This window comes from Anser brachyrhynchus, assembly GCF_964034855.1.
Source record: "Anser brachyrhynchus genome assembly, chromosome: 5".
Classification (NCBI taxonomy): Eukaryota; Metazoa; Chordata; class Aves; order Anseriformes; family Anatidae; genus Anser; species Anser brachyrhynchus.
In genome coordinates, this window is record NC_137699.1 from 11,337,260 (window position 1) to 12,220,578 (window position 883,319).

The 883,319-nt window shown below is 47.1% G+C and overlaps 39 protein-coding genes and 2 long non-coding RNA genes across 123 annotated transcripts in view; 19 read left to right on the forward strand and 22 right to left on the reverse strand.

The window, feature by feature from the left end:
* PRMT3 (protein arginine methyltransferase 3) overlaps positions 1-54,355 on the reverse strand; it is a 158,814-nt gene extending 104,459 nt beyond the window's left edge. The window contains exon 1 of one of the 2 annotated variants that reach the window (XM_080592414.1): positions 54,021-54,355. In XM_080592414.1, coding sequence (XP_080448540.1) covers positions 54,021-54,340 — 320 coding nt within the window. In that variant the 5' untranslated portion in view covers positions 54,341-54,355. The remainder of the gene's footprint in view (positions 1-54,020) is intronic. The other variant, XM_080592416.1, reaches the window with a different exon arrangement.
* On the forward strand, positions 44,501-53,877 carry DBX1 (developing brain homeobox 1). Its single transcript, XM_080592434.1, has 4 exons — positions 44,501-47,397; positions 47,686-47,787; positions 48,935-49,137; positions 49,450-53,877. The coding sequence occupies exons 1-4, from the start codon at positions 47,049-47,051 to the stop codon at positions 49,825-49,827; spliced, it is 1,032 nt and encodes a 343-aa protein (XP_080448560.1). The 5' UTR covers positions 44,501-47,048; the 3' UTR covers positions 49,828-53,877.
* A 5,863-nt stretch (positions 54,356-60,218) lies between the features above and the next one.
* Positions 60,219-492,058, reverse strand: NAV2 (neuron navigator 2). 24 transcript variants are annotated; one of them, XM_080592410.1, is made up of 41 exons: positions 491,919-492,058; positions 487,611-488,052; positions 486,086-486,709; positions 386,177-386,428; positions 233,102-233,219; positions 226,666-226,718; positions 210,067-210,139; positions 201,913-202,186; positions 196,629-196,786; positions 173,027-174,125; positions 169,982-170,094; positions 166,575-166,683; positions 164,419-164,808; positions 149,881-150,003; positions 115,991-116,129; positions 110,098-110,389; positions 108,480-109,182; positions 104,026-104,493; positions 102,846-102,911; positions 101,563-101,607; positions 99,132-99,292; positions 96,530-96,718; positions 91,338-91,390; positions 89,653-89,676; positions 89,459-89,533; positions 86,281-86,364; positions 85,368-85,479; positions 84,644-84,789; positions 81,996-82,168; positions 79,146-79,299; positions 78,450-78,609; positions 77,869-77,969; positions 76,092-76,187; positions 75,538-75,706; positions 73,611-73,846; positions 72,239-72,393; positions 71,687-71,758; positions 71,008-71,204; positions 70,429-70,547; positions 65,094-65,297; positions 60,219-63,974 (listed from the first exon to the last, which is right to left on the reverse strand). In XM_080592410.1, exons 6-41 carry the CDS (start codon positions 226,666-226,668, stop codon positions 63,849-63,851), a joined length of 6,861 nt encoding a protein of 2,286 aa, XP_080448536.1. In that variant the 5' UTR covers positions 226,669-226,718; positions 233,102-233,219; positions 386,177-386,428; positions 486,086-486,709; positions 487,611-488,052; positions 491,919-492,058; the 3' UTR covers positions 60,219-63,848. The 24 variants fall into 24 exon arrangements, with proteins under 24 accessions (XP_080448536.1, XP_080448531.1, XP_080448535.1 ...); XM_080592405.1 differs by lacking the exon at positions 386,177-386,428; XM_080592409.1 differs by lacking the exons at positions 486,086-486,709; positions 487,611-488,052; positions 491,919-492,058 and adding an exon at positions 402,925-403,266.
* LOC308195301 lies at positions 337,303-338,867 on the forward strand. Its single transcript, XR_013951403.1, has 2 exons — positions 337,303-338,232; positions 338,592-338,867. It is a non-coding gene; the product is annotated as an uncharacterized lncRNA (long non-coding RNA).
* Positions 365,801-448,210, forward strand: LOC308195293 (uncharacterized protein). Its single transcript, XM_080592413.1, has 2 exons — positions 365,801-366,527; positions 440,222-448,210. The coding sequence occupies exon 2, from the start codon at positions 442,329-442,331 to the stop codon at positions 444,732-444,734; it is 2,406 nt and encodes an 801-aa protein (XP_080448539.1). The 5' UTR covers positions 365,801-366,527; positions 440,222-442,328; the 3' UTR covers positions 444,735-448,210.
* A 21,940-nt stretch (positions 492,059-513,998) lies between the features above and the next one.
* On the forward strand, positions 513,999-529,517 carry E2F8 (E2F transcription factor 8). Of its 2 annotated transcripts, none has more exons than XM_080592411.1 (13): positions 513,999-514,503; positions 514,639-514,914; positions 515,237-515,393; positions 516,495-516,800; positions 517,454-517,615; positions 519,065-519,202; positions 519,530-519,739; positions 520,483-520,570; positions 520,836-521,355; positions 522,306-522,524; positions 523,353-523,485; positions 523,623-523,942; positions 524,636-529,517. In XM_080592411.1, exons 1-13 carry the CDS (start codon positions 514,462-514,464, stop codon positions 524,807-524,809), a joined length of 2,745 nt encoding a protein of 914 aa, XP_080448537.1. In that variant the 5' UTR covers positions 513,999-514,461; the 3' UTR covers positions 524,810-529,517. The 2 variants fall into 2 exon arrangements, with proteins under 2 accessions (XP_080448537.1, XP_080448538.1); XM_080592412.1 differs by having other exon boundaries at positions 514,000-514,503; positions 519,578-519,739.
* On the reverse strand, positions 520,769-557,602 carry LOC308195300 (uncharacterized protein). 3 transcript variants are annotated; one of them, XM_080592437.1, is made up of 6 exons: positions 548,240-557,602; positions 546,608-546,709; positions 546,288-546,415; positions 537,874-537,978; positions 536,494-536,553; positions 521,362-521,801 (listed from the first exon to the last, which is right to left on the reverse strand). In XM_080592437.1, the coding sequence occupies exons 1-4, from the start codon at positions 548,375-548,377 to the stop codon at positions 537,897-537,899; spliced, it is 450 nt and encodes a 149-aa protein (XP_080448563.1). In that variant the 5' UTR covers positions 548,378-557,602; the 3' UTR covers positions 521,362-521,801; positions 536,494-536,553; positions 537,874-537,896. The 3 variants fall into 3 exon arrangements, with proteins under 3 accessions (XP_080448565.1, XP_080448563.1, XP_080448564.1); XM_080592438.1 differs by lacking the exons at positions 521,362-521,801; positions 537,874-537,978 and adding an exon at positions 528,407-534,328; XM_080592439.1 differs by lacking the exons at positions 537,874-537,978; positions 546,288-546,415 and having other exon boundaries at positions 520,769-521,801.
* CSRP3 (cysteine and glycine rich protein 3) lies at positions 528,352-544,317 on the forward strand. Of its 2 annotated transcripts, XM_080592436.1 has the most exons (6): positions 528,352-528,448; positions 535,208-535,339; positions 539,873-540,041; positions 541,505-541,640; positions 542,393-542,486; positions 543,563-544,317. In XM_080592436.1, the coding sequence occupies exons 2-6, from the start codon at positions 535,228-535,230 to the stop codon at positions 543,640-543,642; spliced, it is 591 nt and encodes a 196-aa protein (XP_080448562.1). In that variant the 5' UTR covers positions 528,352-528,448; positions 535,208-535,227; the 3' UTR covers positions 543,643-544,317. The 2 variants fall into 2 exon arrangements, with proteins under 2 accessions (XP_080448562.1, XP_080448561.1); XM_080592435.1 differs by lacking the exon at positions 528,352-528,448 and having other exon boundaries at positions 534,336-535,339.
* Positions 557,603-558,659: 1,057 nt separating the features above from the next.
* On the reverse strand, positions 558,660-571,319 carry LOC308195295 (acyl-CoA (8-3)-desaturase-like). Its single transcript, XM_080592418.1, has 12 exons — positions 570,972-571,319; positions 568,018-568,128; positions 567,263-567,460; positions 566,319-566,420; positions 566,018-566,146; positions 564,146-564,206; positions 563,941-564,017; positions 563,017-563,114; positions 562,604-562,700; positions 561,919-561,998; positions 561,360-561,485; positions 558,660-560,392 (listed from the first exon to the last, which is right to left on the reverse strand). The coding sequence occupies exons 1-12, from the start codon at positions 571,254-571,256 to the stop codon at positions 560,341-560,343; spliced, it is 1,416 nt and encodes a 471-aa protein (XP_080448544.1). The 5' UTR covers positions 571,257-571,319; the 3' UTR covers positions 558,660-560,340.
* On the reverse strand, positions 568,018-635,626 carry RAB3IL1 (RAB3A interacting protein like 1). Of its 14 annotated transcripts, none has more exons than XM_080592424.1 (17): positions 634,962-635,626; positions 630,660-630,918; positions 630,056-630,151; positions 628,424-628,501; positions 628,133-628,348; positions 624,891-625,019; positions 624,663-624,775; positions 621,669-621,768; positions 620,692-620,758; positions 618,261-620,298; positions 618,179-618,217; positions 599,433-599,570; positions 578,572-579,914; positions 577,998-578,073; positions 576,799-576,953; positions 571,900-571,992; positions 568,018-568,128 (listed from the first exon to the last, which is right to left on the reverse strand). In XM_080592424.1, the coding sequence occupies exons 1-10, from the start codon at positions 634,970-634,972 to the stop codon at positions 620,216-620,218; spliced, it is 1,152 nt and encodes a 383-aa protein (XP_080448550.1). In that variant the 5' UTR covers positions 634,973-635,626; the 3' UTR covers positions 568,018-568,128; positions 571,900-571,992; positions 576,799-576,953; positions 577,998-578,073; positions 578,572-579,914; positions 599,433-599,570; positions 618,179-618,217; positions 618,261-620,215. The 14 variants fall into 14 exon arrangements, with proteins under 14 accessions (XP_080448550.1, XP_080448549.1, XP_080448552.1 ...); XM_080592423.1 differs by having other exon boundaries at positions 615,380-618,217; XM_080592426.1 differs by having other exon boundaries at positions 578,572-579,097; positions 579,743-579,914; positions 615,380-620,298.
* LOC308195296 (acyl-CoA 6-desaturase-like) lies at positions 581,616-606,264 on the forward strand. Its single transcript, XM_080592419.1, has 12 exons — positions 581,616-582,124; positions 587,410-587,520; positions 588,515-588,712; positions 589,077-589,178; positions 590,038-590,163; positions 593,557-593,617; positions 594,117-594,193; positions 594,425-594,522; positions 596,950-597,046; positions 599,514-599,593; positions 600,746-600,871; positions 601,728-606,264. Exons 1-12 carry the CDS (start codon positions 581,918-581,920, stop codon positions 601,777-601,779), a joined length of 1,335 nt encoding a protein of 444 aa, XP_080448545.1. The 5' UTR covers positions 581,616-581,917; the 3' UTR covers positions 601,780-606,264.
* An 8,916-nt stretch (positions 635,627-644,542) lies between the features above and the next one.
* Positions 644,543-657,690, forward strand: LOC308195302 (bestrophin-1-like). Of its 2 annotated transcripts, XM_080592440.1 has the most exons (10): positions 644,543-645,175; positions 647,184-647,343; positions 648,057-648,151; positions 648,536-648,769; positions 649,831-649,985; positions 650,919-650,996; positions 652,757-652,909; positions 653,373-653,453; positions 654,274-654,425; positions 654,792-657,690. In XM_080592440.1, exons 2-10 carry the CDS (start codon positions 647,192-647,194, stop codon positions 655,960-655,962), a joined length of 2,271 nt encoding a protein of 756 aa, XP_080448566.1. In that variant the 5' UTR covers positions 644,543-645,175; positions 647,184-647,191; the 3' UTR covers positions 655,963-657,690. The 2 variants fall into 2 exon arrangements, with proteins under 2 accessions (XP_080448566.1, XP_080448567.1); XM_080592441.1 differs by lacking the exon at positions 644,543-645,175 and having other exon boundaries at positions 645,182-647,343.
* Positions 657,348-661,648, reverse strand: FTH1 (ferritin heavy chain 1). Its single transcript, XM_080592442.1, has 4 exons — positions 661,264-661,648; positions 659,459-659,605; positions 658,444-658,569; positions 657,348-657,690 (listed from the first exon to the last, which is right to left on the reverse strand). Exons 1-4 carry the CDS (start codon positions 661,372-661,374, stop codon positions 657,526-657,528), a joined length of 549 nt encoding a protein of 182 aa, XP_080448568.1. The 5' UTR covers positions 661,375-661,648; the 3' UTR covers positions 657,348-657,525.
* Positions 661,649-663,646: 1,998 nt separating this feature from the next.
* On the reverse strand, positions 663,647-688,127 carry LOC308195545. Of its 2 annotated transcripts, XR_013951607.1 has the most exons (7): positions 687,204-688,127; positions 686,810-686,944; positions 682,846-686,222; positions 681,389-682,339; positions 679,652-679,768; positions 674,903-675,097; positions 663,647-666,530 (listed from the first exon to the last, which is right to left on the reverse strand). It is a non-coding gene; the product is annotated as an uncharacterized lncRNA (long non-coding RNA). The 2 variants fall into 2 exon arrangements; XR_013951608.1 differs by lacking the exons at positions 663,647-666,530; positions 674,903-675,097; positions 679,652-679,768 and adding an exon at positions 680,857-681,301.
* Positions 688,128-690,286: 2,159 nt separating this feature from the next.
* Positions 690,287-694,426, forward strand: MPEG1 (macrophage expressed 1). The gene has a single exon (XM_080593373.1). The coding sequence runs from the start codon at positions 690,360-690,362 to the stop codon at positions 692,520-692,522; it is 2,163 nt and encodes a 720-aa protein (XP_080449499.1). The 5' UTR covers positions 690,287-690,359; the 3' UTR covers positions 692,523-694,426.
* On the reverse strand, positions 693,631-702,971 carry DTX4 (deltex E3 ubiquitin ligase 4). The gene is made up of 9 exons (XM_080593374.1): positions 702,463-702,971; positions 698,626-699,355; positions 697,665-697,726; positions 697,390-697,551; positions 697,212-697,273; positions 696,795-696,947; positions 695,942-696,103; positions 695,640-695,729; positions 693,631-695,397 (listed from the first exon to the last, which is right to left on the reverse strand). Exons 1-9 carry the CDS (start codon positions 702,671-702,673, stop codon positions 695,164-695,166), a joined length of 1,866 nt encoding a protein of 621 aa, XP_080449500.1. The 5' UTR covers positions 702,674-702,971; the 3' UTR covers positions 693,631-695,163.
* Positions 702,972-705,905: 2,934 nt separating this feature from the next.
* CNTF (ciliary neurotrophic factor) lies at positions 705,906-710,935 on the reverse strand. Its single transcript, XM_080592477.1, has 3 exons — positions 710,798-710,935; positions 707,614-707,907; positions 705,906-707,296 (listed from the first exon to the last, which is right to left on the reverse strand). Exons 2-3 carry the CDS (start codon positions 707,728-707,730, stop codon positions 706,823-706,825), a joined length of 591 nt encoding a protein of 196 aa, XP_080448603.1. The 5' UTR covers positions 707,731-707,907; positions 710,798-710,935; the 3' UTR covers positions 705,906-706,822.
* ZFP91 (ZFP91 zinc finger protein, atypical E3 ubiquitin ligase) lies at positions 708,452-726,612 on the reverse strand. 2 transcript variants are annotated; one of them, XM_080592463.1, is made up of 11 exons: positions 726,145-726,612; positions 725,585-725,610; positions 717,888-718,103; positions 717,596-717,632; positions 717,025-717,117; positions 716,430-716,552; positions 714,140-714,190; positions 713,546-713,624; positions 713,263-713,377; positions 712,663-712,762; positions 708,452-712,297 (listed from the first exon to the last, which is right to left on the reverse strand). In XM_080592463.1, exons 1-11 carry the CDS (start codon positions 726,459-726,461, stop codon positions 711,787-711,789), a joined length of 1,668 nt encoding a protein of 555 aa, XP_080448589.1. In that variant the 5' UTR covers positions 726,462-726,612; the 3' UTR covers positions 708,452-711,786. The 2 variants fall into 2 exon arrangements, with proteins under 2 accessions (XP_080448589.1, XP_080448590.1); XM_080592464.1 differs by having other exon boundaries at positions 717,025-717,114; positions 726,145-726,608.
* A 4,559-nt stretch (positions 726,613-731,171) lies between these two features.
* On the forward strand, positions 731,172-735,002 carry LPXN (leupaxin). 3 transcript variants are annotated; one of them, XM_080592474.1, is made up of 9 exons: positions 731,172-732,019; positions 732,698-732,846; positions 732,981-733,036; positions 733,376-733,478; positions 733,554-733,709; positions 733,792-733,965; positions 734,038-734,119; positions 734,292-734,440; positions 734,532-735,002. In XM_080592474.1, exons 1-9 carry the CDS (start codon positions 732,007-732,009, stop codon positions 734,796-734,798), a joined length of 1,149 nt encoding a protein of 382 aa, XP_080448600.1. In that variant the 5' UTR covers positions 731,172-732,006; the 3' UTR covers positions 734,799-735,002. The 3 variants fall into 3 exon arrangements, with proteins under 3 accessions (XP_080448600.1, XP_080448601.1, XP_080448599.1); XM_080592475.1 differs by having other exon boundaries at positions 731,174-732,019; positions 733,373-733,478; positions 733,855-733,965; XM_080592473.1 differs by having other exon boundaries at positions 731,188-732,019; positions 733,373-733,478.
* An 831-nt stretch (positions 735,003-735,833) lies between these two features.
* CTNND1 (catenin delta 1) lies at positions 735,834-760,627 on the reverse strand. 19 transcript variants are annotated; one of them, XM_080592461.1, is made up of 21 exons: positions 760,427-760,627; positions 750,712-750,830; positions 749,619-749,939; positions 748,628-748,699; positions 748,198-748,356; positions 747,496-748,031; positions 743,582-744,045; positions 743,295-743,478; positions 742,897-743,014; positions 742,130-742,283; positions 741,724-741,741; positions 741,408-741,476; positions 740,052-740,179; positions 739,721-739,871; positions 739,309-739,501; positions 739,094-739,208; positions 738,514-738,601; positions 738,180-738,227; positions 737,974-738,071; positions 737,766-737,837; positions 735,834-737,573 (listed from the first exon to the last, which is right to left on the reverse strand). In XM_080592461.1, the coding sequence occupies exons 3-21, from the start codon at positions 749,811-749,813 to the stop codon at positions 737,565-737,567; spliced, it is 2,871 nt and encodes a 956-aa protein (XP_080448587.1). In that variant the 5' UTR covers positions 749,814-749,939; positions 750,712-750,830; positions 760,427-760,627; the 3' UTR covers positions 735,834-737,564. The 19 variants fall into 19 exon arrangements, with proteins under 19 accessions (XP_080448587.1, XP_080448586.1, XP_080448585.1 ...); XM_080592460.1 differs by having other exon boundaries at positions 735,834-737,576; XM_080592459.1 differs by having other exon boundaries at positions 737,766-737,840.
* Positions 760,628-767,067: 6,440 nt separating this feature from the next.
* BTBD18 (BTB domain containing 18) lies at positions 767,068-769,552 on the forward strand. 2 transcript variants are annotated; one of them, XM_080592471.1, is made up of 3 exons: positions 767,068-768,019; positions 768,353-768,493; positions 768,694-769,552. In XM_080592471.1, exons 1-3 carry the CDS (start codon positions 767,686-767,688, stop codon positions 769,449-769,451), a joined length of 1,233 nt encoding a protein of 410 aa, XP_080448597.1. In that variant the 5' UTR covers positions 767,068-767,685; the 3' UTR covers positions 769,452-769,552. The 2 variants fall into 2 exon arrangements, with proteins under 2 accessions (XP_080448597.1, XP_080448598.1); XM_080592472.1 differs by lacking the exon at positions 767,068-768,019 and adding an exon at positions 768,055-768,240.
* Position 769,553: 1 nt separating this feature from the next.
* On the reverse strand, positions 769,554-770,652 carry SELENOH (selenoprotein H). Its single transcript, XM_080592481.1, has 3 exons — positions 770,475-770,652; positions 770,016-770,161; positions 769,554-769,933 (listed from the first exon to the last, which is right to left on the reverse strand). The coding sequence occupies exons 1-3, from the start codon at positions 770,603-770,605 to the stop codon at positions 769,833-769,835; spliced, it is 378 nt and encodes a 125-aa protein (XP_080448607.1). The 5' UTR covers positions 770,606-770,652; the 3' UTR covers positions 769,554-769,832.
* Positions 770,653-770,926: 274 nt separating this feature from the next.
* TMX2 (thioredoxin related transmembrane protein 2) lies at positions 770,927-773,581 on the reverse strand. Its single transcript, XM_080592476.1, has 8 exons — positions 773,321-773,581; positions 772,632-772,692; positions 772,369-772,482; positions 771,972-772,048; positions 771,776-771,882; positions 771,625-771,690; positions 771,385-771,514; positions 770,927-771,265 (listed from the first exon to the last, which is right to left on the reverse strand). The coding sequence occupies exons 1-8, from the start codon at positions 773,507-773,509 to the stop codon at positions 771,119-771,121; spliced, it is 891 nt and encodes a 296-aa protein (XP_080448602.1). The 5' UTR covers positions 773,510-773,581; the 3' UTR covers positions 770,927-771,118.
* A 65-nt stretch (positions 773,582-773,646) lies between these two features.
* MED19 (mediator complex subunit 19) lies at positions 773,647-775,787 on the forward strand. Its single transcript, XM_080592478.1, has 5 exons — positions 773,647-773,990; positions 774,226-774,482; positions 774,708-774,804; positions 774,883-774,977; positions 775,062-775,787. Exons 1-5 carry the CDS (start codon positions 773,783-773,785, stop codon positions 775,128-775,130), a joined length of 726 nt encoding a protein of 241 aa, XP_080448604.1. The 5' UTR covers positions 773,647-773,782; the 3' UTR covers positions 775,131-775,787.
* On the reverse strand, positions 775,719-790,119 carry ZDHHC5 (zDHHC palmitoyltransferase 5). The gene is made up of 12 exons (XM_080592462.1): positions 789,965-790,119; positions 784,644-785,847; positions 781,653-781,774; positions 781,078-781,235; positions 780,782-780,951; positions 780,579-780,681; positions 779,955-780,046; positions 779,713-779,845; positions 779,180-779,303; positions 778,266-778,378; positions 777,176-778,074; positions 775,719-777,082 (listed from the first exon to the last, which is right to left on the reverse strand). Exons 2-12 carry the CDS (start codon positions 784,745-784,747, stop codon positions 776,917-776,919), a joined length of 2,184 nt encoding a protein of 727 aa, XP_080448588.1. The 5' UTR covers positions 784,748-785,847; positions 789,965-790,119; the 3' UTR covers positions 775,719-776,916.
* Positions 790,120-790,569: 450 nt separating this feature from the next.
* Positions 790,570-794,960, reverse strand: CLP1 (cleavage factor polyribonucleotide kinase subunit 1). Of its 2 annotated transcripts, none has more exons than XM_080592469.1 (3): positions 794,806-794,960; positions 792,318-792,936; positions 790,570-791,419 (listed from the first exon to the last, which is right to left on the reverse strand). In XM_080592469.1, the coding sequence occupies exons 2-3, from the start codon at positions 792,921-792,923 to the stop codon at positions 790,748-790,750; spliced, it is 1,278 nt and encodes a 425-aa protein (XP_080448595.1). In that variant the 5' UTR covers positions 792,924-792,936; positions 794,806-794,960; the 3' UTR covers positions 790,570-790,747. The 2 variants fall into 2 exon arrangements, with proteins under 2 accessions (XP_080448595.1, XP_080448596.1); XM_080592470.1 differs by lacking the exon at positions 794,806-794,960 and adding an exon at positions 793,122-793,252.
* YPEL4 (yippee like 4) lies at positions 793,099-796,325 on the forward strand (the record flags this gene model as incomplete). Its single annotated transcript, XM_080595698.1, has 5 exons — positions 793,099-793,155; positions 793,985-794,305; positions 794,776-794,819; positions 794,959-795,067; positions 795,305-796,325. 5 exons carry the CDS (start codon positions 793,099-793,101, stop codon positions 795,392-795,394), a joined length of 621 nt encoding a protein of 206 aa, XP_080451824.1. The 3' UTR covers positions 795,395-796,325.
* Positions 796,197-799,131, reverse strand: SERPING1 (serpin family G member 1). Its single transcript, XM_080592465.1, has 8 exons — positions 798,984-799,131; positions 798,698-798,767; positions 798,127-798,619; positions 797,902-798,039; positions 797,627-797,830; positions 797,153-797,295; positions 796,850-797,069; positions 796,197-796,607 (listed from the first exon to the last, which is right to left on the reverse strand). The coding sequence occupies exons 2-8, from the start codon at positions 798,764-798,766 to the stop codon at positions 796,357-796,359; spliced, it is 1,518 nt and encodes a 505-aa protein (XP_080448591.1). The 5' UTR covers position 798,767; positions 798,984-799,131; the 3' UTR covers positions 796,197-796,356.
* Positions 799,132-799,857: 726 nt separating this feature from the next.
* Positions 799,858-801,568, forward strand: UBE2L6 (ubiquitin conjugating enzyme E2 L6). Of its 2 annotated transcripts, none has more exons than XM_080592480.1 (4): positions 799,858-799,993; positions 800,478-800,567; positions 801,030-801,216; positions 801,290-801,568. In XM_080592480.1, exons 1-4 carry the CDS (start codon positions 799,967-799,969, stop codon positions 801,451-801,453), a joined length of 468 nt encoding a protein of 155 aa, XP_080448606.1. In that variant the 5' UTR covers positions 799,858-799,966; the 3' UTR covers positions 801,454-801,568. The 2 variants fall into 2 exon arrangements, with proteins under 2 accessions (XP_080448606.1, XP_080448605.1); XM_080592479.1 differs by having other exon boundaries at positions 799,952-800,020.
* A 64-nt stretch (positions 801,569-801,632) lies between these two features.
* On the reverse strand, positions 801,633-804,909 carry SMTNL1 (smoothelin like 1). Of its 3 annotated transcripts, XM_080592468.1 has the most exons (8): positions 804,683-804,909; positions 803,609-804,275; positions 803,243-803,423; positions 803,009-803,039; positions 802,769-802,885; positions 802,379-802,481; positions 802,161-802,312; positions 801,633-801,868 (listed from the first exon to the last, which is right to left on the reverse strand). In XM_080592468.1, the coding sequence occupies exons 2-8, from the start codon at positions 804,266-804,268 to the stop codon at positions 801,724-801,726; spliced, it is 1,389 nt and encodes a 462-aa protein (XP_080448594.1). In that variant the 5' UTR covers positions 804,269-804,275; positions 804,683-804,909; the 3' UTR covers positions 801,633-801,723. The 3 variants fall into 3 exon arrangements, with proteins under 3 accessions (XP_080448594.1, XP_080448592.1, XP_080448593.1); XM_080592466.1 differs by having other exon boundaries at positions 802,161-802,481; XM_080592467.1 differs by lacking the exon at positions 804,683-804,909 and having other exon boundaries at positions 802,161-802,481; positions 803,609-804,382.
* Positions 804,910-805,657: 748 nt separating this feature from the next.
* Positions 805,658-806,994, forward strand: TIMM10 (translocase of inner mitochondrial membrane 10). Its single transcript, XM_080592483.1, has 2 exons — positions 805,658-805,817; positions 806,703-806,994. The coding sequence occupies exons 1-2, from the start codon at positions 805,747-805,749 to the stop codon at positions 806,902-806,904; spliced, it is 273 nt and encodes a 90-aa protein (XP_080448609.1). The 5' UTR covers positions 805,658-805,746; the 3' UTR covers positions 806,905-806,994.
* An 852-nt stretch (positions 806,995-807,846) lies between these two features.
* Positions 807,847-812,030, reverse strand: RTN4RL2 (reticulon 4 receptor like 2). The gene is made up of 3 exons (XM_080592482.1): positions 811,719-812,030; positions 809,388-809,872; positions 807,847-808,798 (listed from the first exon to the last, which is right to left on the reverse strand). Exons 1-3 carry the CDS (start codon positions 811,750-811,752, stop codon positions 808,067-808,069), a joined length of 1,251 nt encoding a protein of 416 aa, XP_080448608.1. The 5' UTR covers positions 811,753-812,030; the 3' UTR covers positions 807,847-808,066.
* Positions 812,031-813,630: 1,600 nt separating this feature from the next.
* Positions 813,631-821,009, forward strand: SLC43A3 (solute carrier family 43 member 3). 3 transcript variants are annotated; one of them, XM_080593425.1, is made up of 13 exons: positions 813,631-813,720; positions 816,060-816,277; positions 816,634-816,763; positions 817,232-817,278; positions 817,370-817,446; positions 817,523-817,615; positions 817,735-817,874; positions 818,315-818,421; positions 818,749-818,904; positions 818,992-819,105; positions 819,685-819,871; positions 820,063-820,186; positions 820,727-821,009. In XM_080593425.1, exons 2-13 carry the CDS (start codon positions 816,088-816,090, stop codon positions 820,880-820,882), a joined length of 1,521 nt encoding a protein of 506 aa, XP_080449551.1. In that variant the 5' UTR covers positions 813,631-813,720; positions 816,060-816,087; the 3' UTR covers positions 820,883-821,009. The 3 variants fall into 3 exon arrangements, with proteins under 3 accessions (XP_080449551.1, XP_080449550.1, XP_080449549.1); XM_080593424.1 differs by lacking the exon at positions 813,631-813,720 and adding an exon at positions 814,040-814,821; XM_080593423.1 differs by lacking the exon at positions 813,631-813,720 and adding an exon at positions 815,653-815,820.
* A 117-nt stretch (positions 821,010-821,126) lies between these two features.
* Positions 821,127-823,375, reverse strand: LOC308195636 (uncharacterized protein; the record flags this gene model as incomplete). 2 transcript variants are annotated; one of them, XM_080593429.1, is made up of 6 exons in its annotated part: positions 821,127-821,213; positions 821,459-821,570; positions 821,742-821,876; positions 821,963-822,129; positions 822,210-822,279; positions 822,809-823,375. In XM_080593429.1, 6 exons carry the CDS (start codon positions 823,373-823,375, stop codon positions 821,155-821,157), a joined length of 1,110 nt encoding a protein of 369 aa, XP_080449555.1. In that variant the 3' UTR covers positions 821,127-821,154. The 2 variants fall into 2 exon arrangements, with proteins under 2 accessions (XP_080449555.1, XP_080449554.1); XM_080593428.1 differs by having other exon boundaries at positions 821,459-821,876.
* Positions 823,376-824,766: 1,391 nt separating this feature from the next.
* LOC308195635 (uncharacterized protein) lies at positions 824,767-828,824 on the forward strand. Of its 2 annotated transcripts, XM_080593426.1 has the most exons (6): positions 824,767-826,445; positions 827,050-827,175; positions 827,256-827,422; positions 827,509-827,643; positions 827,815-827,926; positions 828,172-828,824. In XM_080593426.1, the coding sequence occupies exons 1-6, from the start codon at positions 826,010-826,012 to the stop codon at positions 828,228-828,230; spliced, it is 1,035 nt and encodes a 344-aa protein (XP_080449552.1). In that variant the 5' UTR covers positions 824,767-826,009; the 3' UTR covers positions 828,231-828,824. The 2 variants fall into 2 exon arrangements, with proteins under 2 accessions (XP_080449552.1, XP_080449553.1); XM_080593427.1 differs by lacking the exons at positions 824,767-826,445; positions 827,815-827,926 and having other exon boundaries at positions 826,452-827,175.
* Positions 828,825-828,936: 112 nt separating this feature from the next.
* On the reverse strand, positions 828,937-832,540 carry P2RX3 (purinergic receptor P2X 3). Of its 3 annotated transcripts, none has more exons than XM_080596148.1 (12): positions 832,281-832,540; positions 831,899-832,034; positions 831,628-831,699; positions 831,490-831,556; positions 831,273-831,366; positions 831,108-831,185; positions 830,870-831,011; positions 830,174-830,310; positions 830,002-830,095; positions 829,838-829,903; positions 829,658-829,693; positions 828,937-829,488 (listed from the first exon to the last, which is right to left on the reverse strand). In XM_080596148.1, the coding sequence occupies exons 1-12, from the start codon at positions 832,418-832,420 to the stop codon at positions 829,366-829,368; spliced, it is 1,185 nt and encodes a 394-aa protein (XP_080452274.1). In that variant the 5' UTR covers positions 832,421-832,540; the 3' UTR covers positions 828,937-829,365. The 3 variants fall into 3 exon arrangements, with proteins under 3 accessions (XP_080452274.1, XP_080452273.1, XP_080452275.1); XM_080596147.1 differs by having other exon boundaries at positions 829,658-829,735; XM_080596149.1 differs by lacking the exon at positions 831,628-831,699 and having other exon boundaries at positions 829,658-829,735.
* A 1,291-nt stretch (positions 832,541-833,831) lies between these two features.
* Positions 833,832-841,642, forward strand: SSRP1 (structure specific recognition protein 1). Of its 3 annotated transcripts, none has more exons than XM_080592489.1 (17): positions 833,832-833,910; positions 834,509-834,696; positions 835,185-835,370; positions 835,651-835,756; positions 836,394-836,584; positions 836,670-836,900; positions 836,990-837,093; positions 837,189-837,317; positions 837,664-837,885; positions 838,058-838,130; positions 838,599-838,737; positions 838,896-838,941; positions 839,670-839,793; positions 840,294-840,464; positions 840,719-840,810; positions 840,950-841,133; positions 841,219-841,642. In XM_080592489.1, the coding sequence occupies exons 2-17, from the start codon at positions 834,643-834,645 to the stop codon at positions 841,285-841,287; spliced, it is 2,121 nt and encodes a 706-aa protein (XP_080448615.1). In that variant the 5' UTR covers positions 833,832-833,910; positions 834,509-834,642; the 3' UTR covers positions 841,288-841,642. The 3 variants fall into 3 exon arrangements, with proteins under 3 accessions (XP_080448615.1, XP_080448617.1, XP_080448616.1); XM_080592491.1 differs by having other exon boundaries at positions 833,844-833,914; XM_080592490.1 differs by having other exon boundaries at positions 833,901-833,943.
* A 691-nt stretch (positions 841,643-842,333) lies between these two features.
* TNKS1BP1 (tankyrase 1 binding protein 1) lies at positions 842,334-853,248 on the forward strand. 5 transcript variants are annotated; one of them, XM_080592485.1, is made up of 13 exons: positions 842,334-842,370; positions 843,024-843,119; positions 843,924-844,051; positions 844,257-844,896; positions 845,678-845,753; positions 846,596-847,861; positions 848,417-850,272; positions 850,923-851,265; positions 851,466-851,598; positions 851,690-851,829; positions 852,013-852,179; positions 852,668-852,742; positions 852,888-853,248. In XM_080592485.1, exons 3-12 carry the CDS (start codon positions 843,967-843,969, stop codon positions 852,726-852,728), a joined length of 4,767 nt encoding a protein of 1,588 aa, XP_080448611.1. In that variant the 5' UTR covers positions 842,334-842,370; positions 843,024-843,119; positions 843,924-843,966; the 3' UTR covers positions 852,729-852,742; positions 852,888-853,248. The 5 variants fall into 5 exon arrangements, with proteins under 5 accessions (XP_080448611.1, XP_080448610.1, XP_080448612.1 ...); XM_080592484.1 differs by lacking the exon at positions 842,334-842,370 and adding an exon at positions 842,562-842,698; XM_080592486.1 differs by lacking the exon at positions 842,334-842,370 and adding an exon at positions 842,562-842,698 and having other exon boundaries at positions 845,681-845,753.
* Positions 853,247-858,035, forward strand: APLNR (apelin receptor). Its single transcript, XM_080592492.1, has one exon. The coding sequence runs from the start codon at positions 856,664-856,666 to the stop codon at positions 857,774-857,776; it is 1,113 nt and encodes a 370-aa protein (XP_080448618.1). The 5' UTR covers positions 853,247-856,663; the 3' UTR covers positions 857,777-858,035.
* Positions 858,036-862,026: 3,991 nt separating this feature from the next.
* On the reverse strand, positions 862,027-867,981 carry LRRC55 (leucine rich repeat containing 55). Of its 2 annotated transcripts, none has more exons than XM_080593652.1 (4): positions 866,074-867,981; positions 864,581-865,530; positions 864,260-864,495; positions 862,027-862,453 (listed from the first exon to the last, which is right to left on the reverse strand). In XM_080593652.1, exons 2-3 carry the CDS (start codon positions 865,224-865,226, stop codon positions 864,260-864,262), a joined length of 882 nt encoding a protein of 293 aa, XP_080449778.1. In that variant the 5' UTR covers positions 865,227-865,530; positions 866,074-867,981; the 3' UTR covers positions 862,027-862,453. The 2 variants fall into 2 exon arrangements, with proteins under 2 accessions (XP_080449778.1, XP_080449777.1); XM_080593651.1 differs by lacking the exon at positions 862,027-862,453 and adding an exon at positions 863,279-863,741 and having other exon boundaries at positions 866,074-867,972.
* A 6,705-nt stretch (positions 867,982-874,686) lies between these two features.
* Positions 874,687-883,319, reverse strand: part of LOC308196563 (inner centromere protein A-like) — an 18,536-nt gene continuing 9,903 nt past the window's right edge. Inside the window, exons 12-19 of the mRNA XM_080595699.1 lie at positions 883,228-883,314; positions 881,851-881,961; positions 881,374-881,504; positions 881,076-881,154; positions 880,056-880,172; positions 879,700-879,810; positions 875,571-875,727; positions 874,687-875,021 (exon numbers count right to left, since the gene is read on the reverse strand). Coding sequence (XP_080451825.1) covers positions 874,816-875,021; positions 875,571-875,727; positions 879,700-879,810; positions 880,056-880,172; positions 881,076-881,154; positions 881,374-881,504; positions 881,851-881,961; positions 883,228-883,314 — 999 coding nt within the window. The 3' untranslated portion in view covers positions 874,687-874,815. The remainder of the gene's footprint in view (positions 875,022-875,570; positions 875,728-879,699; positions 879,811-880,055; positions 880,173-881,075; positions 881,155-881,373; positions 881,505-881,850; positions 881,962-883,227; positions 883,315-883,319) is intronic.

Here is an 883,319-nt window from a genome sequence, read left to right on the forward strand (position 1 = left end):
CAACAGAGATAATTCCCAGCCTATGCTTGATTGCCCCCTTATAGACACTCACTCATGATTCTGAAAGGCCTCAGACACTGTTGAATAAACTCCTACTCGCTTCCATAAACTTTTTCTCCCACTGAATTTTCCGGGGATGTGAGCAGCTCCCAGCCAGGCCCGAGGATGGCTCTGAATGCACTCCTGTTCTGAATCAAAGCCTGACAACCCCAGACTCTGTGTGGAACAAGGGAAGAAAACGGGGCCATCCCTCCATGGGAGGAATGTGCTTTCTTCTGCAGGTGAAGGCACTTGCAGTAACGCTGGCGTGTGCAAGTGCCTGAGAAACCATGCTCTGCTTTAGACACTTGTACTTTGTGGTCTCTACTGGATGCTGCATTGCGCTTTCCAGCAAAAGGTGCTTTATGATACGTCTATTTCCTTTGCGCTTTTTTGGGTGACTCAGTACTACTGCAAATGCACACAGCCCTTAAAATTCGAGCTTTCATTTAATGGGTGAAATCCTCTTGTCATTATTCCCAAGACAAATACCATTTCATTAGGGCGGGATTGGCGTGACATCTAATTTTCCCATCTGCCTGCGAAATCTTGCATACTCAAATGTGTCTTGTTCGGGACAACCCTGAACAATGCCCTATCTTCAGATAAACCAATATAAGAGCTCCTTAAAAAAATGAAATAACGTTTCCATGGGGCATGTAAAAATTACTTACTGTCTATGAGGACATGCTTTACAAATATACATGGAATCACTGTCAGTAGAGCAATAGGAAAGCTTTGCAATTTCCAGGCATTATTTATGCAATAATTCTGATTTTCCAAGTCCTTTCTAAAAGCTAACAATGAAGGAAAACAAATGGGGTCGCTCTGTAACCAAAACATAATTTCTCTTTCTAACAGCACCTCAATCATATTTCAAAATCCTGACCGCCACACCATCAGCTAACATGTAAAAAATGAACAACAAAAGGGATTAGTAGCTCAACAGAGGAGTCAAGATTTGTGCATCTGGCATCACAGTCAGCGTTGGTTCCCAACAAAAAAGAGATGTCTGCATAATTTAATCTGTTTTCTGGTCACCTACGTTTCATGTGTAACGGGTATTGCTGGTTTACCACGAACAAGATCAATCCTGCAATTCCTTTTTGCTACTTCTATATGGTATTCACTGTCTTCAAAACACTGAACTCTTCACAACAGGGGCAAGAGCTATATTTTCTTTCATGTCCTATATTGTGGAAAATAATGCTGGTGCTCAACAAATTAATTGCTGGTCGGCCACTGAAGTAGTGGGCAAAGCAACATTTTAGCTGCTGTCCTCAGGATATTTCAGCATCACAAACTCCCCGATCTCTTGTTGTAACACTCTTAGTGTAGAGTGCGTTTCCTAACGTGAAATAAAATAGGCAAAGAATGAACTGGGAGGAAATCCCTTCCCAGGGAGGAATGCTTCAAAACCAGGCAAGCACAGAGTCCCAGCAATGTGCTTTATGCAAGCTGTTCTCTACATCTTGCTTGAGGTTTTAAGTGCCTAACACCTATAATAATCAAACAACCTAAGGCTTTGCTGATTAAATCTACCTCTCGCATTCATACGGAAAGTTTGCTAGCTCCAGAGAGGCAATGTGGGATCACTGCAACCCTCTCTGCAGCATTACATCATGCACTCAGACATACATTATGCTCCATGGGAGGGGTGTAACCCCTCCAGGCCCGGCAGGGTCTCTCACCGGACCTAGCGTCATTTGTTCCTTTGAATCACTGGAGAGACTTTGAAAAATATGGGCTGGACTTCCTTCGTTCAGAGAGAGCCATAGTTTTGACAGCGTTGTGGTAAGACTAAGGAATAAGCTATATAGCTTTTGTAGCAATCACACCTAAATCAAACTCAATTAAAAAAAATCAGTCTCTACAAACTTAGAGATGTCTATTTTACACCTGCAGGGGCAACAACATACCTAATTACCTTCCCTCTTGTAATTGTTAACATTGGCACAAGCTTCACCAGCTATCTGCAGCACTTAGAGGCAGGTTAACAGGAGTGCTGTCTCATTAGGTTGTCCCCAGCCTGCTCCCCAAACAGCTTAGGAATCACCTACACAATTGAGAGGGAAAACAAGAAGCACAGAGGAAAAGTAACTTTCCCTAGGTCATACGACAGCTTGCGGCAAAGCAGTAGTCCAAGATCCTTATTTCCAATCAAAAAGATAGCACTTGAGCAATCAGGCTAAGTTCTTAATCATCTACCCTTAGCAGAGATAATGTCCTATTTTCAGGCAAGCTATACTGCTTTTTTAAAGTAATGAACTGAATGGCATTTTGCCTTCCATGTCACTTCATTCTGGTATCTCAAATCGGCTTGCAGCAGTTAACTAAAAGTTGCAACAACCCTTACAGCAAAGGATGGAATACACTTTTCACAGTTTGGGTGTTCGCAACACAAAGATAAAGACAGATAAAGCAGAGCTAGTCCCAGGGAGTATTGCCTACGAGCCCAAGATTTCCCCTGACCCTTCTTCAATTTCAAGGATACTAAACATTTCTCTTCTGGAGCACATCTATGGAGCTGTTAAGTTGTAGTGTCCAATTAGTGGCCTTCACTAACTAAGGAACTGTGTTTGCTAACAAAGATTACATGGAAACAACTTTCTAGAGTACGTAGCCACTAATGATGAACATACTGCATTAGTTCTCTGTAGCTCTTCTCCTCTCAGGTAAGTAGAAGACCTCTGTGTGTGTTCCTGAGCATTTGCATGTCTCCTTGGTCTGCTGAGTTGGTGCGGCAACTTGCTAGACAATGGTCAGCATTACGCAAGGCAGCTTGCATGAACACTGCTGTCCACAACACAACCGGTGCTCTGACAGGCACTACCCCAAAGCAAAGGGAAGAGAAAAATGGAAAACTTTAGCCATAAAAACACATTGAGTACAAACTGTATTAGCCAAAGACTTCTTATCTGATAGCTCTTCTCCTCCAGTTCAAGCCAATCCCTAGTTTGTTAAAAAAAAAAAACAAAACACCCACACACAGCAGCAGCAGCAACAAAAACCCTGCTAAACCAGCAGCCATAGAGAAGATTAAAACTTTGACCAAACAAAAGTTGATTTGTTAAGCATCTTGCCCAGTTGTCCCGATTATATCAAAAAGCAGAACTGTGATCCATTAATGAACATAAAAAGGGATGCATGGCATGGCTGGTTTTATTTGCAGCTGAGACAAGGCTCTTCAGTGACGTATCTGGGGATCATTTATTAATCCTTGCCCAGTTTGTTTTCATGCTGTGTCAGAGAATCTAAATGGAAAACGGGTGCTTTGCTTTATCTCTGCAATTCTTTGTTTGGATGTTTGTTTGTTTTCAAAGCTTGCTTGTCTGATTAATAAGGCCAGTGTCGTGCAGAATAAAAGAGCAATGTGTCACATTAGTTTTTCTCACAGTTAAACATCCTCCTGGTTCAGTATCTAGTTCCCTATTTTAGGGATTGTTTTTTTTTAAATTCTCAATACTTCCGTGTGATCTATAGATATAAGGAGTTGATTCTCATTTGAACAAGCTCAAAAGCTATGTACAGTCTGATTCTTTGCTCTATTTAAACATATCAAGCAGGAATAATTCAAGTCAATGTGTTTACTCCAAAATAAATTAGAGGAACAATCAGGTATGTAGGATATTACAAACGCATGGAATTTTTCTAGATTGCCATACTCCTTGAGCGTAATCACAACTTAGTTAAAATCACTAGAAACCATCACTAAAAAAAACGAGTGAGCCCTGAATTTCACGAACAACCTCAGACTCTAAAAAGCCTTAGCTACCACTGTAAATGGGAAGATATAAAATTAATGAGGACACTGGAGCTAACGGTGAAGAAACTAATTGCCCAATTTCAGTATTTTCCTGAATTGTAACACTTGTGGTTTTTTAGACCTTTAGCAGTCAAAGATGATGAAAGACTAATATGTGTTGTTTGATGCTATGCATCAGGGGAAAAAATATCTTTTCTGGCTTTCACAATTAAATAATCTATCTCCTGTAGTATATTACAATTATAGTAGAATGCTAACTGTTGTGAAACACACTAAGGTTTTTTGTTTGTTTGTTTGATTTTAATCAGCCATCACACCTGCCTAAGTAAATTACTTCTCATTTCATTAATAGGACAAAGGCCAAATAGTGGTCATGAGACAAAGGTCAGAAATAATTACACCATTCATTTATGCTTATACAAATGTTTTCTACAGAATAATAGTTCTTCAGTAGAGTTACCAAAGATCCATAGGTTCATTTATGAAATCTTTTCACATTTTTACAAGGAAGATTACAAAAAAAGTTGCATATATGCCAGAGCTCTAAATCAATGTCTGAATCGTAATCAAAAAGTTTTTTCAGAACTGAAAAAAAAACAACAAATACACAAAACTGTTGATTTTTCTTCAAATCGTTTTCAACCTGAAAACGAACAAGCAAACAAAAGAGCAAAAGCTCGATTTTCCCTTGAAAATTTTTGACAAAGTTTTTAGCCAGTACCTGCAGGATAGCAGAAAGCTACATGCTGTTAACAGCTGGGCACCTGCTGGCACTCCGTGTTGGAATGAGTCTGTGTGAAATGTCTGACATACTGCTAAGCGACATGGTACTGGGATTTGCAGATGCAGTCTTGGTGAAACGAAATTCAACACCCTCTTTATTCAATACCACTTTAATGCTCTGGGTTTGTTTTTATTGCAGCAGTGTTTGCAGGGTCCAGACTATGTTGATATTTGCTATGACAGACACTTTTACTTTTTAGTTCCCTGCCTCACTACAGACTGGATTATTCCTGTATCCCAACCCCAGTACCTGGTCTCTAACAGTAGCCAAGAGTGGGTGAACACAAGAACCTCACTAGCATCCTCCTCCTATTTTACCTCCTGAAATCCTCAAAATAATTGCACATATTGCAAAAACACATTCTTGAGGAGCAGATGACACGGTTCCTTCGAAACAGAGACTGAAAGCACTGTCACTGTCGTCAACGTGAAACAAAGCAAATAGTCATCAAATACAGCACCATCTGCTAGAGACAAGATGATTCAAAATAGCCACAAAATATAGAAATAGCTGAAGTGGTCGTTGAGAGAGGCTAGCGACTAGTAATTTAGCTCCTAAATTACTATTAACCTTTGAGAATTTTTTTTAAGAACTTTTTGAAATTTCAGACTTGCCTACCAAATCTGTCACTGACAGTTATATCCAAAAAGGAGAATTCACGGGCGGGGCTAATAAGAATTATTATTTTGACCTAGCTCTCTAGTAAAACACCAAGAATTTGCTGCTACACTACTCATTTTATGTAAACAAGATATGCTTACTTCCTTGATCATTATACGGTCTACACTGTTGTAGAAACATAGTTTTTCTGAGTGAGCCAGCTGCTGAGGATAAAGCTAGGATCAGGTGCCTCCCAGAGCTGAATACTCCTTTCACAAACACTTAGAGCTGCAATCAGAGATCACACACAATACATCCCATCTCATCGATACCTGGTTTCCTGACATGAGTCTACAGAAGGGTCTGAAGAAACGAAATACCAAGAAAGATGATGCTGGAAAAAGTCTACGCCTGGAAGGTTCTTCGCAGTCAAAGATCTGAACTATGTGACATTCATCTTTATCTGCAAGGAACTATTCTTGCTTCGCTTCATCTGCTGTTGCTTTCAAAACTTCTTTTTTTCCGCTGAGCTGGAGGCAGCTGTATAACTAAGTTTTATTTCTGGATACATACTCACAGATTTTCAAGGGACCCTCATTACTGCATCTGTCTCAGTTATTTGGAGAGAAGGAAGGAAGTAGTGTGTGTGGCAGTGCCTGAGACAGAAACTTCATATGTAAAGCATTTCCAGGTGCCCATTTTCCAACTAAGAAAATAAGTTCCTCTTTTCCTCTTGATGCCCACACCCACCTGCATCCTCCCCTCCTAACTTGTGCCCCTCTCTGTGCGCAGATCCGCGTTACTCTGCCTGGGATGTTTTCATTTTCGACACACTGGAAACCACTGAGAGATAAATTAACCACCAAAACCTGATGGACGCCCTTGGAAAGCATGACCCAGATTACACATCTGCAGAAATAATATCATAGTCCTGCCTCTTAACGTAGCCTATAACCTGCTTGTCTTCAAAATACCCGCAACCTACGGTGCTTTATTTGAAAACGCTAGTCGCTCAGGGTGGTGTTTATGCCTGACATAGACCAGATAAACTCCAGTCATCGCCTCACAATACTTTTTTTTTTTCTTTTTTTTTTTTTTTTTTTGAATTTAATCTTTAAAAGGACAGGCTGCTGGTTAACTGGGACTCCCCTGTTTGATTGACAGTATCTGTCAGAGGCAATGAACTCCACTTGAACATTGCCTTTATGTTGCTGTGTAAAGTTGTTCAACTGTGACCCTTCCATCTGTTCCAGCTAATCTGAAAGTCATTTAGGCCCGCTTCTCCATTCATCCTAAACACAGCACATTCTCCTGTTAACACACATATGCAAAGTTGTCGGGCTGTCAGCTACGTAAGGGCTTTTTCCCCTTCTTTCCTTTCTTTTCTTCCTTTTTTTTTTTTTGAAACTATCACGACATCTATGTAAACATTCCCCTGTAAAAACTATAATTTTAATTTTATTTTTAAATATATATATATATATATCAGAAACTACTTCAAATCTTGCTAGTTACTTTCTATGAATATGCTGGTACATTTCATAGCATCACTTCAGAAAAGATTCAAAATGATTCTTTCAGGGGAAGTCATCAAGAAGCTGACTTCAATATTCCAATGTCCATGTGCAAGCCTCCAGATTTTCAAGACCAAGAAAAACGATTGCCTCGAAGATCTTTACCAAAAAGTACTTTTAAGATTTTGGAAGACTATTGATCATAAATGGCAGTTCAAGATTCAAATCAAGTTCAAATACCTAAGATTTCATACCCTATCTGATATGCAATATGAAAAATCATGCAAGCTTAGGAAAAAATCTGAAACACTTAACAGTTTGATGCTCTCCCTTAGTTTGTCCTTGAAAATTCATCTTGCACAGATCAGAACCTATTCTACTGATGATATCAGAACTGTATTTTTAATAATAAATGATCTGTTCCGTGCACATAAACTTAACATTGACCAGATGTTTAACTTATCATCCTGCTCAAATACCACTGTAAAACTATAGATTATATCCTACAAAACGAAGAGAAACCCCACAAGTCACGTCAGAGGTATCCAAGGAAATACACAGAGAAGTTTCCTACCCCCAGAAATCGTAATGGTGATGCAAGAAGCTAATAATGTCAATATAAATTTCATCATTCATTATTAATTTCTGGCACATCCATAAGTACCAAAGTCTTTACATGGAACTGAATAACTGAAAAAAAAGGAAATGCATAATGATATCTCATCTACAAGATGAGAACGAGTTTGCACGTAAAAATTTTTCATAGAATAAAAACAAAACACCAATTACAGGGGAAAAACAAAAGTGTTGATATTATGCAGAATTTGTTGTGCATCAAGAAGAGACTTGAGTTAAATGCTGTACACGCTCTTGCTGTTTCTCAAATATTTATTATACGGCATGTACACATCTGGTAGAAGCCTGACTTCTTAGCAAATTGAATGACACTTGTAGCAAACCTTTGTTCCCGTGGGTGATTTCTCTGACAGAAGTTATAGAGAAGAATAGAATCGGGGAAAAAAAAGAAACAGAAAAAAAGCCTGAAATCTCTCTAGCCTACCGTTCAGCTCAGCCATAGAGAAGTACGGAAACTAGACTTCCTATTCATGTATTACCCACTCCGCTTGTCATGCAAACCTTTCTCACAGGACTCGAGCGGTGGTGAACTGGTAAAGCCCATGGGATGAACTTCAGCACTCCTCTTTTTTCCTTTTTTTTTTTTTTTTGAGGAAAAAAAATGATTAAGAAAAGTAGTATTCCTGATTCCTCAGGATCAGGTCAGTGCAAACCCTTCTAACACAGTGCTAATTATGAAAATCACCCTGAGCCACAAGCACAGGTCCGGCAGAGTTACTTTGGTTGGGCTCTGGGGTGCTGCCTGACACTACCAGGCTCATACCACTGCTTCCCTTTTACACGTGGTAAGGGGAAAGTGAATTTAATTTGCCGTGACCTAGAAATAGGATGTGAATTTCCACAGAGAGAACATGTCACAGAAAAGGAATTAAATTTCATTAGAGATGGAAGAGAAGGTGGATTTCCAGGAGTAAGGTAGCTATGCATAATTCAAAGACCTCTAGGGAGGATCAGGCCTTTGTGATTTCCCAAGATCTCCAAAGAACCATAGGAATCCGCAACAACTAAAGGACAGGGAGAAAGAAGTTGGGGTAAATGTGACATTCTAAGTCCAAGAAGGCTGCAAAGAACAACCAGCTTCTAAGATGCACTGAAAGCTATAGTCAAGTTTCATTTTTTTTCAGAGTTAACACCAGTTAATTTTTCCAAATAGCAGGACTTTGGGGGAATATGCAAGGAAAATTCAAGTACTTTGGGTCTCAAGGAAAAACGGATAGATTTACAGTGCCAGTGAAGGGGTCCTGAAGGGAAGTTCATGGGGAAATAATACGTGAAGGTTCAAGCTGAAAATAAATCTGTTCTGTATCCATAAGTTATACCACTATAGCAGTGCACACTGGGAAGCCCATTATGTTTACAGATCATTTTTCCTTAACATGCAAGTGTGAGCCTAATATGGTTTTAGGAAAAGAGCAGCACTACTGTAGACAGTACAGGCAACAAGTTTTACACAGGAAATACACAGTATCTGAATGAGTTTGTGGCAGCTTTTAAAAAACAACTCTATCGATTCAGTGTTACGATGAACATTGCCGGGCTCTTCTAATGCTTTGTTATTTCTCTATACCAGCAGAGAAGTACTGAATGTAGCCTTCCTCCCAAGGTGCAGCTCTTTGGCTTCCTTTCACCGTCCAGTTTGCATCAAATCTTTAGCCAGCCCTCATCACAGAAGAGATGATTTACATTTAAGTGCTAAAACCCTTCTACCGTACTATGCTACCTTTATCTGAAAACAGAACTGATAAAATAGTATGAAACTCTATTTGCAAACAATACTATGTCATCTACTTCAAACATTCAACAACAACAAAACATAGAGAATGGCTTCAAAATGATAAGATTTTAGAAAATAACATCTGAGTTACTATTTGCCTTTTGATCTTCACCCTTAAGACATATTCAATAAATCTTTTCACGTTCAAGAGAGACAAAAACATACTTCGAAATGGAAAAAAAAAAAAAAAAAGAAAAAAGAAAGAAAGCTTATTGTAACTATATGACTCCAAGAGCTGGGGACTAGAAAAAACAATAAAAATATAGATTTCTGAGGTTCAAGCTCTAAGGAGATTGAAAAGTCAATGAGTCCATTCCCTTGCCTCAAAGCTCAATACAGCAACTGACGGAAAGGAGATAAAAATCACACACCTCTTTGCGTGATACTGCCGTACCTACAACAGGAAAGATTTTCTATTAAGCAATGACTTATTTTAACAACTAGTTGTACACGTCAGAAGTTTTAGAAACGCACATTCTTATCTGCCCAGAAACAGAAGCCAGAAAGCAAACTCTTAACTTGTCATTATATATTATCTTGCTTTTTGAAAATTGCTAATAGCCAAAGTACAAAAGTATTATCTGTGACACAGATAATTACAAAAATCTGCTGGGGTGTTGTCATGCTCCCAGTAAGGTATCAAATCTCAGCAGTCTGAATCACCAGTTACCCTCTTTTTGCCATGACCATTATAGGAACTTCATACATCTCATCTGCATGCCTGTAGCAAACACTATGAATACTGCTAACAACAAACAGCTCTACATCTGTTTGCCTGCATTAATACCTCACCTTATTGTTGTAGATATTTTTTCAATCCAGAAAGATTTGCAAATAAAAAAGTAAATAACCTGCCTGTGTCTGCAAGAGAATTAACAAAATTCAGCAGATACAGCCACAGTGCGATTTCTGCTGTGTATAAATCAAGCTTCAGGGCATTTCCTGAGTTTTTAAACTTCAAGACAGGACCATTTTCTTCTTTTAATTCCTCACATTCATCTCAAAATTGGAAAACAAAACTGACACTGCAGAAACGTTACAGCTTGAATTTGATTGCTTCACTCTAGTAACTGCTCTGTATATCTGACAAAGACATTCTGTGGCACAAAAAAACTCTTAAAGACATTAATGTACATGCACCATAGACTATGGAAGTAATTATCCCATCAAAAAAAGTTTAATCTAAAAACCTAAACGAAGTTTATTAAACAAACAAAAAAACACAACCCAACAACACTATTTGTCACTCTCGGGCTGCTGAGTAGCAAAACAAACGTGGAGGCAAGCGCATGATCAATAAGAAGATGTAAGGATTTCAAAGCACATATTGCCAAAACTTGAGGAAGTAGAAACAGTGACTGAAATGGGATGTAGGAATATTAGCTACATTACTCACATGCTCCACTATCAGTCAATCCTATCTTCCTATTTAAATCTTTATTTTCTGTCACGTATCACGATTTATTTACAATGACTTTAAGATAACTTTTCGAACTTGGGAAAATATGCTAAATGAATTACAAGCATGAATTGCTCTACTAACTGCAAAGCTTTCAAACACCAAAATCCATCCTTTTATTTCTATACCTGCTTTTAAACCCACAATTTATTTTTATTTGAATTTCAAAGTTAAATATTTCTAATGTATTTAAGTAATTGTTGTCATCTTTTCTCTTGGTTTCCAGGAAGACTGATCTTTTTATTTTTTATTTTTAAAAGAAATCTGATATTTTTGATATTCTTGTATAACGATATGAATCCAGGAGTTGTGGCTCTGACAAAAAGCATGACTTACAACAACTTATCCAGCCCATGGAATAGTTGGTTATGCTATGTAATAACTGGTAACACCATCTGTCACAGCACATAATTTTATATGTAACACAAGTATCTGTAGGCTCCAAGGGACTGCTTTAAAACCTAAATGTAAGTTGAAGTCGATACTTGCAGAGAGAGAAGTCAATTTCATACATGATATTTAATAAAGGAACTAATAAAGTAAGGAAAATAATAAAAATAATGAAGATGTAAAGAAAAAATCCATATTGCTAAAACTACAATCTGGATCTTGTGAAACTTATTAGGTCCCCACTTTGCCAAACTAGTAAGTGGGTGTTATATAATAAATTACTACATGGGTGGCTGTGCTGACCTACTCTACATATAGTACACGCTCATATGCCATTTGCTACAAACAAGTACTATGTTTGCATATTCAACACTTAGGATTCTTTCCAAACAGACTGCATTATCCTTGTAGTATCACTTTACCCTCTTCCACGTAAAAGGCTTTCCTCCTTAAATTCAGTGGGCAAAAAGAAATCACATAACTATGCAATTTAAAAAAAAAAAAAAAGAAAGAAAAAAATGCCACCACCTAACCTTTGGTCTAACAGTGAGGTGCTGTCAGTGAATATACGAGACCAATCCCTGAGTAAATTTTGATATTGAGGTCCAACCTTGCACATTGTGCGTTACTCATGGGATTTGCTGCTGCTCCTGTAAGCAGTCACATCCAAGGAGCCAAAGAGTCTCCTCCCTCCAGGGAGCAGCGTGTTAAGCAAAATACCACTCGTTCACCTCTGGCTATGGAAAACAGAGTTGATCTGGGGAGTTCAAAAAGGGTGAAGGGCAGAACTGCCAGAGCAGCACGGATGTTCAGGATAGAGTTGGCAGCTAGACAAGAAGTGTGGTATAAAACCCAAACTCCAGTACAGAAATGTTTATATGGCCCCTCCCCATGGATCCCGTAGAAATCTAGTGGGAGCCCACTCAACGTGGTTTTCTTCTCTTCTTTAGCCCTACAACTGCCTATTCTCTTCTCTCGCCAGACCCCAATTTTCCAGGGCTTCCCCCTGACGACCTTCTGTTCTTCCACACAGGACAAATAATTAATTCTCATGGTAGCCCTTTGACATGATCACACACATCTATTAGCTCCTTCTGCCTGCCAAGTGGCCAAGGAGTGCCCAAGGGCCTGTCCTCAAGGGGCAGGGCGACCGGGGGTCCAGAGGAAGAGCCTCGCAGCTGGGCCCTGAGCAGAGCCATGCCCCCATGCCTCCTCCTGAGCGCAACCACCACCACCGCCCCATCAGACCAAGCCAAAAAAAAAAAAAAAAGACTTGTAACAACGTAGTACAAAATGATTTCAGAATAATAATAAACTCAGGCCCAGGAACATGCGACTCCATCTTGAGCATACCCCGCCCTTCCTCCAGCACTGAGCCAAACAAAATGGCAGCACGTGTCATTTCACATACCGGAGATGGTTAGGCCTTTTCATTTGCTTCTTTTAGCTAACCTCAGATCAGATCCAGCATTATGGATTTCTAACAGCTTCAGGGGGAGACGACAGAGTTTTAACTTCCTTGAAGTCCTCCTGCCCCAAAGCCGGTCACGGTCACCTGAAGGCTCTTGGCTCTGAGCGTAAAGCTCCCTTTTGTCTCTCACAGCCTGCCTTCGTTGCCCTCTCCACAATCTGAAATCGCATTTTGTGACACAACATCTCCTTCATGAGCAAGAAACCAAATCCTTCTGGTAGTTCCTTTATCAAAGTTTAATTGCCACTACAGAAGCAATTTGGGAGGCATGCTTTCCAAAATCCAGCAGGTACAAGCAGCTTAGCCAGTCACAGTCAGTTTATGCCCAATGACTACCTGATGCTACTCAGAAGCTACAGTTTTGGGGATTTCTGCATTACTCATCCAGTTAGCGCAACAAGATGAGGTCTTACAGTCTTCCTATCAACTACTGCTTAACACAAAAAGCTCAACTAAAAGGGAAGTGGAACAGAGCAATCTTTGGAAGAGAAATAACACAAATGTTGTTTACCTCTTTCATTTTCAGAACAGATGTGGAGCACTCGGAATTAATGGGTGTCTAAACTGAAGCACACCTGTGCAGTGACGGCAGGAGAGAATCATGAGACAGCCCCAGAATTTGTTCAGTACTTCTGAGCTAAATTTTCTTCTCCACTTTAAAAAGTCATAAATGAGCATCTTTAGAAAGTCAGAGAGAGAATCTATCAACTTCTCCAGCTAAAAGAATTGCAAGCTGTCTAACCTGATAGCAAGGATACCACCCCCACCCCCAAAAAACAGCAGCAACGCACCAGAAAAATTTAACTTCTAAAGCTTCGTTTCTGCTCTTTCCTAGGGCTACACAGTTCGGCGTGGTGATTTCCAGGACCCCTCCTTTTCCAGGCAGAGCCAGCCAGGTCCCCTGACATTGGTCCTGGGTGGCATGCCGAGCAGACATGCGCCGGGGTGGGAAACATTGAACTTCATCCTTAAAAAGTATCAAAAGGCGACTTCATTAAACCTAAAGATTTTTTGCAGTGAGGTAACAGCATATAGTGTATTGCAAGGAGATATGAGAAAGGGCAGATTTTTCTTATCTTTTGTTATTGGAATTGACCCTCAGGGTCCTTAGGCCTCGGTGAGAGCTTAAGCAAGCTTAGATCAAGGAAGGATTTTGAAATTGAATTTATTCAGATTAGCAAAACCTTCCATGAGAGGATTTACTCTGAACAAGCTGTTGCCAACTCAGAGCTTAGAAAGCCCACCACATTTTGCTGAATTACAATCAACTTTTCTTTTTTTTTTTTTTTTTTTCTTTAAACAAGGCTGGCATCATTAAAATGTTTGCAATCAGTGTTCACACAGTATCAAAGATTCCCTGCCAAATGTTTGTTTAATAGATACTTTCCTTAGTTGTTCAGATCATTTTCATTCAGATAACGTTTCAGGGTCTTAGGAAAAAAATTTGCAAATCATGATTCTTGCGAGTAAAGAGAGAAGTACAAGAGGGGGAATACAGTTGTAGCGATGCAAAAGTGCAGTGTTAAAATGAAAGCCACCTCTCAGGCACTACTTCATTTTATAATAATAATAAAGCAGATGTAGACCTCAAAAAAAAAGACAAAAAAAAAACTTTTACTCTGGCACTTCAGAGACATAAATACTCAAATACATGAACGAGTCAGATACATGTTCTCATTCATGTACTGCAGGTCAGTAGCTCACACAGAGCTCTCAGTCACAATGATTTTAACCCAGGGAGCAGTTTTACAAGCGACCTCCAAACCACATTTGCACCACTCTGCATTTTGCCATCCCCTCCAGTTCCCAGCTCCAGGACACAAGCTGTGAGCTTGAAATCCTCTCTCTGCGTGCACAGGGAACTCGGGCAGAGGAGGGAGATGAGGCTGGGGGCGACTCGCTCGGACACCAGCTCTTGGTTGACTTCTGCCGCGTGGGCAGAAAAGCCTCTGAAGCAGCAGGGTTTCCTCCCCTGGGATTCGGGGGGCAGCACAAGTGCAGCTCAGCCCCCTCCCAGCCCAGCCCCGGGACCCAAGCACCCCCCAGCCCCACGCATTTGTGCCTCTCCCGCAGCAGAGACCTGGACGAGGAACCAGAGCCCGGCTGCTCCCAGGGGACACAGATGCAGGGAGCGGGGATCTCTGTGTCCAGCACCCACTTTCGGGCCTCAGCCAGTTGTCAAGCTCTAACAGTTAAAACTGACTTGTCCAAATTGTGTACAACCAGGGCTAAAGGGGAAATGCTGCTTTTTAATCAGAGTAACAACCAGACCAGTACTAAATTGTTTGCTGCTAACCCTTAGCTCCCATATCTTACAATTTCTACCCCTTAATTTGAACCTTAGAAGTATAGCCTTCAATTCTAGTAATAAAAATCTAACAATGAAAAGCTAAAAATGGATCAACACACTAAAATGAGATCCTAATATATGATGACGTAGTGCAAGGGATCACATCGCAACACTCACCAAGTAAGGAGCTTTTATGTATGCTGAATCCATGCAGTAATTATTTCACACAGGCTTAATTTCCTGAAAATATCTGTTTTTCTTTGCATTTATCTGTGCTTTTTTTTCCCCCTTCCACTAATCCTATTTTCTTCAACTCAGATCTCTGTTTTATTTGCAAAAAGAAGAGTGAAAATTAAACTTCGAACCTGTATCTTTGTCACTGCAGAAGATTCTGTACAGCATTTATCCCAAGGAATCTCTCAATTTTGAAAATCTAGCAAAAATAATTTCATAAATCCTTCCCAGAAAAGTCCTTTGATTTCATTCTGTAATGTTGTTATTTTTCATTTTCTGCTATACCTTTGAAGAGCTGTTTTAACTGAAACAATTTTCAGTCTGGAGAATGGCTTAATATTTCTTTTATATAGAAAAAAAGTCATGAAAGATTTTGTGGGAAAATCTATTTTGTGAGAGACATATACATATCAACAAATGTTTCTATATATACACAAGACTTCAAATAATTCTTTTTTTTAACTTCAATTTTATTCAGTCATGTTTTTCCTTTCACCTTTTTTCTTGTTTTAATCAAATTTTGCTCCTTCAAAATGAAAGAATTAACTGCAAGTTTTCTGAAGTGAGTACTAAATATATGAATAATATATTTTTAAATCTAAGAGTTAAGAGAAAACACTACAGGAGTCTTAGAAGTCAATTCTTCTGCACAACTCCCATATAACTAGCCTGATAAAGACATCTGTGAAGTAGAAGAGTTAATACGATCAGGTCTCAGCCTCTGCACCCCTAGTGTCCGGCACACTCGTGTTGCAAAAGAACTTTCCTCCTGAATTAAAAGCAAGGAAAAGCTCAGTAAAACAGCATGCATCTTCTTTGCATTACCGAATAAACTGTATTTTTAAAAATGAACAAAACTGTATTTTTCCCACAGAGAAACAGGGTATTTTTCCACCAAAGAGACCATACATTTTGGACTAGCAGCGATATTTGAAAGAAATTATCTTCTCTGTCGCATGACGTGTGCTGTATCTGCTGAAGGTACACAGGATTCCCCTTTACCCTCTGCCAAAGTGTGCACATGCATATGTTATCACGGCCAGGTTCGGTAGCTATTGCAAATTCTCATTTTGTATCCTCGCCTAGCTCTAAGTCCATTGTATATGGTATTAGGCCTGTTTCTTGTAAGAAAGATTACTGTTGTATGTATATTATTTTAAATGGTCTTTTTGTGACCTTGGTCTGTACCCTGAAACAAGTGAAACAGTTTTTTGCCTTTTTTTTCCTCCTGATGGGCATACTATGAGTGGGTGGAAAAAAAAAATCATTACACATGCGGTGCACCAAGGCACACAGGCTTCCTTGTGACCGTATTTAAAGAAACGGGCACAAAGAAATAGTCATTGCAGCTACAATAGGGCAAATCTAGTATGCATTTCCAAGGAATCACATTTTGGGGAGAATTACAGAATAATTACACATATGCTTAGATCACGAGCGTTCAATGAAGCGGACAATATTTTGAGGATTTAAGATGTTGGTGTTGTGGTCGTCTCTAAGAAACCAGGATAATTCAGACATTCAAATGCAAAAATGCACCATTTGGAGAGTGTAATGCGGTCTGTTCTGGTCAGTGTTACAAATTCGGAAAGGATTCCCTGGCTGCAGACATTAGCCACTTAATACTTAAATCTGTTTCCAAATGTAAAGCATACAACAAAAGTGTTTTGCATTAATGAAATGTATCCTAACACTAGCGCAGTGACACATTTCATTAATGCGTCACATTACTGATGTAAAATATAATTACAACAGATATGCCTGTCTTAGGGCTTGATAAGACCCACGGATGAAATATTGTTTGACTAATTGCGCAGTAAACCTCCATCTCAGTCCTGTCATTTTCTCGCCGTAGGCTGAGCTAATTTCATGCCACCATACGCAATCGAACGTCTCAGCCTTCCTTACAGCTATGGTTACAGATGGCTCAGTCAGGTTGATTTGATTTCTGCTAGTACAACAAGCATAGCAGGCTGCTATCATTGTCAGTTGCTAATGAATTGTTAGGAAGCATGAGCAGATGAGTACAAATATGTTTTGTTTTTCTCCTAAGTGGGCAGCATAAACCATTGCCACTCACACTGGCTGTACTTGGTTAGCACATAGAGATGCTACCACGTATAAATTTAAGCAACTTCGCATCATTTTAACCTCTCAGAGAAGCTAAACCACTGTTATGTGGCTAACATGAATTATATTTCGGGGTAAATGAAATACCAAGACACTATTTAGACTGCAGTAGAGAGCCAGAACCTAGCTATATTTCTACCTAACTTCTTCTATCTTAGAGTATATTTCAATACTGTTTAAAACATGAGGCAGGTTTTGCTTCTCTGCATCTGCTCTCATTATAATAGAGAGCAAAAGAATAGCATCATCAGTATGCAAACTATTATTATAGCATTACTCATTCAACCCAGGGTATTCTACAGTGATCACTGGAAGAATAAACGTATTATTATAGCATCTACAACGTAGTACAGCCTTAACAGATAAATACTGCAAACTCTTACTCACATGAGCATGCTGTAGTAGTTACTAGGGTTCCTGGTATGATGGGAATCTGCTTTGAAAATTATATAGTCTGACAGACTGTTTATAATTGTTGATTCTGTAGACATTTACTTCTGGAAAGTCTTTACACAAGACCCGTTGACGCCAAGGACAGCCATCAGAACGGGGCACAGCATGCTCAGTGCTGAAAGCAGAGGGACAACTTTCCACAGCAAGCGCTGCAGTCGGTCTTCACTGTTTTGGAGCCAGCTTTAAGTTGGCTCGGGGTTTGAAAGCAGAATTGCCGCAAAATGCAGTGTAAGCAGAATAGTTAGCATCCGTTCAGAGCCCGCTGTCCAGACAATACAATGGATTCGATACAATTCCTCTGGTTCTTCTCCCTTCCCCCCAATCACCAGACCAACATAAAATCGTGTCTTTTCAAAACAATTAGAACAGATCCTTTTGTTTGTATTATGGTTTGATTAACCTCCTTCATCCCCTTGGATTGCAGGCCGTAGCCTTTTTCCGTAGCATTGAGTTTCAGAATTTTTGTTGAAAACCCATCTAGTTTCATCAACGGAAGTAAATTAAACTTAGACTATTTACAGACTATAGAAAAACCTACTACCAAAACTGTCCCATACACAAAGTCACAGGATTTGGAACCTAACGAGTCTGATCGCAATCTCCATTTCTGATCAACTTAGATTTGAGGGTTTAAATACTTTTAAACGGACTTTTTATATCCGAATGTTTCCTGAGAGAAGGAAAGGAATGAATAGATATCACATACATACTTTATAAAAACAAAAAAACAAACACTGCTGATGCAATTCTGCCGATCAGGAGATAAAGAACTGCCCAGGTCGCTTTACAACAGCAAGCCATCTTCCTTGCACTTTTCATGTGCTGGATTTTTATGAAGTACGGAGATAAAATCCAAAATGAAAGAAGGAAACAAAGATCATCGGCGAGGAAACTGATAATCAGCAACCTTCTCTATGCAACAGAATATGGAATTGTCAGCAGGTCAATACTCTAAATCCTGTTCTTATTTCAAACTGTTGAAATAAGGAATAATTATAAACAAGAGCAAAAAAATAAAAATCAGCAGCATACAAACCAGCAAGTTCATATGAGTTATGAAATTCAAGGGACACAAAATAAAAGTGCACGAATAATACACTGAAGGGTAAGCACATCACCTGATGCTTTAGCTGCAGAAATTGTACATGCTCTTGAAAATAATGAACTAACATATCACCATAAGAGAACATACAGAAAAACAAGGTATATTATGATTCAGTCCTCGCTACAGAAAAAGAAGAAATGGAAGGGAAGATAATAAAGAAAATATAAAACTCCGACAGAGTAAGCTTCACAGTTGAAAGGAAAAAAGATTCAAAATGCAGTTACATCTTTTGTACATGAGAATATAAATTAAGCAGAATTCAGTCCACAAAGATTTAGATTAAAAGGGCTTCTGCATTGAACACAGGAAGCAGAACACGTACTTTCCCTAGTAAGGAGTGATTTGCCAGTGCTGTGCCTCCCCACCGATCAGAACATGCCAAAGATCTGACTGATATGGCTTCCTAATGGATGGAACTTGTTTTCCCAGAGAGTTTCCATTTTTCTCTCTAAATGTAAAAATCCAACATCTCTCAGCGGATACATTTTTGGCTTGGTTGCATTTTGCTGGCAGCTCCTCTTCAAGTGGATGCTGATTTTGAACATGATTCTCTTGCTTAAATCTATGTCTCAGCTTGTGCAGCAAACACAGTGCTTACTAACCATAAGCTGTCAGAGGATCATAAGTCAATTACTTAAAAAAAAAAAAAAATAATCCTTCAATATCCTTGTAGTTGTGTGGCATTATCATCCGACACAGTAAAACTGCATTTTTATACTTTACTACATTGCAATGACTTTTAAGCAGCACCTTGCATACTTTTTATAGATACTACCAAAGAGCTAAGAAAGATTAATGAAATCTTAATTACTGGAAAACTGTGCTGTTAGGGGAGATGTAAGGTGTTTTGTTTGTTTGTTTTAATGCATGTCTTATCGATCCAAGTCTATCCCATTTTAGAAGCGATGGCACTTTTTGTTGCCTCCGGTTCACTGTCTTTGTGAAGAGTTGTATCGTCTTAGCCTGGTTGCACGTCATCTCATTTCTATGGCCCAAAGCAGCTGAGCCACAAGGAGCATCAGGGGACCAGCTTTGGGTTGCATGCCATCCACGCCAGCCAGCACCACCACACGTGGCACCCTTATTTCATTCTCAAAGGCTGCCAACACAACCTCCCCAAGCACTAAGGATACTTCATACTTGTATCAAAGCTGGTTGATGATAAAAAAAAAAAACAAAAAACATGGCTATACAGCAAACGTTGCCAATGCATTTACAGAAACGTTCCCACTTGTTGCTCTTAGACACCTTCCGTTTCATCCCTTAAGTCCAATAAAAGCAATTACACGCAAACATACAGGACAATGCTAAGTCCGGTCATGTTAGCCAAAAAGGAAATTACAATCATTTAAAACTAAAGAGAGAGTACACAGAGAGGTACCTGCATACCTGAGAAGCAAAAGATGGAAACAGCTAGTGGAGGTGTATACAGCCATCTGTCAGTTTGCTCCTCTTAGCATGCCCAATGGTATTTGGAGATATTATTATTATTAAAGCACAGGAGTAGCTGTCCAGGCAGTTTATGTTTTCCATTAGCATATTTACAGTGTGCTGAAATACTACTGAAAAAGAGGAAACAGCATATGAATCAAGGCCTGGCTGTCAGACTAGAGCAACGAATATGGGAATCTGATTTAATTTCATTTTCATGGAGAGTGAAACCACTATGTAATTTGGTAGCTCAAGTCTTCCCTTAGGAGGCATCTGTTAGGCCCTGCAATGTTTTTGCTTATTCCAGCTTCATGCTTTAGTAACTGCTGACTTGAGTGAAGTTACTCCTGATGTACATCAGCGTAGCTGGATAGACTGCCAACTCCATTAGTTCCACTCTCAATTGAAAGCACTCCATGGGAAGAAATACGTGGCTATCTACCAGCAAACGAAACAGCAGTCTATCTCATACTTGCTGGGCCCACGTTGTTGCCTCAGAAAAGCCAGATGTCATTTCTTCCTCTCCTACTCCAACAAGTCCATCCTTTTGAGCAACAGCAAAATAATTTCACAGTTCAACCTCAATCTCACTAACTACATAAAGTTTCTGCTTGGGACGCTCAACACTCCCACGTGTTTGTTGCTCAGCCCATTAAGTTGATGGGATAGTGCAAGTAGGGACACTTGTGCAGCAACTGCAGCATCAACCGGAACTTGAAAACAGTCATCGCATCTACAGACTCCCCCACCTAAATCTGTCTCATAACTGAAAAACACATCAACCACAAACAATGTAACACCAAACAGTATTTAGCAAAGAAAAGATGCAACACATTCTTAAAAGGATTTACTAATTCAGCTCAGACATCCTTTGACGCAAGTCCAGTGGCTTAGGAAAGCAACTTTACATTATTGCATCCCCACTGGCAACTGAGGCTCCGTAGGCTGTACTCTGCCTTCCATATTCTCCGAATAAATAGACAGGAAGAGCTCCATGCCTGGCTCCGTTTGCTCAGCCTGTGAGGACATCTATTTCATTAAGTACAAGTGCAAAGGTAACAACTCCCAGCACAGAGACATACAGAAGTACAATAACAAAAGCGATCAAATCTTCAGCAGCTCCACATTAGAGATCAGCAAAGAAGAAAATGGGCAAGTTTGGTTATAACAAGTTACAAGTTATCTGAGGTCCCTCAGAAACATCCCCTTCCTTAGTCCAACTTCAGGTCATAGACACATCTACCATGTGCAAGAAATCAACATTTCAAACTTAAGGATGCCATATCCATCCTGACCTGCCAGTCTGTTTGTTAGGATTGCTTTTGCAAACAGCCCAGTTAATGTACTGGGAAAAAAATGTAACCTAGAATTATTTGGAATTATACCCCCACCTAGTACCAACCAACACAGCACTGCATTCATTCGAAATGGCTCATGGGCTAGCCCAGGAAATATTTACATGCTTTCCAAATACACCAAGGTTTAAATGTTAAATTCAGTTTAGATTTAATTCCATTAATACCCTGAAATCTAATAAACTGCCCCTCAGATGCCAAGCAATAAACAGTTAGAACAGAAGAAAACTGCATGAGTTCTTGTTTGTTGTAAATATCCAACTAATAAACAAACAATACAAATTTCCCCACAAGAAAATCTTGCTGTTGAACAAAGGACACTGCGGCGCTCCACAATTTGGCTGGCTTTTCACGCTTTCCCTATTCTTCTAGTGAAAACTTAAGCCATGAAATTTCTTTTTTGTTAACGCAAAGACATGGTAATGTCAAGCATTCATGACCATAAGCATGGAAAATTGATGAAATTACAGTGTGTTCAGGAAAATAATACGGTGATGAGAGAAAGAATCTTTGCTTGTATCTGCGTCCTGGTGGCAGCTTTTTGAACAGGTGAACATTTTTTCCTCCCTCTGTGCAAAACATCTCTTTGCATGAATACATCAAATGGCTGCCCATGGAGAAAGGTCAAAGGGAAATAGTCACACAAATAATTAAGATATGAAGAGACCCTGGATTAAGTTCATTAATGCTTTCCACTGTCCCATTTGGTTGAGATGCACCTTTAAACATGACACAAGACAGCCCGTACAGAGTTCTACAAACATGGAAGACAACGGCCGTTGCCCTCCTCTCTAAATCCAACGTCAATGCCTGAAATGTGCAATACGTAGTTTAAAGGCAAGTCTTGGAGTTGTGTGAGTTTAGGGAAGAAACCCACTTCAGTGCACGGGGTGGCCTAGCTGGCCCTCCTGAAGGCTGCTGGGGAGGTTCATGTGAGGCCGCCGCCACACACAGCTCAAAAAACAAACAAACAAACAAAAAAAAACAGGAAAGACCAAGTACAGGTAGAAGGGTAACCCTCTTCCCAAGTTCCCCAGGACCTAGCAGGGAGCCTTCTGACCCACATTGCCCACAGCCTGAGAGCTCCTGGAAGATCCCAACTTTGGTCCCTCAGCTGCAGTGGGGAACATCACACACATTGCTCCCACCTAGTGGCCAGGTGAATAAATAAATAAATAAATAAATAAATACACAAAGCCAAAGGTGAACATGACCTTAGCAGTTCTTAAAGAATCAAAAATTACTTGAAGAGCTCAGCTGGCATTGTTCTCAGTAAATTAAGAATACCATAGGTAAAGTGGAAAGTTAAAATTAAAAGTCAAGTACTGGGGAGGAAAAAAAAAGAAAAAGAATAAGAACCAAAACCATGATGACTGCCACCACAACATCCTTCAGGTACTTAATAGACACAAATCACAAGTGTCAGAATCAGCCCAGACTCACATAAGGTTTTTTTTGTAAGAAAAGTTGCTGGTCTTTGGCTTGTCCGTCACTTACAGCTGTGCAGCAGCCACAGCACCACCATCCTCTGCAACCGTACCACAGGCACAACGCCTGCAGCCCCAGAGAAGCTCTTCTGCCCCACGGCAGCTCCATGGGAAGCAAGCCCAGCTCCAGGAGCCTAACGTCTGGTGGTGGTGGCGGTAGAGTCACACTGAAATATGAGTTGCTTGACATTTAATCTCTGTGTAAACCAAGACAGGTACACACTGATGATCTGTAGCACTCTGTTGTAAACAGAAATATTACCCCTTTGAGAATGAGATTTCTTTGCTCGAGAGATTTCTCTTTGTCAAACTGATTCCTGACTCACACACACAGGATCTTCTCCTCTAAGGGCACCCAGGAAAAATCTGTTCTCTCGTTTTCTTTCTCAAATTATTCCTTTCATTAAGGGCACAGCCTGTTTCTAAAGAAACAGCTCCAAGGAACCAGAACGTTTTTGCTGGAAATGTAAAAGCAATCAGGTATTAACACAACTTCCAAACCGTCCTCTAAATCCAATTTATCAACTATTCCTTTGAAATTATGACAATAGTTTTTTAGTTGCTTAATTACAATTTTTTTTTTTTTAATCTTACATGCATTTTAAGCTTTCAGATCGTCTAGATATGCCTCTCTTTTTCCAGGTAGACAGACCACACTGTTACCTTTTATGCATCCTATCCACATAGTATATGTTTGAATATTCAGGCAGGAGCAGCACAGTAAGGGAGGTCTCTCCCAGATGCTAAAAAGCTCAGCTGCAGCTAACGAAAGCACAGTCAAATGCAAACCCACCACTGCCTGGCTTGTCCGTGGGGCTTTATAGCAAGTCCTCCCGTCGCTGGTTTTCAAGACCATATTCACTGACGTCAAAGTAAACGCACAGCTACCAGCTCCCTCCTGCAGGCTACCACAACCCCAGGATTCGGTTCTGTTGCAGCACCTCATTTGCCCCAGGCATGCTCCCTGCTCAGCCTGCAGGCACAGGCCCCGCACGACAGCTCCTGTCCAGGCATCTGTCAGCTCTCCGGGGTCAGCCCCCTGGGTGAGACGCATCCTGAGGTTTCCTCGCTGGGGATGTTTTTCTGCACTTCCTAGCCAAGCAAGCATACATAGAGGGCTTATTTTCTGGCAGCTGCCACCGTACTACCGCTCTTGAAATCACAGAAGAGTTTTAGCTCACTTTTTAATTTCTAGGATGTTAAAGGTCACCTCTCAGTGCTTTTTTCCCCAGGTCTGAGGACCAGGGCTAATTTTTAAAGCCGGGAATCATATAGATTTAGACGGCTCCAGAAGCAGACGCGCGTTACATCTCGAGATCTACCATAACGCTGTGAGATGCAGCAGCACCTCTCCAGATCCCAAAGGCCATCCTCTTTCACAGACAAGTGAAACATTGCCACGTAGGGCAGCAGAGAGCAGCCTCCTGCAGGCGCTCACATCTGGGGACTCCCCAGAGCACCCGGCAGCTGCCAGGCAGGCAGGACTCACGTCCTGACCTCCCAGCACCCAAGCCTAAGTCGAGCCGGTTCGCCCAACGCCGCAGGCATCCCAAATCGTGTTTGCACCTCTGGGACTCGCCCGGCAGCCCTGCTTTGCTGTGCTCGTGCCCATGTTGCCCTCTTGTGGCTGTCCGGGCGAGGAAGCAGGACCTCCCGCAGCCCGGCCGGCACTGAGCTGCGATTAGGAGCGTCTCGCTGGGGGTTTTACACCGCTGGTTTATCCCAAAGCTCGACCCGTTATACCCAGCCGCGGCTGCTGCCGCTCGCGCACACTTGGGCGCGCTCTGCTGGGTTCTTCCACTGCTGCGGCTCCGCTCAAGCAGCTGGAGGTTTCTGCTGCTGCACGTAAGTTCTCCAGAGACGAGCCTTAACCTCCCAGTGATTAAGGGAGAAACGGGTGGGTAAACTCTGATAAGCAAACGGCATTATAAGGAGGAGCAGCATTAGACACAAGCGCTATCTACCTTACGATCTGAGAATAGATGGAAAATATTTTTCTCCTGACAGCTTCTAGAGCAGATGCTGTTACGCTTCTCTCTGTACTCAAAGAAAAATTAGACACTGTTCACAACTGAGCACACAATCCTCCTGTGCTGACTCTTGCCAAGAAAAACGTACACAAAAAGCAGGTATCAAACTGCATTAATTTATCCCCACGCAAAGCTAATGCATTACAAAGACAACCTTCATGTGGTTGCTAAAGTAGTATTACAGCCTCTACATATTAAGCCATTAGGTGGACATTTTCTATATTTTTATTCTACCACTACTTAAAACTTGAAACATGTGGAAAGTTTACTGGAAGGGTTTCCATTTCAGACTCCCCTTTTCAACTTTTCTCTCTGTAGAATTCTTCATTTCTCAGCTCTTAAACCTCTGTCAGCGCATGAGAAGGCACACAGCAGATGCCTAGGGACAGAAATCTGGATGAAGCCTCTTTGGTCTAGCAGGAAGGAAGAGGAATTAGAAAAAGAAAGTGCCTCAGTTCTCTCCAGCTTGTTTCAAAAGCAGTTTACAAATACGTGTGTGGGAAATGAATCTCATTAACTGGCAGGCCACGACATGCTCAAATGTTCAGGATCACAAGTCCATGGCTTTATCCAAACTTGCTGGGAGATGAAAGAACTTTTAACAACTCTTCCTTGGAAAACATGCTTTCCTTTTTGATACTGTGCCATTATTCTGTGAGCCAATGGATGCTTTTCTTTGTGGATTACTAAATAAAAACTGAATTAAGACTACCAAGTGCGACAAGGTAATGCAGCTGGAGGAGGACCAAGTTGCAGAACCAAGGGTCACCAGCAGCAAGAAAGCAACCATAAATCTAAGCACGGAGTGCCTTGGCAAGCCCTTGTTGGTTCACGATGATAACCTTACCATAATAAATCATTCATAGCAGATGTATGGTCTTTCCACTCTTCTTAAGCATGAGAAGAAAATTGTTGAGTTGAGAGCGAGCATGTGGATGTCTTTAATATCACACAGCACAATCATCATCACAGAAAATTGTTTTCTCCACCCCTGCCAAAACATATGAAATTTGATATAGTAATCTGAAGCAATCGCTGGTGGAAACACACAGGAGCATCCATAAAAAGTACAGGCCAGTTCCTAAACAACACATATTATTGACAGGCACTGGAAGCAGGGTTTTGTTTCAGGAGCCAAATCCTCCCCACAAGAGGAAGCATTCCTTTCTTACACGTTCTGGCAAAAATCATCGTGCTTAACACCACTGCAAAACTTGGCAGGTTTGGTAGATTCGCGAGCTCCGAGAACCACCTTGCACTTTTTTGTCCCTCTAGTGGTAGCTTTCTCAGTAAAGTCCTCTGTAGCTGAGAGTGCTTTGTAACATTTGCTTTCAGTTTGATTTAAAGCTGTCCTCAAAAAAAAAAAAACAATTTAAAGTATGTTATGAACAACCCCCAGAATACAGTAGTCTCTCCCAGCAGCTCTGCAGCACTTCAGCTGAACTATAGCAAAAACAATTTGTCACAGCAACAGCTGAAACAAGACGTGTCAGTGAGATGAATGTCTTGTTCACCCACGCTGCCATGCTGATCGGGACTGGAGGGGAAAAAAATAAATAAATCAGTCCATTTCCAGCATGTGTTAGGCGAGAAGTAATACAAGTAATTTAACTTCAGTGGAGGTGGATAAATGTCTACCTCATCAGGTTTCTTAGAGTAATCCCTGGCTAAGTAGAGCATAAAACTCCTGATCCAAGACAAGTATATTCATTCATATTCTCAGGACCATTAAATAACATTTAGGCAAGCATTATCCAAAAATCCAGTCTCCATTAGTGGCGGCTCCCTCTTTGTAACATAAATGTTTAGAGAAACCCGGACTCTCCAAAGGGCTCACTGAGTAGATTTTTGGGTACTATGTTTATTTCCTTGCAGTTTAATATCTATTTTAATAGATACTAAGTACTAGCTCTACATCGTTTCACAAACTCATCTTGGGTCTCAATAGCCAAATTAGGCTGTTCTCCTCCTGCACATTATGCTAAGTAGCAGGCTCTGAAGTCAAAATTTCACCCGTCATCCAAGAGTGACTACGCTTCTGCAAAAGCAGAAGGGGATAGCTTTTACCTCATAGAAATTAACAGATACCTGTATTTGCCTCCAAGCATTAGATAAAACCAGAAACAGCTCAATTCCCACAGCTTTTGGCTCCGTTCACTCAAAATGCACTCACTGAATTCCAGAAAAATGGTTTTGGACCAATACCAAACATCTTGTGGCCAAATGTGAGCGAAAGCATGTTTCGCTTGGTTTTAAGTTGCATTTTGAAACATTTGGTCTGGTTCTGCACTCTTTACATTTTCTATTTAGATTTCCTGTTCGCTCTCCCCTAGAGCTAGCCTTTTCTAAGAGTACGCTGATAAGTTTCCTACTTGGGTACTTTCCACTTCCTCATCTTACTCTTTCCCTTGGTCCATCTATGTTCCTGCCCAACACAAAGCTAAGCTTTGTTCAAGGCAACACCCTGGACCAAGTTTCAAATCATGGGCAATTTGGACTTGGCTGATGTGGAAAAGTGGGTGAGGTGCATGGTTTGGCTGAGTGGAGAGCAAACAAGGTAGGCACGTCCCACACGGCCTCTCATGACGACAAGGCGGAACTTGTGGTCCTCACCATCCGGCTTATCCTTGGCTCTGCGGTGCCGGACAAACCTGTGGTTTGCCTCAGGCAAAGGAAGAGAACCAGCTCCTGTTGCAACCACTTCCAACTGGTTATTACTTCTCAATTAATTAATTCACTGGGATCCTTTTCACCCTCCTTCACCTACCTTGTGCCTTTTTCTCCTTCCCTTTGCTTTTTCCTCTTATGAGTCTCAAACATTCTCAAACATTCCAAACAGGAAAAAAAAATAAATTAATACCATCTTGGACAAGTCATTCATGCTTTATGCTAGTTCCTAGACCTAATCTATCCATCCATCCTATGTGTCTGCCCAAAGTTCACGTATTACAAAGCTTTTGTCCCATTTTTTCCTCTCAGCGCTACTATCAATATTAAATGCCACAGGTATCACAACTCTCTTCGGCTTTATTTTAGCATCTTAACCCCTCAACTGTGCGTGTCAGATTCAGGCGAGTAGGTAACGGGGGTGGCTGCCATAAACTTCATGTGCTTCTGTGTCGTATGCCTTGCAATACTGTAAAACAGTGCCAACACACACGTGAAAGTCTGCTCACAATTTGCCTTTTAGAACTCGAGGGGTAAGTTCGAGGTTTATGCAAAATCTCACACTTTCAGTCCAATCTTTTTGTGTTACTGCTATTTTCCTAACAAGCTTTGCTGGCAGCATTCATGCAGTAAGGCTCCCCTGATTTCCAGGGACTCTGCTGCAGTGGACACAGTGGGAGCGTGCTTCCCAGACAGTCTCAGTATCACAGACCTGGGGGAACTATGTCAGGATCAAAAAGGCATTTGCTTTAATTAGTGTGATTATTATTATTATTACTAAAGTCCAAGAACTCTCTAAAGCAAGGAAGGTTTCCTTGAGATTTTGAGCTTCGGCAGTATCCAAGATTCTTCCAGAGATATAATTGGCTTCATCAACATATGATGTTCATAACCATCCGCGGTGCATTTGACTAAAATAAAAAAATAGAAAATTCCAACTTTTTTGCCCTTTCTGCAAGAAATCGTTCCATTTTGACCACCTGATGGGCCCTTGGGGTTAATTAGAAAATCCCCATCAAGAGCTCAGAGGCCAATATCAGCTGTCAAAATCCCACATTCCCCTCTTTCACCTCTTTCAAGTGCAAAACAACCTGTGTCTGAAGATGTGCCGGAGAATAAAAGGGCACACCACAACCACTGTGGGCTCTGACTTAGACCTATTCATGGCCTCACTACTATGAATACAGCAAAATCTCAAATGAAAGTTTTAATCTCCCCACTGCATTCAATCCAAAGAGAAAAGGGCTTCCCTTTTAACAATTTCCCCCCTTAAATCTTTTGTGTTGCTATGCTCCTGAAAAAGCTGAGATTTTGCTCAGACCCAGCAAGGGCTTTTTGCCATAGAAAGCGCTGCACCTAAACCCTTTGTGCTGACACAAGAGTAAAGGTCCGCTCAGACCAAAAGTAACTAATGCATAAGGGCTTCAGAAGGTCTAAATACAAACTGAACAAGATCAGAGTTAAAAGTGCAGGCATCCGATCCCAGCCAGCTCCCTTCTCCCCATCCCAAAGGTGTACATCGAACGCTAAGATGAGCGGTGCAAAGCAAACATCCAAAAAGGACCAGATGCAACAATGCTGGAAGCTGGCAGCAGAAAAGCCCTGCTACGCCACATCCTCTGCATCTCCACCTCTCCGCGGACCAAACAAGGGATCTCTCTTGCATACAGGTGCACCCACACAAGTGCTATTGGAAATCACTGAAGCGTTGCTATCCCGGTGATCACCGCCTGTTTTTCTCTCTGTCCAAGCAGAAGTCACTTACAGTCCCACCGCTAATGGCTGAATTCAGCCATTTCCCTGAGCTTTAGGACTGAGGGAAAATGAATGAAGCCATTTCCCTGAGCTTTAGGACTGAGGGAAAATGGCACAGGCTGTGTTTTCGTTAACGTATTGCTACGCCATGTGCAGGCACACAACAGTATAAGTGCAGAAAGCCAGAAGAAGGAACTGAGGATGAAAACGTGCACAAAAAAGTATTTCAGATGTGCTACTCCACCTTTTGGGGTTTTGTGCATTTTGGTTTCTTTTGTTTTTGTTGTTGATGGTTTTGGCTATTTCGCTGCAAAACGCAGCTTTGATCTCCTCTTAGAGCTGCGCACTTCTTTCCAAGCACCCAAACCTCCAGAAGCACCATCCCTCATCACCACCTGTGCCCAGCCCATCTTTTCGAAAGCAAGGTGTGATTTTATATACTCATGACCTGGAGAGTGCTTCCCCACTCCCCAGGGCTGTGTTCTCTCCCCTTCAAGTGATTATTTTGGTGAGTTTTCTTTATTTTCCTCCTTGTGAGCAGTAACACCTACATTGTATGGGGAGAGACAGAGAGCATTCATAGCCCTCAGAAAGCCATTCACTTGAAGGCAGCTGGAGAGGCTAAGTGTTCGCCTTGCCCTCTTCACTCTTGGATGAGTTTTGTGCAAAGCTCGGGCTTGGAGCCCTTTCCCCCACAGATCCAAGCAATTAATGAGAGCGCGATGGAAAAAGGAAAGAAAATGTCTCAGTGTTTTGCCTGTCCGCGGTTTGTTCACTTTTTGTTTGCGAGGAAATTCTTCTGGTTGGGTCCCTGTCGGAGTAGAAAGACAGCCATCTTCCTTGGAAAGGAAAAAGGAAGCAATGTTTGTTTAATTAATATGTACTTGTGCTTTTTCTTTTATACAAGAGGGCAACTAAGTGTTTGGAAATAGCACCTCCTATTCACCCAGCAGCCACTGGGACCACTGCTCGCAGAGGGATCGTTAGCCAAATGAGACCTTACAAGGGCTTTAACTTCGTACTGCCCCACTTCTGACAGGCCAGTGGCTCGCATCTGTTCAGAGGATGTTTTTGACAAGCAGACAGAGTTCAAAAGGTCCTAACAGGCTCTTAACGACCTTTTTGCCCTGAGATTTGTGCGATACCGGCCAGGATCAAATTCCAAAGCGTCAGTATGGCCTGTTATGTCTTAAAGTCTATCGAGGAGGAAAAAAAAAAGAAGATTAAGAAAAAAGATTAACTAAACTCCCTCATGGCTTTACCCATCTTCATGTCTCCATTCTGTTTGATTTGCCGCTTAACGCAAAGCCATTCACTGTTCACTTACATTTTATCATCACTTCTTATTTCTTGTAGGTATGCACCAGATATTCCCCCGTGCCCCACAATATGTGGGCCACCTATCACTACAAGTTTTTAATGTTTACTTTAATAAACACATAATAAAGCAATGAACAGAGTGTGGTTTATTTCTGGCAAACCAAGCACTGGTTTATTTATCTACGATTAATTGGATTTACTGCATTGTCAGAGCTACCTTATCACATATTCTTCGGAAAATGCAAAAGTAGGGTAAGATCACTGTCACTAAAGTAAAATGAACACCGTGGGCAATTTTCATTCTCTGATTTAGCTTGAGAGATGCTGATTGAGTTAAGACACTGAACTAGCACAGCTCTAATTACTCTGTAAAGACCCCAGCACAACAGGATGATTTAATGCAAGTATTGATCACGTTGTAGTTGCATTCTACTGGTGGGCAAGGCAACGTGCTTTGTACTACATATAATCATTGCAAAATCATTTTACTAGAAAATTGGTCAACAGTAAATGTGGTTATGTTCTATATACTAGCAGACTGTTTCATCTTTCCTTTGCCTTTAATAACATAAAAATAAAATAACAATGAAATACATATTTTATAAAGTAAATATGAAAATTTACAAATGCTCATTTTATCATCTTATTTTGCATAGTAACAATAAAGCTCTTACCTATGTAATTCTAAAAATAACGGTAACAGAAGACAGCTGTGTCTACCTGATTTAGGAAGCCACACAGCCTTGGCCTGGTTAGCACTGGATGGGAACCAGAAGTACCCCTGCCATTCAAGAGGAACCATCAAGTGTTTAGAAAGAACCAAACCACAGAAATTAAATGAGTTAGAAAATTTCATTCACACCCATTGCACAGACAAATGGGGGGTAAAAAAAAAAAAAAAAAAAGGAGTCTGGAGGTCTCTATTAGATAATGGTTCACTGTGTCAGGTGCTGTATAAATAAACAGCAAATGGGAACTGCAGGAGTTTTTAAAAGATGAGTTAATTACACATGGTACTCTGAACTCTCTACCAACGCTAAAGGAGTAGCTGCTAATCAATTCACTTGTGCTTGGCAATGAACTATACCTGACAGACAAATCAGAGAGCCACAGACATCTTTTAGGCCAGGAAGGTAAGCGTATTTTGGCAAATAGTACGGTTTTCAGAGTATAGTTCAACAGACCATTCTCCAACTTCTAAAGGTGGTTTCCTTCCTCCCCACGTTATTTCTGTTGATGCAAATCCATATTTCTGTTCGCCTGAGCAAAAGCTACTGCTCTGATGTAATGCACCAAATTTGGTTTTGAAAAGTATCCTGTGAATATGATCTCTAATTAGTGGGACTTGATGCAATATAAACCAGTGCAGGACTTGGCCTTCTGCACTTCATCCTGGGACTAATCCTTACTCTTGCAAGTAACAGCAATTGATCCTGTGCCATACTGTCCGAGATGGGATTTAATAGACTGGTCATTCACTGCAGGAACTGGAATGTGGGAAAAATTACAATTTTTTTACGCATACTGCTGAAGTAATTGTTTTCAGGATCGTTCTGTCACCCACCGGTCTATGGAGTGTTTTCTTACCATGCCCATGCCAGTCATGGCCAAGCGCACTCCTATGAAACCAGAGTATTTTCTCAGCAGCTGAAGCCCACAGCTGAGTGTCAGACAGCATGGCCCCTGACATGCTGCTGGCATAGCAGAGGAGACTGCAATATTAAGATATTTGTCTTGAGGAAGGATAAATCACATCCCTCCAAAACAAGTGTATGCACAGCATTTGTCATGACCATCAGTCAGGGCTGATGGCTAACAGAGGTGGTGGGCACAATGCCCCCAGCATGGTGGCATGTCTTGAGCCTTTGTACACAGGAGGGAGAAAGCCCCTTCTGTTTCCTCTTTCATCATATCTTGAATAACTTATACGAACCAAGCAGAAAGCTTCTGTATTCAGTTTGGGGATGCAAGTTCAGCTTCTCCTTCCATCGTTCCTCTCTTCTAGGCCCTCCTGGACTTATCAGACAGCACTAAGAATCAGCAATCATCTTTAATAGTACCAGTACAGAAGTATTCCAAAAGGTCTAAGTTGCATACTGTGATCCTGTTTGTTTCCAGTTGCTGTCCTAGATCAGCAAGCTGCCAATTGTGTAACACAGATTCATTAACCTGAATATAGATATGAAAACATCTTTAGAGGCCTGCGTTTATTCGCAAGGTTTTTTAGATCTTGGTTTGACAATGAAGATGCTAACGAGTAGATTTGGAAGTTTTGATGGAGGCACAATTGTAATGGGTCACGACAGCTAAGTCAAAACCTATACCACCATATGTGTCATGGTTACCCTTGGAGGAAAAGTATAGTTTCAACATAGTTGGATTGACTGAGATATGCCCTACCAAAGGAGCCACAATGGCAAAAATTAAAATCTCCCTTACCCTATAGTAGGACTTAAACAGAGAATCATAGAAATCTCTTACATTAAGAGCAGACTTGTCATTCTGCCAAGAAACCAAACCAACCAAACCAAAAAACAAACAAACCAAAGAAATAGACACTTATGCCATGCCCACAGGATATATCTACCTGAACATTTCTACCTGATATAAATAGAGGATTTTGACCTCAGTGAAAGTCACATGCCCATATAGTTTTATTACAGATTTTGCACAACTACTCTTGACCCACAGAAACCCAGCATCAGTTAACTAACATACTATGAAATTTTGGTTCTGCAATAGTACTCCAAATATTGCTCCTTTAAGAATTTTTTTCTTCAGCTTTTGAGTATCATTCTGCATAGGATAAGGAGTTTCTTATGTGGGTTTGCGTCAAACCCAGATGTTTCAGAAGTCTGTGACCAGAAGTCAACAGAGAGGCCACAGTCCTCAGGAGATTATCCCATATAGCAGCAAATCCAGATCTGCATGTGAATTTCTGGTCATATGAGTGTACACACACACTGTAAGGAGAACAGCCCAGCTCCACAACACGACAGAAAAATTAGGCAGGGCCTCAGAGAAGGGAGCTGCAGACCTGCTTCCCTGATGCACCACGCCAGAGCTTCCCGGGGCAGGATCCCAGCCAGCTCACAAGCCGTGACCAGAGTTAGCTGATGCATAAATCTAACTTCTGAGCATCAAAATTACTGGAGAAAACAGCGTTCCTGGTTAATCGCAGTGGTGCAAAGCACTCGCATGCTACAAAGACACAAAGAGAGCTACATCTGTAGAATTTCCTTCAAAACCGAGGCACAGATTTGCCAATATATACTGGCCAGGATGGTAACACAGAGGTGCTGCTTATCAGAAGGTACAGCAAGGAGGACGATAGCACTTTTGGCAGATTTTCTTTTTGTCAGGGACAAGATAAAGACCCTGGGGAAATGTGGGCTAATGGCCAGAAAAGTTTTCATGCTTTTTCCTGAATTATCACATGATCTTCTTTCATAAATGAGTTTGATCAGCTATGGCTATTTTCCTGAAGGAAGGCAGAGAATATGTATGGCTACCAGAGCTATTCAAGAATCTGAAATGGGTATCATGGAACAGCTGCCCATCTGTCATAGAAGGTAAAAAGAAAAGAAGGAAAGCATTACTGTGTATTAGTACAACATGATTCAACCAAGAAGCCCATCATCCTCCTAGAATACAAATAATTATCTCTAACTAAGTAAACCATCTGTAACCAGACTGTGACTTCAGACACCTGTTCAGACAAAATTTAAAAATCCCTGTCCTGACCTCTTTGGCAGTGATGAGCACAACCCTTACAGCTTTCTAGTTTCTATACCCTTAAGTGGTGAAAGGTCCTTATCTATATTGTGCGTGCAGAACATTTTAGATAAGGTCATGCCACTCCCTCCCAGAAAGATCCTCCTTCAAATCGAGGCAATTTAGTGAAAACTCTAGAGCTGTCTGCGTCAGCCGTGGTGATGAGCGCAGCATAAAAAACGATGGAAGAGGACAAACAGTGAGCTACACTGATCGAGGGGATATCCGCCCATTTGCAAAATGTCTCGTGTTTCCCTGTGAACATTGCTGAGCAAGCCGATGCCCTTGCTCAGGAATGGCTTAATTTATATGCCCTCAGATTGAGGTCATATCAATATCATGCATAATCTCCAGCAGCCTTACAGACGCCTTAACCTGAGAACGTTCAAGCTCATTGAGAGCTATTCATACTTGGCAGATTGATATAGTAACTGACAATTCACTGCCATCCAAGTGTATCTGAGAACACAAAGCTCACATAAATATTGTTGAGCATATCCCATTGTTGGTTCTTTACTTCTGCCGTTCAACTTTCTACAGCTCTCTGTGGAAGATCATTTCTCTCTGTGTCATATATCTGATGTACCAGCAGACATGAAAAGCTCCTTGTTTCCTTTTTACCAGTAATGAACTGTGCTAGAAATGTCAAACACAGGTTTGTTCAACCCTGACCAACAACAATGTGAGACATAAGAGTACAGATGGACAGAGACCAAAGGGGAAGCCTGGCTACGAGCCTGTCTTGGTAAGTGGCACTGAAACAGTTTGCAAGGGTGTTACTACAGTTAAAAACCTCAGAAGGAAACACGAAAACCTGCCTGATACCTTTCTGTCTGCAGTTTCATAACCTGACCTGCCTGCTTACCCAACCTAAGTCCTTACCAAAGGCAACTGTGAGCAAACAGCAAGCATACAAACAGGAATTTCATGCAGATGGTATTCATGGCTTTGCAACTCAGAAATGCCCACCTGGCCCTCAGCTCTGGAATTATTACACTCATCCTAACATTCATAGAATCATAGAATACCCCGAGTTGGAAAGGACCCATAAGGAACATCAAGTCCAACTCCTGGCACCGCACAGGTCTGTCCAAAAGTTTAGACCATGTGACTAAGAGAACAGTCCAAACGCTTCTTAAATTCAGACAGGCTTGGTGCAGTGACTGCTTCCCTGGGGAGCCTGTTCCAGTGTGCAGCCACCCTCTCGGTGAAGAACCTCTTCCTGATGTCCAGCCTAAACCTCCCCTGCCTCAGCTTGACACCATTGCCGCGGGTCCTACCACTGGTGACTAAAGAAAATAGATCGGCGCCTGCACCTCCACTCCCCCTCACGAGGAAGTTGTAGACTGCGATGAGGTCTCCCCTCAGCCTCCTCTTCTCCAGGCTGAAGAGACCTCAAGCCGCTCCTCATACGTCTTTTACCCTCTAGGCCCTTCACCATCTTCGTCACCTTCCTCTGGACACTCTCCAACAGTTTTACATCCTTTTCGTACTGTGGTGCCCAGAACTGCACACAGTACTCGAGGTGAGGCCACACCTTTCTTTACACTCATGATGGATGAAGACACCTCTATATTAATTCTCTTAGATTTATAGCTGCTGTTAGTAACGTTAACCATACTTTCCTTTTGAATCTGAACAGTCTTGTATGGCAGTAAAAGGATTGCTTAACGTTGGCTGCCCATATTTTTCTTTTGGTGGCCTTTAGGTTCATTGTTTATCATTTTTAGAGAACTTTCATGCAGATAAAGGCCAGGAAAGATTATGACTGGTCTTAATGAAATTGAGTACTATGAAAACTGGGAAAAATTACTGGGAAAATTTACTGAGAAAGTTTAATACCAGCATGCCAATGCAAGTGGTAAAAAATGTTTTAAATACATTCACTTTCAGTGGGATTTGTGGAACAAAGGGAAAGATATAGGGATAAGAAAACAAAACTTCCCTTAACATGGAGAATGTTTCTTTTCCCAGCTGTGTAAAACGGCATCAGCATAAACTTCTCACTTCCCCTTGGCCTTTTTGATAACCTCACTCTCTGCAACAGTACTGAGATAGAAAGATGTGAAGAAAATAGCAAAGGATGAACAAAGTAGAAAAATCAATGTAAATGTCATCACTTTCAAACTTACCCTGGACCAAATACTTCCAACTGCTAAGTCAAGTTGGAGGAGGTCAGATGCACCCCATTCTAGCTTTGAAGAGGGATGTTTCCTTTTTGGTAAGCAGGGGCAAAAGGAGAGTGGTGGAAAGGATCCTGCTCAGCTGCCCAGCAGTCCAAAGCTGTCCCAGAACAAATGGTTCACTACCAAGGTGTTGCTTTCTCAGGTGTCAGGCATATTTTTGCTAGGGAACAGACCCACACTTGCAGAATCTATCTCAGGTGAAGCATGAACTGATGTAGTACCACTGAGAAAGAAACTTTCAGTTTCCTGACATTAGTTTATGGTGCCATAAAGATGAAACTGAAAAGAAGAATCAAATTTTTAATCACATACACACACACGCACATCCCTAGCTGGGCTGATTTCTTTTGTTCAATTATAAAACCCATTTATTTTATTTCCCTGATGACCTTCCTGCTGCATTGGTGAACAAAACTGGCTGACAAAGAGATCAAATGAACTTCCACCAGTGAAACCATAGACTCACATGGTGAAAGCACCTAGAGGAGCAGATCTACCTTCCAGCACCTGCAAGCAGCTAGACTGAGCTCAGCCTCTTTGTCTAACTGCGCTTTCTAAGCATCATTTGCAACATCAGTTGTACAGCCCAGACAGATAAGTTCATTGTATACACATGAAATAAGTTTGACAAATCAACAGTGCCCATCCTACCGTTCTTCTTAGTCACTCGTGGCCCACACAACCTTATTTCACGATTTTGATGTGAGAATAGAGAAAGAACATGATGCCTTTTTTTTTTTCTGCTGTACTCCCTTATCAGAAATTGCTGGAGGTAAGATCAGTTCATATCTAAACTGCAAAAACAACATAGCAAGCAACAAGGGTACAATGGAAAAAAAAAAAAGAAATATTCAAAGATAAGGTTTTCCTTTAAGCAGTAGACACAAGTAATTAAATATATTTCTGGCAATGTATGGGAACAAAAAAAAAAAAAAAAAAAGAGATCAATGTCCTGAGGAAGTCTGAAAAAGATTTCATGAAAACTATGAATACTCCTGCCAGACCTGCCTGATGGATGGAGTCAGAGAGGATCAGTGCAGTTAATCAGTTTACACCACTTGACTCTGTAGATAGGACCATGAAATGAACGAACCCAGGAGCCTTGGTGCCCTGCGCTGTCTTCTGTCCATTACATCTCTTGGTACCTTCACACAGTGGAAGGAAGAGAAGTAAAGACTTATACTTGTCTTAAATACTCTCTTAAATACTCATTTGAATGGGGACGTTACCCAGGTCAGTCAGACTAGCGCAGAGGCTACATTTCAGTTGCCTTCAACTTATCCTGGATTAAACAATCAGAACTACATCAATCATTTGGTGTAAGAGACATGCAGTAAATGGACTAGAGGGTTGTCAACAGACTAAGGGCTTCTGTTCAGAAAGCAGATGTCTTGGCTTTTTCTGAGTCTTGTTTTTTCTTCATAAATACCAGAGCAAGACAGCAGAGTCACTATTATCTCGTAACAACGTTCTGTTAATCAGGCATGGCATTTGCTTGTATGGCCCAACCTTCTGGAGATCCCAGGCATTCCCCTTCCACAAGAATTAGCCACAAAAATACTGCGGTGTGGCTGTTTTATGGCCATGACCACCGTCTTTCCTTTTTCAGTGGCAGTTTGTCAGACACTTTTGCCTAATTCCGAAACTCTGAAAAAAGACAGTGTTCAACTAAGGAGCAGCACATCCTTCCTAAATTGTTCTAAAAAGGCTGAAGATATTGTAGGAACATAACAATCAATGGCACGAGAGCCAGGTCAAAATAATTACACTAGAATCGTACTATTCATGGGCTATGCTAAAAATAATAATGGAAAAATAATAAAGGCAAAACAAAACTTGAAAGTTAGGAGCAGCAACCAAAGACGGTAAGGAATAAACGACGGCTGTGAAGTTGCACGCTCCGGCCTGAGCCCACCTCACGCCTTGCAGACAGCAGAAGCAGAAAGCTGCAGAGGGTGCAAGGCACATCCTCTATCCCGTGTCCGCGTTGGAATTCAGTAATTAATATTAAAAGAAATGACCAAACTCTGAGCACAACCATTTGTAGTCTGAAGTAGGGGCTTTTTCACTGCTGAGTCCACTCACGAAGGACCTACTTTGCCCAGACTCTCCCACCATTCACCAACACCACGCTGATATCTCTAGTCTTTGTGAATACTTTAAAACTCGAGCGAGCCCAAGTAGCAGCCCAACTTTTCCAGAAGTGCTGAACTGAGTCTAGAGAGCAGGGAACAAGTTATCACCAGCACATGTGTGCACCCCAATCCACTCTTACTGAATCTTAAAACTCCCACTGGAAGGCTGGCATTTTGCTCCATTAGGGCATTTTTTTTCCTCTCACTGGCAAAACATCTACCAGCTTCAAGGCAAGCAGAATGTGGGTCTTCTTTTTCAGCAAAAAAGCCCACTTTCTCTTCAAGACACACCACACTTATTATTTTTTTTCCTCCCCGCAGACCTCGCTTTTGTTAAATGTTGAAAATTATAAAGTATGCCGCTCTCCCAGCTTCTGAAAGCAGTGCCATTCACATGAAGTACCAAAACGTAACTGCAAACAGACCCCAGAATATAATTTTATTTTGGGACAGCGGCAGACCTCCGTGTGAACAAGTTCAGCCTTCACTTTTGCACATCAGGGTCTGGAAAAAAAATGGCTTCGGGAGCCCTATAGAGGTGCTTTTGCTTCTCTGACTTCTCACACACTATTCTTTCAAATGAATTTAAGGCTTTTCTTGTCCAAATCCCCGCAAAAGTAACCACACTGCAGTTTTTCTACTATTATGCAAATAGATTAATCAGCCAACGCTCCAGTGAGAATTAATTTATATTTGAATCAAATGAGGCCTAGAGCCTTTAGAGCCGAACCCCGGGCCAAGGCCTGGGCTAGGTAGCAACCTCATATTATTCATTTGACGAAATGTGAACTGACATAAATACCATGGCTCGCTTTCAATCCGATTACTCCGTTACCTCACATCAATGCTACCCCAGCCATCAGACTCTCGCGTCCCTCCTTTCACCAGCCCAGCGAACAACTGACAACTCCTCCCTGATAAACAAGCACCCACGCCGCCACCTCGGACCCCCACTCTTAACCCATCATCCCAGCTCAATGGCCCTTATTCGACAAGGTACTTTATTTTGTTTGTAGGAATCGGGGGCTAAACAGCCCAGAAATGCTGTTTTGCTGGGGGCTGCAATTCAAAGCTGCCCTTTCAGAGCTGCGGAGCACTCGAGGCGCTGACAATGAACACCCAAAAACATACAAGCATCATCTCTGCACATACGTACACGCATGCACACATTTAATTTAACAGGATCGCTGACATCTGTTATCTTTCACACTCTCCTTAGCCCTTAAGTAACACAATGTTTTGGGCTACTATGTCCAAAGGTCAACGTAAAGTGAACCCACACTTTACACAGCACCCTTATACTAAACTCATGTTGACAACCACTAAATTCTTTCTATTGCACGGCACAGGAACTTGTTTTTTAAAAAGATTTTTTTTTCTCCTTTAAAACTGTAAGCATTTAAAAAGCTTGGCTAAACAATCCACCAGGTGTGAGAAAAGCCTTTTCTGTGCAGGCAGCTCTGTGTCAGGAAACCTACACTTTGTAATTAGATTAGCAAGCAAGGGCTGAATAGCTCTGATCAAAACATCTCCCCCCACATATTGTTTATAGCGCATAACTGATAACTAAGCTTCTCTAGTCATGGTGAAAATCTACTTAAAAACGGGAGTCCTGCGCACTCTGGAATTTAAATGAAGAGGAAAATGAAACAAAGTGCACATTCTTAAAAAGCTATGCGTAATTACTTGGCCCTCTTACCTAAAGAAGGCATTATTTGAAAATATTTGCCATAAACAGCCCCTGTGATTTAACGGTAGCTCTTCAGGAAAGCGCTGCTTGGAACACGACTGACCGAGGGGGCTTGGGATGGGATTTCTGCCTTAGGCACATAGCTCCCAGTGAGCGGGCTGGGAGAGGAGAGGTGGGACAGCCACGCGGCACCCAGCGCCAGGGGACACCTAGGTCCCGAGCAGGAGAGGTGACAAGTGCCCGGCCAGGAGGATGACCTGAGGTTTTGCCACGTGCCCAGACAGCCTGGCTGTGTGCTGGAGTCAGCCTCCCAGCACAAATCCCAAGCTGGAAACATGTTGGCTTCATGGAGACACTAAGAGCCAGGTACAGCACGTTAGAGCAAGTCCTCCCTACCTGTTTGCTTAAGGGAAATGCCTACGTTCATGAAGACACAATGATAAATGTAAAATAAGCCAAGGCAAGGTTCTTCTTAAAGCTTTCAAACTCTGTTTTTCTTGGAAACAGAGAGATTGTGTCACAGTTTCATCCATCTGCTCTGAGTGCAAATGCCCCAGTTTTGAATTCTGATTTCCAGCCCCGTCTAGAGTCAGTCCCAGTTTGTACTCTGGGACCCGAAACCAGATGCAAGCCCTTGTATGAATCTATTTTTCCAAATAAAGATATTCAATTACCAGATCATTCCGCTCTGATCAGTACTTGTAAATCCCAGGATTAGTCCGTCCTTCTTGAGACAAAAATAGTAGGGATGAGCATCAGAATTGAGATTTAAAAACTGTCTTTGGCTGTAGGACACTGCAGAAATAGCAGAAGATAGCGTTTTGCAATGCTTATCCATGCCAGGACGATCCAACCCTACCAGATTTCCTTAGGTCAAATGTTAAAATCTACTAAATCTTACCCAGTACCCCTAAGGACCCTTCTGGAGGCACAGGATTTGATGCTTCCTAGCTTCTTCTTCTGTTTTTTAAAGAAATAGCGTGGAGAAGACAGACCAAATTCATGTCAGGATGAGAGCTGAAAACACGAATGCAACCACTAAAAGGTGATCTTTTGTACAACAGCTCCAATTTCTGCAGGCAGGACCAGAAACCTGAGAAAACCAGTTTCAAACTACGAAGACCCCATTCAAACATCCTGGCTGTCTAATTCTGAACTTCAGTTGTCTTTGGTGTTTCCCCTGCAGTATCCAAACTCTCCCAACAAAGTACTGAAAATAGACAAGCACATTCAAATTCGCTTCTAGGGCTTAACCCCACTGCCTTGAAATTAGCATGAGTTTTGCCCCTGACTTCAGCCCTGACAGAACGAGCAACACACTCAGGCCACAGCTACAGTAAAAAGGTTTTCTAAAATGTCCTTTACACATTTGCACTCTCCTCAGTCCAAGACATTTCCATTTGCTTTCAGTAAGCTGAAGACATAAATGGGGAACACACTTCACCAGGTATCTACCCAGTGTCAGGGCTGGTGAGAAAACAAAGGCAGCTTTTTTAGAAATACATAGAAAACAGATTTTCTACAAGGTAAGCTCCCCTCAGAAAGGTTCTGGTCTTTGCTATTTGCTATTCCAAGGAAGCCTTACAGGCGCAAGCGAGACCAGAACCTCATCAGCCCTTCCTGGGGCGAAAGTGGAAGAGCTCTTCATCACCGAACATGCTGAAGCCGAGCTGCCTGCGAAGCAAAGGTTTTCTCCACCCGAAGCAGCTCAAGTCAGTGAAAAGCATGCCAGAGGGACAAAGAGAAATGCATCTGCCTTCTTCTGCCTGTCTTTTCAATTTACTCCAGTTAACTGGGAGCAGAGCACACAGACCAGAGCTTGGTGACTCACTTCTCATCAGCTCTACTAAGGTAAACCCCCAAGGGACAAAGTTCATCAGCCCTCTTCTTCAGACAGAGCTCCAGAAATTAAATACACTCCATATCAACATCCACACAAACACCTGTGTATTTCTGTAGAAACTAAGTATTGCACCTTTCCCCAGAAGTCCAGCACATGTAGACTCTTCCTCTATGGAGCCACTACAGTTTGCCAGAGATGTACAGATGAAGATAGCAACGATTATGGCTGCTTCTGGAACTGTGAACCCACCACCTCACTGAAGGAGGTCACTAGCAAGGCTTCCACAGTGAAATCACTGATTGCCTAGTGATTTGAATTATCATGAGAGAAAAAAAATATATATATATTTATATAAATCACACCAGCACTCCCAACTGGAAAAAAAAAACCTTTTTAAAAAGAAATTCCACCATTTCAATTCTAAGGGTATTAGAGAAGTATTAGAGAAACCCAGCAAAAAAATTTTGCACTTTTTTTCTTGCTAAGTAACAGTTACGGTGTTTCTTTACTTTCCTCATCACAGCTCTTAGTTTCAGTGAAAGATGTCTGTTGGCACAAACAGGTCCTCAGCATTTGCAGCAGGATGGGCAGCGTGACTTTCCAGCTGGCGCGGCACACCCTGGTGCGGGTGACCGGGCCATTTGGAGCTCTCTTTAGTCAGCGAGCTGAGAAATTTGCCACTGTCGTAAGCAAAGGATGACCGCTTGAGTTTGTGTTTTGTAGGAGCAGAGATAAACCCTGCTCCGGGAAGGGGAGGAAAACCCAAAGAGTAAGTCTTCATACCTACTTGAGCAGAATGAGAGAAACACGGACTGAAGAAAGTAAACGGGAAGGTATTGCTTTCCCTCAGTCTCCACGCTTCGTCCGTGCGGTCTAACTCAGAACCTTGTGGGCAGAGACCACGACTGAAGCAAGCAGTGCTGCAGCCCCAGCATCCAAGAACCCCAACAGCCACTGCCCCGTTCCCAGCCCGTTTCCCCCATGGTAAAGAACTGGGAAACTAAGGCAGAGAATGAAGCAGCACGTTGCATTTTGCAGATCCCGGCTCTCCAAGACGCGCACATCCTAGCTCATGAAAGGAGCTGGTTTTAGGGAGGTTGCATGTTTGCTTGTTTATTAGACAGATCAGTGGAGAAGAAAGAAGAGGGACTGTTCGAGACCAGATTTTTTTTTTAAACAAAGGTGGAGGTTGGGGAAAAGATAAAAGGACGAAGTGGGCAAAAATAATCAAATTTGGAAGAAAGGACGCAAATTAAACAGGCTTGGAAGGAGTTCGTAAAGCGCAAGCAAGACACAGAGACTAAACTAAAGTTAATTACTTCTGACACGATCGGATCATCTGGTTGCATTTCAGGCCGCGTGCACTCTAGGCTGGCCAGGATGAATGGCGAGGGAAAAGAAAGTAGCTCTCCCCTCCAGGTCCCTTTGCCAAGTCTGGGCTGCGCGCTCTGCCCAAGATCCCTCTTTCTTTGCGCAGAGAGAGAGGGGGGGAGAGGAGAGAGAAACACAGTTAACCACCTGTCAGGGCTGAGGACACAATAAGGCAGCCCCCAAAAGAGCTTTTCATGCATGCGTAATATATTTGTTCAGCTATTCACTTAATGAAGCTGATAAATGTGATGCGAAACAATAGTCAAGTTAATCTATTTAGTAAAATGTTTTGAGACTCTCAGGCGATGTTAAGGAGGGTAGTGTGTTCGGGGACATTTTCATTTCAATACGCTCATCTCTCCCCTCTTAGGGGGGTTCAAGCAACCTATGTGAATATAATTTCTTATAAATGTGTCTTTAATGGGTTTAATTCACCCTTGCCAGCTGTTTTTTTAGCTATTTTGTAAGAGCAAAACAAACGTGCCAGGCTTGGAAAGCTAGTTAAAATTAGTTTCGGTCACCGGGGCCAAGCTATATTTCCTGCAAACCATCTGCTTGATTGGCACAATAGAAGGATTTTCAAGAAAAGGGGAGGTGTGTGTGGGGGGGGGGGCTCTAGAAAAGCCCTGCGCGATCCACCGGCCGCCCTTCCCCTTCCCGGCGCTGAACCCCGAAGGAGCAGCCCCGGGGCGGCTCCGGAGCGCCTCGCCCCGCGGCCCCGGCTCGGGCACGGCGGCGGGGCCGGGCTGCGCCCCTCGGGCTCGGCGGTCCCGGGGCCGGGCCGGGCCGAGCCGGGCCGGGCCAGGGCAGCGCTGCCGCGCCCGGGGCGAGCCGCGGGGCCGGCGGGCTGGAAGCGGCGGCTCCCCCGATTTCATGCGGATTACCGGCCGCCGATGGGACACACGCAGGCTGCGAGCCCTGCCCCCTCCCCACCGCCCGCGTTTGTCTTTTCTTAGCCTAAGTGGGGGCGACAAAGAAAGGGAGTGACTTTTAAGAAATAAATTTGAAGATAACGACATTAAAAAGAATGGCAGGAAGCACAAAACCGCATGAGCATAGGTCAAACGGCATTAGTCACAGGTTTTATCCTGGGACATTAGAATGCCCTTCTCTTAAGCGATCGCCGCCTTTGAAAAGAAACTTCCAAAGGCGATCGCTTAAAATAAGATCCTTTCGTCTGATTTCTTGGTTTCTTATGGTCTATCTTCCCTTTCAATAGATGTCTAGTCCCTTTCGCCTTGGTGCTTAAGGAATTCTTTACGAGCGTGCTCGGACGCACCGCAAGGAACCGGGTCCACGCGTGCCCCAGCATGCGCTTGACCCAACCTTGCCGAAAATGTCAGCTCCCCCCCCCACACACCTTTTTTTTTTTTTAGACCGGCCAAATTAGCAGCAGTCGGTCCCTAGCGCGGCCAAGTGCCTCCGAGCGCACGGGCACGGGAAGCGCTGCGCCACCGCGGAGGCACGGGGCGAGGACCGCAGAAGCCGGGGCGCTGCGGAGACCCCCCCCGGGGGCTGCTGCTGCTGCTGGGGGTGGCGGTGGCAGAGCCCCCGGCCCTTCTTCCCCCCTGCTTCGCAAGCCCCGGGGGCTACAAGGGGGGCTACAGCCCGCAGCGGGAAGGGGGTTGGCCCCCGAGCATCCCCCCGTCCTGTCCCTTTTGCTTTACCTGCTAAGCGTGGAGACGAGCGCGGCCGGGGAGGGGGGCACACGCTCCGGCCAAGTTTTATTTCAAAGCGATGCTTTCCGAGAGCCGGTCCCCTGCCGCAGATGCTCGTCTGCTTGGAGGGCAGCCTGCGGCACCGGGGAGGCTCGGCAGCATCCCCGGCGGAGGCTTCGGGGGCCGGTTCCACCCTCCCTAGTAAATAACTTTTTGATTTGGATCAGGGGAGAGGTTTAACAGACTTTCTTTCTTCCTTAATGTGATATAAATCGCAGATGCACTTTTATTGAATGGTTAAAGCATCGACATGGAGATAATCAACACAAAACGGCCGGACAAAAACCATCGAGAGAAATAAAGCTGGTTAATAAGATTTTTGAGAAAGCTTTGTGTTAAAAAGTAAAAAGGGAAAACAGCTGAAGGTGACAGTTAGTTCATGGTTAATAGGATCAAGGCTGCATGGCTGAGCTGCACACTTCTGCTTGCAAAGGTTCAGCCGCACCAAAGGGCTGAATGGGGTGCTTTTAAAACATAGGACGTTTAACACATCTGTTATATTCCGCGGCGGAGAAGTCAGGTAAAACCGCTCTCAATAGTCGCTTTCATCGTCCAAAGGCCACGAAGCACACCCGCGCCGCGCCGGGCGATGCGCACACGCCCGCCCTGCCCCAAAGCCGCGCTCGCTGCTGCGCCGCCGGTCGGACCCCGCGGCCGGGGGTCTGCTGGCCGGGCGGGGTGTGGGGGGGCTCAGCCCAGCGCCCCCAAACTCCGCGGCACCGCCTCCCTTTCCCCGGCCGGGGGGAAGCTCTTCCTCCCCCGCCGCTAAGTTATCAGCTCGAGATGAAGCTCCCCTCCCGAGCGGGAGCAGCCCCTACAAAACCGCCTCGCTCTTTCCCACTCCCAGAAGCGAGTTACCCCGGCCCCAAGCGGTCACCCCCCTCGGTGGGCGGCTGCGAGCCCCTTCGCCGGCCCGGGGACCCCCCCCCCCACTCCGAGAGCACCCCACAAGCCGCGGGTCCCGCTGCGGGACGGGCTCCAGCCCCGGCGGCTCTCGGCACGTTTCTCCCCCTCGCCGCAGCCTCACTCCGCGCTCTCCCGGTTGTATTTTCCGTGCCCCCAAAGCCGGTGCTTTCCTGACAGCCCGTAGCAGAGTTTAGATGAATATTTATTGATTTATTTCCTAACCTCAGCGGGGGAGCGGCAAATAAATTTAGTGCTTTCTTTAAATAATTCCCTTTCTACGAGGCAAGATGTCATTCGAAACTTTTAAATAGGCATTTAATTAGCCTGTGTGTGTTGCCTCGGAACAAAACCCTGCTGGGAGCCTTTGGAGCGACGTCTTCCAAAGAGGCGGTCAATATGCAAAATTGATGACTACACTTTCTTTGTGGCTCGGCCATTGTGCGCGGGGTGCTTATGAAGTCTAATCCAATCATAAATTGCGGCCCCGGACCAATGGGGAGCCCCGGGGCGGCCGGTGAATGAAGCTCCGGAGGAGAACTTTGTTGAACCCCATTGTTGGGGCTGTCACCGCTCAAAGAGCCCGAGCGGGGCTGACCACTATAAAACCCCGCATCCAGGAGGAAGGGCACAGAGAACCCTGCCCGGCTCGCCAGCGGGATCTTGGCAAGAGGGCACGCAGACAGACAGACAGGCAGGCAGGCAGACGGCCGGGAGGGCGGGCGGGCGGCCCCGGCGATGATGTTCCCCAGCCTCATCGCCCCGCCGGCCGTGTACCCCAGCCTGCTGCGGCCCACGCCCACCCTCACCTTGCCGCAGTCGCTGCAATCCGCTTTCTCCGGCCACTCCGGATTCCTGGTGGAGGACCTGATCCGGATCGGCCGGCCCTCCGCCTTTCCGCCGCGAAGCGCCCCGGCGCCCAGCATGTCCCCACCGGCCGCCCGCACGGACGCGGCCACGCCGGAGCTCGGCAGCCCGGCCGCCTCCAGGAGGGGCTGCCCGCCCCCGGCCTCCGCCTCCCCCGGCGGGGACTCCACTTTCCTCAAGTTTGGGGTCAACGCCATCCTGGCCTCCGCCCCCCGCGCCGGTAAGCGGGGGTGGGGGCGGCGAGGGGAGGGGGAGAGGGACGGGAGGGAGCGGGCTTCGGGGCGAGGAAGAGGAGGAGGAGGAGGGAGGAAGGCAGGCAGGGACCCTCCGGGGTCCGGCTCCGCAGCCTCGGCGCCGGGAGCGGGCGGGCGCCTGGACGGGGGCAGCGGGGCCCCGAGCTCGCCCTGCCCTGCCCTCCTCCCTCCCTGCAGCCTCCGTCCCAGCCTCCCTACCCCCTTGGTCCCCGGCCGCAGGACCCCCCCGGAGCCTAACCCTCTTTCTCTCCTAGAGTCCTCGCCGGCGGTACTGCAGAGCGGCCCCCCCAAGGCGTTCTCCTTCCCGTACTTTGACGGATCCTTCCAGCCCTTCATCAGATCCTCCTACTTCCCAGGTAGCCCCCCCCCCCCCCCCGGCCCCCTGCCCTCGTTCAGCACCACAGCCGCAGCGGCCAGCTCCCGCGTGCCCGCGCCAAGCGCGCCCCCGACGCACCTGCGGCGCGCCCCCGACGCGGGGAAACGGGGGGGGGGGGACACGGCGGTCCTGCCCGCACCGCCCCGGCCCGATGCGGGGAGAGCAGCTCGCCATAATCCCCCCAAATCTAATTACCCCAACAAGCCATTAATGTGAAGGGAAAACAGGGGAAGGGGGGAAGAGGAAGAAACACCCCGAGCTCCTCCATTCACGCTCCGGATAATGGAATTTGCTCCCTTTCTCCGGCGGGTGAATAGCCTAACAAAAACAACTTGAGCTTTATAAATAGCTTTTCATGTCCATTTAATGAAAATGATTTGGGGAAAGAGACGATTGTGCCATCAGTATTCTCCCGAGGAGCCTGGCATGCCGTTGTGTTTAGTTTGAAAGTGTAAATCTCTTTTGTCCCAATAATATATGGCGTTAGCTGCTTGTCCTCAGTCTTTTTCTGTTAGTTCATTACTACACAATTACCATTCACGCTTCATTAGCATCTCTGTCTCTCTTGGGGAGGTTCTCCCCCCCCCCTTTTTTTTTTAAAGGCAAAACTCTGCCCTTTTTATCATACCAATGCCATTGGGAGCCAGGCAATGTGCTAATTAGCTGATACTTTTCATGTCTTCGGGTTGAATTCTCCAACTTGGGGGAGGGAGGGAGGGAGGGAAGGAGGGGGGAGAAGAGATTAATATAAGAAGCCGAATACCGATTGATCAGAACTGCGTCTGAAGAGGGCTGGTTTTGTTCGAGCTAGCAAAGTCCTCATTTTCATCTCAAGCATAAAAAGAAGTGTCTGAGACGATAAAAGCTTTTTTCTTAAAAAAAAAAAGAAAAAAAACCAAACCAACAAGTGCTTCTGAGCAGCAGAGCGAGGTTTTTTCTTACACCTCCATCTCAGGGACCCCTGAGCCCCCCAACAAAGCAGGCCACCACTGTCACATCTCACGCGTTTGAGCCGATGGCTTTAATCCTGGTTACTGGGGGGTTATTTGGGCAGAAGGCTCCTTTTGGGGCCCCAGCCGGCCCGTCCAGTGGGGTGCCCTCCGCTCAGCCCCCTCGCTCTCCCGCAGCCGCCTCGGCCGTCGTGCCCATCCCCGGCACCTTCTCGTGGCCCCTGGCCGCCCGCGGCAAGCCCCGCCGCGGCATGCTGCGCCGCGCCGTCTTCTCCGACGTGCAGCGCAAGGCGCTGGAGAAGATGTTCCAGAAGCAGAAGTACATCAGCAAGCCCGACAGGAAGAAGCTGGCAGCCAAGCTGGGCCTCAAGGACTCGCAGGTGAAAGGGGTGATGGCGGGGAAGGGGGGCGCGAAGAGCCAGGGCTGGGTCAAGAGCAGGGGAGGAGAAAGAGGGATGGGAGAGGGGAGAGCTGCAGGGCCGTGAGCGTTGGCCAGAGCCATGGGAGCAGCACGATCCCTGGGTTGGGATAGATCACAGCCCTACCGCCCCCCTACCACCCGGAGGCCAGGGTCAGGCTGTGCATTCCTGTTAGCTCCGTCACGGACACAACTGACACGGGCATGCAGCCAGCAGGGCCTCGCTGGTTCCTGCTTTACTGAACGGCTTGTGTCTGGCTTCCCTCCCGCCCAGGTGAAGATCTGGTTCCAGAACAGGAGAATGAAGTGGAGGAACTCCAAGGAAAGAGAGCTCCTCTCTTCTGGCGGCTGCAGAGAACAAACCCTTCCCACCAAGTTCAACCCTCACCCGGACCTCAGCGACGTCGGCAAGAAGTGCGCAGGAGAGGAGGAGGAGGAAGAGGAAGCTCCCACCACATGCCTGCCCAGCCCCCGGCACCCCCTAAGCTACCACCAGTCCCCAGAGCACCTGCACTTGCGGGACAGACTGGACTCCCAGCTGCCTCCTTCCCCATCTCATTCCAGCAGCCCCAGCAAACCCTCAGACTTCTCAGACTCAGAGGAAGAGGATGATGAGGGGGAAGAAGAAGAGGAGGAGATCACGGTCTCTTAGGTCACCTGCCTGCCCCTACCATCGCACGGGGACATTGCAAAGATGTAAATAACAGAGTGCTATAAATTGAAGAGGCCACATCCCACCTGCATGTCCACATGCTTCTCCAGGGCAGGTTCTTTACCACACAGACGTAAGCCTCCCTGCTCAGAGGTATTCCTTATTTTGTGTCCCACGTGAAGGCTTTCATACTCATAGCATCAGTCAGCCTTCTCACAACCCCTTCTCCACGCTTCCCAACCAGCACGTGCTCAGCTAGCCGTACTCCCCTGAAAGCAAGCACCAGGCAGCTCCTCCCCTTACAGCAGGGAAGAGCGCGCATCCTACTGCGGGAAATGCTTTTTCCAGACCAAACACCATCATCAGCGACAACAAAAATACAGACACCGTGGCCGTTTTTACCACTGTTCAAGTGCATTTCCAGCAGCTACTAAAACTTGGAAACCTGAAGACCGGCTGACCTTGCAGCTTGCTCCTCCAAAGGTCAGTAACGTGAACGAGGTACAGCCCAGCGCCGCCTCCCCCCGCGCTCACCCCGAGCAGCCCGGCACCTGCACAACAAGCCCCTGGACATCACCGCTGCTGATGTAAGGTATAAGGTAACAGCATGCCTTGTGCAATGGGGACCTCCGGTGTTTATCTATTTCCCCTTTTAATTGTGCATCGTTCTTCCCTACCAAGCACTGTAACTCACTTTTCTGCCCACAGGCCTGTGCTTGTTTTCCACTTTGCCTCTGCTGTTTGTGATGTGGACAGAGGAAAGTGGATGTGCCTCTTTGATTTTGACTGAACTTCGCTGTCTTTGCACAGCTTATATGAACTGTACGCTATTTTGTACACTTACTCTGTATGGATGTTTTATACCAAGGTTATTGTGAATGAATATAACAACGGCTCAACAAGGTTTCCCTTTTTTTTTTTAAAAGAAACAACAGCTAAACTACACACAAATGCAGCTGTTTAATTGTGTAACTTATAAAGAAACGCCTTTATTTTGTATTTTACTGTGTACAGACTTTAAATATGTGTATATATAATAAAGCAAATGTTTGTCAAATAAAATAAAGTAGCCTTCTGAGCTTGGTCATTTAGCACTACTTGGTTCCTGTTTGCAAGCTACTGTATGTTGCATCTAGGGCCAAATAGGGAAACAAAATAAAACTACCCTTTATCAACACTCCAGTAATTCAGTAAAGTAAGGTAGCCAGAAAAAAAAAAACATTTTCTAAGGAAAGAAAATAGTTCTGGTAGGACAAAGCTAAAACAAATGGAACTAGCCTGATCGTTCTTTGCTTAGTTTTTATCAGGCACCACAGTAAAATCCACGCCACCTGTTGAATCTACAGGAGCTCCACTACATGGGAGTATTCATTCATATTAAGTGTGTGCAGAAATAGCACAGGAATGGATTCAGTGATCACATGGGTCAGAAAGAAGGTATTCACCCTCACAGAAGAGCTTAGTTCTCATTTGGAGAGGTTTTAAATCTCTAAAAAGATAACCTAGCACATATTGCAGTATGAATTAGGACACTTGAATTAAGATGAATTGTGCTCTTCCCAAGACCTAGTTGTTAGAAACTCCCCCTTCTCAGGCTGTCTATCTTCTTATATATCTTCAAAGCTCAGTAGCCTCCCAAAAATGCAGCCATTAAAAACCCCTTTATTCATGTTCTTTCTGAATAGGCAGGAGAAATATGTTCTTTTTAACTTTGACAACAGCTTTTTTTTTTTAAATCCTTTCAAGAATAAAAACATATATTTTTAGTAACTTCTAGAAGAGGGAGATCACAGCCTAATTATGTTATGCCACATCTACAATATATGTTTGAAAACCATTCATCCATTCTGCCACATGCAGAGGGACAGGAACATGCCACCCGCTGAGAAAACGTTTCCAAGTTCATCAGAGCACTTCTCTCCCCTGAGCACCAACATCACAAGTGCAGGAGGACTTTCTGTCTTTGACTGAAAGGAACCAAGTGCTTCCAAGATAGGAAACAAAACAAAATCATCTCCCACCCTTGCTTCTGACTTGACATAGGCTGTATAACTGTCAGTCCATGCTCTTCCAACTGGGACAGCACTCCCTTAGCTAAACAAACCCACCAATATAAACATATCTATAACCATTTCTATTCCTTCTTTTTCTAAGATTTTTTCACTACATTTTATTGGATGTATCACTCACTTTTCAAAAACAAAAAACAGCCACACAACAACTTTGAAACCCCAGTCCTCATATCCACAACACAAATCTTTTCATCCATGAGACGAAAGGAGAAGAAAACACAGTATTCTCCAAGAACAAGAGCTCATAAAGATGGTTCAAAAAAAAGAAAAAAACAAACTCACGTTTAGACATCAGAAGACATTATTTATGATAGTTCTTGACTAATAAATGCAGTGCTTTGCTTTTCACGGAGGTCTACAGAACAGTTTCCTTTAGCACACAAAAGATCGTGTTTCTGGGTGGCTCCATGGGTCCCAGCACCTAAGCTATAGCCAGGAGGCTGCGGTACCTGATTATTTGCACTAAGCACCACTCTTGTCTTAGTAGGCAATAGACTTGAAGAAGCCAGAAGTCCCATCCAAGACTGACTTGATTTTTTGATGTAATATTAAAAGCCTGGGACTAACAATAATCAAGAAATACCGCCCGGCCCTGGTAAACATCAGCTCAAATTTCCTTCACCCTTTCCACAGCTCCTCAACGTGGGCAGGCCACATTCGCATTTGGCGTGACCCAGGAGAAATCAAGGAGCAAGACAACATAGGCAGAATGAGGGATTGAGCACAACTGTATTTATTTAGAGAAAATCGATGACAGGCAAAAACAACAAAAAAAAAAAAAGAGTCCTTCCAAGCAAGCCTCACTCACTGTCAGAGCCCTCGTGATGGGATCAAGCATTCGGACTGGGAACACGCAGTATTACTTAGAGCGGCCCAGTGAGAAAGGAAGCAGTATGATGCTACACACAGCAGAAGAAAAAACAGGATCTATCTCCACAGACTTACTATTGGAAAAAGATGTTGCTAAACAAACTCTTCAGCCTTAAATGTAAGTCAAGCATGTGTTACAATGCAAAGCTAATACATAACACCCTAGGTATTTTTAGTTAGTAACACACACCACAGAAAAATATTTTTCCCTTGCATGCAGGTAGCTGAGTTCTGCTGAAACAAAGCTTTCATTACAAAGGCTACTTAATTAAGGGTACAACAACCCCTTTTAATAAAGGCATGCAAGGTCTCCAGCTACTCCCCAGTCAGATAATTGGGCACACCTGGCCAGGACACTCATTGCAATTGTCTTCTACCCCTCTAACACCTTGCAGCCATGAGCAATTGATAGTATACAGCAGACCACTACAAAGAGAACAAATCAAGCACATGCAGAATTTATCTCACAGATCACAAAGGAAAATCGAACAGCAAGTATTTTAAAGCTTATCCAAAAACGCATCCCCCAACCTTACCTAAAAGATTACGCAAACATGCACTGAACAGCAGCTAGCACAATCTACTTCATGTTCATTCCAGTAAAACAGCTCTTGTGTGCATTATCAACAACAGGTACCCTGGACAACACATTATTATCTGAATATCAGCTCTGTAAGCGATAGAGAACCCCATAACAGTTATTTATAACCTCTGTTTGTACAAATCTATTAAGCACAAAGCCATAGTTGAGTAATCTATAAAAACATTTAATTAAAAGACACATTAAAAAATCATAAAGTACTCCAAAAACAACAGGTACCATCATTCATACTATAATATAGAAACAAAGAACACATTCAAGAATCTGAGCAGATGCCATTTATCCATAATCCCTTCTGACTCAGTGTTCAACAAGCTACTAGTCACCTTACACCTTTTGGTCTTTATAGTTGGTCTGTGCTTGGAACATCATTACCAAAAATAATTATTTTATAGCACTCTTTCCAGCATACCATCATTAAATTTTATCCTGCTAGACAAACATCCTTACTAAACAAAAAAATTCCTAGAATTGCTATTTAACAAGTAAAATCCCACACCTAAAATGTGAAACTTAACAATCTTACTAACTTTTTTCCAACAAAGTTTTCTTTTCCTTGCAGTGAAAAGACCACCAAATAAACACCAAGCACAACCATCTGAAGTTCAGAGAGACCTTAATATCAAGGTATAAAGCTGGTGTTTACTCACCACCTGCAGCTTGCAGGAACGCAGTCCCCTCTCAAATGCTCCCATTTCAGGTTCCTCTTTGCTGAAGGTTTCCTTCCTGACGGAGAGTTCACAGCTACTATGGGATGACTAATGCAGGACAGCTGTGCCAAGGGAAGGCTGCAGAAGTAGCTACACCTTCCTCTGCCTCCTGTTAAGAATAGAAACTGAGTCATTAACCTCAAATGTGGAGAGATTCCAGTTGCTTTAGAAGGAGCTGCTGACACCTGGGCTTGCTCCTGGTGTGCATCACACAGGGAGCTCAGCTTGGGTCTGTTTCTAAGAGTAAAAGGTTTCATCATTCACTATCAACAGAGGGAACGTCAGAGGCCACCTCCCCACGTTCCCCCAAGCCAGCTTATCTTGCTGTGGCTAGTACAAAACTGCTGGCCAGGGATCATTCTGTTTGTTTGAATACAACTCTATGCTTTTGAAAAGGAGGGAAAGTGGCAGGAATGCCTCCTTGCTGTCATGGAGGTGGAATAATTTCCACATTGAATGGTGGCACCAGATGTTTTGAAACCTCAGCGCTGGAACAAAACAAGGTTGATGCCCTGGCACCAGGGCACCACAGCGGGTAGCCCCGCGTTGGACTGTGCCAGTTCTTCTATGTGTCCATGAAAGAACACATCTGTACAAGTAGAAATCATCTAGTAAACCATAGCTGTTAACACAATACACAGTAAAACATATTTATCCTATCTTTAGGAAACACTGTCCTTCCTAACAACAGTAAGCAAGAAATTCTTGCTAGCCATCTTGCATTGGCAATGCTGCAGCTAAGCTGGGGGGAAAAAACAAACAAACAAACAATCAAAAAGACCTTAAATTGTCTCCTTTGATGAGCACCTCTCATCCAGGAAAGATTTAAGATTACGATCTTAAAGGCGAAGAGGCCAGGACACAAGGCCTTGGTTTCCAGCAGCCACAGGAGCAGTCTGAGGCCTGCGAAAGACAGAGCTGCCAGCACTGACCCCAGCCAGAGGGAAAGCGGGCTCCTCTAGGGAGACCCAAGTTCAGGTCCCTAAAACACTGACTGCCTTCAAGAAATCTTTACTCAGGAAGCTTAAGGTAGCATTTGACATGGCAGCTACCGGCTCTACTGCTGTCAAGAGGAATAAGGCTAGGCCTCACTCCTGGTTGTGTTTCCTCTTCTCCCCTTGCCAAACGCACATCCCCTGGCAGGTACCTGGGCCAAAATGATCATTAAAGAGCTGAAAGCTGCAGAGAACTGATTTGTCTTATTTGATTTGCTCTGATTTCAGACGATCTAGCACCTGGAACTGCCATGCTAGTGTGTCAGACCTCTAAGGGGCAGAAATGCCCAGCTTGGAAGGGAAGAGGTGTAGAAGATCATCCCTTCTGCCAGCCTTTGTTACTAAATCCTTTATTCTAAAATGCAGGAGCCTTAAATACATCTAAATTCTGCATTTTTATTTATTTATTTATTGGCCTTGACTGAACCTGATATAAAAGAAAAACACTGTTCAAACACCCAAAGAGACTCCAGCACCACCGTCCCAGCCCAAAGGACATGCATATAACACCAGCGAAAGCCCATCAGAGCAGCCAGGACCTTTGAGGAGCACTTTAATGAACTTGCATAAGCACCAGGTATGCTGCTTTTACTTAGTTTTACCTCCCTTACAAAAAAATTACCACACCTGACGTTGTTCTCTGGGAGGAACTCTGTGTCCTAACAGCTGCCTTGCACTGGGTGGTGCTGGTTCACTGCGACCCCCCCCCCCCAAGAGAAAGGTGCTCAGGCTCAGTCAGGTGTCACTCAACATGCTATTTATTAGCATTGACACTATGAGAAGAGAACATCGTGAGCAACTTTATATCCCTTTAGGTGAGGGAACCCTGAGAGGCGTGGCATCAAACAGGCCTCAGAGCCACACACAGGATGCTGGTCAGGCCCTGCCTGTAGAAGAGACTGTCCTCTTTTGGCCAGTTGAGTTATTACAGGATTCTTCTTACCAGAAAACAACTCTTCATCATTTCAGCAGGCAGGGAAAAGGTTGTTCTCCCAAGAACAAAAGGCAAGGCCACGCAGGTGGCTTGGTCAGTGGTGCCCAGCAGGGGCTGCCAGTGCTCTCCACTACGAGGATGGCTGAGGGGGGGTGATTTCAGGGGTTGAGTTCCTCAGCACAGGCCCGAGGGCCGCACTGTGCTTGCAGCGCGGCTGTGCTGGGCTTGCATGGCTGGGTTATGGCAGCGCGGGCTGCAGGGTGGCCTCTGTGAGAAGAGGCCTCTGTCAGGCAGAGCCAGGGCCAGTGGGCTCCAAAAGGGACCCACCTCTGGCTGGAGCCCAGCAATGCTGATGGTGCCTCTGTGATAACATAGTTCAGAAAGGTTAAAATGACAACGAAAATATACACAGCAGCAGCTATTGAGTGAGAGGAGTGTGAAAATGTGAGAGAACCAGCCTTGCAGAGACCAAGGTCGGTGCAGGAGGTGCTCCAGGCAGGCAGCAGCAGTTCCCCTGCGGCCTGTGGAGAGGCCCCTGGTGGAGCAGGCTGTCCCCCTGCAGCCCATGGGTCCCACACGGAGCAGATCTCCACGCTGCAGCCCGTGGAGGAGCCCCCAGTGGAGCAGGTGGATGTGGCCTGGAGGAGGCTGCAGCCCATGGAGAGGAGCCCACGCAGGAGCAGGGGGTCTGGGGGGAGCTGCCGCCCGTGGGGGACCCGTGCTGGAGCAGTTTGCTCCTGAGGGATGGCCCCCGTAGTACAGAGCCATGTGGGAACAGTGCTTGAAGGACGGCATCCCATGGGAGGGACCCCACACTGGAGCAGGGGAAGAGCGTAAGGAAGAAGGAATGGCAGAGACAAAACATTAGGAACCAACTGCAACCCCCATTCCCTAACCCCTTGTGCCAGTTGAGGAAAAGAGGTAGAAGAACTGGAAATAATTCTGAACCTGAGAAGAAGACAGGGGTGAGGGAAAAGCGGTTTTAGTTTTGTTTTTATTTCTCAGTCTCCTAGTCTGTTATTCACTGGCGATAAATTAATTTTCCCCAAGTCAAGCCTGCTTTGTCCATGATGGTAATTAGTGCCTGCTCTCCCTGCAGGGCTGGGCTCTCAACCCACAAGCTCTTCTGTCATATTTTCTTGCCCTGTCTTGCTGAGGAGGTGGAGCATGAGTGTGGCTGGCAGGGCACACTCAGGCTAACTTACGTGTGACTCAGTAGCTCCTTGATGGAAGATGATCTTCCAGTCAGGATTACTACTAGATCTCACTAGAAGCAAGAACCTCCTCCCTTCTGCCTGTGGACCCCTTCTTAAGTCAAGGTCCTTCAGAGCTCCTAACTGCCCAGCCCCATGTGGGTGAACCTCTTATACGAGCGGGAGGAGGAATTACCCATGCTTGGCTAGAACATGGTCTCTATCCCTTGGAGCTTCCTCAGCCTCCTTAAGGCTCCAGTGAAGAAACAAATTGAAAACATCTGTATATCAAGGAACGAGAGGACCATGGATTTTCTGACTGAATAACCGAAATGAGATGTAGATGGAGAAGTACTCGCCTACAGACAGTTCTCTTAAAACTGACAGAGATGGGGATTGTCCTCAGCTGCTGTGCTCTGCTCTAACCCCCAAAAGTCTTTTCCTGCTTGACTATGGGGTTGAGGACTGAGGGCTTTATAAGGTCCACAGGCAGCTGCTCCTCTCCTGCCAACGTACTGCAAACATATTGTGAACAGCAACCTGGTATGGATCCTCCAGTGCTAAGGAGGGGCTCTGAGTGGCAGATCGTCTGTTTCATTAAAAACTAGAAATCACTGAGGAGAAGGAGGTAGCTCCACACCTCCAACCCTCGGTTATCACACCTGACACAGAGGTTAATGTCAGAATCATCAGCATCAGTAAAAGGGTAAACTGCGCACAAATGCAGAAGAGAGGACGGAAGCCTGTAGGGTACCAGGAGGTACTTCCTCTCCGGCTCTTGAAGTGACTACTTCAAGACACCAGTGGAAAAGATCAGTGGAAAGCAAAGGATGTAAGTACATGTCACAGGCTGCAAACTGATCTACTTCTTAAAATGACTCCAGGGAATTTCCCCTTTGACTGCAGAAAGGAAGTCTGGGCTGATCCTAAAGCACTGAGAAATTATGAGGTGGATCTGGGCAGGATATAAAATAAGAATAAAATGGGATGTTGGAAACAGAAACACCAAGCAATAAAGGTTAAAGAGAAGGTGAGGTAAAGGAAAAAAATATGTGAAGTTGAGCGTACGAGACAATGTGCACTGAAACAAACAAAGAACACAGGGAAAGGACAGGGGAGGCTGAAATACGGAAGAAAGGGAAGAAGAGGTCCCGGGAGAGATCAAGCATCTTGGTGCCAGTCCAGTATTGATTCAAACGTTGTCCAAGATCAGGGCTAGAGTATCTTACAGGGCCAATTCCAAAACATGCAATTCTGTACGTTTACAGAACACGGAAAATCTGCTAGAGCATGTCCAACACTACTCTGCCTCTGGAAAACTGCTGTTAAGGGACAGATGAAACCACCATTACTGATGAACAGCTTTGAGTTACAGCTTGCGTCCCTGTGCTATTAAAAGGCTAGTGAAGATGCTCGTAACTCAGAAGGAAAAATTACAAGAGAAGGAAAAAATAGGTGCAAGAACAAGACAGCCTACAAAAGATAATTGCTCCACAAGACTCTATGATTACCAATTAGGACCCAAGAAATTTCCTTTTGATACGATGTAGGTACTTCCTAGCCAACTTCATTCTCTAGGCTTGCCCCAAGTTGCAAAGACAAATCCAAGTATTTAGTAGGAGAATCATACCGCTAAGTGTTCCTGCAAATATCTACCGTAAAATTTCTCTTTTATTCATCTGAGAGTAAGCTATAAAGACATAGCTAAGCCAGTTGTTGGCTATACAGTGGATGAGCTGCAGTTTTTGATATCAGTTATGGAATGTCTTTAAGTTCCTACAGTCAACGCTGTGTCCCCATAAGTGAAATCAACACCTTTGTATCATACTTATTTTTTAGTTTGAAAAGTAGGTCAACACAACTATTGAAAAATACACCTGATTTATTCAGTGATTTTCAGAAAGAGCTGCTGGGAGTTGTAGATTCAACTGTTTTTTGATTTAAGTAAATCAAATGCACGCCATCAATTCTCAGCAGAATTTCTTCTCTTTCGTTTGATATAGGAGAATCTATTACCAATGTCAGGAGTTCAAGTCTGTAAGTAGAAGACAAGATAACTACAAGAAACTGGCAAGTCTGCAGGAAAGCATAAAAATTAAGAATAAAATCTGCTGCTGAGAATTATCACCTAGACTTTTAGTGCAGAGGTTTGGGGATTTATGCTTCCTGAAAGGGGAGTACTTTTTTGTTGTTCTTGTTAGAGCACAGCATTTAGTTCAAGTAAAGTAGAAGGAAAATAGATCCTTACATGTTCTTACTGACCAACATGAACTTATCATGGTGTAATCTGTGTCACAATCAAAAGGGTTAAGAGGAAATTGTTATAATGTGTGGGATTGAGCTGCTTACTGCCCTTGGAGATGGGAATGAGAAGTCTTAAAGACCGATCACAGCAAGCACAGACCTTAAGATGGTCTTGTGTGTACAGTGGGGCACACGTGGAATAGAGCTTGCCCTGGGCAGCGAAGTGGTCAAGAAAAATTCTGTCAGTGTCAATACCTTTATTCTACAAAGGAAAAAATGCCACGGCTATATTACAAGTGGCCGGTCTGATCGTCCCAGGACTGCAGGGTCCTGTGGTTAAGGACTCCTAGAAGCCCGTTCTGCAAAGCACGCTCATAGCATAACCAGCATGCAGGCCGTGCATGGCCCCTGCGACCGGCAGGGATTTCTCTTGAAAAGAAGCTGGCACTAGGATCCGTCCGGCCCGCTGGCCACCTATGACTTACTTACAGCTTTATTGCAGCGACATTCCACGTGGGTAGCCCACAGTCCTGTCTTGAGTAGATCGTGGTGGATAATGTGTGCAAACATTAGCTGTAGGAGATAACTGTAATGGTGTAGCACCTCTGCTAAATTTCTCCCTGTATGAGGGTACAGAGTCTCAGGGCTGTTGGCATCTTTTCACACATACTTCTAAGAAGCCAACAAAAACAAGAAGTAAAACCCACAATCTTCGAATGCAAAACAGAAAATGTCAATTAAGAAGAGACAAAATGTTCAGGGAAGCCACAAATCTGAATAAATAAGCATCAATTTTATTGAATCATGAATAATTTAAGACTGGTACAATCATCAGCTTTATTCTCCATGACACAAGGGCGGGGAAGGGGGAGAAACAGGGAGGGTGAGAAAGGGGAGGCATGATCTCAAACAGACCATTCACAAATTCCAATCCTAAATGAGAACTGAAAATTAAATAGGGAGAGGAGCAAATGGAAAACATCATAAACGTACACAAAATACTCAATTCCTAGTTTTTCTCTTTAAAAATGGCTAGAAAAAATTCATCAAAATGCAGCACTTTTAATCAAATATTTACATTTCTATGTTACAATGAAAAATGTACATCTTATAGAACATATTTCATAAACTGTTCCACTGGAAACAACTAGATCAAAACAGCAACCTTCCATTTAATATTGACAAAGAAAGATTTTTTTGCTTTGTTTTTATATTTTTTTCTTGAAAGAAAATTGCCACATTTAGACAAGGTTTCATACACATAATATCGAAGTTAAGCATCAACAATGAAGTATCAGTTTGCTTCTTCCAAAATGTACAAAAAGGCTAGCCAACCCCCTCCCTCCCCTTCCCCAAATAAACCACATCTCATTTATGGCCCGTAGAATTCTTGGCAGGTCTGAAGGAAAGAAAATGGTTTATACTTTCAATTTATAACTCAACATGACTGTTGCATAGAATCTTGCTTTTTTTTTCTTCATGATCTTGTTTTCTTTAAAATTACTTCGCAGGGAAAAAAGGCAAAAAGAAAAACATTATTGAAAAAAGCCTTAAATTATAACAAAGTCACTTAAAGAAAGACTTTCAGAAAGACTTTTTAAAGTAAGATCTATGAAGTCTTGATAAAAATTAAGTGTGCACTACGGGTAACCCTGCTTCCCGAAGTTTCAGAAAACATACTGAATGTTGTGATGCTTAGCATGACTAGCCCACTCAAAATTGCCTCTCTTACTGTAATGCAAACTAGTGTCAATAAAAAATAAAAGATAACAGAAATTCCTTCCTGAGCCTAAGCACAGGATTAAAAATGAGAAAAAAAATACCCCGTTCCCCACAAATAAAACACCATTATAAACATGTCTTACAGCACTCGGTTAAAGGTTAAGTGAGAAATTTTCTAGGATATTAAGTCCATTTAAAAGGCCTATCCCTGCAACTGGATTTTTGACAGGCACATGCTGTATCTGCATGGATTCAGTTGGAGGATTAGGTACCAAGATTCACAGTAGTAGCAGGTAAAGTCAGTGCTGGGAAGCAGAATTGTCAAGACTACTGGAAAAATTAACCTCTCTTTAAATCAACACCAGCATGCTATATATTTGATTCCATACAGATGCACCCCATTTTTACAGTACCAAGACTAGAGTAGGAACATTGACTGAGTAACCCTTGGTATTTCATTCAGCAAAATAATGAAATAGAGTTCATAAGGTTAAAACAGTAACAACAGCAAGCCCCCCCCACCCCCAACATTAAAATATTTTAATTTTTCTTTTACAATATTTTTCTTTAAAAAAAAAAAAGTCATCAGCACTTAAAAGTTGTAACAGGAGCAGATTCAAGACCAGCTCAGTAAGACAAAGTAAGTACAGTTATGTTACAGAAAGTCATGAGGTATAATAAAACTATCCTCTCAAACTGAGTCACAGAAGCATGAACTTGTCTGTTACATTACTTTAAACCCATAAGGATTAACAAGCTCTTAAAAAAGTGTTTGTAATAAGTTTTCTTTTGTACATTGAAAAAAACAGCATATTCCTGTAATTTATTAATGACAGCATTTATTATAGTTGAAAAGCTTTTTTTTTTCTTTTTTTTTTTTTTTTTGTTTTCCTGCATGGATAAAAGAGCTCTTCAGTGATTTATGTAGCTGCGGATTGATACGAACCTGAAAAGTTATCTCATTTCCCTCCTTTTTGTCACATTTCAACAGATTCTAGTATCTCATACAAACAATATTCACAGCAACTTATGATATTCCAAGAGATGACTTTAGCCCTGTTTATTTAAATAAAATCTCGTAATATACAGCACTAATTTAATCAACACAATTAGTACAAAATAAGGCATCGCTTTAAAATTCAGCACCAAAAGATAGCTGGAAAGGCTAGTACAGATCGATATTGAGGACTGATGTTTTTGCTGAGGTACAGCCCGGGACAGCTGACTTGGTGGTGATGGTGTTAGAACCACTTGCTTCCATAGAAAGGAAAGTGCAATTCTTTGTGAGGTGTTCTTGATCCCCAACAGAAGTACAAGCCTTAACACTGATAGTGTAGGTGTGTGCGTTCGGAGAGGAGGAGAAATAAAACCAGGTTCACAGCTCTGCCAAAACTCAAAAGCATGGCCTAGGTAAACTTAAAAGACACAGTACCTTCCCTCCTTTTTTCCAGACTGGAATACTGCTAAGATATATATTTTTTGTAGTTAAAACGAAAAAGCATGGAAGTAAATGTTTTCACCAGAGTAGCACTGAAACTGTCACAGAGCTGAGTTTTAACTAATCCGTTTATGGTTGTGCTGATCGGAACAAAAACTCTGAACAAAACCCAAGGTTTTTAGAAAACTGCTGTAATATTTCATGGCAAGAATTAAAAACTGAAAGTCTGATTAATCCCTTCAGGGGTGTAGCTAACCTCTGTGTACAGGGCTGATAGAACACCCATGCATTGCCTAAGGTCCTTTAAAGCTGTAGGGCTTCAAGGGGCAGAGCCCTTGCACCAACTTCTGTGGAGGAGGGAAGCTCACTCTCATCGGTGTAAACCACGTGTACACCACTGAAGTCAACTGAGCATCATGGATGTAAGTGGGAGGAGAATCAGGCCCGGCATAGCAAAGGGCTACCCAATGGCCAACTTTTAGTAGGATTGATTGTTACACAGTGTTTGAAAAAACCTGATTTGTTCAGACTGTATATATATTTTTATATACTCCTATTTATATATATGTATATCTTTACAAACACACAATGAAAGAAAGCCAAGGTCTCAGACTGGCAAGGAGAGCAGCGCTTTTACTTTTCTTTTTTTTTTTTTCTTCTCTTTTCTACTATATTTATTCAAACTTCCCTGTTTTGCAGCTTTGCCTTTATGGAGTATTATTACCAAGGCAAGCAATATTGTTATAGCACCAGAACTATACAAAGCTGAGCTTAATCTGCAAAGCTGTTTGGTAAAAGTCCAGCCCTCACCTAAATGTGGTTTGGTCAGAAGCAGCATAGGCAAAAATTTCCTCTCCTCTCCCCTCTGGACAGTACATGGCACAAAGCTGTTTGCTTCATAGCTGTGAAGTTCCCCCCTCCTTTAACTTTTTTTTTTCCTTTTAGTAACAATGATTTTAACATCTTCAGTATCTTAGGCATGAGAGCTTACAGCAACTAAACAGAAGAAAACAAAGGAATAGTGCAGTTCTTATCACTGTAAAAAGAAAAACAATACAAAGGTTGCTTGGGTTGCCTGCACCCAGGTTCAAGACTGACTCAAAGTGTCTTCTTGTTCTTGCAGCTCTAATACTGAGATACCAGCCCAGCCCAGGAACATGTTTCTTCTCATGAGTTTGTGATCAGGACTCTTGTCGAGTGGGAGAGCAATCATGGAAACAACCTATTTCTATCTAATGAAGATCACAATGTTGACTCCAGAGATGAATCGAGGATGTCATCGTGATGGCTGTTGCTGTTAGAGTCACTGTCGTAACTCTGGGGACTTGAGTAGTTGGCTGCTTCTTGCAGTCTCATTAGCATGTTCATCTACAAGGGCACAGAAGTTCATGATTATTTGCATTCTGAGGCAGAAAGAATATCAACTCCATATGAAAATCAAAGTGGCATTCACTATGCCAGCATGTAACACAGGAAAGGAAGGGAAACGGGGATAATTATTAATGTGCATCTGAAAAGAGGCATTATATTTAAAACAGTTATAGGAGCATACACATTAGTCACGAATTGTATGCTTTTCCAGTAAAGGTAAAAATGAAGAGATTGTATCGATTAGTCCACAGCTGTGCCAAAGGTTCGAGCAAGCATCCTTTCCATCTCTTGCTCTGACCCATGGAAATATGTTCAGCACAGTCAAAATAGGTAAATATGAATGTATTAATATCTAGCTTGATATTTCAAATCATAGAATCATCTAGGTTGAAAATATATTTGTCTATCTATACATGAGCTAGTGAAAGTTAACATGTATTCTGTACTCCCAATTGTGTGGGAAAATGCCTATCTCAGAAGAATAGCTTCAGGGCATTCATAGTTTCAATAACTGTTTCCCACTGAAAGAAAACGGGTATTTAGTCATGCCTTCCAGTTCAGTTTATACGCCCTGTACAAATATGCGTTACCATTTCCTTTATATACACTTGCACTGTATTTCTGATTCATGAATTTGACACCAGTCACAGAGTGTAACAGCTGACAGACTCATTGAAAATCTCAGTTTTCATTTGGTGACTGTAAACACCATGTGAGGTAAAGTAACGTGGCTATTTCATGACTGTGGCAAAACAGGCTTAGCCAAATGGCTCCACTGCACCATTCACACGGTTGTCACCAAATCAAGTACTTCATTCTGGTGTAGAAATTAATAAACATTGGACACATCCCCAGTCACTCCTCAAAAAATGAATCCTCAAAATATCCTCAACGAACGAATCTGAAAAACTTCTGACACTATTTCTTGAAAACTTTATGGGCTTTCTACGTCAACACATTCCACGAGCTGTCTTCATGACTTCCCAAGAAACATGGACTTCTTGTTCTAAATCTTTTCAATACTTCTCAGCCATCCTTTACTTTTTCATTCTTGCTTTTAATCCCCGTAAATAAGAGAAACCAGGCAGATCTGCTGTTTCAAAACTGAGAACTTACCAAAGGATCACCTTCGGCATCACTCACTGGAACTTGTTTGCTGGTTGAGCCTTCCCGTGACATGGAGTAGCCATCAAACCCCACATCTTCAGGCCGCAGCTGTAGCAGAGGAGGCCACTCATGGTGCTGTGGGGTGGCTGCCCAGGGGTACGTGTCCATTACCCATTTGGCAGGATCCTCCCAGGGAGCTCTCCTCCCATACAACTGAAAAAGTGCAAAAGCATCTTTTAAAGCATTCCTGTTCATTTATCATTTTATTCTATGCTTACCTAACCAAAATTAATGTGCCGTGATTCTTTGACTGCAGATAACATTTGCAAGTAAGGCTGAGCAAAACCAAATGAGATTTGCATCACCCTAATGACAACGTTTTAATTATTTTTGATGGCAAGTGATTTGGAAGAGGCTAACCACCTCCTTTGAGGCTGCAATGCACTTTTATGGGTACCGTTTAATAAAAGGGAGATGTGAAAATAACCTCAATTTGGACAGGTGTTTCTTTCTTTCTTTCTTCTTCTCTCTCTCTCTTTTTTTTTTTTTTTAAACTTGAATAAAAGTAAATACAGAAAAGAGGCTGTTAACGTTCACATCCAGGTCGCAACAGGAGACAGCTTATCTGTTTGCTGTAAAACTGCAGTCAGAAATATGCACAGGAGGAAACGTAATACCTGTTATCAAGTAATAGTGATGGATGGATGTCAAAGCATAAGTTTTTGAAGCCAAGGGAATTTCTTTGTACTCAACCAAGAAAATGCGCCAACAGAATTTGACTGTGTTCCTATTTCAAGTAAGTGTTCTCTATTTCCAAAACTTTTTCTGTGTTACTGAATCTCTACATATCCTTGTCACGTTCAGCTGTTTGCCTTAATTAGCTAATAAATTCCTTCTAATGTCATATGACTTTCAAAAGCATAAATACAACTTTAAGTGACTTTAAACTTCTGCTTTATAATTTTCTGGCCTAAGCATCGTTCCGCAACTGGAGTTCATTACTGGCGCTTTGTCACTTGAATTCAGAGACCTCTCTTTCCTGTACAATGCACATGGGGAAAAAGCAGCGGTATAACAAAGAAATTTGTCATCTCTTTCATGGATCTAAGACTATCTTGTTTTCTTCGTTAGTATTTCTTCCTCCCCACACTCCCATTCTATTATCCTGCCCATTGCCAAACAGCAATAGTTAGGGCAAACTTGAGCTTTCTAGTGCTGTTCCTCACATTGCCATAAATCACTGGAACGTTCTTGCAGCATGGAAACTAATTCTTCCAGTGCAAACAGGCCCCCAAAATGCTGCATCCAAACAGAATGCAGGAGACTGACTTTATCTGGATGCATGGTTAATTAATCCAAATCTGATCTTTCTTTATGGCAGCAGAATGTTTCCACAGATATATATCAGGCAAGCGTGTACAAATGGCATTTTGTCAGAGACTCCTATGCAATATTAGAGAATAAAAACAGCTTTCATTCTAAGTGATGTCACGTAGTTCACAGCCTAACCCTTTCTTTGAAAATTTGGCTGCGTTAATTTGCACATGCTAAACAAAGTCTTTTATCTGTTCTATTAGAGCCTTCCTGTAAGAGTTACATGAAACTTATATTCCGGTGAAGCTCAGACACGAATGCTAACTTACTAATAGATGGCAGTCAAATGCCATACGGAAATCACAAAGTATTGAACACTTTCCGGAACAGCACTGAAGCAGGCAGAGCACAGATCAGGCGTGCCCAGCAGGTGGTGCTAGGCAGTCTTACACATGGCTTTCTGCCGCAAAATAACTCCTCTGGGCCCTTGAGCTGTATTGTATTATTTTCCCAACATAATGTCTTCAAGCTGTGGTAAGTCAGATCGCATATTTTAATCTTGTTGTCAAATCTACGGCAAGTCGTAACAGTTGGTAAGGGCAGAGAATTTTATATTTTCCACACGTCCGTGCTGCCTAGAAGGTCTGTGTGGTTCCTAGATCATTTCTGAAAATTAGCTAGGAAGTCAAATCCCCATTGCAGTATATGAAATCATCATATATCTTCAGCAGATGAAAGATGGAATTACCAGCTTACTATTCCGATCCACAGCAACCAGTCCTGCCCCTTTCATATGAATGCTTTCTAGACAAAGAAGGTGCAATTAAGGAGCAAGAACCTAACAGGTTGGTCCACAAAGCACCACACAGAAACCACTGGAGTAGGAGTGATGGCATCAGGAAGCCACAGAGACTTTAGACCCTCTTTTTGTTGGTGCTCCATTCCATATCAATATACCGAGCAGGAAGAACAATGGGTTTTTAAAACCCTGTAATTTTCACTTCCCTGTTCTGAAGAACCAAAAACTCAGCAGCTCCAACGGGAGCAATTATTTTAAGGATTCTTTTGGCTCACTTGTTTTTGACCCAAAATAGTTCTCTAAATGAGAAACAGAAACATAAAAATAGTTCAGTTTAGATCCAGAGAGATCAGAGTGAAATCAGCAGTCCACCCTTCCTTTCTGGCAGGCAATTTCACATGAGAGGATGTGTTCTTAAAGGAGTCTTTGTGGGTGTGGGGACAGAAAATAGCCAAAAATGAAATACACATTCTAGCATTAGCTTGTTAATTAATTAGTACAACTCTGGCTGCTCTTTGAGTACTCATGTTTTATTCCCATCCACAGACTCAACAGAGAATTCTACAGCAAACTAGGAAATTATTTAAAATGAAATGAATTAGTGGAATCTGGGGAAATTGGATCGGAGCAGATACAGAATCTAAAGCAAAAAGTGAGAAACTGGAATCCTTACACTTAAAATGCAAGCCATTCAAATAACAAAGAAAGATGCAGATAACAGGCAAAACGAGGAAGCAAAAAGAGGGTTTTATCAATTGTTATGCTTTCTCATCTTTTCTGTTACTAATGTTTCAATGCTTTCCATACCTGCTGATCAGCTGATACAAGACCTCCAAAACACAATACAACATGCCTGAGCATCCCATTGCAGGAGGAAACAAGAACACACCCTCTCTTCTCACTTGTTTTAGGTCAAAAAGAGTATTAGCTTCCCTTACCTTCCTGTATAGGGCACTCTACAGGAACTTTTATGTAAAAATAGTTCTTCTCTTCTGTTCTATTTCTACCTATGTTTCTCTTTGTGCATTCTGAAAACCTGATGTCTGAGTACCTACCACAGTCATCTCAAAGAAAATGAAGTCTCTAGGTACTGTCAAAATTCAAATGGTAAACGCAGTTTGTACAAATTCTCACTAAAACTTGTTGAACAATGCATGTATCTAGTAGTTATGAGGAGCCATTAGTAAAAACTCAAATTTCTATGACAAGGCTGTTTTTTCTCACTCTCTGTGTTAACATCTATAAATCTCTGCTGCCGAGATAGTAAATGAAACTCCAGGTGTTTCTTAAGTGGACAACATAAAATCTTTTTTTTTTTCCTTTTAAGCATGTTTTCAAGTACTCAAACTGGTGTGTCTTCTCTTCATTATTGCTTCATCTTCTGCAGAGTACTCCCATCCAAACAAGAGCTGAACCTCAAATACAGAAACAGTATTGCATAGAAAAGAAAAGGTGTTTTTCAAAAGAAAACTTTCACACTTTTCTAACGGATCTTCATGACAAGTCATCCCGATGAATACTGTAAAGGTGACCCCTAAGCAGCCCCAGAATGGAGAGAACTGTTCTTCACAAACCCAAAATTACCATTCTGTGACATGACCTCTTCTCTCAAGGAGCTTGTAACTTGGGAGTTCTTTCATGTTTCAGAAAGATTTTGGGCTCAGAGACATACATGGTAGAGAACCTATTATTTCTGTAGTAAAATTTCCTAACTATTAATTATTCTTACTAATAACAAACCGTGTCTTGCTCAGTTTGAATTTTTCTAGTGCAAACTTGTCAAACAGCCGGTAAATGTTTTTCCCCCACTGAAGCAGAAGACTCCCACAGACCAAACACTGTTTCATCTTCCTATTGAATAAACTGAATAGTTTGAACTTCTCATCTCACTGTACAATGCTTTCTGTATCTTATATTATACCTATTGCCCATTTCTGAACCCTTTTAACTTTTAAATATTTTTTTTTCTTTAACATACAGAAGTACTTCCCTCTTCCTACCTCTATGAGATTATAGGTTATACCCCTAAAATGGCATTTGTCCTCTTACCAAAACACAAGCTTCCGATACATCATCATAATTTACTATTCTCCACTTATCTTCAGCCCTTTTCAACCTCCCAGACTCTCACTGTCATCCACCTTTTTATTTCTTTAAATGTGATCTTGCATTTAGCTCTACTGCAAAACAAGTAATTTTTAAATGAGCAGATCTCACAGATGCTGCAAGGGGAAAGCTTCAAGTTCCATCTGCCCTAATCCTCACGTTATCAAAATACAGGGATTTTTCTCACAGAGAACTCTTTATCAAAAATAACTACTTTAATGTATGCAACACCCAGAATTTACTCATATTTGATTATGCTATCTCCCAAAACACCTTTTAAATTATGTGCTGCTGTTCTTACCCTGTGAACAGAGAACTGAAAAATCTAAATATTTTTTTCCATAATTCCATGTCAACTCAGTAGCAAACCTCTGTTAAGCCATTCCTCCTGATTCCAACATGCTTTATAGTCATGGAGATGCTAAGAATTGCATGAATGTAAGAATTGAATGCCTAAAACTATCCTAATTGTTAGACAGTGTGAATCAGATACAAAGTACAGGCAATCATATGATTTCACTATAGACTCTGAAAGAATTACAAAGGAATCTACTCAAAATTTCATCCTGAAGATTGAAGAAATAATCAATACTGATATTTGATATTTTTTGATATTTTGATACTGATATCAAAACTGATATTGAACCTATCATGTTCATTTATATGTTTATCTCCTTATACGTCTTTGTTTATCCTCTGTTCAAGATTTCATTTGCAAAGGAAAATCATACGTAACAGTTAATGACCACAAACATGTTTTTCAGGTGCACAGTACAATTTTAAAGTGTGCTCCTGGATTATCAAAAACTGATTTTTGAAAACAGATTATTGAAAGACACTTGGATGCCTAACTGCCACTAAAAACATCAACAGTTTAGCATTTAAGCACTTTTCAAAAAATCACTCTGGAATTGATGTGCTTCCACTCTGTATTTCAAACTGGTAGAGTGAAGAGAGTATTTCTCCCTGAAATTAATGACTACATTTTCACAGACATGCAAGTATTTAGTGTGAAAAGTTACACCCACAGAAAACATTGTCATTATTCAGTTTTCTCTGATGCTGTGTTGCCTTCTGAATAGATACCATTTTAAGACCTGTGATTTTTCATTTTTGTCTGCTCACCTGTAGCCCTTCTCTAACTGCCTCCAGAAGGTATGGGATGATGGAGTAGTTCCACAGGTCAGTAAACCAAACTCTTGAACCATCTACATCTATTGGACAAGAGAGGAAGAGCCGTGGACCTGGAAAGGGGAATTCAGGTATTACACTCAAATTATAACGACATGAATCAAAACAGGATCAAGCAACAACTTGCAGCTCTCTAGAGAAAGAAGCCAAGGATGAGAGAACAAACGTAGCTATCTGGTGAAGTGCTCTTCCTTGAGAGTTCAAAAATCCTTTGAGTCAATTTGAAAAACCATAGCTTTCGAGGTGAAAACTATTAACCAGATTTCCTAACAAAGTTGATATCAAGGACTTCAGAGGTCTATCAAAATGGGGAAAAGTAAGTTTAGAAACTTCTTGTATGGTTTGTCTGAGAGTAAAAAAAATGAATCTAAAAGCAGGGTTTAAAGAAACCTTTTATTACCTTACCTAGTACAAGGAAATGTGCAAGGATGCATTTGGTGTACAAGGAAATAGAATACATACGTTTATATATGTCTGGAAATGCATTTCTTCCAGAATGGGCAGAACACTTACCAATAGTAACATCAGAGGAGCTGTGAGCCTCCAAGAACTTGTTCAGATGTTGCCAGACCTTGGGAATCCAATCAATAATTTTAACCAGCTCTGCATTTCTCATCCTGCCACTGATCTCTGTTTCAATTAGTTTTCTCCTCAGGAAACGGCCGAGAAAGCCTTTGACTGGCTCAGTGTGGTTAGCACATAGCACCCATCTGTGGCAGAACAGCAAAAATGTCTGCAATTATTCTTTAGTGCAAGAGAAAATATTCTGGGCTAAATATTTCTTATCGTTTCTAAATGATTATTGTGATCAAAAAGGATGATCCCAGTTGTATATTTTTCTTAGAAAAAATTATTTTCGAATGATGAGTTCATTAGATGAAACAATTCATATCGTGCTTTGTTTCGTCTTACTGCTCACTGGCTATCTGCTTCACCTATAGTCATATTTAAAATTTGTTAGAAGATCAAGTATCTTAAAAATCCTCTGAACAGCCAAAGTTTTATTAACTGTAGTTATTTCAATAACAGCATCATAACATAAAGCTGCACAAGTTAGGGCAGCAGCTACTGGAGAATGGTATTTCTATCCCAGTTTGCTATTTCAGCTGATAAGAACAACTTCAGATGACTCAGTAGCCATTGCTCCTTTGTGAGCCCACAAACATAAATGAGAAATATGAATAAGCAGTACCTGAAATTATGATGAAGTTGAAGATTAGGTGTTGAGGAGGTGGCTTGGTTCATTGTGCCAATAATATACGGACTATTAAAAAAATCAAGCAAATAAAACTTGTAAATTTTGTTAAAAATAAATAATACTAGGTTTTTAACATTAAAAAGCTTATTCAAACTTTTTATTTTTGGTCAGAGAAGGCTTTTGTAGTTACTTGTAACCCGATTCTCTACTGAGAATCTGAACTACAAGAACATCAAATTCTGAAAGCAAAATCGAAGCCTCAGAGCAGGACCTTTCGCTAAAAATGTCTTTTTAGTATTGAAGGTCTACTGCATGAAATGAATGCAAGTTACCCAACGCATCTACTACTTTTTTTATTACTGATTATAGAAGAATTGATTATCTTATGCAGAAAAAAATCTCTGAAGTGCTGCCCATAATATGGATGGTCTCACCATCTCAGTCCTCTTTACCAAATTAATCTACAGTTCATTGTTCTGATCATATTCTGGAACTGCTGTTCTTTGACATTATTGGGATTTGGAATGAGTTCTAGGATTTCTTTACCATTTGTGGTACTTGCAGTTTAGGAGTCCATTAAAAATTTCTCCTAGGGAGCTAACGTGATGCAAATTATCCAAAATGATTACAAGAGGCATATCCACAGCATTATTTTCACTATTACACTGGTCTGCTAGGTTGGACAGGTATTGGCGGAGTTCCTGCAAAGCATACATTAAAAACAAAACAAAAAAGTTTTCATTATATTTCTTGAAAATCCAGGTAATACAAATAAATTAGTGGCTTTGCAATGAAATCTGAAGCAAAAGAGACCGCCATCTTACGTGTGTTCACATTTCCCATGAGGAAACAGAAAAATATGGTTTTCCTTCTCTTCTGTAGGTTTTGCTACATATTCAAAGACACTTACATGAGATAAGGGCCTAAAGGGGTCAAGATTTTGCCTTTTGCTTTATGTTTTTTCATTTGTGTTGTCCTAATCTGACACAGAAGTCTGAAATGCATTTTTCTTTCTTTTCAGGAACTTATTCAAATCTCTGTATACCAAGCTGGACAGTTGCTATTGTTACGGCTAGGTTTGTTCTCTGTTCTTGCCGCTGTGTTTCTATCAAAGCAGAACTGACAAAATTAGCCTGGTATAAAGCACTCCTCAAGCAGGGACCGAACTTAGTTCCCTTCAGTAGTGACACAAAAGAATGATGAGCTCAGAGTGCTACTGCTGGGTGACTGGGTGTGGCTGAAAAGCTCTCTTCATCTTTAAAGCATTTATTACATAGCATGTCTCAAATTATGCCAGTGGCCTACAACCACACTTTCAACCACTCTTCTTCTCCAGAGGAAGATCTGCCTAAGGCCATCAAACGTGGTTTTTTTTTTTTTTTTTTTAAACCTAGACATTCACTTGAGGTATATTTGGCAAAACCAAAAGCACATAAAAAGCAGAGACATGCCTTACAAGCTCAGGAATGTGTCTGGACAACAGTAACTACTGGAACAGCGTATGCAGATTACCACTGCTGATACTTGTAGCTGCAGAAATTCTGAAGGTCTAGAGATGCATTTCATGTTTTTTGGAAAAATGTCCGCATGCAATGAGGATCGCTGAAGTTGCTGGGAACTTTGTGCAGGTGTTTAACTTCCTCAGCAATTCTCAGCCTTCTAACCACTTGAAAATCATGATGCCTTTAGGTGTTTAAACATACATCTGGAAGCATGCTATTTAAGGTCCCAAAGCCTGGTGAATCTACAGTTCTGAAAAACTTAGATATTGTCCCCTTCAGAATTAACGGAATGCTTTAAAAAGAAAGATAAGTTTAAAATCCCACTTGCCTATTTTTGATGAATTAACAAAGGAGCAGTTCTCTCATTTTTGACATATGGTAACATTAACTGTGCAAGCAACGATTTGTTTTCTCACCTTACTGGATTTATGGTCCACATTGAAGGTTGCAATAATTCCATCAGCCAACTCCCTGCCCTCTCTAAGGACCATATACTCAGACAGACGGTTTGCTAGATATGTTTTACCAGTGCCACTAGGGCCAGACAAGATAATCCGCCGGTGTTCCATCAAGAGAGAGACATAGCGCTGCAGTATAGGCTTGGGGATCAGTGATTCAAACACAAGACAGTCCAAACTGTTCTCGCAGATACCTGCAACAGTAAAAGATTCCTCATTTATAGCAACTCCCAATTTTTATCCAGATTACCTACAAGTTGTTTTTTTTCCCCTTAAAAAAAAAAGTAGCTGTAATGCTGAAAAGCAATCCATTAATGAAGTTTTAACAAATCAAGATTAATTGAAATAACTGGAAAGCCAAAACAGAACTGAAGCGTGGGACTTTGTGAATATACCTGGGCCCAGTAGCAGTAGGAGAAACTCCCAAAATAAAACTTTGTAACAGCAGATTTAGATCCAACCTGACCGAACCGTTTCTTATTTCTGAGAGAAATCCCTTCCCCACTCTGGTGTCCCTTGTAATAGAGAACAGCACATATAAAAAAGTGAGTAAGTAACCTGTAAGCTTCACCTGGATTCTCCATCAGCGTTCCCAGTTTTCAAAGAATTCAACTTCTCTAGATAAAATTTACCATATAACTGTTTCCAGGCTACGTTTTTCACGCAGGAACCATGTGTTTCACAGTATTTTGTTACGTACACTTACACTACACATACATACAGAATTTACCTGTTTACTTTTGAATCGCTAGACAAAAAAACAGCTATCATCAACTCCCCCTGCTTTCCCAAACACATGTAATTAAACTCCTCTGTATGCTGATGGCTATCTCTTCTAACATAAAACTCCTACTGATAAGCATTTATGCAATGTCAGCAATCACTTTAGGCAGAATTGGCTCAGGAAAAACATACAATGCTTCAAAATAAACAGAAGAAAGGGAAGTTGGCAGATCACCCATAGAAATGTTTGCACCTCAATGGTTACTTGGAATATTAAATATTTATATAGGCAGCTTTATATCTCAACGGTATATGTGAGTAACTGATTTCCCATAAATTGATTAAATACACTCATACTTTATTGAAAAATGTTATCATGTATGAACCTTCAAAGTACAAGTCAAGACATTGCAAGTTAAATACAAAATCAACTGAAGCTTCACAGATATGAGCAATATTTCAATTGGGATTATACTCTTGGACAATGCATTCCAAGTAAGTGAGCAGAACACTCAGAGTTCACATCAAGCTTCAGTAAACTGAGATATTTCATGACTTCGTTTGTCTTCCTGTGTGCTGATCTGCTACAGAATTGATTTTTTTTTTATACCAGCAGTCAGAAATCAAAATACTTTCAAAATTCTCAGTCAAACTTTGAAATTGAGCTGTAAAGTGGTTGGCAACGTTCGTATGTATTGTGCTACTCTATGGCTGTATGCAGACCTATGCTAGATATTTCAGTGGTGTCACTTCAAGCAAGCTGATTAACACTGAAATTGCAGTGGTTGAGGACGTCACCTCAACCCCAGTTTTTTTATTCATTTGGAAGAGCACTTTGCTGCTCAAACAATTCCACTGCGACACCTGTGGTGTGAGGTGCTCTCCAGCACAACTCAAGGCACCGATTTAAGACATCTGGAGGAAACTGCTATGTGTACAATTATTCCTATTTTTACAGATCGAAAATTTGCTCAATTTATAGATTTACCATACTCTAAGTGCTTTCTTCATCAAATGGAAACAGAAGAACGGTAAATAAAAGGCAAGGACAGGAAAAATAGACACAACTAAAAGTTTCTACTCCTCTGAGATTCTTGACACAGTATGCTTTGATAAAACTGTAATTACTGAGAACTACAACAGACCGATCGAGTGCAATTACCTTTGATGGTAACCGAAATCGTATTGTTTTCTCCAACTAGATAGCCACAGGGCAACAGCTCGGGTGTCTCTGCGCTGTTTGTGCGTTTGATTTCTCCAATGCTATAGCCCAGAACACTGTCTGAATTCAGTCCCAGCTGACTCACTGGATCCACATGAATGATGTATTCCTACGGTGAAAAAGAGGATGGAAAATTTTACGAAACACTGAAAGCTTTGAGCCTGTAGATTCTAAGCTACAACAACAACACTGAGTTGAGTATTACTTGATACTGGCAAATGCCTGTTCAAATAGTACCAAGCAAATCCTGAAAGAAAAAGCAGACAGAATAGACAAATAACTGCTACGTGCTTTACAGATGAGGAAACTGACAGTAAAGTTAGCTGACTTCTCTGAAGTCACACACAAAATCTTTGCAAAAGTCAGTGCTGTTTGGACACATACAAATTCAAACCGGTGTATACATCTGAGCCTCCATGCAGGCCTCCTGTTGTCAAATACACTGTGAATGCTGACAGAAGAATTGAAGCAGAGAGCAAATTGTATACACTAACCTTAAACAACCGCCTAACCACACCATCCAGAACATCCCATTTGGTCTTGCCACTGACTCCAATGCAGCCTATGAGGAAGGTGCGAGGCCTTGAATCCTAAGTGAATATAAGTGTGAATTGTGAATTTAAATTAATAAATAAATCCTAACTGTGTCACATGTCTGTTTAAGGTAACTGAAATTCTGGCATAGTTATGGTGCATCTTTATTTCTTTATATAGTAAATTCTGAATACTATATGAAATCCTTGTTCTCTACTTAACATTTTTACAGTGTTGGAGTGACAAATCTAGAGGATACTTAAGCAATACCCAGTGTTAAGCTAAATGTGTTTATTAATCAATCCACAAACAATTCAAAAGCATCTGAAAAGATTACAGCTTATCAGAAAGCCAGAAAGTTTCAGGAATTCTAGGCAAAAGTTCACAGCATTCACTTTTCTGTGACTTCATAATCTAAAATATGTTGCATTTTCAACATTTATCCTATTTACTTCTAGAAATCATGCCACAGACAAAGAAATCTAGTGAAATTCTACATAAATTTCTACATAAACTTGTGTGTTATGTTTGGTATATTATACCATTTTAGTTAATAATATTGCTTCTGATTTCTACAGCAGATAAAGAAAAGGAATGCACCTCATTTTTCTATTCTTCTGTAGCTGTACTCACTATGAAACATTTATTGAAGAAAAACTGATTTCTAGCGTAATACTTCATGTTCAACTAAAATGTAAAGAATCATTTCCACATGGTAACTTTACTGACAATAAGCACAGTAGAGCCCAACAGAATCAGCAATACATTTTTACTGTTAATTTACTTATCTGGGGCTGTAATTTATTAATGCAAAATTGTTATTTCATGGGAAGATCTGCTGAGCTGATTTTATTTCTGTTTATTGAAATTTCTGTCCCCTCTTACAAAGGCCATTAAATGATTTCTTAAATGCACTTCTACAGGTACTCATAATGTGAGATAGGAAGATCAATGCTTGGTAAAGATTGTGTAGTACATTCATGCATGCGTTACACACATGAAGCAGGCTGAAATTTCACAATATTTGAAACATATTTGGATATTTAAGATTCTTTACATTGCCTAAGAAAGGAGAACATCTGAAAAATAACTGATTAAAAATGAAATACTTGTACCAGAGAGGAAAACTTGAACTATAGTTACAGTTCTCCCAGTCTGGACCTAACAAATGCTTGTGGAATACTGTTGCTTCTAGCTTTTTAGCGCACCTTCTATCTACACACTGCATCATTTTGATTATTTCAACTTAAATAAAACTTGAAATAATAACAGAAAGGAGCTTTGTTCAGCTTTTAACAGATCAGTCTTAAATATAGGCTACCCCAAGGTGCAGATTAGTCTGCTCAACTCCTTGACTGAAAAATTGACCTGTCTTTCAGAGATTAATTGTAATGTTACTACCTACACCACTGACACACGGTCTAGGCTAGCAGTCCTTGATTACTGACATAGGTTCGGGGCTAGTGCTGATGTCACCGACTGGCAGAAGCTGTAAAATAAGAAGTCACTGCAGATGAGTCCCATGAGACAACCCGAACTGGTGTTGCTGGCGCTCAGCAGTTCAATGAAGTGAGAGTTTAGTGCTTTGTCTATCACTATTGATATGTTTGATATGTAAACTATTCTGCTGAGAAATCTGTAACGAATGTTTTGCAAATAAAAGCCTTCAAAAGAGATTGTAATGTGGCAGAAAATTTAAATCCAAAGTCGCTTATATGGAGACAAAATACAACTCACCTCCTTCCATTTCATTTCGTCCTGAAAGTTGACAACTATTTTGACATGCCTGCCTCCTTCTTTCCGGGCAGAGCCATCGCCAGTGTCATCTAACAGCATGTCTGTGAACAGATGACATCGACAGCTTTCATTGCTGTATCATAACAATGAAGGCTATTCTAGTTTATGCTAACACTTCTATTGCAGTCTAACACAACACATCTGGGCTTTACATGCCCAGAAGTTAAACGTAAGAACCAGGTTTACTGACGTCCTTACTAAATATCAAGATCACTTTTAAAAAGAAATTATTAGTCAGTTGCTCTGTATTTTTCTTCCTACAAAATATCCCCCTGGCTAATACAACACCATTAAATGGCTCTGAACACAACTCTCTGCAGCTGAGGTCATAGTTGGACAACTGCAATCTAGGGTGTAACAGACCTATGATGACATTTTAAAAGAAGGCTTATGCCAGCTCCTGACATATTTCCACACCTTAGCTGTTAATAATTTTCATGCTTTCATATTCCATGGCTAACCAAACCAAACCTTCCAAGTGCAGGATAAAACCTGCCCACCGCCTTTCTCATTAAACTCACCGAGACTGGTTGACTCCGTGAGGTTCAAACTGTGTTGAGAGAGACCCACTGAATGTCTTGGAGAGGATGAAATGGAAACCTGAGACTGAGCCCTGCTACAGCTGCCGTGGTTTTCAGATTTCAGCCGATCATTTTCTGCTTTTAATTTTTCAATCTCACTCTTGAAAAGACAAGTCAGCGGTTAGAAGGCACAGTGAAAACACACTCTTAAAATAGCGCAGCATAAGCAACTACAGAAGAAATATTAATTCAGTGGAAATGCCTTTTTCACATGATTTTAAGGCACTGCAGTAAATTAATTTTAATTATCACAATGACCTTTCTATGACATTTCTCAAAGTGTCCTAGAAAACAAAAATACGTGGGAATTTACTAAACACTGAAACGTAGCTCCTTTAAAGCAGATGGCCTGAGAATTTTTTAAGAAGCTGTTGACAGCCAATGAATGGTCTCCCCACAGGTTTCTAGGGTTGAAACAGTTAGCTGTTGCTGAGTTCAGGGAGGCGGAAATCATGGGTTCAAGCTGACCTTAATGAAGGTGTAAGGTATAACACTGGTACACAGGTAAACACGATTTTTTAGTAAGCATTCAAAAAGCTTTGAATTTACTTCCTTTTATGTTTTTATTGTGTGGCAGGATGGCCAGCGTTTAACACCTCAATATACACTGCAGTATTTGGTGTAGTTATCCCCTACCTGCATTCTGTTCATCGCCTCCCGCAGCTGGTCAAGCTGATGAGCAGAGCTAAGGGCTTCTAAACGAATATCAGTTAACTTCATTTCCTTGTCTCTTAGTTCATTTCGTAACTGCATGACTGTTTCAGCTTCACTGTCTGTGCATTCAGAAATTCTGGAAAAGAATGAAAAAGAGACATTGAACTAGACCATTTGTTACTTTTCAGACAGTGCTTTGCCAGCATTTATTAGTAAAAGAGAGAAAAATATATATATTCTTCAGGGAGTAAGCAACAGTTTTGGCTTACTGCATTAGTGATACCATAAATCAGATATTAAATAGGTCATGGAAACATTACAGCTTAGCGAAATACGTCTGAGGGTTAGTTTTCTTTAATCAGCATATGAAACAGAATTCAGGAAATTACCTACTATTGGATAGTCTACTTTTTTCATGGTAGTTGCCATAAAATAACTATTTTAAAGCCAAAATCTAAATAAATTAAGGGGGTGCAGGCAGTAACAGTAGTTGGTTGAAGATTGATGATTTTACAGAAAGATTTAAAGCTCACCAGGTGTGCACAGCTGGGTTTCCCTGAAATGTTCTGGAGGGCTTTGGAACTCTACACCTATTCAAGCGTGATAAATTCCTGTTCGCTTTAAAGCACTCATGCTCAAAAAATTTTTGGTGGCGTTCTTCTTCCCTCCTCCCAAAAAAAAAAAAGATTCTAGACGAGTAACATTTCAGCACATTCATTCATAAGTGTATCTATATAAAGATCAACTACCCAGCTGCATGCTTTGAGGGAGATTTCATTTAAAATGTCTCTCCTTAAATCAGGTTAATGAGAGATGTTTTCTTCACCAAAAAACCAATAAGCCAAAATGTATAAGTTTGACTTTTGCTCTATCCTTCCCTCAGTTTTCTCTCTTTTCTCATGTTGAGTCTTTTGGCTTTCTTGTCAAGATGTGATGTATGCACACAGCGTTTTGACTGATGATGGACGGGATCATCATTTAACAATTTACCAGCCTTAGAGTTCTAAAACACAATTTGCTGTAGTCACCAGAAACTCATTCAGTTAGGCTCAAGAGTCTGGAGAAGCTTTAAAAAATTCATGGGGGATTATCTTCTGATACTAACATTTCATCACTATTATTTGACTGCAAACTATTGCTATTCTTTTCACCTTTCCATGGGAAAACAAGTGATGGGCAAAACTTCAAGTTTGGATGCTTACTCAGATGCATTTGAACTGAAATCAGGCTAGAAGTTTTGTATGTTATTTACAAGGTTGTAAGGCCATCTGATAATTACATGTGTCACAATACAACCTCTTACATCTTTCTGTATTTATTTACTCTGTTCAAATGCAGAAGCTACTGATACAGTTAACACAAAATCCATTTTACAGTTTTCCAAGCACATTCTAAATGTGAGTGTATATTCAAAACTGCACAGTAAGACCATTTTAACTTTATTTCATAGGTAGCCAAACTGAAACATCAACGTTGTCTGTGACCTTCCCGTGAATGTAAAGTTAGCTAAGCAACAGCAAAGTCCTGACTTTAAAATGGAGACATATGGTTTGGCCGTACAGATTAGTCTATATAATAGCTTGCTGCTACCAAAAGGAGCAAATTTGCTTCTCACTCTTCCTTGCCTAGCCTGCTCCTGGCTGTGTTGCTGTCATGCCCCCATGCTTACACCAGCTCTAACACTCATCTGTGTCTGATCAGTCCGCCAAGCTGATCCAACTCAGCAACCTGGGATAAAAAAACCTGTTCACATTTCTTTCAAATTATTTTTCACCTAATTAGCATGTTGAATTGGCTCAGTAGAATTGTCTAATGAGTAGCAGAACCAGTGTGAGAGAAGGACCGGGCACAGGAGGTCCAGAAGCAAAGAGGAGCAGGTCATTTCCATTCATCAGAAACAAGCTGTTAGGTGAGTTCGGCTGTATCGCTATACCATGATGTTTGATTTCCAGTAAATCTTTACCTTTAGCTGAATTTGTCAACTTAAATTGGGAAATCATCACTGCAGCTTAGCACAATATGCGCTGCCTTTAGCCAACAGAAAAAAAAACAAAATCCCAGACTTGGCCTGGTTTGTTTCATTAACAGCTAGAGATCCAATTAGTTCTGCACTCGAAGGTTACCCAGGTTATAAATACTCTTCATACTCAATATGTTTTACTGAGAGAGCTCCCCAGTGAAATATGAAACAACACTACAGTAAAGAAGCAACGATTTTTAGCTTATTGGATACTCATGGAAAGGTACTGTGTCAGTCAATACTAAGTCAGCTTACCTATCTTTAATTCCCTGAATATACAAATTCAACTTTTCTGTCTTTTGCCTGTAGTCTCCTTAGGGCACACAACATGTAAAATAAACAGTAGTTGAAATGTTTGTTCTTTGCTCGCTGTTTTGCTACTACGACAGGGTTAAGGATTTTAACAAATAAATTTGGCCGTTCTGGGAGATAAAATAAGTAATGCTCGGGAGTAGGATCAACCAGTGGCAACAGACCAGTCCAGAACCACAAGACAATCCTGCCTGGCCCACTATGTCTTCTGCTGTGGCCTCATGGTGAACAGCTGGTTTTAGCATTACACTCAACTGAACAGCTGTCAAACTCTTGCAGTGCTTACACAGATTTGCAGATCCTCATTCAGAGAAACCAAACAGGATGGGACGGTGTAGGGTATATTTTGCCATTGTTTGTTTCTGTAAAGCTAGCACCGAAAACATTGCACCTGTCCAAAACATGGTATTGTTTCTCTTTTCTTCTACCAGTGCAGCAGGATGCCTGCCAGTACATTTTCCATTAAATAAATAATAACAATAATATTAAAAAACTCTTACAGAGAATTGGAATGGGAGGCTCTCAACAATGGTGTTGAAGTAGTAGAGTTATGGTGCGGTAACTTTGGTGATGAAGGTAATGAAGAATCAGTCATCTCTTCAATATCTGAATGAGAAGATGCTGACTTGGGAGATTTCTTTTTACCAAAAGCTTGCTTGAAGGAGCTGCGTAACTGAAAAAACAAGACCACAACAGTAGGCATATCATGAAGAATTCATCCAGACAAAAAAGCCACAGAGGAAAACTCTAACATGCAAATATTTCAAACAACAAAGCCATAATTACATAGATTTTAACAGGTAAAAGAGAATCAAAAAGCTTTTTTTTCTGCAACCATTATATGAGATTAATAAGGTCAATAAGACTGGATATCAGTGCTTCCTATTTTTAATATTTTACAGCAAATTCTGTTCAGTGAAACGAGCTTTACATCAACACTGTAATGACTTGTAGCTATAATATAACATGACAAGGTTAATGATGCTGAAATGGTTAGTCATGTAAATGGATGGGTTAGCTTTGTATCTCATAGTTTAAAGTAGGTCTTCCTTACCTCATTGACCTGCCGGAAGAAGCGCAAGCAAAAGGAAGTGGGGGGAAGGAAAAAAGACATGTTTTAACAGATAAAGCCAGCGATAAGGAAAGCTCTGGATTTCTAAGACAAACATGACCAATTATCAATAAAGACCAAGAGTTACTTCAAAACTAGAACCCTGTATTTTCTAAAAACAGGTGCTTCAAACAACATACAGTCTTTTTTGCGTTACTTGAGGGAGACACCAGATCCAAGCCTCTTAACTATTTAAATTATATTTTCTCCTTGGCTCAGATGCAATGTTTTGGCTAACAGCCATATTAATATTATGTTTTTCCTTGCAGGAACAGGTATTTCACCAGGATAAAATACTGAATCATCTCTACACACCTGCAACTATATATATATATATATTTTTTTTTTTTAAATGTGCCCGCCATTTGCCAAAAAACTCATAGAATGAATATTGATGTGGCTGAACTGATGTTATGCTGAATTTACAGTTCAACACCAGTTAACACACTCCAGCTTAACATGAGATGAAAGTTATTTTTATACTAGACAAAGATTCCTATGTTGAGAAATGTTGCAAATCTGTTTTTTCAGCCCTGTGTGGACAGCTGCATTGCTTCTACATACAACAAAAGGTCTTTGGCTGAGAACTTCATCAGTATTTGTGAATTAACAATGTGCAAATCAGACTACTATTTTCTCATTAAATTACTGATTTAATTTCCAATCTTCATTTTACAGCAATGACGTACTCATATTTAATACCAACGTTAAGATATTGTCCTGTCTTCTGTTTATAATAAGGAAATGTTTCCTTAACCTACTTTAAAGATAGCCGTGTGATGAATGAGAAACTTATGCTGACGTAGAATGGTATCTACTACATTACAATAACAAAGAATAGAAGCTAAAGCAAAAAATTCAAAGTGTTTATCTTAACTAAGGCGTAACCATTATAAAAGATTTGTGTCACAAAAATGAAAAGAGTTGCTAGCAATTTACAAGGTGCAGCAATTTACCCTAACTACTGTAAAACCCCACACAAGAGCGATGTGGAGATGACATTGTTTCCAATTAACGAATGATTTTAGGAGCAGAAAAGCAATACTACCGTTACGAAGGAGCTAGCAAGATATCCAAATGAAACCACCGTGACAAAAGAGAAATAAAACCAAGAACCTGCTCAAAAAGCCATTTCCTACAGTCCAGGGAGTTTCATAAATGTTTCTGAGGGGATATTGTGCAAATAAAAATCAAGACTTTACCAGCTCAAACCACATTTTGTAGCTATACAGAGAAGCTCCCAAAAGATCAAGGGAAATTTAAATTCCGTGGGAAGGAAGGGGTGGATTGCTTTACTGGGTACAATGTAGGATCTAGGGACTTCAGTCCAAACTACAGTCAGACTAGGTCACTAAGGCAGTTCTGGTCTAATTCAAAATGGAGTTTTATATATTGTACCTTTCCTCCAGTACACGGTACCTTGTATACAGTACATGACGAGCAAAGAAGGAAAAATGGGAAATGAAAGGTAAGTGTTGCAAAATCTTGAAGAATAAATGTTTATCACAATAAATTTTTTAAGTTTTTATTTTTTTTCCTGTGGAAATCCATGGTAACGTTCTGAACAGAGCTCTTAAAGTGTTTAACATGTTCACTTAAAAGAAGAGAGCCCTATGAGGCAAAAAGAAAAAAGAAAAAAAAACCTCTCATTTTTGTAATCATGGATTTGTTTACTTTAATGACATTTATGGATTTGTTTTACTTTAATGACAAATGTAGAGTTTTCCCTGAGGGGCTGGACACCGTATAATTTTTACCCAGAATTGATCTTTGACAGGTATTTCTACTATAGGACTGTCCTTTTGGCTGTTAACATAAGATTCAATCCTACACAGAGCCTACACAAGCACATACATCACTTATGACTCAATTAACTCTTCAAAAGAGTATTTACACAGGATTTAAACAGTGCCTAGTTCTTGTGCTGACCTGTTACATGAGGCATGGGGAGAAGGAGGAGCTGAGCAGCTACATTTCACCATGCGTGTTCTGACAGTTTTACATAAAACCTCACGCAATCCGTTAAAATGCACTCACCCAGTTCTTCCTCTTCTTTTTCTTTGAATCACTCTCTATGTTGCTTCCCACACTGGAGTGGCTGGTAGCACTGTTAATGCTAGAAACACTATCTGAAGAGTGCTGCCTTCGGATCCGCAGGTCTGTGGGTTGAGCAGCTCCAGTTCCTGAATATTAATTGAGGTGGTGTCAAATTTGGTATTCTGTATTAATCGTTCAATCCCAAATGAACAGTGTTGGAAAAAAACACACGATCACTTACCCCAACTGATGCACTGCTTGTTTCAAAGCAGTACGCCTAATACTTATTTCTTGCGAGGAGATTAAAATCTCAGACCCAGACCGTTCAACAGGAGTTACATATGACAAGACTGCATTCAAACTTCATATTGGAAATTACAGAGAACACCAAAGAAAATAAAGCCAAGTGTTTGACAGCTCTGAAAAGGGGGGTCTTTGCTCCCTGATGCTTCACATCAGTGTCTAAGATGGGTAAAATACTAAGCGATTATAGTAAATTCATTGAGCTCACACTCAAGTTCTAACACGTTCATTTATTTCTGTAGAATTTACCACACTATTTACACAGATACCCATTCCAAATCCCCACATTATACCAACTCAAGTAACTAGAGCATGGTCGTGAGACAAAGTTAATCTCTGACAGAGTTGCACGAGATATTACCAAGAGGACTCAAGTCCCAAGAGCACTTCACAGTTGTGAAATGCAGTGCTTGTTTCTCACCTTTGCAGTTGAGCTCAGGTGTGTTGATGACTCCATTAATGGCAGCCTGGGCAGCAGCATTTTGCTTCTTCAGCAGTTCAATAGTCTTCCTTAACTCATTCAGTTCGGAGTCCTTAAATAAGAAAAAAAATGATGATACATCCAAAAAAGCTAGTGTTACCAAGCTGTATTTGGTAACATTACTTCTCGGTCTGAGCATTGGGAGTTGACAGAGAATTTATGGAATATATATCTACAAGAAAATATAAATGAGGTTCAGTATGCCTGGGGAAATGCATCCTCAATAGTCTGCTAAATAGCTTGATTATTGCAATACAAGGAAATGTGCATGCTCGTAGTAGACAAGTAAAATATATTCAAGCACACTGTCCAAAAAAAACTATGTTGCCCATCTTGCAATGATTTTTCTTAGTGTTTCATCTGGACACACAGGTGTGAATGCATTGGGAAGAAATTTATTACAAAAATATGCAATACTGAAGACTTGTATCCAAAGGAAGAAGTTATAGGAATAACTGTATCAGTTGTCACAACATCCCAGTACGAAAAACAAGTATCTTAGTCAAAAAATTTACTATAATTTATCCTTTCACCACAATTGAGGAAATTAAGGCATACAGTGTATGTGACTTACTTCCACATCACAGGAGGAGGAAGAGCAACAATGCTGCAAACAGAACTGAAGGCTTCTGTACTGACAGTGCCCTTCCCCTCATCTTAAGAAAAGGTCTTCAACAGTTAATTAGTCTAAACCACATACGCATTTACCTTTTGTGAATGAAAAGTTAAACCTCCCTATAAATCTGTCAGATAAAGCACAACGGTGACTTAATCCTTAAAAGCAATCTCAGATCTGCCCATCTGGGATACACATCTTTAAAGTGCACCTTCCACAAATATTTCTCCAACTTACCTTTTGTTCAGCTGTCATGGTTAGGCTCTGCAGTCTGATCGTCATGTTTCCCAGACTCTGCTCAAATGCTGCCACAAGGTGTGCCTGAAAATTAAACGAGACAGAAGTTATTTTGTTCTCTCCTCAAACAAGAATATTTATGCAGGTATTTAAATAGAGTACTACCGTATTTCATTGTTTGTTGTGTCAATGATCCAGAGAAAATAACAGTGATTCAGAAAGGTCAAAGGACTTGAGCATGCATCGTGAAAACGTTTACAAACAAATTACCAGGAACAACTTAGTTGTGGAAAATTAGAAATGCTGAAGGTAACAGACCAATGTCAGGATTTTAGAAAACGACAGGCCATTTGTGTAGAACTCCTACTAGCAGCACACCATGAAGTCGTGCAGTTGTAGGCTATAAACCATGCTGCCATGCTTGGCAGCAGCTGCTACCAAACACTTTAGAGGACATAGCAGTAGGAGCAGCACCATGACTTGGCACATCAGTACGGTATCTCCTGAAGGTGGGTTTTCTGGCAGGTGTTACCCCCAGCTTTGATGCATAAAATTGCATGGAACCTTTCCAATCTGCAAAGGACATCCTCTCACCTAACTATATAGGGAATGGCACCACCTTCCACAGAGCCATTCCAGGCTTATCATCAGCACACAGCTGACTTATCCTACATAATTGTTCTCACATTCACATTGAAAGCAAACACAAACACTACAATAATACAGGGACGTGCATCTCTCGTTCCCCTCAGCCCCTATGAAAATAAGCAGATCTCAGACCGTGAGAAAATAGCAAAAAGTAAGTTAAAACCTTACTTTGAAAATGTAAAGGTTTATTTAAAAAACAAGCTGAAAGGTTTTTGGGGGGCGGGGGAGCAGTGAAGAGGGAAAAGCCAAACTGATATTCAGTAACATTCAGCAATACTTTGCAGAAGTTTTTTTTTTTTTTTTTTTAAAAAAAAAGGACCGCATGGATTAATAGTGGGATACAACCCCATGTTTTGAACCTAGCTTATGAAAAAAATACCCTTCTGAATCCAAATCAAGCTCCTTGAAATTATTGCTTTGTGGAAATTTTCAGTGAGCTACAGAAAACAGTTACTTTCACATACTAGTTAGAGGGAAACATTTTCACAAAGTCTTGTCCCAAACGGCCTGAGAATAACATCGAAGGCTACAGTGTGTATAGAGCAGAACTCAGAAAATATCTGATAAATTAAATAGAGAGGTCAACTCAAAATGCCTAAATTAAAAGCCTTTTTTTTAGTTATTATTATTATTTCATTTTTAAAGAAATCTTGTGTAAAGTAAATGTCTGTAAAGCATGGTCTTTATAATCAGCATTTATTTGTCTAAAATTCATTGGGATGAGACCTGGCCTTTTACATGGAAAAACTGTATGTTCTGTAAAGAGAGGTGGCTAGAGACTGAAACATATTGGCAGAACAGTTACAGCAACATCTCTGCAGATAGCTGCAGCTGATTTATGGACAAATAAAGGGTATGCTGAGTTCTATGAAGTTTAAGTAGAACAAATCGAAAAAAAATTGCAAAGCGAATGCAGCTAAAATGGAATATTTTCAAAATAATAAATGATGCTGACTTTTTGCAAAACAAACAAAATGTACAGCAACAACACACGTAAAATCTACTATCTGCAAAGATAGTGCCTGGTAGTAACCATGCACAAATTCTTGGGCAAATTAATGTCAATTGGGATAGGCACACAGAAGAAGAGTCACTACACAGATACCATTCCCTCTGCTCTTTCCCTAAGCACATGCTACTCGCTGCCCTTGCAGAGGCTACTAACTCCTGTGCTGAATAACAGCCTGCTGAATCTCAACACTCTACGAAGAAGAATGCAACAAAATTAAGCCAGCGCTAGATGAGTTGCATAGCTGACAAGTTCTTTGTATGAAGGATGAAAGCTGGGTTATTTAATAATGTGATAAAAAAAAAATGCATGCAAGTGAATCTGGTTTTACTTTCTCGCATGTAAAAAAATGTTCCTGGATGAAAAACAAGTAATGTACTCAATCCCTTTTGTATTCAGGAAGCAAACATAAGAACTTAGATTTTGGAAGATTTTTTAATTTCTTTTCTTCCTGGGTCAGAGACTGAAAGGCTACATGCAGTCAAAGCACTTTTATTTGACTTCTATACTAACTGTATTCTTGATTTTCCGTTTCTATTTTGCAAGCTGGATGCAGCGCTGTGATGCCTGCAGTAAACACTACAGTACATTTCCCCTTGAATCTTTCTTATGGTAGGTGCTATTGATCAGATGAAAGCTGTCCTTTACTGCGTCAAGTTCAGTATTGTACTTATTCAAAGAGCTGCTGGACAAGAATGTTCTCTTCAGTAACGTGCTCTTATGTTTATCTATTCCCACAAATGAGGATGTCAGTGTGACCCGGTCTGATCACTGTTCATCTGTAGCTTATTTATTCTAGAATGCTTATTTTCCTAGCAAGCTAGTGTCTTTCACTTCTCCTATCTGTGTCTACAGAACAGAACATAAACTTCCTCAGAGTCACACATAGTGTTGCCTCAACACAACGGCTTCAAGATCTTTTTTTTCCAAGTGTCTTAAACATCAAATTCCTCAGCGGAAACAAGCAGTATTGCCCACACTGGCAAAAATCAGGATATGTTCACTCTTTAGAAACTGTAAATAAATTCTCAGAGTCCCTTCTGCCTCTGTTACCTATGATTACACCATTAGCCCACTTCTTTACGCAACAGGAAAACTTCATGTTTTTTAATCCAAGTTTCTACCAATTTTTATTCCTACCAATTAGAACCACCATTTGTACCTCACCCCACCCAAATATCAGAATAAGACACTATTTATAACATAAATAAATAAATAAAGAGCTGGTCTTCAATGATTCTGATAAAAACATCTTCAGATCTTGACAATGTTTTTATCAGATGTGTTAAGCACGATGAATATTCTAATTCTGTATTTAAAGGAAGGCATAAGATAATTCAGTAGGACAGAGGATGATATTTTTGGAAAGGTTCCACATGCATGTAGATATTTTTTTAAACATATACATAATGTGAACTGAATGTTATACAGATGAAATCTTTTTGTCACTTAGAAGACCTGTGGTGGTAATTGGTGCATTAAATGCATTCCGTTAGAATTTGTTCTCTGAGTTGTACTCACATTGGCAGTCAACTGAGTTGTCAGAGCTGAAACTTTTTCTTGGGATGCATCCAATTCTCTTCGTAGCTTGCGGATCTATATATTTTAAGAGATTATTTTACTGCACTATAATATGGAGAAATAAAACAGCAAGACAGAAAATGCAGAGTGTCCTGACAGAACATTTATGCCTGTCAAACACAGTGTGCTCTTACCTCTGACTGGCATTTCTCTTCAGGCTATAAAATAAAACCAGAAAAAATGTATGAGGATATTACAACATAACCATCATGACAACCTGTGCTGTCTAGGCACTGTGGTGATGAAAAACTGAGGACTCATAACTAGTTATCTGAGTATGCAAAGGGGATGTACCGACCATCCCTTCTGGTCTGCATGATAAAATTGTGGCTACTGTGGCTTGTTTCTAACCCAAGTTACCAGCAAACGGAAGAAAGTTGGACACTCCACTATCCTTATGTAAACATGTCCAGTACAAGCCACCATGAAAATTATACCCATCAAACCACCCTATTAAGAGCCACTTATGCTTGGACAGCAAGCACATAAATGAGAAACTTAAGGCAGTGGCTGCTGACTACTCTCCTTGTGGCTCATGTCTACGAACAACAGCCCAGAGGAAAGGTCTGTTTTCCACCCTTCCAATGTGTTATCTGTTTTGGCTTCATACAGACCTTGATTGAGGCAAGGTTAACAATGGAAGGCAGTATTTTCAATTTATTATCAAGGTCTTAAGGCCACGTTACACATGTAGCCTGCTAACAGTGGAACAGATACGTGAAAACACTATGCTGCCTTGACAGCTTGATAAACAATTATACATATTGTTCCAAGAGCAAGTCTTCCTGTGTAGTCGTGTCACACATCCTTGTTTTAGCTGTGGATGTGTGGTTAAGTGTGAAGTTGCATCATACTTGCATAACAATTTGAAATGAAAGATTCTGTTCAATTCACACATATTTCAGAAGTAATTGCTATTCGCCCTTTGTTTTCTTAAAAAGGTGATGCTTTTAGAAACCTCCAAAATTCCGATTACAGCATACCAGGAATGCATGATCCAGTTTTAAACTAGCTAGTTTGGGATTAAACTAGCCACTAGGATTTAATCATCAGTACTGAATACCAGCACGTGTAGGCTGGAAGCTGCTTGTGCCCCCAGGTCACTGCAATTAACGCCCCAACTAACCAGATAGAAGTTAGGCAAGACAGGGTCTACGTGTTGCAGCCTCACTTTCCCATTAAAGCACAGGTATAGTCTTAGGAAGTCTTCCATGCTTTAAATGGAAGATCCTTTGTAAGAATATTAGAAGAAAATAAGCCAATGCAACATGCATTTTAAAAAAATCTGTATTTCCAAACTTCAGAAAGTTTTATTTCAGGATCAGATAACCTAAGTAAATACATACTTCTGGAGAAAATATTACTAGCATAGTGAGCAAATGCTTCCTTACAGTTATTAAAATCTACATTATTGAAAACTTATTCAAGATTCTTTAATAGCAAATACTTAATACAAGGCTGGAATGACTTGATACAGCAAATTTGGGGTGCTTTAAGTAATGCAGTTCAAATCTCCTCAGACTTGCGGAAGTCCTTAACAGTGAAACCTGTTTAGCAGAGTTGTAAAACACTGACTCAAACAAAAAGTTGCTGCTTTTAAGCCATTAATATCTCTGTTAATAAGAATATGTCTAAGTATCAACAGGCATCTTTATGAACACAAACATTTCTTTCAGAGAAAGCTTACAGAACACGAACATGAAAATTAACAGTGCTTTTGTTCCTCCTCCTTGAATGGCAAAAATAATTAGCACAATAAGACCAGTCAATTCAATAACTTTGACTAATAAAGTAAAATCATTCATTTCATTATACTCACCGTCGAATAAATAGATGATGTACTGGACACCAAAGAGAGAGAAGAACCATGCACTAGAGGAAAGAAAATTAACAAACCGAACATAAATACTGTAACCACATAAAGCAATCTTCGTAGATCATCTATTGTCAGCTACGTGCCTGATGAGGAAATACTTTCATAAAGTTCATCATCCATCATAAACTTCATTATGTTATTGCACAAATAATGGTCAGCTGGAAGAATACTTGGCCACAGAGCACAATCCATAAACTCTGATTTGGTAAAGCTGTTTTAACAATTTAATATTACAAATTTTGGGGGGACAACAAGGTGTCCCAACGAGGAACAACAAGATTAAAAAGAAAAGTTTCAATGAAGATTTGTTTAGAAATAAATATTTCTTTGGACAGACATATCTTACAACTCGGGATAAAAAAAGGAACAAATTAACTGCAATGAAGGAGAGGTTTCAAAATTAAGTCTAACTTCTTCATCTTCGGTTTTAGATGAGATCATAGGGGAGTTGTTTTCTTTATGCAGTCAAATCACAGACCAAGAGAGAACTCTGATTCCCTGCTCCACTTTGCACCGAGATGAACTCCAGAAGATTTGGAGCACCCAGGTCAGAAAGCACTGTTTAATCTGGGGACTCTGAATTGTCCTCTAAAATAACTATATCCTCCTTCCACCTCTATGACAGAACTGCATCATGGGTGTCAATGATCTGAATACTTCCTATTCCTGCAGACTTTTGGTCTGTCTTTAAGGCAATGACATTTCTTTAACAAGGTGATTTCTTTCTCTCGTAGCAAAATTACCTGAGTGAAAACATGGCTGCAAAACATTTTCTGAAAAAGAACCAAGTCCAAGCACTTTTTGCATTTAAATATGCATTCAGTAAAAGATATCCGCATGTATTGATTTTTCAGGTTGTTACCATCGCACTGTGTTAGGATCTACATGTAACATCATCTTTTTTTTTGTTATGCTATTAAAAGAAACAACTACCTGAAGCTATTATTTCTGTTCCTGAAACATGCACAAATAACTTTTCTTATTTTTAGAAACAAAATACTTTTACTGAAACTTTCATTCAAACTCTAGATAACTTCGTACAAAGCATACGAAATCCTGTTAATCATTTTTTCTTTCATCTAAATACTCCAGCCAAAAAAAGTTTAGAAAAGTTGCCATTGTGTTTTAATTACCTACTGAAATTCTCCTACATTCAAAATAAATGGGTTCTGTTTTCCCATTCACATTATATCCTAAGGCAAGGCTGGAAAGAGAAGTAAACAAAGTCTAAGTTGTCTTCTGGCGGAATTTAAGACAATTTATAAAAACCCACAATAAAGTAAAAAAACTCACACCCATTTGCTTTTTCTGGTTAATAATGTTTTCAATTAAAATGATCTTTAGAGTGAGATGCTAAGTACTGTGCTGTATTAAGAACATAAAAATTACCAGAATGAATCAGGCCCAAGGTCTGTTTAATCAAATATTCAATCTCTGGCTGCAGTACATTCTCACAGAGAATGTTTGGGGAAAGAAACGTAAGAACAAGGCAGATACTTGGTGATTTTCCCCAGGTACACCTTTGTATCTTCTGGGAATCAGCAGAGATGGAAATTCCTGAGACAGAAACTGCACTCAAACCATTATTTTTCATAGTTCCCGTGACCTAGCATTAACTTGCTTAATTACTTCTGAATCCACCGACACATTTTTGTCTGTAAAAAAAAAATTGCTTTGGTTTATAGATATATTCTTATAATATATTAATATATTAGTTATTAATATTAATATATTAGTTGTTTTGGCCTGCTGCTGAATCAGTCAGCAAGTTCCTTGAGTGTCTCTGGACCTTGGTGGAACAAGAAGTAATGGATAACTGTCGTCTTCATTAATGCACTAAATTATACATTATCACCTCCTTCAGTCATCATTTTCCGAGCTGAAGATTTCTCACTTATTCTAACTCTCTTCCTACTATAGATGTTATGCATTTAAGATCTCCACATCACTTTTGTTTCTACCTTCATTTTATCTTTAGCATCGCTTTGTTTAAAAAATGAAATGCCCAGGGCACAGGCAATATTGCACAAGGCCAACAAAGGTCTCACACAGACAACTTATTATTATTTTGCTGTGTTTCTCTATGCTATTCCTTTAAGCAGTTTTTACTAAAAATAAAAAAATAAAAGATAAGAGATGTATTTAAGAAAGTGACCGTAACAACTGCTCAGACAAGAAGCTGATCTCTGTAGAAAGGAATGGGGGACAAACATATTTAAGTTCACACCCACTGGAATTTTTAAGATCACATGGGGACTTCAAAGGAAAAAAGAAGGAACAGTATGAAAAAACTTCAAACTCTGGGAATCATATTGCCTTGTAAAACACCACTACTGCATCATTTGAATGTGCATATAATTTGAGATTTCTAGTTTCAAGGAGAGCTAAGGAGTTAATATTTTTGTGCAATTTCTTGTTAAAGTACCTGCAGATGGCTACTTTAAGGCTATTTAATTAGGAGCCTGAAGGCAGCTATGCTCTTGATGTGAATCCTGTTTTCTGCAGTTAACGTGCATCTGCATGTAGACTACAAACCCAAATTGTTTTGGAACTATTATTTCAAAGCACTATAAATGCATATGCAAGCACGTATCATTTTTTCATGTTAGCAAAGAAATAGTCTAGTCATGATCAACTGTCCAAAGAGTAGAAAAAACAACAGATGTTTCAGTCAGCAGCACAAAAAGGAATCAGCATTTTTATCTCAACAAAAATGAATTCAATTCCTCTTCTGTCTAAGAGGCTGAAGCATCAGGGCCAAACCAACAGCAACACAGCTCCTGGGGAGGAATTATTGCTACAGAAGCAGGGAAATGGAAGAGCCAAGAGACCAGTTAAGTTTTAGGCTGTTTTTCTCTGAAGTTCTGGATATTTTGGAGGCTGTTCCTGCTGGCATCTCCCCAGTGCTGAAATCCTGCAAGAAGCATAATTACTGCAAGACTCATAACATTTCCACTTAAGCACTGTGCTACAAGAGAATGTGACAGAACTTGATGCTATGGAGACAAAATTTTTATATATATATATATATATATATATTTATTTTAAGAATAAATTCTGGGCGTGCTTAACTTAACAAGAATCAAATGTCTTGTAATTTCATATGCTAATAATTAAGATGTAGGTTGGTAAGCTTTACTTAAGACCTGGATTTATACTTTATTGACACTGGCAGATTAGTATAAAATTAATTTGTCCATTAACCATATTTAATTTCTGTAATACTTTTTCATCTCAAGGCATGCGCACACACCGTGAATTACATTCACAGTTTTGAAAGCACAGGATAACTCATGCGCCATATTCAGAACTGCTTGCTAACTTATAACTTGTCATTCCCTGAGAAATAAGCAGGAGCTACAGGGCTATCCCTGCCTTCAGTAAGACTAAAGAATTTTAATAAAATGAATGAAAAGCACTCGGCAGAACATTTGGCTTCACTAATGCTTCCCTTTTCCTTTTTTACATGGTCCCTCCCTCAAACATGTAATACTTCTTAAATATTCATTCAACCCAGCCTCTTTCCTGGACAAGAATTTCTGAATTACAAAATACAGTTTATCCTCCCATACACCAAAATGCATTAGCTGCAATTGTAGGCACACTTAAAATAATAAAAGACCAAGATTACAAATTTTTGATGATGTCTTCAATAAAACTTGAATAAGTTTTACTGTAGTAGCTCTTTCTATAAATCATCTAAATATAACACAGATGCACTGATCTACATTAATTCAACAATTATATTAAGTTGCTCTTTAGTATGAGAAGAACTGCTCATCACAGAATGGAATTCAATTGACTATCAGGCAATCTTTGACCATTTCTGATCATCTAGCTTTCTGAGAGCATGACACAAAGGTCAATTCCTGCAGCGACATGTTTTCAGGGTTATTTTTCTCTTTTTCAAGCCCTAAGGAAGACCCTCAACCACAGGCCCCTAAAACACAATTAAATGTAATGGAATTATAGTTCATCTGAATTCAGTAATGAATTAGCCCTGATTCTTTCCGAAGCCATATCCATTACACATTTTCTATCCCTTCGAATGGCAGGAAACTGACGGAATAACCAGTATCTGCAGGAAGGCACCTGGTGACTCTTAAAAGCTCCTGCAAGCACCAAAGCATAGCTCCCGTGCACACCTAGCTCTTAGGGGTGGCAACAGCAGGGGCACTGTATCCATAGCGCTTAAAGTACAGGGCTTCAGCAGTGGACGAAGCAAGCCAGCGAAGACCGATGAGAGCTGTATCAATAAAGCACCTGACACTCAACAAAACTCCCAATCCTTGACAGAAAGGAGATTTAAGACTTGAAAAGCTAATCCTGTCACCTTCCTGTGAACCACTCCCAGAACCTGCCCCATGCTTGACTTCTCAAAGTGCATCATGTGTTTTGTGGCATGCAACCATATGGAGGTTTTGATGCGCACTCATAGCTCAGGTAGGTTGGCTACTCCTCGTGCAACCATAGGGTTGCTTGATCAGTAACAACTAAACAAAATATTAATTTACAAGTAAATTAATTTTTCTTCTTGTATTAACTTGAGCTTCTTTCATCAAATACGTATGAATGCTTATCTGAAATGAGGCTGAGGAAGAAAAAAGAAGAGTTTAAATGTTTTGAAGAACTACTCAGGGCCCTTCTGTGAAAGCTGTGCAGATACGAACCCATGGCATTCAGCAGAAATAACACAGAAAGACATGTTGAATACAGATAATTGAAAATTAACCGGGATAGAAACAACAGTCTGACTAATTTCAATTACTTATACACTACAAACACAAATATGGAGGCCCAGGTCAGGTGAATATTCCTATTCAAGAAAACACTTCAATATGCTAACTCTAAGCATGAACTTGAGCATTCTGGTATCACTAAAAATGAAGCAAAGGATGTGTATAAATCACATGGTACAGGTACAAGACTCATAAGCTATGTCCAGCCAGAAGGACTGAGCGAACACCTTCAGAACACAGATCACTAGGATTAGTTTTATACACCACTGAGAATGCTATGCAAAGAAGTGTGGTCTAAAATGACCGTGATGCTGAACGGAAAAACACAACATTTACACTTGGTTTATGTGAGAATGCCATCTTCTGATCATTTCCAGCACCACATCCTTTACTGACCTTCTTCAAAGCCATCACGGAACGAGCCAGACCGGCTCATTGTTCTGCTTTTCTCATCCAGGGACATTGAGCTATTCCTGAAGCGTGTGTCACTATAGGGGTCATAAGGACCGTCTGCATTGGAAAGGCTGTGTGTCCGTAGCATGGTTGGATTTGAAAGGCTCATCTGGGCTGCAGTGGTTGGGCTTGCTATAAAGAATAGAATAAACACCAAGTTATTTGTGTGACCGCAAATTTTCATTCCTGATGTTCACGCAACTACAAAAAAAAAAACAAACTTCTTTATTCTGAGACACAAATTTTTGTTGTCATTCTCTCTAGACATCATTATGTTTCTAATTGCAGTGGATTCAAGTAAAAGGCATGCAGATCTAGTTAATAAATAGGAAAACTCAAGTAAATAAGGCCATTTTAAACACTGGGTACTAAGTTTATGTTTCTACAGACAAGCGCAGTCAACTCAGCAACACTGTGTAGGCATGAATTAATTATTTCTCATATAATTTGGAACAGTCCTTCCTCAAAAAGGAGTAAAATGCCCAGAGGAATTTAAACTAATATTTTGCCTACATAAAACAGGCCTGATGAACCATCTTCTTCAAGTTCCCAGAAAATTACATTTTTATCTGTATTTAAGAGAAGTTAGAAATTTTCAGACCTTTAGTTTTCTAATAGTTGCATATTTCAGAATTATTTCTTTCCACTGTGAGCTCCTAAGAATTGCAAGTAGTACACAGGCACGCGTACTTGTAGAATTTGCCGATTAAAAGACGCCATACAAATATCACTTTTGCCTCAAAAGCCAACAGTCTCACAGCCAGTGTTTGGAGTACAAAACTTCCACTCCAATTTTCACATTTTTAAAGCAACTGTTGTGCTAAATTATAACTGTTATTTACTAAGAACTGATTAGTTTGTGGAAAAATGAGAAAAACAAAACTGCTGTTTATCTGGCAAGTTCCTCTGGGTGTACTGTCTGCCTGTTTCCATATACACCATCAACTGAACTGGTACAGACACGTCTGATGAACATTTACAATTTTGCCTTCTGATCCCTGGTCTTCATGCTGTATTCGTTTCCTCTAGGCACCAATTATATAAGGCAATGAATACGTGATTAATCTGTTCTTTCAAATATTTCCTTCTTTTTATGTAGAAAATACAGTAATTCCGTTTAAAGGTTCTAACTTTCACATTAACATTTGCTGTTAAAGTAACTGCAGTGGCATTTCTTGACTTCGCTATCTCCAAGCTCCTTTATTAGGAATACAGAAAAATACAATGTTTTCTCTGTTAATTGCTTGTGGCCAAGTAATTTTTTAAGCATGTTAATGTAAGCAATCTTTAATATTCTTCATCAGGAGTTAACTTTCTGAGCCTAAAACTACACCCTTTTTGTTTGACCGTTAATGTGTGTTCATGAACTTGACATTTTGTTAGCTGTTGGCAATGCAATTACACTGTGTCTATTCAGCTGAAATTTTGTAAATTGTTAGTTTACATAAAGCTGTTTATTTGATCTTATTTCTTTATCTTTTTAGAATAGATGGAGAGGCATTTGAAAGTGAAAAAAGAAGGAGGAAAATGCCTGCTTAACATAGTATTTTCCAGATGTCACTTAACTAAAAGAAAACATTTACTGTTAGGATTGATTTTCATGCCTCAACAAATCGCAAAGGCAACTAAATAATATTTGACCGGAGAACAAGCAAATATTTATGATAACAGAATCTTTACAAACAGTGACAGTTGAACTTTCAGGAAAAGGAATTACTCACTGTAAAATGACTGTGTGTGAGACTTCAGGTGGACTTTTCATTGTCTACAGAACTCGGTATCTGAGTTGAACTTTTAACTTAAAAAACTCTGCACATCTATTTCACATGAATATACCTGTTTCTTACACAAAACATTTTAACTGTTTCAACTTGAATGCCAAGTTACAGATCAATGAACAATGAGATGCATGTCTTGAAAACATGCAAATATATTTCCAGATATTCTAGCATAAATTAGTTTAAATTAGTTTATTTCAGCTGATGATGTGGTCAGTTAAAATCTGTAATACATTATGGATCCTGTTAAAAGCAACTTATGTTTTTTCCTTCATTTAAAAATGTTTACTTTTATCAGTGTAATTAAATGAAGGAGTGGTAACAACTTTGTATATTGTTTCAGACTGAGCTTTGTCCAGTTTTCAAATGAGCCTACTGAATAGAGAGATATAGTAACTTAAACTAATGAGGACAAATACTAATTAATGTGCTTGGCTTTTAAAGCAATATTACTAAGCAGGTAGGCAACGTTTTAATTTCTTTAAACACAGCTAAGTGTGATATTAACAAATAGCTCTACTTAATAGCCCACAATTTATATTAAGGCAACTGATTACTCCAAGGGAAAAATTTTCCGAAGTTACTGCAACTATGCCACCTTTGGGCACACAAGATAACAGTGCTGATTAGTCACGTTAATTTCAGTTGAAGTGCTTCCTGAGGTTGAATGGGGTACTTGGAGCTGCTGAAAGAGCATTATATTATGTAATACGGTATTTTCAAAGCATACAATGCATTGCTATGATTATCAAAACATAATTATTCACCAAGCTGCGAGAAGTTAAATCTAGTTCCAGAAGGTGATGTTATGCTGGATCCAGATGAAAATGGAGAATTGCCAGCAGTATCCTGAAGTCCTCCTGCTGAATGTGACCGTAGCCATTCTTTTGCTTCTTCTTGGCTACGAAGTTGGGTGGAAGGAGTATACCTGCAGAAAACAGTTATTTCAAAATTAACTTTGACAATTACTTCAAAAACAAAACAAACAAACAAAAACAGCAACATGAAATGTCACAAAACTTGGGGAGGGGGAGAGGGAAAGAAAGATGGGAAAACTTACGTATAAAATTTAAGAACTAACACGATACAAAAATACAACTCTGAATTAAGGAGCTGTTCCAAGCCTAATTCATTCCATTTGTTTGCAAAAAAAAAAAATTACTCCTTTCCTACAGCTTCAGTAGTAACCAAACTAGCAGTAAACAAAAAGCTACAGATAGAAGTTGTGTAGAGCAGTACTGCAGAATAAAGTATAGTGTGTGTTACCCAGCTATGTCTGAAAAACAAAACCATAGCTTGGAAATCCTTCCCTTTCCTTAGGTTATGCCAAAGTTCTATCACTATTTTAATATTTTGGTGCATCTCTAAGCTTAGATGGCTTTTCGTCATATTACAATCAAATTCAAGTCAACAAAGCCATTATCTGATTTTTAAACAAGTTGGGACCCAATAATTCACATTACACAGGCATTAATGGAAGGGTATGTCATTTAGTTCAAAACTAAATAGCATTAAATAATCATAAAGGAGACTATATTCAGCCTTTTCTGAAGGTAAAGAAAATACTGGAAATTTTATCCATGCCAACGTCAATGGCAAAACACCCACTAGCTTCACCTTAGACCAAGTTTTAAATTTGCTTTTGTATATGCCTGAAAAATAGGTAGGTTACCACAGTCGTCACGTGAAATGCCTGGAAGGATACAGGTATCAACAGGGAGAGCACAATGGAAACACTTGATTCAAAACAGTGAGAAAAATAGAACTTGCTAACTGACAAAGACACTGTCTGCTGATGGATTTCAGTGTCCATGTTATGCTATGCCATCGACTTTTGAAAAATATTTGTGTGACTACCTCTCCTTCCAAAAATCAAGCACTTGGAGCCTATTACTTAAAATGCAGTCAGTTGATATTATCTGTTTGATTAGATTCTGTTCAACTGAAGACTATACAGTAAGATATCATTTCTAAGAGTGTTTTAAATCAATGTGAATGCTACAGTAACATAGAAAAAAAAACTATTTTTAAAAACAGGATTTTTATTCTTCTTCTTATGCCTCGATACTTAAGCAACAGCCACTGACTGAGGACTATTTGCATCTCTTAAACTTTACACAATTATCAGTTTATTAAGAAAAGGGCTTTAAACAGTCATTTTACTTTAACACACTAATGGAGTTTTTTTTGCAGCATTAATACCTACCTCTTCAGCACTCAAACGTTTCAGTCTTAAAGGAGAGCCTTTATTTATTAGAGACATACTTGACAACCACACAAACATTTTAAACAAAATTCCATTTTAAGAAAGGCTTTTAGCCCTCAGCTTCATGGGATAAAGCTGCTGTGAAGAACAATGTGTAAAGCACAGAATAAATTGCAGCTGCCGTTTCAAGGCATCAGCTCGGTGATCCCAAAAGCTGCATAAAGCAATTCTGAAGTTGCAATTTTTTAAAATTGTCTGATACCTTCGCTACATTCTCTAACACTAAGCATTTTAATAAAAAGACCTAATGTTGATAATCTTGACAGAATTACTTGTATCAAAGGTATAAAATTTTCAGTGCAATTTTTCATGTCATTAAAATCACGGTCTTAGAGATGCACAAAATGTATTAGATGATGATTGCCAGAAGTCTGTTTGGGTAATTTTTTTTTTTCTTTTCTAGAAGAGTAGAAATTATCTCTGAGACACCTGCATGTTTAAGTATTCAGAAGCAAATACTTTTTTTTTTTTTTTTTTTAAATGAACATGTCCAATCTCATCCTAAGAAGGTCAGGACAATATTGAAAATCTCTTCTATTTTTATATCAACACCGAGGTTCCCAGGGGTGAAAATAATCTCATATCATTTCATGTAATAGCCACAAAAGGTGCAAAATTATTGTTTCCAAGACAAGCCCAGCAATGGTTTATGAGATGCTTTTCAGCAATTCAGCCAGCAAAGCCACAATTCTTGCTCAAGCTGAGAAGCCACTGGATGAAAAAAGCACAGTGGTAAATGCCCTCTTTTGAGGATTACAGGAAAAAAAAAAAAAAAAGGTAAGAGAAAAAGAGAAAGAAAGAAGGAAAAGAAGAAAATAAAGATTGTTGCCACCTCTTACAAACATTGCGACCATCACCACCAGCCACAAAAGAAACACAACAAACTCCAAAGCCACAACAAAAGCTGTTAAACTGTGTGGAAACACCAATACCTGAGTCCCTTCTTAGGCAAAGTGTTCCTATCAAGATGTGGGTCGCTGCAGAAAAGTTAAAAGAAAAGAACTTCAGAGAAGAACAAGAGGGAAGGATTAAGATCAGGATGAAGAAAAAAGCGCAAACATCTACATCACCTTTTCCAAGGAAAAAGTGCTGGGGCCTTCCTACAGAGACATGCAAAAACCTCCTTACCCACAGGTGGATTTTCGCAAACATGCAGCTGATACCATGCTAGCGAAGCTCATTTGCTCACAAAGTGATTTTGCCATTTCTCTTGTCCACAATGAACCATGTGTCAAATCTATGCTTAAAAATACACGTCAGCAGGCATGGGGCAGACTATTCGTGAGAACTGATGAGAATCTGCAAGTGAGAACCACCTTCCTGCCATTTTGTTCAATGGGCACCATGCCGGGAATGCAGCTGGTGACTCTTTCGCGGCTGCGCTGTGCCAGCACTGAGCACAGAGTGTTTCAGTTTTCAAAGCTTAAATGCCATTAGCAAAGTAAAAGGAATCTATTAGCCAGCCAAACCCCAAACATGTAAGTTTGCGGTTTTACAACTGATGATTTTGTATATGAGCGGAGCCTGTTAATTTGTTTTTAAAGAAAATACCTGCATGCTTAAGTGAAGTAACTTAACGACAATCCATACAGCTAAGTTACAGTTGATTTCCATTGTGGGACTGACTAAAATTGCAACAGAGAGCAAAAGTGAACTAGAACGTTTAGACTCAGGTAATTTTTTTTCCAGATTTTACATTTATTTTTACACGGACGGATGCGCCCAAGTCCCCACAAAACACTCACAAACCAAACTGCAATAAAGGACTGACAACACTGAATGACACTGGGACTTCACAACAAGAGTGACAAGCCTGAAACGCAGTGGAAAAAGCAGCATGCCAGAGGAATGCTGAAATGCTAGTGAGAGTTTAGATTGGTAGAAAAAAAATGCAAGATTTTCAAATTGCCTTTGGCAAAGAAATGAGCAAATGTGGAAAAAAAAGAGAAAAAAAAAGCAACAAAAGATGTTCCCAGTCTCAAGAGCAACAACAAAAACATGCCAACTCTGCCATATGCTATTCCCCAGATTTAGGTAGATAAATGGGGTATTTGAGTGGACTCTCACTGGCATGTCTTTGTGTCAGTTCACACCTGAACAATGAACACAGCAGAGGACTCAACTGAGCATGATCTTTCACAAAACAATTTGTGTCACCAAGATGGGCAACAACACCTACAGCCTTGTGCGTTCTACTGTCCTGAGACAGCATTACCTGTCCTGTCTCCTGGGCAAAGTATTTCTGCAGAATTTGGGACTAGCAGCAGGGGAGGAAAGAGGGCTAGAAGAATCAGTCCAACAAGACAGAAAACAAGAGAAGGAATATTAGAATGAAAAGAGGAGAAAACAAAGGAGTTACAATAAAATGCAAACAGAAACCCAAACCACCAAAACATTACATTCAGCAATAATTTTTTCCATCAAGACGCTAATACAAAAATTTTGCTACCTAACTAACTAATTACGTGTCAGGATACAGCTGATTTCCAACGCTTGCAGTGGCACTACCTTCTACAGAAGGCCACTCAAAGAGCACGCGCTGCAGGTCACTGTCTGTTTTATCCAGATGATATCTCAATATGCCTTTAATACAGCTCTGACACTGAAAAAGCAGTCCTTCTCCCTCCTCCCTGGTCAGTCTGCTCCCAGCTCCTACTCTGTGTCCACACAGGTTATCTATGAGTTGGGGAACGGATCAGTCTGAAATACAATTCAGGTCATCATTTTTCAGTTGGATCCATCTCCCACTTGATTTCTGTAAAGCATTCACAGAAAAGCCTGTACTGCAACATTGTAGAGGGCAAGTGGCGATGGGACAGGGCAGCAAGGAGAGGCAGAGAAGGGATCAAGTGACTAGGGAGACAGGGACTTCTCTTCAGCATGGACTCCAATTGAAAAACTTGTCAAATTGCAGTCTTTTCATGAGCCATTATCATCAGCACAGCACTTGTGCACTGGTAGCCCAGATTCAACCTTCATCAAATAACGAAGAAGTTTAACGAGAAACAGTTGGCTTCTCAAATGAAAATAGTAATAAGGCTTTTTTTGGAATGCCCCTATCAGATCAACTAACAGGTGATCGTTGAAAGGATAATGTACTATGCACAATTCATGTATTATGTAAAATTTTAGGTACAGTAGCAAGAAAAAGTTGTGATGTTGGTTACCTCAGCAGATGAAAAATCTCACCTGAACAAATCATCTTGCTCTGAACCGGGCTCCTTGCCTGGAATGGTTTCCTTGTCTCTTCTAGTAATATCACTCAATATTATCTTATAAGAAGCACAATTTGAATTGCGACTACACTCTTGGCTACTGCTGCCAGGACTTCACTCACACTGAAGACAAGGATATATATATACAAGGATACGGAAACAAGAGCAAAAACTACCAACCTTTCAGACAATGTAGTCTTAACACTGTTGGTTCGGACAAAGGGAGTCAGAGAATCATCTTTAGAGGTTGAAATCAAGCCACTGGAGGAGTTATGGCTCAGCCCACCTCCACTGCTCAGAGAGATATCAATGGATTCACAGCTGGTATGAAGACTGCTGACAGACTGATATCCAATGCCATCCTTGCTAACAGCGGAAGAACTACTTGCGTTGGTACCCCATGTTAAACTGTTGGAAGGAGCTGAATGCGCTGAACTGGGACTAGAAGCTAGTGGAGATTGGTTCATATCTGTGGTTTTACCATACAGAGGACTGCTGCCCCCACTGCTTAGCATACCACTGCCAGATGGTGAATCAAGATTACCCTGCTGGTTCATGGTAGCATGAGGATTGGATATAACTACTGAATTTTTCATATTTTCGGCTGTTGTGATGGGAACTTGCTTACTAGGTTTTCCACCAAAAAGTCTGAAAAAAAAAGAGACATGAAAAATACATAAAATGGAATACTAAATGCAATGATATTTTATTTCTAAACCCTAGATATTAATTTCAGAAAACCAACATTAGGTAAACGATCCTATATTGGACATACAAAACCAGAAATTTATAAATCTCTTTGTGTTCATTCCACCTTACATCAAGTCCAGAGACAATTTCTGTAGCACCAAATTCATCTTAAGAGTTTCTTCTTTGAATCATCAAATAATACTTTCACAAAGCTAAAATGCTGCTTTATACAACTAAAATAGAGCAGTATTGTCTTCTACTTCTTAAGGAAAAAGGATACCAGAGAAATTTTGCACTGATTATTCTGAAGTATGGAATAGCAGAGGTTGAAAGCTTGTTATTAGGTGAATTCTGTGGAAACCACTGAACGCTCTGCACAGAAGCAGCATTTGCAGGGATGTAACAGTAAAAATATTTACTGATATCATGTGTATGTTTGTCTTACTTCAGTAGCTAAACCTGTTGGAAACTAATACTTTGGAGCATAAAATGAGATTTTACCTTGCTTGGCACCTGGAACTTGCTCAGTAGAAGACCAGCTAAGTGCCAGAACCAGTGCAAGAGAAGGGATATAAAAGCATGGTTGGGGAAGGATGACTGCAGCTTCTCCAATTTGCATCACTGCTGCCTGTCATGCAACTGCATTGCCAGTGAAGAAAACATTTCAGTTCCCTCATTTTGTCAGTCTGAAAGTTCTCAAAAGCATGTCTTAGAAATCAACTTGCTTAAGATTAGACTCTGAAACATTTTATAACGTTCTGAAGAAAGTGTAGCTTTTGAATATAGCTTCAAACATCCTCCCCAAAACAGTGCTTCTATTTCTGCCATTTAGCTCCTTTAACTGCCTTCAGACTCTTAGTTTTCCTCACCCGTATCTATACGGATTTGCTCTTTTCATATCAATGGTGTGCACATTGGGGATGAAATCTTTCAAAGCAGGTGTCTACTCAACTGTCTGCAGAAAAGAGGACTACAGTATTTCCAGCCAAGAGCCACTAAAGGTGTGGGTGGGTATGCACCCAGGAGAACTTCCTCTGCTTTCAAGTATGCTCAGGTCGCCTGCATACCACACGCACACCAAGTCAGTCTGTCCAATGCTTCCAGGAGCACAGGCTGTGCAATACAGCCTGGCCCTCTCCAGCACAAGCGCAGTAAGCCCAGCGATGCTGAGAACCACTATACTTACTGCACGTGTGCTACCCGCAGCTTCGATATGCCTGTGCAAAACGTCTGCAGCACCGCTGCTGGATTGCTGCCATTGCATACTTGCTGCAAAGCACTTGGACAACTCTGCTGGCTCAGGCTAAGGTGCACATCTACATCTACCTCATGTCCAGCGCTGCTCAAGTATCTGTGCCATGAACCGCTCAGCACCTGACTTAGAGAGAGCAATGCGGATCCACAAACCAGCACAGATCTGGCAAACTTTGCACCCCACATCACACTTCATTGATCAGGAGACCCTGACTTAGAGGAGCAAAAGACCTCAAATGACAAAGCCCATTCTTACAGGGTTTTAGAGATATTTAGAGTCTAGGTTCTATTTCGAGTTCATGTTATTAGAGTGACTATGAAGAAAAATGTCCAACCATACTGCACTGATACATGGCCTTCAGTAACAATACCAGCTTAGGGTATCCTTCCTGCTCGTATGCTTTGCATACCACCTCTTCAATTGCATCGGGGAACTGAGATTTACAGATAGGATCCTAGAGCTTTTTTTTTTTTTTTTAAAAAAAAACAACAACAAACCACCCACACTACATATTTACAAGCTGTTTGTAAGCAATGCCATCTTCCCCAAACTGTTTCACAGCACCTCTAATACAACTGAAATGATGGTGCACCGTGGCACAAACAGAAACGCTTTGCTGCCAAAGGCGGAGTGTTGCTGAACCACAGCCTCATAACAAATACAGTCAAAAGAGGATACGGTCTGAAGAGCATTCCTTCAGTTCAGAAAAAAAGCCAACCCATCAAGACAGTCACATCAATACAGACATTAATTCTTGAAGGAAATACCCTACAAGGGAGAACATCTGTTTTCTCCTTTCTAGTGTTACTGACAAGAGACTGGCAGATCTGAGCTGACTCTTGGGTCACGCACGTCTCCCACAAACAGAAAAGCAGTGTATTAGATGTTCCAAAGCACAAATGCCCAATTTAATAATAAAATTTATCAAGATAGAAAATGATTTAATTTAAGAGAAATGATGTATTCATAATACTTGAGCTAAAGGGAATACTGAGAGGACACAGTGAAGGTCTCATAGCAGAATTACAGAATTTCACTGTTTATGACAGCACAGCAGTCATGTATGTTTGGAGACCTGCAGGCAAATCTATACCATCACAAAGGTACGGTTTCTGATTTATTGTAACCTCAACCATTCTGTGATTGTGTGATTCTGTGTAATATTTTAAAAATTACATACAAAAAATAATGTTTGCAACTCATCTCAACTGAATATAAAACAATGCTCAAAATCTTTTTAATTGTCATTCTGGAAATCAGTAACGAACAGAAGAGATTAAATTCAACTCTGATGCATATGCCTCTTTATTTAGGCAGCCTGCTAAAAATTCAAGAACAAAATTCTAAATCAAATGAGGGAACAGTGAAATTCAGCCTCAGTGTCTTCTCTTTGAAGTTGCATGTATTTCTAATGCACCATTTCAATTATATGGCTAGCAATATGGCTTTCTAGTAATCATAAAAAATCTGTAATCATATTTCCAGATTAATGCACCTGAGGCATGCAACACTGAAAACCTGCATTTGTCATGGGGTATACCTTAGAAATCAAAGGTCTATTTGAGTTTTTCATTTTAAGTAGTCACTGATGAAGGTCACATGTTCTAAAGGACACGGTTTATCTTATGATGATCAAGGATAAAGTAAATGAATTATCTTGAATTGTTCACGCAAATGCTCTTCAAATAAAACCACTCATCTAAAAAGAAACAGTTTACAACTCTTTAAAGCTTTAAAGCTTTAGTCTAAGCTGCCATCATAGCCATTATGCTTGCACTGGTGCTTCAGATGGAATGTGGCTTTATCACATCACTGCAAGCAGGATGATGTAGCATAACTGTATGGGTATTATGGTGTCAAGACAAAATGAAATGCAAAACACTGCAACTTGAAACAGACAAGCTACTCAATGTCAAATTAAATTGAAAAATAATATTAACGGAACTTTTCACCAATATCAAGACTTGGATGTACATTGCATCAACAAAGGAATTCCTGCCCAACTCAATATTAATGTTAAAATAACATAGGGGGTACTGGCGGAGAAATAGAAGTAAGATTTCTGTTTAAAAAACACTACTGAGATAAGAAAATTCAACCCAGCTTAGACAGGAACTTTACTTAGGGTTCTTCTGTGTAGTTGAATAACCTAATGTTACAAGTCTCACAACCCAGTGGCCTAATCCGTTTGGGTTAGGCACGTGATTCTACGTGTGGTAGGTCAAATTACACTTTTAGAATGAAGATTTGAAATAACTCTTCTGTTGTCAATTTTAATTTGATCCACCACTGGAGTTTTTCCAAGTTTGTTACATATATATTGGTGCAAGAATTCTTCAGTAACCTTCATGTAAGAAAGTATTTATTCCTGTGAAATCTATACGGATAATGCCTTCAGGTACAATTTTTTTTAACAGACTTGTATCGCAATTGCCAAACTTTCTGACAGACAGGTTTTGTTTGTTTGTTTGTTTTTTCCCAATGTTAAATCCTTGCTGCTATCTCAAAGTTCTGAGTATTTACAACACTGGCCAACCTGTTTATGTGATATTAAATTTGAATACAAAGACCTTGATGTAGGACGCTAAATAGTAGGTGCTCCACAAAACACAGCCAGACCTGGCTCGAAGATTCCTGATCATTCAGCTCCAACTAACATCATTTCACAATCAATGAACTTATTGCCTACCTGCGCAAAGTGGGAGAGGCCACATCGGGGTACTTGGCTCCTTGCTGGTGAGAACTTTGAGCTCCACTAGAAGCAGTCTGTGATGCAGGGTTCACTTTAACAGAATTACATGAGGCCACGCTTTCGTTGTCAGACGAAATCCCTTTCTCTTTATCAGTCTGATTGACTAATCCTGGCAGAGAGCTTCCAAGAATTACCTTGGCAGGCTCTCTCATTTTAGGGACAGGCAACCCAGCCGACTTGCTGCTTACGTTGGAGTCTATGCTACTTGTACTAGATCTATTCCCAGCTCCACTTCTGCTACTGGATTTACTAGGCCGGGGCAAACTACGATACTGAAGATTAGTTCGGGCACTAAGTGCTAAGTAGCCATCATCCTGGTTCTGTGAGCCATCAACACTAGTCTTCCGACCAGTGGTCCTACCCATGAGTCCAGATGACTTTGGGATTTTTCCCAGGGTAGCTGATCTACTGGTGATAGTTGCCCCACTGGCAGTGATTATAGTCATGCCTACAGCTGACCCGCTCTGTTTCTTAAATCCAAATGTATTAGCATTAGCAGCAGTTGTTCTAGAGTTACTTGTGGGAAGCTTTTTGGATTCATCACCACTGCTGCGTCCTGCATCTGATGGGGAACGTTTAACATGTCCAGCTTTAGGAGATAGTCTACCCTTTTCTGATACCTTGGCGTCATCAGTTTTCCCTACAAAAATAGAAAAAGAATTCTAATATTTAATGACTTGAAAACATCAAGCAAATGACGAAACTCAAAGCAGCATGAAAAGCAAAAGCGTGTTAGCCACAAGAGTGTGGTTAAAAATTATGATCTAGTCTGCACTGAACTTAAATGCCACTCTTGTGAGTTATACATGCAGACTTGCCAGAGAAAGTATGTGGTGTGTTTGCCCTTGAGAATATGAAAAACAGAACAGTCTTATGTAATAGTGACAGATAAGAAAAAAAAATGTAGCCCTCTGTAGCTACCACAGATTGATCCCTTTTAATCATCAGAAAGAAGTTGTATTAGGCCATCAGGAAAATTTTCCTAAAAGGCATTTTTCAAGAAAGTTAAGTATCTGACCTCAACTTTTCCAGGTACAGTTGTGTACACAATCAAACAAGAAGTATTAACTTGTATTACTTGATTATTTAAATTCAATCAATTTCCATTCAGACATCTGCAAGTGCTAAAATCACTTAAACGTTTATAAGAAAATCCAGAACTAAATACTGTTTAGTATAAATAAACATGCTGGTTTAGTACTGGAGAAAAAAATCTCCTCGACCACATATACTGTATGTTCTTGAAGTTAACTGTGACTCCAGGAGCTAAAATTACATTATTTATATTTCATATGGCAATACTATGCCCAGTAAATAGCTTGGCTTATGACTAGGGTTGTCACGAAAACAAGTTTCACAGCGTCCTACTACATAATATTCATTTTAAAATGAACAGAAATAGAAATGCAGACGTACAAGCTGTTGTATATTTTAAAAATACCTAAAAATAAAGACAGGATTACCTGAAGTTCAGGTTCTGCCTGTGTAAAGTATTTAAACTGTTTTCATACTGATCACACTTTTTGGCTTGTTTATCTCTTACACCTTTTCTCACCTGTTCCAGGTGTCTTTAATGTGCCTGAGGTGGTAGAAGGTTTAGTCCTTGGTGTGGTAATGCCAACCTGAGCTGACATGCCCCGTCGCCAGGAACCCGTCTGTGAAATAACAGTGTTCTTCCTACCAGAAGTGCTTTTATCAGATTCATCAGACACATCAGAGGGATTCCTCCTCCATTTAGATCCTGGCTCCATTTTTATGCCACTGTCAGATCCTCCATCTGATTTCTTGACTTCATCACTCGACCATAAGGAATTCCGCTCAACCTGGGAATGCTTTTCCGCATCAGTCTAGGACAAATAATGAATTGTATTAGAACCTTCATAGCAAAGCTTTCTTTTAAGCAGCTTCATAGATGAGAACCATTAAACTGATAAATAAACTTAGCAGTCATCTCTATGCACCAATAAACCTAACATGTCCTTGATAAAGAAATGCCACAGTAAGAAATGAACCCTGGAAATGGCATATTTTTTCCAATACACTGGGGAAAAAAAGAAAAACAACAAAAAACATACAAGCCACCCCCAATAAAATAAAGCAAAAAAAAAAAAAGAAAGAAAAAAGCACTTGATTTATAAAGGATATATATTCAGCTCCTTGCCACTTATAATCCTCCATCTCAAATTTCCCAGAAACCCTTTTAGTGCAATGCCAAAAAATCATTTCAAACTTGTGCAGCTAGCTTTTCCTTGTTCTTTCTGCTTTCCTATCTCTTGTCTGACAATCTGATCTCCAGAGCATGATGAGGCAGCTTTTTGAACAGATCTGAAGATGTGGAATGCTGTTAATTCTAATCTAACATATTAGGAAGACATCCAAGCTGAAGAAAAAAGAATCCCCTACAAGTTTCTAATGATACTCATGTCTGACATAAATACACAAATAAGATCATTTTTAAATTCATATTCAGCTCTTACAAACTGTTTTTCCATATTCTTTGCACAGACAGATTGTGCAAATGGAGAATTTTGCTAAGATCAATGTCAAATACAGTTTTCTCTTAAACAAGCTTTTGTCAAATTCTCAGAAGCTCTTGAATAAAATCTATTTCCCCTACATTAGCTTTACCTGTTGCTAATGATTACTATTAAAATGCTCCTTGCGGAGTTCTACTTCTCCTGTCAAATGCTGTTGATTAATTTGGGCAAATTTTGTAACACTACAACCAACTATTTTTGCTCAGGTACAAATGACCAATGTCCATGTTTGACCCTCATCCAGGTAAAAGTTTCATAATGCTCCTCAAGCATGACAGTATCATGAAAGAGCCTGCCAATTCAACACGTGATCGTGAAGTTCTCAAGTAAGAGCTAGTGGTGTATTTTTGGAAGTTGTTGGGTTTCATCTCTTTCTTGCAGCCTAAGTGAAAGACAAGTGTGCTCAGCACCGTGCGGTAGTCATACGGTAATAACACTTCGAAGGAAACTGTTAAACACCCTGAAACATTATAAAACTCACAACCTTCTACTCACTTGGGATAAGCAGAAAAGCACAGCACAGGAAAGGATAGATAGTTTATCATGCTTTCAGCAAAATGCCTTTTTTTTTTTTTTTTTTTTTAAGTTCCTCAAGTACATTTCAAGTTGATGATTTTTCTTTCTTACCAGATCACACCATTAATCTTACAGAATCTAGGTGGGGTTGTGGTTTAATTTCTTCTGCTTTTTACTCTAAGTGCTTTTTTAAAAGCCTGAAAAACTAGTCTAAGTGATCAATATGTGAAAGCTAACACACACATCAAAGTGGTCTTCCTTCAATCACATAAAATAAGTTTAGGACCTGAGTTATTTATCTCTGTTTATCTATATATTGAGCCATTGGACTAATGAGCATTTCCTGAAGTATGGATTTAGATGCTATTTTTGTGTTGTATTTTCCTCATATTATTCAAATGTTGTTTCCCTGACTCTCCGTTCAAAGAGAGCAATTTAGCACAGTCTTGAACGAAACACTGCTTCCTAACTTTTTGTATGGTTGCCAGATTTTGGGATGGCTACCTTTTTATTCACGAACATTGGTAAGTTTGCAATAAATTCACAATGTGATCATTTCGATGTCCTGTGTTGCTCTAAAAACCATCACTTCATGCTAACGTCTCCTATGTTTACACAACTTGGAAGAGAGCACAGGCAAGAAATAACAAATAGTCATCCAACAAAACCACCCCGACATCATCCCTCGTGTGCTTTAATTAGTATCTTGCTTCAAGTACCTTGTCTGGAATTGCCTATTTATCCCATATGCATGTGAGAGCAGGAAATACACCTACTCACACTGGTAAAGGGCTTATTCTAGTTTTGGTTGACTACAAAACGTTCCTGCACCTTCTGTTTTCCCACTTCACATCCCTAAAAACAGCGCAATCTCAACACAGAAAACTGCACTGCAAGAAGTCCTCTCTCTCTGCTCTTTTCTATTTTATTTCATTCAACTCTTACACCCACTTTTTTGCAAACTTTTTTCCTCAGCCTTCAAAATGCTGCACACGTACCCTTGAACCCTTTTGGCCAGAGACATTTCTGTTTAATAGTAAACACTGAGAACAGCACAAAAACATGACTAAGGCATCAAAATCAAAACACAGTGAAACCTGGCTTACAATTTCAGCTGAAACTCCACCTACCTAAAGGGCCTGGATTAGGTGAAAGTGGAAATACTGTTTGCTGGAGGACACAGCACAATGTATGCGTAAGATGGGAACAACGGCTGCCCTCTGATTGAGCTGGGAGGGGCAGTAAGCTCTAGGACTTCGAAACATTTTCACAGGGTTTTGTAAACCTATTCACAAAGCTGTGAACAAATCAAATCCATCTTTGCTTCAGTGAAACTAAGAAGTCATCTTGGACAACAGTTTAAAGATGCTGCTCTTTTCTATTTAAAGGACTTGTTTCCTCTCCTCTCTTCTTCTTCTGATCTTTTCAGTATTACGTGAACAACTTAACTTACTTAACTTACTTAAGTTAACAACTTAACCTAACCTCTTCATCTCATTTCAGTTGAATAAATTATTTTTAAATGCCCACCAGGTGTTTATTCCTCCTCACTCTATGCGTATGATATGCCCTTAATAGCATACAATACGCAGTGCCGTGTCAAAAGATAAACTCTTCAAGTCTGTGCAATACTAGGGGAAAACATACAGGTCTCTGAAAGCTGAATAGCTATGGTAGGTGGTTCAGTACTTGGCACAATCAGAGCAATACACACTGATGTGGTAAGGCAAATTCTGGTTCCCATGTCTAGCTTGTTCCGAACTAACCCAAGGGCATCTTCATGGCATTAAGATCCCAAACATGTATTTGTAGTTCCAAAAGGGGACTACAAATATGACTGTCCAGGAAGATGGAGTCACTACCAAATTTAGGGCTTCCTTCTCAAAGATGGACGAACTACATCTTCTGGATTTGGGAGTACGCAGCAGCTCTGAGAATCAGTTTCTTAGCAGAGACTTATTTTTTCTACTGCAAGTATGTCCTCTTCACTGCAGAGATGATTCTGAATAAGTTACTGATTTTATCAGCAGACACCGACATGTTAGGGCTCTCTCCCTTTGATGTGCTTTATTATTTGTCTGAACTCCCGGTTGCACATGTGTTAGCTTCAAGCTCCCTCTTTAATTATCTGAAACCTAACTTCTGTACCACCTCAAAAAGATATGGTAGCTTAAAAGTTAAGTGCCTACTCTTTACGAGATCGTAAGAGGTGGATACCTGAGAAGAAAATTCCACATCCCTTGACAGATGTCTGCCAGTCCTGTGTGGCTCACCACACAGGGGAATGCAAACCTGGGCACAGGCCATCATACAGCACTACAGGTAAGGCAGAAAAAGCATCTATGTAGCACTTGCTATTGTCATGAGCAGCGAGGACTACTTTGGGCAGCAGAAAATCAACGCTGCAAGCTACTTATGTTTACATCACTCCAAGCTATCTTCATTCCCTTGGTTGACAAGAATAGGATTTTCTGTTTAAATGAAAACAAAGTATTTTATGGATAATAATTTGCATTTAACAGTAATACCTAGAATAAATATTTTCAGTCATGAAAACTGACAAGAGAAGCAGGTCACAGTCATGAATTAAAAGACTGTAAACAGAACTTGTACGTCTTGGCTCCCAGCTCCCTCTCCTAATGACTATCCTCTGTTGTCTGTACAAGCTTCAGCACATTTTCTGCTGCTATGGGTCTGCACTCTCAGGTGCTGTGATAGTTGAGGAAGAGGTGTTCATCAACACAGATTTGGATCTTTTAGAGGTGTTTCCAAGAATCTGATCCATCAGAAGATAGAAGTCAAATGAGTTTCTATTTTTTTCTTAGGCTAATATTTAGTCACGTCTCCTTCTTCTTCCCTTCCCCCCCCAACAGTATTACAATGTTGAGATATAAATAATTGTCAAAAAAGCTTCTAGTGCCTGTGTTACTCTTTCTGTTACGAACTGAAAAACACACTTACTAGATCTTAACTCCTCTCAACTTGTACAGGACTTGTATTAGCAGTTTCGAGCACACATGAAATCGCTGATACACAACCAGAGGCTAACTGGAAATCTTTAATGTAGGCTCAAATATGCACTATGGCAAGGGAACAAAGAGTAATATATGCTTGCACCACAGTCCTGTAGGCAGAGTAACACTTCACAGCAACCACACTTCTACATTAAAACTGATATTAAAAGCAGATCTCGGGTCCAGTCATGAAAAGGAAAAAGAATAAAAGAGGAAAGAAACAGAAGAGAATGTCATACATCCATCCCTCTCCTCTACCTGCTGCAATGCTAAGTCACTGCGTCCCAGTTGCTTTGAGACATGACACTTGAGACCCTGGAGCAGGTGGGTGTACAAAGAACAAAGAACAAACTTCTTAATCCTGCACTTCTTCTAGTATTTTTTCCTTGGGGGAGGAGGGGTGCTATTCTGAAGAGAGGGGGAAGCAGTTTATATTATTGCAAATCTCTGCACTATGCAGTCTAACTGATGAATGAAGAACTGTTGGGTATCTTCACTTGTTTTATACTGTTTGGATGTGTGGAGTCTGTGCAAAATAAGTAAATGTAGGCTGCAGATGAACATAAATTTATCTCATTATGAAATGCTGCCAAAAAATAGAAAGCCTGCAGTAACATGCAGCCCTGGAAGTTTACAATAATGTATTTCATTTGCCTAGTACACTTACATTTCCGATGGAAGTGTAAATAATCTTTCAACCTTCACATTGACTTAATTAAATTCTAAGAAAAAAGATAATACCTTTTTCCAGAGCTTAAAAAAAAAAGTATATAAATAAATCCCATCTAATAATGCATGTTTTCTGTACTGCAGACCTACTATGAAGGAAAAACCCATTTGTTGCCATAACACCACAGCAGAGATTCCACAGATTCCACACACACAGGAAATATTCATAAACGCCACATATGATAAGGTGGTTACTACTGCTTGACATTGCCTTTTCAGTGACACCCACCGTACTGAGGTCTGCGTGTGTTCAATTGTTCAGCTACGTAGGGGAAAGGGGAAGGTAGTAAAGACACATCTAAAACATTACTGTGAACTAATTTAAGAATCTGTAGCTTGGTTTTGATATTCCGGGAAGTAGCATGGTATTAAACATTAGTCAAAACAACAATAGTTCTTTGCTTTCGTATTGCTTTTCTCAGTCAGTTTCCAAGTTTTTCAGCCAGAGTTGCTGAAAGGCTGTAGAGACAGCTGCAAATAAGATCAAGGTTACTGCTTACAGGAAGAATATTCATGCATGTAATTATTGTTTTGTCAAGAAATACTATCTGTGAAGAGATGAATAAACACTTCATCCAACTTTAAACAATTGTACAGATTACACAGGAAAATGACAAATATCAATGTTACTCTTCTAAAACCAAAATCTTACCTGTGCATCTAAGTTTTTGCGAGAAGAGGCAGGTGTGTTGGCATAAGAGCTGATAGAAGAGCTGGTGTTAATGTCATCAGTACTAAGATTATCTATGGTGTCACTGATCCCACTGCTGACAGAGCTGCTGTCATCCCAGCTGGAGAAAACGCATAACAAAAGAAGAAAACACGGGTCAAAAGACAAAACATAATTCAAAAGGAAAATTAGTATTTCTCTAAGCCTTATCCTACTGCTGCTTGCCAAATGAAAACGGCCTGCTCATTTTCATAACTTATCTTCATTGCAAATCAAGTCGAAATTCATACAGCTCATTGACTACAGGGTTGCCACAAAGCCTATTCTTTATCATCATTAAGCCGGTAGCACCAATGATGTCATTCTTCTTACTGGCTCAAATGAAAGTTTATGTCAGTTAGCAAACGTGAAAGTTGCCCTCGGAACTATGCCTACAGTCCTGGGCAGGGAGGCAGGGAGAAGTGTTGTGGGTAGGTGTAGCATCCACTTACTAAGCCATAACGCAGAGATGGAATGTAAATGTAAGGAAAAACAAAAACAAAAAGCACCACTATCTTGAAGCAATCTCTAATACCTGGTTGCTATGTATACCTGGATCATACCTGGTAGATCCAACAATCTGGATCTACCATTTGCAGCATCACCAGTAGCAGAATTTTTTAGAAAAACAGAGAGCTGTTTGGAGTAACTGAAAGTTTGAGAGAGTGCCTCTGTCCTTCAGAATGCACATAATCCTCCTGAGCTGTACAACATATCCTCTGCAAGCCGATACATTAACAACTTCCTATTTAGGACTACCTTCTTCCACTGTGTGATACCTTCAACATCTTCTAGTAACCAAGAAACACATAACTAGAAGTTTAGGATGTGCAGAATGCCAACAAATATTAAATATATATGTAAATAAATTATATATAAAATATGTAACAAATTATCCATGCCTGAAGTGATCTGAATGCTGTAACAGACAAAATCAAAATGATCTAAAATCAAGCCAGATGCTCCATGCCTAACACACCCTTAAAAATAAGCTGCTTAAGAAGAGATTTACAAACTGGCTTACAAGTGCTCCATCTCCAAGAAAAACAAAGCTAGGATTGAAATAATGCCCTGTGAGTAGCTCTGCGAAGACGTTTCAGTCCACTGATGGATAACTATGGCTGGAAGTGCACAAATACCCACTTCATAGATCGTGCGTGAAGTCTAGCTGCCAGAGCTCATCTCCTGGCCGTTCTCTAGCCATTTATCAGCGTGGTCTCAGACTTTGGGAGCTCTATACGCTCTTCCTCACCATACTTCCTTTTTGCTTAAAATACTTGTAAGCGAAGAGTCTGCAGGCGCGGTTTGCCTATAGGAGCCACCGTAAGCCATTCACAAATGGATGAGGCCCTGAGCAACATGATCTAGTGGGCGGTGTCCCCACCTATGGCAGGGGGGTTGGAACTGGATGGGCTTTGAGGTCCCTTCCAACCCGAGCCATTCTATGATATGTAATATATGCACATAAAACTGATTTACATGTTACGTGACTGAACTATGTCAACAAAAACAGCAGATGCCAACAATGGGGACTTGAGGAATCTAGGTCTGGTTTCTCACATTTTGTTCTTAGCTCTGTCACTGATGCACTAAATGAATTCGAAATGAAAAGCATTTCATTTTTCTCACCTTTAAAAAACAGTTAGCTATAGGAGTTCCAATAGCACTTGAGTTATTTTAATCACTTTTTCTTTACCTGTGAATATCTTACGCACTCCCATCTCCATAAGGCAGGTCAGGGAATTTAGCAGAGCTCAGCCAGCTTGCAGGAACACCAGTAGCAACAGGGACCTGCTCTGTGTGCCCGCAGGAAGAGTTATTGTTTGCAGCTGCTCTTTACTACTACCGTGTTTCAAGTTACGGTCCTCATCAATCTGCCAGCGGGACCATTTGTGGGAGTTCTCCCCGCATCACCTCCGATGAGGCAGTTGGGTAGCTCAGATCGACAGCTTCAATTAGCCTGGCTGAGTTGGCCTTCAGGAAATCTGGGAGTACTACATGCACCACTTTGCTGACACAGATCGTAACCTGCAGCAGGACAGCGGTGCTGGGACAGAGACAGAGGGACAGACACCGGGATCAGCCCCCAAACCCGCATGGTGCCTACCGGGGCTCAGTGTTACCGAGCATTCAAGGAGCATTCAAGCCCCTCTCCTGGTGGAAGTCAGCTCGTCCACGCTCCTGCCACTTGTGATGGAATTTCAGCAGCATCCCAGTTAGAGGCAGAGCTCCAGCTTTACACTAAGATTTTCCAAACTCTATTTGATAACTTCACCAACGCTGATTGGGAAGAAATGTCTGTATTACTGGTGATGCTACCATTCCAAGGATCGCTTTTTTTTTTTTTTCTAGATTTGCCTCAATCTGACTATTTTTAAAGAAGAGTCTGAAGTAATAAAAAGTAGATGTAAAATGAAGTTAAAATACAACCCCAAGTACAATTTGAGACTCCTTGCATCTGACCAAGCCAGACTGCCAGATTCTAGAGAAGTTTTATTTGTGCTGTTATTTTCTGCTATCTTTCTCAGGATAACAGTGAGTGATGTGCTGACTATGCAAAGAAATCTAGGGAACCTAAAAGGGGAGGACAACATATTTTTTTTCTCTAGAGTTTAGTGTGGAAAAGTGGAAAACTTTGAAAAGTATTGAAAGACTTCTTTGAAGCAGCTTTTATTTTTTTAAGAGCTGGCAATTAAATATTTTAAAGTAAAATACTGACATCTATAAAACTTCTGCATTTCAATTTTTAAAAATGGGTCCTATAGGTGATAGTTACCATTATTTCAAAACCTATAATATAATTTCAGTTCCTCGATTTTGTAAGGCTTTAAATAAGGTTTAAAAAGTTATTTTAATAACTATATATAAAAAAGCTGCACATTTTCCAAGTTTTGTGTAGCAACTGTTTCTTTCATATTTGTGAACCTATAACAAAATCCTATAATCCTATAATAAAATCAGCACTGCTAATATTTTCCATGTTTAACCATTTAATTTCCTTCTTATAGAGACTGGGCAATGTGGAAAAATTACAATACTGTTCCTCTGTGTCTCACAGTTTCATCTTTAACACTTAGCAGAATTTTTAAAAGCTTTTTTTTTTTGTTCTCCACAGATAGAACGAATGCAACAATTAGTTCCCTTTTGTCTGCTAGCAATATACAACTCAGTCTTCACTTGTACAAAAGTAACCAAATATGCACTTCAGATATGCATATCTCCATATGTATATTCAGATATTACAAGCTAACTTGTCCAGTATGGGAGACAAAAACATTTTTCTTTACCTTCAGAATGTACAGAAACATTACATTTCTAACCATTCACCACTCTTAAACTATCACGGGCCCCAGTTCGACAGTATCTAAAGAATGTGTCTCATGTTAATCATCAGTAGTTTCACTGGTATCAACTGGTCCTACTGACTTCAGTTGGGCAATCTAAGGCATTGTGGAAATATTGAAGTGCCCTTCAGAACTGGCACACGTGCCTAAAGACAAAGGTAGAAACATGCATCTGAATACATTGATTGCCATGGCTTCCCCTTAAACAATTGCTGGGCTTTAAATCTTTTATGTTCTGATGGAAGCTATGAACAACTCAAACTTTGCATTTTCAAGTTTAATAATCTCTTACTAAATCAAGAAAAGGTCAGCCATTCGGAGGTCCAAAGAGGGATGTCTAGTATTTTGGCTGCTAGAAACCAAGCAACGCAGCTCTTGTAAGCATGCTGATTACACCAAGAAATGATTTGATGCCCACAGCTGCTTTGACAAGATTAAAATGCTGTCAGCTACAAGCAGCCATCTCAGGTTTAGGTTTATTAAATATCACTTTAGCAGGGGAGGCTAAAGGGGTCAGACTTTACCTAGGAGGACAACGGGACATGATGGGAGAGGAAAGAACAGCATTTTAAGAAATTTAAAATAATGTTCAAGGACTCTGTAACCAATTATTAATGTTGTTCTTTTGAACAGCACTACAGAAGTTATAAATGTAGAATGCAGCATGTAGAATTCACTAAACTCTGTAAATAAGATCCCAATGCAAGAATCTGGGAGCAACTCTGCTCTTTCAGAAGCAAATAGCATACGAGGTACACCACTAAAATGTAATTTAATTAAAACACATCTACATTTAACGTGCTGTTGATGAGCCGTTATGTTAGAAGCTCTTCACCCCAATAATTCTCTCACCCCGTATTTGGGGTAATACCAACCCAGTGTAGTACACACCGCTCCACAGGCGCATCTGCATGCAGGTGAAGACTGCTGCTTCACAAGGGGACAGCATCTGTCTCCCAGCTGATGCATCTCTATTTCACGTTGCTCTTGAAACAACCTCAAGCCCTCCGCATAAATTAGTTCACTTTTACCTTGATTCAGTGCCTTGATGGTTGAAGCCGAATGAAAAGCAGCAGAATGGGGAACCCAACAGCCCTCATAATTACAGCGTGCTTGGCTCCCAGAGCCATGATAACGTCTTTGTAATTTAGCTGGTGCAATTTATGATTTCTGATGTCAACAGAACTCCACTCAACCATAACCTGAAGCTGGAATGCCTGGGCTTTCCTTTCTCTATTTGATCAATCACCTGAAACTTTGATTACAGAAAACTACATAAAATTTTAAAAGCCTATTATACAGGGAAATCATACAACCACCCACTTAAAAACCATTACCACTACTGAAAACAGGTGATGTAAATGGAACAGACAGCTAGTAATGTTGGGTTTTCTTAGATGAGATGTATCTGAGGGCATAGAGAAGTTTTAACCAGTGCCAAATACTGGGCAGGCATGGGGACCACCTGGAGTAATCGCTACTCATGTCTCAAGTGCAAAGTACCTGTCACCGTCGCTGTGAAACTGCCCGTGCCCAGTAAGGGGCAGCCTGCAGTATATGCTCATTGCTCACCTTTGTCAGTTTTAAGTTTTAAATATCTCTCCCAAATACCTCAGACACTGTCTGATGCTTTAAATTTTCCAAATGAAAGTATTGTATGTGGTAGGTGGTACCTGAGGGTTTCTGACATCCTGAGAACTTTAGCCTAATAGCAGCTTGGTTTTCCCTCACCTTTCTGTAGAAGGCACAGCCTCATCCTCCTGCCCTCTCTCTGTTTTTGCAGTAGAAGTGGGTTTTCATTTCATCAGAGCTGGTTACCCAAAGTACACCAAGCCACCTCCTGCTCCCTAGGAAGCCAAGCACCCTCACTTGGAGGGAGCAGGGCTCCGGGGAGTGTGAAACGTGCCCTTCCCCTTCCCAGGCTGCTCACTCTGATGTGACTAACATCATTGCCAGTACACATCGCCCACATAAAGCACCAGGTCAACTGCTCAAAGCTGCTTTTTGAAACAGGTTTGCAAAGCGGTTAGGCTCAGACTTGTATTTTTCTACAGTCTATCAGCACTTTCCCATCTTGCATAACAATCATCCACGGAATTGGCTCTTCTTTGTCAGCCTGGACAGCACGTGAAACCAGCCCGCAATCCTCAGGACATCCACCCTCACTGCAGAAATCTTCTCCATTTGCAAGTCCAAGGAAGAAGTGTCATTAATTTGTTAGAGGCTGAAAACGCACCCTTTGCTGTGGATGGGTGTGGATTTTTACTTCTCTGGCTCTTCAGTCAAAACCAAAATTACAATGAGCTGCTGAAAAATACATTTGTCAAAGACAGGGCCTTGGGGCTCTACAATATTTCAACTGGAAACATGGTAATTATGCTCTTCTACCTAAAAATTTAACTATTTATTAGTTGATAGGGGAACAACAGCAACAAAAAGGTCAAGGTGTAAAAGGACTGAAACTTCCCAGCATCTTCAAAGAATTAAAAGGACAAATTAAAATGCCAGAAAAAATGTAATTACACTATAAAGTGAGGTACTAAATACTGCAGTTTCCACTGTTTTCTTCTGGGATTTCCTATAATACTGACATCATCGTGTCAGAAATCCAAAAACCATATACAGCTTCTTACATGCTTTTCCTTTCAAATTGTTATAAAAGGTGACAAATAAGTGTTCGTAAAAGAATGGATGGAAATCTACTCTGAGAGAATTGGATTTAGTTAATGTATTTCACAAGGTTATTAATCACCCACCTTCCCCATGTCTTCATTATGCTCTTTTATTACATCTCATCATAGGTATTTTAAAACAAAATGTTTTGTTTCTAACCAAAGGTAGAGCTCAGGGACAGCACTGTTTCCATGAAACACCTTGAAAAGTGAGACCATGAGAACTGAAAACCAAAACAGGAAACATGAACATAGACCATTTCCAGCTGTTTTCTTCTAGAGCAGAATCCCACCCTTTTAATGATATATTTGGTGCACCGTTGAACTTTTGTGTGTTGAGAGCCATTTAGACCATTTTAATGTTCAGTGACCATTTGGTTCACCACCACCACGCTGAAATGCAGCACCCTGTAAAGTTCTGTTTAGCATTCATTTAAGATAACATTTCAGGTTTTACATTTAAAAGACCTATTTGTAAAAAAAAAAAATAAAAAAAAAAAATAAAAAGAAAAGTATCAATTAGTGTCAAAAATGTTGGGGAAAAAAAGACTTGTGGAAGCTAGAAAATTGCACGTGCACTTGTTTAATCTTTTTATATCTGTGCTAATAACGTTATAAAAATAACACCAGATTTTATTTTGCCCTTAAAATTTGACAAGCCATTCTCAAACTTCAAGTGAACACAGCTTAGCGGGCACACAGAGGAGCTGCTAAAACCAATTAATCTCAGGGAGTTTACTGGTTGAAATGGTCTAAAACTACATGAAAGCAATCTGACTTTCTACTGAAACTAACAGTCTCAGGCTCTAGAGCAGAAATTCCAATGGTAACTTCTTTATCTGCACAAATTTTGCTCCAAGACTCTTCAGTTACTGTCTAGAGTCACTGAATAGAGCAGTCGCGCAACTGTATTAAGTTGCAAAATGCTTGACTGGTGGAACTTGTTTTTTGGCCATTGTTCAAAACAATTGTTCCTATGTCATTACACAGCCTCGGGGTGAGGTGATAACTCAGTGTAAGGCACTGCCTTTGACCCAAATACTGGATGAACACTACCTCACAGCTAGCTCTGAAGAATCTAGCTCGAACGCTCCAACCAGCTACCAACCCTTATTTCCTGGGTTCATCAGCCACAAACCATAGTTTTGGCCTCTCTGCCCTTTGGCTGCTGCTGTCACCTATTTACTGTTCTATCCGAAGCCTTCCTGTGCGGAGGAGCCCAGAGCAGCCCTACAGTGGGTGCACAACGCATCCTTGTGCTGCTGGGACATTGCCCTGCAGCTGGTGGCACGTTTACCTCCCTGCTTCCGAGGCACTGGGGCGGGTACTCGTCCCTCAGCGTATCTGTGCAACTCCATTGCCTCTAGCTGATTTAAAGCGGTGAAAGCTGGCAAGAAAATCAGTTTATGTGCATCGCAGTAAGATCAGCGTTAAGTCTTGCTCATTATCATGTAAAAAGTATGCTTCGTTTGTTACGTCTTTGTTTCCAGGACAGCAAGAAGGGCTGAGAAGTTGTCTAATATGTCAGAAAACCGTGTTTGTGCACAGAATCTCTGCTGTTCTCAAGAAATTCCTGTGAAGTGTACGCATGCCCCAGCGATGAACCGACAGGATGCCCACTGGACAAGTCAAAGCTGCTGAGCACACTGCAGTGGCTGGCCCAGCTCCCTGCGCTCCCCCTTGCTGGCGGCCGCGTTGAGGGAGCAAGGAGTTCACTGGCAAACGCCACGGGGACCCGCAGGTGCGGATCACAGCCGCAGCACGCCCTTCTCTCCCTGTTGGCCAGGGTCCGGCCTGTCGGGGGCTGCCTGAGCCCCCAGGGCTGCGCTCACACGCTGGGGGCACCGAGTGCCTCCCCGAGAGCAGGGCTCACCTCGCCCACTGCGGATACCCGCGGGATCACATCGCCTCCCAGCTCAAAGGCACTATTTGAGTTAGGGCTTGGAGAAGGGGTGGCACTTACTGAAAGCACGAAATGTGCTTTCTGACACAGATCTCCCATCTGATAGTCCTCTCTGCACTGAATGGAGCTGGTGAGGGCTGAGCAGATCACAAGCAGCTACTGTTACCTGGCAGTCTGCTTCGGGAAACAAAGGAAAGATTCATGGCTCCAAAACAAAATAAAAACGGGCTGCCTGAGCACAAAGAAGGAGAAGGAGAGATTAGCTAAATTCTTCGAGGACTGACGTAACTAAACAAGGGAAGGAACGGAACGAAGGATAGCGTGGAAACAAAAACATGCAACGGGCATTTAAATTCCCTGCTGCTGAGTGGGCCCTGGAGAGCCGCCCCTGGCCGGCCCACCTGCTGGGGAGCCCCTGCGGCCACCAGCCCGAGGCCAGGGTCACCAGCCTGGCGCCAGGGGCCACCACTTGCCCGGGGCCCCAACAGCACAGGGGCCCCAGCCCGGAGAGGTGCCTGCTGCGCACACCCACGCAGCCCACACCTCCAGCGGCTGGCAGGCAGAAGATGGCTCCTTCGCCTCCCAGCCTGGTTTGAATTCCTCCCGGCTCTGTGCTCCAGCAGTAAGTAACGCGAACGAGAATCTTTTAAGGTCTGCACACGGTAATCCTGGAAACACGCAGGCATGAAATGAAGAACTGATCTCTGCATGAAGACCTGGCGTAATTTACAGTCACTGTTGAAGCTCTTCATTATTCAGAACACACCGTAAAGCTCCTACATAAATCAGTCAAGGCAAAAACCTGTGCACAGGAAACAGATTGCACATGCGAGAGAAAACTGCTCCTCTTCCACCCGGCAGCATCGCTGGCAGCTAAGCCCAGGGGTAGGAAGCAGGCAGAACTTACCGCTGTTCTCCCATCGGAAAAGGAGAAAGACACAAAATCTGTCGCTCTGAAAGTATTACAGCCTGCTGGCGTATCTCTTAAAATGCAGCTGAACTTGGCAATAAAAGGTGTCAATTTGATCACAGAGCATAGCACCATCCCTCAGGAAGCTGAATCGCTGAAAAATGACTATCGTTATCATGCCAGCAACTTCGCAAAAAAAAAAACAACAGACACAATCAAGTGAAATGTTTCATTCTTTGTAATGTGGAGTTGTGTGCACTGAAGATGTCAGCTACGACTATTTCTGGAGGCAGTTTTTTTGTTGTATTTTTTTTTCTAGCCGAACTGCAACATCTTAACTAGTACCAATGAATCCTGGTTTATGTCCGGCTTTAAAATTAGGCTTCTTTGAAAGAAGCTGCAAAAAGGAAAACGATCTTATAACCTTACTCAGACAAAGGGTTTATCAGGAAGCCATCACAAATTTGCACAGGAGTGAGAATCAGAACTGCACAGTATGCCCTGAAATGCAAGTGCACCCTGTGCTGTGATAATGGCCAGAAACAGCCTGACCCGCGCCTTTGTTTCAGTGAAGTGTGAGCTCGTTCTCACAGAGAGATTCTTCTTTTGCACAGAGAACAAGCAAAGTGTTAAAATATAACAAAGCCCCATAGTTTTCTGAGGCTAAAAGTCTGTAATCCTAGTGGAAAGATACCCAGTTAGAATGCGACCTATGAATGCTCATAATTAGTCAATAAACCTCACAGAATGCTGAAGTAAAGCCGGAAAAAACAAATGCAGTGCTAGCTGTCAGTTCTCACATATGGACTTTACTATTATTTTATTAAAATACTTGTAACCTAATAAAATATATTGATTTCATGGATTCAGCAAGTCAGATGAAATATATATAATGCAGAGAGAAAGCTCACATTTACTGCATACTCTAACACATTTCCATTGCTGCTGGATTTTAAATACTAGACCTACTTACACAAAGGTGTAACACACCAGGCAGCCCAAGATTTCAAAAGTGCAGAAAACATCTTACCTTGCAATATTCCTAGGCCAAAGCACTTCTCCACCTTGCTGCCCATGAAGAATTCCAGAAAAGGGGCTTAGATTTATTTTACAGGTTGATACCTTCATTAGGCTACCATCCAACACTCCGCTAAATAAAAACAACTTGACTATCTAGGAACAGACTTTAAAAAGTTAGAGGAAATTTGTTTTCCAGCAGAGCACTCAACATGCAGCAGCTCTCAAAGACACTGGCAAGTAAAGCCTAGCTAGAAGGTGATCATCAGAAACTTCCCCCAGAAAGAAATCTGATCCCTCAACAAAATTAACCTCTGAAGTGCTGAAAAAGTGAGAGGTCAAGACTTTCTGCTGGTACTAGGTCAACTGTGAAAAGCTGTAACCTGATGGCAGTAAAACAGGCAGACTGGGTGCCTCCAGATCACATACCGTAACATATGAAGTAAAAGCTCATGTCAGCAACCCTGTACTTGGAGGTACTAAATGACGGTATTTGATCTCAGCTAAAAGCCTACAATCTGTGAAAGCATATTTCCTACTCTGTTTTTATAGTCTCACAGACTGATTCAACAACACGACTGCTAAAATAACTATAATTTGTTTTATGAGAATGTAGCAGCATAAAAACAGAAGACATGCTTCAAATGCTTTAACATAAAATATTTGGAATACTGGTAAAATATAAATTTTACAAATCTACAAACACAGAAAACATTTTCAATACAAATCCCCTGGTATCCACTACCTTATGAACCTGGGACAAGAGATGTAAGATTTCTCTGATTAGGGATTAAATACACTAATCCTTATTTACAGATGTAAAGCAATAGACTTATCACTTTCCTTTATATCAAGTAGAATAGAGAGAGGTATTTATAAATACTTGGTTGATAAAAATTTATGGTTGCTAGCATTTAAAACTCTAATTTTAGCCTAATAAAAATACTTCCTGGCAGTATTCTTCCCAGATCTCTACTTCTTGCCATATATGAGGGATTTTTTTTTCTAATATGGGAAACAATGCGAGTTCTATTTACTGTGGGTAGCAGCGCTCAGAGGCACTAATTACCCGTATGCCTAGATGCTGCACAAACGTAATGTATAAACATTAGAAAACTTGTAAGGCAGTGAGAACTGGAAAGCTGGTTGCTCACAACCCATGTAGGCTCACCATTCACAGGGTCTCTGGCATGCTAACTGGCTCCGTGCAGGGGGGAGAATCTTCAGGCAGAGAGCAGGAAATGCCCCCCAAAAGTATCCCCAAAAATGTACATCCTAGAAACACGAAACGAATGGCGATAGTCATGTAGATGACGCCAAACACGGTGGTGCTTGGTACCCATGAATTTGGGAACGGAAGGCAGCACTGTAACTTGGCGTAGAAGGGGTCAGGGAGCCCAAGGATGGACAGAGAATCAAGGGACAGGTTCAAGATCCCTGCGAGCAGAAGGGGACAGGTGGGTGAAACAGCATAAATAGACATATGAAGAGACTGGGGACAAAGAGTTGGAATAGGGATACTCAGGTTAGGAGTATGGTCCAGAAAGGTAATCTGAGACCAAAAAGAGGGATCTTATCAGCCTCCTTGGTGAGGGGGTAAGATGAATTTGACAAACAGTTTAAAGACTGGGAATTGGACTGCAAAATGGAGAGAAAATACTAGGAAATATTGCACAGGGAGAAGGGATTAAATTTGAGATAAAACCTAAAACTTTTATCGTATTTTGTTACTTTAAGAGGGGGACATACAAAAAACTTGCCTCTTGGTGAAGTTTATATAGCTACTAACATTGACTAACTCACTGACTTCCAGCTATAAGGGAATATGCAAGTCCACTCCCGTTATTACAGAAGGACTTGTTCACCAAGTAAGAAATGACACTACCAATCCAACCAGGGTAGGTTTCCGTTGTCCAGGTTACTGATGAGCAACTGCGTCATGAAAAGGAGATGGGCAGCCGTTCAGATGGAGGAAGTGGAGAAGACAATACCGGGCTGTATTCTTAGCCTCACCTCAAGAAAACCCTCAATCATGCAGCCAGAAGCCAAAAAGAAGAGAGGGAAAGAGTCGGCAGCAGTCAACCCTACTGATGTATTTATTAACTCTGTCATGCGCCTTAAGTAAGAGACACATTTTAGCATAATGCTGTACTTTTGTTTGAAAGAGTTAAAATGCAAGTACTCAAAGGTTATAAAATAAAGACTTTGTGGAGAAATTCTTCTGCCAAAACCTTCAAATAAATGAGTTGCAGTCTGAGCTTGCCTTTCTATTCTGGAGTCTATATTTTAGTGGCCATGGTGTTACTATAGCAACAAAGAAGACTGGTAATTTAGGGGCTGGTGGATGTGACAACTTGCAATTTAGAACAATGCTAATAATAAAAGTGGCTTGGGAAAAGCATCATTTAACACCAATGTTTGTGTTTTAAAATGAAAAAAGGCTGTTCATTTAATATCTTCTTGCAGCTGGACTATTATCTATATTAAGTTAGTCTAGTGGTGAATAAAAGATAGAAACATGACTCTTAGGCTTTTTGGTATGTCTGCATCTTTAAGAGTGAAATCACTCCAGCCGCTTCACCGTGTGTACATGTAAAAATGCAAAGCTATGGATGTCATTAGCTTTGTTGAAGATTAGACAAGGATCACGTAGCTTTTTAAAACAAAAGTATTTATTATCCGTAATAAAAGCGAGGGTAAATTTACTCATGGACTAATACTAATCCTTTATTGCCTCTGCTGAGTTTAAGGGGACTCAAAGGTATTCTTTATTAACAAATCTGTTAATGCACTGTTCCTCATTCATTACTGTAATCATAGAATAGTTACTAGAAACAACTCTTAGATATTACAGATACTTAAAAGAATCACAACTGGAATAACAAAGCTTTCTTCTGACTTCTGACATCCTTCCTGTCTTGACCAAAAAAGCTCCCTCAAACTTGATGCTTCTTAACTATCTGCTTTCAGAGTTGCATAGAAAATCAGCAACTGACCTGTGCTAATGGTAAGTAAGAACAGCAAGAAATGTTCTAATTCCCAAAATAATCATATCTGAAATGGTAGTCTAGGGAAAAAAAGCATTGGAACATCCCATCGGTTAAATCATCAGCTCCAAATAAAAACAAAATCACAAGATTAAGGTACAGTGTTACTCTCTACACACTAATCTACAGCCCCATTGTCTTTCTTTTTCCTGGCAGCCCTTACACTGCAAAGGAGGAGGGATTTTGCAACATAATACCCATAACGCTAAATACAGAGGGATATTTCCAGATGAATTTTACATGTAGTAATAATCATAGTTTTATGGGTCAGGAAGTTCAGAAGATTAGTGCGTTATGGCTGCAGTTTATAAAAGCATTTATGTTAGAACTTTTGCATAGCAATCGGGTGAGATAAGCTGTGAACAGCTTTACATTAACTTCTTTTATGGTAGTTAAAGTTTGAGAGAAGTAAAGAGACCCCAGGTATTAATTTACCTAAAGAACAGCTGCTTAGAAAAGGCTGCAAAGTGTCCTAATGCTCAATGTAATAAAATCATTGCGCCTCCAATTGCTCGTTCATTCTCTCCACAATTGTGTGCTAGTCCCCTTTAACATAAATAAGAATCACGTTCATGGTCTGAACGGAGCTAAAACTGTATGCAGATTTTTTGCTGCATACTTATGAAAGAAATCTGCTCTTTGATTTTTATTTTAAAAGGCCTAAAACCATGATTACAGGTTTGCATTCTAGGTTCAAGCAGCACGAATCTTGGTTCATTTCAAACTCTCCCTTAGAGAACACCAAAATGCCTGAAAATTAGGTTTTCCTGCAATATGTTAACTTCCTCTATATTTTTTTCTCATTAGCTGAGATCTACCAGTTAGGAGCTTATAAAACGTCTGCATTTGATGACTGCCATGACTATAAAAGAAATGCAGGCTGTGTAGACTGTTAAGACATTGCACTTCACGGTCTTTGTAAGCTGTTTTATATCGTGCGGTATGAAGCGTCTACCACATTTCACCCTGGAAGGGACACCATTACAACTGGGTAAACTCATGTCTTAAAATAATCTCAACGTTATTTTTTTTTTTTTTGAGATCTTTTCCTTTCTTTCCTCCTAAAGAACACCAAGATGGTTTGAGTAAGGAAAAAATAAAATTGTAAAGCCAAAACATACTCTGAAGAGACTCAGACATGCGTTTGAACACACTTCTATTTTATGCGCTCAAGTTAATATATACATACTTTTTCAAGTGTTTTTATTGTCCAAAGATATGAATGAGAAAATAAATGCAACAACACAGCAACACTGCTGCACCTTTACAACTATTATGCATCAGACAATTGGACTAAAATTTTATGTATGAACATAATCAACGTATGCTTTGTGTCAAAGTAAAATCCAGAGGAACACTGGAATCAATGTAATCCCTCAGTAAGAAAAATGGTAGTAAATATTCCCTAGCTGCTACAGTCCTGTGAAGTTGTGGTTTTTCATTGTGGTTCTAAAGGGAGCTTGGAAGGCAGGAGAATTAGGTCTGGGAAAATTAAGATCCATTTTTTAATTCCCCTCATTCTGCTGGATGAAAGAGGCCCCGAGTTTGTGGACTGATGAAGTATATATGCTAGGAAATACTCTTCTTCACATTCTTAAACCTCAGGGTTAAGAGTCCTCTCGTCTTAGAGAGTTCTTACAGAGTTATAATTATGGTAGTACTGTCTGGATTTATTTTTTATAGGTAAACATATGAAGCATAGAATACTTGAGGATTTCATTAACATTACTCATATAGGTAGCGCTGTATGGAGGAAAATAAAAAGGAATCATCAGCATGCACTACTGCAAGGGTACACGCGCGATGCACAGGAACTGACCAATTACACACATAGGGAAACGTGGTGACATTTTGCTAGTCCCAAGCCAATGTGAAGCCAAGTCCCTTGTCATGCCAGACAATAGCAAAATTTCACTTGAGTAAAAGAGTAGGGATTTCAGCCCTGAAAAGGCTGCACACACAGAAAAGCCAAATATGGAAGAAGATTAATTACTTAGAACATGATTAATGATTATTGCACTGATAATGTGTTATGCATAAGGTAGACATAGCATAAGGTAGACTGAGCATCAAATATCTAGAAATTTCCTTTCACTGACCAACTGCTCAGGAAAATCACAGCTTCCACCAAAAGTGACACGCGTGTCCGATGGAGATGAAAAGATGAATTGTGTATGTGCAATATGTGATAAAAATGGGTTTATAACATTTTACATATACTTAAAAGATTGTTTAAAAATATCCATGGCCTACATGGAGCGCTTGTGTTGGCACGAGTGTGAGGCATGCTTTTCCCTATGCCCACTTCAAATGAATAAGCACATCAGAGTGAATAAGCACAAATGGCTACTTTCTAGTGGCAGTGGAGAAAGAAAAAGGCAGGCAACTGGAGATAATCCAATAAAAACCTAAGGAGCTGAGCAGTGATGCAGCTTGCATGCTATTACCAGAGAGGAATTGCAAATTACAGGACAAATGACTTGTAAGTACGAATATTCTATAAAAAATGAAAGAAATTTGATCTTAAAATGCAAACAACCAACGTAAAGAAACAAAAGAATTAAATGTTATTCACACTGTTCTAAATGCGTTTTCTTTGCATCCTTCTCCAAACCATAAAAATTAGTCCTCTCTACATAGAATATAACGCTGTGAATCACAGATTTTACATATGTGCCATTGGGTATTGAGAAAAGTTAATTTGTTCTTATAAAAACTGCTGAAGAGAATAACATGTTACTTCCACATCATTACAAGTCTTCCTTGTCATCAGCATTCGCTAAGATTTTAGGCTTGATCCCTAACATATGAAGTTATAAAAATAGCGCAGTTGGCACAATTGCTCTCTTTTCAGAAATCTGAAAAAACACTTTGGGATGGATACACGTCAGAGGTTCCTGTATGATTTACGGTTCGTTTTCTGAGCTTTCTAGCATAACGCCTTTGCCAACAAGCGATACTGTAGAGAACAGAATCACCAGACATGAAAGAAGCTATACTAATCCATAATCTAGGTGCCATATACTTTATGGCTATAATGAGGTATGGAACGACCCAGAAAGAGATAAAGTTTGAATCACAGGTTCTTTGCCTTTCAGGCAGTAGGAACAGAGGACAACGTCAGAGGATGCACTCAGGCCCAAGAAGAATATGCCATGTGTAACACCTACAGAACTACTCTAAAATAATGATGTTTGAACAAGCAGCCCTCCAGTAGTTGCAATATGGTTTTGAAGAATCCTGTAAAACTTGATTTAATTTTCTCCCACATCCCCCCCCTTCCAATAATACTGAAATCTTAATCAATAGCAGTCAATAACCATCTCATGGCATCTTCCATAAAAGCACTGCTGTCAACCACCTGCATCTTAGTCAACTCCAGTTCAGTTATGATCAATACAGTTTGCCCATCTTAATTGCTTTGGCCTCCTCCTAATTAGCTATCTGTACATTTACAGTAGTTTATTGTTGCTGTTGCTGTCAAAAAGCTAATACATCCCACTAGAGAAGTAAACTCATTTATCCTAATTAAAGTAGAACAATTAAATCAAGCTAGCATCGTTACAGCTTGATCTTTAGTGCTTGTAAATCCTCCGTATTACTGAGTCTACAAATATTCAAACCACGTGAACGCTTCAACAGAGTAATAAGCAAAGAACAAAGATGCAAACTCTCAACTTCAACAAAAATTATTTTTGCTTAATTTTGAAAGTCTGTCTGCATTCTTCTAATAAAACAAAGGAATATACTTCACTCATACAACATAAGGATGTTCCAAAGATCGTACGTGAGCCAAAAGACATGCCTCTTGCTCAGACTATCTTATAAAAATCTTTCCTCTGTTTTGAACACACTTTCCCACGTAAATTGCTTTTGTCTTTTTCCTGCTACCGCTGCCTGTCAAACATACTAACCTGCCGTTTCCAAATTCACAATAGACTATTAATGTAATACCAATTTGCAGATATTTCTCATGCCTGCCATTGTTTTCTCTGTCTGGTGAAAAAACTATTGAATTTTCTTTACGTTTATAATCCTAACATAAAAGGTAACTGACACCGCTTACCCACAAGACAGCAGCTCATACTACTGGGCACTTTTAAACAAAAGGCTTTCCTAGCTTTGTATTTTCTGGTTTTGTGAATAAATGCAGACAACTCCTAGGCATTCAGTATTTTTGCTCATTCAGAGAGAGAAATTCTTAATTAAGCAGTAAGAAAACTCTGATCTTGTCAGATAAAATAAATAAATAATACATGAAAAATGCAGCTGATTAGAAGTATGCCCTACATGAAAATCTTTTATGGTCTCATAAACATGCTGCAATCAGAACTTCTGACCTTTCCTAAGCCCCAATAAAATGACAGCTTTACTTGGGAATCCTAATGGTCCTACAGATTGGAGTATTGCTGCATGTTTCAGGTAGAGAACATATCAGCCTTACGGGAGCTTGACTGAAGGAAATTTCAGCCCACAGAACTGCTCTTAACATAAGGTCAGCATGTCTGTAGCAATGTCAGGACAAGGAAAACTTGTTTTCAATTGCTCCAAAATATTAACTTACACAGAAAACCCTCTCTTTGCAAACAATGCAAGCCTTTAAGGGTGAAATGTCGTGCTAGTATTCCACCAGAAGGACAAGATGACAGTCAACCCTGCCAGGTCGCTGCCAGAGAAACCTGTGCCCTTTCCCAGGAGCCCAGCAGGAGCTCCCTCAGGATAAGGGCAGTGACCGAGAGCTTGTTTGTGAGGTACATATGGTTTTGTCTCCACAGCAAGCTACTTGGAGCAGAAATTACTACTAGCGCACAGCTGGGCAAGTTCAGCTGACAGCTTCTGTACCGGGGATGAAGGCCAACGCAGTGGGGTACTGCAATACAGTGCAGAAGAGAAGCAGGTTTGGGAGTCAAGAGGATTCGCAAAAGAAACAGCCAAGTGGAACGGGTGCACAACCAGGCCTGTGTAACAACACCTCCTGCAGATCCTACCCAAGTGCTCGGCAACCTCAGTCGCAGCTCAGAGTAAGACCATTATTAACATCATCAATTTCTTTCTGGAAGAGCAAATCCTTTTAATTGCTATAGATACTAGGATAACTATAAAGCAGGCAGAATGAGCTGCAATGGGACGTGAGAACACCAATGGCAATAACAACTGAATATTGATGTGGGGAGCTATTGCATTTAACAGTTATTTTCTTTTGAAAGTGAACTACTAATTCCAAACATCTGTGCCTCATAGGGAAGAGATTATCTGATACCTGATATCGTTATCTGATACCTGAAAAATTAATCTGATAATCACTTGTAAATTATATTCATACAATTTCTTAACAGGTAAATATTTCTACTATATGCTTTATGAACTACATAAAATATTTAGTCTGGAATGCCAGATGACAACTCTTAGATATTTTCCCAAGATACTGTGGATTGTTTTTTTTTTTTAATTTCATTGTAAGTAATAAGCTAAATGCAGAGCTCAATGGTGTCAAAATACTACCAGAAAAAGTAGCACAGCTACAAATATAGAAGGCATAGTTACAGTGTATTACTTAGCATGGTTCAGAGATCCCTGAACTGCCGCTGCATTATGCTTTACGGATGCACGTCTGAAGACGCTCAAGTGGGTCTGGATGCAGTGCAGATTCAGCACGACAGTCAACTTCAGCTATCACATTATTACATTTTATAGGTCACCATTCATTCCTACCATTAGGCCCTCACAGTCTATGAACCAATTTCTACCCATTCATTTTAGTCAGTAGGTCAGGAAGACAAGTGGAAACTATCTTTCAATTAGACACGATGAAATGAGAACCACTAGGCATCCACCAGGTGAGTGGGAAAAGAGGGAAGAAAAGAAAGAATATGTGGAGCTGCCCTCCAGACACAGTTCATTAGAAGTACAGTCTTCCTAACGGGTCAGAAATGCTACGATCAGAAGATGTAAAGCACTGCTCTATCAAAAACATGGCTCTGATTCAAATGAATTCAACGTTTTTTCCAGGAGTAACTTTGTTCTGGAAGACTTCATGTCAGTGCAGGTATAGTCTGCCCACAGTACTCTGCCTCTTCACAGCACCAGGTATCATCTGTCCTCCCACGACTGACAACAAGTCAGTATAAAACCACTAAACTTCGTGCTCTAATCTAAAGGCACAGCGATATACCTATTCTTGATGTGGGTTAAATTTGTGCAACTGACAAGACCCAGCACTGGTTGCACAAGCATGCACCAAGTAATTATACAACGCTGGGTTAATTATCATCATGCATCGCTGCATTATCATACATTCACGCACTCTCTTGTTTCATTTTATTTTCATTATAATCGGGTGCTATGACAGATGTTGTCAGTGCCAGAGGTGACCCTAATCTTGGTCTCCTCCCATAAACGTTACGGATGTGTAGTTTTCTTCAGTGGGTATCCAGCTCAGTATGCCATTGTTCATTACATTAGCTATTCATTTGCACTCTAAAACTTTGCAATATTCATTAATGCGATGCCTCATTTTACAAATGAAAATGCTAAGAAAAAAAACCTCAAGATGTGCATTATTGGCTACGCGCACAGTGTAATTAACACGCATATAATCTGTATGCAAATCATGTTATTGAAAATAGTGACTATTAGCATAACAAGCGCTTATTATTTATTGAGATGCAACTCAAGCAGGCATCCTGCTGGGGTTTAACATCCTTTCTTTAAACAGCACCATCTTTTCTTTCTTCATTTACTCGTTCTTCTCTCTGCTTGATGATTAACAGCACAGAAAACAGGGAGACTCCCTTCTGTGCCTTTGTTTAAAGTGGGAAATCTTGTGTGTTTAATTGCCCTCAAGCATCTGATCCAGTTCAAAGCTCAGTGGAGCCTCTCCGACGGTGCTACATCCCCCACCACCATTATGACTGAGCTGCAGGCTGTTTAAAAGATGCGTTAATATATGCAACATCACCTAAATGATCTCTCTCTAATTCTTAAGTGACAACAAGTTAAAATCAGTTCGGCTTCCCACTCCTTTCCTTTTCAGAGGGGGAGACAAAATGAGAAACTGGGAGAAAACAAAAGCTCAACTGTGTAAAGTCATAAACCTTTTTAACACCGTGCCACTCTTCTCATATCATATTTCAGATGAATTCAACTTTTAATCATGCCAGCAACTTCAACTTTTAATCATTTCAGCAGCAAAATGTAACAGGAAAGCACAGTTCTACATTTTCCGTAGGACTGAGCAAAGGTTTCTTGCTTGATCAGTTTTGTTTGCTCTCTGTCTGCAGAGAAGGTCTGCAGCACCGATGCTGTTTCCTCACTCCCCTCCCTAGCCAGCAAAAGTCCTGAGGCTCCAGGATCTCTGCACGATTGTATAACCTTTCAGAGCATTTCTGCAAGAGCAAAAATTGCAAAACCATTCCTTGCCCAGTAATTCCTTCCCCAGCCCCAGCCCTGCTGGGCTTTGCGCTGCGTGTTTGTTCTCTCTGAGGCTACGCCCTCTGCTTTAGAGATGGCTGTGTTACAGTGATGAAATAATTATCTTTAGGGAATGATTTCAATTATTTATTGTTTTGCCAAAATTGAGATGTTTTGCCTGAAGTTTTCCAAGCTGCATGCCAACCTAAGGATGGACTTTGCAGTAAAAACAGCACAATAATCTCCGAGAATATCCATGATTTCTACTATTAAATTACATTGATCTTCCCCAAGAATCCTTGCTCCTATGAGATATATGTATATTTTATTCTGGAGAGCTCTGGAGAACAGGCACGATAAGTCAAGAAGAAAAGCCAAGACTGTGTGTGGAGAGTAGGTGGAAACCAGATAAGTAAAGGGAAAACAAAACTAGATGGAAACTCCAGGCAGGGGGACAGGCTGCACAAAAGCAACAGAGCTGTGATAAAAAAACCTCAGGTGTGTCTGAAGAAGGAAAATATAGGGCAAGGTCATGTTGGAAGGGAAACATCAGAACTGAAATTGTCTGTAAATACACATTTTATTACGTCCTTTCATTTTAGGATGCTTTTTTTTCTGGACTGCAGGAGACAGACCTGCTGCAGAGGTACATCACTGCTCTACAATGATGACATCTGTTACTTAGGGAATCCTCAATTCCTTTTTGCAGCAAATAGACTATGCATAGCCTCAATTTTCCATTAATGCAGTTTTTCATAGGCCTAAATCGTTCCCTGTCGCCCCCCCCCCCCCTTTTTTTTTTTGACCACTGAGAAGTTTGCTACCTTCTAACCCAACAGAGCACCTTTACAGCACAGTGGTGACATAAGAGGAGCTTAAAGCAGTAACTGTAATCTGCTCAGGAATTTATTTTGTTAAAAAGAGGTTTACAAGCACTCTCTTTCCCCTTATACTCGGGCAAGCTAAATACTACAACTCTCATACTGCTAGTTCTGCTACTGCCACAGTGTTGCTGTCGAGATGGCCTGGATCTTTTCAATTAAATATCATGAAATATTCTATTGGTTTATAAAAAAAAATAAATGTAACTCTTCATAAAATTAAGACAACTCCCTTGGACCCTTTGCTAATTTTCATAGTTAAATCATCCAGGGGAGATGTGGGAGTTCAAGGACTTCAACCTTAATTCTTTCCATCCCGCTTCTACGATCTGATAGCTCCAGAATAGCCAAGAGTCCAATTAACACCTTTCAGTATCTTATGCTAAAACAATTTCATTTCCAGCAAATTATTTGGCAAGAGAGACAGAGATAATTAAACATTCTTAGAAAAATGACTCAAATAGAGGAGGCCAAAACTACGATTCCTGCCGCAGTCAGACACAGCAGAGACCCCAGTTTGACTTTTTACCTTAGAACCTTCATCACTGCATTACTACTCTGTAACAAATCTCTGCAATTTTCTGAGGGGGAAAAAAAGGTAAAAAACAAAACAAAACAAAAAAACAACACTTGCTTCTTTCCAGTTTTATTCCAGGGCAATAATAAAGCAAAAAGAATTTTAAATCAGCCTCTCATCTGTCTGTCCCATTTGAACACTAGCAGAATGTGGCCATCTTGTTAAGGCTGAGCTGTCAAAAGGTGTTTCACGTGGCTATCAGAGACTTAACATAATCTAATACTGATAAAGACCGCTCTATTTTAGTGAATTCCTCTGGAATGAAGGAGTGGTCACTGGCTATCTTTGTTTAGAGATCTTAACAAAGCAATCTGCACAAAGGATGATGAAAGGAGAAAAATCACTAGATGTATCAAAAAATAAGCCATACTGCTTGTTTGATTATTGCATTCACGTTTTGCATCACAACAGACACACCTAACAAACTACGAGGAAAGTCCTTGCCTTCAGTATTATTCATGAAACAAACAAGGGCTCACCTGGAAAACACCACTTTGGTTATTTATATCACATTCTCTTTAATGTGTGATTGCACTTGGGTTCGTATGGATTTAAAAGACCCAAAGCGTAGACTTCCCAGGCTAGTTAACAAGGCAGTAATTGCCAGAGTTTCTCCTCATCATTCCTCTGCATTTTCCTCACATCTCTTGAATCCACTGTACTTATTATAACTACAGTTCACTACAATTCATGAAAATGTTCACAGAAAATTGTTCTCCTCCCAAGATCCCACACACCTGTGCTGAGCCAAGTCGTAAATTAACTTGGGCTCTCATTTTTCATTTTCTAAAATAATCTCTTGTTCCTAAATGATCTGAGGACACATACATTGCCATAAGAAGCTTAACTGCATCACCATGTATCACCACTCCTTCATTCCAATACTGTTCAAATCTAAAAGTGAACTCAGAAACAGGTACTATTAAAAGGAGAATGTATCCAAAGTGGGAAGCGACTTAAAGATTCAAACACATTTTGTGGACAAAGTTGGGTTTTAGTAATTCATCAAGGACAAAGGCAGACGCTTGTGATGAATGCCCAGCGTTGAAAGTACAACACATTGCTTGGAAAGAGAGAAATGGCCGTAAGACAAAACAACTTGGTAGTACGGAGGAGATGATGTGGCCAAGGTAAAATAACTGGTTCAAACATGACTGGAATTGCAGAGGTGGAGAGAGCGATAGCGAGGAAAACATATGGTATGATTCACAGGCAAGAATGATTATTTTATCAGTCGCATGTGTAGCTCATTACAGCTAATGTAAAGTCAGCACATAAAACATGGAAGGAGAATTTTGCTAAATTGAGAAATGGTCAGAAGATCTTGCAGAAATGAAACCAAATTCAAAGTCATGGTGTGGAAGACACCTGTTTCTACCCTTTGGTTGCTGGAAAGCATCCATTGATCAAAAGGAATGTTGAGCAATTTCAAGTTATCATATGGCATACTTGCTTTTCATCTATACTAAGAAAAAAATGGCGTAGTGTTACAATTAAAACTGAAGTTACATCAAAGAATTTCAACAGAAACTAGAGCACAGAAACACACATTCTGACTTCACTTCAAAATCACCATCTTCTGATTTCAGAAAATGTCTCTCTTTGTTTTGCATGCATATATTTAAGACTCTATGGAATTTCTTGCTAGAACCTAATCCATCTCATGACTCCTTTGGCTCAGAAATGCTCTCAAAGCACAAATAGATGGGTAAATTCTCTATTCAGGAGTAGCTAGAGAATCCACACAGTCCAAAAATATTGACTAAGTAGTGTATAATAAGGCTTTCCTGGATGAACATAACCTCTGTGAACTTCAGGTGGCACTGGATACTGGCATCTCTTTCCCAGGGACTCATATTGATGTTTTTTCATTTTCCTTTTCCCTCTCCTCTTTTTCCATAGGAAGTCACAGTTGTCTGTGGTATTTCTAGCTATTTCACAATACCATTCCTTTAACTACGCATTCAAAACACATCCAGTTTTGCAAGTGCAACATTATGTTTCAATCGTCTCTGAAAATAAAAATGAAACCTTTGCATAAAAATGCAAATGAAACCAAACTATGTATGTGCATATCAGATAGTATCAAATAACATCAATCGTTTCAAAGAGATGTTTTAGGCATTAAGTCACGTTATGAAGAGTATTTCGAGTTGCAAGTTTCATAACAAGAATAAATCAATCTTGACAATCAACATGAAAGTGGGAATAAAACCTTTTTGAACACTGAAGGTGGTTTGCTCATTTCCCCCAAACCAAAACGAATGAATTAGTTGATATATATATGAAAATGAACTTAAACTAACAACACAATCAGAGAAGATAAACTTTAAAGTTAAAAGTACATCAAAAAGATAAAAACATTACTTGGGGCTGATGGCAGCACATGGCAACTCCGCAGTAGCTGCTGAGCTGAGCCTTTGTCAGTTAAGAAGGAAAAAAAATCATGTAGTGAAAAAGAGCTGAATTCAGCCCTTGGACTTTGCCCAGGCAGTAATCAGGCTTCCAATGTTTAGCGCTGATCCTCTGGCTACTTATTGACCATATATACCTGGACATACATAAACATAGCCTCTAGCATGCTCGAGCCTACTGAGGCTCGCTGTTCTAACTCTACACACGGGTTTTGCACTGTTCCAATGAGACTTACATCAAATTAATTAGTCTCGAATTGCTGCCCTAAGTGTTAATAAAATTAGATGTTTTATTTTTAGTGTGAATAGCAAAAACTTTCAATAGTAAAACCAAATCATATACATTCTCATAATACTCCCGTTAGAGCACAATGTAGCTCCAAGTGTTTCTAGTATAGAGTATGCAGTTATTCACCCTGGCCAAATCTATGTTTAACTGTATATACCTAAGCAACATGAGACTATCATGTGAAAGACTTAATGCCTGTTTATGTAACAGCAGAGAATCTTTAAACCCCATGCAGCTGCATTAACTAAGCCTCAGGACGTTGAATCTCAGCTCAGAAAAAGCAGGAGCAAAGTGACTACTTGTTCTGTGGAGTCTCAACTTCACTGTGAATCCTATTAGCTGTCATAAAAAGGTCACAAAGTCACCTTATCATACTGCTGGAAAATCCCTAAACCATGAGGAAGCTGAGGAATGGAGAAGAGCAGAGTAGGACTCAAAGATAAGCAGGCTACTGACCCCCAATATGGAGTAGTTTGCTGGCCACCAAGGAAGTTATCATGACACCAAGGAATGGCCCGATATAAATACAGTAGCTCCCAGAATCCCAGGGCAGCAAAAATACAAGGATGCACTTTTGCCCCTGCCACTCCCTTGTCACTCCCCTTTTGCAAAACACAGTGCAGCTCCTTGCCAGAGCTGGAAAGCTCCTCCAGTGGAAATGGACATTCAAATGACATGCTCCATGCTCCTGGGTTTCTACGCTTGTTACCTTTCTGGCTTTCAAGAGTCACCCTGCAGCAGTGGAACAGTAAATGCTTTGTAGAAACATACATGAGTAATGAGACATTCCCTTCTTTATGAAAATGTAAGTTATAATTAGTAAACGATGTTTGTGCAAGGAGGGAAGAGCATGCACCTCTTCCTCAAGTGCCCTGGAAATAGGTAGCGAACCTTCAATTTAGCAGAACGCATCTTTGCCTTGATGAGTGCTAGGTCAGGCTCTCTTTCCTTTCTCTGGACATCAGTCAGCCCAAAGGTATCCCCATTACTTCATTAGCAGAGGAGCTGCCATACACAGCAGCTAAGAGAGATGACTACCTATGAAATACATACCATTTTAAGTAAAATATGACCTCAAGCTGTGCATACCTTACAGCTGCTCCTGCTATGCTGCAGATGTGGATACGTATTGGATATAGGGGGCTATTTAGTTAGCTGCCCAAACTGGGAGTAGTGTTTCTCTATATAGGCAATGGATCCCTCAACACATCTGGATATCCTGAATTCCTTGCAGGCTTCCCACTGGTCATTTCAGAGGGTGCCCCCTCCTTTCACTGAAGGGGACATGACTTGGAATAAATGACTGAATAAAGCTAATCATTAGAGTAAAGAAAAAGAAACAAAAAGCCCCAGAAAGCGCTTGGAAGAGCATTCAGAAAGATAAAAGCGTCTTAAAATCGAACTCAAAATTTTGATATAACTTGTCAAACAATACAATTAAAGAAAACGTTCACCCATTAAACAGAAGGCTTAGATCCTGCCTATTAACATTAATATTTTTATTAACACGTAAGCTAATACTAATAGCATATAATTACAGTCAAAAAAGAACACGTAGCTACAGAAGAGGAGCATAAAACCTATTTCAATGAAACATGCTTTGGACAACTCCAAAGCACCAAGAAACTATCTAAGGAGAAACAACAGATAGAGACCAAAGGGAGAATCTTTGTATTTTCAGGGAGAGACATTTTGTAATGTACACAATATTTGAAAAAGTCACCCGTCTTGAAAATTGCTTTATCACCACAATGAGCTTCCACACTAGTCTAACAGCCCCAAACTTGGATTCTTCTATTGGAGTCTGACAGCTGTCTGCTATTAGTTTTATCTATTCAATCTCCAAATCCCAAACTCAGAGGTTACTGGTGTAGGTCAGTTGTGAGACTATGTTGACTCTCTTGCCATTCGACATGGAAAACTAAATAACAAAGTCTGCACTATGTCAGCAAGCATTTCACATTCTTCAGTTTGTCATGCAAAGCACAAAAGACCCTGATACAGTTCAAAACGGTCTTTGTATCTACAATCTTGTTTACCCTTGGAATACAAGCGTAATTTCCCACATGCCTAAAGTATTTTAAAAGCCACTTTATACAACAGAAAAGACAGTGCTAATCTCTGGCAATGGAACCAGAAATATCAAGGAGTTCAGCAGAGGCTCTAAATCAGCACTTAGATCAACTTTGTATTTAGATGCATAAAGTGGGTGCACACGGAAGGAAATGTCACTTGGAGAAAATCTTGTTCCATTGGAGTAGGATCTTGATTTTGCCACACTGTACATGCAAATTATTCTGCTGTTTAAATTAGGCAGTTTTTCTATTTCCACAGAATCAGTATCTGTAATTCTGAAAAAAGTAAGGTCCCTTTACTTGTATACACACAGCAGTGCAGCTTTCGAGGTGAAGTGACTGCTCACAGAGCAATCTATGGAATACATGGGCAAAAAGAGGGTCCTAATGTCCATGGACGTTTTGAGCTGCTCCCTTGAGGCACCTGCTATCTTCCATTAGCTTTGTAGTGAACTTTAGCTCCAACTTAAGCATTTTAATTAGATGCCAGAGCAGAGATGGAAATACCTCCTAACATATAAAGGAACGAGGAATCAAAATCACAGTAACTAGAAGAGGGGGCATGAGATGAGGAAAAAAGTTAAAAACAAGAAATGCAATTCCTATGTCTTTAGCACTTACATCTAAGAAAAAAACAAAACAAAAACAAACAAACAAAAAACCTGAAAATGGGTTTTAAAACTACAGTGACAGTCTAGCAGAAAGATTACCTAATCTACTAACTTTGGAGGGAGCGGCTTGCAGTTGTAGGGTGGTTTGTTTCTGCTTTGTTGTTCAGCATAGCGTGGTAGAACTATACTTCCTCAGTGGAAGTAACTTCTTGAAAAAACTCAACAACTGCTCTCAACTGTTTTGTCAATCTGCAAGGCTACTAGAACAGGTCTTAGGTAGAAGACAAGAACAGGATAACTCTTGATTTACCATACTGGGACAGGGATGCACATAGGTCCTATGATGCAGTAAAATCTGCTTTTGGCCATGGATACATGGAAAAGGGACTGTCACATAGGAAAACAATTTGCTGCTTTACAACAAGTCAGTTAAATTGGCAAAACTGCTTTGGCACGCGTTTTGGCCATCACCCACCCCCAACCCTCCACAATCATATATTGCTACTGCTATATGCTGCTGTGCGATGTGATAAACTAGAGCCTGGACAGCAATTTTTAGATAACTACCATCTCTGATGAAAATCTCCTCAATACACTTTCCAGCCTTCAGACAGCCCCCAATCTCACCAAACTCATTGTTGGAAGCAAACTCTCGGCATACCATCATTCAATGACTAAAAGCAGACCAAGCCTGAGAAACAAAGGTAAAACCTCCCAACAGATCTCCATTCCACCATGCCTTTCTAAATGCAATTGATGCAATCACCAAATCCCACATATGTTCTTCCCACAGTAATTTACTTCATCCACTGTACCATGCATACCCCCCAAAAATGTGTGTGTGGAATTAAAAAAAAAAAAAAAGCATTACTCTGCCCACTGAATGCATTGACATGCAAGCCACAAAGTTGAAAAGAACCTCATTGCCCAAAGGGAGGCAATTCTTACACAGTTACTTCATCTCTGACCTCTTCCTTCTCTTCTGCGAGGGAGTTCTATAGAGCATCTTCAAAGAATAAACCAGAATAACTAAATAATAACTCTAGTGGATATTAAAAATCATAGTTTCAATAAAGAGGCAGACTTTTACAGTCAGCAATAATTTGCTCCCTCTCCCCAGTTAACCGCTCTATGCTACACAGGTGATAAATTATCCGTATCTCTCTCTGCTCTGTACCACATAAACCTTGTATTAAGCCTTTCCTCGCTAAATCCTTCTCTGCTTCACAGGTATTGTCTGTCTTTGAGAGTTGCTCTAAACTACTAATAATCCAGGTAAATTTAGAGCAACTGTTCTCAACTTGTATTTAGTAATGAAAAATTTTGCTTCTATTTTAGACCTGAAGAAAAGCTTATGCTCCCAAAAGTTTGCTATTCTCGGAGCACAGAAACTGATCTGCCAAAAGACATTACTTCCCTTGATTAACCTTGCCTTGTTTAAAAGTAGAATGTCTTTTTTTTTTTTTCCTTTAGATACTGCTAATTTCAGCCCTCAGGTATAGCTACCCTACCTTTGCTTTCAACTACTATTCATTCATTGCTTAACTTTGCAATTACTTTATGTAACCTAAAACCACTTCGGACTACTGGTTGTTAAAAGATTCCTTGGAAAATAAAAGTATTTGGTATTGTGATTCTAATCTGCAGATCCCAAGGCCATAAACTTCAAAGAATCTTTGCAATGTGAATTTCCTTGTTTCTGTGAGTGAGTTCTCAAGATAAACGTGGGGTCTTTCAAAGACAGAGAGATAGGTATCTATAGGTACCACGGTACAACCTTCATATTTAGAAATAGTAGTATTTTTCCTGATTTAATGTTAAAATCCAAACAGATGGTCAAGCAGAGATGATCTGTTGTGTGTGAATCTCACCAGTGCTGTGACTTTGCTATTAAGCAACTATACTTGGACATGTATTTATAAATTGCAGGGACTCACAGCACAAATACAGTAAACAACGAATGACAAGGTGTTGGGTGCTTACTTTTTCATCTATTTTAACTTTAAAGCAATCTAGAGATTTTTCACGTTTTTTTCAATTCAGTATACAGGGTCTTTATATAGGTATGTTCTGCTGTCTTACCAAAGAAAAAATGGGAAAAGTAGAATTTATATATTACATTATTCATAACAACTGTATACAAGTACACTTGTTGGGGCTTTCTAGAAATGAACAAACTGTGAATTGATGGTGTAAGATCCTCCAGGTACACTGGTAACAGCTTGGAAGCATCTTTCTTAGCTGAAGTCTCCCGAGGACTTCTAGGAATGTAGGTACCCTTGCTCCTAACAGAAAGGAGATCCTCCCTCCACAAAGCCATCCATATAAAACCCCAGCCGCATCTCCCTGTTATGCTCAAATCTCCCTGTTACGCTCATTTACTGCGAAACTCCACAAACACTTATGTCAACCCCCCTGAGGAAGGAAGGCAGGAGGGGGAGATGCTGTGGGGGAAGGAGATGACGGGAATTCCACTGCCATTACAATACAAGAATATCTGTTTCTATGTCTTTTTATCAGAGTTGTGTCCGCCTGAAGTTTAAAACATAACCCAATTGTGTTTTAACATTTTAGGTCAAAGACTATCCAGTCTGTGTGTCTACTCCAGACACACTTTATTTTTTCCCTCTGTGTAGCATGCTACCAGTGCTAGAGTAGCAAAACTACAGTAACAATGAGATAGATAATAAAGGGATAGAATTCCTAACAGATATTCTCTGAACGTAGGATTTAAGTCCTCAACTGCAACGCCAGGAATTGCAGACATCTTCATTTAGCTTTAGCTGCATAGTCTCAGTTAAGAGGAAAAACTGCAAACGTATACTCAGTAATTAAAGGTGTCTTATTCTACCACAGAACTACATAACAAAGGATTTCTTAACTAAATTATGCATTTCTGGTACATTTTAACATTTTTCCATGGTCTACAATACAGTAGTGCCTAAAAAGAAGAACACGATACAGTTTCTTACATGACAGCCCTCAGCGTTTTGTCTATATTAGTATGCTGTTTACAGTGGAATTTGATGCCTTCTAAAACCCGTAATATCTCCTTCTCTCTCCACTTTTCAGAACAGGACAATATTGTCCCAAACTTGATGACATGCCTCAACTTGCTTTTCAACTCTTCTGAAGTGTAATGCTGGTTCCCATGATTACCAAGGTAGTTCAACAATCTCCCACCTGCCTTGAACACTAACCCATCTTTTCAATAATCTCGTAACTTTAACAGGATTCAAGCTATTAAGTATCAGTTAGTGAATTTAAACACACTGCAGTTTAGGGGGTTTGCTTTGTGAAAGAATGTGAAACACTGGCTATTCCCTGAGTCAAGAGACAACCTTAACCTTAACCTATTTTTACAAAATGCAAAATCACAGCAAAATATTACTCTGAAGTTATTTTGAAAGCCAGAATTTTTACCTTTTTAAGAAATTGCTATAAATGACAGTATCTGAAAAAAAAAAATCTGCATTCAATGACATTCATAGTGATATATTTATACTCTGCATGGGATGCCCTCTGGCTTTCTGCTCCATTACTGTTTCACTTTCAGTTTTTCCTTCCTGTTTGTCTCTGTCTCCTCTCCTCCATGTTCTCACCAGGGATTATCCAAGAATCTTGCCAAAAGCAGGAAATGCCATTGACTACCAGGAGCTGGTTTCAGTCACCAGTCCTTCTGAAAGTTAAGCTGAATACGGTCTTGTTTTAACCGCAGAGCCGTAGGTATGATAAGACTGTCATTATAGTCATCACGATACAGAAACACTTTTAAAGAGCAGTTCAATCCTATCCACACTCAACAGCTGAGCGGTGTTTTACCTCCGGTCCACAAATGCTGTAGCTGTTCGAAGTACAAAGGCAATGTAACGTGATATCTGATGAGACAGCTCCTTAGAGTCAGAAGAGACTTTCAGAAGGACAAACTGGGAAGACCTTTTTATGCCTTACACTCCTATGCAAAGGTCTGTAGTTCACACAACCGCAAATTAAACTACTGAAGTGAAACAACCCATGTGAATCATGCTTGGAAGTAGTTATTTAGGCACTCCATCACTGAGGCTTAAAAAAAAATAATAATCATACAGCTATTTCCTTAATAACAGCACTGAAGTTGATCTTTATAAGCTCACATCCATTAATAGAGTCTCCTGACCTGTTCACAAAAATGTGATAAGTCAGCACAGGTCTCAATTATCTTATCTAATTAAAAAGTTATATAAGTAAGCAATTACAGAAAGTGTTACTCAAAACTTAGTTTCAAATTTCTTCCCTCTTATTTGTATACACTTACAAACGCAAGTTGCATATATGACTGGAAGGGCAGAATTAAGTCTCAGATTAAGCAACTATGTGCCTTGCAATATGAAACAAACTTCAGATACCAGATGGTACGCACCATGTCCATATACATAGAAGACAAACCATAAGTGGCTAATTTAAAACCTTAAAAAAAATCACAAACCAAATAAAAGGGCATTCTTAATGCCTTTTTTCATTTAAAATGCCTTTGTTCCATGCAAACACAAATTGTCTTGAAGTGAATAAATAAGCTCAGCTGTGTTGTGCAATGATTCCATTAACCTTGCAATCAAGCGTTAAATTAAATTGCCTCATTTGGATTTCCCTGCTGCAGGGGAAAATATACCTTCTAAGGTCTGTGCTTTACATCGCCAGAGCCAACGAGTAAGAACTTTACAACTACACTTCTACAATTAATAACATAAGAAACTAAACAAGAAGGCAAATTGCAAAAATTCCTCTGATAACTTTTTAATGATTAACCTTATACCTAAAGGTTCATAGCCTTTCACACTCATTCTCCCATGCAATCAATTAACATCTGTTTTGAACAAGCTAAATTTAATCTTCATATGTTCTAGATGTACCAATAAAGCAGCTCAAAGCTCCTGATTGCCTCTCTTCACAGAATGAAAAAAGCAATTCATTACTGCACTTTTTTTTTTATTAAACTCCTTTTCCTTATGCCAATTTTCACCCTGTAAAACTGCAGCTGAATCCAAGATTATTTTTTTTCTTTTGCTTTGTTTAAACTGCACATTATGATCACCCATCAACCAAAGAGGAGCTATGTTTAAATTGCCCACCTATTGTCAGGAAACTCTGATCTTCTAAATAAGGTGAATAAGCTTGCATTCTAAACTGAAAAGACTAAAACAAATCTCATGTTGCAGCTAACTTGCCAGCTATACATAGTCTTTATCATGTGTAAGCCCCCCCCCCCCAATCTGAACTGAAAGAATTATTTTCAAAGCTGAAATAACTGACATTAACCATTAACTAGGGATTACATTTTAGTGTGTCACAATCCCATTCTAGGTGGAATATATTTAAACATACAGATAACATTTCTTGTGGAACATATGTAACTTGTGCTTGTGAGTGGTGTCTTCAGGAAAGGAGATTAGTAAATAAAATGTGAACATAATTCATGTACCAAGAAAAGGTGCTGCAAGCACAGAAACTATTAGCCAGAGGATGAATGACTAGCTCTCCAGACGGCTCACTATTACTCAAACAATTATATAGTTTATATTAGACAAATTCTGTACTATAAACGTACGTTTTATATTAGCTTCTGTTAATGTGGCAATGTTCAGAAGCTACAGCAACAGACAAGGATGATTTGTCTTCAGTTACATCACCAGGTGGCAATGCCTTCACCCACAGGCAGCCAGGAATGCTCTTGGCTGAGTATGGGTTTCAGGTTGCAAATTTCAGAAACAGATAGGAGCTCCTTAAAAATCTAGGCTATTTTGCAACTGGCAAGCATATGTTGACTTAATAATTGAAACTGAGCTGAGATTCTCTAAAAGCTTTTGGCTCTTTTATTGACATTTATCATCCCAATCTTTACTAATGTCAAGAGAACACCAAAACAGTTACAGCATGTTTCTTTGAAAACAAGGCCAGATTCTCCATCACTTGTCCTTGGAATCATGCCTTAGTCCATGTATCGCTATCAAGACTGTATCGGTCATATCAAACTACATTATGTAAACTACATTTATGTCCCTGGAAAGACCTTTGAATAACAAAACAAACAAACAAAACTTTTAGTTCAAAAACTGGTTCAAACCTACAATTCAAAATCTTTTACTTCGGGTCACCTCATGGAAGAAAAACAATACAGTTCACTTAGTACATCAGCAATAACACTCATCAGGTTTTGTGTTTGGAAGGGAAAGAAGCAGCTATAGGCTGATGCCATTAAAAGCAGAAGTATTTAACCCATTTGACTCAACTCCACCAGAATATAGGTCTCATTACAGTCCATCCCCCTGCTTCCTTTATGATAACACTCCCATTATTTATGGATTTTTAACCCGCCTAATTGTTCATCTTTGGCCTTCACCATTCACACTGAATCACTGGACTTTTTAATTTCAAAAGCTAATAAAATACAAGTTTTACATTTTCTTGTGTAAGTCCTGTGCACAAAAGCCCAGATGAGAACTCAACAGAGCAATCAGAAGACAAAGTTGGTATTTATCCTGACACCTCAGTGCATGCATAGCCTAACGTACTCTGGAGAAGTTTATAGTCATGTATTCACTATCTGAATTTCTAAAGCTATTTAATCTTAGGGTTCTAACATGTATTAGATACAGCTTGAATTAAATGCACAATTATATGCAAGCATTTACTGGTTGACACCTTACCTGTCAGCATCTCCCAGTCCCAGAGAAGTGTTACGCTGCATTGTCTCCCGCACTGCAGCCATGCCATCAGGCAGCCGATTTAGCCTTCGCGTGTAGAGGCCCAACCCACCATCCGTCATGTACCTTTGAAACAATAAACGTCACATTCAGTAAAACGCTAAAAATTTAAGATATTATTTTATTAAAACAATAACATGTTTAGATATTATTTTTATTATGAGGCACCTCATAACCTTTTGCATATTTTTAATTGTATATTGCATTTTCCCCACTTTTGAGTTGAGAATATTACTCAGAATATGAAGCAAGGAAAAGTTTATTCTTAATGATATATCTGAGATTTTTTTTGCCCCTCTCTCATCATTCTTTATTACATCTTCCACCCTCTCTCTCTAGTAAGAATTGGATTTTAACATAACTCTGACAAAGAAAGAACACCTGTCGTTAAGGATGCGTAGATGGAAGTAATTCAGTATTTGTGAATGATATCATTACTTATGCCTTCCTGCCTAAAAAAACATGGTTTATACCATCCTGAAATACGTTGTGTGGTCCAAAACATCATATATCAACCCTTTTACAAGTTAACTGCAAAAATCACAGTGACTTCGCCCTAGATTTTGTCAATGGTGCATGAGCAAAATATATCTCAAGATTTATTGTGAGAAATCAAAGTTCCAACATGAAATAAAAGTATTTTTTCAACCTTGTTTTGGATCCTACATTTTTCTCTGTCTGGAACTCTGACTTGGAGACATTTGCATTTCATAGGTGTTATTCTTAGGTATTAAGAAGTGCACATTTCTTATTTTCTAGTTTAGACAAACAAAAAAACGTTAAGTGAACAGAGATGACAGTTGGTGGACAAGCACTGATGAATATTGATCACCAGGAACAATTCCTTGCAATAACGCTGGCTGCGTTATCCAGCACTTTTGCTGAAGTCTGTACCAACACAGTCAACAATAGGCATTATGCAACGTAACTTCCGGATGTGGTGGAAATTAAGAAAAGAAAGTTTTAAAAATGGTACAACAACCCTGCACTTTGGTTTAGGATATTAATAAAATATTTTAATACATTAATAAAATACTCAAATTATGAAGTTACTCCAGTCTATTCTTCTTTAACAACTTTACAACAAGCTGCACTACATCAATATTTCAATAACATTTTGTGGCCTTTCATGATAGTAAGATGTGAACAGGTTCAAAGCATCAAAGGAAAACAGAAGGACTTTTCTCTTGTTTTAGCTTAATTTCTAAAAATACTTCTAACCACAGATACAGTCAAATGAGCTTTAAACTTGAAAGGCAATTCCCATTTGCCTCTCAAGATGTTGGCACGCACCGAGTTCTGTGCTACCACAAGCAGTTTGTTAGCCCAGGTACATTTCCAGCAGCAGTCCTGACATTGCCCAAACACACCACAAAAACTTTCAAAGCACAGAGAATTAAATAAGTGCACCAACTCCAACAGTACCATTGCTATCTCTGGCACACAGCTGGACACGTCACTTACCTCACTGGAGTTGAAAAGACTGTATCCTCTTAATTCTTTAGCCACTCTCGTGAGTGAAAGCAGAGCAGCCCACAGAATAATATCCAGATACACAGGACATTGCCCTCTTTCTTAAAAAGGCACATAGCTTTTTCCCTTACAGCGAGACAGCCTCTTTCACAGCCAGAAAGGAAAGACACTCCTAGCTTCGGTCAGTAATGCCTCTACTGGTGAGAGGCAGAGCGGTAAAGCAGATAGCTCGAGCTTGGATTCTGCATTTTTTCCACTACTTTCTTCACAGATGTTGCTGCAACAGATGTAGTTTACCGAAGTCAAATTCAATTACTACATTTAGAAAAATGGGATGGTAAAAAGTCAATAAACCTTGCACAATCTGCTGCTTAGCATTTGAGTTAGATTTGTAAATCTGTACAGGGCCTTCCCTGGAACAAGCGAGGCGTCCCTCTGGGGAGTTTAACAAAGAGGTTGCTAAGCTGGTAAAGTCAGCCCCCAGACTATTCTCCGTTCAGCAAATCTGTGGGGAGAGGGTTCTCGGTACTCATAAACAAAGACTGTAAAAAGAGAGGGGAGCACCTCCTCTGTAACTTGTGTGGAATTTGCCTTAGGTCTTGCATTCTAACATTTGTTTGACATAGTTTATAAATACTTTATCATGGAAGAGCATTGTTGTTTTGTTTTTTTCTTTTTTTTTTGTAAGCTACTAAAATAAAAGGGAAAGAAAAGTGGAGCTAAGACACTGTTATACAAAGATGCAAACAGTGTTTTGCAAAAACATCTCATGTACATACGCTAATTGGTTTATTGCAGATACTTGCCTGCACATGAAACGTGTTTCTCTATGAACGCCCATTAAACACATACTGGAAAGAGCAGCTTTTAGTTTTACCTTTCTCTGGCATATGACTAGTCCTTTGATAAAAAAGATCAGCTACAGTTGAAATAGATTGTTCTCCATATTTATTACCCAGCATATGTTCAGTGAAACACATTACCCTTAAGAGTCAGTCACGCAGAAATCAATGGAAAGCTACTACCATCAACAGACTTCACACTCTATGTGGTTTTAAAAACTCTTAAGTCTTACGTAAGTCAATGGAAGCTGGGTGTCTTCAACATCTTTGACATCTAGATCATGAGTGTTTTTCAAATCAAGGCACCATAAAAAAGCACAGACAGCCCCTACCTTTTACCCATTATACCAACAGGACGAGTTTCTTACACACCAGGACAACGCAAGACAGATTTTTGTATTCTGAAACAGGTTTGTGTAATCACAGATTGAAAGCTTTACATCTTTTATTTTTTTTAAACGACATGCAATGTCCTCTAACCAGAAATGTTTAACTTCAAAAAGATGACAGAAGCAATAATGCTTATTGTCCTGCTGACACTGAACGCTGAGGTCAAAGAACAAGGTACTGCAGAGAAAAATATGCTCACAATAAAAGCTATTTTAAAATTTAGAAGTTCTCTACTATCCATAAGGTTATTCAAGAGAAGAGAGTTTAAAAGTTCTATACGAATGCCCATTATACACGTATTGGAAAGTACTGGTGCCAAAAATCTCCAGCCGTTGCTTTCTTTCTAACCTAAAACTGTCTTGTCTCTCAGAAGCCATTTTGCTGTTATGAATACAACGTTATTATTGCAATTTTGCCTTACAAGAACGGAGAATATAATTAAGGGATATTTTTCTAAAGACAATCTTAAAAGCTTTTGCTCAAGGAAGAATAAACCCCCAAAGTATCCTGTATGTGTATAATTCCAACAGTCGTCAGTGCTATCTGAATTTATCACCCCATCATACAACTATACTAGCCTTTAGAACAACCTTATGTATTCTGACTCGAGATGAAAAGGAAAACTTCAATCCCCATCTTGCCTTCACAAAATTCCAAGCCTGTAAGAAGTCACATCGCAGCCTAATTTGGACTGACATCACACGTAGCCCTCACTACACAATCTTTCTTTAGTCTGCAGGAGTGGTCAGTGCTAGGACTGTGTCAGAATTCATCTCTGACAAAATCACTGTGAGCTGGGGGCATACCTAAATTTTGAGAGTTTATTTTCCAATTTCACATGGCCTTCAACACCATTAGCAAATCCTTCAGAATGATCCAGAATACAGATAACGTTTTCCTTAAAATAGCTTCATCTCCTATGCAGTGATCCATTCCAGTCCAAACAATTGCATGAGGCCAATTATCAATTAGGTTTCATTTCTTTGACTTTTCTTATTAAAAAACATGTCAAATTCGTACTAAATGCCTTGTTAGTTTCACCAATTTTAAGGAATGTGCAAAGCACACTTATTTCAAAACCAAGCACTCTGAAGTATTTTTCTACCTACTCCAAAAGAATGAAAAGTTTAAATACAGGATCTAGGAAAAAGTATAATATCCTAATTCCGTGACTTTTAGACAGTTGGTAAATGTTTAAATATAGTTAATAGCTCGGATCTTTTAGGGATGGTACCAGCAGACAATGGGGATGACTGCCTTTACTGAAGTCGAATATACTCCCATTTAATGAATGGACAATGAATGAGACAGTAATAACATTGGTTATAAGGAATTTCTAATCTTTTCAGAAATTAAGACTCATCTTCACACTTCTACTCTTAATCAGCGAGGAAACAAAATTAACCCAACTTCCCTCTTTTACTACGGAAAGACTCAAGTTAAACAAGAGCAGTATTATGCACTTCTAACACACAACTGGAACTTGTATCACACTTTCTAGGTGACACTTTTTTCCTTAAGAAAGTGGCTTCCTGCCCAATATTACAAGAATAAAATAATTTGCTGTGGAGTCCCCTGGACAACCTGAACCTTTCAACTTCTCTTTTCTTTAGCCAAATACTCTCTTTCAGTGCCTCTGAAATTTTGAATGCCATAGTAAGTCTTTCCAAGTGCAATATTTTTAGGTTACTTCTGATGCTGAAGTGATTTATTTCCCATTCCTGAAAGGCATGTACAGGAAACAGGAACAGGTTATTCCAGGGATCAGTAAAATCTAGCGGTCTGAGTCACTTGATTTCTCTCTGCACTCACCCAGGTATATAGACAGCCAACAGCACACTTACTTTTATGGTCTGACAACTCTACCACTTCATATATATTCATTTCACTCTAACATATGAATATGAATTTTCCAATTTTGCAATTAGATAGCCAAAGGACAGGCATTCTTAAGTATTAGGAAGAGAAGGAGCAACCAGAAAGTCAGCAACACACAACAGACTGGGCAAGCCTAACCTGACCAAGCTCAGCATCAATCTAACTCCATAATGTTGAACCCTCAAGCAGGAGAGACGCAACACATCCCAAAACTGAAGCTGAGCCTCGAAGTCCAGGTGCTCCTACCTTTCCTCTTAAAAATAAATGTTAGCCTAACTGCAGGATGATGGCAACCCCAAGCGTTCAGATTATTATGAGTGTGGTTTGCATCTTCCGTCATGACTTTGGAATTAGACCGTGTGGTCTTTCTTGCCCCTGTGTTTCCATCCCCCAGTTCCTTCCATCCATTAGTCTTGCTTGGCCACTCTCCACTATGATGCCCATCATCAGCACAGTTCTTTATCTTCCTAGCCAAAGGGGTAAATATATACCTGTCTACAAGCCCAGGCTATGTGTCTGGTTTAAATTCCATTTTTTGATCCATGTGAATTTCAATAAAGGCATTCAGTGGTAGGACGAGGTCCTGAGCTTTCAGCTTGGTACTGCTAATACAAAGCCCAAATCCCTAACATTTGATCCAAATATTACCTTCCAGGTTCATAGAAGCACAAATGTAACGCTCACTGATTTTAATATTTCCCTTCATATTTAAGGCAGTGTGCAAGTTATAAATTTATAGACTTCTACTAATCATCACTATTTGCAACTAACAAACTAATGAATAAATTATTAGTTATTTTGAAGATGCTTAAACCCAAACAATCTAAAACCAGAAAAAAACAGCAAATGAATTGTAGTCTCAAAAATCATCAAAACTGCTGGGAAGAGGGAGACACCTGCTTCTGTAACAAGTAAAGAGAAATGAGTTTGTGCAAAACTCAGTAAATATGTTTTAGCTTCCTAGCTTACTTGGAGAAACATCCCAACTGTAAAGCACTAGTAACATGAACGGTAGCTACTTAATCATGCTGTCTCGGCTAGTCCAGAAGCAAAAGAAATTCATCTATTTAATCCTCAGACCTTTTTCTGGGGAAAAAAATATCTACCAAAAGAAGCAGATTCTCTGTGAAATCAATACTTTTCTATTTTGGGATGTATTAAGACTGCCTGGTGTATAAGTCACTCAGCAGCCATCCTGTAACAACTTTTGGTCACTGCTGCCCAGGGCTAAACTTATTTCTCCGTGTCTTTTCAGCCAGGTCTCCCTTATAAGAAATCTGCAGGGCTGTTAACTATAAAACTTCCACTTGCAAAGAGAAGGAATTCTAGGCACAGCATAGCCTGTTAGGGACTTCAACGGTTGCTGCCACTATAGGTCAAATCTCATATATGACCCCACATCTGTTCCCTCCAGGACACTGGCTTCTTATTAAGCTTCCGAACAAATTTGTTCCCTGTGGAATTAACAATCTTAGGCAGATGTAGTTTAACAGAAGATGTCAGTATGTGAGAGAAGAGCATTAGACAAAGAAAGCATCTTCCACATCACTGCATTCATTCCTGTTTCAGAGGAGACTCTTCTAGAGTATATTTCCAACACTGACTCAACCACCATCACTTTTCAAACTCACAAATCCAAGTCAGCCCACCCAGGTTAGTTACTGAGAAGCATGAATTTAAGGTAACTAGACTTTCAACAGGTAGAGTTAGTAGACTAAGATTATATTGATTATATATATTAGATTGATAAGTGTTTTATATTACATGAAGTATAATACACATATTCTACTTACTTAATTTTATGTTCTCCTTTCTCACTTCAATTTCTCCCCCTTTCTGTAGGCTGTTTATGAGAACAAAGGGCGGGTTAAACCTTTACTTATGCCTCTTCATCTACCTTGGAGGTGAATGGCTCTTCAGAAATGAATGGAGCAGTGTATCTTGAAGGAAAACTCTTGGCTACGGTCATGAGAAACTTCAAATGCCAATATTAATTATTAACAGTTCCAAAAGCAGGTTTCAAAGAGTCCAGATAATTAAAATATGTTTAAGAAGATAGCAAGAGCTGAGAAAATTCACGGGGAGACACTAAGACAGATCCTTCCCACACTTCACAGAGGAATTTCAGCAGTGACTCTGATGACTTTGCTAAGATACATTAGGGCTTGATTAGAGCCTTAGGACTTCATTAGGATTAGAAAAAAATTTGCCCTCGTAATGACCAATGAAAGCTTAATTATCTTAAGATGCAATCTTGTTTAACTGCATTTATTGTTGTTTCCCACATTTTTCCTAAAACATATGTCTAATTCCTAGCAGATTCATTTCAGTCTGGTGAGGCCATCAAGTTAATCCTAAATTGTGTGACTATGAGGTCACGATTCAGAGTTGCGAGCATTGCCTGCGTGCTGGAGTTAGGCCATAGCGGATGTTAAACCTAGGGCCTACCTGTAGGCCTCTCTAGCACAAAACCGTATCTAGGATATCCAGGCTAAGAGTGAGCAGCTCCAAAGAGTAATTCACAAAAAAACTACACAGTGAGCACAAGTACGTTATGTGTGTCTGAATTCCCACCTCTCTGTAGAACTTAACAAACCAAATTATGACTACAAGGCTGGTACCTCCATCTTTTTAGGGTTCAGGCCTGGAATCAATTCTTAATGGAAAGTCCATGCAATATTGTTCGAAAGAAGACAGCACTGCTCTCCTGCTGCAATGTATTTTACATCCTTCTCCACACCTTTTGTTGGATGCAGGACTTACCTCCCTTGTCTGTATGAGGTGATTGCAGACAAGCGAGGTAAGGCCTGAGAATGAACTGCACATTACTCATCTCAGAGAACAATTCTTCTGACCACTTGACTAACATAACACTAACATGAGACTAAACACTTTCCAGAGGATGTAAAAAGGGCATCAGCCATCCACCTTACTACAGCCAGGGCAGTGAAACCCAAATAGTTCCCTCCGCTGCAAGGTTCACCCATATAAAGGAGAGCACATGTCAGCACAACCATTACAGCATTTGGAAGGAGGAAGGACTAAGTCCTGGGGTTCCAGTTCCCAGACAATTTCTAAAATTTACCCAGCAATTCATGAAAATGAAATGAACAACCCATGTTGGGAGAGTAGATCAGAGATGGCAACTTTTCACTTCTGCTTCAGTGCCTTTGCCCAGTTAAGTTTGCTTCCTCTTAGAGCCACATTTAGAAAACAAAACATACCTAATTGCATGACACAAGGGCCTAAGCCTGTCGAAATAAGGTAGACATGACTGGAAAACTCCCAATAGGGCTGTTCTTTCAGGTGTGCAAATAGCAGTCTGGATGAAATAGGGGGATGGAAATCCATTTTTTAAGCTGGGACAACGATCCTACCTACTGAGCACAGCCTGCCAGCGTGGAGCAAGTCGAAGTTACGCCAGAACCAGGCAGCTGCTGTATGTGGCTTTGCATATGCCGGTTTTCACTTAAATGCCTAAATCCTTTAAAGGATTTTAGGATTTCGGTGGAAAACATAGAAATGAGTGACAGATTAAGGGATCCATTCCCCATCATCCTCTTTAATTTTGTTAGGGGAGGGAGCTAGTTGTGGTCAAAGAAAAATAACGAGGGAGGTATTCTGCTGCTTCCCAGACTCTCAGCAGAGATTGGGGAGCGCAGGAGGCGGCCCCCAGTACCTCCCAAGTGCTCTGCCTCCTCCCGCCAGAAGACGTGCATCGGCCAAGTGCATATGCGCGCATCTCCCTCTGCTGGCTTGACCCAGAGTCCGACCGGATTTTGTCCTCTAGAAGCTGTCCTTTTGCTCAAATTATAAAAACCTGTTGCCTCCAAAGCAGCAGTTCAAACACGACGGAGATGTTTATTACAGAAACAAACACAGCGTGGGTTAATTGCTATAACAGGTACTTGGGTACTCATTAACATTAGGACAGCATGTACAAAGAAGCAACAAATACCACACACCACAAACAATGAGTATTATATACGACCCAACATGGCCCGAGCATCGTACAGTACTGTGTGGCAATCTGGGGGGGGGGGGGGGGGGGGGTGTTGAAGGAGAAAACTGATTATCACCAGTTAAGACGCCCTCGCTCCTGATGGCTATAAGCACTGTCTTCTGCTTTCCAACCGAGTTACTCATATTTTTAGCAGTGTACCAAATAAAATGCTTGGTTCCAGCTGATCTCTAAGGTTATGACTTTACAGGCCTATTATGTCTTCCTATGCTGAATCCTAAATTGCAAGACAAGTGTTTTGAGGACATGTTATCTGAGATATCGTTTGTGATGATTAAACACTGTTTTGTTGACAGTTTAATTCAAACTAACACCAGAACTATTCCTGAATTGAGTGCAATATTTAAGAATATTTTGAAAACATTATACAATATTAATGATATTTAAAAAAATATATTTTTTTAATATTCTGGCCGTGCCTGCTCTAAAAATCTTTCAATACAGTTCTTAGGAAAAGACTTACTTTGATTTAAACACTGCCAGTTTTTTCTTTTCATTCTCATAGCACCAGGACATCTATGACTTTAAAGCCTAAATCCTCTGAACCAATTTCAACATAGTTTACTATGAATTCAGAAATCACGACTCCCCGAATACCATTTCATGGAAGTCACAACTTTGACTTTGCTAGGCTGACTTCCTTATTAGTTGTGCTAATTATCCATTTACCATATAAAGCTACTATTCTGCAATGTCAAAAGAATATAAGAAGCCAGTTCTAGTAAGACAGAAGGCAGTTCAAATAAGTGCTCTGCTCAAAGGGAGAAAGAAGATGCAATAAGCCTCCTAACAGTTCTTGGTGGTGTTTAAGTGCTATAGCCATAAGGACTGCATGTGCAGCTTTGCCTAGTAACCATACCAAGATGAAACCTTATCACTAAAATCATGCTGTTTCAAGTGCAGCAGACAGTAAAGTAAGTGACCCACTGCAACTCAAAGCATACAGAAAAAACACAGAGGTAACCACAGTGGCAAAGGTCGGAAAAGACCACAGCTAACATTCAATCGATGTACCAGGTGAACAAGTTCTTGCTCAGCCACTCTGGACTTCCAGCTAGCCACGCGTTACCTGCAGCACCAACCACTTCTGCTGCAGAGAGCTTAGGAGGAAATGGTTTCTCTTAACTACTGCTACCAACAGCAAATTTCATTAGCAGCAAAATGCATAGTCCTTTTTTCTAAAACCTTAAATCCAAGCAAAGATCTGTTACGCCACATGAGCCTGGCATCTGAAAAATGTTATCACCATTTGACCGACACATAATATAATATCAAGCAACTGAGGCACAAGATTCCTGCAAATATCCAACACATTATTCAACATTTGGTGAAATCAATCCTCAATTTCCGCTCTTCATATTGAACTCTTTGTTGCTTCCTAATGGATACAACTACTAAAATTCAGCCTCTGAATTTTACAGAACTGTTTCAGTGATGATTTTGGCCCATGTCACTCTAGAGCAGACAGGCCTCTGAACCACCAAGATGATTTCTAGCTCAGCTTTTGTGAGGTAAAGCCACCCTACAGCGGCCTGCTCTCCCTTTTAGTTTCCCTTCATCTATATTCCAAGTTCATTTGCTTGTAGTGCTTGCAGAAAGATCCCTGTGGAGAGTAAAGGCTTGAATAAACAAGAAGGAATGAAAATCCCATGAGCATCATGCACATAAACACATTATGCGGTTGTGGAAACAGGGGTCTGTAATGGGAACGTATCAGCCCCAAAGCATCAAACAAATGGGGAGATTAATGAAATGGTAAAAAGGCTGGGCCACAATGTTCTCTCACCCACAACAGCAGCTGCACCTGAGGGAGGTCAGGGCAAGGAGAATTTCATCATAGGGCCCCTTAGCATTGTGTGCAGGCTGAGTCCTTCTGTCCTCAGCTAATAGCCGAAGGAACAGTTCATTGCTAGGCTTAATAAGTGAGCAATCAGAGCCACTAAGTAACACCTCTAAGTGAGACACACTCAAAAGAGTTATTTTAAATGGTCTGTGCACCAGCCTTAGCAGCTGAATCAGATAAACCTGACATTTCTATTTTTCAGAAAACTGAACCAGACTTGAGGCCTCCCTCATCCTCCAGACCGCAGCTTCGTGCCACGTACCTCCAACGTCCTGTTAGCAGCTGCTCTTTTGCCCCTCGGAGGCTCGGCTCCCCGCGAGGCAGCAGCGAGGCCTTCCCCGAGGCAGGTGCTGTGCCCAGCCACGGGGCCCGGCCAGGCCAGCAGACGCACGGTACACGTGCAGGACTGCTCACGTCCCCTCTGCCTCCAAGCGCAGGGGCTCTAGGGCGCTCGGGCTGTCAAACCAACACATCTACGTTTTTCTGGAAACGACATTTCTGTAAATAATTGTTTTGACAAGTGCTGTTTGCCAACGACAAGCCATTTCCTGAGAAAGTGTGTGACAAGCAATAATCAATATATCCACTCTGTTAATACTGCAGAGAAATCTGCACTTTAGGGTAAAGAAAGCAAGGTCAGAGGATTAATTAAATTAAAAGAAAACAATTTTAAGAGGCCTTTCTGACCAGCAGCTCTGTTGTTCCATTCCAAGGACAGATAAAAAGGAAATGAACTCAGTATCTCATTAGAGACAACAGAGGGGAAACAAAAAGACAGAACAAACACGTATGTAAGTAGCTACAGGGAGACTGCAGCGGACAAAACCTTCCAAACCAACCCCCCAGAAAGGACTGAGTTAAACTCCCCACCTGGAATGAGTGCTTAACTATCTGAAGTGGGCAGGTGAAACAGTTCTGGGCTTTGTGCTTTCCCTTTCTGATGAGGCTACGAAGCCCCCGAGATGCAAGGTGTATGCTTACTTCCCTCATTGCACAAATCCTAGTCCTGTTGCTTTGCCATTCTGTCCGTGTTTTAGCTTCTAAATAAGGACCGCGTCTTACCTTTGATCCACCACCTAAAGACCTTCTTAGTTTTAAGAGAGATTTTCTGCCTGTTTGGAAAAGATACTCTTTCGAACCCTATGAAATCAATCCTAATGTATGCCAGAGCTCTGCTTGAGCAGACTTACTAAAGGAGGCCAAATGAAACTTCCCATGACCCAGTACATTTCAGAGAAAGCATCAGGATTACAGGGCTAAAATAGTTTATCTTGGCTATTGGATTTATTTTGGCTGTAACAAATATTTTGGCTTCCTTCCCTATCAGTTTGCCAATGAAAACACAGATCCAAGGTTTTCAGACTACAGCACTGAAGCAATTCTGAAAATGACAAAGTGAAACATATACCAGCTAATAAAGAGCTATTCATGATATAAATGCCCTCTTGTGCTGTTTTCTGCATACTGTAACTCAGCTTCTGAAAATATTGGACATGTTCACCCTAACACTGATCTCAGAGATTCATTCCACAGCAAGTCACACTGATGCTTTCTTCACAAGCAACCTCTCTGATTTTTAAGTGGTGTATTTTTCCTCTCCCACGAAAACACAGTGCTACCCTATTTTTATTACTGTGGATAACCTGAAGATAACTCATGAAACAGGCTACGAAAACATCTGTTTATACTGCATAATTCAGCATTATTAGGTGTCAGTGAGATTTACCAAAGGTAACACCCTCATCTTTTAGACAGAAAGTTTATCTCTTTCAATTGATTTGGGGATTATATCCAACGCTGTTATTGCAATTCAATCCTGCAATAGTCCCTTGTCAAGAAATCTGCACATACGATTACTCTCCACAGACAATTTAACCCCAGCGTTGTGAGGCTGCTTTTAGGAACGTTCCCTTTAAATGCTCACCACTGCAGCAATGAGCAGCTCTCCAAACTGCCCAAACTTCAAGCACTACTGACAATCTGAAAATGAAGCTGAGTCTTTTCAACTATGGATTGACCTGTAATACAGATTTTGCCCTTGGAACTTAGTCAGTAATTACAGTAATGGTCTATAAATAAATAAACTAACCCAGATTATTTAGCAGCATAGGCTTTTGTAGCTAAAGGCAACAGCTATGGAAAAGAAAAAGGTATTTACACACATAGCCATTCTTGTCCTGAGAACTTTACATTGAGGTTATCATTTATCAATCTGTGGCTACTTATATAAGTCAAAAATGGAAAATTATCTACCCTCTTCAAAAATCAGTGGGAAATAAGAGTCCAGTACTCTGCTTCATATTCTTTCTCTATCAGTTAAAGATGTTCTAATGTTTAAAGCAAGGGGTGAGCTGCTTTTGAGCACAACTGTTCTGCTAAATTTTATATTCACCAACTGTTGGCATTTAACTCCCTGCTTTGATACATTGCTTCAGTGACAGAGGTACTAACTGGCAGAAACATTTTATTATGAGTCCCTTAAACCGTGAATCTAAATCATTCTTGTATTTGCAGACTTTGTAGACTTCCATTTTATACTCTACAGAATGACCAAGTAGTCACAGAAAAGGAAATCATACACAGAGATGAGTGAAGTCGCAGATTTCTCTGTAAATATCATTCATTATTATTGTTCTTTTTATTCTTATTATTTATTCTTATTATTCCCTTTCCCTCAACCTGGAATGTGAGCTTTATACGCTGACTGAAGTGTCATTCTTGACTGGGGCTCCTCTAGCATATGAACAGTGGATGCCTGAGATGACACAGTTCTTCCAGGGACACTTCTTAGTTCATCCTTGGTGTTTTACAGAAACCATGCAGCTACTCAGAATTTATTTTCACTTTGAGACCGAAATTACAGCCACAAGTTTGAATAAAACTCATGTGCCAGAGGAAAAGCAATCACTGTTACTACAATAAACATTACAAAACTCAGGTTGATTTATTTTATAAAAACAAACCATTTTAGCTATACAATACATTATTAATGTAGTAACAGTTCAAGCAGCAGTGAAATAGAATTGTATTTATTTTTTTCTTTTGCACTGGCTTCTGTACTATGTGCTTCTTGAAATAAGAACTAAAAATAAAATCTGACTTTTCAATTTGAAAACATCTAAAGATTCAGAAAAGACAGAATGCAGGCAGGTTTCTGGTTGCTTCCCAGTTAAGTTAGTGACAATGAAGCAGCTGGATTCCAGCTTCCTGTTTCAAGATGAGACACTAAATCTTCCAAATAAGCCAATGCAACAATCAGTGGCACTTATGAAAAAGAACAGCAAAGGATGCAAGGTGGCTAGAGAGGGAAAAGGCTACCACAAAAGTAAATATGCAATCTACATCTCAAAGATCATTTTTAACATTAGTGTAATGCTGTATTTAACCTAAGAAATAATAGCTAGAAAATAATAGCTAACTTCCCAGAATTAATTGAATACCGAGTTTGAACCAAAGAACAAATGCTTTTTTTTCCAGTCAAAGCAAAGGTTAAATGTTGTCATAAAACCTTGATAATAATTTTCTATCAGTTCATACTTCTGCACATTCACTTGCTCTTTAGACTATTTTGCATGTACTATTTTTTTTTTACCCTACTATTTTACCCTACACAGCGAGGTGTAACTCATTTCATTCGCATGAACTTTCTCCTTAAATGTTCCGATAGCAAAAGGATTCAGTAAGACTGAAAAAAATGCCTCACTCTCTCCATCTTGTGGGTGTAAATCAGCATTGCAACATGTGTTGGACTTGGCACAATGACCCTGGTTCAGGAAAACATTTATTGATGTGCACATATTTATATATAGAAATATATATATACATATTAAACATACACTTAAATCGTGTGCTTAGATTGCACTGACTAAATTAACTGTGGTAATGAGCTGTCCCTCTAAATGCTTATTAAATCCATCTTTGTGGTTGTTTTATTTATTTATTTTTCAAATACTCACAGGGAACACAGTCTCATTTAACACAACGCAAAAATCACATAGAGTATAGTACTTAAGAACAGAAGTGAAGGCACTCACCCACTTGTGATGTCGTCAGTCCTGATATTCTTGCCCAGAACATCTCCATCGCTCATATAGCCGGTGGCATCCATGGTGATGCCTTCCAGATCTATTTCGTCACTTCCCTTGTCTGAGATGTCCACATGGCAGACATTACTACCGCGGGACGCTAGCTGTCTCCGCAAAGGTGCTGAATACATGTAACGTCCAGACTCCGTGTTAATGAAGCGGCTGGCGTTCCCTCTCGGAGGATATCCGTTTCCCATTGATGGAGCATCACCTGCCTGCAGGCGGGGGCTGGACTGCCCCAGTCTCCACGATAAGGGGGTCGGTCGTCCTGTCAAGCTGAGAATGCTGCGACCACTTATCTCGGTAGTGACATTGGTGTCAAACGTAGTTTCCAACGTGCTAAAACAAACAAATAAAATAATGTAATTAAATATGGAGTGGTCTATGGAGCATGAACCTTCAGGTGATGTTACACAAAAATTGCAGGATGCTATGGACTGAACACTTGCTAAATTGCAAATAAGTAACAGCATGAACAGAATTCACTTGCTACAAAGTTTTGAGAGATTGGTCCATTCCTCCAACACCATTCTTAAATAATACTAATTTTGCACCTTGGCCACCTAGTGTTCAAAGTATATGACAGAAGACTTAAGAAGGAATTTTTTAATGCATTATCCATAGTTTCCAAGTGTAATTTTTTCACCTTCAATCACATATAACCCTATTTTACCATGGTTTTGCCAGTCTAGGCAAGGGAGTATGATATTAAGCTGACTAAAGGAACACCAACTCACGTACTATTTTTCTGATACATTTTCTTTTTTTGAGTGTATTCATGACAAAGTCCTAATACTCTGGGGATGCATCCAGCATCAAGATAAGAGTTATATCTACACTGAGGAAATGGCTAAATGAAGAAATAAGAAGAAAAGCAAGACTAATTTATTTTTCAAAGTATATTTTATGTATTAGTGAACTGAATACATTTTTCTGAATATTGATAATGTTTACACAGAACTCTGGTTATGAAAGCATTTCAGATCAGTCTACAAATACAGTTTTTGACAAGCATCACTATATTAAATCTTCTGTTCTGCACGTCTGAGCAAGTATGTTGCATGCCTTTGAAGAGTAATACTACTGTGGTCTACATGCCTTTTTCCTAATCCATAGCTGCAACTTCTCCTACTCACATGAACTCCACTTTTTCTTTCCTGCTCAACTAACACAGCATTACATTTTTATTATTATTACTGTGGATATTTTTAAAATAAGTAACATTACGCTATTTCCAATATAGTGTTAAGTAAACACTGCAAAAACCTAAGTACCCTATGGTTATAGTAATTAAATCATAATGAGTTATCACATTCATTAAAAAATGAAAAGAAAAATAGATATATTGGGAGTTTATCTTTGCAAGCTCCGGCTCAATTTTAGATGCAAAGCCAAAGCACAAAGTGTTCATCCAATGAACTCAGGCAGGGCTCAAGTCCATAAGGCACCAAGTACTGCGTAGGAAGGACCCTGACCTCATTAGGAGCCAGCATCTTACTGTTCCAAGACTTCAGCTCAACACTGAAAAGATTCAAGTCACAGAATGTTTAAATGTATTAACAATCTTTGTTTATTTAAAACATATTTTAAATATTGATGGAGATTTCTAAACATTGTTTAAAAAAAAGGAAGTTATATACATGGATGACTAATAATATCAGAAAAATTGTTTGTCCAAAGATTGGTCAGGAATTCAAGTTATGCACTTTTTCAAGTGGGTCAGGCACAGTTCACCTGCTTGTTTAAACAAAACATTACACACTGGGGCAAAGGGGTGTGATGCGTTGAAGTTGTTCAAGGATAAGATGAAGAAACATTTTAAACAGTAACCTATGTTCAAACATCACCTAAGGCATTTAACTAGCACTGCTTATTCTCCACCTTTGCTTTTACATACAACCTGCCACCATCAGTTCCTCATCCTAAAGCTGATAATCCGTGAACAGTGAATACAGTTCAAAATCCGTGCTTTAAAGGTCAAGTAAAAGATCAGTATCTTCCACTGTCAGTGTTAATCATTTTTCAAGGATGCAACTTGGCTAGATCTAAGAGATGCACAGGACACAATGATTTGCATTTTCTTATAAGTAAAGGTATGCTATTACCTGTGAGTGACCTGGGTTCCCCGTAAACTGGACATTGTTTCCTCTAAGTTCTGTCGAAGATCGGCAATGTTTTTCACAGTTCGTAATCGTCGAGTTTCTGGATCCTCTCCTAAAGGAAAAATAAGCCATTAGAAAGGACGAAGTAGGAAACAGCACAAAACCGAACTGTTACCTTTGCCTGAATCTGTCTCAAATACATTTTTCTGACATGTAACGCTCTAAACTGGTTACAGTACAGATACCATTCACCTACAGCAGGCAGTGCCATTGACGCAGATGGTCAGAATCAGTTCTGTGTTGTTAACTTGACTTCACAGGCTTCCTTTGCACCAGATGTTTCTGCACTGTCATTTCCCCATATGACCCAATTTAAATCCTGGTTAACTTTCAACCTCATTAGAAAATGTACTCCATCAATATCATCATTTCCATCTCATGCATTGACACGGTTACCATTAAACTGACACAGCCAGATTCTCCAATGCTGTATTTTCACTAGAACAACTTTTTCCCATTCCAAATACTTCTCATTCTACAGCAACAGCTTTTCAGTGACCTAAATTCTGTTGACTGTGTGCTCCATGCTGAGTGACTTTTTGGGTTAGAAAGCTAAAGATTTTGCTTGTCCTCATCACAACAGAGTTATCATTACATAAATGGGTTACATGACACAACGCTGGGGGATGAGTTTTACTTTCCTTGGCATTTAGGAACTATGTTCTTCAAATAACTTGTTCTAAAACATATTTTTGTCCTGTTCTTTAACTCCAAAATAAGAGTTTATACACATGAAAAAATCCTCCTAGTGTCTCAGCATAATTTATTTTATTTATTTGCTCTCAGCTCTCAATTAAGAAATGCTTTGGTTGCTAACTCAGATGAGCTTTATGTAGTTAAATCTTCTAAGAGGTTGAAGAGAAGTGACATTTGATTTCTAGTAGTGCCAACATAGTCTTTGTAAGCTGAATGCTGAAACAGAAAACCTCCAGAAAGCCATCAGAAAATTTTTGGTGGTCATAGAAGGGAATGATTTCATTCTAAAGGGTTTGTAGCTCATGACTACAGGAAATACTACTGCAAATTTAAAAGTTTTTACACTTTGTATTAGCCATCTCTGCACAAGTAATGCATTTTTAAGCTGCCAGGATACTGTTAATCCATATAATAGCTAGTTTACATGGCCATCTACGTATTACACAAATCAGAAGTGTTAAGGAACAGATAAATTAGCTTTTAACTTTCTGCCATTGGAGCTTCGCACATTCTTTGCTTTAAACTTCACATTGCTGAACGATGCTGGATTGGAAAGACCAAGTCACATAGTCCTACTTGCAGAGCAGCGTAGCACAAATCAGTTACCAAGGTGTTGGAGTCCTGACTACAAGGAACTATCAAGGGAGGGAAGATAGATTTTTATGCTTATATACTCACCAGCCTTTCTGAGACAAACAAAAATGGCTCAGTTAGCGTCCATGTGAGCATTTTTATGGGCCTCTGCTCCCTAGGAAATAACCTAACAATAAATTCCACTTAGGCCAAATGATCAAATAATTATGATCTGGCTGGATTGGAAATAGCCATCTAACAAGACAGATTCCTTTAGCCACCGGGTCTCTGAACAGAAAACATTTTCTACACTCATGGATCTACAAATCATTGCAGTGAAGAACATAAAATATTTATAGGCCTTTAGCCTAGCAAAGGTCAGGGTGCTCTTTTACAGATCATTTCTCTCATAGATAAAAAGACAGAGTAAGTGACTTCTTAAGAGAACATACATGAGACTCAGTGCAGGTAAATTAATTTCTACTGAGATCACTCATCTAAATTGATATTAATTTTTAACTTAAATGATGTTCAATTACTTAAATTATAGACAGACATTGGATAGTGTTACTAAAACTTTATTATCAAATCACTTGGCTCTTCATAAATAGGGAACATCCTTAAACTATTCAGCTTCCAGTTTTCCCTACCTGTACTCTTTTGTTTTATATATGCTTTTAAATTCAAAGTACCAATAGCTTCTACACAGGGCAAGAAGAAATCTGTTACTTATTTCTTCTTATTTATTTGGGTTGTGAGATCATTTTGTTTTGCTTGCTCATTTTCCCTTAAGACTCCTTTATTGACTGCTGCTGTCTGTGGAGTTTGGCTACACACAGCTGGTTTTTGCATCTCCATTGCTTGGGGTTGTCATGTCATCTTTCATTTTTGGATCCCTAACTTACATATTCTACTTGAATAATAGCATGTGTTTACATAACATCTGTCATCAAAGACTAAAGACCTTCTGTGATCTATAAACATTTCCCAGTTTACAGGGTGAAATAGACTTAGGCTAGGCAATACAATGATTAAAAGGTAATACTGAAAAAGCCTAAGAAGCTGGACACCGTGTTTCATACTTTGAACTGGATCACTTATTTAAGTAAGAAACTTAAATGTTCTCAAGGATTTTATCCCTTGTGCCATTTATTTGTCTATTTATTTTTTAATACACCTATATATAAAACAGATACATTCATTGATGCATTCCTGCAGCCATTTTCCTCACCAATGACTCTGCTTCTCGCCTTTGCCATCAACACATGCATACACAGGTATAAACATGGTGCTGACAGAATATGTAATGCAATATGCAATTAATCCAGTTGTGAAACTTACAGCCACATGACTTTCCAAGCAGGATAAACAGTTTCAAAACTCACATTAAACTGGAGGACATCAAGACTAACTAGATGAAAAAATTGGGGATATTCTATTGATGAGACTTTGATGACTTTTAAAGTCGTTCTATTGATGACTTAAAAATACATTTTAGACCCGTAATAGAAGACGGTTGTTAAAAATTGCTTTGTTATCATGGGTAAGCTTAAAAATTACTCCTAATTATCATATACTTCCTACAGTAGCAGTAATTCTAGATAAGCGTACAAAATACTTTCTAACTTTGATTGCTACATTGTAATTATTCTATATGATTGCTAGTATTCTAATCACAATCAATTTGTGCATGCTAGACACAATAAACTGAAGTTGGATTTTGGTCTCTTATTGCTGCAAACATCACTTTTGGAATTGATCAGATTCATGTGAGTGAACGTCAAGATTCCTCAAAATCTATAAAGAAATCAAAAAATCAAGAAAATTAACTTAATGTCTTCTGCAAGCACTGAAGCAAAAGCTAAAAAAAAAAAAAGGCTTGTTTATTTGTGAATACTAAAGGCCTTCATTCATAGCTTAATCCTAAACAGTGCTGCACATGTCCCAGAAGACATTAAGCACCCAGCATGCCAAATGATTTCAAAAAATATAGGGGACACACCACTACACCACTTCAAACTTGCTTTAGCCCGTTCTTACTTAACTGGAACACAGTTATTAAGTCATCTTGCAAGGCATACCTGAGAGGTCTTCAAGAGCAGGCTGTCCAGTTTTGACATAAAGAGCAGAATCCATGCCGACCCCTCCTGTGCTGGCCTCGGCTGTTACGTTCCCTTCATTGTCTGTCTGTGATCTGAATGGCAAAACAAAACAGAGATGTGCAGTCACTCTCCATCAAAAGTATCTCAAGTATAGCAACTAGACAATTGCACCTGCCATCAGCCACTCTGTCCCTCTCTCCAGAATAGACCAGCAGACTGATTTTACATAATTCATTAGTCCCATGATGAACTATGTCCTAGAAATGGCAGCAAGCACTCAGCTGTAAAAAAAATAAAAAATTCATAGTCAAACACAGGCTTCACAGCTCCTCAGATACGGTCCTAAGAAACTTGGATTTCCAGATAAATTTTAATTATCAATAACATAGTTTGTTATGACTAATCTGATCCTCTCTAATAATCTGTTTTACATAAACATAAAACATAAGTGTGTGATGGCATGTTACGCTCCTGCTGATTTCTCTTCAGTAACTGGTAATGACACTCATTTTTATTTTAAAATAAATGCCTGGGTAACACCAACTTCAAACACCAATTTTTAATCTGACATGGTGGCTGTTGTGTAATAAAAAGTGATGTGGTGAGAATCTGTTGTCAGATTTAAGTAATGCATCTTGGGTCATTTCATTTTACTAGTTGTGCTGTGTTTTGCTCTTATAGCCACATCCACAAGCAGCTGGAAGTTCTCCTGCCAAAAGGATAAGTGCTGTACAAAAGAGAAGGCACAGCAGGCAATTATTACTGCAATATTCTTAATTTCAGTTGACCTTATGCAAAACGTAGAAAGTTGTCATATCTTTTGCTAAAAACTTAACCAAACAAAAAGTCTATTGGCAGCTGAAAAGTTTAGATTAAAGCAGCGTTAACTGATAGCTGAGAAAAACTGAGATTACAACTTCCACATACAACTACAACTATGGCACTTTGTCCTCATTTTCCTTCCTCACAACTTATGCTGAGCTGTAGATCCACGTTAAGAAATCCGCCATAGCTGTGAATAAAGAGACAGGGAGGTTAGCTGAGACAGCAAAGGCCTCCACAATTAGCAGCCAGGATTCCCAGGTTCAGTCTTCAACAACCCATTCATAGGGCAGAATCACAAAGTAACAAGGATGTAACTACCTCCCTGCAACTGCATTTTGCAGATTACTAAAAAAAGCATCTGAATACTATATTGATATCAACATAATTTCATTTTCCTCTTTCTTTTTGAAAGCCAGCAAGATTATACAGTTAGGCTTTTTTCCTCAAATGCTGTAAAGACTATTTTTTCAATTTCTCAGCATTTACTCCAGGTGCCAATATGTAGTTTCATTCCTGTTTTTTTTTGTTTGTTTGTTTTTTGGAAAAGGTCAAATAAATATTGCCTAGAGTTTATCAGAATGTTTGGATTATGAAGAACATACGGTTTGCACCTGCTTTACACTTCACACGATCATATCCATATTCAATTTACCTAAGATGAACACCAAGAAGAGTGCTTTTTTACTTTACCTATTGATAGGATGTTGTAGCGATAAACATAACTAGCCAGAGCATCATAAACATATTTTTGCAGATTACAAGGGATAAACAATAAAGCAATCAGTTTGTAACCACAAAATTATATTTAATTCTAGATTACAACTGTACAGCTGCACTGGCAATTTTCACCTCTAAACACATTTCAAAAAACTGACATTAGTAGAACCCATCAGCCAAAGAAGCAGTACTAATGGTGATGTATATAGATGAAAGCGAGAGCAAGAAAAATCCAAAACGTGTAATATAAATACAAGTTTTAGGGTAATTTTTTCCAACTGGTTCATTTTCATGCAACTACATAAGAGAAAGACACCTGGCATTTTATTCTATACACATGGAGATAACACTTAAGGGATCAGAAGACTCAAGGGTCATTCTTCCCATTTTGCCTTCCTACATAGGTCTGAGCAATCATTTTGCATCCCTCTCTTTCAGGTTCATTTCACTCTTATTTAAAAATTTAATTTCACTTTAAAAAAAAGCATGGCCAACCATTCTTACACCACAACCGCCAAGAGATCAAAAGGAAAAAGCATGCAGTATAACTGAACCATTACAGAAAGGAGTGACAAAGATGGCCAAAAGGGTATGAACATCTCTACAAGTAGCAACTAAGCAGGCCAGAAAAGATCCATCTTAAGGGATGGAGGGATATAATAGAGGCCTACAAAATCATGAGCAGCATGAAGATGACTAAAACGTAACAACTGCTTGCAGTCTCTTCCTATGAAGGAATTAAGGGTTGTCAAAGGAAACTAGGAGATAGCTGTCAAAAACAAAAATATCAGACTCAAGAATTTCTTCTGTCACCGACAGGTTTGGGAACATATTTTCAGAAAGCTTCTTTATTTTCTCCCTTCTTATTACTTTTCCCAGCGTGTCCTCTATTGCCATTGTCACACAGAAGACGCTGGACTAGATGGAGGTTAGCTGTCACCCCATACAGCTGCTCTTATGCTGACCTAAATCAAGGTTAGTGCAAGCATACAAGAGCAGACCTTCTGCCTGGCCTTACCTATGCTAAGAGATTATTTTTTTTCAATTTCTTATTACTGCTTACAAGGCAGTTAGCCATCCACCACCGTTAGCCACGCTTAAGGGAATGAGTTTATCTATGTAATAAGTTGGTGTTGTTACAACTTTTAAAGCTGTGATGCATAAAATACACTTAATCCACGCGGTACAAAAAACAGGCAAGCACAGTAGTTGGTCAAGGTGTTTGCACTCTGACGGTAACTGTTAGCAGAATCAGAAAACACCAGTTATTCACATCCCTTTTAGAACTTAAACACTGTAGTCTGACTGCCTCTGACAACGGTTTTTGTGTAACTGTATAAATCATTTATACTTTCAAAACAATAAACCTTTACATGATGTGGCATTTGTATTGCCACCTCACCGCCCTGAAAGAGCGTCCGAAACCAATCTTCCTACATAAATGTCATGTTCCAAAGAGTTTAGCTGAGCAGTTAACCATACCTGTACATGAACGGAGCTACTGTGGCAGTGTTCGGGTGGCTGTATTGCTGTTGGGGATGAGGTAGCTGAACACTCACAGTATTGCTTCCTGTCGTGTGTGTCGTAGCGGCTGGTCCATTGACAGACTGGCTGCTGTTGCTGCTGTTGAGGCCTCCTATACCTTTTCCTTCAGAAGAGGCTAAGCTCGAAGAGGAACTGGAATTCCTGCTGTCTAGCTGAGACTTCTGATGCGAGAGCCCTGAGCCAGGTTTCCCGCTGCGGCTTCTCTCACTCTCTTTTGCAGAAACTGGGGCACTTGAGGATTTCCCTGTGGTGTTTTTCATTCCTGGTTTTGGTATTCCACTGTGCGAAGGGGCAGAGGCCTCCTTCTTGGCGCTATTCAGCTTTCCTCCTTTAGGGATAAAGCTTGCAATCTTTGAGGACTTTTTTGGCATCTCTGTTGTTGCTAGCGCTGTCTGTTCTTCTTTTGGTTCCTCTTTCATGTCCAGCTTTTCAGTGATAGATGTTCTTTTTGCAACGTCTTTACTTTTATCCTTTTCCTTCTCTTTCTGTTTCTCTTTATCCTTCTCATTACCCTTGGGAGAACTTTTCTTATTAGTCAGTGCCCGGCTAAAAGTTCTTTGTGCAATTCCCTTGAGTGCAATTTTGGGACTACTGGACATAGATCCTGGATTGTTCACATTCTGATTTGCGGCATCATTTTCCTCGCTTTCCTCAAAGCTGGGAAGTGTCTCTAGCCTTTCACAACTGTTGTCCCGAGACCCTGAACACTCGAGTGTTGTCCCTCCTGCTTTGGAGCCTCCTTTGCTATTGAAGAGTTTCAATTTTTCAAGCATGGATTTTTGGCCATTGGGAGTTGTTTTGATAATCTCTGACGGTGGCTTTGGAGGCTCCGGTACTGGCTGCTTTACGGATAACATGGAAGACGTAGCTGTGTGCTTAGCACTGAGGGATTTGCTGCGCCAAGGTTTAATAGCAGAGCTGGGCTGAGGGATGGCTGATGAGTTATTGCAACTAACAGTACTGCTGCAGCTTTGAACTGAGGATGATACATTTTCATTCATTCCTGTGGGCTGGAAGGCGGTACTGTCTGCAGGCTCTGGAAAAAAAAGAAAAAAGAGAAAAAGAAAAACAACAATAAAAAAACACACACAAAAAAATACAGTAGTACCTGGTATTAAAGCTGGTCTGAGATTCTTTCTGCAATAAAACATTAGGGACTTTACATTAGTAACATTAAAAAGATAAACACATCTCACTATTTTAAACACCAGTATCACTTAATGAAAATAAAAGCCAGTTATCTTTTCCTATCCTCCTATCCAGCTGAACAGCAGCAAGCTCCTACTATGTAATTTACATTTACTTGCTCTTTAAAGGAAAGAAGGAAAAAAAAAGAAAAAAATCTTCCTCCAGTTCAAACCAAAATGTGTTTTTTTGCCATGTGTTCTCCCTTATTAGGTTCATAATACTTTTTCATTAGCAAAAACACAGCACTATTTTCTAACTAAGGGTTCTCTCTGCTTTTGGCAAAATTTTTGCTGTCCGAGTTAAATTCTTAGAAAAACCTCAAATATAAAAAATGCAAGAGTAAGGCAAAAAAATAAATCTGGAGCTCTTTCAGTTAAGGGGAAGAGATCATCATATGCAAAAAGGTAGAAGAAAACTCCATATACAAAAACAAAACCAATTGTGCCCTTATGCAATGAACCCAAATTATATATTACAACACATCTTAATCCAGCTATAAGAGAAACTAGTGGCAGTAATTGTACAGCCCTCCCCCTCAGAGAGAGGGAATCTTAGTTAGTTGCTTTTAATGTTATTTGTTCTTTGTGAGAAATTAGTGTAGAGCTTAAAGAAAGCTTGAAAAATCACACTCACCTACCAGTGGCCACTTCTCTTCTGAAGTTTCTCTTTGCCGAGTTTCCTTTCTGGAGACGTTACTCTCTCAATTATCACAAATATGTTTTCTGTTAAACTGCTCATGTTTCCAATTAACTTTTGTCATCTATGTCTGTTTGCCTGCCCAGCAGCCTGCTGGGGATTAACGGCTCTTACCTATATTTCTCTGCCCTCTAGCAATAAAGTAAACTGTGTATAGAGCTGCATTTTTTTAATTCAAAAATCAACAGCGGTTGAGAGCGTGCGTTTTCGGCAGCAGGAGCAGCCCAGTGAATTCAGTCCTGTAAATCATGAACCGCTGCAACCACACAGGGACTGTTTTACTTCACTTTCAGCTGCTCACTGAAGATACGGCTCTGTTAACCTCCCTCCTCTGATCCAAACCAGATCTACTAAAGATTTAAAGCACATACATCTTCATGACTTAATGTAGAATCGGGTTTCTAAGAGTACTAGAGATTCCTTAATAATAAACTCAGTCATTTCACAGGGTTATGGACAAAGCATGAATTAATGATACTTTAAAAAAATATTACTGAAGTTGGAAGATTTCCAGGACCGTTATTAACCAGTAACTATTATATTGGCTGTCCTTACTAGTCCTCTTCCTAAGTCCAACTACCCACGTGCAGATGGAAAGAAGCATCTGCCAGTTTACAGACACATCATGCTTCTTTCACGACACTGCTAGCCTGCTGACTTCAAGGGCATTACCCCTGTTTTAGTCTAGCACACAAAGAAAAACCAAGCCACCAAACACCCCAAACAGCAATGACACTTGCTCTGCTCAAACCTGCTCAATTCAATCAGATGGATCAAGGAAGGCTGAGCAAGTGATAGTGCAGGAGTCACACTACCTGCCAGCGCAGGGGGAGTACTGACCCAATGTCACTCTGCCCTGCCCACAGACAGGAGGAAGGCAAGGTCAGAGCTACTATATAAGCTGTTGGAAATATTACTCCCTCAGCTTTTAGATGCTCTGCACCATTGCTTTTACCTTGATGCTTTTGACAGTACACTGCTGCTTTTTATTATTTTTTATTTCCAGATGTCCTCCTACCTATCAACATCTACTTCTGATTGCAACGCCGCTATGCTCTCCTTTTGTGATGTCCAAACAAGCAAGCCTTTGTCTCAGCCTGCATTCCACAGAAGACACTCAGCAATGCAACAAAAGCTTCACAAAACTCCCAACTGTGCGTCATTTGCAAATAATTTGTATAGCTTCATCTAATGAATAAATAAGAGTAATTGCCCATCTCAATACCTGGGTACTTCCACAGAAACAGCAGATTCACAGTACTTCCAAAACTAAGTCCCTAGTCCATTCCGGCCTAATAAAGTTGAACAGATCTTGACATAAAGCATACCTATGCCCATAAATCAACAGATCTGTCTGATTCATGGCCGTACACAGGCCAAATTTAGAACCGGATCCAGGGATGAACCTAATGTATAAATCAAAATGGGCAGCGAACCCTTTACTCTCTCAGGAAAACCAAGTTGCAAGGAGTAATAGGGAAATTGACTAGGACAACATAAAAGTGATGCATGGAAATTCATTGATAAAGGAGCCACCTACCAAGTAGTGCTTATTACTTTACATATACCTAGAGAATACAGCAGGAAGCAGGGGGAAGAGCTATTTGTGCAGTTGGCTAGTACAAGATATGCAGCGACACAAACCCAGCGCGGCGTGCTCAGCCTGAGCACGCAGCCAATGGAACATCCTTGGAAAAGAAATGTGATCTTTTCAAAGAGACTCTTAACTAAAGTTAAAAAAAAAAAAAAAAAAAAAAAAAACACCAAAAAACAAAAACACAAAACACCACAAGTTGTGTGTTTATGCGTAAGAACAAGGCCATTCTGCATTCCCTAATCTCAGAGCCTACCTGGAGTCTTAGCATGAGGTGCAACCTGCAGGCTGGAGCACACACCTGAGAAAACAGATACCTGAGGACCAGGCTGTGGTCCACAACCCAATTGTAAAAGTCCACCTCTAGCTCAAACACTGAGCTCACTGTTAACATGCTGCACATCAGCTGCGGGAGGAGAAACAGAAGGCAACGCCCACATCAGCACAGCCTTCCTATGAGCAACACAATGTTTTCCTGGAAGTAAACAGCAAGTGTTGTTTCACTTGGGAAATGAACTTCCTCCTAACAGCCCAGCTGAGTGCTCCACTCATTGGACATTTAGGAAAAAGGTTTTGCTCTATCAAATGAAACGGATTATTTTTCCAAATCCAAAAGCATTTTTTTTCCCCCCAACAAAATCCAGAACTTTTTCATTTCTAATTTCTCTGAATGTTTTTATGTGTTTTGTTTTGAGATTTGGTTTGGTCATTGAACAATATACACTTTTTTTTTTTTCTTAAATAAACACAGCATTCAGTTTGACCCCAATGCATACACACATCTGTTTGGAGCTCAGTTGCACTTCCACTGCCAGTGGTGTAGAATGAATATAATACAATTCCATTCAGAGAGTTTCTTCTCATCTACAAACACGTCAGATAAATCAGAATTAGGACAACAATACTATGACTGTAACAACTTTTTAAAAATGGGTATATGGGGACATAAATGTAATTTTTAGAGTCTCTACCTAACGTTTTCCAGTAAGCACATTCTATGAATGCTGGATTCTACACATTTGATACCAATGAAAAAATATTTATAAACTTTGAAATATATATATATGCGCTAAGCTGTTACACTTTGGGGAAAAGAAAGAAGATATTTTCTTACACAAACTGGATGGATTTTGATTTATTCTCAGGCCAAATACAGTGAAACTGGAAATTCCAAGTCCTCAAGTTTTTCTTAGATTCTACCATAGAATGCTAATGTAAGAAATGAAAGGTTCACCGTAAAACACACTCCTGAAAAATGGCTTCAGTTTACGAAAGCTCCAGCCTTTTTCTGATTCTCCATTTCTTTCTTTCTCACAAACAAGTCTGCTGGCTCTTTTACTCCTAAGACCAATCTTGGTAAACGAAAGGGATTCTGCTGCCAGAATGTAGATTCAAATGCTAGGTTTCCTAATGAAGCAGTAACATCAATATGTGGATAATACATCAGCATGCAAAGGGGAAAGTTTTATTCAGAGTAGCATAGGCCCTTCTTTCATGAAAAGGAGAGCAGGTTTCATGCATTCGATTAATAAGCTTATTATTTCTCATGCGTTCCTTTGTGAGGGAGATATTTTCTTTCTTCAGCAACCTGCATTAACTAAAACTGACTATAAAAGAAATGTTTTCAAAACCAAGCTACGGTCTACAATAAATAATGATCTCTTTCCTCTTTTCAAAGTCAAATCTTGGCCTGAAATCTATTTTGTTCCTAGTGTTCCTGTTAAAAAGATGTTGGTGGTCTAGTTCCAATGCCAATACGCACTGTAGCATGGGTAAATCTGATTTCAGCTGCTCCTGCGAAGTCTTAACTGCAAACCTACCCATTTGTGATGAAAAAAAAGAATCCGAAGGCTTATGATTTAAATCTCCCACTGAAGTCTTTGAGAGCTTACGTTATAATAAGGTCAGGAGAAAATATATGCAATTTCCCATCATTTGTCATGTTCAGTCTAAGCAAGTGTACTTTGATTTGCTATAACCGAGAACTTTCAAAAACATTTTCATTACAAGCATGAAAAGCAACACAAAGACAAAGGATACTCTCATAGTTATGTCTTCTTAGAAGGGTCAAGAACTTCACACTATTTTTATTCATTTCAGAATGAATAAGCTGTCATTTTTTATTTCAAAGCTATGGGAAAAATAAGAAGTTCTCATGAAGAGAAATATCTTTTAGTCCAGCCCATAGATTAGATAACTGAGTTAAAAGGAAATCCACAACCAAACTCTAATTTAGGACGTAAAAGCAGAGCAGCTCTATGACATTATAGTGTCAGAACTGCAGAAACTGTTGTGGCAGTTTCATCATTTCCCATGTAGAGGAATAATTAGTGAGTCCTGACCTTCCCCCATCCACCAACCAGAAGACTCTCCTTCAAAACACTGCAATTAAGAGTCCTACAGAGAAAAGCTTTTTAGCTGAGCTATTCTTCAGTGGTGATTTATCATGCCTAGCGAACCCCTGAAGTATGGAAACGTCTGTATTTCTGCCAGGAGCCTACTATAAAAATCAGAATCTTTCCATAACCCAAAACAAGAACAGGTAGAGCAGAATGTTCCTAACAAGAGTACCCTGGCACACAGCCCTCCCTCAAAATAAGCGAAACTCTTCAGATTCACAGAAGTTTCTATTTCAGTTGTAACACCGCTGACCCTAGAGAACTAAAGCTGTGTGGAGCAAGCAGGCTGACTGGCTGGCTTAAGGCTGGGGAAGAGGCACGGCCTCCACGGGCAAGATGACTGAATCTTTGTATTCTCTCTTCTACTCTGGCCCACAGCAAAAAGCAACAAAAATGCTTTCTCAAAGGCAGAGATTGCCAGATAGGGAAACTCTGCGTAATCTGAGAGACGATCAGTTAAGAAACATTTCGCTTTGCTGAATACAAAAATTTCATCAAGCTGACTAGAGTTGGTTTCCTCAACTTCTATCCACTGGCCTTCCCTTTAGGGGTGATTCAATTTATTGTAATACAGGAGAAAAATTACCCTTACTCCTTGATATTTTCCATTCCATTTCCTTCCATCCTTCCTTTACTTCTTCAGCCTCAACAAGGTAGACTATGCAACTTCAATAGCAGTTGCGTGTATTCACAACAACGTACTGTACGTCTGAAAACCCGTACCAGAGGCTGAAGATATGCCAGTCACTAAGCTTTCACATTTCTGTAAAGTTCCCTCCATTCACGCAAAGCTTCAGCATATGAAACAATAGTACTGTTGTTTACTAGTTTACATCGCCAAGACTTGGTATTTTTGCTGAGGTGAAGGGAAATAAAATTGGAGCACAGGCAATCCTTTTCTCATTGTCTTGACATAACCGACTAAGACACTTGAATTGCTTGTTGTTTTTGTTTAGTTACTGTAAAACTCAAAATGCTGTCCACATGACTGCTTAAGAAAGAAGTTGGAGGGACCTCCGTCAACCACATACCAGTTCTATTGCCATAAAATAATGAAAGCAAGTTTACTGTGCCATTCCAAACGAGTTGCACTCTCCATTTCGTCCTAGACAAATACCATTCTTATTCATTACTCTTGATTTTTCTTCTCATTATTTGTACAATAAAATCCCCCAAGATTACTCCTAAGAGGGTTATTCAATTCATTAATGAATTCCAGGCAAGGAGCTGTTGAGGAGTCTTCATTAGCCTTTACACAGAGGTGGCATCGACAATATGTATACACAGTGGCCTCAACCCAAAACACCTATCCTACAAGTTGGTAGGATATGAAATATGCCATAAACATGTTAGTGGTCTGAGAACCACACGTAGAGAACACTGACACTTGGCTATTCTGATTATTAGCACTAGCTCCAGTTTGGGCTTGGAATGACCACGGAGGTAGAAATGGAATCAATTTTTTAGAAGAGAAGTGACAGGCATTAGGAAAAAACACCTCAGAAAACTCCCACTGATGAATCGATGCACCAAGCTAAGCCACCTACTAACTGAGAAATATCGTATTCTGCTCATTCAGAAGTCACATAATTGTCTAGCTGTAAACAGTAAAGTTGCAAATACCAACGTATTCTCGAACATGGGTATTCTGTTTAACCAGATGAGTCAAATCAAACCATTTAGCAATACCAGTACTTTACCATCATATATATTGACACCTATACGTGAACATATGTAAATATGTGCAAACCTATTAAACTTGTATATAAAACAGCAGATAGACAGATACTACTTTCTACACTATGGTCTTCTTCATTTCATCTTTCTGCTCAATGAAACTACTCTAAACTCCTTGACCTAGCTGTGTCACCAAAGTTCTGGTCATAGGAGTGGAAGAAAATAATTTTTTAACTTCTTCCTCTCACGCAACAGCCACCAGTGGAACAGTGTCAGGCTGGACATCTTCATGTGTTTTTTTTTTTTTTTTTTTTTTTTTAGCATTTATCAGATCACTGGGCAAAGCTATAGACTACTTTAAGGAAGAATAATACCATATTATAAGCTAGACTTAAAATAAAAAATGCGTTGAATCCATTCAATTTCTAGGTTGGAAATCTGCAGCAGCAGATCTCTCAAGCCAGGACAACATGCAAGTAATGATCTACTACTATTCGTTACAGTCATGAAGGGTTGACCACGACGTGATGTTCATCAACCACTTCAGAAGTGGCAGTAGTTCTCTGGAGCCAGTGATGGATTCTGTAGGTGCATTTGGTTATGGACAAGGACCAGTCAAAAGGCTCAACTGAAAAGCCTCAAATGGAAGAGGCCAGAGATGCTGAAATATACTTATACCCAGGGAGAGGAGGCTTCTACTGGTGTGGTAGAAGCATACTGGCACTTACAGAAGTCTGGGATGTAGCAATACTCCTGTTTTCTTTCCTATGATTTAATAGTGAACTTCAGTTTCCATGGTTGCTCCTCTGGCACAATTCACCCAGCAATAAATTTACGGGAAATGGTAAATATTTATTTTAAAAGGAAACATCTACGAACTGTAAAGTCCATGAAATCCCGGGCCAGCTCTTCAGCTGGTATAAATTAGTGTGGTTCCACTGTCTCCTGTACAGCTCTACAGATGTGCACTGGGCTCCTTCTCAAGGTTACATTTTACTTCAAAGCACAAGGGTGTTTGGTGTTTTTTTTTTTTTTTTCCTAATCCTAATGAACTGTACACTTTAGAGCATGTCATTGGCTATTTCTCTTTTTTCTTTTTTTTTCCAAAAACTTTTTTAAAATACAATTTTGGCTTGTTCCTAAGGCTTACACGAACTACGGCAAAGTTCTGTGGTCTTGCAAACCTCCATTTCAATTGCGACTAAACCTTCAGTTAGCCTATGTTTAGGTAAAAGAGGACATATTTTTAAATGCCAAGTTTAGCCAGTTAAAAAAGTTGTAGAATTGAACATGAATATGATTTACTGCATACTTGTGTCTTGTCCTGTAAACGTGCCATACGGCTTGTTAAATTCTGAAAGTCTTTAAGCTGTCTTACAGGCACACACGCAATATAAGTATGTTGCTGAAGATTCACTCAGATGAGCCAATCTTTTGAAAACATATTTGGAAAAGTGACAGGATGCAAGCAATACCCAAGGATACACAGACAAGCATGTTGTTTGACACTGACTCCCATGACAGTCACCTCATGACATAAGCCAGTAACCTTACGTGTAGGGAAATATAGAGGAAATAATCCACTCTAACTGGGAGAAATAGTTTGAGTCAATACAATTACGTGTATTAAAGTTGACTGAAATGTTCTGTACTTAGGAGAAATTAAATGCCTAAATATAAAAGCACAAATAATCAGCTGTGCAACAATACTGCAGAAAAGAAATAGGAGTTACAGTATATAACAATTGCATCCCTCTAGAATGTGACACTAAGGAAAAAACAAATGTCATTCAGGAATGCATTCTGAGTGTCACATATAAAACATAATGTAATTAGTCCACCCTACTCAGCACAAGAGTAAGGCCTCACATGAAGCACTGCATCCAGCTCTAGCACCTCTCTAAAAGAGATTGACAGCCCCAAAAGAGGCCAGGAGAGATCATCAAGACAAATCAGATTTATCACAGAGAACCTATAAGAACCTACGAGAGGAAAGTTGAAGTAGTAGAGTTTGTTTAGTCTAGAAAATAGAAGGCTGAGAGGAGACATCGCAAGTCTTCAAATATGTAAAGACAGTTATAAACAGGACAGAGACTGGGGGGCAATAACATGCCTAATTTTTAGCCAAGCAAAATCCTGACTCTTTCCATTGATTGTTTTATTTATTTTTAAAGGCTACCTATAATACTAAACAGACACCGGAAGGAACACAGTAAGCGACTGTCAGATCTGCCACAGGACGTTTCAGAACAGACGAGCAAACACCGCTCGGGTACAGGCACACTTGGTTTTACTGCAGAGCTGGAGCACAGACTCTGCTGTTCATTTACAGATGCAATTCCAAAACCAGATAATGTATGCTGTAAACTTATCACAATTTTAAACGCTGGTCTTTAAACAGAGTTAAAACCAGGTGTATCTGCTCTGCAAAATTGTGGCTCAAAATTGTCTAATGATAGTGTAAAGTAGTTTTAGACTAAGGAGCAAACAAAAACCTAGCAATTCTCCCAGGAAGAAAACACGAAACAATCAATAAGACTCTAAGAGTATCTTTCATGTCATCCCATGCACTTTCCCTTCTCTCTCTGTTTTTATTTTTTCCGTTAAGCCACATCAAATTCACGATATCAAAAGATAAATAAATCACACTGGACATTTGATAAATACCTCCACTCTAAGTTTATATTTAGAAAACTTGATAGGGTTACTCCAGCATCTACTTTTTGGTAGTGCATACAGCAGAATGGTAGGAAACACCAACTACGTTGCACCTTTCATGTAAGGTTATGGATTTGTCAAGGCAAATTATATGTAAACTTGTTTTATCATTGGTCTGACTTGCAGAGAAAGCTGTCAGTCAGCAAGGACGGAGAGCAACTCTGGGCTGTCAGCACACGTGGGCACACAGGCAGCCTTCTAAACTCCAAGCGCAATCTGCTCCTTGCTTCGCACCTCACCGAGATGAAACACTTGTACATTTTTAAAAGGGGGAATGACCTAAATTTGTGATGTTTTCACATTCTCTGTTGAGCCAAACACTTTCATTTAAGAGTGAAAATCCCTTTTCCGCTTTTGCGGTTCTTTAAATCTGAGGAACTTTTGCACAGTCTTATCAAGTCACCACTTCAAAAGTAAACATTAGGCTCACTCAATTTTCTGAAGAAAAAGAAAACCGAAAACAGAGCTAAAACCACACTGGGTACTAAACAGAAGTCACAGTGACTGTTCTAGAAAGTCAAACCCCAGAATTTTTTTCTAAACCTACACAAACACAATTTCAGTCATGACGAAAGTTACGACTGCCACAAAAAAAACCTTTAACTTACAGCAATCTGTCGCAGGGGACGACCGTTTCATTCTATGAAACCACTTCCCAGCTTTCCGACATCCACACGCTGTTCAGAGGCATCTGTCCATCGCAGGACCTCCGCTGATTTCTGATATTCTGGAGCGTGCTGCTAACGCTGCTGCTGCCCCCCAGTGCGACCAGCTGGCCCCCAGCAGCCGCAGAGCTGGGCGCAGCGCTGGGGCTTTGGCACGGCCAGCAGTAGTTTCGGCTGCTCACACAGAGAAGGTCAATGCCTTTTCTGGATCAATTGAAGTATATCAGAGTTCTCTGCTGGAAATCACAGTTGCACACTGCACGAAAAGGACTATGCTCGAGACACCAGGCTTTATTTCTCATTTCTGTGTTATTTAGCGAGCCGCCTGGCTGCCACCAGGTGTTGCAGGGACCGACTGGGCAGGGAGCGCTGTGCAGACAGCGAGTCCAAAAAGCTGCGAATTGCCTTTTTGGAGTTGTATATACTCTCTCTTTCGTAAGATATCAGACACTTCTATTTCAGGACTATTCAGCCTTTAATTACCAAAAGCTATCATCCAAAATGCTAAGACTTATTACAGTAACTGTTGTTTGCTAGCTTCTATCAGCTACCAACATTACCATGACTTTTTAAACACATGGGAGGGCACTGCAAGTGGCTTTCAGATCCCTTTAAAGGCAGGGTCCACACTGAGCTTTCTGAAAAGCTCCCCGTGAGACTAATTGGCAGCAGACCCTGGCAAGCTTCGCACGCTGCAGAGGTTCAGAGCGATGCCAGTAACAAACACAGCCTTCCTCAGAGCTTCACAAGCACAGAGCTGCACAGCAGCCACCTGCGAGATCAGATCTGGAGGCCCGGCTTTCATGTTACCTCTTCTCAGGCAGCCAAACAATCCCTTGTCTAATAACTCCTCTTGCCTGGCTACCAAAATGAACAAAACCACGGAGTACAAATGCTATTTTAGGCCCAAAAGATTCATTTACCAGCACTGGGACGTCACTGTTTTCTCCCACTGTTAAATGAAAATTTTATAATATGGTTATGGTCTCTAGCTTGAAATCATGTTGATATGAATTGGGGACAATAAAATCAGTTTATTTAAACTTTTTTTTTTCCCCAAAGGGCAATAGCAATTTGAAATGAGTTCTCATCAGACCAGGTTGGTTATTGACATGCCTGCAAAGAAATGTTTGCGCTGCAGCTGGCAACCTGACCACCACTGAACAGGAACAGCCAGGGGGGTTGTTTGCTTTAAACATCACACTTGTAATACCGTAACAAAGCAGTCAGTCAAACCTTTCATTGTGGTCAGTGTCGTGTGATCATCTCAACCCTTAAACACCACAAAGAATGGCTTTTTCTTTGGCCAGGAAACAAGGAAGAGTAGGAGAAGAGGCGGTGCTGAGCCCTGGAACAGGCTGACCATGTGTGTGAATGGATGGATGCATGCATAGATAGATAGATGGATAATCACTTGTAACTTCGGCCATCCCAGTAACCTTTCACCAGCTCTGACTCTAGCTGTCTGGATGAACCCAACGTCTTAGCTCCCCTGCCACAGCTGTGACAATAACTGGCCCTGTACCTGCTGCCAGAAAAGTCCTTCGGTTGCAAACTCAGCCTCTACACTGAATGCTACTATAAATGGGTATAAAAAAAAAAAAAAGTTAACTTCTTAACAGGAATCTCTATCATGTTTTACAAGTCTCAGCTCTTTTTTTTCACCACATTTTTTTCATTCTTATACTATTATTAGGCAGAAAGGAGAGAGTCTGCTTTTTGTCCCTGTTTATTATTATTAATTTATTGAGAGTGGAAAAACTGTGTGAGGTTAAGCAGAACATAAGGCTTCCGGTGAGGAAGACATGCAACATCAGAAGACAGAACAACTGCCCAGCCTGTCCTTGATACAGGAGCCAACCCCAGTCAGTTTGAACATCAAATATTTCATCCGGTTTTATGTGCAGCTACAGAAGAGGGCTTGTCCTCCATTGTCATGCTCTTAAATAAAAGATTTTTAATTCAAGAAAACTACTAGGATCATCTGAGTTGACCTTAAACGTATTAAGCCAAAGAATTTCATTCAGTAATTTGAGCCAAATCCTTAACCTCTGCCTGAACATCAGCTCTTGGTAGATATCAAATTTGGACTCATTATGTCTAATTTAATCCCTTTCAACAGCTAATCACCCGTGTTCTTAAAAACCCAATCTAGTTTGCTGTCTGAATTGGGCTAGTTTCAAATTCCAAACAAATGGATACTCATATGAAGTCTACTGAGGTAATAAAGAGTCCTTATTAATACAAATCTCACTCCGTACAGATATCTTGTAAGTAACAAAGAAGTAACCTTTTAAACAAAGAACATAAATTTATCTTTTAAATACCTAGCTGCAAAGGAAGTTTTCCAAACCTCTAATTATGCTGTACCCTTCTTCTCATTGTTTTATGCACATCCCTTTCTTCAACGTCCATTTGAATGCTGCTGAAAACTTCAGCCTTCAAGATACTACCCCTGACATGAAAGGTGAGAACCCTGCGTTTTGATTTCACTATGCACATCTCATCTTGTTCCTGGTAAGGTCTTAGAACGCAACAATCTCAAAGTCAGTATTTTTAAATTGACTTTGGTTAATTTGTGGTTGACTTAATCCAAATCTGCTACTTTTGAATAACCTTAAGCAATCCTGAGTTTGAGAAAAGCTCAGTATCACACTGAGCCAAGAATGTATTCTCAGGTGCTTTTTATATCAATGCAGGATTTAACATGACTCCTCCAGGAGTCAGTACCAGGTGGGTTTTCATATTCCTAGCTGTGAACACTTCTTTGCAGCTATGTGAATTTAACTTTGGAGAGTCATTCCTACTGAAGCTATGATGAGATATGTCATGCCCTCTTGAACTGTACTGACAAATATAACTGCCTACATACAAAGCACACACATTTTTAGCACACATTTGGTGTACGTAACCATACGCCAGTAAGAAACGTTTGTTCAGCAGAGTGGAGGTTTCCATGCCAACATTTTACTAACTTGGTAGTCAGTCCTATTTTGATACCACAACGTGAAAAAGATATACAAAGAAATTCCTTACCTGTCCTTTGAGATACACTAATATCTCTTCCTGTTTAGCTAGGTAATACTTAATGAAGTATTAACATTTAATCTCATGTAAAATTAGATAATATTTAAAAGTATCAAAGTGTGGTAATTTCATACTTGCCAGAGCTCATAGCTGGACTAAAGTAATGTCAGCCCCTTAGTGCCGACTCCACAGAGGTTTGATGCACACAAAATTGTCATTGCCATGAGAATCTCTGATTCTCTGAGATCTGTGGATCCTGGTACTTCCCTGTATATCAGTGCTACCCTCTGTATGGGAACTATTTTAGCTGTGTTAGCAGGGTAAATATGCCTGTAACGAGTAGAACATGGTCTAGTTTGGACCATCACGGTATTACATTGCAATATACAAAGCTTTACACAACAACAGACCAGAACTGAGCATCAGCATAGAACAAGGGAAAAGATGGAACATTTAAATAAGAAAGGCATTTAGGACAGCAACAAAATATTAAAGATTTGTTCTTACCAGGTAAAACTATCAATCACAAAGCACACTTCAGTTTTGCTTTGCCTCTGCTCCCTAACAGAGTCCCTTAAAGAAGTCACTGACACTATTTAGTCAATGTCCCATCTATTTTTAATACCCTACAAAACTAACCATTTCTAACAATTGTAGAAATCACAGACAAGTCCAGGTTATAAGAGACCTCTGCAGATCATTTGTTCCAACCTTCAGATGAAAGCAGGGTCTTAAATTAGTTTAACCAGGGCTCTGTCAAGGCAAGTCGTGAATACCTTCAACAAGGGAGATTCCGCCACTTCCCTGGACAAACTTTTCCAATATTTAATTATTCTTGTAGGGAAGAACTTTATTCCTATTGCCAGACAGAAAATTCCCCTAAAGGAACTTGTGCCACATGCCTTATGTCCTTCACCATGCATTCTTGTGAATACAGCAACCAGCCTTTACATACTAAAAGACGGTGATTAAAAATATACTGCATTCCAAAAGGCATTACCTAAACTTTGAAAGAAAGAAAAGGAATGCAACATCAACCAGAGGAACACACGCTGCTCTTACTTTCCTGTAAATACAGGATATCCATACCTGGAAACTGAGACACGCGGAGCTCAGATTATAGCTGAGTCAGCAGGATCTGATTTCAGAACCCTCTGATGAGACTCATATCAGTAAGTTCGCAAGAATATGGCTATTAAAACATTTATTTCATTTCAGTGCACGAACACGTATGCATGAATTCTCTTTCTCTTAATACTTCCTGTTTATGAGAAACCTGACATTATTAGCACTGCCTTCTTCAGAAATCTGAAAAATAAACATTTCCTTTGATCTCATATGGAAATGGTCCAAGTTCGGTAGTGCCTTTTCTCTACTGGTATTTTATCTAAAATGCAATCCAAAGGGAAATGTGTCATTTTTCCCACGGACTTCTACTGCCCTCTGTAGGATTATTTTAAATAAAATATTAGGAATAAAATAGAAAATAAACCTAAGCATGTAAGCCTACCAGTCACATTACTGTATCACACCATAAACATACTGGACATGACATTAAGTTGGCATTTCCTATAGCTTCCTAATTTTAGGGATTTTACAGACTGGGGATGCAAGTCAGAGAGTAATAAACGGAATATTCCCATACAATGCTACCAGACTCTTGATAATGCAAAATGAAAACCGAGTGCCTGAAGATCAGTGAAGACAGTAGATACCTGCAGGTGTTCAGAGCTGATCAGGAATACCCACCATTTTGCAGAACAGCAGACTGCTTTTAAAGCCTGCATCAAAGGACTGTCAATTTTGCATAGCTGTGCAAAACACTGGAACAGATTAATGAGAAAGTCCACTGTATCGAGCTCTTTACTGAAGTTGAGTGCTTCAGTTTAAGTTTCATGCTTGATTCTACCTAGGACGCAGTTTGGCTCCTTCCTGCCATGGACAAAAAGTAGTTTTCTTTACTCTAAATTGCACAAGCAAATGAAGTTTTGGGTATTTCTTATTTGGTCAGCATTTTAGAGAATTAGAAGGATATGGCTACGGGAAGCCTCAAGATAACTGTTAACATATAATTCACATAGAGGCATAGAAATGCAAAGCTCATGTGATGGTTAACATTCCCTAGAAATGTTTATGATAATTGAGTTCAGTGGTGACCTTGGGAAGTGGCTGGTGCTTTTCATGTTGCAGGATGTTTGTGGTGTTAAAGGCTGTTAAAGGCCAAAAAGGTAAGCCAAAGGTATACTTACATATGCGTAGACTAAATAACTTGGACTATTCAGATGTGAATTAAAAGGCTCCAATTGTATGAAGGGATCATGATGACATCAAAAACCAGAAGCCTGTGTGGATCATTACTTCCCCACAATCCAAAAATGCAATTAGATTCTAATTTTTTAATCTCTTTGTAATTTTATATGAATAAAAGCCTGTAACATCAATTACACACAAAAATACCCTGTCTAGAAGGCTACAGCAATTACAAATGGCTAATCACTGAAAATAAAAGCATTTTCTATAGCATGTTGCCATTTTATGGCACATGGAAAGTGGACACTGAAATTCCCATGAGTGTGAAGGAAATTTTCCATACAAACTGTGGGGGCTAGCTCCAAAAAGCAAGTTTAAGCTATCATGCCCTAACCTCAAAGAAAGCGTCTAGAGGATGGAAATGGGTGTTTAAGTCATCCTTGCTAGAGAAGATGAGTCTTCTCTTCAACTTGAAAATGGTGTCAGAGAGCTTGTGAAGACTATGAAAGTAAAAGAAAATACTGAAGAGAAGATCATCCCTTAAATCAAGATTTGAGTACAAAGTTTTGGGACAGCAATAAGGCAGCCTATCTTGACCTAAGGGTCTGTAGTATGTCCTTGGAAAAGTAAAACAGTAAAACACCTTGCAAGTGAGTTATAGGAAGCTATTCTTATTTTACATTGCATTTACGTATGAGCACTCACCCAAAACATGGGAAATACCCAGGCTTTCCACCCTCCTCAACAACAGTCAGCTCAAACACATCCTCCCAGGCTTCCATGCTATAAGCTGTGGGGAAGTGATAATTGCATTGACATTGGCAGGAAGCTATCCCACTTCATTAAAAAGAAAAAAAAAAAGAAAAAAGATATGCAAAGTCCATGGAAACACAGAAGAGTACCACCATTCTGTGGAACAAAATGGTTGGAAGACAGGAAATTTGAGTTCTTCTCCTAGATGGTTCCTTAGTTCCTGTGTCTGACTGACAGCCCTCCAAATTGTTTGAAAGCCCAAGACCCCCACCTACTAAATGGCAGCCCTACCCAAGGGCCACAGATAACCACTTCTTTCACTCATCTCTTGTGATCACTGTTGGAATTCTAAGCATCTAGAGAAGTTCCAATTTGTAAACATAGTTGCTCGTGGACTTCTAAGTACTTAAGGTGTTAAGTGGAAGCCTTGAAGATCTCACCCCTGGATTTATACACCCAAAGCACACAGTGATTCCTGAAGATCTTCTTAGATCTGGACCTCACTCCACGACAGACAAATTATACCACCACTTGAAAAGCATGCAGTTCCTGAACACATGTAGACACACCAGAGTTACAATACTGAATCAGTTAGTATGAAGTCTGTAACAGGTGCTGAAATGAACAGGAAATTACATGTGTAATCCTAACACATTCTAATTTCATAAATCATTGTAAGTTATGCATTTCAGCAGACGTATATTCTAATGACTTCTACCAAACTGATTTTTATTTTCATTTTTGAATGCTTTGAGATTTCTAGATTTGACAGATTTCCAGAAGTGAATAGCCAAAAGTTTAGACACTGATTTAATGCTGCAAGATTTCAACAGGTTTCTAAATAAACAAACAAACAAAATCAGTCCCCCTATCATCTTACACGCAAAAAACTTAAGCATCAACTGTCAGCAGCTGTCAATTAGTTCTACAGCTCAAGAGAAAGACCACATGTATACTGCAAATGCTATTTTCATAAAGCTCCAAAAAATCCAAAAAGAATAGCGTACCAATATTGTATTATTTTAAATTATCTGTTAGCATTCAATTATTGACTGTTACATGGAAAATTAAACCATATGAAAATCGAATGAGTCTGTCATTAGGCATGACAAGGATCCTGAGGTGTGAATTTTTCTTTTTTCTTATTTGCACACAACAAATAAATCTTATTTGTCCAAATGTTGTAGTGTGCACACAACCAGAAGGACTTTAAAAAATAAATCTATATCTACTTAAGTGTCTGTGAATAGTTCATTTTCTCAGAAATCCTACTTGATGTATTTCTGTTATGTTTTTCCTATGTGTTAAAGCAACGGTAGTTACATTTATTCATGTCACAGAATTTTTCTCTGAATCCATCCATCATTGCTTGTAAGAGAAAGCTGAACTTAGCTTTGCAAAAAAGGTTTTAGTTCAACTGCAAGATCTCCAGAAGTCTGTTACATATAGCATCTCCCACAGCTTCTTTTTTCTTCTGAAAATAAAGAAGTAAAAAAAAGTGCTTTTAAAACATGCTCATTATCTACACTGGCCTGCGTACTCTTGGGCGAAGGGCAGACCCACAGTTTTCATCAACCCTTGTATTTACATCCTTCTATCTAGGAAACGGCCCGAGTACACCAACTGCTTCTTCCTCTGTGCTCAGAGCCGATCACAGGAGACTTCAGAAGCACACTGGGAGCTACAGTCAGCTTTATTTCTGTGACTTGGACTTCACACTCCAATTTCTTTCAATGCTTGCAAATGTCATCTGGCAAAATCAATTCAGTTCCCAACGTTCAGGATAAGCAAAGCCCTGCAACATTCCAGGTCTTTATGACAGAGAATATCTCCTTATGTGTACTCCTTTGCTAAGAGTACACATATATCTCAACATACACACTGGCTTGCATGCATCCAAGAATCTATTATTGTTATATAACAGCATAATAGTTTTAGATGTTACATAAATCCTTTCTAGATTTCTTGAAAACCAGTGGTCTCATCATTAACTGACTAGTGGAATATTAAAAAAACAAACAACTAGGTTATTTATTTTCTAGTAGCTAGCTATTCCTCCATGCTCCATTTACTGTCCTTTTCATTTCTGATGTATTCTGTTTCAATTAATGCACTTTCTTTGCCCACAAGACACAGACGACTGATTAACAAGACAGTTCGCATTTGGAGAGAAAGGCCACAGATTATTTAAAGGCTGCAAATTACATCCTACTTTGTAAGAAACTATTCAAATGTAACACACCAAAGGCTACCTTCTATCATGAAGTGATCACTCATGCCAAAACAGTCTGCCAAAACAGACAGATTTCTTTTTCTCCCGTTTCCTTCTCCAAAAACACGTAACAGAGCTAGTACTGTGTAAAGGGATCAAAATTTACCACAAGAGAGCTGACTGACACACAACATGGTCGTGTAAGTCTCATTTCCTTAGGCAAACTTCAGGATATGGGTCAGAAAACTTGAATTGTCTTAGCAGTTTGACAATAAACTTGTCTGGCAATGTTACAATTAATGTAAAATAAGCCAAAAATTTGTCAGACCAACTGGTTTTGTTTCTCATGGATGCAAACCAACTTTATGTCATGACTGTGTTTTTAAGTAAAGGTCAAGTTCAACTTACATAAGCCCTTTTTTTTGGAAGGCCATAATTTATGACTGGATTTTTTTTATTTTTTTTTTCCCAGAACCAAAGTTCTGAGTATTTTATGCAACATATAAAGGCCATGAACCTCAAAAACAAAACAAAAAACCAACTAAAACTTCTTTCAGGCATTTGCAACACTGAGAGGAAGCAGATTATCGTGTATGCTTCTTCAGTAACCACTTTATCTTACTGAAGAGATGGATTACAATGAGGAATGAGTGTTGCAGAGCTGTCTGCCTAAACAGTTGATAGTCAAGCTTCCCAGTTGACAAATGACTGTTATTTCTCTGTATGTGAGAGAGAGGAGCTAGGCAGAAGACCAACGGCAAGATTTTTCTCTGAAAACGAAGAAAAGAAAGTCAAGGCTGAAACCAGCACTTGACTTGCCTTATTTAGTCATCTTGGTAAGCTGAGGGGAAGCCAAGAGAGTTCAAGTTCTCTCTTGACGGCAGCTGCCGGCTTACCACCCACCCGTACACAGGTACCGATCGCCCAGCCAACCGATGCACGCCCGGGCCGGGCCGCACCGCTCGCCGTGCCTCACCCGTCCAGGAGCCAGGGGACACCAGCACAAGGCCTGGTATTGACGAGGGGGACCGGGGAAATATCACACAGGAAGATAAGGCTCCATCAATTCTAATGCCCTCACTTCTATGGTTTGGGCTGTAATTGCTAGATAGGGTAATAATCCAAAATTAAACTCAGGCATAGGGCATGAGGGTCTGGAGAAGGAAAAACACATTTTCCCGAAAAGAAACAAGCACGAGAACTACAGGCAAGTTGAGTCAGCCCAGTGCTTTTCTCTCATTCAAAATACTCACTACTGTTAACAGAAGTTATGCACATACAACACGGAGACTTGAGCCTAAAGGCACACTGCCAAATGGCTGCAAGAAGACAGTATTGAAACACAGTATGGATCTATCTTTGTAAGGGCAACGACTTTGTTAAGGGTACAGAATTAGCTGCCAGCCTAAGCCAACAATTTGACCGTAGCAGACTAGAATAATCTACTCAGTTTTCACCAGTCATGTCCTCCAAAACTCTGCTGGTTAATGCCGCATTATAGCGCTCAGAGCTACAAACCCGAGCTAATGAATTCTGTCAGATTACTAACTTAGTGAATAGACACAAAGTCAGTAAATGCCATTCAAAAAGCAGCAGTACAGACAGAACACAGTACTCGCCATTTCTGATGCATTGCCACAGACACGGTTTCTCGGCAACATTTATAAAAAATACATCATGTTCCTGCCTTCGAACCCTACACTACATGACTCTTGAAATAAAATTTAAATAATGTATTTTAAGCACCTTTGACAATAGTGGAGGAAAGGAAAATAAATGGTGCTATTTATCATATAAAAACATCGAAGAACTCTTCAGTGGTCATTTTCCATTCCTGTCAAACTACTCAACAAAATGCCTTATTGTTGGATTAATTTTCTATTCCCCTTTGTCTGTTTTTGACACAAAATGAAAAAGCCTGTTTCACCAGCGCCAGTTTTTCTTGAAGCTATTCTTTTGTGTGTACCTTCAGGACAGCAAGTCATAACCTCAGTTCTAGTAAAGAAGGATTTTAGCTTTTTCAAGAAAAGCCAGCTGCTTCTTATATTGTAAATGTCATCTTTACAGCATTCAAGGACCAAGTATCTTCCTCCTGAAAGGAAACTCCCTAAAACAGAGCAAGCCTTCAGAGGTCCCAACAGACCAATGCCATTTAGACCCCACCACATGGTGTCCTTTCCTTGTCCTTGACTGGCATACCAGGCTGAACAATCAGAGAAACAGAGGCTGCAAGTACTACTGAAGACTTACATAAGAAATTAAATTTCTGTTTATAATTTACAGTTAGTTTTTATTTCTTTCAGTCTCGAACAAAAATAATTTCTGTTAACTGTTGCAACAGAACCCAGGCCAGCTATACTCTGCTGATATTTTAAGAGACTCTGGTGTAGGGGGTATCTACCCCCGTTAGCTGGGAAGAGCCTGTGCATGGCTCATGCCAATGAACAGGAGGGCTGCCTCAGGAGCATCTTCAAACAGAATAACAAATCAGGTAAGAATATCACCAAAATCCCTTTTCAGGTTTAAAAGCATCTAGGGCTCTTCATGCCACGTCTCTTTTGAAACAGACAGTCCTTCGGGGCTCAAATCCTTCTGTTATATTTTTGAAATTTATTTAGGGTTTCTTTGTTTTTATTCAGGCTTAATACCAAGATATGATAGTTGTTTTGAGGTTCTTGGCCATTTTGAAACATAATGCAGATTGCTAAAAAGTTTTTTTGTTAAAAAAATGAAAAGCTAAACACATCCAGGCCGTTTATGAAGCTTTCTCACTTGAACATTAACATTTTTCTTCTTTTAGCAGATTTGAACACACTTTTCCTTTTTAGTATCAAGCCAACAAAATGCTGTCTGTGACGTTTTGTAGAAGCTTATTCTGAGGGAGATGAGCAATAAATCATCCTGCTCATCCTGAAATAAAAAGATCCCTTGATAGTATCAATACTACGGTATTCTGCAAGGACACAGTTACAAGCTATCATTTGGTTTCATGGCTGAGAAATGACTACGTTTTACTGAAATCAGACGGTAAATCTTAAAAAAGTTACCACAGAAAAATTCAAAGTTGTAAATGCTGTAAAGCAATCAAGCTTGTGGAGTCAGTTTTACATAGGACGAGTTATCTTGGGGAGAAGGAAGAGATGTAAACCACACTGCTGTCAGCACCAGTAGCTTTTGCTTGGTGAGAGGGATGGTTAAGACAATGATAGAGCCAATATGTTGAAGTGAGAGCAAAAATACTAAAGAATTAACAAGAAAGGAGGAGTTACAGAATCTAGGAGAAAAAGAAAGACTGCTTACACTGTAAGCCACTACCATTTTTAATGACTATAATCTAAATTTCTATAAACTGTCAAATTTAATTCTGCCAAGGAGCTAAGTTACTGTTATTTACTTATAACAATAACTAAAAACAGTGAATTTATTTTTTTCTACATTATGCTAAGAAGGAGAACTAAACCTAAATGACAATATGAAGGATGTCCAGGCAAACGTTCCTTCACTAATCTGCTTTTTAGGTATCAGGAGTACTGAACTTTATAAACTGAAGACCTGGTGGGGAAATTTCTTTTTATGACAAGTTACCTAGAAAAATACAATGGATTCCACAAGTTTAGAAATAATCTGATTATCTATACCGGAGTCAACTTAGATGACAATAGAAATTTTCATTTTATAAAATACTGTCATTGGAGAGTGCTTTGTTCCTAACTGTAGTTCTACAAGAGGCTGATCAAGAAAACATGAAATTAGTAAAACGATTGCCATTAATTTAAACTAGATTGACACTGAAATCCAAAAAAAGATTTTCACTAGGTAGTCACTGAAGCCAGCTCTGATCCAGGGGGACTGATTTCCCTTTTGAAAACATGCTTAAACTAAGTATATTTTGGGAAGAACTCAAATGCACCTGCACGCTAAAACTTCATGACTGCTAGTATTTAACCTGTTTTTAACCACCTTTTAATCCTTATTAGTACAGATATATTTAGGTATATGAGAAACAATCATTCATCTACCCTTTCATATATAATTGCCATATGTGCTGTTACACCTTTTCTTTGCCTACTGCCTGCCGTAGAAATGATATCTTCTACCCAGTGTAGTCACAATAAAAACTTATCAGCCTCAGTCACGTGGAAACATTTATTAAAAATTTACTTGGAGAACGCACCACTTATTTTAGAAGTGTGTAAGAGTAAACATCAAGTTAAAGCTCTATAAGGATTTGTTTTTGCAAAGAGCCCCTTACCACTTTGAGATAGTCTTACAACTTCTGGAACTTAGTGGAAAATGCAATTTCCTCTGAATAAAACCACTATTCAGAAAAACTGAGAATGCAAAAAATTCAAGCACTCACCTTTTTCATTACTACCTGTTGGTGTTGGGGGGAGAATTCCAGGCTTAGACTTGTCGTAATTGTTAAAGCTCTGGCTGCGTCGATTGTTGGCACTAATAGAACCACGAGTCTTGGTCTCACTGCCTGCAGCGGACACCCTCGTGGTAGGGCCTGGAAGCCTGATGAAAGAATTACAATAAGATTAGATATACAAAGAAGAACTCTGAGAAAGCAACTGTGGAATACCATGAGTAAGCTGAAAAGAAAAGGATCGACACCACCAACATATTTTTTAAGGTCTTTGTCCTTATGAAAGAACAAATCAAAAAATCATCCTAGATGAAAAATACAAGGTAAACCAGTTCAAGTCTGAATTGCTTCACATCAGGCAAAAAAAAAAAAAAAAAAAAAAAAGAAGAGAGAACCAAAACCGTTTAGTCAGATACTTTAATATCTTTCCATGAGAGTTTTTGGCTCAAAAAATTTCAGGATCCAGTTCTAAAATTCCTGCCTACGTTGACTAATAGCAGAATTGGCAAACAGTTAAGTTGTTTCTAATAGACTCAACAAAGAATATACTTAACTACCTCCCACCGAGTAAGGTGATATAATCAGACCTTCTCTATATAGCTCCTTCTTCCATGATTCAGCTTTCATTAATGGTCACTTGCTGTACATCTTGTAAATCAGAAATAGCTGCAGAATATTCAGTGCAGTAATAGCACTGCTGCAAGCTTAAGGCCAAATGAGACACTACTATTCTTAGACCAGATTGCTGAACAGGGCTACGCTTATTTTGGAAATAACAATGAGATAGAATACGGCTGCCTTTTTCCTTGTAGGGAAGCACATTACAGCTGTGGTCTGAAAGCTACAAAGCCTAATGGCCAAGCCCAGCAAAACATTAACTGGATTTAATTTGCACCCATAAAATCACACAAAGCTTATGTTTCCCCTCTTAGGGCAGCCACATTGTCAGTGAGCAGGTATAAGCTTCTGGTTTAAACTGAAAAAGGATAGCAGCAAGCTGTTTCAGGGAAGGACTCTCCAATTTTGCATTTCCTTACTGTAGCCCATATTTAAAAGATTTAGATATTTACCTAGAAAAAAAGGCAGTTCAGATACTGGAACAAGTAGACAGGAAAGGATACTTGTTGCATGCTTTTCAGGCGAAAGGGGACTGGTAGAATTTTCTAAAAAGCCTGATGAGTAGGAAAGCCACAGGCATCGCATCTCAGAACAATGTGTGTGCTTGAGTCCTTCAAAGTCAATGTTTATACACGCAGTTGCCATGTCTGCACTGTATTTTGTGCGCCAATGAGCATATTTCCACATTCCAAATTGATGAAATATAAAACATTGAAAGATTTATTAGTTACTCAAAATCCACACAGAAGAGAATTAGTGAAACAGCTCACAGTTTTGAAAAGCAACAAGATCACATTAAGGATTAAAAGATAGTATCAGTTCGTGTCACATACAGTAGCACTGACGGGGACTTCTCTGTGCTGTCTTTGTATTTTCTGTACAGAAGAATCTCTTTAGCACTGTTCTGTATAAAACAAAATAGTCAATTTGTCTTAAATAACCTGTGCCAATAATAGGTTGAAATGCAGAAGTCCCAGTTATCTGCAAGAATGGGGACGCAACAGACCAAATCACTGATGTGCCCATGGGAAGGAAAAGAAGCCAGAAAGGAGTCTGGCAGCACTTCCTAAACAAACTGGCTTCTCAAAGACTAGTGAAGAAATAGGAAATAGGGAAAGAAACATGAAGGAAAAGAACAAAAACGTCAGCAGCTGCATGCACATGCTTACAAAGCTCAAAATGGGAAAAAACATCAGGGCATCATTCAACTACGAAAGCAAAAAATCATTCACAAACTCAAATCACCGCAGATCTGTCACAGCACATCATGGTTCTGAGGTTTACTTTGTTGAAGCCTTTTAGACAAGCCCCTCAATTTAGCCAGGAAGAGCATCCTTTTTCAACACTGGGGGGTGCTAGGAAGTTGTACATGGCCGTAACTGCGGGAAAGTGCAAATGGGAACCCCCCAGAGATGCTTCATCCACAGTAGAGGAGACTATGCAGGAAGAAGCAGGGATATTGCAGGGGAAGGAACAACTGCTCTTCGTAACAACTGCCACGCTGCTCTTCTGTAGGTCTTGGGGGGCATTGAGGGGGGGGGCATTGAGACAAGAAAGTTCCCTAAGAGCTCGTTTTGCTTCATGGGAAACGAGCTAGGTTTCTCATGGGTAGGGAGAACACACAAGATACCTCAGCTGTAAGTTTCTACAGAACGATGAAACACTGCGAGTAGGGGCCGAGCACCGCAGCGGGGCCACCAGAGCACCCAGTACTAGAGGGGAGCTTCCTAGTGTGTCTGACAGGAGGCAAGGCACATGTCCCCGTGATGGGCAGGAGAAAAGGCTCCCCACACATGGCCATGCAGGCTTTGCAAATCTCGCATTTTAAAGTAAACGAAGCTACTCAAAGCTTGTGACCACTCAAGAAGTGGCAAGTTTTAAACGCAATCAGGACTGTCACTGCCAATAAAAACACAGAGAATAAAAAACATATGAGCTAAGAAAAACTCTTGAAGAAAGTATAATCTCTCCTACTTTTTTTTCCTGTAGTTTAACGGACTGATCTTTTTAGCCCATACTTTTGGTCTTAGGCCAAAATATTTTAGTGGCATTTGTGAAATCTAGGAAAAAAATCTAGGTGCAGGGAGATGTTCCTGGCTTCTTGCAGCCGCAGACAGGGCACCGAGCTCAGAGGACACTCTCTGTTACTACTCTTCAGCATCTCCTCTAGGCAACTACGAACTGTCAAGTCATAATCATGATCAAGAGAGAACACAAAAAGGAAACAGGGAACATTTTAACAGGGGTTATAATGCAGACCTTCACTGTTGTCGTAAAAGAAGTAAGACGGGGGAAATAAATCCAAATTACACATAACTAACAATCTATACCAACTTGCCAAGCTGAATACAATCATAAATAATGGTACACCAGCTTAGCAAAAATCATACAGAATAGTTTAATAATGTAGAACTATATAAAGCATCCTCATAAAACATTTTTTTATATAACTGTAATAAAAGGAAAGTTAAGATTAATAACCACATTAGTAACACTTACAGCAATCCTTATGAGTGCTGAGATGAAATGGCCATAGGGGCTGGCACGCAAACCAAGGTGGGATTCAGGACAAAAAATAAGTTGAAATACCTATTAATCATTTTCAGGGAGATTAGATATTCTCAGCTTCAGAACACTGGGGAGTGCAGGAGCTCCAATGGAAACACCCACACAATGCTGTTTGGGCTCACATGGCGTGTGCGAGGTATGGTCCACTTACTAGCTGGGACAGCACTAGCCTGATGCTACTAGTTTCAATAATGCAGATCTAAATACAACTAATACGGACGGGGAAAGTGGGGAGAGCACTCCCAGAACCATGTTTTGTTCTCAAAAACAAAAGCTCGTAAGGATAAGAAAACAAAATTATTTTCTTGTGGGGCATGCCTTGGAGAGAAAAAAAAAAGAAAAAAAAGTTAAAATTGGTCCAATACTTGCATGTTTCAGCTGCTTTTAAGATGCCTGATTACAAACAAGGAGGTAAATATATTCAGCATGAACCCTACGCATGCATCCAAAAATATTGCAAAAGGATTATTCATGCTTTGCAGAAGATGAAGAAATGCTAACCTAGAAGACTTTTTCTGACCAAGAGTGAATCGGATGATTTTGCTTTGAGATGAGTCCCTGGGAGATGCACTGTATGACAGGAAAGAAAAAGTGGAAGACATCATTGAGCACAGAAATTTTTTGTTTTTTTTTTTTATGCCACTGAATTTAGTAACTAGTTTAAGGGAGTAAGGAGCTTTTATAAATTTCAAGAAAAAGAGCCTTCTTGCCTAACTACAACTTTAGGTCAAAATCAATTTTCATAAAGTAATGAAGATGCAATTCTGCATGCAAACTCACATTGTATTACTCTTCAGCTCCTCAACTTATTATATATGATATTCTGTAGCATCTGAGCAATTTCAGCTTACTATATACTAAGTGCACGTGTGTGTGTATATATATACACATTATGACATTTAACGCCTCAAAGTTGGTTATTTTTAAATTGCTTGAAACCCAGCACAATCCACACAATGGACTGAAAATATTAAAGCAATATTCAATGATCCCATACATCTTACGTTTTTTTACACCAAAATCAGAGAAATATGTCCAAATACATCCTTGGTTTACAGTAATTATATCCTGCACAAGTTTATACATGCTGTAGCAACACTATACATTTCAATTACACCAAAACGCCATTTCCATCTAAGATAAGCATGGTTCATTAAGAAAAACATAAGCAAACCAAAACGAGCTCAGAGTAGTGTCTCTCTTAGAAGGCCTCACTCAAGCTCTCTATATACCACATAAAGCAGCACTTACACTAGTGTTCACCCCGATATGTGTTATCTTAACACCAATCAGCCTTAACTTAACCTGTGATATTTTGAAACAAATAAGCTTTCACTAAGAGAGTAGCAAATATGACTTCAGCCTTTCATCCTGCCCACTTATTCCCACTAAAATGCTCATCCCCTTAACAGGGGAATGGTCAGATAAGCAGAAGGCTGTAAATGTATTCACACTGGTACTGCCTTCATCAATGGCTTTTATTCTAACCCACAAAGAACACCTGTAGGATTAAAGACTTTCAAGATACAAAGACCCCCCTCTGTTACCTATACTCTGATCTAAGAGCGCCAACAAACACTAACAGTGAACATTTTTTTCATGTAAGCCAGCAACTTATTCTTGTTGACCAATAAACTTAGATTTGATTTTGACCATCACCAGTTGTGATGAGCTCTATTTCTTCTACAACTATCAGAACCTTCCATTTCTTAGTGAGGACTAATATTCTCGTAAACTCAGAACTGCAGTTGGTCTTCACATGTCTGAAGTATATGCTCTGTAATAGCAAGGATATATATGTTTTGCAAGTAGAAGGAAGCAAAAGGAATGCTGAGAAAAATATCCTTATAAAATACGGTGGTCTTGCAGGTATTCTGCACTCATTGAACCGAGTGCTTCTAGCATGGACAAAATATTTAAGCACGTGTTTTGATTTCCAAAGGTGTGAAGTCAATTGCTACCCAGCATTCGATTTCCAACACTGACTTTATTCTAGAGTAGAACTAAAGAAAGCAGTTTCTTTGACTCTTGAAGACCTTTAAGAAGACAAACAAACAAACAATGAAAAAAAAAAAGGAAATTTTCCCACCTTGACTGCATTTCTGGTTGTGCTTTTAACTGATGTTGTGCAGCTTGCTGGGGCTGTTGGCACTGAGTTTGGTGTGAAGCTGGCACCTGTTGCTGCTGTTGCTGTAGCCCGACTTGACACTGAGATGGAGGCCCTGTTTGCTGGGACACTGGGGGAGGTTGCTGGGATGGATGGTGTTGTGGTTGCTGTTTCTGTGGCTGCTGTTGCTGTTGCTTGTATCGAGACAAACTGAAGAAAAGGCCCAAGATGGCCTTTAGATTCCCATTCCTGATTTCTGTAAGGCAATATTCAAGAGTTACTCAATCAGCCATCAGCTGTTGTTTCTTTTTGACAGTGCAGTCTTCTTAACACCATCTGAACTCGTTTCCTTCAATACATGACAGACTTTCTGCAAATCTCATTGATATTACAGCTAATTACCAGTGAGCACCAACTACAAATAAATAAGTTTTCCCCTGCAGTGACTGCAATAGACGTCTTCCATTTCTGCTATTTTCTGCGTTAACGTTAGTGTGCTTAAAAAGAGAATTCCTTTAAACAGTTCCTTTAAACTGAAGTAACTAAAACAAACAAAAGACAACAAAAAACACAGCAACAAATGCATTAACAACATCATGCTGTAAATAATTTCACAGTTCCAAATTTGCATGAAGAGGAAAAACTACTCAGTTACCACACTGCATTGTATCATTTCTGGAATATCAGACTAATCATTTCCATTAAGAAGATCTGGTGCAAGTTATACACTAGAAAACATGATTATTGTGCAAGACTGCTGTATTAAACCAGATAATTGGCAATTTGATACTATCACAAGCTAATACAGAATGGATATCCGACGTACTTAAAAATAGGTTGACAGTGAATGAATAAATTCATGGGCTCTGCTATATCCATTATTCCCTCTCCCAGTCACTTTTCTCAGTGTGTTGTTCATCTTTGCTGTGTAGCAAGGTTCTGTTCTTAACCACAAGCCCTTTGCCCAGCAAATATCAAGCTCACGTATTAAGAGTTTGCTCCCCTTCCTATACAAGCATCCAACTTTTGTTTCCTTCCCTAGCTAAGCCTCAATCTACCTTTTCTTCCTAGCAGCTGATCTAATTTACTTTCTTCCTTAATTTTGTTTGGGCCCATATTCATGTCCTCAGTCACCCTGAGACCTTCTCTAAGCAGTCCTGGTCATCACCCAGACCCAGGGCATTCCTCTCCTCTCCTCTGACTCGATTTCCTTCCCCCTTTTCCTTCCCTGCAGTCTGGCTCCTCCAGCAGTGCTCTATCCCACCAGGGCCCTGCTCTCTCGTTTAAATGATTATCAATCCCAGCGCTCAGAGTTGTCATCCTCTGCCTTCCTTTGTTCTCTCAGGCAACTTTAGCCTCTTCCTGGACAGTGGGATCCCAGTGAATCCTGCTCGTTTCTCCTTTTCCCAGTCTACTCCTGCCCCCATGCAGTGTCAGGCCACAAACCCAGTCTCCCCCATCACCCTTTACATGAGGCTCTTTCCTTGTCTAATGTGCCTGTGTTTGGCTAGGGAGGACACAGGATGGAAGCAGACAATAAAGCAAAATAGATGCAAAAGACAGAAAAGAACAGTAAAAAGGATTTCCTTATCTCTAGCAAAGAACTCAATTTACTCATGGGAATTGTAAGGAAAGTATCATTTAATCACAGGCCAAAGCATAACTAAACAGCCCCAGAGGCACTGGGAAGCTTAGCTGCACAAACACAGGCCAGGAGATAAAAGAAATCACAGCCAGGAGATAAAGGAAATGTGAGTCTACATGTTTAAACTTAGCAAAGCGACACGCAATTGAAAACAAGGCCCTGATTTCAATGTGAAGTGAGAGGCAATTAAAACAATAACCCCACCTAAAATCCGTCGACTTAACTTCTGTGGCTATGCGTCTTCTGTCGTAACCAGAAGAGAAACCTGCTTCTGACGTGCTTAAGGTGACAAAAAACGATTTAGTAAGTTTCAGAACAAGCAGCCTCTTTCCCTCTGGGTTTTAAGTGCAGTATTTCAGGCGGGACTTTTAGAGGTAGTTCTGTTTCCCTTATCTTAAAGACAGACTGAGGTAATTCACCTGGCAGCTCGCCCCTGCCCTTCGCACAGGAAGAGCACTTCAACCCCACAGCGCCCTGTCTGTCTGCCCAGCCTCTCTTGCCTCCTGCCTTGCCTCCTGTCCTGGCCACCGGGCAGCTCAAATAAGTGCAGCAACCCAGATAAGGGCAAGCACATCACCCGCTCACTTTAAATCTGGAGCCCCAAACTGGTTTCGTGTATTTCAGATGCTCGGGATATTTTAGAAGAGACTGGAATTTGGTTTTAAAGTCAATCCATGCAAATCCAACCCTTTGGGAATTCCCATGTTGTAATGGCTCTGCTGCTGCTTTTTTCACCTACAATTATAGCTTGCCAATCATCTCTTTCTGCGCAAAAATACATTGGGCTTACTGGAAATTGAAAAAAATATCAATGAAAAAATACCTTGTGAAAGAAGGAAAAGGTAAAGAAAAGAAAGGTCTGTTGGATAGATTAGCAGAGAAAAGCCCTTATCTGATCCCTTGAAAACTTGCAAATGAAATTTCCGCAAATCATAAACTAATTATATACAAAATAGAGATCAAAGCAAACCAAGGAAGAACAACCAAAACGGCCTATCGTTGTTATTTAGTCAGGAGTTTATTTTGCGTCTGATTCCGGAAAGCATGTGGCAGTAGTTCAGCTAGTTTACATGGACCAGAATGGTTAGCCAAATCGGCTAGGAGGAGTACAAATTAAGAACCACTGCATATTCCATAGCTTGCATCTCTCCTGCCAGAAAACCGGGCTGTCATATATACATAATTTTCATGCCCAGGGATAGCAGATGCATGCTTCTGTCACTCTGCGCAAGCCTCTTACGGTTGACCACTGAGGAATTCTGCGTGCAGTCCCCATCAACCCTTCTTCATTCCCCTAACAGGTGAGACCCAATGGTCTGCTAAACAAAAGAAAAAAAATTTAAAAAGCAGGAAATTCTGTCCATAATGAATGATGGCAGGGGAGGGAAAGAGCCAAAAGTAGGTCTGAATTTAAGACAAAATTCTGAGAAGTACATGTACTTCACAGTTAATCCTGGATATATCTGTGAAGTACAGACAGACTCAACTTCAGCCACCACAAGCTCAAAGCTGACTGGCTCTGAGCTGACTTTAGGGATAAAAGCTACCAGAAGAGTGCTGGGATGAACTTTGTAGACTCTGCTGAGGAGTGTGATCTGAGTATAAACAATATTGGGTGTTTTGTAGAAACAGGGCAGCAAAATTTAAAAAGGTATTATTATACCCCCACTATATCTATGCATTTTTTTTAATGCCAAAAAAATACAGAATTTGTCAGACCAAAGGAATCTTAACAACACACAGGCTGTGTGGTAGAATCACAATCTGGCAACTTGGTAAGTGAACACACACTCTCTCAGGTATGTCCAAAACAGCTTTGTGGGGCATCTGTGCTACGGAAACAAAAATTCCACCTTGATACTGGAAAAGAACTAAAATGGATTTACAGCAAGACTGCAGAGTGTGTACACAAACCCATTTACCTACAGAAGCACAGACTTCATTTCAGAGGCAAAAGTCTAAGTTCCATAGTAGTGGTTCCAAAGTCTAGTAAGATGTTTCCTTTCATTGCTTTATGGTTTCATGATTTGCTCAGCTGATCGTTATCCAGCTAATCTGTTACCCAGAGGAGGTGCAGCTGCTATCTCTGAATTCAGTTTGAGTTTCTACTGCACATTCATGTTCTCCATAATTTTCAAAATCTTGACAGTGTGTGAAGGATGGCAAGCTTAGCTGGGCAGCTGCAGCTCCATGAGCCTAAAACCCAGCTGTAGAAACGAGTAAGAGTGTGGGTATGGACAGACAGCTCAAAGTGACAGACAACAAAAGCAGCAGCAAGAAGAGAAGAGAAATTGCATCTCCATACTTTTCTTCAGGAACTACAAATAGAGATGTTAAGAGTTTAAAATCTTTGAGAAGGGAACACCTCTCTGGCTCCATGTTGCTGAAGTAGGGGGCCTATCTCTAGCATACTATGGTCATCCTCAGAGAACACAGATCCTTAAGTATCTTCACTGCCTAAATCCATACAAGTACTGTGTCACATACGTAAATCCATAAACGCCTGTGTCACACATTGAAGCAAGATTTTTTTTTTGTTTTGACACTGGAAGGGTATTACACATGAAGTCCCAAATTATTTCAGTATTTAGGAGTTATCCAAATTCTAGTTTGGAAACATTATCAACTTCCCTCCACACTAAAGCTGCACTATTGAAAAATGCATATTCTCAAGCAACTCACGAGAGGCTTTAATGTTTATTTCCATTTGTAAGCAATCACAATCTCTTACTTCCTCCTAGATGAGGCTCTGCCAGTGGAGTAAACACAATTATTTGCAGTTGACCTAGCAGGTCTTGGCAACCTGTGCAGAAACACTAGCTTGCTTGCTCGGTTACAACACTCTGAAGAGATTCTGTGTTCTCCTGTTTGGTTCTCCCTGCCTTCCACAGCACAACTAAGGATGGTCTCTCAGAACAGAAACTTAAATTTCTTGTTGAATTCTAGTCTTTTAGCTTCATTTTATAAAAAAATGTTCCTTCTCACCCCTCTCTTTAGCAGTCACTTTTTTTTTTTATTGTTAGTGGCAAAGCCAGTAAATATTCTCATTCAGCAGGCATTACTGGTCTCTTCTTAGCTTCCATATGATTTATATGTTAATTCCTAGAAAATGCAACAGCATGAGAGAAAAAAAAGATATGAAATCAGCAGAAAATATGGGATAACCTATGTGCTACTGAGTTGGCCTTGTGATTTGGCAGCAAAGCAATGAACATGAAACATGCCTTCCCCTCCCCAGTGTGAACACTGGACTGTCAATTTTGCACGCTGACGGTTTTCTCACCAATTAATCTGCTATTTTTCTTAGATTTCGCATTGCTGCAAGACAGGTAAATAATATGAAATATCTTACATTTTTACAATATTTACATATCACATCGAAGTTAAAATTGGCTTTTATTACGAACTCAGACCTGCATTTTCTGTTTAATCATTTCTTAGTAAACAAACTTTCTATTGTTAGAAATTTTAGCTCACACCTTCTTTTCTTGACATGAGAATCCTGACTGTAACTGAGCTATCTAGGCATATAAGGCAGGTGGTACTTGGGCTGAAAAGGAGGAAAAGATTTGTTATGGGCATTCTAACCCAGCTGAAGGATAAGCTACAGAAAAGGACGGCTAGCGTCCAGCTAGCCCTTCTCCTACTAGCTGTCATAATATCAGGTTAGAAAAAAATGTACTAAATACCCACTACTTTGTTTTCCGTGCTTATAAACCGTCACAAGCTTCCTGAAATTATATTCAAAATACACGTATTAAAGTGGCTTGGAGAATCTCATACGCCAGGATGATGTAGGGGGCTTCCTTTAGAGGACAGCAAGGATTATTTAAACTATTTTGCAAGTTGCCAAAATGCAAGTTTTAGTTGTAATTTTTCAATAATGTTTTTTAAAATAAAATATTTAATTTTGTTGTAGTTTTATTTTTAAAAATATTTTGGGAATACTTCTGAAAGATGGTGTACGTATGTAAGACTTGGGTACATGGTGGTTTCACCATACAGTTCATCCACAGTGGTTATCCGGAACACGTTTCATAAACAACATTCATGGTCAATACAGGAAAGTTTGTTTCAGCTGAGACTTTGAATCATAACCTCAAAGCATATAGCTCACATATTAATAAAGAAGAATGGAAAGAAAACATACTCAAGATAAAATAGCACTAAACTAAACAGAACAATATTAACTCTAAATTCAGTATTAGTGCAAATGATTTTTTCAACTGCTTAAAAATACATTCCAGCACCACTAACTACCATTTATTTACATTTTGGGGTGCAAAAAAGCACCTGTTATTTACTAATAAAGAGACTTTACTCTGGAAGGGGGAATTCCTGACCTCAGCATCCAGCAAATGCGCAATACATGTATGGGTGGCAACACTGCATCACTAAAAAAAAAAAAAAAGGAGTCACATTCTGCTCCACTTAGACAGAAATTAAAACAAGTATCTTTGTGATCCAGCCGTGTCCGTTCTAGCCCCTGAGGGTGGCATGGAGTGAGGTCCTGCGCAGTCCCACCTCGGTGCCAGGGCTTAAGGTTTAACTGCGGTCAGCCAGTGTTTCCTTGAGGGCCTGAGACAGCTGCAGCAGCACGGGTTGTCACCGCTCCCCCTCCACGCTGTGCTCACTAGGTCTCAAATCCTTAACCCCATGTCCACGAGAGCTCACAGACACTGGGGGGCATTGACAATAGCCAAGGCCAAGTGAGGGAACATTTTCTCTTCCCACAGAGAAGACTCGGTGGTCTCTTCAAAAACTCTGTGGGTTTACATGACCTGAACGACTGTCATTCATCCCTCCTTTTTTCTTTCATTTTTAAAGGAGCAAAGGTGCGTTCTATTTGTGATTGTATAAGGATATAGGCAAGGTTTACAGACAGAAGATCTTAGATTATCTATAAAAATCAAAGACGTGGTTTTGGACACAGAAATTACATTTTACCTATTTTTCCATTTATGCCAACTGTTCTAACACGATGCGTTACCTCGCCTGTGGTACTGAGTCTGGCTGGGGTGGAGCTCATTTTCTTCAGAGCAGCTCACACGGTGCTGTGCTTTGGCTTTGTGGCTGAACCAGTGTTTTTGCTGTTGCTGAGCAGTACTCGCACAGTGACAAGGCTCGCTCTTTTTATAGCGTCAAGTATGCTGGGGGGGACAAGAAGTCAGGAAGGGACACAACGTGGACAGCTGGCCCCAGGTGACCAAAGGGATATTCCTTGCGACATAACGTCATGCTCGGCATTAAAACAGAGGGGCCAGGTACTGGGGACATGGCCATTGCTCAGAAGGTGGCAGGGCATCTGTCTCCTTGTGGGAGGTCTCAGTGAGTGACTGCCTTTGCATCACTTTTGGTTTTTTCTTCCTCTTTCCTCCACTTATTTCACTATCTTTATCTTGACCCACACGTTTTTTCACTTTAGCCCTTCCTATTCTCTGTCTGGTCCTGCTGGGAGCATGGGGGAGTGAGCGAGCAGCTGCTCGCTGTGGGCTGGGGTCAGCCCACCACACCTACACATCCTTTCCTGCCTCCTTTGTTTGAGTGACAGAATTCCCTCGGAGGAAGAAAACATGGCTTTACACATACAGGCAATTAAATTGTTCACACACAAGTATAAGTACATTCACGATTTGACAATGTAATCCTCTCAAAACTAAGCTTGCAAAGAGACTTACTCACCAGATCTAACTTCAGGTCTCACCTGATGCCACGCATCCAATTATTTGTTCTGTGAAATGCTGAAGAAGCTGTCACATAATACATTCAAAGTTTGTCTTAACAGCTTCTGAACCAAAATGCTTTTCCAGCATATTTAAATGAAAGCAGAGGTGAAAGCTGGTGATGAGAATTAGGGAAATCTGTTTGATCTTTTAATAAGACAGCAGTTAAACAGCTTCTGAGCACCAGGCACCATACATCCCGACATACATCACGCACTGGTGAAGAGGAGTATCCTACACTGAGTCAGCCTTTAAGAAATTCTGGTGCTCTTTATAAGCTAAGTGATTAACTCAAGGTCGATACTTTTTTTTTTTTTTTTACACTTGGAATCACACTTTTAGAAGTCTAAACCTAAAAAAGCAGAATCCTTTTTCAGACAACAGAATAACTGAAGAATGAGGAACTAAATACCTTTTCTCTCAACAGACAAGCAGCCCCCAACAGTTATTAAATATCCATAAAATCTACACTCTAACCCATGTATCAATTATATGACTTAGATGAAAAATCTCTTTTTTAACAGACATAAACCAAGATGTTACTGAATTAGATTCATTATTTTTACAAGTCAGCCGTGTAGAGATTAGATACATATTTTACCTACCTTTCATGCTGAGAATGGGAAAAAAAAGGAGTAAAGACCATCAACAGCTTATATTATTCATATTACTTTAATTTTCCATTACACAGCACGTGCGGGTTACAATCACAAGCAGCAATTCAAGTTCGCTGTTTAAAATGAAATCTTAAACAACCAATTGACTCACCTTCTGCTGACAGCCCCTGTATGTTAATTCCCTTAGCAGCCAAGAAACTCAGGCATGCATCTATGTTTTCAATCTATTCAAGAACAACAACAAAAAAAAAAGGAGACACAAAAGAATATGCATTGTAATAATTGTTTACTTTAATCTCCCGCCACACTTTATTGCACTCAGTCTTTGTATCACATAAAAAGTCCCTTTGCTCATTATGCGGAAACCATAACAAAATGAAGCCTCCTGAGTTACTACAGTCCAAAATTGATTACTATGTGGGTCTGGACTCTCTGCTATTCGTACTTGCGTGAAGCAAGTTATTTAATACTCGCACCATGAAAGATGATGACTACATATCTTACTGAAGGGTCAAGGATGTTATGCCAGGATTTTTAACCTACAATGAGTATAACAAACGTGAAACTGAAAATAAACATGGAGGCCACATTTGCTTGAGAAGGCAGATTGCCACTTGCTCTTAAGTTGACAGCTGGCAAAAGTTTCCAGCCACAAAAGCAGTCAAATATAAAAACTGTAACTGGAAACCCCAGCTGGAATCCAAAATATGTTTACTCACGGCATTCTCTGCATGTCAGAAATGACAGACAACCCCGGTCTCTCACTGTGGGGTAAATCCTGCCCTTCAGAGAGATGGTACAACTAACTGTACTAAATAGCATTGGATAAATTGACCAGACAGGATATACACAACAGTTCTGAACGCCAGTGACTACAAGTGCCACATACAGACAAGATTTGAATCCTACTCAACGAAGTGAACTCCAGAAAGGTTGGGAGAGTTTGGCATTTCCCCCTCATAAATCAGTGTTACAGTAGAGATCTAGCTGTAGCTTCGTGCCTGCGTTCCCACCAAGCTCCCACCAAACGTCTGCTGTCATATTCGGATTCCTACAAAGTATTTCCATGCACAAGCCAAATCTTAGAGACCTCTAAAACCTCCAAACAAAATTCAAACAGAAACAAAACAAAGACAAAAAAAACAGACAAAAAAACTCGTCCACAATATTTTAGGAAATATCACGTATTACATGTATGGTTACACAGAAGACTTTCAGATAATACCACTAAGCAATTTCTGCTTGTGTTGGGGCAATTAGGAAGTGATCACGTAGTGTCTGCATGTTTGAACATCTTGCAAACATTAATTAGGTCCCATAACATCTCAAGCACTTCTTCTACTTCATAGGTAAGGAAAACAGACTCCAGCCGCCACAATTGCTATCACGTAACTACCTTTCTTCTGTGAAGTTTGGACACAGCCAAAGAAGAACGTGAAAGATCCACCTTCTAGACCAGCTCTTGCCTGCCCTTGAACAAATATAAAAATGAGGGCTTAAGGCACTTGAGAGGCTGCACTTACAGCTCCTGACCTGTATTTCCTGTCCTCCTCAAAGTTATATACATATAAAAAAACAAAAAACCTACAAGGAAAGCTGTCAGAAAACCCCCAGTATGGATTTCTGTCAAGGCAGTTTCATTTATTGTCTATAAATATAACACCAAAAACATTCTCTGTTATCAGGGAAAAAAAAAAAGTTATTGGCATTACCTAACTGGGATTTCAACAGTTAAAACACTGTGATAGGATGAGGTTGGTAGAAGTTTTAGATATACTTTGGAAATAGATTCGCCAAGTTGCCTGCAATGCTCAGGTCTGAAAGCTTATAGCAGGATGTAGGGTCCAAAGGTCCATTTATCCACAGTTCAACATGCTACGGCAGTCAATCTGCTTTAGTTTCCTTCCTCAGTGTTCAACGACCCTTTCAGGTTTTCAACACAGCTCTTTTATTGAGGTGACCTGGGACTGGAAAGCCAAAGTTCACCTTTTCTAGAATAAACACCATGCAAAAGCATCCATCTTCTTACCCAGTTCCACCACCCGTACTTATCAAGACTTTGGTCTTTACCACTCCAAGAACAAGTCCAGCCTTCCATAACTCAGGGTAGGCTTCTCCTCTCCTAGTCGGGAGGGTTATTTTGGTTAATGAGTAAAAGATAAGCGCTATCTCATCTCAACTCCAGATCTGCAGCTGTAGAAACTCCAAGGAGCTCTTGCAGTCCATAGAGCCCTAAACTGCTTTGCTTCTCCTCCCAGGTCCTTCACCGTTGCTCTAATTCTCCATTAGGTCCAAGTGACCACAGGATCAAGACAAACTTCTGAGTAGCTAGCTAGCTCCCCATCCATGCCCCTATTTCTGGTGCTATATAGTGGTCCCAGCTGACTTTCTGACCTCATGCTCATTGCAGACCTGGCTCAGATTCAAGGAGCGCCCTGTAAAATCATTGCAACCTCTTCCCTGGGACGAAGCCACAGTTTTCACCAAGCATTTTTAGTCACCTAATGAAGTGATACGGCTCCCGCTCCCAGGCTGACGGCTGACTCCCGCACAGAGCACGACGACTTGAGCTGCGTGTTTGTAACACGGGAGAAGAGAGCTGGGCCACGCTGCCTTGTCATGGGGTAAGCAGGGTACCCTGCTGCACCGACTGCGATGCCTGGCTGAGCGCTGAGAGAGATCGAGCCTTTGTGGTGCTCCACTGATACGGGGCAAGAACAAGGGGAAAAAACAAGAGCAGTAGAAAATGCAGAAAAGAAGATTACAGGAAGTGGGCTATCAAAAATGAGAATGCATTACAGTCAGTAACTCCTAAGAAAAAATCTTATGGAAACCGGAAAATATCCTATTTCAGTACTTAGAAACCAGCATGATGAAATAAAGTGTAATAATAGGCTTGCAAAAGCAGGCCTCTTACACAAGAAAATAAACCGCTAAGATAAGGATCTTACGTGGATATATAGCATCACATGTATAAGGAATTCACTGAAACAACAGAACTGAAAGACAAAAACACAGCACTGATTCCATTAACATTTGTGCAATATCATCTGTGGTACCAACAGCATTATACAACAGAATGACAGGCATGTAATTAATTGATTTTGAAGGAAAAAAATAGAGCTCAATAAGGAAAACAGAGAAATGTGGGGAAATTCAAGACGAAAATGAAATGCAGAAAGCAGGCCTATAGCTGAAATTATTAAAATTTAGTGCTGGTGGGAATTCAAAGTACTTCCCACACAATGACTGGCTGGTGTCCTGTCCCACACAAAAATGATTTGTGACTGCCATCCAGTTCCAGTGGAGGACTCACACTCCACTTGGCTCTGTGGAGTCTCCTAAGAGGCCAAAGTGCCAAATGCTTTAACAGGGAGCAGTCTTCTGCATCCCAGAGCTGAAAGTATGGAAACAGTGCTGTTGGGATGCAAGAGAGAGGGAAGCAATCACCAATTTTCCTTATTGTAAAAACTGAAGGTAAGAAAGCTACTGAAGTCTTGCTAAGTAGCTTATGGTGTGAATAGTGTTTTGTTGCCAGTGGCCTGAGTGAAGAGCCCTAAACTTGGTTTATCACCTTATCCTAACAATTAGTGCAATGCATTGGAAATCATTTTGCTTGTTTAAAGAGAAGAGTTTCCAACAGTGCAATATTTAATTCATTTTACCTACAAAAGCTCCAAGGAAGGGCTAACTCTAGCCCCTGCTGTCTTAACGTAAGAGCTAACTGTCTGTAATCTGCAAATAGCATTTGATGGAGAAAGATCGACTATTTCATAAAGTGTTGGAGATAGTTAGCTCTTCTGAAATGGCAGCATGGTAATTGGACCGCTTTGGTGGATATACCCCTGACAGAAGCGAAGTTTCTGGTTAGATCTCAGCTCAGTAGAGATCCATCTACCCTGCGTTGTGACTTCTGACATGAAGTACAGTGGCCCCCTTGAAATTACATTATTCAGCAGCAAGTCATTGCTGAGACTGTAAGGGCCCTTCCTCGGGCAAGTTTGCATACTGTTTAAACCCTTCAAGCCAATGTGAAAAGACTGTGGATTTGCCAAAGGGGAGCATATATTTTCTTTAATACTGTGAGCTACAATTTCTGGCTGACTATTCTGTCTTCTCATTTGCTTTGCCAACCAGCATTTAACACGGCAGGGGCAAAGCAGGAAAGATGGGAGTTGGATGTCCCTCATTTCCCGCCTACTCAAAACAGGGGAAAGCTATGTAAAAGGAAAAGGAAAACCAGGATCAGACATCCACAGCCATTACTTTACTCAGACACACTGCCGGGAGAGTTCAAAACTGAGCCTTGCCTTCTTATGCTTCCTTGCCAAAAGCATCTCATGAATTTGCAGTTTCAAACTGCAGCATACGAGCTGTTCACGGTAGAGCCATCTACCAAAGCGCATTATCAGTTCTGCACCCGACACAACAGTTACTTATGCCCAGATGTCCCCGAACTCCGCTGCCCACCTCCAGCGGCTGTCCTTCCTCTGAGCCGGCCGTCACCAGAGGATGCTCACACTGCCCACCGCCTGGGACCAGACACCCCGGAGGTCTGCCTGGGGTCCAACTCCTCACAAACAGCTTTAGATGTCCCCAGCTCCCCCCAAGTTGTTTAAGCTAGCTATTAAAGCACATTATTTGTTCTGCTTGCTACGCAAGATAATTGAAAGAAAAAGAGCAGTTCATCCAAATTAAGAGTTACAGTTGAGTTCCTCAGTGATCATTTTTTTCAACTGCCAGCCCGAGCTGCTACTTTACAAGCATTCGTTATCCACATTTGTCATTTTGCTATGATACATAAGACAGCTTTCATTTAATTAGGAGATTGTATCAAAAAATAAAACCTCATAGAATTAATCTCTCACGCCTGAACAGAAGTCGAGGTGTCACAACTGCCATTCTCATACATGCAGAAGCGAAATGAATGCTTTGTCAGCTGCCTGAAAACTCCCTTGTAACGTGAATCCCTGGGTGGCATTTGCTACCCGGAAAGCTGGGAGCAGAAGGCAGCTTGGCGAAGAAGTCATGCGTGGACGTAACTTTCCAGCACCAGAGCAGCCTGTGGAAGCAGCAGTTTCTTTGTTACACCGGTCTGCCCACCAGCCTCTGGCTGGAAAGACAGCATTAAACGCTTGTGGTCACACGTCTTCACTGATTTCTAAGTACACTATAACAAGTACATCCCTGTACATGGTTGTTTTCATTCCCGCCAGACCTGCATGCTCCTCATTCCTTCCTAGCATCTATAACACTTCAATACACGCAAATTTAACAACTTCATTTATTTAATTCTCACTGCACTATTACTGGGCATATGAGTCAGTTTTCCCTCTATTTTATAATGTACCTTACAGTAATTGTGTATTTCTGGCAACGCTGGCCACAACACCCACAGATGTTTTTGCACTTGTCATATAATAGCATTTTCTACTTCTATTCCTGTCAGTGCTAGAAAGAAAATGGCCTAGGAAACATGCCCCAGCCTGTATAAGAAGAAGAGAGCATAGCAGAAACAAAGAAAAAACCCACCCACAAATATCATCACTCTGCAGCTTGTAAATGGAGACCCAGCGTGGGCACTGATATATGCTGAACATTGATAATGTTACACAAAGGCTTGAATATGGAAACCGTCTACACCTAAAGCTCAAGTCAAGTCCACCAAGTCCAACAGAGCAGAGTAAATTATAAACAGCGCTGCCCTTTTGACAGATACAGATGTTTTTCTCAAACAACCGGAGTTAAACTTCTTGTAGGTTCCTTCCCTTGGAAGCCACGGGAAGGTTCTTGTATTGTGATGCGAGACCTCTGCCCCCAGCTTTTACAGTGATAGATGTGGAGTTTGAGTTTATCCAGAAAAACCACTACTTATATTCAGAACAGGACTTTCCATTCGACTTCAGGCTCCACGTTCTGTCCAGTGTATTAGTTTTCAAAGGAAGAAAATGAAGATTGATTTCATGTGAAATTTTATAGCTTCATGAGCTCTTATGCAATATTACAGCAGACTTCTCATACAATGTAGAAAACAAGGAAAGAGCCAAACATGAGCCGTTTTCAGCAAGCTGTTTCTGAATGCAAAATGTACTCCCTGTCTGTATTTTCAGATCAAGCTTCTATACTTAATATTGTTATAGCATGAAATTTATGAAGAGCTGGAAAATCTTTGACAATCCTTAAATTCATGGACTGTTGTTCTTTTTCCACTCTCAGATAATGTCCGATAGTCTTTTTTACACTATTTCCTACACATACGTATATATAAAGACATACTAAGGAAAAATTGCAAATTCCATTTTCCTAAGGAAAATATAAACACTAACTACTATCGCTTAGCTTAAAATACATTTTCATTGGTATTTACTCTAGTCAAAATAAAGCTCCTTTAGAGAAATATGTTGTTCATGTGCTACCCTAACTATTTGGATAAAAAGATCTTGCAAAGTTAAGTTTCAGGACATTGACAGAACTTGGTGGTTATGTTTGTGCTGAAATAACAGGTGCAACATAAGGGCAAATGAAGCTAATCCATATTCTGAATCCCAGTTATAACATATATATCCTCAGAAATTAAAATTTATTTTCATGGCTACGCTGTTTCCACTTTTATGTGAAAAATTGACCTTCTCTGTTACAAATGCATTATTTTCACTTTTTAGAGAAAAGGCCGGTTTAGGCACTAAATGAAGGCTGGACACCTAGCCTCAGCCTCATCTCCAGCATTCAATTCCCTGTGTAAATTGGGTAAAACCTTTACTTTCCTGTACCTCAAGCTCTTCCTCTGAAAAATAATGGGACAAATAGTATTTCTCCACTTTACGACACGTTGTATGATTTAAGACCTCTTCTGCTGTGACTGTAGGGGGGCTTATATCAGCATGCCTAGGAAAAAAAAAGTACCGTAAAATGCACAGAACCTGGAGACACGCTACACAAGACACCCCCCTGGTTCTTACAGTACATACATGGTATGAAATCACTGTCCATACTTAATTTTCCTTTACCAAAAGCATATCCACAGCTGCACTCACAACACAATGCGTGCAGTAAGCACCACAGAGAAAGCTCCAGTTGATGATGTCCACATTTCTAATCTCAGAGGACACTTTTATTGGAATGGTTTTAGGAAATCCCACGCGACTCAGAAGTCTTGCCAAGCTAATCTGGTCTTTCTGCTGCTCGCCTGCATGTGTAAGCATGGAAAGCAAGGCTTTTGACAGCCCTGTCAACAGCCAGGTCCCCACGCAGGGAGGAGATGGTGCCACCAGTTGTACCGGGAGGGGAACGGCCTCAGCCCCAGGGAGCTTGAGGAAGGGCATGCACCCTAGCTCCCCAGTTTTCTGCACAATGCATCTCTGAGCAGCAAGGCACTGTTGAAGAATGAAGAAGCAGATGCAATGTTTGCACAAATTTCCCTAGTGTGTTTGGGCGTTCAGCTTCTCACTTCGTTTTCATTTTTTTTCCTTTCAAGAGAGAAATTTTCTTAAAGGGGAAAAAAGAGTCAATTCTTAAGAAAATATTCCTGGAAATACTATTTTTGATCAGTTTTTCAGGATCAAGCCTTAAAGATATCTGAAAAGTTGCAGATGACGATTGTGTGCAATTTGAAATGTTGAGATGTCCTCAACTACGATTTGTTAAATGAAGAGGACACCTTCAGCTTTGCAAAAATTATCAACAGTCTAACCTGCCTCAGGACAGCCATTCATTTAGGACACTACGAATGAAACTCCTTGCTGGTTTCAACAGACACTCAGCTGGAGTTTAGCACCTACCACACTGACTGCCCATTAAGGGCACTAAATCTCACATCGAACTGCAGACAGGACCAGTAGAAAAAAGCCACAGCTGTGCTCAGTGAACACGTGGCGAGGGCTGCAGCGAGTCCCACCTACATTTCCTTTCCACTTTCCGTGGCTGCTCCCAGGAGATCCTCTTTTATCTGGGGCTTCAGACTGGAAGCTGTGTTTCTAGTGCTGTGCAGTTGGGATTAAATGTAAAATACGATCGATGTCTCTAGTGAATCTGATGTATCCGGTTCTTCCCAAAATGTCCTTGAATGCTATACAAACCACTATTTTTAAGAGCATAAATGCTTAAAGGAATGACCAATGTTAAAACTACTCCTTACTGTAAGCATTGGCCTTTGTACACTCTGTTGTATTTTCAGAAATACTAGCCCAAGGGTTGAAGACTATTAGCTTGAATTCGCAGCAGTAACCCAGAACTTCATGAAACTCATGTAGCAAAAAAAAAAAAATACACAGAGTTTTTGCCTCAGGAAAAAAAAAAAAGCTTCATTTGGACTATCCTACTAATTAAATGATTATTTATAAAAAATAAAGCAACCCACCAGCCATAATTAATTTTAAGTAACACAAGTTACAGATTCTCAATTACTACAAGTGGAATCACAGGACACCAGCATATGTCCTGGTTTCATTTTTCAAATACAGTTAAAAAAAAAAACATAACAACATAATGATCACTTCATAGCTGTGTCATTTGAAGGAGCTGTTGCAGCATGGCCATGGACAGTTGTTCTTTCCTAAAAAAAGAGCCCTGGGAAGAGAGCTGCTGCCACAGCCTGTTCCCAGGCAGAGTGTGTGCTCTCCGCCGTGGCTGATGGACGTCCTCGTGCCTGAAGGTCATAGCTTCACCTGCTCCTGACTTGTCCTGGTCTGGGACACCACCACAGTCGTGCTCCCTCCTGCCTTGCACCTGGATCCTGGGTTGTATCTCCTACAGAAGCTCTCCAGCACAATCACTTAGCTAAACTTTACTGTTGTGGTTGTCCTCAGGCAGGTCAAACACACAAAAATAGTCCTACTTCAAAAAGCCAAAGGATAAGGCATCATGGATATCTATTACCTTAAATTAATTAATTAAAATAGCCATTCTCACCCAGTTACAGCAGATGAGCAATGGCTGGAAATGAAAAATTCCTAACAAGGTACGGAGACCAAGTTGATTTCTCTGGGCTGTATGAATGTTTGTATAAGCTGTGATCCATTTCCAGTACTCAAGAGTGAAGTGCTCAGTGCTACACAAAGAAACTAACAGCTAAGCACCAGAAGCAACTGCCAGACAAACGGCTTTCTTTACCTTTTAGTCTGTCTGAGCACATTTTTTGCTCATGGCACCAAATTCAACACCAGCATTATCCCAGTGAAGGTAAAACAACCCGTTGCACCTGGTTTGGCCTCTCAAGGACTGCAGCATCATACACTGCGAGTGCCCAACACACGGGCACAGGAAGGCAAAACCCCATCACCCAGAATTTCCCATTTTTCCCCATTTAAGCAAAATACAGCAAGAAACTGTGTTTGCAGAGTATTACGGAAAGCATGTATTTTATATAATAATTTTAAATAGCAGCCATGTTAAACAAGTTATTTTTCTAGTCTTACGTGTAAATATGCAAGTGAAAGACGTTAGCAAATACGGACAGAGATGTCCACATACTGACATGGAATGACTCTGGCCCCTTTACGTATTTGCTGTTTCATCTATTTAATCCAGAAGGGGGGTAGAAACACAGGTATTCAAGAGGTCAGCTTTTGGCTTAAATTAATAGTGAAATAAGTGATCAAATGAAGTCTAACTATGCCTTTGTAGTTATCTTCCATTTTTTTCCATTAAAATTACTTTTAAAGTCAATTCCCTGTTGCTCCTTATGGAGCCTAATGTTGTTGCAGAGACAGGTGACATCTAAGTTCTAGCATCACTCTGTAGGGCGTAAAATTAGAGCAGACCACAAGGGACCATGAAGACAATCCCTTATGGGAACGACAGATTGTGATAAGCAGCATCTCCAAAGGTACCATATACACCCACCAAATGGGTAGAATAGTACACATCGTGCCTCATCCCCTGTCTCCACATGCAGAGGAGTTTTGGAACAATTTTCCTTCAGCACGCCATATGACAGAGAGGTGTAAAAAGCCCCTCTCCCGATTCAGTCTAGATTTCTTGTGTTATTTCCTATGTAGGGTTAAAAGGAGGAGGGTGGGAACAAGGGGTGTGCTTGTGGTTTTATTTGGACTGCAAGCTCTGCACCACAGAAATCTATTATCCTACCACGCCTGCCTCACCGATAACCATACACAAATGGTAAGCATAAGAGCATAACAACAACAGTCCAGGCGTCTGGAAAAAAATACAGACAGTTAAATGAATGGTACCTAAGGGCAACACTCATTAGAAAGTGAGAAAAGACATCTAAATACAAGCAACCTGTCAGATCACCTATGTAGTAAATCATTCTTTTCTACGTGATGACATGCAAAAGCCTAACTCTGTTATTTTTACAGAGGAGGGGAAGGAAGGAGCACCACACGAGGTTCCCAGCAGGGAGCAAATACCTCACCTCCTCTATAGAGGAAAAAATGTATTTTACGTTCACACACAGTCAAGAGCAACACAGGAAGCTTAGAGAAAATGCAGTGCTCCATACTCCTAACTTGCACATTTGGCCACGTGTCTCCACAAGCAGCTCTAGGAGCAAAGCTGCTGTCTGCTGCTGGGCAGGCTGGCGTGGCTCCAGCTGATGTCTTCCCTTCAAACTAATATTCAGCCACATGGAAACATGCTGCAGGTCAGGGCCAAAAGATACCCATTTGTCACTAGTAAAATTCAACAGATTAAACTTGTAAACACATGCTGACCATAAGGCACAAACTCCCTAAGTAAAGCTGGGCAAACAGCAGACACAAACATTTCCCTTTATTACATTTTCAGATCAACCTTGGAGAAATATGACTTGAAAATACAAGGCTATATTTAACTGCAGGGAAGTGTTTCCAAAAAATCCTACAGTAGGAATTTGCGGGGCGGGGGGGGGGGGGGGGGGGGGGGGGGAAATGCTTGTGATGCTTCTGATCTTTCCCAAGGAGCTGCTGCCCTGATTTAGCAGCGCATTCCCGGCCAGCAGGCTGCGGGGACCGAGTGGCCGGGCAGCCAGGCTTCCACCCCAGCGAGCTGCAGGGCTTTGGAGAAGCACCCTTGCACAGTTACTGTGGCTGGCTGCGGCAACGTTTGGACAGCACTGGTGCTATCAACTTGCCTTTGTTCAGAGAAGCAGGTTGGAGAGGATGGCAGGTCTGGAAGATGGAAGAATAACACGCCAGGCAGGTACCTGGTGAAACCGCTGGAACCCACCCGTGGTTTTTAATCCCCCTTCTCACACAATGAAACATAGCTGCTCTTTGGGTAAACCGGTCAGATCATGGATAAATGCGACTGGGAGTAATATGGGGCAAAAACATGTCACAGCGGTCCTTGGCGTTCAGGGACGAGCTTTGCAGATGCCTGCTGCATTCTGCCCGCGCTGGGATGAGCTGAAACCCTGGTGCAGCTGAAGCGGAACTTAAAATGCTGAAAGGGCAGTTTCTAAAACCGACGATAATAATTTCCACAAGAAAAATACAAACAACTAAGAGTATTTTAACTGCATTTTTTGCAGCACTTGTTTTTAGCTGTTTGTACAAAAAGCATCAGCTCACCCACCTAGCAGATGTTACACATACAGGGAGCTGCTCAGGCGAGGCAGACAGTTTCAGCTCACATTACTCTGGCCAACCAGCTCATTCAGGTGTATTCAGGTATACTCGTTATATATGGGCCACATTACACCACCTTTCACATTTATTATTTCCATTCATTAAAGCATCCATTAAGAACACAAACATGTACAGCATATACCATATGCACACTACCATGAAAATTTCAACATCTGTCATGAAAAGGGGGAAGCATTTTTGTGCTTTCTTTAGAAAAAAAAAGTGAGGCTGGCAGAGATCACATGAAGGAGGGCAAGTGAACAAATTAACTTTAGCGATGAAATTAAAACTTCCTGCACTACACGCTTATAAACAGGGACCCTGCCAGGCTGATGAATTCTCATACAGGCTGCTGTTTGGCTTGGGATGTCCAAAGCACACTGCAGAACAGCTCATTTTCACAATACAAGTAATCAGTCAAAAATTAAAATAGCAGTCAAATTGCCATCATTGGAGTAACGTTTCCTTGCAAAAGGGAATGTATTGAAAATAAGGGCCTTCATCTTGACTTTCTTAAAGTCCTTGGGAAGAATTGGGGGCTCTGGCCCACATTGCAGTACAGGACTCTCTGCGTTTGCAAGACAGCAGCAGAAAGACTGACGATTTTACTAGTACAACTTGATATCTGCATCAGAAAGGAATGGTTCTTGAAAAACTTCTGGTCAAGACACACACAAAAAAATCCTCCTCTCTGTTACTCGATAACACGGATACTTACATACATACACAAAGCAATCATCCTTAAAAATAATAAAACCCTACCACAAACCGACATGAAAACCACAGTTATTTCCTACCCTGTTTATAGGAGGGAACTGTGGTGTTGGTTCACCCTATATTCATGCCTCTTTCTACAAATTCTTGCCTTGGGTGTCCCACAACTTCCCCAGGCTTTGCATGGAATCATGAGAGAGTCTACCCTATCCACCTACAGATTCCCCTGTTCTTCTCCCTTCAGCATGACAGCTTTGCTATCACTCCGCTCCTTCAAGCTCCAGTAGTACGGGTAACACCCTATCATTTCTCCCACTAAAAAACCTTCATTTTCTCATCAGCCTTTTCTCATTCTTTTTTTTTTCTTAAATAATAAAGATCTCTCTTATCTCTTTCTACTGCTACATTCAATATTTCTTAGTTTTATATTCAGGATGGAAAAACAAAACAAAACAACTCTACCTCTCCTATAAGAAACATTGCAGCTGCTTCTTTCATTTCTTCTTCCAGTCCCACCTTCGGCTGTGCATCAGTTGTCACCTGTGCCTGCCAACATACCTCTTCAATTCCAAGCATCTCCTCTCTACGTCTTCCAGTCCATGTTCTAAAAATTAGCTTTCTTTACTCAGCTCTCTCCCCAGTCTCTTCTATTTTAGCTGATACAGATCTTTTTCTTTTACCTTGCTCTCCACAAATCTCAGATCTTTCAAATGTTTCTTGTATCGTTTCATCTTTCCTGTTACCTCATCTGTTATGATTTATCACTTCTGTAGCAGGTAACACAACTGCCTCTCTCTCTCTCCCCCTCTCCTTGCAGTGCTAAGCAAGAAGTACGCATTAATACTCAGGATAATAATATGCTCAGTTATCACGCTGTGCTAAAAGAATTGCAATGAAACTTCCTTCAAAAGCTGCAACCGTTTTACAAAATGCATGTCCTCCCAGGGAGAACACAGCACTTACAGAGCAGGATTTCTACAGGCTCCCATTAAAGCCAGACTTGGTATCTGTGTAAACAAAATCCCTTAAGTACTCTACTTGTTTGCTGATAAAATAATTATGATAAAGTATTAAAAACATAGTATAAAAAGGATATTAAAAACAAAGTATAAAAAGAGTATATTAAAGTACCCCAAATATATTAAGTAATAATCATTTTTACAAATCGAAGTGATACGAACCCCTTCGTAATAGCACTCACTGAGTTACTCACATTAATAGGAATAATCTGCACTACCTACAAGGGAAGGTAGCATGCAGCACCGCCTATATTGCCCAAATACTGCAGGATGTCAAACATTGAGCTCAAATATCATCCCAAAACAAGAGGCAAACTGACTGTTAGAAAGGAAAACATCCCTGTTTTTCTGTAACCAAACATTAACAAAGATATAGCCCTACTCATGCTTATTGACCTCAGACTTTTTTTCGGAAGTGGGTAGGAGAGGAAACCAGCCCTGTTTTACCCTCCCTCACTCAGTTCTCAAGAACTACGCCAATATTTTCTTGTACTTCATTCCAAAAACCTAAATACAATTCTGCTGATCATCTCCAAATTTTCTTGGCCCCAGAGCCTACGCTCCATGCTACTACATCCTCCATTAACCACAAGACTTTCTGCGTGCCAGCTGGAACTAATCACCACAATTACAGGCTTTTGTTCAGAGAAGCATCTACAGTACAAAAATATAGAGGTTTGAAAGGGAAAAAAAAAAGTTCTTTTGCAGAGGAAAGATACAGAACTGACTATAAGAGATTATATATTAGAAACAGCCAACTGTTATCTGGAGCAAAAGACGACAGAGATGCTCCCAAGAGCAGAGAAAGCCAGACAACAGGAGAACAGGAGAGAGGTTCTCACCTAGGGGGCTTTTCATGGGGTCAGTGGGGGCCTTTGTCGTGTCATTTCTGACACTGGGTCAAGGCTGATAGGCACCGATGGTCCCAAATGGTTCTGCAATACTGAACTTCATTTGACAAGGCTTAGCAGCACTGGCTTCGAGCCTGACAGACCCAAACTGTATCTAATGCTCAATCTGGGCAAATCTGTACCATGCTTTCCAACATTGTGTAGCAATGGGAACAGCGATGCAAAGAGATCTGCTCTGGCTCTGGGTTCAGCTCTCTAAGGTTCGCTGGGCTTTGCTGGCTTAGGACCACACCACACAGAAGCGAATCCGCTCACATTCACACGCTCCAAAGGGCTGGGGCAGACACAGATCCGCTCCAGCTTTCCAAGCTGACACATCTGGCCGGACCTGCGCCGGCTCTTCGTAATTCAGCTCTCACGTCTCTCTGTCCACAGCATGGTGAGCCTACAAAGCAGGTCGCTGCCCAAAGGGGAAAGGAGGATTCCCATTAAGCTGTGCTGTATTTCTATTAATCAACATAGCATCGTTTATGGTGCCTTTATTTATTTATTTCATCTACTCAGCTGTGATGCCCAGCTTACAGATGCTACAATGTAGATATGATTTTGAAAGCGGTTCATTTGAAAAAGTACGACTAGACATCACCTCTGTACAGAAGTATCAGACACAAACACCGGGGCCCACACTCTGGAAGATGGCTGTTCAGGCACGTGAGCTATATTAAGAGGAAAAGTGCCCTGAAATGCTAAGGATGAAGACTGCCATCCTAATAAGCAGCGTAACGTATACATTTTCCCCAGAATGCAGGAAACCTGGAAAAGGGTCGTCTCCTTAAACGCCACCAGCAACTGTGTGAGCACAACCTCCATGAAGAAACTTCTATTCTTGCCTCAATATTCTTCATTGTGAGATGCTAAACAGCTCAGCAAACACGCACGCTCCTACAAAAGCAAGCTATATGCATAATCCTTGCTTTCATGTGAAGAAAACCACCGGGGATGCCTGGCTATGACTAATGGGCTCAGTCTCACGAGCAGGGTGACACAGAACGGCCAGCCCTACTCACCCCACCCTCCTGAACCAGAGACCGGAACAAAATTAGAGCCTCGGAGGAGGAAGTGCAGAGCAAACATTTCTTGCCAACACTCTTCATAACTCCTGATGCAGCACACACCCTCTGCATGCTTTTATATCCAGATCTGTCTTCTGAAAGCAACCTACAGTGTGCATCAGACTATAAAACAACAATGTCGTTCCTTTATAGAGAACAGTGACTTTAAGCGACTTGGCTATGACATTATGGAATCTGTTTTAGACTCCAGTCCTCAATGAAATTCAGTTCTTACAATGCATTTGTGGAACATTATAGTAATTGTCAAAATTTCCTCAATTATTTATGCTCCAGACAGCTGCTGTGGCTACAGCAAGAATAGCAACCCGTCTCTTCAAAGCAGTAAAAAGTAGCAGCAATAAATCTTTTAGATGGCTTTCTTTTTAAGGAGCGCTTGCTCCATGGGTTTGAGCAAGATTGATAACTTCCAAGAAAAAAACAAAAAGCCCAAACAAGAGCAGAACGCAGTGCTGCTCCTGACTTCAGATAGCAAACTCTTGTCAAATCTTTAATCTTACTTGTTCAACTACGTGAGTAGCTGTACTCAAGTTACGGTCTGGGAGGTGGGGACAGTTGGGAAGAGAGCCATAAAAACGAAAAACATTAACATAGCTTCACAGACTGAAAAAACGCTCCAGTGTCCCAAAGCGAGCATTTACAATGCAAACGGGAGATTTTAGAATATTTATTGTGAAATGAGTTTTTTCCTCAAGATACACAATAACCTTCTTTCAAATGACAGATTTGAAACCCTCCTCCCTAAGAGGCATTACAAAAATCAGTTTCTTACTACTTACTTTCTTAGTAAAGTTATAATTTTAGTTTCACTGATACTCAAGGCAGACATCCTCTCAAGGTACTATATGCTTTTAAGGTTATTGTACTAGCTTTTTTTTCCCTTTCAAATATTGTGTACAAGCAAGACAAAAACCTAGATCTTTTACAAATTAAAACTTATCAGTCAAAAACAACTTACATAAAAAAGACCTTGTAGTTTGCAATTTGACTTTTTTTTCCCATTTAGTGTGTTCTGCTAATCTATTTTGTTTCTTTTCAAAGAATATAGAAACTCTTAATCCAACTTTAAAATAAAACTCTACTTCCACAATACTATTGTCTACATACATCAAGGACCAACATTTTAGTTTTATATATTCCTCTTTAACTATGTGATATTTCAGAAACATAAAATAGAATCATTGAGTGGTTTGGAATGGAAGGGACCTTAAAGATCATCTGATTTCAACCCCCAATAAAATACCAATAACAATATCCACTATAAGTGTATGATAAATGACTAGGCCTATTTCAAAGCCTGTACAGCAGGGCAAAGACTTGTAGTGTTAATGTTCTTCAGATTATACACGAACTTCAACTACTGTGAGAAACTAGTTAAAAGTTGTTATTAAAAGTCCCAGGCACTGAAGTGCCAAAAGCTTATTCAATACTAAGCCACATACATGCAAACAACAGACCACTTTACTACTTACCATTTGCGATCTATTTTTTGGGCATCCATTGATGTCTTCAATCTTTTCATTTGCTGAAAAATAAAAAAAATAAAAAAAAATAAAGCACAAACTATACCAAGGACATCATACCAATCAATTGCAGAGCATTTGCTGCTAGCTAAGTAAAGGGGTTTAAGGTTGTAGTTGTCCAATCAAAGTGAATGTGTGAAATACTGAGACCCATCTAAAAAAGCAGCTGGAGTTTTCTAGTGGGTCATGCCTCCAGAGACAGCTGGAGCCGGAAAACAACTGGTCTGGCAACATCTTGTACGCTGACGGGTAGATCCTTTAAACTACAAAAAAGATTTAATCTCTGGAAACTGAATCACTGCTGGGTGGAAAAGTGTATGCTACATATGTGTAGATGCTTGCTTGTCAATTGACATGCTCTGTAGAGTTGAAGTTTAGATAGAGAAATTACGATCGAGTCTAATTTATTTATTTTTTTAAAAAGCTGAAATCACAAGACTACTTTTCAAGCGTCTTATCCATGGCTCACCTGGAACACAATTGCAGAAAAATACGTAGTTTTAATCTTTAAAGTCTCGAGAGAAATAAGCTGCTGAGGTGTCTAAATGTTTGCCTTCAGTCTGTTTGCTCAGTTTCACCTTTCAGTATTGGGCCCTGAAATAGCTTGTGTGCTAGACTGAAGAACCAGTTATAATCAAAGCCCTGTTTCCCACAGTTTTTACTGTGTTAAATGTAGGTTTTCCTTTCCCAGTTGATGAATTGAATGGAGTTGTCTCCCATCATTTTGTACATTACAAGATATGTTTTCTACCTAATGTATATTGTCAGGACCTCAGTCAGAACTCCATCTCATTTTATGTTTCTTCAGCTAGGAATATCAAATAGGGCACAGTATTCCAACAGCAGTCATAAAAATGTCAAGCAAAGAGCTAACAAAACCTCTTTACTCTTCCTGGGTATAGCCCTTTTCATACACCAAGGTGTCACAGTACGTCTTTATGTTACAGTAATGCATTAGGAATTGATGCTAATCTGAAAAAGGTTGCAGATAAAGTCGTTGTACTGTTCCCCAGAATAGTTTATTGGCCTCTACACACAAAGAGCACACATTTGTTTCACGAACTGTGATCTCAGATTTAGTTTTATGGAAACAAAAATGTTTTCTTTGTATTCTATTTACAGATCTTGTGCTTCCATCTTTTAATATTTTCTATCGCTTGGTTTTGAATTAGGCAAGATCTTTATCAACTGAATTTATAATAATAGTTAATTCAAAAAACTGATAGCGGATGAGTTTGATAAGATCTTATTCATATAAATTTGCACTTTTTGTAATTTTTACTGGAAAGGAGACTAATGAAATTCTGAATGAGCTTTTCTCTTGTTTGGGCAGAGAGATATCCCTAATAACCCAGGTAATTTTATTTACCTTCCCTTAAAAACAGTAGCTTTTTTCCCAGTTCTCTATAACTTCCAAAATGTTATGTAACTTATTTTAAACCAATGTTAGCAAACCATAGTTTATTATCAGCCTCTTTTTTAAGCTTTTGTGTGCAAACTACCCAGACCCACCTATCTGAAAGTATCTCAATGTTGAGAAGTTCTTGCCAAAATTCTCACATGTGAACCTGCAGGTTTTTGGACACCAGTTGATAATTCTTCATCCCTTCTGAATTAGTTATCACTTCCTTTTACATTGTCGTCCTTATCTACGATAGGTGATATAATATGTAGGTGACCACAGATAGTCGGTGGGAATCAGAACGGTAACCAGAACTGGAATTTCTGCTCCAATTTACCTCCTCCGTTGGGTGCCATTTCTGCCTCCCCCCTGGGCAGTCATGTTCCCCTGTGCAGGCTCACACCCTACAATTTCTCCTTCTCATCCACTCCCACCTCACTTATGGCTCTTGGTTTCTCCTTTCACTAAGTTGTAGCAATTATTGTCTCTCCCCTGCAGGTACAAGTGCTATGAAAACCAGGTGTAATAGAAAGCAACCAGCAAGACTGGCAGTGGGGCAAACTGGCAGCAGGGCTCAACTCTAACTCAAGCCTCTCTATTTACATGAAGCAGGGCAAAAAGTCAGAGATTCGTACTAGGCTGGGTAGATGCACCAAAGTGGCCTCTGGGCATAATTGGCATTTTGCAGGAGTCTGCCTAATTCAAAAGGAAATCATTTTGATGCTCCCATTCTTTGTATGCTGGAGCCCATCTCTGACCCTTTTAACCTGGCTCCAAGGAATAGTACTGACAGCAAGCATTACATAATTTGCTTTTCTTGTGGAGAAGGTTGGAAAGCAAGAGATATCAGTGAATGAGTTTCCCTAAATAACACAGTGTGGTGTGCTCATGGGCAGCGTGATGGCACAGTTCATAGCATAAGTCACTGAATGCTGCAGGATCTTGGAAAAGCATCAAGTTTCACAGCTGCAAAAGCACAGCATTCTGGCTGAGATAAATGGGCAACTCTTACAGCTTCTGTTTCTCACGGCCATGTAGAAATACTACATCAGTTAACATGAACTGGAAGTCGCAAGCAAACATCAAGGCTTTAAAAATTGTACCTTAACCCTGAACAAGATGCAAATTCATAACCACAGACGTGAAATGCTGGAGATTTTTTCCAAACTGACTGCAAGTCTGCAGAACTTACACCCACCCCCACCAGCCCTTCCTCCTTTTAAATCCTTTTTCTCTCCCTCCAGTGGGCATTTCCTTCCAGCAGATGTTCTCTATTGCCTGTTTGGATAAAAGGAGTTTAAAATTAGCATTCTTCACTACAGGTTTAGCACCAGTGCACGTCCTACAGAAGTTGGTCTACAAGAAGCCCCAGGTTTGCTTCAGCAATGGAAGTAACCAAAAGTGGTTCGTCCTACACAGACCATGTGCTCTGTATTGGCTTTGGCTTGGCAAGGATGTGATTATGAGCCATGTAAGATGGCTATCAGGACCACAGTAATATTTATGCCATGACCGTGGAAGCATATGGAAGCATATGCAAACAGAACACAAGGAGTACTCCTTGTCCAGTACCAGTATTGCCTTGAGGGCATATTCATGCTACCCACTTTTCTGTGGTGCTTCGCTTTCATAAAACCAGAGCAATTTGATTGTGTGGATACAGCGAATTTGGGTTCAGCTGGTTTGAAGTATTTTCAGATTTTTCCCATTTATACACAGATTGAGGGTTGTGCTAAGCCAGACAGAAGAAACCAGCTGTACTCTATAATAAAGGCAGTAATGAGTGGCACTGCACTTTCACTAACAGGGTCAGAATCAAAGCATGAAAGATAATTGGGTTTATGCATTTTGATAGAAGGCATACTATGAAGCCACAAGCCAAAAGTGTAAGAAAACAGAAGTGAGAAGGAACCTCTGGCATTAAAAGTACCCAAGAAGTATTTAAATCTATTGGCCAGTTTCCCATTTATGTAGCTACGGATATACACTCCTGTTGGGAAAAAAAAATCTTCAGCAAATGACAATCCAAATGCATGAAAAATTATGATGTGAAATCAGAATTGTTTCATTAAGCACTCCATAGAACTAAATCAGATTTAACCATCCATACAAAAAAAAAAAAAAGGCCACACTTCATAAAAATGAATTAAGCTTTCTGTTACAACCTTAGAAGCTCTTCTGCATTCTTCACTATTCCAGGTGTATGCTTAGACATTAGATTACTTTTTCGTGAATGCCTGAATGAATGCTGTGCAATATACATCCTACGTCTGCTCACTTTGGCCTGCAGCTTTTAATTGAATGGTGACTCAAACATTTGTAAAACGAACTTTTGTATAATGTGCCACCCAAAATATGATGAAAGTTACCACTAGCAATCACTGCTAAACCAATCCCAAGATTCTGGTTTGAAATATAAACCTATAAGCTTTCCCTATAAATGTAATAGTACAATTTTCACATCTGCACACAAAAGCTGTTCTGAGGTAAGTCATAGTATGCATTTGAAGTGGGATACTTAGCTGGAGTAATAGGAAAACTACTAGTGGACTGGGTTAGAGTTTAATTTCAGCATCAATTGGAATTCTTGAAAATTGAAAGATCTCAGAGGGAACCAACTGACAATGTTATTTATCACCAATTTCAGATCATGCACAGACCCAGTGTATCTGCATTCATGAATTTATATATAGCTACTAGGTTTATGTGGTATTACAAAGGAATAGGTTACTTACATATTCTGTTATAGACTCATAATTTTTGAACCCAAGTAAACCAGAATGCTGCGAATACATTTCGATTGACTTGCAAAAAGAATAAACAGTCACCATATAATGCTTTCGTATTATCACCAGCACTTTTTAAGTCTGAAGATCATATCCTCTTAAATCAAATGCAGTGATGTTTGGTTTCACATCTTTTTAGATTTAACCCTTGACTGGATTCTAAAGTTAAAGAACTACCAAAGTATTAATTATAAAATTTCTTTTTGTAAATATACAGCTATTTCACTATAGAAAGGTAAGCAGAAAGGATTGCAATCATTGTGTCTGCACAGTCATCAACTCTATTGTCTTCATTAAACAATAAAAAAAACCACACATGCTTACTCTTTTCAGTTTGATAACTGAAATGTCAAGATTCAACATCTGCAACGTAAATCTCAGATGGTGAACACAAGAAAAGATGTATAATGAATACCTGAACTAATTTTGGTAAGTTTAGATAATTTCCAGACACTTCACTCACATGACAAAAAGGAGCATCTTGATGGCTACTTTTACCCATAAGAAAGCATAGCAAAAAAAATGAAAAATGTCTCCTACACTGCCTAGCAAAGCTTTCTTAGGATGTAGTCTTGATTGTTAGGGGAAAAAAAAAAAAGGAAAAAAAAGCTTTTATCTTGCAGGCTACAGTTAAAGCTACTTCTATGTGTGAAAATTATCACCATCTCTGTGACAATGAGATGCAGGGTGCCTAAGGCCATACACATCAGAAACAAATGACTTTCTCTTCACTGCTAATTTGGAGGATTCAACTGAGTATGTTTAAATAGGAACTTTCTTTCATATGCAAAAACATTCTTTAAAAATGAAATCCTTCACCATGTATTTTACCTTTTTTTTTTTAAACCTACGTCCTGCAGACCTAATGTTAAATACTATCCAAAAGGCAATGGCTCAGAATAGCTAAAAAATGTAAAGGTGAATCAAAGTAAAATAAAGTAAGCAACAATGTTACTGATTATTTTAGAGGGCATAAATCGATGTTTGTAAGTTTTCACAAGTCAATACTCAAAAATATCTGGTACAACCAGGTTCACATTTTGATGGTGGCATTGTTACATGCGTGTTCTCATGCACAATGTTTCTACAACAGTATTCACACAAGGTAGCTAGATATTTATGAAGGGAACGGAGACATAACTGCTGCTTGACAGGTCTGTAGAAGTTAAGATCTGATGTTGCTCTATAACATATAGAGATGAAATTTTTTTGATGTATTCCAGTATAGCTCTAGCGGAGCCATTGGAACGATGCCTCACGATTTCATCAGGGAAGCGTTTACATATTTGTACCTTAAATCAGGGAACTAGCTCGTTTACAGCATCTCAAACACACATAAATATGCATGCACTGATGTCTTGTTACTTCACTGCTGTCTTCTTCATTTGCATCTCAAATCTGTCAGTTTGCTTCTAACAATAGTCGTCCTAATTCCCATTAGCAGGCTTTCTGATTCCATCAATCTCCATTGGCCCATGCATGTGTTTTGTGGCATCCCAGATACCAGATGGATGAGCCTCTGAAGGAACTAATGAAGGATCCAGGCCCAAGGGAAGGAGACTATGCAGCTTTACACGGGGCCAATGCAGAAAATTGTTTAAAACCTTCATTATCCACTAATATTACTGCAAACCGAGGGAACTCAAGGCTTGGCAGAATTTAGCCTGTATCTGAGATTTGCCCTGATGATAAATTATCTTCCTCGTCAGAAAACTCGCTATGAAATATTTCATTGTTCTTCCACATGAAAATCATACCTCTTCTCCTTTCCTAGCTGCATGCGTGGATTTTCCAAATCCAACTAGAAGTTGCAACATAGCAGGCAAGTATCACTGTGAACTATGTTCAGACCAATCCCAAAAAAGTATCAGTAACAGGGATAGTGAAGGCGAACAGCATCGTAGCAAAATAAATAAATACCTTATTGGTTGCCTTTTTAAAATTCAGCCGTACAGAGGGATATTAGTGTGTCAGGAGATCTTATCAGCAACGTCAAATATTTTTCCACTATCCTTTATGACAAAGCTTTATCAAATTAATTAGCAAAGTCTCTGAAAGAAAATTACCACATAATGGCAAGCAGTTTAAGGGTTCCCCCCCCCAACCCTGCACTGTGTTTATGTAGAAGATAAGACAGTCAATTTCTGAGCAGGCTGGTACAAAAAGATACGTGATACAAACAGAGAAAGTCACTCACCTACAACCTGGATTATTTCAGCTAATAAGACGCCATCAGTCACATCTTGCTGTAGATCTTTAATCAACCTCTTGTGGCCAGATTTTGCTAGATAGTGATTAGCCCAATCCGTATAAATCTGTTAGGAAAATAAACAAACAAAAAGAATTTGTTAGTCATAACATCAACCTTAAAAATCACAGCTCTTTCTTTGTCTCGGTATCCGAGAGGCTGCTTTGAAAGAACTGCTTTTTTGCCGTTTGAAACAAGTCAACACCATTAAAATTCAAGGCATTGTGCAGATCAAGTATTCAGCTTACTATAGCAGGGCTTTTCCTATTCAGAAATCTGACATCAAAGCTCACGTAAGACTATAGTAAACTTCTCAACATGCTACAGCCCGAATGGATCATCAGAGACAGTGAACTAAGTGTTCCACAGCGGTAACGTTAGCTTCCTACCAGCAGCTTTGACATTCATTCTTCGTATCTGTTTTTGAGAGATTTTAAAGATTCTTTTCCAAGAACCACTTCTGGTACATATTAACCATGCAGCATTTCGATTTTGAGGAAACTCCATTGCTGTATTACCTGACGAACCTTTAAAGGTCTTTAAATCTACCAACTTGAATAAGTTCCATCTCATGGGTTAAATAGGCCTATTAAATTGATTTTAATCTCTCATGCCAACTTCTATCTGTTGGGGTTTATTTTAAGATGTATTATCTGAAAAGTAAGCAAACAAAGCAGTCAAGTCAAAATCTCTCTTTAATCTGCAACAAGTGCAGCTCACCACATGCTAGCGCAGCTTAGCCACGATCACCAGAGAGCTTATAAAATCTTTTCCTGTCAGGTTATCAAAAAGGAGTAGGAAAAATACTCAACTAGGAATTTCTGGTTAAGAACTAAATACCATTTCTTAGCATAGCACAGAATTTAAGGGAAGATTTTTCTCTATGAACTATTTCTATTCCAAAGAAATAAAGAAAACCTGCTAAATATCAAGATCTTCCCTTTAAATACAAGGACATATTAAGGTTGCCCCCTATTCTTATGAGTCCCTAGTGTATTAGAAATGCAGGCGCCCCAATTCAGTCATCGGAAAGCAGAAGCGCCACCCGTGTGGCCGCTGCCAGCCTGCCACAGGCCCTACAAAACCACCAGTAACTGGGCTGGGGTTGGATGGTTCATTTGTTGTGTTGTGTTGTTTTGTTTTGAACCTTCAAGCATTCTGCTACTGACAAAGGCCTCACACACTGGTGGGTGAAACTCTGACCTAGAGGCAAGTGTCTTTAGGACAATATTTAGCACACTTTTTGGGCCAGAAATTGCTTCATGAACACAGCACCCACACGCTTTTCTAGCTCTGCGCTCCAAGGGCTGTAACGTCATGCTCCTCTTGCACTTGCTGATTGAACGTTAGTATGACAAACTGAAGAATGGATGTTTTGACTAGTTATTTAGTTATCGAGTCTTCCCTTTTAATTGTCTTAATCTGTAAAACACTGCTGATAACAGCAATGCACAAGTCATTCAAAATCTAAAACGTACACCCTTCTTTTTCTCCATTTATCCTCTACTTCCACCTTTAGATCAGCAGGATGTGACTACCCTATGCCATCAGTGTCACGATCTTGAGAAGAAAGCCACACTGGAACACCTCAGTGAACAAACAGAGCTAGAAGACACCTCAGTGAACAACATCTTAATGAAATAAATGCCAAGTACGTGTGAGTGATTTCCCTAGCTGACTGAGAAAAAAAAAGAAAAAGAAAAAAAAACACAAACAAAACTTCACCCAAACCAGACATTGTGTTCCCTAGCTTCTTTTACAAGAAAACATTTTCTATAACAGGAAGATAATTGTAAAAGGTCTAACGTCTCTGAAGAACTAGGATCACCTGTGCCTACTTTCCTGCCTCCCAGAGTGGCTCACTTACTCCCAGAAAAGACAGGAGGAATCAGGTCTGGGGCTACCGACTTCCTACATGCAGTGAAGGGGCCATGCCATCCACCCACACGGGTGCCAGTGCTGCCCCGGAGCCCGCAGGCAGCTGACAGCAGCACAGCCCTGGGCTCCCCGCCACCACAGGGCAGCCATCACCGTCACAGCTCCACCAAGGCCTTCAAGCGGATACAACACCATGACTTGGTGTGCCATGTGAAGCCTGGATCACTTCCACAACGCAGACCACCATGCAAGCAGAACAGCGCTTGGTCAGAGCTAGAGGTGAGGTGGCAGTGGGGTGGAAAGGAGCACAGAGTCCTCTGGGCAGCTCCCGACACCACGGCAGCGGCGTGGCTTGAGGAGCCGGCGGGCTGGCACCACAGAACAGCCATTTTACAGCCGCCTCCGAGTGGGCCTGTCCCCGCTGCGTCCAGGGATGCTAGGCCTTATGTTCACAGCCCACAAATACCCATGAGTTCAGCAAAGGGCCCGGCTCCAAAACGAGCCCTCCTGGTGAAGGAGGAAAAGTGAAATCCCCCCGACCACAGCCCTCTGAGCCAGGCCCCTGTAGCACAGCCAAACTCCTGCTGTTGGCAAGGTCTGCTCTGCTCCGGTGTACGCTGAAGGCAGTTGCTGTGCTTGCTAGTAGAACTGCGAGCAGAGCTTGTATGGCAGGTATAAAATATTACATTCAACACATCAACAAACACCAGCACAGTGAAAATACTTGTTTCTGGGCTGTCTAAGGTAATAGAACATGATTTCGTTCAACCAGTTGATTAGCAAAGCCTTTTTCAGGAAAATCATCATCTTAATAAATCTGCATGAGCCTTGAAAGCTTTATTATACTACATTATTTTGCAATATGCATAGCATTCACTTTTTTTTTTTTTAATTTAAGCTGTCAGGGCTATATATTTACAAGCTCTGAAGCATTCTTACCAATGCAGAATTACCGAGGCTTATTGTAGTAGCTCTTTATGGTCACTGCTCATTTTTATGGCATATATTAAGCTAATTATGGAAACTTTCCAGGATGTTTTCAAAAACTGTTTGTTGCAAGTCTTTGTAACGTATTACACAAATACGATTCCTAATGTTTCTTTTCCTTTTCCATAAAAACAAGTTAAAAAAAACAACACAATACGTACAATGGCTGCTATTTCTAGACACATGAAAAATGTTTCAAAGCACATAATGTTTTCAAATGTTCAAAAACAGGCAAATAATTGGGAAAACAATAATAAAAGAACTGGGAAAACACTGCTGAGAAACTTTCCATTCATATATGCCTATCTCCACACGTGAATTTGGAGTGTTCCTCAGTACTTTCAGTAAACAGACTATGATGTCAGAGGTGTGGACACAAAAAAAAAAAAAGTAACTTTAACAGTCATCTAATTAAAAAACACTAATGCCTGCAATCTGAAACGTTTGACCAACAACCTACAACTCCAACCAGTCAGATAATGCTTATATTGGTATGGGCTTTTACAACTTTTTGGCGATTTCAGACAGTATTAAAAATATATATCCTTGGAGACAGCTTCATTATTTTAGTTAAGAAAAAAGAAGTGAACAACATGATCTGGGCATTACCACCACAGCAGGTCTTTGTGCCTGAGCCCAGTCAGCTTAATGTTTAACTGGGGTCTAAGTTCTGGCTTTTGTTAGCGGTGGACTCAGCTGTTTGGTAGGTTTTTTCTCTGCAGTCTGTGATCTTAGGAGTTCAATTATCTGGAAACAAATTAAAAACAAATGTGATATTTTTTTCTTTAATCCATCAAGTTAGACTTAAGAGTGTTCCAGGTGAACACCGATTCCAGCAGGTTTGAATTAAGTGCATTACAGGTAAATATTGATTTTGGAAATATTTGGTACGTTATGAGTCACAGCTAAAACATTACTGCACAAAGCAAGCAAGATTTTGAGGAAAAAAAAACACAAAAGCTTTAAAAAGTTGTCTGTAAAGAAAAAGGATGCAAGATCGATAAGCCTTCGATCAACAAGACCACTGCAGTCCCCCCTCTCCCCTTTCGTTACGGCTATCCCTGCATGTTGTAGACAGGAGAGGGAGAGAGGGAGGCGTGGTGAGAAGAGAAGTGGTGGGTCCCAGCTGGGAGACCCCTGCACTCGGTGTCACCTCAGGCCTTACTGCTGCCCACACTCAGAGGCCAGGAGGATGGAGAGGTGCCTCCGGCAGAAGGGCTGCCTCCTCCTCCTCACAGCACGGCTCTGGGACAAGCCAGGAAAAAACAGCTCACGGGCAAGTTTGAGAGCAGGATGGCTCTTTGATACAAAGGAACCTCATCTTTTATATAGCCCTCGTAGTGGTGTAACGCCTGCAGTCAGACTTGATTGCTGGCACCACTTGGAACTGCCGGTCTTCAGGAAAGGATTTACATTGCTCCTTTTACCAAGCTTTGTGTCAATCTGTGCAGCAATGACAGAGGAAAGGCAGCCACAAAGCACAGCCAGAGAGACCACACAGTCACCAGTATGCATTTGGGGAGGGCTAGGGAACATACTGGACAGTGAAAAGCAAAAATCCTGATGATTCTGTCCACCTACAAGTAATACACATGCTCTTTTTAAGCTCAGAAGAATCACCCCAAAGCCAATACACACAAATTTCCTTGCTAGCTGTAGCAGTCTGAAGTTGGCATCTCATTCCTCAGATTTCCCTCCTACAGATACCACTGCAGCGGCAACAGGCTGGTATCCGGGTGCACAGACGTGCTGACCAGCAAGGATGTGGATCTGCTGGTGGTCACGGCCCGACACAGCCATCTGTAGGACTATAGTCCTCAGTTCCCCTCATCAAAGCCAGGACACTGACCATGAGAGCAATGAACCCGGCGAGGCTCTTCAGAGATCACAGCTGAGACCCAAAATCCATGCACATGCAGTTGGATTTAGGTGATGGCCACCCGCATTTACCCCGGGGTATCCTCTAAACAGACCTGAGACCTGCATGGGAATGCAAGAACCACCCCATGGAGTTCGCTTTCTCGCTGGTATTTTCAAGTGTGTTTGTTACAAAAAGGAAAGGGTTCACACAGAACTACTTAAAAATAATTTCCCTCTTCTATACAAGTAAAAAGCTATGCTATTCATTCATTTTCACCAATAATTTCCAATTGGAATAAATGCTTAAGTACATCTTCGAACCTTTAGTTCCTCCCCCCACCATGCCAGTTCTTAACTCATCAGACCAACTGTTTGGTTTTTTCCTATCATGAATCAGACTCCCTGATGTTTGATAACAACTGAACAGTATCTTTTTGACAGCGTACACCCCAACTAGAATAGATCAAGGCTTTTTTCATTGTTGAGCAGCGGGGTCAGTCACACCAACCAGCTCCAGCAGGACCCTGGTTACAGTGCGGCGCCTGTGCTGCTGCTAACCCAACCGCCCTGCCTGCTGATGTTCAAAGGGGGGGAAAAAATCCCTAAAAATAGACACTAGTAACTAGCTGCCAGTTAGTATCTAACATGACACCAGGAAAATACCACCATTTAACTCAAGTGCTGCAACTTTCCATTTATCCTCAGCTACTGGGAATGAAGCTGCAACCAACTGAGGTCTTGGTTTCCACCCCACTGGGAAGAAGGGGGTAATTTTTTTTTCTTTTTAGTGGAACTGAATGATTTATTCTACTCACATGTGCAAATGTGTGTTAGAACAGCTTTAAGTTATTAGCCAGTTTGTGGGAGGTATTCCACTGCATATTACACTTTACTGGACACTCACATAACATTAACCACCCCTGGAAATTAAATAGAGAAATAGGCAATTTAAACAAACACCACCGGGACTATTTATTTCCCCCTCTTTAAATCCTGATTCCCAGCTGGACAGAGCTATTCTCATGCATATGATTACTATTCAAAAGCAATGGGCTGGCTCGCTGCGTACACAGCTAAGCATGTGTGTGAATTTTAGCATGCTTGCCAGTCTTTCCAGTAACAGACCCTTGGAGGGCCAGCACTTCAGGGCATGCACTGCTTTCTCTGCGAGCTGGTGTTTAGCAAATCCGGTGTGGATCCTGAACAAGCAATACATTTTAAACTGCCTCACCTGCATGATACTGGCTCTAAATCTACTGCATATTTTGCTATGTCTAGTACAAAAAAAATAAAAAATGAAAAAGGTTATTTACCTTCCTTTCACCATCGCACATTTCTGGGCCCGGCACAGACGGCACACGAGCGCGAAGGTTTCCCAACACCACCGCATTTTGGTGCCGGCCAGCCCAGCCCCGGGCGATGCACGGCGGGCGATGGCGGGGCTGCAGCGGGCTCCGCTCGCAGCGCCCCCCTGCTCTCCACGCCACCCCTGCCGGGGGGAGCCAAGCAGCTGGCCACCTGTTCAGTGCCCCCTTGTCAAGCGCTTTAAATCACGAGCAGAAAGGAGATCTGCAACACCAACACCTGCAACAAGTCCTGGGCGTATCCCGAAGCGAGATGGAGCTGGTTGCTGAGCTATCAGCGAAACCCAATCCTAGCCATATTCGGCCGCAGTGCGGATACCCGTTTGGTCCCAGGCCAACGAAACGTGACTGACCTCGGAACAAGAGAAACAAACGCACCATTTTATCGACGTTTGCTACAGTCACCTTGAGTGCACACCCAGTTATTTTCCGATACCACAGCTCTCACAGACATGAAATAACCCCATTTCCATCTACTGTCACACACAAATAGCAACAGAAAAGGGCTTATCTGGAAAGGTGATAAATTTGTACTCCGAGGAGAAATCACTGAAATCTTAAGAAGCTGCAGAAGACAGGGAAAAATCACTTCTGAGGCTGAAGTTAGAGCACTGCTCAACAGCACCGCTGCCGTGATTAAGGAGCCAGGATCTGCTTACTGTTTTATAATGGTGACAGAAAAATTTACTTCTCCCACGAGCAGGGACCTGAAAGGTCGTACTGCTTATTGACATATTTAACATCGACGGGTACTGCTGGAGTCCAGCTTGCTCTTCTCTCTCAAGCGGTCCACAGCTAGATGATGATATACGCAGGGGCACGTGAAGCTTGGATGGTTAATTTTAGCCGAAGTCATGCACGCACTGTGGTCAGGTTTCTGCCACAGCCACGTTCCACTGCGTTAGCAACTCCCCCGCCGGCAGCTCCTCGCTTACCACCCCGCTCTGCCCGACACCGCTCCCTCCTGGCCCTGCTTCCTCCGACTCAGGGAGCTTCAGGGGTTGAAATACCTTTCAGACAGGTTCAATATATTTTTATACACGCTAAATCTCTCTTTAATAACAAAGCTGCTAGCAGCAAACTAAGTTTAGCTGGTCTTCTGCATTAGACTCTGTAGGCATTTAGAGACAATTACTAAAAAAAAGATCTTGTTTTGATTTTTTAAGCACAATCAGAAGAGGCTTTCCACCCAGCAGAGAGACAACCCCCTTACCTAAAACGCTACCAGTGTCTCTGCAGACTGGCACTTTGAACCTAATTCCAAAATGCTGCATGCCGACCCTGCTTGTACCAGGCCACACAAAAACCCAGATGCATCTTTTTTGACGTTTGGAGCACTCACAGTATTGTTCAAACACTTTAGGGCTTTATCAATCGCAAATGCAAGCCATAAAATATTAGGCTCAATTAGACTTAAGGTGGACACCCGCAAAACCTGCCTACATTGCTGGGCAGGGGCTGGTGTACACAGCATGCAAGTCACCCCACGTATCATGAACTGATCACGTTGCTGGCGTTCTTCAGGAGTAGAGAATTGGCCTTTGTAAACTGCCTTGCTCGTTTTTTCTTTTTAATATATTTAAAAAAACAACGTTGCAAATGTTGACAAGGTGCGAAGCAACGGCTGCTTCAGCTCCCCTCTTGCCAAGCTGAAGGACAGATGTCTGACACTTCAGCTGTTTGTTCTTCAAGAGGCACACTTCTGACAGAATAAAACCTATGTGTGTCTTTTAATCGCTTCAGGAAAAGCAAATAACTTCATAGCCACGCTGTCTCCACACCACCTCTCGCCTCCCGCAAAGGCCACTCTGCCCCCAGAGGTTTTTGTTTGATTTGGGGAGGTGGGGGAAGAATAGCCCTCCAGATGCACCGTCAAATAAACGCACTACTTTTCACCAGGTACCGTGCCTCTGATGTGCCAGGGGAACGCTTGACTGAGCTACGAGCAATAATTTAGCATTTTGCAACAGGCATGGCACGGTGAGAAGCGGGGAGGTTAGCACCAGAAAGAAGGCCCACTGAGGCAGGACATCTTACTTCAGGGTGCTGCAGTCTTAAATACACATGGCTGCTTTGTGCAGCTGGTGCTACAATACTCAGCATGGTCAGTTCCCAAATCCCAATGTAATTTTGGCATGCCCAGTCTACGACAGCTAGTAAATTCTTCTGAAATTGTCTAACCAAGGTGGACTGATTATCTCTATTCAGAAAAAGTGTAAAAGGTAACCGGCTGTTCCAAACAACAGTTTCATTTGGATTTTTTTTTGTTGTTCTGTTTTTTTAAACCTGGGCTCACAAACCTGTCTGACTTCAGAAGCATCTCCTCTGGGCAGACAGCTCAACTGTTACTGCTGTGCTGGACTCTGAGAAAGGGAGGGTAAGGGATTATCAAACTATGAAGAGGGCTGGAAATTAAGCCTGATTTGCCACGTAGCAAGCATCCCGAGCACAAACTCATTCCTGCAGTCCATTTTCTCCTGATTGCTTTTCAAAAAAGAATTTATCAGGATTAATTAACAAAACATTAATTAATAGTTACCAAAAACAATGCTCACAGTTATGAAGCAACTCCAAATGAAATTGGTCCCAAAGGCACTTAACTAAACCATTTCAACTTTTAGCAAAGTGTGAAGATGAAGAGTTCTCAAAAGTGATCCCAATAGCGAGGACAGAAACATTACAAAGAATTCCCTTAATTATTAACAAAAGCAATTTGTTGTGGGGACTAAGCAGCTACAAAAATTGGCCTTTGTCTGACCCTGTAGACCAAATCCTACTCCTCTTTTAGCCAGGAAGGACAAGACAGCGTTCCCTTTTAGTCTGGTTCGTGCTTCATCAAGCAGGCTCAGTCCATACACACACTTGGAAGTTATCCTCCTACCCGGGGGACCGGCTGGCTGATGCCCCTCATCACAATCCATCACCTGCGCTGCTCTCATTCTGTAAAATGTTGTTTAGTTCAGAGTCCAAGACTTTTTCTGAAAGGCAATGCTTCTGGAGTTGGCAAAGCTGCCGGAAGCTGGTGCGAGGCAGTGCTCTCTCTAACTTGGAAGGACGCAAAGCAAGAGGTAACCAACAGATGGACGAAAAATCACTGCAGCTGCATGGAGCTGAGCTCAGACTGTGAGAAGAGCAGGGAGGCTGAAGACACCACCATTTTTAAAGCATGATGTTTTCCCTGTCTGCCTGGCTATGGATTCACTATTATGTTTGTACCTCAAAATCAGAGGGAGGGGAAAAAAAAGAAAAAAAAAGGGTTGTTCCATTCCTGCATTCCTGCCTGATAATTACATCAAGAGAAAAAGAAAGAGCTCAAGGTGTCCAAAGCAGAAAAAGACAACACCTGAACAAAGACAAAAAAAAACAACAAAAAAAAACCCACATAATGCAATTTCTCAGCTTTTATCCCATCAATGTCACTTGCCAGTGCTGTGTACTAACAGCATCCACATCTCTGTCAATAGGGGGAAGAGCAAGCAAGCAAGGTCATACTAGGAAAACAGGAAGTATCCCTGGCAAAGAATGTAAATCAACTGTAATATATATATATATCTCAGCTTTTAAGCAATCTTATTAAGCTTCAAAAAATTAAGAGAGTCAGAGCTGAGATCTGTGTGTTTCTGCAACAATACGTATTTCACCATGCTGAATTATAACAAAATAAGGCATTTGCCTTTCTTTCCTTGCCCCATCCCCACCCCCAAAATTTAAGAAGCCCAGCAACCTATTCATTGCTATAACCCCCATGCAAAATGAATGCAAAACCTGGAGATGGAAGGAACAAATAAAGGAGGAAACAGGATCCAAACTTGAGGCAGCATTTCACCACACACTTACTTCAAGCCCGTACTCGAGCCTCAATTACTTTGAGAAAACTTAATACACATTTAACTTTTTCTGAACAGGAATGCTGTACTGAAATGGATCATTAGAAAATTAGGGATTAATTCCAGAATTTCTAAAGATTATTAATGGCAACAGGAAGACTAAGAAGGCCAATTATCTTTCTAAATTTTTCTCGTGTGTCTTCCACTAATGCTTCTATTTCCAGTGCTCTTCCATCGCTCCTGCTCTCAGGCACTGTCAGAAGTGGGACAGTTGGCTAGACAAATCTTAGGTGTGACCTACTTTTGAAAGGCCTCCTTTTATTTTAAGCTGCATTTTTAACACAGTGAAAAATACTTTGTGACAGCAGAGCATTAATTTGTATCGCAAAGACTGGCTCCCAGAGACGCACAAGACGAAGAATCTCAGAAGGGTCTGGCATCCCAATTAGACCCGGATTACAAGAGCTCAGCTCCCATTTAGCCATCAAAATCAACAGCCAAGTTTTCAGAAAATTCAGACACATCTTAAAAACCTCAACTAATATTAGATTTACAGCACTTTAAAATCTGATCTTCACCTTTCAATGGGAAAGAGGGAAGAAGAAACACACACAGCTATGTATTTGCGTAGGCAGGCAGATGGGGACATACACCCCACACAGGTATCTGGCCCTAAACGTTTTGCCGATATGATCTAGAGGTAACACGCTTGCATTTGGAAATACTAACAACCACTTATCTGTAGGTGGCAGCATTTCAGTTTTGTAACGTCCTTTACTATATTGCTACATGTACCAGATATTTGGCTCCAGCAAAAAGCTTCCCGCGTACCCAGTGATCCTACGGCTTTGCCATATTTTACACGGAAGAATATGGTGGTCTGCAAAATTGTTCCTGCTAAGAGGTTACCAAATCACACAAGTTTTTTTCTCTTCCCCCAAACAACAACAAAAAAATAAAGTGCTGAATTAATTTCCACAAACATAATAAACCTAACGTAATCATCTTGCAGTTGGCCATCTGTTTCACAGATATAAATCTAACTCAATCTTCTACTGACTGCTAACTTCCTAAATTAAATTCTCTATGATGACCCTGCTTTCAGCTTAGTTCCTCCTGCTTCCATTTAGAGGGCTTGGAGTGTTTTCTATAAAATGATCTATATGCCAATTATATAGTTAGAAGGCAATTGGCAGGGTTTGAAGCTGCACATTTGGCACCAGATCAAAATAAAACGTTCAGAGAAGGGCAGTGTGCCGATGTACGATGCACACACACCACGGGAAATATGGAAACAGAGGAAAAAGGTTCTCAAGTACAAAGGTTACGGTGAAAACTGGCTAGTTCCCCTTTTTCCACCATAGTCTGTGCCATTAAAACAGAGACTTCTATAGTCACCATTCGTGTATTTGTGTATTTATGAAGAATTTTAGAAATTCCCCTCCTACGAGGAAATGGCTAACCTCTGCTACCAATTACAGTTTAAGGCGGCATAAGAGGATGAGCAGCTTCATCCCTAAAGGACATTTACAGATATGCTTGCCAAGACCCCTGTTATTCATCCACTGTCTCAGGGATGAAGAACGATCTTCTGCATGACGCAGAAGAGATTCTGCTGCTTCTCTCGGTGCTGACCTACCGCACCACAAGAGGGGGAGCTGACTTCCAGCCCAGCAGCCAGCACTGGGCACTGCCGGAGGCAGGATGCTAGCTGCAGTAGACCTTCGGCCAAATCTGCTGCTGCAAATCCCATCTCCTAATTAGAGAGGTCCACTGAAGCGACACCGGGCTGTGCTTTCACTGATCTGGTGATTGAAATCAATGCTCTAGGGTTTTAGTAAAATTTCTGATACTGAACCTCTAACATAGCCTTCTACAACAGATAGTTCTTTTAAAAGAGATTCAGTCTAGCAAAATTTACAACAGGCTAGTGATTAATAATTAAAGACAATATTTTAGTGCTGACCGAGACGTGAAAGTAAAGGCTCCATCCCCATGAGCACAGGAGGCAGAGCCATCTCTGCACGAGAGCTTCCTCGCATAGCTAGCAGCCACCTGAAGGCCACCTGCACCTTCCTAAAAATCATTTCAACAGACAAAGTAATTTTTGCTCTGTTCCTGAAGCTTTGTTCAGAAATATATGTACTGTCAGGAGGCAGATCAGTTGTAGACATCATTTATTTTCAGCACAAAAGATTTTAACAATTCCCATTAAATAGTTTTGTGTTAAGTCTTGAAGAGGACGGTCTACCGGGCTAAGACTTCAATAGTGTAGCTCCTCGTGATCTCTGTTGATGCACAGCTTTTTCAATGGGGATGGTTGAAATATTCTGTTATTATTAATACTCTTAGCTTGGCAGCAAGGAGCTTGACCAAAACACCTGCAAGCTGTGGAAAATTCAGGAAGCACAAAGCCATGACAGCCAACTACACTCACAAGGGCCTCCCTCATGCAAGCTCCTGTGTAATTTCATGTCTGCCTACATAATCCCGTGTTTGGTTCTAGATCCTGTGTTTAGCTTCCCATGTCAAGTCCTGCTTCTGCCTGAACACCTACACATAGGATGGTGTCACTCCAGCAGACTTAACGTTCTTACAATTAGCTGACTTGCAGGTTTAAGGCAATGAAAATTAATAGGGAATTTACAGGGAATGAAACCAAGTAACTAATTCACCGCGGTCATTTCACTGGGGCCCAAAGATATCATGCATTTGACTTTTTTTTTCCTTTCAACTTTGTAAAGGAAAAAAAAAGTTTTTCTTCAGACAAGAACATTCATTTTGATCCACACTATATACATATATATATAAATATATACTTATGTATGGCCAAATGTTCACAAAGGATGCAGGTCAAAGCCCACGTACGTATGAAACTGAGCATGGTTTCAAGTAACATCCGCTAAGACCACTGGCCTAACTGCAGATAAAATCAGAGCAATTTACTGGCCATCCTTCAGGACAGAAGCTACTGGCATAGAAACAAGGCTTACGAGCTTCAGCAAAAACAGTTTTTCTTTTTTGCCTAGAGCAAGGGTTAGAGGAATGTGGAACAAAGAGCATGCTGCTAGATTAAAAAAAAAAAAAGCGTGTGTACATATATCCTAAAATCTTAATCCAGAAATTAACCATTAACTACTAGAGAAAAACAAACAAAAAAAAAAACAAGGCAGGCTAAGAGCATTGTGTAAAACCTGGAATTCTAGTGAATCAATTCAGTCACACGCAGATAGTTGTTGCGAATGAAATCTAAAATTGCTATTAAAATATCCTAAAAGTAAGACTTCTCTTCCTCGTTTTTTTTCCTCTGTGAAAAAGCGGCCATTTAGAGGATTTCCTAACACCTTTGCTTTTGCAGTGTTGTTTCTAACATCTTTGCAACGCTACTGTTCCAAGTTTCATTTGTATGATCTCTTAATCACTAGGATGCTGCAGATGATCCATTTTTGTCTCTACAAATAATTTCCCATATATCTCTTGCAGTGAGCTGTCAGTGTTGGACCCGTGATTAACAAGACTGCCTGCCATCAGTCCCCTGCTAGCGACTGCATTTACCACTACAATACACCAGGCTGCCCGAGCGAAATAACAAATAGGTTGCAAAAGCTGGTAGCACCCCGTGACAGCCCGAACGATAGATTCAGGCAAGTGACAGTTCGAGGGCTGTTTGGGGCCAGCCCCATTGCAACTCAAAGCGTGGGCATCGTTGTAAGGACCTTGCTGAGCTGAATGATGCTTACAGGCACGCATTAAAGGAGCACACCCTTGTCCCTAACAGCAATTCCGACACAAAGGCCAATAAAGAAAAATTCTCACTGAACTATGCAAAAGCTGACAAAGGCAGCAGCTGCTCTGCTCCACACGGCAAATTTATATTTAGAGCAGGAGTTGGGAAAAGCAGATCCTTACAGAAATTAGTTTCAGCTCATCTACTTGGGATCCCAACGCTATCTAGGAGACGAAGAGATTCTGGAAGAAGCTGCCAGTAACCAGTCTACAACCCCAGTTTTAAAACGTGAGAGGCATCTCAAGTAAATAGCATTCTCACTGATATATAATGCCTTTAAAAATAGGCTGGCCAAGGGGTTTTGTTGTTGTGGGGCTTTATTTTTTTAATATCTTGCAAGAAATCTTGTACTTCAAGCTTCAGACCACGAGGTGACCCTGAAGTGACCATAGCCATGAAAACCCCAGACCAGAATAATGCTGATTTTGGGTGCTCTGAACCAGACCAACCGTGAGTCCACCAACTCCTCAGCGAGTAACACCAAGCCATGGACAAGAGAAGCACTCACCTGTCGCACGAGGAGCGAAGCCTGTGCTGTTTTATATGCTAGCACTTGTCCAGCATTTTGCAAACCAGTAACACAGAAAATAAGCTATTATCAGTACAATTCTGAATGAAACGTTTCTGCATAATTTCATGTCGCACATCTGTTGTTTCTGTATTTATGCATTACTGATTTTTCCTAATTTAGTGTAACTAGCAGTAAACAATACATTCAAGTATCCTATTTAAATGAATTAGTCTATGCAGTGTTTTTAGCACGTGTGTCTATTCGGTACGATCTGTTATGCTTTCTCTCCATAAGATAGAAGATAGTGCTCAGGTACAGTTAAGGGATACAGGAGGGCTTGGCAAATGCTTCAGGGACACCTGCTTCGTGCTTCTGACATTTGGTTTTCCCATCTCTCTGGAGATGCTTGTCTCAAAAAAGCAAATAAACCCAAGATCAGATTAGCGGACTGGCATTTCTGTGCACCCGGCTAAGACTGACAGACCTCATAAAAGTCCTTAAAACACTGGGACTGGCCACCACCCCACGGCAGAATTAAACGCAATTAGCATCAGTTGTGTCTAACCAGTAAAGCAGATGTCTAACGAAGTAAGGAACCCATAATTTTTACATGGGGGTTAAAAATAACCCTCCCCTTTCCAATATTTAGCAAATGATCCACAGCCTCCCCGTGTGTTGCATACGGCTTTGTGCTATCTTGAGACTCCCTTATTCTCTAATCAGTCAATTCATCAGCAATCACTTGTCAGCAAAAAAAACACAACAATAAGCTTGTTGAGCAAATGTCAGAGAACATTAAATTAACCAGTCAAAGATCAGCAATGAACAGCTGACACCAAATTGAACCCAACACATGGCCTCATTCACATTATTGTTAGGCACATGTAGCCAATCCCCCAATCACTGTACCTCTGAAATGACATTAAAGGGTCTTTATTTTAGAGAACAACAACAACAACAAAATTGCTTTAGAATAGATAACAAGCCTAATATTAAGTACCATCATAAAAAAAGGCTATTGCTTTTATGCAATTTGGGTTCGAGGTACTGTTTTACCTCCGACTGCACGCTAAATTTATTACGCGTTTTCTCTTTAGCTCAGAGTGACCCCGAATGTATTTCCATTTTCTTCTAGCTGATTACAAATTGCATAATCCTGCAGGAAGGCCTCCCCAGTACCCGCTGGGTTTCCTGCCTGCTTCCTAACAGCCAGGTTGGTTCCCCCGGTGAGGAACTAAGCTACATCCACAGCCCAGGCTTCTGGGGCGCAGTATTATCCCTTCATTAACTCCAGTCTGCAAGTCGTCAAGATAGATTACTCACATTTATAAGAAGCTACGGTTGAAGACAACATCTTCAACAGACCTCGTAACGCCGAAGCAGCCACCGTCCCTCGGCCCACGCGGCCATGACTGAGTCACACACACGGTGCACCTCCGAGCCCGAGGCAGGAGGTGAGCGCAGGCACACGGGAACAGCAGCTCTCCGCAGGGCTCACGGCTCTCCTGAGAGATTATCTGGGCTTAGCTCTACAGGTGGCTCCCAAAGTGACCCTGCCGTGTCGGGCTTAAAAGCACCTTTAAGCTTGCTTCTCCAAAGCCAAAGGTTTCGGACCATCCCATCGACACCCATGTCACCGCAGGCCTCCCCCTGCAGCAGATGTGTTCCTTCCTCAGCGCGGAAACCTTGATATAGACCTCTGCAGAAACAGGACTGGACCCGGCTAAAGGCAACTCCAGCACAGAAAAATCAAGTACCATGCAACACAAACATGTTAAGGAGGCAGGAAGGCTGACAGCTTTCTCTCCAGGCTGCCGTTAATCAGTTAACTGCAGGATACCTCGGGACGGAGATTGCCATGGCTTGCTGATCCAGGACGGGGCACCTCACTGCGTATGTTCCTTCTCTCTCAACAAAGGAAAAAGCAAACCAGGCAGGAATTTCAATATTTTTAATACAGGTTGTTGAAGTGACACCCGTAAGAAAAGAACCCTATCTGCATCAGACAGCGAGCTGCCCAGAATGGCAGGTGGACTATTTCCTCTTATTCCTTGAAAATAAGAGTTTGCAGCCCAGGGTGAGTCTCTTCATTTCTCTGAGCCTGTCACCCCTCCCACCCCAGTCTTATGTAGGTAATACTTCTTAGACATAGTTGTACTAGATGGCTCCAGGACAAGAGCTGGCACTTGATGTTGCAGTAGTACCTTGTACAACCTGGTTGTGATCTCAGTGGCTGAATCTAGACGAGAGCTAAATAATGTTTCTCAAAATGACCAAAATTTCCCTTCCAAATCCACACTTAGTCATGAAAATAAAATGATTTTGCTGAAGAGCAGAATAGACTAACTGCCCAGACATCTCATCCTTAGAAATCCTGATATCCTGTATTGGAGATCTTCTAATGTAAACTTCCAACCAAAATGTCTTAAACCAAAACCGAACAATAAAAATTTATGCCTTCAAAACTCTAAAATATGCATTAGAGCTCAGAAGAACAAGGCAGCAACTGCATAGTTTTGGAAGCCTCTGCCAAAATGCACCAGAATTCAGGACATTTTTTGAAAATGCTGATGTCATGTATAATCTGTATTGAGTCTGGTGGTAGTCTGATTCTGCGCCTTGATTACTTACATGAATTTTGGTCATTAAAAAAAAATACAAAAATATTATTTACTTAAAATGTAAACAACCCTCAAAAACAATCTGGTGAATCCCTGAATGGCTGCCATGGAGAAGCACAGAAGAGAAAACCAGCTTGCTTTACAGTACCCAACTGTTTGGCAGATGATCATCTAACACCTTACAACACCGGCATGATGGCAAGATGCTAGAACCAGGAAACCCTCTCAGCTAATTGAAATCAAATTCTCAACAGTGCTTTTGAAGCTCTCCACTACTTCCTTTAAAAGATTCTGATTAAAAAGATAAAAGAAAGGTACGGCAAAGATACACTTATTTCAGAAGTCTCTTTGAAGCACAACACAATGCCCTCCCTCACCAAAATCACTGCCATCCTTCACTTTCACAGTAATTACCCTAGGAAACTAATGAACAGAAGTTACATAGGCTTATTTTCAATGGATAACAGGATTGCGATCGTGATAATAAAATGTGGTAACTGCACAGATAACCTTTAAGGAATTTTTTATGTTTTCCAAATAAAACTGGGCATGTTTCAAAATTAATAAGCAGATTCGTAATGACAATAAATAGGCCAGAATGCACACTGGAAGGGAATGGCTTGAATTACTTGAAGTAAGACTTTTCAGACTGAAAGGGAGCACAGGAAACATCTGAACAGTCTGTCTCACCATAATGACCCTAATCACGAACTATCTGATAAAAAATATGCAAGCACTCATTGACAGGGAGACTGAATGCTTATTTATAGACAGATTTTTAAGGAAAATTAATAAGTACTACAGGTCTTGTACAATGTACTAGTAAGACTTCACCTGAAAAATCTCAAACACTTCTGGTCATCAGTATTTAACAAAGAACATTCAGTTTAGAAACGGTACAGAAAAGGAGTTGGGAAATTAAGAAACTGTCTTGCAAAAGATGACTAGGAATTCGGATTATTTAAAAATCACACTGTAAGATGTTCCTTGGCTGGGAATGCCGTGGAAGAGGAGCGGAACAGCTAGCAGACATGCTAGCAAAAATGCCACAAATGAATAGGCTGTGTATATGTCAAAGCAAATGATAATGCTGGAGGAAAACTTTGGGACAGCCTACCACAAACAGCAAGAGAATGCAAACCAATTAGTTTTAAGGCTTCACATCTATGAACATGACAACAACATTACATTAATCAGTAGGTTGCAACTGTCAAGTCCGACAATGATTAAAAAATAAAATCCCTCCATCTTGCATCCTATCATATACCCACCATCTGCATCTATCCCTCTGTGTTCTACAATAAAGAAGAGTTAGCACAAAAACACATGCCACTGGGAGTAAAAGACATAGTAAGGTTTTTAAAACAGCGTATATAATTTTTCATCCTCCCTCGATGTCCCGTGAGGGACAGAAGTAAGTAAATGAAAATCAGGTTGCATTCCCAAAAGGCATCCTGTACCAGAACAGGAAGGGTATCGGAAGGATAGCCAACCTCAATTCCCTTTCCAGTCTCTGTCTACTGCTATAATCACAGAAGAGAATTAAATGAGGCTCAAATGTCTACATTGAATTCTAAATTAAGGTAGAGAAACAGATTATTCTGGAATATTTCAAAAAGCCTAAACTAGGCAATGTGTAGCACCTACTTACATTTTTAGATTTGCACTTCTAAAGTTCCTTATGTGATTTTTTTTATGATACCTGCAATGAAATGTGATACAACTGTTCTTTACAAGCTGTATGTTACGCACATTAAACCATTTACATGTTGTTAAATTTGTCTTCTGGATTTTCTCTGAGTTCTGCGATGACATCAACTCCTTCTTAGATAAGTGTAAAATATATGAAGATGTATTAAGCAGAATTATATAGTACTTAGATATCTACATACTGTATAAAACAAATACACACCATGGTGGGTTGACCCTGGCCAGCCGCAAAGCATACGGGCTGCCATGAATTAAGTTCGCTCCCTCCCTGTGAGCCCCAGTACACGCACACATTGCAGTTACAAATCCAATGCTCCTGGAGATAAAGAGGAGCACAGTCTGCAAAGTACCCTTTGGGCACTGAATCTAGCAATTTAACTAACTATACGATAGAGCTACTGAGATAAAACAATCAAAGCCTCTCCCAAAAGGTATGTTGAAGTTTACCCCCATTTCTTTGGGAGATAGGCTGCTTCGGTACCTCCTTGGTTTGATTTGAAACACTCTGCTCTATTTTCATGTTTTTACAGAGAATAATCAGATGCCAAGGCAGGGGGGCTGGAACTTGATGATCTTTAAGGTCCCGTGCAACCCAAACTGGTTAAAACAGACAACGAAACAGGTTGTTCTTTCTCTTGGTCAACCCAATGGACCTTGTTTCTTTGAATTGATCTTTCATGAGCAATAGCACAATTGCGTATAATATTCTGTACAACGTTTCTTCTGCCTCCTGGCAGTTTCACTACATTACCTCTTCAGAACAAACCTGCCTTATTCACAGTGTTAGGACAACTGCAGTTCACAGATGTGTTGCCATCTCTTAGCTGATCCTCCTCAGGAAAAAGATGCGTATATCCTTTTAACATGCTGCATACTCACAGGCTTTTGTGTCAAAAGAACATTTCTGTAATGCAGATTAAATAGATGGGTGGGAAATGTATGATTATATGCAATAGTATCTTTCATAAGTATCCCAACCTATGAAATGCTGAATTATACCTTGCTTTTATTTTAATCTTTGTAGAATACTAGGCACTAAGCCTTTGATCTAGACATCTATCAACTGGATGAGGTTCCAAACTTTTCAACTTGGAAAAGCTCTGTGATTTGCTGTGGTCCAATTCCAACATCAAGTCAATTATCAGCTGCAAGATAATACTGCGACACGATTCAAATAAACTGCTTATAAGTCACTAATACATTGGCAAAAGCTTAGGGAACTGCAGAGATTCTTTCCCTCACTTAATGAAAAGTATAGCTAAGTCAGCTAGCAAAAATAGGTCTATCAAATCACAACTTTTCAAACCTCTCATCATCCCAGTCAATTCTTCTGTTGCAGTTTTTAACTTAAGCACTTGAAAATCTCTTCCAGAATGAAATGTTTCTTCCAAATAAGTGTTTTCTTTCCTGTACGCTACACATTAGTCCAGAAGGCACATTGAGATAAGAGCATTAAAGGAAAATATTTAATAGAAGGGGAAGCCACAAGTTAACCTGGACAGAAATTTTATACATAGCGATAAAGCTCTTAACACTTTCTTCACAGGGAAGACTTGGAATTAAGTCACAATTTTACAAGAGCAATTTTTTAAAAATCCACTCTTTTACCCAACTTACAGCCCATTGAGTTCTGAAAAACTTGAATGTTGGTCAAGTTGGTACCATTCACCCTCAGCACCCATTTGGAGGGCTGCCAAGCTACACTGGATGAGCAGGAAGCATCATTCCTTCTTACCTAGCCAGCATGGAGTGGCATTTTTCATCAGCCATGAGGGAATGGGAAGAAGACATGGCCCAGCTCCTTCCTGCACCTCCTGGTCCTCAGCAGGAGCACGTCTCCCAGTCCCTGCCTTCGAGGGTCCTTAATTCTGCAAGGGCAAGGATGGGAAAGCCATCCCTTCTTGGAACCTCCCTCCTCTCAAGCCCTGATGCTAGGGCAAATGCAGGTGCAAAAAGTGCTCTTATTGTCTTTCCAACAGGGGTGAGATTCTGACTGGATTTACACTTAGGCACATTCACACCAATACAAGTTGCTTCCTGCTACAAAAAAAAAAAAAAAAAGAATCTGGTCCTGTTCATAAATACAGGTGTCTGTATGTAACAACCTTATGTAAAACACATGCACATTTATCTTCTCTCATGTTATTCAATATGTTAACATCTTAACAGAGAAAGATTACATAGAGAAAAAAAAATCTACACAGAATTCTATATCCTTAACAGTATATACCATTCAAGTACTATAAATCAAAGGCAGAAAGAACAGAGGCAAACAGCGAAGGCTGAACAGCCTTCTGTTCAGTTTTCTCCACCTGTATACATCCCACAAACCCAACCCCAACTGAGAAAATACTTCCTAAGAGAAAGAAAAATGTTAAAAATAAGCTACATAGAACAAAATCCTAGGAACCTCAAATGTTAGTTCATCTGAATACTGTTTTTAAAACACCACTGTTTACGTTTCATGTTAAAATGCTAGCTCCTACTGACGCTAATGTGACTTTTCAATCCAGTTTAGACTATTCTTTCTACAGAAACAATACTTTTAATATGGGCTTCATCCTGGGGTATTATTCCTTGTCAGACCCAGGATTTATCTCGTTGATACGACAAACATACACACCAGTTTCATTCACTCGTTGCTTGCAGGCTCATGAAAAACCAAACCCCAACACAAAAAAAAAAATTGAAAAGGTTATCTACTGCCAGTTATAGCCAGATAGTTAGTTACTGTTTCTACTGATATAATTCTAGGGCTTGTAAAAAGGCTGGAACCTTCTCGGATTTCAAAGTTATATTTCCATGCTTCAAGGCTGGGGGCTGCTCAAAACCAGGACAATTTAAACCTCACATAGAGAAAAAGGATCACATGCTTTTTGCAGCAATCTTCAATCATCACAAAAACAATATATTAGCCCTTGCAAATTCTCAAAGCCATAAAAGAGGGAGTGGGACAAGTTCTTGTTTTGATTACGGTAAAAAGAAGTGTTTGCATAAGGTGTATAGCTGACTCATAATGGTTAAACAAAAAAAAAAAGGAAAAGAAAGGAGGGGAAGGCTTTATATTGGATGTTGAAATTTTGTTCTGCTAGTCTCAGATGCAAACCAGAAAGAAAATCAGAATGAAGCATTCGTTTTACAGGCTCAGGAATGAGGAACCCCAGCATCAACCCAGGTATGATGCTTGTCTTACTCATGTAAATTACCATGAAGAGGAGTAAGCTACCAAAATCCAGCCTTGTTATCCTGAGAGACAGAAGAACTTCAAAGTGGGCACAATCTATTCAGCAAAAAGCTGTCTTGGTTATCCTTCTGAATGTTCACAAATAACACCAATATGCTCTACAAAGACCGGCAAGAAACTCATCAGGGTTTCCCAGGGAATATATCCAATCATAAAAGCAAGCTCATAGTAGGAAGATAATTCATGACAACAATTTGTACAAACATTTTATCAGTTTTTTTTCCCCACTGTCCCAAACAGATGATTAACTTAATGTGAAAAGTAAAATTATAAGATTTGCCAGAATTAAGACTTGAGCTTTGCAGGAACTGGATGTCAGTTCTAGGTAGGTTACAAAAACACCGCTGAAGCTAGGAAAACTCATGGGAGGAGAAAGAGCCAGGTTTGTTCCACCTATAAACCAGAAGAGGCTTAGAGGGAGCTCAAATTACTGTCTACAAATAACTAGGGAGGGTGGATGGAGACAGTTGCAGGGTAAGGGACAAGCAAGAATCACAGGTTGTATCAAAGGAAATTCTGGGTAGGTTTAAGGCAAATACATCTCACAATGCAAGTGGTAAAACACTGGAACAGAGGCTGTGCATTTTTGGAGCTAGGCAAAGTCAACTGGATAAGGCCCACAGCGACAACCCAATGAACTTAACTCTGAGCAAGGGGTCGTCCTAGGTCACCTCCAGAGGTCGCTTCCAACCTGGATTATTTTATGATTCTATTTATAAAAACCACTGAAATAGACAAAGTTACTCTTAAAAACTCAGTGGAGATCAGACAGTAATCTCCAGGCCTTGGTTACACTTGTGTTTTGTAACAAAAATGCTGTTTGCCTTCTCTGTCTTTCAGAAGATGTCATCGACTTGGTTCCCAAGCTGAATTAACAGACAAAATGCCTGAAATGAAATGCTGGCTGTGAATGTGACACGACTCACATACAGCCTTATGTCTGGTTGGTTTACCCTCAGCTAAATAGTTTATAAAGCTATATCCAATATGGCAACAACTTGTAAATATTTCTGGAACAATTCGTTTCCAAACACTTAAAATTGTTCCCTTCAATGTTGAAGGGTGGCATCGTGAAAACCTAACGGGAAAGCAGCAAAGTGGTGCAAAGTCCAGCACAAACATAAGCAACCCAGCGGCCAGCTCTCTGGACGAGCGTACAGAGTGAACTGCGTCCCTCTAGAGACTGGAAAACGCTCACATGCATGTTGCAGCGCAGTTGAGTATTATACAAACCCATCATCCCTCTGCCCCCAAAATCCAAAAAAAGTCAGACTTATGCCAGTCGCACTAAAGACTCTTTTGCAGAAGACACTCGTACCCAATTTGCTCTATGTTGTTTATGTCATGTTTATTGAGAATCTTTTCTACACCTACAGAAGTGGCAAGCCCAATTTTTCACTAACCTTATCGGAGTTTGGACCTGTCTGAGCCTTGCAAGTCCTTTAAAGCTCTATTTCAAAGCAGTTTACAGTAAGTCCTCTCGGCTTCAAGTAAAAATGCGTCTGCAATACACGTCCGAATCTCTGTGACACATTTTTCATAAAATGAAAACCAACACAAATAAAATTGTTCGCATATCTGTGTGCAATAGAAATTAGGTTATCACTCCCCAAAATTAGTCAAAGGCAAAATTTTGGAGGAGGAATAAGCAATACTGAGTTTCAAGCAGAGTTAGATGACTGTTTTTGCATTGTAGGCTTATGACAACATTTAATTTTCACAAACATACCTGAATAACTCTTGCAGGACCTGGTATTCAGTGACTGTGTGACAGCAACAGACAAAGGGATTTATCCATCCCTCCCTAAAAAGCCCTATATTCCAATTAAGAAAAAAAAATGCCTTCCTCACTGAACCACGAAGTGATTTCTGCTGTCACTGCCCAAGCTCTCCACAAGACCGCCCGCTGGTTACACATCCTATACTAGCCACCACCAGCTCGCCCAAAACGAGAGCTGCCCAGTGCTTTCTTTTTCCTTCCCTTCTTTCCCACAAAATTCGCCGGATAAAAGGCAGGGGGAGGGAGATAAAGTACTGCGGAGAAGCGAGGAAGAACAGAGGCCAGAAAGTTCTGTGGGGTCCCCGGGGCCCACGAGGGCCTCGCCGGCTGCGGCCTAAAGCATGGCCACCACCAACCCAGCGCGAGGGCGACTCAGCTCCTGCCCACCACGACAGCAAATGCCCTCCTGTGCATTACTCAGTGTTTCCAGTGGAAACATTTTAAGACTTAGTAAACTGCTTGTGAATTACTTTGAAGCCCTCTGAAGAACCACGCCAAAGAGAGATGGCTCTAATAAATTCCGTATCCAATAAATGAATGGCGTATTTGGCATCAGGTAAAACTTGATGGCCAGACAAACAACACGCCTGTACAGTTTCAGTGATTGTTATAAAAGGCAACATTTCAGGTGTAACTAAGTACCATGACAAACAGCTAAGCGTGTCCCATCCCACCTTGTTTCCTGCCAGACGTGCACTGTCTTGGTCTTCAGTCCCACCTCAGAGCTGTTGCCAATCAAAGACTTTTTTGGGTACTCTGAGATGCCAAAGCCATTTCCCTTGGTTCCATTGGGCACTGTCCTATTTTTTCTGACACTCATTTAGCTGATGACCCTTTTTTTTTTTTTTTTAATTATTATTACTTTTTACACTCCATACTGGGGTTGGACCAAGGCACCTCCATCACCAGCAGCTATTTGCTCTCTCAGCTCACATCTCATTTTCTCCACTTTATTTAAAATGCTCATTTCCTACAGGTGCTTGTTCTGTTTGTATTCTATTTGCGTGTGGTTTTAAAGCCAATGCGCATGTAAAGACCTTCTTTCAAAAACACTTGTGCTCATATAGCTCTTGTTGCTTCCTCAAGAGATCTTCCTCTGCATCTGAAAAGGGAGGTGGGGCTCCCGGTAACCTCCATTCCCAGAACACCTGGCTTTAGCTGGCACCAAGCCTGGGCAACCCCTGCATCGAGCTGCACTGTTTTCACTGCTGGCTCATAAATTCATTACTCCGGTAGGTACTCACGCGTGAAGTATGTGGAACTGTCCGATCCTGTGTGAGGAGCCATTTTTCTACCAAGAACAAACCGCTCCTTAAATGAGATGTGTTCATCACATCATCATCCCTTGCAAGGAACGTATTTGAAAAGAGAGGCCGTTAAATTCCAAGACGCACTATACATTTTTATGATCACAAAAACTGATTTTAAGAGGTGCTGGGCACCTTTGGCTACCACCTGGTTTTCACAAGCAAAGGCTAACAGATTAGACCTGTAACAAATCTTTGGCTTTGATTACCAACTTCTTAGGAAAAGAAATCTTTCACATTAAAACTGCATCGAACTGCAATTTCCATTGTTTAAATAATCTGCCAGAGAGATAGGGAAAGCAAATTTAAAAGCTATCTCAGACAGCCACTGCCCTGATATTCTTTATATCAAATAGCTTTTGAAAAGGCTGCTTGCGTGAAGGCTCTCTAAGTTTTGACCAGAGTTTAAATCTTGGTACAGACAGTAATTCAAACAGACAGGCAGATACACGGGTTTCCTGATCTCATTTATGCTGGTGGAACAGAGAAAGCACGCACTTTCTACTTACAGGGAACAGTAGGTTTTTCACCTTCCTGGGAAAAACAAATAGGAATTTAAAATTAAAATGGTCTTTTGTTTGCTAACAAAACCCAAAATGCTCTCAGTTGGCAGACAATAAAACTGTTCGAGCAAGATAGAAAGAAAACTGTTTTCAAGGAGGAATTGGAAAAAGACAATAAATAAAAAAGGTGAGGAGAGAGCTACACACACCATCTGTATTTCTATTCCTACTTATAAGTGAGCTTAACTACAGAGATCAAACAACAGGCTAAACAACCTAAAGCAGTCAAAAAGATGAACTAAAGAGTAACAGGTCCAGCTCGGCTTTATTGCAAAACAGCATTCCACTCGGAGAGAAGCATCAACCCACCTATTTCGCTATTTCACTATTTACGAGGAGAGCTACCTCATCTGGACAAAAGCTCCCGTTTGCAAACGGGAACCGGGCAGGAAAAAAAAAAAAAAAGTGCCGCACAAACGCCTGCCGTCTCCATAGAAACTGGCATTTTTCCATCAATCGGTGCGATCAGGCTTCCCGAGGCTTTGTTGCAAAATCCTTACCAGCTTCATGCTCGTGTTGTTCTGCTCCCAGCGCCACAGCATCACGCTCATTGTCCCTGCCCGCTGCCGGCCGAGCACCTGCTGGAGCCACACCACGCCACACCAAACCACAGCACGCCAAACCACGGCAGGCACCCAGGCTACACGTCCAGCCCCTGCACCCCAGCTAGGTGCTGCTGCCAGCTGCTCCTGGCCCTCGCCGCTGCTCGCCAGCCATCCTCAGGCTGCTCGTGGGCAGAGGAAGCCCCACGTGTGCATGCGCCTCCCTGCCGAGCCCCGTTCCCACGCCTGCGGCAGGGTCGCCCTTAGCACCCACCCCTGCAGGGGGCCGGGGGATTGGGAGAGCTGGAGAAGGGGGGGCAGCGGGGCAGGAAGCGTGCAGGGAAGCTGAAAAGCCAGCGCTGTTCGCAGCAACGCTTTGGAAGGAGAAGCGCACGGGGTTCCGAGCGAGCCGTCACTCTGGGGGATGTCTAAGTGCAAAGGAAGGGTAGGAGCCGCACTCCAGAGCACAGCAGTAAATTTCAAGGGGTTTCCCCTACGTGTGACAGCCTGACACTGGTAAGAACTCGGCTTCTACAGCTGGCATGCTTTATTGGCATTTAGCGCAATCTCAGCTGCGTCCACCTGGATTTTCACCTATACCTGGCGTGCTGGATTAGAAAGGACTACATCATGGGAAAGGGGGAAATAGAGAAGAAGATACTGCCTTGGAACTGATCCCACCTGTGGAACATCACAGATCAACTTCAGGAGCATTGATGTCGCATTTCAAGGGATTAGTAAGAGCATTTCGAATATCCCTAACAGCTGTACTGAATGGCAGTAAATACCACACTATATCATTTTTTCTGTATTTGAGGTGCATGCAACAGCCAGAGCAATCCAGTTTTCTCCTGCACCCCTGTGAAACCCCCTGCCTGTTCCCCTGAAGCACCTTGCTCCCAGCAGCAGCCCACCAGACACTGCTCCGAGGGAAGACTCGCGCCTATTTCATCCCATGCACGCCCTGCGAAACCACCCCGGGACAGCTTGGCTGCGCCTGCTCACCCTGCTCCTCTTGCTGGGGTGCTGTGACAGACGGATGCATGGATGGATGGACAGGGGAGTGCCGAGGGACAGGAGAGCCCTGTCCCACTGGCAGCGGCACCAGCGCAGCCCCAGCCTGTGCTCGGGGCACTCGGGGGTGGCTTTGCTTCTGCCGCACGACTAATGAATGGTAGGGAACCACAGGGAAAGAAAAAAAAAAAGAAAAGGAAAAACTTGTTTGAATCAATTCCCCAGGCCACCCATTTCCCTCCCTCTCTCCAAATATAAATTGTGACTCACGTAAAGATTGCTTTGCTGGCTGCAGGGGGAAGGCAAGAACCTGCAGAAACAACCGACGGCTAGTGGACGCCGACAGCACACCTCCTGCTGCAACTGCCCGCCCGTCTTCACTTTGTAAGTGTTTACCACTTCGATATTCCTGTACGTAACTCCCCAGGACAGGATGCAATCCTTACACAAAAGCACTCGGCCACTCTTTCTGCACCTGAAGCGCTGCAGGGTTCATTCAGCCCTAAGCCGGTCGTTTTGTAGCTGAAGCGCTTGAGTCTTTTTTTCGGGATGTGGTTTATGCCTGCAAAACTTTAATCCGAGATTTTGTACCTGTAACCTGAAAAGCAGACCCAAATGGGTTGCTTAATGTGGCCCTCAGTCGTCTTCAGGGACCAAAAGAACTAAGTATATAAAATTTGTTCTCGTGTTACATTTAAGACATTAAAAAAAAAAAAAGGAGCAGATTGCACCCTATCTGATCACTTTCTTAGCTAAAAATTACCCTATCGGATAATTTTACTGGGTAGGTTGTTTCATGTACCCATTACTATGTTGCTGATAAAATACTACAATAGATCAGCAAATAAGCATCTGAAATTCTGCATGTGCACAGTATTTTCATAGGAAAAAAATGCATGCACCTCCTTACTGAGGGCTTTTCCTTAACAGTTATGCTTCTACTACTTGGGTTTCATTCCTTAAGTCTGTAACTGTTACCCTGTTTTTTGTTTCTTTGTTAGTTTTTTTAAGCCATAAGGGAAATAGAATAATTATTGAAACGAACAATAATCATTTTCCCTCACTGTTGAAAAAAATTCCACCACCGATGTTGTTAACTCAAATAGCTACACGTTTAGAGCTACATGTTGAAAGAATTTAAGACTTTATACTTGCAGGTTACATTTGAATCATGGAAGTAAAATTTGAATCCCGTCCTGAGAATAAAGAACTCTTGTTCTTTCGCTTCATGCCAACGTGGACCAAAGCACTCGCACAGCCAAATCCTCCCAGTCAGACCTCCACATAAGCAAGTACCCTGCTGAAAGGTCATTCATCCAACATTCAAAACAGGAGAAGGTCATAGCCTATTTGAGGGCTGGAACATAAGATGCATGGTCTTCAGGAGGGTCACAGGCAGACACAATAACCTGCTGACAAACCCATGAATGAATGAATGAATGAATGCACTCAGGGAGAAGCCTGGATGCAAAGCCGAAAGGGTTTTTTTTTTTAGAAGAATTATGTAGGAGCACCTCGCCAGCACTCGCAGGAGCTGCACGCTGCTAGCTGAGGTTGAATTTGTCCCTTCCTCACTGCTGACACAGTGGAAACATCCCGAGGCCTTCCCATCAACGTGCTGGCACCTGGCTAAACATCATGACTCGAGGACGGGGCTCTGCTTCCAAAGAACACATGGGCTGCAGACAAAAAGGGAGCTGAGGCACAAGGAGCTTTACGCTTTCAGGATTACGGCCCACACAAAGGGCCAAAACAACCCACAGCACAAGGCAGGCTAGCCTCAGACATGCCCTAGGCCTCTCATGGGTTGTTTATGATCTGCTCGGCCAGTTTGAGCAGCCAAATTCAACTCTCAACCTGGCACTGGAACTAGGGCTTGTGAGGAGCAGAGGAGAGGTCCAGAAAATGGCCACTTCTTGTCCACCATTGCAAGGGAAAACTCAGTTTTGGGGGACCTTTTCATGCTGCTTTTGTGTGCATGGAACAAAGTAGAGCCAAAACCTGACCCTCAAAGAGGGGCCCAGCTAGAAACAAGTTGATTGAAACACCAGATACTGGATGGAAAGACGTAGGCTTTAATTACTCTTCAACTGACCACCATTCATTTCTTCAAATACAGTTCACCATCTAATTTTACATTAACTGAGCTGTGGCTCAGATCGGAATATTTTCTCACGTAATCCCTTACAGGCCAACTAAGCATGTTGAACGTGGACAGAGATGCTCTCACTTCATCAGTCTGAAATATTACTATAATGAAGCAAAGCTCCTGAGGCTTAAATATAACTTCTGTGACTCCCCATTACTTTAAAAATTAATATCCTTAATTAAAAACTGTGTTTCTTTTAGAAGCTTTTACTTAATGGATTTTCCTAAGTCAGTCTCTGCTTGGGACGAAGATCCACCGAATCCAGATAGCGTTGCCAGGTGTAACTGGAATTTATTTCTTCCATTAAAATGGAAGACTCGGGAGCTGCCTTTCATCCTCCTATCTCTCATTTAGGCTCCCTTGACAGAATGAAAGAGATAAGACTGGAAGTGAAGTAGGCAAAGCCTGCGTATGACCCCTTGCCCCCTGCCAGCATCGCGGCAGGAGCTCTCCCCCGACTGCTGCGCCCCGGCTCTGCTGATGGAGCGCGGGGATGCCTCTCGCATACCAAGCCGAATTTCGGAGGAGAAAGGACGACCTATTTCCTTGTACTTCAGTTCCTTCACTTGAAAGTGTTAGAGATCTCCAAAAAGCTTCATTATGAACTTTGACAACACGTAAATGATGCTGCGGAGAAAATATTTGTTACTTCAGAGGTAAGGCAGAGCTTCAGAAAAGGACATTATTTACAGCTCTAAAGGGCATCTAAACATCCCTATTAAAGTGCTGAACAATACGCCTGCTATTCACTTGTGAGTCTTCAATGACAGAGAAACACGTGGGTCTCCAGCATACCCAGCACTCTAATGAGACCTAATTCGAGTTCCCCATACTTTCCAAATAAAACTGCTGGAAAAAAACAGGAGGAAACAGGTGTTGGAAGCATTATGAATGAATTCAGTGCATACAGTCATTGTCCACAAAACATTTACTATAAAGAAAGCTTAAGGAAATCCGTTAACTAATAAGCCATTGTTTGCTTATGAAAAATATGTGCTAGCAGCCTGCCACATAATCATTAAACAAAGTCACACTCTTGCACTTCACGTTACTTTTGCTTTTTAATCACCCGAGAGTCAGCTACTATTATTACCTAGAAAAGGCAGCATGTTATTAGAAGTTTTTATTAATTGGTCTTAAATGAAGTTTTGTCACAAAACACTAAAATTTTCTATTCACTGAAAGCTGGATTTTTATTTACTTTTACTAAAGGCTAATAACTATTTAGGTTTTCCTTTTACATATTACAAAATGGAAATATCAAAATTAAAATGCAGGTTAAAAATCACAAAGTTGTCAGTAATAATAATATTTCTGCTACGTATGATGTGGGAGAGAAGATGGGACTAGATCACAAATATCTTTACGGACGATAAACAGTAATTTCCCTTCAAAAAGATCTTGAAATGGTGTTGAACAGCATCCTCAGAACTAATCATTTTCTAAATGAGTAGATTAGGTAATGTTAGGACGCCCAACAAAAGAACTACCCAAACGGCTAATTCTTGATATTCAGTAACTGTTGGGAGGTTTGGAGGCCTGAGAGACAGCTTGTGCTGGCTGCCAATGTTTCAAAAGTGAAAGTGAGATGGCCTTGGTAATCGTCAGCCTTATCGGCCTCAGACGAGCCCCAGACAAAAGTGCAGATTGGTTGGAAGAAGCTCAATTAATCCACAACTAAAGCAGATAGTATTATCGCTGGCAAATAAGCACCTATTGCTGCAAAACGTGTCTTGTTGAACTGGTATTTTCTGCTGAGTTTATAGAAACTTCTGAAGGCACTAACACGGACATGAGTTTTGTGAGGCACTTGCCTTCATCTCTCATGAAACGCAGCGTACCTTGGCTGGACTGAAACTGCTTTAAAAGTACATAACAGATGGGAAATGATCATTAAGGAAACAAACAGCCTGCCTGCTTCACAGGAATTATTTTCAGTCTTACCTTCTCAAGCATAGCCTAGAAGGGGGCAAAGAATGTCTAGGCAATTTGGAGGCCCATAATTAATGGAAGAAGTAAAAGATAAAAACAAATAAGATCAATGTTAAAGAAGCTCAAATACGCTGGCTACAGCCACAAAGAGGTGTTTCAATACAGCAAATGTAATCTTGCAGCAATGAGAAACTCAGGGTGTCGCAGAGCAAAGACTTTCTCTGAATTCAGTGAATACAAAGAAGACTTGGGGATCTGCAAAGAGCATCGTTTACATGATGTGCCATAAGATGCCAGGGCTTTTGCTGTGCTCATGGGGGTAGTGCAATTCCTTGTACATAAGAAGAAGGTAATCAAATCCGGATAGGCTTTATTGGCCATCGTAGTTAATGCTGGTACGTTTGCAACAGTTCAACGGGATTACTAACCTTTGGAGAGGCTTCAGAGAAGAGCCGCAAGAATGACTGAAAGACTAGAAAATGCACACCCCAGATCCAGATTCAGAAAGCTTAAACTACTCCACTTGTCAGAGAAGTGTAAGGGCAAATATGAGATCACAAATTCAAGAATAAAAGTAACTCACGAGGAGTCCTGTGAACTGCTTTACAGAGGAGGTCAAACTGAATTATCACCTTTATTGTCTGCTTACTTTATAATCAACAACGGCTATTTCCAAACTCCGCAGTGAAGTACATCAGCTACAGATCTGCTCCTGCCAACCTCTGCACTTTGCACTTGTAGCTCCCTGTTTCCAGACAGACAGGAGGAGGAGTAAGCCAACGCAGTGTACAGCAGTAAGTCTTACTGGCAGACCAAACCACTGACCCCCAATTAGTTACAACAAAGAGAACACAACCTACCCTGCAGTCCAGCTTCCAACAGGAGAATCCCAATGTCAATCTTAAACCCTTGAAGAACAGGAGCCATACAAAGAAAGCATTACTACAACTATAAACCTTCTCAAGAAGGGAAGGTAAAAAAAAAAAAAAAAAAAGGATGCACCCCTCTGTACTCCTGTAATAAACACGGGATTAAATCAGAACCCCCCATACGGAGAAAAATCTTTTAAGAACTACATATCACTAATTTAGTTGGCTTTTAACATCAACTTAGCAATTCAAACCTATTAGGGCCAGATCACCACACGTTTTTAAATGCACTTTGGCTTTTCTTCCTCCCATAAATGTATTAACACAAGTTAAAGCTGTACAAATGTTGCTATAATCTCTGCTATTGCCTACCTTATGTCAGCAACCAAACGTAACATCCAGCAGTCCTCAAGAATCAAAAGGAACATAAAAGCAGTGCCAAGTTTCTCACACTCCATCGCAAGCTGCAGCCTGATAGTACTCAAGAGCTCACCAGTGCACCAACATATAGTTGTTTGGTTGTCTTCGCTGTTTTTTTAAACATTAATTTTTTGAGCCAGCACATGATGAGGTTGAAAAAGCTGCTGCAAAGTAACCAAAATTACAAGAATGCAAAACAAAGCAATAAAGAAAACCCACTGGGTAAGCCACGCTGACGTTATTAAGTAGGCAGCCCCGTGATGGAGAGCAGTAAGCTCCTACTGCGGCATGCGGGAGCTGAGTGCCACAAGAACCACGCGAGTCAGCGGCTGCAAGGAGCCTTTCTGAACCTCCTCGCCGCACAGCCCTGCCTCTCCACATTCCTCTCTTGCCTGTTCACCACCCAAGAGCACAAATGAAGACATGGCGTACAACAGCATTTGTCTGCTTTTAGGAGTTTCCAGACAGAATATTTCATCCGCAGTATATACTCTTTGTCTGCAGTGTCATTACTCATGCAATTAAATCTCGGTGAGCATCCAGCAGGGCCCGAACCCTTAGCTGTGGAGATAAACATGCAGTTCAATTTTCCCCACTGTGATGAAGTATATTGAAGCAGGGGAGAAAACTCAAACTACGCTTTATCACCAAACACATTATGCTCTTCTACAGATGTTAAGAAATTCCCAAGGCCACTCACTATTCATCCCCTGCAGGTTGTTCCTTTTAATCAAGCAAAGTATTTGCTTTCTCACTACAACCAGAGAAAAAAAAAAGTGAGAAATAAGAACAGGAAACTTTCTTAGCTTCTGCCACAGCACAGCACTGCTAGAAAATCACAGCAGCTTAAAAACAAAGCCATTAAAAACTTATTTCATAATGGCCTGAAGACAGCAAACCAGGGTCAGCTTCGTCAAGGAAACCTTCTGTGGGTTCTACTCCAAAAACCTCCTATAGCAGCACTACCTTTGGATTATGACTTTCTGAACGCAATCCCAGATCATGCTCCCAGTTCCATGACTATCACCTGCATGACATGATGTGCCCTGTACCCATTCCCTCACCATGCAAAAGCACAGAGTAGTTACCAAGTTCTAGAGATTTGTTGAAGAAAATTTCTTGTGAACTTGAACTAATAGATGCAGAACTAAAAATCATTAATGAAACTGTATTTAGGAAATACAGAGACATAACTACTGTCTACAGTAAAAAAGACATGTGAGAAAACAGTAGCGCAGCACAGCGTTGTTTAAGCTTTTTGCCATTTTGCAGATGCAATGAAACCTCTGCTTTCCTTCCCATATTAATAAGGACAGAGTACGAAAACAAGTATGTAGTCTTAAACATACTGATTGCATTCGTGGAAACAACCTTTTTTATCTGCATAAACAGAGGTACCAGCTGTTTCTGGACAGTTGGGTCCGTGATAGATCACTCTACATACAATCCAAAGCAGTACGTGCCACGGAGCATGAGGGTGCACACAAAGTCACCAACTGCCAAGAACGTAACCACTTCTTTCAACCCAGCCTTTTTCCAAGAGATACAACTCAATAAAACTTACAAAGCACCCCCTTCTCAAGTCTAAAAACCATGGTTGGTGTTACTAAATATTTCTGTAGAAAAACACGAACAGTCATATCAGGCAGAAATAGGTTGGCTTACTGCATTTGACAGCAATTCTTGATTCGGGTAATTTTAATAGAAAGATCAAAATACAGCCAGACTAGGGTTATTGTGTTTCTGCTGAGTTTTTACCAAGTGCCCTTAACACCAACAATAATATAAAATTAACTACACAATGCTTCTTAAACAGACGCACAACAGTATTAAGAAGTGTTTAAATTACAGCCTATGGATATAGCTGCTCATTATTAACAAAGGAGCCCTCAACAAAAAATCTGGAACCTGTCCCATAAAAGAACATACACTGAGCTTTAATTCCGTAAGAAGGTATTACTCCAAGCCTCGATTTGCTATCTGAAACTCCTAAAGGTAACTGGCAAATGCCACTTCACTGCCCTGATCTTTCCCTTTATGCTCTCCATTAACCTAAATAAAGTGGTTGGTAACTCAAGAGCGCAAGTTCTTTAAACAAAAAGCCTAGATGGTGGGTCCAACCAGTAATGTATATTCTGAATTGTGTACGCATACATATATACATGGTGACTTGCAACCTTACAAGTAACTAAAAGGCTGCATTTAGAGCTGAAACCACAGAGTAGTTTTACCCTGGTCCTGTGCTAGGAATGCTTAAATTGGCAACAAGGATGCTACGGCCCTCTCTTTGCAATAAATTTGCACTTCATTCAGTAGCCTAACCAAAATGGATTTTTACAAGTTCCCACAAACATTTTATACCCTCAGTGAACGTTTTACCTGAGCTAAGAAGTTAGACTACATTGAGAAATAGAGAAACACTCATTTTTATAATACGGGAAAGACTGTTGAGAAACAGAAGTACTTGATATATTCAAACACGGCAGGAATTATTTCTTCTTCCTCTGCATGCCCATCAGAATTACTTGCGCTGATTCCTTTTCTTTACACAGAAAAATACTACTTGTGTTTGTCATGGTGATATGGCAGGCTGCAGTCAGAAAAGAGCTAATTTGACATTACAAAACAAAGATACAAGGAATTAAATAATTAGAGCCTTAATGACATAGCACAATGCACGTCTCCTTTCATAATCTCTTGAACTGCAAATAAAAATGCTGTTGAAATCTGCAGAAGAGATGTGCAGAAAGCTTCAAAGTGCAGTGAAACACAGTTCCATGGCTACATACATCGCATAATTCATGTTCAATCCATTTCTGTAAAATTTGGGTTGCCAATTATTCACTTGACTTCAGGAACTGAAACTGTAAAGAAACAGGTAAGATTTAAGGCAATTCAAATTCTCAGTGAAGGAGACATTCGTTCAGAAACACACCAACACCTCTACTCCAAACACTATGCTGTAATTAATGGACGTCTTAATAAACAAACCGGGCCTAAGCTGCTTGTCAGGTGAGCTGCTCCTGCAACAGAAGCCCTGCCAGTAACTTCTCCAACCTCCTCCTGGCCTCAGCGTGAACAGGTCATTTTGGGGGCAGCGGCCCCTACCTGCCAGTCCTGCAGAGGCTCCTCAGCCTCTCGGTGTCGGGGCACCCTCCTTGAGGGCAGCCCACTCTGATGGGAGGAAGACAAGGAAAGGAAGAAAGGAAGAAAGGAAGACAGACGGCACTAGGCATGGCGTATCAGCTAGCTCTTAGCTTGCTCCCAGCCCCTAAACTTGAGCTCTTTGACACATGCGTTATCGGAGCTTTTATTGACGTTCACGTTATCAGATCTGCACATGCGGCTCTTTACAGGCCTTAACTATATTTTATGGCAGGCAGCTAAACTCCACCACAGAGTATTTGAAAGCTCACTGCCAGGAAAAAATGATCAATCCAGTATCATCTAACTAATGAAGGGTCACAGAACTTCTTACAGGTAAAAACCTACAAACATCACCACCCATAAATCACTGAGAAGCAGAAACCGAGACCGAACACACCCGTTCAGCAAGAAGAACGATGAGCATGCCATGCAGTCTGGAAGAAAAATGAAAGGTACACAGCAAAAAGACATCACGGCACAAGTCAGAGCCTGAGGAGACGGCACATACACCTTACAATACACCCTGACAAAGTGTATGTCAGAAAACTGTATCAACTAACCCAAAGTGTAAAATGAAGATAAACCATTTTCAAAACGTTTGCCTCACAGCAGGTACATTGACATTGTTTAAGTTTCAGAGAAAATGGGAATCCAAGACTCATTTTTTTTTCCATTAGTGCTACAGCAACTGAAATACGTTGTCTATCTTTTGAATGGCTTGGGAAAGACTGGAAAGCAGAAACAAGGCGAGACATTACTGGGAACACTCAAGTTCTCACTGCTTTTACTGAAATTGTTTAATCACAAAATGTAGTCTTCTTCCGCTCTGTATTTCAATGTTTTTAAAAGATAAGCCTCCTAAAGCAAAGACCTCTCTCTCTGCTTGTTGGTGCTAGTTTTGCTCTTTCACTTCTCCCTTCCAGCTCTTTTTCTCTCCCCTCCTCTGACAGCTTCCCTTGCTTCACTGCACTTCTGGGTAGCAGGAATTCTCCTTACTGGACTACTGCTTGTGCAGAGGGAGCGTTTGATACAAGTAACAAGGAAATACCACTTAGCACACATTTTTCTCCATTCCTCAAGTTCATTTTTTAAGATTTTTCTCCCTTTTGTTCTTTACTTGTACTTGGAGAAAGATGATTTAATTTTGCTTTGTTTTCGAAACTCCCAGTGGGTATTGTCTGGACCCCAGAAAAAGTATGGGTAGATTAATTTCCTTCAGTGTTCATGTATGGGATGTACTTCACAAGGTAAGTCCAATGACTGGAAAACAATTTTGCTTGCCAATTTCTTTGACAGTATTTTAAAGCGACTCTTGCCACTTGCTTTAAATTAGCATCTCAATTTTCATACTGCGATCTCCTCAAACACATCAAATAAGAAAAATATCAAAATAGATGCAAGCTTCTAAGAGTTTGCAACTGAAGACATTACTTAGCTGCTGTCTCTGCACAGTTAATCTGCAGAAGCAGAAATGCTAATTGCAAAGAAAAAAACATGGCACTTCATATGCAAGTGTACTTTGAGCTACATTAAGTAGAAATGAAACTTCTGATGCATGATGGTGGACACATAGATCTGAACCTCAGTGTATGCCTACTCCTTTTAGAAGTGGAAGATCTCCCAAAAGGGTAAACACATGATCAGATGCCTACGTAGGTTTCCTGAAAACAACTTTTGTCTACAAAAAGCTCTTCTTGTCACTAAAGTTGATGCTCAGTCATTGCTTCTAGTTTTGTAAATGGATTAGAACTTGGTTGAAAATAAAGACTAAATTCCTTCTGTAAAAGTTTATCAATCTGGCTTATCTTTTTGATGGATTATTAAAATAGCACAAAGCTATGAATAAAAGTTTTAAGTTTAATCTTATTTTCCCATATATCATCATAATCGAGGATCGCTTCTTCCATGGCTTGCTGGCATTGATTTTTTTTCTTTAACTCAAGGTAAAATGAATAAGCACAAAGAAGCTACAGCCTGCCCCACTGTAAACAACCAGAAGCATTTAGCTGAGTTCACTTTACACTGCACTCAGGAACAAAGCACACCCGGACCCCATGAACGTCAAAAGGAGTTTTATTACTGTTTTCAGTCTACCTCCAATCACTCTAAAAGGAGTTTGTCTATATTTACATGACAGCAGCAAACAAAGTGCTAGCTAATTGCTTTAATCCACTCCCCACATTGGCTGAATCTAGACTGTGATTTGCAGCCTAGTCTGATGTGAATGAAGTAATTAGCATTTACTAAGGTAACTTACTTATAAACACTAAATTAAGATGCTTCTTTAAAAACATAACATTAGCATTTTGTCTGGATTTCAACTAATAAAAAGTTAATGGGTTTCTAGCTATAAAGTCATATTAGAATACAAGGCGGGCTTTTTTTTCCTCCCTAATTGCACCATTTCTCATTGCTCGGGTGTCTAATTAGCTACACGCTTCAGTACAAAAATTGTTTCTGGTCTGTTCAGAATGTACATTACAATGATGACTGGAAAAGAAAAATCCAATTAAAACAGACCGGATGTGATTCAGGTCCTTCTTTGCCTTGAAGTTTGACCCTGTAACTTCGCATTTGGAATTCATATTCAACTTGTTGAACTAGCGACTACATAAGCTGCAAGGCAGAAAAGACCCAGACCTGTTTCATTACATCAAATTAAACATTTGACAAGATTATGTTTTATTTTTATTAAACATTCTTTCACTGATGTCTGGCCAGGCCCTGAGGAGGAGATTATAATACTCCTTTAAAGCTACTTAACAGATTTTAAAACAGTGACAAACTATGCTTTGAATATCCTAAAGCATGCCTATTGCAACCACAGTATTATTTTTGAAAGTTATTTTTAAAATTAGGTAAATAATAAATCCTTATGCTCATTCCCTGGTATGCCTTGGACATGACACCAGCATTCGTTGCGAGAGGAAGAGATCTACAGTGAGCAAACACGTCTACCCAAAATACAGTGTATTAACTCAGTGAAAGATTGGGCAAAACAACAAAGGCATACCCACAGATTCAGCCACCAAGTTGCACTTGATTTCCGTAGTGATCTCCGTCCCAGTTAGAGGATGTTTCTTTGATTCAACGTTTTTTTCCCAATTTTTTTTTTCAGCCAGCCAAGATTTACTTTTCCATATGACCTTAATCTTTCACCTTCCCAAAAGAAGAAACAGAGATACAGACAAACTCTCTGTAGAAACCACACCAAGATGAGCTCAGGTTCCTCACTCCTTGAGCCTGTTTTCACAGTCGTGCGCTTGCAAATACACAGCAGCAAAAACATATTTCTATGCAATGAACCTGGCAAGCAGAACACAAGTAATCATGGAAGGAAATTTGTTCCCTAGGAGACAAAAATCTAAATCCTCATCAGCAGTGTTCTGTATTTCCAACAGGAGATGACTTCAAATGATTGATGAATTAATTTCTCATAGACTAACTAGCTGTTCTGATAAAGAAAATAAAAAGTTTTAGTTCCACAATTGGAGGCAGCAGGTAACTTTTTTGAAGGGTTTTCAACATTATTTTTGTGCTCCAATTTTTTTTTTCTGATAACATCGCACCCTCAAACGTTGAGGGGGTCTCAACAAAATTATCTAAATTAAAGGAACTGGTGAAATATGACAGCCTAACATGAATATTCCCACTGACACTGGGGGTCCGAGTCTGACGTTGTTAAGATAGGGTGGGTTTACATTGATTTTAGTGGTGCCACTCAACATTTACTCAACGTAGCTGACAAAAATACACCTTTATAAAGCACTTAGACACACTCCTTTGCTACACTTCTCATACACAAGACCACCAAAAGAGAGGCACAATAGTCACTTTAAAAAAAAAAGTAAACCAAACAAGTAAGGCAGAAATAAAATGCAGCTGATCGGTTTTAAAGTGCTGTATACCTATAAATAAAGTACTAGAAAATACTAAGTTAGTCCTAAAGGCCGGTTTTAAGAGTGAGGTTTGAAGTACGTATATTTGGGGCGTAATTTGTGCATTAGCTTCTGATGTAATAGTTATATTTAAATAATGTTATATTTAATCAATGAGCTCCGTTTCACTAGCAGCTTTTTTGTTATTAAAGTGAGAGCTTACTTGATGGCATGCAACCAGCTGCAGGATATTTAAGGGAAATAAAAAAATACCCTGAAACAATACTTCAAAGTTAGCAACTCTGGATGTATTTGTTCCAGCGTTTCCATTAACCTAGAGCACATTTATTTATGTATGCAATATATTTACATCCAGCATACTTTATGTATAATACATAGCACATTGAAGTAGGAGAAAATCAACCAATATTTTGGGTTCTTTCTGCAGGACTTCCATACTTCACCAAGTCCCTCTGAGCCGTGTTTTATGCCCTCTTCTGGTTAACAGTAGAGATGGAACACAAACATCTTATCACTTAACTCTTCCAAAGTATTAAGGTAAAAAATTGGGAGATTGGGGAGGTACAAACCTCTGGGAGGCTGGGAGTTAGAAACGGGAAAAACTTAGGAAGCAGTTTGAAAGAAGATGAAAGATGACTGTAGAAAGTGCATGCTTTGTTTTAGTAAAATATTTTCCCCAAAACTGCATTCTTTCAGCACAAAAAAAGATTGACATTTTTTGCCAGGCATAAAGTTGCGTCACAAAGCCCTGCAAACTGAGAATGCTGCATGTCACATGCAGACAGTGGAAAGAAAGAAGGTAGCTAAGTTATAAGCTTTTCAGAGGAAAAAAAATGAAGAAGGGTGGTACCAAGGCAGTTTATAAAAAAGGCATCTTTCTTTACAAAAAGAAGCTTTTGCGCAGCAAGTAAACCACACAGAAGTAATTCCTGTCTGTGAGTTAGCATCTCACACAAGTGAAATAAACTGCAATAACGTGCACCTTTCATCACAGTGTAAGCTAACATGCTTTATCTGCACAAGCTAGGAGCAGGCAACCAGTCTCTGAAAAGAAGATTTACTTCCAACATTTAGTCTAGCTGCACAGCGTTCAAATTACAGAGCAACAAAAAAGAGGAAGGCTCACTGCTGTTACTATTACAGCACTTCACTAATGTGACTGGTAAAAATAAACAAACCTGAGAGCAAGCCATTACTAGTTTTCCGCTGAAGATAAATATTATTAACGTTGCTTGGTTCGCTCTCCAAGTATTTAGCCCCAAAGCAGCAGCTTTCCACTGACCCTTGCTCTGAGATACAGACCGCCAACACAGAGAACTTTTCTGGCAGGGTGCAGCACAGCTCTCCCAAACCCACAGCTATGTGGGAAGCATTCTGGCAACTCGTACCACAGCACTAGTGAGGTTTTGAGAACCTCGAGGTTTGATTCATGAAAGTCCAGGACCTGGAAGGAAAGGAGGAAGGAAGAGAGCTAAGAAAAAAGTGACATCTGCCTCAGCCTGCCTTCCAAAAATTGTGTTCTACTCTTACGGTTTGGAGAAGTGTTACACTTTTCTCCTTGGCACAGAGTATTCCTGGACAACAGCACGTTAGGGCCTTCTTTGGCTAACTCGAAACACACAGATACCGTTACACAGGCTAGAGAATCAAGGCTCTGTCATCACACTAAGTCCAGACTAAACTAAAAACATTCAAATCTGATATTGTTGACTTAAGAAGTCAACCACTCCATTGAGTGGTTCTAAATTGCTCTTTGTGCTTGCCCTTTCAAATCCTTAAATAAGTCCATTTCCCAGTCTTCTACCTGTAACTAACAGCTCAGCTGGACGCTTCACCTTGGGCTCTCAGCATCTTCGGACCATGGCCCAGCAGCACTGGGACAACTCCTGCTTGCCCTAAGGATGCCCGCCCTTCACTCACCTGCCTTTTAATCCAGAAGCCACCCACCTACCCAGGTGATAGCAGCCAGCTCCAAGGGCCACGTGCATGCCACCACCTCTCACCAGCTGTACCCAGCGTGAGCCTAACTCAGCGGTGGGCAAGTGGCAGCGTTTCTGGGAGAGCTGGGAGGAAGCAGGCTGCTGGAAGGCTCTTGCTGGTGAACACCTTTCATGCAACCCAGCCAGCCTACGGACCACTTGCTTCGACATACCAAGCTTCCACATCTTATGCTAATAATTATTCTGAAAACAACTCTTCAGTCCCTTCTATTCATTTACCAATTCTCAATTCAATTACTAGATATCCCTCTAGTGTGCTACCAGAACCACAGAAAAGACTAGAAGTGTTCAGCTATAAACAAAATCGTTACTAAAGGAAAGATGTCCCATATTCAATATATTTGCTTTCGTCCATCACTGCTGCACATTACAATCTAGGATCGCTGTAAGGAGCGTGTGCTGTATCGCTGCTACCCAACTCAATTTCCAGGCTCTGTAGGGATCAGTCACATACAAACTGGAAGAAAAGAGATCACACATGAGCAGTAAGGTTTGACTTCCATTACATGGAATATTAGTAATTGAAATTGTTCAAAACTGACGGGGACAAAATGACTGTTCTGCTTCCTGCTGGTTTAACTGCTCCTAGGCGAAACTGTGATTACTGCTAATAAGCCTAGAAATCAAATTAACCCTTATAACAATAGAGAACAGCAAGTTACAAAATAATGATACTTTCCAGGCAGAATGGCCTCCTGCAGCAGAAAACATAGCAAGAATGCTGTTTGAAAGAACGCAGTGAAATCTGCATGTGCCATTTGTGAGGGAAGTGTATTTGTTAAGAAGTGATGCATTTAGACATATTCCAGGTCCCGTAAAATCACCTTGCTCAGCCTTGTAAGCTGTATTGGGAAAAACACAAATGGAAATAAATTTGCTAATGGGAGAAGTCTAAATTACTACAAGCAGTCCATATAACTGTCTTAGGAGTCTACACATTAATTCCGATTCCCTGTATCTGGTCGGATTGGCTCAGCTGCTACTGGAGCACATTCTGCTGGGATACCAGAGGGGTCTGGTGGGTTGCTGCGCCTGCACTCTCGATTCTGGTGGTGGCAGGGAAGCTGATGCTTCAGAAGCACGATGAATCCTGGGATCCTTCTTTGGAAACTAGAAGATGATACAATGACAGTTTAGCTGTTCAAAATACATTGGTTTCTATTACAGGGATTCTCTTTCCTTCTAGAAGATCAAGTAATGCTTTCAATTTCCTGGCCAAAATCCCCAGGAAATGCTTATGACTTCAATCAATTTACATTTTTCCCTGAAACATACAGATTTTGTAGCACAATACATGGCTGCTACAACAAAGGGAAGGAAACATTTAGGTCAGACCCCTACCAGAAGTCAGACCAAATTCCCATATATGCCAAGGATGACCTTAGCTTTTATGTGATTCCTGAAGGATTCACAGCAAATAACCTATGCCAGTAATTAACAGGGAGACTTTATGAAGCTCTGAAATACTCCAGCAGATGCCTATGTTTTGCACTGACAGAGAATCTTCAGATTAAGCTGCAGGATGTGGCTTTGTCACTGAAAAGGAGCGTCTGAGCCAGCATCTCTTTTTTCCTTTTTTAACTAAAATTTCTCTGTATTCACCCTACTAAAGGGATTGCAATAAAACTCTCTATATACTGGAAGGACAATTAAGTCACTTACGTTAAGTGCAAAAAGTCGTAATTTGATAATGATCCACTGATTTCAGTAAGCTAAGACACTAATCACTTACGAAAATCAAATTTGCACCGGTAATGTAGTGACTGGGCTATTCTGAAGCAATTCAGAGGTATTCATTAGCTCTGCCTCCATATGCCACCAAATCGTGGCTCTATCCGGACCGCCGTCAGGCTGGGGTGACACCGCGTTACCTCCTGTGAGGCTTCTGCCTTGTGGTGCTTTATGAGGAGAGGCAGCTTCCGGACTCACAAATCTTTTTTTTTTTTTTACACATCTTTTACCGTTTTCCAGCCAGGAGGCGAGCACTGTATTGGGCAGCCCAGAGCTGACACTAAGCGTGAAGGCTCCAAGAGCCGTGCACCTGCCTGCGCCCAAGCCACGGCAGCCGGTCACCGTGCTCGGAGAAAGGCTCCGTGTTAATTTTCACAGCACCGTGCACCCCCAGAACAGAAGGAGGACACGGAACACAGCGGGGATTTCCCCCCGTGCCCAGAAGGGCCCGCGTACGGCCGCAGCAGCCCGGGGGAGGCCCAGCAGCGCGGCCGGCTGCGGGGCGCGGCTCGGCACCGCCAGGTGGCAGCAGCCGCCCGGCCACCGGCCCCGCCGGCCTCACGCTGCCGCCTCGGCCGGGCCGCGGCCGTGTGCGAGGAACGGACCCCCCGGAGCCATGCCGAGGGTTTGGTCAGACCTCAGCAGCTCCCCAAAATCACGAGCTGTCACCTCCCGCCCGAAAATGCCCGCGCTCGGCGCGCCGGAGACCAGCCTCCCGGGGCAGGCCGCCAGGGCCGCTCCCCTCAGCCTCCACCAAGATCACAGAATTGTAGGGGTTGGAAGGCACCTCAAGATGCTCTTGCCTAACCTATATTTGGGTTAACTTTCATCAAGAGGCAGAGGGGGCTTGGTGGATGGAAATTTATTCCAACTGCGAACGTGAGCAGCGAGTATAGCTGCAGGCATCACACAGCATTATCACACTATAAATCAAAAAGCAATCTGGCCTCCACTGGTAACCCAGAACTACTGTTTCTAAATTTTCTCTTGATCAGTTTAGTGTTTTACATATATATATATATATATATATGTTTTTAAACAGAGATGTATTAACAATATCTCCAAAGGTAAATTTAAAGATTATATGTACATATACAGTTATAGCTCTATCCTCACCAGGATTCATTTGGCTTTATAATAATGTTGGCCAAAATCAGTCCTTGATCTACACCACTTTCTAGGCTTATTTACTAGGCAACCCCAAGTGTTGAAAGATGTCAGACCGTCAGTAACATCCAACTCCAGTACCTCAAAACAAATACACCACACTCTAACAGCCTCCCTTCTGGCCTGCGTGCATCTGCTCATTGAGCAAGTCAAAAAACACTACAAAGAATCCTAAAGCAGACCTTGAATAAGTTACAATGCAACTGTTGATCTCTACTAAGATTTTGGTACATCAGATGGATTCACACCCACATTTCTCTCTACAGCGGCTACTGAACAGATAGCACAGAACACGCTGGCCTCCGGTAGAGATTACCAGTCATTCCTGACCTGATTTAGTGAAAGGGTTTTAGCAAAATAGGGAGGAGAAATTATTATTTCAAAACTAGATATCTGAAGTACACCATCTCTCTCCTGTGTGTTGTTTTACCTACAAAGTATTAAGCAGTTAGACACACATCATAAATCATGAAAACCTACCAGTTTTATACAGTGCAATGGCTTAGAAGAGAAATCAGACCTTCGTCTCCCACTGGGCCACCTACCAAAAACCTCCCACTTCTTTCAGCAAAAGCCCATGCCACGCGTTAGCTTTCCCTACTATTGGGTTGCACTGAGAAAAAGAAGGGAGGCACACAGTTCACATGTGCAGCTCTTGAGGTTGATTAGAAACAGCCGTGACTCTAAGGCAGCTTAATCATGAAAAGCTGAGCTAGCTAACTGGGAGGGAAAGAGAAGGAGCCAGCTGCAAAATGTGAAAACATGATCAGGAATAGGAGGAGGGGTTGAAGCATTAACACTTTATCAGAAGTCATATCCAAAGAATAGAAAAAGAAACATGACTGAAGACAACAGAAGGTGGTGGAAGAAAAGGAGGAAAGGAAATTTTGTTTTCTTGGCTTCCACCCATCACTGTAGGCTTCTAAAACTGAGCTTGTTCATCCTTAGGACGCAAAGGATGCGGATAAAAAAAAAAAATTATCTCCTGGTTGGCAAAACCCATTGCGATCTTTTTTAAAGAACAGCTGGTCAAATGCATGTTCCACATCATGACTTTTTGTCCCAAGTTACTTGATCTTTAAAATCAGCTCTAGTGTTGCCCGCAAGTTTGTTCATGAAGCTACATTATGACTTTAACTGCTAGATGTATTCAAGCTCCTTCAGAATTTAAAATAAGAACATAAAATTACCCACTGACTCCAGCTGAGATATGCTTGCTATTTCACACTTTCACCCACGCTCATTGGAAATTCAGTTCAAACATGACAACTTGGTTTTAATCACAACTAATACATGAGGCCTTTTTTCTCCCCTCTTTTTGTTTCCTGCATCCCAAAAGCACTGAAAATGATGTGTACGGTGGCAGAAGGCAAATCAAATGCCTCCTGGAGGTACTCCAAAGCACTACGCATCTAAGCAAGAGGTGTCAAGCTCTGCAAAATATAACTGGATATGAAGAAGCCTAAAACACACTTCAATCTGAACTATTCTTCTGGGCGTTTGGTCTCAAGCCCAACACTGCAGCTATTCACAGCATCCACTAATTCCCCTGTGCCATTTCTAAGCCATAGGACTAATGTTCTCCTTTTAGTCTCTTGAATGGAAGTGATGCAGTGCATTGTAACTGACTGGACCTTCACATAAAAAGACCACATAAGTAGGGTTTCGCTCTGTGTTCAAACTGCTAAAATTTGCAAAGCTAAACACAAAGTCAACCTGCTGCACGCAGCAATACAGTAGCACTAGTTCTCTAGAAACTAAGCTATTTTTAAACTGCAGTAGCAATGTGAACTGCATAAATTAGCATAATTTCAGCCTTAAAAGATAGTTCTCAGTTTACAGCATTACATGCTACGAATTAACACTCTGCAGATTCCTTGCTTCTACTAAGCATGAGATTCACGTAGCAATACTTAAAATCCCCTTTTTCTGTCCCCCAAAATCCCAACGGCCTGTCTTTTTTACACTACCCTTTCAGTCCCTTTCGGACAATCAAAGGCTTGGATTTCATTACAAATCTCACAAGGTCTTTATGCGTAACTGGTGGTTTTGTGGCTTCATAATTGCAGGACATCCTACTATTTTCTCTGCTGGTGATTTTCTGCTTGTGGGCAGATGGCATCGAAGTGGAGTGCAGATGGTAACCCACAGCCCACAGACTCCTCATTATAATTTGAAATATTGTGTGCAGGTCTTCAATTCTTATCTTTTCTTTAATGCATTTTCAGCATTAAAGCTTTTTTTCAGAAGACAGCCCAAAGTAATGACACCTATTCTGTTTATAGCTGAGAACCTTCTCCTAACAAAGAGGTAACGATGTGCCTCGTATATTCACAATTTTTCTTGAAATCCATAAATCATTAGTGGAAAGGATTTTAAATCTAGTATCTCTTGCTTTGATTCAAGCATTACCTTAAGGGGAAAAAAGAATCAATGATAAGGAAAAAAGTAGATCACACTGAAGCTTGAAGGCTTAAGAGTCACACAGGTAGCTATTTAAGGTAATTCCATGGCTCCAGGTATCGCTTTACCTGAGCTGCTTGGAATTATAATGGATTTATCTCCACAGAACACCTGTGAGATAAGGAAGTTGCCATGACATACCACGGCAGGCAGCTCTAGGTGACTTGTCTGAAGCAGTGACAGGGCTGTGAAGGAACTCCGCGTGGGTCTCCCAGGCCGACGCGCTCACCTGCCCGTAAGCTCTGCAATGCCTCTCGGCAGAAAGGCACGGCTCCAAGCAAAGGGGCCATACAGTACATTCTTACTGTTCTTTCGAGCCTTCACAGAGCATCCAGTCTGGTGGAAATGGCTTTCCTAACCTCTTGACCAGTTGGGAAAGTCCTAGAAACAGCAAGTTAAAAATATCTGTGCTGGAAAATAGTTAGGAATACTAAACTTTAGAGGTCAAACCTGGATCCCTGAATAGTTTGTATTAATCTAAGGAAAAACATTAAAAGAAATACACTTATCCCTTAGTTCCCTTAGTTATAAAAACATAACAAACAACATTTAAAGCCATCCAAATGACATAGTTGATAAAGATTTGGTAACTCATTAGCTAATTTCTTCCATTCCATAAGCCTAGATTTGGACCTGATAAACACAAATAAAATGATCTGCTGGAGCCTGACAACCTATTACTAAACTGCACTGTTGTAACCCAGCTACAACAGCACCTTGTAAACTGTCTCACAAAATGCTTTCTGTCTATTTAAAGGACTGATAAATGTTGATTAAATAAGCTTACTGCCTTTAAGAGTAATCATTAGCAAGTCTTTTCTCAAATGTCTGAAATGATTTGTTCATTATACTTCAAAACATTCAGATGTTCAACTGGGTTGAATATAATTTTCCCTTAGTTCTCCTGGTTATTATATATATGCAGAGCGTGTAAATAAACCACAGCACAAATAATATGACTGTATAGTACAGGCCTATAATCTTCCCCAGCATGCAGGCATGGTAATGATCTTACACACGGACAACACGAGATGAAGTAATGAAATATTTCATCACTAAAGGTAATTTAACTTGTCTACATTCATGGAAGAAGATTATAGGAAGTCATCTTCTTAGAGGATTTACTTTCACAGCAAAAAAAAGACAGTAACCAATGATCATTAAGGAAGACTTGACCTTTCTTTGTGCAGGCACGACTGTTGTGGCCTATACACTAAATGCAGCATTGACATCAACTGAATAAGTTTGTGCTATCTTTTAGCGCAAAGGTTTAAAAAGGGTAATAGAAATACTGGAACTTGAGATATAATACTGAAGGATTTGTACCTCAAAAGAAATGAACAGATACATTTCCTCTCTAGCTTCATGACCTTTATATTAAACTAATACAGGTCTTCGAAATAGAAAATCGGCATATACTGTTCCATTAGAAAATTGAATATACTGTTCCATTAGAAACCTCAGCTGAATTCACGGCTCAAGAGAAAAAAAAATTTCCAGGGGAAGAGAAAGCTCCATTGTAACCTCTTTAACAGAGCCTTGACTTTGTAAAGCCCAGCTTCGCTACACAGTGCCTCACATCTTGTTCAAATGCCTGCTCAGAGCTCTTTAGCACGTGAGAGGCCCATGGCATATGGAAAGGTAAGAAAGTTTTGGCAGACAATGAAATACCGTGCCAGCATTTCTGACACAGTAAGAATGACACTATCACACATCTGCTCATCTGTGAGAAGCAGGATCTGCCTGTGACAAGGTCAATTTTGAGAAGGGTTGGTATTAAAAGATTACGCTCCCTCCATCCTCTCACTGAGTATGTGCTAATTATTTCAGGATAGCGTAAGAATTCTTTGATCCTCCAACTCTTCCTTCCTTCCGTCACAAGATGACTCTGGCTGCCTGCTCAGCCCCAGAGCAATGGCACGTCCTAATTCCGTAATTGTGGATTTAACCATTTTCAACCTTGAAATTTAACCCTAAGAAATTGAGTATGTGGTAATCCATGTAATCCAGGCCTCTACACCTGTCCCTCTTCCAACTAATCTCACCATCCCTCATCATGTCACATCTTAATTTAGAGTCCTATCTGCTAAGGTCAGCGTGAGTGGATGCTCGGAAGCTGCAACTAGTAGTATCTGTCGCACGGCAGGACCAATTACTTCCTTTGTGAGCTCTGTGACATACAGAAATATGAATAAAATGCCAAGCCCTTCCCAGCAAAGCATAGAAGATCTCTACAAGTGTCGTGGGAAACAATGGAGCAAGAGACAGGAAAATAAATAAATAAACACAGTGTAGCCCTGGATAATGCGATCTGCTGGTATTAAGTTTTCTCCTGGAGGAGTTAAGTATATACCAGCTGCTCTACATTAAACCGAGCTGGCATTTTAAATCATGCAAATTAGCCTAGCTACCATCCATTTCAGTCCAGCATTTAATAGCATCGCTATAAATGATGCAGAGGACTGGCCAAACCGAGCCCTGCCATTTCAGCTGCTGTCAGAAGAGAAAGGAGGAGGGAGGGGAACGGCACTTGGTGATTCTGCAGCTATTCACAAGCTGATATAAAAGAGACTCCTCCTCCCACCACAGGTATTGTTACAGGACTGAAATGTGCACAAAATGCCTAAGGCTTTCATTTGTTGAAAACGCATATATATCAAAGCTGCTAAGAACCACCGCAAAATTACCTAGAATTACATGATTTGCCAGCAGACCACTGAACTTTCAGCTCTCTCTTTGCTTAATGCTGCATAATAAGCACAGAGTGGACCTGACAATCCATCAGCTTGCTACTGCTGATGCAGCAGCCCACGGGAAGCCAGGGGAGGAATCAGTCCCCAGCACCACGCCTCATGCTGACGGCCATTGCTCAGACTACGAAGACAATGGCCCAGTGCAAACCTGCTGAATCCCGGAGAGCTCTGGAGGTGACAAAGAGGGCTGGCTAGGTTGTATCTAGCTCGTATTGCTGGGGCCCAGAGGTGACGCTTTAGCACAAAAGTGAAATTCTGTGCAGGAGAGTGAAGAATCTGCTGTTGAGCATTCTAGGAGTTTTTTGATTTCAGACTCTTTCCTATGCCTTTTTTTGGTTGTTTTTTACTTTTTTTTTCCAAGTGCCCACAGTTGCAAGTAACCTGTTCAACAAAGAGAAGCTGGGAATGATTTCTCTGTTAAAAATTAGGTACAAATGCCTCGCTAACCAACCCAACAAAACAGACCACTGGTGGAGACCTGTGGGCATCTCACATCCCACTGCACCACGCTGTGTGCGCACACTAACCTCACCTCCAACAAGGCTGGTCCTCCAACTCTCACCACCAGCCTTCCAGCTGGAAAGCACCCCTGAGAGGAACATCTTCCCTAGGACGACCAAAGCAACCCATGGCAGAGGCAGCCCCAAGCCCCCCACGGGACCCTCGCTCATCCCCCTGCACCTGAGGCTTGGGTAGCTGCTGGCAAGGACGGGACACAGCAGACAGACTTGGTTCCCCTTACCTGCCCTTCAGCACCTACTCCATCGCCCAAAGGCAGCCACACACAGGGCCAGCCTGGGGTCCCCTCATGGCCTGGGGCCGGCTGGGACCCCACAGGGGCTCACCTCTGCTGTGGGTACCTCCCACAGCTCGGCTAGAGGAAGGCAAGGCAAACATCTCACAGAAAGGCACCGCACCTCCAAATTTGACTTAATATTCACAGCACTCCCCATCGCCTGGTGCTACAGGGACAAGCAGCTGCGGGCAGAGGAGGAGATCCGTGTCGGTCTCACTCGTGGCAGAGGCTTCCATCATGGAGTTATACTTGCATTTACTTGCATAGAATTTTACTTTTGACTCACAGGCAGATCTTCTTTCAAATGTTTTTGCCCCTTATGAGGGTTTTGGAGTCTAAGTATTAAATCCTGTAACACCAAGCCACTCCATGTCGTCCTCAGCCTACCAGGTAAAAAGCCAAAAGGCTACCTATCGAAAGCTACGAAAAGGAAAATCGTGTTTGCCGCAGAGGGAAGTTTCTATCTAACTGCTTAGAAACAGCCTCCTAGGCAACCGCTGCTCTTCCCTCTTGAAAAGCAGAAAGTGGTTTTGTGCAGTAAATTAGAGCAAGTTCCTCAGTATCCCCCTGGCCTCGTACAGCCCTCAAGTCGGAGGCCTTCCTCCTGCCCTTCCCAGCTGCAGGAGGACGGGCACCTTTCTGCCAGCCAGCCCTGGCAGCGCTCCGCTCTGCTCCCGCGTTACCCGGCATGACCAGATCCCCATGCGCTCCCTCCCCGGGCATGTCGGAGGAGTAAGACATAGCAATGCGGAAAATAATCTTTCCCAAAATAATCCATCCCAATAAAGCCACAGACGAGCCTGGAATACGTATGCCCATTCTGAAAAGCAGCCTGACCCGCGGTTACAGAGCAAAAAGAACAACCCATTTTTAAGCTCTTGCTTCAAACAGCCTACGCACACTTGATCTTGTAACACAGATGACATTTTTAAAATTAGTTTTGAAGACTTAAATGTCTGCAAGGCTCTTTGAAAGGAAGGATAATTTGTAACTGAATCAAATTTGTCTTAGCAGACTAATCCATTAATTACTGTCTCCACCAGCAATAATCAAAGTTGTGCACTGACCTTTGCAGATGCAAAGGTGTCCTCGACATCTGTTCCGGGACTTTTAACCTTGGACACACACGTACAGATACTGTTCTTAGATGAAATCTACAAAAATAAAACTTTGAATCGTGCTATGTTGTCTAAGGAGGGTTTCTGACTGAAAAACATGACATGAATCTTTACATCTCCTTGAACTTAGGATATTATGCTTGATAGCTGCATCTGCTGGAGGAAGCAAATCTGCTAGGCCACTTGTACAAGTTGATTAGAAATGACTTCCTTGTAATTAGTGTCATAATCTGAGAAACGGCCAAAATAGACATGACACGGAAAGGTATCTGTTGCACTCTTAAAAACTTGTCATAGAAAAGCAGCATCTAGCTTACCAGTACTACCGTTACCTGTAGTTTCCAACAGTGGGCGGCTCAAGTGGACACAGCAAAAGAGAAAGGGAGCAGCTTCTAAATGCCTGTTTTCAGATACCCAAGCGTAAAAACATCTCAGTATCCACATGTGCCACCAGACGTCACCACACAGGCCTAATCAGCAACATGAAACCCCTCCGGGGTATTCATTTTGTTCTACCAAACACACTTTGTGTGGAAGTCCAGCTGGGTACGACCGGGTTCCTCCACGCAAGCTTCATGGTACGTGCCCCAGGGATGCCCGGGACCACCAGAGCCAAGAACCTGTTCGTACCCCAAGTGGGGCACAGACACGGTGGCAAACCTGATGCCATTACAGTCCAAAACAGGATGCTATTGCAGTCCAAAACTGAACAAGCGCAGGGGCAAAAGTCCTAGTAAAAGCCTATCTCGAAACCCAGAGGTTAGATATTTTTCCTTTCGTTTATTGTTTTCCCACACATTGCTTCCAATTCTAAAATAACCCAAAAGTAAAATGAAAAATAATCCAAGGATAACACACCTAAAAATACTTTCAAGAGGAAAAAAAAAAAGGTGGAATCACAGCAAAAGTCCGGATCTCAGCCTGATTTAAAATAAGAAGCAACCTGTTTTTTCAATTATTTACTTTAATAAACGGTTTATTTATTATAGGTTTTAGCAATTATTTCCATGCCTGTGATTTGCAAAACTGAATAAACTGAGAATGTTTCCACAAACTATTTCAGAAAGAACAATTTACAGATAAAATTAGAGACATACAAGTAAGTGCCAAGTGTTTGACTGAATTCCAGTTCTTGGTGAATGGAAAACCAGCAGCCTCCTGTTACAAAATGTACCAACAGTTCATGTCTAATAATACACATAAAATCTGACCATTTATATACTTCAAATATAACTGTTTCTAAAAATAATACTCAACCAGGGTATTTTTAGTCAGGTAGATTTCTCAGGGGAACAAATCTGAATTTGGTTGAGATTCTACAGTTTGGTCTAATGAAGAGCAAATGAAATCAATGGGGTAAATTTCAAGAGCATCTCTTGATTTATACCAGAATCAAAATATAAAATTTAGCCCCATAGCTTAAATAAACAGAAAGCAAATGAGAAAAAAAAAATGGAAGGAGATAAAAATTCTTCCACTGAAGGCCCGACTGTCAATTTATTCAAAACCGTATCTTCTAAAACAATACTTAAATTTCTTTTGTATTGCAAGTTTAGGAAGTTCAACCGAAGTAATTATTAATTTAAATACCTCCTTAATTTCTTCTGCTTTGGTAGGAAAAAGTGACGCGTAGGCTAAAAGCATTGAACTACTCTACAAATTAAACTGAGATGTAAATCCAGGGGTGAGATAATATGGAAACTGAAGTTCCGGAGTAGACAAAGTTTCTCAAAGGACTCTTCAAAGGAAATCGCAGAGAGCCAAAACCAACCCCCAGATTTCCCAAACCAAAAATGAAATCCACCCTTCCCATCTCAATAAAATAAAGGCTTTCTTTTCAAATAGCCTCTAGATTAAAAACAAACAAAACAACAAACAAAACCACATATAATTTGGATATTCCAAATATCGACTGGAATTTGTAAAGAGCATAGGTGGTGTTCATCTCATCATTGTTTCTTTCTGTTTGGTAGCTTTCGGTACTTATCCTTTAGAAAGATTCATTTTATTTACCAGACCTTACTTCTGATGAGAGCATTTTGTAGAAGACTGGAGAACAAGACTTTACGATGAGCTCCGTGAAGTATGTCAGTGAGGTTTTCAGTTACTAAGACCACTTGTACAGCTAAAAGTACTGTCTATACTAGGTCTACCATACACAGAAATGCTTCTGTCTTTTAGTTTCCCCATTTTACACTTGCTTATTAAATTTATCCATATTTGAACATTAACAAATTAGATATACAAGCTAGCAGTTGGACAGCTAGAAAAACTCAATGCATTTCTGTTGGCGCAAACTTCAGTTCAAACAAACCTCCAGCAGAGATTTAGTGTCTAAAAAAATTAAAACACAAACCATACATCAAAGAAGAGACAAACAATGGAGGAAAGGTAAAAGCCAAACTCTGTAAGCTGCCAGAGAAATTCGCCAGTGCAGCTGAGGATACAAAGAAAGGCAGGGAGAAGGAGAGCAAGAGGAAAAAGGAACTTGTTACTGGTTAGAGGACAGCGGGACCAAAGTATCTACTTGGGTACTGCCATGCATAAAGCATCGGAGCAATACACGCAATACTTCTACAGAGCAATACTTCTTAAATCAGGGACAAAGTTGAAAATGCTCACTGAAGTAATATAACTTATGGAATAAGCTAGACGTTTCAAGGACAGAGGGAGAACTCTTGGACACCGTATGCATAAGCGTTTTGAATTGAATAACAAGTAGCAGCAAAGGAGAAAGATAATCTAATAGTCAGGGGACGAGCTAGTAATTTTCTATAGCACAGCAGATACTATGACCTTGGGTAAGTCTCTTTGTACCTTAGCCGTTCATTTACAAAGTAAGAACCATATCCCTACCCCTATAGAGTGCTTTTAAGTTAAGTATATTAAAGTTGGGAAGCCCCCTTAGATACTACCTATTTGCAGTAATCAGAGAAACAGCATAAAACTCAAAAGCAGGAAAAAAGGTCATATTAAATGGATGTTTCAAAACCACTCACCTTGGACAATGAAAACTTGATTGAATTCAACAACAGCACAAGGTCACCAACACATAGCTTTGGAAATGCCGTTTTGGGCAAGTCCACAGCAAGGTACCGAGCTTGGGAAGGAACATAAAATGATGAACAAATGCTCTTTTTTCTGAAGAACTGTCTTAAACCAATAACAGAGCAAAAAAATTTTTCACTCGTTATCCAGTCACAATTAAAAGATGAATGGCACTCAGAACCCAGGTGACCCTTTGCAGACTCAAAATGAAAAAACAATGATGAAATAACCTCTTGAGTTTGTAGAGCAACCTTACATCTTTTGTTCAAATGCAGGGCATTTGAAGAAGGTAATTCTTCAAATTAAATGACAAATTACTGAAAACTCCATATTAATAATCACAATAGAACACTTTATAACTTGTTACCTCGTTTGTTCTCTGATAACATTTCATTTGGAACAAACACCTTACAATTTAATATATAACATAATGTACCTATAAAATAATAATCAAAACCATTATAATCATAAATAGAAGGATTTGGCTACTTAAGAGACTCAGACTGCTGATACAGCAATCTTCTGGAAGAATATAATTAAGGACATAACTACCATTACATAAGCAAGCTCATTAAAATTAATACTAACTTAAAATTAATTTTGCGGTTATAGATTTTGCTAGCCTAAATCTATGCCTTTTCTTATATTTTTCCAACTCTTCAGTAACTTCTTTGCAGACATCCTAAACATGACTTCATTTGGCTTCCTCCAACAAAGCAAAAAGCCATCTTTTATGGTTATCAGTATTACTAACTACATTTGTCAACATTTCTTTTATAATTAGCACAGCAGTGTTGGTGAGACCCAATTCCACCACTGAGGCAGCTTGCATAATAGCACTGAGATCAGTCTATGTACGTCTGATTTTCCACTAGAACCAGATTAAGACTCACAAGATTTCTACCCTTCTGAAGACAGCTCTATACTAAAACTACAAAGCCCAACATCATGAATAAGAAATGGCTAATGCATGTGAGAAATGAGGGCATAATTTTTCTGTAAATTTTTTTTTAAATCTTTCTCCCCATGAAGCTTCAGATTAGCAAGAAGTTGATATGGAGGTATAAGACTGCTTTTGATAAAAATAATTAACATTTAGAAAAGTAATTACTAATATCTGAACTATACAAATTCCTCTGGATTGCCAATGGCATGGGAATGGGGACAGCGAGGCGGAGAGGGCTAACTGATAGCTTATAGATCGCAAGTCACACGTGGCTCGTGAACCAGTTGATGTCAGCCTAGATTTGAAGTGTGGAAAACACTGGAACAACCCATTAAATAATCCATTTGTGAGTAGCTAGACTACTCCAAGGCAGCACACAACTAACTGAAATACTCCCTGAAATTTTTCGGTAGTGTACTATCAACCTGGGAGTGCCTACCAGGTAGATTTTTACAAGGATCCACAAGGGAGCATCTTTACCATTCCATATTGGCATTGACTTGGAGAACAGAAGAGGTAATCAGAAAAACCCAGGGACATTTCTAATCTGGATGGGTGTTCCAAACAGTTTGGGAGATATACCTAGAACTCAAAATGTTTTTAACAAATTGGGAAAGCAGTGTGAATGGAATAATATCACTAAGAGAAAAATGTAGTGTAAAAATAGAAAATGGGAGCTATCTGAGCGAGGTAGTTTTATTGCAGGCAATGATATCATGCCACAGTGAATCATAAAAAAAAATATGAGTCAACAGGGTGGATCTGTTGCCAAAAATTAAAAATAAACTACATCTTTTTAAAAATTACTGTCAACTGAAAACTCAAGTGTAGGATAGAAAAAATGATACCTGCTGCACTCAGCTATAATGAAGCAGAATGAAGTGTTCAGTTTGAACAGAATTTTTTTACTAAAGATTTAGGCAACTTCTACTGAACTCTACTGAACTGGATTCAGCAGAGAGCATGAATAGTTGTAAGAGTTCTAGAAATCCTGAGAGAAACAGCTAAAAGAATTACAGAGAAAGAGAAAAGCAAGGGAGAACATGCCAACCCCTAGTGAGCACCTATCTTCCACATCTACCAAGGAAGGGACAAGCGAGCTGCCCAACTCGCAGCCAGAGAAGTGCACGTTTGGTATCTGCAATCCCACTGCCACCCCTCCCCAACAAACGTTAAGGACAACCGTGTACCCGAGCGGGTTGCTTCAGGTGATGGCTGAAGACATGCTTTAATAGCAGGTCAGACTGATGCCTGTCCACAGTGACTCGAGGTGCTAGAGTGGAAACGGAGGACCAACGACTTTGTAACGTGCCGGTGGTTATAGGACTACTGCAGTTACTGAAGACCCAAACAGTAACTGCTTTTTAGGTTCTGCAGAGAACAAAAATAAAGCAGCTAAAGTATACAACACAACAGCAATAAACACGGTAATTAAATCCATGATCTCCTTCAATGGCTTTCACAATAATGTCGCAACAGGCTGTGTTCTTGCAACAGCCTCTTCCTTCTTGCACCCTGCACAAACAATTTTACCGTGGCCAAAGACTTCTAATTGGCAATGACTTTGGCCTTACAAAATTAATGCAAATTTAGTAGCCAAATACATATGACTTTTTCAGAATAACTAACAAATACCACGTCGTATATGAGAGATTGCTATCTTACTATCTATTTGACAGAAGTTTCTCTGGTAACAAAGTTAAATATTTCCAAAACAATGCTCTCTAAACATGGGTATAATTTATTGGCGCTGTTTTCAAATTAGACGAAATAAGCACGAGTGCAACAGTAGAATACTGTTGTGCACAACACAGGGAGTTTAATATGGAAAAATGAATGGAGCATGTATATCAGTAACAATAAAATACAAATGATACTGCCATGATTCATCGACCTAAGATTTCAGACTAGCATTTACAATGGGCTTGATGCTAAAACCCTCAGACCTTTCTTTGGAAAGTGCCTCTGAAACGCACTGAAGAATGCTTTTTATAAATTGCACAGCATTTTAAATAACCCATTGCCCTTATATGGCCTTAAGGCACAAAATTTCCAGTTACTATAAAATTCAGCTTACACATGTAAAACCGTAACAAGAAGGTTCAAAAAAAAAAAAAAAGACAAATAACCACACAGCAAAACAGAAAGCAGTTCTCACTGATATCCTACTTTCCCAAGTAGGATAGCTTGATTTTTGGCATTTTTTTTTAAATGAATATTTTAATGAACACTACATGCAGCACCCACGTTTTTTGAAGAATTGAGATCCAAATGAGTACAGTCTGGCACTGAAAAGCTGACGGACCTAGCGCTGGTGTTCAAGTGGCTTGAATCATCCAACAACAGTGTTAGAACAGGATCTAGTACCTTCATGTTGTGACTTCTAGTCTATGCACTAGACACAGCCTCTTTTCTAGAATACATCAGTACAGTAAGTGCAAGGAAAAAGGCAAACATGAATTCAGTGTGGAAGTACATATACAACCATGTCGGGGGAGAAAGATTCAGACATATGCATGAAGATATCGCTCTGTACCATCCGTCTGATCATCTGTAAGCAGAAGACCTAAACATTAGGTCAAATGAGTTGCTCTCTGTCCTTATTTTGTCCGTGCTACTGAATTTTTAATTATGTAGTGCACAGAGGACCGACTTCAACAGGATTAAGAGAAACTCCCTTAAATACTCCCAGAACATCCTGTGGCTTGGCGATTATTAAACTCTCCAGAGACATAATAGAAGTCTGAAATCCTTCATGTTGACATAGAAGCTGAACTCAGATATCCTACTCTCTTGAACAAATACTCTAACCACTCAGCAGTTGTATCAAAGCAATGCTTCTCTTCCAGTTGCGTTGAAAGTTGTCTGATGCCACCTTGGCTTTTGATAGCAGCAGCCTATGCCTCTAACTCTAAGAGAAGGTTGGGGGATGCAAATTCCAAGTTCAGCCCCCACAAGGAATACAGCACGAGATACGCTGATTTCAGTCATTTTTACTTCTTGTCCTAGGTTTTTGATCCAAGTGTCAGAACCTCTTTGCAACTCGTCCTCCACCCACACAGGAAGATATTCTGTCATTCCTGGTGGGCTGCAAACCCCCGTGGGGACCCAGATCACCAGAAGAGAGGTGCCAAAACACTCAGCACCAGTCCATTTTCTGGATCTAAACTATAAATGCCATGGGAAGAATGTGAATTCTCTCCCTGGCAGGGGAAAGAGAATGCCAGGTGCCTGCACAGTAAAATGGCGAGGGCCATATATAGTGCTTTAAATAGCCAAAGAAGCAGATGATCACCCTGTAGCACATACATATTCGAGATATTTAGTCCTAGTGTGGTGTTTAAGACTAAATCTCGCGTGGTTTATTGTCAGAAAACACTTCTACATCTGAATACAGCTGAAGGTTTCCTGGGCTAAAAACGCTTCTGCTACCAATACGCCACCTGGCAGCTGTCTCTCTATCCCATTCCTCCTCCCACTCCTTCACAGGGGAAGGGAGGAAAAGAAAAGAACAGCACCCTTCATATAACTGATCTGGAAAGATCTCCCTTTAGATATAAACCGATGTCCCAGATCACTGCCTTGAATGGCAAAACCCTGCACGCTGATGTGGGTAGAGGAACCAAGGTTGAATCAATAAGAATAACATAAGAGGACTGTGTTTACCCACGATAATGGATAGTAAAACAAACCTCACTCGTTCACACCTTAAAAGGTGCTGGTCACCCGCTAAGACGTATACCCAAGTGAGGTTACTGAGCATGACAAAGCCTAGGATTTCTCCCACTGCTGAAATTATTAAAGCTCAAAATTATCTGACATTTCTTTTGCATCAATCTCTTTCCGTTTAAATAAAATAAACGAGCTTGAAGACCCTTTCATCACCAGAATGTACAAATGGGGTTTTGTACTACATCTGTATAATAAGGGTTAAAAACAACTTGCTATTCTATTCTCCTTTCTGCTGCCAACAGCTACCACTCTGGCAGGATCTCTCTGGTTATAACGTAAGATCAGAAAATATTTTTCAATAACAATCACTTTTGCAGGAATGTAAATTTCAATGCAGAAACCAAGGTGCATCAGAGAGCACAGCATATAATGAGATTTTGCTGACATTTCATAATTACAAGGACAGACACTAGCACAAGGGAAAAATAGCATTTGTTTCCCTCTTAAGAACATGATGTGATGCACAGGTCAGTCTGTCTGCTGCCACCACCCTGACACCAATACTTGTCTGTCTCCTTTTTCTGCTCTTGGTCCCCGAGGAGCTGCTACAGGCATGCTAGCCCAGCCTCACCGGCCTGATATGTCATTCTGGCTACCAGCAAACAAAGTGCAGCATATCCTAAAATTCAGGGCATGAGGCCAAACACGCCCAGTCAGTAGTCATGCTTTCCTGAAGAGAACAGGGTTACGGGGCCACAGATTTCAAAGTCTAGATGGCAGGGATGACTCATTATTCCCTGCGGAAGGAAAAGAAAGCAGAGAAAAGGAGAGATGTATCCATCATCATTTCCCATGCCGGTACAGTGGTAGCACCACCTTCTCCTGGCCTGAGATGCCCGTAGGAGAAGCCTGTAACGTATACGTCTATTTCCAAAATTCACCATGCTAGTACCCAGCGATCTCTGTAAGATGTTAATCGATTCTGCTTGCTGCAGCAGACCGTCCATCCATCCGCTTTGCTCATGCCGTAGTATGCTAGCACACGAATGGCTCATGCTGCTGCTGAGCACACTGGGGTATCGGCAGCACAAGGCAGCCTGAGCCATGCTGAAAACGTTACTATGCTGACAAAAAAGGAACCGAGCTGAAGAATGTACGTTTCTCCTCCCCATGCAGAAGCAGCATCTGTAAAAACAATAGATTTCACTACAACGTGGATGTTTTCTAAAAAATGCAAATTGGTAAGAGGCTGCACCTGTGATGTCACGCACACATAGCATTAAAACAGACAATTCCACTTGAATGTCCCTCTCCTATGTAAGCTATTTAATTTAGCTGCACTGTGAATGACACTTGTATTGTAACCGAGCATAAAGCACTGCCTCCCTTTCGCTCCCCACAAAACTGCAAACACCAAACGTTCACACAGCTAGCGCTGTGTGACCACAACCAAATACAATATATGGTCATGACAACCAGCAGTCTTTCCACATTGCAGCCACGGAACCCAGCCATCGCAATCAGCACCTACAGAACAGACACAAAGAGTGCACCCCAGGAACAGCATCCCTGCCATCTCCCTGCCACAAACCCCCGAGTGCAGGCAAAGCCAGTACGTGAGGCAACGCAGGGCAAGAGCACGCACAGCACCATCCCTCACAACCCCAGTGTCAGCCCCACCAGGCTAGCGAAATTACAAAATCATCCCTTGGTAAGAGATGCCACACTATGTGGAATAGAAAACACCCCACCACTGCAGACAGATGTTATTACACACGCACCCCCCCACTGCTGCTCACACCACCGTCCACCTCATAAAACCTGCTGCATGCATTCAACGTGTGAATCCGTTCTCACATACACCTCCCCAGCCTTCGGCGCTTTCTAACCTGTGTGTCAAATCCATTTTCTACCGAGCTACTCTTCCTTGGTGGGAGTCCATCTCCCGCATTTTCTTGTCCGTTAGGAGACTTGAGAGGAATCTGGCTGGAATACGATGGCTTCGTCACCTCCACCTTGTTCCCAAACTTCAGGTAACAGGGTTGTGGGATGGTCCTGGCCGTCGGGACGTGCAGGATCGGAGCAGCGCTGTGGACGGGTTTAGGTAGTCCCGATTTCATTTTGGAGGCTACCAGGATGGCTGGCATTTTCTCTTTCTGCTTTCCTAACACGTCTCTGTCAGCAGCAGCAACGGTGGATACAGCAGGCAGGGAGAGAGAAAAGGGCACAGTTGGGAAGCTGCTATACTAGAGCAGCTTGGTTGACTGCAGGGATCTCCAAAACCAGCTCAGAATTTAAAAAGAAAAAAAAAAAGAAAAAAAAAAAGCTTTCAGCCTAAAATATCTCGCAGCTTCGTGCCAGCCTTCCACCTGTTTCCTCTGAATTTATTCTCAGTTCTTCGCCACTGTCCTCCTTCCTATTTCTGCTGCTGTTTAGCTCGCTGCTTCGTTCCTCCGGCCGGGTTTTCCCCCTGGCAGCAGCGGCAGCCTTTGGCTCCGTCTCCCCGTCACTGCATCCCCGAGCCCCCCAGGAACCCGCTGCAGCGTGTGCTGCCCCGCCGGCAGCGGCGCAGGGCGGGCGGGCAGGATTTCCAGCTTAAGATGTCTTTCTCCGCTCTTAGCCAAGAAGCAGATGCAGCTCAGCGCGTTAATGACTGATGCCCTTGGATGCGAGCCTTACCGAGCCAAGCCTCTTAAAGCCTTAATATCTGCCCGCAGGACGGCGACGCCGGAGCCGAAGGAGAAACCGTCCGGCGGCGGCAACGTCGACTACCGAAACACGCCCGCGGTGGCAAAATTCCCCGGATCCCCGTGTGCCGCTCGGGAAAACCCGGAGCGCACACGCTCAGCTGCCGGGGAGGGGGGGGAGCGGCCGCCGCCTCATGTTAGGCGCCCGCCCTGGCGCTGCCCGCACCCGCCGCGCTCTGCCTCGGGCTGTGGCCGGCCCCGGCTGAGGCACGGCCGGGCTCCGGCAGCCCCGGGGAGCCGGGGCGGCGCTGCCGGCGGGAGCGGGAGCCAAATCCCCGCCGGAGGAGGGGCCTGGGCCGCGCCGGGCGGGGGGCTGCGGCCGGCGGCTTCGGAGCCCTTCGGGCCACAGCGCCCTCAGACAAAAAGCCCCGGGGCTGACTGCGCGCCCCGAGGGCTCCGGGAGCCTCCCGCTGAGGGGATGGCAGCCCTGTGAGGCCCCCGGCCTGCCCTCAGCCCCTCGTTCCCCTCAGCCTCTGTGAGGGGGCCGGTGGGCAGAGGAGGGTCCCCACGGCAGCACCCACAGCCCTCCTGAAGGGTCTCGGGGCAGCCCGTGGCCCGACGGCTGCCCACAGCCCCAAGGCTCGGGCCCCACAGAGCGCTCCCACCCATGTGGCACCCCGCATGCCTTCAAGGTGCAAGGGCAGGTTGTTCCATCTCGGGCTGGTTCAGACCAAAACCTGTGGCGTTTCCAGGGTGCAGAGGGCTCTAGGATTTGGCAGCAAGACTAGGAGAGCGTTTTAGGATTGAGAAAGCTCGACTGGATATCAGATGAGTCCCCGCATCCCTGCATCCTTCTGGGGACGTCCTCTGAAATGACTTAGCCAAGGTTGCAGAGGGAGTAAGTGGCAGAACTGGAAATGAGAGTCAGAACGTGTGTTAGTTACACTCTAGTTAAATTATTATCCTGCCTCAGCATTTCAGTGTTAAAAAGTCCCGTCTCCATTAACACAAAAAACAGTTTCAGAAGACATTAGGCGTTTTGGGGTTTGTTTTTAGCTGGTTCACACTGACTAGATGGCTTAAACCCAAAAACAAAGCCTGGACAAACCGCCACCACTGTCTGCCATGTCTCCCACCTAGCATCGCCTCCTGGTCACCTAATTCAAGCTCCCACAGCACACACGCAGCTCCCACGTTAACTAGGCATTGTGTTGCTCTTGGGATATTCAGCACATCTGAAAATATGTATCTACCAGCCCCACAGGCAGCTTTGTATTAACTCTAAGAGAGTAATTTTTTAAAAAAATTATTTTTATGAGTAACTGTGTGTCCATTCTAGCTCTTATTCCACTAATCTCAGACTGGAAATTGCACATCTCTATTGATCCACCTCATTGAGAGTGATCTTCCAATGTTTACCTCCCTGCCATAAAAACAGTGCACAGTATCTGCTTAGGCACAACTGTATAGAAAATTTCAAAGCCCAACAACTTGACAAAGAAAGTCAGATTTACCATACAAAAGGACTGGTAGTTATGGGAACAGAAATGTGTAAAATGCTATGATACCATTTCCATTGGTTAGTGATGAAAACTCAGCCTTTCTAACTGAAAAGAAGATTGGGCTAAAGTACGAAAAGCTTGAAAAAGATCCAAGGCTGAAAACAAGGCTAATTTTAGGCCTGTAATAAAATACAGTAAAGTTTAAAAGCTATTAGAAGATCTAATTGACAGCTTTATTTTCTGTTCTTCACTTACACATTTTATTAGGTTCAGGCCACCAATCCCAGATGCACAGAACTTGCCAGGTTTTGTTGTTCTGTTTTCATCTTAGGAAACTGGCGAGGTTACAGTATACCAAAGACAGATACATAGTTAATTTGAATAAAATGAAATTATTCTTCCAATTACTGCTTTAATAATTATTGAATGAGATGACCTGATGATGAGATGCATCCAGTGGCAACAACACCTATAACGTGAGGCCATAAACCATTAACACGTCACATACTGCCTAGATCTACAAAGATGGACAACGCTAATTTGGTCCATCTTTGCAAGTGACTAATCATAATTTTTCTCTTAATAATTACTTTTACCTGTTTTTATGGCTAGCATTTGTGGAAGAAACTACCTTTTTTTTCTGGACAGTCAACGGGATCCGGAAACCTATCTTCCTTATCCTCTTTGAAAAGCCCAGCCAGTTTTCCCTTTCCCAGTTTTGGAAAATCACCCACATTTCTGTATCTCAGCTTTTACAGTAAGCAGTATTAAAAAGCAAGAGCTTCACTCTTTCCTGCCACAAATGTCAGATGAGCCACTAACTAGGTGAACATTCCCCTGCAGCTCGAAGATGATGAGTATTTTTGCTTGAATAACCACAACATTCTCCCTTATCTGCCTGAGGTCCAGTAAGCATCCACCCTGCTCCCTGACTGGGGGCATGTGGAAGGAAAAAAATATGCTATAAACAAGCATTTTATTTCCCTGGGAGAAAATAAATAAATAAATAAAATAAACAAAGAAGTAGTGACTTGACTTGGCTTCTAGGACTGATTTTTAAGCTCGGGAAATGCCTTTGCTCAGGAGTCAAGCTGCGGCTACTTAGCGCCATCTGAGGTGCCAAGGCTGGTGTCAAGAACTGGCTTAATATTCTCAAAATGTTACTAAGCAGCTCAGTACTTCAGCAGAAGCTCTTTGAATAGTTTGTAGTTCAAGAGCTTGTAGGCAAGTCAGCACGTTGCCCAAAACAAAACAAGTAAACAGAAAAAAAGCCAGGGTTGACTGCTCTTGAATCTGAACGAATGAGACGAATGTTTCTGGAAAGCTAAAACCATCGAGGCTGCCTTCATTGCTCAGACACTATCAATTAACAACTGAACCCAAGTGGAAAGAAAATGCCTATATGGATTACACGTGGGTATTGCAAGTAAAATGAACAACTTCGCCAAATGTAGCAAAGGATGAGAGAATCAGACCTTCCCTTCAAATTGTGCTCAAGATCCATCCTCAATGAAGCCTAAAGTTACACTAGTGTTAGTGAACAAAATATAGAGAATTATTATTACAAGTAGAAAACCCCATTAAGTGGGCTGGTAGTCCAGAACTGCTGATGGAACTACACTCACTTCTTGCTTGCAAATACCTTTATCAGGGCTTTCCTTGTCTTTTAGGCATTGTAGATGCATCTGAAACCTTCATTTTTAATCCACATGAATGTTCTTGAAATGTCACCATATATACCGTCAATATCAGAAGACGTAATTGTTCTTACAAAAGCATTTTTGTCAAACAAATCCTGCCAGAAGGCCAGCTGTCCTATAGACTGTGGGCATATTCAGCCTTGGCTCAACTCCATTAACTTCAGTGAAGTTATGACAGGAATAAATATGGACCTATTTTTGGCACTGCAGGCATTTTGCACATTCAAATCCATCCGTTGTCACTGATCACAGTATCGGATATGTAAAAGCCCGATCCGGTCTGCAGATTTATGTTACCATTTCATGGAAGAACCATAAAGGTATAAATGTGATCAAGCTGCTCTTTTTTTTTTTTTTTTTGGTTGTGTTCCCAAAAGAGGAACTCTTGAGGTTAGAAAACAGCAATAGTGGTAGAGGCATTATATAATTTGGCATCCTCTCACCACAGCAATTATAATCTGTACATGTGAGTTCTTTATATAGAGCAAAGGAGAAAGCCCTGGTTCTGTTCCCAGTTCTTTTCACAAAAATCTCATCTGTATTACACTAATTCTGATCTAAAATCCCTTTTGTAATCCCCTGACATGTTTCTAATTCACTCTGGGTTTAATTCCACCTCATTTTATAACAGTGTCATGCTTTAACAAACACACAAGGTAAATTCCATCTGGACAAGAAACACCCTTGGTGCATTTTTAGAAGACGCATATGAAGTTTCACTTGCAACATCAGTGATGCAGGCAGAACTTTCACATGGTGACACAAAATGGCACCATTTTAAATGAGCATCTTCTGAAAAATGTTCCTATTTAGTACTGTTTCTGTAGCAGAACATTTAATGTTTTTGTAACATAAGCATGAATTGTAGGAGCTGGCATCACAACCACGCTGAAATAATTTGCCTACCTCTTTCCAGACTTTTTTTTTTTTTTTTTAATTTCATCATGTATTTATCATTGGATTACATGACCAGCATTTTACATAAAGATAACTCTGGTAGTGCTTTACTCAAAAGCTACATAATTTTCTACTGTTTAAGCAAATGCAACAACACTGAGCTGCTTCTTCTATTTCATTTTGCTGCAGTTGTTTCTGGACCTGTAGCCATCTCACTTTCTCAGAATCTAGTAAAATTGGCCTCAGCTGGTTGGAGACAGACATACTAACAGAGTTGCTGTGACTGGCTTTGGAAAGGCCCCTCCTTCTGACTTTAAGTAAATTCCTGAGACTTAAACTCAGCAAGAACAGGAGTGGAAGGGATTTGGGATGCAAGAGCTTGTTTCAAGTAATGCTTTCTGCGATGCTGTAAGTTTTAGATGTGTATTGAAAGACCTTGTCTGACTATACTGTAGTCACAGCAGTGACCCCTGTGTAACACATAGTGCATAATGCATAGATTTTATGATCCTACCAGCCTAGCTTCGTCATGACAACCTACAGCTCACCTTGATTCACTATCTCTTAACATCTGCGATCATAAGAATAAACATCTTCCCATGCCACTAACAGCACCTGGGATAAATATTTCAATACCGTTTTAAGAGGATTCTTACAAATCACATCCTCCCAACAGAGATGTGCATCTGGGTATTCTTAATCTATTCATGTGTCCTTTGTTTCCTCAAGGTTAACAGTACCAGCTCCTGTATTATTTTATGCCTGATTTGACATCGTCCATGGCTTCATGTATGTGGAAAAGCTAAGAAAGCATCTGTGACTAGAATCACACTACTGAGCATATCACAGAAGGAAGGTGGTGATAAACCAAGTACCACGAATGCGCTTCAGTGGTAAGAATCATCAAGTTAAGGTGAAATATGAAGATGAACTAAAAAAAAAAAAAAAAAAAGCGCTCTCTTCCCTGTGCTGTTATACTCCGTCTTCTCGAGAAGCGCGAGGGAAGAAAAATCCTTTTAGTTACAAGCTGGCTATCTCACACCATCAGCTGACAATCTCACACCATTAGGCCTTCTGAACCTTGCTGTCCCTTACCGGCACATTTCAAACACACCCACTCCATCATCTGCAAGAGTGCTCATAGCCTGAAGGTAGGCAGAAACCATCCGAGAAGCAGATCAGAAGAAAAGGCTTTATTTCAACAAGTGCATCTGCTTAGGCATTCCAACCTAGCCTAAGCTGCCATAAATTTATCCCACATTAGCAGTTTTGAACAAACATAAATCGGCCAAATTACCATCAAGCAACTTCAGCTGTTTTCTGAAGACCAAATGATGACCATTCAAACAAAATGCTGACAGTCATAAAGCTCTAAATCAGAGAGCTCTAAATCAAAACAGTTTTACTACAGCCAATGTCAGAATTTGACATCAAAATGTTAAGCACTAATCAAATCTTACTTAAATTGCTGTTCCAATCCTATCCTATGTTCACGTTAGCTCCTTAGCCGTTGGTACACGTTACCAACAAATTTGTGTTAGAACAATCCCCTTGCTTACTGAGCCCAGGCACGCAGTTCGGTTGATGACGTACAGTGCAGCTCTGGAGCCATATAAGTTGTGCTTGCCATGCTCACCAACTGCCAGCTGGGTATCAGAGGAACACAAACATCGTCCCGCACTTGCAGGCTTTGCCAAGTACACTTCACAACCGAATTTGGTGCCCAGGCCTCTCCAGTCTGCAGGCAGCCACTAGAAGCCAAAAAAAGAGAGCGTTCCCACAGGGCAACCACTCGGGAGCGGTTCTCCGCTGGAGGTCACCTGCAATGCACCACACAATGTCATAATGATTAATTGCAGTGCTATGAACTCCAGCTTTTTCTGAATGTGTTAGCAGAATATATATAACAACCTGGACAGTTCGTAATGATATAAAAGGAAACACTGAAAGCACTTAACACGAAGCCCCAGTACGAATGCTGCCAACCTCCACAGCTCCTTCAAAGAAAGATTTGTCCTGATTTAATGATAAGACAAAATCCAAGCACATCCTCAGAAGGTAAAAGTGGGGGTCAGTGGCCCTACTGAAATTTTTAAGTCAGAAATTTCAGTGAAACTTCTTCAAATTCACACAACCATAACTGAGGTCAACCTTAAGCCCAGCAGCCATGACCGTTCTTGAAAATCAACTTGTACAAAGTAACAATCACCGTAACAATAATTTGACACCTCCATCTCCAGTGTGATAATCCATTGCAAGGCAGTTTGAGGAAGACTACCATAAACTGTGGATAAACAGAAAGTACCAATTTGGTTTATATTGAAAAAAATATATATTCATAACATATATATTATTTAAATATATAAATATAAACAAACACCAAACATCACACTCAGTTTAAAACCAGAAAATTTCAAAAATCACTTTGCAAGGAAATGTACAGGAAACAATTACTCCTTTTGCCTTCTAGTCTAATACTGAATTCTCAAGCCTGAAGTGTTATAAGAGCACCAAGCATCCTCATGCATGGCAAGACCAAGTTTCCCTTCTCAAACGTCCTGGCATTTCCTTGGTTCTCCCATTAGCAAACTGATAACTGCCCCTCCTACTGTTTTAACAGCGATTTTTCCAAGCTTTTGCAATATCAGTCACCCAAATATCACATCCAAAAAGTCACTGAGTGTTGTAATGTTTTTCCTATTTTGGTTTCATAGCACAACAAAGGAAGTAATGATTCATGATGTTTGTTGCCTTAAACAGACTTGATATTTCAATATTTAACTTTTTGTGGTAAGTGACAGGATATTATTCTATCCTAAGGTTTCCTGTCACCCTGAATTTTACCTGTGATTTTTTATTCAACTTACACTGTTTAGATCTACAGTATAAAGACCTGATGGCATTGCATTTACCTTAAACGTCTCATCACGTGATTTCTAATAATGCTACGCAGAGTGTTTGGAATATTTTGCAAAGGTGTCAGTGTCGAAACCCCACACAGCCCTAGCACACTGTATCACCCCACAAGAAGATCTGGCTGAAGCTTATCATATGATAAGTAATATGCAGCCTTCTTTTCAGATAGATGGAATTCAACTGATGGAATGATTTCCTGCATTCCAGAGACACAGTCGCCTCCTGCACTAGAATTAATACAAGCTTTGCCTATTCCAGCAGCAAAACTCAAGTCGTGGCGCTGTGAAAGCAGTAGAATCCAATCGTCCCTGTCACTACACTAGTGTATCGTTGGCTTTTGGCAAACGGGGCAGCTTGTCACAGGCAAAGTGCTCATCAGATGCTCTGGTCGCTGCACCCTGCTTGGCACAGGGAACAATGACGTTACAGATGCTGAAAGAGACGTTACTGGATTTCAAAATGCATCCATCTGTTTAACTGCCCAAAATGACTTAAAGGAGGGGGATACAATAAGCACATCTGCTCCCTCAGCATGTTAAAAAAAAATATCATCTGGAAAATAACAGGCTAAATATCAGCTTTTGTAGACAGCGATCCACAATGAAGCTCCGATACACATCTAACATCTGTTTCACCTTCAATTATACCTCCAGACTTCGGGACTTCCACTGATTCTTCAAGATGCCAGAGCTGCAACCTTCGTCATAACCAGCTCCGTGTCTCCTTAGCTCACTCACTGTCAGTCTCTTTAGAAAAACATCATCGGGCATCCACCTATTCAACCTTGTCACCCCCCACGAAGCACATACATCTGCTCTCAAACAAGAATCAATATGGAGCCACGCAGTGTCCTTCTCTTTGGATCAACGCTAACAGACCTCAGAGAAACATCCAGATGGGCAGCACGGTGGCAAGCAGACAACTGCAAGTGAACCAGCACCGATTTTAATTCGAAGAAACCACTCCTCGTCCGCCCGTCTGCACCAACTGGAGGGAGTTCAGCAGAGGGCCAGCAGGATGGCTGACATGGAGCACCTGCCGTGTGAGGGGAGGCTGAGGAAGGGCCTTCTTCAGCCAGGAAGAGATGGCTTTGGGGCACGTTGCAGCAGCCCCAGGGAGCTTCCAGAGCCAGGTTTTATGCCGCAGTGCTTGACAGGAGGCCAGGGGACTACAGGCATAAGCTGCAACAAGACGTTCAGGCTGGGTATAAGGAGAAACTTGGCCACTGTGAGGACAACCAGGCAGGGACATACCTAGCCCAGAGTGCGCTTGTGACTGTTCTTGGATGTTTTCAAGACCCACCTGGAAAAAGCCCTGAGTAGTGTGGTCTGATCTCATGGCTGACCCTGCTTTGAGCAGGAAGTTGGACTGGAGGCCTCCTCAGCACCCTTCTCATCCGAAGTATCCCTCTATTTCTTGAACAAAACAAAATAAAACAAAAGACATCTGGATCCATTGGAAGAGGCTTAAATGGACATCAGCTATAAACACTAACTTGGTCCACCAGAACACGCTTAGGCAGGAGATCCAGAAGCAGAAGCTACCAGCAGACAAAATTGTAGGAAGGAAACCACAGCACATGTTTAGGTGTGATTTTTCTTTCAGTTCTGCTCTCACATCTCTTAGAAAGACACTGAATGATGTGAACAGTATCTTGGCCTGCAATAACAGTGATTTCAACATGAAATGCGAACTACGATGCAATGTTTTCACCCTAGGGTATAACATCTGTGTAAACAGCAGGACCAGGACATCTCAATAAGCTCATTTGCATTCTCAATAACACTCTTAAGGTTTCCTGACTTCATCTGCAAAGACAGGGCCGATAGCTGGCCAAACATAAGATAGGAAACACAGAAGTGTCTTCCACAGATCAGTGGCCACCAGAAGGGCCGAGGAGAATGCAGCAAGATGCCAGAAAGCACACCCAAGGAGGCTGACACATTCACTTAAGAGGCAAGGAGAACTTACAGAGACATTGCATGTCGCTGAGGAACACGTTGCTAACACGCTGGGGAGCAAGAGAAGCAACCTGGCTAAACAGACATGAAGTATAGGTTGAGACAGACTTTCAGTAACAGAAATTAGTGTTTAATACACAACGTTAAAGTCTTTGAAGCGCATCACTTCGCAGAAGCTGAAGCACTGATCTGTATGTATATAAATGGAAAACCAAATTTTCTTTGCAGTAAATAGCTTGCGCAATTAATAGCAGTTAGCTGTTCCTGTCTTCTTCCAGACAGGATAAAATGTCATATTAAGTCACGCAATTCTGGACCACCTAATGTTAGAGGAACAATTTGAGGATGAACTGTTACTGCTAATTATCAAAATTAAAAACTGAAATAGCAATGTTCATTTCTGAAAGTGAGATGACTTCCTATTTCAGACATTAACTCCCCTATTGCTCTACCATGCCAGAAATCCTCAATTTTGTCAGAGAATCCCTAGGGTGAAACCCTGAACACAGGTGTCATCATACAGAAAACCTTTTGGAACATTTTGTGCCACCATTTCGGGGCTTTCATCATAAACCAATTTATCTATCCTTGGCTAATTACTTTTTTTTTCTCCTCCCCACAGATGCAAAATATTTCTGTTTCTATTTTGTCTTTTATTTTTCATTTTCAGACAGCTGCATCCACTTCCACAATCATCATCATCTCTCCACTCTGACGTTAGGAAAAAAATTCTTCTGGACAGTATCGCTGCGAGCACAACAATAAGAAGATTACAACTGCGTATGCATATGCATGCGTGCACACGCACGTGTATTGTGAGCGGAATAAAAATGTGGCGATGGCTAATTTGGCCTAGGAAAACCATAACAGCATTTCTACATAAACAGGAAAAGGTTCAACACTGTTTGCGACACAGCATCACAAAGTCAATCCCGATTTCTCTTGCACTGTGCTGAACAGGCATTTCCAATTCAAAAGAGTAATTAGCATATTGTCTAAAAATTAGAGCACTAGCAAATACCAAAGCTTTAACCTGCTTTACAAAGATCAGTGAGAACCCATCGCTGTAGGCCCACCACTAGCACTTGCTGCTCAGACGCACTGCGAGTTCTGGGACGGGCAGCGCCGTGCCAGCAGCACTCCTGCTGCTCACAGCAAACACCAAACCTCAAAGGGGATGGTCACATATCAGGGGTGTGTGTGTACATATATATATTAACACCATCATCATTTTGAACTTTGAAGAGCAGAGACAGAGCCAACGATGGGAACAGGACTGTGATGAACACCCAGGTATAAAAAAAAAAAAAAAAAAAAAAGAGACAGAGAACCTATTCAACAGTATACAGCGTATGCCCCTAAATCAGGTTTATATTTTAAGGACAATGTTAGTCTTGTTTTCACTTTCCCGGTGTTTTGGTCCCTTATCTACATAACAGAGATAACACCATCTCCAAAATCTATTGATCCCATCCAGAGGTGAAGTGAATTTACATTCATGCTGATATAGTATTTAGGTATTATACTGATCAACAGTACTTACTGAAAAACCGCAAAGGAAAAATCCATAGTGGAGGAGGAATAAAAAAAATAAAAGTATGAATTTATGAATTGTATTTTTAAAGAAGGATTTAGTAAAGTACAGTAAACAGAGCTTTGAGTCTGAAATATTGTTCTTTTTGAATAAAGCATACTGTTAAACAGCTACTTACTAACTCCCTGCTGTATATGGCCAATGTAGGAAAAAATGGTACATGACCATACCATTAAAAACTGTGTCACATTGACAAAAAGACTATGTCACGAATGTAAAAAGCACAGTTACCTAGGACCTCTTCTCGCATTTTGTAAACTTTAGCTCCTTAATATTGCAGTGATCCTAGTATTCTTTTAGAGCGTTTTCTTGTTGCTTAAGGAATTTGATGTGTGCCAAAGGACTTCACGCTCTGCCAGAGAAGGTTCCCAGTCATGACTTGCCTCCAAGGAAGCTGTCAGACCCGCACGCAGCCCACCCCCCACATCCCGGTGCTGCACCCTCTGAAGACCAGCCGAGCACGAAGGGGACGCAGGCCCCCTCTGGCCCTCACGGCACCGCAGGCACAGCAGCAGCCCTGAGGTCACCACCACCTGACAGCGATGCCGGGCTACATCGCCCAAGCCTCTCTATCTCCAGGGACAGAGCAGGCACAAGACCAACTCTGATGGCCGTACATCCAAAGAGAGCGAGGACGTTGTATCAGCTCAGCTAGGATCGCCACCCAGCAGCGCAAAGGCACCAGCTGTAGAAGGCACGCTCCAGCTACCATCGCACCCTTTGCTGCAACTTCCCTCGATGAAGTGACAGCCAAGCCTTTTCCACACATAAGCACAATGTCACCTGCAGACGGGGCACCAAGCCCCTGACCCAGGCTGAGCAGCAGCCAGGCCTTCTCCACATGACAGCCTGGCACCCAGTCAGCCGGCCTTGCCAGCAATGTCTGGCACCGGCTTTCCGAATAGCGAGCAGGCAGGGGGAACAAATAGCAGATGGCTTTCTCTATCTCCGCAACAATTTAATCGCAGTGGTCTTGGCAACGCTGACGTGCTCCGTGCCATCCCCAGCACCTCGCCAGCAGCGCCACAAGGGGAGTGAGCTGCTCGGCTCCGAGGGCAGCCCTTGTGCGGCCGGGCACGTGCAACCAGCACACGAGCTGCCCGACACCTACGCACTTGGACTTCAGAGTTAGAACAGAGCAAGACAGAGCCGATCAGCCCAGAAAAGAGCTTTGTACCGGAGGAGAGCTGTGGCACTGGAAGTCAAAGGCGCGCATGCTGCCGCAGAACTCCCCTGTGAACGTAGGCAAGCTGGTCTGACAGCTTGGCAAACGCCTCCAGCTGGGCTTCCCGAAATAGAAACGAGTACAATTAGTTGCTGCTTTGGAAATGTATTTCTTCGTTTTCTTTTTATGAATTGTAAAGCCAGATAATAATAGCTTCATGCTGTCCAAGGAAATGTGATGGCTATTTTAACAGGAGGTCCTCGGGTACTGAGAGGCTAGCAGAGACTTCATTTAAACCTGGAACTAATTTCCACTATTGCAGTTAATGCCGATCTGCATTTGTGTAACTCAAAATACACGTCTTGCCATACCTAAAGCCAGACTCCTCTATTAAAGGGTTGTGGAGAGGCCTTCATTAATAATACGTGGGCAAGTCCAAAGGAAGAGAGATTTGGTACTGCAGGGTGGAGGTGGCAGCTATTTTCCTGCTAAGGAATAGATGCTATCAAACATGGCATCTTCTACCAGCCTCACTTTGAGTTAAGAAACACAAAGAAGTTTCAATTGCTCAAGTTTTGGGCTCCATAAACAGATAAACCTAAAAAATGCGGAGCACCACAATTGATTTTTTTTCTCCCCCAAAGGGTACACCTAACATCAGTTTTCTAGGTTAATCTACAGACACAGGTTCTTTGACCTAAGGACCTATGAACTGATGAAGCCGCAGTTAAACTAGACAGTCACAATTATTTCCAAAGCTGAATAATGTCACGAACAGGAGAGCAGGCTACAGTGTAGATAGGGAGCCAAGTTTTACAAATGGAAAAGAAATCCATTACAAAAAACCTTTATGATGTGTATGCAAGCTAACAATGGGTACAAAAAAAAATAGTGTATAACAAATAGATAATATATAAAAATATATAAAGCAATAGAAAATAACAGCTTTCTCTTTTGATGTGAGCATCTGTTTTGATTTCATGCTTACAGCACTACTAAGTCCCAAACAAATCAGAAAAACAATGGAAAGAGAGATACGGAGATAATGTTGTTGAAGGAAGGAACAAATAAAGGCAGGTACTGTTTATCTTTCCTTTCACTCTCAATATTTTGATTCCCAGCCCCATAAACAGGAGGGTGGGAGAACTCTACTGCTGTTTGAAACTTGAAAAACTTAATTCTGTTCCCCTGATTCAAAAACCACAAAATGTTTATCCTCCTTTCCCTCTTACAGCTTACCACCTGGAATAAGAACACGAAGGGCAGCGGTTTCAAAAGCGTGTAGATGCACACACACAGATCCTTCTGTGTGGCAGAGCTGTGCTAGGAGCAGATAATTACGGCAAGTAAAAGGCATCTTTGAATACAACAAGGTAGAAGCAAATTCAATTGCTAAGGACACTGGCTGAAAACAGCCCTCAGAAACAAAGAACCAGCCACATTAGAACAATCTTTCATACTCGTGTGAAATAAGTAATTGAGTCATGGACAGGGTAAAGCCTGGGAGCACACAAAGAAAGATCACAAGTCAAAGCTGGAAGCTGTCCCAAAGGTCCCCTATTTCAGCTCCCTCTTTGCTCTCCATTCTTCCCACTCAGGGTTTGAGCATGGCACCAAACCTCATTATCGGTCCGTAATCAAGGCCATTAGAGCTCTTGAATTCAACCTGAATATGTACCCAGTAAAACCTGGCAGTGCAGCAATTATGATCCCTTTTGAGTAGTCAGAGTATTGCTTCATAAGATGCTGATATGAAATGGGCCCTTTGTGCCAAGGGGCCTGCAAGAGGGCTCACTTGAGAGAAAATGTTATCTTACACACTATAAATACATGAAAATAAGATTAGAGGCAACTGCTGTGACAGCAATTAGCTTGTCCTGTCGATACACCCCCTCACACTCTGTCCAGATTTTTAGCTCACCAGTGACTCAGAAGCAAGAATGACATTGCCAAACCTCCTACTTCTGTGCATTTCCTTCACCCTTCTGTTATCCAGGTATTGCCCTCATCCTCACCTGACTTCACTTCTGCTATTAGATATACGATCAAGGATCTGCCCGGTATTTGTGAACTGATGCAGAACAGGAGAGCTTATTTACTGTCCTACTTCAACTACACAGCATCACAGCAAATGTTAATCAGTGGCAACACTACCAGAAAGGTTAGCATTTTCACTGAAAATGAAATATAGTCACCTGTTAATGTGAAATCCTTCCCTATTACATACTGTTAATAATCCTAAGCATTAAGTTAATTATCTGCATTCACTATTTCCAATAAGCAGGCACTGAGTGGGAGAGAAGTGGCTGTTTTTTACATTATGCTGGGCTTGGCTACTTGATACTGTTATTTCTGAGAGAACCCAATGGTTCTTTTTACTTCTACTGTCTGTACTTGCATTACCCCTAATCCAAAACTGGTGCCAGCTACAAAATAGCAGCTATGAAGATATGCAAGAGATGTGACTGCTAGCGGTAAAGGCATTGACATGCAAAGTCTACTTCTTTAAGAAAAACAGAGGATGCCAGCATTCTAGCTCATCTCACAGTCAGGATTAGGCTGGATGCTCTCAAGATCTAGGGACAACGTATTTCCCTTGGGAAAACATATTTTAACACATAGGTATAACAGAAAAAAACATCTTTAGCTAGTAATTCCCAGATTCGAATGAGGGTGTACAGAAAACCTAAACCAAGGCCTTTGTGCTTCCATTACTTCTTTTAGCTCAGTCTCTGGAAATCCTTCACGAGCCTGACTCAACACCTCCCAAGCGATCCTTCTTCTCAGAGACATCGTCAGCGAGCTACAGCAGCTACTGAGTGATGGGGTGAGAGAAGTCTACCAGTCTTCGTGCCTGCAGTGAAAGGGCTGAGCTCTACTGAGGTTCCTCCACTGCAGAGACGACAGAGGTCTAGCTGCTGCCACCCTCGAGCAGCGCTGAGGTCCTGGTGGCAGGGGAGGAGGTGTCACCACCACGGCCAGATTGTGTCTCTGTGTCACCGCCGCCTGCTGAGAGCAGGGCTTGGAAGGCTGCACCGCTCCTGGGCACGTCCCTGGCACCCCACCATACGCTCCCACGCACACTCCCACTCCCAGATGGCCTCCAAAGGTCTCTTCCAACCCAAATTGTTTGGGGATTTTATTAAGTAAGCCACAGAACCCAAATCTTTGTCACCCAGGCAGAAATGCATCTGCCTTCTTAGCAAAGAAAAAAAGAAAAAAGAAAAGCATCCCTCCCGAAGCAAAGATAACCACAATAAAATATTCCTGTTCCTTCAGCAAGTCACCTAAGCATTCAAAATACCGCCCTTGAGTTTGTTCTGCTGACAGCTATGAGTTTACACCTGCTGCTTTTCCTCGCCCTGAGTTTGGCAGGCTACAAGAACAGAAATGGAAATAATCTGTGGCTAGACAAGCAGCTGAAATTAGCAGGAACGAAGGAAGCGACGGCGCAATGAAAGACGCAGGCAATGTCACGGGCAAACTAAGAGCTAACATTTCCAGCTCATCAGACAAGCACCTCTCATGTTGGGGTTTGTATTGTGGCGTTGCTTACAATTTGGAAGATGGCACTACAACTCAAGTAATTTATTCAGAGGAGGATAAAAGGCAGCTCTAGAGCTGCAAGCCAGCTCAGTGATGAGTCAAGTTGAGAACATATCATCCAGGACATTTCCTTTCCAAGTTTAGGTTGTATCACCAGATCCACCCTGCAAATCTAGCAAGGGAAGAAACAAAGTGACCTGCAGCAAAGTAGTCTCTCAATTTCTGCCACTCCTAGAAAGACAAGATTAGGCAAAATGATTAATCAGCTAAACTGAGGTGTGTTACAGACAGGGACCAGGGTAAGCCCTCAGGTAACCCCTCACATTGAAACGTCGGTAGCAGCTCAGTAAATTTGCAGCAACATTGACATTAAACAGGCTTGATTCCTGGCACAGGTCTGGTAAAGACAGGAGCTTTTTTACTTGCTTGCCTGTAATAACAGATCTACAATCCTTACAGTCTGTAACTTCTGATTTTCCTATTGAAGTCTTTAGCAAGCAAATCTCCCACCAAACTGCATGTCTGTCCCACCTCGTGACACTGACTCACAGGCAGGGCTGACACACGGGAAGGGCCGACAAGGTCACCAGGACCAGCTGCGTGCCGTGACCCTGATGCACATGACTCAGGATGCCCAGGAAACAGGCCCCGACTTGCTGCAGGTCACAGCAAGCCACTTTCAGGCAAAGCGAAGCCACTGCTACTCTGAACTGAGCCCCCTGCTATAAACTGCAGAGGTTCGGCGGCCGCTGCCCCACCTCAGCAGCCCCTGCGGGGTGGGCAGCCACCCCAGAGCAAGTCATGCCTGAGGCCACGACCCTCGGCTGTTCCCAGCATAAGTCATCCCCTGAGTCACAACCCTCCGTTAACTGGTACATCCCCAGATCTGCTGCTTTACGAGGCTGTCGGGTCCCTGTGACAAGTTACTGGAATGGCTGAATCACCAGTTTTCCAGAATACAAGCTGTTGTCTTCGTCGCAGCTCTGAAGCTGCCCTTGCCTCAGCGTGCCATCCTTCAGCCTGTGCCAAGCTGGCGGTGAGGCTTTGGCACCCCCTAAGGCTTCATCACTGACAGAAGGCATTCAGAGAAAGGGCTCTGAGCAGAGCTTTAGGGGCAGGGCGGATTATCTACGAAATAAGAGGCTCACCAGGCTCTGAGGAAGAGAAGTCATCAGAAAAGCAAACTTCACTATGAGTGCAGCTACTTCTCAGAGTCTGAAAAGCAAACGCTTACCAGTGGCTCTGTTAACTTGAATAATTAAACCATTACACCGGGCTCTTGGAAGGGGGCAGATCCCAGTTATTAAAGCGAATGAAGTGTAAGAGGTGTGATTTCAGGCCTGTCTCCCAAAACTACAGTAACAAGGTTTTATATAAACCATTAACTGAGATTCTAACCTACCAGCAGATTCCAAAAGACAACTAAAGAGCTGGGAACACTGCAGTGGAAGAGGTAGTCAGCCAGGAAAGGTGACCATCCATTCTTTGGGACAAAAAACGTCCTTTCCATCACCATTCCCATTTGAACGGTTGTCTTCTGGCAGCAGATCTGTTCCTCCTGACGCATCCCACCTCAGCATCCTCACGGTTCTGGGGTTGAGGATGAAAAATAAACCTGATTGTGAATGACAAGCCTCTCGTTCATATCTGAGGCTGACATCTAGCTATAACGGCAGGTAAGTGCAGGATCAACACGTAAGGATCAAAGCAGACAAGACACTGCAGAGTACTACTAATTCTTCTCTACTTCAAAGGAAAAAAACATTCTAAAGTAAAGCATCAAGAAACAAACGACAAAAATCCAAAATATTACTTGATTTATTTTAAAATATATGCTTTCTAACCAAACATTATGCTGAGGAATAGCCTCATGATACTGAAAATGACTGGAAATGGCAAAATGGATAAATGCCATGTGCAGATCTCTCATGTATTCGGCTCAACCCTTGTATTCTCTAACAGACAACACAGGTTTGTCCATTCCTACCTCTAAGTCCCTTTGCTCTTACTACTTAATCCCCAGATAAATCTCTGATCCTCAGAGAATTCTCTCAGTAATGAACGGCATAAGGCTGGGTTAATTTTTTTGTTTTGTTTTCTGGCCTGCTATACAACTACACCTTTACAAAATCCACTACCGTTTGTCCGTGTATTTTTCAGTGCATTTTACCCAGAGTTGACTACAGGAAACAGACTTCCAAGTTTCACTTCTTGGCAGACATGAATAGTGAAATGATTCAAACATCATGCAACAAATAGCATAAGAAAATGTTTCAATACCCATAATTTCTGCACCAAAGCATAAAGACACAGTATGAGAAATGTCCACTGCTAGAGTTTTGCAAAAAGCCTATCTTCTCTCTACCATCCTCATACTGTAAAACATATTTTTGGGGCCCAGCCAGCTGTTTACATGTTTCTAGGCTGGTATCTTCCACAAAGTAACTCATCCTCTGCTGAGAAGCTAGCTGGTCTTACCTCCTGTGCTACAGCAGTCACTATTTCAGCTGACTGCCATTTTGCAAGACTTCTCCTTCGTCCCTGACAGCCGTGCAAGCGAAGCTTGCTGCCACCACGCTCACCACAAGCAGGCTCAGTGCACCATCCTTTCGTAGGCAGAGCATTTCCATTACTTTGCAATGGTTCCTTTCTAAACATAAAAAAAATACTATGCCATTATAAATATCCATTTTGGGGCATAAACTGGAGCTTGGCACATCTTATCTTCATAAGCAACATACACATTCTAGAGAAAATCCCCGAGATACGGGTCTGACCGAAAGTATGGCGGGCCTTTGCTAAGATGACAGGATGAGGCGCTTAAGCGTGTGTATTTGAAGATGAGAAGGCTACAGGGGGGATCTCCTTGCACCGGGTAAGTACCTTAAGGGGGATCACAAGGATCTGGGGAATGGATAAATTTGAACTAAGCAGCAACAGAAAAACATGTGGACAATCCTAAGCTTTAAAATAGAAGTAGAAATCTGGGGTGATTTATCCCAAGCGGGTTGCTATCGAGCCACATGGAATTTTCTGTCCAGAAGACTCTGCAGCATATAAATAATGCAAGAGCCAAGAAAACAAAAACAGATTGCCTGGATACCAGCGATACCCATGGATATGCATGGGATTAGATGTCTAGATATGATAGTTTTGCTTATGCACTGGGTTTACACTCAGAACCTGTAAGGAATATATTTTCTCTTCCCATCAAATTACATGAAGTTGAGGAGATGATGATTTCCAAGAAACTGTAAGAAAAAAAATGCAGATACAGTCTTGATAAACAAACGATGTGGAATATAAGCGGGCATGATTGATTTCTGCCTGAAGTTACTAAAACAAGAAATCATTTTGCTCTCCCAGTGACCAAATAAATACTTTTGAGAAATACTTAAAGAACAAGAAAAAATATTAAATAACTTCTCTCTCTCTCTCTCTAGGGATAGCTGCACTCCTGGCACAAGCAGAAGAGAAACGAGCCCTTTCCCGGACATAAGTGCAGCACAAGCAGCTCCACTGCCTTGGGACGGGACACGCGGGAAGGCCCTGGGCATGCTGCGACCCTGGGGCCACATAGGGACTGCAGCCCCCCACCCAACAATGTTGTAGAACAGAAAGTGCTAAGCAACAGTTAGACTTAGGCAGAAGGGACTCACAGCTGAATGGAGTATTTTCCTGTGACTGCTCAAGTGTTACAGCAGCTTTTCAGTGTCCAACATCCCAGAACCATTTCCAGAACACACAGAGAAATGAAGACGTACTTATGGAACCACCCACTGCCCATCTGAAATGACAGAGAGGGAGAGCAAGAAGTGGAAGTGCCTCTTGCCCCCCTGTCAAAATATAACCTAAGGTCAGCTCAATGCAACGAGTTTGTAGGTCTAGCTACGGAGGCAAACGGTACAAAAGGACCATCACACTGAGAGCTTATACAGCTTACTGCAGTCACAGCAGCTTTACCTCTAAGTTCTTAACAGAATGTTCTTGTTTAGCTATCAAAATCCCAGCCAGTGGGCAGCAATATAAAATAATGGAAAACATGATTTGAAAGACTCCGCGTTTGAGGTTCTCAGATTTGTACTTCTGAAACACTGGCATCCGTCTACCATGACTGCGTCTATGACAAAGTCAACTAAGCATTGACTTGTTCCTAATTTCTATGCAAAGAAAAACTAAAAGCTTCATTTACCAGCTACAGTACAAAAAATATCCTTGGAAAACATGTTCTGGAAAAAAAAAAACAACACAAATTGGGCTTTTCCAGTGTTTCTAGCAGAGTTATTTTTCTTCCACCATTTCCAGATGTATGAAAACTTCTACAAATTTCAGAGCTTCACCTAATGTAAAATTGCCCTGGGTGTGACAATTTGAAAACTAATCCTCTTCCAAAGAGTTGAGAAATTCTTCAGAAATTAGTTACCTGCACCACAACACATACAACTCAAAGAGCTAGACATGATTGAGAGCGTTACTCCTGGACTGCTTGCTAACACAAGTCTTCTTGAGGAAACTATCTGAATTTTTCCTTCTCATTTTCAAGTCCCAAGTGCCACGCACGTCTTGGGATATGGAATATCTCTGGCTTGTTACTGCTGCATAGAATCAGCAACTGCTAAAGATTATGTCCCATATTTGATTTATGCAGTGGAAATGCTATGCTACCCATTGGAGAACAACATCAGCACTCAAATTTCCAATGATAATGACAGGTGAAGTAATATATGGAGTCATGTAAAGTACATTGCCTCTAGGAAAAATCAGTCACACTTTCTAAACTCTGTCATCCTCAAGTCTGCCACTTTCTTGGACATGGCTTCTAACATGGCTCACAGGAACCACCACACCATTTCTCTGAGAGCAGGAATTAGACAACAGGAGATGCTGCCCAACCAAGTGACAAAGGAATTGGAACTGGACAATTACATCTGGCATAATCTTCTCACTAACAAAGTGTTACTCTCTCATCTTTGAGTAGGTAAAAACACATTTTTTGTCAAAAGCCAGACTGATTTGTGCCTCTTGGCTAGCTCACACAGCACTTGGCATCGCACAGTCAGAGCTCAGATCTACCTAAACATGTCATCTTTGTACCACAGTAAGGCTAGGCTGGGACAACAGTTGTGATATTTTCACACACAAGTCAGATTTTCTACAAGAGATCAAAAGAGAAAAGAAAACATGCAAGGATGTGTAAATATTACAACGTCTAATTCATCAAAATTTACCTGTCTTTACAAATCTCAAGCTGCACACACAGACAGTGCTGGCTAATTCAAAGCTAAACTTTAACAGTGGCACTGGTTATCTTTAACCAAATAGGTAGAAAATATTTCGTGGCATGTAAAAAGCTAGCATACTGGATGCCTTTCTTAAGGGAATCTCTTGCCAAAGGCCAAAAACTGGGGTGTTTTTTTTTTTGTTGGATAGGGAGTTTTACATCAGCTGCTTACACCCGTTGATATGAAATTTGAATCTGCTACTGTGGTTTAACCTCTGGTGCCTAAACTTTCCTGTACAAAACAGGAAGTCCTTGTCAATACAACGTTATTTAAGCACTAGTCCAGCTAGCCTGCACTGTGTCTAGATAACTCAGCCTAATGAAGGATTATTTCCTGTGTTCGTGGCTGACAATACCCAAAGACATTTTAAGGAAGAATTAACCGCTGTGATTGTTCTATGATAAAAACTGAGCTATGTTAAGCCAATAGCATGGAGCTAATACTTTTAAATAAAGCGTAGAAGAGAGAATGGACGCTTTGCCACCCCCTCCCCCTGAAGTCACTGAGGTTTCTATCTGAGCCAGGAAAAGATCCAGGTTTCTGAGTTTTGGCCATCTTCACTACATCCACCGAGCCCTGTAACCTCACCTATGTGCTGCATTGCAGAGGGGTGTCTGAAACAATGACTAGCATGTAAATCCAGGTTTGATTACAGGCTAAGCGAAGTTCTACTTTCGTCCTCAGAGGAAGTCATTAGACCAAAAGATAAGGATCACATCTCCGACAAAACTAACAGTAGGTCCTTGGTAGCTTCACCCCCAGGGTGCTGCAGGTCCCTGGAAGAAGTAGGTGTGTCAACACTGACGCACACTCTTGCAACCAGCTGGCGGGTAAAGGTGGATATGCGGCACAGTACAGTGGTTATTGGTTCCACCAGATGAATATCACAACTTGAATTCTTCCCTGGTTTCAGACTATGGGACACAGACATGTTCCTTCAGTTACTCAGTGTCTTATGTGAACGCTATGGATGACTTACTCGATCATCAGCAACTAAATCAAGGCTTAAACAAGTATGCTGTGGGACTATAGCACATTTATAGCCTTTGGGATGTAACAATCAACTATCCCCTCTATGGATGAGAAACGCAGATGTCCACTGTTTTTGAAAAAAAATAAAAAATGTTCCTGCATAAACAAGCCTGTATGTTGTAGTTGAAGGAAATGAAGAATGGCAACGCAGCACATCCAGTAACTCGGCCAGCTGTCAGTCTAGCTAGCAGAACAACAGATCAAAAGCAAACAATTTTTTCCCTTGTGCATTCATGCACAGAAGACATTTTCTTATCATCATTCTTCCCGTTTTATAGGATCATCATTTAGATATGCAGATTATTGAAGCCAAACCAAACACTTTGGTTATTCTCGGACCACGTATTCTCTTCACCAGTCCTTACTGGGGCACAGTTAGAGGCCTGCCAGTGTCTCATTTCTGGATGTACTGCTATTAGCTTCTACACAGAAACACATGGAGAGCCACACCAGACACAGATTTAAATAAATAAACAAAACTAAACAATATCTAAACTTTGCAATACAATCTAAGCAGCATTATCGGGCCATTTCTTTGATCCAATTATAGCGTCTTTCAGACTTGTAAAAGCACGATGAGATCTTCAGGTCTACATAGACAGGAATCAGGGAGATTGTGATGGCCCAGCCTACAGGCCACCAGCTGGGCAGCCCTATTTAAAAAGATACTGTTTACCTGAGGAGAACCTAACAGGTTAATTGGAACAGATCAACAGCAACATCCCAGGCACAACACAGATTTAACTCACCTACAATCAGCTGTTATTAAGCGAAAAACAACACTAAAAATCAGAAAGCACCATACAAGCTTAATTTCTTCATGTTTTTGATTGATATGAGTGCTTCTTGCAGCCACGTGTGATATTTTCTCTTACATTTCTTCTGCAGTTTCTCCAGTTTGCTATTTCCAAGGCAACCCTGCACTGGAATCCCAATGTGCTGAAGCAACTTGAGGGGTACAGTCAGGCATGGCAGACTGAGCCCCTCTGTAAGCCTGCGGTTGCTGAGTGAGTATACAAAAGTGAAATACAGAAAAGTAATAAAACAGTATAAAAAAAAGTATTAGTCTTACTGTACTTGCAAGCAAAGTACAGCATGCCCAGTATGTCTTATGGACATTATTAGATGAGAAGCTAGCTCTTCTAATGATTCACAAAAGATCACCTTGTATAGAACAAAACCCATACAGGTCACAGACTGTACACAGAACAATGATTACGAGAGCATCTGCTGAAAGCAAGGACCAGCTAAAGCTCCCTTTGCCATCACAGGGGAGAAACACCACTGTTACAACATATTTGAGCTCATCCCTGACTGTGTACCCTGAAATAGCACAGGTGAATCACATCCTAAAAATGACCATTTCTGTTCTTTCACTATAAAAGGAGAGTAAGGCAATCGGTTCAAACGTGTGTCTAGACAGCAAAAGTCTAGAGTAAAGGAAGATTAATTAATTTCTCCTTAAAAATAATATTAATTTAGTATCTCCTATACAGAATCATGCAACATCCCTTACCATTATGTAGTGGTGAGATATCTAAGAAAACTATTACCCTGAGATTGGAAATGGGGTGCAATTTTTTGGTAATACAAATAGCTGTCCAACCCCTCCCCAAATTAAAAAATGAATTATCACAGTATTACTGTACTAAGAGGACAATTCCCAATATGCAAGAAACCAGATGACTCAATTCTATTAAACAGAACTTCTCACAGCGAAGGTACGATGTCCAGCCTCTCCAAATAACAAACAGGGGTCTTAACAGATGAAACTATATTCTAAACACTCAGTGACTTTTCCTTCAAAGTAAATTCACCCATCCAGTTCCTAATGCAAACTGTCCGCCTCAGAAAAATAATAAATACCAACTCAGAAAAGGGTAAGAGATGAGAAGCACCCAGCTTTAACACCTAGCTCTACTGTGAAATCAAAGTACGTGATCACAAAGTTGTTGCACTCTGTGCTGCATATTTCAGTCCAGTTTCCAGCATTTCCATGCTCGCTAACTTTCACAAGCACTAGATTTCCTAAATGCTAGCATAACTAAAAGATCCTTCTAAGAAGAAAGAAAATACACTGAAGTGACCGCACACGCTGCATCAATTCCCAGCAGCTCTGCCACCCTCTATTACTTTTTGGATGCTAGAGCATGTTCCTGTAATTCAAACGTAAACAATTACTCAGGAAGGCTATTCAGGCCGAAACGTACTGGAAACATCTGAAAGGCACGCACTCCGTTAGGCAGCTGAACAGTAAATCCTCTGACTCATCAGCGGAGTCGCTGCACTGATAGGCAGAGCGCTCTTTCGTTTTCATAAAATGCAAAGAACTTGCAAGGCTGCGTTAGGGAAAAGCATCTGGCCCCTGAAGATCAAAAGCACGAACGTTTACATGATGAACAGCCACCAGCAGCCTCCTGGCAAGCCAGCCAGCGCACAGATAGAGTCGGGCTCTCTGACTGAGCACAGCCCTCCCGTCCCTTCTGGGAGCTGGTTCTTTCCCTTCTAAGGGCCTGCCTCACCTCAGGCCGTTCGCTTTGGGCCTTCCTTACCAGGGGGAGGAAGGAAAGGGTGGAAGAGGGTTTCACTCCCTCCAAACAATAGCCTGAGCAACGAGCGGAGTCTTTTCTATTTTACGTGAAAAATTCTGTCACGTGAAGACAAAAGGGAAGTCCAGCTCCGGCTGCAGCCTGACACTGCCTGCTGACAGCCGGCAGCGGCATTTGGCTGCACTGGGCAGCCGAGCGCCGGGGAGTCCCTGCTGAGTGCAGCAGCACACCGCCACGTCCTTGCTCCCAGCATGGCAGCAGCAGGCAGGGAAACAGGTGAGATTTCCCTGACACTGCTCCCACACTGCTTGAGCTAAGAAGCAGCGAGCTCCTCTTCCCATTTTGAGTGCCTTTCTTCCAAACCCATTTGTCCAGGGCTGCCGTAGAAATCCATGTCAGTTGCCAAAAAAATTATGAATATGTGCCATCGTAGAAAATGATTTGGGTGAAGCAGTGACTACCGCTGTTCAGCCAAGGGCCACCCTGGTAGCCCTGACTAAAAGGCGTGAATGTTCCCAAGGTCATCCCTCGGCAGCACCAAGCTTTCAGTGCCGAGGCTCCTCCACCGTGAGCGGGGTGCTGCGAGTTCCCGCCTGTAGCGGTTTGCCCATTCACTTAAAGCTGTTTGCTGTTTCCCTAGGGACAAGGGAAAAAACAGACTCTGCCAGCTTTATCTCCGCTCATGAATCAAGGCCCAATCTTTCTAGTCTCTATGACTACGGCTAAATAAAACAGGGCCAGGAACCATTCGCCGGCCTTAAGTGCCTGAAATAACGTGATGACTGCATTGCGGCCAGCATCTCCTCCGGCAGGCAGTTCCAGAGCGTGTGTTTCGAGCCCCGTGGTGTGCCATGAGGGCACCAAGAGGTGTGAGAGGTTTCAAAACACACAGATAGTGCTGGAGGACAGAGCAGCACGCAGGGAGCTCAGCACGCTGCTCCCCGTCCCTGCGAGGAATGGTCCCTGGCACACATTGCCCCTGTGCAGCAGAGGGCTCAACTGACCACTGTCTGCTTCCAAGTGGGACAGACAGTCGGCAGTGCTGTGGCTGACCTCTTTCCACCCCTGTTTTACTTACTACCCTGTTTTATTTAGCTACATCTATTTATTAAACATAGCCCATATGAGTGCATAACAGTGCACCTCCCCCAAGTACCCAACACGAGGCTAGGCGCTGATGTACGTGGGGAAGTGCAAAGTCCCACAAAGGAGACGGTTACAGTCAGCGATGAAAACCTGGCTCTGAACTACCACCTCACACTCCAAACCTCAAAGTTACTTTGCTTACTGGGTTAAGTAGCTCCCACTGTAGAGGCAGCCTGATCTGCTGCCTCGGTTCAACTTCGGTTACAGGGTCTCATCAGCTACTTAAAGACACATCAAGAACAGCTGTAACAACAACCCCTCCTGCGAGAAATAATCACCTCAATCACTTTTCATATCATAAAAGGGGAAAATGCTGACTATATTTCTTCCTGTTCTGAAGCCGAATAGTTTATTCCTATTTCAAATAAATTCATAACTGCAAACTATGATTTTGCTTAACTCCTGGATTTCAATGAACATGAATGTGAGATTAAAAACCTACTGATGCGTTCTCTTAACCCATCCACATCAGCATGCCTTTTTTATGCTGACTGAATGAAATATGCAAGCATTACAGCAGGAAAACATATTATAATGTGAGTTCGGAAGAAACCGAATTCCTCAGAGCAAGTCACGTGCAATATTCCTGCACTGCCCTTTCCTAATTAATTCTGTTTCCGCAGAAAACTAGCACTGCATGAATGAAGCAACCTCTTGAGAAACAACTACATGAGAACTAATAAAAGAGGACACGTTAAAATTATTGCCAGGAAATCTCTAAATCTTTGCCATATATTTTTACAATGTGCTTTCCTACATTTGACCTCAGTGCAATATTTATGAAATACAACTGTCAGAGAACTAGAGCGTTTCCTTTCAACAATCACAAGGTGGTATGCAAATTGTTTTTTTCAGCTTAGCATTCAATTTTGGGACTTCATCAAACAGAGAAAGGAGTTGACCCACAACCAAAAAAGTAAAAATACATTTTTAAAAAAGCCTCTAGCAGGAACAACTTCCTCCCCAGGAACACTTGCAAGCTTTCAGACTCAGACCTAAGACTATCAAGGCCATACTTTTATCAGCCGTCATTCTGCCACAAGGAGGGTGACACGTTAGTTTTGAATACTAATTGATTCCTTGCTTTTTAACATGAGTTTAAATCCACCTACTCTAGTAGCTAGAGGTCATGTAGGTCATACTTGCTCCTGGCCAAGCCCCAAACTATAAAGAGAAACAATCCTGCTGAAATGTCGCTGACTTGCACTCACCGCAAACACACGGATGCGTGGAAGTTAACTTATTACTGAAAACCATCCAGAATGCATAGAGACCAGTGGTCACACTTGGCACGTGAGACGCTCAGAAGAAATGTACTGCTTCTGCAATGCTGTGCTTCACAAGTGGGAGCAGCATGTACTCAGCAGTAGGAGCTCACTGGTGCATCTGCTGCGAACTAAGCTAATGCGACTTTCTCACATAAACACGGGCGCCATCAAATAACATACTCCAAAACCTTTGCTGTACAAATACTACCCACAGTGAAAGAAATAAGAAAGTCTTTTCTTGCAACACAAAAAGATTAAATGTTCTGGGATGTCCTCCAGAGCGTTCAGAGTGATCGTGCACTCGGATTACATGGATTTAAGAAAGGTCACTTCATTTCAAAAAACTCAAGGATGATCCAAAGGAAATATCAATTTCATCAAGCAGAGCTTCCATGTGCCTGCAGCAAACTTTGAGAAGCAGATACTGTCTCAGCCACCCATAATTCTCCCTTTTCTTATAGTATAGCATCTACTTTTGTAGATTCACAGAGTTTTACAGAGGAGACGTGAGTATAATTTTGCCAATTTCAAAAAGCCAGCCACAAAATCCAACTCAGGAGTCTCTGCACTGGACTAGAAGCTCTGCAGTCAGGCACCTTGAATCATGCTGTCCAGCCAGGTAAGCGCTGTGGCAGTGAGTGCCCTACACAACAGCCTCTCTGGTATGTTCCTCTCTCGTTGGTTCATTCCTGATCAGGTCGGCAACTTTGCACTTTGTGGTGAGCCGTCTGGTGCCAACACCTTACCAGGAAATTATCTTTGTAACGCTGTTATCTTTGAGGGAGAAAAGCACCAGCAAGCACTCGCTGCCCAGGCCTCATCGGGTGCAGGCCCTTCCGCGGGGGTCTGTCACACCAGCCCTCCTCAGAGCTCCCCAGTGCAGGCTGAGGTAACTACTACAAGGCTCGGCCCTTTCTGCCGGCACATACAAAGGCTGAATTGAATTGCTTCACAAAGTCCTTGAGATTGTCTGAATGGCCTTAATTGCATTAAGCTGGGCCTGTTTTGATCACTACTAAGTGTAAAATTTTGTCACCCGATTGCTACCTCGCTTTGCCACAGGCGAGAACAGCAGAGCAATTGAAAATGTTTCCTAGAGACCAGGCATGTTGTCTCAGCTGCACGCTGAGCCCTTTCTAGCCCCAGAGACAGAAACTGGAAGTGTTTTCTCAGGGAACAACAGGGACTTCTAAACGCATGGTAAGCTGGGTCATCCGAGGGCAAGTCTGTTTCAATTACTTTTTATTTTAAAACCCCAAAGCCCTTTGCTGCACAGTGCTGTACTTTCTGACTTTGTCAGAGGATAGCCACTACCATTTCTAGGTCAGTAGGTCTCCAGTACTGCCCTTTGGGTATATTTTCACAAGACTCAATAAAGTTAACATGTCAGACATCCCCACAGTAAATCTCTCCTATTGTCTGTCGCTTTAGAGCCTTATGCCTACATCTGTTAAAGATACTGATATACCTTTAAAAAAAAAAAAAACACCTTACAACGACTTACTTGTTCTAAACAGATCCGTAAATGAGAGTTCATCATCTGAACTACATCTGCCTTGCTCTGGCAGTGAGAAACTGAGAAATTAGAGGCCCATACTATGATGCCTGCTTGATGCAGTCCCCATACGAGCAGACCAGTCCAACAGACCACTTCAACAGAGGCTGTAACTAGCCTTAGGGCTCAGCTGACAGCATGACAGATAGGAAGAACATTGTATTTATGATACTGCCATCATTTTTGTTTTCCCTTCTATTTCTTTTAAACTAGATTAAACTAATGGACAAAAGCCCTTGTTAAAGGTGTCACGCCTAATAACGTGATTCCCACAGCACCATTGGGTTCTTCCTCCCTGAAGAGGAAAAACACAAGTTGTGCAGGATTTGGACAGGATTCCTTTGTTCACTGCTACTACATTTCTTAAATTGGACTTCCCTTTTAGCTGCTTCATTAATTTATCATAATCAATTCATGGGACCAGACTCCAGTCAGCTTAGATTATCCTTCAAGATTTCCACAAAGCACGAAGTCCCAAAACCCAAAGAAGAAAATTAACATTTTATGTCTCCTGCTGAGCCACCTGGAAACATGCAGAGATTGTTTCTCAAAAGCTAGGGCATTTTTCAAGCGTTTTCCTTCATTTCTGTCTGTCCATTATCATTTCTCACCCCTATAAACCCAAAGACTTGAAAACGCTGAAAGAAAAATACTCCTGTTTTAGCGGAGTTTAATGTGAAAATATAAATTAGAGATTAAGATCATTTTATGATCATCACATCCATGAAAAGATCACCGGAGACAACTGCGTCAGAGCAAAGTATCACTGTTTCAAGGGAGGCTTCTCTCTGGAAATGAAGAGTCGAGACAGTAATTCATATCAGGGTTGGATGGATTTCAATAAGGCTTCTGTTTGGAAACCATCAGAATTATTAATTACCTCACAAACAAAGACCGACAAAAAAGATTCACTAACATGAGCACTGTCAAAGATCTTTCAGTAGGAGACTAGGAACTCAGTCTACTAGTAAGGAAACTGATTTTTATTTATTTTTTTTACTTACTGTCTCATTACTTAAGGTCTAGGAAAACACCTTTTGTTAGCATCTTAGTTCTATGTAACTGGCAGGTGATAGTTTACTGAAGAAATGCTAACAATTGTTTGGTTTCCCTTCTCTCTCAGTTTTCCATTAACTCCTGGAAACTCCCTAAGTAATACAGGAACATTGCAGGATGAAATTCAACAGCTGTGTAACAGTCCACATCTCTCTTTAAGGTTCAATGATTTGGAACACTAAACAAAGAGAAGTATCATACATGGTCAAAACTGACGCTTTAGGAATGCAAAATGTCACAGTGTACACTGATATTTACAGAAGCTATCACTAGCAGTCTTTATAAAAAGCACAATAGTGCTTTAGTAATCATAAGACAGCACCAGCTTTACTTTATCTGCATGATGGCACCTCCAAAAGAGATCTTTATTGCTAAGCTGTGATATTGGTTCCATTTCTATCTTAAGAAGAACAGACCATCACTAACCACTTGCTCCAATTCCAGCTGGCTTTCATTCTGTTCAGCTTACCAAACACAACACATTCAAAAGCCAGTCTGAAATGGTTGTAGGTATGAAGTTGAGCTATTAAAAAAAGGACATTCTTCAGCTCAGTTTAAGTCAGTTCTTTCGGAGGTGCTCATTTTCATTTTGAAATTAAGGAGCACTCCATGTACTGTCTTATTTAGTAAATCACCTCTGGTTCAGATGCGCTGTGATTTCTGTATTTATAAAGCCATATTTCCGTGTCATAATACCTCACTGATGCGAGAAAACAGTGCTTTGTTTTGTGCGGTCAGGTACTGGTGGGACAATATGCCACGGGCGGAAATTCCCAGCTGCCAGTCTTTCACACACATTGAAGCAGAAAGGATGAATTCTTGATGAGAACTGAATCAAATATGCATGTGTTTTGCTAGAAAAGAAGTAGAGCTAACATCCTAGAGATGAAAACTAAGCAATGAGGAACTACAGTCAAGTCTCAGTCATTTGCACTGTGTAGTACGCTACATCAGCCCACACTTCCTGATTTTGATCTTCAGAAGATGTCTCCACCTGTGTTTCAGGGAAATTTCAATACATCAGTGAAATAGGAGGCTTAATGAAGAAGTAATTTTCTGGTCTTGTACAGCTACTACTTCAAAGCCTCAGATCATTTGAGCATTCTCTTGCATGTGCACACTCCACACATTCCTCCATCCCCTTATGTCTTTATATATATTTATATAACATATTTATTTACATACAGAGAGAGAGATTTATTATATACACATTACAAGGGGAAAATGTGCCTTGTGTGCTGCAGCAGATGACTTCAGCTAAAGCTGTTGAAGACTGCAGTCCCCACTTAATGGCTGCAAGAGATTTGGATAGGTAAGTCCTGGGATGAAGAAGAAATGGTATTTATGAGACTAACAAATATTTGGATTCATCTAGCTTTAAAATGACTATAATAGGACAAAACAGAGGAGTCAAATGGGCAACTGACAGCAACAGCAAATGAGGGAGCACTAGCTGCATTTTTTATTGTAGCTTTCACAGTTCAAGCTCTAATTAGGTGAAACGCACTGGTTAGAAAGGAAGACATACAATTTCACTGAATACTTGAGCACATACTCTTTCTATTCCATGTCAAAATGGTTATTCTGCTCCTCAACATACAGGAGCACCAGTTATGTTCTGATTACCCCAGGCAAGGAATTTACTGAATCTGATTGATATTCAGCTTTTCAGGATGTTACTTTTTTACTTTGCTTATTTCTTAGTAGTTTCCTAACACACTGACTAGATTATAAACCAAAGAATGGTTAAGCAAATAAACAGAGATTAAATAAAGCTACAGCAGAGTTATATCTTCAGGAATTAAATCCAATCCCCAAATTGCAGAGGCAACTCTTCAAAAGTCATGCTAAGTAGAGTATGCACAATTTTAGTCCAACTTCCATTTAACGTGGATGACAAGTTTAGCAAGGATAATACCCTTCAAATGCTAGCTGAGTGGAAAGGCAAGGACATTTGCTCAATTTGCCCATAGTATTATCCCTCCTGACTTGCTGGGAGCTGATCCCCTGCTGGGAGCTAACAATAAGAGTTTTGCTTCTGATGTCCACGATGTGGGAGCATTTTTCTTAACGATCATGGGAAAGTTTGCTTTTTTATTATTATTATTTTTTATTTAGTTTAAACCACTGCAGCAAAAAATAGAAGATTGTTTTTGCTGCATAATTATTCTCACTATTTTTGGCTAATTCACAGTCAGCATATTCTAGAATATACTTTTAAAATTTCAGATTTTTCTTTAGCTCAGAAATATTACAGTATATAATGAAGTCAAGCATTTTAGGGTCCTGAGAGAAAGAGATATAGTATTTTAACTTATATACCTAAAAAGAATTTTTGGAAGCCTAATATTCATCTACCTGCAACTTTACATCCAAAGACAACATTAAAATACCCTGGTATTTTTCTTTCTGCTTCTTTGCTGTTCGTCTCTGCAGTGAAGTTGCTACGTGCTGATCTACTACCGCTTCAAGTGCAGGCTGCCACTTGCAGCAGCAGGTTTCAAGCAGATGGTGCTTAGATACAGCCAACTGATACACAAGCGAACTGGGACATCCTGACAGCTATCCCAACAGGCCGCATTACAACTTCTTGCAGAGAGCTTACAAGGCAAAGCTCAGTCTTACAGAAGGGCTGACGCTTTCCAAGGAACTTGTTAGTAGGACTGACATGCTTGTGGTGCAAAGCAGGCCCACCTGCTCAGCCGGCGGCTGCCTTCGCCCACCTCCGGGGGCCAGGCCTCTCCTCCCGCCCTGCTCCGCACACAGCAGGGCCGCGGGGTCAGCGGGGGCCACCGCCTCGCCGGGGTTGGGTGAGGTTTACGTGCTGAGCTGCTTTTTCTGTCGTGGCAAGGGAAAGAGCATTACTGCGAGGAGGAAAGGAGCAGGCCTGAGGATACGGCCGGCGGCCCCAGGTGCTGGAGGCAGAGAAGCCTCGCAGGGAGGCCCGGCAGGAAAACTGAAAAAGTGCAAACACACACACTGCACGGGTCTCGGCAAGCTGAGCTCTGCCACACAGGTGCTAAATATTTTAGCACTTCTGATTAATTGATGGATTTTTGATTTTTAAGTATGCCGACATATAATTCTTAAATCTAGCCAAGAAGCAAAGGACCATTTTTAGTTCAGTAACTTACTCTCTGCATGCATTGTGCCTAATTCTCCTTATGATGAAGACCATTTCCTTTCAATCTATAGGTAGATCATCTCTGATTGAAATATTCTGTAGCACAATTCCCCCGATACTTCTATCTATGCTACAGACATGAAGGAACGTGTATTACAGCTACCGTAGTCTGGATTCTTTCAGTCCACGAAGTGCGGAAGGTAAGATACGTTTCCTTAGACTAAGGTATTAATTCTAAGGTATTTCCTTAGACTGCACAATTAATGAGCTAAGACTAATAACCCTCTTATTCCCCAGTCTCATCTGATTGAAGCACATGGGGGATAACTTTCATTTCCTTATTACAACGTACAATCAGGATGCATCTTTTAAAAATTTGAAAAACCCACAATGAAGCAGTGTACGGGAGTCTGTTTCCTCCTGTTTGCTAATTTACCATGTTCTGGAAGGACTGAAAAGATTTATTTAGTCTGTGGTTTGGGGGATTCGCAATTGGTCCATAACCACATTTGTGTTGACAGCTATTGGGAATTCCCTAGAAGGCATGCTGAAAAGAAACCAGAATTGATAAATTACCACATCTATCTTTTTGGGCAACATCTTTTGCAGGGGTTTGCTTGCTTGTTTTTATTAACGCAGTCCAATTTCTTCATAGAAAATGGACTTTCAAAGGGAAATTCACATGATCGAAGCCTCAACTGCAAATAGAGAAAGTTTTCATCAGCCCTTTCATCACTATTCTGTAGCATTTCCAAGCCCCATCCAAACCTGGAGGTCCTAGCAGGATTTGTACATACTGGTAAGAGATTGCATCTGCTACAAAGAGCTGACAATACAGAAAGACACAGGAGACAAGGTGCAGATACAGACAAGGAACTGACACGGGGAAATATAGTGACACGAGTTTTCCAGGAAAGCCATCTGAAAACCATTCACCTTGAAATGTTAATGGCAACTGAAGAACCAACCATTCATACTGGTGCTTGGCAGAAAGCAAGCAAAACCCGAACTATCATCAAAGAGAGCTTGCACTTCATCCACAAAGTGTTGAACCTTTCAGATATTTGCACCCAAGTCCTTTCTCTGGATGCTTTTACTAGGCTGTTAGCAAGAGGAGACCCACGGAAACTCCCCCACTGCAGTGCTTGGCACCAACCCACATTGCGTGCTGAGCGCAAGCATTCCTGCACAGCCCTTTCATACCATCATGAATACCCAGGCTGGTTTGAAGTGGGCCCCCTGGGTTTCAGACACTCTGATCTACACTAGAGGAATAGAGAAATATCCTTTGAATGATGAACTAAAGCTGACAGTCGGTCAGACTCCTCCTGTACTCAGCTGCACAGGCTTTCAGATCCAATACTACTTCAAATGCAGAAATTTCACTACAGGGCTCTTCACTGTCATTTGGAAAATAAAGCTGCAGCTCTGTATCTGCGTTCTTTATTTCAAGGGGAGGTTAGTAAGAGTTTTTGTTGTTGTTTTGCTTTACAGCAGCACTCAGGGCCTTAGCAGTGCACTCTTGACCAGCTGTTAGAGCTGCAGAGTGACCAGGTGGTCACTTACTGCAGAGCAGTCCGGTACGATGGAGATCAGTGATTCCATGTCTCTGATCTTATAGGGGACACATTTTGGAGGCAGTTGTCACATCCCTGAGGGTGGATAAAATGATTCATTTCTCACAAGTACCACTATCCCACTGCTGCTACCGCAATCCCGTTTCACTGCTAATTGACGCTTGGAGCGATGCTAATGAACTCCAGAGTGAGCTGTGTTCACCTATCCCTTTGCAAGGAAGGCTGGAAAAAGGTCACAGAATGGAAAGACACTGGAGAAGCACGAGAGCTCCTAACAGTAACACCTCCAAGCAAAGAACATCTGTGTTTTTGTGGTTTCTGTACCCGATGCAGAAACACTCGGATACTCTGAAGAGCGCTCACACCACAGAAAGCTGCAAACAGCTAAGAAGTTTCCATCAAGTAATATAATGACCCCTTGGGTAGGCCACCCTGCTGCGGGACCAGGGATACGCTTCCAGCTGCTAGGAAACAAGTCGGGTTTGCTGTACACTTCAACAAAAGGAGGTAGGAAGCAGAAACATATGCCTCATCAAAAACAGACTCACAGCAGGGCTCAGAAGTAACCATACGGTAATTACTTTTAAACAGAAAGTGAACGGCATTCTATTAATACTAATGTAATGCTGTAATCTCTGGTTTATACCCTTATTGATCTTGGATGCTCACAAAAATAATTCAAGTAAGGCTGAATGTATTTCCCATTTCATTGCTTATTCAGTTCCGTTTCATGGCTCCTTGTAGACAGGCTACAATTTCTATGCACATATCATTTATCACATGTATGCTTTTCCCATTTGTTCATCAATTATGAAATGACTTGCGGCTTCAAATCTGAAAATCCTGGTTGCTCTATTTTTCTATTTTGTTTTGACTGACAAACTCAATGAAAGAAGCTTTGAAATAATAGCAGTTAATGAAGATTTATCAAATTTGTAAGAATAAATTATTTAAGTCATCACCAAATGACTTTTTTTTTTTTTGAAATAAGACTATGAAACATATGTTAAATCTTTGCACATTCCTGAAATACATACTACAGTACGGCTGTTCTGTAAATGTAAATTGACTGAGCACAGCCATCTTCACGTAACACATTTCAATTCAATTTTACTTAAGTTTTGCATACAGAAGATTCACTGGATGCTTTTACTTATCTCACAATGATTTGATACTTAGCAGTTAAAGACACAACCACAAAAACATAAAAATGGATTTGTACAACCTATGAGGATGAAGCAGTACCTCACGTGATTCCAGGGAAAAATGTATTTTTAGAAATCTTCCCTTCTGAAAACACCTGTGTCTGAATGTTTTTTTCCCTGTAGCAGCAAGCGATTTCAAGAGAGAAATCATTTTCCACTAACAGGAAGACTTCACTTATCTGGTTCTGATTTCCACGTCCTTTACTACACCACTACCAAACAACCCTACCAAGCAACACCTCACTGACCGACCACGTTGATTTGCCAACACAACGCTTTTGCGCGAACAAAGCTGCGGGCTGACCTACAGTGAAAAACAGCAGCCAGACACATGCTAACGCAGCACTTTTATGAGATAGGAATACATTAGCATTTATCAACGAGAACCACAATTAATTGTGTGCTACCAGAAACAAGTTGTCCTGCCCGTATCGGGACAAGAAAGCCTTATCTCCTGTGGATTTGTGCCCTAAATCCCATGCACACCTCCATCCATCATAACAGTCCTTGCTCTTTGCCCTTCTCCATGACGCAGCCCCAGCAGCCATATGGACCACCACATCCCCCCGTCTCCCCAAGCCCCTGAGGACTCACCACTTCATAGATTCACAGAATGCTGTGAGTTGGAAGGGACCTTAAAGCCCATCCACTTCCAGCCACCCTGACACAGGGCAGGGGTGCCACCCACTAGATCAGGTTGCCCAAGGCCTCATCTAGCCTGGTTTTGTACACCTCCAGGGATGGGGCATCCACAGCCTCCCTGGGCAGCCTGTGCCAGTGCCTCACCACCCTCTGAGTGAAGAATTTCCTCCTAACCTCTAATCTAAATCTCGCCTTTTAGTTTAAAACCATTCCCCCTTGCCCTATCATTATCTGCCCAAGGAAAGAGTTGCTCTCCACCTGTTTTATAAGCCCCCGTTAGGTATTGAAAGGATACACCTGCTATTACCTTACTCCTCCTATTGCCATCCCTCTCCCTGGCAGTATCTTTCCCCTGTGCTACCCAGAGCTTCCTCCCTATGTTCTTGAACAACCTACAGCGTCCACACCACCCCTCCAGCGCTGGCAGGTGGGTGCTGCCTGGCCAGCCCCCATCCCAACCAGAACAGCCTGAGGTTACGTTTCATTTCCCCCCCTCACTGAGAACACCAGTTTGAGGCCTTCCCTCTACACAGCTAGAGATTTTCATTAACCCCACCGAGCCATTTCTAGAGATTAGATGCATCTACTGTTCTTCCAGATTCCTTCAAAATTGGTAAGTGGGTTTAAAACCTACTGGAAGGTGGTAGAAAAGATGAACTAACAGACAAAAGGACCAACAGAATTATCCTATATATGTCAGTTCCGTAGGGAAGTAGCTTAAAAAGACAAGTGGAAGTGAAGGAACAACGAGCCACCAACAAAACCCATCCCAATGCAACAAAAACACAACGGGAGAAGGGAGTCTCCCTAAGCACGAGGTTACGGAGAACAGAGAAAATCTCACGAAATTTGTCTCTTTCAGATCCCCTGCCCTAAGCTGTACGTATGGCTCCCACCTTACTCCACTAGCATGCCTAGAGTTTAGCAGTATGCTGCTTTACTTTCATACAAAATAAATAAACATAACCACTGAGAGTGTTTGCAATGACTACCTCAAGTTTTTGCTAACTTATTTTTACCTAGAAATATTCATCTTATTCTGCCACTTTTTTTCCTCTTTTTACTCCCACGTGTATCTGCTCTGAGACAGCGTGCTGTGCCTGCCTTACACCTTATTGCAATCTCTGCAGTTATGCCTACCAGCTGAGGAAAGGCTTTGTACCTCAGGGAGGGCTGGTGACATCTTCCAGCCCTGCCCTCCCATACGTCTCTGTCCAGGCACGGTGTTAGGAGGAAGTCACGCTCCTGAAGCTGTTTCATGCCATGGAACGTCATCTCTGATAACAGAAGTGCAAAAGAACCATTTACATTCTTTGCTTGCTGGCAAGTAGAATACAAAGGCTTATCTTCTGCTGACTGAATGGCTTCTTTTATCAGTCTGTAAGGCCCTGCCTGCTAGCAGATACCTCTGTTGTGCGATTCAAGCACGGCACTGGAGTCACCTTAGGAAACCAGTCAGCCTTCGCTGGTATTGAAATTGAGAACCCTGAAAACAACGGGAACATTTTTGGGTGTACACAGCAGGACAGGAAAGGGAAATGAAATCCAAAAATTAAGCAGAGTTTCTACTGAAGCGATCACTGGTTTCTCAGTCTGTCTGACTCGGGAGCACAGACGTTCACGCTTTGAATTCGAAAACAGAAAACCACAGCAGAAATTCTTCCCCACTAATGGCAGGAAACTATTACCGATGTGTGATAACTGCTGTCTGGGATTAAAGCTGTGGTCCCGCATCTTTCTTAAAACTAACCACTAGATTTTAGATCTGCGTCTGACATGTAGCCTTCAGCAGCAAACCTTCTGCAAAGTTCAAAAATCACACATCATAACACAATGAACTTACTATTTTAGATGTATTCCCAAACTGCATCAACTGACTTAACTTCTCCCTGTCTTTGAACCCCGGGGCTGTCTCTGCAATACAGGCAAAATGATCCCACTGTATCGAGCTCTGTAATACAGAAATGCATCTGACACACCACCCTTAGGGTGCAACTAACAGGTTTTTAGCCTGCGGTCCAAATATATCCCTTACACAGCTCGTTCCTCCACAGCAGGCAGACTATCTAAAGCTATTTTTTCTCAGATCCTTGAAGAGTCACCAGCCGGAATAGATGGGAGATTTCTGCAGGCTGTGAGAGTGCCAGCTCGATCCAGGAGGTATCGCCAGCTTCACATGCCAACCTAAAGGAAGGAGCAAATTCTTTTCATGGGATGAGCTTCTAAAATGCTATCTTCTCAACAGCAAGAAGGCTATTCATGTGCCCGGGGTTGTGGGGGAGAGACGGGTGTCACAGGCAAGATCTAAACAGTACCCTCCTTCAGTTTTAATGGGCTCTTCAGGTGCTGCCCTGCGAGGTGGCTTTCTCTGCTGCGTTAGCAGCCGCTAAGCAGAGCCCTGGGAAGACCACATCATAGGATCACAGAATCATTAAGGCTGGGAAAGGCCTTCAAGGTCATCTGGTCCAACCATCCCCCTACTTCAGCAGAGGAGAACACTGCTCCTTCTCAGCAGATCTACATCAGCCTTCTGCTCAGCTGCTGCACAAGTACTCCTGATGTCGATTAGGGCTTCTTGCTGTTTCTGTGTTCGCACAGTTAAATCGATTTTTTGCATTATTATCCCAATACATCCACAGGTCTATATGAGAGGGGAAAACAAGCAAAATAGGAATTATGGAGAAAAAACATTTTTTATGGACTCGATTCTTAGCTTACTGTGAAGATAAAACATGCACATTTGTATTTGGCCTTTGTTGGCCACTCAGGGAGCACAAAGAACTAAATTAGTGCTAGTTACCAGGAGCTAAAATTAGTCTCTCCTAGCCTGTGCAAAATATAAAGGTGAGTTTTAATAGCAGAGCAAAGAAATTAAGCAACAGGGATTCTGACAAGAGCCCTAAGAAAAGGACAAGTAAATTATCGCTTGTGATGTAAAAATACAAAACGAAGATATACCACATTTCATTACTGTTCTCCTTGAAAACGCCACAGCTCTTTTATTCATAAAAAATCAGCGTAGGACAAAGAGGCGCTACCATGTCTATTCTGCAGTACTAAAGAAACAGCATCCAGACCTCCAAAATTCCTAAGTCCTATTTACTTGTGATCAGGAAAGGCATTTGTTAAGTATTAACAGCGCTGCCTAAGTCAATACCCTCTGGAGTTTATAATGTGTATTTTCTTTAAATGCCTTAGCTCCACTGACACTGTCTGCTATATAATCGAACAAAAATGCCATACAAGAGGCAAGCATGTGGCCCACTTTGGAACATTTTCTTTCTAAACACTTCTTGTTTAAATTGAAAGAACTCAATCATACAAACTAAATATAGCTAGGAACAGCCATAAATATGCAAGGGTCTCGGCAGAAAAAATGGCATGTTATGTGTCTATCCAACAGCTCTGGTATAAGGAATATGTATATGTAAACAGATATATATAAATATATATGTAAAATATTTTAGACTCAAAAGAATGTCTTGCTTATACAAATTACCATGTATGACAAAGTTCAGCAGTTTCAAAGTTTGAGTTATGCTAACGCCACCTAAAACCAGATGGAAGCAGACTCAGCAGCACAGAAGCGCGGAGAAGCGATGAGGCAGGTTGCAGAAGGGGAACGCTCTCATTTTCCAGTAGCAGAAACATTTTTTAATATCTTCACAGATGTTGGCCAATTTAAACAGCTCATGAGAAATACAAGTTAGAAAATAATCTGGAACATTTGGAACAGCATTCAACTCTTGTGTATAGTGCTCATTTTCCTTTCAGTCTGTTAAGCAAAGCTAATGAAGCACTAATAAAGCCTGTTTTCCTATGGCTTTTTGTCTAGAGGTTGGAATTGACAGTTTAGTAAAATACAAGCTTCCTTTGACTTTTTTTTTCCATTATTTTTATTACTGTGCTAGATGCACGGACAGCATTTCTCCTTTTGCAGGTTTTCTTGGGTTTAATAGAGAATAGGCTCCCACTGCAACTTTTTTGTTGGTGAAGAACTAATCCGATTTCTCTGTTCCATTTGGGTGGCAATATTCACAAAACTTGCAAGACCCTTACAGCCAACCACTGAGACGATGCTTAAAATAGGTCAGAAGATTCAAAAGCCGTGAGAAGGAGTGGGACAATGAGGTTGGAAAGGGCAGGCAAGCATGGAAAAAGACCACAAGGCAGACTGAAGTAAATAGTCTAAGTCCCATTTTCCCAGATTAAAATGCACAACTCCAGAGGGGAAAAAAGAGACTGCCACGGGGAAAGCTAAAGGAGCCTCAGAAAACACAAGCAACTGACGGGTACAATCCAGAACTTATAGAAAGCATTTCTTCTAATGTTTATTAATAAGCCAAACAAATTTCCCCCTCGAAATTTGTCAGCTGAACTATTGCTTTTTGGAGCTGGGCCCTCATTCAACAAAGCAGCACATGAAATATTACTCTCTGACCTTTGAGCTGTAAAGAGTTGCCTTGAGTGGCTACAGGAGATGAGGATTTTGTACTCCTAGGGTCTCTCCATGGCATTGCTACTGACTTCTAGCGTCAGGAACACAATTCTAATCCTTTCCCTCCAGAGCTCCCACAGCAGTTTTCTTGCCAAAGTGCTACCAACCTCCTTTCGGAGAACTGTCGGCTTCGCTTCATTCAGGTCACCCCAGCACGAGTTTCCTCTGAGGCAGCACACAAAAGCAGAATGCAAGACAGAATAATAAGAAAATAACAGAAGACCTCAGCCTGAACCCAACCTAAATGTTTATGCCCTTGCTACCAGTTAAAGCGTAATGCAGAAGTCAGTAAACACGCTGCTTAAACACCAAGGAGCCCAGAATACCAGGCAGCTCAACACAGCCAGCAGGCCAGAAGACAATTGGTGTCTGGAAACAAATGGAAGAAAATCACTTTGGGATAAACTTGTGACTTTTACATGGGAAAACAATCACCACCACCACCCAGTTTTGGTTTTCTGAACTATGTGCTAATATGTGCTTTTCTATATACTCTTTCCTTCAATGGAGGGTCCTTTGTCTTCTGTAAGCATTGGCTGGGGATTACCTGGGATTATCCTTGCTGTCAGAAGGAAGCTGGGCAGACTTGAGACAAGGCTTTCTAGGCATGATTTTCTACTGTGCCTACCAGAGATGTTAATAACGTATTTGCCAGGCACATCCATTTCTTCCATAACTTCAGCTATCATCTCTAACTATCAATAGCTGCCCTGCAGGTGTTTTAAATCAGAATACAATTACTGGGTTCAAAGATCCACGTAAGCTACTTTCACAGTCCACTGAGATGTTTTGACCTTCGCAGGTAATTATACAACTTGATTCTACTTTCCAGCCATAATCTTCCAAAGCACTTGTACACAGAAGTGCATTCATTTCCATACATTAGCCAGTGTAATACTATTCTACATCCATGAAATTGATTTACTAAAACTCACTGTCAACATTTTCGTATAAAATGTGCATTCATGGCACTAACAGGAGAAGCAAATAAGAGCTGAGTAATTCTGCCCCCTCTCCACCATACCTTTCTAAAAACCACCAGGATTCATCACACAAAGAATGTGCCATTACTGTACATAAGTGTCCATGTGCACACTTACTCCAGACTGATTATTTCCATAGCAAAATAATTTCTGTAGAAATCTAAACAACGTTCTTAGCTTATATTTATATGAAACACACGCACAAAAAATAACTAGACCCAGAGAGAGGAACCAGATGCTAGTATTTTTCACTTGTTATGAGAAAAATGGAAAGGTTATGGCAGAATAAGAATTAGAGAGAACTGCAGCATCACGTAACCTTCATCACAGGGTAGCTCTAGAGCTCTGTGCCTGCACAGCTACCACAAGATGCAGCACGCATCTTGGGCGCCCACCTCAAGGATCACCACACATGCTGAACTGGAAGAAATCCAACCCCTTCCTTTATTCCAGGGCACAGAGTAAATATCTACAGGTCCAGCACATGTGGCAGTGCCCACATTGTTGATCATAATACCAGAGATAAAGAGAATACCATCTCCTCACTCCTGAACATCCCACTGCAAATGCGAACCAGGAGGCAATGACACAACAAAAGGGCAGCACTTTGGGAGAAACCTCAAATGACAGAAAATATTTTCTTGTCCATCCCCCTCATGCAGGTGGTCACAGTTTCACTGCGGTAAGCGTAGCTGTCAGTACAAAGCTGTTTAAATGCACGTTCTTACAGTAAGCGCAGCAGTGGAATTTAGAGACAGAATTCAAGTGATTTATGATTCATTTTTTTGCATCTCATTCTACAGCACTGAAAGGCCTCAGTCCTCATCTTTCTCAAAGAACTTGCAATTTCATGCATTAATGAATATTCATTCGATGGAAGTGCTCTAAGTGAACAAAAGCATCTTAGAGAAACGCCAGGCAGCAGAGCCCGAGATAATGACCGACATCTTCAGTTTGTCAGCCCTGGGGACAGCAACGCCCACCCCGGTGGCTAACCCAGGGCAAAAATAACGACTTACAGTTTGACGTGACGTTAGGTTAAATGCCACCGCACCAGCTGCTCGCAGCAGTGCCAGCCACACACAAAGCAAGAAGTGCCTTCATCTCAGGGCTTCCGATGACGAGCATGGACTTGGAGCCAGTATCGGTGACCTGACAAAAGCAACCACCATTCCAGCATTATCCCCTACAAGGCAGGGAGCACTAACGCTACTTGACACCTCCTGATAGCAAAATAACAGTTTTAAGCAGGAACTGCTGCACAAGTATTTCCACGGTTTCATTCATACTTTTCACTTTGTGCTTGACTGCCCCAAAATGTTTCTTCCAACTGAAGTCTGACCAGAGATACTGAAATCCTTTGCGCTGTATCATTATACACAATGTTCACATCCAAGAACTGAGTCCACTGCAGGCAAGGAAAGAGTAGAAAGTGATCTTTTGCTAATAGGCTTAAGACAAAATGACTCTAGCTGCTGAAACAGGATTTCATTTTAGTACTGTCATGCTGCACTGGATTAAATGGCTTGAAGTTATGTGGACACCTCGGCTGGAAGGGCTCGTATCACACAAGGTTAAAAGCACAGAAAGCTTGCCCATGACAGCTTGACTTGGATTCTTTAAAGGAGTCAGCTACAAAATTGGGAACAATTCAGGCCTGCCAGCTTTTCTCCACATTGCGCTCTTTGTCTTAAGGAGTCCCCAAGAACAGCACAGACTGATAAGCAAAGCATTTGGAAGGATTACTTCATTTTGTGTTGAAAACCAACAGCCTGTTGAATTGAAAGAGCATCTCTTGCACCTGGGGAGATGACTTAATTAGTGGCTTCTTGTGGCTCCTGCTTCTTATTTCTCAGCTTGAAACACCTGGAAAATGCAGTTACAGGGCACACGCAGAGCACGCTCTTGATCATAAGGACTCAAAAATGAATACATACAAAATTTTCAATATTGCAAAAGTGTTTTCTATACCCATGTGCGTTTACAGTGTACAGCGTATTTAAACAAAAAAAATAATATAAGAAGACCTTTCTTCCTCAGGGCCAATCGACAAGAGAGCGAGGTCTTTTCGGGCAAATGTAGTTACTGAGGTGAGAGGAGGAACAGGAAGCAAAGAAAAACAAACCGGAGGAGTGGTGGGGAGGGAACAGGTTTGAAAGGGAAAATCGGCTGCCAAAGGCCACATCTGGCAGCGGAGCTGAAGGACACATTCTGACGGATCATCTTAGTGCAGCATTTCAGCGTTATTATATCCAAGTACAGCAGCTGAATCTAGCCCAGCACAAGCACGCTGGGCATTCCAGTACTTTCAGTGCAGCACACAAACCTGCCTATCCATCAAACGTTTTCTAAAGGTTGCTATCATCTCGGTAGGCAAAATCTAAACAACAGGTTAAAACTGCCTGGTCCGCAGGTCCCAACCCCTTTTTCTTTCTCACCTCCTCACCAGGTCCTTGGATTGCAGCTGCCTCTGCAGTAGCTGTAGGCGAGCAAAGCAGGAGAAATTTAAGACCGATGAGGGGTTCACACTGTAATCCCGTTCCTGGGGGTCTACAGTCACCTTCGTCTTCACTGCACAGCATGCAAGAGGTCTGCCAGCAGCCCAGGGCTGACCACAAGTGCTCCATTTTCATACCCTAATTATCCTTCAGACAGCTAAACAGCTGAAAAGATGCATTGCTTTTTAGGGAAAAAGAGTCACCCTATGGTTGCAAAAGGCTACTAAAGCTCCTGAGTGCCATGTTTCACTCACACTGGTAGGTGACAAGGGATCCTGAGTGCCCTCCACTTCTTAGTTTCCTTTCCTATAAAGTGGGAATTTAGCCTGAGGCTTCTGAGAGCTGACAAACGGAGTGGGACCACGGGTCAGCTTAGGCCCATCTCCTGTCCCACATGAGGCCAAAAGCAGTTGCCTCGAGAAAGCCCTAAGAGTGGGACAAGCATGCCAACATACTTCCCCCGCTTAGGAGGATTTGTAGCTCCTGGGCTTCCTGTCCTAGGGGCATTTGCTATGTCTTTAGCAACCCCGAGAGATTTCTGCTGCATCATCTGGGAAGGAGCTCCAGAGTTTAACCACGTATCATGGCTAAAAATCATCTCATCTCCTCCTCCATTTTAAAGCTCTTATCTACTGACTCCGCTTCACATCCCCCAGATTGTTTCCAATTTTCCTTTTCTTACAGGAATATGACTTAATACCCTAGCATTTGTATTTGCACTTAGAAACATTTGCACCTCTATAAAACTAAAACATTCTGAGACAAAAGCTATTAAACTGTATAATACCACAGAGAAAATTCTGTTTTTAAAGATCAGACCGAAAAGACCGAGTTTAGGTACGTTCCCCTCACCCAGTCTTCCCTTAGTTGGCAATAACACGCACAGGACCGTTCCAGCAATGCAATACCTGAAGGACAATTTCAACAATTTGCCAATGAGCCAGACTGACTGCAGATTATCTGCAAAGCCTGCAAGACAGCACAATCCGTGACTTAGCCTACAGCGCCTGGCATAAAGCCATTATAACTCGATACCACCTGAGCCAAATGACCTGTCAGAAGAATATTCAGTAAATAAAAGCATTGTTATTAGCAACACATTGTGCGCAGACCAAAACCACAAAGGAACCCAGTTGTTCAGCAGACTGAAGTTCTCAGCACTGCTGTGAAAACACAACCCCTTTGCTTCAGTATTCAATTTGACACTGTGTTCAGAAGCTATTTATTAAATGGTGAAGGTCTGATAGGTCTTACGCGTGGAACACCCAACTATCTCCTTATACCTTCCGCTGAGAGCCATAGCCAACTTCTCGCCTTCTCCTCAAAGCCTCTGGATCCCACACCTAAGCACAGCAGCACCATAGGGCACCTGGCTGGAGTCAACTCAGCTGCAGAACAGACGTGCACCAGAAATTATTTACACATTGTAATGTGTTTTTCTCTTGAATAGATGAGATTTGGGATCACGTGGATCATCAGAAAGGATACAATATCTGTTTTTAATTTACTAGGCATATTTTTGTTAGCGTTTCCAGTAGGCGTATCTCCTGTTATCTGTCAGTGTGTGATACCGTGCTCTGCTATTCATTATGATAGCCTGACCCCAAGTGATCTCTATCTCAAACATCAACTTTTTTCTTTTTTAAAAATAAAACCAAACTTGCTATAAATTTTGTAAACAGCTCTGTTAGTACTAGTAGCCATTACTGACCAGAACTGAACTTCTCTTCCCTAGTCTTTGTAGCCATTCATCAGCTCCCGATTTTTTGCCAGAATTAAAGGAAAAATGATTACTCTTATCATTCACTTTGTGCATTTGTTTCTCTTCTAATAACTTTGATGACTTTTTATGCTACTGTATTAGCCAAGCCTCAAGCACAGCAAGTTCCAGCACGTTTCCTAAGAACACAGAGCACAGCAGAGGACTGCAGCAATGCTTCCACTGAAGACAGGACTGCAGCCCAAGCTCCCAGTATTTGGTACCAGAATTTAGTCAAAAAGGCTTAAAAAATCAAAACAAAAAAGAAAACATACAATAACAAAAACCTGATGTCTTATTTGACACCAGAAAAATCCAAACAAGACAAACCCAGGGGGAGCCAGGCTTTCATTGTTCTGCTCCCAGAAGGGCTTGCTTTAAATGGATATTCAAGCTATTCAGATCCTATATCCCTTTTGACCTTCCCATCTCACTATAAACACTGGAAACATGGGGTGCCAGCACCCCTTCATCGAAAGGGGGGCACTGGAACGGGATGGCACCGTGACGCATCAAAGCACACAAGTGGACTGGCTCTATTTGCCAAACCACGAGCAGCAGCTTTCAAGCTGCTGGGCAGGATAGACAGGTAAGAGAAACAGAAGCCCATTAAAAAAAAAAAAAGATTCTATTAAATCTGGTAAAAGCCCAAATATTTTACTCTTTTGAATAAAACTACCCAAGCTATAGAAGAGAAATGCTATCCAAGACCACGGTCCATTCTTTTTCTTTGTTGTGGCTGTACATTACTCACGGATAGGTGAATTCAGGTACAAGTTGTTCGGTTGCTCCTCAAAATCCCAACATTCCTGATTTCTGTGGTAACTGCAGTCATTCACTCCACAAAACCCATTACTTTTCTGCTCATTTTACTTCCTGATATGAAACAAATTGCAGCTTTTATTATTTGGGCAAAGGGACAGTAATTCAGAGAGAAAATTTCATTATTAACAATGTTTTATACTGTGTTGTGGAGATTTGACTCCTTTCTTCTAACCTAATGCTGTATTATTTCTGTCCACCTGCAAACAATTTATTAAAAATTTCCATGCTTACTATAAAATATTACACAGTTCAAATGGCAATTGTCTAGGGAGCTGATGCTGAGATAGCTGGGCTACCTGGGTTACCAGGCTGCTGTTTCCTACAAACTTCTCTTTTATGTAAAAAAACACATTTATTTATGTGTTTACTGTGTGTCGTATTTACTGGGACTTGATCTGTTCCTACACAATGGCAGTTTCTGCACCATATCCTTTAACTCGTCTTCCACCAGTTGCACTTGGAATAAGAGTTAATAGCGATCAATAACAGGATGAAATTTTAAGAATACAGCAATGGCTGTGTTGCATGAGCACACGGGCTCCTACCTCTGGGTGATCCCACTGCTTTACAAAACCAACACACGTGCCCCAGAAAGAAAAAAGGTAACAGCAACCATAATTAAACATATTGCTTTTAATGTAATTGCTATTTTAAGAATAGTTTATTCAGGTTTGTCTGATCACAATGCCAAAATGAGTAATTAGGCTGTTCGCACTCAATCTGGAGTGCCTGCAAAATCCGAATGCTAATTCGGAATGGACATATGTTTCTGCTTTTTCTTTATGATAAACACTTTCAAGATTCACCTGCTCACCAGGCAGGAAAGCTGCACATTGTTTTTGCAGAGTTAGGTGTAGTATAGCTGTGATGGTAAGAAAGGTCGATAGGCAAGAGGAGAACACTTCCCTCTTTCCCAGGCAGAGATTAGGCCACAATTCAAGAATGTATTCGAGCGCATGCTTGCTTTTAAGTATATACTTAAATATCAATTCACTCAAGAGGAAGCAAAGGGCGTAAGCACGTGTTTAATCAAGCATGGGTAATATTTCCTTCCCAGGCTCAGCTGACCTGAAAATTAAAGGTCAGGTTTGGATCTTCTCATGCTTTTTGCTACACTGACACCAAAATTATTAGATACAATTGCCTGTAAATACATTTAGTAAGGTGAAGACCAAGGAAACAAACATAGCATGTCTGCAAACGTCTGTAACGCATCGTTACTATATCATACCAATATAGGCATCTGAAAAATAACCAGTGGTGTTAAGGCAGTTACAGCACTTCTGGTGGTTTGCATGATGGAAGCCCGGAGTAGCGCACGGAGCCCTCCCAGGACAGGGGCTGTACCACCAAGAGAAGGAGGAAGGATAATCTTGCCCTCTGGGGATTTTAAACCCCATGGGTCTCAGGCTTCACTAGCGTTTCAAGCCCAAGTCGGTGCAGGTTGACATGAAAAAACAAATCCAGTGCTCTCAGCCTCACGTCCCCATCCCCTCTTTGGGACTCCCACCTGCAACTGAGCATCTCGTGCCACAAGATGGAGAAGGGCACTATATCCCGCCAGGAAAAAAAAAAAATTGAGAAATTGTTATTGCAAACATGCCAAGCACTGTTAGTGTAACTTCTACTTCTTACAAAGTTTATCTTATTTTGAATTGACTGTAATGTTAAAAAACAGGCCTCCTGGCAGCGAACTGGTACAGACCTTAAGCAGAAAAGGCAAGTCAACATAGATCAGTGGTTTCTGATGAGAAACATTGACTTAGATGCTGCAAGGTTTATGTCCTTACCACCAATGGATTCAAATCAAGCGATTAGTAATTAAAAGACAACAAAAAAAAATAATCATTAAACCAAGACATTTCCCTGAAAGACTTTCTGCCTTCACTGCCATTTGATGGGATCTGAACAATCAGCAGTTCTCATGGAGATGCATGTTCCCTGGCAGACGTTCAAGATCTAAGGGACAGGAACCAGCTACTCAAGGTTAAGATTTTTTCCCATTCTGAGACCTAGGAATAGGAATAAACTTAAGAATAAAAATCAAGACTAGAATTTTGCAAAACTATGACCTTTTGGCTATAGAATTTAAGGGAGAGGTTAGATTAAAAAAAAAATCTTCAAATCTAGATGCAAATCATTAACATTGAAGCTTTTCAATTTTATTTTTTTTTCCTGTCAGAGTTTGATTAGTCTTTGATTAGTCACGGAATTTACATACTGGAACACGACATTTTCCAAAACAATCTGACCACCTATTAACCATCACAAGTGGATTTTGCCTACAGGTCAATACCTTACTGGCAATTTAGGAAAAAAAAATTACAGCAAGGAATAAAAGCTAAATTTTCAGCTGCTAAGATTTCTCTAACCTCATGAAAGGAAAAATGGTGCCATTTGTCCCCATCTTCAACCTCGGGCAGCCTATCGCTTCAGTTTGAGTAGCGACCAAGGAGTAGTGCGCAACGCAGACCTGGCCGAGCTGCCGGCTCTCTCCTTGTCAGCAGACGGTACGTGGATGCTTGAGGAGTCCAGATAAGCCGTGAGGAACATCAAGATAAGAAAGCGGCAGCTTTTCCCCCAGAAAACCTGCTGTCATTTTGACCACAGAAAGGAAAGTTTCTCTGCGGACACGAGCAACTTTTAACAAGTTAGCGAATTGAAAACTTAACAAACAGATCTGAATATTTACATTTGGACATATACACATAATATATATGTACGTTGGAACGGATTTCTAAATGTTTCCACTGTGCGCTGCTTGTAAAATTTCAGAGTTTGGAAAAGTGCCCTGACCGCTACGTCACTGTGTTTGCTGCCAGAGCAAGAAGGGGGCAAATAAAATGTGCGTTAGCAGGAGAACACAACGCCTTGAGGCCAACGCTTCGCAGGGAGACCTTCCTCAGCTTCATCCATCTCGGCTTCGCCCTCAAAAGGATGCGAGCAGGTAAGAGAGGAGAAAAGACAGACAGGTGGCTCACCAAACAATATATTCAGACTGATGACAACTCTTCCCAATTGTCATTGAGGCAAGAACATCACAATTGGAAATGTAGATGTTGAAAGCTCAGCTTATATTGTATTGAATGTCTGCCGTGACAGAAGATGCTTCCAGTGCAATTTGAATCCATTTTAAAAGTTATTTTTTAATTAAATGGCTGTGTAAAAAAGGTCCAAAACCTCAAGTTTTCTTCAGTTACAGAATAAGACATTCTATCAATCATTCTGTGTTTCAGTTTTTGTTTCATATATCCTCATAGGTGTTTTTGAAAATGTAGGGTAGATACAGGCAGCTCTGTGGGTACAGCAGAAGACACCAGCAGTTCCCTCCCCTCCAGGCAGGATCATGGCTGGAAAAAGGCCATCAGCACCTGGCCAGTCACCCATAACCCAGCATGGCACCCTCTTTTTCCCCCAGTAACATCACAAACCCAAGCTGAAACATTTGCAAACCCATGGTGCGCGAAGCACTGCCGGGTGCTCTGCTCGTGCTGGGCAGAAGCTGTAGCAGGCTCTGGCTCTTACCTGAGTACCGGGGTTAAAACGGGCAGTAAGAGCTGACCGGTCCTTATTCCTGCAGGCAAGAGGCGCTCCCAGCTCCGAGGTTCCCTCACCGTTCTCCAAAGCGTCTGCCAAAACTAAGCAAAGGCTGCTCCAACACTTCCAATGCTGGTCAGAGAAATGAAATGAAGTCCCTTATCTCTAAATAGATCAAAGCCGGTAACGCAGCAAGCGCTGGAGGAGCCAAAAGGCGAGGCTGACATCCTGGTTTGCTAGAGGACGACGATTTTCTCCCCCTCCAGCCTTCGCACGACAGCCCCCCAACACCACAGGAAGGGGGAACAAGGAAAGGAAGGAAAAGGGCTGAGGACGGGCATCCTTCTGCACGCGTGGGACGTCCAGCAGCAAGGGACAACCTGCTGTCGTCATCAACAGTGGCAACCGAAGAGATCACCTACAGGAGCACCTCTACCAATTAATATTTTACTGACTACGTTTTTTTAACATTCTGTTGAGAAAAAGCAGAGGGTGGATTCATAAGGACAAAGACACATTTTGCACTAGTCACAGATGTGTTAAAAGACATTTTTGTCATCTGTTCAGCTACATAAACAACTTCTGACAGTGTTCTGAGAACCATGCGGTTATTTATGAAAAGGAAGCTTAATTCAGATGGATGACAGACAGAAAAGATTTTTAAAGCTTCTAAGTTGTTTATGATAAATAAATATATGCCTGTACAAGCTCACTTCATGATAAAAAAAATATTGGATGTAAGTCAGGAGAGTTGCACAAGGAAGTGAACATCATCCAACACATACAGAGGCCTATCAGAAAACTTTCCTTAGCTTCTTTGCACCCACTCACATGTGATTCACTTTGTTTGTTTTTAACCAAAGAAAAAACAGCTTCAGCGATAGCGTTCATCTTTGCTCCACTGTTTGAGATTTTTAGATGACCCCTGTACATACTTACTGTTAAAACTAGCACATAAGCTCCAATTAGAAAATATTAAATGATGTGTTTTATTTACGCATCAAAATAAAAACAAAGACCACCTATTGGAAACCAAAATCAATACAAGACAAGTTTCACTGTGTTCACAGTATAATAGGGTTCCACGGGCAGCACCTACCCCCTGGGTCAGAAAAGGGATACTAAAAGCAATTTCCTACCACGATCACTTGCCAGACCTTTGCAAAGCATTGCAAAATCACTGAGAGCTGACGATTCAAGTACAGAAGCATGAGGAGTGCTTCATGCCCTTGCGCTACAAGAGCTTACACGTCACGTTCCTAATACCCTTCCACCCTCCTACAAAACACCAAAGAGGGAAGAACTCTGCAACTTCCCCCTCCCAGCCTTTGCTGCCCCCTCCCTTGTGCCAGCACAGCTCCCCCGTGGTGCCACCCCGTCCCCCCAGGGAGCACAGCTCGCTCCTTCCCTCACCCCCAGCCCCACGCTTGTCCTCTCGCTGCGCTGCCACACGCTCCTGTGGCTGGCTGCGAGCACGAGCAGCAAACCAAGCTGGGCTGGGACTAATGTACTCTCCTTGGCCTTCTGCTGGGTTGATTTTACCTTGTGCTGGTGCCTCAGCCCTCCACACCACACAGCCGTGCTCACGCCTATGCTGGCAGAGCGAAGGAGGTACCAGCAGAGGAATGCAGCAACCTGCCGGGGAAGGCGGGTCTGGTTCTCCTGACAGAGATGCCAATGAGTGCCAGTTAAAAACTATTATTATTTAGGGCCATAATGGTTGTCAGTTCAAGTGGTTTTGTTATCTTTGCTTTGGTTTCTACTTTTATTTTAGCCAAAATAAAAAATACAAAGTCAAAGGGGTCTTTTTGTTTGTTTGTTTTTCTTTTTAATTACCCATTGGAGACCATACCTTGAGCCGCTCTAAAACCAGACTAGCTTTTCCAGCCGTCATCATCAATCCATGTCCCATGCAGGTTCCTTGGTATGATGTCTTCTGGAAGCACAGAAAATCTTCCCAGCTACTTGTCAAACTGCTGGGGTTACTTCCAGTACCAAAATGGACCTTTCATACTGTATGAACCAATAAAGCAGCAATCTCAAAGCCATTAAACTGTAACCGTTTGAAAGAATTAACCTGGCACAGGAGTAGTGGCAGGAACCAAAGCCAACTTTATCCTAGATGGGACGACAGAGCAGTTTAACAAGGTTCTTTATATATTTTCTCTCATCTACACTTGATTCTGAGTGCTACCATGGTCTACCACTGCTACCATTGGTAGGTACCTAACCCTGTCTGGAGCAGCTGCGTTTTAGAAATAAAGCAATTCATACGCTTCACAGGGCAAAAAATCATGAAACTCTTAATCCACATCTCTGCAACTGCAAGGCTGATCGGGTGTTTAACTTCAGAAGTGAGCTCCAGATGCCTGGATTTTGCCACTATTTTGCACAGACCTGTGGAATTTTGCAGCAAGAAGCACTACACAGATAGTTACATTTTAATTATTAAGCGTTCTTTCAAACTGCCACATCTTCATTTAGGTATCCTTTGGAGAAATGGTAAATTAATATAATTATGACTGACTGTCCCATTTGCAACAGTGCAATCAGATGAATTATTTCCTACTGATGAAGTTTGGGATTAGAGAAGGTAAATGTGGCTGCACGCTGTGAACTAGCACATTTCCAAAGCAAAGTGGCTTGGTTTGTACTATCTAGAGAGGTGCTCTGACCAGCCAACGAGGAACACAAGGCATGGAAAGCGCAGCCTGTCAGGCTGGACGACCTGCTAGTACTCATATACACACTGCGTTAGTTTGATTCCCCAGGGACGCGCCTCCCTCTCCTCCGACAAGGTCATTCGTACGGTTTTCCTCGGGATATAACGTGCTACGCACGCATTTCTAAAGCTATATATCAGTTTGAGTAAGGATTTACTCAACTTTCTGATGCTAACATCTCCTACGCAGACATGTATGCAAGAACCATTCCCCTGCACCCAGACACCGTGACCTAGACTAGTCACGATCTAGCTAGACACCCCCCCCCAAAAAACTACATTTGCTGAATCACCATAGCACCTAATGTAAACCTTTCACTGCAACAGCAAAGAGACTTTTTTTTTTCAGGATTGATACAGGCTTTTTTAGATGTCAGTAACACAGAGGTGAAGTCATAATCTAGTCTCTCTCACAGTCAATAATGACACAGGTGACTTCAACAAAATCCCACCAAATTCCAGGGTGCATGAACGCGAACAGGATTCATGCAACCTTTTTCCCTTCTGATTCCTGTTCTTACTGAAGTTTTCAAAGTATTCAAGTTCTCTGAGGTCAGAAGTCATTCGTAAAGAATAACAAGGGTTTCTCATAAATGAAGAGACAACTACCTGTCTCCGGCCACTGCACTGCTGCACACCAGTGAGCCACGGTCAAAAAGAACAAACACGGACGACAGGTTTGGTAGCCAAAGAGTCAAAAAGAAAGGAAGGGCTGTGGGGAATCCCTTTTAACACAAGAGTCCTGGAGATCTCAGAGCGATCTTTGCTTTTCTTTTGTTTGTGACTTAGTGTTCTCTTAACAGAGGTCTTTCACGACCTACTTTCACAAGACTCAAACTCTACAGTGAGTAAACCCTTGCAAAGAATACTAAGTTGTCACCAGTGTACAACGCAATCTTAGCAGCTGTCCCCCAAACAATAGCCCCCTCCAAACAAAACGCCTGCATACAGCAATGCATCATGAAATGCATGCCCTGATCCCTAGCAGAAAGGCATTGGAGGGGCCGCAAAACTCAAAAATATAGAAAAATATTTCAGAAGAAAAATGGACTAAAATTTTGAAGTTCTTCAGAACACTGCTACCAGGCAAATTACTCAGAAAAGCAGCTCAGATATTAAGACAAGAATGAGAGCCACAGGCTCACCAGTGGGAAACGAAGGTACAGGGAGACATCTCCCGTGAAGACACTACATTTAGGCATGAACACAGGAGAGAGGAGAGGAGGGCAAAGACAGTGCTGCAACACTGATGGGGCGAGCAGATCTCTGGCTGCATGGTGCTGATTACAGGAGCGCCTACAGCAGGAACAGCATCCCAGCAGCAAGGAACTGTTACCCTCCTAAACCCCACAATATTCTTCTAGGTGTTGCTGCATACCTTACTCGCCTGCTTCCCAAAACTACTGTTTCCTGATTTTGCGCTCAACCAGTCCTCTACAAGTTCTGCTACCCCAGAAGCACACAGTTTTGCAAACGGTTTTTCAGAGCACAAGCAAACGACTGCTCCCGCTGTTTTTATGTTCCAAATGCCTCACCCAAAACGTTTTACAGCTAATGGGAATCTGGAAAATCATGCCCTACATCTCCACAATACAGAGATACGCCAGCAGGTGGAAAGGTCAGATAACCACAGCACTCTACCGTTTTACCGTTTGTTTTGCTTTCAAAAATCTTTTCGGTCTTCCATTAGATAATTACAGGTTTCATATTCTCGCTCAAGGTTTATTTTCAAAACACTTCTGTCACTAAAGCAATTTCTTTCTAAATTATCTACATGCCAAAAGCAATTTAGGGACTTTTACGTGACAGAAGAGAAGCATTAAAATATATTCTTTTCTTGCATACAAAATCCTGATATTTAACTACATTTTCCTCTCAATATTATAAAAACAAACCGATAAATCAACCTGCTGCTGCTTTAGAACTAGTGTGGCAGCGTCTCAATGCTATCATAACATTTACCTAATGTAAGCTCAGGGTAAATAAGAGATTTTACACATTCAGTTAAAGGGAAGTATGGACTTTCCCACACATGAAAACATGCATGATGCTGGCAAAAGTAAATAATGAGATGCAGAGCTGTTAAGACGATGTTTACTTTAAAAAATAAGTATGCTAGAGGCACAGAATAAACACAGTAATTATATTCTCCTTCTCGTGATGTTTAAGGAGGACTGCTGAGATGCTTGGTTACGTTCTTCCCCCTCTAATGTCCTGTACCATATAAGAATCAGAAACTAAGTCTAGCACGCCTGCTTTTTCCCTAAAAACCTTCCTTACAAAAACCCTTCCTGAAAAACCTTGAGAAAAACTATCAAATACAAACTGAAATGCCTCTATATGCATCCAACCTTTAGCAAAGTGTTCTTCAGATGCTAATATTAAACAGGAGAAAATCCCACAATTAAAACAGCCATCAGAAAGACCCCATCAACTCTCAGATAATTTCCATCATTTTAATAACAAATTTGGGACTGACTCATATCTGAAATATATCTCATTTGGTTTAGGCCGTGCACTCAATCTGATCAGGAAATGACTATTAAAACGGTGTTATTAAAAACAAAATCAGTAGTTTCACCCCTGATATGATACTTGCTTGCCTACATAACTGCAATCAGAGCAAGTTGTGTAAAACAACACAGCAAAATTTCAGCTTTCCATGACAGTGAGAATGTTTCATCAATCTCTTTTAACACAAGGTAACGCCATTTTAGGAATGAGTCATTAGCAAATGGATAATTTGTTAAAACTCATCTTCAGAAGGATGAGAAGGCATAACATTTCCCAAGAAGATGACAGAGGACAGCCGAAGACACTCCATGTTGGCAACTGGTTATAAAAATAAAAAAACTGGGTATTTCTAAAAGGTGCATGAAAAACGAGTAAACATGTTTAGGTTGCTCAAATAGTACCTATCTCCACAATATAAAAAACACAGGCCTGTCAGAGTTGTGCATGTGCACAATATGCATATACGTGGCTTCAACATGATCAGGCTGACGTGCTGCAGAAGGGAAACACACAAAGGAGGTTTGCCAGCTCAGGGCTTGGCTATGGATGCAGAACAAGGGGTTCTGGATGGACGCTGAGGAGCCCACCTCACAAAAACGAGGTTACAGAGGTTCAACAGCCATTAGCTACACCTGGTCAAAGAGGACGGCTCTGCCAGGTAACAGGACATTCAAGGAACCGCAGCCTTCCCGCGCTCCTCTGCGTTTCTGATCTGGAAAACAGTTCTCCCCGACAGATTCCTGCTGGCCTGCCTGCTGCGCGGGACGAAGCCCGAGCGCTCAGAAGGGAAGCGCCGGGAGCAGGTGCTGGTGGGAGGCAGCAGCGGCCGCAGGGAGGCCCAAGGGCCTGCTCCCGCTCCAGGCCTCAGCCCTCCCACTCCCTGCGGGCAAGCCCCGGGGCAGCAGAGCATCCCCGAGGGGCAGGCGAGATGGGCGAGCTGCTGTACTTGTAGCAGCCGGTCTTCCCGCCCCACAGCCACGTGCTGAGTAGAAATCGGAGCCACGCAAACCCCACGTAGGAGGCACACAGGTCACGCTCTTGCCCCTAAGGCAGCCTGCCGCTGTTCCCACTGGAAGCAAGGGTAACACCGGCTGGAGCGGCAGCAAGGGGCCGGGCCACAGCAAATGCCTCTAGCTGAGTGGAAACCGTGAATCACATTTTCTGTGTTTTTTACACAATATTTGTTTCTTTTTATAAAATGATTTATTTCAAGCCGCTCTTCAGCGTAAACTTTTCCAGATATCACAGTGAAAAAAACACAAGTAAAAACAACCCTGTTCTTTTAAATGCACGTCACGTTTTTTTTCCCGCTATCTTGTTTTTAAAAAGCCATGAAACTATTAGTTTTTGAAGTGATGCAAAACTAAACCTGCTGCTCTGAAAAGCCTGCAATTAAGTGGCCTGTAATCATTTTTCACTATCTGGCTTCTTTTCAAAGTGTACGTCATTCTTTTGTTCCTCCTGCAGTATATTCTCACTGCAGCAGCAACCACGCTGATCCTAGGCATTAATTACTGCTTCGGAGCATGGAGAGGAGGGCGGCAAACGGAATGAACAGAGCAAAGAAAACACCAGGATACATCTCCCCAAAACCCTCACCAGGATATCTGAAGTAGCAGCTTAGAAATACCCACCCACGCAACGCCTATCAGAGGACCGATGCGTTCCTTTTAAGGACTAAACCTTTTCGCTAAGATTTTAATTCCTCAGTCTGAGGCAGATATTAGCACCAACATCTATCTTTGTTAACAAACAAACAAAAAGACAAAAAAATCACTGCTAAAAGAAAAATTTTATATATATAGGAACTACCTGCGTAGGTTATTTTCAAAGTGTCTCACAGAAGTCTAGCATTGACTGAAGCTAAAATTTATTTCTGCACATTGGAATGTAATTAATATTATCCTGAGTATCAACAAGGTTTTCATGTAGCCTCTTCATATGCAAGTAAAAGCTTTTAGACATCTAACGACAAGGTGTCTGATGTGTAGAATGAGGACAGCTCGAAACTGCTACCACAACCTTCTACCCATAAGTTATATGCTAGAAATTTTCACATGGAAAAGCTGGTATCTGTAGAGCTGTCTTCTGTTAAAGGTGATATTAATTCCTTAATAACTCTGTTTGAGCAGACTCCCACAGCAACCAACATCTTTTGTACTATTACACACTCAAAATTGCTATTTATGTTGCATTTAGTACTATATTTTTTTTGAGTTGAAGGTTTGAATACAGGCTAGTCCAAAAAATTCTTTTGAAGGACATAAAAATTGTATGTATTTGGCACTTAAAATAGTACAGAACGATCTGAGGCCCTGGAGGGTAAGATTTGTGCTATCAGTGTACACGTTTCACATGCAGCTTTGTTCAGAGCCGTATCTCTCCGAGCCAGCTGAAGTTCCAAAGACAGGCAGCTGTCCCAGAGAAGTACAACAGAAAGCTAAGAGCCTCGGTTAACAGCACAGGTACTATAACAACGCACTAATACGGCCATATATGCTTTGGACTGGATCTGCCTAATGCTTAACAGTCTCAGAGCAGACGCAAAACAAGCCAGAGGTTATCAGTGAAATCATGAAACGGATCTTGTCGTAAGCCATTTACACAGACAGCGTGCAAGGAAGATGTGGTGACATTTTTCACTGGAAAAAAATTGAAATTTTAGTGACTGGGTTAAAGGACCAAGGTATAGCACAGCCCTTAGCTTTCTGACCTATACAACTACATACATGAGAATAACTCTACTAGCAGGGCCACAGCGATGAGAGAGAGTGAGCGAGCTGGCACGGAAAGAAACCAAGGAATCTAGAGCATTCAAATAAAATTCTGAAGGAAACATCATCCAAAATTATCTTGCTATCTCCGGCTACTTTCCAAAGGAAACTATATTGCAGAATCTGGATTGAAAGAGAAACACAGATACTGCATTGTGTGTATACGCATACACTTCAGAATTTGTTCTTGTACAGCCTGTCAGACAGCATCCAAACTCTCAGATACCATATGTACATATGTATGTAAACGGATACAGACTTAGGAGATCATGGGTAAACAGAAACTTTGTACGCTCATGGAGCCTTGCTTGTTCACGATTTTGAATTTCAAACATCCTAGTGTTAAGTGTAAGGATGCATAGACTTGAGGGTGTCTTGTCCAAATCACTAGTAACATTCTATGAGATTGTTCTAGTGTGTCAACGTTACAAGAAAGCCTGAGCACTTCCACACCTTTGAGCAGTTCCTCCAACAGTAAAGGCTACACGTGTTGGGTAACGTGCTGAGCTAAACACCAGGCTTTTCATGGAACCCTGATGCCTTCTGGATTTACCAGGCTCCTTCCTTCTGCCTTCAGTCAATTTAATAATTTCTGTGAATAACACTACAGTAAGGAACCTCAGTAACAAAGCTAAGGCAACAAAAGCAAGTGACGATGGCTTGTGAACCGATATCACGAGTCAGCAAAGGTATTTTGGTACTTCCTGATGTTTGTATACCACTATTTTTCATTTGAAATCGATTCTATCGCAACATCACCGCACCGTAAAGCAATGCCCCGTTTACAAACTGATGTACTACTGTGACATGACATCCATCAAGGAAGACTACCTATTTCCCAGGTTCAACACAACAGTTAGTAAGAGTATAAATTGTAAAAACCTTTTACAGAGTACGCTCATCTATCATGCTAATCTTGAAGCACTAAGTGTAAAGCACCACACTTAACAGGCCAAGAATGCCAAACATGCAAACTGATGATCATTTAAACTGGCCCAGTTCTGCTGGATCCAGCTCTGCCAGTTTTCCATCAACTACAAAATGCTGACAGAAACTTAAATTATTATGGTTTGAAGAAAATACCATGTTTTTGTGTGCAGACAGATTATGTATTAGAACGCGAATAGGTTGGAGGGATACAAGTTTCTGATGGCAAGATATGCAAATTCAACATAATTCATATCTGCTCTAGACTGCTAAATCACTTTTATCTGACAAATACTATCAGCAACAGCAAAAAGATACCATAAGGCTTTGTTCTGAGACATTAAAATGTGTTATGTGAGAACATATGATCAAGTTTTTCTCAAGTCCATATGCTGGGACAAACAAAACAAAGTCAGTATTTACCTTCACGAGGTTCAAAATCCTAGAAAAGATGTTGTGTAGCCAGATACGGTGCAGGAAATTCAAGTTTTTAATGGTTGGGAATTAATTCCAAGTCCTCTTCTATAAAGAATGCAACATATATCATCTTGTCTTTCTCTTCCTCCTTGATTCAGATAGAAAATCCTCTTCTAACTGCAGTAAGCAGTTAGCAGGACAGGCAAGCCCACTGCATTCACTCACAGCTTTGAACAGTTTTCTGTCCATTTATTGTATCCGGAGTCTCATTAAGTCTGGGTATGAATCATCATTTTAAGGGAGGCACAGAAGCTGTCACATGTACTTCATTTTAATGATTATTTGGTGCATCTTCTCACAGACACAATGACATGCAGGAAAAAAATAACCCTGTTCTTGGAACATCTCTGAAATCATTGTTGTTGAGAAGAGCTTGTTATTTCCACTAAAAAGTGTAATCCCTGCCTTAGTCACTAGCCCAGGGGCAGAAAGAAGGCCCCAACAGTGCCTAGCCAACTGTGCTCAGGTTCAAGGCCAGTCTGAAGCCATTTGCCGTCACAGTTTGGTCCTGAGAGTCAGAACTTCACCTTCAGATCCTGAAATGCAAGTCATTAATCCACGAGCAGATTATCATAAACGTGATAATTACTCCTCTTCTCCACACTTCCAAAAGAAGCCTCCAAGGGCTCAGTGTGATGGGTTTTTCAGATTAAGACTGACAGGAAACAACAATGAAAGAAGGCCAAGACTGCTACATCGGGGGAATCTAAAAGCAAGAATGGGTTTTTGTTTTGTTTTCTTCTTTGTATTTTTAAGGGGAGAGGGAGAGAGACAGAAAGGGAAGTTAGCAAATCACTTTAGGTGCAAATCAGTTAAAAATAAGGCTGGAAACTTGTGAAACACTCTTAAGGTACTTTACTCGTTTCTTTTGCTCCTCTGCATCTTCTTCCTCGTCCTGGGTTTTTCCTCATAGGTGGTATATTACAGCTTAGCATGCTGTCTCTTCACATTTTAGCCAAATACTCTATTAAAACACAGAAAGAAGCAGCAAGAGCGTGATCTTTATTCTCTTTTGTGCAATCGCTTCCTTGGTGTAATATTATTATATTGCTGCTGTAGATGAGTTTTACTGGCGCACTACTACAAGTAAGAATAGACCATACACCATTTTTCTCTGCAGCTCACCAAACCCCTTCAAGCAAATAGGGAAGCCCATCTTCCATGGGTTATTTCAAAGGACGCTACAAGTTAAAGATGCTCCTAAATGCTCATCAGTGTGAGAATGCAGTAAGACATAAAACCTTTACCAGCAGAGCTGCCCCTTCATTTCACAGAAACTGCATCCAAGGAATGTCAATGCATTAGAGGTGCTGCTGACTCAGAGCATCAGGAAAGTAATTTCTTCATTAGGAAAGGCAACATGGTGATTTAATGAAATGAGATCTACAAATCCATCAATAGATTGGCAACAATTCAAACTGTTAGAACAGTAGAAATAAAAAGGCCTTTTTGCCTTATACTTCAATCATTTTCCTGCTTTGGGAGCAAGCATGCTTGGCATAAAAAGGTAAAAAAAATAATCTATTAGATAAAGAAAATGGAAGCTTCATGTTATAGCTCAGGTCCTTAAAACAGTAAATTGAACGGTATGCTCTTTGGGTTTGCTCCTTCATAATTTGAAATTTAAGAGAAAGCAACTGAGTACGGCTTGTAGACAGAAACACTATCGCACCTTAGTGTTTACTCTTCACGTACTAAGTACATGCCTCATATACTTGACAGGCCTTGTTCTTCAACCGTGCTATGTCATCGCCAATCAGTCACCTCCTTTTCTCATCGGAAACCAAAAAGAGATTGTAATAGAATCCTTAAATTATTTCTAAACAGTAAAATTCAAATTGAAACTCAACCTCATCATCTTTAGAAGACTTTCCGCGTGTCACATGAAAACGGAAATTGAACCAGCTTTGCAAACGGTTTGAAAAAATAAATTGAAAGGATCATACCTCAAAATTTATTTTATAAATTTAAGCATTAGAAACATTCTTGCTTCACTTCTGTTTTATTTTGATTTGGGGAAGGGGGGGGGAAGGCAGGAGAGCGTGTTGCAATCTACACAGCAACATAAACAGCTGCCAAGTTAAACGGGAACGTGGGAACCGCGCACACCACCAGCTTTAGCAATCAGCAGTGCCACCGGCTCATGCCAACGTGCCCAGGCCGGCGTTAAACCAGCAGGATGCGGCTTAGGAATGCAAGCAGCAAGCACCCCAGCAGCAGCCCCACTGCTGCCCATGCTGCCAGCCTTCGGCTGAGGATGCTGCACTCGCGGCGACGGGGAACCGCACGGCACGAGGTTAGGCTGGGGTGTGCCCACCTGCACCCACACGTGTCAGCGAGGAACACAAGCTCTGTTTTAATACTCACACTGGAAGTGTCAGAAATAAGAAGAGAGAGCTTTTGAGGGGTAGCTCTGCCAATGGAAGCGCTCAGTTCCATCTTTCTGTCATTTAATCAGAGAGCAGATGATGATTCTCTAAAAAATCCCTTATAAATTATCATAAAACACATGAAATATTGCTCGGCATCTGGAAGCTAAGAAATTCATACATTTTCATGCCTGATGAATAAACAAGAGGAAAATGTAGTAATGAATCAAAATATGTAAATGACAATTATCTCAAAGGTCACTGCATTTATGGTGTTCATCATATTAATAAAATATGCTTAATGAACATCCTTCCAATTATGACTGCATGATATCCCATAGTAAACGCTGCAATCACAAACGTGTGAATAGGATTAAGCCTCTACGTAAGTTCCCATGTTAAAATTAAGCATGTGTGTGAATTTTTTTGTTAGATCCAGGCCAGAGCATTTAACACTGCGCAACTGGACTCAACGTTAAAAAACAGTGAGTGAGTCAACAGCATCTGCTGGTCATAACTTAGAGCTATTCACTTATACTTTCTTAAATCATTAGTAAAATGGGACATTAATAAACGTTTCAATGTCTTTGCAAACAATAAATGACTCGTGATACTTGTTAATTATAGTTGAAGAACACTCTGAAAGTGTATTCTTCTTTACACTTACATTTCAAATCAATTTTGCAGATTTATGTGGCCCATAAGGGAAGACTAAGGAAGAAAACAAGAAGAAAAGAGCTTCTTACCTCTTCCTCACTGTACCTGGGAGCCTGGAAAAGCCTATATATGCCTTCAAAGCTACTAATAATGCTGCCATATCCCATAGGGAGTCATTGTCCCGAGAACTAACAAAACGTAAGTAAATCCGAAGTACTCACAGAAACGCTAACCTGTGATAGATGCATAACACATTCAGAGCCTGCAGCATCTATCTTGAACCAACACAGTTTAAGCATATTGGAAAAGGCTCTCCGTAGGAATGAGATTTCTGTGCTTAATAAGATACTCCCAACTTGTTTGTTTGATTTTTAAATGTAATACATTTTTCTAAGCGTTTGCTTTTCTACCAAGTTATCACAGAATCACAGAATCGTCTAGGTTGGAAGAGACCTCCAAGATCATCTAGTCCAACCTCTGCCCTAACACTAACAAGTCCTCCACTCAACCATATCACTAAGGGCTACATCTAAACGTCTTTTAAAGACCTCCAGGGATGGCGACTCAACCACCTCCCTGGGCAGCCCATTCCAATGCCTAACAACCCTTTCGGTAAAGAAGTTCTTCCTAACATCCAACCTAAACCTCCCCTGGTGCAACTTTAGCCCATTCCCCCTCGTCCTGTCACTAGGCACGTGGGAGAATAGACCAACCCCCACCTCTCTACAGCCTCCTTTCAGGTACCTGTAGAGAGCGATGAGGTCTCCCCTGAGCCTCCTCTTCTCCAGGCTGAACAAGCCCAGCTCCCTCAGCCGCTCCTCGTAAGACTTGTTCTCCAGACCCCCCACCAGCTTCGTCGCCCTTCTCTGGACTCTCTCGAGCACGTCCATGTCTTTCTTGTAGCGAGGGGCCCAAAACTGAACACAGTACTCGAGGTGCGGCCTCACCAGAGCGGAGTACAGGGGCACAATCACTTCCCTAGACCTGCTGGCCACACTGCTTCTTATACAGGCCAGGGTGCTGTTGGCCTTCTTGGCCACCTGAGCACACTGCTGGCTCATATTCAGCCGACTATCAACCAATACTCCCAGGTCCTTCTCGGCCAGGCAGCTTTCCAACCACTCACCTCCCATCCAGTAGCGCTGCTTGGGGTTGTTGCGCCCCAGGTGCAGGACCCGGCACTTGGGCACTTGGCCTTGTTGAACTTCATGCAGTTGACCTCAGCCCATCGGTCCAGCCTATCCAGATCCTCCTGCAGAGCCTTCCTGCCCTCGAGCAGATCGACACACGCACCTAACTTGGTGTCATCTGCAAACTTACTGAGGGTGCACTCGATCCCCTCATCCAGGTCATCGATAAAGATATTAAAGAGGACCGGCCCCAGCACTGAGCCCTGGGGGACTCCACTAGTAACCGGCCTCCAACTGGATTTGGCTCCATTCACCACAACTCTTTGGGCCCGGCCATCCAGCCAGTTTTTAACCCAACAAAGCGTACGCCAGTCCAAGCCACGAGCAGCCAGTTTCTCGAGGAGAACGTTGTGGGAAACGGTGTCAAAAGCCTTACTGAAGTCAAGGTAGACCACATCTACAGCCTTCCCCTCATCCACCAAGCGCGTCACTTGGTCATAGAAGGAGATCAGGTTCGTCAAGCAGGACCTACCTTTCATAAACCCATGCTGACTGGGCCTGATTGCCTGCTTGCCCTGCAAGCGCCGCGTGATGACACTCAAGATAATCTGCTCCGTGAGCTTCCCTGGCACCGAGGTCAAACTAACAGGCCTATAGTTCCCCGGGGTCTACCCTCCGGCCCTTCTTGTAGATGGGCGTCACATTGGCTAGCCGCCAGTCGACTGGGACCTCCCCTGATAGCCAGGACTGCCGATAAATAATGGAAAGCAGCTTGGCCAGCTCCTCCGCCAGTTCGCTCAGTACCCTCGGGTGGATCCCATCCGGCCCCATCGACTTGCGTACATCCAAGCTCCGTAGCAGGTCGCCTACCATTTCCTCATGGATAGCGAGGGCCACATCCTGCTCCCCATCCTCTTCCACCAGCTCAGGGTACCAGGTATCCAGAGAACAACCGGTCCTGCCGCTAAAGACTGAGGCAAAGAAGGCATTGAGCACCTCAGCCTTTTCCTCATCTCTTGTAACTAAGTTTCCCCCCGCATCCAGTAAAGGATGGAGATTCTCCTTAGTCCTCCTTTTTGCGTTGATGTATTTGTAAAAACGTTTTTTGTTGTCTTTAACGGCAGTAGCCAGATTGAGCTCCAGATGAGCTTTGGCCTTTCTAATTTTGTCCCTGCACAGCCTCGCAACATCCTTATAGTCCTCCTGAGTAGCCCGCCCTCTTTTCCAAAGATTATAGACCCTCCTTTTTCTCCTAAGCTCGAGCCACAACTCTCTGCTCAGCCAGGCCGGTCTAGTTCCGCGTCGGCTCGTCTTTGGGCACGTGGGGACAGACCGCTCCTGAGCCGTTAAGATTTCCTTCTTGAGGAGCGCCCAGCCTTTCTGGACTCTTTTGCCCTTCAGAACCTCCTCCCAAGGGACTCGGCCAACCAGTGTCCTGAACAGCTCAAAGTCAGCCCTCCGGAAGTCCAAGACAGCGGTTTTACTGGTCCCCTTCCTGACTTCACCAAGAATAGAGAACTGAACCATTTCATGGTCACTCTGCCCAAGACAGCTCCCGACTACCACATCTCCCACCAGGCCGTCTCTGTTCGTGAACCGAAGGTCTAGCGGGGCACCTCCCCTGGTAGGCTCTCTAACCAGCTGCATCAGGAAGCTATCTTCCACGCTCTCCAGAAACCTCCTAGACTGCTTTCTCTGGGAGTTATGCTTTTCTCTAGAGAATTATGCACCTCTCTAGTCAAATGTTTCACTTGCTCTGATTAGCACAAAACACTAGTATCTGCCACCAATTCTGGACAAACAAACAAATTGCAAAGAGCTCTAAGAACTCTTGTGAATTTAGGTAAAATATTACTGGCAACACTCTCATCCTCAGCCTCAACCACTGACTTTTTGCCCACACAATATATCCCATTCTAAGAATTTGCTACTTGAGATTACAGAGGGTTTTTTTCTAGCCTTTAACAGATATTTGTCATGTTTGAGATTTCTGTGCAAGTCATTTGTGCATAATTAAACGGAGCCTCATGACAAAACCATACAAATGAAACAATGCACGAGTGTTTCCTGAATAGAGAAGGACTGAACATTCAGAGGACGTTTTAGCTTAACATGAACCAAGAAGAGCTCCACAGGAAATCTCTTCCTCGCTTCAGATCAGAGTTAAATAGCTTAGCAAGTGCAACAAGAGCCTGTCATTCCCCTGACCAACTGAATTAATCCATAAAATTCCACTGCGAAGAGAAATATTTAAATAAAATTACCCAGATTTTAATGGAAAATAATAGTTTAAAATAATAATAAAACAAAAAACAAACTGTCTTTGCTGTAACTTTCTTTATTGGATGTTATATAATTCAAAGATTCAGTCTAAACCTCTAGAGTTTTCTTCCTGAAGGCAAAGTATTATATACTAAAACTCAGAAAAAAAAACTTCTTAACACAAAACTTGTTTTTGATCACTTCTTAAAACAAATGAACAAATAACCTAGCCTCAGGTATTTTTAAAAAAGGTACATAACTCTACCACTATGTTCATTACCCACTTTGAAATAATACTTCCTAAGACAAAGCACTTGGGCATAAACAAGCTAACAGGCACTGGGCTGAAGAACAAGTCTCTTTTGCAAGACGTAAATCATCTGTCTGAACCCTAACCACCCTTCAGCTCTCTGCTCCCACCCCAGAAGTGCCCAGCCAGCTCCGGGAGATTCTTTCCTGGCCTCAGAAGGCTCAGCACCAGCGATGCCCAACAGCTACAAACCAGGCTAACCAAACTGCACACACTCTTCGTAGGGGATGTCAATTTAGGAAGCATAACTAAAGGAAACAGTGCAACCTCTGAGGGGACTAAATGGCAATTTAGTTTTCTATACAAGCCCTCTAATCCCAAGGACATATAATTAGCTGCTTTTAAACTTGCAGCTCGCTGCTGCCAAATAAAAGCTGAAGTGCCCACTAATTCAAACCATATCTAAGGCAGTGGCTCAGCTAAAGACGACAAGAAAACTACATGACTGGAAAAATAACTAACTGTATACAAGACAGAGGAAGCATATGCATTCCCCACGATGGTAGCTCTGGTCCTCTCCCACACCTCCTCCGTCATGGCCCAGCTCACAGTTTCGAAGCAGCGATGCCCAGGGCCAAAACCCAGAGCTGGTGCAATTCCCAGCTTACAGCCCCTGCTCTTTCAGGTAGGTGTCCTCGGATTCCTAAGTTATATATTTCAAGTCATGTCTTACTGTGGCCAGAGCCGTGTGTGCTTACACCATCAACCAGAGTGTGGATGTTCCCTTCAGATGACAGGTAGCATGACCAGGTAATCACATTTCCTTCTGTTAAAATCATAGATATGCAAACACTGCAGAACCGACCGCTGCTGCACGAAAAGTAGACATTGCTATTTAAATACCAGTTGTCACAGAGTGTCTTCAGGTGCAATGTGCTGAAAAAATGCCTCTGCTATGTTTAACGATGAAAAAAAAACATACGCAAAGAAAAAGAGGGGATGTTAGTTAAAAATATTTTTATTTTCTCTTACTCCCACCCCTTTACATTTTAGGCACTATCCTGTTTCTACTTCCATTATTTGGTGAAGCACATAATAGGAAAACAATCTGTGCATTCTACAACTCCTAATCAGCCTCTCTATCTCAAAAGGCAACCATTCAAAACTTATCAAACAGCAAACACCCCTCTGAGGTTCCTTGTGTTCTCTGTGCTGCCTTTACACGCACAGTTCTGCCCTCCTTGCACACCCAACCGCTTCCATTCATGGTAAAAGCATTTGTTATTCGGTGTTGATTGATTAACTTTAATGGAAATACTTGCACAAATCACAGGCAGAACACATACCGACGCTTTTAAAAAACTAGAGCAAGGTCTTCTCGGGACACTGTGAAGGAAACCAGGCTGAGGGACCCATTTTGCAAAACAAATGCACTGACAGCAGCCAGGAACTTCAACTTTGTTTGTCCCATTGCTCTCGTTTGCATCTGTCTTGTTAAATTGTATTTGAGGTTAAACATTGCTAAATATATTGCCAAATTAAATGAGAGTTGTTAATTAGAAGTGTTGAAAGCACATACTCGAGGATCAGGTTTTTTTTGTGTTTTTTTTTGTTGTTTTTTTGTTTGTTTGTTTTTAAACTACAGTACATTTATTTAAGTCCTCTACTACTCCCTTTGGACAGTAAGGGAACACGAGGGTTTTCACGACATAACATCACTTAGCAGAAGAGCAGCACTTTAAGTTCCCCACCGGTATACACTGACCACGAAACATTAGCATGTAGGGCGCCTGAATAAAGGTCTCTTTCACGTGGTTCTGTTCAGAGGCTCTCCCCACTTTCCAGGTGCCTTAGAAGCTGCAGGAAAGCTTGCTCAGGCCACACATCAGTCGCTGGCAATGTAATAGCTCAATGACCATACTACTCATTTTATTAATAAAACAGTCAATAGGACAGCTAGATATGAATAAAGTACCTAGTAGATAATTATGTAACTTATAAATAGATATTTTTTGCTTAAAAATAAAAAGGTTGGTCTTGAAATACCAGACTTTGGCTCCTACTCACGTTAAATAGTAATTATATCAAGTCAGGTAGAGGCAGACATTTTCCCGTTAATCTAATATTCTTTTCTGTAGTACTAAGAAGCTAAGAACACCCTGATGCACTAATTTATGTAATATATGCTCTATATAATATGCTCTATAATATATATATATAATATATATAATATAATATGCTCTATTTACAATAGGATTATAGGATTTTCTGTTTATAAAAAATTTTTTGGCCTTTTTTTTTTTAATAGAAAGTGAAAGAACGGAGTTGCCAAGCTCACAGGCAGATGTGGCCCTGTCACAGCAGATCACTGCAGACCATACCTGCAAGTGTCTAAGGACCCTCTTTGTGGGGGAGCTGTCAGGACACCCCTGAGCTCCTAAAGCCCCAGCTCACGGTCCCAGACGAGCCCATAAAGCCGTGCACCAACCAAGCCCGGCTCTTCCACACCACAGACTGACTTATGCAGATTTTCTGATAACAGAAAATTTACAAATACACCAGCGCTGAAAACTGGATCGTTCAGTCATTGTACAGCCCTACTTGCTACCACAAATATTTCACTTTACGATCACTGGAAAATTCCGATTATCAGAGTTGTGGGATTTTTTTTTTTTAGCCAATAAATTAATCATTAAAACCTAATTTTGGTTAAACTACCCCTAACTGTAAGTTTCAATTGAATGTACTAAACAGCATAGAGTAAAAAACATGTTTTCCATGGCAAATCTAGAAATGAAAAACGAGGCAGTGGTGGTTTTGGACCGCATGGCAGCATCGTGGTTCAAATCCTGCTCTGGCTTCATCCCAAGCTGTTATTTGGGCTGAAGCCTTGCACAAACCTGCTGGATGTTGCAACCACCAGCTCTTACGCCAGGCCGAGGCGGCTCCTCTTCCATCATCCCTGTTGACAGCCTTTCATTTTGCACAAAATGACTACATCGGCTTTGGGCGAAAGGTAGCGGTGACTCGACTGTCTGCTGGCTCTGGCACTCACCTGGAGGGGAGGCAGCAAGCTCTTGTGCCAGCGAATGCTGAGGGTTTTCTTTTTTTTTTTTTTTTTGTCCGTTTGCTTTACAAGGCTACACAAGAGAAAAGGCTGAGGTAATCCTGTCCTGAAGGCTGTCTGACTGCTGTTAGGCCCTGCCAGAAGGACAGGAGGAAGGAGGAGATCCAAACCAGACTCCCTCACGCACTAGGCAATCTTCCTCATTAGACGAGTAAGCTAACCATCTCCTGCTTCCTATGAAAAGCAGTGGCTGTACCACCATTTGTTTAGATTTCCGAGGTGGAATTAAGGCTCCGTATGGCACACGGGTAAAGCTGAACCCTGTTCTCTTCATCCTCAGCACTCCCCCACTCGAAGAGGCACACGGAAACGTTTGCTTTAATTGATACTCCACAGACAAATAACACCAGCTTTCTTCCAGACAAGCGTCATCCGCTTTTTATGCTCTAGGTAAGAGACATGTGCTAGTGCAAAACAGTGATAAAGTCGGTAATTGTTAGCCTCCATTAGCTAAAAGCACTGTCATAATTAGTTTTAGAGTAGGATTAATGCTGAAGTAAAAATTAAAGGAAAAACAAATATGCAGATCCACCGCAGCTTTACTTATTGATCCGATCCTTACTGCCCTTCAGCTTGGCATGTTTAGTCGTGTTAAAATGCAAGTGACCACTTCAAGATGTAGAATGCATTTGGGAAGTCGACGTAGAAGTTTTACCAACTCCCTCTAGTAATACTTTAAGGTCAAATAGCAGATACAGAGAATTCCTTGTGGTGTCAAATACAAACTAGTCTACATGACAAAGCATCCAAGGATCAGACAGTGTCAGTAAAAAAGATAAAAACAGAAGCAAAGCTTTAGTAATCTGATGGAAAGAATCCCACTGATACTGGAAGGTCAGCAAAATTGAACCGGGGCCGATCTCTACACGCACCCAACACAACAGCATTTCAAAATCAGCTTTGATTTCTCTCAGGGTGAGGGTGACAATACAGCACTCAGTGTAAAGGGAAGTCCTTTAATATCTGAAATTCTACAGATGAAGCCCATTCAATGGTTAGTTCACATTTCTGTAAAATTGATCTGTCCTGCTTAAAAGATAGAGGGGAGCAGTCAATACAGCAGCGAAGCTGAGAGTGTTTTCTCTTCATTTCCTGCTCTGAAGTGCCTGCTGTCATCTCTTTGCAGCACACACTCAGCCTGAATCATGGACTAATGTGATGAAGCCTGGTTACGCAGACTCTTAAGCAGCCCTCTTACCTTTCTCTGTAATGACCTCGATGATTGCAGCACTGCATCTTTTGATCAAGAGGTCAGAGTAGTTTCAAGTCTTGAAGAAATGTCAAGTAGTACCTGAAAGGCCCCACTTTATTTACTTCCAACCACTTCGGTAGTGAAATCTCATTTTCTGACCTGGTTAGGAATGTTCTTTAATTCAGCTCCTAGCCTAAGAATGCAGTCACATGCTAAAAAGGATAAAGACTTTCTAGGTGTTTTGAGCTTTAAGATCATTTATGTTAGGCTAAGGCTTAACAGGAACAATCACAACCAGTCCAGAGGCTGGATGATTAGTTTTGCTATAAAATTTGAATTTTGAAGGAATTTGCAGTCCTGTGGAGGTTGATCCATCAAGTGAGAGCAGAAACCAGGATGGAACAAAAGACCATGTCGTCTTCTCTTCCATCCCAAATTTCTAGGGTGTGCGGAATAAAAAATCAAGCTTACCTTTCTGAAGTTTTCCTTCAGGGAATAAAAAACATCCAGATTCCCATCAGGCTCATAAATATTTATGTTTTTAAGTTCATGACACCTCCATGTTTGTCACTTTTCTTCCCACTCTGGCCTGTTTGCAATCTCCCCCATGGCATGAGCCCAGCCGACGCGTGTGGAGATGAGTGGCTGGAAAGCTGCCTGGCCGAGAAGGACCTGGGAGTATTGGTGGATAGTCGGCTGAATATGAGCCAGCAGTGTGCCCAGGTGGCCAAGAAGGCCAACGGCATCCTGGCCTGTATAAGAAGCAGTGTGGCCAGCAGGTCGAGGGAAGTGATTGTGCCCCTGTACTCGGCTCTGGTGAGGCCGCACCTCGAGCACTGTGTTCAGTTTTGGGCCCCTCGCTACAGGAAGGACATGGACGTGCTCGAGCGAGTCCAGAGAAGGGCGACCAAGCTTGTGAGGGGTGTCTGGAGAACAAGTCGTACGAGGAGCGGCTGAGGGAGCTGGGCTTGTTCAGCCTGGAGAAGAGGAGGCTCAGGGGCGACCTCATCGCTCTCTACAGTTACCTGAAAGGAGGCTGTAGAGAGGTGGGGGTTGGTCTATTCTCCCACGTGCCTAGTGACAGGACGAGGGGGAATGGGCGAAAGTTGCGACAGGGGAGTTTTAGGTTGGATGTTAGGAAGTACTTCTTTACCGAAAGGGTTATTAAGCATTGGAACGGGCTGCCCAGGGAGGTGGTGGAGTCACCATCCCTGGAGGTCTTTAAAAGACGTTTAGATGTAGAGCTTAGGGATATGGTTTAGTGGAGTACTTAGTGTTAGGTCGGAGGTTGGACTCGATGATCTTGAGGTCTCTTCCAACCTAGAGAAATCTGTGAATCTGTGAATCTGTGAATCTGTGTGTTGGGTACGACTTGAACTGACAGGAGATGCGGAGTAGAACACGTTCCCTTCCCGTTCCTTCATTACAAGGACACAATCTCTGAAACGCAGTGCTTGCTCCAAAAATCTCTGATGGAAGAGAAAGCAGCCGGATCTAGCATTCAACTCCAACCCCAGCCCTCTGTGATGCTCCCCCCCGCGCAGCACTGGTCCTTGCCACCTTCTCAATGGCAACAGAAGGAAACGCCGGGCTAGTGCAGAAGTCATGGCACACATCCCTTCCTTGTACGGGTGAAAATAAGGGAAGCGAGGAGAAGCAACATGTTAGACACAAGGAAAGCAAAGGAAGCTTCATCACGTAGGTGAAAAATTATGATACTGTTGGTTTAGAATAAAACATTCGCTGTACTCAAGAGAACTGGACATCTCGATAGCAGTATTCAACTGGGAGTTGACCTCCTTTTCTTCTCACTCTGTGAACTGGGCAAAATCATCTCTTTGCTTCTTTCAAAAGTGAGAGTTAAGGCTCTAATTATTACTATTTTTCCACGAGGCCTACTGTATTACCTAACATTTTGGATGGATTGAAAAAGGAATTTCTCAATTAAAACAGCTCAAATATCTGACCCATAAGCTAGTTGTATAAGATCTGTTACTGCTTGTCGCTTCTCCACACTAGCCACCCGACTAAAGAGACTGTGTAGAACTGAAGCTACGATGGACCTACCTACACTCACACCACCTTTCCTTCTTGCCTTTGGTAAGAAATATCAAGTTTCTGAAGTCACTGCGCCCACCTTTGTTCATCCAGAAAGTACGGTCTGGCATTCCCATCCGCATACATCTGCCTCTAGAAACTTCACGTTCACCATTATTTGGAAACAAATACCAAGTTACAGCACCTGTTCAGCTCCTATATTAGGATATTATTTAAAATGAACAAGTAACTCAGTATTTTAAAAAACCTTATTTACCATGTATGCAATAATCTTATTTGATCACTGACTTTGATTTGATCACTGTCACCATGAGTAACACTCCTGATTCATGAAATCTGCTGATTCATTTGAATGCCGTCCACCTTTACCCCGTATTCCTGTAACAGAATTCAATAATGCTAAATGGCATCATCCACGGTGTAAAAGCACACAGATTTATCTAGACAGAATAATGACACTAACACTGACCTGTTGCTAGTGTTTTCTGAAGAGGGTGTGCTCCACTGGGGCTCTGTAGGTAAACAAGTACAATACGTTATATGCTGAGTTGCCCACTGACGCACTTCAAGATCATTCTGGACTTGCTTTGTGCTGACAGGTTTTGAGGGGTTTCTTCTCTTTGCTTTGAAAGTACGTTCTGCCTGCCGCAAAGACATCACAAGCAAGCATATCCCTTTCAACTTCACCGTACACCTGCATCAATACAAACCTTGCCTCCTTCCTAAAAAGCTATTTTACCCACGGTGATGGAACCTAGGCAAATTCAGATGAAGAAAATGATACATGGTGTAATTTTGCCAAATAACAAAGATGCATATCAGAGGCGTTTTGAAAAGATGGTTCTATGCTGACTGAGGCATGACAGCAAGTTTCTTCACAGTTTTCCTAGAGTTCTTGGATCTAATTTTCTAACCCAGTCTCAATTCAACCCATCTCTGTCCACACACAAAACTTCTTTTTTCTCAGAAGAAATCACAAAGAAAGCAGATTCTTCTAATCATGGTTGTGCAGAAAAGCACTGGTCTTCTTCACAAACCCAACCCAACCCGCTTTAGTTATGCCATTCAACACACTATGTCACAACATAAACTTCGGATTTTAGGCTTAAGGAATCCTTACCATTATTAAAAGCAATCTGAGCAGGAAGCCCCGCTGTGGTTTCTTGCTATTGAGCATCATAGATTTTAAGGATCCGTAACATCCTACACGCTTGATCAAAGAACCATATAAGCAGGATCTGCTTTAGGATTTGGAATAAAAGCTTTGAGTTGCCAAAGCAGTTTTAAGAGGCAGCAGAGACAAGGAAGTCTTTGTTTTCTTCAGCTGTACTTCTGCTAGAAAGAGATCAATAGGAGAAACAGATCTGACCCCAACCTACCTGCAGAGATTTTGTGAATAGAACATGACACTACAGAATGAGGATCCTCTTACAAACACTTATTAGTAATAGCAACTGCCAATTACAGCAGGGTAATATATTACAAGTAACACTCCTTCAAAGCCATAATCCCATTGCAATCAAAAACATGCCAGGACAGCTTGCATTTTTAATATATTAATACATTTAGTGTACTGGAATGCAAAAAAAAAACCAACCAAACCAAAAAAAACAGACAACTTAAACTCACACCAAATGCTAGTATGCCTAAAGGCAAAGAAGCGATACCTAGAGAATACCACTGAAGAGTTATTTTTAGATAATCATCATTATTTCATGATGTCAAGCCAAGTAATACATGCTATTATATCTGGAAGAATAGAAGACAAAATTAGTAAGTGAAACCTATTCTTAAAAATCCAATAGATAAAGCACAAAATGGATATGACAATATTGCAAGGATAAGGGTGAACTTTAAGCCTTTATTTTTAATAGTAGGAGCTTGATATAACTCAAAGGCATGAAGAGAAGGGAAGAAAGAAAAAACAAAGAGGAGCAGAGTTCTTCGTGCTGTGGCAATAGGTTGGGCTGAACCCTGAAAACAGAAGAACTACGGTAACACCGCTCCAGCTCCCTAGTCAGGTTAAAGACCTAACAATTACAAAGCTAACATCAAATTAGAATTAAGATAGTAATAAAACAGAAGTTGCCATTTAAATATGGAAACATTCAGCTATGATCACCAAGGAGCATCCCACTACAAGGCAAACACAAGCACATTTTGCTGAACAACAATATTCTCCCTGAAGTTAACATACACCAGATAGCTGATTTCCACTTTTTCCCAAGAGAAACTCCACCCGCAGCCAAATTATTTCAAGTGACCTTCAAATACCACAACAATCAAATTAACTTCTGTCAGATTCACAACTTCACTTCTGCCTGCTGCCATCTCCCTCAGACTCACGCCTTTTTGTTTGAAAACTCATTTTTCACAGACAGCATTTAATGCCAAATTTGATATACCTGTCAGCTCACAGAAAGTTCCCAGGCATGTTCTGAAAAGCATTTGCCCCATCTATTTTTCAATTGGTTAGAAAGGGGAAAAAAAAAAAAAAAAGACAAACAAGATTGGCTGAATAATCATGGGACTGACTTAAAGCACAACAGAGGCTGGATTTCTAATTCCAGATTTCTGACTGTGTATTACATAGAAGACTACATTCACTTCAAGCCAAGTCTTTTAAACAACCAGGGAAACCTAAAAAGCTTGCTCCTGCCTTAAGGAATATAGAAGCAACAGAACTCCACGCTTGCTGCCACTGCAAGGCTCAGACTTCTGTTAACAAATTTTTTGTAAAGAATGCCTGCCGAAGTTGTGGAAGGAGCTGGTGGCCTTCTTCTCTTCTCCAGTGACTGGATGCCCTACAAGCAAAAATCCCACACTATACCTGACACACAGATTGCTCACTGCGTGCACATTGATGACAAAATTTGTGAACTTCAGCATCCTTTCTCTGTGGTGGGACTGCATCACAGCGGAGATGTGCTACAGGAGAGGGAAGAACACGACCATTTACAGCTGCCGGGTGTCTGGGCAGCGTGCAAGGATAATTTCTAAGCTGGCAAACTGAGCAATATACACACGTACACGTGGACTGACTTGATTTTATATATCAATATAAAGAAAGACTTGCTAACTTACCAGTTAGCATTTCTTGAGTTATCTTCTATGTAAATTAACAATGTTGTTAATATGTAAATTAAGAAATTAATATAGCGTATACAAGAAACAACCTAAGGACGAACAGTAACAGAAGTGAGTAAAATGCCTTTACTACAAAATAAATGTAATGCGTGAGAGTCGTACAGCTACTGCATTTCCATTTCAACTTAAGCCTTAACAGTAAAAGGGAGCTTTTGGGGAAGAAATTCCAATAGTGAACATATATTTTCTTCCCTTTACATAGCAGTTTGACATATCATATGCATTTTCTTAATTCACTATCTGCTCTGCTACTGCTTAACGTATTGAGTTTGCATAAAACCTAGGGAACGCGATCTCATTTCCTGCAAAAAGCTTTCTAGACAGTGAACCAATAGTTTCAGTGAGGTGCAGAGACACCTATGGAATTCCCTCCTCCACACACCTATACAATTTCCAAGGGATTAAAAATTCAGTCAGCCTCAGTAAGAAAGCAGAACAAGTGCTCCCAGGGAGTCTTGGTAGAAAGTCCTCCCAAAAGGGATGTGGTGAAATAATTACTTTCCCTGTGCATGGAAAAACCCTGAAAATAATGGGACTGGAAAGACCAAGTTCGAATACACTCATCATAACAAATATCACGTGAATTGGCAAGCGTAGATCACGTGCTTGGAAACGCTTAAATAACAGGTACCGGAGCTTGCACACTCCTGCTGTGCACAGCATAGGATTTTTGGTCCCCACCTGTTTATACTCATTTTGTCAGAATAAACATCAGAATCTGTAGGTAAAAAAAAGTCCACACCACAGCCTCCACCCACTCTGCTCCAATCTTGTCCTTCCATGTGCTTTGATAAGAGGCATCATCTCCGCACACTAACTGCAGGGGAAAAAAAAAATCTGTAAAAACTGGTAGATTTGTGGGGGGGTCTGGGCCTTGTTTTTATTTGCACAGCACCATCCTGCCGAGGTGGGAGCTGGTTTGGCGTTATCGGAAGCTGCCGAAAGCAGCACCCTGCCCTGCCCCTGCCCTCCCACGTGCCCGTACCCACTGCCCACCACGGGCACACCAGCCCCGGCAGCACAGCCAGGGAACTATTTAGCTGTGATAAGGGGATAAAAATAGCCTGAACTGATGGAAAGCATTTCACCGAGAGATCTGCTGAAAAGAAAGGAAATGAAGCTGTTAAAAAGATAGAGCACGGAGCAGGGCACAGGAGGGGGGGGGAATATTCCTTTCGCTGCAGCAGGAGACCTGGCAGAGGCAGCGCGTTTTTTCCCCCACTGCACTCGCGTGCTGCAGCTTACGTTGAAGGCTGGTCGAGCTCCAAGGCGAGCCAGCTCCCCTCGCCAGCAGGGCGACCGCGAGGACTTTGCCTTACATAGCGCTCCCGTTCACCTCGCGCCCAGAGCCCGCGGGTCCCTGGCTGCTCCCTGACCCCCCCGGGAGATGCACCTAACGCAAACCCACGTACATGCTTCTGCTCCCCTCCGTTACTGCTCCTGGGTTGCGTTGCGTGTTCCTAATGAGGCTTATTCGAGGGGCCGATAGCTTGTGGAGAAGAGCATTAATACCTTTTGTAGGCTGTTTTTCTTGGCAGCCCCTATTTATACAGTCAGGCCCTCCACACAGTGGGAAAGGAATAAAAACAGCAGAAAGCCAGCCCGGCGCTGAAGGGACAGAGAAACAGGTGCTTGCTTTAACTGGAATTTACCACTTATTTTGGTGAATGAGTAGTGTATGTGCCCATATTAGGCCACTGAAACAGACTATTTTTGCCTCTCATTTTTTTGAATACTGACTTTTTGAAGGTCAAAACGAAAACGGTGAGGTCCATACCTCCCACGAGCAAGAGCAAGTTCAATTCAGTGGCGTCCAAGAGAAATGGCAAGCACCCTCCATATTCCAGGGGAACACTAAGTGCATAGAATATACCACCTATGGACTGTGAAAGAATTCTAGGAATACCTTCACAAGAGAATCCCCTTTCATGAGAGTGCTGTGACAGCTGGTCAGAAGCTGATGAACAAAACTCTGGAAATGCCCCAGTACCATCCCGGAGCCCCCTTCAGCCTACCCAGTTTGCCCACATAGTGAGTTCTCTCTCCCCTAATAAGTTGTTCTTGAATCTCAACCTATTTTCTGATAAAACCCAGGCATGTAGTTGTATCTTCGTACGTGCCACTGCAAGCCGACCAAGGAAGCAACTACCGAAATTGCATGCAAGCCCTGAAGAAGGTAAAAACTTGCTTAACACATGGGCATGGAGGTGGAAAATCAGTAACAATGAAGTTCAGACAGAACTTCAGGAAAGATTTCTTAATGACTTAACTAATTTTTCTCAGTTATGCACAGCAATGCCCCTTTTTTTCCTTCCCATGTCACTGGAAGACACTTGTCTGTCCCTGCTACCCAGAAAGACGGGTACCACGGCCACTCCATGCCCACAACAGAGTACCAATGGTGGATTCATCAAAAATGCACAAATACAAAACCAGGTGGTACCCAAACTGTGGGTTATTGACTTCACCTGTGACTGTCGGCAAAGTTTTTATTTATTTTTAGTATTAGCCCAACATAAGGTAATGCCATAGGTAAGAGATCAACAGCAAACATAGAAGCTTCTCTCACACAGTATCATTCCTGTCTCTGCTAAAGGTTGCTGAGAACTTCTCTAGTCTTTCTCAGGAGGAAGCTTGTGAGAAGAAGCACCGAGCAGCTAAAAATAAAACCATCCGTTTCCTCTAGTTGCACTTGGCATTTCTATTTCAAAAGCAAAAATACACACTGCATTTTGGAAGCGTTTGGAATGGCATACGTTCAAAATTCACAGCTAGGTCAGTTAATATTTAGTGACAAATTAATGCTCTAAAACAAGTTTTTCATGTAGTATTGTTTTTGAATTAAAAACACTCAGAGCTGAATGTACAATAACAGGGGTAGAAGTTAATGACCACAGCTCCACAGAACCAACACTAACTATTTACACTTACAATGCAGTACCTACAGCAGATATCCGTAAGCCACGTTTATTTTGAATTACCATGCCAATAAGAGCATCAATAAAACAAGACAAAATAAGAGAACACTTCCAGGACAAAGTTAATATTGGCCTGGAAGCTGAAGAACTGGGAGACAAGGCAACTCTTCCATACGCACTAAATAGCCAGCGTGACCTTGCTTGCCTGCCATCATTTCAGCTACCGAACTTGCTGTTAGAAGCAGTCCTGGGCTGCATTAAAAAAGGGGTGGCCAGCAGGGAGAGGGAGGTGATTGTCCCCCTCTGCTCTGCCCTTGTGAGACCCCACCTGGAGTACTGCGTGCAGGCCTGCGGCCCCCAGCACAAGAAGGATGTGGAGCTCTTGGAACAAGTCCAGAGGAGGGTCACTAAGATGGTCAGAGGGCTGGAGCACCTCTCCTATGCAGAAACTGCAGGGAGGGAACTGGGCTTGTTTAGCTTGGAGAAGAGAAGGCTCTGGGGAGACCTCATTGCGGCCTTCCAGTACTTGAAGGGAGCGTATAAACAGGAGGGGGAACGGCTGTTTGCTTGTGTTGGTAGCGATAGGACAAGGGGGAATGGTTTTAAACTAAGACAGGGGAGATTCAGGTTGGAAATGAGGAGAAAGTTTTTCACTCAGAGGGTGGTGAGGCACTGGAAGGGGTTGCCCAAGGAGGGTGTGGATGCCCCATCCCTGGAGGCATTCAAGGCCAGGCTGGATGCGGCTCCGGGCAGCCTGCTCTAGTGGTTGGCAACCCTGTCCAGAGGAGGCAGGTTGAAACTAGGTGATCTTTAAGGTCCTTTTCAACCCAGGCCATTCTATGATTCTGTGATTCCTGCTCAAGGAAATCCTTAAGCAGGCATAAAAGGCTTAGGCCCATCCTTGTTTCGCACCCCTCGATGCTTTCTTACTGTGGGACGAAGAAAGGGCCCAGGCCTGGGCACTGCAGGCGGTGGGCAGGGGAAGCAGCTGCTTCCATCTGTACTTCCTCCTCGCTAGGCAGTACTGGAACATAATCTACACTAAATCATAGACATCGCAATTATAGATGTTACAGAAAGCACATTCTGTTGTGCCGTCTCAGTCTTCCTTTCATCCCCAAAAGCACCGCACAACAAGTAGTTTTAGGAAAGACTTTTTGATCACATCTGTAGACAAAGATGTCTGCAATTTCTATTTGCAGCCATTCGAAACAGTAAAACTTATTTTAGGAAAAGCTGTCTCTGTCACTACGCAGAGAACAGGCGAGTTTATACATTGGATGACCGCTGTCTTTAGGAGCTCATGACGAGCAGCAGTACTTTTAAACAGCTACTGCACACGCTATCGCCATTTCCCCAAGCAACATCCCACTCATTTTTTGCAACGCTAGCAAAACCTGCGCATTTTAATTGCAACTTGTAAGGAATAGATTGTCCCATTCGTAACATGTAAACAATCTGTCTCCAAAAAAATGAGTTCTTGGGCATTCAAGTGCAGGAGCTAAACGTCCTACTGGTGGTAGGTAGCTCCACGATACAATCTCCCCTTAAAAGGCAGGAAATGAAAGGACATTTCACATGTGTGTGTGTATACATATATATATAAATATACGTATATATATTTTTATATGTATATACATACGCACGCACACTGCTTACCACCATTAAAACACTTCATCTATTGTCTGGCATGATGCATTGTATGGAGAGACTGTCCAGATGAAAAAGAGTTGCTTTGCTAAGCAGAAGTTTACACTGTATAAACATTTCCATATAAAGAACGTATATGGAGTTTCCAACGTCGTATTCTAAATGAAGGTTGCCCTTAGCCACCAGCTTAGCAGTGCCACTGATAATTCAGTTCGGGTCAGCTAAAAACAAAGCCGTCTGTGCTCTGACTCTAACATCATCGGGAAACCCAAGTCCAACACTAAGAAAATTCAAGAGTACGCTCTCTCTTAGGTACTGAGCTGTAACTGACCTGTTACTTGCAGCTCTGATGAGACCTGCAAATATTTTCCCTAGGTAATGGTTCTCCTACATATCAATAAGAAACTCGGGCCAGTAGCATTGAATACACAGTAGGCGGCTAATCATTAGGAGAAAAATAAAAAGATTCACAACGTATTAAGTTGGATTCCAGTCTGTTCTGGAAGCCATGTGTTACCTAGTTAGATAACCACGAATATTTGAAAAACACTTCATCCAAACCCTCAAAGTTGTTTTTCTTCTTTAAAAGAAATGAAGTAATTATTACAGACAGTTTAGGATGCTTTTGTGCCTTTAAGTGCAATAGAAGTCAGGTTGCCATTTCTTCAGCATCAAAGTCAAAATTAGACCAAGGCGTGCAGAGGTAATAATGGAAGCAACAGATTCCCTTCCTACTCCTTTCATGGTTAAGTGAAGTTTGTTCCTTTTTTATTTTCTAAGTATGGTTAGGCGCCTCAAGCATGCTTGTTAGGATGGAAAAAGCGTGCAAATCCCAGACCTAGGACCCTGCCAAAAGTCTCTTTAGACAGTCAAGGCAGCCAGAAGTATGCTGAGAGCTTGCCAGAGCCATATTGGGTGGCTAAAATTAAATAAACAGTTAATAAAAAAGATTTTGAATCAACCTAAATAAATACAAACTTATAGATTAACTGCCTTATCTGCTTAATAAAAGAGGATCTAAGATAGCAACTGAGCTCTTGAAACGCTTAGACCTCTACAGGTTCTGCACAGCAGATTTAAACGCAGAAGTACTTGGTATTATCTCTTTCAATAAGATGAAGCTTACATTTAGGAAAAAAAAGTCATTGACTCCTCTCTGACAATGATTTTTCTTCCTTTAAAACATAAACTCATTCTGCCCCCTGTTGTCAGAAAATTACAAATGATACCCTACAGCTACAGGCAAACAGCGGGACCTCAGCGACTGAAATATCAATAATTATTTACAGCAAAAGGGAGCATGCCACAAAGGTATTTTCTGAATACGTTGCTGCATAATGAAAAACGTTCCCAAATTATTTTCTGCAGGGAGATAGGCATGCTTGAGGCAGTTTATTTTTTCTGCTCAATATTTATTATTTTTGGAAACTATCACCAGGAATATAAAACCAAATATATACATATGGCCAATGGTTTTGGCATTAAAAAGACTAGCTGCTCTAGAAAGAATAAAAAATAATAATTAAAAAAAAAACCTTTGAAGGACTAAAAGACAGGTTTCTTCAAAGTTCAGGAGCCTTTTTGCTTTTGCCTCTGGCCGTTCACACTGAGCACAGCAAAGCTCCGCGCTGGATCAGACAAGCGATGTGAATGCAGACCCGGCTTATTTGTCACTGACATTTTCCCCCCCATCACAAAACCATGCCGATTTACCGTAGCCAACCTGCTCTGAGCAGATGCCAAACAGGGCAGCAGTGCTCAGTACAGCTGGGGAACCATCCCACGGCCGGATCGCCCACAGAGCTCCTGGTCTGCTCCAAGCGCTGGGGGAGATGGCAGGCCTGCAGCTGTGCTGAAGGTACCCGAGGAGGACAGCAAGCCTTGTGCTGATCAAAACGATTCACAGTGGAAAGGAGTACCCAAAACCTCAGTTGCCAGCAACTGTAAGGCATTCCTAACTAACACGTTGCTACCCCTTCAAAAGCAACGTGAAACAACTCCACAGCGACAGAAACGCACAGTTCCCAACATCAAGTACGCCTAGCCATCATATTTGCACTCACGTGTTCTTCTTCAAATAAAATTGGTTAAATAACCAGAAGGAATGGCTCAGTGGTCTGATCTAGAGAAAAAAAAAAAAACCCTGAAGCCATAGGTTTAGATGCCAGCAGGGTTGGCTCCTTCTTCTCCTTTCCAGTACAGAGCAGATGAAGCGCAAGCAGCTCGCTGTGTGGTTCAGAGGTACCTGCGGCTCTTGGATGGTGCAAAAAGAAAGAGAGGCTTTTTATAACCCACTGGAGCAAATAGGAATCGGGTCCAACAACCACAAAAAGCGAAGGTCTATCTATTGCCCCTGAATCTATTTTCCTGTTCAGCTACTTCTTGGAAGCAGTCGCAAGTTATTCTATCGGCAGCTTTCAGCCTCCCTTCTCTGCAAACACTTCCCAGTTTTGTTGATGTAACAGATTACCTGAAAGCCACTGGAAATGCTTGCTGTAGAGCAATACGTGTGCTTCAGAGTAGGACTAATACCGCATATATTTATTCACAAGCATCCTCACTGAACAAAAGGCACTGACTAAAGGGCTTGCAATCGTAATTTGTTGGTGAAATGGTACCTAGCAGTAAAAGAAACACCACAATCCTGGAAAACACACTGCAGTCACACTGGAGAAGTTACAAACATCTGCTTTCTACTCATCTCTGAGCATTTGCTTTTAAACAACTTATTGTGGTGTTTGCATGTTTTCTGTTTCCATGTGAGAACAGAAGGAATCTAACCGATTGAGAAACACGTTTTGGCTTTGCTTGTTGTGTTAACTCAAGTGTTCGTAAATATGAAAAATGTCATTGCATATGATTTTTCCCTTCTCAGTGTCTAGAATTCAGTAACAGTTGCGTTGCTTATTTCCCCACCCCCAATTAACTTTGACAAGATGCTGAGACCTGGCTCCTTCTAGTTCAACCACCAGAAACCAGAGCGAAGAGCAGACACAAAAACATCGATTCAAGTTCAAGTCTGCTGCTTGATGAAGAGCCCAGTCCTGCTCTCCTGCATCCATTTTTAACCAGTACTCTTTCTTTCAACTGCACGTTTACAAAGCACACTCAGCCTAACAGCCAAGAACATCTGTAATCCTGCCCTGTGCATTTGCCTGTTATAAAATAGGCATATAGCAACAAACTTTGCCTAATACCCAACATAAACATTACTCTTCCCATATAAGCCAACTTCAGGAAGAGAAAGCGGGTTTATAAAGGCAGAGGATTTAGCAGATATCCCAGATCACATGCAATCCTTACCTTTAATTGCCAGACATCTGAATTGCCCTAAGACCTGTATTGCCATAAAATCCGCATTATGAATCCAGCCTCATGGGAATAGCATCTGGCAATAAAGCATTCACAGGAGTCCCTGCCTGGTTCATCTTTTTCCAGACATTTGGATGGAAAACTTAAATGACAGCACCATTAAATAGGAACTGAGAGAGAAGAAACATCTCTCATTTTGTTATTGTTGCTGTAAACCAATTAGTTGGTTGCATTCATTTGCACATGTTTAGAGGAAAAATTAGGTTTTTTAATTGGCTGTTTGCTATAATGCTTCTTGTGGACTGTCTTTCATGATATACCACAAACTGATACTATGACTATCGCTCCTTTAATTGAGTTTAACACACTACTGCTAAAACATCCTCCCCACGCTCCCCCCCCCCCCCCCCCCCCAAGAAAAAGTGAATTACCCTGCAAGTTATTTTCGAAACCCTGAAACAGAGGAGCCTAGGTCATTGCCCAGAATGTTTGACATTTTCAGAAAGGGCAACTTCAGCTTCCAGGTGTAGGTGACCGCTACTAATGCAGGGTTTGGAGGGGAGGGTGCTATCCAGACTTTTGTCTGCATACTCATGCGAAGTCTCCTTTAAGGCTTGTATTTTATTGCTGTGAAAGCAGGGAGCAGGGGAAGCAGTTAACATCAGCCGAGAAAAGCCCTATGTTTCCCCAAGTCCTTTACTGAGATTCTCAATAATGGCCACTGCCTGCTGAAAAAACAGTTCACTTTGTATTCCGCAAAGGCATTAAAAACACACCATAATTTCCTGATGTCCAATTTCTTTAAGTATTTATCAAATTAGCTTGACACAATAGCTTTATATGGGATTCCCAACAGGCACACACAGAGCAGGAACGCTACATTCACTTTCCCCTGCGATGCTATTTGCTAGTCATTAACTTCTGTCCTGGGAACTAAGAGGAGGAAATGACTGCATCATTAACAACCCTCCCCTAGGTATAGACAAGAAACACGTGTGCTGCTATTGGCAAATGCTCCATCATCCCCACACAGACAAGCGTTCATCCTATAAAGGTATTACCAGTCTCGCATCTTTACGGACCACTGCACAGATTCCTGCATCTAGCCCTATAGGTGCAGCAGCACACAAACAGTGCGCGTCGGTTCAGGCAAGCCTAGCAGTATGTTACAGACACTGCTTTAACTGGATGGTTAGGAGACCTCTTCTGAGATCAGCTGAACTAAAACTAAATACAAACAACACTGCTAGAAGATGAGGAAGAGGTAAGATCCATTCAGAAAAGCCCCCGATTCTTCCATCTTCTATGTAAAACAAGTCTTTGCAAGTCCAATGGCTAGCCACAGACCCCAGCTATTCATTTTACATCGCTTGCTTCATAGCTTTTCTCCAATAATATGCAAGAGGGAAAAAAAAGAAAACGTTTATCATTTAGCGTCGCTGGGATTTCACGCCTTTGTGAAGATCTATGGTGAAACTGGAACCACCGCAGGTCCCTGAGGTGCAGGGACTCGGGACATGCAGCTGCATCCAGTGAAGAAAGGAGCTGCCTTCCACCACCACCCTTAGGACACTCAGGAGACCCAATCCACCATGTTTCACAGCTAAAGCTCTCTCTTCTCTTCTAAGGCGCCACATCTTCCACGCCGTGCCCAGCAGGTCAGGCAGGGAGATGCTCAGCCTCTGTTGTAGGAAGTCCTTGGGTTTGGCTCGACCACGGCCAGAGCACCCACAGGACAGGACGAGTCCTGGGCTCCACCCCGGGATTTCTGCAGAACGAACATGGCCATGCTCATTTGCGAAAGGCTGAGGAAGAAAAGAGGTTACAGAAGCCATTTAACAGTGATTTCACTGACTTTAGTAAAGGGGGAACTAAAATAGCTATTTAACTTCAGTTGCTGCCACGGCTGTCTGCTCAACCCGCTTGACAGCGGGATATCCAGCTGGGCTGCCTTCCGTGGGGCCAGGCCTTAAAAATTACACTCCTTTTGTTGTTAGGTTGTATCTGACGAGTGCAGTATAAAGCTAATTCTGTCCTCACCTCAAATCCATCTCAGCCACTGGGATCTGAGTCTGGAGCACCGCTGGAAGAGGAGAACCAGCATGGGCTGCCTCCTGAAGGAAAACTCCTTCCCTTAAAAAAACAGATTCCAACTAATAATATTTAGTATTTTAATATTTACCCAAGCCTTAAGCCAGTCTTCCTCTTTTACCTGATTTTTAGTTTTTGACTGCCTGTCGTTCCCAGTGGCATCTCACCAAGCTCTGCACGCAGTACATGCCTGCCACTCACACCAACAGCTCACCGTGCCCACGCCTTTGGGTTGGTTTCTGCTGCATACATTTGTACAAGGCTCGTACCTCCAGCAGCACACAACGCTCCTCAATCCAGAAACACTTCCGAAACTCACCCTTCTGTGCTGTCTCAGATTGCCATCAATACGTCTAGCTGAAACGTGGAAATACCCAGATTTCATTTCAGATTTACAAGTGTTTGAAAGTTTGAAACTCCACTGGAGGCACCCGGTGCCTTTTATTTTTTTCTCCTCTTTTTCGTTAGCACATTCAATGAGTTGAATGCATTTTTCAAAAAAGTCAGCATGACGAAACACAGAAGAGCAACTTGGGAGCTTTGGGACAGCTTAGCGAAAGTGGATTACAGCTAGCTGTGTAATTTCCCAGCACGATGTGAAGCTGTGCAAATGAGCAGTTCCTTACTTCTTGCAGCACCCAGCAGAGGGCAGCTGGTCCCTTCCCATCAGTGACCGCCCTGCGCCGAGGATGCAGAAAATGCCCCTCGCCAAAGAGACCGCCAGACGCCCACCTACAGGGTCACTGGGAAGAAGCTGGCAACTTAAATCCCCTTTTATTGCTCAGTATCCACCTGCAGCTACAGCCTAACCCGTTTACATAACAAACTGCTCATCTCTGGCCGTTTCACGGGCTTGTGAGTACAACCAAGCAAGAGCTACAGACGCAGTTAGCCATGAGATAAGTACCCAGCTGTGATACACAGACTGTTCACAACTGCAAAAATTAGCTGCCGAGACATCTCTCAGGTATATGTTTCAGCAAGACTTCTGTGGGGTGGGCACGAAGGATATACACACTTCCCTGCTCCATAACCTTTAGCAAGAGGAGCTCACGTAACCGATGTACAACCCCATTAGAGCAGTTTTATTAGGTAACTGACATATTTTACAAGCAAATAAAACCTGCGGTTAGGTGACACAGCACGCGTGTGGTGAGGGCAAAGGGAATCAACACTTGAAACGAGGAGTCCACTTCAGGAGGCGTTTGCATTTCTCAGCGACGTCCTCTATGCTGCGATCTGTGCTACAACATGAGGAAAGCAAACCCACCAAGAGGGAACGTCTCCATCCACCTCACTCAAGTCACCTCTGATGCTCGCAGCTCACTAGGTTTTGCCTGTGTTAACCCATCTGCGCACATACACAGCACTGAGCATCCCGATAACAGCGTCATTGAGAAAGTCCTTTATGTGAAAAATACAGAGATGTTTTACTATGTTTTTTTCAGCATGGGTTTATGAAAGGCAGGTCCTGCTTGACGAACCTGATCTCCTTCTATGACCAAGTGACGCGCTTGGTGGATGAGGGAAAGGCTGTGGATGTGGTTTACCTTGACCTCAGTAAGGCTTTTGACACAGTTCCGCACAACATTCTCCTCAAGAAACTGGCTGCTCGGGGCTTGGACTGGCGTACGCTTCGCTGGGTTAGAAACTGGCTGGATAGCCGGGCTCAGAGAGTTGTGGTGAATGGAGTCAAATCTGGTTGGAGGCCGGTCACTAGTGGTGTCCCCCAGGGCTCGGTACTGGGGCCGGTCCTCTTTAATATCTTTATTGATGATCTGGATGAGGGCGTCCAGTGCACCCTCAGTAAGTTTGCAGATGACACCAAGTTAGGTGCGTGTGTCGATCTGCTCGAGGGCAGGAAGGCTCTGCAGGAGGATCTGGATAGGCTGGAGCGATGGGCTGAGGCCAACTGTATGAAGTTCAACAAGGCCAAGTGCCGGGTCCTGCACCTGGGGCGCAACAACCCCAAGCAGAGCTACAGGCTGGGAGATGAGTGGCTGGAAAGCTGCCTGGCCGAGAAGGACCTGGGAGTATTGGTTGATAGGCAGCTGAATATGAGCCAGCAGTGTGCTCAGGTGGCCAAGAAGGCCAACGGCATCCTGGCCTGTATAAGAAGCAGTGTGGCCAGCAGGGCTAGGGAGGTGATTGTGCCCCTGTACTCGGCTCTGGTGAGGCCGCACCTCGAGTACTGTGTTCAGTTTTGGGCCCCTCGCTACAGGAAGGACATGGACGTGCTCGAGAGAGTCCAGAGAAGGGCAACGAGGCTGGTGAGGGGTCTGGAGAACAAGTCTTACGAGGAGCGGCTGAGGGAGCTGGGCTTGTTCAGCCTGGAGAAGAGGAGGCTCAGGGGTGACCTTATCGCTCTCTATAGGTACCTTAAAGGAGGCTGTAGAGAGGTGGGGGTTGGTCTGTTCTCCTACGTGCCTGGTGACAGGACGAGGGGGAATGGGCGAAAGTTGCGCCAGGGGAGTTTTAGGTTGGATGTTAGGAAGTACTTCTTTACCGAAAGGGTTATTAAGCATTGGAACGGGCTGCCCAGGGAGGTGGTGGAGTCACCATCCCTGGAGGTCTTTAAAAGACGTTTAGATGTAGAGCTTAGCGATATGGTTTAGTGGAGTACTTAGTGTTAGGTCGGAGGTTGGACTCAATGATCTTGAGGTCTCTTCCAACCTAGAAATCTGTGATACTGTGATACTAATCCATTGGGTCGAAACTGCCCTCCTAGGTCTTTCCTTTTTGCGTGCCGGGGGCATTCTGCCACAGTCAGCACCACAGAGCACACACCCTCTCCTTGAGTCAGTATTTCTTCTGTTATTTCAAATCCAACCGTCTCACACTCAGTTTGACAAAATCTTTTGTAAAAAAAAAAAACTCAAGTAAATATTTGTATACAAATTCCAAAGAGAAATAACTTCCTTTTTAAAAAAACAAGGCACCTGCATATCTGCAAATACCTGTGGCACTACTGACGCCCAGACGCTGCCAGGGCTGGGGGAGAAAAGGACAGCGCATGCCTCCATGGACGAGTCAGGACACTGACTGCGGCTTCAAGCAGCCTTGGAAAGCATGCCAAGACAGTCTGGATATTCACATCGAGCCAACAAAATCTTAGCTTCAGTACTGAGAATAAAACCCCACTGCAGTAGGGTACCTCTGGCTACCTTACCCTGAAAAGCAAAGAGCTGAGCCAACCCTCTGAGGCACGTTTCCTCCTGAATCAGCGTGCTGAGAAAAACGAAACAGCTCAAACCTTAGATTATGCCTTCAGCTACCACTTACTGATGACTTGTGTTCCCCTCGCCCCCATATAAAAGCCAAAAAGACTAGTGAGTCAGTGTTAGCACTAACAGGAGCGATGAAGGGGGGAAAAAGCCCCCTCCTCTTTTTATTATTCCTAGTACACCATGATAAGCTATCATATATGCTTTCACACTAAAAAAAACACCTTCAAACATGTCAAATCTTATCACCTTACCAATATATAAATTTATAAGATCCCTATAGCATTAAATAATTCAGCAAGCACTGTCATTCTTTCCAAAAAAAAAAAAGAAAGAAATGTAGCTGTTTGTTGCAGCTGTGTCTCATGTACATGAGAGATTTCTCAAGGGTTTTATGGCAAATGAGCAAGCTGAGGATTCTGCCAAAGGTTGTATTTGTCACTTTTGGGCGGGTGGAAGGAGACCCGTCTCTAGATTACCTCATCATTACTTATGAATCACAGAGAATGCTGGATGTCAATAAAACACATTAACGCTACACAGCATCTAAACCAGTATGCAGGAAAACAACGTTACGTGCATTTCCCTGACGCTTTTCTATTCATTTTGTAAATAAGGGGAGATTCCAAAATACATTTTTGTCAATTTTCCAGGGCTTGAGCAAGAATAACAAGATTAAAAATGCTAAACTATCGCTATCTGTGAAGTGTGAATCTTCACTGCCACGAGCTCCTGTCGCATACCCTACCCATCTGTTTTAATTCTCTCATTGCTGTTGGAAAGCACCCTTTTGTCCTGCCCTTGGGCAGAAAATCATCTTGGGGGAAACCTGGAGGTCACTTGTCTGTGCCTTCCTACCATCTGCACCCCGTGCCAACCGCCTGGGGCTCCCCGAACTTCCCCGTCTGCCTTCCCCAGGTACCTCTGCCGCCCTACACGGCCAGGCAGCTTTTTTCCCTTTAGCAGCTTCATTAATAATGTACCCGCTGCAGGAGACAAGTCCCTTTGCAGACAAAGAAAACGGGCTAGCAACACTGCGGCGGGACTGATAACGTCGTGCCGGGATCGCGAAGCTGAGGAAAAACAGATTATGAGTCGGGTACACAGCAAGTGGTCCAAATACAAAGCAGGAAGATGCGATGATTCAATCGGTGCTATACAGCAGGAGAATAAGGACCAGCAACCAGACCTGAAAGAGACGTGCATTTAGCTTGTGACAGGCGTCGGGATAAAATATATTGACAGTGTGTGTTTTCTGAAGCTAATTACTGTAATATAATTTACCACTTTGAACGCCTTAATGCTAGGAACCTGAAAGATTCTCAAAGAGCAGATTGCTTTGTGTTGTTATTTTGACAGTAAGTCTGTTATATTATTATTTATAACCAATTAAAGAGCACTAATTACTGTTTTTACTGCTTTGTTAAGTTCTGGAAAATAACGGATAAAGGAATGAGAACAAATGCACCAAAATAAGCTATGGAGAGGGAAGCAGAAGCCTTGATTATTTAATTAGGTTGGCTGAGAGGTTCTTAGAAACTGCCAGAAATGACAGACCAGGGAAAGGGAAAACACAACACCTCCGTTGTGACTAGAAACTACAGACAATATAAATGTTTAGTTTTTAATTACATGGATGTGGAGGATTGCTACAGGCTACGACCTGCAGATCCCACTAGATCTGCTGTACTAAGTAGAGTTGGACTGAGTTATTACATGCATGAGAGACCATCAAGAAAACCTGCAGGAAGTGTTTTTGCTTCAGCAGATGGTACATTTCCCTCCGAGCAGTGACCAAATGCCCACGCACAGCGTTAGTACGAGCTGCACCCTTGAGTCAAATATCTTGTTTTAAGGCACAAATGATAAAGACCTGTAATGAAGCTTTTACAGTAGTATGTTCATACAGGCATACAAGCAAATCCTCCAAGGGGAAACATCCTTAGCCCCTACTCCATCCTATCCGACTCTTTCAGTTCTTGCAGATGAAACTGCAAGCCAAGAAGGCCTCTTCTGTAGGAAACGGCTTGCTGCAGAAGAGCAACGTTGCGTAAAGCTGGCAAACAAAAATTAAACCGAATGTATGATTTGGTTATTTGACAAAGCCCATGCAAGTTGGAGCATAATATCCTCTAAAAGTTAGTCCTCTCTTAGCCTATTTGGCCAAGTGTCAGGCCCAGAGAATGAACTTGGGGGTTTGGTATTTGAGACCATTAACCTCTTTTTAAAAAGATTCACGGCACTTTTAATTAAGACCATCTGCAGCAGTTGCCAGGTAACTCGAAGAATGAACACGGCCAACATGCAGTGGTCTGGCAGCATCGACTGCCCGTTTTTGTTCTTTGTATATAAGGGTACTGTGCATAGCGTTAAACAGATGCACGCTGTCAGAATGGGAAATAACAGGGAGATAACCGCTGCAAATTAGTCCGTGATGGTTTCTTTTCTCATCTGTTTTTCTACGAGATGTATTGTTTCTGCATTAAACTAGCTCAGGAAAAGTAAAATTGAATAGAAATCGTACGGGGAACTCCTTGGCAGTAGATAAGCGCGTGAGCTGATATCGATTGCATTGGTTTGCAAAGCCCATTAACATCAAATGAATGCAACTGACCTTGAGAGCCTGCGGGAGCCACAGGAAGGAGTCGCACCAAGTGTAGGATTAGGTAAGCGCTGCATCTCAGCTCAGCAAACACGGAGACAATTTGATAATTATATTTCTTTTACTTCACAGCACACTGCGAGAAGGCATTTGCTCTGTGTTATGCACGACAAAGCCAGTGATTCCTTCTAGTTTTACTCACAGCAGTTTCTATTTCAACGACCAAATGCTGCTTCATGCAATACAACCCTCAGAACAGAATACCTGGAAAAGGAATATATTTATGTTTATTATGCTTTAAAGATTATGTCTTTCTATTTCCTGAAATTACTGCAAGAGGAGGGAAAAAAGAGAAAATCCTCTAATCCATATGTGAGTTTGGGTCACCTACTCTTGCCTCCACCTTTTAAATCCATAAATAAGGATTTCTAACACAAAGAAAAAGAGGTGACTGCTGCAGTAAGGTCTTAAAGCAGGGAAACTGTGGCTTACCTCATTTCTGAAGTTCATTTCACAGCTGAATTCCTTTTTATTATTAAGTTTTCATTTGGCCATATCTGAAGTTGTTTAGATCCATATAAATCTGGGGGCCTGATTGCCACTGCAGCTCTCGAACCACTCAGCTGTGAGAGATCTGCAGCCATCCCCTGCCTCAGCTCGTCCATCCTAATCCTACTCTTCAATTAAAAAAATGTTTTCAAAACCATACCGTGCAGTTTCTCATAGGCAACATGAAGCCAACCTTTTGGTGACTTACTGAGTGTTTCTGTGATTAATAAGTATGACGGCTTGTTAATTAGTTTGCTAATCACTTTCCACATCTATCATCACGGTTTCAAAAAGCTAGTAATTTATTGGACCAAATCAAGTCAGGCAATGTTCATTTGCTTCCGTGACAAAGTCCACTGATTTCAGGATTTTTTTTTTTACATCCTTAATTCTACCCTAAGAAAAACAGCTCTTTGCAAGGACATAAACTGGAGAGGCCTAATGTCAGTGGAGAAACTGTTCAACCAAGATAAAAAGAATAATTTCACATGAAGCTTCAAGATGAGGAATTTTTGTTTTGTTTTATTATCACTATATTAGAGCAAGAGTCATAATTCTGTGTAGGCAGAAACCATTCTAAGAATGACTCGAGCCCCACAATTTACGTAAAATGGCTAGGAATTGTCTTTTGTGAGCACTCAGCCGCATATATATATATTTTTTTTTATAAGGGTTGCTTTCTCAAACAAGCTAACCAGCTGACTTTCAGGAGACTGCCCAAATGAGCAAGACTGTGTGGTCTAATACAGTAAACATGGTGCTTAAGTAAGATACCAGGTGGCTTGCAGCTCAAATCAATGATAGCGTCCAATTATTAGAAAATAAAATGACCCACTGAAGAAAATGGCTCCCATGGGCACCACAGCTCCGGCGCACATCTTTTCTTCTGGCATGATCTGCATTTTAAGTCCCTACAATTGCTACCACGAACCTGTCATCCTGTTCCTGCTCAAGAACAGATGATACTTCTCTGCTGAAAGCACCTACAAATTCGTGAGTATGCATATTTGTTATGATTTCACCATCTCAAACAAATGGCCAAGCTACAGGTTTCATAAATTACTTTCATTTTACAGCATGTCTGCTTTATAATTTAATCAACAGATATGAAAATTGATGAAAACCCCCCTCAGGTTCCCTGTACCAGCTGAAATTCTCACAGATACAATAAATACATCGGGTGCTTAAACACCCAGGATATTTAGGCAACTGTACAGTACAGACACATTTCACAGCTCGTCCCTCTGTTCTCCAAGTACGTCATCCTTAAGTGGTACGGTTCTCTCTTGCTTCCATGGCTATGAAACCCCTCTTTATTGCAGCGACATTATATGAAATGCTTCCAGGTTTCATGTGCATATGTGACAAAGGGAAGGGCAGTTGCTCAAGCATGAAATTTTCCAGGCCATTTATCTGTGAGTTGAGGAACGCGTGCCAAGGTGCAGCGTGAATAAACGAGAAGTGCCTTAAAGCCCTTTGCAGAAATTTTAAAACGTGGTAGATGTTGATTGAGAACCAGATGAGAAATAACAAAAGGACGACAAAACAGACAAACCACCAGCACACAGCAGCCACAGGCCACAATTTCCCTGCCCTGTGATATTCCCGAGCTAAGGAACGCAGCGTCACACCCACACCTTTTGGAGAGCACTCGCAGGAGAGCTCTTCCCCCATCAGTGCACACACACTGGCTACCCAGATTTCCTGGTACAGAATGAAAGAACAGAGTTGGAATTTGCTATAAAAAGGGAAGGAAAGCACTCCTCTTCCTGATGTTAGAACGGATATTCAATCAGTAGAAAGAGAGGGATCCCCTTGCTACATGACAGAGCAGCGAGGCCATGTCCATAGTAAGTCCCAGTGCCCCAGCTCTACAGGAGACTGGCACTGTGACACAGCCTCTGGAGGGGTCATTCCTACTGCTTTAACAGCATTGTCTGATTCCTTACGTAGTTTAGGAAACAATATTGCAATGAGGCCGGACTTTTTGAAGAGGCAGAGTTCCGCTGATCTTCTTTACTCAAGAGCACATCAGCTCCCGTTGCATTTTATGGCAGCGAACACAATTCAATGATACAAACAAGTCTCATCTCAGAACCACTGCCGCTGGGAATGAGTTAACTACAAGAACAAATTAAACATTAATCATTTAAGTGATTTAAATTTAAGTTGTTCATGCTGTTTCATTGCTCATTTTAGCATTAACATATGAAGCCGCTCACAGCCACTAAAGCATATGCAGCAATGAGGCAATGAGATTAAAACAAGTCCGCAGTATTTCTGCTCTTCCCACTCAGCTACAGAAGTTGTAAAGCAACTGAAATGTAGCCCTGCACGTTGAGGATATCTGCATGTAGGGCTTCAGGCACCTGGATGCAGTTACGGGGTTTGTGAACTTGGTGGTGGAAAACAAGCTTAGCATGGCACACATTTTGGAAGAAAGACATTTTCTTTGTGAGCACACATACAGCCAACCTGCTCCACACTTGTTCCAGGTCTTGGATCAGACTATCTCTCATAGGTCTTTCAGGAAGTATTTCTATTTCAGAATATTTCAGAAAAACGCCTGCTTCCAACCTTATTCTACACCCCTCAACCATCATGAGCCAACACACTTCTGCTCAACTATTATACTTAGAGTCAGTAGATTGGGTAAGTGTATTATAATAACCAAATACATAACTTTCCTTCTCCCTCATGGTTCCTCACTGCAGGTTCCAGTACTACAGTCTTCCCTCCAGGGATCTGAAAACGTTTTGTAATGGGGAATTTAACTTCAAAGTGCCTCTATGAATGAGATGCGGCACTCGGTATTTTTCCCCACTGCATATACAATGAAGCCATAGCAAAGGAAGATTACATCAAAGGTCAGACACCAGTTCGTTGATGCAGCTGAAAGAGTCCTACATGTTCCTCTCGCCTCAAGTGAGGAAAGAATTACCAAGTAATTCTTATTAAGTATATTCAGGTAAACGAATCTGATCCCTACAGGATTTCCAAGCCTTAAACTACTTCGAGATACAGATAGCTTTTGACTGGAATAATTTCTTCCAACAGAAGGGGAGGCATTTGAATCTAAGGAAAAGAAAAAAAAATAATTTTCTGCTTCTGCTCTTACAGAAGGCATACTGAGGTGCTCTCTCCCCTTTCCACAGCAAGAGGGATTGATGTTTCAATCAAGTGCCTGGCATCTCTGGGGGATCAAAAGGGACAGCAAAGAAACTTCCAGTGGCATAAGGCATCCTGTTTTCACTGCGGTCAACTTTCTTCCAGGGCTATTCCAGTCCTACATATTGCAGGTGATGAGAAGCTGCTAACCCTTAGGAAAGGAGGTGGGTCCAATAGAAGAGACCGAAATTTCAGGGCTCAGATACACACCTACCTAGCAGTCCAGGCATACTCCAACTTACTTAGCAGTGATCAGTGTTTCTCGTTAAGTGCTCTGATCCCCATGAATTTCCTGTTTATTTGTTCTTTTTATTTCTCTTCTCCCCTCAATGGAAGAATGGTCCACAAACTACCGTTTCCCAGAAGCGAACTATTGAAATGTTTCCTTCCTCTTTCCTGGAGTTTAAAAACAAATAAATTAAGAAGAAAAATCGATAGTAACAGATGCCATAAAGCACCAATAACCCACTGCCGATGTTCCACCGCAAGGTCATGCCACGAGGGATTCCTGAACTCGTGACCTCACTTCGCTCACTTAATGAACAACCACATATGAGCAGGAGAGAGTCATTTGTTATTATTTTACAATAAGCAGAGATGCTAATTCTTCAAACTGTAGTAATGTGCGCTTGTTTGCATAGCCACAACACCGCATTTTAAATGTCAATAGGGAATGAAACTGTTTGTGAACCAGACACCGTGATCAAAGTAGTCAGCTGAAACCGCCGAACCATGGTTTATTAATAAAGAATAAAGAGAATGCAAATAAACTCATTATAAATTAGGGTTTGTAAGAGCTAAATTCCCAAAGTAAAAGTTTAAGCAATGTTCAAGTGATTATCTGTATAATTAGGAACATATAGCCAAATACAAACAACCCGATAGCCGACCCCAGCACAGCTAGCGTTTAGATACAGACCGCCCACACGGGTAATTTACTGGCACCAGAGGAGTCGGGTGGCACATGCTGAGCCTAAAAATACAAAACATCCAAGGCAAGTTTAGTCATTTCTGAAGACAAAGGTTCAATTCCATATTCTACATGAAAAACATTAATGGAGACCACTTGCCATACCGCCCTTGAACAAGCAACAACTTCTTTCCGGTGGGCTCTTCAAGGATCCCACACGGGGGTGCAATCAAGTCCCTTTTTCAGCTGTAGCACTTCTCTTTCTGTCCTTTTTAATACAATGCAATGATTTGCTCTGCATTCTCTTATTCTACTTCTGTTCAAAAACTGAGTACAGTATTCCGAATTCATAGAAAAGCTGTTTCCAGAAGCAGCAAGAATATTTAAATTACGGTATTACTGTTAGATAAAATGGGGAAAAAAATCTCAGAAGTTGCTAAAGATGTACACCTAGGGGATGCAGGCAGTGCATGGGGTCGCAAGATCACACAGCTGTGTTGTCTATCTGTAGGCCAAAGTTTACATCTACAAGGGCACTGCAGAAGTGATTTACATTACAGATCACAACAACTCCAATTTTTGCATCTTTAAGCTGTAAAATTAACCAGGCCAGTTTTTTGATTGCTGGAAGACTATTAAAACCCAATGAGGCCTTCCTCCATTTCTGTGTAATCCAGACTGCCAGTTTAGTCAAAGTCTTCATTAGGTGCTTAGTTTCGTAGGATGAATCCCTCCAATTTAAGCAGCATTAACTAGTGATTAACAAAGGAGCTACATGAATTTAGAGCAGCAGCAGATCTCTCTCAATAGTCACTGAAGCATAATACTTACAGAGAAAGCATTCATAGAATCATAGAATATCCCGAGTTGGAAGGGACCCATAAGGAACATCAAGTCCAACTCCCGGCACCACACAGGTCTACCCAAAATTTTAGATCACGTGACTAAGTGCACAGGCCAAACGCTTCTTAAACTCCGACAGGCTTGGTGCAGTGACTGCTTTCCTGGGGAGCCTGTTCCAGTGTGCAGCCACCCTCTCGGTGAAGAACCTCTTCCTGATGTCCAGCCTAAACCTCCCCTGCCTCAGCTTCACACCATTCTCTCGGGCCCTGTCATTGGTGATAACGGAGAATAGGTCCCCTACCTCTCCACTCCCCCTCATGAGGAAGTTGTAGACTGCGATGAGGTCCCCCCTCAGCCTCCTCTTCTCCAGGCTGAACAGGCCCAGTGACCTCAGCCGTTCCTCGTACGTCTTCCCCTCTAGGCCCTTCACCATCTTCATCGCCCTCCTCTGGACACTCTCCAACAGTTTCACGTCCTTTTTGTACTGTGGTGCCCAGAACTGAACACAGCACTCGAGGTGAGGCCGCACCAGCACAGAGCAGAGCGGGACAATCACTTCCCTCGACCGACTAGCAATGCCGTGCCATTGCCGATGCCACTATGACTGGTCTTAACGAAATTAAGTACTATGAAAACTGGGAAAAATTACTGGGAAAATTTAATACCAGCAAGCCAATGCAAGTGGTAAAAATGTTTTAAATACATTCACTTTCAGTGGGATTTGTGGAATAATGGGAAAGATATAGGGATAAGAAAATGAAACTTCCCTTAACATGAAGAATGTTGCTTTTCCCAGCTGTGTAAAATGGCATCAGCATAAACTTCTCACTTCCCCTTGGCCTTTTTGATTTTTAATCAGGTTGTTTTAACTTTTACTGTCTTATACAAGATGTGAAACTGAGCACATGGTTGCTATTAAGGAGATTAATATAGATCTAAAGATATATATCTGTGCCTTCTTTTTGACTATGTCAGAGTAAATTAATCAAAAAATGGGTTTATCCTTTTGAAACAGCACTTTGACACTTAAAGGTTCTATCATTTGTTGCATATTCCAAAGATGAAAGCTACTTCAAATCATGTTCTCCAAGTCACACTAGATACCAAAAGGCTTTTAGGCAAAGTTCACAGTGATGTTTACAACCTATTAAAGTTCTCATCTTTGGGGTTACATGTGTTTCTCTTTGTTCCTCTTTTTACATTAAAAATAAATAATGAAAATAGAACTTGCATGATCAGTTCTATGAGTTGCTGAAGTAAATGCTAGCAGTCAGAAGCTTCCAAGAAAATCCTTAGTATTCACTTCTTTCTTCTTATTATTACTTGAAACTGAGCTAGTTATACCTCACATCATTCTACTGGGATTCTCTTGAATCAAGCAAAGACAATATATAACTGACCGTGAAGAACTGCAGAAGGACCTCAAGATGCTAAGTGACTGAGTGATAAAGTGGCAGATAAATTGGTTAGAAAGTGAGGCATGAGGAAGTGAGAAACACAAAGATATACGTTGAACTGGCCATCCACTACTGTGATACATGAATGGGATTCTAGATTTGTAATAGTAAAATGTAAGCTTAGTGCTCAGTAACACAAAATTATTATAAATTAAGACAAATCAAAGTTGAAAGCCAAAACATAATTACAATAACTGTGTAAACCAGTATATGTGCTTCTCGAGTCCTCCATGTCAAGAAGTTAGAAATGGAAAGAGAGAAGGTTATCAAGCTGATCAAAGGCATGGTATGTGTCTTCTTTATGAAGGGTCCCATGCAAGAAAAAATAAGACTGATGAGGGAGAGAGGTACAGCAGAAGTCTGGAGAATTGTGAGGATCACGGAAAACGTGAACAAGGAACAACAGTTCTCACCTTATCTAAAACAACAAGTAATTGCTTTGCACAGTATGTGGTCAAAATGAGAGGTTCGCCACAGGATATTTTGGATAGTAAAAGCTAAGTAAGGTACACAGAGGGTAAAAACAAGGAACATCATGTTAAAAAGTTGAAATCAGGTTTGGGTAGTTCACCTGATAGAATCATAGAATGGCTTGGGTTGGAAGGGACCTTATAGATGATCTATTTCCAACCCCCTTGCCATGGTCACAGATGCCACCTGTATCAGGTTGCCCATGGCCTCTTCCAGCCTGGTTTTGAACACCTCCAGGGATGGGGCATTCAACCACATATACTGTCTAATTTTGATTTAGGAAAAAAAAATAATACTGATTTTAATTCTATCAACCAGTCTTGACTGAATTAGATATTAAGGCTTGCCTCCAATTTTAAGCACTGATATTTCATCAAGGCACTTGCTCTCGTTTTAAGGTAGTACTAGGGAGATGGTGGGTCCCAACAGTACAGAGCAAAGATCATGGAATCACACAGATGCAATTAGATAGCGGATGCAATTTCGATAGCTGATTGCTGGCTCTTAGTCAAGTGGCACAGGATCATTTTCCAGATTGCAAACATTAAGCTATTTACAAAGGATATACGTAAAAGCTTTAAACACATTCGGCTTGGTGGAAACGGGAGCAGTATTTACCAGCCTTCACTGCTTTTAAAACCGTGCAGTTAATTCTTATTTACAGAAAGATGATGGCGATCTTCAGGGTTACAACACACAGCAGCTGTCTCTGCACAAGTGCCAGCCTTGCCGTTAACAAGACAATAGATTGACTGATTACTATTTCAGTACTATTAAGGTTGAACCGAATTATGCCAGGATTCAGATTCAACATTTTCATCAGTTATCTTACAGCTCAGAAAAGCAATTGGGCCAGGGGTGACTATAGACAATGACGACCTCCTGTAATGCAGCTGGAGATGGAAAAGAGATGTGCTGCCACCACTCATCCCCTGGCACTCGTGGCAGCACAAGATTCACAAATAATGGAAATCAAGACAATTTTTTAAATACGAAGAGAAAGCTAAGGTTGGCAATACAGTACCTAGTCTCTACCTGCAGCTGCAATAATGATGACACATGTCACGTCCACATCTAGAAGTCCTGCCTTGCAGAGAAAAGTTACTGTAAGGCAGCACAGCATGCTCATTTTCCCAGGCACAAACGTCCCAGTGGATTTAACTAGAGCTGTAGATGCTTAGCTCACCAAACTCAGAGCCGTCAGTGCATGAAGTGAAAACAGGGCTTGCTATACTAAGCCTTCGCTACATCAACTATAATTAAACAATTTTTACCAACATTGGTTTCTCTGAACTTCTTGTAAGTGGAACTTTTTTTCCTAAAGGTAGGCCAAAATTTGATTTGGGATCTCAATTTCATGAGCTCCAGTGAGTCAGGAGGAAAGGTGTGATACTGAGTCCAAATCCATCCCACACTGACTTTCCTAGAGAGGGCACAGCACAGCAGGGCTCACTTTCTCTGGGAGCCTTGTTCCTGTCAGAAAAGTTACCTAAGAATAACGTTTATGCTTCGCTTTAAAAATACCTGAGATATTGTAAATGTCATATTTGATGTTTATAATTAAACCACAGTCACATGTACGATGTTACTGGCAATGTTGTTTATCCTGTAGTAGAGGTAACTGTGCATTCCGTACCTATTTAACACTTCAACAACAAGGAAATAATGAAGCTGCCAACGGAAGATAAAATTGTGCAACTGCCTTATTTTTAGTTAAAGCACAGTACAGAAAACTGTGTGGAACAATACCTATCTTACACCATTTTCCAAGACTTGATTGCCTTAAATAAATGAGGATTTTTGCTGGTAAAACAATTTGGTTCCAAGAGATTCACCTGAGATAATACAACAGCATTAGACTCCTTTTGCAGCACCCTTTTGCTGGCAGAGAGACCTTTCTGTTTCTGAAAACGACATAGCTACACTCAAACAAGTAAATAATTAAGACAAGGAGCATGCACTGAAGTTACAAACCATACAGAAGATAAAAAAGCGCTGGAATTTGTACATTTGCAGTTACACAAAACAGACGCCAGCCACACAAACAGCCAGGCTTCGGTTTCCCAGCCTGACTCAAACCTTCAGCCATGCAGAGCAATGACAGGGAGAAAACATTTGCATAAGCTTGTAACTTGAGTGAGCATGATATGGGTGAAGGGTGGGAATACAAAGCAGTTTTCACTGAGAGACAGTCATTCTAAAACACAAAAATACATACTCGCAGTCAAAAGAAAATAAATGTCCCGAGAAGTCATTGGAGTTGCTGTAGTTTAAAAGATGCACGTGCCTGCTACGTGCTTTAAAATAATTGTCCTTACCTTCTAAAAGCAAGAATACCACCAGGAAATCCTCGTGCAGTTAAAGTGTCGAGAAAGGAATGCTAATCCTGGCAGCACAGTGTCTGCATATGAATGAGCCCCTCTTTGGGTCCCTAACATTTCATAATCTTTCATAAACGCGACAAGCAGGAGCATTTCATCCAGCACCACTGAGATCTGAGCCATCTTGTCTCAAATGCTGACAGTTTATACAATTTGCATTTATTTTGGGGAAAAAAATGACAATAGTACCATTTGCCTTGTTATACACTGGAAATTTGAACGTGTGTGTTTAAGCTAATGGTGGATCTTAGCATTTTCCATATTAAAGAGGAAACTCATTTTGCAGCTCCACGTGCCACTAGTTGGTGCAAGAATTAGGCTGGCTCTGTCTGGCCAGAAAGTGAAATTGATCTCAAGTCCTTCCCCATAGCCTCCAGCTCACATCCCAAAACACCGCCACCCGGCAGCATCCGTCTGCTGCTTCCCACTGCAATGCACTCCATGGCCCAGGCTGGGTGTACGCAGCAATCTGTTCCTCCCAACTGTAATTGCACAGCGGGAACTCAATAAACCTGTATCTTATCTGAAAGAGAAGCCGGTAATTGCCTGGAAGAAATGGATCTGGCTGCGGAAGGATATAAGACCGTGTCAGACTTATTGTTGGCCACCCTGATAACTGATGCGCTTTTTTCCCCCCCCAACGAAACGCGCTTACGCTTGGCAGCGAAAAGCAAAGCACCTCTGGGTTTGTCTGTCACACGTGCAAAGCTGCTAGCAGAGAACCAGGAAGGGAAGCGATGGAGCACCTCAGCACCTCGCAGGGGCCAGCAGCCTCCCGGTAAACGTGCTGCAAGGAAGTCACCTCCAGAAGCACAAGCAAAGCTCAAAGCATTTGATAACAACCAACAACAACAAATGCACAGGCGTTATGCTATCTTAGCTAATGGATTAGCATCTAGCAAAGATTACCAAAAAAACCCTGCAATTATTTATGCAAAAAAGCCAGCCAGCAAATGTTTGTTTGCACCAAAATAAAAACCTACTTTAAAAGTTATTTACTATTTTCCAAGATCAACACGGCAGAAGGAATGCTGGCAGATCGATACATACTCTCACTAGCTAACTAATCTTCACTGCCTCCTGAATAATTCAGGCTCATCAGACTGCCGAGCTGTCTGGCCCAAAGGTTACAAGAGACATGCATCTGTCTGCCAAAAAGGTGGCAAACAGTTTTCCATTCCTCGTCTATCCCCACCCTCGGTATTTGTACAACAATGGTAATCAGCACAAAGCCTTCAGTTAAATCGTAACTAATCTGCAACCGTCTGCCCAAATATTTACAACCCTTATTAAAAAAAAAAAACTCAACCCCTGCAGCACACACGCATGGAGCAGGAGGAATACCAGCCAGAAATTCCTAAACATAGTTTTGTACCAAGCCACAGGCTTGCCTTTTATACAAACAACAGTTAATCACGTGAAATGAGGATATACTCAGAGAAATATTACAAGAGAACAGAAACTGATGCAAACGTATTTGATTTACCAGCTCTGTTTCTTAAACCTTGCGTTTATCAGGGGGCTTTGACCATTTTATTGTTTTATGCCTTTGCCATCTCACCAGCACTAAGCCAGGATTCAGTTGCTGCCCAGTAACCACACAACAGTAGTTTTTAAGGGTCCTCAAACTAACAACAGCGAATACGCCTGTCAGGTACAGATACCTCTTCTTCTACAGTCAGCTAATCCTAAGCCACCTAACAGCAACCTTTTCTTCTGTAATATAAGGACACGTCACTGAAAAATGACTAACAGAATTGGTCAGCATATCGCTATTTTTCAAAATGTCACCACATCAAAGCCAAAAACTGTTCACAGAGCACGCCGGAGCCTACTCCTGAGATGGAGCTGGACTTCAGAGCGGCAGGAATTCCAGCCCTTAGCACTCAGAAACCCTGATTACACAGCACGTGCAGGTGTCCGTTCCTGATAAGATTTTTCTGCCACTTATCTCAGCATTGTATCTGTAATGGTTGATTTTCAAAAGCACTGTTTCTGAAAGAATGAACTTCTTCTGCTAACCAGAGTACAAAGAAGGGCACAACGAGAGCTGACACAGCCGCCTGGGTACAGCGCCCAGGAGCAACGAGCACCTTCTTATAACACGGCAGGGGGAGAGCTAGCAAAGCTCAAAACCAGTACAGCTGAAAACCCAGCTGACATTTCAAACACCACATTCCACCTATGGTACTCATCCCTACAGCGTGTTGCTGAGATCAGACACGTAGCCAACTCCCAGATGGACTATTCTAGCAATATCGATGCCCGTTCAGCAAAGCTGTCCTTATAGAAGGCTAATTTGGTTAACACCGTCTCCAACTAATGCAGAAGATGAGCACTATTCCCATTAAAATGTAATCTTCAATATCAAAAATTGATCACGTCTACAGCAATTTTAAAATGAGCACTAACCTTGGTGAGCAGGTATCTCATCTCCCCTGGCAAAATCACACAGGATTTCAAGATATGATTCCAGCTGAATGCGCTAAATGACTTGAAAAATTGAAGCTTGCAACGTTGGTTGCCAGAAGAAAACTGGCAGTGACAGGTTCCTTCCAAATCAAGTGTCTGCCTCCCTGAACAAGGCCGTACGTGGTATCTTACTCTCTGCTAAGCTCACAGCACAAACCAGCAATGCCATTAGCCCATTAACTCAAGCCATGAAAGACAAACAATGCTCAGAAGAAGCAAATATGAAGGAATGAGCAAAGTTAACAGCTGCTAACAGAAACGAAGGCATGCACCCATGTATCCGTAAAGGGGTTCAGGTTTTCAATGGACTCAGAGGCTGAAAGAGCTGGAATATTCAGTGATACCTTCTTTTTCGTCCTACCATCCATAAAGCTGACCATTGCAAAGCACAGAATATACCCACTTAAAGGGACAAATATTTCCCTTCACGAGGTCTCTGACAAGCTGCATTTGCCTTCTTCCTGGGCTATGATGCATCATCTTACACATTTCATCATCTGCTTTACACTGATCAAAAGGTGTCTACCCCAAAAGTTAAAAAGCCAGTCATTTCTTCTACATCCCACCACGTGAACAGCGTTTGGAAATCATGAGCTTTCCTAATCCCTTATAACCTAGATCCTGCACCATTTTCTCCTTTTCCCTTAAAATTGCAAAGAGTCAAATGCCTTCGGGATTACTGCAAATACAGGGTAAGATTAAAAGGATTTTTACATCTGACTTTCAAGGATGTTTCTGCTCCACACAAATCTCTCTGTAGAGAAAAAGCATGCACACAGTGGATGCGTTTTGTTGTTCAGTTCTCTGTTATTCCTTTTAACCATGGTCTAGCAGCAGAGATGAACATTTTTTGTAGTACTACACACGTTCACCAATGACGTAGGCAAAAAAAGGATAGCGCATCGTTAACACAGGCCTTTGCCAACACATTACATTACGACGTTTAACATTGTTCTCACCCTTGCTTAGAAAACACAACCTCATAGAACTTTGTATTCTCGTTATTATTAAGAGTTTACATGAAGATGCTTCTGTTAAAGTCGATGTAAACCCCCTGAGTTAAGGGTTCAGATCCTGATACTGTGTGTGTGCTACCTCAGCGTTGAAAAGCTTCTTCGCAACAGAGTCCAACCTCCATACTGCCAACTGATTCAACACAAGGCTACGACCACAAGGCTGAACTGCCTCAACCCTATAAACCCTCCTTTCAAAATCCTCTACAGCTGTCTTTTCATTCAAGAAGTATCTTCCAATCCCATTACTGCTTAATCCCTTTCTAATCCAATCAACCTCAGCAGCATCATGTCAGCTCTGTGTCAACACTGTAACCCTATAATATTTCATTCTGGGGAAGAGCAGCATTTCCCATTTCCAGAAAAAAAATGTAATTCCTACCCTTGACCCAGCTTTGCAAGGGATTCATCTTCAATGGGCATAACCACCTGCATTTTCTGCATATCTTCAATATTACATGGGGTAATAAGGAATACTAAGCTTAACCAGCTATTTCCAAGGAAATGAGATACAGGACAGAATTCATACAGTACTTTGGTTTGTTTAAACCTCTATTTTAGCTGTAAAATCAAATTCTGTTATCAGTGCAGGAAACTAATGATACAACATGGCAGAGTTCTGTAGTCAGGTTGCTTTTCACAGGTAATTTCTTTCCCTGCTCCTCCTATTCTCATGGAGGATGTAAATTGCCTACAAAGAAAATACCCAGCTGTACATCGTCTGAGCTACAAAAAGCACCCAGCTGTACCTCTGTAGAGCAAACACCCAGCTGTACATCTTCTGGACTACACCGTTTGCACATATTCTCAGCAACACTCGGTGCCTTTCAGGTAACTGTGCCCCTTGCCACGAGGAAGCCATGAAAGCACTTCCAGGGAGGCTTGGAGCTGACGATGGATTCTCTTTCCCCCCAGACACGCTGTGCAGTGTGGCACACTTAAGCAGACACAACATTGGGGTCTTTGCATTTCTGCTACATAGACCCAGCAAGTACCCAAACCCTCCATGCCCATCAGTGCCAGGCCACCGTCCGGACACCAAGGTTTTGATTAAATTTTCATCATTTTTTCTTCGGGATTTTTCTTCATTTCGTGTAAGCTAATAGCGAATAAAAATATCTCCAACTTCCAATTTAGCTACTACAAAGGGGACGTCTTAGGAAAGAACACATTTAGTAGCTTTCTGCATTTGTTTGCTATTTTTGCTAGTCATTACTACTCTTTCTAAAAAGTTCCTGCTTAACTTAGCGGGGAGCTCCAATCGTGCCCCTTGGTCTGAGGCTTCGAGGGTTTCCTCAGCACGGGAAGGGTCCCCGCTACCCGTGGGGCATTTCAGGTGTAATACAGCATCACCAGCATCATTTATCATCAGCCTTATGGTCCACAAGAGGACACAATCCTGTAACCATAGAAACGCGCACATTCCCCTGGACATTTTATGCTAGTATATAAAAAAAATAAAAAGAAGAAGAACGAGGCCCGGTTTGCTCTCTCCGCAACATTTCATCTCAATGAGACTTGGTAAGAAAACGTGTTCGTTTTTAACCAGCGCGGTAACTCCCAGCCCCCTGCCTTCTCCCTCTCTCCAGAGGTGAGCACACAAACACAGCACAGCTTTGTGCTTGAGCCCCTTCCTCGTGCTCTTTGCCACCCACCCAGTCAGAGAGCAGGCAGCAAGCGCTGCCCAGCGGGCAACACTGAAAGCCACCACCACGCTCAACACAATTTGTGACTTGTAGAAATGGAAAGGTTGGGGTTTTTCCTCACATAAAGTCCCTCTCCCGACATGCAAGGCATTTTTTAGTACCTTCTATTTTTTCACGGAATCCATAAATCCATCCCTCGACACCGGGTGCAGGGGAGCGAAGGACGCAGCCTCACAGGGAGCGTGCTCCCCATCCTGCTCAGCCCTTTTTTCCTCCACCAACCCAGTGCTTTATTGCAGCCAACCCCAGCTGCATCACGTCAGGGCTCGATTCTGCAACGACTTGGAGATGCAGTAGGTATGACTGCCCCCTGTTAAAATGCTCAAAAAATAGTCTGCTATTCACCAAAGATATAGATAGGTGCATATATGCATTTAATCAGGAAAAACTAACAAATTTTAAAAGCTATTCTGCTATTACCCACGGCCAAGCAGTAAGAGTGAAACCATTTTGACAGACTCTTCAGTTCAGACTGCTGCAGAAGGAGGCTTAGCTATTGTTAAAAAACATCAAATCAGATCTAGGTTACTAACAAAGGTTATTTTGTGGATTTCCACTAAGTGCTTTTTCCTACATACCACATTCTGAAATATTCTCAGCATCCTAAGCGCTGCATGGTCCCTTTAAATCTCTGAAAATTCAAGGTACTCCCTTGGCAAAGGATGAAGTGCTCAGCTCCATACACAATTACACATTTACTGAAATCAGATGCTACAAAGAATAAAATCTCTCTCTCTCCTCTGGCAATAGAATTTAATAATTTTAAATCAGTAAAACATTTTAAAACATTATAAACCATTCCAGCATTTATAACACAGGATTTACCAAGCATATTACTTCCAATTACAGCTAATGATTGATACAAACCTCTAGCCACAGATATTCGTGAAAAACATACATTAGTCAATGCTAATGTCAAGAAATTACGCACAGAAGTGAAAACATTAGAGCTACGAAGCTCCTAGAGGAACTTTAATCACGCCTGTTTGATATTCCCTGCAATATACCGTGCAGCTCTGAATACTCCCATCAATCCCTACACACGTGTGCAAATGCAGCCAACAAGGAACTTGTTAGAGGAAGCCTTGTATCTCATTAGACACGAGAAAATTAGTACAAACAGTTATTTTGTGCATCTCATGAGCTTTATAGTTCTTCCTATTGTCATGGCAGTGTTTCATGAGTACACACTGCACTTCATTTCCTTTTTTATATACAAATAAAACCTCTTTGGCACTCAGGAGCCATTTAGGTATTAAATCTAAAACTATTCACTGGTATTTGGCATTTTTAAACTATTTATTCCATCTTTAAAAAAAAAACAAACAACTGTACAGATTTAGTCCCAAGATGCCTAATCAGTCATTTAAAAAAAAAAAAAGTCTTTTTAATATGAATTAATTATCCTTCCTCAGTAAAGGAGACTGTCTTGCATGTTCAGTGATTAATTCTGGACATCAGGACAAAAGGTGAACTTTTTTTTTCTGTGTTCTATTTTAGATCTACCCATTAGATACACATTTTGGTGCCAAAATGGAAAAAAAGGCCAAGCAGGTATTTTAAACTGTTCAATAAAGTTGAAATGTAATAGCTCATAAAATGCTGACTTATTAAAGTTGCCACCTACAGATTTTCAGCTACTCAAGGGCAACTGCCAAATAGACAAATCTGGCTGCAAAGCACAAACAGCTCTGCTTAGGAAGCTTTATACCAAAGTTTAATCTCTCCTAAAACACCAAATAAGTGATTTTTTTTGTACGGTGACATGGAACCCCCCAGGCCTCACTCACCATGTGCTGCCTCTCTGAGTGCACCCAGCTGGGGATTCCCCCCAAGTCATGCCTCTTCACCTCTGACTTTGGCAAAGGTGCTCGAATTTTAAGCTGCCAGCACACGGGTTTGGTGTAAAAGATGAGTTGAACATTTTGCAGAGGTGCTGGTGATGAGGTAAGCAGTCACGTTTGTCACTGCCATGACTTGTTCAGCAAGTGAAGTTGCTGAGGGCACCACGTAAGCAGGCAACACTGCTGCCACAAGGACCCTACCTGTGATGGAAGAGGATCACTCCTCAGCTAAAAAGAGCCCTCATTTTCTTCTGTGAGCTACTCGGGGATCTCGAGGTACTCGGGGATCAGATTTGACAGTGCTGTCAATCATCTGCCACAAATATTTAAGGCAGTCTTATCGACTGATGAAACTCCTTTGTTTTAGACTTTAAGAGCTGATTAACTCCGTAACAGGTATCAAGAAGTTGCTACATCAGAGAAATGTGCTTTGTGAGGAAAAAAAAACCCACACACACATAGAACCCAAAACACTCAAGCCTAAGAAAAACAAGTTAGGCTGCAAATGCATTACTAAGTGCATCACCAGCTGCAAGCAGCTACACCTGATGTCAGTAACTTCACCCATCGGATTTTGGCCTAAACTTTTGTAGCTTAGGTACCTTGCTTGTTTTCACAGGCTTAACTATACAATGGTATTTTGTATTTTTACATAGACGGCACAAAGTATTTCCCATTTCATAAGCACATAGCGAGCACTGTCTGTGTGATCCACCACCTGAGTGACAGCCTCCTGCGAGCAGCTGCTCCCCATCCCGAGCAGGACCAGGCTCAGCTCACCAACTTTCCCTTCATCATGTAGGAACAGGAAGCCAGCAAGTGGCAAACGCTGAAAGCGAGAATTTCTAAAAGAAGGGGAAAAAAAAAAGAAAGAAAAAAGCAGGTCCAAAGAAGTGAGCATAAGCCTTAAGTTCAAAAACACACCAGGACACCTCAGTATGGGGCATAAAATCAAAGGAAGGAGAGGGGGCTTCATGGACTTAAAGGACAGAGGGAATCGCTGGCACATCTGTTTTCCATCCCTAGTGTCGGTCATTAAGTTTCAAGCTGAGACCAATAACCTGAAATTGATTAAAGCTAACTCCCACAAAACCATCCCCGTATTGAATTAAAAGCACCAAGAAAGGCTGTGAGTTTTGATTGACTTTTGCAAGGTCTAATGGCCTTACTTTTGAAAATATTCTGCCTTTCCCATTTACATCACGTGGCTTCAGCTTCTAGGTGTTGTTTTTTGTTGTAGCTTTTCTATTATTCAGTACTTTTGCACACTGAAGTTATTAACATACCATAATCAAGCCAACTTTATTTATTCCTTTTGGTAAGCAGAATATAAAACATACATGACGAGGAAAAAAAATCCACGACTAACAGGTCATTTCTAGCACTGACTAAAAACTTAATAGATTAGAGAAGGTAGATTTTTACTGCCTCGTCTCAAACAAGTCAGATAACCAGATAATTCAGCAAAAAATATATTTGCCGACAGCCATCACAGACTAACAAAACGCTGGTGAGACAAGTGGCAAGCGCACATACAGCAGACAGGTTTCGGCAGGTCCTGCATGCCCACGACCCCGGCTTCATAGGATCTGTATGTTCACTGTCACTGTAGGTGACTGTGGCAGCTCCACTGAAAGAGCTCGGTTTGCAATCAGATCATTCTCAGGCAAGGAAAAATATAAATCTGTATATATAAAAAACAAAAAGGACTATTCAGCTAATTTAAATGCAGGCATTCAAAATCGAAAGAAAATGGAGTTGAAGCGAAGGTTAAACCAAACAATTAAGTAGTTATGGGCTTCAAAAAAAAAATTGAATTGATGCATTTCACTTCACCAAGACACTGGTGGTTTGTGTTGTATGGACAGAATTCAGCACTATTTTCTTGCTCAAGCGACCACAGTGCATGTACATACCTCAAATATCAAGGTCTAAATACGGTCTAAAATTCACACTTCTTTTTCTATTGTCATGATGACAACGAAGGTGTTACCAGTCCTATATAAACGACTATCTCCAATATTGCTACTTACATAAAATAACTAAAAATACTCTTAACAGTAATGAAGGGTACAGCGATTATGATTGTACAAACACCGTTTTTCACCTTGAGCTGAATAGGAACACAAAACGCAAGGAAAAAGAACTGGGCAAGTATAAAACTTTCATACACTTGTAATCTTCCTGGCTCCAGTTAGCAGTCACAATCTTCTTTCTGTGGCAGTATTTCTGGTTGCTTCTTAACGCACCAAATGATGTCCATGACCTTACTTCATCTTGAAATCAAAGCAACCATAGGGTGTACATACTGCCAGGGTAGGAGGTCACCTGGGACTTCCGTGCGGTATACTAGCCACAAAGCCGTGTCAAAACATTTAACAAGCATTATAAAATGGAAGCTAAACAGCTAGAAGGAAATACTGCTGAGATGAGCAGATGTGACAGTGATCTGGTTATTGTTTTAGCCTGTCAGATGAGTATAGATTTCATAAATGAACTGATCACTCAACATTAAATGGTGACTGGGACGGAAAAGCTTAACTGCCTCTCTCCACGTTCAGCGGTGCTGTTCATGAGTTAAACAACGGGCGAGATCAGAGCAGGGATCTGATGTTTCCATCACTGAGCACCACTGCACTACTCTGGTTCACGCCACTCGAGTCCCAGCTGCCCCAGTCTGTGGGTGTCAGTGCCGTGCTCCGTAGCGCTGAGCACATCTGACACACAGGGATCTTAGTGGCAGGGATCTCAGTGGCAACTTCTGCACCCGAACGCGATGAATATCCAAATACGATGACGAGTGAGGACTGCCTTACCGCCCAGCTGATCCGTGAAATTCCTGGCCAAAGCCAGGACAGAGTAACGTACAATGCTCTAGTTCTGCCCAGCTTCCCCTAACCCCAAGCTGCAGGCACAGCAATGCAGGGCCACCTGCCCCACGGCAACACTGCTGGCATTTTTACATCTCTTAAACTGTGTTTCAAAAGCTGGTGCTGCACGAATAAAAAATATCCTGATATTCATTGAGAACTCACTTAAAGGGATGTCCTGTATGCCAAGTTAAATCCTTACAAGGTAAAGGTGTAATTCCTTTATTTGTTTTCCTTCCAAAGGATCTCTCGGGTATTGTTTAGCCCTAACAATTTCATTCAATTTGCACCTATACACAGCAGTTGCCAGGCGGTTTCAGATGCTTCCTCAAATCTTTGGTTGCAAGCTTTCAACAGGTAATTAAATCCCAGCCCTTGTGCACAACAGCTTATTGAAATAAACTCATAGCACTGGCTTCAGTTACAGGTGATCACAAGTTCTCTGCTATGGCAAAAAAACTCCGAAAATAAGTGACCTAGGGACTGAAAAACTCTGAAACGTAAAGAAAATTGCAACACCCCATCAATTAATTGCCTAAAACTGCAGCAAGAAAAAAAAATCAGTTAGGACAAACTAAATGATGTTGCTTAAGTGTAAGGGAACTTCCTGCAGGAGGACATCAAACACCCATTAACAGAGCTTTCTGAATTGAATCTTGTGATGTTCTGGGATTTTTACACTTAAATTCCTGTTTCTATGATACCTGAGTAGCAGAGAAAGACTGCAAGTGTATGTATGGGCATTTATGGTTCAAAAATGATAGGTCCTTGATTTTTACTTCTTGCTAGTCTTTCAGTCAATCTCGCCTGAAAGGACAACATTCTTCTTTTGATGTCTCAAACTCAGCTCAAGGGAAACACTTCCTGCACTGGGACTGGGGAGCCAAGTGTAAGCAGAAAGGACTGCAGCAAAGCGTGGAGGTTTTTGCAAACTCCTTTTGGAAGATGCATCGTCCTTTGCACCCGATCTGCTCATTTAGATTCAGCTAGTACAAGACATTTACATATCAAATTGGCTTTTTCCCATTAGAAACCTATAGAGCTCTAGTTAATTACCGCTAATGAGAACGGATTTTTACACAGTACCTGTTCATTTACTCTCACGTTTGTGCTACCAGCGCAGCCCCGTTGGGACAGTGACCATCATCAGCCCCCCGAGGAGCACAGCACAACAGCCGTCACCCCGGGTCCCCGTGGCAACACGGCTGTAGCCGCGCTGAGTTGGGTCCTGCGGGGGAATGCAGATGTACACCGGCTCCCGAGGGACTTGCCCATTTAAGTCCCATTAGCGTTCGTGGGAATTACGTGCAGAGCACGAAGGCATCGGAACGAAACCGCCGTGTAAGAGCGAACCCACTGGCAGGAGCAAAAATCAGATGTTTCACATTATTTCCAGTGGGAAGAAGATTGGCTCCCAAGTCAGTTCAATCTACTCACCTGTTTTCACGGGAACAAAAGCTCAAAAGGTCAATGTTGAAAACGGAATATCCCGCTTCTCAGCCAACATTTCTCAACAGAAAAAAAAAAAAAAAGCTTGTTTTTGTGCTCCGCTTCTCCTCTGAGATACTTTTTATCTGGTAGATGTCAAAGCATCTTACAAACACTAGCTCATTAGTCCTCACAATGCTAATGAGTGGTGGCAGCCTACCTCACTTGTGGACAAGAAGAATTTCGCCTCCGTCACCAAGGGACGGTTCCTGGGCCGCCTCCTGATGAAACGCAGACCTGCTGCGGCGGAGAGCATCTCCTTCCCTCCTGAGCTAGGCTGTATGCTTCGTCCGGAATTCAGTCCGGCCGAGAAGACTGAGCACATTAAGCAATATAATGAAATGTCGCTCACGCTACAGTGACAGCTATGACAAAACTCTACATGAGATGGATACCTGACTACACAAATAGCAATTCCGATCGTACAGTCAGCACACCAAGCAGCTCAGTGACGGGTATGTTGCAGGCTCAGAGGAAAACACACAAGTCCTGATGCACAATCGCCTACACCATGGAGCAAGGCTCAAACAGCACTGGAGAAGTTAACCACCTCGTCACGGTGACTTAGACCAAACTAACTCTTCATTTCAAACACGCCACCAAGCTGAAATGCGAACTTCTTTTCCCTCTCACCTCACCGATAGGTGGAGGGGAGCTTTAATATCCAGGCATGTCATTCCTGATAACAAACCAGTAGTCTGCAACAAACGTGTACTTGGTAATGTTTTTGAGAAGTTCAAGTTTTCATTTATTTCCTATTTGTGAAGTCACATTCTCTCTGAATTTATTTTCAAGTAATTGTTTTTAGCTTTTTCCCCATTGTGTCAAAAATTTTTACAGTAGGACCCAGCATTTCAAAACCAATTACAGTAAAACTACTCCCTGAGCTGCACTTAAGCCATAGGTTCCCATCACAAAGAGCTCACAGCAGTAACACCGGTACAGGAGGTGGGTGGCCTGCCTTCACCTGCCCCTCTCCCCTCGCCCTACCATAGCCCCCGCGGGGCCGTGCTCCCGATCCAACGTCCCGTGGGCTCCCCGATGCCACGCGTGGCCATGCTAAGAAGATGGTGTATCACCATCTCATACCAGGACCGTTTTCAGCTGCAGCTGAACATTTTTAATACCGAAATTACGTTTTTAGTGTCAGTAGCTTTTAAGGCTCCAGTAATCTGCTCTTCAGCTGCAATTTAGCATTTAAGCGCTACACAGTTCCTGCACCAATGCAGGTTACTTACACGCAATCTAATCTTCCTCCTTTTCAGTTTCCCAAAGTCTCCTTATTATTTTTTCAGTAACACAAAGAGGCATAAAGGCAAGAGAGGCCTTAACGATAAACAGTTTCGGAGCAGCTGACTCAATTGGTTTACAAGAATCGATGTAGTTAAATGAGAACAACTCCCTGGTGAACATGGAGATTAAACAATAGCGGTGTAAAAGGAAAAAAAAAAACACCTCTTGCTCTTCATGCACGTGGACTGCCGGTAGTGCTACTCAGGCAGTGAATGACAGCTCCGAATCTTTTTCCTTATATTTCTTCATGACCGTCTCTGGCACAGTGCCTTGCCCTTGGCTAGGAGGAGGGCAGTGCAGCTGAGGGAAGAGACGTCTGCAAAGATGGGCTCAGCTGCAAGGAGCTGGCTCTTCTTCTGAGCACAATGCCAGTAGCCAAGATCCAAACTCAAACCAGGAAAACACGATGATCCTTTCTCTCCTTGTATACAAGACCGCCCTAACATCCGTGATCATGGGAGCCCGGTCTGGATTTTGATATTCTGCGGCTTTCCACGGACATCACAGCTTCCGGATCCTGTTAAACCACGTGCACCCAGAAGATGCACACAAACTACCTGAAAACACTACTTTCAGTCTTTCTTTCAGAGAAAAAGACAAGCCATCAGACTGAAGCGTCACCAGGCTGAATTGGGTCTTTGGGCTGCCTTCCTCCACCAGCACCATGTGGGCCCACTGCATTTAAGGCACGGCCGGATTCATTTCATGTGGTCAATTATGAAAGATTTCAGATTAGAGTTTTTAAGCCATGTCACACTATCGCCAGGAACTACGCTTAAGGGTATTGTATCTAAGACAAATTACAACAAAAGTTGCGAGGATAAACCTTCAGCCATGAACAGATATATTGGCTGAAGTCTCCACTGATGTGCTTGCACTGATGGGCAATAATTACAGTTCACAGTTGCTAAGAGGCTTCTAACAAACCTCTCCAAGTAATTAATCATAATTAACATAACCTTAGCTATGTTTCAAGCTTCTGGTCCTCAGCTCATTATTTATGGGCCTTTCAAAATCGTTCCAGTACATTAATTTTTCTATTTTTAAGCAAATCTATAAGAAGAGCCTAGCAAATGCTAAAAGAATTACACTTTCCAGGTTATAAATGTAGGTAATGTGCATGCACATTAATAGCTTAGACTTTTTTTTAATGCAGTATTAAGTCATTAATTTATGGTCTACAGAAATGATTAGAATCAAGCAGGACCTACTTCATAAAGGAGATATTATGGACACTTAAAAGCTGCAGAATTTACAGACAGTGAAGAATCTGAAAAACGTAACAGGCATTTAAAGTATTTTGTGTACTTGTTAGCATTAATAATAATTTCACATTGCTACAGATGCACATTTTTCTGAACACTTCAAACTTTTTTACCTCGCTTTCAGTTGAAAGGTATAATAAAGTTAGAAAAATACATCTAAAATGAGGTCAATTTGATACGGAAGTACAGAAAGAAATGTAAGGATGCTCAAGTCAAAAATCAGCAAAATATAGATATTTCAGATTCAGATAACTTTGTTTTGTTTTAATTCCCTCTTCAATTTAATCAGGTTTGTCATTTTGGCATGCCTGTAGCACAAACTGCCTGCAGTACTGCATGACAACAACCAAACCGGCCATGCCCGATTTGTAAGGCTATGCACAACGTGTAAGGCTATGCACACATTGAGTTATCAGCAAAGCGAGCCTGCTCATTCAGTACAGCAAAGCCAGTGCAAGAAGGCAACCAAGGCAGAGGAAAGCCGGTCCCAAACCGTAGTGCCGTGTTAGCAGCACACAAGCAGCTGCTGGAGGTGAGATAGGACCTGCTTCCCCAGGGCTACTTTGGAGTATGAAGATTTAGCCGTAAGTGGAAGGTGCTAAAACAAGGAGCAGGCACCCTTCCCCCAGCTGGTCCATAGAGAGCATCCCTCCATCAGCTCCCACGGCAGCAGTGGAGGTATACCTACGCATTACAAGTTGTCACGGCCTCATAACTGAAAAATACTAAGCGATCTTCCCAGTCCATAAAGCCCATAGGTAAGGTGAATTCCTAGCTCCTTTTTAAATTAGAAACGTGTAGAAATGCATTCATTAATAGGAAACGAGGAGAGATTACTGGCCAAAAAGGAGCAGTCAGTCATAACTTTTGTTAACAGGACTAAGCAGAGGTCCTGACCCGTAACTCCTCTTAGAGCTCCTATTCAAGCAGCCAAACGGTCCCTAGAGGCATTTGAAGAACAGGGTGGCTAAATCAGGCAGCACAGTTTATCGCAGAATAACAAAACACAATTAAACCCTTTGTCTTCCAAGACTACAAAGAAGGGTGCAGTTCTGAGAGCGAAAGGCCTTAATATGCTTTGTAAGGCAGACTTTTCAGCAGAATCTGGCTATTAGCCAGCATCTATCTGTGTCACTTTTTAAAGATAATCTGGTTAAACAGCTACATCTTTCCTTATTATGTTTTTTGTTTCCACTATACACATGAAAATTAGCTTAGAGCCTGAGAGGGCTAATTTACATATTTAGGGATATGTTTTATCATTGTGTGCAGATAGGATTTGCAGTCCTTGCTGAATGTGTTGTGTTACCAACCCTCTGGCTTTTCTCTGCCCAGAGAAAGAAAAAAAAGGGCATTTGCATCATGTTAGCAGAGAACATAGCCCAGCTTTTTGTCGGAAGAAAAAAAGCCTTGAATTATCACCCCTCTCTAATAAAGCCAGGGAAAATTGAAGCATAATAGATGCTGAGAGCAAATTTTTCCCAACACCAATAAAATGGTAGGAAGAAGTACTGACTTCTATCCTCTCATTTTCAGGTCACTGTCTTTGAGATTGGGCTCTTGTGAATGTGATGTGAATCCAACATGAAAGAAGCACAGCATAAAATTTTTTCACCACAATGGTAGGTGTTTGTAACTGTAAATAAAAATGGATAATTTGCACAAATCATGTTGTCAATCATGTCAGTAGCAGCAGCAAGCGTTCTGCATCTATCACAATTGTACTTGGTGCCTACCTTCAGGCAAAGCTTTGAGAAGCGGGTCTGAGATCTAAAATTGCAAAGCACCAGTGTATATTTACCTCTCCTGGAGAGAAAAAAAGACTTAGGGGAATAAAACATAAGAAACCCTGTCTTAGCGCTATTCCAGTCTATCTATTTGAAGAGGGAAGTAAAGAAGCAATTCTAGGATATTGATATATTACCACCAATTTACATCATTTAGTATCTGTGGCAGAGAAGAAGGAAAAGGTCCTGATAAAAGGTAATAATGGAAGAAAGTATTAACAGAAATAGCATTTAAAAATATGAATATAGTTTGCAATCCTGCTAAACAGAATGGCCTATCAAATTCAGCAGTGCACTCCATTGGACCAAATGGCATCTCAGCCTATGAAAGGGGCTATGATCCCATCACCAGTGCACCCTGTTATATCTAGGTGTCACTGCAATATCAGGCTGTTAGTGTTTTTTATATACACCCACATAAAGTATTAAATGGCATTAAATTGGTACTTTTTACATATACACATACACGTGATTAAGCAAAATGCCTGTGTACATGTACTGCTATAAAAATGCCACCGTCAGAGTAACTTAACCTACACTGAAGTTAACATGACAAGACACAAGCACTAGGAGAGCAGCATCTTTTTTTGGGAAAGGAAAACTGAAAGAAGAAGAAGCAGTTTTTACCTTGACTGTATACGCCTGTTAGGCTGGCAGAAAACAGTAACAACATTCCTAGAAAGTCTGTAGCACAAATATTCCAGCTTGTTCGATTAGGAGCAAAAGTACAAACCTCCCATATTCCTATAGAAGTCAACGGAGCTGTGGCTTCCATGAAATCCTGCATGACGCTGTACTTGTGGACTCTGCAAAGTCTCACGTGACAATTAGCTTATTCCGCACCTAAGAAACTGAAGCTCCAGAAGCTGCTGAAACATGAGTGTCAGGAATCGGAGAAGCTGCCAGGTACAGGTGCAGGCAGTAACCCGGGACCCTTGCAGGCTTGTGCCTGGGTTTTGTCAGAATCTTACTGCAGCCAAACAGGTTCAACAAAACTCCACAATTCTCAGAAATCAACACATTCTGTCATGATGAAGTTACGGGTGGATTTTTCATCCTCCTCTCCAAATACCTGCCATAAGACCCAGCAGCCCAGCTTTCTCTGCAAACTTTGCATTTGGTGGAGCATCTCCAGCTGGCACCTGGCAGCAACTCCAGGTTCAAGACATGAGGGCTATTTGTTAAGTTTTGTTTCTCAGTAAGTCGTATTTCATGCATTCTTACTGTAAGATTAATAAAATAATAGTAGAATGCAAGAGTTCAGTCACCATGATGATTTAATGTACATACCTGGAGGCATAAATATAAGCAGTTAAATCCACCCATCTGAAACGCGCCTGAAAGTTATGCCGACTGCCACCAAGCACACAACTTCAAGTTCATGCAACATCTAACGCTGAAAATACTGGCAACAGTATTAAAAGACAAGAAATATTAGTATTTATTTATACAGTTTGATCCTGCATGTCAAATGTTATCGTTTAAAATACCACTGAGTCCCCTCTACATTACTTTTTTCCAGTTCCATACTGATATGAAAAACTTAGCCAGGGAACAGGTCAGTAGTAAGCAATTCCCACATGTAGAGTTTAATCACCCAATTCTGTTGACTAGTTTTACTATGCCATCCCATTTCCTAATTCTATTTGCTTTCCCGCTGTGAAAATTCATAGACTAGTAGGCTTCTCCATCTCTGCTAACGAGTATTTTATTTTTAAGATCTTACTTAAATACAATTACTGTGTCTGATTCAGTGCTTTTCACTCAGTTATTAAATACATTATTTGAAAACCTAAGTTACATAGGAAGTACCTTTCAAGTTTTAAAATTAGAAGGCGGCTAAGGCCAAAAATGAGGCAAAACTAAATATTAACTGATAGAGAGGGGGTGAAATGTGGCTTGCTTTAGCTTCAAAAACTAAGATTGGTTCACATTAAAACCCAGGACAGGGGTAAAAACAACAATTTCACTAACAAAGATCACTTATGTTCCTATGAATGTTTTACCAAATCCACCAGCAACACAGCATCAAAAGACAATTAATCTCTCTAACCTCTTCTTCAAAAACATGTATATACACAGATATACAAAAAGAAGAGGTAGCTGACAGTCCCAAAGCTACAACAGCTAAAACACCTGTCAATAAAAATTAAATTTAACAATAATATCAGCTATGGTTCCTTTGACTGCAGATACAAAGGAGCGTAAGATTTACAAATACTCTAGGTTAACATTATTTCCAGCTGTGTCTTGCTACTTGCAGTGGCAAAATGAATTTAAACCATATATTTTGGGCGACATCCAAAATACAGTGTTATAATTAGAGGCAAGAACATCCTGTCCAGACAAATAAAATAAAAGGTATCCAGAGGAATAATGCTGGAGGGATTACACACAGCGGCACAGCTGAAAAGGGAGGGTGGAGGAGGACCCGCTGAAGGGTGATGAATACTGGAACACAGCTACAATTTGTGATAACATTTAACCCTTTGCCCTCAATTTAGAAGCTCTAAGACATTAAATGAATACCAATATGTCAATAACCTAGGACAAACACAAGCTCGGAGAGAACACAACCCCTCCGCCTAACAGCATCCCTCTTTGTCTTCCAGCTCACGGGAGAAGCCCCAGACTCAGAAGGCTGCAACCCGCAGCCGAAAGCTGCCGGGGCAGCCAGCACCTGCAGCAGAGGCTCATCTGCTCTCCTCTCGCCCTGCGCAGCTGCCCCGCAGGTCACCGTGCTTGAAAGGTCCGTCCACAAGCGCCGAGGCAGTATCTGTCACTGCTGCAGCTGTGTGGTGAAGTGGTTGGCGTGGATAAAATAATTCCCTCCTAGGGAAGGATTTATACAATATGCCAGACATTAAACAAACACACGCAGCTACTAGTTTGAGATTATAAATTCATTCACCTACAGACAACAGCTAGGTAAAAGGCAGTCTAGTTTTCCTTCACTTTCCCAACAGAGAGATAACAGAATTTGTTCAATTCAGGACCACAATGCTGGAAAGAAGTTTTCAGGACAACACACTGGTGGGAATTAAGGTGGAAACATCAGTACGCAAAACGGAGTCCAAAACAGTGTGGTGGTTTTACGCGGGTGGGTGGCCGAGCTCCACCTCAGCCACTCTCTCACTCCCCCTCCTCAAAGGGAAAGGGGGAGAAAACGCGATGCAAAGGGCTCAAGGGTTGAGATAAGGATGGGGAGATTGCTCAAGAATTGTTCTGACGGGCAAAACACACTCTATAACAGTGTCTATAGCACTTTGTCTCTGCCGCTCCTTCACTGTCACTCTCTTCCCCTGTGCTGTGGGGTCCCTCCCACGGGATGCCGTCCTTCCCAAACTGATCCTGCAGGGTCTGCCCACAGGCAGCAGCTCTTCAAGGACTGCTCCAGATATGGCTCCGTACCACGGGGTCCATCCCCCCAGGAGCAAACTGCTCCAGCACGGGTCCCCCACTGGCGGCAGCTCCCCCCAGACCCCCTGCTCCTGCGGGGGCTCTCCATGGGCCGCAGCCTCCTCCAGGCCACATCCACCTGCTCCACCGGGGGCTCCTCCACGGGGGGGCTGCAGCGTGGAGATCTGCTCCGTGTGGGACCCATGGGTGCAGGGGGACAGCCTGCTCCACCAGGGGCCTCTCCACAGGCTGCAGGGGAGCTTCTGCTCCGGCACCTGGAGCACCTCTCCCGCTCCTTCTGCACTGACCTTGGTGCCTGCAAGGCTGTTCCTCACTCCTCTCACTCTCTCCCAGCTGCTGTGTAGCAGCTTTCTTTTTCCCCCTGTCTTAAATATGCTCTCACAAAGGCTCAAACAACATCGCTTATTGACTTGGCTCTGGTCAGCAGACCCTTACCTAACATGGGGCAGCTTCTAGGTTTTTCTCACAGAAGCCACCCCTATGGCCCCCTGCTACCAAAACCTTGCCACATAAACACCCTACAAACAGGGAAAAGTTAAGTGTTGCATTCCCTTTAAGATCCCCATGAGTAAAATTGCTAACACCTCCAATATCCATTACGCTAACCATTTGGCCTGCAAAACCCTCTGAGGAAGGGACGCTGCCAAATCTCTGCTTCCAAACATGACTACTGTGAGCTACGTAAGCCTCCATCCTGCCACTGCTCCAGTGCTGCCGGCAGAGGTGCACGTCTTCTCGTGTCCTGCTCGGCTCCACCTTTCATGTAACATACACGAAATTGCTTAGTTTTTCAAGTGTGCCTTAATGCTGCATGCACTGGGCTGCCCGATCTGTGATGCTGTAGCAGGCCAGGTGGTCTTAGCATCTCCTTTGCCATTAGTGAGTGGGAAGGGAAGGAGACCGAGAAGTGCCGTTGTGGTGCGGACACCAGCAAACCCTTACCCAGATCCTGCACCCAGGGAGGCTGCCCAAGGCAGAAACCAGGGCTTGGCTATGAAACCAGGGAGACGGGGAGGAAAGTCGTCTTTGTTTGATCACAGCTGAGAAGAGTCCAAACTGAGAGACCTCGTCCTACTCTCACCTCACCGTGACACACCCAGCCCAGAGCACAGCCAGGCTGCGCTCGCTGCTGCGCACCTGAGGCAGGCACCATGTTGTGCAACGGCTTAATCACCAGCAGCAATTTGCTCCTTATCACTCCCAATGCCGTGCATTTCTTCAAGCTGCCTTGCCCTGCCATTCGAGGGCTACATTTTATTTCCAGCTCAAATTAAAGGCTGCCGAAATCCATCATGGTCTCGCCTCCCCGCATGAGGAGTCAGCTCTTATCTCGCAGTGGGGGGAAGTGAAAATGGGCTCGGTTGCCTAGAAACCTGAATGAGCATCTTTAAGCGAAAAGCAACTTCTGGGCTGTCAGTGCAGGTGCAGAGAGTCCAGGCGAGGTGAGGGGATGGTGCCAGCCTCTGCACCTTTCACCTCTACTCTGGACTGGGAGACCCCTTCCTGAGCAGAACTACAGGTAAACAGACACTGGCCTAAAAGTGACCTGATTTAAGATTTTTAAGCCATGTGGTTGTAGGTGCTGCTGCAGAGCATCAGTCCCTGGGTCAGGAAGGGCCCTTCCTATCGGGCCACAAGGGTTTGAGCAGCTCACACCCACATGGAGGCCTTCATTCACTTAGTTCTGTGCTTGGCACCACAGGCACCTGCTCACTGAAAGGGAATCCAAGAATGAGCTGAAGACACATCAAGAGGGTGTACAATAACAACGTATTACATACAGCGTTATTCATCCTACAGAAAGCATGGGCTGGGTTGCCCTGCCCTCAGAAAGAATGAATTACATTTGTACTTATGCAGAAATCCAACCTATTTGTCATATGAAATATAGATACATATATGTATACATGCACACTTCTAAATTACAGCATTTCCTACGTATGTACTGAGAATGTTTTCTTTTAATTTACAAAGAAACCCATGATTAATAGTGTTCTAAGAGAAGTCTTTCATGAAATTTGGTATTAGATCTCCAATCTGTTCCTATGAAAGATGTTTCTGCTAATGAAGGGAAGATCTTCAAGATATGCCTATAATTAATGTACATCATATCCTGCATATTGGTTATGTTGATAGCTACGTCATGAAAGAATCTGAAAAACAGTAATTTGAACATTAGCTGAATTTTGAGACTACCAATAGTAAAGGCTAAAAGCAAACAGTGAAAGACAGTGAAGTACCAAGGCAAAGAGCTTGCCCATGAAGAGTTTTCCAAGCTGAGACTCCAACTCCTTGAGCAGCTCTTGCTGAACGACTGGATGGCACGGCCCTCCTGCACCGAGGGTTTTCCAAAGGGCGCTGAGCCACGCTGTGACTGCACCTTCCATGCCAGGAAGCCAGGTACATGGAAATAACTGATTTGATTTTGCTATGTATCCATTAAAATGGGTGCAAGATGTATTACGCTTCTACTGAGTTAACAACATTACAAGCAGCTATCAATAGCTACAATCAAACCGTCTGTGCTTTGTCAATCAAAGCACGTCAACTATGACTAGCTATAATCAAACCATCCTTTGCATACAGGATTTTATATGAAAATAAGTATATTGAATTCTAGAGTCATTACTGTGTTTATATTTATCTTGGAAAACAAAGAAATTGACCTCAGTCTGCACAAACCTTAGTACCCCTCCCATTCAAACAACAGTATTTATTTCCCTATCTTGCAAAAACACCAAGGGTTCTGCAGCCTTCAGTTGTTACAGTGAGTGATCAAACAACGCTCAGGCAAAAAGGAAGAATTCATCAGCGCAACCAGGAGTTCTGTCCTGCTCCCTCTTCTTGCTGTACCCCCTTTTTGGGTTGTCACTGCTAGCACCTACCACGCACCCCGAACATTCAATATTAACGCAGCCATCAGTGCCCTGACGAAGCAGTCACAATACAAGAAAACTTAAAGCAAGGGCCCTGTTCTGACACTTATTTCATGTTCAGCTATCCCTGTCTCAATTTACACCTAATTTAAAATCATCTGCTTGACACGCCGGGTCACGTCGGGAAGCAAGCAAGCTCATTCCCAAGTCCTGGCCCCAGACAAAGACGAAATAAATCCCGCTGCTGGCTAGCCCACCTCACTACCCACCGAACTCCAGGCACAGAACCATCTGCACTTTCCCCCAGACGTGAGAGGGACACGAGCACAAGCAGCTGGAAGCGAGCAGCACGTCCTAGCACACGGGTGTGCGGGAGCCGGCCGGCAGCTCCAGCCCCAGCTGCACTGAGCCGTGCCCCCAGCTTCCTCCCCCGGGACCACGTTATCAGCGCATTACCAGCCAAGGAGGTGAAAACAAGGGAACGGGACTGGGAAGTGAAGGAGGCAGAAATCAAATGAAAAATACACGGCAGCTGGTCAGTGAGACTCGATTTTCAAATCTAATCTCAGTTTGTGCAGTCAATGGGGGAGAAATGCCACAATTTGCATGACAAGAGCCAAGTGAACTGAATAGTGGCAAATCAATTCTGTGAGAGAAGATAAAGCAGAATATACCTAATATATTAGCAGCAAGGTAGAATTCAATTCCCATAATGTCTGAAGATATTGATTAAAACCGACACTTTTGTATTATTATTATTATTATCATTCCTCTTCCACTTAGGACTTGGAAACAACTGAGCCATATAAAGATGCAGTTGTCTTCTACAAATGGAAACATACTTCGCTGTTCAAGAAAATAATGTAAAGTCCACATCCATTAGAAGTAACAGCCCTAGAAAATGTTAGACCTGGGCATTTCAGCATGTTACAAGGAATTGTGCTCACTTGGGCGCAGGTGTGGATTCAGTGGCTTTAATTTGTACCTATCAGTAGAGAAGTGAACAGTATAGCTGAAAGGAAATATTAGTTCTTATTTGCCTTGTAGTTAATCAGGTAACACTGTAACTCTGACTTCCTTCCCACTTATTCAGATATGAGTGTCAATGTTGACTTGCTGCTGAATTGAATAACTTTCATAATCACTACTGGGTTTAATATTAAAATATTCTCAAATTGGGCACTTGTCTTCTATAATTGAAAACAACATTAGCTCTAACAAAATCCTTCTTCGCCTCGCTTGGTCATTACCTCATTAAATAATTTCATTTTTAAAGAAGATGTTCCAGCTGCATGAGCCTCGCTGATCTGACAAGGTAGGCATGTTGAGGACACAAAAAAATAAAGTACCTACCTGTGATGTTGCTGCCTGCCACTAAGCAAAAGGTAATTGAAAAGAAAAAAACACCCAGTTAGGCATGCTGAGAAGTCCACATTGCTTTTTTTGTACAGTGCATGTCTTCATACTTATTAGAGACAAAGACTGAGGGAAGCTCAGCCAGTGCCGGCGCTGTTTATGTCACGTAATCTATTCAGTGCAGCACTAGAAAAGGATAGTCAACACATCTGAACCTCATCAATGCCAAATCCTCTGACATTGTTACCAACCCAAAGAGAAACCCCTGGGTCCCACTTTCAGCGCAGCAGATTTCAAGGCAGCCTTTCCCTGCGAGGCGCAGAAGCCAGCCAGGAGCTCCACCGGCTCCTCCTCGAACCCTCCGCACCTCCACGGGCCTGCACGCGGCACCGGCCTCACGGTGGGCAGCGACCTGCCACCGCATGGCCCCAAGGAAGGCGGCCCGTCGCGCTCACAATTTGGGGGAGGCCCGCGGAGCTGAGGGATGCTGAAGGTCCCGGCTGTGTCTCAGCGGTAGCGGGGTCCCCCTGGGGTTGGGCAGGCCCCTGGCAGCTCACGCAGATCCCAGACATGGCGGCGTCCAAACCTGACCCGTACACTAACATTTTCTTCAGCGGGCATCAGACTTGTGTTCATATGTACTAGTCTCCGTAACCAACTTGAGATGGAGGCAACGCTTGCTCCCTAAAGTGGAATTATATCTTTATCTGCACTGTAGCATATTATGCCGCGTAATTTTTACAGCAGTTCTGCTGTCACAATCATGAGAGGAAACAAGTATTCTGGATTTAACGATGAGGATAAGGGGGAAAAAACAGAACAAAACAAGTACAAGCACATGTCAGCAGCAGGGCACTGAGCCCAGTTCCCGTACCCAAAAGTCAATGCATGATCGGGTTTTGAATAAAAAAGACTGTTTTCCCAGTTTGCTTCTGATAGTTCCTTTGGGAAATAAACCTTCACAAAATTATTCCTCAGGTTTTTTGTTTGTTTTGTTAATTAATAGTGCAAGGTTTATCTCACTCTGGTTGCTGAATGGAAGCTCAATCTCAAAAAGACGTACCAAGATTTTTTCATTATTATTTTTTCAATACATAGCAAAAAATCTATAAATACATGGTCTAAAATTTGGTTATCATGACAATGTAATTATGTGGTCCTGCCTTTAAACTGATTCAGAAACAGCTTGAAGTACACATTGCAGCAATTCAGATCACAGTATCACAGATTTCTAGGTTGGAAGAGACCTCAAGATCATCGAGTCCAACCTTCGACCTAACACTAAGTACTCCACTAAACCATATCGCTAAGCTCTACATCTAAACGTCTTTTAAAGACCTCCAGGGATGGTGACTCCACCACCTCCCTGGGCAGCCCGTTCCAATGCTTAATAACCCTTTCGGTAAAGAAGTACTTCCTAACATCCAACCTAAAACTCCCCTGTCGCAACTTTCGCCCATCCCCCCTCGTCCTGTCACCAGGCACGTAGGAGAACAGACCAACCCCCACCTCTTTACAGCCTCCTTTAAGGTAACTGTAGAGAGCGATAAGGTCGCCCCTGAGCCTCCTCTTCTCCAGGCTGAACAAGCCCAGCTCCCTCAGCCGCTCCTCGTAAGACTTGTTCTCCAGACCCCTCACCAGCTTGGTCGCCCTTCTCTGGACTCGCTCGAGCACGTCCATGTCCTTCTTGTAGCGAGGGGCCCAAAACTGAACACAGTACTCGAGGTGCGGCCTCACCAGAGCGGAGTACAGGGGGACAATCACCTCCCTAGACCTGCTGGCCACACTGCTTCTTATGCAGGCCAGGATGCTGTTGGCCTTCTTGGCCACCTGAGCACACTGCTGGCTCATATTCAGCCGACTATCAACCAATACTCCCAGGTCCTTCTCGGCCAGGCAGCTTTCCAGCCACTCATCTCCCAGCCTGTAGCTCTGCTTGGGGTTGTTGCGCCCCAGGTGCAGGACCCGGCACTTGGCCTTGTTGAACTTCATACAGTTGACCTCAGCCCATCGCTCCAGCCTATCCAGATCCTCCTGCAGAGCCTTCCTGCCCTCGAGCAGATCGACACACGCACTTAGCTTGGTGTCATCTGCAAACTTACTGAGGGTGCACTGGACGCCCTCATCCAGATCATCGATAAAGATATTAAAGAGGACCGGCCCCAGTACCGAGCCCTGGGGCACTCCACTAGTGACCGGCCTCCAACCAGATTTGACTCCATTCACCACAACTCTCTGGGCCCGGCCATCCAGCCAGTTTCTAACCCAGCGAAGCGTACGCCAGTCCAAGCCCCGAGCAGCCAGTTTCTTGAGGAGAATGTTGTGGGGAACGGTGTCAAAAGCCTTACTGAGGTCAAGGTAAACCACATCCACAGCCTTTCCCTCATCCACCAAGCGCGTCACTTGGTCATAGAAGGAGATCAGGTTCGTCAAGCAGGACCTACCTTTCATAAACCCATGCTGACTGGGCCTGATCGCCTGCTTGCCCTGCAAGTGCCGCGTGATGACCCTCAAGATAATCTGCTCCATGAGCTTTCCTGGCACTGAGGTCAAACTGACAGGCCTATAGTTCCCCGGGTCTGCCCTGCGGCCCTTCTTATAGATGGGCGTCACGTTTGCTAGCCGCCAGTCAACTGGGACCTCCCCCGATAGCCAGGACTGCCGATAAATGATGGAAAGCGGCTCGGCCAGCTCCTCCACCAGTTCTTTCAGTACCCTCGGGTGCATCCCATCCAGCCCCATCGACTTGCGCACATCCATGCTCCATAGCAGGTCGCAGATCTCCGTAGCAGATCTTTTTGCTTTTCTGGTATTGGTTATTCACTTTTAATTTTCTGGGTGGTGGAGAATGAGAGTCTATCAGCTCCCAGCCCTGATCTGCACAGAACAGGACAGAAGCATCCCACTATGCTAGCAGTGTCTCAGCTAAATATTTAGGCTTTTAAGAGGAAACATGAAATACTACTCCTTTTATTGCCAATTATGCAGGCTAGAATAAATGAAAAATGAGGGGAAAAAAACATTTCCAATGTCATTAAAATATGGTGATGAATAAACCAGTTTGAACAAAAGGAATTAGGTATCACGATGACTTTTTTGTTCACAGAAGCCAGATTAATAACGTAGGATGAATAATTTATAGGCTAAATTTCTAAGTTACCACGAATGGATTTTATTTTACTCACAGTTTGTAGATAACACCACAGATCCTATCTGAAACGCAGAGCATTAACAGTTCACAAATTAAAAGTGCTAACTATCCTAAGTAACTAAAACTCAACCAAATTCAACCACTGAAAGAAATAGTTCTGCCTTTCTTCCAAGTCGCACACATCGCTACCACTTCCTCTGCGGTGACCACAAGCACCCTAGTCCCTCCTCAGCCTCTTCTTCCAGCCACCTGAACAAAAATGGCACTATAAGGGACCTGACTTACCTTAAAGTTACTACATATTAAGGAGAAAAGGACCAAAATATTTTATCAGGTTTGCAAAAAGAGGCAGACAGCAAGCCCCGGCCTAATAACTCACGCTGACGGGTAAGCTGCCCGGCGCGGCCTTGCCCTCCTCTGACAGCCCCACTGGTCAGCTCCTGGCACTCCACCAGGCATGAACACCGAGTAACATACCCTCGTGCAGTATGCATGGCCTCACGCAGTACAGATTCAAATATTAATTGTGGAGTTTACTCAAATCCTACTTCTTATGAAAAATATTCTTGCCCATAACCTCCTTAGGTAGATGACTACTACATTCTTGCCAGGGACACGAGCATGTGATTGATTAAACCAGGCCTATTTCTGGATCTGTAATTAAGAATGCCTATAGCAAGAGTTCAGATAAAGGGAAACATTGTCATAGAGACTTAATCAAAAAAAAATCAAAGTTCTTATAATTTGTTTGTTCAAATATATACCCTCTTCTGCTTTCAACGCTTAAACTGATTATTGACATCCTAAATGCCGTGGCTATTCAGATACGTCCCAGAAAACCTGCCATGAATCCCTACCTGCTGTGAATTAAGTGGAGACCTAAATGTTTTAGGCCAGGCGAGTGGAGGTACAGCAATACAACCCCCAGGGCAGCAGGGCACTAAGTCATTCGTTGTGGCTGCCGTCCCACTGCTGGTTTGTTAGGAAGAAACCACGCTCCTCCTCAAAATCAGCTTTGGGATTTAAAACACGCATATTAAAGATCAGCATTACATAAAGGATAACGACCTAAACTAAGACGTTAACAGCAAGACCCATGACAGACTGGAAAATTCCTTTCCTTCACATATTTAATTTAAAAAATATACGTATAAAATAAATGAACACATACCTCAACATCATAGGTGCCATATTAAGAAGTATGGTACAGGTTAACATGAAGCTACGGCTTCAAATCACACAAGCTCCTTTCATAACATCTGTTTACAAAAAATTACATCTAAAAATAATTAACTCCTAGGAATTTCAACTAGCTTTGCTCACGGGTCTTATATTTAAGAAGGCTGGTATTAATACTTTGCTCTGAAGAGTTCAATTCTCGCTTGATTAAAAATAGTACAATTAAATCTGTTTCTGCCAAAGAGGGAAGAAAGTCAATTTTTTTCTAGTTAGCAGAATTTTGAATCTGCTAACTAATTTTGTAGTTAAATTGGGCTAAGTGAAAGTAAAACAAGGCCCATTTGCTTGCGTCCCTTTAGGCATAATAACCTGTGTCACCCCAGCAGTGACAAACTGCCCGAGCGCATTGCTCCCGGAAAAGGAGAGGTTTTCAGGAAAGCTGGTGAGCGCTCCCATGAATCAGTCTGCAAAGATGATGGAGGTGAGAGCCATTAAATGACCGAGGTAACAGCAAAAAGTAAACTAACACAGACTAAGTCCATATTTCCATCGTTGTTTTCACACCGCTGATTTGCTAAATGACCCGGTGAGGACGGAGCACATGCGGGCAGGGTGCAGCTGAGGCTTACAGCGCCTGAGCTCATTTCTGCCACCCCATTCCTGTCCCCTGCCAAGCACATTAAAGGGAATGACACTGCTGTCTTATGGCTCCACAATGCTGGTGTTAGTGCACCAAACTCCAGACCAGGGCAGGCTGGGCTTTACCTAACGTACGAGTCACCCAGCAGCTTCTCCCGCCACTGATATGACTTCATCAGCTTATTAACCACAGATAAAAAATTGATCCCAATTGCTGCCCTTCTAGGCCAGTGGAAATTCAATATATCCTGGCTGGAAACACCCATTTGCATTGCTCAGGCACACCATGAGCAGCTGACAAGGGCAGCTTCCAGCAACAGAGCAGGGAGCCTTTCACTGACAGCAGCCCCATGAGCACCAGGTCTGGGGCTGTCCGCAGAGAAGGAAATGCTGAGGAACAATATGAAAAATCAGAGCAACAGACGGGGAGAAGGAGATAATATCCTTTAGTATCGGTCAGGGGCTTCACTAGAAATACTCCTGCCAGATTAGTTTCTGCAGCTCCCTGAGCCACCACCTTCAGAAATGACTGGTTCGCTGCATACATTTACAACGAATAATAATCAACTTCTCAGCTTCTTATGACTTCTTTTTTTATTATTCCTTAATCTTAATGTACCAGCATTCATCTATCAAAACGCTTTTCTGATAACAAGGCTTGAAAGTGAAGATCACATGCATCACATGCATCAAAGAACACATACACAAGAAATGATCCTGGTGTTTCATTTGAAAAAAAACATTTTAAATGTTTCAATTATAAATGATACTATTGACAGAAGTGCAAAATAAGTCTATTATACTTATGTGCAGGTTTGCCGCTGTCAACCGGAATGAAAATTTTATTTTATATACAAGGAAGTATTTTATATACAAGGACTTTATTTGCGATACAAGGAAGTATAATTCCAGTCTTCCCTCCGCTCAGTTCAGATGCACCGTACTAGTTTCTCTTTTAAATCATCCATGTCTTCATGTTTCTAACTGAACTTTTTTTTATTGAAGGTTTCCTGAGCAGCAAAACAGGCAGACAGGTATAAGTTAAAAGAGCCAAAGCTTTGAAAAGTCAGAGGGTGGTCATGATGATCTGCAGTTTTCTGGTGCATCGCTCCGCATCAGATGAGTGATCCATCGTTTGGGACCATTTCCAGGAGCGGTCCATCTGCGCTCAGCACGACCGTGTTGATGGGATCCGTGCAGAATCTTTCACCTGATCTTCAACAGCTCCAGAGAAAAATGATTTTTAAAAAGGTTTTTAAAAAGAACTAAGCCAATAAACTGTAAGCTGCCATGCCTGAAATACTATCTCTTGACATCTTTGGTACACCTAAGTCGTATTAGTTGCCTTCTGCCACGCATACATAGCATTTAATAGGATAGAAACAAATGAAACAGAATGGGAAAAAATGTATTTTCACCCATGATATCACAGCGCACACACAAAAAAAATCACAGGTAAGTGGTTTTGGCAACATGCATATCTACAGTTCTGAATTCTTTCTAGTGTAATCCACCTGTTCTATCACAAATGCCTGAAAGAGCAACAAGACAACACCAAAGAATGAAAAAACCTCCCCATCCACTCTCTATCCTGCGTGTGAGAAAGACTACAGGGCAAAAGCCCCTAACCCTGATGTCCAGCAAGGCAATCCTGTGAGAAGTGCCTGATCTGAGGGGAAGAGAAATAAGCCAACTGCTGCTGAACAAAGCGTTGTGCGGAGTCACATTAAGACACCTTAAATGATGGGATAGGAAATCCCGTTCTCGTGCCACAGACCAGCCGCAGGCGAGAGGAGGGAAGGCAATCCCACTGCTGCCAGCCCAGCAGGCGGGTGACAGCGGCAGAGGTGGCCCTGCTGCTGTAAGCCTGGTCACCGCGGCACCTCCTGGTCCCTCAGGGAGCCCAGGTCAGGGAACTCGGCCAGCGCAGCCGTTCACATCTTTACTGGTGAGAGAGAAGCTCATAAGGAGTCTGCCCTGGGGAAGAGAGCAATGCTGGCATTTTTGGCTGCAGCCTCCCAGGAGACCAGTTCAGATGGACTGTAAAAACCCAGCAAAGAGGCGATTCCTAAGCTGCTTAAAGTCACCCTAAGAGCCCGCACACGGGTTCTAGCTCAAGCGCAGGAGAGATGTGAGATCACATTGTTGAAGAGAGCCCGGCTGACCCCCTTTCGGTGTTATTGTCGTGCTCGATCCCACACCTCGATGCCACCAGAAGGCCAAGGACTCGCTGGTTCCCCAGGTCCCAGCCGCACGCTCCCACTCCCTGCTCTCCTGGGGCAGCCACTGCTCCTCCGGACATCTGCTGGGCCTCTCTCTGCCCCAGCAGTAAACCTCTCTGCAGGGCTTCAGCCCTCGGACCTGGAAGCCAAACTGGCTTAAAAGCAGCAAAGAAAGCAAGGCAGGTAAGAAGGGCTTGTTTCATGATCCCCTCCGGTATCCACTCAGCATTGCTACTGCTTAAACTGCAGTCAAAACATTTTCGGAAGTATACGGAAATGGCTTTCAGTCTCCAGGTTCAGAAGTATAAAACCAAACACTCCACACACAGAAAACACGTCCCTGAAGCCTTACAAAGCCACAGGTAAATGCTCATACTTTGCTCACGTTGTGGAAGTCCAAAGCACTTGTGTCTTGAATGCAAGATCACTGGAACACAGCACAGCAAGAAGAAGGTATGCAAGGAAGAGAGCAGTTGCTTTTTGTTTGGTTTTTAATCCCCCCCCCCCAAAGCACACAAAAGCTGTCCTTAATTATTTGGCTCACAACTCTAAAGATGGAGATTGCAAGAAGCAATTGTAGCATCACTTGTATCGAGCACTGTAGCAGATCCCCTAGTGTGGAGAGGAGGACCCAAAGCAGGTGATGCGGACAGACGGGGCTACATCCAGCCCCCTGGCTGCTCCTGGCACTGACACACGCCTTCTGCCGCACCATTCCAGGCACAAGCACTGGGAATGGTTTCTTCCCAAGCTGTCTGTGTCATGGAAAGCTTACGTTCTCTCCTTCCAGACTACACGACAATGAAGAAAAACACACAACTGCAAGAACAGCCCTCATCTGTTTCCTGAGACTACAGGGCTGCGAGGTGCCCCTTGTGCCCGAGGGTAGAAGGGGCGCAGGAGAGCACCGAGAGGAGTAAGGAATGATTACAGGCACGGGAAGAGGAGTCACGACTGTAGGAGTCCGGGGCATAAGGATGAGAACACCTGGGCAGTGAAGGAGTAAAGGGTACAATGCGGTAGGATGAACATCCAGCTAGTGCAGAAATGCACTGGAAATGAAGGGGGAAAGCACAAAATTTTCTGCGCAAGAAATCAGGTGAAGAAGCAGCATAAATATATGCATAGGCGAGAGCTGGAGCTTGAATTATAGAGGTGATGGAGAAAAAAGGTACTATGAGTTTCAGGGAGAGAGTTGTGCTATGTTTGACAGAACACTTCTCTGGCTCTTGTGCCACAAACAGACAAAAGCAGTAGAAAAACCTCACAGCTATAGGGAGCTTCAGTCAAGGCAGCACTTTTCTTCCCAACCAGCCACAGTAGCATTGCTCTGTCTTCAGCTAGAAGGAACGTAGAAGCCTCAGCCCTTACTGCTGGTCCTTATTCCAAATCACCCCAACCTGCTATTGTACGTCTCAGAAGTGTGATGCCAGCATTCTTATTTTGCAAAATCCGAATATTTCAGGTGTTAAAGGAGAAAGGAACAATTGAACAGGGGCCTTTGGAAGTGTATCTGACCCGCTCATTATCCCCTCTCACAGACTTTTCCAATAGGCAGATTTTGAGCTGCCAGATTCATTGTTCAGGTGGCAGGGAAGTGGGCCACCAGACTCCCTGAGGTCCCAGCTGCTCCTGCTCTATTACGATCAGGACTCCTATTAGAGGCAACATATCCTACCCTGATTAAAATGTTCCCTGCATGGGCTTTACACCAGCCTAAACCTGCCAATTTCAAAAGACTTGCCTTTGATTTATATTAAAGTAAATGAGAGTAGAATTAAATAGTTCATTTTTTTCCAACCACATTTAAATCATAAACCTATAATCCGGCAGCATCAGGAATGCTTTATTTCCAACACCCCTATTCATTTGCGAGTAATACAATGCCATATAAGACTTTTTTTTTTTTTTTTAAACAATCTCCCTGGTCCATTTTCCTTCGCTTCCTGAAGAACCTCACATCAGTGCGTAATTTTACTGCTTTGCATCATATACTTCAGGCTATGATTTGACGTTGTTTTTTTCAGCAACAACAGCTCGAAGAATTCTGAAGCCGTGCAATTTGTTTCCAGTGCCCACCACACCAAATCACCTCCCCAGTTTTGTAGATACCATTGCTTGAAAGTCACGCAGTGAATCAGAAGTGGGAACCACCTGGATTAACAACTCACACAGACTCCTGAAGTTGGCATTGCAGCTGGAGCTCCTATGCTAAGAAAGGTCTAGCAGACATGAAATGTTCACGCCGCCCCAAAAACATCCACAGGGTGGAACCTGGGATTTGGATCCAGACATGTTTAGAACCATTTTCAGATCCTCATTTGTTTTCTCTCAGAGAATTCCTCATAAGCTCAACCGAGTCAGCAGAACAAGGTTAACACAAAGCTGGAAGCGTCCCCCGTGTGAAAGCCTCCAGCTACTTTTTTTTTCCTGATTTCAGGATGTTCAGCTGGTAAGAACTTGTTTAGGGCTCAAAGTCTTGAGGCCAAGTTTTTCCACCCACTAACGTGATGTGTCCCACCTCCAGAGCATCATTTATTATACCCCAGTTCTATTTTATAAAACTGGGGTTTTATTATACCCCAGTCGCTACTGTTATTTTCATTGTGGTATCACAAACTTTCACCTGCTCCCTCATCACGATTAGATACTGAGGGTTTTTTTTCCTACTTGATTTTACTTCACCGATCTTAGGACTTCTATTCAGTAAAAACAGGGTCTGGTTGGTTTGTCTTTTAATATATTTTGTGTCCCTCACTCATCATATGCTACAGAACCACAGCTTCTACAGCATCCAAGGATACCCTCACCCTACGTAATTCCTTATCTAAACCAGAGCAAAAAGAAAACGACACGGTAAATAACACTTTACAGCACGGAGTAAAATTAGCAAGAGCCCGTATAGTAACTCAAGTTTGTGTGATGTTTAGTGCTGTACCAAACTTAACACCCAAGTATAAACCCATCTGCAACTTAAACGCTGCATCCTTCCTTACGTACTCCGTCACGTAAGCATCACCAAAGGAAACTAGCCTTATCTACTCGAGTTGTTCCTCTCCCTTGTAAGTAATACCTTGCCTAACAACAGCATATGGCACCCGCCGATAGTGACACCCCGCTCCCAGCGATAGCGCTGCCCCTTCCCCTTGAAGCTGCCCTCAGCTGGTGAATCAGCCTCTGCCAGCCACGGTACTGCTGCTCCCTTGGCAGCCAGCGCGCTCCTGTGCCGCGTGCTGCCAAGCAAGGATGCCAGTCTTTGGACACCAGCCTTTGGGATGGAGCCAGATGGATGCTTTCTGCTGCTCCTCTGCTATATGAACTTGAATAACAAGAAAGTACAGACTGTAAGAAAACAATATTGTTTTTAACTGAATAAACATCGGCCTGCCATGCAGCAGTAAAACAGCCTCAGACGAGAAATCAGAGATCTGAGAAAAGAGGCACACGAGAGAAAAGTGAATTCACCAACAGGAAATCAAATTATAAAACTAACATGGAGAAATAAACACTCAATAAAGTTTGGAGAAATTACCACCCAATACATACACTTGCAGTAAATGAAGACACAATGCTGCAGCATTTTAAAGAACACAAGTTATTGCTTCTGCCTCACATTTGAGGGACTCGCAGTTGGAGCAGCTCTTCCAGCAGCTGGGAAGTTGCTGCCCACAACCTGGAGAAGCGGTGACATCTGTATTTCCAGCCCTTCCCAAGGTGGCCACATAAGCAGCTGTCGCTCCCGAACCGAAACGTCTCCCCCTGCTTCCTGCACGCACACACAGTCAGGGCTGGGAGCGCTCCCCGAGACCCACCTCACCCGTCAGGATGCTGTCTGCTACTCGGCTTCCCGAAGCACTGACCTAGGGCAAAGCAGGCAGCCCGAGGGGGATCCCCTCGCTTCCCAGGGGAGGCAGGCACGGGAACAAAGGGAACGGTAACCCCCAGGGACAAGCAACGCATCAACCGACGTACAGCCTGCCGGCCTGCGATGCTATCCCGTGTGCAAATAACAACAGTCTGCGCGTGTCTGGCACGTTTACCCAGAGAAATCTGGCATATGTTTTACTGTGAATAATTAGGACCAACACCCCAAACTCTGTTACTTCAAGGTAGCTCTTATTAGGGCTCCATTGCTCCAGGCTTTGAAAGCTAGAGTAAAACGACAAGACGCAAGGCTTTCCGAACATAATACTGCCCTGCACTGGGGAAATAGATCATCGGCTAGGACTTGGAATAAAGACAGTCTCCACACAAGCTTAAAAACAAGAAACCAACCTTCACTTTGGAAAGCTGCTCATCAGTGGAACAATTACCATTTCACGGTTTCTCCCTGCCTTCTTCTAAAGTGAAAACAAAAGCTCTGTAATGCAGCCTGAATCCAGTTTAGATATTACCTATGTAAAGACCTGATTTTTGAGATCTGTATCAATTTTCTTTTTTAACAACACGTTTGTAATTATAGGAGGAAGTATGTGTCAGTGCATCAACTCTCCTGGCTTTAAATACGAGTCCTGCCACAGTTAGAGGTTTCACAACCTCCCAGCTCTACAAATCCTGAAAACACATGAGAATCCAAACAATGGCAGAGCTGGGAACTGGGCATATGGGCTCCTGGCACCAGCTCCGTCCTTCAAGTCACAACGCGTGCTCCCGCGATCCAGAAATCAGAAGGTAATTAGGAAGGCCTTTGCACACTTCTTTTATTTTTATTTTTGAAACAGAAACATTTCAGTACCATGTGGCAGCCCAGAAAATAATGAGATGTATCACATGCTGCGAGCTGTCATTTCCCACGAACCTGGCACCGGCGGTACTTTTTTTGGCACGAGGTCCCCAGAGGGCACAGAAAGAAGCCAAAAGAAGTCACAGAAGCCCTCAGCTGCTCTTTCGTGCTCCTGCGGACAGACAGAGAACAAAGACTGGTTCTCCATATGTCCCCAAAGGATGGCTTTGCCTGCACAAGGGAGATGGCAGCCAGCCCAGCCTCCAACAGGAACAGCCCAGAAGCAGGACGCAGCAGCATGGCTTCCCCCTGCTCAGAAATTTAGGATCATTTTCAAGAAGGATGTTACATGGCCTCATGTTGAAAAATACCTCCATGCGGAGGCCAGGCAAAAAAAATATCCTGTTTGCCCAAGAGGGCTTGCAAGTGTCATTCTTGTACTGAGTTTCAAAACCAACTTAAGGCAACAAATATCAAAAACTGACCACGATGAATCACCATAACTAAACATGTAGCAAGAAAAGGGTTGATTTAACTGGTCTACTGGTCTACCCAAGAAAAGTAGTCGTATGAGAGGCACAACATTCTGGAAAAGGAAATACAGGGGACTCTTGCATGCTATGGCTTTCCACCCTGAAAATACAGCGCTCCAGGCAGCTCTCAATGCAGATCCTGCAGCACTGGAGTTACTCCCGCAGCTCGTTCCAGCTGGGTCTGGAGCGGGTTTAATCATCCCGTTCCGAGCAGCTATGATGGAAGTGATGAGTTACGTGAGTCAGGGCTGGTGTCTAATCAGCATAATTCATCTAATTCGATGATTAACCTAAGAGGATAAAGTTCCTTTAGGCACAGGTAAAATAGCGCATGAATCACTTCTTGGCAATGATAGTAATTAATCTGAAAAGGGAAGTTGTGGCTTGTCGGAAGGCACGGACCAAGTTTAAAAAGGAAATACACCAAACATTAGGGGCTAGGACACAAACTGCAGGCAGTCTTATCTCTGCCCACCACAAACCGCAACATTACTGTCACCGAAAACATGTGTTCGTGTGCCAAACACTAAGAAATCCACTGGGACACAATACCTACGTTACAACCATGCACCAGACACTGCTCTTGTGTAGCAGGGCAATTCTGCTGCAAGTAGCAACGGTGAAGGCTCTGCAGACAGTGTTTTACACATTTTGTAACATTTCAAACCTTTTTAGCATTGACTCCCCTTCCCATCCTCCTCATAGTGCTCCCCATAGCACCCACACGACAGACACAGCTTCCACAGCACAGGATGCATTTTGCAAGGGGCTGATGCCCAACACCTCCTAAGCGGTGCTTCCAGTTTCTTCCTGCAGCTTTGAAGATTGAACAATTTCCAGAATTTCCTTATGTATCTCCTACAGTCCAATGTCAGCACAAAACAACAAGCTGTTTGGGTACTGTCATGCATTTGGGTAAGTTTCAGGCAGCAAAAGCCAGCACAGCCAGAGGAGGCAGCCTGCCTGGGCTCAGTTGCTGCCACCCTCACGCGATTTCCTTGGCCATGTCATTAAGAATTTACACGGCTCAACAGAAAATTGGATGGGTGAATTCACCAAGGGACAAAAAATAAATAAATAAGCCAAACCAAACAAAAACTTTTCCAGGGTAAGGAAGGTTAGTTTCAAGTTCATCCAAGTTTAGACTGGAGAGCTCTCTCTCTCTATATATGAAATGTCACAGTTCCTTTCAGAAGCATAAGAAGAAACCAAGTAATGTCACATCTGACTACTGAGAGTTGTCCAGCCCTGATTTCAAGTGACTGTTTGCCAAGTAAGCCCATTGCTGCAGCACTGGAAATGCACATTAGCTAGTCAAAGGTTTCCAGCATATCCTAGCAGTGTGACTACATACACAGATTTTGCAGCCTGCCTGTACACTTAACAGCCATGAAAATAATTGCTGCAGAAGTGATTTATCCCCTTCAACCTGATCTAAAGCCAACGGAGATCAGTGAACTCTGAATAAAAGTATTTACAGCTATCCCAAGCTTGTGTTATTGCCAATAGAAAAATTATCTTTTGCTTCATATTCAGACAGCTAATGTGCAGCACATTTCATTTTTATTTCTTAGCTTCCAGTAGGAAAGATGCAAATGTTGAAACTCTTCAATAATCTGCCATCACATAACATACAGCTAAGGAGGAAACTGTCTCCATTTTATTAAAATCTAAACCAATTACTGCTTCTGTTATGAAATAAATCGCTGCTTACATTTTTATCAACTGCTAATTCAGGAATGCAGTTACTAAGTTGTTAGGACTTCTCTACAGAGGTGGAGAATCACAACTGCTCAAAGTGCTATGGAGAGAAGGAAGGAAGAAAAAGGATCTATCGAAGGGTTGTGTTGGCCACTACCATAGGTCATGACAGCTGCAGAGACCCGTTAGATATCTCACAACACATCATGAAGAACAGATGCAGATGTAGGCACACCTTCCCCCTCTACGCACACAAACCCCAAGATGGTCAGATTTTCAGCGCAAGTTTTTATACATCTAACAGTTTTCCTGTAAGGTCACACACAAGTTCTTAGCACATCTCTAAGAACAAACTCATCCTAGAGCCACAGCAACACACATCTCAAGTAAGCGCTCTGCGGCACAACTGGGCCTATTACTCAGAGGAAATATATATTAACTGTAAGATAACCTATGCTCAAAATGACATTTTGGAAGCATTTGTCTTTTAAGCAGCACAATCACCCCCAGCAGCTGACATCCCTGCCAACACCACCCGTCCTGCTGTGCCGGCCCCTGCAAGGGATCGGCTGGAGCTGGACCACGACGACAGCCTCACGAGTGCTCAAAATGTAACCAGGAACGACAACTTGAATGAACCTACAGCTTGCAAACCCTGAAGAGGATTTTTAAAACAGCCGAAGGAGAAGCAAAGCAGCAGGAACAGCTGCGGGGGACAAGTGTGAAGGAAGATGATTATTCCAGCTTGAATAAAAACTAACTGTCAAAGAGGTAAAAATAAAAATAGTTTGCCAGTAACAACCCACGCAAGGCCGTGTCAGAGCGTACCAAGTCATTTAAGGTGCTCCCAGCTTCAGCTGACAGACCTCAGCCAAACCAGGCACCATGATGTAGCCAGGCTCTTAGGCTGAAGGACTGATGATGGTGAAATAACCAATGCTCAGCCACCCCAGTGCAGCTTTTTCTTTTTTTAATAGAGCCTTGTCTTTCATTGCAGCACAAGACCCCACCAAACGCAACCTGACTGCCACTTCTTTCAGTTATATCAAAAAATAAAATAAACCCACGAAGGCACGACTCAGGTCAGCTGATGAGAATGCCTGTGATGTTTTGGAAATGCTGCCTCTAAGTCCTGAAAAGTTATTTTAAATTGAATTGAGCAATTAGCTTATGAACGGGTGCCTCACAACAAGTACAAGCAATAACAGTAACTGCAATTACCACTGTGAGATGAAGCACATGAATGCCAGAAAAACGCATTTTAATTTGTCATAGCTAATATTTACCCAAAGTAACTGCCAATTTACTGTGCTGATTGCAAACTTCTGATCAGGTTAAATCAATTTGTTCCATAAAGCTCCCATCAAGTGAATCTTTGGTGGCAACCAAGGAACAAGAGGCGATTCAGAAGTGGACGAAAGGGTCTGAGCAAGAAAGTTAAACAGTTGTTCTGCATCACACACATACTACAGGGCTTTGTTCCTCCTCCATACCAATTCTGAGTGCTCTCTACAGTTATCAGAACAATTAAAAAATAAATAAATTAACATGCCTTTCTTCTAAGCAGATACAAGTTTCTGATTAAGTTTGACCATAAGCAATCAAGAGACTATTGATACTGAATTCAGCTTGCACTGCTGAGAGCATTTGCACACAAACCCCACTTTTAGTTGCTGTTTCACGGGCACAACGCTTTGGCTAGTACTTCAAATAAATCCAGACGTGAAAATCCCGAGGTTCTATCACTGATTCTTAAAATCACATCACTTGCCTTTTCTAGCGGACATTTACTCATCTATAAAATATGTATTACACATATACCTTCTTTTTAGAGCAAGAACATTGCAACACTTACATATTTTTCTATAACTACCCCTGACTTCTCTAGGCTCACTGAAGCCCGTTACCTGATGCATTTGTGTAGAACACGACTGAGTTCTGTCATCGAAACACCAACCAAATAGCTGCGGCCACGATAACAAGGGCTTAAACCCCTCAGTGCCAATTTTCCACTTCGCTGCATTCGATACCACAAGCCAGCAGCAACCCTCCGAAGGCCACATTGAGTAAAACAGGCAGAAGGCACACAAGTTGTCTGATTCCTTTTCAATTTGAGCACAAGCTCTTCTGCTATTCCTCGTCCACAATTTTTAAAAGTGAATACCTTTGATTGCTGCCAAGTCTTGAACAATTTCAATTCAGAACGAGCACATCTAAGCAAATGCTCAACTTAAGCATGCCTTTAGAGGCATTAAAAGAGGCATATCGTAGTTTGAAGACAACATCATATGCAGCGTATGTGTTACAGGCATGTACAGATACCACGTCCTATCGCATTTACTTCACAAGAAGCTTAATCATGCAGTACATCTTCTCAGGTCCAATTGTTGACTTTACCGCAATTACTACGTCCTCAAAACAAAACAGCTCGTATGAAAATTCCCCTTCCCTCCCTTAAAAGTTGCATTCAGGTCATTATCCTGATATTGAAACAGGTGTATCGAGTTAGGCTTTTTTTCTTCTTTTTCCAAATGTATTCAAATGACAACCTTTACAAGTCTATGAAATACAATTTTTCAGGTGTCTTCAGGTTGTCTTAAAAACCCATCTTATAAAGCTATTTCATAAAGAAAAATCCCTACTCACACTTGCACTGCAAAATGTCACGGGTTCAGTAGTTCAACTGATTTCTTCGGTGTCTGCTTGGTTTTAAGACTGTTACACACACTTGCACACCATATAATTGTAGGTACAATACTTCCCCTTATTATTTAATCCCCTGGAGCTATAACTGAAAAATGCTAATATTACCTTGCATGCTTGAAGCAGCTTGTTAAAGAAAGGCAATTTTCTCATGTGTCAAAAGATTCCAGTCTCATGAGATCCTCTGGTTAATTCATAAAGTAATGTAATCATAATTAAAGCAAAATCGCATCTTACCCAACCATCATGTTTTGCAAGACAGATTTAGCTAAAACCCAAAAATCCACGCTGCCAGCAGGAACTGAGTAAAATCGCATTGCAGGTGAAGGAGAAGGGGGGACGGGAGGCTGGAGGTGATGCAGGGCTCGGGCAGCCCCAGGCTCTCAGCAAATACAGGGTGGACGGGCCATACACCTCTCTACCAGACAGGTTACTCTTTTTTTTTTTTTTTTTTAATGTTTTTCCTCCTGAAAATTATTACTGCAACAAGTCCCTCACCCTGTAACCACTCAGAGCAATACAGAAGCGGAGCTTTTGCTGTTCGCCCCCACAGAACCACGCTTTCGCAGAAACCCCAGAGCAGACAGAGCGGACAACATGGACATTTTGTTTTCTCCTAGGTTATACGCAGCCACAGAAGGAACCACATTCGGAATAACAACAGCAAAATCAAGATAACCAGAATCATACCCTGCACCTAATGCTGGTTTCCTTGACAGGCTGAATTAACAATAAATACAGCATGCAGTGCAGCAAGGATCTGCCTCTGAGTTAGACCACATAACTCTGGGAAGGAAAACAGAACAACTCTCTTGCCTTTTTTTTTTATTATTATTGAAAACAGATGTATAATCAAATACAATAACAAGCTGTAATCTAGTTTTTAGAAGTTACTAAGAGTCAGCAAAACCGCATACAAAACACTATGTTACTCAAAACGATGACATGTTCCTCGCCAGTAGCTACACAAAAAGTTAAGGCATCAAGACCACGTTAGACTCCAATAAAAGTAGGCTCAGTCCACGTGCTCGAGAAAATAAGGGTTAGATAGGAAAGCTCTGCCTACTTCTGCCAAATATGTTGCAGGTTGGGGGGAGAACCAACAGGAAAACACACTTAAAAAAAATCACTATCTTACTGCAGGAGAAGGCGGCGTGCCTGAAAAACCTCAGTTTGGTAACCACTCTTACTGCACTTTGTCAGTAAGTTGATGGGTTCGTAAGGTCATGGAAAGTGCCCTGGCCAGCAACAGGAGAGCTGAATACTGAAAACGTCAGTAACTTCCTCTTACTCATTGCCCATGCTCACTCATGCTGTTGTGTTACAAAGAGAGTGGGGAGTATCTAACAACTCCCACCAGAGGACCCTACTCTCAGCTGAAGCTCCTAACCCCCGTCGGTGAATCAAGCATATGATTTATAAAAGGGTATGCAGGGCGCAGAGATAAGACACCAGTAATCCAACTGGGAGTGCAGGTAGGGAAATCATTAGACATGCACTCACGTTGTACTCTACAATACACAGTGCACGTGTGTGTGTAAAGGACATGTTTAACTCCATTTCATGTTTCTTCTCCCTCTTGAGGAATGCTGATGTCCTATCTTTATTCCTCACTTGTTATTTGTAAGGAGTTATCAAGTTTAAGTGCCGTCTTTTTCTCTCTTGTAAGAAGAGAGTGCTTGAGCCTGTCAATTAAATACATCCCTTGCTTTTCCCAGTTCAAGCACAAATTTCCAGACTCAGGCTCTGAATGTAACCAAAAATCCTCCCACACCATGAGCGTGTTGCAGAATTTTACCGTCACATTCCAAACATGGAGCAAAAACTTTTCCAAGTTATTAATAGTCATGATGGGTACTTCAAAAGGCTAAAGCAGTCAAAACTGAATTGGCCTGTTTTGTTTTTGTTGGCGTTGTTTTCTTTTAGAGATCTTAACCCTTGGAGACCTGGAGAAAAACGGGATGAGGCACGACCGCGTGGGGCAGCCTTTCTCTCTGGCAAGCCAAATGGCCCAGGTGAGCCAGCCCCAGAAAAGGGGCCCTCAGCCCCCTCAATCCTTGTCCTTGTCCACGTGAGGGCATCTTCCAGGCCGCTCCCAACACAGCCGCCTTTGGCCACGCATGGGCCACTCCATCAGAGAGGCTTGCTGAGGTCACAGGGGACACCACTGCCCCGCCTGTGCTGCGGGCCCTACAAAACAGGACGCCTGCAGCTGGCCCAGCACTCGCTGAGCTTCAAGGCCCTCTGACAGCCAGCTTGTGCGGCAGGAGGTAGAGCAGAAGCATGGAGGCGAGAGGCAGCCCTTCTTGGTGTGCGAGGACAGCAATGCAGTCCAAGGAAGCACCAAGGAAGGCAGCTAACGATAAGGAGAAGTGTCATGGGCAGAGGGGTAGTGCTGGTGGCACAAGAAACACCTGTGCCCGAGAGACCTCTGGCACGCAGCCCACAGACACTTACCGGCAGTACCACTGGCACTGCAACAACGCGGGGAACGGGCCGCCCCCTCAGCCATACAGCGACAGGGGGCCTGGGCCTTCCCCGTGTCACAGTGGAGGCCTGGAGCGAAAGCAGGAGCACCAGGCAGACAGCCGCATGGAGCAGAGGCATACCTGTCGTCCAGAATACAGCGTGGGACCCAGCCATGGCTGTAAAACAGATGGCAGCGTTGAAACCATGCATGGAAATGAACTAGAGAGTGGCATGGGACCTAGGCTCGGAACTGGACGACCCCCTGGTTCGGCACCCTGGCCTGAAAACATTCCTGATGGAAGGCATCCCGTTTGGGCAGTCCCGGGCAAGGACTGGCTTGTCCTTCTGCCAAACACCGTGGAGCCCATGGAGCTCAGTTCACCAGAAGAGGCAGAGGAACCAATGGAAGTGGATCCACCTCGGCCAGATCAGACCTGGGACTACCCCGGCATGTCTTCGCTCTCTGCCATCAGAGCACACCAACAGCGTCACAGGAGTGCCCGGTGAGCTCCCTACTTGTTGCTCAGGCCCCATCCCAAGCATTAGCTTGGAGCCACCAAACACCACGGACATCCCGCAGGCTCACCTGCAAGATGTCCTGGTGTCCCGGTTTCAGTTAGGACAGAGTTAATTTTCCTCCTAGTAGCTGGTAGGGTGCTATGTTTTGGATTAGGATGAGAAGAGCGCTGATAACATGCTGATGTTTTAATTGTTGCAGAGCAGTGCTTACACCAGGCCAAGGACTTTTCGGCTTCTCGCTCTGTCCTGCCAGCGAGCAGGCTGGGGGTGCAGCAGGAGCTGGGAGGGGACAGACCCAGGACAGCTGACCCAAACTGGCCAAAGGGGTATTCCATACCATCTGGCGTCATGCTAAACAATATATAGGGGTGGCTGGCCGGGGTGGGGGGCCAGCTGCTCGGGGATAGGCTGGGCATCGGTCAGCGGGTGGTGAGCAATTGCGTTGTGCATCACTTGTTTCGTACACATTATTAGTAGTAGTGCTATTATCATTATTATTATTATTGTTATTATTATTTTCCTGTCTTAATAAACTGTCTTTATCTCAACTCACAGGCTTCACTTTCCCGTTTCTCTCCCCCATCCCAGAGGCTGTGTGAGCGAACGGCTGTGTGGTGTGTAGCTGCCGGCCGGGTTAAACCACAACAGTCCTTTTGGCGCCCAACGTGGGGCTCGAAGGGTTGAGATAACGACAGATTTGACCAGAGTGTGTTAAACTAAAATTGGTATAAGTATTGGACTGCTTAATAGTTGCTAGTCACGATGTTGATTGCCTTAATCTCAAGTCTGCTGTGCCTGTTTTCCAAATTGAGTTTTATAGCACCTTACTTTCTGTATGTGCTCCCCGTCACGCTGTTTATCCTTTCCGGGCCCTGGTTTAAGATTCTTATGGTACTGTGCGGTGTAACAATGGCTTATGAAATGATGAGATTTCTGGTCATGACTCTAACCTGGTATTTGTACTCAGCACTGTTGTTGACTCTATACTTTGGAACCCATATCTCGGAAACTATTAGCAATTACACCTACTGCCTTTTTTCGTCAGGGAGCCAATCTGTGAAGGGGACAGGGGAAGACATGTTTCCCTACCTGTTCACTCTCCCTTTCTCCTTCACCACTACCCTCTTATCCCCCGAGCTAGTTACGGTGGTTCTCCGAGATGTTGAATATCCTTGTGATACTCAGACCAGCATGTTCTTGTTGTTATGTCTCCTGAATGCGCTTCAGGTTTTGTTTAAGGTTAAACAACTACTTAGCAATCTCATCCGGAGATCTGTCTTGAGGCGGGATAGTTGCGAGTGGCAGGGAGTGTGGGAGGATATGGGCAGGTTTCTAGAGCAGTGGGCACCTCCAGTGTTTTGGACATTCACCCCTGAACAACTGCAAAATCCTAAAAAACCGGTAGAATGCTTGAAAAAAAGGTGTCATGACTCTGGCTGTTCCAAAGTGACACAAATCACTGTAGCGTGCTGGGGTCTGGCTTGTGCCTATCGAGCTGCAATTGATGCTACTATCAACCTAGCTCCAGCTCCTGCAGCCGCTCCAGCAGCTGCTCCAGCTCCCGCAGCCGGGAATTAGAGGACAGGGAAGCCAGGAAGCTGGGATCCCTTGCTAGAGACGCAGGCATTGACAAAGCAATTAGAGATGGAGCACGATCTCACAGCCTCTGGAGGCATCTCCTGTCAGCTGTGAAGGAAAGGCATCCCTTCAAGGAAGAACTTGTATGTCTACCAGGCAAGTGGACCACCATGGAGAAGGGAATTCAGTACCTGAGGGAATTAGCCATACGGGAGGTAATTTATAAGGACCTAGACGACGCACAAATATCCACAGATCCAGATGAAGTCCAGTGTATACGACCCATGTGGCAGAAGTTTGTACAAAGTGCACCATCATCATATGCCAGCTCGTTGGCAATAATGGCCTGGAAAGAGGATGAGGAACCCACAGTGGATGAAGTGGCTAAACAACTCCGGCAGTACGAAGAAAGTCTCTCCTCTTCCCTACAGGCCTGCATCTCGGCTGTGGAGAAACTCTCTGAAGAGTTCCACCAACTTAAAGAGAATTTATCTTCCCCCCCACCTGAACGAACCTGTGTCCACCAACTAAAAGAGAATACTTCGGAGAAACTTTCTGAAGAGGTCCACCAACTTAAAGAGATTTTATTTTCCTCCCCACCTGTACAAACCAGTGTCTCAGCTATTAGGGGTAAGTGTTCATCCATGCAAGGAAGACAATATGGTGGGCACACACCCCATGCCACCCTGTGGTTTTACCTACGTGACCATGGAGAGGACATGAGAAAATGGGATGGAAAATCTACTGCGACCCTAGAGGCACGGGTACATGAGTTGCAAAAGAAAACAATCGGGAAAAAGGGGTTCTCTGAAAAGTTTGCTGCTCCAACTTCCAGCAGGCAGTTCTTTAAACACAGAAACGAAGATTCTGACCAGGACTAGAGGGGCCCTGCCTCCAGCCAGGGGGAGGAAAGGGACAATCGAGTTTATTGGACTGTGTGGATTCGATGGCCTGGCACGTCAGATGCACAGAAGTATAAGGCTTTGGTAGACACCGGTGCACAATGTACTCTAATGCCATCAAGCTATAAAGGGCCAGAGCCCATCTGTATTTATGGTGTGACGGGGGGATCCCAGCAGTTAACTGTATTGGAGGCTGAAGTGAGTCTAACCGGTAATGAGTGGCAAAAGCACCGTATTGTGACTGGCCCAGATGCTCCGTGCATCCTTGGCATAGACTATCTTAGAAGAGGATATTTCAAGGACCCAAAAGGGTTCCGCTGGGCTTTTGGCATAGCTGCCTTAGAGACAGCTAGAGACAGCTTAGAGACGGTTGTCTACCTTGCCCGGTCTCTCAGAGGACCCTTCTGTTGTGGGGTTGCTGAGGGTTGAAGAACAGCAAGTGCCGATCGCTACCACAACTGTGCACCGGCGGCAATATCGCACCAACCGAGACTCCCTGAGTCCCATCCATAAGCTAATTCGTCAACTGGAGAGCCAAGGAGTGATCAGCAAGACTCATTCACCTTTTAATAGTCCCATACGGCCAGTGCGAAAGTCTAATGGTGAGTGGAGACTAACAGTGGACTATCGTGGCCTGAACGAAGTCACGCCACCACTGAGTGCTGCGGTGCCGGACATGCTAGAACTCCAGTATGAACTGGAATCAAAGGCAGCCAAGTGGTATGCCACAATTGATATCGCTAATGCATTTTTCTCCATCCCTCTAGCAGCACAGTGCAGGCCACAGTTTGCTTTCACTTGGAGGGGAGTCCAATATACTTGGAATCGGCTGCCCCAGGGGTGGGAACACAGCCCTACCATTTGCCATGGACTGATCCAGTCTGCGCTGGAGCAGGGGGAAGCTCCTGAACACCTGCAGTACATCGATGACATGATTGTGTGGGGTGACACTGCAGAGGAAGTTTTCGAGAAAGAGAAGAAAATAGTCCAAATCCTTCTGAAGGCCGGTTTTGCCATAAAACAAAATAAAGGACCTGCACGAGAGATCCAGTTTTTAGGAATAAAATGGCAAGATGGATGCCATCAAATCCCAATGGATGTGATCAACAAAATAACAGCTATGTCTCCACCAACTAGCAAAACAGAAACACAAACTTTCCTAGGTGTCGTGGGGTTTTGGAGAATGCATATTCCAAATTACAGTCTGATTGTAAACCCGCTCTACCAAGTAACCCGTAAGAAGAATGCTTTTGAATGGGGCCCTGAGCAACGACAAGCCTTTGAACAAATTAAGCAGGAAATAGTTCATGCAGTAGCCCTCGGGCCAGTCCGAACAGGACCAGATGTAAAGAATGTGCTCTACACCGCAGCCAGGGAGAATGGTCCCACCTGCCTCTGGCAGAAAGAACCTGGGGAAACTCGAGGTCGACCCCTGGGGTTTTGGAGTCGGGGATACAGAAGATCTGAGGCCCGCTATACTCCAACTGAAAAGGAGATATTGGCAGCATATGAAGGAGTTCGATCTGCTTCAGAAGTGGTCCGTACTGAAGCGCAGCTCCTCCTGGCACCCCGACTGCCGGTACTAGGCTGGATGTTCAAAGGAAGGGTCCCCTCTACACATCATGCAACTGATGCCACATGGAGCAAGTGGGTTGCACTGATTACTCAGCGAGCTCGAATAGGAAACCCCAGTCGCCCAGGAATCTTGGAGGTGATTATGGACTGGCCAGAAGGCAAATACTTTGGGATATCATCAGAGGAGGAGGTGGTCCGTGCTGAAGAAGCCCCACTGTACAACAAGCTACCGGAAAATGAGAAGAAACATGCCTTGTTCACTGATGGGTCCTGTCGTATTGTGGGAAAGCATCGGAGATGGAAAGCTGCTGTATGGAGTCCTACACGACGAGTTGCAGAAGCTGCTGCGGGAGAAGGTGAATCGAGTCAGTTTGCAGAAGTGAAAGCCATTCAGCTGGCTTTAGATATTGCTGAACGAGAAAAGTGGCCAGTTCTCTATCTCTATACTGATTCATGGATGGTAGCAAATGCCCTGTGGGGGTGGTTACAGCAATGGAAGCAGAACAACTGGCAGCGCAGGGGCAAGCCCATCTGGGCTGCGGCATTGTGGCAAGATATTGCTGCCCGGGTGGAGAACCTGGTTGTAAAGGTACGCCATGTAGATGCTCATGTGCCCAAGAATCGGGCTACTGAAGAACATCAAAACCACCAGCAGGCGGATCAGGCTGCTAAGATTGAAGTGGCTCAGGTGGACCTGGACTGGCAACATAAAGGTGAATTATTTATAGCCCGATGGGCCCATGACACCTCAGGCCATCAACGTAGAGATGCAACATACAGATGGGCTTGTGATCGAGGGGTGGACCTGACCATGGACACTATAGCACAGGTTATTCATGACTGTGAAACATGTGCTGCAATCAAGCAAGCCAAACGGTCAAAGCCTCTTTGGTATGGAGGACGATGGCTGAAATATAAACATGGAGAGGCCTGGCAGATTGATTACATCACACTCCCTCAAACACGCAACGGCAAGCGCCACGTACTTACAATGATGGAAGCAACCACCGGATGGCTGGAAACATATCCTGTGCCCCATGCCACCGCCCGGAACACTATCCTGGGCCTTGAAAAGCAAGTCCTATGGCGACATGGCACCCCAGAGAGAATTGAGTCAGACAACGGGACTCATTTCCGAAACAACCTTATAGACACTTGGGCCAAAGAACATGGTATTGAGTGGGTGTATCACATCCCCTATCATGCACCAGCCTCTGGAAAAGTTGAACGATACAATGGACTGTTGAAGACTACACTGAAAGCAATGGGTGCTGGGACATTCAAAAATTGGGATACACATTTGGCAAAGGCCACCTGGTTAGTCAATACCAGGGGATCTGCCAACCGAGCTGGACCTGCCCAATCAAACCTGTTACGCACTGTAGAAGGGGATAAAGTTCCTGTAGTGCACGTAAGAAACATGCTGGGTAAAACAGTCTGGGCTACTCCTGCCTCAGGAAAAGACAAACCCATTCGTGGGATTGCTTCTGCTCAGGGACCTGAATGAGTTGAATTGTAGTACGTTAATTATTATATAATACTGTATGTCATCACTACCATGATTGCTATATACCATAGATGAAAACGGTGATTAATTAGAATGTATTGGAAAGAGTGTAACCTGAGCATGACATAAATTGTATGGAATAAGGGGTGGATATCTGTCCTGGTTTCAGTTAGGACAGAGTTAATTTTCCCTCATAGTAGCTGGTAGGGTGCTACGTTTTGGATTAGGATGAGAAGAGCGCTGATAACATGCTGATGTTTTAATTGCTGCAGAGCAGTGCTTACACCAAGCCAAGGACTTTTCGGCTTCTTGCTCTGTCCTGCCAGCGAGCAGGCTGGGGGTGCAGCAGGAGCTGGGAGGGGACAGACCCAGGACAGCTGACCCAAACTGGCCAAAGGGGTATTCCATACCATCTGACGTCATGCTAAACAATATATAGGGGTGGCTGGCTGGGGTGGGGGGGTCGGCTGCTCGGGGATAGGCTGGGCATCGGTCAGCGGGTGGTGAGCAATTGCATTGTGCATCACTTGTTTTCTTACACATTATTATTAGTAATACTATTATTATTATTATTATTGTTATTTTCCTGTCTTAATAAACTGTCTTTATCTCAACTCACCGGCTTCACTTTCCCATTTCTCTCCCCCATCCCACAGGGGGAGGGGGGAGGGTGAGCAAATGGCTGTGTGGTGTTTAGCTGCCGGCCAGGTTAAACCACAACACCCAGCAATAAACAACTCTGTTGCCGATTCTCAGGGGTTGTGTGAGTGCTTCTTTCCCTTCCCCCAGCCCTTGTGCGAGAGGTGGCATCTCCTGCGCAGTGCCTTGAGGAAGAGCACAAGAGAGGACCCAGCTTCCTTCAGGCTGCTGCGCTGGAGTTCCAGGAGGAGTCCCCGTGGGCCACTATGCACCTTTAACACTAGTGAAAATAGACCGAGGAATGAAAATATTAGTGTGTAAGCAATTATAGGTGGTTCATTTCTTACATTAGGAGTGAGTTTCTATATCTGAGTAATTGGAGAAGGCTGAGGTACTCAGCAACTTCTTTGCCTCCGTCTGCACTGGTAGGCGGGCTTCCCAAGTCTTTCATTTCCCTGGACCCGTAAATGGAGGCTTAGGGAGCAAAGTCCCACCCACTGTAAGTGAAGAGCTGGTTCAAGACCACCTGATGAATCTAAGCAGGTACAAGTCTGTGGGACCCGATGACATGAATCCCAGGGTCCTGAGGGAACTGGCTGATGTAGTTGCCTAGCCTCTCTCCATCATAGCTGAAAAGTCCTGGCATTTGGGCGATGTCCCTGGTGAGTGAAAAAATGGAAACTTCACACCCCTACTCTTCAACAATTAAAACAAAGAATTGAACAATGAGCACTACCCTTCAACAATCAAAACAATTAGGAGACATTTCTTCTCAGAACGAGCGGTCAGGCATTAGGAGGGGTTGCCCAGGGAAGTGGTGAAGTCACCGTCCCTGGGGGTGTTCAAGAAAAAGTTGGACCTGGCGCATAGGGACATGGTTTAGTGGGTGATACTGGTGGTAGGAGGATGGTTGGACGAGATGATCTTGAAGGTCTTTTCCAACCTTAATTTTTCAATGATTCTATGATTCTATAACTCGAGAAGGCCTTTTCCTAGTCCAACAAATCACACTACATGCAACCAGTATAACAGACCTGTTGAGTATTTCTGTACAAAGACACATACACAGAAACGTGATTGTAGCATGCCTCCAGCCACTACAATTAGCATAGGATTCATTTTTTTTTTTTTGCCAAATTTCAAGAAAAAACAATGCCCACTTTTCAAGCTTTGTAAAATACAAATTACTCTAAATTCCTCCTTGAAAACAATTTTGACAGTTTCTGGTGTCATCTGTTCTAACAGAAGAACTGAAAGTTTTAAATTCGTGCTTGGAGTATCGTGGAAAATTAAGATGGCCCAGGAAATTCATTTTTCATACAGTAAGCCTCATCATCAGAAAACTGCAACTCTGGACTGAGAAACAGGTAGATTATTAATATTGTAAAGTACATAATAAAATCATTCCGTGGGATTTTTGTTTTTTATCAAATTCAACATCAATGCTAGTTACTCTCTTTCAAACTACAAAAGGGTCCTGCTGATATCAAGAAAAGTCAAGGATTTGGGGGCAGGTTGGACGAGATGATCTATAGAGGTCCCTTCCAACTTCAACCATTTTGTGACTCTGATATGAAGAATATATCGTGGCTTCTTCAGGAACGGTCCATACTTCTCACCCCACTTCTGACAGCCCAGAAGTTGCATTCCATGGACTCCAAGATCCTGAAAGGTTTAGTCCATGAAGATGCAGCTACCATGAAAAACTAACACCCAGACTCTTGTGCTTATGCAGACTTGTGTTTATGACATGGAACATTGTGAAAACACCCCTCTTTTTTTTTTCCCTTAAAAAAATAATAAAAGTTAATATTTAATAACAAAACAAAGATCTGTCACAGTTACCGTTTTGAAGCATTATTACCACCCAAACCACATCTCCTCCTCTTTAAGGATTTCCGTATAAATCATGACTTGTAAGTTCTTAAAGAACATGGCAGTAAGAAGTAATGTGAACACACCGTGTAGATGTTAAAATTCCAATTCGCCTCATTTTTATTGCGTGCTTCAGAGCACGCTTTAAGCATCCTTTAGATCTCTTCAAGACACAGAAGCACTGTGGTTAACGCCTGCGGCACCTGCAGGGCCACTTTCCATTGGATGACAACATTTATGAACAAATAGCTAAAACATTTCTTATTATTGCCACACTTAACACCAAGACAATGCGCAGAGCGAGGGCACGCTGGCGGCAGACACAAAGAACATGAGGTCCCCAGCACGTCTGCTGCTGCTCTCTATATATACACACATATATAAAACAGACAGTACCAGCAAGCCTAATTTTGACCTAATTTTTGACCATGTCATGCTTTACAGGGCTCCTGTAACTCTTATTTCTCTTATTTCTCACATTTTATTTTGTAGAGAACACAGGGCTTAAGTCCTGCACTCATCCCCGTTCCTTTGAAGGTATTTTAGTTGAACTTTGTTTTCTGTATCACTGAGCGAGGGCAGAAGCAAGCTCCGTTTACCTTAGGGAAAAGGAAAAGCACAGCCTTCGTCTGGTAGACACAAAAATGTTTTGTTTTATTTTAATTTAAATGGTCTCTGAGATAAAGGCCACCAATTAGAAGTTAGAGATCCTGATCCGCCTGACCAATAGATGCGTCAAATCAATTGATAATTTATTAACATGGATTTTTGGCCCTGGCATGCTTTCCAGGGCACTGAGCAACCCTTACTTCTCACGATGCATCCCAGTACCGAAATCCACACACACCGCAGACCTACCTAGCTGTGTGCCTGGAGAGAAGAAATTTAATGCAAAATCCTGGGAATAGCTCAGGGTTTTCTCAGTGATATACTGCATGAAAAGGCGAGATGCCAGTTCCATTCTGACATGCTGTTCAGCCTATAGATACAGCATTCTTATTTCCAGATCATAGTAGGATAGCATAATTCATCTTCATTTACTCGAGGGCGAGTTCCAGATTTTCACCTGCTTCCAAGCCTGTAGGACAGTTGCCTCTTTCCCTTCAGGAGAGGAAACTTCTAAGTTTAACCATGACTTTATAATACCGTGTTAACACGATAGCCCCTTCTCACTTCACGTACTAATCCCGCCACATTCAATAGCAAAACCACCAGGTTATTATTGCTGTAATAACAGGTTATAACAATAAGCTGGGATCGTCTCAGTAACAATCAAGCTCAGCAAATGAAATTATGGCTCAGCGGTGGCTTCGTCACAGCCTCCGATACAGCCAGGGCTGAGCCGGCTCTTTCCCCGCTGCAGAGGGAGCCTGGGGGCAGCCAGCAGGTGATGACCAGAGCTCATATTAAGCAACTCCCTCAGGAATAAGAAAGCACCTTTGCCTGAACTTAATGCCAGATCAACTCCTAAAGGACAAAGCTATGTTAAATATCTTTATTCTTCTAGCCATAGATATGTGGTTTCAGAAGTAGAGATGTTCTGCCTTTACCCTCGACACAACTTAATTGTAAGGGTCTGCTTTCCTGACGTGGAGGCTCTTCTATTGCTGTACCGATCTCATTATTTCTCTGGGTGGCAGGAGCAAACACCAAAACCTTTGGCCCACTGTGCTTCTCGGGAGCTGCAGTAACAACTACTAAAAGGACCGAACAACAGCTAAAAATTGATGCGAGTGCCAGCAGTAGATAACAGCTGACCTAGATGGGCTTTCAAATTAAGGCTGTTCAATATGTTAATCTGGAAATCTACCACCAAACACATACGAGATTGCTATTACCAAGCGGATACTCCAAAAAAGCAATGTTCAACTTTCTCTTCTATATTATGAGCCAGAACTGTGTCAAAACCCAAAGACAGATTGTGTCATCAGCATCAAACAGGTAAAAGCAATGGTGAAAAAATGCATCTTTTCATTTGGGAACAGATGTGATGAGTAACAAACTACTTCACAGATACAGCACGTAAGCATCAGAAACAGCCAACCCTGAGCATTTTGGACACTGCTGAAAAGCAGCTGAAGATTTCAAATCTGTGGTGTTACGTTTCCTACTCCTGGTTGGAGTGATATAGTTGTCATGTTTAATTTGCAATGAGGCAATGTTAAAAGCCGTTAGGTGTACTTTCTGCTCTGAGTTGTGGTCGCTAAAATCCCAAGCAGCAGTGCTTGGCACGGCCAGCTCAGCCAAACTGGAACTCAGGGCTCAGGATATGTTAAAAAACCTGCATCGCTTCACATCCTGAAACTTATGCTGCCATTAAAGGCTCATCACAGTATGCCCGCAGAAATGTGATTTTCCTGTTAGAAAAAAAAAAAAAACAAACATTTGACAAACGGTACAGGAATCCTATAAACAACTCCTGAGTGCCTGAGACATCACTGTGATCCCTGAGCGTCAGGGTCAGCCACCGCAGGCTCAAGAAGCATCCTGCATTACTCTCATTTACAAAAACGCCTTTTCTGATCAAAAATATTACAGGAAGGAGGTCAGCTATTAGCACTGTAATGGTTCATGAACGCCACATCTCGTAAATGAGAACATTTGGGCTGCATTTAGCGCACGTGTGGCGGCACGGTGCTGGGCAGCCCCTCAGCACCACCACGGGCAGCTCTTGAAACTGTTGTGTTGTGGTGAGAGGTGAGCTAGTGCTTCTCAAAATGACCTTTCCACAGGAATTGGGAAGATGTGACTTCTGGGAATCAAGATTTAGAGGAGTCACAGCAACGTTGTGTCTTGATTAACCCCTATCTAGACTCCTGTGACCAAGGCTGGCCTTTGGTCAGTCCTCTACATCTGTGAAGCATCGGCATGTCCTGGGGGGGACAGCAGCCACAGGGACTGAATATCCTGGGACAACTCCTGTGATTTGGGTCTTCACACAGCACGGCTAAGATTAATCTCCATGTTCACACATACAGGAAACCGATGGCATCTGGATAATAAATCAGTACCTACCACTGACTTCAGCATTTCAGCTGCCAAAGCACTTCATCCAAATTAAAGCATACAAGCAGGAGCCTGCAGAACAACCGAGTGGCTGAGCCTCCAATTTATAATTGGAACAAGCAAGAGCGATACAGAACACGGGCTTGCAAAAAGCCAGAGATCAACATCTCCTCCTGATCAGCTTCAGGATACAAGGCCATGAAGTACTGCAGCCCAAAATGCCCACGCTACAAAGACAATTGACCTCGGGGACGGAATTAAGACTCCAAAATTCTACCATCAAATTTCCTTGAATGTTGCACCCTCTTGCACACAGAACTACTTTTCCAATCTAGGCCCAAATCACCGCTCGATGGTACAAACGGCTTCTTAAGCGCACGCCCCTTCCTGCAAGTAAAAGGCTGTTTCTCCAGGTTCTCATCCTAAATGCTTTTATTATTAGTTTTATGTAACAGTACATCCGTACAACAATTATTTCCCAGCTCTCATTATTTCTGCTCAAACCTGCAGACAGTTATATCTCCATTAGCAGTTATTCAGGCAAGCAAAATTGATAGGTTAATAACTGCTGCTATAATGCAATCCAGTATTTATTCCTGCACCGAGGCATTTCCTTCCTAACCAAGTAAAACATTGCTGATCTCAGCCTGCCACTGAGAAATCCTGGTGCCGGTATCTACAGCTCCCAGCCCTCCCCAGATAGCAACACAGAAATTTGTGGGACTGAACTTCTGTTCCTCACAAAAAAACAATGCACAAACAAAAGCACCAATACGAAAATATGCATTTGCATGAGCATGCAGTTCTCCAGAGCTGATTTATACTTTAAAAACAGTAAGTCATTTCTTCAAGACAGCACCTGGAGATTTAAAAATCCTTTTCTTTACTGCTTGCAGTATACCGAGAGGCATAGATTACATTTTGGGGGGTAAAATTCTTCACAAGAAATACTCCTGTACCAGTTGAAACTTTTCCAAGTGATTCTGTAATTATCCCTGCACTAACCTTTGCCACAGTCTTATTTTCTGTAGGTTGGCTCGCGCTGGTGCTGCTGCTGACAATAGAAAAGCAATTGAGTTTTCAGAAGTGAAACAGAGAACCTAATTTAGCCCCAAAGACTTTTATTACTGGTTACGATGTGCAAAAATGAGAAAACGCAGCTTGACTTTCAGAACATATTGTAGTTTTGCTCAACTGGCAGGGTTTGAAACAGGGTTTTTTTTCTCTCATTTGCAACCACAGATGTCCCCTTCAGTAGAATTCCAGTGGTATTTTTCTAAATAAGTTCCAATTATTACTAAAATAATTGTCCTCTGTAAAGGACTTTCTTCAAAAATCCCGATAGCCAGCCTTTGCCTGGTCTCCGTGTACAAAGGAGCCATAATACCAATGACACAGAACAGAGGTCACCGAGACCAGCTCCAAATTCAGAATTATTCCAAATTCTCCAGATGGAAACCAGGCTAGGCTAAGTAGAATGGTAGAAAATACAATAACTAGCACTTCTCGCTTACCTTTTAAACATACGATCATGGTTTTTCTTTAAAATAAAAGAAAGACAGACTCTTACAAAAATATTTCTTAGACTTAATTTTGAGCACACAGCCAAAAATAGCTTATCAAAGCATGGCCATGTTACTGCAGGGATACAAACCCCAGCGTAGCCACACGCCTTTGGGCTCAGTGGCCCAAAGCAGTTTCGGGAGCCCTCATCCCTCGCAGCTGCTCATTTCAGCTGAGCAGCACCCAAGGGTGGGGGCACTGAGCATCCCTGGCCGCATGGTTAAGTGGATCAGGACCTGCTCTGGGTGATAGGCAAGCAAGTCCCTACTCCCAAGGAAAGGTTTTTAAACAAATGAAGGAACGGGCTCCTTTTCAGCTGGTGTTTGCCAACATTTCCTTCCAACATTTCCCAATATAGGTTCTCCAAACAGCTGCAAGAACGCATCTGCTGCTGGTGGAGGAGGCTGGGAGGGAGCGAAATGGGTGGCTGCAGGCTGAGCTCCAGCTCGTGCCCCACTGCCACAAATGTCAGAGCACAGCCTGAAACAGCAGCCAGGACTCCTGTTTTCCATGACTTCTCCAGGATGTCTCCTACTGACATCCACAGACGTTTCTTCCAAGCGCAATAAGCCATCCAGCTGGTAGCTGTGGATGCCCAGGTAACGTTTTCACCTTAAAACGATCCACGTGAGCATGGTTCATTTCAAAAGCTATCCCTCGCTATTTGGATGAGACGTGCTTGCAGCAAAAAGGTGCCGAAATGATCCTTTTTAGTATGCTGCTGAGTATTTTGTTACGGATCACACCATCTGTCCAAGCTAGGGAATGCAAATGAATCTATCAATTTTTAAAATATAAACTTAAAATGATGCATGTGATATTAAAAAACCCCATTCGAGCACCTTTGGCTGCATGCTTATTATTTGAAATCTGCTATTGAAAAAGCAGGATTATTCTTACTGCCTGTTCCAATTTCATAAAAGAGCTCCCCATTATTTATAGCTTCACTGGTCTTTGTATGAAAACAATACTTCTGCCTTTATCTTCTGAGTATTAACAGATACAATACGAAGTATTTTGTTGATATTAATGTGCTTACAGCTTATTACACGGAGTTAATTAAAATTTGAATAAGGCAAAATCTGGAAATTCTGCATGTCTAATTTGTCCACGAAAGCAGCTTGCCGTACAAATAGCTCTGTAAGAGCATTATGCTATCGCAAGGCAGCACGCGATTCCGCTCCGGCTCCATTCGTTTCCAGGAGAACTAGGAAAAACCGCACGGCTCTGCGGACAAGCCATTAGCTTGTCATCTCCAGGGAAATGGGTCGGCATTTGAGCCCCAGCCAGATGAGATCTCAGCCTATTTCTCCTTGAGCAGTACCTGCTGCCACACAACAGGACTGTGGCACAGCTCAGGTGGGACGGCTGCAGCCACCCCACAGCCCGAGCCTGAATTTTTGAGGCACTGCAAACCGCAGACCTTGGAATGCCTCCTCCGGGGCTGCACAGGCTGAAACTGCCAGGCTTCACGCCTCGCACACGTGTGTGCATGAACACACCGAGCCATGCTTCTCCTCTGGAGGTTTTACAGCCACAAGGCCGCATCGTCAGCTGGGTACAGCCTGACATCCCTCACTTGCGCTAATGAAGCTGTGGTAATTCGTACCAGCTGAGGATTTATCCCCCGGGAGCATATATTGGCATAAGTTATGTCAGCTGCCTGCCTGCTCTTATGTGCTGCTCTGTCATCCAGCACAAGCTCTAGCTGCTTCCACACCAGCCTCAGACAGGGATTTTGCTGAAAACGTGTGAATAAAGCAAAAGGAAAGATTCAAATCAACATCGAGATCATGCTCATTTGCACTGGTACGGTGGTCACCTGAAAACAAGTTCTGTGGCATTTCGTACACATAACTTCTCCCTGAAGTCCATAGTTTTATTTAAAAAGTATTTGACCTCTCTCTCAAAATTCATTTCTAACCTCCTACAACTATGAGAAAGTTTTAAAATTTCACTTCAAGCACAACAGAAGAAAATAAGTCCTCACATTGACTGTCATAACTGGAGGAAAAAAATATTTCACCAAGGCTCCAAAATCCAAAGTTCAATACAATTAATTAAAAAAATACTAGGGATTATTAATGATCGAATCATAGTTTTGATTTATGAAAATCTGGAGGAGAAAAAGTCAAGTAATCAAAAAAGGAGAAAAAGGTTAAAGAGACTACAATTAAATGGCATCTAAGCTGAAGCACACTTACTGCATTTAATGCATTTTATTTTCCTCCTCCAAATTTCACTCCAGAACACTCCTGGAGAAATAATTCTGCTGGATCATTTTGGGAAATCTGGGTGAGAGCTGTTCAGGATTATTCAGAAGAGCATTCACAACAATAGCAGGTACCTTTGCCATCAGAAAGGATCGCCAACAGCTCTGCCGCTTTCTGCCAAGTCTCCAGTCTGTCAAATCCTTTTTTTTTTTTTTATAAACATTGGTGAAATCCCAAAAATGTAAAGTAAGTAATGCAAGTAAGGGGCTACAAGACAGAAGCATAAACACTCGCACACACTGGTATTTAGTTTCCCACCTCCCCTATTTCTTGCACCAGCTTAGGAGAGCAAATCCTGATATGACAGCTCTGGAGAGTTACGGTACACGGTTTTTCAAATGTGTATTCCACTACGCATAAAAATGATGAGAAAAAGCTTATTCTAATATTGGCTTCTAGAAAGTGTATATATCACAGCGAGACAGAACTTGAGGGATTGCTCTTTAAGAAAGCTGCACCAGATTTTTTAAACACCGGCCAACCCACAGCCTCAGTGGAGAACATCCTAGGATCCATAAGGTGCTTTTTGTTTACGTTACTATCATGTTCGCACTGTTTTTTACTTGTTAGCTTTAACGAATTTAAGCATTCCCTTACATTAAAAAAATGATCCACGGATTCAGTCTACCAAAAGACAGTAAAGTAGGCATACAAGAATAGAACGGATGTCCACAAGGCTTTAAGAGTCCCAAGTTAGCATCAGAAAAATTGAGCGACATTCCACAGGGAAATAAATGAAGGTCCAACAGCAAGTGTGCAAACACTGCAGTGACTTTTACAGTTTGAGAATAATGAATGATGTTCATATTCATACCATTTAACAGACTGCAAGATTAAGATTGTAACAGTGCCATTTTTCACTTTCATTCATTTATAATACATTTTCCATGGATATACCATCATAAATATATGCCCAGCAAAACGCAGTACACCTTCCCCAGAAGGGAAGTTCATATATTTAGGCTCAAGAGTGCAACGTGAAGTGTGCTAGGGAAGGCATCACTAGGTTACTCACCCAAAGCATGGGACAAAATCTCCCCTCGCCAAGAACAGGAGCACCGTAACAGCTTCACCAGAGACTGAGCATTTGGGATTCATTCTCTAGCTACAATTCAAAGTGAGAAGTGAAGTCACCACAAATGAACAGCACAGAAAGAGAAATCAAGGATCAGCTTGCACATTACCTGTTTGTTCTCAGGGCAATTTCTGCTAGTATCCAGATTTTATCTTCTGTGTAGGGCGGCATGAAGAGCTCTGACAGGCTAAGGAGCGTAGCCCTCCTCTGCAGCCACGTTTCAGTGCTTCACCAGAGGAACCAGGGGAGCACCCAAAGAGATATAAGGAGACTGATATTGCAAATTGCCCGTGTCACTCTGCAAGTTTCCCATTGCCTAGCTCACCAGTCCTACTGCCCACTCTTGCCTTTGGCAATTAAAGCTTTGAGGATCCTTCAGACTCAGATTCCCGAACCGTTTTCTGATGGGAACGCTGCAGTGAGGGCAGAGCAGTGAAATCCATGGGAGCCTCCTGCTGGTAACTCAGGGCCTCCTGTCACCTCGTCCCACAGCCAGCACGCTGCTAAGAGCCTTCTCCTTTGGACACACAAGCTGCAGGTGTAGCTTTCTTCAGACGCGCATCGGTAAATACTTGGCTGTTCCTTTCTCCCTGAATCATATCCAACCTTTCCAATACAACCTCACAGCCATGGAAGCAAGGACAAGATGTGCTGAATGCATTTTGTTGATACATAAATCAATAACAGGCCTGAAGGACATCAAAGAAGCCCTGCAGAGCCTCTTTTTTTTTTTTTTTTAACCAGTACAAATATTTCTACCTAGAGTTTCTATTTAAAAAAAATCATTATTATTTTTTTTAAAAGCTCCCTTTAAAGGAGATTATATAAAAACCTTTTAGGCTAACAGGATACCGAAAGATTCCTGGAGTGCCTTAAACTGGTATTTGCTGAAATATTTATATCCAGCTGAGACATTATGCTTCTGGTTGGCCATGGTACAAAATACTGGCTTGATATGCTATTAAACCTAAATCTTGAGCACCCCTAGTTTAACAACAAGCACTGCAAAGCCAGTTGTCATCTGAGTAGTAAATAAAGTAAAGAAACCCCCAGCTCAAGGTGGTATACTCGAGCCTCCTTCAGGTGTCTCTAACTGCAGTTACGGTCCTTTTGCATTTTGGAACTGACTGCCAACATGTATATTGCATTTCTATGAGATGGAGGCTTTTGCTACAAGCATTTGTAACTCACCATTTGAATATCTAATCAGACACAGGAGAGGTAGGTAGAACACACAGAATATGACATTTACACTTGGTCACTGTATCTGTATTATGATCATACCCCACAATCAATAACTTATTGTAAACCTAATGGTGCACGACACAGAGCAAGGAAAATGCAGGTACAAAAAACGAACCACCTTATTTTCTCAGTATATGACCTGTCACATCTTCTATCCTAGTGTTGATAGGGGTGCTGATCCCATATTACTTACAAAATGAAGCGTAAAGCCCTAACAATGCTTTTTGCAAGCCAGAATAAGCGACAGGCTCCCAGGGCAAGCTTTGGCACCCAGGGGTGAGCCCAGCTGTGTGCTCAAGTGCCCTCTCTGCTGCCCATCGGGGTCAGCAGCACAGCATCCCTGGACTCTTCTGAGATAAGACTTCACCAGTGACAAGCCTGAGCTCCAGCTGCTCAGCTTGGACATTTATTTAAAGCTGGGAAAGCTAAAGCGTAAATGACGAGCGCCGTTGGTTAATGTATATTGTTTAGCTGAAGCCATTTCAGCCTGGGAGCGGGGAGGAAATTCTGCATCAACCTAGCCCAGGTAGGAATTGATGCATGGTGACAGTAATCCTTTCGGACACAATTAATTAGGAGCGATGACCAGGACTTGAGAAGAACAAGCAGAAGCTGTCTGAGCGGTACACAGTATCACGGCAGTTCTTAGTCGCATCCATCCTTGCCTGTGTACATGATGACCAGCTGCAAGCTGTCCATCACAGCAGGCAGAAAGGACATTTTCTCTCGCTGCAGGTATTTTCCACAGGGACCTATCTTTCACAGGCTCTGTCTCACTGCTTCCAAGCAATCAAGGCAAATTTGGGGCCTCTGTTTCCTACGTCGTGTTACAGGGGTGAGGAAATCATGTTATGTTCAAGATACAGCACACATTTATCTCACAACACAAAGAATTCATGTCACTTCTCTGCTTAGGTAAGGATAGCTAGGTAAAGGTGAGGAAAAATAAGCAATAAAAAAAGCTACAGAACTAAAGATTCTGCAGTTTATTAATGCCTACTTCTTCTTTGTACAGAGACTATTTTTTTTTCCTCCCCTATTTGCACTATAGTACTTCCTAAGATTAACCTTTATGGCCAAGCTGACTTCTGACATTTAAGAAGATGTGGTGTTATTTATTTTGACACCAAGTTCACACTGGGTAAAATTAAAACTACCAACACAATCCAAATGCATAGGAATAAACAAAACCAAAGCAGGACCTTAACATTCATACCGTGCTCCCCACAATTAGCTTTGTTTTCTATCAGTGTAGTCTATTTATATTCCGTGTCTTCTCTGTGCTATTCCAATTTAAACAACATTTTAACTACCCTTTTTCCATGGGGATGTCTGGTTTAAATTCTATTCACAACAGCTATTTCTCTAAATTGCGCTGATGTACGGTTGTACCAATCTTATCAGGATCACTGGACTAGCATCACATTTAATACAAGATTTTTTCATCGCTTTTACTGTGACATGACTTACATCAAGCCTATTTACAAACACTGAAGCGGTCTGAAGGAAAATTCTCATCAGCCAGACAGGCTGGCAGAAGGATTTGACAGCAGAGCTGAGACTCAAGCAACTGCCTATATATCTGCCTTGGAAAATACACCAAGAAAAGCAGTGTAAGTGAAATATACAGCACTATCGAGAAAAGCTAAAGTGGTCAAAAAAATACACGAAGAATGGACAATTGGGTACGTACAGCTACATCCATCTAAACCACAGGATTTAAATACCAAGTATTTAAGTAAGACAGAAAAGCCAAGCATATTGCATGGACCCTCCTAAGAGACAGGGTTTTGCCAGCAGAATAGATAAGGCCTCCACTGAATGTTACTTAACATCCTTACAGGTATGCACAGGCAAATGACAATTTAGCAGCAAGAACAGCTAGGAAGGAAGGTATCTCCTAAAATAGGAGGCAAAGGGATCCATTTTGTAATTTTCACAGAAGCGCTGCTCTTGGCACGAGCAAAACGGATTGCAGCGCTTCCTCCTGCCTCCCAAAAACGATGCTTTCGCCGCATGTCAGTCAGAAACTAATACACAAGAAAGGACATCTCTTAGAGGCTTTATTTGATCTACTTCTCTCCTGTAACATACATGACTGCTTTTCTGCCTTGTTAAGGGCTGAGGGTGGTGAGAGGACGAGCAAGCAGGAACTGACTGAAAAAGTCTCCTAGGAGCAATTGCTCAGGGGCAACCTTGCCTAAATACTGCTGCACAGCCACGCGATGATGATTTAAAACATCAGGCTACCATTCAAAATCCACCACCCTCAAAAGATGGATGGGACAGCCTCTTAGCTCCCCTACCCCATTCTTCCCATCCAAGTGAAATTCGACATAAATAATATTATGGGATTGCTAAAGAGGAAAAATAAGTTAAGCTTTAAAGGTGTATCAGACATCAGTACAAATCTACCACTAAAAAAAACAATTCAACCTGTGTGCAGGTGACATTTGAAAGACAAGTGCTCACTAGATATGCAAGTTAGAGCTTTCTTCCAAAATTTCTGTTTTTGGCAGACACTGACTTATGCCATCTGACCATTTCTATGCTTAAACCTAAGACATCCAGATCAACAGTGTTTTCGTATCATGTGCTCCAAGCTAAGGTCTTACAGTACTCCAGCTGTCAAGCCATCACTGGTGGGAGCTATGCATTCATCTCATGTTTCCAAATCACCAGTTCCACCTTGAAAGCACTTGAATATCAATGAAACCAAAATATCATAATCACTTTCATTTACTCGGCTTGAGGATGAAGATTGAGAAGCCATTAAATAAAAACTGCCGGTGAGACCCAAACAGTTGCTATAGCAGTGCAGCAAGCTGACCAGATAGCAACACCTGGCTTCTCAATCAATAGCAATTTCCTCTTGAATCTTTATCCGTGTAGGACAGAAAAAAAGAAAAGAAAAAGCCTGTTTCTTTAAGATTTCGGTCTCCACTAGAGACAGTAAAGACTATTCTACTTCAGCTTGGTGTGGACAGCCTCATTTATAAGACACAGGGTGCTAAAAGGCAATTTGAAAGTGTTCGTGGTTATGGTAGTAAGATCAAAGAGTCCAGCCCGAACCCTTGGCTCTGCAAGAAATCAAGGGAAAATGCACACACACCCCTCACAACCCCACGTCCTCACTTTCTGTGCACAAGAAGCCCCTGTTTGCCTTCCCCAAAGGCACAGCAAACACAGACCTGCTTGGGCTGCCGGCAGCAGCTACTGGCACCTGCTCACCCTTGTGTTTGAAGGCCTTAGTCTAACAAAGCCCCTACCAGTTACCTTTTCAATAAGGGAAGAAAAAAAAAAACTGCTGATAGACAGAAAAGTTTAAAGCAAGGAGCTTATTGACTATTTTTTATTGTGCTTAGAAACTTAATACCAGCTTAAGATTCAATCAAGAATAGGATTTTATAAGTGTATTACTCTCCAGGGAGAGGGCCAACAAAAGCATAAAAGCTATTCTTTTGAAAATAATGCTTTTCATACAGCTCTGCAGTGCTGATGTCAACACTTTGACATAGAACCAAAGCCACCTAGTTAAAATAAAGGCTCTGCTATTCCTAGGCCCGCAGCCTCCTCTCCTCCAACTTGGCTGCCCTTGCTCTGCTGCAGCCCAAAGAGAATTTGTCCCAGGGCTACCCATGCACAGCGTTTTTCTGAAGGACAGGAACATACAACGATAAAATTAGGAGAGTCCTAAGTGGAAGGAAAAAGAAGAACGCAGGCTACAAAGGACAGCAATTTTACTATTCCCAATAGCTGTAACCAAGAAGCAGCAAAGGCAGACTTGGTCAGCTGCCTGCCAGCAGTAAATTCCTGCATGGGCACCAAGGTCCTACCACGCAGCCATCGCTTTTCCTGGCATCAACGGGGCAGGCACAGCCTCCCTTCAAATTCCTGCTTCTACTGAAACACTTGATAGCTGAAACACGGCATTAATTCAGAGCTGCTGGGGGATTTCGGAAGCGTACCCTGACATCCGTCAACCTGCCTTCTGGCTGATGCCCGTCTTCCTGCCCAGCTCTCGGTGCCTCAACCAGATCCCAGAGGGCATGCGCCTCACTCCTGCCCCCAGATCAAACAAAACCGAGTTGCACAGATGCTGTTCCATGAACACGTCCAGCAGGTGTGCTCGAGACATTTTTAGGAGAGAAATATTATGTGGCTTCAAATATAAGAACTCAAGGAAAATGCCATTTTTTTTCCCAAGATGTACTTTGCCACCCTGCAGGGAAATGAGCCTGTCAGCAAATCACAGTCTACAGCGAGCTTCAAAGTAACTATGTACTTCAACAGAATGGAAATAGCATTTATTTGCATCAATACATAAAACAAACATCTTGTACTTGTTGTAAGCATCTTAACATCATTTAATAGAAGCACTTTGCAAACTTAGCACTTTGCAATGTGTTAACAATCTGAGTAGATCCTTAAAAGACAAATATAAACTATGAATATTTCATGTACTAAGATCTTGAGAAGTCTTTGGGACTATTGATTACTTAAACCCATTAAGCGCTATTTTGATCTTAAATAGGTGGAGATGTCTGCCAAGAGATTCAAGCCAAGTGGTAATAGTTATTTTGAGAGCACGCAATTTTCAGCAGTTATCATTACTGATAATGAAGTTTGCATTTTAGATGCAACTACTCAGTAAACATGAGCTGCTAGGAGTTTTGTCCAAAATATTTTATCTTATATTTCCTTTTTCCCCTGATTGAAGCATGCTTGAGCATCCAGTTCTTACCAGGAATAAGAACCAGAAGACAACTACAAAATTCACGGCATGAGTTTTCTTACCACGTTATTTCTGCTTGCTTTCATTCAGAAATTGCTGAAGATAGGCTTTCAAGTATACTTGAAAATACACAGAAGTGGAAACTGATCATAGCATTAACTGTGATCAACAAACTGGCAGTAGCTCACTTGTCTATATACTTTTCTCCCAATTCTCCAATATTTACTTCCAATACAATAACTGTATTTGTACCTAATGAACAAAGAATTATAAACACCCAAGTTCTTCGAAAAAGTAAAGTACCATTCTTTAAATAAAAATAGTGCCGATTATCTGTCATCTACATCCTCTCCTTTATATTCACTCCAATGTTCAAATCAAGCTATATTATATATATAGCTATATAATATATATATATAATATATATATATTATATATGCATATATATATATATATATATATATATGCAAACTCATCCTTTGAAATACCCTGAAAGCAAAAATAACTTGTCTGAGTTCCGTGCCTTGGCAAAAATGAAGGCAGCAATTGCTGTCCATGTTTTGACGTTGAGAGTGCTTAGTCCTACAAGTCGTATGAAAAAACTTTACATGGCTAAAACTAAGTGCTTGAAAAGTGAATGGAGATTCACATGTTTTGTTCTTAAATGGCACATTAAAAACAAATTAACATAGGAGTGCAAACAAAATCACTCTGAAAGAACAGGAAGTTTGCCACCTGCCTTATGGGAAGCCAAATGAAGTGCGTTTACCACCAGTGCTTAGCTCCATCGAGCCTTCAGGGTGGGCACCTCCGTAACTAATTCCTTTGAAGGCCCTGCCTTATTTACGGAACCATAGAATGACTTGGCTTGGCAGGGACCTTAAAGATCTGCTGGTTCCAACCCCCTGCCATACAGTGTTTCTCTTTAATGCCTTGTAAAGAGAAATGTTAATTATAAGTTAATTATTAATGTTTCTCTTTATAGGGCATGAAAGTAGCCACATTTATCTGAGGAGCTAGGTATTTTCTGTATACAGCCTTTTCTTCTTATCCATAAAAGGTTGTATATTTTACATGGAACTACATCAAAACGGTACATTTCCCAAAATAATGGTTCAAAGGCAAAAAAAAAAATCTAATGCCAATATACTGATTTCAAATATATTGCATTAAAAAATACAACAAAATAAAAAATATACCCTTTCTTACGGTGACATAACGTTATTCTGGAGGTAAAGGACTGCTACAAAGAAACCGGAAAAAATACAATCCAATTCCACTGAGCAGGACAGCTGGTGCACCCTTACTGCCATGTATCTGAGCCACAGCTACATGGCTGCTGATTATTACTACAGAGCACCTGCAATCTCCTGCTTTTACCAACATGGAGAACAGGGATCAGCGATCTCACTACAAATAGACAGCCTGAAAAAAAAATCATTTAAGGAAATCAGCCTAGGACAGGAAAAAAGCCAAGATACATCAACAACCTAAGAAATATTTTGATCTGAAGGATCTCACCTAGAGCTGCCCTGATTGTCTCATTGTCTCACTAAAATCAGAGGAAGTGCTAAGCAGGAGGAAGGAGACAAGTTTGGGTTTTATTTTTCTTAAAAGCATGCATATCATTATTAATAATAAATGAGGATTTATATTTAAACACACACATAGAAGATTAAATTAAGCAGTCAAGGCTTACAAACCAGAGGCACGTTCATCATTGGTCTAACCTCCGTCCCCATGTAAACTCAGATATAATCGGTACTTCTTCAAACCACCAGACTTACCCAGCTCTTCATTCATTTCTTCCTCCAGACGGACAAGGTGCTGTTTTTGCACTAGTGCGTATGAGGGAAGCTTGAGACAACTGAAATATTATGGGAAACTATGAAGGTGACATAGTCACTTCATAGGTGACTACAAAGCGTTCTGAAAGTGCAAAGCATTATTTTCTACAGAATAGCTGAAAGAAGGGGGAAAAATCATAAATTCATTCCAAACATTAGCAAGAGCCACACACTTTTCATCAGATCAGTAAGCACCTAGAGAGAAATATGAGAACGGAACCAGGGAAGGGGACCACTTCTTGGTCAAAGCCAGGATTAGCTGCTTCGGTTGACCCACAGGAAGCAGGGAGTGTAGAGAGCACTTAGTAAGCCAACAGGAGAGGGAAAATATCCTTGAAGCCAGGTAGCATTGCCATTTCCATTTCTATTAACACAGCAGCCATAAATTTGAGATGTAGTGAATCACGAGACGTGAGAAAGGAGGCAGGATACTGCTTCCCCGGAGCTTGTGCCAAGCTGTTAGGGAGCAGTGAATGTAAGTGCTTTATAAATATTTCTGCAGGGCTGTAAATACCAGTTCAGTGGGGAATACCTGCAACACATCTGAATACAGAAGCTAACACAGCCGTAAATAGGAGGAAGAGCTCTTTGAGGCAGTGGTGCTTCTGGGTGACACAAATGCGAGCTGAGGTGTCCATTAGGCACCTGCTGTGAACAGTAAGCTGCTAGCTCCAGCTAGAAGCTAGCACTAACAATTCACGCAGAGGATGCCAGTGTAAAGTCCAGCTTCTGGCCGCATAAAAAACATGGCATCAATTTCAAATGCCTCCGCTTCTTACTTATTTAAATGCTGAGATGTTCTAGGATCCCATCTTTGCCAACTGCCAGGCAAGAACGAGGGGTCAGGACAGGGAGGCTTGTGGTAAGGCCAGGGAGAAGCATCAGCATTTGGGGAACTCACACCCAACCCTTTACCTGCCTCATCAAAGCCAAGACAGGACCGAGCAGAACACAAGAAAGGTTTTAAGAAACGTGCTTCCTTACGTGATTTTTTTTTTTTAATGTCTTTTCTAAAACACATGTGCTCTAAGGTTATTTGGAAAGAGGCAAGAGGAAAGACAGAAAAGAGATAGGTAAAAGCTGTCCCATGTTAGGAAAGGAGTCCTTTCGTTCAGATTTTTCACCTTGCAAGACCACGTCCCCTTGAACGCCATCTCACAGCCACGACTAGCTACCCCCCCTCCTTGACTGCTACAGTGCCCCATTAGCCTCTTTAGTCATAAGCTGTTGCTAACATCTTCGACTTTATCTTCCGCTTTAATCTGTCATTCTGGATTTCAGATGCAACTCACTAAATGAAAATAGCTGTAGTAAGTGATAAAATTTTATCTGTTTGTGTTTACACAAAGGATTATTCATTTCACATTCAGGATCTAACATACAGATAAGCATTACTGCACAGGCATAACTGGGAAAGCTAGCTAAATAAAAGACCTCAGGGTGCCAAACCAATTATATTGCTCTTGCTCACAGTTTTTTCTACCAGCAAAGCTATTTTAAACTCCTGTGAGGAGAAATAATTATTTTAACTCGACAGCTGGAGCGACTACAGTTGCAAAGTTTAAGAGCAACTGCAGAGGTTTTGTGAATTTATGCATTTGATCTTCAAGTCCACAGTTATGCCAAACAGAAGCACACTTTGTCATAAATAAGGATAAAAAGACAAAAGTAAGTAGGGCACTTACCCTACTTAAAATCACTGTTGTGCAGAGGCAAACACTGAAAGTGTTTCGAATTCACAATTCAGCCTTTGTTAGAAAGAGGAAGAAGGAAAAAAATGCACAAATGCACCCATCCAGTTCTGACAGCCTCTCTCTTTCTCAGATGAAACATTTCAGTAGATAAAACTTGGTTCTTTTAATTACCTTCAAGGCCCAGCCCTGTTCCACGATCAGATTAATAGGGTTTGTTACCAAAGGAGTGCAAGTTTCATCTGAAGAGCCACCCAGGAAGGAACGGATGTGTTATTTTCCCCATTAAGAACAGGAAATCCTTCGTAGGGGAAAGGAAGTCTTACTCCTTGAAGTGGGGTGAAATAACTGTAAGCTACTACAGGATTTTACGACAAACTATTAAAAAGAAAGAGCAAATCAACAATCACAATCAACAGAACAAAACGGAATGTGGAAGTTATGTACCGTTCTTATTTCTGCTTCAGCTGACGGCATGGACACATTCATTATGCGCTTGACGTGACGCTTTCTTAATGCAGAGAAGAAAAGCCTACCGCCAGCAAATAGTGGCTGGATCAGGCCGACTCTGGCCCTGGACAAGGGCTCCTCCAAGCCCCAGGCCGTAGCAGCTGGAGACGTGACACTGTGATCAAGGACAAGGTCAACACCAACCATCAACGTCATCATACGGCAAGGCGCTCACAAATACGCTTCACGTGAAGTTAGTTCTAGCTGTTATCAGGAACCAACTAGACAACTGTGACACATTACACAAACACCAGCAATGACATAGCCTTTTTTGTTTGTTTGTTAAACACCACTGCTTTCTTTCTGCAGCCAATAAATTTGCATGCAGCAGTTCACAGGCTCACGCTGAAAATGGAAGACCAAGGGATCCAGCCAGCCCTCGTACTTCCATTAATACAAGCAAGGAAAATACCAGGGAAAAGAACAACCCAGCGAACTCTCAACACCAGCAACAAAAAACAGTATCAGCAGGAGGACACACATAATTATTTGAAAATAAGAAGTTACTGAAATAGTATTCTTTACCTTGAATTGCCTATTCCAAGACAGACCTACTGTAGAGAGACTTCTCCAGCTTGGTCACTTAAACAAAGCACGTTTATATAAACCACCTTCACAATTTGATTATACATCTATGAATGCTATAATGAGACTCATTTTAACCTTTTAAGCTTAGAGTTTTCTTGGTCACTGAGAACATGACTGAACTTCATTTGAAGCTTGGAAAAATGAGTATTAACCCTATGCTTCCAATTATGCTCATCATGTTCTCAAATGAATACTAGTACAGCTGGAGCTAATATTTAAAATAAAGAGTTAATTTAGTATGGAAGGAAGTTTCAAAAAGCCACAAACACGCAGGAAACCACAACCAAAACACCACGTTCTCTAAATTACAAGTACAAATCAAGAAGAGGTCATATCACACCAGCGCTGCATTTCATCACAAAAGTGGGCTCTGTTGCACATTCTCTTTTAGGATCAATCCTTAAATTTTAAATAAAATTAATGGAAACACACAGCCTCAAGAAATGGACTGCAAAGCAGAAACTTATGAAAGCTATCATTAACAACATTAGATTTTATAATTTTTGGGGTGAGAGTGGCTATCTGAGCATTTTTCTATTTCTAAACCTATTATTTGCCTTACCTGTAAATGGGGTTTACATGACCAGAGATAACTGTTCTCTGCTCAACAAGAGAGAGGAGACAGATTCTGACGTAGTAGCTAAAGTGGCAAACACATTATATTCGCTGCAACTATAACCTTTCAAATAAGTAGGCAGCTAATTACAGAGCAACTGTCCAAATCTTTCAGTGGCATTCAAGTGAGGAAACAGGCTATGATTTTATTTATTTCAAATGTAAAGCTCTTTCAGTAGTGGGAACAGCTGGTAAAAGTAATCATTTGGCAAGGTCTGCCAAGGTCTAAAAACGTATTTGCCGTGGTAGATTACATAGTTTAAACCAAAATGATAGGCTGAAACATACAAATATTTATTAAAGAATAGGGCGCTTTATACACACGTATTGCACAATTTGGAAGTATATGCATTTATACACACACCAGTTTAGTGTGCTCTAAACATAACCTCTTCATCTCATACTTCACTATTTAATTCTTTTCACTGATCCATCCTCATGAATCATGCATGTTTCCGTTGATATGCACAGAAATAGATGCATTTCAGCATACAGATTGCCAGCCACATCTGCAGGTAATTGCACTGACCACACAGCTCTGCATTCACTCAGCATGGCACCAAGGCTAACTTGGAGGTTTATGAGAATTATTATGCCTTAGATATGACAATGCATTTCTGTGAAATATACATGTTGGTTGATTATTATTTTCCTGGATCAACAGACCACACATTACCACTTCGAAGATCTCCATAAGTAACATATCAATCTCATGTGTATGAGCCAGCCCTGATATACACATCACATACCACCTGCTTACATTGTCATGCTCATATGTTCAGGCAGATACACACAGCCTTCAAGGTTTTTGTTTGTTTGGAAATGCTTCATGTGTAAATAAATGTAAATAATGTAAAAATACAGTTTGTTTTGTTTTGTTTTTTCCTTCTAGAAAGCTACCATTTTAATCTGGGAAATCAATTTATGTAGGCCAAACAACTAATGGTGCTCTGGTGTAATACACTGCTGTGTAATAAGAGGGAAAAGATGACATAAGTTTTACCAGAAGTCATTAATAGCTACGGAAGACATAGTTGAAGCCACATGCAGAAGGAATTACTGGTGGTACAACCGCACTAGGAGACACAGATGAAACAGGCCCCTTGGAGCTAAGTATCACCAACATATTAGCACGGTGACCACCACGTTGAGTTTTCCTCAGCTTCCTCAAGCTGTGACTGAGCAATGGAGACTCTTGCTGGAGCCAGCATCAGAAAAACATCACCCAAGGCTGGCAGTTGTTTGGTGAGGACCTCTACGCACTCAGGCAGGGAAGCTGAGTTTAGTCATGCTGGTACCACCCCATTCGGCCTTACGCCATAGCCGTGATAGTCACCCGTTCAGCTTCTGAACTATGCCCAACGTCAAAAACGCTGAAAGGCATCTGGGAATGCTGAAGCCTTCAGTTCTTGGTGACACTGTTCCAGAGAACCATTTTCAGTCACCTCCAACCAGGATGGAAAAGGGGCCGCATCTCACATTGAGAATGAGGAGTTCCAGCTCAGAATCAATTTTCTGTCTGGACATCTGTTAGCATCCTCTAAAAATCAGCACAATTAAAGCCTTCACACCACACCACACCAAAGTTTTAACTCAAGCTTCTGTTCTTCATCTTGTTCCGCACAAGCGAACATGGGACACAGCATACACGAACTCTGAACTACAGGCCTTATGTTCAGCTACACGCTAATACTACTTTGCACTGAGCAACCTTTCTTCCATGGAAGACCTGGAGTCTGGAAATCCAGACCATGTGCCTGCCAACTCTAGCTCTGGATTCATGTCATGAATAATAAAAAATAAATAAATAAAGGGAGATTGGGTAGCAATCATAGGACAGAAAGTCTTTGTACTCTTAACATATTACTCTTGGAGAACATGAAGAGATTTAGAGTACAAGTCTTCAAAATATTTAGTCAGAAGTTTTCTTTACCATCAAAGGCCTAGAACGGGGATCCAACAAAAACAACACACGCTCTACACAGAATTTGAAAATAAGCTGCTTGATGCAAAACTCAGATGGCCCAGAAACAACTTTTGCTGGCTATCTGCTAGCAGCCCGCAACGCCTTGCCCGTTGTCTGGCCCTACTTCAATGCCAGACCTTCTCAATAAACAACGGAGGTACAAGGACTGTATGTTAAAGCCAGAGAGTGTAGTCACAAGAATCTGGTGGGAAACCTGGTGACAACACATGATCAAAGCATGCATTTATTAATTGATTCAGTTTTGAGTCTAAATTTCAAGATGCGCATTCAAGGACAAGTCACACAGGTTGTTCTTGCCTAAGACAGGTATTTCAGCTACCAACCATACAAGTTATGCAAGCAGAGAACACTTATAACAAGATTTCTTCCTCTCCAGCTACTGTCTTGTCCATTACTCTCTTACCAGTGTGCATTTCAAATGAACTCACAGTACTAAAAAGGGATTTCTTGATGTGGTGCCATAATACGAACAACACCACACATAATTACGAGTAAAGTTGCCTCTAGCGCAACACAGTGAATGGTCAAATTAGTGACAGGCAGTGCTCATTTTCCATAGGCATCACACCCACCCTGATAATTCGCTAAACATATAATATATATATATATATATTTTTTTTTAAACTGTGAGAATCAGTATCGCAAATTGGCAATTCCTTATCAGATAAGGAATCCTCTCAGCTGAATGTGAATTTTGGTATTCGCCTGGTGGATTTTGGTAAATTGGTACCAAACTTGTTAAGTTTCGGTAATTTGAGGAGGAACTGTGAGCCTCATCATATTCTAAGCAGCATGACCATGGAGCTATCTGCTTCCACAGTGTGCTAGGCCAGTTCTGGTTTCTAAATCACTTCCAGATTTGTTCCTGTACACATCTCTAAGCAATGTCATGAAAATCTGAACATTCCTGATGGAAAAGCGTTGTGGTGTATTGTGGCTGAGAATCATAGGACTTTTCACATCATGCTGAGCCTCAGTCCTTGCCTCTAAGCTCTTAATTGCAAGTGACTGTACTGCTGAGGAAGGACATCTTTGGAAACACGGTACTGGAAAACCCTCGTGTTCTCCGACAAGTATTTTTCTTCTTTGCTTACACACAAGTCTTCAGCAACCATGCGCACAGACCACTGCACATCGCTCTTCTGAGTATCATCTACATACATCATAGGATCTTACGCTGGGTCTGGAGTGGCAAGGATGCTTCAAGTCTGGAAGAAAAAAGGGGCAAAATCAAGCCCCTTATGCAAGGCCTCTAACGAGATAACCAAGTTTTTCTTTAGAGTGTATCAACATAATCCCAAGAGCTTAAACTGAAAATTATTCAATGGATCACAAACTGAATTTCACAGCAGAAAAGGACCGGCCTAACTCATACCTGTGAATTCCAAGTACTTGGGGAAATAACACAGGCTTTAAAGCACCACTGGTAGTCTCCAGCAAAATACAAGCTAGATTGTGAAAAAAAGACTATAAATCCCTCCCCTCCACAGAAAACCAACTATGAAAGCAATTCTTCAGCTTTTTCCATTTCTTCCTCTAGTTACTGTGCTTCATTTCTCAGTCTTGGATGGACCACGGAGGTAATGCAGTATGAACACATCCAGAAAGATGGAAACAGTACATCCAGAAACAGTGTAAACCATCACAGAGCTGTTCCATGCCTAGTTTCTTGCTTCTCTATTTTCATCACCTCACTGGAGAAGGAAGGATTGAGACAGTTACAGTTATAAAAACACGAGTGCATCTTTATGGAAAGACCCTGGCAAAAAACGCTGCCTCTTATTTATGGTACAAGTTTGTCGCATGCCTTTCCACAGAGAGATGATGGAGTTCTCATCCCAGAGATCTTGCAAACTATTTAGACAAAACAGAAGGATGAAGGCTGGGGATAAAACAGCATGCAAAGATGCAAGCTGTGTGTTTGACTGTTCAGCAGTTTAATACAGCTCGTCATTCTCCTTGTGTGAATGCACTTAATACAGGTCACAGCCAAATCCTTGATGTAATAGTAAATAATACTTTGTATTATTTTTAATGAGACACATATATTACTTCTCTGCCAAACTAACTTGTTACAACTGTGTTTCTTCTCCACACAACACAAGATTTGTTATTTAAGAACCTTTCCTTTAAGGCTGCAGTGAGCAAAGGGAGCAAATTTGCACCTTTGCTCTTTGCACAAAGATTTCCAACCTGGTGTGAATTTTGTTCAAACTCATTTTCAAAAAACATGTTCCTGTTCTCGTAGCTTTACTTGAGGATATATCCTAGCAAACTGCTAGAACAGCATTTAGAAAATGTCAGCTTAGTACAGTTTTCCAAGTAGGCTCAAAATTCTTGAGAGGAAGGTGCAAAGTAGTCTTGACTGTCTTCTGCTCAGCCGCAGTCCTGTTTCATTGCACTTACATCTCTTCCATCTTCATCCCCCATCCTTCAGCTTTACTGAAATACTCTTGTATTTTCTCTGTTGGCCCCTGCTCTAATGCAGAGGTTTTCTGGGTAGAAAAATCTCCCGTTCAGAAGTGAACGCACATCCCCCTTTCACCTAACCAGCATATCACCAAAGGAATCATCCCCTTGATTGCCCCAACAGTACATTAGCGGAATCATCCCCTTGATTGCCCCAACAGTACATTAGCAGATACATATGGAATATATACACACACATTTTCTACCACTTACGTTTCCCTGCCTGAAATCACAGCTGATGCCCACTCAAGCAGCTTTCAACACTCAGAACCCCTACCAATTTTAATGCAAATTCCCCACTGAGAACTACAAGGTCTGGAGTCCTGCAAACATTTACAGCATAATGAAGTAATCATGACACAAACCAGAAAGAATATCAGTTAAATACATCAGACATTAGCCATGTGAATAGAAATTAATATATACATATTTTCTAATCCATGAAACAACTACAGGTTCTGCATTAGTAAATAGTGCAAATGTAACAGCACTAAAAACCCCTTGAATCCTTTACAGCCTTCTGTAAAGAAGCTTAACAGACAATTACACCAACAGTAGAAAAGCTAATGGTAACAATTTCAGGAAAAATCTGGTGTGGAAACCTATCACAGATGACCTATCTTACAGCTCAGTTCTTTTACATCCTAGATATTGCTTATCTTGCTGGGATATCCTGAGGTGCAATCTGCTTCAGTGCCTTCAGAAAGGAAAAAAATTAAGCTTCAGGTTACGTGACATCAATAGAAGAAATACTATAGCAACTGAATGAGGTGTAATTACATGAAAGGTACCCAACTATGAGAACACTATGCATCTCAACTTCCAATCATCAGTTTTACATTTTCTACACAATGCCTAGAAGATAAGCATCTCGTATCATGTGCTTATCAGCACACACTACCAATTTCATGCAGTTTTGCCTACAAAAACAAGATTTCTGAATTGTAGTCGTCTTGTTTTTACAAGCATTTGCTATCTATCGTTATGATTTATCATTTAAAAGGGTATACAAAGCATCTAGTGATTTAAAAGATTTTCTTCCTCAGAGTATTTTTTTTAGATACGCTTGTGTTCATACGATCCCGTTTCAGTCACTACAACAGGAAGCTGATATCAACCAAATTAACAACCTAGTACTCCCGTAACTACATCATAAAATCATACTGCACACTACTCATTACTCTTTTCCAAAAGCAATACCCGAATTACAGTGTGTGAAATGAATTACATTAGTTCCCTAATTAGATATTCTTTTCCTATTACCAAAAAATTGGTATTTGATGCAACGCAAGTGTGCGCAACACATTAATAACCACAGTCAACAATGTGAAAGGTCGCAAAGATAACTACTCATCACTGTAAAATCTGGGCAGGTAGCCAAAAACAACAAAAACATGGATATTAAGCTACCATCAGTAGTTATGAATAGTTGTTGGCTTCCCAAGTTCAACACTAGGCAGCATGTCAGATGTTTGAGGTCTGCCTCATGAAAGCCTTCATTTCCAAGGGGTTTGTAGCTGTACGAAGTTCTGGGTTAACGTAGCATATGCTGCGGTGCAATATGACTGACAATGTGCATAAGTTGTAGACACACAATAGTTAAGATACTCAAGTCTAAAACTTAATACCGAGCAATTTGCTGAAGGGCACAGACATGTTTTCCTCTCAAGTGATAAGGATGAAAAGTAACCTAATTCAACAGTCATTATTTTATTTTACCTTTGACACTGTCTGCATAAAAAGATACCATAGTACAAAAAAAAAAAGTCTTCCTCCAATCGTTAAATAGAAATCAAAACAGACTGTCTTCATTACTTAAACGGCACTAAAATCCTACCTGGGAACCCACACTCTATGAAGAATGGCTGTGATGATAGAAATCGATGTAATGATGTAAAAAGCATTCTAGATTATTAATCTGAATTGGCAACAAAAGGTGTCATTAAATTTCATCACAGGAATTGACTTGCAACAAAAAAATTCAGCACGCTATTATCTCACAGAAGAAAGTCAGTCATTCCAAATTCCCAAAAGAATTTGGACACGATATCCGGGCATCCTTAAATTTTGCTGAAAACCCAGGCAAGCTGTAAGGACGCATAATGCCGTCCTGTTGTATCCTCCAAGGACCACGCTAATGGTCTCTGTATCACCACCCCCAGCTGGTCGGCTAGCGCAGCACTTACGGGGCGCTCCGGAGCGAGCACTCCATCCCGCATGAGGTTGGTAATGGCACGCCTCGAGGTTCATCGGGGACCAGGGAGGTCTGGGAATTCTGCATGTGTTGTGGCACAAAGACAGGGACTGTCCTTTCTTGTCCCCTGTGTAGGGAAATTGTTGAATCTGGACCAGTTTCCCAGGACTCCAGGAATAGATGCAAGTAAATGAATTCATGATCAGAGTTATAACTGCGGAGCACACAGGCCTTGTGAGGGCTGAGAGAGAAGAGGCCCCGACCTCCTCTAACCATCCTGCTAGCTTAGACTCTCCCACTCAGACAAGGTTTGCTGCAAAAAATAATTAAATAAATAGATAAAAATTTGCTCTGCTTTGAATATTTGAAGTACACCTACCAAAAAGGCTTACTATGTGAATTGCAATCTTAACCGCTACTGTAGATCATAGAAGCAGGATGCATGAGACCTTTACACTATTGTCCCCACCCATCCAAAATCATAGTATTTGTGAAATCAATTAGAAGTTTACTTTGAGGACACAGTGTAAAAGTTAATCAGCATGTTCAATCGGTTTCTACATGCACCTCGATCGTAAAGAAGTCATCCTGCACTGTGCAGCCACCAGCCTTTATTGAACAGCATATACAGCCATGATACATCACCTTAAGGCAGAAGAAATGAAAACAGGCAGAGGGAGAGGGGAGAAGCCTCTATTTCATCATCTCTGGCAACACGTACAACTGATGCAGATTAGATGGAGCTACTTGGCTGTCTTTACACCCTAACAGCATGAGGAATGGCTCGCTGCCATTTCCACGCACTCCTCTGATGCCACAGCCCATTTTATGAACACATACATCTTCTGGTCACTATCTGCAGAACACATCAGAATTTTGTACAGGTAGGAACTGCCTGTACTTCGATAGAAAAATGAGAACCCACACCTATGGAACAGCCACTTACAGAACGTATATTTGTGTTAGCATGTATAGCAATAAGGACAAGCATCTGTTTTAACTTTTAAGATGATTTCCTTATATGAGGTGAACACTTGCATTATTTTCGCCTTCACATTGCCTGCTTTGTGTTTTAGCTGTGGCAGACAAAACAAGTATTTCTTGTCATTCATAAAGACTACCCACTACAATTTCCATTTTTACTTGTGGCAACAAATAAACACACACAAAAAACAGAACTGCAAGAACTTGCAGGAGCAGGAGGAAAAGCACGAGCCAGCCACAGCTCTCCTCCACCACCCTCCCACTCCCCCTGATCCGGAGATCAGCCAAGGACCTCGGACCCACATTGCCTAAACGCCACCAAGGGCTATGCTGCCAGCCAGATTCATTTGATCTACCAGAACTAATATTCTGCTCTTTAAAGAGGTGCTCATATCCACAAAAAAAAATGAATAGCTACCACTAGGAGCTGAAGATATCTGTAGGTCAAATAAAGACAGAACAGTTCCACACGACCATCATAAAGATATTGCATTTATGCTGTTACTGGCTACAATGTATGTTAAGAAACCTGGATTTTTTTTGCTAGCATCACTCAGCCCTGTCATTTGGAGGTTCCAAGATGCTTTGCAAACTGAATTTTATCCCGTGTTACAGATAGAAGAGCCCAGCAGGCAGATGCCTTTTACACCATCTTATGAACTTTCCCATAAAAAGATGCTGCGGGCCAGGAAATCCAGAAGAACCCTGCAGGATTTGTAGTTTATACCTTATCAATCAACAGTATAGCCTCCTAAATCACACAGTCAACAGTTAGGACACTGTCACGATGCAGTATGTAAATTCAGGCCCATTTTGATTCTGTCACAGCATTAAACATCTTCACTTCAGATTCAGCTACTGCAGATGATACTAGGCCACCCACCATCAAGATTTAATGTTCCAGGCTCATCCTAAAGCCGTGATCTATCTGCACAGACCCTAGTCTATACACTCATCCACCCATTTTAGTGTTTCAACATGCTGCACTACACCCAAAGTTCATATGGAGACCCTGCAAAGTGAAAAATGTCCCTATGCTCAACTTTCATCCTCTGCCAGCCGATTATTATGACACATTATCTGACTTTAAAAAGCATGCATCCATGTATTTGCTTTCCCACTTGATAAATATTTATGAAGATTTTATTCCAGTCCTAACACATACATAGTATAACTAATCTTCCTTTTATTTAGTCAAGGTAAAGAGGTTGAAGGAAAACAAGTTTAAAGACAGGCTGCTCCTATTGCTGAGCACAAGCTCCAGAAGTCAGCATTTTGAATGAAACGATGAAGGTTTGGAACGCAAATTCAAAGGCAAAAAAATAATTTCAAAGAAACCAAAAATTCCAGGATTCAAGCACCAAGGTCATGTCACAAACAGCTTTGCAGCACTGAGACAGCATGCAAGATTAACATGAGTTTCACAACAATGAAGCGTAGTAGGAACCTAAAATTACAAAAACTAAGTATGTTTGAAAGAAAGATTTCTTCTGGTGTTTAGCGATGATTTTCTCCATTTACTAGCACATGAGCTGTAGGCCTAGATAACATTAAAGCACTATTTTAAGCAACTAACATAAACTGATGCAACTTCTACTTAATTTAGTGTTTTATATTGACTTTGATCAAGTCATCACTTCTGGCCGATATGGAAAGAACACACTTCTTTCAATAATTCAACTATTACCATCTCATTTTTATGCTGTGGACCAATGGGAAAAAAAAAAAAAAAGGAAGTGAAGCCCAGTTCCTGTCAGTCTTGCAGCAAATTAACTACAATCCAAGTTATCTTATCCAAAATCTAGCCATTTTGTGCACCAGTTTCTAACCTCTCTTATTTCTGTCTTCATAGGCTGTGCTTAGAAATTTTGAATACCACGGCACTAAATCCAAGACATTTAAAAAATCATTACCTTGTTTGACGTGATACAGCAAAATCACTGATGAAAACAGTAGATGCTTGAACTGGAATAATTCAGAGAAATACACACAAATAACACAGGCAATTCCATCTGCCTTGTTACATTTTTGGAGTAGTCATATCAGATGTATGTTGTTTATTCAAAACAAATCCTCCAAGTCACTGAAGATCTGATAGTCGCTGCTGTCATCACAAGGAAGAACTGACGACTTCAGAAAATAAACACAGTGCAAGCTAAATGTTTATAGCACATAGATTTCTAGTTTTCCACCTATAAATGAGTGGTTTTTTTTCTGTAACAAGCTTACCTCGTCTCTATTGATTTCTCAACTTACTCCATTATCAAATCTTGGAAGCTACTCCCCTACCCCTCAGCTCCCTTGAACACATCTCCTTTTTCAAGAGCAGAACACTGAAAAAACAGCTAGGCTGGTCTGAGTAGATATTTATTACCATCAATGTGTGATAGCCTCGAGAGACATCCATGTATCATATTCGGTTAGCAAGAAAAGGAATCACAGTCTTCAATACCATGCTATTTTTTCCCTAATGGTGTAAGTACAGGCTAATTTGTAAGGCAGTTGATTGACAGTCTTCGGCAAAAGGAAGAAAGACTGTTCTCTCACCAAGTTTTATTGCCATTGGAATGTGCCAGGAGCCTCTTCCTGCCAACCTCAGACTCCCAAAGACAGGTCTGCTTCCTATCAGAAGCTGCAGCAAGCTTCTGAGGAATACCAGGAAGGTCTAGATATCTCCACTGGCTCAGTCTCTCCTGTAATACTATACATTTGCCATTTCCACCTAAGACCGTGGCTTGCTGTCTTGTCCTACCTCTGAGTCACTTCGCATCGCCAGAAAAAGAGAGTGTGAACTGGTCAAGGGGAAAAGTGCCACAGAAAAAGAAAAAAAGCCTTATAGATATACTATTCCTTCCAGTTTTCATCTGCAAAGAAAAAGGAAATTTTGACTTGATCTGGAAAACATGAAGACCAGTAAGATACCGCTCTGAAAGCGGGTTGCAGGTGAGAAGTTCAGATAACTTAGTCTAGCAGTTTCCTACCAGTTACTTTCGAGTTAGGCCAATGTAACTTTGAACAATGTTAGAAAAAAGAATTATCAGCTTTCACCTCTAATACAGCTATTTTACTACTAGGTTGTATTATGTTCTAGATACTTCTTTCAGCAGTCCTTTGAAAATTATACATGAACTTAAATTCAGACACAGACATACAATGCTTTCCAAAGAGAAATGCATGGCCAAGAAATGCATCTCTCTCACACTTGCAAAAAAATCTCCTTCATCTGCACTAACACAGAGCCACAAACACGCATCAATATGTTTTAAGATGTAGATACAGTACTACAGACAACCCAAATTTAACTTCTTTGTCAAAGAATACATTATAGCTTTATTGCTACTTGAAGTCATTACTAATATTTTTCTTAAATATCTGAGAACTGCTGCAATATGCAAGCATAAATAACCTTATGCCACATCTGTCAAACTAGACTATAAGCCATCAGAAAACAAACAACAAAACAACAACAAAACCCTAACATTCAGTGCCTGAAAACAAATACTGAATAAATGCATCTCTCTCTCTCTAATGCCTGCCTTTCCGACAGACCCCTGAGGTAAGCTTAGCCTTGTGATAAGGCCTGAAATTAGTAAATAAGTCAGTATTATCACAGTCTATTCCCTTTGCACTCCTGCCCCTCCTTCTTCCCACTGTCTTTGCCTTTCTTACCACTCCCTTCACCAGGGATATCAAAAAAGATAGCTGAGCTCTGGTGTATCAGACTCGCTTCCAGGCACAGACACTGTGACAGGCAATATCTGGCCACTATGAGGTTCCCAGCTATTTAGGTTTTAAAGAATTTAATATCACGGCCCACACATTATTCCATACAACAATTACTATAAAGCCAGAGGCTATCCATTTGCATAATAATGAACATTTTTCTAAAGAGGTGTGCGGCAAACTACACACTAATGAGTTCTAGTGCGTGTTATCTAAAAGTCACACTTGCTGTATAAAAATACTTTAATTAAAAACACAACCTCTAATTTTTACCTACTCGTACCTTTTAAATAACAGGCTGAGACAGACACCTGCTCTATTAAACAAACAAAAACATAGGGCTCACTTTCACAACACTGACTAACCTGAAGAAATGCACTAATTTATTTACGTTGCACTACTCACATGTGTAAGGACTGCAGGAGCAGGCTGGCTACATATGCTGTGCATCAGTAGAAAGGCATCCTGTAGCACAGAAGAGATGGTTTTGCTAGATTTCAAACAGAAAAAACATGGGTAATGCGGACATTTCTGCTAAATCTCAGCAGCAGATTCATCAGCACTGTAAAAGAAGGGAGGAACGGATGAGCGCATTTCGCTGCTGGAGAAACACTTCCAAGGACAGTCTGGAACCTGATCATTCCAGAATAAGTTTTGACAATCTAACCAGAACCAGAAGTTTTATTAGGCAGCGAGTTCTCTGTAGGATCCTATAATCCACGCTTGATACGAGTGCAGCAGGCTTTCCCTTTTCAGGGTTAGATATGTATTTTATTTTGAAATGAGTGCTCTTTATGCTATAATATATATGTATGATGTATTCTTTGTATTATAAAGACTACTTAGACCATATAGTACTTACATTTACTGCTAAAACATTTGGCTTCGATATCTTTGAAATTAGACTGATGGAGCTGTTAGGGTCCTAGCAATCAAATCCTCATTTCTACAGCAGGACGTGCAGTTAGAGCAACAAGGTCGCTCACGCTTAGCACCTTGGGCAGCACAGACCGGGATGGCACTGTGAAAAGCCCCAACGCAAGAGCTGCATGGCATGTGCGAAAAAACGAGAAAACAAAAATCAAACACCTCAAAAGCTTGGGGAGGGCTGCACCGAGAGCCGCACCACTGAGTCCAACATCAGAGCCTTGGCTCTGGAGCTGTCCCCTCCATTCCCCAGGCCCCAGCCAGGAGCTGGGCAGATGGAGAAGACAGCACTCGGCACTGAGTACAGCCCACCTGCACAGCCCGCCGCTGACCGGAGACGCCCCCCGAACCAAGCTGCCTGACTGAATTTTAAAATGTCCTGGCTAATTAATGCCCATTAGAGCCCGTGGCCATTCGAGATCAGGCGAATGGTGTCTCACGCCTCGGGGTGCGAAGACCCTGTCAGCGGGGGCCTGAGGCCGGCCTGGCTCGCCCCGCCGCCCCAGCACAGCGGCTATCGATCAGCGCCGCGGGCGCACGGCTCACCGCACAGGCCGCTGCGGATCTGTCCCCGCAGATCACACCAGTGTGTGTACTCCTAATCTGTCATCACCGAAGAGGAAAAAAGGCCAGTGTAAAACGAGATGCTACAGAGATGCATACACATGCAAGCGGGGACGTTCTTGCAGGTGAAGGCAGCAGTCTGGGTGTCCTGTCAGCACCAGCCCTCACCCCTTTGGGACTGGAAATTATCAGCACTCCTGTGTGGCTCAGTGCAGAGTTTCAGCATACAGAAATCATCTCTACCTAATTTTGTATGGTTCCATTTAAATGGCCCTGTGTAAATGCTCTTCCATACAATCATTTCCAGAGGCTTTCCAGAATTTGGGAATAAAACCACCTGCTTTGGCAGAGAGGCGGGCTCAGCTCTGATGAACGTAGTCTGATCTATCCCCCTGCCGTACCCTGGGTTAAGATGAAGACCCAGAGCCGGGCGTTCCACTAGAACAGCGCCATCAGGAAGTTTGCAAAAGGCACTGTAAACATTTTTAACGGATTTCCAGAGTCCTCTCCTCAGCAGCGTAACGTTTCACACAACCGGTCCATCAGTGCAGAGCCACAACAAGCAGCAGCTCTTTGTCAGTCTCGTCTCTCAGCTGGCTGCATCTCCTCATCAACTTTACTCTCTCTAACAGAGGCTTTAAGATGCGTTAACGTGGAAAGCCAATACTGCCCTTCGTCACTTAACCCATCCATAAAATCAGGATATTCAAAGCACACCCAAATGATTGAGAAAGGTAAAATACACTGTTGTGCAACAACGCTGTGCTTATAAATGGATGCTTTTCATATCCTTAGAACTTCAGATGAACTCCTAAGTCAAGGCAAAGTCATTTTAAGCTAATAAGCTTCACTTGAGGTGAGGAAAAGAAGGGTCCCAGTGAGCACAGGATTTTTTGTTCATTATTTTATTCTCGCTCAATGTAAGAAGTGTCCTTTTGCATCACGCAAATGCCTTTGAGAATTTAATTTAGCATTGTCAGGCAAGAAGAGGATGGAAGCATGCCAATGCACATACCCCGAAACACTCCAACACACAGGGATTCCTTAAAGATAGATTTAATCTGATGCACTTGTCTCTTAACACAAACTGCATAATGTAGCAACACGAACAGCTTGGCAGATATGAGATAGCCATTGCAGATCAGGCAGAAGTCATTATTTGGACTTCGTTATCTATTCTTGAGGTATCCCCTTTCCTCTTTACAATATCACAGAATTGACATCTTCAATACCTTGGGAGGGACCCCTTCAGGGATAATTGTTTGGAAGGAGGCTCCAGAACATTAGCAACTGAAAAACAAAATCATGCCTAATATAGAAGACTGAAGTGGTTCTGACACTGTCACAACTATAGCTTCATTCTCCGGGAGAGAAAGACAAATTTGATACCAGGTATTTACCAAGAAACTCAATTTCAATCAGAGAGAAAAAAAAAAAAAGTTGACATGAAAGAGGTTTGTGTGCTATGTTAGCAACTAAATCATTAGGAAATAAATGGGAATTGCTGTTGTTCTCTTCTCTTCTCTCCAGTTTTGCAGTAGTTGTAAACTTTTTTTCATTTTCAGGCTCTGTATGCCAACATTAGTCCTTGAACGTGAACAGATCTACTTCAATTCAACCTAAAACGAAGGTGGATTTTGATCTTTCACTTGGATCACTGACCACCACCTAAAACGCTACCCACATAGCCACAGAAACACTGAACTTCTTACGAGTCTCAATAGTAAGGTGATCACCAAGAGAAACAGAAATAAATAACCCAGCACACCCCGCTTACAGAGCCCACCCGTACACGCTCCATCTGTTTTAGGAGCTGTCCATACCTGTATAACAACTTACAGCACACGTACATATGCTGCATGTCATTCACTCACTTTCACACAACAGAACAGAGGTAAAGACCTGTCATTTGCACAAGTATTGGTAAGACGTCAAGAAATCACACGTGAGCTTTTTCCATTTTACATGAACGCAGAAGACTTGGGGGAAGAGGACAGGGCAAAGACACTACCATCTGCCGGCACCACACCTGAGCCAGCTCTGTTTGAGACAAGATTCCACCGCCATCTCAAGGGCAAGCACCTCACCGCTCGCAGTCTTATTTTGACAGGTCTAAATCAGCGCAGCTCCTTTGGACCACATCTTAATGTAAATTGACACAAGTTGGAAAAAGTCACACCCAATTTTCAAAAACTTACGCAAGTGCAATTCCTTTTACCAGCCAGATATTACAACAGGCATCAGCTCAACAGACAAGATTCACTGTTTACCTTATATAAATACATTTGACAGTCGTAGTTGGCACTGTTTCTTCATCCAAGAAATTTCGTTAAGACTCTAGCCTGATTAGGAAAGGACTTGCAATAAGGAAATCACACTTACTCCTACAGCTTCCTCATTAAAACCACTATAGAAACAACTTTAAGAGGAAAGAAAAAAAAAGAAGAAAAATAAGAACAGAGTACCCTGTAACAATCACAAAGATTCAATTTTACATCACCAATATGAGCAGAACCACCTATTTCTTTGAGCCAATTTCTTAACAAGAAGTGGCTTGAAATAGTCACAGACAGCACGTCCACAAAATGTGTTTCAGGAGCATCTTAAATACATCAAACTCATGACCTGCATGCAGAAGCTGAGCACGAGACAGATCACCAAGATTTATCCATGCAACCAAGTCCCAAATCTGACTTATCGATATTAAGTTGAAAGTAGGTATTTCAATGATCTTAATTACAAGGAAAAAAAAAAATACAAACTCCACAATTAAGAACTAAAACCTTACATAGACTGTTGTGCTTATAGAAGGTTTTCAGTATTTGTTAGATGAAGGCATGACCATGACTTTTTCCTCAGTTCTTTCACTTGGTGAATTTTTCTTGCATTTCTTTTTCCAAACGAGCCCAATTAGCGACGTTCTCAAAGCACCACACAGCCGCTTGCTGTTAACTCCATAAGCTAAGGCTTGCTGCAGTTTATAGGGGTTATACTTGAGTGCTTTCACACTGGCTTGACATCTGAGCAGCAATCAACCGCTTTAATGTCTCGGCACAAACACCCACCAGCAAAACGGTATGCAGCCTACGTTACCCCACCTTAAACACTACTTGTTCTTTGTAACAGAAGGTCAATACGTACGAGACCACTTATGCCCTTTAAGATGACTTTGATAGAAGGGAGCAGCAAAGTACCCTGAAGCAACTCCAACGTACATCAATATAACCTAAGGAAATGCAACATAAACCGAAGAGAAAAATACGGCATATGGCTTCAGTCATACCTATCATGAAGGTAGTTTCAACAAAAACCAAACAGAAGACACACCCTATGAAAAAGCTTTAGCCAGGTACAGTGTCAGACCTAGCACGCATCTGTGGCAGCATCTCTGGGCAATTTGGACTGGCGCTTCCAAGTGATGGGTGACCCCTTCTTGCTGATGATACTGCCACCCATGGGTGCCTACAACACCCACCCATGAGCTGCGATCCCTGCATGCTGCCTTCTGTGCCACAGGCCTGAGGATGGACCTGTCTAAAACCTATCAATCCAGGAAGGCAGATTTAAATCTTTGCTTATATTGCCTTTTTTTGTTCGTTTTTACATTAGATCCCAAAGTGTAGTTGGACAACAGAACACAAATAAGCGTATAAAATGCATATTTAGGTCATTCCTAAGTACAAGTTCATTTCACAATTATACTTTCCTCATTGTTCAATCACAAGAGTGGTCACCAAATGACAGCAGAAGACACTTCAGTCACCACTACATGAACACATTTCTTTACCGTGTCCCGCTAACCTAATGCGAGTGTAACAGAGCTACTAATCCAAATAGGCAATCAGAAAGACTGGGAATGAAGGCTGGAAGTCAACTGAAGAAATATTTCCTCTCATTCCTCAACAGAAAGCGCATTTAAATCAGAACACAGGGATGAAAAGTCTTCCATGATCTAGGACAGCTGAAATATGACAAGATTACCGTAGCCATGTCTTTCACCTGCTTTACCGTGACGCCCTCAAGTCTCCTCTGCAAAGAAAAACCTAACTGTCAAGTTACTGGTAATGACTGACTGCCCGTTTTTGCTAACATTAAATAACGTACTAGAGGGTTGTTGAATTTGTGTGTATCAGCTATGTGATCTCTTGCATTGAAAGACTTTGTTGCCAAGGTCACATATTGGCGTAAAAACCGCTTGCTTCATTCACATTAGTAATCCGACTACCTTCAGTTGGACCACTTACACGGTTTTTAACCCGATCATATTTTTTAGGGCTATATTACAAGTTCCAAGCAATCCAGCTTTGTAGTTCTCACTACAGCCAGCCTAAGTTGCGCTGCTAGATGCCATGCTACCCTGAACATCATAGTAGAGTACTTCTAAAGTCTGGCTGGAAAGCTAATACAGAGAGGAGCGAAAAGAACCTGCCTCTACTGATTTCCGTGGTGCCATACAGAGCTCGATTTCTAGTTCTTGCAGATCAGCCCAACTGCAAAAAGCCAAGCCTCGTACCACTAAACAATAAACATAAATACCAAACCTTGCCTCGCTTTAATCAATAGAGGTATGAAGTAGATACCTAGAAATATGTTTACAGGAAGAAAAAAGCAAATCAAGCAATGCCTTTATTTCTATACCATAAATGCAAATCTAGCACTTTACTTGGGGAAGATATGCCAGATGCATCATCGATTGGCATATATACACACACTGATTGCTTACCGCTTCAGAAACACTAAAGAAAGGCTGACTTTATAGCCATAAAATATACCATTAATAAAAAAAATATGCATTTGTCTGATTTAAAATGAGCTTGGTTTTATTTCTTCCAGTACTAGTCTCGTTTTTCAGTAACAGAATTAATCATCAGTAGACACTTCTAACGGCCCTGAATCACATACACATTTTTTTCCAATAAGAAATCAAAGAGTTTTAAGCTTAAGAACATCACAGTTTATATTATTATTCAACTCCACCATAACAACTGCGTCATCTCAACACTTTTATTCCAAAATTGTTTTTCCCAGTAAACAGAAGTCTAAGTGAAGCTCTCTTCAGAAACCTTTCCCTGGAAAATTCAATAGGAAATGAAATGTAATACTCTATTAAGACTTGTTTTGCAAACAGAAGTGAGAGAGATCACCCAAGCATGAAGAGTCATTAAAATGGATCTTACATATATCATTATAAATTTAATAATCTCCATGACGGCTAGAGTTCAAGTTAAAATGAATGTCAGCAAAGCATGACCAATTGATGTTATCCCAGCTGCCACTGAGCCTCACTTGGGGTTATATTATACTTTCAGAGACCCCATACTACATGTGCACCAAATACCCTGAGCCAGGAGCAGATGGGAGATGTAGGCATCTATACCTATCAGCAAGGAGAGGCAGACATCACGGCATATTAATTTTGGTGCATCCAAACAGTCAGAGTCTACTTTGGTGTCTCAGGTCCCAAATGTTTTTCCCATCTACTTGATAAACAGTACGCTACTGTATGCCTGAAGAAAAAATAAAATATGAGTGGCCTCCAGAAATAAAGTCAATAGAAGGATTTTATTGCTGCCCTTATTGATTTTCTTCAGCTCCAAAAGGCTTCCTTGAAAAAGCAGAAGGAAGACCATGTCAGCTTATCAGGTAACAGATCGTGCTTGGTGCAATTAAAATATCTATTTTGGACTTCTAGTTGGTTGCCCAAATAAGTATTCCTTAAACATTATTCTTCTGAGGAAACAGCTATGTTTTATCTAATTCCTGAAAGTTTTCCAAGCTGCTTTGATTTCTAATGGGGTGACAGAGAATCCACGCTGGCTCTTCAGTAGACTCGATGAATTTGTGACACATGCCTTCTCCTCTCCAAAATTAGAGAGCACTGTTGAACAGCAAAATAATATTTGATGGTCCCTCTTACCCCCCACCCCAACTTATTTCAAGAGAAATACAAATCACGTACAAAAGCTACAGGAAAAGGGAGCTCTTCACACAAAGCCAAGTAACAGCGCTGGTTTTCGTTGTTGTTCTTTTCATTGTTTTAAACCAACAAACAAATCCGCATGGAAAACAATACAAATGATACACGTACAGTAGAAGCATGTCAAGTATTTCAGTCTGTTTGACTGACTGGTGCCAAGAAAACAACTTTGAAGCCCCAGTTGGTTGCAAGCTACCGTTTTTCCGAGATGGCAACTTCATTTAGGTCAACTTAATACACAGAGCCAATCAATTATCATTAAATAATACAATGCCACCTTGACACACCAGGCTTCCACAAAGCACTTGCGCAAAATGGGACCTGTCAGCTGACATTAAGTATGTTCCACTGTGCATTTTGTGTTGTTTCAAGTTGGTCATGTCTGGGAACTACACAAAAACGATAATATTATCATCAGGACAATAAGGACGCCGACAACTATGCCACATTTTCAGCAAATTTACTGGCTAAATCCCAAGAAAGCAATTTTTTAGTCTCTCTAGCGATACCAGTAAGAGTTAAAGCTACAAGAAATCAACAATCTAAGCAGACTTAGCAAGAGTCAATGTACATCATTTACACCACAGTTCTCTTCATCAGCAACTATCCAACATTCTGGAGATACCTCCCTCACTTTACTCATATTGCCATTTCCACTCTCCTCAGCTCCTTGCTCCATACATTGCAAGAAGTCTGAACAGAAAGACAACTTTTTTTTTTTTTTTTTAATATATAAGGAGAAGAGATCTGCTGCGGGCTAGGCATAGTGAGCAGCAACTGCAGTTGACAGAAGTGTTATAAGGAGCTCTTCTGCCACTTGCATCTCATCCAACAATTTAAGCAGAGAGGCCTTTTGTCACTTACCCTTTTTTGATCTTCCAGTCCATGTGTCACGGGCTTTCTTTTCTGATGTTGGCTGGATTCAGAGCCAGGTTCCATTTCCCAGCTACACATACTCCTCCGGCCTCTCTCAGCTTTCCCTAAAAATCCATAGCACGAACAACAACAACAAAAATCTAAAAGTAACTGAAAAAAAATAGCAAGCGGACTCCTTCAGACCTCGTCCGTGCTTTTTGCCATCCTTCTCAGTTCCTGTTTGCCATCAGTGCTCATTATCTGACCGGGCAGCCCGCCTGCGAGCCTCTGTCTTCTATTTCAGCTCAGACATGGGGTTCCATTTCCATGCCTTACAGAAGGATGACGGAGCTGAATCCGAACCCAGTACTTTGTGCCACATTATTGCTCCATCAGCAGCCTTTTCAGTGCATTGCTGGCACGGATAATTTATACGTCAATAAAGGTGTAAATGTGCATTTAATCCACTGCGTTGAGATTATCAGCATCCCTCTCCTGGGCCGCCTTCCTCCCATAAATCAATGTAAACACTTCCCGGCGATAATTGCCTTTTGCCAATCTAGCAGGTGCTAATTACGTAAAACCAGCCGCGCACGCCTGTCATCCTCTTCTCGTACGCAGCCAAACCAACACCTAAGGGGAGGGGGAAAGGAAAAAATAAACAAATAAGCGGTTTGCGAGCAGGGCACGTAGCGGCTGATACTCCCTGCCCGCCCGCCCAAGCCCCCCAAATGTCCCTCAGCGCCTCCCTGGGGGCTCTTCACAGACCGCCCGCGGGGCTCCTGCACCCCCCGGTACCCCCCGGTACCCCCCGCTCCCCCCCGGTACCCCGGAGCCCCGCGGCCGCCGGGACAAAGTTTCGCTCCGGTGCCGGTACCTGGGGCTGGGGCTGGGCGGTGCCGGCGCGGGGCAGCGCAGGGCGAGGGCCGCCCGGCTCCGCTCCGCTCGGCTCGGCTGGGCTCCGCCGCCCGGCGCTGCCGCCGCCGCTACTCGCCCTGCCGTTACCCGGGCAACCGGCCTCCCGCCCCTTCGCCCCCCACGTGGGGCCGCCGGGCCAATGGCGGGCGGGGGCTGCGGCCGCACGAGGCAATGAGAGCCGCGCTGCGGGCGGGAGGCGCGCACCGGGAGGGGAGGCCCCGCCCCCGCGCCGGGGAGGCCCCGCCCCCGGCCCGCAGCGCCGCCCTGCGGCACAAAATGGCGCTGAAGGGCCGGGCCGGGCCGGGAGCGCGGCACCTCTGTGAGGGCTCAGCCACCGAGCACTTGCTCCTGTGGAGGCCCCAGGAACAAGGAATTAAACCAAATCATGCAATTCCGGTGGCGTTTTAGTACAGGAGATGTTTTATAACGCATTAGGAACTCCACTTCTGCACAAGATTGCTGCTTTTAGAACATCTTTTAACATATGTGGAGAGTGGAGAAAAGGAGATTGTAGTAGGCTAGTCGGTGATAAAGGAAAATTTCGCTTCAACAGGACTGCTGTAAAGGCCCCTATTTATTTTTCTCGGCAGTTTTATTTTGCCTTTCGCTTGCTTGCCTGCAGCTTTGGTTGCTGCGGAGGGTTTCTTCTGTGAATTCTTCAAAGTGATGGATTTTCTCTTTGAAAGAATCCTTGACTGTCGAGAACTACAGAAGTATAACCCTCTTTATTTTCTTCCTCTGCACGCATGATGTGTTGAGCGCTGAAAAGGCAGGTGTGCCACCACCTCGTCTGTCGATTTGCATGCCAAGAAACTGAACATTTGCATTACCGGTTTTGTACTCCTCAACTGAAAAGCAAGTACAGTGATCTTCTACGCTTTCCAGTTAAAGGTCATCTGCAAATATATGTTCCTTTCTGGCTCAGATTAGCGAGACATTCAGCGTTTTATGAATCAAAGGAGCACAAGGCATGTTTGTATTGATTAAATGCTGCAGCTGCACAAGAAGCAGTAACACACAAGATGTTGCACATATGTACTCTCACCAATGCTTACAACCTAGACAGGCAAAGACAAGAGGAAAAAGAAAAAACACATTTTAATCTCTATTTTAGAAGCAGGAAGCTGTGGCGCAGAACTGATGAAAGGAGTTTGCCAAAATCGGCTCTCTAAACTAACACCAGCATCTTAACCACAGGCTATTCCCCTTCTTGTTGGTGCTTACCCTTTTGATGTGTTGCAGCCTGCTAGATAGGTGAAAGTAATCGTGTTAAATTACAGACTTGGACTCTAAAAAGATAATGATCAAAGCCCAAGTTCTCATGTCAGGGATGAGAACTGAAACCGGGAGCAATTTCATGACTTCACTGGGCATTAACACAGTAGTCATTTCCTTATTTAAGAATCCTTATAAAACAACAGCTAACAGTCATTGTCCTGTATAAATCAGTAACAACACTTTTTAAATGCACACCTTTGGTTCAGACAGAGTGCCATTCAAATCCCAATTGCCATTAAGAAGCCAACCAGTATGTTCACAGAAATGAAATGTTGCTGCGGTAGGAGCGCCAGCCTGAGACTCGGGGCTCCCAAGTCTGTCAGATTTCTGTCTCCTAAACCCACACCAGTTACTGGTGGAGAACACTGGGTCCCACAGGATAAAGCTAAATGCTTATCATGGGGATTTGCACTGTAAATGCAGTAAATCAAAGATTGTCTTTTACCACAAACTCCATATGAATTCTAACAAAATAAGCCCTTGGTCTTCGCTGAAACTTCCAAGTCCACAATAATTAAGAGCAAACTAATAACACCGAACATGCTTTGGGGTTGTGGGCTCCACAAGGACAGTAGTATCTGGCCCAGTGCATTTTTAATTACCACTGCGATACAACACTAATTTAAATTAGATGAAAACTACGATGCCGTAATTGCACTGCTCACCATACGTGTGAAATATGAGGCTTCCTTTGTAAGTGCATATTTTCTGACACTACAAAATGTCACTGAAAGTTCAGTTATAAAACAGTAAAAGATGCCTAAAAATGCTGAGTAGTATTCATACTCTTAAAAGACTAGTATTTTAGAATAAGTAAGAAGTAAGTTTCCTAATTAGAAAACAAAACATTCATAAACAGCTACATGCAATTCATCGTCTAAGGAATTTAAATAATTTAACTTTAGATAATCCAGCTTTGATCCTTAGACTGTAAGAGTCAACGTTTCCTGAGGTGTTTTCACAGACTTTTCAGAACAATTTTGAGTTCATTTGTCTGTGCGTCTGCTTCAAGGTCTGGTAAAACATCGTTATGAAACCGATGGCTGCAATGGTAGGGGTGTTTAGAGAGCAAAAAAACAGGGATGTTAAACTAAACTAGCAAGGCTTTCATTAATTTTTCAGGCTCTGTTACATATCTTTTAGCTTTTGGCTATAGCTAATCAAACTGAATGTTCATATAAGTTCCGATTTACAGCAATGAATTCTTAAAAATGTCTTATTTAGCATTTTTAAAATAGTATTGTATAATGCATGTACATTAAGAAGAGTTGTTGCTTTTGAGAATCTATTTACCTCTATGAAACCCAATATTATTAGGTTTAGTCTTTGAAAGATTAACTCTTTAGATAGCTAATAGATTTACTCTGTGACAGACAGATGCTGTCATTCTTTGTTGTATTCTTTTCTTTTTTTTTTTTCCAGGGGTGTTTTTTTTTTAACTAATAAAGATTTCTTTATACAAAATGAAGTCAACTGCTCATTTATTAACGGAGCAAGATCGGTATCTAACATCTTAGAAGCTGCTTCACCAATTTACTACTTCTGTGATCTGAAAACCATCAGACAAAAGAGAAAGTTCAAATGCTAAAATTAAATGGGAGATTTGAAAGAGAAGGGGCAGCTGTTCACTAAGACTTATGGCCACCCTACACTCATTAGAAAGCGGGTACCCTGACCTCTTTGGGAAGAAGTACTTATGTAGATTCCCCAGTATAGCTCATAAGGACAGATGCTTAGATGTCATAACATACCATAAAACCATGCTTCTACAGTATTTTTTTCTGAACTGAGACTGTGTTTCACAGTGCCTTGTATTTACATTGGAAACATTTTAAGACAACCCTCTTGATCAATTACTGCATTGCTAGCCAGCATTTTTTTTTATTCTCAGAGTTGTCACTTGACTTCCATGACTACAAGACATCTCCTTAAAGTAAATAATGTCATGCATGGCTTGTATGCATGAGCAGTTGGCATTTTTTGTGGTCTGTCATGATTACAATTTTTGCAAGGATTTGTTAGGATCACTGTGAGCCACTGCCCCAAGATTTACCACAACTTCCATACTGCAGAAGCAACTTGCTTGTTCCTTTAACCAGCAAATATGTTCTTTCAGGATATCAGAATTTCCTAGTAAGTGGCATCTCGCTACGCTGTAATTCCATCGGTATCGATGGCATTATTCTCAGAATAAGCAAGTACTTACTGTGCCTAAGGACTTCAAAATCTTGATATTGGCCAGCGTGCTTTGGAATAAAACAAAGGTGAGATTATGCAATTTGCTCACATTTGTTTAATCCTTACTTTGGCAGGTGAGGCTAAAAGCAGGCATCAGTTGTTTGCCTGTGCTCTCAAGGTCTTCCCTGAGCATCTGCCAGATGTGGTGGCATTCTTAAAATTCTCTCTGCTGTTAATACGTCCTTGGCCTCTGAAGCCTGGCCCAGCCGCCTAATTGGAAACAAACCCTTTCTCAGGCTGTCAAAGGAAGTGGGATGCACAAACCTCACACCACGCCAGCCTGGGCCCACGACTGCATTGTTACCGGAGGATTCGTGCTTGGCTGTAGGGGCACCTTTAACCATGGACAACTTCACAGTGCAGAAAGCTTATTAATTGTTATTCCCTGGAAAGGGAAACCAGCCAGCTTCAGTCCATCTCTGAGAAGCCAGCCTGACCTGGCATACGCCTCATCGTTTCCGAGACAGAAATCTTTATTTTGCTTGAACAGGGAACCCTGAGAGTGTCTAGGGAGATCTACATCCAAACAACTTGTCCAAAGCACATTTTCCATGTCTTCTTCTATCTGAATCTGTCTTACAAGTTTGTCATTCAGCCTGTTACACTGTAAAAGGTTACAGACTGCATACAAACATGTTTAATGAAGCTGAATACTGCAAGCATAAGCAGCAAAAATATTTTGTTTATTTAACATTTACACACACTCAAGTAAAAGCTTGTTAAGTTTGGTTGGCTAAGCTTGTTTTCAGGAGGGACCTAGGAGGCTGAAAAATTTAAACAAATCAGCATATGCATAACAAGACAATCATTCATGTTAGCATTCTAGTTTAGTAAATGATTAATTTTCCTTTGAGGAAGAAGTGGTGCTAAAACAACGCGAGTCTAATATCTAGTAGCAATATTACAAGAACTCAGAACTCCAGATTATATCAACACCATGCATATGTAATACAGGAGAAACTTTCAGAGTCTGAACTTTAAAGAGAAATCTGAATAAACACACGCTTATTTGAGTATTTGAATACAGATTCAAACTAGCTACTCTCCACAATTGGCTTGTAGATATCTGCTCTGTCTGCATAATAAACAGGTTACCAGAGTTTTCTACACACATTAAATGGCTGAACTGGAAGAGCAGAATAATGGCACGACAGCAGCACAAAGGAATTATTCTGAAATAAATCAGCTATGGTTGGAAAAGTTCATATAAACTCCAGTGGGATGATGACAGGTGCTGCGATATCTTTTTAAAAATATGACTAGCTACTCTGCTCTGGACAACTGGAATCAGGTCATCGTGAATGCTCTGAGCTCTGAATGCAGGTTTGGTGGTAATGTGGGGGTCTGCACCAAGAGAATTTTCTCTTTTCGACTTGTCAATAAAGATTGCAATAACACAAAGCCTTACCCAGCTGGGAGCCGTAAGACCAGCACTGGAGAGAAAACTGAAACCTTCTGCAGAAGGTCGGTCTTTTCACACTGGCTCAGAAGGCAGGAAACTGATCCTTTCCTCTTGGGGACAGTGAAAGCCAGTCAGTATGAGGATGCCTGGTATGGGTTAAGAGGGCACTCATGAATGCCTGAGAAAAACAACTTTCTGCAGATTTTAATTAATGGCTACAGGAGAGAGGAAAGTTCTTGTCTAAGCAGCCTCCTAAGAGAGGAGGACTTTCAGTACCCAAAGCAAGAAGCTGAGTAGGCAGCCTTTATTTCCTTACCCTAACTCTGTCCTTAAATGCGCAGTACTGCAATGTCTTGAAAAGGCTGCTGGCTTGTTTCCCACAGGCTCATTAACAGTTTGTACCCTCTACCTGATTTTCCTTGCAGGGAAAAAGAAGTTACTGGGAAGGTCCCTGGACAATCTTGTGGTTACAGAAAGAAATTAAGATGAAAAAAAAAAAATTCCTTGTGTCCCAGTAGTAACATCTGCACCAGTTTTTGAGAAGATTATTATGGGGTGTTGGATTTAGGGATATTAATTCTGCTTAAAATGACTAGAGGCTTCTACAGGTTTTAGATTGTAATGGCAACAGAAGCAGCTGAGTTCATGGATGATCTAGTGGCTCCATACAGAAGCTGGCAGAATAAGAAAATCTCCGACTGGGCAAAGCCCTGTGAAACTTGGTCTGATCTTACAAGCTAACCTTGCTTTGAACAGGGGGTTGGACCAGAGATCTGAGGTCATTCTAACCTGAATTATCCCACAAACCTATAAAAGCAGAGAATATGCTTTACAGAAATGAATGCTGATGTTAGGATAGAAAAGATGGTTCCCACCCAGAAAACAAATTATGCATTTTGGAAAGACTATGTTATGCCAGTTATTTTACAGTCTAAAATTACACAAATCTGATAGTTTTCCTAATCTAAGCCTATGGAGAGTAGTACGAATCTTTCAGCACTAGTGCAGTCCAAGAAGATTCAGCTGGATTTAACCATTTTAATCGGGGAAGCAGTGAGACTGTGAAAAGAAGATTTAAACCATTGCTAAGAAGTTTTTACATTAACTACGCTAATAAGAAAAAGTCTTTAAAAAAATAGGCGTTTACAACCTTACATTATCTGTACATCAAAGGACAAAGTATTTGCCTCAATCCTAAGGTAAGTTTATATCACTACGAAAGTCATGGAACAGGTGAGCTAAGGGACAGAAGGAGAGCAGTTGTGGATTCACATTTTTGCTTTTATATTAATATTTTGCACTTCTATAATCCCTTTCATCTAAGGATTTCAAAGCACTTTACAGACATTAATGAATTAAGCCTCACAGCAGTCCTGAGAGAAAAGGTAATGATTGTAACTCAAAGAGATTAATGGATAAAAGTGGGAAATAGCATTCCTAAAATTTCATATAGCACTTAGAGCATATGGAAAACCCACTATTTTGCTCTATTTATATCCTATGCACCTTCAAGGCAATTCACCATACTGCCAAAAATTTTTCAGAAATGTTTACAACTGCTTATATACAGACAAAATCTGTTTGGATACAATGACAGAAGCAGAAATAGACAAGAAATAGATTAGTTTGAGAAAAAAAAAAAAGTTGTTTTGAACATATTAAATTTACAGAAACAACAGATTTTACAGAGTACATTTGTGCTGAAAGGGATTTGCTTTACAAATTACAAAGTTTAGGACTGCACCTTCCTCTGGAATTCTGTTACTTGTTTTGATGCTATTGATACGCATTTTGATTCGCAAACTAGGATGCTTGACATCCTCCTCAATCTAGCCATGAATCAAAACAGGCAGACGCAGATTGAAAAAGCTCCTGACTTAAGTTTCCCACCATTACAATACTATAATAAAAAGGCAAAATCCCTGCTTATTTTCAAGTCTTCATCACAGTGACTGAAAATTGGTAACTATTTTGGACTAGTCAGTAAGAGGAAGATAAGCCCAGACAGACTATAGTTTGATGAAAATATGAAATAACTTAAAAAAGACCAGTGGAGTTAGAGAGATGTTCACAGAGACCACAGCACATGGAAGGAGTCTTGGCACTCACCGGAATGGAGGCAGGGAAAATGCACAGTATACAATACATTAAGATGCACTTACACCTTTCATGCCCAAATTCCTCTGCCTTTGCTAACCTGGTATGTTTCATATATAAATAATTACCTTGATAGTTAGCAGAATTTGTCCCAAAGGATGAAAAATCCTGAGAAATGATAAAAACAGTATTTTTCAGAAAGCATGCAAAGTCTTTGATGCATGGGGTCCTAGAATTTGAGGAGGAGAGCAGGTATTCTATGAAGCCTTGCATCTTTTCTTCCCCTTTTATGTTTTCATTGGTCACAGATACACTTTTCCTCTCAAGCATTATTTAGTTCTCCAAGACGTAAAAAAGGCATAAGTAGAACCCAAACAGAAAGTGCTGTATATCTTCTAAGAAGAATTTGTGCTGTAATCATTTAATGAGAGATCTCTCGATGTACAGCTTTCATTCAATGAAAGAGTCAACAATTATGTTAAGGGCATGTAATTTCCTAGCTCAGAAGTTCTTGCTGTCCTGGGGCATTAGGAAATTAACCTCTTCACAAGTTTCTTTTTTTTAAGGGCTTTTTTTTTTTCTTTTTAGTAATTGATTATTCATACTCTGGGCAGAACTAGAAACTGTGAAGTATCTGCTTACAGAGAAAATAGGTTCACATCAATCAAGAATACCTGTACTTAACAAGTGGAAGCTCATTTCACACTAACTGTAAAGAGCAAACAAGACCTGAATTCTAATACATGGATACTACCTTTTATTTACAATTGTGGTAATCATGGTTCAAGATTAACATCTATAAGCTAAACACCCAACCCTCAAAGCAAAATCACTGTGCAGACTAACCAGGAATAACAGCATTATAGCAAAGCCAACAGCATCTGTCCCTCTAAAATTACCCCAAAGTATTAAAACGTAAAAACAGATATATTGAGTCGTGCCAAGTTTGTTTTGTTCTGTATCATCTAATAGTGCTCAATAACCAAAGACTGCGAAAAGATGTAAGAACAAGCTGAGCACAGTTATATTGCTCTACTGTCCATTCCCTTCTCCAGCAGCTTGTGGCTTACAGCCTACGCCAGATGAAGCCCTCTAGCTGTTGTATGAGGCAAGAAAGTAAATGAATACTCCCAAGTCTTCCTCTGAAGACAAACAGATGGCACCCATGCGTTTCACATGATTTTATCATCTGTTTGTATTAAAACTGGTGAAATTGCATATGAATTCTTACTAGGTGGGGGGAGAAGACAAAGCGAGCCCCTTCTCGGTGGTGCCCTGTAAAAGGACGAGAAAAACTGGACTCAAGTTGAAGTACGAGAAATTCTGTTTCAATACTTTGTAAGTCTTTTTAGTTTAAGGGCGATAAATACTGGAACAGGTTGCTGAGAGAAGTCGTGCAGTCTCCAGCCTTGGGCACAATCCTGGACAACCTCCTGTAGCTGACCCTGAGTGAATAAAGTGTTAAACTATGAGATCTCCAGCACTGCTTTCCAACCTCAGTTACTCCATGATTCTGTGAAATACCCTTGATTAGCCAGCACTAGGATGTGGCAAAAGATCCACATCTAAAGGATTTCGATTCTTCCTGGTTTGAAGCAAGACTTGGAGCTTCATCTTCTGTAGCCCAAACTCCTCTATTCTGTATGTTGTCTGTTATCAGGCCAGTAACATGCACTTGGTCAGTCTCCTTAGCTTAGGTTTAGACATTTTCTTGATATATGGATAAGACAATTATTCAATACATTTATCCTTAAATTGTCAGGTTTGAGTAAGCTTTCATATACTTCAACAGCAAAAGTGCCACCAACTTTAAAATAAGGACTATCCCAGCAAAAATATATATTTTTTAAGAAACACCTTTTGAGTCGCAGATGCTTATGCAGTAACAGCTCATCATCAACAGAACCTGATTTTTTCAGCTCCAAAGTACGAGTTAAAACTTGAATTAACAGTTTTAACAACTAGCAACAAATAAAAGGTTTTGGTCAAGACACTGCTTATCCCAGGTTAAGAGCAAATACTACCACTAAGCCCCCACATCAGCTCAGGCAGTCTCTCTAATCCACACCTGAAAATCGTTAAAGGTAGAAAATTGCAGATCTCAGCTGTAGTTTCTTTGTTCTGATGTGTAGAAATACCTTTGGAGTGCTGTAAGTGATGCATTTTTACCTTCTAACAAGCTGTTCCCTTACCTTTGTTTTTTACTTCTAAAATCTCTCCTCTAGAGCACAGAAGCAAGGGTGTTTAAACTCCACATCTAAACTGAATAATGCTCATTCAAAAAGGAATGTAAGGAATCCTAAGGATGGCTGGTTCTGTCTTCATGACAGAAGCTACTAAAACCCAAGAAATCAGTGTTTCCTTTGTCAGAATGCAACATGCTCTTCCTGTATTGCTGTTTATTAAAAAAGAACATATACCAAATTCATAAATCCAAACATTGAGACACTAAGAAGAGCAGATTTACAGCTTAAAAGCTGTAAATAACACCTTTCCTTCTTTTTGTGTCACACATTCAAAATCGAACTAACTCCACAGTTTGTGCATCTGTTCATTTACTACTAAGATTGGCTTCGCTGTTATCCCATACTTTTAGGGAGACAGTGAACATGGATTGGATTTGCTTGTATTAGTCACTCAGAGAGCTAATGCTCAGTTATAATTTAATTATTTCCATGACACTAGCACTACCAAGTTCAAACACTTGTTCTAAAATACAACTGATGCTAGAAGTTCTGCTCTCTCAGGTGCCACAGATTGGCCAGGCAAACTCAAGAAAGTAGGAATAAGGTAAAGATGAAAATGCAGGTGTTCTTAGTCCTAAGTGAGGCATTCAGCATCCCAGTGAGGTGTGCAGCTTGGCCGCTGCCTAAGTGCATGATCCTGAAGGGACATGTATAAATAACAGCAATGTTAGATGCACATCAACCAGCTTCACAACCAGCTTCACATCAGGGGAAACATGCACCTGAGGTGAACACCTTTCTGCGTTTTTATAAACTGTGAAAATAAAGCCGAAGGAGAGTAGACATGAGATCTAAAGACTGTAGAACTGATATCCAAGATAACCACAACCGGATCACATTTATTTTGGCTACTGCCTTCTTTACAGTCAATGTCTTACAGACTTCTTGGAGCAAGTAATCTTTTTTTTTCCAAAGATTGTAGTAAAGTTAGTGTCGATAAAATATCCCTCTATTTTTCTGTGTTTTCACCTGAGAACCAGTCGCTACTGCTCACACCTCGTAGGAGAAAATTCTTTACAGGAATTGCACGTGGAGAATGGGTACATGTAAAGAAAAAGAAGGTTCTTTACCAGAAATACTCTAGATCAATCAGGTAAATGAAAATATGCTTCCCTTCTCACTTCCTCATTTATTTATTTATTTATTTCCTGTCTGGGTTAGGGAAAGAGTTGAGCAAAGAATGTTATGACTATTGACCTGAGACAGTCTCCTGGAAATAATCTAACAGCAGGGAGCAGCAAGTCCTTTTCAAAACCACTGAAGCAAGAAAATGCTGTTGACCGAGCTATTGTGAGAGATTTGAAGGAGGGGAGAGGGAAAAGAAGATGGAGAAGAAGGAAGAGAAAGGATGAAACTACACTTTCATCTCACACCTAACATTTCTTTAAAAGTAAACCACGTATTTTCAAGGCCATCACTTTTATGCCATCTCTGCTGTAACTAACCCTCATTTCAAAACAGACACTTGTTTTTCACAGCGGTCAGCTGGCTTTCTTAGGCTTATGGCTGCAGGATTTTTCTCACAGCATACAGTGCTACATAGCTACGGATTTTCCCTGATCTGTGTCTCCTTATAATGCCCTATGGTGGCTTTGAAAACCAAGACTATTTCTGTGAACTTATCAGTTTATGTTCCTCTCCTGGGGATGCATCTTTTCAGTAAAAGGCCGCTGTCTTTGACATAGATCTTTTGAGATCTCTGTGTGTTTCGAAAAAGCTAAAAGAAAAACATATTCCCAGTCCTGATGAGATCATCATTAGCCACCATTGCCAGGACCACTTCCACTGTAAAATTATGACTTTGTAGGAACCCTGAGGGTGAGGAGGACCATGCTGGGATACATTTTGTGTGTATTACTTCAAGATGCTACTACCAGTACCATTTGGGTCAAGCACAAACTTGGCCCTGGGGAAACAGATAACAAAAATACTATTTGCTTTATACAGGTGCTTTTTCTCTACTAAAACCTTTTTTTCAGAATTAAAATGGGCAATATTGATACACTGTTGAATCTGTACCTAACTGCAATAAAAAAAATGTAATAATGAGCCTCTGCACTCTCTTAAGTAAGCAACATTCACCATCTTAAATAACTTAAGAATGACTGTAGACCAGACATGGTCATGATAGAGAAAGTTCCCACTCAGGATTTGGGTTTTGTTTGTTTTTAATGATCTTTGGTTCTTTTTGCTGACCTTCCATTCCTTTTGTGCATGTGCACATGCACACAGTAGTTTCTCACTGAAATACAAAACCCTCAATGTTAATTCATCTTTTGAGTTAATCCATTTACACTGAAAGCCAAGAGACTGAAATTTTTATTGTTGTGGGCTGACAGTTAGGAGCTCCATTGGGAAGCCGTAGCAGTGGATTTGACCTTCCCTGTTCCTCATCATTTTCCCACATTGTCTGCTAATCTAAACTGTACAGAAACAAAGGGGGGTTCATTAGCAAAACTGAAGCTGTAAATGAACTCTAGCTTTTATTTATGGCATTTTTTGGTGAAACAGAGGCTTTTTTTCCCACCACATCATAAAGGAGAGTGGATTCATTAGACACATGCTCTAAAACATCAAAAATCATCTATTACTATTACTCAGATATGCATAGCCACTATTCACACAAGGCAATTTCATGAATAAGTTAGTACACGTTTACACTTTTAACCATGATATCACATTACAGGATTTTTTTTATTTATTTTTTTTTTAGAATTTCTCAGTTATTTTAAGAGTAAAAGCCAGAACAAAGCAGGTGGGTTTTAAGAACTTTGAATAGTTATCTATACAAGAATTTTCCTATACTGTACCAAAGGCAAATGTTCTACAGAAGCACCAATATCAAGGTACAGAAAACAAAATCTAAACAATTGATGAAAAAATGAACATACCTTTCCACATATTTAGGTATCAAACAAATAGCCAAGAAAACGTAATAAAAGAATAAAGAAAACAAACTAAGCAAAAATGCCACAAACCACCTTTGGGATGAAAGCAAGCGTGTGTAAAGGGAGCCCAAAGGGTAACATATTCATAAAGCTGTAAGTGCCTGAAAATGAAGGCTTAGAATGAAAGCACTTCTTCAGCCGTAACTCTAGTGTCTCTAATGTAAAGCTATAATCTTTTTTCCTATGTTCTGATGATAATCCAAGCACTAAGTGTCAGTTAAGAAGATGTAACAGAGCAAGAATTTTCAGTGGGCTGGAAATTTTCTTTTGTTGCCTGTTTTTGTATATATAGGAATGTTAAGAACAAAATTACTATTGTCACTGCATTTAACTCATCTTTGGTTCACTACTGCTGTGACAACCTTTTAAGGAGATAGACTGAAATGAAATGATACTTAATGATACTTTAGCACTCTAATTGACTGAAAGTCTTTTTTCTTTTTAAAGCAGAAATTAACACCAGAAAGGTTAAAGCCCAGATCTATGACAGAAGTGTGAAAGAAGGAAATTTGTTAGCAAGCATGAAGGGATACTGGTTTAAGCTTCTGATGCCTTTCTTTTATTTTGAGGGCTGGTAGATCAAATGCAACTGTTTAGAGTCAAAGTGTTCCTTTGCTTTACAGTTTTTCACCCTTTTTTTTTTATCATTAATACCAGGAAAAATATTGTACATTTACCTATTTTACAGAACATAGAAGTATTGCGAAAGGAAATAATTTATTCAAAAGGTCCTCCCCATCCATAGTCTGGCATTCTTTCATGATAGAGCTCCTAGAATAATATTCACGATAATGCTTGCAGCACTGTTTAGAGACGGAAATGCTAACACGAGCAAGCAAAAAAGGAACACAGAATATATCCATAAGTTACCTGTCATGCTAAACCTACTGATTGGGTTACTTCGTAACTGGATATTTACAAGGTTTCAGACTTCAGGTAGACTATGGATTTGAGTGGAATACCCAAATTTTGAACTGGCTCACCCTCCAAAGAAGGAGCAGAAGAAATCTGGATTTGGATTTACTGTATTCAAGACTTCCTCTTAAAGTGAAAAGACACTGGCTGCAATTCCTGACATGTATACAACGTTTTATTGTCTTTAAAAAAGTATTGATGCAAGCGATAAATATATATACTTGTCAATAAAATTACATATATTGAGGTACCTTGATTTAAATAACATTTGTTAATTGCTCATACGCGACAAATGTAGCTGACTAGACAGGAAAAATAGCCATGCCAATCCTACAAGGATACAAAGATGGGTTTATGCAAAGGTTAGTAAATCCAAATATACCATAGTCTGCTCGTTCAAACAAGCAAGCTATCAATTGTCATTTGGGGGGGGTGACTTCTTGTCAAGTAACTACACTCAGGGTCTTCTACCTTGAATAACTGAAAGATCGGATGCAACTCCGCTATGCTATGTCCTCTCTTCATACTCTCCCTCTACTCACATGTGGATATCTAATCTGCTGAAGATTAGTTTCCTGAATAACCAGGGCTCTGCACACTGAATCACACTCAGAAAAACACTTCAATTTTTCAAGTTGTTATACAACCACTTCATTAACACAAAACCATCTATTACCTTTTTCTACAGTTACTAGATTTGCCATCCAATATTTAAGAACCTAGTGCACAAGAACTAATATCTCATTTACAGGAACTCTGATTATTGAGCAAACTTATTTAATGCCACTTTAAATGGCTTTTAAAGGAACAAGTTAGCCTACTCCCGCTTCTTCATCCCTCTTCCTACAACTGGAGGGATGATTAATACAGGAGACAACCTTCAATGTGGGAGAAAATATTCAGCCACTGTTTAGCGCAAGCTGGAGGACAAAACAGACCAGTCCTCATTTAAACACAAACATTTTCTTTGGGAATAGTCCAGATCACTGTATTTGAGTTTTTAATCCATATATGTGATCACTTGTATATGTAGATACACTACATTCCTTCCAGAGAAAGCAATTTAAAAATATGAGTAGAGTTTCAACTACACTAACGAGAAGACCTAACTGCTTGTTATACCGTTCACCTGCCTTACACGGGGCTTCTGTGTTTGTTATTTTTTGCTAAAAGTAAAACAAGGAAGTGAAGCTTAGGACCCAAAGTGTTCTCGTCCCAAGGTATTTCTGTACTCTCTACTCTGCGGTAACTAGACAATAAAACGCTTCAGTCACCCACAAGGAAAGCACTCCAACTGCAGTCATGCATCCATGCATTTGGGTATTGTCTTCTGATTCCTCAATTTCACACTTTGCTAGAAAGCACACAGTAGCAGCAAGTTTCAATTACTCACATCTAAAACACTTACCAATACTGATGAGCCTGAACTGTGACATTTGAATCCCCCACTTCTGATACTGAGGCAGTATCTTTTTAAATTTTCTAACGCTGTCTGGTTATCATTATTTTGAACATACCTTTCTGCATCCTAAAGAGACATATTAAAGCAGGAATATGGCAAATGACACGTCATTTATTACAAAGCACGTAACCGGTAGCTTTTCTCAGCGAAGAAAAAAACATTTCTTCCTTTAAACTTAAAAGAAATGAAATGCATCCCCTGCTGCCATAAGTGATGACAGAAAGCATCCTTTCAAAATATTAAGTGGCTGCTCTGTTTATTCATACCCACAGAAATTACACGTTAGCTTGCCATGTGAAAAAATGGATTAACATCTATAAATTGCAAGTAACTCAGTAAAGTTTAAGTCTGTATAGTGAACTCATTTTTCGGCTTGTCAGCTCTCTTAGCATCACTCACTAACTGATAGCATTTTTTTCTAAATTTGAGGACTCTTCCCTTACATTTTATAACAAAAATTGATAATAAGATTTTAAGGTACAAACAAAATCTTTTTCAGCATTTACTTTGAGGTTCTTGCTGGTTTCATTTCACTAGCACACTGGCTGAACAAATGTTGGGGTAACTGGATATTGATAAATTTCAGGCGAAATCAGGACAGGATCAATCAGAAAACTAGCCAAAGGCAGAAGTTTATTTGTGCCTATGTTTCTAGTCAGGCATGAGGAAGAACAAGTGATACGCCTCTTTGTCATTGCGGGTTGTATGCTAAAGTTGAGGGTGCAACATGCTGCGGGCATGGAGACCATGGCAAAACTGGAGGAAAAGGGAAGAGGAATGTAGCAAGCACTGACTCACGTTGCCTCAGAAGACGACGGGAGATCATCTAAGGATGCGTAGTCATATAAGGTATTACTACAGCAGCATCTCAGCTGTTGTAGCAGCAGCTAACTAGTACAGACTTCAGCCCTGGAGCCATTTCTACATCAGTACGTGCAGTTATAGTCAGAGTTAATCTCGCTCTTCTATTTCACCCAGAAAAATAAACAAACAAACAAACAAAAAAAAAAAACTAGCGACCAGGAAGTTTTGGGTCCAGAGCTGGCATTTCTCTTATTTCACGTTCAAGAAAAAAAAATCATTCACTATTTTAATGGTCACCTATTTCCCCCATTTACACTCTTAATCCGAGAAAACAAAGAAATGTTGAAACACGTGCTGCTGGAGTTCACTCAACATTTCCTATAATTATCCCTGCTGAGAAACTCATTTTAGAGAGTTCTTTTTTTGTTGTTGTTTTTGGTTTTTTGTTCCCAGAGAAGGGAAAACAGATTAATTCCCTGGCAACAAAATCCTAATTAATCAAAAATGTGGCTCTATTCATTCTCAGCTTCTTCATTACAATAAAATATCAGATGTTTACTGCTGAAATTATAGTCTCTATTCAATGCAAAATCAGGTGGCTCTTAAGATTTAATTATAAAAATAAAAATTATGTTTATTGACTCTGCACAAGTGTTTATCTCGATCTGTGATTCACTGATTACAGAAATAAATGATTTAACATGAGGCAGGACTTTCTGCAAACAACTGGAGAAACATGCTTCTCCCTAACCCAGCAGACTGCCAATCATCCCAGCAAACAGTCCCCGTGTCAGCAGCAAAGAACTGGCTTTGTACCACCTCAGCCTCATTCAGGCAATTATGTGAAGGAAAACAAAACTTCTGAGACCGATCTGCCCCATGTATAAAGGCCACTTAGGGCACCACTCATGCTGTCACTACGGTCACTTGAAAAAGGCTTGCTTTTTGGTACGTACAAGGTTTCATCGTGCCTATTCCAACACAAACAGTAGCTTTCCATGCTAAGACCCCATCAACCATATGACTCAGTTTTCTTTGCGAGCCACATCTCTGTTCTACTGAAGACACATTGAATTGTTCTATTGAAGATCACATTGGCCAATGTTCCCAGAACTGGGAGCTTTTGTCTTTTCATAATTGAGTGAACCTGACCCTGGATTCTGAGTCAACCCACATCTCCCATTCAAATGAAAACATAACCCTGGTTTTGATTAAGGTATTTAATTTGCTTAAAACATGTCACTCAATGTTAGTTTGTAGATACTGCAACTTTAAAAGGAAAAATATTGAACCTTACCCACCTGATAGTGTCTTTCATTTTCATCATGTTTGAATATGAAATCCGTCTGTTTAGAAGTGAAATCAAAACCAGCAGCAGTGCTTTCTTTTTCAAAATTTCTCTAGATTTCTTGAATCTGGTAATTCAGAAAGTAGCAAGACAGATGTGCCTGAATCTTACGCTCCCCCTCTATGTCCCTTCTCCCCTCTCCCCCCCACCCCCCAAAAAAAAAAAAAATCCCACATTTTGACTTCTCTTAAGCAAATTTAAGTAATCTTAAGTAATTTGGATAGACTAAAAGCTATGCGTACAGGGTACACATTCTTGTATCTACAAACTCAAGAGTCAGTGAAAACCTAGGCATTTAACATATTATTTCAAATCATTTTATGCTCCTGCAACTTTTGCAACAGTTTCTATAAATACTTATGGATATGGGCTAGAGTTAAAAAGCACGTGCCTAGCACTTTGTGACATTGAGGAAGGTTAGATCTGGATCTAAGTCTGAACTTTGCACTGGAATGCCCTGTTCTCATGAGAAAGCCTACATCTCAAAATCAAAGACTTACACCCATTTTTACCCCCTAAATTTGACCCTAAATTAGGAAAATTTGGACAAAAATTCAGGTCTAAATCCTAAGTGATATAAGTGAGGTGTATTCAGGTTAGTGCTGATATGCCTGGTACTGAGGAGCCATAACTTACTCTCATGGTTTCTGCTATTTCCAGAATTCACCACTATTCAAGTTTATGCCTTGATCAGACTTGGTCAGTCCCCATGGAAAGACATTTCTTGTGTGCTACTTTCCATTAACAAAAACATATAAAAATGATCGCACAAACAGAAAAGAGAGTATAACTCAATACCCTTCCACATACTGCTGGGAGAATCTTTTAAGCATCTTGAAACTGAATAACTTTTTCCCCCACTCTTTCACTGTAATGTGAAAAATGATTTTCACTAACATATATTGTCAGCAAAGACCATGAGATTGTGGATATGATCACATTAATTGTCTTCTTGTAGTCACTAATACTGCTAAACACAAAAAATGAATCAAATTATTAACTTTCAATAGCACATACAGTCTTGTGAATATCATATACTAGCGTAGCTACTAATTGTGATCGGTATTCTCACCATAGACAACAGACCTTTAATGATTGTCTATGTTTATTAGCTTGTGGCACTTTACCAGAACACATAAGCTCATTTAAAATCTTTTCTTTCCAGATAACTGTGTTGTTTCCTTTGCTTTCCTTTTAAATTCACTGTATATGCCAGCAGAAAACAGACATTACTATTCACGGAAAATAGTTTCATCAAATAATTAAATATTTAATAACTATAAGCTACTTCTAAACATACGACTTCAAGGTTCTACACCATTTAGCAAGGTAAGTCTTGAGAGTGAAAATATCAGTAGATAGATTTCATAAAGGAAACTATAATAATTACAGGTCCCCCCCCAAGTGATTTGAACAGAAGTTATCATATTCTCTGTCAGCATAACATCTAATATTCACATTCTACTGGCAATCAGATGAAAAGGAGTCTTTTCTATATCTGCAGTCTGACTGTACTTTTGTACACTGTATATTTGCAACATACTTTTAAAGGCAGGCAGGTTTAGATGTAACGATGTTGAATTATGTTTATTTTGGTACTCCTATCGTATTATCTCAGAAAGAAGTTTGATGAAAAGCAGTGAGGACATACACTCAAATTTTTATTATCACTAGCTGCAGGGCAAGGAGAAGTAGCATAAAGTGTCTCAGTATTCCACATGTAACATGCTACTTCATATAGGAATAGGCACAGATTCCTTCTGTACATCTACTTTATTTAAATTGTTCAAAAGGTCAGAGGCTGTCTTTTGTTATTGAAATATGTACACGGACCACATTGACACTGCAGTTGAGTGACTTAAAATCTTCAGTTTATTAGCTCTCCTTATATTCCTATGCACTGCTATTATTCTCATTTTACAGACAGAGAACAGAGACTTATTAAGCATTAAACTGCCAATAGAAGCAAGATCTGATCCTAAGGCAACACTTGTAACTACCTCAGGCTTACTGAGTAGGAGGCAGCACAGGATTAGGTGTAGGCCGTGAGTTCCACCTAACACGTGCAAAGAAGGGAGGTGGGGAGCTTCACCTCCACCCCTCTCTGGCCTCTAATTTTGATGAGTAGCACTGCTTTCTCCTCAGGATTTTTCAGTCTATACCATATTCTCGATTTAAGTAGATAGAACTGCTGTTTCCCACAAAACGCAGCTAGAAATCCTCCCTGCTAAGACGCTTCAAAAGTTCTCTGCACAATGAGACTTGAACATCCCTGTCCTATCTCCTTGGCGTGGCCTTAACCACCAGGAGAACATACTCCTTCCATTGAAGCTCTTTCACTCGTTCAGCACAACAGACTTTTTATCATGTCAGAGAAGGAAAGCCCTTCCAACTGAAAAGTGAGGGCACGCACATGCTATTCTTACCCCACGCCAAACAATACACATGCAGTTTGAGTTAAATACTCACTGGGGTTAGCACCAGACCCCAGGAATACCTTCTCACAACTGAATGTGCTAGGGCATAGCCTTGTTCTTTCTCACTCTTTGGCTTAACATTTCCTTACCTATAACATCAGGTTGACACATCATCACACAAGATTTAAAACAATCCCAGACATAACGAGGCAGCTATTTGGGCGCCTCAGTGACTCGGTGCCGCAAGCCCACAGACAACTAAGTTAAGCAAGGATTTTAGAAAATCTAAACCCTGTTTTCAAATAAGCTGCCTAATTACTGGAAGACCTCCCTCGTGTATTTAGTGGTTGTGAACAGAATACCAAAGTCGAGTCTTCAATGCAGCTGACACTTCTGGATGCTACTGAATTCAGCCAAGAAATAATAACAGCAAATAGGTGCAAGAACAGCCGGTGACAGTCCCAGCCCACTGACAGCCCTTCACGCAGCGGTGGAGGAGCTGAGCCCGTCAGGCGCGGGCACACGCTGCCGAGCATCATTTCACACTACGCCGTGCTACAAAGAGAAGGCTTCCCTTTCTCAGCCGAACAATGCAAAAGTGCCCTTTACTCGAGAGGATGCACAGCAAGCTTTCTTCAGGATAAACGGCCCTTGAAAAAGGTGCCTACATGACTGTTAACAGTCTATTATGCTTCATCTCGTGAGTGTGGCATGCCGAGTGTCTTTCCAGGCCCCTGTCATTTTAATGGACAACTCTCCATTGTGGCTAAACCCCGTATCGGTCCCTTCAGGGGAAAAAGGAGCAGGCTCTGCAGAATCCTCTACACCTGACTGGCAGGCCAGGATTTGGAGTAGCGCCAGGAGGGAATTCACAGTGAAAACCCGAGTTAATCATAATCTTCACTGGATGCAAAATTTCCCTGTGCCAGATTATTCAGAAGAAAAAGGGCTCTTTGTTAGAGCACCACACATTTCCCTGCATTCTCCGCGGAATTCAAAACAAAACAGAACAAGATAGCTAAAAAATGAATATTCAAATGCATCTAAGTTTTTTTTTCTCTCTTTGTATCTTCACAAGAAAATACCCTCAGAGAATTATTGCTTCTGTGAAGAATTGATGAGGCTGCCAAATGAAACAAACTGGATTTCATTTTGATGAGCATGCAGCAATGTGTATTTATCATCCCCTGTGCCTTCTTGGAGCATGGGTATACAGTACTGCATAGTACTATCTATGCCAATGACCTCATCTGCAATATTATAATGCCCAGAGAGCACCCTAAATGTATTTGTCTAGTTATTAGCCTTAATTGCTAGGCTCTCAGCAGGAATACAGTGAAAAGGTAATAAACTCAAGTTTCCTTTCAATAAAAGGCTAATTTCTCATACAGTTCTAGGTTAATTTATATTTGACCAAATATTTTCCTTAAACAGTTTTCAAAAGAAATGAAAGATGGCTTTCATCTTTTTGAAAAAATACTCTTAAAACTTGACATTAATAATTTCCATTTATTTCACCTTTTGTGATATTTTAATCAAAATCTTCATCGGCTTTGGAAGACGACGTTTTACTGTCCCCGTAGTGACAAAAATGTTGATTAATAGCAACATGAAATGATACCTATTTTAAAAAATATTAAAAATAGTGCTTGAAATATTGTCTACAAAATATTATTCAAGTATATAAACTGAAACATACAGGGCCTAAGAGACTATTGCTGGATGGTAGTTTCTTTGAAAAGTCTATAAAACTTTGATTGATTTAGTCATTCTTCTTCCTTGCTCTTTTTTCTTCTTTCCTCGTCTCCACCATTTCTTATAGTTAAAGTACAGCTTGACTCATTGGAATTTATAGCACTAAGTATTTTCTACAAATAACAAAACTCAGTCCTCTCATAGGTTACATATATATGTATATATATATAATGTTTTTTTAATGGAAGCCTAACAATTATCCAAGCAGAGCATAAGCTCAGCTGGGATTTTAACAACAACATAGGCTAGAATTTATGATCAAGTACCCCCTGACCATCTTCTCTTTGCAAGAGTGGACACACATTTCTGCTCTTACTATGCCAGCAAATTATACCTTGATAGATTTACGCAGCAAGAGATTTAGTGAGGAAGTCATAATGAACCTCTGAGTATAGTTAAGGAAAAACAACTGTCAGAATAAGGCAAAGATAATTACTGTTGACATGTTTAATCCCTTCACGGCAGATGAAATAATTCAGCTTGGTTAAGATGCTATACCCAGAATATAGAGAAGTGTTTCAATGGAGATGGCATTTGGAACAGAAGATGGCAGGTGCAAGTAAAGTTTATTTCAGATATTACAGGCTTTGTGGTGGATTTACAGCACTCAGTCAGCATTCTCTCAGGGGAAAAAGAAAAAGGTTATCTTTGTAGCACTGAATAATTCCCTCCATACAGAGAAGATACAGGAAAATTAGCTAATGGAAAGAAAAGTGTTTTTAACTCAACTAAATTGAGTTTAATTGTACACAGAAGAAACTCCAAATACTCTATTTCCTTCATGCCATTATAATACATGTCATTTCCAAGATATAAGGAATTTTATTACCCTTTCCACAGTGTGGAATCCACAGCACAAATTAGTGGTCTTTCAGACATATTCACTATGAGGCACAGTGAACACAGGGCATATGGTGCTGAGTACCTTTGAAAAATCCAGATTTCTCAAGTTTCAGTGTCATTCAGTAAGTAATCCTTTCAACTAGAAAGATGGAATGCTGACTCCCTGCTCAATGCATTCACCAGTATATCTCAAACTTCGAATTAACAATGCATGCTCATGCCCCCATGAGGGTACCTATCATGTGCCCATCGGTGTGCTGACAGACTGCAAGAACACACCTCTCGCAGCTGGGTTTTTCCAAGAACAGGCTTAAAAGAAAATCAGTGTGAAGCAAACGAGCCATCAAAAGTTAGAGCAAGAAGCACTTCATGATGAAAAGGTGAAAGGCAAAGCTGTCCAGAAGGTTTAAAGCAAGACATGTGAAGAGCAAACTCAAAGAAGCCAGCCTCAAATATAACATGGTACAAAAACTCTGGGGAAGAATTTCATTGAAATGGAGAAAAATTTGGAACAGAAAATACTATTAACATTCTTGAACCGAATTCATTCTTAATGTAAATCCTCTGAAACAAGTCAATCTGCCCTAGAAGAAAATCTCTTCCTTGGTGTGAATGCAACATTATTCCAACAGATGAGCTAAACCAAACAACTCAGTGCAACAATATTGTAAATGTAGTCAGTTGAACCACAGGTGTAAAGAATGTCTGTACAATGACAGTATGGACTGTTTTGTTAATCTTAACAGTACAAAGTATCTGCCAATGATATGCCATTTAACATTATGTATCATTTCTCAGCAAAGCACTGAGGGGTTGCGATATGTCTAGGAAGCTGTTTGAAAGAATATTTACTTCTCGGTATGTTCATGCAGTAAGAAACCTTTTGAATAAACCTAGACACTACTTGTTTTTTTGGTAAGAACCTAGTAAAAATCAGGTCTTTAGAAAAAAAAAATACTTTGTAGACTGCTATAAGAATCCATTCTTGATTACAGTAACTACATGAAATAAAATGGAAGTGATTTCAGTTGCACAAACACTTAGGGAAATCAAGTCTTCCAAAGGCTCCTGCGAACAACAATATAATAAACAAGCTCTATTTATTTTTGCTCTACCACATACAATATTTTGGCAGGGAATTACCTTTTAATGGCATAGACATTCCAAATTTCTGCTGGAACCGCAAAGTCAGACACTAATAACATCACACGGGCTTGACCTGTATGTAACAATAACCTTCAGGGCAGCACAACAAAGCCTGTAACATCATCTATAACAATGTTAGCTGGTGCTATCTACCTAGCACTGAAAGAACACCTCTTTTCAACATACCACAGCTGGAAATGAGTACCATCACAGCCCCTCATAACTTCTTTGTTTGTATACAAACGATATTGACATTTTTCACTTTTTACACAATTCTCAGCCCCTTCTTATTGTTCCTCTCTTCATGAGCACTCTCTCAATCACCATTGCTGAGAGGATATCTAACGTGCAGAAGCTTGGGCTGATGAACACGGAAGCCTTCGGGATAGATCCTTGTACGACCAATACATGAAACGTGCGATGGATCTGCAGGTTTTGTAGAAGTGCTGTGGGTTCTGACACCATCAGAACAATTTATTTTCAGAAGAGCAATGAGCCCGTATTTTGGCTGACCCATGCACTTCTGACTTCAGTAAGTTAGGTGGAAACCACACAATGTAGATTTCCCTTTAAAAATATACATCTAAATGTAATTCTCTAGTTGAAGGACATGAAGTAAACAGGCCTTTGCTCAAATTTGTGCTTTAAATTTGGATCAGGAAGTAACATTTACAGTGAAAGATCTGTCTGTATGTTTCTTTTTGGCAAGTAGCAATCCTCTCCACTCTTAAAAACACCAGTTCACTTAACTGGCCATAAATCTCACTTAGACAGCTCATCTCCCAAATGTTGAAATAACAAAATTTATGTTAAATACACTAAAATAATTCAGATGTGATTCCTGTAAGATGTTTGACTACAAAGAGTAGAAGGCATTTGAAGTAGAAACATGTTTTGTACCTTGAGTACTCTGACCTCTTTGCTCTGTATGCCCTGTAACAATGCTAACAGCTCGGTGCCCTGTTGCACCTCAGGTGCATTTGGTTCTGTGCTGTTGTATTCTTTTCCTGATAAACCATCACAATAGAAAGAATATACCTGCAGAAGTGAAGCACCTAAGCACTACATTTCTTTTACCATCTTATTAATATTCTTCCAGTGTCGTTTCTGGTGCATGCATTAAGCTTTAATTAGCTCTGCCTGATATTAGCATGCTTAAAAAAACATTTGTTTTTAAGGAATTCCAGTTTCTGCAATGTTTGTTTCCTTTCTAGCTTTCACCTAAGATTTCGACCAACTGATTTAATTTCCCTTGTTTCAGAAGATAATGTAACAAGTGATAGCAAATAAACTGAAGTAAAATTGAATCAAGTCATGCAATAACATGCCTTAAATGATTTAATTTCACGCAGACTAATGAATACAAAATTAGGTAAGGCTGGAGAGCAGCATGCCGCAGCACTTTCTGGATCAGCCACTGCCACCTACCGCCCCCGGGGTGCTGCAACCCGCACCCAGCTGCCTCCATGCTGCTGCAGCAGCCAGATCGGAGCTGCCAGGCATTAGTCTCATTTTCCCTCCTCAAGGGCACCAGTTCCAGGGCAGGAAAGCGTCAGCAGTGACTCCTCTGGGTACCTATACACAACTCAATTTGCATGTGTCTCTAGCACAGCTGATCTTACTGACTGCCCAGGCTGCGTGGGCTGCATGCCCCTGCCTATAGACATACAGGGTGGAGAGAATACACGAGATCACTTTTAGACATTATGGCTGACTAAAAACCCACCTATCACATTGCTTGCCATTGATTCTCTACTGCAAATATTTCATCTTTGAAAGTCACTTTTAATAATTTAAGTATTTTGTGTTATGTGCTGTATGAAATTAATCGTGTAATTTTTCTGGGTAGTATGACATGTAACAGCACCTCAAGCACAACTATGTGATATATCAGCCGTCTCTTAGTAGACACAAAGGAGTAAAAGAAGTCTGACCTCTAGCAAGCCCAAGTGATGATGCCATTCCTGAGAGAGATGGTCCTAAGTTATCCTTACACGCTGGAAAACTTTATCGGTAGTTCTGAAACAAATATATATTTTTGTTACAACATAACCCAAGCAAAGATGAGAACAACAGAGTATAAAAGTTATAATCCTAGTTACTACAGAGTTTTGAAGTGACTGAAGAAATTAACATTATAGAAACATCTGAATAAGGAAAATACAGTGGCTTTCTATCACTACATTTTAGTTTAGAATCTACTCTTCCTTTTTTCATTGTTTTTGAATAAATGAATTTTCTTATCCATACTTAAGGTACCAAATACTTGTTTCAACTCTGGGAGACTTTTGCGGTATTTCAAGGTATACTTATATCATGAACTTGACTAGGAATTCATACCTGCAGAAGATTGTAGGTTCACCTAGGTGCCCATCAGGCACATATTAAGGCATAATTTAAGACTGTTACCTATTGCCTTTAAAATTCACTTGTCTAAGAAAATGAAGTACTACAAGAAAACAATTACGAGATACACGTAATCACAGCACCATTTGCAAGGATTCCCACAAGCTGTATTTCACCAACGGAATTGGATGCTTAATTTCAGGCACTTTTCCTGCTTCCACAGGTGGCTGCTGTTTGCAAATTCACAATCACAGCCCTAGAAAGGGTGATTGTGAAACAGTTCCTTGAGGAAAGCAGCCTGAAAGAACAGCCAGGCAGTGGGCAGGAAAGCCCACTGGGTTGTACAAACCACCAAATCTTTTAAATTCACATAACATCAGTGCTGTCTTTTTCACTTTTCCGGTGGAGACACGCACTCAGCAATACTGATGATTACAAGTCTCAGAATGGCTGAGGTGAGAAGGCACCTCCGTGTCCGTCTGTCCGCATCTCCTGGCTCAAGCAGGGACACCCAGAGAAGAGCAGGGGACCCAGGACCACGTCCAGCGGCTTGTGAACAACTCAGGGAGGACAGTCCGCAGCACAGACGTGCTCCCTGATGTTCAGGGGGAGCCTCTGCCTGCCAGTCTGTGCCCATTGCCTCTTCTTGTCACCAGGCGCCACTGGGAAGAGCCTGGCTCTGCCTTGCTTGCACTTTCCCTTCAGGCGTTTACAGACATTGATAGGATAATGGAATGATGCGTAAGAATTATTATTATTTTTTCTGTAATGAGTTCAAATTCTGGCATTTTGCCTGTAGAATAGATTAAAAGAGTTGCATTAATCAGAATAAAGAGATAACATGCATTAATTGACTGGCTGCCTCTTCATGCAGTGTTGGGGAGCTCGCGGTAAGATCTTATACACAGAATTACCTGGTAAGAGTTATTTCGGTACAACTCTTCATGCGTTTCGTTACGTAAGCCAGTAGTTACAATTCAACCTGACAGGAGTACAGCATGACATCCAGAAAGTACACAGCTATAAAATGATGGACTTTGCCTTGTGACCACACTCAAACCAAGCCGTTGACAAGGTGTTTGTACAAGAAGTACAACTATAAGCAGGGCACACAGAGCAGATTAGTGCTTTCTTTAGCATAGCGCATAGCTATGCTGTTGAAGAAAAAACTTATCTGTGGAGAAGATAAGAATGCGTGTTGACCTAGAGTTCAGGCAGCAGAAGCACTGCAATTTAGGCACTCTTGACTCATTTACCAACTTCCCTGTAATCCCGGTTTATCGTTCCCTGGACTGGGTTAAACCGCCAAGGCGCGCCACACGCAATCTTTAACCCGCACGACGATGCTCCGAGTAACTCTTCGGCTCAGCCAGGCTGTGTATTCACGGTGGGACGCTGACGCGTGGCAGCGGGGGCTCGGAGCTGGCAAACACACGCAGAACCCCCTCAGGAGAACCACCGCGTGAGGGCTTTCGGGGCGAGGCGTCAGGGAACCCGCCTGTTAACTGGGCACTGGTGCCAACCCCGACGCTTTTCTAGTTAAAAAACAGACGTGGCGGGGGCAGCCAGCGCCGGCAGGAGCCGACAGGACGGCTGGCTGCAGGGGACAGCCTTCAGGGGCAGGAGGCGGCCCCGCGATCGCTGCCCCAGCTGAGGGGAGCTGAGGGGAGGCCCCGCCCCGCCACGGCCGTTGGGGAGCGCCGCGCGCTCACCCCCCCCCCCCCCCCCCCCCCGCGCTCCCGCCTCGCCGCCGCCCCGCGCGCCCCCGTTCCCGCGCCGCCAGCCCGCCAACCCCCAGCCTGGCCGTCGGCGGGAGGGAGGAGGGAAGGAGGGCGCGCGCCGATTGGCCGGGCGGGCCGCGGTGCCGCGCGCCCATTGGCTGCCCCGCCCCGCCCCGCCGCGGCGGCTTCAGCGCCTTCGATTCAAATCGGCGGCGGGTGGGTGGGTGCCGGCCCCTGGTGCTCCGCGCAGGGGCGCTCCTGGCGCGGGCGCGGCGCCCGGTGTTTAAAGCGGCTCCCGCGAGGCCCCGCCCGCTGGCGGCGGCCAATGGGCGGGGCGGGGCCGGGCCGTTGGGCGGCGGGCGCGGGGCGGGCCCAGAGGCGGGAGGCGCCGGTGGGTCGCGGAGGGGGGGGCGCCGCCGCCGCCGCCGCCTCACGGCCCTCTCCTCCCTCCCTCCTCCTTCCCTCCCGCCCCGCAGGCCGGAGCGTGGTCCCCCCGCGAGGATGCAGGCAGCCCGCGGCGCCGAGCCGGGCGCCGACGACAAGGTACGGGGCTGGGGGCGGCGGGGTGAGCGCGGGCAGGGCTCGGCCGGGCCCCCGGGGGGCTGCCGGCCCCGGGGCTGAGGGAGGCCGGGAGCCGCGGGGCTCGTCGCCTCACGGCGCTCCGCTCCCGTGGCGCAGGAGAACCGGCCCGCCGAGCCGCGCGGGGCCGTGCCGGGCACCCCGCTGAAGCAAGCGGCCGCCTCGCCGTCCGTGCTGGCGGAGATGCAGCCCGGCTGTCAGCCCCTGGCCACGCCCCCGAAGCCCAAGGAAAGCCTGCCCGCGGACCCCTGGACGCCGACCTCCAACCTCAAGATGCTGATCAGCGCCGCCAGCCCCGAGATCCGCAGCAGGGAGCAGAGGAAGGAGCTGTCAAACGCCGCGGGTGAGGTCCTGCAGCCCAAACGCTGCTCGCAGGTATGCTCTGAAGGTCTCCTCTCTACCTCTTTTTCTTTTCTTTAAAAAAAAAAACTTAGCTGAAGGCTGTTTATTCAGTATTAAAACTTCCAAGCTAACGTACCGCAACTTTTCCTTTCCAGCTCTGATTTTGTAGCGTTTACAAATGTAACTGACAACATCACATTGTTACACACAACTGGCAAACTTCTTGTTCCACAGCTGTTGTGGACCAAGGGGGAACGTTGAGCTTTGACTGTGCCCACAACAAAGCTGTTAAATGTATATATTTACACGTTTGTTGTAAAAACGTTTCAAGTTCTCTTTTCTTATTTCTGCGTAGGAGCACTTATCGGGAGATGAATATGAAAAATCGCAACCAAGTCGCAAGGAGAAAAGCCTAGGATTACTGTGTCATAAATTCTTAGCTCGATATCCTGATTACCCCAGCACTGCAGAGAATACTTATATTTGCCTTGACGAAGTAGCTGAAGAGCTTAGTAAGTTGCTGTATATGCCATTATACGTCCTCATGCAAATATGCCAATAAACCACCCTTCTGTGTTCAGTACTTTTTAGCTCCATAAAACTATAAATGCTTTCTGTATGCTCTCACGTTTACCTAAATGCAGCTTTAAAGTCTTCGTTCTTACCACGGTTCTTTTAAGAAGCTAAAGTTTGCTCAGTGAACTGAATTAAGAAACTCTGAATGATGTTTGAGATTAAACGTCTACATTACTGCAGATACCGCAAATAACCAGTTGCGTTTTTTTGAACCTAGAAACGATGGCTAAGATTCGTGGCTGATTTTTTTCTGTCAGGAGCTAGCATTTCTGAGGCTGAGCCCACAGTTTCCTGTCCAATCGTAACATCAAAGCAAGAAACTACTTTCTGCTATCTTGTATCACACCAATGATCTATTGAGAGTCCAAGTTGCTAGCAGCTGAAGCTTTTTTTCTGTAAGAGCTATGAGAATACAGTATCCTGCAGATTGGATGAACTGCAAATTCTATCGATACATTTTTGTACAAAATATCATCTGTTAGAAAACACCTGCTCAAAAATGATGATTGAATAGACAACAGAGAAAAGGCTAGTATGCTAACAGAATAGCATTGAAAGCAAGTTACAAAACAGTTGTTTACCGTGCGTTTCCAAGAGTAATTAACAAGGCAATCTGAAATTGATGCAGTGAATAATTAAAAATGCTTTTTTTTTTTTAAAGCTGTACTGAGACCCATCTAATGGCATTACTGGTAATAATAAGTTTTAGTTCTTAGTCTATACTGTAGACCAAGAATAACTTGGTCTACAGTACAAGACATACAAGTACAAGAACAACTTGGTCTGGAAGGGCAAGTCCTTGCCATGCCTGAAACAAGAATTGTTTTCTTGCCTGCAAGATCTGTGAGAGTTATTTTCAGTGAAGTTGGTACTTAGGAATTGGTGAAAATGTCTTAGAATTATATCAAGAGGGGGAAGTATGAGAAACTGTTCCTTTTTCTGTGCAAGCCACGTATCAGGTAAATGAATGAAAAGTAAAGTAATAAACATGGTAGTAAAGATACCATGTTGATCTTCCTTTTTTTTCTTTATTTTAGATGTTGAACGTAGACGAATATATGATATCGTGAACGTGCTAGAGAGCCTACACATGGTGAGACGCCTTGCCAAAAACAGATATGCTTGGCATGGGCGACATAATCTCACCAAAACCTTGCAGACCTTGAAAAAAGTTGGAGAAGAGAACAAATACACACAACAAATTCAGATGATCAAGAAAAGAGAGTATGAGCATGAATTTGATTTAGATGGTGAAAGAAATGAAGAAATGGAGAGGTCTTCTGTCTCAAATGAGCATTCAGAAATGTGTTTTGTCGAGCTCCCAGGAATGGAATTTCGTGCTGGTAATATTTCTCTATAATGCCAAGAAGAATACATATAAGTATATTATAAATATCTATGCCCATGGAAAAAACACTTATTGGTCTTTTTTTCTAAAATGCAACTGCCTGAAAAGCACCACATCTGTTCATGGCTGGAGGAAGTGCTCTGCCTTCTTCTAGTTGTCCTATTCAATTCTTACACAGGTATTTTACTTTTAGGGGGCAAGAACAAGGAGGGGACAACAGGTGAAACTAACAAACATACTCAACATATAATCAAACTGCAGGATGTTATAGAAGCAAAAGTATACATGACACCATTAATTATTATTTTTTAAAATTTAGGTTTGATTCATGGAAGAAATGCTCACTAACAATTGTTAAATATGTTATACAATCTACAGTCAAACATCTTTGAGAGTACAAGTCAGATGATAGGAAAGGTATACCAAGGGAGACACCACACTCTTTGCTGTGTAGTTAGACATGGTATCCACCTAATTACCTGATTCTTGCCATGTAGAGACTCAATTCTGGAGTCCGTGTTGGCTCTGCCTAGTTGCCGTATTGTTTGTTCTCAGCATTATTACTGACAAATTTCTTCAGTGTTTTTAAAAGTGTTTGTAGCTGCCACATCACTTAATGCTTTAATCCTTTTTTCCTGTCTGCTGCAGCATCAGTAAACAGCAGGAAAGACAAATCTTTACGAGTGATGAGTCAGAAATTTGTGATGCTGTTTCTTGTATCAACTCCTCAAATAGTAAGCCTTGAAGTTGCTGCTAAAATCTTGATTGGAGAAGATCAGTTAGAAGACTTAGATAAAAGCAAGTTTAAAAGTAAGTAAAACACTGCTGTTCCTGTTTGGTTTTTGATCATGCTTTAAATAGAAACACCCAGTGTAAGCTAAACGAGCTACATCTAGTACAAGATTACGTAGTATAAAATGTTATCGTCTTCTTCCTGCCATTTGTATTTGAACTTCCAAAAACCCAATAAGCTCCGTGCACAGTTTTTATTAGGGATCCACCTGGACATTGTCATTCATACACACCATGTAAGAAAAGTCCATAGGATCCTTTCATGGTGAAGTCATGTCTGCTTATTGGTAACTATTTCTCAAGTCTCAAGCAATCTGTGACAGATATTGGCATCATTTCAGCAAACATGTCTTAGCATCATGCAAATCCACGTTCTGGTCATATAACTTACTCGATGGAAATATAAAGAAATGCTTTAAAAGTCTTGTTAATAGCTTAAACACATGAGGAAGCGAAACCCCATGTTGTAACTGCCAATTATTTCTTCATTCTTTTACGCTGCTTTCAGTTCCCTGCACATTTCCTCCTCTTGCTCTCCATTCAAATGTAAAGGTACTTCTAGGTCCAGGCCGGTATATCTATATTAATTGAAAATGTGCCTGCTCTTGAGGCATTAAGAATTAATTTCACACTTCATTAAAAATTACACCCTTCCTTGCTTCTCAGACATTTATTTTTTTTTTTGTGAAACTATGCAACAGACTGATCCTCGCTGGTTTCAGTTCATAATTTCCTTTCCATTGCATCTTGGCAAAACAGTGTGTGTGGGTAGGGTTGTTTGTTAGTTTTCATTTTTTCTTCTTCCTCCATAACATCTATGTCTCACTAAAAGCATTTTCATGGTGTGCCATCCATGTGTTAATACTTACGGTATCACATATTTTACCATCTTGGTTAAGAAGCGCAGTCTGACGTTCTGTGACTTGCTAGACTTTAAATTTTCAGTAGCAGAAGCTTTGGATTAAGCACCCTCACTGTGTGGTTAAAGAATTCACTTGTAGTTTTACTGCTGCTTAAAACTTTTTCGTAATGGTTCAACCTGAACACAGTTAAAAAACACGCACAATGTTCATCCTGCTGGAGTTCAGTGCGTCTCTTCTCCATACTTTCCACGTTCTTCCTCGCATCTGTACACCTACCTTAGAAGTTGCTTCTTTTCACTATAGAATTTGTGTAGGTTTGGCCAGTGTACAGAGCCTTGTTTTGAAAATGTTTTTCTACATTTAGCATAATATCCTTACCGTTATATAGATTTATAGATCTGTATGTCATTCCACTTTACATTTAAATTTTATGATATGATACGTTATTTCATAGTACAAATGCCCGTTCCACAAAATCGTTCTCTTAAAGAAATAAAGAAGGTTTTTCCTTTCAGCTGCTAAAAGGACATCATCAGTTTTTAATCTGATCTATGGTAACTTGTTAGTAAGAATTGCTACAGCTTACATTTTTCTTTTATTTCAGCCAAAATTAGACGACTTTATGACATAGCAAATGTTCTCAGTAGCCTTGAGCTTATCAAGAAAGTTCATGTTACAGAGGAGAGAGGTAGAAAACCAGCATTCAAATGGACGGGACCCGAGGTCTTGCCAAGTATTCAGGGTAGGTTACGTGTCATTTTCTTTTGTTCTGCTGATGGTTGTGCTTCCTTCTTCATTTTGAAAATCTTTTACCAAAAGACAGAGTAAACTAGGCAGAAAGTCTTTGACAGTCACATTGTACTTGGTCCTCAACGACATAGCACACTGGTATTTCTTGGAATGTCCAATATATTTCCACATAGTACATACTCTTATATTGTGACTCTTGCATTTCCATTTTTGCTGCTGCTAGTATTTCGGTATTTATAAGCCAGGTTCAAATAATTGCTTTTCATTACTGGCTCTGCATATGATACATACTTACTCTTCTGTTTCTTCTGCTTTTTAGACAAAAAACTTGAACCAACTTCTGCGACCTACATTCCACATATTTCAGAATGCATCGCTTCCAGAGAACAGTGTTCAAAAAATCTTTTTCCTTCAAGCATCAAGCAGAACTTCACTCGGCATCCATCCCTAATGAAGTTAGTTAAAAATATAGAAAACGATAGAAGGAAGATCCAATCTGCTCCAGCCAGTCCAGTTAAAATAAGCACAAGTATGTAGCTGAAAACTATATATTTTTTTTTCTATGTATGTTTTTGAATTGGATGTAGAGTTTCACATTAAATATCCAGGCTTGCCATCATCTCATAGGAGATGTGGCTGCGTGAGTGTGCCGGCTTACAATGAAAACATGTTCGAAAAAGTCAGAACTAGACAAGATGGTGGAAATACATATTGCCTGTAAAACTGATGCGTTAGAATATTGATAGTGAAAACAAATCTAAAATAAACCATGTTCAGTGAATAAGCTCTGCGATTAGTAGAACTCTTTCTAGTTTTAATGGATGAAATCCCATCCCAGCCTGTGCTGTGCTGTTGCAGTTGCAGTGTAAATATTACTGGTTACGAACTTTGTGTAGTATAGTGTATTCTCTGGATGTTTTATCTTTCTCTGTGAACTGCTTCTAGTCGTGGCTTATTGCAGAAGCTACATTTTGTATCTTGCTATCTAAGCAGTTCTGTCTTCCATAAAATTGCCAGAAAATTACCTATCCATGTTTGTGCTCTTGTTAGGTGTCTTCTTTGGAGGAAAAAAAGAAAAAGCTGAGGTTTTAATGTGGTTTTTTTGATATGTTACCATCCAATTGATCAAATCAAGTCTGGGTTGGAGTTTATAGATAGCATGGAGCTTTAGTGTCTTCGCATTAAATGTGTATGCCACATTAAATAATGCAGTCTCAAGGTAGAAAACTTACATGTTTGATACATCATCCATTTTCTTTCCCCCCCTTGCAGCAGGTACTGATCAAAATTTATCAGCTTACACAAGTAAAATGTCTCAGCTTGCAGCAATCGCTCAACATCATCTGGAAGGACCATCAAAGTAAGTTTGCAGAAGTGTTATATTGTCATTGACCATTAAGTTTAAACTATGCTTCTTTTGAGTCAGGATATAGTCTGCAAAAACCAATAAGCCCTGATAGTGCAGACTATTTTTTCACTTACTATTTTCTGTTCAGTGGATTGAGACACACAAGTTCATGTTAAGTCTTAGTACTACAGAAAAACATTAGTCAGGGCATTTCTGCATGAAGGTATTAAAATACGTGTTTGGGCATTTTTGTTTGTTTCTTTTTTTTTTTTTTAAGGAAAGCAAAAGAGATGAAAATGAAATTGCCAAGATCTACTTTGGAAAATAATCTGTCCTCACCCGAGGTGGCCCCCAAGCCCGAAACTCACACTGCAGCACCCTCTCAGAAGTCAGTTCTCACTCAGCCACTAGGTGTCTTACCTCCGAGCCACAGTCCGGTGTCACCAGTAATGCTACCTCAGAATCATTCTGGTGTTTCATATGCGATATATCTGCATCCTTCCCAAGCCCACACTGTGACAACATACAGCCCAAGTTTCATGTTGCAGCCTCTACCGTGTGCTAATGTGACAGGAATTAAAAGTATTAATTCAAAAGTCTTAAATGAAATAACCACTGAGGAAGGGGACAATCACATAGCTGCAGATGATCCACGAAAGTCCTTGACAGCTAAAGAAAGACCAGATATACAATCTGAATCTTCATCACAGAGGTGCCTTAAAAGATCACAGGCATTACAAGAGAATAATTCGATTAAAAAGTATAGAAGTGATGAGGAAAGCCTTGATACTTCTGTGGTAAGTTATTTTTTTAACCTGTTCTATAGCCTAAAGATGATGCCACCTTCTCATTTCAAAGTGATTTAGGAGCCTGCCTGATGTTGACCAATTTGTAAATTAATCGTAAAGAAGCCAGACAAGGGAGTAACCTTATAAATACATAATCCTTTAGCTGACTACAGAAGCATTTGTGCTATAGATTTGCATAACTCTTGTAGTATAAATATTTTGTGCTGGAATTTCAGAATACCTGTTCTTTTACCTTTGAGGAATAATTTTGGAGGGCGTGCAAACAGCAGACAATTATAACTTAGTCTTTTAACTGTTTCTGAGAAGGTGTCAAAGTGTACAGATATTTTCAGAAAGAACTCCAAAAACATTGTTTCAAGACTTACCTATTATACAGTGATTCTGGGGTAGTTCAGGTTACTCATCTTTGTAGAAGGGCTGACATTTGTTCTTGGCTTTGAAGGTGTTGGGAGGGAAAGTGGACACACAAGAGTTGCTGGACAGGTAACATCCCCCACATCCTGACACCTTCTAAATATTTCTATCCAGTGTCGTACTTGGTTAATGTTTTAGGCATAATGATACAGCACAGGAAGAGAATAAGAGGTTCAGAGAGACTTGATGTGGTTGTAGAAACTAGGTCTGGATCATTTTCCACTCCTCAGTTGCTGAATGTTTTAGGGTCTGTAAATTATCAGTCTGCTTTAAATTGTGCTTGTCAAAACAGCCGTGAAATGTTACCAGACTGGTGTGGCTGTGTGGCATCAACTATCCACCAGCTGTGAAGGAACAAGAGGGGATAACATGGAACTACTTCTCTTATTGACTACAAGTTTTTATAGCACAAACTTTCTTTTCTAACTTATGAAATGTATGAATGTTGTCATAGACATGTAATTAAGAACGTCAAGTCCTTCCCAATGCCTACCTTTGTTTTCATATATACTTCCTTTTAAAAGGGAGAGTCCATTAAAAATGAAAGACCACCTTCCCGTGGCTCACAAATGAATCACGAAATGGACAATTTCCAGGAAGAGAAACAGAACAAATCTGAAACATTAGACCTAAGCGTGGCAAGTTGCTCTGACCAATGTAAAAGAGCAGATACTCCAGAAGATGACAACAGAACCAAACCTGAACAAGACATTCCTGTGGCATTTGCCATTCCTGCTCATGAGGTAAGCTTTGTCAGACACCATAACATATATTGTCATTACCTAGAAAAATGCCACTTGGAACAATTTGCAAAAGAAACAGAACTGTAATGAACTGCATCTATATAGATTGCCTTGAGTTGGATTATCTTTAGTGTGCTTTAAGAAAAAAACTTAATGTAGGACCGTTCTATTTCTGAGTTAAGTACACAAATAAGAAGTAGTAAAATGAGTTTCAGGCTTCGACTGGGATGAAGATAACTAAGCCTAAGCAGACAGAGGCAATGCTAAGATACTATACCTTCCCAGACCGTTGTTTGTGTACCTTTCGTTTCAAATACTTTCATTTACAGTGGAATCGATATAAAATTCTGTGTTCTGCACTTAAGACTTCCTGCTACAGAGAACTTGATATTCAAGAACAGTTCTGTTGACAAAAACAGAACTTGTAAATGCAAAAGGATTGTGTAACAATGTCATAAGAAAAACACAATCCTAGAATGACATGACATGATGACTACAGAGTCCAGGTGTTTCTTCTGTCCAAAAGAAGTATTCCACATAAGGATTTCTTTTGTCAAGTCTAATTGTACTGTGCGGACTGACAGTTCCTCTCCCAGGATATCATCTGGGAATTGAGCCAGTTGAGTTCTGTGGACTAGAAGAGTCTTGTTTTGCAATGTGTGGCTGAGGCTAGCTTCAGACAGAAGCTAGTACAGGCATGGAATGTAGGATCCTGGTCATATGGAGGATAAAGAATAAGGCGGTGGCAAAGGGAATACAACTTGGTAGAAATACTTCCTTGTTTGTTGCGTCTTTAGGGTAAAGGTGTGTTTTTGTTTTCTTTTTCAGACCTTTTTTCCATCTGGCTACCTTATTCCTCTTACTCAGTGCACCCACCATGGCAACAAGGCGAGCCTTTCTAATGGAGAGAAAACTGGGACATGTTCATTACAGCACAGTTCCTTCAGCTCACCCCCTGCTGGTGAGTACTAAACAAGATAGGTACACAGTTGTCTGGTTAGAAGGACTGTGAGCCGGATTCGTCTTACTCTGGTCAAGAAAACACAGTGCAAGAGTCTCAGTTTTGAATTCCCTCAACACTTGATTTTTCTGTTTCAGGTGTCATTCCAGTGACGGCATCTGAATTGAAAGCAGTTAACATTCCTGCTTTTCATATAACATCCTTGAATATAATGCTGTCACCAACTTCTATAGCTGCTGCTGCACCTGTACTAAGCAACTCCTGTCTCAATTCAAGCAACACCAGTTCTGCCCAAAATCCAAATTCTTCAGTTCTGAACTTTACACTGCAACATGTAGGACTAATACCTGCTGGTATGCAAGTTCCTGCAAATCCTGTTCTTCAGCATATACCACTCTCTCCAAAAGCAGAAAATAGTAACCACAGCTCAGAAAACATGAACTTACAAGAAGAAAGGGTAAGTAAAAACATTACAACTTCTTTGACCATGTACCCAACGGGAAATAATAGTGCAGCAATTCCATTCAGCATGTAAATTCTTTAAACCAATATTTTTTCAATCTTGATTTATAAATCAGTAGTGACCACAAAAAGCAGTGAAGGCTAGCATAAGTACAATATAATTGAGAGGTTAGAAAGGAAGAACACGTATCCTAACTGTTGAGGATGTGGAGCCAGCTGGAGGATGGCAAGATATAAAGAGACAACTATCTTAGAAGATTTTGGATGAACCTGAGATAACATATCCTTAAAGTAACAAATAGAAAATTTGTTACTTTATCTTTCCTTGTCAATACTTTCCTAACTTACTCTCAACTTCTTATACTCAATGGTACCTTTTTTCCAGATTTTAACAGAATCTTATTTCCCATGACATTTTCTCTGTGTAATATATATAATACTGTATTGGCTAAGGTCTGTTTGTACTAAAAATACGAGATAGATTTGAGAAACCAGTTTATCCCTATTTAATCCATTTCATATAGATATACATATTTCAAGGAAAATAAGTAGTTTTATTTCTCTCTGTAAAGAGTTGTTAGATTTTTTTTAAATTTCAGGAATTTATTTGCTAACATCCTGCAGAAACCTAAAACTATAACTCACTTTTTTTTTTTCCTTAAATGAAAGTAAACTTTCTTCTCTTTAGCCTAGTGTTCCAAAGGAACCAGAAGAGCCCCAGACAACGACAGAAATGTTTTTCCGCACACCAGGAGGGCCAAACACAGTATCTTCACTGTCTGCAAATTCAGATGGTACTGATAGAACCTCTCAAGGAACCCTATATATTCCTCAACGAAAACTTGAAGTGTCAGAAGACTAGTTTGGGGATATCAAATTGCTGACTGTGTTAACAGACATAATTACTGATAACACACTGCACACACAATGAATTGTCTGATGGACAAAGTGTGTTTTAGGCATGTATTGGCAGGACTGCAATACTGGAATAGCCTTAATGCTTTACAATTCAAACTGGCTCTTAATGAGAAAGTTAATGTCTAATATTTTTTCCAAAAGGCTTACCTAAAGTATTATAGCAACAACGTTATGTATCTAGTGTTTTCTGTGTTGCTTTTCTGCTATGCAAAGTAACTGAAATTGCCTTTGTACAGAAAGGTACAGCCTATCAGTCAGTACATATTTTGCACAAAGAAAATACTGTGAGTGTGTACATATTTTTGTTTTAACAAAAAGGCCATAGTTAAAATTTCTTTTGCTCCTATGTTCAATAATGCTCTTTTGTAAAGTTAGTAAAAAAAAAAAAATCTTAATCAAGTTTTATATAAGTTAAGAATTATTTATACTGTATTGTAAAATCAATTTGTTCAGATTCAACTTACATCAAACTGTCAAAATTTGACAGTTGTTTTGTTTAATAAAATTAAATTACTGGAGTTGAGTAATACTGTACTGGACTCTTTTTTGGGTTTGGTCAGATGAGGTGTGTGTATTCTGAAGAAAGGCAAAATGATATTTCTTCAAAAAGGTGCATGTAAGTACCTCAGTCTCCCTTTTTGAACTCTCACTAGAGATTCCCAATAAGAAAAAGGAAAATGCTCGTGATATTTGGGATTAAAAGTACCTAGAATATTCTGTGAAGTGCAGTTGAGGTGTTAGGGAAGTGAGACGTTAGGTGGTTTGGGCCTCATGCTAACAGCCAATTTCAGTAAGACCAGATGATCAACATGTTACCTTGCCTCTATTCTGTTCTTAGAATGTGAGCCTGGTGCTTGCTGTGCTACATGCAGCAAATAGGCTTGAAGCCTGTCTGCTATCAAGAGAGCCTAAGATTAAGTTCCTTCAGTATTTGCCCAAAGGTTTTGTGTTTATCTGAAACTGCTTGTGACAGAAATCACACAGACAGTTACTGTAGCACTAGCTAATCAGTGTTGCAGTGTAAAGTCTGGCTTCTAGAAGGAGGGAGTTCCACCTCTCTTGATCATCCCCAAGCCACTCCTGGTACAGAAGAAAGGTGGTAGAATAAACTGTAGCATGAAAAAAAATAAAGTTTGAACCTCAGAAAAGCCACTCACAATTATAGAGATGAGCTAGATTATTTCAAGTTCAGTAATGTTCTATCTTCTCTTGCCCCCAAAATAACAAGTGACAAAGGAGAAACCATCTTGCGCTGCAAATACTTGAACAGAAAAAAAAGTTACTAGTTTCATACAGAATTACATAATTCAAGGACTTGTCTCCCTAAATTCCTTCATTTGTTAAAACTATTTTTTTTTCCAACAGAGAATTCTTAAGGCAGAACTTTGGTTATATCTTCACTACCTTTACCTTCAGTCCACCTTAAGTTTTAAACACTGCTATTGCTTACCCTAGTAGCGGATCAATGTATAACACTATCTTATTAATCTTTCATAAAAGCCTGCCACAGCAGAAACTGTAATACTTCTGCTCCATGAAATGTTTACCTTGTTCTTAGCCCTAATCTGCCTGGATCAGCTGTGAAGCAGGAGCTGTAGTAACGCTATGCGTGTGTAGTATGTGTATGGCATTTTTTTCCTTTACTGTGCTGTATGGGGACATCAGATTCTATTAATGTAATTGTAGAAGTATAAAGGCAAAGGTTTATAGAAACTTGCATTACTTGAAAGTACAGAATTTTTGGCTTTGGATAGCACAGCTGTGAGAACAAGAAACTGCAGTAATTAGGGTCAAAAAAAGGTCTTGTCACAAACAGTGCCCTATTGTGAAAAGCTGGATGTATATTCCGACTTGCTGCCCAGTGTCCTTTGACTCCTATCAAAATGCAGTTGCTTACTTTTTCACGCAGGCTTTGTAATACCTTGCACTCCGTTCTTGTTCACTTTGCAGGCTGAAAAGCTACCATTTCCCTGTTCAAAGTACCCTATTCCCCAGAAGACCTGCATTTCACTCTGACTAGTCAAGCTCTCTGCTCTTTTTACCTGTCTAACCTATCCTTAGATGTGAGCTGACTACCTCATTTACTGTTGCTAAGCTCTAGCAAAGTCCCTCTTTTATGACACGGTGCAAATCCATCCAAACACGTGATCTACCTGAAGACAAGAGTGAAGGTTAACAAACAGTCAACTCTTTCAAATGTCAAGGATCCCAATTTATGAAGCACCAAGGGTGCAAACACTAGGTTCTCATGGAGAGCTTTAGTGCTTGCCACACATTAACAGTGAGCTCAATCACGCCCCAGGCCCTCCTTGCTACTGGCTTACAAGAAACGCTCACTGCATGTACACTGCAGCGTCACCTCTGCATTCAGCCTTATTTGATATAGGCAAAAGACTTCAAGAATTGCCCAGGAAGAATGACCAAGAAGAGGTCAAGTCCTGGTCTCCTGCTCAAGAAAAAACAGGTCCCAACTCTGCATCAAGGACCTGTCTCTGCATTACAAAATCTTTGCCGGACTCAGTAGTCAAGGGATCCTACAGGCTCCTAAGAGCTTTCAAAGTAGTCTCAGTGAACAGGCCCTTAAAATCCTAAGGTCTGACATGGATTTGGCATCTCAGCTTCCTGCATTTCCCTGAACGTCCCAGAGTTGGGACCCTCGGCGTCAGTCTGTTCAGTTTTCAACCCCTAAGCTGCAAGGGCTTGGTCCTTTCACACACCACAAAATCCACAACACCGAAGAAAGTTTCTCAATTTAAAAGCCCATTTACCAAACAAGAATTAGCTTCTAGATCTTCAAAGCTCTTAAAATAAACACCTGTCAAAAAGGAACTTTAAGTGCTTCATACTTGGGTTTTTGCATTTCTCATACATCTGTGGCATCATCCGTTTCCTAGGGGCTCATTGAGGCACAGCAAATATATGTTATCAGTGATAAGACATGCTAAGCATCATGCATATTAACTAGCTATCTTAATGCCTAAAAAAAAGTAAAAATTAAAAAATGATAGAAGGACATCCCTGAACTCTAAAAGCTTAATCAGACAAACCATTTGTAGATATCAAGTTATGAACTGCTCAGCCGAAGGAAATTTTCTTTGGTTTAAAGCTGCTGAATCCCGGAGGGGTTCCTACAAACAGTTTTATATGTGAATAGCTATAGTTATGTTGGCAAATTATTTTTTGCAATGTGACCATTCATGACTAAATCCTCATTTTCAGGAAACACTATCTTATGTTTCACATTTAAGCTATGCAATAGCGACTACAAAACTTTAATCTTTATTTATGATCTATTAGACTGCATTTAGGAATGCCCTCTAGGTGTCATCTGAGGGGCTGCATTGTTGTCCACCTACTCACAAGTGGACATAAGGGAACAAAATGCCAGGCTTTTGTCAGAAGTTATTTTCAGCTCGATGATAGCAATGGCATTGCTCAGATCCCTGAAGCCCTCTCTCATTCCCCTCCCCTCCCAGCCTATAGGGCCAGCAGTGGTGGCCACTGCATTTAAAGAGTGCAGGAATCCTTCCAGTTCACATCCCTGGAGGCGTAAGAAAACAGGGAAAAACATCAAGCTACTCTGGTAAGTACGCTATATGGGGTTCTGCTGGTAAGGGTTTGGGTTTTTTTCCCCAACAGGTAGTAGAACTTGCTTATTGCTTAAGAAAACGTGTAGCGAGCCCTACAGAGCTGACAGCAGTATTTTAGGTTTGTAGTAGTCAACTGATAAGAGATTCGTCTGGGCTTCTCAGCCTACTTAGTAGCTACTGGTGTTACAAGAACAGGGCCGTGGAGATCCTTGTTAACGAGGCGTGTGTTGACTACATGTGGGACCAGATAACAGAAGTTTCAGAAACTTTAAAAATGTTCCAAAACTACAGAATTGTGTTTTCCACAGGTAGTCCGTGTACATATGCTTTCTAAAGCATAAAAATCTACCTGCTCTCAGACTTTCTCAGACAGAAGTATTCTAGAAAGAAAAAAAAAAACTCAGCGTATTTAAGATCAGTCACTAATCGGTTTTATATCACACAAGAAATTTTCTATCCAAACTGGCTAAAAAGAAAAAGGTAAAAAAAAAAAAACAAAAACAATGTGGAATGAAAGAATTCAGACACTTATCACACAAGCATTAAAGGGCAGCATGATCAGCAAGGTACTCAGAAGAGCCACAATCGTTAAAAAACAAAACATTACTTACTTTGAAAAGCTATCCATCTAAAGATCAAATTATCTCAAAGAATAAAGCCTTACATTTATATAAAATAATTGTGCCCAATCTCAATTATCATGGCAATGTTTTACAGCCTGTAACAGTTTTGCTTGCCACAAAAAGACTTAGTGCATGACTATGGGCATAGTGAAGGAAAGAAAGGAAAAGTGAAAGCTGATAGCAGAGGATTAGCTCTGGAAAAAGCAACATCTCATTTGTACAACGGGATGCAGCTTTCTACGTGAATCCACATGAATCAATGTGAAATGGTGAGCACGCGTGCAGGGGGCAGGAAGGGTTGGGGTTTAGGTTCCTTTTTAAAGTCACATCTAAGTACCTGGTTCTAGTGTTGGGGGTATCTTTTTTATCTTTTTTTTTTTTTTTTTTGAAGGTATCAGCTTAAATTTCTCCAAAAGTGTGCATCGAGAAATTTTTAACAGTAATACAGCATTAATACGAGAGAAAATAGTAGATACTTAGGAAGGACACAGAGGTTAAAGCAGAAGTTTCAGGCACAGGACTTGGTATTTTTATATCTGCTTTGCCCATCATGTGCTTCATGTCATGTCACTTAAATTTCTTTGTTTCAAAAGCACTCATGGAACTCAGAGTGACCAGTGTCAATGAAAAAACCATGTCCATCTTCCCATTTCAGTGTGGAAGATCCCATCCCTTCATCTATACACGTTGGTTTACCACAGAAATAAAGGAAGAAATACTAGCCATCACGAGATCATGATGGAGACTGATATTACACTTATATTACGCTAACTTATTACACTTATTAGGCTTATATTACACTAACTGACCTAAAATTTATGTGTATAAATCCATAGTCCATAGATATAGATATCTATATATAGAGATATCTATAGATACAGATATATAGATATAATCCATAGTCCACTGAATGCATCAGAATGTAAGAAATATGATTGTCAATATATAACAATATCACATCTTTCATTAAATGAGCTCACCCCTCAAATAGAAACATTTTCTCTATTGTAGATCTAGTCTTCTAAGACATATAACGCTTTCCACAATGGATTAGATTTTGACCAAAACACCTTTGGGCGTTTTGGGATGCTGTGGCAAGAATTGTGCTTTACACTGCATACACATCAAGATAAAACAGAACATTTTGAGCGCTAGTTACAGAGAAAGAGAAAATCTGTAGTGGCATTTTATCGCTACGTTCAAACAGAATTGAAATGCTTAAATTATTTTTAAAGCAAACAAACCTTTTGCCAATAAGGAAGGCCACACCAAATAACAGTAAAACTGACAGAGGAAAAAAAATCAACTAGAAACATCAAAAGAGATTACTCCTCCTTCAGAAGAGACACTATAGATAGAATTCAGTTGCCCTCGGTACCATTTTAGATGTCCAAAAATACTCAAAACGTTCCTATGAGGCCAACAGATACAAGACAAGGCTGGTGAGGGAACCAGGTTCGCTGGGGCGGCAGCCGGAGGCCCGGCAGGAACAGCACGCGATGTGCCGCAAGATCCCCAAGTATACATAACGGGATCCAGCTCTACCTTTTCTGTCAAGGCTATTCAAAGGTCTTCACAAAGGAAGCCGTGTATTTTTATCCCCATGGGGCTGGTGAGGTGAGTAGCACTAAGGAGGGCCGAATGAGTCAGTGGCGGTCACAGGACAGGGCAGCAGCAGCGCTGTGATTAGATACCAGACCCAAGTCCTGCCTGCACTGACATTTCCCACGGACTTCCACAGGGCAAAGAATTTCCAGCATAGCCTCAATACTTGCGTTTCAGCGTAGACAGCGATTTAATTTGATATTATTATTCTTTGTTTCTTATAAAAGAAATCAGAATTCTCATGCTCCTAACCAAGTCTGGGCCAAACAGCTCTAGCTAGGACTAAACCAGAGATGCAAGGCACATCGCTCCTGCCAGCCATGGTTCAGCACCTACACCACAGCAGGATCAATGAAGTGATCGTGAAGACCTACGTTTCCCACTCTGTTTATCTGCTTAAAAGGCATCCTGTAGCATGTGGCACCCTGAGATAATCCTTCCAGCCACATAAATGATTTCTGCCATTCACACAGAACTTACTTGAGCTCTAGACTATCAAACACAGCAGCATTTAGAAGGGAAAACCTACTATTTTGCAAACAAACACCAAAATTACGCGCAACATCTTTCTTCACCTACACTGCACTGTCTATCACTATCTTCTGCTCCTCTAGGAAACTTCTAGGGCCACTACCTCATCCACTTCCTATTTAGATCAATGGATCTAAATATATTTTTGGATTATACTCTTACCAATAGTACTCTGATCAGTGACACACACTCTGTGACAGTCATGTTACAACCAGATTTGTACAGCATGCCTAATAGCCCAAGAGAAGACAACTCACATTTTTTTCATGCTTGTGAAGAGCACAGAAACACTTCAAAGGCTCCTTTGGTCTGAGGCAAGCCTATGTAGTGGTGTTACTATCTAAATAAAGTGATGCATGTATCCTTGGCTGCACATCCGATGTGTAATAAATTCTACTCCATGTAGTAGCTGCATTTTGAAATGGAATGATACAAGCTGCTGAATACTATTACAGCAAGACCAAGCATGCTCCTCCAGCTTAACAGTACCAGAAGTGCCTGCCAACAAGGAGTAACACTAGTACAGATCACCAAAAAGTAAAAATAAATCAATCAATAAATAAAGAAATACCATGTGGCTAGCAGTCCCTGTAAATTAATCAGATTAAGACGAAAGAATTCCGGGGATTTCAAATGAGTTTAGATACTGGCATCAAATGAAATTAAGTGGAATTAAGACTTTGGGTATATTTTTTGTATGGCAAATAGGAGGCAGAGTTCTATTTGCAGGTAATGCAGACAGATAGAATTTAATGGCTTGCAGTAATCCTGCTGCACAGGCAGCATCTGCAGGGAGGGCCACCGCAGTTCTGCATTCAGGGAGATGAACAAAGCAAGAACACAAAGACTGTGGAGTTGCCCTGGTCCCTCACCCAGCTATTAAGCCAGGCAGTGCAGACATCATGCCATCCACTGCCATTCTTATGCCAGAATCCTTACGGGAACATTTTTACCATGACTTCTGTCTCCTACAGCTTCCCATCAGGTGATGCCAAAAAAGCATGGAAAATGTGTATGCATGCCCAGTCATGGAACTATAATTAGCCTCAGGAGCAATGGTTCTTTTAAGAGCTCTAACCACAGCCTGTAACTATCAAGCATTATCAGACTTTCAGAGATTATTTTTTTCTTTCAGCTAATGATGTAATCAGAATTACTTTCCAACAAGTCTCCTGTTGCCACAGTTTGAAATACTGTATGTGTCTCTGAAGGGAACTAAAACAGCAGAAGCAGTTTTACTCTGTTGGTAACTAGAGGTGCAAACCACACTCTCCCCAGGCAGCTACCAATGCTGCTCCAGGGGGTACAGGATTCAGCTGGCAGCAAAGGAGACGTTGTGAATGCAAAAATCTTGTTTTAATTTTCAATCACAACACTGAATTTTCTGTCACTGCTCTTCCTTCTCTTAAAATCTTTGACAAGTATTACTCTAATTTTAGAAGAAAAAATAACACTGATACAAAAATACTTGAAAAAAGGGAGAACATAAAATGGCGGAGAAAAGATTTTACCGAAGTGAAATATTTCTCCCTATTCCCTTTTCTCCCATTTAAAAGAAATGGGAAAAAGATTTAAACAGCACTATTTCATTAAACCATTCCTGAGTAAGAGGGAAACAAATTTATAATCCATTCCTTGCATACAGTTATTCTTATTTATTTCAACTACATCAGACCTCTACATCGTATTTCTGATTCTTTCTTGTTACATTACAAATAAACACAGAGGCAAGCTGAGCTTTCCTCTCTCTTATGCATCATTAGTGTTTTCTTGCTGTCAGAGCAGCAGGAGAACTGACAGGGTCTGAAATAATTTAATAGAGTAGTTGCTTTATGGCAGCTGAGGACTAGGCTGATGGGGCTAAGGAGCTGGTTCCACTAAGCCTAAATCAGCATCCCAAAGGAGAGACTGGGTCTTGCAGTAGGATGTCAGATATGCTGTCTACCGCAGGTAACAGTCACAACAGCGAATGGGGGATTAAATGGGGTTAGGGATATATTAATAACCAGAGTACTACAGTGGATACGTTAGGATATGCTAATATCTGGATTGTTATCAAACATTGATGGTTACAATATGCCTACACTGCTGTTGCAGTGTTGCAGTGCTGTTGCTTCAGCATGAGCACACGCTCCTATGCTACAGTCCTATCTTGGTTTTGCCTGATACTGTTGCCTTTTACTCTAGTTGTGTGATTTTTAGCATTAGTAGCCAGAAAGAACTCCCTTCAGCTTCAGATTAAGTTTGTAGAGCTGGCAGGTAGAAAATATTAATTTCATTCTGAAATTTAGCAGATATGGTACAGAAGTCACTGAGATTATGAGTAAACGGGATGTTAGAGTCATATGTACAGACACTGTTAAATGTTAGGGTATAATGCAAACTGTTTAAAGTAACAGCTACATTACATCACTGCTATGATAATTTCCCCTCTTACATGACATCAGGAGAAAAGTCTCAGGGGGCAGACTTGATTCAGTAGTGAAAATCCTTTTCTTATTTAAGAATATCTGACAGTGGATTTAATCAAATACAACTGGGACAAGCGGGCTTTGAAAGAACTATAATAAGAAAATGACTGGCTTTCCAAGAAGGACAAAGGAGGCCTGAGCCAGGAGCCTGGAACAACCTGATAATACGACGTGCAGATGACAAGATGACGTTCCAGTCTTTCCAGAAACGATGACTCAAACAAGAAAACAGAAGGGCAAACCGTAGGCTGTGGTCATTTCAGATGGGTGATAGCACAATTGTCAGGAAGGGCACTTACTGTGCCTGCAGTCAGGTGCTGTATGTTCAGCTCCAGGCTCTGTCACTGCCCTCCTACGTGACCTTGGGCAAGGCACTTCAATAGTAACTGCAACAGTAAGCACTACTGTCTTTCTCTCCCACCTTTAGATTTTAGCAACAATTGACAAAGGAAAGCACAGCTGTTATTACTTTGTAACAACTGTGCAGCAATAATCTTGCTGCACGGTGACCGTGTTTTATAAGGAACTCAGAAAAGAACAAATAACTTGTTTCTACTCCAGTGTCTTCTGAAATAACATCATACAGTTGTTCAACTTCAAGGTGGAATTTATCCAGCTATGCAATGGAGAACGTGACATCATCCTGACAGAGAAAACTGCCTATATATATATATATATATCATTGCGGAAGGTCATGCTTTAGAAATGCATAAATAGCACAATACAGTGTCTCTTCACAGAACCTACAGACAATATTGTTCTGTAGAGAGTTTAAGGTCAAATTCTGTCCACAGTTTTGCTTTTCAACTCCCATAAAGCTTCAAAGCGTTTATTAGCCTCCACTAAAATTTGCCACACAAAACCGTATCAGCAGAGATGAAAAGAAAGCAAGAACTGAAGGGAAAAGGCTGTGCTAGGATAGAGGGGAGGGCGGGACTGAAATCGAATGACTATTTGTTGTAAATACATCCTAGATTCACTTCTCCAGAAGAGGTAAGAATGACCCTATCATCTTTTTACCGAAACACCTCGCAATCATTTAACATATTTACCATGTATCATATTTACATGATTCCAAGCTAAAGAACAACCTTATTTACAACAGTGTGTCATGCAGAGGACCGAGGCTGCCCCCCCAAAGCACCAGGCTAGTGTCCTCACCCCGCGATCAGTCTGCTGTGACATTCCTCCTACAGCACAGATACGCAGCGTGTCTCCTCCAAGAGCCATTACACCAGCCACGCACGGAAGGTCTCCCCAGGTCTGCCTTCCTACGCAGGACCTGGCACGCAGATCTGTGCTGACTCTCAGCTGCCATCTCACCTCTCTGCTACCAGATAATTTACAAGTGCTGTGGTACAATTCACCCGAGCAGATCCTGGCTTGGGGCCACCCTGCAATAGCAGTTCACTGGTGATGGTGTTGGGAACAATAAGGGGGGGAAAAAAAAACAAATCAAGCTGTTCTGTTTAAAATAACTCACTTTTTTCACTGCATTTACTTATGCAATTTGATTTTCTAGGTTGCCCTTCGCATACAAGGATGCCAAACTGGGGAGGTGGAGCCAAATGCGGTGCCTGCGAGAAGACAGTGTACCACGCTGAGGAAATTCAATGCAATGGAAGGAGTTTTCACAAGACATGCTTCCTCTGCAGTAAGCTGGGCTACACCATTTTAACTTCACACTATTTCCATAGCTCGGTAGGGGTCGTCACTTAAAGCTAGTAATTTATTTTGTATTAACTTGCATCCAAGCAGAAACACAATAAAGAAGCTTCATATTTGGCCTAACTCAACATGTTTGCCCATGGGACACCTATAGCAGGTCATAAACAGCCCAACCCACGTACAGGACAGTAGCCACAACCAGTGTCAGACCCAATTCCACACAGGGAAAGTTTTGTAAGGCTTATACATCTTCTGAGAAAACAAAGGAGACAGCAGTCGCGCTAATACTCCTACTTCAAGCACAGCACAGCAAGGCTGACTCTGGAATGACTCTCCTGAAACCTTAAGGATCCCATGGGGCCAAAGAAAATATTCCTACCATAAGCAGCCACACGTTGCACATACTGCCTGCAACCCTGGGGAGGGGAACGAGAGGAGGGAGCGAAGACTTGAGCGAGTTTGTTAAACTGCAGTGTGTTTTAACTAAATCTCTGTAGAAAGTCAGTTTTGAGTTGAGGGATCCTTGTCTGTAAGGATGATTAATTAGTTTATTCCCAGAGACAATAATCCACTAAAGATGAAAACTGGTTCCCCCACCACCACTGTTTTTTTTTTGGTTGGTTGGTTGGTTGTTTTTTTTTTTTTTAAGTAACTGAAGGATAGAAAACGATTGCAACTTTTCAGAAACCGCAGTCAACTTTCTGAAAGACCAGTTTGCCACTCCACATCAGCTCTTAATCATCAAATTTCAGTTTTCTAAGCTTTTACCCCTGAGCAATGTCTCTCTCAGGATCTTGACTTCTCTTTTGTCAAGCATGATGGTTTTTGTTAGGGATTTTAGAGTGCTGCAGAAATATGGTAACTAGGTAAATCTTGAAGAAATCCTACTCTGTCCCACAATGTAGCATACTACAGGTTTCAAGTTAAAAAATCTAGAGGAACTACACAAACGGTGCTCTTGAGACAGAGGTATGTCTTATTAGGATATTACAGGAGATGAGTACTTTTATGATTAACCCTAAAAAAAATACACACGGAAAAGCTGAAAGATTATCTCTGGCATCAAAATCTCCTACCAACACCCTGCAAGTAACTCAGTCTTCTCCTTCCCCATATTTCCTACAGTCCCATTTCACTTACTGTTTTCCCCAAGCGTCTTCAATGTTCAGCAGACAGCATTCTCTGCAGATGAGTTAACACCTGAAAAATGAGAGAGAAGGTATCAATTCACCTCTGTTTGTCCTTTGTGAAGGGAGAAAACAATTTGATAAAAACTAAAGATTGCTAAATAATGTATTTTGCAGACAATTGAGATTTAGGACCTTTGCACTATGAAGTTCAGCACAATTGATACTACTGAATTTAGGTTTTTTACCCTCCTTTCCTGGATAGGTTGAAAATTTTCCTTTTCAGAAGTGAGGAAGTTTTTACACGCTTAGATGACAGTACAGCACTGTACAGAACCAGTTCAAAGGGCATACATGAGTCTTGTTTGCCCTTCTTCCTGACCCTGCAAGTGATGCCTTTGAATTCCCTCAAAAAATGTTGTAGTTAATTGACAGCCTTCAGCCAATTCTTACAGATGGTTAAAATCTTAGTTTGGTAAAAACTAGAGACTGTTTATTGCTTCCATGTGCTGCCTATAACAATTAGTATTATAGATCAGAGAAGCTACAGGGAGAGAAGCATGGATGTGTTAATTATGATAAAAGATTTAATTGACACTTATGCTTTATTCAACGATAGAAGTGATATGTGAAATATCAATGTCAAATGAATAGACTCTCCAGTGTCTAATAAAAATAAAAAGCTATCATTAACTATGACCCAACAGGACATTTTTCTTGTATGTGCATTCTCAGACATCTAATATTGAAACAAGTTTAAGCTTCATTCTTAGCACAGCTGATTTTTTTTTTAAATGACTCACGATAAACAGCATGCATTCATTAGGTCTGCTGTTTTTATTTTTTTGCCTATTGTACTCATGTGTGAACTAAATTATAGATAGGTTAGATACTAAAAAAAGTATTCCCAGCAGAAGTATGTCTAAGGTCAAAAATTAAAGATGCAGCTAAGCCCAGCTGGCATGTGAGAGGTATGTTAATTGGCTTTATGTTTCCCATGATTCACATACACTAGCTTTGGACCAGATAATTCAATATCGTGTATCATGTTCATGGACTTTTCAATGAATCAGTTAAAGAATTTCGTTTCTCAAGACAAGAAAAACAGTCCTCTCTGTACCCACTCTTGGGTACAAAAAAACAATTTAAATCCATGTAGTTGAGCATGTATTATATTTGACCTGACACATGAAAAACACTAGTATTTTTGGACCACAGAGTTAAATTTGGGCAAAATTACATGCAATTCAAACCAACCTGTTAAGACAGTAAAAATGAGATAAGCGGAACTATAAAATCCTGGTATCTGTACTCCATAGTTTTTCCCTACAGACAGTTTTTAAAACTTCTTTCCAACAAACCTTTCTCCTTGCCCAGATTGCTGTTTACGTACCTTGTTTCCCTGTCAGCTTTTGCTTAAAACACAGCTGTGACGGACATTTGGCAGGATCTCTCGCCATAAACCTGAAACTTCTTACTGCCAGCTTGCAAACAGTATCTGTTAGCAGATGACAGGTCTCAAAGTTATTTCAACAATAGCACTTCAAGGGCTTTTGCTCCATCTGTTGTGGTGAATTGATACTCTATCCTTACAGAGCCAGAAATAGAAACACTTTATCTACTGCTAGAGTTTCCATCATCCCTTAACTCCCGCAGCAAACATAATTATAATCCCAAAGCAGAAGAGACTGCAGCACAAAGTGATCAAGTTCACACATTTACAGAAGCCCCTCATTTCATTTCTGTTAATTAAACAAGTCCTTGAGAATTATATTCCCCTCTACACACTACAGTGATGGAAACAAAGCTCCAATATCACCTTAAATCCTTAAACTCTGACTTGAATGAATTTGAGAAAAACCTCACAGCAGGACAGTTAAACGTAGGGGGGAAAAAAAAGGACGAATCAAACACTCAGATAGCTTTACTAGAGGCTTGATCTTCCATCTAGTTTCAACACTCGTGCAATTCACAGATTTGTGTTACTTACATGAGCTAAGCAACTGTTTTCCAAGCTATCAACAGGACACGCATGACTGGAGAGCCCTTTGCGGTATGTGCACTTGGTCAAAGGAAGTTGAAGAGAACATTATTTCCCTACACTACCCCACTCGCCTCCCCCAGTAACTACTGTTGACACACTAAACAATTTGTAAGAAGTCTTTTTTTTTTTTTTTTTTTTAATAGCCATTCATAACCGAAAGCTTCATCCTCTCTTGATGGGGTGGGGACTGTCTCACACTGAGTTTCCAAACCAGTGTGGCATACACAGTCACCAAGCACATGAAGACTGCCACTACTACTTTTTCCTTTCATTATTGTCCAAGTTTCCATGCATATACAGCAAGGAGATACGCTGGCCTGGTAACAGGATTTGGTCATAAAAAGATGATCAGATTTCAGATCAGCAAAGCAAGCACCCCAGAGAACCCAGATTTGTCTGCCTTACCTTCCATGCACATTTGCTGAGAGTAAGCATGCACAAGACTGAACTTAGCTATGTTTGTTAGCTCGAGGTGTGTTTCTCAAAACATAGATACTTGTCTACTGAGACCTCAAATAAGCAGCTGTTAGCACTCATTAACTTTTGATCCCTTCAGCTAGAGACTAGATTTAAAGTAGTGACATAGAGAGTATAACTTGCATTCCATTATGCGTGTGGTGCTCCTATGGCATCTTCTGTCCAAAAGTCTCTGAGACCTTTTCTGGTGAGCTAAGCCACGCAGTATTTCTCTATAACAAATACAACTAGCAGGAGGTCCTTTTGGTCTTAGAATCTGCATCATCATATTCTTGTCATCCTGGAGGAAGTTGAAAAAAATCAGGTATTTGGAGTCACTGCTTCCTCTGGCTCTACAGCCCAAAAAAATGCAATGAGATAAATAAATAAATAAATAAATACTTATATATCCCGCTTGATTCTGACTGGACACTGCAAGTATGTTACGTTCTCTTTTTAAAACTTGCCAGCTTAAAATATGATGGGCTGACATGAGAAAGCCGCTACAGACTCAGAGGAACTATTCTGAAAGGTGCAGATGCACAGTAGAATCGACACCCCTGCAACCTCTCCCTTGTTTTTAGGGTTTGGGACTTTGGGATGATTACCTCAGATCCATCTCTGGCCTCTCAGATCTAGAAAAATTGTCTTGACAAGTCCAAGATTCTTCTGGGGTTAGAGTGTAACTGGAGAGCACAAACATTGTGTGCATGAACAATTATGTTAGCAACAGCCCAGTGAAACTTTATACTGACTATGCACTAACACCCCTCTTTTTGTGTATTTTCTGAAGACGAACAAAAATAAACACTAATTGTAATTATTCTGAACCACAGTAATTCAACTTTGAATATACAAATGTTTATCTGTGCCTCTCTTTTCCTGTTTTTAGTGGCTTGCAGAAAAGCTCTGGACAGCACCACAGTAGCAGCTCACGAATCTGAAATCTACTGCAAAACTTGCTATGGAAGAAAATATGGTCCCAAAGGTGTTGGCTTTGGACAAGGGGCAGGATGTCTCAGCACTGACACTGGGGATCATCTAGGCTTGAATCTGCAACAGTGAGTTAAATCCCACTGAGAGCACTGTCTGTTTTTCTGATACCACTTGTCACTTATTGGGGTATATATGGTACAGGGAGATATTTTATTCTGTTCCTAAAACAACACATGGTATGAGTGGCTGAACAGAACTTCCTACAATCTTTTCTTCAGTGGACACAGCAATGTACCATTTTTTAATAATTTTCAGTCTCTGTAAGCTCTCTTCATGAACTTTCTCCTCCTTCAATAGGCAGCAGCAGCCTTTTTATGCCAAGACGAACCTATGCTGCAATCACTGCAATTGTAATTTGCCATGAGTATCACTGTGATAAAATCACATTCACCGTAGAATATGAGAATTTTCTTCATCTTATCAGAGGCTAAGATACACTTAAGTTTTACTGTTACAGAAATAATCACAACACCACACACTGTTACTCCTCTCAATACAGAAATAATGTTTCTAAATCCTCCCTGTGGCTTGAACAATACTTGCAAGCACACCAAGAACATGACTGAACAAAGGGATTCCCATGGAATAGCATCTTCAAAAAGCCTCAGCTCCACGAAATTATGTCTGACAGTAGGTTTTTATAGCATTTTCCTATGATTCTCAAAACTGCACATTTCAAAATAAAAAGTTTTCTTCTGCTATTACTATAAGGGAACTCATCAACAAATATACTAGGCAGGTAATAAAAGCTCAAATACCATACTTAACTGTACCCCCATGTGAGATATGCATCCATTGTGGGCAGAGCTCTGTATCCAAGACTGTTATGTCCTGTAGGCTTAATGACCTGTTGCAGTCCAACAATCCGATAATTCACAAGTAGTTCTGTCAATGACTTTAAGCAAGCACAAGGACATAGAGCACAAAGTCCAGAAATATAAAGCAAAGCTATTAGAAATAGCAAAGCTATTTTTCTGATGCTTTTGACCCCGGGCCACCTGAGAAGCCTGGTTCCTTGTCAAAATGTTGCAGTGAATAAAAATAAAACAACAACAAAGAGCATGCAAAATTGAGTTGGTTTTTTTTTTTTTTTTTCCCTCCCTTTCAAGATCTGCTCGCTACTGAGTACTAGCAGTTAGCCAGTTACAAGAAGTGGGGGTCTTCTGCTTCTTTTTCTCTTTTTGCCTCTCAACAAAAACAAAATTTATTTTTTACTTTCACTTTTCATTAAAAGTGGCTAGCATTAACTCCTTGTGCTCAGGCCAATACAGGAAATATCAGTGGCTACAATATCAGCTTTTCAACTATGCAATACAACAAAAGGTCTTTTCCAACCTAAATACTTCTGTGATTCTGTAACAATTCTGGTTTCTTTTTTTTTTTTTTTCCTTTTGCATGTCCTAGACCAGTAATTTAGTATTTTTCTCCCTTACAAAACAAACAAAAACAAACACCATGACCTCATATTTCTAAAATGAAGATAGCATTTTAAGCAATATTTTAAAAACACTGAAAACTTCTGTTTTAGGGGATCACCAAAGCCTGCTCGCCCTTCTACACCAACTAACCCTTCAAAGTTTGCCAAAAAGATTGTCGATGTGGATAAATGTCCCCGCTGTGGCAAGTCAGTGTACGCTGCAGAGAAGATAATGGGGGGAGGAAAAGTAAGTAGTTACTAAAACACTAGGAAAAAAGCTTTTCAAATGCAGATAAACTATAGCTAATCATTCCCTGAAGTTTTTACTCAGTCTTGATGAAGAAAATATGAAGACGAATTAACAATTTGGTAAAGCCTGATGTAACGCCTATCAGGTTTAAAGTCATGTGCTGTTGCATAAGCCCGGACTTTCTGCATCTTGTTGATGTCTGTGGAACAACCCTTCCTTTCTGGCTACTGTACAGGCTGCCTCCTCTGCCACCATCATCCTACTAACATCTTTTGGAATAGTTATAATTTAAACATTTGTTTTTAGCGGCAAATGCAGCTAAAATTAAAGATTAAATTAATTAAAGATTAAAGATTAAATTAAAGATTATATTATTCTAAAGATTATATTAAAAAGATTATATTATTTTCTTTGACTAAAAAAAGAAAAGCCAGCATCCCGTGACATGCTGGCCCTCTGCTCTAAACTCTCACTAGAATATTACCTCTGCGCACGAAGGGAGAGGCCACTATCTAAAGCTCTCTGCTTTTTACCAGACCTCTATTAACAAGCAAGTTGCTAGGTAAGATGTTAAATAATAGTGGGATAATAAAGTGGGATAATCAATAAAAAAAAAAAATTTAGAAGGATGAAAAGTGGAAGCCTTAAGAGCAAGAAGACAGTTTTAGGCTAAAGCAACAGTTATTTGTTTCTTGCATCTGCTAGCTGTGCATTTGCTGTAACACAATGAATTGTCTTCATTTCCTCAGCCTTGGCATAAGACATGCTTCCGCTGTGCTATTTGTGGAAAGAGTTTAGAATCTACCAATGTTACAGACAAAGATGGAGAGCTCTACTGTAAAGGTAAGGATTGCAATGACCTCAACTGGGTTATCGAGTCAGCGTAAGATTATTCCTTTTAGACCTAGTATTGCCATCAAGATTTACTGCGGCATGTTTAACAACTACATGAATTTTCATTTTATTTTTTTAACAACTTTCCAAAAACAAAGGAAGAACTATGGCAAAATTGCAGTTGCATCTTCTGCTATGAACATTTAAATTTTAAATTTGTAATTTTTCTACAAAAACACCCTCTCTGATCCATCCTCAGACCTCCTAACAGGAACACTAGCCATACCTGCTGGGCAAATTTTTGTACCTACACAATCTCACTTGCTCATTAAAAAACAAAATAAACAGAAAAAAACAACTAAATCACAAACATACAGATAGATCTTTGAAGGTCATGATCCCAATTGGAATTCTTGCCAGGAAGAATTAAAAGATACTTCTGCTATATTGGTTGTAGAGAAGATAATGCGTTCATGCTAAATTATACATCCAGATATTCTTCTCAGATCAACAAAGCTTGCAGATTTCACTTAACTATGTGAAACAGCTTAAGGAGCAAAGTATGCCAAGTTTTCATATCCTAGGCTAAACTCTATAGAGAGTTCTAAAAAATATTTAAGTTGGGCACAGGCTGACAACAGGATGTAGTCAAATAGGCATATTTTGAGAAATATGCTGACCATTATTACTTAAACCGAATTGTGATAAATAAACATGCATACACTTAGCAATACACAGTTAGCACGGCATTGCTTAAACTACCATCAAAAGCTGGCTGGACTACATTCTAGTTCTTTTAACCCCCTCTGAAAATAGTCTGTATGGATGGGAAAGCAGTTTTAAAGAAAACATTAGTTAAATCTTGAATACATACTGTTTCTGACTTTTTTGGAGAAGCTCAGATATGACACTTCCATTTAAGTCAAATATGTTTCACTGTTAGACTCTGTTGGCACTATCAAGAAAGACATTCACATTTCCTTCTTTTTATTAACTTATATTTGGAAGTAGTACTAAAGACACAAGTCCTTTACCTCGACATGAAAACATTCCTAATATTATTTACCCTCCTCCTTCTTTTGCAGTTTGCTATGCAAAAAATTTTGGTCCCAAAGGAATTGGTTTTGGTGGCCTCACTCAAGCGGAAAAGAAAGAATGCGAATGAGAAGTGGATGCAACAGAGTCTGCTGTTGATGTTAGCAGATAACAGTTGACAAGTAAAACAAAAACATCACATATTGCTAATAAACTAGGGCATTTGTTTAATATTCTCCACCTTGCAGAAAAAGCTTGCAAACTTGTATCTTAAGAAATTCTTAGAATAGCCTAAAAAAAGTTACAGTGATAAAGTTAGATTTACGTTTAGAGCAAATAAAGACAAAAACTTCTGTTCAAGGAACATCATTGTTTCTTAAACTACTATTTACCATATTTTAGTCTGAATTTTGAAAGACTCAGTATACTGTCCCATTAAGACAGAGATATCTTGTGGATCACAGAGTGGTAAAGGTCAGAGTGTTCTGACTTAGGCCAGTTTCCCAGTGGTGTTTTGAACATTTTGATGTTATTTGTATTATGGCAAAATAGATGTTACTCACTTTGAGACGATTAAAAAGTATCTGAAATTCTCTTTCAAAGGGAGCTATTTCTGAAGAAATAGTAAGTTTTCTTAGAATACAGTGCTGTCAGTTTTGTTATTGTATGTTTTCAAGCTACAATAAAGTACTCATATTGCTTCACATTTTTGTTTATTTCAATTTGCTTGTGCTTTATGTTCCAAAATGTCACAGATCAATGTATTTCACTGAGATGAATTAAACCCTCCATTTCATAACTGCAAGAATTCTGTCTTGTTACTTTGCTTTACTCTACATTGTCAGTTCTAGACAGTATTTACCTTTCATTTTCTGATCTTGATCTGTTTCTCCGCTAGTTTTCATTACTGTTTTGACCTCTATTCAAACACACTCACAGAAAGCAGAAATACTCACAGATGAAATATTTATGCTGATAATTGTAAGGCATGAACTTTTTTTTTTTTTCCAAGCTGGGAGAAAAAAAAAGACATTGTAATGGGCTAGTTGGAGAACTGAGATACTTCATGAGATATTCCTTATTCCTGTATAACGAACTTATTAATTTACCTCTTAAATTTGTCTAATCCTACCTCTCTTCTTGAAAAGCAGGTACTGAACTCCCAAAGCAGTGGAGAGAAACAGATTTCATTTGAGCCTCTACATCCAGATATCAATATATGCAGATATCAGAACACAGCAATTTTTAGGAAGAGTTCCAAAACTCATGATAGGATAGAAAAACACTCAAAAATAACAAAAATGCTCAGAAGGCATTTGAATTTTTGCAGCGGAAGTTTTCAGTGATGGTGATGAACATCCCAGGTTTTTGAGGGGTAAAGAAGATAGTGGTCAGAAAATACGTAAGAATTTCGATGTTATCCTATAATGACTGTAAAAATGTTTCTACAAGATCCGAGTAGCAAATACTCGATAAAGGCCTTTTTGACAAATATTTTAACTTCATGAAACAGCAAAGAGATTAAATATTTTTATAGCATAAGTACTTTTATTGCTTCACAGTCTGTTTTTTTTCCACTATTCACACAAAAGGATCCTTGGTATCATCTGCAAATTTTGTGCTCCTGATTCTTTGAAAGACAAAATAATGAGGTAGAGCAAACTATTTCCATAGCTCCCCTGTTACTGAGAAAAACCTCAAAAATATTTACACTGGATCCAACCAACTGAAACTAACCAATCGAATTGAACTAAATTAAACCACTGAAACCCATTTTGCCCATCCACAATGTGCCTGACTCACTTCTGTTAAAAGCAGAAAGAGATGAGAACTATTTTCCTACACTTCCATTCTAGATACTGCATATACATATTCTAATATACAACCATATACATATTCTAATATACAACCATGAGAGTTCTTTCAGAAGGTAACTGGCTAAATTCTTCCAGGTTTCAGCTAACAGTTTTCTATGAATAAATACTTTGTATAAGCTCTCTTCCCAGGAGTCTTTCTGAGACAGTGGAGCTCGGATTTTCTACATGCATTGGAGAACTGCAATTTCTTTGCCTATTACTAGCTGAAGGAGAAAGACAATTTAAAGAGAATGCTTTAGCTAACCAAGAGGCCCTTTCTTCGCCTTGTGAGTAAACAGAATTGCTGGAGAAAGAAAAGATAAAGAGACCTTACTTATTCTAATGATATCTCAAATCACAGGAATGAGGGAGAGCTGTGTTCATGGTTTTAATTTTTATGAAAGTAAAAAATTTATGATTAAGAAATAAATTGCTATGCTTGTGCTATAGTGGTGCTAGATTTAGCTGCAAAGCAGCTCCCACAACCAAAAAGACCACAAGGGAACATCTGACTCACTATCTGCAATATCACTAACATCTAACACTAATCAAGTGGACTGACTCATTCTTTGGAATGGTTTCAAGGTGCTTACCGTGCTCTTCTAGCAACTTAGAGAACTTAAGTACTGACTTTACTTCCCAGGACCTAGCGCCTAAGCATCATGATAAACAGGTCTGAGGTAGGTGCTTAAGGTAGATACATCAGACTGGAACCTTGGCACGAATGATAGACCATGAGACTGTCAGACCTTCAAACATTTTGGAAATTATCACAGGTTTAGGCAGAAAGTGACAATCCATGTTTTTATACTTCAGTTTATAGCTTTCTGTCTTTAGAATCTTTTATGGCATAATCTTTTTATGACTATTTGCTTCTACAGGCTACATCTTAGCATTGTCCAGATGCCCCCACACTCACCTCCACTGAGAGCATCTTTCCCAAGCTGAACAAGAGAGGGCGCACACTGAGTTCAGGGGCTTTGCAGAATCAGTTGGGTTTAGCATGGTGCTGGTTGTGCAAATGATTCCACCAGATAGCAGGTAATCCTTGCAGGAAAAGTCAAAGACCAGGGATTCAAATTCGAACAATATCAGCGATTCCATCACTATTTATTCACCTGTTACTGAATGCTGCACTGCACTTTCCTCACAAGTAGTGCTGCCTGAAAGTAGTGACACTCCCATTCATTGCTTCGACCAGATTAGCCCCAGAGAACGTTCCCACAGTGAGGCAATTACCTTCAGAACATTTATCACAATGATCTGCAGCAGATGATTCCATTTAGGCTTCCTGAAGACAGAGCAGCATCCCAGATCATGCTGGAACCAGTCCACCTGGAACTAGAAGACAAAAGGATCACCAGAGAAACTGAATCACAGCAGCGTTGTATTAATTTGCTCCTGAGAGCCTCTGTAACTCCACAACATTAGTTCTTCTCCCTTCTGCTTTGAGGAAGAAACACCACTCAGCACTGAGCAGGTAGGACTGCAAGAACTTCCTTCCTGGCTGCTGTCCATCAAAGCTGCTCAATGCCAGATATGGATTTTATTGTAGCAGCAAAGTGTCTTTACAATTAATATGACTGTTTGTGGTGGTTTTGCTCAGGTGGGCAGCCAAGTTACTCCATGGGCTGCAGGGGGACAGCCTGCTTCACCATGGGTCTCACCACAGGCCGCAGGGGATTTCTGCTCTGGTGCCTAGAGCACCTCTCCCCCTCCTTCTTCACTGACCTTGATGCCTACAAGGCTGTTCCTCACTCCTCTCTCTCTCCCAGCTGCTGTGTAGCAGTGTGTTTTTTTCCCCTGTCTTAAACATGCTCTTGCAGAGGCGCGAACAACATCGTTTATTGGCTCAGCTCTGGTCAGCAGCAGGGCCCTTACCTAACATGGGGCAGCTTCTAGATCCTTCTCACAGAAGCCACCCCTATGGCCCCCTGCTACCAAAACCTTGCCACATAAACCCACCACATTCCACACCTCCCCTCTGTGAACAGCATATTTAAGAATAATCACAATATACTCTTACTTTACAGTCATCACAATCGTCACAAACTTCACTTACATCAAAAAGAAAAAGAATTCCTGCACCAAAATAAGCATAACATCATCACAACACCGATGAAGTGGACAATTTACACACACTCCACCCCTTGTCCCTTCACCACACTACCATGAAACATATTCCTCACAAGTACTGCTTTCTTAAATTCCTCACAACTGTTACATTTATAAAAACATCCAGTCCATGTTTTGCCTGTTACTTCTCTCAACTATCATCCTTATCTCAAATTCCTCGAGCCCCACTTTGGGCACCAAAAAGGACTGTGGTGGTTTTACTCGGGTGGGTGGCCGAGTTTCACCACAGCTGCTCTCTCACTCCCCCTCCTCAAAGGGAAAGGGAAGAAAATACAATGCAAAGGGCTCAAGGGTTGAGATAAGGACAGGGAGATCACTCAACAATTACCGTAACAGGCAAAACAGACTCAGCGTAGGGAGACAGTAAGATTTATTGCATATTACTAACAAGCTAGAGAAGTGAGAAATAAAGGAAAGAAATCAAAAACGCCTTCCCCCCTTCTGCCCTCTTCCAGCTCCTCCCCCCCAAGCAATGCAGGGGAACAGGGAATGGGGGCCGCGGTCAGTCCCTTACGCTTCGTCTCTGCCGCTCCTTCATGGTCACTGTCGTCCCCTGTGCTGTGGGGTCCCTCCCACGGGATGCCGTCCTTCCCAAACTGATCCGGCGGGGTCTGCCCACAGGCAGCAGCTCTTCAAGGACTGCTCCAGATATGGGTCCGTACCACGGGGTCCGTCCCTCAGGAGCGAACTGCTCCAACCTGGATCCCCCACAGGCAGCAGCTCCTGCCAGCTCACCTGCTCCTGCGTGGGCTCCTCTCCACGGGCTACAGGTCTGGCCCGGGGCCTGCTCCAGCAGGGGTCTTCCACAGGCCGCAGCCTCTGTCGGTGCAGGTCCACCTGCTCCACCGTGGTCTCCTCCACGGGCTGCAGCATGGAACCCTGCTCCACCGTGGTACTCCATGGGCTGCAGGGGGACAGCCTGCTTCACCATGGTCCTCACCACAGGCCGCAGGGGACTTCTGCTCTGGCGCCTGGAGCACCTCTCCCCCTCCTTCTTCACTGACCTTGGCGCCTCCAAGGCTGTTCCTCACTCCTCTCACTCTCCCAGCTGCTGTGTAGCAGCGTTTTTTTTTCCCGTCTTAAATATGCTCTCACAGAGGCGCAAACAACATCGCTTATTGGCTCAGCTCTGGTCAGCAGCGGGGCCCGTATCTAACATGGGGCAGCTTCTGGATTCTTTTCACAGAAGCCACCCCTATGGCCCCCTGCTACCAAAACCTTGCCACGTAAACCCACTACACTGTTACGGCCTATGTCTATGACTGCCACAGTAAATATATATAATTTCCATGTAACCATCTAGAAAGTGTAAGACTTTCTAAACCCAGAGCTTCCACTCGTTTCATGAATGGCTGGGCAAACATAGGATTTCAGCACTACTAAGACTTGCTTAGAAGCAAGACTTTCCTTAGAAGGCTTCAGCCAGCAGCCCTGCCCTATGGATAGGACTCAGGAACAGGAAAACACTTCAGTGAATGACATGTCTCTTTGCCGTGCTTAGAATACAATGATGTTTTTGAAATCCTGTCTTTATTACACTATGGCCAAAGAAAATGTACGTTGAAGTTCCATACACAGCAGGAATAACTGGTTCTCTCTTACAGTTCCCTGTTTTCAGAATAATTGGTATTCTGGGCAACTGAATTACACCAGTGACACAAACTGATCTGTTCAAGAACCATTCACAGTACCAGTTTCAAAATGAAATACAAAATATGGAATAATAAGAATAATGATAAGAAAAAAACCACAGGAAACTCCAGATAAGCCACAGCTCTTAATTCATCTCCTCAATGAATGTTCCAGAAGAAAAGTGAAGACACTGACCGTACTCCTTTATCTTCCAGAAAGAGTAGATACTGCAAAACCCTCAGTGTCTGACCACCCACGCTCATGCTTATTTTAGCTCCGATAATAAATGGTGATGAACTGTTAGTCAGGACAAAAACAAATCTGCACACTTCTGGAAAGGAACAGAATTTTCCTTGTGCAGTCTGTCACTCCTCTTGACTCTCTGTTCAGACAAGGCCCATCTTTGAGCTCTTTAGTCTAGAAGTCAGAGAAAGGTGCAATTTTGAACACGTAAGCTTTCGACAGACACCTTGTGGCCATTTGTCAAGGTGAATAATCAGAAACCCTGTCATGACTCAGAGGTCTAGGGAAATCTTTCTGTTATGTTTCTGTGCTTCTTATCCCACAGTTTTTTGTACGTTTTTATGTAGGTTCATCTTCCCAGGAACTCTAAAACTGAATAAAGCACTAAGTATACAGTAGCTTAAAAAAGGAGCCAGAAGCCTTTTATGCGTAAGTTCATATATACAATTTCAGTATTACAGACCTGTATCTGAGAAATGAAAGTTTTTCCATCCTGCAACATGTTGATTATCCTCTCTGCTCTTAGGTTCTGATTAACATCTTATGAGAGATTAACTTTTAGGAAATCACCTGCAATGTCCCTGACCCCCAACATCTGACATCGGTGTAATGCTCTGCAAAGCATATTGTCTATATTTGCAAAGTAATGCATATAGAGGAAGATAATTTGCACCATATATATACAATTATGAACTGTATTGACCAAAATTTTGAGACATCTTCCAGTCCTGCTTTTATGTAAAAGTATGTATTTCTCAGAATATATGAACAATGGATTTAGCAGCATTTTAAAAACAAAGAGAATAATAAGGATTAGCTGAATTAAAAAAAAAATAAATCAAAAATAAGAATGTCATCAAGATGAAATAAATCCATAGTGCTGAATGACTGCATGTAGTTCTGGTCCTTCTGTCTTCGAAACAATGTAGTATAACTATACGAAGGAAATAAAGATGTTGAAAGTTCTGAAACAGCTGTCTTACTAGAAGACTACCTTGGAAAAGGGGTAACAGGTAAAAGAGTTTTGAAATTCATGAGTAGCATTGAGAAAAGGATGGAATTATATTCACAATTTCATAACACAAGAATAAAATGATCAGGAATAGGGTTTAAAATGTACAAAAGTAATAGTGAGGCATGATGAGGACAAAACAGATTGTACTATTATTGTAGCAGGGAATACCACAAGATCAAAGGTCATTCTTTGAACCCATTCATACCAGACAAATTCACTGTTGATAACACCTATGTGTGTATATAAAGCATGATAATCTAAACACAGTCTTGAGCTAGAGTTCCCTAGCAGTGGTGGCTGTAGATGCTGGGAGGGCACAGCTTGGGGGGGGGGGGGGGGGGCGGTGTGTGGAACATTCTAAATGTTCTGTATTCCTACAATCATCCTGCAGAAGTCCAGTAATGGAAACTGCAGGAGACAGCAACACAGATCACCAAAATGGCTTGGTTTGTCTGGACTTATGTTGTTAGGCTGGACAGCCTCAATGTTTGTCCCTATTGCTGCAGCAAGCTCATTACAGCATGGCACAAAACATCAGCTGAAAGGGCTGTGTACATTTAAAATTGGCACATTAATCTTTAACAACACAGTTTTCATCGAAATAATTTTAGCATGGGCAGCATGCTTAACTCTTTTTAGAGAAGACTGCAGTGAGCTGTTATACACAAGTTTTACTTGAAAAGAATGACAGGGAAGATTACAGGCTGGTGAGAGAGGTGACAGAGGCTGGTGGGCAAGAATGGTGCCCCTTCTTCAGCCAACTCTTGATGCAGCACTGTTTGCAATCTCACATCATCCTATACAGATTCTGCACAGTGGAAAAACAACCTGCACTTTAGATCAGTGCTTTATCTGCCAGCCTGTGAACCTGCCAGAGAGCTGGAGAAGAAAACAAAGGAGACCCGTAAGTTTTTCTTCATTTGAGAACACTAGGTATTTTTCTGCCTCCATTTCAACTAGGGTGAAAAAAATGATTTGTGAGTAATATCTGCTCTGATCCATTTTGGTCTATGAGTTAGGAAGTGCTATCCTATTTTACAAACTGAAAACTGAGGAATAACCAACTTTCTTGAAGTTAGAAAGTCTTTCATAATGAGAAATAAATCTGGGTTTCCGTACTATAAGTTTATGTCCTAATTCTGGTCATGCATTTACTACACACATGACAATTCAGAAATTCAGTATCAACTCTTAGCAAATAGTCTAATTAAAATTTATTATTTCTGTCAGTGACAAACAAATTAGAGAAATCCTGTAAATCAAAGGTTTTTTGCAGATAATTCTGGAAAATCTACTTTCAGATAATTATTTGTGGAATTTTTCCTCATCTTATGCAGCCAAATGTCATTCTATTGATTTCTTGGTCATTTTTCCTGTATTTTCCTTCTTTTTCTCCATCCTTTGAAATAAACATTTTGTCAAGACTCTGTTTTCCATCACCCACTTGTACAAAAAAAAAAAAAGTCCTTTCCTGTGCCAGGAAAATATCGGAGTCAACAAATATGGAATGTCTCTGCCTATACACAGTCAGTAATCATGGTTTTCACTGTCAACACACTGCAGGTGCAGTATCCAGCAAACCACTGTTGTTACTTAGACAAATTAAGTTTGGGAACTTTAAGATAATAATCCTTTATATTAACAATGTATATAGTACTACATCTCTGAATTTGTTTAGACTCAGATCCCATCTAGAGGGTCGTGTAATGTCTGTCTATATTGCATAACCAAAAAAAAAAAAAGACTGAAACACATCCTTTCCCAATTTGAAAGCAGAAGCTTTCTCTGCCTGTATTACCCAGGCCACCAAACAAATTTCGGAGTTCTCTGGAAAAGCCCAGATAGCTAGCAAAAGCCACAACAGGCATGTTTACCCAGAGACAGTATTGAGAAATCAATTAAAGTGCATTTGCAGCATACTCAGCATTCTGCAACAACTTCCCACACACCTGCCAAAACCTATGCCGTGCTCATCTGGAAGCTCATACGCAACAGACAACACACCATGATTTCCATGTCTTTTTCTTTAAAGACATGGATGGTATCACCTATCTTCAGACAGTAATATAGATCCATCTTTCCTAGATGTGAAATTCTATGTTTGGCTGTGCCAAGGCAGTTCTTTTGCTTGTAGTCAGCTTCCTGGATAATCCAGGTTGCACCGTATCTGTGATTTACCCTTCTTATTTACAGAATTTACTTATTTACTCTCCCAAACTTTATTAATAAAAATAACTGACAGTACTTACTGGAACTAATAAATAGTATGGGTCTAAGAAGCAACCCTGATGGAGCTCATTAAGCTCTGTGGAAATGAGGACAATTTCTGGTGCCAATTACATTATGGAAATTTTTCATCCTGCTGTTCTGGAATATTTAATGGATTTTGTGATTATATTGTACCATTGTAGTAACCAAGGACACATCTGTAAAATGCACTGAAGCACTGCACATGTATTCAAAATAGATAAAAATCAGTAGCAAAAAGATTTTTACCTTGGTGAAGCACCAGAGTAACACAGTCACACCATTCCTGTGTTGAATTGGGTGGCTATAACACTCTGCCTGGAATTAGGGCAGGCCTGGGCCCTGACCTCTGCTGCATAAGCTAGGTATGCCATCGTACTGCTGCCCTGTGCTGGCTGGGGCTGTGGTGTAGCTCATCTAGTTCCAAAAACTTTTTCCATGGGCAGGAATATATTGCCCCAGATCAGGCTGCCCAAAGCCCCACTCTTGAACACTTCCAGGGAAGGAGCATCCACAGCTTCTCAGGGCGACCTGTTCCAACATCTCACCACCCTCCAAGTGAAGAATTTCTTCCTGATGTCTAATCTAAATCTACCTCCATTTAGTTGAAAACCATTATCACTTGTCCTGTTGTTACCTGCCCTGATAAAGAGTCTCCATCTTTCTTATAAGCCCCTTTACTTACTGAAAGGCTGCAGTAAGGTCTCCCTGGAACTTCCTCTTCTCCAGGCTAAACAAGCCCAGTTCTCTCAGCCCTTCTTTGTAGAACAGGTGCTCCAGCCCTCTCTTCATTTCTGGGGCCCTCCTGTGCAGGGCTGCTCTCAATCCATTCATCCCCCAGTCTATACTGATGCTTGGGAATGCCCCAGCCCAGGTGCGGGAGCTTGGTCTTGGTCTTGAACTTCATGAGCTTCACGTGGACCCACTTTTCAAGCCTGACTAAGCCACTCTGGATGGCATCCCTTCCTTCTATCGTGTCAACTGCACCTCTCAGCTTGGTGTCATCTGCAAACTTGCTGAGGGTGCACTCGATCCTCCTGTCTGCATCATTAATAAAGATATTGATGTTGGAGTAACATGAGATATGCATGGAAACATATATGTGATAAATTTGATACAGAAGCAGATGTTAAATCTAGATAGAGTGGTTAGTTACTTATTAGTTGACTTTGGACAGCTGTAGAGTTAAATGTTTGACAGAAAGCAAAATTACTTACACTGTTTCTGGCTCAATAAGAAAAGCTAATTAGATTAGAACAGACAAGCTGTTCCATGACTCGTTTTTTTTTTTTTGCTGTTAGGAAAAAAGTGTGGCTCACACTCTGTAAGAGAGAAGATATCCTGAGTAAAAAGAGCCCCCCTTTTTTCTTGTCCTTCACTTCACTTTCTGCTGATGTTCACAGTGCTGTTGATAACCATGGAAGGACCCAAGGAGTGGTTTCTGGAACGAGGACAGGAAGTCTTCAGAAGAAAACAAAAAAAAAACTGTATTGAAGTTGCTCTGCTTTCTCTCTTCATTAGTCTTACCCCTGTCTTCCTTTCGCATCATTCTGGGACTACCGTTCTCTCTTACTTGCCTTATATCAGTGTTGCACTGTATTAAAGATAGCAGTCACCGTTTCTTACGAAACCACAACCAGAGCTCATAGGCATTAAGGAGTCAATATTTTCTGCTAAGGCATTACGGAGTCTGATATTTTCTCTTGTTTTTTGACTGCCCCTTTACCTTATGGACACTTCACTTACCTGATGCTGTGACTTGTTCTCAGTGCAGACATGAGCTTAAATAAGAGAGATAATTAGGAAGGATCAGAAAAGCAAAATGGATTGCATTTCTCACCAGTGGCTGATTCTCCTCAAACTGAGTTTAAGATATCCATTGGAAAGGTTTTGTGGTTTAACCTGGCAGGCAGCTAAGCACCACGCAGCCATTAACTCAGTTCTTCACAGTGGGATGGGAGAAAGAATCAGGAAAGAAAAATAGCTAAATAAATAAAAAGGTAAAACTCTTAGGCTGAGATAAAGACAGTTTTTAGACAGTTTAATAGAACTGAAAAGGAAGGGAAAACAATAATTACTAAAGAATATACAAAGCAAGTGATGCACAGTGCAGTTGCTCACCGCCCACTGACCAGCCTGTCCCCGAGCAGCGGCTGTGCCTCTGCCCAGCCAACTCCCCCAGTTTTATTGTTCAGCATTATGCGATATGGTATGGGATATCCCTGTGGCCAGTTTGGGGTCAGCTGTCCTGGTTCTGTCCCCTCACAGCTTCTCGTGCACCCCTAGACACCTCACTGGCAGCAGAGCATGAGAAGCTGAAAAACCCTTGACTTAGTGTAAGCACGGCTCTGCAACAGCTAAAGCATGTTATCAGAATTATTCTCAACCTAATCCATACCTTGCCAGCTACTACAAAGAAAATTAACTCCATCCCAACTGAAACCAGGACAAAGGGTGTTGTTCTTTTTATATTTTAGGAGAAATAGGGCTCTGTATTTCAGCAATGAGCCACGCAGACACGATTCTGCATGGGAGCACTCCGAGGAAGTAGTCAGGGGCACTCCGTGTACCTCCATGTGCTTTTTACCAGAGCCTGTGTCCATCACTGAGGGCTCCTTTTTCTATAGCTGCGTAGGATTTTGAGTAGTGCGAGGAAAGGAGCAGGTACTACACTGAAACAAGGGAGGTCCTGACAGAAGTTTTCACGCCGCCCACAAAGCCTGCTGAGTCTGCCCCTGCAGGTTTTCCAGCCCCATCTGAACGAAGCACTAAACTAAGCAACCTTGCCTGAACTCAGCGATGACACTGTTTTGGGAAGGAGGTCAGACTAGAAGACTTCCTAATGTCCATTTTAACAAAAATGATTCTATGATTCGGAATGGTCCTGAGCCCCTGTTGTCCGCAAGGAATAGAAAAATACTGCCTTTGGCATCCATACAGGATACGTTTGGACTGTCCACAGAGATCACCTTCAGCAGAAGTTAGCAACACCTCTTACATGTCAAGAAACGTGTATCAGTAAAAACAATCCTCTTCCCACAGAACTGAGATCTGACAGTAATAGTCATCAAACCTTAGCAGTAAAAAACAGAGCTGCATTTAGTCTGACCTAGTTGTATACATTCTTCCTACGGAGCCTGAAGAGCAGCAAGCATCTCCAGAAGTAATTCATTGTATTTCTCTTAGGTTGCTCATCTGAAAGGGCCCCCTTTACCTCCAATGGCTGTAGTGGGAGCCAAAATGCTTCATTTTTAGGTAGTTTTTAAGGTTAAAGAGGTGTATTCTAACCTAAAGCAGAGAACAACTTTACACCACTCCTAGAAGGCTGCTAGACTAGCCTTGCCTGATTCCTCCCATGTCTCCCAAAGCTGTAGCAGAGGGGGAAAGGATATGGAGTAAAAGACAGTCCTGGAAGTAGATGAAAAATAGTAAGATTTATGAGAATGGCTGAGGGAGCTGAATTTGTTTAGGCTGGAGAAAAGGAGGTTCAGAGGAGATCTCATTGCTCTCTGCAACTACCTGACAGGAGGTTGCAGCAGGGAAGCCTTTTTTCTCAGGTGGCAAATGATTTTTTTTTCTCCTTCAGGTGGCAGGTTTCCTTGCAAAATGCAAGGAAACTCTCTCAGGTTGCAGCCAGGAGGTTTAGACTGGATTAGTATGAATTTCTTCATGAAGAGGGTGAGCAAGAATTGGAACAGGCTGCCTAGTATAGTGCTGCAGCCCCCATCCCTGGAGGTATTTAAGAGATGTGCATGTGGCACTAAAGGAAGTGGTTTAATGATGTGACTTGGTAGGTCAGGTTAAGACGACTTGATGATCTTGAAGGTCTTTTCCAAACAAAATGATTCTTTGAGTCTATAATTAATTTCATAGTTACCTCCTTTAAGTGATCAGTAGAATAATAGCAAGACTGGAGCCTTTAAACACTCAAACCTCAGTTCTCTGTGAGGCTGCAATGCCCCGTGTCCCTTTCAATGCCTTACTGCCATCAAGTGGCTGTTTCGCAGTGCTTAGGTTCTGTGTTTCATGTATGAATTGAAAGGGATTCCACTAAATGGCAAATTTGTGTCCCTAAATTGTGTATTCCAGTGCACGTTCCGAGAAACTGAAAGGGGTTTGCGACTTGCACTTTGATATTGTAAAACTTCAATATCAAATGTCTCAGAGTAATCTGCCACTGCGGAATTTAAACAGCCAAGACTGATCACAAAAATTGAAGAGTTGTCATAGACCTTATTTATCCACTTAAGCTGTCTTGGATTGTTTCTAGCCAATTCAGTGTATGCAGAACTACTTATCTTGATTCAGCTTCCCTTTTGGTCTTACCCTTTTGGATGTGAATCAGTTCATCCTGTTATTTTCCCTGGTTAGTTGGGCAATTGATTTACTGTATTGTGGACGTTTCCTCTTTACAGGGACAGAGAAGACAAAAGAGCCTCCAAAGTCTTAGGCACTAAATGGAACTTAGGCATATTGCTGTCTTCAAAGCTGTTAATTCTTAGGTCATCCTAGCCCCGGGAGTAGCTTAAATTGATTTGAATTTTCAAAATTAAACATCCAGATAATAATGTTCTGACTCTGGGCATTCAAGATAAAAAGCCACGTGCTGGGCAACACCAGCACTTCAACATTGGTGAATACTTACAGCTTACTTGACATACAAGCACATTTTTTTTCCTACTTACCTCTCTTGTCACAATCCATCTGATAAGTACTTTCAAAGCTTCATGTACTGAGCTGAAGCCTCCAAAACATGCTGGAAGTACTCACATCCTTATAAAGTATATATTTGACTAGAACACACTATCCAGCAACGAGAGAAACATAAGGTCAGTTCCCTCTTTCGTCAAAGATCAAAAATTTGTCCTGACAAAAAAGGAAAAGTTCCTTTCTTGCCTCTTGAAACCATCCTACTTACATATCTGAATTAAAGATTCACTGGTCCCCAGAAAAAAGCAGAAGTGAACTTTACTTCCAAACCTGTTAATTACAGCCAAAATACAAGACATAGCATTCTAGCTCCACTTGCTACCAGGATTATCTGTGTGGTTCATCCAATAGTCAAAATTCAGTGGTGTGAAACTTGAGTTAGGGAGATGCAATCCCTCTAGAGGATCTTCAGAAAACATCCTTGTCCAACTTCTTCCACGTGCATGAAGAGCCTAGCCCGGGATATTCCATTATAGAGCTGAGACATTAAACAATAGCTGTCCTAACATAACAAGACTTTTGTCTTTTGTGGCCTATGGCCAACATTCCAAGGTCAGAGAAAACTTTTGGCAGTGCTCAGTAACACAGATCTTTAAAAATGACTTCTTACGCGCTGAAATGATTTAAAATGCAGTCAAACACCAGTATTTCACCCACTCTCCATTCCACAACTGGGTGATCCTGCCCAGGAAATAAAGAACAGCCAAAGCCATGAGGCTTGCTCCTGCTGCTGAGATAAACAGAGCCACTCTGAAGTTTCACCTGAGACCTAACAGCCTGTTGAAGGAAAGTCCTTAAAACAGCTCTTGATTTCGTAAAACATGTACATTGCTACATATATAGTAGTGCAACTTCTAGGAGTCAGGAATCATTTTTACTTCTCACCATCCTGGTGGAAAAACTGGTATGTTTGTTTTTTTTTTTTTTTTTTTTATAAGATTCATTTTGGTCTATTATTTGTACTGCATACTTCACACAAGTTACAAAGGACAAAGCTAATTAAGTGTTCCCTTCGTCTGAAATATAAACGCTGAGTTTTATGACAGTTCTCTTTCTGCAGCTGTGGACATTTATTCCACATTTTAAGGAGTGATGAATCTTGCACAAACATATTTTACAGTGATGGCAGAAGTAATTAGTAAGATAAGGAATTTTATTATTTCCTCCATCAATAGTTCTAATAAGAAGAGGGAGAAAAACACACAAGGAAAAACAAGGTAAAAGAGTTGTGGGGCCTCAGTTGGGCCTTTGTTGGCCCTTTTTTTTTTTATAGTTTTTTAATCAACCTTTATCAATGATTTAATGATATTTTTATTTTTTCCATTACAATTTTATTCTGCATTTAACAATAACCTGTGCCTGAAGAGATGCATTTCTTCTATTCCCTCACAAGCCATACTCCTTTTTGACACTGACCAGGGAAGGCACCGTTATCTTCCTCAGAATCAACCCCTTTTGGACACTAACCCACTGTTACTGAGGTAACAGGTCATGGAAAGCTGTCAGGCACACTGTATTAACAGTTAGTAGATTGGCAAAGAAGAGAACACCAAACAGGTGGAAAATTACCTTGTTTATCTACACGAGAGACAATAGAAAAAAAAGGATTGGTCCCAGAACACACAGAGAAAAAAGCTAAAGGCTTAAAGACAAAAAGATAATGAAGACATCTTCATTACTGGTATGCCAAGAGCTATATCCCATTTGGTGTAGTAAAGGAAAAGACACCAGGGAAGGCACTAAGGCTAATTACAATAGATCACATAGTGCATGTCTTTGTGAGGTGTATTTTGAATGCGCATCATCCAACAGAGAAAGTTCAGTAATATTTTGGCTGATGTGTGCCTAAGGGTATGCAGCCTGCTGACTTTTGCTGGTTGAAAAGTTAAAAATAATTTAAACAGTATCCTAAACCCTAACATTTTTACAACTCAATTAAATTTGTCTGCAGGTAAGACAGAAACACCTCATACTCCCTGGTCCAGAAGTTCTGAGTTCTGTCTGCTTAACAAGTCATCCATTTGACCAGAGTTTCAAATATACGTGAAGCTTCAGGTGGCCAACAGACTGATTATCCTTTTGTTTCCTTAGGGATCCCTACATGGGCTGAGTTGTGAGCATGGACGTTCCATATTTCTGTTGTCTCTTCTCACTTTTAGTAATTGGTTCAGTGACACGAAAGTATGGCACTGTGAAGGACACTTGCAGAGACTCCATGGGAAATTACACGTGGGCAAATAACTCAGAGGCCTTCAGCACAGAAGAGATGTGCAGGGGAGCATTCCCACAGACAAGGGCATGCCCAGCTCTCACATTTACAGGCCTGGGGAATAACCTGTTCTTTCCTGTTTCTCTGCCTTAGTTAGGTCTCTAATTTCTTCATGCTTATTCCTACAGAACTGCTGCCTGCACCTTTTTTTCCTCCTCACCCGTGCACATACATATTGGCATGAGCTCTCATATGCTCTGTACTGTCCCCTTGGTTTGGGTACTTCCATTGCCATTGCTAATTGCACGTGGGTTTTTGAAAGTGTAGCACCTACACAATTTTTTCTTTTTGCCTCCACATTTCAGTAACTCCCATCGCATGCTGTCTCAACTTTCTTACTACATTCATAATGAAAGCCACCTCACTATGTTACTTAAGAGACTTCCCTACTATATACTCAGTAAATGCAGTATCAGCAGATAGAAGGCAATCTGTTCCCAGTCCCAAAGAAGCCTCTCCAGCTTGATGGAACATAAGCTCCTCCGTTCTACTTTTCCTTGTAACTCAACCCCAGAGAAGAGAAATCAAAAAAGCACAAGAAGAATTAAGAACACACCTTTTTAAAAAAGTCCATTAAATCACATTCATCACTAGAATTAAGCTGTGTCACCTCCCCACCTCTGGCTTAGCCAGCTCTCTCTCCTTTGTGCAGTATCTTCCAGGTGATCACCACAGGAGGCACCAAGGGTGGGGAATTCCTCTGGAAGGATCCTCTGCTTCTTATTTATGTAGATAGGCATCTAGCCAGAGCTCCCCTGAATCTTTCAAAGAGCTGCCAAGAGAGAACCACATTTCCTTAGAAACAAGATAATAAAATACAGCATCCAGGGAACATAACCTTGTGGGACGAATTCCCATCTATAAATTAAGTAAAAGAAATCCTTAGAGACAAGGCAACGTAGTCTACAGCTCCTTGGAAAACATGAAGAAGAAACAAACCACATGGTCTACATCAGACAAAGACTGGAAGGTTAAAGCAAACAACTTAAGTAGAATTAAGACTAAAGGAGCAAGCATGGCAGAAGAGAAACACATGCTATTGAAGGACAGGGGAAAGGAGGCGGGTTCCCCTCTTCAGGCTTTGTTGAGCACCAGCGTGGCCTCAGAATGTTTTAAGAATGTTTTTCTTTGCTGAGAGGGTGGTCAGGCACTGGAACAGCCTCCCCAAGGAAGAGGTCGCAGCATTGAGCCTCTAAGAGTTCAGGAAGCGTTTGGACAATGCTCTCAGACATATGGTCTGATTTTTGAGTGGTCCTGTGCAGAGCCACTAGTTGTCTTCTATGATCCTTGTGGGTCTCTTCCAACGCAGGATATTCTATTATTTTATGACTTTTCAAGTGAAAAAGAAATATCTGGGAGGATGAGGGAGGGAAAGAAAGGGTAACAAAAGAGTATGAATGACAGTTGAAACTCATCTATCTGAAAACATCTCTTTCCCCGGAGCATACTCTGAGATAGAGGCACTAGATCTGGCATCCTACTGACTGAAAGCAGAAGTGAAGAAAAGGGACTCTCCGTTAGGTCATTCATACTGATACCTTCTCCTGCTGCTACTGAAACCAATGCCATGACTGAACAGTTTTCCAGTCCCTTTCACAGCCAGCCATACTATCTACAGCTATTCACAGGACTTCTGTGATTCAAGTTGGCTGCCTCTCTGCTTCCCACGTGTCTCGTTCGTTCACTCTGTAATAATTGGACAGCCCTTCACCTAGGGAATGCATTGGGTTGATACATACTGCACTATATCTGCAAAGGCGGTGAGCAGTGGCTTGCAGTGGTACTCAATGCCATGTTTGGCACACAGGGACTTCACCAAAGGGGCCACCTTCCAGTAATTGTGTCGAGGCATTGTAGGAAAAAGGCTGTGGAAGAGAATATGGTGATTTCAGTGGCATCCACTGCCCCACAGAATTCCTACACCTCATCTGCACCTAAACTTAGGATGCACACTCAACCTCCCTCTGTGCCTATAGCCATTAGTGCTCTGTAGCGGTCCCTCTCACACCACTTCACTCAACATCAGCATTAACCAGGAAGCTGGCAATTCTCAATCACTCCTGTGCCATGCTACTCATATTCAAAGTGGTGTTGGTACTCCTCAGTGCTCCAAAAAGTTTATGACCATCATTTGGATTTCCCATTTCCTCCCCACATGAAGAGCACAAAATTTACCCTCATTTTCCTTTGTTCTTGTCTTAGCTGATAGAGAGAGATGGCCCTTGTAGGCTCTTTAGATCTACTATAACGAGCGCTCCCCCAAATTCTCTCACAACCCCAGCCCATGCTTCAACTCACTGGTGCTCAATTTGGAAATTCAGATGTCCACTAAACCAGTCGTTGAATAAGGACTGATGAACATTACAGGTTGCCTGGAGCTGAGAGGAAAATAAAAAAAAAGATAACGTTTAAGTGTTATTTTAGGAACGCGCCTTCTCTTACATTTGTCAGACAACAGTAAGCAGGCACAAGTTTCTTATCATCACATGCCTCCTGATTGAATATAGCAACTCTAAGAGCCATCTCTAGTCAACATAGATGGTCATGATGTGGTATATGATTATTAGGGACATAATCTAGGAGAACAGACGACTTCCCCAGTAAGATAAGCAACCAGAACTCACTGTACAGGTTCCTTCACATCTCTCACTTTAAAAAACTGTGTAATGCCTTCAGAGCTGAAATGAGACAGAGCACAGAGAAAGAGAGATCCATCTTTCACACGTGGGAAGATCTCCATCTGAAGACCACTGTAGCGTCTCTGGTTCTTTTCCTTGAGAGATCTGTTTAGCATCTGAAGCTTCCATCCCACTTCCGCCTACTTTCTTTGAACATATCACTCACTTCACACAGTGAGAAGAAAACATAAGCAGCTTGTCTATCAGCTCTCATCGCTGCTATGATCAACTCTCTTGGGCATTACATACCCCAGTCAATAACCTCTGTCATTCAAAGTCACAGCTCCTTGGAAAGAAGGTCTTACCTGGGTAGAGAACCAGTCCACGTTCTTATCATAATCAATGTGCATTGGTATGTGATTCATTTGTGTGATCCAGACAAACCAGTTACTCTCTATGAACCTGTGCACACAAAACACACAAAAAACATCACTAATCTCACACCTGTGCCATAACAAGTCAGTACAAAACACCTTTATTCATTTAAGATGGTCATCGTTTGATCAAGTTAACACCAGGAACCCCAAACATCTTATCAGTAGATGAGGCCTATGCAGACCTTCTACAGGCACAAACCAAACCAACCACCTCCGTCTTGCTGAAAGGAGTAAGGGTGCAGAAGAATAGAGAGCAGATGGACAAGATAACCAGGAGGCTGAAGAGCTGACATGAAGGGAACCGAGTAGAAGAAATGAAGGAATTTGAAGTTGAATGATACCTGACTAACAGATGAAGCCCCAGGATACCCTTCACACCCAGCAAGGGCAGGTAGGTGAGAAAGAATCGGATGTAGAAGGTCAGCATCCAGGCCAGGTCCTGTAATAAAGGAAACAGATAAAACTTCACTAATAAAGATATTAAATAGTACTGGTCCCAGTATGGACCCCAGAGGGACAGCACTCATCACTGATCTCCCCCTGGAGGTTTAGCCTTTGACTGCACCTCTCTGGATGCAGCCATCCAGCCAACTCCTTATCCACCAAATACCCCACCCTTCAAAGCCATATCTCTCCAATTTAGGGACAAGACTGTTGTATGGGACCATGTCAAAGAAGTCCAGGTAGATGACATCAGTTGTTCTTCCGTTGTCCACTGATGCAGTCAGTCCATCACAGAAGGCCACTACATTGGTCAGGAACTATTTGCCCTTGGGGAAGCCATGCTGACTCTCTCAAATCACCTCCCTGTCTTCCATATGCCTCAACATAGCTTCATGGAGGATCTGTTCCATGATCTTTTCAGGCTCAGAGGCGTGGCTGACCAGTCTATAGTTCCCAGGGTCCTCCTTTCCACCCTTTTTAAAAATGGGAGTGATGTTTCCCCTTTTCCAGTCAGCAGGGACTTTATGTGGCAGCCAGGACTTTTCAAATATGATGGAGAGAGATTTGGCAGCTACATCAGTCAGTTCCCTCTGGGAACACCTTTTGTTACCCAGCTATGAATGGATCTTTATAGAAGAGAAGGGCTGCATGGGCGGTAGGCTCTCTCCCCGAGCAAACATTATTTGCCTGATCACATACCCCACCTCCTTGACACAGAGACAAACAGCTCAGAGTTGCTCCCAGTAATGCCTCATTTCCTACGCTGAAATGTATGCACAGAACTAGGAAAAGTCACCGCTGGCAAAGTGGAGCTAACTTACCACCCACTGTTTCCTCTGTACCACAAAGTAGAATATGTACCACTGGAAGTAAAGAGGCACCAGAGCCGGGGGACCAACTATAATGAAGAAAGAGATTGCGGAGACGTTAACCATGCCAGTGTGATAAAAACATTGAGATAAACTGGAAAATTATGGGCTTGAGCAAATGCTGTCCATAGAACTGCATAAAGGTAGGGTTACTCACTGATGAAGAAGTACTTGTGCTGGTGGTTATAAGGCATGAATTTCTTCTTTTGGACACCAAGCTGTTAAAACAAGTAAACTATTCAAGCCACAAAGACATCTAAAGACATTTGTGTATACACTCCTACCTACTTTTTCAAAGAAATGTATGCTTAGATACCTCCTAACCTTTAAAACAGCTATCCTACCAAATTGTACCAGCATCCACCATGCCACTGGCTTCATTTTTCACTGGTACTTCAGTCTATGACTATGATATGTTTTCCAAAAAGAACCTCCTCACCACGCGTTGGATGCACAATCGGTTGGGTAGTCCCTTGCACCACAAACAGCAAAGTGCACTGGAAGCTCTTTCCCTACAGAGGGCACAGTTGCTTAACAACATTCACATCAAAAACCACACAAGGCACAGAGAACAGTTTGCTGCCAGGACAGAGCTCCATTAAAAAGAAGAACCTATGATACTATTAACAAAGACAGCGTGTCGAACTCCCACCTACTTACAATTGGTCTCCAAAGCACAGAAATTTGCATCTAGACATTAAACTGTGTCTACAGGAACATGGGTGAACAGATTATCCTCCCTCTAAGACTGCTAATTTTTCAGTGTTCACTGTATAAACGTAACAGATCACATCTCTGACTTCCCCGAGGGACTCCAGTACATCCCTGCACATGTCCAAACTCATTCTGAACAGCAGCCCTCTTTTCAACATTTGTGTAGCTGCTACCAGCAGCCACATGTTCCTGCCTCTTCTTTTGTGGTGGTTCTAGTGATCACTTTGATTATGATCCCAATTTGAATTAATCATGAAGACAGGAGGGTTATGTTCTGATTCAGAAAGCATTTTTACAGCTCTGTTGTCAGGTATATACATCACTGTGCTGGCTTTAATGTACTTAACTTAGAGTGTGTAAGGATTCACCTAAAGTTATACACGTGCCTGAAGTATTTATCCACATAATGCAAAGCTAAGAACTAAAATGTGATACACATCATATTTTCAGACCCTTAATTTCAATGCAAATCAGAGAATTTAAGCCAGGTGACAATATGCATTCAAATAACTTTTTTTTTTTTTTAAGAAAAATAAAATAAAAAAAAAAGGACCAGCGAATGCTAAAACCATTCAACTGATTTCAGAGTTGCACTAGAAATAGAGTTGGACTCCAGGTCGGACCCAGTCTGACACTCACTGACAGACTGAAACCACTGAAATAGCTTCTTTGATCAGTAAGTGTAAAAGTTCCAAATAATCCTTGGTTGTGAACTGGTGCTTCATTTCCCAAAAAAGCTACAATTAGTCAATCTGATCTGGTTAAAGAGAAAAACTTGCAACTTTATCTCCATGCAATTGCAGGTCTCTCATCAGAGATGTATGAACTTGTCATTATGACAAATATTTCACCTCATTTTAAAACAGTTACTTTTACTGAAATTTTAAGACTATAAAAATCTTAGAAGGATTACTAAGGAATATTAGGGACTAGTGGAAGGCAAAGTAGTACTATATAAAAAAGCAGGTCAACTCTAACAGTGTTAATTATATTACAAAAGCCATTTTCTGGATGTACTCATTTTACAGAAGCATGTGGTTTTTTAAAACCTTCAGAGAAAATTTGGAAGATTTCAACCCACAGCAAGAATATATTAAGGAAAAAAAAAAAACATAGAAAACTGCTGCAGCATTAAGTATATGGAAGTTACTGATGCATCAGTTTCTTCTTGTTTTTCAAAGACCACTAAAGCCAAGACGCACTCTCAACAAATTCCTGAAATACTGAGACCAAACCAACGGGTCACTAGTCTCCCAGCTCTCTGCAGCTTTCCAGAGCTGCATGCTGCAACCTCGCAGACTCTGCCATGTCTCACCTCTACAGAGAGTGTTTTTCCCAAAGCAAAAAATAAGGGGTGCATGTTAACATCAGGGTCCTTTCGGAAGCAGTTGGGTTTAGCATGGTGCTGGAAGTGGAGGTGATTCCACCAGCTGGCTGGTGCTCCCTGCAGGAAGGGATGAGAATATAATACCATTAAAAAAAAATGTATCTTCTGCCCTTAGTCCGCCCTCCCAAGTAGTTCCTTGCATTTCCTTCCTTCTTGTACTGAGATTGTTTTTGACTGTAGAGACTCCTCGGCTAGTCTCTGGCAGTCACTCTCAGCACTGGCAGCTCACCTTCAGATGGCCAATCACAAATTTATGCACCAAGTGGTTCCATCTGGATTCACTGAAGACTGAAAGATGTCCAAAATCATGCTGGAGCCAGCCAGCCTGGGCCTGGAAGGGGAAGAAAAAAAAAGAAACAAACAAACAAACAAAAAAAACAGTGCTGCCAGGAAAAAAGAAGAGTTGGAAACTTCTGAAAATGGGGCTCTCTTCACTTACTATTCCCACTCTCCTCATGACTTTATCACTGGTTAACAAGAGCACACTGTCACAGAGAAGCATTTCCATTACTAATACCCCATCCAAACAATCATCAATTACTGTATACCAGTGCAGTCCAGACTCTGCCTAATGACTTTTGCTCACAGACAGTTGTTTTCACGAGGAAAGAAAAATCACGAAAAATGTAACGCAGCTAAGAAACAGCTTTTATTCTCTTACAAAACTGCACTGGAATTGGCAACGAAGTTTCCTTTAAGGAACAGCTTGCTGCTGCCTCCTCTGAGTAGTTGTAATTCCAAGAGGATCAGCTGGCCACAGAAGAAATAGCTGGGGCTTTCAGAGCAGTTCTGCTCTCTCTCTAATTCACTGTAGGTTCCCATGGGAACACAGCAACTTGGCTCATGCACAGTTCCTTAGAGTTCTGACACAAGGGACCTCAGAAGTGTAGCATGGCTTACACAGAATGAAGAAGGCTGGGAATAAGGAGGGCTTTGACAGACTACGGAAAGCAAAAAGCAGTGGGAAGCCCACTCTACCTAAAAATCATGTCATGGTACTGTAACTTAGCCCCCTCCGTGGAACTCAGGGAGAAGCAGAATTTTGAGAAGTCCACAAAGATCAAGATTTCCCCTGTGCTTACGGCAACGTGGTCCTCATTCTCAAAGCCTAGCTTTTGGTGTTTCTGGGGCTGGTTTTTTTTTTCCCCTCCATTTCAGTGCCTAGTTGCTTACCTGGACAGTGCCTAGAAGCACTGCAGAGATGAGGAAAGGCACTGTGGATGATCCAAAATACCAGATGGTGAGCCAAGCTGCAACATCCAACAACAAGATGTGACAGAGATGCAGCATGAAAAAGGTGCGGTTGGGTTTGAGAAGTCCCATCTTCTCAACAGTTGCACGGAGTTCACGGAAATCTTCTACCAGCTTTTTCTGTAGGGAGAGCCAAGAGTGAGCATGTGCTGGCCTGAAAATGCCTCAGGAACCCTAAGTGGAGCTCTGTTTCCCCTCTCAAGGAGCAATGTGGCAATAGGTTAAAGCTGAGAGTCAGTCACTTAAGAGACAAACCTTCAGTAGCTATTTTATGACCCCTGAGTATGCAAGTACCTCTGTGACAATGAAGAGTTTCTTTAGCTGACTGTATTTACCCTCTCAATTCCTACCCACAGGTGACAGATGCTGCAATAATAAAGGAAATCCTCTGCCAGTCTGATTTTCCTTTACATACCTGTGATTCTGAGCACAGCTCCTCTGCCACTCTACAACAGGAAAGCTGCCTAAGAATGTGGCTAAGAGGCCCCAAAACTCTAGGCCATTAATAATGACATTAGGTCAAGGGGAAGCCTCAAACTGATAACGATTCCACAAGACACTATCATTATTATTAGTGATGAAGTATCACTATTTTATGTACAGGGATCTCAGGCTGCCAATAAGAGAAAGTAAACAGCAGAGTTTTGACACAAATAACAGGTTTTTAAGATACTTACATTCTTGCTGGGCTCAAAGCTGGGTTGATCTGGTGCCAACTCCCCAATCAAGAGGGGGCTCATGTACTTTCTCACCAGTGCCTTATCAGGATGAAATGCTATGAAAGGATCCTGAAATACAGATACAGGAAGAGGATGAGAAAAACACTTCAGGTGATAGCAAAAGAAAGGTATTTCATGACGTTTAGTAGAAAGCAACCCAACTAATGGATCTGGCTGGACCAGATATTTCTGCCACAAATCGTACTGCTTTATTCACACCATAAATGACCACTTGTAGCTGAATTCTCTGTATCTGTTTCTATGTGGATGCTGTGATTATGGATGACAGGGCCCCCAGCACAAGACATGGACATACTAGAACAAGTCCAGAGGAGGGCCATGAAAATGACCAAAGGGCTGGAGCACCACTCCTTATGAAGACAGGCTGAGGGAGCTGGGGTTGTTCAGCCTGGAGAAGAAAAGGCTCCAGGGAGACCTTATAGCAGTTTTCCAGTACCTAAAGGGGACTACAGGAAGGTTGAGGAGGAACTCTTTGTCAGGAAGTGCAGTGATAGGACAAGGGGGAATGGCTTTAAACTAAAAGAGGATAGGTTTAGATCAGATATTAGGAAAAACTTCTTTACATTGTGGGTGGTAAGGCACTGGCACAGGTTGCCCAGAGAAGCTGTGGGTGCCCCACCCCTGGCAGTGTTTGATGACAGGCTGGATGGGGCTTTGGGCAACCTGGTCTGGTGGGAGGTGTCCCTGCCCATGGCACAAGGTTGGAGTTAGATAGTCTTTAAGGTCCCTTCCAACACAAACCATCTGTGCACAGCTCACCAAGAAACATCGGCTCACTTTCATCTAACTTCTGAATCTTAAAATTTCATGTCCTGTTGAATCTCAAGATCATCTCAACCACATATTCCTGTCTCTCTTTTGCTTTAAGTGTCTGTCTCATTTATCCTCACACTACATACCATGAAAAAAAGATCAGATCACAGAGAAGGGGAAAATATTAGCACAAAAACTCAAGTAGCTAGCTGAACTGGGAAGAATAATGGAACAAGCAGGGCACAGATGGTCCTGATAACCCACACCAGTCTCTCAGAAGCCCCACATTGCTCCAAACGTGCTTTCTTGGCAATCTCCAACACCCATCCTTCCTTTAAAAGATCTCTAAGAAATGGGTTCAAAAGGAGGCTGATGCAGCTAGCTCCAGGTCAGCTCTGTTGCACTTCAGATGTACCATCACATATGCAAATAAAGGAGGAAAAGAAGTGAATAACGGAGGAAATGTGAATAAAGGAGGGAAAGAAGAGAGAGGAATGTTCATTTGCATTTTCTCACTGAAAGAGAAAAAAAAAAGGGAGGTGTATGTGGGCCGGCCAGAGAAGGATGGTACCACACATTTAGACCAATCATTACAATCAATGCAGGCTGTAAAACCTGGCAGAGCAGTCTCAATGGGAGGCTGAGAAACGGACGACTACATTCTAGAAATCAGAGCACTGCAGTAGCACTTGGCAAACTAGAAGGAAAAGTGTTCTTTCTTTACTTGTTTTTCGGTGTGTTTTTTTTTTTTTTAAGGGGGGAGATAGCTTTTTGTGTTGTTTTTTTTTAAATGGAATTTACTTGGCTCAGGTTCCTGAGAGGTCAGCAGTTCAATTGCACCCAGCAGCGACACAGATCATAATGCCTAAAGAATGCAGTCGGCTACAATCATACCACCCGGCTGCATTCAGCCCTACATGCTGGCAGCCAGTACAAGCAACGCGTTTCTGATCACACAACGGCAACGGAGCTTACAAAATGCATGTGCACGTCCTGACCTCGTGAAGTATGTGCAAATTCACATATTATCTTTGGCTTTACGCTACACAGATATTAAGCAGTGAAGGAAAGCACTAGGTCTCAAGTGCCATCCTTTTCTGCTCAGTGCCTAGTGTTAAAAGGGACAAAAAGGAATTGAAAAGTAGTCCAGAAAAGCACTCAAGATGGAGCTTCACATCCCATACCTGCCCTAGGGTCCAGTTACTTACACCTGGAGAAATGCATGCTTCTTTTATTCTGGGGGGGGACAGACAAGCAGACAAACAGAAGAACCACACAGACAGTCTACCACACGCCCCACTTTCAGCTCTAACAATGATTACTCACCTTTGGCATTCAGACAAAAACGATTTTTCAAAAAGATTTCGCCCACTTGTAATCTCGTGGAAACACTGTGCTGGCTTTTTGAAGCTACGGGCTTACCATGCTCCTACAGTCGCAAGGAATAATTCTTCGAGGAGCTAGGTCTTAGACTTGCAAGGAATAATTCTTCAAAAGCTAAGTTTTATAGCTGCAAAGCACATAGCGGCAAGCTCAGGTGTTTCTTTTCAGTTCTGGTCTGTGGCTAGGTGTGTATAAAGTGGGAGCATTTCTACCGTCTGTGTCCTAAAACCGACTGTTTCTCCCTGGATTTACACAGCCAGCCACAGACACCGTACCTGCACACATCTCAGTTACTCCTTTAGAAGGGAAGGAGCGATGCCAGCCCTTCCACAGCCCCAGCAGCACCCTGCACCCTCGGTGCCTCCAGAGAGGAATCACAGAGTCATTAAGGCTGGGAAAGCCCTCCAAGATCACCTGGCCCAACCATCCCCTACCACCGATGTCACCCACTGACCCATGTCCCTAAGCACCACATCCAACCTTCCCTTGAACACCCCCAGGGACGGTGACTCCCCCACCTCCCTGGGCAACCCGTCCCAACGCCTGGCTGCTCTCTGAGCAGAAATGTCTCCTCGTTTCCAACCTGAACCTCCCCTGGTGCAACTTGAGGCCATTCCCTCTGGTCCTATCACCGGTTACCTGTGAGCAGCGGCCGACCCCAGCTCCCCACACTGCCTCCAGGCAGCTGCAGAGAGCAGCAAGGTCCCCCCCAGCCTCCCCGTCCCCGGACCAAGCACCCTCGGGACGCCCCTCACCGTGGCGTCCTGCCCGGCGTAGTGGCTGATGACCCGCGAGCCGCCGGGGTGCCGCCGGTGGAAGCGGCTGATGTCGTACACCTTCCTGTCGATCACCAGCCACCGCTCCTGGGGCGGCGGCCCGCGGGCCGAGCGCTGCGCGATCTCCTCCCAGGTGAAGCGGCGGGGCTGCGGGGCCGGCCCGGGGGCCTCCATCTTGGGGCGCGATCGCGGCTCCGGCTCCGGGCCCGCCTGGGCTCGGCCACCTCCGAACCCCTCGCCCCGTCCCGCTAGCCCGCCCCCCATTGGCTGCCTACGCGCCGAAGCCCCGCCTCCTCCACGCTCATTGGTCCGCTCCCGCGGTGCGCCCGCCCCTTTTCGCGCCCCGCCCCGCCCCGCGGCCGTTCCGCCCCCTCAGGCACAGGGGGCAGCACCCCGGGGGCTGCTCTGGGGAGCCCCGGAACTGGGGAAAATGGGCCCAAAACTGCTGCCAGCTGCCAGCCCGGAGCTTAAAACCACCTCAGGGCTATCGCGTGCTGCTGCTGCGCTGCAGCTGGGGGAGAAATAATTCGGAATGTATTATATGTAACATAAAGTATAACATTAATATTGGTGTTGGTTATCGATATAATTGGTAATTAATAGTAATAATTATCGATATAATTGGTTATAATTTATATTAATTATCAATTATAATTGTTGATATATCAATATATGATTACAATAGAATGTATTGTATGGTTATGTATCATATATGTGTAATAATATAATATGTAATAATATAGTTTATGATATTGATAATAGTAATTATTATATAGTATATGCTATATTGTATCATGTATTATTTTATATTATTTTATATATTATATATTACATGGTGTATTATATTATTTTATATAATGTATTGCATAATTATATATATATAAAATACTCAGAATATATTATTTACCTAATAATTTTGGCTTGCTTAAGGACTGGTTGGCTGCAAGTCGCATTCCTCGAGGTGTCGGTACTGGCGCGAGTGCTGTTCATCTGCCTCTGCCTACAACCAGGAAAATGGGAGAGATGCAGCTTGATCAAATTTGCTGGTTGTGTCGCATCATATCGAGGTGATACGGGGGGTAGGAAAGGGCCCTCCGCAAGCCACAAGGGCAGGCTGGCAAGAACAGCAGGTAGTTTCACACGAGCAGGTGCAGAGTTCTGCACTGCCAGGTAAAAAGCATGGGGAAAGGATCAAAATAGGATCAAAAGGATCAAAGTCCTACACTACTTACTAGTTGGAAAGGACAGAGGCTGGGTGGTCAACGTTATATGCCAGGTAAAGACACAGAAAGTGATATTATTTGCTCATTTGAGAAAATACCACGGATAGGATTCGGAGAAAGCAGAAAAGACCAAGGAGCCACGCCAGATGCACAGACTGTGCGGCGCTACCTACACCCAAGTTGCTTCCTAAAAGGAAGGACAATTTTTTAACCTGTTTCTCATCACTTCTGGACTGAGGACACCTCATCACTCCTGCTCGGTTTTGTTTCCCCTTCCCAGCACATCTGTCTCTCTCTTCTGTCTCTCCTGCCTCCCCCTTCAGCCCGTCTCGTCCCCACGGCTAGATGTGCCACGTATCACATTATATCGTATAATATCCCTGCTTGCACAGCTGAGAATGAGTCTTCAGACAAACACCCCCAGCAGCAGACTATTGAATAATCGTGGGAATTCATACATATACATTGCATATACATTGAAACGACTGCCTCCACGTTCAGCTCCCTAATTGCCTTCCCTCGCAAGCCTTCTCTCTGAACTCTCATTGCTGATTCCAAATTTCTTTGTTTTCACTCACACCTTCCCATCTGACCTAGATAGAGCAGTTACTGTTGTCTGTAACCATAGAAACAAGGGATCACTAGGCTGCATCCCCTCATTCTGAACATCACCCTGTTACTACACCAAGTCTTTCCAGCTTGGAATTCTGTGCCTGCACAAAACACTAGATCAAATATCTGTTTTTTCTTCTTTTTTTTCCTTCCTTTAGCAATGCCATGGCTAATACCTCAAGTTAGGCATCTCTGTTTATACACATCTGCGCTGTTGTCCTTGAAGGAAAAGGTTCTCTCCTAATCTCAGCAAAAAACAAATGTCTTTTTTTAATATGTTGACTGCTGACAGTCTTGCAAACATAACCATAAAAGCATTGATAAATGATGTTTAGTATCTTCTTAAATTCAACCATTATATTCAAAATGGTGCAGGAATAATTTCTACTTCTTTATGATTATCTATTGCACAAATGAATAATTGTCACAAATTTAGTTAATATTTTCAGTTTGGCTTCTCGTTATGAATATGGGTGGCACAGTTTTCTTTTCCTTATATACCACAACTGAAAAGAAAAAAAAAAAGAAAAGAAAAAAAAAAGATTGTTCTTCTTATACAAGTCAAGCCTTGGGAAATTTGTTTTAAGGGATCTTAACAGTTATAAAAAAAATACAACTGAGTTTGATAAAGTGCACTCTTGTTCCCCTTACAGGGCTCCTCTGATTTCAGGAGGACCAGAAGCTAATAGTGACGTTAACAACTTATTTACAGATTTTCCCAGACAAATTATGTAACGGAATTAACATTAAAGCTTTTTCTGATATAAAATCCGTGGCTTTGTTTGTTCCCGCAGTAAATGATTCAGTCCAAGACATCTTGCAGGCTACTTGAACCATCCAAGTGTAGGCAGCGAGGGGTTCAATGTCCTGCTACAAGCTGCCATTTGTCAGCAGTGGCTGGTTCTCTTGCACTTGCCATACCCAGGATCTCAATGGGCCTCACATAGGCAAGAATGAAGTCTTTGTAATAAAGAGTGCAAGGAAAAAAAAGCTGCCATTATACACTTACTAACATCCTACATCCAGCTGTGACTACCTGCATTAACAGTCAGTCTTATATTTAATTTAATTGCTTTTCACCTAGGTAAAAACAGACCTGGCTGCTCCGTTCTTCCAGCAGCATTCCCTCTTTTCAGAGCTCTAACTTGTTTTACCTCCACTACTCCCATCTTCATTTCTCCTTATTGTCATGTTCTAGCCATGACCCAGCTTCCCAGACTATCAAGGACCACTGAACACCCGTGGGAAGATAGATGATCTTTGTTTCAGTCTTCTGACCTGGCTGCAATTCATTCCTAACAGCCTAGATGGCTGGGGATCACCGCAAGTCAGAGAGATATTAAAACTCCTCGTGTCCCTACAATCATGTGGCTGTAGCAGTTTCAGATACCCAGGTGACCTCGGTGATAAGGGATCACTAAGTACATGCATGTGCGCTGTGGCGTGTCAGCAAAGAGGCTGAGAACAGGATCAAGGTGTTAAAGGAGAAAATGTTAGGATCAGGAGCAGCTCCTGTTTGAACAGAATGAAAAGCTGAAGATTTACATGATGCAGACCATAACCAGTGCAATTAAAACAGTTACTCTGATGAAGCATATGCAGGAGGAAAGCATCAACTTTAGCATCGCTTTCCTTGCAGGGGAGAGCTTGAAACTCAGGAGTTTCAGATCACTCCGTTACAGCTGACTGTAGCACCCCTCTGCCACCAGGCTTAGAACCCACAGGAACATTGGAAGGATTAGCATAACCCCAGAAAATGGGGTAGATACTAGAAAGATTTCCTTTTTCATTGTCAACTGTACCATTATTGGAAATGAGCTGTAATAGTAGAATAATTTGGGCTAGAAAAAATAGTATTGGACCTGGAACTACTTGTTTGGCTTGCTAAGACTTTAATTATACTGACAATAAATCCTTGGTTTTGCATATAAACAGCGTTTATATGTCCATGTTAATTGCATGGAATATTGCTCTGGTACTCTGCCCTTTGAAATATTAAAATTTAAATGCAACAGTTATGCATAACAGAGGGAAAAAATGGATATATTACAGCAGGGACTATTGGAGGAAAGCAGTGATCTGGGAGAAGTTTATATCTTGCCAGAAAAATCATCCAGAAATAAGTATTTATAAGGATGGAAGAGCCAAGATAAAAGTGTGCTTTTGTCCTTCAAAATATGTAAATTATGATTAGTAACTGAGGGAGTAAGACAGTAATTGTTTAGTTTTTCACATTTCAAAGCAAAATCTGAGGAAAGAGAAAATGAAAGAATCCAGCGCTGCTAGCAGGAGAACATCAGTAGGATGGCCTCTTCATTATAAATTATTACAAATTAATTTATACTGATAAGGCAGCACTAAAAACAGAACATTTATTTCCTCTTTCTCATCCTGATGGGTATTTGCAATGCCTGCTGCTTCCCATACCAATTAAGGGTGATTATGTAGTCTGCTTCCTTGGCATGCGGACCAGCGTGTGCCCTGACCTGACAGTCCCACATGGCCAGTCCAAGATCCACTGCAGAAGGTGAAATTGATGCCAGTGCTGGCAGTATAACAGGAGCTTCTGGATTTTTTTGTTTGTTTGCCTTGTAAAGTTAGACAGCTCTCAGCCAAGACAAGAAAATGTGTCACCAACTCTCTTCAAAATGCTAGCATATGTCAATGGAAATACTAATCATTTTTCTTTTTGTATCCTAAAAATTGCAGACAGACTGCATATTATGCAACAGTGGAAATCTTTCAGGGTGGTGGTGTTCCTTGCTCTTCAGCACTGTGTATCCTATGCCCATGCTTCATTCTGAAGCTCACACATCCCCAGTCTTTATTCAGCTAGAACCAAACATCCTCTGTGCCCTTCAAATGCCTGCTCCATGTTCCTCCCACGCGCCCTTCACTCACTGCTCTCTCCTGTCTGCTCCATTTCCCACCAGTTGTTGTGGAGCCTACCAGACTTAATAATTGGCCAGTGATGGATCTCATGCTCTTTGTGTTGGGGGAAAGGAGTTTTCCCAACATCTCTGAGGGCCACTGCACAACTGCAGTGCACTCGTGTGCGCTCATGCCAGGCTGGGTGCTGCTATGCGCCACTGCCAGCCACTCTCAGTGCCAGGAAAATACTAGTAGGGCACTACCAAAGCCATCCTCCAGGCACCCTAATCCTTTCTAAAAGGCAAATTAAAAATATATTATTTAACTTCTCCACTGAGCTCTGTAAAGGGACAAGACAACCAACACAAAACATGTATTTTCTAATATTTTAATTCCTCAGAATCTCAGTTTTTCCTTCACACCAGCAAATCAATGCACAACACAGAGCAGATACCTAAACTACCATTCTCTTTCCCCTTTCCATGATAGCTCAGCAAGATGGCCTTCACTTACTCGTTAGCTTATACATTTCTATATTACTCTGAAGAACAGATGTACCCCATCTATGTGTTTCTCCTACAAAAACTTTGCACTCCTCCATATCCCAATTTCCATGCTCTATTGCCTGTTGTTTTTCTCACCATCTTTGCCCCTCTTTTCTGACTACTCTCATCAAACTCAGGGCCTTTGTGTCCACTGCACAAATTCTCCGTGCTGTTAAAGCTGCACCACACAACAAATGCAGCCTTTCACCTAGCTGGCCACAGAACAACCCATTCTCTCATTGCCTTGGCTGGTTTTGTGCCCCATGAGCCAAACAAACCCTAGAGCAAGTGCCACATAAAGCCTTGCCAACGTTACAGGCTGTGCTACAGACAGATGATATCACCGGGTTTTTCTGTTTGTTTGGTGGTGGTTTTCTTGTTTAGTTGGTGGTTGTTTGTTTTGTTTTTTTGATAGGAACCTTTCAACAATTTGCCATTAAGTTATTACACAATTATCTGTGAAATATCCAGGGCATCAAATGAAGAGATCAGTATGCAGACTTCGTATCAATGTCCATCTCACAGATACGACAGCCAATTCCAAAATGTACCTACCTTCTTATCAATTCATTTCTCCCAGTGGAGGACGTGCTTAGGTAAATCTACACTTCAAGCCCAGAGTTTCCATCTGTAGCCAGCCCTGCTTTGATCATCCACTGCTTAAAGTCTTCAACTCTGAAGTATGAACTTCCATGGACTACCTGGAAAAGCTTTACATAAACAGAATAATGACTAATAATAAATAGCCACCAAAATACTCTAATACCTTTCTTTTATTGACTAGTCATCTGATGGACTATGACCATCAGTTCACGCTGTGAGCTACAAACAATCCATATCTTTATCTCTACAAGGTCAAAAGAAACCGTGACTTTGAAACCACTTTTGGATACAGAGGACATAACCTTTAATTAGGACACGGAACGAGGAAAAATATTTCATGAGTCCGCAAATGTAAATTCCTTTTAAAAAATCTGGCTTTGTAGTGGATTTCCCCACACACTCTTTCTTTCTAACAATAAAATAACCTTAGGGAAGTCTGAAGAAATGTATCCTAAGATAATTAATCATAGTGTGTTTTCTTATTTCTTTTTTTGGGTTGCACAATGGCCCTCTTATTCTTGTTTGACATCACTATCTTCTTCAGCTTTGCAATTTTCTGTACAGAATTATAAAATAATATAGGTTAGAGAGGAGCTCTGGAGGGCTGCAGTCCAACCTCCTGGCTCAAAGGAGAGCTACTGTCCCTCAGCAGAGTCAAAGAATCTACAAAATCAGATCTTGAGTTGCTATTAACAGGAAAATCATTTGGATTCATTAATTTAAAGCTGTGCAAAATCTCATTCTGCAGAAGCAGCAGGGCAAGAGGTGCTGCAGATCTCTGTTCTGAACTGCTACCTCAAGTGGAAGTGTTAAAGTAATTCAAATGACCCCACAGATACGCTATAAATTACAGATGAAAACCAAAAATGAATTTTCATATGCACGAAAAAGGTCATTTCATGGTGTGGGGGCTGTACTACCATATTTCTTAGCAAACAACACTTACAACAACCTGACTTTTACAGTTAGTGGCCTGTTTCAGAGCTATAGCCCGAAAATTCAAAAATCCATAGAGAAATTACATTATACTCCCAAGCAGAAACTCAGAATATCAGTAGATACGTCACACAACAGTATCAAAGTAATAAGAGAATAGAGGTGTCTCAGAGTTGCTCCCAAATAAAACATTCAGACATGTTACCTACCCCTACCTCTTTCTATTCGCCTTCCATGGTGGAGCTCTCTTTTAAAAGATCAGCAGAATGCAAAAGGTGAAAAAGTGTTGACCTGAAAAAAAAAAAAAAGCAGGAATATATATTAATGAAAAAAGTATGTGACTCTCACTGCTGATAAAAGCTTATGTTTCTTTATACATAATTTCTCATTTCATTACATTTGGAGTTCTTTAAGTGCAACTTCAATACTAAATTCCTCTATGCTCTCTCAGGCAGGGTTCACTAAAAAACATTTTTAAGCCCCCATCCAAAAACACGAGAAAACAAACTAACATGTCTCTGTGCGTTTGATTGACTGATTTGCTGCATTTGCAAATAATTATCAAGCCACTTTATCAATAGGAGAAAGGACAAGAATAAGAGGAAGACAAAGAGGCTAATAGCTTGATAGTTATTCCTTTCACAGAAGTACACCAATATTATTTTTAATAACTACCCCTTCTGACTTCCCAAAGAGGCAATTGCTGGGATATTTGGTTGCTCTCCCCCTCCTGCAGCGACATCCCATTGACTGCACGTAGTTATCAAGTCCCAGCTCTCCCTCACTTACCCTGCTGTGTACCAAAGCACCAGACAAGCTGGTATGAAATGCCATACTTCACAACACTGCTCCTGATCTTTACTGATTCCTGTTGCAAACTCTCAAATAAATGGTGTGCTTCAAATACAGAGAAAAATTTGGGCACATTAACCTAGCCTATGGCATTCCCACGACATCCTTTCCATTTTATATATTTCCTTTTACTAAACAGAAACATTCTGAGGATGATAGCACCTAAATGCAAAATGAATATATCTGAAGTGTTTCTGTTTGTCCCTTTCATTCAGTTCCACTTTTACCACCAGACTCCATCACTTTTTTTCACGTTTCTTTCCCTCTGGATTTTTCTGGGCGAGGGTGCTCTTTTCCTGCAGTCTCAGTCCACCAGTCTAACCCAGGCTTCAGGATCCATTATTTGCTATACAAGTCATTACAGCCCCTGTAATCGGTCAGTGAGGCTGCTCAACATTTCACATCACCAAGCCCCAAATCCTCCAGGCTAGATGGATAAATTATTTGCTGGCAGGGTTTCTTCCTAGGAAACAACAATGATTAATTTTGTTTATAGCATGATTTTGCAAAGAATGGTGCACAAGGAAAGCTAAGATGGGGTTATGTGCACAGTTTATTTATTCTTAACTAGATCCAAAATGCACAGCATATATGGACCTCAAAGTTACATAAGGGAAAAAAAAGAAAAAAGATTGAAGAAGAAAGAGAGAGAAGGAAAACCATATTCTTAATGACCAGACAAGGACAGAAGCAATGGGGTCTTCCAGACAACTGTCTTCTTCTGGACATCCTCTCTGGGAACCTGCTTGGTTTTTAAACAACAGTTTTCAATCAAAGCCACTTAAACCGGTGATCCTGCCTAAGAAGATGTTAGCACTGGTTGAAGCACACTTGATGAGGTCGGGAGCTGCATGCCCAACGCACATGTACACGCACATACAAGCCTTCTTGACGTATGTTGCAGAGTGATATTTATTGGATTTATAAATGATTTACCTACTATATTATCTAGTAGGCTCTGAAGTTATAAACTAAAAGCTACAAGGTAAAAGTTTTTTTTTTTTTTTAAAAAGGGGAGGGGGGGTAAGAAGAATGAATCACTTATCAATGGCAATTAGTTCCCAGGAGAAACCAGAAATAACAGAAAGAACAAGGTTTTAGAATGCACCTGTGCAAGGTCGCAAAGGTAGAAGCACGTGGACTCCACCGAAAAACCACGGCGACGGCAGCCTCCAGGTGCATGATTACGAGCAAAAGGCAGGCTGTGAGGGCACACCCTTAGCACTACAGGGCTTAAAGCATCCAGCGTGCTGTTCGACAACACCGGTGGGATTGGAATCCTGAAATTCAAAGAACACAGCACAAAAATTAATGGGGAAAACTTTTCCCGCGTGACATGCAGCAAGCTTCAGCTCCATTTAAATAGCGTCCTTCTGACATGAATAAATGTCAGAGGTCTATTTTGAACCAAACTAAATAAAACTAGCAAGTCTTAGGAAAACATTCCTTTCATTTCTGACTTCCATTATCCCACACCACAGAAAAGACTGCTTGATAGTCTGAGGTTCTCATGCAGCAATAAGACCAGGCAGAAGCGGAAGAAACCTACAGCATGCCTTGGCACGAGGACAGCACCAAGTGATTCCCACTGGTATAGAAGCGATGCGTGTGTTTTCACTTCAGTCTCCATTCCTATAGCCCATGTAGGGAGTGTAGGTGGGAAGAATGAGAGGAGAAAAAGATTTTTAATTATTCGGTCACTGTTCCCAGCTTCTTCAAGCCCATGGCAGCAGGCAAAACCAGAGCACTCTTATCTGTGCCTGCTCTAAACTAAGGCTGGTTCTGGACAGGAGCACAACAGCACCATGGCTGGAGATGTATCCTGAAGTTTCACTGAAGGAGGTGGTCTCTTATCGTATGTATAAGCCCCCTCTTTCAGCAGAGACATGGAGTAGATGGCTAAAGAGTAAATAAATACATAGAATTAGAACATTTAATAGTTTACCATGTGGTTTTTTCCCCCTTCTTTTGCAGACACGGGGCTACTGAAACACAAGACAAATGAAGGTCCAAGCTACCGAACCCAGCATTGCTCTTGTCCTAAGATTTGATCATACAGCAGAAAAACACTTCTACGCTGTAACTTAAGACGGGCAATCTGTAGCCTAAAACATTTGAACAGCTTGTGTATGAAGTCTGCTTGAAATCAGCTAGTGCCTCTAGAGAAAGGAATAATAAGCCTTCCACTTACTAAAGCAAACAGTCACAAGTAAGGATACTTATTGCCAGGAAAGCTGCGGATCATGACTGCCTTGCCCTGGAGAGCAGCCACGGATATCCCCAGACGTGAGATAGACATCAGCAAAAATGCTGGTCCATTGTTTTTGCTCTTGCACTGCAACGCCTTGCATAACCTAACGGCAAGGCTTATTTTATTATAAAGCGCCCCACGGCAAAGAAAAGACAGCGCTTTCTCCCCTGTTAATAAAGCATTGCCCTGAGCAGGGGATCGTTAGCCGAGCCTGTTGCGAGCAGAACAAACAGGTCTCCTGTGATGGAAGAAACTGTTGAGTCTGACAGCCCCTGAGTCTGTAAGGCAGCATGTCCAAACGGAGGTAAACAACGTAAATTTCAGGCAGCATACCAAAATCTCCCTATACCGAAAATCCCCTTTCTAAGTGCACCGCTAGCTAAGAAGCAAGGCAGTGATTCTCGGAGAGAAAAAAATAAAAAAAAAAAAAAAGGAGGGGGAAAAAACGCTCTTTAAAGCAGGAGCCAAAGTCCTGACGAAAAGAAAACAAACAAAAAAAAAAAAAGAGGAGCTTTGGGGAGGGGAAGAGGGGGGCGCCGGCCCCACCGCTGCTCGCCCCCCGGAGCGGGCGGGCGGCGCAGGCTGGCCGGCAGCCGGCTTTTCCCTTCGAAAGATCGCCCGGGACCAATGGCAGGGCCCAGCCCGGCCTCGGGAGGGCCGGGATTGGTGCAGGAGCTCTGCTGATGCCTGGGGAAACCTCACCGGTACTGAACGCGGGAGGATGCGGGGGGTGCGGGGGGAAGGGGCCGAGCCTCCCACGAAAGGAGGCTACGCGCGAGGTGAAAGTACATCAGCGCCGGGGAAATTAGCCTAGGGGGCACTTCCGAGCCAGCGACGGAGCCGAGAGATCGCAAGGGGCAGGCAGCGAGAGACAAAGAGGAGGGAGGACATGAGCAAAAGGAGAGGGAGAGGACAGGGGATCAGCTGAGGGGAACCGAGCGAGAAAAGCCCTTCCCCTGCCGGCACGTCCCTGGGCAGCGCAGACAGGTCCCCCCCCCCCGTTGGCCAGAAGACAAAGAAGCAGCCAGCCCCATGGGGAAAGGGGGGGAGAAAGGCGAGGAGTCGGGGGAGTGCAAGGCGCAGATCCCCCTCTACACCTGGGAGGAGATCCAGAAGCACAACCTGAGGACGGACATGTGGCTGGTGATAGAGCGCAAGGTGTACAATGTCACCCGGTGGGCAAACAGGCACCCGGGGGGCCACCGAGTGATCAGCCACTGCGCCGGGGAAGATGCCACGGTAAGCACCCCCCGCACGGACACACGCGTGGCTGCCTCCGAGCTCCACCAGCAGCCTCTGACAGGTCATTTCCACCCTCACGGTTACTGAGAAGGAGCTTTTTTTGCCTTTTTTTTTTTTTTCCCTGCACAGCCGGCTGCCTGCCTCCCTCTGCCCCCCCTCTCTAACACCTGCAGCTCATCTCTGCTCTAGCACCGAGGAGCAGGGCGCTCGGCGCGCACTGATGCGACTCCTTGGCAGCCAACCCCCCCGAGCCAGGGCAATAACAGCTGGAAGAGCGGGGTGGTAAACATTGCTCGGCTCTGCTTAAGCCCTGCCGCTTGTCTCTGTCTCTTGTTTGCGCTGTCTTTCGACGCTTCGTAACCAAAGTGTCCGGAGTCTTCCCCTCTGCAGTGCATAGTTATGCGAGCTACACCGAAAGCAAACACAAGAAAGGGTTAAAAGAGGCCGGTCCGCGTTTCAAAGATGCTTCTGTTGAACAGGGTGAGCTTGAGGCTTTAAAACAAGGAGCTTTTTAGCTTTTTCCCTGTGGAGAATTCTCGAGAAAATGTTGTTGCAGGTTTCTACAGGGCACAAAAAAAAAAAAAGTTTGCTGCCACTACAGCTGCTCCTATGCTTCATAGCTGGCTTGTTTCAGCTCCCTCTCGTGTTTCAGCAACTTTTAAAAACAAAAAAAAAGGAACAAAGTGTTTCAGAAAGTGTTGTTTGCAGTTTCTCCCAAAGCCACCTACTTCAGAAATGCATACAGGGAGCGTGTTCTCACCCCCAATGCTGGCCCTGAGTTAACAAATTTAAACTGCCTCAGAGCTTTTCCATGGGCATGGTAAGCAGCAGAAGGGATCGAGCTGTAACTTTAACTGTTTATCTGCCACGGCTCTTAACACTTTTAGCAAGGAGGCTGTGCATGTGACAGAATTAATCGGCAAGAATTACTAACGTTTTCCTTTCCTTCTCCATTTGCCTGAGGTCTGTGGTTATTTTCCACTGGTTTCCTTGAAGCACCGAGATGCATTTTGGTGTTCCTGTCCCCTTCCAGTAAAACCTCTGAATGAAAAGCTTTCTCCCTCTAAAAGAAGTAACTGGGTGAGGATTTCCTCTGGGCTACATAAGTGCAGGGACTGCTGAAATCAGAGGAGCTGGGCTCCTGTCCCCAAGAATTTAGTTAAATCCTCCACTAGAAATCAAAAAGCATCTGCTATTGTGTTTGTCTCTGATCTTTGCAAGGGAAACTGAAACAGATTTCTGAGTCTACTACTGCCGATCCTTTTAACTTCTCTTACCACCTCTCCAGAGTACCTTGCATCCCACTATACTCAGAGCATACTCCAAGAAGACACTCTTAAGACTAAGAGTGCTCTGAAATTGTCCCTTCCATCCCGAGCACTAAAATGGAATTGGTATCTAGATTCCAACTTCTCTATGGCGAATCACATTTTAATACCAAAAAAAAAATCTCGCATTCAGAGTGAGAAATCCTTGTCCTTGAGTCTGTCAAGGCTTTACTAACACGTCTCATTTTGAGTTGCAAGATATCACAAATGGAAGAGCTTAGGAGGAGGAAAAGGCAATGATAAAAACTCAGTTCAAGGTGTTTGCATTCCTAGTTCTCGAATGGCTTTCACCTCTCTGGAATTCCCCTTAGCATTACATGCAGTTAGGACCTACGGTCCACCAAAGGAACTTCAGCCACTTCTCCTTTTATCTTTTACCAATGCTCTAGAGGATCAGGCGTACCAATCTATCACAAACTGCCCACAAACAGACTCACTGAACTCTACGCCCACGTTCTTAAATAACTCAGTTGGTGATGCGTGAGCTAATTCATTTCAGGATGCTCACAAGATAGCTGACTGAAAAGCTCCATGACAGCTTTTATGCTCAGCTGATGCTGATCAAGTCAGGAGTGCCCAGGCTAGCTTACACATGAATTTCCCCTACAAGTACTAACAATATTAGGCATTCATTCATTTTAGGCCATACTTTAGGATACTGGTACAGCACACCAGACTGGGAGAACATGTTCTGACATCACATCATGCACAGTTGCTTTCAGTAAATGAACAAGACTTAAAATATGAGCAGGCACCTTCCAGCCTCTCTGTTTTAGAAATGTTCAAGGATGTGAAAAAATGTCTTTGCACTGGCTGCACTGAGTGCTTCAATGCTTATGTACAGCTCATACCTCGACAAAAGTAAAGCTTTTTTCACAAAAACAGCTGGGATAATTCCCACTTCTCATAAGACACATCAGTTTATCTGGACAATAGACCACCAAACTGAGAGGTCAGGTGTAAATATCTCGTGGCATTTTCCAGAGTCTATCTTCCAACATTTGCTCTCTATCTCCCTCCAATACAGATTTGAGGACAATTCCAAATTTCAGGACCTATTTGTAAAGGAGACACCTGAGATATAGCAAATCAAAAAGCAATTTTTCCTTCACTATAGCTTTCTCTCTGATGATGGTAAGAATATTAGGATATGTTATTCTCTCTCCTGCTTGGAGACTATACTGAAAAATCCCATTCTCTACCCAATATTACTTTTCAGCCACCTCCAGTGAAGGTGAAACTTTCCTACTAACAGCACTTTCGACATGGAATAGGTTCAAGATGGCAGGGAAGTAGAAGATCGTATATAGTATATATATGTGTATATAGTTTTAAGTAACAACCGTGCTCTGACATGCATGCTTACATCTCTGACCAGTTTCAACCTTTACTTTTCATCCAACCAAGGAAGAAGGGTTCAGAGATGGAAGAGACCTCTCCCCAGAAAAGTCATGACAGAGCATGTTTAGAAAACAGATGTGCTACTGCCGGGGAAGCCTTAGGTGAACAGAAATACCTTCTAGGCAGTGAGGCAGAAGCTGCTGTTCTGAGTCACCCTGCCGCTAACACTACACAAACCTGAGTGCTCTCCATCACAGAGATAAAGAGGTAGCCAGCCAGACCTCTAAAGATTGTTTTCCTCCATTAACTTGAACAATACTGAGACAATATTCTTCAATGCTTCCTAAGTGTTCACCCTCTCCCTCTTTACCCTTCTCCTTTTTTCCACCTGTCATACTTTTCATCTCAAAATGGTACAACCTCGTAGCAGGCACAGTCAGATACTCACTTCCCCACTATTCTGGTCTTCCCTCCCCTTTCACATCTTCTGCAAATTATACCAGGGAAACTCAAATTGTCTGCAGAACAGGGCTGTAAGTATCAGCTTTGCTGGCCCTGGAGTTTTACCTTCATTTTGGCACCAGTAAGGTAAAACCAATAGACAACAGTGCAGTCAGAAAGCACTGGTCTCACTCGTGCTTGAAATTGGGGTAAGTTTTGCCAGTGTGGCAGTCTTCCTGAGTAGAACAGGGCAAACTGATCCAAACTTTCCCCCGTGATAACAGATATCGCTTTGTTTCTGAAATTGTTTCCGAATGGGATGGTTTGGACACTTAGCAATGTCACGAGAGCTGAGCGTAACTAGAAAAATCCAGTACATTTCAGTTTGCCTCCCCCATGTGCTGTAATGACATTTTTTCTCCTCTTTGCATCTTCCCCCATAGCCTCTGGCATTTTAAGGCTTTTCTAATCTTTATAAATTATATATATATATATATATATATATAAATAAACCTGTTCTCCCCATCCTTCTGTTGCTCCTCTTCTCATATATTATTTCTTTAACTTCAAGCTAAATGGCAGAGACCAGCTTTCACTCTCCTGCCTTGTACAAGTGAAATGTCTATGGTCCAAGTATTACTTTGAAGCTCAATCCCAAATCTTGGAATAAGCTGAAAGTTTCAGAGGACTTTGGAACCAAAGTTGCTGGTGGTAATTATGAACACCAGAGCTGGCCTATTAATGGAATTCAGCTCACAGGAAGGTCAGCTAGAAACAATGAGCACTTTCCAATCTGTCTTTCCCATTCAGAACAAGGGGTGAGATTTTAGCTGGTCCTTGGTTAGAAAATGGGACAAAAGAAGAAAGGCTGAAGCATGGTACTCCTGACTTCTTTTTTTGACCATACTTCAGTTCTATTTTACTTACTCATAAAATGAACAACACAGGGATTTCAATACAATGAGAAAAGGAGGTCATAATAGCACAAATCATTAGCCAAGCTGTTTGATGAACCCATACTTTCTTGAACTACCTCCCCTTTAAAATCATGGGCCTTCTGGACTCCATGAGGTCCATCGGTTTGCGCCTCTGTGAGGAATGAAAAATGTCAATGTTTCAACAGATGTGATTGAATCTTACTTGTAGAAGGAGCACAGTGAGCAAAAGAAAATAAGCCTTCCTCATAGCTGGAGCTGTCCTGCCAAAGACCATCTCACAGAGGAGGGCTGTGGTTTAACGTGGGGACCCAGAGAGCAGGCAGTCATAAAACAGCATGGAATTACATCTTTACAGTTCTTCTAGGTTCTAGAGTTAATTCCAGTTCTGTGCAGTAAGGATTGTGTAAGGGTTTCTGACGTTGGTGAACTTTCTGTCCCTGCTGCTACCTTTGGGGTTAAAATCCAAGCCATGCCATGTGAAAGGAGAGATGTGCAAGACTTCACTACTAGCAGCAAATGCATCAAATATATGCTCCCAAGAGGTATCTGCAGGACACAGATACACAAGAAGATACAGAATGAGGAAGGAATAGAAAAAAAAAAGATATGGTTAATGCACCAGACTCATAAATGATGTTGCATGGAATAATCAGGGTCTGAGATGGTCAATTTTAGAAAATTTAGATATGGAGAAAAGGAATTAAAAATAATACATAAAAGCTTAAACCTATCGAGGTACTTTTTTTTTTCTGATTTCAGTACAAAAGGACTTACACTTATTATCAATACCCTTGAGGGTATGTAAAAGCACTTGTTCTGTAAAACCAAAACCTATAGTGATCTATTAGACGAATTCATTCTCCGCTTTGCAGTATGCTCTGGGTGAACATCAAATCAAACACACTATAAAAAACACCTCTCTTGAATTGCCTCCAGGCAGCAGACTTTCAAAGGGAATTTATATCCTAGAGGGGATTTGCACAAACTCCTGTTGGCCTGCCTTCCAAGGGAATTAGCAGGACTTAGGTATTTAGGTGCTTAGGAAGTTTCCTGAGGTGCCTTTCTCTATCTGTCTAGATAGCATTCCAGTTCTCGCTGTTTATTTTCTACCAGAAAGCAAATTCAGCAGCCTCTAGCAGATATCTTCTCTACTAGCAGTACTGCATTGAATCCCAGAGATGGAAGTCAGTCCAGCTAGTCCTCAATCTCACATTTACTCACATTTCTATTCCAGGATGCGTTCCAGGCCTTCCATATCAATCCCACCTTGGTGCAAAAGTTTCTCAAGCCGTTACTTATCGGAGAGCTTGCTCCAGGGGAACCCAGCCAAGACCGAGATAAAAATGTGAGTATTTTTCTGAGCTGGGGTTTATTGTGGGCATGCTCCACCATTTTTTTTCCCTCTCAGGATGTCCTCCAGGACGTGGAAAAAACACCAGACAGATTGTGCAGGTGTCTTCACTACAGGCAGCTCCAGAGAAAGGTGCTCTGTTGCTGAACACCTCTGTGCAGCAATGTGCATAGATAAAAATGTGTGTGAGAGGGAGTTGAAACATTCAGACTTCTGTACAAGCATTTGTGCCATGAGTGGCAGAGCAATAGGTACGCGTAGGTGAGGTGAAACAGATGTCTCATTTCAGTGGGGTTGCTTAAAAGGAGCAACCCAGCAAGCACCTTTTCCATCCGCTCCATATCCTCAAGCCAGCCCCCGTACCCCTCCCAGACAGTTCATTTATTCATTATTCAGGCATTGTGTGTAGCATGACTGGTTCCTGCTACAAAACTCAATGCTGTTGCTTATGGCTGATCATGATTATCGATATATGTGTATCACTCACAACAGAAGAGACAATGCTAAGCAGTATTAACCCTGGAAGGCTCTTGATGAACAGTTGCATGCCAGCTAACCCACGTATTGAATAGACCACAGGTGCTCTGATAGTGGGTGCTCATCACAGAAGGTTTGGAATTATGCTTAAGTAATAGGACTGAATTCTCTCATTCTCCAGCTGTCTCTAATACTTGCATAGCTCATTCAGACTAGAGTCATCAACAGATATGACTCTCCACATAGCAAGGTAGTGCTGCTGATTCACAGAATTCTCCTAGCTCAGGGTGCAAAAGGTCAGGACACAGGCTGAGGCCAGCCAGGGTGTTTATTCATAGGAAAGTACTATGAAAAGCTAGAAAGCAGTGTGAATACGGAGATTAGTACTTCCTTACTTCTGGAGTAGCCAACCAAAGCAAGAAACTGCCAAGGTCCTTAGGATGGAGCCTTCCCTGGACACATTCAGACTTACTCACAAGCTACATGCTGTGTCTTACGTGTCCATTTGCAGTCCCAGCTGGTGGAGGATTTCCGGACCTTGAGGAAGACAGCGGAGGACATGAATTTATTCAGAGCAAGCCCTTTGTTCTTCTCTCTTTACTTGGCCCATATCATTGCAATGGAAGCTTTGGCTTGGCTACTGGTTTCATACTTCGGTACCGGGTGGATCACAACTCTCTTCCTTGCGTTCATCCTTGCAACTTCCCAGGTAAGAAGCAGTAGGCACAGAGCATACCGGGTACTCAATGAGGTCAACGTGCACTGAACTTTTCTTATTAGACCAATACAAATAGGAAAAACATACACATCTTCCCCCACGGTGCCTTCTGGCTGCTCCTGGTGATTTTGCATCACACGTTTTTCTTGCCTCTTGGGCCTTTTGTTCTCCAGGAGATGGAGGCACTGATCTCTTCTCCCTGAAGACCATCTATGACACCTCATGCTAGACGTTAGGAAAAGGTTCTTCACTGAGAGGGTGGTCGAGCACTCGGGCTCCCAAGGGATGTGGTCTCAGCACTGAGCCTGCCAACATTCAAACACTTCTCTAACTGATTTATTTTCCATCATCCCAGGCCCAGGCAGGGTGGCTGCAACATGACTTTGGACACCTGTCTGTCTTTAAGAAGTCTTCCTGGAACCACCTTGTCCACAAGTTTGTGATTGGACACCTGAAGGTAAAGGTCACTGGGGACACAGGGCACTGTGGAAATAGCTGCAGTCGCTTTGACTACATCAAAGCAGGAAACTGCAGCTCTTAGCCTTTCCACAGCAAGCAGATGCAGGGAAGAGAAGTTAGGGAGCAATTGCACATGGAGCCGTTGCATAGAAGAGAGAGATACGAGAGCACAACTACAGCTGTTACAGAACACAGTAATTCCACAAACCTCAGTAGAACTGCTCTAATTTATAGCAGCTGAGGACAGAGCTCATTAAATTGCATAAAACACTATTTTAACACCGTCATATTTTCCACATGCTTCCCACTACGGTTTAGTATTTTTTAAGTGTCCCATCCTGATATATCCCATCCATTCAAGGTATTATCAGAATTATATCATGGGCAAGGTCCAAAGCAGACAAGCATTTCAGCACCCACTTGCAGTAGGAACTTAAGCGGGGTAGGACATACCTTTGCCCATTCTCCCAAACCTACTTTGCATTGCCTGGCTCCTCCTGCGCAGTAGAGGGAAAGCAGCATCAACAATCAGTAAGACACCAAGTGGAAATAGCCTACCATTCAGCTACTCATAACAACCTCACTTGTAGGAAGATATTGTGAGATGCAAGTCACCGAGTGTATATTTATGGCCTGTTCTTTCAAATTATTTGATCTTTAGTGAGGGCAAAACAGCCTGGCATAGCTGACATGGGCCCTCTGAAACCAGCAGTCTCATAGTAACTGCCACCATAGCCACCTACTGCTATTATAAAAGCAAATATTAGTTTGGGCACAATCAGAGTGGCACTGTTTTAACGCAACTGCCACTAGAGGAACTGCGCTTTTGTATGGATTAACTCCTTGTATCTGCCCAGGGCGCCTCTGCAAACTGGTGGAACCACCGTCACTTCCAACACCATGCCAAGCCCAACATATTCAAGAAAGACCCAGATGTGAACATGCTGCATGTTTTTGTCCTTGGAGATACACAGCCTGTTGAGGTAAGGCAAAGGGGGAAAAAAGTGGAAAACTATTGTCCTAAAGGGCTTCAGAGAATGCTTGTGCAAAACCAGGAATTTGTCAGCGTTGCTGGACATGACTTACAGAGTCAAGACTTCCAGCAATGCTGAAGAAGGACGTGCTTCTCCCAGGGACTTCATCTATCTATTGGTTTCTGACAGGAGTTTGGCCTTTACACCTTCCCAAACCTTGGGTTGAAGAGCAATATTGACTGTATAATTCCCTATCCATTTCCTACGCTGACCACAGGAAAAAATATCTGGGGATATCTTGGGAAAAGCAAATGAAGATGGGACCATAAAGAAAGTAGAAAGCTGAAAAAGAAAACTTTCTTCTGCATAGAAATATCGACATAAGGGGAAAATGTGGTGTTTCTCAGTACTTCATCAAGAATATTTCAAAACTGATCTTCCATTTCCACATAAAATATCTTCCAATATTACTCCAGTTGTGCTCCAGACAGTCTTGACAACGTCCTCTCCACTGGAGCCTTTGCCATGCATGTGCGGGGATATTGTATTGCTTGCATACACACAGAAATTTCCTCCTGCTTTTTTTTCCCCTTTCCTTTCCTCTTTTTTCCCTTCTTCTATATGAAGCACAATCTGTGGAGATTTTGACTTGATCTGAGAGTGTAAGACACCAAAGCTAATCTGATTTGGGCAGGTGAAGTATACGGAAAGTTTCTGCTGGTATAAGCTAGTCACAAATGATCACACTCCCACCTCACTGTGGAGATGTTCAGACATCATCTAGCCCTGAATTTTAAAATTTACACAAAGACTGGGGTCAGAGCCCGACCAAACGTGAACTCTTTGGGTTAATCTAGGTTACTGCAGTCATCAGCCAGAACCGTTTTCTTACACTATGTACCAACATGCTGCACAATGAATAACAGGCCGTGTTAAGGTATTTTGATTCCACCTGTCCACTCCTAGAGCCAAAATACTTACCGTCTATTTTATAAAAACCTACACAAAGAAAAAAAAACGTTGGTCTTTAAAAAAATTGAACAAGCATTTCTACCTAAAACAAAACCAACACATCTGCAGTAAGTACAGCACAGGGAAATATAAAATGAAAAAAAAAACTAATGCTTTCTCAGCTTTTACCCTATTAAGAAAGTAACCCCAGACATATGCTGGGGACATACGTGCTGGTGTATGGTCATGTATAGAGAATGTCTTACACACACAATTTTTAAGAGGCATAAAGGTCTCTTGTATATGACTAAAATGGAAGACTTCTGGAGTATACAAAAGCCACTATCTAGAAAATGTAAATCAGTATTAAGCTCTTCACTGTATTGGTACATCCCATTGGAAAATGTTGTGCCTGATAACTGTTTTTTAAAGTAGACTGTGAGTCTACCACTTAAAGGAAGAACTGAGGATGTAAACATTTGTAACAACAAAGAAAACTGGATCTCTCTCCTACAAAATATCAGAAATGTTAGGTCTGTGTATCTCAATATTCTTTCACACTTGCACATAATCTTTTTCTAGAATAAGCCTAGCACACAGCCTTTTAGAGTTCAGAACACAGTGAATTCCTTTTCAGTAATCTTGTAGTGCCCAAAGTTACCGTTTCCTGCAGGCTACAAGATTTTAGTGGTCACGAATAGACTTAGAATAGAGAGAGACATGGGAAAACAGAATGGAGGAGAATGGACATCATAGAACTGGTGATCAGCCCAGGGAGAAGGATCTGACAAGTGGAGAGGGAAGCAATAGGAGAAGCAAGTCAGACGCCAAAAGTAAAAATAAAATAAAAACGGCAGGGAGCTCTGCTAGACAATAACACAGTTCAGGTGACTTGAAGTCTAGGGACAGCAGGCAAAACTCATAGGGCCTCCCTGTGCGGGAGACCCACAAGGGCAATGCATATCAGAGGCAATGCATATCAGAGGGCAAACGCAAAAAGAGAAGCAGCACAGGGACTGTCAGAAACACCAGAGGGGTCAGTTAAGTAGATATCTGCACAGACACTCAGGGAACAGCCAGCTGTTTTGCTTCAGACTGGCCAGGAGGTCACCATGACCTTGGCTTTGGAGATGTAGTATAAGTGGAAAGAGTACTGTTTATAGTCCCTGTTCTTTCGGTCTGCTCTGACCAGCAAGCATATTGGAAATTCACTGGGCACTCCAGTCCCACGCTCAACCCCCAAGATTATAAGGAAGCTCTTTCTACTGTATGACCAGAATATCCCATCCCGAAGTTTAATGTGACAGTTGCAGCTGTTCACTAGGAACTATGGGGAGAAATTCAATTCCTCTTCAGTCAGCCATCACTACTCAGACTTAATCTTTTACATACTTGTTTTCCTGCCACTCTTCCTAGTAGTATATCTTTACTTCCAAAATCTACTGATACCAGTAACCTCCTGATTGCAGCAGACTTCCAGCACAATGCATTACACGATGCAGGCACCTGAATGCACTGCTCTAAGTTCCACATGCTACTGCTTATTTATTGGTGCTACGAGGCTTACATTCACTGCAAGCTGTTATGCTGGAAGCAAAAAATGTGAGCTCACAGCAAATTAGTTCCTTGTATGGACATTGTGTCTTTTTTTGAGCTCTAACTTCTGTGTAGCTCTAGATAAGAAGGTTAGGAGACCAGGTGCTCTTGGCTCCTTGTTTTCACTGAAGAGAAATGGGCACCTGCAAGAATGCAACAAAGGTCTAAACCTGCCTTTGGGGGAACTTCTCTGCATCTGCTGCCCATAGGTGAACCACAGTAACACAGCAAGCTGCAGAACAGCTCTCAGTGACAGCACTGTAATTCTTATATCAAACTAGTGACGCAGACATTGTAGATTTAAACACATCCGTTTGAATTATTGTCATATGAGCAAAGGGCCACACTAGTTTTCCCACTGCTGTTAAAGTAAGGTTTTACAAGCCACCAGGGCTCGCGGGGCTGATGGCTGCAGAAGCCAAAATGGATCAGTGCAGGACATCTGCATGGAAGACTAGCCAAGGTTCACTGCCTTGCTCTGCCATTGGTATCCTGCATAATGACTTACCAAAGGTCATATTTCTTTATGCCTTACATTTGTGGTGTTAATAACGAAGACAATAGCAGCTCTTAGCACAGCCGCAGGCATGGCAGAAGGTGTAGAAATGCATGAAAATGCCCCCAGGCTCACAACAAGAAGTTATCTGAATATCAAGACAGGAGGCTTTAAAAAGGAATTTACATGTAGCACTATTATGAAGTCATGATATTTAACCATAGCAAAACACTTCCTAGCTTTACTGGTGTGGGAGTTCAATCAGAACTCTCCAGACAATAAAGAAGTATTGCACAGAATCTTCTCTTACATGTGGGGGTCATAGTCCAAGACTGAACTTTCTTATCTGTGTCCTGCAGTATGGCAAGAAGAAGCTGAAGTACCTGCCTTACAACCACCAGCATGAGTACTTCTTCCTCAGTGAGTATCTGCACTGTGCTCCTCCTTTTTCCCTTTGGTAAAGGGAGCCTGAAAGTCTGTCGAACTTTCCAGCCCCTCCTGTGTTAGCAGAGCAACTCCTTAAAGTCTCAACTCGTCTTGCCCTTCCTAAGACCTCCAGTCTCATTAATGGTCTACCTGCGCGGGTCTCTAAATCAGTTGGGAATTTCTCACTGATATCCAAGCATCCTTCATGTTACCAGCAAGGCAAGCAATTGAGACTGGGAAGTAATCTCTGTGTGAGAGGCTCAATGTAATGACTGCATGTGGTCTGTCGATGCTCTTTGATAAGTCAAGATGAACACTTGTGAACCAGAGCCTCCTTTCTTCACCAGAAAGCAACTGCCCCCATCACCAGTACATCACCTCTCTTACCAGTGCTAGGACTTCCCTCGAAACAGTTCCTAAATCACTCAGTCACTCTCATGTCATGCGCTTTTCTGCCTCTCTGATGTCCAAAATATTTCCCTTTGCTTTGCAGTCTTCCCACCTCTGCTCATCCCTGTGTATTTCCAAATCCAAATCATCTCAACCATGATCAAGCGCAGGTTCTGGGCGGTGAGTGAAATGTTCTCTCAGTGTTTGTGGGGTCCAGCTGACTCGTAGGAAATTACACTTGAGTAGGGAGAGAGGCCAGTCATCTCTCCACCACAAAGAGGCCTGGTAAAGGGAGGGTGTGAAGGGATCACACTTTTTTCTGCTAATTTCCCAGAGTCTTCTCCATTACCAGCAAAGCCATGTTATGTGAAATAGCCTAAGAGACGCCTGATGTTTTCTCTCTTCCCCTAGGACCTAGCCTGGGCCTTCAGCTACTACATGCGCTATTTCATCACATACATCCCATTCTATGGCGTTCTGGGATCCCTGTCTCTCCTCACTTTTGTCAGGTAGGAGATACAGGAGCTCCCTGCTGCTCTCCCCTCCCTCCAGCGTTGGGCTAACCAAGTCTCAGCTCTGCTGTGGGGCCCCATGCCTTCCCTGTTTAGGTTCTTTGCAGTCATTTACCTCACTGTGCATTATCCTGAGTATTCCCACTGCCTCATGTTCTCCCTATCATCTCCCAGTGCTACTTCCTCTCAGCAGAGCTGGAGCTGGTGCTCAGCTCTTTTGATGGTTCAGCCAGGATTCTCCTTTCTTTCCTCATTCCCCATGATGCCTGATTCCAACACTTCCATGCATTTTCCACATCGTCTGAGGCTGGATAAAGTGCCTCAAGCCTCCCCCTTCCCAGCTCACTGGGAAGGTAATTCACGGGCCCTCTCCTGAGCACTGTAAGTGAAATGCTCACCATTTCTCCCAGTGCAGGAGAGTGCATGGCCTGTACGTTACATGCATACATCATTGCTTCTTCACAGAGGTCACGGCCTCTGGAAGCTGTTTCACACCACAGATCAGTGCTCCTGCCCCTACGCTCCAGTCTGACCCCTTCAAAGCTGCCTCTCACCCCTCAGTATATCTATGGAGAAGTGCTTGCTGTGTATCTTGATTTTTGACTGGTCTTCTGGCCATTTATCATTAGCAGATCTCATGAAGAGCTGCTCTTAGTATAGAAACAGTATTAATTTGATTACTGCTCTATGACTGATGAATGGAAAATTCAGTGAGAGACACAAAAACATGAACTGCCAAAATGAATCAGGCATGGCAGAACTTTGGAAGCTTACCCACTGGATGGTTACACTATTCCAGATAGCAGCTATTCCAGATAGCAGCACTGAATACATATCTCTGTCTTGTATGTAATATCTGCAACTCTTCTGGCTAATACCAAAGAATGGTATTTAGTCCCACAGTCAGTATTAGTATTAGCAAAACATTTCATCACAGTGAACAACATTTTCTAAAAAAAAAAAAAAAAAGAGTAAAAAGAAATAGCAGCAGATACACAAAAACCTTCACAAAACATGAAGATTTGCCTCCAAAAAATTTAATGTCACTGTTCATGACTTAAGTTTTCATAGCTTCAAAACACTTCAGTCCTAAGAAAAACAGGAACTACAAAAGATACACATTTGTGTAAATGCATAGCCAACATTTTTGGTCTGGAATCAAGCTGACAAATTGACAACAACTGACCTATTACTTCAAAAATGTTAATGTTTTGATTAAGCTAAAAATGCAAGAAGGAATATATTTCCCCTTGCAAAATTGTTTCTAATTCATCATGAAGATTCATCAGGAGATAGTTCCCTGTTAATAATAGCTCTGTTATACTTGAGTCAGGAAGAGAAGAGCCCCAGGAGCTTTAGGAAACAATGTTCCTTTGTACTCAGCTCTCCCATTGCTCAGAGAAATAAGGATACGTAAGGAGGGTCATCACTTTCAATCAAAATATGTAAGGCATAAAGTTAAACAAAAACATGTCGTTTTGTTTTGACCCTAGACACAAGTAGTTTGTAGAAAGTTAAGATTGTTCTAAATAGCTGATACATGACATAAACAGTCTCATTCATCCTCTAGAAGCTAGACTAAAATACTGAGGAAAAACAAATACCCATCAAAATCCAGACTTCCAAACATTTCCGAAACCACTCTCTTTAATTAGCTTACTCCAGTCTGTGATTATATGCAATTACTGCTGGTGAAAGCAGAGATTCAGATCATCTGCTATTTCAGAAATCAAGCCTAAAGACTAGAACAAAGATGCTCCTGGATAACTACCTTGCCAACATACACCTCAGCCTCAGCATAGAAAACCTGCATTGGATAAAGTGCATTGCTGCAGACTGTTCTACAAGGGCTAAAAATGTAGTTTTAATACCATAAGCAACAAATAAGCCACTTTAAAGTGATTGCCAGCCCAGGTCAGACTTCAGAATTACAGTAAAGGTACAGAGAGAGCAAAGGTGGGACCCCCTAGTGTGATAAAGTTAACACCAATGGGCAGGTGAATTTTGAAAATAATCTGTATCCAGCAAGCAACTGGAAAAATAAAAACAGTTCAGAGAACTTCTAATCAGGGCTTGGTTGTTTTGTTTTGTTTTCAAGTACTTGGATCATCCTTATCTACAGAAAGGCAAAATTAGCAAGAAAGACCAATCTACTTCTGAGGAAGGAGAGGGATAGCTCAGTAGGATGTCCTTCTGTAAAGGTAATCATAATTACATTAGTCCCAGAGTTATAAAGACAGATAGAGAAATTCATTGCAGAAGTTCTCTGTAGTTTCCCTAGGTAGAGAGTTGTTTACTTCCATACCTTGGAGTGATACTTTCCTCACATGCAGTATCTCCTGCTGCTCCCTGTAAACCCCAGATTACCTCAGATCCTGGTCTGCAATATAAATTGTTGTGCTTTTTCTCTGTTTGTTTCTATAGGTTTCTGGAGAGTCACTGGTTTGTGTGGGTCACCCAGATGAATCACATTCCAATGGAAATTGATTTTGAGAAACACAAAGATTGGCTCAGCTCCCAGGTAACTAACTGGGAGGGAAAAGAATATCTCTAACTGCACTCACCCCAAACTGGATTAGAAATTTACTCAAAACAATGGATGGATTACCACTATTTCCAAGTAATTCCCCCCCCCCCCAAAAAAATATACAAAATACTAGTATAGAGTCTCTATCCATGAACTGTCCCATAAAGTTGTTCTCCCAGAGTCAATAATGCTGATTCAAGACATGGAAGCCCAAACTTCTGTTTTAGCTTTGACAATCAAAAGACTTCTTTGTTGTTCTTCCTCATTTGAGGCAGTATCAGGTTCAAGCATGATTTGACCTTCCTGTGGTATTTGTAGGCACACACATGAGCAAATAGAAGAGCCTCAATGAAAATCAACAGTTAACTCTGAATGCTATCTTTGGCTGCTGTAAATCAACGTGTTATTCCTGTGCTGAAAATATATCAACCCCAGCTGAAGAGACAGCTCAGTATATTTCTAAAGTTTATAGTTTTCTAAGGGAATAAGGACTGAAATAAAAACCAGCTGCTTTCTGAATCTCTTCAACGCCTGGTAAGATAAATGCACTGAAAGTATACTTCTTACCTGTAGTGGACCAAGTTCCATTCAGACCCAGAGGATAGTGGCAGTACCTTTGACACTGGCTATATGAATTTGGTAATTGAGCTGAGAGAAGAAATAACCTCATGTTAATTAGTATAAGTAGTAATTGTAGTTGTTAGTGGGGCCTTGAATACAGGCTTTCAAAGTCTGCCAGGCAATTTCACAGAATTACAGAATCATAGAATCATTTATGTCGGAAAAGACTCGTCAGATCACCTAGTCCAACCTTTAACCTAGCACTGCCAAGTCTGCCATTAAACCATGTCAGTATGCACTACATCTGTATGTTTTTTGAAGACCTCCGGGATGGTGACTCAACTACTTCCCTGGGCAGCCTGTTCCAATAATTCACAGTCCTTTCAGTGAATGATTTTTTCCTAATAACCAACCTTATCCTCAGCTGACACAACTTAAGGCCATTACTTCCTGTCTGATCACTTGGTGGTTGGGAGAAGAGACCAGTCCCCACCTCACTACCTTAAAGCCTCCTTTCAGGTACCTGTAGAGAGCAATAAGGTCTCCCCTGAGCCTCCTCTTCTCCAGACTAAACAACCCCAGCTCCCTCAGCCGCTCCTCGTAAGACTTGTTCTCCAGACCCCTCACCAGCTTCGTTGCCCTTCTCTGGACTCGCTCGAGCACCTCCATGTCCTTCTTGTAGTGAGGGGCCCAAAACTGAACACAGTGCTCGAGGTGTGGCCTCACCAGAGCCGAGTACAGGGGCACAATCACCTCCCTAGACCTGCTGGCCACACTGCTTCTTATACAGGCCAGGATGCTGTTGGCCTTCTTGGCCACCTGAGCACACTGCTGGCTCATATTCAGCCGACTATCAACCAGTACTCCCAGGTCCTTCTCTGCCAGGCAGCTTTCCAGCCACTCATCTCCCAGCCTGTAGCGCTGCTTGGGGTTGTTGTGCCCCAGGTGCAGGACCTGGCCCTTGCCCTTGCTGAATGTCATCCCGTAGGCCTCGGCCCATCAGCCCAGCCTGTCCAGATGCCTCCGTATAGCCTTCCCACCCCTATCTTTCCTTCCCTTATGCCATGATTCACTAAAACACCTAAGCAAATTTTAAATTAAGTATGTAAATCATGTAAATCTTAGTAGATTATATACTTATGGAAAGAAAGAGTGATGGGGTGGGCGGTATTATGAAAGCAAAAGATTATGAACAAGAGAAATGTGGCAGGGAGCAAATGCAGGTATGACCAAAAAAAAGAAAAAGAAACAGAAAGAGATAAACCTTTTTGACACTGACGCAATTTTATGAGAACTTCAGGGGTGAGGAGAATATATCTCCTGTGGTAACCATGTAGAAGTCACAGCTTAGCCAGTTAGAAGTCCAAGAGGATTTTAAGAAAGACTACCTAACTTGACAATCAAAGGTATTTTTACAATAGCAGGGGTAGCTAAGAAATATTTCTCTATTATTCAGATCTTACGCTTAAAGCACACTGGACAATAACTAGATGGGATGCGGAAAGTAGGCTTCCTGCGTCCATGTTTTTTTCTTCCTCAGTTTCCCATCCTGGTACTGTTTTTAACCATCTGATCTTCAACTAGACAGGCTGAGATTTAGGAGCCTCTAGTTGGGCTGATGTGTCACCAAATGGGACTGTCTCCCTGTATTGTCCCTTGACCACTGTTCAAACCTGTAAAGGCACTGTCAGCACAACAGCTGACAGCAATCCCTGAAGGAGGATTAAAGCTCCCCTTGCTGCGATCAGCTAGCTCAGAAGGACAGCCTGCTGCACTCTGACAGCTCAGCAGTGGAGTAAGACACACTTCATTCTCTTACCTGGCACAGAGAAGAGGAGCTTTGTGCTGATTTCGGGGTGAGGCTTCACTAATATTCACAGCTGCTTTCTTGCCTTCACAGTTGGCAGCCACTTGCAACATCGAGCAGTCCTTTTTCAATGACTGGTTCACCGGGCACCTGAATTTTCAAATTGAGCACCAGTGAGTATGGACCCAGAATCATTTGGTCATTACCAGATTGTCACAACACTGTACTTGAGGCAAGGAAAACTCTGCTAAAGACATGTGTGAGATGAGACAGAATCATAGGAAAGCCCAGGTTGTAAGGGCTCAGAGATCATTTGCTCCAACCCTTCATGGTAAAAGCAGGGCCTGGACAAGATCGTCCAGCACCTTCTCTAGCCAAACCTTAAAAGTCTCAGGTGTTGGAGAATCCACCACATCCCTGGGAGGTTATTCCAATGATTGATTGTTCTCACAGTAAAAAATTTTCATCTGATGTCCAATCAGAGTCTCCCCATGTGCAACTTGTACCCATTGCTCCTTGTCTTTTCCACAAGGCTCCTAGTAAAAAGAGAGTCTCTGTCTTCTTTGTAGCCTCCCTTTAGATGCCAGAACACCACAGTCTGTACTACACTCTTGGATTATGTGGCCCCAGGTGCAGGACCTTATATTTGTCTGTATTGGACTAAAAGGACTTCAGTGTTTCATAGCTGGAGGCAGCTGTGTAGGACTGCACACGCTGCTGAGTACTAGGTTTCAGGAAAGATATTAAAACCAGGGCCATGCCTGGTCTTCCCATTACCAGTGACAAATCAAAATATAAAAGAGATGTCTTCTAGGATAAAGCTGACTGTTTTGGAAGCCAACTTAGGAAATCTTCATTGAAAAGCACAGGGCAAGGTGATCCCAGATTCTAATACCTGCTTCTCTGTTCCATAAGCTTCCAGAGGTGGAAAACAGGTTCACTGACTATCCGATTTGGCAAGAAGAATGAGTTCTGCCCAAAGGAAATGGACAGCTATCTCAACAGTCTGGGGCTGTTTCCTCATTCCTGCTCCCCTCGCATTCCAGCTGTGTCCTTTTCTCATAAACTGACTTCCATTATCTCTCTTGAACACAGCTTTGTTCTGAGACACACCAGCAGCAGAATGAATGCATTCAGTTTTCACAAGCTACTTGGAAGCAGAGGACTATAAAGCACGGATCTCTCTCTGCCTCTTTTGTCTATTTGTACAGCTTGAGGAGGAGGCATTAATAATTAGCCCCTATGAGGAGGCAGACAAAGATGCCCATCCCTTGGGATTAGTCTCTAGAGTTTTCTCAGGTTTGTTTTCTCTTTCTCTATTCAAGCCTGTTTCCAACAATGCCACGGCACAATTTCTGGAAAGTTAAACCTTTGGTGAAGTCATTATGTGCCAAGTACGGAGTCCAATATGAAGAGAAGCCTCTTGGAAAAGCATTTGTAGACATAATTGGGTAAGGTCCTTTTAACACCATCTGCAGCCTGCAATTCATTGCTACATAAACATCCTGTGTATTTTCCTACAGAGAATTCAGGACACTATAGATCCTTGAAAGACAGCATGTCAGTATTTTGTAACCTCGTTTCACTAGGGCAATAACCTTCGTAACACAATCCAAGGAATACCTGCAGAAATGTTTTTCAGCAGAAGTGACACAGCTCCACTGATATAGTGGAGCAATGTTAGCTGACAGCAGCTGGGAAGCTGCGTCACTACATCATGGGAGAAGAAAGAAGTAGCCCCCAGAGCAGCTTCTGCAACCAGAGCACTTCTGTCAAAGTGCTTAGTGAAACCAGCGATTAGATCAGCACTAAACTGATTTAATAGGGACTTTTTAAATCATATCCTTTTTAAATGTTGTTCTGACAGCTGGTGATTCTTGCCTTTGGAAGATGGCAGCACATCTTCAGGCTGCAAACTGAGGTGACTCAAAGGGGAATGAATCAGGTTACAGCCCGTACCATTTCCTATTTGAGCCACGCTAGCAGCAAAGGCCTGTTCCCTAAAAGCATGGAGATTAGTCTAATTGAGCATTGTCAGGCCTCCCAATGGAACTGGAATAGGAGGAACTGCAGATAGTACAATGGGCATCACCTGAAGATCTTGCTCTTTGAGTCTGAAACTTTTTGGGGGCTAAAGAGCAAAATAGCTAGCTCCTCTTACTCTATCTGATATACTGAGGAAAGACATTTAGTATCCTAAGGATTCATGCCCAGATTCAGTAACAGACTAATCCTTTGTAGGAACAAAACGACAGAGGCAAGATCCACAAGCCAAGCAAATTTCTCTTCGTTTTTTTCTTCCCACAGGTCCCTAAAGAAATCTGGAGATCTATGGCTGGATGCTTACCTCTATAAGTGAACATGAATCTTAACGGGGGGTGTGAGTGACTGGGAGGGCTGGGGTGGGTGGTGAGGGGGGGGGGAGAAATCACATTTGTCTTTTACTGCTAGATTTCAGTCTGTATCCACAAGCACAGTTTGAGTGGAGTTTCCTGTCTTGTGAGCTGCTACTGGCATGAGCTCAGGCAATTTGTTAAACCCAGACAGATTTAAAACGTGCTCGGCATAGTCTTCAGAGGATGAGACCCAGTGCCTGTATTGCACAAAAGGGAAGGCTAGGGTAGAATGGAGAGGGGGATTTAAAAAGGGGGCGTTTAACATCTGCCCTCCACCTTCTCCTCACTAAAGATTCATTCTAGCTCTACCTAAAACACACAAGGCCTGATTTACAGACACATATGACTTGCTAGGCTTCAGCGAGTGTTTGCAATCCAAGGACGCTCGTGTCAGCTCGTGCCTTTTTTTAATCCATGTTTGTGCAAAAGAGGCACTCAGAAGAGAGTTTCACTTAAAAATAACACGGTCTGTGATCACCATCACAACAGGAGCTCAGGCGGGCTGTGTTCCCTGCCAGCTCTGCCTGCAGGAATCACACTCCGTGGGGACCAGCAGCTGCTGGATGGTGTGGCTTTCAGTCCTGCTCAGAGCCCTACTGTGCCTTTGTTGGTTTCTCTGTTTTCTCTCCTGCCTTTCTTTCTCTAATCATAGCATCACCTCAGTAAAAGCTGTGATATTGACCCTGAACCATTAACGTCTCAGCACCTTTCGGTCAGGGTTCTTAATACAGGACTGCATCTGTATTTTTTTTTTGACTAGCCTTGATTTCCAAGTGTCCGTGAAAGACCTCTGGGCTTACACGGTATATCATCTCCTTTTGGTAGAGGGTCTATTTTCTTTCTTTAATGAGCAACAGGCCTGGCAGAGCATTATAATTGTCAGTAACTTACTCAAAAACAATCAAACTGGAAATAAGACACAAAACTTACTAATTGCCACCCATGCCCCACTGTAACCACAAATGATCTTTTCACCTGCAAGAGCAGCTGGGCAGTGTACTTCAGCAACACCCAGTTCTGCCTGTCTGCACGTGCCTGACACATAGCAAGACTGTTTCTGCTGGTCAGAGGCCCGGACCGTGTATCCTTATCCTGAGACCAAGAAGGAGCTGCCCAACCCCTCGACCTGCTCCCCCAGGCCTTCTGGGGAGGGGTATGAAAACAGAATTGACCAGGCTGTGTCGGTGATGTGAAATCTTCTACAGAAAGCTCTTACAACATTTTCTGTCCAACATCTAGTTGCCAAAATCCATGAATGGCTTAACCAGAGGTGTGGTTGAACACCTTCCAGGTGCTTCACTAACAGACAACGAAGCCCACTGCAGAGAAATCAAGGACTTTTGATTCAGTTGTAATGCAACAGAAGAGATGTATGCTCTAGTTTATGATAAAGGGCCATGGTTTCAAAAGCAGCATTCCAGTTCCAACAGCTTGTCTCAGCTCAAAGCAGTTTCCTAGTACAATAGGGATACGCTAATTATTTGCATGTGTCATTATTTTGTTCAATTCTGAATCTCAATTCTGACCATCAAGTCCTTTGATGCTAATAAAGTCCCACAAAGTCAGCAAGGTTCTGCACGCACAGAGACAACTCCAGGACTGTGGCCAGACACTTCCAAAACCATGTTCTCACCTCCCACTTTGGAGAACAAGATGAGATTCCTGTGCTTACAGAAAGGAAATGCATAGGTAGGACTGCAACCTAACCCAGCTACTAATGGGCTTACTTTCATGTTCTTGTCGCCCCTTACTTGAGTATCACCATGAATAGTTAGGACAAAACCTCGCTGGTGCCTAAAACTTGAAAAGAATTTGAGGAGTTTTTATAGCTGATTTCTAACAGCGTACGCAGTAACATCCTTCTGGATACTGTAACTTCTCAGACAGGCAGTAACAGGCAATTGTGGTTAGCTGTATTAAGGCTGCCTTGCTATGTCCATTTGTTTCTGACTCCTTGAATGTGTCTCACTGCCTCTGCTCCAGCAGGGAGAACCACAAACACACTGTAGCACCAGCGGTGCAATCTTTTAAACACTCAGCTTATTCTTCTGATGGCTTGTATTTTTTTTTGCTCATTCAGTTCTTGTTTCCAAAGCAGATGTTTCCTGAGTACAGATGCTTCCTCCTCCTTAGCTCTGTCCTCTTTTGTCTATCTTACCTTTCGTCCTGGGGAAACCATTTGCTCTTTAACACCTAGAAACTTTCCCGCAGGGAACTTGTACCTCTGCCTAGGTAAATAGTGCTGCTTTAGCAGTTTGGCTTCTGACCTGCCCGCTGGAAGGACTGTTTTTCTGCTAAAAATCCAAAGTACTTCCAACCTAACAGCCTGGCCTAACAGTGCCTAGCAGACAGCAGCTACAACTGATGATGGCTGAAGGAACCTGAGAGGTTCTAGGAGAGCAACCATGCTGCAACAGTCTACAGAAGGAAGGACCTTAGGCAAACGGGCTTCAGCCCCCCCAAAGACCTTAGGGCAAGGTACAAAAGAGAAGAACGGAGGGACAGGATAGATCTTGATATTAGCTCTTCTCCCTGCTACTTGATTTTTTCAGACCCTCTAAAATTCCCCTTTCATGAAAAAAAATTGTTCAGTTGCTCAAATCCAGAAATAAAAATAATAAAAAATAAAAGCGTAATGTTATAATCAGAAGTGACGTCCAAGTCTCATGCACTGTTCTTGCTATTGCAAGATAAAAGGGTCTGCTCTGCAAAGAACAGGTCACCAACACTTTTTAACCAGCAGTTTGTTCTTTTATTCATTGTACTCATAAGTTCAGAAAGTTTGTCTTGTGAAAACATAAGAAGCTGGTGACTATGTCAAGCAAAGCCTCTCTGGCAGCATTACTCATGTAGTTTCTTCCCCTCCCTCCAAGAAATCCCAGCCCACTATCATGGAAGTCAAACTGTTATATAAGCACATTAACGTACGAGTTCTCTGTCTATTAGTCAGATCAAACAGACCCCTGACCAAAAAAAAAAAAAAGGACATCTGGAGAAATCTGCCTTGTTAAAATTGAAAGTAGCACCAAAGTGAAATCTGATCTACAGATGTTTGAGAAGTTTCAGTAAAACTACATCCATCCACAGCCCAAGTTTGCAAACTTCACATGGCCTTGCATGACTTTGTCCCCAGGGCAAAAATGCAGCAATCCTGGATGAGCTTCCCTCTGCAGTTTCCAATTAGCCATCAAAATTATATAATCGCTGCAATTTAAGCACAGTTTTGCTCCAGCTGAGGACTAAAACTAACCAGTTTCTCTAAAAATGAGTGGATTTCATTTCTCTCTCGAAAAACCTGCAAAGACTTGCCGATAAAGTCATCTGAGCCACGTCGCTGGCTACAGGAGCACTTGCCAGCATACGGAAGCTGTGAGTCAGAAACACAGCTTGTCCCAGGTCCAATAACGAAACAATAGTCAGGAACTGACTGGCTTCGCTTCTCTTCAGTCACTTGTTAGCAGGGCCTGGCATACAAGTGGGAGCACCAGCACGTTCAGAGAGGCTTGGAAGAGAAAGGCATTACCTAAAGCAAGTGCAGGGAAGGCAAAAGAAACCTCTGGGCAGGAGGGATATGGGCATGTATTTTGGAAGGAGTAGTATGGAGCTGGGAGAAACGTGTGAAGGGAGCAGGCTCGGCAGCGGTGCATGAGCGGGAGAAAAAGCACCAAGGAGGTGGACAGAGAAGAAAAGGCGACTTGAAACCAGGTGCCCAGTATTCTCCCACTAATTGCTAGTATCTGACTGGCTACAGACACTGGTTCTGCATGGATGCACAAGGTGAGAAACGACAGAGCACAGGCACAAAGAAAATGCTGGAGCCTGGCTGCAGCAGAGGCAGTCGGCATCACTGGACGTCTCGTAGGGAACTGGGTCTTGCACTGAGCTTGTCCTCCCCCAGCTGTGGGAGCAGGGACAGTACAGGGGTAACACACGCTGTGCCCTTACTGGCGTGCCTCCTTCCCCCACAAAGCATCCTGGCTAAGCTTGGTTAAAACCGTGACCTAGATCTTCAGCAAACAGAAATTAATTCTACCCAAGGCCATGGGTCAGCGCCAGCTCTGTGAACTAACAAGGAATGTAGCCCCACGTTTTCAGGGAGAGGCACGATGGGAATGAGGGTACTCACACTGAGATTTTCCTTTAAGCAAGAATTTAACGAGTCTAAGATCCCAACTTTTTACTGAAAAAAAGCTTGGGAGGCTCAGAGCACCAGCAGAGCCTCATCAGGACACAGCTTCAGGCACCATCTCCTTGCTACAGGGGATGTAGAGGATGCAATCTCTTTCCTGATCACACTGACTGAATTTTAGCTCTTCATTAGGGCAAAGACATCCTTTTCTTTCTGTAAAAATGGCCACGTTCCAGCCATGGCCTCTTCCAGTAGATGCTTTCCTAAGTCCTAACATCTCAAATGTTCTTTAGAAGTTGTTAAAAAAAAAAAAATCAAACCCACATTCCTTGTATGATGGCTCCTGATTATTTCACTCTTCAGAAAACACATTTCAGTAACTCAAAATGAACTTTTTTTTTCTGGCATATTCTACGGCTCATTAAAATCATAACCACTTGTTGACCATAAAAAATGCTCTATGTGGTTTTTTCAGTCGTGTCCAGAGTCACTGCAGCGCTGTTGTGGAAAGCCTCTTTTCCATTGCACGGGGTGAAATTAATGAAATTACTTTTATGGCATTGACAATAGACAGATTTCTTTGCTACCCTTCACAAAGCCCAGGAACAGTAGCAATGTCTTGGGAACAGTCACCAAATAAAATGATTTATTTCCATTGAGAAAGATTTGTCCGAACATTCAAATACAGTCTCCAGACACTTCAGGGAGGCAGAGGAGGAAAAAATAATTACACGAAAACTTCTGTAGAAGCTTCTTGCAATTTGTCTGAAAGCCATTTTTTTCCTACCCCCTAATGGCTTACTACAGTGTTGTAGCAAGCAGCCTGCAGTGGCTTTTCTAACTGGCAGCTTGGTCGAATGGAATCAGTGGGCTTCAGGTCAGCCCAGGGGCTTCAACGCAGTCACGTTTAATGGAACTGGGAGCCTGTCCTTGCAAATAAACCTGCCTGAACTGAATCGCCAGCTGCAGAGGCACATAACAATGGACAAAGTCTGTGAGTAGGAACCACATAGGCTGTCCCAGATCAGACGACAAAGTGATAAGTCAGGGGAGGACAGTCCGTGGTTACCTGTTACATTAAATCAATACCACTTTCCCAGAGTACACATTAATTGCTTCATAGGTAAACTCATTCTGCAGAGAAAGCACTCCATGAGAAGTCATAGAACTCAAAACAGAAAGTGACCCCACCTTGCTCGATTATTAGGACTTCTATTTGACCCTAGAGTAAACACGATCCCCTAATACAAACAGAAGAAGCTCTTACACAAAAGCAAACTGTTGCAAATTGATACACCATCTGGCTTTCCTCCCTGGTGCAACTGTTCCCAGAACCTCCGAGCATCCCTACGCAGCATAGTTTGAAGGGGAACAAGGACCTGATAATTCTGAGTGCACACCCTGGATTAAGATGCCTACGCTCAAGCCACCTGTGCCAGCCATATTAAAACACTTCCTGATTTTATGCAGTGCTTGTATCTCTGCTGGGAATCCGCAAGCATTAGCTGAAGTGTGGCAAGCTATCCACTTTTCCAAATTTTAGCTTTCACAGACTTCAGCTCTGCTCGTCCAAAGTTCACCTCCTCACTTGTGACTGACTAAACTCTTTCCCCAGGTTAGTTGAAATTAAGCCTTCCAATTTCTTCCCTCCCTTGCAATGCACGTGCATGGTAAGGAATCTAAGGCACGAAATCAACATAAAACATGCCTAAAACTCTTATGTTAAATACTCGTACGCCAGGCAACCAGATCTTCAGTTCCAGCTCTCTTTAAGCTGCTTAATGTCCTAAGAATAAAGAGATTTATAATTGGCAAGGTCTAAAAAGAAGTTTGTCATGCTGCTCAGCCTCTTGCTGAAGTAGAACCATTACAAGACAGCTGAATGACACAGGGAGGAGAAGATAATTATGAAAAGGACTCATTTATGTACAGAAGTTAATATTTTTACATTTTACTTGCTGACAGAATTAGGATGGGTGTGGATAGACACTAACCAGAAACAACATGAAAACAATTACACAGATAAGAGCTACAGGATAAAGTCACTTATTTCCCCTTTCAGAGCGAGAAATCTACTGAGTTAAATGTAAATACACGGCTGAGATTGCAGTGTAGGTGATTTATCTTTTCTGTAAAGGAATCGTTTCTACATGTCTTATAGACTGAGCCATGAATTGTCTCAATTCATTTTGTCTGAGCAATAGCAGCGTACTCAAGCTGAAAATCTGAGTCATTCAAAAGGTTTGATTTAAAAATAGTCATCTGTAATCCTGAATAAAGATAGCAGACATCTATTTTTATATGGGTTTATAGGAAAATATTAGTGATGCTAGTCCAGCAGTTAAAAGATACAGACCAAGGGCTGCAATATTTACTACATACTTCACTTTTCCCTATAAATATAATGTAAAACAGCCATAGTGCCATTCCAATTATTACTATAGCGTATCAGTTACATTAAGAAACACGTAACTCTACCTCTGGGAACATTAAACTCTCTCTGCTAAAAAACCAGACATATCTGTGTTAAACAACGCAGTTTACTACTAGAAATAGGAACAAAGACAAGAAATTTGTTGGCAAGCCTAACTCAAAGGAAACGACTACTAAAATGCATTCCAGCAAAAACACACACCCTGATGTGACCAGCAAGATGAAATGCAGAAAAAAAATCTCATAACTGGGACCCTGTTCAAAGATACGCAGGCCGACTCATGACGTGTAAGGAAAGTTAAGTTTGTTTCTTGAAATATCTTGGTGCAAGTCCAGTGATTATGGGTAGGATAAGTTAGCTTTTACGGTAACAAGTGCTATGTGTAAACAGCAATATAAAATGGAACCATAAAATTAATGTTATCCAACTTTTTACCTTTAGTTAATGTGTGTGGTTTTTTTTGGACTCATTGAGAGAATGGAGTGCCTGTCAATCAGGCATTAAATTCAAAGCCTTCTCTAATCACTGAACAACTCCTAAATTACAGCTTTGTTCTGTATCAAAAAGCCTTTCCTAGCACCCCAAAGAGCCAGGGGTCCAACAGCCAGCTACAGAATTAGATAGCACGTGTATCCATTTCCAGATGGCCAGCAAGAAGCTGAGAACAAATGTGGAGCCCAAAGCCCGGTTTTGCTGGAGACATTTTTTGCGCAAGCCCACAATAACTTGTACTGCGCTTGTTGATCAGAATTAGCCACTTAGTTCAGAGGAATTTTACTCCTGCCTGGGGTTAATTGTGAGATACTAAGAGATAAGGGTATCCAGCATTCAAGACTTTACTGTGAATAACAATACCTTGGCTTCAATCAAGATCCAAAGTCAGCAATCTCTTTTATAAATCAAGGTGCCATCTAACCCCTGCAGAGGTTGCTTGGTTGCAAATATGAGGAAGATCTGCTGATGTGAATGACGGCTTTTTGCTCCACTGAATTGAATGATGGCTTTTTGCCTTACAGACCGTGCAATTTTGTAGCAGAGCTCTCCCATTGACAGCTCACAACTGATGTTTGAACGTCAAACAGATTACTCAGGTCAAGCCAAAAAAGACAAGGAAGGCTCAGCAGAAATTCAAGACTCAAGAAATGAGTGGGAAAACGGCAAATGAAAGGGAACCTTACACAGAAGCATAACCCTTGCCTGAGGCATCATCCTTAGCACAGACAACTACACACATTACTGGCCAGGTGCTGAATTTATATGACAATGAGAAGATTAATCACAGTAATTGCTTGTAATTGCACATGTCCTAGTTGTAATGGGTGTAGCCGAAGTTAATGAATGAATCAGACAAGCAAAACAACTATCTTGTGCCCAGATCCACACTCCTCTGTGGCACTGAGCAGTGACCCATCTCATGTAAAACACAACCACCCTACTGTACTGTCTCTCCTGTGATTTTGGCTTACTATCAGTGACCAGTAACCATAACAAAGCCAGAGCCTCTGTGCATGGGTCTTGGGTATTGCACATTTGTGTAACATACAAATAATGTCCAATAACTGCACATTTGTATAATATACAAATAATGCTTTACATCTTTTCGGTCTGGCCCAAATCAACCTACGTCACTGGGAATCTTCATATGAGCCCTTCTCTGTGCCATTTTACCGCCCTCTCAGCATAAGTCCATATTGCAGCTTATGAAATCATTTCAGCCCTCTTCTGTGCCAAGAAACATCCCAGATCAGGAAAGCATATCATCTCCAGTGAAGAGGTTTCTGAGTGATTTTGGAAGTCACTGCCATTGTGATGTAAATGTGTCAGCTGAGACGAGAAGAACATGCTTAGGAGAGTAATTAGACTGATTATAATAACAATTAGAATAGTTAAAAAAAACTATACTAATAAATAAATGAATCATTGCTTACAGATGCTTGAAGAAGCCTGAAAATTTGATTCCTGAATCTGTAGAAAACACTGTTGGTTTCTCAGCAGGGAGCTGTGCAGAACAGCCAGTTCCTCCCGCGTGGTCCTATAAGTAACTCCAGATCAGGCACTCTGACTTGAAATTATAGCCCCTTGCAAGCCAACAGACCTTTGGGCCATATTCATGACCCCAAATGGACATAAGCAGCAAAGTCTAGGCTTCACCATCAATCCAGGGGAGCAAAAAAGCACAGGCATACTTGAAGGTTCGGCTGCCAATACTGATTCAAATCACTTGCTCGTTCTTGTACCCAGATCATGGTTAAGTTCACATAAAATTAACAAAAATACATTTGGTAATGCATGTAACTGAAATTCAGTGCAACATGGCTAGAGGGCAAAACACCTTCAGGATGACTTCAGAATTAGTGCGTTCATTTTTCATGACAGCATTCCTCCGTGACCCCTCTCGTATCCCTGCAAAAATCAACAATTTGCCTGAAAACAATGTCTGGGCTTGAATTCTGCAGCATCAGATTCTGCCTTTGACCTTGGACAAGTCACCTGTTCTTCCCTGTTTTGTTTCCCCAGTTCCCATTTAAATATCATCCACTATGGCATTAGTTGGGACTATTTGTTTAAGCTGTGATGGACTTGGGGTTTTTTTGTTGTTTGGTAGTGGTGGTGGTGTTTGTTTTAAATAACTTACCGCAAAAAAAAAAAAAACAAAAAAACTTTTCAGTGATGCCTGATCCTGGCCCATGGAAAACGAGGAAAAAAAGCAAAAGAAATTATAGGTTTCTCTTTTCTGTTTCTTCTCTTTTCTTTATCCCATTAACATTTCTGTCTGTTTAACTGGAAATCCATAAACAGAAAGCAAAGACATGTTTCACCAGTCTACACCGCGGTATGAAATTGAATCACACACAAAACAGGGAGGAGAGATCGGGCCAAAAGGGTGTGTGAGCAAGAGTCAGACTGCTGAGGCAACTCCCTGCCATGCCTGCGGGAAAGGCACTGGGGCGATATACCCCAAATATTGGGGGACACCCTGCCCTGTCACTGTCAGGCAGACAGACAGAGGGGACCTGGGAGATGGGGAGGAATGGAAACAGGTCCCTGCTCGGTGTCACAGGCGAGCCCCCTCCCTACCTGCCTCACCTCCCCAGGTGCCCTTACTCAATAGGTTTGAGGCCCTGGAGCTTGAGGGACAGGATGGTGAGGATGTGGGAGAAAGTCCATACAGAAGGCTGTCTAGGGCAAGGAGGTCAACTGGAAGTTGACTCCACACCTCAAGATTGCCTCCGCCAAGAAGGAAAGAAGGGTAATGGTCATAGGCAACTCCCTTCTGAGGGGAACAGAGGGCCCCATATGTCGGCCATAAGTCTGCTGCCTACCTGGGGCCCGCGTCAGGGACATTACCAGGAAGCTTCCTGGCCTGGTTCAGCCCTCCGATTATTACCCCTTGGTGATAATTCAGGCTGGCAGTTATGAAATTTCTGAGAGAAGCCTGAAGGCTGTCAAAAGGGACTTCAGGGGATTGGGGCGGTTACTGGATGGAGTGGGAGCACCGATGGTATTTCCTCTAGCTTCTGAGCTCCCTTTAATGAGCTGTTTTGGGGGCTTTCTGCTGTTCCACAAATGGCTGTGAACAACTCTTCTGTCTTTGAAGTTACTTACAAGTAACCAGACAGGTACCAACAAGTCAACTTTACCCATTCATCTAACCCAATCTGATAGCTTCTTCTGCATGGGGAATCATTTCAGTTTCTACCTGGCCAAAAGGAAGTTAAAAATTAACATCTCCTTCCCAGACTTTCATCATTATCAGAGTTGCCCTTATTCCCCTCACACCTGTCTACCTTCCTGCTAGTCTTTCTTATGAGAAGAGGACGCATCTTTTGGTGCTTAGCCAACCTGCCTGCTGCATATGCTTTGCAGTTGTTTTTTTTTTTTTTTTTACCACAGCCCATTCTCAGGCGTTACGCGTGGGCTACAGTACCTCAATTCCTTGTGGCTCACATCAGTTCTTCCAGAAGGGGCTTCACTGCTCACCGAGCCCATTCAACCTCACTATAAAGCACATAACGGCACACTTGAGCCTTCTGCTGGACCCACTCCACAAGAGACAGGCACACAAATGTAGCATTTCACTGGTGACCAAAATCCAAAGGGTATCATTAAAGTCACAGAGCAAGCAGGGCCACAAAGCATCCTGTTATCTGACTTACCTCTTACAGTGAGGGGAATTACACGGGGGCTTATTTTGGCTTCTGACAAGCCTGCAAAATTATGTAAGACAGCACAAAGTCCATCTTAAACAGGCTGACTAAAGTCAGCATTCCAGCTCCTTTCAGTTCGGCCCAATAGCCCTTACTCAAACATGGAAATACTGACGTGATGGATAGCAAAACTGACCTCTTGGCACCCAGCACCAGTGGCACCACAGGGACTGCTCCTATTAGGAACGTGTTGGCTTGGCAGAGCTGATCAGCCCCAGTTCACTGTGCCACGTGCAACTTCAGAGTTGTGCCAGGATATTGACTTCTTCCTGGCAGGGCCACACTACCCAGATACCCAGAATAACTGGAATTTCTCCATGGCTTACAGAACACTGCCTATCAGCAATAATTTTCACTGTTTTAACATATTTGTCACAAAGGAAACTTACTAGTCATCATGAAAGCATTGAAATAGTAGGCTTTTACGAGCAGTTTTGAGGCCACCTGCTTACCTCCTCCCTTCTCCTTGACTGCACCTGAAACTAGTAGAAAGCGTTTAATTTGTTCATTCCCAGAAACCTTCATTTCAAAGTGTATTTGAGGACAGCCTGACCTCCCGTGCAAAGGCAGCCTGATTTACGGTCCTTTGCAAACCCTGAGTAACCTCGAAGGAAAGGTAAAGGACAGGAGGCGCAATTCCAGGGAATTCCCACGAGCAACCGTATCCCTAGGCTCCCGATCCTGGTATCTCTCTTCTTGCCATTCAAAGTCCGCTAAATTCTGCACTTAAATGTGTATTAACATCTAAGTGCCAAAAAAATGCACCTCATTGTGCACAACCCTAACCTCCAATATTAACCAACATTAGTGGCTGACGATGAAGATTCTGGTGGCACAATGGACATACTATCAAGGTATGAGTACGTTTGTACTTGTAAATCTACATATTTAAAATACTGCTACAAAACTTCATCACTCAAGTTGGCTAAGGCTCTGCGTGAATCGTCACAAGGACCACTGTTCTTCACAGCACACCCTTCTCTGGTGCACTTGTTATCAGGGCATCTCCAGGACAAATAGACATCCTGCTCCCACCTGTCCTCTTCCCCAACAGCTCTAAGAAGAGATTGAGGTCAAACATGCTTTTCTGTTTACAGAGCATGATAAAGTAAAGGGAATTACACAAAGACAGATTTGTGGATACAGACCTCCAGATATAAAAACTTCTTTCTTCTTTATTGCAAGGAAAAAGGATTTAGGAGGGAAAGAGGAAGAGAAACGATGGTTTCCTCTCCAGTGGTTTTGCTCACTGTCCTTCAAGCAAGGCAAACACATCTACATAGACAAATGTCTACTACTATCCCTTTGAAGCTGTTTTTTTTTTTAAGCTCAGGACAGACTAGCAGAGGTTGTCGATGCAGATGGACACAACGAGAAATGCTATTCATACAGCAGCTTGCACAAAAGGACCTGGAGACTCTGCCCAAAGGACACAGAAAGCCTGTCCTGCCTTTGAGACTGAATTACATTTAATGTAGCCACCAGACTGTGTAGAAAGCACTGTCAATAAGACTGCAAGGTCAAACCATCCTGTGCAGGACGTGGGATTGGTTGGAGGACCAGGGAAACAAATCCCAGAGAGGAACAAACTTCTCCATAGCATTGAAGAGCTGGGCTCTGGAAGATGGTATTAGAGAAAGGAAAAGGGGATCAAAGGAGGCTCTTAAGGTCAAGACCCAAATTCAAAGCAGTGTGATGGCTGAAGGCCATGGGAGCACAATCTGATGACTGTGCCAAAAAGCTCAGTCTGCTTGCACAGGGAGAGAGGTGTCAGGCATGTGGTTTCATGCCGTTCTGCAGGCACGTTCCTGCAGCCCTGCCCTGCGGAGGGTGGGAGACCATGGGACTCTCTCGTCTCTGACTGTCTGCTTGTGAATTCCGCAGTCAGGGCGAGAAATAATACTGAGAGGATGGCCCTGGGCCAGGCAGACACCACAGGTAACAGGCACCGCATACTGCTGCCTAGCTGCTACCTCCCCACAACCATTTTGCCGAAGACAGAGCAGCCTGCCCAAAACACAAGGAGGAAAAAGGACATTTAGGTGATTCTACTCCTTACCTTCTGTTCTCCACTAGGGAGAGGGTGAGGGCTCTTTATTTCAGTGCTCTTCATCTCAGTAACAGAGGCCTGACAACAACTAGCTTAATAACACCTCTCTCAAGTGTCCCTCAGCAGGACACAACATGGCTTTGGGCACGACAGCAGTGAAGGGGAACCCAGGTGTTGTGAGGCACTCCTGACAAAGCACACTTCAGCAAGGCATTTCAATACTACTGAAGGGTTGGTACTGAATACACAAGAACCCAAAATCAGCTGGGTGCTGTTCTCCTGGGCTAACACCAACTCTTACTGCTGGCGGGGAAGGAAGGCTACAGAAGCACACCTGCCAAGAGGCTGCAGAAGCCAAGCCTGCAGGCACAAAACCTTCTCCAAGGCAGGAAGAGAAGGGAGAAAGGCTCCGAGGATGCTCCTTGCTCGCAGGGAAGCTCTCTGCCCGCCAAGGCAGGGTGCACAGGGACGGAGGACGGCCCTGCCTGGGCTGCCTGTGCCCTCTTGTGGCTGCCTGACAGAACACCAAGGCCACGCTGCACTGGGAGGGCCAATTACATTACTTTTTAAACACAGAATCCGTAAGATTATTTACATATCTCCCACTCTGGAGACAGCTCTCAATCCAAACTGCACCCGCTTTAACACAGGACAGAAGTTGAAAAGCACAGAGCAGCCGAGCAGGGCAGCACCACAGGGCTATGGCAGGAGGAGGCCAGCCCTCCCAACTACTCCATCGTACCTGCTGCTGGCCTCAGGGCCAGGCAAGCGTCACTGCTACCTGTCGGTGTTCTCCAGGTCTCAGAGGTGGCAGGTCCTTCCCTCTGGGTGACTCTGGAAACTGAGCTGCCTCTGGTGGCTCTCTCTCCCTCCCATGAGATCCCATGATGCCAGTGAGAGTGAATCCAGTCAGGGTAAATCTTACCCTCACCGGCCTAAACTGACCAGAGAAGCCTGAGAGCTGTGGTAATAGACCACTCCTCCTATTAAAGGAAGGCAACACCCCCGTTTATACAAGATTGTAGAAGGATTTTACAAGGAGTAAAGGATGGCAGGGATATTTGGAGGCCTCACCAAGTGTTATTAACGTGAGGCCTAATGCTGTTTTCTGCTCTGTACCTCTGTTTCGTTTCCCAAAGGCCTTTGATCTCCTGTTTTCCCCTCCACAGTCATCACAGCAGTACAAGAGATCTTCCTTGTTAACTTCCACAGGTAAAGAGGAGAGCAAATGATTTTACTGAAGCCAGAGCAGCCTCACTTCCCAACCTGAGAAGTCTGAGGGCTGCTGCCACAGGTCAGGCACACACTGTGACAGCAACCAGCTGCCACCTATCACTTGTGCCTGCCTCTTCTGTACCACAGAGAGCTGCCTGTCATGTGTGTCCACAAATAATGATGACCCAGCCACAGTCCCCCTTCTCCTAGAAGGTTATAAAGGACAAGAAAGGGTCTGCAGGAGCTGTATTTACCTGGAGCCTGCTTTACGTTTCCGAATAAAGTCTAAGTGGCCTCTCGTTTAAACTAATTTCATAGAATGGTTTGGGTTGGAAAGGACCTACAGACCATCTAGCTCAAACCCCCCTGCCATGGGCAGTGGACACCTCCCACCCAAAAGCCCCATCCAGCCTGGCCTTGGGCACCTCCAGGGATGGGGCAACCACAGCTTCTCTGGGCAGCCTGTGCCAGTGCCTCACCACACACATAGTAAAGAATTTCTTCCTAATATCTGGTCTAAACCTATCCTCTTTTAGTTTAAAGCCATTACTCCTTGTCCTATCACCACTCCCTGACAAGCGCCCCTCCAGATTTCCTGTAGGCATCCTTTAGGTAACAGAAAGCCACTATGAAGTCTCCCCAAAGCCATCTCTTCTCTAAACTGAAGAAACCCCAACTATCTCAGCCTCTCCTCGAAGAATTAATAAATCCCAGCAGCTGGTTCTAGTGGGGATAAAACTGCATTTGGTGTTTGAGTTACCTTTTGGCCCTCCCCAACCTCACAGGATGAAAAGTCACCTCAGCATTCAAGTTAAATCACAGCTCAGCAGGGGAAGGAAACTGAGAAGTCCACTGGGAAAAACACAAGTTATTTCTGCGTCAGCTCTGTGAAGTATTTTGCTGCCCAGTCTCCTGCTCATCAGACTTAAAAACTGCTTAGTGGATGTTTATCCTTGAGAGCCACAGCACCTTTCCAGCTGCTGCACCACACAAGGGCAAGACAGGCACAGCTAGAAAAGTTAAACATGAACTAGAAACTTGTGGAGTCCATAGGCCAAAAACCTACCCAGCCAAATCTTCATGCTATATCATTAAGGATGCATTTGTAATAGCAGCCTCTGAAACGCACCCATCAGTTCTGTCTTCACTTGGTGCTAGGAAAAGCAGGAGACTGCTCTGCAAGGAAGGAGGAAGAAGATCCTTGAATTAACCAGCCTTTGGGATAGCCAGGGTAACCCATGCAGTGCTTCAGGCCAGTAAAAGAGACCACAGCTGAGCAGACCTCAGTCTCACTTAGCAAGAACCACACAGGCCTGCCTTGTAATAAGAAATGCCTGTGAAAAACACTGCTTGTTACCAAAATACTGTCACTTAGCCTCCTGCTGAAGTCAAGAAGCAAACAGCTACAGGAGTAGGCAGAGTGATAACAAAAACTGTTGAAAACCTAGTCCCTTAAGAGGCACACTGGCAAAAGAAACAGAGCATATAGCTGCCTGACTGCTGCTTTCAGAGGATCTTCGAGCTCAGCAGCCCTGATAGAAGACTCTTCATCACTTTCTTTGCCTGCTGGTATACCATTAAGTCCAGAAGGAAAAGCTAAGTCCTCCCACAACTTCAAGATTGAAGTCAACACATCCCCACACCCCCTCCCCACAATGCCATGCCTTTAGCCATGTTCTAGCACAAGACCTCCCCAGTAAACATGCAGCACAGGGCTTGCCACCATGTCAGCCTTTCCCCTTGGCCTTACTGTGAATACAATCAACCCACAGCCTGCCCAAATGAGGCAAGGTTTTGGGGGGGGGGGGGGGGGGGGGGGAGAACTCAATACCTTCCCCCAAAACTCCAGCCCATCATTCTAGATCAAACTACTCAGTCATGAGCCAGCCAAATTTGATTTTTCTTTTGGCTCCTGAGCTCCCACAGACACATGCTCCTCAACCAACCTACCCCTAGAACTGCAACCAGACCTTTAATGAGGTTAATATCAAACGTTTATTTTTCCTTTATTAAAGAGCAGGGTGCACCCATCCTGCTGTTAATGGAGTGACTTCATATTAATTTTCAAATTGTTCTCTATGCTTTAAATGTAAGTCAACTAAATACATTTCTCTAATTCCTTTTATCTCAAAGTGCTTTACATAGTGACACTGGGAGGGGGGCTGTCCTACAAGCCATTTCCTACATGGAGATCATCTCATTCCCAGTGCTGTAACGTAGGCACATCCGGTGTGCAATGTAGCAGCTCATGGCACAGGATGACATGCAGAGATCAAAAGCTCAGGTAGAACAGATACAAGGAGAAATTACCGGGGCTAGAACTGACCTGAAATCTGCAGCTGGTGAAAGATATTATTATCTTCTCCTCTGCAAAAGCTGACGCCAAATTACATCAAGTCTGCAGACACCAACAAAAGAAACGTAGGGTATCATTGCCTCAAGACCCAGCCACATTCTCACCCGAAGATATATTCTCCAGGCTTTTACTCCACATTTGAAACACATTTCCTCAGCCAAGAGTAGCTGATGCAGGCACTCATCTAGTTAGGGTGATCAGCACAAGTCAGAGGCAGCTCAGCTGTGTTAAGTGAAAACAGAACCAGGGTGATAAGAACTGGCACCTGCAGGTCAGCCTTTTCTGAGCTGAAGGAGGTGGATTCAAAGCTATTTGATTATTTTTAGAATGTGTTCTTCCAGCTCTTGGGACAATGAGGACTCAGGTGTCACGTAGCTACCAACCCCTAGCAAATAATACCATTTGTGCTATAAGGAAAGGAGCCCCCTGAGGAGCAACTCAGTGGCATATAGGAAGTGTCTGCTCAGTGACAGGAAAACCTGTGCTCACTAGGGGTCTTCCACAGGAAGGTTTTCTTGGATGTGTCGTGAAGTCACCCTTCCAAACCAAAGCCTGTGTTCCCCAATCTATTCCTCCCTCCCATGGACAAAACCACAGCAGCTCAGATTTCTTACAGCAAAGATACAAAATTCCTACTGCAGCATCTCCCAGGAGAGGATGAAACTTAATGGAGTTGAGGAGAGCAACCTGGTTCTGGGAACCAACATGCTAACACAGCAGTTATGATGACAGCAGAGACAGGGTGACACGCCAGAGTGCAGAAACTCCAGGTGAGATGAAAAGTGATATCCTTCCCAGTGGATTTTGAAACATACAGTCGCATCCCTCACGTGTACATGCAGAAACATCTCAAATTTCCTCATTGGGGATGGCAGCCTGAGAGATGCTGGGTTTCCCAAAGGGACATGCATCTCTAGGTCTGCTGTTATATTAAGGAGGAAATTTTGGCCTCAAGACTATGCCCAGCCTGGGCAGGCTCTTTCTGGAGACAAAGAACCTGTCCTGGAACTGTGATTTCTATCCAAAGTGTGAACAGTGCCCAGAGTAGTAACAAACCAAAGGCATTTGTCTGTGGGTGACATATGTACCTAGGAGCACCATGGGGAAATTCTGCACCAAGGATTGTCACATGGCAACATTTTCCAAGGTCTCCATCTGCCTGCTACAACTACAGCAAATTGTCAAGGCCAGGAGAAAACATCCTGCACTGACTGCAGCCAAGCTGCAGCCAGCTGCAAGTTATACAATTTTCCTTCTTGCTTTCTTCTCCCAAAGGTCCCAGGTGCTCAGCTCTGGTTGTTCCCCCAGCCTGGATTACAAGTTCCCAGTGCCAAATCCCCAGCTAAAAACAGAAACAAACCCCTCTTGTGACTCATCTGGCAGAAAGCTTCTTTTGCAGGCTTCTTTAAAAGGAGCATGGATGAACTTGGAAACAGGTAGTTCATGGTTCTCCATAAGATTATTTTGTGCTGCTGGAATCTATAGGGCTGTTAAAGGAGTAAGTTGTCAGCAGAACCTATGTGTATGGCTAGGCAACAGCACCCTCTGCCCCAAAGAATGAGTGGAATAGACAAACGGACAGACAGCCAGCATCTGTCCTGAAAGACTTGCTTACAAAGAAGGGAGCCCAGGACTCCTGCCTCGCACATGGCTGGCCTCAGACTATGCCAAAGCAGATTGCATATAAAAACAGAAGTTTAAAAACAATGGGTATACACTGCGTGTCTCTGTAGAGGACAGTCTGTAGACAGTCACCCAGGACCAGCAGCCAGGACCAGCCCAGCTCTCAAGGGGTAGCTTCGCAGCTGCACTCCAGTCACAGCTGGAGAAGCGGGACAGCTGGAGGTGGAACTTGTGCTTTTTGCTCCATGATCAGCATCAGGCATAGGGAGGTAGGGGAGGGAACAAGGCCACTGCTGGAGAGGCACCTCATTCTTCTGTTCGGCAGGCTGCATTTGACAAGTCATTCACTCAGGAGCAGTTTCCTTCCAAGCTCCAGGCATCTGCTTATATCTCGTTGGGATAAAACCCAAGTTTGGCCAGAGACATCTCTCTCCGGAGTCGCATAACCTCCCAGAACATCAGCTCCACTACAAAGCAAAAAGTGGGTGGGGAAGAGGAAAAGAAAGAAAAATCAGTAAGAAAGGTATAACTAAACACCACCTCGTGTCACACTGTGCAGCCCAACCAGGCTCATCCCACAACTGAGGGAGGCAGGCATGCTGGAGGGTCCAGCAGGACTGGCCCATCGGGTCACCCCTAACCAGCTCCACCCCAGGGCAATGCTCCCAAGGAGCCAAACGGCAAGGAATAGGTGCACTTATCCCTTCTACTCGTGCCTCTCTTTTGTCATTTAGCTGTTTCTCAAAGATCCAGGGAGATCCCAAGCTGGCCCCGCTCCTGTCATGCTGAATAGGGCCTCAGAATTGCCCCAAGTGGCTCACAGAAGGCCCCCACTGCACCCAGCTACTTTCCCCTCTTACCGTCCTGCCTCACCAAGCCCTGCTGGATATAGCGAATGTACGTGAAAAAGTTGCACGCTGCTGTGATCTGAGGAAGAGAGAAAGAAAAGGGAGTCAGATACAGAACTGCTTTGCCTGTCAAGGGGCCTGCCACCTGAGAAATAGTACCACGTATCACCAGACAGAAAGACATAGGAAGAAAGCTGATAAAAATATCCACGTTCTGGGCATCTGCAATACCATACCAGGATATTGCACTACCCACAACAAACAGTGTGGGAATTTCTACTGCAGGTTTAAGACGTAACTGGTCACTAACTAATGTGGCAGCAAAGTCTACAAGCTCCCTTCTAAAGCGCTGCTCTCTGACTCAGTGAAAATCTCTGGAGTTAAAAGTTTGTGCAGGAAGTCTGCATGCAGGGAGGTAGGGGAGTTTCTGACACATTATGGTGTGACGAAAATTAAATCAAGCTAAGTCCATGTGTTGCAGGATTGGCTCTTCTGATATACAACTCAAGAAAGCAAGAACTTTTAAATGCTATGTTGAATTACAGCCCTAGTGGCAGCATTAATAAATCATTCACCTTCTCCTTTCCCTCTAAAGGAAAGGACAGTGTGTTCTCATAACAATTTGAGTCAATAATCCGTACCAGAACAGTAACAAAAGCCAGCATTTAAAGAGCAGAAAATCATGGTGTTTTATAAAGGAGAATGATAAATAAATAAATAAAAACCAAATTCCTGTAATGAATCAAACCATGGAAGTGAACACACTGAAGACAGGTTGCCTGAATGAGCATAACCCAGAGCACCAGGGCCTGAGACAGGTCTGGAAACCTCCGCATTAGCCACTCTGATCAAGAGCCACCACAGCTCTGAGAACAAACTCAAGCCCCACAGATCTCTGTCAGTTTGAGGGCTGACACAAGAGCTCCTCCACCTCAAGGCCTGGAACAATTTTGGAGGGCTGACGCACCCTGGGCAGGCGGAAGACTCACCCTGGCCCTGCAGGATGGTGAAATGTAGTAGTAATTTCCAGAATCCCCCAGCATGATGCGGTGCTTGCAGGTCCTGGGGAGGCCGCTTAGAGCACACTTCCTGCAGGGAGAGAAAACACCACTTCAGCCTAGAGCAATCCAGAGGCACAGCAGAACACAGCAATGCCACAACCTCAAGACTACCCCCAGGAGATGGAAGAGGGAGCTCAGAAGCCAGACCCATGTCAGTGAGCATTAAGAAGGAAAAAACACGGCTGATAATGAGCCTTTCGCACCTAGGAAGATCCTATAAATGGTGAGGCTAGGAGGCTAAATATCTGCTACCATAAATTATTCCATGCCCAAGGAAACCAAGGAATTACCCTTCCATGGCAGACAGCCTATGACAGAACCACAGAAAGTATGAAAGAGGTAAAGCTGAAGCATAGTATAACAAGTGTCATCCGGGCTCCTCTTCAACATCCTCTAACATGACGTGCAAGATGTCCCATGAGGTGTCCCTGCTTGGACTTTTTCCATACACCAAGCCAGCAGCAAACCTCTAAGTCTGCCACACTGCAGGAAAACACATTTAAGGGCAGCCGATAACCCTGAAAGCATTACACGGGAACTCTGAAAGAAAGATTGTAAAAATAAAGCCTCCTCTGATGGAAAACAGAAAGCTATCAGGTATTCTGTATGGCCTAAGGCTTTCACATCACACTTTATCACCACCAAGTGGCACAAACCCTGTTGTCACCAGCTACTCGTACTGAGAACTCAAAACGAGCTACACTGCAGCCTCTATGCTAGGCACCCCTTCATTAATTTACACCTGATCTGAAGCCTCTCTACTTGAAGCCACATGGGGTGACTTTGTGCTGACTTCAGGGGGCTCTGATAAAGCTTGATGTCCCTAAGAACAAGCCCATCCCTTCCTGTGCTGACAGGGAAAAAGGTTGACTTCACAATTGGAAAGAAATTTCAGACAAAGTGAAGCAAAGTATAATCCTTTCAAGACAATACAGCTCCCAGAAAGATCACAAAAAGATGTGACCAGCAAGGGTGCAGCATGCCTCTACGCTTTTGCCATTTCCTTCCATTATTCTCAAGATGAATGGTTCCCAGTACCAGCCAGTGGTCCCTCCTTTACCATCACTTAAAGCAGTGAAGCAGAATTTTCTGCTGCATAGTCATTACCACGTTTCCCCAGAAGAAGAAGCATGAGGTGGGAAGAGGGACATCATTCCCCAGCTGCACAGATTACTCTGAGAGCCATGAAAGGTGACAGCACACACAGGAGCAGATGTGCCAGAGAGCTTCTGAGCATGTCTTGGTGCTTGCTTTCCACTGCTACCAAGAAAATATTAGCTGCAAATATTAGCTAAGAGTGGAAGCATGGGTTGTGAGTGTTCAGATGCATAAGAAGCAATCATTGCCCAAGTATTAACACAACTTAAAGGGATTAAATTCTCACAACGTGCAGGATGACCAATACCTTTGTAAACAAGATACCTTTAAGAAATCCTCAGTTGGAGCACTTCAACATACTAGAAAAAAGAGAATCCCGCTGGTCACTCCCAGCTTGCTTGGTACCACTTGGTGTAACACCAGCTCTCACAACCCTAGCTAGCAGTAACCTAAACCACAGCGTTTGTACCTACGCCCTTAAGCACTCTGTACACCTCAGGGCACTCTGCTGGGCATGCCATCACAAAAGCCAGTTATCCTCAGCGCCTCCTGGCCAGCATTTTGCTTTGATGCTGTGTGGGCAACGTGGCCAACGCAGTCTCTGTCTGTCTAGACTCCTGAAAGCCTTGCACTGAAGTCTGTACAGTAGGGTGGCAAGGACCCAAGCTTTCTCCTTTTTGCTCCACGGCATGACCAAAAGTGCCATAAAAATCTGTATTTTGCATCTGGGGGACAAAGAGGGACAAATCAAATCCCTTTTGGGGCATTTATTACCAACAGCAAGATTCCTTACCACCTTGTCTGGGTGGAAATTAAACATGGTTAAAAGGTTAGCTTAGTTCAGCTCTAGCCTCAAAGCTGCTAAATCACACTAAATTAGTAACTTGTTAATGGATTAGAGATCCTTGATCACTGCCTAATACTTCACTTACATTACAATTTGTGACTGGAACCCACTGCAAAGAGAAAAAAAATAGAAAGGAAGCCGACGAGGATAAACACAGGATGGGTTGTTACGGGCACGTCTGACACGTGCTCTTGGAATAATTTATCTAGAGATGAGAGAAAATGCAGAAGAGATTGGTAGGAAGCCTGTATGTGAGCAACATTTACTGTTGCAGGAACATCTTTGCCTAGAAGGTGCTCTGCTTGAACGGAAGGGGGAGAAGGACAGAGAGAGAGAGCCCTGACTGAAATTGAACTCACAAATTGAATAAAGACCCCTATCTTAGTTTGGAAGATCATGTCACTCCTGCTAGAGTTCCTCTTCCCTGAGGCAATCTAAGTTATCTGTCACATCAGACATGGTCACGCAGCTCTGGAGCCATGCCCCCATTCCAATGGCATGGTGAGAGCATCAGGTGGGAAAGATGACACGCAGCAAGAAGGGATCTCTTCTGATCTACGCTCAAATCCACCTGAAGCACCAGCAATGTCAATAGTGCAAGGTGAGCTCAAAGGTCTCGCAATTCAAGAACATGAGATAACGCAGCTCTGATTTAACCCTTTCACCCTAGGTTATGCACATACCTTCAGAGAACATTAAAAGTTTCTTTCTTAAGAGGGAAAAAAACCTTTTCCAAGCTGAAGGTACTAACACATCACTAAGCTATCCCCCAAGCACTCAATTAGAGTAGATTAGCTCAGTTGATCTAATCCTTCTCGCATAAATAAGCTGAACTTCATCACCACTGATCATAGGCTAGTGGCACGCTCAGCTGAGCCCTCGTAACTGACTGAGGCAGGCCTGGCCAAACTCTGCTAGGCAGCCAGAAAAAACCATTGGCAAAAAAAAAGCAAGGGAGCATAAGAAAGGTTCCTTACTTTGGCCCACCGCAGTCTTCTGCTGACCCTTTCACCACAGACAGCGCCTGGGAAGCAACCGGCTCAATGGTGAGTGTATTCTGCTCCACGGCCGCTCGTACCAGCTCGGACAGCTGCAGCAAAGAGAAGTGACTGAAGATACAGATGCACAAAGCTCACTTCCCTAAATGTGCCTTTTTAGGTCTGTCAGACCGTGCAGTTTTTTTGTCTTCAGTTTCCAGCACTCACCTCCTGCTTACTGAAGTCCAGACAAGGTCCCACATCTTCGCGGTAAATTCTGTCCAGGAAGGAGCAGGATTTATCCAAAGTTGGAGATTCCTTCCAGGACTGGAACTCAGCAAATAAAACGGAGTCGACCTGCAGCAAACATCCAAGAGGAGAAGGAAGACGGAAGGTGGAGGGAGGGAAAGATACCATATCAAAAGGTATCTGTTACTGTGCAGGTAGTGTAACTACAGAACATCTACATTGGCATCTGGAAAGGCTACCACAGAAGTGTTTCAGGGAAGCTGGCGTACTCTGATGATCTTTTGTCTCTCACCCATCTGCAGTTCTGTGGCAGACCCATACAAAGGGCTTCTTCTGCCAGAAACCTGCAGACCCCTCTCTCTCCCACCTTCCTCCAGGACAGGACAGCATCCCTGCTGAAGGAAAGCCACCACACAGCCGCTGAACTGACCGAGCGCCCACTGCAGAAATGAGAGCAGCTGAATGGCAAAGCACAGCAGCAACGACACACAGGACAAAGAACACTTCTGTAAGGAAAGGACTGCTATAGAAAAGGATGAATTGGGAAAAAAAAAACACTATTAATAGCCATCAACAGGTCTACATTCAGTGAGCCCAAGTAACAGGGTATGCCAGCCCTTTAAAGGCCACTCCAAGTCCAGAGCTCTGCTGTCTGGGGGAGCTGCAGATGTAATGGGAATACTGGGCAATCACACAGGCTCGCAGGGACAAGCTGAACATCAAACTCAGCTTTCCCAATATAATAGGAATACCTTTCCCAATTCCAATGCCTGCTCATTGCCTTTTACAGATGGGCTTGCAAGAATTACCACTCCTCAGCAACAAGGGACCCAAGAGTCTGCTCCCACCCCTTGACCAGCAGGAAGGTTGCTCCCTCCAATGCTGCCTGGCTGAAAATTCTTCAGTCCTTGAGACTCTCTGGGACCTGACACTTAAACCTCAGACAGCCACCACCGAACTGAGAGGGCGCATCCTTAAAAGGCCAGCAAATCCTGTTAAAGGTGCTGAAAGGAAAAACAAAACTAAGAAACTACGCTGAGCAGTACAAAGGACACGAGTGAACAAAACTGGAAAAGGTCTGAGTTCTATCACACTTGCTGTATGCTACGGAGACTGCTTACCTCGCCCCAGGAGAGAGCTCCAGAGCCACAAGACGGAAAACCAAATTCAGAAAAACAAAGCAAAAACGGAGGTTAACATAAAATGAAACTAGAACTGAAAGGCTAGAAGTGTGAGAGGCCGATGGGTCCCACCACTCCCCGATCCTGACCAGAAAGGTTACCTGCCGCAAGGACGAGCAAGCCTCTGCCCCCAGTGCCTGCCAGCCTGGCTCACAGGTGATGCGGACAGCCTTCCCGGGGGTGACACAGAGGAGCAGAGAGAGGGCAGCAGGTACCCCAGACTTTGAGGCAAGAAGAAGAGAGAGACAGGAAAGGAAAATGTTTGAGAGAGACAGGCAAGAAAGGGAGGTAAAAATACACAAGACAAAACAAAAGATACAAACAAAGGCTCAAGGCCTCTCTTCCAGGGAATTAAGCATGCTGCTCAAGACATCACACGGTCACAAACCACAGCTTCTGACTTCAGCTTGAGGTACAGAAAGGGAACAAAAACTATTTAAGTTTTAGGCACAATTCAGGATGGGACGTGTTTTCCATAAAGCACCACGTATTTACTCTCTGAATGCCAAGTTCCGTCTTATCACCTCTCATCGCCTCTCATCCAGGCCTTTAAAGAACTCGAGGGACAGAAATGAGTAAATTAACAAAAATCACCCCACCCCTGATACATAAACCTACTAGTCACTTCAGAAGCTGTAGCCCCAGGACTTTAAACTCCAGGATATTTGCACAATGTGGAAGTTGTTTACACAAATAAATGGAATTGAAAGCATTGACAGGTCCACCTCTTTAACAAGCAAGTCATTTATAAGAGCTAGCATTTCTCTACACATCATCAACACAGGTTTTGCTGAGACTGAGCTAAGAACAGTAAAAATGAACTAACCAGTCAGCAATAAAATTATCTCTGCTTACAGTAGGCAGAGAGTAACTTCTACCATGTAATCAGTGGTTCACCTAACTGGGTTCTCAGTCTGGAACTCCTCTGTCCTGACTGGAGGAATGGTTAGCATTAGGAGAGGTCACAGGACCTTTAAAAAAAAAAAAAATTAAAACCTTTTTCTTCCTGGCCCTCAAATTAGCTTCTAGCCAACTACGTGTTTGACTCCAACTCCCAGCATATCTCTGAATGACCAAGAGAAACCAGTACAGCAGGGCTTTACATTTACTGAACTCATTTTTTTCCTTTATTTTTTTCCTCTGACATAGCCTTTGTTCCTCTCTGCCTGTGAAACAGAGTTAAAGGTCTTCATCTCTCATTGCTACTGCTCTCAGGGCAATTGTTATAGCCAATGCTGCCTGAAGCATTTCGTTCAAACTAGCAACAAGAGCACCACATAGAAGCTGACAAGGTATAGCCACTGAATTTACTGCCGAAAAGCGAAGTTACCAGTGCTGCCAGCACAGTCCTGTTTGGTGAAAGTATTAGTTTCATTAGCAGCCCTTCTGCATATACGTTCTCCCACAAGCCAGGTGACAAAGTTTCTCCATGTTCTCTTAACAATTCTTTATGACAGAAGCCACAGCACCAAAAAAATCACTAAGGAGACATGTTCCCCCACCACATTCTCACTCATTTTCTTTCTTACTGATCAAGTGCCGCAACTTGCACCCTTTCTGCTCTTCAGGGTAGCTGTGCATACATCTGGCTAGTGGAAAGGTCCCAGCCAGAAAAGTCCTGCTAGCAGAAAAGCATTACAGTCATGGTCACAGCAGGTAGATGACTATTAAACAATCATTGAAGGGAATTAAATATAGTTTGGTCCAAAGATATTCACAAATGCTTTGTAGGCTTCTCTGCCGAGTCCTCCCAGTGAGAAAGATAAACATTAAATATACGCTCTGCGAAGAGGAAGAAGTACAGTGACATGCCCAAGAGCACAGAACAAGAGACTAAAAGTTGATGGAGGAGTCCTGGAGTGCAAATCCAGCTGTGATCATTAAAAGCCAAACTAGTTAAGAGAAAAGGAACAAAAGCAAATCATGCCAGAACAGATAGTGGACTCAACTGCCAAGATGCAGCAGAATAAACTGGCTTCCGCTCAGCAACTGCTGGCAGCAGTGGCTCCATGGCTGATGCAGTGCATGGCCCTCACCCACCTCTTTGCACTCACGACTGACTGGCTCTGGAGTCGCGTTGTGGCTGGCAGCTGTGAAGATTGCACTGCTGGTGCTCTTGTTTCGCGCGTGGCCTTTCCTGAAGACAGCTTTAGAAGGGCTCTGGAGCTGAGGGTGTAGCTCCCAGTTTGGAGATGAAGGTGTGGATGTGATCACAAGCGTCTTCAGAGCTGTCACCTCTGCCTGCAGCATGTCAATCTGCGAGAGACAAGGCAAGAGTCAACAGCACCAATCCAGCACAGAGATCGAGTCTCAAGACAGCACAGTTCTCACCTTTCCCCGTGCCTCCTTCAGCTGTTTCTCTGACGCCGCCTGTTTCGTGTTCGCTTCTCTCACCATCTTGTGTGCTTCCTAGACCAGAAAGAGTTTTAGTCTGTCTGTCGCAGTTCCATCTCAAAAAGCCACCAGGGCAGGCCAAAGCTCTGCCATATCACAAGCAAGCAGAGGGACAGACATCACTGCCACATCCAAGGGTTTTACTCTATTAGATGTGAAGAGTTTTCCCCCAGAATTTCCCAGAAAAAGGGTCTCAGGTCCTGGAGTGCATCCCCCTTCTAGGAGTATACTTGACTAATTTGGCTAAGAGTTTAGCTGGCCAAGTCCAAGGTCGTAATCTTCACTGATAAAAGGTGCTGTGAAGAAAGCTAGAAGCAAGGGCCTGCCCCTCCTTGCCCTTGGGATTTGCTTTAAGGCTGATGCTTCAACATTGGCACCCACCCGTGCTACATCTCAGCCGTGTAGCAGCTGTGTCTGCACCCAGTCCAGTGCTCCTGCAATCCTGACCCTAAGCCAGCGGGTTTGTTTCCTGGCTTGACCTCAGACGTGTGTCATCACTGCAGGCTTGCTGGCTGATCACTGGACTGTTTCTCACCCTGATCACCATCTCTGGCAAAGATCCTGATCCAGACTCCACATCCTTGCTCCTCCGCGGGTGAGGTCACTGCTCTCCTGCTCTCGCCTGACTCGTTATTGCACGCTGCTCCCACTTCCTTCGTGGCGTGGCCAGCCCTCACTGCTCTGGGCATGGCTGCAACGCAGCAGCGGTAGCTCAGGTGGGGACTAAACAAGACTAGCCTGAAAGCATCTCCCACAGGAAGGGTGAGGTGGGTGGTGTCAGTCTCAGCTGAGGCCACCCCACAGGACTGCCTGACAGCACTTTGTCCCAGGCCACCGAAGGAAGAAATCCCTCGGGTGTGCTGTCTCTACGTTCACTCTGAGCCCGGGCAGCCAGCTGTCCGGAAGGGGGATGCTCTCTGGGCGCTCACACTCAGCACCAGCCTGTGCTTCAAAGCTGCAGTTGGGCTCTGGCTACCCTCGCTGTGCAGTCAGATCTAGAGGTCAGAGCTGTTGGCAATGGGATCTTGTCAGGATAGAGCTTGACAAGAACCACATCACCAAAAAAAAACAAACTAAAGCAAAACACCACCACCGCAAACAGACCTGAACACTCACTGGAGCTGAGCGTACAGAGGACATCCAACTTGCTCCTACCCCAAGCAAGGGCTGACACGAGCCAGGGTCTCATCTCTACTACACTGCAGCTGCTGCTCAGATTGCAAAGCAGGCACAGGACAGGGAGCCATGCTCACCTCCAGTTCTGGGCATCCCCATGTCTGGTTTCACTTGGGTTTGCAACCATGGACCCACACCTGCTGTGCTATTTATGTCACCATACAGATGTTAGGAGGGGAAAGGATTGCACGCAAACCCTCCCCAGGAGCAGGTGCCAGCTCCTGTGAGGCTCTGCTTGCAGCTCTGCGCAGCTTTCCAATGAGAAAGAACAACAGAGGGAAGGAGGAAGCTGTGGGAGGTGATACGGGTGTGGAAGTCCTTTGAGGTAGACTTTCTCTGGAGTTGGAAGCGAGCTTAGTTTAAGAAATGATGGGAAAAGGAAGAGGGTGGTACCTCAAACAGGCTTGCTGTTAACTCCTCTAGTTCCTGCTCCAGTTGCTCCCTGACTTTTGACAGTCTCTCACATTCTTTGTCCTTCAGCTTCAGCTCCTGTTGAGGAAGACAAGAGGAATGCACGAGCTCCTAGCAGGCCCCAGCAGTGCTGATGCCTGCCTGCCTGGCCCCACCTATCAATCGCAGCCCTTCTTCCCTACCCCTGCATGGATCACAGGCCCAAGACTCCTGTCGCAGCACTCAGTGCCACCCAAGGGACCCCTCCACAAGTCGTGGTGGGCTTTTCAGGTTGGCATTGCTCGTTTGCCATCAGCAATGTGGCTGCACGGTAAGCACTGCCCCCCTCAAGCTGCTTTCCGCGTATCAGAGACCCCTGTAGCAGGTTTCCGGGACTAATTTGGACATTGGCCCAGGGACTTTGGACCACCCTAGTAACTGCTGTCCCGTTCCAAAGCACTTTATGACCACCTCAATCTCTCTTCTGCCTACTCCAGATTCCTGCAGTCACATTCAGACCTTGCTCCCCCACGACCTCTACAACACCCCCCCACTGCTCAAGTCTGTGCCTCCATCCTCAGCTCTTCTCACAAGCTCCAGGCTTTACCTTTTGCGCTTTGTGCAGCTCCTCCTTCAGGAACTCAGATCCCTTTTCACGGATCTCCACCGAGGAGCTGCGGAGACGTGAGACGTTGCACTGCTCAGCGGACTGGCTCTCGCCCCCAGTTCCAGCATCCTGGCACCCAGTCTCTGGCTCCTCCTTGCTGCCTTTGGATGGCATTAGTGGCTTCCAGTACCCCACAGCTGGTTGCTTCTGGCTGCCTTCCTCCAAATGGGTCTGGCTGTAGGGGACCAGCACAGTCGAACTTTATATGGGGGTTATCAGCAAACCTGCCAGGCTGAGAGGGAGCCCCAGAGGCAACATTAAGACACACCAGGCTGGGTTTCTGCAATATTTCAAGAAGGCTGAGCAGTATTGCACCAAACAGGGCATTCAGTAGCGTGCTCTGCTTGCTGGTGGAGCTGCAGCGGGCACTCAAAAGGTTGTGGGCCTCTGTGCTGCAGGAATTTGACTCTCAAAACTGAGACCTGATTCGAAACCAGGACTAGGAGGTGATTCGCAGCCCCCCTCTAACACTGCCAGCACACCTGCCACCAGCCTCCTTTACCCCTAGGCTGGGCTTGCTTACCCTAAGCACAAGACTTTCCAGGGAGGGAAAGTCCTAAACGAACCATTTTCTCACAACCAGTCTTTCAAACGGGAACTGAAAGAACCACCAGGGACACGGCACAGAGCCCAGGAGCCTGTTAGGTAAGACCAAACCACCCAGAAGCACGCACGGCTCTGAAGGACGATCAGAAACCTCCTTTCACAAGGGTACAACTTGTAAACCTAGCAAACACCCAGTCGGCCTAAGTTCAGGGACACTGCTTCCCCAGCTAAGGGGAGTAGCAAGACAAAGACAGCACAGCTCCCACATTCCCGAGCAATACACAGACCCTTCACGGCAAACCCAGCGTTCACCCCCACTCCTCTTTAAACTGTTGTTTTTCCACCAAAGCCCTCCACAGTGGTGCCAAAAGCAGTGTATCCTCACTGAGCTGGGACGAAGCCCTACATCCTAGCTCCAAAGGCTGGCACGTACAGACGTAACAGAGACAGGAAATCAGAAAAGTCACCCAGGACGCGGCTCCCCAGAGCTCAGTAGGACTTTCTCAGCTGTTGGCACGCTAACACAGACCAAGACTGATGAATCGAGCAGGCTTTGCAGCTGCTGGGGTCTTACGGGAGGAAAAAGCAGACTTGGATGTCCACGTGGCAGGGCACTGCAATCACGGGGCTGCCTAGAGCACGTGCATCACTCCTCCCTGCACAGAGCTGTCCTCACACGGTCACCTGCCACTTGAAGCCCGAGGGAGTGCAATCAAGCCTTGTGTACGTGGAAGCCTTCTATCATGTCCAGCCACTCGGCAGCACTCGCACACTGCTCTGCAGATTAACCAGCTGCCAGTTATCTGTAACAAGCCTCAGCTGAGCTGTGGAGCCATCCTTTTGCATGCACAGCATCAGTCCCTCCTCCTGCATGCTTCCTGGCTGCTGCCTCTTGCCCACTACCTTCTGGTGCAAAGAAGCCATCATCTCATCACGTGTAGGGTCACCTACTGTCCTTCCCTTTTTCCAATCTCTACTTCTCTCTCCTGGTCTTGCTCCACCTCCTGCATTCCAACCAGGCCCCGCTCTTTCCCCAGCCCCATACTGTACATCAGAGCACAGACCACAGAGAGCAAGCTTGTGTCCTCAGCCACGCACAGCTCAACACAACCTTGATCTCTTTCATCTCACCTAAATATAGAAAGGCAGTCGAATCATGAGGCCCACCCATGATGCCATGCCATGCAAACTGGGCAGCGTTTTTACTACAGAACTGGAAAAGGGGACATGGCAGTCAGAACCACAGATTTTTGTGGCCTCTTTGTAGAGCAAGAACAAGTGAGAATATCAACAGTGCTGGAAGGTAGGAAAGGATACAGAAGGAAATGGGGTCCTGTTGACTTCACCTGTTTTTTTCCTGAACTTTCACTGGGAAGATCTAGGAGGGGAGGCTCATTCTGGTAATAATACTAAATTTGGAAGTGTAGAAAATAACGTGGGGAAAGGGCACGAAAATAAAAATAATTTTGGTCAGAGGGAAAAAGGACAGAGTGCTGCCACGCAAAGATAATTCATCTCAAGCTATCCATCACACTGGAACTGCTAGATAAAAAACAATACACACAAATGCATACACCTGAGTGAGTGACCCATGACCAACAGGAATTCCCATACTGTGCATGCTTCTACTCCTTTAGGTGCAAGAGAGCAGACAAGTGTGCATTACACAGTGTTCAGACTGTGCAGCACTTGTTTTGTCCAGTTTGGCTGCTCTGTTGACACGTTTGGTTCATCAGAGGAAAGGCAAAACTGCACAGAAGAAATAAAATGGTTTAGAAAGGTCAAGATTAGCTAACGTGTATCACGTACCTAAACAGCAACATTGCTAATGGAATAAGTAGGTCTCCAAAGGCTTCACTCAGGAAGGGGAGGTACCAAGCAAAAGAATGACCCAATGGAAAGGAATGAAACCCGTTACAGGAGGAAGACGGAGAGTTGATGAAAACAACTCATCCTTGCCACACAAAAATCAGGGGAGGTTTTCTGCAGTGGATTTGCCATGAAGCAGGGAGAGCATTCCAAACAGAACGGTTTGTTCGACAGTTAAACCATTTCTCAGATGGCAGTGAAAGCCCATTCTGCCATGGACTTCTGAGATTAGGTTGGGCAAATGACAGGGACCACGTCTCCCAAGGCACTCCTGCATTGGACCCAAAACTCACTAGAAGGACCCCAGCTCCTGTGATCAGAAGACAACAAAAAACAAAGCAGAGAGGAAAAACTAAATTCAAACCCAAATGCCTGGAAAAAAAGATGAGGACACTTCAACAATCCACTTAACTACTAAGAGTTAACCTATCCCATAAATAACAAGGGGAAAAAAATTGTTTCCTTATGACTTAAGTTCTCAGTTGAAAGTTATCTGTCTCGGAAGACACGTATGCTTCTGTATATACAAGCAGGATGGAAGAAAACTGGAAGACAGGCAGGAACAGAACAAGCCCCATCTACACCATCTCCATAATGCCAAGGGACCTAAAAACCTACCCCGAAAAATCATCTCATCTTCTATAATGGAACAGCACATTCTCCACATTGTGCAAACAGAACCGCCAAGAAAGCCTTGGTTATGCTGACTTCTGCCCAGCCAAGCCTTTATCTCCATTCTCCAGCTGGGGTTTGAAATACACACCCTGAGCCACCAAAGGACCACATACACTTGTGCTCTCCTGCTATTGCTGGCCTGACTGGTGGCTGTATTCCTCAGAAAAACGTATCGTATCCTAACGGTCCCCCACATACACAAGAAATGCAAAAATCAGGGGGAAAAAATCCCCAACAAACAAGCAAATAAAAAAAAAACCTAACAAAACATACATAAAAAAAAAAAAAGCCACACGCACCACAACCTTCTAAAGTTGGATTCTGTAGAAAAAGCAAAAAAATGTGCAGGATCCGCAGTTTTTCCAGCAGGCCCCACGTTTCCTGCAGTGCTGATTTGACAGGGTTATTTCCTGTACGAACAGCCTGCGGGTCCCTCCAGGTTAAACTCCAGCCCGCAGCCTGGCGAGGAGGACTCGAGCGTGCCGTGCGGGTGGGAGCAGCCCGGCAGCCACTGCGCTGTGCTGCCACGAACCAAAATCAGCCCACGGAGAAGCGCTCGCCTGCCCCACCGGGCGCTCGGCAGCTCGCCCTCTGAAGCTTTAGCCCGGGCGAAACTTGCGGGAGCAGTGTATTGAAATGTAACACACAACTCCTATTTCTTACGTTGGCCTCAGCGGACAGCAATCAGCCACTGCGTTCTTGTGTCTGAGCTGGGGAATGCTCTCGTGTCTGAGCTGGGGAATATTCTTGTGTCTGGGCAGGGGAGCGCTCGCTATCAGCCTTCTGCCTCCTTACGTGAATCTCATCTCGCTATCTGTGCCCCGAGCTGCGTCTCACCGCCTGCGCTAAGGCTCGGCTGCACTCTTTGGACTCGCCCGAGGCTCGACGCTTCCAGCTGCAGGGACACAAGGCGTTAACGGCTCCGGGCGAGCCAGCCGAATGGAAAACCGGTGGGAAACCCAACCCCGATCCCACCGGCCAGCGGGCAGAGCTCGGCAGCCCCGCTGCGACCCCAGCCCGGACCCAGACCCACACCCCGACCCCGGACCCAGACCCCGGAGCGCCGAGGGCTCCCCCGCCGCCCTCCCAGCCCCACGGCCGCCCGCCGAGAGCCTCGGAAGCCCCCCGGGGCCGCGGCTCCCCGGCACCTACCCCCGCCTCATGCCGCGTCCCCCCGGCCGTGCCGCGCCGCTCCTCACGGCGGTGGCGGCGACGCAGGAAGAGGAGGAAGAGGAGGAGGAGGAGGAGCGGCCGCTGCCCCCATGGCCCCGAGCCCACCCGGGCCCGCCTCAAGGGCCTCGCTCCCGCCTGCGGGGAGGGGACGGGCCGGGAGGGGAGGAGGAGGAGGAGAAGGGAGGACCGGGGGGCCCCCCGCACGATTCCGGCAGCGGCGGGAGGAGCGACTGCGCGTTACCGCCCCGCGCCGGGGCTCTGACGGGACGGGCTCGGCCCGCCCTCAGGGGACGGTGCCGCAGGGGAAAGCGGCGCCGCGGCGGCCCCGGCTGACGGGGAGGGTCTCGTCCTGCAGCCCGGGACCCCCGGGAAGGGTTCGGCCCCGAGGGGTCGTGGAGTGGCGTGGGGGAGCCGTCGGTGCTGAGCCGGGCTCTGTGGCCCCGGAGTGTCATGGGTTTTATCGTCGGTTTTGTGATATGTAATATTTTCGTCAGAGGTCCAGCTTCCAGGGCTGCAAACCGTGCCAGTTACAATAAAAACATGGAATGGAATCACAGAGTCGTTAAGGTTGGGAAAGCCCTCCAAGATCATCTGGTCCAACTGTACCCCTTCACCAATATCCCCCACTGACCCATGTCCCTAAGCACCACGTCCAACCTCTCCTTGAACACCCCCAGGGACGGTGACTCCCCCACCTCCCTGGGCAACCCGTCCCAACGCCTGGCTGCTCTTTCTGAGAAGAAATGTCTCCTCATTTCCAACCCGAACCTCCCCTGGCACAACTTGAGGCCATTCCCTCTGGTCCTATCACTAGTTATCTGCAAGAAGATGCCAACCCCCAGCTCCCCACACCTTCCTTTCAGGGAGTTGCAGAGAGATAGATACAATCCTGGACCTTGTGATTATGTGGAAGAGCCTGGAAGTCATGTGGAAGGCCTAGAGGATAGATAAAAGATAAACACTAATTTCAGAGCTTCTGTCAGTGTCCTGATTTGGAGTTCCTGAGTCCGGATGTCAGAGGTCTGCGCTGCTGGGGTTAGCTAAGGTTTGCAGAGGGACAACCTCTGCTGTGATGCTGGCACAGAGGAAGCAGCTGTAAGCAAGTTTAGGTCACTGCAGTTTACATACTGCATGACTGGAGGGGTCCTTGAGGGTTGGTGTGTGCTCGGCGAGGGGTTCAAACTGGTACCAGCGACTGCTACCACCTTTACACTGCACTTAAACACATCATCGCTCCCTGGCACAGAGCATGCCCTTGGAGTCTTGCTGAAACAGCTATATGGGCTCAGTAGGAAAGCCAGGGATTTAAAGAAGCCAAAATGTACAGGAAAGTGAAAGGATATGGATTTTTAAATTCAGCATTCAGAGAAAGCACTGGGGTTCCTGTACCCTTACCTGAGTGACATGAGTTGGTCTCATTGTTACTGGGCTTTGGATATCATGGCTCCAGTTTTTAGCTAGCTCATCCTTGTACTTGTCAGCCCCGGCAGGCTGAGGGAGCACGGCTGCTCTGCCGGTAGATGAGAGCAGCCTTGTAGCCACAGATTTACATGCTCTCTGCCAAGCAGCGGGAACACACTGTTCTCTGTCCACTCCTTCTCCTCCCCCTGCATCACCACATGTGCACAGAGGAGCCCTTGTACCCAGGACATTACTGATCTGGAAAGCTTTTTCCTCTCTTGGGCCTGGTCTACAAGCACAGAGGGGCGAAAAGGGTCAGCCCCAGAAGTGAGCAGGTAATGCCTGGGGCATTCGGAAATGACCAATCCACTACCCAGCCAGCTACTGAAATCAAGAGGAGCTACATTTCCAGGAAGTTTACCCTCTCTCTGGGGCATTAACTACAGGCAGAAAGACAGCTGTCACTTAGAGCGTTCCCCAGCAAGGTGCCCAAAAAGTGCACAACCCATCGTCCAAGTCACTGAGGGTATGTCTGCCTGCTAGGAACAAAAAGGGCAAAGCATTCCTGCTGTTACCCCAGGACACAATTAAGTCCACAACAGCCTCTGGATTGACAGCACTGCAGTTTTGGCAAGCAGCGCCTGCCCCTGCTCTCATAGGCCACCCTCAGAGCATGTGCTCCAGATCAGTCTTTCCTCCACTTTTCCCATTGCTACCTACCTTGCCATTGCCCAAGGCTCTCCTCCAGGCAGTGGTACCCTCCCAAAACCTTTGAACGCTGTGGATACCACACAGGGGGAAATTCCACGTCCCAGTATCTCCTGATTGTCCATGTCCCCTACAGCCCTGCCCTTGGTATCTTCAGGGAACATTTGGAAGGAGGGGGAAGATCTTCAGCTTTGCGAGGCAGCACCAGAACTAATCAGTCAGCACTATTATCTCCCAAGGCCTGGATGGGAGGGATGGAGGGTCCTCAGATTAGAAAGGCAGAATTGCTTCCAAGACCCAACAAAGGCAGGAAGAGAACTGATAATGCAGTCAGGAAGCACTAAGAGAGGATGTACTGGGGATGCAGAATCCCAGCTCTTTGCAGAAATACTTGTCACAAGGTAGAAGTGGCATGTGTCCTGCCTCACTCCCAGCCCCAAAGGACAGGCAGTTCTGTGGAGGAAGCGTGGACAGACCCTGAGACTTCCCAATGCCCAGATGAATGGGGTGGCCCAGCAGAGCAAAACGCAGCACGTATCACTGCCAAACTGTGGGTTATCATCTGAGCTGCCTTGAGGCAGCAAAAAATGCTGCCTTCCCACAGCTTCTGAGCAAGGCTATCTGTCCCCCAGGCAGTGCTGTGAAGTGTTCCTAAGTGTCTAATTCAGCAGCAAGTGAGACACACAGAGCTGGCTCCCACCTGTGGCTTAAAGAGAAGCCAGCAAACCACCAGACAACCTTTAAGTCTCAGCATGGCTGGAAGCTCTAACCCTCATCTCACACTGTGCAAGTACATTGCTCTCTCCCAATTTGTTTCCCATTTACATTTCATTGAAATTGAAAAATCACTGGCCTCTGGGTCATCCATGTAAGGGTATGTAAAAGGAGAGTGCTGCTTTAAGGGTATCTGGTCAAGGGCCTCTTCCCAAGGCAACAAGGGGTAATAAGAACGGGAAGAAGTGATGAGAACCAAATCTGGTCAGTCACACTAATTTCTGAGAGCATGCGAGCAGTGTTTCTTCCAGCTGGGTTATCTGATGGATGACTTCTAAGCTGGGAGGCAATCACAAGAAACAAACCTCCCAGCCACACTAATTGGTGGGCTAACGAGCTACAGGTACCACTTCCAGGAAGGATGAACCTTGCATCTGATAAGATTGTGAAGCAAGGGGCCCCAGGCTGGGAAGGTGCAGAAACTGTAGAGCTCTGCAAACCCATGCGGAAGAGCAAAGAGGAGGGGGTAGGTATAAAAAGGGTTTAAGAGAACCAGTTGCATGTGAAAAGGGACTGGTCAGTATGCTTGTCTGGCTGCACCTGATAGACTGCAGTCTGTCCTATCTTCTTATATCTTTCATTAAATTATTTTCTTAAGTATCTCTCTGTGTCTTTGCACTCTCCTATGTGTACGTGAGCTGCAAGGTTTAAGTGCTAGCTAGAGCTGAGGGACCGTGCAGGCATTTGAGGGATCCCTGTAGGGGGTGCTGGATGGAGACAGGGGCCATGCCAGTACCTGTGGGATCTGGGAAGGATCTGGACAGAGAGAGGGGCTGTGCCTGGTACTCAAAGGATCTGTGAAAGTGTGTGCGCCTGTGAATCTCTAGAGTCATGTCTGTGTGCCTTCACTAATTAACTTCTGTCTCTCCCGGAGGAGGAAGATGTCTCAGCTTTCTGTGTCTGTTTTACATGTGTCCTGTGTGTAAGTGCTGCTGAAGGCATCCCTCGACCAGCGCAGCCTTTATGGCTCGTAGTGTCAGTGCCGTGTCTCTGGGATATGTGGTTTGCTTTGCTACCAGCTGAACCTGCAAATGGCAAAGTGGCAGCCTGGGCAGGGACCCTGGGTCTCTGGGCTGGGCTCAAGTAGCTGGGCAGGAGCAGTCCTGGGACACAGTAGCTGGAGGAGGAAGCCACTGGCTTGTTGCTCTTTACCTCCCTTAACAATAAATTCTACTTTGTCTACTGAAAGTCTCCCAGCAAGGTACATTCCTGTTGTGAAGGCCCTGACATAGTACCTCCCCGCTGTCGCACATCTTTGGTCACACATTTTATTCCCCATATCTTATCCTTCCCACTTCCACTGCCCCTACTCCCTCACCTGCATCCACTCGTCCCCAGCCACCCACATCGCTCCCCGCAGATCCAGCTCACCTGGCTACTGAACCCCAACTCTTCCCTCCCTGGCCTCCCCTATCACATGCCTCTCATCCTCTCTGCTGGTATCCAGCCCTGTACAATCCTCCTTCTTTTGTTTCTTGTCCTTCCATCTCATCCAGACAAAGAAACATCTCGCTAATGCTCTCTATATCCTCTTGAGAGTCAGGTCCACTCATGACCCTTGCTCCCACAGCTTCACTTTCACGAAGGAAAGGACCCCGCACCTCCTCCCAGATCCTACCTTTGAGTTTCTCAGACCCGGGGATACTCTTGCAGCACCACACTGAGGCCCCACAGAAGCAATTATCTGCCCCAGCTCGGTATCTCCAGCCCGAGCACCACCTCATTTGCCCCGTCCACTTGCACAGCAGACCTCTGTCATTCAGAGGCCCCTACACACCATTTCTTAGTGACCTGCTCTCAGCCCAGGTTGTGTGGTTACCCAGAGGCAGATGCTAACACACATTTACTGAGCAACTATGGAACCACCAGGGCAAAGCAGAAATTCCCCCTTTTTTGGATGGGAGGTGGGTCGGTGGGTCTGTTTCCAGTGGTCCTGGTTCCTTCGTGTAGACAGCAAGCTCTCTACCTCCACATCATCCCAACCCCCCATAGTTCCTCCCAGAGTGCTCACATCTACCTCTGAATAGATCATAAATGCAGAATAGGACTCAAAATCCTGAGTTTGATTTAAAGAAGTTAAAGGGCTGCCCTACAAAGCAAAAGCTAGGACGCCCTGCCAGCACACGTGCTGTCTAGTCGTAGGAGGGGGTTCAAGCCCCACTCCTGGCTGCCTTGTCTGCTCAGGGATTCAGATCTTACCACTGAAAAAATAAAAACGAGAAGGGCAGGAGGGAAAAGGATTGTTTTAGAGGATAGAAAGCAGGACTACATCGCAGACCCAGCAAACCCAGACCAGATGTTAACGCCATGAAATTGAGAACGAAAACAAGGACCTAACGCTCCAGAATTCATCCACCCACACACTCCCTTCCCTCAAGCCTGTGTCAGAAAGGATTCAGCAAGGGGACTCTGGAATCCCTGGGTCTAAGACCTCCGATTTCGTGGATGGGATTTGCCTTCACCATCAAACAAACTGTTGCCTGTTTTCCAGGGCAAGAGGGTGAAAGAAGGAGATTGAAAAAGCGTGAGGTACTGCTCACACAATGCTGATTGGGAAGAGACACATCTAGATATATCATGGAATGAGAGCAAGAAAGTCCAGTGTGCTGCAATCAAAGTACTGAGCTCTTTGTCCAGGGTTCCCAGGCATCCTGCAGTTTGCAGCATCCCAAAAGGCACAGGACCGGGGAGCCTGGTGCTGCCAGATTAGCCACAGAGATGGAAAAAAAGGCTAGACAACTGTAAAAATCTGTAGGGTTGGCAGGGACACGGCTCCCTCCGCTGCAGCAGCGAGCTGCTCCCTCCCTCCGTCAGAAGAGCACACGGTCCATAAAGAAAGAAATTACCACGCCGAGCACGCAGGGAGCAGGCAGCACCCTTAATGCGCCCTCAGCTCTCAGGGTCCCCCCCGAGATGGATTTTGGTGGTGAATCCTGCAACATTAAGGGGAAGAGACCTGGGAGGGGGGTCACAAAAGTGAGGCATTGCATCCCTTCCAAAGGTTCACAAACAGCTCAAATCTCAGAGTCTGTCCTGTCCATGAAAAGCAGCACTTCCTCAGATACTTTGTTTTGTTTTTTCCTCATCAGGCTCCAAGGCAGAGTGCCACTTTGAAAGACACCCTTGATGTCTTGCAGCTACATCTGCATTTTTCTTGGCACTGAAGCCGCAGAGGGGAGAGGGATTTCACCAGGCGCTGGCACCCACGGCCTCCTGAGAAAAGCACTTGTTTTCTGGGAGGCTGCCGGGCGGGCACTGCCCCTTTCCCAGAGACAGCTGCGGCTCACAAATTGCATTCAGCACAGGGAAGGGGCCTCTGTGATCCCCACAGGGAGGGATTCGCTTCCTGCCGCAGCAATTCAAGCTCCACATCTGTAAAATGGAGAAGATTGGAAGGCTTCCAGGGCCTGCTAGGAGGCTAGAAAGGCAGCGAGGCTGGGCACGGGTGTCAGCGTCTCCGTGCTTCCCCCTCTGCTGCTGTGTAAGGCAAGCTTTCAAGCAGGCATCTCGCTCCAGACCTGGAGGGACTGAGGCCACGGGGAAGGTGAAGAGATATCCAAGTACTGCTGCCACACTGGTAGCCCCTCAGTTACTGACTTCCATATTAAATTCCACAAATATTTTATACTGTCACAGTAGTTCCTCAGAGCCACATGAACTGCCAGATGAGCTGCTCTCAGAGGAGGGCAGCAGAGCGCCTCAGATGCCAGCATATCCCTCTGTCAAGAGCTGGCCACTTGAGATTTTGCTGTTTCATTTTAGAACCACCTAAACAACTCCCAACAGCTCCAAAAAATCTCACAAGAAGCATTTTTGTCCCCCTGTCATGTAAGGGGACAAGGGCTCGGGCACTGTGGCCTGCTTACTAACTCCTTCTCTCCCAAAACCCATCGAAGGGGGTGCCCAAACCCCAGTTCCTTGTGTGGACAACCCTGCCTTCAGAGATAATCAGTCCATCCCTCTGCTGACCCAGGTCTTCCCACATTCATAGAACTTTTTGGGTGTTTTGAGATATTTTCATGATCCTGAGCAGTTACGGGTTTCTGCTGGGACAACAGCCCTGTGATCCTGGCCATAAAAGCACTTTGGGAGCTGCTGCCGTTTAGCAGAAGTGTTTCAGGGACCTCGCAGCGAGCTCAGCCCCATAACAAAGCAGTAAGACAGGCAGTGCAATGCACCTTTCAGGAATGATGCTGGCCTGGAGCTGCAGAACCCCACGGGCTGTCCTGGACAGATGCCACCCACTCAGGGACAGTAGCCACACCAGGGCCAGAAACAGCCACCCTGCGTCATTGCTGGCCAGTGGTAAGGCTTCAGAAAGGAAGGACAGCTGGGGTGTTTAGGTCCTGGTGACCACTTCTCTTTCCCCTGAGCTGACGTGGTGTTACTCACAACACTTAGGGACAGGGTAAGTGCAAAGCTGTGTGTTGTATCAGTCAGTCTGACGGCTTTGCTGTGGTTGGGCCAGTGAAACAACCCCTCAGTCGCCAGCGTCTGGCCGCTGATAAGAGCCCTATCTAGTTCCACACCTCGAACGGGAGGCTCTCCCAGTGGCCCTCCCTGTGCCTGTGCTCCTCCTGCCAGGTCTGTATCGCACGCAGCAGAAGCACCGTGCTGCCTCTTCCCATCTGCCATGCCTCCCTCCTGCCCAAAGCAGTCGTCCATGGCAGGGGCGCCAGGGCTGTAACGCACCCAGGGATGCAATTGTTTCCACCACTGTCGCTGAAAAGGAATCAGGGCCAGAGGTAATTGAACACACCACAGTCGACGCCAGAACTAAAACCTCAGATACTGGCACTGAATTCCGTGCTTTAAACCATCACCTACCCACCGCTGACAGCAACTCCCAGAACTGCACCAGAAATCCCACATCAGACAGCTGCCAGGTAGCAACAGCTTCTGAGAAGAAGCCAAACACCGCCCTCCTCTTGTCGAGGCTCAGCCTCATGGAAAGGAGAAACCCACAGTTTGGACAAATTAACCCCTGCTGATGACACTAAGCAAGTGTTGAAGACATAGGCAAAGACCAGCATAAAAAAAAAAAAAGTAGGTTACTACGAGGAACTACCTTCATCTAACTTCACTGAAGCCTTTGCAGCTTTCTTGCAGGAAAGAGCAGTGACAAAACACGCATTGCAATCACGCAGAGCATCCCAAAGGAGACTGGGCCTCCAGGTGCACTGGTCACTGCTAAGCCCACAGAGGTATCACAGCTTACGCTGTTAGCTCAGCACAGAGGAAGCAGGGTAAGACCAGCAGCGGCTGACCACACACCTGGGGCTGCCTGGGTGCAGGAGAGAGCTGGTTCTCCACAGTCACGCAGCACATTGCACACAGGGGACTCCAGCTCCTGCCTTGCAGAGCAGTCAGCCCTGGGGAAAGGAAAGCACACGGCTCTTCTGTATCTGAACAGCATTTAGACCCAAGGACTAGGCTTTCAGAAGCTTAGACAGAGCACTGTCAAAACTGGGGAGCAGTGAAATGCCAAGAAAGAGAGTATTAGAAGTTAAAAGCAACTTGCCCGGTATATTAAGGCAGCATGTTTCCCAGTTGGATCCACCGTAGCCTGCAGAGCAATCCCAGGCAGGCCAGCTCAGCACCTTCCCTCTCAGCTCCTCTCCCCCAGTTAGCCAAACCCCCTGCAGGTATGGTGACAGACCTGTGCTCCCCCTCTATAATGGCCTATAAATGGCTAAATGATGGAAGTCAGGAGGGCCAGAGCACATTTATGAAATTGGGTCTAGCTGATGAGACAGAGCCACGACTTGGCTTAAGGCTCAGAACAGCTGTTTGTCTCCAGGACACCGAATGTTGTAAGGGGGTGGCAAAAATTGACAGGGAATAAATGACAGATGTTATTACCTTGGACAACAGAGACAAATTCCCAAAGGAGTGAGCAGAAGAGAGATGGGAGAGCAGACCTCAGGCTGCTGGAAACTAGTTAGTAAGCTCCCCTGGGGATCTGCTTTTGGAGGTATTGGGGACCATCAGTGCTGGTCACTTTTTAAGTGCCATCTTTTAGGAGAATAGGAGCAGGCAATGCTAAAGCGTTGGAAGTAAAGCAGGTGGGGCAGAAGGACAACTTGGCTGAGCAGAGATCTTCTGGAGCTTAGGCAGAAAAGGAAAGTGTATGGCCACTGCAAGCAAGGCCGGGTGACACAGGATGCTGTTCACCGTTGTAGGGGGAAAATTCGTGGGGCCAAAGCTCAAGTAGAGTTGAAGCTGGCCAGTACCGTGGGGGACAATAAAAAAGGCTTTTTTAAGTATGTTAACAGCAAAAAGAGAAAACTTTTATCCATTCCTTGATGAGGTTGGTCACCTCACAGAGAGGGACATAGACAAAATGAGACATTTAATGCCTCTGCCTTCAACACTGATGGTGGGCTCTGGGGGTTAGTCCTGAGTGAGAGGGCTGTGGCTGCAGGAACAGTAAACGGAACTCATATGGGAGCAGAAAAGGGAACAAAGGCCTGAGGGCAGTCCTGCAACTGCCAGCCCTGCAGAGACAGAGGTGACGTGTTCTCTGTCTTGCAAAAGACTTGAAGGCAAAGGTAAGGAGCTGTGCTTCCCAGGTTGGCATGCAAAAAAAGGAGGCTGACAGCCCAGGAGCACTGCTGGAGAAACAAGTAGAAAAAAAAGTGAACACATGGAAAGAGTCTCAGGGAGCCAGTGGCAGGGTGGAAGTCCCCAGCATCAAAACCACAGCTGGAAGAGACAGTGAGAAGGGAGAGGGATGGCAGAGAAACCTCTGCTGAGAGCCAGGCAGCTCTGGGCCAGGTGTTTCCCAAACCTAGGGAGCTAACACCCAGGGAAGAGGGACCTGCACGGGCTCTGAAGGGGGACACTTTTATAGCACTTGTGGAAAATTCCAGCCCTACTTAATCTCCTGGGGCTTCTGCAAGATCATGACACAGAGAAAGGTACCAAACAGGAAAGAATTAGAGGAAAATGCCTCTCCTCTGGCAGCCACTATGGCTGTGCCAGGAATTAGCAGCAGCTGTGGAGCAGCCAGCCCTGCCTCCCCTCCTCCGGCCGCCTCTATAAACACCCAGAGCTTACTCAGAAGATTAGAAGGGAACGGGGCAAAAGACAACAGAGTCTCTTTTGTAATGAGGAAGGATTATGGCATCAAGTGACCGGCTGCGGCTCCCAAGTGGGTTTCAGGCTCCTTAGCACACCGTGTCTGCCAGGTTCAATCCCCCCACGAGCCAAGAGGAGGCGGGTTGTGGCGCTGGCCACAAAGGACCCAGCAAGGACACGTGCAGGACCAAACCTTCACCGTCTCCGGTGCAGCCCAGGAGCCCATGACTGTGAGTATCTAGCCCTCACAGGATCAGGTAGATTCCTTCAAAGACTAGCCGATCGATCTGTCTGTCTTGTGAACTCATCGCTCCTCTCACTCTATCTGTCCTCTGTATCTGTTCTCTGCATCTGCAGGAGGCGTTTGTGTCTGTTTCCAGTGTTACACGGCGGGTAACACACCTTGTACAGGCAAATCTGGCTTGCTACTGTGAGATCTTGATCATTGTGAACTCCATTTGTCTGATTAGTGTCAGTTGATCCCCAGGTGCAACAGCTAGATCGGATGGATCAGCCAGGGTGATGTAGGATCAGGCACAGGGGTGGCAACGCCACGCTCTCCCGTGGCCCCATGGGTGGCGTTGGGTTGTGTGGGATCTGCACAGGGGTGGCTCTTTGTCCCCAAACTGACCGCTTTACCACCGCCAGTGCTGCAGCGAACTGCCTCACACCATGCATCTCAACCCCAATCGGTGCCGTGAGTGTGCCAGCTGCCAAGTGACAACCGGGGACGTCCTGCATAGACCAGCAGGCGGGCAGGGAGCTGCCTTAACCACGCAGAGCTGAAGGCAAAATCAGTAGGAAAATCCCCATATCCTGCGCCCGAGCAGGACTGCACAGAGGTGGTGTCCATTATTTACGTGGACAAGAGCTGAAGTTTTCCATGTTTGGTAAAAAGTGGCTCTGTATCTGAATTACGCAACGAGGAGTCTCCCTCAGCAATTTCAAGACCCAAAGCACAGAGCAAACAGTCTGCTTCCTGCAAGCAGCCCCCAACAAATTTATGGGTGCTCCCATACATTTCTCATCTGTATAGCCCGTGTGCGTATAGGGTCTAGGGCGCTTAAAAACCACTATTCACAGTCCTGTGCACTGGGCAAAAATACACACGGAAAGGGCACAAACGCACATGAGTTTCTAGTTAAAGGTGCATCTGTGCAGCTCTCAACAGGGTGGGTGCCAGCTCTGTCCCTCCGGTATAATCTGTAAGAGGGGACTCAGGCAGAGTTAGGACAGGGAAACACAAAGGAGGTGCAGCACCGAGAAGCCAAATTCAGAACGAAGCCTGCTGTTTGTTGAAGCAGCCAACAAATTTTGCAGTTTCTCTTCACAGAGCCAGCTCACTGGGAGCTGAGTTTTCTCCACCTAACTGTAGGTCTTTCACTGAGATGCTTAAATAAGGAGGATGGACACAAACTCACCTCTGCAGACCAGTAAGGTCTGAATCATCCCTGGAAGCACTTCTTTGTCTCCGTCATTCAGACAAGAGCCCAAGACCTTGGTGTTATTAACATCAGTGTCACTGCAATGTCTATGTAACATCTGGCGATGTGTTTTGGCTTAGAAATTCCAACAGTTTTCACATTGGATAATTATTCGTGAAACGATCTGTGCTTGCCTGGCACGGATTACAGTGGCTTGTGTTTTTTTACAGCTTCAGGTTTACGTGAGTCTGACAATTAATTATGATTAATAATTATGTATTTAGGGCTAGACAAGAAGTGCAGCAGGGATGCTGCATGATTGGGAAGCATTTCATGAGCCTGAATGCCTTCTTCCTTTCGGCATGATTTATTGTGCAATGTATGGTTGAAAGAGTGGGGAGGTGAAGTTGCTGGAATTTGAGCTCTGTGAGCCTGGCCAAACTCCAAACCCCATCCCTCGGGTCTCTAACAGGGAAAGCTGTTCTGCCTGCAGGATCGGGACCGGCACAGGCCAGATATGCCCCCCAGCCCAAATTTAAAGACAGCAATATTTGTTGGACGAGTGCTACAAAACCCGTGAAATCTCCAGAGGTACCTTCATCTGGATCTGCACCAAGAAATCTCCCCATAAACTTCTTCATGGTTTCCTACCTTAATGACTTCATCTGACCTGTCTTTTGGTCTCAGCTCAGTCTTCCTCTCCTCCTTCCTTCGATCTTGTTTGCCTGCTGGGACACTTGAGGTTTCTCTGCCTCCTGCCCCTGTTCAGGCTTGCTGGCAGCTTCAATATCTGCCCATTTTGTGTTTCTGCCAGGATCTGTGATGACAGTGACATACACCAACCGCGTGGCCGATGCCCGCCTAGGCACCTTCTCCCAACTCCTGCTGCAGTGGAAAGGCAGTATCTACAAGCTCCTCTACTCCGAGTTCCTTATTTTCATCTCCCTCTACTTCGCCATCAGTCTTGTCTACAGGTGGGCATCCTTGCAGCAGCACTAACACAACCCCCCACTCTCAGCCTGTCCCAGAGCATGACAACTGAGCAATACAGTCCTGATAAAAAGGAACTGGCCAGACACTTGCCAGCCTCTGTTCAGAGGAGGAAAGGAAAGGTCCTTCCTCACCGCACCAGTATGGCTTAGCAGCTGACGGATTTCCTTTTTCTGGCCTGGAGAGGAACAGTTCCTCTTTCTGGGGATGAAGATTTGCATTTGGTGACTACCTGAGAAGAATGGTATGTAGACACCAAGGCTGAACCAGTACTGGAAGTACTAGTAATAGCAGGAAGCAATAGAAGAGAATTTCCCTCATGTACACAGCAAGCAACGCTTCTGAGAGCAGACATCAGCCCTGGGGCTGCAGACCTGTGATAAGGCAACCGTACTCTGTGGCTGGTCTGGTTTTAACGAGGAAAGTCAGGGACCTCCCCTAGCTGGGTCAACGTGCACGGATAGAGCACGGCGGGAGGAAAGCAGCTCTGAGACAGAGGCAGGAACACATGTCAGAACAGCCACTGCTGGCAGGAGCAGAGCTGGGGCTGACGCCCTAGGCTGCTCACCCACATCATCGTCAGGCTCACAGAGCGGCCGTGTTGTGGCTGCACATCCTCACCTTCCCTTGCCAGGTTCCTATCCCAGCAGGCCTGGGTCTCTTATGTGAGGCTGATGACTCTCTTTCTCCCTTTTAGGCTGATCCTCAGTGAAAGCCAAAGGCTGATGTTTGAGAAGCTGGCGCTCTACTGCAACAGCTATGCTGAGCTAATCCCCGTGTCCTTTGTGCTGGGTAAGGAGCTCTGACCGTGAGTGTGCAGGGAGGGGAACGGGGCAGCATTTGTCTCCCTGCTTTGTCATAGCTCTGCGGGTAGGCAGGATTCACCAAGCAGTTCCCTCACCCTGCCTCTGTAAAACCCCCAGGCAGAGAGCATCATCCCATGACGGAGCTGTGAGCTACGCACACAGCTTTCACCATCCGGCTGTACTGGCACCTTCTGGGTTCTCCCAGGAGGGCAGGGACCAAGTATCTCCAAACAAACTGAAAGGCAGGCTCTAGCTTTATCACGGAGATCTCAATTGCCTTGCAAGGCGTGCCTTCGCTCATCACCCAGTGACACGAGCATGTACACCTCCTGCTCCTTCAGGGCGGCTAACGTGGTCAGCTCCCCTCTAGGTTTCTACGTGGCCCTGGTCGTGTCCCGCTGGTGGGCTCAGTACGAGAGCATCCCGTGGCCCGACCGCATCATGAACCTGGTCTCCTGCAACGTGGACGGGGAGGACGAGTACGGGCGGCTCCTGCGCCGCACACTGATGCGCTACAGCAACCTGTGCAGCGTGCTGATCCTGCGCTCCGTCAGCACCGCCGTCTACAAGCGCTTCCCCAGCATGGAGCACGTCGTGAGGGCAGGTCAGTGCTGGCACTGCCTCCTGCACAGCTCTGGCCCCAGGCAGGCAGCACCTTGCTGCTGGGCTTGGGGCCAGGAGCTCTGTAAATGGCCCCTTGACCTCTATATTGGAGTAGAGAAAGTGCTACTACATGCTCTGCTGTCGGTCCTCAGCATCTGCTCGTGCACTATCCCTGCTCCTCTGAAATAACTGTTTACATTTCCCTGTTTCACAGCATGCTTGTTCCTACTTATGGCTGCAGTGCCTATTTGAAACATGAAGCATCTCTGCTCACCTTTTTTTTTATGTAAGGGGAGTGGAACTAGCAGGTGTGTGAATGGAGATATGCTGCAGGTCACGGGGCATCCCTGACTGATCAGATTCCTGTAACTGTGGTGCAGCGACTTCCCTAGCAGCTGCTCTGCAGTAAGTGACCCTGTGCACAGGCCTACAGCAGAGCGTGAGCAGACCCCTGCCAAGTTTTAAGTTTATCCTCTCAGGGTAAGAGTTTTCCCCTGGGAAGGTGAGAATTGGGAGACTCTGACCTAAACAGACCTCAAATGCAGGGCTCCCTGAATTCTCTCTGAAGATGCTCCTCACGGTACAACATTTTCCAGTTTATACACAGGGAGATGTCTGCAACTGCCCTAGTCATCTGGACTCCCTTCTCAATCCAGAGAGAAACAGGCAGTTCTAGCACACAAGTCATCACGTTCTCTAGGCATTTGCACCCTCAGCAGTACTATATTTTCCCAATGGTGGATGCTCTCAGACATATAGCCTGATTTTCAGGTGGTCCTGGGCAGAGCCAGGAGCTGGACTCAGAAGGGACCCACAGGAATCATCAACTCAGTATATTCTATGAAATGAGAAAATCTGTTTCTTACACTGCTACGAATCACAGTTTTAACAAGACTCCTTGTCCTTTTATGTCCCCCCCAAAGGTGAGTGCCCAAATCTTTCCTGCAATTATAAGGAGAGTTGAGGCGACCACCAGAAATTTAGATGTTTCTGTTTCCTACCAGATCAGCTCCTTTCCACTCTCTATGGACGTTCCTCTCCCATCTACTCTTTCCCACCCAGGTCTCATGACCCCAGAAGAGCACAAGAAGTTCGAGAGTTTGAATTCCCCCCACAACAAGTTTTGGATCCCTTGCGTGTGGTTCTCCAACCTAGCGGTGAAGGCAAGGAACGAGGGGAGGATCCGTGACAGCGTGCTGCTCCAGGGCATCCTGAACGTGAGTGACAGAGCCAGCAGGCAACTGCTGGAGATCCTTATCCAGTTCTCTGGGAAGAACCACAGGGATTTTCAGAGGTCATGCAAGGAATACTGAAGTAGGATGTGCAGACAGTGAGCCAGGCCTGTCCCTGGGGATATTGCATTAATTTTGATGGGAAATACCTTCACTGCAGCTCTCCTACTCATGACAGGACAGAGCTTTTCGTGGCCTGGTGACAGGTTAGCAATGGCACACACAAGAGGAGAGAGGAACGCGACACCTTTCTCAAAACTAGGATGGGAAGGAGCCATGTGGCTCATATCTAGGTGTAGTAATGGCACAAGGAAGCAGAACACGTATCTGGAAGGGACCATCAGAAGTCAAAAGCACCTTCAATAACCACGGTCCATGGGGAGAACTTCACTATCGACAACCCTTGGATAGTCCTGGGAAGCAGGCTGTGCTCCGCAGGCAGGACCTGGCAGTGATCCCTGCGCAGCTGTAGATTAAAAGAGGCTCCAGAGCAGCTCATCCTCCCTGGTATTTGCGTGCAGAGAACTGCATTGCCTCTGCTGCCGGGAGTGAAATTCATCCCTCTGGGCTATATTTGTCTAGACTCACCATATAATCAGGAAGGAGAGATGGATACTTCTAAGACATTATTTGCCTAACCTGATGAGCTGCTCACTTTTTGAAGAGAGAAATTCTGCTGTGAAGTGAGCTAGGAAGGGACCGTGGTCTCAGATGCGGACATCCAGGCAGCTTGCCCTCCAGGGAAGCATGAGACCCTGCTGGTTGTCTGGTGGGGATAGGCTGGACACCAGTGGAGCAGGAGTCCCAGCTGAGTCCTACCTACCAGGGGAGGTGTGAGCAGGAGGGGATGGGCTAGAGAAGGCCAGGAAAGGACACACAAAGTTGGTACCAACAACATGTTCCTTTTCCCCACTGCAGGAACTCAACACTCTGCGTAGCCAGTGCGGGCGGCTCTACGGCTACGACTGGATCAGCATCCCTCTGGTCTACACGCAGGTGAGAAGGGATCCCCCCACACCCATGGGGGTGAGAAGGGATCCCCCCACACCTGTGCATGCTACAAGGGAATCCCCACTGACACCCACCCATACCCATCCTACACAAGGACCTTGCTGATGCTCCGTTCACTTCTACCCCTCACCCACACCTATACACATAGCCTGAGCTGGCTCTCCTGCATGCGAAACCCAGCAGCACACGCTCAGCCCAGCCTCATTTCTGTAACTCAGGCACAGCCACCTCTACAGAAACACACAGGGTAATTATTTACCCGTGATGTGCTCCACGTGGACACACAGCAAACCCAGATACGTGCAGATCCAACACTGCAGAGCTGAGAGCTGTCTGCCAGCAAATCTGCTCCAGCACACAGGGCAGCTGTGATGCAGTTATGCCACATGCATGAAAGAGAGCTTTGTGCATGTGCTCAGCTGCCTGAGTTCCCCCAACACAACTCCAGACAGAACCTTTAGTACTAATTTGCTCCTTTGTCTCAAACATACAGCTGCTCAGGTAACACTAACACACGCCACCATGAAAAGGGAGCTGCTTCCATTCCTGCAGTGCTGAAGGTTAACAAGGAACACATTAGGAAACTACATCCCTGCACAGACCCCGCTGCCCTGAAAACTAGGAGCAAAAGCAATACCATAACATGTTGCACCAGCATCCCAAATTTACTTTTGGGGCAGAATACTTTGTGACCCTGGCACAGTGCTGCAGCCCCCCACCAAGAAGCCCATAGGAAGAAGACCTCAGCTCCACCAAAGCCTTACCCCAAGCACAGGAAAGAGAGTCTCAGCTACTGAGATGATCAGGAAGAAGTGACAGAGCCACGTCAGGCTGTAGAAAAGGCTGGCCCCAAATTGGCAGCTGCTCCAGGAGCAACATTCAGGTCTTGAAGTTGTGAGCAGGGTTTGCCAGATAGTCTGGACAGGGTCTCTGCCCCCTCTGCAGTGCACAACCCATTTTTCTACAGGTGCACATCCAGATTGCAAAGTCTGCCATTTCAAGTAACCTGCCCACTATGGAACAACCCCATGCTGCTCACTGCAGGGACAGCTTAAATCTTGTGGTGCTGGGTGTTTGTTTTGACCCCTCCCTGATTGCTGGATGGCAATGAGCCTCAGCTGCTAGTAATTTGCAAAGGGGAAGTTTCCAGTCCCATGATTACTCATTATAGCCTGAAAATCTGGGCAAGCAAGCAGGCACATATAAAAAAAATCCACCATTAGGACCAAAAAGGAGTCAGTCCAGAGCTGGCAGCTATGCTCAGAGTTCCCCTCACAAATTTAACAGGGGCCTGCTTGCATGGACCGAGCCGTGAGGGGCTCAAGAGAAATACCAGGAGAGGCAAACACACCTTAAATTATCAGCAAATAAACCATGCAGCCATGTGTCAGTGCTGTAAGCTCCTTCCACCCAGGATGTCAGGTGCCACCTTCTCTCTGTGATGCCTACATGTATGGCATTCCAGGGGCAGAGTGGCGTTTCCATTCCATGCAATGTACAAAACAGATGAAGGGCAAAGGGCATAATTAAAGCTTTCTGCAGCAGAAATGCATCTTCCTGGGGGGGGGGGGAAAAAAAAGCAGAGGAGAAGTATATTGTAACTGAGTACATGGCTTTCAAAATGCTACAGAGCCAGAACATCTGCAGCAGCTCGCTGCTGTTTGGGGTGGAACTAGGAGAGGGATGCTGAGAAAGCAAGTTGGGAACTCAAGGGCCTCTGCTGTGTCCCTTGGCACCTTTCCCAGGTGGTGACCGTGGCTGTTTACAGCTTCTTCCTGGCCTGTCTGATCGGGCGGCAGTTCCTGGATCCGGAAAAAGCATATCCTGGCCACGAGCTAGATCTCTTCGTGCCAGTCTTTACGTTTCTGCAGTTCTTCTTTTATGCTGGCTGGTTAAAGGTAAGTCCAAGAAAACATGCCTGGAACTGGAATCTGACCCAAACACGGGTTTTTCCCTGGTTTGTGCCAGCAGGGGCTGAGCTGTGGGCAACGTGCCGGGTGCTGGGACCCAACAGGGACTGAGGGCACTGCCAAGACCTTCAGTTTCTGAGCACCTCATTCTGAAGACCAACTCCACCTTTGCTTAGTTTGGGGAAAAGAGAGGCAGTGGGCTGCGCTTTATCTGCAGAGTGTTGCACGTGGTCTGCAGCAAGCACGGGGCAGTTCCTGTGTGTACCGATGCCTCCTAACAACTGGAAAGGTTCTGGTTTTAACCCACCCCTTTTGGGGGGAAACAGCATTGCTCCAAATTCAGGACACATCACCCTTGAGGGTAGTTCTGGATTGAGCCCCGTGGCCCTTCCTCCTGCAGGGAAAAGGGTGGGTACGACCGTGACCCTTGCTGTGTGCTCTCCACGTGCAGGTGGCCGAACAGCTCATCAACCCTTTTGGGGAGGATGATGATGACTTTGAGACCAACTGGCTCATCGACAGGAACCTGCAGGTACGGTGAAGGCAGGAGCCTCCTGGCCCACAGAGGCAGGAGAGCACCTGAGGGCTCAGCATAGTCGTGATGTTCTGTAGCACTTCTGCCTGCAGTGGGGCAGAGAAGCAGTCCATGACCCTTGTGCTTATCTGAGGCTTCGGTGGCTGTATGTTAAGAAGGGGCTCAGGATCTCCAAAAAGAGACAGCTAGGAAAGCAGGAGGAGAGCATAAGGTTCCCCAGTGGATACAAGGGTGAAGGCAACCAGCTCAGTGTTCCTTCTCAGCAGCCAGGGAAACATCCCAGGCTCCAGGAAAACTAGGGCAAGGTGTGTGCCAGGAAGACACACACACACCAAGCAACACAGGGCTTTTGGCACATAGAGATACATTTGGTACACAGAGACCAGCAGCAGTTCCACCCGGCCCCCTTAGCCCATATTTTGGCACACATGATGGATCCTGACTTGTTTCAGACCCTCGCTGCCTTTCGATGATAAATCATTCCTGCCTCTTCCTATCTTTTCCCACCCTATGTCTGTACCTAAAACTGCCTCCTCTGGTTTCTTCCATGCAGTTACTCTCCACCTTCAGTCCTTCCTAACATTAAGCTTGTCTGTTCTAGCGAGTGTGTTGCTTTCATTTTTCCTTCAGAATCACCTTCCTTTTAATTAATCAAATCTCTCCATGTGAAAAATAAAAAATAAAAATAAAATAAAAACACATATCAAAGCTAGCTACTCATCTCACCCCTGGGCTACATTGCTCCCTCCTGCATTATTTGTCCACTGACAATAGGCACATGCAACGCCACTCGCTGACACTGCTGCTGTCCCGGTAGGTGTCCCTTATGGCAGTGGACGAGATGCATCAGGATTTGCCCATCCTGGAGAAGGACCTATACTGGAACGAGCCCGACCCCCAGCCACCTTACACCGCAGCCACTGCTGAGTACAAGCGCCCCTCCTTCCTTGGCTCTACTTTTGATATCAGGTGGGTGCAACTGCAGGGCGTCAGAGCAGACCACATTTACGCCTCAGATCAGGTGTTGCGCAGGATATTGTGCTTAAGGGGTAAGAGAGCAATAACTTCTTCCCCCACGGTCTGTGAAATCCTGCTCCAGTATATTTCAGGCTCATCCAAAGATGACAGCCGATAACTTTCTTGGCAAAGGATGCCTCTGACCTCTCGCTGCCCTCCTCTACTATGAGCACCGCTATTTCGGGGGGACTAACACACAATTAATGGCAACACAGGAGGAGAGGCTTGCCACAGGCAGCAACATTCCCGTGCTGCCAGCCTCCCCACCAAAACACTGCCTGTCGTGGCCGCGTTACAGCCTGTCCTGCCTTTCCCCAGCATGCAGAAAGAAGAGATGGAGTTCCAACCCCTGGAGCAAATTAAAGAGAACGAGGAGGCGAACCACTCCACGCCACTGCTGGGACACCTGGGCCGCCTCCTTGGTGTCCAGTCACCCACCTTCTCCAGGTCCTCCTCCCGGATGAACCTGCTGCGCCGGCGAGGGGAGCCCACCTCCCCCTTCTTGCACTACGCCTACCAAGACACAGGCAAGGCTGTCCCCTCCCCGAGGGGGGACACCACCTCACAGGAGCAGTGGGACGGCGACGATGGAAAGCTAAGGGAGTTTGATGCCTTTATGTCAACCCCATTTTACGAGAGACCCGGTTTCTACAGCGCTCCACAGACGCCGATCAGCTCCATCCCCATGATCTTCCCTTCCCGGCGCCAGGGCCGCAAGAAGCCCCCTGCGCTCTCCAGCATTGCTGCGTGCTCCAATTCCCTCAGGGACGTCATCGCCAACTCCTCGCCTTCCAGGACGAGCGATATGTACAAAAGCCAGAGCTCCCTTGGCTCAGGTACCAAGGAAACGTTTATTTGGCCAACGGAAAGGAACAAAGGTCCTGACTCGCTGGTTGTAACGGTGGAAGAAAAACCCAACTCTAACAGTAGAGGCAGAGAAGCTGCCACAACGGGGAGTCCAGAAGCTCTGTCCACAGCATCAGACAGCCCTAAATTCCCCCTCCTGGCAGAGTCCCCAAACCATGAGAAGCAGGGCAACTTCAAGAGCCTGAAGAGCTCGAAAGGCTCCCAGCCACCCTGGCTAACTCTGGAGAACACAACAGCCGGCCCTGGTTCTGAGCAGCTGAGCTCCCTGCACCCCCCCGGCACCAAAGCGCCCACCAGCAGCCCCCCTCCCTGCTTCTCCTTCACTCCTGTAACATCTCCAGTGCTGGAGAGGTCCCCCGTGGGGAATGCAGGCCCCGACAGCCTAAGTTCAGAAGACACAAGCAGCGCGCCAGACCCGTACCCGTCAGAGGTTTCTGGGACAAGAGATTCAGGAAACAGAAGCAGTAATAATCCCCCGACAAGAGAGACAAGACCAGTGGAGAGCCCGTCCCCAAACGATTCTGGCATCTCCCTCGGTGACGGTGACTGCGTGGGGCTGATGGAGGTGATCATGGAGACTAGTGAGAGCACATGTGACGATCTGATGGATCAGTACAGCTAAAGGAGACCAAAAGACACAGAGGTCTGTTAAAATACCTGCCATACAAGTGATACTGCAATATCTTTACACCTGGGCCAACAGAAGAGCAGTGCAGCCAAACCCCAAGCTGCTGGAGCATTCACCAAGAGCCCAGCCCAGGTGACTCAACACTCCTGCCCTCAGGTACAGTAGCAGGCACACGATTTCAGTGTTGCAACAAGAAAAAAAGTGAGGAAAAACCCTACACTTTAGCAAAACCAGCAAGACTTTTAGTGTTAGGCATTACAGATGCCTAACAGCAGAACTGTAGCTGAGGTGACAGCATCCTGACAACCCTGGAATTCAGGTGTAGCCCAAAGCAGAAGAAGAATACAGCCAGTGACACCTCCTCACAGCAGGAATTAGAACCCCAAGTTTACATTATTTGCCACAAGGCCCACTACATGTCTCATGCAGGGCTTGCACTACTGACAGATACTCCAGGGAAAGAAAGGGACTGAGTCACAGCACCCGTGATACAGACCCACAGTGCCTCACGGAGCCCTACCTACCTGGTACTCCCCCATACTGGGAAAGCAATGGGATAAGGCTCTTGAACAGGTGGCTGCAGGCAAAGGTGTTCACATTGCTTCCATTTCCCCATCGCATCTGCCACTGACCTGAAAGCTCTCAAGGAAGTCTTGTCAATGGCAGCAGACACCACTAAGGTAAGATTTCTAACTATTCTCCCTGAAAACAACAATAAAAAAAGCAAGGCTGAAGTCCAGGACCACTTGTTTCCTCATTTCAGTTTCTGTGCAATAGAAATTTAAAGTGTTAAAGAAAAGTGTTCCTCTTTTCAGATCTTCAGGAACAGCTGCGGAACTCCCCACACCACAGGGAACAGAACAAATTCAGTCCACCTCACATACTCCCCCCCCTCTGCCTTTCAGATAGTTTGGCCTCAGCTGGTGTCACCAGCACCCCCAACTCCCAGCATTGTCTTTCGAGGTAGTTCCTGAATCACCGTTTGTCTAGCTTAGAGCACACAGACAGCTCTTTACTCACAGTAAGTTTTCTTTACAGACAAGTGCAGTCCCAGTTGCCAGGCAGGCATGATGCTCGGTGAGGCATTAATCCCACCCTTCAGCAACTCAGGAAGCCCAGAGATACCAAAGCCTCCCTTTCCTTGCATTAAAGCACAAGTTGTAGTGGCAAAAGCATTTTAAAACAGCTTTAGTCCCTGAGCAATTCCTGCAGTGGATACTACTGGATAGAAAAAAAGCTAATTTATAAAAGTGTTAAGCAAGAAAAAGTACAACTTGACCCCCCTTATGCATTTCTTCATGCCCAGCTTAAGATAAGACTCTCCCAGTGGAGACTAGGGAGCACAATCCTTTCCTTTCAAGAAAAACAGAACGAACCACTTTGAACCAAGTCACTTTATTGGATGGAAGGCGATACACAAAACACAAGAGAAAAGAAGGCTGATATTTGGTACAGAGTAAGAGAACTGTTTATCTAGATAGCTGAAGATGCATGCACTGCTGGACAGTAAAGCAGGAATCTTCCTGAAACCCACAGGGTGGTGTTCGTGGCAAGACTTCAGCTCTCATTGTCACTGTGCCCTAGGGTGTGCTTGTCGAAGAGGTACTCTGCCATGCCATACTTGGGTGCCCCCATCTTGCGCAGGTTGGTCACATGGTCGCCCAGCTCCTTGATGGCCTTCACCTGCTCATCCAGGTAGTGAGTTTCAATGAAGTCACACAGCTGAAATGGAGATGAAAGTTTAGGTCTGCACATGGCTCATCCTGCTGAAACAGGATCTGAAATCATTCTAACTCTGCCTAGTGAAAGATGATATACAAGAACAATTTTAAAGCTGCAGAAGCTATCTGAGAAGTAGCCTTTGATCTTGTTCTTGCATTACTGAGGCAAAACTAAAGTGAGGCACGCCTATCCAGGCACACTTGCTCCAGGAACCTGCATTACGATATCATCATGTTCAGGAAACATTCTTTTCTTCGCCACAAGAAAGTTCCTGAACACATTTAGAGCACTGTATAGCCCTTCATGGTAACTATTAACACCTGTTGCCCAGCATGTTACTCCTTTTAGAGGAACTTTAGCTTGCAGACATTTTCAGAAGTACTCTGAAACCACAGGTTTATTCACACTTGGGAATTGCTTAATACACTTCTCTGAAGTGTTGCCCACATGCCTTCTGTTCTGAAGAAGAGCATCAGGAGGGGCTGAACACAGCCATACACCCACTGCTCTGTAAGGACAGCTGTAACCACCCAAACACAACATAACTGGTCCTCTGCAAGAAGAAAAAAAGCACAATAACCCCACCAAATGGGTGCAGTAGGTGCTGACACCTGTGCCCTTCCCTTTGGGAGGGCTGCACAGCTTGTCCATCCCTTTTTTCACCAGTAGGACCAGCAGGTACCCCCAGTTCACCTCCCGCCCAGTCACACACACTCCCTGCACAGCTACTTTCTCACTTCAGTGGCCACTTACATGCGGGTCATTCTTTTCAGTTGCCAATTTGTGCAGCTCCAACAGCGACTGGTTCACGTTCTTCTCCAGGTGCAGGGCGCACTCCATTGCTGTCAGTCCATTCTCCCAGTCATCACGATCTGGTTTCTACAGGGGAAAGCCCATGACCATATTTTAAGTAACCAAGGACCAATAGAGATCTAAAATGCTTTGCTCTGTCTCAGACTCTGCTTAGAAAAGCAACTTGCTGCATCCTGCAGCTTTCCAGTAAGGGTCTTATACTGGAAGTTTTGAGCACAACCAAGTTCAGGCATTTTGAAGTTTTGAAAAGCTTGATAGTGCACACTGAACAGAACTGAATGCATGCTGAAGTCACAGAACAGAGATGCCTGTTCCCTAAGTCCTTCTGTTATGCTCAGTGAAATCTTGCAGGGTAAGACTTAACAGAGCTGCTTTCTTCCTCCTCCCACCCTTGTAATCTAACAGCCTAAGCAAGCAGGTGCCCTGGTTTCAGCTGAGATAAGGTTTACTCAGAGTGGCTGATATGGTGCCATGTTTTGGATGTAGGAGAAAGTGTTGATAACATACTGGTGTTTAGTTGTTGCAGAGCAGTGCTTACATCAGCTCATGGACTTTCCAGCTCCTCATACCGCCCTGCCAGCAAGGAGGCTGGGGGTGCACAAGGAGCTGGGAAGGGACACAACCATGACAGCTGACCCCAACTGGCCAAGGGGATATCCCACACCATATGGCATCACATTGAACAATAAAAAAAGGGGGAGTCAGCCAGGGAGAGACAACAGAACTGCTTGGGGACAAGCTGGGCATTGGTCTGTGAGTCATAAGCAACTGCACTGTGCATCACTTGCTTTGTATGTTTTGTTATTGTTTCACTTTCCTTTTCTGTCCACTGGAGTATACAAGCAGCTGCTGCTGCTCTCCGAAATCCCTAGGGAATTCCTTCCCTTCCAGCCTGGAGACAGGCCCCAAGTCTAGTTCTGCATTAGACAGGACAACCCAAAGCACTAGTCCTCACCTTGATGTCCTGCAAGAAGATGCGGCCGCCCCGCTGGTTCTGCAGCTTCATCAGCTTCTCAGCATGCTCACGTTCCTCGTGGGACTGGTGCAGGAAGTACTTGGCAAAGTTTTTCAAAGCCACATCATCCCGGTCAAAGTAGTAGGACTGAAAAGAAAGAATGCACATGCTCAGAAGCCTAATACTCACTCCAGCAGGCACACGAAGCAAAGCTCATACTGTGACTTCAGACATGTCTGCAATCAGCCCTACTTCAAGACAGCAAGAGTCCAAGCTAGGGCTAGCCAGCAGCACAACAGACAGCAAGGCAATACGGCAGAGCTCTTCCCTTCATAAGAAGTTCAATTTTCCCAGCCTGGATTAAGTTTTAACCTGCATCCCAATCATTAACACAAATAAATGGTATTTGCAGTTCACTCCTAAATATACAAAAACCCATGCCCCACTGTGTTTGCTCTTCTGCTGCCTTAAACACAGGCTCTAAATGCCTCGCTGTAAACAAGGATGAGTTTTCCCTGTGTTCTTTGTTTACAATGATCACTGGTCAAGGTTCTGACTCATAACACTAGTTCAGAGGGCAAAGAACTTGAAGATAATTCTACAGAAAAGCCCTCATGAGTGTTTCACCAGGTTTACTGGGGAATAGACTAGTAAATACACTTTCTACTTCTGAAAAATCTTCAGTATCACTTTTTAAAAACAGAAGTTTAACTGAAGTGCATGTTCAACAAATGCAAAGTCATCTCTTGAAAAACAGGATATGTAATAGCTGTTAGAAGTCACAGCTTATTTCTATTTTGGTCTTAAGGAGACTTCAATAGAAAGCTTTGTATCAACTACCAGTTATTTCCAAGATGAGACAGCATGGAATTCTCTGCTCTTTAACCAGCAGTTAGGAGGTTTCATGGCAAGACAATGGTGCTTGTGTGTCACTACTACCACCAACAGTTACATTTGGCTTGCAGCTGAGGTTCAACCCTCCACAGTAACCCAGAAAGAAGCTTTAACTGTACACTTAGGTGCCCCAACTTACTACAGTGTCACTACAAAGTCTCAAGTTACCTGCAAATCTAAGTCACCCGGATTGCTGCAGAGGTCAGAGCCGTGCCCATACCGAGTTACTCAACTCAGCTATGGCTAAAATCGGAGTCTCTTGCCAAGTACAAGAGGCACAGGGCCAAGAAACCCCTGGATTCCTAATTCACTTCAGAACTAGGAAGGACCGTGCCTGCGAGAGGAGAACGCCCGCGGGAGAGGCGCCAATCACCTCGTTAGGCAATCCCAGCCATCCAGCCCTGCCCCAAGGGCAGAGGCGCTCGGAGGCTGCTGAGCTGCGCTGATAACGAGGCCGCCCGGGGCGGCAAACAAAGAGCAGTTAACGTGTAACCGGCCCCCGCCCGAGATAAGCGCCTCACCTACGGAAAACCGGCGCAAATAAGCGGCTGTCGCCGTCCCCGGGCGGAGCAAGGAGGCTGCGCGGGGAGGGCCGCCCCTGCCTCCCCGGCGGGGCTGGGGCACCCCGCGGCTCTCACGCCCTCCCTGCCCCCTTCCTTCAGGGGAAAACCTCCCCCGGGGGCGGCGGGATTTCTCCCTTTAGCTCGACCCCGCGAAGCCCTCGGCGAGGAGGAGGAGGAGGCGGCCCCGCCGCGAAGGCCCGCCTTCCCCCGAGGCTGGCCTCCTCGGGGAGGCCAAACCACAACACCCCCCACAGGCCCCACATCACCAGGGCCTAGAGACCCCCGAGCCCCCCCCCCCCCAAACGCAGCCCCCACCCCCTCCCCCGAAAGCGGCCTTCCCCCCCTCACCATGCTGAGGTACACGTAGGACGCGTAGAGCTCCAGGTTGATCTGGCGGTTGACGGCCGCTTCGCAGTCCTGGTGGTAGTTCTGGCGCACCTGGGAGAGAGGGGTAGCCATCGCGCTGCCGTGAGAGGAGAGGCTGCGGTGTCGGTGTGCGGCTGGTGGTGGTAGTGAGGCGGCGGGCCCGAGCGCGGCCGGTTCCGTCCAAGCACTGTTGACGCAGGAACCCGCTCCGCTCCGCCTCGCCGACGCACTCTGGGCCGGCTCCCTTCGACGCCGTGCCTTTTATAGCGTCGCCGGCGTCACCGCGCGCATGCGCGCCGGCGTGGCGGGAAACGGGGGGGGGGGCGAGGGGGCGGGGACTGGCGGCGCTGCCCGCCGCGCTTCTGCTGGCCCAGCGTGACTCAGCACCTCCCCCGCGGCGCGTGACCGGCGGCCACGCCCCTTACCCTGGCCACGCCCCCTCCTCCTCCCGGTCCCCCTCCCCTCGCCGTCCCCCCCCCGCCCGCCCCAGTGCTCGGGGCCGGGCCCAGTTGGGTCGGCTTGGGCCTGAATCCTAGAGTCATTAATGTTGGAAAAGGCCCCCAAAATGACCTGGTCCAACCGTCCCCTACCACCGATGTCACCCACTGACCCGTGTCCCTCAGCACCACGTCCAACCTTCCCTTGAACACCCCCAGGGACGGTGACTCCACCACCTCCCTGGGCAACCCGTCCCAATACCTAACCCCTCGCTTTGAGAAGAAATGTCCCCTAATTTCCACCTTGGAGCAACTTGAAGCCATTCCCCCTAGTCCTATTGCTAGCTACCTGCAAGAAGATGCCGACCCCAGCTCCCCACACCTTCCCTTCAGGGAGTTGTAGAGAGTGGAAGGAGACCCTGGGGGTAAAGGAGGCCCTGAGAGTAAAGGATTCCCTGAGGATGAAGCAGGTCCTGAGGATGAAGCAGGTCCTGGGGATGAAGGAGGCCCATGGGATGAAGGAGGCCCGTGAGATGAAGGAGGCCCTGCCATGGATGAAGCAGGCCCTGCCATTCTGCCCCCACAGGAGCACAGCCATTTGTGCCTACGCCCCGTGGCCCTGACAATAAAACACACTTGTTTGTCCCCAGAAAACAGCATGCAGCTTTGTAACTTCAACAGGAACGGCTTGAGCTGCTTAGGACAGCGTCAGGAGGAAGAAATCTGTGCCATAGTAGATACTTTCTTCCCGCTTTCGTGTACTCTCCTGGAGCGGAACATCAAGTTCTAGCTCTGGCTTTCCGCACCAGCAAACATCGGTGACTCAGAGACGAGGCCCAGTAAGCTTTCAGACTTCCTCCTTTCAGTGACCAGGCCCAGCTTCGGATAGATACCGCCACAAAAATGCAGTGAAGAAATGCAAGTAACCATTAAATAAGGGCCAAAATCCTTGGTTAATCTGGTGAGCCAACCCAAGAAGAAAGAACACAGCTGAGGGGCACCATCTTTCCTCGGAGCTGCTACAAGATAGGGACAGGCACATGCAACAATCACCGCTGGTGTTTGCGTGTGACCTTGGGAAAGAAACTCACTGTGTGTTAGCACGGTTGTCCAGTGATGACTAAAGGCACCGCAAACAAGAAAGACGGCGAGAAACCAAACATTTCCTGCCCTCTGATGTTCGATTTACTCGATGGTGAGATTTAGGACAGGGGCCCGTAAGCATTTCAAGCATAATGCCAAATAATAAAGAGGTAATTGAGAAATCAAAGGTCAAACGGAACAAGCTGAGCCTTCTGATATCGGGACGGTTATTTCAGCTGCTTTTGTTACTACGGTCATTCAGTTTGGTCGTTTATTTTCAACAAATATTGGATTCTTTTACTTTCTGGTTTCTGATCTTTCAAGCAGATTGTAAACACAACTTTGAAGGCTTAGAAATGTCCTATGAGATCATCCCTTAACATCGGGCTCCCAAAATCTTGGCTTTTGTTCAGGAAAACAGAAAATGTTGAAATTAGTCAGAAATATTACAAGTACTGGAACATGGATTACTGAGCCTGCAAACTCTGCTTAAGTTAATTTTTCCTCTAACTTGTCCTTTCAACAAAGTTTCATTTGGTCTTTGAACTTCCTTGTTCTGAAGGCAATGTCTGATTTCCCACGTGTGACTGCTTTCGGGTCGGTCTGCATCAGCACAACAGCACTTTCAGCAGCGTACTGAGTGTCTTAAAGAAACAGCCAACGTCTTCCTTTGACTTAAAGTTTTCTCTTGATTCTGTCAGTTAACCATCAGAAGTAATTAAGATCTGTAAATTAATATGGATCATACTTAGCACTTCTGCAGGCTGCCAGGTACATTTGAAACCCTCATGTTCCCCTCCCACACAAATGCTTATGTAAAAAACAAACAAAAAAAAGGTGGTAACTTGGTAACTGCTGGGCAGATTTGCATTACTGTTTTCATACTGTAGTATTTTCAACAGTTTGAGGTTACTTCAAACAAACAAACCTCACATTTAGCTGAAAAGGTTTGTCAAACATTAGTGGTTGTCCTCCTGAAGCATATATACTCTTATATAGCTTTACACTCAGACAGGCCTCTATATTTGCAGGTAATTGCAGAGTACGATTCAGTATTCCAGAAAGATTAACTTTGAACCTACTACTAAACTTTTTTTTTTTTTAATCTTTATTTACATCATGTTCTTTGCTCTTTGTGCTCTCCTTCCACCCTTATGCCTGTGACTGACAAAGGCTCGCTTGGAACTATGAAAAGAAAGTTACCCAGCAGTTTATAGATTGCAAACAATTGTTTATTTTTTTTCCAATCTCCTCATGACCAAAGCTGCATAAATCCTCATTACATTGTTCCATGAAAGGCTGTGCAACATCACAGTTTGTAAACAACTGAGCAAATAGTCTATTAATAGTGGGAATATTTCCTCTGTAGTTTGGACACTGTGCCACCGATGATTCAATGTCAATAAGATTAGTAAAGTGCTACATTCTGCTTTCTAGATCGATAACAAGTTGCACAAACATACACATTAACAGTGATGACAGCAGATTTATTTGGCCAGAATAGTAAATATTGGGTTGTACACTCATTCGTCATAGCATCTTGGTGACAAATACAAAGATTGTCTAACACTCTGGTCTTAGAATTGTTTAGTTTTAGCTATAACTACAAGTTTTAGGTTGATGGTGCAACTGACTCTCTCAAACTACTGTCACAGTGTCTTAAGTTTTACTATTTTGTACTGTTTTTCTGTGGCTTGGGTCATGCCCTCTTTTATCTTGTGCCTTTCCTCATCAAGAATGAGCATTCTTGGGAAGCAGCCTGCAAGAAGCATTATCATACTCGGGCTGGACTTCACATCAAATGGCACTCACATTTGCTAACTGCAAGCTCGTATTTTGGATCTGACAATGCTTTGCAGACTACTTTCTATCATGTAGCTTTCAGTAGCTAGTAGTTAATTGCATGCCTGACCATTATTCATGCAACTGTCCAAAGCAGTAGGGAGATCCTGGCATTTTTCATTCAAATCCAATAGATGAAAGATCTCAGCGCAGTCAGGAAGAGCCTGGTAGTCCAAACTATTTCCTCCAGTACACTTTTGCACACACACATCACAGTGGCCCGCGGACTGATCCATCATCTTAGCTGAGTGCATGCGCAGCCTTGCTTTGCATCTGTGTCAGCTCTTGGCTGCTTTGTTGATCTAAACCAGAGGCATTCTTCATGCTGCCCACAGGCAAGAGGCGATGTATTGTCTGCCTACACAAGCTTCAAATTGTTGAAGACAATCTCTGTTTTCCCTTGGACTAGATCCCATCTGAAACAATGGAGCAAGATCTCTCATTTGTTTACAGCTGAGATGTAAACATGCTATGTAGAGCACAGATCTGAAACTCAGCCAAATCAAGGACAGTAACACTTCGGTTCCTTATATGACAACTCAAGACATCAATTCAAGTTTGCAAAAATTTGAGCTTTTTTGCTCATAAAAATTAAATGCAAAATAAAATGAGCTTCTTTCCATAGATATACAGAAGGTGGTTAAGTCAGAGAACTGGTTGACACAGCTCAAGGTGTAGCAGGAAAAAAAAACACCAAGGTTCTGTTTTCACACACCTCGAAGTATCTCAATGAGGTATGACACCCATTGCGTGTGACGCACACACATAGTCTCAGGAAAAAGGAGTCCAACCCCAGGCCAAGGGTAAATCGCTGTTAGATTGGAAGCCCTGAGCAGGTTTTTAAGAGGGCATGACACATAGTTACAGCAAATTTGGACAGACAGGGCCACGCGTAGCATTTGAAGTTGGCAAGGACTTTGCATAGGGTAAGGCTTGGATACGGTGTTAAAAATTTGAAAGTTTCCATGTCCCTTACACACACTTTACAATCATTCATACTGACTCAACCTGTGCCATTCTTCTGTACAACCTTCCAAATTATGGCAGTGATCTTACTGTGGGATGAAAAATGACTGGACAGTACTTGCAAAAGTAAATTCTAAGCTTGTAAAAATGGAAGTCAGATTTTTTGCTGATAGACTGCCTCAGCAAAAACTTAGTATATGACTTAGGCATCCAGCTAGACCTCCAACAAGAGGGCTCGCTTCACGTGAGCAGAGTTCACTGCAGTTGGGCAAGCCAGATTGTTCAGGAATGCATGTGTCATTTATCATCTGTAGAAACGGTTCCCATCTCGCTTTAAAATGCTTTCTTGCCCTGATATTTTAATAGCTAGAATAATAACAGATCTGAGTTAAAATGCAACACCGCTTCTAAATCCAGTGAGCAAGAGGGAGCTGAATATACTTCAAATATTACACCAACAAAAATACAGTAACCTTTTTTTCAAAGCTCAAAGTCCTGCAAATAAGATAAACCATGTGTCCAGTCAAATATTTGTTATGGAGAACTTCATTCCACCCCCAAACTTCAGTGTAATTCAGCACACAGACTTTCGGTAAATACGAAAGCAACCCCAAACTTGACTCCAAGCTCGATCACATGTCTGGAAATTTGACACCGATCTCAACTGTTTTGAAAGCCGTTTACTGAAAACATCTGGGCTCCACTTGTGCTGTAAGATATCCTATAAATGGAATTCCAATTGATTGCAAAATCCTCCTGTAGCTCCTTGGGTAAAACACTGCTTAAATTCTTCAGTCGTTTCTTTCAGGTGCCCAGTTTTCTGGGGAAACCCAGGTTTTAGGCGACGGGATTCACTGAGTACTTCCAATTCAGTATGCAAACGCTGGTCAGACAGAACTGCTAATTCCTGGAAACACAGTCCTAGGGCAGAAAAACAAAGGGTGTTGGAAGTTACTCTAGTAAATTTGCTTAGGAGACTGCAAACTGTTCTGCTATGGAAAAAAAATGTCACAACGACAAAATAATCTGTAACAGTCTGTACTATAGGACTTTGTAGGCAAATAACATAACATATATTTCGGACAGACAAACATTTTCTAAGTACTAACAGCTTTTTTTTCTCTCTGTGAAACATTTCTGCACATAGACAGTTTAAACTAAATGCCCCAGGAGATTACAGTTCTCTAATTTGTTCAGAATATACTTTTAATTAATCTTTTATTCTTTGGCATGTGTTTGCTTAAAAAGGAAATTAAAAAAAAAAAAAAGTGCTTAGAGGCATGAGAATGAGGAAGAACAATGTTAATAACACAATAGTTCTGTCTGTTCAGCGCAGCCAGAAGCAGTATTTGGTGAATTTACTGACATGTACCAGTCCCATTTAACCTAATTTGAAGACTGACTCCACCACCTGTGAGTCAAAAGCTCTAGATTTTATTCCAATGACAGCCTGAGCACTAGGTGGGCATAGAGAGATTTGCCCGGTTGCAAAATCCAGAATTAGTTTAACGTTAACAGTCTTCCACAGTTAACACAGGCCACAACATTTGCTATACTGGCATTATCCTCTTCTAGTGTGATCAACTTCTCTCCCCTTTCAGATTTACAAAATCTTTAAAAACTGTTCTACTTAGTAACTTTTAGCATTTGAGTAAAAAGTTGGGAAAAAAAAATGACTTGTAAATAAAACCACCCTGCTAAAGTCAACAAACATTGGAAAATTTCTCAATAGACCAAAAATCATCAACTCCCTATCACAAATTCCCCTGCAAACCACTTTGAAGTATTCAAGTCTTCACGAATGATCAGGCAGCTCTCATTCTGAGTAGGATGCACAGGCCGTGTCCTTTATCAAAGGTCAGATTTCATTTGGGAATCCATCACAGAGAGAAACTTTAAAGCATATACCTGCCAGCTGAGGCTATCGTTATTTTTGTGAGGATGCCCAACAGCGTGTTTTGGGCACACAGCTGGAACTGGCATGCTTGCAGCACGATGTCTGGCCCCACATGCGACACTGGGATCCCACATGCTCCCAACACACAGTGCATTATAGGCTTTTCATACAGAAATAAGCTGTGGCACTGCACGTGGTCAGCGGGACACAGAGACCAGTGGGGGAAGTGAGACATCAGTGCAGCAGATCTGAGGTGGAGCCATGTAGCTCTCCAAAAGCTTCCCTATCCCATGGCTATGCCCCCAAAACCAGGCTATCCACCTGCCCATGCATGCTCGTATTGGTAGTTACATTTCATCCCTGAGATGCCGTTTTGGCAGTCTGCGTAGCATCAAGTTTGAACAGACATGATATAGCATTAAGCCTAAAGTGCTCTTTGCTTTTATATGTAGCCACCCAAAAAGGGGCAGGCAGGCAAATGCGTTCGAGCATGATGAGAAGAAACAAGCTTTTACAGGGAACTGGCCATTAAACACCAGCTTAAAGAACATGCACCGGCCCGATAAAACATCAGCTCTACCACAAAAACAAGCACCAGCCCACATCAAGATCTCTCGGGCAGGGCATGCTGATAGGGGAGGACACTTCTGGACTGCTGTTCTTGAGCAGGTCTCTCCAGGACTTCATTTCATGTATTTTTTCTTAGGAATTGAAGAGATTAGGTCTTACTGGCTTAGAAGACCTGGAGGAATTTTCTTTACTGAAGTGAAGCAAAGGTTGGCAAGGTCAAGTGGAAAGTAGAGGCAATTTTCTGGGTCTGGGGGCAAAGATGGTTCCTTCTCTGCTGCTATAACAGGACACTGAAAACATCAATGCCACTTATGCAACTGAGATGCAGCCACAATTCCACAGGCTCCACCTGCACACCCACTTGCCCACTTCTCCCGCTGGCTGTAATTTACTCCTAAGCCATGCCCAGCCTCTCACCATCAGGATAAAAATATTTAAAAGCAGTTCAGAAGGATGAAGGGGGACCTGCTCCTGCATGTACTATCCGTGGAGCAGTCAGCCAGTATTGCAGTGCAGTGCATTTGTGCCTGTACAGTTGCCTCTGAATGAGCTGGACACAACACCAGCAGCTACTGGAGGGGAAGCTGCTTTCCCTGTGTCATAACCGCTTTTGCCCCACTTGCTGAACAAACTGGGCAAAAGGAGAGCCAAGGGCTTAGAAACTGCTTCACCCTTTTCAAACAGTCCAGCACAGCATTTGCGAGGAAAAAAATAAATAAAAAATCAGTGAAACTGGGCAGAGGGAGAAATAAAATGGGGAAAAGACATCAGCAGCCTCTATTGGGGTGAGACACAACGTGGTATCAATACATAGGATTGGATACGAGGACCATGCATAAGTCTTCTTCTTAAATTCAGCAAATGGTATCTGTGGGCATGGTCCAGTGTTTCAGCAACCGATAAAATGCTTTCAGAACAGGCCACCCTGCCCTTGCAGTCAGCTACACGGAAAGGCATCTACAGGAGCATGTGTTGCTATAGAAAAGAGTATATAAACTCCTTCGCAATCACATCTGTCTATTCCAAGCCATAGCACTTGCTGTGTTGAGAGTTTCTTTGAAAAAACAGACTAGGAAGAATCATTAAACCTAGGTAGACCACTAGACTCTCAAACCTTGGCTTATGTTGTCTTGTTGCTGGAAAGAGACCCCAGCCAAAATCTTTACTACCAGTCTCACGAGGTAGCAAAAACTGTCAGTCTGCAAGGCTCTCAGACTTCTCCAGGGTAGTAGCCATCTTCATTTCAGGTTTAAGAAGGCTGGTGGAACGCTCCACCTGACCTAACGAATCTGTCCCTCAGTCACTCTGTTATGAGTAGGTCTGCTCGGTCATGCATAGCCACACTGCCCCATTGTCTAAATTAGCTGTGATGACCAAGACCGAAACCAGTCAAATCAGGAACTTCCCAGTCAGACAAGAAAACAGATTTCCATTCCTCACTTATTTAGCACAAGCTGGACTCCTTGCCTTTTGTTTGATGGACTTGTTTGCTTCTGAAAGGCATCCTGAAGGGTCATAACCCACAGGACAGCAGTAGGCTGAGCATAAAGGCATTCACACAAGGTAAGGCTGTCAATAAGGAGAGACTGCATTTCTCACACGTACATCACACACCTGCCCTGTCCCATTATTTTCCTCTTTTCTCTGTCCCCAGCCACTCTGCTTACCCCACACTAGCTTCAATGTTCATCAGGGCATCTATGAGCCAGTTCAGCTCATGAACTTAGTAGAAAACAGAAGAGGAAACGTGAACCTTTTTTGTCTAATTTCCAGGGTTGGATTGCCTGATGGACAGATCTAGCAAGCTCCACAGTCAGAAGCAGCGTGACATGACAGCAGCTCAAGCACTCAGTTTATGTCTCCATGCTGAGGGGGATAAGGGGTGCTGGCCAAGCTCAACAGCAGTGGGAAGCCAGAAGTCCAGGAGATATGGAAGTGAATTGCTTCCAATGCCACTGCCAGATCTTGAGAGCTAGAATACACCCCCAGGACAGTGGAGAGCGATTCCCCCCTAAAAGCTTAGATCCCGTCATGATCCCACCGTAACACCTCTGCAAATGAACTGAAAGTTTCACTCTGTGTGTGTGTGTGTGCAGGCAAAAAAGTGGGGAAAAGCAACAACAAAATGGGAGGCAATCCCAACCTTGCTCTACAAGTCAGTCCATGCAGGTATGATACTTTCTGATGGCAGGAGGGCACTGAGCGCTTTGTGGCAGCAGGGTTAGGATCTTCAGTGTGGCAGGGAATGGAGATAAGACAGCGAGGAGACAGCTCACAGACAGGCATTCGTCAGGGACTCATGCTGGAATGGCAAAGGCTGAACACTTCAGGAACAAAACAAGGGGACTGAAGATATTCCCACGTGGCAGCTCCTTTCTGCCCTACAGGGACCTTTTTTAGAGGTGACCATTGCAAATATTCATGTGCTGTGCACGTTCTTCCACCATGACCAGAGCTCGCTTACCCATTCATGCCACAAAACAGCCTTTCCCAATGCCATTTCCCTTGTATAATGACAGAATACATATCTTTCCGTGGGTCTAAGTGGATTTCTTGGGCAGCTCCTCCTTGCCCATTGAACACCTAAGATTTAGCCAAGATTCCAGGAGATTAAGCTGTGAAGATGTTAAATCAGGCACAAAACAGAAGTGACTGCAATCAGTTCTCTTACAAAGCATTTCTCCAGTCAGGAGGTGCAGATTGAGCAACAGGCTGACATCAGCTAAAAAAACAGGGTGGTGGCAGGAGCGGCTCAGATGCTAAACCATGCGGATGTTACTTAGGTCATCGTGCATTTCTCCGATCGAGAAGAAAAATAAGCCAGAATTGCAGCATTGTTACTTAATCCAGGAAACTCTGGCAGTAAACTCAGCTGTAGGAACTAGCTCAGCATGACCACACAAAAAAGCCACCAGTCTTTTACTGGAATTCGTAAGTGCCTGCATCCCTGGCCAGAGTGAAGCTTAACTAGCAGTGAATACTATCTGACGTAGGCAATTCCTACTGCTTTCCCTGCCCCTAATACCGTTGCTATAGCAGAGGCTCCCTTGGGAAGACTGCTGTACTGAGTCCAGATCCTTGCCCAGCACACCAGCCCTTTGCTCACTCATTATCTCAAGTGCCTCATTTTCAAAAGGAAGGGTCACACAGATTTGCCATCAAACCTTGTTCTAATTTAACTCCCGCTCCAGTATCACATGCCTCACTGATCAGTCAATTCAGACCCACAGACAAGGAACAGGCTGTCTTGTTGCCCTGTTAAAAACAATTTTGTATTTAAGAAACCTAATGAGCCAGTTGTATTTAAGAAACCTAATGAACCAGAACCATCTGTATATACTTCGCTAGCAATTTTGACTGGTCTAAAAAGAAGACAAGTAACATTTGCTGATCCTACTGTTGAGCCATAGAGTGGCATTAAGGCAGAGCATGAGTCCCGGCAAAATATCTCCACCATTTCTCAGCCTTCTTTATTTGCCCAGAAGCTCACTCGTTAAAAAAATAAATAAATGTTTACAGTGCAGGTCCTCTTTGGTTTCTTCATCTTTTCATATTAATAGAGGAGAAAGGAATAGTTCCTAAACTACTTCAACCTAAACTGGCCTTCAGTCACATCACAGTAACACACCACACAGAGACCTACAAAAACACACCTGAAAAGCCAGGACTAAAGCTGTAAATTCAGGGGACTGAAAAGGAGGAAGAAAGGGGACTGAGGATTGATCTGTTTCTACAGCCACATTCAGCTTAACAAACACCACTCTACAGAAAGGCTGAGGAACTAGAAGAAAAAGTGACACAGCTTTTACTTTAGATCAACTGGAAAACTTCTTTTTGCACCAAGTCCATGAGAAGTGCTTTCTTCTGGAAAGAACTGGTAGGAATATTTCTACTGCTCACCCCATATCACCTCCAACGTAGGACTTTTCATATCAGACAGACCTCTTTTTATCTCAGTCAATTTCTGTTTTCCTCCTAGGTGGGAATATCGAGATTGAGCAACAGCACCTACGAAAGCAACCAGACCCTAAGGGCTAGGAAGTGGGAAGCAGACAGAGGCTCTTCTTCACCAGCATGTGACCTTTATTCATTTTCCTGCTTGAGAAAGAATTAACATTTCATTTTTAGGCAAAATGTTTTGCCTGACGTCTGCAATAACCAAACTAAGAAAGTCACTATTCATTTACTAAGAGCAAATTTTAAAAAGCATTTCCTTTTACCTTTGAAAACTAGTGAGGTTTCCTTACTTTATACCGCAGGTCAGAGGATATATGAAAGCTTACAGCACTTATCTTTAATTTCAGAGTTCAGTTGTCTTGCAAAGAATCCTTTCTAGTACAGCTGTTCCTAGGATGATTTCAGAAACTTTCTATCATTCCCACTTGCTTACACCACCAGGATTACAATCAACAGCTAGCACACTGAGAAATTTGTCAGGAATCCCAGCGCCCCTCATCCTCACATTTCCACCCCTTGCCCTCAAAACACAGAGATTTAAGAGAGTTTGGGAGAGGGAGGGAAGGACAACAAAATGCTGACGACTGCCAGCGGTGCCCTCCAGTATCATTACCGTTTGCATTGCTAACACACCTGCCTAATCCTGTCATCGTAAAGCAAGAATTTTTCTATAAGTGCTTTCCACTTTGTTGGACTTCATATACATTAGCTCTGCTTCCTCAGGCTGTACTGCTGTGTCATAACTTATCTGACTCTTTCCCATAGCAGAACCAATCTCAGTGACACTTGCAATTCATCTAACTGCCTAAGGCTACCTGTAACGTCAGGGCATTTCCCCACTCCCAAACCTATCCAGCCTGTGACCTACGGCTTTCCCAGCTCAGCATGGCCTCAAATTGCCAAGTGCTGCAAGCTAGCACTTTCCACCTGCCAGCAGGGTCACAGAATCATAAAATCATTAAGGCTGGAAAACCCTCTAAGATCATCTGGTCCAACAATCCCCATACCACCAATATCCCCCACTAAACCTTGTCCCCAAGCACCACGTCCAAACTTTCCTTGAACTCCCCCAGGGACAGTGACTCCACCACCTCCCTGGGCAACTCGTCCCAATGCCTGACTGCTCCTTCTGAGAGGAAATTTCTCCTAATTTCCAACCTGAACCTCCCCTGGTACAACTCAAGGCCATTCAAGTCACCGTGCAACCACTTCGCCATCAGAACCAGGCCATGTAAGTGCTCGTGTCTCCACCTGAGCACCGCAGTGGAAGAAGAAAACGTGGGTGAGAGCCAGCCTGAGGAAGGAGGAAATACGCATTTTTGTGCTGTGCTGGTGCCAAACACATTTGTTCCTGAAGTCAGAGAGAGAGGACTGAGGGGACCACAGGCGTAGCCAGCTCCTGGGCTGAGTTCTCCAAGTTCTTGAGGAGAGGGCCTCAGCGCCTCACTCAGGGCTGCCCTGTGCTGAGCGAGGGGGCTGTGGCCCACACATCGCAGCTACTGTGTATGCTTTTCACTAGTGTACCTGTGCAAGTGTCAGGCAGGATTTAATAAGGTCCAGATGGAGTGTTTGCATAGGTACTACTGTGGCAGGACACAGAGGAGACTGCTGGCCAGGCAGGCCTTGGCCTCTGCCTCCTCCCTGGAACAGATGGGCGCTGCTGGCAAGCTGCCGTCATCCACCAAACCGAACACCAAAATGCTGTTGACAACAGTTCACCGATGACTGGCAGACTAATTCCCTGTTTTCTTTCTGTTTGAGTGTAATTCTTTCTGTGCTGGTATTTTTCCTCTCTTCCACTAACTGATTGTGAACTACAAGTTACTAGCAACCCCAGACTGAAAAGTCTAGCTCCGCCTGTAGTTGTACCATAGCTTTCTATAGACCTTCTCACAGCTCTTTCTGTAAATTAGCTTTCTTTGCAATTCGGGCCAGGCTTACACAGCTCGGCTGTGTTGTAGTTGGACTTTGGACTCCTGACACAGAGGGAAGCTGAAAACTGGGGAAAGGATGAAAGGAGGAGGGTTATAGAGAGTCATTTACAATCTCTAGGAGGAAGGTAGTGCACTTGACTTACCTTCTTCATGGAAACATAACAGTCAGAATATTCTATTTCTCTGAAGTTGCAAGCCTAAGAAAGGTACTTTACTTAAGTAAAGATCTTAAGAAAGATGAGGTAAAGATCATGGCCAGACCTGTCAGGCTGCTGGGGCCCATCCCAGTTCCTGGGCACCTGGGGTCTCTGCGCAGGCTGGGGGACGTGGCTGTTGCTTTCCCCTTTGCAGGTTCAACCAACAAAAAAGCTTAGTACATACCCCAAAGACATACAGACACAGAGAGAGTTGCTCCACACTTGCCTCACTCACACCAGTCCCTCCCAGGAGCTGATTTGGACACACACAGCTCCCACACCGTGTCTGGGAGTAGAAGACCCCCACGTGCTCCACTAGCTGATGCTGGGACCCCACTCGCTCCAGTAGCTGGCACCACAGGCTGGGGGCTCTTACACCCCTAGTCTGACTCCAGTAGTTGGCACCCAGTTCACTCACAGAAGCTGGCATGCATCCTTTAGCATGCATACACAGGGGAGAGAATGTGAAAACACAGATAGTTAAGAAAAAACAATCAGAAAATGTAATATAAAAAAGATAGAACAGCCTATGATAATCAAGCACAGGGTTCAGCCAGTGCAAGAGCACTGGCCAGCCTCATTTGACATGTGACTGGCACTTTTATACCCTTTTTTACCTATGCCCTGTCTTGTTCCTCTTGTTCCCCCTTCCACCTGCACATTTCTCGTGGTTTTGCAGAGCTCTGCAGTTTCCTGCACCCCTCCCAGTCTAATCCCTGCCCCTGTTCACAGTCTTACCAGTTGCAAAGTCCAGGTTGATCTTCTTGGACGTGGCGCCTGATGTTTGATAGCCATCAAATTAGCGTGACTAGGTTTGTTTCTTCTTGTTTCCATTTTTGCTTTGTCGGGTCTGCATCCCAGCATTTTGCTTATGGTTCCCCTGTCTTTTCGTCTTGTCATCCCAGTTCAGAAGTCCTCCATTGGATAACCCAGCTGGAATAAACATTCCCACATTGTCACATGCCCTCATTGATTACTGTGACTGATCAGACTTGATTCCCATCACTTCATCCCTTTCTTATTCATTGTAGGATTGGAAAAGGCCCTTTACCAGATACCTTTTAAGAAGCAGACACTCTCCTTCTACATATACGTACATCCAGCCTTTGTGGCTATGAACTGCTCCCTCCCTTCCCTGTTTACCATTATCAGCAGGCTTGCTGAGGAGCCTTCTGTCTCTTTGTGTTGGTCAGTGATGATGGTGATGCTGAACAGCCCCAGCGTTGTTCTTTGAGTGATGCCACCCATAATTCACTCCCCCTGGACTCCAAGGTGTTGACTACTGCACTTTTACCTTCACCTTTACCTTGCCTACCTGACAGGGGGGCAGCTGCCATGCCCCTCCTCTTCTTGGGCCTTTCTCTAATTTGGTCTGAATGATTCAGTGCTGCCACAGAGGCACCACCACTGCTTCTGCCAAGCCTGAAGGGCTGCTGGTGTCAGCGTCTGATTCTTAATCAGTCATATCCTCTCTACTACCACTCTGCAAGAACAGGTTGCCAAGGGCCAAAGCAAATACAGGAGCATTTCTTGGGCTTACAAGGGATGGGATTAAGAAATCCATCACTTGGCTGCAGATTAGAGTGACAAGGGATGTACAAGGACAAATAGGAGGGCTTCTGAAGATAGCAGCAAGCATAAAACCAGCAAAAAAGTGTTCGGTGCTGAAATGATATGAAATGCTGTGCAGCCAAAGCAGAACCTACTTCACCCATGATGTACTATTATACTCGGCAGGATATAATTACTATTGGCTTGTCCTGAAAGCAGACACCAGTATGGTACAACGCTGCACCTTGACATTGGAGTATTTGTTATGTAAGATCGTATCACTGCTGATTGCATAACTGTTGGGAGGAATGGGTTAAAAGATTGGCGAGGAGGATGGTATCAGAAGGGAAGACCGTGGAGGATTGTAAATACACCCAAGTGACCTTGCAGGTGGGAATGAGTAAAGTCTGGCAAGTAGTAATGTAGAAAAGTACATAAATTGTACCTGCTGCTGTTTGTGCTCTCTGTGTTTGGCAAGTAGCACATCTGTGTCGAGGTAACAGGTGTTTGGTAGATGTGGAGGTGCCCCCTTGGACACATGAGCTCCTGGCCTTGGTACAGAGAAGATAAAAGCAGCACAGCGAGGATCACAGTATGCTAGTAAAAACAGAGCCCTTGGTAAACAAGCGTAAAGAGCAGGCGGTGAGCTTCTGGCAGGAGCTGAGCTTGGCAGTGCCTGCGTCCCCACTGGTGTGCCTCTGCCCAGGTGCTGCTTTGGGGATCCCCAAGCTGGCGAGGTAACGAGCAGAAATCTACTCTTAGCATTTTAGCTGTGGGGCTGGGGTTGTTCCCGCTGCCTGTGCCAACTCACACAAAACAAAACATCAATAATGTGAGCTGAAAAAACATGACTTTCTGGTGCATTTTGAGATAGAGTGCCTTTATGGACATTGAGGAGAGAGAGATCTTTCCAGGGTGATTCATCTGACCTGGGTATATATTTTATGGTAAGGTGAATATATATTTTATGATAGTGAATCACCTCCAAATTTGACTATTTTTTCCCTATGAATACAAAAATGACCTGGGAAGCTAGTTTAGATGTAGATATTCCTAACAAGTCATCTATGTTTAGTCAAGTGGATCCTATCACTTGTATTTTTTCTATATATTGTACCAGAAACACATTGTATCTTTCTTCAGCATTGAAGAAAATAAGTGAGAAAACACTCAACAACGTCTCCGTTTTTCTCCTTAGCGCTCCCTTCACCTCTTTTTCCTCAGGGCCTAAACCAAGGGGGTGCAGCAGGGGAAAGACAACAATATAAAATGTAGAGATCATTTTGTCTGTGTCCAGAGACTACCTGGAGTCGGGCAGCAAATATGGGAAGAGGAAGGAGCTGTAGAATAACCCAGCAGCAGCCAGAGGGCAGGTGCAGGTGGATTAAACCTTGTGCCTGCAGTCTGCCACGTGGATCCAGAGGATGGTGCCAAGGATGCAGGTACCGATCAGAAATGGTGACCAGAAAGGCTCTGGTTTGTATAAAGCCACAGAAGGCGAAGAGGAGGACCTTGCTGACACGTGTTGTAGCAGGGGAGCTCCAGGGGTGGGAGAATGTCACATAAGAAATGGTTAATAGCGTTGGAGCCACAGAATGGCAGGCTGGATGTGAAAAACGTGTACTAGTGAGGTCAGGCCCCTGCTGAGACAAGACCTGGTTACCATGGAGGGCCCTCTGATACATGGCGACAGCATAGGGAAGAGATCATTTCTCTGAGATCATCCTCATCTCTAAACCTGTTCTTGAAGCATTTGAAACCAGTTCAACCTGATGTTGTCTTTATCCCTGATAAGGACGTAGCCTATCTACCATCAAAAGCTACAAACAGGAGCTTAGACGTAAAAGCTTCAATTAGACTGCACAAAATCCCACATAATAAAAAATTATAACACCATAGCTGTGCAGCTGTCCCAATCCCTGCCTGTACTTGCTTTACAAAAGACCTTTTTGGCCCCTAAGAAGATGGCCAAAGTCTAAACGATAGCTGTGCTTGAAACTAGAAAAATATTGCATGATTGCAAAAGAACATCATACCAAGCAATTCAGCCAGAAGATCATAATGGGAGTAGACAAGTAACTGAAGCTTAACGTAGAATGCATTATTCTGCATTAATGTATTTAGGAAATATGTTATTCATATTATTCAGCTGGTTTTACTTGCTACATGTATGCATATATGTGCACATACATATACGTGTGGAAACACATTTATAACGTCTCATAAATTTCCCAGAGAGCTCAGCTCACAACACCTCCTTTCTGTCAAGAAGAATCACGTTGCATGGTTTTGTTTTGGTTTTTTTTTGGTCTAGTTTTAGATGGCAGATTACAACAGTCATACTAACCATGATATTCTGTTTTGAAATAAAAAGAATATGAGCGTTGGAGAGGAGGATGTCCAGAGATGAGGGCAAACCAACAACAGCAGCAAAAAGAAATAGCACAAGATTTAGTAATAGGTTAGTGTTCAGGCTCAAGTTAGGTTACCTTTTGGGTTTGGGTTAGGTTTAAGGTTAGTATTAGTTAAGGTTTGTTTCAGTTAGCAATAAAGTTTATCTTTAGGTCTGGGGAGAGGGTTAAAATTAGGGTGTTGCTAGAGCTGGGGCACTGTTTATGGATAAGGGTTATTCTTAGAATTTATGATTTGGGTTAGGTTTAGTGTTAGTGTTACTGCTACAGAACACATTTAGATTAGGGGTGAGGTCAAGGTTATAGATTAAGTTAAGGTAAGGCTTCAGTTTATGGCTTAGGTTGTGATTGTCTGATTGTCTTAAGGTTAGATTTCATGGTTCTGTTTCAGTTTAGTGTTTGGGTTCCAAGTTCTGGTTCTGTCTCAAGTTAGAATTAGGGTTCAAGTTGTGGTTATAGGGTTTAGTGTTAGTGTTCACGGAAACAGGCTAAGATTAGAGCTTAGGGTTTATGGTTGTTAGTGTTAGGGTTAAGTTTTAGGACTACATTTAAGGTTTGGCTTTAGGTTTACAGTTAAAGGTATGGGTTAGGGCTGGATTTAGGGATTGTTCAAGATAAGGTTTTGTTTAGGGTTATGGTTAGGGATTCAGGTAAGGGTTAGTGGAGAGGGTTGGTTTATGATGAAGTCAGAGAGAGAGAGAATGCACAGTCTTTTTCTGAGCGGGGTTATGGAAGGACTGTCAAAGGATGTTGAGGGCTACCAAAATTTTTCCATTGTGAGAATTATTTCATGGGAGCTCTAAACTGGGTGGGTGTTGGACCTTGGTACTCTCTAGGGTCAGTGTTTGCTTTAGGGGAGTGCTTTAAGTTTACAGTCAGGGTTCAGTTTCAGATCCAGATTAGTGCTCGTGTTTGGCTTCTGGAACAGTCTCAGATTATTGATTAGGGTTTAAGTTTGTGTTATAATTAAAAACAGGAATAGTAGACAGGGTCAGGCTTGGTATATACAGGTTAGGGATTCAGGGTAGATCTACAGTGAGGTTTCAGTTGACAGATAGGATTAGGGTTAGGCTAAGGAGGGTCAAGGTACAGCATAGGGTTTTGCATTAAGGTTATTCTTAGGACTGAGTTTTAACCATAAGGTTAGAGTTAGTGTTTAAGGCTTGAGGCTTATGTTTGCTGGTCAGGTTCAGTGTTAGGGTATGGGGAGTTTGTTAGGGTTAGATTTATGGTTTGTGGTAAGCATCCTTACACAGAAAAGAACTGCTGCCAGAGAGGAAGCTGGGGATTGCACAAGAGGCTGGGAGAGAACAGAACCAGGATGGATGAGCAAAGGGAGCAAAGGGATATTCCACACCCTGTGACGCCCTTCTCAGCAATAACAGCCAGAGTAACGAAGGAGGAAGGGCAAAGAGTGATCACGTTCATCTTCCCAAGAAACCCTTACACACAATGAGAGTGTGGAGAGTAAGAGAGCCACTCTGTGGTGCTTAGCTGCCTGCCACGGTTAAGCTACAGTGCTCACCACACTCCAGCTGATGCCCAGCAGGTTCCTGAGCAGCCCCTGCAGCCAGCTCCCTCGGGGAGGTGTTGGCTTTGCACAGCCAAATGCCAACGGCTTCATTCAGTAGCAAAAAGAAAGCTGCAAAAGAAGAGAGAAAGCAGGACAGTGAACTGCAGCTGGGTCTGTCTGGACTCTAGCCCAAGTTTTCTAGGAAGAGTTCCCATAATAGAAAGTCTGTTTTCAGAGCTTTGTAGCTGCAGACAAGCAATATGCTGACAGCAACGTCATACCTTGATTTCTTCTACTCACAAAAGATGTAGAAATAAACAGTATTTGGGGTACAAAAATGTACCAAATGTCTTCTCTGCCATACCGTAACATCTTACTGTGTAAGTACACGAACAAGCAAGGAACCTCGTATCACCAAGCCACGGAGCGGGGCCGCATCCTGGCTGGGGACCCTTCAGCACAGGGAGTTTGCAGGAGAATTGAGTCAGCGATGCTGCTGACTGCAGGGGGTTGGATGGGCATTGCCACCACGTCCAAGATGCAGGTCCTGGTCTCCACACAGAAAAACTACATTGGCAAAGCTGGTCCAGAAGTGGAGTGGCTGGGGGATGGAGATGTCCCAGGTGCATAAATCTCACCTGGGCTGAAAGCAAGGCAGGTGGGAAGCTGCTGAGGACAGAAGATGCGATCACTGACCAGAGATTTGCCTTTGTTTTTTTCCTCTTTCTTGTTAAACTGTCCCTTTATCTCAACCATGAATTCTCACAATTTTTTCATTTCTCTCCCCCACTCTCAGGGGGAGTGAGAGACCAGCTGTGTCGTGTTCAGCTGCCTGCTGGGTTAAACCACAAGACCACACCAGCAGGGAACAAGGCTGGGCCTTGTTCTGAAGCTCTGAATCCTTCCACTCCCTCCACAACCTCATCTTCTAGGGACAACAGTTTTCTTCGCATGGAAGACATAAATAGCATGGGCAGACTTTTCATGGGCACTATCTCACTGCCAGCACAAAGGTGGCCAGAGCGTACTGCCAGTATTACGAGTTGCAATTCATCCAGGGCTTCTCTGTGGTATTTCTTCCCTTTTTTTGTCTGCCTTGGGCCATGGTTTGTAAAAGGGAGCAGTTATTTGTCTCTCAGCTTCACCAGAACAAGCTCCTGGGGCTTTCTTTAGCTGCAAGGCACTATCCTACAGAAAGGAAACAGCAGGTGAAAGAATGGACAGGTATCACCTGAGATGTTAAGGCACGAGGTACGGTAAGCATAAAACACCTTATGGGCCACAAAGCAGCTCCATCCTGAAACTGCTGTGCTGTATTCGTGCCAGCAGAGAGCAGTGGCAGTACAGCAAAGCGTCCTGCCTGGTTCTGGCGATGTACCAGTTCATCGTATTCAATATCTTGGCTGATTTAACATTAATGTCTCCAAGTCACACGTGGAGGCTTAAGCAAGGTTTTTGGCTCTTCAGCATACTCAGGCACGACCATAAAATCAGCCTGCTCACAAAAGAGTTAGGAAGGTATCTTAGGATGTCTGTATGCAAGCCTCAACAGGTTCAATATCCTGGTTAGGGACAGGGATTTCTCCATTTTCTTGGACACCTCCAGGGACAGAGGCTGCACAGCTTTGCTTCCAGGCACCTCTTCCAGCATCTTACCATCCTCTGAGGGTAAAAAAACGCTTTTTCTGCATCATGACAAACCCACCCTTTTCAGTTTATGACCACATCCCTCACCTCATTGCTGCTTACCTCAGTAAGGCACCTGTTTTTGGCTTCTTGATAGTCTGTGTGTACCTTCACTGCTGCAGTGTTGCCAAGCTTCTTCTCACCAGCTGAGTGCCCCTGCACCAAACCTTCTTGGTGGTAACTGCTGAGCTTGCTCGAGGTGAGGGCGTGCAAGGCTGATTACAGCTATTACAGCCTATTGCAGGTCTGTGACACAGACAAGCTCCTGACAAATCCCATTTGCAAGCAGGCTCTAAGCTAATTAGAAATAATTAACCACTCTCCTTTAAGCCTAGTGACCTAGTCACCTACTGTGGTGACAGTATTTTCTAATGGCACTGAATTATTTCAGGGTAAGGTCTGAAATTAAGGTCTGAATGAGAAAAGCAAGGCTCAAGTGGTTAATCAAGCTCTGCCAGGCTTCCCAGCTGGTGATGATAGCCTCCACTGCAAAGGTGCTTGCAGCAGCATCTTCACCTACATTGGGTGACCCCTGAACCAGGGTTTTCAGGTCTTACTAAATAGCTGGCCTGTGGTCCTACTTGCCATCTCCAGGGCATGGGTTATCTTTTTTTTTTTATTTTAAACTCTGCACATTTTTTTCCCCATCTTTTAAATGCAGATTGTGTTTTGTGTCACATTTCAGCATCTGCAGGAACACTTTCTGCTGACTGCTTGAAAGTATCTTACCCGCATCCAGTTGGGTCAATCCTGCAGCAGGACCAGCACGCTCCCACCCAGGATATTAATTAACATGTCGAGGCATACAAATACTGCCTATGTGCTGACCTCAGCGCAGGAGATGGCCAGAGGAATGTCTGAGATGGTCCAAAATCCCAACCAGGAGACCTGCTACAACAGGTAGTGGCTTTGTGCAAAGCCAGGTAGAGGCTGAAGCCATGCAGCTCCTCTGATCCATCTTCCCTCAGTCCACACTCTCATCTCTACATCTCAGTCCCTCGACCACTCTGGAAACTGAAGACAAAGTGTCCTCAGTATGCACACAGACACAGCCTCTATGCACAACAATACCTTAATTTTAAGTATATCCAACCTGAATTTCACCCTTACACCTCAATTATCACTCAAATGCCATAGATCATGCCACAGACCAGGAACGAGCAAACTCCTTTTTACTTACCCTGTGTTTGCTAGATGTTTATTCTCTCATCCCATGGTCCCATTGGTGGTGTCACAGGAAAGAAAACCGATCCCTTCTCTATATGACAGATCTGGCAACATTAACTCAATGCCCACCAATGTTCAAATTATGGGAGCCATATCCCAAGTTGCAATGGCAAACTGGTGGGCATAGCAGAGAACAGTTTTTACACACCCAAATAAATGCATATAAAGAAAAGAGAAAACCTAGATACTCTTGTCCCCCATCTCTCTTTTCATACGTACAGTAAAATCAGAAGAAATATAGAAACTAGCAATTTGGCAGAAGGAAAAAGCAGTTTTCTCCTGGTGTAGCCCACCTGTAACTAGTTTCTCAGCTTTTGCAAGAGGCAGGTGGACATCTGTAGAATTGAAAACCTTTGCGTGGAAAAAAGTTGTTAACCTTGATAATAGTTATCCACTATTTCTCACAAATCTGTGAAAGATTTGGGTGGGGATACTTTGGAGGAAGCTAAAAAACAAAACAAAAAAAAAAACCACAGTGTTTCAAAGAATCAAAGTCAGCAGCAGAACTTGGCACTAAGGATGGACAGAGAGGGTACTAAACAGAGATATCTCAACCAGTTCAGAAAGACCTTTTTCATTTTCAATGTAGAAAAATGTGGAGCTATTTCATTTTGACACAAAACACCTGGCCCATTTTGTCTGCACTAGAAATTTAAACTTTGGTCTAAAATAATTAATTTTAAGTTGCAAGTGAAAGAAGTTTGGTTTGGATTCATAGAAATGCTCTAGAAATAGATCTTAGTGCAAGTCCCTGCTCAGCAAAGGTATTTGGAAGCAGTTTGGGGCCAAGCACTTTCTCTCACTGAGACAAGTCTTTTGCAGCTCTTCTCTTGCAGAGCCCCATGCGGTTCCTGCAAGAAGCACTTCCATTTGCACATGCTCTTCCTGAGCATCTGAAGTGGCCCTTACTCTGTACCAGGTGCACAGTAACCTGTCTGAAATACGTGTTTGTTTTTCCAAAGCTACTTGTGTTACTAGTTTTTCTTCTTCACTTGTGATTGAGGCTGTTAAAAAATAAAATCAGCAGCAACTGAGATCCCCATTAGCTCTAATTTTGAAACCTCACTGATCCTGCCTTTTTTTGTAGAAACCTGCTCCCTTTAACACCAGGATGAACTTGTTATTTCTGCAGCATTGTCCTAGTTTCGCCTGGGATCAAGTTAATTTTCTTCCTAGTAGCTGACGTGGTGCTGTTTTCAATTTAGGATGAGAACAGTGCTGATGACACACCGATGTTTCAGCTGCTGCTGGGGACTCCTTACACGAAGCCAAGGACTTTCCAGGTTCTCACCCTGCCCTGCCAGCGAGGAGGCTGGGGGTGCACAAGCAGCTGGGAGGGGACACGACCAGGACAGCTGACCCCAAACTGGCCAAAGGAATATCGCACATCATATGCTGCCATTCAGAGCAATAAAACGGGGGCAAGTTGGCTCGGGGGCTGCTGTTGATTAGGGACAGGCTGGGTATCAGTTGGTGGTGAGCAATTGCATTGTGCATCACTTGTTTTGTTCCTTATTTTGTGGTTAGTTTTTTTTTTTTCCTTTTCTTCTTTTTTTTTTTTTCCTCCTTCTTATTAAACTGTCCTTTTATCTCAACCATGAATTCTCATGCTTTTTTGATTCTCTCCCCCGCTCTCAGGGAGAGTGAGAGACCAGCTGTGTCGTGTTCAGCTGCCTGCTGGGTTAAACCACAAGACCACACCAGCAGGGAACAAAGCTGGGCCCAGCTCTGAATCCTTCCACTCCCTCCACGACCTCATCTTCTAGGGACAACAGTTTTCTTCGCATGGAAGACATAAATAGCACGGGCAGACTTTTCATGGGCACTATCTCACTGCCAGCACAAAGGTGGCCAGAGCGCACTGCCAGTATTACAAGTTAAAATTCATCCAGGGTTTCTTTTCTGTTCCTTTTTTCCTCTTTGTTCTGCATCATTTGTTTTTGTTTGTTTTCCTTTTCTCTTTCTTATTAAGCTATACTTATCTCAAGCCACAATTTCTCACGCTTTTTCTTATTTCAGTTCTCTTCCCCCATCCCACTCAGGCATGCAGGGAGTGAGTCAATGGCCCTGTGGTGTTTAGTGGCCTAACAGGATAAACCACAGAAGACATCTCATACACGAGGTACACTTCATGTGATTTTTTTTTTTTTTGGCTAAGAATCATGAATTTGTATTTATGTGAATCCTGCAATCTAGTCCAGATCTCACCTGTCTTGACAAAGAGTCATTTCTATTGATCCTAACCCTTCTTAGCTCATTCAGCAAAGTCAAATAGCAACAGGTATGTGAGAACATAATGGATGAATCACTTAGGAACCCATATATCTTAGGGTTTTATTTTTTCTCAAAGTGTTTCAACTAAGAGCTGTAGCCAGTTTAATCCTTCTCTGGTTGTGGGGTCACCTAAAAGCCCCCCGCTTGGATGACAAAAGATCTCTAAAGCCATTTGTAACCGCCTGCTTTAAAGAAACACTCGAGACAGTTTTAAGTAGTCCCTTGATGATCATGAAATAGTAAAAATTGCAGGAGAATGCCCCAGAATGACAAGAGCTGATTAAAGTAAAATAAATAAGCAAAATGAAATGTTTCAAGAACTAAAATTAATTGCAAATTGCTTCATTTGCTTTAAAGGATTATCTTCACTTGCTTTCTTTGTAAGCCTCCAGGCTTTCTGTGCAAAACTTGAGTATAACTTTTCACAATAAATTAAAATAGAGAATTTATTTTCACTTACAGTGACAGGGCTCCCTGAATCAATGCCATGGGAAACGAGTTCCAAGAACTGCAGGCCTCATTATCGCCGTGGGTACTACGACAGCCACTCCCTGATATGGGCACTGAGCAGCGCTCACCTTATCCATCAAGCAGCATCTCCTCTCTCTGCTGGCGTCTGAGGGCTAAGAATAGCACCACCTGAGGGCTATCTTCACGTCTTCGGTTTCCCCTTCTGCATTTCTGGCAGAAGGCTTCTCCTGGCCATTTCCCAGGCTTTATTCTAGGCTTCCTCGCCATGCTGTTTTTCACCATCCTCACTCTCTTACAACGCACCTTGTTACAAGCCAAACACCAAAAGGCAGAGGGGCAGGTGAAAGATTCAGATGTAGAGCCAAGAGAGAGAGAAAAAAAATGAGTAGCAGATTCATTTGGAAAACGCAACTTTTAAAAAAAAAAAAAGGGAGCTCAGTTTAAGGGATGTCGTCATGTTGAGAAGAACATTTCCTGATTCAACAGAAGAAAAGCGGGCTGTGGTCCAGAGCAACCCAGATTTCTCTGCTTCTGTCCGCTGAGCCCAGCACATGCGGCACCATCCTTTTGCCAGGCATTTCAGGCTTGTTTTGGCCTCATGCGGGCAAAATGAAAACATCTTTCTTGCTCACTCTTCATTCTGTAAGTCACATGCTAAGCTTCCATGAGTCTTTTGTGCCATGCCCTGGTAGTCACCATATCTGGCACATTTCAGTCCAAATAAAGAAGAAAATTTTTGAGAAATCAATAGAAAAAAATAAAATGGCAAGCCAGTCTTCATTTTCCATTAAAAACAGCATCTGTTACTGTGTTTGGTGTTGCAATATATTGGCCCATTAACCAGGTCCTCTGTGAGCATCTGCTCATAGTAAAAGATCTTGGCAACTTGTAGCTACAAAAGGTCTAGTTTGCAGGCTGCACAAAGCTTTGGGATCAGAAAAAAAAATAGTAAAAGCTTGTGGGTTGAGATAAAGACAGTTTAACAGGGCAGAAAAGAAAGAGAAGTCATAATAATAACAGTAGTAATAATAAAAATATGTACAAAGCAAGGGATGCACAATGCAATTGCTCGCCATCCACTGACTGATGCCCAGCCTGTCCCCGAGCAGCAAACCCCAGCCACCCCATATTAATTGCTCAGTGGAATTGCTTAATATGGTATGGAAGATCCCTGTGGCCACTTGGGGTCAGCTGTCCTGGTTCTGTCCCCTCCCAGCTCCTTGTGCGCCCCCAGCCTGCTCGCTGGCAGTAGAGCACGGGAAGCCAAAAAGTCCTTGGCTTAGTGTAAGCACTGCTCTGCAACAACTAAAATATCAGTGTGTTATCAACATTATTCTCATCCTAAATCCAAAACACAGCACCATACCAGCTACTAGGAGGAAAATTAACTCCGTCCTAGCCAAAACTAGTACAATGTAAAATGTCCGTACAGGTAGAGGACATAAGTTGCTCTTCCCTTGTCCACTGATGTGTCACTCCAGGATAGAAGGCCAATAATTCAGTCAGGCTTACTTTGGCTGTAGTGAGGTCACGTTGGCTGTAATCTCCAAATCTGCTTGGTTTTGGAGTCCCAGGTCAGTCCGATCTTTAATATGGATCCATACAAACCTTTTGTTTCAAATAAACACGAGCATCCCCTGCAAAAATCTTTAAAAAAAAAAAAAAACAGGCATCAGCAGATTATAACAATTATTTTTCAAAAGTGGAAAAAAAAAAACAACTCCCAGTGATCAGAAGAAAAAAGAAAAGAGAAGCAAACATGGGGGAAGCCCTCCACCGTTCTGTCTTTGCAGGTAGGTCTTTCTAGCCAAGCTTTATAGCCCAGTAATTCAGCTGCCTTCTGGATTATAAATCCCCAGTCTGCTCCAGATCCCCAGAAAATGGTACTCTGTAAACATATATCCACGCCTCGCAGCAGTTTCTGCGGCACTGAGGGATTCCAGCTCCTTTCCAAGTCGGTGCCCACCCTGTCGCCACATGGCACTGCCAGGAGGAACCACCCCATCACCACTTTTAGCATCATCCAGGGAAAGAATGGGAGGGGAAGAGGTGCTAGAGGATTACTGCTCCTAAAATATTCACTATGTCCTTTAGCATCGGTAAAAGAGGAGTGAAATCATTAACATAATTAATAAGATTGCCATGATTAATTAGCTAGCCAATTAACTGCAGCAGTTGTGATAGCAACTGACAGTTGATGGTCCTTAACTAGTTAAGTATCATAATATTTAGAAGTTCCTCCCAGGAAAAAAAAAAAAAGAAAAAAATAATAAAAAAAAAGAAAATAAAAAAAAGAAATCCCAAAAGTCACAGCTAACAGAAACTAGCAGAGCTACAAGCAGCCAATAGAGGTGACGCCCACCAAGATTTGCTTGAGGTCACCCAACTCAACCCATGGACACGAATTTCAGCTACTTGAAAGCCATGTGGAGGGTGGCCAGTGCAGAAGTAGGCCCTTAATTCACCTCGTCATCCCAGGGTAAAACCTGAACATGCAGCAAAAGAGGAACAATGATTCGAGCCAGTCATCATTTCTGCAATTGGATTTTAACTGGGTTTCCAGCACAGATACAGCTGGCTTGGGGAACACCTCCTTTCTCCCAAGATGGCTTATTAGCCAACTAAAGAAAAACAAAGAAGCAAACAAAACAAACAAACAAACCCACTACTCTGATTTGGAACCTGCCACTAACTTCACAAGGATGTAGCCCATCCCACCAAGCCATGCCCAGACATTTGCACAGAGGGCTGTTTTGCACAGTGCCTGCAGTCCCAAGGGTAGGTTTGATGACCCAAGTCACCGCCTGACCTCTGTTCTAAAGCAAGATTCCCACAACGTCCAAGACTAGAAATAATCATGTTGCAGTTTAAGTACACTGTCCCCTGCTGTGACAGTGTTGTTAACAGTAAAAGAGCATCTGTATAGAAAATAAAGTACAGAGAAATTTGGCAGCCTCTATCAAGGAGCAGCAAGGACCAGCTGCTCCCCAAGGGACGGCAGGGGCAGGGATGGTCCCCAACCCAGGCTGGTGCTGTGCAGGACTTGGGCACCCTGGGCAGAGCTGGGGCTGGGAACGGGGGAGCTCTGTGGCTGCCCCAGCCAGTCACAGAGGGGCCAGGTGAGGCTGGCCAGAGAGGTTGTGGAGTTCCCCTCCTTGGAGATATTCCAGAGCCATCTGGACGTGGTCCTGGGCAACCAGCTCTAGCTGACCCTGACTGAGGGTCAGAACAGATGATGTCCAGATGTCCCTTCCCACCTCAACCATTCTGGAACTGTGCGATTCTATCCCATTCCTCGTCCCCAGCCCTGAACGTTTAAATTGTTCTGTTGCTTACAGAGTAGGGGAGGAGGGAATGGGAGGCAGACTGCTCTTCCCCCTCCTGCTGCATCGCCTGCAGCTCAGCTGATTGCCACCCTCCCTTGCTTCCCCTTCCCTTCTCTCCCCCAGGGAAGCACCCTGTCTAGGGCTCTGCCTCCCCTCCCATTGCCCACTGACCCCCTTCACCATTTGCTCATTCCCTGCAGAGATCAGGCAGGAGATATATTTTGGGGGTTTATACCCAAGCTGTGTGCACTAGCCAGATTTTGCCTTGCTCTGCCGTGTCTCAGCCACTACAGGATGAGATGTCCCCCAGAAGCAGAGATGGCACGGAGAAGCCCCCAGTCTCCGTTTTGGCTCTGCTCTCACATGGCAGAGGGACGAGGTGGCTCATCCACCCCGTGAGGCTGTTCTCCTCTTCCCGTCCCAGAGACCACAAGCATTGCCAGCCACAGCTGTCACTGTGAGGGTCACCATTCAGGCTTCAAAGTCGGACTTAAAACAGTCCAAGATGCAGACAGCCTCCAGGTTACTGTGGGAGCCTCCTGGGACTGCTGGCTCCTCCAGGGCCCCACGATGGGGCTGGGTGTCTCCACCAGCCTTCCCTCTCCCCTGCATCGTCAGTGGTGGTGTCCTACAAAAGGCACGCACACATGTCCACCTCTCCCCACCGCAGCTCTCACTTCAGCCTCGTTTTCTGCCAGACTTGTCCTGGAAAGAGGAACTTACCAGCAAAAATAGGGGAAATGAACCAGTCCATATGGAAAGAACCATGGCTATGTAAGCAGCTTTCGCAGTAGAAATGGATTTAACTGTTTATTACCCAAAACACGCAGCTGCTCCTCTGTATCTCTGAAAATGGTGCCCAGCCAGGCTCAGGCACCCCTGGGCAGGATAGGAGCAGCACCTCGGGTGACCGGACTGCTGCGGCCAGAGGCCACCAGCGGTTCTGCAGCCCCATGCAGGAGGTGCCCTTCTCAACCAGAAACACCAAGGGAAGGATCCGTCCCTCAGGGGAATTGAGTACAGGTGGCTGCAGAAGGCCTTGATGTGGATGGGGATGATGGAGAGGGCAACATTGAACCTGGTCACCATGGAGGGCCCCCCCCCAAAAAACACCAAGGCCTGTCCCAGGGGCTCGGGCAGCCGTCACGCCAGGAAACACAAGCAGCGTGCTGTTCCCCCAGTTCCTCCCGCTTCCTCCCCTGCATGGCCAGCAGCCTCGCCTCTCCCCCGCCATGGGGAAAAGCCCTGCAGCACAGCTCATGCGAGCAGGGCCGGATCTCACCCCACTGCATGAGCATGGCTGCGGTGCTGGGGCCAGGTCTCGTGTGTGGCACGAAGAGCCAGGGTCATTTGGGGTGGCCAGGCGCTGATCTGGAGAATCACTGAAGCATCAGTCAAGGGAGATTCACACAATGGCATTGCGTAGGTGCTGGTACAGTGCTGAAAAAGAGATTTTTCCTTGATCCATCTCCAGCAGAGCAGCTTTCACAGGGAGAGGGAACTTTCGCTTTAGGGAGGCAACAATCTCCAGGCACCTCTTTTCTGCCCCTCACTCTGTTTTCTCAGCTCCGCTCAGCCCTTTATCACGTTCACCAGCTCTCACTTCTCCTTTCCCCTTGTTAATTCAACCTCCTCCCAAGAGGAGGAACCACCCGGCAGCTGCACCCCCGACTGCCTCATTTCCCCAGCTCCCTCCTCAGCAGCGAGACGTCTGCCGCGGTCCCCCCAGCTCAGCCATGATCCGGGTGCTGAGGGTGGTCGTCCTCACCTGGGCGCTGGCAGCTGTGAGTAGAGGGGTCGAGTTGTCCCAGGAGCTGTTGCCCTCTTCAGGGCTTCAGGACTGCAGGAAGACCTTGAAGGTCCCGAGTCTGGAAGTCCTCCCTGGTGGGGGCTGGGATAACCTGAGGAATTTGGATATGGGCAGAGTCATCAATCTGGGCTACTCGCTCTGCAAGACCACTGAAGATGGGTCCTACATCATCCCAGATGAGATCTTCACCATCCCTCGCAAGCACAGCAACCTGGACATCAACTCTGAGATCATCGAGTCCTGGAGGAATTACCAAAGCGTCACCTCTTCCTCCATCAACCTGGAGCTGTCCCTCTTCTCCGCCATCAACGGCAAGTTCTCTCAAGACTTCCACCAGACCAAGACCCACCAAGTACAGGACCAGGCTTTCACCACCCGAGTGCAAGTCAGGAACCTGGTTTACACCGTCAAGATTGACCCAGGAGCGGTTCTGGACAAGAGCTTCAAGAAGCAGTTGATGGTGATTGCCAGCCACCTGGAGAACAACCAGACACGGATGGCTGATTTTCTGTCTGAATTGCTGGTGCTCAACTACGGCACCCACACCATCACCTCTGTGGATGCTGGAGCCAGCTTGGTCCAGGAAGACCAGATCAAAACAACCTTCCTGAAGGACAGCTGGGGCATGCGGAATGCCATCACGGCCTCGGCCGGCATAGCCTTCCACAGCATCGTCAATATGAAAGCCGAGGGCTCCCTGGACACCAGCTCCTCCTTCACCAAGCAGTACCTGGAGAACCGTACCAACTCCAGGGTGGAGAGTGTCGGTGGGATCCCCTTTTACCCAGGCATCACCCTCAAGACCTGGCAGGAGGGGATTAGCAACCAGCTGGTGGCCATCGACCGCTCGGGGCTGCCCCTGTACTTCTTCATCAGCCCCAGCACCCTGCCAGAGCTGCCCACCCCCACGGTGAAGAAGCTGGCCAAGCGAGTGGAGGCAGCCATCCGCCGCTACTACACCTTCAACACCTACCCCGGCTGCACCGATGCCACCTCGCCCAACTTCAACTTCCACGCCAATGCTGACGACGGCTCCTGCGAGGGGACCATGACCAACTTCACCTTTGGGGGAGTCTTCCAAGAGTGTGCTGGGCTTTCTGGCCCTGACACCGGTGCTCTGTGCCATGCGCTGGAGCAGAAGAACCCCCTCACAGGGGATTTCTCCTGCCCTTCTGCCTACACCCCGGTGCTGCTGGGCATGCAGGAGCGGGAGGAAGGCCACAGCCACCTGGAGTGCCACAACAAGTGCACCCTGGGCATCTTCTGCCACCGCGTGTGCCAGGACGTCTTCTGGCTCTCCCGGGTTCAATTCAGTGCCTACTGGTGTGCTGCGAGGGGCACGGTGCCCCCGGACTCAGGCTACCTCTTCGGGGGGCTGTTCAGCAGCCACAGCGCCAACCCCATCACCGGCGCCCAGTCCTGCCCTTCGGGGTACTTCCAGCTGAAGCTCTTCGACGACCTCAGGGTGTGTGTGAGCCAGGATTACGAGAGCAGCATCCAGTACGCCGTGCCCTTTGGGGGCTTCTTCAGCTGCCAGGCGGGGAACCCCCTGGGGGGGCAGCACCATGGCACCCCCGAAGACCCCTACGCCAAGCGCTGCCCCGCGGGCTTCAGCCAGCACTTGGCGCTGATCAGCGACAGCTGCCAGGTGGATTACTGCGTCCAGGCCGGCATCTTCACGGGGGGCTCGCTGCCCCCGGCTCGCCTGCCGCCCTTCACCCGCCCCCCCGCCAACCTGCCGGCCACCGACACCGTGCTGGTGAGCAGCGGGGACGGGGAGAGCGCCTGGGTGAGGGACGGGCAGAGCCGCGTGTGGCGGCCGGCCCAGCCCGCCGAGATCCAACGCGCAGCCGAGATGGTGAGGGGCCGGCGGCTGACGGGGGGCGAGGTGGCTGGCGTGACCGCGGCCGTGCTGGTGGGGCTGGCCACCCTCCTGGCCATGGTCAGCTACGGCCGCTGGAGGTACAGGATGAGGGGGTACCGGGCGATGGGGGAAGGGGACAGCCTGCCCGTGGGGAGCCCCGAGGACAGCGCTGTGGTGAGCGTGGGTGAGGGGTACCAGCAAGAGACGGAGGGGCTCACGGCATGAGCATCCCTCAGGTCCCAGTGCTGGGCAATGCTTTGAGCCCCCGGTCTAGGCAAAGCCCCCCCCGCCCCTCAGCCCCTATCCCCACAGAGGCCCCAAGGTTTCCCCCAGCTCCAGCCTCGAGCACCCCCGATGCTGCACAGCCTCTCTTCCCGCTCCAGACTCCCTGACTGACTTCTGACGCCATCTCCTGGGGCTGTCCCATCACCGTGACCCACCACGACATGCGCCTCCACGTTCCCTCTCCCAGGCAGCTGTTGCTTGAGAACTAAACAACCCCATACCTCATCGCAGGCCATGCCTCCTCCCTCCCCCCGGAGACAGCAAAAAGGGCCCTCCAACCAGCCCCTGAAGCCTGTGGGGTGCCAAAGGACAAGGAAACCCCAAGCTGCCCCCAAAGAGCAGGGGGAAGCCATGCGACACCCCCTCCCTGACCCAATGGGACACCAGCAAGTCTCAGCTCCACTGCAGAGAGTACCTCCGTGTAAAAGCATGGGCTCAGGATGTATGCAGTGCCCGACCCCTTGGACCACCCCCCATTCCCCCATAGAGCCCCCCCAGCTATTTTTGACACCCAATGCCAGCACAGATAGCATTAGCAACGCTCGGTCTCCCGGGAAAGGAGGGAGCGAAGGGACAGGAGGACCCCCCTGACTCCATGTATATCTAGCGTGGTAGATATACACACACGTAGAGAGGCACGGATCAGTTTTATTTCAGCCAGCAACTAATTGCATAGGCAACACGGCATTAAAAAATAAAAGGAAAAAGTGATGTTGTTAAAAGGCTGCGTCATGTTAGAGCCGGCAACCCGGCACCGTGGGAGGGTGGGGGGGTCCCTTCCTCTCTGAGATCACACGAGGGTTTTGCATAGCTCCAGCTGGGGTTTTTCTGCAACAGGGGAATCCCGGGGCGCAGGCAAGGAGAAATCACACTGCTGCACAACTGCCCAGAAGGGGATTTCCTAGGGGAAGAGATCTTTCTCCCTTGAGGTAGATGTCTGGCCACCCTACAGGGAGGGTGGCTGCAGGACAAGAGGTGCCTGGCCCTCCCCGTGGGTGTCCCCTCCCTCGCCTGGCCACACAGACGACGGACAGAAGACAACAGAGAGTCCAGGCCGCGCAGGGACAGCGAGCATCCTCCGCCGTCCGCTTTTATTGATCCCCTGCGGGGTGGCCGGCTGGCGGCGACGGGCCCGCAGATGGGGGGAAAGAGGAGAAACAGCGATGACAACAGAATGACGCACATCAGGACAGACCCCACACCGCCAGCCTCCGGGACAGAGGGCAAACCGACCCCAAAGGAAAAGCAGGAGGGGGTCGAGAAAGGGGGCTAAACAAAAAGGGACTACGAGGACCTAACCCCACAGGGGGCAGCTTGGGCAGCCGCAGCGCTGCCCCTGCCTGGCGCGCTGAAATGGGGTCTCTCTCGCGGGGTGGGGGCCAGAAGTGGGCACAGAGCAATGGGGAGGATTTCCCCAATGAAGCCCCCCAGACACTGGGACCCCTGTCCCACACGTGGCTCTAGGAGGCCTTGTGAAGTCCCCGGGGCTGGTGGGGACCTCAAGATGCCATGCAAACCCCCTCCCCACCACCGCCCTACCTCCCCCCCACACATCAACCCCTTCAGCCCCAAAATCAGCGTGCCAACCCGCTGCCAGCCACCCTGTCCTCCCCCCGCCAGCCATGTCCCCCCTGCCCCCCAAAAAACTTCACCAGGGACCCTCAAGTCTTGGAACCCTGCTGGGATACAGCAGGGAGGGGATGGGATCCAACAGAGACCCCCACTGGGGGGCACCGACTGCTTTTGGGCCACCCCCACCCCACCACGAGCATCACCAGGCTCAGCCCCTGCCCCACGTCACGTCCTCCCAGCCGCCAGGCTGCCACCCCAAACACCACCAGCCCTATATGTACATATATACGACAAACCCCCAAAACACGAGGTATATAAAATTTGACACGGGGACACCCCCATACAAACAGTTCAAGGAACCCACTACTGTGGGGGGGGAGACATACTGCCCCCCCACACTCGGCTTTCTACCACCCTTCAGCCCCTTCCCAGCACAGGGGCAGCCCGGACAAGGGGACCCCACAGGACACAGCTCAGACACAGCCAAGAAGAGAGGGGATATGGGGTGGGGGGTCCGGTTAAGATGGACCAGGCCCCTCCCCCTCCAACCTCTGTGGACAGAGACCACCCAGGAGGTACCAGACGGGACAAACAAACAAACAAACGGGTAAGGGACGAGGCAGGGCCAGAGCGAGAGGGACCCCCATAGTCCCTGCGCCCACCCCACAACCCCTGCTCCCACCCCTATCCGCCCAGCACCAGGATGGGGTCCCAACCCCAGGTGGGTGCTGGGGGGGGATCAGGGACCCAGGCGAGGAGAGGGGAGAGGTCTGGCCTGCCCATGGCGACCCCCAGCTCCCCGGGACAGCACACAACAGCGGCTAGCTGGCAGGGACGGCCAGGCCCGCTGAACCCCCGTGGCTCAGAGCACCAACCGGCTCTGCCAGCAGGGAAGGGACGTCCCAAAAGACGTTCTCCCATGCCCCCAGACAGCCTGGAGATGCCCCTGCTTGAGGGGGTGCTGCCTTATCCGCAGGGGGGGCAGTGGGCAACCCTCCCCGTGGCGGTCTCAGTCCTTCTCCTGGGCCAGGCTCTCCTCCGTGATGCCCTGGGCCGCCAGCTCAGCCAAGACATTGTCCAGGTAGTTGATGTCAGGGTAGCCGTGGCCGGTGAGGTTGGAGCCAAACTCTGTCTTGTGGTGGATCTCGTTCCATATCACCGTGTCCGACTCGCCTGTGGTGCTCGAGGTCCCGATGGCAAAAATCAAGCGCCGGTCCCAGGCCACCAGCAGCAACTTCAGTACCTGGGGAGGGGGAGATAAGGCAGGCAGCAAGGTGGGTGCAGGGGGCTGCAGTCAACACCCACATTCGCTCAGGGCGTGCTTATCATCCAGGTAAGCCCAAGCAAACCTCCATCTGGATTTGGCTGTGTAAGCCACGTCTGCTTCTCCCCATGCCCCAAAGAGCTGCTCCCTTCCCTCTCCCCCTCAATACACCCCTGAGGACACTTTCGCCAGCTCAAGCCACCCCGGTGAGCCCCTCTCACCTTCCTGCCCTTCTCGCTGTCGGGCAGGTAACAGTGCCGGGGGAAGCCGCGGGCAGTGAAGCTCTTCCCTGGGTTTGGATGCTCTGGTCCCTGCAGCGTGAAGTGGGAGAGAAATAAAAAATAAATTAATTTAGAGCTCAGAAGCATGCTCTGGGTGCAAGGCAATACTCCGACAACAGCGCTAAAAAACACCGTGTCCCCCTGCCACCAAGCACAACACTTTTGCAGGGCTTTACCCCCGATTTCCCACAACACGCTCACAGACAAGCAGCTCCACCACCACGCTTCCCCAGGGGCCGCACCTGCACCCCTGGGGGGATGTTGTAGATGATGCGGATGGTTTTGCAGTCCGAGTGGCCGGGCAGCGCGTGAGGGATGATGTGATACTCCATCTTCCCCGGGGGCTGCGTCCCCGTCTTCACCCCATAGATGGTTTTGCAGGTCGGACACTGCAGGCTGCCGTCCTGAGAGGAGGAAAGGAGTGGAAAACAATGAAACCAGCACTCCCCAGCACCACCCAGAACAACACTGAGCACCGTTTTCATCATAAACATCCAGTCGCTTCAAAAACACTCCAGCAGTGGTGGGGGAGGGCTGGGAAAATTTACAGACCAGCTTTAACGAAAGACCTGAGGTCTGAATTTCTCTTCCTCATCAGTTTTGCAGTCCTCACTGCTTTCCCTACCTCTAGTTTTTGTTTTAGTTTGACGGAGAGAGAAGGCATAATAAAAAAAAAAAAACTCTAAGCGATGTGAAACATTTTCCAGGGAATGCCAAAAAAACAGCCATTTGCAGAGGGCTCAGAAAAGCCCACCTGCAGCTGGAAAAGGGGGGTGCTGTGCGTCTCCACTCAAACCCACGTGAACCAAAGTTCACTGCCACCAGCCCCAGGAGAGAAGGCAAGGACATCGACCACAGTGAGAACCAAAATACCCACGCAAACCTCGCTTCTGAATCAGCGCTTCCAGCAAAGTGCTGATAAAAAATTAACTCTGCATCAAGGCAGGGGGGTAAGAGCCCTCAGCACCTTCCCAGCAAGAACTATTTTATCTCAGGACGTGGCTATGGTGTGCACCATGGCCCCGATGCTCCCACCACAGCGCAGGGGTTTTGGAATTAGGGGATTTGGGCCCCCCCAGGGCTGCAGCCTCATACCTTGTTGCCGTTGTTGTACATGGCCACCAGGCAGTGGAGGTGGAAGATGTGGCCACATTTCGCCAGCTTCCCCACCAGGTCAGGCTTGATGGCGGACTGGGGCCCCTTGTAGCCGGAGGGTGCCGAGAGGCGCTCCATGCAGATGGTGCAGTCCTGCAAGGATGGGGAGAAGGGTCAGACAGACAAAAAGACAGACAGACAGACCTGATTGAGCCGGCGGCGCCAGGACACCGGGCCAATGCCCTTGGTGGGTGCCCCTGGATCAACCTCCCCACCCCGGGGAGGGCAGGGAGCCTGTGCCACCACAGGGGACAGCCACCATAGACCCTCATTGCCCACGTCCCCAGTGACTCGTCCCACATAAAAATGCCCCGTGGACATCCCAAATAGACCCCGGACAGCCCCTGCTGCTCGCACCTCATCGGGTGGATGCCGCACCTTCTGCAGGTATTTCTTCAGTACCTCCTCGGGGGTTTTACCTGCGGGGAACAAGAGTCGGAGGGCCTGGAGTGAGGCGCTGGAGAAATCCCCTGCTGGGGCAGAAGACGGGGCCCACAGGGGACCAAAGGTGAAAAAGAGGCCAAGCGTGTCTCACCCTTCTTGGCCTGCTTCTTGGTGGTCTTGCGGCAGGTGTGGGAGATGCCAGGGATGGACTGGATCTCGCTTTTGCTGACAGGCGGCGGGTGCAGCACCAGCTTGGGCGGCCGCGTCAGGCAGACGGGCAGCCCCGCCGCGCTCATCAGGATCCCTGTGATGCCTGCGCAGGGGAAAAGGGGGGAAAAGCACTAAGCAACAAGACCCCAAACCTCCAGAATCCCCCCAGAAACCTCCCCGGCAAGCACCCGCCGGCCCCCACGGCCCCATCCTCACCTGCCAGCGCGGGGTTCACGGGGCTGGAGCCGTTGAGGTTCTTCACGGGGACGGTGGGGACCCTGCGGAGAGTCCACGGAGGCCACGTCAGGGCCCACAGACGGCGTCCCCATCCCTCACCCCCCGAGCCAGGCCCGGCACCAGACAATAGTTGCCTGAGCAACTGAGCAGGCCCTGGCTGGAAATAGAGAATCCCCCATGGGGGGCAACGTGCCCCCCCGGCCCCGCCGCTGCCTTTTCTCCGGCTCTTTAGAAACCCCGCCTGCGTCTCCAACTATTCACGGCCCCTTTTTGTCGCTGCTTGCCAGGCTGTTGTGTTGTGGGTTTTTTTTTCCCCTCCTTTCTCCTACAGCCACGTAGCTGTGGCTGCTTCCCCCCCCCTCCTCCCCAAGGCTTCTCTTCCATGGGAAAGTTTCCTGGTGGGTCAGGAGTAGGGAGGGAAGGGGGGGACAGGGAGGGAGAGGAAAGGGGCCAGGCTGTGACAGAAGGCTGCTGGCAGGGCCAGACAAAGGGGAAAAACAGGCTCATTAAATGATCCCAACCCCCCCAGGAATAAAAAAAAAAAAAAGTGTCTTCTGTAGGCCAGGGGCCTGGCAGGACCCCTTCTCAAGGAGCCCTGAATGCCTTTTCTTTGCTATTTGTGCTGCCCCCCACGCACCCCCGGCCCCTCATTGAGATGCAGCACTGTGCTCCACCAGGCGCGGCGGTGCTCAGGGCTGAGCGGGGGGCTCGGCAGCGCCAGGCCGACAGTTGGACTCGATGATCTCAGAGCTCTTTTCCAGCCTGAATTATTCCACCCACCCCGCGCAGGGTGCTGGGGTGCCCCCAGGAGGGGCCAGCAGACCCCTCTGCCCACGGGACACCTCCCGTTCAGGCTCAGGGATGCAGGAAAACGTCAGAGAAGGACACATCCCCCGTTCTCCCCGCAACTACCCCCTCGCTCGCACCCGGCGGGACTCACCCGGAGGCGATGAGCACCCGGGACTGGGCGATGGCCAGGCGCTGCAGGTGGCTGCGGTTCAGGGTGCCGAGGCCGGGGCGGGGTGCCTTGCCGCTGCCGGCGCCAGGGCCGGGGGGGCTGGCGGCGGAGACGACGGAGCTCAGCGCCGGCGTGCTGGCCGCCTGCTGCCGGCCCCCCTGGGAGGCCAGCACCTTCAGCGAGCCGCGTGCCGCGGCCGTTCCGTCGGCTGCCTTGGCCCCTGGGGCTGGCGCGGGGGCTTTGGGGGCTGCGGGGGGTGCGGGGGGGGCTTTGCGAGGCTGCAGGGTGGCAGCCCCGAGGCCGCCCGCGGACACGGCGGCTTTGACGCTCATGACCAGGAGGCACTGGGGGCAGGCGCAGGTGGGTGCCGGGGGGGCCGCGGCCGCCCCCGGGCTGGCCGGCCACGACTGTGACTTGGGCAGGGTGCCCGAGACCAGCGGGTAGACCATGTCGAGGCGGCGGCGGACACGGCGCTTGCGCTGGGTCTGCCGGTTGATCTGGCCCATGGTGGCGAAGTCAATGACGTAGCAGAAGCCGATGGTGCTCAGGTCCACCCAGGGGTGCTGCTTCTCGTAGGCGCGCTGGATGGTGATGCCCACGTCCATGTCGTAGGGCGTCCACGAGCCGCTGTCGTTCTCCCACTCCCACACGACGCCCTTGCCCGGTGCCGACGACGGGTCGTAGTAGCTGCGCCGCACCGGGCGGATGGTGCCTGCCGGGGGGGTGACACAGATGCTATCAGGCACCGACCCGCAGGCAGGGAGCGCCACGAAACCACCCCAACCTGCCCTGCTGGTGCTGCTCCGTGTGGGGACGAGACGGCTTTCTGGCGTGGCTGCTGCCCCCGCCCTGCCTCAGTTTCCCCAGGCTCAGGTTCGCAGAGGCACAGCCTCGATGGGGACACACAACCACAAGCTTAGCAGCAAAACCTGGTCCAGGAGCCTCCCTTAGAAGCTGGGTGAAATTAGGAATGCCCCAGGCTCCTGACGGGCACGACACGGCCCCGTCCGCCTCTCAGCTCTGGGCCAGGAGAGGGAAATAAGAGCTTTAGGAGCCAAGAGGCAGCGCTGAGCCCCACGGCACGGCACCTGCACCCAGAAGTGGCGATGTGCACCAGCAGGGGAGAGGGGCTCAGGGCAGCCCCACAGTCTGCAGCTGCAGAAACGTCCTGCAGTGAAAACCCAGCCAGCAGCACGAGGAAAATCCCCGCAAGGCTGAGTAAAGGAGCTGGAGCAGGGCTCTGTGCCTCAGCCCCTGCTCTTCCGTCAGCAAGTGCCCAAGTGGGGCTGGAGAGCAAAGCACAAAGGCTTTGCGGCTTGCACCTACTCTCGCTAGGTATTTCCTTTCCACTGCGCTAAGTCAAGGGAAAAGCCTTCCTCTCTGGGTCGTTTCACAGCAGCACAAGGACAGGCTGGACGTGGCTGTCCCCAGCCTCGGTGTCCTGTCCCGAGCACGCCTCTAGCTCGCCCCTGACCCAGGGTTGTTTGGTTAATAAATCGGGTGAGCTCATGAACATCGCTGCCCCCATGCCAGTGGAGTCACGACACCCTCCTGCAAAATCCCATCGCTTGCTCCCATAGGAACGCGGAAGCTCAGGGAGCAGAAATCACTAGCCCTGCTCTCCAGCTTTCCACCACGAGGCGGTGAGCCCACGGCACCCTGGCACCGGGGTGAACCACGAGCATTCCTGCACTGCTCTTCCCCTTAAGTCCCGCAGGAATTTCAGTCCCTTTTAACCCCCGGCCCTCCACTGGAAATGCCCACTACCATCAGTCCCCACGCAGGACCAGGTCCCCTGAAAAAAAACGGGCTAAAAATAAGCAAAGTGGGCCACCTGTCCCACCCTGCCAAGGGGCACCCGGGGGAGAAAGGCTGCCAGCCCCGGTGGCACAAAGGAGGGCCGGAGGGGAGCAGGGCCTCGCTGCAGAGCGGTGATTTATCCTAATCCGGTGCGGTGCGAGCGATGGCATGCGGCATCTGGCGGTCCCTCCCCGGCCACGGTGTGGGAAAACCGCGCGGCCCCCCCAGCCCAGCGCAGGGCCGCCAGCCTCCCATTCAGCGGGGGAAGAAAGGGGACAATAGCTATTCAGGGCCTGCCAGGGTCACGACCCCCCCCCAAATCAGAGCTGTTTAATGACCCAAAATACCAACATTCCCGGCAACCCGGAGGGAAGCAGAACAATCCCCCTTTCAGGCAACCCGGAGGGAAGCAGAACAATCCCCCTTTCAGGCCTCCTCCCCCCAGGCGACAATAGCCCTCAGACGGATGGCGCTGAAAGCTGTCCCCGGGCAGCAAAGGTCCCTTGTCCCCACGACCACGACCCCCACCAGCCCCCAGAGCAGGCTGTCCTCCGCCCAGGGACAAGGGACATTGCCAGGCCCCCTTCCTACTATTACTATGTGGGTGCCTGGGGAGGGAAGGGGCCCAAACCCCTGTGACAGCCACCCCCAAAAACCTGTGTCCCTAATTTCATGCACCTTGCGCTCACCCCCTGCGTATCTCCTAACACCTGTCCGTGCTCCCCACCCTGGGGACAGCCACGCCTGCTCACGTTCCCCCTGTATGTCCCCCCAAACCTGCCTCTGCCTCAACCGGGCACAGCCCCACCTGCCCGTGCCCCCAACCCAGGCACCCCCCGTGGCATGCCATGCCCCAAGGCAGGATTTGTCCCCCCAGCAGCACGCAGCGCCGGGTTCAGGGGAAGCACAGAGACAGGCACACGGGGCAGGGCCAGAGGAAGGGTCTGAAGGGGGTGGGCATGATCCTGGCAGCACAACGGTGGCCGGCTCAGCGCTGGGGGAAAAGGCAGGAGGTTGCAACAGGGCAGAGGAGCAGAGGAGGCCGGGAAGCACGACCCAGCGAAGGGCTACAGGCACGCAGGTCAGACCAGGCAGCACCCAGGGACCGGGGGGGATGGCGTAACGCAGGTCAGCAGCAGACAAGCCTGGGCATCACCAGGCCAGCCGGCAGCAGGGCCAGCAGCACGGCGCCAGGCAGCGCGAAGCGGAGCTGTGCAATTCTAGGTCAGGCAGGGCAGGGTGGTGCAATGCAAATCCAGAGCTCAGCATGATGCAATAGGGGGCCCGGCAATGCAACCCCCCGAGCGGGCAGCGCGACGCAGCACAGCACCCGGGAGTGCAGCAGGGCAATAGCAGGGTGGGCGAGGGGATGTAACGCAGAAGAAGGCAGCACAAAGCAATACGGGACTTAGAAAGGCAGCACGGTACAGCAGAGCTCCAGATCGGGGCCTGACAACACAGCGCAAAGCAATTCCAGGTCAGGGAACGCAGGACCTGGCAGCAAAGCACCGCCCGATGCAAGCCGACGCTAAGCAGCGCGATGTAAAACAGCAACAGGAAAATGCAGGGCGATGCCAGATCAGTCGGGCCGGGCAGGAAAGCACCTGGCTGAGCGGGGCAGCCGAGAGCTGGCAGCACAACCGCAGGCAGCTCGGTGCAGGAGGGCCTGGGCAGGACCGGGCAGCGCCGGATGGGACCCGGCAGCAAGGCACAGCGCGATGCGGTGCGGCTGCAGGCGTGGAGCACAAAGCAGGGCGAGACCGGGCAGGGCTGGAAGGGCCTCGGTGACACCGTGCGGTGCAAAGGGAGCGTGGGGAGGAGTGGGCGGTGCTGGTGGTGCCAAGCAATGCAAAGCAAGGCGGTGCCAGCCCGGGGAGGACCAGGCAGGTGCTCGCAGTGCCAAGCAATGCCGAGCAAAGCAACGCCAGCCCGGGGAGCCCAGCGGCACGGTGCAGCCGGGCTGTGCAGCCCCTCACCAGGGTGCAAGGAGCGGGGCCGGTGCGTCCCGGGCTCACTCACCGGTGTCCTGGCGGAACTGGTGCATGGACTGCAGGTCGATGATGTAAGGCGCCAGGCGGCTGTCGGCCTGGCCCAGCACCACGCTGCCTCCCGCCCGCGGCCCGGCGCGGGCCACCGCCTCGATGTGGTGGCTGACGGCCGGGCTGTAGGGCCGCCACCGCCCGTGCTCGTTGAGCCATTCCCACACCACCACGGCCGAGGCGAGCAGCATCGCTCCTCCGAGCCGCCTCAGCCCCCTTCCCCGCCGCCTCAGCCCCCTTCACCTCCTCCCGCTCCCCGCCGCAGACGCCCCGCCGCCGCTGCAGCCCGCCCCGCCGGCTCCCGCATGCTCCGCGGGGCTGCCCGCCCGCCTGCCCCCGCCCCGGGGCCGTCCGCCGAGGGGGGCGCGGAGGGGAAGGCCGCGGCTCAGCGCCGGGCCGGAGCGCAGCGCCTCTCCCCGGCCGGGCGGCGGCGGCGGCGGCGGGAGGCGGCTCCGCTCCGCTCCGCTCCGCACCGCGGCGCCCGCCCCGTTCCCGCGCCCGCGCCAGCGCGCGGCGGGGCGCCACGGAGAGCCACGCCCCCCGCCCCCGTGACCACGCCCACAGCACCTCGCGGCCACGCCCCCAATGCCACAGCGCCCCGCCCCTAACGCTCCGTGGCCACGCCCCCGTCGGCACGTGACCACGCCCCCACTGCTACGAGGCCACGCCCCCCGCGGCGCCGACCATCTCGCCCCGGGGGGAGGGCAGGCGGGAGGAGCCATTGCTGGGGGGGGGGGCGGCGGGGTGCAGCCCCTCTGTGACACCCCAAAATCCGCCCGGGACACTGAGGCAACGCCGGAGGTGTCCCCAAATTAGCCTCGCACCTCCAGGGGCACCCGGGCTGGGCTCCCGCAGCCCCCCAGCACCAGCACCGGCACCCACCGGACTTCATTTTCCCATCCTGGCCCATTTTGGGGAGAATCACCCCAAAAAAATAAAGGAACGCTGCCCCCACGCCTTGTACCCGCAGGATTTTGGCAAATCCCATGTCCCACACCGCCACTGTCGGGGGTGACCCTCCCCCAGGACACGGGGACCCCGGGGGTGCTGTGGCTGTAGGGCATCACTGAGAGCTCAGCTCCTGATACATTCTGTTTTCCTGGTGATAAATATTATTTTCCAGGCGATAAATATTATTTTCCAGGCAATAAATACTGTTTTTCAGGCAATAAATACTGTTTTCCAGGCACTGCCCAGCCCATGGAGTGTCTGCCGCCGCCGCCTGCGATGAAAAGCCATCAGGGAAGATGTAACTAGGGGCAAAAAGAGGAAATAAAGCAGGTGGGGACTGACTGGGGCGATGCTGAGCTGTGAACACGGGACAAATAGGGAGAGGGAAAATGATGAAGGTGGAGCAAATCGCCCCATCGTCCCTGGGAGTGCATTTTCCTGCAGGAACGGGGGGCTTCATGGGATGCTGGTGGTGCCACTGCGAGCCCACGCTGGGTTTTCACCTGGAGCAAGGCAAGCACCCCCTGGGGAAACCCAGGAAATCCTTCCCACCTACAGGTGGAAAGCCTGTGCAGGTTTAAAACCTACGCAACTCGCCCCCAGGCACACCCAACCCAAACGTTTGGGTTTGGGGAATTAAACACATCCTTGGGGTGGTTTGGGGGGCTCCCCCCCTGCTGCAACACAGGGCTGCTGCTGGAGAGGCCAGAGGGAAGCAGCGCCACACAAATGTCACCCAAAACCCCAAAATCTCACGTACTGAGTACGAAGAAAGGCTTTTTGTGCCTCCTCGTGCGTCTGGAAATGCCACCATAGAGCTTGGTGTCCCCAAGGAGGGTGAATCCCGACCCTCCTGGCTTCGTTCCCTCGGTGAGGGCGCAAACACCTCTCACAAGCCCTGCTCAGGCAAAAAATGCACCCGCAGTGCCCCACCATCGTCACCCTGCCCGTGGGGGCTCCCCCAGTGCTGCAGAGCCCACGGTGCAGCCCCCAGCCCCCCCGGCCCACCTCCCACTGCCACCAGCACCGCAAATCCCTTCTCTTGTCCCAAAGCACGATCCTGGTGGGTTACTGTTAGCCACGTGGCTACCGCCATCCTGGGAGGCTAGCCACGAGATGCCTCCAGCTCTCGCCAGAGCAGTTTACTTCATGGTCCTCATCTGCATTTCAGCTGAAAACATGAAATTGAAACCCGAGGGGCTCGGGTGTCACCACAGCTGTGCCGCGCTTGGGGCCTGCTGGCAGGGAGAGCTCCGGGCTTGGGGCCGCTCGCCCAGCTGGCAGCGAACATCAGCCGGGCCACGGGGGGGCTGGTGACAGCTCGATTTTTCACGCCGGCTCTGGTTATGGTGGCAGCCATCTCGAAGCATCGCCAGCACCACCCTGGCTTCGTAAACCAAACCGTGCTCCAGAAAGGTCGAGTTGCAGGGCCCCATGCCAGGGCTGTGGGCCCCCCCACGGCCCCCAGGGACATTAAGGTGCTCGGGCAGTGCAGGATGAAAGGGAGCTGTTCCCACCTGCTGTCCATCCCGTGTCCCAGAAGGAACATGGGATCGGAAGTGTGGTTCCTGCCTGTGCGGGGTGAGGGGCAGCGGGAGGGGAGGGGGTGAGCCCCTGGCCTCTGCTGAGCTCGAGGGGGCACGAGGAGAAAGGAAAGTTGGTGACAAGTGCACAGAGCAAACAAGACATGGCAGAGAGAAACATCTGCTGGAGAAGGGACTTTGACTAATCCTGGAAAAAAAAAAAAGCCAGAAATTGTTGTTCACAAGTGCACGGCGGTAGAAACATTGCAAATAATCCGATCCGAGCTGCAAAGCAGATGTCAGGCAATAAGCAGCGGTGAGGAATGTGATGTATGAAGCAATTTATAACATGGAAGGTGCACATCCTGCCTTGTGGCTGCCACCCACCAAAAGCGGGCGCCCTCCCACCCCACACGCTGGGCACCCTCGCCCCACGGGGCAGCCCCAGCCCCGTGGCCCCGTTTGCCCTGCCCTTTGCCCCCCCCGCGGTGCCCCCCACGCCCCTGCAGACGCCACTGGTGCTGCAGCAGGCGCTGTGCCCGGCGCCTCCACCGCCCGCGGGGACAAAGCTGCTTTGTGCAGGGCTGGCTGGGCATTTCCAAGCCTCGTGCCCACACCACGCTCCCAGGCTTTCCCCCCGCACCCCAGGGAACAGGGACCCCCTGCTTTGCTCTCAGGGGGCAGGGAGGAAGGCAGAGGCACACGGGGACAGGGCACGACGCTGGTTATACCTCCCTGGTGAACTCCACCACCTCTGCCAGTTCCTTGAGCTTCCTCCCAGAGCATCCCGTCCCTCCCAAACCCCTCACCCCACAGGGAGGGACCCTCCCAAGGCCACCCAGGCACGGAGAGAAGCGCTGGCTGGGGTAGGAGCAGGGCAGCGCACGCAGAGCCTGGCGAGGCTCAGTCCCACTGTCCCTCCTCCTCCAAGAAGTCACGGCTCCCCAGGAGATCTCCCAGGCACTTTATTCACTCAGCAGCCAACAGCCATCATAGCCATAAAGGGAAAAACAAACAAAAAAAAACAAAAAAAAACTACGGCCAGGGCAGCTGAGAAGCCTCACGGCTGCTCCCTTCGCAGGGTATGAGATGCAGGTTGGGGCTGTTAGTTTCTCCAAGCCATCTCCAGTCCTAATTGTGGCCTGGAGGCACCAACATCCTTGTGGAAGGTCTTCCAAGTCAGCCTTCGGTTAACAGATCCTCTCTGTTGTATTGTCGGAGCAGCTGAGAAATGCCCCCCTGCTCAAACCCCCACCAACCCCTCCCGAACGAGCCCCCAAGCAGTTAGCGCAGAAATTCAACGCACAGAGAACACAAATTGGGCAGGAGCAGCTGGCGGGGAAGGAAAGGGAACCACCTGAAGGAGACAAAGCCTTGGGTTTTGCAAATGGGGCACAATTCCTTTCACCAGGTGCTATTTTCACATCCCTTTGCTCCTGCCTTGCCTCTACAAGAGCCCCACCACAGCTCCCCTCCTCGTGAAGCAGCATCAAGCCATGAAAAGAGGCAGCAACCAAGCAAGTCTCACGGCACAGGCTAGCCCTGTCCTTGCTCACGAAGGACCCTGGCCTCTGGGACCTGCAAACCCCTGGCACGCAGAGCCAGACTCATCCCAAGCCTTGTCCTTCCAGGGCTTCCCTCCCCGTGCCTCTGCTTCCCTAGCTGGGAAAGGGAGCCCCCAGGGAACGGCACCAAAAGCGTGGGGGCTCTGGGGTTAGTGGCGTGCTCTCCCCCGTCCGCCCCCCACCCCAAAATCCCCTGTGACTGTGAGCAGCCCTCGGCAGGGGTGGGAAAGGAGTCCTGCTGGATTGACCCCCCCCTGCTAAACCCTAACCAGACCCAGGCTCCCTGCTACCCATGCGGCCATCATTGGCCCTCGGCCAGGCCAGGGGCTGAGCCGGTGCCGGTGCCGGGCCGGGCGAGCTGCCGCAGGTCCCTCACGGACCTCACGGCCCACTGGGCCAGCTCCCGCAGCACCCCCAGGCCCCGCAGCTTCTGCTCGAAGAGGCTGAGGCGAGGGGGCGCGGGGGGCCCGTCCCCTTCGTCGCCGGGGGGCCCGCGGCTCTCCAGCTCCAGCAGCTCCTCGAGGTGGTAGGCGAAGGCCGAGACTTGCAGCAGGACGGCCGCCAGCGCCCGGCCCAGCGCGGCGTCGGCGTCGCCCAGCTGCTCCCGCTGCTCCTCCAGCATCTGGGCCAGCAGCGTGCGGAAGGCCCGGTACGCCGCCAGGTTGTCCAGGAGCCGCTGGGTCCCCGTCTGCTCGCTCCAGTGCTCCGCTGCCGCCGCCGGCACCCCCTCCACCGCCGCCACGCTGATCGAGGCATCCAAGCCCTGCCGTTCCACCTGCACGGGGAAAAAAACAGCCGGGGCTCAGTGGTGCCGGGAGAAACGGGGACCCTCAGCAGCCCCCCGCCGCTGCCCCCAGCCGTGGTGCATGCCAAGGTGATTTTGGGCACAGGGGCAGATGCTGAGAGGCAGGGGATCACCCAAGCATCAGTCCACAGGGTTGAGACCCCAAGGCCGAGGCGTCGGCAGCATTTCGTCCCACAGCTCAGCAGCTCGGCCGCGTGCCAGAGGCCCCGTGCCCCGTCACAGCCGCCCGGCGTCAGACCCAGACCCCGCTGGCAGCAGCCTCGGGGCGCGGGCAGAGATGAACTCACGTAGATGTCCAGGAGGTCGGCGACGTCCGAACGCATCTTCCTGGCCAGGCGGATGCCGCGGCTGCACAAGTCGCGGCGCCGGAGGGTGGTGGCCGAGGGGGTGTCTGCTGCTGCCATGGCCCAGGCGGTCGTCCCGGGCTCCGGGCTCACGGCGCGGCGCCCGCCTGGCCCGGGAAGGACAATCCCGTGCTGAGCTGGTGCATTCCAGCCGGGAGCTCTGCTCACGCGTCCGCTGGCCCGGCTCTCCCCCTCTTCCGCGCCTGGGGCCTGGCACGACGCTGCAAATTCCCGCCTCTGGGATCAACAGCGACAGATTATTTCCCTAATTCCCCCCACGCTTTGCCACTCTTTAAGCCTATTGCCCGGAACAGGCTCGCCCAGCAGCAGCAGGAGGTTCTCCCAGCCCCGGCTCAGACCCTCTCCAGCCTCCCCGCAGCAAAATGAGCACCGGGCTGAGCCCCCGGCCCCGGCCCCATTCCCCCTACTCAGGCCGGAGCGCAGGAAACCACTGCCGGGAAGAGGCGAGCAAAGCCGGGACGTTGCTCAACAGCTGAGCGGGGACTGCAGCCTGGGGCCTGAGCAGGGCACAGGGGACACGGGGACGCCCGGCCCCAGCTGTGGGATGGGGTGCTCTTCATCCCAAAGCCCTCAGGGCTGCACCCCAATGCCCTCGGAGCTTTAGGGTCCTGCCTGCTGCCCTCTTCTTGCTGCGTGGCCCCCCCAAACCCAGCCACCATTTCCTGCAGGGGCCTGCCCTGAAGCAGAGCCACGGAGTAGGAGGCCCCTGATCCACCCCCCCCCAAACACGAGCACCACACAAAAACCAGCCCTTTTTGGGTTTATTTGCTTTTTCCTCAAGATGTTTATTTCAGTTACGTGTTACCCAGATTAAGAGAAAAATGAGAGTTGAAAAGCAGCTTCCCTTTACAACCGCACCGCTATGAGCCCTGCCCTGGCTCAGGGCTACCAGGGGGACTGAGGGCCACCGGGGGGGATCTAGGGGCTAGTGGGGATGGGGGCAACCCCCAGCCCCCCCAAGGCCAGCCCAGCAGCACCGGTGCCACCTGGTGGCTACTGCAGAAAGCACTGCCAAGGCCCCTACCCCCAGCCCACCCTGCTGCAGGCCCTTGCTTCCCTCCCGGGGAGGAGAAAAAAAAATGATAATAAATAAATACAGGGGAAAATACAAAAAAAAGTTTATTGCAAACTACTACAATAATTTATTGAAGCAAACTGCATGCGAGTGAAGGAGAGACGCTGAGGGAAGGGGCAGCAGGAGGGCTGTGTCAGTTGTAGGGCATGGAAGGGGAGAGGGAAGGAGTTACACCAGTCTCTCCTGCAGCAGGGCGAGCAGGCTGTGGTTAGAGGACAGACAGGCAACCCGCCGAGACCAGAAAAAGAAAAAGCGAAGCTATGAGGGGGCGCACGGGAGGGCGAGGCAGGGATCAGAGGTCTCAAGGCCAGGAATGAGGTGGGAGGCGAGCAAGCTGCTTGATCCCGCAGCCGCTGACAACTGCGCTGCTCTGCTCGGGGCAGGCGCAGGACGAGGCAGCCTCCCTCGCCTCCCAGCCAGGTGCTGAGTGTTGCAGCACCGGTAGGGAGCGAGCTGGTGGCCCAGAAGCATTTTAGTGTCGATCTCGGAGAACAAAAGCCCAAGCTCTCCCTTTAGTTTAGTGTTCTGTGCAAGGCTCTGCCTGCTCCGCACCTCTTGGGGGGGCGGTGGCAGGGCATGAAAAGCAGCAGAGGGGCTGCAGCAAGCTGGGGGAAAATAGCAAAACCCTACTACACTGGCACATCCCCTAGGGGCAGTGGGATCCCAGGCAGGAGAGGTGTTTGCCCCCACTCACACCCACCGCCCTGGGCAGGAGACCCTCGCTGCCGGTGGGTGAAACCATCATGGTTGGGTCTGATCTTCTTTGGGCTGTGCGGTGACCCTTTAGCTAGGAAGGGGGTGTGGGGAGGGGGAAAACTAGCTGGCCACCCTAAAACTCCCCCCTGGAAATCACAACAAATTGATCCAAGCAAGAGGTTGTATCACCCCAACTAAGGAAACTGGTTTGTGTGCTTCACCACCACCCCACTGCGTGCCTGTCGTGCGTGCTGTTCCAGGAGATGCCTGCCCAGGGGTGCTGCAGCCCTCCTGCCTACCCCCAGGAGAAGCACGGGAGCCACACTCAAGGAACAGGGGATGCTCACACCCTGGATGCTCACACCAAGACGCCGGGGCTGCGAACTGCCCGAGCACAAAGCACCCCACCACCAGAAGCGTTTTGGCTTGTTCAGACACAGACTTCAACCTCAGTGGGGAAGGGAAAGGGGAAATCAGGACAAGTGACCCCGTAAAAGCTGTCAGGCTCGGGCCACAGCTGGATTTCCAGGCAGCACAGGGGACAGAGTGGGTGTTTAGAGTCAGTTTCCTGTAAAAGCTTCCAATTGAATTCCACATTTTATTGCTGTTCTCCAGACCCCAGATACCCGATTTTGCCTGGCTGCTGTTACAGACCGATTTTGCTGACCGTGCGCTTGGACAAAACACTTGGGCTCTGTTCCAAGCACGTAAACCCAACCAAAAAAAAAAAAGAGAACAAGTAAACAAACAAAAAGCCCAGGTTATTTTTCACCTCTTCCAAAAAAACACTAAGAATTCAAGGCCACTGAGTCTCCACACACAGTTTCAGAGAACAGAGCGAAAAAGATCCGAGTCTAAATACCAGACGTGTCACATCCTATGCGAGCCTCTCCGAGGGTTCAGGTCTGTCCCAGCTACGCCAGCAGGCGACACTCAAACTACAAGGCTCCGTGGAAAGCAGGGGCGTTTTGTGCCGAAGCGAGGAGCTTTGAGCACACAGCTGCACAACGCTCCCCAGAACGGAGGCAGGGAGCGAGCCGACGGCCCCTTCCTCCTCCCTCAGCCTACTGCCTTGGATAAATTCGCCTGAGACAACCGTACCCGGTCTCTGCTTCTGTATCTTTTGTCTAGACCCGGAAAGGAGAGGCAGAGGTGGATGAGGAGCACGGCATCCCCCACCAGCAAGCGGCTCACAACGGCCCTAAGTCACGAGAACAAGTTCCTGGCTAACGATGTCCTTCCCTGCGAGGCTACGGAGTCAGGGGACGCAGAAAGAGCACTTAATGCGAGGAGCTGGGAGGGAAGGAGACCAGAGCCAGCTGTTCCAGCACTCACCTCATCCTCCTGCTAAAACGCTGCCGCAAAGACTCCCACTGCAAACAGGCTCTTCTCCGGGGGCTCTCCCTCTACTCTGGAAAAGCTACGAGAGAGATCTGACTCCCGAACACTGCCTTCCCTCAGCTCTCCTCCCAGCGGCTGTCAGGATGGCACGGCATGCTCCCTGCGACTCCCTAGCGTGAAGGAGCCTCCCGGGGAACAGCCCGAACCCCTTCCACCCCCACCCACCGAGAACAGAACTAAAAAATACCGACCCTTTTTAATCAATAAATAAGGAATCTCGTTACCACAACACAAAAACGAAACATGTTCAAAGTGCAAATTACTGTCGTCAAACTGGGATGCTCCTCCTTGCCTCTCCCACGCAGGGCTCCCGTAGCCCCCGGGGCCTCTCCAAGCAAACATGATCTACGAGCCAGGGCGTTCCCTCAACTTCCTGCCAGAGACAGAGCAGAGGAGTGCGGTGAGGCCGGGGACGCGCGCTCCTCCACAGCTCGCCCTGCCGAGGGGGCCTAAAGTGCCAAGCCAACCTCCCAGCCCCAGGAAGAAGAACGAGACTGCAAGGACCAGAGTGCAGTGATGCATAGAAGTTGGGACCACGGGGCGGAAGGGAGTCCTAAGAAACTCGTCCAGAGCGCATCGAAATGCTTTCTAGTTTCCGAGTGGGGCCACGTCAAGAAAGGCATCTGCTTTGGGGCAGAGCGAAGGGTTTCGGCCATTCCCCCTCCCTCGGAGAAATCCGTCGCTCGGTCCAACTTGCTCTGGTAACGGCAGCATGTGCCCCTTTCCTACAAAGGAGCAGTGACAAGACAGAAGTGGTTGGGAGAAAGAGGACGTGCCGTGATCCACGCCGGAGGAGAGCAGACCCTTCGGTTATTTACTAGTATTTTAAGTTTTGCTTTTCTCTCTTTCAATACGCGTCTCCATTGTTTTTCCTTTTAAATACAGAGTCCGAGCTGTCCCAGCACCCACGTGCTCCCCGCCCACTAGGGTCCAGTGGAGTCTGAATCTTCGATGAGCACCTCCGTGGTGGCTCCCAGGATCTCTGTGTTCATGACCAGCCCTTCTGGGTTGGCGCTGCTGCCGCTGCCCACGAAGAGCTTGCCGTCAGCCACCAGGCTCACGCGCTCCGCCCCGCCGCAATACGTCTTGGGCATCCCGTCGGGGTTCAGCAGCAGGCAATCCGCCGGGGCAGCGCTTCCCAGGGGGTCGGGAAGAAGGGGGAGGCCCTGGCCATCGGTGGGCGGCGCGATGGCCTCGGGGTTAGTGCCCAGGATGTCAGTGCTGGTGATCAGGGCACCTGCGTTGGCAGCCAGTGCTTCAGCGATAAGCACTTCGGGGTGGCTCTTGGCTTTGTGGGCCACGACGCTGTCCTTCTTCTCGAATTTCTTGCCGCAAATGTTGCAGGAGAACTGGTAGAAGGAGTCGGCGTCGTGCTTCTTCATGTGCCAGTTCAGGGAGGCCTTCTGCCGGCAGGTGAACCCACAGATCTCACACCTGGGGAAGGGGAGAAGGGGGAGGTCACAACAAAGGGACATCGGCACGCGTCGGTGTAGACAGGGGCAAAGAGGCGGCCCAGGAAAGCAGCGGGGGCTCGTTAACATGGGATGCCACCTCGGCGCCAGCCCTTCCAGAGATATTTACAGGGGCTTACTCATGCTCCTCAGATCTGAGGCACTGCCTGAAGGAACAGGTGAGACAACAAGCAGCAATCCAAACACTCCTACAGCTGCGTGTTTAAAGGGAGCTGGGACTCCGGGAACAGGGTCCAGCCCGGCCTTCAGAGCTGCTCTCGGAGCAGTCCAAAGGCAGATATATCCACGGGTCACTCGGGAGGGTACGAGAGAGGCAGAGGTACTCACTGCAAGGGCTTCTCGCCTGTATGGATCATCCGGTGCACCGCCAAGTTATGAGAACTCTTAAATGCCCGGGCACAGTACTCGCAGATGTAATCCCTTTGATCTGAAAAGCAACACCAGTCGCAGCGTCACTCTCCTGCAGACCTGCTGGCCCTCCCCGCTCTCATGCTGTAGGCAGAGCTGCCCAGGAAGCAGCAGAACGAGAAGCGCTGGGAGGCCAGCAGACAGCAAGGGAGGAGGTGTCCCACAAGACACCACAGAAACTGATGGAGAGTTAAGGCATGATTAAGACTCTACGAGTTAATTATCCATTCTGACCAGTGCTGAAGGGTGGCAAATTAGGATAAAGCTTGGCTCGTTTTATCCCTCTACAGAACCCCTGACTGATACTTGCCAGAGGGTGAATCGAGAACTCTATAGCCCATTTCCTTTCATTTCCTTAAAAGATTGCAATCTAGAAGTGAGTAATATTCTTCCACTGCTGCAAGTCTGTACCATCTGCCTTAGCTTCACTCCCTCCTTAAGCACCGGAGGTTCCCCCCCACCCTCCCTCTGTTCCACGACCCAGGGAGGAGTTTGGATCTGTTCCCCACCTCCCTGTACCTGTGTGGTGTTTGGCATGCCGCAGGAGCTGCTTCTGGAGGCGGAAGAGCCGACCGCAGGAGGGATGGGGACACACGTATTTTTTCTTCAGCAGGTGCTGGTACTTGATGTGATGCTGAGAAAGAAGAGCGAAAGGTTGTAAGCTCTCTCTTTACACGGCTAAGACGACGGCTGAAGCACTCTGATCCCAGATGGCCCCCCTCTACAGTGACAGGCCCTGGTGCAGGAGGCCCTCCCCTGCCCTCACACGTACGCCACCAAGCAGCAGAACATCTCAGCCCACCTGCAGGTAACGCGGGTGAGCCAGGACGGTGCCGCAGCCTTCCATCTCACAGCGGACGTACTGTATCGGGGGCTTCTTCCTAAGAGACCAGTAAGGAAACGAGCAGAGAGGTCAGCTGAGAAATCCAAAGCTAAGGCAGCGCAAGATAAATGAATGTGAGTGCAGTTCAGTAACGTGAGAGCAGTTCAGTAACATGAGAGCAAGGGATCACTGCTCCAGTATTCCTGTCTGGGCTATGCTTATAGAGATTCTGGCCAAGAGGCTGCTCTGTTCCTAGAACTATCTGAGGGCTCTCACCAGAACTGAAAAAAAACCCAGAGGCAAAGCTCCCCAAAACCTTACCTTGTACGCTGCCAAGGTAGGGATCAACTCAGATGAGATTAAAAAAACGGCTGGGAAGAAATCAAACTTAACACCCACAGGGAAAAAAGGGAAAGAAAGCAGGGAAGTCAACACATGATGCTATTTTTTTTCTCCCTTTAATACAGATTTCTGTACTGTGTGAGAGAGATGCCTCTAAGACAGTTAACATCTGTGTAGGACACAGAGGAAGCAAGTCTTCAGAACCCAACTGAGTAGAGGGGTGTCACTTACCTTCTCTTGGGCAACCTCGGGCTCTTGTCATCCTTTCTTCTCCTTCCCCTCCTGTAGCAGTTACAGAGAGAATTGAAAGAGGCTTCTTTACATCAGTACTGCAGCAGCATGCTACAACACTACAGAGCTCTTCTGCAATTTTAGGCTGAAAAATAACACTGCACCCAGCAAGTCAGAATTAAACAGGCACCTGCTCTGGATCAAAGTGGCTGATGAGCTTCAAAGGAGTTTCAAACGAGTAATTACTCATGGGGTAGATGGGCAGATCCCCTAAGGAAAGCAAGTAACCAGGCCCTCATGTGAATTGTCCCTGCAATTTGCACAACCGCATCATGCAAAAGAGCAGTCCCTGTGAAACACCCTCACATTTTTGATACCTGGGTCACGCTTTTTTTTTTCTGCGTGACATTTGGTGGCTAGTGGCAGATCTCACACCACTCTGCCACTCCCGATACAGCCAAGCGAACTGCGGCTGCAAGACTAGGGCCAAACCTAGCAGTAAGAACATTTTCCCACATCGCCCACCATTCACAACCCATCAAACACCAGTGAAGAGGTACCAGGCAGCCACAGCCCAGCAGGCTGTGGTTACAAATTACCAAGTCTTCTGCCACAATAAAGCGAGGAACTGCTATTTTAAAAACCCTCTACCAGGCGTGACATGCTTCACATTTTTCTTTCAAACCTGCGACTGTCTAACCAACTTGCAGCCCTTGATTAAATTCAGACCTTTCCAGGCTGCACGTGAGCACACAAGATTCTGCTTTTATAGGTTCCTGCTGCAGACAGTTAGCAAGCTATCGCCTCATTAATGCAAGCTCTAGATAAATCAATAAAGACCAAGTTTGATGCAGATTCAGAGGAAGGCAATATTCTTGAGAAATAAATGCTTTATGTGGTTTGCTCTCACAATCCCTCTCATTTCCTAATGAATTTTTAATAAACATATAATTTTGCCCACACAGTCCAGAATTGATAGTGCCTTTTATTTCCTCTGCTCTGTTGGGCAACATTTCATACCACGTGAAACACATCAGTCTGGGAGGCTAGGAAGAAAGGGATTGATAGTCTAGCAGCTATTTTTCAGTTGTCTGAATTAACTGTAACAGCTTACACACCTGTCAAGACAAAATAAAGTCTGTGCTCTGAGCAGACCCACGTTTACATGTAAAATACAACCCCCAGCAATAGCTCTACCCCGAACAATGCGCCTGCTTGATCACACTGCTGCACCAAGACACTTAACAGCAGGCTGATGGAGTCTTTTCTAGACTGTATTGAGACATCTTTATCGATAGCGAGACCATGCCAGTAAACAAGCTGAGCAGGCACTCAGCATTCAAGCCAAGCCTTCAGAAGCTGCACAGGTTCTTATGGGCAAAAGCAGCACCAGTCCAACAACACAACCACAAGTCTCTGAAAGCTACCTTTAGGAGGAGAAAACCTTCTCCAAAATACAAACATCTGTACTTCCCTCCACAATAAATTGGTCCCGCTACAGCTTAGAAACAGCACCAGAAGTTCAAACAGAGGTGTGCAAAGCCCCGCACCGCAGGCCAGCAGAGGGAGCCACATTTGCTCCCATTTCTCACAGATGAGATCAAGTACAAAAACTTTTTTTTCCAGCCTACCTGAATGATTTTGACCCTGACACAAATCCGTTCTCTCTCTCATTTTCCAGAAGGCAAGCTTCAGAATTGAGTTCAAGTGAGAGGACAAGTATTTTGAGGCTCCACTCAAAGTACCAGTGACCAACTAGGCAATGTAAGTTTGTTCTCTTATTTTCTCCAAAATAAGGGAGAACCCAGCTGTTTTTCCTGAGCTTTGTTGTGTAAGTCCCAAACGTACTAAAATGACACTTGATGTGTACAGAGTGCTCTCCCATCCGTCTCTAGGCACACAGCAGAAGAGAACTGGCCTTCCCAGACTGGCTTTCTAACAGTCTAATAAATACATGTAAGCCTAACACACTTCAGACATCACAGCTGAAGCCTGTTTTTTTAAAAACTCTCTGAAGTATTTCACAGGATGTGGCCATATCCAGGTAGGCTGACTAAACCACAGCATTGAAAAAACTTTGCCTAAACTAAATGAAAACATTAACTCTTTTTCCTTGCCAAACACAGGCAAGACACTAGGAAGCAGCACTTCTGTAAGAACAAGAGGCTCTGCCCTATTGTCTTTCAGACCCAGAAAGGGGAAAACAACAATAAAAACCACTCTTGTACACTAGCAAGAGTGCAAAGTATATAATACACACTGGTACGTATAGCTACAGAATTTTACTCACTTCCTTGGTGGCTCTTCATCTTCATGAAACTCACTCTCTTCTTTTACCTCTACTTTAATCTCTTTCTGCTTCTCTTTTTCCTCCTTTGCCTTGCCAGCTTTTCTCCTTTGCTTTGGGGTTTCCCTACAGAGACACAAATACAGTGCATTACTCCGATGTTAAGTGGCCACCTGCATGTATTCAAAGATACCCTCATGCCCCTCTCTCCTCTTAGCCTCTTCTGAGCACCTCTGGCTGGCAGCGTCTGGTTCTTCATCGTGTTAACCCCAAGGGCTTCTCTCCTTCCACACTACTAAAAAGTAGTGTCTGCTTTTTACACAGATTTAAGCAAGAACTGGGTAGTAGTTTCTATTTTAATCAAACCCCATTTTTCTAATCAGGAAGTAGGATCAAAGAAGAACCTGACAGCCAGCAGGGCCCTAATAGCTCTAGACCACTAGAGAAAAATGGTCCCGATAGCTGTAGGGAAACAGTTCAATGGGAGCCATTCCACCTCAGCAAGTAGCACAGGTTCTCTGGGTCATATTAAGCTTGTTCAACTACGATGTCACAATTGTTCTTGGCCTACAAACAGTAAGTAGGTAATCTAATATACTTTTCTAGATGGGGCTTGTAGGTTTCATCTCTTGGATCGTCTTTGAAGGGAACTTCTTCCTCGCTGACAAGGATCTCTTCCTCATCATCGCTGCTGGGAGAAAAGGAGAACAGAGGAGCTTAGCGGCAACAACTTCAGCACTACTGCAGGAATATTCATGCACCACCCCACAGGATGGGAACGACACTTTTACACTGCATTTTTTCATCCCACGTGACTGGGGAAAGCTAACAGCTTGCACTGACTAAGGAGCATAATGACAGCCAAAGCAGACAGGCGAAGCAGAGCAGCCCCTTCTTGTGAGCCCAACCAATTACAGCACCTGCTGCAGAAGGAATAAAGCTACAAGGTGAGATGCCCACCCCCCTACCAAATACATTTCAACCATACTTCCTGACACCTGCAGTCCATCAGCAACCCAAAACAAAAATATGAAGGGTCAGGACTGCATGAGAACAACTTCTACTCTTCCCACAGACCCTGTCACAAGCATTTGAAAAGCTTGAGATTGTATTTTTCCCCCTTCTTGACATTAAATATGAAGAAATACCACAAAGCAAGAGCTTCCTACCTGATTCCAGCTGGAGACTGATGCTCTTCTGTGACCTCTGAAAGGAAAAGTCACCAGTAAAAGTTTCAACCTGTGATCTCTGCAGTGAGCTCATCTGTCTCGAGATACCTCCACCAACACTCAGCGCCAGGAGCACCGGTGGCAGAAGGTGCTCGTGACACAGAAGCACCACGCCTGTACCAGCCACGTACAGCTCCCCAAGTTACACCCACGTGCAGCTCCCTTCAGAGGTCCCCAGGATCCACCTGTCTTCAGGCACCGCCTACCTTCCGTGCCAGGGCTGCCCACGTACCGTACTCGAGCTGGTCCACGTTTGGTTCTGACTTGCAGACGAGCTGCAGGGAGCCGGTCTTGGACCTGGAGGCACGCAAGTTCTCGGTGTCGCGCTGGCGGGCCGCGGCGGCCGACCTGCTGCTGCGCCAGCTTCTGCTGGGCCGGGCTGTGCTGGCAGCGGAGTCATGGCTGAGGAGGCTGGAAACCTCCTCCTCTTCCTTCTCTTCTTTGGGATCTGAAACACACGTTGCAATCTCGTTAGTGCTAATAGGAATAAAGGTAAACCCCACGGTTGTTTCACGCCCCTTGCACAGTGTGGAACAGCACAGCCTCCAACTGCCTCTGAGTAAAAGGCACAAATATTTAAAAATAGCTCACATTTGCCTCTGATAAAGGCGTGTAGGATGATTATTTGCTGGCTCCGATCTCCCCTGAGCAACACAGACATTTGTAAACCTCAGCAACTGTTTAATGACAGACTGGTTTCAAAATTGGTCTGTATTAAGAGTTGTGTTTGGAGAATCCCCCAAACACGTATTTAACCCGAAACGTACACCTGGTAATAATCCAGAGGAATCCAAACTGGATGTTTCTGATCTCGTGCTAGAGCAAGAAGCATCACAAGTACCGCTAGCCTGAGGTCTCTGCACTCAGTTATGGCTTCTGCAGGTGGTTTCTTTTTGGCTGACCTCCAGATATGCTTTGGCAAGATAACAGAGCTGCCTAAAACGTATACGTGAGCAAGTTCATCCCTTTAAAAGCTAAGACTTCCAAGTACGGTTCACCTGATTTCACTTTCTGGTGGCTGCTGGAACACCAGGCCTTGATGAACTCAAATGCTTTTTGATATTTCACCAACGACGTGCTAAGGAAATCCATCCCAAGCAGCTGGCTAGGCTCGGTACTCCAGGTTCGTCTCTGCATTAGCACACCAAGCACCTGCAGTGAGGCACAGGGCCTGTGCTCTAGCCTCAGCTCTGACTCCTTTTTTACCTAAATCCCTTTCCACAACTGTCTGGTTTCGGGGGGATTGTGCTGCCCAAGCACCAGCCAGCAGTACACCTATGCTCAGGAACTTTCCAAGCACCTGCTTGCAAATGCAGGGCACAGTTCTCTAAGGACGGGCTGGGGAGCAGCCCTGGTGAGGAGTAAATCCCCAAAACCAGGCTCCCCGAAGCACGCAGCAGGGAGATGAGGTCATAGGCTGAGACAGGCGGGTTTGTCAGGACACAGGAAAAGCGGTTTTCCCCAAGAGGACAGTCAAGGGCTGGAAGAGGGGCTTGGAAGCACGGCTGTGTGACCTCCATGCTGCTGTGTGACCTCCATGCTTGGAGGGCTTCAAGACCTGGATGGAAAAAGCCCCTGAGCAACAGGATGGGAACTCCAGGTTGAACCCAGGACCAGAGAGCTGCAGAGGGACCCTCCCACCTAAATTCTTTGGTTTTGCTTCAAACCTTTTGAATTTAACTTCCAGCATGTTGTTCGGTATTCAGCCCTTATTAACTGAGCTGGAATCACCAACCTCTGAAAAAGCAGGAGGAATATAGGATACAAGGCCTCACAAGTTCATTGTAAAACAGCAACCAAGTCTGATGCCTTACACGTACGCAGCCAAGTCCATCATCAAAGCATAAATTACAACCAGGAAACCAAAAAAGGTGTATGGATCTCATAAAACAGAGTTCATGTTGGTTTCAATCCTAATTGTGATCATCCTCAGTTTTGAATGGCAAATCAAACTCAAAACCACTTTGAAACCATTCTCTAGGAGTTTTCCCATCAAGCACTACCACTCTACCAACATTAACACACTGCTGCTCTCAAAAAGATGGCTATTCCCTTGGAAGATCTTTCATTTGGTGACTTCTTGGTAAGAGCTAGTATTTTATAGTTCACACTTACGGAGTTGAAGCAGACCTCCCTCAGAATATATTTCTACAAAGTACACCTGAGGCACCACTCATCTAGCAACTTGGCTTCGTTTCTCTGAAGTCAACGTGTTTAATATTAAAGCCTTTCCTCATGACTTCTCATTTTTACTTTTACATCTACTTCAGTACTGTCTACAAGTTGTTGGTTTTGTTTTTACATGCTGTGTTTTCTTGGAGGCACGTAAGTATTCACAGGTCTGAGCAGCACTGAATACTTCCTGTGCACCAGAACCTGTAAAGCAGTATGGAGTTATATACTCACATCTGCATCCAGGTCAGGGATCGTGGCTGTCCTCGTCTCTGTCATCCGTAAGAGATGCCCACGTCTCCCAATTACCTATACCTTGCAGTAGTTAACCTTACAGCTATTTTCAGTCTTGTCTTGGGTACCACACTTCATCTGGTTGAGCCTAGGCCCTGTGGATGAATACTGCGCTGCCCCACTCCTCCCACAAACATGCCTGCACTAAAACCCACGTGCTCCTCAGTTCACAGGGTTTGGCTAATCACAGAAAGGAGCAAGATAAGATAAATGGAGTGAGTGTTGTTACTACAGCTAATCAGGCTCCGTTCTTTCTGAAAAGGAAGATACTGCTCTAGTGCCTTGAGACTGAAACAAAGAAAACCTTAAATTAGAAAGGCTGCAGTTGATTCTGCACTTAGAAGTGGTGGAAGTGGTGCAAGTGTCAACAGCAGTGCTGGACACCAGGCCATACGAACTCAGACCACAGGAGAAGGAAAGGGTACACAAGACAATACCAAGGCGCCCCCAGTGAGAAGCACAAAAAAGCAAGGAGCATTTGCTTGCCGCATCAGCTGTTGCAAAACCAATTACATGCTTCCCTTTTGGCAGGACCTGCTGGCCAGTCAGCACATGCAATCCCAGTTAAGACGCAGCACTGCTGTCTTCTGCCCAAATCACGGGGCAAGAGGGGCAACAGAAGCTCTGAGCTGGCAGAACTCACCGGCCACGAAACGCCCCTGCACTCACGCTCCCCTGCAGTCCCTCCCATGCCGATACTATCTGCCTCCTCCAGCTGCCTCTGCAGGAGTCAGTTGCAGGCTGGGTGGGTGCCAGCACCTTACAGGAAGCCAGTCAAGAGATACGGGGAAAAATCCACTTCTTGAAATCCTACCAGTCCTTTTGATCCTTTGGTCAAACCCTGGAGTTTCTCCTACCTTGAGCTCTCCCTTAACTAAGTAACTTTGTGATAAAAGCAGCTGTCATTCTGGGGTAGTTCTGTTCATCCTGGGGTAGTTGCACCATCCTTCCCAGTTGCCTTTCAGCGAACAGTGTCCAGGGCAGAAAACACATCGTAGTGAGGGAGGTACATTAACGTGAGAGTCAAACACCCTTTAACCCTAAAGTTTGTGAATGAAACACCCATCAGTGAGAGAAGGGAAAAAGAGAAGGAGACCTGGGAGGAAATTAGGTGCAAAGCTGTAGCTCTGTTGTAGCAGCTTGGGTTACCAAAAGCACAGACTCTGGGCACTGTTACACTTCTCTACCAGAGCTTACCCAGTAGCATTCCGTTCTCACTCAGCGTGCCGGGCATCCCAGCGTCCCACACCATTCATACATATAAATATAAAAGATTTATATCCTCAAGTTTGCCCTCCGCCTTCCACTCCTGGCAATAAGTTCACCCTTACAAGCCTCCGCTCCTCCCCGTACCAGAAACCCACCTCACAAGCAGGATACTCTCAGGAAGCAACAGAGCAGCTCTCAGGCTTCCTTGTGCCTCCTTTCTTGCTTCACCTTACAGCCATGTCACTCCCCGACCCCACAGCATTTGCTTTACAGGCGAATCTTCCCAGCAGCAGGTGCTTACTGCCTTGGTTTTTATAATCACTGCATGCAGCAAGCGTTAAGAGCGTGCCTGTGTCAAGGACCGGAGCGGTGAGCACACGCATCCCACAGCCTGACCTTCCTCCTGGGCGCTGAAGGAACGCAGCGCCGCCCAGGGACGTGCCGTCCTCGGGTTTTGCCGGGGACGAAGGACGTCAGCCCCTGGAAGCAGCGCTTCTTGCTCACCCCTGTCGCGTGCTGCACGTCTCCCAGCGCTGCACAAGCCAGCCTTCTGTAGCAGAGGTACCGCGCGTTGCTGCCTACCGGCTCTGCCCGACCGGCACCTGAAAATCCACTCGATTACACCCAGAAATGGGAGCTGCTGGTACTCCGCATCGGCTTTTCTCAGCCACACTTGTTCAGATGTTCAAGCTTTTATTCACCAGCCTCCTGTAAGGCTGCAGCAATAAAATATTAACCTTTCTTTAGACAAAGAAGTTAAGGGAAAAGAATATACTATGAATTATTGGGTTTCAAGCCGACTGGTATAAAAGCAACTGTATCACAACATGTATACATCTCTGACCGCAGCTTTAATTTAACATAGAAAATGTATTTTATATGTTTAATGCCCCACGTTGTGATGGCACAACCAACAAACAAGTCGGAAAAAAAATCCTAGTGTAAGTCCCTGTCTGAATAGCTTTTTCCCCTCTAAAATATCTGTAAAATTCCGTGTATGGGACACAGGAAAATCCTCATAGGAGTCAAAGTAGGCTCGGGCAGCCTGAGCTGTTTAAATTCAGCACATTTTTAGAAGGCTTGATTATAAGTCATGTCATCTCTTTCAAAACAGTGACAAACGCCTCAAGAAAAGCAGTCATTACCAAAGAAGCGTGAAGCTTTAAGAACACAAATAGCGAGGTATAATACGAATTATCTATCCTACAACACAGCCTTCTACAATTCGAGCCTGAAAGTTTTCCGTCTCTTCTGAATTTGCAGACTTGTGTTGTTTCTCTAACAGTTAGAAGCAGGCTGCTAGGGAGCAGCCTTGTCTTCCCCACACCATTCCACAGTCCTTGAAGAAATGCTCTCTGGCTTCCCCTTCAGCACAGCCCGAAAGCCGGTGTGATGGGAGAACAGCTAAAATACCAGCCACCCACAAATTGCATTACAGTAGCCTCATACCGGCAGAGCAGAAAAAGAAATCGCGAGGAACAGATCACCAAGACAGCTTCCAAACGTGGGAACACCCAACAACCGCGTCCCCCTCCCAGCTCCTCCCAAGGCCCGCTCTCTGCGCCCGCACAGCGAAGGAACGCGCAGATTGTGCTGGCATCGCCCTCCAGCCCGTGCTGGCCTCACGCTTTCGGTTCTCAGCAGCGGGGGAATCCCACGTGAGCCTCCACGTGTTAAAGCTGCGCCCACGAGTGTCAAACAGGGAGCTACAAAAAGCCTCTGGACAGCTGACTCCACGCACCTCACCTCTCCCCTTCTCTACCTCTCAAACTCTTTACTTTTTTTCACTAAAAAAGGAGGGTTAGAGTCAGAATCTAGTTAGGCTGTAAAATTGTATCTGAGAAGCGGGTTTGGTTGGACTGCTACCACAACGTAAAGAGCCACGGTAAGCACCTGATTTTCAATTCAGTGAGAGAAGGACATGGAATATATTCATTAAATCTATATTCCAGTAATTATTCAGGCCTAAGAGAAACGAGAATTATTTCCACGGGAGCACACGGCATCGTAGAAAGTCAAACGTGACTTATACAGCTGTATGAATCCATTTTTAAGCGGAGACTAAACGTCATACTTATATCACCAATATTTTCTAGGAGCACACGAAGGAAATATTGCAATTGCATGACTAAGCAGGCCGGGCAGGAAACGCTATCGGTACGCTGACTTTGCAGCGGCCGCGGCACACACCAGCAGGGCACAGCCGCACGCCAGCTCTGACACAACACACCTTCGACTTTACCCTTCCAGTAATCTTCCCATGGGGCCTGCGCAGACGGACCTTTGCGCCCTGCTCTGCGGCCAACGAGCAGAAAACCCGCTGATCCCACGGCACCGCGCGAAGGAGCACAAACCTTGGCGACTTGCTCTGCTGTCACGGCAGCTCGGTTATGACCGACGGCACAAATCGGCTGGCGTCACAGCCATCGCCTCTGGGCTTTCTTCACTGAGAGCAGCAGCGGTGATTTTACTTCGAAATATAATGTATAAGACCACAGATCTTACTGGACAAGCTTTGGTGCAACAGGTTTTCCATCTCCAGCAGATGCTCGGGATGTCACGGTGCGCCTCACTCGCACAAACTGCTCGCCCAGCATGCAGACACCAACAGCAACTGCTGAGCTCGAGCAAATTGAATGTTCTAAACTGGATATAAAACTTTGTAATAAAGGACAGCAGCATAATGCAAATTGCCACGGAAGGAGAATTAATTCCATGTCAGAGCGCAAGCCGGTAAATGCAAACACTAAATTCCCAGTCTTCACCAGACCCACCCAGCACTTTTACTGTGACGCCGGTTTGCACACAAAGGTTCATGGCATCTATTTTGGCTGCGAGTTTAACAATAATAACAACGACTTGAGAAATTTAATAAATGTTTTTCTTCATCTCGCGTTCAAGGACAAGTGAATCTCTCCGAGGCCAAAGTTTAAGAAGGCACTCTCCTAAACAGAGGCCAAACTTAGGAAATAGCAGACAGACATCTGCCACTTCCACCAGTGTCATGAGAAACCAGGGTAAAAATGGGATGATTCAGCAAGGTAAACGTTTCCACTTACAGGTATTGAAAACAATGGGAATCACCGTTAAAATATTTCAAGATAGCACTACTTTGTACGCATATTAAGTGGCAATGCCATGCCTTTTTTTTTTTTAAACACATTCCAGCAAAGCTCAACCTAGAAGGATGAAGTTTTTACTTGGTAGAAGGATGGACAGAGTATTGTAAACAGCAAGCACATATATGTTTGTAGGGTCTGAGCTCAACACACGTTGCTCAATTCTATTTTGGTCTGCAAAAATACACCTCACCAACTAGATTTCAACGCCCGAGCTGAAAAAAGTTATAGACTTGTAGGAATAAAGTCAAAGAGTTATAGAATTACAAGAACAAAAGCGACCTGTAAAGTCCGGACACAAAAGCCAGCAAACAACAACTGAGCAGCTCCAGCAGAAAAGATGAATTAACTTGCACAGGTCTATGATTTTCCTTGCTATTTCATCCTCTGTTACGATTCCCCATACCAGATCAAAACCAACACTGCACAAAACCTATTTATTTATGGGGGGGTAGGGGGGGAGGTAAGTGTTTCAGAAGTCACTGGGTAAGTAGCAAGGCCCTCTAATATTTTTCTACAGAAAGCTGTTACGTAGACAAACAGAACTCACAGTGGAAAAAAGTAAGTTCTGCTCCTGGCCACTGTTCCCCGTGGTTAAGGCCTTCTTGATGAGACTCGTTAAGCCACTCCCATCTCTCTCCCCCAATTTCTATCTCACCCCTAAGGGATGAGGCATAAGGCACACGGCATAAGATTCACCACCCGCTCAGTACCGCGAGGCTACAAAAGGACAAGTGTAAATATTTGAGTACTCTCATTTCCATACACCTTCCAGATGTCCCTTGAGCACACACACCTGTACTCCTGACAGCAGCAGAAGAGATGCGAGCACGGATTTTACTAGCTGCTCGAGAGCTGTCAAACCGCGGCACCGTATGGTCTCAGCTTCTGATAGCGAAGTAACACCCTAGTGGTTATTTGGAATAAAGTTTTTGCAAGTCGGGCACATGTAAGCCTCATTGGCAGCTTGCTGCAGTTCCACAATCTTGGGAGAGACCTTGGAAAGAACCCGCACGTCACCAAGCAACAGAGCTTTCCCTGGAAGGGCGATTCAGCAGATGTTTGGCTACCTTCATGGGAAAGCCCTGACTTTCTGGACGGAATACAACTGCATGAACAAGCATCGAGCCCTTACCTTTACCAGCTGCTTTATCCGTGCACCTGAAAAAAATACAAGAGGTAACCGTAAGAGGGAGCTCCTACTGCGGGGCAGCAGAAACAATAAGGTGTGTTAGATGAAGATGTTCTCAAAAGGCTGTTTCCAGCCCCTCATACCAACGCGGGTTAGTTCATCTGGAGGAAGCTGAAGCCAACTGAGGCTTATACCAACGGGGACTGCTTCACCCAGAGGAAGTTAAGCTGCGGGATAACAGCACAGCAACAAGCCCCAGCCCTACCCACGTTGGTCACACCCACACCCCAGGGACCCCGCGGTCAGGGGGGCACAGGAGAGCCCTGATACCGAGGGTTGGGGGGTTGCACGGACACCCAGCCGGCTGCCAGCCCCCAAACCCATCAGGGCGGGGCTGCAGCCACCCCCCTGCGGGAGAGCGGCCCCAGCACACCCCTGCCTCGGGGCCCGTGGGCACGAGGCAGGGGAAGGGTGCACGGGGAGGGGGCGGTGACCCCGGGGGGTGGTCCCAGGAGGAGACCGAGGGGTAACGGGAGGCTGCCGGTGCCGGTGCCGGTACTCACCCGAGGCGGGGGGCGCCCTTCCTGGCTGCAGGCGGCGGCTCGGCGGCGGGCTGCTCGGCGGCGGCGGCTGCTCCTCGGGCGCCGGGGCTGCTGCGGCGGCGCCGGGGATACTCGGCCTTACGGCGGCGGGAGGCGGCGGCTGCCCCCGAAGCCGAAGCGGCGGCGGCGGAGGCTCGGCCCCGCTCGCGGCCGCCCCGCAGCACGCGGCTGCCCCCGGAGTCCTCGCCGGGCTCGGGGGCGGGCGCGGGGCGGCGGCGGCCGGGGGGTGCGGCTGGCGGGCCGTGCCCGGGGGTCCCCTCCTCGCCGCCCGCCGGCATCGGGCCGGGGAGCGGAGTGGCTGCGGCGGCCGCCCCGCGCTGCTTCCCGCCCCGCCGCCACGCCCCCTCGGCGGCCTCGCCCAATCGCCGCCCTCCTCCCCGCCTCCGCGCCGCCAATCGGAAGGCGGTGCGAAGCCCGAGCCCCGCCTCCCCCTCCTCCCCTCCCCGCCTCTCCCCGCCGACTAACCAATCAGCGGCCGCACTGCCGCAGCGCCCGCCCCCTCGGCGGGCCGCGCGGCCAATCGGCGTGCCGCGAGCCGCGCAGGCGCCTTCGAGCCCGCCGCGCTCGCGCTCGCTCCCCTCACGCACCCCCCCTCCCCTCGCAGCCCCCCCCTCCCCCGGGACCGGCCCCGCCGCCCCCCGCCCGGCCCGGGCCTGCCCCGCTCCCCGCGGCGCCTCCTACCGCCGCCGCCTGCGCCCCTCCGGCTGCCCCCGGGTGCCCGGGGCCGGCGGGCGAGGCCGCTCGGGGGGGGCAGAGAGCGCTCGCTGCCCCCCCGGCCGCCCCCCGGCCGCTCGCCGCGGCGGTTGCCGGTAGGGCCCGGCCCGGCGCGGCCCCGGCGGCGGGGCCCGCTTTGTGCGGCCGCTTCGCCTTTAAGAAAAAAAAAACGCCCCGGCGGGCGGCGGGTGAAAGTCGGTGACAAAATGGCGGCCGGCGCAAGGGGGGCGGGGCCGGCGCAAGGAGGAGACGCCCCACTTCCGCCGCGCCTCCGCGCATGCGCGGAGCCTGCCGGGAGCTGTAGTCCGCCTGGGGCTGTGTAGGGACTCTGTGGTGTGCTGGCCGGAAGTGGCCGCGGTGCGTGCTGGGACTCGTAGTCCGACAGGGAAAATGCTTGTAGGCGCTCTGCGTGATGAACGTGGCCTCACCGGAAGTGGCCGCGGGGCACGCTGGGAGTTGTAGTTTCCGCCTTGCTGGGCTCGTTGTGTCGCTGTGGGGTCTCCCATGGTGGCTCGGCCCGGCCCGGCCCGGCTCGCCCAGCACCCTCTGAGCACCCCCCGGTGGAGGGCCTGTCACCGTCCTGGCCGCTCCGCCCGCGGGCTGCAGAGCGGCTGAGGGGAAGTCCGCCAAGCACCCCAAGCCCCTGGAAGGGCTGTGCTGCAGGACCCTCACTTGTTATGTCCAAAAACTTGAGTTATTTCCCCCAAACACACGTTCTGTAGTGCTCCCCACACAAGAAGCAAAGCCTCAAGGAAAGTTTCAAGGAACCAGTGCTGAAGCCCTCACCCTAACGAAGTTCTGTGTCCAAGTCTTCTCTCAGTCCCCTCCACCTATCGTCAGGGCCATGCCCCAAGTTTGGGGCCCTCACTGGCACCCTGTGCTCTCAGACCCAGCCAGACCTACCCTTTTAGTGGCTGAGGCTGCCTCCAGAGCCAGAGACCCTCCATCACTTGCTGCAGATCCCTCGGTGAGCTCCAGAGCATCTGGGATGTGTTTGGAACTGAGGTTGCCCCCAGAGCCGTCTCACCAGAAGCAGTTCCCTCAAGCCAAGCGCCCCCAATACCAGTGGTATTTGCACGACTGCTGGCATCCACCTGCAAGGCACTTTCCCCTTGCTTTCAGGGTTGGGGATTGTTGCTATGATTCTTCATATCAGGCATGATTTGGCTGATCCCCCCTCCTGTTCTAGAACAGAAGAACAAGATGATACTTCCACAGCAGAAAACCCATCTTTCCCTAAGTTCTTGAAAAGATTAGCTAAACTGGTTGGGTTTCGTTTAATTCCCTTCCAGCATTCAACAGAGAGTCTCGTTGATCATCATCTCGATCAAAAGCCCTCCTGCAATAGAACTGCCATGCATTTGCACCTATTCTTAGACAAGCTAATAAAGAAAGTATGGCAGACACACTTCCTCCCAGGTCAAAGGAAACTGAAATAAAATGCATACGCCCTGAGGATGCGGTTCAGGATCTCAACCTGCACAGGGAGCATGGCAGCAATGGCAAGGGAGAAGGGAGGCAGGAAGCATGGTACTGCACCCCAAAACCTGGAACTGTAATGCCTAGATTCATTTGGCCAGAGAGTTTCCCAGTCAGTGGCCACAGTCCTCCGTGTCGTGGGTTACCGAGTGTCTACATGGCCCGAGGGCAAGCTGAGCTCTGGGAGAAATTTCTGTGCTAGCAAAACGTCTTCCACAGGGGCAGCATCAGGCCTTTCGTGCCGTTGTTCTCTGGGGCATGGACTTGACCAGGCATCAGGTGCAAGCAGCCCTTGATATGGGATATATGGTGGCGAGAGCTGTTGCCTCGGGAGTGGCTGCAGAGCGGTCTGCTTGGCTGCAGGCTTCTGGCTTCCATGAGGAGGCACAAGCAAAACTTGAGAACTTGTCCTACACAGGGGAGATCCTATTTGGGGAACCTTCTGGGCACCCTTGAAGAAGTGCCCTTCTGGGAAGGGTGCCCCATCACGGTTGAAGAATGAGGTATTCTTCATCCCCTCCCTTCAAACAGAAGGAAAAAAAAAAAAAAAAAAAGAGAGAATTCAAAGAGCCTGAGTTATTTAGCTGGTAAATCATGTTTGATATACGGATGCCCATCAGTGTGATGACTTGTTCTGCCTTTTATTCCCACCTGCTTTTGAGGTTCAAGTCCTGAGCTTTATTATGTGTGACTAGAAAACAAAAGTGCTTCCACATTTACGTTCCTCGGTTCTTGAGAATGCTCTAATAAACCATCTTATTGTGGAGAAATGCGTACAGTCTGATTCATCTTGGCAAAGACACCAGGCCATGGGGAGGAAGTGTATGTCCTAATGCAAAAAGTTAAAGAACCCGAAAAGTTCAAGATACTTGCAGAGGGATTCATTCCGTCCCTTCCAGACCGAGGCAAGAGGCTGCTGATTCAGCCTCCTGCCAAAGCGATGGCAGCCCGCTTTCTTGGCAGCAGCATTTTTTAACGATGATATACAAACTTTCTTCGGAGTTGGTTACTTCAGTGGTTTGAGGCTCATTTTGAGCAAGGAGGCAGTTTGGCTGGCTCTTGCTTTTTGTCAGCCCGATGTCACTCTGCTCAGTTTCTTTCAGTTAAAAAGTTTCTTCCTCTTCTCAAGAAAAATCTCAGGAAGAATTTAAGTAATGTCTGCTGCTGCTGTTTGTATTGTAAGTGGGTGAAAATATTCCTCCTCTCCCCAAGGACCCGTCTATCTGAAAATCTGATTGACATCACCTTCCAAACTAACTGTTCTGCTGCAGTTAACCCATACTTTCCGACATGAAATGACTTTACATCTATTCTTAAACGAAACCAGTTTTATTTAAAACTAGGGAGTCTTGATGTGGGTGGTTATTCTCAAGTCGCTCTCTGGCTTAATTTCTCCTTCGTAGGCAGGGCATGGGATTGCTTAATTCTTGTTAAAATGTCTCAGCTAAACCACTGCATGGAAATACAGCTCAGATCATCAGGACACAGCTCAGCCATCTGCATCTACTGGGCTTGAGTTTTATAACGTGAAATTTTATAATCTGAAGTTACAGCTTCAGGTACCTATTTACACAGGGGGAAGGGGGGGGGGGAAGTAAATCAATGAGGAGCCTAAAAATAACCCAAGACCTTCCACAGAAAGGCAGATTCTGTTATCTGCAGAAAGGGAAGTGTCTGATGCAACGGTCCTGCCTCAAAGAAGCAGTAAGGGAGTGACACAAGCTAGCACTGCCTCATCTTGTCTTTGGGGTAGCTCTTGGTATCACGGGACTTGCAGTTTGGCTTCCCACGTGGCTTTTCCAGAGACAGTGCCCGGCTGAATGTCCTCACTGTGGGCAGATAACAAAAGAGCTGTCACCACTCTGGAGAGCATCAGTAATTAAATGAACCGTGGTGTGCCAGCTTGGTACAAAAGAGCCTAATTCGAACCCGTATCACCCCGATGGTGCAGATGGGATCAGCGATGTGTGAGAAAGGGGCAAGAGTGCGTCAGCATGGCTGTGCAGCAAGCGCTCAGTCCTTGGCTCCGCAGGGCACTGCAGCACCCATGGCACAGGGGGTGAGGTTATCTGTGGAGAGGATGAACCTGGAGGAAGATCTGGCTCCACTGTCCAAAAAGAAACACGTGCATTGGTGTTCCTGAGGCCGTGCTGCCCCTGAGGATGTTGCTGCTCCCACCAGCAGCCCGTTGCTCAGATGGCCCCAGGTCCCACCGGCATGCTGCCCCCAGAGACCCACCTGCTATTATATGACCCTGAGCTCCTGCCTCAAGATCTGAAGCAGCTGCACGTTTCAAGATCTGAAGCAGCTGGGACGTTTCATGTCAAATCACACATCTGCAGGCAAGCGCGGCGCTTGATTGCAGCCATTTCTTTGAGGATCCCCTGAAAGTCTGCCCAGCGGGGCACAGAGGTGCCATGGAGAAGCTGCACGCTTCTGGAGGCTCTTCTCAAGCGGAGAAAACCTGGGGCCGAGTTGCCTTTACCCGGAATGGTTTTTTTTTTTCCAGATCATTTTTCCAAACCAGCCTCTTGCCTGGCGTGAGACGGAGGGGGTGGCAGTGGTGAGGTGATGCCAGGGAGTAGGGGAGGCAGACCAAAGAGCCAGCCGTGGCACGGCACGGGTAGCAGAGGCGAGGCTGCTGCTGGAAGAGCCGCATTCCTGCAGCAGGCATGGGCTCTGCTGACACGGCTGGTATCGTCTGCTCCCAAGGCTTGCGCTTCTTCATGTCCCTGCACCTCACCCCCAGCCCCACCAAATTACTAATTACTAATCAGCCCCTTGGACCTGCTCCAGCAGCTGCTGGCTGCTCTTGGTGGTGCCAAAAGTTTTCGATGCTAAAAAACGACGCCATGAATACTGCCGGGTCGCCCCCCAGCAGCAGGGCACCGGGGATAATTGCAGCAGGGAAGGGTTTTTGTGCCCAAACGGGCTGAGCAGCGGGGTGCTGAGCCTGCTTCTCTGGGGCCGGGCAGGCTGCCAACACACACCCACGGCTTGTCGCCTCCGGAGGCACGCAAGGTGTTGTGGCACCACCTGAAATGGCCGCCCACGGTGCCCGGAGACTGAAGCGGGCTGGCTGAGAAGGAGCAGAAATGTCCTGGTGGTGGCTAAATCACTCAGACCGGTAATCAGTGCTTCTGGTAGAAACACTGATGGCTCTGCTGGGAGTCGAGCCTGAGGCTCAAAGAAACACCCCTGAAAAGGCCAGGCTGTGCTGGAGGAGCCGGATCAGCCTTGGGCCCGTCTCCATCACAGTGCCACGCTTCGGTCCTCTCTGCACGGCGATGCCACCTCTTGTCACATACATCAGGTGGCTTCTGGGGGGCGCTGAGCCCTGCAGGACACCAAATCTCTGGCTTGTGGGATGGCTCCACCAGCCAGGAGCCCCCCGAGCTCCCCGCTGGCCATTCACAGGCCCCAGCGTGGGGTCTCTCCTGGCTGCGTGTGCCCCAGCCTCTCTCAGGGCGTGCTGTCTGCCGCCTCTCACCCATCGCACGCGGCGCACAGCCCACAAGGGAAAAACCCCGAGAGACAAACCCCGGCCTCGGGGGCGGAGGCAGGGTTGGGGAGCGGAACCGAGAGCCCGCAGGGCCCAGCCTGCCACCAGCGCTACCCGGCAGAGGCAGGATGGAGGATTTGGGTGAGCCGGGGCCCTCGGGTACCGGGGAAGGCCGGGCCAATTCCGATCCCGAGCTTGCGGCGGGGTTGGACCTCCAGGAGGTCGGGGCCTCCTTGGGGATGCTGCAGATGGGATGGCGGTGGGGCTTTGGGGACGAACCTGGGTGTCTGAGCGAGCGCTTTGCCAAAAATGGAGAGACTTGAGGCAGGAAATAGGCTCCTGCTGTGAGCGGCGGTGATGCAAGCCCAGCTGCACAAAATGGGGCCAAACAGCCCCAACAAGAAGAAGGTGGCACCGCATCTGAGGGTGCCGGGGGTCGGCCCCGGGTGGGGAGATGGGGCCTGGGAAGCAGCCACCCTGCGTGGGGTGTGCAAGGCCAGCTCCTGCCGCGAGGTGCTGAGGGAAAAGCGAAAAGAGAAAGTGCTGTGCCCTCCCTGCTGTGTCTGAGGGGCTGATCTGAGAAATGGGGCTGTGGTTCGGGGAGGGACCGACAGTCCCATGCCCCGGGGTGAGGGAGTTTAGGGCCCCCGCAGCCCCTCTGGGCCCTGGCATCCGGCTGAAAAGCAGAAAGTGTGATGGCAGAAAGCGCCGTGCTGCTACTTCTGCTCCTGAGCCCTCAGGGCAGACGCGGCACAGGACTCTTGTGCCTGGGGGCAGGAGGGTGGCTGCCGGGGTCCCAGCTCCGGTCTCCCCCTGCAGATGCTTTGCTGGCAGAGCTGGAGCAGAGCTCCCAGCCGGCCTCCACGGACTACACGCTGCTGGCGCCGAGCTCCGCGGAGCAGGACGCAGCCCTGGCTGGGCCCTCGGCCCCCTGCAGCCAAAAGCCACGCGCCTCGGCAGCCCCAAAGGTAATGCTGCGGGGCCATGACAAGCGGGACAGATCCCGAGACCCTGCTCAGCTCACGGTGGCGGTGCCCGCTGGGTGCTGAGGGGTGCTGGGGCAGCGTCCTGCGGGCTCAGCTGCAAGCGTGTGTCCTCCCAGGTGCAGCTGCCACCCCGGGCTCAGCCTCCCCGCAAGGATTTGGAGACTGTGTACAGGTAAAATACAGCCAGAGGATGGCCAGGCTATTGGGGCTACCTCTTCCTTAGCTCCGCCGCGTTCTCCAGCGTCACCCGGCATCCTCAATGTCCCCGCAGCAAACCGGTCCTTGTGCAAGAAGGCCGAGAGGGTGTGGGGGGTGAGGAGGGGTCCTGCAGGGCGGGGGACGTGTTCCTCGTCTCACCCTGTGAGCAGCCCCCCTGCCAGCATGCCCCCTGTCGCTGCCTGTGGGGAAAGGGCAGCTCTTTTGGGGTGGAGGGGGGATGCTTGGTCCCGGGTGCTCCCCAGTCCCGCGGCAGAAGCTGCAGCATCCCCCCCCTCTGTGCTGCCCCCAGCAGCCCCGTGCTGACCCCACAACCGCTGCCCCCCTCGCCCACGCCCACGGCGGCTGCCCGGCAGTTGGATGAGCTCCTGGCCGACCTGGGCCACATGCAGAGCAAGGTGAGTCCTGCCCCTGGCTCCGGGGGGGACACGGGCAGGCCAGAATCCGGCCCTCACCGCCCTTTATCCCGGCAGCTGGCAGCGACGGGGCAGGGGGCCGGGGCGCCAGCAGGACCCGAGCCCTCCCTGGACCACATGCTGGGCGGCCTCACGCGGGACCTGCAGGAGCTGGGCATCACGGCCGCCCCCACCGGCGTCTGCGCCTCGTGCTGCAAGCCCATCGCGGGCAAGGTGAGCCCCCGGCCCCATCCCTGCGCCCCCCCGGCTCGCAGCCCCCCGGGGAGGGGGACCCTCACCTGCCCCCACCCCGCAGGTGCTCACGGCCCTGGGCAAAGCCTGGCACCCCGAGCACTTCACCTGCGCCCGCTGCGGGCAGGAGCTGGGCGGGCAGCCCTTCTTCGAGCGGGGCGGGCAGGCGTACTGCGAGGAGGACTACCACCAGGCTTTCTCCCCGCGCTGCGCCTACTGCGCCGGCCCCATCCGCGAGGTAAGACCCCCCCCCCGAACGCCCCCCTACAAGCGCACACACCCTGGAGCCTCATTTCACCTCTCCCCGCAGAAAGTCCTCACGGCCCTGGACCAGACCTGGCACCCCGAGCACTTCTTCTGCACCCACTGCGGGAAGGTTTTTGGGGACGATGGTTTGTTCTGGAGGGGACGCAGCAGTCCCGTCCCCCTGCACACCCCCAGCCCTGCCCGGGGCTCTCCCCCTCCCAGACCCTCCCCACAGCCCTTCCCCAGCTCGCCCCCTTTCCCGGGCACCCCCCGGCACCTCTCCCACCGGGGAGGTCCATCCCGGCACCCTCCCCGCAGGTTTCCACGAGCGGAAGGGGAAGCCCTACTGCCGCCAGGACTTCCTGGCCCTCTTCGCCCCCAAGTGCCAGGGCTGTGAGCGGCCCTTGACGGACAACTACCTGTCGGCCCTGCAGGGCGTCTGGCACCCCGAGTGCTTCGTCTGCGCGGTGAGTGGGTGCGGGGCCGGGGCAAAGCAGAGCGGGCGTCCCCCACGCCGTGCCAGCGCCAGCCTTTTCCCCCTTTCCTCGCCCCCCCCAGGACTGCCTGAGCGGCTTTGCCAGCGGCTCCTTCTTCGAGCTGGAGGGCCGGCCCTACTGCGAGACCCACTTCCACCAGCGGCAGGGCAGCGTGTGCCACGGCTGCGGGCGCCCCGTGACGGGCCGCTGCGTGACGGCCGCCGGGCGCAAGTACCACCCCGAGCACTTCATCTGCGCCTACTGCCTGGGCCAGCTGCACAAAGGCTCCTTCCGCGAGCGCGGCGACAAGATGTACTGCCAGGCCTGCCACGACAAGCTCTTCCTCTGAGCCCCGGGTTCCTTTCCCCGGCGTTAGCCCCCCCCCCAATCAGCATCGGCATCCCCCCCGTGAGCCACAAACCCCCCCGGATTGCAACCCACTGAGACATCCCTGGCATCGCCCCCGCTGAGCCAAACACCCCTCATATCGTCCCACGCATCAACATCCCTGGCATTACCGCCTCTGTGAAGCAATAAAACACCCGGTCCTGCCTTTGTTCTGCTTGCTTTGGGGATGAGAGCGGGCAGGAGGCTGGGAGGAACGCCTCTGTAACTGGGGGCAGCCACAGGTGCTCCCCGCCGCATCCCAGGGCGCTGCCCCAGCTGCCTTCCCCCTTGCAGAGCAGCTCGAGCTGTGCTGTACCAGCCAAAAAAACAACAGGCACAAAGCCACATCCCGCTGCTGCCCAGCCACGGGGCAGGAAGAGCTGCTCTGAGCCGCAGCGAAATCTTTCTGATGGCATTACAGCTTCCATGAACACGGGGCTGAGGCAGAAACTTCTGTCCCAGAAGGGCAGCTCCGCCAACTCGCCCTCCTTTCCGTGCTTATCTTCGCACCGCACACAAGGGCAAAGCAAACTCACAGAGGAGGTCAGCGTTACCTACAAAGGGATAAGGGACGATGCTAACATCTGTTTTTGCAGCCGAGCTTGCTGCAAGCGTGTTTTTTTGTTTAAGGGATGCTCTTGGCACTAGATAAAAGAGCAATTTCTACGTTATATTACTTCTGAACTTGTGAAAAGCAAACAAAAACAAACCAGGGCTGGAGCACGGAGGAGGGAAAGGCACAGCAGCAGGAAGCCCTGTGCTCTGGGGACACGGGAGGCCAGCTCCTCCCCCCTGTTGCCGTTTTTCAGTAGATCTACAACTAGGAGGAAACATCCCACCAGCCCTGGGGGCATCCTTACGAGCAAATGCCAGCGGTAAGACAGCTGAGCAAGACGCAGCCCAGGAGGTCAGCCTCTAGGGAACAAAACAAAGAGGTTATTTGCAAATAAATCTAAAAGACAGAAAAAGGGGCAGCCTGCTAGGAAAGAGACGCACCCACACTTTAAAAACTTTATTTATATAAAAAAATCATTTTGTTTGAAAAGCGTTATAAGAGTGTGCACAGGAATCAGACAAGGAACAGCAGGGTGCTCCTGCCCCCCCTCCTCCCTCCCCCCGGAGCCAGCTCCCCTGCCCACGGGGAGAGGAGGGAAGGGGGAAGCTGGGCTGTGTACTTGGGTGGGGTTTTTTTGGTTCATCTGAAATTACAAAATTAAAAGGAATTAGTGTTTTACGTAGTCAAAGGAAAAGAGAAGTTAGACCCCCGAACAGAACCGAATCAACGTGAGGGGCGCCTGGAGCCAGAGGGGGCTCAGCCCCGGGGCTGGGAGGTGTTTTGGGGCCGGGGGGTAGGCACACGGGGGCCTCCCCCCTTCCATGGGGGCACTTGGGGTGAGCTGCAGCCTGGCGAGGGCTCCGTGGCGAGTTCGTAGCCGTGCGGGGAGGCTTCCAGTTGCACAGGGAGCCTCAGCCTCCCCACTTCACCCCCACCATAAACAAAAAAAGAAGAGAAAGTCACAGCACGGAGCGTGCTCCCCACCACCGCAGCGAAGAGGACAAGGCTGCGTGCCCCCAGCACAGCCCGTCCTCCAGGGGACAGGGCACGGAGGAGAGCCCTGCTCCCCCTGGGACTCCCAAAAATTGGGCTTCCAGCATCGCCGCCGACAGCTGAGGCTCCCGGCAGGAACTCAAGCCCACCGGTAGCCCAGCAAACACCCCCTCACCCCAGCCAAGCCGGGCAGTACAATTCAAAGAGCTATTTCACAGTGGCAAAAGAAAGGCACATGTCAAGAGGAGGCTGAGGGGCACTGCCGCAGGCGCCCGGGGTGCAGGGGGGGTCCTGGCTCGCCCCGCTGCTCGTCCCCTGGCAGCCCGGCTGGCCGGCCCGGCGCACAGCACTCCGCTACTTCAGCCAGTTCCCTAAGAAACCTCGCCCCAAAAAGCCCTGCCGCATCTCCTCCTTCCTTCCTTCCCCTGGAAGGATCGCCCTCGGGCAGGGGAAGCCCGTCCCGCTCCCTCCACACCAGCCTTCTTCACACCTACGGGTCCCTGCTGGTACAGGGGGCCCATCCAGCCCCCCCCCACGACTCAGATCCTTCTTCCCACGCCCCCAAAGCCTCCTATCTAGAACAAAGCGAGAAAAAAAGTTATTGCTGTTTCTTCTTCGCCTCACACCCCCGTGACTCCAGCCTCCTTCGGACTCCAGTCCCACCACCAGCGGGGAGGGAAGCTCCAGCTGTCCGAACAGCCCAAGCTGCGGAGCGATCCCCCCCGAAATATCTCCTATAGGCAACAGAAGGAGGTCGCGAGGCCTCTGTCCCCGTCCCCGCAGTCAACTCCAAACAGAGGGAAGGTGTGGGAGGAGAAGGCAGCTCCTGGTCAAGGCGGAAGGCTGGAGTCTTTGCAGCATCGGTGCCGGTCGATCCCGACGGTCAGGCGGGAGGGTTTGGGGTTCGCTCTCCGGAGGAAGGTGGCGGCGAAGGACAGGGAGGAAGAGTTATCGGTAAAGTCGTCCCAGAAGAGGGAGGTACAGCTGCCGAGAGGAGGCAGAGTGGCCTGGGCTGCCCCTCGCGGGACCGGGCCAAGTCATTTGGCTGGCTAGTTGGCACAAACAGTCCAGCAAAAAAAAAAAAAGGTAAAAAAAATCAGTCCAATCCACCACGAAGTTATATATTTATATATATATAATATATTATCAACCCAAAGTGAACGGAGGCAGGGATGGCAGCTAGATCTTCTGCTGTGGAGAGAGAGAGAGGGAGAGATGTTAGCACACGCAGGGCAGGGGTGGGCGGCAGAGAGGTGTCCGTGACCCCGACGGATCGAGCAGCAGCAGCAATCAGAGCAGGATTTGGCTGGGCAAAGCACCCCTACGAGCACAGCAGGATCTGCCACCGCTTCAGATTGGGCAGGGCACCGCGGGACATACCGACACGGGGCAAGGCACAGGGGCATCCTCCTCCGCCTCCTCTGCCTCGGGCCGCGGCTCCTGCCCCTCGTCCTGCTGCAGACACACGGGGTTAGTGGGGGGAAGCGGGCAGGGTTAGTCGCGGGGGCCCACATCTCCCTCCTCGCGGCGTGCCGTCCCCCGCACCCCTGCCCAGGTGGCTCTTTGCCCCTCGAGAGGAGCTGCTCACCATCAGCGGCGCCGCCTTCACTGGCTCCGTGTCCCCGAGGTCGCCGGGTCGCTCCAGCGTCCTGCTGTGCTCCATCTCGTTCAGCGTGGAGTAGTTGTCTGCAGCGAGACAGGGCAGGGTCAGGGAGCGGCCTCCTCCCCGCAGGAGGAGGGGTCTTCCCAGCACGCCGGGGCAGCGAGACGCCCTGCTTCCAGCCCCTTTCCTACCTGGTCCCATGTTGCTCATCTGGATCTCCTCCCGGGAGGATTTCTTGTCTAGAAGCGGGGGAAGACAGCAAGTCAGGCACGGCCCCTGCAGCCGCCGCCCACCGCGGCTGGAGCAGCCCAAACCCAGCTGTGGCCTCAGCACTGTCGGTCAGGGGCGCTCTAGGGCCTACGTGAACCCCAAGCATCATTTCTAGCCCCAACAGCTCAAAGCTCAAACTGATGGCCTTGTGTGAGCTCCCAGGGAACCTGGGGTGAAGAGCAGGACGGGAGCACAGCCCGGCTGGGTACCGACAAGGTGTCTGGCGACAGGGACAGGTGCCAGAGGTGTCCCTACCTGTTTTTTGGTTTCTGTCGATGAGAGGCAGGGTGCTGTCATCAAATGAGTTGCCCCCCTGGGTCCGAGAGGCGCTGTTCAGGTTCACCTGGAGCACCAGACAGTGACTGCTCGTACTTGCCCAGCACGCACCACCCCCCTCCAGCCCCTACACCACCAGCCCTAACGGTGCTGCCCTCCCACAGCCCTCGAGCAAGGGGCCTGAAGCAACCAGAGGGTGCTCCACAGCCCTTGGGCGCACCCACGGCACCCGAGGGTGGAGGTGGCCTGCCTGGGCTGGGCCAGGGCAGCACCCGGCCCCAACGAGAGGGACAGCTGAAGCTTTTGGGAAAGGAACTGAATGCCAGAGGTGGTGCAGACTTCTCTACTGATAGATTTTAACACTCTGGGCTTAACAGTTTGCAGTTTCCCCCACATACACCCCAAAGAAATAGGGGAGACCTTCAAGGGTCTCCACTCCCACCAGCAAGGCAGGAGCTGCAACCAAGCCTTGCAGAGCTCCAGGAGCCCCTTCTCCCTGCTACAGGACCCTACCTGTTGCTCCCACCATAACAGGGCACTCCCCCATCAAACCCCATACCTGGAAATCTGACTTCTTCCAACCTTCCTTCTCCAGGGGCTTCCGCAGCTCTTTGTAACCCCAAACCGTCTGCAAGACGAGGGCAGCCGCTCGGACCTCCCTCTCTGAGCGGTTCCTAGGAAGAGGCAGAGGAAGAGAGGTTTGAACAGCCACGGCCTCGAGGCCCCTGGAGGAGCCCCTCTCTGCCCCCACGCCGCCCTTCAGGCAGGGCATACCCAGTTTTGTTGATCAGCACCAACTTCTCGATCCCCTGCGTTTCCCGCAGCTTCTTGGCGGCCTCGAGGTTCTCCGCGATGACTTCGTTGATGGTGTTGAGGATGGACACCACGGTGTCCTCGGAGAGGTTTTTGGCTGGGGTCTGCTGGCCTCCAGGCAGGTTCTTCACTAGGCTGGGGATCGCGTGTTTACCTGCGAAGGGGAAATAACTGGGCGTAAGTAAGCAAGGAAAAGGACAACGAGGTGTCAGGAATGAATTTTGATGCGCAGGTTGCTCCGGAAGAGGAGCCACAGCCCAACACAGGGCAGCCACCGTGCCCACGCACACCCTCAGCCACCCAACCCAGAGGAAGCTCCTGCCCGCGCCAGGTGGATTTGGGGGGCAGGCTGGAGCTCCCCAGCAGCCCTCACCTATCAGCTCTTTGTTCCGCGAGTCCACAGCCAGGTTGCGCAGGGCTCCAGAGGCCGCCTTCACCACGCGCTCGCTGTCGTTGGTCAGGAGGTCAGCGATGGCAGAGAGCCCCTTCTCCTGGCGGAGCGCCGAGCGGATGTACCGGCCGTACTGCGGGGCGAGCACAGCACCACGGCGTGAGGCTGGGCAGGCGCAGCCTCATCCTGCTCCCGCGGCGGGGGACGCCGCTGGGAGCTTTGCTTGTTGCTCCCCGGTGCCAGACCGAGCCCCCCCAGCCACACCAGGGGGACGTGCTCCCCACATCCCCCCCCAGCTCCGTGAGGCGCTCACCGTCCAGCTGCCAGCACACAGGTTCTGGATCGCTCCCGCCGAAGCCTCTAGAATGGCTGGAGTCTTGCTCTCCTTCAGCAGGGAGATGTATATCCGCACCACCTCTGGCTGGAACAGGAGCTCGTAGCCTGCCGGGGACAGGTGGGGAGCAAGGGCTCACTGAAGGGCTCTGCCAGCAGCTGAGACCGAGCAGGCTCCTTGTTCAGAGGGGTACTGCTGGGACACCAGGCCTGGAGCCGTTACGCACGCTCCGTGCTCCTTGCTGCTGGGATTCGTGGTGCACAGCAGGGCAGGCTGTCCCCCAGCATGGGAAACCACAGCCCAGAGCAGGGAGGCCTCAATTTCAGCACAGCAACAAGCAAGGGGCAGCCAAGAACACACGGAATAAGCCTGGTTCAGCCCACCCTCACGGCCTGCAGGCACCCCAGCGAGCAGGCAGGCATCAGGTCTCCAAGCATCAACTCTTTTTCATGAAGACATACTCTGAGAAGGGGCTTCTAGAGCAGTGTTTGGCTTTCTTCTCGCCTCACCTCTGATATAAACTCACTACACAGCGGCCAGGCAGCAACGGGGCTGCTATCTACACTTAGGAAGCCAGATTTTCCATCTTGCTGTGGAGTTTTCCACCCATCCTGTCTCCAGCTGTGGGGAGGGATGATGCCAGCCCCAGAACACAGGTGGCTGCTCAGCTTTCCGGCAGACGGCTGCCAGTTCTGCCCCCAGCCTAGATCAGCCTAAGGAGTGACCACCGCTTCTTGGAGCTGCTCACCAGGTCAGGTCTACCCTAAGTTTCCTTGTGATTCTTCTGGCCTGAAGCTTCACTCTCCCTGGAGACACCAGGGTACCCCCAGGAAACCCAGGGGGTTTGGGGCAAAGGAGCTGAACTCAAGCCCTAGGCCAACAGCCCAGAGAACGGACGGGATCTGCAGCCCTCGAGGTCAGGCACCTGCCTTGGAACAACCCATCCCCACGTTCACACTCCTCGAGACAGGATATTTTGGCTTTAAGTCCTGCCTGCCCTTCATGCCCAGGAGAAGAACAAGCAGGAGAATCTGCAAAGTCTGGGAGCACAGTCAAGGGGACCTTTCCCAGGGCTGTGTCACCACACTGTCCCTCACTTAGTTCCTCGGGCAACGGCTCCCTCCACAGCCCAAGAAGCCAGCCCTGACCTCCATCAAGACCAAGAGGCCTCCTCACGGCTGCCTAGGGCAGAGCTAGCGCACGTGGGCATCCACAGACGCACTCTGCCCGTCTGAGAGGCTCACTTCAGCGGGAAATCGACGCTGCTCCTTTCCAGACTGCTCGGGAGAAGCAGCTCTACGCACTCAGGCCCTGTACAAACACCAGGCAACATACCTTTGGCTGGAGTTGTTCTTTTGGGAAAATCCACTGTGTCGGCACCAGGGTCTTCCGGGAGCTTTTTACCTTCAAAGGGCAAGCACAGGGGCATGAGACACCTCTTCCCACCCACGTCAGCCCAACAGCTTTTTGCCTTTCTTTTTTTGCGAGAACGAGCCCAGAGGCGAGCTGCTGAAGCTACCAGCGTGTACCAGGAAGGGCCACCAAGGGCATCAGGCACAGTGCAGGCAGCGCGTGGCCAGCTGAAGGGGGACAAAGAGCCAGGAAAAGCACCCAATCGAACCAGGGACAAATTAAAACTGAGAGCACTCACCTCTGGAGAACCACTCGTCTATTGGCGAAGTGGAGAGGAGGACAGGAGAGAGAGGAGGCAGGAGGAGAGGAGTGCCAACAGCGTCATGGGGCAGATCATTTGGCAAGAAAGCGAAGGGGAGGGACGACACAGGAGAGAAGGGAAGGCGTGGAGTTAGCAGACGTCCATCCACCACCATCCCACCACCACAGAAACCCGCCAGGGCGCCGTTAGCTTGGGCCAAACGCCTTGGGCGAGCCGAGCAGCAGCTCCCAAAGCCAGGGGAGGAAGGAGCCACCGCGTCTCCAGAGAAAGCCGCGCTTTAGCCTTCACACGAGAGATGCCAGAGGAGGAGCGCAGAGATCCCAGACCACCCTCGAGCCCCACTGGAGCCGAAACAAATCTGTGATGCCACCTCCCAACGAACCTTTGCCCTTCTTGGCACCGAAGCAGCTTGCGGCGTGGGGCCCGGTGTTGTTGGTGGGGACCAGAGGTGTCTCCTGGTAGCGCTCGGCATGCGGGATCTCACGGTGGACTTGGTAGGACAAGTTCCTCAGCAGGCACACGCAGTTCTCCACCAGCTAGAGGGGAAGACGGAAAGCTTTACTCACAGCAGCACGTGCCCAGCACACGGTTACCAGCACAGCTTCCAACCCAGAGCTGGCTAAACTGGGGCCAGAGGGACGTGCAGCTCCATTTCAGGAGCACACCCCTGCCCAAGGGGGGCACGGCCGGTCCCTGCTGAAAGAAGTTCACACCCTGCTGGGCCAAAAAGCTCTCTGCCACAAGGAAATCAGTCCAAGGCAAGGCTCAACAAAAACTCAAGCCAACGCCGGCTCAAGGCAGATTAGGGAGCCCTGAACCAGGGGGTATCAGCGTGGGAGGAGTGAGACACCACAGCCCCATTGGAGGCCGAGTATTCCCAACACCAGCTGCGGGCTGAGAGCCGGGCACCTGGTCACACAGCCAGCAGGGCACGCCCCACACAGGCTCTCTTCCCAAGTAGAGATCACAGGAAGGTGATCCTTTTTGTTTTTTTTTTTTTCTTCTTTTTTTTCCAGCTTGTCCCATTTAATTCCTTCCCCAAATCCCTTCCTTGGGAGGAACAAACCCAGCTTCAGCCACCACGAGCGGGCAGAGCACTACGGACACTGGCCCCGCTCCGCTGATGCTGGCAGCACCCCACCGTGGTACCTTGCTGTCCGAGTCCTTCTGGCCGATCTCAGACTGGATGATGTATATCAAGGCGTCCACCAGGCCGTCGCATTCCCGCAGCTTCCGCCGGGCTTCGCTCCGCTCGGAGCTCACGTTCCTGGCGGGCAGGAGAGACCCGTCACGGGGGAGGGCAGGCAAGGAGCAGCACACACCCAGCAGAGCTCAAGACCCCCCCGGCTTCCCTCCACCAAGAAGAACTCCCCCAAAATTAAGGGCTGCATCACCAGTAGCTGTCCCAGGAGAGCAGCCCCGCTGCAGAGAGCACGGCTGCTCCCATTTGGCTTTGTGGGACTGCTACTTCCCAGCCGGGGAGCAGCGTTACAGCAGCCCAGCCCACACCAGCTCTCTTCCAGGAGCCTGCAGCCCCCGTCCCGTACCTGAGGCAGCCGGCAGTGTTGGTGAGCACCGACTCCCACTCGATGTGGCGGGGTTTCGAGTCCTCGTTGGGCTCTCGCTCCCAGCCCGAGCGGGGAATGACCACCTCATCGGTCAGGGCGTGCAGCGCGTTATCCACGATGGCCATCTTGATGGAGTCGTGCGAGGACAGGTTCCACAGCGTCCCTGCAGGGGCGCACACAGAAGGGGCAGTCAGACCACGGGGGCTTTAAAAGACTTCCTTGTGCCTCCCTCCCCCTACAAATCGGCCCCTCCCCGCGGCCGTTACCTGTGATGACCTCCGTGAGGTCCATGTCGTGAGCCTTTCGCAAGAGGCGCACGAGGGCCGGCACCCCGTCGCAGTTCTTGATGGCGATCTTGTTGTCCTGGTCCTTTCCGAAGGAGATGTTCTTGAGCGCCCCGCAGGCGCCGTAGTGCACCTCCTTCTTGGGGTGGTCGAGGAGCCCCACCAGCACCGGGATGCCCTTCAGCTTGCGCACTTCTGTCTTCACCTTGTCGTTGCGGTAGCAGAGGTGCTGCAGGTAGGCGGCGGCGTTGGACTTGACGGCGTCCAGGCGAAAGCTCAGCATGGCGATCACCTCCGGCAGCTCCGGCTGGCGCCAGCTGCCCGGGGCCGGGGCCCCTTTCCGCAGGCTGTCCAGGCTGGCCAAGCTGCCCCGCTCGTGCTGAGCCAGCGGGGCCCAGTAGTACCGGTCGGGAGCCACTTCGTCCACCAGCATGTCCTCGTAGCTCCTAGGAGAGGGAGACAACAGGCATCAGCACGAACCCGAGGCGCTGGGGGCTGCCGTGGCCTCCCCGGCCCTGCAGGAGACGGGGGAGCACGCGCAGGATGCAGTCGGCCTCGGAGCTGGAGGGGTCCAACAAGGGAAGGGAGCCGGGCTGCAGAAGGGCGCTGTGGCACCCTCCTGGTCCCCTGAGCTGTACGAGGCCCAGAGGGAGGAGAGAGGGCACCCCCAGGACCGCTCAGGAGGTCTGTGAGCAGCCCCAGGAGCAGTTGCAGTCACTTCCCACCCACCAGACTTAGATCCTGGGCCAGACACCGGGTCCCGATCTGCGTAACCTCTACAGCAGCAAGACCCGGTCCTGAGGCGGGGGCAGCTCGCGCAGCGCCGCGGATACCGAACGCGGGCCCGTGGCCACTAGAGGGCAAGTTGATCCCACACCAGGACTGCTGGGAGGGCAAGCCACACCGAAGCGCCCAGGCCTCCAGAGCGGCCCCGTGCAGAGCCTGCTGCGAGCCAGGCTGCGACACCAGCGGGCACGGGGAGCACCCAGCCCGGTCCCGTGCCACCCGCGTCCCTGCCGTGCCACCGTCGGACCTGCCCCACAGCACTCGCGGGCAAACGCGTGCCTCCCGACTGAACCGCTGCCCTCGTTTCAAAGGGCAAAGCCTCACCGGAGCTGGGCTCGGACCGCTTGGCCTGCAGACAGCTGGCAAGAGGCACGGGGGCTGTGCCGCGGCCCCGAGCGGGTTCGGCACTCCCCAGAACCGCCGGCACCGGGAGCAGCAGGCAGAAGCTGCGGGGACACGCAGCCAACCCCCCACGCCTTGAGGGGGCACTGAACACCCTCCTCCACAGCCCAAAGCACACCCCGCACAAAATCCTCCATTCTCACCCCATTTTTAGTCTCTGGCAAGCCAGCCGTGGCCACCTTGTGAACACCATCCTTCCCCCAGCCAGGCATTCAGCCATTTCCAGCAGGCGGGGATGGGAGGAGACTTGGGGCTTTAACAGAGGGGCCTGACCACTGCTGGCACGCCGGCTGTGCCACGGCGATGGGGGTCCCCGAGCTCACATCTGCCCAGCCACCCCCAGAGCTCCCCAATCCCATAGAGGAAGCTCCAGGACCACCGAGCAGGCAGGGAAAGTCACAACCAAGGACGGCGACAAGTTCTGCTCCCTAGGACACCACTTACCCTGCAGCCTCTGCTACGGGGCTTGCCAAAACCACACGCTGGGAGCTGCTCGGGGGAGCAGCCGCCTGCACAGCCACGTCCTCCTCAGGTGCTGCCACGCAGCAGCCACCCGGCCGGGCTACCAGGAGGGGCTCGGCAGCCTGCAGAGCACCACGCTCAGCACATCACACCAGCACCGACGCCATGCCCGCAGCTAAAGGGAGGTGTGGGGGGCTGGGGTCAGCCTCTTTTCGCAGATAAGCAGTGATAGGACTAGAGGGAATGGCCTCAAGCTGTGCCAGGGTGGAAATTAGGGGACATTTCTTCTCAGAAAGAGCAGCCAGGCACTGGGACGGGTTGCCCAGGGAAGTGGGGGAGTCACCGTCCCTGGGGGTGTTCAAGGAGAGGTTGGACGTGGTGCTGAGGGACATGGGTGGGAGGGGGATGGCTGGGTGATCTTGGAGGTTTTTTCAAACCTTACTGATTCTACGAAATAAGGCAGGGGCAAACCAGCTGCCAACACCGCAAATGAGCCACCCCAACACTCGTCAGCACAGCCCACAGCCGGCCTCGCTCCATGCCAGGCCTCCCGCACCCCAAAAGGGAGCTCCTGCCCGGCAGCCAGGGGCATTCACCACCTCCCCCAAACGATACGGGGCAGCGAGGCGAGCGGGAGCAGCGCTGCTGAGCCCCCTTTTCCCCCTCCCCTGCTGGCGGGGGGGCTCCAAGCCAGGCCGGAGGGGACGTGGGCACCCCCCAGGCAGCGCACGCCGCGCCTGGCGAGCTGCCTACCTGAAGGAAGCCATCAACAGCCCGGCCCCGGCTCAAGACAAACACCTGGGAGGCAGGGGGTGGGACGCTGAGCCCGCCCGTTCCCGTCGCTGCGAGCCAGGCGAGGGAAACTGAGAAGGCAGGGGGCAAGCCAAGCTCAACAGTCGCTGGATTCCAGGGATTGCTGCCATCGTTATCGGCTCGCGCGGGGAGGGAAGAGCCTGCAACGGGCTGCGCCCATCCCCTCGCTCTGTGCGAGGACAGGAGGTGGCCTGGAGGGGCTCGAAGGGTCCTTGTCCCCCCCACCACCCCTCCGGAGCCCGAGCCCAGCTGCACCCAGCTCCCCAACTCCTTCCCTCCAGGATTTAGGGGGCGGATGGCGAACAGGCAGCCCCAGAACTACCAGCGCTGCCTTTCTTTCCACCGGCGGCTCGAGTCGGCGGGGGCAGCGCCGTGCCAGCTCTCCCGCAGCCAGCGCGGGCTCGGCAGCGCGGGGCGGGCTGGGGAGACAAACCCCGGAGCACAACCGCCCCGACTGGTTCCACGCGGCAGCAGCAGCAGCAGCGCTCATGCTGGCACAAGCCAGAGGACAAAGCTGCTCCTTGAGTCACCGCGGCAGCCGAGGGCTGCCGGGGATTTACGGGACACGCCTCGAGAGACGACGGATCTCTGTCAGGGGCTGGCAAACACCTCCTCTCCCTCCCTCCCTCCCTCCCTCCCCAGCTTCTCCTGCACGTCCTGGGAGGCTGCGACCAGCCTCTCCTGCCCACCTGTGGCACCCAGACGTACGCACGTCCTCCGGTCCTGCCTGGTACGTGCCACGAGCCCGTGGCAGCCGCGGCACCGGGCAGGGAGCACCACGGGATGCCTCCAGCGCGCCCGAAGCCCACCGAGCCCCTGCTCTGCTCAGCAGTCAGGCTGGAAGAGCTGCCGATCCCCCCCAGCAAAACAAAACGAGGGTGAGAGGAGCTGCGACTGCCGAACAGGTCGAGCAGCCTCTCCCACCCTGTGGGAGCGCTCCCCAGGGCGCCGCAGCGCCTCCATTGCCCCGGCACCGCTCCTGCGGGGCTGGCTCGGCGCTCGCGGCTCGGCGAGATTGCTGCTGCTGCTTCCAGGACGGGGATTGTGCCCCAGAACCGGTACCAGGCACGGTGACAGGTGTGATAAATGAAACGGGGCATGGGATCGATGCCCGATCCCACCGCCCAGCTCCCTCGGAGCTGCCGCCGCCGCGCCGGCAGAACGGGTAGCATGGAGGAAAGGGCCCGGAGCTACGTCCAGCCACCCCGCGGAACTCCTCGCTGCAGGACGACCAGCTCAATTAGCCCTGAGTTTTAACCACCAATTAAGCACGCAATTAGAAGCGGATGCAAGCTCTCCTGCACGAGCTGTGCTCCTGACTCAGCACATCGCGCGGTCCCCGCGCGCCTCCTTCGAGCGCAAAGGGAAGGAAAAGGGACCCCACGGAGACCCCCGCCCCAACACCCGCTGCCACGCGCGCGGTACCCCGATACCTGAGCCGACGCCGGGGATCGGACGGGGTCCCTGCCCTCCTGGCCGTGCCGTAGTCCGACATAAGCCCGTAGTCCACATCGTCGAAGCCCACGCTGCGCTGGTCGTCCTCCAGGCCGTAGGGCTCGGGGTGGAAGTGGTTGAGGTCCATGTTGCTGCCCCCGACGCGCACCTGGGGCTGGGGGCCGTAGATGTCCTGCCGGCTGGGGGCCCGGTAGGTGTCCATGGAGGGGCGGTAGCGCTCGTCGATGCGGGTGACGCGGGACAGGCTGCCGTAGCTGTGGTCGCTGCCCGGGTAGCCGCCGTCGTCGTAGGGGCGGCCGTAGCCGTCGGGGTAGTGGTAGTTACGAGGCAGCGTGGCCGTGCCCGGCTGGCTCAGGTAGGTGCCGGGGCCGCCGTTGCCGTTCTTGCGGAAGTTCCTGTCCATCGTCTGGACGTAGTTGGTGCCGACGGGGGAGGTTTCCAAGGGTAAGCCGTCGGGCCCCAGCGGGACCTGCTGCACCGTCCGCGTGGTCACCGTCTTCACCACTTTCTTCACCTAGAGGGACGGGCAGAGGGCACGTGAGGGAGCGCTGTCCCACGCCACAACCCCACATCCCCAGAACCCTCCCCCAGCACCTCGCCCCGGGCAGATTTCACAAGCCGTGGGACGGCAGTCACCCCAGCAGGACACCAACCCACCCAGGCACGCCCCAGGCCCGTACCGTGGTCTCCGTGCGCCGGGTCGTCCCGTCATCCGACGTCTCCACCGACACCACGGACATGGCTCCTTCGGGGTCCTCCTCCATGGTGTAGGTCTCCTCTACGATCTGGCCCGGGTCCTGCATTCTGGGGATTGTGCTGTACAAGAGGTGGCTGTGGTCCTGGGGGAACAGGGGCGCGGGGTCAGACCCCAACACCAGGCACAAGCCTTTCCCTGGGAGACCTGACCCATCGGGGGACTCTGAAATCCCCTTGCACGGGAGGGTGCACCAACAAAAACACACCCCAAACCCATTCAGGCCAGGGTGGCTGCCTTAAAACCACAAGCGTTCCCTGTCCCAGCTAGGCGTGGGACACGGCCAGCCCTGCCCCAGCACCCCCCGTGCCCCCACGCAGCGAGGAGGCTGCCTGCAAACAGAGGTTTCCCCTTACCTGTGGTCCGTTGAGCTTCAGATCTGGGAATTTCTGCCTTTCCAGGTCAGCATCGCCCAAGAAACGGCCGTTCTGAAAGGCACATCGTGACGGCAGGCCGGTTACTCAGCTGCTGCCCCCTCCCCTGCCAGGACCCCAAATATCCTCTCTCTTTCCTCCGAGGCCCTGAGCCGGCCGCCTCCTGCTCCCGACCCCGCAGCACACCCCGCACGTCGCTGCCAGGAGAGGAGCACGGCAAGCCCCTGGGAGCACCCCAACACCAGAGCGTGTGTCTGAGAGCACTGTCCGGACACTTCTTGACCTCCAGCAGCTCGGTGCCGCGACCACTGCCCCCGAGAGCCCGTTGTAGTGCCCAACACCCTCTCCGAAGAGCCTTTGCTCCCGGCAGCACCGCCTTTCACTGCCAGAAAGGCAAATGCCTCCCGCACGACACCGCGCACAGCCCTCTGAGAACACCCCCAAACAGAGCCCGGGAGAGGAAGAAGCGGACAGAGCTCTCCAGCCGAGGCAGACTGACACATTTCAAGCCCTGCGGAGAAGAGGCCTCCCCCAGCCCCGGTTTAGCTCCTCCAGGCACAAAAACCGAGACCCCAGGAACTCGCCCACGGCCACGCAAGGAGGCAGACACGCGGCCCTACAACAACCGCCTTCCAAGGAGCCAAGCGGGGAAGATGCCCGGGTACTGACCGCGGCCAGCCTTCAACGCGCACAAAGAGAGACCAAGACCTGAGCCGACCTGGTGTGAGACCGCCCAGGCCACCTCCGCGTCCCCAAAAAGACACCGTTTGCCCAGGTCTGTCTGTTTGCACGCCCCCAATCACTCGTTCCCAGCCACGCGCAGCACCAGCAGCGTCACAAACCAGGCCAGCCCGAACCATCCTCACGCCCCACAGAGGGAGCCGGGCCCGGGGCTGCCCTCCTGGAGGCAGGCTCGAGGCGGACAGGGGGCTCGGGAGCCTCCGGGGCCGCCTCTGCCGAGGTTTGTTTTTACCTGGTGCCGCCGGGTGAGCGTGCCGTTGGCCAAGCCCGGGCCGGCGTCCTGCGGGGAGACCCGGACTCGTTCCAGCTGGGCCGAGACATGGCGCCGCTCCTCCTCCAGCGCCCGCGTCAGCTTCTCAAACTGCGCCTCCTGCTCCTTGACGGAGGCAAGGATGCTGGCGGTCGACTCCACTTCCGAGTCGTCCATGGGTGCCGGGCGCCCAGGGTGGGCAGGGAGGGGGCGGAGGGCGCGGGGAGGCGCAGACGGAGTCGGCTCGGTGTCAAGGTGCGGGGAGGAAAAGGGGAGCCGGCAGGGGAGGAGCCCCGCTCCTCACTGCGTGTGATTTGGGGGGGGGGAAAGGAGGAGAGAAGAGAGGGCAGGAGAGACTGATTTTATTAAGGCAGGTTCTGAGAACAGGGAAACACATAACTCATGTCACTAACACCCCTTCCCGCCCCACTGCCAGGTCGGAAGAGGGTCTCAGAGCCGCACGGCCCCAGGCAGCACTCGGCCGCCCCGTGCCCAGCACTAAGCTTGGGGAATTGGCACGTTCGGGTCAGGCAGCCCTTCTCCCCGGCACACCGCACGGGTTCAGGAGGGCCACGGTGTGCTGGGGTTTCTCCTTGCCGTGAGGGCTGCAGGAAGCTTTCCCCACCTGCAGCCGCTGCCAGGAGAGCAGGGCACGTCCTGGGCCCGGAGCAGAGCAGGGACAGGGCTCTGCAGAGGGAGCAGGGCTCCATCCCCCCCCGCTGCTGCCTCCAGGACCGAGGGACACGGCTGCTTTTAGCACGCTGCCTCCTCCCCAGGGCAAGCAGAGTGCGGTGGGGAGACAGCCCTGGCTCTACAGCTCCCTCCAACCCAAGAAAGGGAGCACAGGGGGGACAGGAACCCCAGAAGGGGACCCTATAAACCCCTGTGACGGCTGCCAAACCCCTGCCACCCTCCAGGTCCTCAGCGGGGCTCTCAAACCTGCGGCCAACCTCAGCCCGCTGATCTAGGGACAGTCGTGGACCCCTCCGACACCCCCTCCCGAGGGAGAACAGCGAGCACGCAGACCACAATCAACGTGTACTGGCAGAGAGAGGCAAATTTGTTCCATACAGACCTGTCGGAGGAGGAAGCTCGGGTGTGATTGGCAAAGGCACGGGACAGCCAGGTCTAGGCGCAGAGAGTCATGGCAGAGAGAGCCCAGCCACCACAGGGAGGAAGCAGGAGGGAAGAGAGCTGCAGGGACAGCAGGAGAACGGGGTCAAATCACAGGGAACTTCCAGCACGAGGCAGGGCAGGGGGCACGGGCTGGGCAAAGGGGCTCCTCTCCTCCTCCCCCCTCCCCTCCGAAGGGGGCCAGCACGGCCGCGGGGTCGGTGCCGGTCCCGCAGCACCCGGCGCCTCCGCCTGCTCCCCGCTGCCGGGGAATGGCCCAGCTGGGTCCCGGCAGGCCCACAGGAGGCTCTCCCAAAGCCACGCAGTCACGGCAGGCGTGTGGGGACTCGTCGAAGCCAGGCAGCCGGCACAGGAACTGCTTTCCCACGGTCTCCAGCGCGGCTTCGGCTCTGCCCACCCTCCCTCGCAGTGAGGCAGCACCCCGGCACTGAGGGGACGGGTATCGCTGCCCTCCGCAGCCCCCCAGGACCAAGAGGACGGGTGTTGCTGCCCCCCTGCAGCCCCCATCCCGCCCAGCTCCTCGTTCCCTGCCAGCCCCTGCAGCAGACGCTGGTTCAGGAGCCGAGAGTTGTTTTTCCCCCTCCCTCCTCCTCAACCCTTATCTATTTCCCACACTATGTCAAGTGTATCCAGATGAAACCCTTCCTAAAACGCCTCCCCCGCTCCCCAAAAGCCCACGTGGGGCGGGCAGCAAGCAGCCGCCCTGCCCGGTGCTACCAGACCCCGTGGCACCGCCGGGACCGAAACGGGGGGGATTTTTTTCTTTTATTTTCCACGCGCTTCGCAGGCTGCCCGCAGCACATCTCGCCATCTGGCTGCTGCCACCCCGTAACCTGCCCTCATCAATACGAAATTCGCTGCTTCCACCCGTGCCCGCGCAGTGCCCAGCGAGGGGGAAGCCGTGGCGCACGCGCACAGGGCTCTGTGCCCCAGCCCACGTCGGCTGGGCGCCCAGCGGCCTGCCCACCGCCACCCCTCCTGCCCGGGGAGCCCCGCCAGGCTCCAGGAGGCACCCCGATGCGACTGCTGGCTCCGGCACGCAGCTTTCCGCCCCTCCCACCTTGCAACAGGGATGCCCTAAGGGGTTTTTTTTGCAACAGACCTGCTGCCCGGACCTTGTAAGGCAGCAGCAGGCAGCGCTGCCCCTGGCTGCCCCGAGCTCTCACCTGCCCCACATGCCCAGCAGATCTCTGAGGAAGGTGTGGTGCCGCCCCAAACAGTGCCGCCCCAAATTCCACCCCCAGATTGAGCACCCCGCATCCACAGGGGCTCCCCAGCCCCTAGGGCTCTGCAATGCCCGCGTGGGTGCTGAGGTTTGCAGGGCTCAGCCCCCGCCGCAGGGGCTGGCTGCGTCCCCCGGGGGTGCGAGGCCCCCAGGCACCAGCCCCAGAGCAGGGCGAGCGTTTCCTTGCCCCGTCCCACCTCCACGCGTCCCCTGGGAGCTCGGCCCGTAACGGGGCCGCCAACAATGGAATTTGTGGGGCTATTCAGGGCCCCAGATAAGGGGCCAGAGCAGCCGTGAGATGTTTCCTTCCTGTCCCTTCCACAGGGAGCGGAGCACAACAGCAGGGGGAAGGAACAGCACCGCTCCCTCGCCCGCCGCCTCTCCTTTTTTCCCCCCCACAAACGCCCCCCCCTAGCCCCGGCAGGGGGCTGCCTCCATCGATCCAGGGTTAATCCCCAAACCGAGGGGGAGCAGGAGGGAAGAGGAGATGTGACCCCAGCGGCCAGCAAGCCGCCGGTGGCAGCTCCGAGCCAAGCGAGCCGCATCCCGCGAGGCAGAGGGTGAAATTCCAGGCATCGCACTGTGCCCAGACCCCCCCCGGCCTCTGAAGATAAAACTACAGAGCGTTTTTCCAAAGCCAGACCGTGACCAGCTCCGAGGACGGCTGCAAGGAAGCCTTTTCATCATGAGAGAGGCACTCGCTGACACACCCGTTACTTAAAAACCCAAGCAAGCCAAAAATATTTCAGCTGGCTGGGTTCAGGGCAAAAACAAAACAAAACAAAAACGAAGACAAAACCCACCCCGGGCACAGGGGGCACCGCGGCAGCGACCCCAGCGCCGTCACCACGAGGCGGTTCACGTGCAGAGCTTCCCTCCCCAGGGCCCCACAGCAGCCTTCCCGCTCCGGCCGAAGCGCTGGGACCAGCCGGGAAGCACCTGCAGCGCTCCCTCCGGGACGGAGCCCCCGGCCCCGGGTGCCAGGCCGCCGTCCTGTCCCGGGGGGGAAGGCGGCTCTCGGGGTCCCGCCTGCCCGCCGCGACGCGCTCGGTACAAGCAGAAGCCCCGTTAATAATTCAAGCCCGCCACGGTCCGAGCACTCGCGGTGCATTACGCTCGCTCCGCGCTGCTTCGCGTCCCCGCTAATTCACCGCAGGCTCCTGGTCAGGCTCAATTAGCTAAAAAAAATGAATAATAAATAAATGAACCAGCATCTCCAGCATCTCTCCATAGCCCCGAGAGCAGGGTCTGGGCTCGGAAACCAACCCCAGAGCTCGCGCCCGCCCCAGCGCAGCAGGATGGCACGGGTTTGGGTACAGGACCCGTGGGGATCCCGATTAGGGGGTGGCCCCACGGGCTGGTGCGGGGCCGGCTGTGCCCGAAAGCAGGCAGCAGGAAGGAAGCAGAAGGGACTTTGGCCAGGCTGCCGGCCGGCCCTGCCCGTGCGGGAAGAACCAGCTCGTCGCAGGCGGGTCAGCCACCGCCCCGGGCGCTGCCTGCGCCGGCACGGACCCACCCTGCCCCACAGAGAGCCCGGCCCGAGCCACGGTGGGAGGGGAGGGGAGGGGGGGGAAAAAACCCCGCAAGGAGCGGCCGCCCGGGGCTCTCCTCGCCGCTCTCCTCCCTCTGTCGCGTGCAACTGGTCCGACCGGCAGCGGGATGCGAGGCCTGGCCCACCTCGCCCGCCGCCTCGTTTGTAGGGCCGCGCACCTAAATTAGGAAAGCCTGGATGGGGAGAGAGAGAGAGAGAGAGGGAGTTACCTGCGGAGATGCAAGCAGAGACACACCAGCAGGCCCTATAAGGGAAAGGGCCGGCGGCCAAGGCAGGATAAGGAGGAGAGAGATAAGAGGCAGGGTGGGGCCCTGCGCCAGGCTGCGGGGAGGAAGCAGCCCTGACTCCCCCCAGCCGGGGCAGGAACGCACGATAGGGATCGGGGCCCGAGGACGAGGCTGGGAGACCCCCCCGGGGGGCGCGGCGGCCCGAGAGCAGCAGCGGGTGCCCTCTGCCAGAGCCGGGGCCGCGGGGGCTGCCCCCGAGGAAGCGGTGAGGAGCAGCAGGGCCGGCCGCAGAGGGCAGGGCTCGCCGCGCTGGTATGCCAGCCATCCGGCCCCGCAGCTGTCCCCCGCACCCGCCGGGGGGGCCACCGCCAGGAGCCGCCACGGCAGCGGGGACGCGGCCCCCGAGGGGCTCCATGGCCCGGCCCGGCACAGCACGGCCTCGCAGCGGCCGGGAGGCCCGAACCCGAGGCGGGAGGCGAGGACGAGCGGCCCGTGGGGCAGGACTGCGCGAGGCTCGGGGCAGAGCCCCCCGTCCGCCCGCAGCCCCCACCCCGTGCCCGGCCTCGGCCCCTTTCCCGCCAGCAGCACCCCAAAGGGCCCCGCTGCTGCGTGCCCGCAGCCCGTCCCCGGGGGACACCGGGGGGGCGCCAGGCCCGGGCTCTCCCCCGTGCCGGTGCCCCGGGCCCAGCGGTTTGGCTGTCGGGAGCCGGGGGCAGCACAAAGGCGGCTCTCTCCTCCTCTCTGTGGGAATTCGCAGCTGAGCGCTCGGCGGGGACAAAGGGATTTATTTCACAGGCACATCCCCAGCCGGCCTCCCTCCCTCCCCCCGGCCTTCCCGCTTCCTGTCACGGTAGCACCAGACCTCGGGGGCACAGCAAACAAACAAACACCCAGCGCCGGAGTCTGGGAACGGGGCCAGAGCATTCCTGGGACAGGCCGCGCTCCGGCGGCCAGCGGGCTCCGGCTTCGCCCCAGCGGCTCCCGGCCCCCCGAGGAGCTGGGGGTGAAGCAGCGGGACCGGGGGGCCTCCCCCCCGGCTCTCCGTGCCCTGCCCCGGCACTACGGGGTGTCCTCCCGCACGCCGGGCCCGGTGCCACGTGCCACGCTCCGGCCGCCCCGCGGCTCTCCCCGCACCGGGCTGAACTTTCCCACCCGGCCGCCTCGCGCCCTCTCCCCCTCCCTCCCTCCCTCTCTTTCCCCCCCCAGTAAAAGCAAACAGCAGGCTGGCAGCGAGGAGATAAGGGCCGCGCCGCAGGGCCCAGGGAGCAAAGTCCCTCTGGGTGAAATCACGGAGGGACCAAGCGCGAGCGCAGGGGCAAGGGCACGGCCCCCGCCCGGGGGCACAGCTGGGTCCTGGGGGGCTCGCGCCTGCCGCTGGCTGGCCCCGAGGGGAGACGCTGCCCCCAGGGGCTGGCGTTCCCCGGGGCACGAAGGGAATTTGCCCCCCGAGCCACAGGCACGGGCATCCCCGCCCGGGCCACAGCGCGGCACGGCGTCCCTGAACGGGACAATGCGGATCTCGCCCCTTTCCCATGTCCTGGCCCTCGCCGCAGTCACGCTTCCCTCTTCCCAGCGAAGCCACTTGAGATCATTTCCTCTCCCGACACCTGCAGCTGCGGGTCCCCGAGGGGCTGGCCCTGCCTCCGCGCCGCTTACCCGTGCCCGAGGGCTGGCCAGGGCACGGGGGGACCCGGGGGGAATTAACCCGGGGGGAATTACCCGGACAGCGCCACGCGCTAGGAGGGCACCGCACCTAAAACACCAGCCAGCCCCATCGGGAACACCCAAATCACCACAAAACCAGGACGGTGGAGGGGGGCAGGAGCACAAAGCCCCCCTGCGGACCCCGACGGGGTGCCCCGTCCCCCCCGCCCGCCCCAGGGCCGAGCCCCGCACCCCTGGCCGGGCTCAGCAAACAGGCAGGCGCTGAGCTCATGTTTGGCGTGGGAGCGGCGCGCGAGGAATCGCTGAGATTAAGGCGAGCAGCTCGATGCCGGGGGCGGCAGGACGGCCTCCCCTCGCTGCGGCCAGCCCCGGCTCCCCGGGCAGGTAGGGCTGAGTCACGGCACCCGTCACCTGGGGCTGGGCAGGAGGAGGCGGGCGGCGAAAAGCCCGGCGTGACCTCATCTGCTGCCCCTGCTCTCTAATTGCACGCGCGCATCTGCTCTCCGAGAGGATTTCGAGGGCCCTGCCAAGAGGGGTAATGAATGGGTGAGGGAAAACCATCAGGGAAGCGTCAGAGCCAGGGATGGAAGCACGGCGGGGGGACGAGGGCTGCGGCAGGGTGAGGGCAGGTCCCGTGCTGTCCCCTCGCCGCACGTGGGGTGCGGGGACTGGCACGAGCCAGCACTCACACGAGCAGGAGACAAAACCAGGCAGCAGCCTGCACCCTGACCACGCTCGGAGGGACCGCGGGGCTTCGTCCTACCGCTGGTGGTGCTCCTCGGGCTGCCGGCCCCCGGGTCCCGCCGTCGAGAGGCAGCTCCGCAGGCTGCCGCAGGAGCCGAGGGCAGGAAAGCCGCGTTTCCTGGTCAGACAGAAGTGACGCCACGGCTTCCCTTTCCCGTGAGCTGCTAAACACCGCGTCCTGCCAAGGGCCGCTCCCCGCCGCCTCCGCCCCGCACGCAGGCACCGCCGGGGGCACGGCACCCAGGAGGGGCACAGTGTCCTGGGGTGTCCTGGGGGGTCCTGGGCTCGCCCGCGGTGGCAGCACGCCCTGGGGCGAGGAGCAGCCTGCAGGGACAGGGCGGCAGGTGCCACAATCCGGCCCCAAAGAGTCTGCCGCGGGGACAGGGCTGTGCCCGGCAGGCCCTACAGATGGGCTCGGTGTCCGCAAGGCTTGGGCGGTGATATCGGGACCCCCTAACCGTCAGCGGGGGCACGTGGGGCTACCAACACGCTGTGGGGTTTGGGGTGGGACAGCAAGAACTCAGCTCTGCTGGCAGCACCGCAAGCGTCCCTCACCGCCGCTTGAGACAGGAGCCGGGCAGAGAACAGAGCCACGCAGACGGGGGAGGACCCAGCCCACCTGAAGCAGGGGATTTCCCCCAAAAGCACGCCGCGCCGTCCCCCCGCTCACCCCGCGGACCCCGCTGAGCAGCAGGCAGGAGGACGAGGTGCCCCCGGCTCGCCGCAGGCAGCGCGCGGCGAGGCAGGCCCGGCAAGCAGCGACACGCTCCCAAGAATGCAACGCGTTGCTCCGCTGGGCAAGGGGCCTGCCAGCAGCACGCAGACGCGACCGGCGACCCACCCTCGCGGGTCAGAAAAACTGGTCTTGGCGGTCCGCCGCGCTCCCCGGCGCTGGGACGGCACTGGGAGCACTGGTGGGGAGGCAGCCCGGGGATCCGGGAGCGCTTCTCAGCAGGACCGTGGTGTAAAAGGAAAAAAAAATAGGGAAAAAAAACTAATGCGTCAGCTGAGGACAGAGAGACGCCTTCCTCCTCCTGGCCAGGGTGGGAAGGGGTTCTGCGTATTCAGCCCCTCCAGGCCGCCCTGCTCCCGGGGGGATCCCACCCATCAGCCCAGGTCCTGCTGCACGGGACGGGGGTAACGCAGCCCGTCCTGCTGCCTGCGCCCTGCCTCCAGCCCCCCGGCACGCGGGGAGAGGAGGGCCGCGTCCCCCAGGCTCCTCGGCCGGGCCGGGCAGGGGAGGCGGTGAACTTTGAGCAGCCTGCGCTGCGATCGGGGCCAACGCCCCGGAGGAACGGGAGCAGCCGGGGCTGGGATGCGGCCGGGAGGGCAGCTCCTGCCCGCGGGAGGGAGCCCCGCGTCGGCGGGCAGCGGGTGAGGGCCGCTCCGTGCCCAGCGCCACGCCTGGCACCCTGTGCTCCTTACTCACCCCGGCCACCGCCCCGTCTCACCCCGCCGTGCCGCGGGGTTTTGATACGAAACCAGGATCTGTCTGCACTTCCCCCCCCGGGGGTAACCGGGGCAGGGAGCTCCCGAGCCCACAGCCAGGGCACAGGAACGGGACGGAGCTCGTCCACCCCACGGCTCTGTCCCCGCGGACACGTGGCCCTGCGCTCAGCCCGCGGTGGCAGCAGGCGAGACAATGCGAGCATCTATTTTGGGTGGAAAGGCGGGCAGATTAGCAACAGACACGAGACACGTAGGAGCCAGACGCGCTCATGATCCAACGCTACAGTCATCGGCCTGCTGCTGGGAGTCCCCGGCCTCTGAGGAAACGGTGCTGAGCCCGTCCATGGGAGGACGGCGGCCCCGAAACGGCCTCGGCGGGGGGCACGAGAGCTAACAGGGGGTTGTGGCCACCTCGGGGAACTCCGGGACTTTGTTCTGCAGGCTGTAAATCCAGCCCCTTTCCAGCAGCCTCGTGTCGAGGCGCATTCCTGCGCTCCGTGCCAGAGGACAGCTTCCTCCGCCCGCCGAGCCCCGTGTCACACACCGCCCTGGGTCACCCCGTGGGTTTGGGGCTGTCACCGCGGCCAGGCGGCACCCCGCTGCTTTTAGGGACCCCGACCGGCCCCAGTTCTGCTTCTGGCCGTCAGGGATGGCGACGACGGGCAAAGGCAGCAGCAGTGCGGGGACCTGGGTCTCCGAGGCTAGGCTGGGAGCGCTCTACGCCCCTCGGGGCCACCACCCCAGACAGCGAGGGACCATTACGAGGGGGTGTTGAGAAACTCAAGCAGCACCCTAAGGTCACAGGGGCTGGTAAGCTATCTCGAGAAGCCAACAGCCAAGATCAGAGGCAGTGTGGAGACGGTGACCCGCTGCATGGAGGGGCTGGGCCCTTCACCTCCACCTCCCAGACCATCCTGAGCGACGGCAGGACCTCGAGGGCTGCTGGCCCGGGGACGTGGGCCCAGCCTTGCAGCCAGAAGGAGGCGGCTCACCCCTCTGCAGCCCACTGAGGAAGGGCTTTCATCCTCCCACCCCTTCCAGGAAGGCTCCGCGCACGGCCCCGGCGCATCACGCAGGACAGTCGTTCGCATGCAACAGCGTCCCGGCCAAGTTCAGCCAAGTGGAAGGAGAAAGCTTTACCAAAGGGGGAGGGGGTTTTTTTAAGGGCGGTCGTTTTTTTTTTTTTTTTTTTTTTTTTTTACCACCACCAAGAACCTGCCTCAGGAGTGCCAGGAGCAGGATGGAGCAGGCAAGGTGAAGCGGGAAGCCCGCGGAGCCCCCTGCGTGGGCTCCGGCACCTCTCCCGGGGGGCCTGGAGGTCGGGGTCCCACAGCAGAGCCCCGCAGAGCCGTCACGCACAGCGGCACATGCCGCAGGAACGAGACCCACAGCCTCCACACGCCGCCAGTCACCGGCCAGCCGCTCACCCCCGCGTCCACGACAGCTTCTTGGGGGAAGAAGGCACAGAACCAGCCGCCGGGAGCACAGCTGCACCCCGGCTACGGGTTCCCAGCGCACCCAGGTCCCAGAGGTGCTAAGCTTCACTTCTCTTCTCCGTACCAGGTGGAAGACAAGCTTACTCCCAATTTTCTTATTTCCACACCGAGGCAGGAGGCCAGGCAGCTGCACTCCGACACCGCCGCCGTGCCCAGACACCCTGCTCTCACCACCCAGCGGCGGGGCAGAGGACAACCCAAAATCTAGGTGCCACGGCCCCGGGACAGCAGCGCCCTGCCACATATCCTCGCGAGGACAGCGCGGGCCTCCCACGGCTCCTCGCTACCCCCATCTCCCAGGCCGCACGGCCGAGCTCGGGCACCGAGCCCTTCCCGGAGAGGGAGGCACCTCGGCGAGACCCACCCCTCGCTCGAACAATCACAGGAAGCTTTGTTGTCCGAGCCGCCTCGCTCCAAGCCCAGGGGCATAACGGAGATGCCCCGCTCCCAGGCGGCTCGGAGCTCGAAGCCCTCCCACCGAAACTTCCACGCTTTCGCCCCAAAGCGAGCCTCCTCTCCGCAGCGCTCCGCCGGGGCACCCACGGTGCGGGAGGCGGATGGTTTGCGGCACAAAAGGCAGGGGGAGGCCAGGCAGGAGGGGAGGCCGCTGCCCTGCTGCTCGGTGACAGCGCAGCTCCGGGAACTGCGAGCCCAGGGCCGCGGGACCCGGTTCCTGGAAGCGCTCCAGTGTCACTTGTTAACCCGTGACCCCAGCGGGGGTGTATATATATGTATGTGTGCATGTTGGGTTTTTTTTATTGTTATTGCCCAAGACGGGAGCTACGCGGACCTGCCGGGGAGGACGGGGAGCCGCTGCGCCCCACCCCGCGTACTTGACCCTCCCTAGGCACACAAGTCCCCGGCCCCGCTCGAACAAAGGCGCGGACACAGTGCCCGCGAGCAGCGGGACGGGGAGCGCTCCCCGGGCCTGCCGCCGCTCCTGGGGGACAGGCACGGCCCGGGGGTCCCCCCGCTGCCCCCCACACCCCCCCCGGCCTCCTCCCCACACAAAGAGGAGGAGGAGGAGGGCGGGGGGAGGAAGGGCGCCGGGTCCCGCTCGCACCGGGCCGAGCCCGCACGGTCCCGGGGGCAGCTGGCACGGGGCGGCCTTTGTTGGGCGGCCCCAAACCGGGGGGGGGGGGGGGGGGCACCGGGGGGCACGGCGCGGGGCCTCGCGGCACCTCCGGGCCCTGCCCCCGTGGGACCGGGGGCAACAAACCGGGGGGGGAGGGGAACGAAGCGGGGGAGGCACCGGGGGCTGCCCCCGCCCCGCACCGGAGGCGGCGAACGGGACTTACCGCGGCCGGGCTCCTCGAGGGGAACGGCACGGGAACGGCCCCGGTGACGGGGGGAGTCCCCGGGGGGCGAGCAACGTAGCGGAACCGGAGCGGAACCGAATCGGAAGCGGAGTGGAGCCGGAGCGGGCCGGGCCGGGCAGGGCCTCGCCGCCGTGCGCCCGCCGCCGCTCCCGCACCTAAAATGGAAGGTGCTGCGGCGGGGCGGGGGGCGGGGCGCGGCGGGGGCCGCCCCCTGACGTCATGGCGCCGCGCGCCAATGGCGGCGGCTGTTGTAGAGGGGTGAGGGGCTGAGGCCGCGGGGGCGGGGCGAGGGGCGGGGGGCGGGGCGAGGGGCACGGCCCCGGGGTGGCGCCGGGGGGGGGGCGGGAGGGCGGTGGCTGCCGGGGCTCGGGGAGGGGGTACGGGGGGGTCAGGTGGGAGTGGGGGGACATTTCTGCTCAGAGAGCAGCCAGGCGTTGGGACGGGTTGCCCAGGGCGGTGGGGGAGTCACCGTCCCTGGGGGTGTTCAAGGAGAGGTTGGACGTGGTGCTTGGGGACATGGGTCAGTGGGGGACATCGGTGGTAGGGGGTGGTGGGGCCAGGTGATCCTGGAGGGCTTTCCCAGCCTTAATGATTCCAGGATTCTAAAATTCAAGGGATGAGGTCTTCAAGGGATGAGGGTCTTCAGGAAGTGGAGGTCTTCAAGGGGAGGAGGTCTTCAACGAGTGGGGTCTTCAAGGGTTGGAGCTCATCAAGGGTTAGAGGTCTTCAGGGGGTGGTGGTCTTCAAGGGTTGGAGGTTTTTGAGGAGTGGGGTCTTTGAGGCATGGGGTCTTCAAGGGTTGGGGTCTTCAAGGAGTGGGGTCTTCAAGGGTTGGAGCTCATCAAGGAGTGAGGTCTTCAGGGGGTGACGGTCTTTCAGGGGTGAGGTCTTCAAGGGTTGGAGGTCTTCAAGGGTTGAGGTCTTCAAGGGTTGGAGGTCTTCAAGAGTTGGAGGTCTTCAAGGAATGGAGTCTTCAAGGAGTGGGGTCTTCAAGGAGTGGGGTCTGCAAAGACATGGGTCTACAAGGGTTGGAGGTCTTCAAGGGTTGAGGTCTTCAAGGGTTGGAGGTCTTCAAGAGTTGGAGGTCTTCAAGGAATGGAGTCTTCAAGGAGTGGGGTCTTCAAGGAGTGGGGTCTGCAAAGACATGGGTCTACAAGGGTTGGAGGTCTTCAAGCAGTAGGGTCTTCAAGGGCTGGAGGTCGTCCAGGGGTGGAGGTCTTCAAGGGTTGGAGGTTGTCAAGGGGTGAGGTCTTCAGGGGGTAACAGTCTTTGAGGGGTGGAGGTCTTCGAGGGGTGAAGACCTTCAGGGGTGGAGGTGTTCGAGGGGTGCAGTTTTCAGGGGTTCCCTGCTGGGTGCCTGGGGCCGTGCTCCCCCACCTACCGCCCCCATCCTGCCTGAGCCGGGCGTTTCACCGCACCACCCAGACACGGCTCCTCACGAGCTGATCCCAAGCGGGCCCCAGGACTGCGGCTGGAGGTTTAGACGTGGGGGGCCGACACCCAAGGACCTGGCCAGGCGGATTTGGGGAGTCCCCATGTGGCCTAGGCCGTGTGGGCAGCCGAAGGACTGCAAACATGGGGACGGGCTGGGGCGAGCCTCCTGAAGATAAGACTGGTGCTGGGGGGGTCTCGGCAAGGTGCTGGGGCGATCGCGCCTTTCCCGACACGCTGGGAGAGGAGCGCACACAAACACACCCCGGCTGCAGCAATCCTGCCCTGCCCGCCTCCCAAGGCACTAAATCAGGCGGTGTTGCAATCCCCGCTGGGCCACAGATACCCTGCGAGGGGACCTGGGGAGATGCAGCAAGCCGGGGCGGGGAACGGCGGCGAGATATTTCATTATCACACCTAATGTGGCTGCAGCGCCGTAACCCCCGCAGAGCGGAGCACGTAAGGACGGCTCGTGCGGGAGCCTCCGTGCTGTCCCCGTGCTGGAGAGTTTCCCCCTTCCCTGCAGAGGGACGCGGGTCCTGCCCCTTCCCCAGCCCGGTGCTCCCACCAGAAAGAAGTCCTGACTGGGCTGAGAGCGTGCTGCCTCACCTCCGGATCAGGGCTGGCGAGATCCAGGCGCTGGAGAGGATCCTGCCCGCTCCCGATTGCCACACTCTTACTAAGATAATGACAAGAGGAAAAGAGTTGACGAATGTTTTGGGTGGGGACAGGTGATTCCAGGGGTAAATATGCATTGCCCGGTTAGGCAAGGAGGAGGTGGGGAGGACGTGATAGCTGCCTGCAAATGTTTGAGGAAGGCAAATCCCCCAGCCAGGGGTGGGGTTTGCTAAGGGTGATGCAAAAATAAATAGGATTAAATTAAGGCGAGGGACAAATACAGTCAGATTGTTGTTGCAGCAGCCCCCCAGACCCTCCCTGAGGTTGGACTGGGGTAGATCACCGTGCTGGTTGTGAGCAGCAGGCACGAGGACAGCTGGCCTCCGCCTGCCGCAGCCAGCGGGGAGATTTCTCTGTCCCCAGCGTGGGGAACCGAAAGTTTCTCCTCGCACCCATTTCACCCTTGTGGTCAACCAAAACGGGGCCCCTCGCAGCCCTGCGGCTTGAGTGAGAACTGTTCTAGGTCACCGTCATCCGCGACGCCCTCCTTTCCTCTTCTCGCCCCGGAGGGGGATCGGCACGGCCCCGGCCCCGTAGGTACAGCCGCCAAGCCTGGGGCAGCCTCCCGGCGCGCCCTGCCTGATACATCCCCGCATCAGCGCTGCTATTTCAGTCAGCCCAGGAATTTTGCAGCCTTTCAAGTCTTTGGAGGATTTCTTCAAAGATGAACCGCGCTGCTGCGAACACGCCTGTGCTGGGGCTGAATGGGAGCCCCAGTCTGATCTCTTTGAAGCCTCTTGTCCCGAGGGCGGCAGGACCGAGCCGGCTGGGACCTAATAGCACCCCGTCACCTCTGGCTCCTGATTCAGCGGGGCCGGGGCAGCAGGCAGGACACCCGGTAATGCAGGCTTACTTGTGAAGGAAGGCTGAGCCCCGATCCTCTGGCTCGGGCTCACCCCGCAGCAGATAATGTTTAAATCGTTTAAGCACTGGGGCAGAGGAGTCCGTCCCACCGCTTCCTGGGAAGAAGAGATGTGTTACTGGCATGGGAAAATTTTCCCTTTTCCAGTAATTAGGTGTAATAACATCTTGCACGTCCCCTTTCATCCTGCAGCGCTGTCGATGCCTTATCCAGACGAGACGCCCAGAACTCCACCGGAACAGAGCAAGACAACTTGTTTACAGGAGAGGCGAAGGCTCCCCAGCAGCGGAGGGCAGGAGGAAGAGGAGCTGCCGTCCGCAGGCCCAGCATTGTTCTCAGGCAGCATAACAAGGCGCTTCCGCCACCCCTTCCTCTGGGAATCCCGACAGGTTGTCGTCTTCCCCCTGCGAGAGGGGAAGCGTGGCACCAGGGGAGGGGAATCGGCTCGTTTATCAGGCGCCTGCGTGGAGCAGGAGGGGGGAAGTTGGGGCTACCTGACCTTTTCATCCCTAATTCTGAGACGCCGGGCAAGAAGGTGAGATTTCACCCGTGTCCGCTGCCCTGACGCTTCCTCGAGCGGCCCCTGGCAGCTCCGGGTGCTCTGCGTGGCACCGAGGCAGAGGACAGCGAGGTACCTGCGTCCTGCCCGGGCCCTCCCGTCCCTGCCCAGCCGCCTGCTGCTAGCCTTTGAAACCCGACCTGGCTGCATCCCCCTGTGCCCTTGGACCCTCAAATTCCTGTCACATCTTTTCCCCGACTGCGCAAACGCCTGAAGCGTGCGGAGCAGTCCCCTGCCCTCCCAGCCCTGCGATGACCTGTCACTATTTACTGTCTGTTCCTCTTCCTCCCTCCACCCGTAGTGCTTTCCCACCAGCCTTCATCCCTCCAGCTGCCCCTCTGTGGCAGGAGCAGCAAACCCTGAGACTCCTCCTGAGGACTGGGAAACGAGGGGAAGACCCAAGACAGGAATTTCCTTTCTCTTAAAGAAATCGTCCGGGAATCTGCTGATTTGAGGGCTTGGGAGACGAGGGAAAGGCCGTGCCTTGTCCCCTCCTGTCAACACAGAGCAGGCCTGGCTAACCAGCACATCCTTAGGCTATGTCCAGGCAGAAAGACCCGACCTTCCCCTACCCTATAAGTCCCACAGGGAGATAAACCCCACTGGACACTCATCCACTGAGTCACCCACCAAGGACAGGCTCTCAAGGAGAGCCTCTGAGAGGGCAGAGGCCCTACGGCGCCCACCCAGCACAGCAAGGACCTGGCCGGGGCACACCGATGTGTTCTTCTGGGCCTTTTCCTGTGGGTCTCCCTCCACAGAGAGCGAGGGTTAATAATGAAGGAGGGTGCAGGTACAGACCTGGACCTCATCCCCGTCTGGCTTTGGGTGTATCTGGCGTGCCGGCCCGCTGCCAGGAGCAGGGTCACTCCTGTACCGGGTACAGCCCCAGGAGCTGATTGCTGGACACCTAAAGGCAGGTGGGAGGAACGCCCATTTTGCTGGCACGGTGATGAGAGGTACAGCCACATATGTCACTCACATATTAGTAGCTGGCACATTCTGGCAGCAAATGTGGACACCGGTATATAAAGAGAGGGGTCGTTGGGACAAAAGGGTGTCGGTGCTTTTTCCAGCGTACAATTATTTGGCTTTGAGCACCAGTAAAAGTTACACTAATAAAAGGCCTCTTTTGTGTGCAGACTATCTACAACAGGAGTGTTTGCTGGTATTGCCAGGTCATATATCAGAAACTTTTTAAGGGCAGACAAGGCCATGGGAGAGGAGGGAGAGGCAGCACCAGGGGCTGTGGCTGAGGAGCGTGACCGGGATTAGCATTTTTTGCCTCTGCGCAATACTAAAAACGCCTCAAAGCGAAGGGCCTGTCGCCTGTGCCAGGCCCGGGGCTTTGTGTCACCGCCTGAAGGCGGCTCTGCCAGGACAGAGCGCCCTCAGAGGCACGGGGCTGGGGACAATGAGCGGGGGGGCCTGGAGGCAGCCCCTCGGCCAGCAGGACCACCACCACCAGCGGACCCCAGAGGCAGAGGGCTGCCTGTGCCATGTTCCACACGAAAAACTCTTTTTGTAGGCCGGGGCAGTTCACAAAACAAGAGCGGACTCTGCCCTTTTAACGCTTTGCTTTCCCCTTCCCTGGCCAGCACCAGCAGGAGGATGCAGAGGAGCTGCTTTGCACGGCCTGTAACTAACACCCTTGGAGCCGAGGGGCTTTGTCCCTCCTGTGTCACCTGCAGCCTGATCTCGGTCAGCTCGTGTCCCCCAGAGCCTCCCAAGCCCCCGTGTTGTCTGCCAGGAGCACAGGACGTGTTTTCACTCCTCCTCCAAGCACGCGGCCGTAGCTCCCAGCTTTCTGCCCCTCCTGCAGGCAGAGCAGCAGCTGGTAGCCAAGATTGCATCCTAGGACAGGGACAGACCCGGGTCACCCACCCTTTGATCACCCCTGCCCCTGGGATGTCCTCGGGAGTGGGAAGAGGGTGGGAAGCTGAGCGACACAAGGAAGGGAAGGGAAGAGCCCAGCCTCGCATGGAATCCTCCCGAGGGTGGACGAGCAAATGCTGCACCACCAAAGGCTCAGGCTGCTCCAGTTCTTGGGATTTTTGCCTCACCTGCTCGCCAGCCGCCCGGTCACAAGGGGAAGTCCTCTGATATCAGCGCCTTGGAATTTTTTAATTTAGCTTTGCCCTGGCTCCGTTGCTTTCCCTTGCTTTCTCCACCCTGGTCAGCTCACCCAGCTGAAAAGCAATTTGCGGTGTTAACGTCCCACCTGCAGGCTCCCTGTCAGAGCTCCTGCTTTACAAGGCAGGTTTGGGGTCTTTCCCTCAGCTCCGCTGAATAAATTCCCCCTCTCACTACTCTGCGGCACCAGCATGGTCCAGGCATGGCATAAAACATCACGAAGCGGCGGGGAAGGCTGGACCCCTGGTTATATTCTGAAACCCACACAAAGGGATGCCCCTAAATCAATAACTGCACCCATCTGCTCCCAGTGAATTCAAGCTTTCTGATGTACAGCTTCGACTATTGTAATTCCAAAAGACTGCAAAGGGTGGGGGAGTAAAGTTCTCTCTTTTTTTTTTTTTGTGTGTCTATTTTTATGAGCGTATGATAGCACTTTGATATGAAATTACGCGTTTTGCTGTTTCCCCTGGTATTTAGAGCTGGACTCAAAGCCACTCGAGGTCAGTGGAAAGACTGCCTCTAACCTCAGCAGCCTCTGGCCTAGACCTATAATCAGTCACTTTCCTCCTTGGTTTGTGCCAGCTCTGCACACAGCAAAAACTGAGAAAAACACCCTCACATGCTGAAATGCATTAAAATCCATCTGTAAAGCCACAGGAAATATCAGGGGATGGCACCGCGTTTAACTAGCTACAGAAAACTTTGTAGATTTAAAATCTATAGCGTCACTTAGACTCCTATTCTTCCGCAGCTCTTGAAATTTCCACCCACTTCGGTTGTTTGTAGGAACAGCTAGTATCTCCAGGCAATTGGGCTGGGATTATTATAATTGTTGTTCATGTGTGTGGAGTGACTGACGCAGATGTTTTCACAATGGATGCTTTATAAAGCGACAAAACGCAGTTCAGACTCTCCTAAGTAGGCAGCATCGCTTGCACGAAGGCCAGTTTCCAAAATAGCCGCTATCAATCCTCCCCTTTCTGCCTGGTGTTTATGTGTACGGCTGTCTTCCCGAGGGGCGTCAGTAAGCCCTGAAAGCGCCGTTTCTCACATGCAAGGCCACGGAGGGCCTTGGGAGTCCAAAACAAGGCCCGGAGCAGGGCTTTGACACTGCTGAACTCAAGTGCCACCACGCCAGGAAAGCCTTCTTTGCAGACAGCATGCACTCTGCTTGTTTCTCTCTTGCTTGTGTGTTTAAACCCCGTAATGATTGTGACCGCAAGCAGCACGGAGCTTTTCCCAAATTCTAGCTGGGCTGTCTTGCACGGCCTGGTCATGGTGTGTGACCGGGATGGGGCAGGCAAGTGATCTCTGGTGCCTTCACGTGTCGTGGCCCTGCGAGGTGGTGGCTGGGAGGAGCTCAGCCCTCAGGTCTGCCACCTTAGGTGTGCCGAAACCTGAGGGCTGGGTCCGGCAAAACCCTAACGGAGATGGGGTTTTGCAAAAAAAACAACACGTTTGCCTCCAGACTCCCATCCAACACAGCTCGGCGAGCCTGGGAAACTACGAGGGGCTGAATTTGAACAGGAGCCTCTTGGTGCAAGGCCAGGGCGGCCGCTGCGGGGCACAGACATGGCGAGGGGCAGCCCGGCGGGCGCAACACCCTCCCCTCCGCCCACCCTCCCGTCCGCCATTGCCTCCCCTCAGCCCCTTCCCTCAGCGCCCTTCCCGCCAAACCCCCCGCCGCGCCGCCATTGGCTGGCGGGCCGGACCAATGGCGGGGCCGTTGCTGGGCAGGGTAGGGCCGGGCGTGGCGCGGGCGCACGTGGCGCGGGGTCGAGGCGCGCGCGCGCGGGAACCGCAGCAGCCGCCGGGCGCGGGCGCGCCCCGTCCGCGCGTCCGGGTCCTGTCCGTGTGTCCCGGCCGCGTGTCCCCATCCTGCGGCTCCCGGCACCCGCATGGGCAGGTACGCGGCGGTACCGGCCCTTCTGCGCCACCGGGCCCGTGGCCGCGCCCCGCACCCGGCGCTTCGTGGCCGTGGGGCAGGCTGCGGGCCCCAAAACCGCCCGGTTTTGCCTCGGAATCGGCGCGGCCGGTGCCCCCTGGCGGCCGGTGACGTGTTTGGGGCTGGGAGGGAGGCCTTGGAGGTCGGTGTGGCCGTCGCGGGAATCTGCAGAGCGTAAAAACGTGCGCGATGGAGTCGCATGCACGCGTGCTGCGGGATGTACCTGCGCCCATGGGGGCTGCAGGAGGCGGGGTGCTGAGCCCCGGGTCCCCAGCGCCGTGTTTGTCTCCCCAGGGATGTCCCCGGGCTCGCCGTCGTCGGCCGCCCCGCGGCTGCTGTACCGCAGCACCCGCCTGCTCCACGCGGCCTTCCTGCAGCTGCACCAGCAGCAGCAGCGGGAGGACGTCTTCTGCGACGTGGTGCTGCGGGCGGAAGGTGAGCGGGCGGCCGAGCACCGAGGGCTGGGGGCGTCCAGGGTGGCCGGGGGGCGAGGAAAGGGCTGGGTGCAGCTGCACCCCCCTTGCGGGGCTGGCAGGAGCCAGGGGTCCAGCTGAACTCCCATGGAGCTTTGGGGGGGGGGGGGTTGGGGAGGGCAGCACCCCCGTGGGGCCTGACGGTCGCGTGTTGTTCTGCAGGAGAGGCGGTGGCAGCCCACTGCTGCGTCCTCTCGGTGTGCAGCCCCTTCTTCATGGAGCAGCTGGCCCGGGAGCTGCCCCCCAAGGGGCGCAGGGTGGTGCTGGAGCTGCAGGGGCTGAAGATCGGGGCGCTGCGCAAGCTGGTGCACTTCCTCTACACCGCCGAGCTGGAGGCGTCCTCGGAGGAGGCGCAGGAGGTGCTGGCGGCCGCCCGGCAGCTCCGCGTGGCCGAGCTCGAGTCGCTGCAGCTGCAGGGGGGCTGCCTGGTGCACCCCGGGCCCCGCTGGAGGCTCGACCGCAGCTGCCTGCGCGCCCCCCAGCCCGGCTCCCCGAGGCTCTGCCCCATAGCGGGCAGCGGGGCTGAGCCTGGACATGCTGGCAGCCCCCCCAAGGGTGCCCCGCGCCCCAGACCTCCTGTGGGGCGGCTGAAACTGAGGAAGGTGGAGGGTGGGGAGCACTGGGAGGTGGTGCGGGAGGGGCAGCCCTCTTTGGTGCAGGCCCACAAGGGGATGGCGGTGGGTGCTGGAGGGGTGTCGGAGCCATGGCCCCCACCGGCAGCCTGCGGGAAGCAGCCCCCGGTGCCCCCCAGGCCCCAGCAGGGCTGCAGGCTGGAGGAGCCGCAGGGGAACAGCCTCGGGGAGGACGAGGAGGTGGACGTGGGGGTGGTGGAGCCATGCCTGCCCCCCGGTGCTGTCTGCGCCTGGCCCAGCCTCTCATCCGAGTCTGAGTCCGATGGGGAGGTAGATGTCCTGGGCTAGGGTCCCGGGAGCCCCCTGCCCCGCACCCGGGTGACAGGCCACCCCTGCAGGGCCACGGAGACCACGTGTTGTTGAGAAAATAAAGTTCTGGAGCCAACAGCCTCGTGTCGTGGAGCTGCAGCGCTTTATTGGGGAACTGAACGAGGGGTTGGGGGGCTGCAGGGGGGAGCGGGGAGCTGGGGGCTCAGCACTGGCTGCCCACGGGGGAGCTGCGGCATCGGAGACGGGACTGGGGGGGCAGGGGCCCCCTCACTTCGTCACGCCCCTTCATGGGTGCTCGCTCCGCGGGTGCTGATCCCAGCTGGGCTGGGGGGAGAGGGTGGTCGGCGTGCGGTGGTCCTGGTCCCGTTGCTGGGGCCTCTCCTCACCTTGGCGCCTCCTCTAGGCCAGGCTGCTCTTCAGGGCCTCCACCATGGCAGTGGGGTCGGGGAACTTCAGCTTGCGGGGCGGCCCCTTCCTGATGCCGCTCCACAGCTCCACGGCTGGGGGGGGAGGACACGGGGAAGGGTCAGGGCTGCCGGGGGGAGCCTTCACCCCGACCCCCCACTGGCTGCGGGTACTCACTGCTGCCGTCCTCCTTCACCAGGGACACCTCGAAGCTGTTCCTGCGGGGCTTCTCGGGGTTGATGTCCACGGCCAGGTTGGCCACGGCCTCACGCAGGGCCTCGCTCACCGCTGCGGCATTGCGCCCGAACACCCGTCAGCTCTTGCTGGGGGGGGGGAGGAAGGACGGGGTCACTGCTCCTGGTCCCATCCCAGTCCGGACCCCAGCCCAATCCCAGCCTTGCTCTTGGTCCCATCCCAGTCCCACTCCCAGCTCTATCCTGGCCCCAGTCCGGTCCCACTCCCAGTCCCACCCCTGACCCTGGTCCCAGTGCCATCCCGGCCCCATCCCACTGCCATCCTGGTCCCACTCCCAGCCCTATCCCATCCCCACTCCAGTCCCGCTCCCAGCCCCGGTCCCGGCTCCATCCCATCCCGGTCCCGTTCCCGTTCCCATCCCCGTCCCATTCCCGGCCCCACCAGTGCTCGATGACGACCCTCGCCCCGCCGCCCCCGGGCCCGCCCTCGGCCCGTGCCCGCAGCCGCTCGGGGCCCTCTCCGCCCTGCCCGGCCGCCGCCGGGGCGCGCCGCTTCCTGCCGCGGGGCGCCATGCGGGGAGCGCGGCGGGAGCGCGGGCCGCGAGGGGGCGGGGCCGCGACGGACCCAACCACCGCGGGGGGACGGGGGAGGGGAGCAGCGCCGCGCCGCGCTCCGCCCGCCCCCCTCCCCCCCCCCGCGGGGCGCGCAATGGTTCCGCCCGCGCCCTCCTGCCGGCGCGGGAAACGGCGGCACGTGGAGAACCAATCGGGGCGCGCCCCCTCGAGAAGACCACGCCCCCTCGAGAAGACCACGCCCCCCACCCCAGGCCCCGCCCCCTCCCCGTGACCACGCCCCCTCCCCCAAGCCCCGCCCCCGGCGCAGGGAGGCAGGCGGCCGCCACCGGAGCTTTATTGCCCGCTGCGGACACGCGGGACCGGCGCCGGGACCCGGCCCCCAGCCCCACCGCGGCGGGCAGGGGGAGCCCAGAGCCCGCCGGGAGCTGCCGACAGCGCTGCGCAGTCCCCGGGTGTGGGGACAGGGGGTGCCGGCGGGGTGCCGGCGGGTGAGCGGGGTGCGGGTGGCTTCTACTTGTCCTTCTTGGTCTCCCCGTTGGCCAGCCCCGCGGCCGCCTGCCCCTCGGGAGCCTCCTCGGCGCCCTCGTCCCGCGGCTTGGCCTGCTTCTTGGCCTTCTGGTAGAGCTCGTTGAGGTTGAACTCGCGGATCACGTTCTCCTGCAGGCGGGGAGCGGGGTCAGGGGCAGCGGGGACATCCCACCGCGTGCTGGGAGCCGCAGGTAACACCCGGGGGGGACAGCGGAGGGGGCCGGCGCACCCCCTCCGTCCTCACCCACCTCCGAGAAGGTCCAGGACACGGCCCGGCCCTTCTTGTCGATCTGTGGGCGGCGCATGACTTCTGTCCCGCCCTGGAAGAGGATGAGGGTGGGCAGCTGCTTGGTGAGGGGCGAGGTGCTGACCTTGTACCTGCAGGAGGACGGGGAGGGAGGGACGGTGACACCCGGGAGGCCTAGGGGGCTCCCAGGGGCTCCCCGGCGCCGTCCTGGGCTGGGGGAGCCAGCCGTGTCCCTGCAGACCTGGTGCTGACGTCCGTGTACCGGCCGACGTCGACCTTCCCGAAGTGCAGCCCCGAGCAGTTGTACCTGGGCAGGGGGGGCAGAAAATTACCCCAAGCGCCATGACCCCACACCACACGGCTCGCCGAGGCCCCCGCCGGGCACCACTCACTTGAGAGAGAGGTCGGCGAAGATGGGGGCGAAGGACTGGCACTCGCTGGACCAGTTGGCGAAGAACTCGACGATCCAGGTCACCCGCTTGTCCCGCTCCAGCTCCTCCTGCCGTGGGGCCACGGGGCTCGGCGGGGGCCGGCAGGCAGAGCCCCCCGGCCCCCCGTGCCAGCCCGGCGCAGGGAGGAGATACTCACGTCTATGGTCTTGTCGCTGAAATACTTGATGTACTCGGGGCCCATGTAGAGCGGCGGCTTGCACGTCATCAGGAAGACTGCAATGACAGCGAGCCTCAGCCCGCTGCCCACCTGGGGATGGGCTTCTGCCCCCACCGCACCCCATTCCCGCTCCTGAAGCACCCCAAAAGGCTCAGTGTGGAGGAAAGTTCCTCCTGGCCCAGCGCCCCAAGCCCACAGAAACCTCTTGCACCTTCAGCAACGGACACCGCAGGTCAACGGCCCACGGCAGAGCGCTCCAGCCCCCTCCCAGGCAGCTGGCACGCCGCGTGCTCGGGGCAGGCAAAGCCACGCCAAGGGGCGCTGCGGCAGCCCCCGGCACCTCAGGGTCCCCTCCCCGCGTCCTTGCGGCTCTCACCTATGCAGAGCGTGAGGTAGAGCAGCCCCATGCGGATGTCAAGACGGAAGAAGAGGATGGCGTTGGCCACTTTGCTGAACATGAAGATGTTCCCGATGTGCTGCTCCACCGTGACTGGAAAAGGGGCTGAAGGTTAGGAGACAGGGCCAGGCACCCCTCAGCCCCTGCCCCAGGTCCCTTTCCCTCTGCTCCTCCAGCCCCACACAGCTCCCCAGGGCCGCACCACCAGCAGCCCCCACCCCGCGGCCCCAGCCCCGACTCACTGGAGCGTCGGTTCTTCATCATCACGATGGCGCTGAGGAACATGAGGATCTCCACCTCCCGCTGCACACAAGAGACGGGCTGTGAGCAGCGGGCACGCCGTGGCCGCCTGCAGGGCCTGGGAGCAGCCAACAGAACCGCCGGCACTGCATCGCCCTCCCGGAGGCGGGGGGGCTGCTGGCACGAGGCCGAGCTGCTGCACCACAGCCCGCTGGCCCCAGATCCCCGCGCCTCCTCCCCTTCCCCATAACCGGGAGGGGCTGTGGGTGCCCCATCCCTGGGGGCGTTCGAGGCCAGGCTGGATGGGGCTGGGGGCAGCCCGGGCTGCTGGGAGGTGCCCCTGCCATGGCGGGGGGGTGGAGCTGGGGGGGGCTTTGAGGCCCCTTCCAGAGGGGTTGGGAGTTAAGGTCCTTCCAACCTGAGCCGCTGTGTGACTGACTGGCCGCAAGGACACGGGGCTGCCCCTACAGCACGGGGCCTTGCCGACAACCTTCACTGATGCCCGGGAAGCCCTTCAGCAGCGGGAGGCGGCGCCGGGAGGGCAGTGCCAGGAGCTGCCGGGCCTCAGCCGTCCTGAGGGGGTGGCGACGGGCCCTGGGGGGGGGCTGACAGGGCCTTGGGGGGGGCTGAGGGGCCCTGGGGGGGGGCTGAGGGGCCCTGGGGGGGGGCTGAGGGGGCGCGGGGCTCTCACCCAGTCGAAGTCGCAGGGGTTGCCGTCCTCCCGCTGCGAGGGCAGCCCGCGGCAGAGCGGCGGCAGCTTGCGGACGAGCAGGAAGGCGGTGGCGAGCAGCGCGGACAGCGGGTAGTACGGGCGCGCCAGCCAGCGGCACAGCCCCGGCACCGAGTACAGCAGCGCCAGCAGCGGCGCCACCACCGCCATCTTGCTGCCCTCCTCCTCCTCCTCCTTCACCGCCCGCCTCGCTACGATTGGGCGGCCCGCTTGCCTGTCAAAGCGGGGCGGGGCGTTCCCCGCGGGCTGGCCAATAGGAAGCCGAGCCGCCGCGTTCTTCCACAGAACCGCAGGGAGACGGACGGGCGGGGCGACCAATCGGAAAGCGGGGCTCGGCGTTGCCTCGGCAACCGAGACGGGCGCTGGGCGGCGCACAGCCAATGGGCGCGCGGCGGGGCGGGGCGCGCGGGGCAGGCTGGGAAGATGGAGAACTTCTCGGCCCTGTTCGGCGGCGCCGAGCAGCCGCCGCCCGCCGCCGCCGCCGCCCTGGGCTTCGGGCCCGCCAAAGCGGCCGGGGCCGGGGCCGCGCCGCCGCCCGCCGCCTCCGCTGCCGCCTCCGCCGCCCCCCCGGCGCCCGGCGAGGGCAAGGCCGCCGCCGCCGGCCCCTTCTACCTGCTGCGGGAGCTGCCAGGTGCGGGGCGGGCGCTGCGCTGAGGGGGCGGCCAATGGGGAGCGGCGGCGCGCTGACGGGCGGCGCGGCGGGCCAATGAGCGGGGAGGGGGCGGGCGGGGAGGCGAGGAGTGACGGCGCGGCGGGCCAATGGGCGCGCGGGCTGTGTGTGTGTTGGGGGGGAGGCTGGGGGGGGGGGCAGCGGGAGGGAAATGGCGGCGGGGGCAGCCCCGGGACTCGGCGCCCGCCCGCCGCAGGCAGCACGGAGCTGACGGGCAGCACCAACCTGATCACGCACTACAACCTGGAGCACGCCTACAACAAGTTCTGCGGCAAGAAGGTGAAGGAGAAGCTCAGCAACTTCCTGCCCGACCTGCCCGGCATGATCGACCTGCCCGGCTCCCACGACAACAGCAGCCTGCGCTCCCTCATCGAGAAGCCCCCCATCTGCGGCAGCTCCTTCACCCCGCTCACCGGCACCATGCTCACCGGATTCCGCCTGCACGCCGGCCCCGTGAGCCCCGGGCGCTGGGGGGGAGCCTTCGGGTGCTGGGGGCACCCCTTGGGTGCTGGGGGGGGAGCCCCTTGGGTTCTGCAGGGGAGTGGAGGTGCTGGGGGGGGAGCGAGGGCACCCCTCGGGTGCTGGGGGGGGAGCGGGGGCACTTTTGGGGTGCTGGGGGCAAAAGGAATAAGGAGAGGGCACCCAGCGCCCTCTGACCCGCCCCGTCTCCTCCCCTAGCTGCCCGAGCAGTGCCGGCTGATGCACATCCAGCCGCCCAAGAAGAAGAACAAGCACAAGCACAAGCAGAGCCGCACCCAGGACCCCGTCCCCCCCGGTAAGGGGCCGCGCCGCGAGGCTGCCGGCTCGTCCTGTCCCCGCTCCCACACTAATCCTCGTCTCCTTGTTGCTCCAGAAACCCCCTCGGACTCTGACCACAAGAAGAAAAAGAAGAAAAAAGAGGAGGATCCTGAACGGAAAAGGAAGAAGAAAGAGAAAAAGAAAAAGAAGGTAGGGGGGGAGCGGGGGAGAGCCGGGGAGCCGTGCTGATCCCGCTGGTCCCTCACGGGCCGTGTCTCTCTCCTTCCCCCGCAGAACCGGCACAGCCCCGAGCACCCGGGGGTGGGCAGCTCCCAGGCCAGCAGCAGCAGCAGCCTGCGGTGAGGCCGCGTCGGTGCCGCCCCAGGGGGCTCTCGGGTGCCACCGACGGTCCCGGCTGACCCGCGACGGACTCGTCCCTCCTGCGGAGCGCAGCGGGGAGACCCGGGCAGGCGCGTCCCCACCGCGGGCAGCGAGGACGAGCCCCACAGCCCGCGGAGGGCCGGGACCAGGGGAACGCATGGACTGTGCTGGAGCTGGGGTCGGGATGGCTGCCCTCAGCCCCTCGTACCGGAACAACCCGCTGCACTGAGGGCTCTCTTTTTTTTTTTTTTTTTAACTCACCTTTTAATTAAAGTCTCTGCTCTAAGGAGGGGCTGGTGGCAGTGGCTGCTCTGTCGGCTGGCAGACTTACCCGCAGTGGGAGCGCTGCCCCAAGGCGCCCCAGGAGCTGTTTCCTACAGGCTGGCTCTGGCCCGGGACTGAAGGCACTGCAAAGCCTGGCAGCACCGGGCTCGGCCCCCCCCCGGCCCCCTTTTCCTTCCCTCCCCTGAGGAGGGAGGGAGAGCCGAGACACGGAGGGACACCAGGAGCCCTTCTCGGGAGCCTCCGTCCCCGGACACTAAAATAAAGCACACGCATGCCTGCTGGGATGGCTCATTAAATATCCTTTTATTCCTCATTTTAAAATGGCTAATAATAATAATAAAAAAAACCAATGGCATGGCCCTGCGCAGGCCCCAGGAGAGATATTGCCGTAGAGAACGAGTAAAGTAACGCGTGAAGGGCTCCGGGCCCCAGGGCGGGGGCCCAGGCAGGGGCTGGGGAGCGCTGGGCTCCCCGTCTGCATTTTGTTGTTTTTTTTTTTTGGCATGATGAGAAAATATTGCTGTGGGGGGCTGCGCCCCGCCGGCCTTCCTCGTCCCCACGTGGAAACAGAACCAACTGCGTGACCGCCAGAAACCCCTCCTACACCCGTCGGGAAGAAACACAAATGGAAAGCCCACCACAGACCCCGGGGAAACGGATAAAAACCAGCAGGCGCCACGGGGGCGAAGCGGCTGGAGCCCACGAGCGGCTCTCCAGGCCCCCCCCGGCGCCCCCCGGCCCTGCCGCGGGTGCAAGGGGTGGGTCTGGGAGGCGTGCGGAGCGCCAGCTGCCCCGGCCCTCGCCCTTTATCCCACCCTGCGCCCTCGGGGGCTGCAGGAGGAGGCTCCAAAACCCAAGAAACGGAGCGGGGAAGAGCCCCCAGCCTCCAGCCCAGCTCGGCAGGGCAGGGCGCCGTGCCTGCCCCCCCCGCTGCCCCCAGGCACCTTCCCCTTCTCGTCCCGTGCCCGCAGGGCCTGTGCGGGGGGGGGGCAGCAGCAGCCCCGGGGCGGTTTCTCCCCCTCTCTGGGTCAGATATATAATTTCTGCTTCTTTTTTTTTAATATTTATATTTATATATATAGATATTTATATATACACACACCTGGTAACTCAGAAAGAGAAAAAAAATAGAATCCGGTAACAATAATAATAAAAAAAAGTTATTCTGGTTTTAAAAACAATCCATTCCTACCACACTAGGCGAGCGAGTGATTGCACAAGGCCCACAAGTGGCTGGCCCGGGCTGGGGGGCCGCAGGACAGGGCCCCCCCCGGGGTCCTCGGAGGGAGAGGGGCGCTGCTGGGGTGCGAGGCAGCACCCGAGTCCTGGGGAGGGGGGGGGGAAACGGGGAGGGGAAACCAAAAATCAGGGAGGGAAGCGCCGCCAGCCCGTCCGCCCCTCGTCCCCGGGGGCTGCAGAGCGTCCGTGCCCGCGGGGAGGCCCCTGGGCGCCCCGCTGGGAGGAGGTGCGCGGGCCGTGCCCCTCATACGGAGATCTCGTAGGTGGTGCCCCCCACGCCCGACACCTTCTTGACTCCGCCGCGCGTGGGGCTGCTGAGGGGCACGGGCCCCGCGCCGGGGGCGGCCGTCCCCAAGCTCTTGGGCTGCCCGTTGGACTTGCTGTAGGACGTCCTCAGCTGCACCTCGTCTCTGCGGAGGGAAGCGGGGACACGGCGTGAGCAGGAGGGCGCGGCGGAAAAAGTGGGGGAAGCCCCCCAACTCCCCGGGGACGCGCGCACTTACTTGGGTGCCAGCAACGGCTGCAAGGCCACCTCCTCGGCCTCGGGGACGCCGGCCTGAGGCGCTGGTTTTTGGCTGCTGTAAGACACGGATTTGCCCAGGTGGGGGGCCGCGGGCTGCTCGGGGGAGCCGAGGGAGCGCGCCCGCAGCGCGTGCGGGGGCTCGGGCTTGCCGAAGCGGGGAGGGGCCGGGCGGGTGAGCGGATTCTTGCCCAGGGGCGAGCGCTTGGAATCGTCCGAGGAAGAGCTGCTGCGGGGGGCGGCGCTGCCGGAGCCCGGCGTCGCCGACTGGACGCCCGAGTCCGCCGGCCCCGCATCGTCCTCCCTGCCCGGCGCCGCCGGGGCGGGCGGCTGCTGGAGGAGCCTCTCCCGCTCCTGGATGGAAGCCACAATGTGGCGGGAGAGATTGTCATAGCGCACGGGCGAGGGCTCGCGGGGCGGCGCGTGCTTGGGGGAGACGGCGGCGGCGGCGAAGCGGCCGTGCAGGTCGCTCTCCCTCTGCTGGGCGATGCGGGCCGAGAGGAAGGGCGAGGTGTAGCCCACCGGCGCCTCGGGCTCGGGGCCGGCCTGCACCGACTCGAAGTCGGGGCTGTCGGAGGGCGTGAGCAGGCTGTCGTAGGACAGGCTGCCGTTGCGCGTCTGGTTCACCAGGCTCTTGTAGGAGGTGGAGGTGGTGCCCTCGGAGCGGATGGACTGCAGGTGGCCCAGCTCGAAGCCCGTGCCCTGCGCTGACTTGAGGCTGGAGGAGCGCGAGCCGCTGGACAGCGGGTCGAAGTGGAAGCTCTTGCCGAAGGTGGGCGAGCGGAAGCTCTCGGGCTCCAGGCTGGGCTCCGAGCGGTAGCTGGGCTTGCGGCCGCCGTCGCAGATGGAGTTGGGCTCCTTCAGGCTGTTCACCCGGCTCAGCTGGGGGAAGGACGCGGCGCGGTCACTCCCGGGAAGGCGGCGACTCCCCGCCGAGCTCACGCAGCCCACCCCGAGCTTCCCCCCCTCAGGAAGCCGCAGCCAGGGGCGGGACGTCCCCTTGTGACCAGAGCTCCCCGGGCGGCCGAGCGCTGCGCGGCGCCGGCCCCGTTCCACCGCGGGCACGGCCTTACCTTGGCGCTGGTGGAGTGGGGCAAGGCGGCCGAGCTGCTGCTGCTGCTGTAGCCGGGCCGGTACTTGTACATGGTGGGCGTCGGGGGGCTGTCCTTGCCTAGCAGGCCGCTGTCTGCGGGGCGAAGGAGAGAGAGAGAGGCTCAGAGGCGAGGCCGCTGCCCCAGGCGGTGCGCAGGACGCGTTGCCCAGCACCCTCCTCCCCCCAGAACCGGCTCTGAGCCTGGGGCGGACGGACCACGGAGGTGGAGACGAGAGGGATGGGCTCGAGGGGAGGTGCTCCGGGGAGGGCTGAGATGGAGGGGGATGGAAATGGGTCCCCACAGCACCGGGGGGGCACTTCCCTGCCCCTGCAGCAGCCCCAGCAAGACCTGAAGGTCAGCGGGGCCGGCAGCACGCGGAGGGACCTGGACGCAGCAGTGTCCGAGCTCCCGCTCTCATGCCACCTCTCGTGCCGAGCCCACGCCGGCGGCTCTGAGCGGCGCTCTCTGCCTGGCGCTCAGGGCAGCGGGCAGAGCGAGCCGTGCGGGCTGCAACAAGCGCGCTCCTTGCCACCGCGCCATGCCTGCCGCTCCTCCACCCGGGCCGTGCTCCTGTGCCTGCCTACAGCACGGCAGCCTGCAAGCCTGCCCGCTGCCTCTCACGGCGGTTCCCGCCAGCCACCACGCTGCCGAGGAGCGGTCTCAGCTCGGTCCCTGCCCTCCTCCGACAGAGCAGGGCTGGCTGTAAGCAGCCCCCAGGCTTCCTCGAGTGCCGGGGCCAGAGGTGCGGGCGCATCCTGCCCCACCGTGCGGCGTGCCGACGTGCTTCGGGTCTGCCCTGCAGCCTGTTCCTGCAGCCCTGGCTCCTGGCGTGCTGGGCGCAGCCCTGGGCTCCCCTCCCAGCGGCTGGCCGGGGCCCTGCTCGCCTTCCTTACCCTCGGTGGTGGCCAGGGTTAAGTGTGTCCTCAGGCCCGTGTAGCGGCTGAGGTCTGGCTTAGGTGGGGGTGGCGGCTCGGCGTCAGCGGACTGGCTCTCTGTCACCTCGAGGCTTCCTTTGGACTGCAGAGACAAAGCGCGGGTGGTCAGGGGGGGCCGAGGCCCCAGCTCTACCCCGGCGGGCGCCAACGTGCAGGAGCGCCGAGCGGGCTCTCGGTGCCCCCGGGCCCATCTGAGCGGCTCAGCGCTTGAAGGCTGCGTGTGTCCCGGGTGCTGGTGAGTGCGGAGGAAGGGGGACCTCCGAATGACTGTGAGGGCGGAGAACGGGACGGGGAAGGGCAATGGAGGGTGCAAAGCCTCGTGGGGTTGCTGCCGCATGGGACGGGCGTGGTGTCTGTCCCATGGGGACGCAGCACGAGACGACATGGAGGGCGACGTGGGGCGTGACAAGGCTCGCTCGGTTCTTTACTCACGCATGCAGGCTCGCGCCCCTGGGCTCCGCGGGGGAGTGCTAACCCCCCACTTTCCTCACCTTCGTCCTCTTCAGCTCTGTCTGGATACCGTTGTCCATGATCTTGACGGTGATCTGGCCGTCCGACACGTCGGGCCGCAGGAAGGGGGGCCTCACCAGCACCGTCTGCTCGGCCCTCGGACGCCCGAGGTACCTGGTGAACGCCAGGGAGAGGGCAGGGAAGGTGAGGGCCCTCAGCTGGGGGCGGTTCAGTCTCCCCGGGCGTCGCGGGGAAAACGCTCGCCACGCTGCACCGCGCTTACCTGGGGGCTGGGGAGCTGCACAGGACCCGGCTGACGTTCTTACAGCAACCGTTGGTGAAGGGGTTGACGCCACCCCGGAACTTGCCCGTCACCTGCAGGACGAGGAGCATCATGCCGGGACGGGCAGCGGCCGCGGGAGGTCCCCGGTGCAGCCCCTGTCCCCCGCGAGGACGGCCAAGGTCGGGCTGCTCGGGGTTTGCCCGGCCCTGCCGTGAGTGTAGCCAAGGACGGGCACTGCTCGTTTCGGGCCCCTGTTCCCGTTGGGAGGGTGGCGTGGGACTGCCCTCGTGGGGAAAGGTCTCCCCCTGCTAACTGGGAACCGCCTTGTTTCAAGCTGCCCATCGCCTCCTGCCCTTCCACCACGCGTTCCTGAGAAGAGAACTGCCCGGCTCCTTCCCCACAAGAGCCAAACGACAGCAGCAGATCCCTTTCCTCCAGGCTGCGCGAACGCGGCGCGCCCAGCCTCCCCTTGCACACCTCTCGTGCTCCATGCCGGCCATCCCCGTGCCTTCCCGTGCCTCAACCCACCCTGCCCACGTCTGCCTCGTCCTGGGAAGCCCCCCGAGGTACCCGGCGGTGTTCTGACACGAGCTGAGCGCCCCCGCAGCGGCCCGGCACGCGTACCTGCTCGTTGGTGGTGCGGCCCCTCGCCACCAGCACCACGTGGAACCCGGTAAGGCCGGCGACGGGGATGAAAAACAGGCTGGCCACGCACATCACGGCCATACTGCCAGCAGGCCGCTAAGGAAAAGCCACAGCCCTGCTCCGCCACGCGCCACCCCCGGCCCCGCCAACGCCCTGCCCCGTAAAAACCCCCGTAAGGATACGTGATGGCCATGCGGACGCCGGAGAGCTCCACCTGGTAGAGGACGTAGAGCAGGCCGAAGCCGAAGACCCCCATGATGTGCGTGGTGAGCGACAGCAGGAAGAGGAAGAAGTAGCGGTAGTTGCGCCGCCCGATGCAGTTGTTCACCCAGGGGCAGTGGTGGTCAAACTCCTGGGGGCGGGGAGGGGCTGCGGTGAGGGGCCAGGCCGGCGGCCCCTCGTGCCTGCACGCTGGGTTTAAGGACCGAGGGCTCACGGCTGTGCCGAGAAGAGGCCCCGGGGGCCGGCGGTTGCTCACCTCCACACAGTTGTCGCAGACGCTGCAGTGGGAGCAGCGCGGTGGCCGGTAGAAGCGACAGGTCGCACACCACTTCATGCGTACCTGAATGCCCTTGATTTCCACCGTCTTGTAAAGCGGGGCTCGGAAGTCGTCCTCCTTGTCCTCGTCTTCTTCAGCTAGCGGGGAGACGCCAGCACGGCCACGCGTCAGGGCACGGGGCGCGCAACGCCACGCCCCCGCCGCCCTCCTGCGCTGAAGACCCCTGGCAAAACCCTCCTCTGCCCCACCACAAACGCACACCGGGCCCACCCCATTGTCACGGGGACCGCTGAGTGCAGACAGAGGAGGGAGGAGCTCCCCCAGGCCCCGCCCCAAGCCCACAAGGGGCCAGGATTTAGGGGACTTTCACCACTCGATCCCACCAGCTGGGCCGCGAACCCAGCGCGACCTTCCCGGCGGCGTGCCACCACCTGGTCCCGGCCAGGCGGGGAAGGGAAGCTTTCCCCGACCCCTTTCCCGTCCCGTAATCCTCTTTACCCCCGGGGAAGGAACTCGCCCTGTCCCAGGTGATTCCCAACGAGGGCCGCGCTCACCTCGTGGGAATATGCCTGGGTCCATGAAGGTGGCCATGCTGAAGTTGGCCAGCACGAAGAGGAAGACGACGGCATTGTAGACGGGAATGACCGGGGACACGTAGAGGCTGAGCCACGGGCACCTGCATACACAAAAGCTCTGAGACACCCGGCACGGGGCTGCGCGCCGCCACAGCAGGAAGAGGCCCGGGGGTAGCTGGGCAGCTTCGGGGCGGCGAGGGGGCTTGGCTTGGTGCCCCCCAGGCCCTCGCTCTTCCTCACCCCCCAAAACCATCCCCCTCCCTTTCGCACGGCAGCGCGTGCAGGCAGCCCCACGAGGGGACGTGAAATCAGCCGCAGCTCCGGAGCTCGCCCTGCTCCTCCTCCTCGCAGCCAGGAGGGGGAACCCGGCCTGGAGACACTGCCCGGGGGAGCCTCGGTGCCCCAGCCCGCACCCAGCTCCTCCGTGGGGCGAGGGAGCCGCCGCCCACCCGGCCCCGCTGGGTGCAGGCTCAGGGCAGCGGGCTTCCCCCTCGGAGGCGCCAGAGTAATTCCCTAATCTGCTTTGCTGCGGGCAGTTTAATCCCGCGGATCTAGGGCAGCATCTGTCCCTCTCTTTCCCCCGCAGCACCGACCACGGATGGATTTAGGCAGCGAGAGCGGAGGGGGCGGCGCGCGGCGCGACATAGGGCGGCGGGTCCTCCGCAGCCCCCAGCAGGCAGCGGGGAAGGGGCAACGTGCTGGCCCCAGCCCTCCGACACCCGCCGGGACGGGCGGTCCCGGGGCACCTGGGGACTTTGCTGCTGCGACGCCTCTGCCGAGAAGCAGGGGCGGAGGGTGACAGCTTTCCACGCGGGGCAGCGCCGCTTGGGAACCTCGGGAGGGGAGGAGGGAGCCTCGCCCCCGGGCGCTGCCTCCCCGCCTCGACCTATCTGCGGCGGCATCGCCCCGGCGTTTCCCCACGAGCTCTGCGGGGCAAGGAGCGGCTCCCCGGCAGCCCGCGCAGCACCGGCCGTGCCGGCTCTGCCTCCCGAGGCAGCCCGCCTCGCCTCGCCGTGCCGCCAGCCCAGCGGGGCAGGGTGCTCAGGAGGAGGAGGAGGAGGAGGGGGAGAGGCGTCTGCACGCAGAGCTTCGGCCCCACGGGAGCTGGCCCGCCTCGAAGGACGCACGGGGCTGCCCTCTGGCCTCGCTGCACAGGGTATTTCCCACCCCACGTCCTCGCACGGATGGTGCTGAGGGCACGGTGCCCCTTCCTAAGGGGACTTTGCCCCGAGGGAGGGCAGGGCCGAGCTCCCCGTCACTGCACCCAACACCCCAACTCAACGGGAGGCTCCCAGCCCCGCTGAGAGGGGCGGAGGGGCGGCGGCAGGTGGGAAAAGCCCTTCCGGGATCACAGGGCAGGGAGCCCCTCTCCCCAGGAAAGCCACGTCCGAGCCCGGTGCCGCCCTCTGAGCTCCGGCCCTGGGGACGGCACGCCTCGGGGCCGGCCCGTCACCCCCGGCCTTATCAGCTGCAGCGAGACCCGGCGCCCGCAAGCGGCTGGGAGCGCTGCCAGGGGCCCTGCTGCGCCCAGGGGACTTTAAACCCTGCGCGGCAGGCTGGTGGTGTGCGGCCATGCCAGGCTGGCGTCTCGGGGAGGATCGGGGGAACGGGGCACGGGGACCCGCCCCGCAGCTTATAGGACCGGCCCGAGCCCCGAACGCCGGGCTGGAGCCTCCTCCCCCGCCTCTCCCCAGCTTACAGGTCCCACAGGAGGCACCAAACCCTGCGGGAAGCAGGGATCCCACGTCACCCAGACCGTACCTAAAACCCATGGCCCCTCACACCGGGCGCTGCTGCGCGCCCTGTCCCAGCACCGGGACGCCCTTGGGAGGAGGAGGAGGAGGAGGAGGAGGAGGAAGGCTGCTCCCCGCTGCAGCCACGCACGTCGCGGAGAACTCGGCGGGTCTGCTCTCCGAGCTCGGGCGCGCAGCACGCCCAGCTCTGTCGAGACTTGTCCCTGGCAGCACATGAGAGAGCTCGGGGAAAGGCAGAGCCCCGGCCTGCCGGGCGCACTGAGTCACACCGCCAGCCCAGGCGGGCTCCCTGCCGCTCGACAAGTCCACCTCTCCCCAGCCCGGCTCCTCCTGCCCTCCGCGGGTACAGTTCCCCCCCGCAGTCCCCAAACCAAATCCCTCTGAGTGCTGTGGGAGTTCGGGTCCTGTTAGGACGGACAGCGCGTGCCACGGGGCGCCACAGCCTCCCGTCCTTGTCCAGGGGCCGGAGGTGGTGCCAGCTCCTTCCAGTGCTGGCTCCTTGGCCACAGGGAGCGGGGACCTCTTCCCCTAAGAGGGGCAGGGACGGGCAAACTGACCCAGCAGGGGAGCTCCTGCCCTGAAACAGCGTTAAAGCTGCTGGGAGGGCGGGAATGCCCCTCGTCCCCGCCGCCTGCCCCAGCGCCTCGAGCTCCCCGCACAGCCTTACACCTCCCTCCCTCCCTCCCCCCGGCAGCCGCGCCGAGCCGGCCCCAGTGAAACCCGTGTGAAAGCGCGCTGCGCTCCAGCCTCCCGGTGGTGTTTCGAAGTAGGTTAACCGGCACCCGCTGCCCTGCAATCAGAGCCACCCTGCCCAGGTGCTCCCGCTCCCAACAAACCTGCTCTGCGGCACCGCGCCTGGCCGCGGCCGTGCCCGCGGGGCCGCGCCGATAAGCGGCTCCCGGCCGGGCACGGCCGGGCCGCGGGGGGCCGTGGGGCAGGGCTGCCCCTCCGAGCCCCCTCGGACCGGCGGCAGGGCAGGAAACGCGCCGTGCACGCCCGCTCCCTCCCCTGCAGCTCCCCGAACCGGTGGCGCAGCCCCCGCTGCTTTCGGCGCGCCCCGCTGAAGGACGGCGCCAGCTGCCCGCCTCGCTGCCGGCCGTGTCGCTGCCCCCCGGGGCTCCGGCCGCAGCCCCTAAGGCCAGCCCCAGCAGCCCGCTTCTCCCCCGGCCCGCCCTCAGCCACCGGCCGGGGCCCCCCGAAGACCAGGCGGACTCACGTGAAGGCGAAGAAGAGGGTGGTGGCTCCCACTAGGAAGATGGCAGCGGCTGAGACCGGGACGTACTTGCTGGGTTTGAACCTCTTTCCGGACGCTGCTGGCATGGTGGAGCTCTGCTGGGGAATCCGCCCTGCAGCATAGCCCAGGCCCAGCTGGAGTCAGAGCGAGGTGAGAAGGGGAGGGGAGGAGGAAGGGGCCAAGGCGCCGCCCGGCCTCCCCGAGCGGGCTCCGGCCGCAGCAGGAGGCCTGGAGAAGCCCGCTGCGGCCTCCGGAGACAGGCCGCGAGGAGCCCACGCCGCTCTGCGCCCCGAGGGTTCGCGGCACAGGGAGTGAGAGTTAAAAAAAAATAAAAAAAAAAAGTCAAAATTAAAAACTCAGAGCAGAGAACCGGGTCTGGATTTAAAGCAGCCGTCGGGGCAGGAGCGCTGAGAGCTCCTACGTCAGGCGACGGCCTCCGAAAAGGTCCCCACGTGGCTCGGGCTGGCGTCGAGGCGAGGAGCCGGCTGCAGGACGTCGCTCAGCTCCTTGCACAAAGCCCCGCCGGGAGCCGCTTCTCCCTCCCGAGCTCCGCAGCCCCCCGGGTGGGTGCACGGGAGGAGGGGGACGTCTCCCGAGCGACCCGCTCGGCCTCCTCCTCCTCCTCCCCCTCGCCGGAGGCGGTCACAGCAGCACTCTCCCTGATTTCTCCGGGCTGCGGGGCTGCCTGCCCGGCGGCGGCCGTTTAATTTTATTTATTTCTCTCTCGCCCGGTAAAGCCGAGGAACAGCTGGTGCACGGCTGAGCTGCAAATCCTTTCTCCGCGAGGGGGGCCGCAGGGGAAGGCCCAGCGGATCGCGCTTTCGCCCTCTTCCTACTCGTTCCTTCCTCCCGGCCCTCCGGCCTTCCAGCAGGCTTCGCTTCCACCCGGCTGCCGCCAACCGAGGGGAATTTCATCAAATCTTTCCTGCGGCGACCATTTCGGGCCAGTTCCCGGGGAGAGCTGTCCGGGAGCGCTCTCACAAGCCCCGCAGCCCGTCGGAGGCGAGGGCTGTGCTGCACGGCTCCGCCTCGCCCACGGCCCCAGCAGCGCGGGGGCAGCCCTCAGTCTGCTCCATCCTGGCCGCGCGGAGAGGAGGTGAAGTCGCCCTTCGTTAATCCAGAAGTTTAAAAAAAACCAAAACGCATAAAACCATGAAAATCAGACGTCCGGCACGGCGCGCCTCACCTGGAAAAGAGGAGAGAAAGAAATCAGCATGGCAATCGAAGCGTTCAAGTGGAAACATTCACCAGAACCCCACCGGGACGGCGAGAATGCCGCTACCTGGAGAGGGAGAGCGAGGCTGGCGGCGAGCTGCTGCCTCCCACCCGCTGCCCGTCCTCGCCTCGCGCCGGCGAGCCCCAGCCCCGGTGGTGTGAAACGCCTGCTCCCCGAGGGGAAGGGGCTAATCAAAGGCTTGGAGGCTTAATGGCAGGGCGGAGGCTGCAGGAGGACGGGAATCCCGTCCCCTTTCCCCCAGGGGACGCCCGCGGCGAACGCCAGTGTCCCGAGCAGGGGAGGAACTGGCGGGACCTGCGCTGGCAGCGGGAGGCCCTGGCTGCTGGAGGAACCGGCCGAAAAATAGGAGCGGGAGGCAGCGACCCGCCCCAAAGCCCAGCCCCGTCTCCGCTCGGGGACCGGCTGCAGCCACCTCTCCTCCGTTTGTCGCACGCTCGCTGCCCCCTTGCTCCCTCACGGATCCCAGAGGCGCAGCTCCTCATCTTCCTGCCCCCGGCCTCGTCCCCTGCTGCTGCTCCAGGTTTTGTCCTTCGGGGCGGGCAGGGAAACTGTCCGTGCTGACTAAACGCTCACGGAGGCCGGGAGAGCCGCGGCGCGGAATTAGAGGCGCGCTTAATGACACGAAGGCGTCGCAATTAGCCGGGCTCAGTCACAAAACGAGGCGTCAGGCACCCGGGCTGACTAATGGAGAGCCCGCTCCCGCTGCGGGGCAGCTCTCCCCCCGCAGAAAGCGAGCCGAACTTTTGAAACCCAGTTTTTTTTCCTGCCCGTGGGACTGCGAGGAGCCCTGGCAGGACGCGAGCACAGCGCTCCCGAGCCGCTGGCAGAAAGCTCTGCTTCCACCTGGAACCTCTTCCCGGGGACGCCCGGGAGCACGAGGCGAGGGCCGCCTTCCCCGGCTTCGCTCGGACACTGCCCAGCGCCAGGAGGAGACCGCCGCCACGCCGCCCGCTGCTCCGGACACCCCGCCACGAACACAGCTCCACCTGGGAGCCAAAGGGGTCCCGGCAGAGCTCAGCTCGGCGATGTTCCTCCTGCAGGGACCGCCGCGGCTCCGCTCCCCACACCGCGCTGTCGGTGCTCTGCTTCCCCCCACAGCTCGGCCAAACCCGGCGCGGGGCCGTGCAGGAGCGAGCCCCCCGCAGAGGGGGGCAGGGGAGAGACCCCAGAGCGCCCCGAGCCGGAGGGGACCCGCAGGGATCGCCGAGTGCAACCCCTGGCTTCACGCGGGACCGCCCCAGTACCCCAACCCCACGTCTGAGAGCGGTGTCGAAAGGCTTGGTGAGGTTCTGGCAGGCTCGGGGCCGTGCCCACATCCCTGGGGAGCCCATCCCAGTGCTGGCCACCTCTGGGTGCAGAACCTTTCCCTAACACAGCCCGGCCTCCCGCAGCCGGTCACGGAGGAGCTGCAGGAGGGCCGGGATCCCCGTGTGCGCTTCCCCAGGCGCCTCCTCCTCCCCGGGCCGAGCCAGGCCGACTCCAACCCGCCTGTCTTGTCATCGCCCCGGCACCCAGGAGAAGCCAACCGCGCGCAGCACCCGGCCGGCTCCCCACGGGCGGTGCCGATCCAGGCCACGCTCACGCCAGCTCTGCCAAACCGCCCCTTCCCCGGCTCCCTCTTCCCGCAGCCCATCTCCTTCGATCTCTCTCTTCTCTCCCAGTTTTTCCCTACCCCCAGAGGCCACCTGCACCCCACTCACCTGAGGGACACCCGTGCTCCGCTCCTGTCCCCAGCCCCTCCTTCCCACGCCTCTCGGGCCCTGCCCTCCTCCCTGCTCCTCCCAGTCAAGCTTTACCAGGCTTGTGTGGCACCGGGGACTCCCTTTCCCCTCTCCTCTGGGGCCTCTGTCTGTTTTTCCAGCCCTAGCACCTCTCTCAGTGTATTGTCCTGGCTCTCCTTGTTCACCAGCCGTACCGCCTGGCAGTGCCTCATGGGGACTCGACGTAGCTCCCAACTCCTTCGCCTCCCGTTCCTCCTGCAGCCCCAACGCCGCCTCACTGACCTCCTCCTCTCCCAGCACGTGCTCCTCGGAGCCCTGCGCCCTTCCCGCCGCGCTTCCCCCTGCCTGCGACAAGCCCTGTGCTGCCTCGCCCCCCGTTTTCTCCAGCGATCCACCCGCACGTCGCCTGAAGAGTTGGTTTATTGCTGCGTGGCTCCATCCTGCCACCGGACAAGAGCACAAAACGCGCTTTGCCACGCTCTTCCCATCCCGGTTGGGCAGGGGAACACCGGGGAGCAGCTCTCCCCACCGCCTCGCGCAGCCCAAGCGCCGCGGGTCCTCGCCGTGCCAGGAGAAGCCCGGGGAAAGGAGCTCGCTGGCACGCGGCGAGCGCTCCCCCTCCGCTCCGGGTTCCCAAACACCCGCCGGCTCCCCAGCTACCTGCCCGCCCCGAACCTGCCCCGCCGTGTCTCCGCGGCGCGGGCCGGGCGGCCAAACCATTCCTTCCCAGTGACGCAAGCCCGGGACGGCGGAACGACGGGGTGTGCTCTGCCCCGTCCCCAGCACGCCTTGGCTGCACCGCCCGCACCCACGAGGCGCTCGGAGAAGCCGGTGCCAGAGCCGCCTGCTCCCTGCGGCCCCAGCACGCTCCTTTTCCTCCACGGCCCCTCGGTGACGCCAGCTCCGCCCGTTTGCCACCTCCTCGGCCTTAAACGAAGGCCGCCGAGTTGATCGGCTCTCCTCGCTTCGCTCTAGACGAGGCTACGGCCGGGTTTCGTACCCCAGCAGAAGACCTGTGGTGTCGGGTGTGGGCGGGCAGCTCCCCCGAGCACCAACACCCAGAAGCTCCCGAGGACGCCGCTTCCCAGGGAGTCACCACCAAGGAGCGCCGGGAAGGCCCGAGTCCCTCTCTCCTGAATCAGCGAGATACAGGGGGTGGCTCCGCGGGGCTTTTATCTCGTCGCAGGGAGACGCGGCCAGCTAACCGGGGCCGGTAATTTGGGATTAACAGGCTTCACGGCGACAATCTGGCCCCGCTTAGCGAGAAGTCAGGTTGAACACCTGCCAGCGCAGCCCATTACGTCAGCGGGGCCGGAGAACAGCGAGGAAACGCGCTCCGAGGAGCAGTTCCTCTCCGGGCAGGGCAGCGACGTGTGGCCGGGACCAGGCGCTGAGCTTCTGGTCACCGCCAGGCCACGGGAACCAAAACCCTGCGAACCCACACGCGAGCTTTTCACAAATAACGCTGCCAGAAGCACGCCCGCCGGAAGGTTTGCTGCTCCACCTCGCCCACCCGGCCGGGACGGAGCCTTTCCCGGCCCGCACAGATCCCCGCCTCACGTCCCGCTCCTCTCAAACTCAGTCACCCCGGCACTCGCAGCGCCGCTCCCCTCAGCAACACGGTTGTGCTGTTGGAGCGAGTCCAAAGGAGGCCGCGAAGATGATCAAAGGGCGCTGAGGAGCTGTGGCTGCCCCGTCCCTGGAGGAGCCCAAGGCCAGGCTGGATGGGGCTGGGGGCAGCCTGGGCTGCTGGGAGGCGCCCCTGCCGTGGCAGGGGGGTGGCACCGGCTGACCCCTACCGTCCCTTCCCACGCAAACCCCTCCGTGACCGTACGGATCCCTGCCAGGGAGCGCTGCAGGAACCGGGCAGGGACGGACCGGAGGCAGGGCAGGCGCAGCAGGAAGCGGCCACCTGGGCCGGGCACGGGAGGAAGCTGCCGGGGGGGTGCCGCACGCAGACCCCGACCAACCCCCCGCCACCCCCAGCCCCGTAACCCCCCCATAACACCCCGATAACGCCCCCAACACCCGGGCAGGGCCGGCCCGCGGGCGACGGCAGGGGCCGGGCAGCACCGGGGCCAGCGGGGGGCCCTCCCGGGGAGCAAACCGCCGGTACCGGAGGCGGCGGCGGCTCGAGGGAACGGGGGCACGCGCGGGGCCGCACGCCCGGGGGGCGCCGGGACCCAGGCGGAGGGGCCGGGGGCGGCCCGGTGAGACCCGGTGAGGGGGGAGGGGAGGCCCGGGGGGGCCGCAGGCGGTCCCGGGGGCGCTGTGGGTGCGATGGGGGCGGCCTCGGGCCCGCCGGGGGCCGCCAGGGCCGGCGCGGGCCCCCCCCCGGCACTCACCGGCTCGGCGCGGCCCAGGCGGCGGCGGGGCAGCGCTCCGGGCCCACACCGTCGCCGCGCTCCGGCGGCCGGGCCACTACGTCACGGCCGCGCCTGCGCAGCGGGGCCGCGCGCCGCCCGCCGCTCCCCATTGGCTGCCGCCCCGGGAACCGCCTGGAAGGAGCGGGGCGGGGGGGTGCGCGTGCGCAGAGAGGGAGGCGGGAAGGTGGGGCGGAGTGTGGGCACGGGGGTGGTGTCGGGGGGGCCGCGGCGCATGCGCAGGGGGAGGAGGGAAGGAAGAGCGGACTGCGGGCATGGGGTTGGCTTCGGGGGGAGAGCGGCGCATGCGCATGGTCCTCCATGTTGGGATGTACCATGATGGAAGGGGGCGTACCGTGGTGGGGAGGGGGACGCCGCGCTGGGGGAGCCCCGGGCATGGAACTGGGGCGGGGGGGGGCACCCCAAAGCCCAACCCCGGGACCCCTACATGGGAAAAGGGGTGCCCGGGGGTCCGCCGGTCACACGCGGCCCGGTTTTGGGTGGTTGTCCTGGGGCTGGGGGCTCGCCCTGAGCACCCCGGGGTGCCCTCCCCGCCGCCGGGGGCAGAAGGCAGCAGGAGCCGGAGAGCAAAAGGCAGGGATTTAATAACAAAAGCTACAAAAAGTATAAAAGCGGGAGGCGGGCACCGCTCACCCCGCGGCGCACAGCCACCGCAGCGGCCCCCGGGTGACGCCCAGCCACCGGGAGCCCCCCATGGGACGCAGGGCGCGGCCCCCCGCACGCCCCCACAGCAGCCCGCGGGCGCTACTTGAGGTCCATGAAGCGAATGTCCATGATGAGGAGGAAGTTCTTGGGCAGGGGGCGAGGCGCGGGCGAGAGCACGGTGAAGACCTGGCGCTCCAGGTCGACGCCGGTGACCACGATGAAGCCGGCCACGCTGGTCTCGGAGATGTTGTCGTCGGCGCTGTCGGCCATGCTGACGCTCAGCAGGTGGTGCACCATGTCCCTGCCCGGCGTCACCGGCACCAGCTTCAGCTGGTTGTCCTCCTGCGACATCCCCAAGGGCAGGCACGAGTCTGGGATGGTGGGGGCCCCCACCTTGTAGATCTTCACATCGGAGAACTTGACGTCGAAAGCGTGCGGGTAGAAGCAGCCCCGGAAGCCGTAGAAGTACTCCCGGATGCGGTCGTCCCTGCACTCGCGGCGGAAGTCCTTGGAGCGCTCCACCACCCCGCCGGATTTGGGGAGCAGCACGGTGCGCACAAAGTGGGGCAGGTCCCTCTTGAGCTCGTTGTAGAGCCGCTCCTGGTCCAGCACCACGACCACGTCCACCTCGAAGGCGGAAGCGGCGTGCACCAGCGCCTGGTAGCCCGAGCCCTTCACCCAGCCGCACGTGTTGATGACGCAGCCGCTCACCGAGGCACGGCGGTTCACCTCGCACCGCTGGTTGAAGACGTCGGCCAGCCGGGACGTGATCTGCAGCGGAGACGGGGAGAGGTTTTGGGGCACAGCGGGAGCTGGACTCTTCCCCCTGCCCGCCTCGCTCCCCACAGCGTCATCCCAAACAACCTCCTCTGCTTCAGCATCCCAAAATTCACCCCCCAAAAAACCCTCACCATCACCTTTGGGCCCCGTTCCCGGGGTGCACAAGGCAAACCGCATCGATTCTGATGGGGGGTGGCCAGGAGGTTTTATTCCCAAAGTGGCAGGAGGCCACACCACGCGGCCCTGCCCTGTTCTTAGGGACACGATGACCATCAGCAACGTCCCTAAATGCGCTTGGCAGGTTTATTTACTGACACAGGAGCACTGCCCGGCTTGCGGGCAGCCCCCTGGGGGGAAATCCATCCTCCCAGTCAGCAGTCAGGCTCAGTGCTGGAGCCGTTCCTAAAACACATTACGAGATCTTAAGGGTGCTCAGCCACACCAGGAGAGCTGCTCCCTGGTGTCCCACAGATGGGACGAGGGCAAGAGGGGGCTGAGAATGGCTGTGGGCCAAACAGGGGCCTCCAACTGTCACCAAGCAGCAGGTGCAGCAGGACGCTGCAAGTTCAGATCGGCTTCTATGTGCTTTTGTGGGACCTCTTTCTGCCCGGGGGGTCTCCGTGCACAGACAGCCTGGCTGGGGGCAGCAGAAAGGGCAAGGAAGCTGTGCAGCTTCAGTCCTAACAGAGCTGGCGGGGCCAGGCTCCTCGCTGCGAGCTGACACCCGTGGTGAGCCTCGTGTCGGGGCTCACCCAGCTCAGCCGGGCACAGCCGTGGTGTTGTACGGTACCAAAACCAACTGGGTGACCCCAGACTCACGCAGGCAGGCAGGGAAGCCCTGCCCTGCTGCAGGCGGGGCTGTCCGCGGGGTGAGGTCCCAGGGGCTCACCTTGTTGTAGAGCTTGATGTTGGTGCCAGGCGTGGTGGAGCCGAAGTGGTAGACCAGCGGGGCCTGGAGGGAAAACCCTTCCTCTACGTCTGCCGGCCGCTCGATGTAGAGGGCGCCCATGGTGCCGGGGATGGAGACGGAGCCCTGGCCCACGTCCAGCTCCACGAAGGTGGGCCGGCGCCCCAGGCGCACGGCGTAGTTGAGCAGCAGGCGGCACACGGTGGACTTGCCCACGTCCGTGGGGCCCACCACCATGACGCGGGGCCCCCGCTCGTCCTCGCGCTCCGCCTGCCGCCGCATCTGCTCCAGGGCCGTGTGCGTGTTGAGGTAGAGCAGCATGGGGGTGTCCTTGGACACGTAGGCCACCTCGGTGCGCCCGCTGAGCTGCACGGTGCAGCCGTGCCAGGTGAAGACGGCCACCTTGGCGCCGGCGTCGAAGGTGAACTTCTTGTTGCGGGTCAGCTCGGTGCCGAACACCTCGGCCATGCCGGTCAGCAGCTCCATCTGCACCGTCTGCGAGGCCTCCACCTCGAAGCGCAGCTCCGTCTCGCGCTCCAGCTCGAACTTGGCCACCTGCTTCTTCTCCTCGCCGCCGTCCTCCGCCATCTTGGCGCCGGCCCTGACGGCACGCACCGGGGGGATGCAGCGCCGGGGCCTCGCCCCTCACCCGCCGCCCCCGCCCCGCATCCCCGCCGCCCCCCCGGCCCCCTCAGCGCCCCCTCAGCGCCCCCGGGCCCCTCCCGGTCCCCCCGCCCGATTTGGGGTCCCGGCCCCCCCCAACATGGCGCCCGCCCACCCGCCTACCGGCGCCCTGCGGGGGCCGCGGGACGCGCCGGAAGTGAGGTCACTAGAGCCCGCCGGGAGGGGCGTTGCCATGGCAGCCGCGCGGGGCATCCTGGGTGTTGTAGTCCAGGCCTGCCTCAAGGAACAGGGCTCTGCCCCCCCGATTAATTAGCATCTCATTTGCATATAACTCCCCACCACCACCACCGGGGGTCTATAGTCCTGATAGGGACTACCTGTCAGCGTGTGGCCCCCCCCCGGCGCCATTCACCTTGTGTTTGCACGCCACTTGCACGCAGCCCTGCCCTCCCTGCACCAAACTCATTTGCATCTCATTTGCATGCCCCTCCCCGGGGGGGCCCTCTGCGGGGAGCCGAGGCTGGAGGGGGGGGGGTGGACCCCGAGGTGACACCCGCCACCCTGTCTCTGTGGTGGCCCCCTCGGGGGGTGACATCACAGCAGTGACATCATGGCAGTGACATCAAGGCGGTGACGTCACAGTGACGTCACGCGGGGGATGAGTCACGGTGCCGTGATGCAGTCCCCGGGCGTGCGGTGCCCCCCCCATTCCCCCCCCCCTCCATCCCCACCCCCCTTCTCCCGCCCGGTGCCGGCACCGGGGACGGCGACACCGGGGACAGCGGGGACAGCGGCAGGCGGTGAGCGCGGCACCGACCCCCCCGCACCCCCACGGACCCCCCCGAGCCCCCCCAGACCCCCTCAGACCCCCCCAGACCCCCCCAAACCACCCCGGACCTCCCCATCCCCCCGACCCCCCCAACCCCCATGTCCCCAGGGGGGGCACACCGGGGACTGCCCCCCCCCAAGACACTTGAGGGGGGGTCACAGCGCTGCCCCCCCCCTCACTTTTCTCCCCTTTGCAGGTCGCCCCCCCCCCCCCCCATCTCCAGCCCCTTCTCCCCTGGGGGGGCCCCGGCGCGGGAGGAAAGACGGCTCTCAGCACCCTGCTGCGCTGCTTCCCCTGCGAGCGGCTCTGCGGGGGGTGCACGGTGCCCCCCGCGCCCCCCCGGCCCCCCGGGGCCCTGCCACCCTCCGTGCCACCGCCGCCGTCCCGCCGCCACCTGCCCCCCGCCGCCTGCCTGCCCCCCCGGACCTTCCACAGCTACCTGCCCCGCTCACACCGCACCTACAGCTGCGTCCACTGCCGGGCACACCTGGCCAGGCACGAGGAGCTCATCTCCAAGGTGCCCCCCCACGCTGCGCCCATGTCCTGCCCCCCCCCCTAAATGTCCCCCCCGGGGCCCTGAGACAGCGAGCATCCTCCCCTGGGGGGGCCCTGGTATATAGCGAGTGTCCCCGGGGTGCTGGGCATCCATTTTGTGGGTCCCCGGGGCGGGGGGCATACCCGCGTGGGGTCCCCGGGGTGGTGGGCATCCATTCCGTGGTGTCCCCGGGGTGACGAGCGTCCCCATGATGCCCCTTAGCCCTCCACGGTGCCCCCGTCATGGTGAGCACTGCACCCCAGCGTCCCCAGGGCACCAAGTGCCCCCCTCCCGCCCGCAGTGCTGTGCCTGGGGTGGCAGGGATCCTTGCTCTGACCCCCTGGAGGTCACCGTACCCCCTCCATGGGTGTCCCCCCCCCTGTGGCGGTGCCCCCGGGTGGCGTGGTGGGGCCGGGGGGGGCCCCGCGGTGACTGGTGCCGTGTCCCCGCAGTCCTTCCAGGGCAGCCATGGCCGTGCCTACCTCTTCAACTCCGTGTGAGTACCGCGGGGCCCGCAGCGTGCCGGGGGGCGTCCCCGGGGCCAGGCTGTCCCCCCAGGGCTCTGCTTTGTCCTGAGGGGCGCAGGGGATGGGGGGGACGCCCCCGGCGTGCCCACGGCTCCTGGTTTTGCGCAGGGTTAACGTGGGCTGCGGCCCGGCCGAGCAGCGGCTGCTGCTCACCGGGCTCCACTCGGTGGCCGACATCTTCTGCGAGAGCTGCAAAACCACCCTGGGCTGGAAATACGTGAGTTGTCCCGTGTCCTGGCCCCCCCCCGGATCCCAAATCTTCGGGGCGGGCACTGCCCCCCGCATCCCAAAGCCTTAGCGTGGGCACCCCGGCACACCCCCAGCACCCCAAAACGTGCGGGGTGGGCATTGCCCCTGGCACCCCAAACCCTCAATACGTGCCCAGCGTGACCCGGGCCCCCCCGAGCCGCAGGGGAGCCGGGTTGGGGGGGGTCTCAGGCTGCCCTCCCCCCAGGAGCAGGCCTTCGAGAGCAGCCAGAAGTACAAGGAGGGGAAGTTCATCATCGAGACGTCGCACATGGTGAAGGAGAACGGCTGGGACTGACGGCACGCCGGGGGCACCCCGCAGCACCTGCACTGGGGGGGCCCTGGCGCCGGGGTGCTGGCGCGGTGTCCCCCCCACTCCGCACCTTCCCGGTGTCCTGTGGTGGGGGCACCCCGTGGCAGCCCGTGCCACCCGCCGGGGGAGCACAGGGCCCATCACCAGCACGGGGGGGCTGCGGGCAGCTTTTTTAGGGGAATAAAAGCTTTTTTTTTTTTTTATAGGAAGGTGCCAGGTGTCACCCCCCCGGCACTGCTGCTCTCCCCTCGCTTAGCCCCGGCCCTCCCGGGGGACACCTGGCACGTGCCCAGCGCTCCCCCGGACGTGCTGGTGGCGATAGCCCCCCCATTTGCCACCCCAAATAGCCTAATAGCCCCCCCGGGCTGCCTTCCCCCCTCCAACAGGAGCCCTGCAGGGGGTCAGAGCATTTATTGGGGCCCCAGGCCCGGAGCTTATGGGGTGGCTGGGGGCCAGGGGCTCGGCGGCACCCCAGGGGGCTGGGAGAGGTGGGGGGGGGGATGAAGGGGGAAGGAGAGGGAGGGAGGGATGGGAAGGGGTAAGAAGGGAGGGATGGGATGGGATGGGATGGGATGGGATGGGATGGGATGGGATGGGATGGGATGGGATGGGATGGGATGGGATGGGATGGGAAGGGGAAGGGGAAGAGAGAGACGGAAGGAGGGAGAGGAGGAAGCAGGGAGAGAGGGAGGGACAAGGGAAGGAGGGAGGGAAGGGGAGGAGAGAAGGAAGGAGGGAGGAGAGGAAGGGAGGAGTGGAGGAAAGGGGTAAGAAGGGAGGGAAGGAAGGAGGAAAAAGGGAGGGAGGGATGGGAAGGGGGAGAGAGGGATGGAAGGAGGGCGAAGAGAAGCAGGGAGAGGAGGAGAGCAAGGAGGGAGGAGAGGAGGGATGGAGGAAAGGGAGGGGAGGAAGGAGGGGGCCATGCAAGGGCCTCCATGAGGCAGGTGTCAGGGCTGGGGGTCGCTGAGGCGCCCCATGAAGAGGGGGATGGCGCCGGCGTGGTCCCAGATGACGAAGAGGAATGGCTGCAGAGCCTCCAGCAGCAGGGCCGTGCGGGCCACCGAGGTGGCCATGGCGCCCGCCGCCTCCACGCCGGTCTCGTCCAGCGTCAGCACGGCCCGGTGCTGCGCCGCGTCCACCGCCACCGCCGGGCCCCGCGCCAGCCCGCACAGCTCCGCATCCAGGAACAGCCCGTAGTCTGCGACACCCGGCCTCAGCACCACCACGGGGACACGGGGGGGACGCGGGGGGTCGCGGGGACACGGGGGGACACCGGGGGCAATGGCAGAGAATGGGGGACGCTAAGGGATGTGGGGGACGCTGAGGGCACGGGGTTGTTGGGGCCGCCTGGGACAGAGGGGACATGGGGGCGGTGGGGAGCTGGGGACATCGGGGACTCCTCCCGGGTGTTATAGGGCCGGGTGTTGGGGGATGCCTTACCCATGTCGTGGACCAGGGACACCACGTCCATGGTGAGGTCGAGGTGCATGCGGGGCAGGGCGATGGCAGTGGCGCGCGTTGGGGTGCTGGCTGCCCTCTGCAGCAGCGCCAGGAAGGTCGGGGGGTCCAGCGCCCGCTCCACGGCCCCCAGCGCCTCCGGGGCTCCCCGCGGCACCAGCACCACCAGGCTCAGCCCCTCGCTCAGGTCCAGCCGCCCCACCTGGGGGACGGACCCGCGTGTCACCGCGGGGGTGACATCCCACCCGGATGTCCCGTGGGATTGATGTCGGGGGGTGTGGGTACCTGGACCTGCAGGTGGGAGTCGGTGAAGGAGGCCACGGGGTACTTCTTGCTGGTCATGGTGGGCACGGGCACGGGCGGGAGGCCGGGGCGCAGGAAGGGCAGCGGCACCGTCTGCTTGGCCTTGAACGGCGTCTGCCACTGGGCTGTGGGGACATGGGACCCGTGGGGACGGGGGGGTCGTGGGGATGGGGGCCTCCAGGGTGCGGGGGGTGAGGGTCCCAGCAGGGCAGCTGCTGCATGAGTGCCCTCGGTCCAAGCCCTGCACCAGATCCTGGGCAGATCCCCGGGGCAGATTTGAGGACAGATCCCAGGACACACGCCGGGTGGGATCCCAGGGTGGGCGCTGGGCTGACTGCAAGGGCTGGAAACTGGGATGGATCCCAGGGTGGACCACGGGAACCGGGGAACCCAAGGACAAATCCCAGACAGATCCCCGGGTGGATCCCGGGTGGATCCCAGGCGGCAGCAGCATACCCTGGAAGTGGACGGCGCTGAGCAGCACCAGGCGCGGCTCGTGGGGCAGCTGGGCCAGCAGCTGGGGCAGGCGCCCGTGGGTGGCCTGTCGCACCCAGGCGTTGATGCTCTGCAGGTCCAGGCTCTCGTTGCCGCTCAGCACCTGCGGCAGGGCCTCGTAGAAGCGCAGCGACTCGTTCAAGAAGCGGGGCCGCAGGAACAGGTCTGCACGAGAGGCGCATCAGTCCCTGTGTTTGCCCCCACCACGGCTCCCCCCACACTGACACCCGGCTCACCTGGGTGGTGGAAGATCTGCGAGGCAGCCAGCAGCCCGGGCACGGCGGCCAGCTGCTGCAGGGCTCCGTGCACGCACGCCAGCCCCGGCGGGTAGCCCAGGACGGCGGCCAGGCGCTCCTGGGTCTCACCCCGGGCACCTGTGGGCGACGGCGAGGCTCAGCGGGCACCCATGGTGGCACCCGTGGGTGCCAGGATGGGTGGCGGTGCCCCACGGAGCCCCTCACCCAGCAAGAGGTGCGAGAGCCCCAGGGCCACGTTGAGGGGGGAGAAGAGCAGGTTGGCGCCGGGCTCGGCCGTCTCCGCCATGTGCCGGTAGAAACGCACGGCGAAGGTGCCCAGGGCCTCGGCCACAGCCGCCCTCTGCGCCCCCGTGGGTGCCCCGCAGGCCTCAGGGGGGTCCTTGTCACCGGGGCACGGCGGAGCGCTTGTGGTTGGAGTGCCGGAGGGACCCTCGGTGGTCCCAGGCGTAGGTCCTGCTGTGCTCCCGCTGGCGGTGGTCCCGGGCTCCTCGGGTGCTGCCTCTGGCTCCTGGGTTCCCGGGGGCTCCTCGTCCTTGAGGGTGACATCCAGGACGGGCTCCTCCTCAGGGCTGGGCGCAGTCGGGGACGGCGTCTCCACATCCCCCAGAGGGCCTGGGGTAGGACGTGGGGACACCGTCCGTGCTGGCTGCAGTGTGACCAGGCTCAGCGTGCTGGAAGAAGCCTCCGACGTGGGGACCTGGGCACGGGAACCCCGGTGAGGGTGGGCAGGGGGGCACCCAGGGGTGGGGAGCCCATGTCCCTGGGCCACACTTACCGGAGTGACAGCGGCAGTGGCTGCGGCCACCACCCACAGCAGGGGCAGGCAGAACTTCACGGTGGCCATCCTGGTGGGCAAGCACTGGTCAAGGCTTGTAAGGGCACCCAACGCCCCCACTCCAGCCCCCAGCACCCCCCCATTTGGCAATGCCCTCACCCCTCACCCCAGCACCCTGTTCCTGCACCGCCTGTACCCACAAACCATGCACCCCCAGCCCCTCGTGCCCCCTGCCCAACATCCCCCACCAGCCCTGGGCGATGGGGGAGGCAGCCCCCCGTCCCACCTGGGTGCTGGCGGGGTGCTCCCCGAGTGTCCGGCCGGGCGCAGGGGGGAACTGGCCGGCCGCAGGCCCGCGTGGTTAAAGATTAAGGAGGGCGGGAGGCCGGGGAGGCTTCCCGTAAATCAGCCCCGGCAGAGGGAGGGTGCAGGGGGGGCTGGGGGCCGGGCTTGGCGGGGGCACCCGCGGTGAGAGGTGCAGACCCGGCATCGCCCGACCCACCCCGCGGCGGCTGGAGGACCTGCCCCCCTCACGGAGGCACTCGTTGGGAGGTGGGGTAGGGCAGCCTAGCCACTCAACTGCCCCTTCTCTATGACCCCTGAGGTGACCAGGGGCTGTCTAGCCACTCAACTGCCCCGTCTTTATGCCCCTTGTGGTGACAAAGGACAGTCTAGCCACCCAACTGCCCCTTCTCTATGACCCCTGTGGTGTTCTAGCCACTCAACTGCCCCGTCTTTATGACCCTTGTGGTGCCAGGGGCTGTCTAGCCACTCAGCTGCCCCTTTTCTACAATCCCTGTGGTGTTCTAGCCACCCAGCTGCCCCCTCTTCATGCCCCTTGTGGTGCCAAGGGACAGCCTAGCCACCCAACTGCCCCCCTCCATGGCCCCCGCAGTGACACGGGGCATTCTGCCCACTCAGGCTCGGGATCGAGCTCCCTCTCCGTGTCCACAGCAGACTTGTGGGGAGGTCTGGGTGCTGTGCCCCCCCCTCCCCACGCATCTCTCCACGTGGGGTAGGGGCCTCGTAGCCCCTTTAGGGGTGCCCGGGGGGGGATTCCATGCCCCATAGAGAGCTGCTAAGTGCTCTGGGGGCTCTGGGGGCTCCTGCCTCAAGGCCCCCACCCCTATTGCCCCCAGGTGCCCCCCCCGACCTCCATGTTCAGGGAGGGGCTGGAGCCTCCTGCCCCTCCCCTGAGGGGGGTGGCCTCGGGTGAGTCCCACCCCAAGGTGCTCCAAGGGACACCGGGCACCAGGCACTGGGCACTCGATGGCCATGAGCAGGAGACTCGCGGTGGTGGGTGGGGGCACAGGGGGTGGTCTGGTGGGTGCCCACCCTAATGGGGCGGGGGTCCCGGTACTGGGGTGCGGGGGGGTGCAGGGGGTTGGTATTTGGGGGCAGGGGTCGTGGGGGGATGCTGGTGGCACTGGTGGGGGTGCTGGCCTCGAGGTGAGGGCGCGGGGGGGATCCCGGTGCCGGCGGGTGTTGGTGTCGGTGGGTGTCAGTGGGTGCTGGTGGGTGTCAGTACCGGTGGGTGCCGGTGCTGGTGGGTGTCGCTGGGTGCCAAAGGGTGTCGGTGGGTGCTGGTGGGTGCCAGTGGGCGTCAGTGGGTGCAGTGCCAGGAGGTTCCCAGTGCCGGGGGGTGTCAGTGGGTCCCGGTGCCGGGAGGTGTCGCTGGGTGCCGGTGGGTGTCGGTGGGTGCCAACTTCCAGTTTCGTTTCCCCGATGGGGCGTGTACCGGGGGTGACCCCGCCCCTTATCTCGCCCCCCCCCCCCGCAGGAGCTGGAAGAGGCGCGGCAGTGGAATGGGGTCTGCGATCTGCAGCTGCTGGGGGGCGACGTGCTGCGCTGGAGGGGGCTGCTGCTGCCCGTGAGCGGGGGGAGCCGGGGGGGTCCTGGCGTGGGGGGGTTATGGGGGTCCTGGGGGTGGGGACGTCTGAGGGGGTCTTGGGGGGGATGCCCTGGGAGTAGGGGGTGTCACAAGGGGGTCCTGGGGGCAGGGGGTTCTGGGGGTGGGGAGGATACAGGGGAGGTCCCTTGGGGACGACACAGGGGCATGAGGGGTGCTGGGTGCACAGGGGTGCCATGGGTGCATGGGGTGTCCCAGGGGTCCTGGGGGTGCACAGGGGTCCTTGGGGACACGGGAGGGGTGTATTGTGGGCGGGGGGCTTCCCCTGGGGACACCGTGCAGAACCCAGGGGGCTCTGGGTGGGGTTCCCACCCCTCCATGGGGGCCACGGGGCTGCGGGTGCTCCGTGGGGGCTATCCCAGGGGGATCCCCTCTGTGCCTGGGCGGCACTGGGGGGCTGAGACACCCCCCTTTGTGCATCAGAACAACCCCCCCTACAACATGGGCGCCTTCCGCTTCGAGCTGGCCTTCTCCCCATACCACCCGCTGGCCCCCCCCCGCGCCAGGCTCCTGACCAGCATCTACCACCCCGGTGTGGACGAGGACGGCCACGTCTGCCAGCCCCTCACCTCCCCTGACCACTGGCAGGCCACCACCCGCGCTGTCCACGGTGGGTGCTGGGGGCTGGGGGCTGCCAGGGTGCGGTGGGTCCGGGTGCTGACCCCCCCGTGTACCCCCTGCAGTGCTGCAGGACCTGCTGCTGCTGCTGGACGGCCCTGACACGGAGCGGGTGATGCGCCTGGGGCTGGCCCGTGAGCTGAGCGAGCAGCCTGAAATCTTCTGGCGACGTGCAGAGGAACACACCCGTGGCCACGCGGAGCCGCGGCCCGAGCCTCCCGGGTCCTGAGCTGAGCTCAGGACCCCGGCCCCCTTCTGAGCCCCCCCGGGGCCTGGACATTGCCCCCACCTCGGTGAGCTATGGGTCCCCACACTCCATCCATAAAGTAATTAATTTATTGCTGCTCCTGCTTCGTCCCCATGAGCCTTCAACACGATGGGGTCCCCCAAAAAAAGAGACAAGGCCGGGCACTGCAAACCTTTACTGCCGGGGATCCACGCGGGGGGACGAAACGCTGGGGTGGGGAGCGGGGTGGGTGCTGGGGGCCGGGGAGGGGGCTCAGCGCTTCTTGGTCTTCACCAGCCCCTTGGCCACCAGGCTGCGGTACAGCTCCTGCACGTAGGTGTAGATGCACTTGGCATCGGGCACTGCCAGCCGCAGCATGTCCTCCACGTCCAGCAGCGGGGCGCAGTCGGCCCGCGCCCTAAAATCACAGAACCAGAGTCATTAGGGTTGGGAAAGCCCTCCAAGATCATCTGGCCCAACCATCCCCTACCACCGATGTCACCCACTGACCCATGTCCCCAGGCACCACGTCCAACCCTTCCTTGAACACCCCCAGGGACGGTGACTCCCCCACCTCCCTGGGCAACCCGTCCCAATGCCTGGCTGCTCTTTCTGAGAAGAAATGTCTCCTCATTTCCAACCTGAACCTCCCCATGGGGCCAAATATCACTGTCCGGAGGGGACAGGGATGGAGACGGGGACGCGCTCACTCTGCGGTGGCGAAGGCCAGGGTGAAGTTGTGCCGGCGGTCGTGGGGCTCCAGGCCGCTGTAGTCGAAGGCGTCGGGGAAGAAGCTGTGGATGAGGGCGCAGAAGGCCAGGCCGCTGCCCCAGCTCCCCGAGAAGTTCTGGATGTCCACGTGCTGGGTGGGCAGCGGGGGGTCAGGGTGCCGGCAGCCCCCCCGTCCCCCCGCCCCGCCGCCCCTCACCTGGTAGCCACGGGTCCTGGCGCGGCACCACTCCAGCAGCATGGCCTTCACCGAGCCGGCGCCCCCCGGGCGCTTCAGGTGTGGGGCCGGGCCCTTGGCTGCCCTGTGGCCGACCCGCTCCGTGGGGCAGCGCCCCGTGTCCCCGCGAGTTCATTTCCCTCACGGGGCCCCCCACCCCGTGCTCCACGTCCCCTGTATCTCATCCTGCCCCGTGCCCACCTCCTTACCCCAGGGTCCCCCCCTCGCCCTGTGCCCCCTGCTGTCCCACGTCCCCCCGTTGCCCCATGACAACACCGTTCCCTCCCCGACTACTTCATGCACCCCGCTCCCCCCCAGCCACCCCATTGTGCCCCCATTGCCCCCTGCCCCCCCCCCCCAGGCCCTACTCACCCTCCGAACTTCTCCAGGATGGCACTGCGCCCCTGTGCCTTGGCACTCGCCCGTGGCCGCCCCACGGCCACCACCCTGGGGGGCGCCCGGTCCCGCGGCCCCCCTGGGGACGCACCCCTGGGGACACAGGTGTGGCCACCGTGCGTGGGGACGGGGGCACCAGTGGGGGTGCCACCTACGGGGATGGGGTGGCACCCGTGGGGACAGCTGGGTTTTGGGGTCCCACCCACCGGCTCTCACCTCTCGCTGCCTCCCGAGCCCTCAGCACCAGCTGCGGGGGAAATCAGAGGGGTCAGCGGGGTGGGCGGGGGTGCCAGGCATGGGGACACCCCCTGGGGGCACCCTTGGGTGGGGGATCCCAGACTGAGGGGCATCCCTGGGCTGGGGACAGAGGAGACCCTACAGGGAGGGGATGTGGGCATCTATAGGGGATCTATAGGGGGCTCCAGTGTCCCTGCCCAGTACGGCCCTTACCTGTGGGGGATGTGGGGGACACAGGGGACAGGGGAGACGTAGGGGACATGGGGGACACAGGGGATGAGGGAGAGAGGGGGGACGTGGGGCTGGCGGCCCCCTCTGTGGTGGGTGAGCACGGGGGGAACTCGGGCCACAGCTCGTCCTCCTCGTCCTGCAGCCAGGTGGGCTCCTGCCGGGCCTGCGGGCACAGGAGGGGTGGCAGCGGGACGTGGCACCGTGTCCTGCCCCGGCCCTGTCCCCCCATCCTCCTGTCCCCCTGCTGTCCCACCGCAGCTCAGCCGCCCTCCCGTGCCACCCTGATGTCCCTGCCCCGTGCCACCCCCCTGTCCCCACCCGTGCCACCCCAATCGTGTCCCCTCTCACCTGCCGGCCCCGGGGGCCGCCTGCTGCCACCGGCTCAGCCTTCTCCTGCGGCGCGGCCTCCTCCAGGCCCCTGGCCTCCGCCTCGCCCCCAGCAGTCTCTGCCGCTGGAGGCTCCTTCACAGCCTCCTCCGCTGCCTCCCCATCGGCCTTGCCCCCGGCAGCCTCCGCTCCCTCGGCCTCCCTCCCGGCATCCTTTGTTGCCTCGGACTCGCTCCCGGCACCTCTCGCAGCCTCCACCTCGCCCTCATCCCTAGCAGCCTCCGTTGCCTTGGCCTCACCCCCAGCACCCTTTGCTGTCCCCCCCTCAGCCTCACTCCCGGTGTCCTTTGCTGCCTCCACCTTGGCCTCACCCCCAGTATCCTCTGCTCCTTTGGCCTCCCCCCCAGCACCCTTCACTGCCTCCACCTTGGCCTCACCCCCGACATCTTCTGCTCCCTTGGCCTCACCCCCAGCACCCTTCGCTGCCTCCGCCTTGGCCTCACCCCCACCGTCCTCCGCTCCCTTGGCCTCCCCCCCGGCACCCTTTGCAGCCTCCCCCCCCGCCTCCCCCCCGGCCTCTGCCGTCCCCCCGGGTGGCTGCGTGGGGTCCCCCACGACAGGGGCGCTGGGGCTGTGGTCTCCGGGGGCAGGGCCTCCTGGGGGGGCTCGCTGGGGCTCCATGCCGCTGCTGTAAGGCCGCAGGGCTGTCACCGGGGGGCTCGCTGTGCCCCCCCAGCCCCTGCCCCCAGCCTCCCCCTGCCCCCACTGCCCACAGTTTCCGCACTGGCAGCCTCACCCCCCTGCCTCCCCCCATCCCGGGCTCTCCCCCACCCCAATGCCCCCTCTCCCAGCCCCTCTTCCCCCCCCCCCCCCCAACCCCCCCATCCCAAATCCCATCCTGTCCCCCTCCCACCTGCCCCGATCCTCTCCCCATTCCCCCTCCCGGCCTCCCCTCGGCCTCCCCATGTCCTCACCCTCACCCCATCCCAATTCCGCTCCCCACCCCCTTCCCCACTTCCCAACACCCCCGTTGCCCCCCGCAGCTCCCCCGGCCCCCAGCCCCCTGCCCCGTATCCCCCCCCCAGCCGCTCTCACCGTCCTCCAGGCTCCGTCCCAGCCTCCCCAGCCCCGTCCCGGCCCCCGGTGCTATTTGAGCACCGCAGGTGCCGCCTTCAGTCAGCGGGGCCGGGGGGAGCGGGGGACACGCTGTGGGACGGGCGAGGAGGGGACACGGACGCGTGGGTGGCAGCAGGATGGCCAAACGGGGGGGGACAATGGGGACACACGGGGACAGCGGTACCCCCATGGGGTCGGGGAGAAATGGCATGTGGGGGACATGGGGACAGGAGGCGCATAATGGGACACGGGGGGACACAGACATGTGGGGGGCACGGGGGGACACAGGGACAATGGGCGCGGGGGGGATATGGGGCACATGGGGGACATGGGGGGGGTCACAGATGTGGGGGCTTGGGGGGACATGGGGACCACGAACACATGAGGGGACACAGGGGGACATGGAGTGCACAGGCACATGGGGGACACATGGGGGGGGACACTGGGGACATTGGGGGGGACACGGTGGATATGGGGCACGTGGGGGGACACAGAGGAAGACGGGGGGACGGGGGGGACACAGGAGAACGTGGTGGGACATTGGGGACACATGCATGGGGAGACATGGGGGGGGACATGGGGGACATGAGGGGACATTGAGGGACATTGGGGGACATGTGGGGACATGGGGGACATGAAGGGACATGAGGAACATGAGGGGACATTGGGGGACATGGGGGACATTGGGGGCACACTGGGGGACATGGGGAACATGTGGGGACATGGGGGCACACTGGGGACATAGGTGACATTGGGGACATGGAAGGATAGGGGGGACACGGGGGACCCAGCCCCATGCGGGACCCAAGGCACACGCGTGGGCCGAGCGCCGGCCCCGCCCCCGGGGCTGAGGGCGGGCAGCGCGCCTCCCCTCCCGCTTCACCTCCCCCGCGCCCCGCCCCTCATTCCCGCCCTCTCATTGGCTGGGCCGCGCGCCGGTCCCGCCCCTCCCGGCTCCTATTGGCGGCGAGCGGCGGCGGGGCGGGGCGGCGCGGCGTGCGGGCGGAAGCGCGTGTGGCGGCCGCTTCCCGCCGGGGGCCGCCATGGACCCGCTGCGGGCTCAGCAGCTGGCGGCGGAGCTGGAGGTGGACATGATGGCCGACATGTACAGCCGGTGCGGGCTGCGGGGGGCTGCGGGGGCTGAGGGGAGCTGGGGGGAGCTGGGGGTCCTGGGGGCTTGGGGATTTGGGGGGGGCTGGGGGGAGCTGGAGGTCTTGGGGGGCGTGGGGCCTGGGGGGGCCTGGGGGGAGCTGGGGGGCGTGGGGTCTGCAGAGATCTGGGGGCCTGGGGAATGGGGGGGGGCTGAGGGGGTCTGGGGGGGCTGGAGGAGCTAGGGGTCTGGGGAGCTGGGGGTCTTGGGGGGGTCCTGGGGGGCTGAGGGGTGCCTGAAGGGGGCTGGGAGGGAGCTGGGGGGGGTCTTGGGGGCTGAGAGGCCCGAGTTTGGGGACGCTGGGGGTGCCTGGGGAATGGGGGGGGGGGGGGCTAGGGGTCCTGGGGGGGCTGGTAGGAAGCTGGGGGAGCTGGGGGTCCCGGGGGGCTGGAGGAACTAGAGGGGCTAGGAGGGTCTTGGGGGTCTTTGGGGGGGCCCGATTTAGGGGACACTCGGGGTGCCTGGGGAATGGGGGGGGCTGGGAACATGGTGGGGGGAAACTGGGGGGGGGCTGGGGAGGATTCTGGGGGAGCTGGGGGTCCTGGAGGGGCTGGAGGAACTGCAGAGTCTGTGTTGTCTTGGGGGGGCTGGGGAAGGGGGGGGGCTGAGGGGGTTTGGGGGTCTGGGGGGTGATTTAGGGGACACTGGGGGTGCCTGGGGAATGGGGGGGGCGCATAGAGGGGCCACTGGGGAATTGCCTGTATCTGGGGGGGGCCTTTGGGGGTGTCAGAGGCTCCAGGGGGTGTCGGAGTTAGGGGACGCAGAGGGTGTGGGGGGGGGGGGGGGCACAGCGGGTGCCTGGGCGTGTTGGGGTGCGTGTCGGGGCTGTGACAGCGCAGTGCCGCGCAGGATGACGCAGGCATGCCACCGCAAGTGCGTCCCCCCCCACTACAAGGACCCGGAGCTGTCGAAGGGCGAGAGCGTGTGCCTGGACCGCTGCGTGGCCAAGTACCTGGACGTCCACGAGAGGATGGGCAAGAAGCTGACAGAGCTGTCGCTGCAGGACGAGGAGCTCCTCAAGCGCATGCAGCAGGGCACGGGCACCGCCTGACCCCCCCCCCCCCCACTCCGTGTCCCCCCCTTCCCCTGTCAATAAACTGGAGGCCCTGGGGCCAGCTGGCTGCTCGCCTCGCCCCCCAAACCCACCCTGCAGTGTTTTGTCGGGGGTCTGTGCCCCCACGTCCAGCTGGGGGTCTGTCTGGGGGTTCCCCCCCCGTGGTGTCCCCCAGTGCTGTGTCCTTGAGGGGGGCACCCGGTGTGCCCCCAGCCCCACCCGTGTAATCCCTGGGATTAGGCAGAGCTGGGCTGAGCCCCTCGTAATCCCCTGCAGGGTGGGGACGGGTTGCTGCCAGCCCCCGACTGCTTGGGGGGGGGGGGGGACAACAGTGGGGGATGGCTAGGAAAGACCCTGCGGGGACACGCAGGGAAATAGGGCAGGCAGAGAGGGGCATCTGGACAGGGACAATCCCCACAACACCACACCTGGACAGAAGTAACCCCGATACACCCACACCTGGGCAGGGACAACCCCAAAACTCCTACACAGGGACACCTGCAGGGGAATAACCCCAATATACCACACCTGGACAGGAACAACCCTAAGACACCTAGACAGGGATACCTGGTCAGAAACGACCCCAATACGCCCACACCAGGACAGGGACGACCCCAAAACACCAACGGGGACACTGTGGGGGCAGACACCCGAACACACACACGCAGGGCTGGGCCAGGTGACGGACACCTACACGGGGAAACTGGGACAAAAAACCGGGAGAGGAAACCCCCAGAGAGGAACCCCGGCCCGGAGAGACCCCAGAAGAGGGGCGGCCAGTCCCAACCCCGTCCGTCCGTCCGTGCTGTGCCGCAGCGAGCCGTGCGTGCGCTGTGGCGCCCTGCGGGCCGGCGGCGGTGCCGGGGCCATCAATATTTCACGAGCAGAGAGCGCGCCGTGACCTGGAAAGGCAGCGCCGCAGCCAGCCGGGCCCCAGGCTCCCAAAATAAGACCATTTTTAATAAATAATTCCCAACCGCTCGGTGCCTGCGGGGGGGGTCTTTTCGTTCAGGGCGGGTGGAGGGCCGAGTCCTGGGGACCCCCCCCTGCTCCAGGTGCCCCCAGCAGCTCAGGGAAACCCAGGGGGACCCCCCCCAGGGATGAGGAGGGGTCCGGATGCCCCCCAAATGGGGCCGAGCCCCCCCCCCAAAGGGCGGGCTCAGAGGTTGGGCAGGAGCAGGGCCAGCAGGGGCAGGAGGGCAGGGGCCAGGCGCGGGGCCGCAGCCAAGGGGACCTCGTCCTCGGGGGGGCCACGGGAGTCACGGGACGGGGGGGGCGGCCGGGGCTGGGACCCCCGCAGGTCGTGGGGGGGCAGCCCGTCGCGGTAGAAGGCGGAGGGCGGCGCGGCGGGCAGGGTGCCGGGGCGGCCCAGTGCCCGCCCGGGGGTGCCCACTACGGCCACTGCACCACCACCACCCTCGTCCTTCTCCTCCTGCTCCTCCTCCTCCTCCTCCTCATCCTCATCCTCCTCAGGGCAGGCGTCGAAGTCTTGGGGCCGCAGGTGGCGCAGGTCGGTGCCGCGGCGGTGCGGGGGGCTGGCGCAGGGCACGGGCGAGCTGGAGACGCGGGTGCGGCGGAACCAGGCCCAGAGCGGGCGCGCGCGGCAGTCGCAGGCCCAGGGGTTGGCGTTGAGGCGCAGGAACTGCAGGGCGGGCAGGGCGGCCAGCGGGTCCCCGGGCAGCGCCGCCAGGCTGTTGTTGAACAGGTAGAGGATGGTGAGGCGCGACAGGCCGCGGAAGGCGCGGCGGTGCACGGCGACCAGGCGGTTGGCGTGCAGCAGCAGGCGGTCCAGGCTGGGCAGCCCCCGAAAGACGCCCTCCGACAGCGCCCGCACCCGGTTCCCGTGCAGGAAGAGGTGGCTCAGGTTGGCCAGGTCGGCGAAGAGGTCATCCTGCGGGGCGGGGAGAGGGGACGTGGGTGGGGGGCATCCTGGGGGTCCACCGGCCCTGCCCCGGCCCCACGGGCATCGCGCATCACCTTGACCTCCTCCCATCCTGGCCCCATGGGTGTCACCTGTCCGTGCTTCGTGGGCATCACTCAGATCCCTGCCCCATGGGCACCCCTCATCTCCTTGCCCCATGGACATGCCTCATCTCCCTGCCCCAGGTTCCTGATCCATGGACATTGGACATCCCTCATCTCCATGGCCCTGCCCCACGGACATCCCTCATCTTTGTCCCACGTCCCCGTCCTTCAGCCATCAGCCATCGCCCTCTCCCCTGTCCTTGCTCCATGGGCACCACCACGAGCCCTCTTCCACATCCCGTTGGTGCCCCACGACTCCACCTCACACCCTGTCCCCACACCCCGAGCACCACCTATCACCCTGCCCCGTGGGCATCCAGGAGAAGGTCCCGCGCCCTACAAGCTTCCCCCACCACCCTGCTCCAACGCCCCCCCACGGCCAACCCCTTCCCCCCTGCCCCACGGGGCCACCTCCAGCAGTGCTGCCCCAGGCCCCTGCCCGAGCCGAGGCGGACCTGGAGGTAGAGCAGCCCGTTCTCCTGCAGGTAGAGGTACTGGAGGCTGTGGAGGCCACGGAAGATGCCGCTGGGCAGGCTGGCCAGCTGGCACCGGTAGAGGTGCAGGGCCTGGAGGCGCCGGAGGCCGTGGAAGGTGTCGGGCGCCAGGACGCGGAGGTGAGGGTTGTCACCCAGGTCGAGCTCCTCGAGGGCGGGCAGGTGGCGGAAGGTGCCCGGCTGGATGGAGGAGATGTTGTTGGAGTAGAGCCAGAGGGTGACGGTGCTGGGCCCGAAGGTGCCCGCCCGCAGCGCCCTGATGACGTTGTTCTGCAGGAAGAGGCGGCGGGCGCCGGGCGGGAGCCCCGCGGGCACCGAGGAGAAGTTGTTGGCCTGGCAGCTGACGGTGGGCGGCGAGACGTAGCACGTGCAGAGCGCAGGGCAGGCGGGTGCCCCGCCGGGCACCCACGCCAGCACCACCAGCAGCAGGGCCGCCAGGCGCCCGCCTGCGGGCACAGTGGGGCATCAGCCCGGGGGCACGGCCTGGGGCAGCGCCCCGAAGCCCCCAGCCCAGCCCCGCACACCCGCTGCCCCGCGCAGCGCCCTGAGCACCCCATGGCACCCCGTGGAGGGCACCCCCAGGAGCACCCCAGGGCGCGGGCTGCCACCAGTCTCTCTCTGGCCCTAGGAGCTCCACGGGGCCGTGCCCACCCCACATGGCTGTGCCCATCCCATACGGCCATGCCCAACCCATATGGCCATGCCCAACCTTGGGTCATGCACCCAAGGCACTCTCCATGGCCATGCCCACCCCATATGGCCATGCCCCACCTTGGGTCATGCACCCAAGGAACTCTCCATGGCTGTGTCCACCCCGCATGGCCACGCTCCCCTAGGAGCCCTGTAGGGCCATGCACATCCCATAGGGCCAAGATCCCATAGGAGCTCCTGGGGCTGTGCCCACGACCGTTTTATAGGATCACGCACCCCAAGAGCTCCACATCCACCCCACACAGCCCCGCTGCCCCAGGAGCTCCTAGGGCCATGCGCAGGCTCACGTTCCCATAAGAACCTCCATGCCCACCCCACACCCCAGGGCACCCCAGGGGGCCGGGCGCTCCAAGGAGCCCTCGGGGCGCCCCTCACCGTCCTCGCACCCCCTCCGTGACCCCGTTCCCGTGGGGTCCGACCCCCCCCGGGGGGTGATGCCCCCATGCGCGCCCCCGGCGGCAGGGCGGCGCCACGTGCACGCGTGCCGCGGCCACGTGCGGGGCAAGGCACGCGTGGGCGCGGGCTGACGCGCGCACCGGTGACACGCGTCGCCGCCGCTCCGGGTGCGTTTGCGCCCCCGTGTCCCCCCCCCCTTCCTCGTCCCCCATATCGGTCCCCCCCCCCCCCCCCCCCGGGTGCAACCCGAGAGCCTCATCCATAATTCAGCCCCGCGGCCTGGCCCCGGGCCCGGAGAGGTGGAGGGGAGGGGGGGGGAGGTTTTTTTTTTTGGGGTGTGGGGGGGGAAAGCGCGGAGCTGCCTTCACCGGGGGATGGGAGGCGGCTCTGTGTGTGTGTGTGTGTGTGTGTGTGTGTGTGTGTGTGTGTGCGCGCCCCCCCCGGTACACGGAGAGGGGGGGGACGACGACGAGGAGGCGTCCGGCGCAGCTGCTCGGCGCCGCCCCCCTCCTCCGGCGCCCCGTGCCGGCGTGCGCCCCCCCGGCGCCCCCCTCCCGCGCCCCATCTGTCACTCCCCCTCGCCGCGGGCTGACTCAGTTTAGCGCTGAAGTCACCGGCTCCCGGGCACCGCTCCCCGTGCCAAACGCTCCCCCCCCCCCCCCCCTTCAAACCCACCCCCCCGTCCCGCTTCCCTTCCCCGAGCGCGGCGCCCCCCCCCGGGCACCCACCCGCGGGGTACCCGCGTCCCCGGGGTGCCGCGGGGGGGCTGTAGGGGTCTCAGGGTTCCGGCTGGCCCCGCGCCCTAAATGCGCCCCGCGCCCTTATCGGGGTGCCCCCGGCCCCCCCCGGCTCCCCCCGAAGGCTCCCACCCGAGGGGGCGCACCCCGGGGTGCTCCTCGCACCCACAGCGCGCACCCCGGGGGGGGCGCACGGCATCCGCAGCGCACCCCGGGCACCCTTGGGTGCCCCCGGGCTCCCCGCTCGCCCCGGGCCCCCCCGCCCCGAGCCGCGCGCTCGGGGCTCACCCCCCGAACCTCGGGGTTCCCCAAAATCCTGGGCCGCGCCCCCCCGACGTCCCCGCAGCCAGCGGGAGGGGGGGGGGTCGGGGGGTCCCGGGGCACCCCCGAGCCGGGCCGTGCGTCCCCCCCGCGGCGGGTCCCTGCCCCCGGCCCGCCCCACGCCTACCTTGGGGCAGGTCCCGAGCCGTCGGGGGCAGCATGGTGGGGGCGGCCGGGACCGGGAGCGGGCGCTCAGGCACTGCCCGGTGCACGGGTGCTCATGGCCGGGACCGGGGGGGGGGCTGCGCGCCCCCCCTTACCCCCCGTTACGCCGCCGGGAGCGACCACCGCCACCAGCGCCGCCGCCGCCCCGGGGCATGGCACGGGTGGGCACGGCTGGGCACGGGTGGGCACGGCTGGGCTCGGTTCTCCCCGCGGCTCCCGGAGGGGCTGAGCCGTGCCCGGTGCCGCGCCTTATCCCGGGGCGGCCCCGCTCCGCCCCCCGCCGTTTAACCCTTCCCCGGCCGGGCCGGGCCGTCCCGTTCCGCCTCGGGGGGAGGGGGGGCGCCACGGGGGGCGCGCACACCCACGGGGGAGGCGCCCACCCGCGGGGGACAAAAGGGGACAAAAGCGGGACGCGCGGGGACAAGGGGGGAGAGCAGAGGGTGGGCAGTGCCCGCTGGGGGTGTGGGACCCGGGGGGGGCCCCACTCGGGACGCGGGGACTCGCGAGTGGGTGCAGCGAGAGTGGGGTCGGGGGGGGCGCACTGCGGAGGAGCCTCCCCGGGATCTGGGGACTCGCCGCGGGGGTCCCGTGGAGCCCACGGGGGTCCTGGGGAGGTCGGAGGGGACGTCCCGACCGCGGGACACAGGGGGACAGCGGGGGGGGGGGGCTCGGGAGGTGGCCCCGCTCTGTCCCCACACCCACGCGGGACCGTGGCGCTGTCCGCGGTGCCGGAGCGGGCGCTGTCCGCGGTGCCAGCCTCGGCGAGGCCACCGGGGTTGGGTGGCTCCTGCGCCACCAGGGTGTCCCGCGTGCGTCCCCCCCTCCCGGCGTGGGGTGACAGCGGCCCCACGGGTGGGGAGGGGCACGCGTGGCCGTGCCAGGCTGCGGCGGCACAATCTGGCACCCGCCGTGTTTGCGGTGCCGTCTCCGGCGCGGCTCCCGGCGAGCGAAATATCACAAGCTGGAGAGACAGACGCTGGCGGGGAGCGGTGGGCGTCGCGGGCGGCACGGGGCTGACTCAGGGGCTGCCATCCGCTCGCTGTCCCCCCCCTAATTGTGTGTCCCCCCCCCCCGGATTGTGTCCCCCCACCCAAATTCCCCGGCGCAGCCCCCACGGCCTCTCCTGTCCCGCAGGGAGCCGGGCACCCCGTTGTGCCGAGGGTTGTCCCCGTCCTATAGGCCCTATGCGTGCCTGTAGGGTGCTGAGGGTGCGCGGCGTGGGGTGGGGGCACCCGTGGGCGCCCACCCGTGGGGACATGGCGTGGGGACATGGGGACAGGCCCTAGTGACCCTATAAGGCCTAGGGACGGGGACAGGGTGGCAGTGGGGTGGCGGGTGGGTAGGGTCAGTCAACGAGGGATTGGGTTGGAGGACGGACAGAAGGCGGATGGACAGACGGACGGGTGGGGAGGGAAGGGCGGACAGGAGGTGCTGGGGGGGTCGGGGGGGGGGGGCAGCGACATCGGGGGGCGGCTGAGCAGCGGGACAGATGTCGGGGTGAAGGGGTGGACGGATGGACGGGTGGAGGGGGCCAGATGGTGCTGGACGGACAGACGGACGGGTGGGTGCTGAGCAGCTGAATGACAGCGGGGGGGGACGGGGGGGGATGAATGGCCGGGCGAGGGATGAATGGAGCTGGGGGGGGGCACACACACACTCGGGGGGGGGGGGGGGGGGCTTGGGGACAGGGAGGTGACACCACGCCGGGGGGGGGACACCGGGGGATGGCCGCGGCAGAGCGGAGCCGAGGCAGGGCGCAGCCGGGGGGGGGCGCGGGGGCGTCGGTCAGGGGATGGCGGAGCCGGGGGGGGGACACACAAATCCCCCCCCCAGGGGGAGGGCTCCTGGCACGGGTGACCCCCGGAGGTCGCCGCCCCCCCCCCGCCACGCCCGGGGGGAGGCTCCGGGCCTCGGCGGTCCGCCCCTCCGCCGCGGAGGACGGGCGGCAGCTGCCGGGGCCGGGGGTGAGTGCGGTGTCCCGGGAGCGTGCGAGCCGGGCCTGAGCCCGAACCGAGCCGTGCCGGGCCGTGCCGGGGCGGAGCCGCGGCGATGCCATCCCCGGAGGGATGCAGGAGGGCGCCTCGGAGCCGAGCCGTGCTGGGCTGGGCTGGGCCGTGCCGGGCCGTGCCGGGCCGTGCCGAGCCGGGGGGGGGCTCGGAGGGGTCGGGGGGTGCAGGTCTTTGAGGGGGGGCGAAGCCGGGGGGGTGGGAACTGGGGGGCTGCGGGGTGCTTGTGGCGGTGCCGGGGGGGCTGCGGGGCTGATCGGGCATGGGGACACCCCCACTCCCACCCGATGCTCGCCCCCCAGCGTCCCCCAGCACCCCAGGGCCTCGTAGGGTGCTTTGGGATGTGGGGCAGCGCTGGGGGGCCGTTCGGCAGCTCCCCACATCCCAGCCCCAGAGCAGCCTCTGGAGAAGCCACATCTGCCCCCCGGGGACCCTTCTGCGCAGGGTGCCCCCCACCCCCCGCCCCTCGGGGGAATTATTTGCCTTCATCCACATTAATAATTAAAACCGTCCTGGAGGAGCTGGAGCCAGGCCAGACCCGGCCGTCCAGATCCCTTGCTGTGGGGGATGTCGTCCCCACCTGCCCCATGTCACGGCCAGAGGTGGCACGGGGTGACAGAGGGGATATCGCCCCCGCTGGCGATGACCTGGTCACCCATGGGGTTTTTTGGGGTGTCCCGTGTCGGTGGGACGCACGGCAGCAGGCTGTCATGCCAGCACCGGGCAGGCACCGTCCCCTTCTGTGCCATGCTGGGACTGGTGGCCGCGGCCACCCCGTGCCACCCCTGCCCGCGCCCCAGCCCCACGAAGTCCCCGTGGGGTGGCTAAAGGCAGCGCAGCTCCTCGGCCCTGGGACGCATCCGGCACCATCTGGCCGCGGGGCCTGGGTTAATCTTTAGCTGCTCTGCCCCCGGCCGGGCTCGTCTGCCGTCCGGCGGTAATGAGGCCTCATTAGCAGCCATTACGCGGGGCCGCAGGACAGCTGAGCCAGCGCCGGTGACAGTCCGGCGACACGGGGGTCCGGTGACACGGGGGGTCCGGTGGCACGGTGACACAGAGGTGCGGTGTGGGTGCTGAGCGCGTGGGGCTGAGCGGTGGGGGGACGCAGGGGACACCGGCCAGGGGGTGGGAGCTTGGTGCTCATGGCAGCCGGCCGGTGACACCAGTGACACCGGTGGGACCAGGTTGTTGTGGGTGTGGTGGGTCCCCAGCAGGGGGACGGGGTCCCCAGGGTAGTGGTGGAGTCCCCGGGGGGGTGAGAATGTCCCCCAGGGGTGCATCGTGGTTCCCAGCGGTGTGCCAAGGTCCCTGGGGGCACGATAGGAGCCCCAGGGGATATGCCAGGGTCCCCAAGATGTGACGGTGTCCCCAGAGGATGTGCTGGGATTCCTGAGGGGGCGTCTGACGGGGTTCCTGGGGGTGTGCCAGGTTTCCAGGGGAGTGACAGTGTCCCTGAGGGTCACACCGGGGCTCCCAGCACTGTCCCAGTGTCCCCAGGGGCTGTGATTGGGGTTCCCCAGGCACCCAAGGGTGTGGCAGGGCCTCCACAAGTGGTGCCAGCGTCCCCATGGGGGTGTGCCAACATCCCCGGGGGGGGTGCCAGCACGCCTGTCACGGTGCCATTGTCCCCAGGGGGTGTGACAGCTTCCCAGGGGCTGTGCCAGTGTCCCTAAAGTTCGTGCCAGGGTGCCTAACAGCGTGCCAGGTCCCTGGGGGGTGTGTGCGTGTCATTGTCCCCAGGTGCTCAGCAGCACGCCAATGTCCCCAGGGGCTGTGCCAGGCCCCCAGGGGACACGCCGGGCGCCCAGGGGAGGTGGCAGCTCCCTGGGACTGGGTGGTGCGGGGAGATAAGGAGGCGGCGGGGCGGGGTGGGGTGGCGGAGGGGGGCCGGTGCTGCGGAGGGGCAACAAGTGCCTATCGGCGCCGGCAGCCCCGGGGAGCCTATGGGTGCCCCCGTGAGATTACCGCGGGTGTGCGCGGGGCAGCCGTGCGTGCGCAGCGGGGTCCGGCCCAGGGTCCAAACTCCGCGGCGGTGGCACGAGGTCCGGCCTCGCGCAGGTGGGTGTGTGGGGGCACGTGTGCGCACGGGGGGGGTGCTGGTGCACGGGGGTTGCAGGTGCACGGGGGGGAACCAGTGCACAGGATGCCTCCGGGGGACAAGGGGCGATTTGGCCACGCGCCCTGCGGGGTGCTGCCCACCCCATATCCCTGCTCTGGGTACCGGGGCGGGGGGCGGGCAGCACGTGGGTGCCACCACACCGGGCTGTGACACCCCCTCCCCCATTTGCCACCTGCAGGCGCAGCGGGAGCCCCGTGCCCAGCAGCATGGCAGGAGGGGGCGCGGGGCGGGCCAAGCGGCTGGGCACGCTGCTCTCGGGGCTGCTGGAGTGCGGGGCCTTCTGCGGCATCATCTTCGGCTGGGCATCCCTCGTCTACGTCCTCAAGGACCTGGACTACTTCAGGGAGCTGTGCCAGCCCTCGGCCAGCTCCGGCCCCAACAGGACGCTGCTGCCCGGTATGGCCCCGGGGACACCGTCCCCATCCCTCCTGGCTCCCTGTCCCCATATCTGCTCCCTGCATGTCTTGCTTGCTCGTTGTCCCACTGCCTCGTGTCCCCAGTGTCTGGTGCCCCGTGTTCCCATGTCCTCGTCCCTGCATCCCCACTGTCACGGTGCCAGGGGATGCCAGCTTCCCCAGTGCCCTGTGTCCCCGCTGTCCTGGTGCACCATGTCCCTGCAGCCCTGCTGCCCTCTGTCCCCCTGCCTGGTGCCCTGGGTGCTGCTTTTCCTGTCCCCACGGTGCTCCGTGTCCTTGCTCCTGCCGTGCCGGTGCCCACGTCCCTGCTGTCCCCGTGTCCCCGCTGCCTTGCAGACTGCAGCGGGCAGGACGAGCAGTTCTCCCTCGTCTTCACCATCGGCTCCTTCATGAACAACTTCATGACCCTCCCCATGGGCTACGTCTTTGACCGCTTCGGCACCGCCGTGGCTCGCCTCATTGCCATGTGAGTGGGTGTGTCGGTGGGCAGGGGCAGGGCACCCGTGGGTGCCCCGGGACCAAGGGCCTGTTAGCAGGGTGCTGGCGCCAGGGGGGGCGTGAGGGGGGCGTTATCGGGACTGGGGCGGTTATCGGGGCACCCAGGCAGGGTGGGGCTGGCAGGGCCCTGCCTGCACAGGGGAGGCACGGGTGGCAGCCCCAGGACACCAGGACAGCCACCAAATGTCCCTGGTGTGTCCCGTGTTGCCCACGGTCCCAGGACACCCCCCCTTCCCCCAGACCCGCGGATGTCCCCCTTGATGTCCCCAGAGCACGCCTGCTTTGTCCCCATGTCCCTCAGCCCTGGAGGTGTCAAGTGAGGCAGTGGTGGGGCACCCAGGAGACGTCAGGGTGCTGGGTGCCACGTGGGCACAGGGCTGCCAGCCTTCCCCCGGTGCCCTGTGCCCACTTTGTCCCCGCCGTCCCCATGTTTCAGCTCCCTCTACACCGGTGGGACCCTGCTGGTTGCCTTCTCCACGCCAGGTGAGACCCTGCGGTCGCTGGGTGCTGCTGCCCCCATGGGGGCTGGGGGGACACCCGTGTCTCCGAGCCCCGCTGACACCGGTGTCCCCAGACCTGGCCGTGCTGCTCTTCCCAGCCATGTCCATGCTGTCGGTGGGCGGGATCCTCCTCATCCTCACCAACATGCAGGTGAGATTCGGCACACCTGGGGCACCCTGCCTGGCACTGGGGACACCGGTTTTATGGGGGGGGGTCTCTCTGCCAGGTGGGCAACCTCTTCGGGAAGTACCGCTCCATCGTTATCACCCTCTACAACGGGGCCTTCGACTCCTCGTCTGCCATCTTCCTCATTATAAAGGTGGGCGTGGGGTGCTGCGGGAGGGCCGGGGCACGGACGGGGTACAGGTGGCAGCACGACATGGCCAAGGGGACAGCTGGGACACAGCTGGGGCGGTGACACTGTGTGCATGTCCCCAGGTGCTGTACGAGCGCGGGCTGCCCCTGCAGGCCATGTTCTTCTTCATGGCAGCCTGCAGTGCCTGGCACCTGCTGCGCACCCTCTTCCTCATGCCCCGCACGCGCATCCCCTACCCGCTGCCCCCGGCCTACAACTACGGGTAAGGGGGTCCTGCTGCGTCCCGCCGGGTGGCAAAGCCCGTCCCCACGTGGGGCTGTGCTGTTCTAGTGGCACTGTCTGTCCTGGGGGTGGTTGGGGGTGCCCATCCTGGTGGATGTGGTCATGGTGTCCTTTCCGTGGCTGGTTCTCCTGCCCGTCCCATGGATGGTGGTGGTGGTGCCCATCCTGTGGTGGTGGATGTGGTCATGGTGTCCCTTCCGTGGCTGGTTCTCCTGCCCGTCCCATGGATGGTGGTGGTGGTGCCCGTCCTGTGGTGGTGGATGTGGTCATGGTGTCCCTTCCGTGGCTGGTTCTCCTGCCCGTCCCATGGATGGTGGTGGTGGTGCCCATCCTTTGGGTGGCGATGGTGGCGGTGCCCAACCCGCGGTGGTGGCAGTGGGGCGCGCTGCCGGTGGGGTGACGAGGTGAGCGTTCCTGCAGGCTGCAGTGCCCGGGGCGGTCGCAGTCCTACCGCACCTACGAGGAGAAGCGCCCGCCGGGGGGTGAAGGCCCCGAGGAAGTGCCCCTGGAGCCCAGTGCCCCAAAAGGTGACGGGGCACCAGGGGCAGGGGACGTCTGGGGAGGGGTGGCCGGGGGCGGTCAGGGCCATGCTGGTGGCTGAGCATGCTGGGGGTGGGCGTGGCCAAATGATATGCACAGGGTATGCAAATGAAGGGGGCGTGGCTTCGGGTTGGGCGTGGTTGAGCAGATGGTGGGGGCGTGGCCACATGGACACCAGTAGGCGTGGCCATTGGGCCGAATGTGGGTGGGCGTGGCCAAGTGGGTGGGCGTGTCCCCGGGGGCGTGGCCTATCGCTGCGGGCGTGGCCACGGGCAGCCCTGCCCCTGACGCCCACTGGGTTTGTGCGCGGGCAGGCGGCACGGCGGCGGTGCCCTTCCGTCCCTGCGTTCTGTCGTGGCTCTTCTTCTGGCACGTGGTGTGGCTCTCCGTCATGCAGCTGCGACACTATCTCTTCATCGGCACCCTCAACCCCCTGCTCGACCACCTGGCCCGCGGCGACGCAAGCCTGGGTAGGGCACGGCGGCCACGCGACGGGTCCCGGTGACCCCAGGGGAGCTGGGCGCCAGAGCCCCCTCACTGACCCTGCCTCCCCACAGTGAGCACCTACACCAACGCCTTCGCCTTCACCCAGCTCTGCGGGGTGCTCTGCGCCCCCTGGAACGGCCTCATCCTCGACCGCCACAAGCGGGGCAAGGCGCACCTCCCGGAAGGTAACCGCCCCCATCCCCGCGAGCCCACCCTGGGGACTCAGCACGGCAGATGTCCCTGCTGTGCCCATGTGGCTGGGGGCCACCGTGGCGGTGCCCTGGCCCCTGTGCTCCTTGGGGACAAGTCCGCCAGTGCCCTGACCCAGTTGGGCTTGGGGGTGGGTCCTCACAGCCCCCTAACCCTGCTCTACCAGGGGATATGGCCCCAATGCGTCCTTACCCGCAGTGTCCAGGGATGCGTCTTCAGCATGTCCTGACCCTGCTCTACCTGGGCACCTGTCACTACCATGGTGTCATGCCCCCACCATGTCATGTCCCCACCATGCCCTGAACCCACTGTGTCAATGTACACATCCCCACCATGCCCCAACCCTACCATCCCCATGGACATGTCCCCACCATGCCCTGACCCCACCATGCCCATGAACCTGTCCCTAGTGTTCCCTGACCCTGCTCTACCTGGGGACATGTCCCCACCGTACCGTGACCCAGCCGTGCCCATAGACATATCCCCACCATGTCCCAACCCTGCTGTACCTGGGGACACGTCCCCACCGCGCCCTGACCTTGCCATGCCCACAGGAGCCCGGGGGGCGCTGGCGGACCTGCAGGCATCTGTGCTGTCACTGGTGGTGACAGTGACACAGTGCGTGCTGTTCTCCATCTGCGCGGCCGTGCCCATGCTGCCTGTGCAGTTTGCCACGTTCGTGCTCCAGGTGATCAGCCGCTCCTTCCTCTACGGGGGCAACGCCGCCTTCCTGGCCATCGCGTGAGTCCTGTGCCCCGTGAGAGTGCTGGTGCTGGGGGACAGAGGGGTGGTGGCGAGGGACACGGCAGTGGGGGACAGTGGGGCTGTGGTGGGGACAGGGCGGTGGTGTTGGGGGACAGGGCGGTGGCACGAGGGTGGAGGGGGCATAAAATGGTGGAGGGGTGGTAGTGACGTGTGGGGTGTCCTGGCAGGTTTCCCCCGCAGCACTTCGGGAAGCTGTATGGGCTGGCCATGGCGCTGTCGGCACTGGTGGCCCTGCTGCAGTACCCCTGCATCACCCTGGTGCGCGGGGTGCTCAAAGGGGACCCCTTCTACGTGAGTGCTCGCCGCAGCCCCTGGGTGTCCTACAGCCCGTGGGGGGCTGCCCCGTGGGGGCATGGGGGTGGTGCCCCGTGGGGTATGGGGGGCTGCCCCATGGGGGCTTGGGGATGCTGTCCCATGGGGGTATAGGGCTCCTGTTCTACAGAGGGGTGGTGGTAAAGGTCCATGGATGGATGGAGGTCCTGGTCCAAGGCTGGATGGGGTTCCTGCCCGAAGGGGGGGATGGAAGTACTGGCCTACAGAGAGACGGAGGTCCCATCACATTGTAGGATGGGGTTCATGTTCCATGGCAGGAGTGTCACCCCAGTCCATGGCAGCATGGGGTTCATGCCCTATGGTGGAATGGAGGGCTCGATATAAGTTTGGATTGGCCCTATAAAGGGTCGGGAAGCCCTGCCACATGGTGGGACGGGCCGTGGGGTGCTGCCTCTAGCACAGGCAGCCTCGGGGAGGCTGAGGAGCTGGCACAGGGGCTCCTTGTCTGGGTGAGGTCAGCCCCTGCCCCGTATGCCCAATGCCCCTTGCCCTGCACAGGTGAATGTGGGGCTCATTGCTGTGGTGCTGGTGGCCTTCGTCAGTCCCGTGGTGGTGGCCCGTGAGTGCCGGCGGCGTGCCAAGGACCTGGAGGCTGTCAGCAGCCCCCTGGATGCCCCCCCCAGCGCCGAGACCCCTGCCCAGACACCGCACTGAGCTCCACAGCCAGCACCAAGCGCCTGCTGCAGCCGTTTTCTACTGGACTTTGGGGGAGGGATGGACCTGTGCCAGAGGGCACAGTGGGAGATGGGGGTGTTTCGGGGGGGAATAAATATTAACAACCTATTGTGCTACTCCCTGTGGTGTCCCCAGTGTCTGCTGTCGGTTTGGGTCCCCCCTGCCTCACGGGGCTGGGGGAACAGCCCCTACACATCCCCAAAACACATGGACAAGTAGTGCCAGGGCTCTCGTTTATTGGGACAGCACCCTCAGTACTCGCAGATGAAGGGCAGCCTCTTGCGGCAGTTTGTGCTCCTCCAGCGCCCATCTGGGGAGAGGAGTTGGGGTCAGACCCCGCACCCAGCAGCACCCCCAGCCCCCCCGTGCTCCCCCACACCCCCAGCCCCACACGCCCGGGTTCAGCCCCACAGCCCCTTCCCATCTCCCCGCCACAAGACCCCCCTGCGGCCCCCAGTGTCCTCCCGTCCCCCCCAGCCCGGCGGTTCTCAGGGCCCCGGCTCCCAGCACAGCCCCCGACCCCCCGCACGCCCCCCGAGCCCCCCGGGCACTGACTTGCGGTGCAGAGGGTGGTGCAGAAGCGCCCCGTGAGCAGCGGGTAGCCGTGCAGCCAGTACGCGTAGTTCCAGCCGCTGTTGTCAGACCAGTGGCAGAACACGCTGCCGCCCTGCGGGGTCACCGGCCTCAGGCGTGGGGACACCGCGGGGACACCCGCAGGGACACCCGCGGGGCTGAGGCGTCCGGGGATGGCGGGACGGGGGGTGCCGGGGTCGAGGGGAGGGACTGGGACCCCGGGACAGGCCCGGGGCCGTGCGGACACGTGCCCGCGGCCCCTTACCACAGGACGGGTGATGGCCCCGATCCAGACGCGCCCGTTGTTGACGCGGGTGCGAGCCCTGCACTGCAGCAGGACGTTGGCGTGGTAGCTGTGGATGGAGGCCAGGCGCCCGCGGTAGCAGCGGGAGCACACTCTCTGCGGGGGGACGGCGCTGGTTACGGGGACACGCCGGGGCCGGGCGGCACCGGGAGCCCCCAGCCCAGTCCCCGAGCCCTGCCCACCTGCGCGGTGTGGAAGTTCTGGCACCGCCGCACGATGATGTAGCGGAAGGTGCGGGCGCTCTGCGGGTCCGTGATGTTCAGCGCCTTCGTCTCGTCCTCCAGCGGGCACTCCACGTCCTCAGCCTCGGCCTCCAGCTCCGGCTCGGCCACCTCGGAGGTGACAGCGGCTGGGGACAGCGGTGGGCGTCACTGTGGGTGTCCCCACAGTACCCTCAGGTGTCCCTCCCGTGTCCCCGGGGGCACTCACCCAGGTGGCGGGCAGAGGCCGTGCCCAGCAGGGCCAGGGCGAGGAGCAGGCAGGGCTGCATGGTGGGGCGCTGCGGGGACACGGGAGGACTTGGGGGGACCCCCTTGTCCTGGGGACCGTCTGGCCCTGGGGGACGTCCCCAGAGACCGGGGACCCTCAGCTATCCATGGCACCACCCCCACAGCCCCAGTCCCCTGTGCCACCACATGCCCCTCGCCACCCCCGGCATGCCCAGCACCACCCCTGTCCCTTGCCCCCAGCCCTTGGCCCCCTCTCACACCCCCACGTCCCTGGCCCCCACCACCCCTGGGGACACCCCATTCCCCGTGTCCCCATGCCCCCGCTGCCACCCCTTACCCCTCAGCCACCCTCACGACCCCCCACTTCCCTCGTGCCCCGCTGCCCCCCTGTCCCTGCTTCCCCGCTGCCACCCCTGCGGCCACCCCTGGCCCCGTGCTGCCCGTGCCACCACGTCCCCCCGCCACATCTACGGGGCACTGCAGAGCCCCCCGTGCCTGACTCAGGGCTGCAGCCCCCAGCCCCATCCTGGCAGCTCAGGGCTGCAGCCCCCCCCGGTTGTCCCCGTCCCCGCTCCTCACCTGGGGGCTGGGGGAGCTCTGCCTGCTGCGGCCCTTATAGGGGTGTCGGGGCCACGTGTCCCCGCATCCTTGCGCCACCCCAGCCCCAGCCCCGCCGCAGCCCCAGGCCACCAACCGCCAGCGGCTCTGACCTGAGGGGACAGTGGGGGGGACCCCGGGGGTGCTGGGGACACGTTGGCCGCTTGCCCAAGGCCACTTCCTCCCCCGGTGGCCGCTGGCCCCGCAGTGGCTGGTGCCAGCCGTTGGCCCCAGAACCACTACCCTCTGGGGCACCCTGTGCCTCCCGCCCCGCGGAGCTGCGGGGGCCAGCACAGGGCCCGTGCTCCCCCCCAGCCCTGTCCCGGCCCCAGGGGCCCGGGCAGAGCCCACTCGGCCTTGCCCCCCTGTGCCCCCAGCCCCACACGCCCGCTCTGGGGGCTCAGCGCTCCAAACGTCCCTGAGGTGCCCGCAGCGGGGGCCACCTCTGCTCCTGGGGACATGTCCCCTCCGTGTCCTCACGCCACGGTGCCTCAGATGTGTCTCTGCCATTGCCAGGCCCCGCCATGCCCAGGGACATGTTGTCACCATGCCCAGGGACGTGTTGTCACCATGCCCAGCCCTGCTGGACCTGGCAGCGGGTCCCCTACATGACGTGGCCCCCACCGTGCCCGCGGATATTTCCCCGCCGTGCCCTGACCACGCACCGCCGTGCGTTTGTGCACACGCTGCGGGGAATAAACCTGATGGAACAGGGAGGTGCGCACAGCCCCAGGACCGCGGTCTTGTTGGGGTCGTGGAGATGTGGTGGGATGGCTCCCGTGGCTGGAGAGCTGCACTGGGAGGCTACAGGCCCCTTGGGAAGGACAGGCCAGGAGGAATAGGAGGAGGACTTGTGCTTTATGGGAGACAGCAGCTAAAGAGCGCATTGAGATCTGCCTGGGATGGGTGGATGAGGAGCCAGCTATCAAAAAAACACCTGAGGGACAACGGGGTCCCTGATCAGAGCCAACGTGTGTTCACAAGGGAAAGTCCTGCTTCACAAACTTAATTTCCTTTTAGGACAAGGTCACCCATCTAGTTGACCAAGGGAAGCCAGCTGATGCAGTCTTTCTGGATTTCAGCAAAGCTTTCAACACCATTTCTCACAGCATCCTTCTGGACAAAATGTCCCGCATGCAGCTAGACAGAAGCATAATGCAGTGGGTGAGCAGTTGGCTGACGGGTCGGGCTCAAAGGGTTCTGGTAAATGGGGTTACATCTGCTGGCCAGTCACTAGGCGGGTTCCCCACGGCTCCGTTTTAGGGCCAGTTCTCTTCAGTGTTTTCTTAAACGACCGGGTTTGTCCAGCCCCGAGCAGAGCAGGCCGAGGGGAGGCCTCATGGCGGCCTGCAGCTCCCTCACGAGGGGAGCGGAGGGGCAGGCGCTGAGCTCTGCTCTCTGGGGACAGCGACAGGACCCGAGGGAACGGCATGGAGCTGGGACAGGGGAGGGTCAGGCTGGGGGTTAGGGAAAGGTTCTGCACCCAGAGGATTAAATAGAAGGCTGGGATATATACATTCTAGTCAGGGTCTGTCTCTTGTTACCTGACCAGGAAGAACAAGCAGGCAACGTTTTCTCCCTGGCAATGCCATGATGGTCCTTCACCCTGTGACAGCAGTGGTGGCAGGGGACAGGCTGTTGCTGTTGGTAGGCTGGGTTGCAGGGGACGGGGCAGTGGTAGCAGGGGATGATGGCAGGCAATAGGGTGGTGGTGTAACGGTCAGAGTGCTGCCCAGAGGGTGATGGCTGTTGGGGCCAACAGCCAGCACCAGCAGCTTTGGGGCCCCATGTCCGCAGGGAGGGGAAGTAGCCTTGGGCAAGCAGCCAAACAGTCCCCAGCCACCCTGGGGTCCCCCAGTCACCACCACCCTGTCCCCCACCATTGCCTAACACTGCCCAGGACAGCACCAGCCGCCCTTGCAGCAAGGGCACGTGCTGGCTCACGTCCATCTTGTGTCCACCAGGACCCCCAGGTCCCTTTCTGCAGAGCCGCTCTCCAGCTGGTTGGGCCCCAGCGTGTCCTGGTGCCTGGGGTTGTTCCCCCCAGGGGCATGACTTGGCACTTAGAACACCCCAAGCTGGAAGGGTGCCACAAGGAGCATCGAGACCAGCTCCTGGTTCCTCAAAAGACCACCCAAAAATCAGACCCTGTGTCTGAGAGCATTGTTGAAACACTTCTTGAACTCTGGCAGACTCAGTGCTGTGACCACTGCCCTGGGGAGCCCGTCCCAGTGCCCAACCACCTCTGGGTGCAGAACCTTTCCCTCACTCCCAGCCTGACCCTCCCCTGTCCCAGCCCCATGCCGTTCCCTCGGGTCCTGTCGCTGTCCCCAGAGAGCAGAGCTCAGCGCCTGCCCCTCCGCTCCCCTCGTGAGGGAGCTGCAGGCCGCCATGAGGCCTCCCCTCGGCCTGCTCTGCTCGGGGCTGGACAAACCCGGTCGTTTAAGAAAACACTGAAGAGAACTGGCCCTAAAACGGAGCCGTGGGGAACCCGCCTAGTGACTGGCCAGCAGATGTAACCCCATTTACCAGAACCCTTTGAGCCCGACCCGTCAGCCAACTGCTCACCCACTGCATTATGCTTCTGTCTAGCTGCATGCGGGACATTTTGTCCAGAAGGATGCTGTGAGAAATGGTGTTGAAAGCTTTGCTGAAATCCAGAAAGACTGCATCAGCTGGCTTCCCTTGGTCAACTAGATGGGTGACCTTGTCCTAAAAGGAAATTAAGTTTGTGAAGCAGGACTTTCCCTTGTGAACACACGTTGGCTCTGATCAGGGACCCCGTTGTCCCTCAGGTGTTTTTTTGATAGTTGGCTCCTCATCCACCCATCCCAGGCAGATCTCAATGCGCTCTTTAGCTGCTGTCTCCCATAAAGCACAAGTCCTCCTCCTATTCCTCCTGGCCTGTCCTTCCCAAGGGGCCTGTAGCCTCCCAGTGCAGCTCTCCAGCCACGGGAGCCATCCCACCACATCTCCACGACCCCAACAAGACCGCGGTCCTGGGGCTGTGCGCACCTCCCTGTTCCATCAGGTTTATTCCCCGCAGCGTGTGCACAAACGCACGGCGGTGCGTGGTCAGGGCACGGCGGGGAAATATCCGCGGGCACGGTGGGGGCCACGTCATGTAGGGGACCCGCTGCCAGGTCCAGCAGGGCTGGGCATGGTGACAACACGTCCCTGGGCATGGTGACAACATGTCCCTGGGCATGGCGGGGCCTGGCAATGGCAGAGACACATCTGAGGCACCGTGGCGTGAGGACACGGAGGGGACATGTCCCCAGGAGCAGAGGTGGCCCCCGCTGCGGGCACCTCAGGGACGTTTGGAGCGCTGAGCCCCCAGAGCGGGCGTGTGGGGCTGGGGGCACAGGGGGGCAAGGCCGAGTGGGCTCTGCCCGGGCCCCTGGGGCCGGGACAGGGCTGGGGGGGAGCACGGGCCCTGTGCTGGCCCCCGCAGCTCCGCGGGGCGGGAGGCACAGGGTGCCCCAGAGGGTAGTGGTTCTGGGGCCAACGGCTGGCACCAGCCACTGCGGGGCCGGCGGCCACCGGGGGAGGAAGTGGCCTTGGGCAAGCGGCCAACGTGTCCCCAGCACCCCCGGGGTCCCCCCCACTGTCCCCTCAGGTCAGAGCCGCTGGCGGTTGGTGGCCTGGGGCTGCGGCGGGGCTGGGGCTGGGGTGGCGCAAGGATGCGGGGACACGTGGCCCCGACACCCCTATAAGGGCCGCAGCAGGCAGAGCTCCCCCAGCCCCCAGGTGAGGAGCGGGGACGGGGACAACCGGGGGGGGCTGCAGCCCTGAGCTGCCAGGATGGGGCTGGGGGCTGCAGCCCTGAGTCAGGCACGGGGGGCTCTGCAGTGCCCCGTAGATGTGGCGGGGGGACGTGGTGGCACGGGCAGCACGGGGCCAGGGGTGGCCGCAGGGGTGGCAGCGGGGAAGCAGGGACAGGGGGGCAGCGGGGCACGAGGGAAGTGGGGGGTCGTGAGGGTGGCTGAGGGGTAAGGGGTGGCGGCGGGGGCATGGGGACACGGGGAATGGGGTGTCCCCAGGGGTGGTGGGGGCCAGGGACGTGGGGGTGTGAGAGGGGGCCAAGGGCTGGGGGCAAGGGACAGGGGTGGTGCTGGGCATGCCGGGGGTGGCGAGGGGCATGTGGTGGCACAGGGGACTGGGGCTGTGGGGGTGGTGCCATGGATAGCTGAGGGTCCCCGGTCTCTGGGGACGTCCCCCAGGGCCAGACGGTCCCCAGGACAAGGGGGTCCCCCCAAGTCCTCCCGTGTCCCCGCAGCGCCCCACCATGCAGCCCTGCCTGCTCCTCGCCCTGGCCCTGCTGGGCACGGCCTCTGCCCGCCACCTGGGTGAGTGCCCCCGGGGACACGGGAGGGACACCTGAGGGTACTGTGGGGACACCCACAGTGACGCCCACCGCTGTCCCCAGCCGCTGTCACCTCCGAGGTGGCCGAGCCGGAGCTGGAGGCCGAGGCTGAGGACGTGGAGTGCCCGCTGGAGGACGAGACGAAGGCGCTGAACATCACGGACCCGCAGAGCGCCCGCACCTTCCGCTACATCATCGTGCGGCGGTGCCAGAACTTCCACACCGCGCAGGTGGGCAGGGCTCGGGGACTGGGCTGGGGGCTCCCGGTGCCGCCCGGCCCCGGCGTGTCCCCGTAACCAGCGCCGTCCCCCCGCAGAGAGTGTGCTCCCGCTGCTACCGCGGGCGCCTGGCCTCCATCCACAGCTACCACGCCAACGTCCTGCTGCAGTGCAGGGCTCGCACCCGCGTCAACAACGGGCGCGTCTGGATCGGGGCCATCACCCGTCCTGTGGTAAGGGGCCGCGGGCACGTGTCCGCACGGCCCCGGGCCTGTCCCGGGGTCCCAGTCCCTCCCCTCGACCCCGGCACCCCCCGTCCCGCCATCCCCGGACGCCCCAGCCCCGCGGGTGTCCCTGCGGGTGTCCCCGCGGTGTCCCCACGCCTGAGGCCGGTGACCCCGCAGGGCGGCAGCGTGTTCTGCCACTGGTCTGACAACAGCGGCTGGAACTACGCGTACTGGCTGCACGGCTACCCGCTGCTCACGGGGCGCTTCTGCACCACCCTCTGCACCGCAAGTCAGTGCCCGGGGGGCTCGGGGGGCGTGCGGGGGGTCGGGGGCTGTGCTGGGAGCCGGGGCCCTGAGAACCGCCGGGCTGGGGGGGACGGGAGGACACCGGGGGCCGCAGGGGGGTCTTGCGGCGGGGAGATGGGAGGGGGCTGTGGGGCTGAACCCGGGCGTGTGGGGCTGGGGGTGTGGGGGAGCACGGGGGGGCTGGGGGTGCTGCTGGGTGCGGGGTCTGACCCCAACTCCTCTCCCCAGATGGGCGCTGGAGGAGCACAAACTGCCGCGAGAGGCTGCCCTTCATCTGCGAGTACTGAGGGTGCTGTCCCAATAAACGAGAGCCCTGGCGCTGTCGCCCGGACGCCCCCCGGCTCGGTGCTCCGCTGGGCACCCCCCTGCCCACCCCGCAGCACAGGCTGCTCCCCCAGCCCAGCTCCCAGTAAAGCCTCAGCTGCTGGCACCCGTGCTCACGCCTGGGCTCTGTTTTGGGTGGGGGGTGGGTGTGGGGGGGCACTGGGTGGCTGTGGTGTAGGCCCGTGGGTGAGGGGTCCTGGGCTGCGATGGGGACAGAGCAGAGCAGGGTTTTGGGAACGAGGTCCTTCTGTGACCAGCAGTGGGCACAGGTCCCCTCCCTGTGGCGGCACCCAGCAAAGGCCACCCCAGTGTGGCAGCACTGCTCTGACGTCCCGTTCCTGTCACCTCATGGCCCCCGAACCCAACTCATTGCCCCCTCGCTCTCCCCCCAAAAGAGGGAACAGACAGGGGGCTGTGTGAGGAAGGTTTATTGGGGTGAGGGGGCTCTGCATCCCCTTGGCTGGTCCTGGACCAGTCCCCAGCGCCACCCCATGCCCCTCGCCACCCCCGGCATCCCCAGCACCACCCCTGTCCCTTGCCCCCAGCCCTTGGCCCCCTCTCACACCCCCACGTCCCTGGCCCCCACCACCCCTGGGGACACCCCATTCCCCGTGTCCCCATGCCCCCGCCGCCACCCCTTACCCCTCAGCCACCCTCACGACCCCCCACTTCCCTCGTGCCCCGCTGCCCCCCTGTCCCTGCTTCCCCGCTGCCACCCCTGCGGCCACCCCTGGCCCCGTGCTGCCCGTGCCACCACGTCCCCCCGCCACATCTACGGGGCACTGCAGAGCCCCCCGTGCCTGACTCAGGGCTGCAGCCCCCCCTTGTTGTCCCCGTGCCCGCTCCTCACCTGGGGGCTGGGGGGTCCTCCTGCGGCCCTTATAGGGGTGCCGGGGCCACGTGTCCCCCGCAGCCCCACAGCCTCTCCATGCCCCATGGTCCCAGTGACACCCCCACAGCCCCGTACATCCCCCCTGCCCTGTCCTGTTGGCAGCGTGGGGAAGGGGTTGGCAGCCGTGGCGTGGGGCTGGGGGGGTCTGGAGGGGAGGGAGAGAGGGAATCGATGGCAAAGGGGGGACTGCACCATGGCACCCAGGGCTAGAGGCCGAGGGAGGAGGTGCCCGAGTCGGTGGACTGCTTCTCCCGGCTCTGGTCCCCCATCGCCCCGGGTGCACATGTCGTGGGGCTGGTGGAGGGGGGGGGCACGCTGGCCTCTGGCACCTGGGGGGCAGGGGACAGGCGCCAGGTCAGCCCCTGCCCCACAGCCGCGGCACCCAGGGGGCTCTGCGTGTAACCCCCAGCCCCACACCCCCACCCCTTTAGGGCCTGCCCGCCCTAGGGCCCCCCAGCACGGCTCCAGCCCCACGGCTGTCCCGGCCTCGCCGCTCACCTCCTCGAACTTGCGGGCCTTGTAGTGCTCAGCGCCCTTCAAGAAGTTGAGCAGGATGATATCGCACAGCACCGTGCCCTACGGGGCGGCACCGTTGGGGCCGGGGGCTGTGGGGGGGGGTCCCCACGCTGTAGGGGATCAGTCTGCCCCCGCCCCGAGCTGAGGACTGCCTCAACTCACCACGCCGATGGAGGTGAAGGCGGCCACTGTGTTGATGAGCGTGGGGACGATGCCGAATTTCCCAGCCTGCAGGGAGGCAGGGGGCCAAGTCGGCATGGTGTGTGTAGGGGGGGCTTGGACCTATAGCACCCATAGGTCCCCAGGGTGCTGCACCCCATACGTACGTTGCCGTACACCAAGACATCGAAGCGGATGCCAAAGGCCTTGGTGAGGGTGCGGAGCTCGGTGCCGTTGTGCCCGCGGTAATACCGGGCGTGCCTGCAAGGGAATGGGTCCGCCTGGCACCCCGGTGTCCCCACGCCGGTGTCCCCACAGCAGGCGGTGACACGGCCCTACCTGAAGTTGTAGCCGGGGGAGCTGGGGCTGTGCCGGGTGACGCCGTCCAGGCGGGTGAAGGAGTAGCGGGGCAGGCACAGCTCCCACGAGCGGTCCAGGTCGCACACCCAGCCGATCTTGATGCCCAGCACCCCCCCCTGCCCAGCCGGGAGGGCGAGATGCACCCCGTGCCCCGCGTCCCCATGTCCCGCACCCCCGTGTCCCTGCAGAGCCACAGCCCGTGTCCCCACAGCCCTGTTTTCCCATGTTCCACAACCCAGATCCCTAAATCCGCATGTCCCACGCTGCCACGTCCCCACACCCCATGTCCCACGCTCCTGTGTCCCCGTGTCCCCACGTTCCACGTCCCCATCTCCCTGTGTCGCTACGTCCCCACAACCCCAATTCCCACACCGCTGTGTCCCCATGTCCCCACGTCACACATCCCCGTATTCATGTGCCCCATGCCCCCACATCTCATGTCCCCACGTCCCCATGTCCCACACCCCCATGTCCCCACGTCCCAAATCCCCGCGTCACGTCCCACATCACCGTGTCCCTATGTCCCACGTCCCACCTCCCTGCACCCACGTGCTCCACTTCCCACGTTGCTGCGTCCCCGTGTCCCTGCATCCCCGTGTCCCAGGTCCCCGTGTCCCCACGCCCCCCATGCCCTACGTCCCCGTGTCCCCGTGCCCCCATGTCCCCCTGGCTCACGGTGGTGGCCAGGGTGGCGAAGTCCTGCCCGGCGAAGCGCGCCACGTCGCCCAGCCGCAGGATGGGGCAGAGCGGCTGCCGCTCGGGGTGGAAGCGGCAGCGCCGCAGATCCTCCGCGCTGGCCTGGGGGGGCAGATTGGCCCTGGGGGAGGACAGGGGGACGTGGGGGGGGGACGACACACGGCCGTGAGCTGCCGTCGGGGGACACCCCATCCCCTGTCCCCGCGGCGCCGCTCACTTCTCGAATCCGAAGAGCGGGAAGCGGACGCTGTTCTTGATGAAGAGGGTGAAGTTTTCGGCCTCCAGCATCACAGGGCTGTGGGGTGGGAAAGGGGGGGGGTGTGCCTGAAGGGGGGGGGGGGGCCAGCCCCGTGCCCCCCCCTTGCTCCCCCCATGGACTCACACGCTGACGGTGTCCACCTCGGGCGGGCACCAGCCCCGGATCTCGCAGGTGCGCAGGGTGTCGTTGTAGGGCACGCAGCGCCCCGTCAGCACCCCTAGAGGTGGCTGTCAGCACGGGGGGGGGGGGGCTCATCCCGTAGGACCCCCCCCAAAAAAAAGGGGGCTCCTCCCGTAGGATTTTTGGGGATACAGCCCCCCAAAAAAAACCCTAAACTCACCGCTGCCTGTGGTGAGGCTCTTCCCCCGGCAGTCGCGGTCAGCGGTGCAGCGGTACGTGGCTTCGCTCTGCGGAGAGGGGGGGTCACCTGGGGGGGGGACACACGCCGGTGCCCCCCGCGTCCCCCCCAGCCCCTTACCTCGGGGCAGATGCCCTGCACCTGGTTCTCCGTCAGGATCTGCCTGGTGACCACCACGAACACCGAGGTGCCCTGGGGCGAGGGGGACGGGGGGGGGGGTCACCGCCACCCCCCCAGCCCTTGGCCCCGCAGCGTTTTGGGGGGGGCAGGGGGGGTTATTTGGGGCAGGACCGCCCGCGGGGGTGAGGCTGTGCAGGATGCCCGGTGTCCCCTATGGGATCACGGCCACTGCACGGAGGGACCGTCCCCGAGCCCCCCGGGGTGCCCCTACCTGGGGGGGGGTGACGTAGTCGGCGGTGTCCAGGACGCGGTCCCCATATCTCCCCACGCCTTTGACTTTGGTGACCACGGAGGACTCGATGGTGGTGTCCCTCACCTGGTAAGCCTTCTCGTGCAGGAACACCCAGCTGGAGGGACCCCCAGCCCCCCGGGGGGGTGAGCGGCAGGGACAGCCGCCCCCCCACGGCCACTTGCCCCCCGCACTGTCCCCTCCCGTGTCACCCCTCGGGGTCACGGACAGCCCCCGGCACCCCACCGGCAGCGCAGCCGTCCCTCGTCCCTCTCCCGTCCCCTCGTGTCACCTCGTGTCCCCCGTCCCCAGAGACGTGGGGGAGACGAGGGGGTCCCGGGGGGGTCCGGGGGGGGGGGCTCACCCGATGAAGTAGGAGAGGATGAGGAGCTGCACGGCCCGGTTGACGGCGCCCACCACCCAGCTCTTCACCACCACCGACTTGGGGGTCTCGTAGGCGAAGAAGTCGGACAGGCAGGAGGGCTGGGGGCACGGGGGGGGCATGGGGGGCCGGGGGGGCCGGGCAGGGGGCTGGTAGGGATCTGGTAGGGATCTGGTAGGGATCTGGTAAGGGTCTGGTAGGGATCTGGTAGGGATCTGGGCAGCTGGGGTGGTGCAGAGGCAGGGAGGGGTGGGCGGAGGAGGGAGGGAGAGGGCGTGGGCGTGGGGAGGGAGGGCGGGAGGGAAGGGGCAGGGGGAGATGGGGGGGTCCAGGGGGGTGATGGGGGGGTGTGAGGGGGGAGATGGGGGGGGTTGGGGGGGGATGGAGGGGTGTGGGGGGAGATGGGGGGCATGGGGGGGGGGGAACGGGAGTGTGTGTGGGGAGATGGAGGGATGTGGGAGGAGATGGAGGGGTGCAGGGGGTGGAGGGAGGGGTGTGGGGGGAGATGGGTGGGTATGGGGGGGAAATGGGGGGGTATGGGGGGAGATTGGGGGTATGGGGGGGGGAAATGAGGGGGTGTGGGGGGAGATGGAGGGGTGCAGGGGGTGGAGGGAGGGGTGTGGGGGGAGATGGGTGGGTATGGGGGGGGAAATGAGGGGGTGTGGGGGGAGATGGAGGGGCGCAAGGGGAGATGGAGGGGTGCAGGGGGAGATGGAGGGGTGTGGGGGGAAATGGGTGGGCATGGGGGGGAAATGAGGGGGTATGGGGGGGAAATGAGGGGGTGTGGGGGGAGATGGAGGGGTGCAGGGGGGACAGAGAGGTTTTGGGGGTGACGGGGGTGATAGGGAGGACAATGAGTGGAGGGGAGGGTGGGGGATGGGGTGCGGGGGGGGATGAGGGGTGCAGGAGGGACATTGGGCAGCGAGGTGGGGGTCTCGGGGAGGTGGGGCAGGGCGGTGGTGGCCCCTGTGTGGGGTGGCCCTTGTTTGGGGTCCTCCTTGTTTGGGGTGACCCTTGTATAGGGTGCCCCTTGTTTGGGGTGCTCTTTGTTTGGGGCGCCCCTTGGTGCCTCTTATTTGGGGTTCCCTGTTTGGGGTGTCCTTGTAGGGCTTCGGGGGTGCCCCATGTGTGGGGTGCCCCTACTTTGGGGTTCCCTGTTTGGGGTGTCCGTGCAGGGCTTCGGGGGTGCCCCATGCCTGGTGAGCGCCCCACGTGCGGGGCACCTCAACTTTTGGGGACCCCCCGGGGTTTTGGGGTCCCCCACGTCCGGGGTCCCCGTGCTTGCGCCCCCCTCCCCGCTCTTTTCGGGGCTCCATTTTGGGCCCCCCCCCCCCCGCCGGGCTGCGGCCCCCCCCCCCCCATGACGTCACGGGGACCACCCAACGTTGGCCAACGGGGGCCGCTCTGGCACCTCTTCCGCAACTCTATGGTGCCGGGCGGGACACCGCCAGGGCCCCCCCGGGTTTCCGGGGTGGGGTGCCGCTCTAGCCACAGTCCTCCGAGCTCTCCATGGTGCGGCGCCCTCTCTATGGCGGAAGCGGGGGCGGGTTCCGGCGGGGGGGGGGGGGGAAGAGGAGGAGGAGGAGGAGGAGGAGGAAGGCCGGGGGGGGAGGTTCGTGTTGCGCAGGCGGGAAAAGTGGCGGTGGTGCGGGGGGGCCGGATTTTGGGGGGGGGGGGGGCTGGGGGGACGGGACCCCCTGGGGGTGGGGAGGTTTAATTTTGGGGGGTGGGGGGGCGGTTTTTTTTTTTGGGGGGGGGGGGGCGGTTTTTTGGGGGGGGCGGCTTTGGGGGGCGGGGGCGGTTTGGGGAGGTGGCGGTTGGGGGGGGCTTTTTTTTTGGGGTGGGGGGCATTTTTTGGGGGGTGGGAGGTGCCCTAAGGGGGAGGGGGGCTGTTTTAGGGGGGCAGGGGGCTTCAGGTGGGGGGGGGGGGGCTGCAGGTTTGTGGGGCCGGGGGAGGGTTGGGGTATGGGGGTGATGGAGGGGGGGGGCCCTCAGGGCCTCGCTGTGCCCTCCCCGGGGGCAGCACCCCACCGGGATGGGGGCAGGAGCAGGGGTGGGGGGTCATGGGGCTGTGGGGGCGGGGGGCACGGGGCCGTATGGGGGGACACGGGGCCGTATGGGACACACGGGGCCACGGGGCCACGCGGTGCCGATGGGGCGTCTCCTGCTCGCTGTGCTCACCCCTGTGGTTGTTCTTCCCCCCCCCGCAGCGCCTCAGTGCTCAGTGTCCCCGCGCCAGGGCATGCCGGCCCCCCCGGGGGGGAACTGAGAGACTCGCCGAGGCCTCCTCCTCGCTCCCCGAAACCCCAGGGGACGCTGCCGGCTCCCCCCGGCCCCGTTCGCCATGGCCGACACGCTGGAGTTCAACGAGATCTACCAGGAGGTGAAGGGATCTATGGTGAGCAGCGGGGGGCAGCCCGTCCTGTGGGGCTGTCCGGGTCCGTCCCTCCCCTCTCGGCTCCTCCCGGGCCTCATCCTGGCCCGGCTCGTTTTGCAAGGAGGCACCGAGCCTCGCTTGTAGGGCCGGGGTGTTTTGGGACGTCCGTGGGGCTTTTAGTGCCGGCCTGGTGCTCCGAGCGTCTGCCTCTTCATGCTGTAGCCCCTGCTGGGCGGCCGGGTGTTGTGAATCGGGTGGTGCAGCCCCGGTGTTGAGGATTCCCCCCCCTTAAATCCGTGGCATTTGGGAATCGTTCCTAAAAGCCTGAAGGAGTGCTGGGACCGAGGGTGCTGGGACTGTTTTGGGCCGCCCGAGCCCAAAATGAGGGTGGCACGGAGCAACAAAACCTGCTGGGGTTTGGGGAAGTCACCTCGTGGGGAGGAATTGTGCCCGGTGGGGCAGCCCTTGGGTGCGTCCGGGGCGAGCCTCACCCCCACTGCTCCCACCAGAACGACGGCCGGCTGCGGCTGAGCCGCCAGGGCGTGATCTTCAAGAACAGCAAGACGGGGAAGGTGGACAACATTCAGGCCTCGGAGCTGGCGGAGGGCGTGTGGCGCCGCGTGGCGCTCGGCCACGGCCTCAAGCTGCTCACCAAGAACGGCCACGTCTACAAATACGATGGCTTCCGGGAATCGGTGAGCCCCCGGCGTGCCTGCCTGCGCGCGTGCCCCTCCGAGCGGCGGCGTTTGCTCCCGTTACACCTCCCATCCTTCCCTGTGCTGCTTGTCTGTGCCTGGCTGCGTCGCCCTACAACATCTCCTTCCCCTCCAACAAGAGCTGACCCCCGTTTTCCTCCCCGCTTTCCCCGTTCTGTGGGCTGTGTCCCCTGTCAGGGGCTCCGGACGGTGCCCATGCGTACGTGGTGGTCTCTGACGGGCGTTCCCTGTTCCTCTGCCCCTTCCCGCCCTGTCCCAGGAGTTCGATAAGCTCTCGGATTTCTTCAAGGCCCACTATCGCCTGGAGCTGGCGGAGAAGGACCTGTGCGTGAAGGGCTGGAACTGGGGCACGGTGAGGTTCGGAGGTGAGTCGTGGCAAGGCGGGAGCAGCCCGGCGGTGCCGTTAATTGGGGAAGGGGCTGCCCGCGGGCGGCCCTCCCAGCTCGAGGTGGTGGGGCTGGGGGTGTCGGGGGGCTGGAGCAGCGTCCCATCCCACCAGGGTGCTTGTTCCTGCAGCTCCTAGCTTCAGGGTGTTCCTCTGGGCAGCTGTCCCCTTTCCAGTGGTGGTTTTGGGTACAGCGCGGATGTCAGTCGTCCCGGGAAAGCAGGAGATACCCACACAAGTCCTGGATTTTTGGGGGGAAGATTTTATAGGCGGAGAATGCCCACCATGAAAGAGAAGTCTGCAAGGGAGCTGTGTCTGGCAGAGCCTGCCGGTTCCTGCAGGAGCTAGGGGAGCTGGTGGGTGCTCCTCCCTGCTCTGAGAGCGGGGAGAATGGGAATAAACAGTTTCTCCTTTTTATTTCTGGTCAATGCCATTCTCTGGAGCCACAGCTGGGAGGAGAAAGCCTGGTGATTTTGGTGGAAAGCACGGGAATGAGAAGGGGAGAGGCATTGCTGGGCTTTGAGAGGAGACCAGTGGTGCTGCTGGAGCGGAGATCTGGGACGAGACCCACCTCGGGGGGTGGACCTTAGGTTCTCATCCCTCCCCACCCCTTGCAGGGCAGCTCCTCTCCTTCGACATCGGGGAGCAGCCGGTGTTCGAGATCCCCCTCAGCAACGTCTCCCAGTGCACGACGGGCAAGAACGAGGTGACGCTGGAGTTCCACCAGAACGACGACGCTGAGGTCTCGCTCATGGAGGTGCGCTTCTACGTGCCCCCCACCCAGGAGGACGGCGTGGACCCCGTGGAGGTGAGCTGGGGGCTGAGGGGGGGGGGGGCGCGCTGGGGGTCGCCGGGTGCCCGGCTCCGTGCCTGACCTTCCCCTCGCCTCGCAGGCCTTCGCGCAGAACGTCCTCTCCAAGGCGGATGTGATCCAGGCCACGGGCGACGCCATCTGCATCTTCCGGGAGCTGCAGTGCCTGACGCCCCGCGGGCGCTACGACATCCGCATCTACCCCACCTTCCTGCACCTGCACGGCAAGACCTTCGACTACAAGATCCCCTACACCACCGTGCTGCGCCTCTTCCTGCTCCCCCACAAGGACCAGCGGCAGATGTTCTTCGTGGTGAGGAGGGACGGGACGGCGGGTCCTCCCTCGGGGAAGGGCGCTGGGTTTGGGGGGTTTGTGGTCCTCACCTCCTCGTCTCCTTTCAGATCAGCCTGGACCCCCCGATAAAGCAGGGCCAGACCCGCTACCACTTCCTCATCCTGCTCTTCTCCAAGGACGAGGACATCTCGCTGACCCTCAACATGAACGAGTGAGCTCCCCTCCTGCCTCTGGGGGCTGCGGGGGGAGGCGAGGGACCCCCCGGGCCCCCGTTCTCACTGTCCTCCTCTCCTTTTTGCCGCGCAGGGAGGAGGTGGAGAAGCGCTTCGAGGGGCGGCTCACCAAGAACATGTCTGGCTCCCTCTACGAGATGGTCAGCCGTGTCATGAAGGCTCTGGTCAACCGCAAGATCACCGTGCCTGGCAACTTCCAGGGGTGAGGGCACGCCGCTGCCTCTGGGCAGCGGGACGTGGGGTTTTCCTGCTCCAAGGGCACGCGTGGAGGTGGGGGGGATGCCAAGTGTGCCCTGGCCTCCCCAGGACAGGAAACATTTCTTTTTCTCTGTAATCTCAAGCCAGCTGCTTGGGGTCCCCTCCTAACTCTACCAGCAGGACCAGCCCCTCTTTTCCTCTCTCGTTTCTGTGGTCAGGGGGAAGGGGCTTTGCAAGGATCGGGGCTTCCGTAGGGGGAGCAGCTGACGGACTTCTCCGGGCTGCTGTGTCACTGTAGGGAGGGCGTTTGCTCCCCCAGCGGTGTAACGTGGCTGTGTTTGCCCTCACAGACACTCGGGAGCCCAGTGCATCACCTGCTCCTACAAGGCCAGCTCGGGGCTTCTCTACCCGCTGGAGCGCGGCTTCATCTACGTGCACAAGCCGCCCGTGCACATCCGCTTCGACGAGATCTCCTTCGTCAACTTCGCCCGCGGGACCACCACCACCCGCTCCTTCGACTTCGAGATCGAGACCAAGCAGGGCACGCAGTACACCTTCAGCAGCATAGAGAGGTGGGCGCGCGGCAGGCTGGCGCCGTGCCGTGCCGTCGCGCCGTCCCCTCCTCCCTTCGTGTGGGTCACACGGGGCGGGCCCTCGCCGGTTTCCCAAGGCGGTCGCCCTGCGGTGCTGGGTGCTGGCGGCCCGGCTCCCCCCGGCCCTGAGTGCCCCGTCTGCGTCCCGCAGGGAGGAGTACGGGAAGCTCTTCGACTTCGTCAACGCCAAGAAGCTGAACATCAAGAACCGAGGCCTCAAGGAGGTACCTGCCAACCTACCTGCTCCTCTGTGCCCTGCTGGCTGGGGTGGGAGAGGGCTGGCGCCTTCCTTTTCTCCAAGATTTTGCTGCTTTTTTTCCTCTTTTTCCCTTTTTTTCACCTCTCTTTTCTTTCCTTGCCCTTGTAGAGGAAAAAGGTCCGTGCGATACCCCTTCCTCTTTCTCCTCTTCCTCCTCCTGGTGCAGGTTTCCTCTGCATGGCCGTGGTGGTCCCTGACTAAACCCAGTAACTCCAGCATGGGTTGCGAGAGGGGCCCCCTAACCCCGATAACACTTGTGGGGAACCTTTGCTGTCCCCGTCTCTGGATCCCTGACAGGGAGGGGACACAGGGGGTGTCCGTGCATGCGTGTGGGGCCTGCCCACGAGCACCCCAGCGGTTTTGGCTTCCAGAGGTGGAGTGTGTGCAGCCGTGGGGAGCGCACGGAGCGCCTCTCACTCCGTCCCTCCCGCAGGGAATGAAGCAGAGCTACGACGAATACGCCGACTCCGACGAGGACCAGCACGATGCCTACCTGGAGAGGATGAAGGAGGAGGGCAAGATCCGGGAGGAGAACGCCAATGACAGCAGCGACGGGTCTGGGGAGGAGACGGGTGAGTGCTGAGGCTGGGGGTGCGTGAGGGACCATCCTGGGGGGCTGTCGGGGGTCCTCAGGCTTCTTCCCCCTCCGGTTAAGTCCTGCCCAGCTCCTGGGCAGGATCTGACCCCTGAGGTTCTGTCCTCACCTGTCCCCTGTGCTCTGTCCTTCCAGATGAGTCGTTCAACCCTGGTGAAGAGGACGATGACGTGGCTGAAGAGTGAGTAGGGGCAGGGCAGGAGTCTCTAGGGGTTGCTTTTGGAAGGGATTTGTGTTGGGGCAGTGGTGGGATGGGGCTGTGACCACTGGGGGAGCACCAGGTTACAGCCAGGATCGTTATAAATCCCCGGCCCTGAAGTCTGGAGAAGTGGGCGCGCTTCTGGGCTGACTTTCGTAACAACAGCGTTGTGCTCGAGAGGGTTGGACGGTGACTGAAGTGATCGGGTGGCTTCTGGACGAGGTTTGGTTGAGCGAGGCCTCGGGCTGGAGAAGAGAGAACAGTGGGAGGAGGTTGGGGCCCAGGAGGATGGGACACGGCTCTGCGAAGTCCCGAGCAGGGGGACAGGGAGGCTGAGGACTGCAGTCGCTGCACAAGCGCTCGGGGGCATCGTGTGTGTTGCTGGGAGTCAGGCTGAGCCCGAGAGGAGGGGTGGATCTCATCTCGGTGCAGTTCAGCCGTGAGGCGTTGCAAATGCCTAAAGTTTACGGGAACTCAGGAAACCATCAGCCACGTTCGTGGAAGGGAAACCCCCTGAGGGCTGTTAAGTGCGAACACAACAGCTTCAGCTCGGGAAGTCTCCGGCCTGCAGGTTGCTGGAGGCTGGGAGAATTCGGGGGCAAGTCTTGCCGCGTGCTCATCGCTGCTGCCTCTCCTTTGCTTCCTGCTCCATCCACCTCGTTGGGGCAGGGGTCCTGGGCTGTTCCCTGAAACCGTGTTTCCTCGCGCAGGTTTGACAGCAACGCCTCGGCCAGCTCCTCCAGCGGTGACGGTGACAGTGACCGGGATGAGAAGAAGCCAGCCAAGAAGGCCAAGATCGTCAAGGACCGCAAGCCCCGCAAGAAGCAGGTGGAGGTGAGAGGTGGTGGTTGGAGGGGTTGCGGGGAGCGGGACCCGCTTCCCCCGAGCGCGGATTGCTGATCCTTTTGGGAGCAAGGCCAGGGGAGAGCCACGTCTGAGCTGCTTCCCTCCAGCCGTCGGTCACGGTCTGATCTGATCCCACTGCCTCGCTGGGCTGCAGTCACTCCGCCAAGCCCGAGTGCTCTGCCTCCTTCGGGTTCTTATTCATCCCGCACATGAGGCGAGGTTGAGCCTCTTCCAACGGGCACGCTGCTGACCGAGCCTGGCGAGCCCTTGGACTGGGGGAGGGCTCGTCTCCTGCAGCCTGCCCCGGGGGTGCTTTCGGGTTTCGTGGGTGTGACCCCAGAACCCGTCCCGTGGCGATGCAGCTCAGTTCCTGGTGGGGTGCAGGAGGCGAGCAGAGACCCGGCCTTGTCTCGGGGTAACCTTCAGTCCTCAGTGCCTGGGGTCTTTCGGGGCTCTCACGCTGGTTCTCTCCGCTCCCTACCGCCCAGAGCAAGAAGGGGAAAGACCCCAACGCTCCCAAGAGGCCCATGTCAGCGTACATGCTCTGGCTGAATGCCAACCGCGAGAAGATCAAGTCTGACCACCCCGGCATCAGCATCACAGACTTGTCCAAGAAGGCTGGGGAGCTCTGGAAAGCCATGTCCAAGGAGAAGAAAGAGGTGGGTCGCTCTGCCGGTGAGAGCTGCAGGTTTACGAGGGGAAGGGTGGACTCCAGGAGGCTTGCTTGGTCTCAGGATCCCTGATCTCAGCAGCGGGGAGGTAATGTCTGCGGGGTGGTGAGCTGGTGGGGGTGAGCATGGTGGGAGCATTGCTGTGCCTGGGTGGAGAAGTGTTGGACTCGGGTGGTGCAGATGGAGGCGGCGGAGGAGGATGGGGTGCAGAAGGCCCTGCTAACCTTGTGCGCTTGCTGCAGGAGTGGGATCGCAAGGCAGAAGATGCCAGGAGGGACTACGAGAAGGCCATGAAGGAGTACAGCGTGGGCAGCAGGTCCGAGAGCTCCAAGACGTGAGTGTGCTGAGCAGACACGAGGGAGGTGGCCGGGCTTCGTGCCTCTGGGAGCCGTCTCTTCTCCTGCCTTCACGGTGGCTGGGCCGCTCTGAGGCTGTCAGCAAGGTTACGCTAATATCCCTTCTACCCTTCACAGGGAGAGGTCTAAAAAGAAGAAAAAGAAGCAGGAGAAGCAGATGAAGGGGAAAGCAGAGAAGAAGGGTGCTGCCTCCAAGTCTTTGTCCTCCACAAAGTCCTCTGCCAAGAGTCTGAGCGAAAGCTTCAAGAGCAAGGAATTTGTCTCCAGTGACGAGAGCTCCTCTGCAGAGAGCAAGAAGGAGGTAGGGCCCCACAGCGGGGCACAGGAGAGGCGCCCGCAAGACGCTCTGCTGCGGCTGCCCTGACGCCTCCTTCTTGTTCCCGCAGGACTCGGAGGAGGAGGGAGGCGCCAGCCCACCCCCCAGCTCAGAGGATTCCGCATCGGGCTCGGATTAGCGCTGTCCCCGCTGGCTCCAGGCTGGTTCCCAGATCAGCGAGAGGACTGAGGGCCCCGGCTCCGGGGCTGCAGCGGGCTCCCGCCCCTCCTGGCCTCCGCTTGGCCTCCTCCTGCCGCCAGGGGCAGGGGGACACAGGGGCAGGGCAGGAGGGTGCCCGGCCCCCCCTGCCCAAGCCCTCTCCCCTCAGTGCCTGGCTGGGGAGGGAGGCCGGAGCGAGGGGCCTCAGCCCCGTTTCTCATCAATTTATTTTTTTTAAATACTCGGGTTTGTTTTGGTCTCTTTTTTTTTTTTTTTTTTGCTTTCGTTTTGTATTTTGGGTCCATTCACATTGAATAAAAAAACACCCGCCCAGGGCACTGCGTGTGGGTGCAGCCGGGGGGGGGGGAGGCGGGGGCGGCTCCCCCGCGCCCCCGAGGAGCGCTTCCCCCCCCCCCTCGCTCCGGCTCTGCCTTGAAGCGGGGCCAGCGGCTGAGCTCACTGCCTCCGTCCATTAGCCTCCCCCCTAATCCTATCACGGAGCCATCAGCCTCCTAATGGAGGCCGGGCGGTCGATCCTGATGCGGTTTGGGGCTTCCTCCATGGCCTCCCCGGCTCGGCGGGGGCGTTGGGCTGCGATCCCGCTGGGCACCAGCCCCAGCCCTTCGGCCTCGCTTCTTGGCCTCGCTTCTTGGCCTCCCTTCCCGGCCCTCGTTTCTTGGCCTTCGTTTCTCGGCCTCGCTTCCCAGCCTGACACGGGTCTCCTCGGGGACGGGGCGAGGCCGGCAGCCCGCTAACCCCGCCCGGGCCCCCCGGTTAACGATAAATGTGATGATTTACGGGCACTGTGAGCCGGGGGAGGGGGCCGTGAGGGCCGTGCTGGAGGCCCTGAGGGAGGCTTGGAGGACCCCGCGGCCTCAACATGGCGCGGGCGCCTCCTCCCCCCCCCCGTCTCTATGGTGCGCGGCTCTATGGTAGCGCCCCTCTGGCCCCTCCTCTCGGTGGTACCCGCCACGCGGCGCCGCGGCCGCACCCGGGGCGGTGGGCGTGGCCTGCGGGCGGGGTGGGCGTGGCCGAGCTCATGAATATGCAACAGCGGCGGCGGGTGAACGGGGGGGCCCGGGGAGGGAGGGGGGAGGGTCGCTATGGCAACGGGGTGCCGGCCGGGCCGGGGCGGGGGGGGGGGGGGCGCGTTGCCATGGCGACGGGCCGAGGCCTGCCCGTCCACTCGAGCGGGAGCCGCGTTGCCATGGCGACGCGAGCAGGCCCCGGAGGATGGGGGAAGGGGGGGGGGGGGCGCCCCTTGCCCTCCTCTTCCTCCCCTCCTCTTCCTCCCGTCCCCTCCTCCTCCCCCCCCTCTCCCTTCCTCTCCTCCCTCCGGCCTCGTCACCGGGAGCTGGGCCCCGGCTGCGGCGTCCCGGGGCTGCCACGGGGTCGGGAAGGGGCCCCGGGGGGGCGGTGGGGGGGAAGATGGCGGAGGGAGGGCCGGGGGGGCCGGGGGGGCGGGGGGAAGATGTCTTCCAGATGTGGCCTCCTCAGCGCTGCTCGGCCCCGGCCAGCTGGGCCGGGGGGCGGCGAGCGGGGAAAGCTGGGGGGCAAGAAGGGTGGGGGGGACCCCAGGGTGTGTGTGTGTGTGTGTGTATGGGGGGGGCAGGGAAGGGGGCAGCGAGGAGGAGGAGGAGGAGGAGAGAGGGAGGCAGGGCAGGGCCGGGAGGAGCAGAGGAGGAGGCAGGGAGCGAGTTTTTCCTGTCCCCGCAGCGCAACGTGAGTCACGGGAGCCGCGGCGGCGACAGCGGCCCGAGCCCCAGGATCCCCCGCGTCCCCCGTCCCGGACATGAGGCCGCTGAGGGGAAGGTGAGGGGGGCACCCCCCGCCCCGGGACACCCCCTGCCCCGGGGCACCCCCTGTCCTGGGGCACCCCCTGCCCTGCCTCTGTCCCAGCAGCGCCCGCCGGAGCCCACGGCACGGGCTCGGGGTGCTGGGGGTGTCGGTGCGGGTGTAGGGGGGCTGGCAGCAGGCCTGCAGCGTCAGGGAGGGGGGCTGGAGGCTGGCACGCTGCCTCCGCACTGCTGTTTTGGGGCTGGAACGGGCCGTTTTCGGTGTGACGTACCCCACGGGGCTTGGCCTGGTGCTGGGGGGCCGGTACTGCCTGCCCGAAGGATTTGGGGTCAGTGGGTAAAAAAAGGGGGGTGGCGTGAGAGTATGGGGCTGTTGTAGGGCGAGGGGGGGGTCCTGGGGGGAAACAGTGTTTATCTGGGGCCTGGGGAGCGGCTGACAGGGTGACACGGGTGTGTTGGCACGGCCCCCGGGGTAGAGGAGGTGTCGGCAGCGCGTTTTGGGAAGCTCCCCGCATGCAGGGACGGGGGCCACGCGGACACCGAGGCGGCCGGGGGGGCTGCCCCGGGGCGTGCAGGTATGGCAGCGTTGTTACGGCCCAGCCCGGGGCTGGCACGGCGTGCCAAGGGCGGTGCGGGCGGGCAGGGGCCGGGCAGCGCGATAGCGGCTTGGCACGCGGCGTGAGCGCTGCCGCAGGTGACCGGCGGGGCTGGCACGGTGCCGGGGGGCTGGATCCCCGGAGATTTCAGGGGCCGTGGGCCCCGCCGGACGCGTCGGACGCTTTCTTTCCCTGTAACGCTTCTCCCGTTTCTCTTCCCCCAGGGGCTGACTGCGCGCTGAGATCTGCTGAGCCCCAGCCATCGCCATGGCCTCCCAGCCCCAGCCCCTGCACCCCCCCTTGCCCTGCGCCTCGGGGGGGGCAGGACTGGCGGCCGGCAGCCCCGAGAAAGGTGAGAGCCCCTCGGACACCAGCCCGGCTCCTCACCCACACCTGTTCACGCGTGGGTTTTGCTGCCCTCAGCCTGGAGCAGGACTTCTCCCGGGGCCGTAGGGCTTCTTTTGGTGCTTTAGGGCTTCTCCCGGGGCTGTAGGGCTTCTCTGGGTCCTGCAGCGCTCCTCCAGCTCTCCGTCTCTCTCCGTGTCTCCCTCCCGCAGGCACCGCTCGCCCCAAACCTCCCATCCGGCCCAAGCCCCGCGTGCTGCCCAAGCCGTCCGTGCCTGCCAAGCCTCACCCGCCGCCGGGGCCGCGGCACCCTCGCCCCGAGCTGCCCTCGGCCGAGAAGATGAACCGCCTGGCGGGGCCCCAGCCCTACGGCGGGGGCAGCTCCGGGGGGGCCCTCAGGCGCCCCTCCTTCACCGTCAAGTCTCCCGAGACCCCCAACGGGAAGGGGCTCCCGTCCCCGCCAGTCTCGGCCCCCGAAGACTCGGGTCCGAGCCCCGCCGGCGAGATGCCTGCAGCCCCCCCGACGCCTTCCCGCAAGGGCCCGGCTCCCTTTAAGGTGACCCCGGTGCCCGTGGCGACCAAGCCGGAGCGATTCCCAGGCACCACCGTGGAGGAGATCCTGGCCAAAATGGACAGCAAGGAGGGCCCGGGAAGCCCCGACCGGGCCCGGCTCTCTCCCTTCTGCCCCGATGCTGCCTCTCGCTTCGGCTCCAAGCCCTTCGCCGCCGTCTTCAGGAGGCGCCCCAGCGGGGAGGCGGATGGAGACCCCCCCGGTGAAGCCCACCAGCCCCCTCAGCACGCCGGGGGGGAGCCGGGGACGGGGGGTGACAGAAGTTCAGTGGCTGAAATGAGGTGAGGGGGCGCGGGGCCGGTCCCTGGGGACGAGGGACCGTGGGGGGAAAAAGGGGGGGACGGTGCTGCGAGCGATGGGAATAACGGGGCTGGAAGGGAGCTGAGGTCTGGGCTCCGGCACGAGGCCGGTGTTCCTCCTAACCAACAGTGCCTTGAGCTGCCTTCGTGGGAAGGCTGGGTCACCCGCGACAGCCCCGGTGGTTTATTAAAACCGCAGGAACGGGCTGGCCCGGTTAAGGAACTGCCTCCCTGCTCGCAGCCCTCTGCCGGCTGGGAGACCTGCCAGCCCGCTCTCCCGCTGCCCAAGCGGGGAATATCGGGGGCTCGCTGCCCCTGGGAAACGCTCCCTTTTTCCCACCCTCGCTGTTTGTTTTTCTTCTTTTTTTTTTTTTTTTTTTTTTCCTGCTGGTCCACGCCGGGGCAGAGGCACCGGATCTGCGGGACTCCTGGCTGCGGGACGGGCTGGTGGTGGGCCAGCCCTTGGCTGTGCTCCCGCACGCTGGGCACCTCTGGGAGCGGGGCAGGGGCTATTTTAATCCAGAGTGTGAGAAACTCGCTCTCCAAAGGATGAAAAATTTCCCAGCGAGGGCTTCGTAGCCTGTTCACCTCCCTCCCCTCTGCAGTCAAAACCTCGGCTGAACCTAGCAGGGAACTAAGGGTGGCTACAGCTCACCCCACGGCCACCGGGGGATGGTTCGGGGCGAGGAGGCCGTGTGGGCTGGTGGTGGGAGAGAAGAGCGGGGTGCCCGTGGCATTTACCCTCCTGCCTGTCTCTCTGCAGCAGCGGCTCCTCCCCAGCCGGCCTGAGCTGTGCCGGGGACCCCCGCAGACTCTGGAGGCCGCCGTCTCCCCCTGACGTGAGTTCTCGCCGCCCCCTCCTGTGCCGCGGCTGCTCCGCTCCTGGGCTCTCTCCTTTGGGGCTCTCCTGTCTCCTCCGGGGCTCCCTCTCTGCGGGGTGCGTGTCTCTCCTTCCTCCTTTCTGGTGCTGAGCGCCCTCCCTCCGGGGGACGCGGGTCCCCCCCCCGCCGTGCCCCCTGCTCCCCCGGCACGGGGTGCCCGGCTGCGGGGCCAGGCTCCTAGGACGGGCTCGGCAGGTGCCAGCCCCGGTGCCGAGGTGGGGACGAGGAGCAGCCGTGAGTCACCAGCCAGGATTTTGGGTGGTGACGGGGACACCGAGCAGCGTGGCAGGGCTGGGGGGGGGGGAATTAACCCTGACGGCCGCAGGCAGGGCTGGTCCCTCTGTGCCAGGGCGATGCTGGCGTGTCCCAGGGGGGTGCCCGGCCCCGCAGCAGGGCGGATTGGGGCTGGGGGCGTTTCTGTTTCCTCTTGCTTCAGTTCTTCCTCTCCGTGTCTCTCTCTGCACGCCTCTGGCAGGGGGGGGCGGGTGCTGGCAGGGGCGCTGGGGCAGAGGAAGGGGCTCGGAGGGGGGCTCCGGGCACTGCCTGGCCCTGCCCGGCAGGGCACGGAGCGGGGCCGGGGACCACTGGGAGCTGCCGAGGCTGAGTCACGCAGGAAGCGGCCCCGGTGCTGGCAGGAAGCGTGGGCGCCTCCTGCCCCGGGATTTCGAGGGGATGGGACCGCAGCCGCGCTGTCACCGCGCGTCGGCAGAGGGGGGCCGGGACGTGGGCGATGCCCGGGGGGTTCCTCCTGAGTGACTTGCCCCCCCCCCCCCCGTGCCCCCCCCCCGTTTTTCCCGCAGCTCTCCTCTCTCCAGCTGGGCACCCTCGGACCCCCTGGCTCCCCGAGATCCCCCGCCTGCCCAGCTCCAGCCCCGGGAGCTCCTTTCCAGCCCGCTGAGCCCTCCGCCTTGGCCCCCGGCTCTCCCGATGCCCCCCCAGAGCTGCTGGCCCCCGGCTCCCCCACCCTGGCCCCCGGCTCCCCCGACTCCCCCGCTCAGCCCCCGGCCCAGGAGCTCCCGGCTGCCTCCATCCAGGCTCCGGGCGCCCCGGCCGAAGCCCAGCTCGGTGCCTCCCGCTCCCCCGGCTCCCCGCACACTCCCAGCGAGGGCTCCCCCGCTACCGCCAGCCCCCCAACACCAGGCACGCCCCAGCTGCCCCCCCGAGCCACCTACCCCCCCGGCTCTCCTGAGGCTGCCGCTGAGCCCCCAGCCCCCCCCAGCCCACCCCCTGAATCCCCTTCCAGAGCTTCTCGTCCCCCGGGCTCCCCAGAGGGACCCGATGACTCCCCTGCGTCCCCACGGTCCCCCGAGGGTCCCGATTTCAGCCTTCCTCCCCCCAGCAGGGACTCGGGGCTCCGACGCTCCTCAGAGGGGGTCCTGCAGCCCCCGCCCGGCGAAGGGCAGGGCATGGGGGAGCTGGGGGGCTCGCTGAGCGCCCTGCCCCAGCCCGGGGACCCGCCGTCGGAGCGCTCGCTGGGCAGCGAGTCCAGCTGGAGCCTTTCGCAGTCCTTCGAGTGGACGTTCCCCCCGCGGGGGGCGAGGGGGCTGCCGTCCCCCCCCAGCTCCCCCATCAGGGAGGCGGCCGACTCGGGGCTCTCTGAAGAGGACGGGTCAGATGGGGAGGCTGCGGGCTCCCAAGGGGGCGGCGGGTCCCACAGGGCCGGCAGCTGGGCGGCGGAGGGGGCTCCGTGCCCAGGGGGGCCCGTAGCCAAGCTGGAGGCCGAGGGCTCGGCGGAGGAGGAAGAGGAGGAGGAGGAGGAAGAGGAGGCAGAGTGGAACAGCACCGTGCTCCACGTGACGGAGCCCGACCAGGACCCGGCTGAGCCCGAGCCCCCTGTCGAGGCCACCCCGCCGGATCCAGCCTCTCCGGAGGCCAAATCCTGCTGGGAGCCGGGGCCGGCGGGTGACTCTCCCGGCAGCCTGCAGGGCCCCGGCGGGCCAGGCCGGGAGGAGAGCTCCTCGAAGGCTCCCGACGCCCACCCCGACCCGGGCTGGCTGACCGAGCTGCTGGCGTCGCCCGGGGCTCACGCAGCGGGACGCGGCTCGCCGGAGGCCGACGGGTCGGAGGTGAGGACTCACGGGGAGCCGCGGGGAGGCGAGGCAGCAAGGGTTAACGCCCGGCTGCGCGTGTCTCGGTGCGGCCGGGCTCATTTTTCTGCGGCAGAGCCGTCCGACGGGTTGGGTGGAGGCTGAGCGCCGAGCGGGAGCAGCGCAGCGCCCGCGGGGAGAGCCGGGGTGGGGCTGGGCGGCGGGAGCCCCGCCGCGTGCGCGCGCTCCGGGAGAGCCATGGCCGGCGAGTCGGGGACCACGGCCATCCTGCGGAGGCTGCTGGCCAACCTGGAGCTGCGGGACGAGCTGGGGAGGGCTCGGCGCACGCAGGGCTCGGAAGGGCCCTGGGCAGGCGCGGCGGCTGTGGGTACCGGCAGCTCCCGGCCTGGGGCTTGCTGGGGTCGGGGGAGGCGGGCGGCGGGGTCTGGGCTCGCCTCGGGAAGGGCTCCTGCTTCGTGCAGTGGTCCTGAGGGGGGCCCCGCACCCTCTGCGGTGTTTCTTTCTGCTGCGTGAGTAGGGGTTGCAGGAATCTCTTAACGCTGTCTCTGCTTTTCTGACCCCCTTCCCCCCCAGGACCTGCTCGGCTGGTCGCGGAAGGACCTGTGCAGCGAATTCGGCATCGGGAGGTCCCAGCGGGCCGCCGCTTTTGACTGGAGCCGCGAGGCTGTAGCCAGAGACAGAGACTGGCCCGGCGAGGTGGGACAGGACCGGGAATTCAGGACCAAATCGAGCTGGGACACCAGCCACAGCGTGGGTGACGTGGAGCAGCAGGACAGGGCCTTTGGTGCCGCCGAGAGGGACTGGAGCAGCAGTTACAAAGGGACAGAGCTGATGGGGGACACGGGGCTGGGCTGCGGCACCTGGCCCAAATCCCACGGCCTGGGGGAAAGCTGCCTGCAGGACCAAGACTTTGGCAAAGCCAGCTGGGGCGCTGGCTACGGCTTGGACGGCGCGGGCGGCAGGGAGGAGGTGAGCTCTGGGAAGACTGAATGGAGCAGGAGCTACGGCGTGGGACACGGGCAGCAGGAGGACAGAGAGCTGAGCTCCAGGCAGCCCAGCTGGGCTGGCAGGTACGGCTCTGGGGACCTGGAGACCCAGGACGGGGAGCTCGCGCCCGTGTGGGCCGGTGAGTATGGCACCGGTGACGCTGAGATCAAGGACAGGGAGATGGGCGCGGACTGGGCCAGCAAATACAGCAGCAGGGATGCTGAGAGCAAGGACGAGGACTTGACGCTGGGCTGGGCTGGCAGATCCAGCACTGGGGACACCGGCAGCCTGGACAAGGAGTTTTGCCCCAGCAGGTCGGCCTGGGATAGCAAATACAGCAGCAGGGACATGGAGAGCCAGGACAGGGAGTTCAGCCCCAGCAGGCCGGCCTGGTCTGGCGAATACAGCACCCAGGACATGGAGAGCCAGGACAGGGAGTTCAGCCCCAGCAGGCCGGCCGAGGCCAGTGACTACACCACAAGGGCCATGGAGAGCCAGGACAGGGAGTTCAGCCCCAGCAGGCCCGCCTGGGACAGCGAGTACAGCACCAGGGCCATGGAGAGCCAGGACAGGGAGTTCAGCCCCAGCAGGCCGGCTGAAGGCAGCGGGTACGGTGCCGGAGAGGAAGAGACCCAGGACAGGGAGTTCAAACCCAGCAGGCCGGCCTGGGATGATGAGTACAGCACCAGGGACATGGAGAGCCGGGACAGGGAGTTCGGCCCCGGCAGGCCAGTCTGGGCCAGCGAGTACGGCTCCGTGGCCACCAGAAAGGAAGATTTCGGTCCTGGACGGCTGAGCTGGGCTGGCGAACGCGGCATAGCCCAGACGGAAGCGGGCAATGCTTTCGGTGTCAGAGCAGAAGACTTGCCTGGCTCCTCTGCCCCCCGTCACCCGTCCCCGGAGTCGGGCTGGGGCAGCAGCGAGCAGCAGGAGAGCGGTGCCATCGGCCCCGGGGGCTGGATTGAAGAGCTGCGCCTCGGGGGAGCTGAGCACCGCAACCAGTTCGGAGTCATTGGGATGGACCAGGTGCCCGACCCCTCCGGCACCGCAGCGCCAGCAGGAGGCCCCACGTCCTGGAGCGGGGAAATGAGCTCTGCCGACCTGCAGGAGCCCGGGGAGCCCCCGGGAGGCTGGCGCGGCGATCTCCCCTTCAGCCCCTCGGCTCCTACCGCTAGTACCAGCGAGGGTGGACCGGGTCAGATGGCCTGGGACGAGGACGGGGCAGCCCCGGGCAGCGCTGCCCGGCCCCCGGAGGACGAGGAGGAGGAGGAAGCAGGCTGGAGGCAGCACCAGGAGGCAGGTGGCTGGAGTACGGAGCTGCGCGAGGCTGAGGCCAGGCGCCAGGAGTGGGCCAGTGCCTTCGACGCCCGCTGTGCGGCCCGCAGCCGGGATTTCAGTGCCGGGGAGCCGAGCCCAGGAGACCGCGGTGCTTCGGCAGATGGGTAAGGAGGGTGCTGGCGGTGGGGGCTGTGGCCCCAGGGATGGATCCTCCGGGGGTCTGGAGGATCTGGCAGAGTTAGCTCCGTGCCCTTGTTTTGCCAAGGTGAGGGAACCTCACAGCCTCATCTCAGCCAGGCTGAAGTAGCTGGGTATTTCCAAGGTGATAAATTCCCACAAGCTGCCTAACCGTAAGGGTGCTGGGAGGAGGGAGGCAAAATCCCCTCTGGGCTGGGGAGAAGTGGGGAGCCCCCAGCTGCGGGGGGAGCCCTGCAGTTTGCTGCTGCCGTCTCCTTCCTGGCCCAGGAGGACTTAGAGCTCCTCTGGGGATCGCTGCCTTCCCTGCCCCTCTCCGCCACATCCCTGGGGCTGTGTTTTGCCAGGCAGGAGGGCAGTGAGCAGCCCCGATCCTCCTCCTCCTGCCCCTTGGTCACCTCCCACCTTTGCCTGAGACTGTGGGAGCACTGGGGGGGTCTGACCCCTTTCTCTGCACCCCTGCCCCCCATAAAACCCGGTGGGGAGAGGTGACCTGAGTCCCCTGTGCTTCGGGGACCCTCCTTGCCTTCCTCAGCCCCCAGACTCCCCGCTAGCCTCGGGAGGGCTTTCCCTTAGCTGCAGCTGGGGGAACTGTGGGCTCTCCTCTCGTCTCCCGCAGCAGGACCCCCATGGACATCCGCCTCTCGGACCCCAGCCCACCCTTGGGTGCTGATGCTCTGGCTGAGCCCACCGCCGCGGGGCCGAGCCCCCAGCTGCAGCCCCTAGCCTCAGAGGCCCCCCGGGATGAGGACGAGGACGAGCCGAGCCCCGCAGAGGACGGGGGCCTGGCTGCTGCCTCCCTGCTGCCGGAGGCTGGTGGCGGGACCCCGCCAGAAGCAGAGAGCCAGGAGGAGGCCCCCTGGGACCACCCGGATGGGAAGAGACCGCAGAGCTGCGAGGAAAAACCCTCTCAGCCCGAGGGACCCGCGGAGCTCTCTGGGCAGGAATTCACCTTCCTGGAGGTGAGCGGGCAGGGGGAAGCTTCTGCCTCCCCCTCGTTGCAGCCCCGACCCAGACAGGCTGCGGGCACCAGGCCGCCCCGTGCTGTAGGGCCGCCGCTGCTGCGGGTGTCCATAAAGCACGGTGGGATGGGTGGGGGGGCCGGGGGGGGCCTGGGAGTTCCCTGTGCTGGGCGCTGACCTTCCCCCCGTGGGTTTTGCAGGACACGGAGGTCCTGGACAGCACCGTGTACCGGAGCAAAGCCAACCTGGGCCGCAAGCGGAGGCACCGGGCGCCCGCTCTCCGCCCCGGGGCCACCTCCGAAGGGGACAGCTGGATCTTCCAGGACTCCACAGGTGGGATCCCTCGGGGTGGCGACAGCAGGACGGGGGCGTAGGGGCAGCGTGGCCTTGGCAGAGGTGTCTCACGGTGATGCTGTCCCTGCAGAGCCCCGTCCAGCCCGCGCAGCGGCGTCCTCCGACGAGGAGGCAGCAGAAGAGCCCAAGAGCCGGCGGGTGCGAGCGTCCCCGTCGGGCAAGGGCGTCAAGGTGCCGCTCTTCCCCGGCCTCAACACGTCCGCCCTCAAGGTAAGGGCCCAGCAGGACCCCAAGGACGTGTCCCAGCCCGGGGAGGGGACACGATTCCTCAGCTGAGGCAGGTTGTGGGCGTGGGGGCGGCCGAGGGCGGGCGGCGTGGGGAGGGAAAAGGGCGCAACGGGAGGACTTGGGGGCGGCGGGGAGCACCCCTCTGACTTCACCTCTCACACCCAGGCCAAGCTGAGGGGCCGAAACCGCTCTGCCGAGGAGGGGGCGCTGCCGGCAGACAGCAAGGCGGCCCCCCCGAAGGACCCCCACGTGCAGCGCTCCAAGTCCTGCAAGATCCCCGGCCTGGGTGGGAAGCCCCTCACGCTGCCCCCCAAGCCGGACAAGTCCTCAGGGTGAGCGCTGGGGGCTGCGGGGCGGTCCTGGTGGGGAGGGGGGTGTGAAATCCCCCTGTGGGCGTGATGGGGACCCGTGGGGTGCGGGGTGGGTGTGCCGAGGTGTCTGTGGGGCTGTGTTGGAGTCCCACGGCCCCGAGGAACCCAGCGCCCCGGGCTGCTGTTTCTGGTGCTGGCAGCTGGCCTTGGGGCTGGAGCGGGGAGCGGGGAGGAGGCTTGCTGGGACCGGCATTCCCAAGGTCCCGTTGCCTGGGAGAGCTGAGCTGCTCCACCCTAAACAGTGCTTGGGACGAAGCCCTTAAAGCCACAGCTTGAAGGCTGCCTCCGCAGCCAGCCGCAGCCTGGCTCCCTTCCTGCCCGACCCCTCTGGGGAGCGGGAACAATCCGGGGGTCCTGTTGGCCGGGTCCCCCCAGGGCTTTGGGAGAAGCCCCCAGGGCTTTGGGTGTGTTTGGGGGGGATTTGCGATGACGCAGCTCCATCCTCCCAGGTCAGACGGCTCCCCGCCCCACTGGCTGCAAGCGCTGAAGCTGAAAAAGAAGAAATCATGAGCTGATCTGGCGGGGTGAGTACCGGCACGGGGGTGACACCGTGGGGACGGCTGGGACAAGGGCCAGAGGGGACGTCCCTCCGGCTCCGGGTCACCCCAGGGGCTGGGGCTCCCCGCCTGGCTCCTGACGGTGTCTCCCCCCTCCCCGTGTCTCTTGCAGGCTCGCTCTCCTGCCAGCGTGGCCCCGGGAGGCTTACGGCCAGCTCCCCCAGGACCAGGTCGCCCCCTCCCCGTGGCAGGACACACACACACACATCTATGCACTTTGTATGATGCTCGCAGGGTCCCCTCCCCGGTCACTTCCCGCCCCCCTCCGAGGCCCGAGGGACTCCCCCAGGGTCTCTCTTCCTCTGCCCACCCCCTCAGCCCCCACGTTTCCTGGGGGCTGGGGGTGGTGGTGGAAATCCACAAGCCCCCCCTTCCCTCCCCCCTCCCCCTCCTATCACCCTCCAGACCAAGAGCAGCAGGTCATTATTTTGGTGCCACTTTTCAGGACAATAAAAACTTTGTTGGTTGGTTCGGGGGGGGGTCCTTCGTTCTTCTGTAAGCTCCCTGGGCCTCAGGGCTGTGCCCCAGAAGGGGGGGTCCCTGTCCCCGTGGGGCGGGGGGGACCCTGGTGCGGGGACAGCCACCAGGAGGAGCTCTCTGCCCTCGCATGCTTGCAGCAGGGATGGGGAGCTCACCGCTGGGGGGGGGGTGTATGCCTGGGGACACCCCTGCACCTCCCTGCAGCCTGCCTGGAGGTCAGAAAGGTGCCGGGAGGCAGAAGTGTGGCTTCCTGCGCTCACCCTCCATCCGGATTGTGCCCCCGCTCCCTCCTGCTTCCACTCTGTCTGCCTCCTCGGTCCCTGGCGTGGCAGCAGGGCTGGTGCCGGTGATAGGGTCGCCCTGGGGGAGTGGGGACGGGTCCTGGCCCCAAACCTTCCTGAGAAACTGAGCAGCCCAGCCTCCACCCGTGACTCCGGCCATAATCCAAGCTGAACTGCCCGTGCCTGTGTTCCGGCTGGGATTTCTTTCCTTTCTGCCCTGTGCAATCCCAGGAAAGACCGGGGGAGCTTGTGAGTCTCCCCAGGCAGCTTCGCCTGCAAAATGCAATCCCTGGGCCCCCTCCGAGAGCTGGCTGTGCCCCGGGCCCCGTCCCCTCCCCACGATGAGGAACCCCAAGCTGTTTTTTCCCGGCACAGCCTAGCGGAAAGAGGGAGAGACAGATGGAGAGATGGAGCCATGGAGTTGTCGCTTCCCTGGTAGGATATGAGTAACTCCAAGCGACTTCAGAGGAAGTCACCAAATCCCATGCCGAGGTAAAATCCAGCTCTGCTCTTCCTGGCATGCAGAGTTTGGGTACGGGGGGAGCTCAGCCCCATGGCACTTCTGAGTGCCCCCCTTCTGCCGGGCTGTGAGCGTCCCCACCAGCCCCCGGGGAGCTGCACAGGACGCTGCCAGCCCTGGCTCCGGGGCCCTCTGCCACGCATGTGAGAGGTTTTTGTGCAGGCTGGGACAAACATCGCACGGGGACAGCACCCCGGTCCGAGCCAGAGGGAGGTTTTTTGGGTACAGGATGGATATTAATGAGCTCTGCTGCACCCTGGGTACCCTGACCCACAGCACGCCTTGGGAAAGCTTTCAGCCATTAGCTGAGCTGAGGTCTCCTCGCCCCTGGTGCCGCTGAGCCCTTGGCTTTATCAGGGGCTTGGGGCCGGCAGATGCTTCGGCTCCTGCTGAAGCTGCAGAGGAATCTCGGCTGCTTATCTCTGATTGCATCCAGTTGTCGCTGCCCCCTCTGAGCCTCCCCGGGACGTGGGATTTGCTCCAGCACTTCAGCTCTGGCTACCGAGCCTCGTGAATTATTGCCTGGGGACTAAGAGTGAGGTTACCTGCAGCTGCTGATGGGGTCGGAGGTGGGGCTGCAGGCGTCTGAGCCCAGTCCAGCACCCAGCAGGAGAAAACTGCTCCTTGCACAGCACCTCTGCGCTGGGCTCAGCTCCTCCGGCTTCCCCTTCCCCCCGGGGCCCCTCTCCACATTCCTTCTGTCCCCTGGTGGGACGTAGCAGCGGGGGCACTGCTCAGCCCCCTCCCCATCCGCTGCTTTTTGGCCAGGCATTGCCTTCGCCAGGCTGCAAAGGGTTACCTGTTCTCCTGTGCTACCCACAGAAGACAAAAATAGTGGGGATTGTTATTAATAGTGATCTTCATTACCCGGGCTGGAACATCTCCCTTTGTAGCAGTTTCTGGCAATACCAAGGGTCTAATTAGCATTTTTTTTATTTCCCTGTTTTATTCAATTCATTAGCTGTCTTAAGTAACGGCTTTATCAGTCTTTGGGTTTTGTGTGGTTCTGTCTCCTCTTTTTTTCTTTTTTTAAAAAAAAACTTAAAATATGAAGTTAGCAGCCCTCACATCTAGGCGTTGAATTTTAACAGCTTTTTCTCTAATTCTTCCACGAAATGCCGACCTTTGCAGCTCCCCCTTAGCAGCTCCTTACAGGGTTAACGTTTGGCTTTCAAAGTTGACTCTGTCCCAGCTAATCAGAATATTTTATTATTCATTACCCCCCTTTCAAGCCTGATTAAGCCCCCCATTTGTTCTCACGGGGCTGAGAGCTGGTTCAGATTTGGTGCTTCTCCTCCCACAGGCTTATTTCGGAGACCCCTTAGGGCTGCCCTGTATTTCAGCAACCAAATTACCTTGCCACCCCCTCTTTTTTTTTCTTGGTTTTAACACTGGTTTGAGGGGCCAGCCGTGCTGGCGGGGGGGGCGGTGGTGTCACTTCTGTGCCTGGCTTGGTGTTCATGCTGCGGCTGTCCCCAGCGTGCCTTCGCTTCGCTCTGAATCTCGCCAACTGGTAATTTATCGATTTTTAATGGCAAAAGGCACCTCTCGTCTCCGCGCTGTGAGCAGCCGAGCCCCGTGCTTGTCTCAGCCTCTGCAGAGGCTCGCGGCTTCTTGGGCTGCGTTTTGCAAACACTTGGCTTGTCAAAGGCTCTGCCCAAAGCTGCAGCTGCGAGAGCTGAGCCTCGGTGGAACAGCGTCCTGCACCTCAGTCCTGCTTCCTCCAGCGTTTCTTGCTTTGGAGGTGATTTTTCATCTCTGGCTGATCTAAAGGCATTGCTGCGTTCTGCTCCTTCACCTTTCAAAAAAGTCAGCACAGGATCAACACGCGGTGAGGTCCCTGGGGGCTCTGCATTACACCGTGCTGGTGCAGAAGATGCCTCAAAATGTTCCTTCACTAACACAAGTGGCCAATTCCCCCCTCCAGATTTTGGGTAAATGGCTCCCGCAGTGCTCAAAAGAGGGCCCTGGCAGTTTGGGACCCCCTCTGCGCCGCAGCTTTGCGAAAGGCAAAAGCTCAGATGCAAAGCGTAGAATCCCAAGTGCCAAACGCCCGCTGTGAGGTCCCGAATGCAAAGCCCCAAGTGCAAAGCCCCAGCTGCAAAGTGCCGAAATCCCGGGTGTGACGCCCCGACTGCCGAAGGCCACCTCTGAAATGTGAAATCCAATTCCCACGTCCCTGGGGGGTGGCAGAGCGGTGCCTGGCTGTGCTCCCCCCCCCGCTGCCCCCCAGGAGCTGCTTCGCTGTGTCCCAGCACCCAGCCTGGGCGCTGGGGTGGCCGCGAGTCCCTGCAGCGGGGGGCAGCGGGGTTATCGCCCGGGCTGACGCTTTGACACTTGGGTGAGAGCCTGGTAAGACTCCTAGGAGGGGGCCGGGGCAGCCAGATGGGAGGTGTGTGTGTGTGGGGGGGGGAGCTGTGAAATTTCCCACGGGGGTTCCCCATCCTGTCCCGTCCCACAGAGGAGGAGGAGGAGGAGGAGGGCGGAGGGCGGGTAGGAAGGGGAGGTAACGCGGTGGGATTCGTCAGGCCGGGCTCAGAGGGCCGGAGGAGGTCGGTGCTGAGCCCAGGGATGAGCTGAGCTGAGCTGAGCCCAGCGGCCGGCGGCATGGAGGAGGTGGCAGACAGCTATGCCTACGGGGACAACGAGACGGAGTGCGAGTACGAGGAGTGGGGCCCCTCGCTGGCCCTGCTGCCCACCATCTACCTGCTGGTCTTCCTGCTGGGCACGGCAGGCAACGGGCTGGTCCTTTGGACCATCTTCAAGGGTGGCCGTGAGCGGCGGCGCTCCGCCGACACCTTCATCGCCAACCTGGCCGCCGCCGACCTCACCTTCGTGGCCACCCTGCCGCTGTGGGCCGCCTACGCCTGGCTGGGCTACCACTGGCCCTTCGGCACGGCCGCCTGCAAGGTGAGCAGCTACCTGGTCTTCGTCAACATGTACGCCAGCGTCTTCTGCCTGACGGGGCTGAGCTTCGACCGCTACCTCGCCATCGTGCGGCCCCTGGCCACGGCGAAACTGCGCTCGCGGGTGAGCGGGCTGGTGGCCACGGTGGCCCTGTGGGTGCTGGCGGCCCTGCTGGCCCTGCCGGCCCTGGTGCTGCGGCGGGCGGCCGCGCTGGGGGGGGATGCCAAGGTGACCTGCTATATGGACTACGGGGGCCTGGCCGCGCCGGGCACCGAGGGCGCCTGGGAGGTGGGGCTGGGGCTGTCCTCCACCGCCCTGGGCTTCGTGGCCCCCTTCGCCGTCATGCTGACCTGCTACTTCTTCATCGCCCGCACCGTGGCCAGCCACTTCCGTCGGGAGCGGGCCGAGGGGCCCCGCAAGCGCAAGCGCCTGCTGACCATCATCGCCGTGCTGGTGGCCGCTTTCGGGGGCTGCTGGCTGCCCTTCCACCTGGTGAAGACCCTCTACGTCCTGATGGACCTGGAGGTGCTGCCCTGGTCCTGCGGCCTCCACGCCTTCCTCAACAACCTCCACCCCTACTGCACCGGCATCGCCTACATCAACAGCTGCCTCAACCCCTTCCTCTACGCCTTCTTCGACCCCCGCTTCCGACGGGCCTGCGCCGCCCTCCTCTGCTGCCGCCCCCCCAGCCCCGGGGCCGAGCGCTCGGGCAGCTTCTCCTCGGGGCACAGCCACAGCCCCGGGGGCAAGGGGGGGCCGCCTGGGGGGGGCAAGCTGGACCCCGCCACCCAGGAGACGCTCTTCCGTGCCTGAGCCCCCCCGCTCCAACCCCAGCACCCCCCCTGAGCTGGTCTCCTCGGGGAGCGGCCCCTGCGTTTTTTTTGGGGGACCCCCCCCTCCTCTTTTCTCAGTGCCCCAGAGCCTGGCTTGCTTTGGGGAGCCCCTTCCCTGCTTGTGGGATGTGTTTGTGGGGGGGGGGGGGAACTGAGGCACGGGCTGGTGGGTGGGTTCGGGCAGGGGCACCGGCTGTGAGATTTGTGACAAATAAATGAATTTTGGTTACAAAAAAAAAGGAGCAGAGTATACGATTCCCTCTGGGGTGATGGAGAGGGTGGTAGTGGGGGGCTGCATGGGTTGGGGGGTTTGTGTTGCTGTGTGTGTGTGCGTGCATGTGCACACTGGGTGGGTGCTGTGCCCCCCCATGTGCCCCCTCCCATGCCCCCCACGTTCCTGAGTGCACGCCGTGTGTCTCCGCACACTTTGGGAAATGCAAAAATTTCCACCCCAAGCGCTGCTTTGCCGCATCGCAGCGTGGCGAGACCCGAGTGAACACCAGAAAAAGAACCCCCCCCCCCCCCCCCCCACAAAAAAAAAATCCTCCGGTGCACCGGGTGGGAGCTCAGCCCACCCCAGTGGGAGGCTCTGATTGCATCAGGCAGCTGTCCCGTTCTCCCAAATCCCCGTTTGAGGTTTTTATCTTCCTTATCTGAGGCCAGATAGACCCTGAGTGGTTCTCCCCTGGGGCTGCGGATGCCATCGAGCAGCCGGGGGCCACTGCCTGCACCCCAGGCCAGCAGCAAGAGCACCCCCATGGCATGGGCAAGGGGCCGGTTTGGGTCTGGATGGTGTTTTGGGGACCCCATCCCCTTCCCCATCCTCCTGTGGCGCCAGCAGGACAATGGCCTGCGATAGCCGGGGATTTTGATGACCCACCAAAACGCTCTTCTCCCATTTCCATCTCCAGCCCCAGCCGCTTCCTGAGGCTTCGCTCTAAATAAATCTTCCCCCTATTTGCTATTTACATCCTTCATTTACTCGCGATTAACTATCCTGTCTCCTTGGCCTTTGTTCCCACTTGGAAAGGATGCGGGATCATTACTTGGTTCCTCGCGGAGCTTCCCGTTGTTTCACGGGGGGGAGGCGGGCTGGGTCGACCTTCCCGCCTGCCCCGTCCTTGTTTTGGGATCCAGCTGAGCCATGCTCATCACCCCTCAGGGACGGCCCTTTGTCTCGATGCAGTAAATAGGGGAGGTGGCTGGGGGAGCCTTGGTTTGGATAAAAGCAAAGGGGGTGCAGGCACGGAGGTGAGCCCACTGGGGCTCTTTGCACCCTGGCTGGGGCTTTTTTGGGGTTTCCCCATGGTTTCTGGCTTGGGCTAAGAGCCAGGGGGGTTGGCGTGCTGGAAATGCTGCATCTGAGACCACGGCCCAAAGGGAAGCTTGGGGTGTTTACAGTCAAGGTGCCCTGTTGGAAAACGCACGGTAAAGAGATCCTGGCTCCTGCTTATCCATCCACCCGTCCACCCCTCCTTCTCCTCACCCCCCTCTCTATCCTCCCGGCTACCAACCCTAAGTAAACCGGCCCTGAAGGGGGGCAGAGGGAGCCCCGTTTTGTTTTTTTAGTAGCCCAAGCATGGGCAGCTTCCTCCCAGGCGCGGCGGCCAGGCGCGGAAATAGACGCGGGGCGCCTTGCCAGCGGCGACGGGAGCTGCGGACTTTCTATCCGGCTGTTGGAGATTTCCCTTTTCCCTCGGAGGAGGGAAATGCTGGGCCGAGGAGTCTCTGGGGGGAAATGCAGGGACACTTCAGAAAAACAAGGCCGGAGAGGGGGGGAAGGGGCAGCGGGTCCGGACCAACGGTCGGAAGGAGATAAGGAAGGTGTTGCCTTCCTGCGGCAGCGCGGGGGGAAAGGCGGCTGCGGAAAGATGAGGAGGGAAGATAGAGGGGATGGAGGGGGGTGGGGAGCCCTGCCAAATCCCTGCCACGGCCGGGAGCATCCTCGGAAAAAAAATGGGCACGCTGGGGAGCTGGGGGTGAATTTGGGTGCGCTGGGCACCTTGAGAAGCGAGGCCGTGACTTGCTGCGGGGGCCTGGCTGGCCGCAGGGCTCCGGCGTGGCATGGGTGGCCCCGGTGGGGACATGGGCACGGTGGGGATGTGGCACTGGAACAAGGTCAGTCTGCACAGGGAGATAGGTGCGATGGGGAAGCCAACACAGACGGGGACAGGAGACCCAGGAGCCTCCCAGCCCAGGACGGGTGGCTCAGCTGCAGCTCCCAGCTCCCGGCTCCCAGCTCCCAGCTCCCAGCTCCCAGCTCCGCGTCCCACCGGAGGTGCAAAAATAATTTCACGGCATGCCGAGCCGGGCTGATGTCCCCAGGTGTCCCGTGAGGCCAGCTTGCCTTTGAAGTTACCTCCTTGTTTACACTTTCACGCTTTCCTCCCCATAGCAAACGGTGGCGTGGAGGGGTCCCCACGTCACCCGTGGTCCTTGACGCAGGGGGTCCGCTGCCGTGGCAAGGCGGGGTGCAGCCCCAGTTTGTGCTGGAAACACATAAATTTGTCAAAACTCGGCTTACTCATTGGGCAGAGGAGGTTTCGACAGACCTCGCAGCTCAGAAATAACTGAGAAAATAATTATTGGGTGAGAAACGTCTGCTTTCCTCTGCTCAGCCCCAGAGGGGAGGGCAAGGGGGGAGATTTCAGTCATTCACTGCCCTCTTGTGTCTCCAGCACACGAGTCCCTGGGCTACCCACCCAAAATCTGTCCCCATGTTGGGCAGCGAGCCCTGGAGAGCCCTTGGCAGCCCTTCACCAGTTTGTGTGTGTTAGGAGAAGAAAGAGCTTCAGGTGGAAAGCTCCGTGGACCTTGGAAAGGCAGAGGTTAGACTATAAATAATGAGGGGATGGGCTTAAAGGGTTAAAATAGGTTGAAATTGAAGGAGACTTTTTTTTTTTTTCCTTTTTTTTTTTTTTTTCCCCATGTTTCAGCAGCCCTTGTGCCTTCAGCCGGCTAAGGGGTGACAGGCTTGGAGGGTCTGGTTAGGCCCCCAGCTCCTGGTGTGGGCAGGAGATGGAGGGAGGGGAGGAAGAGGAGGGAAAGAGGGGTGGAGAGAGATGGGTGGAACGAAAATGGGGGTGCTGGGGTGAGGCTTGGGAAGGGAGGTGTGGGTGGGGTACCTGGAAGGGGGGATGGAGGGCTGGATGGAGGGATGGAGGGAGGGCTGGATGGAGGGAGGAGGGCTGGATGGATGTGTGCATGGCAGGATGGAGGGCTGGATGGAAAGATGGATGGACAGATGGCTGGCTGGAGTGGGTGGGTAGATGGTTGTATGGATGGATGGAAGGAGGGATGGAGAAATGGGGCACCCTGCGGTGGCTCAGTCAGGTGAGGAGGACATTCCTGTCCCCCCGTCCCCCCGACGTGCGTGGCTGGGGGTGGGAATGGGAGAGCTATGGCAGCACCGGGGCTGCCATCGTCCGGCAGCAGCCCCAGCCCCGTCCCCAGGGCCACGCATGCCGGCAGGACACGACACAGCTGCTGCCCGACCTCTGGGCTCCAGCCCATAGGAACAGCCCCGCGGCCCCCGCGCGAGGGGCCCTGGCCGCCCCGGGGAGCCGGGTGACACCACGGTGACCCGGCCGCCAGCAGCTGGGCCCCGCCGCGCCGGGAGGTGCTGCCGGAGGAATAACAGGAAGCTCCAGGAGGGGAAAACACGGCTGATGCCTTCTGCAGGTTGTTTTCCACCTCCTTCCCGGCCGGTCCTGTGCGTCCCCGCTGCACGCCCGTGTCCCCGGCACTGCGCTCACGTGCCCCCCGCCCCAGCCCCAAGACAGGCTGCACTGGTGCTCTTTATTGTTGAGGTTCAGCTCTGAAAAAGTGCTCACTGTTACAAAAGTACACGTTTATAAAATGTGCTCCGTACAAAGACCGGGGGGGGTTCGGACTTGGCATTTCCCACTTCGCTTTCCCCATCCAGCAGCGCTTGCCTTAGTGTGGGGAAGGGGGAAAGAAAGGGGGAAAAGGAGGAAAGAGAGAGAGAAAGGAAGAGAAGAGAGAGAAAAGAGAAGAGAAGAGAAGAGAAGAGAAGAGAAGAGAAGAGAAGAGAAGAGAAGAGAAGAGAAGAGAGAGAAGAGAAGAGAAGAGAAGAGAAGAGAAGAGAAGAGAAGAGAAGAGAAGAGAAGAGAAGAGAAGAGAAGAGAAGAGAAGAGAAGAGAGGAAGAGAAGAGAAGAGAAGAGAAGAGAAGAGAAGAGAAGAGAAGAGAAGAGAAGAGAAGAAAGAGGGAAAGGAAAGGAAAGGAAAGGAAAGGAAAGGAAAGGAAAGGAAAGGAAAGGAAAGGAAAGGAAAGGAAGGAAAGGAAAGGAAAGGAAAGGAAAAGGAAAGGAAAGGAAAGGAAAGGAAAGGAAAAAGAAGAAAGGATGAGGGTATGGCTGAGGGAAGGAGAGGACAACAGGAGGGCAGGGCGGCTGCCTCCACGCCCGGGCACTCCCCAGCTCGCTGCAGGACTGGACGTGGCTGTGGTGTGGGGGCACCTGGCGTGGGGGCTGGCACCCTCACGCAGGTCCCTGCCCTCCCCATGCAGGGCAGCGAAGCACGAGGGAAGGCCCTTTTGCTTCAGAAAGGCAGAAAATTGGTCTGGATGAATTCAAGGATGCTGGGGAGCTTTGAATTCGCACTTTCTCCTCCGTCACCCAATAACAGGGTCAGGAACTGCTGGGGGAAACACATATTTTGTCCTTGGTATCCAGAGGCCGTTCTGGTGGGGCAGGGGCAGACACCAAAAAGAAAAAAGGGACCCCCAGTGCCTCCATCCCAGGAGGCAACATCGGTGGGCTCTGCTCTCCTGTGGGCCTGGGGTTTGCGGGTGCAAACCTGCCAGGGAGCCAGCCTTGCTGTGGGTGCAACCCCGCCACGGGTACAGCCTGACTGTGGCCCCATCTCTCCTCGCCACGGCTCAGGACTGCCCACTGCGGGACTCTCACATCCCCCGGATCAGCGCAGGACCTGGCGAGGGGGCTGGAAGCCTGCGCAAGGCCACATCCCTGCGGGGTTCTGCCACGGGGACCGCTGTGATTTGCACCCAGCCTTCTGCCTTCACGCTGCTACCAGGGCTCCTGGCCCCGGGAGAAACTTGGTGCTGGGGGTGGAGTCATCAAGCCAGCACACTGCCTTATTTTTCCCCATTTTTCTCGTCTTTTTTTTTTTTTTCTTTTCTTTTTTTTTTTTTTTGGTTGGTTTGTTTTTAAACTGTGCATCTACACTCCAGCTACACGCATGGAAACACGGTAAGAAAATAAAACAGCTCACGGGAGGCCCCTCCTCGGGATGCATCCGGCAGGCAAGCAGCCCCAGGGAAGGGGCAAGGGGGGGGCTTTCCCAAGCAAAACCCACCCCGGGAGGCCAAGGATGGGAGCAAATGCTTCTTGGCAGCAAAGTGCTATGTGACCACAGGGGTTTTACAGCTGGGGTGGAGGCGGTAGTCCTCAGCCCTACATGCTGCAGGAACAGCCACAAAGACGGTGTAAAACACACGTGGGAGCAGTGGCCACCCTGGCTGGGCAGAGGGGCTGTTGGCTTTATTTTTTCTTCCTTTTTTTTTTTTTTTTTTTTTTCCTTTGGAGTTCCTTTTGCCTCCTAACGATGAAATCAGGACAGGTTCCCCAAGCCATCTGGCACCTGGAATGGCCCTGAACCTGTGCAAAACTTAGGAGGAGGAGGGAAAGGAGCAAAAAGGTGGCTGGTGAAAGCCATGCCCGGGAGCTGCTCCTGGGGCTTCAACTCTTGTCCCACCGCCAGGAACGATGGCCCTGGGGCTGTCTGTGAATCCGAGCGGTGGCCAGGGTCACCAGCGAGGCGCAGGTCTGTCCCCCAGCGGGCGGTGGCACTGAGCCGGGTGGCACTGCCATGTCCTGGGTTTGGCCCCCACATTTTGGCAAGGTCGCAGAGCACGGGCAGGGTTCAGGGAGCTGGAGGCTGCCGGGCTCTTGCTCCACCAGTGCTGTTTATGGGGTGAAAGTGAGGATTTCCATGTTTTTCCCCCCAAGGCAGTGGGTGCGGGCATCCCCCAAGGCACACGCTGCTTTTGAGGGGGTCTCGCTCCCAAATAGAGGTCCCTCCCCCCCCCAGCTGCATCCCCTGCTCCGTCTCCCACTGACAGGCACCGCGTGGAGGCTCCCGGCCCCGTGACCCTCCCCGTGTGCCCCCTGTGCCACCGCCTCCACCGGCCCCAGGAGCTGGGGGGGCTCCAAGCTCCGCTGGGGTTCATGGCAGTGGTGGCGGTCCTGGGGGGGGGACCAACTGGGGTGAAAATTCTCCATTTCTGGGCAAAAGAAGAGGGGAACCGTCCCCCGGTCTCCCCACGACAGCCAGGCACGGGGGACAGCAGGAGGGGACAAGGACAAGGCACAGTCCGGTGTCCCCACCAGGCGGTGGGGGGCTGGGGTGGGGAGCGGGGGAGGCTAGGGGTGGCTGGGGGCAACGGGGGCGAGCCCCCCGTCCCAGCCTCCCCGGCCATACCTAAACCTCCTCGTCCTCGCTGGCTTTGCTCCAGCGGTGGCAACAGTTGGCCGTGATGCCCAGCAGGAAGTTGGTGGCCACCGAGGCGATGGAGACCACGAAGCCCACGAAGGCGATGAAGAGATAGTCGTCCAGGGTCAGGGTGAGGTGGCAGGCCTTGAAGCTCTCCTCCGTCAGGGAGAAGAGGGGGACCCCTTTCACCTCGAGGGGGGCCTGGCACTTGGCCAGCTGTGAATCTGACAAGGGGAGCGGCGTCAGGGGCCGGGGATGCCATAAACTGGGGGGGTGGGGGGGGACACGGCGGGGAACGGGGCCACCTACCTGAGGCGCAGAGCTGGATGCGGCTCTTCAGCCATTTGAGGAAGGGCTCCATGGCGCAGCCACACACCCAGGGGTTGCCGCCGATCCGCAGGGTGACCAGCCCCGTCAGCCCCTCCAGGGCATCGAGGCTGAGCGCCGACAGCCCCCCGTAGCTGAGGTCCAGCTCCCGCAGCTGCGCCAGCCCCCGGAACGCCTTGGGGTGCACCTTGCACAGCCAGGGGTTGTGGCTGAGGTCGAGGCGCAGCAGCTCGCTAGCCTCCAGGAACATGTCGGCTGTCACCAGGCTGAAGTTGTTGTAGCTCAGGTCCAGGTGGGTCAGGCGCCGGGCCCCGAGGAAGAGCCTGGTGGGCAGGGTCTCCAGCGAGTTGTTGCGGAGGTCGAGGACGCGCAACTGGGCGTAGCAGGCCAGGTAGCCCAGCGGGATGCTGGCGATGCGGTTGTGGGCCAGGCTGAGGTTGCCGGTGTCCAGCGGCAGCTCGGCGGGCACCGAGAAGAGCCGCTGCCCGCTGCAGTCCACCGCCTGCCCGCGACACGTGCACAGCACCGGGCAGCCCGCCCCGGCGCCCGCCGCCGCCACCACCGCCGCTGCTGCCACCACCCAGGGGCCCAGCAGCATGGCGGGCCGGCGGCCAGCCCCCGGGCCCATCTCAGAGCCCAGCAAGTGCCATGCCGCGGGGAACGGGGCGGCCAGTGGGCCTCAGCGCGGGGACAGCCCGCCGGCCGCACTGCAGCGGCATCCTCTGCCCGTCACAGCCTGGTGGGGACCATCCCGGGGCGGGGGGGCACCCCTCCGCTCACACCGAGGGCTGCTGGTGGTGGCCGAGGAAGATTTGGGGAGCAGAGGTGGGCTCCGAGCTAGCCAAGCAATGCTTGGGGTGTCCCGGAGACATTCGGGGGGCCCACCGTGTCCCCCCCCAGCACAGGGCTGGTGTCAGGCCGTTCTCAGCCGCCTGTGGAAAAGAGGGGTGAGAGAAACCCAAGCTAGCAGTAAGCCCTGCCGGGGGGGGGGGGTTGTGGCTCACAGGGTATCCACACCACCCCCGAGCCCCCACCGTGCCTCTGCCGGCAGAGCCTTTAAGCACAAAGAGGGCCCCGACCCCACCGGCTTCGCCTGGCTCATCCTGGCAGGCGGTGGGCAGAGCCAGGGGCGTACCAGCCGTCACCGTCAGCTCTGCCCGCTGCTGGGGACACCCTTCTTGCCTGGCCCCCGCAGAGATAACCTCATCCCCATGCCTGGCCCTCCCTCCGCCACAGCATCCCTTGCCCAGGCGGCCCTGCCGCCTGGCCCGCTCTCGCCCCCCGCCGCCTGGCCATCTTTGCTCCTTCCTCCCTCGCCCCGAGCGCCCGTGCTCTCCCCAGCTCCATCTTTTCCCCACCTCAGCCGTTTTTGCCGTGGAAAATTGCCGCCCCAGCCGCCCCCCCACCCCTTCCCCGCCATGGTTGCCGATTCCTCCGGTGGTGCCGGGGGACGTCGGGGTCCCCAGGATACTCACGCTGCCTGGGGGACAAAGCAGGGCTCAGCTCCCCGGAGCCGCTAGGCCTGGGTGGCCAGGCAGGGGTCCTCGGGTGGCCACCAAGTTGGGCAAGTGGCTTCTGCAGCCGCAGCCAAGGCTGCTGCCGAGCCTGGCAATCGGAGCAGGTCTTTCCCCACCTCCTTCCTCCCCTCCTCCTCCTCGTCCTCCCTTGTCTCTCTCTTTCTCTGTCTCTCGTTTTTTTTTCTTTCTTTTTTTTTTTTTTTTTTTTTTCCTTGAGGGCCAGATACTGACGTTTCGGTGTCTCTTAGCAACTGCCTCCACATCTCTGAGCAACAGGAGAGCGGGATGCGGAGCCGCCAGAGCGATGGAGACAGTGGAGGAGAGCAATGCCCCCGCTCCGGGGACACCCCACCCCGGGGGGACGGAGCGGGATGAGGGGCAGCGGGTGGCATCCCATCACCCACGGGGGGGCTCGCCTGGTCTCCAGCCCACTGGCTGCCCTCATCGTACCCCCCAGCCCCAGGGAGCACCCCCCCGTGGGATGGGGTGAATCAGGGTTTGCCGGGCTCTGAAATCAGAAACCAAATACGTGTCAGCAGGAGGGGAAAACGAGGTGGTCCAGAGCAAGCCAGGAGCGATTGCACCCAACTGAAATGTTGGGTTGTTTTTGTTTCTTTTTTTGTTTGTTTGCAGACCTGGAAAAGACCTCGAGTCGCAGCTGATTGTTTTTGCTCCGCGTGAAGCAATAATTTCTGGTTCTCCGCTCATTTCATACGGGGAGGGGGCAAAGCCATCTTTAGTGCGCCTGGCGACATCCCCCACAACCCCCCCACCCCTTGCAGCTGGCTTCTTTAAATGCAAATGAACCTTTTGGAACAAAAGGATGCTCTGGAAACATTGCGATAACACGGGCATGACATTTGGGAAAGGAGGCACTTTCAAAACCGAGCCTGCCTGTATTTCCTTCCCTTTCTTTTCCAGCTTTCTCCCGCTGTTTTCGTGGAGTTGCCTCCATCCCAGCTGAAAATGCCAGCCTGATCGACCCAATTTTTCCCTATTTTGGCCTGGTGGCATCGCCCAGACAGCGGGGGCTGTTTGTTCCCCGTGGGACAGATCCTCCTAGCCACGGCAGCCCGCAGCCAGACGGCACACGGCCGTGGCTGCCTCTCCCCGGGGTGGGTATTAATTGGCTCTGCTCGTAGCCCAGGGTCCCAGCGGGCTTCAAGAGGAGCTCCAGGAACCAAATACACCCAGACGTCCCTGGAGCCAGATGCAGCTCAGCCAGACACGTAATTAGAGATAAGACCCATGCCTGGCTGCAAATCTCTTCCAGAGGATCTATTAGTACACCATTTATGGCTGCATTTGCAGCAAATAAATGAGCAAATAAGCCCGACCAGGGCTCATTTCTAATGGCCCTCAAGGCCAAGCGTCAGAGCTTGGCTCATGGCCCCCCTCACCAACCATCTCCCTCCCCAGATGAAGGGGTGCTGGCAGCCCAGCAGCCTGCTGGGGATGTCACGAAGCTGCTGTGGGCCACCGAGATGGTTATGAGCACCCCTGAAGGAGATGCAATCTGCTCTCCTGGAGCTGGGGGTTGATGTGGTCACCTCCTCCCTCTCCTCTGGGGCTAGGAAACACCTAGGGCTGCCCTCCTGCTCTTTACCAGGTCACCCATCGGTGGGTGCCCCTGCGATGTCCAGCCCCATAAAAAGAGCATTTCTGGTACAAAACCACAAGCAGAGGAGTGCTGACTTTTCAGATGACTGCTCCAGATGATGCTTTTCTCCCTTCCTATATTTTTTTGGGAGGCAACAGCAGTAAGGGAGCAGTTTGGGCTGCCCCATGCATCCAGCTCTGCACAGCCACTGGCCGGGCTCACCCCAGTCCCTTAGACAGGGACTGTCCCCTGGCTTTGGACAGCCCAGCTCAGTAAATTTGCCTTATATTCAGACTGGGCTTTATCTCTCTCATGGGAACCACCGAATATCAGCTCCCTCACTGCTCACAGGACGTGCCCAGCTCTTGTGCTGCGGGTATTTAAGTAATAAAATCAGCGTGGAGTAGAACTGACTTCCAGTTTCCTCGGCACCATTCTCGATATACCAGACCGATCCTTAATTATTATTTCTTAACTACTCCGCAGCCATTAATGTGCTTACACTAAGTCAACCCGGCCTGAGTGCCGTCACTGTAGGACTGGTAAGGCTCAGGAAGATCGGAGCTTGCCAGGATCCTGGCAGCAGCACTTACAAAGGGCTTTATTTGACTTTGTTTTGGGTCTCTTTCCATCCAAGATACATTTTTAGTTTGGCTGACACTCTTTGTAATTACCAGCTGGTGGCAGAGAGCCAAAACCCAAATCTGCTTTCTGAGCCGAACGCAGCACATTCGTGCCAAGGTAGGATTTTACAACTTCCAAACGCTTTGTAATCGGTTAAGCAGGTTTTGCTCTCGTGGGATTTGTCTTCGTGCTGCAAAGGACGTGGCTTCTGTAAGGATGTGTATGGTTTTCCTTCATGGGCTGTCCTTACCTACTTCCTTCCCATGCTGACAAAACAGCACGGCTATTGCTCATTGCCGGGAGCGTGCAAATTGCTCAGAGGAGATTGCAGCCTGGGTTTAGCCCGAATTTCAGCCCCCCGGGGCTGCTCCTCACCCTGCCCCACCACCTGGCAGCAACTGGGCAGATCCTGCTGCACCACAGGTCTGTCACCCTGAGGCTACCTGGGCTTTTGAAGCTTCTTTTTGTTTGACCAAAACCTTTGATGTGAGCAAAGGCCATCCTAACAGCACCTCCACCTGGCCCAGCCTCGGCTGTTTTGGTCCCACAGGGGCTGAAGCAGCCTTGCTGGCTGTGATCTTGATGGGCTTCTGGTGGGGACAGGACTTTTTTTTTTTTTTAATGGGATGTGTTTTCACAAGGAGGCCTACAGGGCATGTGGGGGGGCCCCATGGTGCAGCCAACCAAGACCCCTTTCTCTTCCAGCCCTGGGGTCTGCTCCTCTGCTGGGGGGGCACCTGTGGGGCTCGCCTCATGGTCCACAGGTGCATAAGGTGGCCTCTCACCATTTCAGATTACTGGAATACTTACAAAAAAAACCCACAAAACGAACAGGTATGTCATGCTTACAGATGGATAAAGGACCAAAACACCCAGGTCGGTGATGGAGTGAACCTGAACACCAGGTCCTCAAAGCTGGTGACTGCCAACAAGCACCACAATGAAGAGCAATGGGAGGACAAGGTTGTGGCCATGGGAATGGAGGTACGCGGAGATCCCAAAGGAGCAAAATAGCTACTCCACTGCTGCTGTGCCTCTTCAAGACCAGCCCAGATGGCTGTACCCACATAGTCGTCATGTTCCTGGGAGCTGTGGGCCTGGGCAAGATGATGACAGCCAGAAAGACCATACTGGACTGGGTGTCAGGTAAGGTGTTTGTGGAGTTTGGCCATGTCTTCTACATCTACTGCTGGGAGAGCAACCTCCTGACCAGCAGGACAAGTTTGGCCAACCTCATTGCCAAGATGCTGGGGCAGCTGGAGAGGCCTGGAGAGGCTCCTGTTGGTGACTGGTGGCTTTTATGAACTCTGCTTTTCCTTCAGCTGACCCCGGGCTGAGCCATGCTCCCAGTCCCAGGAGCAGTGGAAATCACCCCGAGCAGCCTCTTCCTCTTCCACACTTTTGCCCAAGTTCCTCTTTGGGCTCTTAAATGAGGAATGCAGAAAGGAGCTGGAGGAGATGGGGTGTAAAATTTCACCCAAGATTACACAGGAACTATTAGCGTGGCTTCAAAACAGCTGAGAAATGGCCTTAGCTCTTCTGATGCAGCAGTTTGTGAGCTGGAGGTCTGCCACTGCTTGTATGAGAGCCAGGACAAGCACTTTGTGGCAACCGCCTTGGGTGCTTTCACGGGAGTGTATTTATGAGGGATCAGCTTTAAGGTACCTTGAGCTGCAAAACAGCAACCTGCCCTGGAGCCCGAGCATCCTTGCGAGCACAGTGGCTGTGATGCTGTAGGCTGGTGCCATTTCCCTTTCGGAAGCGGTGGCATGGCAGATGATGCAGACCAGGAGGGCAGGAGGACTCCATGGAGTCCACTGGAAGGCTTCCGCTAGCCCCCTGAGGACAGTCCTTTGGCTGGAGGTGGAGGGATCGCCGGCACTGTAAGCCCCAACGTGTGCTGATGTGCTGTGGACAGCACACAGCTGCCCTGTGAGATGCTCGGGCACCCCACCTGCCTCCTGCAGAGGCTGTGGTGAAGGACATCATGAAGCAGAGGCTGCCTTGGCCCAGAGCCTCAAGCCTCCCTGGGCTCTGCTTGCTGGAGTAGAAAGAGCTGGATAACAGACCACATGACACCAGGACAAAAAACGCCAAACCAAAAGTAAAATAATAATAAAAAATGCTAGCTGCTTTTTTGTCCTTTTTTTTTTTGTGTGTGTGTATCTGTCTGCACAGTGACACGGTCAACCGTCAACAGCTTGGGTAGATTAAATCTCTTCTCAAAGGCTGAAGAAATCCTGACTAAATGAAGAGACATTACAGATGCTGGCTGCTCTGAAAGAAGGAAAACACAACGTGGGTACAGAACACATCTGACAAGCAGGACTCCTCAGTGAGGGGCTCTGGAGCTTGCACACGCATCAAGAGATGACAGGTACAGGAGATATTTTCTCCTTTTAGGAGATATTTTCTCCTTTTAATGATGAAAGGACCTTCTAACGTGCATGGCCAGATGCTGGTTGTGCAGACTCCGCGCCAATCCTCCTGAGTGATGTAGGAATTACTACCTGGAGCTGAAGGGTGTTCATGCACTACAGATCCAGGCAGGACCTCTTCCAGGAGGAGGCATCCAAATCTTGGATGACAAGATTTTTCTTCACAGCTCTTTCATTGTGAGTTGTATATTGATGAGGGTTTCTATATTTCTGAGCCCCAGTTCCCAATGTCTTTTTACTCTCGTTTTTGGCCATGTATTTGTTACGGAGGATGCTCATATTGGTTTTACCACCATTAAATATAGAACCTATCTCAGGTATCTCACGCTTTCACCTTTCCATTCCTTCCTGTGGTCAGCGGCAGTGCCCCAGGGCCCTCCCAGGGTCAGGGCAGCCCCCAGGACGGGACCAGGCCCATGGCCTGCCCTCTCTCCCATTACTGGGAGCACCACTATGGAGCCGAGCAGAGAGCTTAGATTAATTAAGCACAAATCTGCTTAAGCTTCCTGGTCACTCTGGGCCCAGCACAGCTCTCATCATGGAAAATACGTACTTTTTTCCCCTCCATAACTCAGTTCTGACTCTCGGCTCATATCCTGAGCTCCAGAGCCCTGCGTCTGCTGCGGTGACACCAGGGACCATGCTCTGGTCAATTACTCAGCAGTCAGCCTGGAAAAAAAAAAAAATAAATTGCTTTCTAGAGCCTGTTGTGGCCAGGCCAGTGTTGTCTGTGAGAGACTTTGCCCCGGCCTCAGGCCAGCAGCACCAGCCTGATGCCTGAACTGGGGCTGCGCAGAGAACCAGACGCCCCAAGGACCCTTCACAGCCTGGCAGGGCTCTGAAATGGCTTCATGATTTTTATCGATTACCCATCCTGGAGTGGAAACGCTCTGACAGCAGCTGTGGTTTTGGCAAGGGCCCTCCTGTGAACTTTCTGCTCATCACCAGAACGTCAAGTCTGCGGCTCGATGGGCACTGCTTGCTCTGGCACAGGGTTCAGGCTCAAACAAAGCCAGTTCAACCCCAAACACGATGTTAAATCCCAGAAAACCCATGAGGGACTATGGAGGTTTTACTCGGGTGGGCAGCCGAGCTCCACCACAACCGCTCTCTCACTCCCCCTCCTCAAAGAGGAACGGGGAGAAAATACGGTGAAAAGGGCTCAAGGGTTGAGATAACGATGAGGCGATTGCACAGTAATTATTGTGACGGGCAAAAGAGACTCAGCATAGAGAGACAGTAAGATTTATTACCTATTACTAACAAGCTAGAGAAGTGAGAAACAAAGGAAAGAAACCAAAAGCACCTTCCCCCCCATTCACTCTCTTCCACCTTCTCCCCCGGGAGCGGCGCAGGGGAACGGGGGAATGGGGGCTACGGTCAGTCTATAGCGCTGCTTCTCCGCTGCTCCTTCTCGGTCACTCTCATCCCCCGTGCTGTGGGGTCCCTCCCACGGGATGCCGTCCTTCCCGAACTGATCCGGCGTGGGCTGCCCACAGGCAGCAGCTCTTCAAGAACTGCTCCAGATACGGGTCCGTACCACGGGGTCCATCCCTCAGGAGCAAACTGCTCCAACCTGGATCCCCCACGGGCAGCAGCTCCTGCCAGCTCACCTGCTCCTGCGTGGGCTCCTCTCCACGGGCTACAGGTCCGGCCCGGAATCTGCTCCAGCAGGGGTCTTCCACAGGCCGCAGCCTCCATCGGTGCAGGTCCACCTGCTCCACCGTGGTCTCTTCCACGGGCTGCAGCGTGGAACCCTGCTCCACTGTGGGACCCATGGGCTGCAGGGGGACAGCCTGCTTCACCATGGGCCTCACCACAGGCCGCAGGGGACTTCTGCTCTGGCGCCTGGAGCACCTCTCCCCCTCCTTCACTGACCTTGGTGCCTCCAAGGCTGTTCCTCACTCCTCTCACTCTTTCAGCCGCTGTGTGGCATAGCGTTTTTTTTTTTTTTTCCCTGTCTTAAATATGCTGTCACAGAGGCACAAAACAACATCACTTATTGGCTCAGTTCTGGTCAGCAGTGGGGCCCTTACCAAACATGGGGCAGCTTCTGGATCCTTCTCACAGAAGCCATCCCTATATCCCCCTGCTACCAAAACCTTGCCACATAAATCCACTACAGGGACAGAGGCCAGCTGGCAGGGGACAGCCTGGATCTGTGCTCAGAGTAGCCTGAAATAGCCTGATGGAGCCTAGGGAACATGAGAGAGTCCTAGATGGGCTGTGGAGAACAAGAAAGCTCAGGGACACCACAGGGACGCTGAAGGCACCTCAGAAAGCCAACAGGCTGGCCAGAAAGGCGAGACTCACTGCGAGACCCACAGGCACCCAGAGTGACACAAAGAGCACAAGAGGAACCAGAAAAGCTGGGGGAATGTGGAGGTCCTGGGGCAACCTAGAAGCCAGGAGGGAGCTCCTGGTGAGCAGCTTTAAACAGCCTTTAGCCACTACAAAGCTTTGCTCGCTCGCTCTTGTGAGTCTCAACCACTCGTCTCAACCACAGGCAAGAGCTGTGCAGCGCTCAAAACCAGAACTTCTGATAGATCTCTAACCACCTGTAATCCTATTCTATTACACCACTTGAAAACTCTTCTGAACTGATCGAAACCACCCCACACCTGCTATAGAGCTCCTCAAAACCACACTGACCAGCTCAAAACCTCCCTCGAACACTTGTAGGCAGGCCTAAACAGCTCTTAACCAGTCTGTGGCCACGTTTCTGTATTTACCCTCAGGCACCTGCCCCTGTGGGGTCAGCGGCAAGGAGATTGTATGCCCCTGCTCTGGTGCTGGGACAGCACAGGGCTGCACTGGTGAGGGTTGGGGACACACGGCCCTGTTTGTTCGGAGAACGAAACCCCAGCTCTGCACCTGCTAGCCTGATGCACAAGGGATCCCAAAGCAACACAACGTATTACTTAATTACAGAGGTTCTGGTGCTCATAAACACAGCCCAAGGGGAAGAACTGAAGAAAGGGGAAGGAGTAGTGGTTATTATGGCCATCGTGGGACTTGACTTTAAATCAGGGGCTTTCCCTTTTCACCCAAACCATCTTCCTCATTGCTATGCTCAGTAAGATCATTTTTGAACACGATTGAGGACAAGCCCTGCAAAGGCTGTAGGGGCAGCTGAGATGACTGCATAGAGCCGCAGCTGGCCCTGCACAGCACTGCAGGACCTCAGGATGCTCCACAGCTGCCCCAGCACCCTGCAGCAGTCCCTAGGCAACCACTTCCCAGGGCCTCTGGCTGCACTGCAGGCAGCCTGCCACCACCAAGCACACCCCAGGGCGTGCACAGGCAGGGGGCACTTGGCAAGTGCTATGAATGCAGTCCTGAGGACATCACTTTGCTGCTTACCCTTTTCCAAGTGAGAACTACAAAATAAATCTACCTCCTGCCCAAGCAAGACTGTACCCTTAACCCTCCTAAGAAAACAGCACCAAGAACTTAGCTGAGGCTCTATTTTTCCTTTAGAAAAAAGAGAGACAAAAAGTCTAAATGTCCTGTCAAGGGTTTAAGCTGTCTGAACAGACTTCTCTAGCTAAAGAAAAAAAAGATTCTGGCTCAGTAGCAACAGATCACAAGAATGCAGGGTCAAAAGATACCTGCTGATAGAAACATTGTTATATACATAAGTATTCTACCAAATGAGTTACAAAACTCATGATTTCCCCTGTGTTGATTTAAAATTTTTGATCTTCCCTACAGCAATTTCATAGCTTTCTTGTGAAAGATTCTGCAAGTAAGCTGAGGAAACGTGTAAGAGAGCAGGATGTCTCCAAATACGCGCACAAACCACAGCCATCAACCTCAAAGACCTCAAAGCACACTGGCTACAGTCACCAGCTACAGCCAGCACCATCCCCCCATAGCGAGGGGAAAAAAGAGAGACAAGCATTGATGGAATGTTTAATGCAACAGAACTTTAATGTTTTTATACAAAAAAGGCTTAAAATTGTAAATATTATGTATGCTAAAAACACACAACCTGATATGTCACACTGTCAAGAAAACACATTTCTTTGCATTTTCTCAGTTCTTGAAGTTGCAGGTGGGGCCACACGCAGATTTGGTCCCAGGCGGGGAATGCCAGACTGCTGAGCTTGTGCGTTTGAAGTATCGAGGCTTGCTCTTGCCAAAAATATCCTCCAGCTTAGGGCTTGCAATTAACCCAAAGAGCTCGTTAACATCCACTGGGTGATAGTATTGGTGGACAATGGCTTGATTAAGCTGAGACCCTAAAAAAATATTAGAGAAGCAGACTTATCAACGGGTTCTCAGTCCTTTGCTTATGGTAGGTATCCCTTCCCTCAGGGCCAACAAGATAGTTACTCCTTTACATCCATGCCTGAAAAAAAAACTGTTGCAACCCATACAGTGAGTACAATTAACAATTTTCCTGTTCATTGCAGAGCTCTGAACTCCAAACTCATCTTCAGGTTGCCAACAGTGCTTGTCTTAAGTCACTCATCACCGCATTAAAGATATCCCAAACCTACCACATCTTGGTTTCCCCTCAGGAGGATGGGCTGCTTCATCAGTAGTGAGCCCCCACCGTTCTTTCACCCCCCAAATCCAAACATACATACAGGACTCTGGTTTAACTCCAACACAACAGCACTTGCAAGAAAACAGATCCGGTCCCCCTCGCAGCCAGCAGCTGCCAGCACTGCAGTCTCACACACTCCTGAACTGCACTTTAGGGAAGTTGAGATGACACTGAGCAAGTCCAGGAAGCTCCAGCTTCCCAAGGAAAGAACTAGAGCCCAAAGAAACTTGGCACCTACCATCAGCCCAGGCAGGGACAGGCTTCCGAGGTGCACTCTCATCATCTGTGGAATCATCGCTGTTCAGATCCATCCCATAGTTATTTTCATTTACCTTTGGGGACCTGAAAATCTTCGTGCTCTTTGGGGGCTTTAAACAGGATGTGGAAATAGATTTCTGAAAGCACAGAGAAAGCACTTATTAGGGCAGGAAGCAAACCTTGCAGCCTGACAGAAGAGGTTGCTTTGCTAGGGCGGGCTAACCAGACCCATGCAGTCTGACCCCCTGCAGGCACCTCAAAGCTCTGGCACTAATGAGACCAACAGGCTGCACAAAGATCCCGGATGAGATCCCACAGCAATATAGCGTTAAGGTATCTAGGTAGTATCCTCACACTGACCATAAGCCAAAAGTTAAAAGGTAAGTTGGCAATGCCCTATGTTGGGCAAGGAATTTTACAGTAAAGGGAAGGTAGCCAGAAACAGACAGACTTTCAAAGCAGATTTCACATTCATTTTCATCCTTAGTTCAAGAAACCGGAGACCAAAAAGGTTACTCAACTGTGTATGGGAAGCCTTTGACCTACACATTATCTGTAATATTCTTACTTACAGGTAACTTGGGTTGAGATTTCCTGTAACATCCAGAAGTACTCACATCCCTCCTTTTTCCCTGGGGTCTGATCTCTGTTTTGAAACCTTATCTTGCTGAAAGCCAAGCTACAGCCCAGGACTGTGTACCGCAGCAGGGAATGCAAACTGTTTGCTCAACCTGCAGCTCCCAAGCTGTGATGAAGGGCCTCCCAGTACCTGGCCAGGAAAAAAGCTAAGGCTCCATTTCACTTTGAAGCCGCAGGCCAGAACAGCACCAGTCAAAGCTCGGAGGGACCCTTGGAGGGACCCCCTGGCTTTGTGCTGATGACCAGAAGACCTGACAGTTGTTATGTAGCACAGAACTGACAGAGAGAGAAACCAAGGCAGCATCATTATGGAGAAATCCTCCCAAAACCTTAAGAGCTCAACATACTGGGGGACCTCTCTGAAGTGCCTGCATGCTAATGCATGCAGTACAGGACATGTGCCTGATGAAATAGAGAGGTGCGTACAGCTACAGGACTACAGCCTTGTTGGGATCATGGAGATGTGGTGGGATGGCTCCCATGACTGGAGAGCTGCAGTGGAAGGCTACAGGCTCCTTGGGAAGGACAGGCTGTGAAGAGGTGGAAAAGGACTTGCCCTTTATATGAAGGAGAGGCTAAAGAGTGCAGAGAGCTCTGCCTGGGATGGGTAGACAAGGAGCTAACTGAGAGCTTTTGGGTCAGAATTAAAGAGGGCAGGGATATAGCTTCTGGTGGGGGTCTGCTACAGCCTGCCTGACCAGGAAGAACAAACTGATGCCTTCTGACAAAGAGATGGGGGGGCTTAAGACCCCCAATACCTACTGGAGGGGCAACACAGCAGGATATAAGCAATCCAGGAGGTTACTGGAGTGCAGCAGCGAGGGCAGCTTCCAAGAGATAGAGGAACCAACAAGGAGAGGTACTCTCCTGGACCTCACACTCACCACCAAGTAGTGGCTTGTTGGGAATGGGAAGGTCACAGCCTCGGGGGCAGTGCCCATGAGATGGTGACATTCAGGTTCCTGATGGCAGTGAGGTGGGCACATAGTAAACTGACAGCCCCACACTTCAGGAGAGCAGGCTTCAGCCTCTCCAAGGATCTGCTTGGAAGAGTCCCACAGCACAAGGCCCTGGAGGGAAGAGGAGCCCAATAAAGCTGGTTAATATTCAAGGATCATCTCCTCCAAGCTCAGGATTGGTGCATCCTAACAAATCAAGCAACGGTGCCAGGAGGCCTGCATGGTTGAACAAGGCACTCCTGGCCAAACAAACGCAGGATGGAAGCGTACAGAGGGCAGAAGCAAGGACAGGTAACCTGAGAGGAATGCAGAGACTGTCCGAGCATCCAAGAAACTGAAACCCAAGTGAAATTGGATCTGGCCAAGGATGTACAGGACAAGAAGGGCACCTCTAAATACATCAGTGATGAAAAGAATGAAGAGACGACTCTGGAAAACGTGGGCCCATTGCTGAGCAGGATGGGGTACCTAGTTACAGAGCACAAGGAAAGGCTGAGGTCCTGACTGCCTTCCTGGCCTCAGTTTTCACCAGCAAGCTTTGCCTCCAGACAGCCCAGGTCCCAGAGGCCAAGAGGAAAGGCTGGAACAAGACAGATGTGAGGGGAAGCAGCCACAGATGCTGAGGGAGCTGGCAGGCATCAGTGCAAGCAGGAGGACCGGGGGAACTACAGGGCAGTCAGGATCACTTTGGCCCCTGGGACGGTGACTGAGTAGCTCATCCTGGAACCTATTTCGAAGGACAAAAGAAATTATCCCCTGCCACCAAAAAAAAATGACAATAACCCACAAACAACAGGAATAGTCAGCATGGATTCACCCAGGGCAAGTCCAACTTCATGAACTTGATTAGCTTTTAATGAAATAACCAGCCTGGTAGATGAGGGGAGAGCAGCAGATGTTTACCTGGACTTCAGGTAGGCCTTTGGCACTGCCTCTGATAAGATCCTCACAGATAAGCCATTAGAGCATGGTCTGGATGCGTAGACAGTGAGGTGGACTGAAAACTGGCTGAAGAGCCAAGCCCAGAGGGTAGAGATCAGTGGTGCAAAGTCTAGCTGGAGGCCAGTAACCTGTGGTGTGCCCCAGGGGTCAATACTGGGCCCAATCTTGTTCAAGATCTTCATTAATGGTGTAGATGTCAGAGCTCACCCTCAGCAAGTTTGCTGATGACACCAAAGCAGGAATGGCTGATGGGCCAGCAGGTCGTGCTGCCATCCAGAGGGACCTGGACAGGCTGGAGAGAAGGGCCACAGAGATGAAGGGACTGGAACCTCTCTCCCATGAATAATGGCCAGAAAAGCCAGGACTCTTCAAGCCAAGAGTGTTTGAAAGCTCAAGGTGGGAATCTTATCCACATATATAAATACCTGAAGGGAGGCTGCAAGGAAGATGGAAACAGGCTCTCTAGTGGTGCCGAGTGGGCACAAAATCCAGGAGGTTCCATCTAGACATCAGGAAGCACTTCTTTGCTATGATGGTATTGAACAGGCTGTCCAGAGAGGTGGCAGTCTCTCTCTTTGGAGGGATTCAAAAGCTGTCTGAAAACAGTCCCAGGCTAGCTGCTCTAGGTGGCCCTGCCTGAGCAGGGGAGTTGGACCAGAAAACCTCCAGACATCCCTTCCTACCTTCACCACTCTGGTATTCTATGAACCCTGTATCTGCAGGGTACTTGGACTGAATACAAACACAAGAATAAGAGAATGTAGAGGAAGTATACATATATCTGTAGAAATACAAGAAGCATCACTGTACCCTGTGACTTGATCACTCTTTTTAGAAATTTTCTTCTCCTGGTTTTGTAGAAAAGCCCCAGGAGAACATACTACATACCTTCAAGTACTTGGCTTTTGTACGCATGGCTCTACCACTCAAACCCATTCACATGTTTCACAGTAGGTCTAGTTTCTACTCTTTAAAGCTCTCAAATTAGAGACAGAAGAAAGAAGTCCAGCAAGATGAAGAGGTGCCGGTCAGACACAGGACAAGAGAGCCTAGGAAGGGGAGGTCACTGGGATAGGATGTACTCAGGGCTGTTTGGCTCTTTGAGCCGTGTTTTCTGCACCCTTCCAGATTTTAGGAATAAACAGCTCCAGTTCAAACTCCTGGACATTCAAGCAGCCGAATAGCAAGACTTTACAGGCAGGTCTGAATGAGTTTTGCTACAGTGCAGCTGAAGGCTCTGCAGACTAAACTGACACCTCATGGTGTGCTGCCATCATGTGGTCATTCCCAACAGCTGTTCAAAGATACAAGATTTGTTTTTCCTTCTGGTTCTCCTGTGCTGAGCTCTCGGCCAAGCACCAGAGAAGACAGTCTTCCCGGTCCTTACTCTGCACAAACTCCAGTTAACCCCCTACAGCCTACATTAAATGATTTCACCTCCTGCTCATCTCCCTTCACCTCACTGCTTCACCACTGCTGAATAATAAATTTGCAGGCTGATTCCAAACCACTGGAGTCAATTAGACACAACAGACCCATTTCAAGGGCTCCACTATAACCTAAGCTCACCTTTACGGTTTTGCTCAGACATGTGTTGGATGCAGCAGAGGATGATTCTGGTTGCTTGATTTTTTTCTCCTCTGCCAGCTGCTGCCAGGGCTCCTCCAGATCATCTTCTTCCTGTCAAGACGTAAGAATTCAGTCATTCTTCATTCACATTCACTGAAATGAAAACAACCAGACTATCTCTGGAATTTAGCCATATTTTCGGGGGGCCCTTGATAAAATCCTCTGTCCCTGTCTTCTTCTGCATGGCAAAAGAAGAAAAATCAGAAATCATGCAGATGAACTGAGAGCTGACTTTGCTCAGAAAGATCAGAAAATCTTTTGCTCAGATCAGCGAGGTCTCTAGAGCCCACACTCACCTTTATCACCTTCACCGTGCTCACCCAGGTATCAGAAGTCATTGCAATGGATTCTGGTTGCCTGACTCTCTCCTCCTGCCCAAGCAGCTGGTACAGCTCTTTTGGGCTCTCTCTGGCCTAATAAAGAGGAAAGCTTTTCACTGCTAGAGCTCCTTTTCAACCAAAAGCACTTTATCCAGAAGTTTCTCCTGCCACTATCCTTAGCAGGGAAGAACAACACATAGCTAACAAAGGCAGGGACTGTAGCCTCTTCGAATTAGATTCAGCTTCTCCCTTTCTGGAGGAGTTTTTGCTGTGTCTCACTCCAGCCCAGTTGCTGGTTATACATAAATAATTCAGACCTTCATTAAAATTATATAGGAAAAAATACAAGTTTGGAAGTCATTAGCCTAGTGAATAAGAGCAGCAAGAGCAAAAAGGAAAGGAAGAATTTATCCTTAAGAGTAGCAGCATTTGGGACTTTTTTTTAAACCAATGAAGAAGGCAGAAGAAATAGTGACATTAACTTAAGAGTGGAAAGAAAATGTTACTGTGATATTTTGAGACAAGCAGACTAAGCCATGACTTTGTGCAATAGCAAATGAAGTTACATGAAGTTATATGATACCTGAACCTTGTTATGGAGATCCCTCTCCAAATACAGGAAAGGAATATATATATATATTTTAAAGCATCTTACTAATTCCCATGCTCATTTAAACATCGGTGAGCATAATTTGGAGATGTTCCTCAGAACTGTGATACTAGTGTTAGGAGGCTGAGAATGCTCACCTGTTGACCAGAAAAATGACTCTGTAGCAGAACTAACTTATTCTTGTACAAACCCCAAGTCCTTAGAAGGACATCATGTTTGACTCAGTTTTATTTTATCTGTTTCCTCTAAATAAGGTAATAACAAGTTAAAAAACTTCAAATGGTAACAGGACTTGGAAAGCAAATCCAATCTTAAAAAGTAAGTCTGCTTATTCCAGGCCTTATTGCTTTAGAACAGAATTTGTCACAAGACCTCTAACTCCCCACCTTTATGTATTTTTCAGTAAACACCACTGGCTCCAGCTGAGGTTGTGGGGACTTCTCTCCCCCCTGCTGTTTGAGATCCCTGGGGAACAAAGCCACAGTTTAGTTACACAGGAAGCATGTTCCACCCGACCCTGCTAGTGTTCTTATAGCCTCTTGCTTTAGCACCCCAAACCTTTGGGACATCACATCACATGGCTGACTCACATCAGCCTCCCAGTTCCAGCAATACTGTTTATATTTACTGCTTCACCATGCCTGTTGCTAAGTCCCCTTCTCCAGAATAGAAACAGGATAATACCTCTCCTTTACTTGCTCCACCTGTCGCTGCTCTACAAGATGTTTCAGTTCCAAAGCTTTCTTTCCTTTTTCTTTCACTTTATCTTCTCTCCTTTTCTGCAGTAGTTCATGCTGCTCAAATTCGTCTTCCTCCTGAAGAAGAAGAACCCTTGTAACCCTCCAACTCACACAGGGAAAGATTGTAGGATATGAAATGACTGCTTTGAGAAAACCCATGCTTGTTATATGCCATTCTTATCTTCTACAGCCTGCCCACCTGTTGAACAGTATTTCCCTTCCGTCTCCACAAGTTCCCTCGTGCTCAAACCCAACATCAACTGTCTAGACAGAAGTCTTGCAGCACAGATGCTTCTGTTTCCCCAAATCTCTGCAGATCCTGGCAGTAACTTCTCCCTGTTCCACCAGGCAGGCCAGTACACAGGTTCCCTGCTATTCCTTTCCTTTTCTACACGCAGAAGAAACCTAAAGTTGCTCTTACCACCTTCAGGGTTTTCTGTTTCCGCGCATCAGTTTCTCCAGGTTTCTTTGACAGTTTTTTCTTGCTCCATTCCTCTGACACTCTCTCTTCCCGCACTTGTGAGAGGCGCACCTGAGAAAGACATTTGTCTGCTCCAGTGCCCGAGGATGCACATCACAGCCTTTTCCAAACGGAGGACGGGGAGAGCCTCTCCAGTCTGATACTTCAGGTCTGAGATTTCAAGACTGAGAACCCAGCATCCAACAAGAGGCTAATGTGCACTGGGTTTAGCACCAACCTTGTGCACCAAGTCTGACACTTACTACAGGTCATGTGAAGAGACACCCACCACCTGGAGAGTCTGGAAAAAAGAACAGAGACCGTTACCCAACTCCAAAATACATGCTTTCATCCTGTGTGTGATTCTCTGCAGAACAAGGTTCTAGTTTATGTTTTGCCTGCAGCACTGCTGTCAACTGAACTGCAGTACAAATTGGGGATCTGAAAGCTGACTGAGCCCCAGACACTGTTCCTTACCTGAGCTGTCTATCCCAATAAAAGCACTGGCATGTGCACAGCAGGAGACTAGCCAGGGCTACACATACTTTTGGCTGCTCAGGTTTTGGGAAAGGCTTAAAGGAGCACAATTCCTCTTCTTCCAGGGCTGACTCTTCCAAAGCTCAGTTTAGTCCACTCCCCAAAAGGCTGGTCCACTCAACCATCCATTTCCCTGGAGCTCTACCCAGGTCAGCCAGGCACAACGTCCCTCAGCCCTGCAGAACCTGCACTGCTGTACAGAAGCTGCACCAACACCTGCACACAGCTATCAACGGCTGATCCTGGCACACTCAACCTCTATAGGTCCTCAAAAAAGGGTAAGGGCAAAGCTTTAAAAACAGACCATACAAACACACACACAGCTGCCACCACATCTACTAGTCACGAGCATTCCTTGCTCACTTGGCAGCTATTCTTTTTCCTGCCATGCTTCTGCAGCCCCCTGTAGCCACCATGGCTTTGCTGTCTGCAACACTGTGCAAACAACTGAGTGCACTGTAAGCCCAGTAACGCTGTCTCACCTGCGGGGCCTTTTCACAAGACAGTCAAGGGATGCTACCACATTCCTTGAATGCAGAGCACCGTAAATGCTGCATGTCAGAACAGGAACAGTTAGAATCACTACAGAGGTATGGAGAACAAAGCCCTCCCCTTGTTACGCAGAGAATTTCAAAGTCTATTTTAGATGCAGACTTACCCACCACCTGATTAGTCACCATCAGCAGCAACCCAGTGCTTGCACACATCGTGCCAGTGGCCTGTCTGCACCCGCTCAGTCTCACAACTCCCTGACATAACACCATTGTCCCGAGTGGCCCAAAGCTTGGCCAGGCTTCTTACCTTCTCATCATTCTGTAAAGTCTTCTGTTGCATTCGCTTCTTCCTCTCTTCTTCCAGTTGTTCCACCCGCTCTCGAGCCTGAAGCGCCTTTT

Coding starts and splice junctions, on each gene's coding strand:
- SSRP1 (XM_080592489.1), top strand. CDS start 834,643: ATGGCCGACACGCTGGAGTTCAACGAGATCTACCAGGAGGTGAAGGGA. Junction 839,794..840,293: donor CCCGCAAGAAGCAGGTGGAG/GTGAGAGGTGGT, acceptor CCTACCGCCCAG/AGCAAGAAGGGGAAAGACCC. Junction 840,811..840,949: donor AGGTCCGAGAGCTCCAAGAC/GTGAGTGTGCTG, acceptor TACCCTTCACAG/GGAGAGGTCTAAAAAGAAGA.
- CLP1 (XM_080592469.1), bottom strand. CDS start 792,923: ATGGCGGAGGACGGCGGCGAGGAGAAGAAGCAGGTGGCCAAGTTCGAG. Junction 791,420..792,317: donor ACATCAAGCTCTACAACAAG/GTGAGCCCCTGG, acceptor TCTCCGCTGCAG/ATCACGTCCCGGCTGGCCGA.
- CNTF (XM_080592477.1), bottom strand. CDS start 707,730: ATGGCAGCAGCAGACACCCCCTCGGCCACCACCCTCCGGCGCCGCGAC. Junction 707,297..707,613: donor CCGACCTCCTGGACATCTAC/GTGAGTTCATCT, acceptor TTCCCCGTGCAG/GTGGAACGGCAGGGCTTGGA.
- FTH1 (XM_080592442.1), bottom strand. CDS start 661,374: ATGGCTACCCCTCTCTCCCAGGTGCGCCAGAACTACCACCAGGACTGC. Junction 659,606..661,263: donor CCTACGTGTACCTCAGCATG/GTGAGGGGGGGA, acceptor CTTTCTTTTCAG/TCCTACTACTTTGACCGGGA. Junction 658,570..659,458: donor TCTTCTTGCAGGACATCAAG/GTGAGGACTAGT, acceptor TTTCCCCTGTAG/AAACCAGATCGTGATGACTG.
- RTN4RL2 (XM_080592482.1), bottom strand. CDS start 811,752: ATGCTGCCCCCGACGGCTCGGGACCTGCCCCAAG. Junction 809,873..811,718: donor GGCTCGGGACCTGCCCCAAG/GTAGGCGTGGGG, acceptor CTGTGCCCGCAG/GCGGGCGCCTGGCGGCCCTG. Junction 808,799..809,387: donor ACGGGCTGCTCTACCTCCAG/GTCCGCCTCGGC, acceptor CCCGCCCCGCAG/GATGACCTCTTCGCCGACCT.
- DBX1 (XM_080592434.1), top strand. CDS start 47,049: ATGATGTTCCCCAGCCTCATCGCCCCGCCGGCCGTGTACCCCAGCCTG. Junction 47,788..48,934: donor CAGATCCTCCTACTTCCCAG/GTAGCCCCCCCC, acceptor GCTCTCCCGCAG/CCGCCTCGGCCGTCGTGCCC. Junction 49,138..49,449: donor TGGGCCTCAAGGACTCGCAG/GTGAAAGGGGTG, acceptor CCTCCCGCCCAG/GTGAAGATCTGGTTCCAGAA.
- DTX4 (XM_080593374.1), bottom strand. CDS start 702,673: ATGCTGCTCGCCTCGGCCGTGGTGGTGTGGGAATGGCTCAACGAGCAC. Junction 697,552..697,664: donor CGTGAACCCCGCGCTGGCAG/GTGAGGATGGGG, acceptor TCCCCTGCGCAG/GCATCACAGGGATCCTGATG. Junction 695,730..695,941: donor ACATCCCCCCAGGGGTGCAG/GTGCGGCCCCTG, acceptor TTCACGCTGCAG/GGACCAGAGCATCCAAACCC.
- P2RX3 (XM_080596147.1), bottom strand. CDS start 832,420: ATGCCCCCCCCGTGCCCCCAGCCCTCCTGCCTGTCCGACTTCTTCGCC. Junction 831,700..831,898: donor ACTACGTCACCCCCCCCCAG/GTAGGGGCACCC, acceptor CCCTCGCCCCAG/GGCACCTCGGTGTTCGTGGT. Junction 830,096..830,173: donor TCCCCCGGCTACAACTTCAG/GTAGGGCCGTGT, acceptor ATTCCCTTGCAG/GCACGCCCGGTATTACCGCG.
- E2F8 (XM_080592411.1), top strand. CDS start 514,462: ATGCAGGCAGCCCGCGGCGCCGAGCCGGGCGCCGACGACAAG. Junction 514,915..515,236: donor AGCCCAAACGCTGCTCGCAG/GTATGCTCTGAA, acceptor ATTTCTGCGTAG/GAGCACTTATCGGGAGATGA. Junction 519,740..520,482: donor TCCAGTTAAAATAAGCACAA/GTATGTAGCTGA, acceptor CCCCCCTTGCAG/CAGGTACTGATCAAAATTTA.
- CSRP3 (XM_080592435.1), top strand. CDS start 535,189: ATGCAATTTGATTTTCTAGGTTGCCCTTCGCATACAAGGATGCCAAAC. Junction 541,641..542,392: donor AGATAATGGGGGGAGGAAAA/GTAAGTAGTTAC, acceptor TCATTTCCTCAG/CCTTGGCATAAGACATGCTT. Junction 542,487..543,562: donor TGGAGAGCTCTACTGTAAAG/GTAAGGATTGCA, acceptor CTTCTTTTGCAG/TTTGCTATGCAAAAAATTTT.
- LOC308195300 (XM_080592437.1), bottom strand. CDS start 548,377: ATGCTGCAGCCCGTGGAGGAGACCACGGTGGAGCAGGTGGACCTGCAC. Junction 546,416..546,607: donor TTGTGATAAATGTTCTGAAG/GTAATTGCCTCA, acceptor TTTTCCTGCAAG/GATTACCTGCTATCTGGTGG. Junction 537,979..546,287: donor GAAAGATGCTCTCAGTGGAG/GTGAGTGTGGGG, acceptor ATCTGCTAACAG/ATACTGTTTGCAAGCTGGCA.
- TIMM10 (XM_080592483.1), top strand. CDS start 805,747: ATGGACCCGCTGCGGGCTCAGCAGCTGGCGGCGGAGCTGGAGGTGGAC. Junction 805,818..806,702: donor ATGGCCGACATGTACAGCCG/GTGCGGGCTGCG, acceptor AGTGCCGCGCAG/GATGACGCAGGCATGCCACC.
- MED19 (XM_080592478.1), top strand. CDS start 773,783: ATGGAGAACTTCTCGGCCCTGTTCGGCGGCGCCGAGCAGCCGCCGCCC. Junction 773,991..774,225: donor CCTGCTGCGGGAGCTGCCAG/GTGCGGGGCGGG, acceptor CGCCCGCCGCAG/GCAGCACGGAGCTGACGGGC. Junction 774,805..774,882: donor CCAGGACCCCGTCCCCCCCG/GTAAGGGGCCGC, acceptor TTGTTGCTCCAG/AAACCCCCTCGGACTCTGAC.
- MPEG1 (XM_080593373.1), top strand. CDS start 690,360: ATGATCCGGGTGCTGAGGGTGGTCGTCCTCACCTGGGCGCTGGCAGCT.
- NAV2 (XM_080592387.1), bottom strand. CDS start 294,404: ATGCCAGCCATCCTGGTAGCCTCCAAAATGAAATCGGGACTACCTAAA. Junction 166,684..169,981: donor TGCTCTTGAAGACCTCTCAG/GTATGCCTTGCA, acceptor TTTTTCCTTTAG/GAGAGGATCCAGAAACTCGA. Junction 102,912..104,025: donor AAGACTACATTGTCTGAAAG/GTTGGTAGTTTT, acceptor TGATTCTTCTAG/CCCTCTTTCCTCCCCTGCTG.
- LOC308195635 (XM_080593426.1), top strand. CDS start 826,010: ATGGTGACAACATGTCCCTGGGCATGGCGGGGCCTGGCAATGGCAGAG. Junction 827,423..827,508: donor AGAACTTCCACACCGCGCAG/GTGGGCAGGGCT, acceptor GTCCCCCCGCAG/AGAGTGTGCTCCCGCTGCTA. Junction 827,927..828,171: donor CACCACCCTCTGCACCGCAA/GTCAGTGCCCGG, acceptor TCCTCTCCCCAG/ATGGGCGCTGGAGGAGCACA.
- SLC43A3 (XM_080593425.1), top strand. CDS start 816,088: ATGGCAGGAGGGGGCGCGGGGCGGGCCAAGCGGCTGGGCACGCTGCTC. Junction 817,616..817,734: donor CCATCTTCCTCATTATAAAG/GTGGGCGTGGGG, acceptor GCATGTCCCCAG/GTGCTGTACGAGCGCGGGCT. Junction 817,875..818,314: donor CCCCCGGCCTACAACTACGG/GTAAGGGGGTCC, acceptor GCGTTCCTGCAG/GCTGCAGTGCCCGGGGCGGT.
- UBE2L6 (XM_080592479.1), top strand. CDS start 799,967: ATGGCCATGAGCAGGAGACTCGCGGTGGTGGGTGGGGGCACAGGGGGT. Junction 800,568..801,029: donor GGAGGGGGCTGCTGCTGCCC/GTGAGCGGGGGG, acceptor TTTGTGCATCAG/AACAACCCCCCCTACAACAT. Junction 801,217..801,289: donor CACCACCCGCGCTGTCCACG/GTGGGTGCTGGG, acceptor TACCCCCTGCAG/TGCTGCAGGACCTGCTGCTG.
- RAB3IL1 (XM_080592424.1), bottom strand. Junction 628,502..630,055: donor TAACAGCAAGCCTGTTTGAG/GTACCACCCTCT, acceptor TTTCTGGTCTAG/GAAGCACACAAGATGGTGAG. Junction 628,349..628,423: donor TGAAGGAGGCACGGGGAAAG/GTGAGAACTGTG, acceptor TGTCTCTCGCAG/ATTGACATGCTGCAGGCAGA.
- LOC308195295 (XM_080592418.1), bottom strand. CDS start 571,256: ATGGGGGGCGGGCTAGCGGGACGGGGCGAGGGGTTCGGAGGTGGCCGA. Junction 566,147..566,318: donor TTGTGATTGGCCATCTGAAG/GTGAGCTGCCAG, acceptor CCCTTCCTGCAG/GGAGCACCAGCCAGCTGGTG. Junction 562,701..563,016: donor GGGCTTCATCTGTTAGTCAG/GTATCATTCAAC, acceptor TTGTGTGCACAG/GTTCATAGAGAGTAACTGGT.
- LOC308195302 (XM_080592440.1), top strand. CDS start 647,192: ATGACAGTGACATACACCAACCGCGTGGCCGATGCCCGCCTAGGCACC. Junction 648,770..649,830: donor GGAGCACGTCGTGAGGGCAG/GTCAGTGCTGGC, acceptor TTTCCCACCCAG/GTCTCATGACCCCAGAAGAG. Junction 650,997..652,756: donor TCCCTCTGGTCTACACGCAG/GTGAGAAGGGAT, acceptor CACCTTTCCCAG/GTGGTGACCGTGGCTGTTTA.
- SERPING1 (XM_080592465.1), bottom strand. CDS start 798,766: ATGGCCACCGTGAAGTTCTGCCTGCCCCTGCTGTGGGTGGTGGCCGCA. Junction 798,620..798,697: donor CCACTGCCGCTGTCACTCCG/GTAAGTGTGGCC, acceptor TCCCGTGCCCAG/GTCCCCACGTCGGAGGCTTC. Junction 798,040..798,126: donor GCTCTCGCACCTCTTGCTGG/GTGAGGGGCTCC, acceptor CGTCGCCCACAG/GTGCCCGGGGTGAGACCCAG.
- BTBD18 (XM_080592471.1), top strand. CDS start 767,686: ATGGCGAGGGGCAGCCCGGCGGGCGCAACACCCTCCCCTCCGCCCACC. Junction 768,020..768,352: donor CCCGGCACCCGCATGGGCAG/GTACGCGGCGGT, acceptor TTGTCTCCCCAG/GGATGTCCCCGGGCTCGCCG. Junction 768,494..768,693: donor CGTGGTGCTGCGGGCGGAAG/GTGAGCGGGCGG, acceptor GTTGTTCTGCAG/GAGAGGCGGTGGCAGCCCAC.
- LPXN (XM_080592473.1), top strand. Junction 734,120..734,291: donor GAAGGTTTTTGGGGACGATG/GTTTGTTCTGGA, acceptor CCCTCCCCGCAG/GTTTCCACGAGCGGAAGGGG. Junction 734,441..734,531: donor CCGAGTGCTTCGTCTGCGCG/GTGAGTGGGTGC, acceptor CGCCCCCCCCAG/GACTGCCTGAGCGGCTTTGC.
- ZFP91 (XM_080592463.1), bottom strand. CDS start 726,461: ATGCCGGCGGGCGGCGAGGAGGGGACCCCCGGGCACGGCCCGCCAGCC. Junction 718,104..725,584: donor GGATAAAGCAGCTGGTAAAG/GTAAGGGCTCGA, acceptor CGTGTGTTTCAG/ATCCCAAAGAAGAGAAGGAA. Junction 717,118..717,595: donor CAGTCTCCAGCTGGAATCAG/GTAGGAAGCTCT, acceptor CTTTTCTCCCAG/CAGCGATGATGAGGAAGAGA.
- LOC308195293 (XM_080592413.1), top strand. CDS start 442,329: ATGCTAGAACTCCAGTATGAACTGGAATCAAAGGCAGCCAAGTGGTAT.
- CTNND1 (XM_080592456.1), bottom strand. CDS start 749,813: ATGGACGACTCGGAAGTGGAGTCGACCGCCAGCATCCTTGCCTCCGTC. Junction 743,479..743,581: donor CCTCACGGAGGTCATCACAG/GTAACGGCCGCG, acceptor GCGCCCCTGCAG/GGACGCTGTGGAACCTGTCC. Junction 739,872..740,051: donor TGTGTGCTGGCAGCTGGACG/GTGAGCGCCTCA, acceptor CTCGCCCCGCAG/TACGGCCGGTACATCCGCTC.
- TNKS1BP1 (XM_080592485.1), top strand. CDS start 843,967: ATGGCCTCCCAGCCCCAGCCCCTGCACCCCCCCTTGCCCTGCGCCTCG. Junction 844,052..844,256: donor GGCCGGCAGCCCCGAGAAAG/GTGAGAGCCCCT, acceptor TCCCTCCCGCAG/GCACCGCTCGCCCCAAACCT. Junction 852,180..852,667: donor AAGCCGGACAAGTCCTCAGG/GTGAGCGCTGGG, acceptor CCATCCTCCCAG/GTCAGACGGCTCCCCGCCCC.
- TMX2 (XM_080592476.1), bottom strand. CDS start 773,509: ATGGCGGTGGTGGCGCCGCTGCTGGCGCTGCTGTACTCGGTGCCGGGG. Junction 772,693..773,320: donor ACCCCTGCGACTTCGACTGG/GTGAGAGCCCCG, acceptor TCTTGTGTGCAG/CGGGAGGTGGAGATCCTCAT. Junction 771,883..771,971: donor TCAGCGACAAGACCATAGAC/GTGAGTATCTCC, acceptor GCCCCACGGCAG/GAGGAGCTGGAGCGGGACAA.
- APLNR (XM_080592492.1), top strand. CDS start 856,664: ATGGAGGAGGTGGCAGACAGCTATGCCTACGGGGACAACGAGACGGAG.
- SMTNL1 (XM_080592466.1), bottom strand. CDS start 804,268: ATGGAGCCCCAGCGAGCCCCCCCAGGAGGCCCTGCCCCCGGAGACCAC. Junction 803,424..803,608: donor GCGGCCCCCGGGGCCGGCAG/GTGAGAGGGGAC, acceptor CTGTGCCCGCAG/GCCCGGCAGGAGCCCACCTG. Junction 802,886..803,008: donor GGCTCGGGAGGCAGCGAGAG/GTGAGAGCCGGT, acceptor CTGTGTCCCCAG/GGGTGCGTCCCCAGGGGGGC.
- LRRC55 (XM_080593652.1), bottom strand. CDS start 865,226: ATGGGCCCGGGGGCTGGCCGCCGGCCCGCCATGCTGCTGGGCCCCTGG. Junction 864,496..864,580: donor CATCCAGCTCTGCGCCTCAG/GTAGGTGGCCCC, acceptor TCCCCTTGTCAG/ATTCACAGCTGGCCAAGTGC.
- ZDHHC5 (XM_080592462.1), bottom strand. CDS start 784,747: ATGCCAGCAGCGTCCGGAAAGAGGTTCAAACCCAGCAAGTACGTCCCG. Junction 779,846..779,954: donor TGCAGCTCCCCAGCCCCCAG/GTAAGCGCGGTG, acceptor GGCGTTCACCAG/GTACCTCGGGCGTCCGAGGG. Junction 778,075..778,265: donor CCCACTCCACCAGCGCCAAG/GTAAGGCCGTGC, acceptor TCCTTCCCCCAG/CTGAGCCGGGTGAACAGCCT.
- LOC308195296 (XM_080592419.1), top strand. CDS start 581,918: ATGGGGAAAGGGGGGGAGAAAGGCGAGGAGTCGGGGGAGTGCAAGGCG. Junction 589,179..590,037: donor TTGTGATTGGACACCTGAAG/GTAAAGGTCACT, acceptor GTATCTGCCCAG/GGCGCCTCTGCAAACTGGTG. Junction 593,618..594,116: donor GCATGAGTACTTCTTCCTCA/GTGAGTATCTGC, acceptor TTTGCTTTGCAG/TCTTCCCACCTCTGCTCATC.